This window comes from Macaca thibetana, chromosome 2, assembly GCF_024542745.1.
Source record: "Macaca thibetana thibetana isolate TM-01 chromosome 2, ASM2454274v1, whole genome shotgun sequence".
NCBI lineage: Eukaryota > Metazoa > Chordata > Mammalia > Primates > Cercopithecidae > Macaca > Macaca thibetana.
Window position 1 is genome coordinate 41,175,662 of NC_065579.1, and position 1,153,433 is coordinate 42,329,094.

Genomic DNA, 1,153,433 nt, shown 5'->3' on the forward strand with positions numbered 1-1,153,433 from the left:
TGTCATACCAGACGGTGTAGAGAACATGTCCGTCACCACACCAAGTTCTGTTGGACAGCACTGGTCTAGATAGACTGTCTCAGGTTGAGTGAGTTGCTCAGTAGTGTTGTAGGATTTTAAATCCAGGTTTTTCTGATACTAAGACTTATGCCCTTTAGTACTGTCTCCCTGCCATTAACATATTTCCAAGAGACTTTGGGCAGAACAGAGGCAGAACCAGGTTCTAACAGCAGGAAAGAGAAATTGGGCAGGAGAGAGTGAGGGAAGAAGGTTTGGAGAGGCCAGGACCCGGCAGGCCACATGCAGGGTGGCAAGGTGGGTGTGTGGAAAAGCCTTGGCTCCTTCCTTCTTCTAACACCTTTTATTTTGAAGTCTTTACCACTGGCAGCTCAGCGTACTACCTTTACAAAAACGTTTACAAGGCTGGGCTGGTGATTCATGCCTCTCATCCTAGCACTTTGGAAGGCTGAGACAGTAGAATTGCTTGAGCCCAAGAGTTCAAGACTAGCCTGAGCAACATAGTGAGACTCTGTCTCTACAAAACAAAACAAAAATTTAAGTTTTTAAAAGATTTTTACCAAAAAACCTCTCTGCTCTTCCCATTCCACCCCCTAGTTTTGCTTCAATGCCATTGGAAGACCAGGAAACAATCTTAAGAGGGACTCTGAGGCTTGTTAAACTCACATTTGGGTTTGCTTTCATTTATTTTGGAGTTGTGGTTTATTTTCATTTTTCTTGAGTAAAAGTCTTCTTTTAATGGCCATATTTTATCTGCTAGAAAAATATTTTGTGCCATGTCCAAAAGCAAAGCAATTATTTTTAGGCGTTGGGCTTTGAGCTGTAGTTATTAGAGCTCAAAATCTGTGATTTGCAGTGGTTGTCATGTACCTAAGCAAACGCTTGGGAGTGCAGTTTGATTCTGTCTTTATGGAGACCAACCTCCAGGAATATAGTCTTGCCTTTGACATGGTAAATCCATGTTTGTTTTGTTTTGTTAATTCAAAGCAGCACAATAATGTGGAAAAAGTATAGCCTAGATCTGAAGTTTGGCACAGCAAGTTAAGTTCTTGAGCCTCAGTTTCCTCACCTTAAAACTTGAGGCTATTACTTGTCTTAGTTATTTAATTAGATATTTCAGATGTACAAAAAAATAGAAAATATGACACAGCTGTATTAAACTAGGTGTACTGATTACCCAGTTTAATAACTAAAGCATTACCAATGCAACTGAATACCCATATACCCTCCCTGTTCTCCTTCCCCTCCCTTGTGCAACTAATAACTATTGTGTATTTGATGTTTATCATCCCCATGCAAGTTTATATTATTTTACTTTTGATATATATTTTTGATATGTATCAAAAAAGTACAGTATTATTTTAAAATGTGAATGTTATCACTTTCTGTGTATCCTTCCTACATCATGGTTTTCCCCCACTCAACAATGTTTTTTGATCTAGGTTGGTATGTGTATCTCCAGTTCCTTTACCTCTTGCATTCAACCATACAAATTTAGCTGCACATACCCCTAGTTTTCAGGTGATCATCAATACATCAGCGGCTCTAATGAACATCTTTGTGTATGCCCCTTGAGTTTAGGTTCAAGAGTTTCCTTGGGCCTTGGTACTTTAAGTGTGGCCCTAGACCAACAGCAATGATACCACCTGGGAGCTTGTTAGAAATTAAGAATCGCAGGTTCTTCCCCAGGCCTACTGAAGGAGAATCTGTGTTTTAACAAGACCCCCCCTGGTGATTTGTACATGAAAGATTTAGATTTAGAAGCACTGTTACAGGTCTATTGAGGAGCAGAACTGCTAAGTCAAAGGGTAGGTGCATCTTCAATACTATTAGATATTTGCCAGACCGCCCTCCAGGGCAGTTGTGCTGTTGAATACTTTGGCCAGCAGTAGAGTTTTCTTTTCCTAATATTTTCACCCCACTTGATACACGGTCAGGCTTTTAAAGTTTTGCCAATTTGAGGGTTTAAACAATATTGCATTTTAATTTTATTTTTTCTCATTTTGTTTTCTCATTTTATTTTTTGAGTATCTTATATGTTTATTGTCGATTCAGGTTTCCTTTTCTGAGAATTGTCTTTTTATTTCTTTTGCTTATTTTTCTGTTGAGTTGTTTGACAATTTCTAATAGATTTGTAGTAGTTCTACATATATCACAGAACTGACCGTTTGTTGCCTTTCCCTTACAGCAATATGAAATGTGCAATATATCAAGTCTCCCAGGCATCCCTTCAATTTAACACACAGTACCTACTTCCTCTAGTGAGTTCTGAGGGTAGGGACCACATACCACTGTCTCCCCCAGGACCTGGCATACCCCTCACAGATGGTAGGCAGTGAGATTCATATTACTGCAGCTCAAAGGAGAGGGCTGGGCTGGAGATGTACATGTGGACATCATGAGCACATGCAGGAGATTTAAAGCTATGGGAATGGGTAAGTTCAACTAGACAGCTTGTAAAGAAACTAGAAACGGAACCTAAAATTAAACCCCAAACAGCTACAACATTTCTGACTGGCTAAGGCCAATAAAAGCCTTAATTAAGTCAGGAAATTTTGAAGCTGTAAAACAAAAGACAAACATATTTGACAATCTAGCAAGTTTGTATGGCAAAATATACCATTTAAAAAGCCAATATACAAACAATAGATTTTGGGAAAATATTTGCAATGTAGATGAAAAGAGTCAACATACATATAAAGGGCTCTTTTTTTTAATTTATTTTTTATTATACTTTAAGTTCTAGGGTACATGTGCACCAAGTGCAGGTTTGTTACATATGTATACTTGTGCCATGTTGGTGTGCTGCACCCATTAACTTGTCATTTACATTAGGTATATCTCCTAATGCTATCCCTGCTCCCTCCCTCCATCCCATGACAGGCCCTGGTGTGTGATGTTCCCCTTCCTGTGTCCAAATGTTCTCATTGTTCAATTCCCACCTATGAGTGAGAACATGCGGTATTTGGTTTTCTGTTCTTGCGATAGTTTGCTGAGAATGATGGTTTCCAGCTGCATCCATGTCCCTACAAAGGACATGAACTCATCCTTTTTTATGGTTGCATAGTATTCCATTTGCCATTCTAACTGGTGTGCGATGGTATCTCATTGTGGTTTTGATTTGCATTTCTCTGATGGCCAATGATGATGAGCATTTTTTCATGTGTCTGTTGGCTGCATAAATGTCTTCTTTTAAAAAGTGTCTGTTCATATATATATAGAGAGAGTCTTAGAAGTCCACACAATGTGCACTTTACAGGGGAGTTAGTGACTGGAAGGTGGCATGAAAGGAACTTCTGAGATTGGTAATTTTCTATTTTTGATCTGGGTGCTGGTCACAAAGACAATTCACTTTGTGAAAAATAAGCTATATTACTATATGATTTTTATGGTATGTTCTAAAAGAATGTTAAACTTCAATAAAGATTTTAAAATGTACTTACAATAAAGTTTTTAAAAATATGCCCCGCATATCTTCTTCCCTTGGGAATCTATTCCATGAGAAGAAAGGCATTAGTGTTAGTATATAAGGATATATACAAGGACGTTTATTGCAGCATTGTTCATAGTGGGGGATAAAAGAAACTGGAAATTGTAAATGCCCATCTACAGATAAATGATTGAATAAATGATTATATATCACGAGTTACAACTCAGCCATTCAGAAGAATGAATTGGAGAGGTTTCCATGACGTATTTTTTAGTCAAGAAAAGGTAAGCTGAAGAGTGGGTATAATGTAGTTCAATTTTATAAAACAATGGCAGAGCATCCTATCTAATGTATGTATGTGTGTCTTTACAGGTTTTTTTTCTGTATGTGATTATACAAGCATGGAGAGAAACAGAGGTCGCAAACAATTATAATGACATGAGTCGCCTGGTAGGAATGGGCGTGGGATTGATTGAGAGAGGTGGGGAGTAACCAAAATTTAAAAAAAAAAAAAAGGTTTCACTTAAAAAATAAGCAGTTATGATCACATTTATACATTTACACAAAATTGTTTATAAGAAGCAAACAAAGAAAAAATTAAAATTGGATAAAGGAGAGAGTTAGTGAAACATTGAACCCAGGAGGCGGAGGTTGCGATGAGCCAAGATCACGCCATTGCACTCCAGCCTGGGCAACAAGAGCGAAACTCCATCTCAAAAAAAAAAGTCAAAATATAAAAAGTGTTGAAGGTATCATAAAGCTAAAAATAAAGCTAAATAGACAATCTAAGCCAAGACGTAGCAGAAGATGGAAAACCAGAGAGATGAGCCAAGCATTTGGAACCACTTAACCCTGAAAATGTTTGTTTATTCCAGAACAGGAGGTCAAGAGTCTAACCCTCTAAGCAGTACTTATAACAGCCTGAAGGAATGAGGAGACAAAAATTAGGGTAAGGGAATGCCAAGGTTGGGATACTCCAGCAAAACTTACACATTTTTGGCAGGAACCCCCAAAGAACAGTACTTAAGGAATAAGAATAAACAGTTTATCTGCCCTCGAAATTAGAGTTATCATGGATGTAATTATCCAGCACAAATAAATAAACATGCAAGCAAATGAGACAGGACAACACAAATGGGGTCAGCAGAAATAATAGAAACAGGCACATAGGTTGTAAATTGAGAGTTAATTAGATGTACAGCTTAATATAACTATGTTTGTTTGGTTCTTTTTTTGTTTTGTTTTTTGTTTTGAGACGGAGTCTCGCTCTGTCGCCCAGGGTGGAGCGCAGTCACGTGAACTTGGGTCATTACAAGCTCTGCCTCCCAGGTTCACGCCATTCTCCTGCCTCAGCCTCCCGAGTAGCTGGGACTATAGGCGCCCAACACCACGCCCGGCTAATTTTTTATTTTTTTATTTTTTAGTAGAAACAGGCTTTCACCATGTTAGCCAGGATGGTCTCGATCTCCTGACCTCGTGATCTGCCCGCCTCGGCATCCCAAAGTGCTGGGATTACAGGCGTGAGCCATCGCGCCTGGTCTGTAACTATGTTTAAAATGTTCAAGATGATTAAAAAAATAAAAAGGTCTGAGAATATCAGCATGGAGTAGTAAAATTTTAAAAAGGGCATAGCATAACAAAAGAACTAAAGAGAAACTATAGAGTCAAAAAGTACAATAGTGAAACTAAGAACTCAAAATCAGAGAAACAGTAAACTGGAATATAGGTGAGACATATGTAAGAAAAATACAAGAGATTATAGAGAAGAGAGTAGTAAATATAGACTATATAGTTAAAAGTATGTGTAATTATAGTTCCAAAGGAGAAAGAATGATGCAGAAAAAGGTTTAAAGAGATAATGCCCTGGAATTTCCCAAATGATGAAAAGCATCAAGCTACAGATTTGAGCCCTGCAGACACCAACTAGGAAGAAGACACACAAAACCATTTCTAGGCATATCATAGTTAAACTGCTGAAAACCAAAGACAACAAGAAAATCATTAAAAAGTGGCTAGTGAGAAAAACACACACCAAAACATAAGGCTAACTTTTCCATAGAAATGAGAGAAGCAAGAAGACAATGGAAAAATACCTTCAAAGTGCTGAATAACAACTAACTAAAATATCTACACCCAGTCAAACTACTGTTTATTACCAGGTAAAATAAAGTTGAGGAAATTCATCCAGAGCAGACCAACCAAAGGAAATATTAAAGGATATTCTTTGGTCTAAGAAGAAAAAATGATTTCAGATGAAAGTTTAAAAATGCAAGAGAAAGGATGAAAAGCAACAATGGTAAAAACGAACATAGATCTAAATGAACTGTGGCTGTATAAACAATCTCTTGTGGGGTTAACATTGGGAGGCCAAGGTGGGAGGATGACTTGAGCCTAGGAGTGCAGTCTAGGAAAAGACTATTTGACTTTGCCCTATGTTTTCTTCTAGTAGTTTTAGAGTTTCAGGTGTTTTTGTTGTTGTTTGTTTGTTTGTTTGCAGAGACAAGGTCTCACTATGTTGCCCAGGCTAGTCTAGAACTCCTTGGCTCAGGCGATCCTCCTGCCTGATTACAGGTGTGAGCCACCACACTTGGCTAGTTTCAAGTCTTATGTTTAACTCTTTAATCCATTTTGAGTTTATTATTGTACACAGTGAGAATTAGGGGGCCTACATTCATTCTTCTGCATATGGATATCCAGTTTTCCCAGTACCATTTATTGAAGAGGGATCCTTTTTCCCCTGTATGTTCATGGCACCTTTGTCAAAAATCAGTTGGCTGTCAACATGTGGAATTACTTCCAGGTTCTCTATTGTGTTTCATGGGTCTATAAGTCTGTTTTTATACCAGTACCATGCTGGGTTTTTGTTTTGTTTTTTTGAGATGGAATCTTGCTCTGTCCCCCAGCCTGGAGTGCACTGGTATGATCTCAGCCCACAAAACCTCCACCTTCCGGGTTCAAGCAATTCTCCTTCCTCAGCCTCCTGAGTAACTGGGATTACAGGCCATGCCACCACGCCTGGCTAATGTTTTTGTATTTTTATTAGAGATGGGGTTTCACTGTGTTAGCCAGGATGGTCTTGATCTCCTGACCTCGTGATCTGTCCACCTTGGCCTCCCAAAGTGCTGGGATAACAGGCATAAGTCACTGCGCCTGACTGCTGTTTTAATTACTATAGTTTTGTAGTATATTTTGAAGTCAAGCAGTGTGATACCACCAGCTTTTAATTATTATTATTATTTTAAAGACAGGGTTTCATTCTATCACCCAGGCGGGAGTGCAGAAGTATGATCACAGCTCAGTGCAGCCTTGACCTCCTGGTTCAAGTGATCCTCCCACCTCACCCTCCTGAGTAGCTGGGACTACAGATGCATGCCACCACACTAATTTTTCTTTTGTGTGTGTGTGTGTATGTGTGTGTGTGGAGATGAGGGTCTTACTATGTTGGCCAGGCTGGTCTTGAACTCCTCAGCTCAGGTGATCCTCCTGCCTCAGCCTTTCACAGTGTTAGGATACAGGCATGAGATATCATGCCTGGCCAGTTTTGTTTCTTTGCTCAGTATTGTTTTAGCTACTTGGGATCTTTTGTGGTTCCATAAGAATTATAGGATGGTTTTTTCTATTTCTGTGAAGAGTGTCATTGGCATTTTGATAGGGATTGCACTGAATCTGCAGATGGCTTTGGGTAGTACGGTCATTTTAACAATGTTAATTCTTCCAATCCATGAGCATGAGATGTCTTTCCATTTGTTTGTGTCCTCTACAATTTCTTTTTACCAGTGTTTCATAGTTTTCCTTGTAGAGTTCTTTTATCTCCTCAGATAAATACATTCCTAGGTATTTTGGGATGGGGGATAGTGATTGTAAATGGGATTGCTTTCTTGATTTCTTTTTCAGCTAGTTCATTGGTGGTGGATAGAAACACCACTGACTTTTTAATGTTGATTTTGTATCCTGTAACTTTACTGAATTCATTTATCAGTTCTAAGAGCTTTTTGCTGGAGTCTTCAGGTTTTTAAAATATAAGGTTAATTTATATGCTAAGAGGGACAATTTAACTTCCTCTTTTCCAATTTGGATGCCTTTTTAAAATTTCTGTTACCTGATTGTTCTGGCTAGGACTTCCAGTACTATATATTGATTAGTAGAGGTGAAAGTGGGCAACTTTGGTTCCAGTTCTTAGAAGAAAGGCTTTAAGATTTTCCCTCTTCAGCATGATGTTAGCTGTGAGTTTGTCATATATGGCTTTTACTACATTGAGGTATGTTCCTTCTATGCCAAATTTGTTTTTATCATGAAGTGATGTTTAATTTTAGCAAATGTGATTGCTGCATCTATTGAGAAGATTAATATGGTTTGGCTCTATGTCCCCACCCAAATCTCATCTCGAATTATAATCCCCACATTTCGAGGGAGGGACCTCTAATCCTCACATGTTGAGGGAGGGAGGTGATTGGATCATGGGGGTGGATTCCTCCATGTTGTTCTCATGCTAGTGAGTTCTCATGAGATTTGATGGTTTTATAAGCATCTGGCATTTCCCCTGCTTTCACTTCTCTCTCCTGTTGCCATGTGAAGAGCTTCTTGCTTCCCCTTTGCCTTCTGCCATGAATGTAAGTTTCCATAGGTCTCCCCAGCCATGTGGAACAGTGAGTTAATTAAACCTCTTTCCTTTATAAATTACCCAGTCTCAGGTTTATTTATAGGAGTGTGAAAATGGACTAATAACGAAGATCATACGGTTTTTGTCCTTCATTCTGTTGGAAATGATGTATCATGTTTATTGATTCATGTACATCAAACCATCCTTGCATCCCTGGGATAAATCCCACTGGATCATGGTATTATCTTTTGGATGTGTTGCTGGATTCAGTTCGCTAGCATTTTGTTGAGGATTTTTGCATTTATATTCATCAAGGATATTGGCCTGTAGTTTTATTTTTTGTTTGGTTTTGTCTAGTTTTGTATCATATTTGTATTTGGCTTCATAGAATGAGTTAGGAAGAATTCCTTCCTCTTCGATTTTTTGGAATAGTTTGATAAAAGTTGGTGTTATTTCTTTTTTTGTGTGATTTAGTTTTTATTTCATAATCATAAACTTAACTCTGGAATCCAACTAGGCATGGAAGGGAACAAGGAAAACATGGAACCCAAAGGGAAATGCAGCGAGAGCACAAAGATTATAGGATACTGTGAGCAAATGGGGTGGAGGGGTGCTCTCCTGAGCTACAGAAGGAATGGTCTGGTGGTTAAGATAAAACACAAGTCAGCTGAGCACGGTGGCTCACACCTGTAATGCCAGCACTTTGGGAGGCCAAGGCAGGTAGATCGCGAGGTCAGGAGATGAAGATCATCCTGGCCAACGTGGTGAAACCTCATCTCTACTAAAAATATAAAAATTAGCTGGGTGTGGTGGTGTGTGTCTGTAATCCCAGCTACTTGGGAGGCTGAGGTAGGAGAATTGCTTGAACCAGGGAGTCAGAGGTTGCAGTGAGCCGAGGTTGCACCACTGCACTCCAGCCCGGGGACAGGGTGAGACTCCATCTCAAACAAAACAAAACAACACAAAAAAGATAAAACACAAGTCATTAGAGTCCACAGTCAGCAGTGGTGATATTCTTGCTGGTCTTGCCATTCCAGGACCCAAAGTCCCCTGTGGCCTCCACAAATATTCATGCTTTTTTTTTTTTTCTGAGACAGAGTCTTGCTCTGTCGCCCAGGCTGGAGTGCAGTCGTGTAATCTGAACTCACTGCAAGCTCTGCCTCCTGGGTTCACGCCATTCTCCTGCCTCAGCCTCCTGAGTAGCTGGGACTACTGGCACCCACCACCACACCCGGCTAATTTTGTTTTTGTATTTTTAGTAGAGATGGGGCTTCACCTTTTTAGCCAGGATGGTCTTGATCTCCTGACCTCGTGATCCACCCACCTTGGCCTCCCAGAGTGCTGGGACTACAGGCATGAGCCACCACGCCCAGCCATTCATGGCTTCTTTCACCTTGCCAAAGACCACATGCTTGCCATCCAACCACTTGGTCTTAGTGGTGCAGATGAAAAACTAGGAACTGTTTGTGTTGGATCCAGCCTTTGCCATGGACAAGATGCCAGGACCTGTATGCATCAGGATTAAGTTCTCATCATCAAACTTTTCCCCGTAGATGGACTTGCCACCAGTGCCATTATGACGTGTGAAGTCACCACCCTAACACATAAATCCTGGAATAATTCTCTGAAAGCAGGAACCATTATAACCAAATCCTTTCTCTCCAGTGCTCAGAGCATGAAAATTTTCTGCTTTGGAAACTTGTCTGCAAAGGTTCAAAGGAGACACACCCCAAGGGCTCACTGTCGATGGCGATGTCGAACCGACAGCTCACCATCGATGGCAATGGTGGGGTTGACCATGGGTGGTAATATGGGGCTCCCGGTGGCGACATCTGCAAAGTCGGTGTTATTTCTTCTTTAAAAGTTTGTTAGAATTTAGCAGTAAATCTGGTTCTGGGCTTTTCTGTATTGGGAGAGTTTTTTATTATTGCTTCAATCTTATTACTTGTTATTGGTATCTTTGAGTTTTCTGTTTCTTCCTGGTTCAATGTTGGTAGGTTATATGTGTCCAGGAATGTACATATTTCCTGTAGGTTTTCCATTTTTGTTATTGTATAGTTGCTCATAATTGTCTCTAATGATCTTTTGTATTTCCGTTGTATCCGTTGTAATGTCTTTTTTTTTTTTGAGATGAAGTTCTGCTTCTCTTGCCCAAGCTGGAGTGCAATGGTGCGATCTCAGCTCACCATAACCTCTGCCTCGCGGGTTCAAGTGATTCTCCTACCTCAATCTCCCAAGTAGCTGGGATTACAGGCAAGCACCACCATGCCTGGCTAATTTTGTATTTTAGTAGAGACAGGGTTTCTCCATGTTGCTTAGGCTGGTATTGAACTCCCGATCTCAGGTGATCTGCCTGCCTCGGCCTCCCAAAGTGCTGGGATTACAGGCGTGAGCCACCGCACCCAGCCATGTCTCTTTTTTCACTTCTGATTTTGTTTGGATCCTCTCTTTTTCTTGGTTAGACTAGCTAGTGGTTTATTATGGTGTTTGTATTTTCAAAGAACCAATTTTTCATTTTGTTGATTCTTTTTATTTTTTTTCAGTTTCTATTTCATTTTGCTTTGCTTTGCTCTGCTGTTTATGCTTTCTTTCCTTTTACTAGTTTTAGATTTAGTTTGTTCTTGCTTTTCTAGCTTTTTTGAGGTGGATTTTTTAGGTTGTTTATTCAACATCTTTCTACTTTTTAGGTATAGATGTTAATTGCTATAAACTTCCCTCTAAGCATTGCTTTTTCTGTGTCACAAAGGTTTTGGTATATTTTTCCATTTTCATTTGTTTCAAGAATTTTTACTTTCTTTCTTTTTTCATTGACCCATTGGTTATTCAGGTGTATGTTGTTTAATTTCCACATATTTGTTCCTAAAGTTCCTGTTGTTGATTCCTAGTTTTCAGTGTGGTCTTAGAAGATACTTGACATGATTTCAATTTTTAAAACTTTGTTGAGGCTTGTTTTATGGCCTAACATATGGTCCATCCTGGAGAATGTTCCATGTGCTCATGAGAATTTATTTTCTGTTGCTGTTGCATGAAATGTTCTCTAAATGTTAGATCCATTTGGTCTAAAGTGCAGTTTAAATCCAGTGTTTCTTGACTTTCTGTCTAATCTATCCCATGCTGAGTGTGGGGGTGTTGAAATACCCAACTATTGTGGTATTAGTCTCTCTTTTTAGCTCTAATAATATTTGTTTTATATATCTGGGTTTCTGATGTTGGGTGCATAGATACTTACAATTGTTATATCCTCTTGCCTAATTGATTCCTTTATTATAATTTTCTTGTCTCATGTTTTTTTTTACTTAAACTCTTCTTTCATGTAAGTGTAGCTACTCCTGCATGCTTTTGGTTTGTTTGCATGAGCTATTTTTTTCCATCCTTTCATTTTCAGTCTATGTGTCTTTATTAGTGAGATGAGTTTCATGTAGACAGGATATATTTGGGTCTTATTTTTGTTAGCCATTCAGCCAGTCTGTATCTTCTAGTTGGGGGAGCTTAAACTTTTACATTTCAGCTTGTTATTAATAGGTGAGGACTTCCTGTCATTTTGTTGTTTTCTGATTGTTCTGCATATCCTTTCTTCCTTTATTCTTCTTTTTACTTTCTTTTATGATTTGGTGGGTTTTTTTTAGAGTAACAACATTCCTATTCTTGTTTTGTGTATCTGCTCTGCCAGTGAGTTTTATTACTTTTGTAAGTTTTCATGACGGTAGATGTTGTCCTTTTGTTTCCCAGTGTAGGGCTCCCTTAAATATTTCTTGTGGGGCTAGTCTAGTGGTAATGAATCATCTCCATTTTTGTTTTTCTGGGAAATACTACTTTCCCTTCACTTTTGAAGGATAACTTTGCTGGACATAGGATTCTTGGTTGACAGTTTCTTTTTTTCTCTCTCAGTACTTTGACTATTTCATTCCTTTCTCTCCTGACCTACAAGGATTCTGCTGAGAAATTCATTGTTAGTCTGATGGAGATTCCCTTATATGTGGTTTGATGCTTTTCTTTTGCTGTTTTTAGAATTATCTGTTTTTGACTTTTGACAGTTTGACTACCATTTGCCTCTGGGAAGACCTCTTTAGATTGAATCTATTTGGGACTCCTTGAGTTTCCTGTTTCCAAATGTCTATGTCTCTTGCAAGACCTGGGAAGTTTTCAGCTATTATTTCATTAAATAGGCTTTCTATACCTTTGCCCATTTCTTCTCCTGGAACTCCCCAAATTTGAATTTTTGTGTCCCATATGTCACACGGCTTGCTTTACTGTTTTTTATGTCTGACTTGGTTATTTCAAAAAATATGTCTTCAGTTCAGAAATTATTTCTTCTGCTTTATCTTGTCTTATGTTGTCTTCAATAAGATGAGGTTATGTAGGTTGTAGTGGGACTTCACTGGGGATAGGGACACCAGGTGAGCCAGTCCTCCAGCACCAGTGGTGGCAGCAGAAGGGTAGGTGGGCCAGTCCTCAGTTGCCTGGGTGGTGTACTTCACGTGGCAGGCTCAAGTGCTGGCAGTGGTAGTGGCAGGCCAGGCAGGTGGGTCCTCGGGGCCCTGGGTAGCAGTTGTGGTATTGACAGTGGCAGTGATGTCAACAGGCTGGCCCTCAGGCCCCTGGGTGGTATGCAGGAGTGCCAGTGGAGGTGTCAATGGGCTAGCCAGTGCAGTCCCTAGGCTCCTAGGTAGCATGCATGGGTGGGTGTTGGCAGTGGCAGTGGTGGGTGGGTTGGGCCTGTCCTCAGGCCCCCAGAAATGCATGCAGGCACGGACAGCAGGAGTGGACTTGACAGGCCTGTCCTCACACCCTTGGATGGTGTGTGAGGGAGGATTGTTCCTTAGGTCTCTTCACAGCATGTACAGGTATGAGGTGGCCCTGCTGCTGGAAGGGCAGGATTGCAGTTGGTGGCAGCAGTCTCAGGCAGTCAGCTGCCAGGCTGCAGGGATGTACACTTTGGCCCCGTTTGTCCTTGGGGCAGCCTTCCTGATGTACTTCACCACCCATTCTCTAGGGTGTAGGATACTATGTGGGCTAGAGTGCTGAAGAACTGGCCATAGCACTGGGTCCAGCTGGCATTGCAATGCTGCAGTCCTCTAGGTGGTTGTGGGAGGATGTCAGTGGGGCTCCAGGAATGTGGAGTTGCAGGGGCTGTTGAGTCCCAGGGCAGGATGTAGTCTGGTGGGGGCTGAGCTCTCATAATGGCACCATGCTGCAGTTGCTTGGGTGTTGGGGGTGAGTGGGATCCAGTGTGAATTCCCTTTCTTGAACAATGCAGTTTTGTGAACTCCAAGCAGCTCCCTGTACTAGGCTCAGGGCCTGTTAGGGCCAAGGGGCTCTCCAGTGGCTAGGACTGCAGGCATCCCTGGTGGGAATGTGGACTGCTGGGAATCTTCCCCTTACCTTTTCCTAGTAATGGCAAGTTCATCCCAGCTCTGAGCCAATTCCAGCTGGGCTAGGTGCTTCTTTGTTTCTCTCTCCTTCTGTACCTCAGAGGTGCCCTGTCATTTTCCTGGTGAATTCTAGTGTTCTCTCTTAGTCTACTTGACGTGTGGTTATCTACTTGCTGCTTTGGTCCCGCTTTGTGGAGGAGGTGAGTGCCAGGCACCTCATCAGCCATGTTGGTTACATCTTCCCTAAAAGAACTTGACACAGATCTTAAAAGGAACTTATGGGCTAATATCACTGATTAAAAAAAAAAAAGATGCAAACCCCTCAAATATTGGCAAATCAAATCCAGGAATACACATTTAAAAATACTTCACAATCAGCCAGGCACATTGGCTCATACCTGTAATCCCACCACTTTGGGAGGCCAAGGCTGGCGGATCATTTGAAAATCAGCAGTTCAAGACCAGCTGGGCCAACATATTGAAACCCTGTCTCTACTAAAAATACAATAAATAAATAAATAAGCCAGGTTTGGTGGCAGTCACCTGTAATCCCAGCTATTTGGGAGGCTAAGGCAGGATAATCACCTGAACCCAGGAGATGGAGGTTGCAGTGAGCTGAGATTATGCCACTGCACTCCAGCCTGGGGACAAAGCGAGACTTCCTCTTGAAAAAACAAACAACAAAAAAAACGACAATCAACTTGGCTCATTGCTGGAATGCAAACTTCGTTTAATGTTGAAACATAAATATAACTCGCCAAATGAGAAAAACCTTAGGATCACTTGAATAAAATGCAGAAAAATCATTTGATAAATTTCCATATCCATTAATTATTTTTTAAAAAGTCCCTTAGCAAATTAGAAAGCTAAGGTAGCTTCTTTAGTCTCATAAAAGAGATGCACCCAGGTATTAAGCCCAGTACTCAATAGTTATCTTTTCTGCTTCTGGGCTTAACACCTAGGTGATGAAATAATCTGTACAACAAACCCGTGACACAAGTTTACCTGTGTAACAAGCCTTCACATGTACTCCCAAACCTAAAAGTTAAAAAAATTTTTTTAAAAGAGAAAAAGAGGAACACAAAAATGCAGTATTAAATCATAACTGCATAAAATTAACTGTAGCACATGATGTACTACTTTAATAATTTTGCAGCCTCTCTCATCGCTATTGTGGTGAGTTCAAGTGTTGCCAGTATCTGCTTAAAGTGCTGTGTGATGGTAATCATCTCTGTGTGAGTAGTTTGTCTCTCCACTATTTAGTGAGATTATGTATCATGGTGAAAAAAAAAGATATCCACAAAAAAAATCGACAGAGAAAAACCATACTTAGTATTGAAAACTTACCCTTCAGCAAAAGGTTGAATATCACCTCTATTCAACCTTTTACTAGAATTCGGAACCATTGCAGAAGGGCAAGAAAAAGAAATAAAATGTTGAAAGGAAGAAATACAGCCATAGTTACTTTCAGGTGATACATGCAAAATCAAAATAATTTATACAGGCCGGGCTTAGTGGCTCATGCCGGTAATCCCAACACTTTGGGAGGCCGAGGCAGACAGACTGCTTGAGTCCAGAAGTTTAAGGCCAACTTGGGCAACATGGTGAAATCCCGTCTCTTAAAAAATAAAAAAATAAATCAATAAATTAGCTGCGTGTGGTGGTGCATGCCTGTGGCCCCAGCTATTCAGGAGGCTGAGGTGGGAGGATCACCTGAGCCCAGGAGACAAGAGGCTGCAGTGAGCCGAGAGTGCACCACTACACTCCAGCCTGGGTGACAGAGTGAGACCCTGTCTCAAGAAAAAAAAAAAAAATTCATACAAATAAATTGTTAGGATTAATTAAAAAGTTTGGTAAGTCTACTAAATACAAACATCAAATGTATTTGTATGGACCTTTGCTCTGGAACTTTATTAAAACACAGGTTTGGCTGGGTGCAGTGGCTCATGCCTGTAATCCCAGCACTTTGGGAGGCTGAGGTAGGTGGATCACCTGAGGTCAGGAGTTCAAGACCAGCCTGACCAATATGGTGAAACTCTGTCTTTATTAAAATACAAAAATTAGCTGGACATGGTGGTACGTACCTGTAGTCCCAGCTAAACTCAGGAGGCTGAGACATAATTGCTTTAACCTGGGAGGCGGAGGTTGAAGTGAATCGAGATCACACCACTGCACTCCAGCCTGGATGACAAAGCGAGACTCCATCTCAAAAAATAGATAAATTAACTAAATTAAATACAGGTTTTAGGGCTCTACCCCCATTTCTAAATCAGTAGCTCCAGGGCAGGGCTCAAGAATGTGCATTTCTTTTTTTTTGTTTTTTGTTTTTTTTTTGAGACGGAGTCTCACTGTCACCCAGGCTCGAGTGCAGTGGTGTGATCTCAGCTCACTGCAACCTCCACCTCCTGGGTTCAAGCGATTCTCCTGCCTCAGCCTTTCGAATAGCTGGGATTACAGGAGCCAGCCACCATGCCCAGCTAATTTTTGTGTTTTTAGTAGATACAGGGTTTCACCATGTTGGCCAGGCTAATCTTGAACTGCTGACCTCAGGTGATCCCCCGGCCTCACCCTCCCAAAGTGCTGGGTTTACAGGTGTGAGCTGCCGGGCCCCACCAAGAATGTGCATTTCTAGGGGTATCAAAAAATAGTAAGAATGAATAAGATCTAGTATTTGATAGCACAATAGAGTAACTAGAGTTGATAATTTAATTGTCGATCTTAGAATAACTAAAAGAGTATAACTGGATTGTTTGTAACACAAAGGATAAATGCTTGAGGTAATGGATACCCCAATTACCTTGATGTGATAATTACATGTTATATGCCTGTATCAAAATATTTCATGTACCCCATATATATACCTACTATGTACTCACAAAAATTAAAAATTAAGAATCTGCATTTTTAATCAGTTCTCTCTGGTGATGCTGATGCTCTTCATCAGGGGACCACACTTTGAGAATGATTGCTATAGATTAACAACAATGAAATTTACAGTAAAATCACTTACCCAGGAATCTAACAAATGATGTATAATATATAAACACAGAATACTATAAATCACTGTGGATATAAATGAAAGAGAATCTAAATAAATGGGTATTCCACTTACATACTTTGGAAAACTCAATATTCTGAAGTGACAATTTGTCTCAACCTAAAATGCAATTTGATTCAAAATTTCCACAGGTTTCTATTTGTGGAACCCAATAAATCTGACATGTATATTGAGGCATTGTGAGTAAAGAGCACAGATAATTGAAACAGGCTTCTTACTTCCTGGGTTTGAATACTGGCTCCATCAACTACTCTGTGACTATGGACACGTTACTTAACCCTTCAAAGAAAACTGAGGAATGATACAATTTGGTGCCCATATGGGAAAAACAATTGACTTGAACTTCACACTGTAAAGAGCAATTCTAGGTAAACTACAGATCTAAATGGGATGGGTAAAAATATAAAGTGTGTGGAGGATAATCCAAGAGAATATCTTCAAGATTTCAGAGAAAAGAAATCTAAACACTTACACATGGGTACTAACCTCCCCAAAAAAGAATGATACATTTTACAACATTAAAATTAAGATCTTGTGTTATCAGAAGAAACCATTAGGAGAATGAGAAGGAAAGTTACACACACAGTGGGAAAGGATTTTTAACACCTATGACTGACGAAAAGCCTGTATCCAAAAGAATATATAGAACTTCACAAAACAAACAAACAAAAAAGCAAAATAAAAAAACCCTTCTTCAAAACAACTAAAACCAAAAAACCAACAACCCAAAAAGCCAAAATGACAAGTAACCCAATAAAGAAATGGACAAAGAATTTAAACAGGAATTTCACAAAGGAGAAAATCCAAATGGTCAAAAACAATAAAAAACCCTTAATTTTATTACTAATCAAGGAAACGAAAATCAATTGATTCTATACTCCAGAATAGCTGAAAATTAACTGGGTTTTGTTGAGAATGTAAAGCAACAAGAATTCTCATGTACCACTGGAAGAGGAAGAAATTGGTACAACCACTTATTGTAGCATTACCCAGCCAAGATAAACATACACATAATCCTGGGACATCCAAAGTATATACATCCAAAGAAACATGTACATATGTGAACCAGGAGATAAACTATAATGATAGTGGCACGTATTATTCCTAATAGCCTCAAACTAGGAACAAACTGTATGTATCCTAACTGTAGAAAGGGTATAAAATTATGTGACAGCCACAAAATGGAATGCTATACAATGATAAATGAGTACAGCTACTTGCAACTATATGGCTGAATCTTGAAAACACAACACTGAGTGAAAAAACCTGACTAAAAAAGTAGGCAGCATAAATTCTAACATAAGGAAATAAATTGCCATAAGAGAGGGTATAGTGATTTCCTTGGCATGGGGGAGGGACTCCTGACCAGGAATGGGAGCCTGAAGGACTTCTGAGGTGTTGGTAATGTTCTTGACCTGTGTGGTGGTTACATGGCTGTTTGCTTTATACATTAATGTTATTGTTAAGTGTCTATGCACCTTTCTCTATACTTTATTTTTCATAATTAAAAGAAGGTAGGAGAGAGGAAGATAGAGAGGGAGGGTCTGGAAGGCTAAAATTTCTAAGTTGTTGAACCTAGGCTTTGTCAAAATTGAAAAGGAACCATGGGTTCTAAAATGTTCGTATACATCTTAGAGTAGGAATAGCTCAGAAGATAATGTCAGATAGATTTTCCATCATTGGAGAAGAGGATAAAACTGCCAAATACAGAAGGAGGAAGCAACTCCATGAGGATGGGGCTAGCTAGATCCCTGAGAAGAGGTGTAGTATTCTGGAGTAGAGGAATGGGAAGGCAGATGGAAAGAAACAATTGTTGAGCATGTTAGTGCCCATGAATCCCGCTTTTTCTCACCTCCAAGCCTGCATATATGCTGTACCTAGCCAGCTCTTCCCATCACTCTTCCCCTCCAAGGAACTCTAGCCCTTGCCCCCGCCTTTCTAAGAGCTGCTCATCCCCACTCGGCAGGGTTACATGGCATGGTACCTATCTGCTCTCTATTCCACAGACCAATCTTTCACCTTCTGTAGACAAGTGACCCCGATGTTACAGGCTGTCTGGCCGAGGTCTGGACAAGGAAGAACTAAGAATACCCTGGAGGGTCTCCCCAGAGAGGAGACAAAGATAGAACACTGGATGGGGTTTTCCTCCCCAGAGTTCCTTCCCTCAGTAGTCTTGGAGAGGGGTGAGCAAGGAAAGAAGTGAGTTTGAGTTGGGGCTCAGCACAAGTTCCTATCCCTACTTTTAACCCAGGCCCTCCCTACCCCAGAGAAGTTGAGTAGGGTAGGTATTAATAGTCTCATTTTATCAATTAGGAAGTATAAACCCTGAGAAATAAATACCTTACTTAAGGGTAACAAAGGCAGAGTTGGATTACAAATATTGGTCTCTGGAGTCCAGGGTCTGCCTATAGACAGGAGGTGAGCACTCCAGAATTACTTTAACAGTCATCTTCTGCACTGCCTGCCCCTCCCAGCCCCTACCCCCGCCAGATACTGTAGACACAGACGCTATCCTCAAGTATGGAAATGTACAGTTTCTAAGACCTTGTTTCAGGGGAACATGGGAAAGGCTCAAAAGACAGGAATTGAAGTGTTTTGGGATAATGTCCATTGTTGGTCAGAGTGCTCAAGAGGCAAGACATGGGGTAACCAATCCTGCGTAGGAAGCTGTTCGCGCAGTCTGGAGTCCTAACGTCCAGGAGCGTAGCTATCCTTCTGCCTTCTACCTGTTCCTCTCTGGCCCCACCAGAGCTCCTGAAAGTCACAGACATGCAATTCAAAAAGTCTGTAGGGAGTGCTTGCTAGGAATGCTCAGTAGCTACTAAGCAACGCAGTCCTGGCTACACTGGAGTGGGGGCCTGTAGAAGAGGTCAGAGGGGAGAGGGTCAAGAGTTATCCTGGGTTCAGGCCCAGGACTGTTTGGGGACACACATAGAAGTTCATTTCCCTTTCTTGCTCTTAAAGACATCCACATTCACTGATTTGGCATGTATTTATCAAGGCCCTCCTTTTGGCTGAGGAGACCCCTCTGGAAAGAATGGTATCCATTTCTTCCTGGCAGTGTTCACCATTCTCCAAACCACTGACCTGCGGCCTGGTTCATGAAGTGGTGGGTGGCTACTAGACAAAGATCTCTGAATAAACCTGTCCTTCCACAGTCCTATTCCTGGAAGTCTCAGTGAGTCTATACCAGCCCTGGAAATGAGGAATCCAGAGGCCAACTCCCATCCTCAGCTGAGTGATTTCCAAGGAACTGGACTGCTCCAGCATCTGCCCTGTGAACAAGAGCTCCAAAGCAGCACAGTCTGGCCTTGGTTCAGGTGCCAAGTAACTACCCAGACCTCAGGGCACCTGCCACATGCATGGCTTCTTACCTCAGGCTCCCACCAAAGTCCAAAGGGCCTCCTACACCATGCCTGATGAGGCTGGGAAACAAGGGGAGAAGTCAGGGAAGAGGCCATAATAGGCCTTAGCCTATTCCTGAGGTTGGTTTGTCTACCGACTTGGCCATTTCTTGGAGTTCCAGTGCAAAGTTCCAAAGGCCCACTCTACCCATAAAGAAGAGGCTCACCCATCCCAAGAACAGCCGAAACCAGCTCACTCATTTATTTGACTGAGAACATTAAGAAGGACAACAAAATTAAACATTCTTTAATAAAATTCCTATAGAAAACTCAGTCATAGGGCAAATACTCAGTTCTCTTTCCCATATCACTGAGGATTGAGAGCTCCCAATATTCTTTGGAGAATAAGCAGTAGTTTTGCTGGATGTTGCCAGAACTCAGAGAGATCATCCATTTACACATTCAAACCAGTAGTTCCTATTGCACATATTAATATTACTTGCCCCTAGCACCCTAAATATATGGTACCTCAACAAATAACTTAAAAGATTTCCATGTGGCCTGAAACCATTTCAATTTGAACTAATATTCTTGAAAAAAATCACATTATTACAAGTTTTAATAAATACAGTTAAGAAGAGCTGGCATTTTTCTAAAATACTGAATTTCTGATCTGGAGTTTATTCCATAAATAGGTTCCTTTTCATTTGCTTGCTTTCTTGGATACATTTGCTCAAGTATTATTCTCTATGAAGTGAACTCTTTCATAGATACCATATAAAAACTGTATTAATATGTGCCTCATTATAGAAGCAGCTGGAAGAACTGGATCACACAGTTACCTAACTGAAAAGTAACTTAGGAAAAAGCTCTGCTTTTTGTAAAACTTTAAATCACAGGCTGAAGAATACCAAAGAAACATTTATATAGAACTCCCACTAGAAATTTTATAAATATATATGTAGCATATTTATATATATTATATTTGCCTCACCAGTAGATTTTCAGCAAGTCTGGCTGGAATGATGCTATCATGGAAATAAATATTAACAAAAGAATTAATGAGTATCCACAGGTTTACAAGATTTCTTCTGGAAAATAATCAAAAATTCAAATTATATTATAATTTGCAGTTTACACAATTTTAAAAGGGAAGAAAGATGCCTTTCTTTTTAGCCTCATTTGGAAAGTAAGAACAGCCACCAACCCCCAGGTGTGGAAAAGTTGTTGGCTGAGTGACAATACTTGGTCACAACATTGAAAAGAAGTATTTACACCATTCTGGGAAAGTACCAAATATTAGAAAGAAACAAACAAAAACAGAAACAATCTCTAGTAGCATTCCTTGGCGTGCAAAGTCAGCAGGAAATGATTATCCATTGACAGTTTTCATGATAAGTCTTGGAAGCATTCAAAAAGCAGAGGGAATCATTGGGGATTGTTCAGATTAGGTTCTGTGGGATGCCTTGTTCTTAATTTAACTCTGAGTTTCAGGATTTCATTCCCTTTATAACATCTCTGACAGGGTCATGTTCAATTTAGTGCAAGTGCAAAATGAAAACGAAATGAAACCAACAAATACATTAGGAGCGAAGGCTGATCGTTAAGATCTGTAGTCTTTCCGAACTGTGTGGGCCATCCAATTCACTTTAGTAGTCCAGCTTTCCCTGAGCGCCTCATCAAATTTTTGCTTAAACTGTTTGAGTGCTTCTTCTTCACTCTTCCCTAATGCAAGAGAGTCCTAAAATGGAAGGGGAAAAATATGATTTTATATAACTTCAGTAGAGATGTGCAAATAATAAAGTCTGCAGGAGGCTGGATTAGTTGTGCCTTCCCAGCCACCATCAGGCAGCACGCTTCATGTTCTTATTTAAATATCATCTGCAGGAGGCAGAACCCCAAGATAGGGAGATAATATGACTCCTTCCAAAAGGTTTTTGAAGATGAAAATAATTTATAATTACTGCAGGACACACAGCTGCTTGCCACTACCACCCAAATCCAGTAAGATGACTCAAGACCTACTAAGACCCTGACAAGAAAAAGGCAGGCTGTTGAAAATCAAGGTGCCAACCCGCGCCTGATCTGCGGTCTTTCAGTAATGTGAGTAAGAAGGCTATAGCCCAATACCAGTCTACTTTATGCCCCTTCTACTGATGGGAAAATCTTCTGGGTTACAAGCTACTCTTCAAAATTCCTCCTTTATGTGAACTTCCCAGATTCTTTCCCTCCTGACTAAGAACCATCTTAGAGGAAATGACTTTGTTCTACTCCCTTCAGCCACTTGAATAAAACAGGCAGCTAAAACTGAGCTCAATGCCCACAAAGTCCAAGACAGAAGGAAAAGTGGTTTTATACCTTAAGATACTGTATATCCTTGACTGATGTGAGCTCAGGAAGCCCTGCAGTCAACATCAGCGCAAAGAGAGTGATGAAAAGATTCCCATGCCGTCGTAAAATCAGATATGCATCCTCACAACACTGGCGGAACCTTTGGGTGATGCAGCAAATGACATGAGCACAGTGTTAGAGGGGAGACAGCACATTTCATACAGGAAACTAAGAAAACATAGCTAGATTTTCTATTAGAATAAGAAAATTCCTACTGAACTAAAGGTTCATTTCTGATTTTTACTTCTGTGAAAACTGTCCCAGGACTAAAATCTACATAATACAATCAATCTCTCTAACATCACAAATATATTTTTCAAAAACACAACTAAATAGAAATTCTATGATGAAAAGCCATTACATTTTTATTAATAATCTAGACATTTTAATTCTATGAGATGCAAGAACTGATTATTAAATCAGTTATAATTATAATCCACAAGGATTTCTGAACATACTTCTGGTTTCTGTATTTGTGGTCTGATTCCAGAAACTAATTTTTTTAATGTACCTCCAATCAGTGTCAGTGCTTTTACTCCTTCCTGTCATCCTGCCTTCCCTCTCTCTTCTCTTCAAGATGGTCCTTCAAGAGGATCATCCAATGTTGTTTTTTTGAGATGGAGCCTCACTCTGTCTCCCAGGCTGGAGTGCAGTGGTGTGATCTTGGCTCACTGCAACTTCTGCCTCCCAGGTTCAAGCAATTCTCCTGCCTCAGTCTCCTGAGTAGCTGAGATTACAGGCATGCACCACCACACCTGGCTACTTTTTGTATTTTTAGTAGAGATGGGGTTTCACCATGTTGGTCAGGCTGGTCTTGAACTCCCGACCTCCAGTGATCTGCATGCCTTGGCTTCCCAAAGTGCTGGGATTACAGGCGTGACCTACCATGCCAGGCTGAGGACCATCTTATTTTGCCAAAGAGAAAACCAGACCCACTGAGGTATATTCTGAGGAAACCCAAACAGAACTATAAAGGATAGTGACAATCATTTGTTAAGTACGTGTGGGTTACATGATATGTCTCTAATCATCACAGTAGCCCTTAATTTTATATTTTTGTCCCCATTTTAAGATGAAACAAAGGCAAAAAGACAAGTATTATGCTTGGGAACATGTAGGTAGTCAGTAATAGATCAGAGATTTAAAAATTTGCCCTGAATCCTGGTTCCCTTACTGTACTCCATACACAATGACAGCAGATGTCTTTTCAGCATTTTCCTATCAACTGTCTTAACAGTTTCAGAGAATGTTCTGAAACAGGTAAAAGGTAGTATATTATTGGAAAAAAATACAATAACTATTTTAAATTTCTAGCATTCTGTTTCTCCTATCTGAGAATTTCTGAACCAGCACAATAATCTGACAGGCAAATTCCCCCAAAAGCTTCCTATAATCAGACTGAGTATCTCCCAGATCCACATATACTACAGCTAAGAAATGCCAGACCAGGTGTTCAGATGAGAAAATGTTAGAAGTGTTCAGCCTTGGCACAAGGGCAGTACTCACCGGCCAAACTTTTCTGTATTTCCTGTTTTTCCTTGTTGAATGACATGGATGAAATCATAGGTAAGAATAAAAGGCACTCGCTCCCTTTTAATGCCAAACTTAGATTTGAAATTTCCAAGAATATGTCCAAAGTCAATGTGGAAGAGCTGCAAAACAAATGGGATTTAATTTTCTTCATTTTTCTGGTGGGTTCCAAATATAAAGGCAAAACTTCCACAGTCCTAGACCCCCAGGAACTATACCCATCCTCATCTGAGCCCTTCTTCCTCTGTTTATAGTCCACTGAGCCAGGTGAGAGCAGACCATATCTAACACTCTTAAGACTTTTACAATCAATAATAAATAACCCTGATATTAAACTGTAGATATCTAGTGGAAAAGGAGACTCTTTAGAAAGAAAAATACATCCAAAGAATTAAAATTCTGATTTTTAATAAGTAAAATAGTTCTATAAAACATAACAAGAAAAGAGCACAGGTTGGGTGTAGTGGTTCACGTCTGTAATCCCAGCACTTTGGGAAGCTGAGGCAGGAGGATCATTTGAGCCCAGGAGTTCAAGGCCAGCCTGGGCAACATAGCAAGACTCCATCTCTACAAATGAAGGAAAAAATTAACCCGGCATAGTGGCACACACCTGTGGTCCCAGCTACTCAGGAGGGTGAGGTGGGGCAATTGCTTGAGCCTGGGAGGTCGAGGCTGCAGTGGGCCATGATCATGCCACTACACTCTAGCCTGGCTGACAGAGTAATGACCCTGTCTCAAAAAAAAAAAAAGTACATCCTTGCCCTACTAGCTCCCCACATCGAGTGCTACTCTTTAGAGGTAACTTCTTACTCTTCTCACTAGGTGTTTTTCCTGGTGTCTACCTCCATTTTTCTAAATAATATGTTTATACTCATTTTTGCTCCCTAATTGTATATTACTATTCTTACTGTGGAAGATAAAGATTTAGTACTTTTATGCTAACATAATGCTACACACTGTGGCACATTATGTCATAATTTCTGGTTACATCAATTTCAGTGTTTTTATTTTTCACATGTTGTTCACCTTTTTTCCTTGAGAAAACTGTATGCATGTATTCATTCATTCATTTAGCTTAGTGTCCTATGACCTTAGCATTAATTCTTCCCAAACTCTCCTTAAAAATCTACAAATCAAACAACAACAACAAATCTACAAATCATTTTCAAAACTGTTTTCCAGACAGTCAGGTAATCTACTGGTTTCTAGCTGGGATGGTTGTTCTCTGGTGCTGCTGCAGAGCCATCATCCTGGGCCTTCCCTTTCCTCTTCTCCCATTTGGAGCCTGTTTTCTGTGTCCCCCATTACATTCTCTTTTGGTTGAGACCGGGGCTTCTCAACACTGGCACTACTGACATTTTAGGCCATATAATTGATATGGGGTTCTGTCCTCTATGGGTGTTTAGCAGCATCCCTGGCCTCTACCCACTAGACTACCCCACCCCCCAGTTATGACAACTAAAACTGTTTTCACATATTAACAAATGCCCCTGAGGGAAAAATCACCCAACTTGAGAATTATTGGTTTAGGCTCGTTTTGGTAGATGCCCTTATTCTGGCAGTCTCTGAGAAAAGATGCAGAGGAGTGACAAGTTTTGTGACCCTGCAAGTTGGAAAAATGTCTTCATTCTACCCTTTATACTTGATTGGGCGTGGTAGCGTGTGCCTGTGGTCCCGGCTGCCTGGGAAGGCTGAAGCAGGAGAATCGCTTGAACCCAGGAGGCGGAGGTTGCAGTGAGCCGAGATCGCGCCACTGCATTCCAGCCTGGGCCAGAGCAAGACTCCATCTCAAAAAAAACAAAAAACAAGAAACAAAAAAAAACCCACTTTGGTTATCCAATTTTAGGTTAGAAATCATTTTCCCTCAAAATTATGAAGGCTAACGTGCACTGTCTTATAATTGCCAACGTAGCTATTGAGGAGCCAAGTCATTTTGACTTCTAAACTCTGTTATGTGGCCTGCTGTGTCTCTGGGAAAGTTTTAAAACTTTCTCTTTATGTCTGATGCACTGAAATTTCATAGTGCAGGTCCTTAGTAAGGGTGTTTTTCTTCTGTTACCAGATAATTTTTGTGCTATTTTGACTAGATATTCATGAACATTGGCTCTGGGAAATGGCTTAGTATTATTTGCTTAGTAAGTACCCTCCCTTGTTTCCTCTTCTCTTTTACTTCTTCTTTTTTTTTTATTTTTTTGAGACGGAGTCTTGCTTTGTCACCCAGGCTGGAGTGAGTGGCATGATCTAGGAGGCTCACTGCAAGTTCCACCTCCCGGGTTCACGACATTCTCCTTCTTTCTGGAATTCCCATTAGGCTGAGAGTATACCTCCCTAGACTGAGTCTCTATTGTTTCTGGATCTTTTCTCTATTTATCATATTTTTTTGGAGACATTAAGGCATGGCGGATTAAAAAAAAGAATATGAGCCAAACTGCCAGGGTTAAAATCCTGACACGTCTATTCTCTGTTGCTTTAATATCCTCACTTGTAAAATGGGGCTAATACCACCACTCTATAAGGCTGTCATCAGGCCTGAAGGCATTAGATTATATATAAAGCACTTACAACTATGCCTGCTACAAAATATTTACACTATTACTATTTTAACTTTTTGTTTGTTCCTATTTCTAAGTTTCAAGACCTCTATGTTCTGACTATAAAAGACAGAATCCTATTATTACTTTAAAGATACAACGTTATTTTTTTGCTTTGATTTTTAAAATCACCCTCTGTTTACTGCAGTTACCCTGTTTTCCCAGAGTTCTTTTCTTTTCTTCCCTATTTTGCTTGTTTGGTTTCTATCTTTCATGGTAGAGGCTTCCCTTAAATGTCTGTTAATCCAGTAGAGAGTAGAATGGTGGCTGCAGGGGCCGGGGAGATATTGGTCAAATAATACAAAATTTCACTTAGATAGGAGGAATAAGTTCAGCAGATCTGTCTTACAATATGGCAACTATAGTTAACAACAATATATTGCATTCCTGAAAACTGCTGAAAGACTAGGTTTTAAATGTTATCATCACAAAAAAGATAAGTATGTGAGGTAATACACAGGTCAGCTCAATTTATCAAGTCCACAATGAAGAGATATTTCAAAACAATATGTTGTACATGATAAACAAACATTATTGTCATTTTTAAAAAGTATATTAATCCTTAACCATTCATATTTAACAATGAATCACTAAAAAGCTGAATGAAAATTCTATGTACGTGGTAGGCTTGCTTGTTGATTGGTGGACTTCCCTGTAGAGAAACTAGGGAGAAATCTCAACTGTCGGATCTGTAGGACTTTTCAATGGAACCAATCAGATTTCTAGAATAGAATCATCTAGTCTCTCACTGAGGGTCAACTATACATCTGGCTGCCAGTGTTCTTAGAATAAAGCAAGTGGAAGTGGCTGCAGATTGTACCATTTACTATGCTGCCTTTCGCTCATTTATGGGACCCTTTCCTGTAGCCTCTGTGGAAATAAGTGTGCTTGAGTCAGAACCAGTTTGTTCAGAGAATAAATCTATCTCCTTCTTGGTATAGGGAAGGGGACTTGAGTGCCTAACTGTTCCATATATAAACTGCCAACTAGTTCTGTTTCAGCCTCTTTCTATATCCCTCCTTGAACAGGGATACATGGTGCCTCTGATTCCAGAGCTTTTATGAGACTTGCATACCCCTTCACAAGTACTGACTTTCTATTAAGTCACTGCCGCTTCTCTATCTCACTTTCTATCACCCTCAAGTCTGGTAATATGTTGCACCCACTGTGGCCTATTTTCCTATCATCTTTGACTTCTTGAGTTTACATATTTCTTAATTCCTTATTATTGTTTTAGAGGTGTATCTGAAGAAAATGGAGATAAATCTAAGTATTCAATGTGATTGGCCAGAAGTCCCAGGGAATCCTTTTAAGTATGGACACAAGATTCCTCAATCCTACATAGTGCATTCATGTATTATAGTGCCTTACAAATTCATTCCACATCAACTCTCAAAGCCCAAGCCAGAACTAATCCAGATTTCCCAGGAGATACAAAACTCTGGGTCCCTCATGGAACCAAAGTTCACACAGTGACCCAGAGAGACTTTCATTCTAGTATGCCGCGAGTGTGGGAATTCCTAGGGTGGCTAAACTGAAAAATTATCTAAGATATCTCATCTGTCTTTGCTTAATACAAAAAATGTTTGCAAACATGTCACTCTGAAAAATGAAATTTTCATTTGAAAACTTAAGCACTTTATAAATAACACGGCCTAGATTCCCTAGGTACCCCAGAATGCTATTACTCACATGACTGTTCTCCCTTCTCCCATATATGATTAGGTATGATGTTCTAAAACAGAAAATAACTCAAGTGGGGTTCATCCCAACTTTTTTTTAAAAGTATTGGTTATCTTTAAATTTAATACATCCAGTACCTTATCTGCTCCTTCTGTTAGGTACAAATGTATCCCAAATACAATTTCTTATATTGAAAGAAAAGGCCACTTTAACTACAAAAATTTTTTCAATAATTTTTTTTTGAGATGGAGTTTCACTCTTGTCGCCCAGACTGTAGTGCAGTGGGGCGATCTTGGCTCACTGCAACCTCCGCCTCCTGGGTTCAAGTGATTCTCCCGCCTCGGCCTCCCAAGTAGCTGGGATTACAGTCGCCTGCCACCATGCCTGGCGAATGTTTGTATTTTTAGTAGAGACGGGATTTCACCATGTTGGCCAAGCTGGTCTCAAACTCCTGACCTCAGGTGATCTGGCCTGCTTGGCCTCCCAAAGTACTGGGATTACAGGCGTGAGCCACCACGCCCAGCCTTCAATAATTTTTTAAACAAATAAATGCTTACCATCTAACTTCAAGCAAGCAAACAAATTAATACACGTAATAGACTGTATATGAAACGAGAGGCGGTGAGAAATGGAAGTAAAGACAAAGACATGACACTGAGAATCACTAAAGAATCTGGCTGAGTTACACAGGAGATTATGCTATACGTAAGTAATGGCATTACTAAGGCCCTTGGCAAATCCTGAGGAGCAGCTCACCTGGCCAGTTTTTTTGACCATGATGTTGTCACTATGTCTGTCACCAATCCCAAGGACATAAGAAGCTACACAGTAGCCAGCACAGGACAGTGTAAATTCCTCAATGGCTCGGTCCAGGTCATCCCTGAACAAGAGAAAAGAATAGAAGCAAAAACGGTTTTCAGCCTCCAAGCATGTAGAGTGAGACCCAAACCATACCTCTGTTTCCTTTTTAATTGTGAGGAGAACACAGAGCTGCCAAAACCATATGAGGGAACATGTGGATCAGCCAGGGGGAGTGTGGGTGGTCATCACAGGGGCTGGGCTGAGAGAGCTGCCTTCAAAGACATTAAATAACTGGGCCTCAGACATTCAAACGTCCTGGGAGCTGTGTTAGGGTGGGGCTGTGAGTGGGCTCGTGTAGAGTAGTTAGAAAAGACTATGGCTTTGCTAGATCATGCTGGGGGTTGGGAACATTTTTGTTAGTTTTGACCAAAGACTGACTACAATTTCATGTTTAAGACTTAAGCACTGCAGTTTCAACCATTTAAGTCACTGACTTCAATTGGAAGTAAGTAATAGAGATTCCCCGGAGACAAGGCCTTAAGATCAAAATTTAGAAACTGATTTTCATATTAAAAAAGTCCTCGATAAAATGTGTCTAACTCTGAAGTCTTTAGCCAAAAACACTTGCAGACCATTTCCCCCTCACTGTGAAATTCTTTTATTTCCTATACATTAGTGCTTTTCTAACACCATAGCCATAATTCCAAGCATTGCATTTTTTAGTTTAGAGAAATCACAATCTACAAACTCATTAAAAACTCACTTAGGTTCATATATTCACATAATTAGAGAAGCTGATGCACTTGAACAAAGGCTTTAATATGTTATCTTTAAATACTTAAATTCATAGATTGTAACTTTACAGCAGAGCTCCAAAATTTGATCTAGATAAAGTAGAATTCAACATTCACCAACTACAAGACTTTAGGAAGGGTTATGTGTCATTTTGTTCTAACATGAAATTGAAGAAATAGATAAAAAACACTAATATTTCCTCTAACACACTGATGACTTCTATTGGGAGCATATAGTATTTGTTTGGTTGTTTGTACAGAAAAATTATAATTAAACAGAATAAACTAACCCAGAATTGTATTCTTTAAGCCAGTTCAGAAGGGCATCTTTGTTGAAGGCTGCTGCAGCAGCCACATTGCTACTGTTCAGCTGAATGTCAGCAATTGTTTCAGAGGTGCTCACAACTTCAATGAGGCCAGAGCGATCTCCTGTTGCTAAACAGCCATAAGGCAACATCCTGGAAGGAAAAAAATGGGCATAAAGAGTCATATTTTCCTTAAAATGAAACATTAATTTGGTAAGATTTTCCCTTTAATTTTTAAAAAAAGTTTTATTATTATTGATATACTTGCCATTACTATGTTATTGTCATATGGAAAAACACAAGTTCTACCAAAGAAATCTCTTGGCCAACAGGAGTAATTTACAAGGATTCCAATGTGCCAATTACATATAAAATTTTTTATCTAGTTATTCTGGTGAAACATTCTATTTGCTTGTGTAGGTGGACAGAAGTACATGGATCAAAGTCTTTCACTCTTACTCTAAATTTCAGGGAAATAAACTACTCTTTATGGAATACCCAGTAAGTGCCATGTGCCAGACTAAACAGTTTACATATTATGTTGGTTAAGGGAAATTCCATCCTTCTGGTTGTTCAAGCCTACAATCTTTTTTTTGTTTTGAGACAGGGTCTCGCTCTGTCACTCAGCTGGAGTGTGGTGGCATGATCTCAGTTCATTACAGCTTCAACTCAATGGCCTCCAGCCATCCTCTCACCTCAGCCTCCTGAGTAGCTGGGACTACAGGCATGCGCCACCATGCCGGGCTAATTTTTAGAAACTTTTGTTGAGACAGGGTTTGGCCATGTTGCCCAGGCTGCTCTTGAACTCCTGGACTCAAGTGATCCTCTCACCCCAGCCTCCCAAAGTGCTGGGATTATAGGCATGAGCTACCACACCTGCCCAAGTATGGATCTTCACTGTTGTATCCTCAGTGCCTGAGAATAGGCCTAGCACATAGTAGGTGCTCAATGAATATATTAAAATGAATAAACAAATTGAATAATACAATCCCTATAAGGTAAGTTACCAATTTTACAAATGAGTAATGTAAGCAATTTCCCAAAAGTCACACATTTAACTAAGTGGAAGATCTAAGACTTAAAGTTGGGCCTTAGATGGGTTTTAGATTAAAAAGATGTAAAAATGTCTTTACAAAGACAGTCACTGATTATGTAACAGGCTGCTTCTTGTGAGTGAAAATAGATAGGGAGGCTGATTTAGATGAAGAACTGCTACATGTTTTACAGTTCACAGTGACTGAGCAAAGAGTTAAACCAGAGCAGCAAAAGCAATACGACATCAGTGGGTCTTCATGCTGACTTCTCATTTCTTGAGTTGAGATTTTACCTCCCCAACTGGACTGCAAACTCCTTGGAGACAGCAACTTTAACTGAAAAGAGGTGACTGGATATTTACAAAGGACTACTCGTCTGTCAGAAAGATGAGAATTGATATTCTAACTAGACCAATACATTCTGAAAAATAGATTATCAATTAAATTTTTTGCTCAACTAATAGGTGGCAGTTTGCTTTGATTTGCACTTATTTGACGCCTAGTAAAGATAATTATTCTCAGATCTCTTTTGGCCATTTTTTTTCTTTTTTTTAAGAGTCAGTGTGTCTCTCTGTTGCCCAGGCTGAGTGCAGTGACACGATCATAGCTCACCATAGCATCAGACCCATGGGCTCAAGGCAATCCTCCCCTCTTTGGCTCCAGAGTAGCTGGGACTACAGGTGAGTGCCACTATGCCTGGCTGGTTTTTTTTGGTTTTTGTAGAGATGGGGTCTTGCTTTGTCGCCAAAGCTTGTAACTCCTGGCTTCAAGTGATCCTACTGCCTCGGCCTCCTAAAGTGTTGGGATTACAGCCATGAGCCATTCCGCCTGGATCTTTTAAGCATTCTAAGATTTCTTTTGTGACTTAGCTATTTACATTCTTTGTCTATTTATTAGGGCTTTAGACATTTTCTTCAGTAACTTATTTGAGCTCTTTGTATATTAATATTACCTTTTTCTCATTTTGGTTGCAAATATTTTCTCTAATTTCTATTATAATAAGAACACTAAAATGGAATGAGATATCTTGAAAGGTTCAAACAAAGATCAGGTAGCTACAGAAAATACAATGGATGGAATTCATGTACTCAATAAATACTTAGGTACAGCTAACCAAGCATTGTGTTAGATTCTGGAGATACAGAAATAAGCAACAAACAAACAAGAAAACCAAAGAGCAGCAGTTCCTACACTCACTGAGCTTATAAACTGCAAATGTACAATGTGCATGTGTGACCTCTGTATAAGGAAGAAGTGCCAGGAGAATATGGTAGGAGTCAAAAAAGACTTCCTGGCCGGGTACGGTGGCTCACGCCTGTAATCCCAGCACTTTGGGAGGCTGAGGCAGGCAGATCATGAGATCAAGAGATTGAGATCATGCTGGCCAACATGGTGAAACCCTGTCTCTACTGAAAATACAAAAATTAGCTGGACGTGGTGGTGTGCGCCTGTAGTCCCAGCTACTTGGGAGGCTGAGGCAGGAGAATCACTTGAACCCGGGAGGTGGAGGTTGTAGTGAGCCACTGCACTCCAGCCTGGTGACAGGGCAAGACTCTCTCTTGAAAGAAAAAAAAAAGACTTCCATGTGGAGGAATGACAGCAGGGCTGGAGGAGAGCACAAGGGGGAGCACAACAGAAAGATGAGGAAGACAAAATAAGTGTTGAAAGGACCATGCAGGTCCCTGTTGGCCATGTAAGGACTTCTGTCATACTCCTAAAAGCACTGAGAAAGCCTCTGAAGGACTTTATGAGCGACAAAGAGAGGCTGTGTGTGTGTTGTGGGGAGGAGGGAGTATATGAGTGTGTTAGCATGTATCACAATCAGATAGTTTCTAAAATTAAAGTTTCTAAAACTCCTTCCAAAAAAAATTAAAATATTTTATGCTTTTTTAAAAGCACTTTTCAGCCAGGAACAGTGGCTCATGCCTGTTATCTCAGCACTTTGGGAGGCCGAGGCAGGTGGATCACCTGAGGTCAGGGGTTCGAGACCAGCCTGGCCAACATGCTAAAACCCTGTCTCTACTAAAAATACAAAAAATTAGCCAGGTATGGTGGCAGGTGCCTGTAATCCCAGCTACTCGGGAGGCTGAGGCAGGAAAATTGCTTGAACCCAGGAGGCAGAGGTTGCAGCAAACCAAGACTGCATCATTGTACTCCAGCCTGGGCAACAAGAGCAAAACTCCATCTCAGAAAAAAATAGTAATAATAAAAACACTTTTCTAGTTCTAGCAAAACGAGGTTGGGAGCAGAACTGTCAAAATACAAAATAAGAGAATGAAGCATTCTTCTAATGCAGCATTAATGTTTTTAATGACACCCCTTATTCTTATCATGACATAACACATGTAAAGCAAACACTGCCAGGTTAAAGAGCACTTTCTCACTTTCCTGCATCTCCTCTCACTCCAGTTGCAGCCAAAGTAGGCAGAAGTCCAATAACTTCCTTTTCAAAAGCAGGCAATGATAAAAGCTTTCAGTGCCTTGAGGGTAGAATGTTCACAATGAGAAGGAAAAACATCCTTCTCAGAGACACAGTTTGACAGAAGTCAAGCTGGGGACAAACTCTTGGGCCCTGATCATCTCACCTAGGTCCCCTTTGCACTCAACTTCTACACTTCTTATAAAGGCCAAGACTACAATTTCAGTAATGTTTACCCTCCTTTCTCAGACTTTCTGACTCAAGTAGCAATTTGTTACCTTTCACACTAAATCAAGCATTTAAAAATGAAATAAATTCTACAACACGGGGATGGCAGCACCATATCCTTACTCTAAACAGGTATATAGCAAGTTATCTGGTTTTAAAAATTTGTTTTTTACAACTTGTATATATTCATGGGGTAGAAGTGCAATTTTGCTACAGTGATATATTGCACTGTGGTGAAGTCAGGGCCTTCACTGTAGCAACACACATTGTACCCACCAAGCAACCTACCATCAACCACCCATGCCAACCCTTTAAGTCCCCATTGCCCATCAACTCATACCCCGCTTCTATGTGTATATATTATTTAGCTCCTACTTATGAGTGAGAATATGTGGTATTTTTCTTTCTTATCTCTGATTTTGACTCCGACACAATGACCAAAGTCTGAGTAGTACCTTAGCCCATGGCTTCCAAAGGAGAAAAGTTTAAATCTTTTACCTAATGCTTGCATTATTTCCACCTTCTTCCTCCAACCCTCTGAGACTGCTGACACCACTGTCATTAAATAACTTTTATATAGGTCTCTTAAAAGGGAAGTAGACCAGGCGTGGTGGCTCATGCCTGTAATCCTAACACTTTGGGAGGCCAAGGTGGGCAGATTGCTTGAGTCAAGGAGTTCAAGACCAGCCTGGACAACATGGTGAAACTTCATCTCCACAAAAAGTACAAAAATTAGCCAGGCATAGTGGCAGGTGCCTATGGCAGCTACTCAGGAGGCTGAGGTGGAAGATCACCTGAGCCCAAGGGGTTGAGGCTGCTGTGAACCATGATTGTGCCACTGCACTCCAGCTGGGGTGATGCAGTGAGACCCTGTCTCAAAAAAAAAAAGGGATGTAAAAGGTAAACTCCATTAGTGTAATTCGGATATGAAGTCTTAATGGAGGCAACTGTCAAAAAACTGATTTCACATGTATTTGTTGGGGTGGAGTGGGGGCATGCAGAGGACTGGCAAATCTACCCAAGGCCAGATAGGTTTACATGTACCCAGCCTATAAGATTTGCTTATTACTTGTTCGCCAAAGGAGGTCAAGGTGTCCTAACATATCAGTGTCTTACAAATGATCTAAGTTGACATGAAAGATATCAAAAGATTATTTTGGAACATCACAGAAAAATGAAGACGAGCAATATGCATTTTAAACCATGCAAACATGGCACTGTTACAAGTACTAAAATAGTAATGTACAGAAGGTACCTCAAGATTTGGGATTGACCTTAAAAGAGTGTGTGCTACGTGACCCACTTTAACCTAAACAGCTGGCCAAAAGAAAAAACAAACAAAATAGAAACATTGGAGTACATATATTTATAGAAACAGTAAAAAAGGTTTGGTGAGAAAAAGGTATCAGTTTGGAAATGAACTTAAAAAAAATTAAAGTCCTTCATTTTTTAAAAACATGGGGTCAGAGTACAAAAAGTCAGCAAAGATTCCTCTGGACAGACGAGTTCCTTTTTCTTCACACAATGTTTCCCATCAGCTAGACACTAGATTTATTTCCAGCACTCCCACATGTGGCTGCCTCCCATTGTCTGAGGTCACAATGAACTTCATTTGATGCTAAATGTGCTTTACATTTAGATAAATAAAATCAAACTAAGAATAACTTGGTTGGGGTTTTCAATTAGGCTGATGGAACTAAGAATGCCAGGAAATAGTCTTTAGCTTAGCTTTTCATAACTAAATAAGGCTCATCATATGGTGTGAATCTACTATTAGCAAAGAAGACCACTGTGTAGCTTCTGTGCCAACCTTGGAAAGAACAAGTGAATTACTAAACTTCAGCTTGAAGTTTCCCTCCTTTTTTGTGGGATCAGTCAAGTAAAAACATATTCCTGGGGATTTACTTTATATAGAAGGAGTTGGTAAACTCTTCCCGGAATGAGCCAGACAATAAATATTTTAGGCACTACAGACTAAACACTCAACTCTGCAGCTGCAGCACAAAAGCAGCCATCCATAATATGTAACTAAATGGCTGTGTGCCAGTAAAACTTCATTTACAAAAACAGGTAGCCCAGGTCCAACTGGGTTTATGGTCCTCAAGCAGACAGTTTATTCTAGTGACCTATTCCCCTCACCTATGCAGTATACCTTATGAGTGGTTGAAAAACTTGCTACCTATTCAAAGCTACCAATTCTATTTTTACACAGCTGCATTAGAAATTCCTCCTAATTTAAAAGAAAAAATCTGTCACCTGTGGTAGCCACGGTTTCCTTTTTAGATGAATTATGCTCTCTTTTCTTTATTCTAATCCCATCTACAATCCCATTAAAGGAACAACACTCACATCAAATTGCTCTTTCTACCTTTACACTACTGGAAAGTGTAACTTGAAAAACCTAAAAATAAAAGATTATTTCTTTAAGAAAAAAAAAAGGAAATTTAGGTATTTTAGGCACCATTATACTTTGATAAACCAAGATTAGTACTAGACATGTCTTACCACAATTGTTTTCTCACTTAGCCAGATGGGTAAAATAATAAACAGACATTAATTTAGAGTCTGACAGTCCTGGATTTGAATTTAGCTCTGCCATTTAATATTTCTGTAACCTTTGTTTAAAATCTCTAGCACTTTAATTTTTAATGTGTTAAAAAGAAATAACATAGCCCTATAGAGTTGTAAGCCTATATGATATTACTTACAAGAAGAACTTAATACAATGCCTAGGTCAGTTAATAATGAAGGGTGGCTACATATATATTTCATAATGAACAGACTATAACTGAAACTTAAGAAATTAATCAGGAGATACTATAATCTTGCAGGAACAAAGTCGATGTCAAGTCTAACCGTTTCTAGCAACCTTGTAGACTAAGTAGCGGTAGATACTAAATCACATTAAAAAAATGATAAGTCCGAAGGTTTTATAAATGGGCGTGGCTAAAAAAGAAGGAAAAAAAGACCTCTAGGTTCCAAAAATAGAGATTACTCACAGCAGTGGCTCAGGAAGTTAGACTTGGCTGACATTTCAATGCCCACCAAAAACAGTCATGGACTTAGGCCCATGAGGTAGGATCTGGACCCGACATCGAACTAATGTTTGGACTAAGGCTCAAAATCCTAAGGAAACTGAACACTTAAACAAAGGATTCTTTTTTTTTTTTTTTTTTTTGAGACGGAGTCTCGCTCTGTCGCCCTGGCTGGAGTGCAGTGGCGCGATCTCTGCTCACTGCAAGCTCCGCCGCCTCCCGGGTTCACGCCATTCTCCTGCCTCAGCCTCCCGAGAAGCTGGGACTACAGGTGCCCGCCCCTACGCCTGGCTAATTTTTTTGTATTTTTAGTAGAGACGGGGTTTCACTGTGTTCGCCAGGATGGTCTCGATCTCCTGACCTCGTGATCCACCTGCCTCGGCCTCCCAAAGTGCTGGGGAACAAAGGATTTTTAGGAAAGCAAATTTACTACTGCGCAGAGGGGTGCCTTCTTCGCCAGTTGCCAGGAGAGCACACCTGAACAAAGGGGCACTACAGCCTTTATTCCTGACGCAAGTCCTGCCCCTGTACTCTTTCCCCATTGGCTGGGGTCGGGTTGTACAACCTAAACTAATCCCGGTTGGCTAAACATTTGATTATTTTTAGATAGGGTGGGCACGTAAAAAAAAAAGTGGAGAGGAAGGGGAAGGGGTATCTGTAATGAGCTAGAAAGTTAGTCCTCTTTCTAAATAAGGAAAGGAATGTGAGCTGGTACTGATAACGCTTGGTACTGTGGCGTGCCTGCACATCTAACAAAGGCAAAAAGGAAAAAAAGGGAGAAAAAGGAGAAAAAAAGCAGGAGGTAATATGAATTAAAGAATAAAAGATTGATCAAATTATTTGAAGAGAAACCTCATCATATCCCACACCACACAAAGCTGAGGTCTGGGAGGACTGGAACTTGAAATATCTGTTCACTGATCAGATGATGTGGTATAAAGTTTCCCATCTACCCCCAGAAATTGGGTGGGCAAGAAAAAAAGTTTCATGTAAGTGCAAAAATTCAAGCCTTCCCACACTCTCTTGTGAGATCTAAATATAAACTATGAGGTGTGATGGTCTGAAGGTAGGGAGTTAACATAAAAACTGGTTGATCATGTGTACCGGCCTTTGGCAAGAGCACAAACAAAATACAAACTCATTTTTACAGATATATTCATAACCCAGGAAGCAAAGGACCTTTACAGAAAACATAATATCCATCAATAATGAATTCAAAACTGAGTATTATTAACTATATCAGGAAATGAATAAAGTTACACAGATAAATGAAAAAGTAATATCCCAAGAACTAAAAAAGAGCAATATGAAAGAGACTTTAGGCTGGGCGTGGTGGCTCACGCCTGTAATCCCAGCACTTTGACCTGGGAGATGGAGCCAGGTTGATCATCTGAGTTCAACAGTTCGAGACCAGCCTGGCCAACATGGCGAAACCCTGCCTCTACTAAAAATACAAAAATTAGCCGGGCATGGTGGCGGGTTCCTGTAATCCCAGATAATGGGGAGGCTAAGGCAGGAGAATCGCTTGAACCCGGGAGGTGGAGATTGTAGTTGGCCAAGATCGTGCCACTGAACTCCAGCCTGGGCGAGAGAGCGAAACTCCATTTAAAAAAAAAAAAAAGGCTGGGCATGGTGGCTCATGCCTGTAATCCCAGCACTTTGGGAGGCCAAGGCACGTGGATCACGAGGTCAGGAGATCGAGACCAGGAGATTGAGACCACGGTGAAACCCCATCTCCACTAAAAATACAAAAAATTAGCCGGGCACAGAGGTGGGTGCCCGTAGTCCCAGCTACTCGGGAGGCTGAGGCAAGAGAATGGCGTGAACCCAGGAGGCGGAGTTTGCAGTGAGCCAGGATTGCGCCAGTGCACTCCAGTCTGGGCGACAGAGCGAGACTCCGTCCAAAAAAAAGAGAGAGAGAGACTTTAAAATGAAAGAGATGTAAAAGAATAGACAGTCTAAGCAGAAAAAAAATACAATACAGGAGAGTAAACACTGTTGCAGAGATAATTAATTAACTGGAAAAGAATAGGAAATTACTAAGAAAGTCACATAAAGATATGGAAAGACTCAGCCTGGTGTCAATGCCAGAGCACACAGAGACTTGAGTAAAACTATTATAATAAGATATGAAAAGATAGAAAATATGGAAAGTTAAGAGACATAAAGGAGAGAATAGGAAAATTTAACATAAATCTACTAGAGCTGCAGAAAAAGACGAGAGTAGGAGAACTGCAATACTGAAGGAAATGTTCAAAGTTTTTAGAAACTAAAAGATGTGACTTCTTTGAAAAGGCACAATGAAAATGGTGATGAAAAAAAGAAAAGCAATACACGCGCACAATTGTGTATTGTGCCTGTAGACACTAAAGGCAAAGAGAAACTTTTTGATGCACTAAGGTGTAAAAAAGACATTACTTACAAAGAACCAATAACTAGACTGAGAACAGACTTCTAAAGAGACGAGAAGACAAATGAATAATATCCTCAAGGCTTCTGAGGAAAACAGTCAATTTGGATTTCAAACTTCTACAGCCAAATGATATCAAACTCTGAATATCTACTTTTCCATAAAAGCAACAAGAATATGGACAAAAATTGTCAGAATCAACTATTTTAGAGTTCTGAAAATTTAACAAAGGCCTGCAGCAATCCAATGAGTGTTTATTTAAAACACACACACACACACACACACACACACACACACACACCCTTGAATCTCTTTTGTTTTACCATGGCCTAGTCCCAACCCCCTTCCCAGTTATGTGGTAGCCTTGACAACAAACAGCCCACAATCATGGTGAATACAAGTCTGACAGCCACCAGGGGAAAGAAAAATGAAGCTGGAGCTCCTTCAAAGCCCAATTCCCACAGACTGTCATTCTTTGGCCTCTCTGGTAGTTTCCAGGAAGATCCCACTTACAATACTATGTTTATTTGACCTGACTCAGACCTCACCTAGCATGAACTGCCTTTTTCCTGGGGAGTTTCTCAAAAACACTCAGAGGCATCTGTTTAACATTGAAGCTGTCTTGGGGGTAAATAACAGCTGGGGGAACCAACAAGCTAACTGAAAGCTTAAAAGGAAAAGATAGGTAATTAGATGTCCATATGGTGCATTGAAAAGCTCCAAAATTACTGGTAGGAATCTAGAAGGCCATGTGCATGGATACTATTGTGGATTCCCAGGTCTGTGTACATGCAGAGGAAAGAGCTTACAAGGCCCTGGCTCTCAACTATGGCTAACTTGGGGGCCTTGTGAAAGCAGAAAGTTAGGGCTAAGGCACAATTCTGAACTACCAGGCTGACTATTGAAGGCATGACCCAACATGCACATAAAGTGCCTCAGCAGACTGGAAGAGGAGTGGATTCCAGGCCTTTAAGAAAATCAGGTCAGGCCGGCGCGGTGGCTCACGCCTGTAATCCCAGCACTTTAGGAGGCTGAGGCGGGTGGATCACCTGAGGTCCGGAGTTCGAGACCAGCCTGACCAACATGGAGAAACCCTGTCTCTACTAAAAAAAAAAAAAAAAATACAAAATTAGCCAGGCGTGGTGGCACATGTCTACAATCCCAGCTACTACAGAGGCTGAGGCAGGAGAACTGCTTGAACCTGGGAGGCAGAGGTTGCGGTGAGCCGAGATCGTGCCATTGCAGTCCAGCCTGGGCAACAAGAGTGAAACTCCATCTCAAAAAAAAAAAGAAAATCAGGTCAACCATTAGCTGACCAATAAACTAAGCAAAGACATCAGTGACCACACATGGCAAAAAATACAAACTTTATGTAATTAGTTCAAAAAAGTCACTAAAATAAACAGCCACAACAACAAATCCAGAAGGGAGAAGGAATCTGATTTTCAGAGTTGCAAAATTATTTAAAGTGAACAGTTTTTGGCAAAAAGTATGAGACATACAAAGAAACAAGAAAGCATGGCACATATACAGGAAAAATGCATTCAATGAAACTGTCCTTCAGGAAACTCAAATTTTGAACTTATTACACAAAGATTTAAAAACCCCTATTTTAAACATGTTCAAAGAACTAAAGGAAACCATGTCTAAAGAACTACAAGGTTAGGCGCGGTGGCTCACACCTGTAATCCCAGCACTTTGGGAGGCCGAGGCAGGTGGATCACTTGAGGTCAGGAGTTCGAGACCAGCCTTGCCAACATGATAAAACCCTGTCTCTACTAAAAGTACAAAAATTAGCCAGGAGTTATAGTGGCCACTTGTCATTGTCCCAGCTACTCGGGAGGCTGAGAAGGAGAATCGCTTGAACCTGGGAGGTGGAGGTTGCAGTGAGCCGAGACCGTGCCACTATGCTCCAGCCTGGGCAACAGAGCGAGACTCTATCTCAAAACAAACAAAACAGAAAAAACTGAGAATGATGTATCAACAAAGGAAGACTATCAATAGATAGAAATTATTTAAATGAATCAAACAGAAATTCCAGAGTTGAAAAGGGCAATAAGTGAAATTTAAAAATTCACCAGGAAGGCACAACAGCAGATTCCAGCATAATAAAAAATTGGCAAACTTGAGGATAGGTCAATTATCTATAATCAGAGAAACAAAAGAAAAAATAATGAAGAAAAAGAACAGAGCCTTAGAGACCTGTAGAACACCATCAAGCATAGCAATAAATGCATAATGGCAGTTTCAGAAGGAGATGAGAGAGAGAGGCAGAAAAAATATATGAAAAAATTATGGCCAGAAACTCCCCAAATTCAATGAGAAACAATAATATATATGTCCAGGATGCTCAATTAATTCAAAGTAGAATAAACTCTAATAGAAGTAGGCATATTATAATCGAACTGTCAAGAGCCAAAAATAAAGAGAATCTTGAGAGGAACAAGAGAGATATGACTCATCACTTACAAGGATCTTAAATGAGATTAACAGCTGATTTCTCATTAGAAACCAGGGAAGCCAGAAGAAAGTGGGATGATGTATTAGACATGCTGAAGGAAAACCTATCAAGTAGCAAAATTCTTATTCAGAAACAAAGGAAAAATTAACACAATCCCAGATAAATGAAAAGAGAGAAAGAACAAAGGTTGGAGGATTCATTCTTCCTGATTTCAAAACTTATTATTAAGTCACAGTAATCAAAACTATACATAGGGACAGACATATAGAATGGAACTTAGAGTTCAGGAAAAAACCTTCACATGTATAATCAATTGATTTTTGACAAAGATGCCAAGATAATTCAATGAAGAAAGAATAATCTTTTCAACAAATGGTGCTGAGACAACTATATATCTAAATGGAAAAGAATAAAGTTAGATTCCTACCACACATACTATTTAAAAATTAAAGTGAACAACCAACCAGAAAAACATATTTGCAAATAATTTATCTAAGAAGGGTCTAGTATACAAAATATATAAAGTATTCTTATACCTTAACAATAAAAAGACAAATAACCCAATTTACAAATGAGCAGAGGATCTAAATAGATCTAAATTTCATCAAAGAAAGTATACAAATAACCAACAAGCACATAAAAGCTGCTCAACAACATTAGTCATTGGAAAAATGCAAATTAAATCCACAATGAGATAACACCTCAAACCTACTAGGGTGGCAATAATAAAAAAAAGATGGACAATAACAAGTGTTGGTGAGAATGAAGAGAAATTGGAACGTTTGTACACTGCTGGTTGGAGTGTAAAATGATGCAGGTGTGTGGGAAACAGTTTGATAGTTTCTCAAAAAGTTGAACATAAAGTTAACATCAGTCCCAGTAATTTTAATCCTAGGTATTTACCAAAAGAATTTAAAACACAGATTTACTCAAAAGTTGTACACAAATGTTTATAGCACTAATTGTGTATATTTATCTATGTATTGTTTTATAGCAGTTATCATAATAGCAAAATAGTGAAACCAACCAAAATATTCATTAACTGATGTATGAATATGTGGCACATCCTTGCAAAAGAATATTGCTTGACAATGATTCAAAGAAATGAAATACTGGTCACTGTTAAAACTTGAATACACTTTGAAGCCATTATGCTTAAATAAAGAAGCCCAGTGACAAAGGCCTACATATTGTGTTTCTATTTATATGAAATGTCCAAAAAAGGTACATCTATAGAAAATTAATTAGTGGTTGCCTAGAGTTGGAGTGGTTTCAGGGAGGGGGATGGGGGTAACAGCTAAGGAGCGCAGGGTTTTTGGAGGGTTGATAAAAATGTTGTAAAATTAATTGTGGTGATGGTTGCACAACTCAGAAAATGCATATAACCACTGAAATGTATACTCTAAACCAGTGAATTGTGATATGACAATTATACTGTATCCCAATAATAATAAACAAAAACTCCATACCCAGCTAAACTATTACTCAAGATTTTTTTTCAGATGGAGTTTCGCTCTTGTTGCCCAGGCTGGAGTGCAATGGCGCCATCTCCACTCACTGCAACCCCCTCTTCCTGGGTTCAAGAGATTCTCCTGCCTCAGCCTCCCAAGTAGCTGGGACTACAGGGATATGCCACCATGCCTTGCTAATTTTGTGTTTTTAGTAGAGACGGGGTTTCGCCATGTTGGTCAGTCTGGTCTTGAACTCCTGATCTCAGGTGATCCACCCACCTTGGCCTCTCAAAGTGCTGGGATTACAGGTGTGAGCCACCGTGCCCAGCCTTACTCAAGATTGAGGGTAATATAAATTCGTTTTTAGACAAAACCTAGAGTGAGGGAGTATGTTACAAAAAGCAATGGTGAATAAAGAAATCTTTAAAATTGTATATAAGAAATTCTAGTAAAAATTCACCATAACAAATAACTAATATAAGGAGTTGTTAAATATTAGTTAAAATATAAGTGGTAGAATTTATCCTAAAGTACCTATAACGATCAAGAAGAGGGCTAAGTTATGGATTAACTTTGGAATTTGTTAAATCAGGCCGGGCGCGGTGGCTCACGCCTGTAATCCCAACACTTTGGGAGGCCAAAGGGGGTGGATCACCTGAGGTCGGGAGTTCAAGACCAGCCTGACCAACATGGAGAAACCCCGTCTCTATTAAAAATACAAAATTAGCCAGGCATGGTGGCACATGCCTATAACCCCATCTACTTGGGAGGCTGAAGCAGGAGAATCTCTTGAACCCGGGAGGCGGAGGTTGCAGTGAGCCGAGATTATGCCATTGCACTCTGGCCTGGGCAACAAGAGGAAAACTCCTGTCTCAAAAGAAAAAAGAAAAAAAGAAAAAAAAAGAATTTGTTAAATCAAATATGCAGTCTAAAAACTTAAGAATATTCCCTAAAATAAATAATATAGCATATAAAGATTCTATATGAGCTGGGTATGGTGGCACATGTCTGTAATCCCTGTAAACTTGGGAGACTGAGGTGGGAGGAACGCTTGAGGCCAGGAGTTTGAGACCAGACAGAGCAACATAGTGAGACTGACTCTCAAAAAAATTTTTAAATGAACCAGGCATGGTGGCATGTGCCTGTAGTCCTAGTTACTCAGGAGGCTGAGGTGAGAGGACTGCTGGTACCCAGGAGTTTGTAACTGCAGTGAGCTATGATTGTGTTACTAAGGAGTTTGTGGCTGCAGTGAGCTATGATTATGCCAGTGCACTCAAGCCTGGGTAAGAGTGAGACTCCATCTCTAACAAAAAAAATTTTTTTTTTTTTGAGACAGAGTCTCGCTCTGTCGCCCAGGCTGGAGTGCAGTGGCCGGATCTCAGCTCACTGCAAGCTCCACCTCCCGGGTTCACGCCATTCTCCTGCCTCAGCCTCCCGAGTAGCTGGGACTACAGGCGCCCGCCATCTCGCCCGGCTAGTTTTTTGTATTTTTTAGTAGAGACGGGGTTTCACGGTGTTAGCCAGGATGGTCTCAATCTCCTGACCTTGTGATCCACCCGTCTCAGCCTCCCAAAGTGCTGGGATTACAGGCTTGAGCCACCGTGCCCAGCCACAAAAATTTTTTTTAATAAGTAAGAATTTTAAAAGTATTTTATAGAAAGAGAAAATGAAAATTTTAAAACTCTATCAATCCAACAAAAGAAAATGAGAAAAAGGACAAAAACAAGGATGTAAATATAAAACATACAATAAGATAGTAGAAATAAGTATATAGTAATCACAATAAACAATTAAAATTTCCTAATAAAATACTTTCCTATTGGAGTAAATCCATCCTCACAAAAAAATTCAACTATATGCTATTTACAGGAGATAAATATAAAATGAAATAAAAGTTAAAAATAAAAGATACAAAGGTAAATACTAACCAAAATAAAGCTGGTATACAAATGTCAATTTTGGACAAAACAGATTAAAACAAAATTACTAGGGATTAAGAGGCATATTTCTTAATGATAAAGGAGGGCACAGAGGCTAAAAGAAACCAAACCTTGCACAGATTTACAAATACAAGATCAATGCTTGAGGCCAGTAGTTTGAGACCAGCCTGGCCAACATGGTGAAACCTTGTCTCTACTAAAAATACAAAAATAAACCAAGCCTGGTGACCCATGCCTGTAATCCCAGCTACTCGGGAGGCTGAGGTACGAGAATTGCTTGAACCCAGGAGGCAGAAGTTGCAGTGAGCTGAGATCATGTCACTGCACTCCAGCCTGGGTGACAGAGTAAGACTCTGACTCAAAAAACAAACAAACAAAAAAAGAAAAAACCAATATAAGATCAAGATAAAAACTGACAAGACTGCAGGCAGGCAACGACAAATGTCAATTATAATAGGAGGTTGTAACACATCTATGAAGTGACAAATTCAAACTGAACTTTAATGAGAATATAGATCTGAACATATACTTGATACAATAACAACACAATAAAATTAGAAATCATAGATAAACAAAAAAGTATGCCTTTGGAAATTAAATTTTATTTATTTATCTATTTATTTACTGAGATAGAGTCTTGCTCTGTTGCCCAGGGCAGTCTTGAACTCCCGGGTTCAAGCGATCCTCCCACCTTGGCCTTCCAAAATATTAGGATTAAAAGCAAGAGCCACTGTATCCAGCTGTAATTTTAAATAGTTCAGGAGTCAATAAGATAAAAATAGAAATTATGAAATATTTAGAATTTATATACAGTTTGATATATTATGAAAGTACATAAATAATTCCATTTTAAAAGTTAAGACTTCTTTTTTTTTCCTTTTTTGAGATAGGTTCTCACTTTGTCACCCAAGCTGGAGTGCAGTGGCGTGATCTTGGCTCACTGCAGCCTTGACCACCTGGGCTCAAGAAATCCTCCCTCCTCAGCTCCCAAGTAGCTGGGACTATAGGCACATGCCTATAGTGGCTTATTATTATTATTATTTTTGTAGAGACAGGGTTTCACCATGTTGGCCAGGCTGGTCTCAAACTCCTGACCCCCAGTGATCTGCCCGCCTTGGTCTCCCAAAGTGCTGGGATTACAGGTATGTACCACCATGCCTATTACTTTATTTTTATACCTTTTATAAAATGCCTTTTCACATCTTTTCCTTATGTTCATTTCTATGGGCTCTTTAAATATTTACCCCCTGTTCTGCTCATTGTGAATACAATTCCCAGTCTGAGGCTTGATTTTATGTTTCCTTTTTTCTGTCACCACACCACAAACTTCTTCTGCTCACTATCTACCCCTATTGACGGTGGCAAGCTAAAAACCTGAGAATGCACCTAAACATCTTCCTCTCTTTTCCCTTGGTAGGTAGAGAAATGAATGTCCCCGGACTAAGTATAAAAAGGCACAGGACTTTCTCTGGCTTTGTCATTGCCATGACCCACAGTACATCTTTCAAAACCATAGGCTGGAATGTAATTCTTGCTGTCTGTCCAAGCCTTATTAAACTTCAAACCTATTCCTTCTTTCTGGAATTTCAGTCACATGTGTAGTTTTAAACTGAAGAAGTTTAGGCAAGACAACATATTTGAAAGCACATTGTGAAGTGCTATATAAATATTATTATGAAAAACAACTAAAAATAAGAACAAGAGGGAAGGAATTAACAAGAAATTCTAGATATTTTGCTGTGGGAAGACAACAACATTAGACCAAAAAAAAAAAAAAAAAAGACTAGATCTCACCGAAGATCCAAACCAGCTTCTTTCCAGAGTAAATCCATCAAGCGCAACATCTGGAGTGTCAACATATCCTGTCGTAAATCTAAGGGAAAACAAACTGCTTCATTACAAGTGCTTTCCCTTTTATGCCCTGTAACTAATTAATTCAAGAATAACTCAGAATTAACTAAAAACATTAACAAATGCTGTGCTAATATTTTCACTAATTTTATAACAAATATTACACTCTTTGGATAGCATGTCCCTGTGACATTATTTTAGACATTAAATTAAAAGATTTTTAAAAATTGTTTACCATGTGTAAGTTACTGTACTAACTGTATGCTGTAATACTGTTGGTATTACACTGTATGTGTATTACATTAATTACATGGCTAATTTTTTCCTTCTTGCTCGCTTTTACAACTACACAGAGAGTTCTTAAGATCACATAAGTAATTGCATCACATTTTGCATACAAAACTGTAATGGCTGAATTTATTATCATGTCTAAGGGTATTTTCGGGGAATAGAGCACATAAAACTAGTGACATCCACATAATGACATGTGTATGATCAAGTGACATTAAATGTTAAGCAAAACCCTATGAGTTCTTTGTAAGTTGTAAGCACATATTCTGATAAGCACATTTACTTATGTTATCTCAATTCCTTTTAATAACCCTGACATACAGATGCTATAATCCTCATGGATGTGAAAAACCTGAAGCTCAATTAGTTTTCTGTGACTTGTTTGTAGTCACATAACTAACAAGTCACCACTGACTATTGGCTGGTGTGATTACTTCAGAGGCATTTCCTTTACAAATTTTGGGTCTGTCAGGTACTTTCATTAAAATACAAAACAATGGCAGCAAAATCAATATTGCTGTCACTGAAACAGGACGTATGAATATATTACTGAAAATATCCTTGTCTGGGCATGGTGGCTCATGCCTGTAAACCCAGCACTTTGAGAGGCTGGGGTGGGTGAATCACTTGAGCTCAGGAGTTCGACACCAGCCTGGTCAACATGGTGAAACCCCATCTTTACAAAAAACACAAAAAGTGAGCCAGGTGTGGCGTGTGCCTGTAGTCCCGGCTACTTGGGGGGCTGAGGTGGGATGATCACTTGGGCCTGGGAGGTGGAGGTTGCAGTGAGCCAAGATCGTGCCACTGCACTCCAGCCTGGGTGACAGTGAGACCCTGTCTCAAAAAAATAAAAAAAAAGGAAAAATAATATCTTGTATTTCAAAAGCTTTTTAATCAAAGGAGTAGGCGCACTTTGTATTTTGTAGGAGGAAACAAAAGAAGATTCATTAGGACAGTGTATTTAAGTGAATGGTATGAATCATTTTATAAGAGGGAAAAAAAGGCATTTAGGACACGATGAATTTGACTTTATGACCATTAATAGCTACCTTCCTGACTGCAAACTGTTACACACTTACACTACACATCACCTTTCAGACAAAGCAAAATGGCAACAAATGAAAAATTCTAAGATATTTGATGATGTTAAAAATCTCAGTACTTACCATCACCATTTTTAAAAATCACTCCAACTGAATCCTCACCAAATACCTTGTTATTGTATACCAGCCACAAAGGCTTCATTTTGGAATCCATGTATTTGCACTTTTCAACACTGAAATGAAGTGGGGAAAATGAGTCAACTTCAGTGTAATGATACAGAAGATTATAATTTTACCAAGATATACTAGGCTTGGGAAAACTCCTCATCTATTCCTTTCCGGTCTGCAGAAGAGTCAGACTTAGAAGAGTCCCACTTGGTAGAAAAGCAACAATGAGGACAGCCTTGGGTGGCATATACTAATGCAAAATAGGCTGGACTCAAAACCCAAGATTCCCTTCTCACCTTCTCCACTTAACATTCCTCCTCTCGTTTCCTTTTATTTGCTTAACTTTACATTATTACATTTAGTGAATAACAAATTAGAACAAATCATTGGATTAAAATTAGAACTATTTTGAGACCATTTTTGATTTCTTAACAAGGGATTCATTTGAATACTGATAGTATACTGAATACAGATTATTATTTTCCATTATTACTTTTGTAAGGAATGAGAAAGTGAGAAATAAGTTGCCAAATTCACTCAAGACAAGATCTCATTTTAAAATAGGAAAATCAATCAGTAAATAATTTACTATAGTTTGCAACATTTTGCTTATTAGGATTGTCAACTCTTACATATCAGTAATATAGAAAATAAATTTAATTACATATAATTGAAATATAAATTCATTTGTAATAAGTTTCACTGAATCCACAGGTAAGTTTAGCTGATAAGCATACATCCTATTGAATATAAGCATAGCCTCAGAGAACTTTTAAGATTTTCCTTCCTTAATTATATTCTACTTCTTGAGGCTGACAGCTGACCCTACTACTCCCCTAAGGCAGTGACTTTCTGCTTGTTATTCACAGGAGATTCACTGGGCAAAGTACAGTCACTTACTAGAGTTCCGAGAGGATAACACATGGGTTCAGGGGTGACTGCAGGTCAGAGAGGGCTTCCCGGTAAGCACTCTGTTTTAAACAAGTATGCATGGCCTCCTTCCCTTTGGCTCTGTTTAACTTCACTGCATTCAGTTTGATTAAACTATTTAAAGTTTTTAACTTATTGAGTGCTTCAACCTGAAAAATAAGTTCCCCACACCAAAAATTTATTTGACTAAAAGTAATATAATATCATGTGATGACATCAATCAAGAACACCTGCTCCCAACACAGACTCATAAACATACACACATAACCAGCTGAAGTAAAAATAGTGTCTGACTTACGAAAAGCATTTTACATACAATAAACAATTTATTTTTAACAGTTGTTATAGCATCATTTTCAAACTTTCTTTAAACCTTTTCTTAAACAAAATCTTACAAATTCGAGAAAAGCAGACTTAGATTATGGGTACTTAAGATAAATGTGGGCCAGGTGCACACTATGGGTACTTAAGAAGATAAATGTGGCCCAGCACTTTGTGAGGCTGAGGCAGGTGGATCACTTGGGGTCAGGAGTTTGAGACTAGCCTGGGCAACATGGTGAAACCCCATCTCTACAAAAAAAAAAAAATACAAAAATTTGCCAGGCATGGTGGCACTTGCCTGTAATCCCAGCTACTCGGGAGGCTGAGGCATAAGAATCGCTTTAACCTTGGAGGTGGAGGTTGCAGTGAGCCAAGATTAAACCACTGCAGCATTCCAGCCTGGGTAAGAGAGTGAGAAACTGTCTCAAAAAAAAAAAAAAAAAAGAAAGAAAGAAAAATATGAAACTTAAACTATTCAAAATTCTGTAATTCATTGTATAGTAGAATTTGAGACATCACTAACCTAAACCAGTCCATTTGGCCAACTTCATAGTATAAGAGAAAAACCTATGTAGAAGTAACTAACTCTAAGGTTCTTGCTATTCAACCTTAATATCTACTTCTTGTCATCACTCTTGTATGATATTTCAATACATTCTATTTCCATTAACAGAATAGCTAGAAATAATTGTTTTAAAGTAAGTGTGAATATAGACATACTATTTGTTATTCAAATCTAAATTACTTGTTTTTATAATAACTATGGCCATCAAAACTTATGCAAGTAAAAAAAAGAACTTATTCAAGTAGTACAAGGTATATCAACAATGGCCAACTAAATCAAAACCATTACATTTAAAATTCAACTTTAGGCTGGGTGTGATGGCTCACATCTGTAATCCCAGCACTTTGGGAAGCTGAGGCAAGTGGATCAGTTGAGGCCAGGAGTTCAAGACCAGCCTGGCCAACATGGACCCCCTATCTAGTAAAAATACAAAAATTAGCCAGACATGGTGGTGTGCACCTGTAATCCCAGCTACTCAGGAGGCTGAGGCAGGAGAATCACTGGAACCTGGGAGCTGGAGGCTACAGTGAGCCAAAATCGCACCACTGCACTCTCTAGCCTGGGCAACAGAGTGAGACTATGTCTCAAAAAATAAATAAATAAGGGTCAGGTGCAGTGGCTCACGCCTGTAATCCCAGTACTTTGGGAGGCTGAAGTGGTCGGATCACTTGAGGTCAGGAGTTCAAGACCAGCCTGGCCAATATGGCAAAACCTCCTCTCTACTAAAAATACAAAAATTAGCTGAGTGTGGTGGCACACACCTGTAATCCTAGCTACTAGGGAGGCTGAGGCAGGAGAACTGATCGAACCTGGAAGGCAGAGGTTGTAGTAAGCCAAGATCATGCCACTGTACTCCAGCCTGGGTTACAGGGTGAGACTCCATCACAAAAAATAAAATAAATAAATATATAGTAACAATAAATAAAATTCAACTTTATTATTTAATAACTGAGGGTCTTTTATGTCATATTATGTAAAATTCATAACAACCTCAGCCACGCACAAAGAAGGAGCACCTTATTTTATGAGTATATCATTAAAACTGGAAAAAACAAATGTTAAAAATAGAATTAAAAAGTATACGGTATGTAACAAGCATATAAAATATGTATATCACAAATATAAACAATGTGGCTTGAAATTCCATGAACAAGAGATTTAATTTATAACATATTTTCATTTTTAAACTCTGCTTCTATGCAAGGAAACCACTAAGACTATGTAGGGAGATGAATTCAAGCATGCAGTTTCCACAGAGGCTGAGACCTTGCTCACAGGAAACTAGGAAGGACCTATGCAGCTTGATGATAAAATTGAGATGACTGGGACTTGCCAAGTTAGCCATCTGTTAAAACCACAGATCACTCTACTTCTCAACAGTTTCAGGAGCCGTACAAACACTGGTGACAAGGCAACCAGATAAAACCTGGGCTAAGCAAATAGAAACTTTTTACAAGTATTTGAAATTTGAAACTTCTTCCATGTCTGTACAGTTGAAAGTTTTCACGCTCCATCAACAATTAGTGTTGATATCCACACTTCCTGGAACAGTGTCCTGAATACCCCATGGCCATAAGTCTAAATACTTGAAGTGTTTCAACACCTTGTTCTTTTATAAGTTTATAGTAATAATAAGAACTGCTATGTACAGGGTAAAGTCTTCCTCTCACAATTCATCAATAAAAAAAAAAAAGAAAAACAGGAGTAAGAATAATTTGTTCATACATACATCATCCTTTTATTGTCTCTAACATCAAGCTGAGGCTTCAAGAAATATGCAGTGTGGAAACTGGTTATATGATGACATTAAGCAAGTTATGACTACATACAGCCTAATAGGCTTTGGCAGAAATTTTGAATTTTACTCATAGTGCAATGAAAAATTATTGAAGGGATTTCAAAAGGGATTTTAAAAGGGAAATGATGTAATACAATCTACTTACTTTTTTTCTTTTTTTGAGACAAGGTCTTGCTCTGTTGCCCAGGCTAGGGTGTAGTGGTACAGTCAAATCATAGCTCACTGCAACCTCAAATTCCTGGGCTCAAGCAATCCTCCCACCTCAGCCTCTCAAGTCGCTGGGACTATAGTTGCAAGCCACCTTCTAATTTTTTTTAGAGATAGGTCTCACTATGTTGTGCAGGTTAGTCTCAAACTTCTGGGTTCAAGTGATCCTCCCACCTTAGCCTTTCAAAGTGCTGGGTTTTCAGGTGTGAGCCACTGCATGTGGCCACAGTCTACATTTTTAAAAGGTCACTTTATCTTCTGTGTACAGAATGTGGGGGGACATGTAGGAAGGGAAACAAGGGGCACAATTTAGGAAGTTAATGAAGTCCAGTGGAAAAAGAATAGTAGCTTGGACTAGGATGATAGCCATAAATACAAGGGAAATGGGCAGAGATGTGAGATATATTTCAAGGTTCTATAAAATTCAGAGGATTAATCGTATTGATTCCATGTTATGTGAAGAATAAATGACCCATAATAAGTGATGAATAAACATTAGCTATTATTACCATCATTAATGGGCTTTTCAAAAGGAAGGGATCAGAAAAAGTTTTTAACATCACGAAAAATCCTAAATATTAAAAACACCTAATGGAAGCCTATGAGAGTTCTTCTGGCAACGCAAAGGAATTAGAAAAGAGTAGTTTAACTGGAAATCAGGAATCTGATATAAAAATAGGGTGGGGCAGCCAGGTACAGTGGCTCACACATGTAATCCCAGCACTTTGGGAGGCTGAGGCAGGCGGATCACGAGGTCAAGAGTTCGAGACCAGCCTGGCCAACATAGTGAAACCCCATCTCTACTAAAGATACAAAAAATTAGCTGGGCATGGTGGCACATGCCTGTAGTCCCAGCTATTCGGGAGGCTGAGGCAGGAGAATCGCTCGAACCCGGGAGGTGGAGGTTGCGGTGAGCCGAGATAGTGCCATTACACTCCAGCCTGGGCAATAGAGCGAGACTCCATTTCAAAAAAAAAAGGGGGGGGTGGGGTGGGGCTGGGCGCGGTGGTTCACATCTGCATTTCTTAGCACTTTGGGATTAATATAGAATATATTAGGAATTCCGAATAATTATTTTTCAGGTAGCATTCAGTTAATATTTTTCTGCTAAGTTCATCGAAACTTCACTTTTTGACCTAAATTTTGATAAAAGAATGTATTAATCAGGTTGTTTGTTACTGAGACTTCTATGAAATAAATGTGGTGGGATAAATGGCATTTGATAAAACTGATCAAACACCATGTATCAAATTGAACATGAAGATTAAAACAAGCTGATATTCATGCTTTAAATGTTGTCTGTCAAAAAAAGAAAAAATGAATAAATAAAACAGCTGATACCTGCTTAGAAAGCACTTTCATGTGCCCCACACTTCCCCGGCAGTATGCTTCAAGGATGACACCAAATTGTACTGAGACAGCAGGAATGTGCACTTCTGACCTGCAGAAAGTTAATGATATCCAAACAGTTTGTTTATCAAACACTTCAGATCACCGAATAAATACTGACTTCTTTATTCTACAAAAAATAAACTTATGATGGCAAGGTCATTGTGTGCATTATTATTATTTCCTTCCTCGCTTCCTTTTTTGAGACAGTCTCACTCTGTTGCCCAGGCTGGAGTGCACTGGTGTGATCTCGGCTCACTGCAACCTCCACCCACTGGGTTCAAGCTTTCCAAAAATAAAAATGTGTAGCTAGATGTCACTAGGTGACTAGATTCTAGCCAACAGGATGCAAGATGAAGTGATGCGCACAAAAAATGAGTCCTGAACTTAGAAGGAAATGCTGGTCCCTCCCCTTCTCTGCTCTCCCCATTTCTGGCTGGAATGTGGATGGGGTGGCCAGCCCCTTCATACTTGCAATTCTCCTGCCTCAGTTCCCGAGTAGCTGGGATTATAGGCATGCGCCACCATGCCTGGCTAATTTTATATTTTTGGTAGAGACAGGGTTTTGCCATGCGGCCAGGCTGGTCTAAACCCCTGGCCTCAAGTGATCCACCTGCCTTGGCCTCCCAAAGTGCTGGAATTATAGGCGTGAGCCACCACACCTGGCTATTTTATGCATAATTATTAGTGAGATGGGTCAACTTTCCAATTTGTTAAACTTCAAAGTTCAAAAGCTATGATATTCTATAATTAGTTAATACTTCAAAGTTCAAAAGCTATGATATTCTATAAGTAGTTAATTCTTTATTCCAAGAAATCTAAAATGTGTACATCTTACCTGATTTGCTTTTTGTAGGGGTAAGGCAGTCTTACCAATTTAAAGACAATAGGCTGAAACAGGTATCTATGAAGTCTGACTGGTATTAAATAATTGACTAATGCCCTGATTAGCATCTATTCTAATTTTTTTTCTCACTTAAAGAGTGATGTACATATTTGAAAAAGGAAGGAATACTTATTTTGTTATTCCCTGAGGGGTTTAAAAACTAAGACTGAATGAATGAGAAAAGACAAGTTAAAAATAAGAAAAGGTTCTAGAACAACACAAGGAAGTAAAAAAGAGTGGAAAAAAATATGAATAAGAAAACCATATTCAGAAATAAAACTAAAATTAAGAGCACATTATAGAGCTCATTGCCTTTGAGAAGCTCAGCAAAGAGAAAAGAAGAAAAGAAGGATGGAAGGAAGGAAGGAGAAAGAGAGAAAGAAAGAAAGAAAAAAGGTAGTTTTTAAAAAAAATTTCTGATAAGCATTAGTTTCAGTACTATGAAGTCCAGATTGGGAGGGAAACAAAATGTCTGAGTAGAGAGTCAGAAATGAGAAATATATTAATACAATTTCCTTAGAAAACAAAGGAATAACTTTAGTTCTCATTCTTGATTTTACTCTTATATGAACTTGGTGAAGTAAAGTTCATGTACTTCTTACTTACTTAATAAAGAAACTGAACAAAATTGCTGTCATTATAGTAAACCTTTACCTTCACTCAATAACACTAGTTATGACAGTACCACCCACAACTTTCTAGAAGAAATAAATAGGTCTGCATTCAGCCCAAATATATTAAGACAATAAGTACACTTTACTGGAAAATACCAATACATTATTAATTTCAGTTAAAAATCAAGCAGGTAGAAACAGAAAAAAAAAAGAAAAAGAAAAGAAAAGAAAGGAAGGAAGAAATAAAGAAGAAATCAAGCAGGCATGGAGGGACACATAAGGGTCTTGGATACTTTGTCAAATCCTGAAAATCAAGAGTGCAGGTATCAAGAAACAGGAGAAGGCACCAAAACCATATAAACGTTATTATAAATTGTTCAGAAAAAAACTAAAGCAGCTATTTTTCTATTAAATATATTATGCTGGTTTATAGTTACTAAAGCACCTGATGGGCTCAAATTGAAATATAAAAGACTTACCTAAGATGCCAAAATAGAAACTGCCCTATCCTCCGATTACCAAGTGCTCTTTCTAATAGGAATCTAGAGAGGGCACAATCAAGAAAAGGCTCATATTTTAAAACTTGCACCAGTTGTAAAAGATACTGCGAAAGTTCTTCATCACTGAAAGAAACAAAAGACACAGTGAGTAACCAAACAACCTGTGCCAGAAAAAGATCCCTCCCTATCAAACTATCAAATGTGAACTTGTTGAAACACAATGGTTCTTTTGGGCCAGGCTTGTTACATGCTTGCCTTCACTGTACCACTGTTACAACATCACAAAAAAAGCTGAAGATTTCAGATGGGGAAAGGGGAGTGAAGAGGGTCAAAGAACAGATACTAAAGATATTTTAATCACATGAATTAGATTGTGATATGGTCTGGCTTTTGTCCCTACCCAAATCTCACCTTGAATTATAATCCCTGTGATTCTCACGTGTCAAAGGAGCATGCTGGTGGGAGGTGATTGAATCATTGTGGCCCTCCATGCTATTCTCATGACAGTGAGTGAGTTCTCATGAGATCTGATGGCTTCACAAGTGGTGGTTTCCCCTGCTCTTTCTCTTTTCCTGCCACCTTGTGAAGATGCTACTTGCTTCCCCTTCGCCTTCTACCATAATTTTAAGTTTTGTGAGGCCTCCCTAGTCATGGGGAACTGTGAATCAATTAAACCTCTTTCCTTTATAAATTACCCAGTCTCAGGTGTTTCTTTATAATGGTGTGAAAATGGACTATTACAGATTGTTAAAATTCATGACTGTATTTCCAGTCAGCTAAGAGTTACCAAAAATACGAGGTACTTTAATACTGATTTCTGATCATGCTAAAAAGTTTGTGCTCGGTCAAACAATTTTTTTTTTTTTTTTTTTTTGAGACGGAGTCTCGCGCTGTCACCCAGGCTGGAGTGCAGTGGCCGGGATCTCAGCTCACTGCAAGCTCCGCCTCCCGGGTTCACGCCATTCTCCTGCCTCCGCCTCCCGAGTAGCTGGGACTACAGGCGTCCGCCACCTCGGCCGGCTAGTTTTTTGTATTTTTTAGTAGAGACGGGGTTTCACCGTGTTAACCAGGATGGTCTCGATCCTGACCTCGTGATCCGCCCGTCTCGGCCTCCCAAAGTGCTGGGATTACAGGCTTGAGCCACCGCGCCCGGCCAACAATTATTTTTAAAATAAAAATTCCATCAGTACTTTCACAATTTATTTTCCTTTGCTGTCATTCGGGTTAAGTAAGTCCTCCCAGATAGCCAAAGTACAATTAAAATCTTAACTTCAAAGAGTGTGAAGGATGAGAAAGTGAATACATTTATAAGTGGGAATTGATCATTGAAATAATATAATAGATAACATTGTAATTAACTGAGCTGAATTAATTAAGGTTAGTGGTTCTCTACTTTGTGTCAATCTCCAAACCATTCACCTGTAAACACATTCCCATCAGAGGCAATTCCACCAGTATAAGGTACGAAGCCCAAGTGCCCCAAGTGCTCCACTTACTCTCCATAGTGTTGGGTAATAAATGGTTAAGAAATTAGTTAGTCTAAGGCAGATATCTGGGACTGAAACCCAGGGCACTATATACCAAAACCAAAAACTCATAACCAGAAAATTTCACAACAGAAAAACCACCAGAATTAGCTATGTGGAATATACGGATCACAGATATCTCCTCAGAGGGATCAATACATTTAAGAAAAACACTTGGGGCCGGGCGCGGTGGCTCAAGCCTGTAATCCCAGCACTTTGGGAGGCCGAGACGGGTGGATCACGAGGTCAGGAGATCGAGACCATCCTGGCTAACCCGGTGAAACCCCGTCTCTACTAAAAAAATACAAAAAACTAGCCGGGCGAGATGGCGGGCGCCTGTAGTCCCAGCTACTCGGGAGGCTGAGGCAGGAGAATGGGGTAAACCCGGGAGGCGGAGCTTGCAGTGAGCTGAGATCTGGCCACTGCACTCCAGCCTGGGTGACAGAGCAAGACTCCATCTCCAAAAAAAACAAAAACAAAAAACAAAAACACTTGGCTCAGCCCAAGGAGAACCAGGTGGCCCCTCCACAAGAGGTCTCCAATGCAAACTTAAAGAGATGGTGAAGTAACTGGGAATTCATTTTTTACAACCACCTATAACACAATCTTGATTAGGTTTAGTGTAAAATTCATGCCCATTATATAACCTATAAATAGTGTAAAAACTAGAAAGTATAGGAATAGAAGGAATTTCCTCTTCTCTCACACTTCTAATTTCACTCCCCAGAAATAAGCACTATTGGTGAGTCTGTGTAATTTCTTTTGGCTATTACACAGCTTAAAACATACAAAATTTTAAAAAGAAAAAAGGATTATAGTATCTATACTATTTTGTGGGCTTTTATTTTTCAAAAACGATAAAGTACATAAGCCTCATTTTTGAAGTTAGAAAGAAAATGGATAAACTTCATTGTCTGAGACAGTCATTTCTTCAGTGAATCTCAGATTCTCACAAATGCACCAACCAAGGGAGACTACAAACATGTTCACTGAAGCATTATTTATAATAGGGAAATGTGGAGAAAACTTAAAGGTTCCTTAATAGGGAATAAATTAAATAAGATATATCCCTATGACAGAATATTACACAGTCGTGAAAGGAATAAACAACATTTAAACATAATGGGAGAGACTAACCTTAAAAACCTAATGCTGAATTTTTATTTTTATTTATTTATGTATTTGCATTTTATTTTTTGAGACAGGGTCTCACTCTGTCACCCAGGCTAGAGTGTAGTGGCACCATCTCAGCTCCTGCAACCTCCGCCTCCAGGGCTCAAGTGATCCTCCCACCTCAGCCTCCCAAGTAGCTGGGACCACAGGTGCGCACCTCCACGCCCAGTTTAATGTCTCTGTATTTTTGGTAAAGATGGGGCTTAACCATGTTGCCCAGGCTGGTCTCAAACTGCTGGGCTCATCCATCTGCCTACGTTTGTCTCCCATAGTGATGGGATTACAGGTGTGAGCCACCACACCTGGCTGAATGTTTTTTTTTTTTTTGGAGACGGAGTCTTGCTCTGTCGACCAGGCTGGAGTGCAGTGGCACGATCTCAGCCCACTGCAACCTCTGTCTCCTGGGTTCAAGTGATTCTTCTGCCTCAGCCTCCTGAGTAGCTAGGATTACAGGCACTGGCCACCATGCTGGCTAATTTTTTTGTATTTTTAGTAGAGATGGGGTTTTACCATGTTGGCCAGGCTGATCTCAAACTCCCGACCTCAAGTGATCTGCCCGCCTCGGCCTCCCAAAGTGCAGGGATTACAGGCATAAGCCACCATACCCAGCCGTCTGGATGAATTTTTAAAAAGCAAGATATAAACTAATGCCTATGGCAAGACACATTTGTGCAATAACAATTCCATGTCTATATCTTCATAGATATATATGAAACAGAAAAATGTGATATAGAAGCATACACACCAAATTCATGATAATGTCTGCCTCTGGGAAGGAAGAGAAGTAATCAAGACTGGATAAGGAAACTATGAGGACTTCAACTTTAACTGTAATGTATTTGCTATATATATATATATATATATATATATATATATATATATATATATATATTTATATTTAAACCCATGACAAAAATTAGCATTTCTTAATTCTGGAGGGTGGATAGACTGTGTGAAGAAAAGGGGTAACACAGCAGGCTTGGCTGCTATCCTCTAACAAGTCTGCTTATAGGATTGACCCATGGCTAGCATCTGGGAATTAAGATTTCAGAAGGGTTCCCACCATCCTCCTAATTGATAACAGTAGCTCACTGCACCTAAACTATTTGTGCAAACAATGGTTTATGTTGTATATCCACTTTACTGCTGGGAGTATAGAAATCTGGTACATGCTAGGCAGAGGGTGCTTATGTGATAGCTGCCAGTAAAAACCCTGGCCACCAGGTCTCTAACAAGCTTCCCTTGCAGACTTGTATTATCACAACTCCTGATAGAATTAGAAGTGTTCGAGGTAACTTCACTGGAAAAGAACTCTTACAAGCTTATGCATGCCTGAGGAATCATGACTTCACTCCATGAACATTTTTCCCTCCTTAAATTTTGCTCTGTATCCTTTTGCTGCAATAAATTATATCTGTAAGTGACTATGTGCTGAGTTCTGAGTCCTCCTAGTGAGTCATCAAACCTGAGGGTGATCTTGAGGACTTTCTGACCCAGTAAGCTTTTGCTTTTTTTCTAGTATAAACATTGAGTGGGGGACACGGCAGGAGGACATGAGCAAATGCTTTCAACTGTGAATAATTCTGAGCCCTTTTCTTTCTTATGAGACATCAAGGAGACACTCTCGTCCCAAACCCACCCAAGTTATTCCTTTCCCCAAAGAAAACCACCTGCAGAAGATACCTCATCTGTCGCAGGCAGCCTACAGCATATTCTCGAACGTACTGGTCTGGATAGTTGAAATCCAGAAGCTCTAGGGCCTCCCGGGGGGGCAGTTTAGGCCAAATCTGAAGCAGCGCCTGAAGCTGTTTAAAAAATGAAACTGGTTCAGAAATAATGGGGGACAAAAGTAATCTAATTTTCCTTGACACACAGGAGCACCGAGATATGTCAAAAGAAGGCAAAGCACACTTTTAATTACTGATGCCTCAGAAATCCATTCCTGTTAATACAGACTAATAAAGATTATCTTTGTTGTTGAAACATTCTGTAGATAAGTTTGAAAAGCTATGAAGTACTTACCCCCAAATACATTTTATGGGTGAGAGAGAAAAAAATGTTGAATTTGTAGCCTTCCTAAAGCTCAACCCCATCTGATAAAATCTTATTCCTTAGTATTTAATTTCTCTCATTGTATTTTCCTGGGTATCACATAAACACCATTGACATCAATGTCATGGAATGTATATGATATGTATGCAAGATTAATGCTATAAAACTATCGCAAATAGATGGCAGTGATTAGAGGATTTTCTTTCAATTGATTGCTCAAAGTCATATTGGGAGAGGCCTGCAAGCTTGCTGACTATCTTGTGGATGTTAAGTGTGATTCTCAGACCAATTAAGCTTTGAGAATTCAGTAAAACAGTTTATATTTTATTACTTAATTCTACAAGTTATTCAACCTATCATTAACTATGCCAAGCCCTCCCCAAAAAGTCAACAATATCTAAATGAGAATCTACCAGCTAAGTTAAAAGGAATTTTCTCATATCAAGCAAAAGTAAATAAAAGTTAACTAAAGGTAATTTTTTAAAAATTAGCTTAATTTTTTCAGTTGTTTTACATTTTAAAAATATTTTTGGGAAAACAATACTTCTGAATGATTTTTAAAAATTTAATTTCTCTATTATTAGTATATATTTATATAAATTGTTAACTTATTTTTTGAGACAGAGTTTCACTCTTGATGCCCAGGCTGGAGTACAATAGTGCAATCATGGTTCACTACAACCTCCCCCTCCCGGATTCAAGCGATTCTCCTGCCTCAGCCTCCCGAGTAGCTGGAATTACAGGCACCCGCCACCATGCCCGGCTAATTTTTTTTTTTTTTTTTTTGAGATGGGGTTTCACCATGTTGGCCAGGCTCTTCTCGGACTCCTGACCTCAGGTGATCCACCCGCCTTAGCCTCGCGAAGTCTGGGATTAGAGGCGTGAGCCACTGCCCTCAGCATAAATTGTTAATTTATATATGTAATTTGATACATTACAATTCACCTATGTGAATAAATTACATAGTTACTTAGCAAATACAGTGAAATGCCTACTAATTTTTAAATTTTTTTTTAAGAGACAGGGTCTCATTCTGTTATCCAGCCTGGAGTGCAGTGGCACCATCATAGCTCACTGCAGCCTTGAACTCCTGGGTAAAAGCGATCCTCCCAACTTAGCCTCCTGAGTAGCCAGGACTACAGGCACACGCCACCATGCCTAGCTAATTTCATTTCATTTATTTATTTTTATAGAGATAGGGTCTCGCTATGTTGCTGGTCTCAAATTCCTAGGCTCAAGTGATCTTCCCACCTCTGCTTCCCAAAGTGCTGGGATTACAGGCTTGAGTCACCATACCCAGCCTAAATTTTAACTTTAAACTTAAGTTTTTCTTAGCTATTCTTAACCCTATATTGAATAAAGCTTGCTCTTTTTTTATGTATAAAGCACAGATACACATACAGTACATGAACAGATGTATCATGTATCTATAGAATCAAAATCTCATGGGTTATTGGGGGGAAAAAAGTCTATAAAAGCTCCTAAGGGTATAGTGATGAAAACAGGTTCAGAAATACTGGTGTAAAGACATAGCACCAACCTCATCCCCAGTTTTTCTCACTAACAGAGCCCCCCTCCTTGCTTTGCCCAAGGCCCTAATGGACCAGCAGTCTTCTTTACGGGCAGAAGAGTTGGGAAGAGACCATTTCCTGAGGTTTTGAAATAGTAGTAATAAAAAAAACTCCTCATCTCTCCAGTTAATACTTGGAAAACACTGCCCATAAATAACACTGAAAAGGAGAGATAAGATTATGTAATACTAGAGGTTCAGCAATGTTGTGGTTAAAAACAACTTTACCATTGGAAAGTAATGACGTTGGTAAGATTATTTATAATTATTAAAAATTAAATCATGTAAGTGTAAAATTAAATTGCCAAAAACTCACCAAATCTCTCTATAAGACAGCTTTTAAGAGTACAGCAAGAAATGCTTTCCATTGTGATTCTAATGAAATAATAATATGATGTATTTCTTAGACATGCACTCAGCACTAGACACTATCCAAAAGAAACAGGCAAATGTGTCAAGTAAAAAAATGCTTAGATCTTGTTTTCCATTACTGAAGGTTCATGGAAAACGAATCCTGAATTTAGATAATACACGAGTGGCTAGAAGACAATAACTATTCTACAGCAATTAAAATAAAATAGTTCCTTTTCAGTCTAATTTGGTCTAAGGTGGAAACAAGTTTAATTGAGGTACATACAATAATGTAATTATATAACACGTTTCCAAAGATCGATTGATTGATTGATTGATTTGAGACAGGTCTCCCTCTGTCACCCAGGCTAGAATGCAATGGCACAATCTCGGCTCACTGCAACCTCAGCCTCCTGGGCTCAAATGATCCTCCAGCCCCAGCCTCCCCAGCAGCTGAAACAGACGTGCACCACCACGTCCGGCCAATTTTTGTATTTGTTGTAGAGACAAGGTTTCGCTGTGTTGCCCAGGCTGGTCTCAAATTGCTGAGCTGGTCTCAACCTCCTGATCTGCCCACCTCAGCCTCCCAAAGTGGTGGGATTACAGACATGAGCCACAGACCCCAGCCATTTTATTTTTTTGAGACAAGGTCTCACTCTGTTGCCCAGGGTAGAGTGCAATGGCATTTGGCTCACTGCAGCCTCAACCTCCCAGATTCAAATAATCCTCCCATTTCAGCCTCTCAAGCAGCTAGGACTACAGGCACATGCCACCATGTCTAGCTAATTTTTGTATTTTTTGTAGAGACAGGGTTTTGCCATGTTGCCCAGGCTGGTCTGGAACTCCTGGGCTCAAGTGATCCACCTGCCTTGGCCTCCCAAAGTGCTGGGACTAGAGGTGTGTGTTACCATGCCTGGCTCCAAAGATCTTTAGACACTAAAAGTGAACACAAAAGAAATCCTTTCTACGCTTAATTTGAGAAGCAAAACAATAAATCCAAAGATTTTTAAAATGCATATAATTAAGATAAATCTGTATTTCTTCACTAAATTTTTAGTCACTATAGATTTACTAAGACTACATACTAGAGAGATTCATTGAACTTAAATAAGTAACATGAAAAAATCTGGTTATTTTAGTAGAGCAAATTTATTTGTTCTGATCAAAAAAACCATTTCAAGGGCTTTCTATTGAGCACTGGTGGGTTGTTTGAATTGAATAAATGCCAGTGCTTTTTGGCAGGGTCTTGAAAACTAAATCAAGGAACTACAATTTGGTGGTTTTTTGAAGCAAAATGGTCTTTTTTCTATTCTGCCAAAAGGCATACATTCAGCAATACTGGACAACTGAAATGAATGTTGAAATTGACCTGAATGATATATTATCTAAAACATTATTTATTCTCTGTAATAGATGTAATTTTCAAACAATGGACATTCATTCTAGAACAGGCATTGCAAAGAGTCTAAAAGATTTAAAACTCTTGAGTTCACTGATGAAGCTGGTAGAAGGTACCCAGGTCTCAGCAAGTGGTACTTTTGATAGATAATTGTCCCAAGATCAATGTTTCAACTGTATTTGGTGAAAGGTACGGCAATCCTACCCAAAATCTGAGATTTTAAATCCTGGAAATATTCTGGTCTACTACTTAGAGTATAAGAGTTTAAAGTCTCAAAATTTCTCCTGCTTAAATTATCCTATCTATGAAAATACACCTATGAGAAAAGGATACTTCATGTGAATCCAACCAAGTACCATACACCCAAAAAAAGTTACAGAAACGATCTTTTGTTACCTGAGCAACATCCTCAAGTTTATTCCACTTGATTGACAGCAGTAATTTTGGCAATGATTGTGGGAAAATCTCTCGGCAGTCTTGTCGCAAAGTCCAAATAAGATCCATTTCATTTTCACACAGTTGAGACAAGGGATCCCTGTCCAAGATTTCTTTCAATACAGGAAGAAACTTTTTTCCACCTCGACTCTATGAAAGTAAAATGCTCATTATGGAATTTAATTGTGCAAATGCCACTGGCAAACATTCAGTAAATTTATATACATTTATATATAGTAAATGAACATAAGTACGTGAGATACAAAAATATAATTCCATAAAAAAAAAAAAAAGGCAGATCCTTGAATAATTTCTAAGCTAAGGATGATGAGATTCTCAAAATAGTTTCTAAAAATCTAAAAATGTAAACTGTGTAAACACTGGGTGGCAGTATTGCTTTTTAGATAAAACTCCAAGTCAGGCCGGGCAAGGTGGCTCACGCCTGCACTCCCAACAGCTTGGGAGGCCAACGCGGGTGGACTGCCTGAGCTCAGGAGTTTGAGACTAGCCTGGGCAACATGGTGAAAATCCGCCTCTACAAAAAATACAAAATACAAAAACAAAAACAAAAAAAAAATTAGCCGGGCATAGTGGTGCATGCCTGTAGTCCCAGCTACGCAGGAGGCTGAGGCAGGAGAATCACTTGAGCCTGGGAGGCAGAGGCTGCAGTGAGCCGAGATTGTACCACTGCATTCCAGTTTGGGTGACAGAGCAAGACCCTGTCTCAAAAACGATAAAAACAAACAAACAAACACCCGCAACCAAGTCATTTACTCTTTGAACTGAGTTTCTTTAATTTTCAAATTCCATAAACAAAAATCATAGGAGGTTAAAAACAAAAGTAAAGCCTTCTTGGCTTGTGCCTTGACTCAAAAACCTAAAATCTCCTTAGATTACGAATCAAATATTGGCTAAAACTAAACACGGGAAAAATACAGTTCTCTCATTTTCCTTTCCAATTCCTACAACAAAATATACTAAAAAAAGAATATAGCCTATGTTGTTTTGGATCCAGACTCTCTGAAATCCACTAACATTAAAAGAAGGAGGTGTGTGGAACCATGCTTACATCAAAATTATACCACTTTAATCAAAACATATTTTCCCTAAAAATCTCTTTCCAAAATTATCTGAGAAGATCCTGTAAGGATTTATACCCTAATATTATTTTATACCTGACATTATTTTAACTGGGATTTCAAATGAACACGAAAATAAATAGAATTATCATATTACTAGTTTTAAAAGTAATCCAATTCAAAACAGCATACAGCTAGAATGGAAATACTAAGTATAATTTTATTAAGTAAGAGAAGTGACTTTTGGATATTGTCCTTCAAGGAGACACATTACTGAGAAGAAAACAGACCAAAGACAGATCATAACCAAAGTTGCTTAACTTTGTTAAATTAAGTTGAAAGTTTAAGCTTTCCTAAGCTAAAAGTTTACTTTAAGAGTTAAATATTTTGTTATGATACAAAGAAAGATTAAGTTAATACTTGTATTCTCTTCAGTTTGTCCAGCTGTTAGTGGAGATTTAAACACTTACTTACTTTCTTGTCATCACAATGGCAATAAAGACATGCATGAAAATGCGTGAGAAACTGAAGACTCTGAGTCTTTCTAGCACATTTCTCCCAATGTGACCGAAGTGTAGGGTAGAATGGCTGGAAATTGTAACTAAGAAGTGGAAAAAGGATCGTTTGCCACTATCTTGTAGACTGGGTAGAGAGAAACCAAGGTGATGAACAAGTACCAATTGGCCAATAAACAGTTCTGATATTCTGTCTACAGCCTTCCTGACGTAACTGTAATGTTTTATATTTAAAACCTTTCCCTGGCTCTGCCATTATCTATAGAATAAAATTCAAGATAGTCTCAAAGGATATAAGGACCTCAAAAACATGGCCTCATACTTTTCCAGTTGCTCTAAATCTCACAAATTATACTCTAATATTAACAATTCCACTCGGTTTGCTGTATCCTCTACTGCATACTGCAACGATACCTATTAGCATTTTTTAAAAATGTTGTTCATTCTACTTTTCATGCTCTCAAACGATAAACTCACCTCAAAATGGAAATGATATCTTCTTCCCATGTATATCCCTAGTACAGAGCAGACAATATATAAACTGAATATAAAAAATGAAAACAAGGCCGGGCGCGGTGGCTCACACCTGTAATCCCAGCACTTTGGGGGTCCGAGGCGGGTGAATCACCTGAGGTCAGGAGCTCTAGACCAGCCTGGCCAACATAGTAAGACCTCATCTCTACTAAAAATACAAAAATTACCCAGGCATGGTGGCAGGCGCCTATAATCCCAGCTACTTGGGAGGCTGAGGCAGGAGAATCACTTGAACCCGGGAGGCAGAGGTTGCAGTGAGCCGTGATCGCGCCATTGCACTCCAGCTGGGGGACAAGAGCAAGACTTTGTCTCAAAAAAAAAAAAAAAAAAAAAAATTTAAAAAATTTAAAAAATGAAAACAAATTTCTCATTAACATATTTACATTAAAATTGTGAATCAAGCTATATCCTATTATAATAGATAACTTAATAGGCTTAAATAACTAAACAAAACAGACTAGGAGATAATTCACAAATTCTCTATAATAGAGATCTTTGGGAAGTTACATCTAGAATAAAGGTCCCTGAAAAACACAAATAAGCTAATCGTTAGGAGATCAGTTTTCTGATTAGCATATCAGAAAGGGTGCATAACTGGGCTTCATTAAAAAATGATGTTAAGTAGACAGAAAAAGGCAGGCAGGCAGAGAGACAGGCAGGCAGGCACACATACACATGTATGTTCTAGGTGTTTTGCCTAAATCTCTTATTTATTCTAGTAATTGAGGATGATCAATATATGACTTCTTTCCAGTATCTAAAAATATTAGCTACCTGGGAATAATTGACATAAAAGTTAGTAAGATAGGAAAATTACCAGACCCTGGAAAACTAAGTCAAAGGAAGTATGCTACATGCCCTCACGGTCACTGAAATGAAATGGAGAGTGAAATATGCTCCATTGCATTTTCTTTAAGTAGAAATTAACACGCTGTGTCAAACCCAAGGAATCTCTTGCTTAGTGTCCACCACTGACAAAGACACAAAGAAATATTATCTTCTCAAACATCAACTTTACAGGTTAGGGTTACGAGTCAAACACCCTTGTTTCCCTTAGGATTTCATTATAGATTCATCTTCCATTATGTTAGAAAAGGGTTTTGCTTGTTTGTATCTTGAGATAGGGTCTCACTGGGTCTCTCTCTGTCACCCAGGCTGCAATGCAGTGGCACAATCTGGCTCACTGCAGTTTCAACCTCCTGGACTTAAGCGATCCTCCCAACTCAGCCTTTTGAGTAGCTGGGACCACAGACGAGCATCACCACACTTTTCATATTTTTATATTTTTATATTTTTTGTAGAGATGGGGTTTCTCCATGCTGCCCAGGTTGGTCTCAAACTCCTGAGCTCAAGCAATCCACCTGCCTCGGCCTTCCAAAGTGTTGAAGGCATGAGCCACTGTGTCCGGCCATAAAAAGTTTTACAGATTTTTTATAACTTTATTCCCATAAGATAATAATTTTTCCAAATGTTCTGTACTGCCTTTCAAATATCAACATTGAAAAAATATAAAAAACATGAGAAGCTTCTGTTCTAACAAGCTGAAGAATTCCAAGTTTTAATAAATTAAAGAGGATGCATTCTACCATATCTTCTTTAAGATAGCCAAAGACAAATCAAATAAGTAAATTCCAAATTCTTGGGATCTTGTAAGTAGGCAGATTAAGGTTCACTGTACTAAAGAAAATAAACATAAAAAGGCTAAAACACAAAAAGACCTAATTATAGTGGTTTTGTATGTAGAGATTCAACCTACAAAGGGTGCATAACTGGGCTTCATTAAAAAATGATGTCACCAGCCGGACATGTTGGCTCATGCCTGTAATCCCAGCAGTTTGGGAGGATGAGGCAGGCAGATAACGAGGTCAAGAGATCGAGACCACCCTGGCCAACATGGTGAAACCCCATCTCTACTAAAAATACAAAAATTAGCTGGGCATGGTGGTGCGCGCCTGTAATCGCAGCTACTTGGGAGGCTGAAGCAGGAGAATCACTTGAATCCGGGAGGTGGAAGTTGCAGTGAGCCGAGATCGCACGACTGTACTCCAGCCTGGCAACAGAGCGAGACTCTGCTTCACCAAAAAAAAAAAAAAAAAAAAGTCTTCAGAATTTGAAAACGAAACTCCTAGCCAAACCTGTTATTGCAAACAACACAGAGTGTAAATTGTTCATGTCAGAGAAAGGCAGACAACTGTTATGTTCAAAAAGCTAGCAAAAAGCTAGCAGGCTGAGTATAATTTGGTCGATCCAAATTAGACCTCTACAGACTACTGTAAGTAAATACCCTGAAGACCTTAGAATAAGCTACGTAGGGAGAGCAGTGGAACTGCATAATTGTACTGTTATTGTTTATTGAGGTATGAAAAGCACAACATTGAATAATGCCAAGGTTAAAACTACCAAAAAGCCTTAAAAAAAACACAAAATGTTAGATTCTTTTATAAAACAACAAAAATATCAGTAGTGAAAAATTATACTGTGCAGTATAACTGAAGAACTTAAATGTTCAAATGCTTGTACCAAAATAAGATGATAAAAGTGGTAGAAAGCAATGAAAAATCACAACTCTATTTTCTACTGTTTTTTAAAAATCACAAACACACATATTATAATAATGATTACTGACCAAAATAAAACAAACACCTTGCTTTATAAGCACATGGGAAAACACAAACGTGGTTCCTTTCCCTTCTCTATGGAAGGCCACAAACTCATCTGTCATCTTCACAAGGGCTGGAGATTCAGATGGCATGTTAACAGTGTGCTTGTTGGGGACAGACGGTTGAGCTAATTAAGTGTTGCCCAGACATACAGACTTGATCAACACAAAGCAGTCAAGGATAATGAGGTGGAGACTAAGAAGACAGTTATAAGACTAGAAGACTGATTACAAACAGGGAATTGAGCAAATAAGTAAATATACCAAAGCCAATAGAAATCCAGATTTCTCATTATTAGAAAAGGGAATTACAAATATGAAAAGACAAAGACTAGAATATATACAGTGTGAATACATCCGTATTAGAGGCATTGACGAGAACTCATGGTCTTTAACAGATAAATAAATATATCTCTGTGTATGTTTATTTTCCCAAACATAGGAGGTAAACCAATATATATTGTCTAGCTCTGTTTCACAGGAAGGCCTGGAAGCCATTGCATCCCTGCATTCTCCAAAGAGCACTTACTTACATATACCCAAGGGCAATCAGCATATCCAGGGCCTAGGTCTTACTAAGGCCAGGTATAGTGGCTCAGGCCTGTAATCCCAGCACTTTGGGAGGCTAAGGCAGGAAGACTGCTTGAACCCAGGAGTTCAAGAACAGCCTGGGAAACAAAGTGAGACCCCTGTCTCTACTAAAAAAATAGAAAGTAAAAAAAATTTTAAAAATAGCCAGGTATAGTGGCATGTGCTTGCAGTTCTAGCTACTCAGGAGGCTGAGGTGGGAGGATCACTTGAGCTCAGGAGGTCCAGGCTGCAGTGACCCATGATCGTGTCACTGCACTCCAGTCTGGGCAACAAAGAGAGACCCTGTCAATCCATTCCGTCCATCCATTTGTTTGTCCATCCATCCATCCATCCATCCATCCATCCATCCATCCATCTATCATCCATCCATCCATCCATCCCTACATACTTTCACAAATAAAAGGAATAAACTGAATATAAAATCCCTACATACTTTTCACAAATAAAAGGAATAAACTGAATATAAAAAATGAAACTCTCCAGAGAAATGCCTGATTCCAAGGCTGGGGTAGGGAAAGTATTAGATGAGTGTGGAATACGCTGTTGTAATGGAAAGAAGTAAATGCTCAAAGAATGACAGGGACAAAGCAAGAGACAAGAGACAGCTTAAACGGGCTCCCACGAGCCACATCTGGGATAAATTAAACATTAAGATAAATGACAGTAACTAATTACAAATCATTGAATAAAATGGAAATCACAAATCCATTTCCTATAAGTTAAAAAAAAAAGAAGAAAGAAAAAAGAGATGAATGGGGGAAAAGGAGTTCAAGGTTGCAGTGAGCTATGCCTGCACCACTGCACTCCAGCCCAGGCAACAGAGCAAGACCCTGACTCTAAAAAGATAGATAGATAGATAGATAGATAGATAGATCGATAGACAGACAGATAGATAAGAAGAAAAGCCTCTATCCTATTTTATAAGCCAACTAATAAATCCAAAAGGAAAAGTAAGATTTAAAATTGGCAACCCACTGCAGTAACATTGATTCAAGTAAGATGTATTAGTGAATGCAAAAAGAAGTGGGTGACAGCTTGATCTGAAATAGAATGTTAGTGTCAAAATATGCCCCCATAAAACATTTATTTATTTATTTATTTATTTATAGTAGAAAAACCTAGCAGACACCATACTAACCAAGGGATAACCGTTAACATCCAGCGTAGTAGTAAAAATCGATACTGCCTCCTGATAAAATGCAGTAAGAAAACTACACCTTTACTTCTTTGATATTCACACTAAAAATGCGTAACTGGGATCCTAAACATGACAAAACATCAGGCAAATCCAAACTAAGGGACATTCTATAAAATAATTGGCCTGTAGTCTTCAGAAATGTCAGTCATTCAAGATTAAAAAAGAAACAATGAAGAACTGTTTCAGACTGAAGGAAACTAAAGCTACCTGGCAATGAAATGCAACAAGTAACCAGAGGTTGGATCCAAGACTCATAAAGCACATGACTGAGCAAACTGGCTAAATTTGAATAAAATCTGTAGATTACATAGAACTGAATTATTTTCCTGACTTTTATGAATGTACTCAGGTTATGTATAAAAATGCCATTTTTTAAAGGAAATACTGAAGAATTAAGGGGTAAAAGGGCATGATGTGGCCAGGCGTGGTGGCTCATGCCTGTAAACCCAGCACTTTGGGAGGCCGAGGTGGGCAGATCACGAAGTCAAGAGATTGAGACCATTCCGGTCAACATGGTGAAACCCTATATCTACTAAAATACAAAAAATTAGCTGGGCATGGTGGCACGCGCCTGTACGTGCCTCCCAGCTACTTGGGAGGCTGAGGCAAGGGAATCGCTTGAACTCAGGAGACAGAGATTGCAGTGAGCTGAGATCATGCCACCACACTCCAGCCTGGCGACAGAGTGAGACTGTCTCAAAAACAAAAAAAAAAGAAAAGAAAAATCTAATAGATACTAATAATTAATGCTACAGAATGTTAGAAAGGTATTTTTTAAAAAGTAGACCTATTCATACTCACATGACAATATCCACAAAGTATATTAAATGAAAAAAGTAGAAACAATATATACATATAAATAGCTAGATCTCATCTATTTTTAAAGGGGGAGATATTTACATATAAAGTTAGGATTAATAGCTACAAATTAAACTGTTTACAGTTAGCTCTGGAGAGGAAGGTAGGTGGGAGTCAAAGAGAGAAACTTCCATTTTTGGTTTACAAATTTTTTTTTTTAAAGACACAGAGTCTTACCCTGTCATACCAGCCTCAAATTCCCAGGCTCAAGCTATCCTTCTACCTCATCCCCCCAAGTAGCTGGGACTACAGGCACATGCCACCACGCCCAGTTAATACTTCTTTTTTTTTTTTTTTTTTTTTTTTTTTTGGTGGAGATCGGGTCTCACTATATGGCCCAGGATGGTCTCAAATTCCTGGGTTCAAGCAATCCTCCTACCTTGACCTCTCAAAGTGCTGGGATTATAGAGGTGAGCCATCACACCCACCCTTACCATTCATTAATTGTACTTTGTGCCTAATAAAAAAAACAAATTTTAAAAGTGTATCAGACCTGGGCAAGATTACTGCATGCTCAGTGTGTAGAGAACTCTCTGATTTAGGTCAGGTACAAATTTATGGTGGAAATAGTAAAAATTAATTCACTTATCAGAGGTTCAAGGAGCAATATTGTCTTATAAAGGGTAATGAGACAGAGGCACTTGAACCAAGACCTGCCTGTGTAACTGTATCTCCTAAGCTTAAACTGTAATTATCTGTTTCAGTAATTGCCTAATAAGCTGATAAATTAACAGCTGTAAGAAATTTGTTTTGTATCATTAAACGTAACTGCTCTTGCAGTTGTCTCATTTTAAAGATTTTCTTTTATTTTTTAAATTTATACACAAACACACATTTTTTTAAACTAGTCTCTGAGATTGCTTCCACTTTTAAATTACTATTTTACTTTTTAAATAAACTCTTACTTCTTAGAGTTTCCAGGCCGTTCTCAAGTCTACATGCTCAGCAAGAAAAAGCCGTCAAACACAATGATCCTATCACACCAGCCTCATCAACTGATCATGCAAATTTTTATCAGGCCATATATATAATTTAGGCTATTAAAATTTGCACAATGTTTGCAAATTAAATTATTATCTGAAACTGTCTCCAGAAACCTGAATAACACAAAACTCTGGGAAAAAAGACAGAGGGAGGAAGAATTTGGCTACTATAGTCCCAAACTGGCCCAGAGCCTTTCATAAACTGTAAAGACCAGGAGCCTGGCACTACTGCTCTCTTTCCTGAGGTCAAGCATTCAAATTCAAAAGACAAAATTTAAGCCAAAAACACTAATAAGAAAGCAGTAGCAGATGACTCACACTGAGAAACTAGGGAAAGATTCTGAGAGCTCTAACGGCAAAGGAGAAGACAGCCTAGGCCAGATATTTCACCAACTGGCCAAAATTAAATAGTGCTTTGATTCTGTAAGAATGAGAAAAATATAGACATTGTCTCAAGTTTGCCTCCTAGTCTCTATAACACTGCCATGCCACAGGTAGAATGGCTTTGCTAAACAGACTTAAAAGTTGTAAACCGATGACAAGAGATTATCGGATTACAGCTCAACAAAGTCAAACTAGAAAGAGCCAAAAAATTAAATAAAAAAGCACAGATGGGGCTGGGCGCGGTGGCTCAAGCCTGTAATCCCAGCACTTTGGGAGGCCGAGACGGGCGGATCACTAGGTCAGGAGATCGAGACCATCCTGGCTAACACGGTGAAACCCCGTCTCTACTAAAAAATACAAAAAACTAGCCGGGCGAGGTGGCGGGCGCCTGTAGTCCCAGCTACTCAGGAGGCTGAGACAGGAGAATGGCCCGAACCCGGGAGGCGGAGCTTGCAGTGAGCTGAGATCCGGCCACTGCACTCCAGCCTGGGCGACAGAGCGAGACTCCGTCTCAAAAAATATAAAAAAAAAAAAAAAAAAAAAAAGCACAGATGGTATATATATGTTTATATATATGTAGATATAGATATACAGATATAGATATAGATATAGCAATCCAAGTCAACAAAGTAACCTATTTGCAGTATCTGCGTAGAAACAAATGGGAATAGTATATGTGGCAGAGACTACTATTTGACTCTCAATATCCATTCTCCACTTCTTCCTTTAGTACTAGAATCTCTTACTCTTAGCCATTCACGTGACTGTCAGCCTGGCTAAAGACTGTACCTCTCAGATGTGCATGTACTTAGGCATGGACAGTAAGATCTGGCCAATGACATGTAAGCAGAAATGAAACATACTAATGATATCCTGAATAAGAATGGGGTGTGACCACTACTATTGTTTTTCCTGTTCCTGCTGGCTGGAATATAGTAAAGTAGGAAGATAAAGCAGTAATATTAAACCATGAAATAGAAAATACATGTCAAATATGGCAGAGCACCAAGACGGAAGAAATTTGGATCGCTTGCATGATGATGCGTGTGCTTACTACTAAATCTGCTTTGTTACCTGAGAGAAATACAGTCTCCTCATTAAACTAAGTAATATTCACTATGACAGCAATGTTAATCTATGAGTTGCCACAGAATCCCTTATAGATTACCTGCTAAACCTGTACTTGTATCAGAAAAGGGCTTGCCCACTGAACCCAGATCACCCACAAATTGGGCTGCCATTTAACAAAACATTGTTATGTGCATACTTACCCACACTCACAGACTGTTCTTGCATATGAGTTATGATCTTCTGTGAGTTCATTATTATGAAGCAAAGATACCTAATAATGTGCACAACTCCATAAGGGTCATTTAAAACTCTTGATACTTACTGACACATTAGCACTATCACTGCTTGCAATCTCAGCAGCCTTTTCAATAATCTGTTTAAAAAAGTTAAAGAAAATGAATTTTGGCTCTCATATTTGTAGAATTTTAAGTGTAAATGACTACATTTATACTTAGACTACATAAGATCTGGCATTGCTATGCTTTGTAACAGAAACATGAATTTTAAAAGCAAAATCATGCTTCTCAAGTGCTTTAAACTCTTGACAACAGGGAAACGATGGTATCACTATAAGGGATTATGACTCCTAGGAAGCACTAAAATTGTCTGTATATAAAATAAGTACCAGCTAGCATATATATGTCAAAAATTTTCTTTTAAATATAAGTAAGTGTATTCTAGTTAAGAAGACGCAAAAACACGTAGTTACTAAATTGTAGAATAAGCTTTTGTCATTTTTTCTTCAATTAACAGACACCAAAAGTAGAAGTAATGACAAGGGGAAGTCTAAAAATAAGTTAAAATTCATTAACTTCAAAGGGGGGGCCCTCATTCTTGCTAAGATAGAAACCCATTTGTCCAGCAGGAAGATCAATAAGTAAATAATTAGATCAGCTGGGTGTGGTGGCCCACACCTTTAATCCCAGCACTGTGGGAGGCCAAGGCAGGAGGATTTCCTAAGCCCAGCCAGAGCAACATGGCGAGACCTCATCTCTGTAAAAAAAAATAAATAACTAAAAATAAATTACTAAGAATAAAATAATTTTTAAATGCTATAATTCCCATTCTATTACATAGGATTATAAGAATAAAATAAGATTATGGCTATTTAAATTAACCAATAACCATAAAATTAACCTGAAAAGCAAAACACAACACAAATGATTACAACAAGCATTATATTAAATAAAAAGAATAGGATTTGGGGAAACTTTCAGTTTTTACATCTGTATTATTTACATTATGATAACCATATCTAACTTGTACAATTAAAGGAGATCAATATGCATATACTTACTTATTCACCCATTTTTTGTTTGTTTTTGAGATGGGGTCTATGTTGCCCAAGCTGGCCTTGAACTCCTGGACTCAGGCAATTATCCCACCTCAGCCTCAAGCAGATGCAACTAAAGGCTGCTGTCCCTGTCTTATATATATTTAAAGACTAAAATCTCTATGCCAAACTGATCTTCCTCAAGAAAGACTGTCCAAGGGATTAGAAAGGCAAAAGAAATATTTAATGACCATTTGCAGATGACTGGAGCAACAGTGAAATAAAACTTCTCTTGAAATAGTCTTTAAAAATAACTTATATTTGCAAATACAGGAGGCTATATTTGTAAAAGTACTTCAAAAAGCATTTCATTTGAGCCAAAAGAGCCTATAACTGTTGAACACACATCGTAACCGAACATAATAGTCACAGTTAGGACTATTAAATGTATCACGAGTAGCTACAGCTTATGGATAAATTTCTAGCGAAGGAATAACTAAAGACACTACATAAATATATTGGATGAGTCAAAATGTAGCTTTTTCTACTCAGTGTGTACTAAGGTATGTGGTTCTTGCCACATTTGAAATTTCTATTATAATAAGCACAAAATTTAATCTGGTTGTAAATTATTGTTCAGAAAAACATTTTAAAAACTTGAAATAAAAAATTACTCCTTAGATGGATAAAATCCAATTATAATGAAAATGAAGAAAGAAACAGTGAATTACATAAATTTAATTTGCATAATACTTTAAGTATTTATAAAGTATAATATCAATCTTCAAAGGCAGTTCGTACTCAAGCGGATTGAGGAAATTAAATAAACTTCCAGCTTATTTTCTGAACATTTTTTCCCCCCAGAGACAGGGTCTCTCTCTGTTGCCCAGGCTGGAGCACAGTGGCATGACCATAGGTCACTGCAGTCTCAAATTACTGGGCTCAAGTAGTCCTCCCGCCTCAGTCTCCAGACTAGCTGGGACTACAGGCACATGCCACCACACCCAGCTAACTTTTAAGTTTTTGTACAGACAAGGGTCTCTCTAAGTTGTGCAGGCTATCTTGAACTCCGAGCCTCAAGTGATCCTTCTGGTTCAGACTCCCAAGTTGATGGGATCACAGGCTTGAACCATGGTGCCTGCCTCCTATTTTCTGAGAATTTGTTCAAAGATTTCCTTATGAAAACCAACACTACCCCATCCTGGCTAACACGGTGAAACCCCGTCTTTACTAAAAAATACAAAAAATTAGCCAGGTGTGGTGGCAGGCGCCTGTAGTCCCAGCTACTTGGGAGGCTGAGACAGAAGAATGGCGTGAACCTGGGAGGTGGAGCTTGCAGTGAGCCGAGATTGCACCACTGCACTCCAGTCTGGGCGAAAGAGCAAGACTCCGTCTCAAAAAAAAAGGCAAAAACAAAAACAAAAACAATCAACACTACCAGGTGCAGTGGCTCTCACTTGTAATCCCAGCACCCAGGATGCTGAGGCAGGACAATTGCTTGAGGCAAGGAATTTGAGGCTCAATAATTGTGCCATTGCACTCCAGCCTGGACGACACAGAGAGACTCCATTTTTTAAAACAAAAAACACCATGCCAAACCTAAAGATAAAATATGACAGCTCAGCTCTCTTAGCCTGTAAATTACCATAGCCCTATATTTAGCCCCCATTAGATAATCTCCTTATCCCCAAGACATGCAGTATGTATATTAAAGAAATATATTTAGAAATGAAGTCCTTACTATAGATTCTATAAAATAACTACATTAGGAAGCGCCACTAACAGACATATTCAACAAAAATCAATTGTTCTTTGAATATCAATTCTAATACAGCAGTGATTATACCTGTAATATTTGAAACAACATGCAGGGCATGTTTCACTGAACATTTTATATATTCAGAGTTACATATAAAAATATTTATAGCCCTTTTTATAAATTTATAGAACAATTTTGATTTCTTCATTTTATAAATAAGAAAAGTGAACTCCAGAGGTGCCTTTTTTGTTTTTTTTGAGATAGAGTTTCACTTTTGTTGCCCAGGCTGGAGTGCAACAGCACAATCTTGGCTCACTGCAACCTTTGCCTCCCGGGTTCAAGCGATTCTCCTGCTCAGCCTCCCGAGTAGCTGGGATTACAGGCATGTGCCACCATGCCCAGCTAATTTTGTATTTTTAGTAGAGACAGGGCTTCTCCATGTTCGTCAGGCTGGTCTCGAACTCCCAACCTCAGGTGATCTGCCCGCCTTGGCCTCCCAAAGTGCTGGGATTATAGGCGTGACCCACTGTGCCCAGCCTGGAGGTACCTTTTCTTACTTAGTGATAAAGCCAGAACTAACAGAGTTAAGAAGGCTCCCTGATCCATGGTCTTCCCACTCAACAAAGCTGTCATTGTATGGGAAGTTTTGAGACAGACAGAGCTTAAACTATACACAGAGGAACTAATCATTCAATTATTTCATGCATAGTGGCCCTTTAAATAATTAGCTTACCTTATCGAAGGGAGGGTAATAATAAGGTTGTTTTTTATTCTCTGGAAATTTAATATGCAAAGCTGTTGCATTTTCAGTATATGGATTTGTTTGAACAGTTCCCATTGGATTCAACATTTCTTCGAGTTCATCTAAAACATGCAAATAATTTTGGTTCTTAAAAAATGTCTTTAAAACTAAGCTTTAAAAAGCTGTAATGAATCTCCTCTCACGAAAATTACCTTAGAAGTGTGTCAACTACAGAAGTGTGACAGACAATTCTATCAGTAGGCCTCTAATTTTCTGTTAATGCTTGGAACAAAATTTCAGTGTGAGTTTGCATACATCTTTAAAAAATGAGAAAGTTAACAAAACTGAATGGCTACTTTACCTCTATTCAAATTTAGTTCTCAATCTTGAACATACTTTAATTGGAACTGCTCTCCCTCCATCAAAATTAGGTGGCCCATAGAAACTGTAATCTTATCACTATATACGGACTTCTTAATCACATGTAGTCTGGTTTTCATGGTTGTCACAATAACCAAATTGGTATTTTAAGTCATCAATGACATTCTTATCAAATCTAATGATAATGCTCTTTATTATCCTGTAACTGCTGACAGAAAATACCTTCTCTGGTAGCCTCTGGAATACTCCATTAAGTGGCACTCCTTTTACCTCACCAACTGCTTCTTTCTTCAAGGTACTCCTTCCTTTCCCTTTTCCGCCACCCTAAATATGGTCAATTCACAGAATTCTGTGTGTGATTTTAGAATTTCAGTGTAGTTAGAAAACTCTGGAGTTCACATTATATAAATTTTTTATTTCACAGATAAGAAACTCATGATGAGAAAATAAGAGTTAGGTGTACAATCTAAGATCTCCCCTCTCCAAAGTAATTTTTCTTTTCTTATACTGACTGTAGTACAATCGTTCTCTCTGTATCTCCTAAGGAAAAAAAATATCAGATCTATTCTACTTAGGTCTAATGTCCATAAAGTGTGCACACTCAGAATTATCTCCTAAAGCTGGAAAATCCTTTCAAGTTTTTGTTCCTTAATTCTTCATTCACCTTTTTAAATAAATATTTTCTCACCTCACAGACTCAATTTTCTTTTTCTTTTTTTTTTTGAGACAGGGTTTCTGTCACCCAGGTTAGAGTGCAGTGGCATGATCTTGGCTCACTATAACCTCCACCTCCCAGGCTCAAGTGATCCTCCCACCTCAGCCTCCTGAGTAGCTGGGACCACAGGCGCAAGCCACCACGCCCAGCTAATTTTTAAATTTTTGGTAGAGATAGGGTTTCACCATGTTGCCTAGGCTGGTCTTGAACTCCTGAGCTCAAGAGATACACCCAACTCAGCCTCCAAAAGTGCTGGAATTACAGGTGTGAGCAATCACACCAAGCCCAGACTCAATTTTCACCTGGATGGAGGCAACTTTTTTTTTTTTTAATCTTGCTGTTTTTTAGAGACAGAGTCTTGCTACATTGCCCAGGCTGGATACAAGCTCCTAGCCCCAAACGATCCTCCTGCCTCAAGTTCCTGAGTTAACTGAGACCACAAGCACACACACACTATTGCAGCTGGCTCAATTCTAATAATTTATACACCTCTAGAGCTGATTTCTCAGCAATTTACAGTTTCATACTTCTGCTCTCTAGTACTATTATACTTTTGTCCTATCAAATGCAACCTAACTGAAATCAAATGTAGTATTTTAGTACTTATTAGCCCCAAATATAGAGGTAATCCTTTAACCTTGTTCAAAAGTGATCAGAAAAAAAGGCACTCTTTTTCTGTGTGTATAGGGAGAGACAGTCTCACTATATTGTCCAAGCTGGTCTCAATCTCCTGGACTCAAGTGATCCTCCTGCCTAAGTCTCCCAAAGCATTGGGATTACACATGTGAGCCACCATATCTGGCAAAAAAAGGCATTCATATATACTACACATGGAGAGTAAAAATTGATACACTCTATTGGGGAGCAATTTGTAATTACAAGAATTATAAATTTATCTATTCTTTGAATCAACACACCCACCTCTAAGGAATTTATCTCATATATACACCTGTACATAAGCAAGGTTATTCATTATAGTAGCACAGGCATGGGGGGAAAAAACAGTTCTCCATATAGGTAGATATGGTAAACAAAGCAAGGAGCAGAACATTATACATTATACCGAAAGTGCCATTTTCTGTAAGTATAGGGAGAAAAACAGGAATCCACATTTGTATTTCCTAGTCCATACATAAAAAATTACGGAAAGTTAGAAAAAAAAGAAAAATTGTGATCATATACCTTGTAATGATGACTTAGGGACTCTAGATGATAGACTATTTGTGGTTTCTTTGCTTCTTGCTTGTCCCTACGGGGTTAAATGTAACAATTCTAGAGCTGACACATGCAGAACTAACTCTGTTCATTTATTATTTTTTATCATACATTTTCTCAGAGAGGAAGTCAGGTTCATAGTATTATGCCAAGTTAACACCACCAAAAATTTTAATTTTTACTAAAAATACTAGTCAAGTTGGTTGATGATTCTGGAGAACATGTGTGAGTCAAAATTAAGATTTTCAAGAAAATATAGTATTTTGGGGCTATATTTTATTGTATTGTGAAAGTTTAGTTCCTCCTAAGAAATATGTCAAATAGGCTGCGAGCAGTGGCTCATACCTATAATCCTAGCACTTTGTGAGGCTGAGGAGGTAAAAATCACTTGAGCTCAGGAGTTCGAGACCAGACTGGGCAACATGGTGAAACCCTGTCTCTACAAAGAATACAAAAAAAAAAAAAAATTTGCCGGGTGTGGTGGTGTATGTCTGTAGTCCCAGGTACTTGGGGTGCTGAGGCAGGAGGCTCACTTGAGCCCGGGAAGGCAAGGCTACAGTGAGCTGTGTTCAAGGCACTACACTCCAGTCTGGGTGACAAGGTGAGGCCCTGAGTCAAACAAACAAACAAACAAAAAAAGAAATACGTCAAATATACACAGCTCTCCTACATTTGTGGAATAACATAATTAATGAAAATTGCTAGAGGTACATGCTGGAGAACATAGGAATAAAAGGACATACACACACACTATTAGACTGCAAAGAGTTTATAAATATGTCAGTAAATGATTATCCAAAAATAATTTTTCAGGTGACAACTGCTAGTACATGAACATTTTCAAATGTTACTTACAAAGCCATGAATTAAAAAATTCAAATTCAAATTAGTTCACAACTTTACTAGATATATCAACAAACTATAAAGACAGGAAAAAAGAAAAAGAAAACCACCATTATAATGTAAGATTTACACTAAAAATTCCAACATTTGAGAAAGCAGTGTAGACCAATGGGAAGATTTTAGACTCACTTATTTTCTCTGAGCTTCACTTACCTGTAAAAATGAAAATAAAACCATCTACCTCATGTGATGAGGGTATTCTCAGTAGTATTTGAGAAATAAAGGTGTGTGTGGAAGGTGCTCTGCTTACATCAAATTTCAGGCTAAAGCCAACTACAGAAAAAGCATTTTAGGCCGGGTGCGGTAGCTCAAGCCTGTAATCCCAGCACTTTGGGAGGCTGAGGTGGGTGGATCACGAGGTCAGGAGATCAAGACCATTCTGGCTAACACGATGAAATACTGTCTCTACCAAAAACACAAAAAATTAGCTGGGCACGGTGGCACGCACCTGTAGTCCCAGCTACTCGGGAGGCTGAGGCAGGAGAATGGCGTGAACCCGGGAGGCGGAGCTTACAGTGAGCGGATATCGCACTACTGCACTCCAGCCCAGGTGACAGAGCAAGACTCCGTTTCAAAAAAAAAAAAAAAAAAAAGTGTTTTTACTATTTCTCCCTAATTAGAGAATATTCCTTCTACTAATGAAGAAAGTTAGCACAATTAGGAGCAACAAAGGTTATTATAAAGAAGACACTGTTCTTCAGGAGAATTTCTCAAAAAAAGAAAAAGGAAAAAAAAAAAATGACAAAAAATGCTGAAAGCAACACACATTCATTAAAATAAGAAATATACCCAGGAATAGGTTTCCCCCACTGTGTGCCTGGCAGCACTGACTGAGTCAGAAGTTTAGACTATTTTGGTCGGGCACGGTGGCTCACACCTGTAATCCCAGCACTTTGGGTTGCCAAGGCGGGCGGATTACCTGAGGTCAGGAGTTCAAGACCAGCCTGACCAACATGGAGAAACCCCGTCTCTACTAAAAATACAAAATTAGCTGGGCGTGGTAGCACATGCCTGATATCCCAGCTACTAGGGAGGCTGAGGCAGAAGAATCGCTTGAACCTGGGAGGCGGAGGTTGTGGTGAGCCAAGATCGTGCCATTCCAGTCTGTTGCCACTCCAGTCTGGGCAATAAGAGCGAAACTCCGTCTCAAAAAAAAAAAAGAAACTTAGACGATTTCATTCCTAAATACGGAGATGTATAAGATTTAAAGACAAAGCTACCCATCACAAAACTTAAAAGTTATGTCCCATGGTCAGACTAGACAATCTGTAATGAGCTAAATTAATAATTTGTTAATACTAGAGTTAACTTGTTACTAGCAAAATAATGGTACACTATTTGTTGGAAGTATGTTTAAAATACTAACTTGTTAAAATAATCATTTAAAATATAGGCCAATAACAGTGGCTCATGCCTGTAATCCCAGCACTTTGGGAGGATCACTTGAGGCCAGGAGTTTTGAGACCGGTCTTGGCAATATAGCAAGACCTTGTCTCTACAAAACAATAAATAATAAATAATAAAATAAAATATAGGCCGATTTTAAACCAAAACAAAATTTGTAAAGAAATCTACTCAGAAACAAGTAATTTTATGATAACATTAAAATAATTTGTGTAAATCTGTTTTAGAATAAATAATAATACAAAATGATAATTTTATTTTACTAAATTGAAAGAATGGTGATTCATAAGAAAATATTAACTAGTCCACATGCCAAAAGTTAGTTACTGTTTAACACTAAGGATAAGAATGTAAATCTTACCAGGAAATGAAGACCAGCTGTGTAATATTATGTCTCCAGTTCTCAATTGTCCTTTAAAGTCAAAAACCATCGTATTTACCCACGCTACAGGATAATGCTGTTGAAAAAGATACAATTACATAAATATGCTAAGAATAACTTTAAGGTGTAAACGTGCACATGTCCTTTGTTTCAATAATGTTAGTTCTAGAAAGTTCTGGACGATTTCCAAAATAATCTTCTCAAATAAGAACAAGATATACATAGAAAAATGCTCAATACCTTTATTATGTTTAAGAACAACCTTAAAACCCAATTAACAATTCATAATAAAATAGTACATGAATAAGATAGAATATGGATAAACAGCCTTGTGAAAATGAGATATTTTTTTTTTTTGAGATGGAGTCCCACTCTGTCACCCAGGCTGGAGTGGTGGTATGATCTCAGCTCATGCAACCTCCACCTCCCAGGTTCAAGAGATTCTCCTGCCTCAGCCTCCTGAGTAGCTGGAATTACAGGCACCCGCCACCACACCCGTCTAATTTTTGCCTTTTTAGTAGATATGGGGTTATGTCATGTAGGCCAGGCTGGTCTCAAACTCCTGACCTCAGGTGATCCACCTGCCTAAGCCTCCCAAAGTGTTGGGATTACAGGTGTGAGCCATCATGCCCAGCCAAAATGAGAAATTTTTAATAATCCAAGAAAATACGTACAATATCAGAATACATGTTTTAAGAGCTTTCAGACTACATAAATCTCAATGCGGAAGGAGATAATGTCTCTAGGTATATAAATATGTCTCTAAAAAGGAGGCATTGAGCTGAGAGGACTTTTATATAAACATTTAAATAGATTAATTTTGCCATTTTGTATCAAAAATCTTATAATCAAACACTTTGAGGATAATTCTATATCAGGGAAGAAAAAAATACTAAGGAACTAACGCTTCTGTGACTTTTTAGTCATTAAAAGTTATTTTTAGGGTACTTTTTTTTTTTTTTTGGAGACAGGATCTTACTATGTGGCCAAGACTGGTCTCCAACTCCTGTCCTGAAGCAATTCTCCCACCTCAGCCTCCCAAAGTGTTGGGACTACAGGCATGAGCCACTGTACCTAGTCTAAAAATTATTTTTAGACGATTATAGATGATAACCAGAGATGCTTATATTCCCATATTAAGAATAAAAGAACACGGTCAGGCGCAGTGGCCACACCTGTAATCCCAGCACTCTGGGAGGCCAAGGCGGGTGAATCACGAGGTCAGGAGTTCAAGACCAGCCTGGCCAACATGGTGAAACCCTGTCTCTACTAAAAATACAAAAAATAAGCTGGGTGTGGTAGCGGGCGCCTGTAGCCCCAGTTACTTGGGAGGCTGAGGCAGGAGAATCGCTTGATCCCGGGAGACAGGAGGTTGCAGTAAGCAGAGATAGTGCCACTGCACTCCAGCCCAGGCGACAACGTGAGACTGTCTCAAAAGAAAAAAAGAATAAAAGAACACAAATTCATATAGATAAATATAGTAACTAGATTTTAAAAACGTATAAAATTAATGTCCCCATCCCACCAAAAAGTTTTCAAAAAGCTAGAAGAAAGTGAAACACTTGACTGAAAACATAACATGGAAGATGAAAGTATGACAACAGGTCCATCCTCTTATATCCATAATTTCAAAATCTGAGAAGCTCTAAAAACTGAAGGTTTGTTCATAGCTCACGTGACAGCAAAAAGTGGCCAGAGATAACAAAAATCTAATGATAGTCACATTTAGTATGAATATTCAAATATTTCACTCCAAATATTAACACGTTTAATGACGCATTTATGCCCCAGACCCCACAAGATATGTTGAGTCAGTTAGGATCAATGATCTTTCTAAAATGCACAAAATTCTGAATTCTTAAACATATCTGTCACATGAAATTTCAGTTGAAAGACTGCATAACTGTAAATTTTTCAAATATCATCATTTTTATATCTTCTTTAAAGTATTACATATGTAATAAAATACTTATAAAATAAATCTGCCAAAAGAAAATCCATGGTAGAAAGAGCAAGATTGCAAAAAAATGCATAAACATAAACATAAATAAATGCATTAACCTAAATATAAAGACATAAACATGAAAATGTTTTATTTTCTTAAAATCAGTTTTTAAGAATGAAAGTTATCTAATATAATTTAACTTATATTACTCAATTATTCCAAACAGTCTTAAAATTATTCCTATATAAAACAATCCTTGGAAGTTGGTATATCATTACCACTTTTCCAGCTTTTCTGATGGTCTGATATTTAGAGGGATTAATAGTTTTCGTTGATTTCTTCGTTTTTACTTTATCCAAAACAGCATAAACAGCAAAACATAATCGAGCCATTCTTGGTAAGTCACAAATATTAATATCAAATTCCAGTGGTTCATTCCAAATATGATCATTTTTCCCTGATACCTCTGAGCTTACGATGGTTTTACACAGGAGTTCAGTACCATGAAAAAGACCAGCCCTGACATGAACCTGTAATGAAGCAGACAAAAACAAATACGAAGTCATGAATACTGTACCACTAAAAACATCTCTTTTTTCTTTGTTTGTTTGTTTCTACACTAAAAACATCTTTATTTTGGAGAAGGAAGGAACATACCGGAAGAAGAAGCATGCCAAGTTTTAGAAAGCCTACTTGTCTACAGAACCACTAGACAGTAATTAACTAGTTTTATTGTTCAGTAAACTGTAGATAGTTTAATCTGTTTTTCACTTGCTAAGTAAACCAGCTACAAAATCACATATTGGTCCAAATACCAGGGTGCTCAATGGTTTAAACAAGTCTAAAGAAATCAAGACAGTAAGTATAAGCATACTATCATATGCTTACCCACTGACTTCATTTACTTGAGGTCTTGTCTTCTCTATGTGTAGGAAAGAATGAATGGATGAGATGGCTCCAAAGTTTCTTTCTACATCTAAATAATTTATGGATTTTTCATACTAAGTCAAGAGCTAACAAAAGATATTCTATCCATATCTATGATTATCCTATATATCACTGTCCTTTATTTTTCCCTAAAGGCCCAGGGCCAGAGTGATGCAGGGCATGCATAAGATGTCCCAGACAATTTTATTCATTTGCAGTTTTTTAAAAGACCTAATTATCACCAATTTAAAAGTCAGGGAGAAAGTAGAGCTAAAAACAGTAGTAAAACACAGAGATTGACCCAGTGATACACTTTTAAGGTAGAAAGTTTTTATACCAGTTTATTCAGATGTGATATTGGCACACAATATTACTCAATAAATATTTACTAAATAAATGAATACATATGTGGAATTGTTTAGGCTTAGCTTTCATTTTTCAAAAGCTTATCAACAAAGCTTTTTTGGCTAGTTAAGAGTTACCACCTCAGTATTTGAAAAGGAAGATAAATACCCAAGAATATCCACACACTTCATCTACAGATATTAAAATATATTTAAACAGTAATATAAAATTTAAATACTGATGTAAGCAGCAATTTTAATTATAAATATTTATAATTATGAGTTTAAAACCTATTAAAATAATTAAAACTATGCTATGCTGGCATAAATAAAACTGTAGGTTAGTAGGCCAGAGATATAATAAAAAAAGATTACTGACTTAATAGCATTCTTTTATCTAATTCCAGCAAAATAAACACAGATGGATTAGAAAGTTAAATATTTTTAAATGATTAAAAGCTGAAGAAATATTATTAAAAAGGTATCAGAATAACTTTTGAAGCTGGATGATGAGTTCATGGAGGTTCATTATACTATTCTACTTTTGTGTATATTTGAAACTTTTCTTTTGAAAAAAATTAAGCTGAATGAAAAAAATTGGTTATTCTAAACGCAGATGGATTATAATAATATGATAAATATTCAAGTAACGGGGGTTACAAAGGATACTAAAAGTAGTTGCAGTAAATCCTCAGGTCACTAGGAATTTACATCTGAACACATGACCTAATTCCCTTCAACTCCAGAAAAAGGCGTAATCCTTCTATTCAAGTCTCCTGGTCCCATATTGCTCCAGCTCCCCAAGTACTGAGATGTTGCTCCTTTGCTCCTCTGCATTGGAAAAATCTTCCTCCAGCAGGCTATAAACCTGTGCAAGTCTCTCTAAAATCAAACTCATACAAAAATCTACCTTAGAAGCTAACTAACCGTAATCACTCATGTTCTTTCTACCACAGTGACAATGGTACCAGCAGCTACTCAGTCACCTTTGTCTCCTACTTTCAATTCATCGTGAAGTCTATCTATGCTGTATACAAAGAAAAAGTTGATTTATGATGTAACTTAAATGAAAAACAGTATAACACAAAATACTATCAAAATACTATACTATAGCAAAATACTATCAAAGGCACGGCCAGGTGCAGTGGCTCACGCCTGTAATCCCAGCACTTTGGGAGGCTGAGGCGGGTGGATCACTTGAGGTCAAGAGTTCAAGACCAGTCTGGCCAACATGGTGGAACACCATCTCTACTAAAAATATAAAAATTAGCTGGGTGTGGTGGAGAGCACCTGTAATCCCAGCTACTCGGGAGGCTAAGCAGGAGAATCACTTGAACCCAGGAAGCAGGTTGCAGTAAGTCAAGACTGCACCACTACATTCCAGCCTGGGCGACAGAGCAAGACTCTGTCTCAAAAAAAAAAAAAAAAAAAAAGAGGCATGTTCACCTTCTAAAATGTGTGAAGAATACAAATAAAAGTAGTTTATAGGCTGGGCATGGTGGCTCACGCCTGTAATCCCAACACTTTGGGAGGCCGATGTGGGCAGATCATAAGGCCAAGAGATCGAGACCATCCTGGCCAACATGGTAAAACTCTCTCTACTAAAAATACAAAAATTAGCTGGGCATGGTGGCACATGCCTGTACTCCCAGCTACTTGGGAGGCTGAGGCAGGAAAATTGCTTGAACCTGGGAGGCAGAGGTTGCAGTGAACCGAGATTGCACCACTGCACTCCAGCCTGGGCGACACAGTGAGACTCCGTCTCGAAAAAAAAAGGTAGTAGTTTATAGTGGATAGCTGGAATATTGGTGATTATTGTCTCCTTTGATTAAAGAGGGACAAATACTAAAATCAATGATTTTTTATTTTATATAATGTTACCTTTAAATATTTAAAAATATCCCAGAAAGTATCATAAAATGGCTGGATGTCTAAATGTAAGACCCTATATACAGACATAACAGCAAAATGGCCATAGTCAATCCAAAACTCATTAAATGAAACCATGAATGAAAATATAAAAATTTTTTGCTTTTTTTTTAAACTTTCATTTTAGGTTTGGGGGTACATGTGAAAGTTCATTACATAGGTAAGCTGGTGTCACAGGGGTTTGTTATATAGATTATATCATCATCTAGGTATTAAGCCTAGTACCCAACAGTTATCTTTTCTGCTCTTCTCCCACCTCTACCCTTCACCCTCAAGTAGACTCCAGTTTCTGTTGCTTCCTTCTTTGTGTTCATAAGTTCTCATCACTTAGCTTCCTTGTAAGGGAGAACATGCGGCATTTGGTTTTCTATTCCTGCATAAGTTTGCTAAGGATAATAGCCTCCAGCTTCACCCACGTTCCCTAAAGACATGATCTCATTCTTTTTTATGGCTGTACAGTACTCCATGGTGAATATGTACCACATTTTCTTTATACAATCTGTCACTGATGGGCATTTAGGTTAATTCCATGTCTTTGCAATTGTGAGTAGTGCTGCAATGAACATTCGCATGCATGTGTCTTTATGGTAGAATGATTTCTATTCCTCTGGGTATATATCCAGTAATGGGATTGATGGGTCAAATGGTAGTTCTGCTTTTAGTTCTTTGAGTAATTGCCATACTGCTTTTTACAATGGTTGAACTAATTTACACTCCCACCAACTGTGTAAGTGTTCTCCACAACCTCACCAGCATCTCTTTATTTTTTGACTTTTTAGTAACAGCCATTCTGACTGGTGTCAGATGGTATCTCACTGTGGTTTTGATTTGAATTTCTCTAATGATCAGTGACATTGAGCTTTTTTCCATATGCTTCTTGGCCACATGTATGTCTTCTTTTGAAAAGTGTCTGTTCATGTCCTTTGCCCACTTTCAATGGTCTTTTTTTCTTATAAATTTGGTTAAATTCCTTATAGATGCTGGCTATTAGGCCTTTGTCTGATGCATAATTTGCAAATATTTTCTCCCATTCTGTGGACTGTTTACTCTGTTGATCTTTGGCTCTGCAGAAGCTCTTAAGTTTAGTTAGATCCCACTTGTCAATTTTTGCTTTTGCTGCAATTGCTTTTGGTGTCTTTGTCATAAAATTTTTGCCCATTCCTAAGTGCAGGATGGTACTGCCTAGGTTGTCTTCCAGGGTTTTTATAGTTTGAGGTTTTACATTTAAAGTAAATGTAAGTGTACATTTACATTAAGTCTTTAATCCACCTTGTCTTTTGTTTATGGTATAAGGAAGGGGTCCAGCTTCAATTGTCTACATATGGCTTGCCAGTTATCCCAGCACCATTTATTGAATAGGGAGTCTTTTCCCCACTGCTTGTTTTTGTCAACTTTGTTGAAGATCAGATGGTCACAGGTGTGCAACCTTATTTCTGGGCTCTTTATTCTGTTCCATTGGTCTATATGCCTATTTTTGTATTAGGTATTATTTTTTAAAACAACCATTTGGGTTTTTCTCCCTCTCTTTAAGCAGGCAGTTTCAGGATTAAGTAGTCACACCCTTAAGCAACCTTTCTTTAAGTCCATGTCTCTGTACTTCAAATGGTATTTCCGTGTTCCCAGAAATTAGTCAAAAAGCCTGGGGACTTTCATTTTGTTTCTAAAGACTATGAACTAAAGAAAATTATGAAGAAAGATTTATACAACAGCACTTTTAGAAAATCTTTCTATCTACCTTATATGATATACGCAAAGTATCTAAATTATGAGAAACTTACTTTAGCACAGATTTTTTTTGTTTTTGTTTTTGAAGATGAAGTCTCACTCTGTCACCCAGGCTGCAATGAGGTGGCATGATCTCAGCTAACTACAACATCCATCTCCCAGGTTCAAGTGATCCTCCTACCTCAGCCTCCCAAGTAGCTGGGATTACAGGTGCGTACCACCATGCCTGGCTAATTTTTGTATTTTTAGTAAAGACAGGGTTTCATCATGTTGGCCACGCTGGTCTCAAACTCCTGAGCTCGAGCCATCTCCCCACCTTGGCTCCCAAAGTGATGGGATTAAAGGCATGAGCCACCACGTATCCGGTCTAGTGTGGTATTTTACATAGCTAAAATAGAACACTAGATAGAATAGGAATAAGTGAAGGACTATTAAGACACACTTCACTTCTTATATTCCTAATTACTTTGTTTCTCTAAATAAAAGTTTAGTTGCCTGTAAGAACCATCCAACAATTATTTTCTCCTGAGCAATGAAGAAACAGCCCCATCATCAATGTCTGTATCAGCTCTGTATCATCTCCAGAGAAGTCTTTCAAGACTGAAGAAATAATTTCACAGCTTTAAACACATGACCAAAAATTGTGTATGACATTATATACTCAACATTTAAACTAAATTCCATTCATTTAAACTAAATTCATATAAATTCCCAATCTGCTCTGCAAACACTGACCAAAAAAAGGGGGGTAGGGGAAGAAATGTGTATGTACAGTGTGAAAATAGAAAATGAGACCTGAAGAAATATCTAGGCTAGAAAAAAAAGCTTGGGAATCAAGCAAAGGTGGTGCACTTTTTCAAGTTTCTGACAAGGAAGATACCAGTAATTGCTTTCCAAGATCTGATGACGACTAAGTGAGAAGAAAATCACTAAGAGGTGTTGATGCAGGGTCCACATGCCTGAGGCAAACAACCCATCTGACTTCTGAGTTCTTTGACCTCAAAATCTCCAACTGGGTACTTCTCTCCTTCCCTTCAGCCACACAATCCCACGATCCCACCCTGAATTTGACTTCACCACACCCTAGCACCTCCAAATCACTAATTATTACATCTCAGTTTCCAACCAACCAAATCCACCACTCAGATTCCACCCCAATTCCAACTTACTGTTAATACATTCCCAAAGGAAAACTCTGTAGCCATCACTAAGATCACTATTTCAACAACCAACACCTCTTTCTCTCTGCTTCTCTAATAGTTTTGTCTGCCTTCACTCTCACCAAAATTATCTGCAAATGCCTCTCTCCCATCACACTCATCTGGAAGTCTGTATCCTGGATAAACCTAATCACCTGCCTCTTCTCCATCCCAAATGTTTTCAGGCAGGCCAGCACCATGACTGACTGTTTTCAAATATAAAATTACCATTTCAGGCCAGGTGAGGTGGCTTACACCTGTAATCCCAGCACTTTGGGAAGCTAAGGCAGGCAGATCCCTTGAGCACAGGAGTTCAAGACCAGCCTGGGCAACACAGTGAAAGCCCATCTCTACAAAAAAATACAAAAATTAGTCAGGTATGGTGGCATGCTCCCGTACTCACAGCTACTCGGGAGGCTGACATGGGAGGATCGCCTGAGCCCGAGAAGCATAGGTTGCAGTGAGCAGAGATTGTGCCACTGTACTCCAGCCTGGGTGACAGAGCAAGACCCTGCCTCATTCAGAAAGAAAAAAGAAAGAAAATAAACGAAAGAAAGAAAATAAAGAAAAAACTAATTTGTTACTACAAGATTTCTTACCTTTTATGCTCAAAACTTCTATTACCATTTACCCTCCAGAGAGATAATCAGTCTGCAAACTACAAAAAATTTTTAAAGCCCTGTTTAAGCTTCTTTTTGGGAAAATGAAAGTGATTTCACTGGCAACTAACACTCCATACATGTTCATGAAAGGTGAGTGGGGGAAAGGGCAGTGCCATCTATTCACACATGATTTCTGCTTAGAAACTTCATATCCATAATTTTTTTTTTTTTTTTTAGAGAGAGTTTTGCTCTCGTTGCCCACACTGGAGTGCAATGGCATGATCTCGGCTCACTACAACCTGTGCCTTCCAGGTTCAAGCAATTCTCCTGCCTCAGCCTCCCGAGTAGCTGGGATTATAAGCGCCCGCCACCACGCCCAGCTAATTTTTTTGTATTTTTAGTAGAGATGGGGTTTCACCATGTTGGTCAGGCTGGTCTCCATCTCCTGACAGGTGACCCACTTGCCTCGGCCTCCCAAAGTGCTGGGATTACAGGTGTGAGCCACCACACCCAGCCAAGATTATTTTAATGTTACTCTAAGCTCAGTTGATGATCCATGTGTGCATATAGAGAGACACACACACACTTTGATCTTATTTGATCTTAAATGAACACAACAAAGTCTCCATTGTCTAATCATTCCCAAATCCAGTTTTGAATAAAAATATGCATACAGAATTTCCTGAAAAACACACAGTATTTATTTAGGAAGTCTAAATATGATTCAATTAAAGATAAACCATCAAATGACTGAATACAGTACTAAGACTGAATTAATCTGGTCTCTTCTAGAATGACTTTTTCCAGATTACACTGTCAATATATTTTATGTCTACCTAGTGAAAGACAATATAAGAGAGATGAGAAGCATTATTTTACCTACTATAATATGATATTGTCAGAGGTGTTGGTGCTCGCTACGTTACACACTGTGTCTCATTCATAAGGATTCCCTAAGCATATCTCTCTCAATTTACAGTATTGAAATATGCTACAAACTCATAGTTTGTTTTATCTTATGAGATTCTGAATATTATAACTGATCATGTTTTCTCTTTGCCTTGTCCACTAGGTGTAGGGCAAGCAGACAGCCAAATATGTAGCCCACATCAAGCAAATAATTACACAGGATCTAATATTATATACATACCTACTTCAAATCTTGCTACTGGGTGGTTTTTTTTTCTTATTTCCTGTCAATTAACTATCTTCTATTTTTTTTTTAAGTCAAAACTGTGTATACTGTATGTGCTATGTAAGAGAGAGAGAGACAAACACACACAAAGACTGTGTGAGAGGGTGTAGGCTCACCTCAAATAATCTGTAAAATGAGATTTGGTAAATCACAAATAAAACAAAACATACATAAAATATATTTTGCATCTGTTGTATGAGAGGTTATAAGATAGGAATATCAGGATTAAAATGGTATTCAATTCTTACTCTCGGTAATCTTACATGAATTTGTCACCTTTTTAATATGGCATCTAAATATAATTTCTGCAGAAAATTATGAATTTTACAAATGATTATTTTTCAATGTACTGGTGATAAAGATATTGAGAAATAAAAGACAAATAAGTACCCACCATATAATAAAGGCTCAATAAATGTTAGCTAGTATTTAAAAACAAAACAGAATGCTAGTTATAACTGCATCCAAAAACTTCTGGCAAAACTCAGGTATAGGAAATGAAGTAGAATTAGGGATGAGCTGCTATAAAAGCTCAAAAAACAAAACAAAAACAAAAACAAAACCCTCAATTATAATGGGCTAAAAAAAAGTCCCATACCACCTGTGAACAGCTACAACAAAGAATGTGATCTGGGAAAGAATAACAGTAAAGAACTAACCTAACTTGAGCATGGTGACAATTGAAAAAAAAAAGAAAAGACTCTGTACATTCTGAAAAAAAATTGTTGAAAATAAATATCATTATTTAATAGTCAAAGTATGATTTATTTAAGGCCACATCATTAAGATCGGTTCTGCTTGAGAAATCTCTGTGTACTTTACCAAAATTATTAAAGTTGACAAATGGTCAAAAAGAAACAAGAGTAGGAAAAAAGACCCAACTTTATAATGATGCTAAAAATTTTGTTCTCTGAATTTAGAATCTCCCATTTAAAAAAAAAAAAAAAAAAAAAAAAAAAAAAAAAAATAAAAAAAGTTTTTGTTTTCAGAAAAAGCAGTAACAAAATCCATTTTCTAAATTTGTATCACATGAAATTTTATAAAAATTGTCCCATTTCCTGAAGTTTGATCTGGGTCTTCTTTAATCTTGAGAAGTAAAGCATTTTAAAGTATAATTAATCATGCTTTAAAGCCTGGCACAGTAGTTCACGCCTGTAATCGCAACACTTTGGGAGGTCGAGGTGGGCAGATCACTTGAGCTCAGGAGTTCCAGACCAGCCTGGGCAACATGGCGAAATCTCCTCTCTACTCAAAATACAAAAAAATAGCCGGGCGTGGTGGTGTGCGCCTATGATCCCAGCTACTCAGGAGGCTGACGTGGAAGGATCCCTTGAGATTTGGGGCCGGAGCCTGTGGTGAGCCGAGACGTGTCACTGCACTCCAGCCTGGGTGACAGAGTGAGACCCTGTCTCAAAAATAAAAAATAATAATAATAATAACCATGCTTTATACAATTACATGTTTTATTATCCAACTTTAATAAATTTTCATAGAAACACTTCTTCACAAGCCCCAGAACATTAGGAGAGCAAAAGAAGTCAGGCTTTGTCATGCAAAGGACTTGCCACTGTGCTATAGCAGGGAGGTGCCAAGCCAACACACAGACTGCATTCCTATACTCACCAATTAAAAATGTTCTGTGTTGAATAAGATATGAATTTTTTTCACATCAACATTTTAATTTCCTTCTTGTTCCACAATATGGCCAAAATCCACTACATTTTTGCCCTTAGATATTAGACACAAAAAAAGATCAGTAGCATGAATAGGTGGAAATTCCCATGTTTTGGGAATTTCCCAGCCTTGATCATTTGTAAAAGGGAAAAACTGTCTCTTCTACCTTCATACACTTCAGACACCAAATGTGAGGGTTTTTCCTACAACAACCAATTATCTAACTCTCTGGACACCAATTGGGTATCCTACAAATCAATTTGACACTACCTGGACTTAGTACAGATGCTACCGGGTTATGGCATTAGTGCCATAAGACTGACTTCCAATTCAGATGACAATTGCAAATCCCAGGTTATTATTTGTACTTCTGATCAATCGAGGGTTCCCACAAAAGCCTTCCTCAGGTTCAATTTGCTCTAATGGCTCACAAAACTCAGGGAAACACATGTATCCATTTATTATAAAGGATATTACAAAGGACAGAAATAAATAGCCAAATGAAAAGGTATATATATGTTCTTCAAGGTCCAGAAGGGTACCAAGTGCAGGAGCTTTTCCCCATGGAATTTGCCTGCACTATCCTCTCAGCATGTGGATATATTCACTAACCCAAAAGCCCTGCAAACCCCATTATTTAGGGTTTTTATGGAGGCTCCATTAAGTAGGTATGGTTATTAAGTCACTGGCCACTGTTAAGTCAGTCTCTATCCTCCCTCCCCATTCCAGAAGTCGCGGTGTGGGGCTGAATGTTCCAATCCTCTATTCACGTGGTTGGTTTCTCTGGCAACCGGCTCCATCCTGGAACTATCTAGGGGCTTTAAGTCTTCATTCATCTTGTCAGCATACAAAAAGACACTCCTATCATTACCCAGATTCCATGGGTCTTGAAAGCTCTTTTGTCAGGACACTGAGACTAGATCAAACCATTAGAATAATAGATGCTCCTATCACTCAGGAAATGACAAGGGACTTAAGGAGCTCTGTGCCAAAAGTCAGGGCGGAGACCAAACATATATTCTTTATTATGTCACAATTTGTAAGAAGGTAGCTTTGTTCTGACTTATGAGAAGAATACTGTGTGACCTTAAACTAAGGATAAAATGTTAGAGACAGTTATGTTAAAACGTATTCATTCATTGCACAAATATTTATTTAGTGTTCCAGGCACTGAAAGAAGAAGATAAAAAGAGGAAGATACAGGGAAAGTAGGGGAGTAGGGGGTTGGGGCGTGAGGGTTGAAAATTTACCTGTTGGGCATAGTGTTCAGTATTTGGGTGATGAATACACTAAAAGCCCAGACTTCACTACTATGTAATATATGCATGTAAGAAATCTGCATTTATACTCCCTAAATATATATTTTTTAATGTTTAAGATCAAAGATACAATTTCCTTGGGTTATATACTTTAATAGATAAGGAGTCCTACGACCTATATAACTAGGCTATGGGGAATTATGATGTATGACTGATACGTGTGATACAGGATATGTCTGCACTTGTATTTCTCTTGGGCTTCTTGAATTTGTGTTTCTGTCTTTTGCTGACTTTGCCAATAATCTAGTTTCCTATGATTATTTCCTTCAGTAGTCTTCCTGAACTGTACTTTTGCTCTTCTTTTTCTCAAAGTCAGATTGCACAAATGTTAGACTTTCTGGTATTTTCTCACAGGTTCCTGGGGCTCTATCAAATTTTTCTCCCATTTTACTCTTTTAAACTGGAAAATTTGTATTGATTAATCTTTAAGTTCACTGACCCTTTCCTTTCACATTACCATTCTGCTATTGGGTCCATTCAGTGTATTTTTAAATTTCAGTTATTATATTTTTTAGTTCTGAATTTTCCATTTGATTCCTCCTTATATCTTCTATTTAATGGCTGAAACTTTCTCCCTTTCCAGTCCCTCCTATTGTATTTGCCCTTAGTTGTTATAGCATTTTCATAACTGCTTTAATGTTTTTGTAAGATAATTCCAATATCTGTGTCATCTTGTCACTGATGCTTACTGAACTATCATCGTCCACAACTTCAGATTTTCCTTATTCTTTATGTGTCAACTAATTTTGAATTGTATTCCAGATATTTTGTCTATTATGTTATGAGACACTGGGTCTTGTTTATATCCTATGGAGAATGTGGATATTTTTGTTTTAGGGGACCATAGTTAGTTAGGTTCAACAGTTGCAAGTTTCCATGAGCCTTCTGTAAGCTGCAGTTCCGATACCAGTTCAGTTTTCAAGTCTTCTCGTAGGGCTATTTGCATGTGTCCCATGCGTGCACTACACATTAACCAGTCTGAGACTTGGGTAATGGAATATGCCACTGTTCACTTCTCAAAGTATGTAGACTGTTAAGAGCAGATACTCATATGCACAGCTCAGAAATAAGCTTATAAACACAAATAACTTTAAGAGGTTGCTTTCCTGAGCTTATCTCACTCTGCAGTGTTCCAAGTATTTTTTAGTAGGCTGGGGCTCCACTTTACTTGTTACCCAACCAGAAAGCTGAGGCTTTATTCACCCACACTTCCTGCAACTATGCTAAACACTATGCTAAACACTAGGAGCGTGTCTACAACTCCTATAATTGAAGCAGACATTCAACTCTGAGTCTTAGGCTCTGCCTGTCCCCACTGCTCCTGCCACTGCCACTGCTACCACTGTTGCTATTGCCACAATACTGTTCAGAGACTGGGGCAATGCAAAAGAGAGAAAAGAAACAAAAAGAGGAGAAAAAAGGTGCAATTCATACATTCTCTAAGAGTCAGAAGATGCCTTTCCTGCTAGAGCTATCCACAGCTATAAATAATGCCATCTTCTAGATTTTAGGCAACACTGAGTTCAAGCTTCTGCTGAATATTAATTAAGATGTACACATGAAAGACAAAAACACTACAAGGCTAGCCAGTCTTGGTGGCTCATGCCTGAAATCCCAGCACTTTGGGAGGCTGAGGCAGAATGATCACTTGAGCGGAGGAGTTTGAGGTCAACCTGGACAACACAGTGAAATCTCGTCTCTATAAAAAGTAAAAAAAAAAAAAAAAAAAAAAAAAAAATTAGCTAGGTGTGATGGTGCATGCCTGTAGTCCCACAGACACAAGAGTCTGAGGCAGGAGGGTCTCTTGAGCCCAGGAAGTCAAGGTTGCAGTGAGCCGTGTTTTATCCACTGCATTCCAACCTGGGTGACAGAGCAAGACTCTGTCTTTAAAAAAAAAACAAAAACAAACAACAAACAAAAAGCCCTACAAGGCTGAGGAAAGACTGACCAGGAAGCTATATGCTACAGAATTCCAAGCACTCCCACAGAGACGGAAGACGTTCAAGTGCCAGGGAGGCAAAGTGGTGAGTCAACACGGAACACGTGAGATTTCTGTTACAGACCTCATACAGAGTCATGTGTCCTGTATGATCTCTCAGACTGCAAATACGATGGATTAGACTACTGTGATTAGGTTATACTATATGATACTGTCGGCTTTAAGGAGGGCAGATAATCCTCAGTGAGCCTGACTTATTTGTTGAACCCTTAAAAGACACTCAGCTCTTCCTAGCAAGAGTCAAAGCATGAGAAAATTTGATACATGAGAAATTCTCCAGACTTAAAAGTTAGGGCCACAGGGCAAAGATCTGAGCGCTGCCTCTAGTTACAGAGAGAAGACCCCAGCCAACAGCCAGCAGGGAATTGGAGACCTCAGGCCTACAATCAGAACTGGGCCAACAACTTGAATCAGAACTGGAACAGAACTGGGCCAACAACTCTAATCAGTTCAGAAACAGATTCTTTCAGAGCTTTCAAAAAGGAGTGCAGCCAAACTACACCTAGATTGCTGAGCTAGTAAGTAAATGTTGTTTTAAGTTTATGGTATTTTGTTATCCAGCAACAGAAAACTAATATAAGGGACTACTATGAACTTTATGCCAGACAACAACAACAAAACAAATTCTCTGAAAGACAAAAATTACCAAAATTGACACAAAAGAAACAGAAAATCTGTCTACCATACCCATTAAATAACTTTTGAATTTCTTTCTTTCTTTTTTTTTTTTTTTGACACGGAGTTTTGCTCTTGCTGCCCAGGCTGGAGTGCAATGGAGTGACCTCAGCTCACCACAACCTCTGCCTCCCAGGTTCAAGCAATTCTCCTGCCTCAGCATCCCAAGTAGCTGGGATTACAGGCATGCGTCACCATGCCCAGCTAAGTTTTGTATTTTTAGTAGAGACAGTTTCACCAGGTTGGTCAGGTTGATCTCGAACTCCTGACCTCAGGTGATCCACCCGCCTCAGCCTCCCAAAGTTCTGGGAGTACAGGCATGAGCCATGACGCCTGCCTGTAAATTGAATTTCTAATTAAAAATCTTCCCATAAAGAAAACTTAGGCCGGGTGCAGTGGCTCAAGCCTGTAATCCCAGCACTTTGGGAGGCCGAGACGGGTGGACCATGAGATCAGGAGATCGAGACCATCCTGGTTAACACGGTGAAACATTGTCTCTACTAAAAAAATACAAAAAAAAAAAAAACTAGCCGGGCGAGGTGGTGGGCACCTGTAGTCCCAGCTACTCGGGAGGCTGAGGCAGGAGAATGGCGTAAACCCGGGAGGTGCGGCTTGCAGTGAGCTGAGATCCGGCCACTGCACTCCAGCCTGGGCGACACAGCGAGACTCCATCTCAAAAAAAAAAAAAAGAAAACTTAAGGCTCAGATGGCATGGAGTAAGTTCTATCAAATATTTAAGGAATAAATAATACCAGTCCCACGTAAACTTGTTCAGAAAATAGAGCAGGGGAAGGCTTCTCAACTCATTAAATAAGACCAACATTATTCTAATGCCAAAATCAAAGAAAGACATTACAAGTCAACAACACATCAATGTTCCTCAATTTTCCTTATGAGCAGAGACAATAAAATCTGTAACAAAATATTAATAACTCAAATTTAATAATGTATAAAAAGGCTAACACATCTTGACCGAGTGAACATTATTTCAGAAAAGTAAGATTGCTTTCAACTTTTGAAAACCAATGGATGCTGGGTGAGGTGGCTCATGCCTGTAATCCCAGCACTTTGGGAGGCTGAGGCAGGTGGATCATGAGGTCAGGAGATCAAGACCATCTTGGTTAACACGGTGAAACCCTGTCTCTACTAAAAAAAAATACAAAAAATTAGCCGGGCGTGGTGGTGGGCGCCTATAGTCCCAGCTACTCGGGAGGCTGAGGCAGGCTGAGGCAGGAGAATGGCATGAACCTGGGAGGCGGACCTTGCAGTGAGCTGAGATTGCGCCACTGCACTCCAGCCTGGGCGACACAGCAAGACTCTGCCTCAAAAAAAAAAAGAAAACCAATGGATTAAAATATACAAATCAAAAATCACCTCAAAAAATGCAGAAAAACAGCCAGGCGCGGTGGCTCAAGCCTGTAATCCCAGCACTTTGGGAGGCCGAGACGGGCGGATCACAAGGGCAGGAGATCGAGACCATCCTCGCTAACACGGTGAAACCCCGTCTCTACTAAAAAATGCAAAAAAGCTAGCCAGGCGGGTTGGCGGGCGCCTGTAGTCCCAGCTACTCGGGAGGCTGAGGTAGGAGAATGGCGTAAACCTGGGAGGCGGAGCTTGCAGTGAGCTGAGATCCGGCCACTGCACCCCAGCCTGGGCGACAGAGCAAGACTCCGTCTCAAAAAAAAAAAAAAAAAAAAAAAAAAAAAAGCAGAAAAAGTAATCAACTTTTTCTTAAAGGGTAAAAATTTTCAGCAAACCAGGAAAAGAATTTCTTGAATAAGGGGCATCTATGAAAACAACTACAACATTATAATTAAAGTTGAAAGACTGAATGAATGCTGTCCTTTAAGATAAAGAACAAAATCAAGATGTCAGGCCGGGTGTGGTAGCTCACACCTGTAATCCCAGCATTTGGGGAGGATGAGGTGGGTGGATCACCTGAGGTCAGGAGTTCAAGACTATCCTGGCCAACATGGCGAAACCCTGTCTCTACTAAAAATACAAAAATTAGCTGGGTGTGGTGGCAGGCGCCTATAATCCCAGCTACTCCACACACTGAGGCATGAGAATCACTTGAACCTGGGAGGCGGAGGTTGCAGTGAGCCGAGATTGTGCCACTGCACTCCAGCCTGGGTGACAGAGTGAGACTCTGTCTCGGCAAAAAAAAAAAAAAAGAAAAGAAAAGAAAAGAAAAAAGTCTACTATAATGGTTAATTTTATATGTCAACTTGATGAGGTCATAGGGTGCCCTGAAATTTGGTCAAACATTTTTCTGGGTGTTACTAAGGAGATATTTGGTTAAACATCATTCTGGGTGATTTTGGATGTGATTAACATTGTAATCAGTAGACTGGGTAAAGCAGATTTGCCCTCCCTGATGTAGGCTAGCCTCATTCAACTGGCTAAATACTTAAAAGAAAACAAAGACTGACCCTTCACAAGTAAGAGAGAATTCTTCCTGCTTGACTGCCTTGTAACTGGGACATTGGCTTTTTTTCCTGCCTAGGGACTCTTAAATGAAACACTGGCTCTTCCTGGTGTCAAGCCTACCAGCCTTCAGATGGGAACTACACCCACTGGCATTCCTGGTTCTCAGGCTTTCAGATGCAGACTGGAACTCAACCACTGGCTCTCTTGGGTCTCCAGTTGCCCACCTCCATAATCATATAAGTCAATTCTTATAATAAATCTTCTATATTTTTTGCTTATTTATTTATATGTGATAATATAGATATAGATATACATATTGTATCCTATTGGCTGTGTTTCTCTGGAGAACCCTGAGTAACCCATTTGCCCTTATCACTTCTATTTAAAATTGTACTGGGAGTCTTAGCCAGTGCATAAAGGAAAGAAAAAAGTTTGGAAAGAAAGATGTAAAGCTGCCACTTTTTTTCAGATTTTGCTTTAACATTCTACTGGAGCTCCTAACCTGTGTAGCAAGATATATCTAAAGGAAAATCATGTTATAATTACATTTAATGTACTCAAATTGAACTATATAATCCTGCTAGGGAGAAGAAAGAAAAAGAGAACGACAGTGCTAGGTACAGTGGGATGAGGTACATACATTAAATACTACCTGTCATTAAGCCCATTAATCCTCTCCATGAACATAATAACTGCAAACAATAGAATCAATCAAGCTTGATACCTGATAGAAGTGGCAAAACACATGGACATAAAATGTCAATGACTTTATTAGGTTTCTGACCACTGACAAAGGAGCAACGCATAATGCTCGAGAAAAAATAAACCATGAAGATATTTATCTTGGATATTTTTTAGGAAGAAATTAAATAAAGGGCTGCAGAGAAATACCAACCATAAAAAAATTAAAGAACTGATAAATTATCTACAGAAGACAAATACGATAACCTGCAAATTGGAAGAACAAGTAGAAATTCCCATTTGTTATTATGTAGATTCTATACATATAAATTACTAAACAAAACCATATATATATAATATTCCATATGACTGGTGGGTAGATTTGACTCCGTGTGATTTTTGCCTTTAAAAATTAAATCCTGGTCTGGCATGGTGGTTTGTGCCTGTAATTCCAGTGCTTTGAGAGACCAAAGCAGGAGGATTGCTTGAGGCCAGGAGTTGAAGACCAGCATTGGCAACATAACAAGACCCTATCTCTATAAAAGTAGAAATAAAAATAAAAATTAGCTGGAAGTGATGGCGTATACCTGTAGTCCTAGCTACTTGGGAAGCTGAGGTAGGAGGATCGCTTGAGCCCAGAAGTTGAAGGTTACAGTGAGTTATGATCATGCCACTGCACTAGTGAGGGTGACAAAGTAATACCCTGTCTCTAAATAAATAATTTCTTTTTTTAAAAAAAGAATAAAATGCTGGGCGCGGTGGCTCATGCCTGTAATCCCAGCACTTTGGGAGGCCGAAGTGGGTGGATCACGAGGTCAGGAGATGGAGACCACGGTGAAACACCATCTCTACTAAAAATACAAAAAATTAGCCAGGCATGGCGGCGGCCGCCTGCAGTCCCAGCTACTCAGGAGGCTGAGGCAGGAGAATGGCGTGAACCTGGGAGGCGGAGCTTGCAGTGAGCCGAGATCAGGCCACTGCACTCCAGCCTGGGCGACAGAGCGAGACTCCATCTCAGGAAAAAAAAAAAAAAAGAATAAAATCCTCAAGGAAGTCTACTATTTACTAATCCAGAGGACTGTCCAACATGTATTATAAAGTGAATAAATCAAGTTATACAACAATATATATAGTATCATCCCTTTGTTAACAAACAAATCATTTGACAAATAACAGAAATAAACACAACCAAAACCCCTTTAATTCCCATATCATATGTTTATATATATTTTTATAAACCTGGAGGACATTCAAAAAGCTTGTTAACTTTGAATCCCTTATGATGGTAAGGAGAGACCAGCACCTTTCTTCTTAATCATGTTTGCACTTTTTCTTTTCCTTTCCTTTTTTGGGGGGATACTGGGTCTCACTGTGTCACCGTGGTAGAATGCAGTTGCACAATCTCAGCTCAGGGCAGCCTCGACCTCCCAGGCTCCAGCGATCCTCCCACCTCAGCCTTCCTCATAGCTGGGACTACAGACATGTGCTACCACACGCAGCTAAGTTTTGTATTTTTTGTAGAGATGGGGTTTCGCCATGTTGCCCAGGCTGGTCTCGAACTCCTGGACTCAAGTGATCTGCCTGCCTAGGCCTCCCAAACTGCTAGGGTTACAGGTGTGAGCTACCATGCCCAGCCTATTTGCACTTTTTCATTTACTGCAACAATTATTCGTGTTATACTCTTGCAACTAAAAAATTTAAATTAAAAGACAAAAACAGGATTACCACTAAAATAGAAAACAGAGGTTAATTGGTCATAAACACATTCATTAAAAAGAAAAATCTAAGCCGGGCGCAGTGGCTGACACTTGCAATCCCAGCACTTTGGGAGGCCACGGCAGGCAGATCACGAGGTCAGGAGTTCGAGACCAGCCTGGCCAATATGGTGAAACCCTGTCCTTACTAAAAATACAAAAATTAGCCAGGTGTGGTGGCGTGCACCTATAGTCCCAGCTACTAGGGAGGCTAAGGCAGAAGAATCGCTTGAACCCAGGAGGCAGAGGTTGCAGTGAGCTGAGATCGTGCCACTGTAACCTAGCCTGGGTGACAGAGTGAGATTCCATCTCAAAAAGAAAAATCTAGCAGAGGATATAAAAGCAAAGCCTTTATTTTAATGATAGCTACTCAAAGAATCTTCTTCTAAGATTGCAAATATTTAAGGTGTACAACATGATAGTTTAATATAGAATAAAGTGCTTGCTACACGGTTAAGTAAATTAACATATCCATTATCACACACAGTTAACTTTCTTTTTTGAGGAGTGGTAAAAGTGCCTAAAATCTACTTTCCTAGCAAATTTCCTGTATACAACATTATTAACTATAGTCTTCATGTTGTATATTAGATCTCCAGAATTATTCAACCAAGATAACTCTTTGTACCTTTGAATTATTTCTCTCAACTTTTTTCACAGCCTCACTCACTTGTCTAACACCAAAGGTGGTAACCAACCTTTTACTCTCCCCCAAAATCTTTAATGCCCATGCACAAAAGCAAGACATTGATAATTTTTGGCAAAGGGCTCCTGAATATATCTTCACAGCAACAAACATTTCAAACAAACAAAATCTTTTCTTGGATCACAAAAATTATTCACTTAATTTCAAACCCAGCAAATTAGGGAAAATAAATGCTTTATACTCTGAGACAAAATGCTTTGTTAAGTCTTTATTTAAATGTATGGGATTGAGCAATAAGCCCCCATGTGTTAACAACTTGTGGTCCATAACGTAGTAATCTACTTTCTTCCAGGAAATGGCATTACATGTTCTCTGTGCTCAGCAAGTTTAAAAGGAAAGAAAAAAAAAAAAAAAAGACTGAAAGAGGTTTCAGTGCAGCTCTAGGCAAGGCTGAGAGAGGAGAGTAAGCTTGCATAAAAACATAAGATCTATAGTTTGGGCTTAAATTTCACTTGCTGAAATTTAACATATCCATCATCACATACAGTTACCTTTGTTTTTTTGAGTGAGGAGTGGTAAGAGTACCTAAAATCTACTCTCCTAGCAAATTTCCTGTATAAAATATTATTAACTATAGTCTTCAGGTTGTACATTAGATCTCTAGAATCGTTCAACCAAGATAACTCGATCATTGTACCTTTGAATTATTTCTCTTAACTTTCTTCACAGTCTTACCCATCTATATTATATATTTCTTCTGTATAATATACAGAAGAAATTATAGATGTATAATACACAGAAGAAATATGTAATATATACTGGAAAAATAATGTCAATCTTTCCAGTAGATCTCTAATGATTCAAAAGTCTTTGAAATTTAAAAGGAAATTTTCAAATTTTAAAACAAAAATTCTCAATAGTCTTATAATAAAATACCATATTCTATATCATGTAATTGACCAATATGGGTAAAATTCAATCTCCAATGTGACATTACTGAGCATATCAGTGAGTTATTCAAACACTGGAGCAGATGGCAAATTCAAATCTTAGTGGGTACTCACTTTTACAGTTTCCTCTGTGTTAAGTTTATTTCCCTTAACCAAGACAATTTGGAAAGGGTTATTATTTTCCCAAACATGCTGTAAAAGAATAAAACAAATACAAATTATTTTAATGAAAGAAATGAATATTCTACGCCAGCAATGCAATTGTCATCAGCTCTAATGTCTATTGGCAAAACTATGAAAATAGAGCTCTAAACTAACAACTGAAAGTCACACACACTCAATTAAGCATTATAACCCCTAGCACTTGGCTTTCACGGCAAAACATAGGCAGCATTCCACTAATACTAACAGATATCACTAAATTAAAAAGCATTAACAAATAATAAAAGCTTTTTATAAATTGAGTAGATCATTTATATTAATATAGAAATAACATCAAGGAGCAGTTCAATATACAATTTGTGATGACTGAGTAACTAAGTGTTAACTGTTCAAATAAAGACAAACTTAACATTTGCTTTATACAAATATATTACATGCTGAAAAACAATAGTGCCCTTCATAAATGTTTAGTACTAAAAGAATTCAGTATTAAGAAGACAGACAAATTATACCAAAAACACTACCATGGTTAAGCTGATAGAAATGAAATATACTGCCGGGCGCGGTGGCTCAAGCCTGTAATCCCAGCACTTTGGGAGGCCGAGACGGGTGGATCACGAGGTCAGGAGATCGAGACCATCCTGGCTAAAACGGTGAAACCCCGTCTCTACTAAAAAAAATACAAAAAACTAGCCGGGCGAGGTGGCGGGCGCCTGTAGTCCCAGCTACTCGGGAGGCTGAGGCAGGAGAATGGCGTAAACCCGGGAGGCAGAGCTTGCAGTGAGCTGAGATCCGGCCACTGCACTCCAGCCTGGGCGACAGAGCGAGACTCCGTCTCAAAAAAAAAAAAAGAAATGAAATATACTGGTTAATTCAATTATGTCTGCACATCTAACTTTTCTACTAGAATGTCTCCAATTACTCATTGAAGTCCTATATTTAAATCAAAACCTCTAATTTGATGACATTTTTCTTCAGCAGAAAGAAACACCAAAAATATAAATGGCATATTTACATTTAATTGTAGCTTGAGTAAAAATAATAATATCTAGAAAGATAATTTTTAAATAAATGGTGATCAATTTGGCAAATATGCATTGGTTTTCACAGAAGGAGAAGTGAGCAAAGGAAATGTGTGTGAAACTTATGTAAACTAACACAATCACATGCCTTGTGGGGTCACTAAAGGTTCAGAAATAAAACTTACAGAAATAATTCGCGTTTTCTTTGGTGGTAATGGAAGAGGAAGGTTAGATGAATTCCGATTTATGGCAGCCTCTATGGCAATCATTTCCTGTTCATACATTTTCTTGATCTTGCAGCATTCCACAAGTATAAAATGGGGCAGGGTCCTGTTCATTACACAGTTCCGGATATACTATAGGGGCAAGAAAGAGGAAGGTATTGATTTTCAAGCTGACACCTAAATCAATAGAATAAAATGAAGCTGAACAACACTATATCAAATGCACTGTGAAAGTATGTCTTAAACCACAGCTGAATATCAAGAATATAAAAATAATTTTTTTTTTTGAGACAGGGTCTATGTTGCCCAGGCTGGAGTGCAGTGACAAGATCACAGCTCACCACAGCCTCGACCTCCTGGGCTAAAGTGATCCTCCTACCGCAGCCTCCGGAGTACCTGGGACTACAGGCATGCACCACCATGCCCAGCTAACTTTTATATTTTTTGTAGAGATAGGGTTTTGCCATGTTACCCAGGCTGGTCTTGAACTCCTGAGCTGAAGTGATCTGCCTACCTTGGCCTCCCAAAGTGCTGGGATTACAGGTGTGAGCCACCAAGCCCAGCCTAAGAATATGAGAATTTAAAATCACCATACAAAAAAATAGTTTTCATTAACTGAACACCTAAGTACCTAAAGAACTGAGTTAGATAATTATTGTATGTTACAGCTAATCTCATTACACTCATTTAACATATTAAAGAAATGAAACTCAGAAGGGCTAAGTTACACACCTAGTATCTGTAAAACCTAGATTTAAACCCACTTGTCTAACACTAAAGTCATACTTCAGCCATACTTTCAGCTTCACTAGAAAAGCTGAATATGTGGTTCGCATGTGGCAGACTCACACTTTCTATGGATCCCTGAGACGGCCCCTTTCCATCACAGAGTTCTAGGCAAGTATTACCAGCTATCTTCCCAGCAAAAACCTACCAATCATCCCAGTTTGATGTTCTGTTTTATTTCCACAAAACCAGAATGACTCTCCAGAAGCATATAAGAAAAGGGGTGATTATTCATATTACCAAAGATTCCTAACAAAGTGAATAGGAATCCAATGTATTCCTCAGAAGAATGAATGTCCTATACAGATCTAGAGTGTGATTCAATGTATTGTAATTCAATTCAGAACCATTAAAAATACATTTTTGTCAAAGAAAAAACCTTCCAGAATGTCTCTCAGAAGTGATATTATGATAAATATGTTCATCCAAAAACTTTTCACTATGAAACATCCTTTTCAGTCAGGTGCGGTGGCTCACGCCTATAATCCCAGCACTTCGGGAGGCCGAGGCAGGCGGATCACGTGGTCAGGAGATGAGGACTATCCTGGCTAACACAGTGAAACCCTGTCTCTACTAAAAGATACAAAAAAATTAGCCGGGCGTGGTGGCGGCCGCCGCCTGTAATCCCAGCTACTCCGGAGGCTGAGGCAGGAGAATGGCGTGAACCCAGGAGGCGGAGCTTGCAGTGAGCCAGGAGCGCAGTGCAAGATCGCGCCACTGCGCTCCAGCCTGGGCGACAGAGCAAGATTCCATCTCAAAAAAAAAAAAAAGAAAAGAAAAGAAAGATCCATTTCTCTCACATTCCTTTGCCTACACTGTATATTCTTTCTGTCTCTCTTTTGTACAGGGTATCTCCTGTCTAACCCTGCACAAAAACACATACATGCTTCTGTTTTTCTTTATAATAATAAAGGATAATGCTGGTAAAATATACATTCTCCTTTACATCTCTTAAGGTAAAAAGAAACATTAAATTAAAGAAGCGGGAATCTACTTGAATGATGGCAGAACACGAAGAAAAGTCAGTACTTCTAGGTTGCCCACCAAGCACTTTTCATCTTGTTTCCTCTTATGGACTAGAGATCAATAAGCTTACTATCGGAATACCACAACTCCCAAAGCTGTGCAGTTATAACTGCTCCTAGACCTTACATGTACTAAATCACAAAAATTAAGGGCCACACCAGAAACCTAAGAAAAGGTGTATCATCATGTTACCTGCTAATAAACTGCAGCTCCAAATTCTCAAACACACATCACTTTATAATTGGCATGCCTATATCCCTCTTGTTTAAACGACGACAACAATAATATCACAAAATAACAAGATTTTCCTAAAATTCTTAACTACTAACCTCTAACTGGGCACTTATAATAATATTGTTTACATGATGACTATTTTTTAGTCTCCAAGGTATTTCAACAAAAACATCTTCAAGTTACTTGAAGGCAAAGCCAAGGACCTAGTCGTTAAACAGTAGACCTTATAGTGGGAGGGGTGCTACACCGCACATAGCATATTTAAACTCAACTTTACTCCAAAAATAATCTGGGGCAATTCAGTGCTGTACAGAAGCATATTCTCAAAGAATTATTAATTAAATGAAAATAAACAAATATATGAATGATTAAGAAAGGCTTTTGAGAATGGTCAAACCTAATGCTTGCAAAATTCTTGCCATACATGGAAGTAACAAAAAAGGGGCATGGGAAATTCCACGCATAAATATTTCAGACTGGAATTGAAAAGTTTTCCTTCACTTAGCTAATGGATAATCACAAATAAGTTTTTATACAATTCAATGGATGACCATTTAATCAATTTTTAAATACTTTACCTCCTCCAGAATATTTCACATTTATACCATATGATGAAATAGAAAGCAACTATAACAGTGTTAAAAATTCATAATGATATAAGACAATAATTATAAGACAAATTGAAACAATCAGAACAGCCAAATGAGCCGGGCACGGTGGCTCATGCCTGTAATCTCAGCACTTGGAAAGGCCAAGCAAGGTGGGCGGATCACTTGAGGCCAGGAATTTGAGACTAGCTTGGCCAAGATGGTGAAACCCCATCTCTACTAAAAATACAAAAAGAAGCTGGGCATGGTGGCGCACACCTGTAATCCCAGCTACTCGGGTGGCTGAGGCACGAGGATTGCTTGAATCTGGGAGATGGAGGTTGCACTGAGCCAAGACTGCATGCTGCTGCACTCCAGCCTAGGCGACAGAGCAACACTCTGTCTCAAAAAAACAACCAAAAAAAAAGCCAAGCAGAATACAAACACATACATACACATATCCGTGTGTACAATCATTATGCTAAAATACATACATAACTGCAAAAAAAAAAGAGACAAAAACATGCCAAAATGGTAACAATGATTATTTCAGAGGTAAGTACTATTATAAATATATACTATTTAATACTATATAATTTTCTGTATATTCCAAACGTTCCACTATGGGAACACATTTTTAAAATCAGAAATAAAAAATATATATATATACACTCATAGACTTTTCTGGTAAAGATAATTAATATAGTTAATATACATACCTGGAACTGAATTAGTGGATGATCACCAAAAACATATTCTACTCTCCCACTGACTTGCAACACATAATCATAGGGGCTAACTTCATCTTCCTTCCCATGAATAGTCAAACGTTTTTGGATTGCCAATTCATTTACTTTGATAGGATTCATATTAGGAGATACTTGAAAGCTAAACACATCCTAAAGGGGAAGAGAGATGGAAAAAAAAGCAGTAAATGTTATATTTATGCTGAAAAATCACTATTACAGTCATTATGTAATAATACGTACAAATGTACATAATATTTATATAGGTACATCCTTAACAAATTTTACATGGATGCATATTTAGAACGTAGACAAGTTTACTGAAAGATAAAGATTTCTAATAATCTGAAAGTCATCTTACTGCATTCATAGCGCACAGCTTCCACAGGTAAGATTAATATTTAACTAACAGTTACCATTAGGCATTTTCCAATGAACATCTTAGCTTCCTTTTTTTTTTTTTTTTTTGAGATGGAGTCTCACACTGTCCCCTAGGCTGGAGTGGAATGGCGTGATCTTGGCTCACTGCAACCTCTGTTTTCCGGGTTCAAGCAATTCTCCTGTCTCAGCCTCCCGAGGAGCTGGGATTACAGGCATGTGCCACCACACCCGGCTAATTTTTTGTATCTGTAGTAGAGACAGGGTTTCACCATGTTGGCAAGGCTGGTCTCAAACTCCTGACCTCGTGATCCGCCGCCTCAGCCTCCCAAAGTGCTGGGATTACAGGCGTGATCCACTGCCCCTGGCCACATACTTTCTTTAAAAAGTCACATAACCTGTAGCTATATTTTGTATATATATTTTTTTAAACTTACACATTTCTCACTGGTAAGAAGAGAGCCATACTTTATACTAATTAAACCATAAATTAGCAATTATGTCCAATTTTAGAAACATGTAAATAGAAACATACAGAAATTCTAATCAATGAAAAATGAAGATATAGCTTGGAATCGATATAGCATTACCAGATCTGTTCATCATAAGACTGAGTGGTACAGACAACACCTGAATCCTCTCATAATCTAGCAAGGTAATTTTCCATTATATGATCATATACTAACGATATAAGAAGCTATCTCCCAAAGCAACCAACTGCTACTCTGAACAACTAACTCACTGCTATTCTCTAATACTGACCTGACATCAATTCCATAATATTTTCCACTAATTTAATTTCAATAAATCACCCCCCTGAATTTAAGATGCCTTAGATTCAAACTTTTAAAACCTAAACTTACTAAGTATTTCACATCTATTTTTCCCAGTATTTTACTTATTATTCTGTGTTTTCTATGAGTTGGTGCCTGCCATAGACTGAATGTTTGTGTCTCCCCTGCTGGATTCATATGTAGAAACCTAATCTCTAATGTGATGATATTTGGAAGTAAAAACTTTGGGATGTGATTAGGTCATGAGGGCAAAGTCCTCATGAATGAGATTAGTGCCCTTATAAAAGAGACCCCAGAGGCCATGTACAGTGGCTCACACCTGTAATCCCAGCACTTTGGGAGGCCACGGTGGGCGGATCACGAGGTCAGGAGATCATGACCAGCCTGGCCAACATGGTAAAACCCCGTTTCTACTAAAAATACAAAAATTAGCTGGGCATGGTGGTTCACGCCTGTAGTCCCAGCTACTTAAGAGGCTGAGGCAGGAGAATCGCCTGAACCAGGGAGTCGGAGGTTGCAGTGAGCTGAGATTGTGTCACTGCACTCCAGCCTGTCAGAGTGAGACTCCAACTCAAAAAAAATAAAATAAATAAAATAAAATAAAATAAATAAAAAAAGAACTTAAGAGAGCTTCGTCTCCTTTTCTGCCATGTAAGGACATAGCAAGAAGACAGTTATGTATGGACCAGGAAGCAATCCCTCATAATGAACTAGTGCCTTGATCTTGGACTTCCCAGATTGCAGAATTTTGAGAAACAGGCCAGGTGCAGTGGATCACACCTGTAATCCCAGCACCTTGGGAGGCCAAGGCGGGCGGATCACTTAAGCTCAGGAGCTCAAGACCAGCCTGGCAAACACGGTGAAACCCTGCCTTTACTAAAAATACAAAAAATTAGCTGGGCGCGGTGGCCACTGCCTATAGTGCCAGCTACTTGGGAGGCTGAGGCAGGAGAATCGCTTGAACCAGGGAGTTGGAGGTTGCAGTGAGCCAAGATCGTGTCACTGTACTCCAGCCTGGTGACAAAGTGAGACTCCATCTCAAAAAATAAAAATAAAAATAAAATAAAAATAAAAATAAAATAAAATAAATAAAATAAAATAAACCCCAGAGAGCTTCCTCTCCTCTTCTGCTATATAAGGACATAGCAAGAATATAGTTATATATGCACCAGGAAGCCATCCTCGTAAGACACAGAATGAACTGGTGCCTTGATCTTGGACTTCCCAGCTTCCAGAATTGTGAGAAACAGGCCAGGTGCAGTGGCTCACACCTGTAATCCCAGCACCTTCGGAGGCCAAGGCGGATGGATCACTTGAGCTCAGGAGTTCAAGACCAACCTGGCGAAGACAGTGAAACCCCGCCTCTACTAAAAATACAAAAAATTAGCAGGGCGTGGTGGCGCCTGTCTATAGTCCCAGTTACTCAGGAAGCTGAATCAGGGGAATCCCTTGAACCTGCAAAGAGGCAGTTGCAGTGAGCCTAGATCACGCTACTGCAATGCAGCCTGGACGACAAAGCGAGACTCTGTCTCAAAACAAAACAGAACAAAACAAACAAACAAAAAACCCTAGAATTGTGAGAAATAAATTTCTGTTGTTTATAAGCCACCCAGTCTATGGTATTCTGTTACAGCAGCCCAAACGGACTAAGACAGTGCCACATACATCAAAGAACACAGGCTAGGATGCTAGGAATCATTTTGAGAGGTCTCATGCCTCCTCTTTCCTCCTCAACCTCACCTCCCAATAAGACACCAATGACCTTATATCTTAATGGTTTTCCCGTATTTCAAGCAGTTGTTCAATATCACTTTCCATGACTTCATGAAATATTGTACCTTTTTTTTTTTTGAGACAGGGTATCACTCTGTCGCCCAAGGTGGAGTACAGTGGCGCAATCTGGGCTCGCTGCAACCTCCGCCTTCTGGGATCAAGCAATCCCTCCCACCTCATCCTCCTGGGTAGCTGGGACTACAGATGTGCACCACCATGCCCAGGTAATTTTTGTACAGATGGGGTTTCACCACGTTGCCCAACCTGGCAACTCCTAGGTTCAAGAGATCCTCCCTGTTCAGCCTCCCAAAGTGGCTGTGCACCATCTCACCTGGCCAAGCCAGTGTTCTCAAGTTGAATTCTCATCACCCTTCATCAATAAATTCCCCTATTCTACCTCTCTTGACCACGCAGAATTCCTTAAACAGTATTGTAAATCTGACCTTGACATTTTAATGATACTCAAATCTTGACTTAAATTGAACTTCAGACTCAACGTATCTCAGGATTGAATGATGAATGGCATTTTTCCCTAGATAAACTTACTTGTTTAGAGAAAATGCCTGAAGGTAGAATCTTTTTTTCACATCTGTCCTAACAAATACTTATTAACATGTTGGCTAAAAGAAGGCAAAACTAGGTAAAACCAGAGAGAGACACCTGGATGAAATCCTGTTTCTACCACTGACTAGCTATGAGGACTGGCACAAAACACTAAACTTCTCTTCCTTTCAGTCTCTTCACTGTAAATGGGGGAAAGACAACAACATTTTGTAAGGTTGGTGTGGGAACTGGAGAATATATTAAAAATACACCATACCAGGAATTATGCAGGATAAGTGCTCAACACAGAATAAAGACTTACCCTGCATAATTGGTTGTTGTCATTGCTACGGTTATCACAGTAATTCAAGAACAAAACAAAACATCCGGCTGGGTGTAGTGGCTCATGCTTGTAATCCCAGCATTTTGGGAGGCCGAGGCGGGTGGATCATCTGAGGTCAGAAGTTCGAGACCAGCCTGGCCAACATGGTGAAACCCCATCTCTACTAAAAATACAAAAATTAGCCAGGTGTGGTGGCAGGAGCCTATAATCCCAGCTACTCAGGAGGCTGCAGCAAGAGAATCGCTTGGGCCTGGGGGGTGGAGGTTGCAGGGAGCCAAGATCACACCACTGCACTCCAGCCTGGGCAATAGAGCGAGACTCCATTAAAAAAAAAAAAAAAATCCTTGCGTTTCTACCTTACTCTAATGCCAGACCCTAGATGCTAGAATGACTATACTTGATACAAAAGTAGTAGCATCATCTAGTTTGTATAATTGCTCTGAATATTCAGAAATGGATGGGCTGTATATGAACTCTATTATAATGCCTACTTCCATATCATTAATTAATTCACATAGTCACAGAATGCAAATTTAAGAATATGGAAACAAAGAGACCATTTTAATTAGGGCTTTCATTCTACAGACAGGGGGAAAAAAATCACATGAAAAAAATGTATTTCCAATAAGGAACACTATTTAGACCAGCAGTTGGCAAACTTTTTCTGTAAAGGCCCAGGTTTGGCAAACAACATACAACACAGTGGTCTCTGTTGCATATTCTTTTTTTTTCTTCTTCTTCTTTTAAACATCCCTTTACAAATCTTTGAGGATTTTTTTCTTTTTTCAACATCCCTTTAAAACTGTAAAAACCAATTAAACAGTCCAGTTTGCCAATCCCATTCTAAATCACCATTCCACTGCATCAAAAAAGATACATGCAAAGAATATCACTTTAGACTATTATACATAATACTAAATACATTTCCATCTGAAATCTAAAGTTGTTCTTTCTAATAGTGTTTGCTAGGTAAGTGAGAGACACTTCTAAAAATAGAGCTGTATTCAGGTAAAAATGAGAAATGTATTACAAAATATTTCTTTAAAAAACATAATCCTACCTGGCAGTTTTCAAAATGAATAGCTACAATGAGCTTTCCCCCATAAAGTTTATCTTCTAAGTTTTCAGGGATGGATGGTTCATGCTCCGGTGGATATGTTTGTTTTAGCCAGTCCATCCAAGACAATCCCACAAGTGACAGGATCTTTTCCTCGCTGAATTTGCGCATTTTTCTTCGAAATTCATTTACTTCAGGATCCTTCAAGGAATCAAATTCATGCAGACCTAAACACATTTTTTAAAGGTGTCATTTTCAGTAGCTAACAATAACAAAAAAGAATATAGAAAGAATACAAAGTATATTCAACAAAAACTAACTTGGATCTTGGATGCTTGGCTTTTATCAAGCAGATGAAACTACGGAGGAAAATACCATGAAAGATCAAAAAACCCAGATAAAACAATAAATCTCATGTACAGAAAACAAACATACAATTATATTTTTTAAAAAATACAACTCAGAACCTCATAAAGAAATGTAGTTTGCTTACCAGTTTTACAAAGTAATTCACAATACATATTTTAAAGCCACACATAAAAGATTCATTGTTTTTATTTACAAACCAAGTATTAATAAATCACACTTAAAATAGCTGAGAAAGACTAAGAATCTGAAAAACAGTTTCAATACTGTATTAGAAGAAAACTAAGAATCAAGTTATTATCTCATCTAAAACTTGAGATATACTATGGGAATGGCTATGATATACAGGGGCAGAGGGAATGTGGAAAATCTCCGTATCTTCCTCTGAATTTTGCTGTGAACCTAAAACTGTTCATAGTCTTTAAAAAACCAAAACCAAAGAAAACCTAGTATACTTAAATTTTATAGATTGAATTTTCACTTCATTGTGACTTTTAAATGGTTATCATATATTGTATTAATTAGTCAAAAATCCCATAAACGTAAAATTGTTCTTTATTGTTTGGTTGACTCTCAAACAACATGGTGGTTGTGGCACCAACCCCCCACAGAGGAGAAAATTCACATATAACATTCCTTCATTCATTCATTCACTGAGACAGAATCTTGCTCTGTTACCCAGGCTGGAGAGCAGTGGTGTGATCACTGCTCACTGTACCCTTCATCTCCTGGGCTCAAGTGATCCTCCCACCTCAGCCTCCCAAGTAGCTGAAATTACAGTCACAAGCACATGCCACTATGTCTGGATAAATTTTTAGTAGACATGAGGTCTTGCCATATTGTCCAAATTGTCTTGAACTCCTGGGCTCAAGCAATCCTCCCACCTCAGTCTCCCAAAGTGCTGGGATTACAAGTGTGAGTCACCATGCCTGGCCCACATGTCACTTTTGACTCCTGAACAACTTAACTACTAATAGCCTACTTATGAGCAGAAGCCTTACCAACAACATAAAGTCAGTTAACACTTATTTTGTATGTTATATATGTTATATACTGTATTCCTAAAGCTAAAGAAAATGTTAATTACTCCAGCTCTCTTCTGATTACAAAAAGAAAATGTTATTAAATAAATCACAAAGAAGAGAAAATCTATTTACTATTTATTAAGAGGAAGTGGATCATCATAAATATCTTCCTGACTCATCATCTTCACATTGAGTAGGCTGAGGAGGAGGAGGACAGGTTGGTCTTGCTGTCTCAGGGGTGACAGATGCAGAAGAGTGAAGGAGGTAGAAGGTGAGGCAGGAGATGCAAGCATACTGTATGTAACTTTACAGATATATGTCATAATTTCTGACTTCTTTGCTTTTTCATTTCTGTAAAAAATGTTTATCTGTATAGTATCAATCCTACCATTGCTTTAGTTTCAGTGCTGGTATCATAGAAGGGGCCATATTATAAAAGAAGTCAAAAGCAATCTTGAACAATCAGAAGCCTTCTGTCAGACTGCTGCATGTGAATTTGTTTTTGGGCACTGTTTAATTCTATATCATCTTCCTCATCATCTGGCACTGGTTCAGAATCACTCATCTCCGTGAAGTTGTTTTCTGTTAATCCCTCTCGTGTGGTGTTTATTAGCTCTTGGATTTCTCCATGATCTGTATTTTGAAACCCTTCACCACCACTGCTGCCTTTTATGCCATATCCAAAATCTATTTCATAATTTCCTTGATTGGTTCTGTTGTAAATCTTGTGAACTCATGTACAATATCGGGACAGAGTTTTCTCCAACAGGAATTTATTGTTTCGGGTTTGATAGCTTTCACAACTTTTTCTACATCAACGATGGCATCTTCAATGATGTAATACTCCCAGTCTTTCATGATGTTTAACCAGGTTCTCTTCCATAGAGTACCATGAGTAACGAGCCTTAAAGGTCCTTATGACCTCCTGATAGGCTAAATTAGAGATGTAGAATTTGGGGGTAAGTAGACCACTTTGATGCTTTCAGTGTTGAACTCAGGAGGTTCTGGGTGGCCACGGGCATCATCCAATATCAAAAGAACCTTAAAGGCAGTCCTGGCCGGGTGCAGTGGCTCATTCCTGTAATCCCAGCACTCTGGGAGGCTGAGCTGGGCGGATCACGAGATCAGGAGATCGAGACCATCCTGGCTAACACAGTGAAACTCCGTCTCTACTAAAAATACAAAAAGTTAGCCGGGCGTGGTGGTAGGCGCCTGTAGTCCCAGCTACTTGGGAGGCTGAGGCAGGAGAAGGGTGTCAACCCGGGAGGCGGAGCTTGCAGTGAGCTGAGATCTCTCCACTGCACTCCAGCCTGGGTGACAGAGCAAGACTCCATCTCAAAAAAAAAAAAAAAGCAGCAGTCCCTAGGCTGGGCACAGTGGCTCACGCCTGTAATCCTCCTGTTATCCCAGCACTTTGGGAGGCCAAGGTGGGGGAAGCACTTGAAGTGAGGAGTTCGAGACCAGCCTGGCCAACATGGGGAAACACCGTCTCTATTAAAAACACAAAAATTGGCCGGGTGCGGTGGCTCAAGCCTGTAATCCCAGCACTTTGGGAGGCCGAGACGGGCGGATCACAAGGTCAGGAGATCGAGACCATCCTGGCTAACACGGTGAAACCCCGTCTCTACTAAAAAATACAAAAAAAAAAAAATCTAGCCGGGCGAGGTGGCGAGCGCCTGTAGTCCCAGCTACTCAGGAGGCTGAGGCAGGAGAATGGCGTGAACCCGGGAGGCGGAGGTTGCAGTGAGCTGAGATCCGGCCACTGCAGTCCAGCCTGGGTAACAGAGCAAGACTCCGTCTCAAAAAAAAAAAAAAAAAAACACAAAAATTAGCCAGACACGGTGGCGTGTGCCTGTAATCCCAGCTACTTGGGAGGCGGAGGCAGGAGAATCCCTTGAACCCAGGAGATAGAGGAGCCAAGATCACACCACTGCACTGCAGCCTGGGCAATACAGTGAGACTCCATCTCAAAAAGAAGCAGCCCCCTTACTGGCAAAATACTTCCTGACTTCAGAACAAAGCACTGATGGAACCAATCCAGAAAAAGCGTTCTCATTATCCAGGTCTTCTTGTACAACCGAAGGACTAGCAGCTGGTGTTTCTTTTTCCCTTTGAGGTTTGGGGGTTAGCAGCTTTATAAATAAGGTGTATCACAAACCAGTCTGCATTTGCACAAAACACTAGTTAGCCTTCCTGTCTTAAATCCTGGTGCTGACTTCTCTTCCTTTCTAATAAATGACCTTTGTGGCATTTTTTTTTCTCCAGAACTGGGCACTTTGATCTACATTAAAAACTTGTTCAGGGCCAGACAAGGCAGCTCACACCTATAATCCCAACATTTTGGGAGGCCGAGGTAGGAGGATTCCTTGAGGTCAGGTGTTCGAGACCAGCCTGGGCAACATAGTGAGACCTCATCTCTACAAAAAATTAAAAATTAGCTCGGCATGGTGGTGCATGCCTGTAGTCCCAGCTACTCAGGAGGCTGAGGTGGGAGGATCACTTGCCCAGGAGGGCAAAGATACAGCCTGGGCAACAGAGTGAGATCATGTCTCAAAAACAAAACACCAAAAATCTGTTCAGGCAGGTATCCTTTCTCCTCAGTGATTTTTCTTTTTTTTTTTTTTTTTTTTTGAGACGAAGTCTCGCTCTGTCGCCCAGGCTGGAGTGCAGTGGCCGGATCTCAGCTCACTGCAAGCTCCGCCTCCCGGGTTTACGCCATTCTCCTGCCTCAGCCTCCAGAGTAGCTGGGACTACAGGCACCTGCCACCTCGCCCGGCTAGTTTTTTTGTATTTTTTAGTAGAGACTGGGTTTCACCATGTTAGCCAGGATGGTCTCGATCTCCTGACCTCGTGATCCGCCCGTCTCGGCCTCCCAAAGTCCTGGGATTACAGGCTTGAGCCACCACACCCAGCCTAGTGATTTTTCTTAATGGCATCTGGGAACTCATCTGCTATTTCTAGGTCAGGAAAAATAACTTCTCCTGTTACCTTGACATTTTTTTATGCCAAACCTCTTTCTAAAATTGTCAAACCATCCTTTGCTAGCATTAAAATTCTCCTGCACTAGATTCTTCACTTTCTTATTGCTTTGTCACATAACTTTGCCTTTTCTTGAATCAGAGTAGAGTCTATAGGTATGCCTTTCTTATAGTAATCCTGCACCCACACACAAGCTGCATTTTTAATGTGAGATTAAAAAGGTGTTTCACAGAAAGTGCAAGGTTTAGCATCTGCTGACATAGCTGCAGCAAGAGTTTCACGAATTTGCTTTTTCACAATGGTACTTACACTGGATTGATCTATCTCAAAATGGCAGGCAACCACAGCTACAGACCTCCATCTACAGTACATATCAAGGTATTCAGCCTTTTTTTTTTTTTTTTAAATAAGGTATTTGCAGGCACAATCACAGCACACTAGTACCTAGAACTCCTGGGCTCCTGCCTCAGTCTCTGCACCCAGCTGCATTCAACTTTTCCTTATAATATCATGACTTTTCCCTGCTCTTAGAAGTACTTCCAGGATCACAAGTGGCATTTTGTATGGGTCCCACAGTGTTATTCAAGGTTTGCAGTATTCCAGTAAACACAATTAAAAAAATACATGAGAACTGGGAGTGATCCCTTTTTACTGCAGTATGCAATTTACTAGACAGAGGAACTGCTCAAGTGGAGATGATTAGAGTTACATGGCATTTCTGAGCATATACTCACAACACTTAACCTCACCACAATAGCAACAGGAGGTGGCTGCAAAATTATTACAGTAGTATAGCATGTACTACAATTAATTTTATGCAGTTATGATTCAATACTGTATCTTTACATTTGTTTGTACTTCTTTCAACTGCAAATGGTACCATGTATGGTTGTCTAAATGTCTGTGTATGTAAGTTTTGAATTTTTAACTTTTTATAATAGATTTATGTGTATTTTATGGTACTAAATGATAAACTAGTACTACATACATATGCATTTATTACATACTTAACTTTTCAATTTTTTCACTAGTTCTAGGCTGCGATTCGTCTGCAAGTTTTTTCAAATTGTCACAAATCTCAAAAAAAGTTTCAATATATTTACTGAAAAATATCCACTTATAATTGGCCCTGCACAGTTCAAACCTATTGCTGAAGGATGGGCTGTACTTAATTTTTAGTCACTTCTGTCATTAAGACAATTACATATGACAACTTTTTCCAAAACTCATGATTATTCCAGTAAATAATTTTAGAAATCTAAATGAATGAATTGGCATACGTAAATGTTTATGTGTGCATTAATTTTTACCTATCAGGTTAGCACATATTTTAAAATTTGATAATACCCTGTGCTGGAAAGGGTAGAGAGAAAAAAGCATTCTAGTATAGTTTTGGTGAGAAACTACATTGATATGAACATTTTAGAGGGCAATTTTGTAGTATTTACTAGAAATCATTCACACACACACATATCCTTAGACCTCACAATTTTATCAATCGTAATCTCAACCTGAGAAATTTAGGACCAACCAAGAAAGCCAAGTATACTACTCCAACACCAATCATATAAGATGCCTTGCTTCTAGTTAGCCCACCTCCAGCTCCCTGCTGCCAACAATTTCCCATCAGGCATCTCTGAAACCTTCCTTTTTTCACTGTAGAGCTTTCCCACTCCACTGCCTGCCTCTGAGTCTCTGCCAAACTCAAGTTCTTTTACTATAGCAACCTCTGCATAAATAGTCTCTCTTCTCATCTGAGTGGTCTTTGTTTATTTCTACAAACCTATCGATATATTATCAATATATGAATATTTGCTGTTTTTTTATAATAATTAAAATGTAATCTAAAGGCCATCATTCAGGACTGGTTAAATAAAGATACATCCATATATCATTATACAGTGGTGCAGGAGATAAAAATACAATCAATCTTTGTGTTTTTAAGGGCACTAGATTTTTTTTTTAAGTAGATAGAGAATGGGTCAGGTAAAATCCCTTTTCTGCAAATTCAAAAGAAAGAATATAGAATATGCATTAAGTTTTTGTTTTGGATACTTGAGATGACTCTATTGCTACAGTGGTATTCTGTAGTATTAGAGAGGAATGCACAGTGAGGAAAGTTACATTTTATTCCATAAAATTAATCTATACTACACTATTTGAACATATGCATGTCAGTAACGGTTGCATTGCCTTCTTTTTACTTTTATGCACTGAAAACAATAGTTGTTATTTCAAAAATATATCCTAGGATCAATTTTGTGGTATTAACTATAAAAAAATAAAACACAGCAAAGGTATAACACAGCAAAGGTAAAATGATTTCCTGGATAGTTTTAGATCTGGAATAAAATACATTACTCTAAATTAGCTACGAATGGACTATAATTTGGGTGGACTGGCTGAAGCATTTTAGTGCACTGTTAATTCTATTCACAGGCAATAGGAATTACAGGTTAGGAAAGGGAAATAAGTACCCAATAATATATACATCTAACAAAAATCACATGCTTTATTTCCCTTAATCTACTACAAATCATATTTAACCCACCTTCTAAATGTCTCTTAACTCTGTCCACTTCTCTCAGTTCCTGTAACCATTAACCAAATCCTGGCCATCATCACCCTTCCTTTGGGTTACATCATTTTTTCACTAATTTCTCTACTCAAATTCTTAATCCCTCCAATCCACTCTTCATTCTACAACCTAAATAATCTTCCTAAAATGCAAATTTATCATGTTACTCCCCTACTTAAATTTCTTCAATAGCTTCCCAAGTGTTCTTAGTAGTAAAGCTCTACTTTTTACATGGCCTGCATGGCACTGTATGCTCTGAAGATGGCTGCCTCTCTAGTCTTCCCTAGTTGTCCTATCTGTCCCCCTACACCACCCATAATCAATTTCTTTTCCTTGAATAGGCCATTCTTCACATGTGCCATTTCTTTTTGTTTTTTCCTTTCTCCACTTATCTTTACCTGCCAGATTCCTAATCAGCATTGATGGCTCAGTTTAGGTGTACATATTCTAAGATGTCATCCCTGATTCACCTAATTGATTTAAGGTGACTTTCCTTTTCAAAAGTTTTGTTTTCTTATTAATTGGCAAATAATAATTGCATATATTTATGAGGTACAATGTGATAGAGTTTTTTTGTTTGTTTGAGACAGGGTCTCACTCTGTCACCCAGGCTGGAGTGCAGTGGCATGATCACGGCTCACTGGAGCCTCAACCTCCGGCCTCAAGCCAAGTGATCCACTTCACCCTCTCAAGTAGCTGGGACTACAGGCCTGTAGTCCCATACCACCGTGCCTGGTGTGTTTGTTCTATTTTTTGTAGAGTGGGGTTTTGCTATGTTGCCCAGACTGGTCTCCAAATCCTGGGCTCAAGTGATCCACCCACCTCGTCTTCCCAAAGTACTGGGAATAAGCCCCCACGCTTGGCCAATGTGATGTTTTGATACATGTATACATTGTGCAATGATCAAATCTGGCTAATTAGCATATCTATCACCTCAAATATTTATCATTTCTTTGTGAAGAGAACATTTTAAAATTCTCTCATAGCTATTTTGAAATATACAATACATTATTATTAACTATAGTCGTGGTGCTATGCAATAGAATAGGGGTAGGGATGGTTTTGGGATGAAACTGTTCTACCTCAGATCATCAGGCATTAGATTCTCTCTCATTAGAGAGATCCCTCTCATGTGCAGTTCACAACAGGATTCTTCGCATTCACACTCCTATGAGAATCTAATGCTACCACTGATCTGACAGGAAGCGAAGTTCAGATGGTAATGCTCACCCAACCCGCTGCTCACCTCCTGTTGTGCGGCCTCGTTCCTAACCAGGAACGGGGAGCAGAGGAGAACCCCTGCAATAGAACACCAGAACTTATTCCTGCTGAAACTTTGTATCCATTGACCAATGTCTCCCCTTTCCCAGCTCAATACACCCCTTTATCTGTCCCCAACTGGCCCTGGTAACTACCATTCTACTGTTTACTTTGAGTAGTTGAACTTCAGTGTTCCACATTTTAGTGAGATCACACAGTATCTGAAGGTGACCCTTTCTGACATAGCATAGCAGTTCACACATTGCAATAAAACTATGTTTACTGATCCTCATTTCCCACTGGATTGTCAGGTCTAAGCAAAGACCATATCACCCATAGTCACGGTAAAATTTCAAGTATAAACACTCAATACTATTGAACTGCAATCACTAATGTTTTGGTAATATTTTTCAATAAATTATGAATAAGGGACTCTGTTCGTGTAACTGTTAGAATCACAAATCCTGGGCTTTCATCACCCTTCCTTTGGGTTACATCATTTTTTCACTAATTTCTCTACTCAAATTCTTAATCCCTCCAATCCACTCTGGGCTAAAAAATAAAGCTTTCATTTATTCCAGACTCACTGAATCCCAATCTCTGAGCATATTCATTTTAAGAAACTGATACAACCTAAATTTGGGAACCACCATAAAGATCTCTTAAAAACAGAAATTTTACCAAAAATACGAACACTTTGGGCTAAGTAATTTATTTTAAACCTAGCTAATACCCTACATACCTTCTTATAAGAGAATCTAACAGCAAAGCTTAAATTTTCCTTAAGACTACTGTAAAATTTACAATCAAATATAATTTTTAAACTAAAAAAGTACTGAATGAACAATTTATTCATACTAAAGAGGGTGTTAAAATCCTACAGAGTAGGCCGGGCATGGTAGCTCACACCTGTAATCCCAGCACTTTGGAAGGCTTGAGGCGGGCAGATCGCTTGAGGTCAGGAGTTCGAAACCAGCCTAGCCAACATGGCAAAACCCCATCTCTACAAAAAATACAAAAATTAGCTGGGTGTGGTGGTGCAATCCTATAATCCCAGCTACTCAGGAGGCTCAGGCACGAGAATCACTTGAACCCAGGAGGCAGAGGTTGCAGTGAGCAAAGATCACGCCACTGCACTCCAGCCTGGACAACCAAGTGAGACTTTGTGTCAAAAAAAAAAAAAAAAAAAAATCCTACAGACTAGCTATTTCCCTCACTTAAGGTATACCACAGGTTTAGATAGGTCAGGAGAAATAAGGGAGTTTACAAATATGTTTTTCAGAATGCTAACAAAATCCTCTGGTTACAATTATTTTACTGTTTGGAGAAATTAATATAGGGGTGGCATACACCTTACTGCAGAGAACAAACAGAACTCAAAAAACAGCTCTGTAAATAATTATTTGGAATAAACACAGGAAAAAAAAGATTAGCCACATCATCTTTCAGGAAAAGGTATTTTTAGCCTAGTCAGGGCAATTACGTCTCTAAAGGTTCTACTGTTTTCTTTGGAGAGAGGAAGCAGCAACCTTGTTCCTAAGGTTAAACTGAAATAATTGTTTATTGTTTTCCCAGGAGGCATGGCCTCATCAAGCCCTGGTCATCACTGACAAATCAGCAACTGCAAAAATTGACTTGACTTCTCAAGTATTAAAAGTGAAAATTCATTCTTAAATACTCAACTTACTCAATTTCTTAAATAAATGTTAACATTTAAATTTGTGTATATAATCAAAATGTCAAACAATACAAAAATTAGGCAGGTGTGGTGGTCCCAGCTACTCAGGACTACAGCTGGAGTACAGGACTCAGGACTAGTAGCTGGGACTACAGGTCCCATTCCTATAGTCCCAGCTACTCAGAAAGCCAAGGTGGGAGAATTGCTTGAACCCGGGAGGCGGAGGTTGCAGTGAGCTAAGAAGGTGCCACTACACTCCAGACTGGGTGACAGAGTGAGACCCTGTCTCAAAAAAAAAAAAAAATTAAATTCATTAAATTCTAATATAGCTTATACCCCTACACTATGGTAGGTAAGGTTGCCAGGTTAAAAAAAAACAGTATGCGCAATTCAATTTGAATTTTAGATAAATAATGAATATATTTTTAGCATAAGCACAGCATATGTAATATTTCAATCTTCAATATTTTTATTTTCCATATCTGGCAGGCATAGGAACAGGTAATGGTGGCCAGTGAATCCATGTTTTGGTAAGTGTTGAGAAGGAGGTAAATTTCAAAGAAATACCAATGCCTTGAAGAAACTTGGCCCACGTCCTAGGTAACATAGTAAGATTCCAACTCTATAAAAAAAAAAAAGAAAAAATTAGCCAGACTTGGTAGCTTGCACTCAGCTACTCAGGAAGCTGAGGTGGGAGGATCACTTGACCCTGGGAGGCTGCGGCTGCAGTGACCCATGGCTATACCACTGCACTCCAGCCTGGGTGACAGAGCAAGACCCTGTCTCAATTTAAAAATAAAAACAAAAAGAGCCAGGCGCAGTGACTCACACCTGTAATCCCAGCACTTTGGGAGGCCGAGACAGGCAGATCACCTGAGGTCAGGAGTTCGAGACCAGCCTGGCCAATATGGTGAAACCCTGTCTCTAATAAAAATAAAAAATTAGTTAGGCATGGTGGCAAGTGCCTGTAATCCCAGCTACTCGGGAGGCTGAGGCAGGAGAATCGCTTGAGCCTGGGAGGCAGAGCTTGCAGTGAGCCAAGACCATGCCACTGCACTCCAGCCTAGGCAACAAAGTGAGACTATCAAAAAAATAAATAAATAAATAAATAAAAATAAAAGTAAAAAGGCCAGCACAATGGCTCACACCTATAATCCTAGCACTTTGGGAGACAAAAGCAGGTGGATCACTTGGGCTTAGGAGTTTGATACCAGCCCGGGCAACATGCTAAAATCTACATGGGCATGGTGGCATATGCCTGTGGTCTCAGCTACTCACGAGGCTGAGGTAGGAGGATCACTTGAGCCTGGGAGGTTGAGGCTGCAGTGAGCTGAGATCACACCACTGCACACCAGCCTAGGTGACAGAGAGAGACCCTATTTAAAAAAAAAAAATTCAAAAAGAGCTTGGCATACTCTGTGGTACTTTTTGGATTAACAAATATTTTAGCTTCTCTAAAAATCAATGTGGTTCTGGTTTGCTTTCTAACATTAGCATGAAAATACAGAAAAGCTAAGTATTTTAATCCACAGAAACAAAAACAAATAAAAGACTTGAAATACACACAATTTAGGCTGGGTGTGGTGGCTCACGCCTGTAATCCCAGCACTTTGAGAGGCCGAGGCAGGCAGATCACGAGGTCAAGAGATCGAGACCATCCTGACCAACATGGTGAAACCCCGTCTCTATTAAAAATATAAAAATTAGCTGGGCGTGGTGGCGGGTGCCTGTAGTCCCAGCTATTCAGGAGGCTGAGGCAGGAGAATTGCTTGAACCCAGGAGGCGGAGGTTGCAGTGAGCCGAGATCACGCCATTGCACTCCAGCCTGGGCAATAGAGCAAGACGCTGTACCAAAAAAAAAAAAAGAGAGGAAGAGAAAGAAATACATACACTTTATTTAAAAGAAATACATCAAAATATTGTCAGTCGATATACTTGTCCTGGATGATAAGACTACAAGTGGTTTTTTATTCTTTCTCCTCTTCCATATATTCTTCAACTTTTTATGGGCATGAGAACAAAGGGAAAACTTTTTATAATGGATAAAAATTCAAATTCTATAAAAATCTTTGGGCCAGGTGCTGTGGCTCTGAAGGCTGAGGCAGGCAAACAGCTCAAGTCCAGGAGTTTAAGACCAGCCCAGGCAACATCCTGTCTCTACTATAAAAAAAAAAAAAAACTAGCTGGGCATGGTGGCTTGCATCTGTATGTAGTCCCAGCTACTTAGGATGCTGAGGTGGGAGGACTGCTTAAGACTAAGGGTCGAGTCGAGGATGAAGTGAGCCATGATCGCCCCCACTGCACTCTAGCCTGGGCAACAGGGCGAGACCTTATCACCAAAAAACAAAAACAGAAACAAAAAACAAACAAAACAAAACACACCTTTGTAGCTCTAGAAAACAGAAAGGAATACTTTCTAATCAGGTCACTAATATATAAGAAAAAATTCTGTATGATATATAACTATAAACTTGTTAATTGGGAAAATTTTTATTGCCAAAAATAAACTAGCCATCCTCTGAAGTAATCAAATATTTTTAAATATCACAGTATCACTTAGTAAACCAACAAGGTTCTATTCTAATGCACTCAGAGGGAGTAGTCCCACAGTATAATCATTAGCAAGCCTGAATTATTAGAGGTTAAGATCAAAGAATAGTATGTTAAAGGGGATGGTACTGTATTATCCTATAACAGTGAATCTGATCAATACTGATACCCAATCCAGATACATAAACCTCCAGTGGATTTTCTGGTTTTGTATTTAATCTGCAAAGTCCCCTCCTCAGTAACCCTTTGTAGTTCCTAATTCAAGTCAGTACCTTCTCTAAAGCAAGATATTTATATACCATTAGCCCCGAGACTCCTAATATTATATAGCAAGAGAGACTCCTCCAAGTTCCTGATTGTGTTACTCACAATTTTCTGTGGAATAAATTTGCAAAGAATAATGTGGACGTATTTCCTGACTCTCTACCAAAATAACTTCTACTTAAAGATAATTTCAGTTAAGAAGTAAAATTTGTCAATAACTTATTTATGGAAACATCAAACAGCTTAAAGTCTTGGTTGGCATAGAGAGTTGTGTATAAAATATGTTCACTCTATAGGAGCAGTTCATAAGAAACTAAGGATAATGTCTCCCTTAGTGAAGGACTTCTCAAACAATCTGAGGTAAAGCAACAACTTTTTTCCTTCCAATCCATCAAAGACCAATATTTTTGTAAAATAAAAATAAATCAGCCATGCACAGTGGCTCATGCCTGTAATCCCAGCACTTTGGGAGGCCAAGGTAGGAGGATCACTTGAGCTCAGGAGTTTGAGACCAGCCTGGACAACACAGCGAGACCCCGTCTCTATTTTAAAAAATTAAATAAATAATAAATCCTTAGACAACAAAAACATATATTAAACATAAGTCCTTGGATGCTATGGCAGTATCATATTGCTAGAGGGGTTTCTAAACATTTATTCTCAAACTCTATACTTACCTTAGCTCAAACTGGCAACAACTTACAGATCAGCAGTGGTCCATGGACCACACTTTGAAAAGCAATGTCTTAAATATACTTACTACGTGTGTGTGTGTAGATAGATAGATAGATAGATAGATAGATAGATAGATAGATAGATAGACAGATAGATAGATAGATGGATAGACAGATAGATAGATAGAGAATTCATACTAAGAATTTTTAATATTACCTTTTCCTATAAGGACTCCAATTTTTGAGTCTAATTTTTCCCCTGGGTCACAACTTCTTGTCACTAATTTGAGAACTGGAAGAAAAGGTCTGACATCACAGAGTCTTCGTGTTTCATCTTCAAGCTCCTCATATACAGCAGTCTGGTTCACACATGCAAACATATAGGAGTCAATATCCATAAGGAGGTTGAACATTGGGTAATTGTGAACTTGCTTCCATAACATCTATGAGAAAAAATAAGAAGACATTTTCTAGAATGGAAACACTTGCTCAAGTGTACAAAGATATAACGATATTCACTGCAGCACTGTTGGTAAAAATAAACTATGAACAAATCAAATGTTTAGCAATAAAGGATTGGTTAAATGAATTACAGAATATTACAGAACTGTAAAAATAATAGAAATATATACAGAAAAATAGAAAAAATATAAATTCATTCTGAAATGGAAAACCATACCAAATATTCAAGTTTTCTTAAAATAGCAAATTATAAGAGAGTATATATGGTATTATCCCATGTTTGTAGGGTAATATTATGGCATAGTGCACAAAAAATGCATTATAAATGAAATTACTGGCCGGGCATGGTGGCTCACACCTGTAATCCCAGCACTTTGGGAGGCCGAGGCGGCGGATCACAAGGTCAGGAGATCGAGACCACGGTGAAACCCTGTCTCTATTAAAAATACAAAAAATTAGCCAGGCGCTGTGGCGGGTGCCTGTAGTCCCAGCTACTCAGGAGGCTGAGGCAGGAGAATGGCGTGAACCCGGGAGGCGGAGCTTGCAGTGAGCTGAGATAGCACCACTGCACTCCAGCTTGGGCGACAGAGCGAGACTCCATCTCAAAAAAAAAAAAAAAAAAAAATTACTAAAAGCAAATTATCTATGACAAGACTCAATGAAAACTTTCATATTTCACATTCCTGTGAAATATTTCTTTTTTGATCACTCCTGATCAAAAAAAATTTAAATGTAAAGTATGTATCACACTTCCATACAATATTTATTTTTGTCCAGTATTCTTTTCTTTTATCAGGGATAAACTTACTAACACTGTCCTGTCAGAATGATAATAATCAATTTCTCAACATCTCTTTCCATGTCTCCTGGATGACATAATATAAAAGTTCACCACACAAAAACAAAGAGGGACTGCATATTTTATCAACAGCCAGTACAAAAGCTAAGAGCTGAAAATAACAGACCCGAAGTAAAAATTGTGGCCAATCCTCAGGTTAGATTCAGTTACATAAAACATACAGGAGAAACTACAAGCAACCATAATAATAAAAATAGGTAACTTTTCATTCTTAAGGCTCAAAATAGTAAAAGAAAATTAAGAAAAAAAGGTAAACTGAACTTCACCAAAATTTAAAACTTCTGTACAGCAAAAGACATTATCAAAAGAATGAAAAGGCAACCAACAAAATGGGACGTAATATTTGCAAATCATATCTATCTGACAAGACATTAATATCCAGAATATATAAAGAACTCCTACAACTCGATAACAAAAAACAAAGTTTAAAAATCAGTACAGGGCCGGGCGCGGTGGCTCAAGCCTGTAATCCCAGCACTTTGGGAGGCCGAGACGGGCAGATCACGAGGTCAGGAGATCGAGACCATCCTGGCTAATACGGTGAAACCCCGTCTCTACTAAAAATACAAAAAACTAGCCGGGTGAGGTGGCGGGCGCCTGTGGTCCCAGCTACTCGGGAGGCTGAGGCAGGAGAATGGCGTGAACCCGGGAGGCGGAGCTTGCAGTGAGCTGAGATCCGGCCACTGCACTCCAGCCCGGGCGACAGAGCGAGACTCCGTCTCCAAAAAAAAAAAAATCAGTACAGGTCTAGAAAAGACAATTCTCCAAAAAAGATACAAATGACCAGTAAGCACATAAAAAGATGCTCAACATCATTAGTCATGAAGGAAATGCACATAAAAACCACAATGAGGCTGGGTGCAGTGGTTCACATCGGTAATCCCAGCACTTTGGGAAGCCATGGTGGGCAGATCACGAGGTCAAGAGATCGAGACCATCCTAGCCAACATGGTGAAACCCCGTCTCTACTAAAAATACAAAAATTAGCTGGGCATGGTGGCATGCACCCAGCTACTCAGGAGGCTGAAGCAGGAGAATCACTGGAACCCGGGAGGCGGAGGGTGCAGTGAGCCGAGATCGTGACACTGCACTCCAGCCTGGTGACAGAGTGAGACTCCGTCTCAAAAAAACAAAAAAACCACAATGAGATACCACTTCACATCCATTAGGATGGATATTATTAAACACACACACACACACACACACACACACACACACACACACACACAATATGGGCATGTGCTTGTTGTCTCAGCTACTTGGGAGGCTGAGGTGGGAGAATTGCTTGAATTCAGCCAAGAGTCTGAGTTCAGCCTGGGCAACATAACAAGATCATATCTCTTAGACAAACAAAAAAAGGAAAGAAATAAAGGAAGGAAGGAAGGAAGGAAGGAAGGAAGGAAGGAAGGAAGGAAGGAAGGAAGGAAGGAAGGAAGGAAGGAAGGAAGGAAGGGAGGGAGGGAGGGAGGGAGGGAGGGAGGGAGGGAGGGAGGGGGAGGGGGGGGGGAAGGGGAAGGGGAAGGGGAAGAGAAGGGGGGAGGGAGGAAGAAGGGGGAGGGAGGGAAGAAGAGAGGGAGGGAGGAAGAAAGAAGAGAGGGAAGGAGGGAGGGAGGGAGGAAGGGACGGAGGGAGGGAGGGAGGAGAAAATAGCATGTGTTGGCCAGTGTGTAGACAAACTGGAACGCTGTACACTGCTGGTCCCAACATTATATGGTGCAGCCACTGTGGAAAACAGTGTGGTGATTCCTCAAAAGTTAAAACATAGAATTACCACTGTGAATCAACAATCACACTTCTAGGTATATACCCAAAAGAACTGAAAGCAGGAATTCAAACAGACATTTATACTCCAAAGTCCAGAGCAGCATAATATTCACAATAGCCAAAAGCTGGAAGCCAACCCAAATGTTCAACAACAGATAAATATACAAAATGTGGCATATACATACAATGAAATATTATTCAGCCATAAAAGGGAACGAAACTAGAATATATGCTACATGGATGAACTTTAAAAACATTATGCTATGTAAGCCAACCACAAAAGGATAACTATTTATTGTATGTTTCCACTTATATAAAGTACTTAGAATCGGCAAACTGGTAGAGATGGAAAACAGAATAAAAATAAACAGGAATTGAGGGAAGGGGCAGTTATGGGTATGAAGTTTCTGTTTGGGATGATGGGAAAGTGCTGGAAATGGATACTGGTGATGGTTGCACAGCATTGTGAATGCACACCTAAAAATGTCTAAATAGTAAATTTTAGGCTCTGTATATTTTACAATAAAAAAGGAGATAAATGGTTAATCTAACGTGAAATATAGCCATAGGACTCCATACTTGTCACTGGTGACTATAAAAATAGGTGCACCATGAGCCTATGAGATGCTTAAGTCAATTCTGTATTTTCTTTTTACTTCAAGGATCACACCATTTTAGAATTACAGTCTCTCTGAAGAAGCAGCTCGGAAAGGAGTTACAAGGCTTGTCCAAAGTCAAGAGTTTTCAAGGGTATATCATAAATATGTTTTCTTAAAAATACCGTAACTCCTGATTTTCACATTGGGTTCAGCTTTTTGAAAAACATTAGAGAGAAAGTTTAGAAAAACAAGTTCATGTATATGCTGGTTTTTACAAATTAATGGTGCACATGAATTTACTTTAAAAACTAATGCAACAGAAAAGGCAAGCCAGCTGAGGGAAAAATATCTGGTGAACAGCAGAAAAGTCTGACTTCCCCCAAGAGTCAAGGAAAAGGGGAAGAGAAGAAAAACAAGACAAGAGAAAATGAACCAAAAATAACATTTTTAAAAAGTGTGACAAGCTCAAAGACAGTAATTTCAAAGACTTGAACTTAAAAGAAAATCTTCTTGACAGTTTAAATAACCCAAACAAACATTTAAAACTAGCTAATGTAAGCTAATTTTTCTTAATTACTATCACTTCATTACTATCATTATCACATAAAATTTACATTAACATTTTCTATTATAGGATGATATTTCCCCCTAAGTGACATAGTATGCTAAACACACAGAAAATATACCTATTAACATACCTGCTTAATATAAGAAATGGTAGCTTCCCGAGGTACCTCCAACTGGATATAAATCCCAGTGGGCAAAAGGAAATCCACAGGTATGGAGCCATCAGATGCTATCTGTGAATCCACCGCCCAGATGTCAAGGATGTCTGCCATAGCAGGAGGCATTATGAAACTGAAGCACATTCATAACCACGGGGCCCTAGAAATCAGTAATTAAAAGACAGCAAAACAACCATCAGCCAAATTTTATACGAAGATATGATAGAGACCACTAATCTACAATTAGTCCTTAGATTTCAATATAGCCAATAATGTAACAGGAGGCCAATTAAATAATGTGACATTTAAAAAAGTCAGCAGAAATAAATTATTTAAATACACTTTTATCACTTCACAAATTATATATATGTACATCATCCAATCCATACCAGCAACTAAAGGAAAAAAATTATTCATATATATATACACACACACACACACACACATATATATGTATACACACACACACCACATTGATTCAAATTCAACATAAAAACATGACATCTGAATAAACTGTAGGCTTAAGGATTACAGGTCCTAAGAATTTTAGTTAACCACCACTCAACAGGTAATTTTCTCCAAACTTTATTTAGAAAGTATTAGCTTCTTAGGCCGAGTTTTTCTCTGCAAATTCCAATGAAAATTACAATCAAGAGGGCCCTCTCTCAACAAGGACAATTTTCTTTCTTTCTTTTTTTTTTTTTCTTGAGACGCAGTCTTGCTCTGTCGCCCAGGCTGGAGTACAGTGGCAAGATCTCAGCTCACTGCAAGCTCTGCCACCTGGGTTCACGCCATTCTCCTGCCTCAGCCTCCCGCTTAGCTAGGACTACAGGCGCCCGTCACCACGCCCGGCTAATTCTTTTGTATTTTTAGTAGAGATGGGGTTTCACCGTGTTAGCCAGAATGGTCTCTATCTCCTGACCTCGTGATCTGCCTGCCTCGGTCTCCCAAAGTGCTGGGATTACAGGCGTGAGCCACCGTGCCCGGCCAACAAGGACAATTTTCTATCAACCTCATGGCCCATCCCATAAGCATTAAAAACACCAAATCCCTCAAAACAGATGGCAAGGCCCCTTGTGCTATTTCTCTGGCCTATTTTTCTTGTTCTCCCATCACTCTACAGCCCAAGACTGGTGTCACAGTGCCTTCTGCGTTCCTGCTGCTAGACCTATGTTCTCATGGGGAATAAACTCCTCATATCAAAACAAATGCACTATCCCAACAAATGCACCCTTTAATAGAGCCATTTAAGTCTTACCTATTCCTTAAGGGCTTCCTTCAAGTAGATACAACAATAATAATTGGAAGAACATGAGCGCCGAAGTTAAATGAATCAAGGTTCATTTAACAACTATGCAATTAATGAAAGTGTCATATCAGAAGAGACAGGAGGCCAGGCACAGTGGCCCATACCTGTAACACCATTACTTGGGGAGGCTTAGATGGGTGGATCGCTTGAGTCCAGGAGTTTGAGACCAGCCTGGGCAACAAACAAGACCCCGTCTCTACAAAAAATACAAAAAACTGGCCAGGCATGGTGGTGCGTGCCTGTAGTCCCAGCTACTTGGGAGACTGAGGGAGGAGGACTGCTTGAGCCTAAGAATCCAAGGCTGCAGTGAGCTAAAATAGTGCCACTGCACTCCAGCCTGGACAACAAAGTGAGACCCCATCTCAAAAAAATAAAAATTAAAAAAAAATTTTAGAAGTTCTTTTGCTAATAAATGGAAAATGAATAATAAATTAGAAAATCACAATTTTGCAACCGCTAATGAACTAACAGATCTAGGCAATGATCATTAATGGATGCTAAAGACATAAATAATAATGTTAAAGGAGAAGAAACTTTACAACATGTCTGTGTCTGTCTTGTTGACACTACAGGAATCCCCTGATCTAAGCATCACTAAAAGTGGGACTATCAGACATTATGTGTCTCCTCATGAAATGCAATAGTCAGTACTTACCATTCACACAAAACAAAACTGAACTTGAATCTAATCAAGTCTTTAGATCTAATCAAGTCTTTAGATCTATGTGCCAGTTTACAGGAAACAGAGAAAGAAGTTGAATACTTCAAGGAAGCAATCAGTCAAGTAGAGAATGTGGCATCTTCAATAAAACAAATGATATGATTTCCCCAGCTAATCAATAACAAGAAGAGGAGGAAGAAGATGGTGGAAGGACTGTTAAAGAATTTAAAAAACACTTAGGAGACACAGCCAAATCCAATGTTAGCTGGAACAAATCAACTATAAAAAACTATCTTGGTCAGGCACTGTGGCTCACGCCTGTAATCTCAGCACTTAAAGAGGCAAAGGCGGGTGGATCACAAGGTCAGGAGTTCAAGACCAGCCTGGCCAATATGGTGAAACTCCATCTCTACTAAAAATACAAAAATTAGCCAGGCATGGTGGCAGGCACCTGTAATCCCAGCTACTCAGAAGGCTGAGGCAGGAGAATTGCTTGAACCTGGGAGGCAGAGCTTGCAGTGAGCCTAGACAGCACCACTGCACTCCAGCCTGGGTAACAGAGCGAGATTCCGTCTCAAAAAAAATAAAAATACAAAAATTAGTCAGGGGTGGTGGTGCGCACCTATAGTCCCAGCTACTCGGGGGGCTGAGACAGAAGAATCGCTTGAACCAGGAAGGCGGAGGTTGCAGTGAGCTGAGATCACGCCACTGCACTCCAGCCTGGGCGACAGAGCGAAACTTCATCTCAAAAAAAAACCAAACAACTATCTTTGGGCCGGGCACGGTGGCTTACGCCTGTAATCCCAGTACTTTGGGAGGCCAAGGCGGATGGATCACCTGAGGTCAGGAGTTCAAGACCAGCCTGACTGAAGTGGTGAAACCCCGTCTCTACTAAAAATACAAAAAATTAGCTAGGCAGGGTGGTGCATGCCTGTAATCCCAGCTACTCAGGAGGCTGAGGTAGGAGAATCGCCTGTACCCAAGAGGCGGCGGTTGCATTGAGCAGAGATTGCACCACTGCACTGCAGCCTGGGCGACAAGAGCAAAAATCCATCTCAAAAAAAACCCAAAAAACAAAAAAGCAAAACTATCTTTGAAATAATATGGAAAATTTAAATATGGATTCATTGTAAGCTCCTTGAGGAGATATAATGTCTAGTGGTCTTACTTTTAGCCATGCTAAGATTGATCAGAGAATTCATGTATTGTCAGCATGCTTTTTAAAGTACTGTTTCTTACCACGGTAATGGAAAGGTCTCTATACTCAGGAACTCTTAACCAACAAACTTTCATAAACACGAACAAAACTATGCAGTCACTACACATGTTATTAAGGCACTAGTCCTAAAATTAAGCAAATCACTTCAGAGCAGCCTTTGAATATTTTGTGCAGGAGTTTCTCAATCTTGCAAGTAATAAGCATTCAATAAGTATCTGCTGAATGAAAACATGCTGTATTAACTTATAAAGACCACACTTTGCAGGGCCAGGTGGGGTAGATCAGCCTATAATCTCAGCACTTTGGGAAGCCGAAGCAAGTAGACTGCTTGAGCCCACAAGTTTGAGACCAGCCTGGGCCACATGGTGAAACCTTGTCTCTACTAAAAATACAAAAAAATTAGCCAGGCATGGTGGTGGGTGCCTGTAATCCCAGCTACCAGCGAGGCTGAGGCAGGAGGATAGCTTGACCCCAGAAGGTGGAGGTTGCAGTGAGCCGAGATTGCAACACTGCACTCCAGCCTGGGCAACAGAGCGAGACTCTGCCTCAAAAAAAAATAAAATAAAATAAAATAAAATAAAAAGAAAAACCATACTTTGTTTATATATTCAAATACTGCCATGCAAAGCTAGAGGTGGAAGCAGCTACTGAACAAGTCACTCAAGTACTATGTCTAACCAAGAGCTGCCAACAAAAGCTAGGAGGAGAAACGAAAGTTAATATGTATGTATGTATGTGTGTACATATGTATGTATGTATTTAGAGATGGAGTCTCACTCTGTTGCCCAGGCTGGAGTGTAGTGGCGTGATCTCATCTCACTGCAACTTCCGCCTCCCAGGTTCAAGCGATTCTCTGCTTCAACCTCCTGAGTAGCTGGGATTACAGGCACACACCACCACACTCGGCTAATTTTTTAATTTTAATAGAGATGGGGTTTCACCACGTTGGTCAGACTAGTCTCGGACTCCTGACCTCATGATCTGCCTGCCTCGGCCTCCCAAAGTGCTGGGATTACAGGCATGAGCCACCGCGCCCAGCCTAAAAGTTAGCATTTAAAATTGAAGAGGGTTTATGAAACATCAGCCATCTGTCACAGAATTAGAATCATAATAAACCTGTACACGCCCCTGGTTTCTTCAACACAGATTTTTGTCAAGACTCTCAGAACTGAAACCAAATCACCCAATTAATACAATACTAATAAAAGAGCATGAAACTAGAAAAATAAAACTCTGGGATCTCACCCTTACCAGACGGCTGGAAATGGTAAGGCATCTGAGGCATAGTGCCCAGAGCAGCAATCTTTTCAAAGAGACTGACTGTATCTCACCAGCACTCCCATCCTATAGCATCAACTTCCAAGGCATAAAATTCTAAACTTCTAACCATTAGAGAAAATGTGTTAAGGTAGACCAAAAAAATGTCTTGATGAAATTATTATATCTAAAATGAATTTCGAGGCTAGGAGTAGTGACTCATGTCTGTAATCCCAGCACTCTGGGAGGCCAAGGCAGGAAGATTGCTTGAGCCCAGGAGCTCAAGACCAGCCTGGGCCACATAGTGAGACTTCATCTATCAAAAAAAAAAAAAAAAAAAAAAATTAGCCAGGAGTTGTGGCATGCAGCTGTGGTCCTAGCTACTAGGGAGGCTAAGGCAGGAGGATCACTTGAGCCCAGGAGGTTGAGGCTGCAGTGTGCTGTTAATTGCACTACTGCACTCCAGCCTGGGCAAGAGAGTAAGACTATGTCTCAAAAAATAAAATAAAAAATAAAATGAATTATGAGACAGGGCATGGCAGCTCATGCCTATATTCCTAGCACTTTGGGAGGCCAAGGTTGAAGAACTACTTGAGGTCAGGAGTTCGAGAACAGCACAGGGAACAAAGCAAGACTCTAATTTAAAACAAATTGAATTATGAGAATGAATTCATGATTGGGCCCCTACTTTCCTTCTTCTCTAAATCTGTCATTCAACACACAGGATCCTTAGTCCAGTCATGCTGAACCACTGGTACTTGCCAGCATATCCCACATTCTCTCCTGCCTCCTACTTTAAACAGATTATTCCCTCTCCCTAAGATGTCCTCAGCTCCATATTGCCTGACCAAGTCTTATTCTTCTAGATTCCTGGAAACCTTCCCTGACACTCCTCTGTGTGTCTCAAGCACCCAGGACATATCTGTGACAGCACTGGAGCACACTGTATTAAAGCTCACTGTGTACTCATCTCTCCTTAGTCTCATATTATTTCTAGCTCTTTAGCTCCTGGTACATACTAGGCTCTCAATAAATAATCACATATGGTTAAATGAAGAAATGAATAACAAATCCTATAGAATTTGTGAGAAGGAGGCCGGGCGTAGTGGCTCACGCCTATAATCCCACTAGCACTTTGGGAGGCGAATCACTTGAGGTCAGGAGTTTGAGACCAGCATGGCCAACGTGGCAAAAACCTGTCTCTACTAAAAATACAAAAATTCGCCAGGCATGGTGGTGGGCACTTGTGGTCCCAGCTACTCAGGAGGCTGAGGCAGGAGAATTGCTTGAAACTGAGAGATGGAAGTTGCAGTAAGCTAAGATGATGTCACTGCACTCCGGCCTGGATGACAGAGCAAGACTTCATCTCCAAAAAAGAAAAGAATTTGATAGTAGGACAATTATATTGGATATTACAAATGTGATTTAAATCATGCTTGACAGGAAAACTTGAACCTTGCAACCTTCAATGTAGTCTTTCAGCACTTACTCTAAGAAATACAATAAACAGCCTCCACAAGTGACACCTTTATATGAAATCAAAATATTTTACCAATACATAGATAAAATGCCATATATATCTACATATCCTACAACTCCTTAACCTAAGAAAACTAGCTAGGTATAGTGCTTATGCCTATAATTCCAGCACTTTGGGAGGCTGAGGTGCAGGAATCACTTGAGCACATGAGTTTGAGACCATCCTAGACAACATGGCAAAAACCCTCTCTTAAAAAAAAAAAAAAAGAAAAAAAATTAGCTGGGCATGGGACTACATGGCACACACCTGTAGTCCCATCTACCTGGAAGGCTAAGATGGGAGAATCACCTGAGCCCAGGAGGTTGAGGTTGCTATGAGCTGTGATCATGCCACTGCACTCCAGCCTGGGCAACAGAGTGAGACGGAAGGAAGAGGGAAACGAAGTGGGGCGAGGGTGGGGAGAAAGAAAAAGGTTGAAATGACTTAACTCAGATATTCAAGTCTATTCACATGTGGTTTTACAAAATCTCAACCTACATTTCAGGTAGCCCATGTATCTTTCCTTAAAAGAATAAAGTAAAAAATATTAACAAACATATAAAATTCTGTTGCATAGATCAGGCTTTGCCTAATGCTACCATGTCTCAAATACATAAACTCCTGTCATGTGAAGAACATAAAGTGGATCTCACCTATAACTTAAAGATGGCACCCTCACTGTGTTGCAATCCCACTTATATGTTATAGGTGTTTCTGAAAATGATGCATATTTTTAACTAATGTTTGACTATAAAGCTGCTATTTTCAGGATATGGCATCCTCTCTTAAATTTAAATAGGCTGAGGAACTCCCTTGATGTCAAAGGGATAACCATTATTCATTTCTCAAGCTGCAACAGAATGAAAATTATTTAGTATAAATAAAATAATACAAAAACTCATTTCAGAATAATTCACTAAGCTACACATTTGTTTTATGTACTTTTCTATATCTGTGCTATATTTCACATTTTAAATGTCTTAAAATTTTTTTAATGGCAAAATACATTGCAAAGGCTAAGTACCTTTCTTGTGTTATCTTTAGGTGCATCATAAAGAAAAAATGTATCCTTTACTTTAACAGTTGCCCATGCTTTAAAATAGAAAAATCCTTCCTCACTTACAAAGAAAAATTTTATCCTTTATCAGTTGCCCATGCTTAAAAATAGAAAAATCCTTCCTTGCTTACAAAGAAACATCACACCGATCTCCAAAATCAATTCCCTTATTTACAATTTCAAGGACAAAACCCTCACATTCAAAGTATCAATTGATTCAGAAATATTCTAATGGTTCAGCAACATACTAAAGATGCCTGTAAAGCAGTATTATTGTGTTTAAAGACCTAGAAATGTTTTTCCCAACCAGGAGTAAATCATCACAGGGAATACTGCAAGGTTAAACATATCTACCTTGATACTGTCATTAGCAATTTACTAATAATTGAGTTAGACTGGCTGTCCAACTTTGTAAACACTCTAGGGAGATATATAGTATTAAGCTAAATATTCTCCAGAAGAATGGTTTTCAATTTTGTCATATTAAATATTCCCTTTTTTTTTTTTTTGAGACAAAAAAAAAGTAGCCGAGCGTGGTGGCACACGCCTGCAATCCCAGCTACTTGGGAGGCTGAGGCAGGAGAACTGCTTGAACCTGGGAGGCAGAAGTTGCAGTGAGCCAAGAGAGCGCCACTGCACTCCAACCTGGGTGACAAAGATTCTGTATCAAAGAAAAAACACAAAAACAAAAAAGCAACAACAACAACAACAAAAAAAACAGGTTTTTTCAAATACATAAATATCTGCAGAAAATTCAAAAATCATGCTTATATAAGACATATTTTTTCGTTATATAAAACTATCCAGTGTACTGCAGGATGTTTGATTATCCACTACATTAACAGTAGCACTTCCCTCAATCACTGTGCCAACAAGAACAAAATCATAACCCAACAAATTTCAAAACCATCTTTTGGGGGCTTCACACAGTCCACTTTCAGAACCACTGCTCTAAAATAATTCCCACTGTTACAGGATCTTTGGGGTGCTGTTTTTCTAGCCAAAAACATCTGTGGCCAGTGGTGCCTTTGCCTTAGTTTTGACAGGGCTGCTAGGCTCCTTCCGCCCACTCGGGATAGGAGGCTGCACTCAACTCACACTGCGGGACTGGATCCCATGCCTGCCAAGGGAGACTGTGTAAAGCAGCAGTGGGTGTGTGAGCAAGCATGGGATCCAGCCCCTGCAAAGTCAGACATGCCAGTTGCTGTAGCAGGGCAGGCAGCTCTAGGTGCCAGTATGGGCACCAGTTCTCCCTGAGGCTACGGCTGGAGCAGGTGTACCACAAGCAGCTTCCACAGCTGGCACTGGGGGACATGGTGGCACGTGGAAGCTTGGAGATGCCAGGAACCCCAGGGCCCCAAAGAGTCCTGGCTCAGACAGTTCCCAAGTCTGGGCTCCCCAAAGGGCCACAGCTCTTTTCTTCTTCTCTTCACCTGCAATGTGATGAACAAGGGGCATGTTTCTTGTTCATGTAACAGCCCTGTTTGTGTTACAGCTCTTTTAGCCTCAATCAGCAGGTCCCAAGTTCTTGTCCTGCCCCCGGAAGAATGAGGTATGCAGGCAAGTGGAGGGTGAGCAAGACAAAGAGGAGCTTTACTGAGTGACAACAGCTAAGAGGAGGACCTGGAGTGGGTAGCTCCTCTCGGAAGGCAGGTCATCCTGTCATCTCCGCAGCTCTTCAGCAGACAGGAAGCCCTGAAATGGGTAGCTCCTCTCTGCAGCTCTGTTGTGCTGATGTCTGCTGCTCTCAACAGAGAGGAGGCCCTGGAGTGGGTAGCTCCTGTCTGCAGCCTGTTGTCCTGATGTCTGCTGCTCTCAACCAAGAGGAGGCCCTGGAACGGGCAGCTCCTCTTTGCAGCTGGTCATCCCGATGTCCGCTCAGCTCTGGCTGAGCCTGGGGCTTTTATGGGCCTCAAAGGGAAGAAACTGCCAACTGGTACACAGGCAGCCATGGGCAGGCCTGGGAAAAGGCACCAAGTTCCCACTCTAGTCCATGGAACTGGCAGCCCGGCCCCTAGCCTTCAGACCCTTCCTGGCCTGAAGATGGAGCCTCACTGAGGACCCAACCCACTTTCACCCAGAAACCTGTCTGCCTCCTACTATTGTTCATGGCACCCAGGCTGTAGGTACCACCTACAGGTCAGCGCCAAGCTGCCCTCAGCCTCCCCTCAGCTTCCCTCCTATGCTCATTGGTGACCAAAATCTGGAGGGGGCCAAGGTGGCAGGGGGCTGGCATGTCAACACTACCCTGAGCATGTGCACACCTGGCTGGGCTGTGACAACACCTGGGCTTGGCCCTGACTCAGCTCCAAGGTTGGACTGGGTGCTGACAATAGATAAAAGCCAGACAGAAGAAGCAGGCATTTCTGAGCCTGAGAGGGCAGAGTGGACCTTCTTGGGCCCCTAAGGAGTATAGGGATGCCTGGTTGGGCAGCTGCATTGGCATGGGAGAGAAGGGCTGGGGGGGGGGGGCAAGGGCAAGGAGTGTACTCCTTCCTGCTCCATGGAGCAGGAGGCCCAGGTCTGCACCCACAGTTTGGGTAGCTGAAGCTGCACCTGGGAAGCTCCCACCCACCAACCTGGAAGGGGTGGGGTCCCCATTTGTTCCCCAGCTCCCACCAGCTCCACAGAGCATGCAGCCCCAGCCACACCTCCTTGCTGCAACTGGTGTGATGGCAGCAGCCACTCTAGATGGTCCACCGCTGCCATCACTACTATTTCTCAAAGTAGCAACAGAGCCTCCATAATTTATCCAGATATAATTGTAGCCTACATTTTTCAAAGTAATGAACATAACAGTATACATTTCTACCTGCCAATGAATGATGTTTCCTTATTTGGCTATGTTGTTTTTGGCTAATTCTTGAAGGGTAAAGAAGCTCTAAGTCAAGAAAACTAGACCCTTAACTAATTAGAGGAATGTACACCCAGGGTAAGTAGCTCTTAGTTTTCAAGACCTTTAGGAACAAATTTACCAATGAGATATTCAAACTAAAACCACAAGATGACATGTAACTCTTCACAGCTTCATGCACAACCCTTTAAGAAAAGTATTGAGGGAGAGGGCATACTCACAAAATGTGCTGTTCTGCAATTAAAATAGCATGTGTTTTGTCAGACTTAAAACCGTAACATGTTACTTCTAAAAAATGAGGTAACAAACCAATTGGTAACCAATAAATCTTTTGTAGGTATATTTTGAAGGAAATTAAATTATTGCCACTAAGTTGAAAATAAAATATATTCTGCTTTCTATTTCCCTTAGTCACTCTTATTTTACAGGACCACACAAACAATTCAGCCTGAGAGAAGTGACTCAGAGTTTCACATTGGAGGTATCTTAGGAGTTACAGATCCTACCCATTTTAAAGATAAGAAAACTAAAGCTAAGAGAGTTTAAGTAAATTATCCAGGAATACACAGAGACAGAGTCAGACCCAAAAGTCAGATTTTTTTCCCAAAGCAATTAGCATAATTTTCCCCCCTTTTCTTTTTTATTTTTGTATTTAAAGGAAACGTCCTTCACAGGCCTACCTAGCCTGGCAAGATCCTCAGTCTTGTATCATTCTTCTGTTTGAGCATCAAAGCAAGAGATCAAAGGCTGAGGACAAGCAGAGTTTTTAAACTATGAAAACTTTTCAAGGAAGCTATCAGAGGGCACAGGAACTTCAGCAGTGAAAATTAGTTCAATAAACCCTTTAACTATAACTATAATCCATATCCTGTCAATTGTTCACTGTAAGAAAGAGGAAAGAGTTTAAAAGTTCTCAACTTCCCCACCAATGTGCCAGCAGAACCACTGGAGTTTACTTCTTTAAATCTAATGATAAGCAGAAAACAACATAAATTTGTTCTATAGGTGAATAAATTCAACCAAAAACCACTTTGGAAAATCATAGGAGATATTTAAAAAGAGATTTTTTTTTTTTGGCCAGGCATGGTGGCTCATGCCTGTAATCCCAGCACTTTGGGAGGCTGACGCGGGCAGATCACGAGGTCAGGAGATTGAGACCATCCTGGCTAACATGGTGAAACCCTATCTCTACTAAAAAACACAAAAAGTTAGCCGGTCTAATTTTATGTGGAGCTTGCAGTGAGTCGAGATCGCGCCACTGCACTCCAGCCTGGGCGACAGAGCAAGACTCTGTCTCAAAAAAGAAAGAAAGAAAGAAAAACAGAATTTTTTTTTAAATATAAAAGGAAAAACATTACTTCTTTTGTTTTTCTTTTGAAACGGAGTCTCGCTCTGTCACCCAGGTTAGAGTGCAGTGGCGCGATCTAGGCTCACTACAACCTCCGGCTCCCGGGTTCAAGCAGTTCTCCTGCCTCAGCCTCCCAAGAAGCTGGAATTACAGGCGCCCGCCACCACGCCCAGCTAATTTTTGTATTTTTAGTAGAGACGGGGTTTCACCATGTTGGCCAGGCTAGTCTTGAACTCCTGACCTTGTGATCCACCCACCTCAGCCTCCCAAAGTGTTGGGATTACAGGCGTGAGCCACTGCGCCCGGCCACATTACTTCGTTAAATACTACATTTGCTATCACAACTTCAGGTTTCATTCAGAGGCAACTTAAGGTATGGGATCTTGATTCATCTGGGCGTTGGTCCCTACCTGCCACATTGCTCAAAGACAACAAATCAGCTCCAACTGTTGATGTGTTTATAGTGAAGTATGCATTATACTGGGCACTTAAAAACTGAACAGTATAGAACTTCATTTTCTTTTTTTCTTTTTTTTTTTTTTGAGATGGAGTCTCACTCTGTCTCCCAGGCTGGAGTGCAGTGGTGTAATCTCAGCTCACTGCAAGCTCCGCCTCCCAGGTTCATGCCATTCTCCTGCCTCAGCCTCCCGGGTAGCTGGGACTACAGGGGCCTGCCACCGCAACCGACTAAATTTCTGTATTTTTAGTAGAGATGAGATTTCACTGTGTTAGCCAGGATGGTCTTGATCTTCTGACTTCGTGATCCGCCCGCCTCGGCCTCCCAAAGTGCTGGGATTACAGGCATGAGCACCGCACCCAGCCCTAGAACTTTCTTTTCTAAAGGTGATTAATTAATCTGAATTGCTGTAATTATATGTAAGAGCTATTTCTAAAGTTAACTCCACAAATTATTAAAGAATTGCTATAACATTATATACCGTATCATTCATAATAAAATGACATTTAAATTTATCCTCTCAAATCAAAGATGGCACTCTAAATGGCTTTTACAAAACATCTGAACCAGCCTGGGCAACATAGTGAGACCCCATCTCTACAAAAATTTTTAAATTAGCTGGGTGTGGTGGCACATGCCTGTGGTCCCAGCTACTCGAGAGGCTTAGGCAGGAGGATCTCCTTCTCTTGAGCACAGAAGGTGGAGGCTACAGTGAGTCCCATTTGCAGCACTGCACTCCAGCATAGGCAACAGAGAAAGACTCACTCTCAAAAAAAAAAAAAAAAATTTGCAAATAGGCACTGAGTCTTTAAAAAGTTTATTCCTGCTAACTTGGTAATTCCAGTTCTAGAATGTACCTATTTACAAACCTGAATACAGAAAAAGTTTCATGTATAAAGCAAAATATATAAATATGAAAAAATTAAAATAACGTTAACTGAAACACCTGATGGCATCCACTTGGTGCAGTCATTTAAAATCAAGTTTATCAAGAATATGTGGCAATGTTTACAAATAACATGAAAAATATCCAAATATAAAATAATATACACATTATAATTAGAATTGTGTTTAAAGTTAAAAGAAAAAAAACTGCAAGTACAACCTAATGCGCAGCAATTAAGGGTGGAAGGAAAGACGCTCATACAGTTCAAAAGTAACTATAAAATAAATGTTTCTTTTATTCAATTTGCCTTGCATGATGGCAAACAGTTTATACACTCTTTTAAAGTTCTATTGTTCCAGACACTTTGAGTGGGTCCAAAGGAAGGACTTAGGTTAGAACTTGGCAGTTTATTCTCTATTTTATAAAATTATAAAATTATATTATTTTATTTTATTTTATTTTTGAGACAGGGTCTTACTCTGTTGCCCAGGCTGGAATGCAGTTGCATGACCATGGCTCACTGCAGACTTGACCTCCCAGGCTCCAGCAATTCTCCCACCTCACCCTCCTGAGTAGTTAGGACCGCAAGCACACACCACCACTCCCAGATCATTCTTTTGATTTTTTTTTTTTAACTAGAGACAAGGTTTTGCTACATATTCCCCAGGCTGATCTTGAACTCCTGAGCTCAAGCAATCCTCACACCTCGGCCTCCCAAAGTGTTGGGATTACAAGCATTAGCCAAAGCACCCGGCTATTTATTATTTATTCTCTCTCTCTTTTTTCTTTTTTTTATTTTGAGATGGAGTCTTGCTCTGTTGTCCAGGCTAGAATGCAGTGGCATGATCTTGGCTCACTGCAACTTCAGCCTCCCAGGTTCAAGTGATTCTCCTGCCTCAGCCTCCCAAGTAGCTGGGACTACAGGTGCCTGCCACCATGCCTGGCTAATTTTTTTGTAATTTTAGTAGAGATGGGTTTTTGTCATGTTGATGAGGCTGTCTCGAACTCCTAACCTCAAGAGATCCACCTGCCTCGGCCTCCCAAAGTGCTGGGATTACAGGCCCAGCTATTTATTCTAAATATCTATGTATTCATTAGTATTTCTAAACCACAGTCCAAGTGCAGTGGCTCACGCCTGTGAGCCAACACTTTGCGAGGCTGAGGTGTGTGGATCACTTGAGGTCAGGAGTTCAAGACCAGCCTGGCCAACGTGGTGAAACCCTGTCTCTACTAAAAATACAAAAATTAGGAGTGTTGTTAGGCGCCCACCTACTTGGGAGGCTAAGGCAGGAGAATCACTTCAACTCGGGAGGCAGAGGTGGCAGTGAGTTGAGATCATGCCACTGCACTCCAGCCTGGGTGACAGAGTGAGATACTGTCGAAGAAAAAAAAAAGAAGTAGAAAGATAAATTTAGATATATAATCCATAACACTGGTATTTCTTTTTTTTTTTTTTTTTTTTTTTTTGAGATGGAGTCTCGCTCTGCCGCCCAGGCTGGAGTGCAGTGGCCGGATCTCAGCTCACTGCAAGCTCCGCCTCCCGGGTTCACGCCATTCTCCTGCCTCAGCCTCCCGAGTAGTTGGGACCACAGGCGCCCGCCACCGCGCCCGGCTAGTTTTTTGTATTTTTTAGTAGAGACGGGGTTTCACCGTGTTAGCCAGGATGGTCTCGATCTCCTGACCTCGTGATCCGCCCGTCTCGGCCTCCCAAAGTGCTGGGATTACAGGCTTGAGCCACCGCGCCCGGCCAACACTGGTATTTCAATGGAGAGGGAAGACATTATTGGTATTATTTCATCAAATTTAAAGAGCTGATGAAAAAAATTTAAAAGTCATATCACTCTATTATTCCAAAATATACAGCGAGCGTCTTTAAAATATGCCATTTTAAGCTCCTTAATAAAGTCCTTGAAATGGAAAAAAATTAACAAAAAAATAAAATTAAACGGTCTTCTTCCAAACACACAATTTTTTATTAAGCAATGCTAATAAAACTCTTCAGATTTATAGTTTTTAGTCTACCTTCCTCTTTTCTAATCTAAATGTTCGATTACGTTTACCCCTAACATCAACGAGATAAGTTATTCCAAATGGATATATATATTTCCAAGAAAAACATATTTCATCCCCACAGTCTTCTCTCCTCACCCTCTCCACCCCTTGCTGAAACCCATTCAAGTGAACAGTATTTGGGACATGGGAACTGTCACCAATTGTTAAGCTACTTCAATCATTGTTTGTCAATAACCGCGTTTTAAGGTAAAAATGATTATTTCCCTAAATAGATAAAATTAATAGGACAAAGACCACCAAAGACCAATATCTAATACATTAATATAGAGACCTTCTCTAGCCTTTGAAGATACAACTAAGGGAATTCTCCTACATTAGAGGACAGTAATTTCTTTTTTAAACACTTTTGCTAATAACCCATAAACAAAAATACCCAACATGTAACTGTACAGTTCAATGAATTTTTGGAAAGCAAATACCTATTGCAAAGCAAACCACTATCCAGGTTAAGAAACACAACACTGCCAGCATCTCAGGAGACTCCTTGTTTGTCCCTTTCAGATAGCAACCCTCTCCCAAACGTCCTACCAGCAATATGACTTCTTTCGTAAGAGGGAGGGGTTTTTTGTTTTGTTTTTTTCATCACTTTAGGTAACAGTACGGGAGTAAAGGAAATCTTCAAATAATTGTGGCTCACTGGATACACTTTTGCACCTATCATCCAAGTATATATTTTAGACAAAAGTTTCACTGGATGACTGCTTCTGTTTCTCACTCCAGTGAGTGGTGATGGGTCCCACAGACTAACTGGGGTGGGTGCTTTTGAATGTCAACAAATCTTCCTTCTAGAAATGGTATCCAATCAATTCTGGTTCTTGTTTACAAGTACCATCATGACAATCAGGAATGACTGCGTAGCAGCGTACCCACATGTAACTGCAATGAGAGTGAGTCATGAGCCAAACTGTACAAGTGTGTGGTGGTGCTGGTGAGTAACTAACCAACAGCTCTCACATCTAGGAACTGAACCAGTGCCAGAAAGCCATCTGGATAGCAAACAGTAACATGAGAAGAATTTTAAATAGCTTACAGCTGTAGAAAATGCACTATTCCAGGCTCTGAACCTTTTAGTCATTTCTGTCTGCCGTCATTTTGAAAATAAGTCATAATATGTAAAAATTAAAAAAGCATCCAATAAAGGCTGGCATTTATCCCAAGTCATTTCAGGATTACTCCTTTGCATGATGGTTTAAGTTTGGTCTGGCAAGTACTTATCATTTGTTTGTCTGTTTTAAACCTTTTCCTTGGAGACCAATATTCTTCCTAAGCTATCTGCCCATGAATGACAAAATGCTTCTGTGTGTAGCTTTCATTTCTCCCTCACTACTGACAGTAAATTGAGGGGGAAAAAATCTAAGAAAAATTGAAGAAGTATCTGTCCTTGGTGCCAAGTTTTCTTTCACTGCTTATTCTCTCTAGAGGACACAGAGAGTACAGAAAGGCAGGCTGATAATGTCATTTCAGTGCTAGGCCTTGATTCAAAAGAGGAAGAGAAGAAAACTGCAGAGGGACGAAGTGGGGAAACAACTGAATTTCAAGGAAATTAATATTTAATAAGTACTTATTCTGTTTAAGATACCATATCACACACTTGATTGGGAGATGAGGTAATTACAAAAATAAAACAAAGCAAATTGCATCCCAGCCTATATCAGAGAAGTTAGGTCTAGTGAGAGACTAGTGGAGGCATGTCTGTTCTCTGACTGGTTGCAGTGTTTTTTACCTTGACCTCCCAGAGCCTCAACCAGAAGGGATGAGGATAGAATACTGGAAAAGGGAAATACAGAGTACCCACATGAACTTCTTAAGAGTGTGGGACTGCAGTGTCTGGGGATCAGTCTATGTCACCTAAAAAGTTGAGGCAGTACCACAATGTTGCTGTCATGAAACCCCCTCCTTGCCTCAGTGCCCCAGCCTATGACCTGTGCACAATGGGATGAGTACTGGGAGTTGCATGGTTTGGAATAGAATAATAATTAAATGTTACTATGTCTAAGATCCCAAAAGATCTGAAATCTTTATCTGTTATGCATTAACAGAACAGCTTTTGGATACTGTCCTGTATTTAACTTAAAACATTACCCTATAAGCTAATAAATTAGTTTCAAAACTCTCAAATGTAGCATTCTTTTAAATTAAAAAGCATACATTGGCCAGGCATGGTGGCTCACGCCTGTAATCCCAGCACTTTTTGGGAGGCCGAGGTGTGTGGATCACCTAAGGTCAGGAGTTCAAGACCAGCCTGGTCAACATGGTGAAACCTAGTCTCTACTAAAAATACAAAAATTAGCCGGGCATGGTGGCATGCGCCTGTAATCTCAGCTACTCGGGAGGCTGAGGCAGGAGAATCACCTGAACCCTGGAGGCAGAGGTTGCACCGAGCAAAGACTGCACCATTGCACTCCAGCCTACGCGACAAGAGTGAAACTCCATCTCAAAAAAAAAAAAAAAAAAACTGAAAAATGACATTAGTATCCATTTCATACCACTAGTACAATAGTTAATAATTTAAAATGTTTCCTGACTGAATGTAGCTATTAAAACCAACCCATACCTTTTTCTTCTGGAAACTATGGGAATACTCTCAAGGGATTAAAAATGTTTTGGGGGCCAGTCACAGTGGCTCACACCTGTAATCCCAGCACTTTGGGAGGCCGAGGGGGGAGGATCACTAGGTTAGGAGATCGAGACCATCCTGGCTAACACGGCGAAACCCCGTCTCTACTAAAAATATAAAAAATTAGCCGGGCGTGGTGGCAAGCGCCTGTAGTCCCAGCTACTCAGGAGGCTGGGGCAGGAGAATGGCATGAACCCAGGAGGCGGAGCTTGCAGTGAGCCAAGATCGTGCCACTGCACTCCAGCCTAGGTGACAGAGCGAGACACTGTCTCCAAAAAAAAAAAAAAAAAAGTACATAAAATATTAGCAATGAAAAGAAAGCTTTAAGCATCTAAGGTCAGGAGTGGTGGCTCATGCCTGTAATCCCAGTACTGTGAGAGGCCGAGGCGGAGGATCCCTTGAAGCCAGAAGTTTGAAACCAGCCTGGGCAACTTGGCAAAATCCTGCCTCTACAAAAAAATACAAAAAATACAAAAATTAGCAGGGCATGGTAGCACACACCTGTAGTCCCAGCTACTCAGGAGGTTGAGGAGGGAGGATTGCCTAAGTCTGGGAGGCAGACATTGCCGTGAGCTCTGATTGTGGCACTGCATTCCAGCCTGGGCTGTTAGTAGAGCGAGACCCTGTCTCGGAAAAAAAAAAAAAAAAAAATCCAGCCTGGGCAACATGGTAAAACCCTGGTTTTACCAAAAACACACCAAGCATGGTGGTGTGCAATTGTGGTCCCAGCTACTTGGGAGGCTGAGGTAAGAGGATCACTTGAGCCTGGGAGGCAAACATTGCAGTGAGCTGAGATTGTGCTACTGCACTCCAACCTTGGTGACAGAGTGAGACGCTGCCTCAAAAAAATAAAGAATCTAAATAATCTAACAGAGTATTGAAAACTAGCTAAAAAAAAATTGTGATTACATGATAAATAGCACAGCTGTCATGACTGGGATGATTTTAAAACATGGCCACAAAATTCTTTTACATCACGCCTGCACCTACTGGTGCTGCCAAGGCTGTGGACAATGTCATCTCCAAGCTTAGTAGGAAGCTCATTGGCATAGCCTTCTATGTCCCCACTGCCAATGTGTCCATCATGGACCTGACCTGCCATCTGGAGAGACCTGCCAAATGTCATGAGAGGTGAGGTGCACGATCCCTCTCCTTGAATATGGCTTCAGTGACTGCTTGACCTCTAACAGAATACAGCAGGGGTAATGCTCTACTAATTCCCAGATTTAAGAAGCTGCAGCTTCCATTTTGCTCACTTAAGACACCTGCTTGTGAGATGCTCACTCTTAGAAGGCAGCCACCAAGCAGTAAAGCAGCTCAGGACAGACACATGGGAGAGGTCAAGGATAAGCATTTTGAAAAACTCCAGCTGACTGCTAGTACGAATAGCCAAACTTCTGAGTGAAGAAGCCTTCAATGACTCCATCCCTCAGACGTCATGTTTTTCCACCTGACGCCCAGACAACATGGGCCAAAGACAACCTGATTCTGGTGTGCCCCATCCAAATTCCTGACTGCAGAACCAGAGCATAATAAAATGAATGTTTTACACCACTAAGTTTTGGGATGGTTTGTTACAGCAATATATCATTACAGCATGACCTATTAGAATGAAAACAAATCATGCAATTACAACAGTCAATAATTAACTCATTTTTTTCTTTAAATTACACTTTCTGTTCCTCTCATTCAACAGCCACATCTCGTGTAACACCCATCACATCCCTGAGACATCACAATGAAAGTGAAGGCCAGGTAAATTGATTTGGCTTTATTGGACACCTGGTCACCCAGGCTGCTTTTAACTCTGGCGAAGTGGATACTGTCTCCATCAAGGACCCCCTCATTGCCCTCAACTACATGGTCTATATGTTCCATGATGATTCCACCCATGGCAAGTTCCATGGCACAGTCAAGGCTGAGAATGGCAAGTTTGTCATCAATGAAAATACCATAACCATTTTCTAGGAGCAAATTCCCATCAAAATCAAATAGGATGATGCCACCACGATTATATTGTGGAGATCACTGGCATCTTTACTACCTTGTAGAAGGCTGGGGCTCATTTAAAAGGAGAAATCGAAAGGGTTATCATCTCTGCCCCCTCTGCTGATGCCCCCACGTTTGTGATGGGCATGAACCACGAAAAGTGCAAAAATGCCTCGCAATTCCCAGCAAACCTTCTGTACCACTAACTGCTTAGCACCACTGGCCAAGATCACCCATGACAACTTTGCCATCATGGGAGGAATCATGACCACGTCCATGCTATCACTGACATCCAGAAGACCACTAATGGCCCATCTGGGAAACTGTGGTGCAACAGCCACAGGACTTTCCAGAACATCACTCCTATATCTACTGGTGCTGCCAAAGCTGTGGGCAAAGTCATCTAAACAAGCGGAGCAGGGAGCTCAGTGGCATAGCCTTCTATGTCCCCACTGCCAATGTGTCCATCATAGACCTGACCCACCATCTGGAGAGACCTGCCAAATACGATGACATCACGAAGGAGGTGAAGCAGGCATGGGAGAGGCCCCTCAAAGGCATCCTGGGCTACACTGAGTACCAGGTTGTCTCCGCCAACTAACAGTGACATCAACTTTTCCACCTTCAATGTTGGAGCTGGTATTGTTCTCAATGACCACTTTGTCAAGCTCATTTCCTGGTATGACAATGAATTTGGCTACAGCAACAGGGTGGTAGACCTTATGGTCCACAAGGCCTCCTGGACCACCAGCCCCAGTGAGAGCATGAGAGTAAGAGAGAGGCCCTCAGCTGCTGTGCAGTCCTGCCTGACTCAGTTCCCCACCACTACACTGAGAATCTCGCCTCCTAGACACAGTTTCCATGCCAGACTCCCTGAAAAATGGGATAGGCCTAGAAAGCCCCACTTTGTAGTGCACCATCAATAAAGTCCTCTGTACTCAGCACCCCTCTACTGCCAAAAAAACTACCAATACACACACACTTTCCTAAATACATATCTTACTCTATGTCTTTTTTTTTTTTTTTTTTTGAGATGGAGTCTCACTCTGTCGCCTGGGCTGAAGTGCGGTGGCGCGATCTCGGCTCACTGCAAGCTCTGCCTCCCGGGTACACGCCATTCTCCTGCCTCAGCCTCCCGAGTAACTGGGACTACAGGTGCCCGCCACCATGCCTGGCTAATATTTTTGTATTTTTAGTAGAGACGGGGTTTCACCATGTTAGCCAGGATGGTCTTGATCTCCTGACCTCGTGATCTACCCGCCTCGGCCCCCCAAAATGCTGGGATTACAGGCGTGAGCCACCACGCCCGGCCTTTTTTTTCTGAGACAGGATGTCACTCTGTCACCCAGGATGGAGTACAGTGGCACAATCTTGGCTCACTGCAACATCCACCTCCTGGGCTCAAGCAATCCTCCCGCATCAGGACTCCTGAGTAGTTGGGACCACAGGTGCATGCCACCATGCCTGGCTATATTTTTGTATTTTTGGTAGACATGGGGTTTTCCCATGTTGCCCAGGCTGGTCTCGAACTCCTAAACTCAAGTGATCCATCCGCCTCAGCCTCCCAAAGTGCTGGGATTACAAGCACGAATCACTGCACCTGGCCAATTTTTTTTTTTTTTTTTTTTTTAAATAGAGACAGCGTCTTGCTTTGTTGCCCAGGCTGTCTTGAAGCCCTAAGCTCAAGCAATCCTCCTGCTTCGGCCTTCCAAAGTGCTAGGATTACAGGTGTGAGCCACCACGCCTGGCCCAAGGGCATTTCTCACGAGAAATATTTTCTTCTAATATACAGATAACTTCAGTATATCAGCAAACAAGTTAATCTCTAATTATGCAGGTTCAAGTTCTACTGAAATTTAAATGGCACTGAGAACTTTTTTTTTTTTTTTTTTTTTTTTTCCTTGAGACAGAGTCTCACTGTTGCCCAGGCTGGAGTACAATGGCAAGATCTCAGCTCACTGCAACTTCTACCTCCGGGGTTCAAACAATTCTCCTGCCTCAGCCTTCCAAGTAGCTGAGATTACAGGCACACACCACCACATCTGGCTAATTTTTGGTTTCAGTAGAGATGGAGTTTCAGTAGAGATGGGGTTTCGCTAATGTTGGCCAGACTGGTCTTGAACTCCTGACCACGAGTGATCCACCCATCTAGGCCTCCAAAGCGTTAGGATTACAAGCATGAGCCACCACACCCAGCAAAAAACTAACTTTTTTTTTTTTTTTCTTTTTGAGATGGAGTCTTGCTCTGTTGCCAGGCTGGAGTGCAGTGGTGTAATCTCGGCTCACTGCAACCTCCACCTCCCAGGTTCAAGTGATTCTCCTGCCTCAGCCTCCCAAGTAGCTGGGATTACAGGTGCACGCCACCATGCCCAGCTAATTTTTGTATTTTTAGTAGAGATGGGGTTTCGCCATTTTGGCCAGGATGGTTTTGATCTCTTGACCTCATGATCTGCCCACCTCGGCCTCCCAAAGTGCTAGGATTACAGGCGTGAGCCACTGCACTTAGCCCTAACTTTCAAAAACTAAAATTAACTTACTTTAGTTGTGAATGCTACTATCGTTTCCAAAAAGAAAGCAGTGTGGGTTAAATAAGTTTTTTAAATTATAACTTTTTTCTTATTTTTCTGAGACTTTTTTCTTTTTTTTTAAGTGTCTCTCTCTCACTGTCATGCAGTGGTGCCATCATACAGTGGTGCCATCACAGCTCACTATAGCCTCTACCTCCTGGAATCAAGCCATCCTCCTGTCTCAGCCTCCTAAGTAGCTGAGACTACAAGCAAACACCACTTCACCCAACTAATTTTGTGTTTTGGTTTTTTTATTTTTAGAGACAGGGTCTCACTATGTTGTCCAGGCTGGTCTAAAACTCCTGGCCTCAAGCAATCCTCCCACCTCAGCTTCCCAAACTGCTGATATTACAAGCATGACCCACAATGCTCCATCTAAAGATTATGTCTTCACATAAAAATTATGTCTTCTAAAAAATGAAACTTCTGGGCTCGTGCCTGTAATTCCAGCACTTTGGGAGGCCAATGCAAGAGAATCGCTTTAGCCCAGGAGCTCAAGGCCAACCTAGGCAATCGGTGAGACCTCATCGCTACAAAAAATAAACAAAATTAGCCAGGCATGGTGGTGCTCACCTGTAGTCCCAGCTACTCAGGATGTTGAGGTGAGAGAATTGCTCAAGCCCAGTAGGTCGAGGCCGCGGTAAGCCAAAATCATGGCACTGCACTCCAGCCTGGGTGACAGACTGAGACCTTATCTCAAAAAATATATAAAAAATAAAAAATAAAATAAAAATGAAAATGAAACTTCTGGCTGGGCATAGTGGCTCACAGCTGTAATCTTAGTACTTTGGGAGACAGAAGTAGGAGGGCGGCTTGAGCCCAGGAGTTTGAAGCCAGCCTGGGCAACACATAGCGAGACCCCCATCTCTACAGAATTTTTTTTTTTTTTTTTGAGATGGAGTCCCACTCTGTCACCAAGGCTGGAGTGCAGTGGTGCAATCTCGGCTCACTGCAACCTCTGACTTCGGGTTCAAGTGATTCTCTTGCCTCAGCCTCCTGAGCAGCTGGAATTACACGTGCCCACCACCACCCCTGGCTAATTTTTTCGTATTTTTAGTAGAGACTGGGTTTTGCCATGTTGGCCAGGCTGGTCTCAAACTCCTGACCTCAGGTGATCTGCCCGCCTCAGCCTCGCAAAATAATGGGATCACAGGTGCGTGCCACTGTGCCTGGCCCAAAAAAATTATTTAATTAGCCAGGTGAGGGGGTGCACACCTAGGGTCCCAGCTACTCAGGAGGCTGAAGTAAAAGAGGATCACTTGATGCCAGGCAGTCGAGACTACAAAGAGCCATGTTTGTGCCACTGCACTCTAGCCTGGGTGAAAGAGTGAGACACTGTCTCAAAAAAATTACAGTTTTAAAAAGCAATTCCTATTACCCAACTTTGGTTACAAAACTATCAAGACAATTTCCTTGCACTAAACTGCTAACACAGTCCAAATTTATGAATAAATTGATGCAAGCTCTAGCCAACTTTGTTAGATGGTTTAAAATATATTTAAAATTCTTATTTTCCAGAGAAAAGGTAGAATATTTTAACAAGTTATATTTCAAAAGCAACTAGTATCATACCAATACATTTGCCTACAACTAAAACTTCAGAATTATTTCATCTCACATTATAAGCTTCCATATGCTATAGGGCCATGATGCAGCTTGTACTCAGGCCTGGATAAAGCCACAGGGCTTTGAAGACCTTGGGTGTGATAAAATGAGAAGACAATGATTAATACTACCTTTAGCATCTCATAATCCTCCCAAATTGAACTGGAACAAGGTGAATGAAGAAACAATGGAAACACTTTGCTTGTGCCTTTTAAATTTAATCAGTAAGGAAGAAGGGTGTGTGTGTGATAAATCTCCTGAGTATAGATCCCTTATCTTATACCTTAGAAACTGAGTCCTACAGAAATATGATGACTATACCAAGGTCACTACAGCAGAGACTAATTTTTTTCTTCCAATTACAGGATTGTGGCCGGGCACTTAGCGGATATACATTCCAACTTCCTGTGCAATTAGAAGTGGCCATGTACTAAGTTCTTTCCAGTGAAATGTTGAGTGGAAATGACCTGTGTTACTTCAGGTTAGGGCTTTTAAGAAAGTTGGTGTGACACTTACACCTTCTCTTTCCTCTTCCACTGGTCATAGTGGAATAGAGGATGACAGAGTCACAAGATGGAAGAAACCATTTGAAAGAGAATCACCTACCAAAGAGGGCCATCCAACTTAACTGTTCCATGAGTGAGAAATAAATGTCTATTCAGTTTGGACCATTATTCATTTTTGGTCTGTTACAGCAATTTGGCCTTCACTAATTTAGTCAAACACATAGTCTAGGTAGCTGCAAGGCCATGATTAAAACCCACATATCCTCCCTCAGTCAGTCCAATATCACTGTGTTTTCCTTATCACCCTTCATCCAAACAGAAAGCAGAATTATGAAGAGCAGTGGGGGATATCATTAGTGAAGCTACCATTATGACACCAGCAAATCATTCACTCCTGCTGAAGCTCAACAATTTTTATCCTTGTTCATTACTCTGCACAACGCATTTCAGAATCCCCTGGCAGAAATGAATGTATCGACAGCTCTCCTCTTCCTCTGTCATCTTCTGATGAGAATTATTTTATTTTCAGAAACAAATGAATAGGTTAAAACATGTTAAATTGAGGCAGATAAAGTCAAGAGGATGATTTTTTTTTTTAATTTTTTTGAGACAGGGTCCCACTCTGCCACCCAGGCTGGAATGCAGTGGTATAATCATGGTTCACTGTATCGTCGACCTCTGGAGTTCAAATGATCCTCCTATCTCACCTTCCATTACAGGTGCATAGCACCCAGCTAATTTTTTCATTTTCTGCAGAGAAAAGATCTCACTATGTTGCCCAAGCTGGTCTCAAACTCCTGAGCTCAAGTGATTCCCACCCTCCCCGGCCTTGGTTTCCCAAAGTGCTGGGAATACAGGCATGAGCCACCATGGCCCATGAGAGTCATATTTTAACAGAGACAGTGTAAGACAAGAAATCAGCTAGGCAAGGAAAGAAAGACTACATGCAAAGACCTGAGAAACCTTAAGCATTTATGGAATTCAACAAGCAGAGAACAGGGGCAGAATGGTACTGGGGAGGCTGGCTATATGCAGATCCTGGTAGGTCAAATTAAGGTGTTGTTCTTTATGCAAAAGAACAATAGATCCAATGAAGAATGTTAAACACATGGTATAATATTCTAGGAAAATGCTTATCTGGGCCAGGCACAGTGGCTCACGCCTGTAATCCCAACACTTTGGGAGGCAGGCAGATCACCTGAGGTCAGGAGTTTGAGACCAGACTGATCAACAAGGTGAAATCCCATCTCTACTAAAACTGCAAAAATTAGCTGGGTGCGGTGGCATGTGCCTGTAATTCCAGCTACTTGGGAAGCTGAGTGGAGAGAATCACTTGAACACGGGAGGCAGAGGTTGCAATGAGCTAAGATCACGCCACTGCACTCCAGCCGGGCAACAGAGAGACTCTGTATCAAAAAACAAAAAAGGAAAATGCTTATCTGAGGATATGACATTCACATGAATGTTGAAGGGGAAAGTTTTCATAGTAACAAAAAACTAGGCATAATCTTAATGTACATTAATAGATCAATAAATAATATTAGTTTACAATAGGAAAAATGAATAAAATACAGCTACATACATCACCATTAATGAACCTCACCAACGTTAAAAGAAACAAAAGAATACATATAGCATGACCACATTTACTGGAGTATACAAAGCAAGACTCCATCTCAAATAAATAAAATAAAATAAAATAAAAGTAGGCTGGTGCTTCCTTATCTTCCCCAGGTCCCTTCACAGTGTTAAAGAAAATAGTCTCTCCTGGGTGCTCAGAAGCAGCAGAAAGAGAGCTCCAAAAGTTGCTTTAAAAATCTTTCCTGGCCGGGCGCGGTGGCTCAAGCCTGTAATCCCAGGACTTTGGGAGGCCGAGACGGGCGGATCACGAGGTCAGGAGATCAAGACCATCCTGGCTAACACAGTGAAACCCCGTCTCTACTAAAAATACAAAAACTTAGCCGGGCGAGGTGGCAGGCGCCTGTAGTCCCAGCTACTCGGGAGGCTGAGGCAGGAGAATGGCGTAAACCCGGGAGGCGGAGCTTGCAGTGAGCTGAGATCCGGCCACTGCACTCCAGCCTGGGTGACAGAGCGAGACTCCGTCTCAAAAAAAAAAAAAAAAAAAAAAAAAAAAAAAAAAAAATCTTTCCTTATGGCGATTCCTCAAGGATCTAGAACTAGAAGTACCATATGACCCAGCCATCCCATTACTGGGTATATACCCAAAGGACTATAAATCATGCTGCTATAAAGACACATGCACACATATGTTTATTGCAGCACTATTCACAATAGCAAAGACTTGGAATCAACCCAAATGTCCATCAGTGACAGACTGGATTAAGAAAATGTGGCACATACACACCATGGAATACTACGCAACCATAAAAAAGGATGAGTTTGTGTCCTTTGTAGGGACATGGATGCAGCTGGAAACCATCATTCTCAGCAAACTATCGCAAGAACAGAAAACCAAACACCGCATGTTCTCACTCATAGGTGGGAACTGAACAATGAGATCATTTGGACTCAGGAAGGGGAACATCACACACCGGGGCCTATCACAGGGAGAGGGGAGGGGGGAGGGATTGCATTGGGAGTTATACCTGATGTAAATGACGAGTTGACGGGTGCAGCACACCAACATGGCACAAGTATACATATGTAACAAACCTGCACGTTATGCACATGTACCCTAGAACTTAAAGTATAATAAAAAATATATATATATATTTCCTTACAAAAATTACAGATTTGTAGTCATGAGCTATATATAATAATCTCTATTCACTAATAATCCTTAAAACTTTGAATAAAAAATGTAGGTCCTTTTTGAAAATAATGTGATTTTTCTTTTTTTTTTTTTTTTTTTTTTTTTTTGGACAGAGTCTCCCTCTGCCGCCCAGGCTGGAGTGCAGTGGCCGGATCTCAGCTCACTGCAAGCTCCACCTCCCGGGTTCACGCCATTCTCCTGCCTCAGCCTCCCGAGTAGCTGGGACTACAGGCGTCCGCCACCTCGCCCGGCTAGTTTTTTGTATTTTTTAGTAGAGACGGGGTTTCACCATGTTAGCCAGGATGGTCTCGATCTCCCGACCTCGTGATCCGCCCGTCTCGGCCTCCCAAACTGCTGGGATTACAGGCTTGAGCCACCGCGCCCGGCCAATAATGTGATTTTTCTATTTTTTTTAAGATGGAGTCTCGCTCTTGTTGCACAGACTAGAGTGCAATGACACGATCTTGGCTCACTGCAATCTCCACCACCCAGGTTCAAGCCTCAGCCTCCTGAGTAGCTGGGATTACAGGCGCACACCACCATGCCCGGCTAATTTTTTATATTTTTAGTAGAGACAGGGTTTCACCATGTTGGCCAGGCTGGTCTCGAACTCCTGATCTCAGGTGATCCACCCACCTCGGCCTCCCAAAGTGCTGGGATTACAGGAGTAAGCCACTGCACCCGGCCTCTATTTAAATTTTAAATATTATAAGTTTTATAAAATTATACTTAAAATGTACTCTATTATGCATAAAACTGGTAATCTTCCACATAAAACTGTATTTAATAACATATGTGACTATTTAACATGGTTTAAAAAACAGTATTGAGATCAACAAGGCAGCCATTTATATTGCCCTTTATGTACTACTTCCTCTATCATGTGGCAGTCAAAAGGCTAAGTGAAATGCTTGCAGCAAAGAAAACAGTTTTGAAAGGTCATGCTATACAGACAGCCAGAATTTATTTCACAATATCCTTACTGTCTACGGCAGACTGCATGAGAATCTGACCACAGTTATTTTCTGTGTAAGAGTAAAAAGCACACCACGTTATCAAAGGACAAGAAACTGTTAAGCACTCAACAATATCATCTTTATGAACATTTTTTCTAACTGCATAAACATCCATACATATTAATGAAAAAGAACCCTGAGTCAAAGACAATGAATTGGAGAAAGAGGAACTTGGAAAAACCGGAAGGCAAGTTTAAACTATACCACTCTGTTTACTCATAGTGTTCACATAAGAAGCTCCTATAGCCAGGCGTGGTGGCAGGTGCTTGTAATCCCAGCTACTCAGGAGGCCGAGGCAGGAGAACTGCTTGAACCCAGGAGGCGGATGTTGCGGTAAGCCAAGATCGCACCACCACACTCCAGCCTGGGCAACAGAGCGAGACTCCGTCTCAAAAAAAAAAGAAGAAGCTCCTAAACGAAAACTTTCCAAATTAAGACACATCATTTACCAAGAAAAAAGCCTAATTATAACAATGTTGAAGACATTAAGATCATCTTTCAAAATTTCCATTATCTTAATGACAATTGCACACAAAGTGCAAAGCTTCAAAAACCTCTCTGCTACAGCTGTAATCCCATCACATTTTTTCCCTTTAATAGCTTTTACTGGTTTATCATTCATCTGAATAGGGAACATATTTTTCCAACAGTTAAGGTAGTACGCAATCAATCAGTAAACACCAAAGTGAAAATTTCTCTGGCTCCTTGTAAAATTTCCAAACAGGAGGTTAACAAGTGTATTCTTTTTTTAAAAAAAAAAGAAAAGAAAAGAAAAGAAAAGAAAAGAAAAGAAAGAAAGAGAAAGAAAGAAAGAAAGAAAGAAAGAAAGAAAGAAAGAAAGAAAGAAAGAAAGAAAGAAAGAAAGAAAGAAAGAAAGAAAGAAAGAAAGAGAAAAGAAAAAAATCTAGTTTGTTCAATTGCTGTCCTATCCTAAAAGATCAAATTCATGCCTACACACAGCCAAGTAACATAGACACAGTCCCTTAAGCTTATGGCAAAGCATACTTAAGATTTTTTAGGGCCCCAGAATTTTAATTCCTGTGAGAATCTCTCACTAAAATTTAACTAGAAGACAACTTTCTTTCTTTCTTTTTATTTTTGAGACACAATCTTGCTCTGTCACCTAGGCTGGAGTGTAGTGGTGCAATCTTGGCTCACTACAACTTCCGCCTCCCAGGTTCAAATGATTCTTCTGCCTCAGCCTCCCAAGTAGCTGGGACTACAGGCATGCACCAGCACACCTGGCTAATTTTTGTATTTTTAGTGGAGATGGGGTTTCGCCATGTTGGTCAGGCTGCTCTCTAACTCCTGACCTCAGGTGGTCTGTCCACCTTGGCCTCCCAAAGTACTGGGATTACAGGCGTGAGCCACCACGCCTGACCGAAGACAACTTTCTTCACCAGTTCTGACCTTGTAGCAGAGCATAAGGATTTGTGCTACTTCTAAAACTGCTAGAAAACAGTGTATGATAATGGCCGGGCGCGGTGGCTCAAGCCTGTAATCCCAGCACTTTGGGAGGCCGAGACGGGCGGATCACGAGGTCAGGAGATCGAGACCATCCTGGCTAACACAATGAAACCCCGTCTCCACTAAAAATACAAAAAAATTAGCCGGGCGTGGTGGCGGCGCCTGTAGTCCCAGCTACTCGGGAGGCTGAGGCAGGAGAATGGGGGAACCCGGGAGGCGGAGCTTGCAGTGAGCCGAGATCGCGCCACTGCACTCCAGCCTGGGCGACAGAGCGAGACTCCGCCTCAAAAAAAGAAAAAAAAAAAAAAAAAAAAAAAGAAAACAGTGTATGATAAACATTCTTTTAAGGAAATAAACTTAAAACATTCCATTATTCAAAACCACAACTATATTACTGGCTGGGCACGGTGGCTCACGCCTGTAATCCCAGCACTTTGGAAGACCAAGGCAGGCATATCACCTAAGATCAGGAGTCTGAGACCAGCCTGGACAACATGGCAAAACCCTGTCTTTACTAAAAATACAAACATTAGCCAGGCCTGGTAGCACACACCTGTAATCCCAGCTACTTGGGAAGCTGAGGCAGGATAATCGCTTAAACCCGGGAGACTGAGGCTGCAGTGAGCCAAGATCATGCCACTGCACTCAAGCCTGGGTGACAGAGCAAGACTTTGTCTCAAAAAAAAAGTTTTTTGTTTTTTGTTTTTTAAATAAAACCAAACCCAGGCACAGCTGTGGAGAAACTGGAACTCTTGTGTATTGCTGGTGGAAATATAAAATGATATAGCCAGTGTGGAAGACAGCAGGATTGTTCCTCAAAAAATTAAAGCATATGGTGGGTTGTGATGGCTCATGCCTGTAATCCCAGCATGATATTGTTGAGTGCCTACTGTTTCTGGTCCTTTGGAGGCCAAGGCAGGCAGATAGCTTGAGCCAGGTGTTCAAGACCAGCCTGGGCAACGTGGCAAAACACCGTCTCTATTAAAAATACAAAAAATTAGCCAGGTGTGATGGTGGGCACCTATAGTCTCAGCTACTCAGGAAGCTGAGGTGGGAGGATCACTTGAGCATGGGAGGTGGAGGTTGCAGTGAACTATGATTGCACCACTATACTCTAGCCTGGTTGACAGAGTGAGACCCTATCTCGAAAAAAACAAAAAGAAAAATTAAAGCATATGATCCAATATGATCTAATAATCCCACTTCTGGTGATGTATGCAAAAGAAATGAAAGCAGGGATTCACTCAGATTTGTACACCAGTGCTCACAGCAGCACTGGTCACAACAGTCAAAAGGTAGAAACAGCACCAGTGTCACCATCAACAGAGGTATAGACAAAAAAAAATATGGTGTGTACATACAATGGAATATTATTCAGCCTTTTTTTTTTTTTTTTTTTTTTTTGAGACAGAGTCTCTCTCTGTCGCCAGGCTGGAGTATGGTGGCGTGATCTCAGCTCACTGCAACCTCCACCTCCTGGGTTCAGGAGCTTATCCTCACTCAGTCTCCCGAATAGCAGGGACTACAGGCGCAGGCCACCACACCCAGCTAACTTCCATATTTTTAGTAGAGACGGGGTTTCACCATGTTGGCCAGGCTGGTCTCGAACTCCTGACCTCGTGATCCACCTGCCTTGGCCTCCCAAAGTGCTGGGATTACAGGCGTGAGCCACCGGGCCCGGCCTATTCAGCCTTTAAAAGGAATGAAATTCTACTACATACTACAATATGAATGAACCTTAAAAACATAATGCCAAGTATAATAAGTCAGAAAAAAAAGGACAAATATTCTATGAGTCCACTTACACAAGGCACCTGAAGCAGAGTAGTCTAATTCACAGAGACAGAAAATAAAACAGTGGTTTCTCAGGAACTAAAGAAGAGAGGGCAATGAGAACTTATTATTTAATGGGTATAGAGTTTGGTTAGGGATGATGAAAAAGTTCTGGAGATGGACAGGGGTGATGTACTTTTGTGAATGTACTGAATTATACACTTAAAAGCGGTTACATTTTCCCCAGGTGCAGTGACTCACACCTATAATCCTAGCATTTTGTGAGGCCAAGGTGGGCAGATTGCTTGAGCTCAGGAGTTCGAGGCCAGCCTGAGAAACAGGGCAAAAACCTGTCCTCGTTTAAAAAAAAAAAAAAAAAAAAAAAAAGCAAAATGGTAAATGTTATATTGTGTATACTTCACTTTTTTTTTTTTCCCAAAAAAACCCTGAGGCCAGGCACAGTGGTTCATGCCTGTAAGTCCAGCACCTTGGGAGGGCAAAACTGGCGGATCACAAGGTCAGGAGATGGAGACCATCCCAGCTAACACAGTGAAACCCCGTCTCTACTAAAAAAAAAAAAAAAATAGCCAGGCGTGGTGGCAGGCGCCTGTAGTCCCAGCTACTTGGGAGGCTGAGGCAGGAGAATGGCGTGAACCCATGCATGAAGCAGAGCTTGCAGTGAGCCGAGATTGCGCCACTGCACTCCAGCCTGGGCGACAGAGCAAGACTCCGTCTCAAAAAAACAAAAAACAAAAAAAAACAAAAGAAAAAACTCTGAGTCCCAGCTACTCAGGAGGCAGGAGAATCACTTGAACCTGTGAGGCAGAGGTTGCAGTAAGCTGAGATCACACCACTGCACTCCAGCCTGGGCAACAGAGTGAGACTCCTCCTCAAAAACAAAACAAAACAAAACAAAATGAAAAACCTGAAGCTAAATAAACTTGTCCATTATGAACTTACAGGCCCTCTGTGCCTCCAACTCACCTTTTTCTACTCTTCCTACCTCCTTGCAGTGTTCAAAAATCTGTTTTATGGTACACCCTCTTCTCTCATCTTCACTTTCAGATACTTCAAACATCTGACCTCATCGTTGGGTTTTTTTTTTTTGAGACATCTCGCTCTGTCACCCAGGCTAGAGTGCAGTGGTGCAATCTCGGCTCACTGCAATCTCCACCTCTCAGGCTCAAGCAATCCTCCAGCCTCAGTCTCTCGAGTAGCTGGGACTACAGGCATGCACCGCCACACCTAACTAATTTTTACATTTTTTGTGGAGATGGGGTTTTGCCATGTTGCCCAGACTGGTCTGGAACTCAAGTGATCTGCCCACCTCAGCCTCCCCAACTGTTGGGATTACAGGCGTGAGCCACTGTACCTGGCGGCCTCACAGTTCTTCAACCTCAAGTTATACCTCTCAGCCACAGCTTGACCTTTCACCTCCCACCTCACTCCTGGATCTGCAGCTCCACCATCACACAGAAGAAAAACCAAAGGCCTGACTCTGGTCTAACACCTGACTCAAGCCTCTACCACATTCACTACGATGATGTCAGCTCCTACTACCTCCACCCTCACTTACTTCAGTGCAGTCCCACTGGCCCTTGTGCAGCTCATAAAACACATCAAGCACGTCCAGCCTCGAACACTTTGTATTTAAGTTCCTTCAGTCTCAAATGCCCTCCCCACCCTATTCAAAATACCCAGAGGGCCTGCTCCCTCACTTCATTTAGAGCTGTCAACTCAAATGTCACCTAATCAGAGAGGTCTTCCCTAACTTCACCTTAGTAAACGTACCCCTCCTTCAATGTCTACCTTTCCCTAATATATTTCCATACCTTCATGACAATAGCAAACAAGGTATAAATCTTCAAAATAGCACTTATCACCACCCAACATATTATATAGTAGGCCCTCCATATCTGTGTGTTCTGTATCAGTGGGTGCCACATCCGTGAATTCAACCAACTATGAATTGAAAATATTGGATGGGGGCCAGGCATGGTGGTGCATGCCTGTAATCCCAGCTACTCTGGAGGCTGAGGCAGGAGAATCGCTTGAACCAGGGAGGTGGAAGTTGCAGTGAGCTGAGATTGCGCCACTGCACTCCAGCCTGGGCAACAAAAAATTTTAAAAACAAAAGAAAATATTGGATCAGGTAATGGTTCTGTTGTGCCTGTACTAAACATGTACAGACTTTTTTCTATTATCATTATTCCCTAAATAATACAGTAACACCTATTCAAAGGCATTTACACTGTATCAGGTATTATAATTTTTTTTCATTTTCCAGGTTACCATTGAGATAATTTTTGTTTTTTGAGATGGGGTCTCGCTCTGTTGCCCAGGCTGAAGTGCAGTGGTGGCATCTGGGCTCACTGCAGCCTCGGCCTCCTGTGCTCAAGCAATCCTCCCACTTCAGCCTCCCAAGTAAGCAAGACTGCAGGCATTCGCCACCATGCCTGCCTAATTACAGGTGTGAGCCACTGTACTTAGCTTGCATGTAGTTTAAATATTAAAGAGAGTGATTACGTTTTTACTCAGAAGAGGTAAGAGGTTTGACTCAGATCAAAGACATAGGTAGAGGGTTTAGCTCTTATCAGAGTAGCAATCTTTCTGCTTAGAAACTAGAGGACTGGAAAAGAGGATATACTAAGGAATTTTTAGGCAAAGAGGAAGAAGTTGTAGGATTTCTTTTCTCCTTCTCTTTCTCTCTCCCTCCCCTCCAACAGGGTCATACCTCTGTTGCCCAGACTGGAGTGCAGTGGTGCAATTATAGCTTGCTACAACCTTGAACTCCAGGGCTCGTGAAATCTTCCCACTTCAGCTTCCTGAGTAGCCAATACTGCAGGTGTGTGCCACCACACCCAGCTAAGTGTAGGATTTCCTATCTTACTTTTTTAATAATGTAGGGATTGAGGTTATCTGTTCGGCATATAGTTAATTAGTGGTGAGGTTGGGATCCTGGGAGAAGAAAGCATTTAGGAAAAACATTGTAGGGCAGCTACCAAATTCACCAAATATTTACTGACCACCTGCATTGTGCCAGGCACTCTTGTAGACAAGATTAGTGTCCTTGTGGAGCTAATCACTGGAGTGAACAAAAACAATACTAAATTGTAATGTGATATGAAAAGAATTAAAATATGGCAGTTGACAGTGACTGGTTGTCTTCTACTGAGGAGGTGACATTAAGATCTGAAAGACAAGAATTTAGCCAAGCTAAAAGAAAATCAAGCTATGTAAGTTTAAACCTCGCCGGGCGTGGTGGCTCCCGCGTGTAATCCTAGCACTTTGGGAGGCCAAGGTGGGCTGATCACGTGAGGTCAGGAGTTTGGGACCACCCCGCCAACATGGTGAAACCCCGTCTCTACTAAAAATACAAAAATTAGCTGAGCATGACGGCACATGCCTATAATCCCAGCTACTCGGGAGACTGAGGCAGGAGAACTGCTTGAATCTGGGAGGTGGAGGTTGCAGTGAGCCGAGACCGCACCGCTGCACTCTAGCCTAGGTGTCACAGCGAGACTCTGTCTCAAAAAAAAGTTTAAACCTCAAAGTGGAAATGAGCTGATTGTGTTTGAGGAATGGAAAGAATTTCAGTGTTTCTGCAATAAGGTGGATGAGGACCATAGTGTCATGAGATGAGATTAAAGAATTTGACTGGGCACAGTGGCTCACATCTGTAATCCCAGCACTTTGGGAAGCCAAAGCAGGAGGATCGCTTGAGGCTGGGAGTTTGAAACCCGCCTGAGCAACATACTGAGACCCCATCTCTTAAAAAAATTTCATATTGAAGTAGGCAGAGCCAGGCCACGTAGTATTCTGTGGCTGTGGTAAGATGTTTAGACTCTAAGTCTTTTGAGGGTTTTTTTTTTGTTTTTTTTTTTTTTTTAGACAGAGTTTCACTCTTGTTGCCCAGGCTGGAATGCAATGCCGCGATCTCAGCTTACTGCAACCTCCGCCCCCCAGGTTCAAGTGATTCTTCTGCCTCAGCCTCCTAAGTAGCTGGGATTACAGGCACCCACCACCATGCCCAGCTAATTTTTTGTATTATTAGTAGAGATCAGGTTTCACCGTATTGGCCAGGCTGGTCTCTAACTCCAGACCTCAGGTGATCCACCTGCCTTGGCTTCCCAAAGTGCTGGGATTACAGGCGTAAGCCACCGCACCTGGCATCTTGTGAGTTTTTTGTTTTTTTTTTTTAAAGATGGAGTCGCGCTCTGTCTCCCAGGCTAGAGTGCAGTGGTGCGATCTTGGCTCACTGCAATCTCCGTCTCCCGGGTTCACGCCATTCTCCTGCCTCTGCCTCCCATGTAGCTGGGACTACAGGCGCCCGCCACCACGCCCGGCCAATTTTTGTATGTTGTTTAGTAGAGATGGGGTTTCACCGTGTTAAGCCAGCATGGTCTCGATCTCCTGACCTCATGATCTGCCCGCCTCGGCCTCCCAAAGTGCTGGGATTACAGGCGTGAGCCACTATGCCCGGCCATCTTGTAAATTTTTAAGCATAAAAGTGATATGATATGATATATGCCTTAGAGTCCTCTGTTTTATTGAAGATGAATTACAGGTGCAGAATCGAAGCACAAAGGTCAATTAAGAGGCTGTTGCAACTGACCAGGCCAGAGACGATGGTGGAGAAACTTAATATGATTGCTGAGCAATAGTAAAGGCCTAGTTTGAGATAAGCTAGCATGACATGGCAGGCAGTACGAATTTAGATAGCATAACCTTTTAGGTAAACATGAGAAATTTGACACTGGTAGTTGAAATAACTGTCTATGAGATGCAGGATTGATAAAGGGTATGCATCAAGGCACTGGAGACCATTATAGATTGAATACATATTTACGGAGCATGTACTAATATACCAAGAACTCTGCTACCTGCTAGGGTTACAACAGTGAACAAAAACAGAGGTCCATTTCTCATGGAGTTGATATTCTAATGAGGACAGAGAAGATAAACAATAAATATATAGTCACCTGTGGTATCTGTGGGGAATTGTTTCCAGGACCCTTGTGGATACCAAAATCCAGAAATGCTCAAGTTCCTGATATAAAATTGTATAGTCTTTGCATACAACCTATGCATACCTTCTTGTATACTTTAAATCACCTCTTGCTGGGTTAGCATGGTGGTTTACACCTGCAATCCCATCAGGAGGCTGAGGCAGGAGGATCACTTGAGCCCAGAAGTGATCGCATCACTGGACTCCAGCCTGAGTGACAGACTGAGACCCCATTTTCCTAAAAAAAAAAAATTATCTCGGCCGGGCTCACGCCTGTAATCCCAGCACTTTGGGAGGCCAAAGCGGGCAGATCACCTGAGGTCAGGAGTTCGAGACCAGCCTGGCCAACATGGTAAAACCCCGTCTCTACTAAAAATACAAAATTAGCGGAGCATAGTGGTGGCCGCCTGTAATCCCAGCTACTTGGGAGGCTGAGGCAGGAGAATCACTTGAACCCGGGAGGTGGAGGTTGCAGTGTGCCAAGGTTATGGTACAGCACTCCAGCCTAGGTGACAGAGCATGAGACTCTGTCTTAAAAAAAAAAAAAAAAAAAAAAAAAAAAAGGCCCGGCACAGTGGCCCATGCCTGTAATCCCAGCACTTTGGGAGGCTGAGGCGGGCAGATCACCTGAGGTCAGCAGGTCGAGACCAGCCTGGCCAACATGGTGAAACTCCGTCTCTACTAAAAATACAAAAATTAGCCGACATGATGGCACATGCCTATAATCCCAGCTACTCGGGAGGCTGAGGCTGGAGAATCACTTGAACATGGGAGGCAGAGGTTGCAGTGAGCCAAGATCATGCCACTGCACTCCAGCCTACATGACAGAGCAAGACTGTCTCAAAAAAATAAAAATAAAAATAATTGGGCATTAATTGATCTATAGGAGATTTGAACCAGATATATGGTTACCCTAACTATAACTCCAGTGCTTAAGGAAGTGATGGCTGCAGCTATATCACATATGGGTTTAATAAATAAATTAGCTAAAATATTCAGGTTTTATCACCTCCTCTTTACTCTTCACTCCATTGCAAGCTGATTTTCAGCCATAAACAGCATCCTGAAATGGTCCCTGCTGGGATCATCAATGAATTCCTAAATGCCAAATCCAAAAGTTTCTTCAGTTCTCAACTAACCTGCCTAAAGAGCTTTCAACACTACTGACCCTCCTCTCTGCTTCATGAAGCTCTGTTCTTAACTCTGTAGGAAACACAATCCTCCATAACAGACTATCTTCAAACAAGAGCTAGCATCCCCCCACTCCCACTCCCTACCATATAGGTTAACTAAAAGTTATAATCTGCTGGGAGCAGTGGCTCATGCCTGTAATCCTAGCACTTTGGGAGGCCAAGGTGGGCGGATCACTTGAGGTCAGGAGTTCAAGACCAGCCTGGCCAACAGGGTGAAACCCCATCTCTACTAAAAATACAAAAAAAATTTGCCAGGCATTGTGGCATGTGCCTGTAATCCCAGCTACTCAGGAAGCTGAGGCAGGAGAATTGCTTGAAACCAGGAGACAGAGGTTGCAGTCTGCACTCTAGCCTGGGCAACACAGCAAGACTCCACCTCAAAAAAAAAAAAAGATTTATACTCTAACCAATATATAAATAATTACAAATACAAAATCGGATACTTACCTAAGAATGATCACCCCCATTTCAGTCTTTTAGGAAAACAGATGACATTACTTATTTTTTAAAAGTGACGTTTTCATGGAAGACTTTTTCCAGTTAAAAGATACACTACAAAAAAGGTTGAAGACAGAAGTATTAATCTAAATGGGCTAAATTAATTCAGGTAAATTTTATTACTTATATATGTAATCGCTTGTTAATGCTACACTTTTTTAAAATATGTAGGTTGAAGATCTAATGAGGTTGAAGATCTTTGCTCTCAGATTTTGGCCATTTTCTTATTGGATTGGATTTTTCTAATTATTAGGCTTTATATATTCAGGACCAGGACAGACAACATAATTTGCAGAGCACAGTGCAAAATAAAAATGTGAGGCCTTTTCACCAAGATGGCACCAAAGAGAAAAAAGAAGCCCTGCCCCTCCCAAAGCTGAAGCCAAAACAAAGGCTTCAAAAGCCAAAAACACACTGCTGAAAGATATCTGCATGCTACCCACCTTCAGGCTGCCCCAAGACACTGCAGCCAAAATATCCTAGGAAGAGCACTCCCAAGAAAAACAGGCTTAACCCTGACCAATGAGAAGACGGAAGACCACACCACACTTGCATTAGTTGTGTATGTCAAAGCCAACAAGCGCCAGATCAAACAAGCTGTGAAGAAGCTCTAGGACACTGACATGGCCCAGGTCAACACAGGATCGGATCTGACAGAGAGAAGGCATATGTTCAACAGATTCCTGACTATGATGCTTTGAATGTTGCCAACAAAACTGGAATAACCTAAACTGAGTTCAGCTGGCAAATTCCAAATATAAATTTTTCACCATAAAAATATTTTAAAATAAGTAAATAAAAATGTTGGACTACTTTTTCAAAAATTAAGAATTTCAAGACAGTGACAGCTTACCAATAAACTAAGCACAGGAACCATCTAAATGAGGGGTCCTGCGTGACTGCACAGATTGCACACCCATGAAGCCAGCCCTGGTTAGGACACTAATTCCCTATTACATATATTACAATTATTTTTCCCAAAATGTGCGCCATGTTTTCACTTTCTTTAAGGTGTCTTTTGATGAAGATGAATTTTTTAAATGAGAGGAACATTATAAAACAAATTTCAGAACAATTTCAAAGTACATTAAGCTGATTGTTTTTCCAAAAGTAAGAAAATTGGTGAACTCAAAAATAACAAACTTGTTTATTCAGGATGTTGATAGCGGGGGAGACTATGAATGTGTCGGTATGGTTATGACTGTGTAGGGTAATGGGTGTATGTGAAAACTCTCTGTACCCCTGCTCAACTTTGCTGTGAACCTAAAACTACTCCTAAAAATAAAATCCAGGGCCAGAAGTGGAGGCATGTGCCTGTGATCCAGTTACTCAGAGGCCAAGGTGGAAAGACCACTTGAATCCAGGAGGCCCAGGTTGCAGTGAATCACGATCGCACCACTGCACTCCAGCCTGGGCAACAGAAATAGACTCTGTCTCAAAAAAAAAAAAAAAAAGGGCCGGGCGCGGTGGCTCAAGCCTGTAATCCCAGCACTTTGGGAGGCCGAGACGGGCGGATCACGAGGTCAGGAGTTCGAGACCATCCTGGCTAACACGGTGAAACCCCGTCTCTACTAAAAAATACAAAAAACTAGCCGGGCGAGGTGGCGGGCGCCTGTAGTCCCGGCTACTCGGGAGGCTGAGGCAGGAGAATGGCGTAAAAACCCGGGAGGCAGAGCTTGCAGTGAGCTGAGATCCGGCCACTGCACTCCAGCCTGGGCGACACAGCGAGACTCCGTCTCAAAAAAAAAAAAAAAAAAAAGAAAAGAAAAAGAAAAAGAAAAAAAAAATCCTATACACTCTATGGAAAGATTGTCCGTGTAAATCTCTATTCTTAAGTGAAAAACACACTGTGCAAGGGGGAAGGTGGGAAAACCAATTTGCGAAATAACAGCTATAATATGCTACCTTTGAGATTGGTGGATTGTAGGGTAAAGATAGAAAGAAACAAGAATCTGGCCGGGCGCGGTGGCTCAAGCCTGTAATCCCAGCACTTTGGGAGGCCGAGATGGGCGGATCACGAGGTCAGGAGATCGAGACCATCCTGGCTAACACGGTGAAACCCCGTCTCTACTAAGAAATACAAAAAAATAGCCGGGCGAGGTGGCGGGCGCCTGTAGTCCCAGCTACTCGGGAGGCTGAGGCCGGAGAATGGCGTGAACCCGGGAGGCGGAGCTTGCAGTGAGCTGAGATCCGGCCACTGCACTCCAGCCTGGGCTACAGAGCGAGACTCCGTCTCAAAAAAGAATCTGTAGTTATTTATTTATCTGTTTTTGTTTTTTTTTTGAGACAGCCTGTTGCCCATGCTGGAGTGTGGTGGCACAATAGCGGCTCACTGCACCCTAGACCTCCCTGGCCTCAGATGATCCTCCAGTTCAGCCTCCCTAGTAGCTGGGACTACAGAGGCACACCACCACGCCCAGCTAATTTTTGTATTTTTTGTAGAGACGGTTTCACCACGTTGCCCAGACTGGTCTTGAACTCCTGGGATCAAGTGATCCACCTGCCTCGGCCTCCCAAAGTTCTGAGATTACATGCCCAAGCCATTGTACCTGGCCAGAATCTGTATTTTGGGGGGGTTTTTTTTTTTTTTTTTTTGAGACAGAGTCTCGCTCTGTCACCCAGGCTGGAGTGCAGTGGCGCAATATCGGCTCACTGCAAGCTCCGCCTCCCGGGTTCACGCCATTCTCCGGCCTCAGCCTCCCGAGTAGCTGGGACTACAGGCGCCTGCCACCACGCCCGGCTAATTTTTTGTATTTTCAGTAGAGACGGAGTTTCACCGTGTTAGCCAGGATGGTCTCGATCTCCTGAACTCATGATCCACCCACCTTGGCCTCCCAAAGTGCTGAGATTACAGGCGTGAACCACCGTGCCCCGCCTTTTTTTTCTTTTTTTTTTTTGAGACGGAGTCTAACTCTGTTGCCCATGCAGGAGTGCAGTGGCATGATCTCGGCTCCTGCAACCTCTGCCTCCCAGGTTCAAGCGATTCTCCTGTCTCAGTCTCCCAAGTAGCTAGGATTACAGACGCGCAACACCAAGCCCGGCTAATTTTTGTATTTTTAGTAAAGACAGGGTTTCACCATGTTGGTCAGGCTGGTCTTGAACTCCTGACCTCGTGATCCACCCACCTCAGCCTCCCAAAGTGCTGGGATTACAGGCGTGAGCCACTGCGCTGGGCCCAGAATCTGTATTTTTATTGTCTTTATTTATATAAAGAAACTCTAGAAGGTTACATGAGAAACTGAACAATAGTTTCCTGGGTGGGGTGGAGTGTTGGAGGAATGGTGTGAATAGAAACAGGGCAGCTGAGGGATATAGGTGGGAGAGAGATTTTCCACTGTTTTTTTGTATTTAGAAGTATTTATAACTCCAGGATAATCTATTACTACCATACACAGATTAGTAAATAAATGAACCAAAATAGGGCCTAAATACTATCAACACAAACACACAATAACAGGGCCTATTCTTTTACTATCTCTGGAACTAAGACCTTAGCACTGCCCACCTCACTAAAGTCATCAACCCAAGATCTCTAACACTAGTCCCCTTGAAAAAGGATATTTTCTCCATAATTCCATGTTGCTTCTCTCAGGGTCAGGGTCAACTTTTTCTCCTCTAGCTATACAAATCCTCCTGTCTCTTCTGAACAAAAGCCTCACCAAGCCAGGCACAGAGATGTAAGCCTGTAATCCAGTTACTTGGGAGGCCAGAGGATCACTTGCGCCCATAAGTTCAAGACCAGCCTGGGCAACATGGCGAAACCCAATCTCTACTAAAAATACAAAAATTAGCTGGGCACGGTGGCATATGTCTATAATCCCAGCTACTCAGGACGCTGAGGCTATGCTGTTCCAACACCCTCCAAATCTGCGTCTCTACTTCAAATCTTACCTTTTTTTTTTTTTTTTTTTGAGTCTCACTGTCGCCCAGGCTAGAGTGCAGTGGTGCGATCTCAGCTTACTGCAACCTCTGCCTCCCAGGTTCAAGCAATTCTCCTCCCAAGAGGCTGGGATTACAGGTGCCTGCTACCACACCCAGCTACTTTTTTTGTGTGTGTTTTAGTAGAGATGGGGTTTCACCATATTGGCCAGGCTGGTCTTGAACTCCTGACCTTGTGATAGGCCCACCTTGGCCTCCCAAGTCAAATCTTACCTCTCTACAATTAATGCGCACCATATCAACCAGAATGTACCTTGTACAGCATAAATCAGATCACCGGCGTGATCTGCTTAAAACCTTCCAAAGGCTTCCTGCTGTAACCCTACCTGCATTACAACTATGAACTACTAAGACCCTACATGATATTAAAAATGACCTACCCTGTATGAACTGGTATCTGTCTACAACTAACCTCATCTTTTTTCTTGTTTTTTTGTTTGTTTTTGAGACAGTGTCTTGCTCTGTCACCCAGCCTGTTGTGCCGCGGCACGATCACTGTTCACTGCAGCCTCAACCTCCTAGGCTCTAGGGATCCTCCCACCTCAGCCTCCCTAGTAGCTAAGACTACAGGCATGTGCCACCACGCCTGCCTAATTTTTGTTATTTTTTTGCAGAGACAGGGTTTTACCATGTTGGTCTTGAACTCCTGCGCTCAAGCAATCCACCCACTTCGGCCTCTCAAAGTGCTGGGATTACAGGCATAAGCTGACATGCCAGGCCCTGACCTCATCTGCTTTCCTCTTCATTCAACTACTCTCTAGCCTTACTGGTATATTTTCTCTTCCTCACATTTTGTTCCTAATGTAGGGCTCTTGTACATGCTGTTCCTTCCGTTTGCAATGTGCTGCCTCCAGGTCTTCTGTTCATAACATTTATGTTTTAACTCAAAGTTACCTCTTCTAAGAGGCATTCTATATAGTCTCACAGTTAAGATAGCAACCTAGGTCATTATCTACCACATTACTTTATCATCTTTATAATATTTATTAATAATCACAATTCTCATTTATTAATATAAATACTTCTTCTACTGGAGAATAGAAGAGTCTTAAGGATAACTTTTAACCCATGACACTATTTTTTTTTTTTAAACAGTCTTTGTCACCGAAGCTGGAGTGTAGTGGTGCAATCATGGCTCACTGCAGCCTTGACCTCCTGGGCTCTAGGGATCCTCCCACTTCAGCCTCTTGAGTAGCTGGGACTACAGACGTGTGCCACCACACCCAGCATCTTTTTTTTTTTTGTAGGGATGGGGTCTACTATGTGGTACAGGCTGGTCTCAAACTTCAGGGCTCAAGCAATCCTCCCACCTCAGGCTCTGAAAGTGCTGGGATTACAGGCTTGGGCCACTGCACCCAGCTACAACTCTATTATTATTATTTTTGAGATGGAGTCTCACTCTATCACCCACGCTGGAGTGCAGTGGTGCAATCTTGGCTCACTGCAATCTCCATCTTCTGGGTTCGAGTGATTCTACTGCCTCAGCCTCCTAAGTACTTGGGATTACAGGTGTGCGCCACCACGCCCAGCTAATTTTTGTAGTTTTAGTAGAGATAGGATTTTGCCACATTGGACAGGCTGGTCTTGGACCTCCTGACCTCAGGTTATCTGCCCACCTAGGCCTCCCAAAGTGCTGGGATTACAGGCGTGAGCCACTGTGCCCGGCCTATTTTTTAACTTTTCTATTAATTCTCAATTATTTCAAAATCACATATATATAAATTTCACACTAAAACAGAACAGATTCAGGAAGCATTTTTAAAAATCCCCCATGCCCTTTCTTCGTACTCAATGTATTATGTAGGATGTAGCCCACTTATTACAGTAAGTTCAATAAAAGTTTACCTATTCTCAAACAGGTAATTAGGGGTAAGACTTCTAACAAAATTCTCTAGGCACAGTAAAAATGAAATGAGAAGTCAAAAAAGCAAGTAGAACAGGTACCCATAATAATGAAATGAGGTGATATAGAGCAAGAGTATTATTTTAAAAATAACAATAATCTACACAGGAATGAGCAGTTGTACCATAGTAATTTGTATCAAATATCAGAGCCTCCCCATTTTATGTTCACTGTGTGCTTCTGGATCATGCCACAGCCATTATCAATGCATTAAATGGATAAAATTACCCATATTCAAAGTTGTAAGAATGACAGAAGAGGTGTATGTTTATAGTTGAAAACAGTCACAGGCCAGGTGCAGTGGCTCATGCCTGTAATTCTAAAGCTTTGAGAGGCTAAGGAAGCAGGACTGCTTAAGCACAGGAGTTGGAGGACAGCCTGGACGACATAGCAGATCTCATCTCTAAAAAAAAATAAAAATAAAAATTAGCCGGGCGCAGTGGCTCACACCTGTAATTCCAGCACTTTGGGAGGCCAAGGCAGGGGGATCAGGAGGTCAAGAGATTGTCCTGGCCAACATGGTGAAACCTTGTCTCTACTAAAAACACAAAAATTAGCCGGGTGTGGTGGCGCATGCCTGTAGTCCCAGCTACTTGGGAGGCTGAGGCAAAAGAATCACTTGAACCTGGGAGGCAGAGATTGCAGTGAGCTGAGATTGGGCCACTGCACTCCAGCCTGGCAACAGAGCTAGACTGCGTCTCAAAAAAAGAAAAAAGAAAAAAAAATAGCTGGGTGTGTTGGTACACACCTGTAATCCTAGCCACTTGGGAGGCTGACGCGGATCACCTGAACGTAGTTCAATGCTGCAGTAAACTATGATGGTGCCACTGAACTCCAGCCTGGGCAAAGCAGCAAGATCCTGTTTCTAAAAACAAAAACAAAAAAGGAGAAAAAGAAAGAAGGACAGAAAAGGGGGGCCAGGCACAGTTACTAAACACCTATAATCCCAGAACTTTGGGAGGTCGAAGTGGGTGGATCACTTGAGATCAGGAGTTCAAGACCAGCCTGGCCAACATAGTGAAACTCTGTCTCTACTAAAAATACAAAAAACAAAAACAAACAAACAAAAATTGCCAGGCATGGTGGCGGGTGCCTATAAACCAAGTTACTCGGAAGGCTGAGGCAGGAGAACTGCTTGAACCCAGGAGGTGGAGGTTGCAGTGAGCCAAGATCGCAGCACTGCACTCTAGCCTGTATGACAGAGACTCCATCTCAAAAAAAAGAAAAAAGAAAAAAGAAAGAAAGAAAAGGGAAGGGGGAAAGCAGAAAGGGGAAAGGATAGAGGAGGAAAGGAAAGGAGGGAAAGAGGGTGGGAGGGAGGGATTCTCATCTCTATTGAGATATTAACAAGTTACCTTGCCTGTGGAAAACTCCATTGTTAATTTGTGAGGGAAAAAAAGAGAGAAAAAAGGTCAAAAAATGTCAGTATTGTTATTTAAAAAAAAAAAGTTACGGCCGGGCGTGGTGGCTCACGCCTGTAATCCCAGCACTTTGGGAGGCTGAGGCAGGTGGATCACAAGGTCAGGAGATCGAGACCATCCTAGCTGACACAGTGAAACCCCGTCTCTACTAAAAATACAAAAAATTAGCTGGGCGTGGTGGCGGGCGCCTGTAGTCCCAGCTACTCGGGAGGCTGAGGCAGGAGAATGGCGTGAACCCGGGAGGCGGAGCTTGCAGTGAGCCGAGATTGTGCCACTGCACTCCAGCCTGGGTGACAGAGCGAGACTCTGTCTCAAAAAAAAAAAAAAAAAAAAAAAAAAAAAACGGTTTGGACCTTCCAGAGCTCAGGGACCTCTCGGGGTCCCCGTTTTGTATTTTGAGTACCAATCCTGCTCTATTCTGTGATCCACAATACCCTAGATAGGATCTATATCTATCATTTGTATTTACCCCAACATATCAGAATTATCTGTTCATTTGCCAGTCTCTCTTGAAGTTTCTTAAAACTAAAACCATGAGCCATGAACCTTCTTCAACTTTGCAACCCCAGTGCCTCATACAGCACACAACACATATCCTCTCAATAAATGTTGGATATAGGAAAATATTCACACACTCTAATATATTAATATAAAGGTGTATGTGAATAAAGCGGAGTTTCCCATGGCCAACTCTTTAGCTAAAAGAAATGTAGGAAAGAAAAATCTTACGATAAACTGACAGCAATGTCAGAAGTAGAATAAAAGATACAGTCAAACCTGGTATGACCACATTAGATCAGACCTTTTCAGAAAGTTCAGCCCTGAGGAAACAAGGAAAGCAGATCCTAAAGGGCATCTTAAACTGTAAACAAACACCCACTGCTCCAGTCTTCCACCAGAATAAAAAGTATCCACCTCTGCAAGCAAACAATTAAACCACTGTTTTTAAAAAGGTTGGGAAGGGAGGTGGTGTCAAGGCAGGGAGAGTACCAGAGACTAGATGACTAAGAAAGAACACAAACAAGTATCCTCAACTTATGAAACTTATGTATATTTTAAATCTTGTCTAATTAGAATATGACAAAACACATTTTCCTGTCTTTATTTGCATTAGTTTTTAAATCAATGCCTCTTTCCATTTATATGAATGACCCCCATCCTCCCAATCCAAGTAAACACCAACATGATAGCATTACTGAACACAGGACACACATTTGCCTCTCTTGCTTATTATTACACGTGGCCCAGTACCTTGATGCTTAACAAATATATCTAGATTGTTCATTAATTGGATATCTGAAACAGCACTTGGGCCAAGGGAAAAGAATTCCTTTTGCAGAAAAGTCCTGGGATGAGGCGGAGGCAAGGTGTCATATAAGCCAAGACACAAAAGAAGCTCTTGGAAGAGGCTCAGGTGTGAAGGGAAAATTCTATGCTGAGTTTTACCACAAAGGCACTAGGGAAGTCACTGGAGCTGATGGCCTCCTTCTCTGGGCCTCCATTCTCAAACACAACATGAAGCTCTAAAATGCTTAGCTCTCTACCTTGATTTTCAGAAAGTCTCTGTGGCTTGTCTATCTAGGAAAGCTCCAGCCTTCTCAGGAGAATAAATTTGACATTCCAAAGGTGTGAATTTTGACCAGAATCAATTCACTGGAGGCCCACATCAACACAGCAAAGCATTCAATTATTGTTAGATAATTTACAAACAGGTTAATACTGTTTCCACATCTTCTAGATAACAGCAAAGCATTCAATTATTGTTAGATAATTTACAAACAGGTTAATACTGTTTCCACATCTTCTAGATAAGAAAATAGGTATAAAAGCAACTTGACAGGCCAGGTGCAGTGGTTCACACTTATAATCCCAGCACTCTGGGAGGCAGAGGCAGAAGGATTGCTTGAGCCCAGAACAACATAGCAAGACTCCACCTCTACAAAAAATAAAAAAAATTTAAAAAAAAAATAAAAAAAGAAGTAACCTCACAAATCACTTGGCCTCTTATAGAGAAAAAATACATTAATATTTTATTTAAAAAAACAGGCCAGGCATGGTAGTTCATACCTATAATCCTAGCACTTTGGGAGGCCAAGGCAAGAGGATGGCTTGAGCCCAGGAGTTCAAGACCAGCCTGGGCAATAGAGCAAGAGCCCCTCGCTACAAAAAAATTAAAAATCAGCCAGGCGGCAGGGCGTGGTGGCTCACGCCTGTAATCCCAGCACTTTGGGAGGCTGAGGCAGGTGAATCACTAGGTCAGGAGATCGAGACCAACCTGGCTAACACAGTGAAACCCTGTCTCTACTAAAAATACAAAAAAATTAGCCAGGTGTCGTGGTGGGCACCTGTAGTCCCAGCTGCTCGGGAGGCTGAGGCAGGAGAATGGCGTGAACCCAGGAAGTGGAGTTTGCAGTGAGCCAAGATCATGCCACTGCACTCCAGCCTGGGAGATAAAGCAAAACTCCGTCTCAGAAAAAAAAAAAAAAAATCAGCCAGGCAAGGTGGCACATGTCTGTAGTACCAGCTACTCAGGAGGCTGAGGTGGAAGCATCGCTTTTGCCCAAGAAGGTTGAGGCTGCAGTGAGTCGTGATCATGCCACTGCACTCAGCCTGAATGACAGAGTGAGATCGTGTCTCAAAAAAAACAAAAGAGCAAAAAGTCTGGAAACTATGGCTTTTAAATTAAGTGGACACAATGATGTTTTTATTCTCATCTGATATTCTTAACAACTCTTAACAAAATCGCTGTAAAATAAGCTAAAATGTAAATCTAAATCACTAAATGCAAGACGCAATTGCTTAAGAATTCTTAATTTTACAATTTCTTTCCAAAGTATGCTGAAAGCAGCCTTTAGAAAACTCAGTATGGCAGGGCACAGTGGCTCATGTCTATAGTCCCAGCACTTTGGGAGGCCAAGGCAGGAAGATCACGAGGTCAAGAGATTAAGACCAACCTCACTAACACGGTGAAAACCCATCTCTACTAAAAATACAAAATAATTAGCCGGGCGTGGTGGTGGGCACCTGTAGTACCAGCTACTTGGGAGGCTGAGGCAGAATGGCGTGAACCTAGGAGGCGGAGCTTGCAATGAGCAGAGATCATGCCACTGCACTCCAGTATGGGCGACAGAGCAAGACTGTCTCAAAAAAACCCAAAAAAACAAAACCAAAAAAAACGGATTTAGGATGCACATCTTCTCTTTTTTTTTTTTTTTTTGGGATGGAGTCTCGCTCTGTTGCCAGGCTGGAGTACAGTAGCGCAATCTCGGCTCACTGCAACCTCCGCATCCCCGGTCCAAGCGAGTCTCCTGCCTCAGCTTCCTGAGTAGCTGGTATTACAGGCATGCCCCACCATACCAGGCTAATTTTTGTATTTTTAGTAGAGACGGGGTTTCACCACGGTGGCCAGGATGGTCTCAATCTCTTGACCTCCTGATCCTCCCACCTTGGCCTCCCAAAGTGCTGGGATTACAGGCATGAGCTACCGCGCCCGGCCCCATCTTCCATTCTTCCCCTTCCAAAAAGAATCAGAACTTCCTTAATTAGATCAGCAGAGCAATAGTTTCTTCAAGATTGAGAAAGCTGTGCTAATATAATTATACACATATCAATGGTTTATTTATTAAATCTTCAGTGATTTTTTCAGACTCTAAGAGAAATCAGCCAGGTGAGGTAGCTCACACCTGTAACCCAGCACTTTGGGAGGCCAAGGTGGGCAGATCACTTGAGGTCAGAAGTTCGAGATCAGCCTGGCCAACATGGCGAAACCCTGTCTCAACCAAAAATACAAAAATTAGCCAGGTGTGGTGATGCACGCCTGTAGTCCCAGCTACTCTGTAGGCTGAGGCAGAATTGCTTGAACTCAGGAGGCAGAGGTTGTAGTGAGCTGAGATTGCACCACCACGTTCTAGCCTGGGCGACAGAGTGAGACTCCATCTCAAAAATAAAAATAAAAAAAAAAAGATCACTGTTATATTATTCACCCACATGATAACTAAACATGCTCAGCAGAACAGGGAGTTCCAAGAGTGACATAGTTGTATTGGACAACGCTAGAACTGAAGAGGGGAAGCTCTGAACCTCAAACAAATTGAGGCCTGCTTATTCAGGATTGCTCTAGAAAAATTAGACTTGAAAAGAGACCAATGGAAGGTAAACAGCTAGAATGGCCAGCAGCAAAATAAGCTTGTATTAGGAGAATAGTGAAAAAATAAAGATTTCTTAGATGGAATCACCCTGGGAAATAAGTCAACTTGCCAATGGTGATACTGTATACAGCTGGACATTGAAGAATACCACTCTTAAAATACAAGAAACTGGAATATTGCAGATTCTAGGCAGGCGATAAGAGGTTTACTCTCCAAAATAAACTTGTATTTTTAAACTTTATACTATGTGCAAGCATTCCACAGCTCCTATAGCTTTTTGCAGTAGTGTCCTCAAATACATAAATTATATGCATACATATAGATATGTTAACTACTATTATAAATATGAGCCACTTATTATAGAAAATATGTCAATTTGCCTTCATTGTTTCTGGTCACAATCTGTATCTTGGGATAATACAGGATATGAACCAAATGTTTCAAAGTCAAATCTAAATCTTATTTATCCAGGCCCTATAACCCTAGCACTTTGGGAGGCCCAGGCAGGAGAATTGCTTGAGCTCAGGAGTTCAAGACCAGCCTGGGCAACATGATGAAACCCCATCTCTACAAAATATAGAAAAATTAGCCACGTGTGGTGGCACGCACCTGTAATCCCAGCTACTCAGGAGGCTGAGGCACAAGAATCACTTGAACATGAGAGGTGGCGGTTGCAGTGAGCCGAGATTGCGCCACTGCACTCCAGCATAGGCAACAGAGTGAAACTCTGTCTCAAAAAAAATAAAATAAAATAAATAATAATAAAATAAACCTTATTTATCCATTATAGCACTGCTTGTAATGGCAATACACTATAAACGTTCTTAAAGTTTGTCAATAGAGGACTGATTAGATGCACTATGGTACATCCATATAACAGAATGTTGTACAGCTATAAAAAGAAAGAAAAGTCCAGGCATGGTGGGAACACCTATAATCCCAGCATTTTGGAAGGCCAAGGTGGGAGGATCACTTGAGTCCAGTAGTTCAAGACCAACCTTGGCAGCATGACAAGATTTCATCTACACTAAAAATTTTAAAACTTAGCCAAGCATGGTGGTGGCACCTGTAGTCCCAGTTACTTGAGATGCTATAAAGGTAGAAGGATCGCTTTTGAGCTCAGCAGGTTGAGGCTGCAGTGAACTATGATCATGTCATTGCACTATAGCCTGGGGAAGACAGCAAGACCCTGTCTCAAAAAAAAAAAAAAAAAAAAAAAGTCTGGCTTCCAAGTTGCCTTCTCTCACTAGTCCAGCTCACACTGACCTTGATCGCCTCATAAATTCGAGGGTTTCTTTTAAAAACACAATTAAGCACTACACCACATGCTGCCTTTAGTGCTGATTATTTTTATTATATATGTCATGTTCCCTCAATCAGATTGAGGGCCAGGAAAAGATAGATTTTTTTTTCTCCCTGTGACATATGGTATTTGAATTCCAAAATTAACAGAGCTTCTTATCTACTGCTCAGCAAGTTCCAAAATTTCATTTTACCATTTCTTTTTCTAACTATAAAACTTAAGACAGAACCCCATGTCCCATCCAAGAAATTAAAGGGGGGAAATATATTACTTATTGACAACAGTCAAAATCTCTGTTAAAAGAAGTTCAAAAAACAACCTCTCATGTAATATGTAAACCTATAAAACATTTAGAAGGCCGGGTGCAGTGGCTTACACCTGCAACCTCAGCACTTTGGAAGACCAAGGCAGGAAGATCATTTGAGCCCAGGAGTTCAGGACCAGCCTGGGCAACAAAGCGAGACCCTGTCTCTACAAAGAAAAATACAAAGAGCCAGGTGTGGGAATGCACACCTGTAGTCCCAGCTACACAAGACGCTGAGGTGGGAGGGTCGCTTGAGCCTGGGAGGCAGAGGTTACAGTAAGATGAGATCATGCCACTGCACTCTAGACTGGACAACAAGCGAGACTCTGTCTCAAAACAAAAAAAAAAAATTAGGAGAAAATCTAGGCCCTCTCTCTTTCTCTCTCTCTCTATATATATACACACACACACTATATATAATAATGTTTTATATATGAATATAAAAGTTTTATATGTGAATATATTATACTATATAATATATACTAATACATTTTATATATTAAAAATATTTATTTATTTCTGCTGTTTAAAGGGAAAATCCAGTTGATCTTGAGTTTGGCTATGAGTTTTCAGACACCACCAAAAAGCAAGATCTATAAAAAAAAAAAAAATGGGTAAGCTGGTCTTTATTAAAACTTACAACTTCCAGCCGGGCACGGTGGCTCATGCCTGTAATCCCAGCACTTTGGGAAGCCGAGGCAGGTGGATCATCTGGGGTCAGGAGTTCAAGACCATCCTGGCCAACATGGTGAAACCCTATCTCTACCAAAAATACACAAAAAAGTTAGCCGGGCATGGTGGTGTGCACCTGTAATCCCAGTTACTCGGGAGGCTGAGGCAGGAGAATCGCTTGAACGCGGGAAGCGGAGGTTGCAGTGAGCTGAGACTGCACCACTGTACTGCAGCCTGGGGGACAAGAATGAGACTTCGTCTCCAAAAAAAGAAAACAAAAAGCCAGATATTTCACTATTGGAGTAGGAGTTTACAGCAGTTAAACAAGAAGAGGAAGCAAAAGTGGATTGGAGTTAGAAACATCAGTATAAACTAATGTTTAGCTTAACATAGTTAAATATGGAAAAATTTATAGACATATGTATATAGTGTTCACATATATTTCCTTGCTCTATCAGCTGAGAGAGCTTAGAAGCAGACACCCCAGTAGTAAAGAGTGTATATTATGGTCAGCTCTTAGTTTCTAATACTATTCTCCAATAAAAGGGACCAGTTCCCTTGGAGAAATGACTGATCCTAGGATGAGGTAAGAAATACACAAAGTAAGCCTTGAATATCTTGTAGTAACGTAAAGTAAAAAAGTGCTCAAACACACACACACAATGATAGGAAATCGTCAAAGGGTCACAGGGCAAACTGAAAGAGCTCCCAATGGCCAAAGCTAAAATATTCTGAGCAACAAAGTAATGAAGTATTGGATTATAAACCAAAGTACAAAATACATACTAGTCTACACTGATATAAGTAAATGATTAAACAAATAAATGGGAGAGGAGAATAAATCTCCCACACAAAATTCCAAATAATTTGTGTAGACACACCCCCATCAAGGAAATGAACTATAACGCCCCACTCTTTAAGTGTGAGCTGCACGTAGTGCCTTCCTTCCAAAAAGTATAATATGAAAAGGAGAGGGAAAGAGTAACTTTATAGCAGAGAAACCTAACAAACTACCTCAGTCAGTCGATCAAGGACAACATCAACAATGATAATTCATTTTTTAGTATATACTTTTGATATCATGTCAGAAAAATGGCACTTTACCTCTGTGGTCATCCTCTCAAAAATCCGTAATTCCAGTCTAATCATTTAAAAAAAAAAAAAAAAAAAAAAAAAAAAAAACAGGCTGGGCGCGGTGGCTCAGGCCTGTAATCCCAGCACTTTGGGAGGCCGAGACGGGCGGATCACGAGGTCAGGAGATCGAGACCATCCTGGCTAACACGGTGAAACCCCGTCTCTACTAAAAAAAATACAAAAAATTAGCCGGACGTGGTGGTGGGCGCCTGTGGTCCCAGCTACTCGGGAGGCTGAGGCAGGAGAATGGCGTGAACCCGGGAGGCGGAGCTTGCAGTGAGCCGAGATTGCGCCACTGCACTCCAGCCTGGGAGACAGAGTAAGACTCCTTCTAAAAACAAAACAAAACAAAACAAAACAAAAAAATCAGAAAAATTCAATTGAAAGACATTATGCAAAATAACTGACCAGTATTCCTCAGAACTGTCATGGTTATCAAAAACAAGAAATGTCGGCCAGGCGCGGTGGCTCACTATGCCTATAATTCCAGTACTCTGGGAGGCCAAGACAGATCACAAGGTCAGGCATTTGAGACCAGCCTAGTCAATGTAGCGAAATTCTGTCCCTACTAAAAATACAAAAATTAGCTTGGCGTGGTGGTGCATGCCTGTAATTCCAGTTACTCAGGAGGCTGAGGCAGAATTGCTTAAACCTGGGAGGTGGAGGTTGCAGTGAGCAGAGGTTGCAGTGAGCTGAGATTGTGCCACTACACTCCAACCTGGGTGACAGAGCTAGACTCTGCCAAAAAAAAAAAAAAAAAAAAAAAAAAAAGTCTAAGAAACTGTAATGGCACCACTAAGGACAACTAAAAAATATTGTGGGAAAAAAATACATAATTGGTAAAATTGGAATATAAACTATATATTAGGTAACAACACTGTACCGATGTTAAATTTTTTTTTTTTTTTTTTTTTTTTTTTTTTACTTTTTTTTAGCTTTTTTAATTTGGTAGGGAATAACAGTCCATGATTCCGAAGGTGATGATGTTTTCTTGACTCAGGTATGACGCGTTCATCCTTTTGCTGTACGAATGACAGTCTTGGTTACCAATGACAGTCTTGGTGGTTAGAAGTACAAGGTAAGGTCCTTCCCAGGCTGGCGTGAGTTTTCCTTGTTGGTTGTTTTTTTTTTTTTTTTTGAGACAGAGTCTCACTCTGTCACCCAGGCTGGTGTGCAGTGGCACGATCTCCACCTCCCGGGTTCACCTCCTGTCTCAGCCTCCCGAGTAGCTGGGACTACAGGCGCCTGCCACCACACCCGGTTAATTTTTGTATTTTTAGTAGAGACGGGGTTTCACCGTGTTAGCCAGGATGGTCTCAATCTCCTGACCTCGTGATCGACCCGCCTCGGCCTCCCAAAGTGCTGGGATTACAGGCATGAGCCAGCATGCCCGGCCAATGTTAAATTTTCTAAATGTAACTATACTATTGATATGCAAGAAAATTTCTACAGATAAACATAACAATTTAGATGGATCTTCAGGGAATTATGCTGACTGAAAAAAAAAACAGGCTAAGCATGGTGGCTCACGCCTATAATCCCAGCACTTTGGGAGGCCAAGGCAGGAAGATCACTGGAGCTCAGGAGTTTAAGACCAGCCTGGGCACTGTGGCAAAACCTTGTCTCTACAAAAACTTTAAAAAATTAGCTGGGTGTAGTGGCACATGCCTGTAAGTCCCAGCTACTTGGGAAGCTGAGGTCAGAAGACTGCTTGAGCCCAAGAGTTTGAGGCTGCAGTGAGTTATGATCATACCACTGCACTAAAGCCTGGGCAACAGGGCAAGATCGTATCTCTAAAAGAAAAAAGCCAAGCTCCTAGATGATTTCATTTATATAACATTCTTGAAATGACAAAATAATAAAGATGGAGAACAGATTAGTGGTTGCCAGAGGTTAGAGAGGGTGGAAGGGAGGTGACTGGGGATATAAAAAAGGTGGAATGAGAGATTTTTTTTTTTTTTTTTTTGAGACAGAGTCTTGCTGTCACCGAGGCTGGAGTGCAGTGGTGCAATCTTGGCTCACTGCAACCTCCGCCTCCTGGGTTCAAGCAATTCTCCTGCCTCAACCTCCCAAGTATCTGGGACTACAAGCGGGTGCCACCACTCCTGGCTAATTTTTGTATTTTTAGTAGAGATGGGGTTTAACCATATTGGTTAAGCTGGTATTGAACTCCTGATCTCATGATCTGCCCACCTCAGCCTCCCAAAATATTGGGATTACAGGTGTGAGCCACCATGCCTGGCTTTTTTTTTTTTTGACAGAAAGTCTCACTCTGTCACCTAGCCTAGAATACAATGGTGTCATCTCGGCTCACTGCAACCCCCAACTCCCAGGTTCAAGCGATTCTCCTGCCTCAGCCTTCCAAGTAGCTGGGACTGTACTCATGCGCCACCATGCCCGGCTAATTTTTTGTATTTTTAGAAGAGACAGGGTTTCACCATGTTGGCCAGGCTGGTCTTGAACTCCTCACATCAGGTGATCCACCTACCTCAGCCTCCCAAAGTGCTGGGATTACAGGTGTGAGCCACCACGCCCAGCCAGAATGAGAGACTCTTGTAATGGAACTATTGTGACTTTATTGTGGTGGTGGTCACTCAAATCTATATATATAATAAAACTGAATGACCTAAATACACACTGAAATAAGTGAATATAAAACTGGTGAAATTTTTGTAAGATATATGAACTATATCCAAGTCAATTTTGTGGCTGTGATATCTTTCCATAGTTATGCAAGATGTTACCATTGGAATATTATGGGTAAAGGATAATGGATTCCTCTGTATTATTTTTTACAACTGCATGTGAATCTACAATTATCCCAAAATAAGAAAAAAACATTTTTTTAGTGTTGTCTAGAACTGAACATCATTCCTTTTTAGGAGGTGCTATAATTCTACCAATGCTATTTAGGACCACATCAGCTTTTCTGTCAAGAGAATCCCTCTGCTCTAACACAGCATTTCGTACTCACAGACTATGGTTCACCCAGACAGTTTAGACACACTTAAGTAATACCATTCCCAAAGATTTAAACAACCTCAGAGTCAATGCTAAGTTAGCTTGTTCAAGCTAAATGTTTCTAAGACCAAAGTCTTTCTTCAGTTTAATTCACACATGATTAAGGGCCTCCTGTATTTTTTTTTTTTTTTTTTTGAGAGTGTCTCACTCTGTTGCCCAGGCTGGAGTGCAGTGGCATGATCTTGGCTCACTGCAAGCTCCGCCTCCCAGGTTCACACCACTCTCCTGCCTCAGCCTCCTGAGTAGCTGGGACTACAGGTGCTGCCACCACGCCCAGCTAATTTTTTGTATTTTTAGGAGGGTTTCACCGTGTTAGCCAGGACAATCGTTTGTTAGCCAGGACAGTCTCGATCTCCTGACCTCATGAGCCTCCCGCCTCAGCCTCCCAAAGTGCTGGGATTACAGACGTGAGCCACCGCGCCCAGCCGATTAAGGACCTACTCTATACCAGGCATTATGTTAAGTATTTTAGTGGTCGTGGTGGCAGAAATTAAATTATACGAGACATTACAAGAGATGATTCCTCACCCTCAGGTGGGGTAAACAATTAGATACCAGCATTCCAAAGAAATGGGGTAAAAGCTAACAAAGGTGTAAGATACACAAGTGGGGCCCTTACCACAACCTAAATGGTTTGGAGGAGGAATACACCTGGGCTGAAAAAGGCTGAATTAAGAGCCAAGTTGGGGATAGGGAAAGGAGCAGAAAGCTTTCTCAATGTGGATTCTATACTAACAGCTCTACATGAATCAACACAGGATGAGATGATGAGATACAATCCCATCTATCCCATTTTTAAGAGGACATGGAGGGACAGAAAGAAAAGACAACTTGCCCAAGATCACATGACTAATAACTATAAACTCAAACAGTCTGGTTCCAAGACAGTAATAGAAAGATTGAGTTGGGTGGATGCAGTGGCTCATGTATGTAATCCCAGCACTTTGGGAGGCCAAGGCAGGAGGATTACTTGAAATCAGGAGTTCGAGACCACCCTGACCAAAATGGTGAAACCACGTCTCTACTAAAAATACAAAAATTAGCCAGGTGTGGTGGTGAGTGCCTATAATCCCAGCTACTTGGGAGGTTAAGGCAGGAGAATCACTTGAAGCTGGGAGGGGGAGGTTGCAGTGAGCTGAGGTCACACCACTGCACTCCAGCCTAGGTAACAGAGTGAGACCATCTCAAAAAAAAAAAAAAAAATGAGTCTTGGATTTCAATATCAGCCTTTGGAAGACCAGGGCTATTTCACTCCTGTTCTTTATTCCTCTCTCCTTAAATATCTCTTCCCTTTACTTTTTCTAGCTCTCTCTAGATTTCCCCAACCCTTCACCTTCCTTCCTCCACTCAACGGTTATCCTTTGTCTCTGTCTCCACACATATGTTCCAAAGGTTGATCTCGAATTTGGCCATATTAAACTAGTCAAAACCACACAGGCATGGCTCACATCTGTAATCCCAGCACTTTGGGAGGCCAAGGTGGGCAGATCACTTGAGCTCAGGAATTCTAGATCAGCCTGGGCAACATGGCAAAATCCCATCACTACAAAAAATACAAAAATTAGTCTGGTGTGGTGGTGTATTCCTGCAGTCCCAGCTACTCTGGAGGCTGAGGTGGGAGGATGCCTTGAGCTCAGGAGGCAGAGGTTGCAGTGAGCCAAGATCATGCCACTACACTCCAGCCTGGGTGACAGAACCAGATCCTGTCTCAAAAAAAAAAAACTAGTCAAAACTGTAACAAAAGATTACAAACTCTTAATGCCTGGTGTTACAAAAGAAAAAAAAAAAAAGAAAAATCATTAAAAAAAGATTAGAAACAATTTAAACATCCATTCATATATAAATACAGAAAAAAAAGTTACATTGACACAATACAAAGCAGTCCAGAAAAAAAGAATAAAGCAGTTCTACACCTACAGATACATGGTATCGAATATATTAAGTGATAAGAGAAGACATAGAATAATGAGCATGCTATGCTGCCATTTGTGAGTGGGGGTTTACATGTATATATTGATAAATTATTCATAAATACACAGGTTATCTCTAAAACAACATACAGTAGTAGTACACAGTATACAGGAGGATATGTGCAGGTTACATGCAACTACTACACCACTTTATCTAAGAGACTTGAGCACCCATGGATTTTGATGTCCACAGGGAATCCTGGAACCAATCCTTCACAGATACCGAGAGATAAACTGCATTCAAATAAATAATTATGCACTTAGCCTGGTGCCTGCACAAAGAAATCCTCAATACATGGCAGCAACTGCTCCTCTTCTTAGGTATTTTTCACTCACACACACACACTCAGTGGTAATCTGTTTACATATTTGAATAAAGTAGTTAAAAACCACAAGGTGGGTGGGGTGCAATGGCTCATGCCTGTAATCCCAGCACTTTTGGAGACCAAGGCAGATGGAACACTTGAGCTCAGTAGCTCGAGACCAGCCTGGGCAAAGTGGCGAAACCCCTATCTCTACAAAAAATACAAATATTAGCCAGGCATAGTGGCGCATGCCTGTGGTACCAGCTATATGGGAGGCTGAGGTGGGAGGATTGTTTGAGCACAGGAGGTTGTAGCTGTAGTGAGCCTGGGCAACACAGTGAGACCCTGTCTCTAAAAAGTAAACAAAGTAAAATAAAAAACCAGCAGGGCGTGGTGGCTCACGCCTATAATCCCAGCACTTTGGGAGAATGAGGCAGGCGGATCACCTGAGGTCAGGAGCTCAAGACCAGCCTGGCCAACATGGTGAAACCCCATCTCTACTAAAAATACAAAAATTAACGGGGCATGGTGGCAGGCGCCTGTAATCCCAGCTACTCAGGAGGCTGAGGCAGGAGAATTGCTTGAACCCAGGAGGCCAGAGGTTGCGGTGAGTCAAGATCGCGCCATTGCACTCTAGCCTGGGGACGAGAGCGAGACTTTGTCTCAAAAATAAACAAATAAATAAATAAAAATTTTAAAAATAAAAAACAAAAACCACAAGGTGACAGTTTCACTGGAGATTGTCAGTTAATTGCTAGTAACAATAAGTCTACCCTCACTGTGAAGTCACCAAATGGTATCAAGAATTCTGAGTTTTGGCCGGGCGCGGTGGCTCAAGCCTGTAATCCCAGCACTTTGGGAGGCCGAGGCGGGTGGATCACGAGGTCAGGAGATCGAGACCATCCTGGCTAACATGGTGAAACCCCGTCTCTACTAAAAATACAAAAAACTAGCCGGGCGTGGTGGCGGGCGCCTGTAGTCCCAGCTACTCGGAGGCTGAGGCGGGAGAATGGCGTGAACCCGGGAGGCGGAGCTTGCAGTGAGCCGAGATCGCGCCACTGCACTCCAGCCTGGGCGACACAGCAAGACTCCGTCTCAAAAAAAAAAAAAAAAAAAAAAAAAAGAATTCTGAGTTTGTTCACCTCATGTGGGTGGGCAGATGATGTACCATAATAGGACCAATCCATGGCTAATATTACAGAGAATTAAGTACACAAAAAATCATTCTGAAAAAGATCTAAACCTTAGAGGTCCTATTTATTTCCCTATTTTCAGCACAACTTAAAAGCATAGTAATTGGCCGGGAGCCGTGGCTCACGCCTGTAATCCCAGCACTTTGGGAGGCCAAGGCAGGTGGATCACTGGAGGTCAGGAGTTCAAGACCAGCCTGACCAACATGGAGAAGCCCCATCTCTACTAAAAATACAAAAAAAATTAGCCGGGCCTGGTGGCACATGCCTGTAATCCCAGCTACTTGGGAGGCTGAGGCAGAGGTTGCAGTGAGCTGAGATCACGCCATTGCACTCCAGCCTGGGCAACAAGAGTAAAACGTCATCTTGAAAAAAAAAGCAGTCATTAAAGTATGCTGGTAGAGAAGAGTATTAATTAATCCTTGCAGGCACCCCTAAAACTACTGAGCCAAAAACACAACCAGGTAAAGAGGCAATGCAGCAACATAAAACATAGATGCTAGTAGGCTGGTGGCCCAATTCAAACTTTGAGGCTAAGGGAACTCACAAGTAAAATTCATTACTTTATATAAATAAGGCACTGGGCAAGAATGAACAGGAAGTAAAAGGTATACGATCTAGAAAGGGAGAAAGGTACACTAACACAAAAAACTATTAGCTAGGCACAGTGGCTTGTGTCTCCTGAGTCACCAGAGGCTGAAGTGGGAGGTTCACTTGAACTCTGGAGTTTGAGGCTGCAGTGAGCTATGACTTCGCCACTGCACTCCGGCCTGGGCAACAGAATGAGATCCCATCTCTAAAAAGGAAAACAAAAGCTATTAAATAACTGAGCTTAAGTCAAGATGGGGCTGGGCATGGTGGTACATGCCCGTAGTTCCAGCTACTCAGGAGGCTGAGGTGGGAGCTATCGATAGCTTGAGCCTAGGGGTTCAAGTCTAGCCTAGGTAACAGAGCAAGACTCTGTCTCTATTTAAAATAATAGTCAAGATGGAAACTCTTATTTAGTGATTCAGTTTGACCAGAGAATAAAATCATGGAGGTCCTGACTTCACGACTCCCTATTATTCATTGCCTCCAGCCTCCACACAGCCATGCAGCCATCTCCATCCTGGAATTCTCTTGCTCAAAACCCAATATGCTCCTAAATGTCTAAAATCTAACTCCTCTGCCTGGCAGTCAGGCAGAAACAAAGAACTGTGTCATCAAGTTATGGCTCCAGCTCATTTACTCACTGTGTGACCTTGGGAAAGTTCCCTTAACTTCCTTTTTCTTATTTGTAAAACAAGATGGTTTAACTATATGCTCTTTAATGTCCATTTCAGCTATAAATTCCACTTGTTCAAGCAACTCTACAGCTCATAATGCCTCAGCTTTTGTTCTAGTCAAACAACTCTGCAAGAGCCTTCCCACAGCCTACAAGGTGCTGCATGGACTCTACCTCCCTTTTCGGCTCATCTTACACCCTTATCCTATACACCTCTCTGCCTCACTCTCTCCTCTCAGGCTAGAATGGCCTCCTTCTGGTTCCTCCAAAAGGCCAGGCTCCCTCCTGCTAAAGAGCCTTGCCACATGCTGCACCCCCACATCCCAGCAGTCCTTCACCTTCAGCCATGTTGGACCCAATGCTTCCTTTTTTAAAATAATAAATATTTCATAACATCCCTTTACCATTTGAAACAAAATGTATACATAATACAAACTAAACAAAATTAGTTACACATATGTTTATGTTATATAGAGTCTTAACTGTAATATAAAGGAGAAATAAAAGGAATGTAACTTAGCACAAAATTATATATATATGCTAATTGTAAATGCTCTGGTACAACTACATTATAAGTCATAAAAAGGTAGTCAAACCTTGAACCTAAACTTAAAATTACTGAATATCACAGCTGCAAAGGCAGACTGATGTGCACATATTGCCTTAGTGATTAAACATCACTACCGGGCCGGCTGCAGTGGCTCACGCCTGTAATCCCGGTACTTTGAGAGGCCAAGGTGGGTGGATCACAAGGTCTGGAGACGGAGACCATCCTGGCTAACATGGTGAAACCCCGTCTCTACTAAAAATACAAAAATTAGCCAGGCATGGTGGCACATGCCTGTAGTACCAGCTACTCAGGAGGCTGAGGCAGAAGAATCGCTTGAACCCAGGAGGCAGAGGTTGCAGTGAGCCGAGATCGCGTCATTGACCTCCAGCCTGGGTGACAGAGCAAGACTCCATTCCCAAAAAAAAAAAAATCACTACCAACATATGCCACTGGTGACATAAATTTTAGAAAGATAACTCTTGGTAAAGTTCTGAACAAACCAAAGCATAATCTCTTCTAGATTTCCAAAGAAGGTGAATTCTGGGAAAACTGAATATTAAAACTATGCCATTTTTATATTTTGTTTATGTGTAAAATGAAGTTAGGATTTAGGCCAATGGTTCCAACCTGGGCTATACATTAGAATAAGAAGGAAATTTTTAAACAATACTGATGCTGAGGTATCATCTCAAAGACTTTTACGTAATTCGTATGAGTTACAGCCTCATCATCTTTTAAAAACTTCCCAAGTAGGCCAGGAATGGTGTGGCTCACACCTGTAATCCCAACACTTTGGGAGGCCAAGGCGGGCAGATCACTTGAGGCCAGGAGTTTGAGACCAACCTGGACAACATGGCGAAACCCCATTTTCACTAAAAATACAAAAATTAGCTGGGCATGGTCACAAGTGTCTATAGTCTCGAGCTACTTGGGTGGCCGAGGCAGGAGAATCGCTTGAACCCGAGGCAGAAGCCGCAGTGAGCTGAGATTGCGTCACTGCACTCCAGCCAAAGCAACAGAGCGAGACTCTGTCTCAATCAATCAATCAATCAATCAATAAAACCTTCTCAAGTGATTTTAATGTGTAGCTAGAGTTGAGATCCACTGTTACGGACCAAAACAAATAGGTGTTCACCTATGTGAAGTGGAAATTTATGATCTTACAGGACACAAAACAAATCTTTGCTTTGCAAGACTGTTGCACACTCTATATTACTAAGGCTAACATGACTGGCCTTTGCACACTAAATACTAATACATCCCCCAATAACTGTAGAAGCTAAAATCATCCCCTGCTCTCATTTCTGAAACAGTCCCTAAACATCAGTCCCAACCCCAGATGTGAAACACTGACCTACATAATTCACCCTTCACATTTCAATTCAAACATCACCTCCACTAGGAAACCTTCCCTAAACCTCCAGACCACATCAGAATTTCCTGTTAACAATATTATTACATTACTCATTAATAGGAATAAATGTAATAACAATGATAGCATTCCCCACATGTTGTAACCACACCTTTGTGGTTTGTTTTTTTTTTTTTTTTTTTTTGAGACAGAGTTTCCCCCTTGTTGCCCAGGCTGGAGTGCAATGGCACAACCTCAGCTCACCGCAACCTCTGCCTCCCGGGTTTGAGCCATTCTCCTGCCTCAGCCTCCCAAGTAGCTGGGATTACAGGCATGCGCCACCACACTGGTCTAATTTTGTATTTTTAGCAGAGACAGGGTTTCTCCATGTTGGCCAGGTGGTCTCAAACTCCTGGCCTCAGGTGATCCACCCACCTCGGCCTCCCAAAGTGCTGAGATTAAAGGCGTGAGCCACTGCACCTGGCACCTTTGTGGTTTTTTAACCTAACTGATTTATGTGGTAAAATGATTTCACATCAGTACATGAACACTTTCTTTATTGTTTATTTATTATAAACAATATGCAACAAATAGCCTTCACCATACATCATTTTCCACACATGTGAGTATACCAATAGGATAATGCCTACAGAAAGAATTAACGGGGGCCAGGTGTGGTGGCTCACGCCTGTAATCCCAGCACTTTGGGAGCCCGAGGGAGGCGGATCATGAGGTCAGGAGATCAAGACCATCCTGACCAAATGGTGAAACCCCGTCTCTACTAAAAATACAAAAGTTAGCTGGGCATGGTGGTGCATGCCTGTAATCCCAGCTACTAGGGAGGCTGAGGCAGGAGATCTCTTGAACCCAGGAGTCAGAGGTTGCAGTGAGCTGAGATTGTGCCATGCACTCCAGCCTGGCGACAGATCGAGACTCCGTCTCAAAAAAAAAAAAAGAATTAATGGTCAGGGCCGAGCAGGGTGGCTCATACCTACAATCCCAGCACTTTAGGAGGCCGAAGTGGGTGGCTCTCTTGAGGGTCAGGAGCCACTGTACCATCACGTACAAATTACAGAGATATTAGACAATACTTGTGAGCAAAATGCAGACCTGAAATCCAGAAGCTCCTCAGTTAGAAAAAATATTAATAGCCTGCGCGTGGTGGCTCATGTCTGTAATCCCAGCACTTTGGGAGGCCAAGGTGGGCGGATCATCTGAGGTCAGGAAGTCAAGACCAGCCAGGCCAACATGGTGAAACCCCACGTCTGCTAAAAACACAAAAATTAGTCAGGAGTGGTGGCAGGCACCTGTAATCCCGGCTACTTGGGAGGCTGATGCAGGAGAATCGCTTGAACCTGGGAGGCAGAGGTTGCAGTGAGCCGAGATCGTGTCACTGCACTCCAGCTTGGGCAACAGAGTGAGACTCCATCTCAAAAAATAAAAATAAAATAAAAATTTAAAAAGGAAAAACATTAATAATGGAATGGTGGGTAAAGGTGCACATCAAGAGTTAAGACAACTTGGCCAGGTGCTTTGGTTCACGCCTGTAATCCCAGCACTTTGGGAGGCTGAGGCCGGCAGATCACTCAAGCCCAGAAGATTGAGACTAGCCTGAGCAACATGGCAAAATCTTTCTCCACGAAAAATACAAAAAGCAGCCAGACATGGTAGCACAGGCTTATAATCCCAGATACTGGGGAGGCTCGCTTGAGCTCAGGAGGTCCACACTACAGAGAGCCAAGATGGTGCCACTGCACTCCAGCCTGGGTGACAGAGCAAGACCCTGTCTCCAGAAAAAAAAAAAAAGAATTCCAGTTGGTTATCCCCAGGAACTCTCGCTCAAAATTTAAGGGGAATGATAACTATTTAGCTCATAAATATGGAACTTAACTTTTGAAAATATATAACTAGGCCAGGTACGGTGGCTCCTGCCTATAATCCCAGCACTTTGGGAGGCTGAGGCAGGCAGATCACAAGGTCAGGAAGGGCAGATCATGAGGTCAGGAGTTCGAGACCAGCCTGGCCAATATGGTGAAACCCCATCTCTACTAAAAAATACAAAAATTAGCTGGGTGTGGTGGTGCACACCTGTAGCTCCAGCTTCTCGGGAGGCTGAGGCAAGAGAACAGCTGGAACCCAGGAGGCAGAGGTTGCAGTGAGCCAAGTTCGCATGACTGTACTCCAGCCTGGGCAACACAGTAAGACTCTGTCTCAAAAATAAAAGAAAAAGAAAATATTTAACTGCAGCCAGGTATGGTGGCTCAACACTTTGGGAGGCTGAGGTGGGTGGATCACCTGAGGTCAGGAGTTCGAGACCAGCCTGGCCAACATGGTGAAACCTCATCTCTACTACAAATCCAAAAATCAGCCGGGTGTGTGGCATGCGCCTGTAATCCCAGCTACTTGGGAGGCTGAGGCAGGAGAATCGGCTTGAACCCAGGAGGTGGAGGTCGCAGTGAGCCGAGATCGCGCCACTGCACTCCAGCCTGGGATACAGAGTGAGACTCCATCTTAAAAAAAAAAAAAAAGAAAAAAAAATATATATATATAACTGCAAAAAAACCTTTCAGTTAACAAACTACATTTTTTTTTCAGATAACACAATGGCAGCAATTGAAATGGTTTATGAAGCTACAAGAAAACACTGACTTTAGCCGGGCGCGGTGGCTCACGCCTGTAATCCCAGCACTTAGGGAGGCCGAGACGGGCGGATCACAAGGTCAGGAGATCGAGACCAGCCTGACTAACACGGTGAAACCCCGTCTCTACCAAAAAAAAATACAAAAAACTAGCCGGGCGAGGTGGCAGGCGCCTGTAGTCCCAGTTACTCGGGAGGCTGAGGCAGGAGAATGGCGTGAACCCGGGAGGCGGAGCTTGCAGTGAGCTGAGATCCGGCCACTGCACTCCAGCCTGGGTGACAGAGCGAGACTCTGTCTCAAAAAAAAAAAAAAAAAAAGAAAACACTGACTTTAAGAGTATCTAAATACAACACCTGCCCGTGATCCCAGCTATTCTGGAGGCTGAGGTGGGAGGATCGCTTGAGCCCAGGAGTTACAGGCCAGCTGGGCAACACAGCAAGACTCTGTCCCTAAAACAAAAAATAAAAATAAATACAAGGCCTATACTAAATCAAGAATAAACAATTTTAAGTGACCATATTTCAACTATTTAATGAAATATGACCACTTAAAATAGTTATTGTCTAACTACGAACACGTAACTTGTCAGATGTAATAGTAGACTGGCTACAGAAAAAAAAAAAGCAACGGCTAGGCAAGGTGGCTCACACCTGAAATCCCAGTACTTTGGGAGGCAGAGGCGGGCAGATCATGAGGTCAGGAGATGGAGACTATCCTGGACAACATAGTGAAACCCCGTTTCTACTAAAAATACAAAAATTAGCTGAGCGTGGTGGCGCATGCCTGTAATGGAGGCTGAGGCAGCAGAATCACTTAAACCAGGGAGTCAGAGGTTGGAGCTGAGATGGTGCCACTGCACTCCAGCCTGGCAACAGAGCAGGCTCTGTCTCAAAAAACAGTAATTAAAAAAATTTTAGGCCGGGCGCGGTGGCTCAAGCCTGTAATCCCAGCACTTTGGGAGGCCGAGACGGGCGGATCACGAGGTCAGGAGATCGAGACCATCCTGGTTAATACGGTGAAACCCCGTCTCTACTAAAAAGTACAAAAAAACTAGCCGGGCGAGGTGGCAGGCGCCTGTAGTCCCAGCTACTTGGGAGGCTGAGGCAGGAGAATGGCGTGAACCAGGGAGGCGGAGCTTGCAGTGAGCTGAGATCTGGCCACTGCACTCCAGCCTGGGCGACAGAGCGAGACTCCGTCTCAAAAAAAAAAAAAAAAAAAAAAAAAATTTTTAAAATAAAAAAACTATCAATAGGCTAACTTATTAAACAAACAGTAAAGGAAAACTCTAAATTGGATTATATTTATAATTCTGATAATCTGAAATACTGATTACTTAAATCACAAAAGCTCAATCATTTAAGCAAGTAAAGTACAAATGTATCAAAATGGAGTTTGACCTCTTGTTGACAGTTACCAATGACTCAGCAGGTAAGGAATTCACGGAATTCACGTCTTCAAGGTCTAGAAAGCATTGTAGCTAAACCACCCAGTTAATACCAAATCATCTGCTGGTTGATTTATCTAACTCCTTCTTCCATCTTTCCTCAGCTTCACAACTGCCATTACTTCTAAGTGGCAGGAGAAGGAGATAAATGTGAAATCAGTAAATATTATAAATTAGTTATTAGAAATAAAAGAAAAAACTGTGGTCAGGAATGTGGTTAAACTGTAGTTTAAAATAAAGCCTTTGGATTACCCATGGATTTAGTTTAATCCATATAATCCTCCCCCTACAGGCATGGATAATCAGGATCGCATTTCCCTTGAGGGCAAATCAGCATGTGCCTGGTGGTCTCCCGAATGCCTGAAGCACCAGAAGACAAACTACAGGACCAGGGATTCTGTCCTTCTTGGGTCTGCACTAGGGAGAATTCTGAGTGCAGACCTACCTCTAGCAATACTGTAATATAGGAGATGACTGTTGAGATTAACATTCTTGATTCTAGCAATAAGCTAGCTACTCCCAGTTAAAGGGTCAACCTCATGTGATCTGCTAAACATCTGAGGAGCTGTTAAAAGAAAATAAGGAGATATGGCCAGGCTTTGGGGCTCACGCCTGTAATCCCAACACTTCGGAGGCCGAGGCAGGCAGACCCACCTGAGGTTGGGAGTTTGAGACCAGAAGAATCGCTTGAACCCGGGAGGCGGAGGTTGCACTGAGCTGAGATCACGCCATTGCACTCCAGCCTGGGCAACAACAGCGAAACTCCACCTCAAAAAAAAAAAAAGAAAGAAAGAAAAGAAATGAAGGAGTTATACATTCTCAGGGAGAAGGGGGGTCAAAAAGAAAGATCCTAGGCTGGGTGCCATGACTCACACCTGTAATCCCAGCTCTTTGGGAGGCCAAGGCAGGCAGATCACTTGAGCTCAGAAGTTTGAGAACAGCCTGGGCAACATGGTGAAACCCTGCCTCTACAAAATGCCACAAAAAAAAAAAAAAATTAGCCGGGCATAGTGGTGCATGCCTGTACTCCCAGTACTCAGGAGGCTGGAAGGATCACTTGAACCTGGGGAGGTCAAGGCTGCAGTGGGCCATGATTGCACCACTGCACTCCAATCTGGGTGACAGAGTGAGACTCTGTCAAAAAAAAAAAGATTTGAGAAGGCAGCTACGGAGATGGGAAAGGACTCCTTCAAGTATGCCTGGGTGGGTCTTAGATAAACTGAAAGCTGAGTATGAACATGGTATCACCACTGATATCTCCCTATGAAAATATGAGAACAACAAGTATTACGTGACTATCACTGATGCTCCAGAAGACAGAGACCTTATCAATAACATGATAATAGGGACATCTCAGGCTGACTGCTGTTCTGATTGTTGCAGCTGGTGTTGGAGAATTTAAAGCTAGTATCTCCAGAAATGGGCAGACCTTTCAGCATGCCCTTCTGGCTTATACGCTGAGTGTGAAGCAACTAATTGTTGGTGTTAACAAAATGGATTCCACTGAGCCATCCTACAGCCAATAGAGATATAAGGAAATCATTAAGGAAGTCAGCACTTACATTAAGAAAACTGGCTACAACCCTGATACAGTAGCATTTATGCAAACTTCTGGTAGGAATAGTGACAACATGCTGAAGCCAAGTGATAATATGCCTTGGTTCATGGGATAGAAAGTCGCCTATGAAGATGGCAATGCCAGGGGAACAATGCTGCTCGAAGCTCTGGACTGCATCCTACCACCAACTCATCCAACTGACAGACCCTTGCATCTGTCTCTCCAGGATGTCTACAAAACTGGTGGTATTGGTACTGTGCCTATAGGCCAAGTGGAGACTGGTGTTCTCAAACCTGGAATGGTGGTCACCTTTGCTCCAGTCAATGTTACAACTGAAGCAGTCTGTTGAAATGCACCATTAAGCTTTGGGTGAAGCTCTTCCTGCAGACAATGTGGACTTTAATGTTAAGAATGTGTCTGTCAAAGATGTTCATCATGGCAATGTTGCTGGTGACAGCAAAAATGACCCACCAATGGAAGCAGCTGGCTTCACTGCTCAAGTAATTATCCTGAACCATCCAGGCCAAATCAGTGCTGGCTATGCCACTGTACTGGATTGTCACATAGCTCACATTGCTTGCAAGTTTGCTGACCTGATGAAAAAAGATTGATCACCGTTCTGGTAAGAAGCTGGAAGATGGCCCTAAATTCTCAAAGTCTGGTGATGCTTCCATAGTTGATATGGTTCCTGGCAAGCCAATGTATGTTGAGAGATTCTAGGACTGTCCTCCTCTGGGTCATTTTGCTGCTCATGATATGAAACGGAGAGTTGCTGTGGGTGTCATCAAAGCAGCGGACAACAAGGCTGCTGGAGCTGGCAAGGTCACCAAGTCTGCCCAGAAAGCTCAGAAGGCTAAATGAATATTATCCCTAATACCTGCCACCTCAGTCTTAATCGGTGGTGGAAGAACAGCCTCAGAACTGTTTGTTTCAATCAGCCATTTAGGTTTAATAGTAAATGACTGGTTAATGATAACAATGCACCGTAAACTCTTCAGAAGAAAAGGAGAATGTGTTATGGACCATTTTGGGTTTCTGTTTTTTGTTTTTTTTGGAATGTGGCAGTTTTAAATTACTAGCTTTTGAAATCAGTAGTTTTTAATGGAAACAACTGGACCAAAAATTGGTCACAGAATTTTGAGATCCATCAAAGCAAAGTTATTGAGAAAAAAAAAAAGACATATGGTAACTCTAAACCAAATAGTTCAGAGCATACATACACATACATTCTTACAACATATACACTCTCTCCCACACGCATGCAATGAGAGGGTCTCAGATTCAAAAACCAAGTTGTCTAATTAAACTAAAAATTCCTGGACAGGTGCAGTGGCTTACGCCTGTAATCTCAGCACTTTGGGAGGCCAAGGCGGGTGGATTACGAGGTCAGGAGATCGAGACCATCCTGGCTAATACCGTAAAACACCATCTCTACTAAAAAACTACAAAAAAAATTAGCTGGGCGTGGTGGTGGGCACCTGTAATCCCAGCTACTCAGGAGGCTGAGGCAGGAGAATGGCGTGTACCTGGGAGGCGGAGCTTTCAGTGAGCTGAGATCGCACCACTGCACTCCAGCCTGGGCAATAGAGCGAGACTCAGTCTCAAAAAAAAAGGTACCCGATAGAATAGTAACTCTAGGGTCTCTGGTTACTCTCTAATTTGCCCAAATCTGGAACCAAAAAAAGGGGGAATGCGTTCAGAATACACATTGTACATTCAATCAAAAGATTTTATAACTAATTTCATTCCTACATTTATTCACTCAACATTAACTAAATTTTCCAGGCATTGTTCTGGTTCCTGAAAATATTCCAGGGAAGACAAGGTCCCTGCCATCATGGAGCTTATATTATATTGGAGGAAAAAGACCATAAATAAATGAACAAGAAAATAAGCAAGCTGGGAGAGGCGAAATGTGCCTAAAGCTACTGGGGAGACTGAGGAAGGAGGATCACTTGATACCAGAAGTTCAAGGCTGTAGTGCCCTATGATACCACTTGTGAATGGCCACTGAACTCCAGCTTGGGAAACATAAGGAGACCCCGCCTCTAAAAAAATTTTTTTTTTTTCTGGGATGGAGTTTCACTCTTGTTGCCCAGGCTGGAGTGCAATGGTGCAACTTGGCTCACTGCAGACTCCACCTCCCGTGTTCAAGCGATTCTCCTGCTTCAGCCTCCAGAGTAGCTGGGATTACAGGCACATGCCACCATGCCCAGCTAATTTTTTTTTTTTTTTTGGTATTTTTAGTAGAGATGGGTTTCGCCATGTTGGCAAGGCTGGTCTCGAACTCCTGACCTTAGGTGATCCGCCCACCTCGGCCTCCCAAAGTTCTGGAATTACAAGCGTGAGCCACCGTGTCCAGCCAAATTTATTTATATATATATATTTTTTAGCACTCAGATTATGACAGATAAAACAAAAATTTAATAAAAATAAATAAAGGCTGAGATGGGTGGATTGCTTCAGCCTACGAGTTCAAGACCCTTGAGAAACATAGCAAGATCCCATCTCTATTTTAAAAATAAAATAAAATAAAAATAAACAATAATTCGCTGGCGTGCAGATAAAGTTTGGGATTTACTTTAGGGTAATGAAAATCCACTGGAACAGAATAAGTAAAAATCACTCTGACTGCTGTGTGAAAAATAGAGTAAGAACAGAGGCAAGGAGACCAGTTAGGAAGGCACTACCCAGGAAGAATTGGGGTAGTGGGAATAAAAATAAAATGAAAATAATATGTAGGATATATTTTGGAAGTAAAATTCAGTGTCCTCAAGGACTGGCTGTGTGTACAGTGAGGGAGGAGGAGACAAAGGGATAAATTGAACATAACCACTATATTTTACACTCAAACCGGATGGGAAGTGGGGCAGAGGGGTGCTATTATGACATGGAAACTACTAGAGTTAGCCGGGCGTGGTGGCTTGCGCCTATAATCCCAGCTACTTGGGAGGCTAAGACAGGAGAATCGCTTGAACCCAGGAGGCGGAGGTTGTAGTGAGGCGGAGATTGCAGTGAGCCGAGATCGCACCACTGCACTCCAGCCTGGGTGACAGAGCAAGACTCCCTCTGGCTTGCTGGGGCGAGGGGAAAAGAAAAGCGCTGGCCAGGCTCGGTGGCTCACGCCTGTAATCACCAGCACTTTGGGAGGCCAAGGCAGGCAGATCACAAGGTCAGGAGTTTGAGACCAGCCTGACCAATATAGTGAAACCTGTCTCTACTAAAAATACAAAAATTAGCCGGGAGTGGTGGTGCGCGCCTGTAATCCCAGCTACGCAGGAAGTTGAGGCAGGAGAATCCCTTGAACCCGGGAGGCGGGGGTTGCAGTGAACCAGGATGGCGCCACCGCACTCCACATTGGGCAACAGAGCTAGACTCCGTCTCAGAAAAAAAAAAAACCTGGGCACGGTAGCTCACACCTGTAATCCCAGCACTTTGGAAGGCCAAGGTGGGCAGATCACTTGAGCCCAGGAGTTCGACACCAGCCTGGCCAACATAGTGAAACCCATATTTCTACTAAAAATACAAAAATTAGAGGGACATGGTGGTGGGTGCCTGTAATCCCAGCTACTAGGGAGGTTGAGGCAGGAGAACCGCTGTAACAGGAAGGCGGGGGTTGCAGTGAGCCGAGATCGCGCCACTGCACTCCAGCCTGGGCAACAACAGCAACACTCCGGGAGGGGAGAGGAAGGAGAGGAAGAAGAGACAGAAAGGAAAGAAAGAAAGAAAACTGCTAGGGAAGGAACAGGAACGGGAATCAAGAGCTCCATGTGAACCTGTTACATTGAAAGATGCCTAAAAACAGACGAAATGAAGAGGTCATGTAGGCAGGCAGAAGACTGAAGTTCAGGACTAGAGATAAAAATCTGAGAGGCAACAGCACTTGAACAACAATTTACTTACTTTTAGTTTTTCTACTAAAAATAAATAAACCACAGGACAGGACAACATGAGATCATTCAGGAAGAATACAGGTGATCTGAAGAAAGGAATAGGGACATGTCGGAAGCCCTGGGACATTAGAATGTTTTGAACTCAACAAGAGAAGGAAAAGTCAAGAGAGTGAATAGGAGGAAAGCCATAAAACTCGAGTATCCTAGAAGGTTCCTTTATATAATGCAATTTTCTAGTACACCACCACAATCACCCCCTGCCCACCACACAGTCATCCAAATTCTGTAAATTATAAAAAGGGGGCCAGGCGCGGTAGCTCACCCCTGTAACCCCAACACTTTGGGAGGACGAGGTGGGCGGATCATCTGAGGTCGGGAGTTCCAGACCAGTCTGGCCAATATGGTGAAATGCCGTCTCCACTAAAAATACAAAAAATTAGCCAGGCGTGGTGGCGCACGCCTGTAATCCTAGATACTCGAGAGGCTGAGGCAGAATTGCTTGAACCCAGGAAGCGGAGGTCACAGCGAGCCAAGATGGCGCCACTGCACTCCAGCCTTAACGACAGAGCACGACTTCCGTCTCAAATCGGGGCGGGACGCGGTGGCTCACGCCTGCAATCCCAGCATTTTCGGAGACCAAGGCGAGTGGATCACGAGGTCAGGAAATCAAGACCACCCTGACTAAGATGGTGAAACCCCGTCTCTACTGAAAAAATACAAAAAATTAGCCGGGCGTGGTGGCCGGCGCCTGTCGTCCCAGGTACTGGGGAGGCTGAGGCAGGAAAATGGCGTGAACCCAGGAGGCGGAGCTTGCAGTGAGCCGAGATCGCGCCACTGCACTCCAGCCTGGGCGACAGAGTGAGACTCCGTCTCTAAATAAACAAAACAAAATAAAATAAAATAAAATAAAATAAAAAATAGTGCCGGGCGTGGTGGTTCACGCCTGTAATCCCAGCACTTTGGAAGGCTGAGGCGGCAGGATCACCTGAGGTCAGGAGTTCAAGACCAGCCTGGCCACCAACATGGAGAAACCCCGCTCTACCAAAAATACAAAAAATTAGCTGGGCATGGTGGCAGCCGCCTGTAATCCCAACGACTTGCGAAACTGAGGCAGGAGAATTGCTTGAACCCGGGAGGCAAAGGTTGCAGTGAGCAGAGATCGCGCATTGCACTCCAGCCTGGGCAACAAGAGCAAAACTCCGTCTCAAAAAAAATAAATAAATAGCCGGCCCGGTGCGGTGGCTCACGCCAGTAATCCCAGCACCAGCACTTTGGGAAGCCGAGGCGGGCGGATCACGAAGTCAGTAGATCGAGACCATCCTGGCTAACACGGTGAAACCCCGTCTCTACTGAAAATACAAAAAATTAGCCGGGCGCTGTGGCGGGCGCCTGTAGTCTCAGCTACTTAGGAGGCTTAGGCAGGAAAATGGCATGAACCTGGGAGGCGGAGCTTGCAGTAAGCCGAGATCGCGCCACTGCACTCCAGCCTGGGCGGAGCGAGACTCCGTCTCAAATAAATAAATAAATAAATAAATAAATAATAAAATATAAAATAAATAAATTATTTACTTATTGGGGCCGGGCACAGTGGCTCACACCTGTAAACCCAGCACTTTGGGAGGCCAAGACGGGAAGATCATGAGGTCAAAAGATTGAGACCATCCTGGCCAACATGGTGAAACCCCATCTCTACTAAAAATACAAAAAGTAGCTGGGTGTGGTGGTGTGCACCTGTAGTCCCAGCTAATTTGGAGGCTGAGGCAGGAGAATCCCTGGAACCCGGGAGGTCACAGTGAGCGGAGATCATGCAATTGCACTCCAGCCTGGTGACAGAGCGAGACTCTGTCTCAAAACAAACAAACAAAACAGAGGCCCGTAAGACTGGGTAACATCCCCACAGCCCCAGCTGTTTTTACCCAGGTTGAGGCCTAAAACCAAGAGGTGACTTCTGACTCCCAGCCTTTTCACAGTAGCTAGCAGTAGTTCTACTGTTGAGTCCAACAGTCTAAGCTAGACAACCGGGAAAACCTCAAGAAAGAACATAATTTAGACTACAGTGTTCGTTTTTAACTTTTTTCCATATAGTTGGCTGACATTCACAAAGCAAGTTGAAGCAAAAGCCTTTATGGATGAGTCTCTAAGAACACCAAGAAAGATAGGCAAGAGGTGAAAAATGACAAATCAAAACCCAACTTGATTTTCAACACTTCTAAAAAACACTCCGAAGGTGGTGGACTCAGGGTGTGAATCAGTGGTGTAAACTAGATTTTTGTTTCTTAAATCATTTCGGCTTTAGTGAATACAATCTGTTTAAACCTTTAAGATTTTCACTTTTGGCTGGTGGCTGTGGTTCATGCCTGTAATCCCAGCATTTTGGGAGGCCAAGGCTGGCAGATCATTTGGGCCCAGTTGATCATTTGAGCCCAGGAGATCAAGACCAGGTTGGCCAACGTGGCGAAACCTCCTCTCTACCAAAAATACAAAGACGGGGCGGTGCGCAGTGGCTTCCGCCTGTAATCCCAGCACTCTGGGAGACCGAGGCAGGAGGATCAGCTGAGGTTGGGAGTTCAAGACCACCCCGACCAACATGGAGAACCCCGTCTCTACTAAAAAAAAAAATAAAAAATAAAAAAATTCAAAATTAGCGGGGTGTGGGGCACATGCCTGTAATCCCAGCTAGTCGGGAGGCTAAGGCAGGGGAATCGCTTGAACCCGGGAGGTAGACATTGAGTGAGCCGGAGATCGTGTCATTGCACTCCAGCTTACACAACAAAAGGGAAACTTCGTCTCAAGAAAAAAAAAAAAAAAAAAAAAAATGAAAGATTGGCTGGGCATGGTGGCACGCGCCTGTAGCCTTAGCTACTAGGGAGGCTGAGGCAGGAGGATCGATTGAACCCGGGAGGCTGAGGTTGCAGTGAGACAAGATGGTGACACTGCACTCCAGCCTGGGCGACAGGGCAACACCCTGTCTCAAAAAACAATTGAAAAAAAAAAGAAAGATTTGGTCTCAAAAAGATTTTTTTTTTTCTTTTTGAGACAGGTTATTGCTCTGTTGCCCAGGCTGGAGTCCAGTGGTGCCATCTCGGCTCACTGCAACCTCCGCCTGCCGGGTTCAAGGGATTCTCCTGCCTCAGCCTCCCAAGTAGTTGGGATTACAGGTGCCCGCCACGGCGCCATCCACCAGGCCGCACCCCACCACGCCCGGCTAATTGTTGTGTCTTTGGTAGAGACGGGTTTCGCCATGTTGCTCAGGCTGGTGTCGAACTCCTGGGCTCAAGCGATCCGCCCGCCTCAGCCTCCCAAAGTGCTGGGATTATAGGCGTGAGCCAAAGGGCCCTGTCAGAAAAAAGATTGTACTTTCTTCCATACCTGGATTCTGAAACTGGGCTAAGATCCTTATCTGACCACCCTTTCCGGTGCTAAATTATTATGACTTAAACAGTTCTGCTTTTACCATAAAATCTTACAATGTAGCATGAAAATCCCCAAATGATTAATGATCTGCTGAGACCTCTGACTCGTTGGAGATAATTTTATTACGAATCTTATCTCCAAACTTCCATTCAGTGCTTCAAAATAAGTACTCATCTTATTTAATTATCATGACTTCACCAGACAGTCACACTGCCCACAATGATGTTTACAAAAGCACTTGTCACTCCCTTTGGATGTAGCAATGCAGAAAAAAAGAGTCTGTTTCCATACTCTTCGTGTGTTTATACTCTGTAACAAGTGGCAGAGTTCAAGCGTCACTTGAGATGAAACAGCAAAGCACTTTAAGTTTATGTCCCACCATCTTTCATCCTAAGCGAATCCCGAATTCGCTTGGTTTCATTTCAGCAGTAATTCCCACTCAGTATCTGAGACAGGCTTCCAATTCAGCCCCTGCGGGAAAAGAGACTGCAGGATTCTAGTAAAGAGACTATAGGATTCTATTTCGGCCACTGCGAGGTAACAGGCTCCAATATTAAGCAACTCCAGTATCGGTTATTGCAACACCAGAGCAGATCGGAAATAAATGTGCCCCCAAACGCACGCCAGCAGCCAGGAATTAGCAATAGCTAACACGAGATGCTGCAGCAGGGATATCATTTACTTAGCACTTGTTCAGTTATGCCTAACCTCAAAACAACCGTATGGTGTATGTATTATTATTTCCATTTAACACAACAGGATATTTTGGTCCAACGCCCCAGGACTGGTCAGCTTCGGCGTTGGGATTCGAAAACACGTTCGTAACCTAATAACCCTGGGTCCACGCCTCTGAAATACACTTCTGCGCAAAAAGGCACCTGAGGGTCGGGAAGTTCCGGAGATGTCCGCATATACACGCGACGCCGTCTCTCCACAGAGACGCCCATTAGGAACGGGACCCAAAGCGCCAGTGGCCCGGGACGCCCGGCAGTGTCTCTGCCGCCCGGGGGCCGGGGGGCGCCACTCACCTTGGAGAGCCCCGGGCGGGCCGCAACCAAGCCAGGCGCCCCCACCGGCCGGCAGGCGGTTATCCTCCAAGCTGCCAGGAAGCGCGGTGCGACCACAAGAGTCGCCAGCACCGCAGGTAGCAGCAAGCTAGAGCGCACCGCCAGCCCGCCCGGGGGCACCGCAGCCGGCGCCGCGACCCAGCCGCCCCTCAGCCGCGCCGCATCCGGGTCCCGCGCCGCCGCACTCACCTGCCTGGCGCTCCGCCGCCGCCGCCGCCTGCTACTATTCCAAGTGCGCGGTCAGCAGCCCAGGCCGCCGCAACCGCTCCGCTCGGGCGCCCCCATCCCTGCCTCTCTCGATCCACCTCCCGCCTGCCCCGCGCACCACTACACTCGCCCGCCTCCCACTGCCATGGCCCGCTCCGCCGCAGCAGCCGCACAGGCCGACGGAGCACGCGCGCGCCGCCGCCGTACCCGCGCCCGTGTGCGCGCGCGCCAGCCTCTCAGGCCGTCATCCCAGCAGCCCCCGCCCCGCCCTGCACCGCCCTCGGGCCAATCCCGGGCCCCGCGGTGGCGGCGGCGGCAGCTGGGCTGGCAGGGCGTGGGGAGAGGCCTCACTGCCTATCCGTCTCCTGCTGCCAGCCGGGCTGCGACGCTGCTGCACGGCCCTTCTTAACTCTCTGCGTCTCCCAGAGGACTGCGGAATAGGGAATCCCCGGCAAGCCGCCTTCAGGAGAGACCCATCGCCCGCTGCGCCTTCCATAACCTCCTCCCGAGAGACTCCTCTGTTCCTAGGTTCCTTGCTAGCCTTTTCTTCCCAGTCCTTCTCCCTGTTCTGCGACATGGACTGACTCCTGAATTCTTGGACGCAGCACTTATTTTTTTCCCGCTACCCGTCGTGGTCTTTTACTCCCTTTGTGGGGATAGGGCGCTAGCTCGGCTGCCTCACAGCTGACCCTTCAGTCCCTATACTGTGAATGGTTGTTTCAAGGGAAAAGTCCAGCGTTTCAAGCCCAAGATTCTTGTTCTTTGTTCAATTTTGGAATAACAGCACCTAACATTTGTCTGCAGAGCCTTAAACTTTACCCCTTTTTGCCTACCTTGTCTCCTGTTACCTATGACCTCAACCACGAAAGATCGCAGTCCTCTTTCTGGTGGGACACTTAAATTTTACTTACCGAGAACCAACATTTTAACCCACTCCAACGCTACTATATTCTAACGTAATGTTCCTATGTTACCCTGGACAAATAGTTGAGTAGTCAGGGATAAAATCTAGAAGTACAATATAATAAAAAGCAAACGTGACAATTAAGTGACAAACCAATAGTTTATTTGAGAAATGATCCTAGTTTTTTTTTTATTTTGGTTTGTTTTATTTATTTATTTATTTATTTATTTTGAATTAGAGTTTTGCTGCTGTTGCCCAGGCTGGAGTGCAATGGCACGATCTTGGCTCACCGCAACCTCCGCCTCTCTGGTTCAAGCGATTCTCCTGCCTCAACCTTCCTGAGTAGCTGGGATTACAGGCATGCGCCACCACGCCCGGCTAATTTTGTATTTTTAGTAGAGACGGGTTTTCTCCACGTTGGTCAGGGTGGTCTCGAATTCCCGACCTCAGGTGATCCGCCCGCCTCGGCCTCCCAAAGTGCTGGGATTACAGACACGAGCCACCGCGCCCGGCCAATGATCCTGGTTTTAATTGACTTTCCATTTAAAGCAAGAACATTCAAAAATAAATTCCAGAAGAGGCTGGGAGTGGTGGCTCACACCTGTAATACCAACACTTTAGGAGGCCGAAGTGGACAGATCACTTGAGCCCAGGAGTTCAAACCCAGCCTGGGCAATATAGCGAGACTAACAAAAGTGACGTGAGTGTGGTGATGTGCATCTGTTGTCCCAGCTACTTGGGAGGCTGAGGTGGGAGGATCACATGAGCCTGGGAAGTCGAGGCTGGTGTTACTCGAGATAGTGCAATAGCGCCACTGCACTCCAGCCTGGGAAATAGAGCAAGACCCTGTCTGGGAAGAAGAAAAGAAAAAAAAAAAATCCAGAATTTAAAAATACAAAAATTTACAAAACAAAAACTTAAGAGGAAAAGAAAATTTTTTTTGAGACAGAGTCTCATTGTGTTGCCCAGGCTGGAGTGCAGTGGCACCATCTCAGCTCATGGCAACCTCCACCTCCCAGGTTCAAGCAATTCTCCTGCCTCAGCCTCCAGAGTAGCTGGGATCACAGGTGTCCACCACCACACACGCCTAATTTTTTTTTTTTCTTTTTTGAGATGGAGTCTTGCTCTGTCGCCAGGCTGGAGTACAGTGACACGATCTCAGCTCACTGCAACTTCCGCCTCCTGAGTTCAAGGGATTCCCCTGCCTCAGCCTCTCGAGTAGCTGGGACTACAGGTGCGCACCACCATGCCCAGCTAATTTTTCATATTTTAGTAGAAACGGGGTTTCACTGTGTTGGCCAGGATGGTCTCCATATCTTGACTTGGTGATCTGCCTGCCTCAGCCTCCCAAAAGTGCTGGGATTACTGGCCAGTGAGGCAGAAATTTAAAGCAAGACAGGAAGCCCAGAACTATTATAAAAAAAAAAGAAAAATATTTGCCTACATAAATATTTTGAAGTTTTTGCATGACCTCACAGTGACAAGTTTTGAAAAAGAAAAAACACAATAGGTTGGGCATGATGGCTCACGCCTGTAATCCTGACACTTTGGGAGGCCGAGGCAGGTGAATCACCTGAGGCTGGGAGTTCAAGACCAGCCTGGCCAATATGGTAAAACCTCGTCTCTACTAAAAATACAAAAATTAGCCGGGCGTAGTGGTGTGGGCCTGTGAGCCCATCTACTCGGGAGGCTGAGGCGGGATAATCGTTTGAACCCAGGAGGCAGAGGTTGCAGTGAGCCAAGATTATGCCACTGCACTCCAGCCTGGGCAACAGTGCAAGACTCTGTCTCAAAAATAAATAAATAAATAATAGAAATGCATGGCCGGGTGCTGTGGCTCACGCCTATAATCCCACACTTTGAGAGGCAGAAGCGGGTGGATCACCTGAGGTCAGGAGTTCGAGACCAGCCTGACCAACATGGTGAAACCTTGTCTCTACTAAAAATACAAAAACTAGCCGACCATGGTGGCGGGCACCTGTAGTGCCAGCTACTCAGGAGGCTGAGACAGAATTGCTTGAACCCAGGAGATGGAGGTTGCAGTGAGCCAACATGGTGCCACTGCACTCCATCCTGGGCGACGGAGCTAGACTCCATCTCAAAAACGGAAAAAAAAATTAATTAATTAATTAAATTAAAATCCATTTATAGAATCTCTTTTATGTTAGAGATATAATGTGTTGGCCAGGTGTGGTGGCTCACATCTGCAATCCTAGCACTTTGGGGGCCAAGGCAGGTGGATCTCTTGAGTAATTTTTTTTATTTTTATTTTTGAAAAGAGATATAATGTGTTTGCCATATTTTTCTGCAATTCTCTTCCATCTATTGTGTTTTTTTCTTTTTCTTTTCTTTTCTTTTTTTTTTTTTTTTTTTTTCAGTTGGAGTCTCACTCTGTCGCCAGGCTGGAGTGCAGTGGCATGATCTTGACTCACTGCAACCTCTGCCTCCTGAGTTCAAGCGATTCTTCTGCCTTAGCCTCTCGAGTAGCTGCGACTAAAGGGGCGCACCACCACACCCAGCTAATTTTTTTTTTTTTTTTTTGTATTTTTAGTAGAGACAGGGTTTCACCACGTTGGCCAGGATGATCTCAATCTCTTGACCTTGTGATCTTCCCACGTCAGCCTCCCAAAGTGCTGGGATTACAGGCGTGAGCCACCATGCCCAGCCTTATTGTGTTTCTTCGTGTCGTGTCGTGTCGTGTCGTGTCGTGTCTTGTCTTGTCTTGTCTTGTCTTTTGAAAAATAGTCTCACTCTGTCAACCAGGCTGGAGTGCAGTGGCATGATCTCGGCTCACTGCAACCTCCGCCTCCCAGGTTCAATTGATTCTCATGCCTCAGCCTCCAGAGTACCTGGGACTACAGGCCCACACCACCACATCCGGCTAATTTTGTTTTTATATTTTGTACAGATAGGGTATCACTGTGTTGGCCAGGCTGATCTTGAATGCCTGGGCTAAAGCGATCCACCCACCTCAACTTCCCAAAGTGCTGGGATTGTAGGCATGAGTCACCATGGCCAGAAATAAGAATCTCTTTTTTTTTTTTTTTTTTTTTTTAATGAGGCGGAGTCTTGCTCTGTCACGAGACTGGAGTGCAGTGGCATGATCTCAGCTCACTGCAACCTCTGCCTCCTGGGTTCAAGTGATTATCCTGACTCAGCCTCCCAAGTAGCTGGGACTACAGGCTCGTGCCACCACACCCAGCTAATTTTCTTATTTTTAGTAGAGATGGGGTTTCACCATATTAGCCAGACTAGTCTCGAACTCCTCAGATCACCCGCCTCAGCTTCCCAAAGTGCTGCGATTACAGGTGTGAGCCACCCTGCCTGGCCGCCTTTTTTTTTTTTTTTTTCCTGAGGGAGAGTCTTGCTCTGTTGCCCAGGCTGGAGTGCAATGGTGCAATCTCGCCTGCTCACTGCAACCTCCACCTCCTGAGTTCAACCAATTCTTCTGCCTCAGCCTCCCGAATAGCTGAGATTATAGGCACCCGACACCATGCCCCGATAATTTTTGTATTTTTTTAGATTCGGAGTTTCACCATATTGGCCAAGCTGGTCTTGAACTCCTGACCTCAGGTGATCTGCCTGCCTCGGCCTCCCAAAGTGGTGGGATTACGGGTGTGAGCCACCACACCCAGCCAATAATAAGAAACTTGAAAGATGAGATCATCCTGGATGTAGGATGGGTCCAAACCCATTGACAAATGTCCTTATAAGAGAAAGGCAAAGAGAGATATGACACAGAGAAACAGAGAGGAGGGTAATGTGAAGAAGGAGGCAAAAGTTGGAGTGATACATCTACAAGCTGAAGAACACCAAAGATTGCTGCCTCTGTTTCTCCACTTCTTCAACTGCCTTCAAAAATCAGCACAAGGGGCTGGGCACAGTGTCTCATGCCTGTAATCCCAGCACTTTGGGAGGCCAAGGTGGGCAGATCACCTGAGGTCAGGAGTTCAAGACCAGCCTGGTCAATATGAGGAAACCCCATCTCTACAAGAATACAAAAATTAGCCAGGTATGATCGCAGGTACCTGTAATCCCAGATACTCAGGAGGCTGAGTCAAGAGAATCACTTGACCCCAGGAGGTGAAGGTTCTTGTGAGCTGAGATCACACCACTGCACTCCAGCTTGGGCAACAGAGCAAGACTCTGTTTCAAAAAAAGAAAAAAAAAATTAGCACAAGGCCAGGCATGGTGGCTCATGCCTGTAATCCCAGCACTTTGCAAGGCCGAGGTGGGCAGATCACCTGAGGTCAGAAGTTCAAGACCAGCCTGGCCAACATAGCAACCATCTCTACTTAAAATACAAAAATTAGGCGGGCATGGTGGCGTGCACCTGTAATCCCAGCTACTCAGGAGGCTGAGACAGGAGAATCATTTGAACCCAGGAGGCAGTGGTTGAAGTGACCCAAGATCACACCAATGCACTCCAGCCTGGGTGACAGAGTGAGGCTCCATCTCTTAAAAAAAAAAAAATGACCCAGTCACATGTGCCAAGGCCGTCAGTCTTGGGAGGGAAAGGACAGAAAGTAAAAAGCAGATGGAGAACAGGGGGGAAGAGGGAAGGGTGAGCAGCAGCCACTTAAAAGACAAATTCTGCAACAGAAAATTAAACTTAAGGACCAGATGAGAGGGCAGTGACATTGGATGGGGAGGGTGAAGCAAAAACCATTTTTGAATTTCTGTCTTTTCTTCAGGCAAAGTAATTTCACAAATGCCTGATTACTGCTAATATCACTTATAAACATAGAATGTATATGCGGCTTTAAAAGGGCTACCTGGGGACAGGGCACAACGGCTCACACCTATAATCTCAACACTTTGGGAGCCATAGGCAGGAAGACCTTTTGAGGTCAGGATTTCAAGACCAGCCTGACCTTGAACTTGAAACAGAACTAGCAGAAATAGACCCTGTCTTTTTTTTTTTTTTTTTTTTTTTTTGAGGCGGAGTCTGGCTCTCTTGCCTAGGCTGGAATGCAGTGGCCGGATCTCAGCTCACTGCAAGCTCCGCCTCCCGGGTTCACGCCATTCTCCTGCCTCAGCCTCCCGAGTACCTGGGACTACAGGCGCCCGCCACCTCGCCCAGCTAGTTTTTTGTATTTTTTAGTAGAGACGGGGTTTCACTGTGTTAGCCAGGATGGTCTCGATCTCCTGACCTCGTGATCCGCCCGTCTCGGCCTCCCAAAGTGCTGGGATTACAGGCTTGAGCCACTGCGCCCGGCCGTCTTTTTTTTTTTTTTTGGAGAGAGTCTCTCACTGTGTCACCCAGGCTGGAATGCAGTGTCATGATCTTGGCTCACTGCAACCTTTGCCTCCCAGGTTCAAGCCATTCTTCTGCCTCAGTCTCCTGAGTAGCTGGGACTATAGACCATGTCCGGCTAATTTTTTTGCAGTTTTAGTAGGGGCGGGGTTTCACCATGTTGACCAGGCTGGTCTTGAACTCCTGACCTCAGGTGATCAACCCGCCTCAGCCTCCCAAAGTGCTGAAATTACAGACGTGAGTCACAGAGCCCGGCCTTTTTTTTTTTCCTTTTTTTTGAGACGGAGTCTTGCTGTGTCACGCAGGCTGGAGTGCAGTGGTGCCATCTTGGCTCACTGCAACCTCCGCATCCCAGGTTCAAGCAATTCTCTTGCCTCAGCCTCCTGAGTAGAGTAGCTGGGATTACAGGCACGTGCCACCACACCCAGCTAATTTTTGTATTTTTAGTAGAGACAGAGTTTCACCATGTTGGCCAGGTTGGTCTCAAACTCCTGACTTCAAGTGGTCCGCCCACCTCGGCCTCCCAAAGTGCTGGGATTACAGGCATGAGCCACTATGCCTGACCGACCCTCTGTTTACAAAAAATTTTTTTTTAATTAGCTGAGTGTAGTGACATATGTCTGTAGTCCCAGCTACTAGGCATGGATAGCTTGAGCCCAGGAGTTTGAGGCTGCAGTGAGCTATGATCATGCCACTGCATTCTAGCCTGGATGACAGAGTAAGACCCGTTTCAAACAAACAAACAAACAAACATCAACAAAAAAAAGGACTATCTGGGCCGGGCGCGGTGACTCACGCCTGTAATCCCAGAACTTTGCAAGGCCAAGGCAGGTGGATCACTTGAGGACAGGAGTTCGAGACCATCCTGGCCAACATGGTGAAACCCCTTTTCTATCAACAAAATACAAAAAATTAGCTAGGCGTGTTTGTGGGTCTCTGTAGTCCCAGCTACTTGGGAGGCTGAGGCACAAGAATTGATTGAACCCAGGAGCAGTGGTTGCAGTGAGCCAAGATCCTGCCACTGCACGCCTGGGCAACAGATTGAGATTCTGTCTCCAAAAAAAAAAAAAAAGGCAGGGAGGCTATCTGGGATCAAACGATCCAGTCTCGTCATATTTGTATTTTATCTACTGCCGCCTCCCCAGGACCAAGATTAGTGCCTGACAAATAGTAGATGCTTAGTAAATATTCTTTTTTTTTTTTTTTTTTGAGACAGATTCTTGTTCTGTTGACCAGGCTGGAGTGCAGTGCAGTGATCTCTGCTCACTGCAACCTCTGCATCCCAGGTTCTAGCTATTCTCCTGTCTCAGCCTCCTGAGTGGCTGAGATTACAGGCACCCACCACTATGCCCGGCTAATTTTTTGTATTTTTAGTAGAGACGGAGTTTCACTATGTTGGCCAGGCTAGTCTCGAACTCCTGACATTGTGATTTGCCTGCCTCAGCCTCCCAAAGTGCTGGGATTACAGGCGTGAACCACCGCGCCCAGCTAATATTCTTTTTTTGAGATAGCATTTCATTCTGTCGCCCAGGCAGGAATGCAGTGGAACGATCACAGCTCACTGCAGTCTCAACTTTTTGGGCTCAAACCTTCCACCTCAGCCTCCAAAGTAGCTGGGACCACAGGCACACACCACCACACTTGGCAAATTATATATATATATATATATATTTTTTTTTTTTTTCTTTGAGATGGAGTCTTGCTCTATTGCCCAGGCTGGAGTGCAGTGGCACAATCTCGGCTCACTGCAAGCTCTGCCTCCTGGGTTCATGCCATTCTCCTGCCTCACCCTCCCAAGTAGCTGGGGCTACAGGCACCCACCACCACTCCCGGCTAATTTGTTTTGTATTTTTAGTAGAGATGGGGTTTCACCATATTAGCCAGGATGGTCTCGATCTCCTGACCTCGCGATCTTCCTGCCTCAGCCTCCCAAAGTGCTGGGATTATAGGTGTGAGCCACTGCGCCTGGCCTTTTTTTTTTTTTTGTAGAGACAAAGTCTCCCCATGTTGCCCAGGATGGTCTTGAACTCCTGGGCTCAAGTGAACCTCCCACCTTGGCCTCCCAAAGTGTTGGGATTACAGGCATGAGCTACCGTGCATGGCAGCAAATATTCTTGAACGAATAAGTATTTTTAGATACAGAGTCTTGCTCTGATGCCCAGGCTGGAGTGCAGTGGAGTGATCATGGCTCACTGCAGCTTCAACTTCTGGGGCTCAAGCAGTCCTCCCACCTGAGCCTCTCAAGTAGCTGGGACCACAGGTACATGCCACCACGTCTGTCTAATTATGTTTATTTTTTGTAGAGACAGGGTCTCACTATGTTGGCCAGGCTGGTCTCAAACTCCTGGGCTCAAGTGATCCTCCCACCTTGGCCTCCCAAAGGGCTGGGATTATAGGCATGAGCCATTATACCTGGTCTGAATGAATTTTTTTTTTTTTTTTTTTTTAAATGAGACGGAGTCTTGCTCCGTCGCCCAGGCTGGAATGCAGTGGTGCGATCTAGACTCACTGTAAGCTCCGCCTCCCAGGTTCACACCATTCTCCTGCCTCAGCCTCCTGAGTAGCTGGGACTACAGGCACCTGCCACCACGCCCGGCTAATTTTTTAATATTTTTAGTAGAGATGGGGTTTCACCATGTTAGCCAGGATGGTCTCGATCTCCTAACCTCGTGATCCGCCCACCTCGGCCTCCCAAAGTGCTGGGATTACAGGCATCATCAGCCACCGTGCCCAGCCCTGAATGAATTTTTATAGCTGAGGAAAACTGAGGCCCAGAGAAGTTAACAGGCTCACTCAAGGTCACAGAGCCAGCTGGTATGCAGATCTTTCAGGCTGCCAGCTTTGCTGAAATGCCTGCCAGTTGCTCCTCATGACTGGCTAAAAGAGCCTTGCCATGCATCTTGGGTTCCCAAGTACTGGTTATATCAACATTCTCAAACAAGAGGAAAATCCTCTAGGAATACTGAGGAACCATTCCTGGGCTGCTGGGATGGATAGAATCTTGTTAGGTTTGTGAGAAGAATCAAAGAGCACTTTTATAGCAGCTGGAGGTAAGATTTATCCTGCCTGGTGACATCCTTCCTGACTTCCTCCCTCTGGAATATTGACTCTGTGGCTGAAGGCCTGGGAGGATTTGGGCTCAGCTTGTGAAATCTTCCCTACCACCCCTCCATGATCCAAGCACATCTGCCTTATTATCTTAGCCAACTCTTCTTCAAGGCCTCAGCTTCAATTTCACTTCCTCCTGACTGCTGGCCTCACCATGCTTCTTTAGGGACCAGTAATCCACCATGAGACTCTCACTTCACTGTTAGGAAATGACTAGTTTTCCTGCCTGTCTCTCAGTTGGTTCCAAGCAACTTGAGGGCTGGTATGCTCCCCTATATATGGCCAGGTCCAAGCACGAATGGTCTCACTTGCTATGTTGCCTGGCTGACTGGATTTGAACTCCTGGGCTCAAGCAAATCTCCTGTACTAGCTTCCAAAGTAGTTGGAACTACAGGTGCATGCTAATGTGCCCAGTAAGACTTTCTTTTGAAGAACAAATTACTCTCCTCTATGTACTTTTTTTGTTTTAGAAAGAGAGGGTTTTGCTCTGTCATCCAGACTGGAGTACTGTAGCGCAATCATGGCTCACTGCAGCCTCAACCTCCCAGGCTCAGCTGATCCTCCCACCTCAGCCTCCTGAATAGCTAGGACCACAGTCATGTGCCAACATGCTCCCAGCTACTTTTTTCTCTTCCTTCCTTCCTTCCTTCCTTCCTTCCTTTCCTTCCTTCCTTTTTTCTTTTTTGAAACAGATGAAACGGAGTCTTGCTCTGTCACTAGGTTGAAGTGCAGTAGCCCAATCTCAGCTCACTGCAAACTCCCCTCCTGGGTTCAAGCGATTCTTCTGTCTCAGCCTCTTGAGTAGCTGGGATTACAGGTACCTGCCACCAAGACTGGCTAATTTTTGTATTTTCAGTAGAGATGAGGTTTCTCCAAGTTGGCCAGGCTGGTCTCAAACTCCTGAGCTCAAGCACTCCACCCACCTCAGCCTCCCAAAGTGCTGGAATTACAGGCCTCTATATACATTTTTATCCATGATTTTTAGGAAAGAGTTCAGTGTTCAGCTACACCAACATGCAATTTGCAGGGCTAGAAGCTGTAGGAAATAAGGACATTCTGAAAACAGGGAAGACCCCAGGTGTGGTGGCTCAAGCCTGTAATCCTAGCATTAAAGGAGGCCAAGGCAGGAGGATCACTGGAGCTCAGGAGTTGGATATCAGCCTGGGCAACATAGTAAGACCTCGTCTCTATAAAATATTTTAAAATATATATTAAAAAAAAAAAAAAGGAGGAAAAGCCAGGCACTGGGACTCAGGGGGACTAGACATATTCTCCTGGAATGCAAACTAAGAGATATATGTTTTGAAGGAAAATTTGATAAAACACATACACACACACACACACACACACACACATATATTTATTACATTTATATACACTACACATAAAGAGGAGATTATAGCTGAATTATGTGATATTATGCAACTTTAAAAAGAATAAAGCAGCTGGGCACAGTGGCTCACGCTTGTAATTTGTACTTTGGGTGGCTGAGGTGAGCGAATCACGAGGTCAAGAGTTCAAGACCAGCCTGAGCAACATAGTGAAACCCCGTCTCTACTAAAAATACAAAAGTTGGCTGGGTGTGGTGGCGTGTGCCTCTAATCCCAACTACTTGAGAGGCTGAGTCAGGGGAATAGCTTGAACCGGGGAGGTGGAAGGTTGCAGTGAGCCGAGATCTCGCCACCACACTCCAGCCTGGGCAATTGGGCAAGACTCCATCTCAAAAAAAAAAAAAAAAAAAGAAGAAGAAGAAGGCAGCTTGCAATCTTGTGAGAGGATGTCAAAAAAGAAATGAGACAATTCTATGTATACTGATCTGAAACAATCTCTAAAATATTGTTTAGTGAAATCGGTAAGATGCAGAACAGTAAAGAAAGCTGCCGTAGATTATCATCAGAAAAACACAAGAAACTAACAGTTGTCTGGAAGAAGGAAAACTAGAGACTGGGAAAAAAAGGTGGAAGGGAGATTTAATTTTTATGGTTATTTTCTTTTATGCTATTTGAAATTTTTATTATGTGCACTTATTATATATATATAGTATGTATATGTACGTATATATACACACGGTAAGGAAAACACATAAAAGGGCTGTAATTAGGCCTGGCACGGTGTCTCATGCCTGTAATCCCAGCACTTTCAGAAGCCGAGGTGGGCGGATCATGAGGTCAGGAGTTCGAGACCAGCGTGGACAACATAGTGAAACCCCATCTCTACTAAAAATACGAAAATTAGCAAGGCATGGTGGTACACACCTGTAGTCCCAGCTACTCAAGAGGCTGAGGCAGGAGAGTCGCTTGAACCCGGGAGGTGGAGGTTGTGGTGAGCCAAGATCCAATCACTGCACTCCAGCCTGGGCAACAGAAGGAGATTCCATCTCAAAAAAAAAAAAAAAAAAAAAAAAAGGGTTGTAATTTAGCGAGCTATGACCATCATTGAAAAAGGAGAGACAGGCCGGGTGCTGTAGCTCAGGTTTGTAATCCCAGCACTTTGGGCGGCCGAGGCAGGAGAATCACAAGGTCAGGAGTTTGAGACCAGCCTGACCAACCTAACGAAACCCCGGCTCTACTAAAAATACAAAAATTAGCTGGGCGTAGTGGAGTGTGCTTGTAATCCCAACGACTTGAGAGGCTGAGGCATGAGAATCGCTTGAACCTGGGAGGCGGAGGTTGCAGTGAGGCGAGATCGTGCCATTGCACTCCAGCCTGGGCGGCAGAGCGAGACTCCGTCTCAAAAAAAGAAAAAAAAGAAAAAGAAAAAAGGAGAGGCAAGGCTGGGCGTGGTGGCAGGCACCTATAATCCCAGCTACTCGGGAGGCTGAGGCAGGAGAATCATTTAAACCCGGGAGGCGGAGGTTGCAGTGAGCCGAGATCGCGCCATTGCACTCCAGCCTAGACAACAGGCCTCCGTGGAAAGGAGGAAAGAAGGAAGGGAGGAAGGGAAGAAAGGGAAGGAAGGGAGGAAGAGGAGGGAAGGGAGGGAAAGGAGGAAGGAAGGAAGGGCAAAGAACAGGAGAGGAAGGGAGGAAGGGGTGGAGGAGCCTGGTGAGGAGGGAGTCAGTATGGGTGAGGGCACTTGAAGGGTGGGAAGTAGGCTCAGGGAGTAGCCTTACAAATCGAGAATGCCATCACATTGTATGTTTGTTTTTGTTTGTTTGTTTTCTTTTTCGAGACAAAACAAAACTCTTGTCACCCTAGTTGGAGTGCAGTGGCGTGATCACGGCTCACTGCAACCTCTACCACCTGAGCTGAAGCAATCTTCCTGCCTCAGCCACTGAAGTAGCCGGGACTACAGGCGCAAGCCACCATGCCTGGCTAATTTTTGTTATTTTCTTTGTAGAGACGGGGGTTTCACCATGCCGCTAGGCTGGTCTGGAACTCCTGAGCTCAAGCGATCTACCAGTCTCGGCCTCCCGAAGTTCTAGGATTGCAGGTATAAACCACCACGGCCAGCCTTGTTTATTTGTTTGTTTATTTATTTATTATTATTATTATTTTGAGACGGAGTCTCACTCTGTCCCCCAGGCTGGAGTGCAGTGACGCGATCTCGGCTCACTGCAAGCTCTGCCTCCCGGGTTCATGCCATTCTCCTGCCTCAGCCTCCCAAGTAGCTGGGACTACAGACACCCGCCACCCACAATGCCCGGCTAATTTTTTTTGTATTTTTAGTAGAGACAGCGTTTCACCTTGTTAGCCAGGATGGTCTTGATCTCCTGACCTTGTGATCCGCTCGCCTTGGCCTCCCAAAGTGCTGGGATTACAGGCGTGAGCCACTGCGCTGGGCCCTTGTTTATTTTTTATTTTTATTTTGTTTTTCTTTGAGACAGGGTCTCACTCTGTCACACAGGCTGGAGTGCAGTGGCACCAATCTCGGCTAATTTTTGTATGTTTTTGTAGAAATGGGATTTCATTATGTTGCCCGGAATGGTCTCCAACTCCTGAGTTCAAGTGATTGGCCGGCCTCGGTCTCCCAAAGTGCTGGGATTACAGGCGTGAGCCACCGCGCCCAGCCTCCTTCATACTGTGTGTTAAGTGCAAGTAGCCTTCAATCCTATTAACTTGTGACTCTAGAATAGTGTCATTCACTAAAGAAATATAAGTTGGTGTTGAGAAATAATAAATCAGACACTTTAAAAACCAATTAGCATTGGTATGTGAAGTTAGCAAGATCAAAGATTGTATACCCGGTTCCCAAGGGGTTTAGAAGTGACTCTGCCTTGTGGAATGTGAACTATTCATCAACAAAGGTGCTGCCCTGTTTGTTGTGGACAAGCCATCCTAGGCTACAATTTAACCTGTTTTTATGTTTAAGGAAGATAATATAATTAAACTAATATATACATAATCTGCTACCTTGAACACCTTGAATCAAGAATTTTCTGCCCCATTAAGGAGTCAAAGGCAGAAATATCTAAATTTGAATGCCAGTGGCCCATCTGCACTTTCACCCTGATTCATTCAAAACTGCATTTTTGGTGGAGAGCCTATGTACAGCGCCTTAGGGAGATCACAAAGCCTTATACTGGCAAAACAAACCCTAAGTTCAAAGGGATTACTTTAGCTTTTAAAAAAGTGCTCTGTCTCAGCCTTTTTCCTTTAAGAAAACAGCAAACCAAAGAGCTGACTTACTTAAGGGAGTTTGGTGGGTTTTTTTGCACCAGGTTGTGATAGTTAAATCAAGCGGAGCTCACAGGTCTACAGCAGTCTTGAAATACCTATGCAAATGAATGGGGGAGCTTGTACGTACAGGATGGGTCTCCAAAACAAAAACCTGGATTGTGCAATCTGAAAGGGTGGGGACGTGAGCCAAATGTGAAATGACTTCCCTAGTCTTCAGTCCCCTAGACTGATCAAGCGGTGGATAAATGTTGTTCCTTTTACACATCAAGACTTACACGTTGGCCAGGTGAGGTGGCTCACACCTGTAACGCCAGCACTTTGGGAGGCCGAGGTGGGTGGATGACTTGAGCCTGGGAGTTGAGCCTGGGCAACATGGTGAAATGTCATCTCCTCAAAAAATACAAAAATAATTTGGGTGTGGTGGTGTGCGCCTGTAGTCCTAGTTACTCTGGGAGCTGAGGTAGGAGGATCGCTTGCAGCCTGGGAGGTGGAGGTTGCAGTGAACCGAGATCGCATCAGAGTCAGGCATTTGAACCACAGCAACTCCATTTTGAATAGGGGCTGGGTAAAATAAGGCTGAGACCTACTGGGCTGCATTCCCAGACAATTAGGCATTCTAAGTCACAGACAGGTTGCGCTAGGAGGTCAGCACAAGATACAGGTCATAAAGACCTTGCTGATAAAACAGACTACAGTAAAGAAGCCGGCCAAATCCCACCAAAACCAAGATGGCGATGAGAGTGACCTCTGGTTGTCCTGACTGCTACACTCCCACCAGCACCCGTGGACAGTTCACAAATGCCATGGCAATGTCAGGAAGTTACCTATGGTAACCTGTATGGTCTAAAAAGGGGAGATATGAATAATCCACCCCTTGTTTAGCATATAATCAAGCAATAACGATAAAAATGGGCAACCAGCAGCCCGTGGGGCTGCTCTGCCTGTGGAGTAGGCGTTCTTTTATTCCTTTACTCTGTTAGTGAACATACCTTCACTTTACGGACTCGCCTCGAATTCCTTTTTTTGAGACTGAGTTGTTTTGTTTTGTTTTGTTTTGTTTTGTTTTGTTTTGTGGGAGTCTCGCTTTGTCGCCCAGGCTGGAGTGCAGTGGCGCGATCTCAGCTCACTGCAAGCTCTGCCTCCCAGGTTCACGCCATTCTCCTGCCTCAGCTTCCAGAGTAGCTGGGACTACAGGCACCCACCACCATGCCTGGCAATTTTTTTTTTTTTTTTTTGTATTTTTATTAGAGACGGGGTTTCACTGTGTTAGCCAGGATGGTCTCGATCTTCTGACCTCGTGATCTGCCCGCCTCGGCCTCCCAAAGTGCTGGGATTACAAGTGTGAGCCACTGCTCCCGGCCTCGGATTCTTTCTTGCAAGAAATCCAAGAACCCTCTCTTGGGGTCTGGATCCAACCCCTTTTCCGGTAACACCACTGCGCTCCAGCCTGGGGGACAGAGCGAGACTCCATCTCAAAAGAAAAAAAAAACACGTTCAGAGGATTCAGGAGTGTTCCATCTATCCATCTAGACCAAACTTGCAGAATGAAATCAGCAGGTATCAGCCAATAATTTCCTCCAAAGTTACCAAGATAAATTTATACAAGTCAGTGTTTCTCAAATTTCAATAATACACAGACGCTTCGAAGGGTAAAAAAAATGTTCCCTGGGCCGGGCACAGTGGCTCACGCCTGTAATCCCAGCACTTTGGGAGGCCAAGGCGGGCACATCACCTGAGGTCAGGAGTTGGAGATTAGCCTGGGCAACACGGTGAAACCCCGTCTCTACTAAAAATACAAAAATTATCCGGGTGTGGTGGCACATACCTGTAATCCCAGCTACTCCGGAGGCTGAGGCGGAGGATGCGGTGAGCCGAGATCGCACCATTGCACTCCAGCCCGGGCAACAAGAGTAAATCTCGGTCACACACACACACACACACACACACACACACACACACAAAATGTTCCCTGAAGATCCCCTGAGCCCAGGACTTTGAGGCTGCAGCAAGCTGTGAATACACCACTGCACTCCAGCCTGGACAACAGAGCAAGACACTAACTCTTTTTTTTTTTTTTTTTTTTTTTTTTTTGAGATGGAGTCTCGCTCTGTCACCCAAGCTAGAGTGCTGTGGTGCAATCTCGGTTCACTGCAACCTCCGCCTCCCAGATTCAAGTTATTCTCCTGCCTCAGCCTCCTGAGTAGCTGGGATTACAGGCACATGCCACCACACCCGGATAATTTTTGTATTTTTAGTAGAGATGGGGTTTCACCATGTTGGTCAGGCTGGTCTCAAACTCCTGACCTCAAGTGATCTGCCTGTGTAGGCCTCCCAAAGTTCTGGGATTACAGGTGTGATCCACTGTGCCCAGCAAGACACTAACTCTTAAAAAAATTTTTTTTTTCTTGACCATGGGCCACCTACTTAAAAAAAAAAAATTTGTTTTAATTAAAAAAAAAAAATTACAGGCCTGAGCCACTGTGCCCGGCCTTAATTTAAAAAATTTACAAGACTGGGCACGATGGCTTATAGCTATAATCCCAGCACTTTGAGAGGCCAAGGTGGGAATATCACTTGAGCCCAGGAGTTTCAGACCAGCCTGGGTAACATAGTGAGACACCCTCTCTACAAAAAATTTTCAAAATTTAGCTGAGTGTGGTGATGTGTGCCTGTAGTCTCAGCTACTTGGAGAGACTAAGGCAAGAGGATCCCTTGAGCCCAGGAGTTCCAGTCTGCAGTGAGCTATGATTTTTGCCACTGCCTTCCAGGCTGGGTGACAGAGTGAGACTCCGTCTCTAAGAAAAAAAAAAAAAGGGCTGAATGCAGTGGCTCATACCTGTAATCCCAGCACTTTGGGAGGCTGAGGCAGGCAGATCACTTGAGGTAAGGAGTTTGAGACCAGCCTGGCCAACATGGCGAAACCCTGTCTCTACTAAAAAAATAGAAAAATTAGCTGGACGTGATGATGTATGTCCGGACTAATTATTGTATTTTATAATTTTGTAATTCCAGCTACTTGGGAGGCTGAGGCATGAGAATCACTTGAGCCCAGGAAGCGGAGGTTGCAGTGAGCCAAGACCACATCACTTCACTCCAGCCTGGGTGATGGAGTGAGACTCTGTCTCAAAAAAACAAAAACAGAACCTGTTTACTGGGATAGGTGGAGATATAGGGGTGAACAAAACAACATGATGCTTGCAGCTGATGCTGCAGAGGAAGAAATAGTCATTAATGAAGTCATCACATGATGAACTGCAAATTATAGCTAAGTGCCATAAAGTGGGAGTGCCTGATATTGTGAAAGCAATAATAATAGGGGGAATTTGGGTGTGAGTTGGCTGAAGGTAATGTCAACACAAGGAACGATTAAAATAATTTTTAAATGAAAAAAATAAATAATAGGGGAAATTGATATAGTCAGAGGGGAAAGCAAAAGTTTCCCTAAAGAAGGGACACTAGGCTCAGTCTGAGGGAAGAATAGACTTTAACCAAGCAAAGAGTGGAATGAAAAATGTTGCAATCAGAGAGAACAGCCTAGGTAATTGTCCTGTGGCAGTAAGGAATGTGTCGGTTTGAAATACCAAAAAAGGCCAGTGTGACTGGCATGTAGAGAGCATGGTATGAAATCCTGGGGTAGACGTCATCACCACTAACTAATATTTCCAGTTCATTTCCCCTCCAGAGGACTGCTGTCTTGAAGTTAGGTGGAATCCCTGAAGTTGGGTGGAGCCATGAGACTTGCTTTAGCTAATGCAAATCACTTGCTTTGGTAGGCACAAGTGGCAGCTGCTACCACTCAGTGGAAGCATTCAAGGGGTGCAGTGTGTTTCTTCAGGTCCTCTCCTTCCCGTATGCTGATACAAAGGTGCCACAAGAAAGAGGGACTCCAGGCCCTGACGCAGTGGTTCACGCCTGTAATCCCAGCACTTTGGGAGGCCAAGGCAGGCGGATCACCTGAGGTCAGGAGTTTGACCAGCCTGGCCAACGTGGCAAAACCCCATCTTTACTAAAAATACATAAATTAGCCAGGTATTGTGGCCCCTGCCTGTAATACTAGCTACTTGGGAGGCTGAGGGAGGAGAATCGCTTGAACCTGGGAGGCAGAGGTTGCAGTGAGCCAAGATCTTGGCACTGAAAGAGGGGGTCAGAATAACTGAGCCAACCCAAGAAGCACAGCTACCTTGGAGAGCTGCCAGGAGGGTGGCTGACTGCATGAACTAGAAATAAACATTTGCCATCTTAAACTACTAAGATTCTGGAGCTGTTTGTAACTGCCGCAAAAGTACCTACCCTACTCATATAGGCCTAAGTTTGAGTAAACACGTAAATTAAGGGGGATAAAGCAAAAATACTTCAGATTTAAACAGAAAGAATTTCTGGTTTTATTTATTTATTTATTTTTTAGATGGAGTTTCACTGTTGTTGCCCAGGCTGGAGTGCAGAGGCACGATCTCGGCTCACTACAACCTCTGCCTCCTGGGTTCGAGAGATTCTCCTGCCTCAGGCCTCCCCAGTAGCTGGGACTACAGGTACCCGCCACCATGCTCAACTGATTTTTGTATTTTTAGTAGACACGAGATTTCCTCCAAGTTGGCCAGGCTAGTCTTGAACTCCTGATATCAGGTAATCCACCCGCCTCAGCTCCCAAATTGCTAGGATTACAGGTGTGAGCCACTGCGCCCAGCCCATTGAGTGCTTCTCTACTATCTATTAGCACAAAGGTAATTACTTGAATTTGTTTATTTAATCCTCCTAATAGCATTATTATTATATATATTTTCCAGATGGGGAAACTGAGGCTCAGAGTGGTTAATAACTTGCCTAGGGTCATACAGCTGAAAGGAGTGTACCTGAAATTAAAATCAGATTGTCTGATTCCTTCATACATGGGCCTAACTCTCTTTTTTTTTTTTTTTTTTTTTTTTGAGACGGAGTCTCGCTCTGTCGCCCAGGCTGGAGTGCAGTGGCCGGATCTCAGCTCACTGCAAGCTCCGCCTCCCGGGTTCACGCCATTCTCCTGCCTCAGCCTCCTGAGTAGCTGGGACTACAGGCGCCCGCCACCTCGCCCGGCTAGTTTTTTGTATTTTTTTTTTAGTAGAGACGGGGTTTCACCGTGTTAGCCAGGATGGTCTCGATCTCCTGACCTCGTGATCCACCTGTCTCGGCCTCCCAAAGTGCTGGGATTACAGGCTTGAGCCACCGCGCCCGGCCTCTTTTTTTTTTTTTTGAGATGGAGTTTCACTCTTGTTGCTCAGGCTGGCGTGCAATGGCACCATTTCGGGTCACTGCAACCTCCGCCTCTCAGGTTAAAGTGATTCTCGGCCTGGCACGGTGGCTCACGCCTGTAATCCTAACACTTTGGGAGGCCGAGCAGGTGGATCACTGTCAGGAGTTCAAAACAAGACTGGCCAACATGGTGTAACCCCGTCTTTACTAAAAATCCAAAAAAATTAGCCAGACGTGGTGGCAGGCACCTTTAATCCCAGCTACTCGGGAGGCTGAGGCAGAAGAACTGCTTGAACCCAGGAGGCAGAGGTTTGGGCAAGCCGAGGTTGCGTCACTGCACTCCAGCCTGGGCAACAGATCAAGATTCTGTCTCAAAAAAAAAAAAAAAGTGATTCTCCTACCTCAGCTTTCTGAGTAGCTGGGATTACAGGTGCATGCCATCATGCCTGGCTAATTTTTGTATCTGTAATTTTTTTGGGGGGGGGAATGGAGTCTCGCTCTGTTGCCCAGGCTAGAGTGCAATGGTGCAATCTCGACTCACTACAACCTCCGCCTCCTGGGTTCAAGTGATTCTTCTGGCTCAGCCTCCCGAGTAGGCAGGACTACAGGTGTGAGCCACTATGACCAGTTAATTTTTGTAGTTTTAGTAGAGATGGGGTTTCACATGTTGGCCAGACTGGTCTTGAACTCCTGACTGCAGGTGATCCGCCAGCCTCAGCTTCCCACAGTGCTGGGATTATAGGCGAGAGCCACGGCGCCTGGCCTGGGCCTAATTCTTACCAGAACACTGTTCATATCTCTGAGACTGAAAACTCCATCAGACTGAATGCCTTCAAGGCAAGAATGATGTCTTATTTGTCTCTGCATGCCCCACACAGGGTCAGCCACCTAGATAATCCTCAATGCATATTTTTGGAAGTAATGAATAGCTGATTAAAAAATATATAAGCGGGTAAGGCGCGGTGGCTCACGCCTGCAATCCTAGAACTTTGGGAGACCGAGGGGGATGGATCACCTGAGATCAGATGTTCATGACTAGCCTGGCCAACATGGCGAAACCCCGTCTCTACTAAAAATACAAAAATTAGCTGGGCGTGGTGGCGGGCGTCTGTAATCCCAGTTACTTGGTTGGCTGAGGCAGGGGAATCACTTGAACCCAGGAGGCAGAGGTTGCAGTGAGCCAAGGTTGCGCCACTTCACTCCAGCCTGAGTGAAAGAGCAAGACTCCATCTCAAAAAAAAAAAGTGTATATATATGTGTGTGTATATATATATGAATGAATTTATGACTGATAAGCTACATTAGCCACTAGGGATTATATTTTGGCAATTTTTTTTTTTTTGGAAATGGAGTCTTGCTCTGTCACCCAGGCTAGAGTGCAGTGGCGTAATCTTGGCTCACTGCAAGCTCCGCCTCCCGGGTTCAAGCAATTCTCCTGCCTCATTCTCCCGAGTAGCTGGGACTACAGTTGCACACCGCCACCCCCGGCTAATTTTTTGTATTTTAGTAGAGACAGGGTCTCACTGTGTTGCCCAGGCTGGTCTCGAACTCCTGAGCTCAGGCAATCCGCCCACCTTGGCCTCCCAAAGTGCTATAATTACAGGTGTGAGCCACTGCGCCCAGCCATATTTTGGCTGTTTATTTATTTACTTATTTACACCTTGAGGACACAGTGTAGACAGAGTGTTTATTTTTATACCTCCCACAGTTGACACAGGGCCTTGCTCTAAGTAAGTCCTCAGCTAATGTATATTAGATCCCTTCACCTGAATTCACATAGCCAGCAAATGTTGAAACAGGGATCAGGGCAATAGCCCCTATTGCTTTCACATCATACTGCCTCCCACCCTCCCTCTAAGATTTTAGTTAATTTGGTATTTTCTAGGAATATGCAATTCATGGCCTAATCGTACATGGCAGAAAAAAATAAGTTAAAAAAATTTGTATTCAACTTTGGAAACCATTAAGTCATCTGTTATTTGAAGGAAAAAATATATGGAGAGAAAACACACCTGACTGAGAATATGATTAAATGGCCTTGAGGATGTAATATAAGCCAACCAAAGTATAGAAATCCAGAGTTCACCCTGCAACAGCATCCTGAAATTGTGTCTGCACTTCCACTCTGGTTCTTTGAATGAGCTTCCCAGGTGTTATTTTCTAGTGATGACATGACTCAATATCTGGACCTCTGGGGAGCTCTGAACTGGACAGATACAATCTTAGCATACTTTTGCCAGACAAAGCTTAATGCAAGCTTTCTTAAACTTTTTTTGATCCAATTCCCAGTAAGAATGCATTTTGCATTGCAACCCAATACATAGGGGTGTGTGTCTGTATGTGTATTGATAATATGTTCTGAAATAAAAAAATTTTTTTTTTGTTTTGTTTTGTTTTGTTTTGTTTTTTTTTTTGAGACGGAGTCTCGCTCTGTCGCCCAGGCTGGAGTGCAGTGGCCGGATCTCAGCTCATGCAAGCTCCGCCTCCTGGGTTCACGCCATTCTCCTGCCTCAGCCTCCCGAGTAGCTGGGACTACAGGCGCCCGCCACCTCGCCCGGCTAGTTTTTTGTATTTTTTTTAGTAGAGACGGGGTTTCACCGTGTTAGCCAGGATGGTCTCGATCTCCTGACCTCGTGATCCGCCCGTCTCGGCCTCCCAAAGTGTTGGGATTACAGGCTTGAGCCACCGCGCCCGGCCTGAAATAAAAATTTAATAAGACCTTTATTCTGTGTGATGCACTCTGATATCAGCTAGTCCGTTTCTATTTTCTTTTTTTATTTTTCCTCTGATGCCGAGATTTCTGTTTTTGTTTTGTTTTGTTTTGTTTTTGTTTTGAGACAGGGTCTCACTCTGTCACCCAGGCTGGAGTATAGTGACACAATCATAGCTCACTGCAGCTTTGACCTCCTGGGCACAAGAGATCCTCCTACCTCAGCCTCCTTAGTAGCTGGGACCACAGGCACTTGCCATCATGCCTGTCTAATTTTTTTTTTATTTTTTTATTTTTTTTGTAGAGACAGGATCTCACTATGTTGCCCAGGCTGGTCTTCAATTCCTCGGCTCAAGCGATCCTCCAGCCTTGGCCTCTGAAAGTGTTGAAATTATAGGCATGAGCCACCATGCTTGGCCAACAATTTTTTATTTTTTATTTTTTGAGATAGGGTCTCGCTTTGCTGCCCAGGCTAGAGTGCAGTGATGAGATCACGGCTCTCTGCAGCCTTGACCTCCTGAGCTCCAGTGATCCTCCCACCTCAACCTTCCCAGCAGCTGGGACTACAGGCACATACCACCACGCCTGGGTCATTTCTATGGCTAACAGGTTTTTGCCATGTTGCACAGACTGGTCTCCAACTCCTACGCTCAAGCGATTTGCCCTCCACAGTCTCCTAAAGTGCCAGGATTACAGGCTTGAGCCACTGTGCCTGGCCGACATTTCTGTTTTCTTTTTGCTTCTCTTTCATGTTATAAAATTGCTATATGAGTGTCAGTCAGATAGGTATAATTTAATATGCAAGATCGGGGAAGCATCTTGGAGTAACTAACATTTAAGCTGAGACCTAAAGGCCAAATAGGAGTTAGTCACATAAGATTTGAGAGGCGAGGGAGTAGGGAAAGAATTCCAGGCAGAGGAAAGAACACTGTCCATAAACAGAGGTAAGAAAGAGTCGGGGATGGCCAGGTGTGGTGGCTCATGCCTGTAGTCTCAGCTACTTGGGAGACTGGAGTGGGAGGATCGCTTGAACCCAGGAGGTCAAGACTGCAGTGAGCACCACTACACTCCAGCCTGGGCAACTGAGTGAGATTCCTCTCTCAAAAAAAAAAAAAAAAAAAAAAGAAAGAAAAGAAAAAGAGTCAGGGGCCAGCATGGTGACTCACGCCTATAGTCCCAGCACTTCAGGAGGCCATGGAAGGAGGATCACTTGAGCCCAGGAGTTCAATACCAGCCTGGGCAACATAGCAGGACCTCATCTTTACACAAAATAAAAAGATAAAATAGGCCGGGTGCGGTGGCTCACGCCTGTAATGCCAGCACTTTGGGAGGCTGAGGTGGGTGGATCACGAGGTCAGGAGATCGAGACCATCCTGGCTAACACGGTGAAACTGTCTCTAATAAAAGATACAAAAAATTAGCCGGGCGTGGTGGCAGGCGCCTGTAGTCCCAGTTACTCGGGAGGCTGACGCGGGAGAATGGCATGAACCCGGGAGACGGAGCTTGTAGTGAGCTGCGCCACTGCACTCCAGCCTGGGTGAGAGAGTGAGACTCCGTCTCAAAAAAAAAAAAAAAAAAAGATAAAATAGCTGGGTGCAGTGGCGCACACCTGTAGTCCCAGCTACTCCAGAGGCTGAGGAGGGAGGATCACTTGAGCCTGGGGAGGTCAAGGCTGCGGTGAGCTGTGAGTGCACCACTGCACTCCAACCTGGTAACTGATGAGACCCTATCTCAAAAAGAAAGAAAGAAAGAAGTTGGGTGCATATAAGAAACCATCTTATGGCCAGGCATGGTGGCTTACGCCTGTAATTCTAACACTTTGGGAGGCTGAGGCGAGTGGATCAGGAGTGTGAGACCAGCCTGGCCAATGTGGTAAAACCCTATCTCTACTAAAAATACATTAAAAAAACAAAAATTAGCCAGACATAGTGGTGTAAGCCTATAATCCCAGCTACTCGGGAGGCTGAGGCAGGAGAATCACTTGCACCTGGGAGGTGGAGGTTGCAGTGAGCCAAGATCGTGCCACTGCACTCCAGCCTGGGCAACAAGAGTGAGACTCTGTCACAAAAACAAACAAACAAATGTTATATGTCCCACTGTCTTGCAAAAAACGATCTGGGACTTTCATTGTTTCTGTCCCCACTTTTTCTTTGGAAACCCCCATTCCCTACTTTACATAGGGTTGGTGAAACTGCTATGTGGGACCATAACCTCTACCCCAAAGGGATGGATAGGTGGTACAGGTTGGTCAATCAGAGACCTTCATCTCCCTGGCCACAGTAATGATTGGCTCAGGAATTGAGGCAGTAACCTCAACCAAACCTATCAAAGTCATCTTTTTTTTTTTTTTTTTGAGGCGGAGTTTCACTCTTGTTGCCCAGGCTGGAGTGCAATGGCACGATCTCGGCTCACTGCAATCTCCGCCTCCCAGGTTCAAGCAATTCTCCTGCCTCAGCCTCCCTAGTAGCTGGGATTATAGGCATGTGCCACCAGGCCCAGCTAATTTTGTATTTTTAGTAGAGACGGAGTTTCTCCATGTTGGTCAGGCTGGTCTCAAACTCCCGACCTCAGGTGATCCACCCACCTCGGCCTCCCAAAGTGCTGGGATTACAGGCATGAGCCACTGCGCCCGGCCTCAAAGTCATCTTTATAAGTGATAAATGGAAAGGATGTATTTTCTCTGTCAGTGGGAATGTAGATAATAAGATCAAGTAAAGCTAGAGCTTTCTTTCATTGTGTGGAGAGAGCAGGTCAAAAAATGAAACCAAAATACTGGGAAAAGGAGAGCTAAGAGCAGGACCAAGAGAGGAAGAGAGCAAGAGCATATCATTTGAAAGTTTGGGTGCAGACATGCAACGCTGGAACTATCAAACTAATAACTCCACTCTTCCCTTTTGCTGGTTTTGGTCAGTTCTCCATTATCTGCAACTGACTGTAAGTGTGAAAGGCATGAAAGGAAAGGTAGACAGCCAATTTATGTATTTATGTATTTATTTATTTATATTTTGAGGCAGAGTTTTGCTGTGGTCCAGGCTGAAGTGCAGCGGCACAACTGTAGCTCACGGTAGCCTGGAACTCCTGGGCTCAAACAAAATCCTCCCACCTCGTTCTCCTAAAGTGTTGGGATTACAGGTGTGAGCCACCACACTTGGCCTTGATTTCTTTAAAAAAACGAAGAACAGAAATATATTTGTGGCAGTCCAAAAAAAAATATATATGTGTATATATACACACACATATGTAAACATAACCGTGGGCTCACAGTTCCACTCACCTCTTCCAGGAATGGGAATTTTGCCTGAAATATGCCAGATTTCAAGGAGTCCAGATTTTTGAGGTTAGTCAGTTTCTCAGTTTCTCTCTTTCTCTCTCTGTCTCTCTTTCTGTCTTTTTCTCTCTCAGATCAATATATCAGCTTTGTGAAGGTAGGTGAGGGAAGTTTATAGGGAAAGTAAGGAAGCTATGATATGTTCCTAGCTAGAAAAATATCTAGCTATGCTGGGTGCAGTGGCTCATGCCTGTAATCCCAGCACTTTGGGAGGCCAAGGCGGGTGGGTCATGAGGTCAGGAGTTTGAGACCAGCCTGGCTAAAGAGACCACCCTGGCCAACATGGTGAAACCCCGTCTCTACTAAAAATACAAAAATTAGCCAGGCGTGGTGGCGGGTGCCTGTAATCCCAGCTCCTAGGTAGGCTGACGCAGTAGAATTACTTGAACCCAGGAGGTAGAAGTTGCAGTGAGCTGAGATTGCACCATTGCACTCCAGCCTGGGCAACACAGCGAGACTCTGACTCAAAAAAAAAAAAAAAAAAAGAAAAATGTCTAGCTAGAATGGCTTGGACCAGGACCAGGATCGTGGTGGTGGCAATAGAGATGAAGGAAGAAAATTTAAGAACAACTTTACTAGAGCTGCTAGAACTCATCATGGATGAGATGTGAGAGACTGAACTGCCAAGATGAAAGAATTCAAGGGTAAATACACACACAGTTCAAAGGCGCTAGAGCAATTTGTTTGTGTTACACCCTGTGGTGGGTGCTAGGACAGCAGAAATGATAAACAGTCCCTGCCTTCAAGGAACTTTCAGCAGAGGACCCCCAACATTCAGGAAAATAAAACAAAACCCAAAAAATCCAGAACCCTCTCCAGCTCCCTTCACCTGGAGTGGGGAGATAAACTTTGTGTTCCTCTAATAATGTCTTACAAAATGCCTTTGTAAGATAGGACTTGTGGGCCGGGCGCAGTGGCTTATGCCTGTAAACCCAGCACTTTGGGAGGCCGAGGCGGGTGGATCACCTGAGATCAGGAATTCGAGACCAGCCTAACCAACATGGAGAAACCCTGTCCTTTCTAAAAATACAAAAAAATTAGCTGGGCGTGGTGGTGCATGTCTGTAATCCCAGCTACTCGGGAGGCTGAGGCAGGAGAATCGTTTGAACCAGGGAGGCTGAGGTTGCGGCGAGCTGAGATCGCGCCATTGCACTCCAGCCTGGGCAACATGAGCGAAACTCCGTGTCAAAAAATAAAAGATAGGACTTGTATTAACTTTGGTTACCTAGCTTCCAGGACCTCAGCCTGTGGTGGGTATAATAATCAGGGGAAGGACTCAGGTCAAGAAGGCAGGGGAATAAGGGTAAAAAAAAAAGATAAGAGGTGACGGGCGCAGTGGCTCATGCCTGTAATCCCAGCACTTTGGGAGGCTGAACAGGCAGATCGCTTGAGCCCGGGAGTTCGAGACCTGCCTGGGCAATATGGTAAAACCCCATCTCTACAAAAAATACCAAAAAATTAGCCAGGTGTGATGGCATGTGCCTGTAGTCCCAGCTACTCGGGAGGCTGAGATGGCATGGTGGCTTGAGTCCCGGAGGTGGAAGTTGCAGTGAGCCAAGATTGCGCCACTGCACTCTAGCCTGGGTGACATAGTGAGACCCTATCTCTACAAAAAAAAATAATAATAAGAAAAAAGAGGTAAAATGTATACTGGATGAGAACCCATGCTGAGCTAGTTTGTCATAACCAGCCAAATAGGATTTGGAGAAACAAAGGGTACGAAAGTAGTTGTATATGGTGAAGCAGTAGCAGCTTCCAAGTGCGCTATCAGGCCGGCTATCCCAGAAATCAAAGAACAAAAAGTCTTTCAGGCCGGGAGCGGTGGCTGATGCCTGTAATCCCAGCATTTTGGGAGGCCAAAGCTGGAGGATCACCTGAGCCCAGGAGTTTGGGAAGAGCCCGGGCAACATGGGGAGATTTTGTCTACAAAAATTTAAAAAGTTAGCTAGGCATGGTGTTGTGCACCTGTAGTTCTAGCTACTTGGGTGGCTGAGGCAGGAGGATCATTTGAGCCCAAAAGGTCAAGGTTGTGAGCCATGTTTGTGCCACTGTACACCAGCCTGGGTGACAAAAACCCTGTGTCAAAAAAAAAAACCCCAAAAGCCAGATTAAATGCTCAAATAACATGCTTTATTAAGTGAAGCTAAAACACATAGGGAAAAGCAAGAGGAAAGAGATGCGATAGGTTAAAACACTTGGGATAGGATGCATGCAGCAGGGTGGAAGTGTCACAGTATCTGAATCCTGGGGGTCACAGTTGTTCATATGTTCAGTCTCTTGGCTGCATTAGCCTTCCCTGCTGACAGGGCAGTTATAAAGAACAGAATTGAGGTTTGAGGCCGGGTGTGGGGGCTCACGTCTGTAATCCCAGCACTTTGGGAGACTGAAGCAGGTGGATCACTTTTGAGGTCAAGAGTTCGAGACCAGCCTGGCCAACATCTTGAAACTCCGTCTCTACTAAAAATACAAAAATTAGCCGGGCGTGGTGACAGGCACCTGTAATCCCAGCTACTTGGGAGGCTAAGGCAGAAGAATCACTTGAACCCAGAAGGTGAAAGTTGCAGTGAGCCAGGATCATGTCACTGTATGCCAGCCTGGGCAAAATAGTGAGACTCTGTCTCAAAAAAAAAAAAAAAAAAAAAGAATTGAGGTTTGAGCAAAGGCATGCCCACAGATGGACCCTTCCCTGGATCAGACACACTAATTCCAAAGATGTGCACAGCTACGGTATACTTTGTCACCACTGTAGCTTGCCAATTAGCCAGCTAAGTAGTTATGGGTTTATTTGTATGTTTTGGACAGAAGATGGGGCCAGAATGGTTGTCATCCTCCACACTGAGACTTCATGAATGACTATTTAGGTTTTCTTGTATATTTAGGTTGTTATAGAGTTCTAGTGCCTCATGTATATTTAGTACCTCAAGAATAGTAGGTATCTCTCGGTTCTTCTATCTTTTCTATGTTTAACACACACATCTTGTACTTATTATCTTAACACATTTTAAAAGATTTTGCCTTTATCTTATAAACAGTAAATTTATTCATTTTCTAAAATAGAAGTAAATATTCTAAAAAGCAATTGCATGTTACAGTAGGACTACCAAGTATCCATGTCAGAGACTTATTTTTTTTTTTTTGAGACAAGGTCTCACTCTGTCACTCTGTCACCCAGGCTGGTGACAGGCTGGAGTGCAGTGGTGCAATCATGGCTTCCTGTAGCTTCAGCCTCCTAGGCTCAAGAGATTCTCTCATCTCAGACTCCCGAGTAGCTGGACCACAGGTGTGCACGACCATGCCCCGTTAGTTTTTAAATTAAAAAAAAAAATTTTAAACCCTATGAATAAAATGTCTCTATTTTGCTGAGACTGGTCTTGAACTCCTGGGCTCAAGCCATCCTCCTGCCTTAGGCTCCCCAAATGTTGGGATTACAGATAGGAGCCACCACTCCTGGCCAGAGAAACTTTTGGGATTGCTGAATGTCAACCAGGGCAAGAGGACCTGAAGCCCTGGGTAGCACTCTTCAAAGAACAAAGAGGAAGGGAACTTTTCTCCCTCCCAGAGTGATAGAGCTGAACCCAGGAAGGTAAGAGGAACAGCTGGAGCCATGAAAGGGATACTTAAGGCCGGGCACGGTGGCTCACACCTGTAATCCCAGCACTTTGGGAGGCCGAGACGGGTGGATCACGAGGTCAGGAGATTGAGACCATCCTGGCTAAACGGTGAAACCCTGTCTCTACTGAAAATACAAAAAAATTAGCTGGGCATAGTGGTGGGTGCCTGTAGTCCCAGCTACTCGGGAGGCTGAGGCAGGAGAATGACGTGAACCCAGGAGGCAAAGCTTGCAGTGAGCCGAGATCGCGCCACTGCACTCCAGCCTGGGCGACTGAGCGAGACTCCGTCTCAAAAAACAAAAAAAACAAGAAAGGGATACTTAGGGGCCACTGGCAGAAGCCAATTATAGGGAAGCAGCTAGCATAAGCAGATGCAGCCTAGCATTCCAACATTGGTAGCATTCAAGAGGCAGGATTGCTGATGCCCAAACTTGGAGCTGGATGCTTTCCCCTAAAAACCCTAAGAAGGGAGAAGTCAGGGAAGAGGTGTAAGGAAGCACAGCCCAGCCCCAGTCTTTTGATGTTGTGACTAAAAAGACCAGCTCATACCAGGACTCTTCAGGTTTCTTTCAAATCTCTAACTTCCTTAAAGCTAGCTATTTTCATTACTCCTTATTTCCCTGCGGCTCAACTATTAAAAGGAATAGGAGCTGTACATGGTGTCTCACACCAGTAATCCCAGTTACTCCAGAGTCTGAGGTGGGAGGATCACTTGCGCCTGGGAGTTCAAGGCTGTAGTGAGCTATGATCACACCACTGCACTCCAGCCTGGCAGCAGGGTGAGACTGTGTGTCTAAAAGAATAATGACCCGGCGTGGTGGCTCATGCCTATAATCCCAGCACTTTGGGAGGCTGAGGTGGGTGGATCACCTGAGGTCAGGAGTTCAGCCTGGCCAATGTGGCAAAACCCCATCTCTACTAAAAATACAAAAATTAGCCAGGTGTGGTGGTGCACACCTGTAATCCCAGCTACTCAGGAGGCTGAGGCAGGAGAATTGCTCCAACCCAGGAGGCAGAGTTTGCGGTGAGCCAAGATCGTGCCACTGCACTCCAGCCTGGGCAACAGAGTAAGACTTCGTCTCAAAAACTAAATAACTAACTAACTAAATAAATAAATGACATAACATAACATAATAATAAATAAAATGAAAAAGGTTTAAGCACAGAAAGAAGGAAGTGCAAAGGGGATTGGTAATTTATTCAAAAGTTGGTCTGGGGAGGGGGAGCTGCCCCTGATGGGGGTACTTACCGTTGGCTGTGAGGCCTTTGGCAGCACCCTGGGAGCCTGTGGGGAGAGAGAGGGTTCACAGGCTCCATCCCAGTCGAGAAGTGAAAGCTGGATGGGGCCACAGTGTGGGTGAGAGGTCTGACATGGACAGCTCAGAGTAGCACCTCAGGGAATACTTGGATTTTTTTTTTTTTTTTTTTTAAACCATGTTGCTTTGTAGTCAGAGAGATATAGGACCAGATTGCTGTGGGAAGAGGGAACTGTAGGAAGTAGTTCTGCCCCCACCCCCTCCCCCAGGCTCCCACAGTTCTCTCTGCTACCTCTGCCATCACTGTACACTCATTGTTCTATCTTGGTATCCCCCACCAGACCGTGAGTGTCCCGGGAGCAGGCACTGTGTCTGATTCACCTCCTTCTGCCTCACAATGTGGCCCAGCATGGGGCTTGACACTTGGAAGTTTCTCAAAGAGTTACTTGTTGAATGAATGAACAAATGAATGCTTTCTCTGAACTGCCCTGAACTCTAGATGAGATTTACAAAGAAGGGAAGCCCTGCTTACAGTTCTCTGCTCCTTATACCCGCTTCCTAAAGGCATTCATGTGCCTCTAGGACTCAAGGAGGCTCCCTTCCCGCCTCAGCCTCCCCAGCAGCTGGGACTACAGAGGCACCCCACTGTGCCTGACTTCATTTACACACATTTTCCCGGTGAATTTCTGGAGTCTATATCCTTCATCAGATTTTCCAAGAGGTGTCTGTCACCTCAAAAGATTGATTGTTATTATTTAAAAGACTAGTTCCAGACAGATATTTTATACAAATTTTATCAGCATTGATATCCCTGAACCAAACTGTTTTTCTTCCCAACATTGCTGTTGTCTTCCTTTCCGCTGAGTTTGTTGTTTTGTAATGTCAGAATCTCCAGCTCACCTGAGTAAATGGTAACAAGGTGCCACCACCTTTGAATTCTCCCAGAATCCACCCCACCCTCCGTCAGAGCCACTGCCAAGGCACTCTTCCTGATTTCTCCCACACTGCTGGCTCACTGCAGGTGGGAAGACAGCTTGTGGAGTGGGTGTGGGGCTTATTAAAGTGGGAACTCAAGGGCAGAGGCAGAACCAGGAAGAGAGCAGTGAGATATCCTGCTACCTAATCCAATTCTCCTTTTTGTGCATTTAGCACCCTCCCCTCCGTCTGCATAACAATGGAAGGAAAGAGGAAGTGGGAAAAAATAAGGTCATTTAATTGAGTTAGAAGAGGTAATGACCAAGACCCTGGAGCAGAGGGAAAGCGGGTCACAAAAGGTGGGTTAAAGAAATCACATAAGTATGAAGAGCTGGAAAGTTACTAACAAATATTTGCTTTTGAGGGAAAGCAAAAAAGTAAAAACTTAAGTGCTGAATTGGGGCACTGAGCCACTGGGGGAATTTGAGATTGGCATCAAGGACTGTGTTGAAGCAGGGTGGGCAGAGAAGGAGGGAAAACTACCAGCCAGCCTGAGATTTTGCAGCTAGGCTGTGACCTGATACCGAGTATCGATGCTGCAAGGGAGGGATGAGTCAGTCCTAGCACGTCCAAGTTTAGAATAAAAGAGTGTTTGCCACTGGGAAGGCAAACACCTTTCCTGTGAGAGGGCTTGCCAAGGGTTCCAATGTCCAAAGTCCAATGCCGACCCAGAAAACTGAGGGGGCCCTGGCCCCTGCAGGAAGGGCTCATTTACATGGAGACTGAGTAAAGAGCTGTTTTAAACCCTCCTTCCTTCCCCCACTGGGAGGTTTCAGCCAGATATGCCACCCTTTGTAGGATTTCATAGAGTTGTCTAAAGTGAGGGTTGGCACAGAGCAGAAGCCACAGGGCTAAGTACCAGATTATAATTGTCAATGTTACACCTTACTGCAGAAGCCAGGGAAGGGAGCTAGGAAACTGAAGGGCTTTCTTGGTTATGGGCAGGGCTGTAAACGCGGAGTGTGCCCTGGTGACTCATGGGAGACAGTGAGAAGCAGTGTGGGGATCTGGTCAACCGGGGACTGATTCCTTTGAGGAAGGTATACTCCATCATGCCAACCTGATACTCATGGCTAGTGAAGCGATATCAGGATTGGGTTGCATCAGCCAGCCTAACTCTACTTGGAAACACAGAAAATGACCCAGAGCAGGTCTCAAGCATTGCCTAACCTTATTAGTTCATGGCGGCTGAGCAGTTGTTTAGGGTCTGTTAGAGGAAAGAGTTCCTTTTTGGGAAGAAATTTGTGTCAGGTAACTTTGATCCATATAATTTTGTGTTCTGTTTTGTTTTGATTTTTGAGACAGGGCCTCACTGTCACTCAGGCTGGAGGGCAGTGGCGCCATCTGGACTCCCTGCAACCTCCACCTTCCTGCCTCAAGCGATCCTACCACTTAAGCCTCCTGGAGAGCTGGGACTACAGGCACGCATCACCCAGCCCAGGCCCAGCAAATTTTTTTTCTTTTTTTTTTTTTTTTTGGAGGTGGAGTCTCGCTCTGTCGCCCAGGCTTGAGTGCAATGGCGCTATCTCGGCTCACTGCAACCCCTGCCTCCCGGTCTCTGCCTCCCGAGTAGCTGGGATTACAGGCTCCTGCCACCACCCCTAGCTTGGCTGATTTTCTTTCTTTCTTTTTTCTGAGACAAAATTTCGCTCTTGTTGCCCAGGCTGGAGTGCAATGGCACGATCTCGGCTCACCGCAATGTCCGCCTCCCGGGTTCAAGCGATTCTCCTGCCTCAGCCTCCCTAGTAGCTGGGATTACAGGCATCTGGCACCACGCCCAGCTAATTTTTTGTATTTTTAGTAGAGACGGGGTTTCTCCATGTTGGTCAGGCTGATCTCGAACTCCCGACCTCAGGTGATCCTCCCGCCTCGGTCTCTCAAAGTGCTGGGATTACAGGAGTGAACCACCGTGCCCAGCCCGGCTCGGCTAATTTTCTTATTTTTAGTAGAGATGGGTTTTCACCATGTTGGTCAGGTCTTGAACTCTTTTTTTTTTTTTTTTTTTTTTTTTTTTTTTTTGAGACGGAGTCTCGCTCTGTCGCCCAGCCCAGGCTGGAGTGCAGTGGCGCGATCTCAGCTCACTGCAAGCTCCGCCTCCCGGGTTCACGCCATTCTCCTGCCTCAGCCTCCCAAGTAGCTGGGACTACAGGCGCCCACAACCGCGCCCGGCTAATTTTTTGTAATTTTTAGTAGAGACGGGGTTTCACCGTGGTCTCGATCTCCTGACCTTGTGATCCGCCCGCCTCGGCCTCCCAAAGTGCTGGGATTACAGGCGTGAGCCACCGCGCCCGGCCAGGTCTTGAACTCTTGATCTCAAGTGATCCGCTTTCCTCAGCCTCCCAAAGTGCTGGGATTACAGGCGAGAGTCACAGCGCCCCAGCCTGGCTAATTTTTAAAGGTTTTTGTAGAGATGGGATCTCCCTGTGTTCCCCAGGCTGGTCCCCAACTCCTGGGCTCAAGCAATCCTCCCACTTCAGCCTCCCAAAGTGCTGGGATTACAGGAATGAGCCATTGTCCCTGGCTCTATTTTCCCTACTGTTTAAACAACTTTTCTCTGCAATATATTTTTTCTGTGCTCGTACGTGGGACCATCGTAAGTCTTGCCTAGCCAAGAGGTCTCTTTGCCTGAGTTTCATCACAGGCAACGAGACTGCTGTGAGTTCTCTTTTGTGTAAACAGCAATGCTACTTTCCTTCTATATGTGCACACCTTTTTTTTTTTTTTTTTGAGACAGAATCTGACTCTGTCGCCCAGACTGGAGAGCAGTGACACGATCTCGGCTGACCGCAACCTCTGCCTCCTGGCTTCAAGCGACTCTGCTGCCTCAGCCTCCTGAGTAGCTGGGATTACAGGTGCCCACCACCATGCCCAGCTAATTTTTGTATTTTAGTAGAGATGGAGTTTCACCATGTTGGTCAGGCTGGTCTTGAACTCTTGACATCAGGTGATCCGCCTGCCTCGGCTTCCCCAAGTGCTGGGATTGTGCACACCTATTTTAACAAAATAGAAACAACATCGAACTAGCCCCAAATGTAGTAGTGAAAACTACAACTATTTAACTTGCCAATCTGTGATGGCATCAGTTTGGGCTGGGCTCAACTGGGCATTTCTTTTGCCATTATAAACTAAGGTCATTCTGCTGTCTTCTGGTGCTGGATATGGGGTGGTGGCGTTCAGCATAGTATCTGGGCAGCTGGGTCCCAAAAATAGGAATAGGGCTGGGCGCAGTGGCTTAGACCTGTAATCCAAGCACTTTGGGAGGCCAAGGCAGGAGAATTGTTGAGCCCAGGAGTTGGAGACCAGCCTAGGCAACATGATGAAACCCCATCTCCACACACACACAAAAAAAAGATGAAAAAAATTAGCTAGGCATGGTGGCATGTCCCTGTAGTCCCAGCTACTTGGGAAGCTGAGGCAGGAAGATTGCTTGAGGCCAGGAGTTTGAGGCTGCAGTGAGCTGTAATCCTGCCACTGCATTCCAGCCTGGGCAATAGAACAAGACCCTATCTTGAAAAATTAAAAAAATAGGCCAGGTGCAGTAGCTCACACCTATAATCCTAGCACTTTGGGAAGCTCAGGTGGGAGGTCACTCGAGGTCAGGAATTTGAGACCAGCCTGGCCAACATGGTGAAACTTTCTGAAACTTGTCTCTACTAAAAATACAAAATAATTACCTGGGCATGGTGGTGCATGCCTATAATCCTAGCTACCTGGGAGGCTGAGGCACGAGAATTGCTTGAACCCTGGAGGCGGAGGTTGCAGTGAGCCTAGATCATGCCACTGCATTCCAGCCTCGGCAACAGAGCAAGACTGTCTCAAAAAAAAAAAAAAAAAAAAAAAAAAAATGGAGAAAAGAAAAATTAAAAAATAAAATAAAGCGGCCTGGCATGATGGCTCACGCCTGTAATCTCAACACTTTGGGAGGCCGAAGCGGGCAGATCATGAGGTCAGGAGTTTGAGACCAGCCTGGCCAACATAGTGAAACTCCATCTCTACTAAAAATACAAAAAATTAGCTTGGCATGGTGGCGGGCGCCTGTAATTCTAGCTACTCAGGTGGCTGAGGCAGGAGAATCACTTGAACTCAGGAGGTGGAGGTTACAGTGAGCCAAGATCGCGCCACTGCACATTAGCCCAGGTGACAGTGGGAGACTCTGTCTCAGAATAATAATAATAATAATAATAATAATAAATACTAAATAAATAAAGCAAACGTCTCTTTGACCAGCTTAATCTCACAGGACCATTTTCGTTTCTTTGTTTTTTTTCTTTTTAGGCAGGGGTCTCAATGTGTGTGCTAGAGTGTACAGTGGCACCATCATAGCTCACTGTAGCCTTGAACTCCTGGGCTCAAGCTATCCTCCCACCTCAGCCCCCGGAGTAGCTGTGACTACTGGCATGTGCCACCATGCCCAGCTAAATCTTTAAAATTTCTTTTTTTTTTTGAGATGGCGTCTCTCTCTTGTTGCCCAGGCTGGAGTACGGTGGAGCAATCTGGGCTCACTGCAAACTCTGCCTCCCAGATTCAAGCAATTCTCCTGCCTCAGGCTCCTGAGCAGCTGGGATTACAGGTACCTGCCACCACGCCCGGCTAATTTTTGTAGTTTTGGTAGGGATGGGGTTTCACCATGTTGGCCAGGCTGGTCTCGAACTCCTGACCTCAAGTGATCCGCCCAACTCAGCCTCCCAAAGTGCTGGGATTACAGGCATGAGCCACCACACCCGGGCTAAAATTTCTTTAATAGAGACAGGGTCTTGCTTTTTTGCCCAGGCTGGTCTGGAACTCCTGGCTTGAAGCAATCCTCTTCCCTTTGCTTTCCAAAGTGCTGGGATTACAGGCATGAGTCATTGCACCCAACCAACAAGACCATTCTCTATTTCTGTAGTTGTAGCTGTTACTTTTGGCAGAGGGATCAATGATAATTAGAAAGCCAAGTGCATGACCAGGGAAAAAACAAGGCAGCAGACCTGTAGCAGTGTTATTGGTATGGTATAAATTGGGATCATGGCAGTGTGCTGGCCAAACTTCTGGGTCTGCTCACAATGAACAAAAAAACTCTTGTTTTACCAACCAAAGACAGAATGTGCTGACTGAGCCTTCTTTTTCACTTGAGATGGAGTCTCACTCTTGTTGCCCAGGCTGGAGTGCAGTGATGTGATCTCGGCTTGCTGCAACCTCCGCCTCCTGGGTTCAAGTGATTCTCCTGCCTCAGCTTCCCAAGTAGCTGGGATTATAGGGACCCGGCACCATGCCCAGCTAATTTTTGTATTTTTAGTAGAGACAGGGTTTCACCATGTTGGCCAGAGTGGTCTTGAGCCCCCGACCTCAGGCGATTCACCCGCCTTGGCCTCCCAAAGTATTGGGATTACCAGTGTGAGCCACCACGCCCGGCCGATTAAGTCTTCTATACCAGGAAAACTGTATTACATTTCTCTCTGTGATACAAAGGTTAGAATAACAATATGTGACCTTACAGTCTGGGCACTAAGACTACACTATATTGGATATGAAAAAACAGATGTCCCTGCATTCAAGTGACACACTTTATTTTTCAAGTTTATGTATCTTTGTGTAAAAAGATGAAGGAGATTTTTTTAAAAACCAAACTCCAGACTTCCTGTCCTTAAGGAGTTTATAATCCAGTTGGAGAAATAATGCCAGTCCTACTACAGTTATGGATCATAGGACTAAGGAATGTTTTATTTTGAAGGTTGCCTAGAGACCCACCAGGTCTGAAATTCCCTACCACAGTGGAACTCCCCCTACAAAGTACTCTGCAGATAGTCTTTTCAACTTTATACCAACGTTTCTCTGGGGAAGAAGCCACCATTAATTTTTTTTTTTTAATTTAGAAAAGTAATATATACTTAATGTGACACATTTAAACAACATGGCAGAATGAGTATAAAAGTCAAACTTCACCTTGGAACTCTTGCTTCTGCTTCCCCACTATCTGTGAAGGACTATCACAGATTGGTGAGGATGACTATTTTCTATACTGTGCAAACACATACTTGAACATTTACACCCCACATTTTATTTTATTTATTTATTTATTTATTTATTGAGACAGAGTCTTGCTCTGTTGCCCAGGCTGGAGTGAAGTGGCACAATCTTGGCTCACCACAAGCTCCACCTCCCGGGTTCACGCCATTCTCCTGCCTCAGCCTCCCGAGTGGCTTAGGACTAAAGGCGCCCGCCACCATGCCTGGCTAAGTTTTTGTATTTTTAGTAGAGATGGAGTTTCACCGTGTTAGCCAGGAGGGTCTCAATCTCCTGACCTCGTGATCTGCCCGCCTTGGCCTCCCAAAGTGCTAGGATACAGGCCTGAGTCACCATGCCCAGCCCAATTTTAATCTATTTTTAAAATTAAATAACTTGTGTGTAATGTAAAAGTCAAATAGAATAAGAGAATATGGCCAAGACTCTCACACACACACACACACACACACACACACACAAACAAAGCGAGACCCCCTCTCAAAAAAAAAAAAAAAAAGAGAGAGAGAGAATATACAATGAAGAGAAAGTCTCTTTCATCTCCTTCCTTTCCCTCCTGCGCCTCGGTTCTCCTCCCCAACAGCAATCCCTGTTACTACTTGCATGTGTATCCTTCTGGAAATAGTCTATGCATTTACAATGCTTATAAGTTTATATATGTATACATATATATATAGTGTGTGTGTATATATATGTGTGTGTATATATATATTTGAGACAGCATCTCACTCTGTCAACCTGTCACCCCAGCTGGAGTGCAGTGGCACGCTCTTGGCTCACTGCAACCTTCGCCTCCTCGGTTCAAGCGATTCTCCTGCCTCAGGCTCCCTAGTAGCTGGGATTATAGGCCTTGTGCCACCATGCCTGGCTAATTTTTGTATTTTTAGTAGAGATTGGGTTTCACCATGTTGGCCAGGCTGGTCTCCAAATTCTGACCTCAGGTGATCCACCCACCTTCGCCTCCCAAAGTGCTGGGATTACATGAGTGAGCCATCACGCCGAGCCTTTTTTTTTTTTTTTTTTTTTTTTTTTTTTTTTGAGACAGAGTCTCACTCTGTCACCAGGCTGGAGTGCAGTGGCGATCTTGGCTCACTGCAACCTCCAACTCCCGGGTTCAAGCGATTCTCCTGCCTCAGCCTCCTGAGTAGCTGGAATTACAGGTGCATGCCACCACGCCCGGCTAATTTTTGTATTTTTAGTAGAGACGGGATTTCACCGTGTTGACCAGGACGGTCTTGATCTCCTGACCTTGTGATCCGCCTGCCTTGGCCTCCCAAAGTGTTGGGATTATAGGTGTGAGCCACCACGCCTGGCCCACACCGAGCCTATTTTTTAAATGCAAGTATTAGCATACAATATATAATATTTTTCCCTTAATAATATATCTTAGGGACTGGTGCAGTGGCCAATACATGTAATCCCAGCACTTTGGGAGGCAAAGGCAGGAAGATCAGTTGAGCGCAGGAATTTGAGACCAGCCTGGGCAACGTATCGAATCCCCATCTCTACAAAACTGAAAATTAGCTGGGTGTGGTGGCTGATGCCTGTAGTCCTAGCTACTCAGGAGGTTGAAGTGGGAGGATCACCTGAGCTGGTGAGGTTGAGGCTTCAGTGAGCTGTGATTGGGCCACTGTACTCTAGCCTGGGTGACAGAGTGAGACCCTGTCTCAAAAATTAATAAATAAAAAAAATAAAATAATAAAAATAAAGGCCGGGCACAGTGGCTCACGCCTGTAATCCCAGCACTTTGGAAGGCTGAGGAAGATGGATCACTTGAGGTCATGAGTTTGAGATCAGTCTGGCCAATATGGTAAAACCCCATCTCTACTAAAAATACAAAAATTAGTCAGGCCTGATGGCCTGCGCCTATAGTCCCAGCTACTTGGGAGGCTGAGGCAAGAAAATTACTTGAACCTGGGAGGTGAAGTTTCAGTGAGCCGAGATTGTGCCACTGTACTCCAGCCTGGGTGACAGAGCAAGACTCTGTCTCAAAACAAAAAAAAAAAAAAGAAAAAGGAATAAAAGAAAGAGAGAGAGAAAAAATATATCTTAGACACCAAACCATTACATACAGTTGTTTTATTCATTTTAATAAGTGTATAGCATTTCATTGTATTGATATATCATAAGTTATTAAATCAATATCCTGTATATGAATATTTTGATGTTTCCAATTTTTTGCTATTACAAACAAGGCTGCAATGAATAACTGACTGTACATCTTTTGTTTTCCATGAGTGTATGCAAACTTGCAGGATGAATTACCTCAAGGCAGGATTGCTGGATCAAGGGGCATATTCATTTGTTATTTTGATAGACATTGCCAATTGCACTCAATAGAGGTTGTACCAATTTAAACTTCTTCCCTCATGAGATACTTTCTCCCTATTTCTATCAGATTGTTAATTACATTTGTTTTTAGTCTTTGCCAGTTTGGTAGGTCAAAAAATGTTACACCTAGCTGTTTTGATCTGCACTTCTTTTATTTTCAATGAAGCTGAACATTCTTTCATAGACATAAGGATTGCTCATGTTTATTTTTCTGTACATTATCTGTTCATATCCTTTACCTGTTTTTCTATTTGTTATTTTTCTTTTTAATATATTTGTTGTAATTCACTTAATTTAAATTTAAGGCCGGGCACGTTGGCTCACATCTGTAATCCCAGCACTTTGGGAGGCTGAGGCTGCTGGATCCTTTGAGGTTAGTCATAGCAGTCACTTGAGACCAGCCTGGCCAACATGACGAAACCCCGTCTCTACTAAAAATACAAAAATTAGCTCAATGTAGTGGTGGGTGCCTGTAATCCCAGCACTTTGGGAGGCCTAGGCAGTTGGATCACCTGAGGTGAGGTGTTTGAGACCAGCCTGGCCAACATGGTGAAACCCCGACTCTACTAAAAATATAAAAATTAGCAAGGCATGGTGGCGCATGCCTGTAATCCCAACTACTTGGAAGGCTGAAGTAGGAGAATAGCTTGAACCCAGGACGGGAGACGGAGGTTGCAGTGAGTTAAGATCACACTGCTGCAACTCCAGCCTGGGTGACAGAGAGAGACTGTTTCTCAAATATATAAATAAATAAATTTAAAACATTTCCCCCAGTTTGTTACTTTTCTTATGACTTTGTTCATTATATTTTTCTCCATGTGGGAATTAATTTTTTTCTTTTATTTTTTGAGACAGAGTCTCACTCTGTCGCCCAGGCTGGAGTGCGATGGCGCGATCTCAGTTCATTGCAACCTCCACCTCTGAGGCTCAAGCAATTCTCCTGCCTCAGCCTCTGTAGTAGCTGGGATTACAGGTACCTGCCACCATGCCAGGCTAATTTTTTGTATTTTTAGTAGAGGCAGGGTTTTACCCCATTGGCCAGGCTGATCTCAAACTCCTGACCTCAGGTAATCCACTTTCCTCAGCCTCCCAAAGTGTTGGGATTACAGCCATGAGCCACCACGCCCAGCCCAAATATATATATATAAATTTTTTTTTTTTTTGAGATGGAGTTTCACTCTTGTCACCTAGGCTGGAGTGCAATGGCTCAATCTCGGCTCACTGAAACCTCCACCTCCCGGGTTCAAGTGATTCTCCTATCTCAGCCTCCTGAGTAGATGGGATTACAGGTGCCCGCCACCACCCCCATCTAATTTTTTTTTGAGATGGAGTTTTGTTCTTATTGCCCAGGCTGGAATGCAATGGCTCGATCTCGGCTCACTGCAACCTCCACCTCCTGGGTTCAAGGGATTCTCCTGCCTCATCCTCTCAAATAGCTGGGATTACAGGCCTGCACCACCATACCTGGCTAATTTTGTATTTTTATTAGATATGGGGTTTCTCCATGTTGGTCAGGCTGGTCTTGAACTCCCGACCTCAGGTGATCCACCCGCCTCAGCCTCCCAAAGTGTTAGGATTACAGGTGTGAGCCACCACGCCTGGCCTAATTTTTGTATTTTTAGTACAGATGGGGTTTCTCCATGCTGGTCTCGAACTCCTGACATCAGGTGATCCACCCCTCTTTGCTAGGGTTACAGGCATGAGCCACTGCTTGAATTTCTTAATTTTCTTTCTTTCTTTCTTTCTTTCTTTCTTTCTTTCTTTCTTTCTTTCTTTCTTTCTTTCTTTCTTTCTTCCTTCCTTCCTTCCTTCCTTCCTTCCTTCCTTCCTTCCTTTCTCTCTCTCTCTCTCTCTCTTCTTTCTTTCTTTCTTTTTTCTTTCTTTCTTTCTTTCTTTCTTTCTTTCTTTCTTTCTTTTTTTCTTTCTTTCTCTCTCTTTGTCTTTCTTTCTTTCTCTCTCTCTCTTTCTTTTCTTTTTTTTTTCCTTTTTTTAACAGAATCTCTCTCTGTTGCCCAGGCTAGAGTGCAGTAGCACCATCTCAGCTCACTGAAACCTCCACCTCCCAGGTTCAAGCAATCTTGTGCCTCAGCCTCCTGAGTAGCTGCGACTACAGGCGTGCCACCAAGCCTGGCTAATTTTTTGTATTTTTTGTAGAGACAGGGTTTCACCATGTTGGCCAGGCTGGTCTCGAACTCCTGAGCTCAGGCAACCTGCCTGTCTCGGGCCTCCCAAAGTGCAGGTATTACAGGTATGAGGCACTGTGCCTGGCCCATTAACATTTTCTTTTATAGCTTCTTATTTTTTTTATTTATTTGTGTGTTTGCTTTACCATACTGAGGAAAGCTTGTCCACAGCAAGATTGTTTACATATATATATATATAAATAATTTATATATATATATAAATTACTCGCCTGGCGTGGTGGCTCATGCCTGTAATCCCAGTAATTTGGGAGGCTGAGGTGGGTGCATCACCTACCTCGGAGTTCAAGACCAGCCTGAACAACATGGAGAAACCCCGTCTCTACTAAAAATACAAAATTAGCTGGGCGTGATGGCACATGCCTGTAACCCCAGCTACTCTGGGAGGCTGAGGCAGGAAAATCGTTTGAACTCGGGAGGTGGAGGTTGCAGTGAGCCGAGATCGCACCATTGCACTCCAGCCTGGGCAACAAGAGCAAAACTCTGTCTCAAAAAAAAAAAAAAAATTCGGCCATGTTTTTGTCTAGTACTTTTGTGCTTTCACTTTTCATATTTCAATCTTTCCTCCATGTAGAAAGTAAAAAAGTTCCTCTTTAAACTTTCTCTTCTTGTTAAGGAATAAATCATAAGTGTTAGAAATAATAGTTTTTTTTTTTTAAAGACTAACTTCCTTTAAGCCTCCTTACTTTATGCTAATAACTTTTTGTTAGGCTCTATCCTATGTAGCTGTTAAACATGCTCACAGGCACGTAGTACATTCTATGTCTTTGTACCTTAACCAAATTATTTGTGCTGAACATGCTCACAGGCACGTTCCAGCTCGCAGCCTGTGCCCCTTCCCTGTCTGGCATAAGCAACTTCCTCTTTTCCTTTGTCTTTCCATTACTTTTACCTATTTAGAAAAGTTTTAAACTGGTAGCCAATCGGGTTTTAGTTTAGATTGTGTGGTCTGGCTCCAGCCAATGGAGACAGGACACAGTACAGGGACAAACTGCGTAAGGAATAAAAATTGCTTCCCACCTTTGTTCCGGTGTGTTTTCGCCATTATTCCATCTGCAATGAACACCCTTTCTGCAGAAAGTAAAGATTGCCTTGCTAAGAGGATTAAATTTATGTTCAAGTGCTATTTCTTTGTGGCACCAGGGAACGAGCATTTACATATAACACTCTGTAAGTAGTTTATTTTGATACAAAGCATGAAGTGTTGATCTAATTTACTTTTTTTCTAGATGGCTTTCCAGATTTCCCACCTTTTATTGAATAATCCATCTTTTTCTGCTGAAATAAAATATCACCTTCATAATATATTAAATTTATTTATTTATTTATTTTTGAGTTGGAGTCTTGCTCTGTTGCCCAGGCTGGTGTGCAGTGGTGCAATCTCGGCTCACTGCAACCTCCACTTCCTGGGTTCAAGCAATTCTCCTGCCTCAGCCTCTGGAGTAGCTGGGATTACAGGCATGAGCCACCATGCCCAGCTATTTTTTATATTTTTAGTAGAGATAGGGTTTTGCCATGTTGGCCATGCTGGTCTTGCTTGAACTGCTGACCTCAGGTGATCTGCCCACCTTGGCCTCCCAAAGTGCTGGGATTATAGGCATGAGCCACTGTGCCCAGCCTATACCCTAGTATTTTAATAGGCAGGATAATTGCTTGAGGCCAGTAGTTCTAGACAAGCCTGTGCAATATAGTGAGACCCTGTCTCTACAAAAAAAATTTTAAAAAGTTAGCTGGGAGTGGTGGTGTGAGCCTGTAGTTTCAGCTACTTGGGAGGCTGAGGTAGGAGGGTCACTGGAGCCCAGGAATTTGAGGCCACAGCGAGCTATGATTGCACCACTACACTCAGGGCATCTGTAGGATAATTGCTTGTAGGAGATTTCAGCCTGGTCTATAGAGCAAAACTTAAAAAATTTTTAAAAATATTTTAATCTTGGCTATATTAAATATATAATTTCTTATGAATTGACATATTTATAATATTGAGTCTTCTCAGCCAATATGCATATTTTCCTCCTCCTACCAATTTTTTTTTTTTAACAGGGTTTTGCTCTGTTTCCCAGACTGGAGCGCAGTGACGCTATCACAACTCACTGCAGCCTCGACCTCCTGGGCTCAGGCAATTCTCCTGCCTCAGCCTACTGTGTAGCTAGGACCACAGGCGTGTGCCACCACACCCAGCTAATTTTTTAAATTTTTTGTTGAGGCGGGATCTCACTTTGTTACCCAGGTTGTTCTTGAACTCCCAGGTTCCAGTGATCCTCCCACTTTGGCCTCCCAAAAAGTGCTGGGATTCCAGGAATGAGTCACTGTGCCTAGCCCAGCTTGTTTCTTAAAAATTTATTTTTACTTTTAAATTAAACAACCTTTTTTTTGTGTGTGTATGTGTGGAGTCAAGTTCTCACTATGTTGCCCAGGCTGGTCTCAAACTCCTGGGCTCAAATGATCTGCCCACCTTGGCCTCCCAAAGTGTTGGGATCACAGGCATGAGCCACTGTGCCCAGCCTGTTTTACTCTCTTTTTTTTCATTCTCTTCTATTCCCAGATCCTTTATACAGTGCCCTGCACATTACATATAGGCACTCAATAAGTATTTGTTTAATGAATAAGTGAATGGGCTCCCTACTCTAGCTCTTACGGTACTTTTTTTACGACCTCAGTTCTCACGTTCTAAGGTAACGTATCTTCACTTATGTATATCTCACAACCAGACTTCTTAGTCCAATCAAAGGGATTCGGGAGCTGTTGCTTGGCCAGTTATGACTCCTGCTAACTGCCCTGTCTCCCACTTTGCCTCCTGGCTGCAGAGACACCATGGGACCTTATCTACCCTCTTGCAGAATTCAGATACACTGTGTCTCTAGTATTCTCGGAAACCATCCAGTTTAGTAACCCTATCAAAAACGGAAATGAGTTTAGCCTGGCAGGAAATGAGGTCAGTTTGGCAACTGATAGTGAAACATTGAACAATGTAGGAGTTAGTGGTAGTTTGAGTTAATGCAAGTCATGTTGCAAGGAAGTGAAATAAGAAGATCAAATGGGCTGTGAGCTGTGCAGGGTAATTTGGGCTGAAAGAGGGAAGACCCCTGTAAACCAATGATTGCTTGCTTTGTGTGTACCTGGGGCAGGTGAGTGCATAGTGGAGGACTTCTGAGTCCTCCCAACCTAGATACAGATCTCCCAGGGCATCTAAAGGAGAACAGCTTTGGCTAAAATCAATTAGCGCCATATATTGGGCCTTTCATGCCCTGTGTTAAACATTGGTTATCTCTAGTCCTCCCAGTATCCGCGCTAAATGGGTAATAGTATCCATTTCACAAAGAATGATACTGAAGTTTAAATTACTAAAGGATCTGCCCAAGGTCACAGAGTGCAGATCTAGAGCTTTAATGAATTCCTTTCCAAGTAGACATTGGTGTGAATCTATCTACTGGGCTATACAATGTGTGATCAATTCTGAAATATTACATTTAAGTCTTTGGAATTATTCTTGTTAATGGACCACATAACAGAAATAGAAGGGGGTCAGGCGCAGTGGCTCATGCCTGTAATCCCAGCACTCTGGGAGGCTGAGATGGGCAGATCACCTGAGGTCAGGAGTTTGAAACTAGCCTGACCAACACGGAAAAACTCCGTCTCTACTAAAAATACAAAATCAGCCGGGCATGGTGGCGCATGCCTGTAATCCCAGCCACTCAGGACACCAAGGTTGTGGTGAGCCGAGGTAGCGCCATTGCACTCCGGCCTGGGCAACAATAGTGAGACTCCGTCTCAAAAAAAAAAAAAAAGAAGTAGAAGGGAAGAGTCAATGTAGAACTACAGAAAAAAATGTATGATGGATGTAGGATGGTTATCAAAGTTGATCGGCATGTTCAAATTTTCATGTGTCATTTTCCATCAAAAGCTAATAAGCATAAAAGCTAGTCAACAGAATATACCCACAAATGAAAATAATGATGCTGCTGATGTAGATGAGGGATACAGTTGTGCTCATTAACCTCCTGTTTTATCTACATCTTTCCTAAATTTATGGAAACAATGATGCATTTATAACCAGAAAGAACAGAAGCCAATTAGAATTATGATTCCACGTGGAAGACGTTTAATATTTTAATTGCAGGCTCATGTCTTCTCATTTCTTCTGGACATTCCCTCCTGTCCCTCCCTAGACCCCTAGTTCTGCACCAGGATGTTTGAATTGATACTAAGGGAAAGAGTGCAGTTCTTCTTGGGTGGGGTAGTTGGGAGATGTGGTCTGAAAACTGCCAACAGTTATTCTTCCATTCACTTGTAGGAACTTGTCTGAGGGAGAGCAGAGTTGATATCTAGAGACTCATAGACAAGAAAAGAAAGTGGAGGGGGGGTGGGGAAGAGAGAGAGCCAGACTTAGCTCCAGTTGACCTTGAGGCTCTTTCTGCGGTTTGTCTAAGCTAGTTGACTTGGATTCCTTTCACTTGCAGCCACCGGCCTTCTATGGGCTGTTTGTGGCTCACCCCCTTGATCTGCCTACTCTGTGTGTGTTGATATTGGTGTGTGAGTCTCCACTCATTCTTTCTTGGAGTCTCCCTCCTTGCCAGTTTCCTTTCCTACCAGCAATGTGTTTTTGGAAACTGTAAATTTTAATACTTACTTGGCTGAAATAAGGTTAATTCTACATTTTAAGTTGATCTCTCTCTTTTTTTTTTTTTGAAACAAGGTCTCACTCTGTTGCTCGGGCTGGAGTGTAGTAGAGTGATCGCTGCTCACTGCAGCCTCATCCTCCTGGGATCAAGTGATCCTCCCACTTCTGCCTCCCCAGTAGTTGGGACTACAGGAGCACGCCACTACACCTGGCTAATTTTTTAATTTCATTTTTTTGTGGAGATGGGGCTGTCATCATGTTGTCCAGGCTTGTCTCAAACTCCTGACCTCAAGTGATTCTCCCACCTCAGCCTTCCAAAGTGCTGGGATTACAGTCGTGAGCCACTGTGCCCGGCCAGGGAGAGTACATTTCTGTTGGAAGGATCCTCCAAGGACATCTGCAGTTTCTTTAATGTGAGGACAGATACCTGTATTAATTAATTTGTGCTCAGGAACTATTTTTTCACTAAAAGGCGAATATAAAAGTAATTTGCCATAAAATTATCACACAATGCACTTCAAAATCAAATATATTCATGGAGTCATTATTTTAGATTATTTGTGCCTTCTGTCCACTCCCTTGGTGGGAATGATCAGATTTGACTACAGAAACTCAATACCTTCGCCACCAACCATAAACATTGGTGGCACTCCTTGTATAGTAGGAGAACTGAGGGTGTAAAGAGGTGGCAGTTTCCTGGCCTCATAGAGACCTTGGCCATTCCAAAGATTAATCTTTTTTTTATTTTTTGAGATGATGTCTCGCTCTGCCGCCAGGCTGGAGTACAGTGGCATAATCTCAGCTCACTGCAATCTCCATCTCCTGGGTTCAAGTGATTCTCCTGCCTCAGCCTCCCAAATATCTGGGATTACAGGCACAAGCCACCACACCAGGCTAACTCTTGTATTTTTAGTAGAAACGGAGTTTCACCATGTTGGCTAGGCTGGTCTCGAACTCCTGACCACAAGTGATCCACCCGCCTTGGCCTCCCAAATTGCTGGGATTACAGGCATGAGCCACAGTGCCCGGCCTCAAAGATGAATCTTATTGCCAAAGTTTTTTATTTATAAGTCAGCATCTGTTTGCTAAAGGAGCTTTCTGGGGCTCAAGCAATCCTCCCACCTCAGCCCCTCGAGTAGCTGGGACTACAGGTACAGGCCACCACGCTTTATTATTATCATTATTTTTAAATGTTTTTGTAGAGATGGGATTTCCTTATGTTGCCCAGGCTGGTCTCAAACTCCTGGGGTCAAGCAATACTTTCACCTGGGCCTTCCAAAGTGCTAGGATTATAGGTGTGAGCCACCACACTCAGCCTTCTTCTTGACTCTTATACACCAAATATTTTGCTTGCTCTGTTTTGAGATGCGATCTTGCTATGCTGCCCAGGCTGATCTCAAATTTCTGGGCTCAAGCAATCCTCCTCCCTTGGCCTCCCAAGTAGCTGGGATTATAGGCATATGCCACTGTGCCTGCTTTACACTCAATGTTATAATTTATCAATGGATTCTTTTTTATTTTTATTTTTTGAGGAGAGAGATGGAATCACACTAATTTGTGCAGACTGGTCTCAAACTCCTGGCCCTAAGCGATCCTCCTGCCTTATCCCTCTCAAAGTGCAGGGATTACAGGTGTGAGTCACTGCACCTGGCCTATCAATGGATTCTTTTTGTTGTTGTTGTTGAGATGGAGTCTCGCTCTGTCGCCCAGGCTGGAGTGCAGTGGCCGGATCTCAGCTCACTGCAAGCTCCGCCTCCTGGGTTGACGCCATTCTCCTGCCTCAGTCTCCCGAGTAGCTGGGACTACAGGCGCCCGCCACCTCGCTCGGGTAGTTTCTTTGTATTTTTTGGTAGAGACAGGGTTTCACCGTGTTAGCCAGGATGGTCTCAATCTCCTGACCTCGTGATCCACCCGTCTCGGCCTCCAAAAGTGCTGGGATTACAAGCTTGAGCCACCACGCCCGGCTCAATGGATTCTTATCCCATTCTATGCAGGATCCCGACTGGATTAAATTCAGATACTAATCCATCTGGTGGCTGTTGCCCTACATGCCAAAGCCCTGTCACCTATGTGTCAGGCTCTGCTCGTCAGTTGTGCTGGTGCTGTTCTGTGCAGGTGTGGCTGGGACCTGGGAGGATGCTGCAAGTAGATTTCAGATTGAGACCCATGCCCAAGCTTGACCTGCTCCTATTGCTCATTGTTCAAGTTTAAGGGAGCATTGTTTAAACTCCTTTCTAAACCAGCAGTGTGAATTTCGCCTTGGTGTCTAAGTCAACACTCTCGTATTGGACTAGGCTCAAGATATTCCTGACTGGGTTTCAGTTCCAGGAGAACTCCCTTTCCAGCACAGACTGCCTTGCCACCCAGACAGCGGGATCAAAGTTCAGTCAGTGTGACTGAACTAATTTGTGATTATATTTTAGAGATGGGGTTTCACCATATTGGCCAGGCTGGTCTCAAACTCTTGATCTTGTGATCCACCCACCTTGGCCTCCCAAAGTGCTGGGATTACAGGTGTGAGCCATTGCGCCCGGCCGTTACACCTGTCTAATTTTTGTATTTTTAGTTAAGGTGGGGTTTCACCACGTTGGCCAGGCTTGTGTCAAACTCCTGGCCTCAAGCTATCTGCCCACTTTGGCCTCCCAACAGGTAGGGATTACAGGTATGAGCCACTGCACCTGGCCTCATTCTTTTTTTCACTATCTTCCTGACATTCAATAGCTCATTCTTTGAAATTGCTGCTTAGGGCTGGGCGCAGTGGCTCAAGCCTGTAATCCCAGCACTTTGGGAGGCCGAGATGGGTGGATCACGAGGTCAGGAGATCGAGACCATCCTGGCTAACACGGTGAAACCCCGTCTCTACTAAAAAATACAAAAAACTAGCCGGGCGCGGTGGCGGGCGCCTGTGGTCCCAGCTACTCGGGAGGCTGAGGCAGGAGAATGGCATAAACCTGGGAGGCGGAGCTTGCAGTGAGCTGAGATCTGGCCACTGCACTCCAGCCCAGGCGACAGAGCGAGACTCCGTCTAAAAAAAAAAAAAAAAAAAAAAAAAAAAAAAGAAATTGCTGCTTAGTCTTGTATAGCATGAATGTATTATAATTTGATTAAATTTCTTATTAATGAATATAGAGGTCATTCACAATCTTTTGTAATTACAGTCTATTCTGCATTTGAAATTATTGCGTGTGCTTCCGGTATACATGTGTGTTTCTTCAGGACCAATTTAGAGAAGTAGAAGTTATGGGCCCAAGGTATATGCACTTAAATTCTGGATATAACATGCTAAATTGCTTTTCCAAAGGCCCACTAATTTATTTTCTGCTCAACAATAAGAAACATTGATCATTCTTCCACAGCTTGCCAGTAATAAATATTACTATATTTAAAAATTCTTGATAATTCTACTTGCCCTGATGATATTATGTTGTTTTAATTCACATTTCTCTTTTTTTTCTTAGATGGAGCCTCGCTCTGTGGCTAGGCTGGAGTGCAGTGGCACGATCTTGGCTCACTGCAACCTCAGCCTCCCAGGTTCAAGTGATTGTCCTGCCTCAGCCTCCCAAGTAGCTGGGATTACAAGTGTGTGCTACCACGCCCAACTATTTTTTTTATTTTTTTATTTTTTATATGGAGTTTCGCATTTTTTGCCCAGGCTGGAGTGAGCCACTGCAGCCAGCCTTTGCTTTTCTTTTTCTTTCAGACAGGGTCTCCCTGTGTTGCTCGGGCTGGAGTGTGGTGGTTTGATCATAGCTCACTGCAGCCTCAACCTCCTTGGCTCAAGCAATTCTACCTCAGTCTCCTGAATAGCTGAGACTACAGATGCATGTCACCATGTCTGGCTAATTTTTTAATTTTTTATAGAGATAGAGTTTCATTATATTGCGCAGGCTGGAAAAAATCCATCTTTATTATAAACTAAAAATATTTTCATATATAAAAGAATATGTTTTTGGATTTTCTATTCATTTCCATTCATTTATTTATTCATGCAATGATATCATATTGTGTAGATTACTATTGCTTTTTACTATGATTTGCTATCTGCTAAGGCAATTTGCTTCATTATTGATTATTTTCCAAAATGTTCTTTGCTGTGCGCACACATTTTCAATTCAACCTTGAGAATCACATAAGCTTGAGGATGACCATATGATAATTCCAAGAAATGTCAAAAAAGCATCTGATGAGCCGGGCGCAGTGGCTCACGCCTGTAATCCCAGCACTTTGGGAGGCTGAGGTGGGCGGATCACGAGGTCTGGAGTTTGAGACCATCTTGGCCAACATGGTGAAACCTCATCTCTACTAAAAATACAAAAAGTGAGCCGGGCATAGTGGCACGCGCCTATAGTCCCAGCTACTCGGGAGGCAAGAGAATCGCTTGAACCTGGGAGGTGGAGGTTGCAGTAAGCCCAGATCGTGCCACTGCACTCTAGCCTAGTGACAGAGCAAGACTCTGTCTCAAAAAAAAAAAAAAAAAAAAAAAAAGCATCTAATGAAATTGAACATCTGTAATATGAAATATTATGCAATTGTTTTACTAAAAAAAAAGAACAAGAAAAAGAAACAAAAACACAGGTCTTGAAGGATACACATGTAACTCTGCTGATTTTTGCATCAGGAGAGGAATAGGAGTTTACGTTTACAGCTGTAGTAGCTACTGTGGTGTGTTGTCTAGGTGCCCCTCTTTAGTACAAACCACTTATTCCAGTTGCCAGGAATGTTGCCTGCTGACAGCTTACTGTATAGTGCCTCCCCAGACTGCAATTTTAGTTGTGTGTAGCTGCTTTGCCAAGTTTAAGTTCCTGCCTAAGGATAGATTGCATCCAATGACTGATTATTATGGGATATAAATGCATCTCCCCTTTGCCTCAGTTTGGGACAATTCTGAATGGCCATCCTAGCTTCAGAGCTCCCTGAAGGACTGCTGAAGCCTCTGTCGCAACTGCATCACAGCCTAACTTCTCTCTGTGCCAGAGCTTGCTTTTCTCACTGCTTTACACATGTTTCTGAGAGCACTTGCCAATGAACCACCTGCACACAAGTTTGTTCCAGAGTCTACTTCCTGGGGTTCCTGGCCTACAATGGGCAATAAATGATTGGGTGGTGAGGAGAGATGAGTTTTTCACATTTTGCTGTCTTAAGTAAACTTGAATAATTTTTAATAATCTATTATATCACTTTATTTTATTTATTTATTTATTTATTTGAGACAAAGTTTCGCTCTTGCCCAGGCTGGATGGAGTGCAATGGCACAGTCTCGGCTCACTGCAACCTCTGCCTTCCAGATTCAAGTGATTCTTCTGCCTCAGCTTCCCGAATAGCTGGGATTACAGGGGCCCCACCACCACACACGCCAATTTTTTTTTTTTTTTTTTTTTTTTTTTAAGACAGAGTCTTGCTGTGACGCCCAGTCTGGAGTGCAATGGTGAGATTTCAGCTCACTACGACCTCTGCCTTCCAGGTTCAAGCGATTCTCCTGCCTCAGCCTCCCGAGTAGCTGGGACTGCAGGCACGGGCCATCATGCCTGGCTAATTTTTGTATTTTTAGTAGAGATGGGAGTTTCACCATGTTGGCCAGGGTTGTCTCAAACTCCTGACCTCGGGTGATCCACCTGCCTCAGCCTCCCAAGGTACTGGGATTACAGACGTGAGCCACCATGCTTGGCCCTAATTTTTGTGTTTTTAGTAGAGATGGGGTTTCACCATGTTGGCCAGGCTGATCTTGAATTCCTGACCTCAGGCGATATGCCTGCTTTGGCCTCCCAAAGGGCTGGGATTACAGGTGTGAGCCACTATGCCCAGCCTATTATATCTGTTATATCACTTTAAATTTGTGTTTATCTTTTTTTTGAGACGTTGTCTTGCTGTGTTGCCCAGGCTGAAGTCCAATGGCATGATCACAGTCACTGCAGCCTCAGCCTCCTGGGCTCATGTAATCCTCCTACCTCAGCCTCCCAAGCAGCTAGTACTACAGGTGCCGCCACCATACCTGGCTAATTTTTGTATTTTTTTTTGTAGAGATGGGGTTTCGCTATGTTACCCAGCCTAGGTGCTTAAATATTACCAACAAGTAGAAAACATGACAATGTTGTAGTGACTTTTTAATTTTAATTTGAAATTTTTATTTTTAATTAATTTAAATTTAAATTTAATTTTAATTTTTAATTTAATTTTAATTTTTAATTTTTAATTTAATTTAATTTTATTATTACTATATATATATATATTTTTTTTTTTTGAGATGGAGTCTCACTCTGTTGCCAGGATGGAGTGCAGTGGCATGATCTAGGCTCACTGCAACCTCTGCCTCCCAGGTTCAAGCAGTTCTCCTGCCTCACCCTCCTGAGTAGCTGGGACTCCAGGCACGCGCCACCATGGCCAGTTAATTTTTGTATTTTTAGTAAAGACAGCGTTTAGCATGTTGGCTAGGATGGTCTCGATCTCTCTCTCTCTTTTTTTTTTTTTTTTTTTTTTTTTTTTGAGACGGAGTCTCGCTCTGCCGCCCAGGCTGGAGTGCAGTGGCCGGATCTCAGCTCACTGCAAGCTCCGCCTCCCGGGTTCACGCCATTCTCCTGCCTCAGCCTCCCGAGTAGTTGGGACTACAGGCGCCCGCCACCGCGCCCGGCTAGTTTTTTGTATTTTTTAGTAGAGACGGGGTTTCACCGTGTTAGCCAGGATGGTCTCGATCTCCTGACCTCGTGATCCGCCCGTCTCGGCCTCCCAAAGTGCTGGGATTACAGGCTTGAGCCACCGCGCCCAGCCTTTTTTTTTTTTTTTTGAAATAGAGTCTCACTTTATCGCCTAGGCTCGAGTGCAATGGCACGATCTCAGCTCACTGCAACCTCTACCTCCTGGGTTCAAGTGATTCTCCTGACTCAGCCTCCTGAGTAGCTGGGATTACAGGTATGCACCACCATGCCTGGCTAATTTTTTGTATTTTTAGTAGAGACGGAGTTTCACCATGCTAGCCAGGCTGGTCTCAAACTCCTGACCTCGTGATCCGCCTGCCTCGGCCTCCGAAAGTGCTGGGATTACCAGTGTGAGCAACCACGCCCAGCTGGTCTTGATCTCTTGACCTCACGATCCACCTGCTTTGGCCTCCTAAAGTGTTGGGATTACAGGCATGAGCCACTGTATTTTTTTTTTTTTTTTAGGAGACAGGATCTCCCTATGTTTTGCAGGCTGGTCTGGAACTCCTGGGCTCAAGGGATCCTCCTGCCTCGGCCTCCTAAAGTGCTAGCATTACAGGCTTGAGACACCATGCATGATGCATGATGTATGTTGCAGAAACTTTTAAAAAAGAAATCCTCATGTCCTGCCCACATTCCCACTCAGCAATTGCACTACTGCAGTACAAGAATCATTTTATTTCTACATACTTCCCTTGAGCAGGGATCATATACAGTCATATTTTTGCCTGGCTTGCTGTGGTGGAAAGTTTTACATGGTAATGCAATCATTTGTCATAAAGGTGAATTTTTCACTGCTCTATAAAGATAACTAAAGAAAGCAAGGTATAGCTGAACCAGAACGGACATTCAGAAAACTCTGACAGCTGTTGTCCCAGCCTTGGGTCTAAAACAGGTTAACTTAGTTGTATCTTCTGAAAAAGGAAATTATTGGAGGAAGTTTGGTTAACATAACACAGCCTCTTAGCCAAAGCACCAGAACTGAAAACCAGGGTTCTAAGCTCTGGATTCCCAGTGCAGTATTCGTTCTACCAATAGAGTCGCCCCCACCCACCCCTTTAAAAAAAAAAAAAGAGGGAGAATCGTGTTTAGTGGTTAAACTTAGCACATGCCAGCACCAGGAATGTTATGGAGTCGTAGCACCTGGGGTGAGTAGGTGACCCCCATGGAGCTTCACATGGCGAAGGGGATGAGGAAGGTGACTGTCAAACAGAAGAGCCCCATGGCCTCAGACAGGGCAAAGCCCAGAATGGCATAGAAGAGCTGCTCCTTGAGAGATGGGCTCATGGCATAGCGAATGATCAAGCTGCCAAACACCATTCCTCTGCCAGCCCTTGAGCCAGTTACAATCATGGGCTGGGTGTGGTGGCTCACACCTGTAATCCCAGCACTTTGGGAGGCCCAGGCCAGCAGATTGCTTGAGTTAAAGAGTTCATGACCAGCCTGGGAACATTGCAGCACCCAGTCTCTACAAAATATTAAAAAATTAGCTGGATGTGGTGGCATGCATCTGTAGTCCCAGCTACAAAGGCGGCTGAGGTGGGAGGATCGCTTGAGCCCGGGAGGTTGAGGCCGTACTGAACTGTGATTGTGCCATTGCACTCCAGTCTGGATGACAAAGTGAGACCCTATCTCAAACCAACCAACCAACTGTGATTGCCCCAGCATCAATAAACTTGGCTGCTGTGTCAATGTCCCAGGAGACAACACTGGTCTGGAACCCGTATCTGGCCACGTGGAGTGGGGAGCTGCTGTAGGAAGGCTATTTGGATAAATTATTTGGCCTATTCAGAAAGGAGGCAGACACAGACCTGAGTAAACTCCTAGTACTACAGCAGATCAGAGCCTGAGAAATGAGTAGTGCCCCAGCAGTCTGCATTTTTTCAGTCTGCGCTCCCACTTCCCTGCATCTCCAGCTTGGCCCACAGCATTCATTCTGCCCAAGGTGACTTAGAAGTTGCAGTTTTCTAAATGCTGATGTGTTCTCTGATCAGAATCTTCCTCTGAGTGGGCACAGCAGGCTTCTGTTCCCTGGGGAGGGCAGAGGAATTCTTCTCCTTGGATGTAAAGAGACTGGAGAAATCTGCCCAAAGAATTAGCTGTGGTTCTTACTGCTCAGGAGTCTTCCTGGTTGCCCTAACTTTCCTCCAGAGTTCTATTTTCTTTCTTTTCTTTCTTATCTTTCTTATCTTTCTTTTCTTTCTTTTCTGCTTCCTTCCTTCCTTCCTTCCTTCCTTCCTTCCTTCCTTCCTTCCTTCCTTCCTTCCTTCCTTCCTTCCTCTCTCTCTCTCTCTCTCTCTCTCTCTCTCTCTCTCTTTCTTTCTTTCTTTCTTTCTTTCTTTCTTTCTTTCTTTCTTTCTTTCTTTCTTTCTTTCTTTCTTTCTTTCTTTCTTTCTTTCTTTCTTTCTTCTTTTGTTTTGAGACAGAGTCTTACTCTGTTGCCCAGGCTGGAGTGCAGTAGTCTGATCTTGACTCACTGCAACCTCTGCCTCCAGGGTTCAAGAGATTCTCCTGCCTCAGCCTCCTGAGTAGCTGGGATTACAGGCAGCCACCACGCCCAGCTAATTTTTGTATTTTTAGTAGAGACAGTGTTTCGCCAAGTGGGCCAGGCTGGTCTCGAACTGCTGACCTCAGGTGATCCACCCGCCTCGGCCTCCCAAGGTGCTAGGATTAAAGGTGTGAACCGCCGCACCTGGTCCAGAGTTCTGTTTTCAAGTTTCTCTGTTCTCTGATCTTCATAAGCTGCTGGAGAACACGGTTCCACTAGTTATTCACACACATCCATAAAACTCCCCACTTAGGAGTCAGGATCTCAGGTTGGCCAATGAACAATGAACCACAAGTGGGGTGTTTGGAAACTTTCCTCAAAAATGAGGAACTTAAAAATTGAAGAGCCTGCGTTGGTTGTTCCAGGGCAATTGTCCTTTATTCTGACCCAAACAAACCTCATGCAGCTCTAAATTCAGAAAATAACACGTGTTGTTGAGAATGTGGAGAAATTGGAAACTTTATGCATTGTTGATGGGACTGTAAAATGGCACAGATCACTGTGGAAAATAGCATGGAAATTCCTTTAAAAAATTAAAACAAGAACAACTCTATGACCCAGCAATCTCACTTCTGGGTATATATCCAAAAGAATGGGAAGCAGGGCCTCAAAGAAATATTTGCACACCCTTGTTTATAGCAGCATTATTCACAATGGCCAAGAGGTGGAAGCAAACCAAGTGTCCATCAAAGGAAGAATGGATAAACAAAATGTAGTGTGTACATACAGTGAAATATGATTCAGCCTTAAAAAGGAAGGAAATCCTGTCACATGCTACAACATGAGTAAACCTTGAGTCATTTTGCTAAATGAAATAAGCCAGTCATGGCCGGGCACGGTGGCTCACGCCTGTAATCCCAGCACTTTGGGAGGCCGAGGTGGGCAGATCACGAGGTCAGGAGTTTGCAACCAGCCTGGCCAACATGGTGAAATCCCATCTTTATTAAAATACAAAAAAAAAAAAAATTAGCCAGGCTTGGTGGCAGGTGACTATAATCCCAGCTACTCGGGAGGCTGAGGCAGGAGAATCGCTTGAACCAGGGAGGCAGAGGCTGCAGTGAGCCAAGATCACGCCACTACATTCCACCCTGGGCAACAGGGCAAGACTGTCTCAAAAAAAAAAAAAAAAAAAAAAAAATAAGTCACAAAAAGGCAAATATTGCATGATTTCGCTATCTAAAATACAATTTTGTTAAATTTTATTTATTTGTTTATTTATTTAATTAAATTTATAGAAACAGAAAGTTGAACAGTAGTTGCCGTCGGGTGGAGGAAGGAGGAACTGGGGAGTTGTTTAATGGGTACAGCGTTTTAGTTTTGCAATATGAAAAAGTTCTGGAGGCTGGGCATGGTGGCTCATACCTGTAATCACAGCACTGTGGAAGGCTGAGGAGGGCAGATCCCTTGAGCCCGGAAACAAGACCAGCCTGGGTCCCATGGTGAAACTCTGTCTCTACAAAAAATAAAAAATTACCTGGGTGTGGTGGTATGAGCCTGTAGTCCCAGCTACTCCGGAGGTTGAGGTAAGAGGATCACCTGAGCCCAGGGAGGAACTGCAGTGAGCCATGATAGCACCACTGCACTCCAACCTGGGCAACAGAGTGAGACCCTGTCTCAAAAAAAAAAAAAAAAAAAAAAAAAGGTTCTGGAGATAAGTTGCACAACACTGTGAATACACTTAACAGCCTTAAACTGTATGTACACTTAAAAATTGATAAGATGATAAATTTTATGTTATGTGTTTTTTACAATTAAAATATATCATTAAAAAACTAAATGAAAAGGTTAGCAAACAAATTAGATATAATTGAAGGGGAAATTAATAAACTAGAAGAACTACCAAAATTATTCAGAATATAGCACAGAGAAACAAAGAGATTTCAGGAAATATGCATGATACAATAATGATACAAGGAGAAGATCTAACATTTGGCTAACTAGGGTTCCAGAAGAAAAGAATAGAGAAAATGGACAGGTAACATTCAAAGAGAAAATGCCTGATAAATTTTCCAGAATTGCTGAAAAATATAAATCCTGTTTCTTTTTTTCTTTTTCTTTTTCCAATAAACCTTTTGCACTCCTAAAATCCTGTTTCAGAAATCACAATGGATCTCAAGAATGATAAAAATAATCCACACTTAGACTCCTCATAGAGAAGCTGCAGCTCAAAGACAGGAAGATTACATTAAAAGCATCCAGAAAGCAATCAAGACGTATTTCAAGCCGGGTGTGGCAGCTCATGGCTGTAATCTGCTGAGGTGGGCAGATCACTTGAAGTCAGGAGTTCAACACCAGCCTGCCCAAGGTGTTGAAACCCTGTCTCTACTAAATATACAAAAAATTAGTCAGACATGGTGGTGCACGCCTGTAATCCCAGCTACCTGGGAGGCTGAGGCAGGAGAATTGCTTGAACCCAGGAGGCGGAGGTTGCAGTGAGCCAAGATGGCGCCATTGCACTCCAGCCTGGGCAACAAGAGCAAAACTCTGTCTCAAAAAAAAAAAAAAAATTAAATTTATTTGGAAAAAACAAAAAACCTCAAGGCAAAAAAAGACATGTAGAGAAAAAAATATAATGAACAAAAATAAGCAACAAAGTAATAATAATTACATGGACAGGAAACATCTTAATTGAAACAAAACAAGACATTTTTCAAAAAAAAAAATACACTTCATGAGGAATTTGAAGTTAGCTATTGCTAGGTATGGTCATGCCCTATTTCCTACTCTCTTTCTCCCTACCCTCTGTTTGTCTTCATTAATTTTTTTTTTTTTTTTGAGATGCAGTCTAGCTATGTCACCCAGGCTGGAGTGCAGTGGTATGATCTCAGTTCACTGCACCTCTGCCTCCCAGCTTCAAGCAATTCTCCTGCCTCAGCCTCCGGATTAGCTGGGATTACAGATGTGCACCACCGTGCCCATCTATTTTTTGTAGAGATGGGATTTTATCATGTTGGCCAGGCTGGTCTTGAACCCCTGACCTCAAGTGATCTGCCCAACTTGGCCTCCCAAAATGCTGGGATTCCAGGCATGAGCCACTGCCCTCCCCCCCCGGCTGTTTGTCTTCATCAATATGAATGACAGCTTTTATTCTGTAACTAGGAGAAGAGAGAGACTAAGATGAAGAAAGAGAGGGGAAAGGAATTTTGTTGAAGGAAGAAAGGGTATTTGGCTTTTAATACTGATATTGACCTGGAGAGGAAAGGGGTCTAGAAAGGCCCCTGCTTCATTATCATTTGGGGTTGGAGTGGGGGTGGAGGGAGTATGGTAAAATTGTTCCCACAGCAAGCCTCTATGGGGCAGAAGACCACCAGAGACACTTTCAATGATGGTGCCCATCTGTAAAAGATCTTAGAAGCATGGCCGGGCGCGGTGGCTCAAGCCTGTAATCCCAGCACTTTGGGAGGCCGAGGCGGGTGGATCACGAGGTCAGGAGATCAAGACCATCCTGGCTAACATGGTGAAACCCCGTCTCTACTAAAAATACAAAAAACTAGCCGGGCGTGGTGGCGGGCGCCTGTAGTCCCAGCTACTCGGAGGCTGAGGCAGGAGAATGGCGTGAACCTGGGAGGCGGAGCTTGCAGTGAGCCGAGATCGCGCCACTGCACTCCAGCCTGGGTGACACAGCGCGAGACTCCGTCTCAAAAAAAAAAAAAAAAAAAAAAGATCTTAGAAGCTCTAAAGTGCTGGGCGCGGTGGCTCAAGCCTGTAATCCCAGCACTTTGGGAGGCCGAGACGGGCAGATCACGAGGTCAGGAGATCGAGACCATCCTTGCTAACTCGGTGAAACCCCGTCTCTACTAAAAAATACAAAAAAACTAGCCGGGCGAGGTGGCGGGCTCCTGTAGTCCCAGCTGCTCGGGAGGCTGAGGCAGGAGAATGGTGTGAACCCAGGAGGCGGAACTTGCAGTGAGCTGAGATCCGGCCACTGCACTCCAGCCTGGGCGACAGAGGCAGACTCCGTCTCAAAAAAAAAAAAAAAAAAAAAAAAAAAAAAGAAGCTCTAAAGTATACTTAGAAATGTCATCTCATTTAATCTCTGAGAGAGAGGTCACTTGCCTACTCTGTCAGGTAATGCCAACAACAATATTTCTAGACATCTTGGTTAGACTTTTTTCCTTCTTTTAGAGATAAGGTCTCACCCTGTTGCCCAGGCTGGAGTGCAGTGGTGTGATCATATATCTCACTGTAATCTAGAATTCCTGGGCTCAAATGATCCTCCTGTTTCAGCCTCCCCAATAATAGGGACTAACAGGCGGTGCCACCACACCCAGCTAATTGTCTTTTTTTTGAGACAGAGTCTCCCTCTGTAGCCCAGGCTGGAGTGCTAGTGGTGTCCTCTCAGCTCACTGCAACCTCCTGGGCTCAAGCAATCCTCCTGCCTCAGCCTCCCAAGTAGCAGGACTACAGGCCCATGCCACCAAGCTTGGCTTTTTATTTTTCTTTTTTTGAGATGGAGTCTTGCTCTGTCTCCCAGGCTGGAGTTCACTGCAATCTCCGCCTCCCAGGTTCAAGCAATTCTCTTGCCTCAACCTCATGAGTAGCCGGGACTACAGGCACTTACCACCGTACCCTGCTAAGTTTTGTATTTTTAGTAGAGACAGGGTTTCCCCATGTTTGCTAGGCTGGTCTCGAACTCCTGATCTCAAGTGATTCGCCCACCTTGGCCTCCCAAAATGTTGGGATTACAGGTGTGAGCCACCACACCCGGCCTCTGGATAATTTTTTGTATTTTCGGTAGAGAGAGGTGTTTTCCATGTTGCCCAGGCTGGTCTCCAACTCTTGGGCTCAAATGATCCGCCCGCTCAGCCTCTCTGGGATTACAGGCATGAGCCACCGTGCCCGGCCTAATTTTTGTTTTTTGATTTTTTTGTAGAGATGGGATCTTGCTCTGTTGCCTGGCTGGTCTTGCACTCCTGGCCGCAAGTCAGGCATCTGCTTGGCCTCCCTAGTAGCTGGGATTACAGGCATGAACTACCACCCTCAGCCCTCTTGGTTAGCCTTATACTTCCTGATATTTGTTAGTTGCAATTTTGCAGGCTCCCTCTAATTTCAACATTTGTTTTTGCTTATTAACAGAGAAAGGTAGGCTAAGAATTTGAAAATTTTTATCTCCAGCCTGGACCTTTCTCAGGAACTCTGGACTGCTACTGATTATCAACGCTGGAATATCTAAACAAGCACTTAAGGTCGGGTGCGGTGGGTCACGCCTGTAATCCCAGCACTTTGGGAGGCTAAGGCGGGTGGATCACTTGAGGTCAGGAGTTTGAGACCAGCCTGGACAATATGGTGAAATCCTGTCTTTACTAAAAATACAAAGCTTAGCCAGGCGTGGTGGTGCACACCTGTATTCCCAGCTACTGGGGAAGCTGAGGCAGGAGAATCGCTTGAAACTGGGGTGGCAGAGGCTGCAGTTAGCCAAGATCGCACCACTGCACTCCAGCTTGGGTGACAGAGTGAGACTGTCTCAAAAAAATAAAATAAAATAAATAGGCCAGGCACGGTGGTTCATGCCTATAATCCCAGCACTTTAGGAGGCCAAAGCGGGCAGATCTCCCGAGGTCAGAGGTTCAAGACTAGCCTGACCAACATGGAGAAACCCCATCTCTACTAAAAATACAAAATTAGCCGGGCGTGGTGGTGCATTCCTGTAATTCCACCTACTCAGGAGGCTGAGGCAGGAGAATTGCTTGAAACTGGGGTGGCAGAGGCTGCAGTTAGCCAAGACCGCACCACTGCACTCCAGACTGGGTGACATAGAGAGACCCTGTCTCAAAAAAATAAAATAGGCCGGGTGCGGTGGCTCAAGCCTGTAATCCCAGCACTTTGGGAGGCCGAGACGGGCGGATCACGAGGTCAGGAGATTGAGACCATCCTGGCTAACACGGTGAAACCCCATCTCTACTAAAAAAAATACAAAAAATTAGCTGGGCGTAGTGGCGGGCGCCTGTGGTCCCAGCTACTCGGGAGGCTGAGGCAGGAGAATGGCGTGAACCTGGGAGGCGGAGCTTGCAGTGAGCCAAGATCGCGCCACTGCACTCCAGCCTGGGCGACAGAGTGAGACTCCTTCTAAAAAAAAAAAAAATTAAAATAAATAAATAAATAAAATATATAGGCCGGGCACAGTGGCTCATGCCTGTAATCCCAGCACTTTAGGAGGCTGAGGTTGGTGGATCACCTGAGGTCAGAGGTTTGAGACTAGCCTGACCAACATGGAGAAACCCCCTCTCTACTAAAAATACAAAATTAGCGGGGCGTGGAGGTGCATTCCCGTAATTCCACCTACTCGGAAGGCTGAGGCAGGAGAATCACTTGAATCTGGGAGGCAGGGGTTGCAGTGAGCAGAGATCGTGCCATTGCACTCCAGCCTGGGCAACAAGAGCAAAACTCCGTTTCAAAAAAATAAATAAAAGGCTGGGCGCGGTGGCTCACGCCTGTAATCCCAGCACTTTGGGAGGCTGAGGTGGATAGATCACTTGAGGTCAGGAGTTTGAGACCAGCCTGGCCAACATGGTGAAACCTCATCTCTACTAAAAATACAAAAATTAGCCGGCCATGGTGGCAGATGCCTGTAATCCCAGCTACTCGGGAGACTGAGGCCGGCGAATTGCTTGAACCCGGGAGGCGGAGGTGGCGGTGAGCCAAGATCGCGCCACTGCACTCCAGCTTGGGCAACAGAGTGAGACTCCATCACACACACACACACACACACACACACACACACACACACAAATAAAATAAGCACTTCAAATTTATGATGTCCAAAAGGCCAATCTGCTGAATTAGTTCTTTCTTTTTTTTTTTTTTTTTTTCTTTTTTTTTGAGACAGAGTCTGGCTCTGTTGCCCAGGCTGGAGTGCAGTGGCACGATCTCGGCTCACTGCAAGCTCCTGAAGCTATTTTTCAGTAGGCACCTAAGGCCTGTTTCCTTCCTCTTGGTCACTCAGGAACTCTTCTCCAGACTGGCTAATGGAGTACGGTTTGGGAAAAGCACTTGGCTGGGTGTCCTACATGTTGAGTTCAATTTCCTCCTTTGGGTGTGTTTTAGCTTCCAGCTGGGATTTTTGCCATAGTAATTATAACAACCACACTCTGCAAGGAGACTCTAAAAGCTATACAGGCAAACACATAAATAGAAAGGAATTCCTCAGGCAAGCCAAGTAGTTATCAGAATCTCCACCCCTACCAGAGTCGGAAGCTCTGTACTTGCCTCCCGGTAACTGCTTAGAGAGAATTATTTAGCCAGCTTGGATTCTTTCTACAACCACACTGAAATCGGATGTCCTGAGGGAAAGGGAAGTTTTTCCCCACCCCAACCCTGTTCCTCTCCAAGCCTTTCTCATCTAGCCAACAGCACTGTCATTCACATGTCTGCTTGAGACAAAAACCTAGAGGTTTGCTTTTATTCTTTTTTGTCCCGCACCTCTCATCAGCAAAGCTTATTGCTTCTACAAAATGTGCCTGGAGTCTATCTTCTCCTCACTATTGGGTGTCAATTGTGTTCATCTTGGACAATTGCTAACTGATCTTGCTTCCACTGTTGGTTTTTCTTTTCTCTATTTCCCTCCCCTTCCTCCCTCCCTCCCTCCCTCCCTCCCTTCCTCCCTCCCTCCCTCCTTTCTTCCTTCCTTCCTTCCTCTCTCTTTCTTTCTTTCTTTCTCTTTCTTTCTTTCTCTTTCTTTCTTTCTTTCTTTCTTTCTTTCTTTCTTTCTTTCTTTCTTTCTTTCTTTCTTTCTTTCTTTCTTTCTTTCTTTCTTTCTTTCTGTCTCTCTCTCTCTTTCTTTCTTTCTTTCCTTCCTTCCTTCTTTTTCCTTCCTTCCTTCTTTCCTTTTTCTTTCTTGCTCTCTCTCTTTCTTCCTTTCTTTGTTTCCTTTCCTTTCTTTCTTCCTTTCTTCTTTTCTTTCCTTTTTTTTTTTCTTTTGATACAGTCTTGCTCTGTCACCCAGGCTGAAGTGCAGTGGTGTGATCTCAGCTCAATACAACCTCCGCCTCCCCAGCTCAAGTGATCCTCCCACCTCAGCCTCCTGAGGAGTTGGGACTACAGGTGCACACCACAATGCCCAGCTAATTTTTGTATTTTTTGTAGAGACGAAGTTTCGCCATGTTGCCCAGGCTGGTCTTGAACTCCTGGGCTCAAGCTCTTCACCCGCCTCGGCCTCCCAAAGTGTTGGGATTACAGGCATGAGCCACCGTGCCCACCATCTGCTTCCACTCTTATACTGCTATGTATCATTCTCCCCATAGCTGCTAGAGCCATCTTTTAATACAATAAATCCCATCATTGCCTTGCTCACAACCCTTGTTGGCTCTTGCGGCTATGGGGAGAATGAACTCCTACTGAACTTTTGATCATTTCAGACTTCTTCACAGCCCAAGAGGCTTTGCATAATGTGGCTCAGCCTTCCTCTCCAACCACACTTCTTAGTGCTCTCCCCGTCAGCTACCTGACCATCTCTGTTCCTCAGTGTGCCAAGCTTGTTCCTGTCTTCAAGCCATGGGATTTTTTGTTGGCTATGCTTACAATGCTCTATGAATATTTCCTCATGGCTGACTCCTTGGTATTTAGGCCTGAGTTCATTTACTATTGCTCCATAGTGAAACACTCCAAAACTCTGGCTTCAAAACGACAATCATTTATTTTGCTCATATATCTGTATTTTGGGCAGGGCTTCATGGGAAAGGCTCATTTTGCTCTATGCAGCATCAGCTGGGGCAAATCGGCTAACTGAGAATTCGCCTCTGAGTTGGCTCACTCACATGACAGTCATCTGCGAGTTAAGCCAGAGTTGAAGGCTGGGGCTTTAGCTGTTCTCCACGTAGCTAGGGTCCTGGGAATGTGTCCCGAAAGAGTCAGGTAGAGGCTGGGCACGGTGGCTCACGCTTGTAATCCCAACACTTTGGGAGGCTGAGGAGAGTGGATGGCTTCAGCTCAGGTGTTTGCGAGCAGCCTGGGCAACATGGTGAAACCCTGTCTCTACAATAAAAAATACATAAATTAGCTGGGAATGGTGGCGTGTGCCTGTAATCCCAACTGCTTGGGAGGCTGAGGCACGAGAACTGATTGAGCCCAGGAAGCGGAGGTTGCAGTGAGCTGAGATCATGCCACTGCATGGCATGGCATGTCATCCAGCCTGGACAACAGAGTGCGACTCTGTCTCAAAAAAACAAAACAAAAGTCAGGTCGAAGCTGTAATGTCTTTTCTGACCTAGACTTGGGAGTTCTGTTGTATTTTATTAGTTGAGAAGGACAAAAGACCCACTGGAGTTCAACTGAAGGGAACACAGAGTCTGCCACTTGATGAGGGAGTGGCAGGGTTCTGAAACAGCACTGGAAATTGAAATATTGTTTTTCTGGATAATTTTTGGATAATACTATCTGCCACAGCTACCGCCACAGTGCGGTCTTCACTGACTGCTCTCTACCTACTAACCCCTCCTCTCCGCCCCAGCTATCTCTACCATTTCAACATCTGCTTCCGCATAGAACCTGCCATTCTCTTGTTCCTTTATGTATTTGCTCACTTGCAGCCTCATAGAAGAAAATAAACTCCCTGAGAGCGGAAACCTTGCATGAAGGGAGACCAGGTGGAAGGCTGTTGCACAAAGCTCTGGCAGTTGCAGACAGAAAGGCAGTGGCTATTTGGAGACATGTGTAAGGGTGGAGAGGTTGCTATTTAGTGATTGACTGACTCTGGGGGATGACAGCAGGAAGGCGGACGCTAGGTTGCCAGTCCATCTCACATCGAGGACTGGCATGGGACTGAGGGTATGCATAGTTTAGGGTTGCCTGGCAGAGACCACGCTGAGACCTCTCCTACTGGAGGGGTAAGTGGTGCTTACCATATGTGTGGAGAGACCGACTAGATGCTCACCAAAACCCTTTCCTCTCCTTCCTAAGCTTCTAGCCAGGTCGCACTTCCTAGCTCTCTTGCAGCTAGATAGGAAGCCTTATAAAGTTATGGCCAAAAAAAATGTAAGTAGGAGCTGACATATAGCCCTTTGAGGCTTCGCCTATTAAAAACCATCATGTAATACTTTTTTTTTTGAGACTAAGTTTCACTGTTGTTGCCCAGGAGGGAGTGTAATGGCTTGGTCTTGGCTCACTGCAACCTCCACCTCCCAGGTTCAAGCAATTCTCCTGCCTCAGTCTCCTGAGTAGCTAGGATTACAGGCGCACACCACCATGCCTGGCTCATTTTTTGTATGTTTAGTAGAGACAGGGTTTCACCACGTTGCCCAGGGTGGTCTTGAACTCCTGACATCCGGCCCATCCTGTAAGATTCTGTGTGGTGGCTGGGTGTGGTTGCTCATGCCTATAATCCAAGCACTTTGGGAGGCTGAGGAGGGTGGATCACCTGAGGTCAGGAGTTCCAGACCAGCCTGGCTAACATGGTAAAACCCCATTTCTACTAAAAATACAAAAAATTAGCTGGGTGTGGTGGCGGGCACCTGTAGTGCCTGTAATCCCAGCTACTTGGGGGGGCTGAGGCAGGAGAATTGCTTGAACCCGAGAGGCAGAGGTTGCAATGAGCCGAGATCATGCCATAGCACTCCAGCTTGGGCAACAAGAGTGAAACTCCGTCTCAAAAAAAAAAAAAAAAAAAAAGATTCTGCATGATCCCTTCCTGTTTCTGGGTGGCCTTGTAGGAAGTGTGTTAACCATGACAGCATCACAGATCGTAGAAGTCTATGTTACTGAATTTGTGGAATAGAGAACTGCTCCCCAATCCCCTCATCTTTTTTATTTCACACAGAGTTTTTGAAAAGACAAGAACAGTTGTAGAATGTCCCCACATTTAGGACTTGTCTGATGGTTTCTTCACGTTGTTATTTAACTTCTTCCTCTGCTTCTTGTACTTCCTGTAAAATAAAAGTCAACTCTGTAGCTTCAGTTGGATTTCAGTTTGCTTTTATGGTAAGAAGTTTTTCAAAGGTGACATTGTAGGCTGGGCGTGGTGGCTCACACCTGCAATACCAGCACTTTGGGAGGCCGAGGCAGGTGAATCACTTGAGGCCAGCCTGGCCAACTTGGCGAAGCCCCATCTCTACTAAAAATACAAAAACTAGCTGGGTGATGCATGCCTGTAATCCCAGCTACTCAGGAGGCTGAAACACAAAAATTGCTTGAACCTGGGAAGCAGATGTTGCAGTGAGCCAGGATCATGCCACTGCACTCCAGCCTGGGTGACAGAGTAAGATTCTGTCTCAAAAAAAAAAAAAAAAAAAAAAATGTACTTTATATTGCATCATACCAGCAAGACATCATGTCAGGTTGCCCCACCATTGGTGATCTTACATCTGCAGATTGTGTTCAGATAGTAATTGCCAAGTCCCTCCATTGTAAAGGCTCTTTCCTCCTTTTGCTATTAATATGCACAGTAATGGGGTAGTATGGGGTAACCCTTGGTCATCATACTAATATATATATTTTATATATATATATATATTTTGAGATAGGATCTCACTCTGTTGTCCTGGAGTGAGGGAGTGAGACCCTAGAGTGAGGCTGGAGTACAGTGGCTCAATCTCAGCTCACTGCAGCCCCAACTTCCTGGGCTCAGGTGATCCTCCTGCCTTGGCCTCCCAAGTAGCTGGGACTACAGGTGCATGCCACCACGTCCAGCTAATTTTTGTATTATTATTATTAATTTTTTTTTGTAGAGACAGGATTTCACCAAATTGGCCAGGCTGGTCTCAAACTCCTGGGTTCAAGTGATCTGCCTGCCTCAACCTCTCAAAGTGCTGGGATTACAGGCGTGAGCCACTGCGCCTGGCCAATAAAAATGTTTACTTGGCAAATATTATGTGTTAGTGGGATTATTACTATTTCCGTATTTTCCTGAAGGGTCACCTGGCCAGATTGGTTTTCTGGCCTCTTACAGGTTTGGTTCTGGCTTCTACATCTGCCCGGGGAGCTCAGTCAGACCAGCCTTCTATAGGTATATAGGCTCTGGGCAAAAGGGACAGAACTAAGGGTTTTAATTTGTAAAAATGGATTCTAGGTCTTAAGTCATGGTGAGCCCACTCAGATGCAGCCTTTCTGTGGGGTCTTGTTCAGGAAAGCTGAGGGCCTCCCTGAAGGACATGTCTATTACGAAGCTCTTCACCTGCAGCCCACTGCAAACCATCCTTCAGGGAATAATGACATGACTGCATACCCTCATCTTCAACCAAGATCATCAAGTGAGGCATTCACATAGGAAACAGTTCTGCCACAAAGAACGTAGAACTACAATGGAAAAAAAAAGTTCATTATGATGACAACCAGCAATGATATGAAGATCAAATGGCAAATTTTCTTAGAGTAAGCACCATAATGAATTTGTTCTCTTAAAAAAAGTTAACTTTTATAGCATTTTGGAGGAATATTGACATCTTTGCAGCACTGGTTTTTCTTTCATCTTACAAAATTTTGAAGCTGAGCTCGGTGGTTCATACCTGTAATCCCAGCACTTTGGGAGGCCGAGGCGGGTGGATTGCCTGAGGTCAGGAGTTCAAGACCAGCCTGGCCAACATGATGAAACCTCGTCTCTACTAAAAATACAAAAATTAGCTGGGCATGGTGGCATATGCCTGTAATCCCAGCTACTCGGGAGGATGAGGCAGGAGAATTGCTTGATCCCAGGAGACGGAGGTTGCAGTGGCCAAGATTGCACCACTGCACTCCAGCCTGGCTGACAGAGCAAGACTCTGTCTCAAAAAAAAAAATTTTTTTTGAAATAGATTTTATTTTATGGAACAGTTTTAGACTTATATAAAAATTGAAGATATAGGCCAGGCGTTGTGGCTCACACCTGTAATCCCAGCACTTTGGGAGGCTGAGGCAGGTGGATCACTTGAGGTCAGAAGTTTGAGACCAGCCTGGCCAACATGGTGAAACCCTTCTCAACTTAAAATACAAAAATTAGCTGGGCATGGTGGCCTGCACCTGTAGTCTCAGCTACTTAGGAGGCTGAGACAGGAGAATCACTTGAATCTGGGAGGCAGAGGTTGCAGTGAGCCGAGATCACGCCACTACACTCCAGCCTATGTGAGCAGAGTGAGACTCCAGCTCAAAAAAAAAACAAGAAAAGAAAAAATTGAAGATATAGTTCCCCCTATACTCCACTCTGTTTCTCCTATTATTCCTATTATTAATCTTATGTTAGTATGGCCCATTTGTTCCAGTTAATTAACCAATATTGATCAATGATTATAAGTGAAGTCCACAGTTTATTCAGATTTATTTATTTATTTTTAAATTAAATTTAGGGACAAGATCTTCCTCTGTCACCCAGGCTGGAGTGCAGTGACATGATCATGGCTCATTGTAAATTCAAACTCCTGGGCTCAAGCAATCCTCCTGCCTTGGCCTTCCAAAGTTCTGGGATTATAAGTGTGAGCCACCATACCTGGCCCAGATTTTCTTAAATTTTTTTTTTTTTTTTTTTGAGCTAGAGTCTTGCTCTGTCACCCATGCTGGAGTGCAGTGGTGCGAGGTTGGCTCACTGTTACCTCTGCCTCCCAGCTTCAAGAGATTTTCCTGCTTCAGCCTCCCGAGTAGCTGGGATTACAGATGCTTGCCACTGTACGCAGCTAATTTTTGTATTTTTAATAGAAACGGGTTTCACCATGTTGGCCAGATTGATCTCCAACTCCTAACCTCGTGATCTGCCCGCCTTGGCCTCCCAAAGTGCTGGGATTACAGGTGTGAGCCACTGCACCCAGCCGATTTCCTTAATTTTTACCTAATGTCCTTTTTGTAATCCAGGATACCATTCAGTATATCACACTGCATCTAGTTATCATGTCTCCTTAGGCTCCTGTTGGCTTGGGGTGGTTTCTCAGATTTTCCTTGGTTTTGATAACCTTGACAGTTTTGATTAGTATTGGTCTGGTATTTTGTAGAATGCTCTTCCATTGGAATCTGTCCAGTGTTTTCAATGTTTTTCCCACAGTTAGACTGGGGTTATAGGGTGTTTTTTTTTTTTGAGATGGAGTTTCGTGTTTCACTGTCACTCAGACTGGAGGGCAGTGGTGTGATCTCAGCTCACTGCAACCTCTGCCTCCTAGGTTCAAGTGATTCTCCTGCCTCAGCCTCCCAAGTAGCTGGGATTACAGGTGCCCCCCACCACACCTGGCTAATTTTTTTTTTTTTTTTTTTTTGAGATGCAGTCTCGCTCTGTCACCCAGGCTGGAGTGCAGTGGTGGGAACTTGGCTCACTGCAACCTCCGTCTTCTGGGTTCAAGCAATTCTCCTACCTCAGCCTCCCGAGTAGCTGGGATTACAGGCTTCCGCCACCACACCCAGCTAAATTTTGCATTTTTAGTAGAGATGGGGTTTCACCATGTTGGCCAGGTTGTTCTCGAACTCCTGACCTTAGGTGATCCATCCACCTCGGCCTCCCAAAGTGCTGGGGTTACAGGGCATGAGCCACACTGCCTGGCTGGTGGTTACAGGTTTTTGGGAGGAAGACCACATATTCATCACATCATATCAAGGTACATGCAATACATACAATCAACATGAGTCATCGCCATTGATGTTGAGCTTGGTCACCTGGCTTCATCAGGTTTCACCAATGTAAAGTTACTTTTTTTAGCCCTTTTCCACTGTGTTCTTTTTGGAAGGAAATCACTATGCCCACTCCTTAAGTGTGGGAGTTATGTTCCACCTCCTTGAGGAGTATGTCAGTTTCCTAAGGCAATGGTGACAAAGTACCACAAACTGGTGGCGTAAAAGAACAGAAATGTGTTCTCTTATGGTTCTAGAGTGGCAGTCCTCAACCTTTCTGGCACCAGGGACCAGTTTCATGGAAGACAGTTTTCCCACAGATGTGGGGGCTGGGGGGATGGTTTTGGGATGAAACTGTTCCACCTCAGATCATCAGGCATTAGTTAGATTCTCAACGAGGTATGTGCAACCTAGATCCCTCACATGCGCAGTTCACAATAGGGTTCACGGTCCCATAAGAATCAAATGCCATCACTGATCTGACAGGATGCAGAGCTCAGGCAATGCTCATTCGCCTGCTACTTACCTCCTGCTGTGCAGCTCGGTTCCTAACAAGCCACAGACTGGTATTGGTCCTCAGCCCAGGGGTTGGAACCCCTGTTCTAGAGGCTAGAAGTCTGAAATCAAAATGTCAGCAGGGCCATGCTCTCTCTGAAGGTCCTAGGGGAGAATTTGATCCATGTCTTCGGTCTTAGTTCATTTCATGTTGCTATAACAGAATACCTGAGACTGGGTCATCTATGAAGAACAGAGACTTATTTCTTAAAAGTTCTGGAGGCTGGGAAGGCCACATTCAAGGGCACTGCATCTGGTGAAGGCCTTCTTGCTGCTCATTCCATTGTGTAAGGCAGAAAGACAAGAGAACATACTTGTGAGAGAGAAGGGAATGGGGGTCAAATTCATTCTTTTATCTGGAACCCACTTCCAAGATACCTAACCAACTCCCACAATATGGTATTAATTTATTGATGACGGCAGAGCCCTCATGACCTATTCATCTTTTAAAGACCTCATCTTTCAACACTGATATACTAGAGATTAAGTTTCCAACACATGAACTTCGGGGACACATTCAAACCGCAGCACCTTTCTCTTAATTTCTGGTGCTGCTGGCAACCCTTGGCCTTATAGACACATGAATCCACTCTCTGCCTCTGTGTGCACATGATGTTCTCCTTCTGTTCTCTTTGTCTTTGTCTGTGGCTCTCCTCTTCTTTTTATAATGACATCGGTCGTACTTGGTTAGGGCTCACACTAAATACCTCATTTTAACTTGATTCTACCTGCAAGGACCCTACCCAAATAAGGTCACAGGTACCAGGGTTTAGGCTTCAACATATTTTTTTTTCTTTTTTTTTTTTGAAGACGGAGTCTTGCTCAGTCGCCCAGGCTGGAGTGCAGTGGCACGATCTCCACTCACTGCAAGCTCCGCCTCCTGGGTTCATGCCATTCTCCTGCCTCAGCCTCCGGAGTAGCTGGGACCACAGGCACCACGCCCGGCTAATTTTTTGTATTTTTAGTAGGGACAGGGTTTCACTGTGTTAGCCAGGATCTCCTGACCTCGTGATCTGCCCGTCTTGACCTCCCAAAGTGCTGGGATTATAGGCTGAGCCACCATGCCCAGTTAACATATCTTTTTATGGAACACAGTTAAACCTATAACAATAGGGGAGTATCTATATACATTGATTTTTTGATTATTATTATTTTTTTGAGACAGGGTCTTTCTCTGTTGCCCAGGCTGGAGTGCAGTGGTATGATCTTGGCTCACTGCAGCCTCAACCTCCTGGGTTCAAGCAATCCTCCCACTTCAGCCTCCTGAGTAGCTGGGACTACAGGTGTGTGGCACTATGCTAGCTAATTTTGTTTATTTTTTGTAGAGACGAGGTCTCGCTATGTTGCCCAGGCTGATCTCAAACTCCTGTACTCCTCCTGCCTCAGCCTCCCAAAGTGCTGGGATTACAGATAGGAGCTACTGTGCCTGGACTATATATATTATTTAGAATCCTTCTACAAAGAATATTTATCACTTCTCTCTCATTTAATTGTTTATTTATATCATTGTGAACTGCGACCTTGCTATATTTATGTATTAGTTCCTGAAGTTGTTTTGCCAATTATTTGGGATTTTCTGCATAGACAATCATGTCATCTGTAGCTCCTTCGCAATCTGCATTTGCTTCCTCTTCTTGGCCTATCACAGTAGCTGGGACTTCTAGTACGGTGTTGAGTAACAGTGGTAAGAGAGAAAATCCTTGCCTTGTTCCCAATTTTAGGGGGAAGGCATCCAATTTTTTACTACTAACTGTAATGCTAGCTGTAGGTTATTTTGCCCATTCTGACAATATCTTTTATTTTGTGTATTTAGGCTAGTCACATTTCAAAAATATTTTAAAAATAGACTTCATTTGTTAGAGTAGTTTTAGGATTTTAGTAAAATTGAGCTGAAAGTACAGAATTTCAAATATTTCCTGCCAGTCTGTGGCTTGTCATCTCATTCTCTTGAGACTATTCACCTTTAAAGTGATTATTGATATAGGCCACGCCTGCTTCCATCCTTTAGTTCCCAGGCCAGGAGGACTTCCCGGCCCACTGCAGCTTAATATTCACCATGTTTGTAACTGTTTTCTACTTGTTATATCCTCTTCCTTCTTTTTCTGCCTTTTCTGATTTTAAACTGAGCATTTTATATGATTCCATTGTAAACTTGATCTTATTTATTTATTTGGACAGGGTCTGGTTCTGTCATGCAGGCTGAAGTACAGTGGCACTGTTTTGGCTCACTGGACCCTTTACCTCCTCAGCTCAAGCAATTCTCCCACCTCAGCCTTCCAAGTAGCTGGGACTACAGACACGCACCACCATGCCTGGCTAATTTTTTTTTTTTTTTTTGAGACAGAGTTTCTCTCTTGTTGCCCAGGCTGGAGTGCAATGGCGCTATCTCAGCTCACCACAACCTCCGCCTCCCAGGTTACAGTGATTCTCCTGCCTCAGCCTCCTGAGTAGCTGGGATTACAGGCATGTGATACCATGCCTGGCAAATGTTGTATTTTTAGTAGAGAAGGGGTTTCTCCATGCTGGTCAGGCTGGTCTCGAACTGCTAACCACAGGTGATCCATCTGCCTTGGCCCCCCAAAGTGCTGGGATTATAGGTGTGAGCCACTGTGCCCAGCCACTTTTTTGTCGACAGGGTTTCACCATGTTGCCCAGGCTGGTCTTGAACTCCTGGCCTCAAGCAATCCTCCTGCCTTAGCCTCCCAAAGTGCTGGAATTACAGGTGTGAGTCACTGGGCCCGGCCCCTTGATCTCTTTTGAAGAAAGGTTTTACTGCTCTTCATTACATGAGTAGTTCTTAACTGGTGGCGATTTTGTCCCGCAGTGGGTATTTTGCAATGTCTGAAGACATTTTTGGTTGTCACAACTGTGAAAATCTTACTACTGTTATCTAGTGGGTAGAGGACGGGGATGTTGCTAAAACATCCTACTTGCATAGTACAGTCCCTACAGCAAAGAATTATGATTCCAAATGTCGATAGCATTGCTATTGGCAAACACTGAATTAGATAATTAGATAATAGGAACCAATGTACATTAGTCAGGAGAGTCTGGGTTATGGTTACAAAAATGATTTCCCCTCGCCTTTTTTTTTTTTTTTGAGGCAGAAGCTCATTCTGTCACCCATGCTGGAGTGCAGTGGCGCAATCCTGGCTCACTGCAACCTCTGCCTCCCAGGTTCAAATGACTATTGTGCCTCAGCCTCCCGAGTAGCTGGGATTACGGGCTTGTGCCACCAGGCCTGGCTAATTTCTTTTTTTATTATTTTCTTTTCTTCTTTTTTTTTTTTTTTTTTGAGACGGAGTCTTGCTCTGTCGCCCAGGCTGGAGTGCAGTGGCCGGATCTCAGCTCACTGCAAGCTCCGCCTCCCGGGTTTATGCCATTCTCCTGCCTCAGCCTCCCGAGTAACTGGGACTACAGGTGCCCACCACCACGCCCGGCTAGTTTTTTGTACTTTTTAGTAGAGATGGGGTTTCACCGTGTTAGCCAGGATGGTCTCGATCTCCTGACCTCGTGATCCGCCCGTCTCGGCCTCCCAAAGTGCTGGGATTACAGGCTTCAGCCACCGTGCCCGGCCTTTTTTTTTTTTTTTTTTTTTTGGAGATGGAGTCTTGCTCTGTCGCCCCGGCTGGAGTACAGTGGCATTATCTTGGCTCACTGCAACCTCTGCCTTCAGGGTTCAAGCAATTCTCCTGCCTCAGCCTCCTGAATAACTGGGACTACAGACACACGCTGCCACACCCGGTTAATTTTTTGTATTTTAGTAGAGACAGGGTTTCACCATGTTGCCCAGGCTGGTCTTGACCTCCTGAGTTCAGGCAATCCACCTTCCTTGGCCTCCCAAAGTACTGGGATTACAGGCGTGAGCCACCGCGCTAGGCCCATGCCTGGCTAATTTCTTTGTGTTTTGAGTAGAGACAGGGTTTTGCCATGTTGGCCAGGCTGGTCTTGAACTCCTGGGCTCAAGTGATCTGCCTACCTTGGCCTCCTAAAGTGCTGGGATTACAGGTGTGAGCTGCCGTGCCTGGCCTCCCTAAATCTTATTAACTTAAAGCAACATATCTAGTCACATGGCCCTATCCAATTCAAGGAATCAGTCGTACCAAGGTGCCTGGAAGTGGGGGAGCTAGAAGTGTTTCATGAAGAGCACTAATGAATACTATATAGTAATATAATATTTTTCCTTTGACTTCCGGGAAGCTTGGAACTCACTTTTATACACAATAGCAATAGTTTTTGTGTTAGTGCAGGCCTTCCAAAAAGTAGATGCCAAGATTGGGTTAGATCTGGAGAGATTTACTGAGAAAAGGCCTGAAAGGGAAAATAGAAGTGAAGCTGGTAAAGGCTGGGAGAGCATCAGGCTGTGATGGAGAAGAGAGGGGAGGAAGGAAGGAAGGCAAGTTAGATGGGAAGAATCTTACAGTGCAGTGCAATTATAAGAAAGTTTTGGCATCACTTTTGAGGGGGGAGTCTTTGAGCCAAAACTGCCTCTGAGAGGAGTCCTACATCTCCTGGGTACAGTGTTCCCACAATGCTCAGACATTGACTGGGAGCAGCCTGTGCTCTGACAGATTTCAGAGCACACACATGGCACCATTGGTCAAATATACTCCCTGCAGGTGAGATCTGAGACACACATTCTCATAGTTGCTTCAGTTCACCTCCTGGTATTGCACAAACATGCTTTTCCACACAGGTCCAGGGAGAAGTTCCCCTGTGGTTCCTCGAGGCCTCTTTTTCTAACTAGTTGGACAGCTACAGCTCCCATTGCTGCAGCTGATCTCACGGTTGTAACTGGTACTTATCTTCTCCCTCCTCCACTATCTACTCAATCCCCCTCACCCTCATGTATCACTTTTGCTGGTTGTAGCTTATGCAATGGAGTGACCCTTGGTAATTATACCCCTCTTAGACTGGGGTTACTACACATGTCCATTCACAATTACAGTGTAGGGGAAGGGCGCGGTGGCTCACACCTGTAATCTCAACACTTTGGGAGCCCAAAGGGGGGCGGATGGCTTGAGCCCAGGAGTTGGAGACCAGCCTGGGCAGCATAGCAAGAACCCCATCTCTACAAAAAACATGAAAATTAGCCAAATGTGGTGGTGTGCCCCTGTAGTCCCAGCAACTTGGGAGGCTGAGACAGGAGAATTGCTTGAACCCAAGATGGAGTGGGTGGTGCGGTCAGGCGAGTTGGGGGTGGAGGCTGCAGTGATCTGATTGCCATCAATTACTCCTGCTGTTATGGGGACTCTTCCTCTCATCAGCTAGACACTGGTGAGTAGCTATAGCTTGTAATTCAATGGGACCCTTGTTATGTCCCCTGGCAAGGGTGCAGCGCCTTTGGGGACTAGGGTCTCTAACCTTGCAGAGCCTAGAGTCACAGGGACAGGAAGCACAGGGTGGGTCATTGGGACTGATGGTAATGGGGCCACTCCTTTGGTTCTCGACCCACTGCAGATCGCCTTCTTCCCTGGCTTAGGTGAGCTATGGCCTTGTGGCAGTCTCCCTCTACCCCACTTGGATTAGTTTTGCCTCCTCAGGTTGCCTCTAAGCTCCAGGTTCCTGGCTTTCCACTCTAGAAAGCCTCATTGTTTCCTCAGGTGTGCTTTGTTTGCTGTTGGTTTTGACTGGGCAATTATTCCGAGGATTCAAAATTCAAGAGGCACAAAACAGCAATTTAATGAAAAGTTTCCCTCCTACTTCTATTTTCCAGCTATCCAAGTTCCCCTCTACAACACGTTTTTAATTTTTTAGACACCATAACACACCTTTTCTACCCAGATGGTAACATACTATACACATTGTTCTGTACCTTGTGTGCGTGTTTTTAAAAATTTGCATAGAGATGAGATTAGATCTTAGAGAGCATTTCAAATCAGTACCTAAAGAGATTTCTTTTTTCTTTTTTGAGACAGAGTCTTGCTCTGTTGTCCAGGCTGGAGTGCAGTGGTGCCATCTCGGCTCACTGAAACCTCCACCTCAAGTAATTCTAGTGTCTCAGCCTCCTGAGTAGCTGGGATTACAGGCGTACCCCACCATGCCAGGCTAGTTTTTTGTATTTTCAGTAGAAATGGTGTTTCACCATATTGGCCAGGCTGGTCTCAAACTCTTGACCTCAGGTGATCTGCCTGCCTTGGCTTCCCAAAGTGCTGGGATTATAGGCTTGAGCCACCGCGCCTGGCCCCTAAAGAGATTTCTTATTTAATTTTTACTGATAATTTGTTTTGTTTTGTTTTGTTTTGTGTGTGTGTGTAAGAGAGAGAGAGAGAGAGAGAGAATGTACTATAATTTATTTAACCAGTCCACTAATTGATGAGTATTTGGTTTTTTCTTATTCTCTGTGATTACAAACAATGTTGTGATTAATAACTGTGTACATTCCAGGTATGTGAGTATATCTGTAGAATAACCTTCTACCAGTGGAACAGCTGGGCCAAAGGGTATTGAGATTTGTTATTTAACAGTTAATTGCCAAAATCACCTTTCATAGGGATGGTACAAGTTTGTCTTTTGCCCTTAATGTGCCTGTTTCTCCAAAGTTTTGTTGATTCAAGATGTCAGTAAACCTTTTTAATCTTTGCCAATATGAAAGGATAAAAATAATATCTCAAAGTTGTTTTAATTACTTAAGATTAGCCGTATAAAGCTGCCATTTTTAAAGTAACAATAATCATTGAATACTAGCAATTTCATATTCTTTTATTTCTTTGTGAGATTGTAGATCTCAGGTTTTTTTTTCAGATTTCTTCTGTTTTTAATTTAATTTTTTTTATTTTTAAAATTTCAGTAGCTTTCGGGGTCCAAGGGATTTTTGCTTGCATCGAGATGGACTGGGGGCCAAGACTTACAGGATCCAGATAAGACGCCTGAAAGGGTATGGTTAGATGGGGCAAGGCTGGGAAACTCTTGGGCTCAGCTGGGCCCGATAGGGTCAGTGTGTGTTGCTCTGCCTCCTCGAGGCGCTTGTGTGTTCCAAATCTAGCAGAACAAGCTGCTTCAGCCCAGCCCAGAGCACTAGCAGGGATGAAATGATGGGAAACAGGTTCTGCACATCCTGAAGTCTTGTAGCTCTACTGAGCTCAGACTTGGAGTTACTCCAAGGGGCTGTCCCATCACATTTTGTTTGTTGTGAGCCTCAGAGGACCAAGAGCCTGTCCGATCTTCTCTCTCTCTCTGTGGTGCTCAATAAGTACTTGTCCCGTCCTGTCCTGTCCTAGGCACTGAGGGTGGAGAGAAGAAACGAAGCTGAATGAGGGGGCATTCTGCCTTCAGGACTCATCATTATCCGAGGCTATCACCTTGGGGGTCCCCAGAGCAGCTGCCTGCCCTCTCAAAAGTTTTCATGACTCTTATTGTGAGTACTTGAACTTTTCTTTGTCTTTTTTTTTTCGTAATTGAAGACTATTTTACATGTAATTTTTCTACATCCACACATCTAGACCTGCTTTGATAACTTTAAAGGCTACATAAGCTTTCACTGGATGGCTACATCATAATTTTTTAACACTTCCTCTGTTGATGGACATTTAGGTTGTTCTTGCCTTTGACAGCATTTCTGCAAACCTTTTTTATGATTCTTAGTGCAAATATGCAAGTGTATCTGTTGAATAAGCTCCTAAAAGTGGAACTGTTGGGTTAAAAGATGTGTGCATTTAAAAAATTTGATTAGTATTGACTGACAGTTCAGATAACAGCTCAATTGTCTCTCATTGGAGAAACAGAGGCCCCCAGAGGCCAAGTCCCCTCCAGGCTTCCCTATGTCACACATCCCAATGTTTCACAGGACTCACTGCTTTTTCACATTTGGTCTGATTTGCTGATATGGGTCTCAAATTGTCTCCCATTAGCACAATCTTCTTAAAATTACATTTTCTTCTATAGTACGGATAGACTGTAATCAAATTTATTTCCCTATTGATGGAACTTTATTGAGGTTGCCTCCGTATAGAGCTATGCAGATAATTTTGCAGAGAGCATTTGGGGCAGTCACGGTGGCTCATGCCTGTAATCCCAGCACTTTGGGAGGTTGAGGTGGGCGGATTACTTGAGGTCAGGAGTTTGAGACCAGCCTGGCCAACATGGTGAAACTCCATCTCTACCAAAAGATACAAAAATTAGTCAGGTGTGGTGGCAGGCACCTGTAGTCCCAGCTACTGGGGAGGCAGAGGTGGGAGAATCTCTTGAACCTGGGAGATGGAGGTAGCAGTGAGGCAAGATGGCGCCACTGCACTCCAGCCTGGACAACAGAGTAAGACCCTGTCTCAAGAGAAAAAAGAAAAAAAGACAAATTGCACTTCTGCTCAAACCCTTGCCTGAGCTAATAATAATAGCTAACATGTATTGAACACTTCCTATGTGTCTGCCCTGCCCTTTGCAATGTATTAGCTCAAAACTCGGATTAATTAGATATTTTTATTAGCTTAATTTTACAGATGTGAAAGCTGAGGCAGACAGATAAATGGCATGTCCAGGGTTTTAGAGCTGATAAGGGATGTGGTTGGAGTTAAAATCCACAGTCTAGTTCCAGTCAGTGGGCCTGACTGACCTCTGTGAAATGCCTGGCTGCCAGTCCCAGACTTGGGCTTTGGGTGCAAACGGTGGCCATATTTAAAAGTGAGAAGCTGTCCAATTACTCTCTGAAAGGGCTATGCCATTCTCTGGTACCACCAGAGTAAAAGTGAGGCCCTTTTTCCCTTCAAGGAGTATGTCTTTTTCTTTTCTTTTTTCTTTTTTTTTTTTTTTTGAGACGGAGTCTCGCTCTGTTGCCCGGACTGAAGTGCAGTGGCACAATCTTGGCTTACTGCGACCTCTGCCTCCCGGATTCCAGCGATTCTCCTGCTTCAGCCTCCCGAGTAGCTGGGATTACAGGCGCGCGCCACCACGCCCGGCTAATTTTTGTATTTTTAGTAAAGATGGGGTTTCCCCATGTTGGTCACGCTGGTCTCGAACTCCCGACGTTGTGATCTTCCCGCCTCGGCCTCCCAAAGTGTTGGAATTACAGGCGTGATCCACCGCGCCTGGCAGGAGTATGTCTTTTTCATTTCTATATCCTTGTGTGTAGGGGATATGGCAATGAAATATACTCCACATAAGGTCCAGCATGGAGCAGGTAGGTGCCTGTGGGATGGCTGGATGGATGAATGGATGGATGAAGGGGAGCAGACAGGTGTGGAGAGAGGGAGGACAGGTTACACCAGAGGGGCCATTGCTCAGTGTGGCATCCTGCCTCTAAAACTCATTCACTTAACACGTTTGAAGTGTTCCTTATTTTTCGGTTCCTAGCTGACTCGCCCCTTCCTGGAAGGATCTGCTGAAGCGTCCCTCTCCCATCAGAGCCTTGCCTGACCTTTCTGTCTCCACCGCACCATGCACTCCTTACCCTCCTTATCCCGCTTAGTTTTTCTCCACAGCATCTATCCCCATCTTACATGCATTTACACTTCTGTTTTGCTTATCGTCTTCCCCATTCCCGCAGGGGAGAATATGAACCTCACTAGGGCAGAGGCTTTGTTTGTTCACTGATTCATCACCGGGACTTAGGACATTTCCTGGTGTTAGTTGCCACTCAAGTCAGTATTTGGTGAATATGGCACCTATTCACTGTGCCAGGTACTGGGAGTGCAGCGGCGGGAGGGACAGAGACCCCGCCTTCAGGGCTCGACATTAATCCTGTCTGATGGTGGGAGCCCGAAGAGGCTCTCCCAGCCTTGGGCTCCAGATCACTTTGTCCCTTCCTAAAGAAATCAAAGGCTTGCAGCGACGGCTCTCCCTCGGGCGCAAAAGCCGCGTCCCCAGCAGCAGGCCCGCCCCCACAGCGCCCCCTGGCGGCCCCGCGCGGGCCGCACCGGAGCCCCGCGCTCTGCAGGCGAGTTGGAAACCCCGGGAGCTCCCGGGCCATTTCCTCTCAACTTTCGGACAGTTCTGCTTTCGGCCGGGGCGGGAAGAGGAAAGAGGGTTGGGGGAGGGCGCAGCGCAGGGCAAGGCCGGCGCGGGCGGGGCAGGAAGGCTGGGGCTCTGGCGCCTTCTGCCACGGCGTCATCTGGAAGACCCGCTTTTTCAAGGGCGAAGACCCCACATTCTTGGAGGGCCTTGCTTTCCTCCGGGCCCAGCTCGGCTCCCACCTTACGCCCCTTCTCCCCGCGGGAGGTGAGAGGTTGCGTGGTCACAGGCGGAGGCGAGGGCGGGGCCAATGTCCGTCCCGCCGCCCTAGGTCCCCTAGGTCCTGCACCAGGGTTTTGGGGCCAAAGCAAGCAGTACCTCTGTGTTTGGGGTCGAGCTTCTTCACGGTCTGTGAACACAACGCGCGAGCCCTCGGGCGCGGTATGGGCGAACGCCCTGCCCGGGGCAGTCCCAGGGATCCGCAGGGAGGGGAAGGCCGGAGGCGACCGAACAGAAGTCGGGACGCCACCTGGCGGCCGCAGCCCGCAGCCCACAGCCCACAGCCCGCAGCCCGCAGCCCGTAGCCCGCTGCCCTCAGCCCTCAGAACCCAGACGCGCCTTAGGGGCTGCTTGGCCAGCGGGATCTGCAGACCCTACCCCTCCTGCAGGATCCTGGGTCCATTTCCCGTAGTGGTTGCGGGCCTGAGTCACTGACATACATAAGGTATGACAACCCTACGCTAAGGTAGGATTGGACTTTGAAGAGCTGAGCAATGGCTGGGCATGGTGGCTCCCTCCTGTAATCCCAGCACTTTGGGATGACGAGGCAGTAGGATCGCTTGAGCCTAACAGCTCGAGACCAAGCCTGGGCAACATAGGGAGACCCTGCCTCTACAATAAATAAATAAATAAATAAATAGCCGGGTGGGCATGGTGGCGCGCTCCTGTACTCTCAGCTACACGAGAGGCTGAGGTGGGAGGATCTCTTGAGCCTGGCAGGTCCAGGCTGCAGTAAGCTGTGATTGCACCACTGCACTCCAGATTGAGCGATAAAGCAAGACCCTGTCACCAAAAAAAAAAAAAAAAAAAAAAAAAAAAAAGGCCGGGCGCGATGGCTCACGAGGTCAGGAGATGGAGACCATCCTGGCTAACACGGTGAAACCCCGTCTCTACTAAAAATACAAAAATTTAGCCGGGCATGCTGGCAGGCACCTGTAGTCCCAGCTACTCGGGAGGCTGAGGCAGGAGAATGGCGCGAACCCGGGAGGCGGAGCTTGCAGTGAGCAGAGATCGCGCCACTGCACTCCAGCCTGGGCTACAGAGCAAGACTCCGTCTCAAAAAAAAAAAAAAAGCAAAACAATATATAAAAGAGCTGAGCAATGACCAGTCCAAGCATGAAAATGGCTTGTGTTAACTCAAGTTTCCTGACTTCATGGATGCCCTGAGGGCTCAAAATGGCTCTCCCTCCTCTCTATACTTCTCTTTTTTTCTCCCCTGTCTCTATTGTTCCTTTTACTCGGTCTTGATAACGTGTGTGTGTGTGCCTATAAAATGAATACATAGTCGCTGTTTTTAAAAATGGAGACAGTTCCTGTGGTTCCTGTTGGAAGTTTTTCCCTTCTTGAGAACATGGGTCTGTGCTCACTGGAAATGCAAGTTTGTTGGTTGTCCTTCCTTAACCCTGTCAGGACTCTTGGCCGGGGGTCAAGTCCACTCCCTTCCTGGTGTGGGCAGGAATGGCCCATTTGTCTCCAGGACTGGAAGCACCTTGGAGGCAGCTCTGGAATTGGTGAGACTTTGGGGGTGGGAGGTAGGGTGTGTCAGAAGGGAGGCGCTGGGCATCCTCAAATGTTTCTCACTTTTTTTCCTTTTGCATAACTTGATTAATTTTTTGTTCTTGCCCATTCGAAAACAGTTTTAATTTATTATTATTATTTTTGTGAGACAAGGTCTCACTCTGTCACCCAGACTGGAGTGCGGTGGCACAATCACGGCTCACTGCAGCCTCCACCTCCCCGGGGTCAGGTGATCCTTCCACCTCAGCCTCCTGAATAGCTGGGACTACAGGCATGCACCACCATGCCTGGCTATTTTTTTTTTTCTTTTCTTTCTTTTTTTTTTTTTTTTTTTGTAGAGATGGGGTTTCACCATGGCTGGTCTTGAACTCCTGGGCTCAAGCGATCCACTCTGCTCTGCTTCCCAAGGTGCTGGGATTATAGGCGTGAGCCACAGTGCCTAGCCAGTTTTATTTCATTGTAGTAGATTTGCCTTTTTTTTTTTTTTCCCAGGCAGGGTCTCACTCTGTTGCCCAGGCTGGAGTGCAGTGGTATAATCTCGGCTCACTGCAACCTTCACCTCCTGGGTTCAGGTGATCCTCCCACCTCAGCCTCTCAAATAGCTGGGACCACAGGTGAGCACCACCGCACCCAGCTAATTTTGTTGTTGTTGTATTTTTTGTAGGGATGAGGTTTCGCCATGTTCCTCAGGCTGATCTTGAACTCCTGGGCTCAAGTGAACCCTGCCTTGGCCTCCCAAAGTGCTGGGATTACAGGTGTGACCCACCACGCCCAGCCAGTTTTATTTTCTGTATTAGGTATACCTTGTTTTATTAGTAGCCACTCATACCACGTTTGCCCCCTTCTCAGTTGATCTGATTTTCTTACAAAGGGTCACATCAGTGATGGGCCAGTATCCCAGATCTGGGGTGGCAGAAACCAAGGTTGGTGGTCCACTTTCCCACTTTAGCCAGGGGTGTCCGGTCCGAGAAGTCCAGATTCCGATAATAGGAAAGTTATGCTGTCTTCTTGTTCTTTTCCTTCTTCTTTTTTTTTTATTCTGAGACAGTTTCCTCTGTAGCCCCGGCTGGAGTGCAGTGCCAAGATCTTGGCTCACTGCAACCTCCACCTCCTGAGTATAGCCTCCCAAGTAGCTGGGATTCCAGATGTGTGCCATCACACCAGACTAATTTTTGTATTTTTAATAGAAACGGGGTTTCCTCATGTTAGCCAGGCTGGTCTTGTATTCCTGACTTCAAGTGATCTGACTGCCTCGGCCTCCCAAAGTGCTGGGATTACAGGCGGAAGCTACTGCGCCCAGCCCTGCGGTGTTTATTTTCTACCTTACGTAGTACAAAATCGTGTTTGTTCATTTTTTGTTACTTAAGAATTTTTTTATTAGAACATTTCATTTCATAAAATAGAATGTATTTCCTATTTGTTCCTAATAAACACCTGAAAATGCCCACTTCAACAATTCTGCTGATATTATGCTCAAACATATAGGTGTCTTCTTTCAAATAGCTGACAATCCTATCCTGGCTAACACGGTGACACTCCGTCTCTATTAAGAATACAGAAAATTAGCCAGGTGTGGTGGCACGCGTCTGTGATTCCAGCTACTCGGGAGGCTGAGGCAGGAGAATTGCTTGAACCTGGGAGGCAGAGGTTGCAGTGAGTCGAGATCACACCACTGCACTCCAGCCTGGAAGACAGAGTGAGACTCTATCTCAAGAAAAAAAAAGAAAAGGAGCTGACAATCTATATCTTGTGGTTTATTCAGGCAGCTCAGGGGTGGACAGAGTGAGGACAGGTTTTTGCTCATAAACCAAGGATCACAGAGGTTCCTGCTCTTGTGAGGCCCCAGGCCATTGTCTAGTGTGGTGCTTCCCAGCTTTTTGGAGTTCATGAGCCCGTGGAGTATTGGGCAAACCACATAGACTTGTCAATTGTTGATTTGGCACATCAGGATATTATTAGCAAAGCCAAATTCTATAATCAATTCAGAAAAGAAGGGCTATTTTAACACTAAGAGTTTCTAAATGGAAGCTCCTTTCATTTCACCAAGGACTGGTAGAATAGGTAAGGACCTGGTGGTACACCGGGCCGGTTCCTTTCACGGTTGGGTGGCTGCCTCGAGTACTCAAGGCCTCGATAACAAAGGGAGGGATATTCATTGTGGTTGTGAATCTCTCGAAATACAGGCTTCACAGTGTCGAACACAGTGTTTCACCTGCCCAGCCAGTTGCGGTCACCATCTCTGTACTCTGGCACCTTTGGGACAAATTTCTGTCATTGCAGTCCCCACATTGTTTCATGAGCTTTACTGGCCCCCCTCCGGGGTTTGCTGGCTAAAGACAGGAACCACATTAGATCTGACTGCTGGCTGCCCAACATTCAGCAAGTGCTCACCAAATGCCTGTTGCCCACATGAATTAAACTCAGTTTCACTCTTTTGTATCTCCAAATAATAAAAGAAATACTCACTGTACACTGCTTGAAATATGAGAGGGGAAATGGCTAACATCATGCTGAGAAAGGAAATATATTTGCTAGTTTTTCCCACAGGCTATTTTATAGCTACTTGATTTTATTTAGGTTGTGGTTATTTTCTGCTGGGCAATGTATACTCCAAAGAGATGAGGGACCCATGCTTTGCATTGTCCCGCCTTCTATAACCGTGGTTCTCAGCCTTGCTGCACATTAAAAGCACCTGGGAGAGATTAAAATACTGATGCTCAGGGGCCCATCTCTGACCAGCTCGATCAGGCTCTCTGGGGGTAGGGTCTGAACATGGGTTTTTGTTTGTTGGTTTGCTTCGTCTCTGAGACGTGATTGTAATGTGCATCAGTGGCTGAGAACCTGTGGCCTAGACACACTTTCTGGGCTCTTGCAACCAACTGAGAGCCAGTGGTGAGATGGGGGAAGTCATGGACAAGGAAGGAGGAGACTGGATTCCAGATATAGTCCGCAACTTCCTGTGGACTTAAGCCCTTGGTTTTGTCTTCTGTAAGATAGGGATAATGACAGCTGTCTCAAAATGCTGTTAAGATGATCTGAATGCCTGGCACAGAGGAAATGTTTGTGATGGTTTTACGTGTCAATTAGGGTAAGCGATGGTATCCAGATTTTTGGTCAAACAACTAGCCTAAATGTTAGTCTGAAGGTATTTTTTTTTTTTTTTTTGAGATGGAGTTTTGCTCTTGTTGCCCAGGGTGGAGTGCAATGGCGCGATCTCAGCTCACTGCAACCTCCGTCTCCCATGTTCAAGTGATTCTCCTGCCTCAGCCTTCCCAGTAGTTGGGATTACAGGCTCCTGCCACCATGCCCTGCTAATTTTTGTATTTTTAGTGGAGACGGGGTTTCGTCATGTTGGCCAGGCTGGTCTTGAACTCCTGACCTCAGGTGATCCACCCGCCTCAGCCTCCCAAGTGATGGGCTTACAGGTGTGAGCCACTGCACCTGGCTGGTATGTTTTTAAAGATAAGATTAACACTTAAATCAGTAGACTTTATTTTTTTATTTTAATTAAAAAATTTTTTTTTTCGAGACAGAATCTCACTCTGTTGCCCAGGCTGGAGTGCCATGGTGCAATCTTGGCTCACCCCACCGCCTTCTGGGTTTAAGCAATTCTCCTGCCTCAGCCTCCCAAGTAGCTGGGATCACAGGCATACACCACCACACCCGGCTAATTTTTTTTTTTTTTTTGTATTTTCAGGAGAGATGGAGTTTTACCATGTAGGCCAGGCTGGTCTCGAACTCCTGACCTCAATTGATCTCCCTCCTCAGCTTCCCAAAGTGCTGGGCTTACAGGTGTTAGCCACCGTGCCTGGCCTTTAATCAGTAGACTTTGAGTAAAGCAGATTACCCTCCTTAATAGAAAAGACTGATGTCCCTGAAGAGGTAGGAGTTTTGCTTCCAAACTGCCTTTGGACTCAAGTTTGCAGTGTGGGCCCTTGCCGAAATTTACTGTTTGTTGGCACGCCTTATAGATTTTGGATTTTGGCCATCTTGTCAGAAGGAAAAAAAAAAAAAAGATTTTGGACTTGCCAGTCGCTGCAATCACAGGAGTTAATTCCTTAAAATAAGCCCTTCTCTAACTCCTGTTGGTTCTGTTTCTTTGGAGAACGCTGATGAATACAATGCTCAATAAGTGATTGCTACTGTCGTTACCATCTAACTCAGTAGTGGCTGGGACTGGTTTGGGGCAATAAGTAAGACTGCAGCTTTATGGGTCAGGGCAATGGGCATTATCCCAAGGAAATAACAGTGATGGGCTCTCACTATTAAATTCCAGAGTGTGAAGTCCAGGTGTGAAGATAAACGCAGGGTGCAGAAATCTTTTCCGTTTCCTGGTCTGGAACGTGGAGATTTTCATCAGGAGAGAGGGCTGCAGCACAGGGTACAGAGCTCCAGACTTGTGGTCGGGAGGCCTGGCTTTGGCTCCTGGCTGAGTTACCAATTCACTATGCCACCTTGGGCAAGGCCCCAGCCTCTTTTGTTTTATTTTATTTTGTTTTAATTTGGTTTTTGGCTCTCTGAGGGGGTTGAGCTGGATGATGTGTGAGGTGCTTTCCATCTTGCTGGGATTTGATTTCTGCTTCTTAAGTGGTTCCAAGTTGGGTTGCTTGTATTTATGCTCAGGAGAGAGGTCACATGGCTGAATGGGGGCTGTCCCATCCAGGGCTTGAGAAAATGCCTCAGACCTTACCCCGTATGCTCTGGGATAGAGACTCCAGGACATGGAGAAGCTGGGCTCCTGCAGGTCTCTGCTACTGGGATTCCCTTTCCAAGTCCCCTCAGGCACACCAGGCGGCCTGTCCCTTTCCTGACAGCTTGCCCTGGAGAGGGCAGAGACCACATATACAGCAGTGGTCCCCAACCTTTATGACACCAGGGACCAGTTTCATGGAAGACAATTTTTTATGGGGGTGGGGGGTGGTTTTGGGATGATTCAAGTGCATTACATTTATTGTGCACTTTATTCCTATTATTATTACATTGCAATATATAATGAAATAATTATACAACTCGCTGTGATGTGGAATCAATGGGAGCCCTGAGGTTGTTTTGCTGCAACTAGACGGTCCCATCTAGGGGTGATGGGAGACAGTGACAGATCATCAGGCATTAGATTCTTATAAGGAGCATGCAACCTAGATCCCTCACATGCACAGTTCACAATAGGGTTCGCACTCCTGTGGGAATCTAATGCTGCCGCTGATCTGACAGGAAGCGGAGCTCAGGTGGTAATTTGGAGCAGCTGTAAATACAGATGAAACTTAACTCGCTCACCCGCCACACTCACCTCCTGCTGTGCGGCCTGGTTCCTAACAGGCCATGGACTGGTACCGCTTGGTGGCCCGGGGGTTCGGGACCCCTGATATAGAGAATTTACTATTTACCCCGATATAGAGAATTTACTATTGCTTTACAAACTCAAGTGTGAAACAAAGAGCATTAGCTGTGCTCCGCTTTTTCATTTATTTACTTTTTAGAGACAGGCTCTTGCTCTGTTGCCCAGGCTGGAGTAGGGTGGTACAATTGTAGCTCACTGTAGCCTCAACCTCCTGGGCTCAAGTAATCCTCCTGCCTCAGCCTCCCAAGTAGCTGGGACTACAGATGTGTGCTACCAAGCCCAGCTATGTGGCCTTCTTTAAATGATCCAATTTCTGACTCTAAGCTCCCATCCTGCCTACTGTCAGGGGTCTTGGGACATCAGTCTTCGGATATTATTACCACGTTATTTGCTCCCAGGGCTGCATGTCCTTGGGGCCTGGCGTCTCTTCAATTTCATGCCATGATGGTGTGCCTGGGTCACAGGTGCAGCCTATGTTCATCTCCTCTGAACACCTGCCATCTTCCCAGGGCATCTTCAGGAAAAGTTATTAAAACAAGTAACTATTGAGCTTCTCTTGTCTGTGGGGGCTAGGGGCCCCCAGCCCTAACCCAGGCATCAGCGGCTTCATTTCCATGTACAGAATGCAAGATCTCAGCTCACTGCAAAACTGCTCTTCCTCCAGGTGCTTCCAGAAGTCCATAGGGGATGTTTCACGAGTAACAGGCGTTTCTCTCACCTACTTCCACTCTGGACCACACTGCCCCCTTGTGGAGGGCGGTGACTCTGCCATTGCTTTATAGGCCTGTGATGGCTGTGAGTTGCGTTCTTGTCCAGGGTGCATCTGACAGCCGCTCAAAGCTGCAGTCTTCGAGGATCCAGAGGGTCCACACAGTTGTACAGTCCCTTGCAGCCAGGCTGTCACCCCAGCACTCCTCCCCGGATCTGAGTTGCACCTTGTGACCTGGGCATGGAGGCAGTGCTGCCTGTGGTCCTGGGGCTCTTGGGGTCCTCCTTGAGGAGGATTCTTCTGCCTTGGCCTGTGGCTTTTTTCTCCGTAACACAGGCCCAGTGTATTAGTCAGGAGTATTCTGATTGCAGATGATGGAAACTCAGCTTAAGTTGTTTACAATTCCAATAAATAAATTAATTAATTAAAAAGAAAGAAAATGTATTGGTTTGTCACTGAAAACTCATGGCAAGTCTTCAGGTATAACTGGATCCAGGAGCTTGAATAGTGTGGTCAGAGTGGTCTTTCTCCTGTCTGTTCTGCTTTCCTTTGTGCTGGCTTTACTCCCACGCAGGCTTTCTCCACTTGGGTGCTCTCTAAAGTTTTGGCCTTATTTCTTCCCCGTAGCTATCAATCTTAGTGGAAAGAGGCTTCTCTTTGCCTTCAGTCCCTACAAAAGTTCTGCAATTGGGTCTCTTTGGCTCAATTCACTTGCTTGCCATTGAAACAATGCCTATGAAAGACAGGGTGAAATATACAAATACACTTCCCCTCTGGCCGGGTGCAGCGGCTCACGCCTGTAATCCTAGCACTTTGGGAGACTGAGGTGGGTGGATCTCCTGAGGTCAGGAGTTCGGGACCACTCTGGCCAACATGGTGAAACCCCGTCTGTATTAAAAATACAAAAATTAGCTGGGCGTGGTGGCATATACCTGTAGGTCCAGCTACTCGGGAGGCTAAGGCAGGAGAATCACTTGAACCCAGGAGGTGTTCAGCAGTAAGGTTTTCTGACAAGTGACCCTGTCCCCTTCCTTGGACCTAGGCTGGCCTGTGACCCCAGGGCTGCCATTCCAGGTACTGGGTAGGCCAGCAACCTCTGAGGTGACTTGTCTTGATAGGATAAGTAGCCTCAAGTAGTTTGTCCCTTGGAGGTTGGAATTAAGGATTTCCAAGAAAGGTTTTCTTTTTTTTTTTTTTTTTGAGACTGAGTCTCACTCTGTCGCCCAGGCTGGAGTGCAGTGGCCGGATCTCAGCTCACTGCAAGCTCCTCCTCCCGGGTTCCTGCCATTCTCCTGCCTCAGCCTCCCGAGTAGCTGGGACTACAGGCACCCGCCACCTCGCCCGGCTAGTTTTTTGTATTTTTTTTTAGTAGAGACGGGGTTTCACCATGTTAGCCAGGATGGTCTCGATCTCCTGACCTCGTGATCCGCCTGTCTCGGCCTTCCAGAGTGCTGGGATTACAGGCTTGAGCCACCGCGCCCGGCCTTCCAAGAGAGGTTTTCAATTTGTAGAAGGAGTAGGGGCTGAAGGGTCCTCAGTGGCCATATGTATACCAAATCCAGGAGGGAGTGGTCAGTTCAGCCGAGAACAGGGGGACATGCAAAAGAAGCAGGGAGGTCTTGGGAAAGATCATGCAGTCCAGTAGAGAGAGACAGGGCTGCTGAGAGACAGAGAGATCTCTGATCCCATTGGCAGTCCAGTCTCAAGACCATACATTGAATCCCTTTTCTTTACCCTGCAAAACTTCGTAGTTTAAAACACAAACATCCAGTTAAATCTAGCTGATTTATTTACAACTACAGACTGATTTAAAGATGAGCAATAGGCTGGGTGCGGTGGGTCACACCTGTAATCCCAGCACTTTGGGAGGCTGAGACAGGCAGATCACCTGAGGTCAGGAGTTCGAGACCAGTCTACATGGTGAAACCTTGTCTCTACTAAAAATACAAAAATTAGCCAGGTATGGTGGCGGGCACCTGTAATCCCAGCTACTCTGGAGCTGAGGCAGAAGAATCACTTGAATCCAGGAGGCGGAGTTTGCAGTGGGCCAAGGTAGCGCTCCTGCACTCCAACCTGGGTGGCAGAGCGAGACTCCGTCTCATAAATAAATAAATAAGAGTAATAATATTCCAAGTGAGGGAAGGAAATATTCAGACTGCTTAACTTGACTTGTAGCTCACATATATTCATTATTTCTGTACCTTTTTTTTTTTTTTGACAGCATCTCTGTCTCTGAGGCTGGAGTGCAGTGGTGGTGAGGTCTCAGTTCACTTCAACTTTCGCCTCCCAGGCTCAGGTGATCTTCCCACCTCAGCCTTCCAAATAGTTGGGACCACAGGCATGCACCACCACGGCCAGTTAATTTTTTTTGTAGAGATGGGGTTTTGCCACGTTGCCCAGGCTGGTCTCTAACTCCTGGACTCAAGTGATCCTCCCACTTTGTCTTCCCCAAGTGCTGGGATTACAGGCGTGAGCCACTGTGCCCAGCTGGCACTTTTTTTTCTGTTTTATAAGATTATAGTATTATCTGTCTCCCTATCAGCCATTTCATCCTCTCTTCCTTGTCAGGGAACTCTGCTTTTGTTCAAGGATATAAGTGACTCAAATATTACATAGGGCCACGTGCAGTGGCTCACATCTGTAGTCGTAGCATTTTGGGGGGCCAAGGCAGGAGTATCATTTGAGCTTAGAAGTTCGAAGCTGCAGTGAGCTATTATTGTGCCACTGCATTCCAGCCTGGGCAACAGAGTGAGACCCTGTCTCAAAAAAGAAAAAAATTACATAAGCAGAATATGCAACAACAACAACAAAATCATAGAGACCTTGGCCTCTACTCTTAGGCAGATCCCAGTTAGTCTGAGTCAGCCATGGTGGTCTCATTCTTTCGCCAGCAGCTGGTTTAGGAACCAGCATGTGACAGACTTAGTCCAGGCCCATGAGATGAATAGGGAACTCTACTGAGGGGTTCAGGGAAAGTGGATCAGGCTTCTAAGAAAGAGTCTGGAAGAAATGGCTCATTTTCCCATCAGAATCTTCCTTCCTTCCTTCCTTCCTTCCTTCCTTCCTTCCTTCCTTCCTTCCTTCCTTCCTTCCTTCTTTCCTTTTCTTTCTTTTTCTTTTTTCTTTTCTTTCTTTTTCTTTCTTTCTTTTCTTTCTTTCTTTTCTTTCTTTTCTTTCCTTCCTTCCTTCCTTTCTTTCTTTTCTTTTCTTTTTTTTTTTAAATTAAATTCTGAACATGGGCCAGGTGCAGTGGCTCACACCTGTAATCCCAGCACTTTGGGAGGCCGAGGCAGGTGGATCACTTGAAGTCAGGAGTTCGAGAGCAGCCTGGACAACATGGTGAGACCCCATTGCTACTAAACACACACACACACACACACACACACACACACACACACGAAAACTTAGCTAGGCATGGTGGCACATGCCTGTAATCTCCAAATCCCAACTACTTGGGAGGCTGAGACACGAGAATGGCTTGAACTCAGTAGGCGGAGGTTGCAATGAGCCAATATTTGGCCACTGCACTCCAGCCTGGGTCTTACTCTAGCGAGGCTCTGTCTCAAAAAAAAGGAAAAAAAAAATTCTGAATGCGATGTCTATTACAGTCTACAGAGGTAAAAGATGACAAGTAGCAGGACTTGTGCCCAAGTTTTAGAGTGACTGTAACTATAGCCTAGAGCCAGTAATCTCTGTCTTCTTTACTGTGAGATAATAAAGCCCTCATTGTTTACATTCTTTTTAAAATAAAATCCCACAATATTGTATTGTAATTGATACAGATATAGCAGGTTATTAAATCACAGCTAGATTAATATCATCATGAATCACAGGAGACTTTAGAGGTCATCTGTCTAATACAGTTCTACTCTACATCCCTATAGTGGCAAGATCCCAGTTAGAATGTGGAGTTGGCCTCTGTCCCCATGCTATTTACTGGCTGGGGGCCCTGCACAAGTTATTTAATCTTGCTCAGTCTCACTTTCCTCACATGTTAAAAGGAAATAAATATAGTCTGTGGGAACTAAGTGAGATAATGTATCATGGCTGGCATAGAATAGGCACCAAATAAAAGCTAGCTATCATGGTTATTTCCAGATGAAAAAGGCATGGTTTTTGCCTTCAATAATATTACAATTAAGGAGTATGGAAAAGACAAACAGCCATGAAACACAAAGTGAGACTTGATGAAAACAACTGAGTCGAATCATGGGGGTAAAGAGAACATATGCTGTAAGAGTTCAGAGGTGAGAAAAGCTTTATTTATTTATTTTTAGAGACAAGGTCTTGCTCTGTCACCCAGGTTAGAGTACCGTGGCACGATTATAGCCCACTGCAGCCTTGACCTCCTGGGCTTAGGGAATCCTATGTGCCACCATGCCCGACTAATTAATTTTTTTTTTTTTTTCTGTAGAGACAGGTCTTGCTATGTTGCCCAGGCTACTTGTGAATTCGTGGCCTCAAGCGATCCTTCTACCTTGGCCTCCCAAAGCTCTGGGATTATAGGCATGAGCCACTGTGCCCAGCCCAGAGGTGAGAAAAGCTTAATGAGCAAAAGGACATTTGAGATTATGGCTGATTTTTATGATCTGAATTTTTCAAATTCCCTACAAAAAATATCTATTGCCTATTTCATCACATAAAAGTTATTAAAATAATGTGCATTCCTCAATAAATAAAGGAAAGAAGCAAATCTCAAAAAAGGCCATTGCAATGTTTTCCTTTGATAATAGTGAACAACTTGGAAACATCCTAAACGTTGGAATTAAATAAATTGGACCACATCCACGTGGCTGAATATCATACAGTTGTTAAACAGCTGGGAATTGTGTACCAGTATGGAAAAATGAAAATAATTGCTTTGTTAGTGGTTAGACATTGGATGATTACTGGCTTTCAATCTTAATTCTGAGTTTCCATGATTACTACAATATTGTTTGTGCAATCAAACATTTAATGAAATCAAAGAAAATAAGTGTGAAATTTGACCCGAACAATGGGGCCTTTTGTGTAACATTCTTTGCTCTGGTGGTTGCAGGAGTCTGCCTATTTCTCCACACCCGGGCAGGCCCCCAGCACAGATCCTTTGTCACCCATAAGAAGGTGTGAGTGGAAGCCATGTGGCCTTGGTTTGGCCAGGACTGAGGACACCATCCCCTTACCCAGTGGGTGGTGGGGGCTACTTTCAGTGCCTCTCTGTCTGCAGGGGATATTAAGGCAGGAGGCCTGGCTATAGCTTTTTGTTTTTGATGTTCTCTTCATTAGATGTTCTATACTGTTTGTAAAATGGATGCTAAACCAGGAGAAAAACAGGTCTACGGTGTTTCCTTGAGCATCTGTGAGGGCCCCCTCACCCTTTCGGGGAAACCCTGCCATGCTTTCCTCCTTAGGAGTCACTTTTGGCAGGCCCGGGTCCTAAAGGCTAAGGGCCTGTGAATTTACTTCCCCTGGAGAGATAAAGGCCTGTAGCCCTCTTTTGGGGTCAGTGTTTGACACTAAAGAGAGTCACTCATGGCCGTGACTTCCAGGCAGTGGACACCAGCTCTTCGGACTGCCAAGGCTGGTTCCAGCCACCCAGTTCCGCTTTTCTCTGGGGCCATCTATAACAGTGCGGGGGGAGGCGGGGTGGTCCCTGAGTGTCGCGGCGCAGAGCCGGGTCAGATGCGTCCCGTTAATGGAGACAAGCTCTGCACGGAGCTGGTGGCCTAATGGGGACCACGCTCGCTCTAATGCGAAGCAGCCGCCGCACCGTGGCGGAGCCTCTTCCCACTGGGCCCGAGAGCTGCCGAGATAAAACGGAAGAGCCGCGAAAGGCGCTTTGATTCCAATACAAAACAAATTATTACTCCCAGAATGGAACAAAATAAGTCAGAGAGGAATCTCACGGTCACCATTCCTCTCTGCGAGGCTGCAGCCGGCGGCCCCGGGCCTGCCCATCCTGCGATCTTTGGCGGAGACACCGGGACACGGCACTGAGGGGCTCTGGGCGACTGGGCCGGGGAAGTCGGAGTTCCTGGCCAACGGCCCGCGGGGGCCTGAATCCTTTGTTTGTTGGGGCACCCCAAGGCCAGAGGTCCTCAACTTGCGCGAGGGAGCCTCCGCATCTCGCGGAGGGCTTGTTACAGCACGAATTCCTGAGCCCCACCTCCAGAGTTTCTGATTTTGCAGGTGGAGTGGAGGTTGAGAATTTGCATTTTTTCAGGGAACGCTGGTGCTGTCGGTCGGTGAAAACTCTGAGAACCAGCTAGTAAATATGGAGACGGAAGCAACTTGGCCTTGAGTCTCCCACCACCACTACCCTGGCTTTCAGATGGCTGAGTCCCAGAGAGGTCTGCAGTGGGTAAACGATCCAATAGAGCTCTCCCATCCGCCACCTCCGAACTCAACAACTGATGCCTGTACCTAGCTTCTTTCATCCCCTTTGGAGCCTGTTTTTGATTGGTCACTCCTGTCCTATAGTGAATCAACCAAGTCCCGCCCCAAAACTCAGGGACTGGAATTTCCCAGCAGCCTGGGCAGGTAAATGGGCAGCTGCCAAAAGCCTGTGAAAAAGCTTCAGGACTCCAGGCAGTCTCTCTACGGGATGCTTCTGCTCAAGTTGCCTAGCCTCTAGAGAAGGCTCCTGGCTCTCTGTCACTGGCCTGGGCCACCAGTCATTCCTGGCAAGAGGAGTTTGGGGGTGAGGGGTAGGGAGTAGGGAGTAGGAAGGGGAGACTGGTGGCTGGGAGGACAGTGGCAACAATTCTTGTTGGGGTAACCTCACAATTCCTGCCTGGTTTCTTGGAACCCATTCAGGGATCTAAAAGCCTGAAAGTGTTTCTTTTTTTGTTTGTTTGTTTTTTAGAGACAAGGTCTTGCTACTGCCCAGGCTGGAGTGCAGTGGCACAATCATAGCTCTGTAGCCTCATACTACTGCGCTCTAGGGATCCTCCCAAGTAGTTGGGATTATAGGCATGAGCCACCATGCCTGGCTAATTTAAAAAAAAAAATTTTTTTTAGACAAGGTCTCACTCAGCCGCCCAGGCTGGAGTGCAGTGGCACGATCTCGGCTCACTGCAACCTCCGCCTCCCGGGTTCAAGCAATTCTCCTGCCTCAGCCTCCTGAGTAGCTGGGACTACAGGCACGCACCACCACCCCCAACTAATTTTTGTATTTTTAGTAGAGACAGGGTTTCACCATGTTGGCCAGGATGGTCTCAATCTCTTGACCTCGTGATCTGCTCACCTCCGCCTCCCAAAGTGTTGAGATTATAGGCGTGAGCCACCGTGCCCGGCCAGTACCTGACTAATTTTAAAATTCTTTGTAGAGATGGTGGGGGTGGTCTCACTATGTTGCCCAGGCTGGTCTCAAACTCCTGGCCTCAAGTTATCCTCCCATTTCAGCCGCTCAAAGTGCTGGGATAACAGGCATAAGCCACCGCACCCAGCCTTGTGTTTTAGGTGTAGGATGTCTGGGATGAGGGCCTCCCTAGAGTAAGCCATTTGTTTTCAAACTTGAGTGTGCATCCGGATCACCTGGAGGCCTTGGTAAGACAGATTGCTGGCCCCACCCCAGAATTACTGATTCAGTGGGGCTGAGGTGGGGTTGAGAGTTTGCATTTCTAACAAGGTCCCAGGTGCTGCTGCTGATTTGGCTTCCACACTTTGAAAATCACAGCCCTAGACTTCATTTGGGATCTCCAAGCCCTCTCTATAGCCTCAAATGTCATGGTATCTGTCCCCAGCCCCACTCTCTGGACATCCTCCACCAGTCACTGGTCTTCATGTTGATTGCCTTTCTCAGCTTTTGAAAAGGCAGTTTGGTCTTGTCTTGTGCTGCCTGTGCTCTCTGGTTCTGGAAGCAGGAAACAGCTGTTAGGGTGATTCAGCAATGGAAAGAGCAGCAACCCTCATACCCCACCCTCATTCTTGCACCCAGCCAGGCAGGACAGCTCCCTTCTCCTTGCTGCCATCCTTCACCCTCTGTAATTGCTTGAGTCCTAGCCCTGGTTTAGTCTAAAAAGAACAGGCAGCTGAGGAAGGATACCTTTAATAGGCACCTTAGTATCCACTCAAGGCCAAGCCTAGAGGGGTCGCTGTTGCATTTCTCCCAGTGACAAGAGCTCTGGAGTGATCCTTTTTTTTTTTTTTTTTTTACCTTGTGCTTTGCACATCATAGCTATTTATGAAATATTTGTTGATTGACTAGTTGCTTAGGGAAAACTATAAGGAAGGAAAACAAAGCAAAATGAAGATATTCTTCAAGGCTGCCATGCACTAGGACAAAGTTTTGTTTGTTTTTTTTGAGAAGGAGTCTCGCTCTGTCACCCAGGCTGGAGTGCAGTGGTGCCATCTTGGCTCACTGCAACCTCCACCTCCCAGGCTCAAGCCATTCTCCTGCTTCAGCATCCCAAGTAGCTGGGACTAGAGGCATACACCACCATGCCTCACTATTTTCTTTCTTTTTCTTTCTTTTTCTTTCTTTTTTTTTTTTTTTGTATTTTTAGTAGAGACTAGGTTTCACCATGTTGACCAGGCTGGTCTTGAACTCCTGACCTCAGATGATCTGTCTGCCTCAGTCTCCCAAAATGCTGGGATTATAGGCATGAGCCACTGCACCTGGACTAGGACAAAGTTTTGATCAGTGTTTGCCAGCTTGGCTGAAGGGGTAGAGTTTATCCTCTTTGACCTCCAGAAAAGGTGTCAGAAGCTCCTGGGTGGGCACCCTGAAGCACAGGCCTGTGGGTGGGGGCAAAAAACAGCAAGATCAGTGTAATTCAGGGTTTTCTTTGGGGAGCTTTGAGACTGCCCTGGCAAGCTGGAGACCCTGGAAAAGAAAGAGCAGGTGGTCTATAGGGATCTGGGGGTCAGCTGAGGCCATGGGGAGCCATCCTTTGTTCTGGTGACTCAGGATTTCCAGAAAGGCAAGTTTTTTACAAAAGGAACTTAACATAATATTTATGTTAAGAAGTTTAGAAAATGTCAATGTAAATAATCATGTCATTTGAAATTTGGACTAGGGTATGTCCAATTTAGATGAAAATAAGCCACGTGCAAACCATTAGATTTTAATAATTTTCCTCTTAATTGGTTATTTTTCAACTATATCTTTAGCAAATGGCTAAATGGTTCTTTTTTTGCGGGGGATGGAGTCTCGCTCTGTTGCCCAGGCTGGAGTGCAGTGGCGTGATCTTGGCTCACTGCAATCTCCGCCTCCCGAGTTCAAGCACTTCTCCTGTCTCAGCCTTCTGAGGATCTGGAACTACAGACATGTGCCACCATGCCCGGCTAATTTTTGTATTTTTAGTAGACACACGGTTTCACCATGTTGGCCAGGCTGGTCTCAAACTCCTGACCTCAGGTGATCTGCCTGCCTTGGCCTCACAAAGTGCTGTGATTACAGGCATGAACCACTGCTCCCGGCCATGGTTCTTAAACTTAGGTGAACATTGGAATCACCAGTGTTGCTTAAAAAAAATAATCCCAATACCCTGGCTACACCCAAGATATGAAGGTAAGGCACAATAGTTTTTTAAAGCCCCCAAGGCAATTTTGTAGTGCAGCTAGGATAAAAAATCCTTGCGCTATTGCTTGAGTGGTTGGACAGGCTAGACTGAAACAAGTAAGACTTTCTGGGGTGCCTGCTTAGCCTCTCATGAGTGCCATGACTGCCCTCTTCCCACAAGGAGGGACCATCAGAAGCTACAGCAGACCCTCTTCCTCAGCTCCAGTTGACAGGACTGGGGTGTATCTCCAGGACAGTACCTGACCCAGGATACCAATCAGGTGTCTCACACAGGAAGATTGAACTGGCACTCAGAAATTACAGCTATCACTGGCGCTCCTCTCTCAAATGGAGCAGAGGAGAGACCTGACCAGAGCAGCAGGAAAAGTTGGTTCTTGCCATCACCTCAGCCCCTGTTGCAGCACAGCCCTTCAGGGAGTCTGGCTACCACCCTGCCTGGGGTTCCAGGGGTTACTCACGAATCCTTATAAAAACACCCCCCACCCCAGCCACCTGTTTGGTTTAAAGCCAGCTCTAGTGGGTTTATGTTACTTGTGACCAAAGAGGCCTGCCGTGTGCACAGACAACAGCACATCAAAAGCACACAAAAACAAATATGTATTCCCTTCCCCCACCACAGTTACACCCAAGCTCTTTCTAATTCCATGTGGTCCCAGCGGAAGACTGTTTGGACTCTGTATTTTCTGGAGTCCACCCGGAGAAACCTGTTTTCAATTCAATTGAGAACTGCAATGATTCCCTAATGTGGCTCCATAGGCTTATTGAGAATCACCTGGAGGAACTACAGATAAACACATAGATTGCCAAGCACCATCTCCAGAGGCAGAAGCTGTTTAGTTTGAAGAGGATCTTGAAATCTGTGTTTTAAAAACTTTTTTCCATGAAATTTTGATGTGCGGTTGAGTCTACTGGGGTCAGGCTGGTAGGGTTAATTAAAAAAAATTAAATTCCTCTTTAACTGCCTCCTAGATGGAGGCGGCGTTGCTATCAACCTATCATTTCTGGGAGATGGATTTTGGAGGCATTTTGTCTGGGAGATGGATAAGGGCCTAGTCTGCGGATGGACTAAACAGAGCCCAGTGAGGTTCAGGCTCGTTGGAGTACATATAAACATCAATCAGGCCAAGGGACCTTTTCAGGTTGGCTGCTTGAGCTGGTCAAATGAACCAGATCATTTACTTTGCCTTCTGAGCTCTGTAGACACAACCAAAGGAATAAAAAAAAAAAGTGTGTGTGTGTGTGTGTGTAAGGCAGCAAATGTACCTTTTACTCTAGAAACAAAAATATCATTTCTGACCCAACAATAGCCGGATCCCTGTGAATGAAGGGTTTGCATATTTTCCTGTTTTAACGGTTCTAGTATAAACAGCCCAAGCCCAGGCCTGATTGTCAGAAGGTCCTGAGCAGCCCAACCAGAATGCTGGAAATGACTCCTTCAGCCCTGAGGACCTGGATCCGGCTTAGTGCCAGGATTTGGGCTTGTGTTTAACAGTAGCAATGGGGTCAGAAGTTGAGGGAGAGGGCAATTGCAGTGATCCCCAAGACCACAGCTAATGCCAGAACAACAGCGATAGTAGCTGCAGAGGCAAAAGAAGCAGTAGCTACTGTGTATTGATGATTTATTTGTACAGGCTGAGTGTGTCATTTATTTGAATACTTACAATAGCTTGATGTGGTAGGCATTATTATTCCAATTTTTAGAATGAGGTTCAGGGAAGTTGAGCAGCTTTTCTGAGGTCACACACCTTTTAAGGGGAAGACTCAGGATTACATGAAGGCATGTTTGACTCCTAACCATTACAAGACACTGCACACAGTACCCCAGGTGACAAACATCATCTTGTGTGCCATTTGGGAATACAGGGCTTTGGTCCTAGAAGCAGGCTGGGACAGCTCTTCAGACACATTGCTGGTTCCTGCTTTCTTTCATCCCTCTCACCACTCTAGATACACTGGTCTCCAGCAGAGGGAGATGGCTGGCAGCAGGGGCTAGAAGGCCCTCTTCTAGGTCAAGGCAGTCCCTAATATCTGGGTAGATTTTTTTGTGTCCTGAGAATGGGACCATGACTCTCTTTGTTAGGCTAGCAAAAGACTCAGCAATGGCCAGGCATACTGGCTCATGTCTGTAATCCCGGCACTTTGGGAGGCCGAGGTGGGTGGATCTCTCTCTCTCTTTTTTTTTTTTTTTTTTTTTTGAGACAGAGTTTCACTCTTGTTGCCCAGGCTGGAGTGCAGTGGCACGATCCTGGCTCACTGCAACCTCCGTCTTCCGGTTTCAAGCGATTCTCCTGCCTCAGCCTCCTGAGTAGCTGGGACTACAGGCACACACCACCATGCCCAGCTAATTTTTTGTATTTTTTAGTAGAGACAGGGTTTCACCATGTTGACCAGGATGGTTTCGATTTCTTGACCTCGTGATCGGCCCGCCTTGGCCTCCCAAAGTGCTGGGATTACAGGTGTGAGCCACTGCACCTGGCTGGTGGATCTCTTGAGGTTAGGAGTTTGAGACCAGCCTGGCCAACATAGTGAAACCCCATCTCTACTAAAAACACATAAATTAGCTAGGCATAGCGGTGGGTGCCTGTAACCCCGGCTTCCCAGGGAGGGTGAGGCAGGAGAATGGCTTGAACCTGGGAGGCAGAAATTGCAGTGAGCTGAGCTGGTGCCACTGTTGTCCAGGCTGGACAACAGAATGAGACTTCATCTCAAAACAAACAAGAAAAGAAAAGCAACAACAAAAAAATTAAAAAGAAAGGCTCAACACTGATTGATCAACTACTGATTATATATTAGCTGATCAAGACTGATTCAGAGAGTGTGGCTTAGGGAAACTTTCCTGGGCCTAAAACAGATACTTGGTGCTGATGTATAACAAAATTATGGTTCATCCAAAGGATGGATTATTAAGCAATAATTGAAAATCATTTTTCAAATAATAAGATATGGAGAAAAACCCTATGGCGAAAGGTTAAAACAAGCAGGATGCAAAACTGCACATTTTATGTACATTTATTAATTATTGGAAATTAGACTTATTTTAACTGAAATATATAAATAAAAGACTGGAAGGATGCCATCAAAATGTTAACCATGGTTACCTTGTGACCTCGAGGAGGGATGGGATTATTGTAGCGTTGGTGTTTTTTGTGCATTTTAATGTTTTATTTTCCCAATTTTCTTCAGTTTGAATTATCTTTGTGATGGGAAAAGTGAAAATGTGAAAGTCCTAATACATAGCACTGGAAATGCATAGATAAGATGACTGAGTAATTTTTACCCCACTCTGTCTAGAATGGATGCAGCAGGCAGAAGTGTCTGCCTAAGGTTTATTTCAACGGCAAGAATGGGGGCCTCTGGAATCAGTTCTGTCTCAGCAGAACCTGAGCGAGGCCTGTGCGGTGCGGGTAGGGAGCAGCCACTTCCGGTCGTCAACGAGTTCTTAATTTGGTTGGAGAGACAAGTGCACCTGCAAGAAATAAAGGCAGCCAAGCGAGTAGGCCACCATCAAGTGGGGTTGAAAGGCGGGGGGCAGGCTCCTCTGGGCGTAGGTCGGGACCCGTGGGCGCCAATCAATGCTATGGTGGCGGAGAGTAAAGGGGACGAGCACAGCCTGGGGCCACCCCTGGAGTCCCCCAGCGTCCGCCTGTGGCCGTGCCTGGTTGGCCGCGGATCCCAGCTGGCGCCGCGAAGAGGTGGAATTGCCAGCACAGAGCTCCGGCTCTCTGCCTTTTCTCTGAGTCCGAACACCGGAGCCTCTGGTGTCGAGGGCGGGGGGAGGAACAGAAGTCTCGGATTGAGAAATACGGGAGGGTCTTGTCAGTGGCTGAAGGTGCAGCAGCCACTCTGGGGACCCAGCGAGAATGAGTTCGCCTGGCTCTGGGCGAGCCCCTTCTGTGGGTGCAGCTCCTGGGCCGCAGAGGGAGGCGGCGGTAATGTCGCCCAGTGCCAGCAGAGGGCAGCCTCGAGGCCGTGAGCCCGAACGGCAACCTCGCCAAACCGCGGGCTCCCTTCCAGCTCCCGGGCTCTGCGGGGTAGAGGCGGCCTTGGAGCCCAGAGACCAGCAACCTCAGTCTGCAGGAGCCCGGCGCAGAGGCCCAAGGGCACCCCCGAGATGTGGTCAAGCTACAGCCCTTAGGCAGCCTCACTCTGCGACGGCAAGGGCTTAGAGGGTGGAGTGGGACCAGATGCCTCAGGAAGGGTTAGAAAGAAAGAAACAAAACCCAACGCATACAGGGAGTTTGTTTTCAAGCAACAGCTTCCAAGCGTGTGGAAACCTTTTAAATGATGCTGGTGAGAGCTATGATAGTCTTCGCGTTCTTGGCGAGGGAAGTCGGAGGCTAGTAGCGGGATGGCTCCTGGTCGCGCAGGAGCCAGAGGTACCAGCGATCCGTGCTGGGGCAGAGGGACTGTGGACTAAGGATTCAGACACACGTAATTGGGGATTCCAGTCCCGACTCTGGTCACTCAATTGACGTTGAACTTGAGCAACTCACTGTACCGCTCTAGCCTCTGACTAATCACGTCTGTAAAATGGGCATGGTGGGCTCCGAGTCTTGTAGGGGCGCTAGGGATTCCAGACAGCAGGAACTTCCTCACTGCTCCGGCAACCTTGGGTTCCTGGGTTTGCAGGTGGGCTGAAAGGATCCTATCATCGCACGTTTGCCTGGCGTGGCTGCTTTAGAGACCGAGGCCCGCCAGGCTTTGCAACCCAGTTGCGCGTGGGCAGCCACGGCCGTGGAACCGCCGGGATCGCCTTAGCGGCACTACGGCCAACTCCCTACTTCCCGCCCTGGGCACTAGGATCACCCAGCTCCAGAAGATAGTGCTTATCAGCACAGGAATTGAGACCCAACACCCGGCGCAGTGGGTCTCCCAGGAAGCCTGGTGAAGGGCCAAGGCCCGCCGGACCTGAGGTCGCTTGGGGCGCTAAACAGACCCATCTATGAGCACATTCGGCCAACACACCCAAGTTCAACAGCGGGCGGGATCTTTGGCTGACCTCGATCTCTCTCAGAGTGTGTGCAAACGGGCACCCATTAGCTTCTTTTGGCTTGTTTCCTCATCTGTAAACTTTCAAAGGAGAGTATTTCCCGGGGTGATTCTGAAAATCATGCCAAAACTGAAAAGGCCTGTGTAAATGCGAGGTGTAATGATGACTTACGAGCAGCCAGCCCTATAAGTGCCTGCAGGAGCCAACAGGATAGATGCTAGAACGTTCTACAAATGTGTGCACATACACATCACGTATGTGTAAAGGTGCACACCTGTCCCTAGACACATGACAAATGCACACACGTATGCGTGTACGTCTGGCTGAGAGCAAAGGGGCTAATACAGGGCTCATACAGGACATCATCCTGCAGTCTTATGCATGCACAGTACACACGCGAGCACGACTGTCTGCCTGGAGACACCGCGTGGCACCGGAGGAGCTGCTCAGCCGACCCATTTCTTCCGAGCAGAGTCGGTGCCACCCGGGAAGTAGGGTTTCGGGTGCTGCTCTGGAGCGCCGGAAAGTCCGGATCCGGGTCTGCTGGTCAGCGCTTCGGCGCCTCCGGGCTCCTTTATCTCTCATCTGCCGGCCGGTGAGCGGCTCCAGTTTCAGTGGGGACCAAGACCCCCGAGCCTGCCGGTGAGGGGAGGGAGCGGAGAAGGAGGCCGCTCCGGGTACAAGAGGCTGCAGGGCCCCACTTCCCAGGTGTGTCGTCCTTCCTTTATCTCCCCAGGTCACACCCCCACTGAAAATAAAGAAGGGTCCCTGACTCATTCAGGTCAGGGAAGGCGGCCCCCGGGGGGGCCTCCTGCCCTCACAAGCCATGGTGAAGGGAGGCGAAGCCAGGGTTTGCCACGCCTGGGAGAAAATGCGTCTGCAGGGTCTCTTTGGGCTGCAGCGCTGGCCCGGGGCCCCAAGACTGTTAAGGTGTGCGTGGGAGGCGCGCAGTGTGGCTACCGAAGAGCCCTCCATCACCGCACCGGCAGGCTGCCGGGCTTGTCCTCCTCTCATCCTTCCAACGGTTCTGAGCTGCGCAGCACTCGCATCACCCAGAAGTGTCTGTGGAGAAAACGACCTCAGGCGTAAGCCCAAGGCTGCCGCCTGCAAAGGCAATGCCGTAGAGGCTGGGTTCCGCCGCGACCTGGGTTTTTAAGTCACCGAAAGGGACAGGGCAGGGTCACAAACACTCTCCCGCCTTCTCTGCAGACCCGTTCGGCTGATAGGAGAGTGTTGCGCAGAAAATTCGAGGCCGGGCGCTGGAGGAGTCTCCGAGGACCGGAGAAGGCACAGAGGCGCCCCTGAGAGGCGCAGCTGGAACAAGCGATGCACGGGTTCGGATCTGGCCGGCCAACCGAGCCCAGCGGTAGCGAAAGCCAGAGTCGCCACAGAGGTTGAGCACGATTCCGTTTCTGGGGATCGGGTCCGGTGGCGAGCCACAGTCCCTAACGCCTCAGGAGACCTTAAGTAGGACAACATAATGCTGGTGGGGGCAAGGTCCAAGGAATTTAGTGGCAGAAGCCTTTCGTGGGGAAAAGGCAGATCCGTGCCTCCTCTGAGCCTGGGTGTGGGTACAGCCCCTGGCCTTGTAGCCCCTGTTCCGGGGATCAGCTGGGCCCACCAAACCTCCCTATATGGGGTTGAAAGTGGCCAGTGGGACGGCCCCGCCGCCCCTCCCTCGGGATTCCACAGGGTCCTGACCCGGCCTTTATCTCCGCACGGTCAGCAGTCGCGGGGGCTTCAGGAAGGAGGACAAAGGCCCGGTGTCACTGCGGGCGGGGGCTTGGTTTCCTGGCTCTCTGCTCACACTCACAGCCTTTAGCGGTTGTTGGGGGAAGATTTTTAAAAATATGTGTCGAATTTCCTTTTTTTCTCTTCTAGAAACAAACAAACAAAAAAGGCAAAAGGCATATTCCCCTTCGCTCCTCGTCCATACAGATTAAAGTTTCCTGGGATCCTGCCCGCCCCCCCGCCCCTTTTTTTCCTTTGACTGCCTAGAAATACTTTTTCTCCCTTGTACATAGAGGAAAATGCGGGGAAAGGTTTTTTTAAAACTCGGTTTCATACTATTATTATTACTGAGGACAACCGGGCAGGCTGAGGTCCCAACGTGGATGATCTGAGTCGGCCTTGTGCCGGGGCTCTGCAGCCACTGCCCTGTGCACTTAGCACCTCTGGGGGCAATCAGGGCCCCTGCGCTTCCGTCCACCGCTCCGCAGTCGAGAGCACCCTGTGCCCAGACTGGCCGACTCATTCTCTCCCGAAGTTTGTTTAGAGCTGGCAAGGTGACTTAGCCCGGCGCCCCGAGACCTGGGCTTGCAGCGCCGGCAACAGGGCCCCGGGGACGCGAGGCGCTCCAGGCCGGGGTCTTCCCGGCCACGGGCCTCTCTCGCTCTCCACCCGCTGGCGGCGCCTCTGTCGCCCGCAACTCGACCCAACCCGCTTCCTGCGTTTGCCCCTCAGGTTTCCCGTTTATCCACAAAGGCCTAGGAGAGCCTCGCCCACAGGCTGACCCTGCAACCTCTGGCCCGGTGGCTGCCTTCTGTTTTTCTGAAAAAGAAAAGAAAAAAAAAGAAAAAGAAAAAAAAAAAAAAAAGAAAAATCAACCAGTCGAGGGAGGCGCGTGAGGACTGCAGGCGCCAGCCGGAGAGCCTGTGAGTGGGGCTGTGGCTGGCCCCAAGCCCCTGGGTCGGTGCCGCTTCTCGGGTCAGCACGGCCTTTCTCAGAGTAAACCTCCTAAATGTGTGAAGACCGCTTTGGGGGAAGCGAGAGGGCGGTTGGAGGAGCGCCGGACGAGGTCTCAGAGCCCACCGTGTGTGCCTTCAGGGCTTGGGTGTTAGCTGTGACGGTAACTGCGTGCGCCTCACTACTACGGACAAGGGGCTAAGGCAGGGTGGATGCAATCACGTGCGCCTGGCCCCGAAGATGCTCGCAGGGTGGGTTAGGAAGTCCAATCCTAGAAAGTTATCACTAAAAGTTTTTTTCCCCTTCCTTTCTTCCTCCTTTGCTTCCTTCCTTTTTTTATGTAGGAGAAGGGAAAAACATTACTGAGCGTCTACTATAAACTGGGCACTTAAAAATCAGAAAATTTATTTTAATAATTCTGATACACACACATAAGAATTTCTGTTTTATAGAGGAGAACACTGAAATTTGAATGTGTATTTTGCCCAAGATTACATAGTTATTAAAGAGGACATCAGGTTCCATTCCAGTTCTTCCTGGCTGAACAGGCCAGGTCTTTGCCCTATTCTGCACAGGCCACCTCCCCGAAGTGACAAGATCCCAGAACAAGCTTTTTACAGCTCAGCACCAAGCCTGTGCGGCAAACAGCCTGCACAGCAGCAGTTTCTGTGGCACAGTCTGCCCACAGCTCAGACTGTGCCTCCTTCTTTTCCTGGGAGGCTCTCCCTTCTTACTCCTGGGAGGCTCTCCTTTACTACACAGCTCCCTTGAGCATCAGTGGCAGCTAGGCTCAGCTGCTGTCAAGTCTCCTTTTAAAATTTCGGAGACCATTTGCCCCACAGATAGCTGGATGACCTCTGGTTGGTCTCTTCTCTTCTTAGGACCTGAGATTCCTCAAATGTAATGTAATTCTGGGTTCCTACACGCAAGACACTCTTTTTATGACAACTGGGAGCCCTCTCTCCAGAAAGTGGAAAGTTGCTAAGACTGCTTGGTTTTAAGAATCCTTAATTCCTGGTTGTCCCTAAGGTATGGGGTTCCTAGTCCCATCCTTTCCCATATTCTAAGGGTCCCACAGTCTACTCCAAGGAGCAGGGACTGCCACACAGTGGTGGCAGGCCTGATGGGCAGGGCCCCAGGGTCACCACCAGGTTAGATCTGCAGAATGGGGACACTGCAGGGGTCCTGAGTCTGATCAAGATGTTTCCTGGCCTTAGACCCCCCACCCACAGAGGCCAGGAGTCTGGTCTGGCGATTCTGTCCATGAAGCCTGGCCCAGGCCTTCATAAAGGGAAGAGCTCAGTTGAGAGCAAACTGTTTTGGGCCAGACTCAGATTCCTGGCCCATATTCTGCTTGTCGGACTGCATAAAGCCTGGGTCTGGCCCCAATTTCCACCCTCCACCAGGGGGTTCCTTGCAGCTCCATCTCCAGCCTTGGCTTCCAGGAAACCCTGGCGAAGGCTGGATGCACCTAATCTCGGATGAAAGGTCCAGGGCCTCTTGCTCATCTAAGCCTCAGATGTGGAGCTGCGAACTATTTACTGATGCAAGCAGAAAAGAGGCCGTCAATACCCTCTGTAGTAGGGTACAGGACCATCTCCAGAACTCTGTAGGTCCCCTTCCCACAGTCCCTTGGTGCATGTACTTCAATGGCAAAGATTTCTCCAGGTCCCTCTTGAGAATAGGACACCTCCCCCCGCTTTCTCCCAACCAACCCACTTACTCTGACTGGGCAATTTTAGTGAGGTGGAGGTGACTCTAAGAATTTCTGTGTAAATGTGAGGAGGGGGCTCATACTGTCGGCAGTGTGTGAGGATGTTTACACCCACCACACACATAATCTTCATGCAAGAACAACTCATTAGGCAGGACATTCAGGAACTGGCCAGGTATTTGTATTAAACTCTATTTACATTGTATTTACACACTGGCTAACATATATACATACATCCGCATGGTCCAGCTGTCTAGACCAGACTGTATATGCTAAGGCATAATTGCTATATAACTCTCTTAAATACTTTTGCCCTCAGGAATTGCTTAAATCAGCTTCTATAATAGAAATTCAAAAGTGCAAAGAGGGAGAGAAGAGAAAGGAAATGAGAGACGAAGACAGCCTGCCATTGAACTAAACTTTCGGCACAGAGGAAAATGACCAAACTTAAGAGCTTTGGAGAAATCCCGAGGGCTGGAGTTAGACAGATTTTTCCTGTGGGCATTCATGGTGAAGTGGGGTATGATGTGGCTCCCTTCTCTCACCTCCTTCAATCCCTGTGTAGACCCAGGAAACCCTCACTGATTCCTTCATTTCGTCTTCCTCACTTGCTGAGGCTGCTGCTCTCTTCCCAGCCTTGGGTGCCTTTTGCCTTTCAGTTCTCAGAGAGCAGACAGGCTGGTCCTCCATTGCTGGCCCCAGACAACTTCTCTGTCTCACTGGAGGTGGGCTGCTACCTGCGCACCGGGTCTTGGCCCTGGAGACTTCCCTCCCCTGCTTTCTCTGCTTCAGACAGCAGCTGGGAGAGTGCTCACAGCCAGCCTCAGAACAGGGAGCCTCTGCCTGATGAAGCAAAGGCTCTGTCCATATTATTTTATTTTTCAGCAAGCCAGGAATACACACCCACAAATGCACACATCACCAGTGAGGTATGAATGCCACACACACTGTGGTCCCAGTAAGCACTTCCTAAGTGTTAGCCATATGATTATTACAATGCCGAAAATAAATGCCCACTCTGTAGGCGAATGACAGACACACACACCTCCCACCCTGTCACCAATGCACAACTGACACTGTACACACACATTTGCAGCAGATACAGACTACACAATTAATTGCCCATGGGCTACATATTCATGTTAGACAAAGCACAAACAGACACGCACATAGCAGGCTGCTTTCTGTTCTGCAACTCCCCTCAGCCAGATAGTGGAGCAGCTGGGCACCAAAGGCACCCAGACACCAGCCCTGACCAGCCTCTAGGGCTTCCTGCTCCAGCTGAGCCTCCCTCTCCATCCTGCTCCTGCCGGTTCCTGGTAGGCTCCAGTCTCAGTCTTGAGGTGATGCCCCCTGAGAATCCCCATGGCTTAGTCTCCTGCCTTGTAGTCTCTGGCAGGATGCCTGTGGGGGGCGGGGGGCATTCTGAGCAGAAGCCACTTGGGCCCAACTACACATAACGGGGATACCACCCTGAGGTTCCTACCGCCTGACCACTGGAGGGCTGAAGTGAGAGGCCTGCAGGCTCATTCTCGTGGTGCAAGACCGCTCCTGGCCCACCAGCCGGCCTGGACCTGCCGCCACTCTGCTGGCCAGGCCCCGAGATAGACCGGGGCAGTGAGGGACACACCGCTGGGTGCGGGGTCTAGTCTCAGCTGAGCAGCAGCCCGCAAGAGCCAGCGGATCTATCCTATCAGAAGTCGGAAGTCATCTATCCCATCAGAAGAGTGAAGGCCCATCACCCCCTAATCCGCCTGGGAGAACCAGACTGCAACCAGGTCAAACGCCTTTGTGCCTGCGCGGAAGCACGGATCTTAATTCGTTATTTGAAGATCTCAGTAAAGGAAGAGAGAGAAAGAAAAAAGACTAAATTTCTGCAGCCACGAAGTATGTTCAATCCTTAGTGAAACCTCCAAATCTCCGACCCATATCTCAAGGTAAATGAATTCTGACTATTAAAAATAACAAATCAGTCACTCCTCACATTTGTACAGAGGTTAGCAGCTTGCGGCGCATTTCCACAACCAGAATTTTATCTATTAATATTCGGAACAAACTCTTGGCTGTTATAGTTGACTCAAAATCGAAAAGTTTGAGAACAATAATAAAAACACAGCCAGCCCATATACCTAGTACAACTGTATATGAGGTAGAATACAAACTTGAATGGGTACAAAAATAAACCGAGTCCTACCTACAGTCGCGCCTTGTGAACGAACTTTCTGCTGACGTTAAACAGCCGCAACGGGCCAGTGATGACACAGAAAACAAACAATCCCCAGGAAAACAAAGCAGCAGCGACAGCCACAAACGCCTGCCACCCCGGTTGCTCTCAATCTTTGTTTAGCTCATTCTGAAAAAAAGAAAATTGTGCTGAAAATCTCCCGCTTTGAACTAGCTGCTGAACTTAGGCGCGACGGAAATAAAGAAGTCCGTGTTAAAAGAAAGAACAAAAAATTTATTCGGGAATCGACAAGGCAAAAAACAAAAACAAAACAAAACAAAAACAAAAACACAACAAAAGTGCTCTAGTTCTCTCTAGAAAATTTGGTCCCCCAAACAAGTTACAGTACAACCAGGTCTATGGTTTTCAGGCCGGGCCGGCTCCGGGCCACAAGACCACCTAGGTCGGCCGCTGCCGGGTTTCACATTTCTCCTTCCCAAGGTGGGAGAAGCAGGACGTTTGAAAAACAAAAAGCAGGGAGGACGAGCCGTCCCTGCAGCGTGGGCCAGGCAGGCAGTGATCTCCCTGCATCCAGGACTTGCATCGGAAGATCGGGGCCATTTGTTTTTGATTTTTTTCTTCAGATAGGGAGAGGGTGAAACTTCCCCAATTGGTAGACGAAACCATATTTAGTGGATATATTCTCCTACCTCTGAACACAGCTTTTTGAAGGCCCGACAGGAACTCTCACGCAAATCTTCCAGAAGAGAAGATGAGGAATACTAAAGCTTCTGATTTTCATGTTTGGATTTAGCAAGCTCCAAGGCCACAATACTTCCCCGGTTGCCCGGTGAATGTTTTTTCTCCTTACTTTTTTTTTTTTTTTTTTAAATATTCTCTTAAAAAGCTCCACCGATCTTTTAAACAAAACATTAGCCAGCCGCCGGGGCCCGGAGGTGCCCGAAGCGACCGGACTGACAGCGAAGGAAACGCGGCCTCCCTCCGCGCCAGCCCCCGGTGTAAACCGAGTACAGGCCGCGGAGCCAGGCTGTCCCGGCTCCCGCTGGGTCCCAACCCCCGCCCCGCCCAGTGGACCCCGCGTCAAGCGGCTTCTGAACAGCTTCAAGAGGGTTCGCGGAGCAAACACACGTGTTGGTCTGTCCCTTTCTCAGGCAGCGCGGGTCCCGCCGCCAGTCCTGTCCGGCGCGTCTAGCCATGGACTGCACGGCAGTCGGGCGGGGAACGCCCAGCGCGAGCGCACCGACCTGTGAGAGAAGGCCAAGAGGTCTGCGCCGCCGACGCCCGGTCGCACCTCGGCCCCGGGCCCTTTCCGCGGTCAACTTGGGCGGGAGACGCTGGGGCTCCGGAAAGAGACGAGCCCAGTAAAAAGCGCGCAGAGAGGCGGCTTCAGGCCAGGGGAGTGCAAGGGCTTAGAGGTCAGGGAGGTGAGCACAGGAGGACAAGCAGAGGGAACAAAGAGGAGCTGAGGAGAGCGAAAAAGCACAAAGGGACCCCGGGCGCTGGATCCAGAGGCGGGCCCAGAGGGTGTGAGGTCCGGCTGGCGGCGGCGGCGTCGGCTGCGACCAGGACCGGCGTCGCGCGTCCCTGCATCCTCGCATCCGTCTGCACCGGCATGCGGTGGGCTCTCAGAGATCCAGGCGCGAATGCAGCGCGCCGGTCTTGCTGTCGTGGTCCCAGTAAGAGCAATGCATCATGGCGAGCTCGGGCTGCCGGGCGCAAGCGAACTGCAGGCCGGGCGCACTGGTGGGCGCGGGCGCCGGGGGCGCGGCGGTGGCTGGGCTGGCGGGGCTGAGCTGGCCTGGGGGCGGCGCGGCGGCCCCGTGGTGCGGTGGGGCAGGCGGCGGTGCGGCGGCCGCGTGCAGATGGTGTGCGTGCGGATGCGGGTGGGGGTGCGGCGGCGGCGGGGGTGCGGCCGGCGGGCCTCCCAGGCCGTTGTATGAGTTCACTACGCCGGGGGGCAGCGCCATGCTCTGCACGCGAGTGTATGGCCCGTAAGAGGCGGCCGGGCCCGCCAGCCCCTTGACCACAGCGGCCGCGCCGGGGCTGCCGGGGCCCGCGGCCGCAGCCGCCGCTGCTGCAGCCGCTGCGGCCGCCGCCATCTGGCAGGAGGCATAGGGCATGGGTGAGGGAGGCTGCGGTAGCGGCCACGAGTTGTTGAGGAAGCCGGACTGTAGGTACTTGGGGGGCGCCAGGTAGCCGTAGCCGTCGGCCCCGGCGCCCGCCACGCCGCACCCGCCTGCGGCGCCTCCGGCCCCGAAGAGCCCCTTGCCGGGCTGGAAGTGCGCGGGTGGCGGCCGGAAGGGCCGCTTCATGCGGCGGCGGCGCCGGTAGTTGCCCTTCTCGAACATGTCTTCGCAGGCCGGGTCCAGCGTCCAGTAGTTGCCCTTGCGCTCGCCGCCGCCCTCGCGCGGCACTTTGATGAAGCACTCGTTGAGGCTGAGGTTGTGGCGGATGCTATTTTGCCAGCCCTTCTTGTTCTTCTCGTAGAACGGGAACTTGGCGATGATGTACTGGTAGATGCCGGACAGCGTGAGCCTCTTCTCCGCGCTCTCGCGGATCGCCATGGCGATGAGCGCCACGTACGAGTACGGGGGCTTCTGCGCCGGGTCCGGCTTCTCCGGGGCTGTCCCGCCGCCACCCCCTCCGCCCTTGCCTGGGCTCGGCGGCGGCGCTTCTGGCTCCTTGACTGTGCGGCCGGTCTCTGGGGCCAGCAGGGCCCCCGCCGCGTCCTCGGGCTCGGGGTAGCTGGCCATCATGACACAGCCGGAGCGCCGCGGCCGGGCCGCCTCTGCTCTCCGTTCCAGGCGCTGGCGCGGCAAAGAGTTGGGGCGCACAAGTCCGCTTACGGCCGAGTCTCAAACTTCTGGAGACTGCGGATGCCGCCCGCGTTTGCTTGCTGGAGGCCTCTCGCTGCTCTCCCCTCTCCTTCCCCTTCCCCTAGGGAGCGGCCGGCGGGAGTGGAGCTCAGCCTCTGGCCATGGGGAGTCCGCCCAACAGAGAGGGGCTCCGGCCTCGCCGCCCCTCCCCGTCCAGGCCAGTCCCCGCCTTGGTGGGTTTTCTTTTCTGCTCTCTTCCCCTCCCCCCGCCCCCCGGTTTCCCGAAGCACGACCCGCGTCTCTGGCAGAGCTGCCTCCTGGAGTCCCTAGTGCGCCAGGAGCCTCGCTCTGTTCTGATTCGTATGGGCTCCATCGAGTTCCGCTTGCGTCAGGCGCCTTCGCCCCTATAGCGGGGCGGCCAGCCGCGCACGGGCGAGTTCATCTCCAAGTCACTTTTTGTAAACGCCCCGCACAGCCTGGACCGGCCTGCCCCCGCCCGGCGAGCCTCCGGGGCCCAGCCGACAGCCAGGCTCACGCGCCCTTGAAATCTGCCGGTACTCTCTCTGCGGGCTGGGCTGGGAGATGACGAGGACCCCGGTGGGGTCCACTCGCACCCAGCCAAAGCCCAGGAAGCTCGGGCCCCAGCGAGAAGAGGCGCTCCAAGCCTCCTCGCGGCTTTCAGGTGAAAGAAAACGACTCCTTTGCTCTGCCGTTTGCTGCTGTCTTGAGGCTGAACTAGCTCGGGGCTGGGGAGGGGCGAGACGGCGCAGGGCCGGACGGGGTAGGGTGGGGAGAGCTGCTCTGAGGCTTTGGGAAAATGAGCACAGAAACGCGTGTGACTGTACGAAGAAACCTCGGACTGGCCTGTCCCTCTCGCTCTCAGAGTGACTGGGCTGGAATGGGGCTGGGGAGAGGATCTCTGGGAATAGTCGTACAGGGGCGCCGCCTGAATAACCTCTGTCTCTCCCTGCGTTGCCAGTGGATCTAGGAACCAGGCTCCTCCTTGGAATCCCTGTACTAATCCTATGGGGTTGGAGTGAAGGTTGGATGTGTGCTTTAACAGCACCAAGTAGATGCCCCTCAGCTATTGCGCTAATACAGCCGGGGATGTTGCCGGGACTTTGCGGGACTGTGTATGTGTGTGCACAGGGGTCACATATGGAAGTCATGGAGAAGAGCTGTCCTTGAGATGGGTGAGATACCAGGTGCATGTATGCTGCTCAGAAACACAGGTATGCACATGTACAAGGTGTGAGATTTGTATTTACAAGGTAAAACACACTGATACTGATAGTTACATAATACGTTTATCAAGTATCAGAGTAAATGTAGCTGGTGGATATAGCGTCTTCTCTTTTTCTCCTTTCTTCTTTCCTTCCCCTCTTTCTTTCTTTCACAATTCTTCGATGCCTCTTTCCCTCCCAGTGCATGTATTTCGCCACAGACTGGGAAGAAAAACATCAGGCTGAGGGAGGGACTTGTTCAAATCTCTCTCCTGATGAGACATTTGTTCTGATCTTTCTCCAGAAGATCAGGAGTTAGTTGTCACCTACCTTAAGCAGAATTCTGATGGGAATCCAGTTATATCAGCATGACAGAGATTGTTTCAGGGAAAATCAGGTGTGCCTTTTAACAGTATGCTCATTAACAGTGCCTTTTAACTTGGCCTTAACAAAAAGTCTGCAGTTATAAAGTATGAGACAGATGGCCAGTGTTTTGAATCCTCAAACCCCAAACTCCTTGGTGCTGAGGAGTGGGGCAAGGCTGCCTTATGGAGGAAGGTGGACTGAATGGATGTCCTGTAGGTGTGCGTTAGTGATTGGCATGTCTGGAGTGGCTGGCTCAATGCCTGTCACTGCTTCTTCCTCCCAGGCTGTTTCGACTCTGAGAGTTCTCCAGAAGCCCAAGGAGCCTTCAGTGGCCTGTAGTTCCAGCATCCACAGGCCATCTACAAGTGTTGTCTGCTGCTCACTCAGGCCTCTGATCTGCATTCTGAGATGAAAGGGAGGGAGCACAAGGGTGTTGGGGCTCTTTGGAATTCAGCATCTTGAAGATGACACCAGAGAGGTCAGCAGGGCAGCCCTTGCCTGGTCACAAGGATGAGAGGGAGCAAGGCTATCCACAAAGTAGCTTGGTTTTTTTTTATGGGCGGTCTCCCACTGCACCCAATAGACATGGGGGAAGCAGCACTTCTGCAGAATCCCTGCTGCTGCTTTCTGAGCAGGAGTGCAGATGTTTTTCTTCTTCCTTACCCCCATCCTTGCCCAGGCTTTGGGTGGGAGTAGTGAGTCAGATTTGGGGCTGCTGCAGATTGGCCTAGTGCCTATCCTCCCCCAGCCAGGGCCTGGGCAGGGGGAAAAACAGCTGGGTCTGGCCCTATCCTGGTGGGGGCTCCTCTCTCCTTTTCTCTCTCTCTCTTTTTTCTTTTTTTTTCTGACCACCCAGGCTGGCTCTCTGCCTCTCTCTCTCTCTTTCTTTCTTCTTCTCACAGGCATTTCCGCTGCTCAGCCCTGCAGCAGCCAGGTGTAACAGCATTGTTGTGTGTGTCATCACTTCCCTGAATTCCATACTCGGCTCCCTTTTCAGCCTTTAAGGAGCCTGTGTGTGTGTGTGTGTGTGTGTGTGTGTGTGTGTGTGTGTGTAGGGGTTGGGGGCAAATGAAGGAGTTCCTCTAAAGGATTTTCAGAGTAGAAAGGAGTTCTGCTCTGAAAATATTGATTTCTGACTGTTCCGTGGAGGAACAGAACCCCAAGCCCTGGTGCAGAAGAGGATGCCTGATGCGTGCACCCTGGGAAGGGCTGGAATCAGTCTCCCCAAGATGTGCCTTCACATGGCGGTCGGCATTCGAAGGCTCAGAAAACAGGCAAGAAAATGCGGGCAAGAAGCCTGGCAGAATGATTACTTTCAGGTCCCCTCCAGGCCTCTGCGGAAAAGCCAGGGGCTTCGAGCTGGAGACAGAGGAGCCTAGGAAGAGAGTACAATCCTCTCCTTGCCAGCCCAGCCAGAGGTGGGTGAAGCGGGCGCTCCAGGAAACGGTGCGGGACGCCTTGATTTTTTCTCAGCCTTCGGAGGCAGGCTGGTTGCTGGTGGGGTCGGGATCCTCTCTGAACAGGGCATACTGTGCCTAGGTTTTGTGGACGCCCGGGCCGGTTCCTTTTCTCTCCGCGGCATTGGGGCGACGCAGGGCCCCGGCTTAGTGACCTTGGGGCGGCAGAGGCCAGGGTGGTGGGCTGGGCAGAGATCACTGCCTCTTTGCCCCAGTTTTCCAGGGTTCCGCAGCTGCAATTGAGCAGCCAACGGTGCCTCCTGACCGGGGTCCCACCGGAGCGCCGCCTGCGGATACGGTTCCAGTGAACCGCCGACCGAGCGCAGCCTCAGCTCCCGCGCCTCCTCGCAGTCTGGCCCCGCGCCTCGGAGGTCCCGACAGCCGGCGCGAGCAATCTGCTCGGCTCTGATGGAGACGCTTTTCTCCCCAGGGCCGGGAATCCTGCAACAGCGGCAGAAGCGGCCCTCGCCTCTGGCTCCCGGTGGCCCAGCTCTACTAGGGGAGCGTCGCGGCTGCTCTGAGGCAGGCAGCGCTTCGCTAGAACCGTTCAGCTCGTCCCGCGCCGACGCCTGCTGCCTGAACCAGGTCCCGCGGTCCCCTTTCCTAGCGGGACCCCGAAACACCCGCCGGTTTCCCACTCCTGAGCGGGAGAGAATAGAGCCTGCTGCAACTCTCTGCTTGTAGGGATGGCCTCTGCAGTGCTTGGCCAGCAAAGGGACGCTTCATTGTGTCTATTAGTACATCCCCATACACTCCACTCCTCAACAACTGTCAGCACTCACGCCCTCCTGGCCCCTCACACCTCCCTTTGCACCCACACCTCAGGGACCTGGGGTCCCTCCACTTAGGTCACGTTACTCCATCCACTTCTCTCTCTCTCTCTCTCTCTCTCTCTCTCTATCTCGGTCAACTCCAGATCCCCTCTAGTTCTCCTTCCCCGCCTACTTCTCTCACACTCACCAGCTACACATACTAATTCAGATCCTGCACATGTCGGTGGAAAACATGTCAAGCCAATGTGCAGACCCTAAGCTTTTTCCACACTCTGCTCACCTTCCCATCTCACGGCACAGGAGGATCTCTGGGCTCCATGTTTACAAGCCTGACTCCCAGAAGCCTGTTGATTCTCTGATGTCCTTGGCCTGTGATTGGGGTGACTGGGCTGCCACCTGGGTGTTTTCATGGTGGGATTGCTGCGCAGACCACAGAGAAGCTCAGGTACTGAGCACATTCCAGATACACTTTAACACGCACAGGCCACTCACACAGGCTTCATCTCTGTCTCACAGCTCTGCTGAGCTTGCTGCAGCAGCAGACACCCACATAGCACCAAGTCTGAAGTCAGTGGGTATTAGTCTGCCTGGCTGGGATTAGCAAAGTCAGTTATGTGCTTGGGAGAGAACAGGGGAATGGGGAGAGAGAGAGAGATTGAGAAAGAGGAAAGAGAAGCGACCTCCTACTCTGGGAAGAACTCACACATGAGAGCTGTTTCCTGTTGTTAAGTGTCTCATTGAGCTCCCCTCTTTCTCCCCCAGGAAGGGCTGAGAGGCAGTAGACCAGAGCTCTGGCTCCTCTTTACCTTGCTGATGTGGGGGTATGAGTCCACCAACACTATTTTGTCCCAAGGAGTATGTGCCTCACCGTCAATCAGGCAGAATGCAAGGCAGTTGTAGGCCTTTTTCATGGTGGAGGCCAACTGGGAAAAAGGCAGAAGGGGCTGGGTCCTGGGCCAAGTCAGGCCCTCCTCCCTCCAAAGACCCCTGGGATGCTCTCAGAGCCGGATTCTAGGGTGGTGGGAGCTGCTGACAAGCATCCTCTGATGTCCCTCATGACATCTATGGCCCAAAGCCATTTTGTTCAGCTCTGAACAGTGAGTGCCTTGCCAGTAGGCCTCAGACTTGCTTGGGAACATGATGTGCTCTTAAAAGTTGCCTCATTGCCGCTCTCCACACCCAGACTGTAAGCGCTAATGGGCAGACTCTGCCCTCTGCTCCACACTCAGTGCTTCCCACCAGGATGGGCTTAGTACTTTTTAATAGAATTAGAAAACGGTCCCACTGGACAGAATTGGGAAATGCCACTTTCCTTATAATGAAGTTAGAATTTCCAAGAAAGGGACTGTAGCTGAGGAAGAGTGGTTTGACCATTGAGAGCCAGCTCAGGATCTGAGAGTTCTCTGCCATTTGGGGTTACTTGCTCATTATAGCTGCATGACCATGGTGCTGAACCTTAGGCAAGGACAAGGACACCTCCCTAGTCCCCAATCAGGGTGAGGACCTGTCTGAAACATTCAAACTAGACTTTACTGGAAACAGGTCTCTGCACTCAGGGCAACTGGCTTGCAAGGTAAGGCCTGCAGTCTCCAGCCCCATGCTAACCTATGAGGGGATGCCAGAGAGAGCCCTTCCCCCTTGGTCCTCATTCCTGGCTCAATTTTCGCCCACAAAGTGGGCCCTGCCTAAAGACGATAGGCAACTGCCGTGCAGGAAGGCAGTTTTAGATGCCTAGCTGGCACAAAGTCCAGAGGAAGGGAGGGAGAAAGGCTGAGTTTTGTATTACTGTTCTACCTTTGGAGATTTTCCTCATGCCAAGATGGGTGTGTGTGTGTGTGTGTGTGTATGCGGTATAACTTTATTAAACACTTTTTTTTTTTTTGAGACAGGGTCTCACTCTGCTGCCCAAGCTGGAGTGCAGTGGTGCAATCTCGGCTTACTGCAATCTCCACCTCCCAGGCTCAAGTGATCCTCCCACCTCAGCCTCAGCCTCAGCCTCCCAAGTAGCTGGGACTATGGCTGTGAGCCAACACAGTCAGCTAATTTTTTTTTTTTTTTTTGGTATTTTTGGTAGAGACAGGGTTTTGCCATGTGGGCCAGACTGGTCTTGAACTCTTGAGCTCAGGGTGATTTGCCTGCTTCAACTTCCCAAAGTGTTGGGATTGCAGGTGTAAGCCACCATGCCTGGTCAGTTTTTTAGTTTTTATTTCAATAGTTTTGGGGGAACAGGTGGTTTTTGGTTACGTGGATGAGTTCTTTAGTGGTAATTTCTGAGATTTTGGTGCACTTGTCACCTGAGCATTGTACACAATACCCAGTGTGTAATCTTTTATCCCTCACCCCCCTCCTACCCTTCACCATTGAGTCCCCATTATATAATTTTTTTTTTCTTTTTGAGACAGAGTCTCAGTCTGTTGCCCAGGCTGGAGTGCAGTGGCGTGAACTTGGCTCACGGCAGCCTACTGAGTTCAAGCGATTCTCCTGCCTCAGCCTCCTGTGTAGCTGGGACTACAGGCGTGCACCACCATGCCCAGCTAATTTTTGTAATTTTAGGAGAGATGGAGTTTCACCGTGTTGGCCAGGCCGGTCCTGAACTCCTAACCTCAAGTGATCTGCCCATCTTGGCCTCCCAAAGTGTTGGGATTACAGGCGTGAGCCACTGTGCCCGGTCCATTATGTCATTCTTATGCCTTTGCGTCTTCGTAGCTTAGCTCTCACTTATAAGTGAGAACAGAGGATATTTGGTTTTCCATACTTGAGTTACTTCACTTAGTACAATGGTCTCCAACTCCATCCAGACTGCTGTGAATGCCATTATTTTATTCCTTTTTATGGCTGAGTAGTATTCCATGGTGTATATATATCACATTTTCTTTATCCCCTCATTGGTTGATGGGCATTTAGGCTTTTTCCGTATTTTTTGTATGTAGACGGTAAACAATATACAGGTTGATGTATTATGACATATAATGCAGTATGTAACCACCACCTGGATCAAGATATAGAGCATTTCTGGCACGTCATAAGGTTCTTTCATATCTTTTTCCAATCAGTATTGCCTCAAAAGGGAACCCATATTTGGATTTCTATCACCATAAATAACCTTTGCCTGCCTTGAGCCTCAAATAAATGGAGCGTATAGCATATATGCCTTTATGTCTAGTTTTTTCTGCACAACATATTTTTAATATTCACTGGTCTTGTTGCATGTGTTAGACATTTATTTCTTTTTATTGCTGTGTAATATTCTAGTATTTGCTTATCCATCCATGTGTTGAGGGACGTTTGTTTCCATTTTTTGGATATCATAAATAAAGCTGCTGCCCACATTGTTGTACATGTCTTTTTTGTGAAGGGCATTTTGCTACTCTTGAGTGAATTGTAAGAGTAGACATATATTTAGTTTCAGTAGATACTGCCAAACAGTTTCCAAAGTGATAAAACCAAATACAGTGGTACACAGATAGACAAACATACTTTAACAGGGCCTTTTCCTTATAGATAGCATTCTCTAAAAACCACTATTTACCTGCACTTATTATTACTATTACTATAACTGGAAAAAACAGCTTTTTTGTTTTTTGTTGTACAAGATCTCACTCTGTCACCCAGGCTGGAGTGCAATGACGTGATCATGGCGCACTGCAGCCTTGACCTCCTGGGCTCAGCCTCCTGAGTAGCTGGGACTACAGGTGCTCACTGCCACACCCAACTAATTTATGTATTTTTTGTAGAGATGGGGTTTCGCCGTGTTGCCCAGGCTGGTCTTTAACTCCTGGGTTCAGACAGTCCTCCCATCTCAGCCTCCCAAAATGCTAGGATTACAGGCGTGAGCCACCACACCTGGCCAAAAAAATAGCTATCCTTTATTAAGCACTTATTTTGTGCCAGAAACATTACATGCATTATCTCATTTTGTTTTTATGAGAAACCCAAGGAATTGGTACTATTCCCATTTTACACTTGAGGAACCTGAGGCTCAGAGAGAGTGAGTAACTTGCCAAAGGCCCCCAGCTGATAAGTGACCACTTGACTGTGGGCTCTGAATTTCACTTCCATACATGTACCTCTGCTTGTTCCTGTGAGGTCAGGAAGTTCTCCCTTCCATCTGACCAAATCCAGCTGCCAGGTAACAGACTCATTTCCTATCAACCTGTGGTCCTCTCTGCATACCTTCTCACACCTACATTTGAGATCTGTGTACACACACATATGCACACAGTTTCTCTCCCACAGCCACACACTCACTGTGAAGAAGGAGAGGATGGGGGCCAATTTAGTGAAGACTTCAGAGCTTGCCAAGTCCCGGGCTTAATAACCTAATGAGGTCCCTCTCAGGGAATTTGCAGAAGATTGGACTAGGGACCAGCCTGTTTCTGGATGCTGCAGAGGATAATTCAGAGCCTTTCTTTCCCTGGAAAGAGATGGGAATTTGGTCCTCCTCCTAGCATGCTGAGCCAAGCCCATGGTGGGCTTCAGAGGCTGATGCCTAAGGCATCCCTCTGCAAGGTTTGTCGAGAGGTGTTGCACTTTGCCCTGGAACGTGGTGAGTAGGGAGGATGTGTGTGGTCTGAGCAGGGAGAGAGCAGGAAGTCTGGGGAACTGCCCCTCTAGGCACAGTGCTTGACTAGGCCCTGCACGGAATGGTCACCACGGGAGGGAGAACCAGCAGCCTCCTCCTTGGGACCATGGGTTACCAAATCTCCAAGTCTCCAAGCCCCTAAGCTTGACTGAGAGGAGTGTTGCTACTCTGTGGGTGGAGGCCATATGTGGGTTTTCTATGCTTTGCAGGTGGCCCCTCCTCAGGCCCCTTTCTAGACTAATTGAGGTCTTGCTGGGCTCTGGGTTTATAATTGGGGGTAATTGCTGACAGGCTGTTGTGGTGGTACAAGCAGGTTTCTGTTGGGGAAGCAGTAGTCAGGATTTGGGAGCTTTGGGTGGGGACAGTCCAGGATCCCAATGTTCCCTGTTCCAGGAAGCTCTTGTCCCTGGCCATTTGCTTGGAGGCAGTACTCCCGAGGACCAAGGACTGGTAGCATATCTGAACAGGAAGGGACCTCCTCATGCGGGTGCTGGGAACTCAGATTCAGAAGCACACAGAGGGAGGTAGTGCAGCTGCAGCAGAGGTTCTTATGCCTGGCACTGTCATCTATGCACACCACTGACAGGCTGGGAGGCACTGCCGTTGGGTGGCTAACAGACCTCTGTTCCAATTCGTACTCATACCATCCTTGGAAATGATGGAACTTCACCTTGCATCAGAGTTTTAATTTTTTTTAAATCATTTTTTGAGCAGGCAATGTGTTCACATGGACCAAAACTGAAAAATATACAAGGCTGGCAGTGAAAAGTTTCTCTCCCACTTCTGTCCCCCAAGTCACCCTCATCACAGGCAGCCAGTGACCCTGGTTTCACGTATATCCTTCCAGACATAGTTTATGCACATACAAACGTACCCACATACATTCTCCCGCACTCCTTCAATTTTTGCCTATGGCAGCATCGTATGCACAGTGTTCTGCCCCTTAGAAATCTTTCCACTTCAATGCATTCTCTTTTTAGAACTGCAGGTTGTTTCTGATCCTTTGCTTTTACAAGCAATACAGTACTGTATAAACTTGTATATATCTCATTTTGTAAGTATGTATATATATTTATAAAATGATTTCTAAAAGTGTAAGATTGGGTAGTGGATATATGCACCTATAACTTTGATAGATTATGCCAAATTCCTTATAGATTGAGCCAGAATACACTCCTGCCAACAGTGTGTGGCACTCCTGTTTCCTCATAGCCACTCTAACACAAGTCTTTTCTTTTTTTTCTTTTTTTGAGATGGAGTCTCGCTCTGTTGCCAAGCTGGAGTGCAGTCATGCGATCTCGGTTCACTACAACCTCTGACTCCTAGTTCAAATGATTCTCCTGCCTCAGCTTCCCGAGTAGCTGGGATTACAGCCATGTGCCACCACACCCAGCTGAATTTTTTTTTTTTTTTTTTAGACGGAGTCTCGCTCTGTGGCCCAGGCTGGAGTGCAATGGCACGATCTTGGCTCACTGCAAGCTCCGCCTCCCAGGTTCACCCATTCTCCTGCCTCAGCCTCCTGAGTACCTGGCACTACAGGTGCCTGCCACCTCGCCCGGCTAATTTCTTGTATTTTTTTTTTAGTAGAGATGGCGCTTCACCGTGTCAGCCAGGATGGTCTCGATCTCCTGACCTCAAGATCTGCCCGCCTCAGCCTCCCAAAGTGCTGGGATTACAGGCTTGAGCCAATGCGCCTGGCCAACTTACACTGCACTCCAGCCTGGGTGACAGAGCGAGACTTCATCTCAAAAAAGAAAAAGAAATAAATCTTACAGATATAATTGAGGACCCTGGCTTCCTCGATTCCCCTCTGTCCTTCTCTCTCTTGAGGTGATCACCACAGTAAATATGGTGCTTAAGATTCCCATACCTGCTTTTGCACTTGTACTATGTGTGTACCCATTCCTAGGCAATACTTATATAAATGGTATCCTGCTGTTGCAGAAAGACACATGCTTGCTTTTTCATTCAACCTTATGTTTGTGAAAAAGTTCCTGGTTGCCACACAAAGACAAGCTCCATTCATTTTCCCTGTGTTGCACCATTCCATTGTATGAATACATCATGGTTTATTTATCCATGTTCCTGTTAAGAGCATTGGGTTATTTCCTATTCTTTACTATTACCAATAGTCTTGCTATGGATATTCTTAGGCATGTTTGCTAGTGCTTATGTGCTACAGTTTACCAAGAAGTGGGACTGCTGGATGAAAGGTTACAGGGATTTTCAACTTCGCCAGTTACTGTTGAGCAGAGCCTCATCTACATCTGTGAAACAGAGTGTGATGCCTATACCTCAGGGAGTCCATGCCCGTAAGTGGGATGGTGGAGTGGAAGCAAATGTGGGCTCAGGTTTTAGCAGGTCTCGACTTAAATTCTGGCTCTGTGATTTATTTGCTGTGTGACTTTGGGCCCAATATCCAGCCTTTCTTTGCCTCATTTCTCTCATCTGCAAAATGGTGATGATAGTATCTATGTTGCAGGGTTCCTGAGAAATAAATGACATACTGTATGAAAAGATTTAGTATAGGGTCTGGCACAGAGGAAACACTAAAAGGCTCTAGCAATGATTAGTAATATATTCATAGTATTAATAGTATGAATATAATATTAATTTGTTATTAGTAATATTATCATATTGTACCTTTGATCTCTTTTTAACTTGTTATTGTGGCACATTTTGAACCAACAAAATGGGAGAGAGAATAGTACACTGAACCCCCATCTGCTTCCCTCTATAGCCCTATCCAGTTCCTCACCCCTTCCCCACTGGATTATTTTGAAGCCAACCACAGACATCATATCTATTACTTCTTTTGTAAATATTTTAGTTTACATCCCTAAAATATAAATACTTTAAAAATCTCCAAAACTACTGTGGCTATCATATTATCATCATACCTAAAAACAGTGATTTTTTTTAGTGTAGTGAATACCCAGCTCATGGTATTCAATGCTCACATTTTCTCAACAGTCTCAAAAAGATTTTACAGTTAGTTTGCTTGAATCAATATGCAAACAAGATCTATACTACTCATGACATTTGATTAATATGTCTCGTGTCACTTTTAATCTATAGATATCTCTCATTGTTTTCTTTTTTTCTTTCTTGCAATATATCTGTTAAAGACACTGGACCACTTGTTCTATAGAGTTTCTCACAACCTGGATTTTGCTGACTGCATTCCTGTGACATCCTTTAACATGCTCCTCTGTCCTCTGTATTTCCTGTACATTGGTAGAACTAGAAGCTTGGTTAGATTCAAGTTTGCTATTTTGGTAAGAACACTTCATAGATAGTGTTGTGTAGCTCCATCAGAACACTAATACCTGGGTTGTTTGTATTTTGATTTTTAACAGTCATTAATGATCACCACCTAGAGTCATTATTCATTAGGGTTTGCAAAACAGTGATATTTTAATTCTATCATTTCATCTTATTGAATTAATCAAACTCTTCCATAAAGGAAAATTTTCCTTATCAACCATTTGACTGCCCTGAGTTCAGGCCCATGAAGGACAGGCAGGATGAATGATGGATTCTTCTTATATCTGATGATAACGATGATGGAACTCCAGGGGTCATTTAGGAAATAGCTGAATTCGTGGGCTCTTAAAAGACATTAGGTGATGTCTTCCACCCCGAAGAAGAAAGGAAGAAAAGAAAGAATGAATGACAAAGCACCAACTCCCCATCACATCATTTGTTTCTTCATACATTTGTTGAACCCCTTTTCTGTGCAATGACTGTTATGGGTGGGGAAGTGGAGAGGAGCAATGCATGATTTCTGCTCACAGGAAGCCCCAGGTGACAGGTACAAGCCTCTCCACAGCTCTCTCAGCTCAAGGCACAGGTGCTATAGGAGGGAAGAGGAAGAAAGGAGGGATTTCAAACTGGGCAATATGGGAAGGCCTTGTTGATAAGGGCCAAGTCTCCTAGGAGAGGCCACAGTAGGGCTGAGCTGGCCACCATGCCACTGCAGGTGCTGGGGACCGGAGGATAGACTCCCATTGCTTTAAACAAGGGAAACTTTCAGGTGCTTACCTGACAGGTGCCCAGGTATGTGCCAAGTGCTCTGGCAAGCATAAGAAAAGATGTAGAGTAGTTTCTACCCTTGAAAATTTTTCTTTAGTCTGGTTTGGAAGAAAACACACATATGGCCCACAGAGATCATTAAGCATTGGCTGTAATTTAACAAATATTCCTTGAGTATTTACTGTAGCCAGAAGCAGGGCTCTGAAGGGGAGTTGGGCCTGGCCCCTACCCTCAGCAGGCCATTTGGTCATCTCAGCATATCCATGTTCTGGGTGCTCTGACCCTGCACACCCCACTTTTCACACTGAACCAGGTGCAACCTTGGCCATGTGGGCCTTCAGGTTGCCCCACTTGGGCATGGTGAAGGGGAGTTGCCTATTAGTGTCTTCTCAGCTGCTTGCTGTTCATCCTTCAAGTTCGCTCAAGGGTTGCCTCCTCTTAGAGGACTTGGAGGTCTTCCGTGTCCCAATCCTATATTTCAGTAGGCTGAGCTTGATGTTTGAGCTCCTATGGCACCTTGTCTGTGCTTGCTTTTTTTTTTTTTTTTTGGAGACAGAGTCTAGCTCTGTCGCCCAGGCTGGAGTGCAGTGGAGTGATCTCAGCTCACTGCAACCTCTGCCTCCTGGCTTCAAGCGATTCTTCTGACTCAGACTCTTGAGTAGCTAGGATTACAGGTGCCGGCCACCACGTCCAGCTAATTTTGTGCTTGCTTTTATCTCAGCAGATATTACCTTAAGCTGTAATTTATTTGTTAATTTGTCTATCTCCCTCCACTAGACGGAACTCCCTGAGGGCAGGCCTGTGTTCTGATTCATTTTGTTTTACGTAGGGCCTGCTGTGTAATACCTCTGACAGAAAATGTTTGTTGAGCGAATGCCGGGGACTTCGAATTTAGAGCTTCTTTCTTTTAGATGAAGATTTAGTCCGGTGTGGGATTAGACATGCAATTGTTATTAGTTTTTGTGGAAAGTTGGGGTGGGGAAGAATCCAGGTCAAATGTTAGGGGTCCTCGTATGTGTTCATGGATAGTGAGGCAGTAGCACGAAAAGGCGGGAGATTCAGGATGGGAGAGGACTGCAAGGCAAAGGCTGCGGGCAGTCCGGCCAGGTTCCTGGGTGGAGGAAGGAAGGCACGTTTCCCGGTGTTGTTCCAGGCCTGACGTGGTGTTCAGGGGTGTAGGACTCAGGGTGTAGGACGAGCGTGGCGCGTCCCTCCGGCCCGGAAGCGGGGCTCGCCGCAGCAAGGGGGTCTTCCTCACTTTTATACCGCGCTCCTTCCCAGCAGAGGCCGGCCGGAAGCGGCAGCCGGCGGTGGGGACCAGGGCCCGGAACAGGCGGGTGATGCAGGAAGCCCGCGGGGCGCCCCGGCATCGCCGCTCAGACCTCGGGCGCACGGGCACCGACGCGCGCGCCCAGAGCAGCTCCTGAGAGCTGGGGTCCTGCACACCGGTCACCTCGCCTTCCTCCTGTCTTCTTGATGCCTGCTGGCTCTCCCACGCTGCACGCTCCCAATGTCACCCTCGGCGAAGTCCTGCCACGGATGCCTGTTCCAGGAAAGGAAGGAAGGATCCGTTCTAAGATGGTGGGACTGACGGGGGGTTTTACTGTGGCCGCTTCCAGGGCCGAGTAACGAGGGCTTTTAAGGCCAAAAGAAGGAGTAGAGAAGGCATTCTTTAGGCAGGCACAACTTTAAGATGCGGTGAAGTCCAGATGCGGTGCGTGCCTTGTGTAGGGATGGCTGGCACATTCACTAAGAACAGGTGGGACTGCCCTAACTTTACTTTTCTATGAGAAATGGGTGCTCATGGGTCTTGGGACTGGGCAGTCTTCTGGGACATTCTTTATATGCCAAGAGATGGTCTTTTCTTAATCTGAAGAGTACATGAATGGAGTAATATAATCATGTAGGCTTGGCTGTGCCCACGCACATGGTTGCACGTATACACTGCATGCTTGCACACACGTGCACACAGATATGAATACATAGTTGTGCACACAGATAAATGTGTGCCGGAGTGTGCATGTGTGTGTGCTCACCCTCCTGCCTCCCCTCCGCCATGTCCTTGTCCCCTTTTCTCTCCATGTTGAGTCTTAGGAAGACTATCCATATTGAATGCATACTATATATGGCAGTCTGTGCTTACCAAATGTTTTTACTGGTATTTCTCCATTTTTCCTGGCTGGAAGGGGATTTCTTTTTCTTTTATCTTTTTTGAGACAGGGTCTCCCTCTGTTGCCCAAGCTGGATGCAGTTGTGTGATCATGGCTCACCACAGCCTTGGCCTCCTGGGTTCAGGTGATCCTCTGACCCCCGCCTCAGCTTCCTGGATAGTTGAGACTACAGGCATGCACCACCACACCTGGCTAATTTTTTGTATTTTTTTGTAGAGACAGGGTTTCACCATGTTGTTCAGGCTGGTCGCGAACTCCTAGGCTCAAGGGATCCACCCACTTTGGCCCCCAACATGCCTGGGAGGGGATTTCTGTTAGGATCCCACTAGATTTTCTTTGGCTCTGAGGGCTTTGTAGCAGGATGGTTGCAAACTTTAAACCATATCTGCCTTCTGGGAGGAGGAAGCTTCTACAACATATGTGGGTTTACTTGAGATTGATGGTCTCCCAAGGACTGCCTTTAGCACCACCCCCTGGCTGGTAGAAGTTGTCATTCATGCATTTGAGTGAACATATATATCTAGGGCACCTCCTCTTTATACGCCCTGTGCTAGGAGTGAGGATTTGGAGAAGAGGAATGTCTTGTTCTTGCCTTTGGGGAGGTACAGTTTAGTGGGGAGTTGGATAAGTAAACAGACAAAAGCAGTTTACTTTGATAAATACTGTGATGGGGGAAGGTTGAGGCTGTGGAAGCATGGGAAGACTTCCTGGAGGAGGTGATACTGGGGCTGTGTCCTGAGGGACCCATAAGAGCCAAAGAAGGTGTGGGGAAGGCATTCCAGTAAGAGGAAGCATGTGTGTGAAGGCCCAGAGCTGAGGTCCCTTCCCTCACAGGGAGAGCACCTGTGGCTGGGGTTGGCAGTGCCCAGTGTAGGAGAGGTGTGTCGGGCAGCAGGCCATGAGCTTGGACAGGCTGACAAGGTCTACATCACTGAGGGCCCAGGGTGCCTCCTTGAGGGGCTTGAACTTTATCTTGTGAACATGAGGGGTGTAAAATGGGAGTGAAGGAGAGGTTTTATATGTTAAGAAGGTGAAGGTGGCTGCAGTGTGGAGGATGGAGGGAGGGTGCTAAACCGGAAGCAGAGTCCAGGTGGGAGAAGATGGGCCTGCACTAAGGAAGGGGCAGACAGTTGGAGACAAGGGTCCACCTGGAGAGACGTTTAGGAGATGGGATCTATGAGTCTTGATGGCTGATTAGGTGTGAGGGTGAGGGAGGATTGAGCACCTCCCAGTTTTCTGACTTGGTCTACTAGGCATAGGGTGTGGCTACCCTGAGACAGGGAAGGCTGGAGGCACAGGTCTCTTGGGAACATGATGATCTCTGTGTGGAACACATTACATTTGAATGCCTGAGGGACATCCAGGGGGAAATGTCTGGGAGGCAGTTGGACATGCGGGTCTGCACTCAGGAGAGAGGTTTGGGAGTTCTTAGTCTACAGATGAGACAAGATGAAGTCACTCAAGGAGGGTGTGGAGAGACAGAGAGGAGGAGAACATTAAAGAAAAGAGATAAGTAGAGTTGGGGGAAGGTAAAATGATGGAGCAGGAGTAGCTGAAGAAGCAGAGGTGGCCAAGTGTGTGGTCCCACGGAAGCCTTGGGAAGATAGTGGTTAGGGTCCACTCAGAACCCTCTCCAAGACCCACCTTCTCTGGCTTCCCAGGCATTGGGTGCTCTGTCCCCCATTTGGTGATTGGTACAAAGAGACTCCGTCTCTGTGATGGTGAAAATTTAGGTGATACACTGTAGACTAGTTGCCTGTCAAAGGTGGGAGTCTACTTATGTGTTTTAAATACCCTTAGTTGCAATTATTCTTACTAGTTGTCAGTTACTTTACAAACATTATCTCATTCAACCTTCAAACAACCCTTTCCAGATAAATATTATTTTCTCACTTTACAAATGAGGACATTGTGGCTCAGAAAGGTTAAGTGTCTTGCCCAAGGCCACATAACTAGTTAGAGCTGGAGCTGGGATGTGGAGTCAAGTATTCTTCTTTACATGCCTCAAGTTTTTTTTTTTTTTTTTTTAAATGCCCTATGCATTTTTTCTTTAGTGCACATTCAGCAGTGGCTGCCTCCTGCATTGGCATCTGGGCTTGGCCTGCTTGCTCACGCCCTCCAAACCTCCAGGCCATGGGGACTTCAGAAGAGGCCTGTATCCCAGATTAGCCCCAAAGACAACATGCTCCTTAAGAAGAAAGAGGAGGCCCAGGCACAGCCAAGGCCTGTGATGGGAAGGGCTTCCCGGGAATCAGTGGGGAACTTCCTCCTGGGAAAGCCACGAGAAGGGCAGTTCCTCTCCTGGGCCAGGCGTCAGGGAGTCAGGACCTCAGCTGTTCCTGCCCAGCCGCCTGCAGCCCTGAGCACCCACCGGAGACAGGAGGCCCTGCCTGCTCACTGCCCATTGTCCCAGCACCACAGTGCCGCTTCCCATGCGCCTCCTGTTTACACAGGAAGCCCTGCTCTGGGATGCTACCTCCCTCTCCTGATGGCTGGCCCCAAGCTTGAATTCCTCACAGGCAGCTTCAGTGAGCGAGGGCTAGAGTAAGTTATCTCTGCTCAGTGACTTTAAAAATTAGTATAGCACAGTGGGTAAAAGCGTGGCCTTGCAGTGTGACTGCCTTGGATCTGAACTTGGCCACTCATTAACTGAAACACTTTGGGTATTCATGCCAACAGTATGAATGCAGATTCCTCCTCTGTAAGATGAGGAGTATTATGCCTACCTATGTCTCACAGGTTTTTTTGTAAGGATAAACAAAATATAGAAGTAAAGTGCTTGGAACATAGTATATGCTCAATAAATTATACATTTCACAGTTGTTATTTACCTCTTATGTTTAGTTGCACACAATTTTAGCTGCACTCCAAATGCTTGTGATAGTTTAAACTATGACCTCCAAATTGTGTGACACTCCTCCCATTGAGAGGTGGGGTCAATGCCCCCTTCCCTTGAATCCGGGTGGGCTTATAACTACCTTGACCAATGTGGTACAACTGGAGTGACACTGTATTAATTCCAGGCTTTGTTTTGGTTGCTAGAACACTTATACTTGGAGCCTTGAGCCACCATGTAAAAATCTGACTACTCGAATTTGGCAGGCAATGAGGATTGTTCTTCTTGAAGCATGACCAGAGGGGTGGGAGTAGGTTTTTCCAGTTCAATAAAAATTTGTTGAGTGGGATTTTGAAATAGTAGGCTGAATGCAAACTGGAATTCCCTCCCTTACCAATGAAAGTTGGCAAAAGTTAAAAAGATAAAATAATAAGCACAAAGTTGCACTTAAATTATGAAGGAATACTCTTGTTAGACCGGAAATGGTGAAACGTTCCTGAAATAAACAAGTAAATGGAACGTGACAGCCAAAAGCTGAAGGGCTTCTGAGTTGCATGCCCAAAACATGTGCAGAATTGTCTCAGAAGAGGCATACACCGTCAAGAATCACCAACCAATAGACATTTGTCAAGCACTTATGTGCTAAGCCTTTGTCACTATTATCTGTATATTTTTACAGTCAATGCTTGTTTAGAGTTACTCGTATGGTTTGCATTTTCTTTGCTCACCCATTCCTTCCTTCAGAGTTCAATTTCCTTCTTACGGCAGTACAGCGTTCATGGTGCTTTCTTCAAAGGTCTGTGAGTAGTAAGTCTTTGATTAAAATTTTTAAATTTCATTCTTCCTCTTCACTGATAATATTGCAGAATATAGAGCGCTGAAGTTGACAGTTATTTTTCCTCAGCATGCTGGAAGATAGTTGGAATATCCCAATATTTTCTAGCTCTGTGGTCGCTATTGAGAAGTCTGTGGTAAGTCTAATTGTTCCTTTGCAGGTGATATAGCTTTTCTCTCTAGTGGATTTTAAGATTTTGTTTTGATGTTCTGCAATTTTATTATAATGTGTCTAGGCATGGAGTTATTTATATTTAATCTGCTTGGGGATTGGATGATTCTTCCTTGTGAGGATTTATCTTTTTCACTGTTACTGAAAATCCTTTTTTCCCCCAATAATCCTTTTGCACTCATAAATTGAAAATTCTTGATGGTTGTATCTTTTCGTATTGCCACTTTCTAATTCTGTTTGCTCCTTCCTATTACAAATTTGATGAACCTTATTATTTCCTCTTCTATTTCTCTTATCTTTCATACTTCCCATTGCTTTATCTTTCTGTGCATGCTTATGGATGATTTCCTTATATATATTTTCTAATTCATGAATTCTCTTTTTAACTCCATCTAATCTACAATTTTATCCATTCATTAACATTATAATTGTGATGACTATATATTTTTTCATTTCCAGAAGTTTTGTTTGGTTTTTTAAAAAACCTGCCTAGTGTTTCATTATGATTTCTATTTCTTCTCTCTTTTTTCTTTGAGACAGAGTCTTTATCACTCAGGCTGGAGTGCAGTGGTGCGATCTCAGCTTACTGCAACCTCTACTTCCCAAGTTCAAGTGATTCTTGTGCCTCAGCTTCCCAAGTAACTGGGATTACAGGTGTGCACCACCATGCCTGGCTAATTTTTGTATTTTTAGTAGAGATGGGGTTTTGCCATGTTGACAAGGCTGGTCTTGAACTCCTGGCCTCAAGTGATCTGTCTGCCTCAGCCTCCTGAAGTCCTGAGATTACAGGTGTGAGCCACTGTGCCTGGCCCTCTTTTTCCCTTTAACCATTTTAAACATATGTATTTTATAGTCTTTCAGAATGTTCAACTATCAGAAACTCTTGCATTGTCCTTTCTCTTATTTGTTGTGTCTGTAAACTCTTGGAGTGCAGTGGTGCAATATCAGCTCACTGCAAGCTCCGCCCCCCAGGTTGACACCATTCTCCAGCCTCAGCCTCCTGAGTAGCTGGGACAACAGGCACCCACCATCATGCCCGGCTAATTTTTTGTATTTTTAGTAGAGACGGGGTTTCACCGTGTTAGCCAGGATGGTCTCGACCTCCTGACCTTGTGATCTGCCCACGTCAGCCTCCCAAAGTTCTGGGATTACAGGCGTGAGCCACCGTGCCAGGCCCAGTTTGCCATTTTCATTGATGATTTCTTTCCCTGTGAGAATGCTGTGCTGCCCGAATTGTAAGAATGGCCCTACAGAGAGGTTTTATTTGGTTTTACCAGGAGGTAAACCAAATTTACCTGGAGGTTTAACCAGCCTGGGATCTGTGTTTTGTTTATTTGTTAATTTTTTGAGTAGAGAATACTGTACAATGTGGATGGTATAAGTTCAACTCCAAACCATCCCTGGTGCAAACTTAGTGCTTCTATGGGAGACTAGGAAAAGACAAGTCCTATTGTTATGTCTGTGTACTGGTGGGGAAGTTTTTCTAGTCCTTTTAAGGGTGCAGCCTTTCAAAAGTCCTGACTTTATGCAGAATTCTCACTCTTACCTTACCCTGAGTGATCCCAACACCTGTATCTTGTTCCTGTGGGAAGGTTAGAACTGAAGCTTCTCATCTTTAGTGGGTATTTTCCAATTTATAACCCCCCTACCCCCATCTAGGGTTTCTTCTGTGTCGGCTCATGTGCCACTCTTCTGGTTTTCATTTCCCTCCACTTCTAGTATCTAGGAAATGGAAAAAAAAAGAACATTTTTATTAGTTATTTTATAATATAGACTTTCTGTAAATTTGTAATGGGAGGTTCTTTTTGTTTAAAAAAAAGAGCTTCAGGTCACAATGAACCTTTCTGAACCCTTTGCATATGTTCTCTCATATTATTCTCATGAGAACCCCACAACACAAACATTTTCAAATCAACTTCCTTTCATGCATTAAGATATTGAGGCTTGGCAAGTTTAAATCTTGTCCCAGATGAGACAGGGAAGAATTGGCCTTGTCCAGATTTGAATCCAGGTTTCTCTGATACCACTTAATGTAGCACTTAGGAAATTATGGATAATAGCATCCCCACACCTTTTCTTTTAAAAGTCTTCAGATAGGCCGGGCGCGGTTGCTCACGCCTGTAATCCCAGCAGTTTGGGAGGCCGAGGTGGGCGGATCACAAGGTCAGGAAATCGAGACCACGGTGAAACCTCGTCTCTATTAAAAATACAAAAAAAATTAGCTGGGCGCCGTGGCGGGAGCCTGTAGTTCCAGCTACTCAGGAGGCTGAGGCAGGAGAATGGCGTGAACCTGGGAGGCAGATCTTGCAGTGAGCCGAGATCGCGCCACTGCACTCCAGCCTGGGCGACTGAGCGAGACTCTGTCTCAAAAAAAAAAAAAAAAAAAAAAAAAAAAAAAAAATCTTCAGACATTGCGTTACTAATCACCCAGATTCTAATGATCATTTTGCAATATTTTCTTTATTTTATATATATATCCATTTACCCATCCTTCTATTTATTTGTCTATCTTGTTTTGTGATGAATTTCAATATAAGTTGCAGATAGTAGTCTACTATACTCCTAAACAGTTTAGCGTGCATATCATTAACTACAGTTAAATATTTCTTTAAAGTTTCTTTCCCTGGGTACAAGTGAACTAATCTCAACTCTACCATTCCATGAGTTTTGACTAAAGCATACACCTGTGTAATATAAATCTCTGTCAAGGTATAGAATATTGTCATCTCTGCAGGCAGTTTGCTCCTGTCGCCTCCTGGACAATCCCTACACCTCCTCAGAAGCAACCATTCTTTTTATATATATTAAAAAATATATATATACATACACATATACACATACATGTAATACATGTATATATTATATATATAAATAATATATATATATTTTTTGAGATGGAGTCTCTCTCTGTCATGCAGGCTGGAGTGCAGTGGTGCAATCTCGGCTCACTGCAACCTCCGCCTTCTGAGTTCAAGCAGTGGTGTGATCTCGGCTCACTGCAACTTCCACCTTCTGGGTTCAAGCGATCTCCTGCCTCAGCCAGCCTCCTGAGTAGCTGGGATTACAGGTGTGCACCACCATGCCCAGCTAATTTTTGTATTTTTAGTAGAGACGAGGTTTTACTATGTTGACCAGGCTGGTCTTGAACTCCTGACCTCAGGTGATCCACCTGCCTCAGCCTCCTAAAATATTGGGATTACAGGCATGAGCCACTGTGCCTGGTCACTCTTTTGATATTTTCCCCCGTAGACAAGTTTTGTCTGTTCTAGAAATTCGTATGGATAGATTCTTACCAGGTATACTCTCTTGGGTATGGTTTCCTTCTTTCAGCATAATGATTTTGAGATTAATTCATATTGTGTGTGTATCTGTAGTTTGTTTTTATTGTTGAGTGGTATTCCATTGCTGGGCTATAACACAGTTAGTTTATCCATTCTCCTATTGTTAGATGCCTGAGTTGTATTCGGTTTTTTGATACATATTATGAATTAAAGCTACTATAAACATTTTATAAAGAATATTAATAGTTTTTATGACATTGGAGCGAGGAGAGTAGCACAGCAGCCAGACTGCAGTTAGTTGAGGGAGATGAGAAAGTGCAGAGTGAACACAGACAAGTTTCTTTTTTTTAGTATATGTGCTGCCGAAGCGAGCACAAACACAGACAAGTTTCTTAAGATGACTAGATGAAAAGTGGGGAGAGAAAGAGTAGCAGCTGGAGGGGTGTTTAGGGATTTAAATATGCATATATAAAACATATACATATAATGTACATATTTAATGAGAATAAACTGAATATGTTTATGGAAGAGAGGGAGAGGAGGGAGAGGACAAGAATCCTGGCCTCAGTGGACAGCCGATGGCTGCCCTCCCCTTAGACCTCTGTCTCAGACCCTGGCAGAACCTGAGGTCCCTGTGGCTACTCCCTGGTTTCTATTGGCAGAGTCCTGGGTTCTGAATCTTTTCCTCTGCCAGTCCGATGTCTAGCTGGGATTAGCCATTCTGACAATAGAAGAGAGAGCAGAATTCTTTCTTCGTTCTCTGCTCAGGCTGTTGATGCTCTGCAGAGGACAGCAAGCATCCACTGTGAGAGATGGGGTTGTGGCTTCCCCTGGGTGGTGGGGAAGAACCTGCTCAGAATAATTGGGCCATCACTCGTGGTGATGATTACATGGACCTCACCATGGGAGAAGCTCTGAGAATCCTTTCAGGGTTAAGGAAATTGACTTGGGAAACTGGCCAGTTCCTCCCTTGTGGGCAGCAGTTGCTGGTTTGAGCTGCTGGTTTGATCATTTGCTGACAAACATGTACAGCAAGTCAGGAGCAGAGGCTAGCCCATGGATTTACTTCTGTCCAAGTTTGGTTCTTAAAATATTTGTTGAATCAATAAAAGTCTGATGTTTAAAATAATTTGGGCTTGATTGGGTACAGGCAGGCAGAATTGACCTGTAAACGCTTGTGATTTTTCTTTTTGAAGAGACAGGATCTTACTCTGTCCCCCATGCTGGAGTGCAGTGGTGCAATCTCGAATTCCTGGGCTCAAGCAATCCTCCCAACTCAGCCTCCTGAGTAGCTATGACCACAGGTGTGTACCACTATGTCCAGATAATTTTAATTATTTTTTTATAGAGATGGGGTCTTGCTATGTTGCCCAGGCTGGTCTTGAACTTTTGGCCTCAAACATTCCTCCTGCCTTGGTTTCCTAAAGCATTGGGATTACAGGTGTGAGCCACTGTGCCTGGCCTGACTGTTTTCTAACTATCCCTTTCAAAGTGAGGTCAGGCTTGTTATGCAGTGCCTTTCCAACTAGGTTCTTAATAAGGATTTTTGTTCCTTTAAAACTCTTTACTTATTGATTTACATTGCACACACATATTTTCCTTTTAAAAATTAACTTTTCTGATATGATTTTCATAAAATAAAATGTTCCCACTTTAAGTGTACATTTCAGCAATGTTTGACACATTTAAACACCCATATGACGAACACCTTGCTCAAAATAGAACACTTTCGTCATCCCCAAAAATTCTTTTTTTTTTTTTTTAAGACAGTCTTGCTCTGTCACCCAGGCTGGAGTGCAGTGGTGCAATCTCGGCTCACTGCAAGCTCTGCCTCCTGGGTTCACGCCATTCTCCTGCCTCAGCCTCCCGAGTAGCTGGGACTACAGGTGCCCACCACCATGCCCGGCTAACTTTTTGTATTTTGTAGTAGAGACAGGGTTTCACTATATTAGCCAGGATGGTCTCGATCTCCTGACCTCGTGATCTGCCCGCGTCGGCCTCCCGAAATGCTGGGATTACAGGCATGAGTCACCGCACCCGGCCCACCCCCAAAGGTTCTTTTTGCCCTTTCCTAGTCAATCCCTCACTCTACTTCAGTCCCAGAAAACCATTGATTTGCTTTCTGTTACTATAGATTAGATTTGTCTTTCTAGAATTTCACATGAGTGGAATTGTCCTGTATGTTGTCTTTTGCATCTGGCTTCTTTTGCACAGCGCAGTATTCGGTATATTAATCCATGTTGTTGAGCACATCCGTAGTTCATTCCTGTTGATTTTCGGGTAGTATTCCATTGCACGCATATATCCAATGTACTGAATGGGTAATATCGACACATGGTTCAAAATATTAAAAATACATGAGTCTTGCCCACTCCATTTCCCAACCACTTGGTTTTTCCTCACAAGCATCATATATTATCAGCTTCTTGTGATTCCTTTTATGCAGTTTGAATTAGCTATGTATGTGGGATCTTCCTCCAGTACTTTAGAAAATGTATCTAATTTTGCATGTGTTTCAATATAATCCTAGAAGTGGAATTGCTGGATTAAAGGATTAATGAACATGTGATTTTGATGTGATTTTTGGCAGATACTGCCTAATTGCCCCCTTAGAGGTAAAACAGGTCTCCCCAACTGAAAATTATTTTTTTTTTGAAAAATTTCAAAATAGAGAAAAGTTGAAAAGATAGGATAATGAACACTCCCATAATATAGTCTTTCGATGGTGGTGAAAGTCGACTGTTTTGGAGAGGATAGAGACATTTAAGTCTGCGGAAAAATGTAAACCAGTAAAATCGTCACTTTGCACACACGAGGTTTTCAACTCCACACTGAAACTCCAGTGAACCCGCTTTCAGTCACATGGTCTTTGGGACCTGTTGCTGTCATTTGCCTCTTAGCACGCAGATGGGGTTTGGGGTTTAGGATGTTTGTGACCTGAGTTGAATAGGGCAAAGACTCGAGCCCTGGATGTGGGTCTGAGGAGGAGCTCGGCTCTTGGGTGTCCTGATGCTCTCAGGGGAAGTGCCTAGATTGGCATGGGCATGAGGTACGTGTGTGTGTGTATGTGTGTGAGTGTGTGTGTGTGTGTATGTGTGAGAACAATCCATTTCCAAATGACAGCTGGTGTGGGCTTTGAAATATGCCAACCTGATGCTCTTTTCCAGTGGCTTCTTGAAGGGACAGCAAACTCCTTATCTTGGCCTATAAAGCCTAGTCTGTCCCTGTAGCCTTTTCTGAGGAGCTCTCCCTGGTTCCTGCACTCTAGCCACACTGGTGTTTCAGCTCCTGTCCTCCTTCTTCCCTCAGGCTGTTCTCTGCAACTGGAAGCACTCCTTCATGCCCACCCCACCGTCAGCACCCTGGCTTCAGGACTCAGCTCAAACGACACTTCCCTGGGAGGCCTTCCCTGAGCCCCACACAGGGAGGAGCCTCCTGGCACTGTTCTCCTACAGTGTTTGCATGATTTTTACTTATATATTTCTCTGATTTCACCCTTTGTGTCTGTTTCTCCTCTTGCCCCATAAATGTCATACAAGCGAGAATCCTATCTGTTTTATGCACCGTTATATCCTGTGTTCTAACAGAGATTGGCACATAGTAGGTGCTCAGTTAATGTTTGTGAAGTTAGTGCATTAGGCGTTTTGATAGCAAAAGCATGTAGTTTGTAGTCAGAATTGGGAGTGAATTCTCTTTCTGCCTCTTAGAAAGTTACCTAACCTCTTTAAGCTGCAGTTTCCCCACCTGAAAAATGGATATAATAATATAATAATACTGCCTCCTGGAGCTGCTGGGTGCATATGGAAAGTGCTGGGCAAAAAGCAGGTGCCTGAGCCCTAGTAACTATCAGAGTATCATTTTTGATGTGAAGCCAGTGGACACACTTGTTCATGGGCTTGTGCCTCTGGTGACTGGTGACAGCTGGCCTCACTGTCTGGGGTCAGGCTGGGCCAGTGTTCCCCTGCCCCAGGAGGTGAGGGTGACGCTGGAGCTGGGGGTTGAGGAGGTCATTGTGCCTTTTTGGCAGCTGCCACCAAAACCTTGAGGAGAAGATGGCCTTGGACCACCTCCAGTCACTGACCTCTGCTAGGGTAGTGGAAGGAAGCAGCAGGGAGCCATGGGAACAGGGGAGGGCAGGGAGCCAGGTGGTCCCCGGAAACTGCAGGCTCGGCTGGCGGGCAGGAAGGGAACTGATGAGAATGTCAGGGCTCTGGAGGGTATAGGGTTTCTGCCGCCTCCAGCTGCCCTAAGCTGCCTCTGCTGTTTTCCAGAGGGACCCAATTACCACCCTCTTTTGGAGCTAGGGCCAGCAGAGATCCCAAGGAGATAGGAGATGGCTCCCAGCAGGGCAGCAGGGGCCTTTAAAGCTCTCCCAACCATACACCTGTTCCTGATCATCTGGGATTTGGGGAAAATATTAGGACTTCTGAACGTGGTCCCTCAGGTCTTCAAGGAATGTCAGGCTTTCAAAGTGTTCTCATAAGTGCCAACTCATTTGATCTCTTTCACAGCTTGGGAGTTGCCTGGATAGGTTTTATTGGCTTCTTTGCACAGTGACCCTGCCGTCCAGAGAGAGGGGAAGCCAGCTGGCTAGTCACCAGGTGAGTAAGTAATCCAGGACTTCTATCTCTATATAGCCTCTTCCTCGTGTCACTTGATCAACCAATCAACACACAACACGGCTCTTGCCCTTGCCACAGGCCCCACCATGCCTTGCTGTATCCCACCAAGCTTTTTCATTTTTTCTTTTTGTTTTTTTTTTGAGACAAGGTCTCTCTCTGTCACCCAGGCTGGAGTGCAGTGGCACAATCATAGCTCACTGTAACCTTAAACGCCTGAGATCAAGAGATCTTCCTGCCTTAGCCTTCTGAGTAGCTAGGCCTACAGGTGTGCACCACCACACCCAACTAATTTTTATTTTAATTTTTTTGTAGAGATGAAGATCTCCCTATGTTGCCCAGGCTGGTCTTGAACTCCTTGAGCTCAAGCTATTCTCTTTCCCACCTTGGCCTCCCAAAATGCTGGAATGCAGGCTTGAGCCACCACACCCAGCCCACCCCACCAAGCTATCGTCCTTCATTTACATTACCTGCTTGGCTTTTGAAGGTATTTGAGTAGCAGCCCCTACCCAGCATGCTGCATGTGCCCAGCTTTGTCTTGGGTGTTGTGGAGGGCACAGGGGAAGGTGGAGTGTTCTCTGCCCCAGGTGTGGATGGCCAGACATGCCCACTGAGAGAGTAACCCACAATGCTGGGTCCACCATCGACAGGCCATGTGATGCCAGGCCTGAGGCGGCTGAGCCTGAGTTGGCTTTCGTGGGGGATTTGTTAGGCTGAGTGAAAGGAGAGCCTTCCAGTAGGGAGCCTACAATAGCAAGTGTGGGGAGGAAAGAAGGCGATTAGGGTTTCACGGGCTGGAGAGAAGGCCTTTCTGCATAGAGTGGAGGGAATTTTGGAGGTTAAATGGCTTTGAATCCATTCATACACAAATGTTTACTGAGGACCTTTATGTGTCAGACATCAACTAGGCACCCTACACACTGTATCTAATTTCATCCTTATTACAGCCATGGAGGTAGATATTTTTCTCGTTTTACAGCTGTGCAAGTATAAATATAGACATGAAATATTTTGAAGTTAAATGACTTGCTCAAGCCCAGCCTGACTCCAAAACCCATGTTTTTCCCATACAGAAGGCTCCTGGGGGAAGGTGAGTTTTGGGTACATATGAGGCAGATGACAGTATAAGCCTTAGAAGGAGCTGGAGATGGGAGGAACTGTATAGGCAAAGGCAGGTGGCCGGACCAAGGTGTTGATGCGAGGTGAAGGTTTAATTGATGCAGAACTTCCTGCTCAGGCCCCATTACTTGGTCAAGGGCCTTGTTGGGCCCACTCAAGGGCTGAGCAGCTGTCTGATCTGCCCATCTTTCCCAGCATGCCAAACTCCTCCAGCTGGCCCCATGTGCTGCCTTTCTGCCACATTAGCCTTTTTAGGCTCTTTTCTGGCTCCCCACCTTGGCCTTTGCTGTTCCTCCCACCTGAATGTCATCATCCTCCTATCCTCATTATCCCCTATCCTCTCTACTTATCCGAATCCTGCCTTTTCCTTTTCCATTTTTTTTTCTTTTTTTTTGAGACAGGGTTTCACTCTGTCACCCAAGTGGGAGTACAGTGGCACGATCATGGCTCACTACAGCCTTGACCTCCAGGGCTCAGGCCATCCTCCAGCCTTAGGCCCCCAAATAGCTGGGACCATAGGTGCTTACTACCATGTCTGGCTAATTTTTTTTTTTTTTTTTTAGAAATGAGGTCTCACTGTGTTGCCCGGGTCGGTCTTGAACTCCTGGACTCAAACGATCCTTTGGCCTTGGCCTTCCAAAGTGCTAGGATTACTGGTGTGAGTTACCACACCTGGCCTGCAACCTTGCCACTTCTTTATGGTTCCCTGGCCATTTTTGCTTCTCCTGAAAGTGCTTCTTGATTACTCCAGTTGCCCTGGTTCTTCGTTGAGGGTGCGTAGGCCTCTTTCTAAAGTCTGCCTCATCTCCCCAGTTCATAAGCTCCCCATGTTCAGGCAGGGGTCACAATCTTACCCACTCTCCACAAGCTCCACAAGCATTATGGGCAGTGGTAGGCCACTGATGGGGGCGTTTCCTATTGGCTGGGCAAGGGGCCAAGCCCTTCACACACATTTCCTGGTTTCGTCCCTGCAGCAAACCCTATGACATAGCAATGAGTCAACGATTAACTTTTAAAGATGCAGCAACTAGAGACTCAGAGAGAAGGTGAGTAGGCTGCCTGGATGTGGAGACCATCCTTGACTTGATCTGACTCCGGAGCCCACACTCTTGACCCCTCTTCTTGCCTGGAGTACCCATGAAGCCAGAGTAAGTTTTGGATCTGGACTAGCCCAGGTATAGAGCTGGCTCAAATGAGGCCCCTGCTCGCAGGTACCCATGGTAAGAGATGTGAGGGCCCAGTGAGGTGGCTGGCCTCTTTGCAGATGCCTTGCAGCACACCCCCTTCTCTTTTTCTGTTCTTTCTTTTGTTTGCTGGTAGTGGTGTGTGTGCTTCTGTAAACCCAGCCCTGCCTTTCATTAATTTCCACTTGGAAGGGAAGCCAAGTGGCCACAGTCTGAGGAGATGCCCATTTTCTGGAGGTCAAAATAAGCCCAACTCGGGTGATGCAGGGAGCCTGGGGCTGCTTCACCAACTCCAGCTGTCCACAGCTCAGGGGTCCTGGTCCCACTGAGGCCTTGAGTCTCCCATCCTCCTGCCCAGGCAGGATGAGCCAGCCTGGAGGCAGGTGGCAGGACAGGAATGCAGCCTTCTCTCCAGCTCTTGACAGGGCATCTCTGGGAGGTCCCCTGGCTCCTTCAGACCACGGCTCTTCTGGGGAAGCCAGGGATTAGGGGCCTAATTCCACCAAGAATCCTGTTTTTCTTAGCTTCACACAGATTGCTTTTTAGGAAAGGTCCCTCATCTAATTAGCCTGAGTCAACAGCTCCATTTATTTGGACACGTGATGTTATGAAATGGGCTGCTGCTGGTGTGTTTTTGTACCGCATATCTGGGCTGCCCCTCCAGGATGGCATCAGGAGCGAGGCGCTGCAGGCCGTCCGGGCCAGCAAGAACTCAGCCTGAGAGCAGCTCCAGCAGAGGCCGGAAGGGAGGCCACGGGTTGGCCAGCCAGGCGGAGACCTGTACTCTCTCAGATTTCATCACAAGAAAGTGACCCACTGAGTGTCCACATATCCAGCTTCCTCTCCCATTGGTGTTTTTGAATCAAAATAAAGAAGGGATTAGGGGCCCTTGACCAAAACTCTTTCCTTTCTTCCCCATCAGAGTCAAAAGAGACTTCTACAAGGGGCTTTTGGTGGTGAAAACCCCTTTATCACATCTATAGTACTCAGGACTTTTTGAGAAAAAAATCAATAATAGTTACTATTTATTTTTTTCTTTTCTCAGACTTCTTAGGGGTGAAGGTTGCTATTTAATAGTGAGCATTTGCTATGTACAATGTGCTAAGCACATGATATAATAAATCACACACACACACACACACACACACACACACACACACACACGGTTTCTTCTCTCTTTCCCCCTCACCTGCTATCCTTATCTGCCTGGTGAAAGTGGAACTCCCCCCATTCAATCCCCTCCTTACTCTCTCCACCCCCTCTCAACCTTGGTATTTATTTGTTCAGATTATTTTCTGTGCATTTATATTCATGTATATCATATATTATTTGTAATCCTAAAAACAGTCATTCAAGGAATGTATTAATATTCCCATTTTGCAGATGAGAAAACTGAGACAAAGAAAGGCTAAGTAACTTGTCCAAGATCTCATAGCCAGCAAGGAGGAGAGCTGGGTTGAATTCAGGCCAGAGTGACTACAGAGACTGATGGGAAGCCTTGTCCCTCTGGCACCACCTTGACCACAGCAGGTTCCAGACTTTGGCATTTTTTTTTGAGGCAGGATCTCATTCTGTCACCCAGGATGGAGCGCAGTGGTGCGAGCATAGCTCATAGCAGCCTTTATCTCCCAGGTTCAAGTGATCCTCCCATCTCAACCTCTTGAGTACCTGGGACTATAGGCATGCAACACCATGGCTGGCTAATTTTTTTTTATTGGTCTTAATGAATTGTAGTGCATTTCTTACTTGTGTCTTCTTCTTGCCACCTCTCTCCATGTTGTTACTATTTTTGCCAAATCAGTCAGTCAGGGTGGGCGCTCAATACAGTTGGGCCTCAGGGAAGTCATCCTCTGCTCTGCTGCCTCTGCCCTTTTTCCCGACCTGGAATCACAGCCCACCTAACAGCTTTAGTTAGACCACCTTCTGCTTTCTGCTTCCAGAGCCAAATGGAAATAACTGCCAGCAAGGGTGGCATTGCCACCACTTCCCCAGATTGTGACTGGTCAACATGCACATACCCCAAGCCACTGAGCATTTGGGACTGAATGTTCATCTCTTTTTGGCCAAATAGGATATTGTTGTGAAGAGCAAAAATGTTTTCCTCTTTACAATGGGCCAGAAGCTGCTGTTTGGCCAGGAGCTGCTGCTGCTGCTGCTGCTCTGTGTGTGTGTGTGTGTGTGTGTGTGCATGTGCATGTGCAAAAGACTAAAATTGATGCTTATAATTGTTGTAGGCTGGAAAAGTGGAGAACTGGGAGAGGCAGGAGTCAAAGACATTGCTGGATGCATTGAAAAAACAAATGTCAGTGCTAGGCTTGGAAGCTTCTTAAAAAGGCAGTGGGACCTATTTTCCTGTTGAACTCTCACACTTTCTGACCCGGTAATTTCCGCCGTGGAGTTTATCAGGGACACCAGGGGCCAGGAGTGTAGCACGACTAAAGTTACTGGGACAAAGCTGGAGGCAGGTCAGCGCTCCACAGGGGAGTCCCAAGGGTCTGCAGGCAGCCACTGCCACCAAGAACTTCTAAGGCCAAGAAAGGGAAGCCTTGAAACCAAACATCCCTGCAAAGTCCCTGGCAAATGTGTTCCTCATCAAGGCAGATACAAACAAAGTTTATTAAAAAGTCTTCCAAAGGGACATTCCAAATCACCAGCAGGCCTCCTTGAGGTGAATGTCCATTCTCCTATGAACTCTTGTTTCAGCCTTGTTGGAGCTTTTCAAACACCGAGTCACCAATGTATCCAGGAAGGAAAATAAACAGGGGGCTCAGGGTGACCCAGCGCTCAGTACAAGTCTGCACTTTCTGACACCACAGTCAGTGGGGTTGGTAGGAATGACCCGGGAATCGAGTACAAACAGGGCAGTGAAGCCTCTGGCCCTGTGGAGGGGGTGCCCCCTCTTTGTGTCCTAATGGCAGCCCACCAGGCAGAGGAAGGGCCCCTGTGGTTGCAAAAATGGAGGGTTGGTACCACGGAGCAAGCTCTGGAATGGGAAAGTCATGTGTCTTCTGCATTCTGGCAGGAGGAAAGGGCCCTGCCTCCAACTAACTGAAAATTTCCTCATCTGTAAAATTGGTGGTTTTCCCAATAGATGGAAGCAGAGTTGCTCTGGTTGGAGTGGAGGTTGCAGGCATCAAAGCCTGGCTTCACGTGTTTCCCAAAGCATGTAGGGGTATGCTTTAGGAAACATGTGAAGGGATCCTTGTGGATCCCTAGGGACCTGTGGAACATAATTTAATACTACCCATTCCAGAGTTTAAACTAAGATTCTATAATTTTAAAATAATCTAACTATGACAAGTGGACCAATAAGCATGTTGTGAACCAGAATTACTACAAGGGGCAGGAATAGCTCTGTCTCTAGAGTCAGACAGGCCTAAGTTGCCACTGCCTACTGTGTCACAACTTCATGCTTAAACTTCCAGAACCTCATGAAGATGGGGTCATTACTGCCTCATGCCATTGGTGTGAGCATCTGTGCTCAAGTCTAAATCATCAGTAAAGACTGACAGAGTCAATACGTAATAAGTGGTAGCTCATTTGACTCAGCAGTCCCATTGCTGGGTATATATCGAAAACAATATAAATTGGCACATACACACATATGTTCATTGCAGCACCATTCATAATAGCAAAGACATGGAATCAACCTAAATGCCCATCAGTGGCTGACTGTATAAAGAAAATGTGGTACATGTACACCATGGAATACTACACAGCCATAAGAAAGAATGAGATCATGTCCTTTGCAGGAGCATGAATGAAGCTGGAGGCCATCATCTTTAGCAAACTAATGCAGGAACAGAAAACCAAATACTGAATGCTCTCACTTATAAGTGGGAGAAAAATGATGAGAACTCATGGACACAGAGGGGAACAACAGACATTGGGGCCCACTTGAGGGTGTAGGGTGGAAGGAGGGAGAGGAAAAGAAAAAATAGCTATTGGATATGACACTTAGTACCTGGTTGATGAAATAATCTGTACAACAAACCCCCGTGACATAAGTTTACCTATATAACAAACCTGCACATGTACCTTTGAACCTAAAATAAAGGTTAAAAAAAGTAATAGTTATATTTTTATTGTTGGATATGCCCTATGACACTAGCCTGTTCGACATTTTGGGGAGTCAAGGGGGTGACCAGAGAATAAAGGAGAGGAGGGAGAAGAGAGGGTACTCATGGGAGGAAGGAGGAACTTTGCTGTTGTTAAAAATCACACCCATAACAATTTATTGAGAGCATCTATGAGCTGGTACTGTGTATGGAGATTATAGCAAGTCCGTCTTGCGACACTCCCACACTGCTGGCTACTGTGTTCCTTTTCTTTTTTCTTTTTTTTTTGAGATGGAGTCTTGCTTTGTTGCCCAGGCTGGAGTGCAGTGGTGCAGTCTTGGCTCACTGAAACCTCCGCCTCTGGGTTCAAGCGATTCTCCTACCTCAGCCTCCTGAGTAGCTGGGACTACAGGTGCGTGCCACCATGCCCGGCTAACTTTTTGTATTTTTAGCAGAGACGGGGTTTCACCCTGTTAGCCAGGATGGTCTCGATCTCCTGACCTTGTGATCCACCTGCCTCGGCCTCCCAGACTGTTGGTATTACAGGCGTAAGCCACGGTACCCGACCCTGTGTTCCTTTTCTTACAGGGTGAAAACTGAAGCTCCGAAAGCCTTGGTGATTGTCCAAATCTCCAGGCCTGTAAGAGGACCTAAGACTCAGCTGTCTGATGCCAAAGTCTAGGCTCTCAGCCCCTAAGGGTCACGTGTCCCCAAATCTGAGGTGAAGAGTGCCCTCCTTCTGAGCCAAAGGTGGCCTCGATCTGGAGATCCACATCTTGTCCTGGGGGGAGCCAGCTATGGCTACCAGTTGCAATGCTGGAGAAATCCTTCCTGTCACAGTGTTGTGTACAAAGCCAGGGAATGAGTTGGCCAGTTGGGGGATCCCAGCTTTTCTGGTTCTAAGCCCGGATTCTAAACTCTGGCTGCACACTAGCGCCACCTGGGGAGCTTTGAAAAACTCACACCACCCCGGCCATCCAGACCAATGACATCAGCATCTCCTGGTGGGGCCAGGACATTAGTATCTTGTTAAATTCCCTGGTGATTCCAAAGAGCATTCAGGCCTGAGGACCTCTCAGAAAGGAAACAGCTGGTTCTGGAGCTCTCATTCCCTTTCACCGACGGGCTGGGGTGGGGGCTGGGAGTGAAGGAGGAGTTTCGAGGCAGGAATTGTGTATGAGTAGGGAGTTAGTAAAAGCGGAGAGATTAAAGACTGACAAAGAATGTGTGGGGTGTGCGACATGGAAGCTCAGACAGGTTAAGTACTGGATTCGGAATGCACACAGGGTCAGTGGCAGAACTAGGAGTCATCACACTGAAGTGGTGCCAAAATGACTGGGATCTTTGTTACTGGGGAGACCCCAAGCTCAGTGGTGGAGTTTTCCAAGACCCAGTTCTGCAGCTGATTCTCTTCCCAACCCATCTTCTCACTCAGTCAACTTCGTTCACACTTAAGGCTTTCATCACCACCTGACTCTCAAAGTTTTGTTTCCACTCATGACTGGTCCTCGGACCCTCAAACCCATATGTGCAGTGACTCACTTGACATTTCCACTTGGATCACGCCAAGGCATCTGGGGCTTCACATGGCCAGGACTAAACTCATGAACTGCCTTTATCCCCAGCCTGGTCCTTCTGCAGATTCCCAGGCCCGGGGACCAGGAATCATACTTGACTCTTTCCTCTCATTCACTGCCCATGTCTGTCACCAACACCTCTTAGTACCTGTCTTCTTTTTTTTTTTTTGAGATGGAGTCTTGCTCTGTCGCCCAGGCTGGAGTGCAGTGGCGCGATCTCGGCTCACCGCAAGCTCTGCCTCCCGGGTTCACACCATTCTCCTGCCTCAGCCTCCTGAGTAGCTGGGACTACAGGTGCCCGCCACCACGCCTGGCTAATTTTTGTATTTTTACTAGAGACGGGGTATCACCATGTTAGCCAGGATGGTCTCAATCTTCTGACCTCATGATCTGCCCGCCTCGGCCTCCCAAAGTGCTGGGATTACAGGCGTGGGCCACCGCGCCCAGCCACTGTCTTCTTAGCTTTTAGTACCTTTTAAGGACCTGTCTATCTTGGCCTCTTGTCTTCATCTTCATTGCCACCCCGCTAGCCAAGCTACCATCATCTTTGGTAATTTATTCTTTTAATTTTTTACTTTTTGGTAGTTTTTTTTGCTTACATGATTATTTGGTTATGTCTGCCTCCCCCACTAGCTTATACACTGTGTAAGGGCAGGGACTAGCTTTTTTTGTGTCCTCAACATCTTACTTGTCTCCTCAGTAAATAGTTGTTGAGTGAATAACCTGTTTTAAACTTTTTATTCATTTTGAGGGCTGTTGATATAATCACTGCTTCATTATGGCTTGCTGCTTTCAGGACGATGAAATCACGAAGCTGAAATCAGGACGATGTGCTTAGATGACTTTGCATTCCATGAAATCGAGGAGCATAGCGGTTTTGTCTATGGAGGTTGAGCAAGGGGGTCTGAGGGAACCACATGATGTGAGCTGAGACATGGACACATGACATGGCAGATGAGTGCACACACACACAACCGTCCTTGGTCAGCCCTTCTCTTGCTTCCTTGCTCAACAGACATTATCTTTATTTGGATAATCGATTATGAAATCAATCCCTCACTATTTCTCCAATAATGCAGCTAATAAAAAGAAAAGCTATTTTGATGGTGTCTGGTTTTCAGCTAAAAGGAGGGTCAAAATAGCAATTTTATCAGCTGCCCTTTGAAAGTGCTTCTCTTGGTCACAGCAGTTCACAGGGGGAAACACGATGATTCTGACTCCATTCTTGATATTAGCTTCTGCTTGAGGTAATAGATTGTGTTACCTTTGAAACAGGGCATCCGTAGGTAGCCAGCAAGGTCGAGTCAAGATTATATCATGCCACCTGTGTCATCAGAACATGGCTCAGTTCTCCCCTATCACCTGTTCCAGTGAAATACTGGCCAAAATGGTGTGTCTGTGGGATTCTGGCAAAAGTGGGCCATGGGAAGAAGCCCCAGGCCCTGGGCTTTTCTTTCCTTTTCTTGAACCTTATCTTCTAAGACACTTCTCCAGGAAAACTACCCCAGTGTCATAGTGGCAACTCTGACTTGTCGTTCCTGCCCCCAAGTAGATGGAAAGGCCCTTGAGGACAGAAACCAGGAACTTTCCATTCTCCACTATTACCTATCTGGGTCTTCATGGGTTCTTAGGATTTCACTGGTAGGGGGCAGAGGTATGGCTGTGAAGTAGTTAGAAATTAAATACTGGAGTCAGAGAAATGGAAATAAATCTACTTTCTGTACCTGCCACTTCTTGGCTAAGAACTTTGGGCAAATTACTTAATATTGCTGAGCCTCAGTTTCCTTATCTATAAAACAGGGATCATAATAGTAGTTATTGTATGTTACTTATGTAAGGTTTTGTGAGGTGGAGTCAATGAAATAATGCATACAAAGCTTTTAGCTTAGTGCCTGGAAACAGGAAATACATAATAAATGCCAGTTTATGGAATGAATGGAGGGTGGAAGTGCCCCTCCTTCCTGGATTGGGGGTCAGAGGAGATGCTGGCATACACTGGAAACCATTGGAGGTGAATTCTCAGGTCTTCTAAGTTCACCACTCCTTTGGATCTGATTTCCAAAAATGGAAAACAGACACCATTGCCCTTTACTGCCATCTTGTTAAGCAAGACACAGATTTAGAACTCACATATTTTACAGGTTAAATGCCAGCAGAAGACATAAAACAGATTGCAGTGTCCCCAGCCAGCAGCCCCTTATTGCATATATCTTAGAGATAAAGTAGTTTTATTTGTTGTCCCTTTTACTAACCCATCTTGTCTAAGTATATTTTTTGGGACTCAGAATCTGTCAAAGAGGCATTTAAAAGGAACTCTTGACCACCAAAGAGTAAACAAAAGCACAGATGCCTCACTTTCCTAGGTTAAAACCCCAGCCACCCTGCTTTGATGTACCAACATTCCCTAATGAGGTCACGAAAGCAGCATGTGTTCTCAAGAGCTTCTTGTGCACAACCAGCCCCCCTGCCATAAGACTGGGAGAGACCCCAGTGACAGAGAAGGCCAGGGCGTGGCCGGGGTCAGAAGAGCTCAGCCGATTTACAACTACTTCTTAGGCTGCCATCTTGTGGCAGTTGTTCTCAGGTGAGTTTGTCTGTGGGTGATAGGGCTCCTAATATCTCCAAAGATACGCTCCCCTGTGATTATGTGCACTTGCTTGATGATGTGTACGTTCCTCTTTGTGTCCATGTACCTGCCTGCATTTGCATATGGGGCTCTGGGTCCTTAAATCCAGTGGTAGGAAAAGTGAAACGAATTAAGAGGATCTCAGGATGGGGCCTTCTCCAGGTGGGACATTCAGGCCGGCACTGGGTCACAGGGGTCCAGGTGATATGTCTGGAGCAGTGTAGTGTCAGGACAATAGTAAGAGCTGCCATGTATTGAGCAATTACTACGTGCCAGATGTGGCTGAATACTTTCTGTGTATTATTTCATTTAATTGTAACAATAGCCTTCTGAGCTAAGTGCTGTTATTTCCCAATTATATAGATGAAGAAACCAAGATAAGAGGAGCGGTTAAGGCACTTTCCAAAGTCATGGAGCTAGTATGTGATACAGTTGGGACCCAAAGCCTATGCTCTAAACACCCTTGTGCAGCCCTGGGTGGGACATAGAGCCACAAATACCTGGGAACCTGTATTGAGTTAGCCACTTGGATTATGTGAGCTTGACCCAGTCACTTAACCTCTCCCACCCTGTTTCCTTATCTGTGAAATGGAGCTTCCACACAGGGAAATTGCAAGAATTAAATGAGATCGCCAATGTATTATGTTTAGCACAGTGCCTGGCACAGGTGAGGGCTCAGTAATATAGTTTTATTTCCCCGGCCCCACGTCTTAGTTTGGGAGGGAAGAAATGGGAAGGACTGTCTCTCTAGTTGGTCCTCCTACCATTTCAGCATCGTGTCCCTCCCCTGGGCTTTACAGAAACCTTTGCAGCAGTGTCAGGAGGTCCTTGGTTCCTGACAGTATGACCCATTTCTCAGTTTAATCATCTTGGCTGCATGGGAAAGCAGCACTGGCTAGTGTAAAGAGCTCTTGACCAGAATTGAGGCTAACCTTGGTTTTAGTCCAATTCCAATTCTGAGACTTGGACAACTTCTGTCTCTCTGGGTCTCAGCTTTCCCATCAGTAAAATGGAGGATGTGTCCATATACAGGACCAGTGTGCATATGTGGTACAGGTGCAGCCACTCCCTGGTTCTGCACCCACTAAAGATGTGATTAATCCATTTTACCATCTTTGTTGGTGATACTGGATGTAGCTGCAGAGCCCTCCCCAACACATGGAGGCAATCACTGCCAACTGGTTAGAGTTGAAATGACTATTAGAACCTCTTGGGTATTCCTGAAACAGTTTGCTGTCTAAGGACCCTTCCATTTCTGTTATTCTGACTCTACCAGCTGGGTCTTGACTGCTCTGTGGGACAGTGCAAAGAGCATGGGTCTGAATGAGGGGAGTTGATTATAGCTCTAGCCACATCTAGCAGTTCTGTGACCTTGGGCAAGTTATTTACACTCTCTAAGCCCTGTTTTCTAATTTGTAAAAGGGGAGTCCTTACATAGGCTCTGGCCATTTGCATTGTTGTGAGACCAAAAACACTGTAGCTTCCCTGGAGGCAAGACCTGGGTCCCTGCTGTTGTCACACTGTGTTTAGAACAAGGCCCGGCCTGAAGCCGATCCCTCATGAAGTTTTGTTCAGTAGAAGCATGGTAGAATATTAAACCTGTAAAAATGGAAGGAACTATAACCCAATCAATTACGTCTCTAGATATGTGGTTTTCAGTCTTTATGGAGCACAGTGCTGCTCTGGGAGCCCTTTCAACATGCAGATTCCTGGGCTCCGCTTCAGGGAGCTGATGTAGGATGCCTGGGGTAGGACCCAGAAATCCCTCAGTTTCCTGGGAATTCTGTTGAAGGTGATCCAGAAACCACGGTGTGGCAAACAGGGTTGCAGAGTTGGGAGGCCCAGAATGGAAGTTAAAATAAATGGAGAGGCCTCAGTTTGTTGCTAGTTGTCCACCAGGAGTTGAATAGAGTGGCATTTTGGAGTTCCCAGAGCCTCTGGACCAGTGGGGGGTCACCGGGAAGGATGACTGTGCCTGCCCCTCAACCCCTCGTTGGCTGCTTCTCTGAGATTTCGGTCCTCAGTGACTGATGCTCTTAGGTTTCTGTGCTCTGACCCTTGTGGCCCACGCAGCAAGCAACCAGGTTAGGGGCACTTCCCCTTTTATCCCAAGTAAAATAGGAGTGTTGGGATGTAGGCTGCCAATGCTGTTCATCCTTAACTATCCTGTGTGACTCATGTGCACCTCTCCCTACTCCATCCACAAACTGGAGAAGACAGATATCCTTTAGGAAGGGCGGCTAGGAGGTTGCTGGCCTGGGCTCAGCCAGGGTACTCCAGCTCAGGTGGAGTGTGTGTGTGTGTGTGTGTGAGAGACACACACACAAACACAGAGAGACAGAGAGAGACAGAGTGCTTTCTGGTGATTTTGGCTGTCTACGTGGTTCCCAAAACCACTGAGTAGAAAGCAAAAACCAAATGTAGTGTTTGAGATTTTTTTTTCCTGCATGTCGATAAACATGGAGATCTTTGCAAACACCCATGTATTAGATGGAAATGCAAATGTTTCATCTTTATGTTTCAGTATGTGATAATGCATCTTGCATATGTAGACAACTGGTAAAAAAAAAAAAAAAAACCGAAACACTCTTCGACAGTGCGAGACTGTCTCAAAAAAACCCAACACTCTTAATGATGTTGTTTTGCTTTACATTCACAATCATCATTGTCATCGTCATCCTCATTACTCAGCTTGATTTCATCAATTACTGACAGAGTTGGATTTTGAATTCCTGTTAAATATTCAAAATAAATCCAAATAAAAAAAATTTTGCTTCTTTTCTTTTCCTTTCTTCCCAGGACCTTTCTTCCACAGCCAAGTTCTGTTAACCTCATGGGCTTCTTATGTGATTAAATGAGTTAATATGTGAACTTTCCTTACAATAGTGCCATAAATTCTCTTAAAATGATGTCCATCCTTCTTTGTTACTACTACCACATGCACAATCCTGTTAACATAAATCCAACTGGAGCAAGCTCCTGAATTATCCCAAACTAATGGGGGAATTATTTCTCCTACAGACATTAAATTCTCAGCCAACTGAACTCTTTTACCTTAAGAGAGGAGACTTGTGCACTTTAGCCACCTGGGATGGAGGCCATGCTGGACTCTGCTGTCTTCAGAAACAGGGCTTGATGGGCACAGCCTAATTTTTCTCTGGTTTTGTGGGGGTCAGAATTTAGAACACCAGCTGGTGGTTGGCGGACCACTACATGGCCCAGAGCCAGTGCTACTTGAGTTCTTTTTCTCCTTGTTATTTGTGGTGCACACTTCCCATTCAGAGTCTCAACTGTTTCCACTTCAGAGAATCTTCTGTACTCTTCCTTCTAAGTCGCTGTACCAAATCCATCAGGCCCTAGGGACAAGCAAGACACTGTTAAACTTGTAGGAAAAACAATAGTCAGTATCTCCAGAGGGCTGCCTTTCCTTAATCCTAGGCTGTTATTGATGTTCTGGAAAGTGATGATTGCGATGCAAACACCTTTCAGAGAAATGAATTGTTACCTGGACATTGCATTCTAGTGGGACATGGAAGCCTATCCTATGCTCAGCCATCCCTGGTTCAGTACCCAGCTGGGAGGGACACTCTAACTGGCCTCCTTTCTTGGGGTCCCTGCTGCCCTAGCTTGTGCAGCATGTCTCACAAGTGAAACCAGATGGCCAGGGTGGGCAGTGAGGGAGACCCAAAAAAAAAGATCCAAGGAAAACTGAGCTCCTGGTCCCACCCACTGCCCCAAACTGCTTCTGAATCGGTTCATCCGTGAACAAACCCTAGAATTCCTTTTATCTCCCAATCACCAAGAATTCGATCCTTTATTTAGTCCTGAAACTCGGAAACTAATCTTTTATTTATCTCTGCTGTAATCCCACTTCAGGCTGTGTGTGGAATATACCACTTGGGAACAAACCTCTAGGATTTCAGAAGGACCCTCGGTCAGGGAAGCATAAGGGCTTACAAGAGAAAGTAAAACCAGGCCCAGGATGTTTTGGTTCCATGTGTGAATTAGAGAAGAATGCAGCTCATTTGGGCTTGTGTAATGGGGAACGAGCCACAGGCAAGCTCCCTAATCACAAAACCACAGGAGAGGGCAGGAAAATGGGGCTGGCATGATGTTAGGCAAGGCAAGCTGGTTGAAACAATTTCCCAGGCTCCCTTGAATGCTGGCTTGGCCCTCAAGCCAGGGCAAAGGATCGTTGATAAGAATCATTGCTGCTTGGAGTGTGCTGAGCAGCTTCAGATGGCCATCCTTCTGCCTGATTTTGCCTCCCTACCACAGTGGATCATGGCCAATATGGCAGGCATGTGCCAGCCAAATGCACCCTGGCCACCTCTCCCCATGTGCCCATCCTCAATGGATTGACTTCCGCTTGGGCCCTGAAAGGAGCACCTTGCCTCTGGAGGTCTTCCAGACCGCCATCTCTGTTCTCTTTCATTCATTCATTCTTGTATTCAACTAGTATTTCCTGAGTGTCTACTAGGCCCAGGGACCAGGGCTGGGAAATGGCTATTCAGTGCTGAGCAGGCTATCACAGAGCTCATAGAACCTGTGGGGAAAGAAATCAGATGCCAAATAAAGTCATTCGACTAAAATTATGGTGGAAGGAGGGGAGGAGCCACATCAGGTGTTTGGGAGTTTGGAATAGGGGAACAAACCGTGTGCCAGCAGTCAGACGCAAGCAAGCTGACCTTAGAAGGATGAATAGGTGTTAGCAGGGTGCAGAGTTGCAGGGCAGGGAGTCTTCCCAGACTCCTTCACTCTCTTTGGCTTTTCGGCTTCTCCATGTTTCCCTCCAATCCTTAGCTCCTGACTCGGGCCTCAGGGCACTTGGCATGCATTCAGGACTCCAATTCTAGAACCTGCCTCTGGGCCCCAGCCCCTGGCACCACTTCCAGAACCAGCCAGCTGGTCTGGCTCTCCCAAGCCCCTTCCCGGGGAGATGGCTTCCCTGTCTCAGTCCTTCTTTCACCAACTCACTCCCTTGTGTACCCATACATCATCGATTCACACACCATGTCAGCCCAATTCTATGGAGCTTTCCTGGCACCTGCCGGCCTCACAGGGGCTGCAGCTCACTTTGTTCATGCATTCTCTCCCTCAAAAGTTTGCTCCTTCACTAATGTTCCCTCAATCTGGGCCAGGCACTGCTCTGGACACTGGCTGAGTGGTAAAGGTGAGCCTGAAAGAGGACCAAGACAGCGGGGTCAGGGAAGACTTCCTGGAAGGAGTGACTCCTGGGAGAGTCTTAAGGTTGGGGACAAGTTAGCCAGCCGCATTGCCCTTCTGTTCACTTCTACTTCTCATGCCCTTTCCAATGCCTCTCCACCCTCTATGCCAGCCTGTCCCATTTCTGGGCTTCAGCTTCGAGAGATAGCGCTGGTAGGGCCCTTGGAAGTCTTCCAGTCTGACCTGCCCATTTGACAGATGGGGATAATGAGGTCCCAGGAGGAGGAGGGATTTGCCCAGAGTGAAGCAGCTAAAGGAAGCACGATGGCTAGTTACTTCTATTGTTCCAGAGTCTGCGTGCCTAAGACTCACTTCTTCTCCTGCCAGAAAGCCTTTCTTGGAAGCTGATATCAGTTCTCTCCTCTGTGTGGCCCCTGGCGCCCTCCTGACCACTCTTCCTCTCCCTGCCCTTTCGCTTGGCATTGCCTCGTGGTCTCCAGGGAGGGCTTTGCAGGGAGTCATAATACCTACCTGCCCTTGGACAGGGCAGCCTGGAAGGGACATATATTAGGATACTCAGGGGACTCTCTCTAGGGAGAGTCCCTTTGGGCTCTGTCTCTTAGGGCTTCACTAGAGACAGTGTCTTAGTCCATTCAGGCTGCTATAACCTAACACCTGAGACCAGGTGGCTTATAAACAACAGAAATATATTTCTAACTTTTTTGAATGCTGGGAAGTCTGAGTCTGTTTACTGCTTTGTAGCTGATGCATTCTTGCGGTGTCCTCACAGGGTGGAAGGGGCCAGGGAAACTCTCTGGAGCCTATTTTATTTTATTTTATTTATTCGAGACGGAGTCTTGCTCTGTCGCCCAGGCTGGAGTGCAGTGGCATGATCTCGGCTCACTGCAAGCTCCGCCTCCCAGGTTCGCTCCATTCTCCTGCCTCAGCCTCCTGAGTAGCTGGGACTGCAGGCGCCTGCCACCATGCCTGGCTAATTTTTTGTATTTTTAGTAGAGGTGGGGTTTCACTGTGTTAGCCAGGATGGTCTCGATCTCCTGACCTTGTGATCCGCCTGCCTCGGCCTCCCAAAGTGCTGGGATTACAGGCGTGAACCACCGCGCCCCGTCTGGGAGCCTCATTTATAAGGGCAGTAATCCTATTCAAGAGAGTTGTCCTTGGGATTTTAACATATGAATTTTGGGGGCACACAAACATTTAGACCATAGCAGACAGTGTAGCTTCACTGTTAAGAGCTGTGAGACATGCACTTCATTTTAATATCCTGTGAACCTCAGTTTTATCATTTGCACAATGAGGGTAAGAATAGGGCTAGCAGCTAGCAGCAGCTTGAATGAAATCATGTTTGAGAAGTGCCTGCTACATAGCAGGTGCCCACCATTAAATGCTGTTATTGCAGTTCTCTATTCAGCCCTTGCCCATATAGTCATGGCCAGAGGTCGGGGAGGTATGGAAATTTCTGGAACGCTGCATCAAGAGGCCTAGGGTAGGGGGCATAATATGCTAATGGGCTAGGCCTCTAAAAGGCCTCCAGGGAAACAGAGTTTGATGGATAGGTTGGTAGAAGATAGAGCGGAATAAGAGTGCCATAGGTTAATAAATGATAATCTTCTGGAATCTTCGCCAATTTGAAAGGAAAAGGAAGAAAAACGCGAGTAAATGTCTGAAGACCTCTCCTCCAACTTTTTTTTTTTTTTTTTTTTTTCTGAGACAGAGTCTCGCTGTGTCATCCAGGTTGGAGTGCACTGGTGTGATCTTGGCTCACTGCAGCCTCTGCCTCCCAGGTTCAAGCGATTCTCCTGTCTCAGCCTCCTGAGTAGGTGGGATTACAGGCGTGCACCACCACGCTCGGCTAATATTTGTTTTTTTAGTAGGGACAGGGTTTCACCATGTTGGCCAGGTGGTCTCAAACTCCTGACCTCATGTGATCCACCCTCCTCGGCCTCCCAAAGTGCTGGGATTACAGGCGTGAGCCACCGTGCCTGACCTGAAGACCCCTTCTAATAAGCATGACATGTACAGATGGTTTTGTTATTCAGTCTTGTCTGTGTTTGTGGACAGGACATCTGTATCCATGAAGGCTTAGCTTGCAGGGCTTTGAGCCTGTGATGGCAGCAGAGTCTAGGCCTCAGTCTGATGAATGGATTTAAAAGGAATCCAGTCAGAAGAGAGTTCCTGTTAGAGCCAGGACTCTGTAGGAACAGGAAGAAAAATGATTCCCTGGCTGGATGTTTCTGGGCACACATACCAGCTAATGAACCTGCTCAGAGAAGCATGCTCCCATATACTATCCCATTACAGCAGGGAAAACTTAAGCACAGGGACCTTGATTGACACCCTGTCTGTTAGCAGAGCATCTTGGACAAGAATCTGAGTTTGTGAACTCATGTTTTCTCCCTTTCTTTTTTTTTTTTGAAGTCAAAATTATTTTTATTTGCATTCAAAATTGTACATCGATATAGACCCACATTTGCATTTTAAACTAGACAATAGTGCTTTCCTGCCCTAATCTTGAAGATTTCACTTAAATTTGTAATCTGTTTTAAGTGAAGTAATATTTTCTCATAGTAGTTTTACCCTGATAAATTTTTCTAATTTCAGAACACATTTTGAACTGTGTTATGTTTTCTCTCCCAGTGTTCATAGCTTTCTTCTTCCAGAACCAGATCCTGTGATTCTGTGCCTGCAACCTATTCCTTAGCTCCTTTCTTCCTACTTTTTGTCCCTTTCTTTTTGATTATGGTAAATAATTTGATTTTTATTTTAAAACCACTGAGAAGGCATGATTGTAAGTAGGAAAGTGAGATGATCTGATTTTTTTTTTTTTTTTGAGACGGAGTCTCACTCTGTCACCCAGGCTGGAGTGCAGTGGCGCGATCTTGGCTCACTGCAAACTCCACCTTCCAGGTCCACGCCATTCTCCTGCCTCAGCCTCCCCAGTAGCTGGGACTATATGCTCCCGCCACCATGCCCGGCTAATTTTTTTGTATTTTTAGTAGAGACGGGGTTTCACTGTGTTAGCCAGGATGGTCTTGATCTCCTGATCTTGTGATTTGCCTGCCTCGGCCTCCCAAAGTGCTAGAATTACAAGTGTGAGCCACCGCGCCTGGCTGAGATGATCTGATTTATGCTAAAAAAAAATTAGATTTATTGAGATATAATTTATATACCATAAGTTTACCTTTTTTTTTTTTGAGACGGAGTCTCGCTCTGTCGCCCAGGCTGGAGTGCAGTGGCCGGATCTCAGCTCACTGCAAGCTCCGCCTCCCGGGTTCACGCCATTCTCCTGCCTCAGCCTCCCGAGTAGCTGGGACTACAGGCGCCCGCCACCTCGCCCGGCTAGTTTTTTGTATTTTTTAGTAGAGACGGGGTTTCACCGTGTCAGCCAGGATGGTCTCGATCTCCTGACCTCGTGATCCGCCTGTCTCGGCCTCCCAAAGTGCTGGGATTACAGGCTTGAGCCACCGCGCCCGGCCAAGTTTACCTTTTAAAAGTATATAATTCAGTAATTTTTAGTTTATTCACAGAGTTGTGTAACCATGATCACCATCTAATTCCAGAATATTTTTATCACCTCAAAAGGAAACACATAAACATTAGCAGCCACTCCCCATTCCTCCTTTCCCCCAGCTCCTGGCAACCAGAATCTACTTTCAGTCTCTCTGGATTTGTGTATTCTGGACATTCCATATAAATGTAATCCACTATATGTGGCCTTGTGTCTGTCTTCTTTCACACAGCGTAACATTTTCAAGGTTCATTCATGCTGCAGCAGGTATCATTGCTCTACTCCTTTTCACTGCTTAATAATATTCCATTGTCTGGCTATATCACATTTTGTTTATCCATTCATCAGTTGGTGGGCATTTGGGTTGTTTCCACTTTTTGGCTGTTATGAATATTTGTGTACTGGTTTTTATTTGGACTTACATTCTGACTTCTTTTGGGTATACACCTAGGAGTGAAATTTTTGGATTATATGATAACTCTGTTTAACATTTGGAGGAACTTCCAAACTGTTTTCTAATGTGGCTATACCATTTTATAACTCAACCAGCAATGTGTGAGAGTTACAATTTCTCTGTATCCTAACCAACACTTTTTATTGATTGTCTTCTTAGTTTTAGCCATTCTAATGGGTATGAAGTGGTATCTCATTGTGGTTTGCATTTCTCTAATAACTAAGGATATTGAACATCTTTTCATGATCTTATCAGTCATTTGTAGATCTTTAGAGCAATGTCTATTCAAATTCTTTGCCCATTTTGATGTGGGCTATTTGCTGGTCTCCTCTTTTCCGAAGTGTGTTAGTGGGCAATTATCTGATCTTGTGGGTCACAGGGAGTTCCCTGCCTCTTTGTAGTCCAGGGATCACCACAGGGACAGGAACCAGCTTACCAGTTAGGTATTGTCCTCTGGGATTCTCTAGCCCCAGATCAGTTTCAGAAACCCTGGGAGTGGTCCAGGGAAAACCAATGTGGAAGGCATTGACTGAGGCCCTGGCTAAAAGCCAGTAGCTATTAGACTCATTCCATGACCTCTATGAGTTGAAATCCAGTTAGTGACTCAGGGACAGAGGCTGTGTAATAACCAGGACAGAGGCAAGCCTTGGAACTCTGGGTGATGGGAAAGTTAGAAGGTACGTCCAGGATGATATCTCAATCCAGGCCTGGCATCCAAGGCCCTTTGGACAGCCAAGTTGGGCCCAGATGGAGCCACATCAGCTTTGCTCAGGCCTCTCACCCGCCCTTGCATATGACAGCTTTCTTTTACCCTACCACTCTGCCTCAGCTGGCATTCTGTCACCAGGACTTTCCATCCTCTGGTGAGATCCTGGCCATCCTTGAGACTTCAGATCCTCCTTGTTGTCCCCTCTGACTGCTCAGCTCATGAGGATTTCCCACCTCTGACCTTCTGCTTACTGACCTTCCCCAGTGACTTACCCTTCCTCCTTGGTAGAGGGCCCTTGGGAGGAAGCAGACACCTAATCCCAGCCAGAACAGGCTCCTGCTTTTCCTTATGAGCCATGCACAGGTGCTCTTTCCTTCAGGCTGTTCCCCCGGCCAGAGATGTTCCTCCCTTTCTCTCCTTTTTTCTAGCCCATCCTCATAAGTCCATCTCAGTTCCCCTCCCTGACATTTCCTGACCTCTGCAGACCACTGTGACAGCTATGGCTGAATTGTATCCCTCTCCTAAGTTTGTATGTTGAGCCCCTAACCCCCAATGTGATGGTATTTAGAGAGAGGGACTTTGTGAAATAATCAGATTTAGATGAGGTCATGAGTGTAGGGCCCTCATGATAGGATTCATGCCCTCATAAGAAGAGATAGTAGAGAGCTTGCATGCTCTCTCTCCCAGCCATGTGAGGAACCAGTGACAGGGCAGCTGTCTACAAGCCAGAAAGAGTACTCTCATCAGAAATCAACCATGTTGGCACCTTCATCTTGAACTTTTTAAGAATGATTTTAGCCTCCTGAACTGTGAGAAAATAAATTTCTGTGGTTTAAGACATCCAGTATGGTATTGGATGACTAAGACGGTGACCTTTTCATCATCTTTCTGAGCTTCCACGTATGGGTGGACAAATGCATGTGCATGTACTCATGCACACACACACACAAACATAGACACACACACAGACACAAACACACACACAGACACAAAAGCACACACACACATATACACTTGGTTCTATTCTATAGCACAATGCAATGTTCCCTAGATTCTAGTCTTCCCAGCCAGTACTACCTTCTCCAATTTTTCATATCCAGGCATTATTTGTACTTAGTGTATTTGTTTTTTTTAAATGTTTACTTGATACATTTTGTTCCACTGACTTTTTTCACATGCTACCTCTTTCAGCCTTATCCAAAGCAATAATATGTAGTGCAAAAAGGGATTTGATGTGATTAGTTTTCTGATATACATTACAATACAAACACATTAGGTTTGTTCCTCTAAAAACCTAAAATCATCTTTGCCATTGCCACCAGTGGCGTCAGTTCCACACGTTGGAAAGCACTGCTGCAGTGTTATTCTTTTGCTACTTCATGCCTCTCTATTAAGTTTATAGTCTCCCGGGTGTGATGGCGCACACCTGTAATCCCAGCACTTTGGGAGGCTGATGCAGGAGGATCACTTGGGGCCAGGAGTTCAAGACTAGCTTGGGCAATATAGTGAGATTCCATCTCTACAAAAATGAAAATAAAAACATAAAAATTAGCCAGGAGTGGTGGCATGTGCCTTCATTTGAGAAATGACTATTCATGTCCTTTGCCCACTTTTTAATGAGATTGTTTTATTCTTACTGTTGAGTTGTTTGAATTCCTTTTATATTCTGGGTATTAGTTCCTTATTGGATAAATAGTTTGCAAATTTTTCTCCCATTCTATGGGTTGTCTCTTCGGTTTGTTAATTGTTCCCTTTGCTGTGCAGAAGCTTTTTAGTTTAATATAGTCGCATAGGATCCAGCTGTTTTCTGAATGTGATGTGCCAGATGTTTCATGGCTATATTGCTGGAGAGCTGCAGATTTCTCAGCTCTGCAGCAATCCAGTTTTTTAATATTTCCTCATTAAAGAATCTCATGGCGAAAGTGATATGCAGCAATTTTTTATCCCTTCCAGTGTTGCTGGATGAGTGAGATCAAAAGTTAAGAGAAGGACTTGGATGTCCAAGGCTGGGAAAAATTAGATCTGATGACAATTTGTAAAGAGCAAGTCACATTTGTCACAATTAGAAAGGAAAATAAAGGTGCACACAACTGTTGTTGGGTACTTTGCAGAAGATTTATGAACTCCATTTTATGGTTATAGGGAAGGAGATGCTGGGCAGTATCACCCTTACTTTGCTGAAGGAGTAAAGACTACTCAACCACAGTTATTTTACCTTTAAAATGTTCTGACTAGCGTCACTTCACAATATCTACATTTATTGCATTTTAAAACAATGTATTCACAGAAATATCACTTCTGTGAAAGTGCAAGTAGAAAGTACACAGATCATAATTGTATTATTTCACCTTATGGATCCCCTCAGACTCTCTCAGGCTCATCTGCCCCTGGATGCTTAAACTCTTTCTCTACCTTGCCATCACTATGGCTATGAGTGACCAAAGTCATTCCGTCCTGCATTGTTCCTTGAACTGAGGCCAACCAGCTTCACATGCGGACTGTCTGGATCCTCCTGTCACTTCCAGACTCAGATGAGACACCACATTAAAGTGGAGTCTGTCTTCCCAAGAGGCTGCCTAATGGGCCAGATGATGTAGTTGAAAAGTGTGGGGAAATTAATTCTTCATGGGGTAAACTCAGACAAATGGGAGACAGGAAGGAGTTGACAGATACATTCCTTCTCCTTTCTCCCGTTGATGAATGACTGCAAGGCATGCTTTTCTGTTTGCCTGTTGCTCCACTTCCTTGCCAATACTTGATGTTTCCAGTCTTTATAATTTTAGTCACTTTGGAGGTATGTAGTAATATCACCTTGTGTTGTAATTTGCATTTTCATGGTGACTAATGACACTGAGCATCTGTTCATATAGTTATTGGCCATTTAGAAAAATTTGTTTGTTAAGTCGCTGTTGTCAAGTCACTTGACCATTTTTTTCTATCGGGTTTCTATCTTTTCCTTATTGTTTTGTGGTTCTTGATATATTCTTGAGACTAGCCGTTCGTCAGTGTAAGTTGCAAATATCTTCTCCCACTTGCCTTTCTCTCTTTCTTTCTCTCTGTCTCTCTCCCTTTCTGTGAGAGAGTCTCCCTCTGTCCCCCAGGGTGGAGTGCAGTGGTGCAATCACAGTTCACTGCAGTCTCAACCTCCCAGGTTCAAACGATCCTTCTACCTCCTGAGTAGCTGGGACTACAGGTGTGTGCCACCATGCCCGGCTAATTTTTAAAGTTTTTTTTTGTTTTTTAAATAGAGATGGAGTCTTACTCAGTTGCCCCACTGGTCTCAAACTCCTGGGCTCAAGTGATCCTCCCGCCTTGGCCTCCCAAAGTGCTGGGATTACAAGTGCGAGCCACAATGTCCAGCTTCACTCTCTTATTAAGTGTCCTCTGATGAAAAGAAATCTTAGTTTTAATGTAGTCCAATTTATTAACATTTTCCTTTATTTTAGTGCTCTTTTTGGATGTGTCCTGTTTAAGAAAAGTTTTCCTATCCCATAGTCATGATGATAGTTTCCTATGTTATTTTCTAGAAGCTTTATTTTTATACCTTTCACATTTAGATCTACGATTCATCTGAAATTAATTTTTGTGTGAGCCTAAGTATAGGGTCAGGATAGATTTTTTTCATTTCCCATTTGGATAACACCTACTCAGCACAGTTTATTGAATAGACCCTCCTTTCCCTCACTGAATTGCAGTAGTGTTTTCATCATAAATCAGGTGATTGTACATATGTATGTCTGATTATGGACTTCCTATTCTATTCCATTGATCTATTTGTCAATTCGTAGGTAAATCAAATAATCCCCTAGTTTCTGAAGCATTATAATGAAACTTGAAATCCAGTAATGTAAATCTTTCAGCTTTATTCTTTTTTATTTTGTCCCCTCTTTCCTCTTCAGCTTTATTCTTATTCAAAAGTACCTTGGCAATACTTTTGCTTCTTTTTATTTATTTATTTAATTAATTAATTTATTTTTGAGACGGAGTCTTGCTCTGTGGCCCAGGCTGGAGTGCAGTGGTGCAATCTCCGCTCACTGCAAGCTCTGCCTCCCGGGTTTGTGCCATTCTCCTGCCTCAGCCTCCCAAGTAGCTGGGACTATAGGCGCCCACCACCATGCCTGGCTAATTTTTTGTATTTTCAGTAGAGACGGGGTTTCACCATGTGGACCAGGATGGTCTCGATCTGCTGACTTTGTGATCCGCCCACCTTGGCCTCCCAAAATGTTGGGATTACAGGCATGAGCCGTCGCGCCCAGGCTTTTCTTCTTTTAAAATCAACTTTGGGATATAATTTACATGAAACAAAATGTGTATTTTAATTATACAGTTTGATAAATTTTGAAAAATATACACACACACGGACATCCCATTCCAAAAAGGACATAGACCATTTCTATTGCCCCCAAAAGTAATTCCAATTAATCCCTCCCACCTGCTGAATATAGGCAACTACTGATTTACATTCTGTCATGATAGATGGCTTTTGCCTGTCTTAGAATTTCATATAAATGGAACAATATAAATGTGTAGTCTTTTGTGCCTGGCTTCTTTCATTCAGAATAATGTTTGTGAGATTCATCCATGCTATTGCATGTATCAGTAGTTAATTTCTTTTTATTGCACAGCAGCATCCCATTCTATAAGCGTGTCACGATTTGTTTACCCATTTACCTCTTGATGGGCCTTTGGGTTGATGCCAGTTTTAGGTTATTATGGATAATGTTGCGATGAATATTTATGTTCACATACTGTGGAGGCATGTTTCACTTCCGTTGGATAAATACCTAGTCAGGAGCTGCTGGAGGTGCAACAGTATGCTATTGTGTTCTTTTTTTTTTTTGACGCGGAGTCTTGCTCTGTGCCCCAGGCTGGAGTGCAGTGGCGCGATCTCGGCTCACTGCAAGCTCCGCTCCGCCGGGTTCACGCCATTCTCCTGCCTCAGCCTCCAGAGTAGCTGGGACTACAGGCGCCCGCCACCTCGCCCGGCTAATTTTCTTGTATTTTTAGTAGAGACGGGGTTTCACCGTGTTAGCCAGGATGGTCTCGATCTCCTGACCTCATGATCCGCCCGTCTCGGCCTCCCAAAGTGCTGGGATTACAGGCTTGAGCCACCGCGCCCGGCCTATTGTGTTCTTAATTTTGCATTTCCCTGATGACTGATGATGTTTAGCATCCTTTCATGTGCTTACTGACCATTTGAATATCTTATTTGTTCACCTTTCTGCTTCTTGTTTTTATCAGTTTGTCTTTTCATTAATAAGTTGCAAGAGTTTTAAAAATGTATATTCTATGTACATGTCATTTGTCAGATATATGTATTGCAAATATTTTCCCCCTAGTCTGTGAATTGCCTTTTAGTTTTTTAACGGTGTGTTTCGAACAGCAGACACTTTAAATTTTGATGGTCTAATTTATCAGTTTTTTCCTTCTATTCGTTTTCCATAGTTCTTGCTTTTTGTGTCTTAATCTAAGAAGTTTTTGACTATTCTGAGGTCATGAAGATTTTATCTAGAAATTTTATTCTAGAAATTTCATAGTCTTAGATTTTATGTTCAGGGTTATGATTTATTTTTAGTAAATTTTTTTTGTATGGTGTAAAGTGAGGATCATGGTTAATTTTTTTCCCATGTAGATATCCACTTGTTCTAGCACCATTTGTTGAGAAGACTATCTTTTCCCCTAAAAATTACCTTAGTACCCTTAACAAAAATCCTCTGATTGTGTATATATCTGGGTCTATTTCTTGACTCTTTCTTTCTGTTCCACTGATTTCCTATGTCTGCCTCTACACCAATAACAATGTTTGCTTACTATAGCTCTATAATAAATCTTGAAATTGGGTACTGTAAGTACTCCTGTTATGTTCTTTTTCAAATTATTTTTGGCCATACTAGATGCTCTGCAATTTATATAAATTTTAGAATCATCTGGGTGATGTATATGAAAACTTACTGGGATTATGACTTGTGCTGATTGTGTAGATCAGTCTGACATGATAGAGAATTGACATCTTAAAGATACTGTTTTTCAATCCACAGACATAATAAATCTCTTAATTAAGACTTTAAAAATTTGTCTCAGCAGTGTTTTGTGGTTTTCAATGAACAGTTTTGCATATGTTGTGTTAAATTTATTTCTAAGTATTTAATATTTTTGATACTATTTGAATGTTAGTTTTCAATTTTGGTATCCAATTGTTCGTTGCTAGTGTATAAAAGTATGGTTGATTTTTGAATACTGACCTTCTAACCTGAAATCTTGCTAAACTTACTTATTACATCTAGAAGTTTTTCTGTTGATTCATTAGGATTTCCTACATATTTGATCATGTCATCTGCGAAGAAGACAGTTTTATTCCTCTCTTCCAATCTGTATGGCTTTTACATGTATTTTTTTTTTCTTGCCTTATTGCCCTTGCTAGGACCTCTAGAATAATGCTGAATAAAATTGTTGGAAACATCGTTTGCCTTGTTCCCAATCTCAGGGGGAAAACATCCAGTCTATCATTAATTATGATTCTATCTGTAGGTTTTTCATAGATGACCTTTATCAGGCTAAGGAAGTTCCCCTGTATTCTTAGTTTCCTTGGAGTTTTAAAAATCACAAATGGATATTGAATTTTGTTAATTTTTTTCTGAATCTATTGTGGAAATCATATGGTCTCTTTGTCTATTGATATAGTAAATTCTACTTATTGAGTTTTAAATGGTAAACCATACCTACATGCCTTGGATAAATGCCACTTGGTTGTGAAAAATTATCTTTTTTCCTTTAAATTTAATAGTAATTGATCTTTCTGTTATTAATTTCAAGTTTAATTTTGTCAGAGAACATACTCTGATTGGTTTTAATTTCTTTGAAGTTATTGAGTCTTGTCTTATGCCTGGAATATGGTCTATCTTCATGAATGTTGCAGGTGCATTTGAAAATACAGTGTTTTCTGCCCCTGGGTGTAGTTATCTATAAATGTCAAACAGGTCATGTTAATTGATAATGTTTTTCTACTCTTCTAAATTCTTACTGTTTTTCTACTTTTTTATCCATAACTGAGAGAGGCATGTTGAAATCTCCAACTCCATGGATTTCCATGGAAATCTCCATGGATTTGTCTACTTCTTTCAGTTGTATCAGTTTTTGTGACTCATCTACTTCATGCTCTGTTATTATGATTTAGGATTATGTCTTCTTAATTAATTAAGTCACATGAAAGCTTCCTCTTTAATCTAGGTAATAGTTCTTGTTCTAAAGTCTACTTTTTCTGATATTACCATAACTACTTAAAAATAAAAATTTTAAACTATGAATTATGAGTGCATAAATCATAAGTGTATATCATGACAAATTATCATGAACACACACATCTGGTGAACACCCACATCAATATAAAACATTGCTAGCATTTTCCTGATGATTAAAGAGGCTAAATATATGTTCATAATTTATACAGTTTCTGTTTTCCAATTTTTTATTTTGAGACAACTATAGATTTACATGCAGCTGTAAGAAATAATACAAAGAGCTCTTGTAAACTTTTCATCCAATTTTAATCAATAGTAAAATTTTGCATAACTATAGCACAATATACTAATTCGGGAGTTGACACTGATAACTTACCTGTTTTATTTAAATTTCACTAGTTTTTCATGCACTCGTGTGTGTGTGTACACACATTTAGCTCTGTGTAGTTTTTTATGTGTAGAATTGTCTGATCGCCATTGCAGTAAAGATACAGGACAGCTCCATCACAAGTACCAGAGTGGAAGTAGAAAACCACTACTCTATCCTTCTCACTACAATTTCGTCATTTCAAAAATGTTATACAAATGGAATTATATAGTATATAACTCTTTCAGATTTTGCCTCTTACCTGGACTTTGTGAACAATTTACACTTAATATAATTGTTGATTTGATTTTAAACCTATCATATTGGTATTTATTTTATTTTTCCCATCAGTTCTTTGTTCCTTTTCTCCTCTTTTTCTGTCTTTATTTGAATAGTTGTGTAATTTTTAGAATTTCATTTTTATCTTCTGTTGACTTATTAGCTATACTCTGCTTTAGTTTTTGGTGATTGCTTTAGACGTTACAATATCCACCTTTAACATCACAGTCTTCCCTCAAATAATATTGTACTAACTTAACACCAGGACACTTCCATTTCACCTTACGTTCCTCGAGTTATTGTGTCATACTTTACTTCTATGTATGTTAAAGTCTCTACAATACACTTTGGCTATTTTTGCTATATAAAGTCATTTATCTTTCAAAGAAATTAAAAGTGAGAAAAATATCTTTTTATGCTTATCCATGATTTACCTCTTCTGGTCTTCAATTCTTTGTGTAGATCCAGGTTTCCATATGGTATCATTTTCCTTTCAACTGAATAATTTGCATTAATATTCTTTATAGGCACATTGACTTACTAAAAATACTCTTGCCTTTTTCTTTCTTGGAAACGTTTATTTTGCCTTCATGTAGGATATTTTTACTGTATTTAGAATTATAGTTTGACAGTTTTTATTTCTTTCAGTACTTTAAAGATATCATTACATTGTATTGTTACTGACAAGAAAACTGTTCTATTTAAACTGTTATATTTCTTATCTCTTTCTTTCTATTTAATGTTTCTTTCTTTTCCTCTGGGTACTTTTTTTTTGAGATGGAGTTTCACTCTTGTTGCCCAGGCTGGAGTGCAATGGCAGGATCTCGGCTCACCGCAACCTCCGCTTCCAGGGTTCAAGCGATTCTCCTGACTCAGCCTCCCGAGTAGCTGGGATTACAGGCATGCGCTGCCACACCAGGCTTATTTTGTATTTTTAATAGAGACAAAGTTTCTCCGTATTGGTCAGGCTGGTCTCGAACTTCTGACCTCAGGTAATCCGCCTGCCTCGGCCTCCCAAAGTGCTAGGATTACAGGAGTGAGCCATTGCACCTGGCCTCCTCTGGATACTTTTATTTATTTATTTATTTAATTTTTTTTGAGACGGAGTCTCGCTCTGTCTCCAGGCGCAGTGCAGAGGCGCGATCTCGGCTCACTGCAAGCTCCGCCTCCCAGGTTCACGCCATTCTCCTGCCTCAGCCTCCCGAGTAGTTGGGACTACAGGTGCTGGCCACCATGCCTGGCTAATTTTTTTGTATTTTTAGTAAAGACGGGGTTTCACCGTGTTAGCCAGGATGGTCTTGATCTCCTGACCTTGTGATCTGCCCGTCTCAGTCTCCCAAAGTGCTGGGATTACAGGCTTGAGCCACCACGCCCAGCCGTCTCCTCTGGGTAGTTTTAAAGATTTCATCTTTATCACTGGTTTTCAGTAAATTGGCTATATGTTTTGATGTGTGTGTGTGTGTGTGTGTGTATGCATGATTACCCTCTTGAGGTTTACTGAACTTCTTATATATGGAGATTTATAGCTTTCACTGAACTTCAAAATCACCCCTCCCTCCCATTCCTTTCCTCCTGAGATTCCAATTACATTTATGTTAGATTGCTTGATGTTATTGCAAAAGCTACTTATTTATTCAGCTTCTGTGTGCTTTAGTTTTGATTTGATTTTAAGTCTTACATTCTTAGTTTTTTTCTTCTGCAGTATTTAATACCATCCAATAAAGTTTTCATTTCATATACTATATTTTTTATCTCTAGAAGTTCCATTAGGTTCTTTTTTTATATCTTTAATTCTGTCCTTATTATGCTTAGGTTGTCTTTAAAATCCTGGGACATACTGAGCATCTTTATAACAGCTGTTAGTGTTCTTGCCTGCTAGTTTTATTATTTCTGTTAATCTACACCACTTTCTATCAACTATTTTTTGTTTTATTTTTGACAAATAATAATTGTATATATTTATGGGGTACAATGTGATGTTTTAATATGTGTTTACATTGTAGAAGGATTAAATCAAGCTAATTAACAAATTCATCACCTCACATATTTTTGTGGTGAAAACATTACAAACCTACTCTTTCAGCAATTTGGAAAAATACATTGCATTTTATTTATTATTGTCACCATTCTGTGCAATTGAGCGCTAAAGCTTATTCCTCTTGTCTAACTGAAACTTTGTACCCTTTGATGAACATCTCTCTTTTCGCCATCCACCCTCCTCCTCCAGCCTCTGATAATCATTGTTCTACTCTGCTTCTATGAGCTCAGCTGTTCTGGATTCTGCATATAAGTGGAATCTTATGGTATGTGTTCTTCTGGGCCTGGCTTATTTCACTTACCACAGTGTCCTCCAGGTTCTTAATGTTGTCACAAATGACAGAATTTCCTTCTTTTTTAAGGCTGAATAATATTCCATCGTGTATATACACCATATTTTCTTTATCCATTATATGATGATAAATACATAGGTTGGCTCCATATCTTAGCTACTCATAATAATGCTGCAGTGCATATGGGAGTGCAGGTACAAAACTGTTTATCAATATGCAGAGGAATGAAATTGGATACTTATTTCACACCACATAAAAAAATTAACTTGGCTGGGCATGGCGTCTCATGCCTATAATCCCAGCACTTCGGGAGGCTGAGGTGAGTGGATTGCTTGAGCTCAGGAGTTCAAGATCAGCCTGGGCAACAGAGTGAAACCTTGTCTCTACAAAAAATATGAAAATTAGCTGGGCATGGTGACTTGCATCTGTAATCCCAGCTACTTGGGAGGCTGAGGTGGCAGGATTGCTTGACCCCAGGAGGCAGAGGTTGCAGTGAGCTGAGATTGTTTCACTGCACTCCAGCCTGGGTGACAGAGTGAGACTCCATCACAAAACAAAACAAAACAAAACAAAACAACAAAACGATTGGGAAGTAAATTTGGCAAAGAAAATACGATTAGATTTTTTAATAAAAGAAAAAAAATCAACTCAAAATAGATTAAAGACTTAAATATAAGACTCCCTAGACTGTAAAATGGCTAGAAGAAAACAGAGGGGGAAAGCTACATGACATTGGTGTAGGCAAAGATTTCTTGGATATGACCCCCAAAGCACAGGCAAAAAAAGCAAAAATAAACAAACGGGATTGAATCAAACTGAAAAGCTTCTGCGTAGCAAAGGAAACAAGAGAAAGAGGGGACAACCCACAGATTAGAAAATATTTACAAACCATACATCTGATAAAGGGCTAATATAAAAAAAATAAAGAACTTCATCAACTATTTTTACTCCTGTTTATGGGTCACATTTTCCTGCACATTCATATATTTAATAATCTTTAATTTGATGCTAGTCATTGTGAAGGTTGTATTTTTGAGTGTCTTGATTTTGTTGCCTTTTTAAAAAGCATTTTCTTACTCAATTTTGAAAGTGTTTTTCTGGCCACACAAGTCATTTATTAGATATTTGCCTTGTGAATATGTTTTTTCCATCTGTGGCTTGTCTTTTCATTTTAACAGTGTTTTTGGAGAACAAAAGTTCTTCATTTGGATGAAGCCCATCATCACATTATTTCTTTAAGGATTGTGCTTTTGGTGTCATATTTAAGAAATCTGAGGCTGGGTGCAGTGGTTCATGCCCGTAATCCCAGCATTTCGGGAGGCAGGAGGATCACTTGAGTCCAGGAGTTCAAGACAAGCCTGGGCAATAGAGCAAGACCCACTCTCCACAAAAAATTTAAAAATTATCTGGGTATCGTGGTTTGTGCCTGTAGTACCTGCCACTTGGGAGGCTGAGGTGAGAGGACTGCTTGAGCCTAGTTCAAAGCTGTAGTCAACTATGATTGTGCCATTACACTCCAACCCAGGTGATGGAGAGAGACCTTGTATCTAAAAAAAACCCCCCAAAACAAAAAAGAAATAAAAATAAATCTGAGGCCAGGTGCAGTAGCTCACTCCTGTAATTCCAGCACTTTTGGAGGCTGAGTCAGGAGGACTGCTTGAGGCAAGGAGTTTGAAACCAGCCTGGGCAACATAGTGAGACTCCATCTCTAAAAAAAAAAAAAAAAAAAAAAAAAATTAAAAAAATTTAGCTGCGTGTGGCAGTGCGCACCTGTAGTCCTAGTTACTTGGGAGGCTGAGGCAAAGGATCTCTTGAGTCCAGGAGTTCAAGTCCACTTGATCGTGCCACTGCACTCCATCCAGGGTGACAGAATGAGACCCTGTCTCCGACAAATAAACAAATAAATAAATAAAGAACAAATAAAATATCACAATCATATGATGGATACTGGAATCTTTAGCATAAATGAACTACACATATTTATAAGTCATCTCAAAAATAAAGTTGAGAAAAAAAGTAAACTGGAGAATATGAGGTAGTTACATAAATTTAATTGTCCAGAAAACAGCATAAACATTGCTTATTTATATCTATACATATATATATGTATATGTAGCATTCATATATTGACTAGGATGATATCCACCAGCTTTGTGTCATGATGTGAATCCTCTGGGAACGGGGGAGAAGAGTGGGCACAAAGGATATGACAACATTATCTGTAATATTTTCTTTCCTTTATAGTTAAAAAGACATTAAGGAAATACTACCAAGAAATAATGACTGCCAATTCAGGGCGATGGACTCAAGAGCATGAAAAAAACTCTCAAAAATAAATTAGACCAAATGTCCATGCAGTGAAGCTGAGTGGGTACCCCTGAGAGGAAATCAAGGTGAAGCCCACACTGCCCTGAAATTCAGGAATACCCATTGGTTAAAGTACATAGAATATGTCATTGTACAAGCTACTGCTGGAATGAAAGTGTCACAACTTCCTCCCTACTTTCCCTCATTAAATATTGCTTTCACTAATTTTTAAATTCTTGTTTTTTCATTTTCTTTCTTTTTTTTGAGATGGAGTCTTACTCTGTTGCCCAGGCTGGAGTGCAGTGGCATGATCTCGGCTCACTGCAACCTCTGGCTCCCAGGTTCAAGCGATCTTCCTGCCTCATCCCCGCTAGTAGCTGGGATTACAGGCACACGCCACCATGCCCGCTAATTTTTGTATTTTTAGTAGAGACGGGGTTTCGCCGTGTTGGCCAGGGCTAGTCTCAAACTCCTGACCTCAGGTGATCCACCCCCGCCTCGGCCTCCCAAAGTGCTGGGATTACAGGCGTGAGCCACCGCGCTGGGCCCTTAAATTCTTATTTGTAGAAACACTTCCAAAAGGTCCAGAGCATTCATTACATTTGAATGTTGTTTGTTTGCTATCTAATCTAATATGCATTTATCTTGATTGTCCAGGACCAGGAAAAGGAGTTAAGGAAAGCAAGCGGAAAGTAAAATCAGTGATCAGAAGCACCTCAGAGGATGTTGGGAGAAAATCATATAGGTAAATTCATAACTGCAAAAAGAAGGAAAGACAATGATCTGGATTGGAGAGAACGGATAGGTGTAGGGAGGTGATGAAAAAAAGGGGGGAATTTGAAAGAACACTGAAGGGAGCTTTAAGCAAGAGTAGGGGTGAAACTGAGGATAGAGTTGGCTGAAGGGGACAAAGGCAGAAGTAACAGCTCCTGCAGTAAAGGCAGAAGTAACAGCTCCTGCAGCAAAGGCAAGGGATCTGAAAATCTATGACTGGTTATGTGTGGTCTACTCTTCTTGGTAAAGGTGCTTGCCAGAATCTGCTTTTCTTTTTTCATGTCCTTGCTTGCCATTTACCAAGGAATTCTGCCAAGAAACCAACCAACCAGCCAGCCAACCAACCCACCCACCCAAACAACAGTAATCCAACTGCCCACTGTCGACGAATGAAGATGCTGCATTTCTGGGCGGTGGCAAGTCCTCAAAGTGAGTCTTGGAGGATCCACAAGAACCCGCAGCTGGTGGCAAGGGATTGTGGGAAGCAGTTCATTCCTGGAACAGTCGTCTGCGGGCCTTGCAAGGAGGGCGTTCCGGGAGAGGTGGGCGCGCATGGGGACCTGGACTCCCCACGCGTGGAGAGGGAGGTAGAGGTTGGAGAGGTGAGCTGGGGACAGGCTCCAGAAGGTGGAATTCTGGGTCGAAGATGGGGCGTGGAGAGAGTCTCTCTGAACTGGGGTTGGGGGCCAGAGCACAGGGCCCTGGAATGGGGCCCTCCCGGTAGAGACTGAACACACCACTAGCGAAGGGGTATAGCCCAGCGGCTGAGCCGGTTGGGGAGTCCATCCGGAGCTCCGGGAACTCGGGGTCCGCCTCCTCCTCGTAGGCCTCTTCCTGGGCGGCGATCTCTGGGACAGATGCGCAGAAGACTTCCTGCTCGACGACGACGTCCTCTCTGAGAGCGCCCAGGAAAACGTCCACTTCCAGGCCGGCAGACGAGTCGCCCTGCGCTCCTGAGCGTTCGTCAACGGAGCTCAGGAGGACCTCGGGGATCAGGATGAGGGTGTGTCCACCGAGAGACACTCGCAGGATCGATGTCGGCGGGAGCTCCAGCACCAGGTCGACGGTGTCCAGGGGCACACGCAGGGCACAGCCTGTGGCCAGGACCACCACGGAGATGACCGCGCCCACGGCCGGGATCCCCACCGGGTCTTCCAGGCTGGGCGTCACGCGGGGTTCGGGACCCGCGGGCTCCTCCAGTCGGAGACGTTTGGCAGGGCCGGGTCCTCCTGGCTGCTGCCCCCACCGGGGCGCAGGGCAGGCGCTGGGACTGCGGGGCCGGCTGCCCATCACCTCGACGGCGCTGTGGAAGGCGCTCCTGGGCCTAGCAGAGGACGTGGGGAGAGCGGGCGGCGAAGTCCTCTTTGAGGACTTTGGTAGGCGAGGCGGGTTGGGGCAGAAGCGGCAAAGGACCGCGCGGCGCTGGGCGAGTCCTCAGAGATCCAGGGACGCCTCCCGGGGACCGCAGTTTGTGCTGCTCTCAGAGCCTCGCGCGACGGAATCTTCGGCTTTTCTAGCGCGGACCCGGATGCACGTCCGATGACTAATAACGTGGGACGTCAGGTGACCTGGGCGCGCCAGAATGTGTCAGTATATGCCCCGCCTCCCGACAGTGCTCTGCGGCGGGCGTGGCCTAGAGATGATTGCATCAATTAGAGCAAGAGCGAGGTGGGGAGGTGGCGGGGGGGGGGGGGGGTCTTTGTGTCTGGAGGGCAAGATTGCGTGGGTGTGCTCGTGGGACCCAATGGCGGTAATTGCTTTTACTCTTGGTTAAGAAAAGCCAAAACACAATTTCAAAAACTGCTTGCTTACTTTTATAAGTAGCTTATAGCTAAATGTCTCTTCTAAGATTTTCCAGGAATATACGAAAAATACTCATTGCTCCTTCCCCATCCTTCCTACGTGGTACTAAAAAGTTCTTTCATTTGTGATAGAAATTAGAAATGAAAATTTTGCTTTGATAAATAAACTTTAATTTTTGTGGGTACATAGTAGGTATATATATTCATGGGTTAAATGAGATACTTTGATACAGGCCTGCAATATGTAGTAATCACGTCATGGTAAATGGTATATTCATCCTCTCCAGCATTTATCCTTTGTGTTACAAACAATCCAATTATACTCTCTTAGTTATTTTAAAATGTACAATTAAATTATTATTGACTATAGTCACCCGGTATCGAATACTAAGTTTTACTTCATTTTTTCTATTTTTTTGTACCTATTAACCATTTCTATTTGCCCCCACCCTCACTACCCTTCCCGGCTTCTGGTAACCATCCTTCTACTCTTTCCGTACATTCAATTGTTTTAATTTTTAGCTGCCATAAATGAGAACATGAGAAGTTTGTTTTTTTGTGCCTGACTTATTCCACTTAACATAATGACCTCCAGTTCCATCCATGTTGTTGCTAATGACAGGATCTCATTCTTTTTTATGGCTGAATAGTACTCCATTGTGTATATGTATCACATTTTCTTTATCCATTCATCTGTTAATGGATACTTAGGTTGCTTCCAAATCTTGGCTATTGTGAATAAAACTCCAATAAACATGGGAGCACAGATATATCTTCAATATCCTGCTTTTCTTTCTTTTGATTATATACGTGGCAGTGAGATTGCTGGATCATATGGTAGCTCTATTTTTAGATTTTTGCAGAACCTCCCAACTGTTCTCCTCTCCATAATGGTTTTTATGAGTTTACATTCCCACCAACAGTGTATGAGGGTTCCCTTTTCTCCACATCCTTGCCAGCATTTGTTATTTCCTGTCTTTTGGATAAAAGCCATTTTAACTGGGGTAAGATGATATCTCATTGTAGTTTTGATTTGCATTTGTCTGATGATCAGTGATGTTGAGCACCTTTTCACATAGCTGTTTGCTATTTGTATGTCTTCTTTTGAGAAATATTTATTCAGTTATTTTGCCCATTTTTAAATTGGATTGTTAGATTTTTTTTTCGTATAGAGTTGTTTGAGCTTCTTATGTATTCTGGCTATGAATTCCTTGTCAGATGAGTAGTTTGCAGATAATTTCTTTCATTCTGTGGGTTGTCTCTTCAGTTTGTTGATGTTTCCTTTGCTGTGTAGAAGCTTTTTAACTTGATGCGATCCCATTTGTCCACTTTTGCTTTGGTTACCTGTGCTTGTGGATTATTACTCAAGAAATCTTTACCCAGATCAAAGTCCTGGAGAGTTTCCCCAATGTTTTGTTATAGTAGTTTTATATTTTAAAGGTTTTTTTTTTTTTTTTTTTTTTTTTTTAAACAGAGTTTTGCCCTTGTTGCCCAGGCTGGAGTGCAATGGCGTGATCTCGGCTCACTGCAACCTCCGCCTCAGGGGTTCAAGCAATTCTCCTGCCTCAGCCTCCCGAGTAGCTGGGATTACAGGCATCTGCCACCATGACTGGCTAAATTTTTTTTTTTTGTATTTTTAGTAGAGATGGGGTTTCACCATGTTGGCCAGGCTGATCTCTAACTCCTGACCTCAGGTGATCAGCCCGCCTTGGCCTCCCAAATCCTCTGCTGGGATTACAAGCATGAGCCACTGCACCCGGCCATATTTTGAGGTCTTAAATTTAAATATTTAATTCATTTTTATTGATTTTTGTATATGGTGAGAGATAGGGGTCTAGTTTCAGTCTTATGCATATGGATATCCAGTTTCCCAGCTCCATCAACTGAAAATCAGGATGCTGAAGAGATATCTTCTCTCCCATGTTTGTTGGAGTTTTATTCACAATAGCCAAGATTTGGAAGCAACCTAAGTATCCGTCAATAGAGGAACAGACAGAGAAAATGTGGTACATATACACAATGGAGTACTATTCAGCCATCAAAAGGAATTAGATCTTGTCATTAGCAACAATGGGTAGAGAGATAATGTGTTGGCCAGGTGTGGTGGCTCACATCTGCAATCCTAGCACTTTGGGTGGTCAAGGTGGGCAGATTCCTTGAACAATTTAAAAAAATTATTATTAAGAAAGAGATATAATGTGTTTGCCATATTTTTCTGCTGTTCTATTTCATCTATTGTTTTTTCTTTTTTTCTGTTTTTTTTGAAATGCAGTCTCGCTGTTTCACTCAGCCTGCAGTGAGGTGGTGCAGCGGTGTGATCTTGGCTCACTGCAACCTCTGGGTCCTGGGTTCAAGCGATTCTCATGCCTCAGCCTCCTGAGTAGTTGGGATTCTAGGTGTGTGGGATCATAGCCATGCCTGGTTAATTTTTGTATTTTTAGTAGAAATGGGGTTTCACCATGTTGGCCAGGCTGGTGTTGAACTCCTGACCTCAAGTGATTTGCTTGCCTCGGCTTCCAAAAGGCTGGGATTGCAGGTGTGAGCCACCGCTCCTGGCCCCCGTGTATGTTCTTAGCAGCTTTGTTGAAAATGAGTTCACTGTAGATGTATGGATTTGTTTCTGCGTTCTCTATTCTGTTCCATTGGTCTGTGTGTCTGTTTTTATGCCAATACATGCTGTTTTGGTTACTATAGTTTTGTAGTAGGATTTGAAAGCAAGTAATGTGATTCTTCCAGTTTTATTCTTTTTGCTCAGGTCAGCGTTGGCTTTCTAGGTCTTTTGTGGTTTCATAAAAATTTTAGGATTTAAAAAAAAATTTCTGTGAAGAATGCCATTGGCATTTTGATAGGTATTGAATTGAATCTGTAGATTGCTTTGGGTAGTATGGACATTTTTAACAATATTGAGTCTTCCAATTCATAAACATGGGGTATCTTTCCACTCTTTTGTGTCCTCTTCAATTTCTTTCATCAGTGTTTTATAGTTTTCATTGTAGAGATGCTTCACTTCTTTGGTTCAGTTAATTCCTAAGTATTTAATTTTATTTGTGACTATTGTAAATGGGATTACTTTTCTGATTTTTTCTTCAGATTGTTCACTGTTGGCATTTAGAAATGCTACTGATTTTTGTACGTTGACTTTGTATCCTGCAACTTTACTGAATTTGTTTATCAGTAGTAATAGTTTTTGTGTGGGGTCTTTAGGTTTTTCCAAACATAAGATCATATAATCTGCAAACAAGGATAATTTGACTTCTTCGTTTCCAGTGTGGATGCCCGTTATTTCTTTCTGTTGTCTGATTGCTCTAGCTAGGATTTCCAGTATTATGTTGAATAACAGTGGTGAATATGGGCATCCTCGTCTTGTTTCAGCTCTTAGAGAAAAGGCTTTCAGGTTTTCCCCATTCAATATGATACTAGCTGTGGGTCTGTCATATATGGCTTTTATTGTGTTGAGGTGTGTTCCTTCTATACCCAGTTTTTGAGAAGTTTTTAATCATAAAGGAATGTTGACTTTTATTATATGTTTTTATAGTATGAATTGAAGTGATATGGTTTTTATCTTTCATTCTGTTAGTATAATGTATCACATTGATTGATTTGCATGTGTTGAACCATCGTTGCATCCCTGGGATAAATCCTAGTCAATCATGATGAATGATCTTTTAAATATATTGTTGAATTTGGTTTGCTAGTATTTTGTTGAGGATTTTTTGCATCAATATTCATCAGAGATATTGGCCTGTAGTTTTCTTTTTTTGAAGTATCTTTGGCTTTGATATCAGGTTAATACTGGCTTCATAGAACACATTTGGCAGTATTCTCTCCTTCTGTATTTTTTGGAATAGTTTGAGTAGGACTGGTATTAGTTATTCTTTAAATGTTTGGTAAAATTCAGCTGTGAAGCCATTGGCTCTCAGACCCTTTTTTTTTTTTTTTTTAACTGCGAGACTGTTTATTATGGCTTCCATGTCATTACTTGTTATTGGTCTGTTCAGGTTTTGAATTTCTTCATGGTTTAATCTTAGTAGGTTGTATGTATCTAGGAATTTAAAAATTCCTCTGGATTTTCCAATTTATTGGTCTATAGTTGCTCATGATAGCCTCACTAATGGTCCTTTGAATTTCTGCACTATCAGTTGTAATGTCTCCTTTTTCATCTTTGATTTCATTTATTTGGTTCTTCTCTTTTTTTTTCTTTTTTTTTTGAGGCAGAGTCTTGCTCTGTCTCCCAGGCTGGAGTGCAGTGGCGCGATCTCGGCTCACTGTAACCTCCACCTCCTGGGTTCAAGTGATTCTCCTGCTTCAGCCTACTGGGTAGCTGGTACTACAGGCGTGTGCCACCATGCCAGGCTAATTTTTTGTATTTTTAGTAGAGATGGGGTTTCACCGTGCTAGCCAGGATGGTCTCGATCTCCTGACCTCATGATCCATCCATCTCGGCCTCCCAAAGTGCTGGGATTACAGGCGTGAGCCACCGCGCCAGCTGGTTCTTCTCTTTTTCTTAGTTAGTCTGGCTAAAAGTTTATTAATTTCTTTTATCTTTTTTAAAAGCCAGCTTTTCATTTTGTTCATCTTTTGTATTTTTTTTTCTTCATTTCAGTGTCATTTAGTTGTGTTCTAATCTTTATTTCCTTTCTTCTACTAATTTTCAGTTTGGTTTGATCTTGCTTTTGTAGTTCTTTAAGATGCACTCGCTGGGCGCAGTGGCTCACACCTGTAATCCCAGCACTTTGGGAGGCTGGGGTGGGTGGATCACCTGAGGTCAGGAGTTTGAGACCAGCCTGGCCAACATGGTGAAACCCTGTCTCTACTAAAAACACAAAAATTAGCTGGGCCTGGTGGCATGTGCCTGTAATCCTGCTACTTGGGAGGAGGCTGAGACAGGAGAATTGCTTGAACCTGGGAGGCAGAGGTTGCAGTGAGCTGAGACTGTGCCATTGCACTCCAGCCTGGGCAACAAGAGCAAAACTACGTCTCAAAAAAAAAAAAAAAAAAAAAAAAAAAAAAAAAAAAAAGATGTACTGTTACGTTAATTATTCAAAGTTGTTCTTTTTTGATGTATGCACATATAGCTATGAATTTCCCTCTTAGCACTGCTTTTGCTGTATCCCATAGGTTTTTGTATGTTGTGTTTCTGTTATCATTTGTTTGAAGAAAATTTTCAATCTTCTTAATTTTTTCATTGACCCACTAGTCATTCAGGAGCACGTTGTTTAATTTCCACATGTTTGTATAGTTTCCAAAATTATTCTCGTTATTGATTTCTAGTTTTATTCCATGTGGTCAGAGAAGATGCTTGGTATTATTTCAACTTTTATGGAATGTGTTTAGACTTGTTTTGTGACCTAACATATGGTTTATCCTTGAGAATGATCCACATGCTGAGGAGAGGAATATGTGTTCTGTAGCCCTTGGATGAAACGCTCTCTAAATATCTATTAGATCCATGTATTCTATAGTGGAGATTAAGTCCGATGTTTCTTTGATGATTTTCTGTCTGGAAGATCTATCCTATGTTGAAAGTTGGGGATTGAAAACTCCAGCTATTATTGTATTGAGGTTTATCTGTGTCTTTAGCTCTAATAATATTTGCTTTATGTATCTGGGTACCCCACTGTTGAGTGCATATATATTTAAAATTGTCATATCCTTTTGCTGAATTGACCCTTTTATCGTTATATAGTGACTTTCTTTGTTTCTTCTTACAATTTTTGTCTTGATATATATTTTGTCTGATATAAATATAGCTACTCCTGCTCTTTCTTTGCTTTCCATTGGCATGGAATATCTTTTTCCATTCCTTCATTTTTAGTCTATGTGTATCTTTATAGGTGAAGTGTGTTTCTTGTAGGCAACAGATTATTGAGACTTATTTTATTTTATTTTGTATCCATTTAGCGACTCTGTGTCTTTTCATTGGAATGTTTAGTCCATTTACCTTCAGGTTATTATTAATTAGTAATGACTTACTCCTGCCATTTTGTTATTTGGTTTCTGGTTGTTTTGTGGTCTTCTCTTCCTTCTTTTATTCCTTTCTGTTTTCCTTTTAGTGAAGATGATTTTCTCTGGTGGTATAATTTAATTTCTTGTTTTTATTTTTTGTTTATTTGTTATATGTATTTTGATTTGAGGTTGCCCTGAGACTTGCAAATACCATCTGATAATCTATTATTTTAAATGGATGACAACTTAACACTCATTGCACAGACAACAAGCAAACTAACAAGCAAAAAAAAAAAAAAAAAAAAAAAACTCATAAAAACTTTACATTAACATTGTCCCTCCACTTTCTGACTTTTTATTTTATCTCTTTGTTGATGTCTTGAAAAGTTGTTGTAGTTTTTATTTTTGATAGATTCATCATTTATTCTTTCTACTTAAGAATAGTTTACACACCACAATTATGGTGTTATAATATTCTGTGTACTTCTTATTGTCAGTGAGTTTTGTATAAGAAATTACCGTGGGCCAGGCGCAGCGACTCACGCCTGTAATCCTAGCACTTTGGGAGGCTGAGGCGGGCGGATCACGAGGTCAGGTCAGGAGATCGAGACCATCCTGGCTAACACGGTGAAACCCCGTCTCTACTAAAAATACAAAAATTTAGCCGGGCGTGGTGGTGGGCGCCTGTAGTCCCAGCTACTCGGGAGGCTGAGGCAGGAGAACCTGGGAGGTGAACCTGGGAGGTGAAGCTTGCAGTGAGCGGAGATGGCGCCACTGCACTCCAGCCTGGGCGATTGAGCAAGACTCCATATCAAAACAAAACAACAACAACAAAAAGAAATTACCAGATAATTTCTTATTGTTCATTTATGTCCTTTTTTTTTCTTTTCTTTTTTTCCCCCAGATTGAACAACTCCCTTTAGCATTTCTTATAGGACAGGCCTGATGTTGATGAAATTTCACAACTTTGGTTTTTCTTTTCTTTTTTTTTGAGATGGAGTCTCGCTCTGTTGCCCAGGCTGGAGTGCAGTGGCATGGTCTCAGCTCATGGCAACCTCTGCCTCCCGGGTTCAAGCGATTCTCCTGCCTCAGCCTCCCAAGTAGCTGGGATTACAGGTGCCCACCACCACGCCCAGCTAATTTTTGTATTTTTAGTAGAGACATGTTGGCCAGGCTGGTCTCAAACTCCTGACCTCAAGTAATCCACCCGCCTTGGCCTCCCAAAGCGCTGAGATTACAGTTGTGAGCCACCGCACCCAGCCAGCTTTGGTTTTTCTAGGAGTCTTTATTTCTCCTTCACGGTTGAAAGATATTTTCACCAGATATACTGTTCTAGGGTAAGTTTTTTTTTTCATTCAGCACTTTAAGTTTGTCAGGCCACTCTCTCTCAGCCTTTAACATTTTCACTGAAAAGTCTGCTGTTGGAGCTACATTATATGTTATTTGTTTCTTTTCTTTTCCTGCTTTTAGGATACACACACACACATACACACACACATATATATTTTTAGACAAGGTCTTGCTTTGTCACTTAGGCTGCAGTGTAACGGCACAATCATGGCTCATGGCTCACTGCAGCCTTGAACTGCTGGGCTCAAGTGATCCTCCTGCCTTGGTCTCCCAAAATGCTGAGATTACACATATGAGTCACTGCACCTGGCCAGGATTCTTTCTTTACCCTTGATCTTTGGTAGTTTGATTATTAAATGCCTTGTGGTATTTGACAGACATCCTTGCAGTTTAAGATGACACTTTTAAAATAAATTATCTCCTAATGATGACTTGAGCCCTGCCACTCAATGGGAGAATCAGCAGAACCTGTAGGATCTTATTTGGAATTGACATTCTCTATTGTAATTTTGTTCCTGTTTATTTTTAAATTTTCTTTTTGTTTCACTGGATCTTTAGGAAAGATGATGCCCAGTTTTAAACATTAAAAGTGTACAAGTTGCTTTGTTACAATAAAACTAAATGTGTACACACACACACAATTTTAAGTTCTTAATGAAAAAATAACAATTGTAATAATGATGGGGTAAAATGTGGTGCTTTAATATGTGTATAGATTGTGGAATGATTAAATCAAGCTAATCAACATACCCATCATTCACATACCCCCTTTTTTTCTGGTGAGAACATTTAAAGTCTCTTTCAGGAATTTTGAAATATGTAACACATAATTGTTTACTCTAGTCATCATGCTGTAAGATAGATCTCTGAAACTTTTTCCTCCTGTCTGACTGAAACTTTGTACCCTCTGACCAACATGGCCCCAATCCCCCCACACCCCTCTCACCTCTGGTAAAGCCTATTATACTCTTTACCTCTGAGAGTCTGACTTTTTAGAATTTCACATATAGGTGAAATAATTTTTTTTTTTTTGCTTATTTTTAAAATATGGCATTATTAATTGAAAAATTCCAAGTCAAAACATTTGTTTCCCACCAATACATTGCTACTATTATTCCACTGTCTTCTGGATTCATTTTTTGCTGCTGAGAAGCCAGTTATCTAACTGCTTTGTCATTGTAGTGGCCTTCTCTTTTTGCATATTAAAAAATCTCTTTGACTTTGGCATTTTGTAGACTTATTCTAATAATCTTAAATGTGTTTTTATTTTTATTTATCATTTGTGAAAATTGTTATGCTTCCTTAATGAGGGCACTATGCTATGCCCAGAACTATGTATGTTCTTAGAAATATCCTTGTTTTTTCCTCTCTAGGGCACTGAAAGCCTTGGCACCTGTATCTGCCATAGGATGATAAAGATTAATGTACTCATGCCTTTTACACTAGTTCGTGGTGGGAATCTGTTCATTCCCCATACCCCAGATTGAAATAATAAAATTCTCAATACATGGCATTTCTTACTACCTCCTACCTTTCTCCATCTGTGTTCTTTGATTTAGCTTAGAATCCCTTTATGATATCTCCAAGAAGATTCTTAACCCTGAGTATAGGGTATATTCTTTTCAGAGAATGTGAGGAGAGAGTTTGTTTAATTTTTTGCCAGGCTCATCATCTATTAGGGAACATCTTAAACTAAACTCTCAGCTTTTCCCCCTAAAGCAGATTGTGTTTTATTCTACTTGGAGCCAAGACTGATAAATGCATCTTAGTTCCATCTCCTTTTGTATTGAGTTTTTTTTTCTCTTTTGTTTATTATCTTACCCACTAAAGGTATCATGTTTTGGAAGACTGGGACTTTTTTCAGGGCAGTGTGACCGCTACATTTTCTTTTCCCCATAAATGGACCATTAAAACCAAAACTCTAGGTAACCATGGATTGTTACGTACTCTCAAGGAACTTTTGCTTTAGCACTCACTGGATTCTACCTCTCTGGATTCACGATTTGTCATCATTTTTGGCTTTGGAGAATTTCTCTTACATTTTGTAAGCTGTGCTTTGACTTTAAAAATATTAAAATAATTTTCTCCATCACTTTCAAGAGTGTTGTTTAGAGGATTTTGGGGACTGTTTAGTTTGTGTATTGCTGAAGATGGATGTCCTTTGTTACTTCTAGAGCAGGGTATCAGTCTCTTGCAATAGAAGACACAGTTTTGGAAACAGGGCCACCATCCCTCTTCAGAATGACTAGATAATGAGACTGGGTCTTGTGACTGATTAACTGCTTTGTTATAGGGAGAGGACAGAGAGATAATTGAGTTGTAGTGGCAATTGTGGGCAAGATGGTAGTACAGGGGAGTTCTATCTACTGAAGGCAGAGAGCATTGCTAGGAAATATTAAACCATATTACCTACAGACATCTACTTTCAAAAGAAAGATACAAGGCTCCAGAGATCAGAAATGGAGTAGCAAACACTATGTCTGATTGAGCAGCTGATATTTTGATGACTCATGGTACTGGGACTAAACTATATAATGGCAACTGGGATTTCTGCTCCTTTGAGGGGGCTAAAATTTGGCTCACTGCCAATATTCAAAGGTTGTAGAGGCACTAACCACTGTTTCATGGTTGTGCCTGCAGTTGATCAAGGAAAGACAAATTGAAACCTGGAATGAGCCTCTGCGTAATTGATTAGACCTGTGACTTTCCAGAAAGACAAGTTACAAGAGTTCCAAAGCCCTAATTCTGAATCGTGGTCCTGGGAAGACTAGGAGTGGAAACTATAAAAATTATAAATTTGGGATTCAGAAGATGAATTCCCACCCAGAATGTGCCCACTAATGAAAATTACTAAGCACGAGGCAATCCAATGTGATTAAAAACAAATAATGAGAGATTTTACCTGTGGGGAAATTGAATCAATTTAGTTATTAAAGTTAAAAAATTTTCAAAACATAAATGATGGAATGCCTTCCATGAACAAACTAGAAGTTTATGATACCAAGTGGGAAAGTTTTGAAGCAACAATCTTGAAAAAAAATCCTGAAAAAAAAATTCTTTGAAATGAAAACTTTCTTATAGAAGTATAAACAGAATAACAAAAACCAAACCAAAACAAACAGAATATTGGAAGCAGTCAACCAAAGTAGTTAATTGGATTAAAGAATAAAGGAAGTTGGGGCCGGGTGTGGTGGCTTACACCTGTAATGTCAGCACTTTTGGAGGCTGAGGCAGGCTGATCACTTGAGGTCAGGAGTTCAAGACCAGCCTGGCCAACATGGTGAAACCCTGTCTCTACCGAAAATGCAAAAAATAGCCGGGCGTGGTGGCTTACACCTGTAATCTCAGCACTTTTGGAGGCCGAGGCAGGCGGATCACTTGAGATCACGAGTTCAAGACCAGCCTGGCCAACATGGTGAAACCCTGTCTCTACCAAAAATGCAAAAAATAGCCGGGCGTGGTGGTGAGCACCTGTAATCCCAGCTACTTGGAAGGCTGAGGCAGGAGAAACATTTGAACCTGGGAGGCAGAGGTTGCAGTGAGCCAAGATCAGGCCACTGTACTCCAGCCTGGGCAACAAAGTGAGACTTCATCTCAAAAAAAAAAAAAAATACAGGAAGTTGGATTTGATAAGGTGTACACACACACACACACATATATATTCAGATATTTAGATGTTATGAGCCAGGGGAGATTGATTGAGCTGTGCCATTATATATATCTGATTGGATTTCTTTCTTTTTTTCTTTTTTTGGGACAGGGTCCTGCTCGGTTGCCCAGCTGGAGTACAGTGGCACAATCTCAGCTCACTGCAACCTTTGCCTCCTGAGTTCAAGAGATTCTCCTGCCTCAGCCTCCTGAGTAGCTGGGATTACAGGTGCATGCCACCACACCTGGCTAATTTTTGTATTTTTGGTAGAGACAGGGTTTTGCCATGTTAGCCAGGCTGGTCTTGAACTCCTCACCTCAGGTGATCCAGCCACCTCGGCCTCCCATCTGATTGGATTTCATGGGGAAATAGGCAATATTCCAAGAGATGAAACTTAAGATTTTGTGGTATTTCAGGCAAGAAATAATTTCCAATATTGATAGTTAACTAAATTCTATCAATCTAAATGAAAATATAGTCTACCTCTAGACACATTATAGTAAACTGTAGAACATCAAAAGCAAATCAACATTTAAAAAATATACTAAAATTGGCCAGATGTGGTGGATCACACCTGTAATCCCAGCACTTTGGGAGGTTAAGGTGGGTGGATCACTTGAGCCCAGGAGTTCCAGACTAGCCTGGGCAACCTGGTGAAACCCTGTCCCTACAAAAAATACACTTGAGCCTGGGATGTTGAGGCTGCAGTGAGCCGTGATTGCACCACTGCACCGCCGCTTGGGCGACAGAGTGAATCCTGTCTTAAAAAAAGAAAACACACACACACACACACACACACACACACACACACACGAACAGCCAAATTACAACTTGTTGTAATATAAAAGGAATAACAACTTCATTGACAGAAGACATCCTGCAACAACAAAAAATGTCAAAACAACGGGCTAATATCTTTAAAGTACTGTAGTTAAATATCATTTTAAAATTAAGAATGAAGGTGTAATTAAAACATTTACAGACATATAGTTCTCAGAAAGTTTATCACACAAAAACATGGTCAGACTTACAGAAGCAAGATAGCTTATCACACGTAAGACACAGTGGAAAGAAATATTAAAGGATATTCTTCAACAAAAAGAAAACTGAAGCTAGAATGAGGGAGTGGAATGTAAGAATAAAAAGGCAGGAAATAATTGGTAAGGCATAGTGGTAGATCTGAATAGTTACTGATGTTTTTAAATAAAATCAGCTCATTGACATCAGCTTCACCAGTAATATTTTATCTCCTATATACAAATATGAGACAAATACAGTAATAAATTAACATTTTAAAAGTTAGAAGTTTGGTTTACATGAGAAAAAACTCAGGGTAGATTTTAAAAGGTATAAAATAATGTGGAATAGCAGGAATGCAAACACTTGCCATTGGGTGAAATCACCAGATTAACAAATTAAAACAAAATATATATAACACAATGCATGCTGAAAACATCTGATAAAATTCAACACAACTTTTAAGACTGGAAGAGAACTTCAGCAGGATAAGGGGTTCCTAGGAAGAAGCAACATACAGTATTGTATAGTAAGCATACTGTTTGGCAGTTTCCTGGGAGAACAGTTGGAAAAACCCTTAGAAAAACCATGGCTAAGTCTTCCAAAATTCATGGGAAAAAAATAACAAGGTAACTAAAAACGTTTAAGAGATCTAGTGGTTTCTTGGTTTGGGGAGAAACGGGAGTGGCAGTACGATGCTGGAGAAAGACTGGAATTTGAGAGAAAGAACTGATGCAAAACGAGGGAGAATGAAAGGATCTGAATATGACCTTGTAAAGAAGCCCAGAAATCTGGACACATTTTCTGGTATCCCTGGGCAGATTTTCTATTTAAAGATGAGGTCTAGAATATGCCTTTTCTTGCTAACGTCTTCGTCTCCTACTATCGGTAGTGTACAGCGAAAAAGCAATTGTTCGAACACGGGGTGCCCAATTTCCAGGTTGTTGGATAATGTGAAAGATTCCCGCAATCCCAGAGGGCCGCCAGTAGAGCGGCCAGGATTGTCGCGTGTACGTGGGGGTGGGGGTTTATGCCTGGAACAGGCGTCTCCGGGCCTTGCACTGAGGGCGTTCTGGTAGCGGCGGGCGAGCGTGGGGACCTGGACTCCCCACGCGCGGAGAGGGAGGTAGAGGTTGGAGAAGTGAGCTGGGGACAGGCTCCAGAAGGTGGAATTCCGGGTCGAAGACGGGGCGTACGCTCTCCAAACTGGGGTTGGGGGCCAGAGCACAGGGTTCTGGCATGGGGCCCTCCTGGTAGGGGCTGAACATACTTCTAGCGGAGGGGTAGAGCCCAGCGGCTGAGCCGGTTGGGGAGTCCATCCGGAGCTCCAGGAACTCGGGGTCCGCCTCCTCCTCGTAGGCCTCTTCCTGGGCGGCGATCTCTGGGACAGATGCACAGAATTCCAGCTCGACGACGACGTCCTCCCTGAGAGCGCCCAGGAAAACGTCCACTTCCAGGCCGGCAGACGAGTCGCCCTGTGCTCCTGAGCGTTCGTCGACGGAGCTCAGGAGGACCTCCGGGATCAGGATGAGGGTGTGTCCACCGAGAGACACTCGCAGGATCGACGTTGGTGCGGGCTCTAGCACCAGGTCAACGTCGTCCAGGGGCACACGCAGGGCACAGCCCGCGGCCAGGACCACTACGGAGGTGAGCGCGCCCACGGCCGGGGTCCCCGGGTCTTCCAGGCTGGGCGCCACGTGGGGTTCGGGGCCCGCGGACTCCTCCAATCGGAGGCGCTTGGCAGGGCAGGGTCCTCCTGGCCGCTGTCCCCACCAGGGCGCAGGGCGAGCTCTGGGGCTGCGGGGCCGGCTGCCCATCACCTCGACGGCGCTGTGGACGGCGCTCCTGGGCCTAGCCGAGGACGTGGGGAGCGCGGGCGGTGAAGTCTTCTTTGAGGTAAAAGATGTCAGGGGTAGGCGAGGCGGGTTGAGTAGAGTCCTCGGAGCTCCAGGGGCGCCTCCCGGGGGACCGCAGTCCGGGCTGCTGGTGGTGCCTCGCCGGCCGCCGGGCTCAGCCTAGCGCGTTGGAATCTTGGGTCTTCCTGACGCAGACCCGGATGCTCACTGCAAAGCCAATTATGTTGTAAATGACGGCAGCGGAACCGAAGTCGCAAAATGTCACGCAATGCTCCGCCCCCTGGAGGACTCGCGCTAGAGGCGGAGGTATCCTGGCTGTCCAGTATCCGTGGCTGTGGTTGGTGGGTCACGCTGGGGAAGTACTCATACAGGCCCCTAGGGGATAGAATGATCAGTATAACTTATTCAGAAAAAGTGGTACAACTGTAATAGAATTTCAAAGATGGCTCGCCTGTAGAAGTCATGTTTTCTTGCGATTTCAGGGATTCTAGAGAAAAGACGGCTTAGAAAGATCTCACCGACCCATCCAAATGCAACATACAATTCCTTTAATGCTACTAAATTATTTCATTTTAGAAGTATTCAGAAAATGCAGATTTCTACTTGGGAAAATTGCTTTTAAAATACTAAGTGAAGCTGAAAGTGGTGGCTCACGCTTGCAATCTCAGCACTTTGGGAGGCCGAGGAAGGCTGATCGCTTGAGCCCAGGAGTTCAAGACCACTCTGGGCAACATGGTGAGACTCAGTCCCTATGAAAAATTAAAAAATTCAAAAATTAGCCAGGCATGGTGGTGCGTACCTGTGGTCCCAGCTACTTGGGAGGCTGAGATGACAGGATTGATGGAGCCTGGGAGGTCAAAGCTGGAGTGAACTGTGGTGGCGCCACTGCGCTCCAGCCTGGGCAACAGTGTGAGATCCTGTCTCAAAAAAAAAAAAAAAAAGAAGTGAAACGTTTGTGATAATTTCATCCTGAAAGTTAAAAATGTTAGAAAATTATTAATCATTAATAAAATTTAAAACGATATTAATAAAATTAATTTTTTCTTTTCTTTTTTTTTTTGAGACAGAGTCTCTCTCTGTCGCCCAGGCTGGAGCGCAGTCGCGATCTCTGTTCATTGCAAGCTCCGCCTCCCGGGTTCACGTCATTCTCCTGCCTCAGCCTCCCTAGTAGCTAGGACTACAGGCTCCCGCCACTGCGCCCGACTAATTTTTTTTGTATTTTTAGTGGAGATGGGGTTTCACAGTGTTAGCCAGGATGGTCTCGATCTCCTGATCTCGTAATCCACCTACCTCGGCCTCCCAAAGTGCTGGGATTGCAGGCGTGAGTCACTGAGCCCGGCCGTTATAAAATTAATTTTTAAATTGAACACTTATATTTCCGTGATTCTTGAATTTTTTTTTTTTTTTTTTTTTTAAGATGGAATCTCGCTCTGTTGCCCAGGCTGGAGTGCAGTGGTGCAATCTCAGTTCACTGCAGTCTTGGCCTCTCAGGCTTCGGTGATCCTCCCACCTCAGCCTCCTGAGTAGCTGGGACTACAGACCTAAGCCACCATACTGGCTATTTTTTTCGTATTTTTAGTAGAGACAGGGTTTTGCCATGTTGCCCAGGCTGGTCTCAAACTCTTGGGCTCAAGCGATCCTCCCTCGTCGGCCTCTCAAAGTGCTGGGATTACAGGTGTGAGCCACTGCATCCGACCTGAGTTTTTTTTTTTTTTGAAATGGAGTCTTGCTCTGTCGCCTAGGTTGGAGTGCAGTGGCGCGATCTCAGCTCACTGCAACCTCCGCCTCCTGGGTTCAAGCCATTCTGCTGCCTCAGCCTCCTGAGTAGCTGGCAGTACAGGCACTTGCCACCACGCCTAGCTAATTTTTGTATTTTAGTACAGTCGAGGTTTCACCATGTTGACCAGTCTGGTCTCAAACTCCTGACCTCAAGTGATCCACCTGCTTTGGCCTCCTAAAGTGCTGGGGTTACAGGAATAAGCCACCGCGCCCAGCCCTGAGTTATTTTTTTTATTTTTATTTTTTTGAGACTAAGTCTCCCTCTTGTCCCCCAGGCTGGAGTGCAATGGCACGATCTCCACTTACTGCAACCTCCGCCTCCCAGGTTCAAGTGATTTTCCTGCCTCAGCCTCCCTAGTAGCTGGGATTACAGGTACCTGCCACCACGCCCAGCTAATTTTTGTATTTTTAGTAGAGACGGGGTTTCACCATGTTGGCCAGGCTGGTCTCGAGCTCCTGACCTCAGGTGATCCGCCTGCCTCGGCCTCCCAAAATGTTGGGATTACAGGCATGAACCACTGTCCCCTGCCAGCCCTGAGTATTTTAAAAAACGATCTTTTTCAATCTTCACAACACCTGAGGCTCAGTGGTAAAGCAAATTTTTCTTAAAAAAAATTTAAAAAATTTGTGTGGGTATATAGTAGATGTATATATTTATGGGGTACATAAGATGTTTTGATACAGAAATGCAGTGTGAAATAAGCACAGTATAGAGAATGTGGTATCCATCTCCTCAAGCATTTATCCTTTGAGTTACAAACACACCAGTTACACTCTTTATCAAATAGTAGATCTTATTCATTCTTTGTATTTTTTTGGTTTGCTTTAACTGTCCTCACTTCTCTGGTAAAGCAAATTTTTCAAAATCAAATATGCAGGTTGTGTTGGATGTAGGAATCAAATGCACAGACATAGCTGGCTTTAAATCAAAGACTCTTTCCTCATACTTTTATGAGGAAAGTAGGAGTAGATCACCAATTGGTACTGTGTATGCCTTTCAAATTAACAGGTAATACCCCTTCCCCCATTCTTTTTTCAAAATGGCTTTCCCTGCTTACATTCCTATGAGCAGAGTATGTTTCCATTTCACTACATCTTTGCAAGCATTTCTTATTGCCACATTCTTAAATCTTTTTCAACCTATTGTAGTAAAATGCTATTTCATTTTGCATTCCTGATTACCAATAAAGTGAACCATTTTTTCATATGCTTATTTGCTATTCTTATATCTTTTTATTTGAAATGCTCCTGTCTTCTATTTTTTTACTTTTAGAAAATTCAGGTTCACAATATTGTATAGCAGTTATTCATCAGATATATGTGTAGCAAATACCTCTGTCATTCTCCCACAGTTTTTGAAGACATTAGCACCTGATTCATTATTATTCCCAGCCGATCTACCTCTGATATACTTTGTGGTAATTTTAATGTTTTCATGGATTTTTCCCCCTGAAGTCCTAGCCTCTTAGTTCAAAATTTTGTTCTCCCTCCTACCTCATTGACTCATACCCTTGATTTCGTTGTTACCCCAAGTTGCAATCCCTTTACGATCACAATTTCAACATTTTATTCTCACAGCACCACCTTCTAACTTTCTAACTCAGTTTTAAAAAATATCCAAATCTATCCATTTTTCATTCTCTCTGGAAAAATCCTTTTATCCTACCGTCTTTTAATGGAAACTGATATCATCGGGTTCTCACTTCCTTCTTTACTGGGAACTTAAATTCCATGGACAGTCTTGATAATCATTGTCATAGTTGCATCTTCACCTTTCTTTCCTGTCTACTGCTTTGCTGGTTAAATCTATCTGCCTGCTTCGTGTCCTTACTTGTATAGCTGAATGTGTCTGGAAAAAAACACTCAATCTCTTTGACTAGTCTCGCTTTATAATCATGATCACTAACCTTCAGTCGGTTCCAAATGCTGCCAAGTGATCTTACTACATTGCTCCAGTCCATTCATTCTCTCACTCTTCCAGATGAATATTGCTTGCTTTCTCTTTTCTTCTCAAGCCTCCAATACTTAATCTCGTATTTTCACTTTTAAATGATCACCTTGCTTTCTTTTCACTGAGAGAATCGAAGCAATCCAAAGATATTTTTCAAAATTCCCATAATCACATCTGCCCGTATAGTTGCATCGAGACTACATATTCTGTCTTCTTTCCTGTTCCCTTAGATAAATTGTTCATGGTCCTAGCAAAGGCCACCCCCTCCACTTGTGCAGTTGATTTAATCTCATCTTGCCTTCTCAATAACATTACTTTAGTAATTCAGTCTCTGTCCTGGATCATCAAATTTTAGCAATCTCATCAAATTTTAACTACTGAATCAATATCTTCAATGTATAATTTGAGAGGAAACCTCTTCTGTGTTAAACAAAAACTCTCGACTTGACTTAAACTCCTCCAGTTTCTGCACCAACTTTCTCCTTATATATGAAAACTCTTGAGTTAGTCAGCAATACTTACATTCCCCGATTTCCTTCCTCCCATCCTCTCTGGAGCCCATTCTAATCAGGCTCCTCTCTGTGCCAGTCATCTATAAGCCCTCTTACTAAGGTCACCAATGACCCCTATATTATTATATCCAATAGTTAATTCTCAGTCCTCATCTTGAGCTATGAGCACATTTGACACAGTCAATCACTCTGTCCTTTAAACATTTACCCCTTTGGCATCCAAGATCTTTCACTTTCCCAGTCAGTCTTTGGCATCTTCTTATTTTTTCCCCTCATTCTGAAGGTTGGAATATCGCAGGAATCAGTTCTTGGCCTCTTTTTTTTTTCCCCTATCAACGTTTACTCTCTTATGTTAAATGCCATCTGTACATTGGTGACTCTCAAATATGCATCTCCCTCCTGTACCTCCCCTGTGAACAAACAATTGCATTGTCAACATTTTCTCCTGAATATCTGCTAATTTGAAACACATGTAGTTTTCATTTTTATAGGTCAGAATAGTCGAATATTTGTCATTTTATGTATTTCAACATAATAATAGGTGGTTCAAACTTTGGGTCCAAATTTGAGCTCTTTGTACTTCCCCAAACCCAATTATCTCCAAGTATTGACCATCACAGTAATCGGTAACTCCATCCTTCCTTTTGCTCAAACCAAAACTTTGGATTATCCTTGAGTGTCTTCCTTTCATGCTCCATAGCCATTCCATCAGGACATCCTAGATCATGCCACTTCTTACCATCCCTCCAACTACCACCCTACTACCACTTTTATCTCTTGAGTAAATTACTGTAGAAGCCGCCTAAATGGTTTCTTTGCATCTCTCCTATGTCTCTTTTCCAGCTAATCTCCATACAATAGCTAGAGTTGTTCTGTTAAACCATAAGTAGATTATGTCACTCTGCTCAAACACCTCCAATTCCATTCAGGGTAAAAGCCAATGTTTTTATATGGGCCTATGGGTTGTACTGAACTCCCATTATCTGTCAGAGTTTATCTTCTATCACTCTGTCCTTTGCTCTCTGGTTTCCATGATTTTCTTAAAAATTGACAGGCATGCTTACAGATTTTGCAATTGTTCTTCTTCTGCCTAGAACACTTTACATCTGTTTATCTGAGTGTTTCCTCACTTCCTTCAGATCACGTTGCCAGCAGCTCAATTTCTGAGGTTTCCCCAGAGCACACTATCTAAGATGGCAATCCCTGACCCTTCTACCGCCCCTCTCTACCTTAATTTAATCCTTAGCACTTATCAGTGTTTAACATGTGGTGCATTTTATTTATTTATCTTGTTTATTGTCAGTATTCTCTTCACTAGACTATAAGCTCCTCATGGCAGCAATGGTTAACTTTAGCTTTTATTTTGCTCTTTGCTATTTCTTGGAACACTCTCCGGTGTATGGTAGACAATAAAAAATATATGTTGAAGGAATAAATACTTTTTCTCCATCAATTATGAGCAGTTCTCATTTATCATGAATCTCTTCAAATATTGCCTTCCACCCCATTTTCTCTGTTTTCTCCCCCTGGAATAACAACTAGTCATGTTAAAACTTCTTCTTTTCCTTTTTAATAACCACGGCCAACTGGCTTTTTTTTTTTTTTTTTTTTTTTTTTTTTTTTGGAGAAGGGAACACAAAAATAACAACATGAGACAGTTGGGACCTGAGGTTAGGAAGAACAATCTTTCCTCCCCATACATGCCGACTGCCTCAAATAAAAAAATAGCCAACTATGGGACAGCAGCAGCCACTCTTCCTTTCCTTTAATAACTCTTATTCCGTTTTTATTAATTTTTGTCTGTTCTCTTCTATGATAGATAGTTTTTCCAGATCTCTAATTCTCTCTTTAGCTGTTTTTAATATGTTGTTTAAATGCATAACTTATATTTTTATCTAAATGTTTATATAGTATATCTCTGGAGGTTGCTTTTTTATGCATATGCATGAGAATAAATGGAGGTTAATTTTAACTAATTTTAAAAAAGGCAGTTATGTCATTTTTCACAGTTTCTGGTTCCTTAGCCTCGTTTCCCTTACTTTATTTTGTTGAAAAATTTATATATACCTTTACAATATTTTGGATCTGGTAAATATCTTCATTGTTTGAGGGACTGAATTGCTGTTTCTTCTTTTAGCTTTCTCTCATTTATGTTGAGTTGTTTCTTAAGTCTCTGCTTTGGAATGTGAGAGTGCTCATTGGAATTTTATGTTTGAAAGAACTTTGAGGCCTAAGGGAAAGGAGTATTTTCACAAAGAGGACTTCAGATGCTTTGGGAAGTTTCCAGAAACATTTTCAAATAGCAAACCCTTTAGACTAACCCCCCCCTTTCTCTCTCTGTTCCTCCTATCTGTTGTCTTCCTTTACTTCTCCTTTCCCTTCCTTCACTTTTCCTTCTTTCCTTTCTTTTCTCTGCCTTCTTTCTTTCTTTATTTTTCCACAAAGACAGTGTGAGTTCCAGATCAGAGTCACATCAGAGCCATCCTTGGCTTGTACCTCTCTTGGTTTAAGTGGCTTACCTGGTGGTGGGACCAAAACATGTCTTTGAGGAGAATGAGCCCCTGGTAACCATTAAATCATCTGGGTGCCAAACATTCTTCACTGCCCTAATTGTGAAATTTGCAGAGGAACTTTTATTTCCTCCTCCATTCAGAGGCAAGGTTCAGATAGACAAAATTTACTACCATCTCCCTTGGAAGATTTGGTGTTTTAGTTCACTTACTGATGTAGTCATATTTGGGGGTCTGGGATCTATGCAGGGGTTCTCCAATACAACTCCCATCCTGTTTGTGCACTTTGGCTTGCCTCCTGATCCTCATATTTGCATCATAAAACGAAAGCTCTAGGCTATCATAGGCTTTTAATCATTTTAATCTTTCTGTATTTTCTTTACTTGATTTTAAAGGATGTTAAAAAAGTAGGCAGCACTTTTATATGTTTTGATCATGAGGAATTTTGTGGCCATTCTAGTCCAAAATAGATGTCTTTGATTATTTCTTCGTGTGTAGACTGTGCTCTGAAGAAATAGAAGTCACTATTCGTAGAAATAGATTCATCACCCTAGACTAGGACTTGAAGCTGATCAGTTGTTGCTTCTTTATTCTATGCTACATGGTGGGAGGCATATGATATGGTGTAAGGGGGTGTGTGTGTATGTGTGTATGAATCATAGTCAAAATAGTAGTCAGTGTGAAGAGGGGATATTCTTTCCCTTCTGCAGAGCATTAATATTGATAGGAAAGCCGGGCGCGGTGGCTCACGCCTGTAATCCCAGCACTTTGGGAGGCCGAGGCGGGCGGATCACGAGGTCAGGAGATCGAGACCATCCTGGCTAACACGGTGAAACCCCGTCTCTACTAAAAAGAAGTACAAAAAACTAGCCGGACGAGGTGGCGGGCGCCTGTGGTCCCAGCTACTCGGGAGGCTGAGGCGGGAGAATGGCGTAAACCCGGGAGGCGGAGCTTGCAGTGAGCGGAGATCCGGCCACTGCACTCCAGCCTGGGCGACAGAGCGAGACTCCGTCTCAAAAAAAAAAAAAAAAATATTGATAGGAAAAAAATAAAACATAAATGTCAGTTCTCAAAATAATTAAACAACTTTATAGGGTCCAGAAATGGAGCAAAAGTACAAACTTTAAGTGCATATTTCTTGTCATTTAAAATAAATAAATAAATATATTTTTAAAAAGTTCTATTTAAAATGTACAAACATTGCCTGACACTTGGTAAGCACTCAACAGATGTAGCCTTATTAATATTACTGCATACATTTACTACAAAACTTACCACAGGTATTCAGTAAAATTTTTGCTGAGTAGATGACTAAACAGAGAGGCAAAGAGGAACCAGAAGTTGAGGTCATGGTGGTCACTGGAGGAAGAGTTTCAAGAAGGTGGAAGTGGTCAGCCAAGTTAGGTGACAAATCAAGTACTGAAGAAATACTGTCATATTTGACAATCAGATGAAGAGACCTGACCAAGAAACAGCTTGTGTGAAGTGGTAAGGACAGAAGGTAGACTGTAGTGGGTTTTGGAGGAAGTGGAAACGAGGAAGAAGAAATAGGAAAGTAGATATTATAAATCCATGTGACAGCAATATTGAGATAAGGATGAATACATTTGATTTGCTACCTGAATTTTTAAAAATCTGCTTACAAAAAATGACAGGTTTATTGAAATATTGGGGTATCTGATAGATTTTCCACTTATCTTTGGGCCTCTTGATGTTGGGTAAAACTTCAGTAATTAAAATTCAAGTCTAGAGCTAGCAGGCAGAACCTGCAGACAGAAACTTCAAGTTCAGAACTATGAAAAGATTTATGATGGTGAAGCAGATGATGATGTTCATCATGATGAAGTAATGTTACTTTATTAAAAAAGTAAAGTAACTGGCATGCTTTAGAGTTGCTCAATAAATAATTAATAGTTCTATCAGTATAAAATATTGGCTATCCAGAATTCAAATTATTATTGACAATTGAATTTTTTTAGTAACCCTGGGCTTTTCCATTAAATTGCATTTAGCCAATGTGTGTGAAGTTTTTTCTAGCATACTAAAATCTTCCCTGCCTTATAAGGCCATTGTTGAATTCAGAGTCAACATTATTATGGATTCGTGTAGTTTAGTGAATGGATGAAATGTGTAGAATTGATTGCTCACTTGCTAAATAGTGCCATATTGCTGAGACACCCCCTTTTTTTTTTGAGCCGGAGTCTTATTCTGTCGACCAGGCTGGAGTGCAGTGGCCTGTGCGATCTCTGCTCACTGCAACCTCTGCCTCCTAGCTTCAAGTGATTCTCCTGCCCGAATAGCTGGGATTGCAGGTGTGCACCACCATGCTCGGCTAGTTTTTGTATTTTTAGTAGAGAGGTTTTGCCATGTTGGCCAGGCTGGTCTTAAACTCCTGGCCTCAAGTGATCTGCCTGCCGTGGTCTCCCAAAGTGCTGGGATTACAGGCATGAACCACTCAGCCTGGTCAGGCCTTTTGTTTTTGTTATTTTATTTATTTATTTATTTATTCTTGAGACAGGGTCTCACTCCTGTTGCCCAAGCTGGAGTGCAGTGACGAGATTACAGCTTACTACATCCTTGACTTCTCAGGTTCAGGTGATCCTCCCACCTCCGCCTTCTGAGTAGCTGAGACTATAGTTGTGCACCACCATGCCCAGCTAATTTTTTAAATTTTTAGTAGAGGAGGGGTTTTGTCATGCATGTTGCCCAGGCTGGTTTTGAACTCTAGGGCTCAAGCGATTTGCCCACCTTGGCATCCCAAAGTACAAGAATTACAGGTGTGAGCCACCACTCTGGGGCCGGTTTTTTTTTTTTTTTTTTAAATAGATTTATTAACCTTCTCTCTTTTGTCAGATTGTTGTCTCTTAGTTTTTACAGTTGTCAGTTTGCCACCTGGTAGGAATTGTTGCCTTCCTTTGATCTGCTATGGGACTGGAAATTCAATAACAGCCCCATTAAAAAGATAAGTAAACTGAGAGCACACAGGCTCTGAATGAGGATCTGAGAGGCTATGCAAAGTTTTGTGTCATCTTTTTTGGCTTCTCAGAGATCTACTGATCCTTTGCGTGTTCTCATATTTTAGATCATATTGCAAAAGCATAAAAATTCTTGGCATATTGAAAAAAATTTATCAAAGAAATAAAGGAGAAGAAAATATATGAAAATAAAACGGTGCACAATTAATACTGGAGTCCACTCATAGATCAGAACCTCAAAACATGAAGTGGCCGATGGAATTTCAGCTCCTTTTAGAGGGCTGCAATTCCGCTCCCTGCCTGACAGTCATTGACTAATGCTGACCATTTTGAGCCAGTTGCTGTAGAAGTTGTGATTTGGCTTCATGGACTGGTTACTACAGAGATTGTTTGGGTACTTGCACTACAGAGGTTGGAGGTCAGAGTTCCCTTGTCATCTATGATTTGGTCATTGTCAATTTGTGCTTTAAGTCTCTTAGTCCCCCCAACTCATTTTGATCATTCTCTTATTTGTGAGAGGTGGATTAATTTAAGGAAGGGTAGAGATGAAGATCTTCACTGCCTAGGGATTGTTTATTCGTTTCCATAGTCAACTGTATTGCAAGATCTTCTCAGTCCCTTTTTGTTGTTGTAGCATTGTGGTTATCATCTCATGAGACAGTGGCTGTGCAAAAGCATTTAAGACTGCAAATAGAGTGCAGAAGACCAGCATCATGACCACTATGACAAAAATAAACAATTAATAGTTCATATGAGGTGTTTCAGAACGAGGAATCTCAGTTGCCCAACTCAGGCCAAGAAAACAAATCCCAAAGACCATATGAATCAACCTTAGAGAGCCAAGTAGCTTTTGCCTTACGGTGATGTATAGCCTGTTCCACCTTGCCTGTTTCATTGACTCAAGTACAGTAAGAGATATTGGCAATGGTGCAAATGGCATAATGACTAGCCAACATGAAACCTAAAGCAATGTGATTGTCTATCTACTCATGTTAATACGTTGAGACTGATATGTATTCTATTTGGGACAGAGGTGATATTGTTAATAGCTTCCATAATTAAGGATACATTTCTTACGGGATTTTCTATTTGTATGATTCTCACTAATGGGAGTACTGCTCTGATGTCTTGTTTAAACTATCAGTCAGTTAAGTCTGCCAAATGGAGTGTCTGAATAATAAAGGCTGTCCTGACTTTGGAGCTTGCATCTGATTCAGAATTTCCAGGCTTGGTGATTTATAGAATTAGGACAAATCTCAGAATAGTATTCCTAAAGTATATGAGGTGTTACCCTGAGAATAGGCAAGGCATCCTTGTCACATAGGAAGTAGTATCCAAGAGACCACATAAACATCCAAGAAAAAAGGAGTCGTTCATACATGAGGTTAGAACCAAGACCTTACATTAGCCTGGGTTACATATTTAGATCTCTGAGAGTCTCTTCTAATTAAGCACGTGTCACCTCACCAGGCTAATTTAAAAAAAAATCTACTGTAGAGACGGGGAAAAAATATGTCACCACGTTGCCCAGGCTGTTCTCGAACTCCTGAACTCAAACAATCTTCCCGCCTTGGCCTCCCAAAGTGCCGGGATTATAGTCATGAGCCACCCACCCAGACTAGTTTTGCTTATTTTAATTTAAGGATGCTATTGATGTTTTTAACCTTTCTGGGGGATTGTTGGTGGTAAGGGCAGTGTAGTTTTTCAATAAAGGGTAATGTCTTACAGAGTTCTTTTATAATGTTTCCCATAAAAAGTATGTGCCTTGATCACTTGATGTAAAAGTTAGTATGCTGCAGGTTGGAAACAGTATCAAGCAGGTTTTTAGTGACTGCAAGGGATGTAGCTTTCTGGCTTGGCAATAATTCAGCCTATCCTGAAAGCAGACATACAAAAACTAAAACATGTTTAAATCCAAGGAAGCTGGATGAAATCTACCTGAAAGACCAGATGCAGTGGTTCATGCCTGTAATCCCAGCACTTTGGGAGGCCAAGGTGGGAGGATCACTTGAGCCCAGGAGTTCATGACCAGTCTTAGCAACATAGCAAGACCTCATTTGTACTATAAAAGAAAAAAAAATTAGCCAGTCTTGGTGGCGTGTGCCTGTGGTCCCAACTACTCAGGAGGCTGAGGCAGGAGGATTGCTTGAGCCCAAGAGGTCCAGGCTATAGTAAGCCATAATTACGCTGCTGCACCTGATCTTGGGTGACAGAGTGAGAGCCTATCTTAAAAAAAAGTCTGCCTGAAGGTGTTTAAAGTGGCTTTGGTTCCTGGCCATTTCTCACCTTTACACTTTTTTCAGAATTGTGTTGACAGATGACAAATGATGCAGAAATAACCTTAAAAAATTGTGCTAAAATACCCGTAACATCAAATTGACCATTTTAAGTGTACAGTTCAGTAGTATGAGATATATTCATATTGCTGTGCAACTGCTCTCCAGAATCTTTTCATCTTGCAAAACTGGAACTCTATATCCCTTTAAACAACAATTCCCCAGAACCCCTCTCCTCCCTGTGCCTTGAAACCACCTTTCTACTTTCTGTTTCTATGTGTTTGACTACTCTAAATACTTCATATGAGTGACAGCATATAGTATTTGTCTTTTTGGAACTGGCTTATTTCACTAGCATAATGTTTTCAGATTTGTCCATGTTATGGCATGTGTCAGAATTTCCTTCTTAAGGATAATTTTCAGTTTTGCACAATACCATATTTTGTTTATCCATTCATCCTTTGATGGATATTTGTGTCATTTCAACCTCTTTGGCTATTGTGAATAATGGTGCTATGAAAATGGTTGTACAAATATCTTTTCGAGACTCTGCTTTCAGTTCTTTTGGATATGTGTTCAGAAAGGGTATTGTCAGATCATATGGTAATTTTGTTTTTGAGTTTTTGAGGTACTGCTATACTGTTTTCCATAGTGACTGTACCATTTTACATTCCCATCAACAGTGCATAAGGGTTTTAATTTCTCCACACTGTCACTATCACACTTGTTATTTCCTTTTTTCATAGTAGCCTTCCTAATGCATAAGAAGTAACATTTAATTGTGTATTTGATTAACATTTCCCTAATGATTAGTGATGTTGAATACCTTTTCATATGCTTATTGGCCATTTCTATGTCTTCTATGGAGCAATGCCATTTTTTTTTTTTTAATTATACTTTAAGTTCTAGGGTACATGTACACAACTTGCAGGTTTGTTGCATACGTATACATGCGCCGTGTTGGTGTGTTGCATCCATTAACTCGTCATTTACATTAGGTATTTCTCTTAATGCTATCTCTCCTACCTCCCCCTACCCCAAGACAGGCCCCAGTGTGTGATGTTCCCTGCCCTGTGTCCAAGTGTTCTCATTGTTCAGTTCCTACCTATGAGTGAGAATATGCGGTGTTTGGTTTTCTGTCCTTGGGATAGTTTGCTCAGAGTGATGGTTTCTAGCTTCATTCATGTCCCTACAAAGGACACTAACTCATCCTTTTTTTATGGCTGTGTAGTATTCCATGGCATATATGTGCCATATTTTCTTAACCCAGTCTTTGGTATCAGGACGATGTTGGCCTCATAAAATGAGTTAGGGAGGATTCCCTCTTTTTATATTGATTGGAATAGTTTCAGAAGGAATGGTACCAGCTCCTCCTTGTACCTCTGGTAGAATTCAGCTGTGAATCCGTCTGGTCCTGGACTTTTTTTGGTTGGTAGGCTATTAATTATTGCCTCAATTTCAGAGCCTGCTGTTGGTCTATTCAGGGATTCAACTTCTTCCTGGTTTAGTCTTGTGAGAGTGTATGTGTCCAGGAATTTATCCATTTCTTCTAGATTTTCTAGTTTATTTGCATAGAGGTGTTTATAGTATTCTCTGATGGTAGCTCGTATTTCTGTGGGATCCGTGGTGATATCCCCTTTATCATTTTTTATTGCATCTATTTGATTCTCTCTTTTCTTCTTTATTAGTCTTGCTAGCAGTCTATCTATTTTGCTGATCTTTTCAAAAAACCAGCTGCTGGATTCATTGATTTTTTTGAAGGGTATTTTGTGTCTCTATCTCCTTCAGTTCCGCTCTGATCTTATTATTTCTTGCTTTCTGCTAGCTTTTGAATGTGTTTGCTCTTGCTTCTCTAGTTCTTTTAATTGTGATTTTAGGGTGTCGATTTTAGATCTTTCCTGCTTTCTCTTGTGGGCATTTAGTGCTATAAATTTCCCTCTACACACTGCTTTAAATGTGTCCCAGAGATACTGGTATGTTGTGTCTTTGTTCTCATTGGTTTCAAAGAACATCTTTATTTCTGCCTTCATTTCATTATGTACCCAGTAGTCATTCAGGAGCAGCTTTTTCAGTTTCCTTGTAGTTGTGCAGTTTTAAGTGAGTTTCTTAGTCCAGAGTTCTAATTTGATTTCACTGTGGTCTGAGAGACAGTTTGTTGTGATTGCTGTTCTTTTCCATTTGCTGAGGAGTGCTTTACTTCCAATTATGTGGTCAATTTTGGAATAAGTGTGACATAGTGCTGAGAAGAGTATATTCTGTTGATTTGGGGTGGAGAGTTCTGTAGATGTCTATTAGGTCTGCTAGATGCAGAGCTGAGTTCAAGTCCTGGATGTCCTTGTTAACTTTCTGTCTCATTGATCTGCCTAATATTGACAGTGGGGTGTTAAAGTCTCCCATTATTATTGTGTGGGAGTCTAAGTCCCTTTGTAGGTCTCTAAGGACTTGGCTTATGAATCTGGGTGTTCCTGTATTGGGTGCATGTATATTTAGGATAGTTAGCTCTTCTTGTTGAATTGATCCTTTTACCATTACGTGATGGCCTTCTTTGTCTCTTTTGATCTTTGTTGGTTTAAATTCTGTTTTTTTCAGAGACTAGGATTGCAACCCCTGCTTTTTTTTGTTTTCCATTTGCTTAGTAGATCTTCCTCCATCCCTTTATTTTGAGCCTATGTGTGTCTCTGCACGTGAGATGAGTCTCCTGAATACAGCACAATGATGAGTCTTGACTCTTTATTCAATTTGCCAGCCTGTGTCTTTTAATTGGCACATTTAGCCCATTTACATTTAAGGTTAATATTGTTATGTGTGAATTTGATCCTAACATTATGATGTTAGCTGGTTATTTTGCTTGGAGAAATGCCATTTCAAGTCTTTTGTCCATTTTTCAGTTGGGTTATTTTGTTGTTGTTGTTGAGTTGTAGGAGTTCTTTATATATGCTGGATCATAGCCTTTTATCACATATTTGATTTGGAAATATTTTCTCCCATTCTGTAGGTTATCTTTTCATTCTATTATGTCATTTTAGCATATGCAAGGTTTTAATTTTGATGTATGCCAATTTATCTATTTACTTTTGTTGCCTGTGCTTTTGGTGTCATATCCAAGAAATCATTGTGAATCCAATGTCATGAAGATTTTTCTCTATTTTCTTGTACGAGACTTATAGGTTTAGGTCTTATGTTTATGCAAATATTTCCTCCCACTCTGTAGGTTGCCTTGTTACTCTGTTGATACTGTCTTTTGATGCACAAAATTTAAAATTTTCATGAAGTCCAATTTATTTATTTATTTTTTTTGTTGCCTGTGCCTCTGGTCTCATATTCAAGAAATTGCTATGAAACCCAGTGTCATGAAACTTTTACCCTGTGTTTGTTCTAAAAGTTTCATAGTCTTAGCTCATATATTTAGACCTTTGATCCATTTTGAATTAATTATTTTTGTATATGATATATGATAATTTCATTCTTTTTCATTTGGATATCAAGTTTTTCTCAAGAAAATTTATTGAAAAGATTTTCCTTTCCTTATTGAATAGTCCTGGCACCCTTGTTGAAAAGCACTAGAGTATATATGGGAGAGTTTATTTCTGGGTTCTTTATTCTATTCCATTTGTCTATGTGTCTGTTTTATTCTAGTATCATGCTGTTTTGATTATTGTAGCTTTGTAGTAAGTTTTGAAATCAGGAAATGTGAGTCCTCAAGCTTTGTTCTTATTTTTCAAGATTGTTTTAGCTATTCAGGTTCCCTCGATAATTCATATAAATTTTAGGACGGATTTTTCCATTTTTGCAAAAAAATATTTTTGGGATTTTGATAGGAATTGAATTAAATGAACAATATTAATTCTTGCAGTTCATGAACATGGAATGTCTTTTCATTTATTTGTGCCTTTGTTAGTTTCTTTCAGTAACATTTTGCAGTTTTGTAGTTTTCAGTGATGCTGTTATAATCGGTTGTCATTTTAAAGGTTTCCACACCAGTGTTGATTCAAGATAGTAACCAATTTGTCATACCTAGCTTGTCCAACCCTTGGTCCGTGGGCCACTTGCAGCCCAGGATGACTTTGATTGCGGCCCAACACAAATTCATAAACTTTCATAAAATATTATGAGACTTTTTTTTTTTTTTTTTTTTTTTAGCTCATCAGCTATTGTTAGTGTTAATGTATTTTATGTGTGGTTCAAGATAATTCTTTTTTTTTCCAATGTGGCCCAGGGGAGCCAAAATATGGGAACCCCTTATCTATACCATAATGAGTAGTTTCGTGGAGAAATTTAGCTAATATTCATTTGAAATCACCTGGTGCCACCAATTGGCTGTCTTGAGAGCACTAGAGATTATCTGAGTAAGAGGTACAACCAGATTTTTTCCCATTCTTCCTTTTCAAAATCAGGAGTTAATCATTGATTTTATGTAATGGCCTCATAAGATTGTCTCCAGAGATTTATTCTTTGAGGGTTTATATAGGATCATAACTTTGGTGAAGGCTGATTGTTTGGCATAGTAAGTTGCTAGAGCATTTCCTATAGCTTACACATTATCTATTTTTTCCATGAGCTTCAACCTTTATAACTACCTCTCCAGGAAGTAGGGGTGTGTCTACAAATTCCTGAATTTGTTGCCCATTTTTGGTGGGGGTTCCGGTAGGGCAAGAAACCCCCTTATTTCCAAAGCATCTCAAAGTCATGTACTACTCCAAAAGCATATCTGCTATTTGTATGTATGTTTGCTTTTTCGTCTTGGGCTAGTTGTCAAGATGTAGTAAATACAGTAAGTTCTGACATCTGGGCTGATTTTACTCAAAGAGAGCTTAGATTAGTGACTGCATATCCTGGTTGATAACCTCCAGTTTCAGTTTTGAGGTATGAGCCATCAACAAATAATATTAGAAATAATATTAGGTCAAGGTTCTCTAGAGGAGTCTTTAATCAGTCTGAGTAAGGTACAGAGAATTCCTTAAGGAAGACAATCTTGAGGCTCCTTTTCCTTTTCTTTTTTTGCTTTGAGACAAGGCCTCACTTTGTCACCCAGGCTAGAGTGCAGTAGCTCATTGCAACCTTGACCACTTGGACTCAAGTGATCCTCCTGCCTCAGCCTCCTGAGTAGCTAAGACTACAGATGCAAATCATCATACCCAGTTAATATTTCATTTTTTTGTGGAGACAAGGTCGGGTCTCAGTGTGTTGCCCAAACTGGGCTCAAGTGTCCTCCTGCCTTTGCCTCCCAAAGTGTTGGGAATATAGGCATGAACCACCACACCCAGCCTCCCTTTCTTTAGGTAGAGGCAGAAGAGAGGTAGGATTCAGAGTGTTGCTGTGGTGAATGGTAATGTTGGAGGCAATGAGTAGTAGAATTTCATAAGATATTAAGACTGGGCGCAGTGGCTCACGCCTGTAATCCCAGCACTTTGGGAGGCCAATGCTGGTGGATCACTTGATCCCAGAAGTTCAAGATCAGCCAGGACAACTTGGCAAAGCTCTGTCTCTACTAAAGAATACAAAACTTAGCCACACGTGGTGGTGCACGCCTGTAATCCCAGCTACTCAGGAGGCTGAGGCAGGAGAATCCCTTGAACCTGAGAGGTGGAGGTTGCAGTGAGCTGAGATCACACCATTGCACTCCAGCCTGGGCAACAAGAGTGAAATTCCGTCTCAAAACTGAAAACCAAAAACCAACAAACAAAACCCCAAAATTAGCTGGGTGTGGTGGCATGTGCCTGTGGTGCCAACTACTCTGTAGGCTGGGATGGGAGAATCATTTGAGCCTGGAAGGCAGAGGTTGCAGTGAGTCAAGATCACACTGCTGCACTCCAGCCTGGGTGACAGAGCTAGATCCTGTCTCCAAAAAAAAAAAAAAAAAAAAAAAAAAAAAAAAAAAAAAAAAGAAAAAAAGAAAAAAAAAGAAGATATTAGTTGGCTGGCTGAAAAGTGTTGTGTATTCATTCTGTGAGTAGTAAGGTCTGTACTGCATGAGGAACCCTAAACTCAGGTGGGGAGGCTAGAACTAGCTCAGCAGAAGCTGCAATAAATTTTTCAGGTGTTAGAAAGCAATTGCCCTAAGACAAGAGGGATGAGCCTTTCAAACTGGGTCAAGGGTGAAGCTATAGTAAACAATGTTTCTGTTCATTTTGTTTTGGTTTTGAGAGTTAGGGGTAGTAGAGGACACAAGTAAGAGTAACTAACTAGTTCCTGGTTTCATCAACAAGGCACACTAAGCACTGAGCTGACCATTTTAGTGATGTTTAGAACTTGCCTTGAACGTCTAACAAAGTCCCCATTTATCGTACATCAAGCAAGTCCCCTTTATTTTATGCTGTCAGGGTATCAACATGGTTTTTAATGTAAGATCATTTAAAAAATTATCCTTGAAGTTAACTTCTCTAAAGGATCTTTTTTGTTATTTTTTTTAAGTGTAGATTTAAAAAATACTTTTTGCAACAGTTTTAGGTTTACAGAAAATTGAGTAGATAGCAAGGAGTTTCCATATACCATCCCGTCCCCAGACAGTTTCCCCTACTATTAACTCTTGCATTCCCATGAGACACTTGTTATAATTCATAAGCCAATACTGACGCATCATTAGCTAAAGTCCATAGTTTACACTGAAGTTCACTCTTTGTGTTATACAGTTCTATGAGTTTTGAAAAATGTGTAACGTCCTATATCTACCATCATAGTATTATCCTGAATAGTTTCATCCCCCTAGAGGTCCTCTGTGTTGCACCCATTCACTCCTCTTTTCACCTCCAAACACTTGGCAGCCACTAATATTTTTACTGTCTCCACAGTTTCATCTTTTCCAGAATGTTACATAGTCAGAATCATAGAGTATGTAGCTTTTTCAGATTGGTTTCTTTCACTTAGTAATAGGCATTTTAAGACTTCTCTGTACCTTTTCATGATTTCATAGATCATTTCTTTTTATGGCTGAATAATATTTCATTGTATGGATGAACGACAGTTTGTTTATCCATCTACCTATTGAAGGACAGCTTGATTGCTTCCAGTTTTCGGAGCAATATGTTTTTAGTGTTTCCTGTCAATTTGTGTTAAAACCCAAGGGCTTGTCCAGATTGCTTATTCACAAATAGACAAAGAGATTTTTGTAGTTTGGGATGCCTAGAGAAAGAGGCTGCTGAACGTCTTTTTCAGGTTACAGAAAACCTGTTCGCTTTTGATTTCCTTAGGAGAGGGTCTCTTACTGAGGACTTAGTCAATTCATAAAACGGTGTTTCAATCCTAGAAAAATTTGGCACTCATCGTCTGTAATATCCAGTTAAACTCCAAAATACTCTTAGTTGTCTTTTGTGAGGGGTCTAGAATATTTTTGGATAGTCTTTAGCATATCAGTAGAGAATGGTTTATCTTCCTCAGTTAGGTCATGCTCTAAGTAATAGATTGTGGTTTGGAAAAAATTGTGACTTTTGAAACACGTATGTTTCTTTTCTGATAAGGCTAGGGGCAACTAAATGGAATCCTTTTTACAGACCTCCTTGCTCTCTGAATAAAGTAGGATATCATTTACATATTGTGTCAGAACTGAATCACAAGGGGACATTTTAGGTCTTTTAAGTCTTGATTGAGGACATGGGAAAATTGGAGGGGGCTCTAGTGAACTCCTGGGGTATGACTGTCTAAGTACATTATTGTCCTCCTTAGGTGAATGCAAAAAGGTATTGACTATCCTGATTGAGAAGTACACTGAAAGAGGCAGAGCAAAGATCCAATACTGTGAAGCAAGTAACTTCAGGTGGAAATTTATGACAGAATAGTATTTGGGTCAAGTTCTATCAGGAAATGAAGTATAATGATTTTGTTGATGGCCTTGAGGTCCTGAACAAATTGAGTCAAGTTCTATCAGGAAATGAGGTATAATGATTTTGTTGATGGCCTCGAGGTCTTGAACAAATTGGTATCTTTGTCGTTTTGTTTCTTTACTCAGAGGATGGGAGTATTACAAAGGCTAGTGCAGAGTATGAGAAGACTTTTGTATGTAAGGCCTTCAACCATAGGTTTGAGCCCTTCCTTTGGCTTCAAGGGATATTGGAGAAGTTTGAGTAATGGCTTGGTAGGATCTATCTGAACTTTAATAGGTTCTGCTCTCATTGTTTTTCCTATGCCAGTGAAATCTTTAGCCTGTAGAAGGTCATGGAGTAGTGTCAAGATCTTTATCTGGGGTATGCATCAAATAAAATAGAGAATGCAAAGGTATATTCAGAACAAACACAACTTGATTATAAATAGAGGAGTCCTCTGGAAACTTAAGAAATAATCCCTCTGGTGTGCATTTATTTTTGCAATCTCATGTGTAAAGTATATCTCTCCTTATTAAATTTGCAGGTGTATTATCACAGAACAAGAAGGAATATTTCCAGGCAAAGGCCCAAGGGTTACAGTTAAAGGCTGGGAGATAGGGAAAATTTGTGTTATTTGAAATGCCTGCCACCTGTGCAGTACCGTTACTCTGAAGAAGAGAGCATGAAGGCACACCATTTAATGTAGAAATGGTAGCCCTTGCATTAATTTTTATTGGAAGTGTTTTGGGTATGGCTTCTAGGAGACTTTAACCTACTTTTCAGGGGTTTTCTGAACTGCGGGTTTTTTATGGAACGAGATATCCTGTAGGTCCTCCGGGTCAGTCCAATCAACTTTTGCCATCTAGGATTTAGCATCTGTGGTTCTGACCCATATGTGTATGAGTTGATATAAGTCAGGTAATTCTGGGTCAGATGTACCCAAAAGGATTTTAAACTATTCTATGAATGTTTACTAGTCTTGTCTGAATTTAGGGAAACTTATAGCTCTTAATTCTGCTCAGGTCCAAGCTTTAAATTCTCCAGTTGTCTGAATACCTGGTTCATGGAGGGATGGGTCTTAAGAGACAACTGGCATTTTAGGTTTTGGAGAAAGTTGTTGGGAAAAGGTAGGGGCCTGAACATGGACAACTGGAGGGAGGAGTTGATGGAGGTATGGAAGGAGAGAGATTGGAAGGATAAGGGGCAGAGGGAGATCTGGATATAGGGAGGGAACTGGTGGACGAGGGCAGAGGATTTACTAGGGAAATGAATCTAGTTCATTGTTGTTAAATTACACATTAGCTTTGGCCAAATAATCTTTTAATGAAGTCATTTTTGATTTAGAGTTTCATTGGAGACCTCTATGTAAATAAAAATGCTGCTCATTAAACCTGAGAAATCTTATTTCCATTCTTTTTGAAGACATTTAATGAGAAGAAAAAAAAAAACCTGCTTCTTATATGTGTTCTCATTTAGAATCCTAATTCTGGTCCCTGTCTTTCTAAATGGCATAATTTTACCAAGGGTGATGTGAGCCTTTAATGGCTACTGTGGAGAACATTTAATTTGAAATCGTTCATTATTAAATTTGCAGGTGTATTATCACAGAACAAGAGACATTAAACGCTCGCATCACCCTTGGTAAAATTATGCCATTTAGAAAGACAGGGACCAGAATTAGGATTCTAAATGAGAACACATATAAGAAGCAGGTTTTTTTTTTTTCTGCAAGAGGAGAGGATTTGGGCTCAGACAACTCCGTAAGAGATGGTGATGGTCAGCAAAATGTGGTGCTGGTGCCTCAGTGTCAGAGTCTCCCAACCTGATAGTCAGTGCCTCTGAATGTGGACTGTGGTAGATGGAAAACCAGAGAGAACGCTCTTTCTGGATCAAAGCCAAGCTCTAAAAACAAAACATAAAAACAGGAAAACCTCACCCACTTTTATTGATAATCCACAGAAAAATTTGTCCAAATGGAAGCTTGTCTGGTGAGAACTACAAACTCACCAGACTGTGAGACTGGCTCAAACAACAGGTGTGTAGAACCTATGACTGTGTTGTACCCTGCAATTTTCTTTCTTGTGACAAACAACACTTTTAGACCATACAACACAAAATGGAAACACAAAAGTGAGTGAAAGGAGATGAAAAGAAATGGTTTGATTCCATCAAAGCTGCCAAACAAATGAACTGATAACAAAACGTGGGTACCAAACTGAGAGTAAATGGACAGGGAACTCAATGCAAAGAAGGAGTTTAGACCTAGTGTTGACTTACCACGCTGGGCTGTGTGGACCATATCTCACAAAAAAATGGAAAATAAGCGAAGACCACACAAATGGGAACAAGCAGAGGCAATTTATTTAGAGCTTGCTATAGCAAGGCAGTTAGCCCCATCACTTGCGTTTGATAGAGACTTATTGGCAGGCAGGTGAGTTGGAAAATTTTATAGTGAAAAAGGGGAAGACTTCAGGTATGTCTGATTGGAAGTTGCTGGCACAGGGAAGCTGTATGTGGACCAACTAGATGTGGGGCATCCTACGTGATTGGTTGGTTTGTGCACCTTGTATCTTAGGCATAACATATTTGGCTTTTTCTGGTTGGTCCTGAGTTGGAAGTGAGGGTGAAAATTAGAACTCCTGGCAGGTGTTGAACAAATCTGGACCATTTTGGGCCAGTTACTGCAGAGACTGTGGTTTGGCTTCTGGGATAGTTGCTGCAGAGGTTGTGGGTAAGATTTTTACTGTCATGTGTGGTCTGGACACTGTTCATTTGTATTTTCAGTCTCTCAGATCCTATTATCCACTTGGCTACAAAGGAGTCCAGCTCTCTAATGGCATTTCCTGCCCTTACCTTGGCCTACTGGGCTTCTCAATGACCCTGGTGCCTCTCTAGGGCATTTGTTTGTTACGCAGTGTCCCTCGAGGCCCTTCCACACATCATAGTAGCTGATGTATTTGATAGCCTTAGGTAGTATATCCACTGTATCATATCCACTTCTCTGGACGTTTTGATCCTTTTCTCTGCTGTCTGCCTTGGCAGTTATGGCATTCCTACTTAGTGTGGTCCATCTTTTTCTCTAACCGTGCAAGATCCACCCATCAGATTGTTAGTACTGTCTTACAGCATCCTTGCCAGGGTGTTAAATCATGTATATTGGGAGACTGCTTCTAAATTGATACACTCTCCCTTTTCTAGGCTGACATCTAGCACTCTCAGTCTTATACTTGACTCATGCTGGTATATGTTAGGTAACACTCACAGCAATTCTAGGGCATACAGAGCCCCTTTCCTTAGTTACAGGCCAGTATTTCCCTGGCTGGGTTATAACATGCTTCAGTTACTGGCCTGAGGCAAAGAGAGGAGGTGAAGGTAGTTCCTGAGGTGGGTGCATGTTATCTTGCTAGGCAGAGGCTTCTGCATCATCTTATGCAGGGGTGGAGTGCCAACCTTTAATAGAGAGGAGTAGGCCGCTTCTGCAGGCCAAGAGGATGGAAGGGAGTTTGGGATTCAAGATATTCAAGTGAATCTACTTGGTTATTTTCATCCAACGTTTCAGGGCCCGATCTGGGCTGGAACCTCACCATTACAGACTTTCCAAGTTTGAGAATTCAGCCTTTATACCGCCACTATCCTTGCGGTAAATTCTGGGCCAGATCCTCAGTTGCTTTCCCCCCTATTAGCTACAGGAGATGAAAAGCTATTTGTATGCTGCCAGGGAGAATGTCTATATTTCATATTTGGGTTTTATTGGTAATTAGTCACCGTCCGACTTTCACTTTCTTTCTCAAATGCATTTATTGTCCCAAAAAAAGCTATTCAATTCCCCATTATTTATAACTATCATGCATATAATTACTCTGTGCCCCCAATTTTTCTAATGCCTGGGATTCTGCCAATGCCAGTATATTGCCTTCTTCCAGAGTCCCAGTTAGTTTGCCATTGATTAAGATCTTATCTGCTTTCCTGTAACACGCCATGGGCTATTCATGCTCCATGGTTCAGCTCTGAAATCCAGTTTAGTGGCTACTTCCTATGACGACCCCTGGCACCAGCTATCTTAAGTTGGCTTGGGAAGACTTTGCCATGGAGATATGCATGCAGAAATTTTGGGGAACAAAGAAAATATGACAGGACAGATAGAGGAGTTGAACTGGGATGCAGCTGCAACAAAGCCTCAGCCAACTCACTGAGAGCCCTAGAATTGGGATGATTCTTCAGAGTTGTCTCAAAGCAAGTGAGCTGGGCCTGTATACCCTCTACTTGAACAGTTATTGGCATGAATTATCCATGGAGGCTGAGGATAGTTGGAGAGCAACTGAATTTAGCTGCTAATACTCCCAGCGGTCTTGATGGGGTTGGGACTGTGAACAGTCCAGCCCAGTGTCACTACTGCATTGAAATTGGAAGTTGGGCCATGTATGATTGCTTGAGGATGGGAACTGTGATTTTTGGGTTGCAAATCATATGAGATGAGCTCCATAACGTCTGGCTCTGAGTCTTGACCCTTAGGGAGCAAGAAAGAGGCAAATGTAAAATTCAAATATGGAGCAGACATGCCTGTAATCCCACTACTTTGGGAGGCCAAGGTAGGAGGATTGCTTGAGCCCAGGAGTTTGAGATCAGCCTGGGCAACAGGGAAGATTCTCTCCACAAAAAATAAAAATATAAAACCCTAGCCAGGCATGGTGGCACATGCCTATAGCCCCAGCTACTGGGGAGGCTGAGATGGGAGGATTGCTTGAGCATGAGAGGTCAAGACTACAGTGAACTGTGATCGTGCCACTGCACTCCAGCGTGAGAGACAGAGTGAGACCCTGTCTCTACAAAACAAAACAAATTTGGAAGAGAAAATGAATTCACATTCAAAATATGTCCACATACCAAAATTTTTGCCCAGGGGAAAATCAGTGTCATTAAATGCTACCAAATAATTGGAGATGTTATGCCTGAGGAATTATAATTATTGAGCTAATTAATATAGAATTTAAAATAAGAATATTTAATTCTTCTAGAGATAAAGGAGGAGATAACATCTGTGAAACTAGAAACGTTTATATGACATTGACTAAAAGTTGTGAAATAAGAGCAAATAGATATAAAAAACCAAGTAATCAGAAGTCTTGAAAATGAAAAATGCAGTATTTGAAATAAAGTCTTATAAAGAACAATAAATGAATTTTGAAAACAGACAGTGACAGAATCAGTTAATTGGAAGAGCAAAAGTGTGCTATGATACAGGGTATGAAAATATAGATATTAAGAGATCTGGGAGAGGGCATTGATTAAGCAGCACCATTTCTGTTAGGAGTTTCAGAGATTGGAGAGAGGTTTAAACGTGCAAGAGATATATATATTTTGAGATCTTATGGAAGAATTAATTTTCCATCTATAGAAAGCTCACTGAGTTGCAGCTGCCAAAAATCTACCAAAAAACACATCAGGTTTTGTGAAACCATAGGGCATCAAAGTCAAGAAAAATACTAGTGTAAGCAGCCTAATCCTGTCAAAGGAATGGCAATACAAATGACATCTTCTCACCTGCAACAATAAATGTCATGGAAAATAACAGAATTATCTTTAAAGTAGTGAGAGAGTATAGGATTTATTTTAGAATTCCAAACCCAGCTACCATACTACAAGTTTGAAGGTGTAATTGAAATATTTGCAGACATACGAACCCAAGATTTACCACATAAACCATAGCTGAAAAGAATTCTTAAAAAGTATACCATGGAAAGAAGACAAATGAGGCCAGACTAAAGGAGTGGAATGCAAGAATAGAAAGTGAGCAAATTAACTGGTAAAGCATGTTGGAAAATCTAAATAATAATTGTTGATGTTCAACAGAAAAAAAAAAAACTAGCATCTCATAGGGTTTAACTTTATCAGCAATAATTTATTTCATTACAAAAATGAGGCAAAACTGGCAAAATAATGACATTTTAAAATTAGTGTGTTATAAACTGTCACAAGAACAGAAAACCAAACACCGCATACTATCACTCATAAGTGGGAGCTGAACAATGAGAACACATGGACACAGGGAGGGGAACATCACACACCGGGGCCTGTCGGGGGTGGGGAGATGGGGAGGGATAACATTAGGAGAAATACCTAGCGTAGGTGACGGGTTGATGAGTGCAGCAAACCACCATGGTACATGTATACCTATGGAACAAAACTGCACATTCTGCACATGTACCCCAAAACTTAAAGTACAATAAAAAAATTAGTGCTGTATATGGTTATGTAAAACAAACAAACTAAACATTCAAAAAAAGGCAAAAAACAAAACAAAAAACAACCCAAGGTGGAGTTAGAATCATATAAAATACTGTAGAATAGCAGAAATGCAAGGATACTTAGTAGTTAGAAATTAACACAAATCACCATGAGTTGATTCAAAAAGAAGTTACAAAAAGTTATCTTATTCATACAGAAAAAAAAGTTTCTTAAATTTTTAACATTTAAAACCTTAAATGGACCCTGCAGTTACTGCCTTTCTCCTTCCACTTGTGTCTCCTCAGGTCCTCATAAAGCATCCAATTGTTTTAAATTGGACCAGCCCCAAAGCCTGGTCTCATTAGCACTCTTGCCAGGTTTCTGTACATACTCTCGCGGCCCAAGGTTCCATCTAGCTATTGTATCGTATTATTGTATACACACAAATAATTAAATGTCAACATTTAAAACAAGTTGATAACATCTTTGTAGTAACTTAGGCAAAAACAAAGCAAAAATTCAACACTTTTTCATGATCTGAAAGACTGAAAATTAACTGCTTCAATAGATTACGGGTTATCTAACAACCATGTAAAGATCATACTTTATGGTAAAATTTAGAAGCATTAACACAAGGCATAAAACAGGAATGCCCGTATTAACCATACTGTTCAACCTGGACTTGAAGTAATATCCAATATAAAAGATTAAGGAAAAATAAGATGTAAGAAGTTTGTCAAGAGACAATATTCTCATTATTTGGAGATATTATTTTTATCAATCAATCGAGAATCTACACATACGCCATTAAAGAAATTCAGTAATTGCGTTTGATACAAGATCAATTAGGAAACATATTATTTCCGGCGGGGCGCGGTGGCTCATGCCTGTAATCCTAGCATTTTGGGAGGCTGAGGTGGATGGATCACCTGAAGTCAGGAGTTCGAGACCAGCCTGGCCAACATGGTGAAACCCGTCTCTACTAAAAATACAAAATTAGTAGGGTGTGGTGGCGCATGCCTGTGATCCCAGCTACCTGGGAGGCTGAGGCGGGAGAATCACTTGAACCTGGGAGGCGAAGGGTGCAGTGAGCTGAGTTTGTGCCATTGCACTCCAGCCTGGGCAACAACACTCGTGTCAAGAAACAAACAAACAAAACACACATACACACACAGAGTCTTAGAATTATAAGCTTTTCCAGGATAAAATAATTATATTAAAAACATACAAGAAGAAATGAATGAAAAAGAGCTGGCTCTAATAGTTGGGGGAAAATAAAGCCCAATAACATAAACAATTTGCTAAGCCAATCATGAAAAAAAGGAGGGTACATGATCATTATTTCCAGTTCTGTCTGTTTTGCAAACAACAAACATTTGTCCAGGTACAACTATTTGCAAGCTCCCCCCAAAGGGTTCAGGCCACCATAGAGAAAAATTCCATGGTGAGAAGGTGGTCACAAACTAGCCCAGAGACTAGGGCCAAAACCCGTTAAACAAAATAAATGTAATTATTTTTAGTAATTAACTTGGGAGAAAAGGCGTGCCACGGTAAGGTGCTGGGGAAATGGCGGATTTTTAGAGAAAATTGCTGGAACTGAGGTTTAAAGCAAAACCGGGGGAATGGAGCTGCCTAGGGGTGACTTCCATACAAAACAGGCCCGATGCAGCAATCTCACAGTCTGAAAGTAGACTGTATTTCAACTAGCATAGTTTTATGCCAAGGAGGATCTTTTTTTCCAGACTTTCTAAGTCAGCCACTGATCCAAAATTCTGCAACGCAGCCTGTATCAAAAAAGCATCTATCCGTCATCCACTCTCGGAGATCCTTGTAGGTTGCACAACATCCACACAACGGCTATCAGGAGACAGTCGCCTGGAGCCCAGTAGCGTGGCAAGGGATTGTGGGAGGCAGCTCATTCCTGGAACAGGCGTCTCCGGGCCTTGCACGGAGGGCGCTCTGGGAGCTCCGGGCGCTCGTGGGGACCCGGACTTGGAGAGGGAGGTAGAGGTTGGAGAGGTGAGCTGGGGACAGGCTCCAGAAGGTGGAATTCCGGGTCGAAGATGGGGCTTGGAGAGCGTCTCTCTGAACTGGGGTTGGAGGCCGGAGCACAGGGCCCTGGGATGGGGCCCTCCCGATAGGGGCTGAACATACTTCTAGCGGAGGGGTAGAGCCCAGCGGCTGAGCCGGATGCGGAGTCCATGCGGAGCTCCGGGAATTCAGAGTCCGCGTCCTCCTCGTAGGCCTCTTCCTGGGCAGCGATCTCTGGGACAGATGCGCAGAAGACTTCCTGCTGGACGACGACGTCTTCCCCGTGAGCGCCCAGGAAAACGTCCACTTCCAGGCCGGCAGACGAGTCGCCCTGCGCTCCTGAGCGTTCGTCGACGGAGCTTAGGAGGACCTCCGGGATCAGGATGAGGGTGTGTCCACCAAGAGACACTCGCAGGACCGACATTGGCGCGAGCTCCAGCACCAGGTCGACGTTCTCCAGGGGCACACGCAGGGCACAGCCCGCGGCCAGGACCACCACGGAGGTGAGCGCGTCCACGGCCGGGATCCCCGCCGGGTCTTCCGGGCTGGGCGCCGCGCGGGGTTCGGGGCCCGCGGGCTCCTCCAATCGGCTGCGCTTTGCAGGGCCTGGTCCTCCTGGCTGCTGTCCCCACCAGGGCGCAAGGCAGGCGCTGGGACTGCGGGGCCGGCTGCCCATCACCTCGACGGCGCTGCGGACGGCGCTCCTGGGCCTGGCAGAGGACGTGGGGGCAGGGGGCGCGGGCGGCGAAGTCCTCTTTGAGGTAGCAGGTGTCAGTGGTAGGCGAGGCGGGTTGGGACGGACGGGGCTCAGGACCGCGCGACGTGGGGCGAGTCCTCGGAGCCCTGGGGGCGCCTCCCGGAGATCGGAGTCCGTGCCACTGGTGGAGCCTCGCACGCTGTGGAGCTCAGCCTCGAGCGCTGGAATCTTGGGCCTTCCTGACGCAGACCCGGATGCACACTGCAAAGCCAATTATGTTGTAAATGACGGCAGCTGAACCGAAGTCGCAAAATGTCACGCAATCCTCCGCCCCCTGGAGGACCCGCCCTAGAGGCGGAGGTACCCCTGCTGCCCAATAGCGGTGGCTGTGGTTGGTCGGTCACGCTGGGGAAATACTCCTACCGGCCGCTGGGGGCCGAGCATCTGTACCGCTCTAGGGCCTGGCTTCCAGTATCAAGTTCTTGTCCTTTGCGTTGACCTCAGACGCGGAGCTGCAGACCGATTCAGGTTCACTTAACACTGGTGGAGGGCCAAACCAGCACACCGAGTCCTAAATCCATCCTCCCAGGCCCCGTCCCGGAAGTGCCCTGTGCGTTACTGTTGACGAATAGTGGCGTGCGTTTTTCGGTTCTCCTAGCGTGTACATCGATGTAATATCTTTTTAGGGGTCTTGGAAGGGAGAGTAAAGCTGGGATCCTGCGTGACGATGGCAGCCCCTGCATTATCTGTTTATTACAATAATTGGTACTATAGTAATTAAAGTCTTCCCTTGATATCCCTGGAGGATTGGTTCCCAGACTCCCGCATGGATACCAAAATCTACAGATGCTCAAGTCTCATATAAAATAGTGTACATTTGCGTATCACTAACATCCTTCCACTTATTTTAAAGCATCTCTAGAATACAGTACGTAATACAATGTAAATACTATACCCCTGGTTGCTACACAGATATATATATTTATTATATAGTTTGTTTCTGAGATGGAGTTTCATTCTGTCGCCCAGGCTGGAGTGCTGTGATGCAATCTCTGCTCACTACAACCACCATCTTCTGGGCTCAGGTGGTCCTCCCACCTCAGCTTCCTGAGTAGCTAGGATTACAGGCACGTTCCACCACACTTGGCTAAGTTTTGTATTTTTTTGTAGAGACAGGGTTTTGCCATATTGCCCAGGCTGGACTCGAACTCCTGGGCTCAAGCTATCCACCCGCCTTGGCCTCCCAAAGTGCTGGGACTACAGGCGTGAGTCACTGTGCCCGGCCTTATATATATTGTTTTTTTATTGTGTTATTTTCCATTTTTTCCCGAATATTTTCGGTCTTCTGTTGGTTGAATCTGCGAATGCGAAACCCGTGTTTCCAGAGGGCCAACTCTGTTATGCTACAGTCAGCTGAAGTATGGTTAACTTTATCTAATTTGACCTAAACTACAGCTCTGAGGTCTGTTTTAGCCCAATTTATAGATGATGAAAATGTCATGCAGAAAGGTTAACCAACTTGGCCAAGAGCCAGGAACTAGCAGAACGAGGTCTGGCTTGTCCAGCTCCATTTAAGGTGATACACCTACACAATGTCAGCGTTTTTGACCTGTGTCAGCTGAAAGGCACCTCTGTGTGGCATGTCCAGGCGGTAAAAGGGAAGGTGTAGCTCTGTAGCAGGACGAGCCGCAGACAAAACTGCTCGCTCCGGCCGAACAAAAAACCTCTTCCTTCTTTAATCCGGTGTCTGAGGAGTTATGTCTGTGGCTCGTCCTGCTACATTTCTTGGTTCCCTGACTGAGAATCGAACCTGGGCCGCGGCGCACCGCCAGATCCTAACCACTAGACCACCAGTGTTAATAGGAGAAGATACCTAGCTCTGAGTTTGGAATAGGTAATATTTTCAAGTGCTTATGGGGGACAACAAAGCATTTCCTGACATCCTTGCTAAGCATGTGATGTCCCACCTTGGCGGGAACCATTATTACATTTTATCATTCCAGAATATTCTTGGGCATTTAAAAGCAAATCTCATACATGTTATTTATCTCCCTCCCCTTTCTACAAAATTTATTCTTTTTTAGGGTTGCATAGCATTCCTTTGGATAGTCTTTACATTTAAATGAAGTCTCTCTTGCTGGACAGTGGTCTGTCATCACTTGGTGGCACTGTTATCCTCTGGTAGGTTAACGGAAAATGCAGATTATTTGCCCCATCCTAGAGCAACTGAAGTACAATTCTTGGAACGTGGGGCTTAGGTATTCTATGTGAGCACCTCCAAAAAATTCTCTTTTACTCCATGATCATTGGACTTGTTTTCATTTCTCAGTTGAGGAGTTCATGAAACCCGGCGGCTCATGCTTGTGATCAGGGACCTGCTTGTTGGTGTCAGTGTTATGGAGGGAACTTCAACTTTCTGGGCAGCGTTCAGTACTTTTCTTAGCACAACTGGCCCGCTGTGGGTGGTTTATAGTGGCTGCCCGGTGGCTGCATGGTGGGGAATTCTCCTGGGGTCAATTGGCCTGGGACTGGGCACTGACCAGGGTAACCAGGGTTGAGGACTGCGTTGGACGGCCCTGCCGGGAACCTGTGGTTCCTGCGGACACCTCCTGTCGGGAGAGTGTGGGTGCAGCCGGAACTGCCTCCAGTTCCTAGGTGAAAGAAATAGCGGCTCAGCGCAAGCATCCAGGCAGAAGGCGGTGGGGGTGGAGCCTGCGGGAAACTGCCTGCTTTGGTCCGGTAGAGTTTTGTCTGGACCCTTGAACCTTCTTGCAGAGAACAGTGGGGGCACCACTCAGAAGCGAGGGTGGACGCGTCATGATGTATGGGGTAGATGGGCAAGCACAGATTCTGCCAGCCTACTGGGAGTGGGGCTCGGGGTTCCTGGCTAGGCCTCCAGCTCTGAGCAGGGTCGTGCCTGTGGCTTGAGTGGTGCCATCTCGTGCCTGCTGCTTTCCTGACCTCAGCGGTCTCACCTGAGAGCTCCTCAGTGTCCTGGGCCTTGTGATTTAACCCAACACTCTGCTTGCTCCGAATCCTGCCTGTGAGCTCTCTTTCCAAGTGAATGTGGTCCTGCTCCAGGACAGTAGGAGTTAGCAGGGGTCCTGGAGCAGACACATCTGGCTTTCTCTCCTGGCTGGCCACAGTCTAATTGGGTGATCATGGGCAAGTCACTTCACCTCCCCTAAACTTCAGTTTCTTTATATGTAAAATGGGGAGAATGCCATCTACTGTGGCATCTCAAGTGATCTTCTTGCCTCAACTTCCCATAGTGCTTGGATTATCACATATTCTTTATCCATTCATCCATTGATAGGCATTTAGGTTGATTCTGTATCTTTGCTATTGTGAATTATGCTGTAGTAAACATGTGAGTGCAAGTATCTCTTTGACATACTGATTTCTTTTCCTTTGGGTAGATACCTAGTGGTGGGATTGCTGGATTGAATGGTAATTCTATTTTTAGTATTTTGAGAAATCTCCATACTGTGATCCATAGTGGCTATACTAGTTTACATTCCCACAGTGTACAAGAGTTCTCTTTTCTCTGAATCCTCACAACATCTGTTATTTTTTGTCTTTTTAGTAATAGCCATTCTGATTGGGGTAAAATGATAATCTCATTGTGGTTTTGATTTTCATTTTCTTGGTGATTAATGTTGAGCGTTTTTTTCATATACTGATTGGCTGTATGTCTTCTTTTGAGAAATGTCTATCCATATCCTTTGCCCACTTTTTAATGGGACTATTTTTTTCTTGTTGAGCTATCTGAGTTCCTTGTATATTTTATCTATCAGTCCCTTGTAGGATGAATAGTTTGCAAATACTTTCTCCCATTCAACAGGTTGCCTTTTCATTTTGTTGATTATTTCTTTTACTGTGCAGGGGCTTTTTTTGTTTACTTAAGTCCTATTTGTCTATTTTATTTTTGTCTTCTATGCTTTTGATGTTTCAATGATAAATTCTTTGTCTAGACCAATGTCCAGGAGAGTTTTCTCAAGTATTTTTGTAGTTTTGGGTCTTACAGTTAAGTATTTAATCCATTTTGAGTTAACTTTTGTATATGGTGAGAGATAGGGGTTCAGTTTTATTGTTCAGAATGTAGCTATCCTATTTTCCTGGCACTGTTTATTGAGGAAGGTGTCCTTTCCCCACTGTAAATTCTTGTCAGTTCTGATGAAGATCAGTTGGCTGTGAATATGGTGGCTTTATTTCCAGGTTCTCTATTCTGTTCCATTAGTCTATGTGTCTATTTTATGTCTTTACCCTGCTGTTTTGGTTACTATAGCCTTGTAATATATTTTTAAGTCAGGTAATTTGATTGATGCCTGCAGCTTTGCTCTTTTTGCTGAGGACTTTGGCTATTTGGGCTCATTTTTGGTTCTATACAAATTTTAGGATTTTTTTTCAAATTCTGTGAAGAGTGATGGTATTTTGATAGGGATTGCATTCAATCTGTAGAATGTTTTGGGTAATATGGTCATTTTATATTTTATTTAATTTTATTTAGAGACAGGGTCTTACTGTGTTGCTCAGACTGGAGTGAAGTGGCATGATCACAACTCACTGCAGCCTCAAACTCCTGAGCTCAAGTGATCCTCCCACCTCAGCTTCCTGAGTAGCTGGGACTACCAGTGTGTGCCACCACATCCAGCTAATCTTTAAAATTTTTTGTAGAGATGGAGTCTCACTATATTTCCCAAGTTTGTCTCAAACTCCTCGTCTCAAGTGATCCTCTTGCCTCAACTTCCCATAGTGCTTGGATTATAGGCATGAGCCACTGTGCCTGGCCAATGTGATTATTTAAGGGTACTAGCTCTTTTGATCCATGAGCATGGCATGTTTTTCCATTTGTATTATCTTCAGTTTTTTTCATCAGTGTTTTGTAGTTCTCTTTGTAGAGATCTTTAACCTCCTTGGTTAAATTTATTCCTAGGCATTTTATTTTATTTTGTTCTTTATTCTTTTCTTTTTTTTTCAAATAGAGATGGGGTCTCACCGTGTTGCCCTGGCTGGTCCCAAACTCCTGGGCTCAGGCATTCCTCCCACCCTGGCCTCCCAAAGTACTGGGATTACAGGCGTGAGCCACTGCGCCTGGCCTATTTTTTTTAGTAGCTATTGTAAATGGGATTGCTGTCTTGATTTCTTTCTCAGCTAGATCATTATTGGTCTATGGGAATGCTACTGATTTTTGTATGTTGATTGTGTATCCTCAACTTTACTAAATTCATTCATCAAATGTAAGGAGTTTTTTTGGTACAGTCTTTAGGTTTTTCTAGGTATAAGATCATATTATCAGCAAAGAGGGATAATTTGACTTTCTCTTTTCCAATTTGGATCATATAGCATTGCTATGATATCCGTGGTCAATGCCATTTTGCATTGCTGTAAAAGAGTACCTGATTCCTGGTAATTTACAATGAAAAGAGGTTTGTTTATATGGCTCATGGTTCTGCAGAAGCATGGCATCTGCTTCTGGTAAGGGTTATCGGGGGCTTCCACAAATGGTGGAAGGTGAAGAGGAGCAGATATCACGTGGTGAGACGAAGGAAGAAAGAGAAGAGAAGGAAGGTGGCAGGCTCTTTTTAAGAACCAGATTTTGTGGGAACTAATAGAGCAAGAATTCACTCATTACTGCAAGGATGGCACCAAGCCATTCATAAGGGATCTGCTCCCATGACCTGAACACCTCCCACCAGGCCCTGCCTCCAACAATGGGGATCCAATTTCAACATGCGAATTGGAGGGGAGAGATATACAAAATACATCAGATGGCTTTTCTTTCTTTCTTTCTCTGGCCTGATTTATCTGGCTGTAACTTCCAGTGCTATGTTGAATAGGAGTGGTGAAAATGGGCATCCTTGTCTTGTTCCAGTCCCCAGAGGAAAAGCATTCAACTTTTCCCCATTCAGTATGATGTTAGCTGTGGGTGTGTTGCATATGGCCTTTATTATTTTGAGGTATAGTCCTCTGTGCCTGGTTTGTTGAGAGTTTTTATCACGAGGAGATACTGAATTTTATCAAATACTTTTTCTGCATCTATTAAGATGATCATATGATTTTTATCTTTCACTCTGTTGACCGGTTGTATCACATTTGTTGATTTGCATGTGTTGAGCCATCCTTGAATCCTTTATATAAATTCCACTTGATCATGTTGTATTTTTTAAAAAATGTGCTATTGGATTTGGTTGGCTAGTGTTTTGTTGAGGATTTTTGCACCTAAGTCCATTAGGGACATGGGCCTGTCATTTTCTTTTTTGTTGTGTCCTTGTTTGATTTTGCTATCAGGGTGATGCTGCACTCATAGGATGAGTTAGGGAGAATTCCCTCCTCTTCAATTTTTTTGAATAGTTTCAGGAGGATTGGTATTACTTCTTTGTATGTTCGGTAGAATTTGGCTGTGAATCCATCAGATCTTGGACTTTTCTTTGTTGTGAGACTTTTTATTGCTGATTCAATCTCACTACTCATTATTGGTCTATTCAGGTTTTCTATTCTTTCCTGATTTAATCTTGGCAGATTGTATGTGTCCAGGAATATGTCCATTTCCTCTAGGTTTTCCAGTTTGTCAGCATATAGTTGTTTATAATAGTTTCTGATGGACTTTTGTTTTTCTGTGGTATCAGTTGTAATGTTTCTTTTTTCATTTCCAATTTTGTTTATTTGAGTGTCCTCTCTTCTTAATGTAGAAAGCAGTTTGTCAATTTTGTTTATCTTTTCAAAGAATGAATTTTTCATTTTGTTGATTTTTTTATGTTGCATTTTTAGTTTCTATTTCATTTAGTTCTGCTCTGATCTTTATTATTTCTTTTCTTTTGCTAATTTTGACATTGATTTTTTCTTGCTTTTCTAATTCCTTGTGATGGGTTGTAGATTGTGGATTTGTCCCTTTCTCCTTTTTTGATTAGGCATTTATTGCTATTTTCCTTCAGCACTGCTTTTGCTGTATCCCTCAGGTTTTGGTATGTTGTGTTTCCATTTTCATTTGTTTCAAGAAATTTTATTTTTTTATTGATTCAATGGTCATTTAGGAGCATATTGTTTAATTTTGATATATTTGTATGATTTCCAAAGTTTCTCTTGGTATTAATTTCTGGTTTTGTTCAACTGTAGTCTGAGAAGATACTTGATATGATTTTGATTTAAAAATTTTTTAGATTTGTTTTGTGGCTTAACATATAATCTATCCTGGAGAATGTTCCATTTGCTAATGAAAAGAATGTGTATTCTGCAATTGTTGGATAGAATGTTCTGTAAATGGCTTAGATCCATCTGTCTTAAAGTCCAGTTTAAATCCAATGTTTCTTTGTTGATTTTCTGTCTACATGATCTGAGTAATGCTGAGAATGGGGTATTGAAGTCTGTTATTATTGTATTGCAGTCTAGCTTTCTGTTTAGATTCAGTAATATTTGCTTTATAATTTTGGGTGCTCCAGTGTTGGGTGCATAGATATTTAGAATTGTTATATCTTCTTGCTGGATTGATCCCTTTATAAGTATATAATGACCTTAGTCATCTTTTTTTGTTTTTACTGCTCTTGACTTGAAGTCTGTTTTATCTGATATAAATATAGCTATTCCTGCTCACTTTTAGTTTCTATTTGCTTGGAATATCTTTTTTTCAGTCTCTTTACTTTCAGTCTATATGTGTCTTTACTGTAAGGTGCATTTATTGTTAAGCAGCCATTCTATATCTTTTAAGTAGAGAATTTAATCTGTTTTACATTCAAGGTTGTTACTGAGGTTTTGTTCCTGTCATATTGTTAATTGTTTTTTGGTTGTTTTATATATTCTTTTTCCTTTTTTCTCTTATTATTTGTCATTGTTGTCTGGTGTATTTCTGGAGTGGTGCCATTTAAGTTATTTGTCTTCTTTGTGTGATTGCTTCATCAGTGAGTTTTGTAATTTTATGTTTTTTTATGATGGTATATGTCATTGTTTTGCTTCCAGGTTTAGGACTCTCTTGATCATTTATTGTAGTGCCAGTCTAGTGGTGACAAATTGCCTCAGCATTTGCTTATCTGGGAAAGACTTTATTTCTCCTTTATTTTTGAAGGTTAAGTTCACCAGATATAGTATTCTTCTTTGGTAGTTTTGTTTTTCTTTCAGTACTTTGAGTATATTATCCCATTCTCTTCTGGACTGTAAGGTTTCTGCTGAGAAATCCATTGTCAGTCTCATGGGGTTTCCTTTATAGGTGGGTAGGCAGTTTTTACTTACTGTTTTTAGGATTTAGCTTTTATCTTTGACTTTAGGCAGTCTGATTATAATGTATCATAGAGACCTTTATGTATTGTATCTGCATAGGGATCATTGAGACTCCTGTATCTGAATGTCTAAATCCCTTGCTAGACTTGAGAATTTTTCATCTCTCATTTTATTAAAGAGATTTTCTAATCTTTTCATTTTCTCTTTGCCCTTGATAATACTGATAATTTGTATATTTGGTTGTCTTGTGGTGTCCCAAATGTCATGAAAGCTTTTCTCATTAAAAAAATTAGTTTTTTCTTAAGTTTTTGTCTGACTGGGTTTTTTTTTTTTTTTTTTTTTTTTTTTTTTTTTTTTTTTTTGCTTTTGTCTGATTTAGTCTATCGTTGCAGCTTTCAAATATATTTTGTATTTCCTTCAATGAATTATTTAGTTCCAGAATTTCTATTTGGTTCTTTAAAAATCTATATCTCTCTGGTAAATTGCTAGTTTATATCCTGAATTGTTCTTCTGATTCTTTGTATTGTTTTTCAGAATTCTCTTGCAACTGACTGAACTTTAGAATCAATATTTTGAATTATTTATCTGGAATTTTGAAGATTTCCTTTTTATTAAGATCTATTGCTGTAGAATTATTGTGTTCCATTGCAAGTGTCATATTTCCTTGCTTTTTCATGTTTCCTGTTCTTATGTTGACATCTGTGCATCTGGTGTAACTGTTGCTTCTTCCTAATCTTCAATGTACTTTCAAAGGGGAGGACTTTTCCCTGAAGATGTGTCTGTGGTATTGGTTGGGTAGGGCACTTTAACTTTGATTTTAGGTATGTGCACTAGTGTTATTCTGTATGATTTATTTGGCTGTAAACAGCATTAGTGCTTTGTGTGATTTCCTCAGAGGGTTAGGGTGCAGTTATTGATGGAGGGTGTGGTGAAGTTGTGCTGAGACCTGGGAAGCCAAGTGGGCCAGTCCTTAGACCACAGTGGTGGGCTAAGCATGCCTGTCTTTGTGCCCCGTGGCAGTGTATGTGCTGGCAACTGTGCTGATATTTAACAGTGGGCTGATTCTTTGGCCTCCAGATGGCTTGCTTGGATGCCAGTACTGGCAGCAGTGGGCCAGGCAGGTGAGTGGGTTCTTGGGTCCCTGGGCAGCTGACGTGGTATGAATGATAGGAGTAGCTTTATTTGGAGGACCTTCTGGGTCCTCAGCAGTTCTGGCGGTGACTGTAGTGTGGGGTCGCTCCCTGTAATTCCAGACATGCTGGGCTCAGGCTCTCCTGCTTTCTGCAGCAGCAGCATAGCACCATGTGATGGTAGTGGGGGGCTCTATCTTCATGCAGAAATCTGGGCACAGAAACCTCATGGTCAGTGGGGTTGCAGTCACCACTTACCACCATAGACAGGTAGTCCTCTGGTTCAACCACCCCAGCCTCTGGTGGCAACAGGAGCAGGTGTGCAGAGGGGGAAGAAGGGTCTTATTCTCTATGGGACAACCTGAACACAGAGGTCACTCTGCTGGTGGAAGGGGATTTCATTCTATGCTTACAAAACTGAGCACAGAGTTTGTGCCAGCGCTGGGCATGGGATCACTTCTCACAGCATCTGACAAGGAACTCTTTGGTCTCTGGAAAGTGTGAACTTTGAAGTCCTTTGTCCCAGGGGCTGCCTTTTTGTTGCACTGCATCATCTTTTCTTGGAAAGTAGTGGGCTAGAGTACTGGGAACTCTCTGTGGGCTAGAGTGCTGGGAGCCCAGCAGTACCTTTGGGTCCATCCAGTGCTGTGCTGCTGCAAGCCGTAAAAGTGGACTCTGGGGAATGTCAGTGGGAGCTCCTGGGATGTGGAGGTATGGGGGTTGTTGTTCCCAGGGCAGAATGCAGTTCCACGAAGGCTGCGCTCTTGAAATGATGCCCTGCCACAATCACTCAGGTCTTATGGGAGGGTGAATGACCCAGTGCAAGTTCCTTGTCTGCTGAAATGCAGACAAGAGGCCTGTTACTCAATGTCTATGCCATGGGGCCTGTTACTCAATGTCTATGCCAGTGTTAGGATTTGTGCGGGTAGAAGAGCTCTCCTGTGGTTCAGATTGTAGCAGTCCACAGGCTTGCTGGACTGCTGAACTCTCTCTTACCCTTTCCCTGCAATATTGAACCCCTTCATGTTCAGGCAGATCTTGGCCAAGCTGGATGTTTGCTTCCTTTACCTTATATGCCTCAGGTGTTTCCCATGTGTTCTCCAAAGGAATCTGGTTGAGAGTTGAGGTATAATTGTCTAGTCATAATTTTGTTTCTTCTTTCTGAAGGGGGCAGGTGTCTGATGTCTCTAGTCAGTCATCTTGAACTGGAATTCTACTGTTTATTAGGTTTATAACCTGCTTCTCTCACTTGATAGTGCCAACCCTGTTCTCCAGCATCATGTATCAGGTGCTCAGTGAATGGTTAAAAAAATTACCATCATCATCATCATCCTAAAAATAGGTTTGACCTTTTAGAAAAAAACTATTCTGGGTGTTTTCATGGCTACTATCTATGTGGTTTAAGAATAGTTGTGTTGGGCACTGGTTCGTGTGTCTTTCATTCTACCTGATTTTACCTTCCTCTTAAGACTACCCAAGGACTGTCAGGTGAATTGTCAGGCCCACTCATTGGGCTTCCCTGGTGTCAATAAATACTACCCAATGAATCATCATGAAATGATTGAACCTTGGTGCATGAGAAATTTAGCAAAACTGTCTTCAAGGTCCGGGCAGTCTGGAAAACGTCCATTGGGAGAGAAAGCCAGGGAACCTGCGTACAGGAAGCTGAATGCAAAGTAGATGTCAATGAATGAAACTTAAGTTTCCTCAGCATCAGATGCCTGGGAACTCTGACTCTTTGCTGCTTCATCTGAGACCCTGAGGCTCAGACTCAGGGCTTGAACCAGACAGTGCCCTTGGCATTGGCTGTAATGAGGGTGGCTCAGTTATCTTCTATAATGCAGAAGTAAGTGACTTTAAAAGTTTCTGTTTATTTTTATCCATACAAGTAATATCTGAATACATTAAAAAACATCTATACAGTGTAGCTAAAGTTGTAGTTTCTCCTTCAGTCCCCATCCAACCCACCATCCAGGGTTGATTTGATAAGGTTCTTTTCTATTATTTACAAACACAACATAGGGTTTTTGGTTTCTTCCTGGGATGGCAATGCATTGTGGGTAATTTCCTGTAATATGTTAAGAGCGTATGCTGTTTGGTATTGCTATCTGCAAAGTATATTGTCTCTTCACGCTTTTATTCAAGAGACCTTTTTCTACATGCAATACAGCCTTCTATATCTTGTTTGAAAAATTTGTGTAGGTACGAGAAAAGACTACTTCAAAAATCTGTTGTACAGCAACTCCTTTGTCTTTGCTTGAAAAATGAAGATGAAAGTGTTTCATTCTCTTTCCACTTATCTCACAGTAATTTGTAATTCTGGTGTATTATGTTATGCTATCTTTACTTCCTGAATACATACTGAGGTAGGGGCAAATGGCATGGTATTACTGATGCTGTTACAAAGATTAAATGGTGGCTGGTGTGAACACAATGTCATTAATCCCTTACTATTTTAAGGGTGCCAAAACTGACTATTAAAGAACATAATTTTGGTGTTCTTTTTTTGTAGAGAGAGGGTCTTTCTAGTTTGCCCAGGCTGATCTAAAACTCCTCGCTTCAAGTGATTCTCTTGTCTTAGCCTCCCAAAGTCCTAGGATTACAGGCGTGAACCACCGTGCCTGGCTTTGAATACTAACAAGTAGTCTTGTGTTCTTCTCTGGGGTACACCATAGTCATTTGTTTTTCACAGGTGATGTTAATTTTATTTTTTCAATTTAATGATTACCAGTAAATTTATGGAGTTTTGCAGCCATCACCACAATCCAGTTTTAGAACACTTGTATCACTCAAAATATTCCTTCATGCCTGTTTGCATATAATCCCCGCTCAAATCTCCAGACCTGGGTAATTGCTGAATCCCTCTATCTCTGTAAATTTGCCTTTCACTAGATAGTTCACATAAGTGGAATGATGGTATATACAGTTTTTGTGGTTTTTGTGTCTTGCTTCTTTCACTTAGTGTATCGTTTTTGAGACTTAATCCTGTTGTAGCAGTTGTCTAAGTTGTACCCTTGTTGTAGTATGTCGTATCAGTATTTAAGTCATTTACACTGCTGAATAGTATCTTTTGCATGGATAAATTACATTTTGTTTATCTGTTTACCAGCTGGTGAAATATTTCCAATTTTTGTCTATTGTGAATGATGCTGCTCTGAACATTTACATACATGTCTTTGTGTAGACATATTTTCATGCTTCTTCGATATGTTCCATTGAGTAGAATTGCTGGCCCAAATAGCAAGTTTATGTTTCACTTAAAAAAAAATCCCTGCCAAATGAGTTTCCTAAGTGGTTGTACCATTTAAGATTCCCAACAGCAGTACATGAAGATTCCAGTCTCTTCACATTCTTACCAACACTTGTATTGTCTGTCTTTTTGATTGTAGTCATTCTAGTGGGTGTGCTGTGGTATGTCACGGTGGTTTTAATTGAATTTTTCTGAGGACTAATGATGTTAAATATCTTCTGAGTTTATTAGCCATGCTAATCTTCCATGCTTAAATGTCTGTTCGAATCTTTTGTCCATTTTAAAATTCAATTGTTTGTCTTATTATTGAATTGTAGGAGTTCTTTATGTATTCTGGATACAAGTCTTTTATCAGATGCCTGGTTTCTGCATATTTCCTCCTAATTTGTGAACTAAATTATTTTTCTTATAAATATTTTCTATAAATATTGCATTTATTTTCCTTTTCCCCCCAACTTTTAAGTTCAGGGGTATATGTGCAGGATATGCAGGTTTGTTACATAGGTAAACATGTGCCATCATGGTTTGCTGCACAGATCATCCCATCACCTGAGTATTAAGCCCAGTATGCATTAGCTATTCTTCCTCATGCTCTTCCTCTCCCTGCCCCCGACTGACAGGCCCCAGTATGTGTAATTCCTCCCCATGTGTCCATGTGATCTCATCATTTAGCTCCTACTTCTAAGTGAGAACATGCAGTATCTGGTTTTCTGTTTTTGCGTTAGTTTACTGAGGATGATGGCTTCCAACTTCATCCATGTCCCTGCAAAGGTCATGATCTCGTTCCTTTTTATGGCTGCATAGTATTCTGTAGAGTATATGTATCACATTTTCTTTATTAAGTCTGTCATTGGATAAAGAACATTGATGCCCATTGATGAGCATTTAGGTCTTTGGTATTGTGAATAGTGCTGCAGTGAACATATGTGTGCATATATCTTTATAACAGAATAATTTATATTCCTTTGGGTATATACCCAGTAATGGAATTGCTGGGTCAAATGGTATTTTTGCCTCTAGGTCTTTGAGGAATTGCCACATTGTCTTCCACAATGGTTGAACTAATTTACACTCCCACCAACAATGTAAAAGCATTCCTTTTTCTCCACAACCTCACCAGCATCTATTGTTTTTTGACTTTTTAATAATAGCCATTCTGACTGGTGTGAGATGGTATCTCATGGTTTTGATTTGCATTTCTCTAATTATTAGTGATGTTGATTTTTTTTCATGTTTGTTGGCCACATATATGTCTTCTTTTGAGAAGTGTCTGTTCATGTCCTTTGCCCACTTTTTAGTTTTTTTTTTTTTTTTCTGTAAATTTGTTTAAGTTTCTTGTAGATTCTAGATATTAGACCTTTGCCAGCTGGATTGATTGCAAAAATTTTCTCCCATTCTGTAAGTTGTCTCTTCACTCTAATGATAGTTTCTTTTGTGGTGCAGAAGCTCTTTAGTTTGATTAAATCTCATTTGTCAATTTTTGTTTTGTTGTAATTGCATTTGGTGTTTTCGTCATGAAATCTTTGCCCATACCTGTGTCCTGAATGATATTGTCTAGATTTTCTTTTAGGGTTTTTATAGTTTCGGGTTTTAAATTTAAGTCTTGAATCCACCTTGAGTTAATTTTTGTATATGGTATCAGAAAGGGGTCCAGTTTCAGTTTTCTGCATATGGCTAACCAGTTCTCCTAGTGCTATTTATTAAACAGAAAATCCTTTCTTCATTGCATTTATTTTCTTATTGTTGACTTCTGAAGTGCAAATGTTTTAAATTTTGATGAAGTTTAAAATATTTAAATAATAGATTATGCTTTTGACGTTATAGCTAAGAACTTTGTCTAACTAAGCTCATGAAGATTTTATTTTTTCCTAGAAATTAATAGTTTTACTTTTTACATCTAGGTGTATGATCCATTTTGAGTTATTTTTTTGTGTATGGTGTGAATAATAATTTAAGTTTGTTTTTTGAAGGTGTATACCCCGTTGTTAAAAAGAGTATCCTTTTTACATTGAATGGATACATTGGCCTCACATATAGTTTATCCTAGAGAATGTTCCATTTTTACTTTAAAAGCATGTGTATTCATCAGTCTTTGGATTGACTGCTCTATATATGTCAGATTGAGTTGGCACTTGGCTCTTTTCTGAAAAATAAATTGACCATAAATGCAAAGATTTATTTTTGGACTTACAGTTAAGTTTCTTTCATCTATATTCTTGGGACAGTAGCACCCTGTATTGATTACTGTATCTTTACAGCAAGAGTTGAAATTTAGTAGTAAAGTCAACTTTGTAATTCTTTTTTTTTTTTGAGGCGGAGTCTCGCTCTGTCAGCCAGGCTGGAGTACTGTGGCACAATCTCAGCTCACTGCAACCTCCGCCTCCCAGGTTCAAGCAATTCTCGTAATTCAGCCTCCCAAGTAGCTGGGATTGCAGGTGCCCACCACCATGCCCGCCTAATTTTTGTATTTTTGTAGATACGGGGTTTCACTGTGTTGGCCAGGCTGGTCTCGAGTGACTGACCTCAGGTGATCCACCTGCCTCAGCCTCCCAAAGTGCTGGGATTACAGCTGTGAGCCCACTGTGCCCGGCCAACTTCGTCATTCTTTTTAAAAGTTATTATAGTAATTCTGGGTGTTTTGCATTTCCATGTGAATTTTAGGATCAGCTTGTCAGTTTCCACAAGATACTTACTGGATTTTGATAAGGATTGTGCTGATTTTATAGATCAATTTGGCAAGAATTGCCTTCTTGACAATATTGAGTCTTTCAGTCATGCATATGGGATATTTTCCATTTATTTAAATCTTCTGTAATTTCTGTCATTGATGTTTTGTTGTTTTCAGTGTACAAGTCTTGTACTTATTTTGTTAAATTTATTCCTAAGCATTTTATTCTTTTTATGGTATTATGAATAGAATTGTTTTTTAATTTCATTTTCAAAACATTGCCAGTATATGAGAATACAGTTGATTTTTCTATTTTGATCTTGTATCGTACAAACTTGCTCAACTTTTTATTAATTCTGGAATTTTTTTTGGTAGATTCCTTGGGATTTTCAACATACAATGTTTCATCATTTGAGAATAAATATAGTTTTACTTCTCATTTTCCAATCTAGATGCCTTTAACTTCTTTTTCTTTTTGCACTGCCTTGAATGTCCAGTAAAATGTTGAGTAGAAGTATTGATAGTGGAATCTTTGCCTTTTTTCTGATCTTAGGGAGGAAAGCCCCATTCCTCCTTTCACCATTAAGTAAGATATTAACTGTGTTTTCTTAGATGTCTTTTGTTTTGTTTTGAGACAGGGTCTCACTCTGTCACCCAGATTGTAGTGCGGTGGCATGATCTTGGCCTACTGCAGCCTCAGCCTCCTGGGCTCAAACGATACTCCCACTTCCAAGCAGCTGGGATGGCAGGCATGTGCCACCATGCTCAGCTAATTTTTGTAGTTTTTGTAGAGATGGGGTTTTGCCATGTTGCCCAGGCTCTTGAACTCCTGAGCTCAAGGCATCCACCTGCCTTGGCCTCCCAAAGTGCTGGAATTACATGTGTGCACCACCATGCCTTGCCTTAGATGTCCTTTATCATGTTAATAAAGTTGCCTTCTATTCTTAGGCTATGGAGAGTTTATATCATGAATGGGTACTGGATTTTGTCAAATGCTTTCTTCCTTCTGAATCTATTGAGGATATTGTATAGTTTTTGTTCTTTATTTTATTAATATGCTGTATTGCATTAACTAGTTTTTGGATATTTTGCCAACTTGTATTTTTTTTGGATAAATCCCACCTGTTCATGGTATATAAATCTTTCCTATATGTTGCTGCATTTAATTTTCTAATATTTTGTTAAGGATTTTTGTGTCTTTGTTCATGAGACATACTGGGTTTTAGCATTCTTTTCTTGTCATGTCTTCATCTGGCTTTGATATTTTTATTTGCTATGAGAGTAATACTGACTTCATGCAATGAATAGGTCATGTTTTATCCTTTTCTATTTTCTGAAATTTGTGAAGACTTGATATTATTGGTGTTATTTCCCTAAATATCTGATAAAATTCACTAATGAAGTTCTCTGGGCCTGGAATTTTCTCTGTGGGAAGATTTTAAAGAGATACTTCAGTTTAAAAGAAAACTTTTTAAAGACATATTCAGACATTCTATTTGAGTCAGCTTTGGTAATTGATATCTTTCTAGTAATTTGTTTATTTCATCTAAGATATCTAACGGCATAAAATTGTTTATAATATAACCCTTTAAATTTTGTTTTTATTTAATTCAAAGTGTTTTCCAGTTTTCTTTGTGGGTTTTTCTTTGATTGACGGATTATTTAGAAGTTTACTGCTTAATTTCAAAATATTTGGAAATTTCCTAGCACTCTGCTTTCAAAATATTTGGATATTTCCCAGCACATAGTTCTCATGCAATCAGTTGCATCAGAATGCAACTGATGCTGTTGCATTCAGGGAACACATTTAGTATGATTTCAGTCTTTTTAGGTTATTGGGACTCATTTTATCCTGGAGAATGTTTCATGTATGCTTTAAAATAATGCATATTTTGCAGTTATTGTATGGAATGTTCTATATACGTCAGGTTGAGTTGGTTGATAGTGCTGTTCAAGTGTTCTTTATTTTTGATGGCTTTCTAATTGTTATGTCAGTTTTTGAGAGTGGAGTATTAACGTCTTCAATTATAATTGTTGAATTGCCTATTTCTTTTTAAAATTCTGTCAGTTTTTGCTTTATGTATTTTAGAGCTATGTTGTTAGGTGAATGTACATTTATAATTATTACATTAGCTCAATTTATTGAGCTTCCTTTTTATCATTGTGTTGTTTGTCTTTTCTGCTAATAATAATTCTCATTTTAAAGTTTACTTCCCCCCCGATATTAATAGAGCCATTCTAGCTGTCTTAGGGTTACTGTTTATATGATATATATCTTACCATTTAAATCCATTTGTTCTTTGAATCTTAAATGTATCTCTTGTAGACAGCATATAGTTGGATTTTAAGTTTTTATGCAGTTTAACCATTTCTAACTTTTGATTGGAATGTTTAGACCATTCATATGTATGGTAATTGTTGATATGGTGAATTAACATTTGCCATTTTGATATTTGTTTTCTATGTTCTTCCTTTTTTGTTCCTCTGTTACTCGTTGACTTTTTTGTGTTAAGTGTCTTTTAGTGTATTATTTTAGTTCTTCTCTTGATTTTTAAATCATTTTATTTTGAATTATTTTCTAAAGTTATTGGAATCTAGGGATCACAATTTGCATCTTAACTTATCACAATCTATTTAGGATTAATATTAACTTAATTCCAGTAATATATAGAAACTGTGCTCTAATTTAGCTTTATTTCCTTTTCTTTGTTCTATACTCTCATCTATATTTACATTTGTTGTAAATCCAATAAAACAGTATTGTAATGATTAAGTTATATAATCTTATGCCTTTTAAGGAAGTTAAGAGAACAAATGAAAAAGTACATTTGTAGCATTTACAAAATAATAGACTTTATTTTAAGAGCATTTTTAGGTTCATAGCAAAATTGAGTGAAAAGTAGAGTTCTCAAATGCCCTCAATGCCCAGGCATGTACAGGCTACCCCACTATCAACGTTCCATACCAGAGTGCTACATTTTTTATAATTAATGAACCTACATTGACATATAGTCATCGGTTAAAGTCCATAGTTTACATTAGGTTCACTCTAGGTGTCATACATTCTATGGGTATTGACAAATATATAATGACATATATCCATCATTATAGTATTATACAGATAATTTCATAGCCCTAAAAATTCTCTGTGCTCTGCCTGTTCACCTGTCCTCCCCTAAACCTCTGACCTTTTTACTATCTCTATAATGTTGCCTTTTCTAGAGCGTCATATAGTTGGAATCATGCAGTATGTAGCTTTTTCACTGTGGCTGCTTTTATTTAGTAATATACATTTAAGGGCCCTTTGTGTCTTCGCATGGTTTTATAGCTCATTTCTTCTTAGTAGTGAATAATATGTTTTATAGATGTTTCAGAGTTTATCCATTCACCTACTGAAGGACATCTTGGTCATTTCCAGTTTTTGTCCATTGTAAATAAAGCTGCTGTAAACATTCATGTACAGGTTTTTGTACAGATGTAAGCTTTTAACTCCTTTGGGCAAATACTGAATGTGATTGCTAGATTGCATGATAAGAGTATATGTGGTTTTGTAAGACACTGAAAATCTGTTTTTCAAAATATCTGTACCAGCAATGAGTAAGAGTTTCTGTGGCTCCACATATTCACCAACATTTGGTGTTGTCAGTGTTTTATATTTTCCCCTTATTAATGGATGCGTAGTGGTATTTCATTGTTGTCAATTTGTAATTTCTTAATGATATATAATGTTGAATATCCATCTCAAGGCACTGTTTCTACAAAAAATTTTTAAAAATTAGCTGGGTATAGTGGTACATACTTGTGGTCCCAGCTACTTAGGAGACTGAAGTGGGAGGATCACTTGAGCCTAGAAGGTCGAGGCCACAGTGAGCCATAATTATGGCACTGCACTCCAGCAAGAGTAACAGAATGACACTCTGTCTCAAAAAAAAAAAAAATGTTGAGTATCTCTTCATATGCTTATTTGCTGTCTTGACCTTTGAAAATTTGATTACTATATGCCTTGGGGATAGTCTTATTTGAGTCAGCTATGTTTGGTATTCTCTGACCTTCCTGTACCTGGATATTTATCTCTTTCTCAAATTTTGGTAAGTTTTCTATTTTTTTAATAAGTTTTCTACTCCTTGCTTTTGTTGAACTCCCCCTTGAACAATATTAATTGTTAGATATCTTCAAGCTCACTGATTCTTTCGTCTACTTGATCCATTTTGTTGTTGAGAACATTTGATAAATCTTTTTCAGCAAATATATTTCTCAGTTTTAAGATTTTTGTTTGATTTTTTTCATTATTTTGATCTTTTTGCTAAATTTCTTTGATAAATTTCTTAATTGCTTTTCTGTGTTATCCTGGAGATCACTGAGCTTCCTTAGAACTGTTATTTTAAATTTTTGGTCAAAGAGTTCACAAATTGCCCTCTTGTTGGGGTCATTGATTCCTTGCTTCGTTCACTTGGGGAGGTCACATTTCCCTCTTTGCTGTTGTTTCTTGTGGATGTGTATCTGCGTCTTTGCATTGAAGAATTAGTTATTTATTCTAGTCTTCTCTGTCTGGCTTATTTTGGGTTTTGTTGGGTATATTTGCTTAGAGATTCTTTGTAATTTACCTGCTGATTTTTCTTTTCTTTTCTTTTCTTTCATTCCTTCTTTTTCTAGGTCATGGCCTCCTTTTGGAATTGGATATTGAATGGTGTCTAAAGCCCAGTTTTACCTTGGTTCTAGTAGACTGTCCAAGTGCCATCAGTTCCCAGTGCCATCAGTTCCCAGTGGAGGAGGTCCCAAAGGAAAAAATCTCAGTAGTATGGAATGGCTGGCTAGGGTTTTGTGCCCAGGAAACCTATAGAATGAACCCTGTACAGAGGGATGCTGCTGAGCAACCACTCTGATTTGGCACCTCATTTGGCCAAGTTACAGGACAGAGTTTTCAGGGCTGGGAGTGGTAGTCCCACCTCCTCCTTTATCTCTATCTGACCTTAGGGATATTTCTCCCTTTGAGTACTTTCTATGCCTCCTGTGGGTTGAGGTAGGGACAGGTCTCCCGCCAGGGATCTCAAGATCTCAAGACAGTAGGGAAGTTTGTTGTCCACCTAGATCTGACTTTTTCCAGGGTGGAAAACATGAGTCAGGAGAATATTTTTCATGTGCTTGGTGCTGGTCAGATTGGGGGAAGGGGTGTCATGGATATGGAAATCAGATTCTCTTACCATCTTCTCAGAGTTTTTTTTTTAACTTCTCTGTGGCCCTGGGAACTGATTTACTCTATATTTGAGCTTTGGGAAGTTGCTGGCTATGATTTCAGTGCTGTATATTTGTTTTGGGGTTTCTGTGAAAGAGAGTGAAGCCAGCATGCTACTATATCACCATTCTGGAACTGGAAGTCTATGAACAGTAGTTTGTTTAATCATCACGACTCTTTGAGGGTTATTATCTTCTTTTCTTTTTTGGATGGAATCTTGCTCTATCGCCAGGCTGGACTGTAGTGGCATGATCTCGGCTCACTGCAACCTCTGCCTCCCTGGTTCAAGTGATACTCCTGTCTCAGCCTCCTGAGTAGTTGAGACTACAGGCGCGTGCCACCATGACTAGCTAATTTTTGTATTTTCAGTAGAGACAGGGTTTCACCATGTTGGCCAAGATGGTCTCCATCTCTTGACCTCATGATCCACCCACCTCAGCCTCCCAAAGTGTTGGGATTACAGGCATGAGCCACCATGCTCGGCTGGTTATTATCTTCTAAATGAGGCACAAAGAGTCTTTCATGAAGGCACATAACTAGTAATTAGCAGAGCTGAGATATTAATCCAGGCAGTTTGAATCCAAGTTAACACAATTAATCGAGTAAAAAAGGAACAAATACAAATAAAGAAATTAAGAAATGATAAAGAAAAAATGATTACAAGTCCATAAATAATTAATACAGTCATAAGGATGCCTTTACTTGGAAAAGTAAATGTTATTAATACAAGCTGGATAAAAATAGTCATTTTCTTGTAACTTATCAGAATTGACTCTAGAATATGAAGAAAATCTAAATAGACTAATTATAAAACACCAGATTTGTCATGCTAAAAGTACTGGGTCCAGACAGTTTTACAGAATTTCCCAGATCTAACAAATGAACTCTTCAAATGTGGTTTCAACTGTTGTAGTGCATGGCTTAAAAAGCTTCCAAATTATTTACAAAAAGCATTACAATATTGACACAAATCTTAACAAAAATTTCATTAAAAGTATTTGAGACCGAGTTCAGTATGAACTCAAAATCCTAAATAAAATATTGGCAAACAGTTCTATTGCACATGAAAAAATAATACACCATGACCAAATGGGATTATTCCAAGAATAGGAGGTGAAATCAATATTGTGAAATCATATTAATAGACTTAATGAAAAAATTTATATAGTCTTCCTTACAGACCCAGAAAATGTATTTGTCAAAAGTCAAAATTCATTCTTGATGTTTAAAAAATCAAGAAAAAATCAACAAGCATCAGAGGAAGAAGGGCTAAAACTAAATATAAATAAAAGCAAATGAATCTAACTATATTTCTAATAAATAGAATAACCACACAGAAGGGATCAGAAGTACTAATCCAGATAAGTTTTGAGCACAGTATTGTAACTATAGACCCTGAGTCAGTAGGGAAAAATGCAAATAAATCTTGACCCTTCTTAAAACATTTGTTGAAGTGGTGTGAGTATATCAATTCCAAAAGTATTTTGTGTACTGTATGATTGAACCTATTGGTAAATATATTAATATTGTTGGAAGCCAGGATTGTCACTCTGGAAGAAGGGAGACAAATATGAAATGGAAGAAGTTAAATAAGAAGGCAGTGGTTCATGGTAATTAAAGGTACCATATTTGGTTCATAATTATCTTCACTAAGAAACAGGACTCCTTAGAGGAATGGCTAATTGTAAAACTGTGGCAGTTAAGATATAAGATGAGCTTAGAACATCTTGTGTTAGAAAGTAAGGAAGTGCTTCCCTCCAAAAATGATGGGGATCTGTCAAAAAGACAACAGGGAACGGCTTGAAGAGGCTCGCATCAGTCAAATCTGGAAAAAATTTAGCATCAAAATAATGACAGTCATAAATTATAATTCAGTGAACAAAATAAGAATACATGAGTACATAGTGATAATGGATGGATATGTGAATGGATAAAGAGGGAGAGGGGGAAATTTCGTCATAGTACAATGACAAGTGAAAATTGATATTTGACTGAAGGGAGGAGCTTGAAGATAGCTGACTAGAGGGGCCTTGTACTCACCTTCTCCACAAAGAAACAAACTAGTGAGTAGATAACCATACTTTGTATAGATCATTAAAAAAAATACTAGAATCCAACAGATAAGTGACAGGAAGCACCTAAAGCAGTGAAGAGGAGGGAAGTGAGGCAGCCTGCCTAACCAGGATTGGCTGGGAACCCAGAGAGGCTACTCAATATGAGGAAAGAGTAAATGAGAGATCCCCACATCCTCACTGCAGACTCCTGCAATCCTAGCCACAGGAAAGTCCTTTGATCATCATGGATCCTGAAACTGAAATAGGGAGCTGCCTGGAGATCTACAACAGCACTGCTCCAGAGAAGAAACTCATGCTTCTCAGACACCAATTAATAATTTACAAATTAATAATTTACTGAGTTTTCAGCAGCTACAGCAAGATGCCATTTTGAGAGTCCAGGCCTGAACAAACTGCCCCCTGCCCTGGGGTCCAACAAAGCCTGCATCTCCATATTCCTGGAGCCCCACTGACATCCTCTACCTGGAGCTACTGTCACAGATGGCTGCTGCTGCCAGGGCCATGGTGTGGGCAACCAGCAGTGACTCTATTGCCACCAGCAGCCAAGCTGCCACATATTTTTGTGTGCTCAGACTGAATGGAACACATAAAGCAACCAAATATTTGACTTTTGGAATCCCAAAAGGTCAAGAGTAGATGAAAGTGTTAGAAAAACCTATATAATGAGAAAATAGTTGAAAATGTACGAAGTCTAGCAAGAGATTTAGACATCCAGATACAGGAAGCTCAGAGATATCCAAATAGATGCAATTCAAAAAGGTATTCTCCATGGCACTTCAGAGTCAAACTATCAAAAGTAAAAGAGATAATCCTAAAATTAGCAAGAGAAAAGTATTTATTTGCTTATAAAGGAACTCATACCAGACTAACAGCAGATCTCAGTAGAAACCTTATAGGCCAGAAGATAATGAAATGATATATTCAAAGTGATGAAAAAAAAAAAAACCTGTCAGCCAAGAAAACTTATACTCAGCAAAGTTATCATTCACAAATGAAGGAGAAATAAAGTCTTTCCCAGACAAGCAAAAGCTGAGGGAATTTATCACCATTAAACTGGTCATACAAGAAATGCTTAAGAGATTTCTACACCTGGAAGTGAAAAGATGATATTACCACTATGAAAACACATGAAAGGGTACAGTCAGCCGGTAGAACAATCATACAAATAAGGAAGAGAAAGAATTCAAATTTGCTAATATAGGAAACCACCAAACCACAATGATAAACCAGAGAGAAAGAAAGGGACAAAGGATATATGAAACTACCAAATTGTCAATTGGTGAAATGACAGGAGTAGGTCATCATATATCAATAAATGGATTAAACTTTCCACTGAAAAGGTATAGACTGGCTGAATGGCAGAACAAACAAAAACAAAAACAAGAACCAAACCCACAACCGAACTATATGCTACCTACAAGAAACTCATCTTACCTATAAAGACGCATATAGACTGAAAGTAAAGGCATTCAAAAAGATATTCTAGCTGGGTGCAGTGGCTCACACCTGTAATGCCAGCATTTTGGGAGGCCGAGATGGGCAGATCACCTGAGGTCGGGAGTCCGAGACCAGCCTCAACATAGAGAAACCCGGTCTCTACTAAAAATACAAAATTAGCTGGATATGGTGGTGCATGCCTGTAATCCCAGCTACTCAGGAGGCAGAGGCAGGAGAATTGCTTGAACCTGGGAGGCAGAGGTTGCGGTGAGCCGAGATTGTGCCATTGCACTCCAGCCTGGGCAACAAGAGCGAAACTCCATCCCCCCCCAAAAAAAAAGATATTCCATGGAAACAGAAACCAACAGCAAGTAGGAGTCGCTATACTTGTATTAGACGAACCAGACTTCAAGTTAAGAACAGTAAAAAAGGACAAAGGAGGTATTATATAATTATAAAGGGATCAATCCAGCAGGAGGAAGTGAAAATTCCAGATATCTATGCCCATTAATACTGGAGCACCCAGATTTATAAAGCAAATAATATTGAATTTAAAGAGAAAGACAGACTGCAATACAATAACAGTGGGGGACTTTAACACCCCATTCTCAGCAAGAGGTGAAAGACCTCCACTAGGAAAACTATAGAAAGTTGATGAAAGAAATTGAAGAAGACAGAAACAAATGGAAAGACATTCCATGCTCATAGATTAGAAGAATTGATATTGCTAAAATGACCATGCTGCCCAAAGCAATCTACAGATTCAATGTGTTCCCTATCAAAATACCAATGTCATTTTTCATAGAAATAGAAAAAAATCCTAAAATTTGTATAGAACCAAAAAATATCTTTAATAGCCAAAGCAATCCTGAGCAAAAACAACAAAGTTGGAGGCATCACACTACCCAACTTATAAATACATACAAGTCTATAGTAACCAAAATAGCATTGTATAGGTATAAAGACAGACACACAGACCAATGGAACAGAACAGAGAACCCAGAAATAAATTAGCATATTTACAGCTAATGGATTTTTGACAAAGGCAACCAAGAACATACATTGAGGAGAGGACACTTTCTTCAAAAATTGGTCCTGGGAAAATCTAACATTTATTTGCAAAAGGATGAAACTAGACCCCTATATTTCATCATATAAAATGTCAACTCAAGATAGATTAAATACTTAATTGTAAGATCTGAAACTGTAAAACTACTAGAATAAAACAGGAAAAATATTTTAGAACATTGGTCTAGGCAAAGATCTTATGGCCAAGACCTCAAGAGAACAGGCAACAAAAACAAAAATAGACAAATGGCACTCTATGAAACTAAAAAGCTTTTGCACAGCAAAGGAAACAACCAATAGAGTGAAGAGACAACCCACTGAATGGGAGAAAATATTGCAAACTATTCATCTGACAAGGGACAAATATTCAGAATATACAAGGAACTCATCAGTTAAAAAAAACTCATTAAAAAGTAGGCAAAGGACATGAATAGGCTTTTCTCAAAAGAAGACATACCAGTGGCCAAAGAGTTTTTGAAAGATGTTCAACATCATTAATCATCAGGGTAATGCAAATCAAAATCACAATGAGATATCACCTCACCCCAGTTAAAATGGCTTTTATAAAAAGACAGGGAACAAGAAATGTTGTTGAGTATTTGAATAATGGGGACTCTCATACACTGTTTTTGTGAATATATGTTGATGCAGCCACTATGGAAAACTGTATGGAGGTTCCTAAAAAAACTAAGAACTACTATATGATCCAGCAATTCCACTACTGGGTATGTATCCAAAAAAAAGGAAATAAATATACTGGAGATATTTGCACTCCTATGTTTATGGCAGCACTATTCATAATAGCCAAAATATGGAAATAAAATATTTCCATATATATAAAATAAATAAATATTTGACTTTTGGAATCCCAAAAGGTGAAGAGTAGATGAAAGCGTTAGAAAAACCTATGTAATGAGAAAATAGTTGAAAATGCACCAAATAAAAATAAAATTAAAATTAAAAAATTTTATAATAAAAAAATAATGGGAGACATTAACATCCCACTGTCAACATTAGACAGATCAATGAGACAGAAAGTTAACAAGGATATCCAGGAATTGAACTCAACTCTGCACCAAGTAGACCTAATAGACATCTACAGAACTCTCCACCCCAAATCAACATAATATACATTCTTCTCAGCACCACATCGCACTTATTCCAAAATTGATCACATAGTTGGAAGTAAAGCACTCCTCAGCAAATGTACAAGAACAGAAATTATAACAAACTGTCTCTCAGACCACAGTGCAATCAAACTAGAACTCAGGACTAAGAAACTCAATCAAAACCGCTCAACTAAATGGAAACTGAACAACCTGCTCCTGAATGACTACTGGGTACATAGAGAAATGAAGGCAGAAATAAAGATGTTCTTTGAAACCAATGAGAACAAAGATACAACATACCAGAATCTCTGGGACACATTTAAAGCCGTGTGTAGAGGGAAATTTATAGCACTAAATGCCCACAAGAGAAAGCAGGAAAAATCTAAAACTGACACCCTATCATCACAATTAAAAGAACTAGAGAAGCAAGAGCAAACACATTCAAAAACTAGCAGAAGGCAAGAAATAACTAAGATCAGAGCTGAACTGAAGGAGATAGAGATATAAAAAAACCCTTCAAAAAATCAGTGAATCCAGGAGCTGGTTTTTTGAAAGGATCAACAAAATAGATAGACTGCTAGCAAGACTAATAAAGAAGAAAAGAGAGAAGAATCAAATAGACACAATAAAAAATCATAATGAGGATATCACCACCGACCCCACAGAAATGCAAACTACCATCAGAGAATACTACAAACACCTCTATGCAAGTAAACTAGAAAACCTAGAAGAAATGGATAAATTCTTGGACACATACACTCTCCCAAGACTAAACCAGGAAGAAGTTGAATCCCTGAATAGACCAATAGCAGGCTCTGAAATTGAGGCAATAATTAACAGCCTACCAACCAAAAAAAAGTCCAGGACCAGACAGATTCACAGCTGAATTCTACCAGAGGTACAAGGAGAAGCTGGTGCCATTCCTTCTGAAACTATTCCAATCAATATAAAAAGAGGGAATCCTCCCTAGCTCATTTTATGAGGCCAACATCATCCTGATACCAAAGCCTGGCAGAGACACAACAAAAAAAGAGAATTTTAGACCAATATCTCTGATATTGGTCTAACATCCATGTGAACATCCATGAACATCCATGTGAAAATCCTCAATAAAATACTGGCAGACTGAATCCAGCAGCACATCAAAAAGCTTACATACCATGATCAAGTGGGCTTCATCCCTGGGATGCAAGGCTGGTTCAACATACAGAAATCAATAAACGTAATCCAGCATATAAACAGAACCAAAGACAGAAACCACATGATTATCTCAATAGATGCAGAAAAGGCCTTTGACAAAATTCAGCAGCCCTTCATGCTAAAAACTCTCAATAAATTTGGTATTGATGGAATGTATCTCAAAATAATAAGAGCTATTTATGACAAACCCAGAGCCAATATCATACTGAATGGGTAAAAACTGGAAGCATTCCCCTTAAAAACTTGCACAAGACAAGGATGCCCTCTCTCACCACTCCTTTTCAACATGGTGTTGGAAGTTGTGGCCAGGGCAATCAGGCAAGAGAAAGAAATAAAGGGTATTCAGTTAGGAAAAGAGGAAATCAAATTGTCCCTCTTTGCAGGTGACATGATTGTATATTTAGAAAACCACATCATCTCAGCCCAAAATCTCCTTAAGCTGATAAGCAACTTCAGCAAAGTCTCAGGATGAAAAAATCAATGTGCAAAAATCACAAGCGTTCCTATACACCAATAACAGACAAACAGAGAGTCAAATCATGAATGAACTCCCATTCACAATAGCTTCAAAGAGAATAAAATACCTAGGAATCCAACTTACGAGGGATGTGAAGGACCTCTTCAAGGAGAACTACAAACCACTGCTCAATGAAATAAAAGAGGACACAAACAAATGGAAGAACATTCCATGCTCATGTTTAGGAATAATCAATATCATGAAAATGACCATACTGCCCAAGGTAATTTATAGATTCAATGCCATCCCCATCAAGCTACCAATGACTTTCTTCACAGAATTGGAAAAAACTACTTTAAAGTTCATATGGAACCAAAAAAGAGCCCACATTGCCAAGGCAATCCTAAGTCAAAAGAACAAAGCTGGAGGCATCACACTACGTGACTTCAAACTATACTACAAGGCTACAGTAACCAAAACAGCATGGTACTGGTACCAAAACTGAGATACAGACCAATGGAACAGAACAGAGCCCTCAGCAATAATACCACACATCTACAACCATCTGATCTTTGACAAACCTGACAAAAACAAGAAATGGGGAAAGGATTCCCTATTTAATAAATGGTGCTGGGAAAACTGGCTAGCCATAAGTAGAAAGCTGAAACTGGATCCCTTCCTTACTCCTTATACAAAAATTAATTCAAGATGGATTAGAGACTTAAATGTTAGACCTAAAACCATAAAAACCTTAGGAGAAAACCTAGGCAATACTATTCAGGACATAGGTATGGGCATGGACTTCATGTCTAAAATACCAAAAGCAATGGCAACAAAAGCCAAAATAGACAAATGGGATCTAATTAAACTAAAGAGCTTCTGCATAGCAAAAGAAACTACCATCAGAGTGAACAGGCAACCTACAGAATAGGAGAAAATTTTTGCAATCTACTCATCTGACAAAGGGCTGATATCCAGAATCTACAAAGAACTCAAACAAATTTACAAGAAAAAACAACCTCATCAAAAAGTGGGCAAAGGATATGAACAGACATTTCTCAAAAGAAGACATTTACACAGTCAACAGACACATGAAAAAATCCTCATCAGCACTAGCCATCAGAGAAATGCAAATGAAAACCACAATGAGATACCAACTCACACCAGTTAGAATGGCAATCATTGAAAAGTCAGGAAACAACAGGTGCTGGAGAGGATGTGGAGAAATAGGAACACTTTTACACTGTTGGTGGCACTGTATAAACTAGTTCAACTATTGTGGAAGACATTGTGGTGATTCCTCAAGGATCTAGAACTAGAAATAACATTTGACCCATCCATCCCATTACTGGGTATATACCCAAAGGATTATAAATCATGCTGCTATAAAAACACATGCACACGTGTGCGTGTGTTTATTGTGGCACTATTCACAATAGCAAACACTTGGAAGCAACCCAAATGTCCATCAGTGACAGACTGGATTAAGAAAATTTGACACATATACACAATGAAATACTATGCAGCCATAAAAAATGATGAGTTCGTGTCCTTTGTGGGGACATGGATGTAGCTGGAAACCATCATTCTCAGCAAACTATCACAAGAACAGAAAACCAAACACCGCATGTGCTCACTCATAGGTGGGCATTGAACAATGAGATCACTTGGACACAGGAAGGGGAACATCACACACCGGGGCCTGTTGTGGGGTGCGGGGAGGGGGGAGGGATAGCATTAGGAGATATACCTAATGTAAATGACGAGTTAATGGGTGCAGCACACCATCATGGCACATGTATACATATGTAACAAACCTGCACATTGTGCACATGTACCCTAGAACATAAAGTATAATAATAATAAAAAAGAAAATGTACCAAATAAAAATAAAATTAAAATTAAAAAATTTAATAAAATTAAATAAAAATAAAATTAACAAATTAATATTCACAAAGCATCTACAGCAGTGCTCATCAATGGAGGAATGGATAAAGACAATGTAGTATGTATACATAGGGGAATATTATTCAGCCATAAAAATAACGAAATCCTGTCATTTGCAGCAATATGGAATGGGACTATGGATGGTTATTATGTTAAGTAAAGTAACCCAGACAGAGAAAAACAAATATCTCATCTTGTAACTCATATGTGGGAGTTTTAAAAAGTGATTCTTTTATGATAGAGAGTAGATTGGTGGTGACTAGAGGCTGCCAAGGGTGTAGGGAAGGAGGGGATGAAGAGAGGTTGATTAATGGGTATGTATGTATATAGTTTGATAGAAGAAATCAGACCTAGTGTTTGATAGATCAGTATGGTGACTGTAGCTTACAATAATCTGCCACATATTTCAAAATAGCTAGAAGAGAATAATTTGAATGTTTAAAGCATAACAAGAAGACAAATATTTAATATAATGGATATTACAATTACACTGATTTGATCTTTACAAATTATATCCATTTTTAAATTATCACATGTATCCCCTAAATATTTACATCTATTATGTAGCAATACAAGATAAAATTAAAAAATTAATATTCACAAAGCATCTGTTGCAATAGTGCTTGATACGTAAGTGCCATTGAGAGCTTTTATTTTTTCAGTCAGCTTTTAGATTTATTATACTACTATTTTCTTTTTTTTTTTTGAGACAGAGTCTCGTTCTGTCTCCCAGGCTGCAGTGCAATGGCGTCATCTCCGCTCACTACAAGCTCCGCCTCCCGGGTTCACGCCATTATCCTGCCTCAGCCTACTGAGTAGCTGGAACTACAGGCGTCCACCACCACGCCCAGCTAATTTTTTGTATTTTCAGATGGGGTTTCACCGTGTTAGCCAAAATGATCTCGATCTCTTGACGTCGTGATCCGCCCGCCTTGGCTTCCCAAAGTGCTAGGATTACAGGCGTGAGCCACCGTGCCTGTCTTTCTATGTTTCAATTTTAACTTCTTGAGTTTGATGCCGCATTATTTACTTTTATTCTTGCTTATTTATTAAGATAAATATTTAAGGTTGTGAATTTTCCTCTGAGCACTGCTTATGTTGTCTCTTAAAAGTTCTTATAAGTATCCTGATGGGAGTAGGGGTTTTATTTTCTGATCATGTCATTAATTTCTAGTTTAAATGCATTGTGGCAGATTGTATTTTCTGTTTTATTGTTCGATTTTGGAACTTAAAAAATATTTTTAGACCTAACATTTGTTCAGTTTTTGAGAATCAGCAAGGATGTGTGAAAAGAAGGAGTATTATCTATTTTCAGATATGTTGTTTGATATATATTAATTAGATTTTCTTTATTATGTTTTTAATGTCTTTTATATTCTTAATTATTTTTCGTTATCTATCATGACAACAAAGTGTAAAAACGAATAAAATCTTCAGCTTCTAACATGTTTCTGTTTCTCTTGAAGGTTTTATTTTATTAATGTTGATAGTGTATTTTTTGATGCATAGATATTTGTACTGGTTAAATCATCATGGTGAACTACACTTTTCTACATTGTGAAGGAGCCTTCTTTTTTTAATTTAATACTTTTGCTGTGAATTAAAGTTGGTTGTTCAAAAAATTGATATCTTTTTTGTTTTTTTTTAACTTGGTATACCATTGCTTATTTTATTTTTTAGCATTTTTAAATTATTTTGAATTGAGGTGACTCTTAAATATAAAACAAGAGTTGCATTTGGGTTTAAGATCCAATCTGAACGTCTTTGTGTTTTAAATAGGTGACTTTAGCCTGTTTACTTAAGTTGCTAACAATTAATATACTTGGACCTAGTTCTGACATGTTATGTTAAAACAATTTCACTATGTGATCTGCTTATTTTTCTTTATTCATTGGATTTTTTTTAAGAATTAAAAAAGTTTGTAATTTTGTTCTGGTTATAGTTATTATTTTATAGAATAGTTTTAGTCATCTATTTCAGTAGATAGTATCTATTCATTTTCCACTATGAGCAATAATGAAATTATTCTTTTTCCCCCCACATCTTCTTCTTCCTCTCCTATTATATAGGTGTGATTTCTAGCTGGTTGTATTGTCATAATTGACATTTATCTTAGTGCTTTTAGATATATTTATAACTTTATTTATTGATTTGTTTACTTTAACTGATTTTTTTTTCCACCAGCTATTAAAGAAAAGGAAATTAACGTACTTCTACTGCTGGCCATTTTGTTTTTGACCCTCTTCTTCCCAACTTTAGTTAAAGAATTTTAAATTATAATCTGACATCTGTTTTGATTTTACTTTTACATACATAAGTAATTTTTTGATATTAGTAGACTTAATTTTTTTAGGAACATTATAGATTTATAGAACTATTATGCAGATAGTACAGAGTTCCCATATCTACCCTCCCTTCAGAGTTTCCCCTATTATGAACATCTTGCTTTAACATGGTGTGCTTGTTACAATTGATGAACCATTATTGATGGATTATTAACTGAAGTTTATTTTATTTTTTATTTATTTATTTTTTAAAAATTTTTTTTTTGAGACGGAGTCTTGCTTTGTCACCCAGGCTAGAGTGCAGTGGCCGGATCTCAGCTCACTGCAAGCTCCGCCTCCCAGGTTCACGCCATTCTCCTGGCTCAGCCTCCCGCTTAGCTGGGACTACAGGCGCCCGCCACCTCGCCCGGCTAGTTTTTTGTATGTTTTAGTAGAGACGACGGCGTTTCACCATGTTAGCCAGGATGGTCTCGATCTCCTGACCTCGTGATCTGCCCGTCTCGGCCTCCCAAAGTGCTGGGATTACAGGCTTGAGCCACCGCGCCCGGCCTAACTGAAGTTTATTTTTTACGTTAGGGTTCACTTTTTGTTGTGCAGTTCAATGGGTTTTGACAAATGCACAATGTCATATATTTACCATTACAGTATTATTTGGAATAGTTTCATTGCTCTAAAAATCCACTGTGCTCCAACTGTTCATCTCTCTCTCCTTTCCCTTCCCCTTGGCAACAATTGATATTTTTACTGTTTTTATAGTGTGCCTTTTCCAGAGTGTCACATAGGTGGAATCAAACAGTATGTAGCTTCCTCAGACTGGCTTCTTTTACTTAGCAATATGCATTTAGGTTTCCTCCATGTTTTTTCATGGCTTGATAGATTTTTTAAAATGATAACCTCTTTTATTTATATAGAATTATAAATTACAAACTATTATTTTGCTTAATCCATTTAACCACCAAGTAAGGGAGACAGACTAGAGGATATTAGCTCCATTTTACAGGCAAGAGTGGAAACACTGGTCTCATATTTAGTATGAGACAGAGCTGGGGTATGATCATGCCCCTGCACTCTAGCCTGGGCAATGGAGTGAGACCTTGTCTCTAAAAAAACCAAGACAGAGCTGTGATGTAAGCCCTGGGCTTCCATACTCACAAATGCTTCCCTCTCTCCCATGACTTTGTGATACATCATTTGAAAGTAACCTGATTTCGTAGTGTTTTATAGTATAAGAGTAACATCTGTTCCTGGCAGTTTAACTCTGGAGCCAACCAACCTAATTACCTCATAACCTGGCACATTTTAAGGCATTGTTATACCTCTAACTTAATTTCACAGCTATATTTGAGGGCTCCATGAATCAAAATTGCAGCAAGCTGATCTGAAAGGACCAGGAAACACAATGGTCAAGCATATTTTCAAGTTTAATCTAGATTTGAAGCATCCTCACCAGTTGCTCTGATGGCAAGCAGAGGCAACTAAGTGAATGGAATAGAGGGAAGGCCCATTTAATAGAGGTGGATATTGGTCAAAAAAATACAAGCAGTATCAGACCCCTTTTTCAGGATTAAAATTCCTGGAAGCTCTGTTGCTGGACTACTATATCATTACCAGCAAGACAGACGGCAATGCTTCTGGAGTCTAGAATATGCAAGGAAAAGGTCAATTAAGCTGCCTGCCTGGGGCCTAGGAAGCCAAATAGAGCTAATTTCATCTATGCAAACCAAGAAAATGATTCACTCCTTCCAGATCTGTGTTTTAAGGAGAGGGATGATCATCAGGGAAACCAAAATTCCATCTTGAAGCCCAGGGGGAATAATGGTGGGTATTTCCCAGTGTTATAGATGGTGCAGAGGGCAACACAACATGCCACTCTGAAGGGAAGAAGCTATCTTGGTAACCGGAGACTAGCAAGGTCAAGGCCTGGGTGACCAATCCTGATAAGAGCAGGACTCCCTCATATAAGGTCCCTGAGGAGAAGGGTTTATGAACATTATAAAACTGCAAGCAAAATTTCGCATGTTTTCCTGGTGAAGGGACCCTTCATTCTCAAATCCTGAGCCAGCAAAAAGGACTAAGCCAGTTGCAGGCTAGGATTAAAAAGCCACCAGATAGACTTAGACCCAGGTAAGTCTGAGAACTCGCAAAGCCATGACTGAAAAGTTGGAACATGGATTCACAGTGGGGACAAGTGAACACTTGCTTTTGTGCTTGTCTTCATAATTGTATTTCAAGTCTTTTCAAAATAAGACCCTAGGACTCCCCAGTTTAAGTATGCCCCTGGGCTTGGTCCACTGCTGCAGGAGTTTTAGGGGTCCTTGTACAAATGCTTGAGTCATTTATTCACCAACATTAAACCCTAGGGTAGAAAATGAGACAAAACAAGACTCCTTCCTCCATAGCATGTGCTGATTTCAGAGGAGGCAGCAGTCAACTTGGAGAATACTGGACATTTTCCTTGGAACTGGACTGTGATGAGAGGTGACTGCCATGAATACAACCTACTATCTTTTCTCTGGCCCTTCCCTTCCAGTTTTTGAAGACAGAGCAGAAAATAATCTTTCAAGATACTTGATAATTTCAAAAAACAAAAACATGTGCTTCCAATGCACTGTGCTTTCAGAAATTCTGGGTCTATTTCAGTTGGAGGATGAGCCGATTGATGTGTTCACCCTGATAACCAGGTGAGCCCATATCCTTGAAGAAGTCCACTCTATTATTGGTAGCATGATGGGCCATTGAGAGGTAGAAAGGGCACAGGAACCTTGAGATCTCTTGGAAATTCTTCCCAGGGAAGGCCATTTCATGAAGGAGGTCTTCCAAGCAAATGACACCAAACCTTCCCAGGTGCTCCTCAGTTGCTATGTTGTCTGATGGAGGGATGGTCTTATTCTTAACCTTGGCTTGTACACGTTTCAAAATGAGTTCCTGGACAGACTTCAGATTTGGAAATCCCCAGGTCACATAAATTTCCACTTTTAGGCTCTGGGGAGTGACTTTGACAGACACCACAGAAAATCTTCAGAACTCTTGCAGTGTTCCTCTGCACCAGTGAACTCACCCCATTAATCCTTTGGATGTGTAAAACAGAGGCCAATAAAAGTTTATCTGGCGATTCTAAGGCATGAGGCTTCACTTCTAGTCATAGGAGATGCACCCTGTCACATTTCTGCTGCTAGGAATATGTAGGACCAATTCCAGTCACTTAAACCTGAGTCTTTTTCCTTACCTCTGCTCATTCTTTACCAGAAGTGCCTACTTTGCCTGGATGGCTTTGAGGGCTTGATAAGCCTCCGTCTTTTTCAGGAGATATTCTGGAATCAAAGGGAATTTTTTTTTTTCTTTGCTCTTGCTCTGCCATCTTTCTAGGCTGCAGCCACTGATCACACATATCCCCTGATCCTGCACATGCATGCCCTGTAGGAGACAGAGTGGTCTGCCAGCAGGGACAGCAAGAGACTAGCTATCTGAGGCCAACTGAGGCTCCATGGCACTGCCATATCATTCCAGATCGATTTTTTTTTATTTGTAGATGTCTGGTTATTGCAGCACTATCTGCTGAAAAGACTGTCCTTTCTCCATTGAATTCTTCTTGTTTCTTTGTCAAAGATGAGTTGAATGTATTTATGTGGGTTTATTTCTGGGCTCTCCTTTCTGTTCCACTGATTCATGTGTCTGTTCTTTTACCAATGCCACACTGTCTTGATTGCTGTTGCTGCATAGTAAGTCCTTGAAGTTAGTGTTACTTCTTGGACTTTGTTCTTCTTCCACATTGTGTTAGCTATTCTGGGTCTTTTGCCTTTGCATATAAACCTTAAAATCATTTTGTTGATATCCATAGAATAACCAGCTGGGATTTTGATTGGGATTGTGTTGAAACTATAGATCAGGTTGGGAAGAACTGACACCTTGATAGTGGTGTCTTTCTATCCATGAACATGGAATATCTATTTATTTTTAAAAGATCTTCTTTGATTTCTTTCATCAGAGTTTTGTAGTTTTCCTCATAGATCTTGTACATATTTTGTTAGACTTAAACCTAAATATTTCATTTTTTATGCTCATGTAAAGAGTATCATGTTTTTAATTGCACATTCCAGTTGTTCATTGCTGATATTTAGGAAAGCTATGGACTTTTAAAAAATATTAACCTTATATGCTTCAACTTTGCTATAGTGATTTCAAATTCCACTAGTGTCCTTGTTAGTGTCTTTCCTGTTTTTGAGTTTCCCTAGAAATTCCTTAAGTAGAATCTGAGTTTTGCAGTTCTTTCAGCTGTAATCTGTTATTAGAAAGGAACCCTGTTGATGTTGCGGTAGAATTATATGGGGAGGGGACATATTCTATAATCCTATGGTTAGGTCTCAGTCTTTTAATGGGTGAGCTCTGACATTCACAATTGTGCCTCAGATATTGTATTCCTTCCTTAGGTGAGACAGAAAGACTAGAGAGGCCTGGAGTTGGGTATTTTCCTTCTCTCATGCTGGTTAGGCTCTGGTTATGTCGTTTCCCCTGAGGGCAGGCTGCTGTCACTGGAGAACAGAGAAGAACAATTCTGGGAGTATTTCTAAAAGGCTACTTTACCCCTGGGCATATTTCAGATTGTTAGCTCCCCACCCCCAACCCCTGCCATGAGCATGAGAGAATTTTCATTAGATTTTCACCGAGGTGGGGCTTCTTTAAATAGAACTCAAGGAAGTGTGGTCCTCTCCAAAGCTGAACCCCCCAACCTCGGAGTATTTAACCCCCAAGGTATCCCACACTCAGCTTCCAAATAACCGTCAATTCCCATTTAAGTATTCCTATCAATTCCTGGCTCTAGCAGGTTCTGCTTTTGGTAAGCTGTGATTCTCTGTATTCACCTGTTTCTCCAGTTTTTCAGGTGACAATTTGCCCTGTGACCTCAATTCTCTGATGGGTCTAAAAAGGTTGTTGATTTTTAGTTTGTTCAGCATTTTTTGTTGTTGTTGTGAGGATGGAAGTGACAGCTTCCAAGCACTAAACATCAAAGCTGAAACCAGAAATCCCTTTTGAATTTTTATAATGTGAACGTACTCTTGTAACCAGCCTCCAGAATAAGAACCATGACATTACCAGCAACACCCCAAATCCCCTTTACAGATGCTAACTCCTCCTTAAAGATAATCAGTATACTGACTTTTATCACCATAATTAGTTTTGCCTGTTTTTGAATTTTTTATAAATGAAATCATTCAGTATGTATTTTCTTTTTATGTCTGGCTTATTTTGCTCAACATTATGTTGAAGAATCATCCACGTTGTTGGGTGAAGTAGTAGTTAATATATTTTCATTGCTGATTAGTATTATAATAGTTCTCCCTTAACTGTGGTTTTGCTTTCTGCAGTTTCAGTTACTAGGGTCAACTGTGGTTCAAAAATATTAAGTGGAAAATGCCAGAAATAAACAATGCTTAAGTTTTAAATTGCATGCAGTTCTGATTAGCATGATGAAATCTCACACTATCTGCTTTGTCCTGCCTGAGACTTGAATCCTCCCTTTCTCCAGCATATCCATGCTATATATACTACCCTCTCATTACTCACTTAGTAACCCTCTAGGTTAGCAGATTGTCAGATAGACTGTTACGGTATCACAGTGCTTGTGTTCAAGTAACCCTTATTTTACTTAATAATGGCAAGAGTAGTGATGCTGGTAATTCAGACATGCCAAAGAGAAGCTGAAAGTACTTCCGTTAAGTGAAAGGTGCAATTTCTCAACTTAATAAGGGAAGAAAAAATTGTCTGCTGAGGTTGCTAAGATCTACAGTAAGAACGAATCTTCTATCTGTGAAATTGAGAAGGAAAAATAAATTCATGCATAATATATTTAGGATTCAGTAGTATCCACAGTTTTAGGCATCTACTAGGTGTGGACATGGAGGGACTGTTGTCACTGTAACTCTGTACCACAATTCAGGTTTTTATTCTTTTGTTGGTAGACATTTGCATTTTATGTTTTGAGCGATTATAAATAGTGCTGTTACACATTTCTTTGTACATGTCTTTTGACACACATTTGTAAGCATTTCTGTTGGGTGTATACCCAGGAGTGCAATTTTTGGGTTATAGAATGTGTGATGTTCAGCTTTTGTAGATACTGCCGAGCAGTTTTCCAAAGTAGTTGTACCAATTTATATTTTCACTAACAGGGTGTAAGAATTCTAATTGCTTCACATTGTCACTGATGCATGGTATTGTTTATCTTTTACATTTTAGCCATTATAGTTCATGGGTGGGTAAGTAGTAGTAACTAATTGCATTTTAATTTACGTAACTCTGATGAGTAATGAAACAGCACACCCTTACATGTGTTTAATTTCAGGCACTGTTATGAAGTGCCAGGAGGCTGAGGTCTTGGGAGGATTGCTTAAGGCCAGGAGTTTGAGACCAACCTGGGCTACATGGTGAGACCCTGTCTCAAAAAAATCATTATATATTATTTATATCATTTATGTCATTACATTCTACTGAGCTGCCTTTTTCTTTTTAATTTGTGGGAGCTATTTATGTATTTTGGATATGAGTTATTTGTTGGATGAATCTATTGAAAATATCCTCTTCCACTCAGTTGTTTGCATTTTATTTTCCTTAATGGTATTTTTTGATGAACAAAAACTTTACAATGCCAATATATTCTAATTTACCAATTGTTAATGATTAGCAATTTTGTATGTTATTTAGGAAATCTTGTCTATCCCAAGTTTATGAAGATATTTTTTTCTGTCTTAATATTTATATGAAGATATTTTAAAATGTTTTATTCTAAAATTTAAACTGATTTGGCTATAATTTTTATATGTGCAATCCATCTGGAATTGATTTTTGTGTTTAGTGTGAGGTAGGGTGCAAAGATTTATTTATTTTTATATGGATATCTATTTGATCCAGTACCATTTAGTGAAAATCTGTCCATCCCCTTCTGCTCAGTAGTCTAATCTTTTTCATAACCAAGTAACTGTGTATATGTGGGTTTGTTTCTGGAATCTCTAGTTTGTCACATTGGGTTATTTGTCTCTTCTTTGCCAGAATCATACATTTAATTATTATTGTTTTACATAGCTTGAAATCTGAAAGTTTAAGTTCAGCTTTGTCCTTTTTCAAGAGTTCCTTGTCTATTCTTGGCCCTTTGCATTTCCATATAAATTTTAGATTCAGTTTTTAAATTTATATACACACACACACACACCATGCCGGGATTTTGGCCGAGGTTCAGATCTCCAGAAGTATTAGTGGGAGCAATAGTTCCTTAATTCTTGCTTGTCTAAAACTCTTTGTTGCCTTTATAGTTGAACATCAGTTTGGCCAGTGTAAAATTTTAGAATTATCTTTTCTTTTTTTGCAAATTTTGCAGGAATTACTCTAATTTTTAAAATTTTATTTATTTATTTTAACTCAAAATTTTTTTTAGCTTTGCATGTTGTAGAGAAATCTCAAGATGGCCTGATTATTTCCACCTCAAAAGTGACTTGATCTTTTGCTTTCTTACCCAGGTTTTTTTTTTCTTTAAATTTTGAAGCCCAGAGATTTTTGCTAGAAAATGGCTTGGTTTTAAATATTTTTTCTCTGTTTTCCCCAACACACGGTCAATATGTAAAGTCAAAATTTTTCTTATGTCAAGAAAATTATCTATAATTGTATCTTAAAATATTTGTTCAGTTGCATTGTTTTCTTCTGTCCTCCAAATACTCTAATTATACACTCTTCATCTTCTTTGTCTGTCTTCTCTATCTGTAATGTTTTGTCAATTAACAAAATACTTCCTTTTTATTTCTTTTCTTACTTATATATACATACTATGCCCCTTGTAGGGTTTTAGAAAATGTCTGCTCTCTCTCGTCTGTGTTGCAGTTTTGCCTTAATTGATTTCCAGTTCAAATTTTATCTTCTCTTATTTTCTCACCATTTCTTCTTTGAACTCTTAGTACATTTACTACGTACTCGTGTTGCATAGAGGTGATTGTTTCATTAAGATTTCTAAATTAATGGCAAATTTATTTTCCTTCACAATTTTAATCTTCTTCGCATTAACATTTCTCTTAAGTATATTTGTTGTCTGCCATCTGTTTTTCTCATTTGTTTCTTGTAGCATCTTTGAATAGCTCCTGTGCTGATTCCTTTTAAATTGCTCATCTTTGAAGATGACGAGGCTTTACTACACTAGCTATTTTTGAGAGGTTTGTAAGGAAGAATGGCCGGGCTTACTTACAGGTTAGGTAGAATTTCTCTTATGATTAAGGCTTTTATTTGTGACTTTGTTTAACATTTATTTCATTCTGGTCCATAAAATAAGCAGCTGTAGAGCTTTTACAAAGCAAATGTTGTCTTTTCTTCATTGCCTGAGTAATATGACTTGTCTATGTCATTCTTTGTTTAGCTGAATTTGCTGTGTTTCTTGGAACCAGTGTGAATTCAGAAGTGCTCTTAATTCTAGCCCAGGCACTCCTTTCCAGCTTTTGCAAAGAAAGGATTGCAGAGATATACCTTGCTGATTCTTAGTGACATCTGCCTAATCTTCCCACCTTTTGGCACTTACTTAGTGGTTTGGAGTTTTAGGGGGCTTTTAGTTTTACTGAAAGTGGAGTTTGGAGGTTTTTCCCCGTTTTCTATTCTTATTGCCTTTGGGATAATTTCCGTTAAAAGAAAGAGGGAATGTTCAAACTGGAAGTCAGCGTTCACATTAAAATATGATAGCACTTTAAAGACATTCCATTTACATTTCTACTAGCAGTACATGAGTTTTTATTTCTCCATAACTTCCACAACACTTTACTTAACCTTAAAATTTTTTTCTCAATAAATAGGTAAAAGGCCAGGTGCTGTGGCTCATGCCTTGGAGATGCCAGGAACTGCAGGGCCTCAAAGAGGGAGTCACAGCCCTGGCTCAAGGAGCTCCCAGGTCTGGGCTCCCTGAAGGGCCACAGCTCTTCTTTCCTTCTCTTTACCCACAACATAGCGAGCAAGGGGTATGTCTCAGCCCTGTTTGTGATACGGCTCTTTTAGCCTTATTTGGCGAGTCCCAAGTTCTTGTCTTGTGTCTAGGAAGAATGAGGTATGCAGACAAGTGGAGCGTGAGCAAGATAAAGAAGAGCTTTATCAAGCGATAGAACAGCTCAGAGGAAACCCACGGGGAGCAACTCCTTTCTGCAGCCAGCATGTCCCAATGAGTGTTTAGCTCCTAGCGTAGAGGATAGCTCCTCTCTGCTAGGCAAGTCATCCCGATAAGTGTTCAACTATCAGTGGAGAGCATAGCTCCTCTCTGTAGTTAGTCATCCCATCGTCGGTGCAGCTCTCAGCAGAGAGGAGGCTCTAGACTGGGTAGCTCCTCACTGCAGGCAGGTCATCCCATCATCTCTGCAGCTCTCAGCAGAGAGGAGACCCTAGAGTAGGTTGCTCCTCTCTGCAGCTGGTCATCCTGATGTATGCTCAGCTCTGGCTGAGTCTGGGCTTTCATGGGCCTCTGAGGGGAGGAAGTGCATGCCATTTGGGCCATGGGTGGCCATGGGCAGGCCCAAAAAAGGCACCACAATTCCCACTCCCATCCACGGGACTGGAAGCCTGGCCCCCAGCCTTCAGGCCCTCCCTGACCTGAAGGTGAGAGCCTCAGTGGGGACCTGCCCCCTTCCACCCAGGAACTTGTCTGCCTTCTGCTGCTGTTCATGGCATCCAGGCTGTAGGTGCAAGGGGCGCCTGCAGGCCAGTGCCTAGATGCCCTCAAACTCTCCTCTGCTTCCCTTCTATGCTCACTGGTGCCCAAAGTCTGGAGGGGGCTGAGGCGGCAAGAAGGAGCTGGTGTGTCAGCACTGCCCCAAGTGTGTGCACACCTAGCCAGGCTGCAACAGTGCCTAGGCTTGGCCCCAACTTTGCTCTGAGATTAGAGTGGACACTGATAGCAGGGAGAAGCCAGGCAGCGGGAGCAGGCACTTGCAGAGATGCCTGGGTCTGCAGCTATGGTATTGGGAGCAGGCACATGCAGAGATGCCTGGGTCTGCAGCCATGGATTGAGCAGCTATAGCTATGCCCAGGGGCTCAGGGCTTCTGCCTGCTCTGTGGAGTGGGAGGCTTGGGTTTTCATCCTCCATTTGGGTGGCTGCAGCTGTGCCTGGGAAGGTAGGGCTCCTGCCTGTTCCTAGCTCCAAGAGCACAGGGATGCCTGGACCCAGAGCCATGGCTTGGGTGGCTGCAGCAGCACCTGGGGAGCTCTTGCCTTAACTCTGAAGGAGTGAGGCTCCTACTTATTCCCGGCTCCTACAAGCTCTGTGGAGTGCCTCCCAGCTGCAGCCAGCATGATAGTAGTGGCCACTCCAGATGGCCCACCACGGTCATCAACTGGCTAGGTCTTGACTAGTGGGAATGTCTCCAAATTTTCTCCCCTAACTTGGATTATTGTTGTAGGTTTCTGTTAGATTATCAACTTGAGGAATTTTCCTTCAGTTGGTATAGTTTGTCAAGAGATATTTTTCTTTTCTTAAAAAAAAAAAAAAAATCAAGAATGGATGTTCAAATTTGTCATGTGATATTAGCATGTATTTTCTTTAGGAATTTTGTATTTATGTTCATAAATGTGGCTGGCATAGCTTTCTTTGTTTATGCGCTTCCTGGTGTTAGAGTTATGCTAGCCTTGTGAAATGAGTTGTAGCTATCTATTTCTTTTTTTCTATGCTCTGAAATGATTTCCACAACCTAGGATTTTTCTCTTTGAAAATTTGGCAGCATTTGCTTATTAAATTTCTTAAAAATGAGGGTATTTTTCTGTATTTTTTGTCGTTATTGGTCTCTGAGATAAAGCATAATTTCAACTCCCCTCACCACCACCCCAACAAAGCATTTAAGGATACAAATCTTTTGAGCTCCTTGCTTGTTATATCCTATAGTTTGTAACTTTTATTTCATTCCTGGTTGATAATAACTATTTTGATGTTCTCTTTGACTTAAGAATTATGTAGAAATTATAGTTTCTAATATACAAATATTTTCCAACTTCTCATTTTTAAAAATTTTTAATTCTATTGCATTGTGTTAGTGAACATGGACTGTATGATTTCCTTTGTGGCCTAATATGTAGTCAATATTTCAATGTTTCATGAGTATTTTATGAAGATGTATATTCTCCATTTGTTGGGTGAAATTTTCTGTGTTTTACAGTTAGAACCAATTTGTTATTGTGTTATTTAAATCCTTTTGGTAGTATCCAATAGAATTTTCTGAGATGAGGGAAATGTTCTGTACTGCACCATCTGATAAGGTAGCTACTAGCTGCATATGACTATCAAACACTTAAAATGTGTTCATTGGGACTGAGGACCTAAGTTTTAAATTATATTTAATTGTAATTATTTTAAATTTAAATTTAAATAGTCATGTTTAAATAGGTTACTGTATGGATGGCACCTCTCTTTATAATTAATTTTGGTCTAGTTTATCTCTTAATTTCTGAGAGGTGTTTAAAAATCTTCCACTAGGACTGTGGATTTGTTGGTTTCATTCTTCTTGGCACTCAATGGGCCTTTTCACTCAGAGACTTTATGTCTTTCTTCAATCTTGGGAACTTTTTTCTGATTATTTATGCGAGTGTATTCACTCCTTCTATCTTCTCTAATCTTTGTTTCTGAGACCCCCTTCTTTGAATAATATTTCATCTCTTGGAATTATGTTTCTCCTAATCCTTTTTAAAAAATATTTCCATTTCTTTGTTGTTTTGCATTGTGCTCATGGAGAATTCCTTGACTCAGTCTTCCAGTTACTTGATCTGCCTTTAGCTGTGTCTAGCCTTTTATTCAGCTCTGATTTATGATTCTATTGAAAGATCTGAAGAACTTTAGTTAATTTTTTATGGCTATGATTTTCTCTTGCACTTTTTTGTACATAGTGATTATCCTTATTGTAAAAACTGACTCTGTTGGCTGTATTAAGTCTCCTTCTTTGGGTGTTCATGTGTGTGTTTGTATGTGCACTTCTCTTTCATGGGCTTATTTTTGTATCTGAGAATCTATTGGCCTGTGGATGCTGAATTTGTTAACTACACTCTGTGGTTATGTGGGGAAGAGTACTTTTCACAGAGTGTGCCATTAGTTTGTCCTTTGGCTGTGGGAGCACCATGTTCTTCAGGGTGTGTTGACACTCCATGTACTAGCCTCATTCTGTGGCCTCCCTCACTGACCCCACTTGGGCTATATATCTTACTTGGTCTTAGCAGGTAAGGGTCAAAGGAGAGGATGATCCCATCTGGCTGCTCTTCCTGTGATTTCTCTGACCAGTTACCTAGCAGGTTGTCTCAAGTTCTCTTTGTTAGGAACTGTGAAGGTCTGAGATTTTACCTTACTTGCAAAGTAACAAGTTAGTCTGCCATAGTTTCATAGATGTTGGCAGAAGACATGAAACTTCTGGGTCAGAGACAAAGGATTTCACTACTCATGGTTCATCAAGTAGCATGAACTTCTTTGTCATGTCAGTTCCCCTTGCTTCTCCCCAACACCCTCAAGTCCCACAGGAGTGACACAGATGGCTCACATGGAAGCTGCATATGCACTGAGTTGTTGTCAAAGCTGAAGGATCTCATGCTTAGGAAACTCCAATCTTTCATAATGGGCTGCAGGCAAACTTACTCAAAATTGCCCTTGAGGGTGATATTATTTTTATTGTACTGGACGGTAACTAATTGTGTCCTCTGTTGCTGGTGGGAGATACTATCTCTATCTTCTATGGCTATCTGTGTTCAAACATCTTTGAAAGGATAGTCTGGAACAAAAGTTATCATTGCCTCTGTTTACAAGATGTGCAGAAATGTGGGAGAACTTTCTCTCAACACTTTCCTGCGTCTGGAATCCACTACCTCTGAGCTTTGAGTAGCCTTGGGGTCTTGCCTGTTTTTATGCTTCAGGTTCTTTTGTGCATGAGTTTTGGCTGTGATTTTCTCTTTCAAACCAAGTAAATTCCCCTTGTCTTTTGTTTTTTCAGGGATTCCTGAAATATCTCGTTTACAAAGACCACTTTGTCTAATTTTCTAGTGCTTTTAAAGTGGGGAACAGTGACTCTGGAGGCCACAGGGGGTAACAATAAGAATTACTGTGAGCTCCCTAGGGGAAGGTGATCCCAGACATCTCTCCTGTTGCTGTTGGTCCGCTAGCCATGTTGATTGTTGCATCAGAGCCTCTCTTGAATCCATCTGCTTCTCTCTTTAGTGACATTAACTTATTAAGACCCTCACTAAGATGATCTCTTGATGGAATTATCTCTCACTAGGATTATTCCACTAGAATGTCAGTTCCTTAAGGGCAGGGATTTGTGTTGGTTTTGTTCACTGTTTCCTTACTGCCTAGAACAACGCCTGGAAACTTTACTAATGAATGCCTTTTATTTTTCAAATAGCAGCTTCATTGAGATATAACTGATACACCATAAAGTTCACTCTTTTAAAGTGTATAGTTCAATGATTTTTAGTATATTCACAACACCATGCATCAATTATCTCTACCTAGTTCCAGAATATTTTAATCCCCCTCCCCAAAAACCCCATCCCTGCTAGCAGTATTAGTAGTTACTCCTGATTCTCCCCTCTCTCTAGCCCTGGGCAACCACCAATCTACATTCTGTTTCTATGAATGTGCCTATTTTGGACATTTCATATAAATGGAATCATACACTATGTGATCTTTTGTGACTAGCCTCTTTTGTTTGACATAGTATTTTCAAGGTTCATCCATGTTGTAGCATGTGTCAGAATTCTTCCTTTTTATAGCTGAATAATATTCCATTGTATGTATATGCCACATTTTGTTTCTCTCTTCATCAGTTCATGCACATTTGGGTTGTTGCCACTTTTTGGCTATCATCAATAATGCTGCTCTGAACATTCACGGACAGGTTTTTGTATCAGCATATGTTTTCAATTCTCTTAGGTGGAAAGGAGTGGAATTGCTGGGTTATATGGTGACTCTATGCTTAACTTGATGAGGACCTGCCAAATTATTTTTCAAAGTGGCTGCATCATTTTACATTCCCACCGGCAATTTCTCCATATCTGCACTAGTACTTATTGTCTGTCTTTTTGATTACAGACATCTTAGTAGATGTGGAGTAGAATCTCACTGTGGTTTTGATTTACATTCTCCTAATGACTAACGATATTGAACATCTTTTCATGTGCTTATTGATTATTTATATATCTTCTTAAAATAAATGTCTATTCGAGTCCTTTGCCAACTTTCAAATTGGATTGTCTTTTTATTGTTGAGTTGTAAGAGTTCTTTTTGTATTCTTGATACAAATCTCATCAGATATATAATTTATAAATATTTTCTTTCATTCTATGGTTTGTCTTTTCACATTCTTGAGGCTGCCCTTTGAAGCACGAAAGTTTTACATTTTCATTATGTTCAATTTACCTATTTTTTCTTTTATCATTTAGCTTTTTTGGTGTCACATCTAAATTGAATGAATGTTTGAACGGTTTCTTAACTACTTCCCTTCTGTTGCATCTGTCTTTTCCATTATAACCAAAGTAAGTATTTTAAAAAGAAAATTTTATCAGTAACTGCCTATCCCAAATCCTTAGTTGGCCTTCAGTGACTTCACTTTGTTTTCAGAAGAAGTCCAAATACTGTTTTGTGACTGCAGACCCTCACTGATGTGGACCCATCTGTATTATGTAGTGGTACTGGCTTCTACCCTAGTTGGATCAATAACTCTTGTTCCTGTTCTCTCTTTCTCTTTACCTTTCTCACCAGGACTTATAGCTCTATGCATGTGAATGAGAGTAACATTGTGGAGAGATGAAATTACATAGGACCATGACAACATGATAAAAATGTCTTAAAAATGGGCTTTCTGTAATAGAAATAATATTCAATCCTGGAAATCCCAAGTGTGTGCTAATAAGGAATGAATTTATTTCAAAGGCGAAAGCTGCCTTAGATGGTGATCTGAATGACTTCTTATCAACTTGAATGCCTTTTCCTGTGCAGTGTGCAGTTACTCTTAGGGTGAACACTTCTGAACTCCCTGGGAGAGCTGAAGGCTTCTCTGGTTTCAGTGTAATTCAATTTAACCAGTGCTGTCATAGCATCTGCAGCCTGAAGCTGTTTCCCACCCAGATATAACAGTTCAGGGTAGACATGGAAGAGGCAAGGAGAGGAATTATACAGCATACATCCCCAGTTGTTCTCCTTGGGAGGTGGGAGAATGGGAGAAGGGAATTAAGGGCATCTACTGGATGCTGGGTAAAGTGCTGGCTGCTTTTTGTATATTACAGCATTTAATCCTCATAGCAGTCTAGTGAGGTAAGCCTTATTATACTAATTTATTCAGAAACCTGTCTCTTTCGGCTACCCAGGCTCTGCTCTCACTGACCACTAGATGCCCCATCTGAGAGTAGGAGAACATTAGAAATGCTCCATCTTGACTCCACACTCCTCTGGCCCAAGGTGCTATCATGAACATGGGCTTATAGATAGTGACACAGTTTGGGATAAGCCAGGTCGAGGGTCCTGTCCTGAGGCTGCCTTCCAGGACTTCTCCCTACTCTCTTGCAATATTTCTCTTTCCAGCCCTCGATTGTCACTTCTGTTGGACGATGCTCACCTGTCTTGTAGCCCACAGTGTCTGTGTCTCTCTATAGCTTCCCTAGAGCTCCAAGGTTCTGGGGGTGGGTCCAGTCCTCTGGGAATTTCTGGCAGGATGGTGGGAGAGCCTCTGTCTCCATTCCCTCAACACCATTTGCTGTGTGGGAAGCACTGTGCCTGTGTAAGGATGTGGTGGTGAAGACGAGAAACAGCTCCTGTCCTCATGGAGCTTACCTTCTTATAAGGGAGACCATTAACCAACGAGTAAACAATCATAAATGCTGATGAGAGCTGTGAATGAAACAGAAAGGGGGATATACTTTAGATGCTGGGGACGGATCTTCCAGCTAAGGTGAGAAAGATGAGCAGGATTCAGTTGAGGTTCCTTGAGAAGGAGTGGTACAAAGGTCCAGAGGTCCTGAAGACAGAAAGAACTTGGTGTTTTGTTGGGCGTGAAAAGTCGTACGCAAGACGAGTGGATAGATATGGGCAGGAGCCCAATCATGTGCAAACCTGTCAGCAAAGCAAGTGAGTACGGATTTTTTTCAAGGTATGTAGAAAACTATTGAGGGATTTAAAGCAGGGAGTATGTGATCAGAGCTGTTCTTAAAAGATTTGTCTGGCTTCTGTACAGAGTTGGTGTTGGAAAGAGTGGGCACAATTCACAGGAAAGAAAATAGTGACTGGACTAGGTAAAGGAGAGAGGTGGAGGATTCCAGAGATATTCACAAGGTAGAATGTTCAGAACATGCTGTTGGGTTGGATGAAGGGTTGGGTCAGGTGGGTGGGGGAGCAGCTGTCCCAGCTCCAGATACCCCTGATTCCTGGCTTCCCTCACTTTCTTTATCCACCACCCTTGCCCCCAACTGCATGAATTCTTACCTCCTTCCCTTCCCCATTGGCAGCCACCTCCCTCTAGAGCTCCAGCTTTGGGAATCTCAGGTCCTCCAGTGAGTGATCCTGGCCTGGCCAAAGTGCAGCAGCCTCCTTTTCCACTTAGCCTTGCTGAGGCAAGGTTTGTGTTTTTCTGTTAAAGGAAGTTTAGATCATGAAACTAAGGAGAATGGAAGATGAATCGACTGACCAACATCAACCAAAACATTACATAACCTTTGCAAAAAGAGAGTTCAGAATGCAGATTCTTTCATGTAATCATAATTTGGTAAGCATCTCCTGAATCCCTATAACTAGGCTGGCTTCTAGGAGATCAGGGATGAATCCCAGAGGTTCTTGCCCTTGGGAGTTTGCAGGCTAGTGGGAGAGACTGAGAGATGGGGCAGCCTTAGGGTAGAGCATGGTCAGGGTCTGGTAGGGCCAGAATGGTGGGCAGCCCAGATGAGGTGGGGGTTGAGGGAGATTATTTTCTTCTTGTCCTGTTTGCCACAGAGCCAGCCCCCCAACATGTCCAGCCTGCACTGGCTCCTCTGGATTTACTGGTCAGCCACATGTGAAAAGGTCAAAACCTTGGGAAATGAAAGCCTGACTTGTGCCAGCACTAAGCTTTCCCTCCTGGGCTTCCCAAGGCTGGCATGACTCCCTCAGGTGGGCCAGCAAAGAGGAAACTATCTGTGGTTGGAGCCTGGAGGGATGACCATAGACTTGTTGGTGAGGCAGCCTCCCTGGACAGTCTGAGACTGCAGAATCAGGGCAGGGGGTGCCTCTGCTTTCCCACTGGCTCACTTAGCATAGGAGGCAGTGGTAGGGCTGTGGCCTGGACACAGAGGGGCACAGCCTGGGTCCACAGAGCCCTAGGATGAGTATAGGCCCAGGGGATTGCCCCAAGCTCCTAAGCAAGCTCCCTAGTAAGGCAGGTCACTAGGCAGCAGATAGAAGGGTCTTTCACCTGGGGCTGTATGGAAAGAGGAGACAGGAATGTTAGAACAACCACCCTCCATTATGGCAATCACAGTGGCTGTCTGTCCCTGTGATTCACCACTTAAACAGAGTTAGCTGCATTTGCAGAGAAAAACATTAAATTGGAATCCTAGGTCTGCCACTTGGCTGTGCATCTTCCCTTAAGTCTTTTCCTCTTTCTGGGCCCCATTTTTGCCCCCATATAATGAGGGGATGGGGCTGGAATCAAGCATTGAGCAACACTTCATTCTGTATAATTCACCTTGGAGCCCACTTTCCCTCTCTGGCCTTTTCCCTCTTCTCTTCCTCTCCGTCCTCACATCTCTCCTCACCCCACCATGGTGCCTGGGGCCCAAATTCTTTCCAGGAGCTCTACAGCAGGGGGCAGTTGAGCCACCCACACTCCTCCTTTGGAGGCAGCCTAATCTTCTAAGACAGTGTTTTCAGAACAAGAGTACCTTTCCTGCTCTGTTGATCACTTTTCATGGCACAAGTTTGATGTGTTTGTGGAGAGACCCTCTTCCTCAGAGACTCAGAGATGAGTTGCTCTTCCATCTGCTGTCATGAGGGACAAGGGTGGCTTAGAGGGCTCAACTGCCACCTGTGCTTTTCTCGACGCTTTTTCTCTAGATTCATTTCTTGTTTGATAGTTTCTAGTTTGTGGGATCTGGAGCTGGACTGACTTGCATTCTGATCCCTGCTCTTCATGGCTTTATGATCTCTCCAGCACCATTTGTTGAAAAGTTACTTTTCTCCATCCAATTATCTTGGCATCTTTGTCAGAAATCAGTTGCCCATATGTGTATGCATCAGTCTCTTGACTTTCCATTCTGTTCTGTTGATCTGTATTTCTCTATGCCAATGCCATTCTACCTAGGTTACTGTAGCTTCCTAGTAAGTCCTGAAGTCAGGGAGTGTAAGGCCTCCAACTTTGTTCTTTTTCAGAGTTGTTCGGCTGTTCTAGGTCATTTGCTTTTCCATACATATTTTAGAATCAATTTGGCAAATCCTTTAAAGAAAGGTGTTGGGATTTTAATTGGTATTCATTGAATCTAGAGGTCCATTTGAGGAGAATTGCTATGTTAACAATATTGAGATTTCCAATTAATGAACATCAACATTCTCCATTTATTTAGGTCTTATCTATTTTTGTTGCAAGTGTTCATAGATTTTTGGTTTTACCAACTAGCTACACTGCCTGTTTTTATGTGGGGACCTGGGAAGATTAAACAACTATGCTCTCACCACTGCTGCCATCTTTCCTAGATCTCTTTTACTAACTTCTTGAAAACAATGCTTAGTTCATTAATTTTTATTCTTTTTTTATTATAAAAATAGGCATTTGTGGCTATAAGATTTCCTCTAAGCACTGCTTTAGCTATATCTGGCAAATTCTGATGTATTTTTGTTGGCATTCATTTCAAAATATTGTCTTTTTTTATTGAGACTTCTTTGATCCACTGACTATTTTTAAAAATTATTTAATTTCCAAACATATGAGTATTTTTTGTTGTTGTTACTGATTTTAACTTAATTGCATATAGGTAGAGAACATGCTCATGATTTTAATACTTCTCAATTTGTTGAGACTTATTTTATGGTTTAGTATATGGTCAATTTTGTCATTTTTTTGAGTACTTGAAAATAATTTTTATTCTACAGTTTTTGGGTGCAGTATTGTATATGTTCATTAGTCAAATGTTGTTAAAATGTTCTTTATCCTCAAGTATTTTTCATCTGATTGTTTTTAACAGTTACTGATTATTAAATCTCTCAATTTGAGAATTTATCTCTTTTCCTTGTAGATTTACCTAAATTTGTTTTATATATTTTGAATGCATATTATTAACTGCACACACATTTAGAATTGTTTTATCTTCCTGATTAATGGAATCTTTTGTCGTTGTGAGCCGTCTCTCCTATTTTCTAGTAATGCTTTTTGTTTTAAGGTTTTCACTGTCGAATGTTAGTATAGCTACACTGCTTCTTTACGTTATTGATTGCAGAATATATCTTTTTCTATCCTTTTACTTATAACCTTTCTATTTTATTATATTTTATATGTTTCTCTTTTTAAACAGATTTGTTTAAGTTAAAAATAGTTTTGACAATCTTTTAGCTAGAGTCTTTTAATTGGAGCATTTAGTCCATTTACACTTAATGTATTTAAATCTACCATTTAATTATATGCTTTCTATTTGTCCTATATGACCTTGGTTTCTCTTTTCTCTCTTTTGCCTTTCTTAACTTTCTCTTTTGGATTTTAAAAATTATTCCATTTTTCTGGTTAGTTTAGACATCATGTACTTTTCTACTGTTCTCTTAATGGTTAGCCTATAGATTGCCAGGAGCAGTGTACATTTCTTTTGTCCCCAGTGCTTGCTATGGCTGAGTTCTTAATCAGCAATCTGTGTTTTGCTTGCGGTGTGTGTATGTGTACTGACTGCAGTCACTGTGGAGCTTTCTTTATGTCAATCTGATGGCCATTACCCCAATCATTTCACCCCTGACAGTACTGCCCACCCAAAGCTGTCTGTGTGGCAGATTTTAATGAAGGAGTTAGTCAGGGGAGAGAAACTGTATCTTGAGGAAACAGAGAAAACAGCTTCAAGTGGAATTTTTGGCATCTTTACTCTTGAAAGACCCTTGATTATTATAACCTTAGGAAATTTTTCTCTGGTTTCCTCAACTCTTCTTTTTATCTCATCCCAGACACAGAAACCATATCTAGAGAGCCTCATCTTTATTATTAAACTGCCCATTTATAAGTATTCCTAAAAAAATGGTGAAAGTAACAGTGATCACTGAGTGTTTACTATGTGCAAATCCATCAATGGGTCAATGAACAAATATTTATTGGGGTTCTACTTTATGCTCAGTACTTTCTAGGCACTAGAAAGTGCAGTGCTTATTGATTTCCATGTATTATCTGAATTAATCCTCACAGTAGCTGCATGAGATAGGTACAGTGATTATTCCTTTTGTGCAGATAGGGAAATTGAAGCTTAGGGAGGTTTAGTTCCCTAGGCCAATACAGTTCTCTTCCGTGTTTTGAAATAACATGTTTTCTTTCTACGACATACTGGAATCAAATGAGATAATGTCTGTAAACCATCTGGTTTGTCAAATCAAATTTGCTCAATTAATGTTAGTTCTTTGTAAAGTGAGACAACAACAACAACAACAATCACAAAAGAAATAAAACATGAAGACTATTGTAGCCACTTGATTCTAATAATTTAACCAATTGTCTTCAGAACAAAGCAGGAAATAAACAAATAAATACGTACCTCAGTAGCTCTACAAACCTTTGGGGTGGGGATGCAAAGGAGAAGAAGACACAGCCTCTAGTCTGGAGGGCAGAACTGCCAGGCCAGCCCCCTAAAGGCAGTGGAACACTTACTGGATGCTCGGCCCTGAAAGCTAGCTCTGCTTGTATGTTCTCATGTAATCCTGAGAACAACCTCCTGCAGCAGGTTGTATTTCTTTTCAGATTAAGAATCTGAATCCGAGAGTGTCAGTCACTTGTTCCTCCTCTTGTCCCATAGGCCCCGTAGAGATCATTTTGATTGGGTTTTTCCAAATGCTCATCCACTCCTGTGGCTGCAGTCAGTGTGCAGGCTGGAGCTAGGCCGGTTTGAGGAGCTGCCTTGGCCACTGCCAGGTGAATGGGTATGCAGACAGAGTGTCTTTTTGGACAGGAAAGGGCAGTGGACAAACCAGCCTTTTGAGGTTACTGGGGGCCTGAATGAACCGGTTGTTTGAGTGCATCCCTGGGCTCTGCCATGCAAGCAGAGCCATTTAATACCTAGTGAACCTGGTCCATAACTAGGACCACCCCATTGTCAAGGTAGCTTTGGACCTGGAGATGAAGTTCCCTGTGGAAAGCAGGCTGACCTGCCTACCTGCCATGAGCTTCCAGATCCTAACCCCAGCCTCTGGGGCTTCCTTCTCTCACAGCCCTGGTCCCTGTGCTGCCATCATCAGACTAACTTTCACTTCTTCCTTCAGCCTTTGGGCTCCTTGGGGGCACAGGCCAAGTTGTCGTCATCTTAGCATGGGGCCTGGAACTGGCCAGGTCAATGTTTTTCCCATGGACTGAATGATACTGAGCTCTGGCCCTGTGTCCTGAAGATGCTTTATGTTCCCAGTCTGGCCTCACACTTGTTGAGGTTTCAACAGCCCCTCGGACATTCAGTAGCCCTGCCCTGACCCCTCCGGCCTCTCTGGTCCTAGAGTCAGCACCATCTGGCACTCTGTTTCTCTAAACCCAGGCCTTTCACAGGTTCTGCTTCTTCAGCTTGTGTGTAGCTGTCAAGGCCTCTCTGACCTCAGCTGGCCCCACAGCCTTCTCCACTGTAACTCGCTTGCTTTTCAAACCCCAGTTCTCTAAGCCAGACTCTTCTTGGATCCTCAATTTTTTCTTTTTATTTTTGAGACAGAGGCTGGACTTTCGCCCAGGCTGGACTGCAGTGGCGCTATCTCAGCTCACTGCAAGCTCTGCCTCCCGGGTTCACACCATTCACCTGCCTCAGCCTCCCCAGTAGCTGGGACTACATGTGCCCGCCACCACGCCTGGCTAATTTTTTGTATTTTTAGTAGAGGCGAGGTTTCACCGTGTTAGCCAGGATGGTCTCCATCTCCTGACCTCGTGATCCGCCCGCCTTGGCCTCCCAAAGTGCTGGAATTACAGGCATGAGCCACCGAGCCTGGCTGGACCCTTAATTTTTTTACTAGCCCCTTTTGGGCCCATGTATACCCTGGTCCAGTCAGCTGGGACTGGGCTGATGAGGCCATGTGGCAGCCCAGGCAGCAGAGAATCTGTGCTGGCCACGTCCCACAGAAGGGCATGGAGTGGGCAGGCTCAGTGATCTGCACCTCTAACCCACTGACAGCCCTCTGCACATGGACGCGGGACTGGGCTCCTTCACCAGCCTAGACTCTGTGGGAGTGGTACCCGCATCTCATTTACATCTGGATCTTCAGTGCTTAGCACAGGGCCTGGAGCACAGCAGATGAGTACTCTGAAAACCATGGCAGTGATATAGATTCCTGCATGGTGGGCTGCAAGCTCCTCGAAGACCCAGATTGCTGCCTGAAGCAGAAATGCCTGCTTTGACTGTGCCCACCTGACTGTAGGCCGTCAGGGGCCCAGCTCTGATCTGCACTGCTTAAGCCTGGGCACTTTCTATAAGTGTCAAAGTGGCAGCTGTTGCTCAGGGAAGTCTCATTGCTTGAATATTTCAAAGCACTCAGAGCGTCTCCGAATTCCTCCCCTGCCTGTGACTGCACGTGGAGCACAGAGAGGGTAGACAAAAGACTTTCTGCCCATAGCCCCTGCTCACTTTAACAGGCAGCTTCTGTCACAGATCCTCCCCCTACCCGCCTAGGAGTGCTACCCAGGGGCCACCTGCAGGGAGGGGAGGGGAATGCATCTGTGCTCCTAGAAGACAGTGTTGCTCCTGTCCCCTGGTCACCATCACACGAGCAGGGAGACCTTTTCAAGCACCTGCAGCTGCTCCTGGGTGGTGGTTACCTGACAGAGTCCCTCTGAGCTGGACCTGGGAAAACTGTAGATGTCATGGAAAGGCCTTTGGTACTGTACCTTCCTGATTCTTAGGATCTGCAGATGGTGGTCCTCTGAGGGACTGAGGGTTAATTGTCATCCCCTCCGAGGGGATTTGGATGGAGAGGAATGGGATAGTGTAATGGAAAGGATCAGAACAACCAAAATTTGAACTGGGGCCCTGGGCAACTAGAGCACACCCCTCTCAGAGCCTCAGTTTCCTCCCTAAGATTATCTTGAGGACACAGAAGTGTTTTGAGTTTTGTAAGGCTGTGTCCTAAGGTGGAGTGGGGCTGGAGCACCCTGCATTCCTAGAGTTCAGAGGTCAGTACATTAGTCTGGGAAAAGGGGAGTGGGGCTCTCCTCTTGGGACAAGGGAGGGGCCCTCTCTGAGTCCCTTTACTTAAACTGTGAACTCCCCTCAGAGCGGGTGTGATCCGTTGTGGGAGCCTGGTCAGAAGACCCAGGAGTGGCAGGACCCAGGATGGATCACAGTGCGCTGTGGGGGCACACACTGTGGGACTGGCCCCTGCTGGGTCACAGACCCTCGGAGCTCTGGGTAGAACCTGCAAACAAAAGGGTATCCCAGCGATGTAAATCAGACCAGTGTGCAAAAGTGGGTATCATCAACTTGCATAATGAGCACCTACTGTGTTCATGTGGAGAGAATGTTGGTACAGTGACAGGCTGTAAGCACATGTGAAAAGCTATGAACTGTATCAGGTAGTTGGCGGGTGTGGGGATGTGCAGGAGGATTCCAAGGGGAGGGGTGGTATGTGGATGGAAGGGGCCATAGCTTAGTGGTGCTCTGCAGAAGCTGATTTTGGTGGGGGAATCAGGGACAGGCAGAAAGAGTGTGCAGGGTCAGGAGGGTGCTTGCTGTGACCCAGGAACCAGATGAGGGGAGTTGAGTTGGGTCAGGCCAGCAGCAGTGGGAAAGACAAGGTGCGAGGAAGGAAAGGAATTTTTTTTTTTTTTTTTTTTTTTTTTTTTTTTTTTTTTTTTTTTGAGACGGAGTCTTGCTCTGTAGCCCGGGCTGGAGTGCAGTGGCCGGATCTCAGCTCACTGCAAGCTCCGCCTCCCGGGTTTACGCCATTCTCCTGCCTCAGCCTCCGGAGTAGCTGGGACTACAGGCGCCCGCCACCTCGCCCGGCTAGTTTTTTTTTTTTTTTTTTGTATTTTTAGTAGAGACGGGGTTTCACCGTGTTAGCCAGGATGGTCTCGATCTCCTGACCTCGTGATCCGCCCGTCTCGGCCTCCCAAAGTGCTGGGATTACAGGCTTGAGCCACCGCGCCCGGCCGAAGGAAAGGAATTTGAGAGGAGCAGGAAACCGGTCATGGTTGCCTGAGCAGAGGGAGCAGGGGCGAGGACCAAAAGAAAATTCCCACACGTTCTGTCAGGTGCAGGGAGAGAGGTAGAGCTGACAGGACCAGGTAGGCTGGCCGCCAAGTGAGAGGTGGGATTGGAGGTGTGGGGAGAGCTTGCTTACGGACCAGAGGATGTCCTGCTCATCTCAGTACTGCTCATGAGGCAGCATGAATGCGAAGTCCTCCCAGATGGGGACACCATGTGGCAGAGTGGGACCACTCTGGCTTTGGTGCGGCCTTGCTACACCTCTCTCAGCTGTGTGACTTCAGGAGCAATCCTTAATCTTTCTGAGCCTGACTATATCAGCTCCCTCCGCCTGACCTTGAGATGGCAATTACAGCGGCTGTAGTCCAGTTTACCAAAAGAGGATGGATAGTAAGGAGCCATGGCTGGACTGACATGGGGCAGTCCCATTTCACAGGCTGGAAAATGGAGGCCCTAAAACAACCCAGCTCCCTTACACAACTGGCCTTTGGGGCCTGCTTGGTCCTAGCTGTGGTTCCTCCACAAGGATCCTCACACTGTGGTGTTAGAAGTGCCTGGTGGCCTTGTGGTGGCCGCTCCCACCTCCCTATCAGCTGTTAACATACAAATGCCCTAGTAAGGAAAATATTTTCATTCTTTTATAACAGCATTCTCAGGCCTGCTTAATCATATTTTTCTTTGTCTTTAAAAACAAGCTGCTGTGTGGTTTTCTATTTTCTTGCTGCTCTCCTAAGGACATTCTAGAACTGAACCTTGCTGTCTGGCACTTCATGCCTTTTTAATTGTGTCACTGTCCTCTGGCTACTTTAGATGGGGTTAGGGTGGGCAGGTGCTAAGCCCCTCCAAGTGCCTCACACCACACTCAACCTCACTTCTTTTCTGGGACAAAGGTGTCACCTCATTTTGCAGAAGAAACTGATGTTCAGAGAGGTTAAGTATCCTGCTCAAGGTCACACAGCCTTTTTGATGAGAATTCAAGCCATTTTGATCTCCAAGCCAGGGATAAGTCTGTTAATAAACCCACTCTGCCCTGATCTCTGGCACCAGCCTGCTGTGGTGACCTCAAGCAAGTCCCTTAAAGTCTCTCTGTCCCACGTTCTCTGGGTATGACAGCCTATTGTGAAAACGGGAGAATGATGATAAGAGTGACTGTCAGCTGGCTGTGTGAGACATTGGTCAGTTTTCTGAAGGGCCTGTATATGCCTGCTGATGCTGTGGTCTCCCCAACCAGATTATTAGCATCCTCACACCCCTCGTATGACTTGACCCACAGAGGGGCTCAACAAAGATGTGCTTGTGTTGGATTATTTTTGTTATTATTATTGGATCTTGATCTTATATGCTGAAGCTAAGTTGTGACTGATGGAAGAATCTGTAAAAGTGTTTGCTGGAAGCTAAGGGACTGCATGGGTGGGTGGGAAGGGGAGTTTCTTCACAGAAAGGAAGAGGCGGAACATGTTGCTGTGTGCTTGTGGCATGTGGCCTGTTGGGTCCTTTCGCAGTCCTTTGAAGCAGTTGATTTTATTGTCCCCCATTTTACAGATGAGGAAACAGCCAAGGTGACTTAAGGGCAGAGCGCCAGCAGGTATGGAGCCTGAATTTAAATGCAGGTCTGCATACTGCAACACCTGCGTTCTCTCCACCCCTCCTCTGGACTCCCATTTGTTCTCTGTCAGTGTCTGAGAAAGGGTGGGTGGGACTAAGAACTCAGCTTCCGGTCCATGACCACATCCATGGAATGTGGGAGGAAGAGGTCAAATCACAAATCTTGGGGGTGAGGGAGAGACACATCCTTGGGGCTACTCAAGCCCCCCATATCCTTTGCATACCTTCTTCATCCCTGTTCTACCCAGTGGATTTGGAGGGAGTGGGCTTGGGATACCATCAGACAGCAAGAAACATGATTTGCAGGACTCTGTGGAGGTATCCAGGCCTGAGGGCCCTGCTCCAGAGCTGCCCTCCTCACTCCGTGGCTGGAACAAAATCCCTTCCTTGTGTGGCCTTAGCTTCCCTATCAGGGATCCCAGAACATGGGATCTGGTCATGCTGCTCAGTCCTTGGGTTGATTTCTCTGACCTCCAGTTTCTCTGAGCATCCCTTCTGCTGTCCCCACATCCTGGTAGCCCCTCTGGGAGCTGGGACCTGGCCTTTCTGCCCATTCTCGTCAAACACCCTTGTCTGGAGACAGGCAGGACAATGGAGAGCCACCTTGTCCTGCTGTTGTCCCTGCCACGGAGCTGCTTATGTGTGACTGATGGGGTTGAGATGGGGCAGGAGTTCTGTGGAGGGAGTGGAGGGAAAGGGTTTTTTTTTTTTTTTTTTTTGCCATGCACAATTCCTCCCAGCAACCTTCCCTGTCTGACCAATGGGGCCTCTAGGCTGTGCCCTTCACATTGGGGTCTTCCCCCACCTCCAGCCCTTTGGTTTTGATATGGCTAGTGACCAGCACTGACCACCATCCCAAGCTGGGAAGAGCAATTGGTGAAGAGTGTGTGAACTATCTACTTTCTTCACCCCTGCCCCTTTATCCTCAAGGTCTTTTGATTGTGAAGCAAGGCCCAAGGCCTTGACTGGCGAGATTAGCCCGGGAGGTGGTGGCTCCCTCCTGCTCTCTGTGGTGAAAGCCAAGCACACTTCCCTAAAACCAGTGTCGGGGCCGGGCGCGGTGGCTCAAGCCTGTAATCCCAGCACTTTGGGAGGCCGAGACGGGCGGATCACGGGTCAGGAGATCGAGACCATCCTGGCTAACACGGTGAAACCCCGTCTCTACTAAAAAGAATACAAAAAACTAGCCGGGCGAGGTGGCGGGTGCCTGTAGTCCCAGCTACTCAGGAGGCTGAGGCAGGAGAATGGCGTGAACCCGGGAGGCGGAGCTTGCAGTGAGCCCAGATTGCGCCACTGCACTCCAGCCTGGGTGACAGAGCGAGACTCCGTCTCAAAAAAAAAAAAAAAAAAAAAAAAAAAAACCAGTGTCGGGAGCTGTGCTATAGCCTGTAATTACTGACATGAAGATCCCCACACATAGTCTGGATGGAGTCTGCCCTGGAAGCAGCCCCGGGCTGGGGAAGGGCTGAGTGTTAACAGGCCTGTGTTTGAATCCAAGTCACCTGTGTCCTTTGACAGGTCACTCGGTTCCTCCGGCCACAGCTGCCCCTCTGTGAGATGAGGTAACACCGCTTACCTCTTGGTGTGGCTATCAGGATTGATTGGGCTGATGTGTAGAAAATATGTAACGCAGGGCCTGTCCTGGAGGTGATGTTAGGTAACAGTGAGGTGGATCTTCCATGTGTGGTCCCTCCTTTCGTGTGCCCCTGCCCAGCCTCTTGGCACCTCCTGTTTACTCCCTGAGCCTCCAGATTCTCACCTTTGCCCAGAGCTGCATTCAGGCTTGTCTTCCTCTTCCATGTCCCTGCATCCAGAACCCTCTCTTTCTTCTGCCAGGGTTCTCGCTCTCCACGCCCTCCTGGCCAAACAAATTCCCACTAGTGTAACTGGTAGTATCTTAGAGACGAACTCTCCTGTGGGCATTTTGTTTGTATCTTAGAAGAATTTTTGTTTTAAATCTTACTTTTCCCAACTTTGGGTCTGGCATATAGTACGTGCTCAGTAAAAGTGGGTTGCCTGAGTAAGTGAAAGAACCTAAGGAATAATGTCTAATGGTGGAATTTCAGCCTTGTCTTCATGCTTTCAACCTCTCTGCAAACATTTACTTTGTGTGCTAGATACTGGAGATATGTTGCTGGATAAAATGGCCACAGTCCTTGCCCTTTGGAACTTCCAGTGTAGTGGGGACAATCAGAAAATAAGCAAACAAACACATTTCTATTTATAAATTGTGATAAAATTCCTTGGATGAAAGAATATTGCAGATTCTATTATATGTTATAACAGGGGGTTCTAATTAAATTTAGGGGATCCTGATGCCACTTAGTGATGGGATTTCAGAAGACCTTTCAGAGGAGCTAAGGTAAGATGAGATGGAGGCAGGGTGGGGCAGGGAAGATGGCTTAGGGGCCTCTTTGGGCTCTGTGACACTCCCTCTCAGGCCAAAACCTCCAGCCTGTGCCCCAGGTTCTGCCCACACGGTGCTCCTGCCCTGGGAGCCCTCACAGTTTACTCTGTGGTCAGCACTGCAAGCTCCAGGGGCTAATGCCTACACTCCTGGTGCAGCAGCAACCCCCACTGCAGGCCTCCCCGAGTCTCCAGGCTGCGCATTTCACCCTGGCCTGCCTGTGACCTGCCCAGCAGATGTCCATGGTGCTTCAGAGAAAGAACGGATTGTCCTCCACCCACCCAGGGTCTTTTTAAGCACTTGTCATGTCTGGCTTTGATTGCTGTCCTAGATAGCCAGATTCTAACCAGAGATCAAACCTCTTCGTTCCTGCCTATGTGGAGATATTTTAGACAACAGACCATTACTTGAAAATACATCTCTTCTCATCTTAGCATTTAGCCAGGGATCACTGGCAGAGTCTTTAAGGCTGTCTCTCCCAGCCCTGAGGGTCAGGCTGCCTGCCACCTCTGCAGCACTGTTCCTCTGCCCTTTAGGCTCTTTCTTCTGTTCGTCTATCAGCCTGTGGCCATGTGACAGGCCAAAGGAGATCTTCCAGCACTTTTCCTGTTCTCATCTATGCTGCCTGTAGGCTCCTCTTTATGGAAGCACCACCCAGATTGCTTCCCATCTTCCTCCCTCAAGCCTTTGCTAGTCATCACATCTAAGTGGGTAGGACCTGAGCTTTGAAGCCAGATCTGGGTTCTAATCCTGTGTTGAGCACTCACTAGCCTTGCAAGTGGTAAAACAGGATAACCACATAATTTAGCATCTCAAGTAGAATCCTTTTGAGAGTGAATTTGACAGAGATAACAGGTATTAGACATGGCTGTCCTGGGCAGTGGGAATCTGTTCACCCTTCATTATGTACACAAAGGAGCAACAGCTTCCCCAGATAGATTTGGTTGGGGGTAGGAGCTGGTTTGGTCTCATCTGGCTTATGGTCCAGTGTCCTGCGCTGGTCACTGGGGGCTCTGAGCTGAGTGGGACTGGGCCCTTGCGCTCTTGTCCTTCACTCCATGTAGTGGGGTCTGGCAGCACCTGCCTAGGGCAGAGCAAGGTAGAGGAGCGGGGCTGAGAACCCAGCATGTGAGGCAGTCCCAGATGAGCACCCAGGTGCCCCTTCCTGCTGATAGAGAAGGAGGTAGGAGGGACTGAGTGGAGGGGCATGAGCTGGGTTAACAGATATGCCGCTTGAGTCTGGTTAAGGGAGACTGGTGCTATAGAGAGAGACTGAGGTCCTGCAGATCCCAGAAGCTGGGGGGCTGCTGTGCCTGCCACAGGCCACTTCAGACCCTTGGCCTTTTCCTCTTGTAGGGGTCAGGTGAAAGCCAGACCAGCGCTTGTTCCTGACACTAGGGGTCTGAAGCTGCTCCATCCCCCGCCTTCTAATACAGTGGGGCTCCCTGGGTTTCCATCCTGGGCAGTGATATTACCAAGGCCGAGGGCAGGCAGGGGGCTGGGCCTCAGTCTGGGTTTCAACCTGCTCAGCATCTGGGGGCTGTGCCCAAGGCCCAGGGCTCACTCTGACCCCTACGTCTGGAAGCAGGGCAGAGCGAACCTGATCTCAGGGAGTTATCAATGGGAGAAGCAGCCACCCGAGATTGTGGGGGAGAGGGCAGTGGGACCAGCTGGCTTCTCCCAAGTCTTCAGTTGCTGTGAAAGCCTTCAACCTGGGCCAGGAGGAGAGGCTCAGCACTCCTCCAGCAGCCCAGTCTGCTCTCTCTGTCAGGTGGCATTCAGATCTGAAGATACCCCTCAAGGGACTCTCAGCAATGGAGACACACCAGGGAGTGAAGTTGAGAGGAAGAAATTTTACTTATTCCTGCTCCTCTCCAAGGGCAACCTTGTCCCACAGTGGCTGTCGCTGAACACACCGTGTCACCCCCATCTCCATGTCTTAGCAGTGACCGGATACCATTTGCCTTAAATACATTCCCTTTTCTGCCCATCAGTCAAGGCCCAACTCTAGGCCTGTCTCTTTGGGAGCTCTTTATGCCTTTCCCAGCCCAAAGCCTTTTTCTGCTTGGAATTCCTCCTGGAGTGTGTGTCCAAGTGACACAGCATTCAGGCCCATGGCTTGTGCATATCCCTCGCCATTCCATGAAGGTGTAGTCTCCATAGCCCCACAGGAGCCTCCCACAGCACCAAGATCCATACCCACATCAGTGAGCAGGGACCAGACCCAGCACTGACTGGCATATGGGAAGCCCCAGGATTAGAGGGGCCATGGGAAGAGCTGTGGGCTGGGCACATCCTCAAATGGGACCTCTCAGAGGTGCCTATGCAACCTCAGGCCCCATGCTTGGAGGGGCCAGATTGTTTTTATTCTGTCCAGCATTTGTCACTTGACCAGTTGGCTTATGGGGTTGGTAGCAAACACAGCCCCATCCTACCCAGTGCACTGAGGAATGAACCCACCCTGTCCCATTTCTCCAGAGGGGCCATTTGTCCTCCTGGCCCTGTGCTTGCAGTGCCTCTATTGTGGTATCAGTGGCCTCAAGTTGGCCAGCTGCTCTGCCCTTGAGAAAAGGATCAGATCACAGGGGTGAAGAAAAACCTTGGAGAGTGATGCTCTGGCTTTAGAGTTCGGGGTTTCTTGGTATAATTCAAGGAAATTAGATTGCTCTGTATGGGTCAAATATAGGCATATTCTCATGATTGTCATGTTTCTTCCTCCTTGCATTTATCAGCTGCCTCTTATTCATTGCCTTGATTTTCTTCAAAAGACAGCTATAATCATTCAAACATTCCAAGTTGAGTCCAAAATGTCAAAGCAGGTATTGGACTCTGCCATGTGCCAGGTTGTATGCCTGAGTCTGTGTCCTTCAACGGGCCGACCTTATGATGTCCAGCAGGGCTACAGCCAGGATGCAAATGAGCTCCCAGAGCTCCTCATCTAAGAGTGTGAGGAGTGCTAGGTGGAGGAGCTGTTCTTAGTGGGGCAGCCCAAGCATTTCTTAGCGTAAGCACTTCTGGGCCACCTGGAGCTCAGACCATCTGTGTCCTGGTCTCTAGCCCCACTCTTGCCACAGAAATGGTCTCCGGTACAGTGTGCTTCAAGTGTGAGGCAAGCAAGGAATCCTAGCCTGATCCATCCAGAGCACGACCTGTTCTCCAGGCCTCACTTTATATGACAGATGGTGGTGATGGACATGTTCATTTGAAAGGCCAGGGGCCATGGTAATTTTATTCCGCCTATATCTGCCATTATTTCTCCTGGGAATACCCCCAGAGTATGCCTACTTTCAATGCTAACACACCCTAGACTGATTAGAGGAATATTGTTGACTGCTTTTGGAAAAGGGGAAGAAAAGCACATTCCAGAGGATACATACCTTTCTTGATATCAAAGTTTCTCCTGTGAAGGTTACCTTGGTTAGATTTTGGTTGCAGAGTTGAAGACATTTCAGTCTACAATGTTGTAAAAGGTTTTAAAAAATCCTCCTGTGGTATGTTTCTAATTTAACATTGAAAAAATATTTCTATTGTGCCATATATAGTGTAACCTAAAACCTAATAAAAGCTCCAAATTAGGGTTGAGCAGAATGGTTTGAATTAAGTTCAGGTAGAGGCGAGGACACTGTATCTGTCGGCTGGGGCTGCTGGCTCTCAGGCCAAAAGGCAGGTTCACACTGGGAGACTGAACCTGCCAAGTCTAGAGAGGAATTGTCCCTTCTGCCAGATTCTGATGCTCTTGGCCCATGGCCCACAGGACTCTGGTGCTGTTGGCACCTGCCCCCAGTGCAGGAAGGGCCTGGCTGTTGCTGTTCATGTCATCTTGGTTGCTTTGCAGTTTCTTATTGGGGCCAACTTTATTAGATTTGCTGGTTACTTTTTCACTTTCAGGAGATGTCTTTCAGCCTTTGCTTAGCCATGAAGCTTCCCTTTGAGAAGCTGCTTGTGTTCTGGGCCCCCACCCATGCAAAGAATGAATGAGCGTTGAAGTTTAGGTTTGGACGTGGTTGCTTCAGTATCCAGCGGTCCTTCCCTAGGCAACACAGGCCATTTAGGAGCACCATCTAAGGCTTCTTCCCCTTCCTACAGGTATGAAGAATGGGCAGTTTCGTTTCCTCTGGAAGCAGGCAGGGTGGCTGGACACTGTATTCTGGAGCCTGTGGTGTCATCATCCCCAGACTGCGGAATCAGCAACACTGCTCCGTCTCCTCCTGTTCAGCCACAGCAGCCTCTTGGGTTCCAGGGCCTCCTTGTCCCTTGGCTTCCTTACAAAATCCCTCTGTGTACAGCTGGTCTCCCAGACCCCTGGGAAAAGCCTCCTTTGCTGAGGAGGGATTAGTAACGCTCCTGCTCCTCTTAGAGTCCTCTGCCACACTATTTCTGTTCTGTTATGCTGGCTGGATACATCTGAACCTGAAAGCATTAAGTTCTTTCCCCCCCCCCCCTTTTTGTTTTTTGAGATAGGATCTCACTCTGTCACCCAGGCTGGAGTGCAGTGGCACGATCTCAACTCACTGCAACCTCCACTTCCTGGGCTCAAGCGATTCTCCCACCTCACCCTCCTGAGTAGCTAGAATTACAGGTGTGCACCACCATGCCCAGCTAAGTTTTGTATTTTTTTTTTGTAGAGATGAGGTTTTGCCATGTTGCCCAGGCTGCTCTCAAGCTCCTGAGCTCAAAGTGATCCTCCCACTTTGGCCTTCCAAAGTGCTGGGATTACAGGTGTGAGCCACCGCGCCCAGCCTGAAAGCATTAAGCTCTGACAGATCTTCCCATAGTCTCTAAAAGGCAAGGAGGGGTTCTCCTGCTTGGGAGCCTATGTTATATTTAATTATTTAAAAGGATGCGGTCTTACTCCACCCACGTAAGAGGGATGGGGCAGAGTTCCCAGTGTGGAGAGAGAGGGACTGTCTGGGTTTCCCAGCCCCTATAGGGTTGAGAACTATCCTGGCCTCTAGCAAATAGCCTTCCTGATCATCTTAGAACTGTGAACCTCCTTGGTGCTGCTGGGATTTTTGAGGCATCACAGCCAGAGACCCTCTGGAAGAGGCTGTTTAATCTTCACAGCAACCTAGGCACAAAGGCATTCTACCATTTCACAGAAGAGTAAACTGAGGTTCAGATGCAGGAAACTACAAAACTGGGGAACAGCTGAGCTAGAATCTGGCTGGAGTCCCGCCTATGTTTCCTGGAAATGTGTGACTGAGTCAGAGACCATATACTGGGGTATAAAGGGCTGTAGCAGGACCCCAGGGGGCCAGAATTTCACAGGGCTGAAGGCAGAGAGCAGGGATTTGGGGTTGTGTAGTAGATAGAGGGATGGTGGTGGTTGGGCCAGTTAACCTTGTGTACAGGTGGGAATTGAGGGGACAGTGAGACATCCCAAGGTAGACAGAGTCTCCTGTCATTGCTTGTTTTGTATTTGTCTTCACAGGAAGCAGCCATAAGGCTTCACATCCCTGGATCTTAAGACCATCTCCCTGGGGCTCACAGGGGAAACCTGGGAGGGCAGGACAGACCCCAGCTCCCACTAGATGGCACTGTTGCAGGACGTTTTCACCCAGAAGCTCTTCTCGGGGTGTGTGTGAGTGTGCACGCGTGAATACCCGAGCTGGACAGACAGCGTGGGTGTGGGGGGTGTGTGTGTGTTTTAGGCAGCCCTGGGGTGGGTCTGGCAATGCCCTGGCATGTGCTGTGTGCCTCCACTTCTCTGGAATTGTTCTTTAGGATAGAAGTTTCTGCTTCTGAGATATCTTCCAAGGCTTCTGTGGGCCCTGGGTTGTGAGCACCAGATGCCAGGGAGTTATGGAGTGACCAGGACAGGTCCAGCTTGCCTGATGGTCCAGACATCTGTGGGAGACTGCTGAGTCCTGAAATCCAGCCTCAGAGACACTGCAGAGCCCCAGCAGTCCCCACACCTGGGTGGGGCAGTATTGGAGGATCCTGATGAGGACAAACTTTCAGGGACTTGAATGTTTCTAACAAAAATAGTTATATTTATTTGTACTGGTTGATTGGTAGTAGCTACTGGAGTGTTCTGTAGAGAAAGCTTCTGAGGCTGGGTCTGTCTTAGAAGGAAAGAATACTGTTGTCGACCGGTGATGTCTGCCAGAGGCTTGGGACAAGAGTAACACCCATGATGTAGATTTCTTCCCTATATAAGTGATAACTTATATATGAGGATGAACCAGTATGTCAGAGAATCCTAGATATTTAGGATGTTAGAAATTATCCAACTCTATCCAATTCACTCATTTATTTCATAGCTGGAGACACTGAAGCACAAATAGGCAAAATGAGTTGCCCAAGGCCACCTGGCTAGTAGCAGAGAGAAGAGTGGAAGGCAGATTTTTGACCACCAGTGCCTGTGTCCTTCCGGACACACCCTGCCTCTCCAGTTGGTCCAGTTCCCTGTTCAGACAAGGTCCTAAATACCAGAATAACTTATTTTATCTGTTATTTGGGAGTCTTTACACATGACTGCCAAGAGAAAGCCTCAAGTGAAGAACTCCTCTTTGTGTTTTTATTGTGTCCCAAGAAGATTCCGGCTAGGGCAGATTTGTAAGGCCGAAGCTTGGAGAATGAATCTTAAGAGAGAAGAAAGGAAAGAAACTGGGCTCTGGATATTTGGGAGAACACAAGAACAGATTCATGGAATAGATGTGGTTAAGGGTGGCAACTCCGGTTAAGTCCAAAGAAGCAGGCTGAGCAGAGCAGGAAGGTCCAGGTTAGAGGTAAGGAAGCCTTTCCCAAGGGTGCAGGGAGCTGCCTCCGGCATGGGCGGCCTCACACTGCACAAGTGGACCCAGTGGGAACCTGCAGAGCCCTGCTGAGTAGAGGAGTTCTTAGGAGTTGGAGCCAGGAGCTGCAGGTTCCAGCTCATCTCACACAAAGTGTATCATGGGCTGTGCCTCTGCTTCACTTTCTTACCTGGTGCATGGGGTTAGCCACCTGCTACCGCACGATGCAGTGAGAGTCAAAGGAGATAATGGTGGTCAGTCTGTATGGGAATAAAGAGTTGATTTAAAAGCAAGCATGGAGATTTCTCCTGAGGACTCCGTGAAGAGAACCGTAAGCCCGGTTTAACAGTCTTTGTGTGTATAGATTGGACAGTGTGGACATGGGTGTCCATGGGTACCATAGTGAGAATAATATTGAATTATTGGAACTGTCCTGTTGGGAGTAGCGATGAGCTGTGTTAGGCACTCTATCTCATTTCATTCTTCTAATCATCCAGTGACACATGTAGTATTATTATCCCCATTTTCCAGAAGAAAAAGCTAAGGCTCAGAGAAGTCAAGTTGCATGTCCAAGAATATGCACTCAGTAAATGGCAGAACGCTTACCCCACCTGCCTGCCCTCAGGGAGATTGCCATCTGTAAATTAGTCTGAGGGAGGACTGGCATGGGGGCACCTTGTCCAGGACCTTGTACCCATTTCCAACTGTGTATATCATCTGGACTTACCACAGGTGTCTGTGGGTGAATAAGGACCTAAAGTTTACCCGTGGGTGGGTATCGTGTGTATGTGTTTATGCACCCATGCACCTTCGGAAAGGGTGGCCAAGGTAGAATCCAGAACAGGGAGGGGGATTGTATTAGGGCTCTCCAGAAAAATAGTGTCAATAGAATGTGTGTGTGTGTGTGTGTGTGTCACACACAGTGATGTGCTGCATAATGATGTTTCAGTCAATGGTGGACTGCATATAGGATGGTGGTTGCATAAGATTATAATGGAGGTGAAAGATTCCTATTGCCTAGTGACACCGTAGCCATCATAACACTGAAGCACAATGCATTACTTGCATGTCTGTGGTGACACTGGCATAAACACACCTACTGCGCTGCCAGTCGTATAAACGTCTAGTACATAACAATTATGTACAGCACATAATACTTGATAATGATAATAAATAACTATATAACTGGTTTACGTATTTACTATACTATTCTTTTTATCATTATTTTAGAGTGAATTCCTTCTACCTATTAAAAAAATTAACTGTAAAACAGCCTCAGGCAGGTCCTTCAGGAGGAATTCCAGAAGAAGGCATTGTTAATGTAGGAGATGACAGCTCCATGCATGTTACTGCCCCTGAAGACCTTCCAGTGGGATAAGATGTGGAAGTGGAAGACAGTGATATTGGTAACTCTAATTCTGTGTGTGTGTTCGTGTCTTAGTTTTTAACAAAATAGGTTTAAAAATTTAAAACATTAGAAATAGAAAAAGACTTACAAAATAAGAATACAAAGAAAGAAAATATTTTTGTATAGCTGCACAATGTGTGTGTGTGTGTGTGTGTGTATATATATATATATATTTTTTTTTTTTTTTTCTTTTTTGAGATGGAGTCTTGCTTTGTCACCCAGGCTGGAGTGCATTAGTGTGGTCTCGGCTCACTGCAACCTCTGCCTCCCAGGTTCAAGAAATTCTCTGCCTTAGCCTCCCGAGTAGCTGGGATTACAGGCACCCACCACCATGCCTGGCTAATTTTTTTGTATTTTTAGTAGAGACGAGGTTTTACCATCTTGGACAGGCTGGTCTTGAACTCCTGACCTCATGATCCACCTGCCTCGGCCTCTCAAAGTGTTGGGATTATAGGCTTGAGCCACCACGCCTGGCCCAATATGTGTTTTAATCTAAGTGTTATTACAAAAGCATCAAAAAATTAAAAAATTGAAAAGTTTATAAAGTATAAAAGTTACAGTAAGCTAAGGGTAACTTATTATTGAAGAGTGAACATTTAAAAAAATAAATTTAGTGTAGCCTAAGTGTACAGTGTTTATAAAGAGTACAGTAGTGTACAGTAATGTTTTAGGCCTTCACATTCACTCACCACCCACACACTGACTCACCCAGAGCAACTTCTAGTCCTGCAGGCTCTGTTCAGGGTAAGCAAAAATTTTAAATCTTTTATACGGTATTTTTACTCTACCTTTTCTGTGTGTAGATACATAAACTCTTGCTGTTGCATTACAATTGCCTACAGTATTCAGTGTAGTAACATGCTATACAGGTTTGTAGCTAGGAGCAATAGGCTATACCACATTGCCTAGGTGTGTGGTATACTATGTAGGTTACACCATCTAGGTTTGTATAAGTATAGTTGATGCTGTTCACACAATGATAAAATTGTCTAATGATGCATTTCTTTAGAAGTATCCCTGTTGTTAATCAATGCATGACTCTGTGTGTGTGTGTGTGTGTGTGTGTGTGTGTGTGTGTGTGTGTGTGTAGGGGCAGGGGGAGAAAGAGAGAGACAGACAAACAGACAAGAGGGAGCAAGTCGGCTGTAGGCTAAAGACCCAGGGAAAGAGTTGATGTTTCAGTTGAGTCTGAAGGCAGTCTCCTGGCAGATTTTCTCCTCCTTGGGGGATGTCAGTTTAAGGCCTTCAACTGATTGGATGAGACCCATTCTCATTGTGGAAGGTAATTTGTTTGATTCAAAGTCTACTGATTTAAATGTTAGCATCATTCTAAAAATACCTTCACAGCAACAACCAGACGTGTTTGACTAAAGATCTGAGTACCATGGCCCAGCCAAGTTGACACAAAAAATAAACCATCATAGAGACTAACTGACCTCTCTGCATCCTGGTCATTGGAAAGCTTAGGAGCCTCTTGTTTGTGGACCATGGGTGGGCAGTGGGGAGATTTCTCCTGCAGACAAAAACCCAATATGCTGACGTCCCCCTGCCCAGCACAGAGCTGAGCCATACTCATGGGTCAGGAGGAAGAACCACCCACAGGGGCATGCACACTGTAAGGTCCCCTGGACTGGGGCTGGTGCCTTGGGGGTGGATGGGGTAGGTGGTTTGGTGGAATATCCCTCTGGATCAGCAGAGCAGCAAATGCATTCCTAGGGAGCCCCACTCTATTAATGGGATATCCAAAGGAGACTCCCCAGTCCTTTCTTCTTCCCAGAGAGAGTTAACAGTACATAGGATTTCTAGCCCAGGAATGCCTTCTTCCCAGAATGTTCTCAAGCCTTTCCGGTCAGTAACTGTGCATCTAGTAGAGTTCCTGCAGGAACCTGCAGGCTCTGGTTACACCCTTGTGGGAACTGGCTAGGTCCTCTAGGCAGGAAGGGAGGCACTGAGGAGTGGGAAGAAGCTTTAGTTATGGCACTTCTGTGGAGCAAGGAGCCCTGCAGTCTGGCTGCCTAGCCCAGTCCAGTTTCTTTGGTTCTCTGAGCCCAGTGAAGACAGGCCTGGTCACACAGAGGGCATGTCTTTGACCAAAGGCTTGATAGTGTCCTCATCTAGCAGAGACCAGCACAGCCCACCAGTCATCTGGTCATCTGTTTCTACCCCTGTGAGCTCAACTCATGGAGAAAGGGTTTGGTAGCATGGGGACCCCTGGAACACATAGAAGGGAGACATCTAGTGCAACCCAGGGGTTCAGGGAAGGACATTTGAGAAGTAGACATCAGGATAGTACCTGGTGAGGTTGTGTATCTGAGTGTCTGTGTGTCCTTTGCAGAGGTCCTGAATTAAGATGGAATATGGCCCAGTCAAGGCCCTATAAGTGTTCAATGTGGTTGGAGGCTCGTATCGTGGATGGAGGCAGCACAGACAGACAGGTTCTTAGCCTCCCAGGGTATAGGCCAGGCTTGTGAACAAGACTAAGGAGTTCAGCCTCCATCCTATGGACAGTGATGGGGCAGCTTTAAGTTTTTGAGAGCTGACAGTATGGAATGGAGGGAGTGAGGCTGAGGGCTGGGGCCATGAGGAGGCTGTGGTCGTTACCCGGGTGACTGAGAGGAGGACCGTGGCCGTGGAGGTCAGGTGGAGGGTACAGAGCTGGATGCCACTGACAGGATGTATTGGTTGGATGATTGAATGTGCAGCATGATGAGGAGTGAGGGGCCAAGCGTGATGGAGGCCAGGTCTCTAGCTTGGGGGCTACTTTAATGGAAAGACCACCACCTTCTTCAAAGGTGTTGGGCTCTCCTTTTCTGAGGCTCCCATCCAGTTCCCATGAGCCCCCTTACTGTAATGGCCCATCACAGGAACTTGAGCTTGGCTAGGATTGCCCAGTGCCGTTGTCAGTTCCTTGGCACACAACCCCAAGGTCAGCCTGAGATTGGGGGCCTGGCCCAGGGATGAGTGGGTAGGAATGTGGTGATGGGCAAGTTTAGCTGAGGCTCCATAGCTCTGCCAGGGCACTGCGGCCGGAGACTGACTGCCCTTTGCAGGGGCTCAGACCGCCTCCTTGACCCCTGGTTCTGGTGCCCCAAGGGTTGTTTCACCTCCCAGAAAGGAGCTGACCTGGCTGTTCTCAGAGATATTTTCTAAACTGCTGCCTTGTGGCTGCAGTCTTAAGGTTGGCAGTTACACGTCAGAAAAATCTGCATGCAGTGCCTACTATGTGCTTGGCCCTGTGCTGGGTTCTGAGTGGGAGAGGGAAATGCAACACCTTTGAAGTGTATAGGGAGACCAGGCTGTCAGGCAGGTTACACTAGGAGATCAACAACTGACACCCAGTGCTCAGAAATGTGTTCGGTTGCAGCTTAGGAAAGGGAGAAGGCAGTGTGGACCAGAGGTTAAGAAGGTCTCAGGTAGGAGGAGCAGCTTAAGTCTTGTCCAATGCTCATATAAAGTAAGGGAAAGGGAGGTGTTGTCCAGGATGGGGGAATGGTGAAAGAAAGGCAGGGTCCAGGAGTGAGCAATGAGAAGAGTGGCTACATGTGTGTGTTTAAATTGCACAAGTCTGGCATTACTTCTTCATATGTTTTCTTAAGTTTACAATGTAAAAATTATGCATGTCTGGTTCTAATGGGGTGGAGGGACAACTAGGTACATTTTCCCTTTTGCATCATGAGTTGAGGCAGGCAGCTTGGTTTTGCATGGGCTGTGGGTACGGCTCATCTCGCTGTGCCACAGGTGAGAGCAGGGATGGAGAGTGCAAAGCACTCCTTGGCCCAGCCGGTGGGAGCTGCTCACTGCTCCACCCTGGGCTCTGTTTTCATTGGGGCTGCCTAACTGACTCTCTCCCCAAGGCCTCTCAGTCTAGGCCAGGCCTGTAGCATGTCACCATGGCAACCTTCTGGAATCTCAGCATGGTTAGAGCACAGTGGGGAGACCTCACAGAAGGGCTGAAGTCATTAGATGACCAGTCATGAAAGTCGACACCGGGGAACTAGTTTCTAACACCAAGTTCGTGGGTGGAGCATTGGGGTACACAGTGTACAACCTAGATGGCTGTGGTCAGCACTTCTGTCATCAGGCAGGAGCAAGTGGACATCTGGCTGAGGGGCGGGAGGCTCGCTCAGCCCATAGTAGTGGCAGGCAGAAGGATAGCAAGGAGAGTTCTGTGCCATTTCTGAGATGGAGGAAGGTCTGGCCTGGGCCTGATGGAATGGATGGCTCAGTCAGCTAACAGTTGCATTGGGTCAGATGCGGCAGTGTTTCCCCTGCTGTTTCCTGAGGCTCATCTTGGCCTCCCCTGACCACGTCCTGCCTCTGCAGTATACAGTATAGTGGCCCACAGCATGGGCTGGGGTAGCTTGGCTGGGCCACGGGGCCTGCCTTAGGAGGGCAGCCAGGGGAAGGGCTGTGGGATATCCAACTTGTGTGCTAGGTATGCTAGGTAACTTGATTCCTACACATGAGGGTTTTTCCATTTGTCAAATTGGTTTTTCCTTCTAGTTGCACAGTACAGATAAGCCTGGCTCAACTGTCAGTGGGCCACCAAGCTGCCCTCCTTCCTTGGATAGCTGCCTCTGCCTTCTTCTGAGTCTCGCCCGTCCAGTCCGTTTTCCTCAGTTGGGCTGGAGTCATCTTCCCAAATCTGCACCTGGAGAGTGAGCTCCTTAACTCCGCAGCTGGAGAGCTGGTCTTGCCCACAGCTCCCACCTCATCACCTCAGCCTTTGCTCATCCCGTCCCATTGTTTGGAAACTTCTCCTCTCACCCCTCTGTCTCCTCTTCCAGGAGGCTCTCTCTGATCTTGCCTCTGTGCTTCCCAAAACATCAGTGCACTCATTTCTCATTGCCCTGGTCAGGGGGTGCGGTGATAACACTTGCCTGTCTATCACCTATTTTCAGAGTGAGCTCTTTCAGCAAGTACGTCCTATGCTTAGGGGGAGTTTTCTGAACCAAACCCATTATGAATGGGACCCAGGAGGGATGGGGAAAACCCTCTGTGGCTGGTGATTGCTGAGCAGCCTGAGGAGAGGACTTTTGCCTCTCCAGAGACCCCTGGGCAGACTACGCCACTGAAGAGCCAGTAGAGTCAAAACTCACGCTGAAGTTGGAAGGCAGACGATAACACTGTTAAGCTTCCACACAGAATGCCTACCCTGTGCCAGCACTGTTTCCCAACATTTGCACATCTTATCTCTAACCGTCACAGGGCTCTGGGAGGTTGGTAGTATCATAAACATTCCTCCGATGAAGAAACTGAGGTTCAGAGAGGTTATGTGACTTGCCCAGGTTCCCACAGCTGGTAACAGTTGGAGCAGGGATTAGAATCCATATTGGTGTCATCTCAAAGCCCATTTCTTTCCATCACTTCACCCTGGTTCTTTGTGAGCCTGGCTGATGGGAACAGACCCTCTCCAGAAAGGTCCACTGAAGCCTGAAGAGCATGTGCTGTTTGTTTCTTACCCAGCATTCTGTCAGGGTCCCTGGCACGAGCATCTGAAAACTTATGTAAACTCTTAAGGGCGTGAGCCCTGACATCAGGGCCCAGCTCCTTCTCTGTTAGTGTTTCCTAATTGATATTACCCCAGTGATTGCTTTAGAAATTGACTTTGATGAAAAAACTTTTAATTACATAATGAATTACTCTCAGAGGAACAGGCCGTTGTGTCATGGCTCTGCCACGTGTGGGGCAGGGAGCTGGCTGAAGGCAGTGTTTGGGATGAGTTGACATGCATCCTCCCACAGCATGCCTCTGCATTTTTCCGTGGTGACTGCAAGATGAATTTTGGGACTTGAATGGCCTGCTGGGAAAACACACAAGTATATGGGCCACAGGGAAACATCTGCGCCATTTTGCTCCTAGTGGACCAGAGAAAGCTGAGTGTGTAAGAAGCCTTGTTTTGAAATGTGTTTTCAAAATAAAGGGTTTCATAACAACCATGATTGCAGAAACAACTGCCGATGGGAATAACTTCCTGGAAAGCAGAGGCCTCCATGACAGTTGGGATTTAAAAGGCTAGACCATGTTACAAAACAGGTTTACCTAATCGAAACTCAGCACTGCTGTTAACACACGCACAGCCACATGCACACACACCCCTCTCTTAGGCTGTAGGCTTTATTGTTAGCCTCTGATGCTCTTTCATTGGTAGCCTCTGATACTCCGCCTAGGACCACTGGGCCTTTGTTTCAAGGTTTGGGGCAACACAGGGAGCTGAAGTGGACTCCCCTTTCTCCTCCTGCCTCCATGTGCCTGGTCTAAACAAAGTGGCTGGAGGTAGCTGCTTCTGTATTGGTTGCCTTGAGATTAACTGTATGTCTCTGCCTCCTGGCCACAACTGATTGGATCAGGTATTGAGGCCCAGCCAAAGGCAGCCCCTCATAGGCCAGCAAGATGGGCTGTTGCAGGATGCTGTTTAATAGAAACAGGGTTTGGTATTGTGGTTAATGGGCCCAATCAGATTCTCTCCTCTGTGGCACCTAAGAGAGATAGCTGAGAGCAGGCAGGCAGATAAAAAGCAGAAATCAAGAGTTTTAGAAGCAATGGGATAACAGGATAGCAGGGACTATTGAGAGGGCAGCTGATAGCAACCAGAGGAGACAGAGGAGCACCAGGTCATGAGAATGTCAGAACCGTGAGAAAACAGTGGCCTCCTGAAGGTAACTCCTGTTGTTTATGGGGCCTGGCTGAACACCTACATGCAGCCTTACAATAAACATTCATCCTCTTTGGGTTGAGTTTGATTGGTGACCTCATGTAGAATCTAAAACAGTTGATATCGTAGAAGCAGAGAGTAGAATAGTGGTTACTAGAGTCTGGAAAAGGGAGGAGAAAGAGGGAGCGGGAGAGATTGGTTTAGAAAACCAGAATACAAAATCCTCCCCCAAAACGCCACACATCCCTGAAGAGCCTCCGAACCTGTTTAGCTTCTTGCTTCCTAATGGAACTACCCAGTCAAGGGCCCGCACACGTTCTTGCCTCTGTTAGGCACCAGAGACAAGGAAAGAGAGGATTCTGCCAAGGGGAATTGCCAGCCTTGGCACAGTCTCCCTGCCCCCCTTCAATGGGCTTTTGGGTTAGGGAGGGTGGCTTTGAGACCATCTGCTTCTGTGTCAGAGGAAGTAGGGGGAGGTACTCTGCCGAGGCTGGGGACTCTTGGCAGCCCCAGGAGACCTGGTTTCCAGACCAGAAGAGTTTTCCACAGAGGTGGAAGGACACGGTTCTGCTTTGGATTTGGAAAGGGTCTTGCTGCATTTTTCCAATGTTGGTTCAACGAAACTCAAAACTGTTTTTCCTAACGCTTTCTTCCCTTCGTATTTAAGTCACTCTGTATGCGTGGAGAAAGGCAGTACATGTGCTTTTGATTCCTTTACTCTGAAATCATCACCCTTTCTCCCTTGAGAAATCCCACATCTCAGAAACCTTTGGAGACATTTAAGCCCTCTCAGCCCCTCTTTAAACCAGGACTCTGCATGCTGCTGAAAGCAAACGAATGTGGAGGGTTTCAATCAAGACAAAAGGCATTCCTCCCTGCCTGATCCCCGTGCAGTCAAGGCCAAGCTAGGCGGCAGCCACCTTCTCAGGAAACAAGGCCTTGGAGAAATCAGTGCCTGTGTGAAGACAGTGTAGGCTGAAGAGAAGAGCAATGGCATCAAGTACTAAATGATTATCAAGGGTCAACTTCTGTATCTGTATCAGCTGTAACACACTGTCTTTAATTCCCCCAGTCCAGGAGCTCGTGCCTTACATGCTGGCCCCACCTTCTGCCCTCAGCAGAAGCTGCAGGGACCTCAGTGTCCACCCTTCCTGCCTCATGTCTCGAGGCAGCAGCTCCTCTCTGGTAACCTGATGGTGATGTGGCTGGGGTGCCAAGATGGGAAAGCAAAGGTGATGGGCCCTGCACACCAACTCCAGGAAACTCATTCTGGGCCAGCTCTATGCAAAGGGAAAATCATGTTGCATTCACCTAGGCCAAGAAAAAGTGTTGTAGGTTAAGGGCATGGACTACTTGAGTTCAGTCCCAGCTCTGCCACTTACCAGCTGTGGGACCTTGGGTAAGTTGCCTTTGTGCCTATGCTTCCACTTTCCTTTTCCCTCCACCTTGAAGATGGGGATAAGAGTCTCAAAGTTGTGGTGACTGTAGATATATAAGTGTGAGTTTGCTATGCTTTACCTGTCTGTCATCTACCAAACATTCTTCACATGTTTGCTGTTATCAAGAATGTTGTATATGTGAATGAAATGATACGATGTCTCAGATTTGCTTTAAAATAATAGGGAGAGCCGAGCGCGGTGGCTCACACCTGTAATCCCAGCACTCTGGGAGTCCGAGGCGGGCGGATCATGAGGTTAGGAGATCGAGACCATCCTGGTTAACATGGTGAAACCCTGTCTCTACTAGAAATACAAAAGATTAGCCGGGCGTGGTGTTGGGTGCCTGTAGTCCCAGCTACTCGGGAGGCTGAGGCAGGAGAATGGCATGAACCCGGGAGGTGGAGCTTGCACTGAGCTGAGATCATGCCACTGCATTCCAGCCTGGGCAACAGAGCGAGACTCTGTCTCAAAAAAAAAAATAAATAAATAAAATAATAGGGAGGTTGGGGAAGTGGGTTGAGGTACAGATGAAACAGGAGTAGGCATGAGTTGATAATTGTTGAAGTTGAGTGATCAGTTCGTGGGTTTATTACACTATTCTTTTCACTTTTGTTTTGAAACTGTTCATAAAAAATCTCCATAATAAAAGTTCTATATATGTATATATATAAATGTATACATACATATGAGAGAATGATGTTTATAGCAGAGCTTCAATAGACATGGTATGTAGTATGTAGTGCACAAGCTGATTTTAAGTGATATTCAGATGACCTTTTACATTTAATTATGTATTTAAATTTTAATTAATTATAGCAAGTGATACAAACTGTGATAATGCAAAAGGTTTCCTTTTAAAATAAAATTTAGTCAAAAAAAGTGAGATGATGTGATGAAAGGAATCGGAAGATAATGTAAAAGGAAAAGATATGTGGATGTGGCAAACATTGTGGAGGTAGAAATTGTTCTGCTACAGCTTAGGAAACATCATTAAAGTACTGATGAGAAAGGGCTCATGTTCATTACTCTGAGTGCACATTGTGTTGGCCTTACAGGGTCATTTATCTTGATGGTTTAGTGTGGGGGTCATGTCAGCAACAGGCAGAAATGGGAGTGTGGGCTTTGGAGATGCACAGACCTCTCTTCAATTTTTGACTCTGCCATATAATGGCTGTGTGACATTGGGCACATGACTTACCTGCTCTGTGCCTCATTTCCTTATACACAAAACATCTTAAAATGTCCTTGGAAGAATTAAATGAGATAATGCTTGTCATGCACCTAGCACAGTGCCTGGCATGTAACAGGTGCTTAATAAATGGGAATGTGCTCAAGAAAGAAGTAGAAAGGACAGGTTTGAGCCTCAGAGTCCATGGTCTGAGCATGATCCTCACAAATTCAGAGCTTATTCAGAACAATTTTATTCCTACTTTTGACACAATTCTAATGAGTTTTTTGTTCATTTGGCTGTTTTCCCAGTTTGCAGCTCTTGAGAAATGGACAGGAGACAGGTAGGGGCCTGCTGCGCAGACAGAAGTAGGGACCTATTGATTGGCACAGTCAATGCATCATTAGCTACAGGATTTATCCCATGGGTCCTTGGCTTGTTTCAGTAACACTGTTGGTGGGTTAGTAATTCTGTTGCTTAAAACAGCTCTCATCCCAGTCAAGCCAAAATGTGTCTATAATTCTAATCACAGTTTTTATGGAGTGTTTACTGTGTGCAGGGACAATGCTAATTACTCCACATCCATTTTCTGATTTAACTACCATGACAGCCTTCCAAGGAAAGTGTCACTGTTCTTGTGTTTGAGGACACTAAGGCTGAGGAGACTGAGGCTGAAAGGATGTAGTGACTTCCCCAGGGTCACACAGCAAGTGAGTGGCAGATCAGTTTAGAACCAAGTGAGATTCCAAAGCCCATGTGCATGGCCGCAGAACTCTATCAGCTCTCTCTCCAGTGGTCCCCTATCCTTCTAAATACCCTACTTGGCTCCTCATAACCAGTACCTCCCTTGTCCCAGTATGTGGACCTGGTCTTGGGATGGTGGTACAAGGTCCTCATTAGTCCGGCTTGTGAGTACAGCTGCTTGCTGAGGAGGGCACCAGCTGGAGTGTGCAAGTACCAGCACCCAGCCTGGCTGAGATATGGCTCTTCCCAGTCTGGAGACCCTTTAGACATTTGCACTTAAAAGTGCTAGCTGTGCTCATCTTCAGAGGAGATGTAATGACAAGCAGGCTTTGAATATTTGCAGACTACATTTTTAGGTCACAAGGACCTTCCTTTTTTGTATGTGTGATGGGGTGTAGGGATGGAAAACATATGCCTTAGTTTCTGTCACTTGTGCCCCAAATCCCAAAGATAATGGTTAGTTGAGTTTCACGGTAGCCTGTTAACAGATTTTCAAGTACTTTTCCACTAATCCAGCAGTTCTCTGCAGATATCCATAGGCATCTAGTATTTCCAAAGAGAAAAACATTAGTGCATGGTTTATATATGGTGATGTTCATTAATTGTATTCACATAGACTTCCATATGGGGCTATCTCTGGTACAGAAAAAAATGTTGGTTTGCTTCCAGAAGTCACACTAGGGGATACTCAGCAAATATGAGGTATTTTCACAGGTAAAGGGGCAAAAATGCCAGCATTTACATGTTGCCTTTTTAAAGTAGTTCCCCTTAGGCTCTATACTTGTTCAAAGATGTTGTCATTATGCTATGCTTTTGGGTGGTTTCCTCTAAGTGACCGCCTTCAGAACCTTTAACAAATTCATTTCAGTGCCTTTAATTGAGTCAAATCTTGCAGATTTGGCTTTTATGAAGTCCCAAAGGTCAGATCAATTAAGTGTGTGTGTGTGTGTGTGTGTATGTATGTGTGTGTCGATTGTTTTGGGTATCAATTACCACAGTATTGATGCAAAAGAAACCACAAAAGCCTCAGGGACATACAACAGTAACATTATTTAGCTCATGAGTTTGCAGTGGTTCAGCTGATCTAGGCTGGACTTACTCATGCATCAGCTGTTGGCTGATCTTGGCTGAGCTTGCTGAGATATCTAGGGTGGAGCTGGATGATGCCAGGCAAGGATGGCCTCGTCTGGGATATCTGGGCTACTTGGCTTCTTTGACTTGTCTTTCATCCTCCAGCAGGCTAGCTGGGGCATTTTCTTTTGGCAATGGCAGAGGCATAAAGAGAAGGAAACTCTAGTGTGCAAGTTCATTTCAAGCCTGTGCATCATTCCTGCCAGCATCCTATTGGCTAAAACAAGTTACGTGGCAAAGGATACAAGAAAGAGTGAAGAATTGTGACTTTGTATTTTTTTTTTTTTTTTGTCTACAGTCTACCACATTGATTAAATTATGGGACATATTTAACTTCGGGAGGCCAAGGCGGGCGGATCACCTGAGGTCAGGAGTTCGAGACCAGCCTGGCCAACATGGCAAAACCCCATCTCTACTAAAAGTACAAAAATTAGCCGGGTGCAGTGGCAGGCGCCTGTAATCCCAGCTACTCAAGGATGAGGCAGGAGAATTGCTTGAACCCGGAAGGCAGAGGTTGCAGTGAGCCAAGATCATACCACTGCGCTCCAGCCTGGGCGACAAGAGTGAGACTCCGTCTCAAAAAAAAAAAAAAAAAAAAAAAAAAAAAAAAAAAAATCTGGGACATATTTTTGTTCCAAAAAGAATTGTGGCTTCAGAATTCTGACAGTGCTCTTGTGGGTGATCAGTGAACTGCCCTAGACAAGCATTCCAGATAGTTGTCTAGAGGGGGCAATGATCTATGGACAGTAGTAGCGTCTTTAGAAGGAAGGGAATGACCTCTCAGGTGACTCCTGGGGAGGCCAGTGCCCTTTTGGATGAAGAGCTGAGAGTTTTATCTTGGGCTTGTTGGATTGAAATAAATTTGCATCAAAAATCTTACCTTGCAGTCCCCAAATGATAAACTGGCCTCTGATGTGTACATTTTTTTTTTTAAGATGGAGTCTCACTCCGTCACCCAGGCTGGAGTGCAGTGGCACGATCCTGGCTCACTGTAACCTCTGCCTCCCGGGCTCAAGTGATCCTCCTGCCTTAGCCTCCTGAATAGCTGGGATTATAAGACGCACGCCACCACGCCCGGCTAATTTTTGCATTTTCACTAGAGACGGGGTTTCACCATGTTGGCCAGGCTGGTCTCAAACTCTTGACCTTTTTTATGTCTTCTGCAACAGCCAGGCCTTCAAACAACAAGACTTTGATCTTGTTCAATAACTCTCATTTCCTTGGCTGTACCAGTTAAACCATACCATTCTCCACTTTGGCTGACTGATGAAATCTCCAAGGGGTGGGATTAAATGGGGTGTATGACTAATTTGTCACCCATCTTCTGCACCCAGCAACATTTGCTGAGCACCCTTTTGTGTTCTATGTTAGGCCCTGGGCACACAGAGACAAATAGGAGGAGGAGGGGAAGGAGGGTGGGAATAGGGATAAAAGAGAGAGAGGCCTTCATGGGCCAGTGATGATGGAGTTCTATGAAACTGAGAAGCACATTTAACACAACTGTCTGCACCCAAGGTCAAACATGCATGCATGCACACACACAAAACAAAATGCCAAAGACAGATAAGAGATAGAGAGCAACAGGGAAGACACATACACATACACTAAATGATTGCATTAGTGCGTGGCAAAGGACATGAGACAGGGCTAAGTATAGGATACTGAAAAAGGTCAAAGGATGGGCACCCATCCCTGCCTGGGAGAGCTGGGGTGGGCGCTTCTCAGCAGAGGTGACATTCGAACTGAGTTTTGAAGGATGACTAGGAATTCACAGGCAGGGAGTGTGGGCAGCACTGCTGTCATCTGCAGAATTTTGAGAAAGCAAGGCTTACTTAGGAGGGGCAGGGCTAGTACAGAAAGGCAGAAAGTCTGAGGTTTTGTGGGGAGGGAATGAATGGGGTAATGACATTGGAAGGGCGGGGAGGGAAGGTTGTGATGGTTACCCAGTGAGAGCTGGTGAGGACTCTCCCATGCAGAGGCAGTGGGAATGGAATGAGGAGGATGGGAGAGGAACTGGAGAGGTGGATGGAAAGGACTCAATGACTGGCATGAAGAAGACTCAGAGTCAGAGTTGCCACCTGACTTTGGGTAACAGAGCAAAGTGAGAGGTGTGTGGGAGGAGGTCTTAGTGCACAACGAGGCAGTGGTGGTCAGTTATGTGTGATGTTTAAATGTAATTAGAGCAGTGTAGTGGAAAGAACAGTGGTTGGAATCAGAGGACCTAGTTTTAAATTCTGGTTTCACCACTGTGTATCTTTAAGTAAGTCACTTAACCTCTCTGAGGCTCGATTTTCTTATCTGTAAAATGGAGCTAATACACAGAGTACTTTTTTGAACGCTAAATTATTTAATATATAAACTTTGAGCATTAAGTTAAATGGGCATGGTGTCTGGCCCATTTCAGGTGCTCGATTTAATCCAGATAGGCAGGTAAGCAATTTAAGGAGACAGGGGCTTACTACTGGGAATGATGGTGAGGTATGAATGTGCTGAGCTACACCCCTGACTTGAGCTGAGCAGGTGGACACGGGTGGGGTATGTTGAAAACTGGTTAGGTGATGAAGACAGGTCAGAGAAATTTGAAGGCTGTGTGTGTGTGTGTGTGTGTGTGTGTATGTGTGTGTGTATGTGTGTGTATGTATGTGTGGTCCCTGCAAAACAAACCGTCTGAACAGGTAGACTCAAGGGTCGCTACAACTTTTGGCGCTTCCAGGGGCTCCCCTTGAACTAGATTCTTAACTCTATCTTCAAATCTCAGTCTGAAACCAGAGCATTGCCTAGGGGTGGAATTTGGGCTTGTCAGTATACACTGAGGTCAGTGAAGACTGCAGGGAACAGTGAGTCCAGTCTGCTATGAGCATCTGTCAACTCAGTTAAGCACACTCATGAATAGTCATTGTTCCCCTTTAGAACATCAGGCCCCAGGGAACAGAACAGCTGCTCCACTGGCTTCATCTTTGTGAATATGGATGGGACCTGGTGCCTACAGAGGGCCAATGAGATGTGTGGGGAAGGGAGTGGGTGAAAGAGCTGAAGATGCCCCAAGACGTAGACAAACAGATGAACAGGTATGCCAGATTCAGAATCCAAGACCACTGTCATTTAAGAGGTGCAGCCAGCTGAAATTGCAGGTGCTGGCATCTCCTGACACAAGGTCTACTCTCGATCAGAGGAAACACTGCAGGAACTCCTCCAGCTCTTCCCAGTGTACTTGACCCCCCCACCTCTTCAATCAGGCACAGCTTTGACCTGCAGAGAATCAGCCAAGCTGGGTGCTGGGCTCAAAGGCAGCCACTGATGCATATCAGGGTGTGGTGTGAAGTATTTAAAAAAGCCACAGTCGGCCAGGCGCGGTGGCTCAAGCCTGTAATCCCAGCACTTTGGGAGGCCGAGACGGGCGGATCACGAGGTCAGGAGATCGAGACCATCCTGGCTAACACGGCGAAACCCCGTCTCTACTAAGAAATACAAAAAAACTAGCCGGGCGAGTTGACGGGCGCCTATAGTCCCAGCTACTCAGGAGGCTGAGGCAGGAGAATGGCGTAAACCCGGGAGGTGGAGCTTGCGGTGAGCTGAGATCTGGCCACTGCACTCCAGCCTGGGTGACAGAGCAAGACTCCGCCTCAAAAAAAAAAAAAAAAAAAAAAAAAAAAGCCACAGTCATATCTGCTGTGCTCTAGGGAGCCTGAGAAAGTTTACTGCAGGCAGGAGGTGTCCTTAAGCATCCATTCAAAGCCTTTCCTGAGCACCTACTGTGTGCCCTACTGTGTGTATGTGCTTAGCACTATGGGGAAGACCCAAAGAAAGATCCAGCCTCAGTTTTCAGTTGAGCTGATAGTCTGGCTGCGGGGAGGGGCATCAAAAAATACTACATGGATAAATAGGTAGGAAACAGACAACAATTAAGGAGCAATTCAACACCATTTGCTCATCCACTTATTCATCTACTCAGCAAATGCCTTGGAGCCTCTTCTCTCTGCCAGGCCGGCAGTGGCCATGGCGCTGCCCTGTTGGAGCTTATGGTCTGATTTGGAGGTGGAGGTGGGTGCATGCTTGGTATAGGAGTAGACAGAAGCACAGGGTTCTTTGTGGGGAACATGACACAGCCTCTGGGGTGATGACACGTGTTAAAACTGAAAGGTAGAGCAAGAGTTGGTCAGGCTGCTGGAGAGGGAGGTTGGTGGGAGAGCAGTGCCTGGGTTTGAGGCCCGTGGTCCCCTCGTTGAGGCCAACCACATCCATAATCACAGACCGACTGCCTTCTTTCTTTTGAGAATAGGGACAAGAGTGGGAAAAGAGTAGGGTGAAAGTCCAGAGTCCCAGAAAAACTCAATCATTCCTGGGCAGGCTGGGATGATTGGTCACCCTAAAAGAGTGGTTTTGCCCTCACAATCACTGGGATGCTCCTAAACCATCCTCCAGGGCTTCGCTGAGCTATGCCTGAGCCAGATAGGTGGCCACACAAGACCCAACAGAGAGTGAAGGGACAGGGCCTCAGCCCTGGGAGCTCACACTCCGACCAGGTAGGTTTTCAGAGTGCAGTGCAGGGTGTGGGGGAGTAGGGGGAGAAAATGCAGCTGGAAAGTCTTTTCACTTCTTGGACCCTCAGTTTCTTTATCTCTAAATGGGAACAATAATAACACTCTCAAGGGATTGTTACAAGGGTTAAATGATATCATATGTGCGGGGTGCTTGGCTTAGGGCTTGGTGCAAGGTAGAAGCTCATTGCCTGGGGCACAGCAGAACTTCATGTGCTGTATGAAGGGTAGGTCCTGTTACATTGTAGGAGATAGTGAAGGGAGCACTCAAACAGTGTTAGAGTCATAGGCAATGTGAGGACACCTGGAAGAGGGGCCTTTAGCCTGAATCTTCCCATTCCCTAGTGCAAACTCTGCAGGGAGCTGTTAGTGGCAGGAGCTTCTGTTTACCCATACATGTGGGGACAGAAACTCCCAATGCTGTCTCTCACCCCTACCTATACTGTGATTTGACTCAGAGAGCAGTGGGCCTTAGTATCTCCGTTTGGGTGGCAGCTGCTTAGGGATCAGTTCCTGAAATCCCACCAATCCCTAAAACGAAGTGTGCAATTACCCTATGGGTTGGTGGGCCAGGGCCCCAGAGGCCAGGAGTCCACAGATGGCGGGGCCTTTAGGGACTTGGGTAAGGGAGGCTGAAAACTGGGGTGAGCCCTGGAGCCACAGTAATCCCTGCCATCACAAACTCCTACTGACATTATTGTGGGGTGCCATGGTGCTCCACTCAGATCTCTTCAGGGCTGACACGTCATCCCCCAGCTGCTGGAGATATTGCTGCTCATGGCTCACAGCTGCATCCCTCAGGAGCCTTGCCCTCTACTGTAGAAAACCGTCTTATCTAAGGGTATATCCCCTCCCAGGGTGGCCCACGGGCCAATGACTGGCTGGTGTGGAAATACCAAGGCCCAGCTGGCAGGATCAGCTGAGGCCTTGGTTGCAAATTGCACTGTGGTCAGTTTCTTTGTCTGCCTTATTCTGCCTTCCTTACATCCTTCCTGACATCTCTCTTAAGAACACCCCCAAGAGAACTTCTGCGTACAGCTCTGTCTCAGAGTCTTTTTTAGGAAATCCAATCTAAAACAGTTGGCTCGCAGAGTGGTCCTGTGAATTAGACTCTAAAATATGGTCCCTTGCCAGCTGGCTGGCAATGAGGACCCCATCACAGGTGGGCCCACAGATGGCCCCTGGTGTGCTGTAGAGGTGCAGTTGCTAAAACTTGCACATTGGTGAGCTGGGGTAGAATGTTGGCAGGCAATTTGGGTTGATTTATTATTTCTGGCACTTACGAGGAATGAGGAAAATGATAACTATGAAGACTATAGAATTGGGTGGTTGTTGCCGAGTGCTGTTCATTTGTTGAAGAGAGATAATGGCAGGCTTTGGGTAACTAATTACAAATTTAAGGCAAAATGGAAAAGCAAGAGAGCCTTGTTAGCATCATTTAAGCAAACACTAATCTTATGCAGCCAGAGGGCAGACAAAGCAGAAGACGAGGCTTAATTGTAAGAGTAGCTGAACTACAGAAGTTGAATTCTCAATCCCAGTGAGCCTTGCACACCAAGCCTCAGGTTCTTGAGATGGGGAAATCTGGGTAGAACAATTGAGAACCTTGAACTTCCAGATTCTTCTGAAGCTGCTAGGCAGAAGTGCCCCCTCTCTCTTATTAGAAGGCAGTTATCCTCCCTCCCCTCCCACACCTTGTTTGAGGCTTATGTAGAAGCCTCCAATTAAATGAGGCAGATGCTGTATAAAACAATGCTTAATCCTCTTGGGATTCATCCACACTTCTCCTCCTCCAACCAGACCAATCACAAAGGTCAAATCTCAGAGGAGCCAGACTGGAGAGGAGCCGGGCCTGCTAAGGGAGGAGAGGGACTGTATGCTGGTGGTAGGATCTGGCTTATTTGTTCCATGAGTGGAAGGGGGTGGGAGAGTGTGCATGAATTTGATCAAGGTGCTACATTATGAAAGGCAGAATATAAAGCTAGATAGGGGACAGTTTATTGCTATGGCAGCACATATGGGATTTGATATACTGGCAAAGAACCCAGGAGATGATGCCAGTATGCTGCCAGGATGGCTTTTGGAAACTTGGCAAAAGTGACAACCCACACTAAGTGAAGTAGACATGGCAAACTGCTGTGGCAGACAGTGCAGAAGGAATCAAAACACTTACAGAATAGAGTGGCTGTACTATGTAAGGTTGGAAAAAGTCAACTATGTTCCATGGGAGGGCCAAGAAGACATTCTCTTTACCAGAGTGAGAAGGAATGTGCTGAGAGGGACATTTGGCATCATTGAAAAGCTCAGTGGGCCAGACCAGGACTGAGGCTAACAGATGCTGTTACAGCACTGGGCACCCTTGTAGCAGTGGGGAAGGATACAATCCCAAATACTAGAGGCCAAATGGCAGTGCTTAACTATCAGAAGCAAGATGGACCTAACTATGGCAGTGAGCGGCAAAGCCCAAGTGGCACAGGAAGGCCCTGCCTAAGTAATACTATGGAGATGGTTAAAGGACCAAGGTCTTCCTTCCAAGACAGAGGGGCAGCAAACACAGGTATTCTTTAATGTATATACTGTGTATCAATATAAATTAAGGGGTTGATTGGGAGGTGGAGAGCAACTGGCCCCAATAAAAAGTTTTGATTTTGCCCATTTTTCAGACCTGAGCTACTTCTCAGGGCCACACTCCATTGACTGAAGGAAAGGCTGTGTCCCTGTGAGGAAGGACCCTGCAACTCCGAAACAGCTAGTAATGATGCCAGATCTTTCTCAGAGTGGCTTATGGCCATTTACTGAGGTAACCATGCACTGAGAAGAATACTCAGACTTCTCAAAAACCTGAAAACATTTTTCAGCCTTTTCACAAGGTCTGAACTGACATTGAAACCCAGGAACCCAGTGGGCCATAATAACTCTTCTAGAATGGGGACACGTGAGGTCCATGCATGAAGTCCATCTAATAAAGGAAGTCCTCGCCTTGATCTAGCTCATAGTGGGTCCACTGGATCCATGGATCCAACTGATGGCCATTTCCCCAGGCCCTAGATGTATAATTAGAGTGGACTTTCTTGGTAGTTTGCAGAACCCTCACATTGGATCCTTGACCTGTTGAGTAACAACTCAACTAATGAGAAAAGACAAGTAAAAGGCTCTGAGACTGCCCTTCTCCCTGACCAAGATAGTATATTTAAAAAAATACCTCATTTTGGGAGGTACTGACATTTGACTGGGATTGTGCTAAGACCAAGAACCAAAAAAATGACCTACCCCATTTTATTCACCAGCCCAGCACCTACTGTAGTATGGATTGTTGGATTCTGATGGACAATACTGTTACCACACACTTAACCAGTGATAAAGTCTGACCGGGCCACCTAGCCTGATGAAACTGGTCAGATCTGGGGATGAGATCTTCCTGACTCAGGAATATCACAAGGCAAGGGGATGTCATGATCCTGAGGCAGGGTCCACAGGTACTCAGCAGAGCATACAGCAAACCACTTCTAATACTTACACAACAGAAGAGCCCAGTTAGTTTCCACCAATCAGCCTCACTCAGATTTTGATTTCCTAATACAGGACAGAAACAATTCTCAGTCTGTTGGCTTTGACAGATCTTCCCTCTTTCTTTTCTTTCCTAGAACTCACCTAGAATTTGTGCCACATCAGGTTCCTTGTTTGGCAGTAAAACCCAGCCATCAAACTGTGGTCAGATAGTCTTTATTTTTGTTTCAACACTAAGTATAGTTCCCATTGCAGCTGCGGAGCCAGATGTGCTGTCCTTGGTAGATAAGAAACAGTCTACAGCGGGTGATGTGTGAACATCAGTCTGGCAGTCGTGTTCTCTTCCATAGCCGTCATGAAGCAGGAGTAGAGTCAGTTTGGATTGACATGGGACAGTCAACAGTATACATTTATGGTCTTGCCTTAGGATGATGTTATTTCTCTCACCTTATGTTACAATATAGTCCAAAGGGACGTGGACATTCTGAAGAACATCATGTTGGTTCACTGTATTGATAACAACATGTTAATTGAACTGGATGAACAAGAAATGGCAAGTAGATTGGAGGTGTTGGAATAACATATGGAGATTAATTCTATGAAGGTACAGAGGCCTTCTACATCTGTGAATTTCTAGGGGTTTAGTGGTCAGGGGCATGCTGGAATATGCTTCCAAAGGACAATGGTCTCTTGCACCTTCTGGCAGAAATAGTACAATGCTTGACAGGCTCCTGTTGGTTCTAGAGGTAGCATTTGGTGCACTGAGGAATACTAGCCTGATCCAGTTATGGGGTATAAGGGAAGCCCACAGGTTTTAGTGGGGCCCAGAGCATGAAAGGGGTTTGAAGCAGGTCCAGGCTGTGGTGCAAGCAGCCTGCCAGTTGCATCATTTGACCTGGCAGATTTTGTGGAGCTAGCAGTTGAGCAGCCAATCACAGAGGCTGGTTCATGCAAAATGGCCAAGGAATTCTGCCACTTGATTGTTTAGTGTCTCTTTGGTGGTACCCTGAGCTGAACACAGCCATGAACTAGGGCACATGGCTTGGTAGGCAGAGCTCAGGCCTGATCCTAGATCCCACACACCATCTTGTTCAGATACTCTGGGAAGTACACCACCTGCATGATTGTATCCTTTGAAAACAAACTGTTCATAGCCCTCTTGTAATTGCTCACAGTACCTCTCGAAGGGATTCCAGCAGGAATGTGTATTCCTGTTTGATAAATAAGAAAATTGAGCCGTAGCTGACTTGTAACAAAGAGATGTTAAAGGTCATCTGGTGAGTAATTAATTAATTCATTCACCAATTACTTATTGAGCAGTTATTCTGGAATGAACACTCTGTCTGGTACCAAGGTATCCTGGCAAATTAGACATATTCCTATTCTCAAAGAGCTTATGGTTTGGAGTGGATGTAGGAGGAAGGGAAAGTGGGAGAGTTAACAGGTAATTCCAACATTGTGGAATAAATATTAGCAGAGATATAAGTATAGAGTGCTGGGTGAACTTGGAGGAGACTCATCTGACCCAGGGAGAAAGAGGGGAGGTGGGGGCAGGGGAGAGAGAGACAGACAGACAGACACAGGGCAGGCCAGGGGAACTTGGTGTGGTTCTGAGTGGCAGGAGCCAAGATGGGAGATACAGAGGGGGTTGAGAGGACAGTCCTTCAGTTTCCAGCCTCCTTTCCTATCAGTAGCTCTTGTTCCCAGGGCAGCTGTCTCTAGAGCTACAATAGTGGGCGAGGCCCTGGGCCATTTCATTAGGGAGGTTTGTTTCCAGAATCATCTCCTAAGCCTTATTAAGTCTCTTACTTAGTGAGGAAGCAGCAAATCAAGATGACATTTCAAAAGCGGTGGCCCAGCCTGTTCCTGGAGGAACAGCTAAATCCTCACCCATATTAAATACCTTCTCCTCAACAGCAGCGGCTGGGCCATTTAGGAAAATTAGAAGGAGAGAGACGAACAGAGAGTGGGGAGATTAAAAACAAGTGTAATAGTGTTTCCAGTCTGTGGCAATTAAAAGCCCTCACATATGGCCTTTTCACTTTATCCTTCTCTTGGCTTATCCCGCCTGTATCTGCATCCATTCAGAGGGCTGGTCATTATGAAAGTGGTTTTGCAAAGAGGTACTCGGGTTTCCAGCTCTTCGTCATTACACCAGCCAGGTACTTGGCTGATGGCTGGCCCAGGACTGTGTGTCTCACAGCACGTATGCTCTGGAGACTTTGTACTGAGAAAAATCACTCTGTAGAGAGAGTTCTATAAGGCAGCAGATTTCAGAGTTTGTCTTCACTCAAGTAAAGACAACACATAGCAAAGAAACTGGCTGTCAAACAAGGGGAAGAAAGTTTGCCTCTGCTGCTTATCAAACAGCGCTAAATTAAAAGAACAACATGATACCGCCATTTTTGACCCATTGCATTAACGTGGGTTCAGAAAAGAGAACACTTAAATGCTACTAAGGCTGTAGTAGAAAAGTAGAAGTATAATATGATGCCAAGTTTTTCAAGAGCACTTAGGGCAAATGCATCAAGATTTTTAATGTGTATTAAAAATTCAAAAAGTGTTGCAATGGTTGGTATAATAATTTTACTTCTAAAAGTAGGTCCTAAGGAAATACCAGAAATATGAACAAAGAATTAGCCAGGACTATGTTTATTGCAATGTAATTTTTAGCATTGAGAAAGAGAACTTAAATACCTAACACAAAGGGATTAGTAAATCAATAATGGTATATGCATAAGAAGAGGAAATGGTAGCCAGTTGTTTCAAGGATCTTCATGAAAGATAAGCTTATGTGAAAATATTAAGTTAAAAAGGGTGTGAAATACTTTATACAGCATAAGTTCTTTCAACTCTCTATCACCCCCGAGCCGCGCACCCCACATACACACACCTGCATATGTTAACTCTGTTTTAATAGTATACTTGACTGACCAATCTGTGGAACTGAGTAGTTGTATTAACTGACACTCTATTTCTTCTGTTAACAAAGCAGCTGATGCCCAGGGCATGGGAAGACTTATGGCAAAACAGCCTCTCATTTCTGCTTACACCAGCTCAGCTGTCTGCTTACCAAAAATCCATTGTTTATTATTCTGTTAATAGTCTGCCAAATTTGATTTGGTAATATATTACAGTGAATTTCTGCTCTATGTCCAAAAGTGTGGTTGGTCCGTTTTTGAGTGTATGTGTGTGGGGGCAGATTTGGTATATGGGTTAAACCTAACCTTGTAAAAGAACTGGGCAACTTTGTTTTCTTTTTTTTTTAATTTTTATTTGTATAGAGATGGGGTCTCACTATGTTGTCCAGGCTGGTTTCCAACTTCAGTGCTCAAGCAGTCTTACTGCCTTGGCTCCGAGAATGCTGGGATTACAGTCGTGAGCCACCATGCGTGGCCAAAACTTTATTTACTATACTCTCATGGATAGCCTGAAAATAATCTGCTTGCTGAAGTCTTGGGACAATTTACTTATGCATACTATCTTCTTGGCCCATACTTTTTTTTTTTTTTTTTTTTTTTTTTTTTGGAGAGGGGGATAGATCATTGACTACCTTTTCTGTAGCATCTATGGGTATTGGTGTATTAATATCTTGTACATTTTTTTTTTTTTTTTTTTTTTTTTTTTTTTTTTTGAGATGGAGTCTCACGCTGTTGCCCAGGCTGGAGTGCAGTGGCGCGATCTCGGCTCACTGCAAGCTCCGCCTCCTGGGTTCACGCCATTCTCCTGTCAGCCTCCTGAGTAGCTAGGACTACAGGCGCCCGCCACCGCGCCCAGCTAATTTTTTGTATTTTTTTTTTAGTAGAGACGGGGTTTCACTGTGGTCTCGATCTCCTGACCTTGTGATCCGCCCGCCTCGGCCTCCCAAAGTGCTGGGATTACAGGCTTGAGCCACCGCGCCCGGCCAATATCTTGTACATTTTCCTGAGCCAACATTGTAGTTATATTTTTTCCTAGAAAAACATAAGTTCTTTGGTTTCCTTTAATTTTTATTTTATAATTATATTATTGTTTACATTCTGTCATGGTAGCTTGTATTCTCCTCAGAAATATGATTTTAGTTCTAGAAATAGTGATAGCTACTTTTAATAAACACAAACTGTGTGTCTGGCACCAGCTAAGTAGTTTAAGTTCATGTTCTCATTTACTCCTCACAGTAGACCAATGGTGTAAGAACTATTATCATTCCTATTTTCCAAGTGAGAACACTGAGAATAGTAATTGTTCAGGATCATCCAGTTTGTAGGTGGTGGAGCTGGGACTCACTTCTACCTTTGTCTGATTCTGAGCCTGTGTTCTTATCCGTGAGGTTATACTCTTGAAAAAAATAGGACAAGCAGACAATAAATAAACTCACATGCCACACTGTGATCACCCTTTATTTTTAGGAATTTTCCCTTCGAGCCCGTGCTCTGGATATTTTTGCATAGTCTTCCTTGGCCTGTTTTCTGAGCAGGAGGTGATTGGGGAGGCCTGTGCTGGCTGCAACATTAAGTGGACATTTCATGCTTCCACCATTGTTAAGGCAAAATTTATTCTGCATAAGTGAATACTTCCCAGAGAAATGCAGCTTACTCTTGAAAACACCAAAGTATTTAGCCATTGTTAATGGAAGTAAAAAAAAATTTAATTGGCAAAATAAAATTATATGTATTTATGGTGTGCAATACGATATTTTGAAACATGTATACACTGTGGAATAGCTAAATTGAACTAATTAACATATGTAGTGCCTCACATACTTATTATTTTTTGCAATGAAAGTACTTAACATCTACTTTTTTAGTGATTTTCAAGTTTATAATGCATTATTAACTACAGTCAACATGTAGTACAACAGAATTTTTCAACTTATATCTCCTATCTGAGATTTTGTATTTTTTTGTTTTTGTTTTTTTTTGAGATGGAGTCTCAATTTGTCACCCGGACTGGAGTGCAATGGCGCAATCTCGGCTCACTGCAACCTCTGCCACCCGATTTCAAGCAATTCTCCTGCCTCAGTCTCCCTAGTAGCCGAGATTACAGGCGCGTGCCACCACGCCCAGCTAATTTTTTGTATCTTTAGTAGAGACAGGGTTTCACCATCTTGGCCAGGCTGGTCTTGAACTCCTGACCTTGTGATCTGCCCGCCTCGGCCTCCCAAAGTGCAGGGATTACAGGTGTGAGCCACCGTGCCCGGCCGAGATTTTGTACTTTTTTTTATCCAACATCTCCCTCATCTCTACTCTTACTCCCAAGCCCCTGGGAACCACCATTCTACTCTGCTTTTATGAGTTTGACTTTTTTAATGGAAATTTTGGAAAATGTTTTATATAATTTGTTTTCATTTCCTTTTTGAAGCTGAGAATATAATTTAACCTTTTCCTTTTCCTTTTTTTTTTTTTTGAGATGGAGTCTCACTCTGTCACCCAGGCTGGAGCGCAGTGGTGCATCTTGGCTTACTGCAATCTCCACCTCACAGGTTCAAGTGATTCTCCTGCCTCAGCCTCCTGAGTAGCTGGGGCTACAGGTGCCTGCCACCATGCTCAGCTAAGTTTTAAATTTTCAGTAGAGATGGGGTTTCGCCAAGTTGGCTAGGCTGGTCTCGAACTCCTGACCTCAGGTGATCCACCTGCCTTGGCCTCCCAAAGTGCTGGGATTCCAGGTGCGAGCTACTGCGCCCAGCCTCCATTTTTTAAGTTGAATTTTTATTGAGATAGTTGTATAGATTTACATGCAGTCATAAGAATTAATAAAGGGAGATCTGTTGCAAACTTTGCCTAATTTCCGCCAATAGCAACATTTTGCAAAACTATAGTATAGTATCACAAGGACACTGACACTTATACAATCCATCAATATTATTCAGATTTCCCTAGTTTTATTTGTATTCGTGTGTGTGTGTGTGCGCGCGCGTGTGTGTGTGTGTGTTTTAGGTTCTATACAATTTTATCATCTGAGTAAGTTTGTATTTCCACCTGAACATTTTCAACATCACAAGGATCCTTCATGTCACCTTTTTATAACCACAGTCACATTTCTTCTGCTCTCTCCATGTTTTTAAATTATACAGATGTATAAAAGTCATCTGATTATGTAGTAAACCAATTAATTGGATTATGTATTAATCTAATTGTCAGACACCTGAAGTCTGAACCAGTGATGATGTTACTGCCATACATATGACAGTATATTGTATATATACAAACCCACATATACAAATTCATATGTCATCTATGGGAAGCAACATGGCATCATAGAGCATATCTCACATGGGTAAATCCTAATAGCAGCTATATAAAACAAAAAGTGCTCCTATGTAAACAACTTTGGGAAACTGTACCATGTTTACCTTTTGGAGATCCACAAGGCACAATAGCATAGTAAGGTCTACAGAGTCCTACAGTGAACAAACGAATTGGTTTCTTGCAGCATTTCCCAAAGCTACTTGACCACAGATCCTTTGGTTATGGAACTCTTGCTTCATCTCTAAAATGGTTCCCACCAAACAAAGTCTTGGGAAAGGTAGAATAAGTGGGGAAGAACAGGAACATGATTTGGCCCCAGAAGACCTGCATCTGACTCACATTTATTAGCTATGTGGCCCCCCCCAAGATACTTAAAGGCGTATCTTTGAGCGTTGGTGGGAGCAAGGGGCAATGGCAACTCCGGGAGGTTTCTCAGCAGTAAAGTGAACATATGAAAAAAGTCTTTTGGTAAAATACTGTGTTCAACATTTGCAGAATACACATTATTTTCAAGTACACATAAGAAATTTGTGAAAATTGCATACAGTGAGGTTTAAAGCAATTTAAAAAGCAACTGAAATCCTCAAAGAATGTTTTTTGATTACAGTGCAATTAAGCTAGAAATCAATAGCAAAATGATAACTATGTTTACAAGTCAGTATTATTATTCTAAATACTAAAGCAAAATCTGCAATGGATATTAAACAAAATAGCTTTAACCGAATGATAAAAATATTATATTCAAAACTTGTGGGAAACCTGCATTTATAGAGAAATGTATATCCTTAGAAGCATATAAATATGGAAATTGATGAGCTCAGCATCCATCTCAAGACATTAGGAAAACATCATCATTAAGAACAGAATAAACCCAAGGAAGTAGAAGGAAAAACTTACAGCAAAGATAAGAGTAGAAATTAATGAAAGAGAAACCAAATGTAAAATAGAAGGGATGAGCAAAGTCAAATTTGGTTTATTGAAAAGACTAATAAAATGGATAACACCCTGGTTTTAAAGAAGATGTAAATAAGCAATGTTAGGAATGAAAAAGAGGACTTCAACTTCAGAGCCAAAGACATAGAGAAAAAGAAAAGAGGATAAGCACAACAACTTTATGATAGAATACTTGAAAGTTTACATAGAATGAACAAATTCTTATAAAAACCCAGCTTTCGAAAATGAATATAAGACATAGAAATCCTAGTAGTCCTATAATTATTCAAAATATTGAATTCAAAACCAAAAAATGTTTCCACAAAGAAAGCATCACAGGCATCTTCTATAAACATTTAAGCAAGAAATTACATGAATCTTACAAAAGCTATTCCAGGAAATAAAAAAGAGGGGACTCCCTAACTTGTTTTAATGAGACTAGCATAACCTTGATACTAAAACCTGACAGAGACACATGAATAATGAAAATAACAGGCGGATTCCACTCATGAACATAAATTTAAAGATATAAAACATGGTATTAGCAAACTGAATCATGTAATATACATCATGCATAAAACATTTTGATGGAGTTGACTTTATTCCCAGACAGCAAGATTACCTTTATATTTGAAAACAAGTCAATGTAATTCACCAAATTAACAGCAAGGAGAAAGATCATAAGATCATCTCAATAGATATAGACAGAATATTTGATAAAATTCCACTTATGATAAAAAAGCTATTGGCAGAAGTCGGGTGCAGTGACTCACACCTGTAATCCCAGCACTTTGGGAGGCCGAGGCGGGTGCATCATGAGGTCAGGAGATCAAGACCATCTTGGCTAACACGGTGAAACCCTGTCTCTACTAAAAATAAAAAAATTAGCCAGGTGTGGTGGTGGGCACCTGTAGTCCCAGCTACTTGGGAGGCTGAGGCAGGAGAATGGTGTGAACCTCGGAGGCAGAGCTTGCAGTGAGCTGAGATGGCACCAACTAGGAATAGAAGGGAACTCCCTCTGATTAGAGGCACCTACACAAACTACAATCAATACTCTATTTAATGGGGAAATACTGAATCCTCTCATCCACTCTTCCCAAAGATTAGAAATGAGGCAAGGATGTCTATTCTCCCCACTTCTATTCAACATTGTTGTGGAAGTCCTAGCCAGAACAGTAGGGTAAGAAAATAAAGAGAATGCGTGAAAGGAATAAACAAAAGTCTCAGTATTTAAAGAGGATTGGATTATATACATAGTATATCCAAAAGAATCTGCAGATAAAATATTAGACTTTATAGGAGTTTAGCTGGACAAAAAGACTATGTATAAAACTCAATTGTGTTTCTATATACCAGCAATACACCCCCCAAAATTAAAGCATGCTACTTAAATATATCTGGAAATATCAAATACCTAGAAATAAGTCTAATAAAACATCCACACAACTCCTGCAGAGAAAACTATTAAATATTATTGAAAGAAAACAAAGAAGTCCTAAATAAATATAGGGACATACCATGTTCACAGCTTGAAGATTCAGTATTATAAAGATATCAGTTCTCAAAGTTATCTATAGATTCAATGTAATTCCAGTTGAGTCCCAACTGGTTTCTTTCTGTTTTGTAGAATTACAATGTGATTCTAAAATTTATAAGGAAATGTGAAGGGACAAGAACAACAAATACGACCTTGGAGAAAAAAAAAGTATGTAGTGCCTCCTCAAGGCCTATTATGAAGCTACAGTTATTAAGACTGTGTAGTAGTGGCACAAAGATAGAGACATATAGCAATGGAAGAGATGTGAGAATCCAGAAACAGACCACGCATGCGTGGACATTGATTTATGACAATGGTGACACTGCAGAGCAGTGGGGAAAGGTCTTGCCAATAAATGATGCTGGGAAAATTGGTTATCCATATAAGAAAAATAAACTTGACCTTTACCTTACCTTATCACAAAAATCAAATTCAGATGTGCTGTGTATCTAAATGAGAAATGTAAAACAATGAAACTTTACAAAGATAAGCTAGGACAACAGCTTTATGACTTTGGGGGTACTGAGAGTTTTTTATACAAATCCTGCTAAACATAAAGGAGAAGACGCCACTAAAATTTAGGACTTCAGTTCATTAAAAGATACCATAAAGAGAGAAGGAAAGGTGAAGTGACAAGATGGAAGAAGATCCTTGACACATATACATCAGACATAGGGTCCAGATCCAAAGTCAGCAAAAAACTCCTCCAAGTCAATTTGAAAAAGGCAAGCAACCCATAGAAAGTTGAGCAAAGGTCTTGAATGGGCACTTCACAAATTATGACATCCAAATGTCTAATAAACATACTCAAACATATAAAAGGTGATCAGTCTCAGTAAGAGGAGTGATGAAATGTCAAATCACAGGAAGATGTCATTAAATACCCATCACAATGCTGAAGTTAAAAAGTCTGACACTATCAAATATTGGTGAAGATGTGGAACAGTGAGAACTACTCAATATTGCTGATGGGAGTACCACATTGGTACAACCACTATGGAAAACAATGAGGAATTACATAGTAGAGTTGAAGATACTCTTAGCTTATGATCCAGCAATTCATTTCTTAGATATATACCCCAAATAAATGTATAACTGTACTCAAGGATAAATAAAAGAATGCTTACTAACAGCTTATAATAAATATGGTATATTCATATACCGGAATATTATACAACAATGAAAATGAACTAATTATGTCATGCACAACCACCAGGATTAAAAAAAAGAGTTTATCCTTAGCCTAGAAATTAATTTTACTTGCTTTTTTTTTTTAGTACTTAGTGTGTGCCACACTTTGTTCTAAGTGTTGAGGATAAAACAGTGGACAAAACAAAGTCCCTGCTTGAGTAGAATTTAGATTTTAGTGACAGAATACAAACAGTGAATCAATAAATATATAACATGTCTGATGATAGAGAGGGAAATACAGGGTAAGAAAATAGAGATTGTCTAGTACAGCAGTAGGAGGATCTGTCGGGATTGATACTTTATATATACGGGAATGTATATTTTATATATAAGGAAATACTCTCTAATCAGTTCATTGACATTTAAGCAGAGACTTTAAGGAAGTGAGGGGGTAGGTCATGTAGCTATCTGTGGGAAGAGCATTCTGGGCTGAAGGAACATCAAATGCAAAGGTGCTGAGGCAGGAATGTGCCTGATTTGTTGGAGAAAGAACAATAAGATTAGGGTTGCTGATGTGTTATAAGCAAGGGGTGAGTGGTTGGAGATGAGCTTGAAGTCATTGTGTAGGGCCTTGCAGACCATTATAAGACAATTTGGCTTTAAAAAATTGAGAGGAGATGCTATTAGAAGATTGTGAGCAGAGGAGTTAACAGGGTCTGTCTAGTTATGTTCACACAAAAACCTGCACTTGAATGTTTATAGCTACTTTATTTGCAATAGTCAAGAACTAGGATTGTTCCAGATGTCCTTCAACAGGACATCTGTAGTCTCAGTTGCCTAGGAGGCTGAGGCAGAGTTGCTTGAGCCAAGGAGTTCAAGAACCTAGGCAACATTGCAAGACAAAAACAAACCAAACAAAAAAATCTGAATGGTTAAATTCTGGTACACATATGCCATGCAATCCAATAAATAGCAATGAATTATGTTTTAAAATTTTCTGAGGCAAGGTCTCACTTTGTTTCCTGGGCTAGAGTGCAGTGGTGTGATCATGGCTTTCTGCAACCTTGGTCTCCCAGGTTCAAGTGACCCTCCCACCTCAGCCTCCCAAGTAGCTGTGACCACAGGCATGCACCACCTGGCCAGCTGATTTTATTTTTATTTTTATTTTTAGTAGGGACAAGATCTTGTTATGTTGCCCAGGCTGGTCTCAAACTCCTGAGCTCAAGCAATCCTACCTGCCTTGGTCTCCCAAAGTGCTGGGATCACAAGCATGAGCTATTGTGCCCAGCCAAAGCAATGAATTGATACACACAGAAACTTGGATGAATCTCTAGGGATTTATGCTCGATAATAAAAGCCAAATCCCCAGTTTTTTATTTGGGTGGAGACCACATAGATATTCATTTTATAGTATTTTATTAAATCATACAGTGATCTTTAAGTATTTTTTGAATGAGTTATATTTAACAATAAAATATTTTTTAAAGTTCTAGCATTTTAGAAACACAGTATGTGTTGCTTAATGATGGGAATACAGTATGAGATATGCATTGTTAGGTGATTTCACCGTTGTATCAACATCATACAGTATACTTACACAAACCTAGATGCTATAGCCTATTGCAATAGCCATCATAAGAAAGAACCAAACTGATCTGATAGACCTGAAAAACATACTATAAAAATTACATAATGCAATCTCAAGTATTAACAGCAGAAAAGACCAAGCTGAGGAAGGAATCTCAGGTTTGATGACTGGCTCTCTGAAATAATTCAGTCAGACAAAAATAAAGAGAAAAGAATGAACAAAACCTCAGATAAATATGGGAAAGAGATCAAATCTATGACCCACTGGTGTTCCTGAAAGAGATGGGAGAAAGCAAACAACTTGGAAAACATATTTCAGGATATTGTGCATGAAACCATCACAAACCTTGCTAGAGAAGCCAACATTCAAATCCAGGAAATGCAGAGAACCCCTGTGAGATATTATATAATACAAGAAGACTATCCTTAAGATATACAATCATCAGATTCTCCAAAGTGAAATGAAAGAAAAAAATGTTAAAGGCAACTAGAGAGAAGAGGCAGGTCACCTACAAAGGGAATCTCGTCAGGCTAACAGTGGATCTTTCAGCAGAAATCCTACAACACAGGAGAGAATGAGGGCCTATATTCAGCATTCTTAAAGAAAAAAGATTTCAACCAATAATTTCACATTTAGCTAAACTAAGCTTCATAAGTGAAGGAGAAATAAGATCCTTTTCAGACAAGCAAATGCTGAAGGAGTTTGTTACCACCAGAACCGCTTTACAAGAGGTCCTGAAAGGAACACTAAAGATGGAAAGGAAAGACTGTTACCAGTCACTACAAAAACACATTTAAGTACACCAACCAGTGACACTATAAAGCAATCACACAAATAAGCCTGCATAATAACCAGCTAAAAACATGATGACAGAATCAAATCCGCACATACCGATACCACTCTTGGGTGTAAATGGGTGAAATACCTCAATTAAATGGCATAGAGTGTCAAGCTGGATAAAGAAGCAAGGCCCAATGGTATCTTCAACAGACCCATCTCACATGCAATGACATCCATAGTCTCAAAATAAAGGGATGGAGAAAAATCTACCAAGCAAAGGAAAAATAGAAAAAAGCAGGGGGTGCAATCCTAATTTCAGATAAAATGGACTTGAAACCAACAAAGATCAAAAAAAGATGAAGAAGGGCATTGTATGATGGTAAAGGGTTCAATTCAACAAGAAGATCTAACTATCTTAAATATACATGCACCCAACACAGGAGCACCCATATTCATAAAGCAAGCTCTTAGAGACCTATGAAGAGACTTAGATTCCTATACAATCAATAATAGATTCAACACTCCACTGACAGTATTCAAGGCAGATCATCAAGGCAGAAAATTAACAAAAATATTCAGGACCTGAACTCAGCACTTGACCAAATGGACCTAAAAGATGTCTCCAGAACTCCCCACCCCAACACAAAAGAATATACATTCTTTTCATCGCCATGTGGCACATACTCCAAAATCAACCACACGATCAGACGTAAAACTATACTCAGCAAATTCAAAAAACCAAAATCATACCAACCACACTTTTGTACATAGTACAATAGAAATAGAAATCAATTACTAAGAAAATCACTCAAAACCATAAAATCACGTGGAAATTAAACAGCCTACTCCTGAATGACTTTGGGGCAAACAATGAAATTAAGGCAGAAATTAATTATTTAAAACTAATGAGAGCAAATGTTCAACATACCAGAATCTCTGGAATACAGCTAAGGCAATGCCAAGAGGCAAGTTTATAGCACTAAATGCTCACATCAAAAAGTCAGAAAGATCTCAAATTAACACCTAACATCCCAACTAGAAAAGCTAGAGAAGCAAGAGCAAACCAACTCCAAAGATAGCAGAAGACAAGAAATAACCAAAATCAGAGCTGAACTGAAGGAAACTCAGACATGAAAAACCATACAAAAGATCAACTAATTTATAAATTGGTTGTCTGAAAAAGTTAATAAGATAGATAGGCTGCTAGCTAAACTAATAAAGAAAAAAAGAGAGAAGATTCAAATAAACACAATTAGAAATGACAAAGGGGACATTACCACCGACCCCATAGAAATTAAAAAAAAAAAAATCAGAGACTACTCTGAACACCTCTATGCACACAAAGTAGAAAACTTAGAAGAAATGGACACATACCTGGATACACACAACCTTCCAAGACTGAACCAGGAATAACTTGAATTCCTGAACTGACCAATAACAAGTTTCAAAGTTGAATCAACAAAAAGCCTACCAACCAAAAAAAAGCTCAGGACCAGATGAATTCACGACTGAATTCTACCAGATATATCAAGAAGAGCTCATGTCATTCCTACTGAAACTATTCCAAAAAATTGAGGAGGAAGGACTCCTCTCCAGCTCATTCTATGAGGCCAGCATCATCCTGATATGAAACCTGGCAGAGACATAACAAAAAAGCAAAACTTCAGGCCAATGTTTTTGATGAACATAGATGCAAAAATTCTCAACAAAATACTAGCAACTCAAATCTAGCAGCACATCAAAAAACTAATCTACTATGATTAGGCTTTATCCCTGGGATACAAGATTGGTTCAACATATTCGAATCAATAAATGTGATTCATCACATAAGCAGAACCAAAAACAAAAACCACATGATTATCCCAATAGATGCAGAAAAGGCTTTTGATACAATTCAACATCGCTTCATGTTAAAAACTCAATAAACTAGGCATTGAAGGAACATACTTCAAAATATTAAGAGCCGTCTATGACAAACCCACAGCCAGCATCATACTGAATGGACAAAAGCTGGAAGCATTCCCCTTGAAAATTGCCACAAGACAAAGATACCCTCTCTCACCACTCCTATTCAACATAGTATTGGAAGTTCTGACCAGAGCAATCAGGGAAAGAGCAAAAAATAAAGGGCATCCAAATAGGAACAGAGGAAGTCAAACTATCCCTGTTTGCAGATGACATGATTCTATATTCAGAAAACTGCATAGTGTCTGCCTAAAAGCTCCTTGATCTGATAAACAACTTCAGCAAAGTTTCAGGATACAAAATTAGCAAATACAAATCAGTAGCATTCCTATCCACTAACAACATCCAAGCTGAGAGCCAAATCAGGAATGCAATTCCATTCAAAATTGCCACAAAAAGAATAAAATACCTGGGAATACAGATAACCAGGGAGGTGAAAGATCTCTGCAATGAGAATTACAAAACACCGCTAAAATAAATCAGAGATGACACAGACAATGGAAAACATTCCAAGCTCATGAATAGGAAGAATCAATATTGTTATCAAAGAATCAAAGCAATTTGTAGATTCAGTGTTATTCCTATCAAACTACCAATTAAATTCTTCACAGAATTAGAAAAAACTATTTTAAAATTCATATGGAACGAAAAAAAGAGCCTGAATAGCCAAGGCAATCCTAAGCAAATAGAACAAAGATGGAGGCATCATGTTACCTGACCTCAAACTATACTACAGGGCTACAGTAACCAAAACAGCATAATACTGGTAGAAAATTAGACACATAGATCAATGGAACAGAATACAGAGCCAGAAATAATGCTGCAAAACTACAACCATCTGATCTTCAACAAAGCTGACAAAAATAAGCAATGGGAAAAGGACTCTCCATTCAATAAATGGTGCTGGGATCACTGGCTAGCCATATGTAGAAGATTGAAACCAGACACAAAAATCAACTCAAGATGGACTAAAGACTTAAATCCAAAACCAAAAACTGAAAACCGTGGAAGATAACCTATGCAATACCATTCTGGAAATAGGAACTGGCAAAGATCTCATGAGGAAGACACCAAAAGCAATTACAACAAAAGCAAAAATTAACAAATAGGATCTAATTAAACTTAAGAGCTTCTGCACAGCAAAAGAAACTATCAACAGAGTAAACAGACAACCTATCGAAGGGGAGAAACTATTTGGAAATTGTACATCTGACAAAGGTCTAATAGCCAGTATCTATAAGGAACTTAAACACATTTACAAACAAAAAATAAACAACCCCATTAAAAAGCGTGCAAAGGACATTAGCTGACACTTCTCAAAAGAAGACGTTTATGTGGCCAACAATCATATAAAAACAAGCTGAACATTACTGGTCATTAGAGAAATGCGATTCAAAACCACAGTGAGATACGATCTCACACCTGTCAGACTGACTATTACTAGAAAGTCAAAAAAAACCCCAAAAAACAGATGCTGATGAGCTTCAAGAAAACAGAGCAGTTACACACTGCTGGTTGGAGTGTAAATCAGTTCAGCTATTGTGGAAGGCAGTGTGGCAATTCCTCAAAGAACTTAAAACAGAATTACCATTCAACCCAACAATTCCATTTTTGGGTATATACCCCCCAAAATATAAATCATTCTACCATAAAGACACATACACACATATGTTTATTGCAGCACTATTCACAATATCGAAGACATGGAATCAACCTAAATGCCCATGAGTGGTGGACTGGATAAAGAAAATGTGGTAAATGTACACCACAGAATACTATGTAACCATAAAAAAGAATGAACTCATGTCCTTTGCAGAAACAGGATGGAGATGGAAGCCATTATCATTAGCAAACTAACCCAGGAATAGAAAACCAAATACTGCATGTTCTCACTTATAAGTGAGTGCTAAACAATGAGAACACATGGATACTAGGAGTGGAAAAACAGACACTGGGGCCTACTTGAAGGTGGTGGGTGGGAGGAGGGAGAGGGTGAGAAAAGTACCTATTGAGTACTGTGCTTATTACCCAGATGACAAAATTATCTGTACACCAAATCCCCGTGACACACAGTTTACTTATATAACAAACCTGCACATGTAACCCTGAATTTAAATAAAGGTTAAAAAAACGGCTGGGCACAGTGGCTCACACCTGTAATCCCAGCACTTTGGGAGGCCGAGGCGGGCGGATCACCCGAGGTTGGGAGTTCGAGACCAACCTGACCAACATGGGGAAACCCCATCTCTACTAAAAATACAAAATTAGCTGGGGTTGGTGGTGCCAGCCTGTAGTCCCAGCTACTCGGGAGGCTGAGGCAGGAGAATTGTTTGAACCTAGGAGGCGGAGGTTGCGATGAGCCGAGATCATGCCATTGCACTCCGGCCTGGGTGACAACAGCAAAACTCCATCTCAAACAACAGCAACAACAACAACAACAAAAAGAATTTCTTTCTTCAATAGCAAATTAACCTTAGCTTACTATAACTTCTTTTTCTTTTTTATTATACTTTAAGTTCTGGGGTACATGTGCACAACATGCAGGTTTGTTACATATGTATACATGTACCATGTTGGTGTGCTGCACCCAGTAACTCGTCATTTACATTAGGTATGTCTCCTAATGCTATCCCTCTCCCCTTCCCCCACCCCACAACAGGTCCTGGTGTGTGATATTCCCCTTTCTGTGTCCAAGTGTTCTCATTGTTCAATTCCCACCTATGAGTGAGAACATGCCGTGTTTGGTTTTCTATTCTTGCAATAGTTTGCTGAGAATGATGGTTTCCAGCTGTATCCATGTCCCTACAAAGGACCTGAACTCATCCCATCTAGAACTAGAAATACCATTTGACCCAGCCATCCCATTACTGGGTATATACCCAAAGGATTATAAATCATGCTGCTGTAAAGACACATGCACACGTATGTTTATTGCGGCACTATTCACAATAGCAAAGGCTTGGAACCAACCCAAATGTCCATCAATGACAGACTGGATTAACATTTTTGCTTTATGAAATTTTTAATTTTTTTAACTTTTAGACTCTTCTGTAATAACACTTAGCTTAAAACACAAATATATTGTATAACTGTACAAAATATTATCTTTATACCTTTATTCTATCAGCTTTTCCATCTAAAAATTTTATTTTATTATCTTTAAAATTTTCTGTTAAAGACTAAAACACTAACACTTACATTAGGCTAGGCCTACACAGGGTCAGGATCATCAATATCACTGTCTTCCACCTTCACATCTTGTCTCACTAAAAGGCTTTCAGTGGGACACTTGGAGCTGTCTTCTCTATGATAACAATGTCTTCTTTTGTAATTCTTCCTGAAGGAGCATGAAGGAGTATACACTAAAATAAGGATATAAAGTATAGTATAGTAAATACATAAATCAACAGTTTATTATCATCAGTCATTTATTATCATTTTCAAGTATTATGTACTGTACATAATTGTATGTGCTATATTTTTATACAACTGGCAGCACAGTAGGCTTGTTTACACCAGCATCACCACAAACACATGAGTAATGTGTTGCACTGTGACATTATGATGGCTATGTCACTAGGCAATAAGAATTTTTCAGCTATTATCATCTTATGGTGCCACCATTTTATATGCATTCCATCATTGACTGAAATGTCATTATGCAGCATATGACTATATTTGGTTGGCTTAGCCAGGTGGATTGTAGGAAGTGAGAGGCTGAAGGGGGGACCAGGGAATTTTGAACACAATTGATCCCCACAACACCCCTTCAAGTTGGACATTGACATGCCTGTTTTATAGGTGAATTAACTGAGACTCCAAGAGGTTGTCACTTATCTGAGTTCACACAGTTAGTTTGTGGCTAAACCAGAATTAGAAACAAGATCTAGGTCTGTCCTGCTAAATGATACAACCCCCCTACAACCCCCAAAGCCGTCATTCACAAACACTCTACTCTTTGCCAGTAGCACATTGATGATTGCCAGAAATGCTATGACTTCAATGGACTCATCTCCTGCTGTCGGGGTCTGACAGTGAGGTAGTCTGTAGTGTCTGGGCTCTGCAGAGGCTTTGCCAGCTTTCTTCTGCCAGGTCTGTGCTGGTTCCAGCTTCTGGTGTATGGTGTATGGCAGGGAGATCTCTCCACCTCCTTTCTCCTATTTCTGATGTTGAAGCATCTTTCAATGCCTGCAGAGGCCCCTGATTTATAGCATCTCTTGTTTTGGAGATTCAACCCAGGCCACGTGTTTATAAATAGCCTCATGGCAGGTGGCGCCCTGCTGGCTAGTGGGGGCTGCCTGGAGAGGATTATACCTGTACTTTCAACAATGGCTTCCTTGCCCAGCAAAGCCCTCCACATAAACCCCTGCCCCTTGGCCCTTCTGTTTGTTTTGCTTTGCACTGACCTGAAATGGATACCTTCACGGGTCCCTGCAGCGGGGCAGACAGGGGTTGGGACATGTAGGGACAATGGTTGTGCCCACCTGTAGGTCAAGGGTCAGGCTCAGCAGGGCAGCCCTGTCAGTGCTTCAAAAGCAGAGACCTCAGCCCTCCTGGGCTTTGCCCATGGATCAGTGACCAGCTGGCCTGCAGGTGCGCCCAGCTATTGATGTCTCCATGACCAGGATGGGGGTGGTGCTGGGATATGTGCGGGTGGCTTACCTGGGGATTACAGTACAGCCACAGGTGTCTACTCAATGCCAAGGAAGAGAGGCTGGGCCAGGGCCTCACATGCACAGAGTAGAGTAGGGGAGCAGGCCGGGGCACCCAAGAAAGAACATCCGCTCATCGGCTGTTCCTTGGCTGAATTTCATGGGACCACTTGCTAATTCTTGGCCATGTTTTGAAAAGAACTTCTGGAAAGATTACAAATGTGAATATATTCTTTTTATATCCCAATATAAAATAAATTCTATTAGATTATAGTTAAATAAGTCAGTGCTTACCAAATGGTTCTTTTAGAAAAAGTGAAAGGAGGGGGTTGGAAGAGCTGTGTGTGTGTGTGTGTGTGTGTGTGTATTAGGTGGGGCTTGTGCCGAACAAAAATCCAACATAGAAGGCCAGTGGAGGGGCACCTTATCTATGAATTCACACAAGAAACATTCACTGCACCCCTACTACGTGCCAGTATCACAGGGGTACAGAAAGCTTGTTATTTATTCATCCATTTTGCCAGTGGATCAACCAACCAACCAACCAACCAACCAAACAATGCTGCCTGAGTGACTATTATGTCCCATATTCTGAACTAGGCACTAAATAAAAACAAAAACAAAAACAAACAAAAACAACAACAACAAAAAACCCAAAACCAGACAGTTCCAGCCCTCCCTTCAAAGTCTCTCAGTCCTGTGGTTGAGACAGAAATAGAAACATAATTGTAAGCGGCTATAAAATAGCTTCATTAAGCCATAATGGGGTGCCTGGGGAGGGGTGCCATGGAGTAAATTGTAATTGAAGTAGGTCTTATGGGATGCAGAGGAGTTTTCTAGGGGAACAGGGGAAGAAGGGAGCTCTAGGCAGATGTGTAAAGACCAGAGCATTTGGGGAGCTGCATACTGGTGGGCAAAGTGAGAAGGGTCTCAGAGCAATGATGCAGCTGGAGAGTGAGGATGGGAACATGGTCTGGGGCTGACTGTGTAGGGTTTGGGAAGCAGCTGTGCTAAAGGGTTTGGACTTTATCTGGAGGACAAGTGACAGCAGGGCTGGGTTTTAAGCACAGAAGCGACCTGAGAAGATTTGAATGTGGAGGGCTCACTTGGGCAGAGGCAGGGAGGAGGGTCTGGAGGGGACCTGACTGCAAGGGACTGAGAATTGTTGGGTGGTTTCAATACCGGAGGATGGAAAGCAGAAATTCCCTAGAAATGGCCTGTTTCTAGACCCCTGGCTGAGGAGAGGTGGTCTCAGCCAGGCCCATCAAGGTAATGAGGGGCAGACTTTGAAGGTGCAGGTTAAGGCTGTGTGGCTGTGTCCTGGGGTAAGCAGGCCCTGATGAGGATAAGTGTGTCTACAGCTGAGAAAGTCTGTGGAGCATGAGTGGGTGACCCTGGACCCTTGAGCAAGCCCCAGCTGAGCCTGCTTCCTAACATCCAGGCAGCACAGCAGGTCATTGCCTACCTTTGGGGTCTTCAGAGGCTTAAGAAGCTCATGCCTCAGGAGGACCAGCCCATCCAGTCTGCCATTTGTTTCTTTCAGCAAACATTAATTGAACACCTACTGTATGCCAGATCCTTTTCTAGACACTGGGATCATGGGACAAGCAAGATGAACAGGTTTTCCACCCTCATGGATGGGCAGTCTAGGAGGAAACTCAGATAATTAAAAGAGTGATAATGCTGATGCTGATGCTGATGCTAACACTTAAGTGCTTACTATGAGCCAGGCACAGTTCTAAATATTTTATAATTAACTTACTTAAGCCTCATAATTTAACCCTTTGAGGTAAGTACTATTAGTATACCCATTTTACAGATGAAATAACTAAGGCGCTGAGTAACTCTTTCATGTTCAAACAGCTTTTAGGTTACCAGGCTAAGATTTGAATGCAAACGTGTCCCGTGCCAGAGTTTGTGGTCTTAATTGTCGTATAACATTACCATTTCCTTGGGAATGGGTCCAGTATGAACCTCTCCAGGGTGCTTCAATAGCTTTAAACTAATGCAAATTCCTTAGCCTGCCTCCTAGGCTGTCTGTGATCCAGAGTGAAGCCTCAGCCCCACTCTGCTCCTCCTTGCTCTCTGCCCAGCACCATTCTGTTCATGGCTCCCTACGCCTGCCATGCTGTCCCACACTGCCCTGCCCTGTCCATACTTTTCTCTTGGGAGGGAGTAAGAGGCAAGTGGGTTCACTTTTCCAGGCCCAGCTCAAATGTCCTATCCTTTGAGGAAGCCCAACTGACCTCTGCAGGCAAAGTGATTCCTTCCCTGAGCACCAGTTGTGTTGGTTCATCCCTTGATTAAAGCCCATTCTTATAGACATTATATAGACTTGCCTGTGCTTCTGTCTTCCCCACTAAACTGTCAGTTTTTTGGAGGTGAGACAGAGTCTAACTTATCTCTGTCCTCCACAGGTTTAAGTAAGATGCCAAGCAGCACATAATACCAAATACTAATTGCAGATTTAAATCAAACAACCAGCATGATTTTCCTGAGTACCTACCATGTGCTCAGAAGGAATGACTACCCTACCCACATAGACTTTATCTATATTAATAACGGATTAATTCTGCACACCTATTCCACTAAGGACTGTGGTGGATCAACCCCTTGGGGGAAGGAAGTGTGTCTACATTAGAGATAAGACAACTAAGGCAGAGAAAACTTAAGTAATTTTCTCATGTTCACACAGCTTATCTTCTTCACTTTTGAAGCATGTCTTGCTCCAAGGTGGCTATCAGGTATTTGGCATACAGTAGGTACTAAAAAAAAAAAAAAAAAAAAAAGAGGTAGAGAGGATAAATGAATCTACTTAAAAAGATAATTTAAAATATCTTTGGCAGATACTTGGAAAAAATATCTAAATGGAGTTGGAAAGTGAGTCCAAAAATCCCAAAGTTGGAAAGCTCACTTGGGCAGAAGTCTGGAAGATAGAATGGATGGGGCCACAAAATGCAAAGGGATTGGGAATTACTGGCTTGTTTGAACTCCGGATAACAGAACAGTGAAGGTTTTCCTGGATGGAAGACAGGGTCATGGCTTTGGGAGGACTGAAGAGGTAACGGGGGCTTCCCAGGAAGTTTGTCAGGTGGGCTCTGATGTTAGGTAGGTTGAGAAAAGGCAGGAAGGATGCTTGAAACATCCCAGCTCTGGCTGGGCCATGCACCTGGATTCTCTTTCCTCTGTTCCAGACATGTTTTGTGCCACACCCAAATCCCCTGGACAGTTTCATCTCAATGTACTCCAGCTGATTTTCAACTCCAGCTTACTCGGGAGAACAACAGACAAGATCTAGGAATAGCAACAAGGCTGGCAGGAGAGAAAGTGGAAACAGATAACGTCCAGGCTATCAGGGGCCATATACCTTGTAGATCAAGAATAAGGCTTTGAGTTTTACTCTGAGATGGAAATGCAGGAGGGGGAGTGAGCAGAGAGGAGTGATTGATGGGATTATGTGCTGCTGTGTGGATTCACACTGTAGTGGTCAATGGTGGAAGTGGAGACACCTGGTAGGGGGACATTTGCTGTGATTCAGGTGAGAAGGCTTGGTGCCTGGGCCAGTGTAGAGTGATGGAGGTGATGAGAAAAGTGGTTACAGTCTGGATGAATTTAGAAGAGAGCCCACAGGATTGAATGATTCCAAGATTTTGGGCCTGAACAAGTGAAAGAATGAAGAGGTCATTAACTAAAATGAAAAGACGGTGGAAACCACAGGTTTAGGCTACTTTGGATATGTTAAATTTGCGATGCCTGTCATCAAATCCTCACAACTTCCTGCTAGGCATTATTACCTACTTTTAACCAACAAGGAACCTAGAATTCCTGGAAGAGAAGCTGCTTCCCTGAAGTCACACAGCTAGGGAGCGGTGGGGATGGGGCGTTTTAGGCCTGCTTCATGCCAAAGCCCCTGCACCAGCTACCATGTTTTTCCTGTCTTGTGGGAAGCTGGCTTTCCTCGTGTTCGTCCTAAACTTCCCTCTCTCAAGCCACTTCTCCTACTCCCGGAGCCCCCGCATTATGGACAGCCCCCTTCTTACAGTACTACTTTTAGTCTCACCCACTCCTCAGTGGCTTTACCCATCGTAACTGTGAGTTTGAGATTCCACGGTGGAGAGTCATTTCTGTTATTTTATGTGCCTGTGGTTGTTTTGTCTGTTTTTCTCCAACTCATTACTGGTCATGGATTTCTTGTCTTTGGTTCCTGGTTTTAGCTCAGGAACCCACTGTGATGTTAATGTTGTTCCTTGGGGAAAGGCCATCTTAACTTCAGTAGTCTGTTTTTAACCAGTTTCCAGGAATGCCCCATGGACAAATGAAGGGCATAGGGGGAGAGGTGTCAAGCCCCTTTGCCACCTGTTGGCCTCTGCAGAGACTTGATTCTCCCTCCATCTCTGTATAAAAGGGCTCAGCTATTCTGTCTGGATCTAGAGGCTTTCAAGTCCAAATGTCTCAGTAATGGGAAAGAGAAAAAGCGTTAAATGGCTCACCTGCTAGTACTCAATGATAGTTACAGAAATCCTTCTGTGTGTGGCTATTAGATGGATTGCTGAGTTGATGAGAGGAGGAGCTCTGGGGCCTGTGCCTCTGGGAAAGCAGAATCTTTCAGAAGACTGGAAGAGAAGATCTGAAGGCAGCAAATCTCAGGTGTGTAAACTAATCTGAGACAGTTCTCAATTTAGAAAGTTTATTTTGCCAAAGTTAAGGACGTGCTCATGACACAGTCTCAGGAGGTCCTGATGACATGCGCCCAAGGTAGTCAGGGTAGAGCTTGCTTTTATACATTTTAGGGAGACATAAGACATCAATATGTGTAAGATATACGTTGGTTCGGTCTGGTAAGGCTAGACAACTTGAGGCGGGGGATTCTAGGTCATAAATGGATAAGAGACTAAAGGTTATATTCTTCTGAGTCCTTGATCAGCCTTCCACTGAAAACACAATTTAGTCTGTCTCAGTGAATCTGCATTTTTACATAAACAATAGGGCAGAGGAAGCAATCAGATACGCATTTGTCTCAGGTGAGCCACAGAGGGATGATCTTGAGTTCTGTCTGTCCTTTGTCCACAAGGAATTTCCTTGTGGGCAAATTGTGAGGGAGGTATGTAGCGTCTTAACTCTGTAGCTATCTTATTTAGGAATAAAATGGGAGGCAGGTTTGCCTGACACACTTCCCAGCTTGACTTTTCCCTTGGCTTAGTGATTTTGGGGTCCTGAGATTTATTTTCTTTTCATAGGTGCTAGAACACAAGGTGCAGACTGAGCAGCTGGAAAAGAGAGATGGCTGATGCTGAGTGCTCAGGGGTGGCTTCTGGAAGAAAAAGACTTGAGCTGAGATGGTTCAAACAGGCAGGAACACAGGCATTCCAGGCTGGGAGCAGAGTATGAGCAAAGGCGGGGAGATTCCTGGCAGTGACTGTAAGTCCTGAAAACGGCTGTGACAGTCTTCCCGGTGAATGGCAGCAGCTCCACAGTTTGCACACAGGAGAGATTTGGGGGCAATTTTGATAAAGGGGAGTGTGTTTTCATAGCACACACACAGTTTCTTCTTGGACCGTGTGCTGATTGGAAGTGGGAAATAGGGGGAGAGGGTAGAGCAATCTGATGTAGATGAGGGTGGAGGCACGGGCCCCCACAATTCACTCTGTGGTGACATTGAAACACACACAAGGTGTGTGTATCTAAAATACAGTGATTGCACACTTAAAAATGGTAAAACTTTAACACACACACACACACACACACACACACACATACTGTGTTTCAATGCCACTACAGAGTGAACCGGATCTAAATAGGACCCATCTATTGTGATTGGTTGATATATCTATTTCAAATCTGAAAATACCCCCTTTCTTTCTCCTCTTCCCTCGCAATCTAGTTTTTGAAGAAACTAGATCGTTTGTTCTGTAGTGATTCAAGCAGTCTGGGTTTGGTGGTTGACATGCTCGTTTGTCCCCAGTATTTTCTGTAATTTGGTAGTTAGATCTAAAGGCTTGATCAGATTCAGGGTCAGATTTTGGGGATCATTAATTATAAGAGGTGCTGTGTAGTTCCAGTGTAATGGTTATCTCTTCCTCTTTGTGTTGTTGAAGCCATTGCTCATACACTAGATCTGTTATTTCATTAGAGGCTGCAAAATGCTGATTTTCCAATTTTATTGTTCCCTCCACATTTATGAGCTGGAATACTTCTATAAAAAGAAACTTCCCCATATCAACTATTTGGGTACTCTGAGGTATAGTTCACATAGATAAGGCAAGATGAATGCTTGATTTGGTTACCAATTTTCAAAATAATGAGTTGGTTCCTGGCATCCTCCAAAGTTGACCAATGATTTTTTTTGTCTTTATGATCTCATATATTTTAATGTATTTGATGCTTTGTTATTTCATGGCTCATGTTGTTCTTATTTGGGAATTAGGAGTTTTGAGTTGGTGGCATAACCACACAGAGAGGAGCTGTTGCCAGCTATTCCCCAAACACAGTAATTTGACTGTATGTCCCTAGGAGAATATACCCTATAGACAAAAGGAACTAAAAAAGAGCTTACATTATTTTTTCTTTTTCTTTTTCTTTTTTTTTTTTTGAGACGGAGTTTCGCTCTTGTTGCCCAGGCTGGAGTGCAATGGCGCAATCTCCAGCTCACTGCAACCTCTGCCTCCTGGGTTCAAGCCATTCTCCTGCCTCAGCCTCCCGAGTAGCTGGGATTATAGGCATGGGCCACCACACCCGACTAATTTTGTATTTTTAGTGGAGATGGGGTTTCTCTATGTTGGTCAGGCTGGTCTCGAACTCCCAACCTCAGGTGATCCGCCCACCTCGGACTCCCAAAGTGCGGGGATTATAGGCGTGAGCCACCACGCCTGGCACTTACACTATTTTCATTAGTTATATTATTGTTGGTATTATTAGTATTGCTAATTTAAAACTTTTGCATGTGCCATGGTAGGATAAAGCAGGGAAGTAATTATACAGTATTGGTGCTTTTGGGAACCATGAGTTTCAGCATGAGAGAAAGGAGATACATGGGCAAAAGAAAGAAAAAGGTTAAATAGAACCTGTCTAGTTTTAAATTTGAATAGGAAGTATCAACAGGGGCTCAGAATTTGTTTTATCCTAAAAAGAATTTCGTAGCTCTGTCCTCCAAAAAGGTTCAGAAACAATGATTAAACCAGTATCACCAAGCACCACACTCTCAAGCACCACAATAATGATCTCTGAAAAGAATCTTCTAAAGAGGATTTTTTTTTTAAGTTGGAATTAAAATAAAGCAAATCAGAGCAATGACATGGTCATATATGAGCTACATTGAATCCCCTAAAATATTATAGGGTTGGTAGGAGAAATCCTCTGGCAATACTCAACAGATAGTAATCCATACAGGTCAACAAATAAGGCAGGCCAGGAACAGTGGCTCACACCTGTAATCCCAGCACTTTGGGAGGCTGAGGCAGGTGGATTGCTTGAGCCTAGGTGTTCAAGACCAGCCTGGACAACACAGTGAGAACTTGTTTATACAAAACACTCAAAAATTAGCCTGGTGTGGTGGCATGCACCTGTAGTCCCAACTACTCAGGAGGTTGAGGCTGGAGGATTGCTTAACCCAGGGAGGTCGAGGCTGCAGTGAGCTATCATCATGCCATTGCACTCCAACCTGGGCAACAGAGCAAGACTCAGTCTTGAGGAAAAAGACTCACACTGAAGTAACAGCAGATTCCAGGTCTGAGGCAGGAAATGCACAAGATGATTCAGATCAGAAAGAAGGAAGGCATCAATGATGAATAGGGTTGTATCAAAAGTATAAATTAACACCTTAAATAATTACCATCAGGAAAGAAAACAATTCCTATATTCTCCATTGACTAATGGATAAAATGCAGTTGCAAAAAAATTCTAACAGTTTTGGAAACATCAACTGATGGAAGAGAACTGACACATGCAAATGAACCAAGAGCTTCAATTATGTGTACTTAGTTCCCCTGATCAACTCTCTTCATCCAACTCCCTAACTGCATTTTTATGACAGCAATCATGGCAGTAAAATCATTTCTCAGTTTGCCTTGCAGTTCTGATTAAGAGTATTGAGGCTTGACAAAAATATTCTAAACAAAACATCTCTGTGAGCCACTCATTGACATTTTGGTGAAAAATGATTTTATTCACCTTAATGAGTCTTCTGCTCTTAGTCATAGCACTGTTGATATTTTCCTCTATGTTCTGTGGAATACTGTGTTGGTGGAAAAAAAGATGCTTTCCTCTACACCAGTCTCAAGTTTGAAAACCTAGAGCAGCATCTTCTTATTAAGATAGCACACATCTGTGTGGTAAAGCAAGCTTTCAGAACAACTTCTCATATTATTAAAAACTGGCCCTAAGTGACAAGTGTTTAAATGCTAAGTTTTCTATACTATGTTTAAATGAAAAGTTTACCACTTTGAACTCAAGCGCAGATCTTTCACTGTGAGGTATGCTTCATGTGTATGGCAGGTTCCAAGAACGTCATTGTGTGCAAACGGTGGTTCACATTTTCTGCCATTTTTCTCATCAGATTTGGCTCACCTGTGCTGGGAGTCTGTGCTGCTGCTTCCCAGTTGATGCTGATCTTTTCACATTTACACATTTTGTGAAAACATCTTCACCTGTTGTTTTACCAAAAATCACTTTATAAATTGACATGACTTCACAGACCCTAGAGTTATGGTGAACAAAGACTAGTAAAAGGCCCAAATCATTTATACATGTGTTTTCATAACCGTGGTCTCCCTTCAGTTCTTAAGTCTGTATTTTTTAACCCATTAAAACACACTGGTAAGCAGTGTAGCTCAGTGAGGGCACCTTTTCCGGCTGAGTGGAATCTTTTGATGCAAATAGAAATGTCCTATATACAGTGAAGCTCCTCATCCACTTCATTTTTCCTATTCAAGCTCCAACTTTTGGAACATTTCTGAAACAGACTCAAACCTTTAGGATAACTTTTCTTCTTCTTTTCATTCTTTTTCTTTCTTCCTTTTAAAATTATACTTTAAGTTCTAGGGTACTTGTGCACAGTGTGCAGGTTTGTTACATATGTATACATGTGCCATGCTGGTGTGCTGCACCCCTTAACTCGTCATTTACATTAGGTATTTCTCCTAATGTTATCCCGTCCCCCTACCCCCACCCCACAACAGGTCCCAGTGTGTGATGTTCCCCACCCTGTGTCCAAGTGTTCTCATTGTTCAATTCCCACCTATGAGTGAGAACACGCGGTGTTTGGTTTTCTGTCTTTGCAATAGTTTGCTGAGAATGATGGTTTCCAGCTTCATCCATGTCCCTACAAAGGACATGAACTCATCCTTTTTAATGGCTGCATAGTATTCCATGGTGTATATGTGCCACATTTTCTTAATCCAGTCTATCATTGATGGACATTTGGGTTGGTTCCAAGTCTTTGCTATTGTGAATAGTGCCACGATAAACATACGTGTGCATGTGTCTTTATAGCAGCATGATTTATAATCCTTTGGGTATATACCTAGTAATGGGATGGCTGGGTCAAATGGTATTTCTAGTTCTACATCCTTGAGGAATCACCACACTGTCTTCCACAATGGTTGAACTAGTTTACAATCCCACCAACAGTGTGAAAGTGTTCCTATTTCTTCACATCCTCTCCAGCACCTGTTGTTTCCTGACTTTTTAATGATTGCCATTCTAATTGGTGTGAGATGGTATCTCATTGTGGTTTTGATTTGCATTTCTCTGATGGCCAATGACGATGAGGATTTTTTCATGTGTCTGTTGGCTGCATAAATGTCTTCTTTTGAGAAGTGTCTGTTCATATCCTTCGCCCACTTTTTGATGGGGTTGTTTGATTTTTTTTTTGTAAATTTGTTTAAGTTCTTTGTAGATTATGGATATTAGCCCTTTGTCAGATGGGTAGATTGCAAAAATTTTCTCGTATTCTGTAGGTTGCCTGTTTATTGTGATGGTAGTTTCTTTTGCTGTGCAGAAGCTCTTTAGTTTAATTAGATCCCATTTGTGAATTTTGGCTTTTGTTGCCATTGCTTTTGGTGTTTTAGTCATGAAGTCCTTGCCCATGCCTATGTCCTGAATGGTATTGCCTAGGTTTTCTCCTAGGGTTTTTATGGTTTTAGGTCTAACATTTAAGTCTTCAATCCATCTTGAATTAATTTTCGTATAAGGTATAAGGAAGGGATCCAGTTTCAGCTTTCTACTTATGGCTAGCCAGTTTTCCCAGCACCATTTGTTAAATAGGGAATCCTTTCCCCATTTCTTGTTTTTGTCAGGTTTGTCAAAGATCAGATGGTTGTAGATGTGTGGTATTATTGCTGAGGGCTCTGTTCTCTTCCATTGGTCTATATCTTTGTTTTGGTACCAGTACCATGCTATTTTTGTTACTGTAGCCTTGCAGTGTAGTTTGAAGTCATGTAGTGTGATGCCTCCAGCTTTGTTCTTTTGGCTTAGGATTGTCTTGACATTGCAGGCTCTTTTTTGGTTCCATATAAACTTTAAAGTAGTTTTTTCCAATTCTGTGAAGAAAGTCATTGGTAACTTAATGGGGATGGCCTTGAATCTGTAAATTACCTTGGGCAGTATGGCCATTTTCACGATATTGATTCTCCCTATCCATGAGCATGGAATGTTCTTCCATTTGTTCGTGTCTTCATTTATTTCGTTGAGCAGTGGTTTGTATTTCTCCTTGAAGAGGTCCTTCACATTCCTTGTAAGTTGAATTCCTAAGTATTTTATTCTCTTTGAAGCAATTGTGAATGGGAGTTCACTCATGATTTGGCGCTCTGTCTGTTATTGGTGTATAAGAATGCTCGTGATTTTGCACATTGATTTTGTATCCTGCGACTTCACTGAAGTTGCTTATCCACTTAAGGAGATTTTGGGCTGAGACGATGGGGTTTTCTAAATATACAATCATGTCATCTGCAAAGAAGGACAAGTTGACTTCCTCTTTTCCTAATTGAATACCCTTTATTTCTTTCTCCTGCCTGATTGCCTTGGCCAGAACTTGCAACACTATGTTGAATAGGAGTGGTGAGAGAGGGCATCCCTATCTTGTGCCAGTTTTCAAAAGGAATGCTTCCAGTTTTTGCCCATTCAGTATGATATCGGCTGTGGGTTTGTCATAAATAGCTCTTATTATTTTGAGATATGGCCCATCGATACCTAGTTTATTGAGAGTTCTTAGCATGAAGCGCTGTTGAATTTTGTCAAAGGCCTTTTCTGCATCTATTGAGATAATCATGTGGTTTTTGTCTTTGGTCCTGTTTGTATGCTGGATTATGTTTATTGATTTGCATATGTTGAACCAGCCTTGCATCCTAGGGATGAAGCCAACTTGATCTTGGTGGATAAGCTTTTTGATGTGCTGCTGGATTCGGTTTGCCAGTATTTTATTGAGGATTTTTGTATCTGTGTTCATCAGGGATATTGGTCTAAAATTCTCTTTTTTTGTTGTCTCTGCCAGGCTTTGGTATCAGGATGATGCTGGCCTCATAAAATGAGTTAGAGGATTCCCTCTTTTTCTATTGATTGGAATAGTTTCAGAAGGAATGGTACCATCTCCTCTTTGTGCCTCTGGTAGAATTCGGCTGTGAATCCATCTGGTCCTGGACTTTTTTTGGTTGGTAGGCTATTAATTATTGCCTCAATTTCAGAGCCTGCTATTGGTCTATTCAGGGATTCAACTTCTTCCTGGTTTAGTCTTGGGAGGGTGTATGTGTCCAGGAATTTATCCATTTCTTCTAGATTTTCTAGTTTATTTGTGTAGAGGTATTTATAGTATTCTCTGCTGGTAGTTTGTATTTCTGTGGGATCAATGGTGATATCCCCTTTATCATTTTTATTTGATCTATTTGATTCTTCTCTATTTTCTTCTTTGTTAGTCTTGCTAGCAGTCTTATCAATTTGTTGATCTTTTCAAAAAACCACCTCCTGGATTCATTGATTTTTTTGAAGAATTTTTTGTGTCTCTATCTCCTTCAGTTCTGCTCTGATCTTAGTTATTTTTTGCCTTCTGCTAGCTTTTGAATGTGTTTGCTCTTGCTTCTCTAGTTCTTTTAATTGTGATGTTAGGGTGTTGATTTTAGATGTTTCCTGCTTTCTCTTGTGGGATTTAGTGCTATAAATTTCCCTCTACACACTGCTTTAAATGTGTCCCAGAGATTCTGGTACGTGGGGTCTTTGTTCTCATTGGTTTCAAAGAACATCTTTATTTCTGCCTTCATTTTGTTATTTGCCCAGTAGTCATTCAGGAGCAGGTTGTTCAGTTTCTATGTAGTTGTGCAGAGTTGAGTGAGTTTCCTAATCCTGAGTTCTAATTTGATTGCACTGTGGTCTGAGTGACAGTTTGTTATAGTTTGTTCTTTTACATTTGCTGAGGAGTGCTTTACTTCTAATTATATGATCAATTTTGGAATAAGTGCGATGTGGTGCTGAGAAGTATGTATATTCTGTTGATTTGGGGTGGAGAGTTCTGTAGATGTCTATTAGGTCTGCTTGGTGCAGAGCTGAGTTCAAGTCCTGGATATCCTTGTTAACTTTCTGCCTCGTTTTTCTGTCTAATATTGACAGTGGTGTGTTAAACTCTCCCATGATTATTGTGTGAGAGTCTAAGTCTCTTTTTAGGTCTCTAAGGACTTGCTTTATGAATCTGGGTGTTCCTGTATTGGGTGCATATACATTTAGGATAGTTAGCTCTTCTTGTTGAAATAATCCCTTTACCATTATGTAATGGCCTTCTTTGTCTCTTTTGATCTTTGTTGGTTTAAAGTCTTTTTTATCAGAGACTAGGATTTCAACCCCCTGCTTTTTTTTTGTTTTCCATTTGCTTGGTAGATCTTCCTCCATCCCTTTATTTTGAGCCTATGTATGTCTCTGCATGTGAGATGGGTCTCCTGAATACAGCACACTGATGGGTCTTGACTCTGCATCCAATTTGCTGGTCTGTGTCTTTTAATTGTAGCATTTAGCACATTTACATTTAAGGCTAATATTGTTATGTGTGAATTTGATCCTGTCATTAGGATGTTAGCTGAATATTTTGCTCATTAGTTGGTGCAGTTTCTTCCTAGCATTGATGGTCTTTACAATTTGGCATGTTTTTGCAGTGGCTGGTACCGGTTGTTCCTTTCCCTGTTTAGTACTTTCTTCAGGAGCTCTTGTAAGGCAGTCCTGGTGGTGACAAAATCTCTCAGCATTTGTTTGTCTGTAAAGGATTTTATTTCTTCTTCACTTGTGAAGCTTAGTTTGGCTGGATATGAAATTCTGGGTTGAAAATTCTTTTCTTTAAGAATGTTGAATATTGGCCCCCACACTCTTCTGGCTTGCAGAGTTTCTGCCAAGAGATCTGCTGTTAGTCTGATGGGCTTCCCTTTGTGGTTAACCTGACCTTTCTCTCTGGCAACCCTTAACTTTTTTTCCTTCATTTCAACTTTGGTGAATCTGACAATTATGTGTCTTACAGTTGCTCTTCTCAAGGAGTATCTTTTTGGTGTTCTCTGTATTTCCTGAATTTGAATGTCGGCCTGTCTTGCTAGGTTGGGAAAGTTCTCCTGGAGAATATCCTGAAGAGTGTTTTCCAGCTTGGTTCCATTCTCCCCATCACTTTCAGGTACACCAGTCAGACGTACATTTGGTCTTTTCACATAGTCCCATATTTCTTGGAGGCTTTGTTCATTTCTTTTTTACTCTTTTCTCTGAACTTCTCTTCTCCCTTCATTTCATTAATTTGATCTTCAATCAGTGATACCTTTTCTTCCACTTGATCGAATCAGCTACTGAAGCTTGTGCATTCTTCACGTAGTTCTCATGCCATGGTTTTCAGCTCCATCAGGTTATTTAAGATCTCTGTGCTGTTTATTCAAGTTAGCTATTCACCTATTTTTTTTTCAAGGTTTTTAGCATCTTTGTGCTGGGTTTGAACATCCTCCTTTAACTTGGAGAAGTTTGTTATTACTGATCTTCTGAGGCCTACTTCTGTCAACTCGTCAAAGTCATTATCTGTCCAGATTTGTTCCATTGCTGGAGAGGAGCTGTGTTCCTTTGGAGCAGAAGAAGCGCTCTGATTTTTGGAATTTTCAGCTTTTCTGCTCTGGTTTCTCCCCATCTTTGCGGTTTTATCTACCTTTGGTCTTTGATGATGGTGACCTAGATATGGGGTTTTGGTGTGGATGTCCTTTATGTTTATTAGTTTTCCTTCTAACAGTTAGGACCCTCAGCTGCAGGTCTGTTGGAGTTTGCTGGAGGTCCACTCCAGACCCTGTTTGCCTGGATATCACCAGCAGAGGATGCAGAACAGCAAATGTTGCTGCCTGATCCTTCCTCTGGAAGCTTCGTCTCAGAGGGGGCACCCAGCTGTATGAGGTGTCAGTCAGCCCCTACTGGGAGGTGTCTCTCAATTAGGCTACTCGGGGGTCAGGGACCCAGTTGAGGAGGCAGTCTGTCCGTTCTCAGATCTCAAACTCCGTGCTGGGAGAGCGACTGCTTCTTCAAAGCTGTCAGACAGGGATGTTTAAGTCTGCAGAAGTTTCTGCTGCCTTTTGTTCAGCTATGCCCTGCCTGCAGAGTTGGAGTCTACAGAGGCTGTCAGGCCTTGTTGAGCTGCGGTGGGCTCCACCCAGTTTGAGCTTCCCAGCTTTGTTTACCTACTCAAGCCTCAGCAATGGTGGTCACCCCTGCCCCAACCTCACTGCCACCTTGTAGTTTGATGTTGGACTGCTGTGCTGGCAGTGAGCAAGGCTCTGTGGGTGTGGGACCCTCCGAGCTAGGCACAGGATATAATGCCCTGGTGTGCCGTTTCCTAAGACCATTGGAAAAGCACAGTATTAGGATGGGAGTGTCCCAATTTTCCAGGTACTGTCTGTCACGGCTTCCCTTTGCTAGGAAAGGGAATTCCCCAATCCCTTGTGCTTCCCAGGTGAGGCGATGCCCCACCCTGCTTCAGCTCGGGCATGGGCTGCGCCCACTGTCCAAGAATCCCCAGTGAGATGAACACGGTACATCAGTTGGAAATGTAGAAATCACCTGTCTTTTGTGTTGCTCATGCTGGGAGCTGTAGACTGGAGCTCTTCCTCTTCAGCCATCTTGGAACTGACCTCTTTCTTTTTTTTTTTTTTTGAGACAGGATCTCACTCTGCCACCTGGGCTGGAGTGTAGTGGTGGGATCTTGGCTCACTGCAGCCTCTATCTCCCAGGCTCAAGCGATCCTCCCATCTCAGCCTCCCAAGTAGCTGGGACTACAGGTGAGTGCTACTACATCTGGCTAATATTTTGTATTTTTTTTGCAGAGACCAGGTTTCACCATGTTGCCCAGGCTGATCTTAAACTCCTGGTTTCAAGTGATCCACCTTCCTCAGCCTCCCAAAGTGTTGGGATTACAGGCATGAGCCACCACACCCAGCCCAGGAAAATTTTTCATTTGCTTTGATTTGGTTTTTCATTTTATTGCCCTTAATTGAGTCTTCTCTATTTTATGTTGTCAAATTATTTTGTGATTTTTATTTTATTTTATTTATTTATTTTTTTGAGAAGGAGTCTTGCACTATCACCCAGGCCGGAGTGCAATGGCACGATATTGGCTCACTGCAGCCTCCACCTCCTGGGTTCAAACGATTCTCCTGCCTCCTGGGTAGCTGGGATTACACGCGCCAGCCACCATGCCCAGCTACTTTGTATTTTTAATAGAGATGGGTTTTCACCATGTTGGCCAGGCTGGTCTCGAACTCCTGATCGTGATCTGCCTGCCTAGGCCTCCCAAAGTGCTCGGATTACAGGCGTGAGCCAGTGTGCCTGGCCCATATTTTGTGATTTTTTTTTTCTTTGAAATTGCATATTTTGCTTTTTCAATGTCTCTACAGTAGAGATGGTTTATACCATTATTTTATATGCTATATCTGCACTAAATAAAACCCACTTCAGCTCACTCCATGGTGTTTTAGAGGGGGCTGCCCACTACCAGGTCACTAGATGTGGCTTGGGCAGAGCTCTGGCTCTTGTAGCTGTTATGGTCACATGATGGACCTCCAAGTCAACAACACATCTGTCACAGTCCCCATGAATCATTGCTATTCTGAATTTGCCTCAATAGCTTCATATTTTCACTGGTTACAGACTTGTGCTTCAGACATCCTATTCGTAACCACTGATCCATGTTCCAAGTTGAAAACATAATGTTAAAATTACTATACTGTAAACGGGAAATTAAAAATAACTCAATACCCCAGAACTTCTGGTTTCTTTGTGTTTGAGAACAGTTTGCTGTGGTGGAAAGTGGAAAAATGCCCAGTGATTTATAAACACAACATGTGATCGGGGGAACAATAGCAGGCAGCTGAAGAGATCTGGGAGGCCCGTCACTTTTTATGTAGTAAAAGTGAAAATAAAACTGGTTTCTAAGTTGGCAAACTCCCTTTTCAGATCATTTCAGGGAATTGCTGAGAAAACATATGCCCTGCCCAGCTCAGCCCTAGCCTGTGGCTGACACATTGGTCAAATTTATTTTTGCTGCAGTTGCACGCTTGTTTGCTTTAAAAGGCGTCTGCTTTCTCCATAACCGAGAGAATGGAATTGTTCCACGTGTAGCTAGCTGCACATACCACTTTATTGTCTAATCTTTGGAAAAGTGACATAAATCAACAGAGATCAATAGGATTTTACTGATTCTACTTGCATATATAACATGAACCCTTCATATATTTATAGTATGAACCCTATTTTGGAATTTGCTGAAAATACATTTTCAAAATTATAAAGATAATAATACTCACTGTTAAAGCTCAAACAATACAGAACTCTATAAATGGAAAATGTAAAATTCCTCTCTCTCCCTACACTTACTACCGTTATCTCTCCTACCACCTTCCCATTCCACTCCCTAGGATTAACAACTATTAACAACTTGCTATTTATTTTTCCAGATCTTTCTTTCTCTGTCTTTCTAATGACACATATAAACACATGCAATATGTCATTTTTAACTTAAAATAAATATTTGATATTATTTTGCAACTTGCTTTTTTTCACCCAGCAATATGTCTTGGACAGTTCTTTTTATTGTCTAATTTATATCAATGTACCATAATTTAATCATTACTGTATTCATTTACACTTATTTCCAAGTTTCCACTATTATAAAAAGAATTCCCCATTGAACATACGTTGTATAAATGTCCTTGTGTACTTTTGTGCATTGTCTTGTGGAGCAGAGTGAAATTGCTGGGTCAGTGGGCTTTTACATTTAAAAAGTGGATGAATGCCACCAGATTGTCTTCTAAAATTGTATTTATTTATGTCCCCATGAACGAAGAATGAGAACATCCTTCTACCCAAACTCTTGCCATCTGTAGTTACCATCCATCTTTAAAATCTTCCCAGTCTGATAAAAGAAAATGATATTTTGTTATTTTAATTTGCCTGTTCATTCAGAAGGCTGAATATATTTTCATATGTTTTATTAGTAGTGGTTCTCAACAGGGGATGATTTTATACCCAGGGGACATTTGGCAATGTCTGGAGACATTTTTTGATTGTTACCACTGGCTAGAGGGGCTGATGGTCATGATGATGGGGACGGGGCTTTCAATAGTGTACCAACTCAGAAATCCTGGTTTATTAGCTATTTGTGTTTTTTCTGTGAATTGCTCGTTGATTTTTTGTTGTTGTTGTTGGGAAGTCTTCATATTTTAGAGATGTTTTCCTTTGTTTATAGTATATATTATAAACATTTTCCCCATCTGATACTCTGTTTCTAGTGTGCTAGAGAATTTAAAATTTTTAAAGTAGACATATCTACTTGTCTTTTTCTTTTGCACTTACATTTGTTTAATTATAAGAGCAATACATGGTTATAACAGAAAATTTGGAAAATGCAGAGAAGTATAAAGAATCATCAATATTTCTTCCTAGTTTTATTTCTTTCCCTCAACTTTATTGAGGTATAATTCATGAATAAAATTTGTATATATTGAAGGTATACAACATGATGTTTAGATATACGTGTACACTGTAAAATTATTATACAACCACACCAATTACATACCTATCACCTTACATAGTTATCTTTTCTCATGTGTGTGATAAGAATATTTAAGGTTTATTTTCTTAGTAAATTTCAGTAATATAACACAGTATTACTAACTATAATTACCATGCTGTCCATTAGCTCTCCAGAACTTACTCATCCTGCATAGCTGAAACTTTGTACTCTTTGACCAACATCTCCCCATTTTCCGTTCCCCACTAGCTTCTGGCAATGCCATTCTATTCTCTGCTTTGATGACTTTTTTAGTTTCCACATATAAGTAAGATCATACAGTATTTGTCTTTCTGTGTCTGGCTCATTTCAGTTATAATGTCTTCAAGATTCATCTATGTTGTTCCAAATGACAGAATATCCTTATATTTTAAGGTTGAATAATACCCCATTGATAATCTGTCATGGAATTAAGAGTTAAAAAAACAAAAAATGTCTCCTTGTGAGTATTTACCACATTTTCTTCATTTGTTCATCCATTGATGGACACCTGGGTTGCTTCGATATCTTGGCTATTGCGAAAAGTGTTCCAATGAGTACGGGAATATAGATAACTGTTCAAGAAACCGATTTCATTTCCTTTGAATACGTACCCAGACTGGGATTGCTGAATCATATGGTAGTTCTATTTTTAATTTTTTGAGAAATCTCTGTACTGTTTTTCATAATGGTTGTGCCAATTTACATTCCCACCAACAGAATGCAGGCTGTCCCTTTTCACCACATCCTTGCCAACATTTGTTATCTTTCATCTTTTTGATAATAGACTTTTTAACAGGTGTGAGGTAATATCGCATTGTGGTTTTAATTTCCCTGATGATTAGTGGTATTGAACATTTGTTCATATATCTATTGGCCATTTGTATGTATTCTTTGGAAAAATGTCTATTTGGGTTCTCTGCTCATTTTTTAAATAAGGTTATTTATTTATTTATTTATTTTGTTTCACTACCGAGTTGTAGGCGTTCCTTATATATTTGGGATATTAACCCATTATCAGATGTATGGTTTGCAGATATATTCTCCCATTCTGTAGGTTGTCTCTTCATTCTATTGATTATTTCTTTTGCTGTGCAGAAGCTTTTTAGTTTGAGGCAATCCTATTTGTTTATTTTTGCTTTTGTTGCCTGTGCATTTGGGGTCATATAAAAAAAAAATCATTGCCAAGACCAACGTCAAGAAGCTTTCTCCTTATGTTTTTTTCTAGTAATTTTACACTGTCAGGTCTTATTTTCAACTATCTAACTCATTTTAAGTGGATTTAAAAGATATCGTGTGAGATAAGGGCCTACTTTCATTCTTCTCCATGTGGATATCCAGTTTTCCCAGCATCATTTATTGAAAAGATTATTCTTTCCCCAGTGTGTACTTTTGACACCTTTGTCGAAGTTCAATTGTCCATAAGTGTATGGATTTATTTCTAGGTTCCCTGTTCTGTTCCATTGGTCCATATGTCATTTTTAATGCCAGTATCATGTTTTAACTACTATAGCTTGTAGTATATTTTGAAATCAGGTAGAGTGATGCCTTCAGCTTTGTTCTTCTTGCTCAAGATTGCTTTGGCTATTTGGTGGTTCCATATGAATTTTAGAATTATATTTTCTATTTCTGTGAAAAATGCCATTGGATTTTTGTTTTGACACAGGTTCTCACTTTGTCACCCAGACTGGAGTACAATCATAGTTCACTGCAGCCTTGACCTCTCGGGCTCAAGTGATCCTCCCGTCTCAGCCTGCTGATTAGCTGGAACTATAGGTGCATGCCACTAAGCCCAGCTAATTTTTACTTTTTTTTTTTTTTTTTGAGAGACGGGTCTCATTATATTTTCCAGGCTGGTCTTGAATTGCTGGCCATAAGTGATCCTTTCACCATGGCCTGCCAAAGTGCTGGGATTACAGGTGTAAGCCATCACACGTGGTCTGTCTTTGGAATTTTGATAGAGATTGCATTGAATCTGTAGATTGCTTTGGGTAGTACTGACCTGTAGTATTGACGTAGTTATAATATTAATTCTTCCAGTCTATGAACATGGGATAGCTTTCCATTTATTTGTATAATTTTCAATCTCTTTTATCAATGTTTTATAGTTTTCAGCATTAGATCTTTCACATCTTTGGTTAAATTTATTTCTAAGTGGTTTTTTTTTTTGGAAATATTATAAATGGAATTGTTTTCTTGATTTCTTTTTTTGGGTAGTTCATTGTTAGGTATGGAAGTGCTACTGATTTTTGTTTTAGATTTTGTAAACTGAAGCTTTACTGAATTTGTTTCTTAGTTCTAACAGTTTTTTAATTGAAGTCTTCAGGTTTTTAAAAATATATATAAGATCATGTAATCAGCAAACAGAGCTAGTTTCACTCCTTTTTCTATTAGGATGCATTTTATTTATTTTTCTTGTTTAAAGAATGATGAGCATTCTCACCACTTCTAATCAATGTAGTACTGAAAGTCTTAGCCAGAACAATTAAACCAGAAAAAGAAATAAAATGTATCCAAATAGAAAAAGGAGTGAAATTACCTTTGTTTGCTGATAACAAACCTGTACATTGTGCACATGTACCCTAGAACTTAAAGTATATATATATATATATAAAACAAAGAAGTGGTGGGAGTGGGCATCCTTGTCTTTTTCTTGATTTTAGAGGAAAAGTTTCTAGCTTTTCACATTGAGTATGATGTTAGCTGTGGGCATGTCATATATGGCCTTTATTGTGTTGAGGTGCATTTCTTCTATACCTATTTTGTTGAGAGTTATTATCATGAATGGATGTTGAATTTTATCAGATGCTTTTTAGGCATCTAAGATCATCTTGTAATTTTTGTTCTTTATTTTGTTAATAAGGTGTATTACATTTAATGATTTATGTATGTTGAAGCACTTTTGCGTCCCAGGGATAAATCCTACTTGCTGAATGATCCTTTTAATGTTCGGTTTGCTGGTATTTTGTTGAGGATTTTTACATCTATGTTCATCAGGACTATTGGCCTGTAATTTTCTTTTCTTGTATCTTTGTCTGTTTTCAGTATCAGGGTAATGCTGACCTTGTAAAATGAGTTTGGAAATCTTCCTCCTCTTTTATTTTTTGTAAGAGTTTGAGAAGAATTGGTATTAGTTCTTTAAATACTTGGTAGAATCCAGGAGTGCAGCCATCAGGTGCTGGGTTTTCTTTGATGGAAGACTTTTATTACTGATTCAGTCTCCTAATCTGTTATTGGTCTGTTCAGATTTTCTATTTCTTTCTGTATTAATTTTAGTAGATTATATGTTTCTAGGAATTTATCTGTATCTTCTGGGTTATCCAATTTTTTGATGTATAATTGTCCATATTAGTCTCTTATTATTCTTTATATTTCTGTGGTATTGGTAACGAGTCTTACCTTTCATTTCTGATTTTGTTTATTTGACTCTTCTCTATTTCTTTGTTAGTCTAGCTAAAGGTTTGTCCATTTTGTTTATCTTTTCAAAAAACTAACTTGTAATTTTGTTGACTTTTTGTATTTTTTTCTAATCTCTATTTTATTTATGCTCTGATCTTTGTTATTTCCTTTTTTCGGCTAAGTTTGGGCTTACTTTGTTCTTATTTTTCGAGTTCTTTGGTATGTAACGTTAGGTTGCTTATTTGAGATCTTTCTCGTTTTGTGATGTAGGCACTTATTGCTATAAACTTCTCTCTGAGGACTGCCTTTGTTGCATCCCATATGTTTTGGTACATTGTGTTTCCATTTTTGTTTATCTCAAGATATTTTTAATTTTTCCTTTTGATTCTTTGACCCATTGGTTGTTTGGGAGCATGCTGCTTAATTTCTACATGTTTGGGAATTTTCCAAGACTTCCTGTTATTGATTTCTAGTTTTATTCTATTGTGATCAGAAAAAATACTCAATCTTCTTAAATTTAAGACTTGTTTGTAGCCTAATACATGATCCATTCTAGAGAATATTTTATGTGCACTTGGAAAGAATGTGTATTGTGCTGCTGTTGAATTGAATTTTTGTATATGTCTGTAAAGGTCTATTTGGTCTGTAGTGTAGTTCAAGTTCAATGTTTTCTTTACTGATTTTTCTATCTGGATGATGTATTCATTGCTAAGAGTAGAGTATTGAAGTTCCCTATTATCGTTGTATTGCTGTCTATTTCTCCCTTCAATTCTGTTAATATTTGTTTTATATATTAAATGCTTCCATTTTGGGTGCATATATATCTAGAATTGTTATATCCATTTGCTCAATTGACCCTTTTATTATTATATAATTACCTTCTTGTCTTCGTGACAGTTTTTGACTTAAATTTTATTTTATCTGATACACATATAGCCACTTTTGCTCTCTTTTGGTTACCATTTGCATGGAATATCTTTTTCCATCCCTTTACTTTCAATCTATGTATGTCCTTAAAACTAAAGTGAGTCTCTTTTAGGCAGCAAGCATATAGTTGTATGATGGTTAATACTGAGTGTTTACATAGAAGATCTTATTGTTATAAAAGTTTATTTTAAGCTGATAATAACTTAATTTCAATTATATAAGAAAATCTAACTTCTTCCCTCTTCACATTTTATGCTATTGATGTCATGATTTATATATTTTTGTATTGTATAGCCATTAACAAATTATTGTGCTATAATTGTTTTTTAATATTTTTGTCTTAATTTTTATGCCAGAATTAAAAGAGAGTTACCATCACAGTATTAGGGTATTTTGAATATGACTGTATTCTTACCTTTATAGTGAGTTTTATACTTTAATTTTAGTTTTTATGTTGTTACTTAATGTCTTTTCATTTTAACTTGAAGAACTCCCCTTAGTGTTTCTTGTAAAGCAGGTGCAGTGGTGATGAACTTCCTTAGCTTGTTTGTCTGTCATGTGTAGTATTCTTGGTTGGCAGGTTGTTTTTTTCTTTCAGCACTTTGAATATATAATCCCACTGTCTTCCAGAGGGCAAGTTTCAGCCTTAAGGGGGTTCCCTTGTATATGGTGAGTTGCTTTTCTTTTGGTGCTTTCAAAATTCTCTCTTTGTCAACTTGATTATAATATGTCTCAGTGAGGATCTCTTTAAGTTTAATCAGTCTGGAGTTCTTTGAGCTTCATGGATATGGATATTTATTTTCCTCTCCAGATTTGGGAAGTTTTCTGTTATTATTTCTTTAAATAAGCTTTCTTCCCTTTTTCTGGGATTCCCATAATGTAAATATTGATTTGCTTGATGTCTCATAATACCTGTAGGCTTTCTTCACTCTTTTCCTCTGACTGGGTCATTTCAAATGGCATGAATTCAAGCTTACTGATTGTTCTGTTTGATTGAGTCTGCTGTTGAAGCTCTCTATTGAATTTTTCAGTTTAGCCATTATGTTCTTTAGCTCCAGAAATTCTTTTTTATGGTTTCTCTTTGTTGAACTTCGCATTTTGTTCATGTGTTGTTTTCCTGATTCCATTTAGTTGTCAGTCTGTGTTCTCTTGTAGCTCACTGAGATTCTGTAAGACAATTATTTTGAGTTGCTTACCAGACAGTTCATAGATAGCCACTTAAGGTTAAGTTACTGTTGTTTTATTTTGTTCTTTTGGTGGTGTCATGTTTCCCTGATTATTTGTGATCCTCATGGCCTTGCATTGGTATCTGCATATTTGAAAATATGGGCATCTCTTCTAGCCTTTATAGACTGGCTCCAGCAGGGAAGGCCCTTTCCCAGTCAGCTTATCAGAGAATCTGGGTGAAACAGCTGTTGGGTCTGCAGGCAGGCTTGCTACTGGAGTCCTTGGGAAGTATGGGTTGGTACCTGGGTTGGTAGAGGAGAGCCTGTGGCTTGGGTTGTGTGCATGGGCCTGGTGCATGGGTCTTTGGGGTGGGCCTGGAGTCCAAGTTCACAGAGGTTGACCTGGCACTGTGGCAGGCCTGTAGCCTGAGTCTGTGGAGGATGGCTTGGTGCTGGGAAGGGCCTGCCACCTGAGTACACAAGGATAGGTCTGGTCCTGCATCTGTAGGGGCTGGGCTGACCTGGCATCAGGGTCCATTGGGGTAGGCCTGCAACCTGTGTCTGTGTGCAGGCCTGGATTGGAATGGTCCTGGAGCATGAGCCTATGGGCATTGGCCTGTATCCTGGGTCCATGATAGTGGGCTTGGATCTTAGGCCCATGGAGATGAGGGTGAATCCTGAGTCTGTGTGGCCAGTGGGCCACTGGGAAAGGCCTGGAGCATGAGTCCATGGTTCTACTTTATTTTTTTCTCTAGGGCATCTTAGTTTTGCTCATAAAGTCTTTCTCATGTCCTGTATTTTATTCTAGTATTTTCATAGTTTTATTTATTCTCATGTTTAATTCTTTAACTGGAATTTATTTTTGTGTGGGTATGACAAAATTTTAAGAATCTTTAATGAAAAACGTTTCACTTTCAAATCTATAAGTAATACTGATGTTATAAAAAGATGAACCAGGTTTATCCAGTGGTGTCCTCTGAGTAAACTTTCAGGGGGACAAATGAGGAACCAAAAGACACATTTAAACTTCCTAATAGTGCCTTGAAAGCTCTCCATAATCTGTCTCCAAACATTTTTTTCCAATTTCTTCCTAACCTGCCACCTCCTTCAGAAAGCCTCTTGAGATTTCTCAGCTTGCATGGATGCTTTTTAATCACTCAGAGCACTTTAATAAGTTATGCCTCCTGATGGCTTTGCTTTATTATTATTATTATTAGTAGTAGTAGTAATAGTAGTAGTAGTAGTAGATTTTAAGGAAGCTTTTTTATCTAATCAGTCAACCATCTTCTTGGAGGCAGTTTTTATGTGTCCCAATTCAATGTCCCTGTACACAATAGGTATTCAAAAGCATTTCTCTAGAATGAATGAGAATATGCTGCCATTTTCAGAGTTTGAGGTTAAGATACATGAGAAGATGGCAGAACATCTGTGTGTGTTGGGCAGGAATGGGGAACTGGGATCCCTTTGCTGCTCCTTTGAGGGAAGGAGGGACTGGCAAGAGGGCAGGGAAGGAGCTATAGCCAGTTTTGTCACTGACTCTCAGTATGGCTTTGGGAAGTTTCTTCCCTGTTGTAATTTCCTCCCCTGAAAAGCAGCTGGACTTTAGAGAGACAAATATAAACTCCATGAAAACAGGAACTATCTTTTTGCTTCACACGGTCTCCCCAGCCACTTGCATAGCATTTGATGCTAATCATTTGCAAGATGAATGAATGAATGGACAAATGAATGAATGAAAGGATAGGCATGTACTTTATGCCTTCATGTCCTGTTCCATGCTCCTGACAGCCATTATGAATCAATTAGGACCTTTTATTCTCTCAATCTCAATGTAGCTTTTTCTTAGAGTGACTACAACAAACACTGGTAATCAATTGGTGTTGGTGCCAGGAACATCAGTTGATTACCAGGAAACCCGTTTGCAGCTCTGTATTAGGAGTCCTTGAGTTCCTTAGAGGGAGTCCTGACAGAGCTTGTTTTGTGAGTTCTGGTCCCAAGCGGGTTCATGGCCTGCTCTCCTGAAGGACAGAGGTGTGGGTCGGGCATACACTCCCAAGTGCCCCTGCAGGTGGATGCTGCGCACCCTGCCAGGGCTCTGCTTTTTTTGTGGGCTTGGGTTTCTCATAAAATCAACCTACTGTGAGGGGCCCCTGGGCCTGGGCTTTTTGTAAGGAAATGAGAACAATTAATGGGCTTATCTGATGCAAAGTAATGCTAATGATTTATTAATTATCATAAGGCTTATCTTTCCACTTCTTATTAATCAAAGATGTCCTTGAATTCTGGGGCTCCACATGAGGGGAACAGACCTAGATGCAGCCTTGTGTGAGGGTGTGTGAACTGCAGCCAGGTGCCTCTAGCTTCCCTTGAACCTGTTCCAGCCTGCTCCATCCTGGGGGGTATCCCCTTGGATTGTATTCAGAGAGATGAAAGGGCAAGAGAAAAGGAGCACCAAATTGGGCTGAACACCCACTATGTGCCAGGCATTGTGCAGGGTACTTTATATTCATCATAATTTTCTACCTACAAAGGAGGGATTATTGTTTTCATTTTTTTTTTTTTTAAGATGAGGAAACTAAGGTCAAGAGATGTTAAGGAAGTTGCCCAAGTCACACAATTAGAAATGGAGCTTGGGTTTGCACCTGAGTATGTCTGACCCTAAGTGGATGCCTTTCAACTGGGAAGGCCTAAATTAGAACAAAATGAGTCTGGGACAGCACCCCTGGGCACAGCTGAGATGAGGGTCCAGCTCTACAGTATGTGTTCTGGGACCACAAAAGGAGGGGGTCACAGTTCTTTCCTTGGGCCTCAAGGCTTTTGCTATCTTATGAGTGAGGCAAGTTTCATACCCAGGAAACAGGTAGGGACCTCTGGGCGTGTCTCAGTGCTGGTGGCAGTGCTTTATTGAGGTCAGGGATTGTTGGGGTCTTACAGGTTCCATAGGGTGGGATAGATGGGACACTGTGGGGAGGGTGTTTAGGGAAGGGAAATGGCTTGACTAGGGAGGGTCAGAAATGACCATGGTTAATTGAGTGGGGTAGCAAAAGATTGTGTGCTGTTTGGGGAGGGACTTCTGGGGAGGCAACCATGGCAGGGCATGAGGAGGGGCCATTACAGAATTGGACCTAGAAGCTAGTAGCTCCTGCCCTCATGACCCCTTTCTGATCCCAGCAAAACCCCTGAGGTCATCTGGCTAATGGTCAAATAATAACAGGTGAGAGAGAGAGAGAGAGAGAGAGAATGCATGAGTGAATACGAGTGAGAGTTGATGTGTGTGAATGTGTATACTTGGAGTGTGTGTTCAGATGTGAGATTTGTATAAGCATTTGAATAACTCTGTGGGTGGGAATGTTCTATGTGTATGTGTGAGAGAGTGAACCATTTGTGTGTGTGTGCATGAGTGTGCATTAGTGTGAATGTTTTGGTGTGAAATAGGTGTGTGTGATTGAGAGGGAGCTATGTGAGTGTGTGTGAGGGAATATATGTGGGTATGGTATTGTGTCTCTGTCCGTCTTTGCTCCTGTGCGAAGCTGTGTTTGTGTGTGTGATGTGGGGCTTTGGACAATCTGAATTCTTGCCCAATGTGGTAGAAGTGGCAAAAGGAGCTGTGGGTGGAGAGGAGGCTGAGCGGTCTCTGCTGGGACCCAAGGGAGAGGAGCTGAGAGCCTTGCCCTTTCAGGTGCTTAGCTGAGGTGCTGCTTAGACAGGGAGGTCTTCAGGTGAGCCCCCTATTCTGCCAACGAAGTGGGAACTCCTGCAGCCTTACCTTTTGAGTGACAGGTAAGCACCTTGGGGGGCTCCAGGAAAGGGAGAGAAACCAGACCAGGAGCTCAGAGCTCAGAGCCATCATCTTTGGGCTGTGACCCAAGCCAGCCCCCACTCCCGGCCAGCCCCCGATGGCTCTGAGGCTGCCCCCCTCCTCACCTCCTGGGTGTGGTGCAAGTAACTATGTGGCCATTGTGGCAGAGGAGAGCTTCGTGGTGTTGGTGTGACCAAAGATCCACGGGGCCCCTGGGCAGGGAGGGCAGCCATGGAGCGACATTTAGGGTTATGTCCTCCACAGCCCACTTCATCCCACCTAGGCTGGCTGGGTAAAGGTCCTTGGTTCTTGAGGTCACCTCTGTCGGCACCTCTATGTTCCACAGGGAGGTCAGCTGGCCCAGAAACCCACATGGCTTTCTGCAACAACCAGCTATCCAAAACATTTCCTAGGACAATAATCCCTTTTTACTCAGCAAGGTGCTTAAATTATTCATGGAGGTTCATCTTGTAGACAAATAGAAGGTGGGGTAGGAGAGGCATTGGGAACAGTGATCCTGAGCAGGCCCTGCCTTAGGCTCCATTGAGGCCTGGGTCTTCTCCAGCCCCTCCACTCAAGGGCCCTCTGGGTATCATGATCTTTCCTATCCCACCTGTCCTCCCCACTGTCTGTGGGACTGGTTCCCACATGTCCTGCACCCTGCCCTGAGCCAGCCTTATTGGCTTAGGATTTAGGTCTGCTAGCTTTGGGGGTTCCATGCCTGCAGCCGTCCCGAGCCCAGGGCAGGTGCCTCTCTCCTCCACAGCTGCCTGAAAGCCCTGGAAGGGTGGCTTCTGCACACTGCTCTGCTCTTTGCGTAGAGGCAGGGGGTGGGAGAGATGGAGTGGAGTGGGGGGTTTGGTAGGAAGGGCTGTTGCCCCGCCTGCATCTGGGTGGGCCTGGCTCTCTTCAAGCAGTTGGGCTCCAGCTGCAAACTCCCAAACACATACTTTGGGAGGTCAGCCTGGCCTGAGGCTAGGGCATTCCATTATTTTGGTGACATATCTTTGAACCTGCTGCAATTCCTACACCCCCAGCTCAGGTCCTGGTCTCAGCTGCAGAGCCGGGACCTGATCCACCTCCCTACTTTCTAACTCTTCCTGGAGGAGTGCTCAGCCCTAGACTGGTTCCTGGGTAGAAACGGGGAAATGATGCAGGGAGACTGTGCCTGGAATCCCTCTATTATGGTCATTTGGCCCTAGCACTACCCTAGCTCTTCTTTTCAAATGCAAATTCCTTTGGGGGAGTAACGTGAGCTGCTTAATACCTGAGCATGGGAGATTGTTTCTGTATTTTCTTCCAATAGTAGGCTCATGAGGAAGATGAAAGAGCCCTGGAAAGGGAGAAACTAGTGTTAGCCTGTTTCATGTTTTTAAAATTTATTTTATTTTATTTATTTTTATTTTCATGATCTAGCCCTGTCCCTACTTCTGATTTCGAGAGCCCTATCTACAAAAAGTCCTTTCCAGATTCTTAAGTATTGAAAATGGCACCCAGACAATGTGGCCAGAAAAAGGATACTGGGTAAGGATAGATAGGTCTGCTTTTTAACCTCTGCCTGGCTATTTTGCAGGGTGACAATCAACAAGTCTTTTAACCTTTCTGAGCCCTGGTTCCTCAAGCTACTACATCACCATTACCAAGCCCCCTACTGTCTGTGCCTCCGGGTCCTCAGATGTCATCTGCCTGTACTCAGGGTCACAGGGCACTCTTGGCTTGTGGTTGGGAACCCTGCTGCCTGTGGGGCTGGAGGGAAGACCTGCTGCTTGATGTGTGTGCAGATGTACTGATGTGGGAATGGTGGAGATCGCCAGCCCAGGGGATGCGCAAAGCTGAGGCTGGTTGGAGGAGCCTTTGTGGGTTCTGCTGGATAGATGCTCTCTACCCAGGGAGGTAGTTCCATCTCCACCAAACTCACTATCTGTTGTATAATAAAAGAGTCAGAATTCTGGAAATGATTCACTATAGTGGAGATCATTGTTTTGTTCTTTTGAGCAAAGGGAACTCATTCATTAAACACTTGCTACCAACTGGGTGCTTTACGTGCTTATTTCATCCTCATGACAAAACAGGTATTTGTGCTTTCAGGTCACAGGTGAGGAAACTGAGGCTCAGCGAGGTTAAATAACTTGCCTGGCATTATTCAAGAAGGAATTGGCTAGAGTAGGATTTGAACCAAGGTCTGTCTCAGTTCATTTCTCATTGTTTCTTTGGGACTATGTGCTATTCAGTCAGGTGTTAACTCAGAGAACTTCTCTCTTCTCTTGTGGTATCTTTGCCTTCTCCATCAGGGCTTTCTGAACACCCATTGCTGCGCTTCCTGTCCCCCAGAACATTAGATCTCAGGCTTTCCTGGGGTCCTGTGGTCTGGGAGAAAGGGGTTGGTCACTCCTTCCTACAGAATGAGGGGTACAGGATGTCATTACTGCCCAGAAGAGTTGAATTTGAAAAGAAAAATCTGAAGAAGGCAATTTTTAATCTAGAAGAAATATACTTTGTTGGTAAATTTTCAGGCAGCAGAGAAGGTAGAAGAGATTGATTCTTACATACAGTCTTTCCAGACCCTCCGACGACACTGAAACATTCCACCTTCATGGAAATATAGTCTTTCCCTGTGTGCAGGCTGGCCTCTGGCCTCCTTTGGCTGAGTTCCAGGAAATTTCTTTCCACTATTTCTTCCTCATATAGAATTCTCATCCACATGCAAAAGTCATAGTCAGTTTTAGAAAATAAAAAAGAACACAAAGAAGTTACAAAAATGCAAGATCATCGGTGCAGAGAGCTGGGTCCTAGTCCTTTCTCCAACTGGGATCCTGGTGGCCTTGGGCAGTGCTCATTCCTTCTCTGGGTTTTAGTATCTTCATGTATAAAATGTATAGGTTGGACCAGTCAGGACTTTCTTACTGGCAGATGATAAAAACCACACTGACCTAGGTAGAGAAGGGAATTATATTGGCTTATGTAAGTGAGAAGCCCAGGATAGCCGTGGCTTCATGAATGGATGGATCCAGGGGCTGCCACCCACATGTGATTAGAACTCAGTCTCTGTCTCCCTCTGCCTGTTATTTTAGAAGACAGAACAGAGAAGAGACCACATTCTCTCTGTCACTGCAGTAGGTCTTGAGAGTAGCTCTGATTGGCCCTATTCTGGTCTATCTCTGAACCAATCAGGCTGGGGATGAAATGTGCTGATTGGCCAGACCTAGGTCATGTGACCTCTATTGGCTGAAGGTGGGAGGTATGGAGTCCTGCTCCGTTCAAACCACATAGCCTGAGGTGGAGGCAGGGCTGTTAGCAGACAAGGGGACGATTCTTCTCCCCTGTTGGGCAGACCCCAACCACTGCCACCTACCATTACTAGGTAAGTGATTTTTAATATCAGGAAGAACTTTAGGGCTATCTATAGATAGTGAAGTATTTCCCCCAAATCAATAGGATTTAAATGGTCTGAGAAATCTGTTTATCACATTTAGCTGCTTTACTATTGGTCACATGGTTTTTATTTTGATAATTTTTTTTGATTTTGCTGATTTAAAAAGCCCAGAAGTATTGGAATAGATGATGTGTAAGGTTTCCATTTAGAATGTTCTAGTAGATTATATGCCAAAGTGAATAATTGTATTCAGTTAAGTGCATATGTTAAGTAGTAAACCTTCAGCTCCGCTCTGCCTTGTCCCCCCTCCCAAATGATCCTTCTGGCTTTATTAACATCTTTGTCGAGCTAGAGCCAAGTCTGCCCTCCCCTCACCCTCGATAACCCACTAGTTTCATGCTTTACAAGCTCTTACAGTTGCAAAAGGAAACTCCTTTCAGTGCAAGCACAAACCAGGTGCTGGTTTTTGCCTTCGTCAGCCCGATTGCTGAGTTACTTGGATACAGAGGTACATTTTCTGGTCTGAATAACATGAGGCCAAAAGAAAGGAGCTCTTAGGGACAGGCCAATCATAAGATTTGGGGGCCCAGGGCAAGAGGACAAATGGAGGGCTTCATATTACATGTCTATATATTTATCAGTTTTAAGTCAAGCTAACAAAGTAAAATTTCTTTCATCCTCCCTTACAAATGTACCTTTGTAATGACCTAAAGGACTGGATTTAAATTTAAAATTCTCAGACTTACCCCCATGAATCACATGCCACATAATGGCATCTAGAATGGTGTGAATCCTCTCTAGAAAGTTTACAATTTGCTTTTTGCAGATCTATCAGAGGTATCATTATCCATGGCAGCTATAGCCCTACGAAATATATTTATCAAATACTAAGACTTGAAAGTTGAAATTGGTTTTTGATCCATGGGCTTCAGAATGGATGTTGTGTTAGCAGGCATGAAAACACATTAATCTCTTTGTGCATCTTCATCAGAGTTATTCGGTAACCAGGTGCATTGTCAATGAGCAGTAATATTTTGAAAGGAATCTTTTTTTGTTTTGTCCTGAGCAGTAGGTTTCAACAGTGAGCTTAAAATACTCAGTGAAGCATGCTGTTAACAGATGTGCTGTCATCTAGGCTTTGTTGTTCCATTTATAGAGCATAGAGTAGATTTAACATAGTTTTTTTTTGTTGTTGAGATGGAGTCTCGCTCCATTGCCCAGGCTGGAGTGCAGTGGCGAGATCTCGGCTCACTGCAACCTCCACCTCCTGGGTTCAAGTGATTCTTCCGCCTCAGCTTCCCAAGTAGCTGAGATTACAGGCACCCACCATCTGGCCCGGCTAATTTTTGTATTTTTTTGTAGAGACACAGTTTCACCGTATTGACCAGGCTGGTCTTGAACTCCTGACCTCAGGTGATCCACCTGCCTCGGCCTCCCAAAGCGCTGGGATTACAGACGTGAGCCACCACTCCTGGCTGATTTAAATATAATTCTTAAGGGCCCTAGGATTTTCTCAATGATATATGAGCATTGGCTTCAACTTAAAGTCATCATCATGAGGTCAGGAGTTTGAGACCAGCCTGGCCGACATAGTGCAACCCCGTCTCATTAAAAAAATACAAAAATACAGGCATGGTGGCACGTGCCTGTGGTCCCAGCTACTCAGGAGGCTGAGGCAAGAGAATCGCTTAAACTTGGGAGGCTGAGGTTGTGGTGAGCTGCGATCACGCCACTGAACTCCAGCCTGGCCAACAGAATGAGACTCTGTCTCAAAAAAAAAATAAAAAAAAAAAAAGTCATCAGCTGCATTAGCCCCTAACAAGAGAGTCAGCTTATTCTTTGAAGCTTTGAAGCCAAGCATTGACTTTCCCTAGTTATAAAAGTCCTAAATGGCATCTTCCAATGTAAGGCTGTTTGTCTGCATTGAAACTCTATTGTTTAGTGTAGCTACCTTCATCAGGCTGGGGATGAAATGTGCTGATTGGCCAGACCTAGGTCATGTGACCTCTATTGGCTGAAGGTGGCCTCCCCAGGTATGGAGTCCTGCTCCATCCAAACCACATAGTCTGAGCTGGAGGCAGGATTGTTAGTGGAAAAGGGGACGATTCTTTTTCTCTGTTGGGCAGACCCCAACCACTGCCACCTACCATTACTAGGTAAGTGATTTTTAATATCAGGAAGAACTTTAGGGCTATCTATAGATAGTGAAGTATTTCCCCCAAATCAATAAGGATTTAAATGGTCTGCATTAGCCCCTAACTAACTGACTTTAGCTAGATGTTTTGGATAACTTTTTGCAGCTTCTGCCTCAGCACTTGCTGCTTCAGCTTGTACTTTTATGTTATAGAGATGGCTTCTTTTCTTAAACTTCATGAACCAACCTCTGCTAACTTTCAACTTTTCTTCTGCAGCTTCCTTACCATAAACTTGAAGAGAGTTAGGGCCTTGCTCTGGATTAGACTTAGGCTTAAGGGAATGTTGTGGCTGGTTTGATCTTCTATCCAGACCACAAAAACTTTCTCCATATCAGCAATGAGGCTGTTTAATCTTCTTATCATTCATATGTTCACTGGAGTAGCACTTTTAATTTCCTTCAATAACTTTTCCTTTGCAATCACAACTTGGTTAACTGTTTGGTGCAAGAGGCCTAGTTTTTGGCTGATCTCAGCTTTTGACATATCTTCTTCACTAAACCTAATCATTTCTAGCTTTTGATTTAAAGTGAGACATACAACTCTTCCTTTTACTTTGAACACTTAGAGGCCATTGTGGGGTTATTAACTGGCCTAATTTCAATATTGTTGTATTTCAGAGAATAGGGAGGCACAAGGAGGAGCAGTCAGAGCACACACATTTATTGAGATTAAGTTTGCCTTCCTATATGGGCATGGTTCATGGTGCTCCAAAACAATTACAATGAAACATCAAAGATCACCAATCACCATAAAGACATAATAATAATAAAAATGGAAAAATGGCAAGAATTATTAAGATGTGGCACAGAGACCCTAAGTGAGCATATGATGTTGGAAAAGTGGTGCTCATAGACTTGCTTGATGCCGGGTCGCTGCAAACCTTCAAGTTGTAAAAAAAAAAAAAAAAAAAAAAAGCACTACCTGATAAGTGCTATAAACTGAAATACAATAAAATGGCAATTGTCCACAGTAGCTAGGTCTCAGCTAGTTGCTAACAGAGTAGTAGGAAGGTATATTGGAGGTTTCAGCTGAGCTGCCGAGATGTTATAAAATGGAGGTTCAGTACCAATGTTAGTGGTGAGGCTATGCAGGGTGTGCATTTTTCAAAGGGACTCCTAGATAATTCGTTTTATGACTCTAAAAACCTAGAGAGAGTTGGAGAAGAAACATTTTGGTGAAAGTTGCTGGAGTCGGGAGGTGGGAGGTGTCTGCTCCCACCTCATGCTGTTGGGAAGGGTGTCAAGGCTCACTCGGAGAGCCCGGCAGGGTCATATGGCCTGTGGCACCGAGCAGGGAGTTGTGTTCTGCATTCTCAGGATTTGTGAGTGTTTCACGTGGACCAGATTGGGCCATGTACACAAGAACTGGCTGAGCCATTTGTTCTGCTGCCTAAGAGTTCTACATGGAAGGGGTCACTGAAACCAGCTGCACCACATGTGGGATCCAGACCTCATCTCCTGGCCAGTCGTGGAGAATTATCTTTCTCTTTCCAAACACCTCTTCCCTCTTCTCTGTCAGGACTCTGGGCATAATCCTCACAATAAGTCTGGGGGCAGAGCCTTCAGACTTCTAGTTGCTCCTAGGATCCATTCTGTCCTTATTCCACAGCAATAAGATTTATAGCTGGGCACATAGCTGTATAGTTGGAGACTATATTTCTTAGCTTCCCTTGCAGCTAAGGGGTGACTTTGTCACTAAGTTCTTATCAGTGGATTCTGAGCAGAAGAGATGTGTGAGGGATGTGCTAGTAATTATTTAACAACCAGCTCTTTAGAGAAAATAAAGCCTTGACTGTAGTATTTATGAGTTTCCATGGCGTTAGTATTCTAACCATGGCTGACTTCAAGCTACAAATGTGGATTGAGGAGAGATGTGCACAGTCATCTCTTGGAGCCAGTGAGATCCAGCACACCACTGGGGCGACTTCTGGCTCATGCCCTTAAAGGACCCAGGCTTAAGCCCAGCATGCTCTTTACCCGCTTCCTTCATGCTGGCTCTGATGCAGACATGGTAGAGAGCCATCTTGTGCCATGCGGAAGAGGGCAACATTCCAGGGATGGCAGACCAACAAGAGAAAGGGAGCTTGGGCCACAGTGACTATGGGGGCAGAGGGGCTATTTTGGTTCACAAATTTACATGAGAGTAAAATAAACATCAGTCTTATTTAAGTCATTTTGGTTTTAGGGTTTTCACCACAAACAGCTGAATGAATGAAGTTTAATTCACCCAGGATTCCATAAAAATAGAAAGAGAGGTTGTCATTCAGCAGCTTCTGCTTCCTGCCTGGAAGTACCTGCCTCTCCTGAGGACTGGAGGGGCACCAAGTTAAGGCCTAGCATAACAGAGGGAGAGGAAAACATGGACTTTCTGTCTCAGTGGATCATGCTGTCCAAATTGTTGTAGTCCATCCCTCCACTAGGCTGTGGGTTTCTAGAGAGACCCTGATGCCCAGAAAGCACATTTGGTCACACCCTAGACATCAGAGATGTGTGACAGGTCCAGGTTTGGTTTCACTTTGGTTCGTGGAGAGTCTTGATCTTTGTGCTGGCAGCCCAGTTGCTGTCTCTCTTCCCAGCTCTGCCAGGTCTCGGTCTCAGTTTTCCTCAGGGCATGACATCCCACATACATTGCTGATGATCACCCAGCCACCATGTGAGGTTCAATGCCTGAAGACTGTTCTTGCCACTGGACAGATGAGCAAACCAAAGCCCAGATAATCTATCTTGCTCGTGTAATCTCTTAATAGTCTAAATTCCTCAACTGACAGTGGGCTCTGGGGAGGCAAGGATCATGTCTGGTGTGTTTGCTGTTGTAGCCTCAGTGCCCACCTTAGTGCCTGCTTTGGGGCTGGCATTCAATGAATGTCAATTCTCTCAATAAAAAGAACCCTAGTTACAGGGTTTTTTTTTTCCCCCACCCAGAACTCAAGCAGAATTGTGGTTCTCAGCCTGCTGTACTTTCAAGTGCAAGAATTATTGGAAGCACATTGGAAATGTTGCCCCCCTCCTACTCCAGGGGACTTGGGGCAATGTTTGGAGATACTTTCAATTGTCAAAACGGGGAAACAGGTGCTACTGGCATCTAGTAGAGGCCAAGAATGCTGCTAAACGTCCTATAATGTACGGGATAGCCTCCTGCAACAAAGGGGACTATGACAAAAATTATCCATCCCAAACATCAGTGGTTTAGAGGTTGAGAAACCCTGGTATTAATAGAATTTGCAGCCTCTGGGGATGGAGAGTCCCTGCAAAAGTTGCAGTAGCAGAGGTAGCAGCAGGCCCTTCTGCGGCTAGAACCAGCCCTTTTCCCTCCTCAGAGGGTTTCTGCAAAGCTCAGATCACAAACAGGCCTTGCTGTTGTTGAGGCAATCTTCCTTAATGGGCTGTGGCTGACTTAGCTCCTGCTTCATGAAGTGGGTTGTAAGTCCTCCCGGCTTACTTAAAGCTGGTAGAGATGTTGTTGGCATAACATGCCTGCATGGCCGTGTGAAAGATGCATCAAAAGGTAAAAAAACAAAACAATCCCACCCCCCTGAAAACTACCTTCTCTTTGGCTTAATAATTACTTTTCCAGGAATAAAGCCAAAGTAAATAATTGAAGAAATACATAGCAATTTATCTTGGGGATATTCAGGTCAATGTTGTTTATAGTAGCAGTAAGTCAGTAGGGAATGCTACATTGTGATATACTCATATAATGTGCATTCAGGGTTGCATTTAGCTGCAAGAAACCAAGAATGTGACAAAGGGGGCTTTAACAGATGAATTAATTTAATTGCAATAAGAAGTCCAGAAATAGATCATTTCAGGCTGATGCAGCAGCCCAAGAATGTCATTAAGAACTCAGGCTCCATCTAATTTTGTGCTTTCATTCTTAAGGTTACAAGATGGCTTCCCCTCAAGGTATGACTTTAGTAGATGGAGGGGAAGAAAAAGGAAAAGGGCACAAAGACATGAGTCTATCCATTTTTATGAACTTTACCTGAAGACGCGCCCAATGATATCTGCTTTCAGCTATCTGCCGCAACTCTTCCAGGGCTACTCCTAGCTGCAAAGGAGTCTGGGAAAGTAAGAATTTTTGGCTTTCCAGATTCTTTAATAAGAAAGTTAAAGGAATAGGAAGGAGGTCATAAAACCAAATGCTGTCAAGTAGCCAATTTGCTGTATCTGCCACAACAAAGTAGACTTTAGAAATTGTTTGGTAACATGAAAATTTTCAGGCAATGTCAATTTTGGCAAAAAAAAAAAAGATTCAAAAGCATAGCCACTATACTATTTTAATTTTTAAAACAAAATGGTATCTTTACATTTGTTACAGAAAAAGTCTGGGAGGAAACATGCTTGTGAGGGTGACTATAGGATTTTTAAGTTCTTTCTCTCTCCCTCTACTTTTTAACATGACCTTTTAAAATAAGTTTTGTTTTTCAAACCCCAAACTGGCTAATCTTTACCAAAACACTCAAGGCCAGACCCCTTCCTAGACTCAGGGCTTCCTAGGTGCTGGGCTTTGATGTGGTGGCCCAGGGCACCATCATTCCCCAGAGCTTGGGCTGGTCTGGGGGTATAGCAGTCCCCACCGCCTCCTTCCTTAGGCTGCCCCTGAGAACTGTCTCGTGGAACTTCACTCCTGTGCTTGTGTCAGCAGGACTGATGTGCTCCTCCCGAGGGATCTCACACTAAGCTGTCATCAGTCACTCTACCGAGTGGGAGTGAGATTCCTGTGTCAAAAGTAGAGACCTTTGACCCTGGAAAGAGGGATTAAGCTGAGGCAGAATCTCCAAGGCAGATAAAGAAATTCAATAACTGGAAATGAGGAAAGCAAGCAGGTGACAGGTTGTCCTTCTGGCCTTGTCTGGGGTTGCCTTGACCTAAATGAGTGGAGGGAGTGGCAGGCAGGGGCAGTGGGTGGGCACCATCTCCAGGGTTGGGAGACCTGGATCTGTCATCTCATCTCTCTGATCCTTAGTATAATAGACAAATCGGTCACCTTCATTGAGCACATCTACATGTTAAGTTCTCACCACTCATTGAATGCTCCCCGCACCCCCATGAAGAAGGTGCTTTTAGGATTACGATGTCACAGATAAACTTCATGAGGCAGCAGAAAATGGCTGCATGCCCTGAGGTTTGCTGCCTGTGTTCAGGCTCTTCCCTCATGAGCAGTATGACTTGGAAAGTTATCTAAGTGCTCTGTGCCTCAGTTTCCTCTCTGAAATGGAGATGATAATAGAGTCTACATTATGGGATTGTTGTGAGGAATAGGTATGTTAATGCATGTAAAGAGCCCAGCACTGAGTCTGGCAAGTCAATAAAATGTCAAGTTCTATGAATATTAGAATTTTGTGCAGATCAAAAGAAATAAAGTACATCAAATGACAGATACATAGAATGTGTACAATAAATGTGTCTGCCTCATATGCCTCGCACCTGCTTCATTCACTCCTGTGTTAGATAGATGAGGAACTAAGGCCTGGAGAATAAAAAGGGAATTCCCAAGGTCACACAGTGACAGTGGGGCAAATCTAGGTTCTAAACACAAGTTTCCTGCCTTCTGGCAAAGAGCAGGATACACACAGCAAACTTCCCTGGGAAACTTAAAATAGGGAAAAATGGAAGTTGGCAAAGCACCTGGGGACAGGGGTCCCAGGGTAGGAAATGAGCCTCAGGAAAAACTGAGAAGTCACCTGACACCATACCACATGGACCTCCTGTTTCTGTCCCCAGGGAGAGGCCACATGAGGCCTCCCCTCAGCACCCCCTCAGCCTCAAGTAGCCCTTCCCTGGGGTCAGACTGGGTGTGCCTGAGCCATCTCAGACCTGGTCTTTCCTGGAACGAAAGGAATGCTCCTTGCTGTACTTGGGTTCCCTGAATAGTCACTGACTTTTGTTCTCCACATCCTGCTTTGTCAGGCTCAGCCCAGGCTGGCTGTCATGTGTCAGCTTGGATGACAGACAGCTCCAGAGCCCCACCACCTGGCCTTTCTCAGTAGCCTGGCCAGGAAACCAGATGTAAGATGAAATTCAGCAGCCACTGACATCAAAGGCACCAAACTGATGTCACAGCTCCTGGGCCACTGGGGATCATTTGTTGACAGTACGACTTTGTAGGCAGACAACTTTGGGAAAGCCTGGTCTTTCCCCAGCCCCAGTCCCTATCCTCACCCAGGGCTGACGGCCACAATGTCAACCTTCTCTTGGAGGGCATGCAGCCACATGATGTGTGGTTTCAGGGCTGCCACACACAGTACACCGCGCAGGGTTGCTGGGCAGTCCCTGAGGTTAGCTAGGCCAGGCCCAAGATGCTTCTGGGTTGGTGAATGGAAATAAATATGGTATGAGACTGTTTTGAGCATTTTGTAAAGCTGATTAGAAAGCCAATGTTTTGCCAAAATGATGAGTACCAGGTTATCTAAGACAGTTTGGCATTTGGCTGAAATTGTACCAATTCTACCTGGTCCCAGAGGTTAGCCCATCCTAGTCACCAGTACTGATTGGCTTTGATGACATTAGAATTCCTAAAATATAGGCGATAAAATAGGAGAAGTCCTTTATGGTGAGAAGGTGGTGACCCCCAGATCGCATCATCCCTGAGATTCTTTCTGCTTCTGAGATTCTAGTACTGATATTGATTCTGAATTCTGGGTGTCCAACTTGAGGCACACACAGGAGAGTGTAGGTTACTAGAAGCCAAGAGGTTAATCTGCCTTACCTGTCTGTGATATTATCTACACCTGGAGATGTTTGGTTGAAAATTAGTAGATAATTTAAAACATTATTTTTCTATGAAAACTTAATCCAAATTCTGCTTTCAATTGTTTGGACACCTTCTCATCCTTTTAGAATGCACTGGCCCTTTATCCTTTCTCTAACCCCTTCAGAATTATCCTAAAGAAAACATCTAGCTAATTCTTATTAGACTTAACCCAATGGAAAGAATTTCATTGCTAGAATTTCAGGCTCCTAGACCAAGGTGGATACAGACTAAGGGTGGTGGGGTGGTGGTCACCTCTAGCTGGGGAGGAGGTTGGATGTCCCTGGCAGGCCTTGGGGTGGGGGGAATTCTGGATGTTTGCTGATCCCCCATCCTGTGCTCTGAGGCTCAGCCTTCCTCTTCTCTTAGGTGGTGAAAGGGAGATCCATTTCTCTCAGGGGGCTTTGGGGCCTGGTCAGTGCTCTCTATAAGGGTCCCCAGGAACTCCTTCACTCAGGCTGCGCTCAGTCATCTGCCAAAGGCCAGGAGAGTTGGCTGGGTTCAGGACCAGAGTTGCATCAACCCCATCGTACCTCTCTGATCTAGCTACTGACTGTCCCTGAGTCCCTCACAGAACGCAGGTCTCTCTTGGAAGGCAAGAGAGACAGAGGAAGGGCACTAGACCTGCTGTAGGGAGCTTGGGCAGGACTGACAGGGGTCCCTTCATGCTTGTTTTCAAGGCTCTTCATCATTGGGCTCTTTTCAGAGAGACAGAATGGCAGGTAGGCAGATAAGGAGCACTGGGGGCTGCCAAGGCCCTCCCCAGCTTGCCATGCTGTATATCCACAATCTAAGGACTAGGAACCTGAAGGCAGTTATTGTAAAAGGAAAATGTGGAATCTTCTGAGGGGCAGAGGGGCACTGTAGTTTAGAATACAAGTCCAAGCCTTTCCTGCTTGGCAAGGGCTGTCCAGTGTATCTTACATCCTTCCATTAGGACTGCATATTTTCTGGAAACCCTATAGGGAGGGGAATGAGAGGGCAGGCAGTAGAAAAGAAAGAGTGGGTGAGAGTGACAGCCACCATAGCAGGAAGGGCTTGGACTTGTGTTGATGCTATTTGCCAGCCCGGAGAGCACAACCTAAATGTGCTGGCTGTATTACTATGGGCCAATGGCTAGAGCCTGGATACTTGAGAAAATATTAATACCTGACTAAGGAATGGGCTCTTTCTTCTCCCACTCCTAAGCCATGCTTCTGCCCCAGAACTCTGCCTATGGGCCTCAGACAGGGCACTGAGGTGTATCCCAGCCTTCTCTACAGCCCTAGCCGTAGCCGATGGGAGCTGACAAGCAGCCTAAAAACACACAGAAGTCTGACGCCCCACTAATCTCCGCATCATCTGTGGGTGAATGTTTCCAACAGAGGTGGAGGAGATGATAAAAGGAGCAGTGTTTCTGCATGCAGCACTTCTATTGAAGCGTGTTTGCATGGCAGTTTGCATCAGCACATTTTTAATATCCATAAACCCATGCCGGCAAGGATGGGAGGAGCCTTGTGCCAAAACTTATGGCTTTGCAAATGTCTGGACTTAAGAGAGAGCGGCCAGTGAGCAGGCAGGAGGCTGTCTTATTGGCTGGATTCCTCCAGCATGCAGTGTCCACACCACATGCCCTTCTGGGGTTTCCTGAAGCCTCTGGCCCAGCTACTCAGAGTTGCTACATCTAGGCAAAGCCCTATCCAAATAGTTATTCTTGCAGTTTGGTCTCAGAAAGCATGTTTCCTTAGAGCAACGTTGTTCATCACTCAGAGTTGAACTAACAACTTTCACTCCCTGATTCATGGGGCTGATAGTCAAAAAACACTGCTTCCTAATGATGGCAGATATTCAAGGTGCTGTTCCACAGGACATCACAGGCATGGTGAGAGGGCCAGGAATGACCCAGAAGGAAGCATTTAGTCCCTCCACCTTCCCATAATGTTTCTAGAAATGTTCAAGGAGCAGAAGTTGCTACCAAGAATGATAAAACTTGGCTCCTGATCTCAAAAGTCAGTTGGGAAAAATAAAGGGCTCAAGGAGCCAGTTAGGAAAATAAAATACGAAATGGATAGAAAGGACAGTTAAAGGATAGTGAGTGGTATGTGAAGAGAATATCAGCTACTTCCCCGAATTGAGGAATGGGTTGTCACTCCCACTGAGGTTACCAGAGAAAATTTTGTGGAGACAGGGTCATTTGAAGGATGGGCCACTTTCCAATGTCAAAGTGAAAAGCGTAGAGTGCTGTTGCTGAGGATGGGCAATGACAAGTTGGGACCCTTGGCCCAGTATGGGTATGGAGTTTGGATCTGGAAGAAGGAATGGTGATAATGAGAGAGGAGAATTCCCAACTAAAGGCTCTGAGTGCAGAAATGTAGAAAACACCTAAGGAAACTGTTAACTCCAAGAGAAGCTCCACTGCTTGTCTGGTTTGGCTCTGTTTGGACACCAGAATCTTTCCTCTAACACCCAGGCAGTATCCACTTGGTCCAGGCATTTTATTTATCCACGTCTAGAGGGGAGAGGTTAGTTAATTCCTCACTTTACAAAGACCACAAATGGTGTAGTTGGGAGTTACTGAACATACCACACTGTGCTATGGGGTTAATTACCAATGTCTTACCCAGACCCTCCTCACCAAGGAGCTGGTGGTGGCCTTTAGCCAGCAAGACCTAGAAAAACACTCAGCTCTGGTGTGGACAGAAGGCCTTGTCCTCCAAATTCTGTTGACCTTTTTGGATCTGTCCTGTGATAATTTGTGTTCAGATTGCAAAGGTGTTAGTGTTATGAGTTTTTGTAGATAATTTTCAAGCCTGCTAATGAAGTTATTTGAAGTTTCCTCAAAAATGCAAAGATCCTAAGGAAAAAGTGGTTAGCTTTCTGGGACTGGGTTAAGAAGGACACCACATGTGGTGGGCTTTCCTGGGCCTGTAGATCACTCAGCAATACTCCCCACCCCATTCCACTCTCACTGCCATCCTACATAGTGATGCCCATCTCCTGTCACCTGCTCTGGGTTTGGAGGAAGGGAGAGAGTAGGTGTATGTAGCTTGCAGAGTACAATTTGAATACTGAGATGGTACTTGAAGGTCCCCGGGACTTTCTGGGAGAAACGGCAGGGGAAAGGAAGGTCCTTTCCTGACTTTCTTCCAGGCACAGTTCAACCACCTGCCTCTGGGGAGGTTGGTGATGGGGAAGATCTAGGCCCCTAGAGAAACCATCAGTTTTCCTCACAAGAGCAAGGATACAAAAGAAACAGCTCTGAATCCTAATTCTTTGGGAACACCAACATTAGCCAAAATGGATAAATACATACAGACCCCAAGATAATGCTATATTAAAATTGGATGGGAAAAAGGATACTCCTTCCTAATCTCTGTAGACAAAGGCCTTCCAGTAATAGCCTTTCACTGACTCTTCACTAACTTCATCATATAGTTTTTTCAATTTCCATATAGATGTTCCAAGACGGAAATTATAATAATCCCAAGCATCTTCCATTTTAAGGCCTTCCAAAGAGTTTATCATGTTGTGAATTGTGGTACTATTTGCGCTCAGTAACTCAGTAGATATAGAAAAAGCACTTGATAAATTTCAGCATCCATTCATGATGAAAACACTCAGCAAACTAAGACTAGAAAAGAACTTCCTTAATCTTATAAAGGATTCAAAAATCATCATCAGAAATCATATACCTGGCATTATTCTCAATGGTGAAATATTGGACACTTTCCTCCTGAGATTGGAAGCAAGACAAGTATGTCTACTATCACCTCTTCTTTTAGCATTGTGCTGAAAGGCCCCAATGCAGTAAGATACAGTCATCCCATGGTGTCCATTCGGGATTGGTTCCAGGATTCCCCATGAATAGCAAAATCTATGGATGCTCAAGTCCCTTATATAAAATGATGTAGTAGTTGCATAAAACCTATGCACATTCTCCCATATACTTTGAATCATCTCTAGATTACTTATAATACCTAATACAGTGTAAGTGCTATGTAAAGAGTTGTTATTCTATATTATTTAGGGAATAATGACAAGGGGGAAAAAGTCAGTACACGTTCAGTACAGATGCAACCATTCTTTTTATTTCTCCAAACATTTTTGATCTGTAGTTGGTTGAATCTACAGATGTGGGACACAGGGATATGAAGGGTTGACTGTATAAGGATTGGAAAGACAGAAGTAAACGTGTTTTTATTTGCAGATGAAATGATGGCATATGTAGAAAATCTAAATGAATCTCTAAACTATTGATAATTATTAATATAAATAAGTACATTTAGTAAGATCTGAATCCAAAGGTAAAATATAAAATGTTATTTATATTTATATAACTAGCAGCAAGCAACTAGAAAGTAAAGCTTCTAGAAGAAAACAGGAAAACATTTTCATGACCCTAGGATAGGAAAAGATTTCTTAAACAAAACACAAAAAGCACAAAAAAGTGTACCTGTAAAAAATTTAAAGATTAAATGACAAGCCACAGATTGAGAGAGGATATTCACAATACAAATATTGAACAAAGGACTTCTATCTAGAATATATAAAGAACCCTTAAAAATCAATAAAAAGATTATTAGAGAAACACTTGAACAGATATTTCTCAAAAGAAGATCTCCAAATGGCTATAAAAAGCTGAAAAATTTTCAACATCATTACTCAAGAGGGATATGTAAATTAAAATCAAAATGAGAAAACTCTGCATCTTTATATGACTGATAAACTAACAATACCAACAACCTGATAATACCAAGTGTAGACAAGGTTATGGAGCAACTGGAACTCTCCCACACTGCTTTTTAGGAGTATTAATTGGTTCAATCATTTTGAAAAACTATTTGGCATTGTTCATAACAGTTAAATGTATGCCTACTTTATAGCCAGCAATTTTACTCTGAGTAAAATATATACCTAAGTAAATGGAGAGATGTTTCATGTCAAAATAAAGACAGGTATAAGAATGTTCATAACAGCTTTATTCATAATCGTTAAAAACTCAAAACAACCTAAATATTCATTTACAAGAGAATGGACAAATCAGAATATATTCATATAATGGAATACCACATATCAATAAAAGAGAATGAACCTCTGATGCACTCAACAACATGAATGAATCTTATAGGCATTATCTTGGGCAAAAGAAGCCAGACATAAAGGAGTACATGCAGTACAATTGATATGAAAGTATAAGAACAGGAAAAACTGCTCTATGGTGATAGAAGTCAAAAGTCAAGCAGAGTTTAGCTCTGGTAGGATGGGCTGTGCTGACTGGGACAGGGTATGAGATAACTTTCTGTGATGCCGGTCATGTTATATATCTTGATCTGGATGGTGGTTCCAATGTGCAGGCAAAAGCAAAAATTCACTGAACTGTACACTTAAGATTTGTATGCTCTACTATATGCTATACCTCAATAAAGTGAAGTATAGCAATACTTCCATAGAAAATATTTTTTAAAAAGAGGAAAAAGAAAATGTTTAGTTGACCCACAATATCTAAATATGGGCTTTAGAAATCTAGGTTTGAATCTAATTCTACCATTCACTGACTGTATCAGCTTGAGAAAGTTACCCAAACTCTCTGAGCCTCATTTCTCTCATCTGAATGTGGAGATGATAATATCTACCTAATAGGTTCATTATGAGGAGTAAATTAAATAAGCACTTAGCTCAATGCTTGTCATATTGTTGTTAAACAAAAAAGAAAGAAAAAAAGTCAGTTGATGAGCAGAATGTGCTTATTGGCCATTTGTATATCTGTTTTGGAGAAATATTCATTCAAGTTCTTTTTTCATTTTGAATAAGGCTGTTTGATTTGTTGTTGTTGAATTTTAGGAGTTCTTTATATACTCTGGATATTCATCTCTTCTTAGATACATGATTTGCCAATATTTCCCCGCATTCTGTGGGTTGCCTTCTTATTCCATTGATACTTTTATGTAAAAAATTTAAAAATTTTCATGAAGTCCATTTTTAGTGATTGTTTTGTTGCCTCTGCCTTTGTCTGTCATATCCAAGAAATTGCTGCCAAATCCAGTGTCATGAAGTTTTTGCCCTGTGTTTCTTGTAAGACTTTTATAGTCTTAGCTGTCACATTTAGGTCTTTGGTCCATTTTGAGTTAATTTTTTGTGAATGGTTTTAGGTAAAGATCCAGCTTGCTACTTTGTATGTGAATATTCAGTTTCCTGAATCATTTGTTGAAAAGACTGTCCTTTTTTTGAAAAGACAGTCATTTGTTGAAATGATTTTCAACATCATTTGTTGAAAAGACTGTCCTTTCCCCATTAAATGGTCCTGGCACCCTTGTCAAAAATCACTTGACCCTGTATTTCAGGATTTATATCTGGATTCTCTATTCCATTGGTCTCTATATCTGTCATTATACCAGTACCACACTATTTTGATTACTGTAGCTTTGCAGTAAGTTTTGAAACTGGGAAGTGTGAGTCCTCCAGCTTTGTTCTTCCTTTTAAGGGTTGTTTGGGCTATTTGGGGTCCTTTGAGATTCTATATGAATTTTAGGATAGATTTTTCTATTTCTACCAAAAACATCATTAAGATTTTAATAGGGATTATATTAAATCTATAGATCACTTTGGGTAGTATTGATATCTTGACAATATTACTTCTTCCAATACAGGAACATGTGATATCGTTCCATTTATTTGTATCTTCTTTAATTTTTTAATCAGTTTTTCACCACAGAGGTGATGTTAGCTGTGGCCTTTTCACAGATAGCCTCTATTATGTTAAGGTATTTTCAAAATATATTACAAAGATATAGTAATTGAAACAGTATGGTACTGGCATAAAGCCAGACCTGTAGACAATGGAACAGATGGAGAGCCCATCAGTAAGTCCATGTATATACAGTCAACTGATCTTTGACAAGGGTGCCAATAATACACAATAGGGAAAGGATAATCTCCTAAACAAGAGGTGTTGGGAAAACTGCAAAAGAATGCAAATTCTTTTGCATTTTTCATCACATGCAAAAGAATGAAATTGGACCCTGTATCATATACACAAAAATCAATTAAAATAGAGTAAAGGCTTAAAATATAAGATGTAAAACTGTTAAACTTGTAGAAGAAAATGACAAATTTCGTGACATGAGTTTTAGCATTATTTCATGTATATGATACCAAAAACACAGACACCAAAAACAATAGAGAAGTAAGACTGTATTAAACTAAAATCTCTGTACAGCAACAGAAACAACTAACAGAGTTAAATATTTTCTGGGAGAAAATGTTTACAAACCATCTATAATAAGGGCTTAATTTCCAAACTATATAAGGAACACCTATTAATAGCAAAACAAAACAAAACAAAAACAAACAAACCCTATTAACTTGATTTAAAAATGGGCTAAAGACTTGAATAGACGTTTCTTCAAAGAAGTCACACAAATGGCAAATAGATATAAAAAAAAATGTTCAGCATCACTAATCATTTTGGAAATGCAAATCAAAACCACAATGAGATACCACTGCACATCTATCAGGATGGTTATTATCAAAAAAACAAAAGGCAAGAAGTGTTGGTGAGGATGTGAAGTTGGAAGCCTTGCATGCTGTTGGTAGGAGTGCAAAATGGTGCAGCAGTTATGGAAAACAGCATATAGGTTTCTCAAAAATTTATAACTAGAACTACATATCCAGCAACACCACTTCTAGATATTTTGAATTGAAGTCAGGATATTGAAGAGATATTAGCACCCTGTGGAGGGAAAGTTAAATATTAAATTTGAACTCAGTTGAACATAGACACAAACAGTGGTCACCGAGTCCCACAACAGATTGTGTGAGCCCCTTGAGGCATTCATCCAGCACTATTTCGAAGAAATCTCTATTTCAATCTATTCCTATATGTTAGTTATTGAAAAACAATAGACAATCGCAAAAACAAGTTGACCTTTTTGTGTTCTTTGAGCCCGGTCAAGAAGGGCCCTTGTGACTGGACCTCATGGCAAACAACTTGTTACGTAAAGAGCTAGGGTCTCAGATTGTACCGAAGCTTCATGAGACCTTTCCTCATCTGTGCATGGACGAGTGGCTGACTCTGGAGCCCAGGCTGTTGCTTCCTAGTCTGCTGGTGAATCCTCCATGGTCTGGTGAGCGTAAATATATATATATCTCTTTTCCCTTCTCCCCTTCCCATTGCAATTTCCTTATTATATCATTTGCTTATTATATCAATTTATTACATCATTTGCTTATTATATCATATGCTTATTATATCTGCATTGTCATTTACATGGGATAAAGCTTGTTTAGCCTTGAAGGTATTGTATGTGTGCCTTTTCTTTTCTTTTCCCCTTGCGCGTTTCCTGCGCAGAACACACTCTGTTCATTGCAGCACTATTCACGGTAGCTGAGATTTGGAAATAGCCTAAATGTTCGCAGATTGATGAATGGATAAAGAAAATATGGTATATATTGTATATGGTATACAATGGAATATTATTCAGCCTTAAAAAGGAAGGAAATTCTTACAGTGTTACAACCTGGATAAAACTTTAGGACATTATGCTTAGTGAAATAAGCTAGTCACAAAAAAATGAATATTGTATGATTCCACTTAGGTGAGATACTTAGACTAGTCACAATCTTAGAGACAGGAAGTAGGATCATGGTTTCCAGGGGATGGTAGGCAAGGAGAATGGAGAGTTAATTAATTAATTAGTTAATCAATGGACAAGAAGTTTCTGCTAAGCAAGATGAAGAAGTTCTAGAGATCTGTTGTACAATATAGTGCATATAGTTATTTATACCGTATTGTGTACTTAAAATTTTGGCAAGAGGTTAGATATCATGTTAAGTCTTCAAACCACAATAACATAAAATTTAAAAAAAAAAAGTTTGTTTTAAAGGGAACTCTGGGGAAAATAGTATTAGGTAGCCCCTACTCCCCTTGTCTGAGGCCTCCAGGAGTTGGGAATGTGGAGACCCTGGGTTGATGATATCTAACTGGGAGTGTCCAGTCGGGTGGGAGAAAGGGTGATGGCTCCCTGCCACCACCCCCATAATCCTCCCACCTACAAAGAGAAAAATAAGAACCGGAGGCCATAGGCACTCCGGGGAGGTCTTGTCCTGACAGCTTCCTCCTGGAACAATGAACTGACACTGGATAGTCTGCAATCACCCGCCAGTTACTCTTCCTGTCCCAATTCAATCAGTTTGTCAGGGATCGGGAATGAGGTGGGGTATCTGTATGTGCAGGTTCTGGTTGGACAACCTCAGAGCCCTTAAATGCATTCCAGCTCTGTGGCTTCTGAGCTGACTGCTTTGCTTGCCTGGTTTTAGAGGGATGCTAAATAAAAAAAGATTGCCAACCAAACTAGTTGGTTTCAATTTCCTTTGCCTAAAGATGTCATGGATTGTGTTTATGCTGGTGGTCTCTAATGCTGGAGTGGCTGCTTCCCCAGGCAGCTGCTGCAGTCACATGCTTGTTGGGAGGAAAAGGGTAACTGTCAGAGAATGTCTGCCTTGCACTACAGTTAAGTCTTCCCTTTCCAAGGCTGATTTAAGTTTTTATATCATGCTTTTCAACTCTCTGTCTGCTCCATGTTAGCTTCTGGAGGCAGAGAAGGAAAGGCATACAGTCCCTATTGTCTTAAGAACTCACAGTTGATGAAGATGAGCATGCGTATATCACAAGTGATAGTTAGGGTGTAGGATAATAGAATGGGCCTGGGGGAAGGCGCCTGACTCCCTGATTAGTGGGATAGGACTTTGGCTGGCAAACAGGACTCCTGGATTGTAGACCTACATCTGCTACTTATTGTACATCACTGTGCAAATGGAAACCCATCCCTTAATCTCCAAGGCCTCAGTTTTGACTTGTATAAAGTGGAAGAGAGGACTGTCTATTTGAGCATTCACACGGAACCATTATGGGGGGCAGAAATCAGCTGTGAAGGTGCCTGGGGAAGATACAAAAGTAATTTGGGTGCCAGTGTTTATCAGTGCCCTATTTGCTGCTGTCAGTGAACAAAGTGCTATTACTTTGGTGTTGCAATACAGAAGTCATATCTTGAATTTTTTGTTCTCTGGTTATACCCAGAGCCCTCTTAGAGCTCCCAATAGCAGTCTCAGGCTGCTGTTCACGATGCACTTCATGATGAAAGTGAGGTTGGGCAATGCCGTCTGGTGGACCAGCTGTCCAGACAGAATCCTCCAGAGAGCTGTGGGGTACAAATGTCCATAGGTTTGGACTTGATGGAAGGAAGCTGGGAGCTATGATGGGAAGGGGCCTTGCAGTTATACAGAATAAGTCCTATCCTACAACTACCCTAATTTATAGTGGAGTCTAGGTTTGTTTCCCTGTTCCTCACCCTGGGCCTTTGATGAATATTACAGTGTTTCTGCCTGGATGAAGCAGTATCAGAGGAAGCAGGAGTTGGAGGGTCACAGGATGATCTATGCTCCTGCGGGCAGTTCAGGGTGACAGGAGGAGGACTGATGCACCCTGAGAAGGGGTGACTCTCAGGTCAGAGGGGTCAGGACGCAGGGATCAGCTTAGAGGAAAACTGCCTTCCTAAGATGCTGTTCTGCATCCATTGGAACCTCTATACTTACTCATCTGTCTCCCTCTCCACTTTCTTTCTCTTCTTACCATTCCTCTTTCCTTTCCCTTCCTTTTTCTATCTCTTCCCCTCTCCTTTTCTCTCCCTCTCTCCTCAAAACCAACTCTGCACAAGTACCCCAACTTCTCCAGGTATGCTCTGTCTAGAAACAGCAGCACAAGCATCCCTTCCCATCTGTATTCATTACAAGTATATTTTTGTTACCTCTTTGATTATAGTTACAATAACTGCTTTAAAATTCTAGTCTGCTAACTCCAACAACTGGGTCTTTATCGTCTTGTCTTTTCTTTTGGCAATTAGTCAAGCTTCCTTGTTCTTCATATTGTAATTTTTTCATATCCTGAACATTGTGAATGTAATATTTTGGATGCCCTGGACTCTTCTATTTTTATGGTTAGGGTTGATTTTTTTTGTTTGTTTTAGCTGGTAATTTGCTTGGGTGGATTCAAAACTGCAAACTCTGTCTCTGGGGCAGCAATACAAATCTCAGCTGAGTACTTTTGTTATTAGCTGGGCAGCTTTGAGCCTGTTCTATGAATGCAAGGTTCAGCAATTAGCCAGAGTTTAGCCAGAGTTTTTACATAGAATTCAGGGCTCTTTGTCTTTGACTTTCTACTTTCTAGGATTACTCCTTTACTTTTTAGCAGCTGAGGTTTCTCTGAGCTTTGTTCTCTGGTTCTCCAAGTCAGAAAAACTACAGGTTTTCAATAAGAGTGTTAGTCACCCTACAGGCTACTCACTACTCAGTGTGTGTTCAAGATGATTTTGAACTGTCTACAAGCTGAAAGCCATAAAAATTTGAAATACCCTGGGCCCTATTCCTTCTTCCAGATGTCAGCTCCCCTCCAACATCTGCCTGCTTGTGTTCACTTTCTAGTTCCTTTGGATAGTTGCATTTTTTAATTTGTCTAGAGTTAATAGTTACAATTGCTGGGAAGTTTCGTCCAGTGAGCCTATTGATCATATCATAAGTGGAACTCCTCCTACTATTTTTCTATTTTACCATTTTTAAAAGATGGCTTCATTTTTCAAGACAGTCTCATGGTTGCAAGATGGCTACTGCAGCTTCGGCCATTATGCCAGCATTCCAGGCTGGAAGAAGAATGAAGGAGGAAGGGTGAGATGTGTTTTTCAGCTGCTTCAGCCATCCTTTAGAAGGTCTTCCCGTTATTCTCACCTAACAACTTTTATCTATATCCCGTTGATCAGAATTTAATTGCAAGATTATAAATAAAATGTAATTATTAACCTGGGCACATTCCTATTCCCAATAGAATCAGAGTTAAGTTGTTATAGTACGAAATAAGGGAGGATTACTCTCAGAAAGGCAATTAGAAGCTCTCTCATTTCATAGGGATAGTATGAAGATTAAAAATGTTAATACATATTAAATGCTTAGTATCATTCATGTAACTTTATAAATATTGCTTTTAGTACTGATAGAAATTTCATATTAGACATAATAAGCCTAGGCCATGATGAAAATCCCAAAGAGAGATAGAGCCCAACTTGGAGTAGAGGGGTGTCAGGGAAGACTTCCTGGAGGCAGTGACCACTGAATCTAAAAGACAAATAACCATTAATCAGATAAGAGAGGAAAGGAGTCCCAGCAGGAGGAACAGCATTGAGTAAAGGCTCAGAAGTAAGAAACAACCTATCATGTGTAGGGATATACTAATATTCTGCATAAAGTATGGAATGGTGAATGAAGAGGTGGCAGAGGTAGTCAAGGACTAAGGCACAGAAAGGGGTCAATTCATCTCCAGTGTCTAAGAATGTGCTCAGAATATAGGGGGCGAGTCTTATGTGTGGTCAGGTCGCAGTTGAGTTGGAGAAGTGCGTGTACACACACAGCTGAATTCACCTAACCCCATAGGACTCCTGTGGGAGAGAAGCGTGGTAGGAAGTGAGCCCTGTGGCCCAAATACTGTAGACGTTTTCTTCACTGGGAGTTCAGGGCAGAGGTGAAGCTGTGGCCTGGGTGGTCACTGTGGCCTCCTGAGAGATCTGGACCTCACATCCCCCATAACTCTTCTCAAGGATAGGAACTTTCAAAAACATGCTTGACAAGTTTGGTCAAACAGGAAGACAAGAGCTGATAGTGTGGGAAGGAGGCAAGGGTGGTGGCTCACTGCCTGGGCCTTTTCCAACCTCCTCTTCCCACCCTTACTTTAGACTAGATTTGGTCCTGAACTCCCAGAATCCATCAAGTGTGGGCTTGGGAGGGGGGCATGCACCTATGCACCAGATGTGCCTGGGAGGGGTCTGCGGGCTCCATCTCTGCCTCTACCCCAGCATCCTCGCAGTGTCAGCCAGGGACTCTCTTCTTCTAGCTTCTTCTGTTTCTACTGAAAGCTCCTCCTGGCTCGCAAGTTCTAGATGTCTGTGTCTCTCCTGACCCCTGTCTGCAGTAATGTGTACCATTCAGTTCAGTTCACATTCAGTGCACACTTATGAGGTTCCAGGACCCTGTCCTGGGCCTGGAAGATATCTTTCTGTGATGTGTGTGTGTCTGTGTGCAGGATTAGTTATTAGATATTAGCACATAGTAGATCTACCTTGTCCTGCTTTATGCTGTGGAGAAATATTTGTGGTTTTGGCCATTCCGTCATTAGTGGGTGTGTAGGCTGTTTCTGGGTCTCTGTTATTCCCATAATGCTGCAGTAGCATGTCCGTGTGTACCTCCTTTGCACAGGCCTGCACAGGGGTGAATGGCTCAGCGAGGCCCGGCAGTGAGGGCAATGGCAGGGAAGCTGATGGCAAGCTGTCCTCTAGAGCGACTGTACTAATTCACATTCATGTGTGTCATGACTACCAACCCACCTTCCCCACATTCTTTCAGTATTTGACCATATATATTTAAAATGTTGTCAATAGAATTATGTTTTTATTTGCTTGCCTTCTGCACCAGACTCTGAGATTCTCAAGGTCAGGGACTATTCATGCCTTGCTCAACTTGAAGATATTGAAAAATTCCATTTTCCTCCTCTATTGATTTAGAAAGTTTATACTCTCATTTTAGTGGTTACTCTTAAAGTTTCAACATGTGTTTTAGACAAGGTAGCAAAAAAAAAAAGAGTTTTAGCATGTGCCTCTAACACTTAAAGGCAATTATCCGCTTGCCATCTGCCATACCTTGCTTGTTATCTGTGTCCACTAATTTAGTTTCAAATCATTTTTTATCCCAACATGAACCATTATTGTTACTGTTCAATAGAACTGATACTTGTCGAACTTTGCCCACCTATGTACTATTTTCTTTGTTCTCAAGTCCCTTGCGTGTATGAGATCTTTCTGGAATCACTTTCCTTCTTCCTTTGGTACTTTAGTTAGGGCATATAATAGGCAACTTAGTTCTTGGTCTGAAACGACTCTTGTCCTCTTCTTCATAACTGAGTGTTAAGTTGGGTTCAGAATTCTAGGTAGATGTTATTTTCCCTTAGCACATTGAAGACGTTACTTCACTGCCTTCTTGCTCCCATTGTTCTGGTTGAAAACATTGCTGCTTCTCCGCTTGTTCTTGTATAAGTGATCTGTAGTCTTTTTCCTGTGGTATTTTTAAAGATTCTGTATTCCACGGTTTCCCTATGATGTGTCTACACGTGAATTCGTTTTTACTTATCCTTCCTGGATTACTTGTGGTTCCTGAATCTCGTTATTCACGTCTTTTATCAATTTTCAAAAATTCTTTGCTATTATTTCTTCATTATCTCAGAAGAAATTCTGTCTTCTTCAGGAACTCCAGTTAGATATAGTTTAGATCTTCTCATTCTATCCTCCATGCCTCTTAGTCCCACTTACATTTTTCATCTCTCTCTCTCTGCTGCACTATCAGTAATTACTTTGGATCTGCCTCCCAACTCACAAATTCTCAGTTGCTTAACCAATTTCATTGGGCCTTAAACCTCAATAATTTGAGTTTCTATTTTAAGAGGTTTTATTTATTTTCCTAATAAGCCTGGCCATTTTTAATAATCTCTGTTCCTTGCTGAGTTTTTTCTTCCCTGTTTTACTTCATTAAGCATTTTAAAAGTGTACTTATTTTATATATTGTATCTAATCATTCCAATGTCTCAGGTCCTTCTGGGTATGGGTTGCTTGTGGTGATTCTCACTTACTATTCCTCATGTGTCTTATAACTTTTGTGTGTGTGTGTGTGTGTGTGTGTGTGTGTGTGTGTGCTCTACTTGACTGCTCTACACCTGTAGGGAACCTAAGGGACCTCGGTTGATGGCATGCTCTTCCAGAGAGAAGTTGCTTTTGCCTCTTCCGGTTGTCCCAGAGAACCACCAGCGTGGGGATGCTTTAATTTCTTGACTTGGGGTTTCTTGAACTGGGCAGGTAGTATAAATTTGAATCCTAGACCTGCAGGCTGAGGCTATGGTTATGAATTGTCAGTGGAGTCTTTATTCTTTTATTTTCCTTTCCCCACTTGGATCTGAGCCTAGTTGTTTCCCTTTGCTGTGGGCAGATCTCTTTTCTAGTCTATCCTTTTACTTAGGGTGTAGCTCTTCAAGAACCCCAGCTTCTGTTGTGGGAGTGGGGCAGGGTGGGGGAGCCTAAGACCTTGTATCGTCTGTTGCCAATAAACCCTGTCTCAGCAAATGCCTGAGACATTGCAGCGTTGGCTCTACAGGCTGGAGTCCTGTCTCCTCTCTACCTCTCACATTTGGAGAGTTCTTATTTTACTACAAGTTAAGTTCTGCATTTAAAAAGATGTTTGATGTATTTCATCTAGTTTTCTTTTTATATTAGGAGGTTTGTTTGTATGGTCCCTACCCATCCCCCCCCCACTAGAATATCTAATCCACAATACCACCAGAAGCAGAAGTCCTTATGAGGATTTTGAAGTATGACTAGGATTCCAGTGCTCCCCCAGGGTTCTGTGGTGGGCACCTCTGTGGCACAGTCTAGTGCCCAAACCTTTGTGTCTTTAATTGTTTCATATTGCTGATACTTTACTCAGAATTTTTAGCTCTTTGCAAATTCCTCAGGCTTGGTATGTGGTTCTAGGCCAAGTGTGCCTTCCTGCCACAGAGCATTTGTGTGGCTCAGCCCCATGCTGACCCCTTCTGCCCCTAGTCCAGTATTGGCCCACAAGGCATAGGAAGCATCCCAGAACCTTCCACAAGGGGTAAGTATATGACTTCTCAGCACAGGGATGTGTCGGTACACCTCCTGCCCTGTCTCTGCCTCCTCAGTCTCTCTGAGATGTGGACCTTGGTCTCAAGACTCAGCTTCCCTGGTGGAAAGCCTGCCCTCCCTGTTCCCTCACCTGGACCCAGGCTGGCACCTGCTGTAGCACTTGAGATGTCATGGTTAGAGATCTGTTCCCTGGGGTTGTCCCTTCTTAGAACCCATCTGGAATAGAGATCTATTCATTTTCTATTCATTATTAAGATCTTAGTGTGAATGAATTTGTCTGATACTATAAAAATAATGGTAATAACCAGTATTTATCAAGTTGCTATAGTGCACTAAGTGATTTGTAGTGAGACCCCACACTCACAGCACAGATAGGGAAAGATTAATCTATAGATCAAGATATGACCTGGAGTCGAGGGCTGGCCAAGGGATCACTAAGATGGGTTCCAGGTGTGGTGGGGTTCATGAGATCCCTGGGGGGCTTTGAAAGGGTGGTCACCACTGGCAAGGGAGGGGGACAGGCAGATCTTTGTCATTCATTCAGTCAACAAACACTCCCTGAGTGCTGTGAGTGTCAGGCATGATGCAGGCTGCTGGGGATGCTGATAGGAATAAAGTCTGGCCTCTGCCCTCAGGAAGCTTAGAAGAGCCTGGCATGGCAAATTGCAGCATGTACCCAAGATCATCTATCCTAGTCCCTCACTATACAGATGAAGTAGCTGAGGCACAGACAGGGGAGGGAACTGGCCCAGGATTGCACAGCAAGTACTTTCCTCACAGAGATAGTGAGGCTGGCCATGGGGAGGTGCCCTACATCTCCCCCGTCCCCTAGAAGTCATCTGCCCAGCGGATGACCTGGGCTGCAGTATGGAAGCCTGAGTCAGCTGTAGACTCTGCTCTCCCAGGGTCCTGTGGTGGTCTCCTATGGCTCTCAGAGGCCGCTGGGGCTGGGGTACAGTAGGGGCCCCTCCGGTCTCCCTCAGTCCCCAGGCAGGGCAGACTACTAACTGAAAAGGCTCTGCTGCAGCCTAAGCTGAGGGGAGGGCCTTCCTCTCCCATCCAAACGAAACCCATGTTACAGAGGGTTTTTATCATGTCCCAGCTGGGACTGCCTTGAGCTTGCTGGGAGTTGCTGGGGCTGGGAGCGAACCTCAGGACAGGCTGACACGGCAGAGAGGAGATAATTTCAATCTGCAGCCTCCAGATTGAGGGAGAAATGTAAACACAGGCTGCTGAGCCAGCTGGGCAACCCACTGGCTGGCCCTCCACAGAGCCCACTGTGTAGGGGCGGGCTTTGGTTTTCTGTGACCTGGTTTTTCTCAGGTCACATGTGAGGCAATGGCTGCTTTGGCTGCTGAGGTCCCTCAGGCCAGCCTCATCCTCAGTGAACCTGAGTAATGCACTCGGCAGGACCAGCAGACGGGGAGGTGAGAGTCCCAGCCCAACACCAGACAGAGCTCCATCTGATCCTAGCTCCGTTCCACGCTTAGCTGTGGGGCGTCCTTCAGCAAGTCACTTGATTTCTCTACACCTCAGTTTCCTCATCTGTAAAATGGGGTCATTGTAGGACCACCTTCATGGCAGTGTTTGAGTTTTATTCATTCTACAAATATTTATTGGGTACTCCTTAAGTTCTAGGCAGCATTCTAGGCATTGAGGATACAGCATGAACAAAATACAAAGCAAAGGCTGTCCGTCTGCTCAGAGCTGAGAGTGAGGCTTCAATGAGATACTATGGCTAAAATGCTTGACACTGGCCGTGGCATGGAGAAAATGCTCAATAAATGGTAGTTACTGATTGTTATAATTAATTAACCTGAGTCAGTGCAGCCTGAGCCCATCTCCCATCCTCTTCACCCCTTCACATGGCTAACTTGTACTCAGATTTTAGTATGTAGATGTTCTCTCCTTCAAGAAGCCTTCCCTGATTTCCTGAGCTGGATTATTTCCCTTTTTCTCCACTTTATTATGGCACTTACCACAGACCATTGTCACTCCTCAAGGCCACCTAGATCTTGATCCATCCCTGGCACATTGCAGGCGTTCATTAAATATTTGTTGGAGGCTGGGCGTGGTGGCTCACGCCTGTAATCCCAGCACTTTGGGAGGCTGAGACAGGTGGATCACCTGAGGTCAGGAGTTCGAGACCAGCCTGACCAACATAGTGAAACCCCATCTCTATTAAAAATACAAAATTAGCCGGGCATGGTGGGCAGGTGCCTGTAATCGCAGCTACTCGGGAGGCTGAGGCAGAAGAATCACTTGAACCAGGGAGGCGGAGGTTATAGTGAGCTGAGATTGCACCATTGCACTCCAGCCTGGGCAACAAGAGTGAAACTGTCTCAAAAAGAAAAAAAAAGTTTGTTGGATGAATGAATGAATGATTGTGAGTCCTAACCATAACCCCCACTCTCAGGGCACTTTAGGTTATAAGAGAGTTAAGGAAAGGAACTCTCTTGCTTATGACTGAGAATAAACAATAAGTGTGATTTCACTTATGAGGAAATCACAGGCTAGCAATGTGAATTTCTGTATGTGTGAGTACATGCTCGTGATTGCTGACATCTATTTATAGTGTGTATGATAACTGGACATTGTTAGGAGTACTTTAGGTTGATTTAATCTGAGCCTACTCCTATGGGGTAAGAATGATAATTTTCCCCATTTTGCAGATGAGGAAATGGAGGCCCAGGATGGTTAAATATTTTGCTTAAGGCCATCCCAATAGTAAATGTGGATGGAGTCAGGACTTGAACCCAAGTGGGACAGCTCTAGAGCTGATGTTGTCCATTCCCCACCGTGTGATTTCCCATGCCTGTGTGTGTATGCGTGTGTGTGCATGTGTGTGTACTGTGTGTGTGTGCATGTGTGTGTACATGTGCGTGTGCATATGTGTGTGCGTGTGTGTGTGTGCACGCCTGTGTGTGTGCATGTGTGTGTGCATATAGTTGTGTGGGCAGATGGGCATGCCCGTGTGTGGCAAATGTATCCTGGGAAGCTCCTATGATGCTGGGCAGTCTCTGGCCCTGGACAGGCTCTAGAGCTTGGGGTGGCAGAAAGAAGCAAGCTATTGCTTTAGGTCCAAGTGACAGAAAAAGGTAGTCTAGAAGGATGTACTGTCATAAAAACTGTAAATAAAAACGACTGTGTTTTGAGAAACCATTTGCTTGCCTCTAGGTGGACCTGATAATGTGTGGGCTGGTGGGGTGGTGACAACTGCAGTTCTGAGAGGTTGTGGACACCATACTCAGCGTGGCATATTTATTTACTGGCTAGTTCTAACATTTTTCGTTGCATATATCTCCAGGGACCCCAGTGACATACTGAGAGGCACAGGGTCTTCTGCAGTTCTTCAAGCTCTTGATTCTGTTGGTTTTTTTCCCCAGCTGTGGGCAGAATGATTCTTAGGAAACTGATGAATGGTTTTTGGTCAGGGGAAAAGAGCCCGTGTGTTTTTGTGGGTGCATCTGTTAGGTGCAGAACTGTGTCACACTCAGGCCCTCTTCCATGTGTGCCTGGCTCTACAGACTCCTTAGAAAGAAAGAAGCTTCCTTGATGCAGATTGTCATTTTTTCATTCAACCAACACTCCCCAAGATGCTACTCTGTGCCAAGCCTTTTATAGGCATTAGGAATAAGATGGAGCATGAGACCCAGGCCTGGAGGAGCTGACAGTCTAGTGGGAGAGTCAGATCAGGAAACAATGACAGCCCAGCATGGGGAGGGCCCTACCTGCGGAGCATGCAGAGGGCACATCATGGAGCAATTCCTAATGCAGCCTGCGGGTAGGTGCAAGCAGGGAAAGCTTCTTGGAGGTGATAAGTGGGCTGAGTTTTGAAGGGTGAATTTAAGATAACCAGGGAAACAAAGTGAAGGGATGCCTTCATGAGTTGTAGATAGCATAAAAACCTGGCCTGAAGAGAGGGTCCTGGGTGCTCAGATAATACTAAGTAGTTTGGTTTGGATGGGGAGGCATGTGTTCGTGCTTGTTGGTGTCAGTGCGTGTGTGCATTTGTATATCAGGGGAGGTGGTAACTGAAGAGTTGCACTGGCAATTTCTATTTATATGTTTTCTATGAAACACTTCTATGAAGTGCAGTGCATAAGGAACATTTAGTCATTCACATTTTAGTGTGAATAAATTGACCTTTTTTTTTCCTTGAAGCACATTGAACCTTTGAATGAGAACAGATGCTGAATGATGGTATAGACCGCCCTGTTCAAAATTAGTCATATTCCCTGCTCTGTCACATTCTCTGCAACTCTCAAAACCCTCCTGGAACCTGTTGCTATTTTCAGCCTGTATTCCTTCTGAAGCATGGCAATCTTGTTGTCTGCCCTGCATTGCAGAAAGCTGAGGAACTTAACATGTGTCCCACGCTCACCTCTGGTTAACCCTCTTGGGAGGAAGGGACCCTCCTAATACAGAGGCATGGCTTGGGCAGGCGCCACGGGTCTGGGGCCTGACTCTGAGAGAGTGAGGGGAGGCCTGGGCAGGCTGCCGGCCAGACCACCTGGCCCAGTCCCTACTTGCTGTCCCTGTGCCCAGACCTTGCCCTGTTCCCAGCTGTGGTATCTTCTCTTTGACAGATGAAAGTAATAGACCACCCCCTTCAGAGGGGGCTCCAGTAACTTAAACCATGTGGGCTCCATGGGGTAGGGTGGGATGCAAAACACACTTTTGCAGGGAGAAGGGAAGGCATGAGGAAGAGCTGTTGTCTTAGTTTTGTGTGTCCTGCCTGGAGAGGGCCTCAGGGTGGATGTTTGATGGGCTTGCCAGCTGGGCGATGGAGCCCCAGGCCTCCTGACTCACTGGCCACTTGATTGGCTAAGTGCCTGGTAGACCTAGCTTCTGGACAATCGTGGTGGATGGGCTGCAGGCACATCTCCCGAATGGGAACTTGGGGGTATACAGTCCCTTGGAAGTAGCTGAAATAAAACCTCTCCAAAGTGGTGCCGTCTCTGTCAGGACCCAATGATTTGAACTCCTGGGATAGTGGGCTTCTCCTTCAGAGCTGAGCTGACCTTCTGAGGGATCTGGGGCTAAGGCCAGATCCTGAGCTGCTGAGGGCAGGGCCCTGAGGATAAGAACTGGGGACAGACAGCATGTTCTAAGCCAGGCTAGGTGGCCACTTGCTGGGACACAGTGGAGGATTCACTGTCAGGTAGGACTGTTGCAACAGATATGTTAAGAAACTGTACTTGGGTTCCTATACCTTATGAGATAGCTGCACATACATTGTCTCTTTTGACCCTACAACAAGTCTAGGTCCTATATTGGGGATTAAGTTATTTAAAAAGGGAACTTGCCCAGGGTCACAATGAGGAACTGGTAAAGGCAGGTTTTGAATCAAGGCCTAAGCCCATTTTCACTCTCTATAGTACATCTTTGCTTCTAAGGGTCAGCTGCAGGTTACTGGAGTTCAAAGCCTAGCTGGGCTACTTTTATGTATGGTAAACTTGGGCAGGTTACTTAATTTCTCTGTGCCTCAGTTTTCTCATCTATCATTGTTAATGATAGAACTTCCTGTTAGGATTTTAGGGAGGATCTAATGAAGTAATTCAATGTGAGACTCTGAGCAAGGACCAGGCGCATTGCAATTGCTCACCAAGTGATAGCTGCCAAGGCCATCAGTAGAATTGCTAGGGTTGCACTGGATTGCAGATGAGCATGTTGGTATGGATGTGATCTTGGTACCCCATCCCCTGCACTAAAGGCTGTGATGAGCCTGGGCTCTTTGGCTTCCTGAAGGTCCCCTTCTCTTCAAGTCCCAAAAGATGACTTAGACACTGGGCTCCATAGCCACTTTTACACCGTCACTCTCCCATGGGGAACAGGGGAACAGTGAAGGAAAAGCACTGCATAATCCATTCACGGCTGGGAGCTGGCTGTGGCTGTTCAGGGCGCTGTCAGACCATGCTGGCCTGGAGCTGTCAAGTCATTAGGGAAGGTTATTTTGAAGAGGTGGACTTAGTAAAGTTCATGCAAATGGAATGTTTTCTGTAATGAGGAAGCATGGTCTGAGACTTACAGTGGTCTGAGAATGAATAGCTGGCCATACATCCGAGGTGCCAGGCCAGTCTTGGTTATGTGTGACGTCCCAAAGTAATCATTAGAAGCACCCTTTTCATTGTTAAAAATGCCCTGGTTTAGATGATAAATTATATGTCAACCCTAATTTAAGTTGCAAGCAAGGCTTTATCCATTGAGCTGGCTACCTCCCTGAGTGTAAAGGTGTGCTGGGAAAGCCCCTTTCTTCCCTGGTAAGGCCTGTCACTACAGGGCTACCAGGATCCAGATGGTGAGGCCTGTATGGGAGACATCCAGGAATAGCCACAGCACTTGGAACCCAGGCAGCAAAAGTCCTGACTCTGCAGAGTGGGGGTGGGGGTAGGTGGAGGAGCCAGGAGGACGGCCTTGAGTGCAGTCCAGCTGGCAGCGTGGAGGCCTGGGCCCACAGCCAGAGACCCACACTGCTTTGTCACCTGGGTAGGAGTTGGGGAGATTTTAGCTCAAAGAGATGTGAGATATTGGTCTGGCTTAACTTTTTCATTTTCCTGATAATAATGACAATGGTAATCATGACTACCTTTAATTAAGACCCAACTAAGTGCCAGGGGTGTGTGTGTGTATGTGTGTGTGTGTGTGTGTGTGTATTATGCACAAATATATATGTGTATATATATTTAATTTAAGCCCTAAGTGCCAGGTGTGTGTATTATGCACATATATGTGTGTGTATATATTTGTAATATATAATAGTAGTCCAGAGATGTTGGGTGAGACAGAAAGAAGAAAAGGAGCACTCTTCATGTCACCCCACTAGTAAGTGGCAGAACCAGGATTTGGACCCAGGATCCAGTATGCCACTTGCACAGCCCTGTAGCTCAGGCTGGGCTTGGAAGATAAAGAGGCAGGGAAGGATGGGCTTGCTGGGGACCTTTCTGTCCCTGTTTGTTCCTTGCCCTCCCTGGGCCATGTCTGCCAGGGAAAGGCCATGCTCGAGGCCACATGAGCAGTTGCTGAGCTGTCTTTCATCCGGTCCCGCAGTTATTTGTTCAGCATGCAGTGCAAATTTCCCTGTCTCGAGACATGGAATCTGGTAAAGCTTTGCCTGGATCAATGTCCAACCCCTTTCAAGTTCTGGAGAAAGTTACTCCTCTCCAAAGTTCAGACCTGCCAGACTCAATAACTCCACAAAAATGCTTGGATGAAAATTGCTCCAAGCAATCCCAGCGGAAAGCCAGCACCTCACCCCTCGTTTAAAGTTATGATCCTTATCATAATTAATTCAATAAAGAAGTAATGTGCTTCAACCTAGGCAGAGAGAATAATTTTCTGTCCTGACTGGTATAAACTTTCAACTCGGGACATTTAAACTCTGGGTCTGAGCTCTTGCAGCAAGTAATAAATTGCAGACCCCGGCAGGGCTGCAGAACCCTGATTTAAACTGCGGTAAATAGGCTGCTATTGAAGAGAGGAAGATTTGGATTCGGGTGGGCAGCTCCAATAAATAGCAGAGCATTGTTTATAAATCCTGCAGTCCCGGCTGGCCTCCGCCTTGAGATAGGCAGTAGCATTTGCTGTTGAAAGCACCAGAGCGTTTGATCCTCACACTCAGAGGACCCACCTTGAGTCTTGAATTTAAAATCTGTTTCCTTCTATAATTGAAAGGTAGGATTAGCCTGGCTTCTAAACAGACTAACACATTCTCAAGTGGAGATATTGACTTGGATCAAGCCAGCCCAGCCCAAAGTTGCCTTTCCTACTCTTTCCCCGGAGGTTGCAGTGATAAAAGTTCATTCTGGATTTGTTTCGAACGTGTTCAGAGTAACGAAGCCCCTATATTGTCCCAGAAGTCCATCAGGTTTGCAGAAATTACAAGTTTAGCAATCAAAGTCTTTGGAAACAAGTTATAATAGAAGGAAAGTCAGTTTCAATCAAAACAACTTTCAGATTGCATATTATAGGAAGAGATAAATTCAACATCCATTGTTTTGTGAAAATAATTCAATGATGAGGGAGGCAGGGTTCTTTAAAGTGATTAAATTTGGGAACATCAAGGCGGTTGTCAGACTCGTATTCTTTCATTCCTGGCTTAAGATTTTGGATACCTCCTTTGTGAACTGACAGCAAGCATGCATTCCAAAACTCAAGAGGACCTTTCTCTTCAATTTTATGGGGTTGGAAACAATCGTGTTATCAGTCCACGTTCTGCTCTGTGGCCTCAAGCTTGTGCAGAGATGCACTGTGACAAGACTTACTGCAGTGTTAAGTATTCCAAACCACGCCGAGCTTGTGGAGCGCTATATCCAAGACAAATAGATGGTTCTGGAGAAGTGATTGAGGATATTCATGGATGTTATTCATCAAAACACGCGACGTACACATACTAGGGAGCCTAGACCCTTTTGGTATAATAAAAAATGTGAAGCACTGCCCTAGGGGAGGTAGGAGGAGCAGTCCTTAGAAACTTTGAAACTTAGATGGAGAGAAGAATGTAGGAGAGAGGATGGGGCAGCTAATCAACTATTTCAGGTCTGGGTACACCCCTTATATCCTTTTTGGAGCATAGACAAATATACATAAATATGTGGATAAATAAAATAATAATTGTGTGCCACATATATCAATCATTTTCTGTGGGTTTGTAAAGAAAATATATTCTCTTTGTGCCTTGCCTATATTTGTGTCATCCATTCGAGGCACCAAGTGTAAAATGGAAAACAGAAGCTGATGTTACTTTAGCTCTTGACATGGCCAAATATTTCCATTGATGGTGACTCTGGGTCTTTCTAGTCATTTTTTTTTTTAAGTGAGAAAAACATCCACTTTGTAATTTATAGTGCTGGATAACCATTTTAAAAAAGAAAGAAAAGCCAAACAAAAAATAAATACTCAAGGCTGCTGTTTGTCACTGGATTTTATTTCTAAGTATCCCACTTAGACTGCTCCTGACCCTTTCTTGGTACAGTCCATCTGGGGTGAGAGGTGGAAGGACTGGTTTCCCTGGGTCCCTAAATGGGTCAGATGTCAGTGGTGTCTGTGGGGTCTGCTTCCTTGACATTGTCTCCCAAATGAGAAGTGACCATTAAGACTTCCGGGGGCTTAATCTTTCAAACCTAGATCACCCCTGCTCAGCAATTTCAAACAAACCCAACAATGCGGCTGAAACTGGTACAAGATGGGGTACCCTGGGATGAAAGCGTGTGTTAGAGCAGCAACTGAAATCCAGAAAGCTAGAGCTGTGTAGCTTTCATGACACAAGCATTTGAGCCAGCACGTTTGACCAACGCTCACAACCCCCGCCTGCGCCCCCTTCCACCCCCCAATCCCTCTTGGATTGATTAAATTGGCTCAAGATGACACCAATAATTGGCTCAAGATGGGGCTTCGACAGGCCCAATGATCCATATCTTCGCATTCCCTAAAATCAGTCCTTTCAGCTCTGTGTTGGATTTAGGATGGTTTACATTGGCTCCGTCACAAACATTTTAATAAAGTCCCAGAGAAACCGCAAACGGGTGACATCATTGGATGGTGTTAAAAAAAAAAAAGTCCCATTTTGTAAGAGAGAGGCTGGGCCTCCAGAGTGTGATCAGGGTCTGCCTTCCCCATTTGGTCATTCAGTAATCATCCTCGGTAATTAGGACCATAATATTTAAAATGGGGTGTGGCAGAGGGTTGCCGGCAAAGGACATTAGCTATTAAGTAAAAAACAAATATGAATATTTTGACATAAAGTAGCCAAGGAGATGAAGGACTCCAGGGTGGGTTTGCCGCCCCAGGACTGAAGGGCTGGCTGCCTGGACTTGGGCAGAGGCGTGTGGAGCATTAATGTAAGGACAGCCCCTTGTCCCCTGTCCCAGGACACAGAGACAGGACAGTGGGGCTTTGGAGCTGAGGACCCAAGCTGGAGAGGGGAGCTGCTCAGAGCCTGGGGATTCCCATTAAAGAGGGTTTCTTGCCGAGGGGTAGGCTAGAGGGAATTTTCATTTTCTTCTCTATACTATTCTGTTCACTTACCTGGAACTTTTCGTAAGAGTTTATATAGTTTTACAACACTAATAAAAAGACCACAAGTAAGCTTTTTCAAAAATTAGTGTAGCTATTTTGATTATGTCCAATGATTGTAATTATATATTAAGACTGAAAATATCTGGAAAAATGCGATATTAATCTTAATGGTAGTTCTCACTGGGTAGTAGGACTAGGGAAGATTTTTGTCTTCTATTTTTCTGTGAATTATTTTTGTAATAGATAAAAAATTTCAAAGGAAAGGGAAACATTGAAACCTCAAGAAAACAAATTGAGCTCATTTAGACGTAGATTAACCTATGTATATAGTGTCCTCCCTCTTCCTGCAAAAAAAAATTGAGAGTTGCTGCTTTAATTTTAGTATTATATTGTATTTTTAAAATGCATTTCAGGCAGAGGTGGGAGGATCGCTTGAGCCCAGAAGTTTGAGACTAGCCTGGGCAACATAGCAAGACCCTGACTCAAAAAAATGCATTTCACTCGCATGATTATGAACTTACAAGAAGCAAGATGTTTTCAAATGGCAGAATCCAGCTTCCCAGTTGAGGAAGGGACCAATGCTGCGTTCCCCGCGAGTCGGGCCTCGCTGTCTGAGGTGAGTTGGTGTGCTGGTGGGTACCCCCCACTGTTGTTGCTCCCTCAGAAGGGGCTGGTGCATTGGATGTGTATGCCATTGTCAGGCAGCAGGGCTGAAGTCATGTCGAAGATTTCCAGAATAATCGATCCATATGGCCATCACAATTAATTGACTTTCCTGTGACTGAGGGTCAATCTGATGCCAGAATGTACCTTGATCATTTGTTTCTAGTGAGAGATTTCTAGACTGTTGTGTTTTATTTATCTTATAAACATATCTCTGTGTTTTATGGTTCACACTGAAAGAGGAACCTGGGGACCTTACAGACTGTGTAAAAAAAGGGAAAATTAAAACATAGACTATATGGGGTAAGGGTGTGTGTGTGTGTGTGTGTGTGTGTGTGTGAGAGAGAGAGACTTTTTTTTGTTTGTTTTTTTTAATGATGCACGTTTTAAAGACTGGGTCTGGCCATGACTAAAGGCTCATTGCTAATGCTGGGCCTTATTTCACTGACTGGAGATCAGGCATATGGAAAATACCTGTTAGTTCAACTAAATACACCTAATATGAAAATTGGACTCTGTTCCTTGTGCGAAACAAATGCATTAACAAATTTGCATAATGTAAACTCATCTCTTTAATGCCTGTTTGGCCCCAAAATATTGCTGGGGTTATTCTTTCCTTCTCTTCTCTCAGCCTAATTTTTTCTCATAGAGAAAGTGGGAAGGAGAATAGACTCTGGAATGAGACAGATGTGAGATCAAATCTCTTTTTTGTTTCTTGCTGTGTGATCATGGCAGGTTGCCTAACCTCTCTGAGACCACAGTTTCTTTTATGTGTAAAATGGAAATTGTATCCCTTTCTAAGGGTGATTTAAGAATTGTATGATATGGCCGGGTGTGGTGGCTCACGCCTGTAATCCCAGCACTTTGGGAGGCCGAGGTGGGTGGATCATGAGGTCAGGAGTTCAAGACCAGCCTGGCCAACTTGGTGAAACCCTGTCTTTACTAAAAATACAAAAAAAAAGTTAGCTGGGTGTGGCAGCGGGCACCTGTAATCCCAGCTACTCAGGAGGCTGAGGTTGCGAACCCAGGAGGCGGAGGTTGCAGTGAGCTGAGATCACCCCACTGCACTCCAGCCTGGGCGATAGAGCAAGACTCTGTCACAAACAAGCAAACAAACAAAAGAATTGTATGATATGATGGATATAAAGCACCCAGCCCAGACTCTGTTTTGGCCACACTGACAGAGGAAGGTGAAGTTTTGAGGCGTAAGAGAAGAGCCCCGGAATGAAGAGAGAAGGAGAATATGGCTTTAGTCACAGCTGACTCACTTTGGGAGAGTCACGGCTTCTCTCTGGAACTCAGTTTCCTACTTAGAACATGGGGAAGGTAGAAGTGTATGGAGTGTGTAGAGTGGTCAAGAGCCTGGATCAGTGGCTCAAATCCTGGCTGCCTTACCTTGGGCCACTTCACCATGCTGTGCATTTCCTTCTCTGTCAAATAGAGGCCTTGTGCAAGTTGTTTGAAAACCTTTGCAGCAATGCTTCGAGTGTGGTGAGTGTTGTTTGAGTGTCAGCGTTTGCCATTATTCTTATAACAATGTTCTCTTAGGTCCCTTCTGGCTCCATTTTAATTTTTTTTTTTTAATTTCTACTTCCTCTGTCCTCAAATTTTCAAGGACAGGCCGATTTTTATTTTATTCTTCAACATTAAGGTAACTGCAAACATATTGTTGAAGGAAAATAAAAGGTACTTCTCAGGCTTTCGTCTGCAATAACTTAAAGAAAAGGACCCAGAAAAGAAAAAAAAAGAAAAAAAAAAAACCCAAGGACCCAGCACTGTCTTGATTCTGTACAAATGTTCACCTCCTTCAAAGAGGCAAGAAGGCAAGTCCTGCCAGATCTGATTGTGCAGACCCGAAGGATCTGATCACCCGTCACTAAGGCTACTAATCAAATTTCCATCCAATATGCTCACGCAGGATTTCCTGATCAAACACTTAAGCCTGCCCCTCTGCACCCCCATTAGCTAACATGTTTTATATGCAGAGGGGTCATCAAAAGTGTAATTGCCTTAAAGAAACTTAATCCACATTCTTGTCAACTCGAAGATAGCTAATAATGCTTGCTAGCTGATATTTTTCCAACATCAAGAGTGTACCAGAAATTAGGATCTTGTTCTTAATCTTCCTCACAGCAGATGTTGAAACCTAGGTGTACTGATATTGCTCACGGGCCAGGTAAAAGGATGAATTTTCTCTAAAATTTGCTGGCTTTTCTGGAAAATATGCTGCTGCCACGCAATGCTAGATGACTGGAATAGGCCGTGGAGATCCAAGCCCAATGGTTTTTCCTAGTCAATGTAACATTATTTTGTCTTCCAAGTTCAAACTTTACCTGTGAATGCTTCTGAGGATATGGCATCCATTTTACATTTGAATACATTTAATCAGCTAACATTATGGAGTGTCTGCGAAATAAGTTTGCTAGGTGCCTGAAAAGAAAGCGCCTCACAAAATGAAAGTACAGCACAAGAAAGGGATTATGTGAGGGTTGATTTTAATGTTAGTTATTGTATTTAATAAAGGTAATTAAAAACATTGCATGCTTGATATTGGTATTATTATGTGGATATATTCTAAATATTGCGTGTGCCTAACATTTTATTATTTTGTCATGCTTCACAGCTTTTAATATGTCCATTTGGTCAGTTTATCAGGGATTTTTTTTTTTTCAAAAATTGAGATTTTTTTAAGCTCTTATTTCTAAAGGTGTTTCTCATATTTGAAGTATGTTTTCTGTTTCTATTTTCAAATAATCACTATGTGAGTATTTTATAATCATGCAGTGTTCCCTTTAAGGGGGAAAACTTCCTATATCCATGTACATACATGTACATGTGCCTGCCTGCACATGCGTGCCCACATATACACATACCCGCACAGACACATCAACAGTGCCTCGCTGGGACTTGTAGTTTGAATGAGAAATAACCCCAGTCAGGCTGGGACAAGTAGGTCAGGAAATTTAACCTGACTCTCCCAACCCCAGTCATCATTGGCAGGGTCTGAAAAGGCCAGCTTTGTCAGGACTCAAGGATCCTTGGTGTCTGAGTGGCAAAACTGATTTGAGGTCCTGTCTGTCCTGTCCTAACATTTGCCCTAGACTCCTCCAAGCGGCACTAACTATCCCAGGCTTTTGTGCACAGTGCCTCCACGTGTGTGATTACCCCTGACTCCACTCCTGAGTAAGGTCAGGGGTCATCTGCATGGACTTGTTCCACTACTTCGGCAGGACAAAGAAAATGTGTTCCTTGTGTTTACAGGGGAAGAACAGAGCCTGCCACGAGGGCCTGGAGAGGCCCGCATAAAACAGGCCCATATGACAAAAAGGTGAATGAATGGTATAAGTTGCAGCCATTTATGGCAGTCTAGGTATATGCCTGTGAGGGAAGTAGGATTCTCCCTTCTTTACAGATGAGACATTAGGTGGCCTGTCAACGCCATAAGGTTCTTCAGTGCCACTGCCCCCACCAAGGATTAAAAACCCAGCCCCATCCATCTCCAAAGCCTGTGTTCTGTCCACTGTTCCCTCCACCCTGCCCCCCTAGGAAAACACCATGCACTAGAATCCTTATGCAGGAAGCCCGTGCACACACAGTCATACATGGTACATGCTGCTTCCTACGGCTGCAATGACTGCATGGTCTGAAGTTGTGCAAACAGGAAAGGGAAACACCTATGAGAAAGAAGCACATTCCTCCTCTGTCCTGTATACCTCTGCATGGGACACTCTGTGAGGAAGTCCTCAGACATCATGGCATCAATTGCCCTGGGTGGCATGGTGGGGGTGGCTCAGGAAGAAGCTGTCCAAATTTGCATCACCATCTGCCTCCCAAACTACCCTAGGTACTAAATAGGTACCCTAGGTACAAACTAGGTACCCTAGTTAGTAATTAAGTAAACATTAAATAATCAGTAAGCAGTTACAGTCTCAGTAAATTCAGTGTCCTTGCCGAGCAACTGTAACTCCAAGACAAATCTCGTATCTACCTCCCTGTCTTTGTAATAGATTTCTGCCCCCATCCTCCTCTATATAAATGTTGAAGCGGTGTCTAGATAGGCCATTTCAACGATCTGGTTTATTAATACGGTTACTCTGTATTTTGTCAGGCCCGAATGTAGGAGCTGGATACACAGAGGTGAACAAGACATGGTCCTAGACCCTAAAGGCATTTGAGGGAGGTTAAACCGATTAGGCCTACCTGCAGGTTGAAAGGTGGTCAAGATGCTCCCTGCATTTGAATTTTCAGCAAAGACGTGAGCCTGCACTGACCTACCATGAGAAAGCAACTCTTAGCTTGTTTTCATTAGAGAAGCGTATCTCTGTATTTATTCTTCAACATAATCAGGCCTTTGAATTGGCTCATCTCAGGCTGGGTGGGGCAGAGGCAGAGAAGCAGTTCACTTCAGGTCAGTTTGGGCTGCTTGTAGAAAATGGGCTGGTACTTGATTGCACTGGATGAGCCATGTCTGATTTGAGAAATTACTCAGCAATCTGATATTTTGCTAGTTTGAAAAAAAATGTTCCCTACCAGCTGAATGCAAAACACATTTTATATGTTAATGAGTCATAAACTCAGAGAATATCCATGCTTGAAGAGTCCCTAAAGGTTATGGAGGCCAGCCTTCCCATTTGACAGATAGGGATACCGAGGCTCAGAGGGTAAAGGACTTGTCCAGAATTGAGGTGAAAATCACCAGGCAGCAAATTATGAGTATTTCTATTACTGGGGCATTTTCCAACATTTCCAAGTTTATTGCCACAAATAGAATGGTCTCAGTTACCCTGGGCAGCCACAGAACTTGACACAACTCAGGAAGTAGTTTTAATGTCAAGAGTTTCACATATTTTCCAACTCTGTTTTACCAAAACGCATCTGCTGTTCAGAAACATCCCCCGACTTCTAGGAGAAACATCTCAAAAGGACAATGAGAATATTTTCTATTTTTATAATGATGTCGAATCTTTTACCTTTGGGAGATTTGTATTTAAACCAACCCAGCTTGCCAACTTCCCTTAAAGAAAAAGTCATTAAATTTCCAATCGGAAATTTGAGCATAAATGAGATATTTCAAATGAAAACAGCAAGGAATTTGCAAAGGCATCTGATCCGGCATCATACTCCCAAATCTTCTTTAAATTAGCTCTATGTCAAAAGGCTACATGGAAAGGCTTTTTCTTTTGTCTGATAAAGGAAAAATTGGAACAATATCACTTCACTTTAGGATCCAGGCTATCATTTGGTTTCATTCCAAGGAGACTTTTATTTTTTTATTTTTTTTAAACTTTGGTCTGTAACTGCACATGTGTATGACTTTAATCAGTTTCTCCCATAACTTTACTGCCATTTGAGCTATTCTCTACTCACTGACCTTCTTTCAAATTAGATGGGTGGATCTTGTCTATGATACGACATTTAGCTCCATTGGAAGAGAAATATCTTAGCTGAATGTATGTAACATTGCTTTGCTAGAAGAAAATAAAATTCTTCTGAAAAGGCAGCTGGAGAGCAAGATGAGTTCACTGCTCTGGTGCCTCCTGGGGCTGTTCCTTATCAAAGCATGTGATTCCATATCAAAAAAACGTGACCATGGAGAAACACTTAAAGACCCACGACTCCACTAGAATCTACTCCAGTTTCACCCATTGCTTCCTTCTGAGCTTTCAGGGACCAAGATAGTTCTTTACCAAGCCTTACGGCCTGAATGTGTTCTCAAAGGAAGTCCCCCCGAGTCACTGTGGCCCTACTAGCCTAATGCCATCTCTTATCCAAGATCAGCTTGACCCCTGGTCCATCCAGTGATCTGTATCTCTCCCTCAGGTCAGAGGGGGCAAAGGTCTTAGTGTCACAGGCTTCCTGGGAACCAAGACAGTCCAGGTTGCAGCCAAGTTCTTGGGCCATGTCAGAAACTTGCTTCCTGAGTCTGGGCTTCATTACTTTCTCTACTTGTTCCATCGACAAACATTTACAAGCACCTACTCAGTGCCAGATCCACGTGAGGCACCCAGCCATGGGCTCTCATGGTTTGTTGGCAAACTCAAATATGGAGGAGATGCTCACAGAAATGAGGGCATTTCTACGTTCTTTAATTCTAGGAATTGCCCAGTGTCCTTTCTGGGGTCAGAAAGCCTTGCTTTTCCCATCACATCTGCCTCAGAAGCTCAGAACACCGTGTTTGGGATTTCTGAACTAGTTGAAAAGTAATGAGAGACTATTTCAAACACTAAGGACCCAAAGTTGTTGGTTAATTATAGGTACATTTTCTCAGAAAATCCTCCCTAACAAAAAGAGACTTAGTGGAAAGTGGGATCGGGGTGGGGCCCAATCCAGACCTTTATGCTTCTTTCCTGTCAGGGTATCCATAATTCTGCTTCTTTTTCCCTCCCTCCCTTCTTTCCTTCCTTCCTACCTCCCTTCCCTCTCTCCTTTTCTCTCCCTTCCCCTTTTTCTTCCTCTTTCTTTCTTTTTCTTTTCTTTCCTTTTTCTTTCTTTTCTCTGTTGTGCTTCAGGAACAGAACAATCACCTCTGGAAGAGACAGACATAAACTGTTTTTCCAGAATAACTTTAAGTTTTCTTTCCAAACAGTATCAACCCGGGAAAACCGTGACACCTTGGATCTGGCTCCCAGCATCCTACCTAGTTCTTTCGGGACTCTCCCCTCTGCCCACATTGCCCTTCTTCCTGCTCTTCCTCCAGCCTGCACTGTAGCAGCTCCCTCTTCTCTCCTCCCCACTGCCAGCTCCCTTGTGTCTCTAACCCACTCCCTTGGAAAACCTCACTTTCGTCAAGAGTTTGGGAACTTTTCTGCCTTCCTCCCAGAGGCATTTGGATTTTAAATAAAAACCAGGGAGGCAGTGTTCAGGCAAGCTCCTGGTATTTATTTTGGAGCTCTATGTGGGGATGAAACAGAATCTCTAGATTGCCTCTCCGCCTTCAGTCTCAGGAACGAGGGGACTATTTTCTTGGTACCTTACATTTTGTGGGGCATTGCCTTCCCTCCTAAACTCTAGACAATGGACTCCCTGAGGGCAGTGACTGTGGTGTTCCTAGTTGTGTCCCAGCACCCAGCGCTGAGCATGTGCTCTGACAGGGCTCACTGGGAGGAAGAACGGATTTGTTCGCAGCGACAGCCTCCTCTCCAGGACTCACAGGCACCCACAGGAGGTTATGCCACAGCTGTTTCCTACTCTTCTCCTCTCCTGTCCTCTCCCACTTTCTGTTTTTCTTCACTTTGCTTTTCCAGTGACTAGTAAGCCAGTGAATGAGATCCTTAAGATTTTTAATTTTGGGAATTCTGAACAATTTTTCCGTGGCATAATTCATTTTCCAATATGGTTCATGTGTATTTGGGGAAAATAGGTATCGTTAAGTTTGTTAAGCATTAAGTTCTATTTATAGCTATTAGAGCATGATTGTTAATCAAGTATACCCCTACTTATTTTTTTCTACTTGATTTGTTGATTTCTGAGTGAGAAATGTTAACGTCTCCCATTTTGATCATAGCTTTGTCAATTTCTCCTTTTGGTTTCTGTTTTTGCTTTATGTATTTTTAAGCTGTGTTTTAGGTATGTAAAGATTAATGATTTTTATATGTTATAGATGTTCATTTATCAGTAGTAAACAAATGGGTTTGTCTCTTGAATTTTTTTCCTTCTTGGTCAAGCCTTCTCTGTGTTCCGACATTAATACTTTTGTACCTTTTTTCTTTATCATTTGCCTTATTTGTATTTTTTTCCTCGAGAAGTTTTTTTTTTTTTTAATAGAAGAGTACACAGATGTAATGAGCACAGATTCACACAACTGAGGACTGCTTACTGTTGATCTTTTTCTCCCTCTTTCTCTTTTTATAAGAAATAAACAATCACAGATAGAGCTGCAGTTCTCTTAACCGACACTCTTTGTCTCCCCGAGACTTTCTTGAAGCATCCACTCTCATGAGTTTGGTGGGTGCCCTTCCTATCTATTAATCATGCTTTTACATACATGCATGCTGTTTCTAAATAGTACACATTAGGATTTTTGTGGTTTTAAATTTACATAGATGATGTCATACACTATATAGCATTCTGCACATTTCATTTTAAACTTACTCTGTTTAAAAAAAAAAAAATTCAACCCTGTTGGTGTATGTAGATCTTGTTCTTTTTAACTGCTATGTAGAATTCTATCATAAAATTACACATTACATTTTATGTGTGTATTTAGTTACTGATATACATTTATGTAGTTTCTTATTTGCCGTCTCACCAACAATGCTGCAGAGTACCTCCTTGAACAAGTCTAAGTATTTCTAGATGTTTCTCCAGACTGGCTGTACTGTTCCACATCCCTGATAGCATGTGGGAGCATTTCTCGGGCGTATATTAGTAAGTGGAGTCTCTGAATTATGGAATATGGATATATGTAGTTTTAGTGGATTCTGCCTAGTGTGGGGTACCCTTACACCCCACTCCTTAGCAACACAACAGTACCCCTCTCTCTACTTCCTTGTTTTGAGATCATCAATACTTTAAAATATTTGCCCACCTGACTGGCAAAAAACAAAATTTATTGTGTGTTGTTTTGATTTGCATTTCCATGGAACTGAGAGTGTTTATTGGCCTTGAAACTTTTCTCCTTTGGAGCAGGGTATGTTTGTGTGGGGAGAGTATCATTTTTCCATTACTTGGATGGCCTTCTATTTTTTTTAAACTAATCTGAGACTCCCTTGGCTTTTATAAGATTTTAATTTATTAAACAATTTTAGTTTCTGAAATATTTAAACTAATTCCTGCCACCTTATTTTAAGCTTTTGTTTATATTATTTTCTTATTGTTATTTTTGTGTTTCCCTTTCCTACTCTTTGTTATGTTGATCAAATTTACTTATTTCCATTTATATTCTGTGGTGCCTATAAATCTTTACTGTCAGTATTTAAAGATATTATTCCATTCATGTTTATAATTAGCAACATATTTCTTTTGGATTTATTTGTCCATTGTCAGTCCATTATTTAGAGGTTTGTAGATGGAAAGAATTCTAAATTTTCAAATGTCTGAAAATGGCATTAATCCGTTTTCACATCTAAATGAGTGTTTGGCTGGGTATAGAACTTTATATTCAAAACCTATTTGAATTATTTTTAACCCTCAATAAATAACATTAACCTTGACAAACAATCGTTAATAAATAACATTAGCATTATTTCCCCATTGTTTTCTTGCATTTAATGTTGCTTGTAAGAAGTCTCCTGTTAACATCATTCTTATTCCTCTGTATTTTATCTATTTTTTTCCTCCTCTCTGGGAGTATCTAGGATTAAAGAGAATTCTTATTAAGACTATGAAATGTAAATACTTTACAATTTATTTTTTATTATTGTGTTCATTGATATTCATTTTCAGTTAACTTTGTGCTTGGTTTGGGAAACTTTAGGGTATTCAACTTTGAACAATTGTCTTCTTCTATTTCTTTGAACTTGTGGTACAGAGTTGAGTTTATCATTCACCTCAATTCAACACCTACTCACCATTGGTCTGTGTGTAACTTTTCTCATTTGATATTACCAGTTTTTGCCTCTCATATCATTAATCTGCACTTCCATCCCTCCTTCCCCCTCCCCACCCTGCAGTAGTACCCTTGCTAGTGCCTTTGGTATATATCCTTGCTTTACATGATATTTTTGTTTATGTACCTATTTTTCTTTTTCCCTTTTAGACCTCAGGTGCAGGGCATTGAGTTTACCAAGTTCACCAGTTCATGATCATTGCCCTTATTTGTCTATTCAGGGCCCTTCTCTTGTTTTATTTATTCTGTTTTGTTTCCTCACCTCCTCCAATGCCTTTACTTCCCATCCCTGAACATTTCTATATGTTCTTATAAAATGTACAGAGTTGTTTATATGTAAGGTATTTTCCATTTACACACATGGCATTTTGCTGCAGAGCTTTGTTTCTTAGGCTTTTCACCGAGCACAGGTTTTCGAAGACCCACCCATGTTGCTCTGAACACACAGTCCGTGGGTATGGTACCAGCAGCCCATGCTTTATTTGCTGCATAGCACTCCATCCACTGGTGAAGGGACCTCGGTTGCCTCTGTTCCTCGCTACCTCAAACGACACGATGATGAACATCTCACACATGTCCCCTGTGGACCTATGTGGGATTTTTCTGGAAATACATATCCAGGAGGGCAACTTCTGAATCGTGGGTATAGATTTTCTTCATTTAATTAAATACTGCCAGATTTATCCCCCAAATGTGTGTATCACTGTACATTCCTGTCACCAGGGAATGGAAGACTCTATATTCAAACTTTCTGTCAACATTACCATTGTCTGATTTTCTACATTTTTTCCAGTCTACTAAGAACATAGAAATTTATTTTATTTTAATTTGCATTTCTCTAATCACTAAACACTGTAGCTGTTTCAGTTTTCTCTTTGTGATTACCTGTTCTTATCATTTTCCCATTCTTTTTTTTTTCTGTTTTGACTGTGTCTTTTTTGTGGTTTTTGTTGATTTTTTAGGAGATCCTTATAGAAATTAGACTCTTGTCAATTTAATACATTGCAAATATTTTCTTCCAACTGTCTGCCTATAATTTTGTCTATGACTTCTGTCAGTGAAGAAAAATATTTAAATTTTATTTAATCAAATCATCTTTTAACATTAATTAACTTACTGCTTGTGATGTATAATTTGGGAATTTTATTTAAGGAGTCTTCCATCTGTAGGATACAGAGATTTATTATCTACTATCAGTTTTATTGTTTTACATTTTGCTGTGTAGCCTTTAATCTATCCAAATTCTGTCTTTATGCATTATATTAGATAAGGATCCAGTTTAAAGTTTTTTTCTGAAGTAAGCCATTTTTTCCAAGGCAGTTTTCTAAAGAGGTAATCTTTTCCACATTAATTTGTGATGCCACTTTATCTGTGTCAAATTCTCATATATACAGGAGCAGGTCTCTGAGCTCTATCTTCTGTACCATTGTCCATTTGTGTGTCCTTGTGCCAGCAATAGACTGTTTTTATTGTTATGGCTTTGTAGTATGTCTTAATAGCTATTTGGGCAATTTCAAAATAGTTTAACTATTTATGGTTCTTTATTTTTCCACATATATGTCCATATAAATTTAAAAACTTAAAAAACCCCTCTTGGACTTTTCATTGTGACTACAAGGCATTTTAGGTTATTTGGGGGAGCATCAACATCCTTATACTATTAGATGTTCCCACTCAAAAGTATGGGACATCTGCTTATTCAAATCTTCTGTGCCCTTCAGTGGAGGTATTAGGTATTTTTTGTCAAGATAATTCTTAGATGACAGTTTTTTTTTTTTTTTTTGAATCCTGAATGGCACCTTTTTTGTGTTACATTTTCTAATTATTTCTGGTTTAGAGAATACTGTTGAGTTTTGTAACTTGATATTGTGTGTCTTAGACAGGACAACAACATACCCTGGACTAGGTGGCTTCTAAACAACATTTATTTCTCACAGTTCTGGAGGGTGGGAAGTCTCAGATCAGGGTGTCCATAGATTCAGTGGCTGGTGAGTGCCCGTGTCCTGGTTCATAGGTGATACCTTCTTGCTGTGTCTTCACATGGTAGAAGGTATGAGGGACCTCTTTTATAAGAGTGTTATTCCCATTCATAAGGTCTATGCCCTGATGACCTAATTACCTCCCAAAGGTCCTCCACCTTGCGTGCTGAAATTTCAATGTAAGAATTTTAGGGGAACATAAACACTTAGACCATAACATTATTTCTGATAACTTGCTAAACTCTCTTCTCATTTTAATATTTACTGATTCAGTTGAAAGGATAAGTCTTTGAAATATTTAGCAGTTGTGTGTTTGTGTGTATGGGTTTTAGATTTACATAAATGATGTGGTATAAACCTCCTTCTGTTCTATTCTTTTCTGTTTTAAACATAGTGTTTCTAAACAATATCTATGTTACCGCATGGATCTCAATATATGATTCCTTTTGTTATCTGCAGCATATGCCACTATGTTTTGTTTATCCATTTTCTTAGTGATTAAACCCTAGGTTGCCCCCACTCCCTGCTATGAGAATCATTGCCATGATAGGCATCCCTATATATGTTCCTTTATGGAGCCACACACTAATTTTTCCAGAGCAGTATCAGGAATGGAGTTGATGGGTCGCAGGATATATGCATGCTGAATTATATTATACTAATTGCTTCCAGATTGTTTTTCAGAATTACTGTGCCAGTCTACACACCCGTTGATGTTGAAACAGGGTTTCTTTCCCTGCATACGCCATCACCATCATTTGTTATTGTTCAACTTTATAATTTTTACTGCTCTAATGGCTGCAAAATTGTATCTTGCTAGATTTATTTTTTCTAATTACTAACTAGAAAAATCAGTATTCTAATTACTAATTATTATTCTAATTAGAAAAACAATCTAGTTACCAATATGAAGAGTCTCTCCATAAACTTGTTACTCATTCAGGTTTCCCCCACTTGAACTGTCCTCCTTGATTTGCAAGAGCTCCTTTAGAATTCTGACATTAATTATTACACTATCTCCTCCCAATGTGCCACTGGCCTATTCACTTTGTCCCAGGTATTCTTTATTGTGCATGGCCAGTATAACTCCTAGGCATTTTGTTTTTCTGCTGCTACCATGAGTGGCATCTTGTTTTCTGTTATAGTTTGGGTGGTAGTGTTACAGAGAATAGTACTGACTTTTGGAAGTGAATCTTGTTTCTGACAGCTTTGCTAAATGTTCTTATCATTTCTATTGTTTATACAGTTTTGTTGTATTTTTCTATGTAGATAATCAAATTATCTGCAAACATGAGAGTTTTGATTATTCTCTTTCTATCTTTTACCTCCTATTTCATTTTCTTGTTCTATAGGGTAGGGCTGCTAGTATTAGGGTGAAAGTAGTTAAAACAGTGACAGTGGACATCTTTGATTGGTTGTTGATATTAAAGAGAAATGTCTAAAGATTTTCCATGGAGTGTGATGTTTACTCCATGTTTTAATCTATAGCCATGTTAACATAAGGAATTTCTGTCTCTTAGTTTTCTGAGAACTTTTATCACAAATAATTAGATTTTTAACATAAATAATTAGGCTATTTTTTTTGCACCTAATGACACAATAATGTAATTTTCTCCATTGGTCCATGAATGTGTGGAATACATTAACTTTAAAATTGTATTGCAGTATAATGTATTCTTTTTAATACTCTTTTGGATTCAGATAACTATTTTTAAGGGTCTTGTTTTCTTTCCTTATAAGATCCTTATCTGCCTTTGGAATCTCAAATACATAAGCTTCATAAAATGAGTTTGGACAGACTTTACTCTATTTTCTAGAACATCTTATATAACAAAGAGTTTAACAGTTTCTTAAGATTGTGTTGGCCTGTCTATAAAGCCATCTAAGCTTGAGGTTTTTCATGGTGTTTGAAGTGGGCAGTAGGAACAAAGTAGTCTTTAATTCCATAATTTCTATTTTTTAACGATTATTTTATTTCTAGTTAATCTTTTACCACATTTGGCACTATATACTCTTTCCAAAACTTTATCCATTGTTATCACATTGATTGTTCATAATTCTTTTTCATTCTGCATTTTGCTTAAAGTTTTCTCTTTTTTTCCTTTGTCAGTCTTGATGGATTTGTCCATTTTATTAGTGTTTTTAAAGAGCCAGTGTAATATTTTCTTTGTTTTATTTGAGTGTTCTCTATTTTGTTGTTTTCTGCTTTTATATTTTTTTAAAATCTTTCTTATTTTTCTTTTGGGGGATTTTTTTGCTGTTCTTCCAGTTTCTTAATTTGAATGCTTACTTTATGGTCTGATAAATGTATTTAAAAGCTATAAACTCTGAGTACTGCTTTAGCTATATACTATGGATTTTGACATATGGTACAATTCAGATATAAATATCTCATAATTTTTTTAAGCATAATGTTATTTTTTATTTCATTTTTTTGAGACAGGGACATGCTCTGTCGCCCAGGCTGGAGTGCAATGGTGCAATCACAGCTCACTGCAGCCTCGACCTCCCGGGCTCAAGCCATTCTCCCACCTCAGCCTCCCGAGTAGCTGGGACTGCAGGCACATGCCACAACACCTGACTAATTTTGTATTTTTGGAGAGACAGGGTTTCTCTATGTTGCCCAGGCTGGTCTCGAACTCCAGGGCTCAAGCAATCCATCCACCTCAGCCTCCCAAAGTGCTGGTATGACAGGCATGAGCCACTGTGTCTGGCCTACCATAAATTTTAAACTTCAGTTTTGTTAGTATTTTTCTGATTGATATATTAATTTATGAAAAGGATGTGTCAAAATCTTCAACCAAAATTATTGACGTATATTTTTCTATAGTATATAATAATAAATTAATAGTTAATTTATATATTTTGAAGCTATATCTTTAGCTTTATGTGGGTTATGTAATCTTTGTGTCTTAAAGATGTGTTATTCATTTTACATAATTTTTTTCTCTGTATGAGGTTTTTTGCCTTAAAATTTTAATATAAGATAAAATGTATAATTTTAATATAAAATAATTTTAATATAGATTTTTAATATAAGATATATATTAAAATTACCACTCTCATTTTCTATTTACCTATAATATCTTCTTTAATTCCTTTATTTTCCAACATTCTATATCCTTCTGTTTGAGGTATTTTCTTCTGGGCAATACGTGATTTGATTTTTTAAAAATCCATTCTGAGAGGCTGGGTGCAGTGGTTCGTGCCTGTAATCCCAGCATTTTGGGATCCCCAGCCTCTGCGCCATGGACTGATACCAGTCTGTGACCTGTTAGGCACTGGGCTGCACAGCAGGAGGTGAGCGGCAGGTGAACAAGTGAAGCTTCATCTGTATTTACAGCCACTCCCCATTGCTCATATCACTGCCTGAGCTCTGCCTCCTGTCAGATCAGCAGTGGCATTAGATTCTCATAGGAGCACAAATTCTATTGTGCTTTGCATGCGAGGGATCTAGGTTGTGCACTCCTCATGACAATCTAATGCCTGATGATCTGTCACTGCCTCCCATCACCCCCAGATGGGACTGTCTAGTTGAAAGAAAACAAGCGCAGGGCTCCCACTGATTCCACATTATGGTGAGTTGTATAATTATTTCATTATATGTTACAATGTAATAATAATAAAGTGTACAATAAATATAATGCACTTGAGTAATACTGAAACCCTCCCTGCCACTCTGGTCCATGAAAAAATTGTCTTCCATAAAACTGGTCCCTGGTGCCAAAAAGGTTGGGGACTGCTGTTTTAGCACATGAATTTACTTCTCAGCCTTTCTCTTTCTGGAATTCAGTACATTTAATTGAGTTTTTACATTTTGGCAATCGTTTGTTATTTTCAAGAACTTTGTCTTTTTTTAATGTCAGCTGTTTCTTGTTTCATAGATGTGGTATCCTTTATTATTTCCCTGAGGACATTACTATACCTTAAAAGTTGCTTTCAGAATGTCTCGTAACTCTGTTTTCTTACTTGTTGTTACTATTGATTGAGTTTGGTGCCTTTCTTTCATATATTGGTGATTCTTTGGTGTGTACCTTTCTGTGTTTTTGAGATTCCCTGTGTACCAATCTGGAGATGCTATTTTTCGCATGCTGATCAGCCTGCTTCTAGTAATTTATTTTGTGGAGGGAGAGACTGGGATGAGGCTGGGAGAACAAAGGTATGTGAAATTGACGTATACTATAAGCAGGAATATCGGGTCTCATCTTAGACTTCTCTGGTCTAAGCCTCTGGTGTATAGGCTGAGGTTTCTGCTGCCAGATGCTTGGGATCAGGAATGGGGCTAAGAGACCCACTTGCCTAAATGTTCCAGATGCCATGCCCCAAACAACCATGCCAATGGTCACTTATTTGTACTCCCTATTCCAGCCACCTTTTAGCTTGGAGCATCCCCAGAGTTGTACCACATTTCACAGTGGTCCCCAGTTGAGGGTCTTTGACTGGTGTCTTTGACTGAATTCTATCAGCCAAAAATCTTGTTTTTGTTTTTTGTTTTGTTTTGTTTTTGACTTGGTCATTTGTGACAAGGCAGGCGGACACATATGTTCAGTGTGCCATCTTGATATAATCTCTATGGACTATTTATTATTTTTAAAACAAATTTATTTTTAAAAATTATTTTTACTAAATATCAAGCAGAGAAAAATTGCACAGAAGAGCAACCTGATAACTGGTATCAAACAGCTGCAAATTGATCTACAAAACTTGAGGATCACAAAAGGTCACTTTTTGTGGAGTGAGGCTCCTTCTCCCTCCCCTGAGAAGAGCAGGAGCCTGGAACTCTGGAGGCCTCAGAAGCTCATGGGGGCAAAGCCTCTTGTCTGCAGCTGCCCAGACATATCTGGGCAGACCCACCAGATCTGTTCCAAGACAGCAGCTCTGCCAACTGTATCAACTCTGTCCCACCACAAGCTTGGCCTCGGGGACCTTCTCTGTGGCTGGTAAGGATATAACACATAGCGTTCGAACTTTAGACAGCTCTGTGTGTCACCCCATTTAGAGCCTTGTCATTTTTAGGGCTTTGTGCACCAGCGGGCATGGATCCTCCACCCATGGAACTCTGACCTCCCAGGCCCAGGATCTCTCTGCCCCCTCCTGCTCCCTGACCTCTTCTCTGCTTCTCTTTTTCCTCCTCTTGCTCTTCCCCTTTTTCCTTCTCTCTCCTCCTCCCTCCTTCTTCCTCCTCTTTCTCCTCCTTACCTCTTTCTCTTTCCCCCCTCCATTTCCTTCTCCTCCTCCAGCCCTGGCCTCCTCCTTACTCCTTGACTATCTCCATGGATGTAGATCTTTAAAAAAGAAACTCATTTGCAGTTGACTCCAGGCAACTTCTCTTTCTTCATTTTTCCTACTGTGAAACTCTAAAATCTCTAGGGAGTAGGAAGTCTAGAACTCAAAACCCTAAGGCCTGGCTACCTTGCCTATGAGAAACAAAGGCAGAACTCCCTTGGTCCCTTTGCTGCTACTCTCACTGCAGCCGAGGTAGAGATATGAACCCTTAGTTTCTCTTTCAGTTCTTTGCCATGCTACTGCTGTAATTGTTGCCTTGAGTGTATACTTCTGACTGCCCAGTCCAACCTTCCCATTGGCACAAGGCTGTTCCCAGCTGGGCCCAGGCCTGCCCCTTTGTCCATTGCAGTCTGACCCTTGTCCAATCACTCAAGATAATGTCATTTTTAAAGGTAAACTGCATCTGCCCCTTCATTGAGCCTCTTTTGGGGCTCTGAGGGTCTGTCCTGGTCCTGGTGAATATGCAGGGCATGCTGGTTAGGGGGAAAGCAGGGGAAGAAGAGAAAAGAGGGAGCAGTCTGAGTGAAAGGGGCCCGCTTGGGGGCACCCCTCAGCCATGGGGCCTCTGTCCTTTCCTTGCAGGACTGACAGACCGCCCTGACAGCTTTCGAGATGCTTGAGGAAGGCCTCTCATGTGGGTAGAGGAGGCATGCCCTTGTTTAGTGAAGTTCAGGGCCTGAGGCTGTTGACCCACCTGATGCCTGAAAATCTAACCCGAGATATTCAGTCCTTTGGAGTAGGGCCTACCCTCTTAGATATGACTATCCTGAGAGGGGGACAGAGGAAGCTGTAAGTCCCCTTGAGGGGTAGAATATTATACTTCTGAGATTTCTACCAAGCTAGGGCACTGATGGGGTCTGCAGAGGTGAAATGAGCCAGGGCTATGGCTCTGCACTTCAGAGAGCTGAGGTGGTCAGACCTCTGGATCAGCAGTGAAGCCCTGACTATTCATCTCTATGAATAACTGCTGATGATCTTGGCTCTAGGGGTCTGTTCTGTGGCCACCCCTGCTGGGAAGCAAGCTCAGGATTCCATCTGACTCCAAGTCCTTGAACCTGTCTCAGCATAGACCATACTGTGGTCCTTCCAGCTCACTCCACAGGGCACACAAGGACTCCTCAGGGGACTCAGGGGTGGTGGCTCTATTTACCATTTTGTGCCCCCCAAGCCTGATACAGGCCCTAGTTGCCAGTAGGTCAACAGCTGTTGGGGGCTAAAGGAACTCAGCTGTGCCCTGAGCCCTGGGCCATGGGAAATACAGAATAGAAGCCCAAAGTGTGGTCTCTGGAACCAGACAAGTGCCAGAGGGGGTGCCTTTTCACAGGTGTGGCCCTTTCAGAACGCCTGGCCTTCTTCCACTGGAGGCCAGCCCCGCCTCTCTTCTGGGGACAGCCCCGGCAGGGTCCATGGGAACGTGAGGCTCCTGGCTGTTGTTTGCCTCAGCTAATCTCAGGAATGCACTTGTTTTCCCTTTTGGTTTGGGAAGTCCTCAGCAGCTCCCCTTCATGTCGATAGTGCTGAGGGTAGAGGCCGTGGGAGCCAGAGGGCAATGATCCTGGCTTGCTCTGTTGCTGGCTTGCTTTTTTTCCAACTGTTTCTGTTACCTCCGGCCTCCATTTTAGCTTCTCCTTGAAGTTTCCAGCAACCCTGGAAAGAAACGTTCTGAATTTGAACACTTCAGCCAGTCTCCTCACAGTAGGGAGTACTTGGGCAAGTGTGATGATCTCTATTTTACAGATGAACCTAGAGCTCAGAGAGGCTAAGTTAGTGCTCATGGACACACAGCAAGTGAGAGCAGAGCTGGAGTAGAACCCAGCACCTCCCGCCGCCCACCCTGGCCCTCCACTCCGAGCTCCAACTCCAGGGCACTGATCTCACTTGGCAGCTATGGTCTGTTACTTGCCATCTCCTTCACTTGATTTCCTTGAGAGGAGTCCTGCAATACTCGTCTTTGTACTCCTAGGTGTGGCCCAGTGTCCAGAAACATGGAAGACACTCAGTGGATGTTTGTTCAAAGAATGAATGGCCTCTACTATGTGTCAGGAATTCTACTGGGTGATTTTTACACATGTAATCCTTGATCTTCACAACAACTCTGAGAGGTAGTTGTTGTACCCATTTCATGAATGGAACCTCTAGGGTTCAGAGAAGTAAGTTGGCAAAGATCATGAACCTTTAAAAGGTCGAGATGAGATTCGGATCCAAGTGGTCAGACTCCAGGACTCATGCTGGCTCCCAATACAGATGAGATGATAAAAGATCTGAAAAGAAAGGACAGTGGGCAGAACTGCAGGGCCTTCCTTCTTGCTGATTTTGCAGTGATCTCTGACTGAGGGAGGTTACAAAGGTGACCTGAGCTCCCTAAACATGGAGACAATTCTCAGCGCCTCTCTGCACTCCCTCCAATCTCAAGCTCACAAACATATGTTTATTGAATGACTGAATGACCACCTCTGAAGTTGGCCATTCAGGCTATTCACTCTCAGAGCTGGTCTTTCTGGCTGCTCTTTCTTCACCGGCTTTGGAGCCTGTCATTCTCTGCCCAACCTTGAATGCTAGGATTCCTAAGGCATGTTTCCTAAACCTTGTCCTCATTACTACACCTCCTCTGAGTGATCTCATTTCTAGTGGTGGTCTCAGTTACCCCCTGTGTGTAGGTGGCTTCCAAACCCATATTTCTAGCTCAGACCTCCCCTGTGAGCTCCAGAACTTCATAGGTTTCCACCCAAATGTCCAACAGACATCTCACTTCAACACTTCAGAAAGCACTTGTGCCATTTTTCCCCCACCCCAGACATTGACTGGGACAGTCATTACTCAGCTGCCCAAGCTCCCAAGTCACGCGCATCCTCGACATTCCCTCATCCTCACTTTCCCACATTTAACTTATCCTTGGCTAATCACCAAGTTCTGGTGCTCTACAAATTTGGGCCATCCTGGTTTATCCTTTGAATTACTCAACAACTTCCCAACAGATTTCATACACTCCAGTCTCTTCCCCTAATTCCACTCCATCCATTCTACACAAAGCAGCCAGAAAAACCTTTTAAATCACATATCTGACCATATCACACCCTTGCTTAGAGATCTATGTTCAAGGAGAATATCCAAATGCTCACCATGACATCCAAGTCCCTCAGGATCTAGTCCCACTAGTTTCTTCAATCTCAACGTTCTTCCTGCTCACATGATAAACTCCCTGTCACTGAGCATTTGCTGCTCCTGAAGTTGTCATGGGCCTCTGGACATGCCATCCCCCGGGCTGGAGTTTTATTCCTTCACGTCTGCACCTGCCTAATTGTCATTAAACCATTGGGACCCCGCCTGGATGTTGTCCCTTCTTAGAAGTGATCCCTGATCCTGCAGGCTGAGCCAGGGTCCCGTTCTCTGGGCTCCTCTAGCCCCCTTGGATCCCTGTTTTAGAATAGCCTCCAGATGTGTTCTGTGAGGATAGGGAAGGCATCCAATACGTCTTTGTCCCCAGTGCTTAGCCCAGGGTCGGGTGCAGGGAACCTCATGAATGTCCAAAAATTAGACATGAATCCTGAGTCATTGGAAGGAAAACATGGCTTCTTCCCTTTGTATCTTGGCTTTAGTTAGCTGGGTTTTCTGTCCTCCCAGCCCTAGTTCCCTGTCTCAGCTTGCTCTGGGACACGACCACCCTCCAGCCCCCATTCTCAGAAGCATCACCTCCAGTCTGCTAGCCCACTGTGGTAATCTCTTAAGGCCCTCCAGGACTATGTCAGGATGCAGAGGGGATTAGGACCCATGTGTCTCCCAGGGCCTCATTTCAAGGCCCTAGGAGAACGCTCCACACAGTTATTCCGCAGCCATTCCTGAAGCCTCAAATCCATTTCTCAGGGCATAAGAAATTTCACTGAAAAGTTAAAGATGAATATTAGATGTCAAATCCCTTGAAGAGAAAAAACATGTAGATTACTTCACATTACTAGGTATGAATGACCAGCGTAGTATACTTCCCTGGGAGCAAATGTGGACAGATGAGACAAGGCCCAGGAACAGGAATTCTCTGGTTGCATAAAAGAGGGTAAAAACCCATGAAAAAGGGAAGGGACACTGCCAGACTGCCTGGCCCACACCGTACAATGGAGCATTCAGTTCTTACCTGAAGGACCCAGTGGTGTGTGTGTGCATGCACGTGTGTTTCCTCGAGTACAACTCCTAGAAGCAGAAAAATTCTCTTAATGGTTCCATAACCTCAGCAAGGAGCTGGACACACAGTGGGTACCCAGTAAGTGCTTGCAGCTGGCTTGTTGCCCCAGAGCCTGGCCTGGCAGCTGTTCCTGCTGGGTGCACTCGTCAGCCACCTTCCCAGGGGATGTGGAAGTGATTGCAGTGGGAGTGAGGGATCCTTCCTGGATCGCCTTTCGGCTCTGATGAGCTCCTTTCCCATGAACTCACTGCCCTTCCGGCCACTGAACTAACATGATCTAATGGAGCAGCTCCCCAGGCGGCCGGGAGTAGCTGAGGGCGGGAGAGCCTGGAAGCGCCTCTAGGGTTCCAGCTCCTTTCTAGGATCAGAGCCCCTCTTGGGAACTGTGGATTCCCTAGAGATGGCCCAGAGCATCTTTTCTCAGTCCTACCCACCCCTTAGTGTCTTACATTCATTCAACGAATGTTTATATGTGTACCTGCCAAGCACTAGTCTGGGTGCTGGCAATGCAGTAGTAAACAGATGAAAATCTCTGTATTGAGCGTATATTCTAGTATCTCTTTTGGTGGTATGTGGTATTATAATACTGTGTGAGATAGTGATAAGTACTAAGAAAAAATGAAGGAAAGGAGATGTGAAATATTTAGTGGAGGAAATGTTGAAATTTTAGAGTATCCAGGGAAGGCCTCATTGAGAAGGTAATTTTTAAAATGTATTTATTTTTGTTGTGGTAAAATATACATAACATGAAATGTACATCTTAGTGATTTTTAAGTGTATAGTTCAATGGTAGGTACAATCACATTGTTGTGCATTCATCACCACCATCTCTCTCCTGCACTTTAAAGTCATCCTATACTGAACTTCTGTGTGCCTTAAGCAATAACTCCCCAGTTCCCTCTCACTTCAGCCCCTGGTAACCCCTGTTCTACCTTCTGTTTCTAAGAATTTGACTACTCTGTGCCTCTTTTTTTCTGAGACAGATTCTTGCTCTGTCACCCAGGCTGGAGTGCAGTGGCATGATCTTGGCTCACTGCAACCTCCGCCTCCCAGGTTCAAGCAATTCTCCTCCCTCAGCCTCCAGAGTAGCTGGGATTACAGGCACGTGCCACCATGCCCAGCTAATTTTTGTATTTTTAGTAGAGTCGGGGTTTCTCCATGTTGGCCAGGCTGGTCTTGACCTCCTGACCTCAGATGATCTACCCGCCTCGGCTCCCAAAATGCTGGGATTACAGGTGTGAGCCACCGCACCCGGCCACTCTGTGCCTCTTATTAGTGTAATGATACACCACATATATGCCTTATATAAAAACTGCTCATATGCTCCTCACACTACCTTATATAAGTAGAATCATACAAGATTTGTCCTGTTGTGTGTGGCTTATTTTATATAACATAGTGTTTTCCAGGTTCATCCTAATGTAGTGTGTGTCAGAATTTCATTCCTTTTGAAGGCTGAATAATATTCCAGTATATGTATGTACTACTTTTGTTTTTCCGTTCATCTGACGAGGGATATCTGGGTTGTTTCCGCCCTTTGGTGACTGGATAATGTTACTATGAGCGCTGCTATATAAATAACTGTTTAGTCCCTGCCTTCAATTCTTTTGTGTATATACCCAGAAGTAGAATTGCTGGATCACATAGTAATTCACTGTTTAATTACTGGAAACTGCCATACTGTTTTCCACAGCAGCTGTACCACTTTACATTCCCAGCAAAAATGCACAATGGTTCCAACTTCTCCCGCATCCTTGTCAGTACTTGTTTCCTGCTTTAAAAAAAAATAGTACTCATCCTAATGGGTGTGAAGTGGTATCTCATGGTGGTTTTGATTTACATTTTTCTAATGATTAGTGATGTTGTCTTTTCATATGCTTATTTCATATGCATATGCAATTTGTATATTATCTTTGGAGAAATGGCTAATTAAGTTCTTTGCCCATTTTTTATTTGGGTTATTTGCTTTTTGTTGTTGATTTTTAGGAGTTCTTTATATATTCTAGTATTGATCCCTTATCAGGTATATGATTTACAAATTTTTTTCCTCATTCAATCAGTTGCCTTTTCACTGTGTTGATAGTGTGCTTTGATGCACAACAGTTTTTAATTTTGATGATGCCCAATCTATTTTGGTGGTGTTGCCTATGCTTTTGGTATTATATCCAATAAATCATTGACAAGCTCAATGTCATGAAGTTTTTCTCCTATGTTTTAAGAGTTGTGTAAGTTCAGATCTTACATTTAGGTCTTTGATCCATTTTGAGTTAATTTTCATATATGACATTAGTTAAGGTTCCAACTTCATTCTTTTGTATGTGTACATTTTTCTTTCCCCATATCATTTATTGGAAAGACTGTCCTTTCCCCAGTTAATAGTTTTGGCACCGTTGTTGAAAATCATATGAGGGAGAAGGTAATTTTTGAGTAGAGACCTGGAGGAAGTGAGGAAACTAGCTATGTGGATGTTGGGGGAAGAGCACCTGCCAGGGGAAATAGACAGTGCAGAGGCTCTTGGGGGCACATTAAGAGGGTGGGTTTGGCTAGAGTGGATTGAATAAGGGGCAGAGGGGTAGGAGATGAGGTAAGAGAAGTGGGGGACATTGAGGAGGGCAAATCATGGAGGATGCTGTGGGTCACAGGGAGAACTTTGCTTTTACCCTGAGCAAAACTGGAAGCCATTGGGGGGCAGGGACATGTGGGCCCTCTGCCCACATGTCCATAAATAGGACATGATCCTATTTATGTTTCCACTCTGGCTCATATGTTGGGAATAGTCTTAGGGTCCCAGGACAAAAGCAAGAGACCAATGAGGGGGACACCCAGGTGGAATAAGATGGGAAACTGAGACACGGGGTGGAATGTAGTAAAAATCTGGACAATAGGATTAGATAACAGACCAAATGTCAGGTATGGGGAGGGAAGGGGAGGGAGGAAGAGAGAGAGAGGGGGAAGAGAGAAAGGGGAATAGGAGAAAGGGAGAAAGATAAAGGAAGACTGTGGCAGGCACAGGTTTTGGGGCAAATTTAGGACTTCAGTTTTGGATGGCTAAGTTTGAAGCACCCATCAGCCATCTAACTGGAGGTGTCATGTGAGAAATTGGAGCTGGGTCTGAAGTTCAGGAGAGAGGTCTTGGCTGGAGTCATGGAGGAGGCAAGAAGTTTCGTATGTTGCTATGTGACCTCAGGCCAATGTCTTTCCTTCTCTGGGCCTCAGTTTTTCTCTGGGCAAAGTAAAGCAGCCGGATGACCTGCTCTCTGACTAGTGCCTTCCAGCTCTGCTGTTCCCTGGTTCTAACTGGAGAGGAAGAGAAGCAGCAGCTCTGGGATGCCCCATCTTCCACAGACCCTCTCCTCTTTCTAGATGATTTTTCTCTTAAGATCACCTCCCTCAACAGACTGCCCAGCTACCAAGACCCAGGGTTCGTATCTTGGAGAACACCTTAGGTAAGGAGCGTAGGCGGCCTCAACTCTAGCCATCCTCTCTCTGCCATCTGGGCTCCTTCAGAAAGATAATGTGGGAGCCACACAGTGAAGGCTTCTGGGTGAGGAGAGGCTGGCTGTGTAGTGGAGTGATTTGGAGTGTGGGCTAAATCCCATCTTAAATTCTAACCACTCTTAGCTTCCAATCTTTGCCTGTGACCAAAGAGAATATAAAAGGGGAATTCTTTCCAAACCAGTATCTCTAAGTTTAATTTTATTTGTTCATCCCTGTAATAAAAGTAAATAACAGCTAACTGTTCTAGTGCCAAGTGTCTGGCCCACATTGGCTTAATTTACTCTCATAGAATATTGTGAGGTGTGTGTTCCTCCTCTTACTTTAGCATCCAGGACACCAAGGCTCAGAGAAGTTACTTAGCTTTCCTTAGGTCACACAGTAGGGAAGTGTTAAATTTGAGGTTGTTACAGAAATATATTCAGTCCAAAAGAATTTAATAAAAACACATGAGGAAGTTGAGGCTAAGTTGAAAATCAAGACAGGAACAAGAAATAAGGCTCTTGTAACATAAAGTCCTATACAGTTGCTCAGAGTAAGATGAATATTGACTCTGAGTTTCTTAGCAACCGAGGCAAAGAGGGATATACGATCAGGTATAGAAGTCATAATATCTACAATTTTAAAAACTAGCCAGGTTAGAAGAAACTTGAGTTACTGGTATTGGGACTGTGAGGACTGTTGGAAGGGACCAGTGTCATGAGGATGAGATGTGATGTGATATGATGGATGATGCCCCCAGGAGCAGGAGCAGGAGCATCCTCCCTCAACAGTGACAACAGGACCCTTTTTGAGGAGGCATCTCACCATGCTCTGTGGTATAGGCCAAAGCTCAGTTCAGCAAAAGCAACTACAGGAGGAATGAACAGGGTGGCCAGAGCCAGAGCCTGGGGAGCAGGCTGCTTGCACTGCAAAGGGGCTCCCTCATAAATTCAGGCACAGAGAGGAGCCCCTGCTGGGGATGCCAGAGATGCAAGCACTGCTGAAATGGGGGGCTGGGGGAGTCCTTTATTCTTATAACTCCCTGATGCCCCCCAACAGGCCAGCTCACCTCGCTTTAAGGGCAGAGCTGACATCATTCCCTGGGGACAGATATTGCCCTGGGAACCCTAAGCCGTGTCCCTCTGTTCAGTGCAGGGGCCGGGAACCCCAGATCAGCACTCCTTCAGCCCTGCCCCCTGGGGTATGGCCTCCAGGACATCTGTGCCTGTGACTGCCTGCCAGAAGCACCTTCTCTAGGAGAACCAGCAGGCCTAGGAGCACTTCACCAGAAAGCCCTGGGCTGGGAGACAGGCAGTGACTTTGTCCTTCTAAATCACAGAGGGACATACAGCCAGGTACCCTCTTGCAGAGTACTGCTGCATAAATACTTGTGGAAGGAAGGAAGGAAGGAAGGAAGGAAGGAAGGGAGGAAGGAAGGGAGGAAGGGAGGAAGGAAGGAAGGAAGGAAGGGAGGGAGGGAGGGAGGGAGGGAGGGCGGGAGGAAGGAAGGAAGGAAGGAAGGAAGGAAGGTAGGAAGGAAGGAAGGAAGGAAGGGAGGGAGGGAGGGGAGAGGGAGGGAGGGAGTGGTAACTGTACAGAGTACTGTTGCATAAATACTTGTGGAAGGAAGGAAGAGGAGGGAAGGAAGGAAGCAAGCAAGCAAGCAAGCCATCAGAAGAGATTTCATATTTTGTCATGCTCTCTGGACCTTTCTCCCTGAAGTTGGGCTTCTAACCTTCCTCCTTCATGCTCACAGCTCAGAACGGGTGCACAGTCTTTGGGAAGGTGGTCCAGGGCCTTGAGAAGTGGAGTCTGTCCTCTAGCTTTGAGACAAGGCAGCCACACCTGTGGGGCTGTTTGGGAGTGGGGTGAGGGGTAGGAGGAGTAGATCTGTGGAGTCAGCAGGTCTAACATTGAATCTCACTCCATGTATTGGCTGAGAAGCAGTGGATATAAGATGCTACTTCTCTGGGCCTTTCTTTTACATAAAATGGAGGTAGCACTACCTACATCATGGGGGGATGTTGTGGGGATTAAATGAGGCACAGCCCCTGCCTGGCACAGCAGAGGCTCCATATAAGATTGTCCTTTTTAGGGGGAAAATAATCTCAAATTCTGGCTCAGCTATTGTAAGCTGTGTGACCTTGAGATGTCAGTTTACCTCTCTGAGCCTCAGTTTTCTCACCTGCAAAATGGGAATAATAATATTTGCCTTGCAGGACGGTTAGGAAGACTGAAAAAAAATAGCATATACAGCCTCTACCATAGTGCCTGGTACACACTAGATGCTCAGTAAGAGGTGGTTGTAGTCATTGTTATTACCAGGGACTAAAGAGTGTTCTGTGGAGTGGAGGTCCAGAGAAAAGACAGATAGTTGAGGGCCAGGGCAGTCACAAAGCACTTCCTGGAGGAGGTGGCTCTGGTGCTCAGTCAGATCAGGTTGGGGTTATGTGTGTCTCAAGGGAGACAGCTGTCCCTCCAGCGCAAGGCTAAGGTGAGCCAGAGTGGGAGGAAGAAGCACGTAAGGGAGCAGGGGGCTGACCTGAAAGGGAAGGGAGCATTTTGGGATCCTCAGAACAAAAGTCTCTCTGGCAGCTGTGGAAGATCATAGAGGATCCAGAGAGGCCAGTAGAGGGGAATAGGGGACCATTTGGGTGAGGCAAGCCTTGATCCCTTTCTATGTATGTCAAAACCCAGACTCAGGGAGGGTAAGTGGAATAACTTGCCCAAAGTGAATGAAGATCTTGATACTGGAATGCAGGTCTTCTGAGAGCTGGTGCACAGGGTGTTTACTTTCCTGAGTCTTTAGCACAAAGACAGAGGCAGGGACAATGCTTAGCTGACTGGTGAAGGCCTTTGGAACAGCGAGAAATATAAGGAAGGGGTGCAGAGCTCAGCCTGGGCTGTTTGGAAAATAACACAGACGAGGCTGAGTCTCTCTTGGGCTGTTACGGACATTAATAGCCACAGACAAGGGCCCTCACACATCACTAGGGAGAAGATTTCAAAGATCCTTAAAAAATCATTGGGAAACATTTAAAAAGGAAATTGCTCACAAAGCTGCCAGAAACACGCCAAATGTGCTGGCGTATAGCTCACCAGGCGATGCTTGTAATCTAATTGCCCATGAGCAAGAGTTTAAAACAATATTTATGATGTGGAAAAATAGCCCATGATTTGATTTGTACAGAAGAAACATGCCTAATGAGTAAATTAGATTTTGTTCTTGCTGGCTTGGGTCCTATGGGTGGAGTCTGGCCCTTTGGATGGGGCCAGGACTGCCCCTTAACTCCCTCTCCTCAGTACCCCCAGTGTGGTCTTGGTGACAGCCCTGTGCCCTGGTATGATGACCAAAGGCAAACCCCATCTCTCTCATGTCTGCACATAGCAGCCTGGAAACACGGCTGCCCTTTTTCTTGGGTCAACCAGTCCTTTAAGACCCACCTGCCCCTCCAGGAAGCCTTCCAAATTGCTCCAGCCCTCTCTTTTCATCTCCAGCAGCCCTGAGAGTCTGTGATACACAGTTCGGCTTCGATGAGACAAAGTTGTCTCTTAATTAGGCAATCACTCACTTGGATTGTTTTTGCTTGGTGCCATCTCCTGAAGGCACCTTGCGGTCTAGTCAATATTGATTGCTTTTGCCTGCCCATTCCCCTTCTTTTGGAAAGAGCACCCTGATTTTCCTTAGGGAAACCATGCTGGCCCCAGATCCATGTCATCTGGGCAGGGCTGACTATACACAGCCCTTGGCTCCCTGGGCTCGAACCCTAACCTAGCCAATCAGAGCACTGCTCCCCTCAGCCATAGTGATTGGTTCAGGGATTAGCATGTGCCCTGGCCGGGCGCAGTGGCTCACGTCTGTAATCCCAGCACTTTGGGAGGGTGAGGCGGGTGGATCATGAGGTCAAGAGATCGAGACCATCCTGGACAACATGGTGAAACCCCATCTCTACTAAAAATACAAAAATTAACTGGGTGTGGTGGTACACACGTGTAGTCCCAGCTACTCAGGAGGCTGACGCAGGAGAATCGCTTGAACCCAGGAGGCGGAGGTTGCAGTGAGCCAAGATTGAGCCATTGCATTCACTGGCAAGAGAGTGAGACTCCATCTCAAAAAAAAAAAAAAAAAAAAAAAAAAAAAAAAAAAAAAAAGAAGAGAAAAGCATGGGCCCCACACTGGGCCAATGAGAGGTCTCCTTGGGCAGTGGCAAGAAGAGGTATTCTTGTCTCTGGAGCTGCTGAACTGGGAGAATGAAAACCTGGAGCTTCAGGTGGCCATCTGGTCACTTGGTGCGAGGAGCTTGCCTGAAAAGTCAGTACCTGGGAAATAGAGCTGAGAAACAGAGAGAGAGTTGTAGGGCCACGGTCCAGCACTCAATCCAGCCGTGGAGGTCCGTGCACTCTTCATTCCAGTACCTTATCCACTTTTGTTTGTTTCTTCCGGATTTTAGTCTTATACATTGGAACCTGTAGTTCTGACTTAGGCACAGGACTGGTGCCCAGGAGTGAGGAGCAGATGCTTCTAGAATTGAATGAAATTTACAGACTATCAAAAGTAAAAAAAAAAAAAAAAAAAAAAAAGCTGTGGACATAATTTGGGCATCTGGGACTGAAGCCAGTTTACCAGACTTTTCCTGAATGCCTACCCTGGGTTGACTCCTCCTCTAGGTGCTGGGGACGTAGAGAAGAACCAGAGCAGACCCAGCCCAAAGGAGCCCACAGTCTGGTAGGGTAGATAGAGGAGAAGCAGACTGACTGCAGCCAGGGACTGAGAGGAAGCAGCCATGCCGTGTGCTATGGAGCATCGCTGGGACCAGGGGGTTGAGAGCCCTTTTGGAAGGGCAGGCAGTGATCAGGAGGGTGGGCAGGGCTTCAGAGGGGAGATGACAAAGGCCCCCAGGGAAGAGTGACAGGGTGAATGGTGAAGTCTGCAGCAGTTCCAGGACTGTTGGGATAGTAGCATTGAGACCCCCAAATCCATTCCTTGGGGAAAGAGGCCCAGAGCTGCTGTTCAGCACCTGATAGAGGTCACTTGGCTGTTTATCGTTCTGCCCAACCCACAGCTGCCCCCTCACCTGGGAGATTAAACCAGAATAGTGCAGTGATTGTCTGAGGGTCTGCGTGGGTATTAGGGCCAGCTGGAAGGGATGGGGCTTTCTAGCCACACGGTGAGGCAGGGATTGTGGGTGTGGATTATGCAGACCCCTCTGCATAAGCCAGTTACAAAACACCATAATGTTTATTATCTAGGGCCTTCATGGCATCAACAATTTAATGACATTTGCTAGGTATTTCCTTGTCGCAGCCACTGTGCTGGGGTTTTATACCCAATCTTTTATGTACTCACTTCTTGACAGTGAATAACCTGCCTTGGATCTCACTTTTCAGATACTGCTTAGGAAAGCTTCAGGCCCTAAACCAAGCGACACCTGTCACACTTGGCATCTACTGAGGATTGGAAGGTCAGCCCAGCAGACCGTGCTGGAGGCTCCATTCTGCAGACTCACTAATGGGGTGACAAAAGCCACAGAGACCCAAGACACCTGCTTATCTCGTCCAGGTGAGGGTCTGCTGGGTAACTGTGGTGATGGCTTACTATGAAGTAAATTGAGCTGAACTCAGCTGACAGTCACCAACTGCCTACAATTTCCTGATCCTGCCTCCCTCTCCACTCACCTGTCAAAGAGAGAATAAGAAGCAGGCCCTAGGTGGAAATACAGACACATCCACCATCATTTCAATAGTATAGGATGCATGCAATGATGTACATATGCATCCATCCATGACAAGGTACAGAATAATGCATAGAAAAGATTAAGATTAATTCTGCCTCTGTAATCAGGAGATGCATACAGAGACCCACAGCCAAGCAGGGATTGGAGCTGGGAATAAGTAGCCTTCAAACAGCAAACTTGTTGCACAGTGAGATACAGTATCTGGGCTGACATTGAAGGTGACTCCCATATGTCATCCCCAGGGAGGTAGATACCATCACCCCATTTTATAGAGGAGGCAGTTGAGCTCAATATGCTTATAACTTACCGAGGCAAGAACAGCAGGATCAGGATTCAAACTGAGGCTAAGAAATGCCAAAGTTTGGACTATTTTCTCTATGGCTCGCTGCCTTTTGGGTGTCTGTGGCTTTTGTCACCTCATCAGTGAGTCTACAGAATGGAGCCTCTGGCATAGTCTGCTGGGCTGACCTTCCAATCCTCAGTGGATGCCGAGTGTCACGGGGCTGAGAGGGATGGCAGACACTCTCATACATCTCACCCCCAACTTTACAGGTAGGGAGGCTGAGTGGGGACAGAGCATAATTTCTGCCTCTCTGGCCTGACGCTCCACACTGTCCCACTTTTCTGATTGTGGGGATGGATGTCAGACTTCAAAGGCAGTAGTGCGCTGTCTCTCCAATCCCAAGCTCATGAGAAAGTGCCTAAATCCCAGAACAAAGGCTGTTCCAGACTCACATCACCTGCTCAGCACTTAGCTCGGGGCTTAATTAAAGGAAACAGAGCTTGGAGTGAGACCGAGGAGTGAGTGAGAAAGTCGATAACACTAAAGACGCCGCCATTAATAAAGCCAGACTCACTCCTAATAACCCACTTGAATTCAAAACAGGACAAATAATTGGAAATCTGAGCAGGGTGAGTGGTGGGGCCAGTGGGATGGATGACAGAGGTCTGGCAGCTGTGGAAGACCTTCTGTGTGGGGTGACATGGCTGGCACAAAAGCTCCTGGAGTGAGTAACTCAGTCCTGGGGGCCAGAGTCCTCCTCTAGGCTGAGAGCCACAGGCTGAGGCCTGAATAGTTGCACTAGCTGATGCTTAATAGCTGGAAATGTGTCAGGCACTGTTCCTGGTGTTCTTGGTTGTTTACTATTTTATATTAGTATTATTTTATATTATTTCATTTAGTCCTTAAAGATATATCTATATATAATCTCTACATAAATATCTATCCCTCTGACTGGGCGCGGGGGCTCACGCCTGTGATCCCAGCACTTTGGGAGGCCAAGGCAGGCAAATCACTTGAGGTCAGGAGTTCGAGACCAGCCTGGCCAACATGGTAAAACCCCATCTCTACTTAAAAATACTAACATTAGCCAGATGTGGTGGTGTGCATCTGTAGTCCCAGCTACTCAGGAGGCTGAGGCAGGAGAATTGCTTGAACCCAGGAGGTAGAGGTTGCAGTGTGCCAAGATCACACTACTGCACTCCAGCCTGGGCAACAGAGTGAGACTCCATCTCAAAAAAATCTCTCTCTCACTCTCAGTTATATAGTATTACTGTCTCCATATTACAGGTGAGCAAACTGAAATACAGAGGGGTAATTTGTCCAGGATCCCTAGTTTGCAAATGGCTGCACTGGGATTATGAGTCTATGTAGTATGTCCTCAAAGTATATGTGCCTAACCATTAGACTATGCCTGCCTTGAGTGAGCTGGCCTCTCATCTCCATTTTACAGGGAGGAGGAAACAACCCCAGAAAGGCAAGATGACTTCCGTTTGGTCCTATGGCTAGTTAGCAGTGGAGCCAGGATTTGAACATACAACTTTTGGCTCAAAGTGCAATCCCTAAATCACTGTTGATTGTGCTTATTCTCAGAGGGGCGTCATAGAGTCTGGGCAGGTGTGCTCACAGGCAGTTATTATGACACTGGTTGATAGCTGATGAATGCTGCACACATCTCCACATAAGCATCCCCAGAGATGAGCGGGAACCCCACGTAGACCACTGAGTACCATTCAGTTATGTCCTCATGGCCATAACCCTGGCACAGTACCATATTCCTGCTCAACTCCTTCTTTTCCCCATCTTTATCCGGCCTCGTCTCCCACCTGTTCATCCCCACAGCTCTAAGGCTGGAGGTTGCTACACTGGGAGCTCTGTGCCATTCTGGACCCCGTAGGTTGGGTTGGGAATGCATTCTGCTTAGGGGCTTGGCTTCATGCTTGCAGGAGGCCGAATCCATACCTATTCAAGAGGCGGCATAGCAGAATGAAAAGGGCACAGATGTTGGGGTCAGACAGGCCTCAGTGTGACTCCTGATTTCTGAACCTCAGTTTCCCTATCAGTACAATGGGCCTACAGATCCAGAGAAAAGGTGGAAAGCCTGGCTCTATGGGGCCTACTAAAACCTGAGGCAGCCTGTCTCTGGAAAGGGAAGGAAGAGCAGAAGGAGGGCCTGCAGAGCACAGAGCACTGATTCTTCCCCCTAGTCCATTATGTGGAATGAGGAGTCCTTAGAACTGGAGGTGAGCATATTTAGGGTAAATGAGAGGTGGTGTGAGCACTGAGGAGGAGACGTAGGGCCTCACTGCTCTGAGCGTGCCGAAGCCTGGAGATGTCAGTTGATCCAGCAGACACAGGGCCAACAGGTCATGAGATGGTCAGGGCACAGCTTTATCTTTAGGGTCATTAACCTAGAGGACGCCAAAGCCAACCGTCTCCCGTAGAAGTAGCTTGGAGGGCCGCCCTCCCCTGTGATCCTGTCTCCTGGCTCCATTAGGCCTGGAAAAAGGCCCCATGCTCACATTCAGTCCTGGTCTGAAATGTTCTCGTCTCACCTGCTCGGAGATGCTGGTGCACTGCTTTGGCTTCTTTTGGTGGGTGAGGTGCAGAGAGGGTAAGAGAGTGAAGGGGCATAGTGAGGAGTGTGGACAGGGCACACTGGAAGGCTCTGAGATCACTGCCCTAGAGACATCTCCCCTGGTTTGACACTGACTCTAAGGACTTTGACCTCTGAATAGTCAGGTTATTCAGATATGTGTATAAATGGATCACTGGATAATTTGGTCCAGTTTAGCTTCCTAAAGCGTCACTTTAATTATGTCAAAGCTCTGCTCAACACTCTCATGGCTCCCTCTTGATCCCTTAGACTGGTATATTCAAGGTTCTCTACAGATTGATGCCCATCTCCTTTCTGAAAATATTTCTTTATTCCCTGTACATCCTCTAAATAAAACTATTTTTCCCTTGTGCCTTTGTTTAGGTTGTTTCCCTGTCTGGAGTGCCTTTCCCTCTCCTCCCTTTTGGACTTTGCCAAATGCCTTTTCTGTGTCTATAGAGATGATCACGTGGTTTGTGTTCCTTACTCTATTAATAGAGCGTATTACATGAATTGATTTTTCAGATGTTAAACCAATCTGGCCTTCCTGGGATAAATCCCACTTGATTATGGTATATAATCCTTTTTATATGTTGCTGGATTTAGTTTGCTAGTATTTTGTTGGGAATTTTTGCATTTATATTCATAAGAGATACTGATCTGTAGTTTTCTTTTCTGTGATGTTTTTGTCTGGTATTGGTATCAGGGTACTTTTGGCCTCAGAGAATGAGTTGGGAATTCCTCCCCCTTCTATTTTTAGAAGAGTTTGTGAAGTATTGGTATCATTATTTAAATGTTTGGTAGAATTCATAAGCATAGCCATCTGGACCTGGGCATTTCCTTGTGGGAAGTTTTAAAATTATGAATTCTCTTTTCTTGTTATAGGTCTATTTAAATTTTCCATTTCTTCTTGAGTTGGTTTTGGTAGTTTGTTTATGTTTTTCTAGGAATTTGTCCATTTCACCTAATTATCTAATTTGTAGCATATGGTTGTTCATAGTATTCCCTTATAATCCTTTTTGTTTCTGATTTTAGTTTTTGAGTCTTCTGTCTCCTTTATGTATTTGTTAGTTGGGCTAAAAGTTTGTCAGTTTTATTGATCTTTTCAAAGAATGGCATTTGGTTTTGTTGATTGTCTCTATCGTTTTTCTATTCTTTATTTCATTTATTGTTACTTAAGTCTTTATTTCCTTTCTTCTGCTTGCTTCATGTTTAGGTTTTTTTTTTTTTTTTTTTTTTTTTTTTTTTTTTTTGAGACGGAGTCTCGCTCTGTCACCCGAGCTGGAGTGCAGTGGCCGGATCTCAGCTCACTGCAAGCTCCGCCCCCCGGATTTACGCCATTCTCCTGCCTCAGCCTCCCAAGTAGCTGGGACTACAGGCGCCCGCCACCTCGCCCGGCTAGTTTTTTGTATTTTTTAGTAGAGACGGGGTTTCACCGTGTTAGCCAGGATGGTCTCGATCTCCTGACCTCGTGATCCGCCCGTCTCGGCCTCCCAAAGTGCTGGGATTACAGGCTTGAGCCACTGCACCCGGCCTCATGTTTAGTTTTATCTTCTTTTTCTGGGGGAAAGTACTGGGAGAAACCCTAAAAGTTATGCAACACAGTATTAATGTTTCTGGAGGTTGATTGAAGCCTCAAAGCTAAAAATACATTGCAAGTAAGATGCCAGCCACATCCCTACAGATTACTAAAAGGTAGCAGAAGTGGTCCAGTGACTACCAATCTCCATCCCCCACCTCCAGCCTCCATAAAAGTAAGTAGATAATTGGAAGGAATTAAAGAGTCTTTGTGCCCTTCCATCTCCTCTACCCCATGGAGGGTGGTGCTCCACCCAAACATGTTAAGAAGACTTCAAAAGTGCTTTTTGAATTTGGGAGTGGGCCGTCCTAGGGAAGGATATTTGCTGAGCGTCAGAAACCCATGGGCCGTCTTGCTACTCTAAGGGAAGTATGGTGAGAGTGATCATGGCGCACATCACCTGGAGTTTGGGTGTAGCTGTGAACATGGAGACCGCTGCCTGCTTCTTTCTGGGGACTCATGGGGCTTGCAGGAGTGGCCTGTGGCAGCAGGGAGAGGGACAAGGGCAGTGGCAGTGGAACAGCCTCGCGTGAGAGTTTCCTGTGGGTCATGTGGACACCATAGGAAGTGCTGCAGCTCAAGCTGTCATGACAGGACCTGCCTGCTGGGGAGAGGGAACCTGAGCAGCAAGAAGCCATGAGGAGGGCCACTTGTGGTGGTAGTGCTGAGGAAAGGTTGCAGGAGTCAACCAGAGAACTGTACAGTGTGGTGAGCAGGTCCCTGTAAGAGTCTACAGATACATACCCAGTGGGTGGGTGTGGTGGTCAGTGTTTGGATGCCTGAAGTTGTAGAGGGCAAACAGCAAGCCACGGATGACCTAGAGAGTACTACAAATAGGGCTTTGCTTCTCCTTTCTCTAGTCTCCTTCCTACCCCCCAAATATACCCCCCAAGCCCCTACCCAGCTATGAAATGCCTGGAACTGGGGAGAGGAAAAATGAAAGTGACCATGCCTCCTACCCCACTTCCAGGTTCCTGAGTGAGGTGTCATGGGTGAACGTTGGGAGAGGGAAAGGGGTATTGAATTGGGAGAGAGATTGAAGTTTTAAATGGAATGTGATATGGTTTGGCTCTGTGTCGCCATCCAAATCTCATCTCGATTTGGATGTTGAGGGAGGTACCTGGTGGGAGGTGATTGGATTATGGGGGTGGTTTCCCCCATGCTGTTCTCGTGATAGTGAGTGAGTTCTCAGGAGATCTGATGGTTTAAAAGTGTGGCACTTCCCCTTTGCTCACTCTGTCTCTCTCCTGCTGCCTTGTGAAGAAGCTACCTGCTTCCTCTTCGCCTTCCATCAGGATTGTAAGTCTCCTGAGGCCTCCCCAGCCATGTGGAACTGTGAGTCAATTAAACCTCTTTCTTTTATAAATGACTCAGTCCCAGGTAGTATCTTTATAGCAGTGCGAAAATGGACTAATACAGGATGAGACTGGCTTTCTTAATACTTGAAAATGGGGTTTAATTCCTGGCTTTGGGGTCCACTGAAACCTTGTGAAGGTGAAGACAGGTTTGAGAGGATTTTTGAGGATGTCAGAGAGGGAAAAGCTGTGCCCTGTGGGTGCCCCTTTGAGCATACAGATAGGTTATATAACATAATCAGCAAGGATGCCTGTGAGCTCTGTGTGACAAAGAACAGCACACACGTGGAGGAGACTGGTTCCTGTCACACCCCATTTGCTGTGCTCTACTCCGCTGATTTGGAGATCCTTAGGACCAGCCTCCTTTTGCAGATGGGGCAGCCAAGGCCCAGAGAGGCCAAAGGGTTTGGCCAAGATTATATGATCAGCCTGTATGAAGGCTCCTGACCTCCTAAATGTCTGGAAATTAGGAAACAGTGACACTTTCTTGCTCATTCAACACAAAAAGCTGCAATCATAAAAGGACTCAACTTGGGGGGGAAATCAGGGAGAGGATGAAATGTGGACACTCATTTTCATCATCAGATGTTTCTCAGGGAAAATGACAGGTCTAGTCCAGACAGGGAAGTGGAAATGGCCTCTGCTAATGTCTGGAAGTTGCAGAAAATGCTTTAATTCTGTTCTCCCAGAAGTCAGACCCATCCATTTGAAACTGCCAGTCAACTTTCCAGCAAAGGAAAACACACACACACACATCTCTGCACAAATGGCTTTGATTAGGCTTAGCTGTAGGTTTAAGAAAATTTAATCATCTTAACCTGTTTAGTCTTTTTTCCTGATGAAAATCATCAGTCAGATTCCAGCATGAGCCAGTGAGAGCTGAGCTGCTGTCAGCACTGTTGTTTATGTTAATATGTTATAGGCATGAAATGGAGGAAAGTAGAATTATGAGTAAAAATCCTGAGTGAATTAGAAGAGTAGGGGTCTGTGGCAGGCCCCTGAGGCTGCCAGCGGGGGCCCTAAAAGGACTATTTATTTATGAGTCTCACGATAGAAGCTCCTTCTACCTGTTAGAAGGCATGTTGAAAAACCCTATATTTCCTTCTGTGGTCAGAACTTGCCTTCTGCAGAACTGAAGGTCTAGAGCCCTATAGACACCATTTGCTAGCTGCATGATCTCAGACAAGTTAGTTCACCTCTCCAAATGTCAGTGTCCTCATCTGAGAAATGGGACTAACAGCTGTGTGGATCAGCTGGCATGCTGGGTGAAGGGACCAGCCCAGCGTCTGGTGCGTAGTGAATGCTCAGTCAAATGCCCATGGCATCAGTGTTACCCTTCCTACCTGATGTCATTCAGCTTCTTCATGGTGCTCTCTCCTAGTGCCCTAGACCCTGGGTGCTGACCCATGGATGACTGCCCCTGAATGTGAGGTAGTCTGCTGCTGACAGATTGAAAGGTTCTAAATCTGGAGTCTTGACCCACCTCTATTATGAGGACCTGGATGACTTTGGTGACATCAGTGCTTCCCTGGACCTTAGTTTCTGCCAAATGAGACCACTAGTTTTCCCCAGTATCCACCCTCGCCTTCCTCCTAGGAAAAAATCCCAACTGCTATTCAACTAGAGCTGCATTTCCCAGCTTCCTTGTAGCTAGGTGTGGCCATGTGACTATTTTTGGCCTTTAAGATTTGAAAAGAAATGTTATGTGGAACTTCTGAAAAGTCACCTCGAAAGGAAAAAGAGGAAACAAATGAATGTCTACAACAAGTGAATGGATAAACATGGTCCATTCATACTATGGAATATTACTCAGCAAAGAAAAGGAAGAAACCACTGACACCATGCAACAATGTAGATATAACTCAGAAACATTATGCTGAGCAAAAGAATCTGGACACAGAAAAGTGCATTCTAAATAATTGCATTTACATCAAGTTCTAGAACAGGAAAATGAATCTGTAGTAATGGCAAAGGGGTCATTGATTGCAAAGGAGCATGGGAGAAACTTTCCAGGGAGCTGGAAGTGTTCTGTATCTCCACTGAGGTGGTGATTACATGGATGTTTAAATTTGCCAAAACTCATCCAACTATGCATAACATATCTGCATTTTATTTTAGTTAAATTATACCTCAATAAATTTATTTTAATTAAAAAAATTTAATTGCTTTTTCTCTCTGGTGTGCAGCTGAGGAGCAAACAGCAGGCAAGGTGGGGCTGTGGGGCTGGGACAGCTTTTTCTCAGGGCCAGGATTATCTAACAGGCTGAGCCCGGGAAAGAACTGACTTTGTTCCTCACCTCCCCACTCCCTGTGCCTACTCCTTCTAGCTGTGGCATCCTCAAAACCCACTAATAGGGAGACATCAATGCCAAACTAGAGAGTGGGTCTCAGAGAGCTTTTATGCATGTTTTTGAGATGGAATTGCCTGACTCACATGAGGAGGGAATCTTTTCCTCACACCGTAGATCCCTTTCTCACAACGGAGAACTCAGGCCCATTGGTGCGTAGGGACTGGTCAAGTGGCAGGATCCCTTCCAGTGCCGTTGCTCCTATATCACCCTGAGCTTGGGTCATTGGCAGACCCCATAGGCTGAGGAGGAGGTAGGCAGGTTGCCTTAAGCCTGGAACTGGAGCTGCTGGCTCTTCTGAGTGCTCAGTGCTGTATGCCAATCACAGGCCACGTCAACATATTCCTGTGTGCAAGCTAAGGCGTGGAATGGGATGGGTCATGGGTGCACATAGGATGTGTGGCAGCAGTGATGGAGTGTACTGTTTCCCAGACCTCTAGATTGCAGAGTAGGGACACTCCATCAGGTAAAGCCAGGTGCAGAGAGGAAGCTCTTGGTATTGCTCTAACGACACACAAAAACACACATGCACAAATACATATATACACTCACATGCACATACACACACAGACCCACACATACTTCCAGCATGCATACACATGGATATCCACATCGAAGTACGTAATACACTAATTGTCTATGAAGCCCTCAAATGCTTCTCACTCTTCTTTGCCTCTGAATCTTCACATGGGCTGCTGCCTCTACTGGTAGTGTACTTGCTTCCTTCCCTTCATCTGCACAAACATCGTCCGCAAGTTTATACTTAAACACCTCTTTTCCAGAGACTGTCACACCTGCCTGCTAGAGACCTCCCAGCCCCATGCAGTTCCTCCCTCAGCCCTCATTACACTCTTTTGTAATAACAGGTTTGGTATTTGTCTTCTCTGACAAACTCTGAGCTCCCTGAAGACAGGACCTGTCCAGTGTGGCCACCCTCTACCGCAGTACCCAGCATAGCACTCAGTAGGTGCTCAAACAATGCATATTAAATAGATGAATAAATATACACACTTACCCATCTGTGTCTGCTTCCCCCTACATGATTGGGAGCTTCTTGAGAGTGGGACTTTGTCTCAGATGTCCTGGAGGAGATTCTCAAAAGTGCTTGTTGAATGAATGAATAAAAGACTGTCCACCCCAAATACACACACACGCACACACACACACACACACACACACACACATTGAATGAAACAGGAACATTTCTATTCACCCAGACCTATGCGTAGTAAACTAAAGATGGCCACATCTTTCTAAGTGTTCCAATTGAGAGATATCTAGTCCTCTGTCCCTTGAATATGAACTGGCATTAGTGACTTAGAATGCAGCAGAAATGGTATCTTGGGCTTCCAAGCCTAAGTCATGAGAAATCTTCTTGCCTCTGCCTTGACATCTTGGAACGTTCACTCTTGGAACCCAACCATCATGCTGTGAAGAAGCCCCCAGCCAACAGCCTGAGATGAATTCCCAGCCGGCAGCTGACACCAGCTTTCCAGCCATGTAAATTATCTTGTAAGTGGATCTTCCAACTCCAAATGAGTTGCCTTAGCTGATGAGCAAAGATGAGCTACCCCCACCAAGCTCTATTTATTTTGCATATTCATAAATGAAATTAATGACAATTGTTGTTTTAAGCCACCACATTTTGGGTAGGTTGTTATTGCAGCACTATATAACTAGAACACCATCCATTCATGTTTGTGAGTGGGCCAGGGTTATTTGACAGGCCAAGCCCAGGAAAGGCCTGGGTTTGTTCCTCATCTTCCCACTGTCTCTGTCTATTGCTTCCAGCCCCTGGTATCCCCTAACCCCACTAACAGGGAGAAATGGACCCTAAACTAGAGAGTAGGTCTCAGAGAGCTTTTATGCACATGTTACCTGAGGTCTCTCAAGCTGCGACTGAGAGTCTGCCCGGATTACATCCCTGAACCACCCCCCAAAGGGGAAGGAGCAGATAAGGCAGCTGTCCAGGCCCCTGAGTATGCCTGGTATAGGTAGGAGACCAGGATGAAAAAGAGGGCAATGCTCTATATGGGTGGGCAGGAGGTATCTGGGGGCACTGATTCCGTCTGGGTCAGAGCCTATGTGAGGGCCTTGTGTGCTCTCCTAGGATCTCACACAGAAATGTGCCTTAAGTATTTATCAGAGGCTGAGGTTAAGCTCTCTGTCCTGAGAACACTAGAATCCATTTTTCTTTCTGCATCCATCAATGACCCTATTTCCCCTGAAGCAGGAGGGAGGATGAGAAGTACTAGTAAGAGCCAGCGGAGAAGAATAAGCTGTGTAGGCTTCTAAAGAGCCATCTGGTGTGAGCTCAGTGTCTACCCTGCTGGCAGGTTTGGCCAGATCTAGTGTGTTAATGTGCACAGCTCCTGGTGGTTCTGCTAGGTGAGGGACTGAGATGCTTTTGGAACTCTGAGGGTGTGGCTGGGCAGCTAACAACCAGGCTAATGAACTCCTTGACCATTCTTACACATTGTGGGCTCTAGGGACCAAAGGAATGGCACTTAAGCAGTCTGGTCTGGGGACAGTTTGGAGAAAGCTCTTTCCTGGCTGAAAGGGCATCCTAGAATTTAAAATCAGAGAGTCATTCCATTCAATCAAACTATCAACCCCAGGATCCTTTCAGAATATAAATCTTGAAGGAAAAGAAAAAATTTTAAAGTTTCCTGATACACAGCATACTAAGGAATAGAGGTAAGTTGGTTTTGGTCATTAACACTTTAGCATGAATTAGTTTATATATTTTTTTTTCTAGTGAGGGAAAGGGAAGAGCAACAGTGAGAAACAAATACATTTAAGGATGGGGAAAATTACTGGAAGGGAGGATAGAAAAGGGAAAGTGGTATCTTAGAAAAATATTTACCATTAGTCTAAATTTGCTTGCATCTAGCTTTGAGGTAGGAAATACTTTATATTTTTGTCCAAAATCTCTGTGCAGGGACTTCCATTTCTGGAGCAATGGGGCCTTAAATACCCTGAACAGCTTTCCAAATGAAAACAATGATATATCAGCAAAATATTTTAAAAATTATAATACATGACTGAGTTGACAAGAAAGTATAGGGTCACAGAGACTGAAACTGCGTGGAGAGTGTAAACACAGGGTGATGGAGCACAGTGCCAGTTTTGTTCCAGGATCTGCCATTCCCTAGTGACTTTAAGCCTGCATATTGATGCTGAGCTGGAATGGGAGAAAATAGGTAAATACTGGGGCTCTGGGGCTGCCCAAGTGGGTTGTCTAATAAAAGACCTCTGCATAATGCTGGGGCCTCAATAGCTATACTTTCAATATAAAAATAACTAAGAAATAAGTCTGTTGCATAGAAGAGAGCAAGGACAGTTTGGCCCCATGTAGAAAAAAATTAATTCTCCTGAGAATACTTAACCAAAAGTTGATTCTCACATGGATATGTGATCCAAATTCATACGTTGTCAGAAATTCTTAAGCAGAAAATTTAATTCAACAGAATCCTAAGTTGGTGCTTCCCACAAGTGACTGGCAGAAACAAAAACAAATTATCTTTGCAAAATGGCACATTCAGCTCAGGCCTCAAAGATTTCCGACAGATGTAAAGTTCCAATGAGGATTTCAGTTCCAGTCAAGAATCATAAAATCACACCAGAAAATAAGGGACCGTGAGTGAGAACCAACAGAAACAACAGACTGTAGAATCAGACCTACCAAAACTTCAGGTATTAAAATAATCAGACATGCAAGATAACTATGTGTTCTAAGAAATAAATGTTTAAAAATATGAACACAGTATAGGACACTTTTTAAAAATGCAGATTTGTTAAAAATACTAGAAGTACTAGGAAAATGTATATAACAATTAAAGAATTCAGCGAATGAATTTACAACAGATTAGACACAGCTGAAGAGAAAATTAATAAGCTGATAATTCTTAAGAAATTATCCAGTATGCAGGTCAGAGAGATAAAGATAAGAACAAGAAGAAAGTAAGGTTATGACATGAAGCATAGTGTGTGGAGGTCCTTGGAATTCCAGAAGGAGGTGTTTATAGAAGGAATGGGGAAGAGGCAGTATTCAAATAAATAATGGCTAACATTTTCCCAGAATTGTTAAAAGACACCAAAACTTGGATGTTAGAAGCATAACAAATCATAAAAAAGAAAAATGGGAATTAACAACCACATACATTTTGGTGAAACTGCATCAAAGACACATTACTTTTAAGTACATATAAATTTCATTACTCCTTGTATTATATACTTAAAGTATTCTTTTCTAAGTATGGTATATTTCACAATACATTTTTGTTAATGGCTATGAGTTCCTGAAGAAATGTGGCTAAAGTGAGGTGGCTGGAAGTTATCTCTGAATTCAGCTTTGGAGCTCTAGAAGCGGTGGGGTGGATGGGAAGAACTTAAATTTGAAATTAGGAAGACCTAATTTTATGTGACATTTAGCAAGTTATTTTACCTCTCTTAATATATTTCCTTATTGATAAAATGAGAATCATATTCACTTTTTGGAGTGGCTGGGATATGGCATAAATTCTAAAGACTTCTTGGGCAGGGGAAACCCTAGTGATGCCTAGCCAAAGTCTATTTTCTCAAAGGGGACTGTGAGGCCTGCCACCCCTGCCCCATAGGAGGGCCTACATTCCCTGTTTTTCTTCTCTACCAGGCTAAATTGGACTTTCCCTGGAACTGATAAAGATTATGACCATGTACATAGCACCTTCTGGGGCCTGGGCACGGTGCTGAACATTGTATGTATATTTCCTCTCTTTTCCTTGCAAAAAAGAAGAGCTTTAACTGGAGACAGTGAAGGCCAGAGAGGTTAAGCCACTTCCCCCAAATCATACATCTACACATTGTACAAATCACTGATGTCTCTGAGCTTCAAACTTTTTATCTGATTACAGGGCTCAGAGGTCCCTGCACACCCCCAGAGTGAATGTAAGATCATGTGAGCTGGTGTGAAAATTCCAGCTCCTGACTAAATGAACCTTAGCTCTGTGTTGCCTACTTTTGAGTTTCTCATTCCCATGTTTCACAGCTCCAGCTGGCTTAGGTAAGAATCCAGCCCCTTCTTTCCTCCTATTCTAGGCCAGGCCATGACTTGGGAGATGCTGGGCTCCCAGAGGTGGCTCCGCTGTGTGCCCACCATAGGTAGCATCCTGGGTGGGGTATACTTCCCACTGCCCCCTTCCTGCCTGTCTCTGCCTTTTGCTACCCTGGAGGCCAATGACCACTCGTCCTGAGGCTCCAGGAAGCTGCCTCTGACCAATATGAAAATCTGCCCCTAGAAAGCTCCTGCTGTGGCAGCCTGGGAGCAGGCACTCCTGGACTCACACCTGTACCAGGGCTGGCACTGATGTCAGAAGCCCCAGGCTTCTGTTTCTGCATGGCACCTTGGTCTCTTGAGCCCTGTCCTTACATGGACACCCAAAATGCCCTTTTAGGGCTTCTCTTGTAGCCTTCTCCCTTGTTTACAGCTGTTTTCTAGGCTGGACTGGAAAGATGTACTTCTGGATGGACATGAAATGGGCTACTTTAAGACAATGGGTTTGTCTTTGCAAGCGATAGAAGGGATATGGTCGAGCACGGTGGTTCGTGCCTGTAATCCCAGCACTTTGGGAGGCTGAGATGGGCAGATCACGAGGTCCAGAGATCAAGACCATCCTGGCTAACATGGTGAAACCCTGTCTCTACTAAAAATACAAAAAATTTAGCCAGGCGTGGTGGCGGGCACCTGTAGTCCCAGCTACTCAGGAGACTGAGGCAGGAGAATGGTGCGAATGTGGGAGGCGGAGCTTGCAGTGAGCCGAGATTGCGCCACTGCACTCCAGTTGAGTGACAGAGCCAGACTCTGTCTCAAAAAAAAAAAAAAAAAAAAAAAGAGATAGGAGAGATTTGGGGAGGTGAAAGGGAGTTGGCAGCTGATGAGGATTGGACAGTTGGAAGAAAACATGGGAGATGGAAGGGAATGTGGGGGGTGGCAAGGAGCCACCTCTTCATAGCGGCTCCAATGGTGAACCATGGTGGTGGTGTGGGGGTATCTGACTTCTCCCAGGAGCCTGAGATCCTTCCATTTCCTGAAACTGGGGTCTACCTCTCATCACAATGGTGCCTCCCCTGCCATGGGGCAGCCCTGCTGATGAAGAGTGCCCAGAGGCTTGACTGGGGTGAGCGTGAGAAGCCACATGCTCCTGGGAATGAGTCCACCCAATTCATCTCTGTCAGTGGTACAAAGATAACAACAATAATAGTGACAGCAATGCTTGCCCTCCTCTGAGCAGTTACTCCAAGCAGGGTGCTATGCTGAGGGCCCCATAGTCCTGAGAGGGAAGTGTGGTTGGTATTCCCACCTAGAGTTGAGGACACTGAAGTTAAAAAGGGAAATAAAACCTATCCAAGGTCAACATAAGGAACTGAGTCAGAATTTGAGCTAAAAGCCCACGCTTTTCATCATACCTCAATCCTACCTTCTTGGTAAGGGGGCTCGAGGACAGCTCTTCATCCAAGACTGCTTTAACTTTAAGAAAAATCAGACAGACATTCTTTAACGTTTAGGAGCAAAGAGTGATCTGTGTTGACTGTATAAAGCTTAGAGAATACCAGAGAGTAGGAAGGTCATAGAAACAACCCTGCCCCGCCACAGGGGAGCACAGCATGGCATAGCGCATGCTGGGCTGGGGGCTGAGCCCTGGCCAGGCTGGAGGAGAGGACTGTGGCTGCTCTCAGGACTTCTTAATGGGGACCCAGATCCACCAGCGTGAGCCATGAGAAAACACACACATCAGACGGTCCAGGCACTCGGACGTAGTGTCGGAGCTTGGGCCTGTTGCTTGTGCTGCAGAGGAAGACCATTGGTTACAGTAAACTGGTGGTCAAGTAACACTTCCTGGAGAGAGGTGTGGTGGGGGTTGGTTGTCAGGCTAATGAGTAAGAAAGGGAAGAAATGTCTGGCAGAGACATCAAGAACCTCCTGGAACAGTGTAGGGGAGTGTCTGTGAATTTACTGGCCCCACTGGGTGAGGACGTAACTGAGAGAAGGGCAGGCAGATCTGGAGACATCCTCCAACAGGACAAGAGGGACACCAAGTGACCATATGGACTTGGTGAGCAGAGAAGTGGAAATGTGCAGATGTGGCAACAGGGAGTCACAGTGTGGCCAGCGTCCAATGGTCAAAGGCCAGGTAAGGGACATCCGGGCTGACTACAGTACTGGGCAGAGGCAACTGGAGGGAGAGACAGGGGGTTCCTCCCTCTAATGCCTGGAACTTCCATCTCATAGGGGACAAAAAATGAAGAGCGAGGGAAGGAGTGCTAGACTGACCTAGGTTGACCAAGAATTGATTGAGAAAGAAAGAAAGAGGCTGGATCTCCTACAAAGTGGCCCAAGGGCTTCCAGCCATGAATGGACCCAGATTCAAGTGCAACGCTATGCTGGGAAATAAAGAAAGGCACAACTTTGTCTACTGAGGCCTTGTGTGAAAATACACACCATCCTCTGCAGCGTGTTTAGTTCCTCTTCTCCAAGGTAGGTCTCCTCCCCTTTTAAGCTGGAGAGCGAAAGCACAGCAGAGTGAAGTGGCTCACCCAAGACCACAACAAATGGCTGGCATCTGAGCTAACATCTCTCTGACTCCAAAATCCATATCCCCTTGGTCTTATTGTCTGAAGCCTACTGCCTGGGGATCCTGGGACAACATTTCAGCTGCATTCCCAGCAAACAGACCCGTGAGCCCAGAGAAGCACCCCAGCCATGCCTGAGATTTGATTCCCAGCCACTCAGCACCACCTCCTGTGGACAGAGCTGGAAAACTGGGCCACAGGAAGCAAGGCTGCATGGCTCTCCTTCCAATGCGGCATTGAGCACCGATTAAAAAGATAATCTGGAGGCTGCTCTAGGGCCAGGCACCATGCACAAAACACCAGAATGATTTGTCATCTGAAAAGCTGAAAACATCTTGATGGGTGGAGAAATCTTGATGAGTAGATCATGGAAGATTATGCAAATCCCTCTGCCTTTGGTGCAGACATTTCCAGCCAAAAGATACCACCTCCAGATGTGGTACCCTCTAAAAATAGCAGGTGGAGTCATCTCCCCTGGCTAATTGTTCTAAGTGATCCCTGAGTGCCATCTGGAAGTGGGTCTCCTCAGTGTACCCGGACATCGCCCCAATTATCTGTGCAACGGCGCCTCACTGCTGGCCCCACAACAGAGGCAGCAGCTGTCTCCGCTTATTACACCTCCCCGCCCCCTGCCATGGCCGGCCCTGACTCTGACTCTGCCTCTGACGCTGAGGATGCGCACTGCACACGCCCTGCCAGATGCCAAAGGAAGCCATTCTTCTGGAAGAAGATCCTGAAAGCCTCCTGGAGGCAAAGTTCTGGCAGAAAGAGGCAATTTCCCTCCCTGCAGGCAGAAGGAAGGCAGTTAGAGCGGGTAAGGATGGGGGATGCTTTCACTTTTCTTCACTGCTGGCAAAATATGGGCCAGGTCATGCCACTGGCAGATGCTGCTGCCTGTCAGTGTGCAGCATCCATTCCTAGATGGGTTTCTTGCCAGCACCTCTGGCAACCAGGACAGGAGAGGTACATGTGCCTGTTCTTCCCCTGGGCTGTGGGTGCCAGAGGGCAATGCCTACAGCAGGCAGGTCTAGAACAGCTCTCAGCTGTGTGCCTGGACCCAGCTAGTCTGAGATCTTCGCTAGAGCCTCTAACCACCTTGGCCTCTGAAGCAATGAACTGGTCTCCCTGCTCTGTTCACTGGTCAGTTCTGAGTAGCATGAGATGGCAGAATTCTCAGAGGTCACCTGGCTCATGAAGCAGTGCTAGGAGGGCATGTGAGTGCTTGGAAAGGTCCTCCCCAGAGGGAGAAGAACCAGGTTGAAGACTTTGTGCAGCATGGAGGAGAACAAGGAAGGGAAGAGAGGAGGTACTGCCTGATGTGTGGCCGGTTAGCCTTGTGCCAGCCCAGCCCTGCCTTGAGGAGATGATGTGGGGAGGGGCAGAATGTCTTCCAGGGAAGCAGGGGGTGCAGACTGCTAAGAAGATGCACAAGTCTCTCAGTGTACCAAGTTGTTGTCCCAATTGTGTCTGTAGGGATCTTTAATCAGAAATAACTTTATTGCAATTTCAGGAACTAGGGCTCAGAGAGGGAGAATGATGCAGACACTGCCACCCAGCAAGTGAAAGGAAGGACTGAACATGCACAGAAGGGCTTGAGACATTGAGCCCTGGCTGCTTTCACCCATCCCCTCAATTGCTGCCCCTCTTTTCTAATGGCCTGAGCCTCCAACTGGAGCCAAGCTGGGGCCACCCTGGCCAGGAGATGTGGCCTGCTGCGCCCCTGAGAAGGGCTGTCCCGGGCACACATTTGGAAGTGGAAAATGCCTCTGGAGCGGTCAGAGTGTTGGGAGGTCTCATCCCATTCTCCGTGTCAGGAACCTTCCCTCAGCAACAGCAGAGCAGCAGGGAACTCCTTAGTTCAGCATAACTCGGCAAGTATTCCTGAGCAGCATACTTGGGCCAGGCAGGGGAGACTGTCACAGCTAGAGCGGGCAGTGCTGTGGCAGGAGATTCCCTCTGCAGTTCCACTTTGTCTCTATGACTTCACACAGGTTGTTCCCTTGCCTAGAATGTCCTCCCCCAACTTTTTCTTCCTGGAAAACTTGTATTCAGCAAAACTCAGGTTAAATTTCACCTCTGCCAAGAAGGCTTTTTCAACTCTCCCTGCTGTGCTCTCAGAGTCCCCTCCTCAACACACACACACACACACACACACACACACACACACACACGATTTTCCTCTACCAGGACGTTATCTGCTTCTTGGCTAAACTGCAAACTCTTTGAAGTGAGTGATCATTTAACCAGCATGATGTTTGTCACATAGTAGATACTTCGTCAATGTTTGGGAGCCAAGGAGAGAATGCACAGTGAACAGCCACACTGTACTTCCCCACTGTGATCGGCACGGTCTTGAACTGTGGCATAAGGGCTTCCCTGTGATCCAAGGAGGTGCTTCCTGCTGGTGAAGGAGTTGGGCCCGGGGCTGCAGCCACCTGGGTGAGAAACCACTGGGAACCTGCTCTGTGCCAGGCCCTGCCTGGGCTTTGGGGGTGGGAGTAAGACATAGTCCCTGTCCTGAGGACCTGAAGTCTGGTGGAGTGGACAGGAGCTGGGTTGACACAGGACCTGCCAGGCAGAGGGTGCTGATTGTCATAGACAGCTCAGATGTCAGAGAAGCCTGAGGGGAGAGTGGTGGTGGCTATTGGGACCATTCTTCAGAGAGGATGGGGTGCAGGTAGAGTTTCAATAGGTTGGTGAAAGGGAAGGGGATTCCAAGTGGAGTGGGGAGCAAGGACAATGACAGAGAGGCAGGAGCCTGCAGAGCAGTTGAGGATCAGAGAAGTTGTATGGGAGCTCAGCTATGGCATCTCGGAGCTAGAGGAAGAGAAAGATGAGGGGTTAGCCTGGAACCTACAGCTGCCAGGGCTGGAGGGCCCCTTGCATCAAAGCCCTTCCCTGTGGAGGATAACTGGGTCCTCAAGACCAGGGTGGCTGCCAGGAAACTAGGCCAGATTGGAGAGCTTTGAATGTACTGATCCAGAGTGCTTAAGCCTGACCCAGTGAGCAGCAGACGTCTTCACACAGGGTGGGGTGCAGGCTGGACCAGCATGAAGGCAGGATCTGTGGGGCCTCTGCCCTACCACGTGAGGTTTAGCAGGCCTCTGCCCCCTGCCTGTCTCCACACCTCTCCTGCCATTATGCCTTGATTCAGGCCTCGCTCCTTTGAGTAAAGACACTGCCTCCTCTTAGGATGCCCGCACTCCCAGAAAGGGTAGCACATTAGGCCTCAGATACCCCAGCATGGGCCAGTGGAGCTGGACTGGAGAGACTCAAGCCAGCACGAGGGTACTTGGAGCCTGGGGAACTGGGGGATGGGGCCAGGCAGGAGGACACCAATGCCAGCATCACTCTAAGGGAAGCCTTGGGTGATCTCACAGCCTCGCCTGAGATGTGGGACAGTCTGACAGGCAGCTGGGCCAGCGGCTCCTCCCTCAGCCCACAGATGGATGGGACTTGGCCATAGCCCAGCACTGGCTTCTGTGAGTAATCAGACTGCATGACTTTTATTCCTGGATAGCCTCTGCCGCCGAAAAGGAATATGGTATGAACTTTATATACTGATGTGGAATATTCCCATGAAATATTAAATAAAAAAAGTGAGTTGGCCGGGCGCGATAGCTCACGTCTGTAATCCCAGCACTTTGGGAGGCTGAGGCGGGTGGGTCACGAGGTCAGGAGTTCGAGACCAGCCTGGCCAACATGGTGAAACCCCATCGCTAGTAAAAATACAAAAATTAGCTGGGTGTAGTGGCGGGCACCTGTAATCCCAGCTACTTGGGAGGCTGAGGCAGGAGAATCGCTTAACCCAGGAGGCGGAGGTTGCAGTGAGCTGAGATTGTGCCACTGTACTCCAGCCCCGGCAACAGAGTGAGACTCCGTCTCAAAAAAAAAAAAAAAAAAAAAAAAAAAAAAAAAAAAAAAAAAGTGAGTCACAACACAACATATATAGTATTGAACATTTCTTTAAAAATGAAAATCTGTCCAGTTGCTTTGACTCATGCCTGTAATCCCAGCACTTTGGGAGACCAAGGTGGAAGGACTGCTCGAAGCCAGGAGTTCAAGACCAGTCTGGGCAACAAAGTGAGACCACCGTCTCTACAAAAATTAATAATTAAAAAAAGTTAGATGGGTGCAGTGGCATGTGCCTATAGTCTCAGCTACTCAGGAGGCTGAGGTAGGAGGATTGCTTGAGCCCAGGAGTCCAGAAGCTCAAGGCTGCAGTGAGCTATGATTGTGCCACTGCATTCCAGCCCTGTCAACAGAGTGAGACCTGCCTCTAAAACAAAACAAAACAAAAATCTAGTCTAGAAGTGCTTGTAGATGTGTGTGAGTGCATAGAAAAGCTCTGGATGGAGCCTTGGCCATTTTACAATAGTGGTTACCTCTGGGGAAGGGACTGGCATTGTCGAGGGGACATGCATGTTTTGTTATGTATGCTTCTGCACTATGAAGTTTACATTAACTTAAAATAATGTTGATTAACACCCTGAGGACTAAAACATGCTCACCACACCCTCTTCAGGACCCCTGCTCTCACTCATATCTCAGCACATCTAGCTGGGGGTGCCTGTCCACATGAGCTGGGCCCCAAGTCCAGCTTCCTCACTCATCTGTTAGGACACACCTGGGCAGGGCCCCTCCCTGAACTCCACTTGCCTGACCGGAAAATGGGAGCAATGGTGATAACAACCTGTCCTCACCAGCTCATCTTGGACGTAGAGGTCAGGTACAGGCTTTGTGGATGACCAAAGATCCAAGTGCTTCTGTGTGGCTGCCAAAGACGGTGCAGGCACGACAGTCCTCCCCACAATGAGGACTCAGGCAGAGCAGGTGGCCCCTGAGGAGGAATCACAGCTGCTGCCCACAGGGACTGCTCTGTTGCTTCTCCACCGTGGCAGAGACTAATGGGGGCCCTGAGGCTTTGGGCTCAACCCAACTAATCCCTGCATGGCTGCTTTCTAACTGCGACACACTGGACCCCACACAGCCTCTCTCCTCTTTGTAAAAAGGAGAAATGAATGTCTACCTTGAAAGAGAACTCTAAGGGTTATACAAGGTACTACATGTGCACATGCGGAGCACACAGTAGCATGGATACACGGTATGCACACCTCCCTCCCCACTGATACCTGGGGGACAGCCCATTCCTCATAGTGTCTCCAGCAGCCCAGAGTCCACGGTGGCCTCCCCAGCATGCCCACCAGCCATCATCACCTATGCTGGGTTTTGGGGGTTCACCCTAGCATAGTGTTCTCCCACACTAGCCTCTGTCCCACTGCTCTGGTGTGGAATGGAACTCACAGACCTTCACCCCACTCCTGTGCTCCTGAGGGGCACACCTATGGCATAAATGGGAGGAGTGCCCGGGGTACAGATGTGGCCATGGCAGTGCTGGGAACTGTGGATCTCACTCAGGAAGACATATGCAGACCTCACCCGAAGTTCCCAGCAGGGCAGGTAGTGGCACAGGCAGCTCCATGCAGTGTAGACAGCAGCACCTGTACTAGACAGCTGGGTCCCACCTGATTCCTGCTCTACTCCACCCAACAGTGTTGCCTTCAGAAGGTGCTTGTCAGTAAAGTCAAGTGTCTGTCCCAGCTCTGACCACATGTTGCTATTGAGACGAAATGCAAGGGATCAGGACAGAACAGATGCAATCCAAACTCGTGCAGTGGATGGAGGTGGGGTGGGGTGGGGCCAGACCCCTTTCTCAGGTTGCCTAACCGAAGGGTGCCTAGGTGGGGCCTGGTTGCAGGAGGGCTTCTGGTCTTCCTGTCTGTAGAGACAAGCTTCAGTTGCCTTTCCTTCTTGGCGCTCTGGACAGCTGAACCCCACTCCCCCTGCTGCCCTCCCCTTCCCCCTGCCCCCCCATTCCCCCTCACGGCCCATTTTCTGGCCGAATTGTTCCTTGGTTTATCTTTGACCTCCACTGCAGACCAGGCTCACTCTGACAAAGGCTTTGAAGTCAAGTGCCTGTGTCTCCCACTCCAGGGTTGGGTCCAGCCCAGCTGGACTCAGGCTGGATGCAGGGCTGAGGTGGGGCCCCCCAGCATGCCGACTGTGGGGGTGGGGGAGGGATGGTGCAGGCAGAATACAGGCAGTCGTCGTGACCAAGAGGGAGTCAAATAGGGACAGGGTATGGACGCCGGGGTCTGGGATTCAGGGCCTTACCCCAGAGCTTGGTGGTGGAGATTTCTAGGGAACAACCATAAAAGGCTAACACAGGTAGATGTTGGGATCTACTGCCTAAGTGCCATGTCCTGACCTTTTCCAGTGGATCTCAAGCTTGAGCATGCATCAGAATTTTCTGCAGGGCCTGTTAAAACACACAATACTGGGGCTTGCCTAAGAGTTTCTGATACAGTAAGTAGGTCTGGGGTGGGCCTAGAATCTGCATTTGTAACGAGTTTCCAGGTGCTGCTGCTGCTGCTGAGCTGGGACCACACTCTGGAATCACTGCCTTAAGTACTTTGCCTTCCACTCCCTGTAGAACAGAAAGAGCAGACTGAACACACTAAAGGGAGTCACGGTGTCTCGACATTCACTTCAGCAGGATTAACCATAGGAGTTGTAACATTGCTTGAGCTTTTCTTGGGTCTCAATTAGATAACAGCACATTATCTTATTGAATCCTTACAAGGGCCTTGTAAAATAGGAATATCACACCCATTTTAGAGAAGGATAAACTGAGACTCACAGAGTCCAAGCACCCCGAGTCACCCACTGAGCAGTAGCAGAATTAGGATTTGAACCCAAGCAGCCTGGTCCCAGAGCCCATGTGCTAGAGCTACAATACCAGTCCCTCTGGACAGTCAGGTAAACACTGGTTGACCATGGGATCAGCTCAGAGCCTGGAGCAATCCCTGTGCGTGAAAGGCTCAGCGAGGCCCTGGGCATGATGTGGGCAGGGCTGCCTCTGTCCTGATGCTCCTAGCCCAGGCCAGGGCTCCTCTCAATCCCCCACTGCTGGGCCCTGCCAGGCAGAGGGCTGGATGTGCCCCAAGAGGAGAAGAAAACCCTGAGGAACAGGACTGAGCCCCCATGTTAGTTCAGTCCAATCTGATAGCATCAGAAGCACTAAGATGTTGGCTTGGCTCCATCTACTTTTTTTCTTTTAAAGCTGTTTCAGAATTTCCTTTGCCCATATTTTATTTTTCATTTGAAAGAACTCCTCCCTGCTCCTCCAATCCACCTGGCTATATAATTCCTGGACTGAACATATTCTTACTGATGGGAGTATATGTGTGTGAACCTGTGGGTGCATTGGGGCCTGTGGACACATGGGGGTGCCTGTGTGTCTTTGCAGGCCTCTGTGGTGTGCAGAGTGCACACATGTGCCTGGGTGCATGCAGGCTCGGGTACACACACTTGGGGGTCTGAGTAGATGCTGCCTTGCTCCTGGATGGGCACTGACCCCTGACTTTGAATAGATGTGCTTCACAAGACCAGGCAGGGACTGCAGCTGCGTGGCTGCCAGAAGGCGGCCAGTTCTGGGGCTCAGAAAGGAGCCTGGAGCACCTTGACCCAGCAGAGGAGCACCTTACCCTCGGTGCTGCTGCCGGCCGGCCGGCCAGGACGGCTGCCTCTCCCAGTCTGTAATGCTGTGCTGTGGGTTGTGGGGGAGACAAGGTTGCCAAGCTGTTTATCAAACCCTTTGAAATGATCTGGGGCTGCTGGCCAGGCCAACAGAGGAAGCAGCACTTTATGGGCCTGACTCTGTGGTGACCTCACCACTCTGTCCTCTCTGCTCTTCTCCTGTGCCTCTCTGTCTTCCACTGTCCCATCCCCACGATGGAGTTGACTAAAAAAGGTGGTGCCCTACTCCTCATTCACTCACCTTATGGGGGAAGGAATAGCCCCCGGAGGGAGAGGGGGAGGAAGAGAGGGGTGGGAGGGCCTCTGCGTCCCTAGGCAGGTGTGGGCTGGAGTAGGAGGGAGGGAGGCAAGGACGGTCTGTCAAGGTCCTGGCTTTGCTCCACTCTGTGGTGACAGGGCAGCCCTGGTCTCCCTCCTAGCCCAAGAAAGATCCCCAGGGGAAGACAGAAATGACAGAAAGCAAGAGGACATGGTTAGTACATCCCCTATGTCGGCCTATCCATTTATGCCCAGGGCCTAGCACTGCCTTTGGCATATGGCAGGCACTAAAAACTATTTGATAAATATTGTTGAATGAAGAAGGAAAGAGCTAGACGCTTAGGGGTAGAGGTTGTTGGAGAATAAGGAGATGAAGAAGATGAAGGCAGAGAAATGGCCAGAGGGGAAACTGGGAGCCCAGCGTTTGCGGGCCCTGAGATGCTACCCAGGGAAGCTAGTGACGGGGAGGCGGAGAGGGAGAGAAGGGAGAAAAGAGAAAGCAACAGTGGGCAGTGAGCAAGAAAATGGAAGAGGGAGATTTGCCCTCAGGTCTGGAGGCCTGGATTCTTTGGTGGGGGTGAGCTGTGTGCTCAAAGGAGAAAACCAGGTTCCTCCCATGTAGCTTTAGAGAAGTGTATCAAGTCCAGTGGGGTTAGGGTGTGAGATTGGGACAGTGGCAGGCATCTGGACATGAAGGCCAGGCCTGCTCTGAGAAGAGAAGGGCTGTGCAGAGCAGGGTGCCTCATCATTACGTCACCTCATCATGTCACCACGTGTCTGCCATGGGGATCCTGCCTGTCCATTCGTACAGCGAGAGAAACAAGTTGAGGCTTTCAAGGAGGTTAGGGGAATAAGGGCAGGACACAGAGATGGTAAGGGACCCAGATGTGCCTGATGTCAGAGCCCAGGGGTTAGAAAGGGCAGGAAGCCTTCTTGGAAGAGGTGGAATTTGATCAGCTGAGATTTTAGTGACAGTAAATTGCATTACCTGGAAGCACCAGTTGGAGAGAATGAAGCCGCCTGTCTTTTCTTAGTCAAGAGAGACATCCTGTCTTGGGCTGCTATGGCTGCCAGCCTGCATTAAGCTGCCTTTGGGCCCCCTATGTGGAGCAGGAAAAATTAGAGCCAATCAATGCGATTTCAAGGCAGCAGCTCCTTCCCAGCAGCCCGTGGCCATGCCTGTTAACCAGCCCGCAGCCCCAACAGCCTGATACCACAAGCAAATGGCCCCTAATGGGGACCAGACCTCCTTTCGCCCTCCCACCTGCCTGCCTGTGTGTCTTTGTGCCTGCGTGCTGAGCTGAGATCATTGCTCCTGGGGCCCCTGTCCTGTCTAAGGGCCCAGGACCTACTGGGCTAGGCTAGGGGGTGGGGTGGGGGCAAAGTGGGGATAAGAGCCCTGCAAATGGCCCCCCTCCAGCAGGGAGCTGGACAGCTCCAGCCTGTAGGGTGGGCATGGCAGGGCTCAGCTTGGCCCCAGGCAGCTGCAACCAGGTCATCTGACCGCTTTTACCCTATACCGCACTCTGCCCATTGGAAGATCTGGGTATTCTCTACCCACCCTTTGCCGAAGACAGCCTAGGGAGGCTGGATGCTGGGCCTGCTAGAGAGAATGTGCAGTGTGCGTTGCTCCTGACCAGGCCTTCCTCCTAAACTCCATTTTCCTGGCCTTGACTTGGGCCCTCATTGGCTCTCACCTGGGATTCTACTTTTAAGCCCTCTGCCTCCTGCCCCCCTCCACCCTGCTGCTGCCAGGAGGCTTTCTAAAATACATCTGATGGGGTTACTTCCCTGCTTCACCATCCCTGGTGGCTCCCGGCTGCCTTCAGGGTGAAGGGTAAAGTCCTGAGCTGAAAGGGTCACCCCTGGGCCCTGTCCTGCCCACTTCTTAGGCCTCTTCTCTTGAATGAGCCAGGATGAGAGTGAGGTGAATGAGGTGCCCACGCACCTTGGGTGCAGAATTTAAGGGGTCACCAAGAAACTCAGCAATCAAAATAAATAATGTTTTAGTGCAATCTTTTAAAAACCAAAATTAATGAAAAAAATCCATGATGAACAGAATATCAGAGTGCCGACGAAGATGTGGACTGACAAGACAAGATCAGAGAGAGGGAAGTAAGGTGAATCGTGTAAGTGTGGGGCAGATCCTGTCTTTATTTAGCCCTGCCAGCCTCACCCTTGTGCTGGCTCTGAGTCCAGATATGCCCAGTCATTCTCTGTCTTTCAGAGGGGCCCCAGGAGGTGCTTAGAATCCCCCCAGCACCCAGGCCTTTGTATGTGTCATCCCCTCTGCCTGGAATTCTCTCCTGTATTCCTTCTTCTGTTCTTCGTTCCTCTAAAACTTGGGTCTGGAAGCCCCTCTCTCACTCCCTAAGTCGGGTTAGGAGCCCTTTTCTGTTTCTCCCCTGACTTCCCCCCTCCAACCCTAGCACAGCCCCACGGCACTGAGTTCCAGGGCTGTGAGCACTAGCCTCTGAAGCCATGTGGTAAAATCCTGCAGAGCAGAATGGTGAGGCATTCATTTCTGCTTCCGTAAAGCCCATCATGGAGCCTGACACAGATTGTCTTCAATTACCTTTGATTGACCGAATGAATAAATGAATGGACAAATGAAAGAATAACATGACTGTGAGTCACATGCCATTTCAATGAATACTTCAAGGATCAAAATTAAATAAAACCCTTGAGGTTCCTCAGATCCAGATGGATCCACAGGCTACCAGCGTCATAGAATAAATGCTACAACATTTTGGTCCAACAAAAAAGATTCTAGCAGTCTCTGAAAATCTTGGCCATAGGATTTGATCTATACTTTTTTAAACCACTCTTTTTTCGTGATAAAGCCCTCAACTTGCTCTAAAAGACAACATAGGAAGGGAGAAACGATGCAGGCCAGTCCTCTCCAAATAAGGCAAAACCCAGCTTTATTTTTAGTAATGACTTTCCCAACTGCAAGAGGGCACAAGTCCATGATCCAGCATTACAGAAACCCACCAACTTCCAGAAAAGTTTCAACAACTCATAAAGATTCACATGTGCATGCAGACACAAAGACCCAGTTTAGGGAAGAGGCCCCAAGACATAGTCTAAAGCCCCAGCTGAGGCCCCTTCTCCATGACAACTCTTCAGCCAGCCTGGACAATGCAACCCTTGAGCAACCCCAGCTTTGCTTAACTGGGACAACCCACCTGTCCTCATCCTCCTGGAGAAATTCAGTTTTGCATTTTCCTGATGTTTGATGGGCCCGACATCAGAGGATCCTCCAAAGTCATATTCCCTGGGAAATCTGACCAAACCATAAGAACAAAGAGACAATTGGCTACCTTTATGGAGACCACTGAGAGCTCAGTCCTCAGCAGACAAGCTGGAGGGAAAGAGACATTGGAATACTTCACTGTGATTGTCCATGCCGTCATTATCTTCATCTCTATAAACTGTGGCTGGTTCACTTTAACCCTGAGCAGGAGCTGCCTATGAAAGAGGATGGCTGGAGTCAGATGCCTGCACACTCTTCTGGTCAAGTCGGGAGCTCTCAGTGCCTGCTGACTCATCTGTAAAATGGGGATAATGTCAGGATGAGCTAATAACGCGGAAGCCAGAAAGGCTGATGCCACCTCTGTTTCCAATATGATTTTTATGGCCTCCAAGATGGTGTCCTTGTCATCTTTCTCTGCAACAGGCTCGTTTTTCTCCTCAAATTCCTCTGTGTTTGGCTAAGAACAATCTGTTTTTCCTACATTTGTCAAGTTGCTTGAAATTTCTAATGCCCATTCATGTTCTTTCCAAGGATTAGCAGAGCACCCCTCGCTTGTCTTTCATCACACTCCCTCTGCACATGGGGTAAAAATTACATTTGAGTGGAACCCTGGCTATCGATGCCTGTAAAATGGAGACTTTGGCGAGACTCACTTGCTGGGTCAGAGTGGGAAAGAGGCTGAAAAGCAGGCCTGAGCATCTTTAATGATGTGCAGAAAGAGAGGGGCCTCTGCCCCCACGGGCAGATGTACACAGCTGCTAACAGAGAAGCCCCTCATCCTGGACGACTAGTGCAGAGAAACGATCCCCTCGAATGCTTCCTAGTGGAGTTAAGAAATTTTTTGTTGATCGTGCCTTTGAACTAAGGTCATTTAAGTATACAACAGATGTTCCTCGGAGGGAAACAGACTTATAAAGTCAGGAACACAGAAGGGACCTAATGGTTTACTAGGGGTGGCGCATTAAGTTCATAGCAATTTAACTCCTTTCAATGTTAAACAAAACAATGACGCAATTTTATGCGCAATAAAAACCTGTCAAAACAATCATCCTGGGCAGTGGGGGTCCTTTCAGTCATTTTTCTTCTAAAGATAAACCAAGGGCACAAGTGACAGACGTTTCTGGCTTCTCTGTGTAGTTGGAGCAGTCAGTGTGACAGCCTCAGCTGCTCCAGGCCGGGTCATCCAGGATGGTTGAAGCCTGAAGCCTGGAGGTAGAGGGAGTGGGCAGCTGTGAAATAAAAGGGCAGAAAATTCATGATCTGAGTGGCTTTCTGGCTGTGCTAGTTTTCCGTCGGTGGGATTAGTGGTCACCTGGGAAGGAGGATTGGGGGCGGCTGGGCAAGTCCACTGCTTAATAAGTCCCTCCACAGCCTGCTTCACATGTCAGACTCCACAACGAGGGCTTTGTGAGTCAAACCACAGGTATGTATTTAGTGTCTCCTATGTGTTGGGCACATCCATGGGGTTCAGCATTGCCTTCTCCAGGGTCCTTTGTGTAACTATGGCTTTCCATGAGAGGACTCCAGCAGCAAGGCAAAAGAAGACTGGATTTGAATTCAGGGGATCAGAGTCTAAATTTCAGCTCAGACATTTATTAACTGTGTGACCTTGGACAAATCACTTAACCTCTCTGAGCTTTGATTTTCTCCACATATAAAATGGAGGTGGTAGTACTCACAACATGCGGTTGTTACCAGACTTGAGTAAAAGAATGGATGAACATCCCTAGCACAGTCCCTGGCACAGAGTAGATGTTTCCCTTCCCTTCCGAGGGAACGAACAAAGCAGCATCCCTGCCTTCAGGGAGCTTATAGTCTAGATGGGCAGACAAGCTCTGTGTGCATAAAAGGCAAGGGATTCTTCCGGGCCATGGAAAAGCACAAACACTTAGGTGCTGTAGAAGCTGAGTGGAAGGTGGCTGCTGGGACTGGGTGACCAGGGATGGATTCCTGGAGAAGAAGGCCTTGAGTTGGGTCTAATAGTCTTTGGGAAGGGAAAAGAGGGCATTCCAGTCAGGTGGAGCCCAGTGAGTAAAGGTACATTGGAATATTGAAGGCATGTTTGAGGCTGGCCGTGAGGCAGCCAGTCTTCTGAAGCACAGCTTTCGGTGGGTAACAGGTGGGAGTTAAGACTGGCTGGGCAAGTGGGATGCAGATTGTGAGGAGCCTCAGGTTCCAAGCTTAGCATTTTCTGGAGGCAGCAGGGGACCACTGCAGCTTTGAACTAAGAAGCACTAATAACATTTGCATTCCAAGAAGATTTGTCCAGTCCGTGAATGGGAAAAACCTGGCACACTCCGTGCTCCTGTGCTCATGGCAGACACGGTTAGTCAATCTCAGCCTGGAGGCCAGGAAACAGTTTGGAAGGTGTTGTAATATTCTGTTTGTAGGGTGAGGAAGGCGTACCCTGGATGAGTTTGTTCACTGTTAGTTGAGAGTATGTATGTCTCCCCTTTTTTGTTTTTGAGATGGAGTCTCGCTCTGTCGCCAGGCTGGAGTGCAGTCGCGTGATCTTGGCTCACTGCAAGCTCCGCCTCCCGCGTTCACGCCATTCTCCTGCCTCAGCCTCCCGAGTAGCTGGGACTACAGGCACCCAACACCATGCCTGGCTAATTTTTTGTATTTTTAGTAGAGACAGGGTTTCACTGTGTTAGCCAGGATGGTCTTGATCTCCTGACCTCGTGATCCGCCCGCCTCAGCCTCCCAAAGTGCTGGGATTACAGGTGTGAGCCACCGCGCCCAGCCCGTATCTCTCCACTTTTGTGTTTAAGACGGATGAGGAGACAGGGCTTGCTGTGAATGTACAATGGTCTTCCATCTTTGGTGCCCCTAGGACCAGTGTTTTTGGGACTTGAGCCTCCTCAGCAGCTCCCCGGCTTCCCTGTGTTTACTGTCCCAAGCAGTCTCTGATGTCCCCTATAGGATCCTGGATCAGAGTCTGACAGCTGCCGCTGTCCCTGGAGTCCAGCCGTGAGACCTGGCCCAGAGGGAGAGGGGCTGGGGCCTGGCAGGCCTGGCCACGTGGCCCCTAGGTCTGAGGTTCAGCAGCAAGCAGTGCATTGTGGCTTACCATCTGTGCCTGCTTTGGCAGTGATGCACATCTGAAATGTCTGACTGTTTGGGCAGGAGCTTGGCAAGCTGGGCCTCACTCTGGCAGAGGAGTGTAATTTTCCTGAAATGATAAACCATTTAAATTGGTCAGAACTTTCTGAAGTTACTGAGGTGCCAGAAATAGAAGGCAAGTATGCTTGCATTGTTGTAATTTCTTTCTTGATTTGCATTTAGAGCCAATTTTAATCCATGGAGATGGAGGCTTGATGTGACTACTAAAATTGGGCCAAGTCCTACCTCTGCAGGACAGGGAGAAGTGGAGACCACTGCAGAGCACAGGCCACCCTTTCCATGACCAGGGCTCCTGGCCTCTGTGAGAGCCTGTCTCCATCCTCATCTGGCCCTGCCAGAAGGGTAGGACAGTTCCATTCCACCTGCTGGAGCAGCCTCTGGAGCAGCCTCTGGAGCAGCCTGGGGAGAAGGAGTGTTACTCTCACTCCTCCCTGCTAGGTGCTTGCACCGTGCTCCAGCAAGACTGACCACCTTATCCCACCTCATCCATGCCCCGAACCTTGCCAAGTCCTGCAGCCTTGTCTCCAAACAAGCCTTGAGTCCAGCCACTCCGTCCACCTCAGTGGTCATCATCATCTCTCATCTGGAGTCTCCTCCCTGGTCTCCCTCTCCTTCCACCTTTCCAGACAGCAGCCAAGGTGATCTGTTTAAAGAACAATCCTGGCTGAGCACGATAGCTCACGCCTGTGATCCCAGCACTTTGGGAGGCCGAGGTGGGTGGATCACTTGAGGTCACGAGTTCGAGACCAGGCAGGTCAACATGGCGAAACCCAGTCTCTACTAAAAATACAAAAGTTAGCCAGGCATGGTGGTGTGCACCTATAACCCCAGCTACTTGGGTGGCTGAGGCAGGAGAATCGCTTAAACCTGGGAGGCGGAGGTTGCAGTGAGCTGAGATCGTACCACTGCAGTCCAGCCTGGGCAACAAGAGTGAGACTCCATCTCAAAAAAACAAAACAAAACCAAACAAACAAAAAACAAAAAAGAGCAATCCTGTTAAAGCAGAAAGCAGAGACTGACTGATTTGGGGGTTGTTCTAGGTGCTTTGTGCACAACAGCCTTGTGAGGAGCATTATCACTTCCATCGTGCCCTTCAGATAGATAAGGAAACTGAGTTACAGAATGCCTCATAGCTCACTTGAGACTACACAGCTGTCAGCAGCAGCGCCTGGACCAGAACCCAGCTTGTCGAGGTCCCGAGTCTATGCAGCTTCAACTTAACCACTGTGTCGTACTGGCTGCATCAAAGTCATGTCCTTGTGTGCCAACTCTGTTCTCACTAATCTGTGGCTTCTCATTGCACTGATAACATCCAGCCCTGGCCAGGCCCTGCAGGATCTGCCCTGGTCCCACCTCTGATCTCTCTCAGGCCATTTCCCTCTACCCACTCTGCTCTGGTCAGAATGGACTGGGGTTGCAGAATGAAACACAGGATGCACAGTTAAATTTGAACTTCAGATAAGCAATGGGACTTTTTTGGTATAAATATATCCTGTGCAATATTTGGGACATAGTTATACTAAGGAAATATTCATTGTTTATCTGAAATCCACATTTAACTTTTGTTTGTGTGTATATGTGTGTGTGCATGCATGCATGTGTGCCACTGAATCTGGCAGCTCTGGCCTGGACTCATTCTGTTCCCCCAACTGCTGAATGCATGCCCACCTCACGGCCCTCACTGCACTTTTGCCTCTTCTGCAGTGCTCTTCTCCCACTATGCCTGGCTGGCTCCTTCTCCTTTGTGTTTTAGCTTAGGTGTCACCTCCTCAGGGAGGCCTTCCCTGAGCACTGATCTAAAGTCAGCTCCCTGCTATTCTGCCCCAGAGTATCCTCTTCTTTCCCCATGATTTGTGCTTACGTGTTTCACCTCCATCAAACTTGCTTCCCCCAGAAGGTTCAATGAGCTGTGCGTTCCCTCAGGGAAGGAGCCACATGTGCTTTGTTCATCACTGATGTGCAGTGCCAGCAAGGCCCCGGCCTACAGTACTTGTTATGTCAATACACATTTCTGCATTCACCTGTGCTGATCCATCTTTCTGGAAGCCCTCCATCTCCCCTCACCTCTTTTTCCACCTACTCTTTTAGTCCTTTCATTTTGTTTGATTCATTGTGGTTGATGAGCCAAGGTATGTCTAGGGTTAGGCTCAGAGAGTTCTCAGGAGCCCTCAAGAAGCTTGTGGTGAGGAAGACATGTTGGAGCAGTGAGCTCTGGTGCAGTGTGCCTAGAAAGTCTAGGAAGATGGCACAAGTGCCATGTCGTGGGGACACTGCCCTCCTAAAAGACTACTGAATGGACTGCCCTCAACCTCACCTCAGGAAAAATCTATTCCCCTGCCCCTGTCCTAGGAGAGCTTTGCACAGACCTTAGCCATAAGGAGTTCCTGTGGCTCCTCTGCCTCGTCACTCCCGAAGACAGAGGCTCTGCTGCTCCTTTGCACATCCCCAGCTCCTCCTCACGCAGCTTCAATCACAGTAGATTTGTTTATCCGTTAGAATGCTGTGGGATGCAAGTAACAGAATCCATAACTCAAACTACCATGTCAATAAGGAAATGTCTTATCTCATACTACAGGAAGCCTAGAGGCAGGGTGGGCAGATCCAGCAGTTCAGCAATGGCGTCAGGGACCCGGGTCTCCTGTGTTGTCTTCAGCATGGATGCCACACTAAGGGCGGCTCCCCTGTGATCACCAGTGATCACACACGGTGATCACACACACTTGGGTCTGTGTTCCTGTCTGTTCTTGCCCAGCATAAATGAGAGAATAAATTTCCCCAATCCTGGCACAGGTATCCTTATCTTCAGTCTGATAGGGACAAGGATCCACTCTGGACCCTGGACATGTGCCAGGGAAACACCATGTTCCAATTAGCTTAGGGCAGAGTTTCTAAACTTTCTTAGTGACGGCACCCTTAGTGCCTTAGTATTTTTTCACAGCATCCTAGGCCAAAAGAAATACCCAATAGTTCCGTTTGTTAAGTCATTAGGTACAAACAATTTAATAAGTATATCTTAACAATTTAGCAGCCATTTGAAAAATTAATGCACATGAAATGGAAAGAAAAGTAATATTTTTATATCACTCTTAATTGCCCACAATTATTTGTTAATGGGATGTGTGTGCCTGTCGGGCCTGCACAACTTCTCAAACCTGGGAATTAGACTGGCCCCACTATTCCTTTTTCTTATTTACGTAGATGTTTGTGCAGTACTTATTTTTTATGACAGCAACCACTGAAAACCTGGTTTCACAAAGCTATGACATCATGAATGTTAATATTGTGAAGTACCTTGAACTAGTCTCATGATTCCAATGGATGTCACTGTGTTTCTTGAAAATTGAAAATATCACTTGGTGCTACTGTGAGCTCACTGCAGCACCTGGGGCGCCTTGGTGCACCATCTGGGAAGCATGGGTTTAGGATAATGATTGTGCCTCTAAGGAGCTAGGCGTGAGGGAGACCAATAGCTACATGAAATCAGGGTTCTGTTTGGAAAGAGAAAAAAAAGCAGTGGAGGCCAGGTAGGTCACAGGATCCACCAAAGTGGGTAAATGATTGTTGACTGGATGCTGAATTTCAAGGTCATCAAGAAAGGAAAAATACCTTTGAGCACTTGCTTTTTCGTGCTTCCCATTAAGAAACAGTGAGAGAGTTCACTGCAGAAATGTAATTCCTATTACATACAATCATTTCACCTCATTTCTACAGGATGGCCTTGTTCAACACATCAATAACTAGTTCAGATGTTCTTAACCTCTTTTGTCCCAGACCTCTGAGCCCCTCAGAGAGATGAGCTGTAGGAGACTTATGTTCACATGCTGACTTGACCCCTAGTTCACTTTATTATTTTAGACACATTTTCTGACTGCTCTCAACCTCAGTTTCTGGTTGAGATCCATAAAATGCCAGTCATCACTCCTACCCAGTCTCCTCCGGTGAGGATATCCTGTCCTGGAATTAGGGGTTTGCTGGTGAGCAAAACTGACTACAGCTCTAGGGGCAGAGCCACCAGCAGGCCTTGATGACCAGAGCCATGACCCTTTCCTCCTGAGGGCCTGTGCAGCCCCTGACTAACCCTGTACTAATCCTGGGAGATCCTGGCTTGGCTCAGTCACTGGCTGCCAGGCACGGAGCTAGCTCCTGACACGGAGGCACGTTTGTGATCATGGCTCTTTCTTTCCATCCTCATCCCAGAGAGAGGGTTCAGTCCTGATCTTCTCCAAACCCTCTACCACCTAGAGTATGCGTCTGGCTTCTGGCTCACCATCGCCCCCAGGAAATGTCTACAGGATGAGTCATCAAGGGCCTCCCGAGCCCCCAGGTCCAATTCCTCCTTGGCTACTGCTCGGGCTTATCAGAGTCAGTGTCCTTGTTCCCCAGCAAGCTGAGTTCAGACAATCTCTTTCCGGAGATTATGTTCCCAAGCCTCTGTGGCGGCCAGGCCTTTGATAACCACCTGGTGAAGCGGCCTTCAACTCTCCTCCCACGGAAGCATTGAGTTTCAGAGCCGCCCTGCCTGAGGGGTGCTGCACAGCCAGACCTCAGGTTAAATGAAAAGCAAGTGCCAGGAACTGCCTGGGTCACACAGAGATGGGGCAAGGCCACTGCCAGATAGCTTGGGCCACTGTGGGCTGCAAGCATTTTCTCTCTTCCCTGAGTCTGTTTACACCAACCTTAGAGACCCCCTTCAGCTGGGTTGGTGTTTATAATCGAAAGCAAGCACATGCTTTGGCATCAAGCCCTTTATGGAGTATTTACTCTGTGCCAGGCATTGTTTTTTAAAATTTTTAAATTTTTAATTACATTCAGTCCTCACCATCACTTGATAAATAATTTAATTTCCTTCATTCCCATTTTACATATTATAAGATTGAGGCTTAGGCCAGGTGAGTAACATGTTCATGATCATGCTGCTGGCAAGTGGCAAAGCTGGGGCTTGAACCAATGCGGCTTGACACCACAGCCTGGACCCTAACTCCTATACTACCAGACTGGGTCACAAGCTGGGGGGCATTAGTGGCACTCCAGTTCAAGCCTCCTGCTTGACCAATGAAGACTGTCATCAGCTCACTGGTGACGAATGTTCTGAAACCTGGTCTGCCTAGCTCCTGAGCCCAGAAATCTTTCCAAGGATGTTCAAAGTCTTTTATTATGTGGGGAAGGTGGCCTTTGGGGGTAGGCAGAAAGGAGACTGTTTGGTACTTGCAGATCCCTGAATTGATAGCAGTGGCAAGATAATTGGATTCAGAGCAACGAGGTTTGTGGTTGAGAGATCCTCTATCACAGGCACTAAGCACCATGTATTGAAATCTCTGTTTATCAAGTGTAAAATGGTCAGTCCTCCCAAAGGCGATTGGGCAACAGAGACCAAGAGCCCTAAAAAATGTTCCTATACTTTACTCAATAATGCCACTTCTAGGACTGTATCCCAAAGAAATATTTTGAAATGCAAGCAAAGTTTTTCATGTCATTACTTTTGCAATGCCACAAAACAAACAAATAAACAAAGCCTACACTAGAGGAATGCTTAGATTAACCCTGGCTCAGCCCAGTGAAGGAAGACTATGCAGCCTTTAAAAATGGGGTTTACAAACAGAATTTAATGAAATGAGAAAAAGCTTACTGAAAATGTCAAGCCATAGGTGGGATGGGAGGAGCTGAACATAGAACCACAGAACGATAAATACTTCAGGATCTCAGTTATGTAAAGAAAGTGAACCAGGTTGGGGAGGGGCAGGGGGAGACTGAAAGAAAAAATATCATCATTTTAATTGTCTCTCTCTGCAATTTTTGATGTTCGTAAAATTGTCTACAGATTTAGCTGTACTCGTGTAGTTGGAGATGACAACCAACCAACCAGCCATAACAATACATAGAAGGGAAATGTTCCTGGTTGGTGTCTCTCCAGCCTGCGAGGGCAGGGGCAGCTCTCACAGGGCACCAGGGCGGGGAGGGCTCGGGGAATGTCAGGGGCACCCATGCACTGAACTGACCTAGAAAACTCCCTGCCTCAGAGTCATGGCATGGGGGCAGCTTTCCAGCTTGCCCTTACACCGGGGAGCTGTTTGCACGTGGAGTTGCTGTGGGCAACTTTTCTGGCTGGGGTGCTTCTCCACACAGCCAGCTGAGCTACTTTGCCTGTTGGTCTGGGAGAGCCTAGCCTCTCAAAGCCTCATTGTTGACCCTTGGAGGAAGAAGCAACTTCACCGATAGAGGGACCCAGCTGGCCAAAACTTGATCCTTACCCCAGCTTCCCCTCATTCCCTGTGTAAAGCAGAGCAAAGACTTGTTGCCTGGGGAAGGTACTCACGTTTTGAGTACATAGGAAAACACAGAGCCTCCAGACCAGAAGAGATCTGAGTTCAGGTCCAGGTTTGAGGTCCAGAGGGGTGACTGGAGGGTCAGGAGAAACCTTGACATCCAGGATGCTCTGCAGTGTCCAGACCGCTGGGCTTTAGTGGGCCCACCAAGTCCAGGCCACACCTCTCTTGGACACCCACCCATGTGGAGCTGAGCATCCAAATGGCTTGCATTCCAGGCAGGCCTCGCCTGGCTTCTGGCATGCCTGGGATGCAAGTGGACGGAGCCTGCACTCAGGATGTTGTGGCCCCAGCTGCATCAGCACTAACAGTACCTCCTACTTATTAGTGCTTGTCCTGCGTGGTGGGCCCTGCCACAGAGCTACTCAGATCCACACAGAAGTCAGTAGCATGAACAGTTAGAACAGCTTGGGACCTGCCCCAGCCCTAGGCCTGCTGCCTTGGGGAATCGACAGTGAATGCACTGCAGGTCAGTGTCAGGGAAAGAGAAGTTGGCCTCCATGAATAGCCATAGAATGTTGAGGAAGATTCCTGCTTAAGCAAGCAAAGCAACTACTTCCACATGGCGTGGTTGACAATGAGGCTTCACCATGTGGAAGCCTGAGCTCACCATAGCCTCCCTCTGTTCCTTTGATTGCCTGTGCTCTGGTTCACTCCTGAAGCCCCTCAGACTCAGGGGCCGAGTTGTGTCTCCAGCCCCGGAGCTGTGCACATTGCATGCATACGGCCACCACCCCGGCTGCCAATTCTTGACCGTAGTTGGTGACACACAGCACTTCCGCTCATTCTGGCAGTCCTTGTCTCTACTCTGGAGTCTGACTCACCCCACAGGAGCATTCTCGGGCTCACTTTGCTGGATATCATCAGGGCATCACACCCTCTCTCTCTGGTGGCTGGACTGGCTCAGCTAAACTATGCTTGGCATCTGTGTGTGGTCACGGGGAACAGTTATGAGGTTACTGTTGCTGGTTGTTTTGGTTTTGTGTTTTGTTTGTTACTGTTTCTTAATAATGCTTAGATCAGATAGAGATGTGGTTGTGTAAAAGAAGAAGAAGAAGAGGAAGAGGAGAAGAAGAAGGAGGAGGAGGAGGAGGAGAAGGAGGAAGAGGAGGAGGAGGAGGAGGAGAAGAAATAATAATAATAATTTTGGCTGTGAACGGCAAGAAATGTCACAGTGGTCTTTCAGTCTTTCCACTATTTTGAGCTACTGTTTGCTGAGTGCTTGCTGTGTATTCTGCTCCTTTCTCATTACATTTCCATGAATCCTCAAAATAACCCTATGAATTAGGTACCGTTTGATCATTCATGCATTTCAAAGGTCTTTACTGAGTTGTTCCTAAATGCCAGGCATTAGCATCACCCCCGTTCTAAGTTGCAGTGACTGAGGCTCAGGGAGCTTAGGTAACTTGCCAGGGATTCAAGGCAAGAGGTGGTGGGAGGTGAGGTTGGCCTGGTGGAGGTAGGTCCAGATCTGGGGAGGGGATCAGTGTATCAGGCCAAGGAGTTTGGGGATTTCGGCTGAGAATGAGACCCTCCAGAACATGACCTAGAACAAGTGGGGTGTGTGCATGTGTGTGTTGCGACTTGTTGGGAAAGGACCTGAGGCAGACAGAGGGCTCAGGTCTTCTGGAGATGAGCCTGGTTCTTTTTAAGGCTCCCCATACTTTCACTCAACAGAACAAACACAAAAGGAAGAGCTGAGAGCACTGGAGCCATTGAGGCTCTGAATTTGGAATCATCAGATTTGTTTTATTGGATTTGACTTTCTGAAGAAAACTACCTACAAAACTCAGTGTCTTAGTCATTTGGGCTGCTATAGCACAGTTCCAAGGACTGGGTGGCTTACAAAAAATAGGAGTTTATTTCTCACAGCTCTGGAGGCTGAAAGCCCAAGATCAGGGTGCGAGCATGGTCAGTTTCTGGCGAGGGCCCTCTTCCAGGTTGCAGAATGCTGCGCTCTCATTGTGTCCACACATGGGGGAAAGAGAGTGAGCCAGCTCTCTGGCCTCTTATTATAAAGGCACTAATCCCATTCATGAGGGCTCTACCCTCATGGCTTAATTATCTCCCAAGGCCCTACCTCCAAATACTATCACAGTGGGATTAGACTTCAGTATCGGAATTTGGGGGAGACAAATATTCAGTCTATAATACTCAGATTACTTTTTCTTCCCCCCAGAGCAGTCCAAAATGTCCTAAGTGGACACTTACTGTGTACTTGGGCCTCAGCTAGCTGCTCCAGGGAGGAGAGAAGGGGGCACAGGGGAGAGCAAGAGAAGAGAGAGAGAGAGAGAGAAAGTGAGTTAGAGAAGGAACAGGAACAGTTGTCTTCTCTGCATACAGGTAGTTGTAGTTCACGTGAGGTGATGAGAGCCACACCCATTTCCATGCTCTGTGGCTGGGGTGCTCACAGGTAACTCCATGGAGGAGGTGGCATCTTAAAAGAAGGGTAAGAACTGGACTGGTGGTGAGACGGAGGAAAGGACGTCACAGATAGAAGGCCCAACATGGCTAATGGAGGGGATAGCAGTAAGTATGATTGTCAGGGGCAAGGCCTAGCTCCAGTGAAGCAGAGGAGGGAATGTGTCCTTGAAAGCTTTAACAAATCTGAGATGTTCCTGCTCAGGGGGAGAAGCAGAGCACCAGGCCTCATCTGGAGAGTGAAAACCACCTGTCTTGGATTTCTTTCCCTCCCCACTCCCACCTGGGGAATAATTCCTGAAATCCTTTTCTAGTAAAATGCCCATGCTCCTCTCTCCCAGTTATCTACGGAGTTTAAGACAAGAGGTGACATAGCGGGTAGGAGATTCGTCTCCAGATCAGAGACATCTGGGCTTTAGTCCTGGACTAGCCACTTGTCAGCACTGTGGTCTTGTGCATATTTTTAGACTCTCTAAATCTTATTTTTCTCAGCTGTTTAAAGGAAATAATGGTAGTTTCTCTTTCATCGCACTGTTGTAAGAATCAGGTGAGATGTAACCCTTATAGCTTCCAGTGTCTCAGTGGCTCAGACTTTGTATAAAGTCTCATTCAAAGAAGCTCAGTCCAAGCACCAAAAATAACTTAAAAAGTACTTCTTCAATCTTTGTTACTTCTCTTGCATAACCACCACAATGATTCTGAAAGATGCCTTCCTCCTCACCTCAGTTCTCCCATACCCTGTACCCACTCCAAAAAACCCTCACTCACTGAAGGGTTTTTCTGTTCTCTCCCCACTGATGAGCTGATTTGCATTTGAATATGGCAAGTGGAGGAAGCCTCTGAATGCTCATACATTAGTAGTTTTTGACCCGTTACAGAAATAGTGTCTCTAAAGCACTTAGCACAGAGTCTGGCTCTTTGTAAAGTCTCAATTCTGTTATTAATTAAAAAAACTGTGAAAGCAAATAATGGTTACTCAAAAACTAGAGCTCGGGGCCGGGCGCGGTGGCTCACGCCTGTGATCCTAGCACTTTGGGACGCCGAGGTGGGCGGATCACGAGGTCAGGAGATCGAGACCATCCTGGCTAACACGGTGAAACCCCGTCTCTACTAAAAATACGCAAAATTAGCCAGGCATGGTGGTGGGCGCCTGTGGTCCCAGCTACTCGGGAGGCTGAGGCAGGAGAATGGCGTGAACCTGGGAGGCAGAGCTTGAAGTGAACCGAGATGGCGCCACTGCACTCCAGCCTGGGCGACAGAGTGAGACTCTGTGTAAAAAAAAAAAAAAAAAAAAAAAAAAATATATATATATATATATATATATACACACACACACACACATATATATATGATTAGAGCTTGCAAAATATTATCAGATAGTACAAGTAGTTCTTTTTCTCCTAAAAATATTAAATAGCTGAAGACAGTTATTTAAATCTTGAAAACCTTTAAAAGAAGCTTTCCCCTAATGTTTAATTTCTTAGATCTTCCTAGAACTGTGTCTGTGGATCAGCAAGGAAACTGCCTCTGGTTCTGCTCTGGTGGCCTCTCTAATTCTCGACATTATTGCCCTGTTTCTGAAAACCACAGTGAACACCCCGAAACTCTGGGGACAGTTCTGACAACTCTGGAACTAGGAGGGAGTTCATGGCCTCTTGGCTTCCAAAACAGAAAGAGGGGCTGTGACCTGGCGCTTGGGGTTATCAGAGTTAGTTGGATTCTGAACTGAGAAGAACTGGCTGAGGACAGAGGGGAGATGGATAGTGCAGAAAAAGGATCATTCATTCATTCATTCATTCACTCAACAGCCTTTGTTGAGCATCTATTGGTAACGGATTGTGACAGATTATGTTTTCCAAAGATAGCCATGCCCTATATTTATCTCACCCCGTCTGCCTTTCTTGCAGTGTGACAGACACTCCTTCCACCAAGGGAGACCTGTGTTTACTCCCCTTGAATCTGAATGGGTGTGTATGACTGCTTTGGTCAATAGAATATGGTAGAAGTGCTGTTATGTGACTTCTGAGTTTAGGTCATAAAAAGGATACAGATTCCAGTTGTTTCCCTCTCTCTCCCTTTCTCCCCACAACCCCACACTCTCTTTTGGGATGCTTGCTCTTGGAACCCAGATGCCATGTTGGGAGGAAGCTCAGGCCACATGGAGAGGCCCAGGCAGTCTTGCAGTCAATAGGCAGGATCAGCCACCACACACTGTGAATGATCCTTCAGATGGTTCCAGACCCTAGCTCAGGCCCAGACGCTGTGGACAAAGTGTCCCAGCTGTGCTAAATTCCTGAGCTCTGGAAACCTTGGAGGTAAAATATAACTATTGTTGATTTGAGTCACTAGGTTCTGGGATAATTTGCCAGGCAGCAATAAATAGCTGGCGCATAGGCTGTGTTGGGAGGCTGGGCCACAGGAAGAACTGTCAGGATCTCTGGGGAGATCACTAAGTAAACAGACAGTGACTGTGTTGCTTGATAAGGGCCATAGAGGGGAGCACAGAGAAAGTGTGTCTGATTCTCCTGGGGTAGTGGGGATGGGGGCTTAGAAGGTCTTCTTGGGAGAGGTGACATGGCAGCTTGGTCTGGAAGGGCCAGAGTTAGCCAGCTGAAAGGAAGGATGAAAAATGGGGAAGAGTGAAGGGAGGGGGCACTCCAGGGTGAAAACCTGGGCCAGGGGCCATGCTCCCGGGAAATGGCTGCTCAGAGAGTTACCTGGCTTCTCTAGGCGACAAATCTAAGAACTGACCATTGTATAGGGTCTCACAACTGGCCAAGCCCCTGCATCTACCCAGGACAAATGAAATCAAGATTGTGGCCTCAGAAATCCTGTTCCGGGCCAGGGCCTGGGTACTGGCAGGCTGTGAGGCGGTGGCCCACAGACAGCAGTGAGGAGTTAGCCCAGAGCACATCTGTCTCTCGGGCGGTAGCAGCCTCTGAAAGAAATGGAAACCAGCAGGGGAGGGGGCCAGGGGTGAGATGGGGGTCAGTAGCATGGCCAGTGCATTTGGCCAGCATGGGAAAACCCTGAAACAGCTTCCTACTCCAGGGGAAAGGTGTTTTTAATACAAATTATAGGAGTGTTGTTACCTGTAAGTTGGTGCTGACTTGCTAGGGCAGCAAGGCTGGCATTTGACTCCTTTAGATGTTCCCTGTGGCTGAGTCCCACTCTATGAACTGCCCTTCTCTGAACATAGCTTCTCCCTGGTGGCCTTGGGTTTTTGCCTGAGCCCCTTCTCACACCCGGAGTGCCCATCCTACTATTTTTATCTAGTCCCTCACCTCCTCCAGGAAGCCCTCCAAGAACCCTCAGGCTCCTCAGGACTCCACAGCCTCCTCTGTAACAGCCCTGGCATAGGGTGGTCACATGACCTGTTTACCTGTGTGCCTCCCCAGCTGAATGGGGCCTTCCAGAAGGTGCAGGCAGTATCTTCCAGGGCCCAGCCCAAAGGAGGCCTTCTTTAAAACCTTGCTTTTGGGTGATGACCAGGATGGATGTTCCTTTGTCTCTGTCATGAGATCTGTGAGCACAGGAGGGACTCGTGTGCCCTCCACTCCCTCTTCAGGGCCTTCCGCACTGGAGCATTTGCTAAGCACTGGCTGAATGAATGAATGTGTCTCTGTGATCTTCAGTCCTGGGCCATGAATATTTCTGGGTCTGCTCACTGAGTACTTGCATGCAGATAGCACTCCAAAAGTGGTTGTTGGATTGAGTTGAATCAGATTCCAGGCTAAGGACAGTGGGATATTGGGGTGGGTGAGCTTGGTGTATCTGGGGGTATGTGTGTGTCTTTCAGTACTTCTGTGTGTGGGTTGTATCTAGATGTGTGTGTTTGTGTGCGTCTGTGACTGAGTGTCCATGTGCATCTCATCTTGGATGAGTCCATATGTGTCTTTTGTGATTGTGCATGACTGTGTGTGTTGCGTGTCTGTGTGGGGATGCTCCCTCTGAGCTAAGAGCAGGGGATGGAGACAGCCACCGCCCAGTCAGGAGCCAGCCAGCTGTGTCTCCAGGGAGTCTCTTGCCTGCCAGGTCCCAGGACAGCCAGCCTAGCCCAGCAAGACCCTGAGGCCTTTTTTGCAAGTTCCAAGCAGTGGCACAAACACAGCCCACAGTGCTGCCTGCCCACCAGCCCCCCTGCCTGGGTGGTGTGCATGTAGATGGGGCCAGCATCTCCCTGGCCTCCTTGCTGCTCAGTAAGGAATGGATTATAATTCCCAGGCAGGCTGCATCTGCAACCAACTTGAGGGAAATAATTGTTGAGTGAGTTGAAAGAAAAAAATTGTAGCAAGGAACTTCAATCCCGCCAGTCAACCGTGTCATTAAATTAGGTTAATCTAAATCCTCAGAGTCTAATTTAGCAGCCTCTAAAGCAAACCCTACATGGCTCTTTGGAGTTCCCATTGCAAAGTTCCCAATAGGGGTGCTATTCAAGGGACACAGTAGGCAGTAGCCTTGCCACCTGAGGACACACAGAGCTTGTGACAGATACCAGCTGCTCCTCAGGGACCTGGCTCTGCAGGAAAAGGCATGAGCTGAGAGGCAGGCCCCATCCTTGTGCTGCCCCTTCCTCTGTGTAAGTCCCCCAACCACTCCAGGCCTCATCTGCTCTTGTCCAGCTCACAGGGCCTATTACAAATGCCAGGTGGGCCAAAAGGAAAGGAAGAAAATTCCCTTGGATGGGAGAAGCTGGAATGGAGGTGAAGCCTGAATTCCTTCAAAGTTGCCTTAGTGTTGCTCCTCCAAGCTGGATCTTTTTAACGCCAACCAGTGGCTGAATTGAAGAAAGAATGAGAGATGAGTCTGTGCAAAAAGTCCCACTTTTGTAAGGACTGCTGTAAATCATGAATTTATGATTGTATTCCGACATTTACTGACTCATTAATTCAATCATTTCCCGCCTCCTTTATTCATTCTTTTATAGATCCCTCGGTCCCTCATTCTCTCTTTGGTTTAGTCGTCCAATGGCCTCCCTCCCTCCTTCCCTCCTTCCCTCCCTCCCTCCCTCCTTCCTTCCTTCCTTCCTTCCTTCCCATGCTTCAGGGGAATTGCCTGGTACGTGTTCATCCCAGTGGCTGTGCAGAATGAAAAGCACTTCAAGTACCCTGCCCCTAGGACCAGTGCCCATGCTGTGGTCCCCCAGCTTGCTCCTCTCCCTCTCTCCTTGTGTCTTGCTCCCCACTGTCCCCTTACTGGAACACCATTTCCTCTCTGCTCCTCTCCCATAGGAGCACATGAGCTGATGGTCGGCTGGTGAGGAGGCCATTGTCAGGGCACTTGGGAGGAAAGGTGCTGAACCGACCTGATAAATGAACCAGCAGAGATGTGTGGCCTGGCTCCCCCTCCCCCTTTGATCAAAAGCCTCTGAACCCCTGATGACATCCCATGGCATATTCCTCTATTAATCAGAAAAGCCTTGACAGATGTAAGCAATTTGTCTTCGGAGAGGACTGGAGCAGGGCTGCGGGGGGCGGAGAGGGGGTGAAGCGAGGAAGCCCAGCTCAGCCCATCAGGGTGGGGAAGATACTGAGGGTAAGTCTTGAAATGGGGCTGAATACATGCATACTAAGAAGGCAGGGAGCACGGTGGAGCCAGTCAGATCAGAAAGGGAAGTGCTTTCATTTCAAAGCATATTTCCTCCTTGATTGAGTAGCCCCTCCCAATACCACCACCAAACCACGATGCAGGAATGAGGCTGGGATCCAGGGGTTAATCCCACTCAGACTCCTTCAGGGCTCAGATGCTTAAAGCAACAGGGGCCTGGTGGGTATGGTTCAGGTGTGGCTCTCATAACGCCACATGGCTGCTTCAGCTCTTGCCTGCCGATGACAGGGATGCTCAGCTTAAAAACACCACCAAACACCTAATGAACCTGCCATACAGCAGATCGGGAGCTGGGCATGGAAGATGCAGGAGAGAAGAAACATCAGTTCTCCAAAACCCCTAGTCTAGACTATCTGGCAGATAAATTAACCAGGAAATGGGTTTTGATGTGAGGATAGTCATGGGAGGGAGCATACAATATACAGTGTGGAGTGGCCAGCCCAACAAGAGGGGTCCTTTCCCAGAGGAGGAGACACAAGCTGCATCTTGAAGAATGAGTAGATGTGCTCACATGAGAAAGGCCCCTCTTTACTTGTCCATTTGGAGAACTGCTACTCATCTGTCAAGATTCAGCTTGGGTCTCCTCCTGTTAGCCTGTCTTCCTCACTAATTCTGGAGGTCTGGGACTGTGACTCATCTCTCTGTCTCAGCCCAGGGCCCAACACAGAGTAGCCACGAATGTTTCCTAAAGCGAGTGAAATGGACTTGCAGGCAGTGGGAGTAGCATGGGCAAAGGCATGGAGGCATAATCGGCATGGGGCTTCGCAGAGAACTGCAGTCTGTGTGTGTCTGTGGGGCTGTGTCTAAATGATGTTTTGTATCAACAGGAAAACTGAAAACTGAATTAAATTTCTTCATTGTTATGGAAATATCTGGCCCCATACGAAGGCAGCCCACAGATCTGACTGCCACTGATTGCCCAGCTCCATGTGCATCTCATGGAGACTCAGGGAGGAGTATTATACAATCTTATTCTCATTATGCTTTTTTTTTTTTTTTTTAAAAAAGAGTGCTCCATGAATCTGATTAGATGCTTCAAACATAAATTTTAAAACTTGCTCTTGCAAGTTTCAGAGACTAAAGCCACGGCCAATGTTTTGATCGTATGCCTCCTTCCCTTTCCAATAAACACCTAACACACTTTGCCAAGCTTTCTGTGGTCAGGATTTACAGATCTGTGACTCACCCAAGTGAGCCAGGGAACATGAAAAGATGTCACTGGGGAGAAATATGCAAGGAAGGATGGGAGAGGTCAGCGCCTCCACCACGCAGGACAGACTCCCACAGCTTTTCCTAATAAACAAGTTTCCAGGGCCCTTTGAATTCTTCTGGAGAGGAACGTTAGCATTCACATTGAGGGGAGGAACATCACGGACAGTGACCACGTGGGCCCAGATCCTCAGAAAGGGGAGTTAAAAGCTCAGGCAGGAAACAGAACTGGGAGGCGGGCTGGCACTGGTGTTAGGGTTGCTGACAACTATCATCATTGAGTACCTGCTGTTTGCCAGACACTGTGCTAGGCCCATCCCATAAGGCAGGCTCAGAGAGGTGAATTGCTTTGTCTGAGGTCACATGGCCAGTATTGGGAAGCAGGGTTCAAAGCTGGGTTTGTTGGTTCCAAGCTCCTGTTCTAGATTCCACTGTGATTTGGGGCCATACTGGGTCCTTCATCAGGGCTCTGACCTGGGGTCTGGGCCTGAGCTTCCTTCTGGATTGATGCTTATTGTAACATACCTAAGATGCTCATAGATGCTGAGGGCCTCCAGCCAGTTCCAAATGAGTTTGGGGTAGGAGGATTTTTAATAGGATTGCTAGACTTAGCATTTTGCTCCAAATACCTTCCTGGCTGCAGGATAAAACCTCATGCAGCCTTGACCTCCCAGGTTCAAGCGATCCTCCCACCTCAGCCTCCCAAGTAGCTGAGACTACAGATGTGTGCCACCATGCCTGGCTAATTTATGTATTTTTTATAGAGACAGGGTTTTGCCACATTGCCCAGGCTGGTCTTGAACTCCTGAGCTCAAGCCATCAACCCACCTCGGCCTCCCAAAATGCTGAGATTACAAGCATGAGCCACTGTGCCTGACCAAACATCACAGTCTTATACATCTGTAGTCAAATCAGGCTCATGTATCTCTTTTTTGGAAGGGAAATTTCTCCCAGAAGCTTAATGATGGCTGGTTCTTGTGCCCACTTTGCAGACCACCCTCTGGGCCCACCTTCTCTGAAATGAAGACATCTGTAATCATATAAGCAGGTTTCTATTAGCAGGGAGAAAGGTTGGGATGACATTGATCTGGAAACCAACAATGCCAATGGTTCAAGTGAGACCAAGCAAGGAAAGGGAGTCAGGGCAGGAAGCTTCACGTGACAAAAGCCGAGGAGACAACAAGGAATGTTCAGAGTGGGTCACTGCTGCGCTGCAGTGTGGAGGGTGGTGGTGGTGGTAGTGGGGGTGATGAGGGTGATGATGCTCGTGTGGTGATGGTAGTGGGGATGAAGCCACACATTCTGAAGCACTTACTGTGTCTCACCCTTTATCGTCACCAGGGATTCCACACTTAATCCTCCCAACAATTCTATTATTTTACTTACAAGGGAACTAAGGCTTGGTTCCCTACTCTGGCAGGTGCTGGGGCTGCAGTCTTTATTGCAACCCTGGCTGTTGGTGTTGGCTGCCAGGAACATTTCAAAGCAGCTGCTGTGCATAGAGTCTTCCTTTTATTTTTTATCACATATTTAACAAATATTTCATGAGACTCCTCTGTGAAGCTATTCTATATCCTAGCATTCTAGGATACTGGGGAGGACAAGATAGACAAGGTCCCTGCTCCCATGGAGCTACACTCTAATGGGAAGCATGAGGGATAATCAAGCAAGCAATTAATCAATGAATCAATACACAGGAAAAATATCAGCTCATGGTAAAGGTGAAGAAGGACACTGTGACAAGTTGGTGCCATCAGGAGTACTTGAGGAAACAGCTTCATTTTTACTGAACGGTCCAGGAAGGGCTCTCTGAAAAGGTGTCATTTGAGCTGCAACTTCTACAGTGAGATGGAGCAGCCATGTGAAGACTTGGGGGAAGGGAACTCCAGGCCCACAAACAGCAAGGAAGCAACCTCTGGGTGGTGGACAGCATTTGAAGAACAACAAAACAAAAAACCCCGCCCTGACTGGAGCCCAGGTGGGCAGGGACTGAAGTACACTGGAGAGGAGTCTGGAATTTCTTCTCAAGTGATATAAGACGCAGTGGAGCATCTTCAGCAGGGAATGCATAATCTGAATTGTGCTTTTTAGAAGTGTATCCTGGTGCAGGGAACTGCCCCTTTCCATGGGGCTCACTGGCACACCTTGTTCCATGGGCATCGGTCCTGTCTCCAAGAACACTGCAAGTTCTTGGAGGTGAGAACTGAACTGAGCTTGCCCTCCCCTCGCATGTGAAGGGTGAAGGCCTGAAGCCATTGGCGGTGAGCCTGTAATGGAGATGATGAGTGTCATAAGTAAATATTGAAAGTTCCTGCTTCACTTGAGGGTCTTGAGAACAACCATCCCAGGTAGAAGGTGGAGCATGAAGGCATCTACTTCTTAGAAGTTCCTGGAGTCCACCATTTCACACAGCAAAGCAGACTCAGAAGAAGACATATTTTTTTCCCTTGGAGATGTTTCTCCAGGTTTGTGGGGGGTTCCTCTCCATCCAGCCTCTCACACAAGCTTGGGAGCAGCCCTGGGTCTCATTAGGAGGAGGCTGTCAGATGAGCTCAGCCTCTGGCGGGTCATTCCTCCAATGAGATCTGATAGGTAGCAGACGTGTGTGCTGGGGGTGACCTGGTGAGCAGTCACCCTTCTGCCCCCGTCTGCCAGCCAGGGGGCTTCCCTGCCCTTGCAAGGTGCTCCGCGGAACTTGGCGCTGAATATATGAAACACGAGGCCATTCCCCATAATCAGAGCTGACTTATGGGAAAATTAAACACAGAAGGACTTGCCGGCTTCAGGGAAGCTTCCTTCTCTGACTTCCTGGAGGCGTAGTCTGGCTGTGAGCACCTTCAGGGAGAACGGCTGACCCTGCTGTCAACCAGAGAGCTGTGACCCCAGGGTGGGAGTTGCATCTCGATGATATGTTTGTATCAATCGGAACAGGGGGACTAATAACAAAAGAAGAAAAAAAAAAGGGTGGAATCTTTTTGTTTGGAATGTTCCATCTACTCTGTAAGTCCTTGTGTCTGGATATCATTTATTTTTCAGAAGTACTGAGTTGAAATCTCATTAAGTTTTTCCAGGTGAGTCAGTTATAAATTATCTAACTCCTTCTGAAGCCATTAGAAAGAATGCAAGGTCTGCTTAAGGCAGTTTACAATAAAGAGCCAAGGTGGACCAGTTCAGAGGAGATATCAGAGTCAGAGCACAAGGAAACCTGGGAAAAGGTCTCCTTTCAACCAGGAGGTTGAACCTGGTGAAGGTGAGGCTGAGTCAGGCTGTGACTCAACTCCGCTGTCACCCGTTTGGATTGAAGACCAAGCCAGAGGCCCTCTCTTGCACTGCTTTTGCACACTAGGCTGCAGGATGGTACAGAGCCAGAGTTCTTCATACTCCCTAGTTTGTCCAGAGAGCCCTTTGAAGGCTGCTGTGGGCTCCCTTTACTTAAAAAGACCCTTTCTCATTAGGATTTAAAGCATATGCTTGGCCAAGGCTGTCAAAATGCATCACAGAGATGGTCCCAAACTAACGGCTGAGCACCCCCCTGCCCTGATCAAAGTGGAGAAGGCAGGCATCCCGCCACCCACGGATGCTGGAGCACAATGTGAGGAGAGCCAGCTGGGACTACAGGCCAACAGGCCCACAAGCCACAGGCCAGGGGGCCTGTCCACAAGCTGCTGAGCAGTGAGGCCCCTGGATGAACCCAGTGCCCAAGATGTCCATGATAGGATCAATGACTGCTCTTGTCCAAAGCCAGATCATAGCAGCTTGAGCCCTGCCAGGGAATGGGAGGCTGAGGCCGTAGCTGCAGGGCTAGATGGGGAGGGGCCATGGAGGAGGGGATGCAATTCCCTGCAGGGCTAGTGTGGGAAATTAAAAAGCACAGATGATGTTTATGCCCTAGAGGTGAGTGGAGGACCAAAGGAGACCCTGGAAGCCCCAGATCTGAAGCTGACTCTAATTGAAGCAGCTCTGTTGCTTCAGTACCAGCCATACACCTGGCACCATGCCAGGGCTGTCATGCCTGGACTCATCCAAGCCTCCTTACAAATTGCCGGGGGTGGGCATACTAATGTTAGCCTATAGGTTTGACAAATAATAAAACGAAACACAGAAAGAGTGAGTACTTTGCCCAATGTCCCACAGCTAGCTCACAGCAAAGTTAGGGTTTGAACCTACAGCTGTTTGGATACAAAGACAGTGCCCCTAATCCCTGGGTGTACCATTGCTCAGAGATCAGACCAGGTGCAGCCCCATCATAGGAGAGATAGTCACTAGGGGACCTGAAAGCTTGGGGTACAGGGCTCCCCAGTGGAAGGCTGGCTCAGAGGAGTTCCACGTGTGGATGTGGACCCGGGAATGCCGTTCAGCAGCTGCATATCCAGAGGAAGACTGAAAGGGGAGGAACGAGGCACACAGGTGGGAGTCTCCTGCTGCTGACCACCCAGGCTGGACCTGCCTGGGGAACGCTGGAGGGTTTGGCAGGGGCCAGGGAAAAGCAACTCACACTTCAATGCAACAGCTCCTCCCAACACCTTTTGAGACTGGGGTGTGGTCTTATTCTCTAGGAATCTGCGACTCAAGGAGGGACTCACTTTCCACTCAGTGGACTCACATTCCATTGAGGTGGAATGGTGGCCGGCTCATGGTCACCACAGTAGAGAAGCTAGTTGCAGAAGAAAACTGCAAATAAATCTTGGAATGTTCCATCTGGGACCTCAATGACTTTGTCCTGGGAAGGCTTTGGCCAAAAAAGAGGGTGCTGTGTCTGAGATGAGGAGAGAAGTGTGAATGTCCAGCTCCTTGGGCTCTGCTCTTCTTGTCCCCTGGCTGGAGCTCCTGACTCAGGCAGGCGGGGACATCACAAGACCCATGGATGCAGAGCCCAGAGCCAGAATCTCAGTTCACTCTGGTTGTCTTCCTGCCTTATCTGGGCTGAGATGGGGACCCAGCTCGGCAGCATGTACAGTGTCCCCCACATACCCCAGTGTCATAACTTCTCCAGCTCGGTTTCCTCAGCAGCCCTGGCTCCGTGCTTAGGATCCGTGTTGGTGTCTGGTATTCACTGTGATGCTGTGTGCCCAGCCCTCTGCCCCTGCTCCAGTGCCCAACATACCAAACTTGTCAGCCTTCCCTCTGGGACTGGCACCTGCCCAGTGTGTCCTTCTGACCCCCAGCTGGGCACTGGCCTGAGAGCCATATGCTCCTGGGTTAAAAACTCTGCCACTTACTAGCTATACTCCCTGGGCAAATGACTTTATCTGTGGTGCTGGTTATTAAGCCATTGTCTCTCAGCTGCAAACCAGCGTCCCTCTGTGATGTTCTGGGATCCCAGGAATCACCAGTATGCCTTGCCAGAACTCCTCGTTAGGCTCTACCAAGAGGGGGCAGCAGAGGGAGCCTGCAACACCGGCTGGTGGAGAAGGGGTCTGCCCCTTCGCGTCTGTTTCCTGTTCTGTTGGCAACACCCCAGCAGTGGCCCTGCACCTCAGCAGCAGCCGCTGGTTCCAGCTGTCAGTTTCCTCCCCATTCCCAGAGCCTGTCCCACGGGGTCCTCTCAGAGACACCTCCTCAGAAATCTGGGCCTCAACCTTGCAGCCCCCTCCCAAGTGTCCACGTCTTTATAAGCCCATACTCTCACTCTTGTTCCCTCAGCCCTAGGGGTAATTACTGACCCTGAGGATCTTTTCGTGTGCTTATTTGCCATCCCTAGATTTTCTTCGAGGTGTCTGCTCGAATCACTTGCCTATTTTAAACAATTAGATTGCTTCCTTATTATCGACTTGTAAGAGGGCTTCATATATTCCTGCTGTTACCACCTCTGCGATGTCAGCATTCCCCTTTGCCTTTCTGCTCTGCAAGCCCTGGTTAACAGTGCCTATGTGAAATTCACTTTGTCGAAAAGACATTTTCTGTCTCCTGACAGACATACTAGTCTGTGCCTCATCCATCAAATGGGAACAGTGACTCCACCTCACAGGTGGCAGTAAGGACTCAGCCAGGAGATGCCTGTGAAGGGCATCATGGCCCAAGGCCTGGCACCGAGGTAGGACCTGGTTTGAGTGGCTGAAGACTCAGCAGCTTACGGGGTCCCTATCGTGAGCCCCCAGAGCTGCACCTTCGTGTTTGCTTTAGGCCGAGGGAAGAAGCAGAGCGCCTCTGTGGGCTCCTCTCAGCTGACACAGAGGCGGTTTTTCCAGCCAGCTTTTCTCCTTTGAGAACTCATGCAATAAAAGGGAACGTGGGCAACCCTGGAGCGAGGCAGGGTGAGGAGAACTGGCCCTTCTTACATGGCCTAGTAGTCACATTTAAGAAGGGCCCTAATGATAATTTTTTTTTAAAGTCTGGTTTTCAAGTTTCACTGTTAAGAAACAAAAGGGCAGGCCATAAACTGGAAAGAATTAACTCAATATTAAGTATACACACAGCTTAAAAAAGGCAGAAGATTTGAACAAACACTTCACAAAAGAAGATATCTGAATGGGCAGCAGGCATATGAAAAGATGCTGAATGTCATTAGTCACAGAGAAACTCAAAGTAAACTACAATGAGATATCACCACCTCCTCTCCCACTAGAATGGCTAACATTAAAAAGACGGAAGATTCTGTGTTGATGAGGATGTGGAGCAATCAGAACATACTTTGCTGGTGGGTTTCAAAAAATAAGAACATGTTAGAAAACAGATTAGCAGTTTCTTATCTAGTTAAACAGACGCTTATCATATGACCCAGCAATCTCCTTGCTGGATATTTACCTGAGAGAAATGAAAACATTTGTCTATATAAAGTCTCCTTTGCAAATATTCATAGAAGCTTTATTCATAACAGCAAAAACCTAAAAGTAGCCCAAATGTCCATCGGTAGGTGAAGGAATAAATAAATGGTGACATATTGGCACGATGGAATACTAACTCGGTGGTGAAATCAATAAACAACCTGTATACACAATAAATCTCAAAATCATGCAGAGTGAAAGAAATAAGACACAAAAGAGTACATGCTGGTTTATTCCATGTATACGAATCTCCAGAAAAGACAAATCCGATCTGTAATGACAGGAAGTGGCTCTGGCTGCTCAGAGGTAAGGCTGGGGTGGAGCACTGATGGGGAAGGGGATCAGGGTATCCAGAGTGCTGGGAGTGTTCTGTACATTGACTGTAGTGGGGGCTATATGGCTGTATATATTCCCCAAGGCTTATCAAAGGGTACATCTAACATGGATGTGTTTTACTGTGTGTCAGTTACACCTCAATAAAGTTGATTTTTAAAATGTCACTCAGACATGAAACAGTCATGTTCATAAGACTGACATACAAGGAAGGCATCCATCATTACAGAGAGCCTCCAAGTGGAGCCTCCTTTGAAGGAAACCCCCTTCAAACATGCCTGTGCTGAGCATTTTCTGTTTACACCCACTCTCCTGCCATCCTGTTGTATGTCCAAGGGTTTGACCAGAATGGACTGCATAAAGACCCTCTTGTCCACTGTGTTCCTGTTAGATTAGATCAATGCAAGGTACCAGCAGGAGATCTAAGGGCAGGGGAGAAATGAGTGGGAGTATTTATTCCTCTAGCAGATCTTGCAGGGTTGTGGCAGGATGCTCATGTCCCTGGACTGAAGGTCACAGCTCCCTCCAGGCACCCCTGCCTGGACCACACTCCCGTTCCAGGTTCTGGTAACCCTTTTACCCTCCCACCCTTTCAGAATCTGTACTGTCCCTGAGGTGTCCCTAGATCTCACTCATGAGGTCCAAGGTCATGCTATTTGAATAGTTGATTAAATTCCCTTCAAATGATCCTAAATCAAATGTGCCATCTCTTGCCTGCTCGGCACCTGACTGATATGGGCACATAGTCTTTTTTTTTGGTGAAACAAAACAGAGCTGAGACCCTGGCAAGAGTATCAGGGTGCCTGTGGAGGTGGTGGAAGCAGAGCCGAGGGGCCCTGCCTTTCCTGTCGATGTGCAGGCTCTCACGCCAGTGCCTGTGTCCCAGGAAGCACGCTCCTCTTTCAGAGCCTTGGCCCAGGCCTGGACCGAAATTCCTTCCCTCGTTTCCCCAAAGGAGCTAATAATTTTTAAATCAGTTGGTACCAAGGGCTATTAGCAGGGATACGGGTAAAGGACACAAGAGGTCTGAACCATCAAAGTGACACTGAGCGAGGTGGAGAGCCCATGGTGGCGGCTGCCAACCATACTCCTCAGCATCCCACAGCGGCTGTGCTGCCTCTGACGGTGGCCAGTCATGGCTGCCACTTAGTAGCCACTACTATGCCCTGGATGCTCGTCTGGCCATTTTACCAACATCATTTTATCTCTTCCTCATGCCAACGCTATGCCATAGACATCAGTTTTTACACGCAACGAAGCTGAGGTTCAGCAAAATCAAGTAACTTGTCCAAGGTCACGCTGCTTCTAAGTGGCAAGCCAAGATTCAAACACAAGTTTGAGTTTGAATTCTAGTATATGTTGCTGCTGTCTTCCTTATTAATCTTGGAGTGAAAAAGCTCAGAGTTTGTTTGGGTGGTTCCCCCGTAAGTGGATGTGAAAGGGTGTAGTTCTTGGTACCACCAAAAATGCCTCACTGAAGCCCTGGACCCCCAGACCCTCCTGAGAGTGGTGGGGGGAGCGGCCAGCCAGGCCTTCTCTCCACCTGGCCCCCTGTGGCCTCTGCAGCACCCCACAGTAGAGCAGAACCCAGCGGACTCACCTCGCTGGGCAGGGCACTCGTCCTTAGCCTTGGGAGCCCCTCTATATGCCAGTTTCTTGGGTGATTGTTGTGGGCCAGTGTCAGGCTGCTCAGGCATCTGAAGTGCTCTGTGAGGGTGTCCCAGCAACAGCCCTGGTCCTGGGCTCCCCTTGCGGCCAGATGCTAAGACCCAGAAATCCCACTCCTAGGTATGTGTCCTAGGGAAACATCCACATGTGCACTGGGAGATCCGTACTTCATCTCATGGGCCTCCCTGCAGATCTTCCCAAACACCCAACTGCATTCTCTGTAATTATTCTAGGGTGCATGAAATCTTTATGTAGAACTTAAAGGATGCATTTTAAATGACACCACCCCCGCCATGTACATTGCCAGGATCTTAGAAACCCCATGTGAGCATCTTCGTTTTTCTCCTAGACCAGGATGTCTCAAGGTCAGCACTATGGCATGGTGGGAAGAATAATTCCTTAGCGTTGGGGGTGTGGGGTGGGGAGGGATGTCCTGTGCATTGTAGGATATTTAGCAGCATCCCTGGCCAATAGCATCCAGTACATGCCAGTAGCATGTTTACCCTGCTTCCCACCCCTCTTCAGGGTCATCACAATCCAATACACCCCTCCAGACACGGACAGATATCCTACAGACATTGACAAATCATCCCCAGTTGAGAACCTCTGTCCTAGAGAAACCACGAGATGGAAGTAAACCACCTTTCTGACTTGGTGCTAGTCCTAGTTTTCATTTCAAGATTTGTCATCTCTATGTGCACATCCCAAAGCAATATAGTTTTGTATGTTCTAAAACTTCATTAAAATGGAACCATGCAATATGTACCTTTTTGCATCTGGCCTCTTTTGCCAAAATTGTGCATGTGAGATTCATCCTTATTATTGCATGCAGCCACCTTGTGTTCATTTTCATTGCTGTATAGCATTCTATTGTGTGAATGTGCCACGGTTTAATCGTTCACATTCTATCCCTGCTGGCCCTCGGGGAGCTGTTTCCAGTTGGGGTTTCTATGAGCGTTGCTGCTGGGAGTGTTCCAGTACAGATCTCCCGGTGCACATGTGGATGTTTCTTTAGGACACATACCTAGGGGTGGGATTTCTGGGTCTTACAGAATGGATGTCTCCAGTGTTTTTTGGAGAAGTTGAACTAAATGGGCTTCCCACTGGCAGAATGTGATGTTCATACTGTACCACATCTGTACCACATTGTTGCCAACATTTGAGATGGCTGACTTTTACATTTTTGTCAATGATGCACATTGCATCATTGTTTCCTTTTGTCTGCTCATGTTGGGAGCCGGTCCCCCATCCCATCCTATGTGTCCCAAGCCTGCCTCTGTCCATTCTCTTTCCACTGCACTGTGGCAGCATCATCTCCATCCCTCCCTCCAGCCGGGAGCCCCCACAATGGCAAGGATGTGTCCTTCCCCTGTGTGTGTCCCCTATGTCCTCCTCCAATCCTGGAAGAAGGCTGTGTGTTGGATGAATGAATGAATTATTTTGAGAGGTGGCCTGTGCATGGGTTGGTCTCTCTTTCTGCCAAAAGGAAAATGCAGGCCAGCAGGGCTAAGGGATGGGCCCAGGGCTTTGGGGGAGGCAGGGCAGGGTCTCCTGCTTCTTAACCTCTGTCCTTCTCAGTGGGCCACTCAGCCCTGACTGCTCCTTGGGCTCAGAGAACAAAAGCAAAAGACCCCAGAGTCCTCATCCATCTCATGATTCTCCACCAACCTCCATCCCCAGATATACTTTGTCTTGAAAGCCACTTGGGGCCCCCAAATTGGGGCAGCAGAGAGCCAGCCCCATCTTGGACACTAGCTATGCTTCCATGAGGGGGCTGGATTTCTAGAAGGCCTCAGTTGGGTTGGGGAAGGAATGGGCTAATGGTGTGAGCTTGTCTATTTCTCTGCTACATTTTGGGACCAATTACATTGATAAATTCTGGTCATGAGAGAGCATATCCAGCAAGGTTTGAGGAGAGGAAGGCAGACAGGCACTGTATTACTCTATTTTCACGCTGCTGATAAAGACACACCCAAGACTGGGTAATTTATAAGGAGAAAGAGGTTTGATGGAGACTCACAGTTCCACGTGGTTGGGGAGGCCTCACAATTATGGCAGAAGGCAAAAGGCACATCTTACATGGTGGCAGACAAGACAGAAAATGAGAGCCATGCTAAAGGGGAAGCCCCTTATAAAACCATCAGATTTTGGGAGACTTATTCTCTACCATGAGAACAGTGTGGGAGAAACCGCCCCTATGATTCAATTATCTCCTACAATATGTGGGAATTATGGGAGCTACAATTCAAAATGAGATTTGGGTGGGGACAGAGCCAAACCATGTCAGGCACTGAGGAGGCAGCAGCTGGCCAGACCAGCAGCCTGGAATGGTGAGACCAGTGGAAACAGGTGCAAGGAGGCCACGGTGAGGGAGAAGTTTACCCTCCCAGGGAACATGGGTGCCTGCCAGCAGGCTGCCTGGCATGGTGGGGGCGGGTGAGCAGGTCGCCTGGTAGCTAGCAGGTGCACTCGGGGCCACTGTGTGCATGGCCATATTAGGTGCTTTACCAACATCATTTCATTTCCCTCTCAAGAAACCCTTTTGAGACAGGGCCAACATCATTCCATTGCACACAGGAGGCCTCTGAGCTCAAGGATGAGAAGCAGAGCACCCAGTCTGCCATGGAAGCTGGGGACCTCGGGAAGACTGTTCAATGGGCCCCCGGGCGTCCCACTGCACCACACTGCCCCTTGACAGCCACAGTCACAAGTCTAAGCCACATTGACAACAGTGGAAGTGGGGGTGCTCTGGACTGAATTGTGTCCCCCTGAAACTTGTATGTTGAAGCCCTTACACCCAATGTGGTTGTATCTGGAGATAGAGTCTTTAAGAGGTAGTTAAGGTTAAGTGAGGTCGTAAGGGATGGCTCTAATCTCATAGGACTGTGGCCTTGTAAGAACAGGAGGAGAGGGAGATCTCTGTTCCCTCCATGGGCACACATGGAGGAAAGGCCATATGAGGACATAGCAAGAAGGCAGCCCCTACAGGGAGGAAGAGGGCCTGCACCGGAACCCGACCATGCTGGCACCCTGATCTCAGAATTCCAGCCTCCGGAACTAGAAGAAAATGAATTACTTTTTTAAGCCATGCAGTCTATGGTATTTTGTTAGGGCAGCCTAAGCTAAGACCAGAGAGGAGGCAGAGCAGAGAATGACTTCAGCATCCTCCAAGAACCCAAGTGGGTCTGTTGAGGACCCTGGGGATGGACAGTGGGACGGGGGAAATGAGAGCCAGAGAGGATCAGAGGTTGGAAGAGCTGGGGAGGCCTTTAGAAATGAAGAGATTCCACTGAAGTGGAGGAGAGATGGAAGGGCAGCAGGTGTCAGAGGGCTCAAAGTGAAAGGCCATTTTGTTTGCTGTGGTTACTGTTCACAATCTTTACGTAATGCCTCCCAACCTGTACCTTGAAAATGTTTACATTCTTGAAGCCCCTTCACCCAGTGGACTCCTTGTAGAGTCTCATGAAGGAGTAGGGTTGTCAGATAAAATACAGGATGCCCAGTTCAATTTGAATTTTAGATAAATATTGAATAATATTTTTAATATAAGTATGTTCCAAATATTGCATGGGATATACTGGTACTAAACGATTATTTGTTGATTATATGAAGTTCAAATATATCTGGGTGTCCTGTATTTTTATTTGGTAAATCTAGCAACCCGAAGGAGTTCCTAGATCTATTTGATTGGGGAAGTTGAGCAGCTCCCCCAAGGGTTCTGAGCTCGTGTAGGGCCTGGCTGGCACTGGGACACAGGCACCCTGGTTGCAAGCCCTGGCCCTTTCCACACAGCTGCCACCTCTGAGAGCTAATTGCTGAACAGAGTTGCAACCTGACATTGGGGGCATGTGTCAAACCACAACAGAGCCTGTCTTCTCTTTCATCAGGCAGGGCCGGGGGAGCTGCTGGAGCCATCAGAGGGAGGGAAAACCCTCCACTCAATCCTCACTGAGAATTCCACCTCCTGCCCTCTAGGTTTGCTTTTGGCTTTGTTTCTCAGACTCACTTGGCTTTGGGGACTGAGATCGTGCTTGTATGTAGTAAGAATTATACTGTATTTTTTCCACTGGGGGGAAAATACCACCTCCATTAAACGGTGCATTGCCCTTTTCGAAATCTATCTTGATCTAAATCTATCTTTACATCTATCACTAATCTTCATGGCAACCCTGTGAAATGCCTGTGTGTACTGTTATCCCCATATTGCATATGGAAAAACTGAAGCACAAAGCACTCCTGACACACATGGGAGTTGGCTTCTCAGCCTCTTTTCTGGCTCAAGGGTCTTGCCAGGCTACCATGGGGAGGGGGAAAAATCGCATAACATGAAATTGCTTTCAGATCTCAGAACATACATCTTGCCAAGCCAGAATCCAACAAACCGAGCCTCCCATTGCCCCAGATTCTGCCTTCTTCCTCTGCCTTCTCCCTGTAGGAAGAAGGATCGTAATGCACGGAAATAAACTTTCCTCCACAGAGGTAGTCCCCATGAGTACCTTTAGGCCAACTCAACTTCTCCAATTCTTGCCTTTCTCCTCCTTCTGCAGGCTTTCTGTTGCTGGGGTTCAGAGTTGATGTTCAAGGGATGTTTCAACCAAAGCTATCAAAAATGATGGGCACTGTGAAGGCTGGCATTTAGGAAACATTGTCAGCCACAGGCAGAGAATGGAAAGTGATTTCAGGTGCTTCCTTTACTTCCCAACAGAAGAGCCCACTGGCCAAGACCTCTGACCCACAACTAAAGCCTCCTGGCCAACAGTTCCAAGGACTGGTGATGAGGCTGCCGTGGAGGGGAAGCCAACCCCGCCACTCTGTGCAGGAGGAGCCCAGGCTGGCTGCAGCACATCTTCCTTCTTGTGTGTCTGGCGTGAGCACACCACATGGTCCTGTGGTTTTGCGTGGCTTTCCCTGGCCACCATGCATTTCATTTCGTGTGTGTGTGTGTGTGTGTGTGTGTGTGTGCTGGGGATGGGGAGCCGCTGTGGTTCCATAACCCAGCTTCTTTCTGAGACAGCTCAGACAGGCCTGGGGCTGGGCTTCCTGCCTTGTGGGGAGGTGGGAGGCGAAGCCTGGAGACACCCTTCCTGTGTCAGGGCAGGTAGAGCATATGTGTGAACAGCACTGGATCAGCTGTCAAGGCAGTCTGCTGCGGCCAACTGGTCCTGTCCTCCAGAGACAGAAAGAACAAGTGGACCTCAACCCTCAAGCCCATTTCAACCATCAGGAGAAGTTGGAGGAGGAGCAGTGTTTCGAATCAAGTGTTTCACAATTAAGAGCAGGGTGAAGTGCACAGTGATTACAAGAGCCTCCTGGCTGGCTGCCCCTCTCCCATTCCCACCGCTGCTGGAGGGACCTGTCCAGGGGCTGCCCCTTCTTTGATGGAGATTGAGAATCCATAAATATTCCCTGAAGGCTGCAGAACTGGGTTCAGATTCAGTGTCCAGGCACTGAAGGCCCCCTCGGTCTGGCCCTGTCTTCACCTTCCGGCCACTTGGGCCAGATCCCACTCACTGACACTTTCCAATCACTATGCTTGTGCGAGTCCCACTTGCTCTCACACCCTTAACCCTGACTACCTGGCTCAAGGCCGGTGTCTGCCTCCCACCCTGCCGTCATCTTTCTGGCACTTTCTGCCCACGACAGCCACTTTGTACATGTCCCAAGGCTGTCCAAAGGTGTTCTCTTTTTGTGATAACCGCATCTCACAGGTGCCTAGAGATTTCCAACAGACAAAGCACATCCACAAGACACATCATTTATTTCTCACTGCAACCCTACAAAGTAGGGATTACTGTCCCTACTCTGCAGATGAGCCTCAGAGAAGTTGCCGCAGTGACTCTGATTTTAAATTACTAGTTTGTGGAGGCTGAACTTGCCTTACAGATTTGATGGGCTCGTGACGCAGGCTGTCTCCTCTACCACACCCTGAAAGATTCATGGCAAAGGCCTGTGGGCACAGGTGGGGCTACCAAGTGCCAGACTAGATGGGAGGGAAATGTGGCTCCCGCCCCGTTAGAAAAGTAAGTCTCCCCAAAGACATGGTTGTGGAGATGTATCACTAAATTTACAGCATTAGAAAGAGGGGTTTGCATGCCCAGATGTAGCCTTTGGCATTTAGGAACTAGACAGGGTCCTTGCAGCAAAGTCACCCTCTCTCCTAGAACAGGTGCTGTCGGCTCCCACATCCTCCTGTCCAGAGAGACCCTATGCCTCTGTGGCAGGAAGGAGAGAGGGTGGAGGGTCTGTCTGCAGCGTCAGCGGAGAAGGTAGCATGAGGCTGCATGAGAAGGAGAATGCATTCTGTCTCTGTGTGAGTCCGAGAGATGCCAAACAGGGAGCGGGGCTGCCCCAGCTCCACTGAGGGCCTGGCCGGGAAAGGCACCCTAAGGTTTAACTGCCTGGGTGGACGCCCTGCTCCAGCGTCTGGCTCCCCACGGCGGTCCCACAGCGCCACCTAGCGCCCACCGCCAGGAGAGCACGCGTCCCTCACTGCGCAGAGGAGGGCGCTGTCCAGGAACCCGCAGCACCTCCGAACTGGCCAGGTGCTCGCATGCCACCTCCAGTGCCTGCCGCTTGGCCCACACATGCCTTGTCCACGCTGTCCCTGCTCCTCACCTGCACCCAGGTGACCATCCCTGCCCTTCCTCTCTCAAGTGATTTTGGGGAACAAATGAAAAGGCCATAATGTAAAATGGTAAAGTGCTCTGCAAAGGCAGGACTGGGTACCACTCACTGAGAACCTTCTCTGCACCCCACGCTGCTAGACATTTCGTGAGGATTATCACTAAACCTCACGGCAACACCGAAAGGTGGGGATTATCAAGCCCATTTTACAGAAGAGAAATTGAGTTTCAGAGAAGTGGAGTAAAACATACAAATTCACCCCGCTAGTACAAGACAGAGCCGGGATTCACATTAATTCCAAAGCCCGTGGGTTCGTGGCTCCCCTGGGAAGAACCATGGCTATTATCGTCATTGCATTCTTAGAGCTGCTGCTGCAGTGGAAGAACACAGGCCCTTCCAACACACCGATGTGGGTTCAAACCACTTGCCGCTCAGCAGCTGCTTGGGCTTGGACAGGCCACGCACCACCCCACAGCCCCACCTCGCACCTCCTTCCCAGAAGCGTCCTCCCCTCTTGCCACACCTCAATGATCTCTTCCTCTAGGGAGGCCTCCCCCACTGAGCACCCAGCTCTCGGGGTGAGGGGGCTCGTTGTCCCCTGGTCTCCTGCCGCCCTGCTAGGAGCTCCAAACTATCTGATGCCAGGCTGTCATGTTGTCCCCATCGTCACCCCCTCCTATGTCAGCATCACCTCCCCTCAGCTGTGCTGGGGCCTCCTCACAGTACACGGGCCCAACATGCGGCAGCACTCCACAGGTACTCTGCAGGGCAGTCTAGAAACATGCCCACACGTTCTTTCACACTTGTCCCTTCAAAAAGTGGAGTCTAATTCATCTCTCCTTGAATACTGGTCAGCCTTAGCAACTTGCTTCTACTGGATAAAGTGAGATGGGAGTGATGGTGTGTGATTTCCAAGACCAGGTGAGAACAGGTGATATGGCTTTGGACTGGCTCTCTCTCTCCTAAGATGCTGACTCTTGGAATCCAGCCACCAGGATGTGAAGAAGTGCAGACCACACAGAGAAGCCATGTGTAGGTATTCTGCCTGACAGCCCCCACTCAGCTGATGAGATCTCAGCTGACAGCCAGCATCCACTGGCAAACATATGACAAATGAGCCTTTGGATAATCACAGGCACAGCCTTTGAGCTGCTCCAGTTGGTACACGAGAGGGCAGAGATGAGCTGTCCCCACCAAGCCCTACCCAAATTTCAGATTCATGAGCAAAATAAATGCTGCCAAGTTTTGGAGAGTTGGTTACAGTGCAGTGGACAACCAGAACATTCTGCTAACTTGCACAATTGTGAGCAGTCACTAAGTACTGAGCACACACAAGGGTGAACTGTGGGCTCTGTCCGCCCCTCAGGTCCTTATCATTGCTGCTCTCCAATTCTTAGAAGGGCTGGTTCTTCTCATCCTTGCCTGGAGGCCTGGGCCCTGCTCTCCTAATCCTACTCATCATTATTAATTTATTTGTTCATTTATTCGATGGGGTTTTTTTTTTGTTTTTTTTTGTTTTGTTTTTTGAGACGGAGTCTTGCTGTGTCACCCAGGCTGGAGTGCAGTGGCATGATCTTGGCTCACTGCAACCTCTGCCTCCCAATTTCAAGCAATCCTCATGCCTCAGCCTCTCGAGTAGCTGGGATGACAGGCGCGTGCCACCTTGCCCGGCTAATTTTTGTATTTTTAGTAGAAATGGGGTTTCACCATGTTAGCCAGGCTGGTCTCACACTCTTGACCTCAGGTAATCTGTCTGCCTTGGTCTCCCAAAGTGCTGGGATGACAGGCATGAGCCACTGCACCTGGCCCATTTATTCAATGGCTGTTTATTGAGCTTCTACTATGTGTCAAACACACCGATGTCTGCTGAAGGTATAGTGCTAAAGGCTCTGCCCTCATGGAGCCTTTAGTCAGGAAGGTAAAATAGATAATAACCAAGTAAACTAACAATTATTTAACTAAACTGTTCATAAGCACTCTAAATGCAGGGCTAGGATACTATGACAGCATGTAACAGGGGAACCTGCCTTAGTTTTGCTACTCACCTCTCTGCAGCCCGCCTCATCCTTTAGCTCACCCCAGCCATTCATTAGGAAATTCTCTAACATGGAGACCCTCCATCCTAGATATTCAGTGGCAGTTCCAATTTCTTGGACTTTCATGCTTTTTATAATTGCTTTATGATTTGTATTACTTTGTGAGTCCTCATCAACTATAGTTTTTAAACCAGAAGAAAAATATCCTTTGAAAATTCTAGGTCTAGAAAATGCATGGCCTGCAATCTTAAATTACTCCCTAATGGTATCATTGAGGTGTTTTTGTCCTGCCGACTTCATTCAGGAGGACTTCCACTTCCAAGCAAGATGGAGGAACAGGGACCAGACTTACCTGAAATAAGGAAACAAAATTGGCAAAATATATAAAACTGGTTTTTAAGATACTGGACAGTGGCTTGAAATGAAGGTCAGTGATTCCTGAAAGAGAGGATACAAAGAAGAGGATCCCTACCATTTTCACAACTTACTGCCTTGAGGGACTTTCCAGGTGACGGCACAGAGAGGGGAATCCAGGCAGAGCCTAGAAAACTCCCTGCATTCAGGAGATAACACTGAGTGCTCAGGGAGACCAAGGTGGCTAGGGTTTGCTAATCAGAGTACCAAACAGACAGAGAGCTACACACAGAGAGAGCTCAGGATCTGTAAAGGGTCCTCATCAATTACTCAGCAGAGTACTGATCAGAGCATGTGCATAAAGAAACTACCTGAGAGCTGTGGGTCAGGGAAGGCATCCAGGAGGATTAGGAACAGTGGACAGTACACACACACAGAGTGCTGAAAATAGTGCCTGGTTCCACCAACAAGAATGGAACGACTCCTAAACTGTGGGGCATTGGGTAGAATCTTTGTAAAGGTCTTGCCTCAGTAATGGGAAATAAATAGCTCTAAACGGAGCACTGCTCCAGACCCACCCAACAAATTGTAAAGGAATATCCAAAAAAACCCAAATGTTTCCAATTTGCTCAACTACACTCTGGACAAGAATATCTATAAGAATACCAAAAAAACGTAGCACCCAACAAAGTAAAATTCATAATGTGTGACATCCAAACAAAGATTAACAGGCACATAAAAGCAGAAAAAACATAATGCATCATGAGAATTAGTTAATGTAAACTAACCCAGAACTGACACACACATAGAATTAGCAGGGAAGAACATGAAAAGTGATTATAACTGTATTCCATCTCTTTTAAAAGTTAAGCATAAACCTAGAACTTACAAAAAATGCCTAAATCAAAACTTCTAGAGATGGACACTACAATCTCTGAGATAAAAACACACTGGGTGGGATTAACATCAGATGAGACATAGAAGAAAAGATTAATGAATTTGAAACCACAGCAATAGAAACCATTCAGAATGAAACACGCATAGACACGGAAGAAGAAAAGATTAATGAATTTGAAACCACACAAATAGAAATAGTTCAGAATGAAACATGCATAGAGAAAATAATTTTTTTGACAAAGTGGAAAGAGCATCAGTAAGCTGTGGGACAACTTCAGGTAGCCTAACATATATGTAATTGAGTCCCCAAAGGACATCACGAGATGGGAAAGTGAACCCAAATTTTTTGAAGAAATAGTGGACAAAAATTTTACAAGTTTGATGAAAACTATACATCTACTGATTTCAAGAAGCTCAATGAATCTCAAGCACAAGAAACATGAAGAAAACTGCAGAAAGGCACATCATAATCAAATTATTCAAAGCCAATTATAATAAGAAAAATCTTAAAATCTGACAGAGGGAAAATAATAGACACATCACATATAGAGAAACAAAAGGATGACAACAGATTTCTCGTCCGAAATCATGCAAGAAAGAAGACATTGGAGCCACGTAGTCTTATGATTCAGCAATTGCACTCCTAAGTATTTACCTGAATAAGTTGAAAATGTATGTCTGCACAGAAACCTGCACATGAATGTTTATAGCAGGTTTATTCATAATTGCTAAAAATCAAAAGCAACCAAGATTTTTTTAGTAGGTGAATAAACAAACTGTGATACATCTAGATAATGGAATACGATTCAGCAATTTATAAAATGAGCTATCTAGTCACAAAAAATATGGAGAAACCTTAAATGCATATTTACTAAGTGAAAAAGGGCAGTCTGAAAAGGCTACCTACTATATGATTTCAACCATAGGACATTCTGGAAAAAGCAAAACTTTAGAGACAGTGATAAGATCAGTGGTTGCGAGAGGTTGAAGGGGAGGAAAAACAGGATGAAGAGGTGAAGCACGGGGGATTTTTGGCCAGTAGAACTATTCTGAATGATACTTCACTGATGGATATTTAACATCATGCATTTATCAAAGCTCTAGAACTGTACAACACAAAGAGTGAACACTAATGCAAACTATGGACATTGACTTAGAATACTGTACTAATATTGGTTTATCAATGCTAACAAATGCACCACACTAATGCAAGATGTTAATAATAGGGGAAACTATGTGTGTCTGTTGGGGGAAGAGGCTGTATATGGGAACTCTCTGTACTTTTTCTCAATTTTTCTGTAAATCTAAGTCTTCTCTAAAAGAATATACTAAAATAAAAATATTGGCTTTTTAAACAAGATATAATAAAAAGATAATTGTTTAAACAAGAATAGTAACTGCATTACAGGCTTTATAATATATGTAAAAGTAAAATATATGATAAATAGAATGAAGGCTAGGAGGGAAAACCAGAAGTATACTGTTGTAAGTTCTTACCTGTGAAGTGTTATACTATCACATGAAAGCAGACTGTGTAAGAAATAGTTACTGTAAATCCTAAAACAACGTCTAGAATGAAAATATGATAACACAATAAAGGATATAAAATGGAATTTTAAAAATTCAACTAATTTGGAAGAAAACAGAAAAAGAGGAAAAATAAAGCAATAAGAGTTTGGGCAAATAAAAACCAAATAATAAGATGATAGTGAAAAGCCTTCGCACAAAGTAAACTTTAGACCTAAATGGCTTCACTGGTGAATTCTACCAAATATTTAAGAAAGAAATAATATTAATTCTACACAACTGTTCCCCCAAATTAAAGAGGATGAAAGACTTTCTGATTTAGCCTGTGGCTAATATTACTCCAATACCAAAGCCAGACAAAAAAAGTGAAGAAAAGATAACTGCAGACTAGTATCTTTTATGAATGTAGAGTAAAAATTCTAAAAATATTTCATCAAATTAATCCAATAATATATAAAGAAGTATTATATGTCCTTCTCAAGTGGAGTTCATCCCAGGAATATAGTTGGATTAACCTACAGAAACCCCACGAAGGATAAAAGTAACACCCCATGCTTATCTTAAAAGATGCTGAAAAGGCATTTGATAAAACCCAACATCATTCCTGATTAAAAAAAAAAAACTCTCAACAAACTAGAAGTAAAAGGGAATTTCTGCAACCTGACAAAGGACAAAAACCTACAGCTGAAAAACCCACAGACGACATACTTAACCTAAAAACCAAATGCTCTTACTCTAAGATCAGGAACCAGACAAGGATGTCTGCTCTCATCACTGCTATTTAACATTCTCCCGGAGGTTCTAGTCAGTGTAACCAGGTCCTGCACCAGCCCTCCCAAGAAAAGAAAAAGAAAAAGAGGAAAACCTTTCCAGATTGAAAAGAAGAATAAGTTGTCTTTATTCACAGACAACATGTAAAACATCTGATATAATCTACTCACAATGAACCATGGATTTAAATGTAAAATATGAAACTATGAACTATGAAGGTTCTACAAGCCTCTAGAAAAAAAACATAGGAACCACTTTTTGTGACCTTAGGTTAAGCAAACGATGATCCATAAAAGAGCATGTTGATAAATTGGACTTCATCAAAATAAAAAACTTACCTTTAAAAGATATCGTTAAGAAAATACAAAGGTAAGCCACCAATGGGAGACAAATGTTCAAAAACATATTTTACTATTGGACTTGTATCCAGAATATACATATGTATATTCTGATATTTAAGAATTCATGAAATTAAAAAATAGAAAATCAAACAACTAGATTTCTAAAGTAGGCAAAAGATTTGAATAGATGAATCGATAAATGAATGGAAAATTAGCACATGAAAAGATGCTCCACATCAATAGTCATTAGACCAATGAAATTAAAAACCACAGTGAGATACCACAACACATATATTAGAAGGCTAACATTAAGAAGAATGACTATTTTAAGTGTTGATGAAGATGCTGAGGAAACAATACTCTCATATAATATGTTGATGGAGATGTAAAATGGTACAACTACTTTAGAAAAATGTGGGAGTTTCTTAAAAAGTTAAACACAGTCAACTATTCATTCCTAGATATTTACCCAAGAGAAATGAAAACATATGTGCAAAGACGTGTACACAAGTGTTTACAGGAGTTTTATTTGTCATAACCAAAGACTGGGAAAAACCCAAAAGCCCCTCGACAGATGAAAGGATCACAAGTTGTGGTCCATAAACCACAATAGATATTACTCAGCAGTAGAAAGGAACAAACTGCTGATACACATGACACCATGAGTGAATCTTAAAATAATTACGTTAGCTGGAAAAAGCCAGACAAAAGAGAATACAAACTTGTGGTGCCTTCATATGAAACTCTAGAAAATGCAAACTATCCATAGTGAAAGAGGGCAGTGGCCTCCAGGGGAGAGAGTTATTTGGGAAGAGCAGGAGGAAGGGATTACCTACCAAGTAGTACGAGGAAACTTTTGGGGTGATGGATATTTTCATTATCTTGACTGTGGTTACGGTTATATGGCAGACACATATGTCAAAACTTATCAAATTATGTGCTTTCAGTGTGTGAAGTTTGTTGTATGCCAATTATACCTGGATAAACCTATTTATTTATGTATTTATTTATATAAAAAAACAAAACTCCACTGGGAAATTGTTGAGGCTAGGGATATGTGTATTCTCTTTCCATATTTTCCACAGGGTGTGTCTCAGGTCTGAGTGTGCGGAAGGTGGCCAACAAATGTTTGATTACTTTCATCCCTACAGAATTACCAGCATAGAAGGAAACTCACTGAGCAAGGATGTTTACTGGTACAATTCAGCTGATGGGGAAATTGTGATTTGCTGAAGTAGCAAAAGTCACAAGGGGTGAGGGGACTTTGTTTGATCGTTCATTTCTCTGGACTGCTAGATCAAGTCAGTTCATTTCAACCTGGAACGTTTGCATCCCTGGACAGTTTCTAAAGGAGAGTGAATGCCACCCAGCATTCCTAAAGAATAAGATGAGATGGAACAAGAATGATCATGAGGAGGATGAGGATGAGAATGATGAAGATGATGATGATAGTAATAGTGATAATACTGTTTACCACTTGATGGCCACTGACTGTGTGCCAGAGCACCATCTGCTTCCTGTCTGTTCACCCTCACCCCAGGCCTATGTGGAAGTTGTTATCATCCCATCTTAAAGAGGAGGAACTAGTAGGTGGTGAGTAAAATGGGCTCATATAGCTAATAAGTTGCAGAGCTAGTATTTGAACCTATATCTGTCTGATTCCAAAGCCTGTGCTCCTACCATTAAGTGTATCCCATTCCCAAGCCATTATACACATGTGAACACATGTATTTCCACCTAAACACCCATGTAAGGCCACACACACACAGACACACACATGCTCAACCACACGTATACAAATGTACCTGCACACACATGGGTACACATACACACATGCACCTATTTGAACACACACATTTGCATGCATACAAAAATGGCCACACACATACACAAATGCATACACATGTGTCACTTGATCACACACACCTATGCACATACACACTTGCATGACACATACCGCTGAGCACCCACAAATGTGGTTGCCCATATACACAGGCACACACTTAGGGCATCCTAAGAACATACATTTTCCCTTTCTGGCTCTGGCTTTCTGCAAACAGCCATCACTGCATCCCTCTGCCAGCCTCTCCCAGCCCAGGCCCCAGGAATCGTCAAAACACTGAAGTCCTAAGTCTCAAGTGAAATTATGCCCGGGCCCCTGATCTGGGGGCTGCATGCAAGTCAGGGCAATCAGATACATCACATTTTCCCATGAAAGGAATTTCTGATGGGTTTATTAACCTTTGAAAATACCAATTCTTAGTCCGAGGGACTTCCCGAGTCCAGATCAAATTGAAAAATAACCTAGTGACAGACCACCCGGTTCTGAGCTGATGGGAATTACTTTCAACCCAGGCCAGCATGTCCTTTAGATGAAATGTTCCACATACCAAGCCTGACAGCAGCCAGCTCTTGGGAGCAGGGGAGCCAAGTGCCATCTATTACAGAACATATCCACGATCACTGTGTCATGGGGCCATTGCTCTGGGCCCAAGTCCCTGTGGGGGCAGCTGGGGTGGCAGGAAGCAGCCAGCGTCAGTGCCTTTGACATTTAGATCCCTGTGCTATAGGACAGAGGGTCTGCCTGTCATCACAGAGTGATGTAGCCTTGGCCCGTGGCAATCATTTTCTGTTTCAAGTGTTCAGTTTGGTGTAGGATTGTAGCACAATGGATGCTATCAGAAGAAAAAGGACAGAGTGTCACGTGGAAAATTGTTGATAAACTGATAACTCCAGGGTTAGAGGAACTGACTCATCCGCCCCCACTGTCTCGTGGTGGAGGACAGTCTCCCTCCTTCTCTCTTTTGGGCCACATTCTGGCTCAGAAGTCAAACTATGTAATTTCTGGAACTGTCGGTGTTTTTCTTCACCCCATAGAACACATGTGGAACAGAGCTTTTCTATCATAAGAGCTGCCAGGTACCTCAGAGTTCAGCCTTGTCACTGTGTGGAATAAATTGGGTGGTCATGCACAAGACCCTTAACTTCAGAGCCTCAGTTTATGCATATAAAAGATGGGAATATCAGTGCCTACCCTGTCTGTCTCACCCATTTGCCATGAAGACCAACAGGGCTGATGAGAAGACAGTGCACTCTGAGTGAGAGGGAAGGGGCTTGGGCCATCACATCTTCAACCATTCCCACCATCGTTCAAGGAGTTTTCGCTCAGACACACCCTCACACAGGCTTCCAGGAATGTCTTCAAATGTTTCCCCTCTTTCTCTGGAATTATCTCCTCTTCTGCACTGCTACTGACTGTCCCACTGCTCAGTGGGCTGCATCCCAGCCATATGCCCAGCCCTGGCAGATACTTCAAACTGCTCATTCCTGTGGTTCCCAACACAACCGTACCTCTTCTCGACCAATGATTTTGCTTTCCAATGCTCAGAAAAAGAGGGACAGAGAGGCAGGAAGGCTCTCTGATTCTCTCCCCCAAACATATCCACTCTAACCATCCTTAACTCCTGGCCTCCTGGTGCAAAGGCTCCTTGCATCTACTACCAATGCCTCCACTTAGAATCTTCCTCCCCTGAAGCTTCCTCAGGGATCCACAACATCACTTGTCCCTTCTCATTACTGGACCTTTGCTTTTTTCCTTGCTACCAGTCCCTTCTCAGCACACACAAAGGGGAATTTCGGCCATGGAATTTGTGTCTCTGTGGGAACATGTAAGAGGTTTGGACTTTAAATAGGGGGCAGAAGAATAAAAACTCTGGGTGAAGACAAAAGTGGGGTGGATGTGGACCTTTCAGGAGGCCTCAAGGATAGAGAATTGAAGACTATATAGAAGTCACATGAGTGTGGTTGCTGGAGACTGCAGGGGTTCTTGCATTGTCCAGACTGTCACCTTTCTTCCTTGGGCTCTGTTCTTCCTCTCTCCATTCCTCTCCCTGACTTTTATGCCCAAATCCCATCTTGAATTCTAAAAGCTCGGGATAAAATCAATGTCTTTTAAAAAACACAAGTCCAGACCCTGTTAAATCACTGAGAGTGGGATAAGGCACTCCCCACTGAGGCATCACTATGCTTTTGTTTTACAAATAATAGAAAACCATCCTTGCTCCACAGAGCTGTTGAAGATATGACCTAATGAATCCTAACAGTAGCTGCAGCCAGATAGCCTTGGGACTGTCAATCAGACGGTCAACCCTCCCCAACCCCCAGTGGTGAACAGGATCCCACCCAGGCCAATCAGCCTCTCTCACCAGGAACTTAGATTGGATGGAAGGCAGAGAGTTGGAACCAAGCCATTAGGACAGCAACCTCCTGGAGAGATCTCTTGAGTTCCTGCCTCTGGGGTTCTTGGAGCTGCCATCTTTCAAGTCCTTCTTGAGGCTTGGCTGTTGAGCTTTTTCTTAAATTCTGTGAGATATTCAGTATCCTTCCGATTACTTCCATTTCAGTTTTACTCAGGAAAGATTTGTTTCTTGCAACCAAAGTACCTCTGAATACCATCCTCAGAAAGTAACTGACTTGGGCACTGTGGCTCATGCCTGTAATTCCAGCACTTTGGCAGGCTGAGGTGGGCAGATCACTTGAGCCCAGGAGTTCAAGACCAGCCTGGACAACACAGAAATTAGCTGGGCATGGTGGTGTGCACTTGTAGTCTTAGCTACTTGGGAGGCTAAGGTGGGAGGATTGCTTGAGTCCAGGAGGCAGAGGTTGCAGTTAGCTGAGATCATGCTAATGCACTCCAGCCATGGTGACAAAGTAAGAAAGACTCTGTCTCAGAAGAAAAAAAAAAAAAGGAAAAGAAAAAAACAAAGTAACTGACTTGCTACCACACAACCTTCTCACACCATCTTTATGAAACACCGGACATCAGATCCTGAAAGTACTTTATTCTCAAAGTCTACAAAATAAGTATTGTCATTATGCCCGTTTTGCAGGTGAGGTACTGAGGCTCTGAAAAATGTGGCCATCTGTCCAAGGTTATAGCTTAAACCAGGAATCTTGGTTCCTCCATGTCAGTAAAACTCACTGTACCCCAAGTAAAAGACATCATTGAAAGGAAAGTGGGAGGCTCTCTGGCCAACACAGCACCTTTCTCCATCTCTCTCCACACATATTCTCCCATCTCTGCTTCTGAGGATCTGCTCCATTTTCCTGCCTTCCTCTGAAGAGTGGCTTTTCCCTGCTCGTTCATCAGTAGGCACATTGTTGAAAAAGGCTGCTTCAGCCCAAATCCTAAATACTTAGTTATTCACTTCAAGCTTCCACCATCAACGAGTCTATGTCTCGTAGCTTGAATTACTAAGAAAAAAACTGCTTGGTGCCTGGTCATCTGGGGTAGGCTGAAGAATGTCCTCCTACTTCCTCCCAAGTATACCTGCACTCTAATCCGTGGAACTTGTGGATGTTACCTTATATGGAAACATGGTCTTTGCAGATGTGATTAAGTTAAAGATTTTAAAATGGAGATTATCTTGGATTATCAGGGTGGGCCTTACATGCAATCACATACAGCCTTATAAGAAGAAAACAAAGGACGATTTGGCACAAATAGAAGAAGAGAAGCTGATGTGAAGATGGAGGCAGAGATTGAAATGATGCAGCCACAGGCAAAGGAATGCTTACAGTCATCAGAAATTGGAAGAGACAAGGGGCAGATTCTTCCCCAGAGATAGACTCTAAAGGGAGCAGAGCTCCCTTAATCTCAGCCCAGTAATACTGATTTCAGATTTCTCATGCAGAATTGTGAGAGAATACATTTCTGTTATTTTAAACCATAATATTTATGGTAGTTTGTTACAGCAGTCACAGGAAACTAATGCTAATACAGCAGCCAATGGATTCATTCATACTGCACTAAGTGTCCAATCAGCTGTGTCCAGGAGGATGTTTACAGGAAAAACATAGCCACTGAGGCCTGCTCTCTCAGCTATGGGAAGAAAGTAGAGGGTTGATTTTCAGAGAAAAGGCATGGGCTGGGAGACACCTGCATTCATCCTACCACTAGTCTCTGACACCTGCTATCATGTGTAAGCATTGGGATGTGCAGGGCAGCAGACTTGCCTAAATAGGCACCAAACCTAGTGCTCTCCCTTCCCCTCCCAAATAGGAAATGAGTTCATAAACAGCATGGTTAATGTTAATGCTGACTTGCGGGAAAATAGGTGAGGCTGGAAGGTGAGTCTATTCATTCAGCTAATTCAAACAAGAGTTTACTAACACCCTGTTTTGCCAGGCCTTGGGATAAGTGCTTAGCACAGGCACCAATCTATAGTCTAGAGAAAGATAAGACCTGCACATCCTGGATAGTTGGAAAAAATATAAAGAATCATTTAATCATTCATTTATTCAACAAAAGTTTACTGTGCACATAGATGTACTAGGCTAGGTGATATTGCAATAAAATATGTAGAGTCACTGTCTTCATGGGGTGAGAAAAAGAAATAAGCAGATAAATAGCAAAATAACAGATTGTAACACGGGCTATAAAGGAAAGGAGTAAGTAATGAGACAGAGAATCAGGTGTATGAATTGGCAGTGGCAAGTGGTGGTGGTGGTAATCGGGGCTTGGAATCAGAAGTTAGATTTAGGGTGCGTGTGAGCAGTGTGGATGGAGAAATTTAAAAAGTAGTTGGATTTAAACCTGAGGATGGGGGAGAAGTTTTGAGCAGGAAGTGGAATACATAAATTATTTATTTATTTGAGACAGAGTCTCACTCTGTCACCCAGGCTAGAGTGTTTGTTTGTTTGTTTATTTGAGATGGAGTCTTTCTTTGTCACCTGGGCTGGAGTGTAATGGCATGATCTTGGCTCACTGCAACCTTTGTCTCCTGGGTTCAAGCGATTCTCCTGCCTCAGCCTCCCGAGTAGCTGGGATTACAGGCACCCACCAGCATGCCTGGCTAATTTTTGTATTTTTAGTAGAGACGCGGTTTCACCACGTTGGCCAGGCTGATCTCGAACTCCTGACCTCAGGTGATCCTCCCGCCTTGGCCTCCCAAACTGCTGGGATTACAGGCATGAGCCACCGCGCCTGGCTGGAAATTTGTTACTTAGAACGGTGGAAACGGGTAGGAAAAAGAGCATATAGGGAAAAAGGTGTAAGTTTTAACTTTATGCACAGGGAAGGACATAAAACACCATCTGCTTGTGAATAAGTGGTTTAGAAGAAACAATCTACAAGGGCCCGGAAGACTTCCGGCCCTCTCCGCCTTTAACTAGACTACATTTCCCAGAATGCTGCAAGAACCGGGCGTGACTCGGAAATCCCTCCCAGCCACCTCCGGCGCAAGTGGCCGCTGATAATCATGGCGCCCCTCAGAACCACTGTGTCGCTGTGGAACCTCCTGAGGGGTTCTCCAGGCATGAAAAGGGTCTGTTTCCGGGCTCGAATCCAGCCCTGGCACGGTGGCCTGCTCCAACCGCTACCTTGCTCTTTCGAGGTGGGGCTGCCACGCTGCCGGTTCAGCTCCGAGGCCGGTAAGTGACCTTCCGGACTTTCGCTGGGGCGTTCTTCTGGGAGACGTAGATCCTGTTTCTGGCAGGCGAAAACCACGCGGTAGCCTCTGCGACACGTGTCGTAGCGCTTCCTCAGATTCGGCTGTCTTCCTTCTGTACCTGTGGAGTTTGTCCTCACCTGCATACCTGTTCATTCGTTCACTCACTCAGCTACAGTGCCTGAGTTCCGCTCCTTGCAGAGTACTCTGCTAAGCCCCGTGGGATATGGCAAACTAAGACTGACACAGACCTTTCCCTATGGGAACTCACGTCCATGGGGAATTGGCAGTGCAGTGTGACCCAGGCTGTGATAGGGGACGCACACAGGAGAGGCACTCAAACTAGGTTGGAAGGTCAGGGAAGGGTTCCTGGCAAATATGACCAAAGCGAGTGCTGGTTAGCCATGCTAAGGAGAAAGCAAGAAGCTTCTCAAGCATAAGAGACAATAGCAGATGTCCAGAAATGAGACTGAGCACAGATATTTGGGAACCCATTTTGGAGGCAGGATTGATAAGGCTTGATTAAGGCTTTGGATATGAGTTTAAAGGGACAAATTAGGATTGTTTCTTAAGTTTTTGACTGGAATAGAGGTTTGTCCCATTTACACCAAGATGGAGAAGATTAATTGTTGGAACCGTTATTTTGGGGCGGGGGGTACTGCAGGAGTAGATGAGATCAGGAGATGGGAAAGGAGGCAGAATTAAACCTATTTGGGACACATTAAATTTGAGGTGACTTTGAGAGTCATCTGTTCAGTATGGAGTTAGATATAAAGTGAGGAACATCGGAGTAAAAATGGTAACTAAAGCTGAGCGAATGGGTGAGACTGAGGAGAGAGTAGTGTTGAGCACCTGCTGTGTGCTGGATACCCTAAGGAACTCTGGGTGCCAGAGATGAGTATTACACAAGGTTCTGGTCTTCATAGAGCACATCACTTAGTGAGAGACATAGTGTAAGTAAGCAGACCATCTTAACATGTTTTCTAAATGATGTTGGAAGCCATTCGTGAATTTTAAGCTTGGGAGTAATCTTGATTACATTTTAAAGAGATTACTCTGGTTGCTCTGTGGAGAATGATCTGTAGTGGGGCCAGAATGGAGAAAGGGAGGCTGATGCAAGAGATGAGGATGGCCTTGACTAGAGTAGTAGCAGTGGGAAATGGAGGATTAAAATGAGATTTATGAAGGCAAACAATCAGTATATTCTCTGCCAGTGTTTTTGTTTTGTTTTGTTTTGTTTTTTTGTAAAATGGGGATAATCGTAGTGTTACCTCGTGGGTTGTTGTGAGTATTAAATGGGCTGAATGTGTAAAGTACTTAGTTCAGTCAGTATTGGCATGTAGTAAATAGCTAATAAATGGTAGCTCTTATAATTACTGTTATTATTACTACAGCTATTTGATTACTATTGTTATTACTATTGCTATTGGCTAGATCTGGAGGATCAGGGAGAATTTAGGAATGACTAAGATTTCTGGCCTGTATGACCTACTGGATGATGCTGAAATAGGGAACAGTAGAAAATGCAGGTTTGAGACAAGGGAAAGTTGATGGGTTCTGACTTGGCAGTATTCAAGTACATGAGAGAGCTTGGGTAATTGGATGGAAGGTGATCTTTGCTGGAGATTCAGATTTTAGAGTTTCTGGCATATAAAGGTAATTGAAGTCATGGGAGGATAGGAGAAATCATCGAGTAGGAATCTGAGAAGGGAGAAAAGGACATCGTTCAGAATCTGTAGGGATACCAACATTTGTAGGACTGGGAGAGGAAGAGGTGACTAGGAACAAATGACTTTTTCTTTCTTTTTTGCTAATGGAAATGGAAGTAGAAGTTAGGCAAAGCAGTAGGCAAACTGCATGAGGCAGAGCTAAGATTTGATTCTCTGCTTATGTCAAAGGCTCTTCCATAATACCACACGGCCTCTTCAGTATCATGTCCAGTGAACCAAGTCTCTTTTTCCTAGCTGCAGTCTCTTAGCCTAGACTTTACCTCCCTTTTTTCTCTACCATGATTAGGCTCTTTGGACGCTTTCTTTGACCCTGTCACGCCCATCCCTAGTTCAGGCTATGCTGAGTTTCTTCCTCTGCAATCACCCAAGCCCCATACTTCTCCTGTATACCATACCTCTCACATTATGTCTCCCCACACCTCCCACTTACACCGAGGAGCACTATGATAAATTGGAAACCATCTAGGATCCAGAACCAGACAAACCTTGGTTTAAATTTTGACTCTATCACTTAATAGCTAGTTGTCTTTTGGTAGGCTTCAGCATCCTCATTTATGAAATTGGGTTTATCAGTACGTATTTTGTGAGTGGTTATAAGCATTCCTGAAAATGTATGTTATATCTGCCATATAGGAGACAACTCTGTAAGTGGCAGCAACCATTACAGTTATTACATTAATTACTTTATTCCTGTTACTTCCTCTAATAGCCTGTCCTTTTGGCAGAGACTGAGTCTATCTCCTTATCGTAATGAAAGATCAGTAAATCTTAAATGAAGAAATGAATGAATGCATCTCATAGGTATTAGCATTTTGCAGTGCCAAGGTAGACATTGTGCTAATGCTTTTTATTGTTAACTTACTTTTCTATTTAGAAGTCTTGTTAGCTTGTTGTTTTTGTCAGCTTCTTATTTACTAAAGTCCATTTTAGCAGAATCTGGTAGCCCAGAGACCAAGAAACCTACATTTATGGATGAGGAAGTTCAAAGCATACTCACAAAAATGACAGGCTTGAACTTGCAGAAGACTTTTAAACCAGCTGTACAAGAACTGAAGCCACCAACCTATAAGCTAATGACTCAGGCACAGTTGGAAGAGGTACGTGAATGCAGGAATATTGTTAGAATACCTTTCTTTAAGGGGTTAAACAACATTTCTAGAGGCCCCTCCAGATGCTTATAGCTATTCTTCCATAGGCACTAGTGAAAGGTAGTACCAGGCATAGGACTGAGAAAAGAAATGTGAGTAGTCAGCCAGAGAGGGGCAGGGAACATGGCTGGAATTGAGCAGACTAGGGCGTATGGATCAGGTCTGGGTATTCAGAGAGTATCCTCTGTCCTCTCAAGCCAGCCTGAGCACCCTTCCTTTGTCCTGCTTGCTCCAGCTTCCTTCCTGGAGAAACATCTACTGTGATCTGCCTTGGAGCTGAAGCTTTGGGGATACTGTGAGATCCTACATGGAAACAGGATGTTTTCCAGGCACCAGTGTCCTCCTCAGTACCATGGGTACTGCTTTGTGGAAAACACTTTGATGTATGAATACGTAAAGCATTAATACTCATCTTTCTGATTCAAAAGTAATTTATAGTCAGCAAAATATATATCTCTCTCTCCAGTAGTAGACTACATGAAGAGTAAAAGTCCCCCTTTTCACCTCCTAGAGGTAACCGCTGTTAACAGTATGGAATGAAGCAGTGTAGTCAGTGGTTAAGAGAATGGGCTTTGAAGTTGGGTTGTCTAGGTTCAAATACCAGTGCTGCAATTTCCTAGCAATTTACTTAACATCTGTGTGCCTCTGGTTTTTCTTATGTAAAATGTAGATGATAACAATTGCACCTAACTCATAAGGTAATTGAGGCCATTAAATGAGCCAAATACATTGAGACTATTTGAACAATATCTGGCCATAGTAAGCACCCAAAAACCGCATTCTTTTATTCTGTTTCGAGCAGCTTTTGTAGCCTGGCTTTGCTCAAAGCATTCCTTTGTGGTTTTGATAATGGTTGAGCCTATAGCTGGTGGTCTCAGCCACATCGCAGAGGCAAAGGCCAGGGCTCACAAGTCCAGGTTTGGTGTTTTACTCACTGATTTGTGGCTACAGCTTCTTTTCTTTGAAGTTTTTTGCATTTTTTATTAGTATCTGCTTTTGTCAGATGATCCTTCTGTTATGTAACCTTGTGGCTTTCCTTAATAAATATTTTCTTTCATTAGGCTACAAGACAGGCAGTTGAGGCAGCTAAAGTACGATTAAAAATGCCACCGGTTCTGGAAGAGCGAGTACCAATAAATGATGTGTTAGCTGAAGATACGATTTTGGAAGGAACAGAAACAACCAAATATGTGTTTACTGATATATCATATAGCATACCACACCGGGTGAGTATATGTCTACTTGCAAAATGATCTTTGTTTGAAATACCATGTGGAGAAGGGCTTGAGAGATGATGTGACCTGGCTGTCTCTGATGTGTCCAAACCAGATTTCCTCTGACTGGGTGAGACCCTTCTGGAAGACACACTATAAGAGGCATGAGAAATGCAGACCAGCCCCATGTTATGATGCTACCATTTCTCAGCAGATAATAGGCACAATATTTTCCAGATTCCAGATGTGCTGAGGCAGAACAAGGGGTACACAGATACAGACAGAAACCCATCCCAAACCACAAATGGATAAAAATCTATAAGGCAGTGGAATCTGGAGACTCTTTTTGCCTAAGTTAGATGGATTTCTTTAGCTGAAGCTTTTTGAGAAGATAGAATGTTTCTGTCCTATAAATTCCTTGATGATGCCAAGAAACTCAATCATCCTAAAGGATTTTCACTTTCCAGAATTTTCAGTAAGAATGACAGATGTTTCTCAGATAATTTTCAGGCGTCACCACTTCTTCTGTTGTGATTGTTATTCTCTGGCTCCTCTTTCCTTGATTGCAAATTTAAAAGAACACTCTGGCATTTTAGAAATATATCAGTTTTGTATTTGAGCCTTTGTAAGTAAAGAATAAAAAGAGAGTAGTTTACAGTTCAGCCCACAGAATGCATTAGAACACTATAGAAGGCTGAGTTTGGGAGAAGGTCCACTCCATATTAATCTTTTATTATACATGATTATGGTTAGAAAATGATTTGAGCTGTGTTCAACACCAGCCATCTGTATACTTGACATAATGAACATGAGTCACAGAGTTTCAATTTTAATTACAGTTTTTGCTTTGTGATGCTTTAATATATGTTTGCAGTGCTATGAAGGCTGGTTGGGAAGCATTTTGTAACTTGAAAGGGAGAAAGGAACTTGGAATTCAGGTTTCTCAAATTACCAAAATCCTTCTGAGGAAAAATTGTATTATGTTGGCATGTGCTTTTTTTTTCTGATTGACTGTTGATGAAAGTTTTAATTATGTTATCTTGAGAACATATTTAGAGACTCCTACACCTCTGAAAAGTTGAGAGTCAGTATGGTTTGGTTAATTCATACATTAATCAGGTGTGTATCAATTAGCAGTGTGCGAAGCTCCATATATGCCACTCTGGGTATTGCAAAAAATTATAATACACATTTCCTGCCCTTTTCCAGTTATATTATAATATCTGAGGGGTGCCAAAAATCTTGCCCAGCATAAATTTCCAGTTGAATGGTATAAAAAGTAGGTAGAATTTAGAGGAGGAAGTGATCCCATGGCCTGGGACTTGGCAGTTGGAAGAGCGAAGTGACCAGACAGGTGGACCAGACAGCCTCTCAGACATGTTTACGTCTCATGCCAATATGAGAAATCATAGAAGTGTAGAAATAAGACTCCCCATTCTTGGGTTTTTTCCTTTTATCCCAAGGACTTTAAACATAGATCATAAAGTAGTAAAATCTGTTTAGTTGAGATTTTGGGATAGAGAAATGAAAGTTTGGAAAGGTCATAGCACTTCTTTCCTCTAAAATGCATATAGATGAATCTCAGCTTAGCTTTTTTTGTATCGAACTCACGTTAGCACTATAGTTGGTACTTACTGAATACTTTCATTTTAGATTTCTGATTGTCAGATGCACAGCAGTGATTAGTGAAGGAAGTATCAAACCTTGCCAAGTCTTTGAGGTTTAAAATTATCATTGAACTCATATGCATGATTGCATTTTATATTGTTGATTGCAAATTATTCTTATAATGGCCTTAGTGGGACACAGGAACTAAAAATAAGTCCTCACAAACGCATCCTTGATTATGTTTTTCTATTTTAGGAGCGTTTTATTGTCGTTAGAGAACCAAGTGGCACACTACGCAAAGCCTCTTGGGAAGAACGGGACCGGATGATACAAATTTATTTCCCAAAAGAAGGTCGTAAAGTTTTGACACCAATAATTTTCAAGGAAGAAAATCTTAGGGTAAGGTGACTTAGGTTTTATATTTTAGAGCCAGTGGCGGCGATTTATTTGTAGAACCAGTTGGCTTTGTGCCTTGATCCAGATAAACATTTCTAATGGTAACTTGACTTCTTTTTTTTTTTTTTGAGACGGAGTTTCGCTCCTTTCGCCCAGGCTGCAGTGCAGTGGCGGGATCTCAGCTCACTGCAACCTCTGCCTTCCAGTCTCAAGCGATTCTCCTGCCTCAGCCTCCCGAGTAGCTGGGATTGCAGGTGCCCGCCACCACATCCGGCTAATTTTTCTATTTTTAGTAGAGACGCGGTTTTACCATGTTGGCCAGGCTGGTCTCGAACTCCTGACCTCATGGTTCGCCCCCCCCGCTCCGCCTCCCAAAGTGCTGGGATTACAGGTGTGGGCCACCACACCCGGCTGACTTCTTTCTTAATAGAATCCTCCTTCCCACCTAAGATGGGTTGTACTAGGGTTCTCTCCTAATTGGCTTAGCTGGAATTTGAATCTAGGTGTGACAATTACAAAGCCTGTGTTATTTCTTTATGCTTCTTCATGAGCACGGAGTGGCCAGTATGTGGGTGGGCAGGCCTGTCATGGCATCAGAACAGGTGCTGAACTTCAGTGTTCTCATGTGATGCTAACTCTGCTGTGTGGTTTTTAGACTATGTATAGTCAGGACAGGCATGTTGATGTCCTCAATCTCTGCTTTGCCCAGTTTGAGCCAGATTCCGCTGAGTATATCAAGGTGAGTATATTTTAGTTTCTAAAATGTAGGCTTAAGTATGGTTATGAGTCTGATTTTTAATCTAGCTCAACGAATTTGGTTATAAGTTTTGATACAGGGGAAAGGGAAGAGAAATACCTGAAAATCTGTTGAGTACAGATGTGTGCCAGATATATATTTTATCATCACAACCACCCTTGATTAAAGATGAAGGAATTTAAGCTTGTAGAGTTAAGTAGCTTGCTGAAAGTTGCATAGCTACTAAGTGGTAGGGTAGTTTGATAACCCAAGTTTGATGACAAAGTCTATTCTCTTAAAAAGTTTACCATATAGGAATCAAATTATTTACTAAACTTTTGCCAAAGTACAGTGTGTTTGTCTTACAGCTCAGTAAGTATTCATTAGTACCTTCTATATGTAAGGTATTGTTTTGGGCGTATAGGTGATGCCACGAACTGGGATAGGGTATGCTGTGCCAAAGCCAGCAGTCCAGATATGGCTGCGGGGAAAGGTGCTAGTACGTATACAGATAATTATCTCCTCAGGCCTAAAATGGTAGACATTAAAAGATTACAAATTCTTTGAAGAAAGACTTCATAGGGGTGTTAAGGAGGGTTCTAGAAGTGTAGGAAATGTTGTGGCATGTATATGTAGGGGAGTGATTCAAGATTAAGCTAGGAAGGTGGATGCAGCCACATCATAGGTGACCTCAGATGGTAGGCTGAGGAATCTGGAATTCAGTCAGCAGACCTTTGAAAGCCTTTTGAACAGAGGAATGCCCCCATTAGAACCTTCATTTAAGAAGATCAATCTGGAAGGAGGACTGAAGGACTTTTAGTAAGATGGAATGGGCTAGCTGGTAGAAAAGGGTAGTTGATGGGAGGGATAGGGGAAAGGGAGAGTAGTGAAAAGATATTCTTGATTAATTTTCTCCAATAGTGACCAAGAAGTGGGCGCTACATTATTTCCAGTGGTCTCTATATGCATAATTGGTGCTTAATAAATTACAGTTGGCCTGCCAAAAAGTAATTAATATGGCTATGTTTGGTATCTTGCTCCAGGCTGCCACATACTTCTACAGTAGAGAAGGCACAGACTTGCTGTCATTTAGACAAATTCTTCTCTTTTTTACTTTTTTAAAGACAGGGTCTTATTCCATGGCCTACCATGCCCAACTAATTTTTTAAAACATTTTCCTAGAGATGAGGACTGCTCAAGCAGTCCTCCCACCTCAGCCTCCCAAAGTGTTGGGATTACAGGCATGAGACACCGTGCCTGGCCAAAATTCTTTCTTAGTAGAATCCTCCTTCTCCCCTAAGGTGGGTTGTACTAGGAATGGTTTAAATTATACCTATTGGTTAATGATATGGAGGCAACTGTAAGTAGACGTGGTTTTACTTGCTTGGGCAGCACTCATGCTAATCAGTGTACGTTGAATAATGCTGCATACATCTTTTTATGTTCATGTTTCTGAAAAGTTGCATTTTATGTGGATAGGTTCATCACAAGACCTATGAAGATATAGATAAACACGGAAAATATGACCTTTTACGTTCAACAAGATACTTTGGTGGAATGGTGTGGTATTTTGTAAATAATAAAAAGATTGATGGTTTGCTGATTGACCAGATTCAGAGAGATTTGTAAGTATGATCTTAGTAAGTGAAAGAATCATTCTTATTGCCCTAAGAGTTCATCTGTATTTAAGCTATGGTATTTTCCAATGATAACAGTGTACTGTCTCGTGCTTGCTAACCTCAGCTTATGGAGTTTTTCTTTTAGTATAATAACCTAGCTCTCCTAGTTTTTGCTTTTATATAAACAGTGCTAGACTCTTGAAAGAGTAAGTGGCTTTGGATCTGTACTGTAAACCCTCAATAATAACTTATCCTGAGGTCACCAATGCTTCTAGGTTGGTGAACTTGCCAGATTCTGAAAGGAGGATTAAATAGGAAATGTAAAGAAGTAGAAATAAGCTCTGTGGTTATTTTCTGGTAGAACTATTTCTAGGGCTTTTCAGTAAACACCATCCTTTAACTTATGAAAATACTTTTGATACCCTTGCTTTTACAAGATTTTTAAGGCATCAAAAAAGCTGCTTTTCAGAGTAGCGTGAAACAAAAAAATATCTGTTGTATTTTAGCATGAAGCTGGTGTGCTCCCAGGCTTCTAGCTGGAAATAATAATACAACTTGTAATAAAACTGAAGATAAAATAGTTTTTGAGCATCTTTCTATCAGTTGATTTAGGAAGGCCAAAATGACAAGGAAGTAGCATGGCTGTAGTAAGAAAATCAACTTTCTACAAAAAGCCCTTGCTGGACTCAAAAGTCTGAACTACAAGACAGTTTTGAGATTACTGCCACCTTCAGACTGTTGGTTTTTGACTCCCAGAGTATCCTAACATGTAATACAAACCATATACACAAAGGTAAGGCATGTAGAACTGAAAGTTCCACAGAACTTATCTTCAGAATAAAATACAGCCCATACTTGGAAAAAGGGCAGCATGTCTCATAGAAACAACATTCCTAATGATGATGATTTCCAGGCCAGCCCATTTCACCAGCATATGTAGTGCAATATAATCAGAGGGCAGAAATACACCTTCATACCCCATAACGGGCTGTGGTGATGGGGACGCTCAAGTGACTTGCCTTCATGTGCATTATCTCCTGTGAATGAATTTTCCATTTACAAAGTTTCTTGAGTTTAATCATTCTGAAGTTGTTTTATTATTAAAATAGTATGTTCTTATAAAAAATTAGAGCAATACAGAAATGTTTGAAAATTAAAGTTATTGGGGTGTATTAATAAATGATATTATAGTGTTACTCATCACATGTAAGCTTTACATCTGAAGCAATTCATGCTTACTGGGAGGGAAGTTTGGGTACTTAGCTTTTCCTGCTATTCCTAGGTAAAGGCCCTCCTGTGGTCATTCTGAACAGATCAGTGAGCTTACTGCAAATCCCAGGCTGGACAGTAGAGGGTGCATATCCTCACTGAATGAAGCTCAGGCAAGAATTAGGATTCTGCACACATTTATTCCAGACTCAAGTCCCACTGTTAGTTTTTATATTGAGATTCTTTTAAAATATTTTTGAAATATAATTTATTTGCTCTTGAAGTATGGGTGGGGTGTTAAGCTAAATTTAAATTGTTCTGTGAGGCACAGGCATTATACTTCAGCATGAACCTAATGAAGCCCTGAACATACCAACAGGTAGCAATCCAGTTAAGCTGTTTATAAGGCCACACGCCTAAGCTCCAAAGGGAATTTTAATTTTTTATTGGGGAGACATTTCATTGCTACATTTAGTAGACTTTGTTAGATTATACAAGCACAATAGATTTGTAATGAATATTTTTTATTTCCCCCCCCCAAAAAGCTTTACTATACCAACAGCTGTTTTCCCAAGAGATGGCCTTTAGGGTACATGAGCCTCAGGATAAGCCCAGAGCATTTCTCTAAGGCTTCCAAGGCTTGAGGAATTCTATACTTACTCCCACTGTCACCCTGCCCTTCATCCCCCAGCTCAGGTAAAGGGAACACAGGGAAGGCTGAAGAGTGCTAGCTGCAGAAGCACTGAATTAGGGTGTCCTCAGCCCTCCATTCCCAACTGGAAGCCAGTAGTTCACTTAGTGTATATAGCAGAGCCTCAAGAGCACAAGCATTTTGCATGTTATTTTTATATGCCCTCCAGTGATGAAATGGCAAATGGTGGGAAAGTGTCAGCAGTGTGAGAAGATAGTGATTGTTTGGTTTTGCTAGGAAAGTTTTAATGTTGATAAAAATTGTTTATACATTTCTGAGAAGTACAAACCAGAAGAACTGAATTCTTGTTCTGGCTTTTTCCTAGGTAGTTGTGTGATGCTGAAGTTAGATTACTGATGTAGAACCCGATTTTCCTTTTAGTCTGATGTGTGTGTATGATTTCAAATTTGCTTCACTAGGATGCTAGTTATTTTACTAATCCGTTCCTGTGAATAGTCTGGTGGCCTGAAAGTCTTTCCTTGGAACCTTAGGGGGGCTCTTGTAGAGGCATTTGTCTCTGTTAGCAGATGTCACTTAGAGGCAAGTGACTTTGAGCTCCCTGTGACCACCACCCTCCTGCTTATGTGGGATGAAGCTGTATTTCTGTCCTCTGAGTTGGGTTAGACTATTACATGCTGGTGAAGTGAGCTGGCGTGGAAATTATCTACCATTAGGAATGTTGTTTCTGTGAGAAATGATGCTCTTTTCCCAAAAAGGATATAGCCACATTTGGAATATATTCACTTTCATAAATTGGACACTTCCTGCAATGACTCCTGCCCTACCTGCCTCACGGAGTTGGTGTGAGGCCTAAATTAGTCAATTTTCCTGAAAATGCTTTTGAAACTGTAAAAGTGAAGGTCCTTCCCCAATACCCCCAGCCTGAGGAAAGTCTGAAATGTAGTTTGAAGTTGGCACACACTTTTACAGGACTGTGAATCAAATGAAGAAAACCCTTAGATAACATTAAACCCTTTCGTTCTCAGAATCGATGATGCAACCAGCTTGGTCCAGCTGTATCACATACTCCATCCAGACGGCCAGTCGGCTCAAGAGGCCAAGGATCAGGCTGCTGAGGGAATAAATTTAATCAAGGTAAAGTTTTTTTTTCCATATTGGTTGTTTTGTGGTAGTAATTGAGTTGGGAAAAATTCAGAATTGGGTCATAATTAATGGTAACTAAACAGATTTGTGAATATGGGACATCTGTGGTCTTGAAAACATCAGTATGATTTGTCCCCCTATTTCTTCAGCCTGGACAACAGAAACAGGGGAGGGGGTTAGAGTGCAGTAAAGTAGGTTGAGTGATGTGGCTAGCAGCTGGAGTCCAGAGAAGTTCCGACAGTGCAGGGAGCAGCCCCCTTGTTCTTTGGAGCACTGGAAGGGCTGAGCTGCATCTGAGGTGTTCAAATCACCAGCACGACAGGGTAGAGGACTAAGTAGCACATGTCCCCCAGAGCAGCTTCCTGTCTTTGTGTGGTCACATCACATCAGGGGAAATGGGCATGTGTCAAGAAGTGGAGAGTGTGATGCTTGTATATCACCAAGCCTTAGCTGTTCTTCATTTTGGAGCTGCACACCTCTCAAAACCATGGGCTTATATACATTTATCTGTAAATGCTGAGAGTTGAGATGATTTTTTTCAGGAAGGGAAGGGGAGGAGATTGTATAATTTCATCTCTTCTAATACCCAGAATATACGTGGTTTTGTGGAACTGGCTTCTATCCTGGTAATACTGTTTGCATGCTGCAAAACAGTTGTAAGTTTTACTAAGGAAACAATGACCTGTGATGACATCCTAGAAAGAGTAGAGAGAAACCACAGTACTGATTTTCTTTATGAACCTGATAAAGCACAATGTTTTTGAAGAAAATATTCTTTAAAGTGAAAAATCAGTTTGGTAACTTTTAGCCTCCAGATTTCTCTCTAACCTAATGGTTTTTGATCTAGCAGGAAGTATTAATATTAATACAATGTCAGGGTCTTACTTGGATACTTCTGGTGTTTAGAATTAGTATTGCTTGAAATGTGTTGGGTATTGTTTTTCTGTCCATGTGTGTTTATTAGTGTATAATCGGGAAAAATTGTGAAATTTGAAAGACCTTTTTAAGTAGGACTCTTTGCTACTACAGAAATGCTAATGATGTCTCAAAATTGAAAAAGTTTATAAATAGCATATGTCCTATTGTTTTAAAACTTTACTTTTTAATTTAAACAGGTCTTTGCAAAAACAGAAGCACAGAAGGGAGCCTATATAGAACTAACACTGCAAACTTATCAAGAAGCACTCAGTCGCCATTCTGCAGCTTCCTAAAAATATTTTAAAAATACATTTATTTTACTAAATACTGACTACATTTCTCTGTTAATATTGAGCTAAACGTTAAAAAATGGCCAGATTAAAAGGTATCAATTTGTAGTTCTCCCTACAAAGCAAAAATTACTACCCTACTCACTTTCCTAGGCTACAAGGATATTTGAGTGCCCGGTTATGAATTTTTTGAATCATGTTAGATGAGTGTACAGTTAAAAAGTTTTTTTTTTGTGTGTGTTACCAAATAGGGTAGATGGTAATTTGGACAGACCCCAGCTTAATGAGGTCAGAGGAACAGAGGTTTCACATCCTGACTCCAGAAATGGGTAGCTGCTAGATAAAATTGGGGCAAGACTTGTGGAATGATACAATGAGGTCAAGAAAAAGGGTTTAGAGAATTACAGCATGGATATTCAGCTCTAAGAAAAATGTGATTGACAGCATTTGAAAATGCAAATTTAGTTATGCAAACAAAAGAGAGTGGGGCTGATCCCTAGGCAAGGTGTAGTTGCGGCTCAGCCTTCTAAAACTAGAAGCCTATTTTCATTACTGAGAAAGGAAACAAAAGTATCTTCCATTAATTCAAAAGGTTTTATGAGATACGGTCTAATAGTATGAAAAAAATCAAAGCCCATGTCTGTTTTAGTTAACAAGGAAAACACAGTGATTTAAATGCTGCACATAAACTCTTCTTAAGATGATGTGGGCATTATGCTCCCAGTGGTCCACAGTATTTACATATAAAAATGTAAGAAATGTCTCATAGTCCAAAGCACTGTGGTCAGGGTAGCAATCAATACCTATATATAATAATGATCTGTTTAGTCAGGTAAATGGAAAGCATTACAGTCAGTCATCCAAAATATCTTCATCCAGATTGATATCTGTTGTGTCAATATCTTCTAATTCCAAATTATCCAAATCTACTTCTAGTTCGAGTAAACTCTGCAAACAAAAGAGGGTAATTAAGTTTTACAGTACTGTTAAAGGAAAGTTATCCGTGGGTTCATGATCCAAAGTGGGAACTAAAATTTTCTTAATAGTCAAGCATCTTCCCATTTCAAAGCCCCTGCTCTGAAACTTGATTCTGTCACTTAAACCACAGAGGCCTATGTATTCTCCAAATATTGATGGGGAGGAGGATGGGGTAGAGGGAGGTTTGAGTATGATGTCTGACCTACCTTTTCTTCTTTGTTGGCTGTGTGGGAGGCCACAATAACTGGAGTAGGAGAAGCAGGTTTCCCATCAAGTTCCTGAAACCCCAAGTGAAGATATATGTGAAGACAAGGGAATTTACTCAGGAATTTAAAGTTTTCCCCCAAGAGAAGGATGATCAGAATTAGGAAGTGGGAGATGATGTTTAAAAGTGAACCATCTCAGCCAAATTTATCACATGAAGTCCTCTGCTGACCTGTTGAGCTGTAGATCTTGAGGGCTGAAAGCCTTTTGCCTCTTCCATGACATTTCTCTCTTCATTTGGCTATCGGAGAATAAAGCAATGATGAAATGAGATATTTTGAAATCATAATTTATCTATGAACTTGGCCTAAATCCCAGATATCAGCTCTTAATTTTAAAAAAAGTATTTACTGCAGTTCAAAATCTGAAGTCATGAATGTACTTCCACCCTGTAGTTACAATAAATGAAGCTTGACATCCTGGCCACTCACCGTGACAAGTGGGTACTGTTTGGCTGGCCACAGATCAGCATGTGTTTCCTTCACCCATTCTTCCACAACAAAGGCTTCTTTTAATCCAGGGAATAGGTTTTCATACTCTGTTGGATCAGCAAGGGATTCTGCTGCTTTCTGATTGACTTTTGAGAGATTCTCTCTCCAGAGTTTCACTACCCTATTATAGACATCATGGAACCGAACAGAGACTAAGTAAGTCTGCTCTCTTTTTATTGGAAACATTTCTTCCTAAAATTAAAAGTCTGTACCTTGAAACCTGACTGGGTAAGTAAGTTCGGGCCAGGAAGGCAGCTTCTGGCAGCCGTCCAGTTCTAATCAAGAGCTCTAGGCAGGCATCAACCCTAAACATTAAAAAGGAAAGTTACTGTTACCAAGAATAAACACTATAATAATGGCACTTAACATAAAGAAAGGAAATTTAGTGTTGCAAAGCCAAAAATCTCCCCCATTTTCACGCATACATCTCATTTATGTCACGTGTCTTTTAATGGTTGTTACATAACACACTCCAAGGGTATGAGGGATAAGACAGCTTTCCTGACTACTTTGAATCTACTTAATTTTAATAATTCCTAAGAACCTAAAGGGGCTTTTCAAGAGGAGTTAAGGCAGGTTAGATTAGCAAATATTAAAGGCATAAGGATATATGCCAGCAGAAATTCAGTTCCACAAGACAAATATGTAGGGTAGTGTCTCCAACACGGGAAGGGCCAGACAAGCCAGTGGTGCCCAGCAGAATACCAAAGTCTTATTTTTTCTATTTTAATTTCGTTTTTTTTCTGTGCAAGTTTTATGAAGTGGACAACGTGTTTCAGAATTCAGAACTTTTTGGATTTTCGAAAGGTGATACTGTATGTATACTATGTATTACCTCACATCCTCAGCATGAAAAAGCCACAAACAGTACTTATGCAGGAATGTTAAATGCAATAAAAATGTACCAAGTTGGTATAAAAGCAACTAAAAATAGGAAAACAGAGTTCAGCTCAGGTCTTGCCATCAAAACAGTTATAAAAAACTGTTTTCAGAATATTTTTAGATTTTTGAATTATGGATAAGGAATAGTGGGGTCTATTCTTACAGGCATATAAATTCATAAATACATTCACATACATACAATGGGGTGCACATTCAAAGTTCCATGGCGAAGTATGGGATTGTAAACAAATAATCAGTATGTAGGGGAAGGTTAAAGAATATTTTCAGGCCAGGTGCAGTGGCTCACACCTATAATCCCAGCACTTTGGGAGGACAAGGCAGGCAGATCACCTGAGGTCAGGAGTTTGAGACCAGCCTGCTTAACATGGTGAGACCCCGTCTCTATTAAAAATCCAAGCCGGGTGTGGTGGCACATGCTTGTAATCCCAGCTACTTGGGAGGCTGAGGCAGGAGAAGGGCTTGAACCAGGGAGACAAAGGCTGCAATTAGCCGAGACCATGCCACTGCACTCCAGCCTGGGCAACAGAGTGAGACTCCATCTCAAAAAAAAAAAAAAGAAAAGAATACTTTTGTTTTTTATTTCATAATACTGCCAACTAATGTCCAAATAATTTGGTTTATGCTAACTCAGACTTAAAAATACGAGACATCTTCATGCTTTATAGTGTGCTCAAATCTAAAAGTAGCTGGCATACTTATCCCCTTTTGTTCTTGCCATAAATGGATCAAAATTATCCAATTTGGGTAAAATCACCTGCCCTTCAGGTACCTACTACAGCAGCTCAATAGCCTGCTGCAATCATAAAATAAAATGCTTCCACCATTAACTGGCAGGACTATTGAGAAAGGTGTTTAACGTTTCTCCCACTTGAGCCTCCCTGAACAGCTCATTTAGCTCAAACATTTAGATCAGATGTGCTAAACGCATCTCTTGCTGAAGGTGAGTGCCACCAAGGCAGCACTGTCCTGCTCTGACTGCCCGGTCTATTCAACACCATTTAGCCATTCATCAGTTCTCTCTAGGGCTCATTCTTCACATGCCTCTCCAAAAACCATCCTTGGTGTAGAATTAATTAATCTTTTAAATTAATACTCACTTGCCCTGTAAAAAGTAGCTCATGAATGCCACATTATTTTTGCCATCTCTCTCCGCACCCTCTGCTAGCTTGTTCACCATATTAGCATTTCCAGAGGCAGTGGCCAAAAGCAGCAGGCCCCCATAATCCTGTGCATGGTGCAGGCACTCCTGGGCTAGGCCAAACTGACATTTACTAATGGCAAGTTCAGCAAGTTGTTTCCACTTCTGTTCTGACTGTAAGAAAAGAGTTTCCAAGTTAAAATATCTTTAGAAATAAGCATTTACATTTCCAACATTATTCTGTTAACTGTGTGGACAATGGAAGATACTTATATAGAGAGAGAGCTGTGCTTAAGTTGGCTCTATCAAAATAAGAATGGCTAAAATGTACAATTCAAGAAACGGAAATTATTCACATATACAAAATGAATTTAAATCAGTTTTAATGATGTGTGAATAATTATAATAAACCCATTATATTTTATCTTATAATTACACAGGAAAAGTAAAACCATCTCACTGGAGTTTTAAGGTAATTAGACTGCAATTATTTTAACAGGTGATTTAATACTGCTTTTTTGAAAGCATACAGAACTGTTTATGTCTTTAAATATTTCACAATAATATTATGTCTCACTTGTAGCTTTTCAAAACTCAAAATGCTGCATGTTTAGATGATCTTAACATAGCTAAAATTTATTTTGCACATCCGAAATTAATTTACCAATAAATGCTAGTCTTAAACCACAATTGGGAGCCTCAATATACAAAGATCTATAAAAATATCATTACAAAAATGGTATTAACATTTCTCCCACTTGAGCCTCCCTGAACAGCTCATTTAGCTCAAACATTTAGACCAGATGTGCTAAGAGCATCTGCTGCTCAAGGTGAGTGCCACCAAGGCAGCACTGTCCTTCTCTGACTGCCTGCTCTATTCAATACCAAAAGACAAACGGGTTGGGCTGTCTTTCAAAACCCTTTTCAAAACCAACATATTTTTAGCTAGTTTCAGACTCTGGCAAATGACTGCTATGTCTGTACTCTTAGGCTTTCCAGACTAGTTTACATACTGTTTTACATCTTACCTTGCAAAATATATCTCACTTAAGATATGAAAACAATTTTTCTTAAACAGAGTGCTAAGAATATCTCCAATGTAATCAATTTATGCAAAGTTTAACATAATACATCTTTTAAAAATATCAGAGACAATAACTTCACCAAAATGAGCCACTAATTTGCATTTGGGAAAACTTTAATAACAAAACATTATACCAAACACATAGAAGTACCTACTGACTTTTCCATCAGTTATGAAAAATCATGAATTAGTACATACCTCTGCTTCCACTGCTAACTGGTATGCAATTTTTAACTCTCCAAGTTGAAGAGCAAGCTCAAAACGATGCTCAGGATCTGTGGATACTGTAAGAGCTTGCTGCTTGAAGCCCTAAACAGATTTTTAAAAATTACAAACATATGTCATTTATGCATACAAAAATGTATATATGTTTTATATATATACACACACACATACACAGTGTACACACATTCACAGAGAAAATCATTTCTCTCTCAAACTAGAAACCCCACTATTTAATGAGAAGATGGAATAATTAAGGAGCCATTAAAGTAACTGGTAAGAACAAACCTGGCAGATAAAATAGTCAGTGACAGAATTCTTACAGTTTATTAGGATAATGGAAGCTTGCTAATGCTAAACTCAAGTAACTAGTAAAACTGGAAATGTAAATATAAACAGATATGTCAAAAAGAAAGGAATTTTGCAAAGTTGGGACTGAACAAGAATCATTTCAAAAGAAGAAAACTAGCCGCAGCAGTGTAAACTTAGCTGTTGGTAATCTACTCAACTAGGATGGGAAGTAGAGATCATCTAGTCCAATCCCTCATTTTGCACATAAGACTATTAGCAGTAAATGGGCAAAGAAAAGGGAGTCAAATATAAAACCTTCCAACTTTCTATCATCTGTAGGTCATAGCAAACATCGTGTATTCAGGTGCAGTCACCAATCAGGTGTCATTACCTATTCCTTTATTGTTGGTCTCAAGTCCAGTTTATCAGCAAGTATCCAAAAGACAGGAAGTCTAAAATTTCCTTCCCATGCTCCATTAAGGCATTAAGAACAAGCTTTTAAACCAGGGGTCTCCCAACCAACCGGTCTGTGGCCTGTTAGGAATCGGGCCGCATAGCAGGGGGTAAGCAGTGGGTGGGTGAGTGAGCGAGCATTACCACCCAAACTCTGCCTCCTGTCAGATCTGTGATGGCATTAGATTCTCACAGGAGCGTAAACCCTGTTGTGAAGTGTGCATGTGGTAGGTCTAGGTTCCGTGCTCCTTATGAGACTCTAATGCCTGGTGATCTGAGATGGAACAGTTTGATCCTGAAATGCACCCCCTCCTGTCTGTGGAAAAATTGTCTGTCTGCCACGAAACCGGTCCCTGGTGCCAAAAAGGTTGGGGACCACTGTTGTAAATCAACTATTGTAATTATTAAATTAGCCTCTCCTTCAAGACAAACAGTACTGATGGGGTCATTTTTCGCTCTAGGGACGTAATGTGTTAGACTGAAAACTCGGATAGTTTACCTCTTCACCAGACTAAGAGGGAATGCTCAGTTACGGGAGAGTCAAGATTGAGAAGCTGGACAGCTTTAGGGTTCTGTCTGGCTATATCTTCAGGGTGGCTTTATCATCAAGTTTGAAATGTTTTAACTTAGCTTATGCAGGCTGCCACCCCGCCCCCATCCATCCATGAATACGATGTAAATAAGGCATTCTAAATAACCGGAGTTACTTTTCTTCACTAGCATTGATATAGATAACATAAAACCCAAAAGAGGAGGATGGAAGATCTCTGGAACTAGTCAGATACAGCCAAGGGCAAAACAGATGAAATAAGGCAGACTAAATATATATACTTTTGTTTTCTGCTAATTCCCTACTACTAATAAAATCACACTAAAAGGATTTTTTTTTTTTTAAGGCACGAACTCCCAACACACAGAAAGGGAGAGGAAACTAACAAAAGTTTGGAAGCTGGAAAGCTGGTGGAGGAATATAAACATTCTGTTAAAACAGCAGAGAAAACAAATCCTAAATCAGGAGTGAGAACAGCATAGAAACAATGTGATTTACACCCAATATGTCTCATGAATGGTAGTGCTAAAAACAAACAAATTGCCCTAAAAGCATTTAGAAACTCTAGATCTGCTCCCCTCTCCCACCTCTTGACAAAGAAGACAGGTTTATTCTTTGGAGAGGGCAAACTAAAGAGTCTCCAGACTAGGAGATTCCAAGCGTACTTGGAGGAAGAAGTACGGAGTATCAAAGGAAAACAGGAGATTATGAAAATGGATACAGAGACTCAATGAAATATTAAATACTGAGACTCTAAGGTATCTTCTCTTGAGACCCCAGAATGATGGTGATTGGGGAGCTTTTCACTAAAATCTACTGAGCCCACGGGAAAAGACTTCAAAATACTAAAATGTCAACTCCATGAAGGCTACATGTCAGCAGAAACAGTGCCTAGTACATTGTTAAATTCGTTACATAAATGGAAAGTCATCAAAAATTCATTAGCTAAAGATACTGACATTGAGACTCCCTAATCAAATGGGCCAACCACACCAGATACTGTGAAGTCCAAACCCAATATGCCCCACCCACAAATTCAGACCTTCTGATCATCTGTTTCTTGTACCTTCACTCTTAAGTGAGGGCCCAAGGACATCAGATACTTGAGGAAAATCGCTAACAGGAAAGATGGAGATCAAAATGAAGCAATAAAAGGAACTTGAAGGAAGCATACCATATAGGAGGAAGAGAAAACTTCAAAATCTAAAAACAAAAATATTCATATCTGTAGAAGGATAAGAGAAACTTTTATCTATAAACAATAAGATTTTAAAAGAGAATAGGAAAATCAGTGCAGGACATACAACATTAACCATTCCACAAAGACAGAATACAGAAAACAAAGGAAGGAAATCACCATAGAATGATTCATGAAAATCTTTCAGAAATGTAGGACATAAGTTTCCCATTAAAAAAGCTCATCTAATAACTGGCAGGATTAATGAAAATTGATTCCTACCAAGTCCTACCATGATTATAACATTTCAGTACAACAGAGACGACATTCAGAGAGTTTCCACAGAGAAAAACCAGGTCATGTACTAAGAATGAGGAATAAAAACGGCTTTAGACTTAAACAATAACTACAAGGCAATGGAACAATGCCTTCAAAATTCTGAGAGAAAATTACCTCCAACAATTCTATACCAGTTAAATGGTCGAATATGTTTTAGGGTAGAACAATGGCACTTTCAGATATTCAAAGTCACAAAACAATTTATCTCCCATTAACAACCCTTTTCTCAGGAAACTGCTGAAGGGCGTGCTCTCCCAAAATGAGGGAGCAAAGCAGGAAAGGAGACAGGCGTATAAGAAACAATGGATCCAACAGGACAGAAGCAAAGGAAGCCCCAACATGATAGTGAAGGGAAATGCATGATGAGAGCAGGAAAACCCGTGCAGTCTGAAGGAGACTAAGCAAACTGAAAGGAGATCTTCGGGAACTCTGGAGAACCAGCAAAGTCCAGGTAGAACTAATCACAGGTACACAGAAAATTAAGCAAAGGGGGAAAAGAGACAATTATAGACTCCAGGGAAAACAAACAATTGCAGGAAAGGAAAGCTAGATAATATGCTACATGGTTAACCTGTGCGCAGTGATTGCACAGCCATAATAATGTAAACGTTTGAGTAATGATCAATCAAAATTAGAACTGTTCTGAGAGATGAAGGATAGGAAAGTGGCGTGTATGTGGTAGACGCAGGGGAATGAAAGAAGGCGAAATCCTCATCTTCTACAGAGGGGGAAGTCACAAGAAATGCCTAAAGCTAAGAAATGAAGAAACTGCTATACTGCATGAAGATGCAGAAATAAATACCAAAAGAATTAGATAAAATAAAGTACCTCTAGGGAGCAGGAAGCAAAAAGGAGGGAGGGCTGCTTTTTTCTTAAACTTTGCAAAACTTATTTTATGCTTTGCACATATGTGATTTTGCTTAAAAAACACTACATAAGAAAAAGTCAGGTCATGGTACATTTTATATTATATGTATTTTAATCACAATTTTTTTAAAAAGCAGATGGGGTAAAGAGAAAAATGTAGTGTAGAATTGAAAATATCAGGAGACTGGAAAAGAGGCACAGAAGAGGAAGACTGGTATGTTCTTCCATTTGTTTGTGTCCTCTTTTATTTCACTGAGCAGTGGTTTGTAGTTCTCCTTGAAGAGGTCCTTTACATCCCTTGTAAGTTGGATTCCTAGGTATTTTATTCTCTTTGAAGCAATTGTGAATGGAAGTTCATTCATGATTCAGCTCTCTGTTTGTCTGTTACTGGTGTATAAGAATGCTTGTGATTTTTGCACATTAATTTTGTATCCTGAGACTTTGCTGAAGTTGCTTATCAGCTTAAGGAGATTTTGGGCTGAGACAATGGGGTTTTCTAAATATACAATCATGTCATCTGCAAAGAGGGACAATTTGACTTCTTCTTTTCCTAACTGAATACCCTAATCAATATCGTGAAAATGGCCATACTGCCCAAGGTAATTTATAGATTCAATGCCATCCCCATCAAGCTACCAATGACTTTCTTCACAGAATTGGAAAAAACTGCTTTAAAGTTCATATGGAACCAAAAAAGAGCCCGCATCTCCAAGACAATCCTAAGTCAAAAGAACAAAGCTGGAGGCATCATGCTACCTGACTTCAAACTATACTACAAGGCTACAGTAAGCAAAACAGCATGGTACTGGTACCAAAACAGAGATATAGACCAATGGAACAGAACAGAGTCCTCAGAAATAATACCACACATCTACAGCCATCTGATCTTTGACAAACCTGAGAGAAACAAGAAATGGGGAAAGGATTCCCTATTTAATAAATGGTGCTGGGAAAATTGGCTAGCCATAAGTAGAAAGCTGAAACTGGATCCTTTCCTTACTCCTTATACGAAAATTAATTCAAGATGGATTAGAGACTTAAATGTTAGACCTAATACCATAAAAACCCTAGAGGAAAACCTAGGTAGTACCATTCAGGACATAGGCATGGGCAAAGACTTCATGTCTAAAACACCAAAAGCAACGGCAGCAAAAGCCAAAATTGACAAATGGGATCTAATTAAACTAAAGAGCTTCTGCACAGCAGAAGAAACTACCATCAGAGTGAACAGGCAACCTACAGAATGGGAGAAAATTTTTGCAATCTACTCATCTGACAAAGGGCTAATATCCAGAACCTACAAAGAACTCAAACAAATTTACAAGAAAAAAACAAACAACCCCATCAAAAAGTGGGCAAAGGATATGAACAGACATTTCTCAAAAGAAGACATTCATACAGCCAACAGACACATGAAAAAATGCTCATCATCACTGGCCATCAGAGAAATGCAAATCAAAACCACAATGAGATACCATCTCACACCAGTTAGAATGGCGATCATTAAAAAGTCAGGAAACAACAGGTGCTGGAGAGGATGTGGAGAAATAGGAACACTTTTACACTGTTGGTGGGACTGTAAACTAGTTCAACCATTATGGAAAACAGTATGGCAATTCCTCAAGGATCTAGAACTAGATGTACCATATGACCCAGCCATCCCATTACTGGGTATATACCCAAAGGATTATAAATCATGCTGCTATAAAGACACATGCACACATCTGTTTACTGCGGCACTATTCACAATAGCAAAGACTTGGAATCAACCCAAATGTCCATCAGTGACAGACTGGATTAAGAAAATGTGGCACATATACACCATGGAATACTATGCAGCCATCAAAAAGGATGAGTTTGTGTCCTTTGTAGGGACATGGATGCAGCTGGAAACCATCATTATTAGCAAACTATCACAAGAACAGAAAACCAAACACCGCATGTTCTCACTCATAGGTGGGAACTGAACAATGAGATCACCTGGACTCGGGAAGGGGAACATCACACACCGGGGCCTCTCATGGGGAGGGGGGAAGGGGGAGGGGGGAGGGATTGCATTGGGAGTTATACCTGATGTAAATGACGAGTTGATGGGTGCTCATGAGTTGATGGGTGCAGCACACCAACATGGCACAAGTATACATAGGTAACAAACCTGCACGTTATGCACATGTACCCTAGAACTTAAAGTATAATAATAATAATAATAATAATAAAAAGAGAAAGACTGATAAATCACCTCTAACATTTAAAGGGGGCACTGAGAAAGCAGAAGGAAGCGTGTAAGAAGGGTGCATCATATGCTGTAACAAGTGCCTTAAACTCACAGGAGAAATTCTATTGCCACAGAAATCAGTTGGCAATTAAGAAATAAAGTTTTTCAATCCATACTAATTTGCTTTCAAATTGCTAGTTTTAAAAAACAAAAAGAAAACACAAAACAAAACCTCTTACCTGTTTTTCCAAAAAGTGTGCAACTCTGGTCCTCTGTTCTTTTGGAATGGTAGGAAGGACCTTATCAGCCATGCTAAAGTCCCTCCGCATGACGGCTGTCTGGTATTCCAGGACTGAAACCAGCAGGGAATAGCTAACGATGTTCAATTCTTTATCCCCTAGATAAAGCCTGTTGTCTTTAGGAATGTAGCCTAGGAGATACATCGTCCTATAAAAGACACAGAAACCAAGTTAGAAATTCAAATCTGCAATTACACAAACACACGCCCCGCCAACCTGCCTCTTGCTCAAAACCTTCCCGTCTGATTGATACATTTTTGGTTAACAATAGGCAACCTACTAAAACTATACCACTGAAAAATCAGCCTATCAAGCCAACAACAGATTTTGCTAAAATTTAGGACAAATGCGAAATGATACGCAGGTACCTGTCCAAGTGGGCAATGGTGACTATTTCTCCTCCAACATAATAATTTAATCTGTTGACAGAACTTGTGTAAATGAAGCAATCGCCTACCCAAAGCCCCGTTTTCACAATTTCCTGAATCTCACCAAGAACCTGCAGAAAGAAAATAAAGACTATTACTTTATCCAACATCAGAAATCTCTCAATAAAAAGCTGAATATATTTGAGGGTGATATGGTAGAATAAGGAGTGCAAAGTAAAATCCTTCCTATTTCCAGAAAGAAAAATTTTCCTTGGAATTTTTTTTGAGATGGAGTCTCTGTTAACCAGGCTAGAGTACAGTGGTGTAACCTCTGCTCACTGCCAACCTCCGCCTCCCGGATTCAAGTGATTCTCCTGCCTCAGCCTCCCAAGTAGCTGGGATTACAGGTGCCTGCCACCATGCCTGGCTAATTTTTATGTTTTTCGCAGAGACGGGGTTTCACCATGCCAAGTTAAGGTCAGGTCTTAAGCTCCTGACCTCAAGTGATCTGCCCACCTTGGCCTCCCAAAGTGCTGGGATTATAGGTGTGAGCCACTGCAACTGGCTGGAATTTCTTTCCTCATTTAAGAACAGATTCCTACTCAATATAACCCTTAGGCTCAAAACAGAAAAAAAAAAAAAAAGAACAGATTCCTAGATTAGTATTTGTAATGTGAAATCTCATTGTTGGGCCAAAACCATGATATAAAAGAACACTGATCTAAACTTAGACCCTTCATAACTTGAAAATGAAATATTAAGTATTTCACAAAATCTAGGATATTTGCATAATGAATGATTTGCCATTTGGGAGCTCATTTAAATCACTGACTAAATAGTCTTAGGACCAAAACGACTACAATTTCTTTACTGAAAGATATCAAAGTAAGTCTAAAGAATTCCTAAAATCAAAGCACAAATTTCTTTTAAACGTATTTTCCAAGTTTGATCTATGAGTCAAGATTTTAATTTTCACATTTCACCAGAAATCCTTAAATGCTGTCTCCTCAAACCTAATTTATAACGAAATGTTAAAATCAGTAAAGTCTGTTGTAAGAATATAAATCATTTAAATACAAAGCTAAAAGCGATGTGCTGATCCAATTACCTCAAAGGCATCTTCAATGCCATCTTCAGTAACTCCCTCATGTGTTTCCTGTGCAGCCAAGACTTTTTCTGACAGATACTTAAGGATAAAAAATGATTCCTCAGTAGCAATACAGACTAGCTCTCCAGAGTCAGACCAGAAAATCTGCAACACAACAAAATCATAGACAACTGATTTGGATTTCTGAGTGGATATGACAAACTGCACATACTTGATTTCTTACAACATTTATCTTCTTATATCAAGATAATAAGTATTCACTTAACAATTTTATGTGGCATTATTTGGGAGGGTGGCCAGGGCAGGGCTATGCTATTTAGCCTAGCAATAGAAAGTCCAAAGTGAGACAGGAAAGGAGAGCTGTCAGTAAACACTGAACGTGCTACATAGAGGACCAGTAGCCTGTTCCCTATTGCTCTAGAACAGTGTTTATCACTTTTTCTTTTTTTTTCATTTTCACCCACCCTCCCTAGAAGTCTTTCTGGACATTTTTCTAATCACCTCCCCCAATGAAATGTTAATACCACAGATATACATATATAATGCATACACATATGTATAGCTATGCTTTATTCATAAAGAGTAAGCCCCCCCAAGCCAATTTTTACACCCATTGAGAATGCACACTCTAGAACCAGACCCCAGAAAAGCTGGTTTGTTTCCACAGATAATCTCCTGATAGTGAAAACTGTCAAAGCAGCGGGCAGTTCTAAAGGTAAACACTTTGTCACTGGAGATGGTCACCTCAAGTTCAAGCAGCTATCATCAAAACATATGAAAAGGTTTTCTGAACTACGTGGAAGAAGGCATTTCCAAGTCAAGAATTCTCTGACTTCTTGTTGTCAAAGCATGCTTTTTTCCTCTGTCAAAATGGCACTGCCACTTACCTCCAATTGCTCAGAAAATCAGGATTGTCGTACCCTAATGAGGCCGTAGACAATGTGTATTTTAAAAAGTTATTTAAATTCTAAGTGCTGTTTTATATTTTAAATGGCTTTTGATAATGGAGAGGGACAGCAGGGTACAAGACACTTCTTGGCCTCAGGGACCCAGAACTCATCACAAAAATAAATATTCCAAAAACAACAACAGAGGGGAAACTCACATGTTTGGGCTGAATTTCAATTCTTCGTATGAGTTCTGTATTGTCCCAGTCATAGAAAGCTAAGCCATTTACAGATCTGACTCCCAATAAGAAGCCGCCATAGATACCTAAAGGGAACATAAAAAGAGTTTTGCTTAGGCATTTTGGAGCCATTGCAAAGAATTTAAAAATGTAATACGTAGACCACACTCACTTTCTGCTCCAAAATCTGGTTTAAATGATTTTTTTTCCTTAAAGTTCTTAAATATCTTTACAACACTGTTGCTCTCTCTTATTGCATACCTGGGAGAAAAAAGGGAAGGCAAACATAACATGTTATATACTACATCATAATTCCACCAAATGTTGGAAATATCTTCAAATATTTTTCAGTAATTATGCAAAAATATAAAATAAATATTTGAAGATTCTCTGATGTACGTTTTCCTAAGACATCAGAGAACTCCTTACAGTTGGACAAATGATGAAAGGGTTTTTTACTGTATATGACATGAATTACTAGGGCTTACAAACCACTTTAGTAAATAAAAATGACCCAAATGTCTGTAATAGGTGAATGCTTAAACAAATTATAGTATATTCATATAATGGAATAATACTCTGCAAATAAACCAATTACTGATCCAGGCAAGAATATGGATGAATCTCAAAAAACATTATACTGAACAAAAGATGCTAGACACAAGAGTACATACCATATAATTCCATTTATATGAAACTCTAAAGACAACTCTAATCTATATAGAGACAAGAGGCTCTCATCAGTATTTTCTTGGGCCTGGGGAATGGGTGGGTAGGGGGTGTGGACAGACTGTTAATGGAGACAAGGGGATTTTGTGGGGATGATAGAAATGTTCTATAATTTGATTGTGTTACTGGTTACAGATTACATACGTTTGCCCAAATCTACTGACAAGAACAATAGTCCTCCCTTATCCACGGGGGATACGTTCTAAGCCCCAGTGGATGCCTGAAACCTCAGATAGTACTGAATCCTATATACACTATGTTTTTTCCTAAATGTAAGGTGGATAGCATATACAATGTGGATAGATATGCTAGGCAAGGGGATGATTCACATCCCAGGTGGCATGGCTCAAGATTCCATCATGCAACTCAGAACACTGGGCAATTTAAAACTTATGAGTTGTTTATTTCTGGACTTTTCCACTTAATATTTTTGGAACACAGTTGACTGTGGGTAACTAAAACTGCAGGAAGGGAAACCACAGATGGGGGGACTGCTGTACAACTAAATGATACATTCTGTCTTCTGTAAATCATACCTCAATAAAGGTGATTTAAATAATAAAAACTGTGACAAATGGCTCATTAGTCAGCAATGATCAGCAACAACAGATTATATTCAGGCCTCTGCCTTGAAAAAAGTGGCTGTGGCTATCACTGGATATTTGAGATTGTGTGAGGAAGTGATATGATGAGGGCTTTGCTCAGGACAGGAAAGATGCTGAGCAAGGCCTTGGCTGGATAAAGCTGAAAAAAGGGAACTATCAAAATAGAGGAAGAGGTATGCTGAGAGAGGGCAATTCATCAACTATAATTTTGCCTAAGATAACACAGTACCTTTGAATACACAGAACTATATGTATATAAGTGTATTTAGGAAATTTATGAAAAGATCAGAACAATTCCATCCCTCTCAATAAATCTTACTGTTGTCAACATTTTAAAAAATGTATCTTCTTATGCAGTGCTGAGCTTAAGTTACCCCACTATTGGGGGCAAGATGCAACATAAAATGTGAGGCAAACAAAACTAAAAAAAACTGTGAAGATGTAATTCACTTGTGTGGTCTGAAAACACTAAACCCCTAATGTTTATTACATGCATTAAACAGGAATGAAAAAGGAACCAGAGCCAATGACTAGTAAAAAAGTCAGAGTTAAATGATCTTTCCTGCTTTTAATGAGAACATTTTATGAACATTCTGAATTCAGACAGAAATTTGTTAAGAATGGGCAGCGGGTACTATCACAGAAAATAAGTTTTAAAAAAGATTTCATAAATTTTTCATCAAAATGATCAAATCACAACATCATCCCCAAGTAGCTCACAAAGGCCAGTAGCACCAGGACACTACATCATAGGGAGGGCACGCCAAGGCCTGCCAAAGCAGACATGAGGGTCTACTGTGCCTTAAGCCCATAAAGCACCAGGTCCTGCCATGGGCTCCACCAAAGAAATGGGTGCTGGGTCCCCAGTTAAATGGGATTATTTTATCAGTTTGAGTGAGCCAGCTCAACACAGAACAAAGAAAGGACAAAGACAGCTCACGCTATACAGTTGCCTCTGACTCTAACGGACAGCTCTGGTGAGAACTGTTTTTTAACACGGAGAAGCGCAGCCCACATCAAGCCTTGAGAGTCCTCAAGCAGCACACAACACATCTGCAATCACGGCAAGCTGGCTATCACGCAGCCAAAACTTACTCTGAAGAATCGTGGGCCCATGCAAACTCCTGAGCAGATCCAAAGCTCTTGTTTCTCAATGCCATTGCTGTGTAGATGATATACTCCCCATCACCACACACCACCACAAACCTAGAAATCACAGAAGCCAGGGAGGGAAGTACAAAGGACCAAAGACATGTAGAAGTTAAGAAACAATAATTCTTGTTATGGTAAAAGAATTCTAATAACAAATGTTAAAAAAATTCTAGCCAACAAATTAAAAAGGAAATTATGAATATAGCATTACTGCTGAAATGTTATTGGAATGGCCTTCTCATAAAGGCAACTGGAGACAGGAAGGTGAGAATGGCTGGAGATGCAAAGGAGGAGGATTCCAATTATTCAACCAGTATTTGTTGAGCACCAAGATGCATAGCACTTTGCTCATGACATTTATACCACAGGAAGGCACTGTATTATTACAAAGACTATCTTCATTTTAAAGCTGATCACTCAAATGAATAAAAATATCTCACTCCAGTTTTTAAAGACTGTTAATCAAAATACAGAGGATATTTTAACATTTAAATACTGAGAAAAAGAGAATGCTGCATAGTCAACTAAAATTTTCCCAATGGACATAAAACAACTATCTTTAAAGTTATTTATAACACTTTAAAGGCTGGTATCAAAAGACTGGCAAAGGCAAAACTTGTGGCCAAGAATGTTCTATGATATTAAGGGAAATGCGCATAATGCATTCTTAACCTTCATAAGACAATTACGTTACAAATAATTATGGATACCATTTATTGAACTAGGTAGCATACTTGGTTTATATCTTTTGTCTTTTTCAATATTCAGCATAACATTATAAGATGCCCAGACCTGCTGTAAAATATTTTTAAAGCTCCACAGATTTAGACTTCACTGTGCTAGAAACTCCTCTCTCACAAGATGTTTGGTGACTTATAAATCTTAAGGGAGAAATTAAACTGACAGTTCAAATTACAAATAAGAAACAGAATTATTACCAATCCCAAAACTTTTTCAAAAGATATCTCAGAGTCAAGTTTTCTTCTTAAGAGCAGTGAGTCAGCAAGCATTTAGAGAGGGTACCTCCTAAGTCTCAGCATAAGACATACTCCTTGCCCTCAAAGGAGCACATAAGAACACAAACTCAATGCATGTGAAATAACAGTAAACAGTACTATTTAACTATTCAGAATTGTGTGGTATAGAACAAGGCCAGAGGGGAAACATGCTCCATCTTTTGTGCCAACTTTATCAAGTGGCATGGCTGCCTGCAGCTGTATTGAGGACTATGAGGCCAGAGCAAAAGCACACTGAGGAATGATTAGAGATGCCAACCAAGAGTAGACTGTGGATCTGCAAACCTGTTCTAACATACACAGAAGCTGAGAGACAAATTTTGATGATGGCTTACCGCCCATTAGGATTGTGCTGAATAGTCTGAGGGTATATTTCACAACTGCCCATATCCTTTACTGCCAGTGGCAATCTTTCTCCATCTTTAATTTCAGCATCTCCCATTGCTTTTAGGTTGGCCTGCTGGACTTCTGAATGCTTGGCCCAAATTATCTTTCCATTGGCATCCATGGACATGGCAGGTTCCTCCCGACCAAGCTGAAAGAAAGACAAATAACTTTCAACAATGAAAAGGAAAATAAATAAAACCACAACAAAATAGATTATTTTTTCACCTAACAGAGAGCTCCATTTCCTTTCTTCCACTTTAAATCTTCATTGCTTAATGTCTAGTGCTTAATGAAAGAAGTGCCAGTTTTACAAAACTGGTGACTTGGAAGATGACGGTACTAAAATACAAAGAAAATGGTTTTGCCTATGTCCACCTACTGAGAGGGATAGTATAATTACCTTAACAATGATGCTCCCTTCATCATAGCCCAAAGCGACATTGTTTGACCCTCTTAGACTGGCCACGCACCATACTCTCTCCATTCCATAATTCAGTGTGCTCTCAAGCCGGTAGGTGCTTGAATGCCAAATACGTACTGTTCCTAAAAAGAACAATGTAAATATTCCCTTTTGATACAAACATCCGATGATAAACTGTCAGGTGAAAGAGAGCCATAGAAGTCTTTCTATTAAAATAGATAACACTTCGTGGCAGCTTAATGACCAATTTTTTGATCTACTGTCTTTAAATGATTTTTAAAAGCAACATAAACATAACAGATAACGCGTAAGAAACAAAAACTAAGAATTATGATTTTAAACATGAAATAATAACAGGATTTCCTGGGTAGAGTGTTTCCTCTGTGCCAGATGCTATCTATGCATGATTTCTTCTCACTATAATCCTATGAAGCAGATATATGTGTTTCCATTTCATAATCTGCCCAAACCACACATTCATAACATAACAGAGCCTGATTTTGAATCCAGGTTTGTTTGACTCCAAAGCACATGCTTTTTCAGTTTTTCTTCAGGACATCTGATGGTCCTCTTAAGTGACAGAATCAAAATACATGAGAATAATGATGATGATGATGATGATGATGATGATGAAACTAATGCCCCTTTACTCTTTTATAGCTTAAGTCTGGTACTTTACTAAAAATATCAAAATCCTTGGAAACCTCCAATTATAATGCAGAGACATTACTTGCTTTAAATGCCCACTAAGTAGTAGTTACCAGCACAGGAATAAACATACCCTTCTAACTTACCATCTTCTGAACCTGTGATAATGATTGGCAACTCAGGATGAAAGCTGGCACAAGACACATTTTGGGCATGTCCTTCCAGTGTCTGTACACATGTTTTATTCTGTAATTAAGACATAGAAAACATTTTTTATTAGTGAAAAACATGTAACCAGCCCACCCTTAATTTTCTCAATGTACACATACATTATAAATGATAGTAGTCATGACAATCTAAATAATATCCAATACAGAAGTTTTTGAAATAGGATGATCTTGTTGTATATATGAATATTTTATCTAATTACTTTGTAAAATAAATGTAAATGTAACTATCATATTTAAAGAAGCGGAAAAAACCCAAGAAGGCTTTCGTATGAATATTATTTTCCCAAATTCTCGGGGTAATAGATTTACCCCTTAAAACCCACACTTACTATCACTGGCTAAGTAGACAGTACTGCTTTAGCCTTTAATATTTTTATTCTGGATTTAAGTACAAATGTGAAAATGTTTCAAGGTGAAACAGACTTTCTAGGCCTCATGTTATTAATTGCTTATAGGAACTTTTGATGTAGAAAACAAAAATATCTAAATATAAGAAAATCTTAGAGATAGGAAGCATGTTAACAAGAGTTCATAACTAGGTTTACAAGAGTACTATTTGGCAAAATGGTATTTGTTGATCTGCTAGCTGACAAAAATGAATAGAAGTCTATCAATGAAGATTATGGAGGATAATTCAACATTAAAATGTTAAAATTTCTAAATGCAATTACAAAATGAAATATGAACATGTTGGTATTTTATTTTTAAAATCTTGATATGTATGCATTGTTTTCATTTTTATGGAGACTTCTGGGAACACAGTTTAGGTGCAAATACTGATACCTTAAGTTATTATGCTGGGAACAGATTTCAACAACTCAAGTCTTAACTGTCCTATAAGAAATAGTAAGAAACATATCTAACATATGGAAGTAAGGTTATGAAAAGCTGTACCTGATAATCCCATATTTTAACAAGACGGTCATCTGCACCTGAAATGAGGTATGGTTTGTCCCCACCACTGTAGTAATCAATACAATTCACGCCCTTCTCATGTCCTTCCAAAGTGAAGTTTGGTGACGAAGAGCCCAACTGCCATACCTGCAGAGAGAAACAGCATCTGCCAGTCAATATGGGGCCTTGCTTTTCAAAAGGCAAATCTACCACATTTCTGACACAATATGTAAAATGCCAAAGCCCAGGAGAGAAGAGCTATGAAATTTTATTTTTTATACTGTTTGGTTTTTGTTATTTCTCATTTTACTTGAATTCTCAGGAGCCAAAATCACTATGGCGTTCTTTAAAAGAAGTGCCAATTTTCAGGCTTTATCTCTAGAGATTATAATTCAGTCAATCCACAGTGAAGCCCAGGAATCTAGATGTTTAAGACTTTGAAAAACACCACTTTAAGGGTATGAAATTATTTTATTATAGATTTAATATACAGCTCATGAAAGTGGATTTAGTAAGATATATTAAAAGTGGCTAGGTGTGGTGGCTCACACCTGTAATCCCAGCACTTTAGGAGGCTGAGGTGGAAGGATCACTTGAGCCCAAGAGCTCAAGACCAATCTGGGCAACACAGCAAGACCTTGCCTCTACAAAAAAGGAAAAAGTAAAAAGTTAGCCGGGCGTGAAGGCACACGCATGTAGTCCTAACAACTCAGGAGGCTGAGGCAGGAGGATCGCTTTAGCCCAGAAGTTTGAGGTTACAGTAAGCTGTGATCATGACACTGCACTCCAGCCTAGGCAACACAGACCATAACTCAAAAATATATAAATAAATAAAAATGAAGATATATTTAAAGGAGAAAATTACTGCCTAATTAAAAATTTAAAATGTAGAAAATTGTTAAAAATTACCACAGCACAGAATTAAGCTTTATCTTTACAAATATTTACTGAGTGCCTACCATATGGGAGGCCCTGTGGGGAGTATAAATATGTGTAACAAATGTTTATCAATTACTGTATAAAATAAACTTTACTGGAACTGAAGATAAGACAATTCTTGCTCTCAAGATAAACCTAATTTAGTAAAACAAAAGTTTACAACTAATTTCAAAGTTAATCTATGTCAAAAGCAAGGAAAATCCAAAGGCAAAATAAGGTCAAAACCCTAAGATATTCAGACACATAACATTTTACATAAAGGAAAACTAGTAACAGTGTTTTATATAGGTGAAAGCAAGCGTGTAAGCAAAAGTTAATTTATTTTAATTCAATGCATATGGAAATATTTTATTTTATTTATTTATTTATTTTTAGATGGAGTCTCGCTCTGTCGCCCAGGCTGGAGTGCAGGGGCGCGATCTTGGCTCACTGCAAGCTCCGCCTCCCAGGTTCAAGGCATTCTCCTGCCGCAGCCTCCTGAGTAGCTGGGACTACAGGCGCCCACCACCACGACCAACTAATTTTTTGAATTTTAGTAGAGACAGGGTTTCACCATGTTAGCCAGGATGGTCTTGATCTCCTGACCTTGTGATCAGCCCGTCTTGGCCTCCCAAAGTGCTGGGATTACAGGCGTGAGCCACCACGCCCAGCATGGAAATATTTTAAATATTATGATTTAAAAAGGGAGCATGATTGCCCTCACTGCAACATGTATTAAGCACCTAGATCAGGTAAGGCACTTTGCTGTTTGCTACTGAATGTTTGGGGAAAGGGAGTGACACATAGTTTCTACCCCCAAAATTCAGTATTTCAGGGGTTAAAGATTTCCAAAAACATGTAATTAAAATTCATTCTGAGAAAGGCTGAAACAGAGGCAAAAAGCAATGGAAGAAATGGGATAAGCATAACTGGCTCTGCCTAGAGATGAAGTGGATGTCTGACAAGAGCTTGTCAAGAGTAAATATTTGTGCTAAGCCTTAAAAGCTGAGTAGTTCTCTGGAGGAAAAAAATATCAAAACAGGAAAATAAAGAGAAGTGCAGGCAGATGGAAAAGTTCAATGAAGTAAGGTTTTGTGAACATTCATGGCCTCTAGAGGATGGTGAGTAGACCAGGGTTTTAGGAGATGTCGCATAATATTAGCCCAGGCTAGTCTTGGAAATCCTTGTATTCCACACTAAGGCATTTGGACTTTATCCTTAGATCAGGAACTGACAAGATGCAATCTATGTTTCAGGAAGATAACAGACAGCAATGTGGTGAAATGGAGTAAGAAAGACAGAATAGAGGCATATGGAATTTAAATGTAAAATAGATGAACGATGAGCAGAAGTCAACAATGAATACTGAAAGGAGAGGAAAGTAGTATCCTAGAAAGGATACTGGCATTTTTCTTATTCTGGGTTTCCAAAGGCTAAAAAATTTTTATAACATGCTGCTTCCACACAGAAAAACACTCCTCATTAAGAGCACTGAGTTGCCACAATATTTTTCAAAACAGAACATGTCCTTTGGATTAAAATGAGAAATCCTATTTTTACTTCAAAATAGACTTTTGAAAAAAACTTTTAAGATGGATAAATTTCTGGCCAGTCAATAGTAAAACATCTAAGGCAAGTATAGTTCACTAATAATGATAACTGACACAAACTGTGGACACCCTACCTTGATAGTCCTGTCCAAAGAGGCACTGGCAAACTGATTGTTATCTTTGGGGTTGATCACAATCTGCATAACATAATGGGTGTGTCCTTCAAACACTTGTGAGCAAGACCATTTTTTATCCCAGTCCCAGAGCTTAATAAGCATGTCATCTAGGCCAAAAGAAAGTCTCAAGTTAGTTGTAATTTCTATTTTTTCACTTCATAAGTAAGACACAGTCTTTAGGGGAAGCAAACCTAACATAAACCACATAATCCATGACTTACAGAAATAGAATCAAAACCAAATAGAGTTTTCAAAATGCTTATTTATCTTAAAAATAAATTTAACTCTCTACAGAAAAGTGGAGATAAATAAAATAGATTAGAAATAGCAAATATAAAAATTTTGTGAAAAAACTTAAAAATTCAGTGAGCATTAAAGAATGAGCAAAGAGTCATACAAGTTTGATTAGAATCTAAGCGTGACTGAATACTGATAGCAATGACTATGTAGAGAACAAGCATTTGCCCTCACAAGACTGGTTTTTAAAAAGTTTTAAATTACTTCTCAATTTTTAATTTAAACACATTTCAAAGAGCTATTACCAATTCAGTGCTACCTCTTTTGCCAGTCCTCCAAGAGGTCTACTATTTATACACAATACCAAGGAGCAAACTAGTTTGAATATGAAGATTGAACTGACTAGGCTCTATGGCAATCTGCCAAAAACTCACTCATCAACATGTAAATGACCTTTCTGTTCAGCAGATGTTTAAACATCTAGACTTGTAGGTCTTCTCTGACAGGAATTGGAGCAATCATTACACAGATCCTAAGTACAGTTGATACTTCATTAAAGTACAAACACAAGCAGCATCAATAGCACAGTAATGGATCTAAACAGTTTAAAGGCTGCTTGGAATTAGAATTCTATTTGTAACAGCAGTTAAAGAATAGCATGTCTCAGTGAATGAAAATGAATTACCCAAAGAGACGCACATGACCAAAATAGGTCATCTCTTACCACTGCTAGTTAGAATGAAAGGCTGGGTTGGATGAACAGCAATACAGCGAATGTAGTCTGAGTGTGCTTCAAACATATGAACTCTCTCCAGAGTATTGTAATTGAACACTCTAATCTGCATGTCATCCTAGAAACAGAAATTTTAAAACCATCATCCCTATTATCAAGTAAATTATACAAAAAAACTGCATCACAGGCTCAAGGAATGAAGTCTATGCTTCAAAACAGTGCTGTAACTAACAAAACAAACCAGGAATCGAAATCCTGCAACTAACTTACGTAATCATTCACCAATTCAGAAAACGGGAATAGAGATTCATATTAATTACTTACTGCTCCTGTCACAACCCAATTCTTCCTTGCAACAAACTTTGCAGCTCGAACAGGAAGATCACATACTTCAAATGTCTTCACCAGTGTCTTTAAAATGTAAAAAGAATACACAAATTGAGCTGTAAGAAAATAACCACAAAATCTACTCTGTTATATTTCAAACATCCAATTTTTAAGATCACTTCTCATTTTAATATATTCAGGCTAAAATATAAAAGGTCAACACTAAAATTTTTTAAAAAGACCAATTATCTTTTAATAGATTCAAAATTAAAACACTTTTTAAAAGACAAGAGAAAGCAAATGTCCACAAGATGGTATTCCAGATCCTCTGTGCTCCAGCCCTTCCCTCCCTTTTCTAGCCTCACCTTTGGCTACTCCCAGCCTTACCTCTGCTCTTGTTCTCTCTGCCTTGAAAATCCACCCATGGAAACTTGTACTTCCCTTTCATAATGTAGCACCTCATAATTACGTTTGTGCGAATCTTTCCTGCCAAGCTCTCCAAAGGCAGGAATATTTTTCACACTGTATAGGCAGAAGCTAGAACAGTGGCTGGCACACTAAATTAGTGTGTAATAAGTATTTGTTGAATGAATTAGCTCTTAGTTTTTCTTTTTTTCTTTTTTTTTGAGACAGTCTCACTCTGTCACCCAGGCTGAAGTGCAATACAGTGGCACAATCTTGGCTCACTGCAACCATCGCCTCCCAGGTTCAAGTGATTCTTATGCTTCAGTTACCCAAGTAGCTGGGATTACAGGTATGCGCCACCATGCCAAGCAAATTTTTGTATTTTTCGTACAGACAGGGTTTCACCATGTTGGCCAGGGTGGTTTCGACCTCCTGGCCTCAAGTGATCCACCTGTCTCAGCCTCCCAAGTGCTGGGGTTACAGGCGTGAGCCACCACACCTAGTCAGGTTTTTTGAAATTGAAACCCATAAAAGTGACTCATGAATAAGGTACAATTCTTTTGCATGCTTTAGCAATATGATTCCATACAAATGTTATTATTTATTTTTTTTTAAAAATGAAAACACAGTGACCTGTATTTTCCTCTGAGCTACTCAGAATGGAATTATACACACAGGATAAAGGTAGAAAACTAGAAGACCCTCCTAGAAAAAGCAGAGATAATGGTATACCTCTATGTTCTCCTTCTTTGATGCCTGTTCTTAAAAGTCTGAAAGCCAAACTATCATTTTCCAATCCTTTTTTGTATCAGAGAGCAAAAAAGAAATAACTAAGAAACCAATATAATCTTACTGCTTGATTAACCATGTGCACTAAAAAAGTAATAGGGACCGGTTCATAAGAACTGTCCCACTCTGATTTTTCAAGCCAGAGTTCAAAGATTCTTTAGACAAAGGCTGAATGAGTAGGCACTTCAACTCCAACCTGCAGAATCACTACCAGCTGACTAAAATACAGACACTGAGAGTAGACAGAACATGCAATCTGTAATGCAGCAGAAAAATCCACAAAAGCTCATGAGGAGCCAACAAACTCAGGGATCTAAGCAGTAAAAATAAAGCAGCTGCAGAGCAAATAGCCAAGGCTCAGCGCCATGTTAGGGGCTATGACTGATGCAAATGAAGAGTAAGAAAAGCTACACATGCGATACATACAAATGTTCAATGTAGATTAGGAAAGTATAACTAATGACTAATACTTATATGGTACTTAGGTTTCATATACAATTTTATCTAATTTTATCTTTTTGACAATCCTGTGACATAGGGAAGGCAATAATATCATCTTTACTTTAGATAAATAAAGAGGGTCAGCATAGTTAAAAGGCTAACCTATATAATTTAATCAGCAAGTTGGCTTCAAATCCTAAAATACTATGTTTTTTAAACCACTGCATGTACCACCTCAAAGAATATATAGTATCTCCTTATTTGAAATTCAAGTACATTTAAAACCCTTTTTACTTCCAAAAACCTTTTTGGCTCTCTCAAGAATTTGCTCTCAACACAGGAGTGGTAAATACTGTTGGTGATATAAACACAGGGAAAAAACAGGGAGAACCAAAGACAGAACAATCATTCAACAAAGACTTACTATCTACTAGGAGCCTGACAGTGTATCAGGTAGTGCCTCATGCACTGGACCAACAGTGGGAAATAAGATAAGGGTAATCCTTGTCCTCATAGAACCTCCATTCTTGGAGGAAAGAAGGAAATTAAACACGAAATTACCAATGAGATGAATTATGAAAGGGGAAGCAGATGGTCCTGTCATAGGGCAGAAAAAGGTACAGAAGAAAAAAAGGAGGCAAAGTGGAAATGCAGATAAAGCAAAGATATATTACAATAAAGCCTAGAGAAAGATAAGAAAAGTACGCCTGGGCTTTAGAATATAAGATGATCAAGTGACAGAGCTGAGAGATAGGTAAATGTAGTTGATAAGAGGGAATCCCTAGGAATAATCAGAGAGAGAGGACACCAACATATCTGTTAAACATAAAATCAGAAATACTTTAAACATCTCAAGAACTAAACAAAAAGGAAAAAAAAAGCAGTTATTTGCATCAAAGCAAAAAGAATTCACAAGATAAAGATCTGAAATTGTAGAGAACACAAATACTGAACTAGTGATAAGTGAAATGCATATTATTAATTCATTGAACAAATAATTATTGAGCACTTACTATGTGCCAGGTAATGTTATAGGCACTGAGATACAGCAGAAAACAAAATGTTAATTTGCATAAAATGTCACTGATGGACTATGGTATGGTTTGGATTTGTATCCCCACCCAAATCTCATGTTGAATTGGAGGAAGGCCCTGGTGGGAGGTGATTGGATTATGGGGGTGGATTGGAGGTGACTGAAGGTGGGGATGGATTTCCCCCTTGATGTTCTCGTGATAGTGACTTCTCATGAGATCTGATGGTTTAAAAGTGTGTGGCACTTCCCACTTCGCTCTCTCTCTCCTGCCATCATGTGAAGAAGGTGCTTGCTTCCCCTTCACCTGCTGCCAAGATTTTAAGTTTCCTGAGGCCTCCCAGTCATGCTTCCTGTTAAGCCTGTGGAACTGTGAGTCAATTAAGCCTCTTTCCTTCATAAATTACCCAGTCTCAGGTAGTTCTTTACAGCAGTGTGAGAACAGACTAATACAGGGTAAAAGTTTAGTGTACAGTCATTTCTGTTTCATTACAGTGAGTATAAAAGTGTAAAGTTGTTTTTAGGTTTACTTCTGGCTTTGGTTCCTTGATCCTATTCTGCCATTTTAAATTCCTCAAATGTGAATCTCACCTGGATTTCAAGAACTTAACTTTGGACATTAAGGATAATTACTATATAAGTAGACACAACTGTATGGCATAGTGCTAACTATAAGCTTTGTACTCTTAAATACAGTCTAGGAAGACTAGAAAATATGAGATAAACTAATTTGAAGGATATGTTATTTACTCAGGTGAAAGAGGAGTCAAGCATTTAGGCAGAGAATCTGTAAGATGCATGTATAATCAAAAGCTGACTATAAATATTTCCCTGATATAATCTATATAGCTGAGTGAAAGATTTATCTGCATATCATTACATTGGGCATTTGGGAGAAAAATAAATTTAAAAATATCATTCTTAAGATAGAATATTCACTGAATGGAAAATTAACAATTAAATACTTTAGCGAGTGATCCTATAATACCATCAGTTTTCTCAATTTCAAAAAAGAGCTAATACTACCTAATTCAGAGTTGTCATATTTAAATATTATATATAACATACCCAGGACAGTTTCTCCTACAAACTATCCCCTCATAAATGTTAGTTCCTTCATATTTAAAATACTTCGTACCAACTTGAGAAAGCGGTTTACATATAGCTTCTGGATTCTGTTACAGTATTTCTTCTCTTTCATTATAAACACAGTCTAACATAGTATTTTATTTCTAATAAAGTCCTGAAAAATTCCTACCTGTGTTTCATGATTCCAAACACATACACTGCCATTGTAAAGACTTGCCAACATCCATGGCTCTGTAGGATGCAAATCCACACTCTTAACTCGATCAGATCTAGCAGTTAGCTTTCTTTTGATATCAAGTCGCAAAGGCTAAAAAGAAACATTAAAAAAATTAAATTGCTAAGCCAAATAAAATATGTTTGAGATCTTAACTAAATACAATGCATGAATAGGCCTACAAAACAATTCAGTTACAACTTTGCTAAGCTTTTAACACAGTTTCAAGTCTAAGCACCTATTTCTTCACTCACACATGCAAAAAGATCAGAATATTTAACATTATAAGATTTACAGCAGTGGTCTTCAAACTTTTTGCTCTAAGGATTCTCCTTACAAATTTTGAGGACCCCAAAGAGCTTTTGTTTATGCGAGTTTTATCTATTGGCATGTTACCATGTTAAAAATTAAACCCGAGACAACTTTAAAATATTTATATATTAATTCATTTTCAAATAACAAAAATAAATCCAGTGCATGTTAACTAAAATAACGTTTTTATGAAAAATAACTATGTTTTCAAAAAAATTTGGTGAGAAGAGTGGCAATATTTTACATTTTTGCAAAACTCTTTACAATCTGACTTAACAGAAGACAGATGGTTTCTCACTATCTGCTTCTGCCTTCAATATGCTGTGATATGTTCTTTTGGTTAATGTATACAAAATAATGCCTGGTCTCACAGACACATAGCTGGAAAGTGAGGGAGTATCTTAATAGTTTTTTCAAGTAATATGATGTTATTCTTCAAAATTCGAGAAGTGGTAATTTCTTAAAGGTTACTTGAAAGGTAAAATCTGAAACTGTATCAATCAGCTGTTTACACTTCGTTACATTAAAATCCACTGGCTTAGTCCATACTTTGAATGGATCTTTCTCTCATGCATGCTTTTCTAACATTAAGCATTGGTCATTTGGGAAATGCTGGTTCACTGAATTATGCACATCTTCTAGATGCTAACAACATCATTATACTATAAAAAAAATTACATTCACTAATTTCACCACCTACTTCAACTGATAAGCCTTTAAGCACTGGAAATCCATCAAGTTCAGTGAGTTTTTCAAAATTCAAACTTTCACTTGAAAGCTCTAATTTTATCATTGGCAACAAATACTGTCAGGGACCAGCCAACCTCTTTCAGGTTTTTGAAAAATGTCTACCAAATATTCAAATCTGAATAAGCAGAGTTTCTCATTGTTTCAAGTAAAGCTCGGCTCACAATTTAAAAACGGTGCAAGTGTTTCCCCTTGAGACAACCACCATACTTCAGTATGCAGTAGAACTGCTTTATGCATACTCCCCATTTCACCACACAGAATTTAAAAGACGCATACTCAAGTGTGGAGAGGTAATAAAATTTTTACTGTTTCATCAATGACATTCTTAAGTGAAACTGGCTTTTTAAAAAACTGTGTAACAATGACGAATATACTAACAATACAATTTGGTGTCACTTCACTAGCAGTTTTACCTTCCATTAGTTTTACACCATCAGTGCAAATATCGACATTGTGAAAGGTGCCAATAGTGTTTCACTGTTAAGAAAATACTTTTAATTTGTGGACCTCCTAAAAGAGTATTAGGGACTCTTAAGGAATCAAAGACCACATTTTGAGAACCTCTAGTTCACAGAATTATCTTTTTTTTTTTTTTTGAGTCTCGCTCTGTTGCCCATGCTGGAGTGCAGTGGCGCCGATCTCAGCTCACTGAAACCTCTGCCTCCTGGGTTCAAGCAACTCTTCTGCCTCAGCCTCCCGAATAGCTGGGACTACAGGTGCATAATTTTTTGTATTTTTAGTAGAGATGGGGTTTCACTGTGTTAGCCAGGATGGTCTCAATCTCCTGACCTCATGGTCCGCCTGCCTTGCCCTCCCAAAGTGCTGGGATTACAGGCATAAGCCACCACACCCGGTCAATGAATTTTAAATATTCACAAATCAAAATTTTGTGCCCAGGTCAATAGTGTCATATCAGGAAATATTCTGAAGAAGTGTTATTCATGAGTTCCCAGTAACCGTAAAGCATAATATTGAGTTCTTCGGAGAAAAGTGGTAGATTTATCTTGGCAAAAATACTTGTAAATGCTAGGTAATGTAATGTGTGATCAATAAGGGTTATATCCCTGTGCATGATGGTCTTTGGTGTCAAATGGGAATGTTTCAAATATTTTAATGGATTTAAATTACAGAAACAATGAAAACTGGAACAATTTAAAACAAAAATTAAAACATTCTCTCAAATCAGAAATATGAATAGTTTATAATAGCATTTTCAAGCCAAATTCTTCCTTTGAATTACAGAACAGACAATTATTTGAACAACTATTTTCTCCATTCTCCAAAAAATGTCATTCTAGGAGAAAAGTTAATTCATTATATACAATGATATTTTAGGGCAGTGGGCTTAATTCTCTCTAGGCGGCATGCTGAGAAAAGATAATTTAAAATATATTTCCCCTTTAGGCCGGGAGCGGTGGCTCAAGCCTGTAATCCCAGCACTTTGGGAGGCCGAGACAGGCGGATCATGAGGTCAGGAGATCGAGACCATCCTGGCTAACACGGTGAAACCCCGTCTCTACTAAAAAAAAAAATACAAAAAACTAGCCGGGCGAGGTGGTGGGCGCCTGTAGTCCCGGCTACTCGGGAGGCTGAGGCAGGAGAATGGCGTAAACCCGGGAAGTGGAGCTTGCAGTGAGCTGAGATCCGGCCACTGCACTCCAGCCTGGGCGACAGAGCGAGACTCCGTCTCAAAAAAAAAAAAAAAAAAAAAAAAAAAAAAATATATATATATATATATTTCCCCTTTAACAGGTCTTAAACACAACCTAAAAGCTCATTTGGCAAGTTGAGTTACTGTCAAATCTTTATTGCTGTGATCTTCTATGATGATCATGAATGGGACAGAAATTTAAGGTTACCTTTGAATATAAAAAGAAGATCTAGCAGAGATAATTTCCTGAGACAACACCTCACAACGCTTTTACTCATCTTTTTGGGGTTATCAAATTTGGGTCATTGACTACTTCAAGTCTTGTTCTATCCACACCTCCTTCACTTTCAGCAACAACCTTTACCACTTACTTTAAAATATCAGAGTTCTCTGGCTCTTCTCTTCAATTTCCTCAAAAATGTTTTCACTGTCATCAGTCCCTTCCTCTCTCCAATTTTCTACTTTTTTTTTTTTGGTGAGACAGAGTCTTGCTCTGTCACCCAGGCTGGAGGGCAGTGGCGCGATCTTGGCTCACTGCAACCTCTGCCTCCTGGGTTCAAGCAATTCTCCTGCCTCAGCCTCCAGAGTAGCTGAGACTACAGGTGTCTGCCACCACGTCCAGCTAATTTTTGTATTTTTAGAGACGGGGTTTCACCATATTGGCCAGGCTGGTCTCCAACTCCTCTCCTGACCTTGTGATCCACCCACCTCGATCCCCCAGCCCCAATTTTCTACTTTCAAATAATCACCATCTTCACATTCCCTGCTAGTTCAGAAAAGCAAGGCTTTTTACTTCATCCATTTCTGAGTTCTGCCCCATAAATTACTATTGTAAATTTTAACTTCCCTTTAAATCTCTATGGAGTCAACAGGTATGAAGTGTCTATTATGTACCAGGCAGGAACCATGGTGAGGGTTTTCATATAAGCCAGCATATCTCACAATTTTTCTCCAGTAATGAGGAAATTGGACACTTATAAATTGTGAACATTTTACTTTAAAATATTTTAAGTTATTGATTATTGAGTAAAAGTGACGCTCCATCAGTTGGGCCAGGGAACTCTGAGCAACCCCAGTAAACCTCTACATACTCCCAACGCACAAATCTCAGTTTAAAAAAGAAGAGGCAGCCAAGCGTGGTGGCTCATCCCTGTAATCCCAGCACTTTGGGAGGCCGAGGCAGGCAGATCACCTGAGGTCAGGAGTTTGAGACCAGCCTAGCCAACATGGTGAAACCCTGTCTCTACTAAAAATACAAAAAAAAAAAAAAAAAAAAGAAAAAAGAAAAAAAATTAGCCAGACGTGGTGGCCCACCTGCATTCCCAGCTAATCGGGAGGCTGAGGCTGGAGAATCGCTTGAACCTGGGAGGTGGAGGTTGCAGTGAGCCAAGACTGCACCACTGCACTCCAGCCTGGGCGATAGAGTGAGATTCTGTCTCAAAAAAAGAAAAAAAAAGAAAAAATATAGAACAGGCAAGGGTTCTTGTGATAATATTTCTCCCAACAGTTAAGTGACTATCTTGAATAAGACAATGTACTAGGTACTTTGGGACAAAGAAGATTAGGATGCTCACACTGTATCCTCAACTCTAAATGTTTCCCTCCATCTTCCAAAAGCTGGATGCATTCAGGACTCAGCTTAAATGCCACTGCCACCAGTAAGACCTTTCTAGTTACCCCAGCCTGAAGCATTCTTTCCTAGGGAATCCTACAGGATTTCATTTTAACTGTTCATGGTACACTTGTGTACACACCTTTTCTTGCTTTCTAGAGTAGATCCTCCTTAAAGCCAGGGTCATTACTTATACATGTCTTTATCTCCAGACCACCTTATATATTTGAGTATAGGGGTTTAAAGACAGATACCATAACGTAAAACTAGAGTGTCATGATGGATTTAAATTTCAGTTCCACCACTCATTTCAGATGTGCAATAGTGGGCAAATTTACTTAAGCTCTTTCAAGTTTGACTTATGTAAAACAGGAATATTATTATTATCTACCACTTAGTGCTGTAAGAATTAAATTCAGAGTTAACCAGTTAGAGCAGTGCCTGACCTACAGTAACCACTTCACAAACATATAACCCTATCTCCCAGCTGCTGTGAGAATTAGGCAACTATATTTAGCGAAGTGCATGGCACATAGTAAATACTCTATGGTAAATGTACAAATGAATAAATTCACATTTTATATTTTCCACAAAGGATTTAAAATATATTAAAGAATGAAGGCAATATTTCATTATATAAATACACTGGTAAATGTAAAGATGGCAAAAGAAAATGAAATTAGGCAGATCCAAGAGCCTTTTTCAAAAACGTCCATTACTGCAACCACAGCAGACCCAAACTAGAGCAGGTAGTTAGTAATATGAAGTGCTGTAATTAAGAGGCTTGAGGTTTGTTCAGTTCAGGGACTGTAACCCGGGTGCCCAAGAAAGTCCACGGATGGTGCTAGCTTCAGCAGCACATACACTAAAATTGGAAGGATACAGAGAGAAGATTAGCGTGGCCCCTGCGCAAGGATGAGACGCAAATCCATGAAGGGTTCCATATTTTTTATAAAACAAAATTAAAAAAAAAAAAAGTCCATGGAATGAGGGGGGCGGGGTCTGTGAATGAGTGCACTAAATTTTATGCAAAAATATTTGTTTCTCTGTGCATTTTCTCTGGGAGTATTCCTAAATTTTTCCTCTGTTTCTAGTTCCAACTTTGCCACAATTAACCTTGTAGAAACATAATTTAAAAAAATGTTTTAAACTGAAGATGAGGGACTTAATCCCTAGCGTCTTCAAGCTCCAAAATGTTTGATTCTGTGCTTCATAACAAGTTTTTCTTAAAGGCAGAAAAACATTTAAATGTAAAATATTTTCTTTTTTTTTTTTTTTTTGAGACGGAGTCTCGCTCTGTCCCAGGCTAGAGGGCAGTGGTGCGATCTCGGCTCACTGCAACCTCCGCCTTCCGGGTTCAAGCGAATCTCCTGCCTCAGCCTCCCGAGTAGCTGGGACTACAGGCGTGTGCCACCAAGCCCGGATAATTTTTTTTTTTTTTTTTTTTTGTATTTTCAATAGAGACGGAAGGTATTCTTACACTATTGTTTTCTTTCCTTATTATTATAACACTCTTGTGCAAACTATTCTAGGGCATTTTTTTAGGGTTATGGTGATAATAACAGAGTGCTCTAACAATTACTATTCTTACCAGTCACTGTATTTGCAAATGCATGAAAGCACACCAGCCAGCGTTATAAACAGCAACCCCTTCCTCCCAACCCTTCTCCCCTTAGATACCTAAGAGCTGAGATACCAAAGCATTTGAAATTCCATTTTTGACTCCATATACATTTGTTTTTGGCTTCTCTGCTTGTTTACAGCTTGTAGCCAGCACTCACTATCCCAGAATAAGCCCAACAGGAGTGCAGATTAACTACCACCGTTTTAAAAGGAAACTTTAGTTTTACCAAAAGCCTCCCACGGAGTTCAACATATTCGGCCTCTGTGTTTCCCTACACCACCGACCCCGCTGCAGACTGCAGGAGCTCCGGCAAGCGCCACAAGCGCCAGAGGAGACAGAACTCCTCATTAGCAGGCGTTGCCTCCCCAAACCATCCCAGTCCCCTGGGCCCCACCACCTTCTCCCTTCCTGGAATCAAACTGGACCAAGACCCCGTAAGGCCGGAGGCGGCTGCCGCAGCGGTAGCCCAGACCACTGCTTACCGCGGCCCTCAGTCCAGAAGCTCCAGGAGTCGGCCGTAACCTATGGGACCCCGCTCCCTTCTACGGTGTCTGGACCTACCATGGCTGTGTCGGTTCGATCCCTGGCACCTCGTTTGTTACCGGCTACGCAGGCCCTGAGAGAAAGCCACCGAACTTCTGACCGTCAGACTGACCGACGTGGAACTTCCGGGAGCCGATTCTCGCGATAGTCAGACGCCAGGGCCGAAGCGCCTGCGCAAACGGCGCGCAGACCCATCCTTTCCCAAGCCCCGCCCCAGTTTCCTAGGCAACGTGGCCTTCCAGACCGCTGGTAATGGACCTGAGGCCGCCGGGAAGGAGGGGTGTGGCGTAGACCACTGGGGGCCGTGTCCTGGTGCTGCTGAGCTTGGGCTCCGACCAAAAGATAGAGATTGAAACGATGAGGAAAACGAAGAGCCTAATCCCCGCTGGACGCTAACTGCAGGGCAAGCTCCCCGGTGCTGGACTTGTGTTTCAGAGGCCGAGAACCGCTATCGGGCTTCCTCGGACTCTGGCCCTGAGGGCGGGGAACGGCGACGGAGAAGGCATAACGAGACTCTTAAGTCCAGTGTGTTCTGGGGGCTTGGTGCGAGGCCCAGAGAGTTCTCTGCAGGCCCTGCCCCGGGCACTGATTAAAGCTGAGAAGAGACGCGCTGGGCTGCGGGCTGAGCTCCAGGCTTCTGAAGTCAGAGGGAGGGCTGAGAGCTTCCACTTCTGGAGCTCCCCGGGAGACGGCAACTACCCAACCGTGTGTGTGTGTTTGTGTGTGTATGTCTTTTGTTGAGCATCGGCTGGCTGTGCTATTCATTCAACAAATATTTATCGATCTTCAGCAGTGTGCCAGACATACTTTCCTCTCAAATCTGCACATCAAACCTGAATTATCTCGGTTTAATGATGAGGAAACTCGGGCTCAAAGAAGTTAAGTGTTCTAGCCAAGACTGCATAGTAAGTGGTAGATAAAACCTCAGAGTTGAGCTGGGTGCGGTGGCTTACGCCTGTAAACCCAGCACTTTGGGAGGCCAAAACGGGTGGATCACCTGAGGTCAGGAGTTCGAGACCAGCCTGCCAACATAGTGAAACCCCGTCTCTACTAAAAATACAAAATTAGCCAGGCGTGGTGGCAGGCGCCTGTAATCCAAGCTGTTCCAGTGGCTGAGACAGGAGAATCGCTTAGAACCCAGGAGGTGGAGGCTGCAGTGAGCTGAGGTCGAGCCCCTGCACTCCAGCCTGGGCAACAGAGCAAGACTTTGTCTCAAAACAAAAAACCTCAAAGTTTGTGCTCTTTCTACCACATAAAAATATCTGTTCATTAATGTGGCTAAATTCTAAGGGCTTATGCCATAGGGGTTACACTACACAATAAAGTTCGAGGACATTTGCCTATCACGCACACTTCACGTTCACTCTGTTTCCTTTTTTTTTTTTTAAGAAAACATGTGGACCGTATAAAACGTGCCCTCTGGTTACACGTACAAGCGTGTATCTTTAATTTGAGAGAAATCTTAAAAGTCTTTTCAGACCTCCAGATTTTCAGAAAGGCAAAAAGAAAAATTGTATGTATGTGTGTGTGTGTAGATAATGATAATCAGAGGGAGATGATTTTGCACGAAATTATTTGGCTTTAATAGGAGCCTTGAGCTAATGTGACTGTCTTCATAGGCCTCAGTTTTCATCATCTTAAAAAAAAATCCAGCTGCCTGGTTTCTAAAGATCTTTCCATTTTTTTCTTTTTTTATGTTTCTATGGCATTCAGTAGTGGAAAAAAGAGTCTGGAACTGGAGTTTAGTGCCAGCAGTGTGATCTTATGTAAATCGAGACTAATAATTCTAATAATTGCATACTTTGCTTACTCTGTGGAGTGACTGAGGATCTGGAGTTGAAAAAATAACTATACCTAATTTGCTTGGATAATGGAGCTTTCAATATTTCTAATTCCTGGATACTCTTGCACTCGAGAGAGTATTTTTGGATTTGGCACAGTACTAAGTAATACAAAATAAAATGATGTATCTCTATTGTCAAGGGGCTCAGCTGGGAATACTTAAATCTTTGTATATCACTGGGCACCTAAGGGTCTACCTAGCTGGTGGTGTGGGCCTGAACCCCCCAGTGTCATTCTTACTTGGACTATATCTTTTCTCATTTTTTCCACTGCAGTTAGCCAAAATTAAGTCCTGCAATTGTAGACTGTAAATTCACTCTTTTAACCGTTACATACTGAATGTGTACTATATACAAAGCACTATACTAGGTGCTGCCTTAAGATGTTACCCATAGAATTTGGTGCTGGATTTTGGTTGAAATACATTTTAAAGAAATAAAATTCTCGAATAGGAACTAATACATAACATTAAGTATGCGTGTGTATTTCACTATATGTTCGACTGTGGGTTTCAATTAAAATCTTTTGTTTACTCAGTTTGGAGGAGACTGGAAGGTTAGGAAAAATAGCCGTTGGGAAGAAAAGAAATATAGACAAGCTTAGCAGATTGGTAAAGGGTTTCCCAAGAGGTTGACTGCAATTGATTAACAGATCTTAAAGTCTTACCTGGTCAATTTCTATTATGGCTGTTTCAGCCCTGCCTTTTTGTGGCAGCTGGGAGAATTCCAAGTGGGAATTCAGGTTGCAGTGCCTCTGTAAGTACCCTATATACACCCTTCCCTTCCCACCCTACTCCTACCTCTTCATAAGAAGTTGAGGAAATGAAAATAATTCCTTGAGAAAGAGTCAGGGTTTTTTGTTTATTATTTCAGCTTATTTGTATTTATTTATTTACCTTGAGATGGAGTCTCACACTTTCACCCAGGCTGGAGTGCAGTGGCGCCATCTCGGCTAACTGCAACCTCCACCTCCCGGGTTCAAGCGATTCCCCTGCCTCAGTCTCCCCAGTAGCTGGGACTACAGGTGCATGCCACCACGCCCGGCTTATTTTTGTAATTTTAGAAGAGATGGGATTTCGCCATGTTGGCTAGGCTGGTCTCGAACTCCTGACCCCAGGTGATCTGCCTGCCTCGGCCTCCCAAAGTGCTGGGATTACAGGCGTGAGCCGTGACATCCAGCCTTGTTTATAATTTTTAAATATACACATGTCATCACTTAGCTAAGTAAGTACTAGCATGAATAAGAACCTAGTTTCTCCCTTCAAAGGGGCTACAGTGTATAAGCAGGAAAGGTTATTTATGCACAGATTACTGAATACCAGGCAGAATATGAGTACCCTCTGAGAGAAGTGCCAATAAAATACTCTGAAGATGAAATATCCAGTTGGGGAGAGAAGTTTCATAAAGCAGGTAGAATCTGAGGTGGACTTTGAGGTGAAGAGTATACAGGATGTTTGAGAACCAAAAAAGGTCCAATTTGTTTGGAGAATGGTATTCACTTAGAAGAACAGTGAGGCAGAAGGTTGAAGAGGAAGATTGGAGCTAGAACCTGAAGCTTTTTAAATCAGGAGGAATTGAGCTTTGAGTCAAGCAGTTGGGACTTACTGGGCCAGAAAGGAAACCTGTTTATATCTGTACTCTAGATGATTTATCTTTTGTTGATGTGTATGACCCATTAAAAGAAGTTGAAACAGACTGTACAAGTTTGGTGGAAGTGAGTATGGAAATAACAGTAATAATGAAAAACTTTTATTAAATGCCCACTATGTACCTACCTGCCGTTGGAATATGTACTTTGCGTACTGCAATTCATAAAGTAATACTAAAAGATAGGCATTATTTTCTCCAATTTATAGATGAAAAACTGAGGCCTAAATTGGTTAAGTAGTATACCTCATGCCACATTGCTCATGAATGACAGACCTGAGATGTGAACGTAAGTCATATTTAATGATATTAACACCTTTTTTACTGGATTGTAATTTCTCCTTTTTTCCCTGAGAAGCTAGAATCAACTGGATACACAAATGGGTTTGTTGAATTGAGGGAGTAGGAGGCATCCTATTGCTGATGTTTTTAATCTAATGAACCCAGAAGAATATCTTTAATCAGAGGAAGACGTGGAGCCAGTGAATGATAGTGGAGCCGATGAAGGAACAATCAGAAAGAAAGAAAGAAAGAAAGAAAGAAAGGAGGGAGGGAGGGAGGGGAGGGAGGGGGGAGGGAGGGGGGGGGAGGGGAGGGGGGAGGGAAGGAAGGAAGGAAGGAGAAGGAAGGAAGGAAGGAAGGAAGGAAGGAAGGAAGGAAAGGAAGGAAAGGAAGGAAGGAAGGAAGGAAGGAAGGAAGGAAGGAAGGAAAAAAGCAAAGTGGAGTCAGTGCGGGAACAATCAGAATAAGAGACCCAGAATAACTGTATGTCACAGAAGGAAAAGAAAGGGAAAATGTAACTGAGTGACTAGCATCTTGATAGCTTCAGAGAATTTAAGGAGGCTTAGTATTTGCAAAAACTATTGCCAATGAAATAAATGATTATGAGGACACTAGTAGCCTTCAAAAAAGTTGAGTAATGCTAGGGGAGGCAAGTTTACAAAGGGTTTAGAAATTATTGGATGATAAAAAAAAACTGGAGGCCATGAGTATAAACTATTTTACCAAGAGATTAGTGAAGAAAGCCAAATGTTGATGTGAGACGTGTCTCACTGTAAGTGGATTGACTGTTCCTGCATTTAGGGCGTGCTTGATTTCATTATGATGGGGCTCCAAATGGATGCAGACCACTAAATGGACCTTTGCGGTGTGAGTAGGAACTAGCCAGGTAAATGGCAAGAGAGTATATCTAGAGCATTTGACTTTTCCAGAGACCTAAGAATAGTTTAGCATGCCTGGGCCAGACAGTAAGAAGGGGGAGGATTGAGAAATGGTACTAGAAAGATAAATGAGATTCAGATTCTGAAGATTCATGATAGCCAGTTAAAGGAGTCTGGACTTTATCCTGTAGGCTCTGGGGAACCATTTAAGAATGTAAAGTAGGGTCATCTTCATGCTCCATTACTGATATATCATCACATGTCAGTTACTTTTCCTATTAGAGGAAATGTTAAGATTATCAGCTGGATTTCTGTATAAGGTGAATGAAAGCAAAAATTTGACCACATAGTCAAATAGCAGCCAGCAGCAGACTAAATTGAGTTGGAGAACCACTGAACTGTCTTCCAAGAAAAATGGAGTTTGTGGTTGCCCAACACTTAGAGGCAAATGTTGGACTGATTGCAAAAGCATTGGCCAATCACAACGTGCTGTACACTTCATGTGACTACCTTCTAAACATTTTAAATTTGTTAAATTTACTCCATGGGAGTTTGATGTAGGATTCCAGATGCAGAGGATGTTAACTTTTGTTTACCTAAAAGTGTAAAAATCCAGATTATTAGTAATGTGTTTGACTTACGTGTAATTTTACCTTAAAAAAATTACATTAACCTTATGTTTTTCTAATGAACATTTTTAGAGGAGTCAAAGTTTAAAGTGAGCTTTGCATGAAACAAAGGAGGTGATTTCATAGATGGGAATTGCTAGACATTGTAAATACAGCAGTAGACTTTGGGGAGTTTGTCAGTTAGTGACCCTCAAAGTGCTCCACCTGTGGATTCATTCTGTACCCCACTCTTCACTCAGGAGTACAGACCCCATGGTAAGTCATGACCGGAGGGCTCTGGGTACTTCTTTGCCCCAGGGTTGTCAAGTGAAGTGAATCTCTGGGTCTTAGTTTTATTACCTACAAAATAATGGACAGCATTAGTTCCAAAATCTCTTTCTGTTGTAAGCTTTTTTATGCTTTTGAGTCTGTGATTCTACGTTCTTGTCAAACGAAGTGGATGAGGAGAGTGGCTGCAGGATGTTTTAATGGGTATTTGTCTTTACTTAATTCATGTGCCAGTGTGGTAGTGTTTCCCACATGTTTCATAGCATGCATTGTTCTTTTTCTCTGGAAGCCACCTTCCATCAGCAAATTTTTGTTGAAATTTCATTATGCTTGGAACAATGCTCTACAAACCTGAGGCTCCTGGGGCTCAGGACAGGGAGCCTGGTAGGCATGAGGGGACAAGGAATAGAGGCCCGAGTGTGCCTGGTATGTACAGGTCCCAGGTGAACATTCTCTCAACCAATGTTTAACTTTCTTTCTAGGAAAAAGGTTTCACAAAGTTTTATATAAGCAAGTAGATAGGTTTAGAGTAATTACGTTTCCTTAAGAATTATGTCCTTGGAAATGACAGTGCTGAATATAAATAAATGAATAATAATGATGAATAGCCTGAATATCTGGCATATAGCAGTTATCTTTAAATTAATTGAAAAAAATTTAATGTAAAAGTGAAATATCTGGAGTGACAAGGCACTGCACAGTGCAATTTTCATCAAATTGCTTTATTCCTCTTTCTTCTAAAGAATTTGTCAGTTCAAGTTGATCTCAGGGCATTACTGAATTTAAATTCAAATGTACGCCAGTCCCAAGGTTTAAAAATGAATTCACTGGGCTTCGAACTCATGATATGCTTTTGTATCTGAAGATGATAATCCAAAACATATTGAGTGGCACTATGACAGGACTTTTCGTTTGATGTCAAAGCAACTTCACATTGATAGTGTTTGACATATTCACTAAAATCCAAATAAAGCTATTGTCTCTAGGAAAAAGAAATTGTTTCTTTAGCTAAATATGGCCATACTTTGGTACATCTGATACTGACAATGAGTGTAGATATGACTTTATCCTAAAAGGGTTTATATATAAAGTTTAACATTCACTTTATATACATATATATAGATGAACAGATATAAATAAAGTCAATATCTGAAAGAAGTAGATTACAAGTGATTTTATTTGTATTTTCTATTTTTCTATTATAAATATATACTGTGTAATAAAGAAACAAATTTATTTATTTATTTATTTATTTATTTATTTATTTATTTATTGAGATGGAGTCTCGCTCTGTCACCCAGGCTGGAGTGCAGTGGTGCGATCTTGGCTCACTGCAACCTCTGCCTCCCAGGTTCAAGCAATTCTCCTGCCTCAGCCTCCCGAGTAGCTGGGACTACAGGCGTGTGCCACTATGCCCGGCTAATTTTTTTTATATTTTTAGTAGAGATGGGGTTTCACCATATTGGCCAGGCTGCTCTCGAACTCCTGACCTTGTGATCAGCCCACCTCAGCCTCCCAAAGTGCTGAGATTACAGGCGTGAACCACCATGCCCAGCCAGAAACAGAGTTATTTTAAGCAAACATAAAGTGTTCGAAAGGAGCTTGCCATTTTGAAGAAAGTTTATTTTAAATCTGACCACAGCAAAGAAATACCTCTTATTTTCTGCATAAATCTAGATGCTTATTTTATAAAGCCTACTAGGGTGAAACGAAATGATACAGTCATATTCAGGAATGAACAGTCCACCAAAAGAGAATATGCAATTTCTGTCTCAGTGTTTCAAGGGAACTCAGAACTAGGTTCTGAGAAAAAAATGGATTTTATGGTAAGGGATATTCCTGGTAGAAGTAGACAAGAAAGCAGCATTATTGGAAGGTTTAAAGTTGAAAGGGGAATCACAAGGCAGATGATGCGGGAGCAGAAGGTTGAGAGCTGTTAAGAATCCTGGTGGAAGGGCTGTAAACAGGGCTCATTATTCAGTTAGTATGTACTAGTATTACCAATATATGTGTTAAAATAAGGAAATACTTGTTGCTAAATAGCCTCTGACTTGAATATCTGCATTATCCTAGCTGATCAGGTTCCTCCCACGGGGCTTTTCCACAATCCAGCCACTAAAGTGTTTAACAATTTATACCACAGGGGGCCCCCAGGAACTTGATCCTGTGCAGCAGTCAGGATCTGGACTTACATTAGGTGTCTTTTCTGATTGATGTGTACTGGTACTTAGCATTATTAAATATTTTGAATGTCAACCCTGCCGGTAAGGGATAAGGGATAAGGAACTGGTCCTTGATGTACCAAATGATGAGGAGTGAAGAGGAGAAAGCAGGTATTTTCCACTAACAAGCTATATTCACAGCAGGGAAAATTTTAAGGTAGGGCTGGGTGGTCTCTGTCAGCCACTTCCCACCTCTCAGGTACCCTCTCACCCCTTTTCACCAACTCTGTGTGCCATAGCAGGGCCTTGTTCTACAACTTTCTCAAACATGGTTCTGATTAACTTATGACCTCATCCATTACTGTTAAAATGTAAGCAGCGTTGATTTTTCAAGCCTCTCCCAGAGTGTCTGGAACTTTATAGGGGATCACAGACTAAGAATGGGACCAAATTTGTTCTTGAATGACACTCTTTGTTGTTGTTGTAAATTCTAGGTTAGCACTAATTTTCTTTGACGACATTAAACCTGTATCAGTCTACCCTTTTCTGACACGCTGTTAAGCAGCCTATTGTTAGTTACTCCTTTGAAGAGAATTTTCTCTTTGACTGTTTTAAGATTTTCTCTTTATCTTAGGTTTCTGCACTTTCATAACCAGTTGTCTAAGCATGAGTTTCTTTTCTGCATGGAATTGACTGAGTCTTAAATCTGTGAATTGGTGTCTTATCAGTTACAAAAATTTCTCAAGCTCTACCCTGTTCGCTTACCCACTGCTTCCTGGCATGCCAATGTTGGAACCTTGTATTATGTTCTCCTATCTTCTCCACATCTTCTATATGTGGTTATTTTTTTCCTCTCAGTACTGTATTCTATACATGATCTTCTGACCGCACCTCCTCAACCGACCCTCCAGTTCATTATTTCTCTGTTATACAGGTATTGACTTTTTATAGTCTACTATGGTTAATTTCAAGGTTGCCATTCATTTCTATAAATGTTGTAAGCATAATTGTTTTTTAACCTAGGTCTAATAGCTGAAGCCTGTGTGGATCTATTCCTTCTCTCTGTTGTTTTGCTGGTTCGTATTCCCGTGGTTATTGGTTATCTTTGACTAGGTAACTGGCAATTGTCCTCAATTTATTTGGGGGGATACTCTGAAACCTAGTTTGGGTGTATCCTCCTCTAGAAAGGCTTTATTTTGTTTTTGCCAGGCACGTGGGGATAACAGTTGAGATCTTCTCACAGCACATGCATGGCTTAAAGTCTGGCTCACCCAGGCTAAGTGTACCCATGGTACAAAGTCATAAGAATTTGGTCCATGGCCACAGCTTCTCAAGGACATTTTGTTCCTTTTTTTTCTTCTTCTTCTTTGCTTAGTACCAAGGCAGGTTTTCCTGCAATCCTCTCAGGTTGAGGGGTAAGAGAGGCAAATTTATGTCTGTGTATTAATTTGCATGTGTATTAATTTTGGAAGAGTACCCAATAAGACCCTCAAGTTTCTGGGGGCCCCAGGTCTTGATTAGTATCCGTGTGGCCAGTAGTGACTACAGCAGTATTGACAGATACCTCTAAGGGTTTTGAACATTCAGTAGTCTTCTTATTATTTTGGTATCAGGGTTTTATTCAAATGTTTACCTGGAAGTTCTTAATTGTGTTTTCAAATATTTGATTATTTTAAGGTAGTGGTGTTTGTTTAAATATATGTTATCAGTATTTTGTTGTTGTTTTCAGCAAGAGTATTGATTTGAATAACCTAGCCTGCTATTACTAGAAACCAGAAGCCTCTGAGGGAGTTTATAATTGAGTCCTAATAAAAGCATTTTAAAGATGAAGGACAATAACAGCAATAAGTTATTCTGATTTAGAGCAGATGAAGGAGGTCAAGGCTTAGTCGGCAAGGAGCTGCATGATGGAATAATAGCTACATTTTAAAAGGAAGTGAGACAGAGGCCTTCCCAGTGCCCTGAAAATGGACCTCATCTTTGGGTGATGTGGCTGGATAAAATTCTGACATATTTGGCAAGAACTTTTTTCATGTTTCTTCGTATTCTTATTTTCTCCCAGCATCTCGTGGCCTTGGCTCCCTAACAGCTTCTGTTCAATCACCTGTCCCAAGTTCTGCCTTCATTCTCTCTCTCACTGCTCCCTCTCTCACCTGGATAAGAAAATGAGTCAATGGTTCATAGCAGTCACCGGTATTCCCTGGTTAGAGCAGAATCTTCTTGCAACGGGAGAAGTGTACATATGCATGTTTTTTTCCATACGCTTTCTGGGTATACTTGCCGCCTCGGGAGATTGAGGAAAATTTCATGGAGAAGGAGACACTTAAGAATAGGCCAGAATCAAACGAGATATCTCATTTGAGAGAAATTAGACATATCTCGATAGAAGACATACACATGGCTAACAGGTATACGAAAAAATGCAAAGATACAGAGAATATTTGAAAATGCAAAAAAAAAAAAAAGACAACATGCAAAAATACAGAGAATGGGAAACTCATATATTGTTGGTGGGAATGTACATTATGAAAAACAGTATGGAGGTTGCCAAAAAAAAATAAAAAACTAAAAACAGAGCTACCACGTAATCCAGCAATCCCACTACTGGGTATATATTCAAAGGAAAGGAGATCAGTATGTCAAGGAGACATCTGCACTCCATGTTTATTGCAGCGTTATTTATAATGGCCAAGATGTGGAATCAACCTAACTGTTCATCAACAGATGAATAGATAAAACGTGGTAATATACACAATGAAATACTAATCAGCCGTAAGAAAGAAGAAAATTCTATCATTCGTGGCACCATGGGTGAATTTGGAGGACATTATGTAAAGTGAAATAAGCCAGGCAGAGAAAGACAAATACTACGTGTTCTCACTCATATGTAGAAGCTAAAAATGTTTGTCTAAAAAATGTAGACAGGAGAATGGAAGTTACTGGAGACTAGGAAAGATGAGGTAGCGGGAGATAGCCAGAGGTAGGTTAATGGATACAAAATTACAGTTAGATAGGAGGAATAAATTATAGTGTTCTATAGCACTGTAAGGTGATCATAATTAACAACATTTACTGTGTATTTTCAAATAGCTAAAAGAGCAGATTTTGAATTCTCCCAATACAAAGAAATGATAGATGTTTGAGGTGATGGATATGCTAATTACTCTGATTTGGTAATTACACATTGTATCCATGTATTGAAATATCACACTATACCTCATAAATATGTACACTTATTAAATGTTAATTAAAAATAATAAAAGTAAAAAAAAGGGCCAGATTTCAGAAGGCAGAGATAATGATAGCAGTTGGCCATATTTCAGAGTTTGGTGCTTTTCATTCAGCAACCCTGAAAGTATTCCCATTTTATTTTTTTTTCTTTTCAATTTTTGTGGGTTCTTTGTGGGTGTATATATTTGTGAGATACATCTGATGTTTTGATATAGGCATGCAATATATAATAATCACATCATGAGCCAGGCGCGGTGGTTCACTCCTGTAATCCCAGCACTTTGGGAGGCTGAGGCGGGCAGATCACGAGGTCAGGAGATTGAGACCAGCCTGGCCAACAGGGTGAAACCCCATCTCTACTAAAAATACAAAAAAAAAAAAAAAAAAAAAAAATAGCCAGGCATAGTGCACATGCCTGTAGTCCCAGCTACTCGGGAGGCTGAGGCAGGAGAATCGCTTGAACCCGGGAGACAGAGGTTGCAGTGCGCTGAGATTGCACAACTGCACTCCAGCCTGGGCGACAGAGTGAGGCTCCATCTCAAAAAAAAAAAAAAAAAAAAAAAAAATCACATAATGAAGAACGAGTGTGCATCCCCTCAAGAATTTATCCTTGTGTTACAAACAATCCGATTATACGCTTAGTTATTTTCAAACGTACAATTAAAATTTTTAAACTTTTATCTTAGGTTCAGAGGCACATGTGAAGGGTTGTTATATAGGTAAACTCATGTAATGGGGGTTTATTGTATAGATTATTTCATCATTCAGATATTAATCTTAGTTCCCAGTGGTTATTTTTTCTGCTCCTCTCCCTCCTCCCACTCTTCACCCTCAAGTAGACCTCAGTGTCTTTCGTTACCTTCTTTGCATTCATGGGTTCTCATCATTTAGCTCTCACTTATAAGTGAGACCATGTGGTATTTGGTTTTCTGTTCCTGCATGAGTTTGCTAAGGATAATAGCCTCCAGCTACATCCATGTTCCCACAAAAGACACAATTTTGTTCTTTTTTTATGGCTGCATAGTATTCCATGGTGTATATGTACATAGTACATAGTATTCCATAGTGTGTGTGTACCACATTTTTTTAAATGCAATCTGTCATTGATGGGCATTTAGGTTGTTTCCATGTCTTTGCTATTGTTAATAGTGCTGCAATAAACATTCATGTGCATGTGTCTTTATGGTAGAATGATTTATATTCCTCTGGGTATATTATATACCCAGTAATGGGATTGCTGGGTTGAATGATTGTTCTGTTTTTAGCTTTTTGAGGAACCACCATACTGCTTTCCACAATGGTTGAACTAACTTACACTCCCACCAACAGTTTATGAGTATTCCCTTTATTCTACAACCTCTCCATCATCTGTTATTTTTTGACTTTTTAATAATGGCCATTCTGACTGGTGTGAGATGGCATCTCATTGTGGTTTTGATTTGCATTTCTCTAATGATCAGTGATGTTGAGCTTTTTTTCATATGTTTCTTGGTTGCATGGATGTCTTCTTTTGAGAAGTGTCTGTGTCCTTTGCCCACTTTTTCATGGTTTTTTTTTTCTTGTAAATTTGTTTAAGTTCCTAGTAGATTCTGGATATTAGACCTTTGTCAGATGGATAAATAGCAAAAATTTTCTCCCACTCTGTAGGTTGCCTGTTTGCTCTGTACCAATACCATGCTGTTTTGGTTACTGTAGCACTGTAGTGTACTTTGAAGTCAAGTAACAGGATGCCTCCAGGTTTGTTCTTTTTGCTTAGTATTGCCTCGGCTATTGGGCTCTTATTTTGTTCCATATAAATTTTAAAATAGTTTTTTCTAGTCCTGTGAGGAATGTTGTTGGTAGTTTGATAGGATTAACATTGAATCTATAAATAGCTTTGGGCGGTATGGCCATTTTAATGATATTGATTCTTTCTATCCATGAGCATGGGATTATTTTCCCCATTTGTTTGTGTCTTCTTTGATTTCTTTGAGCAGTGTTTTGTAATTTTCATGGTAAAGATCTTTTACCTCCCTGGTTAGCTATATTCCTAGGTATGTTTTCTTTTTGTGGCAATTGTGAATGGGATTGCCTTCCTGATTTGATTCTTGGCTTGGCTGTTGTTGGTGTATAGGCATATTACTTATTTTTGTTTTTGTTTGTTGATTTTTTTCTATTTTAAATTATTTAACAGGTGGTTTTTTATTACATGGATAAGTTCTTTAATGGTAATTTCTGAGATTTTTGGTGCACCTGTCACATGAACAGTGTACACTGTACTGAATGTGTAGTCTTTTATCCCTTACCCTGCTCCCCACCTTCCCTCCAAGTCCCCAAAGTCCATTATATTATTATTATTCTTTTGCATCCTCATAGCTTAGCTCTCACTTATAAGTGAGAATATATAATGTTTGGTTTTCCATTCCTGAGTTACTTCACTTAGAATAGTGGTATCCAACTCCAACCAGGTTGCTGCAAATGCCATTATTTTATTCCTTTTATGGCTGAGTAGTATTCCATGGTGCATATACATCTTTATCTACTCGTTGGTCGATGGGCATTTAGGCTGGTTCCATATTTTTGCCATTGTGAATTGTGCTGCTATAAACACATGTGCACAAGTGTCTTTTTCATATAATGACTTCTTTTCCTCTGGGTAGATACCCAGGAGTAGTGGGATTGCTGAATCAAATGGTGGTTCTACTATTAATTCTTTAAGGAATCTCAATACTGATTTTCATAGTGGTTGTACTAGTCTACATTCCCACCAACAGTGTAAAAGTATTCCCTTTTTACCACATCCACACCAACATCTATTTTTTTTATTTTTTAATTATGACCATTCTTGCAGGAGTAAGATGGTATCTCACTGTGGTTTTAATTTGCATTTCTCTGATAATTAGTGATACTGAGCATTTTTTTCATATGTTTGTTGGCCATTTGTATATCTTCTTTTGAGAATTGTCTATTCATGTCCTTTGGCCACTTTTTGATGAAATTATTTGCTTTTTGTCTTGCTGATTTATTAGCGTTCCTTGTAGATTCTGGATATTACTTCTTTGTCGGATACATAGTTTGCAAAGATTTTCTCCCATTCTGTTGGTTGTCTGTTTACTCTGATGATTATTTATTTTGCAGCACAGAAGCTTTTTAGTTTAATTATGTCCCATCTATTTATTTTTGTTTTTGTTGCATTTGCTTTTGGATTCTGGGTCATGAGCTTTTTGCCTAAGCCAACCTCTATAAGAATTTTACCAGTGTTATCTTCTGGAATTTTTATGGTTTCTGGTCTCAGATTTAAGTCTTTGATCCATCTTGAGTTGATTTTTGTATAAGGTAAGAGATGAAGATCCCATTTCATTCTTCTACATGTGGCTTGCCAATTATCCCAGCACCACTTGTTGAATAGGGTGTCCTTTCCCCGCTTTATGTTTTTGTTGACTTTGTCAAAGATCAGTTGGCTGTAAGTATTTGGCTTTTTTTCTGGGTTCTCTTTTCTGTTTCATTAGTCTACATGCCTATTTTTATAGCAGTTCCATGCTGTTTTGGTAATGATAGCCTAGTAGTATAGTTTGAAGTTGGGTAATGTGATGCCTTCAGATTTGTTCCTTTTGCTTATTCTTGCTTTGGCTATGTGGGCTCTTTTTTGGTTCCATATGAATTTTAGGATTGCTTTTGTTAGTTGTGTGAAGAATGATGTTGGTACTTCGATGGGAATTGCACTGAACCTGTAAATTGCTTTTGGCAGCATGGTCATTTTCACAATATTGATTCTAGCCATCCATGAGCATGGGATGTGTTTACATTTGTTTGTGTCATTGATGATTTCTTTCAGCAGTGTTTTGTAATCTTCCTTGTAGAGATCTTTTACCTCCTTGGTTAGGTATATTCCTAAGTATTTTATTTTATTTTTTGCAGCTTTTGTGAAAAGGATAGAGATCCTGATTTGTTTCTCAGCTTGGTCATTGTTGGTGTATAGCAGTGCTACTGATTTGTGTACGTTGATTTTCCATTCTTGAAACTACTGAATTCATTTATCAGACCTAGGAGCTTTTTAGATGAGTCTTTAGGGTTTTCCATCTATACAATCATATCATCAGCAAAAAGTGGCAGTTTGACTTCATCTTTACCAATTTGGATGCCCTGTATTCTTCTTCTTGTCTGATTGCTCTGGCTAGGACTTCCAGTACTATGTTGAATAGAAGTGGTGAAAGTCGGGGGCGTTCCAAGATGGCCAAATAGGAAGAGCTCTGATCTGCAGCTCCCAGTGTGATCAATGCAGAAGAGGGGTGTTTTCTGCATTTCCAACTGAGGTACCTGGTTCATCTCATTGGGACTGGTTGGACAGTGGGTGTAGCCCACGGAGGATGAACTGAAGCAGGGCAGGGCATCGCCTCACCCGGGAAGTGCAAGGGGTCAGGGGATTCCCCTTTCCTAGCCAAGGGAAGTGTGACAGACTACCTGGAAAAACGGGCCACTCCCGCCCAAATATTGTGCTTTTCCCAAGGTCTTGGCAACCAGCAGGCAAGGTGATTCTCTCCCATGCCTGGCTCAGTGACTCCCACACCCATGGAGCTTTGCTCACTGCTAGCGCAGCAGTCTGAAATCAATCTGCAAGATGGCAGCCTGGTTGGGGGAGGGGCATCCACTATTGCTGAGGCTAGAGTAGGTAGACAAAGCAGCTGGGAAGCTCGAGCTGGGTAGAGCCCACCACAGCTCAACAAGGCCTACTGCCTCTAGACTTCGCCTCTGTGGGCAGGGCATAGCTGAACAAAAGGCAGCAGACAACTTCTGCAGACTTAAACTTCCCAGTCTGATGGCTCTGAAGAGAGCAGTGGTTCTCCCAGCATGCATTTGAACTCTGAGAATGGATAGACTGCCTCCTCAAGTGGGTCCCTGACCCCCGTGTAGCCTAACTGGGAGACATCCCTCAGTAGGGGCCGACAGACACCTCATATAAGTGGCTACTCCTCTGGGATGAGGCTTCCAGAGGAAGGATCAGGCAGCAATATTTGCTATTCTGCAATATTTGCTGTTCTGCAGCCTCCACTGGTGATACCCAGGCAAACAGGGTCTGGAGTGGAAGTCCAGCAAACTGCAACAGACCTGCAGCTGAGGGACTTGACTGTTAGAAGGAAAACTAACAAACAGAAAGGAATAGCATCAACATCAACAAAAAGGCCATCTACACCAAAACCCCATCTGTAGGTCACCAACATCAAAGACCAAAGGTAGATAAAACCACAAAGATGGGGAGAAACCAGAGGAGAAAAGCTGAAAATTCTAAAAATCAGAGCACCTCTTCTCCTCCAAAGGATAGCAGCTCCTTGCCAGCAACAGGACAAAGCTGGACGCAGAATGACTTTGATGAGTTGACAGAAGTAGGCTTCAGAAGGACAGTAATAACAAACTTCTCAAAGCTAAAGGAGGATGTTTGAAATCGCAAGGGAACCAAAAACCTTGAAAAAAGATTAGACGAATGGCTAGCTAGAATAAACAGTGTAGAGAAGACCTTGAATGACCCGATGGAGCTGAAAACCATGGCACAAGAACTTTGTGATGCATGCACAAGCTTCAATAGCCGATTTGATCAAGTGGAAGAAAGACTATTAGTGATTGAAGATCTAATTAATGAAATAAAGTGAGAAGAGAAGTTTAGAGAAAAAAGTAAAAAGAAATCAACAAAGCCTCCAAGAAATATGGAACTATGTGAAAAGACCAAATCTACATTTGATTGGTGTACCTGAAAGTGATGGGGAGAATGGAACCAAGTTGGAAAACACTCTTCAGGATATCTAGGAGAACTTCCCCAACATAGCAAGGCAGGTCAACATTCAAATTCAGGAAATACAGAGAACACCACAAAGATACTCCTCGAGAAGAGCAACCCTGAGACACATAATTGTCAGATTCACCAAAGTTGAAATGAAGGAAAAAGTGTTAAGGGCAGCCAGAGAGAAAGGTCAAGTTATCCACAAAGGGAAGCCCATCAGACTAACAGCAGATCGCTCAACAGAAACCCTACAAGCCAGAAGAGAGTGGGAGCCAATATTCAATATTCTTAAAGAATTTTCAACCCAGAATTTCATATCCAGCCAAACTAAGCTTCATAAGTGAAGGAGAAATAAAATCCTTTACAGACAAGCAAATGCTAAGAGATTTTGTCACCACAACGCCTGCCTTACAAGAGCTCCTGAAGGAAGCACTAAACATGGAAAGAAACAATTGGTACCAGCCACTGCAAAAACAGGCTGAATTGTAAAGACCATCGATGCTATGAAGAAACTGCATCAATTAATGGGCAAAATAACCAGCGAACATCATAATGACAGGATCAAATTCACACATAACAATATTAACTTTAAATGTAAATGGGCTAAATGCTCCAATTAAAAGACACAGACTGGCAAATTGGATAAAGAGTCAAGACCCATCAGTGTACTGTATTCAGGAGACCCATGTCACGTGCAAAGATGCACATAGGCTCAAAATAAAGGGATGGAGGAAGAGCTACCATGCAAATGGAAAGCAGAAAAAAGAAAAAAAAAAAGGCAGGGGTTGCAATGCTAGTCTCTGGTAAAACAGACTTTAAACCAACAAAGATCAAAAGAGACAAAGAAGGCCATTACGTAATGGTAAAGGGATCAATTCAACAAGAAGAGCTAACTATCCTAAATATATATGCACCCAATACAGGAGCACCCAGATTCATAAAGCAAGTCCTTAGAGACCTACAAAGAGACTTATACTTCCACACAATAATAATGGGAGACTTTAACACCCCACTGTCAATATTAGACAGATCAACAAGACAGAAGGTTAACAAGGATATCCAGGACCTGAACTCAACTGTGCAACAAGCAGACCTAATAGACATCTACAGAACTCTCCACCCCAAATCAACAGAATATACATTCTTCTCAGCACCACATTGCACTTATTCTAAAATTGACCACATAATTGGAAGTAAAGCACTCCTTAGCAAATGTAAAAGAACAGAAATCACAACAAACTATCAGACCACAGTGCGATCAAATTAGAACTCAGGATTAAGAAACTCACTTGAAATCGCACAACTACATGGAAACTGAACAACCTGCTCCTGAATGACTACTGGGTAAATAACAAAATGAAGGCAGAAATAAAGATGTTCTTTGAAACCAAGGAGAACAAATACCCCACGTACCAGAATCTCTGGGACACATTTAAAGCAGTGTGTAGAGGGAAATTTATAGCACTAAATCCCACAAGAGAAAGCAGGAAAGATCTAAAATCGACACCCTAACATCACATTTAAAAGAACTAGAGAAGCAAGAGCAAACAAATTCAAAAGCTAGCAGAAGGCAAGAAATAACTAAGATCAGAGCAGAACTGAAAGAGAAAGAGACACAAAAAACTCCTCAAAAAATCAATGAATCTAGGAGCTGGTTTTTTGAAAAGATCAACAAAATTGATAGATGGCTAGCCAGACTAATAAAGAATAAAAGGAGAATCAAATAGATGCAATAAAAAATGATAAAGCGGATATCACCACCGACCCCACAGAAATACAAACTACCATCAGAGAATACTATAAACACCTCTATACAAATAAACTAGAAAATCCAGAAGAGATGGATAAATTCCTGAACACATACACCCTCCCAAAACTAAACCAGGAAGAAGTTGAATCCCTGAATAGACCAGTAACAGGGTCTAAAATTGAGGCAATAATTAATAGCCTACCAACCAAAAAAAGTCCAGGACCAGATGGATTCACAGCCAAATTCTACCAGAGGTACAAAGAGGAGCTGGTACCATTCCTTCTGAAACTATTCCAATCAATAGAAAAAGAGGGAATCCTCCCTAACTCATTTTATGAGGCGAACATCATCCTGATACCAAAGCCTGGCAGAGACACAACAAAAAAAGAGAATTTTAGACCAATATCCCTGATGAACATCAATGTGAAAATCCTCAATAAAATACTGGCAAACCGAATCCAGCAGCACATCAAAAATCTTATCCACCACAATCAAGTCAGCTTCATCCCTGGGATGCAAGGCTGGTTCAACATACGCAAATCAATAAACATAATCCATCACATAAACAGAACCAATGACAAAAAACTACACGATTATCTCAATAGATGCAGAAACGGCCTTCAACAGCCATTCATGCTAAAAACTCTTAATAAACTAGGTATTGATGGAACGTATCTCAAAATAATTAGAGCTGTTTATGACAAACCCACAGCCAATATCATACTGAATGGGCAAAAACTGGAAGCATTCCCTTTGAAAACTGGCACAAGACAGGGATGCCATCTCTTACCACTCCTATTCAATATAGTGTTGGAAGTTCTGGCTATGGCAATCAGGCAAGAGAAAGAAATAAAGGGTGTTCAATTAGGAAATGAAGAAGTCAAATTGTTCCTGTTTGCAGATGACCTGATTGCATATGTAGAAAACCCCATTGTCTCAGCCCAAAATCTCCTTAAGCTGATAAGCAACTTCAGCAAAGTCTCAGGGTACAAAATCAATGTGCAGAAACAACAAGAATTCCTATACACCAATAACAGACAAACAGCCAAATAATGAGTGAATTCCCATTCACAATTACTACAAAGAGAATAAAATACCTAGGCATCCACTTTAAAAGGGATGTGAAGGACCTCTTCAAGGAGAACTACAAACCACTCCTCAATGAAATAAAAGAGGACACAAACAAATGGAAGAATATTCCATGCTCATGGATGGAAGAATCAATATTGTGAAAATGGCCATATTGCACAAAGCAATTTACATATTCAATGCCATCCCCATCAAGCTACCAATGACTTTCTTCACAGAATTGGAAAAAACTACTTTAAAGTTCATATGGAACCAAAAAAGAACCCGCATTGCCAAGACAATCCTAAGCCAAAAGAACAAAGCTGGAGGCATCACGCTACCTGACTTCAAACTATACTTCAAGGCTACAGTAACCAAAACAGCATGGTACTGGTACTAAAACAGAGATACAGACCAATGGAACAGAACAGAGGCCTCAGAAATAACACCACGCATGTACAACCATCTGATTTTTGACAAACATGAAAAAACAAGAAATGGGGAAAGGATTCCCTATTTAATAAATTGTACTAGGAAAACTGGCTAGCCGTATGTAGAAAGCTGAAACTAGATCCTTTCCTTACACCTTATACAAAAATTAATTCAAGATGGATTAAAGACTTAGATGTTAGACCTAAAACCATAAAACCCTAGAAGAAAACCTAGGCAATACCATTCAGAACATAGGCATGGGCAAGGACTTCATGACTCAAACATCAAAGGCAATGGCAACAAAAGCCAAAATAAGCAAATGGGATCTGATTAAACTAAACAGCTTCTGCAAGGCAAAGGAAGCTACCATCAGAGTGAACAGGCAACCTACAGAATGGGAGAAAAATTTTGCAATCTACCCATCTGACAAAGGGCTAATATCCAGAATCTACAAAGAACTCAAACAGATTTACAAGAAAAAAACAACCCCATCAAAAATGGGCAAAGGATATGAACAGACACTTCTCAAAAGAAGACATCTGTGCATCCAACAGACACATGAAAAAATGCTCATCATCACTGGTCATCAGAGTAATGCAAATCAAAACCACAATGAGATACCATCTCACACCAGTTAGAATGGTGATCATTAAAAAGTCAGGAAACAACGGATGCTGGAGAGGATATAGATAAATAGGAATGCCTTTACACTGTTGGTGGGAATGTAAATTAGTTCAACTATTGTGGAAGACAGTGTGGTGATTTCTCAAGGATCTAGAACTAGAATTACCATTTGACCCAGCCATCCCATTACTGGGTATATACCCAAAGGATTATAAATCGTGCTACTATAAAGACACATGCATACATGTGTTTTTTGCAGCACTATTCACAATAGCAAAGACTTGGAACCAACCCAAATGTCCATCAATGATAGACTGGATTAAGAAAATGTGGCACATATACACCATGGAATACTATGCAGCCATAAAAAAGGATGAGTTCATGTCCTTTGCAGGGACATGGATGAAGCTGGAAACCATCATTCTCTGCAAACTATCACAAGGACAAAAAACCAAACACTGCATGTTCTCACTCATAGGTGGAAATTGAACAATGAGAACACTTGGACATAGGGTGGGGAACATCACACACTGGGGCCTGTCATGGGGTAGGGGACTGGGGCAGGATAGCATTAAGAGAAATACCTAAAGTAAATGATGAGTTGATGGGTGCAGCAAACCAACATGGCACATGTATACATATGTAACAAACCTGCACATTGTGCACATGTACCCTAGAACTTAAAGTATAACAAAAAAAAAAAAAAAAAAAAAAAAAAAAAAAAAAGAGAAGAAGAAGTGGTGAAAGTGGGCATCCTTATCTTGTTCCCGTTTTCAGGGGGAAGATTTCAACTTTTCCCTATTCAGCATAATGTTGGCTATGGGTTTGTCATAGATGGCTTTTGTTACCTTCAGGTGTATCCCTTCTATGCCAATTTTGCTGAGGGTTTTAATCATAAGGATGCTGGATTTTGTCAAATGCTTTTTCTGCATCTATTGAGATGATCATATGATTTTTATTTTAAATTTTGTTTATGTGATGTATCACATTTATTGACTTGTGTATGTTAAGCCATCCCTGATTCCCTGATATGAAACCCACTTGATCATGGTATATTATTTTTTTGATATGCTGTTGGATTTTGTTGACTAGTACCTTCTTGAGGATTTTTGCATCTATGTTTATCCAGGATATTAGTCTGTAGTTTTCCTGTTATGTCATTTCTTGGTTTTAGAATTAGCATAATACTGGCTTCACAGAATGATTTAGGGAGAATTTCCTCTTTCTTTATCTTTTGGAATAGTTTCAGTAAGATTGGTATCAATTCTTTGAATGTCTGATAAAATTCAGCTGTGAATCCATCTGGTCCTGGACTTTTTTTGTTGGCAACTTTTTTTTTTCCTTATTACCATTCCAATTTGTTTACTTGTTATTGGTCTGTTCAGAGTTTCTATTTCTTCCTGATTTAATCTAGGATGACTGTGTATTTCCAGGAATTTATTTATCGCTTCTAGATTTTCTAGTTTGTGTGAGTAAAGGTGTTCATAGCAGACTTGAATAATCTCTTGTATTTCTGTGTAATCAGTTGTAATATCTCCCATTTCATTTCTAATTGAGCTTGTTTGGATCTTCTCTCTTCTTCATTAGTCTCACTAATGGTCTATCAATTTTGTTTATCTTTTCAAAGAACCAGCTTGTTGTTTCGTTTATCTTTTGTATTTTTTTTTTTTTTTTGTCAATTTCATTTAGTCCTGCTCTGGTCTTGGTTATTTCTTTTCTTCTGCTGGGTTTGGGTTTGGGTTGTTCTTGTTTCTCTAGTTCCTTGAGGTGTGACCCTGGAGTGTCTATTTGTGCTCTTTCAGACTTTTTGATGTAGGCATTTGATGCTGTGAACTTTCCTGTTAGCACTGCTTTTACTGTATTCCAGAGGTTTTGATAATTCATGTCACTATTTATCATTCAGCTCAAATAACTTATTAATTTCCATCTTGATTTCATTGTTGAACTAAAGATTATTCAAGAGCAGATTATTTAACTTCCATGTATTTGTATAGTTTTGAGGGTTGCTTTTGAAGTTTTCCAATTTTATTCCACTGTGGTCTAAGAGAATACTTGATATAATTTCGATTTTCTTAAATTTATTGAGATTTGTTTTGTGACCTATCTATCACATGGCTTATCTTGGAGAATGTTCTAATGTTCTATGTGCTGAGGAAAAGAGTGTATATTCTGCACTTATTAGGTAGAATGTTCTGTAAATATGTTTTAAGTCCATTTGTTCTAGGGTATAGATTAAGTCCATTGTTTCTTTGTTGACTTTCTGTCTTGACGACCTGTCTAGTGCTGTCAGTGGATTATTGAAGGCCTCTGCTGTTACTGTGTTGCCATCTATCTCATTTCTTAGGTCTAGTAGTAATTGTTTTATAAATTTGGGAGCTCCAGTGTTAGGTGCTTTTATATTTGGGATTGTGATATTTTTCTGTTGGACTAGTCCTTTTATCATTATATAATGTCCTTCTTTGTCTCTTTTATAACCATTGTTGCTTTAAAGTCTCTTTTGTCTGATACAGGAATAGTTACTCCTGCTTGCTTTTGGTTTCCATTTTGGTTTCCATTTGTGGAATATCTTTTCCCACCCCTTTACCTTAAGTTTATGTGAGTCCTTATGAGTTAGGTGAGTCTCTTGAAGGCAGCGGATACTTAGTGAATTTTTATCCATTCTGGCATTCTGCATCTTTTAAGTGAAGCATTTAGGCCACTTACATTCAATATTGGTACTGAGATGTGAGGTACTGTTCTATTCATCATGTTAGTTGTTGCCTTAATACTCTGGGTTTTTTTTTTTTTTTTTTTTTTTACCTATTATTGTTTTATAGGCCCTGTGAGAGTTATACTTTAAGGAGGTTCTATTTTGGTGTATTTCAAGGTTTTGTTTCAAGATTTTGAACTCCTTTTAGCACTTCTTATAGTGCTGGCTTAGTAGTGGTGAATTCTCTCAGCCTTTGTTTGTCTGGAAAAGATTTTATCTCTCCTTCATTTATGAAGCTTAGTTTGCTGGATTCAAAACTCTTGGCTGACAATTATTTTGTTTCAGGAGGCTAAAAATGGGACTTCAGTCCCTTCTGGCTTGTAAGGTTTCTGCTGAGAAGTCTGCTGTTAATCTTATTGGTTTTTCTCTATAGGTTATCCGATGCTTTTGTCTCACAACTCTTAAGAGTCTTTCCTTCATCTTGACTTTAGATAACCTGATGACTATGTGCCTAGGTCATGATCTTTTTGTGATGAATTTCCCAGATGTTCTTTCAGCTTATTGTATTTGGATTTCTATATCTCTAGCAAGGTCAGGGAATTTTTCTTCAATTATTCCTTCCAATAAGTTTTCCAAACTTTTAGATTTCTCTTTTTCCTCAGGAATGCTGATCATTCTTAGGTTTGCTTCTTTAATGTAATCCCAAACTTCTTGGAAACTTTGTTCATTTTTAAAAATTCTTCTTTCTGTGTCTGTCTGATTGAGTTAATTCAAAATCCTGGTCTTTGAGCTCTAAAGTCCTTTCTTCTACTTGTTCTAGTCTACTGTTGACACTTTCCAGTGCAGTGTTTCATTTCCAGAAGTTGTGAATGTTTTTTCTTTATGATATGTGTTTATCTGGAGAAGTTTTCATCCATACCCTGTATTTGTTAAAAATCTCTTTAAGTTGGCTTTCACTTTTCTGTGCTATCTCCTTGAGTAGCTTAATAATCAGTCTTCTGAATTCTTTATCTGGCAATTCAGAGATTACTTCTTGGTTTGGATCCATTGCTGGGGAGCTAGTGTGACCTTTTGGGAAAGTCATAGAACCCTGTTTTGTCATATTACCAAATTACTTTTCTGGTTCCTTCTCATTTGGGTAGACGATTTCAGTGGAGAGGTCTGAAACTCAAGCCTGCTGTTCAGATTCTCTTGTCCCACAGAGTGATCCCTTGATGTGGTGCTTTTCCTGTTCCCCTAGGGATGGGGCTTCCTGAGATCTGGACTACAGTGATTGTTATTGCTCTTCTGGGTCTAGCCACCCAATAGGGTTACCAGGCACTGGGCTGGTGCTGGGGGATGTCTGCAAAGAGTCCTGTGATGTGATTGATCTGTCTTCAGGTCTCCCAGCTGTGGATACAAGTACCTGCTCTGGTAGAGGTGGCAGAAAACTGAAGTTGACTCTGGTTGTAGATATGTTTAGTGTACTGGATTTTTTGAATGTTGGTTATGCTAGCAATGAAGTTGTTATGTGGGCACACTCAGGACCTCTGGTTAGCCAGGACGTTGCAGGCAGTGGAATTAGGTATTGTATTCTCCTGCCTAGAGTCATGGTTATTCTGTCATGAGTTGCTGTAATGGCCTAAGTTGGTTGGCCTCCAACCAGGAGGTGGTGCTTTCAAGAGAGTTCCAGCTGTAGTAGCAGTAGAGTTCCCTAAACTTTCCCTAAGATGGCCAGGGTAAGTATTTTGGTTTCTCAGGTGGTGGGCGGGGCCCTAAAGTTCCCAAGAGTTTCTATGTTTTGTGTTTGGCTACCAGGGTAGGTGGGGAAATACCCTCAGTTGGGGGCAGAATTAGGTGAGTCTGGGCTGAAACTCTTCTTGGGTGGAACTTGTTATATCCCCTGTAGGGGTTGTGGGGTGTTTCTCAGGCCAATGGGGTTATGTTCCAGAGGGACTCTTTGTCACTTCTGCTGTGTCATAATAGTTTGCCTGGGAAGTGGGGGATGGTTGGTAACAAAAGGTCTCTCTCAGCTCCCATGCAGTTGTCAGGGCTGGTGTTGCTCCCATGGTGCCTCGCTCAGACCTTGCCCCAGGCTGTGAACTACCCCACAGAGAAAGAAGGCACGGCCTTTGGACCTTACCTCTCCCCATGTGCCCACCCTGTTGCCAACTCCTGTGCTCCTACACTTGTACCTGCAGCAGCTCCCACTCATCCCCCAGACTCCACTTGAGAAAATTTGTGCCCAGTTGAAACCACTACTAGTTTCAGTTGGGAGCTTCCTTTGCACTGTGACCTCTCCTTAATACCACTGGCTGCCTTCCCAAGGGCCCATATGAGTTGTACTCAGGGACGGCTTCCCTGGGCTCAAGCTAGTGGGAGTGCCTTCAAGGCACTTCCTGCTGCTACTTCTATTTTTATATTTTGTGCAGCTCCCTAAATCAATTTCATTTCTAGGTAAGGTTAAATCCTTCTCCTGGGATCTGTATTTTCAGATTCCCCAGTGGGGATATGTGTTTGGAGGCAGGTTTGCCCCCCTCTACACTTTGAACACTCACAGTTTTTTGCCTGTTTCATGGAATTTGCAGGGGTGTCCCAGTTCTTTCAAAGGATCTATGAATTATTTTGGTTTTCCTGGTATGTTTCTGCAGTGATTCTTGGAGCAAAAGATTACAGTGTGAGTCTCCACATACTGTTCTGTCTGTCTGTGTGGGAATTGCACATTAGCCCTGTTTCCTATCTACCATTTCCCCCACATCTCCCAAAGGCTAGTAATTTTTGCACATTGATTTTGTAACCTGAAACTGCTGAAATTATTATTACTTATTTTCTTCTACTAATTTTGGGTCTGGTTTTTTCTTGCTTTTCTAATTTTTTAAGATGTGTCATTAGATTGTTTCTTTGATGTTTTTCCTCTTTTTTGGTGTAGACACTTATAAACTTCCATCTTAGGACTCCTTTTTCTGTATTCCATAGGTTTTGATATGTTGTGTTTCCATTATAATTTGTTTCAACCCATTTTTCAATTTCCTTAATTCCTTCATTGACCCACTGGTTATTCAGGAGCATACTATTTAATTATCATATATTTGTGTAGTTTCATAAATTCCTGTAGCTATTGATTTCTAGGTTTATTTATTCTATTGTGGTCAGAGAAGATGCTTGATATTGTTTCATTTGTTTCTTGAATGTTTTAAGACTTGTTTTGTGACCAAACATGTGATATATCCTTGAGAATGATCTACGTGCTGAGGAAAAGAGTGTGCATTCTGCATCTCTTAGATATAATTTTCTGTAAATATCTATTAGATCCATGTGGTGTATAGTGCATATTAAGACTGATGTTTCTTTATTGATTTTATGCCTGGAAGTTTGTCCAATGCTGAAAGTGGGATGTTCGAGTCTCCACTTTATTATTGTATTGGGTCCTATCTCTCTCTTTAGCTCTAATAATATTTGCTTTATATATCTGGATGCTACAGTGCTGGGTACATGTATATTGTTATATTCTTTTGCTGAATTGGCCTCTTTATCATTATACAGTGATCTTCTTTGTCTCTTCTTACACTTTTTGTCTTGAAATCTATTTTGTGTGATATTAATATAGCTACTGCTCTATTTACTTCTGCTCTTCTGTTCTTCTTTGGTTTTCATTAGCATGGCATATCTTTTTCCATCCTTTCATTTTCAGTCTGTGTATATATTTATAGGTGAATTGTGTTTCTTGTAGGCAACAGATAAGTGGTTCTTGTTTTTTCATTCATTCAGCCACTTTATGTCTTCTAATTGGAGAGTATAGTCCATTTACATTTATTATTGATGAGTAAGGACTTACTCCTGTCATTTTGTAATTTGTTTTCCAGTTGTTTTGTGGTCTTCTTGTTTTTTTTCCTTCCTATCTTCCTTTGGTGATTTTCTCTGGCAATATAATTTACTTCCAGAGAGGGTTTGAGGTTACAATGAGACTTGCAACTACTATCTTATAAACCATTATTTTGAGCTGATACCAACTTAACACTATTTGCCATAAACAAACAAGCAAAAAAGAAACTAATAAAAATCATATGCCTTAACTTTATCCCTCCACTTTTTAACTTTTTGTTGTTGCTATTTATATCTTATTGTACTGTCATTGTCTTGAAAAGTTGTTGTAGTTGTTATTTTTGATTGGTTCATCATTTAGCCTTTCTACTTAGGATAAGAGTAGTTTATGTACCACAGTTAAACAGTGTTATAATATTCTGTGTTTTTCTATGTACTTAATATTACCAGTGAGTTTTGTACCTTCAGGTAATTACTTATTGCTCATTAACATCCTCTTCTTTCTGAAGTACTCCCTTTAGCATTTCTTGTAAGTCAGATCTGGCATTGATGAAATCCTTCAGCTTTTGTTTGTCCAAGAAAGTCTTTATTTCCCCTTCATGTCTGAAAAGTTTTTCATCAGATATATTATTCTAGGGCAAAAGTTAATTTCCTTCAGCCCTTTAAGTATGTCATGCCACTGTCTCCTGGCCTGTAAGGTTTCCACTGAGAAGTCTGCTGCTAAATGTATGGGAGCTCCATTGTGTGATATTTATTTTGTTTCTCTTGCTGCTATTAAGATCCTTTCTTTATCCTTGATCCTTGGGAGTTTGATTATTAAACAACTTGAGGTAGTCTTCTTTGGGTTAAATCTGCTTGATGTTCTATAACCTTCTTGTACTTGTATATTAATATCTTTCTCTAGGTTTGGGAAGTTCAGTTATCCCTCTGAATAAACTTTCTACCCCTATCTCTTTCTCTACCTTCTCTTTAAGACAAATAACTCATAGATTTGTCCTTTTGAGGCTATTTATTAGGTCCTGCAGGCATGTTTCATTGTTTTTTATTTTTATTTTTTTTTGTCTCCTCTGATGGTGTATTTTCAAATAGTTTGTCTTTAAGTTCACTAATTTTTTTCTTCTGCCTGATTCATTCTGCTATTAAAGGACTATGATGCATTGTTCAGTGTGCCAATTGCACTTTTCAGCTCCAGAATTTCTGCTTGATTCTTTTTATTTCAATCTGTTTGTGAAATCCAGCTGATAGAATTCTGAATTCCATCTCTGTATTATCTTGAAGTTGAGTTTCCTCAACACAGCTATTTTGAATTTTCTGTCTAAAAGGTAACATATTTATGTTTCTCCAGGATTGCTCCCTGGTGCCTTATTTAGTTCATTTGGTGAGGTCATGTTTTCCTGGATTATCTTTATACTTGTAGATGTCTAGGCATTGAGGAGTTAGGTATTTATTATAGTTTTAACTGTCTGGGCTTCTTTGTACCTGTACTTGTTGAGAAGATTTTTCAGACATTTGAAAGGACTTGGGTGTTGAGATCTAAGCTGTATCTGTTTTAGGGGGCACCCCATGCTCAGTAACTCTATGATTCTTGAAGACTCATAGAGGTACCACCTTGATGGTCTTGGACAAGATCTGGGAGAATTCTCTGTATTACCAGGCAGAGACTCTTGTTCTCTTGACTTACTTTTTCCCAAACACACAGTGTCTCTCTCTTTCAGTTCTGAGCCACCTAAAGCTGGGTGTGGAGTGACACATGCACCCCTGCAGCCACCACCACTATGACTCGCTGGGTCAGACCTGAAGCCAGCACAGTACTGGGTCTCACCCAAGGCCTGCTGAACCACTCCCTGGCTATTGCCTTTGTTCGCTCAAGGACTTGTGGCTTTACAATCAGCAGGTGGCAAAGCCAGCCAGGCTTGTGTCCAGGTTGGTGAATTCCCCCAGGCCCCAGATGGGTCTAGAGGTGCCATCTGGGGTCAGAGACTAGAGTCAAAATCCTTGGAAGTCTACCTGGTGTTTTTTGTATTGTGGCTGAGCTGGCCATCAAGCTACAAGACGGCAGTCCTTCCCACTCTTCCCTCCTCTTTACAAAGGCAGAAAAGCTTCATCCTGTAGCTACCACCATTACAGGCCATGGGGAGTTCTACCAGACTGCGTCTGATGTTCCCTTAAGGCCCAAGGGCTCTTCAGTCAGCTTGTGGTGAATGCTGTCTTACCTGGGACCCACCCTTCACAGCAATGGACTCCCTTCTGGCCCAGGGTGGGTCCAGAAATGCCATCCAAGAGTTAAGTCTTTGAATTGGGGACCCTAAGAGCCCACTTGGTGCTCTACTCCCCTGTGGTCAAGCTGGTACCAGAAGCCAGCAAGTTTCAGAGGCTCACCCAAGGCCCTCAACATAGTACCTGGGCATCACTGCTGGTTATTCAAGACCCAAAGGCTCTTCAGTTAGCATGTGATCAATGCTGCCAGGACTGGGTTCTTCCCTTCAAGGCAGCAGATTCTTTTCTGCCCCAGGGTCTTTCTGGAAATGTCATTTAGGAACTAGGGCTTGGAACAGGGGCCTCATGACTCTGACCAGTGCCTTATTCTGCTGTGGTATCAAAGATACGAGACACAATCCCCTCCACTCTTCCTTCTCCTCTCCTCAAGTCAAAGGAAGGGCTGTCTTTTGGAGCCATGAGTTGTGTAGCCCAGAGTTAGGGGAGGGGTGATGCCAGCACTTTCTTGGCTACCCCTGCTGGTGTCTCAGTAGTCACATGCCCCCCAGTCCACTGTCTCTGGGCCCGGTTCAGCACTACCACTCACCTATGAGTTCAGTCCTTACAGCCTAGACAGCCTTTCAAATTTACTTAGAGACCCAGAGCCCTTTAGCCCATGGTGGCAATTGACCTCTGGGGATTAGTGATTCCCCTCTGGCTGGGGCTAGTCCAAATGCTTCCTCTATGGGTGGATGTAAGCTGAGTTTGGTCTGGTTTTTCTTTCTGGTCTAACAGACAGCACTGAGTTCATCAATGCCTCACACTTGCTGTGTTCTCACTCTCCCCAGCACCCAGAAATACTCTCCACACCATGCTGCACTGCTGCGGATGAGGGAAGGGTGGTGTTGGGGCTTCAAGACTGTTTTTCCTACCTCTTCAGTGCCTCTTTCAGTGATATGAAGTTAAAACCAGGTACTATGAGTGCCACCTGATTTGTGGTTCTTATGGAGGTGCTTTGCTTGTATATATAGTTGTTAACTTGGTTTCCTTGGAGGTGGGACAATAGGTGGAGGCTTGTATTCTGCCTTTTTGCTCCTCATTTTATGATGAGAAATATGGTGGTCACAAAGGTTAAATAATTTGCCCAAGGCCACAATATCTGGTAGAGCTGGGCTTTAAACCCAGATGGGTGTTGTAAAGTTACAGCTCTACCTCCTATAAGGATAATGTTAAGCTAAGTAGGCTCCTAAAATACTCATTAAATAAACATTCTGCAAAAGTTAGTTCTCTTCCCTTCTTTCTATGTTGTGTCTCCTGTAACATCTTGGTCAGAAGTAAATGTCTGAAAAAAAGGGTCAAAAAAAAGTTGACTAGAAGATGGGGTGGAGGTGTAGAGGGCAGGGAACTGGTACAAATCACTGGAGCCCGGAAGTCTGGAAAAGGACCCAGTGCAACTCCCATGCAAAGATTTTTAGCCTGTCTTCTACTGCTGAGGACTTGAAAATAAGGTCTTCACAGGACCCAAACCTACTCATGGTAACCCTGTCTATAAATATTGATTGATTTCCAGAAAACACTAATTTTTTTTTTAGGATGTATGTATGTATGTATGTGTGTATGTATATATATGTATATGGAATATAATAAATAGTATCATGTATAGTATTATATATTTAGAAATTTTGACATCATATAGGAGTGGCCCTTTATTTTTTTAAACTCATTTACAATGGATTTGTTGTTCTGGCTGCCCAGTATACCCTTCCTGTATGGAGAATTCCCCATACCCTGGCACCTTGTGCTTAAGTGTGGTCGTGTGGTCTCAGTACAACCTGATAGGTTGTTGTAGTAGCACCTTACAGGTATTCCTGCCAGAACTGAATCTTGAGAGGCTGGTCAGCTGGTGATAATTTGCAGCAGAGTGGTAGCATAGAGAGCATGTCCAGGGCAGTGAAATGCAACAGCAGCAGTGGAGAAGATTTAGAGGCAGGGATACTTATAGTGCTTGTAGTGCCTATGATGCTGTGCTGAGCAAACATGTCCTGTGGTACGATCATGGCTCTGCCTTGTTCCCCAGCTAATATACTTTTGATACATACCTTTTAGGCTTAAGTTTCCCAGAGTCGGTGTCTGTTGTTTTTAATGCCGCAAATATCACATTGATTTTAGCAGTTGTCAAAGCAAGGTTGGGATATCAAATAGCCATTCCAGATTGGACTTGGGTTTGGATATCATTTATGAAAATAATGCTCTTTGCTCTCTAGATATATGGGCAGGAAGAAAACAGTCAGAATCAATCATCAAACCAGTTCTGACTGCTGGCTCTGTATGGCTGTTGGTTTCTTGGTTTATTTCTTATTTTATCTAAAGCCAGGTCACGCTATCCAGGTGGAATGTTCGTAAAAACCAAAGACTTTAGTGTGAACATTTTCTTTAAGGTCAACGTAATTTACAGTCTGTCTAGAGAAGCTTTTAGAGATGTAGAATGTGACTGTAATCCACAATGCACTCTCATTACCCTTCCCTCCTATTAGAAATTGATTTTGGCACAGTTCCTTCAGGTGGAAAGTGACTCTGTCAGCAATTGCTTTTTCTCTTTTCACACATTGGGGTTCCCCCCTCAAAAGTATTAAAGTCTCTTTAGTGTTCCTTTAGGAGAGGTTAAATACAGTTATCACCAACATTTGCAGTTTCATATCTGCCTGCTATTTCTACTGTGCTTTGCTTCGTAGGCAATTAGCAATCATGTGGAGTGGAAGATCTTTTCCTAAAATTACCTGGGCTTGGCTACCTTGTGTGCTGGGTAACCCTGAAGGAAAACGCTGCCAGCAAGGCACTTAGCCCTGGCTGTGGCTGACAGCATGTGTCTTCCTCTCTCCCTACCACTGTGGATCTCCTTGTCCCTTTAAGAACAGCTAACACTAACAGGGCCACCAAACTATTTATGACACCTTGCAGCTTGACACTCAACAGGTCCAGAGAACACGGCCTTCTTCCATAGATAAGTTGTAGCTGACAAAGATGGTGGTCAGCTTATCTTTGTATGGGGCCAATGGAGTTCCTGTAACCTTAGGGTATTGGGTAGTGCTCTTAATAGTGCCCACAGTGCTCACTTTTTTTTTTTTTGAAACAGAGTTTCTCTCTTCTTGCCCAGGCTGCAGTGCAGTGGTACAATCTCAGCTCACTGCAACCTGCGCCTCCCAGGTTCAAGCGATTCTCTCACCTCAGCCTCCCAAGTAGCTGGGATTACAGGCGCCTGCCACCACACCCAGCTAATTTTTGCATTTTTAGTAGAGACAAGGTCTCACCATGTTGGTCAGGTTGGTCTCGAACTCCTGACCTCAGGTGATCTGCCCACCTCAGCCTCCCCAAAGTGCTGGCATTATAGGTGTAAGCCACCGCGCCTGGCCAGTGCTTACTTCTTAATACAATGCTTTTTAACCTGTTTAAATTCATGCCCTTTTGTTTAAGTGTAAAAATTCTGCCCCCTATATTAAACACTACATCTTTCACATAATTGCAGACATCAAGTAGATATTAAGTTTAATTTTCTTTATACATATTATTCATTTTTAAAGTTTTCAAATATGAAAGCATATTGACTATGCCCTTGAAAAATGCAGTAGGCTCCCCAGAGATTTGGGGCAACCTGACTAGGAAGGAGGCTCCTTATTAATAGTTACAGATTATGGCAAAACTGAAGAGGGGTGGATCCAACAGCCATTCTGAACCTTCTCCTCATTGCCATCCGCTTGAAACATTCACTAGCTCTTCCATATTTGCTTGCAGTGAGGGATGGCCATGTGACATCATTGTTGTAGTAGTGAGATGCAAGTAGAAGTCTGCTGGTGAGGGGTTCTGGGAAACCTTTGCTTACATAATAAAAAGGACAGACTTAGCTGGTTTCATCTCTTCATGCTTTCTTGACATACAGAAGTTTGCCACCTTCAGCAACCTCAGTCTTTCAGTGTAAAATGTTAATAACACCTAACTCATATATTGCTGCAAAGGATATAAAGATAATGTATTTGAGATAAGGGTATCTTTTAAAAATATTAACCTAATTTTTTGGCACCTGGTATTTCCACATACCGTTTGTGCTCTCATTCCCCTCCCCCTCTCCTTTTATTTAGGGTGCTATTCTATAATTATTATCCCAGGGACAAGATGTATTGGTGAAAACAGATACACAAGGAGTCCCTTCTAGTCTAGTGGGGGTAGGGAAAGAAAGGACACGGCTGGGCGTGGTGGCTCACGGCTGTAATCCTAGCACTTTGGGAGGCTGAGGCAGGTGGATCACGAGGTCAGGGTATCGAGACCATCCTGGCTAACACAGTGAAACCCCCTCCCTACTAAAAATACAAAAAATTAGCCAGGTGTGGTGGTGGGCACCTGTAGTCCCAGCTACTCGGGAGGCTGAGGCAGGAGAATGGCATGAACTGGGAGGCAGAGCTTGCAGTGAGCTGACATCATGCCACTGCACTCCAGCCCACAGAGTGAGACTCCGTCTCAAAAGAAAAAAAAAAAAAAAAGAAAGGACTCAGGACATAGACTCAAGAACTCCTAATGATTCAAGATGTTTTCAAATTTGTAAAATCAGTTTTTTACTTTCAGTTTTTTACTTTTCCAGGAACATGGAGTAGACATATTTCCCCCTATTTCTCTCCCTAAGTGTAAAAGACCATAAGAGACCATCTAGGGACTTCAGAACCCAAATAATGACACAATGGTGAATTCCCTCGGTTTTCTTTTCTGCACTGTATTTCCCAGACTTGGAGCTGAAGGAGTCAGCAACATAGAAACACCAATGGGCACAAACAAAAGTAGCCCAAATGAAAGCCTCTTCCCATTAACCAGTGGACCAGGAAAAGGCAGCCTAGCAAGGCAGAAAACTTTTAGATGATAACTGTAATAACTTTTGTACTCCAGCCAAGCACCATAGGAAAAAAATGCTGCTCCACCCCTCTTATGCCAACAAAGACCAAGTTATGAGCTTAAATGTCCACCCTCACCCAGCTGTGATGAACTGTCCCAACCCTCCTACTGGGATGGTGCCAGAGAAGGCCAAGTAGAGAGTTGGGACCTTAATCCCCACTGGGTGATAAGGAGACCCACCCCTCCACAGTGTCAGTGGAGACCATGTGGGAAGCCTGGACTTCTTCCCTTAACTATCAGTAATGAGGTGTTCCTCCACCATCCTAGGGGGTAGTATTAGAGAAGGCCTAGCAGTAAGAAAGCCGCTCCCCCAGCCACCCCCATGGCATCAGCAGAGGCCATGTGGGGAATAGTAATGAGGTACTCCTACTCCTCCCAGCTAGGGAAGTCTCAGTAGAGAGGACTTGTGGGAAGCTGGAACTTCTAATCCCACCTAGCAGTGGCAAAGAATCCCCTATCCTGTCAAGTGTCCATGGAGGATGAGTGGGGAACCTACTCGTGGCAGTAATGAGATGCCCTTCCACCCCTTACCACCTTGCTGGAGCAGTGTATCAGAAGAAGTCAGCTGAAACAGAAGGTTCAGAGAAGATAAAGATCGTTTCATCGAAATGATCAGGTTTCTATTGAAAATCACCTGTCACATCAAGAACCAGGAAGATTTAAAACTGAATGAAAAAGACAGTCAATAGATGTCAATACCACGATGCCAGAAATTTTAGCATTATATGACAAAGATTTTATAACAGCCATCATAAAAGTGTTTCAACAAGCCATTAATGAACATACTTAAAACAAAAGTTAAAAGTCTTAGAAAAGTAAAAAGCATCAGCAAAGAAATGAAAGATATAAAGAAGAACCAAATGGAAATTTTAGAAGTGAAAAATACAATAATGACACAAGATATGCTTTCCCCCTATGATCAGGAACGAGGCAAAGATCTCCACTCTCATCACTCTTACTCAGCATAGTGATAGGCATTTTAACCCAAGCAAAAATGCAAGAAAAGGAAATAAAAAGCATACATATTAGAGAGGAGAAATAAAGCTGTCCCTGTTTGCAAATGACATAGTAGTCTATACAGCAAATCCCAAGTAATCTACATAAAAACTGTAATAAGTGAGTTTAGTTGACTTGTAGGATACAAGATGAACATACGAAAATCAATTTATTGCTATGTACTAGCAATGAACATGTGGCTACTGAAAAATTGCAAAATAGTACAAAGTTTTAATATATTCTTCACCTATACAATCCCAATTGTTAACATCTTGTGTAAACACAGAACAAGGATCAGGACTGGGAAATTAACATTGGTACAACACAATTAACCAAGGCTGGAGTGCAGTCGCATGATCTTGGCTCACTGCAACCTCCACCTCCAGGTTCAAGTGATTCTCCTCTCTCAGCCTCCCGAGTAGCTGGGACTACGGGCATGTGCCATCACGCCTGGCTAATTTTTGTGTATTTAGTATAGACGGGGTTTTGCCATGTTGGCCAGGCTGGTCTCAAACTCCTGATCTCAGGTGATCTGCCTGCCTCGGTCTCCCAAACTGTTGGGATTACAGGCATGAGCCACCACTCCTGGCCTCCACTAATGTATTTTTTTTTTTTTTTGTTTTTGTTGTTCCAGGATCCCACTCAACATACCACATTGTATTTGGTTGTCATTTCTCCCTGTTCTCTGACAGTTTCCAATTGTTCCTCAGTGTTGACACCTCCAAAGATCAGTTATTTTATTGTATGTTCCTTATTATTACCCTGCCCAGGGCATTCTCCTGATTGGACTGAACTCTTGCACGAAGAAACCATCTGAAAGCTTCCAACTTCTGAAATTCTGAAAGAATTCCTAAGGAAAGAAGGGATGGGGAAGGAAAGTACAGCTACTGCTGGTCCTGCAGAGGAGTCTTCTGCTTTTGAATTTTTAGATGTATCCCTGGGGAAAAGACCAGAAAAACACCAAATAGATTTGTGGAGCCCAACAGCTAAAGGTACATGTGCCCTTTTTCTGCACAAAGGCCCAGGAGGGCTGAAATTACCCAGAGAGGGATGGAGATGGCTGTAAGGGGTGTTTGAGGGAGTAGAGAAGGCACCATAGGTGGCACGGCAGGGCATGGCAGAGTAATTTTTGTGTGCCAGGGAATGGGCGCAGAAGCCACTAAGAAAGCTTGTGAGCTGGGAACAAGGAGCATCTCCACAATGAACTCCCTGACAGATAGGTCAGGGGATCTCTCAGCCAGTGTGGACAAGAAACATCAAGGACATTACATAAGCTCCCCCTCATTCCACCCCAGAATCTAGATGTGATCAAGAGGACAGAGAGATACTCCAAATTTGCTTCCCACCTACCAGAATATGGACTCTGTTCTGTATTAACCAATAAATAAAGTATGTTGCTCATGATCTTGAGCTATCATCTGGGATTCATACCCCCTAATAAATGCCAGTGAATATTATGAATAAAGGTGTATGTGCACAGGAGTGTGTGCATGAGTATGAGTGTGTATGTTTGTTCTAAGCAGAGATAGCAGCATTTTACAAGGTCTGGAGATAAAGTGAGAATGTGCATGTGGAGAATGAGAAACCATTCATGGGGAAGTACACCAATGGTTGTTTTGTCAGATTGGGTTCCCATTGATACTGTGTTTTTTCTATTACACAGTGATATATGTGGAAGGCACCAAATCATGATGCTAGGAAAAACATCTTGATATGTAATGCCATGCCCACCATCTAGGTAACGGTACTACATGTCTTTGGTCCTTCCGCATGTGCCAGAGGGTGTGCTGCCATTAACCATGAAAGGAACCCTTCAGTGTGTTTATGAGTGTGGATGAGAGGTATTGCCCCTTTCTCCTCCAGATGGTGAGCAGGTTGAAATGACAGCTCAGCCACTCCACCACCAATAAAACTTCCTGACACTCTGTAGTCCTTTATGGACTATGACTCAGTTCAAATTTCTAGACGTATGGAATGTAGAATTTTAGGCCAAAGAGGTTCTGAGTGGGGCCAATTGCCTAAATGTACAGATGGTGAGATTGAGGTGTAAAGAGGCAAGGATGCCTTGCCTAAATGTCCTCAGCAGGCCTGTGACTGAGTCTCTGGGGCTCCAGGCCCCCAGCCCAGTGTTTCTGGCTACTTCGCCATGTTTCATGGCTCTCTGGAGTAGCCTCCTTTCAGGAAAGCACTACCTGCCCCTTCGGCTCACTCAACCTTCAAAACCCAGTTCAAATACCCGCTGAATTGACCTTCCCCATGATAATTCTTATTAATTTGGCAATTAAATAAGTGTTGTCTAATGCCCTACCTTCTAAGGTTATTCTGTCACTTTAAATATATATATATATTTTTTGCTGTCAAGTCTTTTTTTTCCAAAAAAGACTTAAATTTTAAAGTCTTTATTATCTTATCCAATAAAACTATTAAATTTTTGAGGATAGGCATCATAATTTGTGTGTGTGTGTGTGTGTGTGTTCCCTCAAAAGTACCAAGCACAGTGTCTTGTACTAGTAGTTACCTCTAGTAGGTAAATAATAAATATTATTTGATTTGATACTGCTAGCACAAGTTCACAGCCATGTAAAATGAGATGCAAAGGCAGTATAAGGTTAATAACATGGACTCAGGAATCATCAGGCCTGGTTTTGACAAGTTGTGTGACTTTGGAAAAGTTGCTTAAGTTCTGAGCCTCAGTTTTCTCATCAGTAATGTGGGTTAATGACACTCATCTCTTACAGCATTGACAAGAGGATCACGTGGGATTATATATATACATTTGTATGTACATATAGCTATCTGTATATTACTAGATAGTTATTATTATAATAGTAATATAGTAATAATTACTGTATTATATATTATAATAACTATGACTATGTATAGTAATATATAGATATAGCATATGAAACACACACATATATATGGCCACAGCTATAATCCTTCAGTTGACGGCAGCTATTACTAACGTCATGAGTTGGAAATCAGGCCAATTAACTCCATTCATTGAGTTCTATGGGCTCAAACTAAATCTTCAACAAATATAGTCATCTCAACACCTCACAGAAGGGTTAGAGAGTCCAGGCAAAATCATGTGGGTAGGCACCCATGCAAATTCTCACCCGCTGTTATCCCACCATACTCCCACACTCATAAAACAGTAGCATATATATAACCCAGGGGCCATGTACCATGGTGATGTGTATTTGATACACAAAAATTATGTGAATTATGCATGTGTGTACCTATGTGTATGTGCACACATTTGCAGGGTAGTACTCTCCAAAAACAAAAACAAAACAAAACCCTCCCACCCCAGCCAACTCAAACAAGTAGTCCTCTTGCCCAATAGTTGTTAGCCACATTCTCTCCTTGCATAAATAAAACCACTAGGAGGCGCCTTAATCCTTCTCTTTAGCAGCCTTTCTGCTCGTTAACACCAGGGAGTCAGATCTAAAAGTCCTTAAGTGAATCTTTCTTTCTCAACCCACTGCAGAGTGTGCAAATCATTTCCTCAGCTGATTCAGATGTATTATGATGTGCTGGGAAACCTGAGCATTCTCTCACCCTGTGGAGATTAATTACCTTGAAATATTCATTGGATTAAATGTATTTAAACATGTACTGTTTAAAGCTCAGTGCTGCAAAATGTCATCCGCAAGATATATATTACGGGCATTAAATAATTAACTTTAGTGTGTGAGAGGAGACAGGGGGAGGGAGAGGAAGAGTGAAGGTGGGCGGGGGGAGAGAGAGAGAGAGAGAGATGCTTATTTAGCGCTAGGCCAGTGGTGAGACTGAGAGCAACCAAATCTAAAGCTTTCCATAAATCAGCTAAATCCTGGCTTCACCTGTTACTAGAACTATGTGACCTTGGGCAAAATACTTCACCTCTCTAAGCCTCCTCTGTAAAATGAGAATGACGGTATCTCAGAAGCATGAATTTTAGGTACTAATACAGGGAAAGCACTGGGTATCTTGTCTAAGACATAGCAGCATTCACACAAAGCAAGACTCGGCTCCCCTTCCCCTCCCCTCCCCCCTCCCCTACTCCTTCCTCTTCCTCTTCCTCTTCTTCTTCTTCTTCTTTCTTTTTTGCTCCTTTAGACCTAGATATGAGGGCTTGATCTTGGCTCTGCCATTTTCCTTCCTTCTCTGTGCCAAAGTAGTGTCGCTCAGCTCTGGGAACAGCAGCAGAGCATGTGTGTGAGGCGCACTGTCTCTAGAGACAAATTGCCCAGGCCCATGGCGAGACTCTAGCATGTACCAGCTGTGTGACCCTCAGTGCCTCAGCTCCTTTATCTGCAAAAAGGGATAATAACAGTACCTTGCCTCACAGGGCTGCTGCAAGGGTCTAAGGAGTCACTACACACATAAATTCGTGAGAACAGTACCTGCCACATAACCAGTGCTTTCCAGGGGTTGGCTATTGTTATTATTTTGGGTTCAATTCAGATTTCATGTGTATTCAACTCCTCAAGCTGTATTTCTCCCAGTGCCCCATCCTACTTGTCTCAATGTCACACTTACTTCTTGAATCTTTCAGCAGCCCCTGTGCAGGCCTGCCTTCTCCAAACAGCATCTGCTGTATGCTGTAAGCCTTAGCCTCCCCTCTTTCATTTACCCAAATTTACCTCTTCTTAGGATCCTGGTTTATGGCCTCTGTAGGAATTGAAGCAAAGCAACTCATCTTAACGTCATACTAAGAGACTACAGCTGAATATAAGCTCTAGGTGGGCAGAGGTGCTGTCTGTCTTATCCACTACCTATTCCTAGTACCTAGCAGGTCCCTGAACATAGAAAGTGCTCAATAAATACGTTACGTGGCTCTTTGGACTTTCAGAAACACAAAATATTTGTTGAAACTAATGAATTACCTGAGGTCAGGAGTTTGAGACCAGCCTAGCCAACATAATGAAACCCTGTCTCTCCTAAAAATACAAAAATTAGCTGAGTGTGGTGGCAGATGCTTGTAATCCTAGCTACTCAGGAGGCTGAGGCAGGAGAATTGCTTGAACCTGGGAGGCAGAGGTTGCAGTTAGCCGAGATTGCGCCATTGCACTCCAGTCTGGGAGGCAGTGCGAGACTCTGTCTCCAAAAAAAAAAAGAAAAGAAAGAAAGTAATGTGACTTGAATGGTGGGATTTCAGGCATCTTGACAGGCTGCTGAGGAAAATGTTGAAGGTTGGGGACTGTCATCTGTGTCCTTCAGACCACAGTGGCTAGGAGACTTTCAACTTTACTTACACATGCAGCTATCTTTTTTTTTTTAACTTTTTCTTTTGAAACCAATTTTGACTTACAGAAAAGTTGCAAAAAATGTACAGTGAGTACTCATATGTGCATTGCCTGGCTTCCCTAAATGTTAAAGGAACATCTTAAATAACCATAGTATGGTGATCAAAATCATGAAATTAACATGGGTGCTATTAGTGATGTTATTATGAATGTTGTTAATTACTATTAAGCAACAGGCCTAATGTGATTTTCACCAGTTCTTTCACTGATTGGATCTCACACCGCATTCAGTTGCCATGTCTCCTTGGTCTCCTCCAATCTGTGACATTTCCTCAGTCTTTCCAGTCTTTGCTTGTCTTTTGTGACCCTGCCACTTTTAAAGAGGGCAAGTCAGTTATATTGCAGAATAACTGTCAACGGGAGTTTGCTTGATGTTTTCTCACTATTGAGTTGAGGTTATGCATTTTTGGCAGGCATACAACAGTGATATGACCTTCTCAGCCTATGGATCAGGGAGTACATGATGTCAATAAGTCTTATTATTGGTGATAATTAACCTTGATCATTTGGTGAAGGCAGTATCTGCTGGCTTTCTTCACTGTAAAATTACCATTTTTCTTTTCATAATTAGTGAATATCTTGAAGGACATATTTGGGACTATGCAACTATTTTGTTTCTCCTCAAAGTTTCTCATACTAATTTGAGCATCTATTGGTAGATTTTGCCTGTAATAATTATGACTGTGGTGTTTACCTAAATGGTGACTTTTAAAAATATTTTCCCATTTCATCTACATTTATTAATTGGAATTCTTCTGTAAGTAAGAACTATCCCTTCTTCCCAATTTATTTTTGGAATTTTTATTTTTATATCAGTAAGGAATCATGGATATTTATTTTATGAATTATAATGCAATACTTTGCTTGTTTACTTATTTCTCAGTTCGTTCCGGTTTTGACCAATTGGGTTGCCTTCAAGTTGACTGTTGTGTTCTTTCATGTGCTCCTATCCTTTTTTGAGCCCTTCCCTAAGGCTGTATTTGCTAACCATGTACATCACCTGGACATGTCCCCCATTACGCATGGTGGGTTGGTGGGGAAGTCCAAGGAGGCAGACAACTGGTAGGCAGCAGTTGGGTCTCCTGAATGCTTGTCCTGCTCTCTGCCAAGGCATCATTCTGCCTCTCCACACATCACAACTTTTATTTACCATGAAATTCACATAATTCCTCCCCACTCTGCTTCCCTGGGCTCAGCCGGTCACTGAAAGGCTAGGAGGCTAGGAAACAGCGAGACACATCCAGAATGTGGACTATTTACAAGAAAATTGCCCTGTACTGTTTAAAAAGTCAATGTCATAAAAACATAAAACAAAAGTGGTGAGGATGTTGTCAATTAAAAGAGGCTAAAGAGACATAACAATATCAATCTCTGGTGGTTGCTATGGGCTGAATGGTGTCCCTCCACAAAATTCATGTTTAAGTCCTAATCCCCAATAGCTCAGAGTGTGAGCTTCTTTGGAAACAGAGTCGTTGCAAATGTTATTAGTTAAGATGAGGTCGCAATGAGGTAGGGTGGACCCCTAATCTACTATGACTGGTGTCCTTATACAGACTGACAAAGTGTCGATCTCTGATGGGATCCTGCTTTTTTCCAAAAAGTCATTTTAGAGACAATCGAGGATATTTGAATTTAAACTGGATATTATACACTGGAAATTATTAATTTTCTTAAGTATTACTTTACTATTATTATTAGTGGTATTTAATAACAAGTAGTATTATTAAAGTATTTAGTATTACTAAAGCATTTAAGTATTACCCTTTCTTAGGTACTACCATTCTGTAGGAGAATATCCTTGTTTTTAGGAGGTACATGTTTAAGTGTTTAGTGGTGAAGTGTACTGATGTCTGCAACTTATTCTCAAATAATTCTGAAAAATGTGTAGTCTACTGAGTACAGTAAATGTGGCAAAATGTTAACAGTTATTAAATCTAGATGTATGATATAAGTGTTCCTCTTTCAGCATTCTGTATCTTTGAAATTTTTTAAAATGAAAAGCCTGAGGAAAAATTACTTCTATAATCTTATTTTATATCCTCCATTTATTGAGGAAAACCTCCCTTCTTTTATTTCCGTAAAAATGACAAAGGCCAGTTCCATCCAACTGAAATGGTCACACAACCAGGAGTTCAGGAACTCACAGGAACAGTATAATGGGTATTAAGCCTGGGTCTTTGGAAGATGGTCAGGTACGGACAGTAGAGCTCCAGCCCCTGCATAGCTGGGCTCAAGTCCCAGCTTCTTTGCTTTTTCCTCATTTAGTGGTCTTGGGCAAGGCACTTAAAACTTCTGGGCCTAGTTTCCTCACTGTAAAATAAGGATAGTAATATGTTATTTTTTGTGAGAATCATATGTTACATTTGTACATGTTATATAATATTTATGTGTGTAACACCAACATGTAAAGCAGTAAGCCGACCACAAGCAGTAGTTGTTGTGTTAAGTACCAAGTGCCATCTTGGGAGCCCCTGCAGGCGATTCAGCCCTACTGGAGAATGCAGACCTCAAGGAAGCAGAGTTGGGGATCTTGCAGGGTAGGTGGGGGTGGGCTCTGTCTCCAAAAATGGTAAGATAATTTTAGCAAATGAGATTGTACATACAATCAGCGTACCCTCATAATTTTGGGTTAAGAGAATTAATGTATTAACTGTGACCATTTAAAGTATGTCACAATATTTAAAAATTCTGTTTTGGCATAACTTACTTTGTTTTTAAAGAGTATGAGGATCCTCAAAAAATAGAAGGGTTGGTAATTGGAGATCTTTATGCAAAAGTATAAAACTTGATCTTTTTGTCACACAACATATAAAAATTAAATAGATCATAGACCTAAATGTAAGAGCCAACTGTAAAGCTTACAGAAGAAAAGATAGGAAAAAGTCTTAGTGATCTTGGGTTAGACAAAGATTTCTTCAATAGGATACAAAAAGGATGAATTATAAAATAAAATATTTATTAAATTGGATTTCATGAAAGTACAGTGTCTTCAAAAGTCATCATTAAGAAAATAAGAAGGCAAGCTCTAGACTGGTAGAAAATGTTTGCAAAACATACGTCCAACAAAGAACTTATATCTAGAATATATGAGAGAATTCTTACAACTCAGTAATAAGAAGGCAACCCAAATTAAAAAATGGGTAAAAGGTTTGAACAGACACTTCATTAAAGAACATATTCAGATGGCAAATACATACATAAAAAATTGCTCAACATCATTAGTTAGAACCACAATGAAGGCCAGGTGCAGTGATTCACGCCTGTAATCCCAGCACTTTGGGAAGCCAAGGTGGGCAGATCACCTGAGGTCAGGAGTTTGAGAACAACCTGGCAAACATGGTGAAACCCTGTCTACTACAAACACAAAAATTAGCCAGGTGTGGTGGCACACACCTGTAGTCCCAGCTACTCGGGAGGCTGAGGCAGGAGAATTGCTTCAACCTGGGAGGCAGAGGTTGCAGTGAGCTGAGATCACGCCACTGCACTCCAGCCTGGGCGACAGAGAGAGACTCTATCTCAAAAAAAAAAAAAAACTAAACAAAACAAAAAACAAAAAAACAACAACAACAAAAACCCCACAATGAAACATCACCACATATTCATTAGATGACTAAAATTTAAAAGACAAGACCAAGTGTTGACAAAGATGTGGAGCAGCTGGAACTTTCATACACTGTTGGCAGGAATGCAAAATAGTAAGGCCACTTTGGTAAACAGTTTGGCCGTTTCTTATAAAGTTAAGCATATACTTAATGTAATTTTTAGCAATTCCACTTCTAAGTACTTACTCAAGAGAAGTGAAAATATATGTCCACAGAAACCTGGATGGGAATGTTTATAGAAGCTTTATTCATAATAACCAAAAACTTTGAGGCAACACAAATGCCCATCAGCTGGTGAATGGACAAACTATACTATGTCTGTACAATGCAATGCTACTCAGTTAAAAAAAAAAAAAGGAGTGAACAAAATCATGGAGGACTATCGAAAACATTATGGTAAGTGAAAGAAGGCAGACACGAAAGTCTACATATTACATACTTCTACCTATACAACATTCTGACTACTTTAAATAAGGGGGTTCTGAGAAAAACAATCTAGTGGTGATATAGAGGTGGCCTGACTTGCAGAGATTTCCAAGGTGGGGTACCCGGTAGGAGGTTGGTTTGGTTATCCTGGCTTGACTTTATCGGGGGTAGGGTTGGGATTTGATTAGAGAAGGAGGTATGAACATAAGAGAATTGTACAGAGACCTGGCTTTTCATTCTGGCTTTGTTGGGTATAAACTATGTATTATTGGGCAAATTACTTCACCTCTATGAGCTTCAATTTTCTCATTAGTAAAATAAGGGTAAAAATCTGGTCCTGAGGAGAGTGAGAGGTAAGCTGAGCTTACAGTACTGACAAGTGACTAAAGCTGAGCTTTCAGCTTCCAGAACTAAAGTAGAACTCTATGTAGATTAATTTCCTTCTCAGTTGGTTTCTTCACCTTGACCCTCATTGACATGTGTCTTGCTCCTCCCCTCTACCTCACTTCTTTAGGAAATGTAGGCACAAACCTAAGCTGGGTCAGATGTGTCCCCTAGCCAACTTCTTCCCAGCACCAGTCCTCAGGTGGGGGGGGTGGGGGGGGGGGGGGGGGGGGGGGGGGGGGGGGGGTGGGGGTGGGGGGGGGGGGGGGGGGGGTGGGGGTGTGGGGGGGGGGGGGGGGGGGGTTGGGGGGGGGGGGGGGGGGGGGGGGGGGGTGTCCTCAGTGGGGTCTTTCTTTGGCATACTTTAGCCGTAACCACTTCATGCTTGGGCAAGTTAACTTCCTTTCCTTGGAGTCTTCTTTAAAGTGAAGAGCTTGGGTCAGAGTATTGCTATGGGTACCAATTTCAGCTCGTTCATTCAAGGACTCCCACCCAGAAATGACAAATCAGCAGAGTTCAACAAGCAGTTGCATATGAAAGTTTGTGGGAGGAGGAAGATCCTCTAAGACCCTTGGGCCTGGGTCTATGGTCCATTCTTCAGTGGAAAGAGGGCCTTAGGGAAGAGTGTATTGGGAGGAGAAAGATGATGAAGTCAAGGTGTTTTCTGTTCCCCCTACCTCCCTGCACAACCCCCTACCCAGTAAAGTTTTGTGTGGTGGGTGGGGGCACTGTCCTTTCTTGAAGGAAAATCATTTCTCAGGGTCTGGTGCCCGAATGTTCTTAGCCAGAGGTGCCAATCTCTGCTCTCCCCTGGCACATCAGGTTTATCAATAGCTTCCAATGAATAGTGACCTGTTGCCATATCCCAGCTTCTTCAAGGAATAATGTCTTATGATTTCTGTCAGGCTCAAATGCCAGAGCAATGAAAACAACAACAACAACAACAAGAAGTAACTTCTCAGCTGCCTTCTTGGAGGAGTTGCACAATTGGGGTTGTTTTGCTGAGTGAGGAATCCAGCATGGACTTGCCTTCCTTGTCTGTATTCCTTGTGATGATTAAGATATTTCACATGAGAATAAACTGCCCATTCAGGGAGTGGTTCAGATCCTGGGACTCACCAGACACTGACAGGGTCTGCTTCCCTGGATTTCTTCCTGTCTTCCCTCTGGCCTCCAGGAGGCAATGCCTTGTCTCTGCAGTGGAAAATGAGGTGCCAGCCCTGACTTGTATGGCAGCGAGAGGCAAAGCACGATCAGCAGGCATAGGGCGTGGCTGGCAGCATGGGCCAGCAGCACCCACAGCGTTGGGGAGGAAATGGCAGAGCACCACTGTCAGCCCCATAGCTTCCTCCTCCAAGGCAGATTCTTCCAGCAGGAGACTGAGTTGCCCCAGGGGAAAGAGCCAGCAAAGAGCCACTCGCTTCCCAGGCTGAGGGTGATTGATTTCAGGCAGAGATGCCCTTTTTCTTCAAGCTGTGGCACACAGTAATTTCCCAGTTGTCCTGCTGCATCAACCTGAGTTCTAGCTAGTATTTTGTCTCTGTATTTTGTCTCTGATGGGAAAATATTTTGTAAAAAGACCAGTAGTCACACAGGCCTGGGACTGGATCATGGTTCTTTCCCTTAGATGAGTAACTTAGCTCTTGTGCCTCAGTTTCCCCATCTATAGGAGATTGGTAAACCCACCTCAAGGAGTCAGTGTGACAAGTGACTAAAGGAATGCAGAACATTCAGTGCAGTGTATGTAAGTGGCGGATACACCATAATGATGATGATTTTTACAGTTGGTTTTAAGACCCTGCACACAGACAAGGATCTCATATCCCAGGCTGTTTTGGCTACACAAAAGTTTATTTTAGTATCACAGAAGTTCTCAAAGTGTAGTATGCTGACCAGCAGTATCTGGGAACTGGTTAGAAATGGAAATTCTCAGGCTTCACCTTGGATCTCCTAAATCAGAAACTCTATAGGTGAGGCTCAGTAATCTGTTTCAATAAGCCCCCCAGGTGAGGCCGATGCACACTCGAGTTAGAAAACAACTGTGCTTTTTCTGTTGTTGCAAATTCAAGCTAAGAAAATTTAAAATGGTATCGCATAATATGTTAATTGGTCTCACTTCACGTACTAAATTTGAAATAATGCCAATCATTATGATTTGTATCATTTTAAAGCTGATGGGCTGAATGAATTTTGAACGATATTTATACTTTACCTACTTAGTAGTGTCTTTTTAGTTGATATCACTTAGAATGCTTTTGGTCACAGATAACAGAAGATTCTGACTCAAATTGGCTTAACTTTACCTACTTAGTAGTGTCTTTTTAGTTGATATCACTTAGAATGCTTTTGGTCACAGATAACAGAAGATTCTGACTCAAATTGGCTTAAGAAATAGGAAAACATATTAGTTAACATGATAGGAATTCCACAGGTGGGGGCATCTGGAAAACATTATCAGGGGGACTTGGCTGCTCTGTGATTCTCTCTGTTCTATGTGCATCTCTGTGTTGGTTTATCCTGAGGATAGGGACCTTATGGCTGTAGCAGTTCTAGATATCACACCCAGACTTGACAGTGCTTCGAGAAAGAAGCCTATTCGTGTGACTCTTTAGGACCCAGGAAGCCTTTCCTATGAGATTCTGGAAGACTTCCACTCAAATCTCATTGGTTATCCCTAAATTACATGCCCACTTCTAAACCCGTGACTAGCAATAAGGGAAGAACATAATTGGTTTATGTCAATCTCTTGTGGTTGCTATGGGTTGGATTGTTTTCTTCCACAAAATTCATATTGCAGGTCCTAACCCGCAGTACCTCAGAATGTGAGCTTCATCAGAAATAGACTAATTGCAGTTGTTATTAGTTAAGATGAGGTCATAATGAGGTAGGGTGGACCCCTAATCTACTGTGACTGGTGTCATTATACAGAGGGCAAATTCAGAGACTCACTCAGGGAGAACAGGGAACATGAAGGCAGAGTTTGGGGTGATGCAGCAGAAGCCAAGGAATGACAAATCCCGGAAAGTAGCATGGAACAGATTTTCCCTCGCAGTCCTTAGAAGGAACCAATCCTGCCAACACCTTTATCTTGGACTTCTGTCTTCTAGAACTGTGAGACCATACAGTGCTATTGTTTAAGCCACCCACTTTGTGGTACTTTGTTATGACAACCCTAGCAAATTAATACTAGAGGGAAGAATTAGATGTTGGGGAATCCATCACCATGACCACTGCACCTGCCATTAGGTAGTGAATGTTGAATTAATATCTCTACTACAATGTATGTCTAAAATGTGAGAAAAGCAGCATCATGAAATAAAAGGTGCCCAGGCTTTGGAATCCAAAGATCTGGGTTTAAGCTATGCCCCTGGCTAGCTATGTGACTTTGAACCCTTTAACTGTGAAGTCCACCACTGAGCTATGAGATGGGATATCAATGATCAATTATTAACATAAAAGATTTCAAAGACATTTCTCTCCCTCAGTCCACCAATGAGAATACCCACCAATTTTCCACCTGCTTCAATTCTATCCCTACCTCAATTCCTCTCTACCCTGCCCCACACCAGGCAAGTTTGAAGTTGTTTCTGCAGAACTAATTGAGTAGAGAAGGACAAGAGAGTAGAAAAGAAAGAAGAAAGAGAGGAAGAACTTAGCCTCTAGGGAAGGAAGTCAGTCTGTAGAATAAAGATTTAAGAGAAGGAAGGGAGGAGATGAGGGGAGAAAATGTTGAGATGGCTGGGAGTAGAGAGAATTTTGAGGGCCTTTAGCTAGTTAAAGGCATCAGTGAGAGTGGGGTATACGAGATTTAGGAAGAAGAGAAAATAGATTTTCAAGGAGATTTGTTCGGAGTTATGGATTAGATCTCCCTATTACATTTTCAAAAAACTCCAATACATAGTGGAGTTTCTGAGCTTTGGATAGAGAATGAAGTTAGATTGCACATTTGCCCTTCAGGAGTACTTAATTAAAGAATTTAAACAATAAAAAAAAATTAAACCAGCTCCTGTCCTCTAGCCCCACCCTCACCCCTCACCCCAGCAGCTGCCAGTCAAGGAAAGGGGTACAACTTCATGCTATGAAGTTCAAAAAGTGGTGATCGAATAATAAAATGAAGTCTAGCTTGACTTACCATGACCTGTAAAAGTTTCCAGTAAGCTATTCTGATGGAAGAAGTTAAGTGAAAAAACTTCTGAGAATTCACATGACTATATCCTAATCTGGAGACAAAGGAACTGAGGTAAGACTGCCAGCTTAGATACAGGATATGTAGTCAAATTTGAATTTCAGATAAACAATGAGTAAGTATTTAGGGGATGCCTTATGCAACATTTGGGACATACCTATACTAAAATTTTTTTTGTCTTTCTGAAATTCAAATGTAACTGGGAGTCCTGGGATGAAGATGATGATAATATTGATGATGATGGCTAAATCTGGCAACAGTAGGTAATGAACATTCATTCTGTAGAAAATTAAAAAACAAAACAAAACAAAAAGCCTTAAATAAAAGCCCTTAACTATCCTAGAAAGGCCTCAGTAGGTATAGGTCTCACCGGTCCTCAGGTTCTTTTCTTGAGTGGAGGAACCCTTATAAGCCTCGGGGGAGCTGCCTGTGGACTTTATTAAAATCCCAGTAGAGAGAGAGGCAAAGTCCTTCAGGCTTCATGTCACTTACAAATGAGTTCTTCTCCTCCCTACTGCACCCTGAGGCTACAAAAAATTGGATAGACTTGAATTACCCCAGCCTCTAGAACTTGGAGAAGACAAACAGGCTTCAGGAACAGTAGGATGGAGTCCATAAAGAAAGTTTTTTCAGAGCCACCTACATTATAATGAGCAAAATAAAAAGGTATATATCACAAATATGAAAGCAAGCAATATGTAGAAGGTAAGGAATAGATGAAGAACTCCCCCAAGGAATAGGAGAAAATCTCCTCTGGCCATTTTGAGGCAGCTGGTTTTTGTCCCGGTTTTTTTTCTTTTTTTTTTTTGAGACGGAGTCTCACTCTGTCGCCCAGGCTGGAGTGCAGTCAGTGGCCGGATCTTATGACAATGAAAGAAAAAGAAAAGAAAGAAAAGGTCTTAGATTTTTGGTTAACTCACTGCTTTTGGGAATTAATGGTTAGGGAGATAATCAAGATATACAAGAAACAAACAGACAAAAACCATCTATTTTTAAGGATGTGTGTTCTACTGTTGTTTGTAATAGTTAGTAAAAATAGTGTAAACAGTCAGGGATTGGTTGGTAATTTAAAAAGTGGAATACCACACGGTGTTGAAAAAAGAAGGAATTATACCTGCACTTTCTAATTCTGAGTGAGAATAATTAGGTTATGGAACAGCAGGAAAGGGAAGGCCCTCCTGAGGCTCTTCTGCACACCTATGATCACGTGCTTATGTTCAGAAAAGTGCCCAACGGCGTGTCTGCCAAGATGTTACCAATGTTCTAATTTTTTGCCATTCTCTGCACTTCTCTGTATTGCATTGAAGTTTATCTTTTACATCAAATATGTATCACTTTTACTTAAAACAACAAAAATGCTTTGCCCTCTCTAAAAAAAAAGCAAAAAGCTTGTCTATCTGCCTTCCTTGAGCCAAGAGGCTTTTGAGGTACCTGAAGCACTGTGGGATGAGGAAGACCCAGAAGAAAGGAGACTGGGTTATGTTTGCTTCTTAGTGAGTAGCCAAACACTTTGCCTGTCCTTAGGACAGTTCTTCAGCCACGAGCCCTGAGGTCGTCTTAGGAACAGCTGCTTGGCCTGAAGTGACCTATGGCCAGCTGGGAAGGCAGCCGATGGGACACTGGAGCTGTGGCAGTTGAAATGTTTTGAAAACCAGAATGGGGCCCTGAGAGTCAGCACCCAGCAGCTTATTGACCAGGCAGCCTTGGGGAATTGTCTCTCGTCCCTAGCCTTGATTCCCTTGTCCATAAAATGAAGTTAATGGAACATACATTATAGGGCCATGGTAGGGATCAGATAAAATAATATACGTTAAAGATAATAAATGTCAGTTCCCTACTCAAAGTTTTTCCATTGTGCTGTTAAAATTGGACTTTTATTTTATTGATGATTGGACCTTGGGTTGAGGGCAAATGTATTTGGAAATATTTGTGGCAGGATGAATGTCTTCTATGCCTCCCAGCCTGTACCTACACACCTAACCTTCAGCACACTTCGGGATTTCACTACTTCTGGGAGGTTTAGGATTTTATTATTCGTTTCCAGAACTTGCTTTTCCATGTGCATTATCTTGTTTGATACGTGAGAAATAAGAGTATTTTACTGTAATTTCTATGAACAGAACATGATTAAACAGCTGTCAGAAAATCAGAACAAAAGAGAAGGCTTTGCACTCAAAAGGCTCGCAATCAGCAATAAAAGGTCAGAATGGTGTCTGTCATCTGAGATGGAGGGGGGTTTCCATTACCCCCTCCCAGTGACAGACTGTTGGTTACCAGCTTTTCATCTCTGGATTTCAGCACAATTAAACAGCAGACTGAGTCTGCTGCCCCAGGCTGAAACACAAGTTGAGCACATGTGGTTACTTCTAGTTTTTTCAGAGCAGCAATTTGCATTTAAAATAAGATGAGTTAACTAGTCCTCCATGCTCTTTTCGGAGGGACAGTCTGTCCTGAGTATGGTGGATACCTTCTCTCTAAAGTCAGTTTAACATAGGAACCCAGCAAAACCGAATTGCTCACCAGATTACAGTTTCAGAAGCAATGTTTACAACAAAAAATATTTTGTGGCAACTAGTATACCAAAGCAGTGAATTCAAAACCTGCGTTCCAGTTCAGGCACCAAGCATGGATGCCACAGAATCCAGGATTAAATCAGAACAAATAAACAGGCAGTTTTGTCTCAGATGACAACACGTGTGCTTTTCACAGAGTTAATGTTGAAAAAAAGATGGCTATACAATAAACCCTAGATATATGCTTAGCCTGGGGTTTCAGAATTCAAAAACATAGGCAGAGCCGTGCCATAACTTTCCTAAGTCAGAGTCTCCTGATCAGGCAGATTTCCCTCTGTTGGAGTGGGTGTGTGAGAGTACAGGTTTGACGTCTTGAGAGTCACAAGCATCCTCTGTATGAAAGGAGGGGAATGAACAAGGGCCTGTGTCTTGGGTTGAACAAAATTAGGTAGTGATGACGCTGGTGAATCAATAGCCACAAAACTGTCCAGCATTGAGGCCAAACTCTTCATGATTTTGGTCATCGGTAACCATGGCATTAGTAACATAGCCCATCGTGAGTGTGACTGTGTGTATGTGTGTGTGTGCTTGCGTGTATACACATTCAGTGGAATGAGAACAGAAATAAGACATTTTGAACAATTACCCAATTAGCTGTCCTACAATTACGGGAATGTGACATTCAGTTAAAAATGCAAGGATCATTTTACGTTAAATTGCTCATTTTGAAAGCATCCTCCTGGCTCAGTCGCCATGCCAACTGGTTTGTAAAGTGGTGCCCATTGCTTCTGAGAGGCAGGACACAATAGTATCCCTCATACCATGCCTGAGCCAGCTTTCTTATTTAGCAGAGTTGAAAGTAGGGAGGGAAACGGTTGTGGTTGGGCGCTGGGGGCTCAGCCAGATTCCCCTTTCAGTGATTTCTCAGGCGTGAGGATGGCCTGCCTTGGCCGCTGCATCTGAGGAAATATTGCAGGGGAGAGGTAGGGCAGGGCTGGGAGACCACCTGAGCAGGATGTCATTGTGCAGTCCGTTAGAGGTCTCTTTTTACGGCAGAGTGATGGATGGCAAAAAATGAAAGACAAGTGAATAGGAGCAAAACGGCAGGTTCCAGAAAGTCAGCAGCATCACTGATTGGGGTCCAGCTGGATGCTCACCAATAATTCCTCCTGGCATCCAGAAAGCCACGATGGGGGCAGAACCTAAAAACCGTTCGCCCTCTTCTTTGTTTTCAAGTGCCTCTTCTCATGGTCTGACCTGCTCACCCACCCAGAGCCCATCTCCAGGGCATATAAGAACCTCAGTTTTCTTTGGCATCATTCCCTCCTGGCCTCATGCCCACACATTGCCCACCCATAAAGAGAACACAAGCCTGAATATAGTGGAGCCCACTATTCCCACATGTATCATTTTCACATCCTGGAGCTCAGAAAAAAGGAGCTGAGTAGAATCAGGATTTCAAAGGACACTGGGCCTCTGCTTCTGACTTGGGGGCAGCTCAGATCTCAGAGCCTGGAGAGGGCTCTGCATCCTGTGAATGCTTAACAAACGAAAGCTTACCTGACATGGAATTCCTGAGAAAGCCTCATTAGTCAACGCTCTTCCCTCCTGCACTGTGAAATGTGGTGCTAGTAGCAGTCCTATTAACAGTAGGACATTAACCAGCACTTGCATAAAGCAAGAGGGGCTTTCCGATCTGTGTTTATTGCAGGCTCTGCTGCTCCACAGCTGGGAAATGTGGACAGGTTCTTGGGTGTTCTGAGCATCAGAGAGCTGCTGATGTAAAATGGGAATAAAAATGGTACCTACCCCACTGAGTTATTGTGAGGACTAAATGAGCAAATGCATGGGAGGGGTCTAGCTCTGTGCCTGACACACAGTAAGTACTCAAAAATGGTTACCTTTATTACTATATATGTACTTTCAAAACATGACTCGGAGTCAAAGCTGAGACTCCTAGAGAGGATCCATAGCCCCTCAGCCCTGCACACAGATCCTGGGCCCTGGATACTAAGACATAGGCCAGATGGGATACGATTCAACCTCCACATGACCACCAGTGGGGGCTTTCTCAAAAGGGAGCTTGGAATTCGGGCAATAGATATGACACCCAAAGGAGCGGGGGAAGGTCTGGGGACTAGGGTTGGGCAAACAGTGTTGAGGTTCCAGCTCCGCTGTTAGCCACCTGGACCAGGGAAAATCAAATTAACCTTTTTGTGCCTTGGTTTCCTCATCAGTCATTGAGATTTTGATACTACCTTTCCATCCTGGTTCTTAGAAAGATTATATAAGATAACAAATATGAAAGTGCCATAACAAGTGACAGACACTTCATAAATGTAAGATGGTCCTTTTAGTTACCCTGAACCCAGTGCAGTGCTTCATAATGTCTCCCGGTTTGGAAAGCATGCGAACCCGAGAGAGGGCAGCATGGCTTTCAGTGTGGTGGCTATTTTCCTTAGACCTCATTGTCATTGAAAAGAGATCAGGAAGGCAAGAGAGGAAAATCTGAATTTGAGTCCCAGCCTCCCCCATCACTAAGTAATCTTAGCAAGTCTCTTCTCTGGCTTCTCACAGAGAGGAGTAGGGTCAGAGGACCACTGAGGCTTTCATGGCTTTAGTTCTGTGACTTTTATTGAACTCCTTATCCCTCTAGCCAGAGATAACCAGGTTCCCCTCATAGTCCTGACTTAAAACATTTTTTAAAAAAGCTTTATTGAGGTATAATTGGCAGACGATAAACTGAGGACTCCCACTTCTGGCCAAGGTGGAGTATCAGGGGCGAGAGTCTTGACCCTGTAGGTCTTCCAGGGCCTCATGTTTTAGAGAAAATGGAGCTGCTTCCTGGCTGATGCCTTTACAGCCCCCAGAACCTCATCCTGATTAGGGAAAGCAGCACTGTTTTTTCTAATTATCCTGACATTTCTGACAAGGCCATTGTTCTTTAATCCTAAAAAGATTTGAAATCATTCTAATCTGGCTGGGCTTATGTCACACGACACTGGCTTCCGGGGTTTCCATGAGCTAGAAATGCATTAACATTCCCCAAAGGTCACAATGGGGCTAAGAAAGGGCCTCCAGGTCTGTGATATGGGAGAGAAAGAACTTTGAGAGAGTGATCTTTAAAAAATTGTAACAAAATATTTGGAACCCTGACTCTTTTTGCAAAGAAGCAGGTTTTGTCCAGCTCTTCTAGGCTCCCTGAAAGTCACTATGACCCAGGGGGAGTGGAATGAGCCAAACAGTGGCAACACCCAAAGCCCTTCGAGGCGGAAATCTCGTAGACAGCTGCAACTGTCCGGAAGTCTCTTAAGATGAGGTAAGATTAATCCTATTCTTGGATTATAAGGCCAGAAAAAAAAAAAAAAAAGACTTTTTAACTAATGTATTCCAGGAAGTCATCAGCCATGTGATCAATCACTCTGTGTCCACTGAAAATAATGTTATCAAAGAATAAACAACAACCCAGGAAAAGTCTCCACAATACCAGCTTCTCATTCTCTGCAATAGTGACATTTGGGGCTGTCCTGCATGTTGTAGGATGTTTAGCAGCATCCCTGGCCTTTACCTACTAGATGCCAGTAGCACCCCACCCCCAGTTTTGAAAACTGAAAATGTCTCCAGACATTGCTGAATGTCCTGTGGGGGGCAAAATGGTCCCTGGTTGAGAACCACTGCACAAGAGCAATATGGTCCCATTTTGGTTTGAAACAAGAGAGTGATGATAGACTATTGTTTTAGCCACAATTTATTGGGTGACTGTTACATGCCAGGCACTGTGTAGAGCATGTTACAAATAGAATTATCATTCCTCTGTGGCTAGTGGATTACAGGGAACTCTTTTATTTTAATGAGAAATACATAAACTGTTGACTTTGGGTCTTCCAATTTCTCCAGTTAATTTGCAGGTTCTCCCTCTGCCTGCCACCCCACCCAGCAAGGAGGAGAGGAACTGCTGAGTAGGGAAGAGATGAGTCTTGGCCCTGTCACTTCTTAGGGGAGTGGTTTTGTACTACCTGCTCACCATGTTTGAACTTTACTCTTCTTGTTTATAAAATGAGGACAATGACACCTGCAAGACTGTGAGGTTTAAAAACAAAATCTGTGTTGAGAGGTTAACTTGCCTCTTTTACTTTCCAATGATTTCCTCAATGCCTGGCCACTGGGGCTGGTTCATACTAGATGATCAATAAATGCTCCTTGAATGAGTAGGTGGATGAAAGAAATGTCTGGCATCTATCACAGGCGCTGGCACTGACACGTGCTTGATAAATGGGCTGGCTAACTGTGAGTGTTGCTGACGGGCAAAGGACAGAGACACCAGGAAGGAGAACAGGACACAAGGGCTGCCTCAGCCCTTGGGGAGTTTCTGACCTGGGAGGATGGGAACAGCAATTAACAATAGTTACAGATCATTAAATAATTGCAAGTGTGAGGCACACTGTAAAGAGGAGGCTCAGAGTCCCTGTGTGCTCACACTCACACCTGGCCACAGATAGGTGACACCCCCGGCTCGCTTAGGCCAGGGGGTCTGCAACGAGGCCAAGGACCTGGGCTCTTGAGAAGTTTTAAGTCTGAAAACATTGCTTTTTAAGCTTAAAACAATGAACCTTAATAAAAGTAACCACTTCCATTGAGCTTTGAAACACTTAATAGGAGTTAAAAGTAATTAGGCTAATAAAATAGTCTTTTGTTCCAATTCAATAAGTGCTTTCTCTTATTAACTTCATTGTCCTTTAAGATTTGGATTAAGGTTTGTCTGCATTTGGAAAAGGTCACATTCGCCCAAAGACTGATGGGTGATAACAGTAAGGCAGCCCCTTGCACAGGGAGAGGCCAGCAAGAGCCTGGGCTCCATGAAACTGCATTTCAACTCCAACCCTGATGTCCTGCCTGTCTCCTGGGCATTTTTATCTTACACTGCTAAGCATCAGTCTCGTTTGTACAGTGAGACTCATATCACTGTGTAAGGCTGTATTGAGGATTCAGAGAGATCATGTATGCCTGTAAAGTACCTGGCATGCCTCCGGGTACAAGGAGGGAGGTGTTAGCTGTGATGGCCCCTTCCCTTCTTCCCTTTACTTCAGAGGTGACCTTTCCAAATCACATTTAGTCCTTAAACCTCAGGTCAGGCGATAGTGCTGATGGGAAACCTTACCACTCAGGTTCAGCTGCTAGCCACTCCTCTGGGCTCCTACAGCCTCCCGCATGCTCCCTCTCATGCATCCTTGTGATGGGCTGACCAGGAGCTTCCTGAGGACAGGGGTTTGGGCCACTTGCCTGTGTGCTTCTCCATGCCCGTTTGCTGTCAGACGCCTTCCTCTCCCTTCCGCTTTCTGCTCTGCACTGCCCGGAACTACATTTTCCGGGATCCCCAGGCAGTGGCAGGCTTCTGGCTAGTTTCTACCAAGGGGAGCACTGATGGGAGATGAAAAAGTGGGAATAAAGGAGAAGCCAGGATGCTCCTCTGTCTCTTCTTCCCTCTTCTCTTTCAGGGGTTTTTGGTAGTGGCTGTGTCTCCCTGATAGCTCCTCTGTATGATCCAGCCCTGCCTGGCAGCCCTGGCTTCTGGGTTCTGAAAACACCACGTTCCTCCTTGTGTCCCTCTATCTAGTAATTGGCAGCTTTCTGATGTTGTTAAGTTCTGACTTGCTTCACCATCTCCTATTTGGCTCCTCAGCTTTCCATCTTCTGTGTAACCTGTTCCCTGTACTAAATTCCTCTGTGTGAAATGCCCAGCATGGTTTCTGTTTCTGTGGTGGGACTCAGACACATACATTCTGTGTTCCTAACCTCTGACACAGCACCTGACCCATGATAGGATCTTAGGAAGCTCTTTTTTGGCTGAGTATATTTCCCATTGTAATATTCCCCAAAGGTGGGATTTTGTTCGTCTTTTACAGGCTTTCTTCTGGCCCTCCCTTGCTTTCTGTAGCTTCAGCAAGCCAGAAGCATGAGGAGCAATTACAGTGAGCACCAGCCCCAGAAAAGTAGTGATCAAATGTTTAAAGTTCTTGAAAATTCTGTCTAGTTCATTTCTATTTCATTTTCTTAAGCCCCAGATTCTAATTGTATCTGTCTACACAACAAATGTAATCAGGGAGCCAAAATTAAATTTCCCCAATCCCTGCCCTTCTAACCAATCACAAATCATGAATGAAAAGAGCAGGTTTAAGTGGAAGACTCAGCTCCAGGAGGCCAGTCCTTCTGTCAGCTCTGTTAGGCTCTGCACAGAGGTGGGACCTACCTCTCCCCACCACTCCGCTCCAGGAAGGGAAAATGCAAACAAGTGACTTTCGATGACCACCTGTCTGCAGTGGCATTGGTCTCAAAGGAGACCTAAAGTGAATGCTAATTTCAGAAAAATAAAGTTTGGGGATATGGTTTGGATGTTTGTCCCCACCACCCCCACCCCACCAATTTCATGTTGAAGCATGATTCCCAATGTTGGATGTAGGGTCTGGTGGGAGGTGATTGGATCATGGGGATGGATTCATTATGAATGGTTTAGTGCCATCCCCTTGGTGATAAGTGAGTTCTCACTTGGTTATTTTTGTGAGATCTGGTTGTTTAAAAGAGCCCAGAACCTCTCCCTGACTCTTTCTTGCTCCCCTTCTCACCATGTGACATCACTGGCTCCCCCTTTGCCTTGTGCAATGATTATAAGCTGCCTGAGGCCCTTACTGGAGGCAGATGCTGGAGCCATACTTGTACAGCCTGCAGAACTGTGAGTCAATTAAACCTCTTTTCTTTATAAATTGCCCAGTCTCAGGTACTTATAGCAATGCAAAAACCGTCTAACACACTTGGTTTCAAATGATTGGGAAGAAATGGAATTAGAGGTCTCTGAAGATGCCAGGAGTCTGGAGATTGCTGGGGGAAGGATTGCCCTGTCCCTGCCCAGGGTTGCCTCCTGTGTGGAGGGCCTTAGTGCTCTGGAGACAGAACCCCTGGGTTCAGATTCTGCCTCTGCTACTTACCAAATATGGGACTTTGGCTGAGTATTTCACCTGGTCTGAATGGGCACCTACATCCTAGTCCTGGAAAGAGCTCAAATAAGGACAGAGGAGGTACTTAACAAAGGATTACTCCTACAACCTGGATCTATGCCTTGCCTTGAAGACCAGTTGAGGGCCCAGAATGAGCCTCCTGTGGGTGTACTAGCTCTGCTTTAATTGCCTAGTTGTTCTAAAATGAATCTTCCTGTGCTTTGGAGCAGAAAACAACAGAGGCTACAGAAAGCCCCTGGGGTGTGTCTCAGTTGCTATTGCTCTGACTGTGGTCTGTGAACCCTGGGTAGTCAAGACATAGCTCCCATCTGCTCCTCTTTTCAGTCCTTGCTGGTGAGGAGCAGGTGTTCTTGCCAAGCTTCTCTTCTCTCTCTCCCCTCTTCTTACTTGTTCCAGTCTTTCTCCCTCCTCTTCCCTCTCCTCTTCTTTCTTCTCCCTTTGCCTTATCCTCTTTCCTGCTTTCCTCTTTCCCATTCTTTCCTCCTCCTCTGCTCTTTTCTCCTTTCTCTTTCTCTCTTCTCTCCCTTCCTCCTCCCTCTATCGTTCCTCTACCTTCCTCTTCACTTCCCTTTCCTCCTACCCTTTCACCTCCTTTCCCATCTTCTCTCCTCCTCTACCCCTTCATCCCTTCCTCTTCACCTCTCCCCTGTTTCCTTTCCTCTCCCCACAACATTCTCTCTTCTCCTCCTTCCTCCTTTCTCTTCTCCCTCATTCTCCCCTCCCATCCCTTCTCTTGCTCCCCTTATCCCTTGTGACATCATCATCTCCCAGCCTTAAAACTGGCAGTCACTGCTTCATCAGCTCTGGCCCCAGCCAAGACCTTCCTCCCTTTTCAGCCAGCAGCAGCAGCTGGACTCTTGAAGGGGGTAACAATTAGCCATTGGAGGGTGGCAGTGGTTGAGGGAGACAGAGCATGCTGGCCTTGGCAGTCATTGCTCTGTCACCTCATGTACAACAGGCCTAACCCAACACGTGATTTTCCCTTTGGCATCCCCCTCTCCCTCTACCACTGCTGAGCTGTGTTGTGTGTATTTGTCCTCCCCCGTCCCCGCACCCACAACCATCTTTATGCCCTCATCTCCTTTGTGAGATTTGTGTAGCCCTGCCTAGTGTGGCAGCTCCTTAAAGCACCTCTCTTATTCTTCCCTTCCTTCCTGTGACCACTCCCTATCCCTAATATGGGACCTTCACTGCTTCTCTCCTGAAATACTTGATCCTGGGTTCCTCTCCCCACCTTCATCTGTCCTGTCAACAATGACTGCAGTGCATTCCTGGTTCATGTCCTCCTAGGGACGAAAAGGAGTGACATCTTTCCTCCCCACCACACTCCAAGAACAAAAGATAGGTTAACAAGAGAAAAGCATAACACATTTATTTAATCAAACTTTTATGTGATATGGGAGACTTCAAAAATGTAGACCCCAAGACCCAGGGGAAACTTTGTATGCTTAGGTTTGATGATGAAGAGCAGATAGCCATGTACTCTTTTTGTATTGGACAAAAAGGGTATAATCCAGTAGTAATAGACTGAATGGGAAAACCCAGCAAGGCCTGTCTACTCAGGTTTTTCTTGGCCTCTCTTTTGTAGCATTTCTTCCTTCTGGGTATGATGCAGGACCCCTCCGGAATGAGGGTCTTATGATCTAATATCAGATAAGGGTAGGTCAGAGATTTCTTTATGGCCACCTTCTAGACAGAAAGGAGGAGATGAGAGTTGTATTTCCAGGGTTCATGGCTTGGTTTGGGGGAGAGGGGTTCCAGTTTTTATGACCCACCTAGGGGACAAGGAATTATGTTTCTGTGACTTTCTTTGAGGGAGAAATGAAGGGTGAGAGTTAGGAAGCAGGAAGTCAAAGAGACCATGGTTCTGAGGTTGATTCTGAGGTCTTCCAATATCCTTTAGTTCAAAGTACTCAGCACACCAAAGTGCCATACTTTGGGGTATCATTTTCTGAGCCGCAGAATCCCAGACACATCACTCTCCTGAGAAGATCTGGCTCTCATGGTGCACCGACTGAGGCCAAACAAGTGTTCATGACCTACCTGAGCCTGAGAGAACCGCCCCCCAGATCCTGGTCCTCCTGCCTTCCACCATGGGCAAGAACCCCCACCCCACCTCTCCCCAACCCTCCTTGCCTTTTTCTGCCTCGTGCCTTTGCTTGTGCTGGTTCCTTCTCCGCCTGCTCCCATCACCCTCTTCCCATCACCCACTGCCATTATCCAGGGCCTAAACATCTCCCCCATTATGAAGCTGCTCTAGAGAGGGTGACGTCGCTTCTCTTACAGGACTCATTGGACACAGTCAGGGGCCCTAATACTGCATCAGCAGAAAGATGTGTGCGTGGTTCACATGACCTTTGACCACTGACTTTACTCACCAGTGGAGGTGGACTTGGGCTTTTGCTTAAGTACGTGGGTGTGCATATGTGGGTAAATATGTTTAAAATGATCATGCTTTGGATGAATGAGGCAGGGTTTACCAGTGTACTTGCTAACACCTGCAGAGGGCTCGCCTGGGGAGCTTGAAACAGTACAGATTCCAGACCCCTGTCCCTGACCTCAGAACCAGATTAGAGGAGCAGGGGAGGGGGCAGGAATTTGTGTTTTTAATAAGTCCTTCTGTTTGATCTTCACCTTTGGAAATGACTACAGTAAGTGATCTCAGTCTTAAAACTCTTAGAAAGCAAAGAGTTTTCATGAAGGAAATCATCACGTCATCATATATGTATTAATATTGATAAATATATGGGATTGGGGAGGAGAATCTGTGTATAGGGAGAGAATTGACTATTGTTTCAGGCACTGTACCACAGGGTCTTATTCAATCCTTATGACTCCCTATGTAGCAGGTTCTATAATGCTCACTTTACAGATGAGAAAGGGGAGGCTCAGAGAGGGAAAGTAACTGCTGCATAGTCACACAGCTGGAGAGTGACAAGGTCCATGTTCAAACCAAGGGCTGATGCCAAAGTCCAAGCTTGAGCCACCCTGCAATGCTGCCCATTTGTGAGCCTGGATTTTTTTTGTTTGTTTGTTTTAACTTTCAAGGACAGGTTTTCTTTAACTTTCAAGAACAGGCGCCACTGGTTAAGAGCTAACCCCAATGTCTCTCATGATACTCCCTGGAGGTGGGGTTTTGAGGTTCCAAGAGTGCTTCCCACTGGCCTGCCCTGTCCTCAGTATAAGCCCCAGATGGGTCTTAAAAGTTAATCTTTTCTACTCTACTCCCGACTAGGCTTGTTGGTGCTGGAGTAAAGCATTCCTGCCATGGTTTGGTTCTCAAACAGGCTGAGGGACCAGAAATATGAGAGAGGCAACTTGACTTATCCTATCCACAGTGAGTGCTGGAATGAAAAGAAGGCTCTGGCCCAAAACAGATGCCCAGGCTTTTCAATGGGCGCTAAAACTCTACTACTTTGAGTTCAGATGCATCTTCTTTGAAAAAGAATTATCAGTAGAATGAATACAGCCACTACGAGTCTTTCATACTATATGTAAACTAATTCATTCAGTTACTTTTCATTTGTGGAAAAAATGTACTGAGACTATCCCACTTGGAAAATGAGAGTTTTAAAGTATATTGTTGCCATGTATAATTGAAAAAGTGGCGTGCACATGTTGGGAATGAGTTCATTACTTCCAAAGCATCCTGTGGATGTGGAACTCTTCTGGGTGAAGGAGATTCCACGGTTTCAGACTGGATGTCTTTGCTGGAGGACTTGTCAGAGCTTTAAAAATGCTAATTCTCATTATGAATTTCTAGGAAGGGGATACAGTTCTCCAAATGTATTTGACCATAAACCTTTTCATGGAATCTTAGGGACTAATATCTCCTAGAATACACTTCGCAAAACCCAGGATCAAAAATCATTAATAAATACTAACCCCTTACCTGCACGGAATACTTTACAGTGAGTCCCCAGTGGGCTTCAGACACAACCTCATTCAATAGGGTTTTCTTGAGGGACAGATGAGAGGTCATTTGAACGTGTGGTGAGCAAGGGCAAGCCTGGCAGGAGTGATAGGAGTGGGGATGGGCTCTTGGGGAAGCTCTAGGAAGGTGGGGACAAAGGGTCCACTTCATCGGTACCTCTACTTGGTTCCCTGTCTGCCCCAGGAGAGGGGGTCTGCACTTCCTCAGGAAGCTCCCCTTTCTCCCCAGCACCTCTCACTGACTTGACCAAAAAGGCCATGCATGTGAGAGAACTCCGCCTCCTCTGTTCTCCCAGCCAACATGAGGCTCCAGCCAGGCACTCTTCTGGCTTTCTTGCTGCAGGAACATGGCGTGGTTGTTTGGGAGCACAGCTTGCCAGGAGGCCCATGGCATGATGGCTTGATCAAAGGGCTTGAGCCAAGGCTGGCCCTGGGCCACATGGCTGGATTGCAGCCTTTCTATCCATTCCCCTAATCCCATTTAGGATATTCAGAATCAATGAAAAGATCTGATCGTTCAAATCATACCAAAGTGTGCTAACACCATGTGCTACCCTTCTGGGGATAAACCTGCCTTACAAAGGGAATGCTTGCCTCATGGTGGGACAGAACGATGAAGGATATGCCTTTTACCTGCAGGACCCCATGAACTTAGGACCCCGTGAATGATCCACCACAAATCCGTCTGCATTAACCACTCTGTCCTTCCAGGTGCGCTATTCCATCTGTGTACCCAGCAGCAAAATACAATTCTGCTCAGAATAATGAACGTAATGTTCTGAAGGCACCACAAGGTTGTGGAAGTATTGACCTATCTATTTAACATCTGCTCACCAGGACCTCTGAGACTGTGGAGGGGGTAACTCAGCAGAAGGACCAGGGCTAACAGGGACTGAATCCTTACCACATACCAGGGCCCGTTGCAAGCACATTGCATGTTTTAAATTGCTTAATCCTCACAGTGGCCCAGTGGAGGAGATGATAGTTTTATCTCTTCTCCATATCATGGTAGAGGAAAATGAGGACAGAGAGGCTAAATGACAGGCCCATGGTCACCCAGCTAAGAAGTGAAGGGGCAGGACTTGAACTCAGGCCTCCTGGCCCCAGAGCTGGTGGCACCTGGCATGTGGCAGTAGTTGAGCTACACTGAGCCTGAGTAGACGTGTGGTTAGTGACCCCCTCTGTAGCACAGGGCTGATGGACAGAGGGCTGGCTTGGGCCAAGAGCAGCTGGCACTGCAGATCTGTTGCAATAACTCTGCCCAGGCTGCTCAGGGCAAGGTGCAGACTGGGAGGCATATGTATCCTAAAATAGAACTTTGGAGAAATAATGTGCTATCCAAAGGAATGAGTCTCAAACGAGGATGTTCAAGAATCAGTAGCAGATGCTGTGTTGGCCACAGAATGTTTCTAGGTAAAATACCCTCCTCCCCACCCGCCATGTCCCCCACAAACCAACAAACAAGCTAAGAAAAAAGAAACAAAATAAAATAAACTAAAACAAATTAATAAACATGCAAAAACCACACAGACAGTCATCTCTTCTGTCTGTGGGTAAAACTGACAGCTCTAGAAATAAATGGAGATCGATATAAAGGGTTTCAAAATATGGTAGTAATTTTTGTTTTTCCATTTAATGCTAGGTTTTAAAGGAGGAGAATATGTCTATCACTGTTACATACGCATTCTCTTTAAAACCCATCCAGATGCCTTAATGGGGCTCTGTCAAGAGTGGGAAGGTCTCCACAGCTGCTTCTCAAAGCCAGTAGACACTCAGTGTGGGCAGTGGGTAGCTCGTGCTTGGCAGGCCTCCCGCGTTGCTATCACTTCTTTTTGAACACTTGACGGCACACCTGGTTGCCACAGGTCAGCTCCTGCAACGTCAGAAAGTGGGTGAGGAGCTAACAAGCCAGGCCTTTCTTCTGCCCAGCTCTCAGCCCCCTTGGTATCTGGGGGTGGGAGGTTGGAATAAAGAGGACACTTAGGCTTTCTGGGCAAAGTGCATCTCACACACCCAATCAGCGGACATGCCCTGCAGGTAGCAGTAATTTGATTTTGACCCTTGAATGGAGCTTGAACAACTATAGAAATGAAAAATGCAAAGAAATGACCCTCTTGGGCAGGATTTCTCCTACTCCCATGATTAAAGTAACATGGCCTAATTTATAAAAGGCAGCGAAGCCATGAGGAAGGAAAGGACCTAGTGTGGAGAAGTGTTTGGAAGGTAAGGGCCTGAAGAGATGCTGGCCGGTGAGCTGCCCCCCTAACCTGGCTTTCTGGCCTCTGGTGATTAGAATAGTGGCGTGTGGTGGCACAGGTACCCGCAGGGTGTGAGGTGCAGAAGGGCTTTCCCAGGCTTGCCTGTGCAGCCGACAAGGTCCTGTTTTTCATCCAGATAGAGGGAGCCCCAGGCCTTATTTGACCCTCACTCATCCTCGAAGGAGGAGGGAAAAACATGAGTGTGGGAAGGACCACCACGATCATTGCAGTTGACTATGAATTCATTGTCTAAGCCACAGGGACCACTGGGGATTGTATTACAATTAGAAAAATCCATCATCCAAACCAGTGCAGGTAGGGAAAGCCATCAGTGGAAAACACGATGAATGCCTCCCATATATCATCAGCTGACATTGCCTTCAAAATAAAGATCTCAGGTGAAGCAAGGCTGGCTGTGAAGGGCCCCGTGGCTACCTGAATACTGACATTGGAGCCAGGTACCTGCCTGATTCCAAAGTGAGTGAATTAATGAATGAAGAGCCATTCACTGAATGGGCCATTCATTTACAAATGAGCGAAAAAGGATGAAGGAGTGAAAGATTTTTCGCCATTTGAACGCTGAACCCAAAAAGTGCCTTGAAGATTGAAGAATGAAAAATTAAGCTGTCTCAACAGGTATAAGATATTTAAGGATATCAGTTATTGTTCCTACTGCTCTGTTCTAGTACCAAATTAACCTAAAATATTTTGGGGTCAGGAGGACATATCTTATGGAGAGAGGTCAATGCCTGTGGCAGTTCCCAGGCAGAGTGGGTCCCACCTCCTCCCTACCCCACTCCCTCTCCCAGGCTCCCATCATTATGAGAAAGCCCTGTCCCACCCTCCTCCAGGGCATCTAAATTCTGTGGCTCACATTTCTCCCCAGCTGGTCTTTAGCAGGTTCCCTGTATTTCTCCTTGGATCTCTGCTTCCTAACTCAGCATTCTGAACTTTCTTTTGAATTGCAGCTGTTCACAGAAACAGCCATATAGATTTCTTCCTGGAGTCCCCTGAGCCAGATGGGAATGGCTTCCTGACTATATGACCACATGCATTTGGCTGGAGCTCGGGGTAGGAGTGCAGGGCCATTTTTCTTGTCAAAGCGCCTGGCTAGGTGACCACAGTAGTGTGTGTAAGCACAATGGAGAGGAGCTGAGCAGACCCCAGTACTTACCAGGTACAGCTTGTCCCCCTCAATCCACTGCTTCCAGCCACGGTTCTCCTTCTCCCCCTTTTGCACACACACAAGGACATCACCTTCCCAGGTGACCAGTGACTGTAAAGACAGATTCCCAGGCAAATCAAACATAAGGTCTTGAGGGACTGAACACATCTAAACCTGTAGCTGCAATTCCTGCAGCCATTTCAGGGTCCTGCTTGCTCAAAGGGCAGAACCCTCAGCCTCAGGGAGCCAAGATCTTTCCAATGTCATTTTCCACATACACCCTCCATTCCAGCCAAGCCAGCTTATCTTGGCTTGCTCCGTTTTCTTTTAAGGAATTCAACTCTTCCATTTTTCCTTATGGTAAAGATAGCATTTCAAATCAGTGGGAAGAAGATGATAAATTTCACTATATAATGATGTAAAATTTCTGGAAGGGGAAAATACCTTAAAGTCAACAGAGAAACAAAAAACTGAGGGAAAATGATAACATATCAGATTTGATTTCCTTATATATATAAAGGGCTCCTGTAAATCAATAAGAAAAATGTCATTAACTTAATCGTTCATGCTAACAAAGAACAGGAACCAATAGCTTACCAGGGGGAAAGAGCCCTAGCACATGGCTTCTAAACATAAGAAAAAGATATTCAGCCTCACACATTATAAAGGCAAATGCAAATGAAGACTTTGTTTTTCAGATACAATTCGTCATATGGTCAAAGATCAAAGAGTTTGATAATACACTAAATTGGAGGGAGAGTAGAGAAGCAGGCACTCTCTCTTACAGCACATGGGGATATAAATTGGTGTAAATCTCTTTGGAGGGCAATTTTATATCACCTTTCAAAATATAAAATTGCATATACTTTTTGATCTGGAAATTCTACTTCTGGGAATTTTCCTTCAGGAATCACACTGTGAGAACTGCCCACTGTAGGACAGCAATAAAGGCAGGGGAGCTCCCTAAATAATCAGGGGGTTGCCCAGATGGCTCCAGTACTGCTTTCTTATCCAGAACCAGATGGGTGGACCTTCTCCTGGTTCTTGGGTTCCTCCCAGCAGCAATGCCAACTGGTTAATAGCACAGGGGCAGCAGCAGACCGTGTGCTGAACAGCCAGGCCACAGTGGCCAGCAGGTTGGAGAAGCCGCAGGCCTGCTGAATCACAAGAGTGCTCAAACCCCTGTGTACATATTTACAAACTATTTACCCTTCAAATTTCTCCTCCTTCTGTTCCCCACTTTTACCCCTCCTAATACCTGCTATAATCTGTACTACTCCTAGGTGGTCCTACAGGGCCGACCACTTCTGTGCCCAAATTAGGCATGCCCTTCCTAAAATGATTACATCATTCCCATCTGAAGAATGGTTCTGTGTCTGTGCTGTTCTTCAGGATGACCCTGATGCTAGCTGATTTTCTTCCAAGTATGTGCAAACTACATTATGCCTCTCTGAACAATATTATGCTAAGGACCAGATGTTTACTGTTCTTGGTATCTTGTAAACCCAGTTGGTGATAAACTGACCTGTGTTTTTTTCCCCAGTGTCCTTATACATTTGGGCCTGTTTTTTTTGTGCAAATGTGTTTTCTACAGATTGTTAAATCTACCTATTTCTAAAATAATATTTGACCTTGACCATATTATATACTTTATGTACAATTTTATTCCTCCTCATTTTACTCCCCAGTGCATCACAGCATTGTTTGTTACAGCAAACGACTAGAAGCTTCGTAAATTCTGTCAGTGGGTGGCCAGTTAAATATGGTATGGTTCATCCCTGCTATGCAGTCATTGAAAGAATATAGCCGTAGTGTATGGTTTAAGTCGAAAAAGCAAGGAGCAGAGTCAAATGCATAAAGCAGGGAGGGGGGAGTATGTATGCATGCATGTGTTTGTACATGTTTCCTGCAAGGAAGTAAAAGAAACCCTTAATAGTGATTGTCCCTGAGGAGAGAACTGAGTGGCTGGGGGTTAGGAAAGAAAGAAAATTTTACTTTTTGATTTTTTTCAACCATCTGCATATGTTCATATTCCCAAAGCTAATTTGAAAATAAAATTCTACATGTTTTCTAAAGGATAAAAAGGTCTCCTCCTCCTTTAGGACCATCCTAAGCCTCACATCTTTAAAGGTCTTGGAGAAGCTCACTTCATAGGTTGCCTTCCTTGCTCTTCTGCGAATAAGATGTTGTCTGGAATAATAATTTGCTTTTTCTTATGACGAGCCTTGGACTCTGAGTTTTCCTCTAAACAGATGAGAAAGGACTCATGTCTTCAATTTGGGCAAGGACGGTGTCGTCTGTCCTCCTCACTCTCAGATTGCCTCACACATGATAGACATCAAATACATGTTGTTTGAATTGATGCCTGTCTCCCCCAGTAGACAGTAAGCTCCATGCAAGAAGATGCTGTATCTGCTGTTCATTTCTGTAACACCAGCCTCAGCACAGTGACCAGCATTGTTGAATGAATCTCTGTTTGTTGAAACATAATCTTGAAGTAAATCCATTTGCCTCCTTGCCTTAGTTTCTATGGTCCTACCAGAGTGCACACACGTCCATCAATATGGACACTGTATGGTCATTGTTCATTTAGTTGTCTGCCTTCCCAAGGAGGCTTGCAATTCCTGAAAGCAGGAGAGGGCGTCTGATTCATCATTTTATCACTAGCTACTGACTTAGCCCTGGCATGTAGAAGGGGCTTAGCAAATTTTGTGGAAGGAAGGAAGAAGGAAGGAGAAAAATGTTAGTGCATGGGGCTTGTCCTAATATTTTATTTTAATAACTCATATTGGACAGCAAGATTAAAAGTTGTTCTGACCCTAAAGTAAATTGGTTACCAATAAATTATGGTAATACTTACAATATTATAGCCTTATTCCTATAGAAAAATAATAAGAAGCAGAAAGAAGAGAATAGTTAAATGAACAAAAATTTCTCAATTTAATTTGCTTTTAGTTGGTGCCCTTCTTCCCTGCATCAAAAAAGATTTTAAAAAGGGGCTCAATTGCCTTAAAAGATCCTCAGGTTGAGGAAATGGATACAAGCGAGGAAAGCCCTTGGTTCTCAGCTAAGGGATAAAGAAGGGGTACATTCCAAGGGCAGATAGCTGTACACAGAATTAAAGAAGAAACCTGGGCTCCCACCATGCTTTCCACTATCACAGTTTCCAAAGCTAACATTGCTTAAAACAGCCCTTTATGATAAATTAGATACAGGCACTGTATCAATGTTAAACTTATAGAAGCTGATAAGTATATTGCAGTTTTACGAGAGAATATCTTAATTCTTAGGAAATACATACTGAACTATTTAGGGCTAAGGCATCTGATTGTTCAGAAAAAAATATTTGTATATTAGAGAGAAAGCATGTGCAAATGATAAAGCAAAGGGGCAAAATGTAATGTGGTAACTCTTGGTAAAGGGTATACTGGTGTTCTTTGTTATATTCTTGTAACTTTTCTGTAAGTTTGAATTACTCGCCAACACTTTTTTTTTTTTAAAGGAAAATGACAGCTCTTTAAGAGCATTGAAGGACAGTATTCACATGCTCAACCCTTCTCAGTGCACTTTACCTCACTTAAGAGTTCTTTGGTTTGCCTCCAGGGCCCCTCCTCTGGCAGCCCCTGTCTGCCACTCCTCTTCTGGGGGCTCCCATCTTCTTCTGCCGTCAGAATGGCATTATTGGCTCTAACCGCCATTGTCTACCCCTGCTTTTCCCTGACCTTACCATCTGCCCCAATTTCAATTACTTATTTCATTATTGAGATATAATTCACAAAATATAAAATTCACCCTTTTAAGATACACAATTAAGTAGCTTTTATTCCGCAAGGTTGCGTAACCATCACTGTATCTAAATCCAGGTGATTTTCTTCCTGCCCCAAAAGGAACCCCTATGTATTAGCAGTCACCGTTCATTTCCTCTATCCCCTGTCTCTGGGCAACCACTTTCTCTCTCTATGAATTTGCCTATTCTAGATGTCTCATATACATCACACAATACATGGCCTTTTGTGTGGGGCTTCTCTCGCTTAGCACATTTTCCAGGTTCATCCAGGTTGTAGCATGAGTCTGTCCTTCATCCTTTCTCATGGCTGCATATACTCCACATTCCATTCCATGGCTATCAATTACTTATTTTAAATTTAATTTTATTTTGGGGTAGCTTGTGTAGTTTTGAAAGGGGCTGTAACTTCTCTTAGAAATCAGCCAGGATAGGAAGTTGGGAATACATGGAACACACAGGAAGGAAAGAGGGGGGTCCCTGACTCCTCAGAGGAGAACTGACTCTGTGATCAATGTGGTTTCATTGCTTCTGCCCTGGGCTGGCATAGAACTGGGCACTACAGGGCACAACATCTACCTCTCCTCCACACTGCCGAGTGGGGAGATTCCAGAGGGCTTGTAAGGGTGACCACGTAGCTGAGATGTGGAGCCCTGGAAAACAATAGCATGAGGAGTAGCACACACACTCTCACACTCACACACGTGTGTAGGTGTTCACTCAGGCATGCCACCACGTGTGGGCAACAGAAATTAATCAGACAGGCCAGGCATGGGGGCTCACGCCTGTAACCCCAGCACTCTGGAAGGCCGAGGCAGGTGGATCACTTGAGGTCAGGAGTTCGTGACAAGCCTGACCAACATGGCGAAACCCCATCTCTAATATATATATATAAAATTAGCCAGACATGGTGGCGCACACCTGTAATCCTAGCAACTTGGGAGGCTGAGGCAGGAGAATTGCTTGAACCTGGGAGGTGGAGGTTGAGGTGAGCTGAGATTGCGCCACTACACTCCAGCCTGGGCAAAAAGAGTGAAACTCTTGTCAAAAAAAAAAAAAAAAAAAAAAAAAAAAAAAGAAAGAAAGAAAGAAATTAATCAGAGAGGCTGGGCGCGGTGGCTCATGCCTGTAGTCCCAGCACTCTGGGAGGCCAAGGCGGATGGATCACAAGGTCAGGAATTGGAGACCATCCTGGCTAACACAGTGAAACCCCGTCGCTACTAAAAAAATACAAAAAATTAGCCAGGCATAGTGGCGGGTGCCTGTAGTCCCAGCTACTTGGGAGGCTGAGGCAGGAGAATGGCATGAACCTGGGAGGCTGAACTTGCAGTGAGCCAAGATTGCACCACTGCACTCCAGCACTCTAGCCTGGGCGACAGAGTGAGACTCCGTCTCAAAAAAAAAAAAAAAAAAAAATCTGAGAAAGAGATTTGCCCACTCTCTAGCATCCCCTTCCAGCTGAAGGGTTCCAGTGAAGTTACAGGAAGTAGGTAGTTCCTTGGGCATCTGCTCTGCATGGTGATTCTCACAGGAATGACCCATTGTTGGAGGCTGGACAAACTGTCCTGGGTACTTCTCACTCCCTACCAAGGGTGTGTGAGAGTGTCTGTGTGTGTGTGTGTGTGTGTGTGCATTCACTCTGGTTTTCTAGTGAAGGCAAAGAGGAGGCAAGCTGTGGGAAAGAGGATTCTCTCTCTCTGCAGGGCTAACTGCTGATTCTGGAGAGGGGAGAAAATGGAACATGGAGAGGCAGAAGAAAGGTAGGAGTAGTGTTAACATGTGGAATCCATTAAGGGCTGGAAGGGTGATTTATTTTAGGAAGAGCAAGTTCTCTACCACCAAAGGTGACAAAGGATCAACTCAGAGAGGACAGGCCTGCTTTTCAAGAGCCCACACCCAAAGCAGAAAGGTGAAGGAAAATGAAACATTTTGCACTGATTGGGTTGGAATAGCAGAGTGATGCAGAAAATTCTGAGATCAATTTTCCTGGCAATTCTGGTGTCTGATGAATTGGCTTCTCAGTCAGATGGTTCACAGGTTCAGAAAAGGCTTGTTGATCCATTATCCACTCAGGGAGGGGTTCCATAAGTGGACATTCCAGGGCCCAGAATCTTAAGTTCTCATGCAAGAGTGCTCTGATGGAAAAATTTCCATCATGCTTTACTTTTCTTTAGCAAAGAACACTAAATATAATTCAACCTTGACTTGATGGCTGCGACTATCAATACTACAGGACAACTTGACTGAGAAATCAAGTGTGTCTAGCTCTCTTGGCCTTTAAGTTGTCACCAAATAATAATAGCAGCTTTTCCTCCCCATCCCAGGAGAGGAATCAGAGCTTGTGCCCATTGCTTTGGGGGAGAGTTGAGACCTCTGACTTTGCAGGAGCTCCTGGAAGCACAGTGTGAGAGTCTCGGGGTGGTGGCCTGATCCTGGGAAGGTCAGGACTCGTGGAGAGCGGGGCAGGGCAGGGCAGAGGGTGTTGCTTGCTTTGTTGTGGCACTTGAAGAGCTGGCTCTTTGCCGGGGGTGGGAAGGCGACAGTACGGATACCTTGGGTCAGAGTACTCAGCTCTGTCCTCCCTCAGTTTGGGAGATAGGACAGAAGTTCCAGTGGCTGAACTGGCACAGAGGGAGAGGATGCTTTGAATATTCAAACTGCCCACCCTTGTATAAAATGCATGGGCATAGACAGTGAACAGCCAATTGCAACCATGATAAATGACAAGCCAGGAACCTTCCCAAATCTCTTGGACTGTGTATCCCCGGGGTTCGTTATGATGGGAAGGTTGGGTGGAATCCTTAAATACAACTGAGATTGGATTTCTCCTATTCCTGTTTGGTGGGGACTGACCAGGTGTAATTTGATTTGGAAAATCAAAAACAGGCACACTGAGCATGAATGTGAGCAGGAGGGCTGGTTACTGGGTTGGGATACCACACAGTGATGCTGGGGAGAGCTGGTGTTCCCCTTGCCTTCCCAGCATCTCTCCACTTCTTCCTGCTGCCTCTGCCTTATTTGCAAACAGCTCCTGTGGTCAAGGGACTGCCTCTTCTGCAAACTTGAGTTGTTTCTCCCTGCTTTCAGGGTCCCACCTATATTCAATAGTTCAAACAGCAAAAGTCCGGCCTTCTGATACCTGGAGAGTTGCCTAGATTATCCCTTGTCGGTTAAGGCAATGCTAGGACAGAGCCACACACTTGCCAGAGGCTTCTCTAAGTTATTAGGATTGGATAAATCTTGACTTCACTTAACCTACTGATTTTTTTTGTTTGTTTAATTTGGATCATTCTTTTCTAAAAAAATGAAATCAGCTGGGATAATCTATAATTGAGATGTTTTATTTATTTTATATTTGCTCTTTCTCAGCAGAATCATAAAAATTTGAGATATTTTATATAAAAACATCTGATTTCTTTATGTCTCCTAAAAAAAAATCTGGCACCTCCAGGCTTCGCTTCTCCACGGCAGCACTTGACTGGCACTGGGCAGGGCTGCCACCTTTCCATGTGCCCTGGCTCCCAGAGGGCACAGGTGCTGTCCCTCCCTGTGATGTTCCACCTTGCCCTCTTCCCTCTGCCTGCCAGGCCCATGGCTGTATATGACTCATAGGCCCTGGCCCTCGATCCTGGAGAGGTTGAGCTCTTAACCTCTCCTAGGCGTGCCTTTTCCTACTAAACTTTCAATAATTTTTCATTGCCAGCATGATTAAGGCCATCCTGGTCCTCCTTTCCTGATTTTTCCCAGGTTGTTTCTAACATTTTTTTGTCACCATGATACCAAATAGCCAGCCCCTGCACAGAATGTGTGAGTGAAAAACACTAGCCCCAGACAGTACCTTAACATGCCGGTTATCCAGGCTCTTTGTGTACTCGTCAAACTCTACTCCAACAGTGAAATCCACATCATAGTTGCGGAATGTGCTAGTGGTTTTTGTCTTGAAGTTATCACCATCTTGATCAATAACCTTCGTCTGAGTGAGATGTACTGCAATCTTGCGGGTGGCAAAATCAATATCTGTTGGCAAAGGGAATTGTGGAGGTTATGATGTGCTCAGCCAGACTCATTCATTTCTTTAACAAGACCAGACATTCAAGACTAGAGACACAGATTGTGTATAGGCCACCTGTCTTTGCTTAAGTGGGAAACAAGCATCTTACTTGTGGCCAAGTTGGGCAGTTGCCGGGAAACCTAGGAGTCTCCTGGCACCTCCTCAGGATCCCTGATGGGAGGGAGATGTAGCACGCAAGACTCACCCCTAAGCTGCAGCTCCCCAACACACACACACACACACACACACACACACACACACCCCACACACACACACATGCATACACACGTCACAGCACCTCTATTCTATCTGACCCGTTGGGCATCCTCCTAAGAGTTTGCTGAACAAAAAGATCTGAAGATTTAAAAGAAAAAAGACTTTGGAAATCACCAGTTTTGATCATGGTTAAAGATGAAACTTAGGAAATTTTTGTTAATGTCCACAGTGGGGAGGGATAGTTACAAACTTCCATTTTAACAGCAGACTGTTTTGCCTCAGTTCTTAGCCACCAGTAAAGGTTTGTTTTTTGTTTTTTATTTTGTTTTGTTTTTTCAAGATATGGTCTCACTCTGTCATCCAGGCTGGAGTGCAGTGTCATGATTTTGGCTAACTGCAACCTTGACCTCCTGGGCTCAGGTGATCCTCCCATTTCAGCCTCCCAAGTAGCTGGGACAACAGGTGCACACCACCATACCCAGCTAATTTGGTAATTTTTGTAGAGATGGGGTTTCACCATTTGCCCAGGCTGGTCTCAAACTCCTGAGCTCAAGCGATCCATGTGCCTTGGTCTCCCAAAGTGCTGGGATTACAGGTGTGAGCCACAATGCCTGGCCCCCAATGTAGTTTTAAACATATTCTGGACAATAAATACTCGTTCAGAGATTTCTTCTTCCTCCTCCTCCTCCTCTTCCTCTTCCTCCTCCTCCTCTTCTTCTTCCTCTTCTTCTCCTTCTCCTTCTCCTTCTCCTCCTCCTCCTCCTCCTCCTCCTCCTCCTCCTCCTCCTCCTCTTTCTTCTTTCTTCTTCTTCTTTCTTGAGATGGAGTCTGGCTCTGTCACCCAGGCTGGACTGCAGTGCCACGATCTCTGCTCACTGCAGGCTCTGCCTCCAAGGTTCACTCCATTCTCCTGCCTCAGCCTCCTAAGTAGCTGGGACTACAGGTGCCCATCACCACACCCGGCTAATTTTTTGTATTTTTAATAGAGACGGGGTTTCACCATTTTAGGCAGGATGGTTTCGATCTCCTGACCTCGTGATCTGCCCACCTCGGCCTCCCAAAGTGCTGGGATTACAGACGTGAGCCACCACACCTGTTTGTTGTTTTTAATGGATAGGTTGATAATTGTTTACATTTTTATTATGAAAATGTTGAAACAAACCAAAGGAGTGTTGAATGTCCTAACCGTTGCACATTATAACAAGAAGCTAACCCCTAGTTAAGCATAAAATGTGGCTCAACTACCGCCATGCCAAAAAGTTGTTGGCCTGTGGAGTAGATCTAGAAAGAGAAGATAGTTCTGAAAATAGTTGAATTTCTTCCCTTGTTATGAAATCATCTCTCTTGGTCTTTAGTCGGATATCTGATTCCCATTATGCCTGTAAATTCTCCAGATATCTTTAGATGCCAATTTAAATATTTAATATTTTTTCAGAACCTGAGAAGGTTTTAAAAAACACTAGGATTTATTCTATTAAAACCCAAGGATAATAATGACCTCAAGAATAAGAACAGTTCAAATTTCTCAAGTGCTATTTCTCTGAGAACTGCAGTGCCATCTTTATGATATGTAAGTGATGACATTTCATGTTGTGCACTGTCCGGTGCAGGACATACACTATATTGTGACCATGAGAGAGAGAGAGCAGCAGGTAGTTCAGGAAGTTCCTGTCAGTTTGGAGACTGACAACTCTGCTACCCTTCCCATGGTGGCCAAGCATCACTTCCTCACTCTCTCCCCATTTCCTTTCTGACCCATTTCCTTTAAAACTCCTTCTGGCCGGGCGCGGTGGCTCAAGCCTGTAATCCCAGCACTTTGGGAGGCCGAGACGGGTGGATCACGAGGTCAGGTCGAGACCATCCTGGCTCATGAAACCCCGTCTCTGTAAGTCCCAGCTACTCCTGAGGCAGCGGAGCTTTGCAGTGAGCTGAGATCCGGCCACTGCACTCCAGCCTGGGCGACAGGCGAGACTCCGTCTCAAAAAAAAAAAAAAAAAAAAAAAAAAAAAAAAAAAAAAAAAAAAACTCCTTCTTTGTGTCTGGACCTGGTGGCTCATGCCTGTAATCCCAGGGAGGCCTAGGTGGGTGGATCACCTGGGGTCAGGAGTTCAAGACCAGCCTGGCCAACATGGTGAAACCCTGTCTCTACAAAAATACAAAAATTAGCTGAGCATGATGGAGGGGGCCTATAATCCCAGCTACTCAGAAGGCTGAGGTGGGAGAATCACTTGAATCCGGGAGGCGGAGGTTGCAGTGAGCCAAGATTGTGCCATTGTACTCCTCGCAACAGAGCAAGATTCCATCTCAAAAAAAAAATCCTTCTTTACTCACTATTACTCCCCTTCTCCCCAAAATCAAGGAGAGGCCAAATTGGCCACTTGAACCTCACTTTGGGTCAGCAATTTGAATCCACAACAGAATCACAACTGCATAAGGAAGGGCCCTGGGTATTCCTTTAGCAAACCTGACTTGTATAAAGTCAGATTTGAGCCTGATGGAATAATTTTAAGTAATATTAGCTAGCTGGAAGGTAAAAGGATTATATGCCTGTATCCTAAGTTGAAAAGAGAAGTAAGTTCAAGTTGGCATGAACTACTGCACAAATGCCAGTGCCTTGCTCACCTCTCATTCTCTACTATTTGTTGAGTACCTTCCATGTCTAGGAACTCACCAGTGGGTCCCAAAGCTAGTTCCCTTTCTGGATCACCTGAGATAATGTAAAAAAATGCAGATTTCTGGGTCTTATCCCAGACCTAGAATCTCTGGGTGTTAGAGCTCAGTGATTTCAGATTTTGAACTTTGTCCATAGGAGGCTGTTTGGAAAAAGACTTCTATGGTTTAAAAATTTTGAAAGGTACTGTTTAAGTGCCTACTTGTCAGGTCAGAGATGATGAAGTAAGACCTAGAGAGGCTAGTTTCCTTTTCTAAACATACATGGCTGAAGCAGCAATCACAGTGGCTTGGTAATTGGATAGATGTATAGAGAGATTGAGTTGGAAGGAAGAAACAGTGGTTCTGAGCTTGGACGATCAAGGTGAGAGCCAGGGAATAAAAGAGTGAACTAGTTTTATGGGCAAACATAGGGAACTGAATTTTAGGTAAGGTGAATCTGAGAGCCATGCTGTGTGGACTCTTGGTAATATTTGAGATGGCAATTAAGACTCTCTTTGTGTCTAGGGATGGTGTCCCTTTGTGTCTAGGGACAGTGTCTAGGGATGGTGGCTCAGGGTGTAACCTCCCTTGGGAAACCTTCCTCACTTTATTCTTCAAACAAACCCACAAGGTAAGTTTTATTTTATTTTCATTTTGCCAGTGCAGAAAAACTGCCTCAGAGAAGTTGTGTCACTTTCCCTGGATTATGTGGTGAGGAAGCAGTTGAGATGGTACTTGAACTTAGGACGATCTGTCTCTAGGGCTAGTGCTCTGCTCCCCAAGCTCTGGGGTAACACAGTTAGACCATCCCCATGTGTGCAATTTCCGTGGCTGCCCAAGATACTAGTAATTTCTGACTCTGTTAAATTTTCTCTGGAGACACAGGGACTGTGGGATTCAGTTGGATAAGCCCTCCCTGTTTCAGGCAGTTTGTTTTCCAAAGCCCTTGCATACTGTCCCCAACCAAATGACAATTGTTTTCTAGGCCCAGGGCTGTATAATAAGTGAGAGCTGAAGCAATCACACTCCAGCTGGGTATATCATCTGGTAGCTCATTTAACTTCACCTCTGTGGCTTATGGAATTGTACGTGAGCGCGTCCCAGCCACACAGCCTGCGAGGCTTGGGGTGCGGGCTGAGACGAATGGTCTCTCAGCTGCCTTTGGTTCTGTGAATTCCTCTAGTCTTCTTGGCCAGCATTCCCAGAGCCCCTACTTCCCCATTGTATTCGCCGTGGGGTACAGCTCCATCAGATGTTTAGTGGTCAAAAAAATGGGCTCATAAGCAAATAAGTTTGGGACATGAGGAATTAAAACCAAGACAAGCTGGTTTCTGCCCTATAGAATTTCATAGATTCTTTAACATAGGAAAGGTACTTTATAGCTCCAAGTTGGAGGGAGGGTACAGGATGCAGCTTTTCAAAGTCTTGGGCGGCCACGGAGCCCCTCTGTGGAGGAACATGCAGTCGGCCAGGTGTCCCACACACCTTACTATGGAAAGGCTCACCAAACCCTTTCTGACACATTTATCTCAGCCACCTTGGCCTTGCAATCATGAAAATACCTGTTTAATTTTTCTCTCTTCAAGGTAACTGCTGACCTGTTTAGGTGGGACCAAGTGGTCAAGTATTTCCGACTTAAAAAATGAACCCTTTCTTAAAATTGCTACAAGCCACTGAAGAGCATCCTCCTTGTTCTAGTGAGTACAAGCACATGCTTGTGGTGTGCAGAGGAGCTGGCAAAAGGCTGGCATGTCACACTCCAGCTCATATTTCTCTCCTTCTGCCCCAAGTGTGTCCAGCTTCAGTCTCGTCACTGGACATTTGGTTCCAGATCTAAAGCAGCAGAGGGCAGTGGCCATATGTGGAGCTATTATTAACTGCATCATCTTGTGAGGATCAAATTTGATGGTATTTGTAAGAGCTCTGCCCAGTGGCTGGCAGCCTGTAATCATGGCTCTGTAAATGGAGGCTGCCCTCATCATAATAGCATTATGAAGCCCCTGATCTCACAGGCCAATTTCCTTAGAGTCCTTTGTGTTTTCCCATATACCCCTTGAACAGTTGTGCTCTGAATCCTCACTCTCGTCCCAGCTTTCCAAATCTCATAAGGCCCAGCCCCAGCTTTGCCTCCTCCTACTCTTTCTTGCCTCCTTCCTTACCTGCTATCCAGGCCAAACAGTTTTACTGCTCCCCTCTACCTGCCAACTGTATTTAGCATTTCCTCCTGCATTTTTCATGGAGTTGGTTATTCTTTCTGGCAGTCTCACCTCTATGAGGACAAGGACAATGCCATCTTCTTGCTCTGTGTTCCCCACCCCACCACACCATAGAGTCTTGAGCTGGGCACATAGTAGGTACTCAAGAAATACTATGGATTACTTAATGGAGGCAGTAAGGGCCAGGACAGTGATTATCAAAGTGAGGTTCCTGGGCTGGCAGCAGCATTAGCACCTGGGAACCTGTTAGAAATGCAGGTTCTGTGCCATGGCACTCCAGCCTGGGTGACAGAGCAAGACCCTGTCTCTAAATAAATAAATATAAATAAAAATAAAAGAAATGCAAAATCTGGGGCCCACGCTAGACCTCTTAAATAGGAGCTCTGTTGGCCAGACTCTGCTTGTCCTTACAAGTCTTCCAAGTGATCATGTGCATGCTAAAGTTGAGATCTGTGGTATAAACGAGTAAGGGTAAGGGGCAGATGCAGGTACAATCCTATCTCTTATTTCCCAGCTAGCTGTGTGACCTTGGAGAAATCACTTTTCCTTTGCAGGAAAATGAGGAAAAGAATGCTCACTTCAAAGGACTATTTATAGTGTAGATTCAGTAAAAATAATGGTAAAATGCTTTACATAGTACCAAGTAGTTTGTCAGTATTCAGTACACACATTGCCATCCACTCTTGGCCTTACTGTTTGGGTCAAGTAGGGACCAAGTCAGCATTCAGTCCAGAGTGAAAGTTTTGCTCATATTTATGCATCTCCATAGCTGTCTGCACTCCTTGTTTTGCAAGGGACTTGGACTCTGCAGGAAAAGTGGGAATGGTGGCTGATACACTCCATTCCTGTCATAAGGGGGTCTGTCCTATAGGCATTTAATCTAGCCTGGCGACACTTTTCTCTGCGTGGATCAGTTTCCTCACTCTATAGTCTGGTGATGGGTAGAACCAACTTCAGCTCCTTCTCCAGCCCTTTGTGCTAAGGTCTGAGCTGTGCTAAACCATACTTCTGGAACAATAGTTAGGAGATGGGGAAAGAAAAACCATAGGTCATCTGTTAACCAGATGAAACACAGGGGAAGGCTCTAGGTAAAACCACTAAGGAATAATTGAAAATCTACAGAGAAATTTAGAACTGAAGTGTTCCTCTGAGAGCAAGTCTATTTCCACTCAATGGATGTGGAAACTGAGGCCCTGAGAATTTAAGTGGTGGGCTCAGAGCTACCCAGTTAGGATAGCATTCCTGACGATTTCTTTACAAACACATTCTGTTGTCATTTACAACTAACACCCCCCTCCCCAATAAAAAGTATTGCTTGTCCCTTGTCATTTACAACTAACGCCCCCCTCCCCAATAAAAAGTATTGCTTGTCCCTTGACATTTACAACTAACGCCCCCCTCCCCAATAAAAAGTATTGCTTGTCCCTTGTCATTTACAACTAACGCCCCCCTGCCCAATAAAAAGTATTGCTTGTCCCTGGTTGCATAGAAAGGTAGATCACAGCTAAAAATACCTATTGCCGACAGAACTGGTTTGTCCTGGAAACACCATCCCTAGTCAATCTTTCTGACCAGTGCCGGGGGAATCTTATTTGAAGACTATGCAAATGGAATTAAGCATCACTTCTCTTCTGGATTGAAAAATGGCTTGGCCTCTTTGCCACCATTCAGTGTTTGCACAACCCAGTAAATCATGTCGCCTCTGCTCTGCCCCAGGGAAGTTAGCCAAATGTTCTGTTGGCGGACTCCTGATATTTCTAATCAAAAGGGTTTAACTGTGGTTGTAGAACACACACACACACACACACACAGACACACACACAGACACACACACAGACAGATTATAAAAACACTTCCTCTTCGTACTTTGCAGAGAAAATTATTTTCCTGGTATGGTATTTTAACACCAGGGTTATCAAGCATGTTTTATCTCCTTTTCTGGATTAAGGGTATCTCTGAGTCTGATTTATAGCCAGGTGAAATGAATTTCTATCTCAGAAGGAAAGGTCCAAAGGCAAGCTATTTCTGAATAATATATATGGCTTTTAGCTGCTGCAGAAGGAAAAAAACAACACTGACGTGACTTTATTAAAGCATCCTTTTCATAACTGCATTTTGAACAATACAAGCCATAAAGGTGAAATATGAGTATGCTACTCAACATTAAAATGCTGTGTAATGCGCTTGTGAAAAAAGCTAAAGTTGCAGGTGAAAAGGGCAGGTGCTCTTTGTAAATTAAAGAGCAGAGAGGTACAAGTATTCATCATATGAAATCTGAGAACCATTCAAAGTGCAGCTTTGATGGGCTTCAAACCTGGACTCCTTAATTCTCAAATCATTGGCACTCTTAGGCAATTGTGAGAAGCAGAGTGTAAGAACAATTTTCTCCTTTTTTCCATGCCACTTCCTGCTCCAGAGAACACATTTAGAAAGGAATTAGATGAGATCCCTGCCTGCTTCCTCCTCTCACTTCCTTCTAGGCACTGGGGGCAAGCTGTAGACCCTGGTGTGCCTCCCTGCTCCTTATGCACAGTTTCTCCTCTCCATTCTTAGTCTACTGCATACTTACTGGGATGGACATTAGGGTGGAGGTGATGCCAACACATGCAAGGGGAGACCTGTACAAAGGGATAACACCTATCATTACCTAGGCTTTTTCCATCCCTCAGCATTTCCCCTTTGAAAGTCCTACTAGGTACCATATGGTTCAAGTAGAGACTTTGGCAAGGTGTATACCTTCATTGACTTGTGAGCACCATCAGGAATCCAGATTTTATGAAACAAATTCTTCATTGGAGCATCAGACATCTATTATCTATCTATCTATCTATCAATCAATCAATCAATCATCTACCTACCTACTCATTTTCACCCAGGGACTCTGAGTGATTCTCTTGCAATGTTTCTGAGGGTCCTGCCTATTTACTTTGGATGCCTTCATTTGGACATACCTTGTTCACAGTGAAGCTCTTTCTTCCCTACCTCCATGTTTCATATTTCATACCTGCACCAAGAACAGTGTTGAAAAAAGGGATGTGGGTGTTAGAAGCAGATAGCCTGGGCTCCTGTCTTAGGCTCCATCATTTCTTAACCACACGTGGCCATGGACGAGTCTCTCCACTTCTCTGGATTCCTCACCCCATAAAATGGAAAGCATTTCTTCTGTATTTACCTCTGACTGTATCCTGAGCTCTATATCCCATATCAAAGTGCCAATTTTAATACTCCATTTGAATGTGTAACAGATATCTGAAACCAAAATATGCAAACCAGAATTCTTAATGCATGCTCCCCCACCACCCCAGCCTGGTCCCTCCCCACCAAAACTCACTCCTCCTGGTGACTTCCCCATTTCGGGTAATGGGATTGTCATCTGCCCAGTTATTCAGGCCTAAGTCTGGGACCCAAATTCATTTCTATCATTTCCTCTCACTTCATATTTATCTGCAAACCCTGTGAGCTTTATCTCCAAAATATAAGCTGAATCCGTCCTCTTTTCTCCAGCTCCACAGGCACTGCTGTAGCCCAAGCCACGGTCATTTCCTGCCTGGACAACATTGCAGCCTCCTAATGGGTCTCTCGGCTTCTCTGCTTGCAATCTTGCCCTCCTATGATTCATTTTCCATGCTGTGGCCATAGTGATCCTTAAAGAATACAAAGAGGATCAATTTTTCTTCCCAGCAGAAGGCTGGTGTGTGCTTTGCCTTCTGCCTACTTTTCTACTCTCACTCCCCCACCGTACCCACAACCCTTCTGGCTCACACACTTCCAACTCCCAACACACCAGCTTTCTCAAACCCTTGGGCCCAAGTGATTGTCCCCCCTCAGCCTCCTGAGTAGTTAGGACCACAGGCACGTGCTTCCACGCCTGGCTAATTTTTTTATGTTCTATTTTTTGTAGAGACAGAAGTCTCACTATGTTGCCTAGGCTCATCATGAACTCCTGGCCTCATGTCACCCTCTTGCCTTGGCCTTCGAAAGTGTTGGGATTACAGGCGTGAGCCATCGCACCTGGCTTCGTGTTCTTGAATACACCCAAAACCTTCACACTTGCTGTTCCCTGTGTTCAGAATAACACTTGTCAGCATTCAAACCCGGGCTCCACTGTCACCCCTTCAAGCCTTCCCTGACCACCAACCACACTCCACTCCATTATTCTTTTAATTTTCCTCCCAGCACTCACCACTACCCAAAATAACCTTAAACTATTTGTTTACTTTCTGTCTCCTCACTAGTATGTAAACTCCATGTCGGCCGGAAACTTGTCTCCTCATTTCCCACTACACCGCCAGTGCCTAGAGCGCTTCCTGATGTGTCATAGGTGCTCGATATATTTGTTGAAAACTGAATTCACTAAAATGAAGAAAGGTATTTAAAGCTCTAGTGTGATGCGTATCATGGTATGAGAATAATTTGTGCATGTGCTCACCCGTCATGCTAGACTGCAGGCTCTTAAATGGTCAGGATGAGATTCTGCACATGGCACATACTCCAGAAATATTTTCTGGCAGAAACCACCTAGATGGGAGCTGTCTGACTTCAGCCTCTCAGGGCTTTCCCTTCCTGGTGGAGCTTTCAGAGACCCACTAGAACTGATTGTGATAGCCACGGCACTTTTAAGTCTGTGCATGTCAATTTAAAGGAAAAGGATGTTCTTCATAGAAGACAATCCTCATCTGCATTTGTGAATTAAGAAAATAATGGGTTTTCCCCAAATAGTTACAATTTATGGCATAAAAATTTCCTAAAAGATGTATCAATTTAACATTATCCAGTTTTTGGACACATGCTTCCCCATCTTCACTGGTTAAAGTTATGTGATGGTTTTTCATTTTCTAGGCTGACTCCTCCCTGACTCTTGCTCCTCTAGTCACCAAATCCAGCCTATTTCCTGCTCTGGACATCTCCCTGTTCACCCTTTCTGGGTGCTGCTCTCAACACCTTCCCAGGGTCATTGTAACAACCTCTTGAGTTCTCCGACAGTCTGCTGGTCTATTCACTCTGTCTCTGTTAGAGTGAGAATTGATAGCATCTCTCTCCTCTGCATACAATTTCTTCCTAGACCTCTCCTTGTAAGGTGAAGTTCATGTGTAGCACACTGACTTAAAGAGCCTGTTGCTTTTCCAGACTCTTCTTTGGCCTCCTCCTTGAACTTCACCCTCTGGTAATACAACGCCTTCTGGTGTCCCAGGCCCGTGCCTGTGCACATGCCCATTGGGGCTATGCTTGACTCCATCTCCACATGGATAACTCCTGCTCTTCTTTCAAAACCCCACCAAAAAGTACTCAGGAAGCCTTCACTGACTCCATGTACTGTGGCTCCTTTCACCACCATGCACACACTTCTTGTAACTATTGTTCTTTTGATTCCATAGCCCCTTTGAGCCCAAGGCATAGAATCTCAACTGGCCCATCTGTGGCAGATTATATTTTCTTAAATGGCTGCAATAACACCTCTCATCCTACATGCTGTTCTTACAATGCAATCTTGACATTCATCCCACTGAGAGGTGGGGTCTATGTCCTTTTTCTTTGAATGCAGGCAGGCTTGTACCACTTCAACCAATAGAATATGGTAGAAGTGGTACCTGGTAGCTTCTGAAGCTGGGTCATAAAAGGCCATGCAGCTTGTATCTCTTCTCTTTGGACACAGCCTGCATGCTGTGAAGAAACCCAGGTCACTTGGGGAGACCACATGTAGATGTTGAAGCCAAGTTAAGGTCTCATCTGTCAGCCAGCACCAACTGCCAGACGTGCATATGAGTGAGGAAGCCTGAGATGGCTCCAGTCCCAGGTGCTGTCCAATTGCAACCAAATGAGAGCCTTTGAGCAGGAACCATCGGGATGAACCCAGTCAGCCCCCAGAACCATGAGAAATAATAATTAAATGACTGTGGTTGTTTCAAACCACTACATTTTGGGGGTGATTCATCAAACAGTAATAAAAAACAGGAATACCATTTGTGCATGGCTGAAACGTGACTGCTTGAGAACAGATTCCAGGGTTGGTTCTGCTTCAGATGGCACAGTCCCTGGCATCCAAGGCACCTTCTAAAGCTTTGATAGAGAAGTTGAATGATTCCCACCTGGGCAGAGTTAACGAACTCTCTCCCAGTATTCTTTCACATTACGGAGACCTCGTTATGTCTGTCCTCCTTGGTCTCCCCTTTAAAATGAAGACCACCCCTCCCACTCCTTCATCCCCTGATCTGACCTGAAGGAGGACTGACTTCAGGACATGACAAATTCCTCAGGGCAAAGGAGTTCACCAGCTGGTTTCCCCACTGTCAAGAAAGAGTCTGGGGTGAGAAACACCAGGTGCCTAAGAAGGCAGGAGAGGAAGTACCACTGACCTTTGGCTCACTCACCTTTTGAACTCTTAATGACATCATTTGTGGCAAAACCAAAGGTTGCCATGGTGTGTTACTTTGCTGAGGCTGGTGGCTGAGTCATGTTGGGAGGCCAGTGTGTAGAGTGAGTCACTGGGTTAGTGACAAAGCCAGTTTACTGCCCAACCCCACGTCTCAGTAGAGTTGCTCTTTCCTTACTGAACCAACAACTAGGCCCACAGAAAAAGCAAACTCTCTAGTGCTAGGGGTTAAAGTATTAGAAATCAATGATTCTTAGACAGGGAATGGGCATCATCCTTAACAGTAGTCACACATCTGGGGATGTCTACACATACTCTTCCCAAATGCTAAGGGTCTCACTGCTCAAAAGGGTAAGGAAGGCAAGCTTCGTTGACATCTCAGTGTTGGGAAAGCAACCTGCCTCATGTCCTGGGTGTGGAGGCAACTGTTGAGATCTGTTGGGCTGCTTTTAGCAGGTTAGATTGAAGGGGCAGCTCTACCTCACCTGCTTCTAGCTGAGCCACCTGAGACCTGTCTTCAGTCACTGCCATGACTGCCCCACCCATGTTCCCATGGCAGGTTGAGAAGGACAAGGGATCCCACCTCAATACGTATGGTATTAATCTTAACCAGTGGAGTGTCAGCCTAATACTCTACACTGCAGAGATCATGGGACAAAGAGATCAAACGACTTGCTCATTAGAGTGAAATCAACGTAATGTGATGTTAAATTGGAAGTTTTGGCTAAAGCTTTAAGAGACAATAAATATTTCATACCAAGTAGAATTACAAAGTCCAATCTGAAACCTCAATGATGAAGACATTCAAATATCACATTCACAACTTGTGAGCCCCTCACTCACATTCAAGGTGTAAGTTGGTGTGAAAAGAGTTCAGAGGAAGTTGTTAGAGGTGTTGTTAGAGGCAGGATTTCTTGGAGAGAGGTGATGGTGTACTCTGCATCCTCCCAACCCCCAAGAGGAGAAAGGGAGTGGTAGGAATGTTTGCTTCTCACCTTAAGCCTAGAGAGGTGGGCTTTAGGGGTCCACTCTGCAGAGCCATAAACTAAACAGAGCCTAGCTTTTAAATCTAAGTCATCATAGGACTTTTCATTATTTAAGCATAAGCAGCAAAAGACACAAGGTTTCTTTCTAATTATATTACTTGACTCTGGCTTATTCAGCATACTCTTGAAACCTTGAAACTTCCAAATAACCCTGTTAAAGTACTTTTAATTGCTCAAAACGACAACTACATCCAATATCATCTGGAGGGACAGGAAAGGCTGGGGCTATTATCTCTATTTGCCAGATGAGGAAACTGAGGTTCCAAAAGGTTAAAAAAACTAGTTCAAGGTCCCAGAGCAAGCCCTGGACTCTCGTCCCAGCTATGTTGACCCTTCTGCTTTGGTTTCCCCATCTGTATAATCTTGTTCAGAATTCTAGTTCCAAGCTATGCTCCAATCCATTTACCCATGTGTAGAATCAGAATCCCATTTCTATTGGCCACTCCTGGTACTAAAAAACACAGGTGCAACAGAGTTGAGGCTGGGGCTCTGGTAGGAGGATTTTTGCCTCTTTCTTCCTCCCACCAACTATGTTGATGTAAAAATCCTGCTAACCAGAATGAAAAGGAAAGCTATTCAGTGTTAGAAACCAGTGTAAAGAACATGAAGAGGCCAGGCACGGTGGCTCATGTCTGTAATCCCAGCACTTTGGGAGACCAAGGCTGGCGGATCACGAGGTCAGGAGATCGAGACCATCCTGGCTAACACGGTGAAACCCTGTCTCTATTAAAAATACAAAAAATTAGCCAGGCGTGGTGGTGGGCGCCTGTAGTCCCAGCTACTCGGGAGGCTGAAGCAGGAGAATGGCGTGAACCCGGAAGGCGGAGCTTGCAGTGAGCTGAGATCGTGCCACTGTACTCCAGCCTGGGTGACAGAGTGAGACTCCATCTCCAAAATAAATAAATGAAAAAAACAAACAAACAAACAAACAAAAAAAAAGAGAACATGAAGAAAGAGCTTAGTTCCACAAATATGAAACATATCACAGCTTTCCTTGTTCACTGACATGGTGGACATTTTCAAGCTAGAAGTTTACCACACCAAAAAACTCATGATTTCCACTCTTGGAGAGACCTCCCACTGTCATATCCAAGTTATTATTGCGCCTCTAACTCCACCCACTGCCATTTCTCTCATTCTACATGTGGAGGACGTTCTAGCGAAGTAACCCCATATGTGGAGAACTTTAAAGCTAGAAGAGGTGATAAAGAGGCTGCTGAGGGATGGAATAAGGACAGGCAGCCAAAGCCCCTTGCTCAGCACCTGGAGCACAGGAGCCACCCAGCAACTGTGAGCTCCCCTCTGGGGACCCACTCACTCTAGTTCCAGGCAGAACCTGTAGGCTGGGCAGGGCTACGTGTTTTCTGCCAGTTCCACAGGGAACCCACCCTGTGGTGAACTCAGGGCACGCACCAATTGGTAGCCCTTGGCCTGGAACCCAGTTCAGAAGTTATATAAGCAGTGGGTTGTTTGTGCTATCTGACAAAAGCCTCTCTTGCCTTCCATGAGCTTGATTTTCCCTAGGTTGAGAGATTTGCTAGCTATTTCTTTTCTGCTTCCCCATTACAAAACTGATAAAAGAACAATGCAGGGGTCATTGGTGGATAATATCAGGTCCAAGTGGTTATCAAAGAGATGGTAGTCACAAGGCAGGGGAGCAACTGGGTTATCCTCTCAAGTTTGGCTTTACTCCGTGTGTGTGTATCCTCCTGACATACACATTCAGTGTATGTTTTCTGTGGGCCAGGCACTGTGCTAAGGCATCCTAGACATAATCTCATTTATCATTATTCCCAGTTTCCAGATGAGAAAACTGAGTCTCAGAGAATTTCTATGATCTGCCTAATATTGCACAGCTGTACATGAGGCATGAGGATTTGCACACAGGTCTGTTGAACTCCATAGCAGCACTGTCTGGAGGGCCAGACCACAGTACTCCCAACAACAGCTTCCTTCCCCATCCCCAGTCTCCTCCTTACCCAGAGCCTTCATGTAGCCCTCAAAGTTTTCATTACTCTCCATCTCCCAGGTTCCATTCTGGTCCCTTGTCATGGTGGTGGCCTCTGGTTCAGTGAGGGTGTGTGGTGGATGGCAAGGAGCAGGCTGCAGGGAGAATGTGTTGGAAGGAGCTGCTTTTATAGCCTAGTGGACCAGGTTTATGACTCTGAAGGTAACAGGTTCAAAGGGCAGAAGCACAACTCAAAAGAACTTTCCTTTGCAAAGTTCAGCGAGACTATAGGCAACCCAGGAACAAAGTCCTGGTATGGCCAGGCGTGGGTGTCCCAGTGACCTGCACCGTAAGCAGGGCCCTAGAGCAGCTCATTTTTGGCTGGCTGGGCCCCCATGGGCCCCTTGTCCCACACAGAACATTTCATCCAGTACTGGAAGAAAACAAACATTCAGGGTCTACCCCGCTTGTACTATGGGTCACCAATACCCAGGCCTCAAGCCTGAAGTCTATCAGCCATGAATCCAGCACTCGTAGCAAGGCTGGTGAAACTGAAAAGACAGAATTCACACCCATGGAGCTCTACTCTACTCTGTTCCAGGGAGCTTTCATACTTCATTTTGTTTCAGCTTACAAGAGCTCTGTGAGTTATGTTTAAGCATCCTTATTTCACAGATGAGAAAGGATCATGGAGGTTAAATCACATGTCTAATCACAACTTGTAAGTGGTTGAGCCAGGATTCAAACTCAGATGTGTCGGGCTCCAAATCCTTTTCTTCAACAGTGTGCTAGGTCAGCTTTGAAAGAGGTTTGGAGCCTGACTTGAGAGCCCAATTCTCTCTTGCTTCCCTGTGGAAGCAAGGTGCCCTGTGGACTTCCAAACAGCAGGGTGAGACATGAGAAAAGTGTTTTCAGGGAACATGATTCTGCTAAAAGCAAGCTGAGCCTGGAGGGAGGCCAGATGGAGGCAGAGCGTCAGTGGGATTTTGCTTTAACACCCAAGGGGAAAGCTGAGAATCACCTGGATCAAAGTAGGGGCATAGCTGGACAAGGACCCTTGGTTCAGGAATGTTCTCCAAATGGCTGTCCCAATGGAAATGGGTTAGTTTATTGCTCTGACACTCTATTCCAAGATGTGGTGTCTGAGAAGTGACTGGGAAGAGTGGAGGTGTGGGCTGAGATGGACATACCATGAATTCCCAAAGTGAGACCTATTTTGATGATGACACTGCGGTTCTCATATATGTATCCTTGTGCTGTGAAATCTAAGTAAATGGCTCTGTGTGTGGTATGAGGGATATAAAACAGCACATTTATCTTTCAGTAAATATACTGGAGTTAGGAAGACAGAGTGAAAAATGGCCCAGCTGTTGTCAAAAGGCCAATGGGGAAAGGTAAGGGGTGAGAAAGAAATAACTACCACAAATGGAAAATGAATGGAGGGAGGAAGGAGAAGACAGATAAGAAACCTTGGAGATTCATCCTGTGAGGTCCAGCCAGAAGCTGCTGTAGACTGAGCACTCAGCCTCATGGGCTGGAGAAGTAGATATTCCCTCCCAGGCTCAAATTTCAGGGCCTCCACTGTCCCTTCTGTTGGCAACTGAGTAGCCCATAGGCCTCACCTGTAAGAATGTGTAATGAGAAGCTGGCCTGGTAGGGGAAGGGGTTGGGGGCAAGACAGGAGTTGCTAATGGCACTAAGCCAGGGGTTTGGGGTTTCACGGGCATTGAGGGAGGAGGAATTAGTTTTGGTGTAAGATGCAAATTTGAAACTGAGATGCCTGTATAAAGCCAAGCACTTGAAGGGCTACTCCCTCACTGAGGGTGTAAATTAGTCAAAATCTGCAGCGACAGACAAGAAAAAAGTTTGTCTATTTGGCATGGGATCTACATAGGTTAAAAAAAAGTTCTGTTCTGCTCTGACTTTGGTTTGGGGTTTGAATTTATCCTTTCTGCTAACTAAAATATTAAAATAATAAATGTCATTGCTTGTTAACACTTTAAGGCTGCCAGGAAGAAGTAAATGTAAAAGTTGTGTAGAGGAACACACCTTCAAAACCAGATCAACCAGAATTCTGTGTGATAAAGCCATGCCAAATATGAGCTCATAATCCACAATTGTAACACACACTGACAAACCCACACAAACTGATGCTCTTTGTAACCCACCAAGAGCATCATCAGAAGAAACATGCAGTGAAATTAGATTTCCAGGAGTTTCAGTTAATAAAGTCAAATACAGACTATAAAATAATTATGTTTAAAATGAATAAAGAAAATTAAAAAGCACTGAAAACATGAAAAAGGAATAAAATAATGTTTTTAAAACATTAAAAATTAAAAAAGAATCATTATTAAAAATATGATCACTAAAATTAAAAAGGTAATAGATGGATTAAACAGTTGATTAAACACAGCTTAAGAAAGAATTAGTGAAATAGAAGATGCAGTCAAGGAGATTACCCAGAATATATGTAACACAGAACACACTGTGATGCAAATTTAGATAAAAATAAAATTCTAAAATTTCCCAGAGAGAACAAAGGCCACCATACAGATTACATAAAAAAGAACAATGTAATAATGAGATCGATATTAGGCTTTTCAACAACTCTGATGGAATATGAAAAGGGAGCAATATCTTGTAATAATGAGGGAAAACACATTTGAATAAAATACTAAGCCCAGTCAACTATCATTCAGGCATGAGTTTCAGATATACTCTTACCATATAACCTTAGTTTCAGATATACTCTCGTACTTGAATGATATAAAAAAGTTTCAGGGCCGGGCGCGGTGGCTCAAGCCTGTGATCTCAGCACTTTGGGAGGCCGAGACGGGCGGATCACGAGGTCGGGAGATCGAGATCATCCTGGCTAACACGGTGAAACTCCGTCTGTACTAAAAAAATACAAAAAACTAGCCGGGCGAGGTGGCGGGCGCCTGTAGTCCCAGCTACTCGGGAGGCTGAGGCAGGAGAATGGCATGAACCCGGGAGGCGGAGCTTGCAGTGAGCTGAGATCCGGCCACTGCACTCCAGCCTGGGCGACAGAGCGAGACTCCGTCTCAAAAAAAAAAAAAAAAAAGTTTCAGATATAATAGCCACAATATGCAAACAACCCAGACTTCCATCAACGAGTTGATGGATAAATAAATTGTGGTATATTCACACAATGAAATACTACTTGACGGTAAAAAGGAGCACTCTCCTGATATACACAACAACAGAGATGAATCTCATAGACATTATGCTGAGAGAAAGAAGCTTGACACAAAAGATCATATACTATATAATTTCATTTACATGAAACTCTGGAAAAGAACAAGCCTAATCTACAGTGATAGACAATAGATCAGTGTTTGTGGGTCTAGGGAGAGCAGGTAAAGGTAAAACTCAAATCTACCCCTTGATCTGTGCTTTCTTATTGTATGCAAATTATACCTTAATAAAAAAGGTGTAATTATGTTGATTGTTTATATAAAAGCAATTTAGTACAAACTCAAACTAAAATCCTGTATTATACATACATGAATGATGTGAAGTAAACTTGTACTAAGGAGACTGTAATTGCTGATTGACTATACGTTTGTGATAAATATTAGTTTGTTTTTTTTTTTAAATTAAGACTAACCCTTATAGAGCAGAGGTTCTCAACCTCTAACAAGCATTAGAATCATCTGGAGGCTTATTAGAACACAGATTGCTGGGCTCCACCTCTAGAATTTCTGACTTAATGGGTTTAGGTTAGGGTCCAAGAATTTACATTTTTAAATAAGGTCCTGGGTGCCGCTGCTGCTGCTTGAGGACTACAATTGAGAACTACTCTTTTAGAATAACAGAAATCAAAGAGGAAATAAATAGAGAGGGAAAATAAAATCCTAAGGTTTGGAGTCAGCCACACCAAGTTTTAAATCTAGGTTTCAGTGCTTCCTAGCTGGGGGGTCACTAACATTTCTGAGTCTTGGATTCATTCTCTGAGAATCAGGGTCATCGTAAGAATTAAACTACACCAAAAAACCAAAAAGCTCTTAACAGAGTCCTGGCACATAGTATGTATTTGTTTCAAGATAGTAACTAGATACGGGGGCAACAGATCAAACTCCTAGTAAATGTGTGACTTGTCCTAGGCCCTCAACAAAACACAGCTTCAGCATATTCTTCTGTTTCATATCTATGCATGTGTAGGAACTGGGGGTGGTATTGAGGGAAAAAGCGAGGGATAGTGGATGAGAAAAAGCAATTGCTACTCAATAACTCAGCCACTATTGTCCCCTACACCTTCCATTTAAGGAACACCACAATCTTAAAATTGGTAGCAGAGCCCAATTTCAAAAGTTCTGTCCTAGGGCTCCCAACTCTGTCCACCACACTCACAAATCACATACCTGGACGTTGCATTTTCTCAGTTGCCTGGGTGACTCCATTTCTGAATTTATTTACCTAAGTACTTGTGGAATTCTTCAGGTAACTTTTAAGACTGAGGAAAATGATCAACTATAACCAAACTTTCCAGGATAGAAGAAGCTTTCTGGAGACTACATGAAAAAGTGCAGAGGTAGATCTCCCTAGAAGCTTGGTTCTGAGATAAATCAGTCAGCTAAGAGTGAGCACAGCAAGGACTCTCAGGAATTTACCTGCTGTCCTCGGGAGCATCTGACTACAGCAGCTGGGCTCCTGGGCTGGCTTCCTACAGCCAAGCAGTCTCTCCCTGGCCCAGGCCCAGGCCCACCCAGGCTTGCCAAGCTCTGTCCTGCTTTCTTCTTCCTCTTGACGTAAGAAGGCATTCCCTCAGCAGGCAAAGGGCCATTGGCTGGATGTTTGCTCAGCTAAAACACAGGTTTCCATTCCTGGGCAATGCCCCATGACTTGCCCATCTAGCTTAATTGAAGGTTCTCAGTATGAGAACTAGATGCTCCATTAAATTTGTCCTCACATGGAGGCCCCAGGGGAAAGTATGTCTTGGAGTTCCCTCAGTCACTAGGTAGGGCTGGGTCTAGTCTTAATTTTTCATGTAAATTGTGCCCCTTCTTAAGAAGGCAGAACAGGAGAGCAGGGGGATCACAAATCCTCATCCCTCCCAGGGCCATAAGGACTCAAATTGTTCTGGTCCAAGAAGGGGCCCTTCGCAATCCCCTTGTCCTCTCCAACCTTCCCCCGCCCTCTTACAACAGTTGAGAATAGATAGTAAGCTGGGAGTGGTCAATCCAAACCACCTCTTCCCAAGGGAGCTGTTCCTGCCTCTCTACCAAGGATCCCTGGACTGCCCTTGGCAATCCCACGCAGTGGAACTTGAGATTCCCTGACTTTTCTTTCCACTAAACCTAAGGAATGTCTGACATTTTCATTTGACATATTATGGAAATCTTTGCAAATCATTTCATATGATCTACTTCATTCTTGTTTATTTATCTATTCATGTTTCATTGCATTTTAAAACAGGTATTAATGTAATAACATTCACATGGTTGGAAATTCAAGCAATATTAGATACACAATGAAAAGTCTGGTTCACTTATGTTCATTTCCCACCACTGCTACTGTGAAACAGGAAACCATTTGTATTAATTTCTTGCATATCTTTCCAGAGTCGCTTTATAAAATGAAATATAAAGATTTATTTCCCTCTTGTCTTTTTAACCAAAAAGTAGAATACAACAAACTTGAATCCTCATTTTTTTTTTTACTTACTAGTATCTTTTTAAAAAATAATTATTTTTAATTTTTATGGGTACATAGTTTTTTTATGGGTACATAATTTTTATGGGTACATACAGGAGGTATTCTGATATTGGCATACAATGCATAATAATCACATCAGGGTAAATGGGGGTATTATCACCTCAAGAATTTATCCTTTATGTTACAAACACTCCAGTTATATATTCTTTTGGTTATTTTTAAATGTACTATAAACTATTGTTGACTTTAATCACCCTGTTGTGCTTTCAGAAAATACTCAATTTTATGTATTCTTTTTTGTACCCTTTAGCCATCCCCACTCCCCCTTCCCTCTACCCTTCCCAGTCTCTGTAATGATCATTCTATAATACTTTCCATCTCCATGAGTCCAATTGTCTTAATTTCTAGCTCCCACAAATGAATGAGAACATGTAAAGCTTGTCTTTCTGTGCCTGGCTTATTTCACTTAACATGATGTCCTCCAGTTCCATTCATGTTGTTGCAAATGACAGGATCTTGATCTCTCTATGGCTGAATAGTACTCCATGGTGTATATGTACCATATTTATCCATTCGTCTGTTGATGGGCACTTGGGTTGATTCCAAAGCTCAGCTATTGTGGCTAGTGCTGCAATAAACATGAAAGTGCAAGTGTCTCTTTGATATACTGATTTCCTTTCTTTTGGTTATATACCTAGCAGTAGGATTGCTGGATTGTATAGTAGCTCTATTTTTAGCTTTTTGAGGAAACTCTATACTGTTCTCCATAGTGATTGTGCAAATTTACATTCCTACTAACAGTGTATCAACGTCCCCTTTTCTCCACATCCTCACCAGCCTATTGCCTGTCTTTTGGATAAAGCCATTTTAACTGGGGTGAGACGCTATCTCGTTGTAGTTTTGATTAGCATTTCTCTGATGGTCAATGATGTTGAGCACCTTTGCACATACCTGTTTGTCATTTGTATAACTTCTTTTGGGAAATATCTATTCAAATCTTTTGCCCATTTTAAAATCAGATTATCAGTTTTTTTTCCTATTGAATTGTTTGAGCTCCTTATATATTCTGGTTATTAATCATTTGTCAGATAGATAGTTTGCAAATATTTTCTTTCATTCTATGGGTTGTCTCTTCACTTTGTTGACTGTTTTCTTTGCTATGCAGAAGCTTTTTAACTTGATATGATCTTATTTGCCCATTTTTGCTTTTGTTGCCTGTGTTTGTGGAGTATTACTCAAGAAATCTTTGCCCAGGCCAATGTCTTGAAGATTTTCCCCTAAGTTTTCTTATAGTGGTTTCATAGTTTGAGGTCTTAGATTTAAGTCTTTAATCCATTTTATTTGATTTTTGTATATGGTGAGAGATGAGTCTAGTTTCATTCTTCTGCACATGCATATCCAGTTTCTACAGTGCCATTTATTGAAGAGACTGTCTTTTCTCCAGTGTGTGTTCTTGGTCCTTTTGCTGAAAATGAGTTCAATGTAGATGTATGGATTTGTTTCTGGGTTCTCTATTCTGCTTCATTGGCCTATGTGTCTGTTTTTATGCCAGTGCCATGCTATTTTGGTTACTAGAGCTCTGTAGTATAATTTGAAGGGAGGTAATATGATTCCTCCAGTTTTGTTCTTTCTGCTCAGGATGATTTTGGCTATTCTGGGTCTTTTGTGGTTTCATTTAAATTTTCCAATTTTTTTTTTGTGTGAAGAATGTCATTAGTATTTTGAAGGTCAGTAGTAGTTTGTGAAGAATGTCAATAGTTTATAGTACATTTGGAATTGCACTGAATCTGTAGATTACTTTAGGTATTATAGCATGGACATTTTAACTATATTGATTATTCCTATTCATGAACATGGAATATTTTTCCATTTTTTGGTGTTCTCTTCCATTTCTTGCATCAGTGCTTTATAGTTTTTATTGTAGAGATCTTTTACTTCTTTGGTAAGGTTTATTAAGGTATTGGTTCTTCTTTAAATGTTTGGTAGAATTCAGCAGTGAAGCCATCAGGTCCTAGGCATTTTTTTTGCTGAGAGACTTTTTATTATGGCTTCAGTCATATGATTGATTTGCGTATGTTATTTGGTTAGTTATTTTATAGCTGTGTAAATGGGATTACTTTTTTGATTTCTTTTCCAGGTTGTTTGCCATTGGCATATATGAATACTATTGATTTTTGTATGTTGATTTTGTATCCTGGAACTTTACTGAATTTGTTTATTAGTTCTAATCGATTTTTTTTTGTGGAGTCTTTAGATTTTCCCAAATATAAGAAAATACCATCTGCAAACAAGGATAATTTGTCTTTTTCCTTTCTAATTTAGATGCCCTTTAATAAATTTATTTCTCTTGCCTCATTGCTCTATCTAGGACTTCTAGTACTATGTTGAATAACAGTGGTGACAGTGGGCATCCTTATCTTGATCCAGATCTTAGAGGAAAAGCTTTCAGTTTTTCCCCATTCAGTATGATATTAGCTGAGGGTCTGTTGTGTATGGCTTTATTGTGTTGAGGTATGTTCCTTATATACCAAGTTTTTTGAGGTTTATCTTTTTTATCATGAAAAGATGTTGAACTTTATCAAATGCTTTTTCAGAATCAACTGAAATGATCATATGGTTTTTGTCCTTCATTCTGTTATATGACATATCATATTGATTGATTTGCATGTGTTGAACCATCTCTTGCATCGCTGGTATAAATCCCACTTGGTCATGATGAATGATCATTTTAATATGTTGTTGAATTTGGTTTGCTAGCAACTCATTGAGAATTTTTGCATCAGTGTTTATTGAGACATTGACCTGTAGTTTTCTTTTTATGATGGGTCTTTTTTTGGTTTTGTTATCAGGATAATACTGGCTGCAAAGAATGGGTTTGGAAGTATTCCTTCCTCCTTTATTTTTTGGAGTAGTTTGAGTGGAATTGGTATTGGTTCTTCTTTAAATGTTTGGTAGAATTTGGCAGTGAAGCCATCAGGTCCTAGACATTTTTTTGCTGATAGACTTTTTATTATGGCTTCAGTCTTGTTACTTGTTACTGGTATATTCAGGTTTTGAATTTCTTTGTGGTTCAATCTTTAGAGGTTGTGCGTGTCCAGGAATTTATCCATTTCCTCTAGGTTTTCTAATTTATTGGCATATAGTTGCTCATAGTAGTTTCTAATGATGCTTTGAATTTCTGTGGTATCAGTTGTAATGTCTCCTTTTTCATTTCTGATTTTATTTGTATCTTTTTTTCTTAGTCTGTATAAAGATTTGTTAATTTTATTTATCTTTTCAAAAAACAACTTTTTATTTCATTGATCTTTTGTATTTTTTTCATTTCATTCATTTATTTCTTTTTTTTCTTATAAGAGATAGATTACTTTTAATGTTATAGCATCAAGAGAAGAGTCCCAATTTGAATGCCATTGGAGTAGGAAGAAAAACATACTGAATGTATAGCAGGGGCTCAACAAATAAGTTAGTTATTTGGTAAGCAACTTTAAAAGAGCAATTTTGGAAAAGGCTAAAAATTAATTCCTGAAATACATCTCTTTAAAAAATAAGCTCTATATTTTTCTATATAAAGTTTTTTTAATTGTGGGGAAATTTATAAAATATGCAATTAACCATTTTAAAGTACAATATGGTGATATTTACTGTATTTGTAATATTGTATAAACACCAGCTCTAATTTGAAAGCTTTTTTATCACTTCACAAAACAGCCATACATAGTCACTTCCCATTCCTCCCTCTCCCCATCCTCTGGTAACCTCCAATCTGCTTTCATTTCTATGGATTTACCTATTCTGGATCATAAAGCAAACCATACAATGTATGTCTTTTTATGTCGAGCTTCTTTTGCTTAGCATAATGTTTTCAAGGTTCATTCAAGTTGCAGCATGTATCAGTACTTAATTCCTTTTTATAGCTGAATAATATTCCATTGTATCTATATAACACAGTTTGTTTTCCATTCATTTGTTGATGAACATTGGGTTTCTACCTTTGTCTCCTATAAACCATGCTGCTATAAACATTCAATTGCAAGTTTTTGTGGGCCTATGTTTTGATATCTCTTGGTTATATACCTAGCAGTGGAATTGCTGATATATAAATAATTCTGTATTTAACTTTTTAAGGAACTTCTAAATGTTTCCAAGTGACTACACCTTTTTACATTTCCACTAGCAATGTATGAAGACTCTTATTTCTTCAGTTCACTAACACTTGCATTTCTTTTCTGTTCTATTTTTTCAAAAATATATAATTTCAATATATTTTGGAACACAAGTGGTTTTTGTTTACATAGATGGATTGTATAGTGAAGTCTGAGACTTTACTGCACCCATCACCTGAGTAGTGTACATTGTACCTAACATGTAGTTTCTTATCCTTCACCCCACTCCCACCCTCCCCATTTCTGAGTCTCTAAAGTTCATTATACCACTCAGTATGCCTTTGCATACCTATAGCTTAGCTCCCACTTATAGGTGAGAACACACCATATTTGGTTTTCCATTCCTGAGTTACTTTGCTTAGAATAATGACCTTCAGCTGCATCCAAGTTGCTGCAAAAGAGAGCTTTCATTCTTTTTAAGGCTGAGTAGTATTCCTTGGTGTTATATATATACCACATTTTCTTTATCCACTCATTGGTTGATGGGCAGTTGGGTTGGTTCTATATCTTTGCAATTGTGAATTGTACTGTGATAAAAATATGTGCATAGGTATCTTTTGGATATGATGACATCTTTTCCTTTGGGCAAATACCCAGTAGTGGGATTGCTGGATCTATTAATGGATTACTTTTAGTTCTTTAAGAAATCCCCATACTGTTTTCCATAGAGGTTGTACTAATTTATATTCCCACCAGCAGTGCATAAGCATTCCCTTTTCATCATATCCATGCCAACACGTATTGCTTTTTTTGACTTTTTAATAATGGCTATTTTGGCTGGAGTAAGGTGATATCTCACTGTGGTTTTAATTTGCATTCCCCTGATGACTAGTGATGTTGAGCATTTTTTCATATGTTTGTTGGCCATTTGTGTATCTTCTTTTGAGAAATGTCTATTCATGTCATTTGCTCATTTTTGATGGGATTACTTGTGTTCTTGTGTTTTGTTTTTTTTTCTTGCTGCTTTGTTAGAGTTCCTTGTAGATTATGGCTATTCCTTTCTGGATGCATAGCTTGCAAATATTTTCTCCTATTCTGTGGGTTGTCTGTTTACTCTGGTAATTATTTCTTTTGCTGTGCAGAAGCTTTTTTAGTTTAATCTGGTCTCATTTATTTATTTTTGTTTTTGTTGCATTTACTTTTGCAGTCTTAGTAATAAATTATTTGCCTAGGCCAATGTCCAGAAGAGTTTTCTCTAAGTTTTATTCTAGAATGTTTATGGTTTCAGGTATTTTATTTAAGTCTTTGATCCATCTTGATTTGATTTTTGTATATAGTGAGAGATAGGCATCCAGTTTCATTCTCCTACATGTGACTATCCAGTGTTCCCAGCACCATTTATTGAATAGGGTGTCATTTCCTCAATTTATGTTTTTGTATGCTTTGTTGAATATCAGTTGGTTGTAAATACTAAGTTTTACTTCTGGGTTCTCTATTCTGTTTCATTGGTATATATTATCTATTTTTATATCAGAACCATGCTGTTTGATTAGTATAATCTTGTAGTATCATTTGAACTTAGGTAATGTGATGGTTCCTGTTTGATCTTTTTCCTTAGGATTGTTTTAATTATTTGGGCTCTTATTTGGTTCTATATGAATTTTAGGATTTTTTTTTCTAATTCTGTGAAAAATAATGTTGGTATTTTGATAGGAATTCCATTGAATCTGTAGATTGCTTTGGGCAGTATGGTCATTTTCATGATATTAACTCTTCCAATTCATGAGCGTTAGATGTGTTTCCATTTGTTTGTGTCATATCTATGATTTCTTTCAGCAGTTTTGTAATTCTCCTTGTAGAGATCTCTCACCTACTTGGTTAAGTATATTCCTAGGTATTTTATTTTAATTTTTGCAGCTATTATAAAAGGGATTGAGTTCTTGATTTGATTTTCAGTTTGGTTGTTGTCGGTGTATAGCTGTACTACTTATTTTTATACATTGATTTTGTAATCTGAGACTTTACTGAATTCATTCATCAAATCTAGGAGTCTTTTGGAGGAGTCTTTAGGGTTTTCCAGGTATATGATTATATCATTGGCAAACAGAGATAGCTTAACTTCCCCTTCCAATTTGGATGCCTTTTATTTCATTTTCTTGCCTGATTACTCTGGCTAGGGACTTTCTCATTCATTTATTTCTGCTCTGATCTTTATTATTTCTCTTCTTCTACTAATTTTAGAGTTGATTTGCTCTTGCTTTTCTAGTTCTTTAAAATGTATCATTTGTTGTTTATTTGAAGTTTTTCCTACTTTTTTGATATAGGTGCTTTTTGCTATAAGTTTTCCTCTTAGTACTGCTTTTGCTGTATCCCATAGGTTTTGGTGTACTGTGTTTCCATTTTCTTTTGTTTCAAGTTTTTTTTTATTCCTCTTTTAATTTCTTCATTGACCCACTGGTCATTCAGGAGCATATTCTTTAATTTCCATGTATTTGTAGAGTTTCCAGAGCTCCTCTTGCTATTGATTTCTAGTTTTATTCCATTGTGGTGAGAGAAGATACTTGATATGACTTCAATTTTTTTGAGTTTCTAAATACTTGTTTTGTGACCTAACATATGATCAATCCTTGAGAACAATCCATGTGCTGAGGAGAAGAATGTGTATTCTGCAGCTGTTGTATGAAATGTTGTATAAATATCTATTAGGTTCGTTTGGTGCATAGTGCAGGTTAAGCCTGATGCTTCTGTGTTGACTTTTTCTGTCTGAATGATCTGTCCAATGCTGAAGGTAGGGTGTTGAAGTCTCCAGCTACTATTGTATTGGAATGTATTTCTCTTTAGCTCTAGTAATATTTGCTTTATGCATCTATATGCTCCGATGTTGGGTGCATACATATTTAAAATTGTTATGTCTTCTTGCTGAATTGACTTATTTATCATTATACAATAAACCTTCTTTGTCTCTTTTTATAGTTTTTGTCTTGAGATCTATCCTGTTTGATATAAATATAGCTACTCCCGATTTTTTGGTTTTCATTTCCCATGGAATATCTTTTTCCATTTCTTTATTTTCAGTCTATCTGTGTCTTTATAGATGAAGTATGTTTGTTGCAGGAAACAGATAATAAAATCTTGTTTTTTTAATCTATTCAGCCACTCTGTCTTTTGATTGAAGAGTTTAGTCCATTTGCATTCAGTGTTATTGTTGATAAGTAAAGACTTACTCCTGTCATTTTGTTATTTGTTTTCTGGTTGTTTTGTAGTCTTCCTTTCTCCCCTCCTCCCTATCTTCCTTTTTGTGCAAGTAATTTTCTATGATCATATGTTTTTATTTCTTGGGTATCTGCTGTAGGTTTTTTATTTGAGGCTACTATGAAGCTTGCAAATAACATCTTATAACCCATCATTTTAAACTGATAACAACTCTGATTGTAAAAACAAGCAAACAAAAAACTAATAAAAATGATTAACTTCATTCCACCTGCTTTTTAACTTTTTGTTGCTTCTATTTATATCTTAGTACACTATGTCTTAGAAAGTTGTTGTAGTTATTATTTTTGATTGGTTCATATTTGTTTTTCTACTTAAGATATGAGTACTTTACATACCACAATTACGGTGTTATAATATCTTATAGTTGTCTGTGTATTTACCATTAACAGTGAGTTTTGTATACCTTCAGATGATTTCTTATTGCTTGTTAATGTCATTTTATTTCAGATTGAAGAACTCTCTTTGGTATTTTTTTTTAACATCAAATCTGATGTTAATAAAACCCCTCAGCTTTTGTTCATCTGGGAAAGTCTTTATGTCTCTTTCTTGTTTGAAGAATATTTTTGTTGGGTATGCTACTTTGAAATAAAAGGGTTTTTTTCAGCTCTGTAAATTTATGATGACACTCTCTCCTAGCTTATAAACTTTCCACTGAAAAGTCTACTGACAGATGTACTAGAACACCATTGTATGGTATTTGTTTCTTTCCTCTGCTTTTAGGATCCCCCCTTTATCCTTCATCTTTGGGAGTTTGATTATTAAATATCTTGATGTAGTCTTATTTGGGTTAAATCTGCTTGGCATCCTATAACTTTCTTGTACTTTCATATTGATATCTTTTTCTAGGTTTGGAAAGTTTTCATTTTTATCTTTTGAATAAATTTTCTACCATTATCCCTCTCTCTCTACTTCTTCTTTAAGGCCAATTACTCTTAGATTTGCTATTTGGGCACTATTTTATAGATCTTGTAGGTGTACTTTATTCTTTTTATTCTTTTTTTCTTTTGTCTCCCCTGCCTCTGTATTTTCAAATAGCCTGTCTTCAAGCACGCTAAGTATTTCTTCTGCCTGATCAATTCTGCTGTTGAGAGATTCTGAGGCATTCTTCAGCTTGTCAGTTAAATATTTCAGCTCTAGAATCTCTGCTTGACTTTAAAAAAATTGCTTCATTCTCTTACTAAGTTTATCTGATAGAATTTTCAATTCCTTATGTTATATTGAATTTTGCTTAGCTTTTTCAAAAGAGATGTTTCGAATTCTCTGTCTGAAAAGTCACTTCTCTCTGTCACTCTGAAATTTGTTGCTGGTGCCTTATTCAGTTTATTTGGTGAGATCATATTTTCCTGGGTGGTCTTGTTGTTTGTGGATGTTTATCAATGTCTGGGCATTGAAGAGTTAGGTATTTATTATAATCTTCAAAGTCTGGGCTTGTTTGCACCTGTCCTTCTTGAAAAAGTTTTCGAAGTATTCAAAGAGAATTGAGTATTGTGCTCTAAGTCTTTGGTCACTGCAGCCATAACTGCATTAGGAGGCATGCTAAGCCCCGTAATGCTGTGGTTCTTACAGACTTGTAGAAATACTGCCTTGGTGGCCTTAAGTAAGATCTGAGAGAATTTTTTGGATTACCAGCCAGAGCCTCTTGTTCTCTTCCCTCACTCTCTCTCAAACAAACAAACAAATGAAGTCTCTCTTTCTCTCTCTCTCTGCTGAGCTGCCTGGAGCTGGGGGAGGAGTGACACAAGCACTCCAAAGACCACCACCACAGAGCTTGTGTTGGGTCATTACTGAAGCCAGCATAGTACTGGGTCTTGTCGAAGGCCTGTGGTGACTGTTGCCTGGCTACCTGATGTTTATTCAAGGTCCACGAGCTCTTTAGTCACCAGGCGTTGGTGAATCCTGCCAGGCCTGAGCTCTTTCCCTTCAGGGCAGTGGGTTCCCTTCTGACCCAGGGTAGGCCTGCAAATGCCATCCAGGGGCTAGTAGGGTCTGGAATTGGGAACTTTAGAAATCTACTTGGTGCTTTATTTTACTGTGGCTGAGCTGGTATCCAAGTTGTAAGACAAAGTTCTTTTTACTCTTCCCTCTTTTTACCTCAAGCAGGATTCCCTTCCTGTGCCACCACAGCTGAGAATGTGCTAGGTCACACCTGAAGCCAGCATGGCACTGGGTCTCATGCAAGGCTTGTGGCAACTACTGCCTGGCTGCTGCTAATGTTTATTTAAGGACCAAGGGCTCTTTATTTAGCAGGTGATGAATTCTGGGTCCTTCCCTTCAGGAGAGGAGGTTACTTTCTGGCCCGGGGTGGATCTAGAAATGTTACCTGGAAACTAGGTCCTAGAATGGAGGCTTCAGAACTCTGCCCTGGTACCCTGTCAGACTGTAGCTGAGCAGGTATCCAATTTACAAGACAAATGTCCTCCTTACTCTCCCCTCTTCTGTCCTTAAGCAAAAGGAGTTTCTGCTGGAGCTGCAAGCTGTGCTGCCTGGAGGTGGGTGAGGAGTCATTCAAGCACTCCCTTGGCTGTCCCAGCTGGTGTCTCACTGGGTTGCATGCACTGCAAATCCACTGACTCCAAGCCCAGCCCAGCATCAGGACTTACCCAGGAATGGTAGTCCTTGTGTCTGAGACTGCCTTTTTAAGTTTATTTAGGATCCCAGAGCACTTTAGCCTACAGTGGTGGGGCTAGCTGGCACTTAGTTTCCAACTGCTGGAATGGATTATTTCCTTCTGGCTAGGGCTGGTCCAAATGCTCCTCCATGGGAACCTGCTGAATTCTGCCCTGTGTTGCTTTTGGCTGTGACAGGGCAGCACTGAGTTCCAATACAAAGGTTCACTATCAGTTCACTCTTCCTCCTCCAAGCACACGGACTCTCTCAGGACCACAAGGTGCTGCTGGAGAATGGGGGATGAGTGGCGTAGACAACTCAAGACCATCTTTTCTACCTTCTTGAGTGCCTCTTTCCTTGTAGGACACTGAAATTAGGTACTGTGATCACTCACCTGATTTTTGGTTCTTATGAAGGTGCTTTCTTGTGTGGATAGTTGTTCAATTTTGGTGTTCCTGCAGTAGGGACAATCAGTGGAGGGTTCTGTTTAACTATCTTGGGCCACCTCCTCCAATCTTGTTCTACTTAATATATCTTGGCAAACTTTCCATATCAGCACAGAGAAAGCTTCTTCATTCTGACTGCTGTGTAGTATCCCACTGCTTGAAGGGACCAGGATTAATTTAGTCACCCAATTCATAGGCATAGGTTATTTGGGTTGCTTTCTATTACTTATAATCACAAACAGTGCTATTCTGTTATATCTCGAACATATATTTTTGTGCACATTATAGAAAATGTCAGAGTGGTTTTCATGTAGGTTGTTCCAGGGTATGAGAGCTCTTACTATGTCACATACTTGGCAACCCTGAGATTATCAATATGATTTAAATCTGTCTGCCAGTCAGATAGGTTTGTAAGAATGCACTTTGTTGTTTTAATGTGAATTTCTTTGATTATAAGTACAATTAAGAATATTTCCAAATATTTGTGAACCATTTTTCTTTTTTTGTGAGCTGACTTTTCTTGTCCTTTGTTCATTTTAAATTGGGTTGTTTTAGCCTCTTTTAAATTGATTTCTAAAACTTGTTATATATTAATGATATGATTTAGGTTTGTGTCACCACTCAAATCTCATATCGAATTGTAATCCCCAGTGTTGGAGGAGGGGTCTGGTGGGAGGTGATTGGATCATGGGGGCAGATTTCCTCCTTGCTGTTCTCACGATAGTGATTGATTTCTCATGAGATCTGGTTGTTTAAAAGTGTGTAGCTAAGAATGATGGTTTCCAGCTGCATCCATGTCCCTACAAAGGACACAAATTCATCCTTTTTTATGGCTGCATAGTATTCCATGGTGTATATGTGCTACATTTTCTTAATCCAGTCTGTCATTGATGGACATTTGGGTTGATTCCAAGTCTTTGCTATTGTGAATAGTGCCGCAATAAACATATGTATGCGTGTGTCTTTATAGCAGCATGATTTATAATCCTTTGGGTATATACCCAGTAATGGGATGGCTGGGTCATATGGTACATCTAGTTCTAGATCCTTGAGGAATCGCCATACTGTTTTCCATAATGGTTGAACTAGTTTACAATCCCGCCAACAGTGTAAAAGTGTTCCTATTTCTCCACATCCTCTCCAGCACCTGTTGTTTCCTGACTTTTTAATGATCGCCATTCTAACTGGTGTGAGATGGTATCTCATTATGGTTTTGATTTGCATTTCTCTGATGACCAGTGATGATGAGCATTTTTTTCATGTGTCTGTTGGCTGTATGAATGTCTTCTTTTGAGAAATGTCTGTTCATATCCTTTGCCCACTTTTTGATGGGGTTGTTTGTTTTTTTCTCGTAAATTTGTTTGAGTTCTTTGTAGGTTCTGGATATTAGCCCTTTGTCAGATGAGTAGATTGCAAAAATTTTCTCCCATTCTGTAGGTTGCCTGTTCACTCTGATGGTAGTTTCTTTTGCTGTGCAGAAGCTCTTTAGTTTAATTAGATCCCATTTGTCAATTTTGGCTTTTGCTGCCGTTGCTTTTGGTGTTTTAGACATGAAGTCTTTGCATCATTCTTAGCAAACTATCACAAGAACAGAAAACCAAACACCGCATGTTCTCACTCATAGGTGGGAACTGAACAATGAGATCACTTGGACTCGGGAAGGGGAACATCACACACCGCGGCCTATCATGGGGAGGGGGGAGGGGGGAGGGATTGCATTGGGAGTTATACCTGATGTAAATGACGAGTTGATGGGTGCTGATGAGTTGATGGGTGCAGCACAGTAACATGGCACAAGTATACATATGTAACAAACCTGCACGTTATGCACATGTACCCTAGAACTTAAAGTATAATAATAATTAAAAAAAAAAAAAGTGTGTAGCACCTTCCCCTTTGCTCTCTTCCTCCTTCTCTGGCCATGTAAGATGTGCCTTCTTCCCCTTTGCCTTCTGCCATGATTGTAAGTCTCCTGAGGCCTCCCCAGCCATGCTTCCTGTATAGTCTGTAGAACTGTGAGCCAATTAAACCTCTTTTATTTATAAATTGTCCAGTCTCAGGTAGTTCTTTATATAGCAATATGAGAATGGACTAATACAATTAAGGAAATTCATCTTATTGTATAACTGTTAGAAATATTTCCGTCAGGGTCTCAGTCACAGCCGCCAGCCCACACACTCTGCTCTCCCACCACTCCACCACCCCCCTCCTCTGCCAGTCACAATGGAAGAAGAAATCGCCGTGCTCTTCATTGACAATGGCTCCTACATGTGAAAAACTGGATTTGCTGGGGCGATGCTTCCTGAGCCATGTTCCCCTCCATTGTTGGGTGCCCCTGGCACCATGGTGTGATGGTGGGCATGGGCCAGAAGGATTCCTATGTGGGTGATGAGGCCCAGACTAAGCACGGCATCCTGACCTGAAGTACCCCATCAAACATGACATCATCACCAATGGGGTGGGACAACATGGAGAAGATCTGGCACCACACCTTCTACAACAAGTTGCATGTGGCCCCGGAGGAGTACCTGGTGCTGCTGACCAAGGCCCCCCCAAACCCCAAGGCCAACTGAGAGAAGATGACTCGATCACGTTTGAGATCTTCAACACCCTGGCCACGTACATGGCCATCCAGGCTGTGCTGTCCCTTTACGCCTCTGGGCACACCAGTGGCATTGCCATGGACTCTGGAGATGGGGTCACCCACATGGTACCCATCTATGAGGGCTACGCCCTCCCCCACACCATCCTGCATCTGGACCTGGCTGGCTGGGACCTGACTGATTACCTCATGAAGATCCTCACCAAGTGCACCTACAGTTTCACTACCATGGCTGAGCAGGAGATGAAGCGTGACATCAAGAAGAAGCTGTGCAATGTCTCCCTGGACTTTGAGCACAAGATGGCCACTGCCGCATCCTCCTCCTCCCTGGAGAAGAGCTACGAGGTGCCTGATGGCCAAGTCATCACCATTGGCAACGAGTGGTTCTCGTATCTGGAGGTGCTGTTTCAGCTTTCCTGGGCATGGAATCTTGCGGCATCCACGAGATCACCTTCAACTCCATCATGAAATATGACGTGGACATCTGCAAAGACCTGTATGCCAAAATGGTGCTGTCCAGTGGCACCACCATGTATCTGGGCATTGCCACCAGGATGCAGAAGGAGATCACTGCCCTGGCACCCAGGACTATGAAGATCAAGATCATCACGCCCCCCAGAGTGCAAGTACTTAGTGTGGATCAGTAGCTCCATCCTGGCCTCACTGTCCACCTTCCAGCAGATGTGGATTAGCAAGCAGGAGTAGGATGAGTTGGACCCCTCCATTGTCCACCACAAATGCTTCTAAATGGACTGCAAGTAGATGTGTAGCATTTGCTGCATGGGTTAATTCAGAAGTATAAATTTGCCCTTGGCAAATGCGTACACCTCATGCTAGCCTCACAAAACTGGAATAGCCTTCACAAAGAAATTGTCCTTGAAACTTGTATCTGATATCAGCACTGGATTGTAGAACTTGCTGATTTTTTTTGACCTTGTATTCAAGTTAACTGTTCCCCTTGGTATTTGTTTAATACTCTGTACATCTCTTTCATTTCAACCCTTAGTACATACATGTGGTTTGGTGACTTCATGGCTAAGAATGTGCTTGTGGAAGACAAGTCTGTAGCTTGGTGAGTCTGCATGGCCAGCAGTCTCCGATCTGTGCAGGGTATTAATGTGTCAGGGCTGAGTGTTTTGGGATTTCTCTAGAGGCTCGCATGGGCTTCTGAACCAATTGTTTCTGTCCTGCTGGTCTGTCAGGGTTGGAACAGTCTAAGCCATAGGACCCAGTTTCCTTCTTAGCTGATGTTTTCCTGCCAGAACACCATGGACTGTTGCTTGCCTTGAGTTGGAAGTAGTTTGCATTTACACCTGTACATGTATTTATCCTTTTAATTTATGTAAGGTTTTTTTTTTGTATGCAATTCTGGATTCTTTAAAGAGATGACAACAAATGTTGGTTTTCTACTGTTATGTGAGAACATCAGGCCTCAGCAAAACGTCATTGTGTAAGTAGAAATAAAAGTGCTGCTGTTAAAAAAAAAAGGAAAAAAGAAAAAAAATGAAATATTTCCCTCAGTTTCCTGTTTGCTTTTTAGCTTTCTGTATTATACTTTAAAAATATTTTTATTTTCCCCCAAACAATGCATACAGTTATTATAAAAGTCAAAGTATATAAGGCTTATAATAAAGTAGAAGTCATTCATTGCACTTCTACTCACTGAGTTCATGCTTTCCAGAAACAACTGTTTTCGCTTCTCTTAGCTATTTCTCTGGCATTTATCTACAACTTCTAAATAATATGCTTATATTACTTTTCTTTATTATATCAATTTTAGATGTTTTCTATTGACTTCTGTCAATGGATGTTGAAGATTTATCTCTTTTATAATAGTTCCTCCTTCCTCTCCCATATATATACTTATGCCTTCTATTGGCTCTCTATATGTACTATTTAATTTTTGGGTTGGTCAACATTCAGTGTTTATATTATTTTGACTATTTAAATGTTATTTGTAGTTGAGCTGAATAATTTACTGTGATTAGATTTCCATTCCTGTCAACTCTTTGTTTTTCTTGGAGTTAACAATAGCCTCAGGTTTTTATTTGCTTGAAACTGGTAGATTGGTAGTTTTAGTAGGCCCAAAATAGTTGAATATTTTCAATTTTATATGTTTCAACTTAATACACCTCTTTGACTAGAATCAAGCACATTGAATAAGACTTTTTTTTTCTTTTGAAGATATCATCCTGGAGCCCTTCATCCTCTTACACTAGTCCTTCTATTTAGGTTGTATCTCAACTCAAGGAGGCTGTGCTATGCTTGGTGTTTTCGACTATAGAAGTCCACTGGAATGATTTCCTAGAAAGTAAATCTGTAGTTTTGATACAGTTAAGCATGCCTAGTCAATTTTTTTGATGGGACAGAGGTAAAAATCTGGAATTTTATTTTATTTATGTATTTATGTCTTTATGTATTTATTTATTTAAGACAGAGTCTTGCTCTGTGCTTAGGCTGGAGTGCAGTGGCACAATCTCAGCTCACTGCAACCTCTGCCTCCCAGGTTCAAGCGAATTTTGTGTCTCAGCCTCCTGAGTAGCTGAGATTACAGGCATGCACTACCATGCCTGGCTAATTTTTGTATTTTTAGTAGATGTGGGGTTTTGCCATGTTTGCCAGGCTGGGCTTGAACTCCTGGCCTCAAGCAGTCCACCTGCCTTGGCTTCCCAATGTGCTGGGATTTACAGGTGAATACTGTGCTTGGCCTTTGTTTCTTTTATAAATATTTTATTGACTCTCCTGCTTTTAGTCTTAATCCCTGCCTTCTGGGGCATTTGGTGCTTCTAACTTCTGAGCCCCTCAGGGGTTCTGTGAGGAAACTGGATTGCTTCTCATTGCCATAATCCTTTTTGACACTTGCATTTCCATTTACTTACTCTACTCAGTCAGTTACTACTCATCCAACCACTTTTCCAAGTTTTCCCATCACTTATTTTCTGTTTCTTCTTTTTCACTTTATTTCATTTTGTGGATTTATGCCATCTGTATTCTTTTGTGAATAGCTCTGAAACATTTTTCAGTGGGTAAAAAAAATATTAGTGAGTGTTCTGTCTAGCTCATTCATTCAGGTTCTCTCTGCCTCTGGCTGTCTTTAAGTAAGCTATTCCCCAACTCTGCTTGTGGAACTGAGCATAGTGTACATATTTTCAGTCTATAGGTATTTTATTTAAATCCTGACCACAATGCCAAGAAATTTTCTCCAGTAGGGAATGTAAATCTCTTCAAGTCAAATTCTCATTTGAATCAGTTGTAACATCTTACTGGTCCCCTCATTAATTAATTAATTAATGAGTTAATTAAAAACATTTGCCAAGTATTCATTTTATATTTATATGAGAGTTATGACTATACGTTGGAAAAAAATATCTTTTAACAATTTTGAAGTTCCTGCTGAGATGCACAATAAGTTCTCCTGATCAGAGCCAAGTTTTCCTATCACTTATCTGCTGCTTCTTGGTTGTTTTTTTTTTTCACTTTCTTTGCTTTTGTGGATTTATACCATCTTTATTTTTGTGCCCACAGAAGTATACTTTATGAGCAGCCTATGTCAAGACACATTTTTTCTTGGCTCCTTAAGGTGAATCCCAAGTGGCAATAGAACTTTAACTTTGCCAGCTCTATATTCTCAGGAATTTTTTTCCTATCAGTTAATTTTGTTTTCGTTTTTGTTTTTGATTCTTTTATGGCCAGTAGGTTATACTTCATTGGTGACAGCAATGACTGGGAGTTTGGCCTTATGATCTGGCTATTTGGTGATCTGTGTAGATAGACGATAGATACCTATTCTTTGTTGGGTAAGAGATGACAGAGAATCTGGTTTGTTAGTCTTTTTAATTTGTTTTCTGTTTGTTTAAATGTTTGTCTATTTTGAAACAAATCAATTAGAAATTGCATGGCCACTAGGAAAGAGAATATCTCTTTTGATATCTGGATTAGTGAGGGTTTTTTAAATTTGCTTTTTGTTTTTAAATTTCTGTGTCTCTTGTGTTACTTGACCTGTGGCTAAAATTGTAGAATTGAAGCTATGAGCTCTCTGTCTGTAATTTGGAAAGGCATTTACCTCTCAATGTGTGTATATATTTTCCTGTTTCTGGAGGGTGTAAATAAATAAGATTACAAAGTCTTTTAAATTAAAGGATATTTGTTCTGATTGGTTAATAGAATAAATAAATGCCTATATAAAATCCCTAAAATATAAGCAATTAGATTTCTAATACTTTAATGTGCTATAAAAATGCACTACAATTGGTTCTTCCTGAAGCTAACTCAGAAACCTTTTAAGAATCTGAATTCACATAATTAAGCAAATATTTGGCAAATGATTAGTTTACCAATGTGAGTTTAATAAAAACAGCTTTGTCTTTTCTGACATATCACTATTAAGTATAATATAAACAAACAGCTTATTTTACCTGGGTATGTTTTTCTTAATATTTTTTAACTGATCAAATAAGCTAACATTACCTTTACGTAATGTTTAAAATTGTGAAAAATGTAAGTTTATGTCCAAGTGAAGTGAATCCTTATTCTGATACACTTTTTATTTCAACAGTAATTGTGTTTTATAATATGTCATGTTGAAGATAATTTCTAAGATCTCTAGGTAACTTAAGCCTTAAATTGATATTAAATAAATTAATATGTAATCAATAGATATCTAATTACTTTCTAAGTAGGATAGAACACTGACACATATATTATTAAGAATAATTTTACTTATTTGTGTATATTACAGAAGCTGTAACAATGAGTCATGTTAATAAATGTGCTCACTTTTGCCACACAGGGATGCATGTAACTACAAAAAGTTGTATTATGAATTTTGTTAATCTGTTTAAATGCTTTGAGATGACAGAAAGATGTTAATTATCTACTTTCTTGTCTTTTCTGTGACATAGAAGTTAATTACTTCAGTTAAAAGTTACAATTAATATGAGTGGTTACAATTGTACTGGGAACAATAGTGACAGAAAAATGCAACTGAGAATATGCTTTTGTTTTTTCATAAGCAGAAATTCTTGGAATTTTTGTTCTTCAGATGACTTCACACTTATTGAGGACTTCAGAGAGCTTTTGTATATGTGATTACAACTATTTGTATTTACTATATTAAAAATCAAAACTGAGAAATATTTAAAATCTCCATTTATTCATTTATTTAAAGATGGCAATGATGAATGTATAGCATGTAATCATAAATAAGAGCTTCATACGAGCTTCATACTATGATAAAATTAGTTTTAAAATTGTAGACCCCCTGATATCTGCGTTAGAATAAAAGTGTCACCAGAGTATGAAAGAGCATCATAACAGCTAAAACTTCAAAGTGAAAGCTTAATATTTAAGCTACTAAATGTGTTAAAACTTATACAAAATTCGCTCTGTCTTGATGGGCTTGGTTGCTTGATTTACTGATTGTCTTTACCTACAATGTGAATGGTTATTCTTTCTATGGTAACCAACCTTCCTGATTTGCCTAGAACCATAGGGTTTCCTGGATGTGAAATTTTCGGCGCTAAAACCAACACAGTCCTAGAGAAACCAGGATAGTTGGTTGCCCTATTTACTTTCTGTGTCATCCACCTAGAAAGCAAAGATTCTGTGACTCACCTGAATAACTGTACATTCTGTATGTTAACTTTATGCTCTTATCTATGAAAAAGTAGAAAAAGGAGAAGAAGAAGAAAAAAAAGAGGAGGGGGAGGCCGAGGAGTGGGGGTGTGCAGGGGTGAAGAAGGAGGAAGAGGAAGAGGAAAAAATGTTCCTTATTTATGAAAGTAAGGTTTTTCTTTCGTGTAGGGTTCTTTACAACCATGTTACCTTGTATATTCATTTTTAAATGTCTTATTTGTCAGTTTAATTTAATAGGAAACCAAGTACTATTTCTCAGGCACTCATGAACCTATCTTAAGTGTCCAAATCTTTGACAGCTCTTTTGATTTTTGCCTTCCAAAAATCAGATCTGAAATATAGACGAAAATAAAATAAAACTTGCAGGACATCTTTTATACCTAAAACAGTTTTTGAGATTTCCCAGAGGATTCCTAGAAAATCAAAAAGATTTGTTCTTTTACCTTATAAAAAGAGATACTGGAAATGATTAGCTTTTGTGGGTTGCATGGGTTGTCACATCAGAAGATCCGTCCTGTGTTCTCTAGATTAAATTTGCATAGGTCAGATGCTATTAATATAAATATTTTAGAAACTTTATGCCTTATGAGGTATTCATCAATGCCTTGCTTTCTGTATATGTTTCAGTTTTAAGGAAAACACCGATCAAAAGTCTTATAAAGTAGTTCTGTTGAATTTTCCTATATCTGAGTCTTAGTAGTGTTTTACCTGATAATATTGAGCAATAGTGTATTTCGATTGTTGTTTAAAATGTTAGTTGGCCACAGCCTTTTTTCATTTTTAAAAAAGCTTGAATCAAATAATTTTAGGCCAGTGGTTCTCAATGTACAGATATACTCACAAAGTTTTATAGAAATAGAGAAGTCTGAGCCCTACTCCAGACTTACTGAATCTCTTTTCTTAATATTCTTGGTATGCTATTTACATGCTAAATCTAAGGATTATTATATGTTGTAGCTCAAGAATTTTTCCTCTATAAAATATACTCATCTAATTTTATAAAGTGGATATGACATTCACTAATTTCTTAAAAAGTAGACTTAATTATTACCCTAGGAGATATTCGTTTACATTTTTTCAAGTGAATGGCTTTATTATCTTTGTTTTGCATGCCACCAACCAACCAACCAACTTTCCTTGTCAGTTGCATTATTCTTGCATTATTTTTATTATACATTCTCATCAGTCTTTTTACACTTGAAAATTAATCAAATAACTCTAGCTCTGTCATTCATGAGTGGTTTTTGTTACTCTAATGCTTGTTGAAGTTTGTCCTATTAGCTACAGGCTGGGGTTGGTGTCCTCAACAAAGAAGGACAGGCTCAGAGTCTTCATGGAAAAAGTTACTTCAAATACTTACCCTTCAAAGCATTGATTCATAGGTAGAGGTATCTGAGTTGGAAACACTTGAGCAACTTTCAGATCATATCAGTATATTGAGTGAGGATTTCCAGAACTCTTTTTAGTTGAGGAACAGATGGCCTCATGAGACTACTATCTATGTATGCATTTGCATCATCTATAGATATTGATAGTTTTTTCTTCTTATTTCCAGTTTTTATACTTTTATTGTTTTTGATTGTCTAAATACAATGGCTAAACCTTCCAAAAAAGTAGTTAATAATACTGATGATAGTGGACATTTTTGTTTGCTTCTTCTTTTTTTTTTTTTTGAGATGGAGTCTTGCTCTGTCACCCAGACTGGTGTGCATTGGTGCCGTCTTGGCTCACTGCAAACTCCATCTCCCGAGTTCAAGCAATTCTTCTGCCTCAGCCCCACAAGTAGCTGGAATTATAGTTGTGAGCCACCACGCCTGGCTAAATTTTGTATTTTTAGTAGAGATAGGGTTTCGCCATATTGGCCAGGCTGGTCTTGAACTGCTGACCTCAGGTGATCCGCCTACCTCGGCTTCCCAAAGTGCTGGGATTACAGGTGTGAGCTACTGCGCCCAGCCAGTTTTTCCTTCATTTTAGTGGAAATACTTTTAATAGTGTTTTTATGATGAGACTGATTTGCTAGTTTTTAGTCTAATGTATCTTGTTAAGAAGTCAGCCATCCATATCTATTTTACTCAGCATTCATTTTTAAGTTAGTATCAATAATAGATGTTCAGCATTATGTGATTTTTCTCCTTTAACATATTAATATAATAAATCATATTGAATCTTCCTTACATTCTAGGAATTAACACCGTTGTTTATGGCATATTTTTTAATGTGCTTCCTGATTATATTTGGTTATATTTATTTAGACTATTTACATGTATATTTACAAATAAGGCTAATATATCATTTAATATATCTGTTTAGGGTGTGAATACTGTACTGGTTTGTAAAATAAATTTGGAAGCTTTTCTTTTTCCTCCCTCTGTCTTAGATTGTTTTACATAAGAGGTGGTTAGGGTTGGAAGTGAATACTTAAAACTGTCATTATTTGAGGTGGTATAATCATTTACCTAGGAAAAATCACAATCAACACCCAATCTATTAGAACTGATAAGATAATTCCGAAAGTTTGCCAGATATAAGAGCAACCTACCAAAATCAATAGCATTGCCCTATGCAAGCCGTAACTTACTAGAAAATATAATAAAAGAGGAAGAAAGTTATTCACAAGGGCAAGAAACCTACAAAGAGTCTAGGAATTAATAGAAGCAAAAACACACAAGATCTCTAAGGAGAAATCTTACAACTGCCCATTAAAAGACACAGAAGATGATTGAATAAAAGGAGAGGCAGTCTATACCTTTGGATTGGATAACTTAACATTGCAAAGATTTATATTGCCCACAGATTCATCTATAAACTCAATGTACTCCCAAATGAAATTCCATGTAGATGTTTTTGGGAATACGATAAATTCACTCTAAAATTTATACGGAAGAATAAAAGTCCATGTATAGCTAAGTGTTTATAAAGAACAATGAAGGATGGGGATTTATCTTACCAGATATTAAGATATACTACAAAGCCAAAGTAATAAATACACAATGATATTGACACAAGTTCAGATAAACAGACCAGTGGCACAGAATAGAGAGCTCAGAGACAGACCACTGTGTATGTGGGGAGTTAGTGTACAGTGAAAGTGCCACTACGATTCAGTGGGAGAGTGACAGAGAGTGAGCAAACTGGTTCATTAGACAGAGAGAAATAAGACCAGATATCTTGCCAACACCGCATACAAAGGTGCATTCTATGTGAATTAAAGACCTAACTGTGAATGGTAAAACTACAACATTTTAAGAAGATGTAGGAGACTATTTGTACCTAAGAAGGAAAGACTTCTTAAACAAAACTTCAGAAGCACAAACTATCAAGCAAAAAATTATATTTATTACATATAAATTAAGGGTTTCTGAAAAAAAAAGAAAAATTTCTAACATTCCAAAAATAATAGTAAAGAAATGTCTAACATTCTAAAAGAAAATTAAGGATTTCTGTTCAACAAAGGATACTACTGACAAGGCTGATTTATAACAGAATGAGAGAAAACAGTTGCAATATCCAAACCAACAAATGAATAATAATATCTAGTACAAGCGCAGAAGGTAAAACTCAAAATTCTAACAAATATGTGAAATGGTATGCAAACTGATTAGGAGTCAGGGAAATGTGAATTAGACAATAATGGAGTATCACTTTATAGTTGTTAAACCAGCCAAAGCTAGAAGGTGGATAATTCCAAGTGTGGTGGAGATACACAGGACAGAGGGATATGGGAGCTTGAGGATGTGTAGATGGTACAGCTGCCTCAAACATAGTCTGGCCCTATTCAGTCAAACACATTGTCTATGCATTCCCTAGACCCTTCCACTTCTGGAGTACATGTCTCGAGGCAGTTCTTACATAGATCAATGAGTGGCCTGTATAGGGACATTGTAGGAACTTGTGTATCCCTTACTGGAATGGTGAAGAGGTAAAATGTGGTAGATGTACATCATGAAATATTATATAACTATTAGAAGCAATTAATTAAATGTGTACAGAGCAACATGAATGAACCTCCCTCCCAAATGAATGGAGCAAAAAAAAATGTAGGAAACACAATAAGATATATAACACAATCTCATTGACATAAGTTAAAAATATAGTACCACAGAACAATGCACATCTTGTAAAAATATGCTAACACTAAAGTGGAGAGAATGACAGAACAAAGACAAAAAGGAACAAAGTTATTCACACACACACACGAAACCTTGAAAGAAAAAAATGCAGTAGTATCATTTGCCCCTTGAAGATTTAATTAAAAATTGCCTATGAAACCATCTGGGCATGGTGCTTCTGTGAGAAAGGATACATCCTTGATAACTTTCTTGATTTCATCTAAGGCAATTGGTCTCTTTAGATTTTCTGCCTATTCTAAGACCAGCTTTGGTGTTTCTTATTTTACTTGAAAATTTTCCATTTCTTGAGGAAATAATTGTATTTACTTTTATTTCCTCTGTATCAGTGGCTATTTCCCCATTCCATTTTTAGTTTTATGTATTTATGATTTCTTTTTTTTTTCTTAGTTTGGTTATTAGGTAGTAGTGTCTTTATTTCTAAATATCCAACTCTTAGATTTGTTTTATTTTTGTTTTCAATGTCATTAATTTCTGCTTGTTGCTTTAGCAATTTATTTCTCCTATTGTCCTTATGCTTATTTTCTTATTCTTTTTCTGATTTTTAAATTCTTTCTTTCTTTTTTTTTTTTTTTGAGACAGAGTCTCACTCTGTCACCCAGCCTGGGGTGCAGTAGTACTATCTCGGCTCATACGCAACCTCTGCCTCACAGGCCTGAGCAATCCTCCCATCTCAGCCTCCATGTAGCTGAGACAACAGCTGCACGCCACCATGCCCAGTTAACTTCTGTATTTTCTTGTAGAGATGGGGCTATGCCATGTTGCCCACACTGCTCTGGAACTCCCAAGTTCAAGTAATCGGCCTGCCTCCACCTCCCAAAGCGTTGAGGTTACAGGCATGAGTCACTGTGTCTGGCCTCTAATTTTTAAATTCTTATATCAATTATTTATATACTTTCTTTGTTGAGTAGTATTGAGTATTTAAGGGTATAAATATTTCCTTCAGCCCCTGTTTTAACCATACCCCTTAGGACTTTATATGCAGCATGATTTTAATAAACCTTTTATTTAAAAATAATTTTAGACTCACAAGAAGTTGTGAAAATAGTCCAGAGAGGTCCCTGTATGCACCAGCTAGCTTCCCTGAATGGTGACATCTTATATAGATATAGAGCATGATCAAAACCAGAAAATTGATTGGTGTAATTAATACCATTAACTAGATTACAGATCTTACTCCTAGTTTGCCAGTTTTTTTTTGCATGCCTTCATTTTTGTATGTCTTTCAGTACAATTTTATGATACTTAGTCTCATGTATAGATTCGTATAACCACCACCATAATCATGACAGAAATGTTCTGTCCCCACAAAAGAATGCTCTTGTGCTGTACCTTTACTGCCCCTTATAGTCATACCCTTTCTTCGCTTCCTAGCCCCTGGCAACCACTGATGTGTCCTTCATCTTTATAATTTTATAATGTCATCTACATAATGTCATGGAAATGGAATCATATAGTATGTAACTTTTGAGATTGGCTTTTTTCACTTTTCCATTATGCCCTAAGACCCATTCAAATTGTTGTTAAGAATCAATAGTTTGCTCCTTTTTTATCACTAATATTCCACTGATGGATGTAACACAGTTTTTTTTTTTTTTTTAACCTTTCACTTATTGGAGGATATTTGGATTGTCTTTAGTTTTTGGCTGTCACAAGTAAAATGGCTATCAATATTCATGCACAGTTTTTTGTGTGAGCATAACATTTTATTTCTCCGGGAAAAATATCCAGGCGTGTGATTGCTGGATTGTATGGTAAGTGTATGTTTAATTTTTAGGTAACTGATGACTCATTTCTAGAGTTGTGCTTCTATTTTATATTTTCACCAGCAATGTATGAGTGATCCATTACCTCTGGATTTTTGCTAGCATTTAGTGTTTTTTAAAAAACTTCACTAAAATAATTATTTTCTTCTTTGTAACTTTATCCACATGATCATATTTTCTATAGTGAAAATGTATGTTTTATTTTCATTTTCTGTGGTTTTGCATTTATTGATTTATTTAAATGTTAGTTTTGGGGGTACATGTGCAGGTTTGTTACATGGGTATAAAGTGTGATGCTGAGTTTGGGCTTCTATTGATTCCATCATCCAAATAGTGAACATAGTACCGAGACGAGTTTTTCAACACTTGTCCCTCTCACTTTCTCCCCACTTCTGGAGTCCCCAGTGTTTATTGTTGCCATCTTTGTGTCCATGTGTACCCAATACTTATAAGTGAGAACATGCAATATTTGGTGTTTTGTTTCTACATTAATTCACTTAGGCTAATGGCCTCTAGCTGTATCCATGCTGCTGCAAAGGACATTATTTCATTCCTTTTTATTGGCTGCATAGTATTTCATGGTGTATATGTATCACATTTCCTGTAACCCCAATCCACCACTGATGGGCATCTCGGTTGATTCCACTCCTTTGCTATCGTGAATAGTACTACAATAAACATACAAGTGCTGGTGTCTTTTTAGCAGAATGATTTATTTTCTTTTGGGTATATACCCAGTAATGGGATTGCTCGGTCAGATAGCAATTCCAATTTTAGTTCTTGGAGACATCTCTAAACTGCTTTCCATAGGGACTAAATTGGTTTACATTCCCACCAACAGGGTATCAGTGTTCTCTTTTCTCCACAACCTTACCAACATCTGTTATTTTTTGACTTTTTAATAGTGACTATTATGACTGGTGTGAGATGATATCTCATTGTTATTTTAGCTTGTATCTCTAGGATGATTAGTGTAGTTAAGCATTTTTTCATATGTTTGTTGACTACTTGTATGTCTTCTTTTGAGAAGTATCTGATCATGTCCTTTGCCTACTTTTTAATGGGATTATTTGACTTTTTCTTGTTGATTTCTTCAAGTTTTCTATAGATTCTTTGTCAGATGCACAGTTTGCAAATATTTTTTTTCCCATTCTGTAGGTTGTGTGTTTTCTCTGTTGATTGTTTTGTTTTGTTTTGCTGTGCAGAAGCTCTTTAGTTTAATTAGGTCCCAATTGTCAGTTTTTGTTTTTGTTGCATTTGCTTTTGAAAATTCAGTCATAAATTATTTGCCTGGACCAATGTCCAGAAGTGTATTTCTATGTTTTATTCTCAGATTTTTATAGTTTGGAGTCTTACATCTAAATCTTTAATCCATCTTGTGTTAATTTTTGTATATGATTAGAGATACGGATACAGTTTCATTCTTCTGCATATGGTTAGCCAGTTTTCACAGCACCATTTATTAAATAGTGTGTCCTTTCCCCATTGTTTATTTTTGTTGACTTTGTCAAAGATCAGTGGGTTGTAGGTGTGCAGCTTTATTTCAGGGTTCTGTATTCTGTTCCATTGGTTTATGTATCTATTTTTGCACTAGTACCAGCTAGCATTTAGTATTACCAGTATTTAAAATTTTTGCCATTCTAACAAGTATTTAGTGGTATGTCACTGTGGTTTTAATGTGGATTTTCTTAATGTCTAATGGTGTTAAACATCTTTTAATGTGTTTGTTTACTATCTTTTTTTCTTCACTGGTAGAATGTCCACTCAAGCCTTTTGCCCGTTTTCTTACTGGATTTTTTTTTTTTAATTTAACTGGTGAGTTTAGAGAGTTCCATATTGTTTTAGATATGAGTCCTTTGTCAAATATGTAATTTGCAAATATTTTTCCCATGTAGTTTTAATATTATCACCAATTTCTAACCATTTTGCTATTTAAGTTTTGATTTACAGTTTAATTCAAAGGTTTTTAAGGGAGTAAGTAGAACACAAAAAGAATAAAATTTATTAATGATATAATGTTAGCCAGCAGTGGTTATCTAGGGCAAAGGGAAAGGCATCTTGCTTAGGTAGGATTTTAGCTGAGTCTTGAAGAATAGGTAGGGCTTGGGGGGAAAAAATCTGTGGTTGGTTACAACAACCTTGAGGGTTTATTAATCAGGGGTTATAAAATGATGAGAGTCCCAAAGTGCAAAAGAGCAGAGATTTTCTGAAGACATATTCAAGCATTATCTTCATACCCCAGATTAGGTGACGCAATGCCCACCTCATCTGAAGAACAGCACCCTCTCAGAGGTGGCCTCTTTTGTGGGCCAAAGGTCCCCGCCTATGGCTGCGTGGCAGGAAGATTTCTTAACACGGTCTGGAGGTCTTCATAGAAGGGCCATAAACGTAAGCATGGTCAAGGTTGGGCTGATAATCACAGTGTGTGAAGTTCAGGCTATTAATTAACTTATTGAACAGTTTTGTACCCAGTAACTGAGAGAACTCAGGGATGGGCAGAGAGGGAGAGGTGAACAGCATGAGACTAGGTCCTGCCTGGCTAGAGAAAGTCTAATGGAGGCTCTGTGGTCATCAAATGGGTCAGTAAGAAAGAGTTCCTCGATATGCAACCTGACTTGGCCCCTATCTGCCAAGATTTCAGCAGAACCAAACCAACTGAAATTGAGTAAACTTAGTTAGAAAAGAGTGACTCAAGAAGGGCTTCTTGGAGGAAGCACTTTTTGAGCAAGTTCATAAGAATTGTTAGAAAGGGAAGGATCAGGCATTTTTCAGGAGAAAATGGGAAGGAAAATAATGTCGTGCAGGAGACATCACATTCACTTTAGGAGACAAGCCTAGCTCAAACAGAAAGAGAGCATTCAGATGTTCAGAAAAGGGACTTCAGGGGGCTTTAAACACCAAAATGAGCAGATGCTACATGACAGGAATTAAGGTGCTACTGTGGGCACTGGAAGTTCCCTGAAACTCTCTCCCCTGCCACTTGTCACAGTGTCTGAGACATCACAGAAGGTCTAAGAGCACTTTTTTGGATTAAGGCCTTGCTCCCTTCAGGTTCTTCTTTTAGAAGCAGAAACATATTTCTTCTCTCTGGTAATGCCCCCACAAAATGCACCAGCCTACAGTACTACACCTGGGGTTGCGTATCTGTGCTTCCTAGAAATATCCCCTCTTAGCTTTGGAAGTATTTAGCCCCTTTGCAGGGAGTCTTTCTAAATTCCTGCATCTCACACTGCCCTATAGATGCCAGCAAGCTCCTGGAGCACTGGCCCTCTGGAGTACTCATTCGGTCCCTTGTCCTGATGTGACATTTCTTGAGTGAATGGCCAGTCATGGTTTCAGCTCTGAGCCAGTGGTCAACACACATTTACCGAGGAATAAAAGACTTCAGGGAGATACCTCAATCCCCCAAGGCCATTTTGAAATTGTTATCTGATATTGAATTGGAAAAAACTACTTTAAAGTTCATATGGAACCAAAAAAGAGCCCGCATTGCCAAGTCAATCCTAAGCCAAAAGAACAAAGCTGGAGGCATCATGCTACCTGACTTCAAAGTATACTACAAGGCTACAGTAACCAAAACAGCATAGTACTGGTACCAAAACAGAGATATAGACCAATGGAACAGAACAGAGCCCTCAGAAATAATATCACACATCTACAACCATCTGATCTTTGACAAACCTGACAAAAACAAGAAATGGGGAAAGGATTCCCTATTCAATAAATGGTGCTGGGAAAACTGGCTAGCCCTATGTAGAAAGCTGAAACTGGATCCCTTCCTTACACCTTATACAAAAATTAATTCAAGATGGATTAAAGACTTAAATGCTAGACCTAAAACCATAAAAACCCTAGGAGAAAACCTAGGCAATACCATTCAGGACATAGGCATGGGCAAGGACTTCATGACTAAAACACCAAAAGCAATGGCAACAAAAACCAAAATTGACAAATGGGATCTAATTAAACTAAAGCGCTTCTGCACAGCAAAAGAAACTACCATCAGAGTGAACAGGCACCCTACAGAATGGGAAAATATTTTTGCAATCTACTCATCTGACAAAGGACTCATATCTAGAATCTACAAAGAACTCAAACAAATTTACAAGAAAAAAAACAAACAACCCCATCAAAAAGTGGGCAAAGGACATGAACAGACACTTCTCAAAAGAAGACATTTATGTAGCCAACAGACACATGAAAAAATGCTCATCATCACCGGCCATCAGAAAAATGCAAATCAAAACCACAATGAGATACCATCTCACACCAGTTAGAATGACGATCATTAAAAAGTCAGGAAACAACAGGTGCTGAAGAGGATGTGGAGAAATAGGAGCACTTTTACACTGTTGGTGAGACTGTAAACTAGTTCAACCATTGTGGAAGACAGTGTGGCGATTTCTCAAGGATCTAGAACTAGAAATACCATTTGACCCAGCCATCCCATTACTGGGTATGTACCCAAAGGATTATAAATCATGCTGCTATAAAGACACACGCACACATATGTTTATTGTGGCACTATTCACAATAGCAAAGACTTGGAACCAACCCAAATGATCAATGATAGACTGGATTAAGAAAATGTGGCACATATACACCATGGAATACTATGCAGTCATAAAAATGGATGAGTTCATGTCCTTTGTAGGGACATAGATGAAGCTGGAAACCATTATACTTAGCAAACTATCGCAAGGACAAAAAACCAAACACTGCATGTTCTCAGTCATAGGTGGGAATTGAACAATGAGAACACTTGTACACAGGAAGGGGAACATCACACACTGGGGCCTGTTGTGGGGTGGGGGAGGGAGGAGGGGGGAGGGATAGCATTAGGAGATACACCTAATGTAAATGATGAGTTAATGGGTGCAGCACACCAACGTGGCACATGTGTACATATGTAACAAACCTGCACGTTGTGCACATGTACTCTAGAACTTAAAGTACAATTTAAAAAAAAGAAATTGTTATTCGATATTGCTCCCATTTATTTATTTTATTTCATTGGGTTTATTGCTATTGTTGTAGTTGTTCTTGTTCTTGTTTGTCTTGATGTTTTTGTTTCATGGCTTATAACAACAGAAATTTATTCTCTCAGTTCAGGAGGCCAGAAGTAAAAAAAAATCCAGATGTTGGCAGGGTTGGTTCCTTCTGCAGGTTCTAAGGGGAGAATCTGTTCAGTGCCCCCTCCTGTCTTCTAGTGGTTGCCAGCAACCCTTGACATTCTTTGTCTTGTAAACACATCACTCCAGTTTTTGCCTCCGTATTCAAATTGCCTCCTTCTCTGTGTGTGTCTCTATCTCTTATAAAGAGAGTCATTGGATTTAGGGCCCACCATAATCCAGTATGATCTCATCTCAGTCTCTACCTTAATCATATTTCCACTGAGTTAGTTAAGTAATTAAGTTGATAGGAGAACTGGCATCTTATTCTATCCTTTAGTTTTGGACTCCTTAGGATTCAGAACAAGTTGAGGTTTGTTAGCTCTTTCCCCCACCTGCTACAGGGTCCCCTTTTTGTAGCTTCTTGGCACCCAGACTGTGCAATCTGGCCTCATGAGAAGGGAAGAGTCTTTGGCATCACAAAGACCCAGGTGCCAATCCCAGTGCTGCCTCTTAGTTCTGCCTATAAAACCTTGCAGAGTGGAAAGAAAGTCTTGCTGTGAACTGGTATGCCAGACACATGGGGTTCAGAAGACAGGGCACAGCAGTCCTTCCTCATTCCAGAAACCAACCTGATTGTGTATTTGAGAGTTTCTTTCTCAGTTATTGATTGCTTTGTAACAAATTACCCCAAGACTTAGTAGTTTGAAATAACACAAACATTTATTATTTCACAGTCCTCCGGGTCCAGAATTTAAGAGTAGCTTAGCTGGGCTGGAGAATCTTCTCTTAATGGTGGCTCACAGGCTGTGGGTGAGAAGTCTCACTTGCTCTCCACATGTGCCTTTCCACAGGGCTGCTCGAATGTCCTCATGACCTAGTGGCTGGCTTCCTTCAGAGCAAGTGGTCCAGAAGAGAGAGCAAGGAGAAAGCTGTATCTTTTGTGACCTAGCCTTGCAAGTCACGCACCATTACTTCTGCTGCCAACCCACATTCGAGTGGAAGGAAATTAGTCTGCACCTTTTGAAGTAGTTGTGTCAAAGAATTTGCCAAAATATTTTAAAACCACCTCAGCTCCCTTCTCCACTAGGTATCCATCCTTCTCCACTGTCTTTATCTACTTAGTCTTATTACCACTCTGCTCCCCTCACCTCCTAGCTCCCACCCCCAGGGTCTAGGATCTGTTAGAATGGTGTGTTTGTGGTAGTGGGGTGGTGGGTGCCAGATTAGATCTTAGAAGTCCTAGGCAGCACTGGAGGGGCTTTAGGTCCTTCTAGTTTTAAAACTTAAGTACATTTAAGTTTTAAGACTTAAGGGTGTGGTGACTCATGCCTGTAATCCCAGCACTTTGGGAGGTCAAGGTGGGTGGATCACCTGAGGTCAGGAGTTTGAGACCAGCCTGACCAATGTGGTGAAACCCCATCTCTTCCAAAAATACAAAAATACAGAAAAAAAAAAATTAGCTGAGTGTAGTGGTGCGGGCCTATAATCTCAGCTACTTGGGAGGCTGAGGCAGGAGAATTGCTTGAACCAGAGAGACAGAGGTTACAGTGAACTGAGATCGTGCCATTGCACTCCAGCCTGGGCAACAAGAATGAAACTCTGTATCAAAAACAAACAAACAAACTTAAATGTCTACAGGAAAACTCTCCGGTTAACATTGAGACTACCTTCTGTTGTATAACCTCAATACTCACTAAAATCTCTTATTCTGTAGTTCAAATAAAAGATGAATGAGGAAAGAAAAAAATGGGTTAGGAAGAAAGAATACCTTATTTTGACATATATATGTGTATACTTTTAACCAATTTTATTAACTTCCCAGAGATTCAATTTATTTATGAAGAAGATGGGGATAATAATATTTGTCTCACAAGACTGGTATGTTAGGACTACTTTAGTTGCAAATAATAGAACCCCAACTCATACTAGTTAAGGGTTGGGGTGGCTTATTGACTTATAAGTAAAAAGTACAGGGTTAGGAATGATTTCAGGAAGGACTGGCTCCTGCTGCTTAAATAAGGAAGCACCTCTTCATCTCTGGGGCCCTGCTGTCCTCCATATTGGCTTCAGGAATAGAGGTGCAACAAGCAAATTGGCAGTGGTCCTCTACACTCATGGTGAAGACCAAAGGATATAAAGGAAATAAACTGCCCTGCACTTTTGATGGAAATTTTTTTTTTCTAGATTCTTCTGCTTTCCCATCTCTCTCTCTCTCTCACTCTCACTCTCTGTGATCATTTAATAAGTCCTTTGGATTCTCCCTTAGCATTGCTGCTTGAAAACACCCCTCCTCTCCATTCCACTGCCTTGATGTGGCCTCCTACTGCCACTCCTGGACTACTGGGGCACCTGAACCTGAATCTGGCTCCAGATGATCCGTCATTCCCACACACCTCTGAATGGCCCCTTGGCCACAGAGGTCTATGTGGATGGTTTATGCCAGAGAAAGCTGGCTGCAGATGAGCGGTAGAGCAAGCTAGCTGAGATGGAGTGGAGATGCATGGTAGCCATGGTGCTGGTACCACGTTTCCCAGTGCAGCCCTAGAAACCAGAGCATCTGTGAGCTGAGGGAGACCAGATGGCCAGAGTGCACTGCAGCTTCTCAGCTTCCACTCACAAGCAGCTTCACCCTCCATCTTCCCTCCCAGGAGAAGTGACTGCTTTCTGTGCTTTGATCTACAGTGGAAAGTGCCTGGCTAACTCTGCCAACCAGCTCTGCAAGGGGATTCACAGTGAAGCCAGATGGAGTTTGATTTTGTTCAGGCTTATTTATTTTAAATTTTATTTATTTTAATTTGCTTTTAAAAAAGTTTTTAATCATGAAATATTTCAAACATCTATAGAAGCAGCCAAGATAGTTGAATGAATTCCATATACCCATCACCCAGCTTCAAAATTTATCCACTAGTGGCAAGTCTCATTTCAACTCCATTCCTGCTATTATTCTTCTCCTCAGTTATCTTGAAACAAATCCCAGACATTATGCCCTTTTACCCATAAACATTTTAGCATATATTTCTAAAAGATAAGAACTTTTAACATACATGACCTTAATGCCATTGTCACACCTAAAAATTTAGCAGTACAGTATTTTTGGTAATATCAAATATCCAATCAGTTTACAAATTTTCCTAATTATCTTCATAATGTTTATTTTGTTTTTGTTTTTTGTTTTTTTTTTTTTTTTTTACAGTTTATTTGTTCAAATTAGCCTTCACATACAGGCCATATAGTACAATGGATTGATATGTCTCCTGAGTATCTTGTAGTCTGTGGGTTCCTTCTCCATTTCTTTTTTGTTCCTTGCAATTTATTTCGAGAAGAAACCAAACTATTTCTTCTGTAGAATTTTTCTTAGTCTACATTTTACTGATTGCATCCCTATAATGTCCTTTAATTTGTCCCTCTATCGTTGCATTTTCTGTAAATTCGTAGCTAGATCCAAAGACTTGATCAGGTTCAGAGTTGACCTCTTGGCAGACCACGTCATAGGTGCTGTTTTGTAGGAGGCACAAGCACCTCCTGGTTGCCTATTTTATGACATCACTGCCTTGATTCATTTATTCATTAGGAGCTATTAACTTTTCTTAATTATAAAGAGAATATATTCTCATTTTAAAATGACTGAAATCATATAACGTGATATAAAATGAAAAGTAAAAGTCAAGTGTCATGTTTTTCCTCCTGGCCCTCTAAGTTCCACACTTTAGAGCTAACCATGTTTACAAGTGATCATGTATTCGCAGTAATTTAAAAACTTGGGTCGGGCTCGGTTGTTCATTTCTGTAATCCCAGCACTTTGGGAGGCTGAGGTGGGCAGGTCACTATGCCAGGAGTTCAATACCAGCCTGGCCAATATGGTGAAACCCTGTCTCTACTAAAAATACAAAAATTAGCCAGGTGTGGTTGTAGGCACCTCTAGTTCTAGCTACTTCAGAGCCTGAGGCACCAGAATCACTTGAACCTGGGAGGCGGAGATTGCAGTGAGCCAAGATTGCACCATTGCACTCCAGCCTGGGTGACAGAGCGAGACTCTATCTCAAAAAAAAAAAAAAAAAAAAAAAAAAAAAAAAATAATATAATTACTTCAAGAAGGTGAGAGGGTATATATGGCAGAGATATGCTAAGTGTAGCCTCCCCACCCCACAAACTCACATAATTATGTATAAAACAAAGCTATTATATGCATAAGACTCATACAATAAGAAGTATAAGTGTATATTATATAATATTATATTCATATAAACATTATAGAAAAAATTGCAATACAAGACAACCATCTTGGGAAATCTCAAGAGGTATGTGATAATCACCAAATGAGTGGCTATTTTAGAAAATATTTTTGTAGTTGAAAGTAACAAAATTCCACTGACTTAAGCCTGAAAGAGAATTGTGATATGAAGCTACAGGAATAAATCTTAAGGTCTTCCAGTGGGAAGTGTCACTTGGCCTGACAAAAGATTATTGTGTCCACAATCTAAAAAGCCACGAGGAACATGGAAACTGCCATCCCAGGCTTCTGTCTGCGTATTTGCTTTATTTTTCTCTCTGCAGACCAGCCTTCTCTGCCTTGGTATATACAGGTCAACAGAACACTCCTTTCCCCTCCTACGCCACCAAAACTCAGGCTCTGGATCCTCAATTTGAGCAACAACAGAGGCTCACCAGCATCTCTGAGTCCTGATTCCAGATTTCCAGGGGAGATCTGTTTGGCTGCTATGAGTCAGGTGTCTACTACCCTGGTCCAATCAGCTATGGCTGTGGGCCAGGTTGGAAAGAATAGACATGACAGCAGCTTCCTCTCCTGCCTGGCACCATGGGTATGAGGGGCTGGTCTCAGGAAAGAGGAGAGGGCTATGAGATAAGCAGATACCCATCAAAAGGTGTGGCAGTCGGTGTGCTTTATTGCAAACAGAACCCACTCTAGCTCAAGTGGAAAAGGAATTATGGAATTTTAGGTTTCCCACAAATCTCTAGGATCAAGCCTAAAGGCTAGGGCATAGGGAGCCATATACAACCTACACTGCACTACTACTCCGTGTCCACCGCCAGCATAGATAATGCCCATGACACTGGACAGCAGGAACCAGAAGCTCCACCACTGGTGCCATCCCAAAGCCATTCCTCTGCTGCCACCATTTCCAAAGGATCAAATCCACATAATTCACCTTCCTCGCATGGCTCTCTTTCCAAACCTTGTCACTGGGGTGCATCTAATTAGGGGAACCTTGGCCTTATGCCTGAAGCGTGGTTGCAAGATCAGCTGAAAAAGTGAGTTCAGCCTGCTGTTAATACCTAGGAGAGATGGAATTCCTAACTGGATGGAAGGAAATTCCCCAAACATGGGAGAGAGTTGTTCACAAGGTGGTGGGCAGCCACAAACAGGACTGATGACTACTGGAGGTGTCTAAGATGGTAAGACTGAGTTAAACTTTAGGAGCTCAAACAGGGCCTCCAATGGGGAACACAGTGTTGAAGGCAGGGACTATTTGCACCAGAAATCACATTCATCAAAGACTTTGCGACCTTTGATATTATCTCCAAATGAAATTACACACAAAGGTTGAAGAGAGACAGCGATGGGACAGAATGAAGTTGTTCTCTGCCTGTAAACTGTGCACCATGATTGGACCAGACTGCCCCAGATACACTATGAATTCATAAATTTTTAAAGTCCCATACTTATCTTGGAACTAGCACCACCTAATTATGTTACATTGTATTTGATTTGTTATATGTAATCACTTAAAATAATCTGCAACTTTTGTCATTCTGATCTAGTATTTCTTTATTGGGGGCACCTGTTTCAGAAAGTAGATGTAGCCAGGATCACCTTTGAGAGGCTCAGAGCTCAAACAAGGGGGATCTTGTGGGCTGTTGGTGGTTGGAGGGAGGAGGACCCCTAACTTGTCTCTGAAGGACTGGTAGGGTTTATTTTGATAATTGGAGGGGGGATAGGAAATGTCATTGTTAAGTGTCCCTCTCAGAGTGAATCAAATATGTGTGTGAGTGTGTGTGTGTGTGTGTGTGTATATATATATATATGTATATTTAAACAAAGGAACAACCATCCCTATCTTTGTCCCAACTTCCTTGGAGAGGGAAGTCTATTCCCATGAAATGGATGATTAGCAAGTCCCTGCTACCTAAGTTGACTCAGTCCTGTAGGTCCTCAGCTCAGAGTGGGATATGGGGCCAGGCTGAGGAAGAGGAGAAGCCCCTGGGGACTCAGGGTTGTGAGAGACCCAGATCTGCAGGTGGGGGTAAGGTGGCATGGGAAATTGCTCCTGGCAGTGTGGGCATGGATAGGTAACATCTAGGAGAGTTACACGGGTGTAATTGCAGTGCTGAGCTGTTTAATTTGCTCCTGAAAGGAACAATAGTCGTGACCTAGTTAATTGAGACAGAGGTTATACATTAGGGCTTCCAAAAAGGCCCTTGGGGTTCAATTTGTCATGTTTTTCTTGTGGGAAGATTTTGGAGGTTGCCCAGGGAATATTTTAGGAGACTTGGGAGTTTAGGGTCCGAAGTCTGTCCTCCCACCAGCTCTGTGATTTCGGGTCATGGTATCTGCGCATCAGAAACTCCGGGTCATGGTATCTGCGCATCAGAAGCTCCGGGTCATGGTATCTGCGCATCAGAAGCTCCAGTGTCCTGACTAGTATCTTGTGTGTGTGTGTAGAGAGGGGCGGCAGAGAACCTGCAGTTGGGTTTGCATCCCCAGGAGGTAAAAAAAGGCCCTGTCCTAGCCCCTCTCCTTGCTACTGAGGTAGTGTCTGAGGGCTTCCCGCCCTAGCCAGGCTACCCACTGATCTCCCTCCTCAATTTCTGTTAAATGCTTCCCTGGCTCTCCCTGGGTTTCAGTTTCTATCCATGCCCGGTGGGCAAAAGTCATGTGGATTCCACCCCGGAGATGCCTCTCAGGCCCATTAAAAACAAACAAACAAACAAACAAACAAACAAAAAAACCCACATGTAAATTGGCTTGTTATATGCCAGACACTGTTCAAATCTCTTTGCAAATAAAATATATCTACTCTAAGTTGCTTACGTGTATTACCTTCATTTAATCCTCAAAACATCTATGAGGAGTAGTTAGCCTCAATTTACAGATGAATAAACTGAGGCACAGAGAGTTTTCACGACTTGCCTTAACTTTACAGAACTAGGAAGCGGCAGAGCTGGGATTTTAACCCAGGCCCTGTGCCTCCGGAGCTTGGACACTCAACCACTTCACGTTCTGCCTTTCCTAATTGAGGGCCTGCTATTGCACTGGGCTCAGCTTCAGTGCATTCTGCCGGAGTTACTTCACATGACAGTCCTATTTTTTAAAAACTTGAAGTTATATAATGTACATATATTAACAAAGATTCAGAGGCCAGGCGCGGTGGCTTCTGCCTATAATCCCCACACTTTGGGAGGCCGAGGGAGGCAGATCACTTCAGGCCAGGAATTTGAGAGCAGCCTGGTCAACACGGCAAAACCCCGTCTCTACAAAAAATACAAAAATTAGCCGCGCATGGTGGCACACGCCTGTAATCCCAGCTACTGGGGAGGCTGAGGCGGGAAAATCGCTTGAACCTGGGAGGCGGGGGTTGCAGTGAGCCAAAATCACCACTGCACTCCAGGCTGGGTGTCACAGTGAGACTCCGTCTCAAAATAAATAAATAAAAAATAAAGACTCAGAGTATGTTTTGAAATATGGTAACTTTCAGTTCAAAAATGTCAAAAATCCTGTACTTTTCAAGGTGGCAGGCCCAGGGAATTGTCCGATATGGTTAACTCTACTTCTACAGCCTAGAGCTACCAGGTAAGCTGATAAATACACAACCTCCATCCTTTGTCAGTCCTCGTGGGCATCACAGCCACGCTTTGGAAATTCACAGAGTGATTTCTTTATTAATGCCCGGTTATGTTATCAGGTGCTATTAGAATTGAAAATCTTTTTTTATACCCTATAACAATGGCATCCAAGTGCTGGTTAAACGGTGGAACTTGCAGTAGTGTTCCAAAACTGAAGTGAATATCAGCAGCTTTGGACCAGAGGTGAGAGGTGCTAATACGCCACCAAGAAGCCTGAACAACCCCCGTGATGCAGGCTGCTGCCAACTTAGGAGCAAGCCCTCTGCAAATTTTGGATAGTGCTGAGAAAATGAAAAGCAGCATTAAAGCCAAAAGCCTGTTTCTGTAGTTATAGATTTATGTAAAATAGGAAACAATCCTCTCACTTTACATGTATTTCTTTGGGAAGATTAATCTCATATAAAGTGAATTTTGAATTAAATGTGACTGTCCTGTGTTAACTGGTATTCCTCACTCTTTTTTTTTTTCTTACTACTGAGAGAATGGCTGCCAGATTAATTCTGCTCAGAGGATGATCATGTCACTCTCCTGCTCAAAAACCTCCTGTGGCTCCCCACTGTCCACTAAGATCAGCCCCAGTATTCAAGCTGTTCAGTTGGAGTGGGACTGAATCTTCCCATGGGACCAGAGGTTCCTGAGGGTGGGGCCACAACTCCTACATTCCGTGCGCACTTACGCTAACAAGGCCGTGCTTTTGAGTCCTCCATCAGAACTTAACTGTTGGGTGAGGCTTTTATGCACTGGGGGTGGAGGTGTGATGGAAGTCGCAATACCTGGGATGGGATGGGAACTTGGGGTGTTTCAAACATTTCTGCATGCCCAAGAAGATCAGTGCTTGGCACACAATAGATCTTCATTAAATATGTGTGTGATGAATGAATGGTCTTTATAAGACTCTTTACCTTTGAGTTTTCCAACCTCAGGGACAGAGACCAGGGCCACAACGGTGCAGGGGTCTACAGAATATTATGCAATTTTGGATTTTCATTTCCTTGTCCAGGCTAGGGAAATGATCCCTATAATAAAAAAAACATTTCTTACATTTGTGTGAGGCAGGGTTTCTCAACATCATGACATTTTGGGTGGGATAATTATTTGTTGTGAGAACTTTCCTGTGCATAGCAGGATGTTTAGCAGTGTCCTTAGCCACTAACCAATAGGTGCTAATAGTGCCCTGCACCCAAGTTGTGAGATAAAATATGTCTCCAGATATCACTAAATATCTCTAGAGCTGGGGGTGGAATGAGCACTGAATGACCCCCCAGTTGAGAACCCTGAAACTGGTCTAGGGCACCAGTTTTCAACTCCAGTTGCATATTAAAATCACCTGGGGGAGCCTTAAAAACGTAAGTAATGGCCGGTGCAAAGGCTTCATGCCTGTAATCCCAGCATCCTGGAAGGCTGAGGCAGGAGGATTGCTTGAGTGCAGGAGTTCAAGACTAGCCTGGCCAACATGGTGAAACCCCATCTATACAAAAAAATACAAAAATTAGCCGGGCATTGTGGCACACACCTGTAGTCCCAGCTACTTGGGAGGCTGAGGCAGGAGGATTGCTTGAGCCTGGGGGGTGGAAGTTGCAGCGAGTCAGGATTGTGCCACTGCGTTCCAGCCCGGGCAGTGGAACGAGACACTGTCTCAAAAAACAAGTGAACATAGTAATGCCTGGTATTTTGAAACGTTTAGATGTAATTGATTGTAGGGAGTAGCCTGTGCATATGGAATTTTGAAGACTCTCCAAGTGGTTCTAACCTTTAGCCAGGTCTGAGAACTACTGGTCCAGTGCTTTGCGGGTTACAAGTTTCACAACCCATCTGTGCAGGAGGTGAGGCAGGTTCTTTTTGTGGTTTTCTGACTGGAGAAGTGAAGTCCAGAGGAGTGTGCTGTTGCCCTGTGAGTGCTGAAGTTGGGATTTTTACTCAGCTGGTCTGACTCCTAACTCTTGTCAAGGAGTAGGGCACAGTCTGGGCGGATTGTCAGATTCTCTAAAGCGGTCTTCCATGTGTCTTCCCTTTTCCAGTTGTTTTCCCTATTCACGATCTCTCACATCCTCACTCCTTCTGTTTGTTTGTGTTTCTTCATGAAAAGGTGCAGCTAGCTTTCCTCTACACTTTAGTGTGAACATGAGGCTGCTCTCTCTCTTTCAGGGGAATTGTAAGTTATGCTTTATCTACAACAGTGAAAAGAAAGGGCTTATACCAGCCCAGCCCATAGATGGGGTGGATGGTCTGGGGGTGGTGACATCTCATGACATCTCTGAAATTAAATCCAATAGGTAATTACTTATGTTTAAGTAATTTTATGCTTTGGACTTAAAATTATGTCCAGTTCCATTTTGTTCACAAATAGTGATGAAGCATCTCCTTGGTGTATAGACATTCTCTGTTGGTTGGATCTTTAGGGTGGAAGGTATCTTCTGCTTTTGTGGCACTCACTATACTTTGGCCACAATTAGATACATAACGTACTTGATACACAAATGATTGAATGTCAGGCCACCCTCCCACCTCCCATTCTAGACCCAAGCCTGTGCCTCTGGAGAGAAACAAAGGTGAAACTTTGGGACTAAATATGAAGACATGTGGCCAAATTTATCCACTCTGCCCATGGGTGGCACCAGGAGAAGCTGGCCTCGGAAGCCTTGGAGGAAAACTGAGCACATTGGGCAGTGAAACTTCCCCCAAACAGACGTTTTGAACACGGATCACTTTATTGGCATGGCTTTGTTTTAAGAAAAGGAAAAGAGACAAAGCCAAGAGACAGACTCTGCTAACAGATGCCTGGGGGTGGCTGGACATTTTTGCCTCATGCTGTGCAAAGAGGGGGATCCTGGCCCACACATCCACACCGCTCATTCCTTGGGACAAGGCTGTCTGCCTGGGCCTCACTGCACCTTCTTGAATACTTGCTTGCAGACCACACCTTCCACTCTCATCTCCTGAAACAAAAGCAGATGTTGGTCATTGGCCAGAGCAGAGTCACACTTACGGCAGGAACTCTAAAAATACTCATTAGCTTTTATTTTTCCCCAAGAGTTGGTTTAAGTAACCAGTTGTTTGGAAAGACAGTTAAACTGTATGGTGGAGTGCTCTGCAGCACCCTACAGACAGAGCTGGTTGAGAGGAAGAGTTGTGGCTCAGAGCTGACCAACAGGACCCCTTGACGCTTCCCCTCCCTAATCACCTCCCGCTGACCCAGACTGAGATCATATCTTAGAGAAGCTTAGAGAATCCTTCTTGGCTTTGGCCTATACGATTTGGCATGGTGAATATATACATCATTTGAGAGCAAATGTTGGTTCTGTCACTTTCTAGATGTGCAATTTGGACATGTAATCTAATCTTTTAGAGTTCCCATGTCCTCATCTCTAAAATAAGGGCCATATTCCTATTCTGAGAGAAGAGAAAGAGCTATAGAATGCAAAAGGGCTTAGCTCACTGCTGATGCTGAAGGGATATAACTCCTCACCTCTTCCCTCTGATTAGACGATTGGGTCAGCCTAGACCTTGAAAATATATTGCTTGGTTTTTAAAGTCACTCAGGCATCTTTTCCAGGCCCTTGGAAGAGAAGCTTCAGAACAGAACCAAGGCCCAGCCATGGTGCCTTCTTCCAAGGTCCATCTGGACCTCAACAATGACCAGGGCCTCTGGGGACCCAGCCTGACCCAGCCCAGGAACCTACCAGGTGCAGCTCGTCACCTTCGATCCACTGGGTCCAGCCACGCCCCTCCTTCTCGCCCTTCTGCACACACTGGAGCTTGTCTCCATCCCAGCTTACTGTTGTCTGCCAAGCAAGAGACACATTTGTCAACCTGGGGCAAGCCGGGAGCTCCTGGGGGCTGGGGGAGGGGCAGCTCCCAAACTTGATAATCCAGGATGTGCTCATGTCAATTTCATTGTAGAAAATTTGCAGCCTAATACTCCCTGTCCACCACATGCTTTTATTAAAGTGTGTAAATCAGTTTTAAAATTTATGAAAACCTCCATAAATTTTATTTAAAAGGGTAATTAGGAGGGAAAAAGTCATTGGAGTGTTGCTGTCATTGCAAGCACTGAGAATGGGGCTGAGGTGGGGAGGAGGGCCTGAGGGCTGAGCACAGCCAGGTGTGGGGGGTGAAGGATGTTTTCCAGAATCTTATGGTGAAGGGCAGACTTCTCAGAGTACCCTGACCATCCCCAGACACTTCATTCACCCATTCATTGTTTCAACGTATGCTAAGTCCTGGGACACCAAAAAGACCCCATCCCTGCCCTCAAAGCGCTCTTCATCTTACAGGGAGAATGACCTTAGATATCAATAACCCAGTGAAGGTACAAATGGCAGCTGTTAGCTGCCTGCCTGCTCTGCCGGGCAGTCTCTGTGCTGTCTCTGAAGCCTCATGCCTGTCCACGTGAGCGTGGATTAGCATCTCCTTTTCACAGATCAGGTTCAGGGACTTGCCAAGTTCACCCATGTTGTTCAGTGGAAGAGCCAGGTCTGAACACAGATCTGTAGGGCTCTGAAGGCCCCCACCCCAATAGACTAAATTGTTTCTTGAAGGGTTCAGGGTCACCAGGGTTACCGACCAGAGGCTGTGGGAGCCCAGGTGAGAGTCCAGGAAGTGGGATTCCCTAGGGCTGGGCCCTAAGGGGAGAAGAATGGAGCTGAAGGAGAGGAAAGGAGGCACTGTGGAGAAAAGTTCCCAGTGGCCTATCACGGGGTGAAGGCCCGAGGTGGGACAGCAGGAAGTACGCTCAGGAGCTCATCAGGAGGGCACCAGGGAACTGAGGAGGAAGGGGAGGAAGATCCCACAGCCCAGCCTGGGCTTGGCAGAGCACAGATGAGCACTGTGACACCCTCTACCCCCCACATTTGGGCCCCCACATCTTCCCTGAGCACTGCGAGCCTTGCCATGTGCTGGGCAAGCTGAAGGGAAGACAGGCAGGAGGAGGAGGCCCAGCCCGTGTCCTGGGGAGATTTCAGTCTTAGTGGAGCAGGAAAGGTCCACCCAGCAACACAGGGCTGAAAAAAGTGTTGGAGTTCAGAGGCAAGGTGATCCTGCCACCCCAGCATAGCCATGAGTGTGCCCTAGACTGAGACACATGTCACAGACGTGGGCACAGAGAAAGCGCAGTGGGCATCGCTCATATTTGGGGCTGCCCACCTTCTTTTGAATAGCCATCCCATATGGGGCAGTTCTGTTATGAGCCCGGCCTCCCCACAGTAGTGCTCAGCACTCTGTTTGCCCCTCGCTCACTGTGTGGCTCTCAGCAAATCCATCCCTTCTCAGCGCCCCTGTGCTCACATCTGTCACACAGGGACATTAACTCAGGCCTTGGATGTAGAGAGCTAACGTTCTAGGATCCTTGTGTTCCCTGCCATGCTCAGCTGAGTCAGGACAGTCAGTAACAGCCTGATAAAGGATTTGGGAGAGGAGACTTACGGGAGATGGGTGTGGCGGTAGTGGGGCCACTCCCCGCAGGAGGACCTCCCCACCCCAGGCCTCCGTCCTGGCCTGCTGATCACTACTGCCCCCTGCTGTTGGGGTGAAGCCTGCAATGAGACACATGCACTAGGGAGGCAGGTGGAGCCACATGTGCTCCCCCAGCTTTGCATAGGAATAAGTCTGGCCTCTGCTCCAGAGAGAAATGGGGCATAAAAGGACTTGGGGGGCAGATCCTCTCTCTGATCCAGAAATTCACTCAGGGCACAGTCTAGTCCCAGGCCAGAGAGAAGGCAAAACATCGTGTGGTTAACGTGTGGTGAGACATGTCATGGGTAAGGACTACTCACGACCTCATGCCATAAATAAGACAGGACGCCCATTCACTTATCCGTGCTCCTTCCATGCCAGGCCTGTAGAGGGAAGTGGGGACCCAGAAATCAGTCCTCAGCTTCAAGAAGCTCTAAGAACACTTGGTTTCCTCATCAACTGATCTTCTCTTTGTGTGTTGAATCCAGGAGGCTACTGTGCATAAGAAGGGCTCCAGATTCACTCAGAGGCACAAGAGACAATTGCTTGTTTTCAGCTATGATATACATTTTTGCCTCTTCTGGAAATATTAGTCAGGAAATATAGTCATAGTCTTTGTATTGGAAAATTTTTTTAAAAAAAACACTAAAGAAGAAAATAGTAATAAAAATGATACATGTAGTTTTGTTTATTTAGAGATGATTGCTCTAGGCCAGGCGTGGTGGCTCATACCTGTAATCCTAGCACTTTGGGAGGCCGAGGCATGTGGATCACCTGAGGTCAGGAGTTCGAGACCAGCCTGACCAACAGGGTAAAACCCCATCTCTACTTCTCTACTGGAAATACAAAATTAGCTGGGCATGGTGATGCATGCCTGTAATTCCAGCTACTTGGGAAGCTAAGGCAGGAGAATTGCTTGAACCCGGGAGATGGAGGTTGCAGTGAGCCAAGATCATGTCATTGCACTCCAGCCTGGGCAACAAGAGCAAAGTTCTGTCTTTAAAAAAAAAAAAAAAAAAAAGATAATTGCTCTAACATTGTGTATATTACAATATATGGTAAATTTCCATCCACTCTTTTTTTTCTATCTATCTACATGTTTCTGTTTTATACAAAATTAGAATTGCATCATTTATGGTTTCGTATCCTCATTTCTTCATTTAATTGAAGCAATTTCCTATCTCAACAAATATTCTCCATAAGCATTATTTTAATTGCCACATAATATTCTAGGAAGTAGCTACACAGTGTGTGTGTGGCCCACCACAAAATGAAAATGAGGGGTCATTTGCTCAAAATCATTAAGAATTTTAAGCTGGTGACAGCAGAGCATTAAACCAAGTGAGGGGCCTTCTGAGCCCAGGGCCATGATGGACTGCCTTGGTCACAGGCCCATGAAACAGTCCCTGATAGTATTTGATTATACATACGTACTGTTATTTAGCCAATTACCTATTTTGGACATTTAAGTTATTTATTTATAATTCTGTGCTACTATAACTAAGACATCTTTGTATACACAGTTTTGAACACATTGTTCCCTTGGAAGAAATTTCCAGAGGAGGAATTGTTGCATCAAAGAGTGTGCATATTTGAAAAGCTTTTGATGAGTATTGCCAGCTTTATCTCCAGAAAGCTCACACCTATTTACCTTCCAACACCAGGGTCAGAGAATGACCATGAGAGAGATGTTTATTAATGGTAAAGCCGGCTTTTGCTCCTGGGGCTACTGTGTCACCATTTCCAGATCGCTGGCATCTTTTAACAGGGGCCATCTGGATATAAACAATAACAATACCTTAGCCCAAAAGAATGACAGATGGCAGAATTTCAGGCAGCTTGACAGCTTGAGGGATAGAGAGAATAGAAGCCTGTTGGGGTGCAGAGGAGCCTTTCTGAGAGCCCTACAAACCAGGCCTCTTAAAGGGAAGGATCCCTATCACATGCATGCTACATCAGTCTCCAAGGAAGCCTTTCTTAACCCCAAGCTTCTGTTGACTCTGATACTGGGTGAGTTGGACAAAGCAGAGATTATTCTTGTTTGTATTGGATGTAGAGGGGTGGCTGAGCTCAGAGAGGTTCCATGCCTTTCTCTGGTCACCTAGTAAATGAGAGAAAGAATCTGGGCTGGAACATGGGCTTTGCATGACTTGGTGCCCACTTGTTTCCCAGTCTAGGGCAGGGCACCTGCCAGGTGCCCAGGAGATGGTGGCTAAAATCTTTGGGGGCTGCAGAAAAACACATGGACATTGTGCTAAGACTCTGAGCAGTCTCCTGGAGGAACACCATTAAGTTCATTCCAGCCATTGTGGGGGTATGGGTGCTGGGAGTCAGAAAGAGGTCTTAAAGGTTTCTGCCTATAAAGAGGTCCCCACAGAGAAGTGCCCAGGCTGTCATGGCCTCAAAGGAGTTTCTACAAATGGGAGGGGCATTCTAGGCAGAGTGAATAAGGATGCAAGGGTAGGAGATGATGAGGGAGAAATGACAACAGTCGGTGCTGTAGATGACTATCCTGGAGTTAAGGAGAGGAGGAACTAGGTTGTTGGGGGGTGGTGGGGAGATGGGGCCAGAATATCAGACTGAAAAACCCAGACTGTGGCCTGGAGCATGTGTTCAGTGCCTGTCTTTGCTGCCTGTGCTGTTGGGTAGAACCATCCAGGAGGGCAGGTGGGCCAGGGAATTGGTCAGGCTGTCCTCTGGGTTAAAGAATCCTGGAAGCTCTCTTCCCATTTATACTTGGCTCCTGGTCCCTGCCCACTTCCTACTATACCACCTCAACCTATATCAGCTTGACCTAGTATCGGCAGCAAAGAACACGGTATCAGATAGAGCTGGGTCCTCTGTTCCCGACTATGTTGGATGACATTGGGCAACTGGATTAACCTTTCTGAGTCTCAGTGCCCTCAATTGCAAAAGAAGGCTAAACGATACCTACTGTGGCAGATTCTTCCACTGGGGACTCCCGAGTCACATGATATTCAAACCCCTGTGAAGTCTCCTCCTACATCACCTTGGTTTGGCCACGTGACTTGCTCTGGCTAGTGGGACATGAACAAGCATGATGGAAGCAGTGCCTTTATAAACACTTGCATGCTGGGGGCTTGTCCTCTTGGAACCCTCCCCTCTTGAAACCCAGCTGCTATATTTTAAGGCAGTCCAGGCTACTCTGCCAAAGAGGAAGGCCACAAGGGGAAGCCCTGGAGGATGGGAGAGAAGCCACTTGGAGAAGAGTTGAGGCGCCCCAACTGAGCTTTCAGCTGAACAAAGCCACAGGCAGCTGAACTGCGCAATTAACCAACAGAATCATGAGAATTATATGGTTGTTGTTTTAAAGTATTAAGTTTTGGGGTGGTTTGTTACATGGTATTAGATAAACAAAGCACCTACTTTACCAGGTTGTTCTGAGGATTCGAGAAAATAAACAGAAAATGCATAGGGCTGGCATGTAGGAGGCACTAGGTAATGGTAACCATGATGCCCAGAGCTTAGATAAAGATGGGTTTGCTTGTCAATGTTGAACAACAATGAAAGCCTTTTTTTTTTTTTTTTTTTTTAAGAGTTGGAGATTTGTGAAGCAGTGATTGACATGCTATGCAACATGGCCAAAGTTTTGGAAGCTCCTTCTCTTTCCAGGATACTCAGATCCATGAGGAGACCTGCAGGGGCTGCCTGCTGAGCACCAGGATGCCTGCTTCCTTTATATGTTAACTGGTCTTTGTTTAAGCAGAAGATCTGTTTGAAGACTCCCCATTGATAGCTGGGATGGCTCAGCAATGTGATTTCATTCTCCCACTCTCCCCATGTTCCCTTTTGGTGGGACTGGATTTTTCATTTTAAGCTTTTTATCTTGTGGGAATAAACTAGTTATTTCAAAGAAAATCTGATTTGTCATAAGAACAGAAAAAGGAGGTGTGGAGCCAAGGAGGGGGACTATCACTTAAAAACCAATGACATGGAAAAGGAAGTAAGTGATGTTGGAAGATGAAAGCCTAACAAACAATGGTAATTCATTTTCTTGTGACACAAAGTGGAACTTATGAAAACAACTTTCCCAGGACCCAATAACTTATTCCACGACCTCCCTCGGAAGTCAGCAGCCAGCCATCTTTGCTAGATCAGGAGCAGTGAACGTTTGGGGACAAGGATTCAGCCAGATCTGAAAGGGTCATTAAATGGTCATTTAATCTGGCTTCCTAGATTAATCCAATTAATCAGGGTCTAATGGAAGAATTTCAGGTAGGAATATATTCCTGATGCTTTTCAAGTCCCACAGAAAAGGCAGGTGGCTGTGGGGATGGGGTGAACATGGGTACAAACCAAGGGGGCTAGACAATGCTGCTTCTCCCAACCCCCATATGGGCTTTGGGACCACCTTAGAAATGAGGCCCCGATAATCCAAGAGTAAGGAGGAGGGATGGCCATTTTCAGCTCACCTCCTCACCAGAAATTTTCATCCCATACATCGCCCAAAAGTCTGCAAATGGGCTGGAACCAGGGACGCCGGTTGGAAAGTGAAGCCAATCTAACTTTTCTATTAAAAACTAATGATAACCCCCATCACCTTGGCCTTGCCAGCAGTTTACCCAGAGAGACATGTGCCAACAAATGAATGAAGACAGCTTTGTACCACTAGGACAAGGGACTTTTACCTCAGAAGCCATTTTCCAGCTCCTCTGACCACTTAGAAACCCCAGCTGTCACTGCTGCATGGGACAGTGACACAAAAAGCCCAGCTCCCACAGGCAGCCTGAGTGGGTGTCTCCCAGGGATGTTTCAAGGCCCACTTGCCCCACTCAGGTGACTCACACTGGGAGTGCCAGACAATTCCCACTAAATGGAACCATCTCTTGGCAGTGACCTGCTATGACCTGCAAATGGTGGGAACTCTATTTGGTATCAAGAAACTTGTGACATTCATTAACACTCCCATGCCAAAACCCCACTCTCAAGAGCAGGGGATGATGGATCACTCACAGCCCTCCACCCGGCCCTAGTAGTCCCTCTGTTTACGGATCCTCCTCTGGAGGGCTGGGACTGAATTCTGTTGTCTCTGTGGTTCCAGAGCCAGGTTATAAGAGGTGAAGCTTTGCCCATGATGATACTGCCTGCAAAGGCCAGAGCCAGGACTGACACAGGTCTGACTCCAAAACCCATGCTCTTTAGATTTGGGGTAAAATTTCAAAACCAGACAGTGAGTAGATACTTTCTTTGCATAAAGTAAATTGCTAAAAGATGCAAATCCTGGAGTTTGATTTGAAAGTGTGCTTCTCCTTTTGAGGCTATGTGTGTTCCTGGGACAATTAGAGGGTTTTCAGCATCTGGTGCTTGTGTTAAATAAGTGATCAGGAGGGAAAAGTAGGGGAGACAACAGAGAACCTGCCAGGTGCCAGGTACTGTGCTGGGAACTTTCCACAATGTTTCACTAAATCTTCAAGCTTTACAGCTGACAAAAATTAGGCTTCTATAAATAACCAGCCCATCACCAAGGGGTTAGGGCTTGAGCCATAACTTGAAACCAGTTCTCTCTGGCTAAAAAGTCCATGAGCTGCCCCTGAGGCCAGGCTGGTGAATGGGTGGGTAGTGGCTCCTCTTCTCTGGTCCATTCCTGGGGGGCTGGAATAATCTAAACTCAGCACATTCAAGAGGAAAAGCCAGTTTCACTCTAAAAGCAGACTAAAACTAAATTAATAAGGCCTTAAAATGTGAACAAGTAATTAGAGACATAATAGATGTTCAAAGCAACCACTATAAATAGTATAGCCACAAGGCTTTTGTGAGCATGAAAGAATGCAATTCTAATACCATGAAAAAGCTAACAGCAAATAATACAATTCTTAAGACAAACAAAATGAGAAAATGTTAAGACTAATAACCTTGACATGTTATAGTGTTATAGTTATTTTTCCTTAAACAATTCGGAAAGTTCCTAGAGTCAATTTAAACCATTGGAGTGCTCAAGGCCAAGGTTCTGGATAAGGAGGTGGGAACAGGACTGGAGAAGGTCACAGGGCCCTGTGGAACTACACTCATTCATCCCAGGGACCTAGCACTTAGGGTGGCCCTAAGGCTGGGATGGACAGAAGCTCTGCCATGGGGTAGCTCAGCCTGGAGAGAAGGCAATGACACCGCTGTGCTATACGCTGGGGTGGGTGACGGCCCCCGACCCAGCCTGGGGGGTCAGGGAAGGCTCCCTGGTGGGAGTCATAGCATTGCTGTCATTATCAGTCACCATCATCAACATCATAACAACATGTGTTGAGTACTCATTATGTGCTGGGCAGGGTACTAGGCAAAGTATGTGTCATACCAGTTGACTCCTGACAACCTCCTACAACAGGTATACTACTCATCATTTTACAAATGTGGAGACTGAGGCCTGAATTTCACCCAACCATGAAGTGGGGAGATGAGATTCGACTCTAGAGCTCATGCTCTTGATGACTGTGCTCTGCAGTTCCCTGATTTAAACTGACCCTTGACTGAGCAATAGGAATTCGCCACGTGGTTCTGTGCAAGGGAACAACATTCAGCAATCATGAGTTTCACGCCTCCAGTGCACCAGCTGTGGGTGCTGGAGAGAGGGAAGTAAGGTGAATGGCCTGCTCTTGAGGGCTCACAGACTATCTGAGAAGAAGGTAAGAAGACAGAGAGAATTCCAGCAGAATGGTAAGTGCTGGTAGACAAGTGCTGGAGGTTATGGAAGTCAGAAGGCAACTCGACAGCCTCTAAAAGGTAGAGACAGAGGCCCATCAGGGAAGGCTTCCTGGAAGAGGTAAGGCTAGAAGTAATGCTGGAAGTGATGCCAGAAAACACCACGGGAGTTAGCAAGGAGTGGAAAGAGGAGCCAGGCGCAGTGGCTCACACCTGTAATCCCAGCACTTTGGGAGGCTGAGGTGGATGGATCACCTGAGGTCAGGAGTTTGAGACCACCCAGACCAACATGGTGAAACCCTGTCTCTACCAAAAATACAAAATTAGCTGGGCGTGGTGGCACGTCCCTGTAATCCCAGCTACTTGGGATGCTGAGGCAGGAGAATTGCTTGAACCTGGGAGGCAGAGGTTGCAGCGAGCTGAGATCATGCAATTGCACTCCAGCCTGGAAAACAAGAGTGAAACTCTGTCTCAAAAAAAAAAAAGAGTGGAAAGAGGAAAAAAGGAACAAGGGAGTCCCAGGCAAAGGGAACAAGCACAGGCAGTTGCAGGAAAATCAGGGACAGCAGGGGCTGCATGAGGGAAGCTTCTACATAGGTTTTGCCCAGCTTAACTTGTGGATGACCCTCCCCATGAAGGCTGACCCTGTACCTCCAACCCAGAATTTACTGAGGAGATTGCTCACAGCCTCTCTTCTTCCTCACAGTATGTCTTCATGCTCCAGCTGGCCAAACCTGGTGCCATGGAAAATCCAGCGTAGCCAGTGCTGGATCTGCTACCTGGGGCCAGTACAAGGAGTTGGTGTGTTATCAGTTCCATCAGCACAGGCAGGGGGGTGGAAATGGGGAGTAGGGTGGGAGAATAAGAATTAGAGAGGGGACATCCTGTCAGAGAGTGCTTAGGAGGGGCACTGAAGGCCTCACCCCTTCCATGGGAATCTCTGGCCTTTATTTTATATGTGTGTGTGTGTGTGTGTGTGTGTGTGTGTGTGTATATATATATATATATATATATTTCAAGGCAAATAGAAATAAATGGCTCCCAGAAGATAAGAGGGGCTAGATCAGTAACCAGGTAACCAGGGAAGAGTGAGCATGTCAGGATCTCTTGATGAAGAACTCCTTGGGGTCTGGGATCCTCTTATTCACTGCAGGACACCAGCCCCCATGTTAGAATCCGTGGCAGAGAAAATGTGCATTGCCATTTGTTGAATGAATGAATAGCAGAAAACATTCTGGTGGCACTCTTGCATTGAACACCACGCTTTCTCCAGGCAATGTGGCTGTTTCTTCCTCACAGGTAAGCCTTATAGAAAGGGGCCAGCCATCAGAGTGATTTGACCCTGAGTCTCTAGGGCTCAGAGTGCTTAGGCTCTATACTCAAAGGTGCGCAACTAGGAACAGTATAAGACATGGTTTAAATCCCCTCTGCCCAGCTCTGAGCCCATGGTCTGCCTAATGTTCCCATGTGAACATTTTGCTGGCATGAATATTATGGTCATTGAATATCACCTGGTAGGCTGCGGGCCTGGTCTGGCCCAGCCATGGGACAGATGCCTGACTGCCAAGCTGAGCATTCAGGAGGGACCCAGTGATAGCCTTGGGTAGAGGCAGACCTGAACTGCAGGTTCCCACCTCTTTCTTGCTGGGTGACCAAAGCAATTTACTCCACCTCTCTGAGCCTTCACTTCCTCATCTGCAAAATGAGGCTAGTGAGCCCAGCCACAGAGCAGAGCCATCCGGATGAAATGAAACAAGGGGTTTCAAGGACCTATGTCAGTGCAGCACACACAAAATGCTCAGTAAGCAATAATTCCTGTCCACTCTTGGCCTAGTCCAGTTTGTTCCCTGTTCCCTGTGAGCGTGGAGGGGCAGGTGCCTTTTTAGGCCAGCCTCCACCCTCATAATCCTGCTAGCTCTTCTCTGGTTTGCCAGGTATCCCTTCATACATGTGACCACCCCCAGAATTGGTCTTCTGGAGGTCACAGATCAGTGTGAGAGGATGAATAATAACAGCTCATACTGATGGGGCAGTGGCACGGTGGGTCTTCTCACACACCGTTCACCTAATCCTCACCACAAAGCAGGTATCCCCTATTTCATAATTATCCCCACTTCACAGACAAGTAAAGTCACAGAGAAGTGAAGTAACTTGCATAAGGCCACCCACTTTGTAAGGGAGAGAAACGAGATCCCAACGATGACAGTCTGGGCTGGTCCGGCTGGTCTAGCTCTGGAGTCGAACCAGTTACAGCTCTGTCAGACTGAGTCATTTCCTTCATGTATAATATAGGAAGAATTTTGGCATCTTTATCATAGAATTATTGTGAGGATTAAAAGAATTAATGCATGGAAAGTGCTTAGAAGAATTTTTGGCACATGGAATACCTAACAAACATGAGCTATTATTAAATGGCAATTGCATCTTGCAGTGATACTGTCAATGACTACATTTAGATTTCTGAGGTTCTGCTATTTTCACTTAACATTCATTTAATGAACACATTGGAGACCACTGAGCCCATGATGGTGTGGCTGCTGCTGTGTAGAATCTCAGACACATTAACTAGCATCACAGGTGCCCTAAAAGCAGCACCTGAAGAGAGAGGCTGCAAGGCAAAGGAAGGGCACGGTGGTGGGATGGGGAATCAGGATGGGATGAACAGAGCAGATAAGCCTGGGCAGGGTCTTGACCAGTGGGTAATTCTCCTCCCAGAGGAAGAGGCAAAGAAATACCTCAGGGAAGTGAGTAGAGGGATGCAAAGAGGATGGCAAGTGAAGGCTCCGACAAATGGCGGGATGGGGCCAAGCATAAGGAGTGAGGGAGAGACAGGCAGGGCCATGATCTGAGGAGCCTGAGTGCCATCTGGCTTTTACCCATCAGCACTGGGAAGCCCTTGGGAATTTTGAGTTGGGGAGTAGCATGATCAGATTCCCTTTTTAAAAAGGGAGGGATGGGCTGAAGTGTTGAGCATGGTAAAATGGAGATCAATGTGAAGATACTGCAGTAATTAAATGAAATAATCCATGGAAAGCGCTGAGCCTGGCACATAGTAAGCATGAGAGATGTTAATTGTTATTATTATTACTGGCATGAGATATTCAGAGCAGTGGGAATGAAGAAAAACAGGAAGAGACGTTAAGAAGCAGAATCTATGAAACTTGGTGACTGAATGCCTATAAAAAATTTTCATTTATCTTCATAGTAATCATTTACATGGCTACGTAGTGGTCTATGCAGTTAAAAAGCCACAGTCTTTCTAACCACCCATAGTTATTTGATATTTAGGTATACCAGCAGGAGATAGCCTGTTCTATAAACCATACAAAGTAGGGAATCAGAGGCATCCGAAGTCAGATCACAAGTCTGGGGTTAACCAGTAATGTGAATCTGGGCAGGACTTTTGGCTCCATGTCTGTAAAATGGGAGAGTGGCACCTCCTATCCAGGATTGTTAGGAGATTAAATAAACATAAAGTGACAGGACAGGGCCTACCACATAGTAGGCCCTGAGATAGTGGTTATGCTTATGTGGGTTGTTGAGAATTACTATCCCAGAGTGACTAACAGATACTTTTGTACAAATAGAATGATTTTCCTGGAACATAATCCCATAAGTGGGATCCCTGAGTCAAAGAGTAAGATGATTTTCTGATTTATTGCACATTATGAGAAGATTATTATTATTATTATTTTCATTTTCTGAGTGCAGGGCCAGTTCCACTGTAAAGCTGGCAAAGGTAGGTTTTGGAGCCTGGGTTCCATGCCATCCCCACCTTCACACCCATCTTGTTTATACCATTCTTTCCCAGAGTACTCCTATGCTATCCTTGGACCCTCAGTTCAGGAATGACAGAGGGAAGAAAGAGGGAAAGGGTGGCAAGAGGAAGGAAGAAAGGAAGAACTTATTAATCCCTGTATTAAAGGTAGCTGGCACCCTATGGTGCTTGCGTTCTTGGAAACTACCTGCCACGTTGTGAGGAAGCCCAGGCAGCCAGCAGAGAGTGAGTGTGGGCTAGCCATCTGTAAAGTGGATCCTCTACCTCCCCACTGGCACGGCAGGCAGCAGGGACAAGGCATCCCCACTGCGCCCTGCCCAAATTGCAGATTTGTGAGCAAAACAAATATTGTTGCGTTAGGGTACTAAGTTTCAGAGTGGTTTGTTACACAGCAACAGGAAATGGAAATAATTCATTACCACATTTAATTATCACATAACTCCATTAGGTGGGTATTACCCTTAGCTCCTTTTACAAATGAGCACATTGAAGCTCGGAGGGATAAAGTACCCTTGCCAAGGAAACAGCTGGACGGCGGAACCAGGATTCAAATCCAGGCCCATCTCAAAGTCAAAGCTCCTAATTGCTCTGTTGCACCTCACACGTGTCCAGCTGCAAACACTATTGGTATCACTTACTTGGACCCTCAGTTGCAAACCACTGTCCCCAGGCAGTCTTTATCCCCCACTACCCTGATCCTGGAATGGAGCTCCACCTACCTATTCTCATTCATCCCCTAGAACTAGGCACCTTTTACCCCAGCACAGGTTTATTACATTGAATCATGATGAGAAAAATCACAGGAAACTAGGCACAGGCCAGCCGGCTTCCTTGTTTTTCTTTGTTAGTAGTTACCAAAAGCATGGTCCTTGAACCAACAGCATCAGCATCATCTGGGAACCTGTTAGAAAAACAAGTTCTCAAGCCTCAACCCAGACTTTCAGAATGAGAAACTCTAGGGGTAAGGCATGCTCAAATTTGAGAACTACTACTCTAACATGTGGGCCTTAATGCTTGATCTCTGGAGTTTGAATGTCTTAGGATGTTTTCAGATGCAAGTGACAGGAAACCAATTCACATAGCTTAGGGGGAAAGAAAAAAATGTATTGGTTAAAGTACATGGTAAATCTAGGAATGGTGTGTCAGGAACTCTAGTAACCCTCTAATGTTGCATTCTCTCTGTCTCTATTGGCCTCATCGTTTATTTTCCTTCAATTGGATTTTTCCATGCAGCCAAAGAAGGCGGGGTAAGGGGACTGGCCTCAGAGAACTCGAAGCTTACATCGTAACAGCTCATCAACCTTTAAGGGAATAGAACTCACCTGTCTCTCAGGGTTCCTAAATTAACTCACAGGAAATGGTGACTGGCCCAGCTTGGGTCACATACACAAGTATGTGACAGGCCATGGGGCACTGTGATCACTCTGGCAGAAGGTGCTCGTCCCAGAAAAGACAGTGTACTATGATTTGCAGTCCCACCAGGACCCAAAAGGTTGAGAAGGAGTAATTCCCACCATAAAGAAAACGGTGCTTCTCTTGAGTGGAGGGTGGAGAAGCAATGTTGGTCAGAAAAACAAACAGCTGTAATTCATTCAGTAAACACCTGGCCATCATAAGTGATTATGCCATGCCCCTCCGTCTCGGGTATCACAGGCCCTGGACCTGTTCTGCACATAGTATTGTGGCTTCCTAAGCCCCTGTGCCCAGCACTATCCCTATGGTCCTCAGGTTTGCTTTGTGAGACACGCTGAGCAGCAATTATGATGCCCATTTTGCAGATATGAAAACAAAGGCAGTGTGTCTAATCATTTAAGGTCGCTGTCAGATAATTGAGAAGAATTCAAATAGATGTTCTGACTCTAATACCAGTGCTCCTTTCACTCATTCTAGGCCTTGTCAAAACTGCCTGGGTTTACCTTCAGACTGTGAGAAGGCTCAAAATAAGGAACTGAGGTGCTGGCCTTCAGCAAAGCTCTGTGGGAGACCTTGGGGTAGAGAGCTTTATAAACAGACTAATTAGAATTCTTCCTCTGCCACCAGCTAGCCCAAGGGTGACCTTGGGCTAAAAAGGCACTTCACTTCTTTGAGCCTCAGATTCGCATCTGTGAAATGAGTATAATGATACTTACTGAACAGCATTTGTTGTGGGGACCAAAGGAGAAAAAGTACAAAAAGCAATTGGGGCAGGCATGGCACTTAGTAAAGATTTAGTACATGTTATTTTCCTTTGTTCCTGCCTAACAAAACCCAAAACCCAACAAAGCAGTGTGATTTTTGAAAGCTACTTTGTGAATTTTATTTGGGTTGCTTTAATTCTTCTTTTTGTAATCCTCAAAAGCACGCTGCTGACACCGATTTCAAAGGTCGGAGAACTTTAGCTAAGACATGAAAGAGATCCTGTGTTTCTAGCCTGGAAAGGGCCCAGCTGAATGCCAGGTGCCTGATCTGGGCAGGGGCAGCTCTCAGAGGCTCCCAAATCCAATGGCATTCTCCGTGCTGCAGCCCAGGGAGTTAATTTAGCCAGTGGCATTGTGTGTGTGTTTTCTTTTTAACAAATCAAAAAATATCTTTAATGGGTCAAGAATAGGATCAGAAACCTGGCAAGAGTTTAAACCAAAGTGTCAACAGTGCTCTGGAGGATTTCATGTATTACCATATATAATTAGATGGATGGATGGATGGATGGAGAAATAGAAGGATGTAAGTAAGGAAGTCCAGGGAGGGAAGGGAAGGAAACATAGCTGGTTAAAAAAGAACTTAGAAAATCTGTAAGTGCTGATATGGAAAAATGCGTAAGAAATATCACTGAGTTAAAAAAATATGTAGAGAAGTGGATTCCTTTTTTCTTTTCCTTTCTTTCTTTCGGTTTTAGATAGAGACACTGACCAACTGCCCAATCAATAGATAGATCCCTTATAAGTCTGAGGAAGATTTCTGGACAGATCCACCAAGTGGGAATCAGGCTAAGCGGGGGAAGGGGCCCTTTTCAACCCATACTTTTTTGTGCTATTTGAATATTTTCCTTTTATAATAAAAACAAAGAAAGCGACAGAGGGGCGGAGGGCTGGGAGCAGAAGGCAGGCCCTGTGGAGGGGTCATCCTAAGTTCAACGCTGGATATGAAGTTGAGGCTTCAGCCACGGGGGGAGGTGCCAGTTCCCGGAGTGAACAAAGCCATCTCCTCCAGGAAAAACCTGACCTGGACACGGGGATGACACATGGCCCCTCTGCCACCCCCGCAGAGCCAGGCTCACGGCTGTGATTCCTGGCCTAGGCTCAGTCTTCTCCCACAAAACTTGCTCATGCTGGGGGGACTTCGAGACAAAGAACCAAATCATTCTGAGGGACTCCCTTGCTCAGGAGTGAGAAAACACTATCTGAAGTCAGAGCACCTTCCCTTTCTCAAGAGCTCCCACCCTGCCAAAGCACATATGTGCTATATTCAACAAATGCTGCTGCTTCCTCGCTGGGCCTGATCGCAAATTTTTATGGACAAAGGCATGCAAGGAAGCAATGGAGAAAAGCCCTGCGTCTGCTCAGCTGAGCCCAGACTTTATATATCTCTACCAAAATAGCGCCTGCTGTTTGTGGTCCCATAACATCTGATTAGATCAGACTGGAAATGTGAGCCTAGTGATGCAGAGCCGCCCAGAACTGAATCCCTCCACCCCTCCACCTGGGGAGAGAGCACAGAGCTATTTCAGGTGGTTCTGGGCATGGATTGCAATGTCCACAGGACTCGGGTGATGGGCCAAACTGGCCCTCTACGTGCCCATGGCCCTCTACACCTAATTTTACAGTTTTTCCTTTTTTTTTTTTTTTTTGTAGAGATACAGGAACACAGTGTGTTTCTTTACTCCAGAGCAGTGATTCTTAAGCTTTAGTTGCATCAGAACCACCTGGAAGGCTTATTGAAACACAGATAGCTGGCCCCACTCCCGGAGTGTCTGATTCAGTAGGCCAGGGGTGTGGCCAGAGAATTTGTATTTCTAAGAGGTTCCCTGTGATGCTGCTGCTGCTGCTGTCTCTGCTTTGGGACCCACAGCTCTAAAGGAACCCACAGTGCAGACAGTGACAAATGGCCATTTGATCCTTGACTTCAGGTAACAGGATGGGCTGAAGACTGGGGTAAACTAGGAAATGTAACATCTAGAGGGAGCAGCTGCAGCATATTCCAGGGGTCCACGCAGTGCAGGAATAAACAGGTGCCCAGTGTTTCCAGGGCCCTTCTTTTTCTTGTTGTTTTTGTTAAGAACAGCCAGAAACATGGATTTTTCTGTGAAATCTTATAATCTTTGGCAGTTATTGGCAACTGACTCTGAAGTTTTTCAAACATTGTACAGGCCAAACAAAACACATCGGCAGGCTGGGCTTCACCCTCTGGCTGCAGTTCTAGAATACAGATAAGGTTCCCATGGAAAAGAGGCAGGATCAGAGATCTCTGAGCCAGTGAGAGCCTCTGCCCTTTGGGGAGGGATGTCAGCCTGGTCACACCTCTCCCAGCAAGGACTCACAGACGCCTGTCAGGGTCACATCAAGTCTCCCTGCCGGGTTCTCCTGGCTCTCTTCTCTCCCAGCCGCATCTCACACTCCAGCCATGCTGAAGTCTTTGCGGACAGCCCCTCTCTCACCTCAGAAACTCCCTCCCAGCCAGGCTTTTCTGACCCCGGGCCTTTGTACATGTGGCTCCTGCTTACCGAAAAGCTCTTATCCTTTTCTCCACATCTGCCCTAATTAGTCCTTTAAGGCCCCTCTCAGCTGTTACCTCCTCTGGGACTTTCCCTGACCACTGCTTTCCTACTCCCAGCTGTGTGCTCCCCAGCCCACCATGCTCCCATCATGCATTGGGCTGTAATGGCCTGAAGATGTGCCTGTCTCCTCCACTGGCCTGGGTGTCCAGAAGGCCTTGTTGCCTCTGTGACCCCAGGGCCAAGCGCAGGGTCTAGTGTGGGACGGCTCTTGGCTTTGGCCTTTCTTTCAACCCCTTTCTGTTTGCCTGGCTACTTCCTGTCTATCCTTTAAGCCACAGTTCAGATTCCACTTCCTGTGGGAGCCTTCCCTGACCTCTCAGACCAAGCAGGGAGTGCTTCTCTGCCTGTATCAGCACAGTGTCCACTACATCATGATTGGCTGCTTCAGGCCGCCTCCCCCTTACACTGAACTCCATGAGGGCAGGAATCATGTGTGATTTGACTCATTGACACAGGGGTTGCAAAGATAGTGGAAGCACCATGAGATGCTTGTGGCGTCCAGAGAGGAATGGAAAAAAGAGATGAATGACCGATCCCAAGTGAGAATGGGACTCCTGTAATATGCTGGGAACAAACTCCTGTGGGCCACTGCTCCTGGCTTGTGGGTACCCAGTGTGTGAGGCAGAGGGGGGTAGCAGTGAAAGTTATCTTTGGCAACCACCTTGTCCAGGACCCCTGGCAGCCCTCAGAGAGCTCAGCTGGTGGCCTCTGGGCACCCAGCTCCCCTCCATTAACAAGTCTCAGGCCTGACAGCCACTCTAATTCTATCATCCTACCCCCATCCAGCCATGTCCTTCCGGCAGTCCAAAGCAGCACACCACCCAGCAGGCAGCCCACAGGGAAGGGCTTTTCTGCACTGCATGGGGCTAGAGGAAGGCTAGAGCAGAGCAGAGGGGCTGTTCCATCTCCCAACAGGCCACAACAGGTGAGTGAATGGCTGTCTACTTGAGAGTGGGCATCCCTGAGTCCTGAGGCAGTGACAGTAACCATGCATCCCAGACCAGTTTCACTGGATTCATCCAGTGGCTGAATCTCCACAGTCTGCTCAACTACTGCTTGATGCTTGATTGACGCTGATGCTGTATTGAGAAGAAAAGGTGGCCCTTGTCCTTTCCTTTGTATCCAAAACCCTCCCTTCAACCTCCCTGCTTTATTTAAAATGAAGCACAGAAGTCACATCTTCCAGAAATCCTTCTGGGATCCCCTTCTCTGGGTAGTCCCAATCCCCTCACTCGCACCCTGTGCTTCTCTTTGCCACACTGTGTTGAGTGTTGGTGTGCCTGCCTCCACTGCAAAGACTTTGCGTTCCTGGACATCAGGGCCTGTGACATGCTCTGCTGTCCTGTGCCTGCCGTGGTGACCAGCCTGTGAGGGAAGCAGTATGTTCAGTGCAGTGGTTAACTCAAATCCTCCCTCTGCACTTCCCCAAGGTCACATAGCAAGAAATCTTGCCATGGTTTTCTTATCTGTAAAATGAGACTGGAAAGGGTGTTGTGAAGATTAAGTCAGCTAATGTAACGTTTGAATAGCATCTGGCATGACAGTAAGCACTTGATGAGTACTATATTTGCTAGTATTATTAGGTGATCAATAAATGTTTCATGCGTTAAAGGATGAGGAAAGGAAGGAAAGAGCGAAGATAATTAGTACAAGCCAGCACATGCCAGATTTGTGGTGACCCAAAATAAAGGTTCGATGTGATCTGTGAGTTCCACAATAGTGAGTGGGGTAAGGATTATTCTTAAGGGGCAAAGTTCTATGAGGTGTGCCAGGGAGCAGGTCTTAGGCAGTAATGAGAGAGGCAGATCCCATCTGAAGGTCTCCTTTCCTATTGTGAGTCTTTCCTTTCTCAAGAGTCCTTGAGATTTTTAAAGGCACAACCTGACATTTCCCTACAACAATGGTGCTTTCTCCCATTAGTGGTCCTTCCAAGGCCACTCCCTGCTGACTACCCCCTCTTTCCTATCATTCCAAACAGCAGACTCAGATACCAGTCCTGACTGCCTTCAGATGAATAGACAAGGTGGGGGAATGAGTCATCCAGGCTCCAGACACCTATTCCCAGACATGGGCATCCCTTCAACTACAATCCTAACAGACCTCAGCTATCTTGTTTCTGCACAGACTACCAGCAGAGAAGCTGGCAGAAAGCAGGAGTGTGGGCTTCAACATCAGAAGGCCCAGGGCTCAAGTCTCATCTCTTACAAGTCTCGTCCTCTCTCTGAACCTCAGTCACTGCATAACATGGGGTTACTTATCCCTCCCTCACTGTGCTGTGCTGTAAGATGACTAGCACAGTGCTGGACACACAGCAGACCAGCGGTAAAGACCCTTGAAAATGGTGGGAGGGGATGGGTGAGGACCCCATCAATAAGCAAGGCGGCTCCTGGGATCAACATAAGCCATTTCTGAACCCAAGACTATAAAAAGGAGAACAAAAGTACCTTGACCTCCCAGCAACCAGATAATGCTGATGGAGGCCTGGGGCTGGCCTTCCGGAGTCTGCTGTGGCAGTACTAATTGCAATGTCCTGGGTCAGGAGCTTCTCACCCTTGTGGGAGGTCTTGGCCCTCCCCCTTCCCCCACTGCTGTTTCCTCTGGCCTGGGCTGGAGGGGCACTGACTTACTGACTAGGTGTCAGCCCTAAAGTTCAAAGAATGCTCAGCAGGCATTGGATGACAGGGTGGGGAAGGGGATGGCCAGGAGCCAAATCCCAGCTCTGGGGCAAGGATGGGCAGATCAGAGGGCTTCCAGCAGAGATCAAGGTGCCCCCAGCTTCCTGGAGTGACTTCACACTAGGTCATATTGAAAGTTTATACTTCAAAGGGGTTACTTGTGTTTCTTTTTTCTTTCCTCCTTTCTTTCCTTTTACCCTCCACCAGCCCATAGCCAGCCAGAGAACAGCATCAACAGACCTGCTTTGAACTCCAGCCCCTCCCTAGCTGTGCTACTCTGGACATGTTACTTCATCTCTTTGAGACTGTTTCTTCATCTATAAAATGGGCATATTCATATCTCCCTCAAAGGCTGTGTGAGGCTTAGGTGAAGTCATGTGCATAAAGCACCGGGCAGAGTGCCTGAACGCAGTGGAGACACAGCACATGGCAGCCTTCATAACCATCACCTTCCAGTGCAGATAGAGCAGGATGCTTCATGAGTTGGTGCTGCCCACCATGGGGGCTGAGAGGGGGAAGTGTTTTCAGTCCCTCAGGCCCTTGCCCCCTCTCGGATGAGCTAGCCCAGCCCTTGGTCAGGCCCCCTGGGCAGGAGACACTGGGTGCACGCGAATCCTCACCATGCACTTGCGGTCATCTATGCCTGTCAGATCCTCCTCAAACTCCTTCCCAACCTGGAAGTCCATGATGTAGTTCCTAAAAGTGCTCAGCGTGCGGATGATCATATGGTCACCGTCCTGCACGATCTCTTTGTCTGGCTTCAGCAAGTTGGCGATTTTGCGCAAGGCCACATTGACGTCTGCGGGTGGGGAGCGGGGAGAGCGAGCGGCAGAGAGTTGGCAGGAAAACTCAAGAGAACCGTTCCCAAGGTAGCGCGACCCCAGGAGCCCCCTCCGCCCGCAAACACTGTTAGGGTTCCCGCTGGCTTTGCGCTGTCTCTGCGCACAGCCTGCCTGTGCCTCCCCGCGCCGCCCCCCACAAAGTTTTCTGCTCTTATGTCAGCCGTTTAAAAACAAAAACTAGCAAACCAAGCCACAGATTTACTAATGAAATTACCCACGTCCAGGGCCAAAAAGCAGACATTTGCCACCGGTTAACCTAACAACCCCAAATTCTCCAATCCGCAGCCTAGGGGCCGCCATGGGAGCAGTGGCCGAAGACGCCCTTTCTAGCGTCCGGGGGTACCGGACCGCGGCTCGCCGGGGCGGAGGCAGGCAGGCGGCGGCTCGGTAGGGCTCTAGGGAGCGGCCCGGAGCTGCTCGGCCGGGCACCCAGGGCGCAGCGGGCAGCGCTTACCCAGCGCGCGCAGGTACTCCTCGAAATTCTCGTTGGCCAACATCTTCCAGTACCCAGTGAAGTCGACGGGCATTTCGCGGAGTGACTGGAGCCAGTTGGCCACGAGCGGGCGGGACGGCTGGAGACTCTGCCGGGACAGCGGCTGCCGGTGCTACGCGGGTGGTGGGCGGCCCGGAAATGAGCGCCCTTCGGGGACAGGGGGCTCTGCGGGGCGGCGACAGCTGGATTCCGAGCGCGCACAAAGCCTGCGGGAGGATCCATTGTAGCGGTCGCCCCTCCCCGCTTAGCGAGGGCGGGCGCAGGGGCGGGGGATGTCGAAGGGTCAGGTTTGTCCAGGCCGCGCCACTTTCGTTTCTGACGTTCAGTTCGTTTCCCCTGCAAAGAAAGGAGAGGATGGGAGACTGGACGTTTGCTTTGCTGGCCGAACTCTTCGGCTCCTGGGGATTTCCTTCAAACGCCATGAACTTCTCACACTCAGCAGCCACTCGAGGGTTGGGAAACAGTCTCCTGGGGTTTGTACTGGCGTGATTAGGGAAAGAGGCCACTTACAGGCCTTTGTCTAAAGCCTCACGCCAGTGGTGGCTGGGGTCAGGAAAGCTGCGCGGTTCAACTATGGGCGAGAAAAGTGGGGCACTTTCTACGTCTTTTCCAAAAATAAAAGAAAGGATGCTGGGCGCGATGGGTCACGCCTGTAATCCCAGCACTTTGGGAGGCCGAGGCGGGCGGATCACTTGAGGTCAGGAATTCGACACCAGCCTGGGCAACACGGTAAAACCTCGTCTCTACTAAAAATACAAAAAATTAGCCGGGCGTGGTGGCGGGCGCCTGTAGTCCCAGTTACTCGGGAGGCTGAGGCAGGAGAATAGCTTGAACCCGGGAGGCGGAGGTTGTAGTGAGCCGTGATCGTGCCACTGTACTCCAGCCTGGGCGACAGAGTGAGACTCTGGCTCAATACATACATACATACATACATACATGCATACATACATGCATACATATATACATGCATACATACATGCATACATATATACATACATAAAATGGTTGATGTTATTTGAAGTGCATGTGGCTAAAAAGGCCTTCTGGGTGATTCTGATGCACAATCAACCTTGAGATCCACTGCTGCTTTATGCAAATATAAGCAATATACTGTTGATTAATGTTTCCTCCCGTTTCACCTAATGGCAGCACTGTACTCCACAGTGTTCTGGACTTTGCTTTATTCACTTAATATATTCTGGAGACCTTTCCATAATTGTACATACAAAGTATCCCCATTATTTTGTGGAGTATTCCATTGCTTATCCAGCTTGTCCCCTGATGGACAAACTATATTGTTTCTGATCTTTCACTATTAAAAGCAGTACTGAAATGAAAATCTTTGATCACATCTCCTTTGTCACCTGCGTGGGTATGTCATAGTGGTTTAACATGGCTGTATTTGCCACCAAGGAGATGACATAATCACATGGGCTGACTTTTTGACCCTCTTTTTCACTACCTTTTAGATTGCTTTTTGCACAAATCACAGCCTAAGTGACAGCAGATAACATTTTCTTCCCCTCTAGCAACACCTTCCCCAGGCTGCCTCCCTGGGGCTCACATGTATTCTCACAGTGCAGGCTGCATTAGGAGACGTCTCTTCCTCGGGGCAGAGGCAGCTTCCTCCCAGGCAGCGACCTGGATTTCAGCTTTTCTCACCCTGTTTCCCTAGACCAGGGTTTGTTTCTTAACCTCTGTGCTACTGGCATTCTGGGCCACATAAGTCTTTGTTGTGGGGGGCTGTCCTATGTATTGTAGGATGTTTACTGGAATCCCTGGCCTCTACCCACTAGATCCCAGTGGTACCCAGACACAAAGATGTTCCTAGACATTGTCAAAGGCCCTGGGATGTGGGTGCTGGGTAAACCAGCCCTGGTTGAGAGCCACTGCTCCAGGCCCCTGTTTCTCGCTGCTGCTTTGTCTGGCTCTGGGATGGTCAGGTCATCAGTTGTTCACACAAGCACTGGCTCTGTGTCCCTCCCTAGCCAGCCCAGGGCTCATCTTGGCTGGGCACTCAGGGCAACCTGTCCCAGTCCTTCTAATCTGAAGGTGCAATAAGACACCTCTGCAAGGATGGATGGGGTCTGACCTGGGTTCTGCAAGGCATCTCACCAGGGCCAGCCATGCTTTGGGCTTCCTTGTCCTGACTTACCAGAATGGAGCATTGGTCAAAGGCTTAAGCAATGAACTGGCCATTCCTTGGTCACTTCCAACTAGTCTGAAGTCTTCTCCCTGCTCTCTGACGCTCTCTGATGCCATCCAGCCCAGATAACTGGATTTCTCATCCTCCCCAAACTTCTCCCTTTATGCTGAATCTCCTGAGATGGTTTATGCCAAATGCCCAGCACAGTGCCTGGCACACAGCAGAGGCCAGTCTGTTCTGGCTCCTTGCCATGCTTGGAATGGCCCCTTCATGTTCGAGGCAGAGGCCCGCCCACCTCTCCAGTCCTTCTTGTCCATCCCAAAGAACCACAAGCCTGCCACTCCTCCCTCCTCTGACCACTCTGGATAACTCCTGCTCACCTGACCTCACTTTTCTGACCTGGTCAGCTGAGCATCTAGCACTTAATTCAGCTGGTTTCACTCAGTTTCTGTCTGCCTCTTTATCTAGTCTTCCAACAGGGTCAGTATGCTCCTGCCCTTCTGGGTCTGCTCCCAGGAGCGCTCTCCCAGGCACAGCCCCTGGTGGCTGTGCTATTTCTTGCAGCAAGGGGTAGGCTGCATGTGCAGGCTTTAGAGGCAGAATGCCTGTTCCACTGCTGGCTGGGTCACTGTCTACCAGAGTGATTTGGGGTAAGATACTTGGTCTCTTTGTGCCTCAGTTACCACATCTGTGAAATGGGGACACTCTGACTACCTCTCAGGGTGCTGAGAAGCAAAGGATGAGGAATCTACAGGGCGTGGCCCTGAGTACTGTTCCGGATCCACTGCTGTTTGAGCCAGAGGAGCCCTAGAAGGGAGGGAAAGGCAAGGGAGAGAGAAGGGGGCTGGTTTGTGCTCCTCCTCTGGGGCTTTAAGATCAGTCTAATGAACTGAAATGGGAAATGCTCTTCAGAAGCATCAGGTACCATCAAAGTTATCCTTCCTCAGCCCATGCTGTTATGCTTGATTTAATCCATTTGGTTCTCGATTTAGAAATGAAAAGTATTTTTTGGAGCTCCTTTCTGTCTGGGTTAATCTTACTTGGGATGTGTGAAGCAAAGAAAGAGGAAGTGAACACAATATGTAAAGAAGAAGGAGGGTGTCTGTGTGGGCTTGCAATCAGTGAGGGCTCCCTGGACAGGGTGAGGCTCTAGCTGGAGCTTGAGGACAGCCAGGATCAGAGAGATGAGGAGGAGGAAGGATAGTCCAGGGGACCAAGGAGATAGGTGAGCAATGGAGTGCCAGAGTGCCAAAGCAACGGCCGACTTGTGAATGACTGAGAGAAAGAGATGTCAGTATACTCAGGCACCTCTAATGGGGGTCGCTTTATTCACTAGCTTTAAAGAAGAGCAGCAGAGATCTACATCAATTCTTTGAGGCCCAAATCGCTCCCAAGGCCACAAAGAGGGGCCAGGCCAGAAAAACCACCCTGGCCTGTGTATAGAGTGAGTTAGACAGGCACAAAGAACAATTCTGTGTTGGGGAGGAGAGGAGAGAGCCAAGGACCTCCTCAGGGATACTGCAGGCCCTCCCTGTGAGGATAGGAAGGAAATGTACCTTTTCATTTTTTAACTGATCAGTCAATTCCACAGGAATAAGCCAGAGCTCAGAAAAATATGTCCATGTGCTGGGCATGGTGGCTTACCCCTGTAATACCCAGCACTTTGGGAGGCTGAGGTGGGCAGATCACTTGAGGTCAGGAGTTTGAGACCAGCCTGGTCAATATGGTGAAACCCCATCTCTACTAAAAGTACAAAAATCAGGCAGGTGTGGTGGTGCGCACCTGTAGTCCCAGCTACTCGGGAGGCTAAGACAGGAGAATTGCTTGAACCCAGGAAGCTGAGGTTGCAGTGAGCTGAGATTGTGCCATTGCACTCCAACCTGGGTATCACAGTGAGACTTTGTTTCAAAAAAGAAAAAGAAAAAAGAAAAATATGTCCATGAAATGATGCCTCAATCGTCTGCCTTGTGAGGTGGGCAGTACTATGCCTATATCACTGCAGATCAAGCGGCTTGCCAGGGTCCCCAGTTGTTGGGGTGGCAGAGCTTCCCAAAGACAATGGGGTAGGAGCAGAGAGCCCCGAAACAGACCCTGAGGTTCTGTCTCCAACCCCCAGAATATATTTCTCTCAAGATCCTGGGGGTAGGGGGTGACTTGCAGTCTCCTCCTACCCTCTCGCCAGGTCTGCCCCACGCCAAGAGATTCACTCCTAGCAGGGGAAAGGTGGCCTGGTACTTCTTCCTCATCTTATAAGAAAATATTTCTCATCTGGCTTCCGTGGCTCCGAGACCATGTCCCTGCTTTTCTTCTCAAGGGCTCATTGTTATCTTGGAGACTTCTAAAATCTTCCTTTTTCCCATGTTCAAATATGTCTCCGGAGTTACGCGACGGAGAATGACCCTGCTCCAGTCTCCAAGCCGTCACCATGCCATCGGTGAGGTTAATGTCTGAAAGGATGAGAGTGGTCCAACAAAGCTGCCTTCCTGTGTAGGGGAGGGAGAGAGCTTGTCAAGAGGCCACAGAGGCTGAGGGGTATTGAGGTCTACTGAGGACACGCCTCTTTGACGAGTTCATGAATATTCAAACATGCAAATAACATACCATGTCTACAGGCCCCAGAATCTTCAACCCACTTTCGAGGGTGGCCCATGGATTTATTTCTGCATAGAAAATGGTTCTGCAGAATCGGTCAGCTACTATCTATCTGACCCTCTTCATTCAATCACATATTTGTTTCTCAGATTATGACATACAGTACAAGAGATGGGTTTCTTTCTCTCCTTTTTTATTGTTTTCTCTCTTTCTTATTTTGTTACAGAAAATTTTGAACCTATGTAAACTTAAAGAGAACAGTATATAGAGCCACCACGGATTCATTCCCTGGCTTCACCAATTATTACCCCATAGCCAATCTCGTTTCATCTATATCACCACCTACTCCCCAATTTTCAGAATTATTTTGAGGCAAATACCAGATATCATATCATCTGGGGACATTTCAGAAAGTATCTCTCAAAGATGAGAACTCATTTTTTAAAAACTTAAAACAACATGAACTTTTACAGTTCTGAAGGTCAGAAGTCTGAAATGGGTCTCATGGACTGAAATCAAGGTGTTGGCAGAATTGCATTCCCTCTGGAGGCTCTAGGGGAATAATCTCTTCCTTGCCTTTTCCAGCTTCTAGATGCTGCCTGCATTTCCTGGCTCATGGTCACTTCATTCTGACTGTTGCTTCCTTCCTTACATTTTCTTCTCTGACTCCTTTGCCTTTTGTATAGGTACCCATGTGATTGCATTATGCCCACCCAGATAATCCAGGATAACCTCTCCATCTTAGATCTTTAATCACATCTCCAGAGTCCCTTTTGCCATTAAAAAGGTAGCCTATTTGAGATTAACATATGGACACTTTGGGAGAGCCATTATTCTGCCTACCATATCAAGGAACAAAAAAAAATCTCATTCCAGTAATAAAACTGTCAGTCAATATAATAAGCAAGACCTTAATGTGATCTCAACATTCTTTCTGTCCCAATTTATGACTTTGGACTAGAAAGCTATAGGAAATTATTTTTCTGCATTTTGCTTCTCCTATGTTACCCAGATAGCTGGGCTTTTTAAATTTAAGTTTTTATTTTTTATTCCTCATGTACTAAACAAGGAAAGGGAGTAGTGATATTGAACTGGGAAGTTCTTACTTCCACTGTAATGATCTGCTTCTGTCTGTCTGGGTTGGTGGGTATTCAAAGGTAGTTCCTTCTGAAGGCACACTTTTGTGGGTCCCTGTGAGATTATCTTGCTGAGAACACATAATTGCACAGCAGTGCATGCAACTTCTTTGGATGACTGCTTCTAAGAAGGAGTCATTTTTTAGGAATATAACCACAACACCATCACAACTAGAAAAAAATATTAATTCCTAATGTCATCAAATATTCAGGAGGTATTCAATTATCTCATCTTTTTTTTTCAGCGTATTTGTTTGAATTGGGATCCAAAAAAGTTTTATACAATACTATTGGTTATCTATTTTATTTTATGGTTTATTCTTTCATTATAAGATAAAAATTTAAATATATATCTACAGCTCTGCTTTTTTGGATAAATGGTAGCATAACATATACTTTTCTTTAGTAAAACATCGAGCTTACTCCTCTTTTTTTTTTGAGATGGAGTCTGGCTCTGTCGCCCAGGCTGGAGGGCAGTGGTGCAATCTCGGCTCACTGCTAGCTCCGCCTCCCAGGTTCACACCATTCTCCTGCCTCAGCCTCCCAAGTAGCTGGGACCACAGGCGACTGCCACCATGGCTGGCTAATTTTTTTTTGTATTTTCAGTAGAGACGGGGTTTCATCATGTTAGCCAAGATGGTCTCGATCTCCTGACCTCGTGATCCACCTGCCTCGGCCTCCCAAAGTGCTGGGATTACAGGTGGTGTGAGCCACCGCGCCTGGCCTCTTCCTTCTCTTTTACAGCTGCATGGCGCTCCTTTATGTGGATGTACTATAGGTTCTGGAACCAGTATCCTACTCATGGATACATAGGTAGTTTCCAGTCTTTTCCTGTAAAAAACAGTGCTGCAGTGAGTGGGTTAAATCTTTTTATATTTTTGCCAGTGTATTTTTGGAATAGATTCCTGGAAATGGAATTGCTATGTCAAAGGGCAAATACCTAATGCACTTTTGCTAGATATTGCTGAATTTCCTTCCATAGGATTGTATTATTTTGCCTTTCCACCAGAAATGTATGAAAACATCTGTTTCCTCACAGCCTTCCCATCAGATGATGATTTCAAACTCTTGGATTTTTGCAAGTGAAAAAGGGTATCTTGGGGTAATTTGCATTTGCACTGGGGAAGGCTTTTGACACCAAGAAGTGAGTAGTCATTTTCTTATTTAGCCAGCATTATAAAAGCCTCAATTAATCCCCTCTGTACATGTGAATAATTATCAGAGTGGGATGCAACTTCTGAACACAAGTATGACTTCTGGGTTTATTTATTAAATTGTATTTATAAATTCTACTTGCAGTTCTTATTCCTGGATTTTATGTCATGTGAATGGTTGCTCAGTGTAACATGCTACCAGAAACGCCATATGTATCAGGCTCTGAGTGGAGCAGGGTTTCCAAGGATCTGGGAAGATGGGAGGTGGCCCCATGAGCAGCTATATCTATCCACCATCTTGGTAGGCTCCCCACTAACTCATGTCAGGGTCCAGTTTTAGGGAAGGAGGGTCATCTTTCACATGCCTTCCGGTTATTCAACCACAGGCTCATGTGGTAGACTCTTCTGTGTTGCCACTAGGTGGCTAGGGCACTTTGGAAAGGGTGGTTTAGCAGGTGGAACTTGGCAAGGATCCTGCCCACAGTGATGACAACATGGTTCAGTGGGCAGATCCAGGCACTCAGTGAGGCAACTGTTATTGTGACAGTTTTGTGAAAAACAGAGCACCTTCTATTTTTTCTATCCCAGCCTACTCGCCCAGCCTAACATTCTTCTGCAAATATACCTGGGTCTCCACCCTCCAGTCCTGCAGCCCTGTAGACATTGATCCATTTGCAAGGGAAGTGCCTCCTGGAGGATGAAGCATGGGTCCTGTGGAATCCTGTGGTTTCAGTGGGGCAAGCATAGATGTGGGCTGGGGATAGGGGTTACCCATCGGCTCGTAGAAGCCCACACATGAATTCCAAGGTTGTGCCAGGGAGAACTTGCCTTGGGTCCTGACAGCTCTATCTTGGGGGTGAAGACCTTATGCGTCTCAGAGGCCCATCAACCCAGATAGTGGGACTACGGGGACTTTGGTGGAGATATGGATGCCTAACAGGATGGTTGCTCAGGTCTTGGATCAGCTGAGAAACAGCATCTCAAGTAGTGGCAGGGCTGATAGGAAATCAGAAACAGTCAGTCTTTGAATTTCAGCCTGATTTTAGTCTTTAAGTGGCCATTTCAACCCATGAGAGACACGGTAGATGAAACGACTGAGAATGTCGTGATTCTGTCCCTTATGATGCCACGACAGTGATCTAGGAATGTTTTTTAGTCAGAAGCAATTACTAGAGGAATTTTCAAGTGAGATGTCAATGACAATTTGGTTATATTAGAGTCACTGAAAGTTGGGGCAAGGGTCAGTATAATTTATCTGCCTACTGGTGGCCAGTCAGCCTCTCTACCCCATGACATGCCCATAAAAGGACTGAAGTGGGAGGTAGAGCAGGCTATCTGAGAAGCTTGGCAACTAGGAGTGGCCATTGCGAAGTTAGTTTTAGACAGAAGAGAGGTGTAAGCAGATTATTCATCCACATGGGTGCTTGCTTTGCTTTCCATAGGGCCATTGAGCCAGTGGTGAGGTGTGGGGGAGGATTTTTTTTTTTTTTAATCTCTTACCTTGACCAGGTTTTCTCAAGTACTTGGTGTACTTGGGCCTTGAGGGCTGAAGACTTATCAGAAAATTTATTCAATTTGGTGTTTTCTTTTTGGTTTAACTCTTAAAAAGTATTTTTGGCCAGTAGTAAATTTGAAAAAGATATGAATTATATACATTTACAGCCTTCCCCACTTCCTGCCTTTTAAGGAAGATCATAGTTTTGTGTATTTCACCCTGCACCCTCTTACTGAGCTAATTGGGGCAATGGGTGATGGTGAGAATTGCAGGTGGTCCTATAAGGTGAATAGAGGAAGAGCATGTAGCTAGCCTTGGAAGAAAAGGGGAGATGGGAAAGGGTGAGGGATGGGAGGGTGAGATGAGATGGGAGTTCTTGCACGGAGTTAGACTTGGCAAAAATAATTGTTATGACTATTTATGGGTTTTGTGCTGGTTATAGAATCCTGGGTAAGATAAAATTCCATTGGGTCTTCATTGTCAGAAGAGCATGAGGTTTAGAGAGGTTTTATAACTTGCTCAAGGACACATGGGTAGAGTGGCAGGGCTGGGGACTCAGTTTGTGTCTGGCTCTGTCTGATCCTAAAGCCCAAGGTCTTAACTACCTATTGTTTCTGGAATGAAGCAGAGATCCATGGGATCCTGGCCTGCTGGACCTGATAAATGAGCCTGCAGAAGGAAATCCCAGAGAGAAAATAAGTCTCCCAAGTCATCATCAATATGGGAGTAGAACTTGAATCCCCAAGTGAAACGAAAGCACAGGGCATACATTCTAAACAGAAAAATCTATAAACAGTTAAAGATTAATGTACCTTAGTGAGGCTCTGGCCAGATTTAAAAAGAACAAATCTTGCCATAGCAATGTTTTTACGTTCTTGGGGCAGAATTATACAAAGAAGAGATGAAAGGGGAGCAGCTGGTCAAACATGCATTGATTTCCAGGAAGCATGGGACCGAGTCCTCTAAGGCCCTCCCTGTGAGTGAATCCAGATCAGGGCTCATGCTGACCCATGACTAAGGGTGGTGGCCTCGAGCAGTGTGCCAAGGTCACCTCTTCAGGGTTAGCCTCAAGGCCTCAGTATCTGTCCTGTCTCCTCAGAAGCAGCAGAGGATAAACACGATGTTTAGGCAGCTTGTGGAGAGCCCTGTCCTTCCAAAAAGATAAGAAATAGGCCAGGAGCACATTGATTCAAGAACAGAGAACACATTCCCAGTAACATTATAATAATATTTATGAAGCCCCAGTGCCTCTGGAGAGATAGAGTCCAATGCAATGAACAGAGCTGGGTTTTAGAGTCAGCCTGGTGTTGAGTCCCAGGCCCACCATTCTCTAGTTGTGTGGTCTGGGATCAGTCAGCCACCTAATGTCTCTGAGCCATCACCCTCACAGGGTCGTTTTGAGGAATCAGTTTCCTTCTCTTCCTTGTCCCTGGAGGTCCTCCACTATCCAGCCCCAACATCTTTTCCCAGCCCTATGCCCACTTCCCTTTTCTTTTCATTACCATCTTGTGCTGGTGGCTTTGTCTTCTGTGTCCTCACAGTCCAGTCTTAGATCCCTTCCTGTAGATCCCCTGGCTCAAATATTCTCCATCCTCTCTTTATCCTCCACTCACCAAGTCCTTGTGCTCCAACTCCACCATGATCTCTGAATCCAGAGAGCCCTGGGCTCTCCCAGTGGTGCTATTTATACTGCATTGGGCGGACAGAGATTTTTCTCATGCGTGAGTGCTTGTCCACACCTGCTTCAGCTCCTTCACCCAGACTGTAAATGCTTTGTGGCTAGTTACTGTCTTAAATTCCTTCTGTATTCCTTGAAGCACCTGGTCAAGATCTGGACACACAGTAACATGAGCTTAAAATGGACACTTATTGAGAGAACTAGGGGAAGGTGCCAAAGCTGTGGGCTTATGAATCCTTTCAGCAAACACTTCTGGGCACCTTCTGGGTGCCTGGAACTGGGCTAGATGCTGAGGGCAGTGCCATGAGTGAGACATAATCCTGAGGAAGTCAAAGTCCAGTGGAAGACAGAGATGTAACAAGTAGAGGATTGTAAAATGTGCTTCAAGGTTAAGATGATGGTTGATGGCATAGGAAAGCTGGAATCTTCAGGGAAAGTGAAATACCAAATGTGACTCAGCATGGCAAATGGTGAACAGTGGGAGGCAGGAGGGATGAGATGGTCCAACACACTGGGGGAAAATCTTGGAGAGACAGGCGGGGCCAGGCCATGGAGAGCCTTACAGGTGGTATCAAGCTACTTGGGTTCCATCCTGTAGAAAATAGGGAGCCCCTGAAAAGGTTTAAGCACAGGAGTGTCACTACAAGGGAAAGGAGAAGAGGAGAGAAATCTGGTTATGGAAACAAAGTTATGTAAGTGAGCTTCTGTGGCAAGCCAGCCAGCATAGCAGGAATGGAGCATACCATGGGGGTGCAGTGGGTGGGGAGGGGAGGGTTCTGCCTGCCAGGAGATGGCCAGGACTAATACAATGACAGGCACAGCTGTCTTGTTCTTGTGTCACCATGCTCCAGGGCTACAGGGATGAGAGTGGGGTGTGAAGATTGCCTTCCCACCCAGCCACAAATTCACTATCTATCACAACCTCCTATTATCTACCCACATAATACACCTCCACAGAAATTGTCCCACCGCCTACCCATTCACCTATCTACACACTCACTCCTTCATATAAAGCATTGCACATATAACTCTCCTTCTGTCCTTCCTTCCAACCATCCATCTATCTTTATTTTAAAACAGAGATTTTCACTTCAGTGCATGATTAAGAATCATAAGGGATGCAGAGAAATGCTCGAGGCCTGCATAGATTACAGAAGTGGCCATAAATCACAATGCTTTGCAGCTCCTCTCATCAAGAGATGGGGTATATTTTCCCACCCCTTGAATTTGGGCTGGCCTCATGACTTGCTTTGACCAGTAGAATTTGTGGTGGAAGCAATTAGTTGTATCGGTTCTGGGCATAGCCTCCAGAGGCCTTGCAGCTTCTGTTCTCAGACACTTGGGACACTATTACCTGCTTCCAGGTGAACACATCTGGCTGGTCTGATGGGTGATAGACACATGGCTCAGCCACCCACATTATCCCAGACAACCACTGGTCACCACTGTACATGTAAGTGAGCCCAGACAAGATCAGCCGATCTTGGCCCAGAGGCACCAGCTAACTGTTAGACTCATGAAAAATAATAAGTGGTCCTGATTTTAGATCACTTAATTTTGGAGTGGTTCATTATACCGCAAAAGCTAACTGACTCAAGGGAGTAGCATATTCAAAATCCTGCCCATCTTAAAAGAATTGTATCTGCACGTAGGCTCCCAGGGTCCTTGCCAAAGTACTTGCCTTTATTTTCCTTGGCAGACCAGATAGTGGATGTGGAGGGGCCCCAGGCAAGACACAGCAGCACTGGGATAGATTGTGATGAGTGTAAAAGAAAGGTTCAGAATTTTTTTTCATAAAGCCTGATGAAGACCATGACGAGGATGATCCCAGTCACTGTTTGGGTGGTCACCATGTAGCAAATATGTTGCATATGTTATCTAATTTAATCCTTGAACTACAGCATGGGATTGGTGTTCTTATCACTCTTTAGCAGATGTAAATAATGAAATTTGGAGAGAGTAAGTAATTGGCTGAAGGCCACATACATAGTTCCAAGTCAAAAAATCTTAATTCTAACCCAGTTCTGTGTGATTCCAAAGCCCACACTCTTTTCTGTTATTGCCACACTGTGGAGTCATTTATTTGGGTTGCCTCCTCGGAGGTGTGGGATAGGGTGTGATCTTTGCTGAATTCACACCTTTCAGTTGGTTATTTCTCAGTCTAGGGTCCACCCGAGGAACTAAGAAAACCATTTTGTTTGGGCCTCTGAATGCCTGGGCAAGCACAGTGCACCTGAGGGCAGGAGGAGCACAGAAAGGGCTCAGGGAGGACTGGGGTGATGAAGCAAGAACACAGTTGGTCAACTTAGAGCTTAGGGTTGGGTTGGGATGCCTGGTGTGCTACTGAGAATTGATGTAGTGGTCTGGAGACCTGAGAGTCCAAGTCAGGCTTGCTCTGGAAATCTCCCTGGACCCCATTTCATTCCAATCTTTCCAGGTCAGGCAGTGTAAATGGATTTCTCCTCATGGATTCTCTGACATACCCTGATTCAGAGGCGGAGAACCCCCATGTCAGCCTCAGTTGTCTAATACAGAGTGACACCAACATGAGCTGCGAGGACAGAGGAGGGAGATCAGGGTTGGGAGGGGGAGCTTTCTGGAAGACACGAGGCTCAAGGGGGTCCCAAGGACTGAATAGTACTAAGAGAGAATAAGAGGAGAGGGGAGTGCATTCCAGATCACAGAAATGGTATGGGCAAAAATTGCGAGGTGGGAAACCAGTGATTTATTACAGTGACAGAGAAGACCTCAAGATGTTCAGGGGAGAGGGTTCATGGATAAACAACTAGAGAACAGACAGGAGCAAAAGGAGGTGATGAGATTCAGAGGCTCAAAGGTCGACCAAGAAACCAGGCATTTTTCTCGAGGTGATGAGAAGCTATTGAATGCTTTTGACACCAGAGTGACAGCAGCACAATTTGAAGATATTTTGGGAGGAATTATCTTGGGAGGGGGTGAAGGGCAGATGCGCTCCATCCCCTAGGAGCTCTGCAGAGGTTCATCAGAGGTCAAGCTGTCTGCTGCCGCCAGGGAATGCCTACCTGCATTTCTTCCTTCTCTCAATTCTCAGTGTCTCCTAAAGAGAAACCATTTGCCTCAGAGTGGAGTGTTGTTAAAGCCCAGATTCCTGGGCCTACTCCAGGTTACTGAATCACAGTCTGGATGGGCGCAGCAGATGGCATCTTTACCAAGCTCTGTAGGTGAGTCTTATGCTCTCTGCATGTTGGGAACCGGAGCCCAGATATCTTTATAGCTCAGTTGCTCTGGCCACTTCCCTGTGCTCTGACCCTGGCAATCTGGGGCAATCTGAGGCCCAGGGCCTTGGCCTTCCTGTCTCTTAGTAGCAGGAGCTCAGTAGATGTCCACTAGTCATAACTTAGATGGCAGAGGACACCATGGGCCTGATAACATTTGTGAAGGCTGGGGAGAATTTTCTGAAATCTTCTTCATGGCTGGCCCAGTGCGGTTGGCCCAGTGCTGACACAGATGTGAATGTCTGGGCTTGGTCTGGCTGTTCCAGCAAGACAGTATTGCTCACCACAGCAACCATCACCATTGTCCACTTCTGGCCGGCTGATGGCAGGCTTTCCAGCCAAGCTGTGGTCTTATCTCACCCATTCACTCACTCAGGGTTTGAGTTAGTTTCCCTCCTTCCTTCCTTCCCTCCCTCCTTCCCTCCATCCCTTCCTTTCTTCCTTCATCCCCCTACCCTTCTTCCTATTTAAGACACAAGGAACGGAAACAGATTCTGGAGAACTTAAGAAATAAGAAAATTTATTAGATGGATTATCAAGCACGAAACAACATTTTTGGGAGGGAAGTAAGAAAAACAAGTGTGACCTCATGCTGGGTTCTGGTTAGAACACAGCCACAAGAACAAACTCCAGTCTTTTTCAGTCTGTTGCTGTACTTCAGATTTAAAATCTGGAAATGAGCATGCAGCAATGCTTTACCAGGTGAGGAAGAACAGCTGTTAAAAGGAACTCAGGATGTTGTTAGGAAGGGGGAGTGGATGCCAGGCCTTCACCAGATTATCTAGAAGCCATTCCGTGGGGTATTTGGCCTGTATACTGTGAGACACTGAGCTGGTTCCAACACAGCCCCTGCCCTCAACAGGTGCACAGTCAGGCCAAGGAGACAGCCACAGAAGCAGGACAACCAGGATGAGTGAGGATGTGACTGGGGATGTGCAGGGCCACAGGAGCACAGAGGACAAGCTCTCCTCCAGGTTCGATGAGAATGAGGTGCAGGGTACTGGTTAGGAAAGACAGGTCTCTGGAAGAGATGACACCTTGAGATGAGATGAAAATCCATACAATCCTCACAAGCATCCATTTGTACAAATTTGCCATCTTTTTTCCAAGAAGCCAGTTGAATTTTGGAGACAAGGTTCTGGGGCTGCTGCAGAGGATTGGGCCCTCATGCCTGGCTCGATGCTCCCAGTTCTGAGCTCAGTGTGTCTCTTGGGCAGGAGTTTCCTGGCTCCTCTGCAGAATTGGGCTGAAGGTGGTGGCTTACCAGCCAGCTTCAGTTCCTTTCCTCTGCCCTCCCCTGTGGAAGGCAGGCTCATCCAGGCCCAGCTTCTGCCCAATCGGCCAGGCTCAGGTCCTGGATGCCCACAGTGGAAGGCGAACAGTGAAGAGTGGCTGACATGCAGGTGCCATCCCTGCCAGCTTTCCTTTCTCCCTCCAGTGGTGTGGCTTGGCCACCAGCATGCCATCCTAGTCCACTGCCTCCAGCAAAACAGGAGTGGATGCACAAAATGCTAGGTTACTTGGGTTACTTTGTGATTTAAGGGGCTCTTACTCAAGTGTTTGGGATACCTATCATTTCCTTTCTTCCTACTTACTCTTCCCCCTTACAAAAATGTCACTGCCACAGTTTGAAGAAGAAACATATGGCCCCCACCTGCCAGCCATGGCCATGTGGGGAAGGATGAACAAGTCCTTTCAGGGACAGTGCATATCTCTGGGAATTTGGAATCATGACACTGAGATGAGGGGTGAAGGGGGAAGGTCATCTGGGCACAGGTGTTAAGGCTGCTGGATAGGGAGAGAGAAGGAGAGAGAAGAGAAAGAGAGAAGATGGGAAAGAGAGAAAAGGAGGGAGAGAGAGAGAGAGGGAGAGAGAGAGAGAGGGAGAGAAAAGGAGAGAGAAAGAAGAGAGAGGAGGAAGGAGAGAGAGAGGAAGAAAGAGACAGAGGGAAGAAGAGGGAGAAAGAGGGGAAGAGGAGGGAGAGAGGGAAGGACAGGGAGAGAGAAGGGAGACAGAAAGGAAGAGGAGGAGGAGTGAGAGAGAGGGGAGAGAGGAGGGATCTTCAATTTCTTTTTTCTTCCAGTTCTCCTGAAACCTATTATATGTCCTGTCATTGGGTCCTTCCATTCTTGACAGTCTTATGATACCTGATGCTCCCACCTCCTTTATTTAGGCAGGTTGAAGAGTTCCTTTTTGCCAATAATTAAAAGTAAACCTTGACTTAGGCACCCAGCAAATGCTAGGAACAATGTTTGCCCGTGGATTGCTGTCTTTCTGTTGCAAATAAATTCCTGAAATTCTTCATCATAGATTATCTGTTGAAATAAAGAAATGGATTTTGCTTAGGCTTGTATCAAAGATAATGAAGGAGATTCTCTGGAAAGGAATAAGGAAATGAGAATTTTAGCAGCTTTTTGGGATTCTGCTTTTTATTTTTTAAAAAATCAACTTACTTAAATCTACTGTCTACAATCTGGTAACATCTATTAGAATAAAATGTACACATACCATTTAACATAGCAATAAGAACTCCTGGGAATCTATCCCACAAAACCACTGGCTTTTAAGGGTTTATGCATAAGAGTGTTTATTGCAGCATTGTTTGTAGCAGGAAAAAAAACTAGAAAAAACCTTTGGACAATAACTTCCTAAACTGTTCTTCTAAACATCATGTTGCACATACCATCAAGTATATGTGTATAAAAAGGGGTTCTTCCCAGGAGGCAGAGGTTGCAGTGAGCCAAGATCGTGCCACTGCACGCCAACCTGGGTGACAGAGTGAGACTCCACTTAAAAAAACAAAAAACAAAAAAAGCTGGGGGTTCTTTGTGAAAACATGCCTCAAAAACACTGGTTTACACAAAGTTAAACAGGTTTGTTTATCATGGGCTTCTCAGAACTATTCAAATGATTATTCAGACATTATTTTATGAAATATTCATTGAGCACCCACTTTGAGCCAGAAGCTGTACTTAGGAGAAGAGTCAGTAGTTTCAGGAGTGACGAGTGTCCCCAAGGAGAAGGGCAGGGAGCTAGCAGTGCAGTGGGCAGAGTCAGAGAGGCTTCCTGCGAAACGTGACTTGAGGTAGAGAGTTGAAGAAGACTCTGAGTTACCCCAAGGAAGTGGAGAAGTGAGAAGGCGTGCCAGGCAGAGGGAACAGCACCTGCTGGAGCACTCATGGGAAAGAGGGTGGGATGAGAAGCTGGAGAAAGCCCCATGGATGAAGCAGAGAGAGAAAGAACTGCAGCGGGGAGGCGGCCACCCCATGAGGAGCTGGGTTTTCACCTCAAATGCAAGCAGGAGAAACTCGGGGATTTTTCTTTTAAACACCTTAATTAAGGTATCATTTAAATAACACAATATCTACCCATTTTACGTGCACAGTTTGATGAGCCTTAGTAAATGTACACAGTTGTGCAACTATCTTCACAATCTAGTTTTAGAAGACTTTTATCACCCCCAAAATTTCCTTGTACCCACTTGCTGTCAATCCCATTTCCAGGCTCTGACCTGCTTTTGCTTCTTTAGTTTTGCCTTTTCTAGAAATTTCATGTGAATGGAATCATTTAATATGTATCTTCTGTGTCTGGTTTCTTTCACTTAGCTCATTTTGAGGTTCATCCACATTGTTGCAGACATCACTAGTCCTTTGTAAAATTGCTGAACAGTGTCCTATTGCATGGATACAACACATTTGTTTATACATTTGTCAGTTGAGGGACACCTGAATTGTTTCCCGTGTTTACTATAGCGAATTATGCTGCTGCAGATGTTTGCCTACAAGTCTGAGTGGACATATGTTTTTATTTCCTTTTAATAGACATCTAAGAGTGGATTGCTAGATGGATTTGAACTATTTTAGTGGGCATAAAATGGTATCTCATGGTGGTTCTGGTTTGTATTTCTCTAATGACTAATGGTGTTGAGCACCTTTTCATGGGCTTATTATATTCATCTATGTATCTTCTTTGGTGAAACATCTTGTTTGGGGACTTGCTTGAAGGACTCACAGACCTCAGAGGCAGTTGCATCCACACAACGGTTATCATAGTGAAACACCACGCAACAGGAGGAAAGGCACATAAGGTAGAGTCTGGAGGTGTCCAGGTGCAGGCTTTTAAAGTTCTCTCTTCAGGGGTGGGGTTTGCACTGAACATGCTTCTCTCCCCAGTGGTGAAATGAAGCAATGGTGCATGTTGTTTCTGCCTGGGGGCCTTGCTTGAGACTCGACATCCAGAGTTTTTTGTGGGCTAGTGATGTAGGCACTCTTCTGCCACACGACCAAGGGTGATTACTGAAATTCCAAACTCCTGGAAGAAAAGCACGTGTGCACCATAAATCATACTGTTTGTACAAACAGTTTAGGCAAGCTGGTACTGTAGGATTCAGTGCCCTGGGAAGACAAAACAGCCTTATCAGTTAGAAACAGAGGTGACATTCCAAAAGCCAGGTTCTCAGATGCCAGGCAAGGGCCAGCTGCACAGGCAGACCCTTCTACAGAGCAACATCAGGCCTGCTGTGTTCTCCTCTCCCACACATGTCTAGTCAAATCTTTTGGTCATTTTTTTAGTTGGGTTGTTAGTCTTCTTATTTTTGTCATCAGAATTCTTTATATATCCTGAGTTTAAACTGTTTATTAGATACCCATTTTGCAATTTTTCCCCCCAGTCTGTGGCTTATCTTTTCATTTTCTTAATGTCCCTTGGAAGGAGTTTGGGAAGGGAAGTAATATGACCAGATTTGCACACACATACAGCTGCCCTACCTGCTATGTGGAGAATGGACTGCAGGGGTCAGGACTGGATTGGGGCGTCCTGTTAGGAGGCTGTTGCGTGATCCAAGTGAGAGATGATGGTGTTTTGGATGGGCAGGTGACAGAAGGGATGGATAAAAGCAGCTCCATACAGGGGGTGTATAGAAGGTAGGACTGAGATGGCATGCACTCCACACATTATAGATTTCCAGCAGGGGAACAGAAAGGAGGCCTCCCCAAACTCATCCACAGAACACATTATTATTATTCTTTCTAGTAGTGAAACTCCATTCATTTGTGGGATTTACATATTTGATAATTTGGAAATGTGGGACAAGATGAATTTGAAGGTTCCCTCTAGTCCTCACAGTCTGTGGTGCCATGAACAATCCTTTATGAGGTTATTTTAACAATACTAAAATATTCTGAGGCGTGTGCCTAGGTGCATGATTACAGATTGTTTATTAGTCACGCATGTATATATATAATGCCAATTTTTGATCCAAGAAAATAACTTCATGACTGAAATTGAACACAATCTATGCATGAAGATCCTTGCAGAAACAGAGGGCAGAAACATTGTTAGCATAGAAAGTGTGAGGATGGGGATAAGGCAATTCATATTCATGTATTAACCCAATTACCAAATGTACCTTGCAAATCTGGAGCGCTGTTGGTTTAACATGGGATTTCACATCATTCTGTCCCAAGTGACATAGACAGTATTATAAATGAAAAATCCTTTCCTCAGGCTAGGATATAGAGCTCCTCTCACTTGGGCAGTACATGCGATCACAGGAGAACCTTTATTTAAGGCTGGAAATTCTATTTACTCAGGAGCCCAAACCACTGTTTTTCTGTTCTTGCAAAATAAACAAAACACCCTGGCAAAGTAGATGCAGAAAAGACCCGAGGGAATGGAAAGGAATGTGGAATCAGGTATGCAGGTCAGTGTCAACACGATAAATCAGGAGCACAGCAGTGATACATATATTTCTCTTCTGATGCTAAAAAAAGGCTACATGAATCAATGAGATAAAGTGAGAGTACAGAAATTAAGATATATAATGTTTTATTTATAGATGTATTTAATGAAGTAGGTTTTGTGGTTCTGTTGTTTTATTTTAGAAAGAGGCAACATAAAGGCTCAGAAGTGGATGTTATGCCTGGTAGGGGCTGCATGATGCACACATGTATCAGGGAGATGATGACATCACCTCCAAACCTGGTTGGACCTGGTGCCCTGAGCCTATGGAGAGGCTGGACAGGGGCAAGGGGGCTTCAGACACCTGCTGTCAGGTGCATGATGCAATAAGGTACCCCTTCTCCAGGAAGTGATGATAAATCCAGCCCAGCATGCTGCCCATTTTGGCCTCTTCTGCCTCAAGGCCTTTGCATGTGATGTTCCCTCTTCCTGAAAGCCAGCTGCCTCCACCTATCCCCAGATCTTGTGAACTCCCTCTTCAGGTCTCAAATACATCGTCACTTCCCTTCTGTCTACACTGTCATCAGGGCAAATGGCGAATCCATTTTAGAGAGTCAAAACCTTGTACAATTTTGAAGGCCCTTTTCCAGAAATAAGAATAAAAATTATTGATTTGAAATTAGAGATCCATATAATTAGGGCCCTTTCTGGGACCCTGGAAACAAAGATCCTCTGTCCCTGGGGAGCTTCCAGTCTGGCTAGACGTGTACTGGATCCAAAGAAGGCTGGGTAGGCTGAGGTCAGAAGCGCTCAGAGTCTTAGAAAACCAGAACTAGAAGATACTTTGGAGGTGTCTGATTAAATCTCCCATTTTAGAGGCAGGGAAACAGAGGCTCACAGTGGGGGAAGGGAGTTAGTCAAAGTCACACAGCTTGCTGTGGCAGATTTTGGACTAGGCTGTCTGATTCTCAGGGTCCTTAGGGACCTCGTGGAGTGCAGAGTTCATTTAGGGTGAGGAATGGCTGGCAGCTTCAGTGGTTGCAGGGATCAAAATCTGCTCCTCACCCTGACCTTGCTGGATCCAGAAAATCCTGATTTCCTACTTCACTTCATGACACATATGCGAACACTGAGATGTTTTGCGGGAGGGGGGAGAAAATTGATTCTTCCTAACAGGCTCTTTGTTTTTCTGCATGACTAAACCTGTAGCAAGGATGAACCAGAGTAAAACTATGGAGATGTAAATTCTGAATGCATTCAGTCATGTGGTCAGCAAATATAATGAGTAAACTGAAACAGAGTTAGGCCAATCAAAACCTTTCCCTAATTTGGGAGCAGAATGACAAATCCTGTATGCACATGAGGTCCCTATTCTAATATTTCAGAGACCACCCTGAAAAGAGCTATTGGCCCAGTGCTTTCTTTTAGAAGGCCATTTGTGTGGCACCAAAAAGCAATTGCTTCCTCCATTCCTACTACCTGGAAACACAAACTTTTAAATTCATGCCAGTTCGATTGGAACAGTAGCAAATTTCATGGAGCAGCTAAAAAGAAGAGCAACAGCTGGTACATCAGGCATTAATAATATAACAAAGGAAGAAAAAAGAGAAACTTTTCATTAGTACTTTTTGATGTCAATTTATTATTTATCCCTTTGCCAGTATTCAAACAGACAGGCAGTCATAAAACATTAAAAAAGATCCTTTAAAACAGTCAGGCATCTGTTTTACCTCAGTTCCTTTTTAGAAACCTGGAAATCAGGAGCCCCGGCTTTTATACTATAGCAAGTTTGACACTTGCTATATCAAAAATACTGCTTGAGGATCACTACGTAGAAAGAGTTTTGTTTAAATTTTATGAAAGGCTGGTGAGGCAGGCAGACAATGGTTTGTAAGGCAAGATCCAATGTAAATCAGCAATGTGTGGTTTCCAACTGTTTGACTCCTCAGTTCATATTCTGAAACCAGGGCGTTGACAAAAACCCACTGTTCAGTAATTAGCATCCTGTCAAATCTTTCCAATCAAGACTAGCATGCTGCACCTGGTCCTAGTTAAAAAACGCATTGTGGGCAATTCTGATCTGACCCTCAGAGGCCCCTGCCATGCTCAGAACTGCATTCAGTGTGCGCGCCATAATTACCATCCACACAAAATAAGTAGGCCTCCTTGTCCAGCAGCTCTGAGAGATTCTGCCTAATCCTAATGACCTGCCACACCATTTTAACTTCTTTGATAAATGTCTATCCTTGTGATTTAGACCTTTCCTCTCCTGCAAAAAAGGTATCTCTTCCTGGGACAGAAGACTCCTCGGAAGTAGAAACATTGTAGAAATAAAGCAAATGAAAAATGGAGAAGCAAAAACCAAAGTAAAACAGAAACCTTAACCAGCCCTATCCTCAGCAGGAGCTTGCTGGAGGAGGTGTGGGTCGAGTCCCCCCTCCCTAGCTTGTCTTGCCCTCAGCGCTCTGGGTGCTTTTGCCTTTCCAGGCACTGTCCTTGGTGTAGAGGCCATGGTCCTTGATGTAGGTGATGACAGCATCGGGGATCAGGTACTTTACGCTCTGCCCTTGGCCCAAAGCTCGCCTGACGTGCGTGGCACTGATCTCATTCTGCACGGGCTCCTTGGCCAGGTGAATGTTGTGCTGGTGCATCCGTAGGATGGGAGATTCTGAGATGTACCCTTTTGGGTCGTGACCTGCCCGGCCCACGCACACCAAGCCAAACTTCTCCACTATTTCCTGGATGTGCGCATCCTTCCAGAGGTTGGGGGTCTGGAAGGTCTTCAAGACGTCTGCCCCGCAGAGAAGCTTCAGCTCAGGCACAGCTGCAAAAACAAGGATGGACCCAGTAAAGTTACAGAAGGGTCACTGCCAGGAAAGACAACATCATATTCTGTTGGAAAGTCTCACAAAATGCTTTTCTTGGAATGTATCGAGAACTCTGTCTCCATGTTCATGACTTGAAAAGAAAAAGCATGTAAATGAATCTGCAGCTATTTCAGGGAATACAGTTGAAAGTAATGATTTAATCAATACACCTTTTGTTTAATATTGGAAAAGTGCCAACTAATACCAATTTTTTTTTTCCAGTGTTCTAACAGAAGTCTGTCTGTGGTTGCTTTGGACCAAGGCAGAGTGCTCTAAAGGTGGCTGTGCTGTACCTAGTACTGTGTCTTCTGATGGAAAGTAACGTTCTGAAAGCCCTGAGACCAACAAGCTGTGGGCCTTGGACAAGTCACTGCCCTATTTGAAATCCATTTCAGCCCTTGTGTTACTAGGAACTAGTACCTGGCACTTTAATATAAAAATCTCACTATAAAGATGAATTATAAAGGCTCTTTGGATAACCAAAAGGTCTCTAAGACTCCAGCTGGTGGCCTTTTCATTGCAGTTTCCAATAAAACAAAGCTCTAGAACAATGCTTAATGTGGATAATCCTTTGGAATGTGTTCTAACAGAATGCTAATTGTGGTAATAAAATCATACATAACATTTATTGGGAGATTACTATGGGCACTACTACTAAGCTGTTTATGTGGATAATACCATATGCACCCCAGAACAATTTATGAGGTGAGTATTGTTGTGCCCATTTTATGGAGGGGGCAACTGAGGCAGAGACAGATAAGTGACTTGCTTGAGGTCACTCAGCTAGGCAGAGAAGTCAGGAGTCAAACCCAGGCAGCCATCCTCCAGGTGGGCAACTGCTGGGTTCTGCTGCTGCCTGCTGGTGGGAATCTGTACTTGCATTATACTGGAGAAGTCCTTCCTAGAGACCCAGACTGATTTTCCTGGCACTATCTGTGTCCCTCTTGGTGAGCTAATCAGCAAAGGAAATCCACGTCTGTGCTAGAAACAAGCTGCAGGGTCTCTGATTCTTCCAGAAGCTGATTGCAGCTTCAGCAGATGGCAAAGACTGGGGTCCCAGAGCACTGGCACCTGTCAGTCGCACAAAGTCTCAGTAAGTAGAGGCTCCAGGGCTACCATACTGGGGAAAAACTTGGTGTAAATGGTCAGTTTGGGATCCTCTAAGGTGGAACCTTTGAAGGAATCCAAACGTGGACCAGAGAGATGAGTTCACACAAAAGCACTGGAGTGACTGTGGATTGGAAAGGGAGAGACTGGAGGTGTCATGGAGAGGTCTGAGTCCTGGCCTCAATTGGGCACAGGCTGCTGTGCGGCTGGAGCCAAGCCCTTTCTTTCTCTGGGTCTCAGTTTCCATGAGATGATGAGCTCTGGACTCATTTAAAGCAACATATGCAATCACAGAAACACACTTTTCAGATGCTCTAGCGGCATAATACTGGTCTAGTAAGTGATATTCAAACATTCCTTCATTCACGCATGTATGAACTCTTAGCGGTTACAAACTAAGACTCTAGATCCAGACACCTTAGATCCAAATTCTGGTTCTGCCATTCGATACCCCTCATGCGATCTCAACTTTAAAATCAGGATATTACGCTTCATTTATTCATTCACTTATTCATTTACTCATTTATCTACCACTCTATTCATAGAAACACCCACTCAACATTTATGAGTTATCTTCCAGTGTCTGGCCTTTTTAAACCAATAAAATTACATTTAACAATTATTCGGTAACACACTTTTCACTAATTTGGGCTGGTCCCATTGCTCACAACATAATGTGTATTTGAACTGTTCTGCATCTGTGAAGTTTTACTCCAATTTCTTATCTATCCGACCAGTGTAGTACAAAGAACTACGTTTGGTCTTTCAAACAATTAGGTAGTTTTATGTGATCTTCCTATGGGGAAGGTACTATGATGTGCATTTCATTCCAAGTTCTGCTGGGGCCTGGGACACATCCCCTCTCTTCCTACAGGTCAGAGAACAGAGAAGATACCACCTTCTTTTTGTGGGGACAGTTTCTGCATGTCAGGTTCAATATTTGGTACTATTTGATTCATTAACAATGACAGTAAGGAGTACTATTCACTTTGAGCCTTGCCTAGAAGGAACAAGTGCCCACACCTCCCCTGCCCCCCAAATCAAAGGCATATCTGTGAGGCTGGCGGTGCCTGTTATTCCATGATGACAATACCATGTGATAGATCACTTCTCAGGCAACATGGGCCGCAGACCTCCAACTCCTGGCAGTCCTGTCTTCAGGGCTCACAAAGGCATTCACACATCTCTTCCAAATCCATTTACAACAAGGTTACAAAAGTTTTAGACCGAGTGATTCTATCCAAGTCCCAAGTATGTAACTCCAGGGTGTAGCATAAAGAAAATCAATATGATTTCTCCTAACAGTGATACAGATACATAAACAAACAGGATGTCCGTGGGCATTTTGGCGGCAGTGTGCTCTACCTTTGAGTAGCTAAGGGCTTTGAAAGGCAGATAAAGCTGAAATTTACATAGACTGTGAGGGAAGTGCCACTAGGATCTTTGAAAGTTTGGTTGTCCTAAGTCTGTGAGATCAAAGAATACCAATCTTGAGGTCAGTCAGCTCTGGGTTCAAGTTTAAATCTGCTGGTACCCTCAGGAAAATTACTTAGCCTATGTGCCTATTTCTTCAGCCATAAAATGGGGATAGTAAAGCTTTCTTTGGAAGTTATGGGAATTGAGCAATGGAGAGAATGCAATGTGAATTTCCTGTCTGGCGCAGCATGTGAACACTGCCACCAACAGCGATGTCTGTCATGGTACCTCACAGACACACTTAGAAATGTGGGACTTCTGGGTCTAAACAGGACAAGAGAGATGAAGCATCTGACAGGCAGCACCTAAATTTACCATACAAGGCCACCTTGGAACATTCAGTATAAAACGGAAACAGATAAAGGGCTTGCTCTGTTGGGAGAGGGAATCCTCTGAATGTGGCCGAGCTGTGCTCAGTTCCATCAGCCATGGGCGGGGGCCACCTTCACAAAAGACAGACAGAGTCAGCTGTGAAAGAAATGGAGGCATCATCCATCCCAAAGTGTCACACCCAAACAGCCCAGAATGTAGCAATCCATATGACTCTGGGTGAGCCCAAGGAGGCCTGCAAATCACAGGAGTGATGGGCAAAGCAAGGCTCTGGCAGCCAGAAATTGCTGAGCTCATCATGTAATTTGCAACCCCAGAGTATAACAGCACACCAATAGAATACACAACACACAAAATGGTCCTTTAGAAATATGTCACTAGTAACACACATGCCATCTCATCAAAAGCCAAACTTATGCTGAGAAAAATTCTACCTTCCTGTTTTTAATTGCTCTACATTTTACCCCAATTACAAACATCAAACTGTGTTCACTATGGAACATATGGAAAATATGTAAGTACTTAAAGCAGAAATAATAACAACAATAATTCTGCTTTCAATAAAACACCATAAGTTTTTAGTGTATTTCCTTAGTCTTTTCTATTTAGACATGCAAACAGATGTGAAAGTACAGTCATATTTTTATATACTTGAGATTATATGCAGTATTGTATCCTGATTTTTCCCACTTCCTTCATAAGTGTTTCTCCACACCATCAAAACCTTTTATGTAGTTTCTTTATCCTATGTATACAGTAAAACTTACGTATACTTTCCTTTATATTTAAACATTGAGATTGCTTTCACTTCCTGCCATTGTAAAAACTGTTGCGATAAACATCTTTCTGCATAAGTAATTGCCCCAATCTCTAATTATTTCCTTAGCCAGATTCCTAGAATGGGAATTTATCAAGCAGATGCAAGGATTTTTAAAGTCCCTGATATATTTTGGTAAACTGAAAAACAGTTTTCATTTCATGTAAACTTCCTTTTTTTAAAAATAGTTACTTTAGAATAGAACAAGAAGAGTGGGATTTAGGGTCTGAAAAGAGAGAAAGAGGCCCTCAACAATACAGGGCCAAGCAGAGTAAGTTGGTAGCCCCTAGAAAAATGAATCTGGAAAGAACCTGGGGTGGGCTTTGGCAGAGGGAGAGAACTCATATTAATGAGAGCAGCGGGGGCTGGTTCCACAGGGAAGGTGAATTCTGAACTGGGCCTCACAGACAGGTTTTCAATAGGGGAACAAAGAATTAAGAGGAAGGAGGGGCAGGCTAGGCAAAAAGCTGAGACGGGGATTCTGGAAGCATACGCAGAGAAGTGAAGTGTGAGAGGATGGGAGCCTCAGTGTGTTGTCCCTCCTGAGTCACTCTGGCTGCCCCTGCCTCTCACTGGAGGCTCCAGTCTGCCCCAGTGGCATGGAGTGCCTCACACTTACGCCATCTCCCACCCTTGTGCTTTCCTTGGCCTGCCTCTTGGCCCAGAAATGTCTCCAACCTCAATAATCCAGTCATCCTGCAAGTCTCAGTGCAGGTGCCCCCTCTTCCATGCAGCCTTCCTAATTCACGCCTGGACTCACCTCCATTCATACCCTGTCTCCAGCTTGGGATGGGGGCTGGGGCTGGCTGTCTCTGTTCTCAGCCTGATCCCAGAGTCTCTTCCAGTGAGGTGCTCAGAAAGTGTCTGTAAAATCCTTTAAATAATGCCTGCTGAGTCAGAGATGATGCAGAAAGAAGGGAGAGGCTGATAATGAATACTGGGCACTGTGCTTATGGGGGATGGGTGGGAAGGAGCCCATGCAGGTAACAGAGAGGACAGGCAGACAGAGAGACCAGAGGAATGCAATAAACATTATATGAGATGATTATATAGGAGGTACTGTAACTCCTTCTTAGATTCTTACTCTCATGCACAGTCCCCCAGACTGGCTGTAAAGCAAATCCTCAGAATGCTTATTAAATATCCAGATTCCTGGGCCCTACTCCCACTCAGAAGGTCTGGGAAGACACCTGGGAATTAGTGCTTTTAACAAGCTGCACAGGGGATACTGCTGTGAGTGATCCTTTGGCTAGCATTTGGGGACTGTTGCATGGCACCTTTAGGGCCTGGTAGCATTTCCAAGTCTTTTTAGAAGAGTGTTTCCCAATCTTGCTCTAGGAAGTGCTAGTTCTGAAAAATACTAACAGATATTGAACAAAGAGTTCCATACTTAAAAAAGTGGTAAGAATGACTGCAAGGTATTTCTCTTTCTTGTAGAATCACAATGCCCATGGACATAGTAAAGGCTCTAAAAAGTCCTGCAGTAAAGAAACCACATTAGGTGTGCTAAACCTCGGCATTCCTAAACTCTTCTAATCTGGAAGCAGTGTTCCACCAACCAAAGTCTGGAGACCCTGCCATAGGAAATTCTGCAGATGACCTGCTGGAATCTGCATGCCCACCGCTGCATGGTGCTCCTGCTTATTTGCATGAGAGCGTTATGCATTTTGCCCCTGACACCAGGGCAGCTCACACGGTGAAATCACAGCCAACAAGGTTTTATCAAACACCAGGAAATGACAACACTTCCTGGCTTACACGTCTAGGCTTACAAATTAAGAGGATAATCCAAACCAACTTTAAATTCCCTTAAAAATAGGTTTCCTCTTTTGAGTGAACCATTGAGTAATTCTGCTATAAATAAAGTCTTAGTCTCTTTGTTCAAGTTTTATAATGGCATATTTTACATTCAAAAAGGCTAAGGCTTTTAAAAGAAACCCAGCAGCACTCATCAGTTTATCCCTGTGTGACCCTGACTATAATCCATGTCATTAGAACAAGTCACAAGGGTAGGTAAACTTCTTTGGGGCAAAAAATCCCAAATTAGCAGAGCAATTTACAGGGGGTGGTGGCAGATTGTCTAATCTGAACTTCAACCTCGGAAGTGTCATCCCAACCAGGCAGGCCTTCAATTCCTTATCTGTGCCCAGAGGGTTGGACTCAAGTTCTCTGCAGCTGTGACCACCTCTATCCGCTTCAGTTCTCACAGAATCCCTGACATCTCATTCTCCTACAGACAAGAGGGTCGGCACCCACCTGCAGGGGTTGGGGAGAGTGCTTTGCCATGGTCTGGGCCTTCCATCTGGGGTGGAGATCTGAGCAGTTCGCTGTGATGATGCCTGCGTTGTAAACATATGGGCTCAGGGTATGTCTGTCCTCCAGCCCTCAAAACCACCCAGGGATTTTCAGATTTTGTCTCAACCTGCTTTTATATACTTTAGTTCACTCATTCCACAAATAACTGTCGAGGGCCTACTCTGTGGCAGGCATTGCCAGGTGCTGGGACAGAAAGCCATGTGGGTCTTCATGGAGAGTCCTGTCCAAGACAGTCCACTACTTTCCATGTGACATGGGTGAAGGCAGGGAAATTAGTACATTTCTACTCTTTTAACATTTTCTTCAATATTTCTCAAAAAAAAAAAAAAAAAAAAAGGAGTCACTGTTGAGTAGGGGTTAAAGACATGCCTATTAGAATCAGACAGACTTGAATTCAAGACACATTTTCATTTGAGAAGCAGGGATAACAACACCTGCTTTTAGGCTCTTGTGAAGGTGAAGGAGACACACACATTTTGAAGCACTGGCACAGTGCATGGCCCACAGCTAGCTCCCAGAAAAGCTGCCTGCTCTCATTAGGAACTAGTACTTTACAAGGCAATAGGGTGACGGCCAAGAGCCAGGGCTTGCAGCCAGATGGCCTGGGTTGAATCTCAGCTCCTCCACCAGCTGGCTGTGTGACCCTGGGTGGGTGATTTCAAGTCTCTATGTGGATGGTGCTGCATCTGCCAGTGAGGAATTATGACAGTGCCCACCTCTGATGGGTGGTTATGAAGATTAAAGGGGTTAATACACACGAAGTGCACTGGGCATTTCAAATATGATTAGACTTTCACAAATTTGGCATGCCTGCCTTCTTTAGCAATCAATCTTCTGCAAATCATGAGATACCTATATATGCTTTTGTCAAACACAGGCAATCATTATACACCCCTTCTTGCATCAATTTGATCTGCCAACTTCCACTTCCTGTATTATGCATTTATACTAGAGCTGTATTTAGGGGGCAGTAGTGCCTGGTGGGAAAAGCATATGCTTTTTAGCCAGAGTGGGTGGGTTTAAGTTCAGGCTTTTTTGCTTGAATGACCCTGACACCCTGTAGTGTTGATACTCTCAGAGCCACGTGGACCTCATCTGTAAACTGGTCATGAAAGTTAATGCTAGTCTTATCTACACTGAGTATCACAAGATCATGAATGAAGAAGTGCTTCTACCTTGCCAAACACTGGGGAAGTGGCCTGCAGCTGAATATCATTGGGAGGGGGCACAGTGTTAAGTTCTAGAATTAGACTGGGTTGGAATTCTGGCTCTAACTAGTAGCTCTGGAGTTTCAGTGTCTCTAGTTTCTTTATCTAGAGAATGAGGGATAACGACAGAACCTACCCCAGAGAGCTTTTGTGAGGATTAATTGAAATGTTTAGCACCAGCCCATACAGAAAAAGAGCCCAATAAATGTTAACTGTTATTATCATTACTCTTAGTCTATCTTCCCACCAGACTGTGAACAGGGACACCACTGATTCATCTTATATTCCTAGTACCCATGAAAATGCTCCTGAGGTCTGCTGAATTCAGGAATGATGGAAGGAGTGGATGAATGAATACATTTAACCTGGTTCAAAGCCCTTCCAGATTATCTCAGCAGAGTCTTCTTAGAGCCTGGCTGCACTCAGTGTTTTCATTATTGTTTTACTGCTTTGATTTTGGTAAACTTTATTTCTGAGGATTCACCCTTGGATTGGTATGAGCTCTCACATCAGATTGAAGTAGATCGAGTCTCACCTCCACTTTCTAACTGTAGGACTTGAAGTATTTTACAACTCTTTCTGAATCTCCATGTCCTCACGTATAAAATAGGGCTAAACCCACCTACCTCTTGGAGTTGCCGAGCTTATTAGATATACATGAAAGAGCCTGGCACACATAGAGGGTGATCAGTAAAAGGTGGTGGTGTTTCTCATTTTACTTACCTTGAAGGTGCTAGTTCAGGTTGACCCTACTTTGAATATTAGCTGGATCTCTGAACTTTGTTGTGGAAATAATTACTTTCAATACAACATGCATTTGCCAGGGACTTCCACTGTGCCTCCATGGGGCATGACCATTACTGCTTCTTGCTGCCTGCCTGAGTGGTACCTTGGGCCTGTGGACTGACCCTGGGGGCATGTTCTTGGTGTCCTCAGCAGCCCCACTGGTCTTCAGGAAAGATTGGAGGGTAGCTGTGGCAGGTGTAAAGCCAGCCACATCATGCTCCCAGCCTGTAGATCCCTGTTTTTGAAGATGGCCATAAGCATGACTTCAGAGCTCCACAGATGGGAGCTCCACGTCCTGTTTATTTGTGTGTGACTGTGATTAACGTAGCCTCTCTGAGCCTCAGTTTCTTTATCTGTAAAATGAGGACAACACAAGATCACGTTTGCAAAGGGATGCATGAAAGGGTGATGACGATGATGGATTACATCAAGTGGCATGTGACTAAGGCCTTGCCCACAACACAAGGAAAAGGTGAGTGACATATGTTATCAAGTGTCCTAAAGGCATGGAAGTTGACCTAGATTTAAAAAATTAGAATAAAAAGAAACAATCTTATAGGGAAAGAAGGAATCCTTAATACGCTCCACAGTGAATTTCCATTATAGCGATGTTTGTTACTATGCCACTATGATGTAGATTCACTACGGACATTATCAAGAGGAAACTAAATGGAGCAAAGGATGGGTGGATTTCTACCATGCTTCTAAAACCACCTGACTTTACAATTATAACTGGATTTTCAGTCTTACAAATCCTCAATTTTGATACTTTTCAGAAAGTGTTAGTAATCAAACACAAATGCAGTTGGTACATTTTGGAGATGAAACTCACTCCAAATAATAATTTTAAAAATCTTAATCAGCATTTTATAAAACTGTGTTGACTGTAATAGTGATTCTCAATTTTGGTTGCACAAAATACATATGGGAACTTTTATAAAAATAGCAATGTTTAGAGCCCATCCCTGACAAATCAAAATCTCTGGGATGGGTGGGAGGAGGTGAGCATTTGGAAAAGCTTATTAAGTGATTCCTGCAGCCAGAGTTGAGACCACTGGTTTGGATGCATCTTGGCACTGATCATAAACTTAATTCACATACTTGGCAGCTGAAGCTGTTGGCTAGCCATATATTAGAATAACCCGGTAGCTTTTAAAAATCCTGATGCCCCAACCCAGACCAAAGACATGCTAGTCTCTGGGGTGAGATCCAGACATGGGTACTTTTAAAAGCTCCCTGGGTGATTCCAGTGTGCAGGCCAACACCAAGAAACACAGGAATAAAGGAGATATAAAACAAAAAAAATTAAAAACAGGCTGGGTGTGGGTGGCTCATGCCTGTAATCTCAGCACTTTGGGAGGCTGAGGTGGGTGGATCGCCTGAGGTTGGAGTTGGAGACCAACCTGGCCAACATGGTGAACCCCCACCTCTACTAAAAATACAAAAAATTAGCTGGGCGTGGTGGTGTGTGCCTATAATCCTAGCCACTTGGGAGGCTGAGGCAGGAGAATTGCTAGAACCTGGGAGGCGGAGGTTGCAGTGAGTCGAGATTGTGCCACTACACTCCAGCCTGAGCAACGGAGCTTAATTCATAAACTTGGCAGCTGAAGCGGTGGGCTAGCCTGTATTGGAATCACCATGGAGCTTTTTTTTGAGACCCTATCTCAAAAAAAAAAAAAAAATTAAAAAGAAAACGAATGCGTTCAGTACAATCTTAGCTCACTCCTGTATTTTGCAGCCAAAGCACAAGTAATCATAAATAGTACTATGGTCAACTTCTATTTATCCATGAATGGCTTATCTGTTTTGAGGACAAATTATGGGCCAGCATTAGGGATTCAGGGAAGGTAGCTAACATTATTAAGTGCCTACCATAAACCAGGTGTTTTGCCTACATCATCTCATTTAATTCACACAGAATCCTAGTGAAGTGGGTGATGTCATTTCCATTTTATTAGGTGAGAAATTGAGACTCAGGGAGGCTAAATCACGTAAGTCATTCCGCTAGTAAATTTGGCTCTAAAACCTGTGTCCTAGGCTACAGTGCTTCTCACTGGGTGGAGGAGAAAGCGTCTGTTTCTGCCTACATATTCAAGCTAAACTACTTGTTGGATGATCTATCTATTCTCTTGCTTCTAATGAGAAATGACTGCATGACTCATTCTAAAAGGATGATCTAGGTGTCAATTTATTCCTTATATAATTTTCAATATATGGGTCTTTGTTTATACTAATGGGTAGTTTAAAAAAATAAAGAAGAGCATGTGTCATAACAATTATTTTATAATGGCTCTCCTTTTAATTTGGCAACAGGTTCTGAAGCAACACTAACTGCTGAATGCTTCCGGCTGCTTCTTTCCCCAGTAAAAGGTAAGTAATAAGAACCAGGATATAAAAACTACATGATTACCTCTACTAAAAAGGTAAACCTTTTTCTCCCAAGTGATTTTGAAGACAAGAAAAAATGAAAACTAAAACACATTATGAACAGGCCTGTCAATCATTCCATCTTGTCCCTTGTGCCTCCCATTTCCTGCCGATCCTAGTGGTTCTAAATAGACAAAAGACACAGCAATTTGCAATCCCTTCCATCAGAGCTGGTTGTCATTAGTGATGAGGCAGGCCATCCTCACAATCCCAACAGCCAGGAGAGGTGGGACTTCCCGCTTCTCTGGCAATTCCCCTTAAAGTTTGCAGACACAAGCTAGTGACCCACTGCCCTAACATTCAGGGCTGGCTTGGGGTTTTAAACAGTTTGATTACATATGCTGAATACAAATAGAAATTCCAGAAGAAAAAATAATCCAGAGTAACTGTTTCTAGATTTACAGTCTTTTTTTCTATTTCACATAAAAGTCTGGGTTTACATAACCCAGGAATTGTACAATTAAAAAAGACAGCTTATTCTAAAGATGTAGTTTTCAGCCTAGACTATGATAAAAATAACAAAAGGTCCCACCTACTGAATATTATTATGTAGTTCTGGGTCAGGAAAGTTATTTACATTTTAAAAATCCTCATTAGGTTTTGCTGTCTCCATTTTGCAAGTGAGAAATACGTCTCAGAGACGTCAAATAACTTGCTTAAAGTCACACAGCTACTAAGTGGTGGTGCTAGACCCCAGTGCTACAGTCATCTGACATAAGGTTGGGTGTTTCTACAAAGTGCTTTTGGAAGGATAGTGTTTTGTAATTTTTCTGCTCAGGGACCCCTCTGAGAATGTGAATCTGTTGGTCTCTCTCCTGCTAAGTAGAAACTGCTTCTTGGATATTTGCTGAGAAGGCCTGGCAGAAACCCAGCCCCACAATCTGCCCTACCTTTTACCCCGCAGGCTCTGCAGACATCTCCCATGACCCCTGGTCATCACACAGGAGAGTGACTACCATTACCTCAGCACCTTCACTGTCTCCATCCACTGTGTCTGCTCACTCTCCCAGGGGTCCACCCGGATCCAGTCGGATGTCTGCAGGGCCAGCCGGGCCATTGCCACTCGGTGATGAGAAGCTGCGAGGTCTTTCTTCCCATAGTTGTCGTTGACAGGAGAGATGATACCCTGGATGACCTGGTACATTCCTAGGTAAGAGAGAGAGCAGTGGTGTTGCACATACAGACAGGTGCTCGCCACCTGGCAGCCTGGATTCAGGCAGGTGCTAAATATCTCCAGTGCCTCATCCTAAGTGGGAGTAGACTCTGGCATTCTCTCATGGGGGAGAAAGGGTAGCTCCTTTAGGCAAGGGTAAAGGCACTACCTTAGTGAACATGTGCTTCTCCTCTAGAGTCTTCTACAACCCAGGGAGCACTGAGAGAAAGGTTTCTCTGCTGAGACAAAGGCTGTGAGGGTGGAGCTCAGGCAAGGGTCCCATACAGCAGTGTAGACAGTTAGGATCAGGATATAGCTGAGGAACAGCATGACTTCCCCTCCTCTAGGAATGAACAGGGGCACTATTTTTGCCCTCTATGTGAGGATGAAAATTATATGTAGTTTCTTAGCCCAAATGGGGATTTTGAGGATGAAGGACAAGGATGAGATTTTAGCGTGAACCAGGGTTGGTGAGTATTGGCTGTAGATGGACTACACAGGCCATCACTGACCTGGGAGGAATGTGCTCTTTCTCCCAGGAATGGGAGAGTGTACTTTGAAATAGACATGGACTGTGCTCACTATGATAACTGCCCTGTAGATCTTCTAAACCCACATGGGATTCATTTGGTGAGAGATATATTTTCATGTGTTAAGTTCCTAAAACTAGAGGATTTATTATTGCAGCTAGCCTAGTCTATCTTGACAAATATGTTGTTATGAGACATTCCCTGTTATTCCTAGTTTAAGAGTGCCTGCCATAAATGAATGTTGAATTTTATTAAATGTTTTTTTCTGCAACTCTTGATTGTGCGATTTTTTTTTCTCCTTTACTCAGTTAATATAGTAAATTGCATTGATGAATTTTCTAATCCTAAACTAACACTGCATTCCTGAGATAAGCCCTATTTGGCCTGTATTACCTTTCTTGTGTATTGGTGGGTTCACTTTGCTAATTTGTTTTTTAGGTAGTAAGACAGGTCTATAATTTTCCTTTCTCTCTCTGTCCTAATCAGGTTTTGGTATCAAGGTTATGCTAGCCTCATAAAAAGTGTTGGAGAGTTCTTTTTCAATCCTGTAACAGATCTTGTGTTAGGACTGAAATAACTTTATTTTTGAGACAGAGTCTTGCTCTGTCACCCAGGCTGGAGTGCAGTGGTGCGATCTCAGCTCACTGCAACCTCCGCCTCCTGGGTTCAAGCAATTCTCCTGCCTCAGCCTCCCGAGTAGCTGTGACTACAGGCATGTGCTACCATGCCCAACCAATTTTTTAATTTTTAGTAGAGACAGGGTTTTGCCATGGTGGCCAGGCTGGTCTCCAACCCCTGACCTCAAGTGACCCACCCATCTCGGCCTCCAAAAGTGCTGGGATTACAGGCATGAGCCATTGTGCCCAGCCTGAAACAACATTTTTTTTTTTTTCTTTTGCTGAGTGTTTTGTAGAACTCACCAGTGAAGTTTTGTGAGGCCAGAGTTTAATTTGTGCTGTCACTGACAGGAGAGATGATACCCTGGACGACCTGCTACATTCCTAGATAAGAGAGAGCAGTGGTGTTGCACATACAGACAGACGCTCACCACCTGGCAGCCTGGATTCAGGCAGGTGATAAATATCTCCAGTGCCTCATCCTGAGTGGGAGCAGACTCAGTAGTCAAATTTTTGACTACTAATTTAATTTCTTTAACGATTATAATTCAGATTTTCACTTCTTCATTATGATTTTGGCCACTTACATTTTCCAGGATTCTGCTTATCATATCTAAAATTTGAAATTTACAGGCATAAAGTTCTTTATGATATTCTTTTATCTGTTTAATGTCTTTTATCTGAACCATCTGCAGTGATGCCCATTTTCATTCCTAATGTTCGTTGTGACTTCTTTCTTTATCCTTGGGCAATATTGCTAGAGGCTTGTCATTTTATTAGTTGGTTCTTTGCAAAGAACCAACTTCTGGCATACTGGTTTTCTCTACTGAAGGTCTGCTTTCTGTTTCACTAATTTCTGGTCTTATTTTTAATAAATCTATCCTTCTACTCTACTGGTGTTATTTTGCTATTCTTTTTCTAACTTCTTGTGGTGTACGCCTAAACTTAATTTGCAGTCTGCTTATTTCCTTGAGAACTTGTTTGGAGGTTCTAGCAGAGGAGTGCAGCTACTCGTATACCCTTGACTGAAGGTCCTCCTCTATCGGGGATAGTCATCCTCTTCAACCCAGCACGCAGCTTCGGGAGGGACGCACATGGAGCAGTGAGGGAGGAAGGGGAACCCGCCTAGCCAGCCAGATCGACTGAATCAACTCTGGCGATCAGTGTGGTGACAGATGTCACAGCCAGATCGCCCTCACATCCTTATTTCCTACTATATACAGTTCAGGCTATAAAATTGCCCTCTAAGTAATCCCACAAATTTTGATATGTAGTGTTTTCATGATCATTCAGTTCAAAGCATTTTCTAATTTCCATTATTACCCATCTGTTTTGATCTATGAATTATTTAGAAGTATTTTTCTTAATTACCAAACTGTGATTTTTGGTTATCTTTTTGTTATTGATTTCTAGCTTAGTTGCACTGCAGTCAGAGAATATACTCCATATTGATTCAATCTTGTGAAACGTGTTGATATTTGATTTATGTCCTAGTATACGGTGAGTTTTGGTAAATGTCCTACGTGTGCTTAAAAAGAATGCATATTCTATGGTTGTCAAATGTAATGTTCTGTCCATTCAGTCAAGATTACTAATTGTTTTGCTTAAATCTACGTTCTGATTTTTTTTTGTAAACAGAGGCATGTTAAAATCTCTCACTATGATTGTGGATTTCCTGTTTTTCTTTTTAGTACTTTCATCTTTCGTTTCATACGTTTTCAGGATTGTTTTATAGTTCAGAATATGACCTATCTTAGTGAATATTCCATAGGTGCTTAAAAATATATATTCTGCTGTTGCTGGGTGGAGAGTTCTATTACACGTCAATTTGATGCTGTTGTTGAGTGTCTTTAGTTCTATATCGTTGCTGATTTTCTGTCCAGTAGTTCTGTCCAGCAGCAGTAATTGGCAATTGTGGGGTGTTGAAGTCTCTACCTATAATTGCGAATTTGTCTATTTTGCCTTTCAGCTCTATCAGTTTCCGCTCCATGTATTTTGGGATCCTGTTTTTGGTGTGCACACATTTAATGGGCTTTCAATAAACTTTTAATTTTGTTTATTTTGGTCATAATTTCTATAAATTCTGATGAGTTTTTCATCAAATCTGGTAAGTGACTTTCAATAGTTTCTTTTTTCTTTAGATATAAATGCTACTTTTAAAATCTGTATCATACAATGCCAATTTCAAAGTCTGTACAGGTTATTTCAGTTGTCTGTTTTTTTCTGATAGTTCTTAGTTATATTGTTTTCTTTTGTGCCTAGTTATTTTTGAATGTTTTCTGGTGAATGCCCCTGAGCAGTTATTTGTGAAGGATCTCCAGATCTAAGATAGATATTCCAGAGACACTTCATATTTGCTTTTGTCAGGCACCTAGAGTTATTAAAGCTCATGAATAACCTGAAATCAAATTCCTGGCTTGAGTTTTTTTGGCTAATCCAGGATGGGAGTTTCAAATCTGAGGAAGGACTCATGTGTGGCTACTTCTTCCTAGGGATATTTTATCCTTTCACTTTTCTTCTTTTGCTTGTCTCAGCACTAAGGCACTAAGGCTTCTCAGAAGTTCTCTAGGATTAGGGAGAAAAGGTAAATTAAGATCTAGTTCACTTTACCCCTGAGGGTATAGCTCCCTGTGGGAAGTCAACTCTGAGGCCTCTCAGCTTAGAAGGGATCCAGTCTCTGAATTCTATTCTTCCCCACTTGCATGGCTGCTGATTCAAAGCTTAAGTGAGCAGTTCTGGCAAGTGCTCACAGGGCACCAGAGGCTCTGGTGCTCCCATAGCCTGCTAACCTCTCTGGTTACAGGTGTTTAACTTTCAGTTTTTTAGCTTTAAAAGTGAAGTTTGCTAAAGAGAAGGAGAACAGAAAACCAATACTGCATGTTCTCACTTACAAGTGGAAGCTAATGATGAGAACTCATGAGCACAAAGAAGCGACCAACACATACTGGGGTCTACTTGAGGGTGGATGGTGGAGAGTGAGAGGAGCGGAGAAAACAACTAATGGGCACTAAACTTAAAACCTGGGTAAGGAAATAATCTGTGCAAGAAACCCCCTGTGACATGAGTTTATCTACAAAACAAACCTTCACATGTACCCTCGAACCCAAAATAAAAGTTAAAAAAAGGTGAAGTGTGGAAAACGTTCTACCCACCACTTTTTGTTGTTGTAATGGGAAAGTTGATCTAAGAGTGTGGCCTGCCCCTCTGGAAACTGGAAGCATTTTCCATGCATGGTAATCCTGGCAGGCCCAGGCTCTCCTTCCTGAGGGCTGAGGTACTCCCTCCTTCAAGGGGATGGCAGAACCCAGCTGAGAGCAAGGAGGTCATATTCAGTTTTTGACTCCCACAACTGGCTCTTGAAACTCATTTCAGAGGTAATGCTTGTGAAGGTTAAAGCTTTCATTTAAAAGAGCCAGGCTATATTGAGAGAGAAAAGGTTTGTTTAAGTTCCAAAAGTTACTCTTAAAATAATCAAGAACCAGAAAACCCAGGGAATCAGAATGCACAGTTTCACTAAAGCTCACAGAGCAGTAAAAAGAAAAGAATGTGAAAATGAAAACAAAAGGCCCTTCTTGACCTGAGGGTGAGGTGAGGTGGAAGGATGGGCAGAAGGGCAGAGAAGAACCTGATAGACAATGTCTGTGGTGACAGTTTAGACAGGCATTAGGCCTGCTCCCTATATTCTCATAACCTGCAGAGATAAACCTAATTTGTATTGGGGTTTGGGAGGGCATAGTTAAGAGGCCCAGTTAAATCTGGCAATGGTAGAGCAGTGGAGTTTATATTTTGCTTCCCACCTGGAATTCTGGAAGACCACCTTGCATTGCTCTGTGCCAATATGGAACGGCACTGACAGGGTAGAAATGGCATGTGGCATATATAGCAGAGAGGGCTTCAGAATACTCTCCTTCAGCTTTGGCAGGGCATGGCACAGATCCACAGCAATTCTAAGTCTCCTTAAGAGGAATAGTGAAGGAAGCTGAGAATTAGCAGTCAGCAGGTACTTGGGCTACTAGCGGGTAGATACAGGGTATAGGGAGTTCAGTCCAAGGCCAGGGACTATGGCATTGGCAGTACCAGGGGGCGCCTAGGCACAGATCCAGACAGCAGGGATATAATGCCTGAGACAAGAAAAGCTGAGGAGGCTTCAATAGTGGAGTGACAGTGGATAGATGCCAGTGCCTAAGATTAAGGACAGATCCCTTGGCTAGAAAGTAGTGAGGGCAGCTGCCCTGTTTTGGAAGCCAGAATGCTAAACCATCCAGGATGCTTAATGCACTCGTGGGGAGGTAGGCAGGAAAAAATGCACTCGATTAATAACTAACCTGTAAAAGACTAAGCTGAACATTAAAAAGTTCACAACTTCAAGAACCCCTTGAAGTGGCACATTTTTTCACAATTCATGGAATGGTGGCTTAAGATCAACCTGAATGTTACAGAAAGCAAAGTTAGTGATCTTTCTGCATATCTGAGCTCCATGTTATACACGGGACATACATGCTACTTCTTTTTCTCTTCCTGTTTAAAAGAAATGGGGGCTAGGAGGACTAACTCCTGTTGGGTGCTGACTTTCTTGAGCAATTTCCATTTAGCCTTCACATTAATTTCTGTTTTATAGAAGAAAATGGTGGAAGGACAGGGCTCTCCCCAGGCAGCTCTGCTGGGCATGTTGGATACCCAGGTGTCACCTGTGATGCTTTAGCTCATCTTGATAGGGCAGGCCCTGCATTGAGAAATCAATGCTTTTTATAGCACCCAGGAGAGGAGAGTCAATAAAAATAACAATTTGATCTAAAACTCCTTCTTGCCCTCCAAATGGTCGTAAGTCCGAGCCTTTTCCCTTCCCCACTGCTCTTGGCCACAATCCCAGTGACCCTCCCAGCCCCTCCCCCACTAGATGCAGATGCTTCTCCTGTGACCCTCTGCTGCTCAGACTCATCTCCATTACAGCACCTGTATGAACATGATTCATCTGCCTGTGCCTTTCCCATGACACTGAGCACTCCTTAAGGACAAGAACTTGTCTTTTCGTTCTGGATAACACGACGAGCACATCAGTTAGAACAAAGATATACTGTCCTTACAGAGAGAATTCCTTGTTTATCTTCACCCTCTCTGAAAACTAATAAAATGATAAAGGAATAAACAAAGCATGAAATCACAAGAGCAAAGAGAGTGCAAAAGGAGACAATAGTTGGGAAAACGCAAAACATTTTGGACACTGGAGAGCTGATAAAAAACAGTAACAAACCAAGCAGAGTCTTCTGCATGCAGGGAAGGCATAAGAGGCAAGCTGCGCAGTAGCAGAGGCCCAGAGTGGCTGAGGAACTGAAGGAGCCAAGAACCTCTCCAGGTGGGGGTGCCAGAGGGCCTGAAAACAGGAGGGCCAGTTGAGAGTTTGTCTGAAGAGTCTTTAGATCCACCCCAGCCTCCAATCGCCTACCTTATCCTCCCATTGTGGCAGAAGGGCAGATATCTGCTTTCTGCCTGGGTTGGACCAGAGAGAACCTTCATTCTCAAATATAGGCACAGTTGAGTCCGGGGAAGTAACATCTTTAAGACAGAAAGATTAAGTATGTTTCCCAGAATGTCTCTCTGGGGAACAGACCTACCTAGGAGAAGACACCAACATCTATACACATTTGGGGGTCTTGAACCTAGGACCTGACCATATAACCGTGAGGTCTACCAGCTTTACACTCACATCAAGAACTTCTAGCCTGCATCTGGGGCCTGATCTGCAAACATAAGTGGACAGTCTAGGAAGAGACAAATTTTGGAAAGGTGCTTACCATGAAAGACAGAGACTAAAACAGCTACCAGGAGCAAAGGAACTTGGAGGATACAAAGGCAATGCAGAAATCGTATGCAGGATTTTCAGGAATTGTATGCAGGAATTGTATACTACAAAGAAGAAAACACTAGAGGTTTTATCTATGAGGTACACATGGAACTAATAGAAATTTCTGAAAGAGAACAGGAGAACAGAAGAAATCATCAAATAAATAAGACATTCTACTTTCCCAGACTAGAAGGACATACATTTTCAGAATCAATGGTCCTCTGAGAATCAGCATTTGGCATAAAAGAAGATTCACACAATGTCAAAACCTTATAAAATTTTAGACCAGTAGGTTTAAACAGAAGGTCCTAAAAGTTTCAAAAGAGATACCAGAGGTTTAATATACAGAACTTGGAAAGCAGGATAGCATTGGATTTCTCAACAGCAAGTCTTGAATCCAGGAGACAGTGGAGGGAAGTCTTCAAAATGTTAAAGGAAAATAATTTCCAACCTTAATTCTACATTTGGCCAAGCTACCAATCAATTGGAACAGGCGTCAGCAGGCTTTTTCTATTACGGGACAGACGGTAAATAGTTTACGCTTTGCAGGCCACATACAGTTTTTATGGACTACATACAAACTTTGTTGCATAATTTTTGAAGCCACTGAAAAAATGTAAGCAAACCATCCGTAGCTCACAACATAAATGAAAATAGGATATGGGTCAGATTTGGCTTGTGGGCTGTAGTTTACTGCCCTTTGAAGTATGGCATGAAGATGTGTTCATACATGCTAGGTTTCAGAAAATTTACCTCCTCTATACCCTTTTTTCACAAAGATGCTGGAGGACGCATTCCACCACCCAAATAAGAGAGTAAACCCAAAAGCAGAAGAGAAGACATGGGATCCAAGAAACAAGGGTTTTGAATCAGGAAACAGGCAAAGAGAATCCCCAGGGAGACAGTGAAAGGCAATCCCAGGATGACAGTATAGTGGGTACACAGAGCTGGATGTCCAGATAGGACCTGGAGGGCTTTAGGAGGGATATGGGCAGACAAAAAATGGAACAGATAGATCATCTGATTAATTTGTCTGTACTAAGAAGAGTTTTAGAGATCTTTTGGTAAAATTGAGACTGAATTAATGATAGGCATAAGGAACTAAGGCAACAAATAAATGAACAATTATTAACTCTAGGAAAAAACCCAAAGTTTATATGAGAGGCAATGGAATCATAGTGCACTGCATGGTTTTGTTGACACTATTTACATAGACATAAATGTGAACAATAATATGAATTGAACCCAAAGTTATGAGCTAATCAATTTGGGAGCATGTGGTGGAGGCGAGGTGTGAATGGGAGGGTGAAGGTGTGAGAGAGTGAAATCTTCATTTTTCCTGAAGGAAGCCAAGATATATTATCTAAATCTGAAAAAAACAAGATACAACAGTATAAGCTTATTATTTAGAAATGGGGAGTCAAGTACCAGAGAAAACATCTGAAAGAGGCATAAGTGATTGTTCTGGGAACCAGGAATTAGAAATGAGGATGGAACAAATAACACTATAAGCCTTAGAATAACAACTTTTATTATCTAATAAATTTATAAATATGATATATAAAATAAGCTTAAAAATTAATGCACACTGTAGAAATATTACAGTCTACTGAAAAGTGTGAAGGATAAAAAGTAAAACATATGTAAGAGGTTAATATGGTTTATATTATAGTTCATTTTGCATTTTTTTGTATATTTTTCTTCAAATAATGTAAATTCATTTTTATATCTTCTTTATTTAGATTATATGATATGTGTTCTTCTTGGTCATTAGCACTCTTGAAAACATCACTTTTAGGGCAACCCCCTTTGGGTCCCCTCCCTTTATATGGGAGCTCTGTTTTCATTCTGTTAATGTTGCAACTGCACTCTTCTGGTCCGTGTTTGTTACAGCTGGAGCTGAGCTTTCGCTTGCTGTCCACCACTGCTGTTTGCTACTGTTGCAGATCGTTGCTGACTTCCATCCCTCCAGATCTGGCAGAGTGTCTGCTGTGCTCCTGATCCAGTGAGGCGCCCACTGGGCTCTTGATTGAGCTAAAGGCTTGCCATTGTTTCCACACGGCTAAGTGCCGGGGTTTGTCCTAATTGAGCTGAACACTAATCGAGCTGAGTCACTGGGTTCCATGGTTCTCTTCTGTGACCCATGGCTTCTAATAGAGCTATAACACTCACCGCATGGCCCAAGATTCCATTCCTTGGAATCTGTGAGGCCAAGAACCCCAGGTCAGAGACCACAAGGCTTGCAACAATCTTGGAAGTGGCCCGCTGCCATTTTGGAAGCGGCCCGCCACCATCTTGGGAGCTCAGGGAGCAAGGACCCCCTGGTAACATTTTGGCAACCCAGATGGGACCTCCAAAGCGGTGAGTAATATGGGACCACTTTTGCTTGCTATTCTGTCCTATTCTTCCTCAGAACTGGAGGAAAATACCAGGCATCTGTCGGCCAGTTAAAAACGATTTGCGTGGCTGCAGGACTTAAGACTCAGGTGTGAGGCTATCTGGGGAAGGGCTTTCTAACAACCCTCAACCCTTCTGGGCTGGGGACGTTGGTCTGCCTGGAGCTAGCTTCCACTTTCAATTTTCTTGGGGAAGCTGAGGGCCGACTAGAGGCAGAAAGCTGTTGTCCCGAACTCCTGGCAGTAGCTGGTAGAGATCATGGTGCAGCCAGAAGTCTCTACTCAACAGTCACCCATGCATGCACCCCTACCTTTCCTTCTGACCCATACCTCCTGGGTCCTGACTGTGACTTTCTTGAGAGTGTAGCCCCAAAATTCTCCTTACCTCTGAATCTGCTTCCTCTGATCCCTGCCTCCTAGGTACTAAAGGTTCAGACTTTCATTTCCTCTAGCAAGTTGTATCTCCAAAGGCATCTAAGGAAGCTCTACGCTGAGTCCTTAGGCATCTAGGCTATAAACCCAGGGAGTCTTGTCCCTGATGTCCCTCCCAATTTAGACACACAACTCTCGACATGGGCAGTTATGTGGGACCCATTCCCCACCACCCTTGCCAGGGCCCTAAGTTTGTGGCTAAGAGGAGGAGAGAGAGAGACATGGAAGAGAGAGAGAGAGAAAGAGAGAGAGAGAAAGAGAGAGAGAGAGACACATGGAAGAGAGAGAGAGAGAAAGAGAGAGAGAGAGAGAGAGACACACACATGGAAGAGAGAGAGACAGAGGAAAGAGAGAGAGAGATGGAGCAGAGAGAGAGAGAGGAGAGGCAGAGAGAGATGGAGGAGAGGGACAGAGGAGAGAGAGAGACAGAGGGAGTCAAAGAGTAAAAGAAAGAGAAAGATAAAAATAGTAAAACAACAACAACAAAAAACAAACAAACAAACAAACAAAAAACCCTGTGTGCCCTATTCCTCTAAAAGCAAGGGTAAATTTAAAACCTATAATTGATAATTGAAGGTCTTCTCCATGATCCTATAATACTCCAATACTACCTTGTTGTCACTGTAAACAAGGGCATAGCCCAAAAACACTGAGACCACTGACAACCCATAGCTTTCCTATCAAAAATCCTTAACCCAGTAACCCATTCAATCTGTAGCAGTATTCAATCTGTAGCGGCAACTGCTTTGCTAACAGAAGAAAGTAGAAAAGTAACTTTTGGAGGAAACCTCATTGTTAGCACACCTCACCAGTTCAGAATTATTCTAGGTCAAAAAAGCAAAAAGGTAGCTTACTAACTCAAAAATCTTAAAATATGGGGCTATTCTGTTAAAAAAAAAAAGATAATTTAACACCAACCACTGGTAATTCCCTTAACCCAACAGATTTCCTAACAGGGGATTTAAATCTTAATTACCATATAAGGGTCCGACCAGACCTAAGAGGAACTCCCTTCAGGACAGGAGATAGATGGTTCCTCCCAGGTGATTAAGGAAAAAACCACAATGGGTATTCAGTAATTGATACAGACTCTTGTGGAAGCAGACTTAGAAAAATTGCCTAATGATTGATCTCCTCAAACGTGCAAGCCGTTTGCACTCAACCAAGCCTTAATGTACTTACAGAATCAAAAGACTATCTCAATCCTGACTCAAAAGGTTACCTACACCGTCTCTGAAATGAATTTGCATAAGAACTGCTTTTATGGGAATACATCCTGATGGGGCAGCTGGGTTGTTATGAAATACTCAGGAACCCAGCCCAGCTCTAGGACTCACCCCTGAGCACAAAGGCAATATTGGGAACACTGGTAGAGGACCACTAGAATCCAGCAGCCTGGACCCCTTTCTTTGTGGTCAAGGCGGGAAAACAGGTGCAGGACTGCTACATTGGTGAGCGTAACTAACCCGATAAGCAAGCAGAGGTCCATGGGTGGTTACGCACCCTCGAAAAGAACTCACTTCTGAGCACAAAGGCAATGTTGGGCACGCTGGTAAAGGACCACAAGAACCCAGCAGCCCAGGCCCCTTTCTTTGTGGTCAAGAAAAGGCGGGAAAAGGGGTGCAGGACTGCTACACCGGTGAGAGTAACTAATCCAATAAGCAGAGGTCCATGGGTGGTTACACACCCTGGAAAGGAATAAGCATTAGGACCATAGAGGATGCTCTAGGACTAATGCTCAGTGGAAAATGACTAGGGGTGCTGGCATCCCTGTGTTCTTTTTTCAGATGGGAAATGTTCCCCCCAAGGCAAAAACACCCCTAAGATGTATTCTGGAGAACTGGGACCAATTTGACCCTCAGACGCTAAGAAAGAAATGACTTATATTCTTCTGCAGTACCACCTGGCCATGATATCCTCTTCAAGGGGGAGAAACCTGGTCTTCTGAGGGAAGTATAAATTATAACACCATCTTGCAACTAGACCTCCTTTGTAGAAAAGAAGGCAAATGGAGTGAAGTGGCATATGTACAAACTTTCTTTTCATTAAGAGACAACTCGCAATTATGTAAAAAGTGTGATTTATGCCCTACAGGAAGCCCTCAGAGTCTACCTCCCTACCCCAGCATCCCCCCGACTCCTTCCCCAACTAATAAGGATCCCCCTTCAACCCAAACGATCCAAAAGGAGAGAGACAAAGGGGTAAACAATGAACCAAAGAGTGTCAATATTCCCCGATTATGCCCCCTCCAAGCGGTGAGAGGAGGAGAATTCGGCCCAGCTAGAGTGCATGTACCTTTTTCCCTCTCAGACTTCAAGCAAATTAAAATAGACCTAGGTAAATTCTTAGATAACCCTGACGGCTATATTGATGTTTTACAAGGGTTAGGACAATCCTTTGATCTGACATGGAGAGATATAATGTTACTGCTAGATCAGACACTAACCCCAAATGAGAGAAGTGCCGCCATAACTGCAGCCCAAGAGTTTGGCGATCTCTGGTAGCTGTCAGGTCAATGATAGGATGACAACAGAGGAAAGAGAAAGATTCCCCACAGGCCAGCAGACAGTGTAGACCCTCACTGGGACACAGAATCAGAACATGGAGATTGGTGCCGCAGACACTTGCTAACCTGCGTACTAGAGGACTAAGGAAAACTAAGAAGAAGCCTATGAATTATCCAATGATGTCCACTATAACACAGGGAAAGGAAGAAAATCCTACTGCCTTTCTAGAGAGACTAAGGGAGGCATTGAAGAAGCATACCTCCCTGTCACCTGACTCTACTGAAGGCCAACTAATCTTAAAGGATAAGTTTATCACTCAGTCAGCTGCAGACATTAGGAAAAAACTTCAAGAGTCCACCTTAGGCCCAGAGCAAAACTTAGAAACCCTATTGAACTTGGCAATCTCGGTTTTTTTATAATAGAGATCAGGAGGAGCAGGCGGAACGGGACAAACAGGATTAAAAAAAAGGCCACCGCTTTAGTCATGGCCCTCAGCCAAGCAGAATTTGGAGGCTCTGGAAAAGGGAAAAGCTGGGCAAATCAAATGCCTAATAGGCCTTGCTTCCAGTGCGGTCTACAAGGACACTCTAAAAAGACTGTCCAAATAGAAGTAAGCCACCCCCTCGTCCTTGCCCCTTATGTCAAGGGAATTACTGGAAGGCCCACTGCCCCAGGGGATGAAAGTCCTCTGAGTCAGAAGCCACTACCCAGATAATCCAGCAGCAGGACTGAGGGTGCCCGGGGCAAGCGCCAGCCCATGCCATCACCCTCACAGAGCCCCGGGTATGCTTGACCATTGAAGGCCAGGAAGTTAACTGTCTCCTGGACACTGGCATGGCCTTCTCAGTCTTACTCTCCTGTCCCGGACAACTGTCCTCCAGATCTGTCACTATCCGAGGGGTCCTAGGACAGCCAGTCACTAGATACTTCTCCCAGTCACTAAGCTGTGACTGGGGAACTTTACTCTTTTCACATGCTTTTCTAATTACTCCTGAAAGCCCCACTCCCTTGTTAGGGAGAGACATTCTAGCAAAAGCAGGGGCCACTGTACACCTGAACATAGGGGAAGGAACACCTGTTTGTTGTCCCCTGCTTGAGGAAGGAATTAATCCTGAAGTCTGGGCAACAGAAGGACAATATGGACGAGCAAAGAATGCCCGTCCTGTTCAAGTTAAACTAAAGGTTTCTGCCTCCTTTCCCTACCAAAGGCAGTACTCCCTTAGGCCCAACAAGGACTCCAAAAGAGTGTTAAGGACCTAAAAGCCCAAGACCTAGTAAAACCATGCAATAGCCCCTGCAATACTCCAATTTTAGGAGTACAGAAATCCGACAGACAGTGGAGGTTAGTGCAAGATCTCAGCATTATCAATGAGGCCGTTGTCCCTCTATACCCAGTTGTACCTAACCCTTATACTCTGCTTTCCCAAATACCAGAGGAAGCAGAGTGGTTTACAGTCCTGGACCTTAAGGATGCCTTTTTCTGTATCCCTCTACACCCTGACTCTCAATTCTTGTTTGCCTTTGAAGATCCTTCAAACCCAACGTCTCAACTCACCTGGACTGTTTTATCCCAACGGTTCAGGGATAGCCCCTATCTATTTGGCCAGGCATTAGCCCAAGTATGAGACTCAAGCCAATTCTCATACCTGGACACTCTTGTCCTTTGGTACGTGGATGATTTACTTTTAGCCACCCATTCAGAAACCTTATGCCATCAAGCCACCCAAGCGCTCTTAAATTTCCTCGCTACCTATGGCTACAAGGTTTCCAAACCGAAGGCTCAGCTCTGCTCACAGCAGGTTAAATACTTAGGGCTAAAATTATCCAAAGGCACCAGGGCCCTCAGTGAGGAATGTATCCAGCCTATACTGGCTTATCCTCATCCCCAAACCCTAAAGCAACTAAGAGCGTTCCTTAGCATAACAGGCTTCTGCCGAATATGGATTCCCACGTACAGCGAAATAGACCATTATATATACTAATTAAGGAAACTCAGAAAGCCAATATCCATTTACTAAGATGGACACCTGAAGCAGAAGTGGCTTTCCAGGCCCTAAAGAAGGCCCTAACCCAAGCCCCAGTGTTAAGCTTGCCAAAAGGGCAAGACTTTTCTTTATATGTCACAGAAAAAAAAGGAATAGCTCTAGGAGTCCTTACACAGGTCCGAGGGATGAGCTTGCAACCCGTGGCATACCTGAGTAAGTAAACTGATGTAGTGGCAAAGGGTTGGCCTCACTGTTTACAGGTAGTAGTGGCAGTAGCAGTCTTGGTATCTGAAGCAGCTAAAATAATACAAAGAAGAGATTTTACTGTGTGGACATCTCATGATGTGAATGGCATGCTCACTGCTAAAGGAGACTTGTGGCTGTCAGACAACCATTTACTTAAATATCAGGCTCTATTACTTGAAGGGCCAGTGATGCAACTGTGCACTTGTGCAACTCTTAATGCAGCCACATTTCTTCCAGACAACGAAGAAAAGACAGAACATAACTGTCAACAAGTCATTGCTCAAACCTACGCCACTCGAGGGGACTTTCTAGAGGTTCCCCTGACTGTTCCTGACCTCAACTTGTATACTGATATCCTTTGTAGAAAAATGACTTCAAAAAGCGGGGTATGCAATGGTCAGTGATAATGGAATACTTGAAAGTAATCCCATCACTCCAGGACCTAGTGCTCAGCTGGCAGAACTAGCAGCCCTCACTCGGACACTAGAATTAGGAGAAGGAAAAAGGGTAAATATATACAGACTCTAAGTCTGCTTACCTAGTCCTCCATGCCCAAGCAGCAATATGGAGAGAAAGGGAATTCCTAACTTCTGAGGGAACACCTATCAAACATGAGGAAACCATTAGGAGATTATTATTGGCTGTACAGAAACCTAAAGAGGTGACAGTCTTCCACTACTGGGGTCATCAAAAAGAAAAAAAAAGAAAAATAAAAGAGAACCACGAAGTGAATATTTAAGCCAAAAGAGCCGCAAGGTGGGACCCTCCATTAGAAATGCTTATAGAAGGACCCCCAGTATGGGGTAATCCCCTCCAGGAAACCAAGCCCCAGTACTCAACAGAAAAAGTAGAATGGAAAACCTCACGAGGACATAGTTTCCTCCCCTCAGGATGGCTAACCACTGAAAAAGGGAAAATACTTTTGCCTACAGCTAACCAATGGAAATTACTTAAAACCCTTCACCAAACCTTTCACTTAGGCACTGATAGCACCCATCAGACGGCCAAGTCATTATTTACAGGACCAGGCCTTTTCAAAACTATCAAGCAGATAGTCAGGGCCTGTGAAGTGTGCCAAAGATATAATCCCCTGCACTGCAGGCCATACCTGTCAATCCCTGTATCTTTAACCTCCTTGTTAAGTTTGTCTCTTCCAGAATCAAAGCTATAAAACTACAAATGGTTCTTGAAATGGAGCCCCAAATGCAGTCCATGACTAAGATCTACCGCAGACCCCTGGACCGGCCTGCTAGCCCATGCTCCCAAGTTAATGACATCGAAGGCACCCCTCCTGAGGAAGTCTCAATTGCACAACCCCTACTACGCCCCAATACAGCAGGAAGCAGTTACAGCGGTCATTGGCCAACCTCCCCAACAGCACTTAGGTTTTCCTGTTGAGAGGAGGCACTGAGAGACAGGACTAGCTGGATTTCCTAGGCTGACTAAGAATCCCTAAGCCTAGCTGGGAAGGTGACTGCATCCACCTTTAAACACGGGGCTTGCAACTTAGCTCACACCCGACCAATCAGAGAGCTCACTAAAATGCTAACTAGGCAAAAACAGGAGGTAAAGAAATAGCCAATCATCTATCTCCTGAGAGCACAGTGGGAGGGACAATGATCGGGATATAAACCCAGGCATTTGAGCCAGCAACAGCAACCCCCTTTGGGTCCCCTCCCTTTGGATGGGAGCTCTGTTTTCACTCTATTAAATCTTGCAACTGAAACAAAACAAAACAAAACAAAACAAAACAAAAAAACCCCATCACTTTTAATAGATACATAATGATACAGACTAAAAATATATTTAAAAAATTTGTGTTAGAATCCAAATATGACTATCTTTGTAGATCTTGGTTCCAGGTCTTGGATAGTTTTTCAAGATAAATTATCAGAAAGAAAATTATTGACCTGAAATTTTTTGGGGTGTTTTGCTTTATCTTGCTAAACTGCTTTTCAGAAATTCTGAACAAGAAGAGAAAGTCACCAGCGGGTATGAAAGATGCCATCTCATTGCATCAGGCCATACTGGGACTGTTCATTTAAAAACACCTTTGCCAGTCTGTAGGAATATTTTGTGGTTTACAATTTGCATTTAAAATTACTGATGTGATTTTAAATTTATTAGACATTTCTATTTCTCTTTTTATGAACTGCCTGCTCACATTCATTGATCATCTATTTATTGACACATATGAACTATTTTAATAAGTATAGTCATCCCTTGGTATCCACGGGGGATTGGTTCTAGGATCTCCCATGGATACCAAAATTCACAGATGCTTAATGCCTTTATATAAAATGGTGTAATATTTGCATATAACCTACATACATCCTTCTGTATACTTCATCTCTAGATTACTTATAATATCTTTAATACAATGTAAATGCTATGTGAATAGTTGTTATACTGTATTGTTTAAAGAATAATGACAATGTTTTTTCCCCTCATTTTCTTTTATCTGTGGTTGGCTGAATCTGGGGATGCAGAACCCATGAATATGGAGGGTTGACTGTATATTAAATATTTGCCTGTTGGGTCTTTTGGCAATCATATAGAGAGGACTCTTCCAAATCATGATTTCCCTTTCACTCAACTCAAATCTAGCTGCTGGGAATTAGGCCCAGGTCTTAGAATGACTGTTTCCCCACTCCCTGTGAAGTAAAGCCTCAGGTCTTCAACTCAGGGATCATTTCTTCTGTCATTTTCTGGGTTGTTATTGCACCTCTGCTCTATTGTCTCGCATCAATTCTGTATGTCTCATCTCATAATTATCATCCCTTATCTTTTTCCTGAGTTCTGGGACTGGTGTTCTAATTTTCTATTTAGTGCCAGAAATAGCCTTCCTGCTGCCCTCCCTGAGCACTCATTGGGCAATGGGGTTTTCATTCCCGAAGCATTTCATTGTCCACAGACTACACCTTTTTCGTGACAGGCTGTTCTTTTGCATTATCACATTGTTCTGTTGAGTCTCATGGAGAACCAGAAATTTAAAAATTTTATATTCTTAAATGGAGAGCCACTTGCCCTGAATCTGCCGCCTGGTCCCTACTTTAGAACTGCAGTCCCTTCTCATATGACCTATGGTTTTTCTCTGACGAGTCAGCCTTTTCCAGAAAGGTCTGTCTGTCCCTGATGGGCTGCTGGGTGGCCCTGTCAGAGCCTCGGTAGGTCCTGTTTAATTATTTTGCTCACAGTAAAAGGATAAAGGCAACATCTAGGCCTACCGTAATTTTTTTCTCTGCCCCCGGAAATATACTGCCTGTGTAGTTCCAGGAGGTAGCTGCAGGTCAAAGGAAACAGCCATTGACAGGGAATTCTCCACATTTAGGTTTTATGTTTAGTATTTCACTGAGTGAAATATATGCAGTAGGAAATCAAACTGCCTTTTTTTCCCTTCCAAATACTTAATTGTTTTCTGTTACTAAATAATCTCCTCCCGACTCCCACTTAGTATTTGTTTTTACCTTATGTTACCTTTTTCTATAGAGTCATGTTCCATTATGCTGTCTGGAGTAAGTATCACACTTATTTAATCACTTTCAAAAACAATTACCTTTTGATATCTCTGAAAGCTTTCTGAGCACCTGGTTAGTCTTCTGGGAGAACCTCTGGATACTTTCTCAGGTTAACAAATAAACAAAAATATCCACCTATTGGCATTTTCACCGGAAAGCCAATCAATAAATGGCTGTTTTCGTGAGGAGCTGGCCATGTTTCCACTTAGACCAGCCTCAGAGCAGGCTGAGCTGCTGCCTGCTGCCCTTGGTGCCCTTCATGTATGTGGTTCAGGTTAGTCCTGGTGACAAATGTCCTTGGCTTTTCATCTTGTGGATGGGATCTTTGTTCCATTATATTTTTGCCATGTATATAGATATATATTTTCATTACATTGCATTACAACCATTATATAGGAAATCCCATACTTTGATTGGTTTATTTTGAATCTGGGCTATCTTACTGAACTTATTAGTTCTAACAGTTTTTCAAATGCTTCTCCTGGACTTTCTAAGGACACAGTAACACCACCTGCAAATAATGAAAAATGAATCTCCTTTCTACAACTATATTTCTTAGTTTTGATACCATTGGAAAATAATGGTGGTGAGTAGGCATTCTTTTCTATTTCCTTGTTTCTGTGGGGATGCTTTTGAAGTGTTATGCCATTATGCATCATGCCAGGGAAGGATCCTTACAGTTCTAATTTACTAAGAGCATAAAAAAAATCCCCAAGTAGGTGTTGGATTTTATTGAATGACTTAAGTGTGCATTGAGATGATGATTTAAGTTTCATAAAAATATATTGTCTTAGTAATGTGGTATATTAATAGATATCTTTATGGTATATTGTCCTTGAATACCTAGGATAAATGCTACCTGGTCTTGTTGAATTATTCTTTTATTAGCAATTTGATAACCCTACTACTTTATATGGGTATTTTGCACCTAAGATTATATTGTTAAACACTAGCTGTAATGCCACAATATCCTTATCCAATTTTCTTTGTGCTAGAAAATGGCTATGGTAGATTGAATTATTGCTCCCAATTCCTCACTCTGCCATTATAGTATTATACACCCACATTTCTGCCACAGCCTCACAAAGGCCAGAATGTATTTCCCTGCCCCTTGACTTTGGAATTGGCTATGAGACTTGCTTTGACCAATGGGATAGTAGCAGATGGGACATAAATAGAAACTTAAAGCTTGCTTGCTTGGTGGGGCTTGCAATCCTTTGCCTGTGCCATCTACATGAGAAGAATACATAAGGCAGCCACTGCCCCTCCTAACTCTCCTAAACCTCAGAATAGGAGAGGAGGAACACATCTGTCTCAGCTGACTCAAGATCTGTGGTCAATAAATAAACTGCTTATTCTTGTATGCCATTGATAATTTGTAGTTTTTATGCAGCTGAAGCTGACCAATATAATGTCTTATCTGAAAACAAACAAAAAAGTGTGCGGATACTATTTTAAGACTTAAATAGTTAGATAACAGATGAACAGCTCATGGCACTTAGCTTGTGACTGGCAATCATCACTCCCTCCATTCTCTGGTCTGTTAGGCTCGCTAGAGGAGAGAATTGTGACAGACAGTCTTCAAAACATGGCCACAGGATCATCTCCTGGTTTATATGCTCTTCTAGAACTTGGCCACTCTTCCATTGAGAGGTGAAGTCTGTGTCCCTCCTGGGGGACTGGGGTAGGCATTTGTGACTGCTTTACTCAATGGCAGAAGTGATACTGTGTGACTTCTGAGGCTAGGTCATAAAAATACCATGCACTTACATCTTATGGTCTTGGGACACTTGGTTTTAGAACCCAGCTGCCATGAATGGGTTCTAAAAAACGCCCAAACTATCCTACTCAGAAAGACCCCACAGAGTGGTCACATGCATGTGTTGTGGTCAATGTCCAACACACAGCACCAACTGCCAGACACATGAGTGAAGAGTCCCTGATGACTGTAGCCTCCAGCGTCCACTCAGTCACAGTCTTCAAGTCTTCTCAGCTGAGACCCCAGGTATCATGGAGCAGGGACAAGCCACCCAATTGTGCTCTGGTCAAATTCCTGACCCACTGAGTCTATGAGCATAACAGAATGGTCAGTTTACACCAGTAAGTTTGGGGTGGTTTGTTATATTTGATAACTGGAACAGGAATGGAGATTCAAAAAGGTTATATGATTTTTCCCATGGTTATACTACCTGAAAATGGTAGGATTGAGATTCAAACCCAGGTTTGCCCATATTTTTTTTTCTGTTGCACTGTACTGATGATGGACAGTGAATCATCAGTTGGAGAGGCAGTGGCTGAGCCAGGCAGGGCTGAGAAGGGTACCACTAAGTAGCTCCACCTCCATCTATGTGTAGCCCCAAACCAGGTCACTCTGAGGTGTGATGGAAAAACTGCCCCCTCTAGAGCTGACCATCCCCCTCAGCAAGACTGGGCCTCAGTAAAATGTTATTGCTGCTTAAAATGCTAGCAGTCTCACAAACCGTGAAGCAAAGACTTAATAGCATTCCAAACTGTAAAGACTTCATTATTTCCACAGAGAATGGCTTCGCACATTTATCACCATTTTATTAAGAATTACCATACATATTTATTTATTTATTTATTTTTTTTTTTTTGACGCGGAGTCTTGCTCTGTGCCCCAGGCTGGAGTGCAGTGGCGCGATCTCGGCTCACTGCAAGCTCCGCTCCCCCGGGTTCACGCCATTCTCCTGCCTCAGCCTCCCGAGTAGCTGGGACTACAGGCGCCCGCCACCTCGCCCGGCTAATTTTCTTGTATTTTTAGTAGAGACGGGGTTTCACCGTGTTAGCCAGGATGGTCTCGATCTCCTGACCTCATGATCCGCCCGTCTCGGCCTCCCAAAGTGCTGGGATTACAGGCTTGAGCCACCGCGCCCGGCCTACCATACATATTTAAAACAAAACTACATGTGTCAAAACAATTGAGAAAAGCATTAGGTAATGCTCAGACGTGGCTGCCCTGTAGCACAGACTGGTTACTAATTTGCCTTTCCCTTTTGCAGACTTCAGCTCTGGGGCTTTTGCTGGGAGAAGCTTGCTGTTTCTATGGGCACAAGCACAGTCTGGCCCCTACCACCTCATGCACACTTTTCCCCATTTTCTTCTTCCCTTGGTTGTGTTGGCTGAAGTGCACCCTGGGAAGCAAAGGCCTTGAAAGACAAAAATCTAAGAGATCAGGAGCAACTGTCCCAAGTAGTGTTAAGAATCAAGTAACAAAGAGCTGAGGGTAATATAGCATGTTAAGAAAACACATAAAAAAGAACAGAATCTCAACTAAAAGGTTATGCATGCTTTTACAAACAGACTACTATGATTAAACCTCACCTCTAAGTGAAGCTTGGAAAATATGATCTGGCTGTGGCCACTGAAACTTTGAGGCCATTTTAGCACCATTTTCTTTATTTTCCTCGTCAGTCTTCAAGTTTATGTAATGTTTTGCATCTTTTTTGTTTCTCCAGAGAGCTCTTCACCTGTGTGATCCAAATGAATTTGAGACCACCTATTTATTGCTCCACCCTGTGTCCTGCTGGCCAGAAGTGCCCATCAATTTCAAAGGCCTGTGTGTGGCTGGATTGAGGAAGCCAGGAGCAGGGACAAGAATAGATCCAGGTCTTCCCATTACTCCAAAATGGAGCCTGGCCCTCTAGCACCACAGTCTGCCAGCTGGGACCATGGTGGCCATTACTGGAAGTGTGATCATCTGCCCTCCCTCCTCAGTGGCCTTGGAGTATATGCTCTTCTGTCTGCTTTCAATTTTTCTTACTTCTTTCTGTGTGCAGAGTCTTCCTTTCAATCAGCAAACTCTTCCTGCACACTATAAAGCCCACTTTGGTCTTCAGAATCTTTCAGTGCCTGAGCTTGTCAGTATGAGGTTTCTCTTTCTTTATTTCCAAATGTTCTGCTTTCTTTGTGTGCAACTTCTTAAGAATTTGGCAAAGTAAACAACAAAGCAGCAATATTTCATAGGGTTTAAACTTCCCTTTGGTCCTGGATAGAAAGGATTTTTTTTTTTTTTTTTTTTTTTTTTTTGAGGCAGAGTTTCGCTCTTGTAGCCCAGGCTAGAGTGCAATGGCATGATCTCGGCTCACTGCAACCTCTGCCTCCTGGGTTCAAGCAATTCTCCTGCCTCGGCCTCCCAAGTAGCTGGGATTACAGGCACCTGCCACCACGCCGGCTAATTTTTTTGTATTTTTTAGGAGAGATGGAGTTTCACCATGTTGGTCAGGCTGGTCTCGAACTCCTGACCTTAGGTAATCCACCCGTCTTGGCCTCCCAAACTACTGGGATTACAGGCCTGCCACCTGGATCTATTCTTCTCCCTGCTTCTGTCTTCCTCAATCCTGTCACACAGAGGCCTTTGAAATTAATGCCTGCCACCACACCTGGCAGAAAGGATGTTTTCGTTTCTTCTTTCTCCTGCTCCTTTCTCTGTAATTATCTCTCTAAGTCTCAGACATGTGGCACTGGTTGGCTGGCAGCACATTCTGTGCATCTGAGCCCTTACACAACTTCCAGAGGAGGGGGTGCTCCGCTGGGGTCCTGCTTGCTTTTGGGGTATTAGAATCTCTTTTTTTGCATGCCTCTGTCTCTGATCGTTTAACATCCAGCCGTGTCTTTCTGCCCACTGACCAGAATCTTTTCACAGCAGGTGGGTTTTAAAAAGCACTTACCAGAACTCCCAAATGCTAGGGTCTCAGAGCCCCTCAAAACCTCATTCCCTTCTCTTTGGGGTCCTCAGACCTGGCAGGAACCTCATATAGGAAGAAAGGCAGCCAGAGAGCAGGCAGTGAGGACAGGTCGTAATCAGGCAGTTCTGGCTGGGCATAAAGTCCGCTCCTGCTGAAGGGAAGCTGCTCAACACTGCACTGGACATCCTCCACGTGTGGAATCTAGGCAAAGCAGCTCTATTCTCTATTAACAAATAACTGAGCCTGGGCAATCTGTCACTTCAACTCTCCTCTCAAGCCAGGCTTTGCAGTGGCAGGAATCTGAGGTCCAGCATGCAGAGACAGACCTAAGTGGGAGCCTCTGCTGCTTATGAGCTGGGTGACCTGGGGCAAATTACTTAACCTCTCTTTACCCTATTCCCTTCACCTGTGCAATAAGAATAAATAATACCACACACTTCGGAGGCATGGCATAAGACTCAAATGACTAATATAGGGATAGTTCAGGGGCAGAGACATGGCTGGAGAGCATACTAGAAATATCAGTAGAATCTGAATTTTCCCCTACCTGCCTCCTTGTTTTCATTACAAATAGCATTTCCTTTCCTGCTTTTTAAGGCAAGAGGGGAACACACTGACTCTTTAGCAGACAGTTTAGCATGCACTTCAAGCCAGAGAGTGTACCAGCACTGTGGATTCACAAGTAAATATGATGGGAGCCCTGCCCTCACAGGATGGGGTTGGGGATGGGGGATAAAGTCCCAAGGGAGATGGACATTCACCACATGGGTAGTCACTGCTGGGCAGAGACACATGAGGGAAGCTTGGGGAGCTGAAAGAAGCTCTGAACAGGTTGGAGCATGTTTTCTGGAGGATGGGACATTGAAACTGAATCACCTACAAAGTTGAAGGCAGATGGTAACCTAAGAAAGGTAAAGTCTTGTTAATCAAATCAGTTCTTTTCACTTTAACTGTATTGAAAAGACACTTTTAAAAATCTTCATAACAACTGAAGCTCGATGATGCCTTGATTCTACACTAATATCCTTGCCCATTTCTTGATACGTTTTCAATTTACCTTCATGGTAATTTACACTCAAGGAAACTGTCCAAGATATGCAGGGGATTCAATAAAATAGGTCATGGAGTTAAATGCTGTGGTGAAACACAGGGCTTAGTTTTATGGATAAAATTTAAACTGCTTAGCTGCCTTTTTTGCATTATTCGTGTTAAGACTAATGATTACTCACGAAATGGGAAGGAATCACTGTAGAAATGAGGAAGCCATTTTCTTAATTCTTTAAGCACAACTGGTGGGGTTGTCGACTCTGCCCTTGAGGTTAACAGGCTTTGTATTAGGGAAGAGACCTGCTTGGCCTACCAGTCAACCTCTCTTGCCTGGGCTGCTCCTGAAACTGCTGCAGGAGCAGGAAACTTGAAATGAGACTTTTTCCTAAGATTGACATTGGGTAGAATGAGCAGGATAGAAGACAATAGATTAATGTCAGTTCCTTCTGGTATTTTTCAAAGTGAGGTCTGCATTGATGTCATTGACAAAAACGCAAATTCCAGATTGTAACCAAATCTGCTTACTGGCAGTGAGGTTTAGGCACTTCAATTTTTCACAAGCATCCCAGGCGATTCTCATGTGCTATTGGAGAACCACAGATTGGCACTGGCTATAAAGAGACCACTTCCTTTCGGTCATCCAAGGTTATTTTATTAACCTAGCATTGGACTCCAATGTAAACAAGGGCCATTTTTCTATAATGATCAAATTACTAATTTTATAAGTATAGAATAAAAGGATATGGGTTTCTTAGATTGTAAATGTTTTATGTAGTTAATGCAATTTCATTTTTGAGGTTTGTTTCTAATAATACTCTTAATTTACATGTCTAATGAATTCCTTGTACACAATTCTGATTATGTAAATTTAAGATGATCTTTTCCACTTTGCAATACAAGACATTTAAAATAACCTAAAGTTGCCCATTCTCACTAAGCACATGAAAATTAGTCCCTGTGGCGAAACTTTTTTAAAGCTTTTTCTTTTTATTTCAAGTGTTGTTTATATTGTTTCTCTAACTGTTCTACGTAATGGTTTATAGGCATCTACCTTCCCCAAAGAAAAAGGGTTAAGTGATCAAATATGTTTGGGAAACATGAGGGCAGACAAAGTGAAACAGACTTTAACTTCAGATTGCAGATCCTTTGAGAGCCCTTAATGTGCACAGTAATTCTCCAAGAAGGGGACAGAAGTCCCTGGGCTTCCCACGCCTGTTTAGTTTTTATGGATCCCTCTGCTGGATGAGTGTTCACAGGACCACGCTTTGTGAAATACTCAGTCAGCTCTATCAGCAAATTACATCGGGGGATTGGGTTGCCTTCATTTGGATGCATTGCCCATGTTACCCAGACCTAGGAAGATATTTTAGAATTTGGGGTGTATATGAGATATTTGGGTATGTTTCCTCCAATATCAACTTCCTACTTCTGAAATTCAGGTTGAAACACTGACCTAAATTATGGAAATCACAATCTACTTCCCATCACCAACAGTGCCACCATCATCAAATCATGATCAGCATCAACCGACACAATGATTCCCACTACCACTATCACATTAATAGCACCACTACCATCCTACCATGCCCAGCAAGACAACTGCCATCACGGTCACTATGACCAACACCATATTACCACCACTGCCACTAATATGCCCCATTGCTATGCCAATAACCACTAACACCATTACCACCACAGTCCAACTAACCAATGCTGCTGCCATCATTGCTGCCATGATCTGTACTACCACCACTGCCACTAGTGCAAACATCACCACTACTGCTGTTAAAGCAGCCACCACCACTGCACCCACTGTCGCCACTGTCCTTTCCACGTCCAGATAAAGAAAGAAGAAGAGACAGAAAGCATAGTTTCATTATTCTAGGTTGTACTCAACGGTTCGTCACTAGATATAATTGCACATATGTTCCCCTAGTTACTGTGGCATCCCAATAGCCATCAAGTGGAACCAGACATGGTATCACAGCAGAATCCTGGGGTCTAAGGTCTAGTTTAAACAAGACCTCTGATCCAAGGCAGGGGTCCCTTAATTACCTCTATGACAGGAGGCAAAGATGTCACACAGGGCTGCATGTCAGCTAAACTCATTGGAAGGTTCATTTCTGCCTTCAGAAATGTGGACGCTGGGCTTCAGTTAGTTGTAAGGGAGCAGCCCCTGGTGCGAGCCATGTGGCAACTAGAGGGGCTTTAAAATCAGCACAAAATTAAGTTTTATTGCTGCTTTGAGGAAGGTTCAAGGTTGCGGGGAGGGGATTACAGCAGACAATTGTTTAATTTACTCAGCTATATGCTCAGGTTTATGTAATTGAGCTATTTTAAAGTTATATTTTATGTATGCATTGCTGTACATATTGCACATACATAAATGTACAATAATAAAGAGTGGCATATATGAATCTCGGGAATTGTGCCAAAGGCTTTACATATACTCTCTTTAATCCTTTCAACTCCTGTATGAAAGGAGTGTGACTGTCATTTTCATTTTCCTAATGAACAAACTGTGGCACGAAGAGGTTAAATAACTAGCCTAAGGTTACAAAGCTAATTAATTGTAAGACTGAGATCTAAACCCAGGTAGTCTGGTTCCAGGGCCCACGATCTTAACCAACACTCTACATTGTTAACACACTGTCTACACATTGTCTACACACAGATGCAGTGTGTATACATCAGTTGTATATATATCATCTTGCATAAGGTGATTTAAGGGATGTTCAAGGATATTGTTGATTATATGCAATTTATCTCATGTGCTGATTTTTAAGCCTAGTCCCAGAGGAAATGCAAGTTCACTGAAATCTAAGGGGGAAAAAAGAGACATGAAAAACCAACAAGTGCAAAGCAATGTGGTGCAAAATGTGGTGGCAGAGCAACAACCATTCTCAGCAGAATCCTCATTAATTCATGCCAGTAAGTATGCAATAAGGAGCTGCAGTATGCAGGGCACTGGGTCGGGTGATGCCAGCCCTCCTGAGCCTTATCCCATAACTTATCAGGTGTGTTCAAGTTCTTAGTGCGTCTCAAGAAAAAGTATCTCAGGTTCGAATTGCTGCAAAGTTTTTCAAGCACATCCACAGATAGCAAGACCCACTGGAGGCAGATCAGGGATGAGTCTGAGGGCAGTGCGGAGGGTGCTACCAGGTGATCACCAATCCTTCCTGCTCATCTGTATTCATTCCTTAGACATCTTGATATTAGAAATTATTGGTTTGTGAATGCACCTATTGTTAACTCTTTCAATATACAAATACATGCAAACATATGTATATTCTACATATATGGACAGGCACAGATATTTTTAAGTTGGGCTCCCTCAAACAGAATTAATTTGTGAGGGTATACACCCACTCCACAATGTCCACAGTGTGGCCAAAACCACTTTTGAGGTGATCAACTCTATGCTGGGAGCACGGGAGTTCTGGGCTGAACTCAAAGATGCTTCTCAACTCTAAAGTACCATCATCATCTTCACCATCATCTTCCTTTCCTTTTCTCTTAAGTGCCCAGAATGTGCCAGGCTTTGTGCTGTTTACAGGGTTTATATTCCCACAAAAATCTCAAAAGCCAGTTGCCAGAATTTCTGTAAAGTTTCTTAATTGGTTTGGCCAAGGTTGCACAGGCTGGAAACGGTAGTGCTTGGATTTGAAAGCAGGCTCATTTGCCTGGATTTGAAGGTTTTTTTTGTTTATATCTTTGGCGTTTGTTTTTACCATACTATGCACCTCTTAAATTCTTCATCCCTAAAATGAGGGGGCGGGGGGGGGCAGTAATGCCAACCTCATGGGGTTGTTTTGGCAATTAAAAAACAGTGTAAAATTCTTTTTGTAAAATTTAAAGAGTCATGCACATATATCATTACTATTATTTTGGTTTCACGTGGTTTTTTTTTTTTACTGTAACAAATTTACTTAAATATCTAGATAATGACTTCAACATAATTGCCTTCCTTTGTAATTATACATATTTTATTTTAAAATAATTTTAGACTTACGAATGTTGCAAAGACAGTACAAAGAGTTCCCATATATCCTTTATTCAGCTTCTACTAATGTTAATAACTTAAATAACCATGGTACAGTGATCTGAAGCAGGAAATTAACATTAATTCAACACTGATCTAGAGACATCATTTCTATTTCCCTATTGTTCCAGAGTTCAACCTAGGATCTCACATTGCACATAGTTGTCCTGTATCTACAGTCTCTGTTAATTAAGGACAGCTCCTCAGTCTTCAGCACCTGGACTCTTACAAAGAGCACTGGCCAGTTATTTTGTAGAACATCCCTCAGTATGGTTGGTGTTTTCTCATCATTAGATTAAGCTTATTCACCTTAGGCAAGAATACCTCAGAACTGATGCTTTGCTCTTCTCAATACCTCTTACGTCAAAGGGTACATGATGTTGATTTGTCTTGATTTTGGTCATATTAACTTTGATACTTGGTTGAGTGGTATATTCTAGATTTCTCCACATAAGTTACTATATCCCCCTGCGTATTTGTAAATAATATGTGTCCTGTAAGAAAACACTTTGTTGAGATTATGTAAATATCCTGATTCCCATCATATCTTGCCTACTAATTTTAGCATGCATTGATGATTCTGGTCTGTAACAATTATTACTGTTATATTAGTTTGTAAAATAGTGATTTTCTATTTCTGACATTCTTTCTACAATATTAATTAGTATTCTACTGTAAGGAAGGACTGACCTTTCTCCTGCATTTCTATATTCATTTAACCATTTATTTTTGTCAATATAGACTCATGGGTACTTATTTTATTCTGTGGGGTGTAATCCATTATCATTATTTATTTTGTTCCTCAAATTATCCCAGATTTGCCCAATGGAAGCTCCTTTAGGTTGGCTCCTGTGGCTTTCTGACATTCTCCCATCATTTAAGCCTTTCCTCACTTTCAGAACTGCAAGATGTTCAGGCTTATCTTGTAAGCTCCCTGCCCCAGCCCTGGAATCAACCGTTTCTCCAAGGAGCCCTCATTTCTTTTATTGAAGAATGGCATTTAGAAACCAAGGGGACTAGCTGTACTCATTGCTGCTAGGGTTTCATGGTTTATAGGCCCTCTTAGAGGGCAAAGCTAGAAAATTTTATCTAATTATATCTGCAAGTATCTGTATCTATCTACCCTCAAATGTGTCCACATACCACTCTGCATTTATTTCTAAAACTACCCATCTGTATATATATTGAAAACTGTTCATACTGAAACCTCCAATTCCAATACAACACCAAAGAGTTTATTGTAGCCTCCTCTCCTTTATTCATAATTCCTTTCTTCAATGTTAAGAAACCTGGCTTGATCATCTACAATCATTTACTCATTTGCTCAATCCTAGTACTTATTTAAAATAGTTTTAAAATTGCTCATCCATACCCCTGTGGAAAACAAATTACTAACTAGTGAACAGGACTTATGTACAACTTTTCTTGTCCTTAGCCTTGCAGTATCCAATCACAATGCTGCTTTCCATATTACTGAGGTTATTTTCTTTCCTACTGCCCTCAGTGTGGCTATGCATTCATTTGTAATAGAACCAGGCTCATTTGTTACTGTTTGCATTTCATCTTGGGTTCCCCTTGCATCCTGATTGACTTTCATTATATATTTAGTTTTTCTGGCATGTGATCCCATTGTTCTAATAGTAAGAGCTATATAAAGAGGAATACTAAGAGAAGGGTCTCTCTGCCCCCGTCCTATCTTCTAACCCTTTGCGATTTCCCCATTCTTTCTATTCTGTTCCCATCTATCCCTCGTAAGCCACCAATTTCCTTAGTTTACAAAATCTATTCTTATTTTGTCCTTTTATGATTTATTTTCCCTATAATTATCAGTAACTCATAAATTTCCCCAAGGCCTAACTTTGTCTTGACAACCCCATCTTTAGGAATATTTATACAGACACATCTATTCAATTCATTTTAATTAATGTCTTTGTGCTGTTGGGAATTTTACTTTACTCTGTTTTATCTGATGCCATCCTGGGTTTTCTGAATGCTCTTTGCATGGTTTCTCTTTATGGTCTGTTTAGCAAAGAAGCTGGTGCTCCACTCTGAATGATCTTGGCTTCCCATTTGGAAGACAAAGATGGTTACTGGCCTTGGCATATTAACCCTTGAGGTGCCTCCTCAGGAAGTGAAGAGTTGGGCTCGGCTGGCTGGCATAGCAGCAGTGACAGCAAAGAGACAGCATGGCCTGCTCAGAAGGGGTGCCCCAGGTGCCAAGGACGAGGGCACTGGCTTTGTATTCTTTGAGACTGGGGCTTTACCTAACACTTGCAAAACTTATTACCCCTCCAGTCCTCAAGTTTCCTTGAACCTACAGAATAGGAATGTTAAAAGTTACTTCACAGGACTGTTTTGAGGATGAAGTGGCTGTTTGAAAACTCAGGCATGGAAGAGGTCCAGTGAAGGACAGTGTCACTTCCTCACTTCACCCTTTCATGCTTAATTAACATTTAATTAATACAATATGTTGTTTCCATTTTTTTTTGTATTTTTTTAAATGGTTTGAGATAAATGTAGATTTACATGTAGTTGCAAAATAATACAGAATGATCCCGTGTACCCCTTACCTAGTTACCCCCAATGGTAACATCTTGCAATATTATACCACAATGTCACAACCAGGATATTCAGATAGCTGTCATCCACTGATCCTACACTCCTTTGATTGTGTGGTAGTTCTGTGAAATTTCGTCCCATCTGTAGTTTTCATGTAGCCATCGCCACAGTCAAGGCACAGAACGCTTCACTTCCATCACCACAAGGAACCCTTGTGTTGCCTTTTATAACCACACCCACTTCTCTCCTGTCTCCCAAACTCCATCCCTAATCTCTGGCAACCACTAATATGTTCCTTACTTATATAATTTTGTCATTACAAGAAAGTTATAGATATTGAATCACACAGTATGTAAACTTTTAGGATTGGTGTTTTTCACTCAGCATTATTCCCTGGAGATCATCCAAGTTGTTGCATGAATAATTTGTTTCTTTTATTGCTGGGGAGTGGTCTATGGTATGGATGTATCACAGTTTAGTTATTCACCCCTTCAAAGACATTTGGTTGGTTTCTAGTTTCTGGCTATTATAAATGAAACTGTGATGAACATTTGTGTACAGGTTTCTGTGTGAACATAAGTTTTCATTTCTCTAGGATAAATGCCCGTGAGTGCAACTGCTGGGTCATATGGCAACTGCATGATTAGTTTTACAAGAAACTGCCAAACTGCTTTCCAGAGTGGCTGTGCCATTTTAAATTCCCTCCAGCAATTATAAGCGGTGCAGTTTCTCCATCTTCTTTCCAGAATTCGATGGTGTTGCTATTTTTTATCTTAGCCATTTTGGCAGGTGTGTAGTAATATCTTATTGTGTGTTTAAAGTTGCATTTCCCTAATGGTTAATGTTGTTAAATATTTTATCATGTGCTTATCTGCTGTCTGTGTATCCTCTTCGTGAAATGGTTCTTCATGTATTTTGCTCATTTCCTGATTGTGTTTTAATTGTTAAATTTTGAAAGTTCTTTAGATATTCTTGACATTAGTCCCTTGTTGGTCGGATATGTGGTTTGCAACTCATTTTTTTTTTAAAGAGACAAAGTCTTGCTATGTTGCCCAGGCTGAAGTGCAGTGGCTATTCACAAGTGCTATCTCACTATTAATCAGCAGGAGCTTTCACCTGCTCTGTTTCTGACCAGGACCTGTTCGCCCCTCCTTAGGCAACCTGGTGGTCCCCTACTCCCAGGAAGTCACTATACTGATGCAGAATTTGGTGGGTCAGCATAGCGCACTACAGCCCAGAACTCCTGGGCTCAAGTGATCCTCCTGCCTAAACCTCCCGAGTAGCTGAGACTACAGGTGCGCACATTAAGGAGTAAGACAGTAAAACGAAATAAGCAAAAAATAAAACAAATACATGTATTTGTTTTAGTTTTTTACTTGGTTGGGGGAAAAGAGAAGAGGATGGGAAAAGAGGGGAAGAGGTGAGAGGTATAATTTGCAAAGATATGAGTAATGGTTCCCCATTTTTCATAGCATTGTGTATATTGGCAGTAGTGAGGCAGTGAATTCAAGAATACAGGGATCTCATGAAGTGTCTGAGGGCCTCAAAATAAAGCACACTCATCTGCGAAGTGCTGTTTATCCCCTGACCTGGTGCAGTCAAGTCTGGTGCTAGAGCACATGCCATGGAAATTTCCTTCTCTGAGACTCTTTCAAGATCTGTTTCATTTAAACCACATCTCAAGAATCTCAAGATAGACATATTAAAAAGAAGGAAAATGGTGATTTGTTATTAAATCAGGAAAGCATTTAATTTAAAAAAAATTTAGAATCTAACATGTGTAGCCTCAAATCCTTGAAGCCTCATATGATATGAAAAAAATTACCTTGGTTCAAAACAATTGTTGGAATAATTAAATATTCTTAAATCTATCTTCTTCAGAAAAATCTTTTAAGTTAGAAATGTGAAAATGAACAGTTTTACAGACCAGGCTAGAGAACTGTCTGTGAATATATATTAAAATCACTATATTTGATTAATACACATCTGTGTGAGCCCAAGAGTAAAGCAACATGCTGAGCTTATATAATATTTACTCATGCTCTTGTGTTATCTCCTAAAGCCCAGAAGACCCAGAACTGGGGCTGTCACTGCCTTCAATAGAATTATCATAGCTTAATTTCCCCCTTATCTCAGATTGTTCTGAACCACCTTATCATATGCATTTAATTCTCTCCATATTCACTGTGTAATAGAGAATTCAAATTAAAATCACCAAGGTAGCAAAAGTGATATACATCACATTGGACACTGATCAGACATTTTTATTTAACACAGAAAATTGCTGGTGTAAATGATATTACAATAAATATACTTCAATTTAAAATGCAAGTCACTGAGAGGAAAAACCGGGAGCCATAAAATACCTTTCCTCTCCTCAAGGTTGTCCAAAGTTGGTGAGGATGGAGGGTGGGGGGTGTGGTGTTAAGAAAAGGACAAGGCTTTGGACTGGGTTGTTATCTTTATGATGCAATTTAATCTGGGATGCCACAAGCACGTGGAGCAGGATCGTTAGGAAACAACATCATAAAGAATCAAGAAAGGTCTAAAAGAAAACAGGAGAAACTGTCTTCAGGCTTTCTCTCTTCCATGCATACTTATGAGAGTATTACGTTAACCTGTCTGGTCATGGCCACAGGAACAGGAGATGCTTTAAGGAAGTGTTGAGTTGGGGTCCACTCAGGATGCAAGAAAAGAGACCAAACATATATTGGATATATTGCATGGGCTAGATAGTTTATGTATATCATCATATTTAATCCTTAAATAACACTGTATGATGAGGGGATATTATTCCTAATTCACAATTGAGGAAACACAAGCTAGAGATATGGAGTAAATTGTTCAAGCTCATGCAGCAAGTGAGTTTGACACCAAAATTTGACTCCAAAGCTCTCTTTCTATGACACCATGGTCACAAGGAGGGGAGCATGCCCCCTCCGAATTTCACCAAAATTCTGCAGTTCTTTTGTGGGTTGTGGCATCCAAGGGAAAGCAGAAATAGAGAAGAGAATCCCAAGACCCAGGACAACCAAGTGAGAACTAAGTGAGAACTACTCTTCTTTCTAGGGGTATCTGTTGAGTCGATCATAGAAAAACAATAGAGGAGGGCTGGGCGCAGTGGCTCATGCCTATAATCCAGCACTTTGGGATGCTGAGGCTGGCGGATCACCTGAGATCAGGAGTTGGAGACCAGCCTGACCAACATGGAGAAACCTAGTCTCTACTAAAAATACAAAATTAGCTGGGCGTGGTGGTGCACGCCTGTAATCCCATCTGCTTGGGAGGCTGAGGTAGGAGGATTGCTTGAACCCAGGAGGCAGAGGTTGCAGTGAGCTGAGACTGTGCCATTACACTACAGCCTGGGCAACAAGAGCAAAACTCCATCTCAAAAAAAAAAAAAAAAAAAAAAAAAAAAAAGCAAAGCATAGAGGATACACTCTGGACACCATAGTTTGGGACTCTGAACATGAACTAGAGCAAAATCAGGGAACCAAGTCTAAAAATGATAGTTTCTGATTGCTTTGAAAAAGTGAGGACTGCCCACAGCTAGCAAGATTTCACTCAGAGTAAGTCATTTTCCTACTTGGTGGAGTTTCCAGATGAGCAGGCAAGCAACAGCCACAAATGCAGAACCTTATCTGGGCATTTGACAAGGTGTCACAAGATCACCTTGGCAATGAGGTGGGAAATGCATGCTGGACCAGGCTGCAGGCAGGTGGAGTTGTATTCTCCCTGTATTCTGCATGCATTCCAGTATACATTTGGACCAGGTTGTAGGCAGATGTTCCAAATGCATGCATCCCTCTTCTGGTGAAGTGGGCCTGAATGCTCAGAGTCAGCAAGTCCTAGCACTGGATGAGGATCTGGGCTGAGAATCAGGTTGCTGAGAGATTCTAGCAGTAGCTTTCCACAGGGTGTCTGAAGATTCCTTGCTAAGTCTCCTCCCATGGCCTAGTAGGCATGTGATGGGGGAGTTGGTTAAAGACTTTCAATGGGTCCCTTTCACCTAAAGTCCCCATTCCTTATCAGGCATTTCAGACTCCACAATCAAGCCCTGACTGCTTCCCTACTTTCTGTTAGTCTACCAGACTCTCTGCTCTCACCAAATCTGTGTTTTGGACTTGCACATTGAGGAGGCCTCATAGAAACCTGCTGTTGCCTCTTGGAGCACAAGGCAGTAAGAGAAACACTGGCCTTGGGCCCAGAGACCTGGGTTCTCTTTAGCTTTCTTTCTTCTGAAATAGTTCTTTAGTTTGTCTTTCGTGACATTGACGTTTTGTACAGGCCGATTATTTTGCAGAATGTCTCTCACTTTAGGTTTGCCTGATGTTTCCTCAGGAGGAGGTACAGGGTACGCCCTTCTGGCAGAACCAGCACAGAAGTGGGGGTGGACCCTCCTCAGTGCATCATATCAGGACATGCATGAGGTCATTATGTCCCATATTGGTGGTATTAGCTTTGATCACTTGGTTAAGGTTGTGTCTGCTACATTTCTCAGCTATAAAGATATTTTTTCCTGTGGAATTAATCAGTCTATTGTCAGGAGTTACTTTGTGACCACATACATATCTTGTTATTTCAACCCACTAGTATTAACATTCATTAGTGATTCTTGCGTAAATCAATTATTTGGATGGTTGCTAAATGGTGGTTTTCTAATTCCACTATTCCTCCTGCACTGGCATTTTACTGTAAGAAAGAGCCTTCCCCTTTCTTGCATTTGTTTGTTCATTTAATTAACCAATATATTTATTGGTTTTAAATCAGTTTAGACTCATAGACTACAAATGTATGAAATTAGTTATAATCCCTTACTTGCTTTTATGTTCAAGTTGTCCTCAGCTTTTATTGGTGGGAGACCTTACATTGGCTGTGCTGTCCCTTTGACATGTGCCATTCTTTGAACACTTCCTTACTTTTTGGTACCACAAAATGTTCCAAGTTTATCTTGTGTTTTCTATCCGCAGCCCCAGATTCAACCATTTTTCTAAGGAGCTCTTTTAGTACAAAATGGTGCTTAGAAGCCAAACTTAGGATGCTAGTTTTTATTATGGCTACTGGGGTATAACTAGTTCTAGGCCCTCTCAGCAGACAGGGCTAAGATAGAGTTGCATGTGTATCTATATAAATATCCACACTCTATCTATCTATCTATCTATCTATCTATCTATCTATCTATCTATCTATCTATCTATCTACCCACCTACCTATCTATCTATCTATCTATCTATCTATCTATCTACCCACCTACCTACTTACCCACCCATCCATCCATTTATCCATCTATCCACCCATCCACCCACTGTATCTATCCTTTTTACCTTATCTATTCATGAGTTCACCCTGATACCTTTAATTCCAATCCCATATCACAGGACATTTGTAGCTTCTCTCTGTCCGCATTTGTAGCTTCTTTCTCCAACAGTGAAATGCTTGACTTCCATTATCTATAAGATATTTACTTATTGCTCAGTGCTAGTATACACAGAAAGTAGTTTCAGAATTGCTACCCTGTGTATCAGGAAAAAGAAATCTACTTACTAGAGTAGAATATTTGTTTAGAGTTTAATGTTTTGTTTTCCATATTTCGCAGTTGCAAGCAATGCAGCCATCAACAATCTTTCAAACATGAAAATTCCTATTTCTAGCTTCTTGTGAGGAATTAGAAGGTGTGGCCACTCTCCCCTTTGGACAGGGCATGTATGCTCCCCCAGGGCTGCTTGTCTCAAATGGCTCCCCTTGTCATTATGACAAATAATCTCTCCTTGTTCTTGTACATTTGACCTCACTTTACCTGGGTCCTTGCCATTCACAAGAGGACTGCTGCTACTAGCCACCTCTATCTCCTCTTCTCCTAGTCTCTCCTGAATGCATAGCCAATCCAGTTGTCAATACCACTGCTTCAACACAGCCATTCTCCCAGATGTCACCAACAAAGCCATTCTCCCAGACATCACATTGTTGAACTGCACAGATGTGATTTTTCAGTCTTCATCTAACTCTAGTACTAAACTCTAACTCTTAATGCTGGGGACCCTTCATCTTTCCTGTCTTCTGTGACAGAAACTACTCTGGTTCCTCCTATTTCTTGGGTCTTCTTGAACTTCTTTGTAAGCTGATTCTCCTTTGTAAGGCTGTCAAAGCCTGGGGCTCCTCAGGGCTCATCTCTCCTTACAACTCTCTCTCACTGTCTCTGTGATCTCATTTACCCCTATGGATACCTTCATTTATTACCTACAGGTCACTCGCAAATGTCTCTCTCCAGTCCTGTATTCTCATAGGTCTCTCAAACTCAGCATGTGTGAAGGTAAACTTGTCTATTCCCCAGATCTGGTCCTCCTTCAGGACTCTCTCTTTCTAGTGGGTAGCACTCTCTCTTCCTCACATTCAATCCATTACCAGGTCAATTTTACCTTCTAATTACACCTTCCACTGTCAACATCCATTTATTGCCATCATCACCCTATCATCAAAAATATTGCTTCAACTCCCTCTGAACTGGTTTTTCTTCATCCGCTCTTCTCTCTCTGTGTGTGTATGTGTTGCAGGGTGGGCGCATATATTCTCATCTTCTCACAGCTCTAGGATTAAAAAGCACATTTTTCACAAATGGCCTGCAAGGCTCTCATGGTTTGCCTCTTTCTGTGTCTCTTGCTTCACCTACTGCAACATGTTCCTTTGCTCCCTGCCTGCTGGTCATTCCTCAGTGGCCACGTTCTCTTCCACTACAGAGTCTTTGCATATGCACTTTCTTAAGCCAAGAATGTTCTTTTTCTGAATCCTCTGACTCCAGCGAACTTCACCTTTAACTTAAGAAATACCTCATCATTCTCCTCCAGCTCAGTCCTTAACATCCTCAGAGAAACCTTCTCTGGACCCTCTGTCTCCATTAGAATGTCACACTGTTCACACTGATGGCACTGGGAGCATCCCGAGTGGTATATGTCACCTTGGTAATTTTTGTCTCTGTGGGATTCAATTAGTGTTTGTCTCTTCCAGAACCACAGGGGCTACTTCTGCTCCCATGTATCCTTGCATCGAGTACAACACCCAGCAGAGATGGACACGCGATAAGAGATAAGGTGAATGAATGGAGGCTGCATGGCATGGTGGTTATGAGCACAGACTCTGAGGCAAACTGGCTCTACCACTTCCTGGCTGTGTGATCTCAGGCAAGTTATTCAATGTCTCTGAGCCTTAGCCTTAGCTTCCTCATCTGTAAAATAGGGAGAATAGCAGTACCCACCTGGTAGGGCTGTTATGAAAATTAAATCAGTTCATGTAATGCACTTAGAGCATTACCTGGTAAACAGTAAGGATGACATAAGTGTTTGTTAAATACAGAAAATAAACAAGTGCTAAATAGTTGTTAACTAAATATTAACCGACAAAGTTCAATTTGAAATAAACACAAGTGGATTATTGCTGAAATATAGGCCAATAATTAAATTATATTGATTAGAAGTAACAAACTAAATAACAGTAAGCAGAATTTAAGTGTAATTCAATCTCTGTTAGTAAGTTTGTTGGGAAACAAACTTACATGTTGGGAAAACAAGCATTTACAACTGGGAATACATCCAACATCTTAAGAGAAATGTAGGCTCAAATTCTTTACATATTCAATGAATGCTTTAGGTATGTCCAAAGCTACTGACTAGTCATATGTTGTGCTGAATCATTTTCTGTCAAAAATCAGCAAAATAGGAATAAAAATTCCAAATGAACTTTTTAAAACCACCCACATCCACCACACAAATTCATCCATCAAGCCTTTGAGAATCTTCTCTGTGAGAACTTGCATAGCATGTGACACAAGCCAAAGATGTGCCCATGATCAAAGAACCACACTATAAAGTACAGAAAATCCACAGATAACACACAATTGTACCAGCCCATATCTAATTCCCAAACGTTCTTTCAAGTAAAGGAGTGTGAAAAAAACAGCTGAGTTCAACATTTTATCTCTTGAGCACTGATGACTTTGGTAATGTATTATTAACAATGAAATCTACAGATGTAAGTTCCTTTTTATATAATGTACACTTTTTTCATCATAAAGGGGTCTGTTTTCACAGGACTAAAGATAGTTAAAAGTTTTGATATATTATAGTGCCTCTGTCAGCTTTTAAGGTTATGTTGTTATTTCAGGAGGAAAAGGAAGACATCAACGAAGGGAGGACAATTGTAGTTTGAAGAAAGAATGCTTTTGAAAGGGGGAAAGAGTGCAAGGCCAATAAGGAGTTAGTGCTACTGCAGCAAACCAGGAAGACACTATTAATTTCTATTTAAAGTTACTAAACAAATTGCTTCAGCGTGCTTAATTTGATTTATATGCATGTAATATTGAATGAAAATTGTGAATTGTTTTAGTGAAAATACACCCACAGAAGAGAGATTTAGTTTTCTTAATGAAAAAAAGAAAGCTTGGGACCAAATTTTCATTCAGCCTTAATCATGAGTTGATTCAGATGGAGAATAAAGGCACTGTTTAAATTATCTGTCCCTGGAAAGAAGATGGGTCGGGTTATGGCTCAGTGCACAGATCAGCTGGCTGTGGGTAGCAGTGGGTGATGCCTGGCTGTGCAGAGAAGGAAAATTCACTCCACATACTCTCATGGTGGCAAGTGGGTCCACTCTGCTTTATCAGTCTCACCTCTACGCTTGAGTCCTCCCCATCTTGTCAGCCTTATGTTTCTCCTATGCACTGGAACGTGATTCTCCTCCATTGCCGGCTTTTACCCATGCTGCTTTCTCTGTATATATGCTGCCTAAACTGTGCCTGGCTAAACCTCCTCCCGGGAATTTTCCCCAACTGCAGTTGGAAGATGCCCTTCCTTTGCACCTAGTGCCACAATCACCTGCTACCGTGTGGTAGGTCTCTCACCACCTATGCTATGCAATCCTTTTGGGTAGGAGATGCAATTTAACCAACTCTATTTTCAGCAATAGTGCTTGGAAGATGCAGTAAATATCTGTGGAATGTTGAAAGGTGGCAACCCAGTGTATAACACCAACATAGGTAGAAGAGTCCATTCTGAACTTTCAAAAATGACCAAGTACTTTCCATGGAGGGATGACTGAAAATAAAGGCAAGAGGGTGATTGAGGTCATATGTGACGAAAACCCCTCTACCTACTAATATTCCAAATGACAGAAATTATATATAATATAAACATATAATGTATCCAATGTGATCAACTATCTATGCATGCCATGGTTATCATGGCGTTTGGGGACCAGGAGTACCCTGTGAAACCTCACTGGGCCATGCTGAAGCTTCTCCTGAGGCTAAAGGAGAGCCTGCAAGTACATCAAGTGTTTTAATAACACTGTGTAGGTAGACCTGTCTGAGAAGCAGCACATTCTACAAAGTAGAGTACAAGCCCTGCTCTCTGGTAAATCTCACAACAAAGACAACACCTTGTGTAAATAGAAATAGAATGGCTGAATCATATAGTAATATAGTAAATGCATATTTAACTTTCTTTTTTTTTTGAGATGGGATATCAGTCTGTCGTCCTGATATCACCGTCTTATACTTCCACATCTTGTCCCACTAGAAGGTCTGTAGGGGCAGAAATACGCATGGAGCTGTCATCTATGACACTGTGCAGTGGTGCAATCATAGCTCACTGCAGTTCTGAACTCTTAGGCTTACGTAATCCTCTTGCCTTAGCATCCTGAGTAGCTAGGACCACAGGCATGTACCACAAAGCTTGGCTACTTTTTTTCAATTTTTGTAGAGATAGGGTCTTGCTATGTTGCCCAGGTTGGCCTCAAAGCCATCCTCTCATCTCAGCCTCCCAAAGTGTTGAGATTACAGGCATGAGCCATGCAATTGGCCATATTTAACTTTTAAGAAACTGCAAAGTTATTTTCCACAGTCATTCCACTATTTCTATCCCCACCAACAGTGTATGAAAATTCCAATTGCTTCAGGTCCTTAGCCATACTTGGTATAATCAGTTTTTAATTTTAGTCATTCTAATAGGGGTACAGTGGTATCTCACTGTGATCTTCATCTGTATTTCCCTAATGCTATGAGAAGTCATTTCCATATGTCTTCTTTGGTGAAGTGTCTGTTCAAATATTTGGCCCAGTTTTTCACTGGGTTGTTATTTTGTTTCATTTTGTTTTTTGAGACAGGGCTTTGCTTTGTTGCCTGGGCTGAAGTGCAGTGACATGATCTGGGCTCACTGCAAGCCTCCCAGGTTCAAGTGATTCTCATGCCTCTGCCTCCCGAGTAGCTGGGATTACAGGTGTGCACCACCATGTCCAGCTAATTTTTGTATTTTTAGTAGAGACAGGATTTTGCCATGTTGGCCAGGCTGGTCTTGAACTCCTGGCCTCAAATGATCCACCCACCTTGGCCTCCCAAAGTGCTGGGATTACAGGCATGAGTCATCACACCTGGCTAGAATTTATTCCTTCTATCTTACTGCATGTTTATACCTTTTAACCTAGTTCTCTTCATTCTTCCACTTCCTCCCCAACTCACCCTTCTCAGTCTCTGTTAACTATCTTTCCACTCTCCACCTCCAAGTGTTCAAATTTTTTAGCTCCCACATAAAAGTGAGAACATGTAATATTCATCTTTTTGTGTCTGGCTTATTTCACTTAAGATAATGATCTCCAGTTCCATCCACGTTGCTGTAAATGACATGATTTCATTCTTTTTTATGGCAGAATAGTATTCCATTATGTATATATACCACATTTTCATTATCTATTCATCCATTGATGGACACTTAGGTTGATTCCATATCTTTGCTATTGTGAATAGTGCTGCAATAAACATATGAGTGCTGGTATCCCTTTGATATATTGATTTCTTTTCCTTTGGGTAGATACCTTGTAGAGAGATTGCTGAATTAAATAGTAATTATAATTTTAGTTTTTGAGATATCTCCATACTGTTTTTCATAATGGCTGTTCCAGTTTACATTCTCACCAATAGTTTACAAGAGTTCCCTTTTCTCTGCATCATCACCAACATTGGTTATTTTTTGTTATTTTAATAATAGCCATTCTGAATGGGTAAGATGATATTTCATGTTGGTTTTGATTTGCATTTCTCTGATGTTAGTAATGTTTAGCAGTTTTTCATATACCTGATGGCCGTTTGTATATGTTTTTTTTTTTAGAAATGTTCTAAACATATCTAAACACAGAAAAGGTACAGTAAAAAACATGGTATAAAAGATAAACATGCCAGGCACGGTGACTCACGCCTGTAATCCCAGCACTTTGGGAGGCTGAGACAGGCTGACCACAAGGTCAGGAGTTCAAGACCAGCCTGACCAACATGATGAAACCCGTCTCTACTAAAAATACAAAAAATCAGCCAGGCATGGTGGTGCATGCCTGTAGTCTCAGCTACCCGGGAGGCTGAGACAGGAGAATCGCTTGAACCCGGGAGGTGGAGGTTGCTGTAGGCTGAGGTCACGCCACTGTACTCCAGCCTGGGTGACAGAGCGAGACTCTGTCTCAAAATATGTATACAAACACTATACTTTGATAGGACACTTACCATGAATGGAGCCTGCAGGACTGGAAGTTGTTCTAGGTAAGTCAAGGCGTGAGTCAATGTGAAGGACTACAATATTACTGTAGACTCCTACAGACTTTATAAACATTGTTTATTTAAACTACACTAAATTTTAAAAAAATATTTTTCTTTCTTCAATAATAAATTAACTTTAGGTTACTATAACTTTTTTACTTTATAAACTTGTCAACTTTTTAAACTTTTGGATTCTTTTGTAATTATACTTAGCTTAAAACACAAACATATTGTACAGATATACAAAAATATTTTTCATCATATCCTTATCCTATAAGTTTTATTTTTAAATTTTTACTTTGTAAATTTTGTTAAAAATTAAGATACAAACACACATATTAGCCTAGGCCTACACATGATCAGGATCATCAATATCACCATCTTCTACCTCCACATCTTGTCCCACTAGAAGGTCTGCAGGGGAAGAAACATGCATGGAGCTGTCATCTATGATAACAATGCCTTGTTCTGGAATTCTTTCTGAAGGAGCTGCCTGAGGCTCTTTTACAGTTAACTTTTTTTTTTCTTTTTTCTTTTTGAGACGGAGTCTTGCTCAGTAGCCCAGGCTGGAGTGCAGTGGCCGGATCTCAGCTCACTGCAAGCTCCGCCTCCCGGGTTCACGCCATTCTCCTGCCTCAGCCTCCCGAGTAGTTGGGACTACAGGCGCCCACCACTACGCCCGGCTAGTTTTTTTGTATTTTTAGTAGAGACAGGGTTTCGCCGTGTTAGCCAGGATGGTCTCGATCTCCTGACCGCGTGATCCACCCATCTCGGCCTCCCAAAGTGCTGGGATTACAGGTGTGAGGTTTTTTTTTTTTTTTTTTAACAAACAGAATAGACTCTAAAATAAGGATAAACATATAGTAAATACATAAATCGGTAACTTAGTCATTTATTACCATTATCAAGTATTATGTACTGTATATAATTGTATATGCTAGACTTATTGATTGATTGATTAAGACAGAGTCTCGCTCTGTCACCCAAGCTGGAGTGCAGTGGCTCGATCTTGGCTCACTGCAACCTCCACCTCCCAGGTTCAAGCAATTCCCTGCCTCAGCCTCCCGAGTAGCTGGGATTACAGGCGTGCGCCATCAGGCCTGGCTAATTTTTGTATTTTTAGTAGAGATGGGGTTTCACCATCTTGGCCAGGCTAGTCTTGATCTCTTAACCTCATGATCCACCTGCCTTGGCCTCCCAAAGTGCTGGGATTACAGGTGTGAGCCAACATGCCTGGCCTATGGTAGACTTTTTAGATTTTTATATGATTAGTCATGCAGTAGGTTTATTTACACCAGCATCACCACAAACATGAGTAATGCCTTGAGCCATGATGCTATAACATCACTGGTCAATAGGAACTTTTCAACTCCATTACAGCCTTATGAGACCATTGTCGTACATATGGTCTGTTATTTGCTGAAATGTCATAGTGTGGCACATTATTGTATTTCCTTTCTTCTGCTTATTTTGTTTTTCATCTGTTCCTTTGTTTATTAAGGTGGAAGTTGAAATCATTGATTTGAGACCATTTTTTTCCTAATATAATATTTTGTGTTATAAAACTCTCCTTAAGTACTACTTCAGTGGCATCCTAATTTTTTTATATATTGTTTTCACTTTCATGGAGTTCAAAACGTTTTCTAATTTCCATTTTGATTTCTTCTGTGACCCATGAGTTTTTAGAAGTATGTTATTTTATTTCCATATTTGGAGATCTTCCAGAGCTCTTTCTGTTATTGATTTCTAATGTAATTCCACTGTGGTCAGAGAATACACTTTGTATTACTTCAGTCCTTTTACATTTATTGAGACTTTTTTTTTTTTTTGAGATGGAGTCTCGCTCCATTCCCTAGGCTGGAGTGCAGTGGCATGATCTCGGCTCACTGCAACCTGTGCCTCTCAGGTTCAAGCCGATTCTCCTGCCTCAGCCTCCTGAGTAGCTGGGATTATAGGTGCGTGCCACCATACCTGGCTGATTTTTGTATTCTTAGTAGAGATGGGGTTTCACCATGTTGGCCAGGCTAGTCTCGAACTCCTGACCTCAGGTGATCCACCCACATTGGCCTCCCAAAGTGTTGGGATTACAGGCATGAGCCACCGCACCAGGCCGAGACTTGTTTTATGGTTCAGAATATGGCTTATTTTGGTAAATGTTCTGTGTGCCCTTGGGAAGGATGTGTATTCTGTGATGTACGATGCAGTGGTCTATAAATGTCAATTAGGTCAAATTGTTTAATAGTGTTGTTCAAGTCTTCTATTAATTTTCTGTGTGCTTATTCTATTAATTACTGAGAAGAGCATTAAAATAGCTGACTCTAAATGTGGGTTTGTCTATTTCTCCTTGCAATTCTATAAGTTTTTGCTCCTTATATATTTAGAAGTTATATTACTAAGTGCAAAAAGCGTATTACTTCTGCTTAAAGCATTAACCCCTTTATGATTATGAAATGACCTTATTTATCCCTCGTAATATTCACTCCTCTGAAATCTACTTTCTCTGATACTACTATAGCCACTCCAGCTTTCTTTTAATTAGTGTTAGCATAGGACAGTTTTCTGTTCTCTTACTTTTAACCTATTTGGGTTTCTATGTTTAAAGTATGCTTCTTGTTTATAGTTGGGTCTTGCTTATTTTATTGAATCTGGCAGTCTGCCTCTTTGCAGAAGTTGTTAGGCTACTTATATTTAATGTGATTATTGATATAGTTAGGTTTAAATCTCTTATGTTGTTTTCTGTTTGTCTCATCTGTTTTTTGTTCCCTGTTTCTTCTTTTTCTTCTTTTGAATTAACTGAGTATATTCCAATTCTATTTTACTTCCTCTGTATGCTTATTAACACTAACTGCTTCATTTTAACAGTTGCATTAGAGTTTAAAACATATCTTTAACTTCTTACGGTCTATCTTTAAGTGATGTTATACCACTTTATGTATATTCCCTTTTACCCCCTCAGCCTTTATTCTACTGTTATCATATATTTTACTTCTACATAGGTTATAAATCCCACAGTGTATTGTTACTTTTGTTTAAACTGTTAATTACCTTTTAAAGAAAATTAATCAATAAGAAATATTACATAATTGCCCCATGTGGTTACCATTTCCAATGCTCTGTATTCCTCTGTGTTGGTCCATGTTTCTGTTTGGTATTGTTTTCCTTCTGCCTGAAGAATTTAGCATTTCTTGTAATGCAAGTTTGCTGGTGGTGAGTTCTTTCAGCTTTTGAGTATCTGAAAATGCCTTTACTTTGCTTTCATTTTTGAAAGATATTTTTGCCGGATATGGAATGGATATAGAATTCTAGGTCGACAGTATTTTCTTTCAGTTCTTTAACAATGTTATTACACTAAATTCTTTTTTGGTAAATTCAGTAACAAGATATCTGCTGTCATCTTTATTTTTGTTCTGTGGTTGCTTTTGACTATTACCAGTTTTGAGAAATTTGATTATTATATATTTCAGTGTTGTGTTCTTAATGTTTCTTGTGTTTGGAGTTTGTTCAGATAGTTGGATCTATGGGTTTTCATAAAATTTGGAGAAATTTCAGTCATTATTTCTTCAAATATTTTTTCTAGTTCTTCCTTTGTTTTCTCCTTCTGGGATTCCAATTCCAAGTATATTAAGCTGCTTCAAGTTCTCCCATATCTCATTGTTATTCTTTCTTTTTTAAAATTTTTTCTTCCTGTATTTTTAGATAGTTCCTATTATTATATCTTCAAGTTCACTAACCTTTTCTTCTGTAATGTCTAATCTGTTTTTTATTGTTTACAGTGTATTTTTCATCTCACAGGTTGTAGTATTTAATTCTAGATGTTTGATTTGGGTCCTTTTATATTTTCCATATCTCTGCTTAACTTGAACATATAGCACGTAATTATAATAACTGTTTTCAAGTCTTTGTCTGCTAATTATAACATCTGCATCAAATCTGGTTTGGTTTCCATTGGTTCATTTTTCTCTTCATTATGAGTATGGGTAGAGACTTTAAATCTTTTGTCACAGAACACCAAATTGTCCTCAAAATTTATCCTATTACTACCAGTACAGTCCTACTACTGCCAGTGCTTCTTTATTCTGCCAGCACTGAATTTGGTCCATCTTTAATCTTTGCCAGTCTCATAGGCTAAAACTATTTAATCCTGTAACAGATATTTTTTAAGCACTAACTATAAGCCCAGTGGCAGATGGTGGCAATTCTGTGGTGTTCCAGCAGCCACAGGAGATGCCCTCATGGTGGTGCTTATCACTTTGTATAGTTTATCACATTTTTATTTGCACTTTCTTTGATTATTAGTGATTTTAAGCATCTTTCCCTAAATTTGTTGCCCATTTATACTTCCTTTTTGGTATACTGTCTAAAAATGCCCACCAACTAGTTTTAATGAATTGTTTGAATATTTTTTATTCCTATTATATACTAAGCTATTTATTTATCAAGGATAGACACTCACTTTCACTTTTTAAATAAAAATATGTTTTTAAAATAAAGATATTTCCTTTAAAATAAACTAATACTTATGCATTATTTCTTTGAAGAAATGATTTCCACGTTACTCAAATACTTTTTGCTATATTAAAAGTAAATAGGAATCGATTCTGGTATAAAAACAATGTCCTTAAAGGCAAACTTTTACAAACAATATAGAAACACAAAATACATATATGAATACATAATACATTCATAAATATACAAGTAAATAATTTCATATATACTTGATAGCCAACAGATACATTACTTACATTCTTCAGAAACAATCATGCAGATTATAAATGTCACTTTACTCCTTTAATAATGAAATAGAAAGTCAAGGAGATGAAACATCCTCAGATTATATATTTTCAGCTGATTAAATATTTCTGTCAAAGTCATGCCATCTGTATTGGAAATGCCCTATATACAAGATTATTAATTTGTAATAATCTAAGATATATTCTTTAAAATGAGAAAATGTCAAAATGCCCGTTGTCAAGCATTTGCTTACCCTCTGAAGAGTATCAGGAGCTTTCTAAGGCACATGCAACCTATTCATCTGGCTGTGTAGGTAGATGTTGGGAGTACCAGAAAGGATGCCCTGATTGTGGCACAGGTTCTATAGAGCACCTGTTGTCATTCATTGCCAATGTGAGGTGGGCAGGGAGGGCAGACCTTGGGATGTGTTCAGGTCTATGCAAGGTGTATGACTTGTATACATGTCACAAGACTATAAGCATCAACCCTTTGAATGTGATGAAAAAAAATGCCTCTAGTTATGCTGTGAATAAATAAACTGAGCTGTTTTAATAATAGTGATGCCAGCAGCCAGAAAAGCCCCATGAAGCCTAACCCGTCAGTTCTTCTGTTGGACTCAGGGCCCCCTGACTGACCTGTTTGGTGTAGGTGATCTCTGGCCACCTCAAACAAGCGCAGGTGCATGTTGGTGATGGGGTTAAAGGAGCCACAGGCCAGGAGAACCACAGGGATTCGGCTCTTCATCTTGTCCGGCACATCCACACCCGTTGCAGTGGCCACCCTGCTTTTATGGGGACAAAAGCTCATGTCAGGGAGTTAGCACTGAGACAATTATCCAGATCAGTCTCTCTAAACCATACACAGACCATTACTTCTCAACTTGTAAGATGACTGAGGAGGCCATTAAAACAACATTTAAGGAGGGTTTGCCATGGGCCATGAAGTACGCCAAGTGCTATGCCAAGGTATATCCTTCTCTTGCCAAGTCCTTTTTAACAACCCTGAGTGGTTACTCATACAGCTCAGGGACCTTAGAAGCTACTGGGCCAGGACTGGAACCCAGGCAGCCTGATCCCAGAACCCATGTTCTGTTCTGAACTTCTATATCCTCCTTGGGCTCCGACAGATCACCCTGGGGTCAGAAGGAGGGCTAGAAGACCCCCACAGTGTCATTTCTGGTAATCCTAATAGATCTCACAAGGTCCTAGAGTAGATTAGCACTTTTAAAATACTTTTTACTTTGAAACAATTTTAGACTTATTGAAAAAATGTTACAAAATTTATACAAAATTTTTTATACTCTTTATCCAGATTCCCCAATGTTAACATTTTACCACACTTGCTTTATCATTCACTCTCTTTCCACACACATACATACCTGTTTATAAATATTTTTTCTGAAATGTTTGAGAGTAAGTCATAGACATAAAATCTCTTTACCTCTAAATACTTCAGTATGTGTTTTCTCAGAATGAAGACACTTTGTTACATAACTGCAGAACAATGATTAAAATCAGGAAACCAACATTGTTACTGGACTATTATCTAATATGCAGACTGAATTCTGATCTCACATATTGTCCTTTATCTGGGGCCCAACCATTTTGAGAGGGTGCAGTCCACCTTCTGACCTCACTCTGTTGAGGTTAAAGGTGAGAAGGAAACAGCCCAGGCTCCAGGACTGGCTGGCAGACACGGTTCTCTTGCCTCTGAGATGCTGCGTCCTCGAGGTGGGCCTTGGGTGACCCTTAGTTCTGCCTCTCACTGGCTGTGAGGCCTAGGGCAAACCACAGACCCTCTCTGAGCCTCAGTTTTCTAACCTGCAAGATGGGGATAAGTTACTTACTCTTACAAGGTTATAGTAAGGATAGTTACATATGGAAAGTGCCTGATACAGAAGAAGCATTTAATAAACAATCACTGTGGTTGATGATGACAACAATGGTGAGAAAGGTGCTGCTACTGCTGACCCTGATGGAGCAGGAGGAGAAAGGAGATGGCGGTGTTTCTGTGGTAGGCAGTGTTTAAGATGGCTCCCAGTGATCCTTCTAGAATTCACTGGTAATCTCATCCCTTAAGTATAGGCTGAAACTTGCTTACAACAAACAGAATACAGCAGTAGTGGTTACCACTTCTGAGCTAAGGTTACCAAAGGCCTCTGGCTTCCCTCTTGCTCACCTCTTTTGCTTTCTCACTTGCTCACCCTGATGCAGCCAGGAGGCAGGTTGTGAGCTGCCCCATGGAGATGCCCATGGGCCCAGGGAGTGAGAGAGACCTCTGGTGGCCAACATCCAGTGAGGAACTGGATCTCCAACAACTATGTGCATGAGTGTGGGCATGATCTTCCCCCAGTCAAGTTTTCAGATGTGACTGCAACCCTGTGAACACTGACGGAAGCTTTATAAGACAGGTTTTATAAGTTAAATTATGTCTGGATTCAAGACCCACAGAAACTGTGAGATAATAAATAAAAATAATAAATAAATGTGTTGTCTTAAGCTGCTACATTTTGGTGTAATTGGTTATGCAGTAATAGATAATACAGCAACCAACAGGAGGAATGCATTTACTGCCTTTATTGTTCATCTTGCTATGATGGTCTTAGCTGTAATCCTGTAGTTCTGGGGGCAACATGTAGAGTGCTCAGTCACAGGAACCTGGGACCCTGCTTGTATCAAAGGAAACTGTTTCAATTTGGCCCATGTTATCTCCTTCTCCAGGCTTTCATCCAGCTTCCTACTTTATATTCTAGCAACAATGAACTACCTGTTAGGACTTCTTTGTGACATCTTCATGGCTTCCTGCTTCAACCTTCTGTACAGGCTATTTTGGTTTCCTCCAACCAGAAAACCCCCCAGCACATCCCAATGTGTTAAGACCCAATTCATATGATTACATTATTTATTACTTCAATCACTATTTATCAATTACTTGCTAGGTACCTATATCAGTTAGGGATATATTAGCTGCAAATACCAGAAGCCTAACCTCAGTGGTCTAAACAAAGAGAGGTTCATTTGTTTCTAACATGACAAAAAGTCTGGAAGTAGGTACCTAATGACATTAGATCATGGGTTCAACAATGACTTGCAATTCTTTCAGTTTCTCTCTCATGGTCACAAGATTGCTGTTGCAGCTACAGCCATCATAACCTCAATAAAGGCAAGAAGGAGGAGCAAGAAGCTGTACCAGATTAGCTATTCCTCTTAATCAAGAACACAAGAGCTTTTTTAGAACCTCCTGCAGATTTTGCTTCTGTCTCATTGGCCAGAACTAGGTTACATGGCCACTCTAGCTACGACAAAGGCTAGAAAGGCATCTATTTAGCTTGACAGCCTCTCTAGTGAGAACAGTAAGGGAAAGGGTATTGGAAACTGGATTAACTAATCCACCGTGGCTGCCACAGAGTTGGGGATACAAGTGTCTGGGTGCTGGGAGGGTGGAAGGCTGCTGAGACGGCTTCTTTGACATCTAGCTTAGGTTAACTCATATCTGACTTACCTTTAATAAATCACATGCCGCATTTTATTGAAAAAGCCTGCTTATATGTCTTTCCTATCCACTGGACAGTAAACCCTTTAGGAAAGGAAGTGGTGTTTTCTCCATCCTGGGATTTCAGCTTGAAGCACAGAGCCTGGCCCAGAGTAGGGGTCAGTGAAGACTGAAACAGGGCACTGGCTGGCTGGAGGGTGTGTACTCTGAGCTACAGTGTGAGGATGAAAAACTCTCAGCCTAGGTGGGCCGTGGTGTCTTCATACTTCCTTTGAGGCAGCAGGAATCCCCCCTACTGTGTGGGAAGAAAGCAGTCAACAAGCTGCTGCTAGCTTTTTCCCAGGGAGATTGGATGGTTTAATGAGATATTTGCAAAGTGTGCCAAGCTATTCACAAGAGCAGCCTCATGATGACTGTAACTGAAAAGGTGGCTGTTTTTTACAACTATTGTGAAGTCTTTCAAAATTCTATTTCATTTTGACAAAATATACATTGTTAGAACCATTAAAACATGTAACTGTAGCATCTCAAGTAACCTGGGGGCTCTCATCCATTTTTCCAAAAGTTCCCAGAAACTGTAAATTAGAACATTTGTTTGAATGGTGGCATCAACAGCAATGAAATGTGATGCTGAGAAGGAGAATAAATGACCTTTATTAAGTGCCTCTTGCTTTTTCTTTTTTTGCTGTGGGCATACTGAGCCACACTGTTCTAATGGAGACTGTGCTCTGTCTGGGCCACGTCGCAGGCTGAAGGACACAGTGAGTGTACATTCATTCCCAGGATCAGTAACAGGGTCAGTGCACCTGTACCATTTGTACACTCCAATTTGCTTCAACTAAGTACCCTCCCAAGCCAAACCCAGAGAAATACAGTGATAGGGCTAAAATGGACTCACTCCAGGGACCCACCAGGACAATAAACTGGCTCTGATTTGAGTGCCAGTCTCATCAGACACAAGGCAAGATGCATGCCATGAAAGTGTCCCATCTGCCCTTATCATCTAATAATATCTAGTGAGACGGAGCAAGTGAAGGAGACTTTTGCTATTGGGAAAGGCTTCTCATCAATAAGCATTTAATGGAGGCCACAGAGTAATAATTGCTGCTAAAGGATTTAACAAGTTGAGAATGTGGTGTACAGGCTTGTTGGAATTTATCATTAAACTGGAGACAAGGCAAACAGGTTCTACCTTTGGCTCCCGCCCCCTCTCCAGCTTACTGCCTCCCACTCCATAGTCATCAGACAGCATCTCGTCCCACTCCTCAAGCACAACATGCTGCTTCTGCAAATGCAGTCATGACCACCTGAAATGCCATCCTCATCCTTGCCACCCTGGTGATCTGCCTTCAAGGTTTTCTCCCTGGAATATTTACCTTGTATCTCCCCCAATAGCCCCCCACTATCATGCTAACTCTGTACTTGTTTTTCACATTTTATCACCTTTTTCTTTCTTCACCAGAGAATTGTCATTGCTTTTTATGCATGTTGCTCTTCTCCAAGTGGAAGATAATCTCTTAGAGGTGTTTATTTTTTAATTTTTTTTTTAAGAGACAGAGTCTCACTTTTTTTTTCCAGTTTGGAGTGTAGTGGCATAATCACAGCTCACTGCAGCCTCAAACTCCTGGGCTCAAGTGATTAGAGAGTGGTTTTTAAATTCATCTTGGTCCTTTCAACTCCTAGCACTGTGCCTGGCACCAATAAGTACTCAGGAAATGTGTGTGGAACGAACAAGAGAGTCAATGTCTATCCCTAACCAAGTATTTTTGTCAGATGGCTACCTCTTCTCTTTGGTTCTGTCCCAGTCAATGGAATGAGTCTTCCAGAGATATAAAGTGAACTTTCTGGCTCCCTGAAGGTACACAAGATCTCTCCCCAAAGCCCCACTTCACTTTTTTAAATTTCACTCAATCTGAAATTTAAAAAAGACATCCTTGCCTGTTGGGCCCTCTTTAACACCATGATCCTGTCAACAGGGATATGCTGGCCTCCTGCAAACTGACACCGAGGTCATCCCTCTGCCCTAGAGAACTGGAGGTTGATGGCTGTCCATTTGCCAAGAAGGTCCAGACAATTCCTTCCAGATTTTACTGCCTAGACATTGCTCATTGCACTGTTTTTCAGAGTCCATCCAGTTTCTCCACAACCGCCAGGTCTCTGGCACTGCCCTGCCTGCCAACTACTCAGTGAACAACTGTTTATTAAGCATCTACTAGTGGCCAGGCCCTCAACTGGACAGTAGGATGCAATAGGAGGAAATGCAGATGTAGCCCTCACCCTCAAAGAGCTTCCAGTCATCTATGGGAAGGACAATTCAACAGACAATAACCCCAGGGAAAGGGCTCAGGGCTTAACACCTCACTGTGAGAGAGTGAATAATTGGCCCCTGAAAATGACCGTGTCCTAATCCTTGGAACCTGTGAATATGTTATGTTACATGGTAAAAGGGATTTTACAGACGTGATTACATAAAGATTTTTGAAATGAGGAGGGTAGTCTGGATTACTCAGTTTTATCTTGAAGGCCCCCATAAAGAGGGCAGCAACGGGGCTACATAAACAGAGAAAGAGATGTATGAAAGAAGCAGTCGTCAGAGAAGAGAGAGGTGCTAGGAAGGGGCCATGAACCAAGCAATGCAAGCGACCCCTAGCTGCTGGAGAAGGCAAGGAAATGACTGTCCCCAGGGTCTCTAGAAGGAATGCAGACCCCTTCATTTTAAACTTCTGACCTACAAATCTTGAAGGCAATACATTTGTGGTTGTTTTTTTTTTTTTTTTTTTTTGACAGTATTTTGCTCTTGTTGCCCAGGCTGGAGTGCAATGGCGTGATCTCGGCTCACTGCAGCCTCCGCCTCCCAGGCTCAAGTGATTCTCCTGCCTCTGTCTCCTGAGAGGCTGGGATTACAGGTGGGTCCCACCATGCCTGGCTAATTTTGTGTTTTTAGTAGAGACAGGGTTTCTCCATGTTGGCCAGGCTGGTCTCGAACTCCCAACCTCAGCTGATCTGCCTGCCTTGGCCTCCCAAAGTGCTGGGATTACAGGCATGAGACACCGCGCCTGGCCAAATTGGTGTTGTTTTAAGCCACACATTAGTTTCCTATGGCTGCAGTGATTTGTCACAGCAGCCATAGGAAGTTAACACACTTTTTAGTGGCAGGCTGTCAGAAAGGACTTTCCAGCTACAGCAGGAATGGAGAGGGAATTGAGATGCTGGGGAAGATAGCAAACACTGTGTCAGGCACAAGGCATAGTGCTGCAAAGGCCTAGACACAGCAGCTGAAGGTGGGGGGTGAGCTGAAAGATGTCAGTATGGCTCATGTGTGGGCAGGAGCTGATGTGTGAGTGGCTCAAGATGAAGCTGCAGAGTGTAGAAGGATCACGAGGGACCCTGGGTGCCTATGAAGTTTAGATTTTATCCTATGGGCAAGGAGGAAGCCTCTGAAGGATTTTAAACAAGGATGTGACTTGCTCAGTCTGTGTTTCAGAAAGAGTACTCAAGTGCATCAGGAAGTTTCAGGGACAGTGGGTACATCAGAAAGTCTCAGAACGGCCCCAGTTGCCCTCAGGTCTTTCTGGCTGGAGAAGGCCAGGCAGCCTCCATCTTCCTGGAATATGGTCTCTTCCACTGCTCACATCTCACCTGGCTCACCACGTAATGTGATGCTGGCCAATACTCCATGCGTACTAAGTTCTAACCTAGTGTGCACCCCTTAGCCCATTTGTCACAGGCCGTCACAGAGGCACAGTAAGGAAGGCGACCCGGGAAGGTTAAGTGCCGTCACTGCAGATGTAATGTGCTAATGCTCATGGCTTGGGAGGCAGTTAATTTACCTTTCCCTGCGGTGAGCATTTCTAACGGGCCAGGCCTGGGAAAGTGGCTGAAAACATCCCTGTTTATTATAGACATAAAGCAGATGGCTTCAGGCAGAATGGAAATGGATTCTACAAACATCTTTCATTACACAGACCTCTTGACCAGCCTCCTCATCTTAAAGAAAACACAAGTCATGGTTTGTACGTGGGGCTGACGACCACATTTTTCAGGACTCGGTGAAACCATTTCCATCTGTGTGCGTGTGTCGACTTCTCCAGGGCAATCAACCTTCATGCGAACTCCAGTAGTTTTCCCTTTTAACTTTGTTGGATTCACCTGCTGTCGCTACGGGCACACAATGCTGCTAAAAACAAAAGCAAAGCATGCCTTCCTTGTCAGTGTGAGGATCCTCTGCCAGCCACCCCTTGGAGGACACAAACATGTCAATTAAGCATTCATCCTCATTATGAGACTCCCAGGAAAGCAGGCAGCCCACTCTTCAGTTTCGAGAAATTTCAAAAGATTTGAAGGAGCACAAGGAGTGGAATGAGATCTCTTGCAATGCCATACTCATGAGTTTGGGACTAGTTTCAATTGCTGCAATAAAGTACATCTGAGTAACTGCTACTGGGTTTATTGAGTAATAGGCTAGGCACTGTGCTAAAAACTTCACACACATCAATGCTAATTCTTTCAACATGCCTGGAAGGGAAGGGTTTGTGCTTGCTTTCTGGTAAAGAGTCCAATCAACCTCCCAAGGCTCAGTGAGCCACATAGAAAATGGAGATAATTATATCTACCTCTTAGAACTCTCATGAGGGTTACTGGAGGTGACCCAACTAGCACAGTGCCTGGCCCACAGAGGGTTCTCCAGAAATATTAGCTCCTTTGTCTTTCATTGTCTTTAAAACATAATTTGCCACTCCGTATACCAGCTTCCAGGCGGTTCTTTACCTTGTTTGAAAAAGACCTCCCATTTTTCTAGTTACCCATGATCAAGACCTGCCAGCACTTGGACACACATTCGGCATCCTTCTACCCATTAGTCAGCTCACTCAGACCAGCTCGGCCTGGGAGATGTCACCATTGAAGGGTGCTGATGAGGAAGGTCAAGCCCAAGTACCAATGCTGCAGTTGTTTGTCTAGCTCCAATAAAACAATCCTCCTCTAAGCATCTCTTGTCTCTGGAATTTAGAGTCAATATTGAAAAACACAGGAACAGACAGTCTGATATCATTCTGGTAGAAGTAACATTTTCTAATGATGAAAAATAAATATGCCTCAAATCATAGCTGACCTGTCAACTTGGACAAAGAAGGCAGAAAAGGGGGTTAGAAGGTGAGGAGTGTTTTGGGTCTGCTGTTAGGAATGCAAATAGCAGAAAATTAAAAACACAACCTACTAGCTACTGTGCTAGTGCTTTGGAGATAGAGGAGTAAATAAAATCTGTTCTTGTCCTCAAGAAGGTTATAATCTAGCAGGAAGAACAAGCATCAAGGACCTCTGGTAGGATAGAGTTTGCTGGTGACTCCTTAATATCCATTCTCCCATTCTCTTTAGTCACAGAATGCCTGCCTTCAGCTGGGCATATTGCTACCTTTCCCAATGTCTTTGGCAGTAGGCTGAGGCCACATGCCTAAGGTCTGGCCAGTGATCTTAGGTCAGGCACTGTCCTTAAAAGGGAAAGGCATGCCTTTCTCCTCTTCTCTACTCTTGCTACCAGGAATGTGATAGCTGGAGTATGGCAGCTATCTTAGACCCTGAGGACAAGAACCAACTCCAGGTTTGACAAAGAATAGGTCAAGAGAAAACCAGGACTCGATGACCCTGAAGCTGTCATACCAGCCCCAGGCTGCCTACCTCCAGGTTTCTTTTACCTGGGGGAGAAACGATCTTCAAAGCCACCATTATTTTCCATTTTTCTATTATACACAGCTAAACCTAATTCTAACTGCTATGCCAATATTTAATGAATGTTTCTTGGGTTAGCATATAAAAATGGAAAAGTATGTAAACTTTTAGAACTTTCTATTGCCCCAGTTAAGTCTATTTTATACGCAGAAACTCAAATGGACATTGTTTGAAAGGGAAAAAATTCACCTAAGGAAAAAACAAAAACTACCATAACTTAATTTGCTACATGAATTTTTCATGGGAGGAAAAATCCTTACTCAGGACTCTGGATGGCTGAAATGTACAGCAGTGAATCTTTTCTGCAGATCACAAAAACCAGACACTGTCCCATCTACTTCTCCCCCAAAACAGATTCATTATGGCTCGTTGTCGCACTCTGCTTCTAGTGGGCATTTGCCATATGGCTTGGCAGTTTAATGGTTTTCTGATACTTGACAAAAATGAAGCACAATTATTTTGCAAGGAGCTTGCGTTCCTAGATGGGTCTTTTCCAAATAACAGCTGTGCCTCAAAATTGAGTTACTCAATTTGCAATTTGTGGACACAATACTCAAACATTTACAAGTGAGCAAAACCTCAAATCACTTGGGCTATTTCCAGACATCAGAGTTTATGAAGTTTTTAGCAATGTTATGAGTGTGCAGCTGTCAACAAACTCAAGCCAGCATCTCTGAACCACCAGACCCTGCAGGCAGCAGTGATGTCCTACTTATCAACAGGCCACGTGGAATTGACTACAAACCTGTGGGACAGAAAGAACATGAGGGCAAGAAGCCTCACCCCTAAAGCCCACAGACTAAATCTCTATTACTTTCTTTCCATTTCCTTCCACATTTGTGTAAGTGATGTCCAAATCTACAGCTCCAGACTTGACCCTGTTTATGGGCCCCTAAAGGTCCATGGGCATCTGCCTGACACTGGCTTGATGACAAGACAGACATGGAATCAAAGCCAACAAGTACTTCCTAACCGAGTTACCTTGACTAAGTGTATCAATCAGGAGAGGCCAGGTAAGCTGCACTAACAAACAACCCTTAGTCTTAGTGGCTTAAAACAATAAAGGTTTATTTCATGTTCATAATATATACCCATTCCACACGGGTTGAAGGCTCTGCTCTGTGTCATCGACAAAATTGTCCCTCAATCCATGACTCAGGATGATAGACCAGCCACTACATGGAATGCAGTTAGTCACAATAGTAGAGAGAAAGAAGGCTCTGGAAAGTCCCTCACCAGCAACTTTACGCTTGGCCCCAAATTGCCACATGTCACCTCTATAGATCCCACGCAACTACAGTGAGCTAGAAAGTACAATTCGTCTCCATGTGCTGAAGGTAGAAAGCCAGAAATATCTGGCAAATAGCCTTGTGCTTACTATATGACTTAATCGGTCAGTCTCAGCCTTAGTGACCCATACGGAAAATGGAGATTTTGGTCTCACTCTACCTCTCCTACTTGTCTCTCACCCACCTTCTCTATTCCTTACAAGTACTCCATATCATCGTCAAGCTGGGATCACCTACCATTCTCTAATGTGTCTTCTGCATGTTCCTGCTTCTTGGGCCTCTGTTTATGCCATTTCTTAGTGTTAGAATGTTCTCTTCCATGCTAACTCTCCTGTGGAGCTTCCTGCAAGGCCCACCTGGAAGTCAGAGCTCCCTCCTCTAACCTTGTAAAGGTGATATACTGTATGTCTAGATACAGACAAATATTTTTAGTCTATATTTTTGAGCCCCCACTCTTTCCTTGCCTAGCACACTGTAAACCCCTGAGGGCAGGGATCCCACTGGGTCTAATGCAGAGTGGAAGATGACTTTAAGAGATATTTACCTTATTCATTGGGAGACAAGGTAAGAGTGAAAAGTAGAACAGAGTGGGAGCCAGGGAGCAGCAGCCCACTTCATGGCAGGATCTAGGCTGAAGCAGGTAGCTGTGGAAGAAATATTCCCCAAGTCAAAACAGCAGAGCCCTAGGTTTGTCCACCCTCCCATCCCCATTACTGCCTTCAGCATCTGGCACTTCTTCTTTACCCAGTTTGCTTTCCCTTTTGAGAATTTCTGCCTCCTAATCTGGGGTGTCAGTTCCCTTCCAAACTTAAATTTTGTTTTAACCCCATAAACTGTATCTGCTGCCTTGGCTGAGTCCCATCCAAGGACCCTGATTCCTGATTCCCACCTTAGAGGTAATATTTGATTCTTCTATCCTCTCCCTGCCTCTGCTCATACCCAACCTGGGGTCCATCCCAAGGCCCCCACTCCAGTCTAACAGTGGGCAATATGCCACATTTAGTGTTGGGAAAGCATCTTGTGCCATCTACAGCCCTGAGGGCTTCCCTGTGTAGCAGCAAAATGCAGAAGCAATTGTTCATAATGACATCAGGGGACGGCACCATGGCCCTTCTAGTGCTCAAATCACAAAACTGGCAGCCATGTGGCTCTTCTCCCTCCCCTGCCTTGATAGTTCCACCTCTGTAATATCTTTATTGCTCATCCCTCTCTCAAACTGCACAGTCCCTGCCTTAGATTGGGACTCATTATTTCTCAATTGGATCTGAATGTACTCCTAGCTCGTCTCTTTTTTCCAGTCTCACCTCTGATCCATCCTCTGCGTAGCTGCCCAAGGGATCTTTCAACACAAACATTAACATGCTGATTCCCTGCTTAATCCCTTCCCCATCAGTTCCACTCTGGATAATGTTGAAATTCTTTACGGTATCATCCAGAGCCCCTTACCTGGTCGTGACCTTTTCCCCCAAGGCTTGCTACTTACCCTCCAAACCCCTCCTTATGGCTGCTCTGTCAAACTGCCTTTCATCCTGTCCTGAGTGCTCACTCATTCTCACCCATCTGTGCCAGGCTAATGGCTACATCACTTAGACTTTACCTCTTCTACAAAGCTCTCAATGCCTATTCCTTCTAAGCTAAGTTGGGTCTTCTCCTGCGCCTTCCACATCCCCTTAGACCTTTCTCTCTTACATCTCATCCCATCCTACCTTACCCTCTATTCATTGCCTATCTATCTTACTGGAGAGTGAGCTTCTTGAGGGCAAAGAATGTGTTTTATTTTTGTATCCCAAGCTCCAAGCATAGGGTCTTGCTCAGAGTAGGTGTAAAACGTGTGTGGAATAATCAAATTGAATGTATAGATGAGGTCAAGACAAAAACAATGTTGGGAGGCAATTCTCCATGGGTTGCTCATGTTTCTGCATGTCTTTCAAGTAAGGCATTGGCTGCTGATTGTTCTGGACTTTCTTTCATGGATATTTGAATAGCCAACAGCAGCCTTGGAAGACCGATATTGTCTCCTGCTGGGGCAAAAGCAGGCAGAGTTACTGTCTAGTATGATGAGATGATGTCCCTCTTTGGAGCAAAAGACAGACATGTTTATTGTCCCTGATAAAATAACCGGGTTTCCGAAGCCCAGGGATCTTCTCCCATTACACAATCCACTGCAAGTATGGGTATTGTGTGGCCATCGTCATGTCCTCCTGTGGGAACTGTAGCTCAGAAAATGGCACAAGAAAATGCTGACATTTGGCTACTGCTGTCGCCGTGAATAATAAAGTATTTTGTCTCTGTGGGAGGAGTCTCATGTCTTCTGCCAGCATCCATGAAACAGTGGCAGGTTAACTTGTTAGCTTGCAAGTAGGATAAAATTTCAGACTTTTTATGGTTCTTTACAGACAGCAGTCAATTCTGGACTTCCTCTAGTGAACCAGGAAACCCACAGATGGATGGACAATTGAGAAGAGAAAGATGTTGAGGAGATACTAGAGTTCATGAGGCCCTGACCACACTCCTTCCATACATAATACAATTTATTTCCATCAGAAAGAAACTCAGATAAAAGTGACTGTCTACACAGCCACAGTCCAGCTGTCTTCACATGGAAACAGAATCAGGAGAACCCCTTTCCCAGTGAGGACAGTGCACTATGGGACTCTGTAGTCCCATGCACCAGCAGGACAGGTTTTCTCAAACTATGCATGCATAAGGGTCCTAGGAACATGCTAGTAGAAATCGTACCATGACCATCAGTATGCGTGGTGGATTCCAGTCAACAGAAGGAGGTCAGACAGAAGGGGCTAGTGTCCCTTCTGAGTGGGCAAAAAGCAGCCTGCTCAGGGGAAAACTCAGATCATCCAGGTTGCTTTCTGGTTTTAAGAAATGAAGATTCTGATAAAGGATAAAGAAAAATTGCTGAGGAATATAGGGTGACAGCTGTCTCCCTTATGTTACTGTCAGCCTTGTCCCTAAGTTCTCACATCCTCTTAGGACCAGCCCTAAAATGTAATCTAAAAATCCTAACAAAAAAGGTCACTTTGTTTTAGCTTGTTTGTTCATTCATTTACTCAAAGAGAAATCAAGCTGCCACTACTACTGTGTTCCTTAAGCTAACAGGATAACAACAGGATCCTGAAATATCTGGGAAGGGTGGAAACTCGGCCAGGCTCTCCATGAAGGTTGAACAGGCCAGTGGAGGCTCCATGAATCACAGTGGGGAGGTGCAGGCAAGAGACATGGTGACCAAGGAGAGCTGTTCACCTGATACGTTCACTGGGTACAACATAACCAAGTCCAGAGCCATTCTCTCCAATCTCATGTAACATAATTTCCTCCTAGAAATTATATGCCAAGCAGCCCAGCTTCTCTTCTTCACTGAGCTATGAGTAGACTGCCATGGTGATAAGCAGATAACTGCAAATCTAGGCAGTGATCTGTGAAGTCAGAGCAGGCCTGAGTCAGATTTGAGGCTGTGATTAATTAAAAATTTTAACTGAGTTCATCCAACATATATTTAATGGTATGCATAATCACTATTGTGTTGGCTAGAAATTAGGCCAGAATGGTGGGCAGTGCATAAGTAACAACTGTAGTCTCTATGATTCTTAAGCAGACAAACTTACTTTTGTTTCTTCCTGCAGTTATTGCTTCAGAATCCACAACTGCAACTGGCAGAACATGTCCTGTCCATGTTCCCACCAAAGCCTATGCATAGGTTAACAAGTGTCAAGAAGCTTGACACATTTGCCAGTAAGTTATACACAACCCTCCAGCTAACCCCATACCAGGCTCCCTCCCACGAGATGAGGACTTGTTGACTTCCCTTACTGTGTATGAATTTAAAAATCAGCAAAAGCTTAATTTGCTTCTGTGATTTCCAAAGAACTAATGTATTGAACTGCTATGCTACATCTTAGCTGATGGCTCTTTTTCTAGGCCATTGTGATACATGTTGACCTATGAGTGTGCATGCCACAAGCACAGCATTTTCTATAGTTGGAACAGAGAGGCTGTCCAGAGGATAGGAAAGAAAGGGCCTGGCCCCAGGGGACCAGTCATATCCCTGGGCCTCAAGGTCAACAGGCAGAGCTAGGTTATAGTTAGGCCAGAGGAACTAAAGAACACTCCACTCTTGGAGGCTGGGATAAAGCCCAGGGAAGACATATGAAGGTATCAGCACCAAAATTAAGACAGTGAAGCTTCAGCCCACAGACATCCAACTCATGAGAATTCACCTGTATGTGCTGGACTCAATAAAATAATAATTTACATATAAAATAAAATGTAGGCTGACATGAAATGATTTACACTGTCTTCCACGAGCAGATGTTCCAGAGTAAGTGTGATACAGCCCAGGAGAATCTGCTGGTCCTTCTTGCAGCACAACAATTCCCTTTTCTTCTGGCTGACAAACACCAATTTTGTTTTGCTTCAGGGATAAGGGGCATAAGAACCACAGCACCACACCTACCATGGAAGTCTCATGCTCTTTGTTAGTGATTGGTTAGGCATGGGCATGTGACCTAGTTCTGGCCAATGAGATGCAAAAGAAAGTACCTGGAAACCAGGAAATATTCTCCTAGATGATAAAGAGCACTGAAATCCCCCTTTCTGTCTCTTCTTTTACCTGCCTCCCCTGGACACTGTGGCGTAGAGATATGATGCTTGGGGCTGCTACAGCCCTCCTATGACCACAAAGGGAAGGCCTAGAGAACTATATTAACCTTGTACAGTATTACCTTTCTCCAGACTTATTATTACATAAACCGCTAAAATACCTTTATTGGTAAAGCTCCTGCTGGTCAGGTGTTCGGTGGTGTGTGGCCCAAAGCATCCAAAGAGATACACCTCAAGAGGCCTCGGATCTTGCCTTTCTCTAATGGTGTGTACACTTTCATGGGCCAAATGTGATCCTAGTGTGCAAAGATAAGTATCTTCTGCATAATTTGGTCCCTAACATCAAGGGAGCAACTTCATGTGGGTTGCAGTTGAAGAGAGAATGCACCTGTGCCTGAGGAGGCCTTGGTGTATGGGGCCTAGGAAAGGATAGTATGTTGAGCCTCACTGTGGCGCTGCTCTGGGAACTTTTCAGAAACCATTTTGAATGAACATTACTTTTGGTTGGCACTGTGACTTACTTTGAACATTATTTTTGGTTGGCACTGAGAACTAAACCTCAGGGAAAGCTGCCTCCAGAACCTCTTAACAGACCCCTCTGGACTACATCCAGTGTCCCATGGGCACAATGGAGACACTGATGAGGGCAGCCCTGCATCTGGTAGAATGATCTCCACATTCTTGATCGCTCCATAGGGTGGCTTCCTTCACTGCCGTGTCCTCACTCCCCCTCTTCACAGGGTGAGGCAGCCCTGCTTTTCCTGCCTTAGTGCTGGCTGCTTCCCTCCTGTAACTTATGATCTGACACAGGTTGGTGACTTGAAAAAACCTGAATGTACACTGCACTCTGACACCTCCATGCCTTTGATCTTGCTGGACCCTCTGCCTAGAATGTCCTTTCCATCCATCTCTCTCTGTTAAATTTTGCCCCCCAACACTCAGCACATATGAGGCTATCCATAAAAGGTCTCCTTTACTCAACAACAAAAACAAACAACCCAATTAAAAAGTGGGCAAAGGACTTAAGTAGACATTTCTTTAAAGAAAACATACGAATGGCCAACAAGCACATGAAAAAATTCTCGACATCCCTAATAGCTAGGGAAATAAAATCAAAACCACAATGTGAAACCACCTCCTATCTGTTAGAATGACTGTTAACTAAAAAATAGAAAATACCAAGAATGTGGAGAAATGGGAACTCCCATGCATTGTTGGTGGGAATGTAAAATGGTGCAGCTGCTATAGAAAACAGTATGGAGGTTCCTTAAAAGATTAAAAATAGAATTGCCATATGATCCAGGAATTCCACTTCTAAGTATATACTCAAAAGAATTAAAAGCAGTGATACAAACAGATATTTGTACACTCTTATTCACAGCAGCATTATTCACAGTAGCCAGAAGGTGGAAGGAATCCAAGTGTCCATTAACAGAAGAATGGATCAACAAAATGAATGGAAAAACAAAATACACATTGCATGTATATAACAAAATATTATTCAGCATTAACAAGGAAGGCAATTCTGACATATGCTACCATATAGATGAATCTTAAGGACATCATGCTAAGTAAAAATAAGCCAGTCATAAAAGAACAACTATTGTATAATTCCACTTATATGAGGTACCTACAACAGCTAAATTAATAAGATAAAGTAGAACGGTGGTGTCAGGGGTTGGGAGGAGAGGGGGAAGGAATACTTATTATTTAAAAGGTATAGACTTTTAGTTTTGTGAGGTAAGTTTTGAAGATTGCTTACACAACAATATCAATGCACTAAACACTACTGAATTATACACTTACAAATGACAAAGATGGTAAATTTTATATTATGTGTATTTTATCACAATCAAACATTTAAAATTAAAGGTCTCCTTGTTAAGCCTTCTCTGATGCCAGGCTTCGATACCATTGCATTGCTTGTCAATCTCTGCCTTGATTCCTTGTTTTCTGTTCTATCAGAGTTGTCTTAAGATTTACCCAGTTGCCTATACCAAGAGAATCACAGAGAAATAGTACCAGAGATCTGAAAGAACTATTCCTAAAGTCAATCCCATCTCATCCCATCTAGGGCATTTCAATTATGTAAGCCAATAAATACCCTTTTTATCATGAAGTCAATTTTAGTTGGTGTGACAGCTGCAACCAACATCAACCTAATTGATGACGCATTTGGCCTGAAATAAAAGAACGCTAACAATAAGGAAAACAGCTCTGAGATTTCTAGGGAATAGAAAAAAATTTACAAAAGAATGCAAATAAGACTGGCATGTACCTGACCTCTTATTTGCAATGCTGCATGCAAAAATGCAATGAGCAATACCAGCATACTGAGAGAAAACAATTTTAAATCTAGACCATCAATTAAGTACAGGAATAGAACAAATACAGTTTAAAATATGAAAGGACCCAAAGTTTACCTCTCAGTCACTCTAAGAAGTTCTTTGAGGATGTGTTCCAGCAAAACAAGGAAGAAAAACAACATAAGTAGAGGTAATTTAACTCTGGGGAAAGGTGAAGCTAGAATGAAAGTTGTATAGGCTGAGGAGTAAGAGCTGAGGGCAGAGTGTGAAAATGTGGAGCTCTAAGAAAAAAGGTGAATGCTGGAGAGGTTTGGTAAACTGGGAACATAGTGAAAGCATCTCTCTCTCTCAACAATAACAACAAAAAATCCAAGACAAACAGCTATTTAAATTACATGGTCCAAAAATAATGTAAATTAAAATGTGACATAATTTTAACTCCTTGATGGAATATGAGAAAAAAGTTCATTTGACTCCCATATTAGGAATTTCTCTTTGAGTGATCCAGGGACACTTGACCCAGGAGTGAACACCCATGTGGTCATAATCTAAATCCTATTTAATGGTGTTCAACTTTTAGAGTCATTCTAGTGAAAAGGCACAGAAGGCTTGTAATCACAGAATAGAAAGGTAATGTTACCATTATTGGCAATGTAAGAATACAGCTCATGGCCAGGCGTGGTGGCTCACAGCTGTAATGCCAGCACTTTGGGAGGCCGAGGTGGGTGGATCATGAGGTCAGGAGTTCGAGACCAGCCTGAACAACATGGTGAGACCTCGTCTCTACTAAAAATACAAAAATTAGCTGGGCGTGGTGGCACGTGCCTGTAATCCCAGCTACTCAGGAGGTTGTGGCAGGAGAATCGCTTGAACCTGGGAGGCGGAGGTTGCAGTGAGCTGAGATCATGCCACTGCACTTCAGCCCGTGTGACAGAGACTCCACCTCAAAAAAAATAAGAAATAAAAGATAAATAAAATACAGCTACCAGAAGCAATAGCTGGAGAATAATGGGAAGGAGGGCAAAAGCACCAATAGTTTCCACTCACCTCATGAGGAGTCTAGATACTGATTACAGTTGATGAACGAGAGGCACAGATTTGTTGTGAACAACAAATGTGGGGGAAAATAATGCCTTAGATAAAACAGGGCCTACACTTGTCTCCCATAAAATGAAGTTGAGGAAGATAGGCAGTTTAGGGTTAGGGCAGCAGCTCTGATGTCACTAATTTGCCAGGATCTACTCTAGATTTTTTTCTCTGTTATTCTTAGAACATGACTTCCAGCTGCCCTCAAGATTATCTCATGGTCACATGATTGCTGTTGCAGCTCCAGCCATCATACCTGTGCTCCAGGTAAGAAGAAGAAAGAGAGGAGAAGGGTAAAAGGAACCTACCTGCCGAGTCAGTCCCCTTTAGAAGGAGTTTTCCTGAAGCCCTACCCAACAATTTCTACTTACATCTCACTGGCCAGAACACTGTAACAAGGCAAACTATCACAAGGAAAACTGAGAAGTATAGTTTTTTTTTGATGGCACATTGTTGCTCTCAACAACATTGGGTTTTAGTAAGGAAGAAGCGGGAAACAGATATTGGATAGGCAAACTGGCCATTTGTGACTCAAGTGATAGAAGTGTATTATTCAAGTAAAAATGTATCCAATTAAAGAATAAACAGAATCATCAAAGTGAGAGGAAGGAGGAAGGGTAGGGTGCAGAGAGTATAAATGAGTTAAATCTTTATTTTTCATAATGGGACTCAATGGTATACAATTTAAAGTTGCTTTTAACTTCCAAAATAAAGACTCAAAAGGCTAAAGCAACTTGCCTTTGGGATGTAGGTGGGGTGGGGGACGATAGGGACAGAGCTGCAACTTTTCATTAAAAACCCTTCCGTATTACTTGAGTTTTTAAAAAACCATGTGCAGATATGGTTGTGATTTAAAAGTATCGGTGTTTAGTATTATGTTGAGAAGCCAAGCACCACTATGTTTCCTTTACAGTCTGGTTCTTGGCAATCTGCTTCTGGAGTGGACATTTTGGCATGTTTTTAAACCCCCATCACTGGCTTAGAAAGTGACAAAACTTAGCCATGGTCTGGGCTTTCTTTTACTTCTTTCAATTGATTCGTTATCTTTTAAACTTTAGCTATTCACATTCAATAGTTTTTTATGAGAAAGTCTCTGTCAGATGAATTCCCCCTGTTTCAGGTGGGGCAGTCCACGTAGGCCCCATCCTAAAATGAGGCAGCCAACATCTCCCTACAATCATTCCCCTGAGCTACTCCCATTTGCCGACAGACCTCTCTGCAGGGAAGTATGTTCTCTACCTGCCTGGTCTGCACTCTCAAATCACTGTCCTAATGTCTCTATAATGTATTAACAGGCAATGGCCAAAGGGAGTTCTGCTGAAATAGGCAGCAGTTTGGGCCATTTTGGACTGAATCCTAGAGTGCACACGATGATGCTGAGCGATGCAGTTTAATTTATGAGCATGCAAGTCTGCTGTGAAATTGGGAAATGGAGGTATTAGACATTAGCATTCACATGGCAAGGGGAGGGCCAAGTCCAAAACTATAATAGGCTTTTTACAGGGAGGACTGAAGAGTTTGAAGCAGCAGACATAATGCCAGTTAAACGTACACTCATGAAACTTATCCTTGTATTTGAATGCTGCTAAATGCCTAAGCGGTGTGCACTTCTGCTGGCCTTATGCCCTTAATATTGCCTAGCACCATTCATTGTTTTTAACAAGAGTGGAACACCTGTATGCACATCTAGGAAGATTTAAAAAATTTATGGCATGGGTGTGGTTTGATCTGCAGGAAAGAAGGTATAATAGCTTCTCAACTGCCTTCTAGCTAGGGCATATACACTTTCATACAGCTAAACATTTCTAAACTGAAAAGTGAAGACAGGCACGTTTGTAATTTAACTCATTACAGTTGTGCATGCAATTCATGCCACACAGTCTCCAATTTAAGAAGCTTGTAAGCCAGAGATTTTCTGTCTGACCTTGACTCTGGCACTTCACCTTTCTAGCTAAGTTTTCAATGTACAGAGCAAAATAACATCTATTTCTGCCTCCCTTATGAATAAAAATACATTCTTCCAAATGGTTCAAAGGAAATCTCAAATGTGCCCCAGCAGTAAAATATATCGGAAAGGAGGTCAACAACTCCATCAAACTAGGTTGAATCATGTCCCCCAAAGATGTCAGGTCCTAATCCCTAGAACCTGTAAATGTTACTTTACTTGGAAAAAGGGTTGCTGCAGATGTGATTAAGAATCTTGAGAAGGGGGGAGTGCTAAATGCAATCACATGTATCCTTATAAATTATAACGGTAAAGGGAGTTTTGACACACAGAGAGGCCATTTGAAGATGGAAGAGGGAAATTTGAAGATGCTGGCCTTGAAGGTTGGAGGGGTGCAGTCACAAGACAAGGAATGCTGGCAGCCACCAGAAGCTGGAATCAGCAAGGAACAAATTTCTCTCTCCAGCCTCTGAACTGAATGCAGCCCTGCTGATGCCTTGATTTTGGCTTAGGGATACTGATTTCGAACTTTTGGCCTCCAAAATTGTGAGAAAATAAATTTCCTTTGTTTTAAACTACCAAGTTTAGGGTAATTTGTTACAGCAGCCACAGAAAACTAATACACTCACAGACATGTTGGAGGGAAGAGTTTCAGTTTGTACAAAAGCTATCTCCCAAACTCTATGGTTCTTTGACAATATTTGGCTGAATTTAACTTCCTGCCTGCAGCAAGTGGAAAGGGAGAGGGTTGAATGCAAGTGTAGTGATACGGTTTGGCTATGGTCCCCACCCACATCTTATCTTGAAGTGTAATCACCACGTGTCAAGGGAGGAATCTGGTGGGAGGTAAGTGGATCCTGGGGGGTTTTCCCCATGTTGCTCTTATGATAGCGGGAGAGTTCTCACAAGATCTGATGGTTTAAAAGTGTCCGTTTCCTCTGTGCTCTCACCTGCTGCCACATAAGATGCACCTTGCTTCCCCTTTGCCTTCTGCCATGATTATAAGTTTCCTGAGGCCTCCTCAGCTATGTGGAACTGTGAGTCAATTAAACCTCTTTTCTTTATAAATTACCCAGACTCAGGTATTCTTTACAGCAGTGTGAAAATGGACTGATACATGTAGGTTAAGAAAAGCAGGCAGCCAACTCCCAGTTTTGGGCAGCGTCCCCTCCTGAAGCAGAAGGCTAAGGGAGTGAGAAAAGAAATGCTTAGTTCTTAAAGCAAACATGTGAACAGATTAAGCATGAAGGGGCAGGTAATTAGGGGGGAACCAAGGATTTAAGAAACTTTCTATAAATTAACCTCATACTTTGGATAGGGCTGTGTAGGCATGTACATGTGTCGGGGAAGCATATCTTTAAACCAATAGTTTAATTATTAATAAACATGGCCAGATACCTGCAAACATATGTCATCAGACTGTCCTCTGAAGGTTTATCTGCAATAGTGAAAAGTTAGAGACCCTACTGTCTACCAACAAGGGAATGGTTACATTCCATGTAATACTATGCAGCTGTTAAAAAGAGTGACATACTTCTACATACACTGATGTGGGAGATTATTAATGAGTAAATATTGGTAAAAAATGTAAGTTGCAGACAATATTATTTTCTCACATTGTTTAAAGAAAGCAATCTGTGCTATAATATACAGAAACTATATATATGTATACCTAGATATGTTTATTAATTTGTTGGATGGGTACACATCAAATAAGAAGTCATTACTTTCAAAGGAAGGAGTAGGGTTGTTGAGGGTGTGACAAAAGAGTGGACAGACTTGGGCTTTATTAGTATTGCTTTATACTAATACACTTTTTCCCTAAGCACGTACTCTTTTTGTAACTTTAAGAATCAAAAAAGATGAAAATGCAATAAAGATACACCATGAGAACCTTGTTTTGAATGATGTCGGGCAAACAGTGGAGACCCTCAGTAATTGTGTGCTCAGTGAAGGGCTGTGCAGCAGATGGTCTTTAAAGATTGCCTGTGGCTTCTGGAGGTTTCCTGTAACCCAGCTAATGTTGCAGGACGGGAAGCAAAGAAAAAAAAAAAAAACCCAAATAACAACAACAAAAACCCCAGGCTTTTACACCAAACTCCCTGGTGGTCTTCCACGTTTTTATTAAAAAAAAAAAAAGACACACAGTAAGTAGCCAAAGTCTGAGGCAAGTGTGTCTTTTGTCTCTTCTACAAGAGTGGGGCAAAGTCACCATTCGTTGACTCAGTTTCACACAAAAGCCAAGGGAATCTGTCTTTTGAACACTTTCCTTCTGAAAAACTCTACATGACGATGTTTCCAAAGGTTGTTTTACCTCCTGGAAGGGCAGCTTCTCACCAGTGAGCGGTCAGTTCCTGCAGGGTTAGCTCTTGTACACAACCCTCCTAGTGTTTGTGAGCTGCACACCAGGGAGGGGGGCACCATACCTTTGAAAAGGACACCCCTAGCCTCACTCCTCTGAGTACACCCCAAAACACGCCCAAACCATGCCTCATCACATACAAAAGGAGAGCTCTTGGATCAAGAGTCCCACCTTACTTGCCAATTTGAAACACTGTTTTGGATGAATGCAGTCAGGCTGACAAACTACACACCCCAAAGGCATTAATACAGCTAGGAGAAATATGCATTGACTTTACAACATTCAATTTAGGGGCACTGAAGAGATGAATGGGAGTGTGTCTCAAGACCCCAAAGCAAAGATGTGATTTCTGGACAAGAAACCAGGAGCGCAACTGCCTTTTGGATAAACAAAAGCAGGGGCATGGGTAACTTCTATCTCAAACACAGACGGCACAGGGGCAGTGCTTTAAGGGTGACAGGTTTCTACAAGTGCTTCTTAAGCGATGGCTCTTACTGCAATTACTGCTTTTTGCTGAATGAAAGGAACCAATCCCTCTCTCTTCTCCATATAAAATGAAATGTTTATTTTTTCCAAGACATATTTCTCCAAGATTTGCCACAAATCATAAGAAGTCTTGACATTTGATGACTCCTTATTACAAATTTCAGGAAAGATTTTCATCTTCTGTATTTTAAAGATACTGTTACAAAAATACACAGATTGGGAGTTGGATTTTTCCTTAGGCAGCTGGAATGCTCTATCTGGAAGGCTTATGCTTAACCAAAATATTTGACCCTGTTGGTTTTATGCTCCCGTTTGCAGAATGTTAACATGTGGTCCAAACCCCCTGTGTTATAACTGAAGAAACTCACTAGTAGTTGAGTACAGGAGAGGTGATGTTGCTTATCCAAGGTTACACAGTAAGTTAATAGCAGAGCTAGAGTCAGAGCTCTGGGCTCAGGGCTGAGATTTCTATCACACTGTGACAGTGCTTTATAAACCAAGCTCTTTGGCTGTGGAGACTTTTAGGTTTTACCTGAGGAATGCATCCTGACATATAACCCTCATCACTAGGCTTAATGAGATCGACACTCTGGGACAAATGTGGAAGATGTGGGAGCTCCCTTCTGTAAAGGTGATGAATTCAGAGAAATCTAAGGCTGAAAAGGACCTGGAGCGATTCTCTACTCCATTTCCCTTCCTCGAGGCAGAAGTTGCTGACATCATGCCAAGGGAGAAGTATTTGTCTTTCTAAAACTCTTCAGGGAAGGTTCATAACTTCACTTACAAAAAGGAGTATCTGATTTTTTCTGAACAGCAGGATCCAAGAAGTAATCAAGGAAAACCACCACACTGTTTTTAAAATTAAAAAAAAAAAAAAATCTTCCTCACTTTGATACCTCAGAAGTGATTATTTAAAATAACTTTCTAATTTAATCCAATATGAACATTTCTATTGTAAAAGGAAAATATGTTGGAAAATAAGAAGAGCATGGATTTGGCATGACATGTTAACCATAATTTTTGTAATTGGTAAGAAGGCCTGTTTGTGTGAAGAACTTTGGTAGAAGGTATAATATATGAATACCTGCACAGCATAAAAACTCATGATTAGAGACTAAAGAATGGCTTCCATTATATGGTTTTCATTTTAAGTTTCCCAAGTCTCCATTTTTCTGCAAAGCAGTTTCTGTATTAGGCCTTAGCTCAAGAAGGTACATTTCTAACTAATCTGAATGGAAAACTAACAGACTAAAAACTCCACCAATGGCCGGGCGCGGTGGCTCACGCCTGTAATCCCAGCGCTTTGGGAGGCCGAGGCGGGCGGATCACAAGGTCAGGAGATCGAGACCACGGTGAAACCCCGTCTCTACTAAAAATACAAAAAATTAGCCGGGCGCGGTTGTGGGCGCCTGTAGTCCCAGCTACTCGGGAGGCTGAGGCAGGAGAATGGCGTGAACCCGGGAGGCGGAGCTTGCAGTGAGCCGAGATCACGCCACTGCACTCCAGCCTGGGCGACAGAGCGAGACTCCGTCTCAAAAAAAAAAAAAAAAAAAAAAAAAAACAAAACTCCACCAATGATTCCATATATATTCACGTCAAATGATTCAAAAGCTAGAGGTTACTCTGAGAGGAGAAGGCTGCCTAACATCTGTGATATTAAGAGAAGAGAAGCTATGCTTTATCTGCAGACAATACTGCTGACCCACTGCCAACGACTTTGAACTGCTTCTCCATCAGACATGATGAGATTCCAGACTCCTGAAAACCAAGGGGTGCATCTCAAAGGCAGCTGCTGGAATTAAGGTGGCCCACATCTGTGGTACAGCTCAGGCTGTGTGGAGAGCTGGCAGGTCTCAGGGCAGAAGGAATCCCTAGACTCTTGGCCACAGGGTCCCAGCCTCTGGGCAGTGGTGCAAAATGACCTCCTTACTTACTTCCCCTACCCTATCCCACCCCCTAATGGCCTATTAAAGCTTCTCCCAGCCATAAATCAGTGTTCCTGCTACAGCAATTTCCTGCCTTCTCTGCTATTCCAAAGTCAGTGTTGCTCTGAATGCTCCACGCTCGCTGCCCTGGAGGAGGGAAACTGACAGCCTGGGGACCTAAGTCCTCCCGTCCCCACTGAGCAGCATATCTGGAGCCCACTCCTTGATCTGTGTCCAGCCCTCACTGTTCCACCCAGCTTCAGGCCTGCCAGAGAAAATTCTAGGCCCTTGCCTAGAGGCCCCAAAGCCTAGGCTGGAGGTGATGCTAGGAGGAAGCCATGCCTGGGGAAGACCCTCGTGCCCTGAGGTCTACCCTCAGCCAGCCAGTGCCCAGGCCAGGCATGGCATTCCAGAAGACTCACAGCATCACTGCCCTGCAGCAGCCCAGGGCTATAACGTCCCCCTACATTTTGTGGGTACCCAGATGATCAACCTCACTGTGTGTAAGGGGACTCAGAAGTGAGGCTAAATGGCTCCGGATGAACAATCCAAGGAAAGCTAAAGAATAAGCATTTGCACTGACTAATATTTCCAGCTATTTAAGGGGCACACGTATTTCAATTAGATGTTATTACTCCACCTTTGCAGATGAGGAAACTGGGACTTAGAGAACTGAACTTGTTTGCCCAAGGTTGCATAGCAAGGAGGAGTGAGCTGAGATTCAACCCCTCCCTGCCAGGTGCTCCAGGTATCTCTGCTGAGCTGTGTGGTGTGGCCCCTCAGGACCTGGCTAGGAGCAAGAGCAGCCTATGGGGGGCAACAGCACTTCTCAGTGGGCCCAAGAGAGGCCCTTGCGAGGACTTCACTGCTTTGACGCCCCGGTTCCCAACAGCAATGCTTTTAAGTGAAATTGCAAAATTTTCAAAACCAAATTAAATCCACTTTAATTTTGAAAGCAAAAGCAAACAGATGTCCTGCAGCCTCTTCCCCTGGGAGAGGGTATTGAGATCCAATAAACCAAGCATCTTCTCTTCCTTGAGAGAGACTGGGAATCACCACACAACCAAATGCAGCTCTGCCTCTGTGAGAGCAAACAGTTTTGGCTGTACTTCTAGAAGTCCAGAAGCAAAAGCGACCAGAGAAAAGCAGGAACTCCATGTGCCTCACCAGTGAGAGGCACATTCACTTAAGAGGATTAAAAAGATTCAAAGTATAAAATGGGTTTCATGATAAGTGTTTTACTCTCATTTTATTGAAGTAATGGAGTTACAATGTTAAAGGAAAGGATAGATTGGCGGTGGTGGCAGGGGGGTGGTGCCATAAGTTGCCGTAAGTTGCCATTTAAGGAGTCATTGCTTCATAAATGTCACTCTATTGGTGTTATTCTGTCATTTCCTGTGCCTACTCCATTTTATAAAAATACTTATGTTTGGATTAAATGGCTCCTAAGAGGTCATCCTGTAAATAACATGGGACTCAGAGGTGTGTGTGTGTGTGTGTTTTAATTCAAATGCAAAATATCTTACACCTCTCAATGTGTCATGGAATAATGCAAAAGGTGATATTGTTAAAACCCCCATAATTTAAAAAAAAACTGTTCTATTTAAAAATAATGGAAATCAAAGTTATAAAATGCTTATGTGAGTTGAAGCCATTATTTTCTGAGCAAACAAATCATTTATCAGCAAAACCTACTCTTTCCTTTTATACTCATAGTTCATCAGTGTATATAATATTTAATAAAGTTATTTGACTATATTAGCAAATACAGCCAGCACTGACACTTTTGGAAACAAACAACGGACTGCTAAGTGTAGTAGCCACGTGGTGGGGTCAGGAGGATGCCTGAGAGGGTTCAGTTTGTTGCCTTCAAGGTCTCTGCCTAGCTCTGTCCCACCTGGGGCATAAGCCAGGTTTAGGAAATGCTGGCTGAATGGATAAATGAGCTTCCCCACAGTCCAACCCTATTCCAGCCCCAGAAACTCCTCAAGCAAATCCTGGCTGCCTAGACATTCTTCCCCTACTTCCCTTCACTCACTGCTTGAGTCACAGCAACACATTGTAACTCAAACCTAGGGCGTGGCAGCATTTCAGAGCAAGGTGGAAGGGACCAGAGACATTTTCTAGTTTAGCCTCATCATTCCATAGGTCAGCAGGTTGGAGACAAGCTATGAGATCTGATCAAGGGCAAGTAGTGCCCTCTGACCAGTGCTTCTGCTACTCCCTCTTGTCCCTCAGTGTCCAGGAGCTAGTAGAGTACAGGGCACACGCAGAGTCTTACACTGGGACAGCTCCCAAAACCATCATGCTCACTATGTCTTATGAATGAGATCCTTCAGGCAGGATTTGCACTTGGCTCCCCTTTATTTCCCTGTGGATAGGAGCATGAGAGGTACCTGATTAGCTGAAAAGCTAAGCATTTGGCAATTAACCTGCAGATAAAAATAAAGTCAACTTCAAACCAGGGGACTGATTTAAACATAAACAGTGTGTCCCTACTGACCCATGAGGCTGGAATTGACTCCGAATAAGGATGGTGATGAAAAATGAAGCCACTGGCAGTCATGCCCATTCACTGGCAGGCCTGTGGGCCCACTAGGGAGAGAGAGCCCGACGCTGGGTTACAGAGCAAAGGCAAAAGTGAGAAAACTTGCTTTCTGGGCTCACAATTGATTCATTAATAAAACTGACCTCCTTTAGATGCCGAAAGCATTTGTGTGCCCTTCAGTACTTCTAACAATATCACAAAAATAAGATGCAAAGCAGCAAACACATTGCTGTCCTGATTATGGTACAGAGGCAAAACTATTATGTTTCTAGGGCCAATTTTGCCTTTGATGTGAAAACTGGGCAGGCCTAACTCATGATCCACCCTAAGTCTATCACAAAAATGAACATAGACACAGAGGACCCAACCAGCCCAGTTGGCTGTGGAATGCATTATAGGATTTATGTTATCAATGACTCTATGTCATAACTGTGCTTTTCAAAGACAAACTTTAAAATGGTTTCAAAGTCCTTGACTGCCATTAATAATCCCTTCATTCAGCAAACATCAAACAGCAGCTACTATGAGTCAGGCAGTATGCCAGAACAAGGGAGACAGAAAGACACACCACAGTCATGCCTAGAGGCTCACCTGTCTGTGCTGGTGGGAGGTAGAAAGGCTAAGGATGGTCACAGCCCAGGGTGGTAAGAGCTGGCACGAATGGAAACAGAGGGAGCCCAGGTGGACAGAGGAGAGCCCTCGGCCCAGTCAGGTTAAGAGGGGGATGCTAGGAAGAAGTAACAGATGTTTTGAGTTTTGAAGGATGACTAGGAGTTAGGCAGGTTAATGAGTTTGGAAGAGAAAACAGCATTTGCAAAGGCCTGGGAATGTGAGAAGCCATGGAGCATGGTGAGGCAGTAGCAGGGTCAACAGAGTGGCTAAGGTGCATGGGAGGCCTGTGCCAGCTTGCCAAGGGCCTTATGCTCTATGTTGACAAGGTCAAACTTGATCCTGACGGTGGTGGCTGGTAAGCCTCTGCATGGTTTTATGCAGGAGAGTGATCAATCTATAAGTGATTACCTGAGGGTCCGCTGAACAAGCTGAGAAGCTCTCAGGGATGCTTTCCTTTATTCACTGCTCCTGAGGCAACAGCAACTTAAAAGCCTCATTAGCAGGCAGGTCTCCAACTAACAAGTAAGCCTGCCTTCCCTTCCGTAATGCCTTCTCTTTGAGGCCACAGCTACTTTCAATTGCATTCTAATTTCAAGAAGTGATAAACATATGCTCATGTTTCCATTTACAAGTTTTTGATTATCAGCCTGGCATTGTAGCTGCAAATTACCCATTTTCTATTATAATTATTTTTACTTCACTAGATGAAGAAGAAGAAGCATTTCTAAATTACTAAAGTGCCCGAGCCACAGAGGGAGGGAAGTAGTAAGCACTGCTGCATCTTTTGCCAATGGCAATATAATAGCAAGAGTTTGAAAACTAAAATGTAAGCTTGTGGGATGTGTTAGACCAGGCCTTCCAGATGGGCACATTTGCTCAGTGTGATTATTTACCTAAAACCTGGCTGGACTGCAGCAAACCAGAGGTGAGCTGAGCTGGTAGCAGAATTGCTGCTTTTGAGGGCTTTCCAAGAGTAGCTCCTTGAAAACTGGGCTGCTTTATGTGACTGGCCATCCCCTCATGTCCTTGGGCTCTAAATCTTGCTTTTTCTGCTTCTAGCAGGAATTTTAAAAGATTAGAATGTCACTAACTCAGATGCAGCCAAGCAACTACAATGTTTGGTAATATGATTGAAATCCAGCCATGCTAACTTGCATCACCACCTCTCCTAAACAAGACCCATGGCAGGGCCATGTCTGGCTGCCTTTCTGCCCTGGTCAGGGGTGACTGGGGATGGGATTGAGGACAAACCTTGGTAATTAACGAGTAGGACGCAATGAATTCAGGTCACTGGCTGAAGTGAAAAGGATTCTATCATGCAGAGTTGCAGACCTATTGGCAGCTTAATGTCGCATTTAATTGGCATGTAACATTAACTGACAGAGTAGCATGTAAATGAGATCACAACCATGGTTTTGAAGGTTCTATTGGTGGCTTTGTTCTAAAGTGCAGCTCAAATGAGCTAAACAGTTTTGTTATTGTGATGACCATCCAAATTCCTAACATCTTCCATGTGTGACTATGCTCAGTCTTGGGAAAAGAGGCATTGAGGATATACTCTCCGCTCTCACAGAACTCATTTTAGTGGTGCAGATATGGAAAAACAACAAGCAGCTCCTTAAATACTCAAAATGCCAGCACTTTGGGAGGCTGAGGCAGGCAGATCACTTGAGGTTAGGAGTTTGAGACCAGCCTGGGCAACATAGTAAGACCCCCATATCTACAAAATTGTTTTTAAAAAACAGCTGGATGTAGTGGTGCATGATTGTAGTCCCAGCTAGTTGGGAGGCTGAAGTGGGAGGATCTCTTGAGCCCAGGAGGTTGAGGCTGCAGTGAGTCATGGTTGTGCCACTACACTCCAGCCTGGGTGACAAAGTGAGACCCTGTCTCTAAAACCAAACAAAAACCAAAATGCTATTTGTGGTAGAAAACCGAAAGTCATAACATTGTAGCTATAGGAATTCCAAATCTTATTATTTTTACATTTTAAACCTTCATGGATGACAATAATAAATCAAGCATGACAAATCAATAATAACTAAAAGTTAATATACTATTTACTAGGTGCTTTTTAGGTCTACTAACTCATATTTTGGCAGTACCTATACTGTGCCTGTAGCTACACTCCTATCTTTAATATTTGCAAACACTGCAGACATTTGCAGAGAAGTGCTATCATCTTATTTCTGATGGGGACACAGAAGCTCCGGGCTCCATCCCAAGATGTGGTACTAGGAAATACAGGCAAGTTCAAGCTCCTGTAGTGAAGGGCCAGCCAGGCCATTTCACTCCCCACTGCTTTTAGATGGGCAGAAACTAACAGGAGCCCTGACTGAGCCCAGTCGGTCCCTCCATCCAAGCCACAAGATCTTTGGTATTCAAGATGGGCTCATTCATTTTTGTAGGAAATAAATGTAATCAGCATATTAACTATCCTTTAGACATCAATGATAACTTCTTCCCTCAAGAATAAATTGTTCTCCTTCCTGGGTATCTCAAGATCTTTGCCCAAGCAAAGGAAGGAAAAACAGGTTAGTGCAGCAGGTGTCAGAAATTACTTTCTTCAGTAGCAAAGGCAATGGGGCCTCCACTTAAGGTTCAACAGGGGTGTGTCTTAGGAGGTGTGCAGTGGGGTGTGTGCTGTGGCTGTTGCCAGTGTGTGTTGCAGTGGTTGTCATACAGAAGCACACGCCGTGGTGGGGTGCTGTGGGGGCTTCTGTGGTGGGGAGTCTGCCATGGAGGGGTTGGATGGGGGACATGCCTATAGATGTCTCATGGGGAAGTGTGCCATGAAGGTGGGGTGAGGGTGGGTGACAGGAGAGCCATGCTGCACGATGTGTTGTGAAGTCATGTTGTGGAGGATAGATCATAGGGGTATTGTATGGAGGATATAGCATGGGAATGTGCCATGAGGGTACACTGTCGGGGGTTTTGCTATGGGAGGGTATCACGGTGGGTGTGGTGTAGTAGTGCTGTGCGAGTGTGTCATGAGGTGCAATGGGCATGCTGTGGGATTGTGCTGTGGAGATATGTCATGAGTGTGCTGTGGGGCTCCCTAGAGAGCTCCCTCCTACCAGGCCTGAGAATGCCATTCTTGCCCACTGGACCTGCCCAATCCCCAAAATGGTAAGTGCATGCCCCAGGAACCCCACCCACACTCTACCCCCAGCCTTCACATTCTCTGGTCTCCGGGTAGCCAGTGGACATCAGGGGTGGCATGTTTTGGGGTTCTGCTGGTTGAAGGAGCTCGGGAAGCACCCCTCTCTGTGGTAAGGCTCAGGTAGTATTTGCAGGCCACATCTAACATAGCTTCTGCAGGGCTCCTTCCCCAGAGCTCACTGCCCAGCTAATCTACCCTGGGATTCCCCAAGATACAACATAAGTGAAAGGAAGGAAGTACCCTTGGCATTCTCCTCCTGCAGTGGGGCCCAGCACTGAGGAGTCTAGGCTCAGAGTCCTCTCTCCCAGTGCAGAGGCTTCTCTTAAGGACCCTGCCCTCACACTCCCAGCTCATCGCTACAAGCCTCCGGCCCATTTGACTTCTGCGAGGAGCCATCTCCTAGCAAGACCCTCTGGGATGGCAAAAACTCAAGAACACAGATGTGCAGATGAAGTACTTGTTTGTTTTGAATGTATGCAATTTCCTCCCAAACTTTATTATGAAAGATTTTCAAATGTGCAGCAAGGTCAAAATAATTTTAAAGTGAACATCTGGATATCCACCACCTAATTTCTACCATTAATATTTTACTGTTTGTTTTATCATATATCTACCCCTCTATGTATCTGGCAACCCTGCTTATTGTTTTTGATGCCTTTCAAAGTAAGTCGCAGACAGCAGCATACTTATTTCTAAACACTTCAGCATACATGTTATTAACCAGAATTCAGTATTTGTTTAGCATTTTTTCCTTTCTTTGAACATACAATGAAATGCACAATCTTGAGGGCATAATTCAATAAATTTTAACAAATGCATGCACCGTGTAACTCTAACCCCTCTCAACATACAGAACATCTCCCTCACCCTGAATGTCCCCTTGGGTCCCTTCTCACTCAATCCCTCTGTACCCCTCCCTCAAGCAGCCACTGTTCTAAGTTTTTCCACCATAGACACATTTTGCCTCTTTCAGATATAAATAGAATCACACTGTCTGGTCTTCTGTGTCTGTTTTACTCAGCACAATGTTTCTGAGGTTCACTCACATTGTTCTGTGTGTCAGCAGCCTGTTCCTTTTCATTGCTGAATGGTGTTCCATTATTTGGCTATACCACAGTTTATCTGTTCTCCTATTGATGAATTACCTTTTTTGTAATTAAAGATTATCACTGATTCGAGGCTATTCTGTAACACAGTTGCACTCACTAGCATTCGGACCCATTTGTCTTGCTGAGGAGATCAGAGGTGCTCAAAGTTAGCACAGCCCTCTGGCCTATGGGAGTGTATGAAGAACATAAATAGTGCATTTTATCACCTTTGTGATAGAAGATCAGAAAGCACAGTTCTAGAGTAGAGACTCCCCAAGTGTGATGGAATACAAGACAATTTCAGGTAAGAACTTAAAAATGTCAAATGATAATATATTTGTTTTTACAACTATGCCCCATTTATGGCCTGTGAAACTAATTTTCCTACATGCAAGGGATACATGGTTTGCTTTTTAAATATATATGTTTACATAACAGAAAAGCTGATTTAAAGAAAAATATTAAACAAATATACGGGGGAAGCAAGGATAAGAAAAACCTCATGAGGCTTGCATGCAGGCATTTGAGGTGTGGCAAACATTCTTGAGCAATGGTTGTGAATCCTGGATGCACATTAGAACCAGCTGGGAGCTTTAAAAATCCCCCTGGCCTGGGTCCCACAACCCAAGCCTTTCATGTAATTGGTCAAGGTACATCCAGTCATCGATAGTCTTTAAAAGCTCCCCAGGTGATTCTAGTATGCAACGTAGGATGAGAAACATTTTGGAAAGTAGTAATTTTCAAAGACCAGCAGTATCAGCATCACCTGGGCGCTTCTAGAAATGCACGTTTTTATATCCCACTCCAGATCTTTGCAATCAGAAATCAGGGCTGGGGCCCAGCAACTTGGGTCTTCACAAGCCCTGTGGGTGGTTCTATTTCTTGAAGTTTGAGACCCATTGCTTTAGAGGTGGATGGGACAAGTCCAAAAGGCCACTGCTGCCTCCCGAGACTGAGGTCTCCACCACTGTGGTACTTCTCCAGCCAGTGTCAACTAGGTCTGCCTGGTCTAGCTTCTGGGAAGCGCCTCTCCTCCTGAGTACAGAGAGGATGGGGGCATGCCAAGTGGTGAGCAGTTGCTGGCCAGTGACCAAAAGGATGACAACCTATGGTCCATCGAGAATTAACCTCAATCCACAAACCAGTTAATCAGCCCTCAGAAAATCGAGTGTTGACTACAATTTTATTTTCACTGATTTTTGTTTATCAGTGACCTCCTTCCACTCCATTACCCTTGTTAATTGAGAATTGACTACACAGTTAAAATGAATGTTTCCTCCACTAACAGAGCTGTACCAGATTCATCTCAAAGTCCCTCACAGCTCAAGAAAATGTGATGAGTCTGTAGATATATTGATCTTATACAATTCATTTCACCAAGAATTTATGAAATTACCACTAAGGTCACCGGTTATGCGTTCACATGTCCAAAGGCTTATAGGAAAGAAATGGAGTTTTATCTGAGGGATAATATTGTATTTAGAGAGCTAAACCAGAACTTGGGCAAAACCTGGCCTCCTGATTAGCAGTGATGTCTCTATTAAAAGATACTCAATATAGTTCTTCAGATTTGGTAAAGTCTTTGGAAATATTGTTACCTTACAGTGAGAGAGAAGATAAGGTAACAACAAACACTCCAAGGGCTGCTCCTCTTCACCGGCTGGCTATTTTGATAAGAAAAAATACAAAGTAAGATGAGGCTAAGGGGAGATCAAAAAATCTGATTATTCCAATGCTAAGTTTGAAAAATGAACTTTCAGGTAAAACCAAAAAGATTAGAATTTGCTAAAGAAAACGTGCTGGGGAATCTGAAGTGACATATGCAATGCCTATTAAGTAGTATGTACCATGAGATATTTCACAAAACACCATGTTCCTTTTTTTGTATCATAATACAGTAAAGGAATACCACCACCACGAAGGAAAAACCCGCCCACCTGTTTGTGGAAGGACAGTCGCACACCACAAGGAATCTTTCAACGGTCAGGTAGCATAAAAGACTCAGCCAACTGTTTCTTATTTGCTTGATTGCAGATTGACTATAAAGAGCTCAACAAAAGCACCTGTGCAATGGGGTGAACTAAGAATCAAATCTGGTGATAAGGTTTTCTTGAGCCTGTTCCCAAGATTTGCCCTACCATGGGCAAGGCACCTAGTGTAGGGCTGTGTCTACTTCAGCCTAAGACTAAGTACATCCTAGTACTCAGTGAATGACTTAAAAAAAAATTTGTTATGGAAAATTACAAACATATAGAAAACTAGAGGGCTGGGTGTGGTGGCTCGTACCCGTAATCCCAGCACTTTGGGAGGCTGAAGTGCAGGAATCACTTGTAGCCAGGAGTTTGAGACCAGTCTGTGTAACACAGCAAGACCTATCTCTACAGGAAATTTAAAAAAACGTAGCCAGGTGTGTTGGTGTGTGCCTGTAGTTTCAGCTACTTGGAGGTCCAGGTGGGAGGATCTCCCAGGCCTCCTTCCAGGAGCCAGTGAATGCCAGTTGTCTCTCTTCTCCTACCTGGTAACCAGCTTTGTCTAAGAGGCTGGATCTGGAGTCAGATGAACCTAATTTGTAATCCTGGCTCTGCCATGATGGGCTGTTTGACCTTGAGCAAGCTGCCTGACCTCTTAGAGCTTCTATCTGCTCATCTGTAATATGGGGGATAGAGACCTGCCTCAGTGGGTTGTCATGAAGATTATATGAGACAGTGACATAGGCTATCCCAGAGTGCCTGGCCCATAGTAAACTCATTAAAGTTCAGTTGCTAACGCTGGGGGTAGCAGTAATAATCTTTAAGGCCATGAGAGCAGGCAATAGCATTAGGGTGATGGCCAGGCAGAAGCTCAGGGGTCAAAGAGAGGCCCACATGCTACCAAATCCTCAAGGTGGGCTCCTAGCTCCTGCTTCCTCTGACGTACAGTGGTGCTGCTGGAGATGGAAGTGCTGAAGAATTGGAGGAGGAAGGCCTTGCTGACTTTAGGAGCAGAGAGGTTCTCCAAGGGTGCCTTTGGCCACCCATTGGGCCATCTGGTGTCTCCTATTGGCCTCTTAGTAGTCCTTTGATTCTTCAGACACCTACCCATCAGCTACTCTCCCTTTGCTCTCTTTTAATGACCCCCCAATCAATATGACTATTTATGAAGCATCTACTATGTTCCAGGATCTTTTCTGGGTAATTTTCAGACATGATTTTCCTGACTGTAAATGCCAGGCTTTTGAGGGAGGCACGGCTATTCCCCTTTACAGGTGTATTCCTTTCCTATTGCTTTTGTAACTACCCCAAGCTTAGTGGCTTAAAACAACACACATTTATTATAGTTCTGGAAGTCAGAAGTCCAAAAGGGACTAAAGTTAAGGTGTTGGCAGGGCTGTGTTCCTTTCTGCAGGCTCTGGGGGAGAATCTATTCTTGTCTTTCCCAGCTTCCAGAGGCTGCCACATTCTATGGCTCCTGCTTCCCTTCCATCTTCCAAGCCAGCAATGGGCAGTCCAGTTTTTCTCATGCTGTGTCTCTCTGACTCTCCTGCCTCCATCTTTCACTGACAAGGACATTTGTGATTAGATTGGGTCCACCTGGATGGTCCAGGATATTCTCCTTATTTTAGGGTCAGATAATTGGCAACTTTAATTTCATCTGCAACCTTAATGCCCCCATGCAACAGAAACTAACGCATTCACAGATTCTGGGAATTAGGATGTAGAAATTTGGAGGGCCATTATTCTGCCTGTCTCACAGTGCTCAGAGAAGCAATGGTGCTTACTCAAAGTCACACAGCTATTAAGTAGTACTAGACTCCAAGGTTAAATTCTAGGATCTCAAACCTAGCTGTGCTCCTGCTACTTCACTGTGTGAATCTGGGCCACTTAACTCCTCTGGCCTCAGCTTCCTCACCTGTAAAATAAAAAGGCAGTCGAAACACTCTCTAAGAGTCCCTCCAGCAGCTAGTTCATGACCCTCTGAGCATCTGGGCCTCCCTCAAACTATACACATGACCCGAAGTCAGGACCCTACTGAGCCCTCACCTGATCTGTCCACACTGACCCCAGCTCAAGTACTGCCCATGAAAGGAGGAGATGTAGACTTATCGTCACAGCAAAGACTTCCTTCTCTCCCTGGTTGGAATTTTCTGAGGCTTTTGTTCTGGGAAGCTTGGAAACATGGATTTAAGAGCACCTGACTGTCTTCACCTCAACACCCTCCAAGCATACCACACAAATCTAAAGTCAACTACTGTGTTTTTTCCCCCGAATTCCCAGCTTAGAGGGAAGTAAGGATTAAGGTCTCTTTGTGCAATGAAAAGAAAAACAGAAGGTGAGAACATCAGACAGTAAACATATAGAAATGTGAAGACTTGTTTGTTGAGAGTTCCCAAACTAAGGCATTAAACATTTTTAAATGCAATTTTTAAAAGCACTTTATATTACAGAAAATACCAAACATAAATGAAAGTAGAGAGATTAACATAGGAACCCTTTCTTAACTCAGGTCTAGCATCCCCAAGTTAGATACTCTTTACAGTCTGAAATTCAAATTTTGAATCACCATCCATGGTAGGCAGCTCCATTGTGTGGTCCTGCAACACCTTCACTTTCAAAACTGCTAGACTATGATTCCTCATGAGTCTGAAAAGTCTGTCAATCAAGATGGCTAGAAAACTTCGACTATCTGTGAAAAATGAGTGGCCCAGGAGCCATGATTCCTGAAGAACAAATCAGTTCCTCTTTCAATAGGGATACTGGAAAAAAAGAGTGTCTTCTGAGACAAGGGGCTATAAACTGGAACTGCTATCTTCCCTACCTTAAAGAATGAAGCCAACTCAGTGGTAACAAGAGCTGAAAGACGGAGAAGGTGAGATTCCTAGCACCATCATCTAGCTGATAACCTGGACCCAGCTGTGTCTGATTCCCCAAAACGCTTCTATTATGTTAGCCATACTCCTAATTTTGCTTAATCTAGCTTCAGTGAAGTTTCTCTTCCTTACAATAGAAAGAATCTTGAATATAAGCCATCCCAGAAAGCCTTCTTTAAAGCAGTGAGCACAACTGTCAATCTTTCTTGTGAAAATTAGAATTTTGCCTCCTTAATTTAACAAAACAATTTATATTTCTTAAAGAATACATTTCCTAGCAAAAATAACAGAAGACTGAGATTTAAGAATACTTCCTTGACAAAGGAGAATTTTGCTGGATTTTTATCAGGACAGCAATTTTTCAACAATATCTTAGTACTACTAATGTGATGACCACCACCTGCACCCTCCCCCACAATAAGCTCCTGCTGGTGCTATTTTTGAACAGGACAAGCTGTCAGGGAGTAGTTCCGGGCTGACCTGGGAGACTACAGAAACTAGGCTTCGGGCTGCAGTCTTCTGGGATACAGCCTGTAAACGAAGCCAGGCCAAACAGGGTAGAACCAGATTCCAGTTTCAGTGACAGATTGAGGAAGAAACACACAGGCCTTAAGTGCTACCTGCCACTGAGAAATGCAGTTACAGATGCAATAAAAGGAGGTGAAACACAGGCCCCCGAGATACCTGTACTCATTCACCTCCCTCCCTCCTTCTTCCCTCCTTGGCACAGACCTCCTCAGCAAAGTGTGGACACAGAGCGCCCTATGCTAGGCAGTATGGAAATAAGTTACAGTAGCCACAGTCCCTAATCTCTAGCAGCCATGGTCTGGTGAAAGGAGACATGGTAAGTGCCATGACAGAATGAGGTATAAGGCACTGAGGGAAGAGGATGACCATGTTGGCTTGAGCTCTTGAGGAAGGCTTCCTAATTCTCTCCTATGAAAGATGGGATGTTATTCACTGCAGCGTTGTCTGTAATGGTAAAGAAATTGGAAACTGCTCAGTGCCTACTCATAGAAAACTAATTTAGTGATCTCAGGTAAAGCCCACAATAGAATACTATTCATTTGTAACAGGAGAGAGAGAGAGAGAGAGAGAGATCAAGATCTTTTTGTACTGATAAGTCATCTCCAGAATTATTTTAAGTGAAAAAAAAGCAAAATGTGGGACAGTGAGTATGAAATATTCTTTTATATAAAAAGAGTTGAAATATCAAAATATCTATAAACTCTTAAAGCATATAAAAATATAGCAGTGATTGTCTATGGGGAGGCAAATGTAGAAGCTATGAGATGACAGAGAATATTTTCATTGAATATATTCATATTTATTTTTCTTAACTTTTGAATCATGTAAAAATGTTGCCTATCAAAAAATTTAATAAATAAAACGGAAAGCTTCTGTGGCATTCCAGGTGGTTCTCAGAGGAGTAGTCAGACATGTTGGAGACCTGTGGCAGGATGTATTTTCCAACCCATGCACAACGGCATGCGCTGTCCATAAGCTCTTCTTACAATGGGACGGTGACATGCCTCCCATAGTCAGGAGGGTCTATTCCGTCTCCCTGAAGATAGGCAGGCCAGAAAATATGGCAAAAGTGATACTGTGAGACTTTTGAGGGTAGACCGTAAGAGGTGACCCAGCTTCCACCTGGTCCTCCAGGGATACCTGTTCTTAGGACCCAGCTGCCATGCTGTGCAGAAATCTAGACCACCTGATGTGCCATTCCAGCATCCCAGTGGAGGCCCCAGCTGCCAGCCACCATCAATTGTCAGTCACTGAATGAGAAAGACTTTTAAACATTATTTTGAGTTGTGTTAATACATAATAATTGTACATATTTATAGGGTAACTTGTGATATTTTGCTACATGCATACAATGTGTAATGATGAGGAAATCCATAACCTCAAACATTTATCATTTCTTTATGTTGGGAACATTCCAAATCTTCTCTTCCTGCAATTTAAAAATCTACAATAAATTACTGTTAACTATTGTCACCCTATTGTGCTATCAGACACTAGAACTTACTCCTTCTAACTGTACATTTGTACCCATTAACCAACCTCCCTTTACTGTACCCACCTCACCCCTCCCCAACCCTTGCTACCCTCTGGTTACTATCATTCTACTCTACCTTCATGAGATCAACTCTTTTGGCTCCCACATGAGTGAGAACATGCAATAATTTTCTTTCTGTGCCTGGGTTATTTCACTTAACATAATGTCCTCCAGTTCCATCCATGTTGCTGCAAATGACAGGATTTCATTCTTTTTATGGCCAAATAATGTATCATTATGCATATAATACCATGTTTTCTTTATTGATTGATAGAATGGTTGGCATACTGATGGACATTTAGGTTGATTCCAAGTCTTGGCTATTATGAATAGTGCTACAATAAACATGGGAGTGCAGACATCTCCTCAATATGCTGATTTCCTTTCTTTTGGGTATATACCCAGCAGTGGGATTGATCATTTGATTGGTCTACTTTTAGTTTTCTGAGGAACTCCCATACTGCTCTTTATAATGGTTGTACTAAGTTATTTAATACATTCTCATTAATGATATAGTAGCGTTGCTCTTTTTCTTCATCCTTGCTAGCATTTATTTTTTGTCTTTTTGATAATAGCCATTTTAAATAGGATGAGATGACCTCTCATTGTGGTTTTGATTTGCATTTCCCTGATGTTAGTGATGTTGGGGATGTTTCATATGTCTGTTGGCCATTCATATGTCTTCTTTTGTGAAATCTCTTTGGATCATTTGCACATTTTAAAAAATCAAAATATTTGGGCTTTTTTTTTTGTTATTGAGTTGAGTTCTTTACATAGGCTTGTTATTAATTCCTTGTCAGATGGACAGTTTGCAAATATTTGCTCCCATTCTCTAGGTTTCTCTTGAGTGAGGAAGCCTTTGGAGTGGGTCCAGCCTCAGACCCCCTCTAACTGCCTCTGAATGAGACCCGGAGTGAGAACTGCCTAGTTGAGCCCAGTCAACCCCCAGAATTGCAAGAGATAATAAAATTACGGTTTTGTTTTAAGTTCCTAAATCTTAACCCACAGTTCTTTGTTCGTGTGCTTGTCTTACACTTGATCTTCCAAGACAGAAGCCTTCTGACAAGCCCGTAATGGTGTATGTATGACTTCAAGGAGGTAGCGGAAACAATCCGAGAGGGGCAAGTATTTAGTCAGCCTTGTGCAAGAGGAAATAGTCTAGAACAAACAAAACATGCTGACTCTGGATGCCTACAGGAGCTACATGAGAAAGCATCCAACAGGCTGCTGGACACAGATGTCTGGCTTATAGGGAAAGGATGTGATAGAGATAAGGATATGAGAGGTATCTATATAAAGGTAATGGTTAAAAACCAGGTGTGTGAATGAAATTATCCAGGTGTAGTGTACAGGCAAGAGGAACCCAAGGGAAGAATCTTGGGGATGCCCCACTAAAAATGCCAGCACAGGAAAGGGAGCAGGTAGAGAAGTCAAAGAAGAAACAATGAGGGAAGAGAGAAGAAAGTCCAAGAAAGAACAGTTCAAAAGGTGGGGCACGGTCTGAGATATCACATGTTGCACTGAAAATGTGGACAGAGAAAGCCTGTAAGATTTGGTAATGTGAACGTCACTGGTGACCTATAGCAGAGCAGTCTTCCTGAGGGTAGGAAAAGAAAATCAAAATCTCAATGCATTTCCGTTAATACAAATGACTTCAAACAAACTCTATAAGAGAGAGAACAGTAAATAATTTGGGGCTCCCTGTTTTATCTTCTTAGCAACATTAGAGGAAATGAAGAAAGAAAATCAAAATGCACATGATAGAAGGAAAAAAGGAAGGGAGACAGTCAGTCATTGACAAATAGAATACCTACCATCTGTATAACAGAGAGGTGGCTCAAAAGGCACGAGGTGGTCAAACCAGCTGCCTCTTGAATTCATCTTGAAAAAAATTTTTTTGGAAGGGAGACTATGAAAACTTCCTTTGTTGACCATTCCCAGAAATGGCAGGGACAAGTACAATGGTCATCTCAGTCTTTATGGAATGCATCTTGGACCATAACTTAAAAGGAAATGACTTCATTTACCTAAAACACTAAGATCTTGAATTCTTTCTACACAAATCTAAAATGCCCAGAACTCAAAGCATATGAACTTTAACCAGTAAACCCTATTGAACTTGCTACATAATTTACAATTTTAAATCATTTCTTGGAGTATGGCCTTCATTTGTAGTGACAAATATTCCAATAGACTTAATAAATACATAGAGAGTGTTTCTAGAATCTGCATTATGCCCCAAATTTCTGCTGCTAGTCCTCTTCTATGCATGGCGGAGAAAAGCATATAAAATGGACTGGGGTGCTGGGTGCAGTGGCTCATGCCTGTAATCCCAGCACTTTGGGAGGCCAAGGCAGGCAGATCACTTGAGCCTTGCAGTTCAAAACCAGCCTGAGCAATATGGTGAAACCCCATCTCTACAAGATACAAAAAAAATTAGCCAGGTGTGGTGGTGCATGCCTGTAGTCCCAGCTACTCATGAGGCTGAGATGGGAGGATTGCTTGAACCTGGGAGGCGGAGGTTCAAGTGAGTGCCAATATCGTGCCATTGCACTCCAGCCGGGGCAACAAGTGAGACCCTGTCTCAGGAGAAAAAAAAAAAAAAAGAATTGGGATCCACAAAACTATAGAGTGAATTAAGTTGAAATGTCAGCACAACCATATAGTATGCCTCGTTTGTGAACAGATATTTTAATGAAGAGCTTGACTTCCACTGACAGCATCTCTATCTCTTTGCCTGAGTGTTTTACCTGGTGACTGGAACCTGCCAGAAGAACCTGAGAATTAACTTCCCCTAAGAAACAAAGCTAAAGCAGTGACTGACAGAAATGGCATGTGTACGTACACCCAGCCCCCAGCCCCATGATGGCATAACTCTGAGATGGTTCTATGCTGGCTCTGGAGATCCCCATCAGGATTAAAGCCCAGCTGCCCCTGCTGGTCATGGCTGCTTGATGGTACAAAAAAAATTAGCCAGGTGTGGTGGTGCATGCCTGTAGTCCCAGCTACTCATGAGGCTGAGATGGGAGGATTGCTTGAACCTGGGAGGCGGAGGTTCAAGTGAGTGCCAAGATCGTGCCATTGCACTCCAGCCGGGGCAACAGAGTGAGACCCTGTCTCAGAAGAAAAAAAAAAAAAAAAAGAATTGGGATCCACAAAACTATAGAGTGAATTAAGTTGAAATGTCAGCACAACCATATAGTATGCCTCATTTGTGAACAGATATTTTAATGAAGAGCTACTGAATCTTTAATTGGGGATGAAGTGATGGTACACTTCCCTAGCTCATTTCCCACCATTTTGCTAGTGCTTCCTGGGGTCCACTCTCAAATGAACTACTCAAACTCAAGTCCTTGTCTTGTGTTATGATTTCCTAATATTTAGCCAATTGATTGAGTTTAATTTAGAACATACCATTGGCCATGCACTAGGCTTTGGCCAGGATTAGGTAGCAAATAATACACAGATACAAGGCCGTCACAGTGAGAGTTGGCAGTGCACACATAATATCCAGTTCCTGAGATACTAGAATACAATGCCTGCAAGACAAGAAGCCAGAATGAGACAGGGCTACCCTAGGCAATTGCTAACTGTGTGCGTTGGGTTGCGGGCAGAGTTTGCTGAAATGTCACCAATAAGGCCTCTGAAGGCTGCAATTCCAAATTCCTCCTTCCTCCCACACTACTGGGGACCAGGAGAGGCAGTGGCCTTCTGTAACTTAAAAACCCTGAGAATTCAAGTCTACAGGGCCAGGGTGAGCACATCTGCAGGCCGTTCAGCCAGGAACCCAGATTGTATCCCCGGACTGGAAACCTGGAAACAGGGAGCCAAACCTGGCTTTAACATTCTTTTTGATTGGATGATTTAATTTAGGATAAGGCCACAAAGGTAGTGCCCTGAAATTACAAACTGAAGAAAGATCATTGTTTAATTTGGCTGATTTTAAGATTTTAAAATAGTTATAGGAATAATAAAACAATATAGAAAGCTTGATATATGAAAAACGTTATCCATAATTCCCCTGTTCGTATGTAACTCTTATCCCCTTAGAGGGTTCCCTTGAAGGCTGTTTTCCTAAATATGTCTGTTATGTAATGGCATTCTGTTCCCAGAGCATGTTAAGGTTTCCCATGTGACTAATCTTCATATTTTTAAGTACTACATAATATTCCATCAGCCTGTCGTTCTGTAATTTGTTCTCCTCCTATACTGTATATTCAAATCACTTCTAAGTTTTCACCATTACAAATAATGATGCAGAGAGCATTTTTATACAGTGGCTCCTCTACTTTTCAGATTATTTTCTTAAAGCAGAATCTCAGAAGCAGCCAAAAGGTAGCAGCATTTCAGTGACACCTGAAACAGGCAGCTCCTATACTTTTATCATTGATGGTCCTTTGATTATTTACAAAACACAGCATGAGTAACAGACAGTGGTATCCTTTCTCTCACACACAAAAAAATTAAGACAAGAATGATCAAGAGCATCATACAAGTTACATAGAAGAAGGCCAGATGGGAAATTAAAAGCAAAGCAGTCTTTGTTACTAAGTATAAGGTTTGTGCAATAAACCTATTACTGATCTTTAAAACGAAGATTTGAAAGTGAGTAATAATTCCAAGTTAGACTCCTACACACTAATTCATGTAACAGGCATTCTGTCCTAATGATCACTGGCTCACAGAGAAGCTTCCAGCCTTCTAAAGGTTTCTCTTGACCTGACCTGGTGTGATTCCCTCACTCACACTGACACTCATTCACTCCCATCTGCCGCTTATTGAGCCCAAATTCGGGTTGGTTTGCATCACATGTTTTCATCATTCTTTTCCTTTATGGTTGTAAACCTTTCAGCGAGCAGCCTGGCTGATAGCAGGGCCACTGATGACAGTGGTTAGGATGCAGTCAGGCTGAGCCATGCTTGTCAGCCTTGCTCCATACTCTCCTCTTTCCAGAACACTGTGACAAGTGGGAAGGAGCAGAATCAAGGCTCTAACCCCTACACACCTGCCTTTAATATGTTAACTCTGCTTCTGCAAGGCAGTTACAACCTCCACCCTGGGCTGTGTACTGCCTTGACACTTCATTTTTATAAGAGAAAGCAAAGAAAGGGGGTGTGCTGATGGAAGGGGGAAGGCAGGAAGAAGATTGGCTCTAATTTAAAATCATCTTAGGAGCTCTAAAAAGTTCCAGGTTGACTGATGGACACATTTACTCCTCAAAACCCTTTTCATAAATATCCACCACTTAACATGTACTTTCAAGAGGCATAAATACTGTCAACGTGTCAGCCTTTATGAAAGGGAGATTTCCAGAACCACTTCTTTTCTCCATGGCTAAGAGCCACACGATTACAGTCCTATTATAGCTATACCTTGAGAATATAGCCCTTCCCCACCAGTCTGGGCAAGGCAGGCAAACTCACCCCACTAAGAGTAGCATGGAGGCCTTTTCAATCTCTGTGCAGTGATGCATCCTTCTTTTGCTGCAGAGAAGATGGCAGCTCATCTCTGGTGATAAGGTCTACATCTGAGACTGGCAGGGATTGGAGATGTATTTTGTCAACAGCTCTGGCCAAAGTAACTCTCTAATAATATTCAAGTATGGACAGAGAATGTTTCCTGAGACTGGATCACATCTTATTTTGAAGAGGCCTTTAGTGTGATTTTCTCCCTGTTCTCAGTGGAAATGAATGGGTTTTGAAGGCAAGCATGGTGCCCCTCTGGAGAACTGCTGGTTCCTCACGAAGGACTGTGCTGGCATGGCATGGCTCTGCATGGGTAGGATCACTGCCAGCTCACCCTGCCACAGCTGCACACAGATGAGTGGGCCCACCTTTCTGGACAACAGTAGTCAGCAGTGCCCTTCTTTCCTCTCAGCAGACCACTAGCCACAACATGATCAAATCTATGCCAGAGCCTCAGCCTGGTGTGCCCAGGAGTATCAGAGAAGGAGGAAACAAATAGGCTCTCAGGTGGACTCTGTCACTCAGAAGGGAAAAGGCTCCAGTGTCCATGCCACCAGATTTACCCTCAGGTGAGCTGGATCCCTGTTTGCTGCTGCTAGCCAAGATGAGATGTATGACAGTGAGAACCGCAGTACCCCACCAGACAACACCCGAGGAGGAGCTCTGGAAGCTATAAAGGGGTAAGTGAATTGGATCACAGCATTATTCTCCCATTTGGAAGCTGAAGCACAGTTGTTTTTAAAAGCATACATTCTCAGTAGGATGACCTTGGCAGCATACACCATTGCTTACCAGGATTTACAGAAAAATATCATCCAGTGGTCTTCAAGGGTGTATGAAAAAATGAACATAACCCTCTGTCCAACACTTTGGGCCCCTCTCTCTCTAGTGATACTGACTATATTTCTCTATCTTTCTCCCTTCCACATACGGCCCTGACACACCAGGCTCCTCCTTCAGGAGAGTTAACCCAGTTTAAAATGTGTTGCTCTATGTGTGTTTATGTGCTTAATTCTATTGTTAAATCTGTCTCATGATGTGTGCGGACTCCATGAGGGTCAGGACTACGTCATTTTGACTCACTGTTCGAATCCCCAGGACACTGCTTGAAGTATTTGTAGAAGAAAGAAAGGGAGGAAGGAATAAAGAGAGAGAGAGAGAAAGAGGACAACGTGCCAGGCATGCTGCTGAGTACAGGCAACACTTGGTCCAAAGCTGCGGAAGTGCTCACAGCCCATCAGAGGAGCTAATTCAGCATGGCCAGAGAAGGGCAGGCCGACAGGCACCCACTGGTACTATGGGAAGGCTGAGGAGGGATTCAGGAAGGCTTCCCAGGCATTCTGGATTTAGGGGCAGCTCTGGCCAGAGGCAGGGACAGCAGAGAGGCACAGGGATGCAGACCAGGCCTTCCCCCGGCAGGAAGGCAGCCCAGACACAGCACTCCTGGGTGGAAAGAGCAGACAGTGCTGACTGCCAGACGCATGGTCACCCTCATCCCAGGCACTTCCACCTAAAACCTATTATAAAGAATCTTAGATTTCCCTGGAGCTGATTTCTCAGATTCTCTCTAGCAATAGAATGCCCTTCTATTCCTAATTCCTAGAGTAGCACGTGGGTCTACGTGTATGTGGGAGAAACAATGATGAAGGAATCATGAGTCCACTGCGGTTTGCTAAATACCATCATGCAGAACTGCACAGCTAAACCAATGGGGCAGGAGCTGCCATCCTGAGGCCTGCCCCGCAAAATGCGATCTGTCCATCTTTACTGGGGAACCATGATAAACGAGCAAAGACAGACACTGGTGAGGACAAGCCACTTTATTTAAGAGCTTCGACAGCCCAAAGTGGTTTAACATAGATGCATGGAAGATTTATTGAGATGATAAAATACCTGAACTTGAAAGGCACATAAATTATAATTTTGCAGGTTTTTTTCTTTTTAAAATTTCATAGTCAAGTGCTTTAAGTAATGAATGAAATGCACATAAAGTTGATTTCATTTCACACAAGCTGTCTGGTTAGTGTCTGCAGAGTGCCTTTGCTTCCAGGTGGGACTGAGTTCAGAATCCATGCCACCCATCTGTGCCTACGGCCTTCAGTTTCCTTATCACAGTGGAGATCGTTGGGAAGATGAATAAATATAATAATAAGGCAGCCATTATTGACAGGGCACTTACCATACTACATGTTGTACACTGAGGTCAGTGCCTCATATGCTTATCTTGCTTAATGCTCCTAACATCCCTATGAATTAGCTACAATGATTCTCATTTTACAGATGTAAAAACAGGTTTAGAGCACTTTGGTGATACACGGGAAAGTCACACAAGCAATTTTATCTGCTTACAAGACTATGGTGTTCACCACGAAGCTGCGACATACATGAAACTGGCCCTCAGCAAATGCTTAAATACATTAGTTATCTTTCCTTACCTTCCAATTCCTTTTAAACACACACACACACACACACACACACGTGCACAGATACAGTTAAAAATCTGCCTCGGGTTTTTGTTCACTTATTTGTTCATTACCGATTCATGCCTTTTTGGCCTGGTACTCTACTGGGTGCAAAGTTTGCAAAATTAGACTCCATAGCTCCCAGGTCAAAGAGCCAGACCAGTCTCAGGCAGTTACCATGCTCAAATGGATGGCAAGGGTCTGCAAGGAGCAGTGGCAGCCCCCTGCAGGGAACCCCCACTCAGCCATCGGTTAGAGACACATCATCAAAAAGACCATTTTAGACCTTTTCAACCCTAGTTTTACCCAACTTTTGCTATGCTTTCTTTGGCCTGAGTCTACGAAGACACTCAAACTTTGGGACTTCCTGACAGTGCAGCTGCCTAGGAGGCCCTTTATCACACAGAACACCCCTCTCTGCTGCCAGGCTCTTGCTTTATGGCAAAACCACTGCAACAGATAATCTCACTCCCAACTAATCACCCTGCACAGTTCTTCATACCGCCTCCACTCCTATCCCTCTCCTGCCGCTGCCCTGTTTTGTTTCATCAATTTTTGTCCAGCCTAAGAACGATATCAATAGTTATAGTAGTAGTATCCTCCTACATGTCAGGCACTGCTCTATGTATTTTAGGTCCTCAGTAAATCCCCATAATAACCTTCTGAGGTAGACAGTACAACTATGCATATTTTAGTTCATTCAGGAGAAGTAAAGGGTAGGAGTTAATATTTCTTCAGGGCCAACTATATGCCAAGCACCTGTTAAGCCTGCACAATCCTCATGACTCACATGGTGAGTGAGCTGCCCAGGGTCAGTCACAGAGCTGGGAAGTGCCAGGTCTGTGACCACCAAGCCTGGAGCTTCCCTTCTTATGGGCTGGCACCCTGCTGTGGTCTGAGAGGGGAAAAGAGAGGCTGCACAACGGCTGCCCTCTCTCCTCTTCCCTCCAGCGCCCTCTGTTAACATCTTAACTGTTCTTTTTTACCACTCCCCACAAATGGTGCCAGACTCCTGCCTCATCTGGGTTCCCCCACTCTCTGGGCCTCTCAGTTTTCATAGAGCACTTCCTTCGTCTACATCAATGGTGTGAACAGAGCCAAATAAGAAATTAGGATCATTTGAGCCAATAAAATACAGTGAGCAGCTGACAGGTGTTTCCTGAAACCTAAAATGCTCTCCCAAATCCATGGGGTCTCAAGGTCTGATATGTCCTCAGCAAGGTACCAGCATAGTTGCTGCTTCTGGGAAGTCTTCTGTCCAGTTTTAGGGGTGACACCAAAAGCTGAGAACCACCAATGAAATTCAGGAAGTAACTGATGCTCAGTGGAGCTGTGTGAACCATACCTTCAGGGGCTCCTGGGTGGCTTTATGAGAAATGTGCACCTGGCCAAAAATAGAGAAGCTTTCCCCTGCAAGGCCAGAGGGTCACACCCCTTCCTCTGGGTTCTGCCAGGATGGAACAGTCACTTTATTTCACCTGGCCCACCCGACATGGGCTCCAGAAGGGCAGGGACCCTGACTGATTTCTCTCTGAATCCTCAAAGTGGGTGCCAGTTAAATGTTTCAAGAATGAACAACTAAACCAGTCATCGTTTTAGAGAATAGGCTGTTTGAGAGATTCTACTCAGAACTACTTATTTGATAGAGGAAGAAACAGGACTCAAGGAGAGGGGAAGTGACTTTGCTGAGAGGCAGGCACACTGTTCAGTCCAGAACAACATCCAGCCTTGGATATTTAGTGCTGAGTAACATCCAGCACCCATCATGCGGTGCTAAGTCATTTACATTCACCATTTCCATCCTCAATGGGTAGAACAGTCCCATTTTACAGAGGAGGAAGTTAAGGTGAAGGAACTTGCTTTCTCCCCAGCTCTCTGCAGGCCAGCCCCACCGACCCTCCTTTCCTCAAGCCACATTCTCTCTCAACAAAATGAGTGTGCTCTGTTGTTCCCCGCCCGGGAATTCTCTAAAGTTTTAGTTCCAGCAGCCTTTGTAGCTGGGGGCCCTGATAAAAGCTCTCCAGCACCCTAGACTTTCAGTCTTCATAGCTCTGACTACAGTTTTAACGTTCACACTTGTTTGCATAGATATCCATTTGCTGTCGGTCTCCCCTCACTGGACTGTGACTGTGAGTGGGGGACGGCACCACGTTTGTCGGTCTGCCACTGTAACCCCAGCACTTAGCTCAGCAGCGGGCACTGAGTGGCACACGTTATCTGTTAGACACCGTGCTTATATTTTTAACCTTTGAGTGCACGAGTGCTAAAGGTGGGATCCGAACCCACGTCTCTGGGGCTCTGGTCATAGCCAAAGGGGTGCTGGGGGTTAGGTTGATAGCTGCAGTGAGAACCAACCGCGCGCAGAGGCAGCGCGGAGCTGTGCCCCGGTTCGCTCGACTCCCGGTGGCTCCGCACTCCACCGCCACCTGTCGCCCCAGCGGGGACTCCCAAGACTCCGTTGGGGGCCGGGAGTCAAGAGGGTCCTGACGTTCAGCCGCGATCCAGGTCCTAGCGGGCTGACGAGGGGCCCGGGCTGCGCTTACCTGCTATTCGCAGGGCTCAGCAACGGCGCTCGGCGAGTCTCGGGGGACTGCGGGACACTGCGGGGGACTAGGGGACCTGCTGGGCCTAGCGGGGGCTGTCGGTCAGCGCGCGGCCCGGCGCCCGAGGTCCGGGAGGGAACAACGTTTGGTCTCGGTACTCAAGCCTGCCTCCTGCCCGGGTAGCCTCGGGTCTAGACCGTCTAGTACCCGAGCTGGAGGCGGAGCCTAAGGCTAACGTGACCTCGCGCTCCCTTGGCGGCCCAGGGCGGAAGGTGTCTGAGGCAAACAGATCTGCGCCCCGCCCCCTCGCTGGGGCGGGCCCTAAGGAGACCCGGCCCTGGCCCCGCCCCGGGTCCCTAAGCCCCGCCCCCTTCCCGTCCCCGTCACCGCCCGTTGGCTCCCCACCGCCAAGGCCCTTTTGTATTGCGTGCGTGTTTGCTTTTTATTTTCCTGTTTTGTATTCTGTTTGTTTTGTATTTTTATTTAATTTTCTTTTTAAAAAAATACACGAAAGTAACGCCCACTTACTTATTACGAAATAAAATTATTTCATTTCTTATAATGAAAGCAACAGGCCACCTCTCCCTCCCATCATAGCTCTTTTTAACAATTCCTCTGTTAATTTCTTCTGGTGGTCACCCGCTTGTCGCAAAAAATAAATAAATAAATAAAATAAAAGAAGCTTACATGGCGATTTTTTTATTTATCCATTGACTTTCTGCCATGTTATATGAGGATTTACTCTCTTACTGCGCGGCCCGTTCCTTCTGACAAATTTACACCTCTATTCTCAATCCCTGCCCTGGAAAACGCCAGACCTCAAATCAGCGAAGGATTTCTGGGGCCTGAAGCGTACACAGTTGTGTGGGGAGAGGGGAAGAGAGGGCTGCTTAAGAAAGAGAAGACAGAATTGGGGCTTGCCAGTGGACATTTATTTAGAATGAGAAATAAATCATAACAGAATCTTGGGGCCTTGGAGATTGGGGTCCCTATCCCCTGAGACCTTCTGAGGAAATTTACGTTCCAAATTTGCTTCCCTAATGCAGTCTGGCTTCCTCTGCCTACCCAGAACTCTCCATAAGCCCCCAGGGCTCATGGGAGCCTTGCAGGGAGAGGCCTTGAAGGACGAGATTCACTAGATTCTGCCAATATGGTTTTCTAATGGAGTGAATTGGAGTGTGCGAAAAAGAGAGCCATCAAGGATGATGTCAAGGGTTTTTGATTGCTGTACACTTAATTTCCAGCGTTTCCTAGACACAGGGACACGTCCTCATCTTAGTATGGAGAGTGTTTTATAAGCCTGTCCCCATCATCAGAGCCTCACAGTGCACCCATGAAGTTGGCTGGACAGGTGCACTGTCCACACTTTTAGGAGGCCCATAAACTTGTCCCTTGTGTATTAGCACAGGGGGCATGCAACTTGCACCCAATAAGTACCCAGGTAAAGAGTACTTCCCCACTCAGTCTGAAGACACAGTGTCCATGCCCTCTCGGATCCCTTTTCTCTTACCTGTGGTGTAAAATGTGGCTCCAGAAGGTGATCTTGGACAAGTCTCTTTACCTTCCCAAGCCTCAGTTTCCTTTCCTGTAATGGCAGGTAACAATCCCTACCACACTGAGTTTTGGGGAGGATTAAGTGGCTTAACATCTTTGGATATTCTCTAATTGACAAGTCGGCTTGTTTCCCAGCAGGGTGGGAGGCTCCTGAGAAAGCTTAGGGATTTCTAAGAATCTTGTGCAGCATGTAGTACCACAGGTTGATTAGAGGCCTTTGATTAAAATCATGGGCTGAAGAGTCATTCTGAGTCAGGGCCCTAGGCCAGGGAGGGAGAAGCTGCACACAGAGAGCAGAGGAGAGGCTGGGCAATGACTTCCCATGCAAGGGAAGCTGTCTTTGCCTGAGGTAGTGAAGACTAAAGCTTGGTCTAGGAGGAAGCCTGGTTTCCTAGGCAAGAAAAAAGGGATGAATTAATGGCATTCGCAGCAACTGGATGAGATTGGAGAGTATTATTCTGAGTGAAGTAACTCAGGAAAGGAAAACCAAACATCGTATATTTTCATAAGTGGGAGCTATCCTATGAGGATGCAAAGACATAAGAACGACACAGTGGACTTTGGGGACTCAGAGGGAAGAATGGGAAGGGGGTGAGGGATAAAAGACTACAAATTGGGTGCAGTGTATACTGCTCGGGTGATGGGTGCACCAAAATCTTACAAATCACCACTAAGGTACTTACTCATGTAACCAAATACCACCTGTTCCCCAATAACCTATGGAAATAAAAATATGTTTTTAAAAAAGTAGCATCCCCTTGTGCTGGAAGGTAAAACCTCATATAATAGCCAAGCTTTACCTAACCTAAGTGGGGAAGATGCAGTGGCTGAGAAATCCATTTTGGAGAGGCAACTACCTCCTAATTTTTTAGAAGGAGGAATACGTAAATGCAAGTCATGTACTTGCTTAAGCTCGCAAAAAGACTACTGGATTATGGGTATAATGGTAATAATATTTTCAGATCTCTCCTTTATTGGTAAGTTTCATTTTTCCTGGATCTTATCTGCCATTATGGCTCAAGGGAGGTGGCCACCTAATGCCACCTCAGGAAGGAGGAAGATTTTACGTAGAGGATGGCTCAGCTTGAGTGCCTCAGAACCAGATCCTGAGGTAAGAATTAATGCAAGTAGTTATTTGAGAGGCACATGGAACACCAGCAGAGTAGTGAAGAAGCAATACAGGGAAGAAAAGGGGAGCTCAGTAAAATATTAAGCCAGCTACTATAATAGATGATTAGGGCTTAATCCTAGGGGAAAACCCTAGAAAACAGTGTGAAGAGCATGCCTTGGAATCATCCCACCCAAGGCTGCAGGAGACAGGTCTCTACAGGGAAAAAAGCTGGAACTGACCACTTAGCTCCTATTTTCAAACATTTAAAACATTATTTCTAGGCATAAAATGTCATTACTAAACTGAGATCTGGCTATAATATAATACTCTTCTGCAGTTTCCTTCTATCACCTAACGGTGTGCTGATGAAGTTTCAGGAGGAACTCTTTGGGCAGTAAGCAGTGTGCAGATAGATGAGAGTCACAGTCCTGGGTTGGACCTGAGGACATTCTGGAAAGCTTGCTTGTGGATGGATTGTGATGAGGCCGTAGACTGGGGCAGCCTCCGCTTTTGGATGAACCCATTCTAACCTTGACTTCTCACCTGTCGCTGAGGAAAAGCAAGCTTTGCGTGGGTAAAGGTAAAATGTAAAAGGGAGACTGGTGGACTTTTCAAATGACCAAAGAGGGCCAACTTTTCAGTCACTGCCACGAATTCAGCAGATGGGCGTTTTCTTTTCTTTTCTGAGATGAAATTTCACTTTTGTCACCCACACTGGAGTGCAGTGGCGTGATCTTGGCTCACTGCAACCTCCACCTCCCGGGTTCAAGTGATTTTCCCGCCTCAGCTTCCCAAGTAGCTGGGATTATAAGCGCTCGCCACCACGCCCAGTTAATTTTTGTATTTTTAGTAGAGACAAAGTTTCATCATGTTGACCAGGCTGGTCCTGACCTCAGGTGATCCACCCGCCTCAGCCTCCCAAAGTGCTGGGATTACAGGCATGAGCCACCGTGCCGGGCCAGGTGTTTTCTTACAAACAGTGAACAGATAATGCTCAGATAATGCTTCCTTATACAGGCATCAAAGCAGGTCCTCACTAGAAAACTTCCACTTTGTCAATTTGGCTTCATGGCTATACTTACTATTGAGCTAAAATTATGCTTTTAAAACGTGAATCAGTTTATAACACTCCTCTGCTCAAAAGTTTCCAGTGGCTTCCACCACAATTAGGGTAAAATCTCAAGTCCTCCCCCTAGTGTGCAAGGCCCTCGAGGATCTGCTCTGACAAGTGCTCCAGCTGTCAGCCGTTCTCATCTCTGGTTTCCTTGACTCTGTTGCTGTTCCTTGTATACAGGGCCTATTTGCACCCAGAACCACATGTTGTTGTCCTCATTGACCTAAATGACACAGTGCCCACTCTTACGGTAACTTTCCCAAATCATTAGCTTTCTAATAGACTGCTCCACTTAACAAACAAAAACACTCCCATACAACCCCTTTTGTAGTACTTATTACCTATCATTGGAGGATATTTTACTCATTATCTCTCTCCCTCGCCGAAATGTAGTGCCCAAGAGGGGCTGAATCTTTGTACATTTTGTTCTCTGACAGTTCTCACACCCACAACAGTGCCTAGCACCTGATAGTCAATAAATATCGGTTGAATGAATGAATGCATTGAATTGAGCAAATGAAAAATATATTCAGCACACATACAGATAAAAATATTCTAGAATGCAGATTTTCAACTAATCTAGGTTAGGTTCCTCTCAAACTGAAAAAAAATTGTTGGAACACAGAGAGAAAAATAAAATGAAATGTCTGAGCCATATTACATAATCTGATTTATAATTACAGGTTGAGTATTAGACTGAGAACTTTCGCTTTTTTATATTTGACCCAATGTCTACCTTAAACATTTAAGCAAAGGTTAGCTTGAAAGGCTACATACTCATTTAAAAGCAGTAAAAAGAAGCAAGTTTCTCCTAGTCACTTTAATAATTCAGAATGGTATTCTGTGGCTTCTGTTGGCATTTGAGACCCCAAGGTGGTAACTGGTTACTTGAAAATAAAGGCCTTGATCAAATATTTAACATCTCACTTATTTTCATTTTCTGCATATTTTGTTTTCCTGATTCTCACTTTTTTTTACCCATTCTGCAGTCACACAATTCACACACTGAAGTTAATAGAAATGTTTCATGGATTATTAAATGCAGCTAAGTAATGAGTTTTTGCTAGAAAATAAGGCCAAACTGGGGCCACTTTGCTATTCTAACAAAGTAATTTTTCCTTGAGGGTACAGACTATGAATTTACAGAGGCCTCTACCCTTTATTCTGAAGTTTTGTAAGGCAAATACATTGCTGCAGGAGAGGCTTTAAAGTGGAAAACAGATTCCCCGTGAAAACATGTTTTATGGTGGCACAATTAAGAAGTCTTATAATCAAGAACAGTTGAAAGCACAGAATTATAAGTGGACCCTTATAATTATGGCAAGAAAGACACTAAATAGTGCCTGTTTGCTAATGAAAACATTGCACTCTGGTGCCAAAAGCAGTGGAGTGGGTTTTGGTTGGTGCTTACCTGGGCTAATTGTCCAAGGAGTGCTCCAGTAGCAGCATCCCAATGCTGTCAGCTGCCGTTCCTAATGGAGCTTTTATATTTTACCCCATTGCTAAAACCCTAATCCAGGCTTTGATGTCCATTTGGGCCTACTTGGTACAAAGAGGGCCTTCTGGAGGTGGTCAAAGTCATAATGGAAAACACTTTAGGAATAAACTATCCTTTTGTGATCGGGAGAGAGTACCCAGAGAGGTTAGGTGATTTTCTTAAGATCACACCTGACCAGTGGTGGGTTTGGAGTATCAGGACTTTTTTGTTAGAAGCAATTCAAACAGTCTCTGTGACCCAGTAGAAGGGAGTTTGTTGGCAGGATTGGGCCTTCAGAACTTACAGAAAGTTTGGAGATCCAGGCTTAGAATGGGATAGAGAGACAGCAAATCTGAAAAGCTAGAAAGTGAAAACCCTGGGAATAATCTCTTAGTAGAAATGGTCTGGTCAGGAAGCTGTTGCAGAGATAGATGATTAAACTCCAGACACTTCCTATGCCCTTGTTTCACTCACACACTAGTCAAAGTCTTGGAAGAGGCCCTCAGGTTGGCCAAGATTAGTATACACTCTCCTGCTTGTCCTGGGAAAGGTGTTGGCAAACTCCTTCAACTGCAGATGTTGAAAGGAAAGCATCTGAATTTCCTCTCCTACTAAGACTCTCATAGTGGAGAGGGACAATTTCCCAAAAGGAAACCCAAAGGATGCTGTTAGGAGGAAGGCAGGGAGCCAGAGTACAATGAAGCCCCAATTCAGTTTAGAGCGGTAGACTTCTGTGCAGCTAGAGATGGCCATGAGAAGCAAACAGGAGTCTACCTGGGATTAGTAGGAAGATTTTGCTTTGCAAGCACAGGAGCTTTCTGTCCCTCTCCTGCTGTTTCCTTTTGGCTTAGAATGTGGGTATAAGCCCAGAGGTCAAGGAGCCATTATGAGTCTCAGAAATGAACTGCAAGCGTGAACTCCAAAGCCACCTACTAAGGATGGCTGAGTGAGTGAATAGGAGTCTGACATATTAAATACATGTCAAATATATGTTAAATACATGTTAAATACATACATCTGATATGTTAAATACATGTTAAATTGTGGAGCTGCTGTACCAGCTCTGAACTGCCTACTTCCAGGCTTCTTATTTTATAAGAAAATTTAAAAACGGACCAAGCCACTGTAGTTATCAGTAACATTCAGCCTAGCACAATCTGATAATACAAATTAGTCCTAGGATTCTAGTCTCTCAATCTCGTGCAGCACCATTCCTATTCTGCTTACAAAGACATGGTTCCTGCCTTCAAGGAGCTTATGGTTGAATTGAGGTTATATTAGTCAGGGTTCTTCAGGGAAACAGAATCAATAGGATGGATGGATAGATAGATAGATAGATAGATAGATAGATAGATAGATAGATAGACGAAGACATTTATTAAGGGAATTGGCTCACATAATTATGGAGGCTAAGAAATCCCACATCTGCCATCTGCAAGCTGGAGAGCCAGGAAAGCCCATGGTGTAATTCAGTCTGAGTCCAAAGACCTGAAAACCAGGGCAGCTGATGGTGTAACTTCAGCTTTGAAGCTGAAGGCCTGAAAACTGGGGCAGGCAGGAGAGTGTAAGTTTCTAAAGGTCCAAGAATCAGAAACTCTGATGTCTGAGGGCAGGAGAAGATGGATGTCCCAGCTCAAGAAGAGAGATAATTTGCCCTTCCTCTGGAAATTTGGTCAGTTCCAGCTCTCAGTAGATGAGAGGATACTCATCCACATTCTTGAGGGTGACTTCTTTACTCAGTCTACTGATTCAAATGATAGTCTTTTCCAGAAACACCCTCATATATGCACCCAGAAATAATGTTTTACCAGCTATCTGGGCATCCCTTATCCCAGTCAAGTTGACACATAAAATTAATTGTCATAGAGATTAAAATCATATTCAAGCAACAAGAGAGCAAGAAAGTGTGAGGTATAATATATTCTGAACTGCAAGGAGCACACTACATCAAAGACAGAATGCAAAGGAGGTCCTTGCCTAGGCCCTAATCCCTTCCTCTGGCCCCTGTGATTTGTCTGTTTTTGCCGCTCTCCTCTGTATCTTTACCTTCTCCTCTTCTCTGCTCTCTTCTCTTAGCTTATACAGAAGGACACATCTCCTCTATCCTTAAAGATTCTTCCCTTTATCTAATGACGTCTCTAATAACAAATCTCTTGCCTTCTCTTCTTATTCAGATTTCTCAAAAGAATGGTCTGCCCACACCTTCCCTAGTCATTTAATCTTCAACCCAGAGCATCTAGTTTCTGTTTCTACCTCCACACTGAAACCACTTTTTCTGATTGCTAATTCCAATGGATAAATATTTGTCCTCATTTTACTGGACCTGTTGGTTGCATTGGATGATATTGGCTATTGCCTTCATAGAAACCTCTCCTCCCTTATCTCTGTGAACTCACATTCTCCTAGTTCTCTTCTTACCTCTTGGAGTGTGCATACTTTCTTGTCAGGACTGTCAATCAAAACATCAGACCCTACCAAGCTAATGGGAGAACACTGTATCTCTCCTTAGAAACTGAGTCATGAACAAATAAACTATGACACTAAAAATGGTGGTATTCATCCATTTTCACAGTGGTGCCCTGGTAGAATTGTTGAAAAAGAGCTCCTGCCACACAGGGCCCCAGAGCTTCCAGGCTTCTCTCTGCTCCCCTGCCTGGTTCTTCAGCTCCCCAGTGGCCTTCCTGCAAATCTTCTTTTCTTTTACACTAGCCAGAGTCAGTTTCTGCTGCTGTGTCCAAAGAAGTCTTTGTGATACCTTGATGCATGCTCAGCTTTCTAAATACACATGTACTGAGAGGGCTGTGAGCCCTGGTTTATAACTATGTCCCCCGGGAGCTTGCCCATCAAAGCTCACATCAAATATCACCTGCTCCTCCTTGCAGCCTTCCCTACTCCATGTTCCTGTGGCAAAACCATGTTGATCTTTACTGCCTCAGCAAGGCCCTGATCTGCAATGATCCTCTAGGGTCTCACTGGCCCTTTCATATTCGTCTCTAATGCTCACAGCCAGAATAGCGTGTTCACATTCCGTCTGCCCAGCTGGTCTAGTAGGGCCACAGGGCCATATCCTGATCTTTCCTACTAACCTAGTGTCTCCTAACTGGTGCTGTCCTGCCTCAGATGGTAACTTTACAAAGAGATGACAGGACTTCTCAGGCAAAGTTAGATCCCATAACTTTGATCTGTCTTTTGAGAAGGAGCTGGCAGGAAACATTACCCACTCTCAAACTTCAGAGCCCCTGGCATGAGAGGAGCCCATTCCTTCTTTCCTCCTTTCTACTTCTACTGTGTTCTGTGCCTGTTTGATTCTTCAGGAAGGAGCAGCTGAGATGGAGTTAAAGATGCAAAGGGTTTACAAGGACTAACACCTGTAAAAGAAAAAGGCCAGAAGCAGGATTGGACAGAAGAGATGTCAGACTCTGATGCAGAAGCATGAGAGAAGTCCTGTATTGAGCAGAAATGGCCAGGCTTCTGTGCCTTCACTTCGCTTAGTCACTAGCTGGCCAAAGAACAGAATGGCCTTGGCTTGAAAACTTGAGGCAGACCCTGGAGAAGCTAACAGCTGGAGACTCTCAGAAAACCGCACTCCTCCCACCCGGGAAGCAAGTCCTTTCCGAAGGCAGATTTGAGCAGTACATCTCCCTGTCAGCCACACCTTCTACCAACCAGTAGTTGTTGACAAGAGCCCATGGGGTGGCCTAGGTCCCCTGCACATGTCTCACAGCTCTGTGCCAAACTTTCTAACAAAGTGGGGCAGGTTAGCGTGATATCTGTAGTGAGGAACAGGTTTTGTCCATATTCCAGAACCTAAAGTAATAGCCAGACATGAAGACTTCACCACTGAGTTCTTATACCTAGTAACAAAGACTGAGCTGTGAACCCTGGCTCTGTCTCCTTCCTCCGCCCACCGGGCCCTGCCCTGTGCACTTGCCTGCACTGTGTGTGCTACGATGTCTGGACCAGTACTCTGCTTAGGGTACTCACTGGCTGGACAAGTGAGGGAATGGGTGAATTATAGAATGAGTGAAGGAAAGAATGAAATAATGCAAGAATCATGAGAAAAGAACAAAGCTACCAGTTGAGTCATTTAGGGACTGGATGATCGTGTCCACCCCCCAGGGATTCCTTGAAAAATCACTTGACAGCTTCATTCAGTGGCAAAAGCACTGCTTTCTTTTCTGCCTGTTCCTTAGCGATGACAGCTACTCTGTTAGTCTCAGCCTGAAGTTTTTTGGTTAAGTTGCCATTCTTCTCTTGAAGGCAGCTTTGCTAATGGCATGGAAAGCCCAGATTGTCTGCGAAGACTGTGTGTCAATCTGGATCTCAGACCAAAAGGTGGTAATTGGCTGCATTCCCCCCAAGCATTCCTTTTGTCAGTCTTTGTTGCTTCGTGCTTTGCCCAGATGGCACCTGAGCCTCAAGCCTCCAGTTGTGGCTGCGGTTGGCTAGAACTCAGTGGCCCTTGAGAGGAGGAGAACAGGCTGAATGCTTCCTTCCATGTGGTCCTGTAATGGCTTCGATCCATGCATTAATTGGCCTGCCTTTCCTTGGGCAGCTCCAGAGCCCATGACTGGGACTGATTCTGACAGCCTGCCCCATCAGAGAGCATGCTGCTGAAATACACCCTAGAGGGAGAGATAACTTTCCCAAGATCGTTTTCAGAAAGGACAAGAGAAATTTCACATGAATGCTTGGTCAACACTTTCCTTCTTCCAAGAAGAGGAAGTATGAAGTGTATTAGTAACTGCTTATACATTTGAATTTTTACATATATTGAGTCAGCCACCTTAGGTTAAGTTACACTGTGGTAACAAGCAACCTCCACATCTCAATGGCTTAGAAAAATGAATGTCTATATCTTGCCCAGGCCACATTTCTATCATGCGCCAACTGTGACTTTGCTCACTCCGTATGATCTTCTTGGAGACATTGCCTTATGGCAGAGGGAAGAAAGGGACGTGGAAAACTGTAGCTTGCTCCTATCACTTTTGTGCAGAAGTGACATGTCATTTTCCTCTACGTTTTATAAGCAAGTCATACGCCACTTTTAGGTTCAATAGGCTAAGCATGTATAGTCCCCCTGCCAACACAGGTCACAGGGCCAAGTCTGATGTCAATGGGGTGAGAAAGTAGTATCCCCTCCCAGGGAAAGCTAATGTTTTGAATCATAATGTCCTGAAGCACTTACATTTACAATGAGGAGTCAGGCGAGGAAATTCAGATGATCTAGTGAGCTTTCAGATATGTGCACGGCTCTGCACCTGCAGATGAAGTAGAGGACAGGCATCTCCACAAGCAGCGTTATTTAATGGCTCAGGGCCTAAGGTCTAGTTTGATTTCCACCCCTGCTTGTGTAACCTTGAGTAAATTGCCTAATCTTTCTGAACCTCTAAATGGGCATATTAATATCTCCCTATTAGGGCTATTGTGAAGATTAAGTCAGAGATCTAGCAGGAGCATAATACATTGGAGATTTTATTATGATAAAGTAGTTCATGCTTGCTGTGGACAATTTGGAAAATTCAGAAAAATAGGAAGAAATAAATAACACTAAACAGTTTCTTGCCACCCAAAGACAGCCAGTACTAAAACTTTGGCATATTTCCTTCAAAAGATAAAACCATGCTATTTTTAAAGCTGCAGCTGTTTCTGCATTTGGGCAGAAGGACAAGGAAAACATTTGTTTGGGAAGACACCTTAATGGGCTTATTAGCTCCCCTCCCTTGCTCTCCTTAGCTAGTCTGGATGGGAAACTTTGAAACAGAAGTTTTCTAAATTGTCTGTATCAAATCACACAGAAGTTTTTTAGTGCTTTGTTGACAGCAGAGAAGAAGGAAGGTTCCATTGTTGGGATCCTAGAAATTGGAAAAGAAAAGATGTGAACATGGTGGGAAGCCTAAGAGATTGTCTAAAATAGAGTTACACATACGGAGAAAGTGAGGGATATAGAGAGAGGGGGGCTGGCAGAGATAAAGACAGAGAGGGATGGAGAGGAAGGGACACAGAGAGGACACTCCAATGGCAGAGAGAACCAGGAATGTGCGTATGTGCTCATGTGCATGCATGCACACACACACAGACACACACATGCACACAACACACACACGTACAACACACACACACACACACGGCAGAATAGGAAACTCTGAACACCAGACCTAACCTGCTTCCTCAGTAACGATGCACTAGGCAAATCTTGCCTGGGCCCATCATGTCCAATCAACTTCAGAGACAGAAGCTGGATTTTTGGTTCCCAGTGTTTTCTTGCCATGTGCTGCAGTCTCCACTTTATTGTCCTCAACATTTTAGGACAAAGGCTGTTTCACAAAACAGCCTCATGTTGTTGCTGCCATGGGGAATGCAGGAGACGGTCCTTGTCCTGAGAGGGATTAAGTGGCTTAGAGAGAAGAGCAGGGCACAAAAGGTCGGTGCTGAGATCTCTCAAGGGGATTGACAGCTGAGCCAAGAGGAGGGGTTGGAATAAGAGGTGAGCGGCTGCCCCTGGAAAAAGGAAATCTCCTTTTCTCAGGGTGTCCTTTAAATATCAAGGAGATGCTTTGGATTTCTGCCTTTCTGTGAGGTTAGGGGTTGAGTGATTATATTGAGATATTAAAGACATCTGTTAATTGATATATATATATAAAATATAGAACACCATAATATATGTGTGTGTATATATGTACACTTAACACAGTTGAAATCATACTGTCCACACATTGTATATCTTGCTTTTTCTTCTAAGTATTATATTTCAAACATTCTCCCATGTCATTAAAGACTCTCCGTAAACATCAGTTGAGGGCTTTTATCTTTTAACAGCCCTTGAATTGCCCTCCCTCTGCCTCCGCATCCCCAGACCTCCCCGTTCCTACCGCCCACCTGCATTGCTTTATAAATTTCTCGTGGCTGAGCTGAAGGAGGGGCCTCTGACAAAGTCTTCAGTGGGCTCAATTCTGGAAAACATGGACTGAGTCATGTGACAGTGATTGCTGTGTCCCTCCCGTCTGTTATGGCAGCCATCACGAAGACACGTTCAGAGTGCAGGCACAATTTAGTTATTTGCCATTGTGGTTAATGAAAAGACGAAATTGGAGCCTATGAGCACAACATGTAGGCAGTACCATAATTAGCCCTTTGGAAGGTGAAGAATCCACTTTAAAATAAAAGAAAATAGCTTTACTCCCACAATGAAATGGCAGCAATTTTTCAGCTAATGCAGAACCTGCAGTATTTCTGTAATTATGTCCCCTAGGTCTGTTATTCACTGTAATTTCCTCCTTTCTTTTTCTTTTTCCTCTTTCTTTTTTACTCCTAAGTACATTCCCTTTAGTACAAAGAAGGCTAAATAATATTATTTGCAAACAGATGGAAAAAACTCTTACCTACATGATGAATGCATTGTATTCTGGTGAAAAGTAAAAAATAAAAGGCCAAATAATTAAGTTATTTACCTAGTAGAGCCATGCTGTCTAAAATTCACCAAACTTGTACAGGTGAGACTTGGCCTTGCTTCCTGATGAAAGAGCAGGTTCTCCGAATAAGGAAGGGCTATTTTCTGGGAGGTGACTGACTGCTATGGAAAATCACGAGTGGGATGGGCAGCAAAGAATTTGGGACCAAACAACTGGGCTCTGCCCCAGACCAGACCTGAGACCATCACCTCACCTCTCTGTGCCTCAGTTTCCTGACCTGTAAAATGCATAAAAATCCCAACTTTGTAGGCCAGTGTCAAGCACGTGAAGGTGCCTAGTGCAGTGCCTGAAATGTGGTCAGGGCTCAGCAACAGTAATTATTTCTTTTACCCTGTGACCTTTGAATGAACGAACATTTAACATAGGGAGAACCTGGGCCAACAATGACTCATTGGCTTCTAAAGACTGATGGCTCCAGAAATCTAGAAGACAGTCAACGTAAGAATATTTTGATTTTTTCGAGGCAGCATGTTGAGAGGCTTTGCAGCAAACAATCTTGCAAGACAGGTGCTGTTATCCCTGTTTTACACTTGAAGAAACAGAGGCTCAGCAGGTTGCCCAAGGCCACGTATCTTCTAAGTGGCTGAGCCAAGACTTCAATTTCATTCTATCTCATTTCAGAGGCTACACTCATTTCTCTGCACCTTTGCTCAAATTCTTTCTTGAATTTACCATATACTAATTTTTCATCTGTGAAATGGGCATATTGCTTGTCAGCCTGGTCAAATGCATGGCCTTTGTTAGCAGGTAGACCTGAATCTATGCTCCAGAACTTTCATCACACATCTCGTGTGACTTTAGGCAAGGAACTTAACATACCATCTGTAAAATAAGAGAAACTATCTCTTGAATTCCAGGGACATAAAAGAGATAGTCCAGGGACATAAAAGAGATAGCGTTTGTAAAGCAACTGTGTAAAGTACGTGGCATGTTATAAGCATTCACTAAAAAAACAAGCAAACAAAAAAACTTTTATGATATCACCTTCTGTGTGTCTGTTGTGAGGATTTATTGAGGTCACAAACAGGGAAGTCTTTATAACTTGAGAATTCCTAGGTCCATCTTGGCCCCCAACCAGATTTTGTATCACCAGCTTCCATGCCTCTCCTAGTAGTAGTGGCCCCTGTAACCCGGCGTGGGCAAATTATCCCTACACCTCTTAACACTTTCAACTCTGAACTGTCCCCCGCACTGAGGGGACAGTTACTATATGAAAGTGTTTGCATGAGGCTTCAGCAGCCAATGCAGAGGCTTAAGCAGCAATCCTCTCTTCCTGATTATTTCCACTGCAGACCTTAGTCAAACAGAGTCTGTGTTCCCTCAGCACACAGCACCAAGTCTTGCCAGGGACAAGGGGATGGGGAGTAGCTGATCTGTGATTAAAAATTCACTGCAGATCACCAGCCAACAAATCGTGCCCTTCGGGAAGACTAAAAATTGACTGCAGTGTCAATTTACTGCCCCAGCCTGGGAATCTGTGCCCTGATCTGGAGATAGAGAAGTCACTGTCTTTGTCAGATATGAGGGTCAGGTGGTGGTGGTTGGGGAAAGTCAGACTAGCTAGGATAGGAAGGGGAGTGTATCATGGTCCTTGGGGGGTCAGGTCTGCTCCTTTCTTTCCTCCTCCTCCCCCTCCCTAACTTCCTCTCTTTCTTTTCTCTTTTCATCCCTCCTTTATTTCATTTCTACAAATAGTTATTGAGTCCCTGTTGAGCTAGGTCCTGGTCTAGGCTCTGAGCTAGAGAATGAATCTCACCTAGCTTAGTCTCAAGGGGGTACAGAAAAGTAAAGGCCGATGACACTCATTGATTATCCATGATAAAGGGAATCACAGGCACTATGGGAGCTCAGCCTTGGGGGTGGGGGGGGGGTGTCCAGGAAAGTGTTTTAGAAGAAATGACACCTCAGCTGAGCTTTTAGGAGTGTTGGCGGGGGGACTTAGAAGAGCCTCAGCAATGGCCCAGTGATATGTGGGGGATTCAAGTCTTCGGCATGAGTGGAGTGGGGTGGCAGTACAGAAGGAGAGCAAGCATGGGAAAGGTGTGGCTGGAGGGCAGCATTCTAGCCAGGCTATAGGAGAAGAATGAGTCAGACAGGCCCATCATGTGTCTGGTGGCTTCAAATCCCAATCCTTCCATTTAATAGCTGAGTAACTGTGAGCAAGTTTCTCACGTGGAAAGACTCGGTTTCCTTATCTATGTGAAATGGTCATTCTAATACCCACCTCATAGGGTTTCATTACACCATCATGCTACCTAGAATGTAAGAAGGGGTACCTCTGAAGAGACAGAGTATGCCCCAACACATCTGGCCAAGCTTACCAACCATTTTCTCTGGGTAAAGATGGAAATAGGACATTTAGAGGGCAGTAGGCAGACTGGTTTCTACCATAATCTTCCCAGACCCCAAAATCTCCAAGACAGTGTCTGGCTCATTTGAGCACTCAGCAAATAGTACCTGATTCTCCCAGATGTGGGGACTGGAGAGCTGTGGGATGGTACACTAGGCAGGCTCATGACTAACTGGTAAGCCTCTCCTCTCTGGCAGAATTATCTATTGCCAAGCCCTTTGAAGTTCATAATGTAGCTGGAGCCATAGAACCCATAGTGTCCCTGGCCTCCAAGTTCTAACCTCTCTGTTGGTGTGTGAGGTTTAAGGAGAGCTCTCTGTGTTTGTGCAGCCTGAAGGTAGTCACTACCATCAGCCAATGTGGTGTGTGTGGCACATGGTTGAGGCCCTCGCCTCAGCCATGAGGCGATGAAGATTGCTTGAGTGTAGAAGTTCAAGACCAGTCTGGGCAACATGGCAAGACCCTGTCTCTCCAAAATTTTTTTAAAAATTAGTAGGCGTGGAGCATGTACCTGTGTTCCCAGCTACTAGGAGGCTGAGGTGGGAGGACTGCATGAGCTCAGGAGACTGAGGCTGTGGTGAGCTGTGATTGTGCCACTACACTCCAGCCTGGGTGACAGAGGAAGACCCTATCTTAAAAAAAAGAAAAAAAAAAAAAAAAAAACAGAGAGAGATGGCAGAGAGATGGAAGGGGAGGTTATATCATATTTATTAAACTTTTCTAAATAATTCCTTAAAAAAATTCCCTCAGTAGCTGCCACTGTTTCTCCTTTCTGTACATCTTCCCTCCTCAGCCTTGCCAGGCATGCTTTTCTCTCCCACCCTAGGGTCACCATGTTGCACAACTCCAGGTAGTGCTATTCACATCACAGTCCATGTGTCTGGTGTCCCTTGTCCTCTGTGAGGCTACACTTGGTGACCCTCCTACACTTTCTCTAAAAACTTAACATTAGCACAGTATCCCCAGCTGACCACCTATACCAGAACATGTTTGCTGCCCCAGACCTTCGCCTTCCATCATTCCAGCTCAAGCACTTTCTAATGGTGACCATTCAGTGTAGGCCTATGTGAACACAACCTTCCTGCAAGGGAGTGGAATGCCTCAAGCCAGTGCTTAATATCTCCATTTTACACATGGGCAAACTGAGGCTCTGAGAAGCAAGTTAAACTGCCAAGTTGACACAGTTGCCAAGAGGCACAGCTGGCAATCCCTCTGCCCCAAGCCCTTGCTCTTCACCATTGCATACTCCTTATCTTTCAATTTGGATTGTGAAAGGAAAGACTGTGCTCCGTCTTTATATTTCATTATTCCTTTAAGGTTTATCATAATGCCGTGTACACACTAGAGACTGAATGAGAGAATTTGTGGCAGAAAAGGTCAAAACATTTTACATTATTGATGATTCAACAGCATGTTGCATTTCTACTCTATGCAAGAAAATAGCATGGCGATTTAATACATAGACTATGGCACCAGATACCCTGTGTTCCAAATCCATCTCTACCACTGACTGTGTAATTTTGAGCAAGGTACTTAACCTCTCTGTGCCTCAGCTTCCATATCTGTAATTTTGAGATAATTACTTTATAATATATAATTGTGAATAAATCAGTTAATACTTAGAATATACTTAGAACAAAGCCTATATTTTAGTAACTGCTATATAAGTTTCAGTTATTGTTATAGCTAAAACTATTGGATGTTAATTCTCCAGCTTGACTATTCTGAAGGATAATAAAGTCAAAAACAGCAGCTAGCTCCTGTTCATTCAAGAGGTCTTGAGGCTTGGGCAGTGGCTTTGAGGGTATTTTAACAACTTTGCTGATTAGTGAAAAATAGAATTGATCAGCAGGCCAACCGCTCCAATCTTGGCCCAGGTGCAGATTCGATTTTAACTGCAGCTTAAATCACACTCTCTAGCTGCCTCAGAAAGTACAGGCGATCCTCAGCCTCTGCCCCTTGGGCACATGCTTATTTGCATGTCTGCATTCAAGTCAACCAAATGAAACTAGTCAAAGCAATGATGATGGTAGAGAAAGTCAGGATTTTTTTTTTCTCTCCTGCATCTGACAGAGGAGTAGAGTCCTTTAATGGAATACATGAATTTAGTCATTCATTGCTTTAGGACATCCACTAAATCAAAATAATAGATCCCACATCCCCAAGCAATGGAAATTCCACTGGCTAACTCAAGGTACAACAAGAAGGTGATCTAGACATCTAACTTTGTAGTTGGAATGTTGAAGTGCGTGGAAAATTTAATGAAACAATACACTAGCTGTCAAATCATATGCCCCAGCTTCTGTAAAAGACCAAAATAGATATTTCTCCTGTGACCTCAATACTCCCTCTTCTCCCATTCTGGAATACTACTATTTCATGGCTGGGCAGAGACCCAAGCAACCAGGCTTTCTGCTGGAGGGCCCTTCTCCTCCAGCCAGTACCTGGGATTCCCTGCCAAGGTCCACGCCAAGTCTTCCGTTTCTGATATAAAAATAGCCAAGATAATTGCAATGGATAAGAACAGCTTTGGAATAAGTTCTTCCCCACTCCCTTTAAGGTCTGTGGTGCTCATGTTACATCAACCCTGTTCAGCATCCAAGCTCGGGCACAGAGCTCATCCTTCCCAGGAGAGCACCCTGCAGGACGATGTGCCCAGTTCATCACAAAATTATGCACTATTTGTGTTGTTTGGGGTGCTGCTCAAATCCATAAATCTAAACCCATAAAGGCGAGGTGAAAACTCTTCAGGAGGGAATAGGGGTTTTCCTTTTACTATGGAGAAGTCAAGACATATGCATTTGCTAATACCTACTTCCCTTCAACACACCTCAGCCTGATTTCCAGCTGGGTAGCTCCATGGCCTTAATAGACTGTAAGGGCGTTCATTTTTGTTAATTTTGTAGCCTACAATTTCTTTGCTGGTTTAAGCGTTCTGCAGAGTGTGATTTGTTAGTTTTCATTAGAAGGGAAAAGGTGTAGTGTCGCACTCTCTGACTTTCGTAAATCACATTTTCAGGTGGTTTTAGCATGCTGGAACATTTCTGAACCCAGGCCTGACATGAATAATCCCAAGGATGTGGATCTGTTTCAGGCAGCCAGCACTTGAAGCGCTTCTACGATCCTATCTGTGATTCACCGAACATTCATGCTGAGGCACAGACAAAGGTGAATTAGTTCCAGACAAAAATGCATCAATGCTCTATTGAATAGTCAATTATTAAACACATAATAGAATCTGTGGTTAGCAAGGCATGCTGAAGATGTGCCATGTTTGCACAATTTCTAACAGGAAACAAAGGTTGGCTTACAATTTTTTAAAATGAAACAATTCAGTGGTATTTAAGGTAAACTTGGATACACACATCTTTTCTTATATGTGGGCATGAGATATCTGTTCATTATTCAGATTCCCTTTCATTTCTTCCCTTAATTAGGCCTTGAGGCCATTAACTCTTAAAACACAGTAGTCAGCAATTATGGAAGGAATAAATCTAGGTGAATTGCCCAAAGTGGCAGACCATCCAACAATCTTTATATTTTTCATTTCTTTTGGCCTTTATTTAACTCATGTATACACATGCATGCATGTGTCCTGAAATCACAGGGCTCTAAGCAAAACAGTGCATCATGCAGCTTATCTTCCTACCCTGTACTCTTGGTCTCAAAGTCTCAAATGTATGCAAAGCACCAGCTAAGAGATGGTCTTCTTTTTAATTCAGGCTTGCCTTCAGATTGCCTCAGACTATCTGGGGACAGAAAAAGCTGTTCAGTGGTTTGGATTTGAAGCACTACCCTTGCAGGCCCAGTGGGATGATTAAGGACAATGATAGGCACAGGTGCTTCCACTGACCCTGCAGAAGTCAATGGGTGTGAATTGCTCTAAGTTCTGCTACTAGCTATGTGTCTTTGGGTAAACTACCGCTACTCTGGTTATGCTAATCTATAAAATGGATGGTTGAATGAAAAATAAAATAATTATTTAAGAAAAATCTTTGGTGGCTCATAAACACATTGAAATCAGATGCCAAATTTTGGGTGCGTATGTGATTTATTGAATAGTCTTAATTCAGTTGGGATATAAGCATGAGATGATTTCATTTTCTCTAATCATTGCCTTTAACTATGTATGTTGTCTCTTTTCAATCCTTAGCAACATCTTGGGCAGAATCCATCACTTTTCTGTCACTTTCTGTTATTAGAAATTGAGTCCAGTTCAAAGTTTCAATCTGAAACTCAAGTTGAATCTCCTCCCCTCTCCTCCTCCCGTGAAGATTTTACCCATGACTCTAGGAACTTGTAGGTGGGAGGCAGGTAGTATAATGTGTTCCTTTGCCTGGCACCACAGAGTTGGGGGTCTGGGATATGCCTTTCAGACACCTGCTCCCCTTTATCCCTTTGGTCTGGGTCCTTCAGGGTTGAGAGCAAGGAGAAGAAAAAGAGACAGCAGAAGTCTTTCCTCACACTTGAGAACTGGTCATGGGAGGGAGGCAGGGGCTGCTGGCCTCCCTGAGGTTCAGGGCAGTCTTGACTCTGGCTGGTGGCTGATATGGCAATCCTCACATCAATGGTGTACATGGGCTTTGGGGTCGGTGTTCAACTTTCCCTTAACTGGGGACTTACCCATAAAGAGACAGCCAAGACTCTTCATTCTATCCCATAGTCTATATTCATAACTCCTTTTTGGGGGCCATGAGATGGAAGAGGGTCCTTTCTTGCACATGTTGGTGTTAGTGGTGAGGGCTCTCTACACCATGTTTCTCTGGTGTATGACCCTGCTGATATGGGCAGTTGCCAGTCTCCTACCTTCAGAAATTTCTAGGAGAGAAGCAGGCCTCAGCCTCCGTATAGACATATACCCCAAACAGCAAGGAACACATATCAAACTTTCCCCAAAATGCATTACCAGCCTTCATCCATCCAGTATCCATATTAGAGGGCCTATGAGTGCTAAGTTTGCCAAGCCACCAATGGGTATGTGATGCCAGCACTCTCCTCTTACAGGCTCCCCCAATCCCCGTAAGTTCATCTGTTGGAGCCTCCTGCACCTGACTCTGGCAGGGGAGTGTGATCTTCTTCTCCACCAACATCCCCTCTCCTTGGGACAGTCCCTTTCACCCTTGTTAAACAGACTGGTAAAGGACCGTGTGGCCCATGGCTGGAAATGGCAGGCCTAGTTCTACCATTTCACCCAAGCCTTGGGGTGGGGTGTGAATGTCTGGCTCTAACTGCTTTGGTGTCACCATAGAATATGAGATACATGGTGACCCATTTCTTCCAAGGTTGGGGTTAGTGATAGAAAAAAATCACATTTAATCTTTTGTTACAAGTGTGTATATTTGTGTTTTTCTGATTTCATTGGATCCTCATAGGGTTAAGTGACTCAAAAAAGATTAAGATCTACTGAAATATGTGATGTCCAAGGGACTTCTGGTTTTCAAAGCTATGACTTTAGTCAGGACTGAAGGGTCATTAGTGTTTCAACATAAATTAGGCAGGTTGGTAAGACAACGTAACTCTTTCTGCGCCTGTCCCTGTGGCAGAAACTGAAGGCTGAGTGGCTGTGCAGTCTCCCAAAAAAAGCCTTGAAAGGAGGAACGATATGAAAGGGAGACCTCACACCTCTGGGCAGGGGCAGGGTCTCTTTGGTCAGGGAGGCCATGGCTAATGTTGGTTCCCCCTCCCCCAAGAAATGGAGGCAGAAAAGTGCCTCCATGAAGACAGGTTCCATAGTAGGCCTGAGAGATGGCGCTGTGGGACCTGTCACAGGGGAGAGATCAGGAAACAGAAGATGGCACCCAGTGGCAGCCCCCTGAAGAAGTAATGTCCTGTGAGGTGAATGGCTTCTAATCTTGCCACTTCTTATTTATTTACTCCAGAATTTTTAATGAAGCCTAATCCAGGGGGCCTGATATAGTTTGAGTATTTTTCCCCTTCAATTCTTATGTTGAAGTTTGATCCCCAGTGTTGAAGATAGGGCCTGGTAGGGGGTGTTTGGGTTGTGGGGGCAGAATCCTCATGACCAACTTGGTGCTATTCTCCTCTTGGTAATGTGTGAGTGCTAACTGTATTAGTTCCCACAAGATCTGATTGTTGAAAAGAGCCAGGCAGCTCTTCCCTGTTTCCTCTCTTGCCATGTGACACACCTGGTCCCCTTCCCCTTCTGACATGAGTGAAAGTAGCTTTAGTCCATAGCCAGGAGCAGATGCTGGTGCCATACTTCTTGTGCAGTCTGCAGGACCATGAGTCAAATAAACCTCTTTTTAAAAATACATAAATTACCTAGCCTCAGGTATTCCTTTACAGAAACACAAACAGACTAAGACAGAGGTCTTTCTGGTTTCAGTTCCACCTCCAGGCATGAGGGAAGGGCCTTAGCATCCAAGTGGTCCTCTCCTTCCCTCATCACCATATACCTCACCCAGACACTGGTGTGTAGGCCGCAGCCCTTAGTTAGGGCAGGCTAGGCTATATTGTGGTAACAAAACAAGTCTTAAATCCCGGTAGCTTAGCTCAACAAGGGTTTTGTTTTCACTTAAATAAAGTCTGATATGGTTCAGCAAAGGCCTCTGCTGGTGACTCAGGGACCCAGACTCCCTCCATTTTGAAATGCCAGTATCTTCATACATGTCCTCTGTGATCCCCATGGCAGAGGAAGAGAGGGATGGGGAAGATCTCTTCCTGAGTCAACCTTGGATGTCCTGGGCTTTAATTTCCTTAATGAATGTTACATTTCTTCATAGACACTTCCAAGCATTTGTCATGTCCAGGGATATTTCTATCTCCACAATAGATTATTGTAATGTACTTGCCCAATAATGTTACAATGAGTTAGGGCTGGATTTGTCTGAGCTGCCCTAGGTCTGGTAATGACACTGTGCATTTATATAGCTCTTTTATTTTCCAAGAGCTTTCAGATTTATCATCTCATTTCACTCTTTCAAAATCTTTCTGAGGACAGATGGCCCACTTCCTCCCTGCATTGTCCAGTTAGAGAAGTGAGCACAGCAGGGTTCAGAGCCTCACTTTCACCCCCACAGGCAGAGGCCTGTGTGACCAATTAAATGATGTAGTAATAATGCAGTTGATTCCCATCGAATCCTTGTTGATTGAATCCTAAGTGGATTATCTGGGTTTCTGGTTTGATTGGGGAGGTGGGGGTTTGGAGATGGGAGGGACTTGAATGTATCCGTTCTTGAAATTCCCAGAAGAGAATTTTTAAGGCTCTTGAAAATGTGTTAGAACTGTCAAGAAAAAAATGGCATTCTAAATTGTTAAAATCTAATCACAGCTGTTTGGTATGAGACAGCATAAAATTGCATTTTTTTTAAACAAAAGAAGAAATAAAAATAGAGACCTTGAGTTAAACAGGGTGATTTGCACACATGCATTTATTTCTACTCTCTCCTGATAGATCAATAAAATGGCAGAAAAAAAATAAAAATTGTGTAAATCTGCAAAGACAAAGAGTAGAGATGACAGTGGGTAATAGATCCATACATTGGGGAAGGTAGGATGCAGGTTAAGGAGATGGCTGGAATGCATTATCTGAAGCAAGGGTACAGTGAGAACTTAATTGCTTCACATTCTGGGTGCTTCACACCCAGAGCCAAAATTCCAGGAGTGGGGAGGCAAGGGTAAGACTCAGACAGGCAGATAGAATGCAAGTCTGTACAAGGAGCAGGTAGACTCAAGACCTCCTCTTCTTTGGCTGGTCGTGGGAGATGACTCCAAAGAAACTCTATCAGTGAGGCCTGAACTGAGGATATTAACCCAGGATGGAGGGGTTTCTGAGGGATGGTGTTGAAAACACAGGGATCAACTCAAAGTCCACAATTGACTGGGGAGAGCCCAATGCCTCTCCTTTGCCCAGTCCCCACAAGAATGCTGACTACCTGGCTTATCACCCTCATGTAGAATCATTCCAGAACAGAGAATAAAAAAGCAGAAAAAGGACCAAAATGACAAAAAGGAAAGGAAGAAAATAAATTACAGATTGAATCTATGAGGTCTAAACTTAACTAATAGGAGCTTCAGAAAGAGAGAACAGAAGATTGGTGGGAGGAAATTATCAAAGAGATAATAAAAGTATATTTCTCAGAACTGAAGGACTTGAGTTTCAGATAAAAAGAGTCTGCCACATGCTTAGCACAGTGGATGAAAAATGACCCACACCAAGGCCAGAGCACCAGAGATAAAGCAAAGATCCAAAAAACTTTCAGAAGAGAGAGAAGAGGGAGAGAGAGAATCGATAAAAATTAGTGGGAATCAAGACTTCTTAACAGCAACTCAGGATGCCTCTCTCATCTTGCTTCTGTCCCCAAGGCTCAGTCATGCAAGGCTCCCTGAAACAAAGAAAACTCACCTTAGCCCTAGCAGCCATCACAGCTATTGGGCCAGTGTCCCTGAGAAGTGGAAACTCTTTGTTTCAATTAGTACCTTGGATACCCAGTTTCAGATGGCAGAGCTCAGACCGGAACTTGTGGCCAACAATAGTGCTCTGGGAGAAGTTCTGTTCCATCAAAATTCATTTGATGTTTCCTCACTGCCCTCTAACCTGAGTCCTGTTCCCTCTTTGTTCTCTCAAAGTCATCTAAAAAGGCCATCATTCTGTCAGAATAGTTCAGTTGTTTTTGACTATTCAGAATGTTTCAACCACATTCAATAGACACGCATTGAACATTAACTGTCATGTGTGCACTGGGCGTTGTGCAAGGCTTTGTGCTTGAGGGACTCCAAAATGAGTATTGGAGGGTCCCCCAAATGAGAAACACCTGGCCCTGCCCTTAAGGATTCAATGACCCAGGGCTCAGGCTTGCCCAGTTCAGCTCAGCCTTGGAGCTGCCTTCAACTTCCACTGTTGACCGGACCCTTTCTTTGTGCCAGACTCTTTTTTCAGAGTTGGAGATTTAGGCACAGATAGAAAAGACACACTTTCTGCCTTTTGGAATGTTACTGTCTTGCTAGGAGCTATGGAAGACAGAAGAGAAATCTAAGTTGTCTCTGCTTCTGAGAAAGTTACAGTCCATCTGTGAACTTAAGGCACACATCTTTAAATCTGGAGCTGGGTGGACTGGAATTCAGGGTAGGTGAAGGAAATTATTACAATTGAGGAATTTCTCGTAGATAGGGGTTTGGTCCTTTTTCTTTGCATGAGATTTATTAAATTGATAAACAAATAAAGGAAAAATCAAGAGTATAACAAATAAAGGAAAAATTAAGAGTATAAGAGTATAATAAGGGTTCTCTTATTATAAATGCTGTGGATCAAAAAAACTTGAACTTAGAGTCACTGCAGTTTTTCTCCTTCCAGGGGTGTGTACATATGCTTTGTCTTGAGCCAAGGATTCTTAAATAACTTCTATTAAACTATTAAGGGCCAGCCTGGGGTCCCTCTTCCAGGAGGCCTTCTAGGACATCCAGGCTGGGTAAGGCCCTCCCTCTGTGCCCCAAACCCCCTTCATGTCCCTGTATCAAAGAATGTCACATGGGACAGAATCTGCCTATTTTCCCACTAGACCATGATTAACTAATGTTGTGGAATGATTTGCTGAATACCGTAGTGCCTGGTATAGAACCTGGCACTTAGAGAAGTAGATGCTCGGAGGATGCTTCTTATAATGAATGAGGCACCTACTCTTACTTACATAGTTGAGCCTCGTCAGGCTGTCTGGGTTAGTGTATATACTGGAGGGTTGAGGGAACAAACAGGTAAGTGGATGGGAAACCAGGAGGAGGGCACAGAAGATCCCCCCAGGTATGAGTAATTCCCAAATCCATTGCCTCTAGGCCAGATGAGCCTCTGATTCCAGAGGTGGATGCTACTTTTCTTTGCACTCAGACTCTGAGTGCACTCCCACTCTGCTTGCATAGTTGTAAGAAGGACAACCACCACTGATCACCTTGCATGTTCAGTGTAGGCTTGTCTGGCAAGAACTCTGTTCAAGCTCTGTTCAAAACTCTGGTTTGAAAGATGGCATGCCTAAACTTGTATTTCTAGCAGTTCATGTTTATACCCACGGCTGTCTGATGATCGGTTTTCTCCATCTAACTTGAGAATAATGTGAAAAATGTGATACAATTTGGGCAGTGGAGCCAATAAACATTCTTAAATGAGTATTTTTAGATGTAAATGGATTGAAATATTTATACATCCTAACTAATTGAAAGTCAATCTATTCCATAGACAAAGGGTTGAAATCCAAGTAGGTGAATAACACAATTTAAAAATGGGCAAAGAATCTGAATAGACAGCTTTCCCCTAAAAGATATACAAATGGCCGAAGGTACATGAAAAGATGCTCAATGTAATTAGCCATTAAGAAAATGAAAATCAAGCCTACAATGAGATACCATTTCGCACCCCCTAGATGGTTGTAATCGAAAAGACAAATACATATTGGCAAGAATATGGAAACATTGGAGTCCTCATACACTGCTGGTGGGAATGTAAAATGGTATAGCCACTTTGGAAAATAGTCTGGCAGTTACTCAAAATGTTAAACATAGAGTTACATATGACCCAGAAATTCTACTTTTAGGTGTATACCCAAGAGAAATGAAAACATAGGATCACATAAAAACTTGCAATCACATTTTCATATCAGCATTATTCTTAGTAACCAAAAGGTGGCAACAACCCAAATGTTTATCAACTGATGAATGAGTAAACGAAATGTGATATACTTATGCAATGGGATAACATTTGGCCATGAAAAGAAATGAAGTACAGATGATGCCGCAACATAAATGAACATTGAAACATTGAGCGAAGTGAAAGGAACCAGTCACAAAGGATTGTATCATCATATTGTATGATTCTATTTGTGTGAAATGTTCAGTAGACAAAGTTGTAGAGACAGAGAGTAGATTAGTGGTTGCCTAGGGCTGAGGGAGGGAGAAGGAGGAATGACTGCTAATGGGTACAGTTTCTTTCTGAGATGATAAAAATATTATAAAATTGATTGTGGTAATGGTTGCCTAACTCTGAGAGTATGCCTCCAAACCATTAAACTGTACACTATAAGTGGGTGAATTGTATGGTATATAAATTATATCTCAATAAAGATGTCATAAAAAATGTGAGCCAAAAATCTACTAGTCTCTCCCACCCAGGTTGTGAGATCTTGAGGGTAAATATGACAACTTCTGCCTCTTTGATTCCCCCATGGAAGTAAGCACAGTGCTGAGTACAGGAAGTTTGCTTGTTGATTGGTTGAATAATGGATAAATATCTCTTAAAATGCAAAGGAGCAATAAAGAAACAGTCCCCCTCACTACCTGCCATTATCAATAGGTGTGTGTGTTGCGGGGGAGTGAGAGGCAGAGAGAGTTTTGGTGGGGACAATTCATACCTCTCCAGTCCTTCTATTGCTGACAGGCAGGTGGGTGAGGTGGAGGAGGAGGGCAGTGAGGAATGGAGAGACTAGCACTTGAATTCCAGCTCAGCTGATAGCTTGCCTGAAGCTTGGGTTCTGGGAATCAGCTGTCTGCCTATGAGAGAAGGGGCTGGAGGTTAAGTCTCAAAGGCACCTTGTTGACTGGATTCCACATGGTTGAGTCTAGGGGAAAGATCCTGATTGGAGTCTGTAATACTAGATCTCCCATGAGCTTGGAAGGATTTAAATCTCCTTCTGCCTCAGGGATATCATTTTCCTGCATGTACTAAGTTGGGTTGGGCTCTGGGGTGTCTCTGTTATCTTCCAGCTTTGTCTTCCAGATGGGAGCACACCCAGATTGGAATCTCGACCCTAGCTGTGCTGGTGGCCACATTGACTGGAATCAAGGATGTTCGGAGGTGGCTCCTTTCCCTTCTATTTCCCAGTCCCGACTTGATTTTTCACTTTCTCTCTGGCCAAAAGAAGAAAACGCAGAGCAGTGCATTTAGAGCAGAAAGAGGAGAAAGAAGAGGAGGAATAGGAGGAGAAGGAATAGAGGCAAATAAGGGAGAGAGAAGGCAGGGAGAAGAAGAAAGTGGGGAAAAGAGGGAGTATGGAGAGAAATTCCCAGTGGCCAGGATGAAGAAGGGTAAGGCAGGGGTTCCAGAATTAGCAGTAACCTCTGATGAAAGGTTTGAGGAGTGATGGGCCAGTGGCAGGCATACAGTTGTGAGCATCAGTTAGCTGCACTCGTAGCCACTTTGGGTGGGTGCCATGACAGCAGCTACTTTGGGATTCTGGCTGGCAGCAGGTTCCTGTCTTCCTCTCTAGAATGAAGCATCTACCATCCTGCCTAAGATAACCTTTGTGTGCAGACTTATCCTGCCTCTACAGGGTATTTAGGTGGTATAATAATAGTGATCATTCCCACATTTGCAATAGTAAGTATTGTAATTCCTTACCATATCCCTATAAAGCAATTATTATTATCCTCACTTTACAGATGGGAACCCAGAGTGCACAGAGAGGAAGACACAAGCTCCACAGAGCCCAGGCATATCTACCTGTGAAGACCCAGATCCTTCCACCCCACAACGCTATTCTTCAGTGACAGTCTGGCATTTCCCCCTCCACACAACCCCTCATTCTAGCTAAGCCCATCACTTATGTATGAAAGCACTCAGCCAATATTCACTGACATTTTAGGTTTGATCTTGACTTGATCTTGCAAAGACAAGGTTCTAAAAAAGACGCATCCTGGGATATGTCCCTGAGAGGGGCTCATTTAATGCTCCCAACAGGGCAGTGAGGCATTGTGGGATGAACAACCCCTCAGTTGACTGATCCTACCTCACATGCCAGGGAATGAGTGTCAGCCGAAGGAAGGGAGACATTCAGAGCTTTAGCATCAAACCAATACCATATTCCAAAATGGTCACCTTGAGCCAGTGTCCCCACTGCCACTGGACATATCCCTCAGGAGGCCACTGGCCATGTCTGGGGCCAGGTCAGATTTCACATATGCTGACTTCATGGCTACATCTCTCTGTATCCATAATGGAGTCTCTGTCAAAATGCTTGTTAAGACTATTTTTAAAAAGTCTTATTTAGCAGGGAATTGATGCCAGAAATGCAGTCTATAAAGAAAGACGACAAATGATCACTTCCTCTTCCAATTCTGTCCAAGGCCTGAAGCTGGAAGACTTACTGAGGAGTCTATTCTTGGACATTGAAGAGAGAAGTTTTTTAAAAATATCATTTTAAAAAATGCCAATCAAAATGCAATGTTATCAGCACTCTTTGGGAGTCTATGTATAGTGTGTGAGCCAATGAGATAGAGTATTTCCAATAGAAGAATTGTCATTATGGAGATCAAGGCAGAGGGTTATGATGATACATATGTGTCTATATAGATGAAAGTCACTATTTTCTTGAATACCACCTTCCAGCAGTGTTTGTGGGGCAGCTCTAATGTGCTGGAAATGACCCGCAGGCATGATATACAAAGGCCCCAGAAAATAATAGGAAACACTTCTGTAGCACAACACTGTGCCAGACACATATTTATATCATTTAATTCTCGTAGTCACTCTAGTAGTCAGTACTACTATTATCTCCGTTTTACATGTTAGAAAACTGAGGCTCAGAGAGGTTAAGAAATTAACCCAAGGCCACACAGCTAGTATGTGATAGAGCTGAGATTAAAAACTCAGGCAGCCGGGCCTCCAAATATGGACTCTTCAGCCCTGCACAGACTGCCTGCTTGAGGAGGCCATGCTGGCAGGGTCAGGGGAGGCTGCCTAGAGGTGGTGGAAAGAGGCCTCCTACCCCTCCTCTGGCCATTCCCTGATGTGTGCCCCAATAGTGCCATGAGTTCTCTCTTACTATTTTGATGACTACATCGTGTTTCCAGTTCTTTTGCCTTTTCTCTCCCCCTCACTAGCTCCATCAGAGCAGAAGCTCTGTCTTCATCATCTGACTCCCAACCCATGGTCTGGCCCAGAGAAGGAGGTCAGTAAACTTAGTGTGAATGAAGTTATTAATGAAAGGCAGGAAGGAATGGCAAGGGCATCTCAGGTTGGACAGACATAGGAACCAAAGTATGGCAGTGGGAACAAATGAGAGGTCTGCTGAGGTCCTGGCGGGTCCATGGGAAGTCCAGGTCAGAAAGGCAAAATTGTAAAGGACCTTGAATGCAAGAGAGAAATAACATTCAAAAAAAAGTAGAGTCACTCTCTGGCCAATAGGCTTTAGGCATGAACAGTTTTGGAAATTTAAATGGACTTTGAGACCACAGGGAGTGTAGGAGGTCTCTAAGCTATGGGCCAACAAATGCAGACAAAAGTTTTGGGAAGATTTCTGGTATCTGTGAGGGGAAGACTTAGAGGATGCAGACAGGAGGCTCACAGAAAAAAATCAGAGAATCAGCAAAATCAGAACAAACTAAATCAATTAAAAACAAAAACTGATGGGAACTCACCACACTGTGAGACAGGTGGCAACTCCAAACGGTGTTGGAGAATGCTTAGTCCTTCCTCCCTTCCCTAGGTTGCTCCCATGGAGAGACGTCCAGGGGCTCCATTCAAAGTCTCCAGCTGACCGTATCCTGTGGACATGTTTCTCACTACAGTTACCATCTTTTACAACACCCAACACTAGGGCTGAACCTGCAAGCCTTCATTTTTCCCCCAAGAGTGCAGTTTCAAACATATTATTCTCTCGTTCAAGGAACCAAACTCTTTTATCCTGCCCCATCATGTTGGAGTAGGAAAAAGGAATTGCTCACCCTCAGCAAAACTGATGCAAATGCCAACTCTGATTTGGAAACAACCCTATCTTTGGGAAGCTGAGTTTCTCTCTTATAAGCTCCTTCTGAGTCCCCAAGGGAAGCAGAATCATCATTTATAAGAATTGTAAAATCATTTTCTTGGTTTGACAGCATCTGCTTTCTAGCACGGTTGGCTTTGAAGCAAGTGCTCGTACGTGGGGCTCTGTTTTGCTAACAGACACCTGTTAGATGTGGCAAAATCACTGGGGTCTTTCAGCACTAGAAACCCACCGCACAATCCTAGCTAGTAGCTTACAGGCAGAAGCAGGGCAAGTCCGAAGTAGGGGCTCCGTGTGGACTTTACACACACTATTCTCTCATCTTTCTCTCTTTTCCAGAATGTTCTCACCCAACCGGAATGAACCGTCTCTCTCCTCAAATTCTCTTTCGTTTTCCAAGCTGTGATGGTTAATTTTATGTGCCAACTTGACTGGGCTAATGGATGCCCATATAGTTGATAAAACATTATTTCTGGGTATGTCTGTGAGGATTTTTCTGAAAGAGACTAGCATTTGAATTGGTAGACTGAATAAAGAAAATCCACCCTCACTGTGGGTGGGTGTCATCCAACGTGTTGAAGGCTGGAATGGAACAAAAGGCAGAGGAAGGGCAAATTCTTTCCCTTCTTCTTGAGCTGGGACATCCATCTTCTCCTGCTCTTGGACATTGGAACACCTCGTTCTCAGGCCTTCAGGCTCTGGAACATACCCCAGCAGCACCTCTGGTTCTGGTTCTTAGGCAAACAGACTTGGATTAAATTACACCACTGACTTTCCTGGTTCTCTAGCTTGCAGATGGCAGACTGTGGGACTTCCCAGCCTCCATAATGACATAAGCCAATTTCCATAATCTCTTTCTATATATATCTATATAAATATATATCTATATATATGTACATATACATATATATACATACACACACATACATATACATACGCACACATATCCTATTGCTTCTGTTTCTCTGGAGAACCTTGATTAATATACAGGCCTAGAATAAGTGCCATCTATTTGGTGAGAATGTCCCCAGATTTCTGTCTGCTGATGTTCTATATGTGCTACAGTCTGAACCACTTGAATTAGCCCTGGTGGAGTCTTCAATGCTGCCATTTGATTCAGATGTGTGTTTTCTTTCCTCCCACCTAGGCTGTGTCTGGGTATCCCAGGGCAGAGGAAGGCCATGCAGTGGGGTGTTAATAGCCAACTGGACTTGGCTCTACCATTTACTGCCTTATATAAGTCACTTACTCTCTCTGAGCCTTAGTTTCTATATCTGCAATTGGGAATTACAATGGCAACTTCATAGGGTTGCTCAGAGTATTAAAAAGCAACTTATATAAAGTCCTTGTCATAGTGTCTGTCACATACATAGCTCTCGATTAATGGTATAATGTGATCATCCTTCTCCTCCTCCTCATTATCATCATTCTGTATATCCTCAAAGCATCTAATGGTCTGGAGCATGTATCAGATGCTCAATGCAGGGCTGACTTAGCCACTAGGCCCGGTAGGCACCAAGCCTAGGGCCTATGATAATTTCAGGGGCCCATGAAATATCTTATTTTTTTAATCAGAAGAAAAACATGGATATAATAGTAAGTATATAATAATGAATCCAGCCTAGATTATTGTCATCTTTATACCAATGTGGTCACGAAAGATAATTTTTAATTGTTTTTATACAGGGAGTGGCCCATGAAGGCTGAAGTGCCTAAAGCTGGCCTGTGGATGTCATAATGAGATTCTGGTTCAGTAGACTTTAGTTAGGACGCCCATCTTTGGGGTTGCTGGTAACAGAACAACTATCTCCAGGACAGAAACTTGCTAGAGCCTCACAGCCTAGTGCAGGGCTGGGCTAAGGAAATGTGGGTTACTCTTCAAAGACAGAGAAATCGTTCTGTCTTCCCCAGCAATTGAAGGTTTGCCATGTGACGGAAAGTTTCCTAAAATCTTACCACCTCCAGAAACTTAAACTTCCATTAGAAATCTGGAAGAATAAAATCCAACAAAAATGAAGAGTCACCACTTGGCAAATATGATTTAGGAAGGAAGAGTCTGGGAAGTTTAAAACATCGTTTCCTTGGGCAAGGGTGAATAGCTTTACTGTGGTCAGAGCTAGAATTCTCCAGAGCCTTTGGCACAGGGCTGCCTTACAAATACATGGCTGTTTAACTCCTGGAGTTCTTTCTGGCTATTTAATTTCATACAGGGAGGCCACCTATCAACATTTCCCCTGAAATTGCCTTTCATTTCCACAGGGAGAGCATGGTGCAAGCTGCAGGGAGAAGATGTACGAACCTGTATCCACCCACTGAGCTTCTTCCCTGGGATGAAAACCCCAGAGATTCGGGAGTCCCGCCACTCTCATGGCTTCACAGAGGTGATGTCATGGATTTGGGGGTGGACTCACCAATGAGGCTGTGCCTATGTTTTTTGGGAAGAATTTACCATCACATAGGGACTTTTTGGAAAGGGTTTTGATATGGAATCCTCTTTCCATTTGGAGATGCCTGGCTGGGATTTCCACCACCTCTGGCAATGATGTTAGTAACTAATATTTACAAAGTGCTTGCTATGTGATAAAGGCCTTCTGTACAGATTTAATCCTCATGAACACTTTGTGGGGATGCTATTTTTATCTGCAATAGAACTAAATGATCCATGTGATGGCCAATTAAAATACCCATGTCTGTTCTCATTGTCATGTCACTTTAGTTCTTTCAAAGTACACATTACTATAAAACACAGAATGGATATAGAAACAATCATGGCTAATGTTCACTGAGTGCCTACTACTCGTCAGGTGTTTTGCATGGATACTATGTAAGCTTCAAAAGATTCTTTGATGTAGGTACTGTTAACATTTCTGCTTTACAGCTGAGTAAAATGAAACCAAGTCCAGTGAAGTCACTTGCTCAAGGTCAGATCTATTAAGTGGTAGAGCCAGGATTAGAAAGAAGCCAAGTAGTTTGCTCCTAAGCCATGGCTGACTCTCCGGTTCTTTTGCTCAAGTGCCTTCCCTCCTTCGTTCTTTCCTCTCCTCTTCCTCTTTTAGCACCTCGTCATTACCATCTATTTACACAGGGTCACTCTCTCCAGGTCTGTGTTTGTTTATTACTTATCTATTTATCCCCTCCCCATCTCTGATCACCATACCCATTCCCCCACCCTTCATAGGCTCCTGCTCTAACGAGTTTTGTGTAAAAATTTAAATAGGTGTGCCTTCTTATAAAATTTGTGGAGTTGTTTTGTGCATGCTTGGGTTTTAATTTACATAAAAACCATTGTTCCATAAAACCTATTCTGGTTCTGACTTTTTCCATTTCAATCCATGCTTTTAAGTCTATCTTTGTTGAATTTATGTGTATCTAGTCCACAGCTTCTAACTGCTGCCTGGTGTTTTATTCTCCAGTACATTTTGCTTAACTACCCCTCCAGTGATGGACCCCCAAGCTTAACTTCCTGCTATTAAAACTTATAACACTGTTGATGAGCATCTCATACTGGTTCCCTTATTAGATCTGTGCAAAATCTCTGGAATGTAAATATGGGAGTGGAATTGCCAGATTATAGACACAAATTCCCATAGTTTTAACAAATCCTACTAAATTGCTTTCCAAGAAAGCTGTACTAACTTAAAATCCCAGCAAGCAATGCACAGTGTTTCCAAATCCTCACATCTTCACCTCAACTATAAATTACCCACTTTTCTAATTTCTGCTACCCAGATGGGTATAAAGCACTGTCTCATTTATAATTTAATTTGCATATATTGATTACTAGGGAGTAAGGATATTAACTCATTATTCATTTCACTTACTATTTTGTGAGTTGCCTATTCATATTCCCACCACTTAAAAATATTGAGTTTCCCACCTTTTTCTTGATAATTTAAAGCTCCCAATAGAGTTTGGCGTAGATATTAATCAACTATTAGTGTTACATATTGCAATATCTCCTTCCAGTCTGTCATTGATTTGTTAACTTTGTCTTTGGTACACCTTGTTAAATCTCATGACTACCAAATTGTGATGTCTATCCATTTTCGTGTGTGTGTATGTTTTTGCTTTACAATTTGTGCTTTTGAGTATTTGATTGTAGATAGTAAATTACATTTTCTTCTATTAGGTTTATAGTTTTGCTTTTCCTATTACACATTTATTCCATTTGGAATCTTTCAGCACAAAATAACTGTCCAGCTTATGGCAAGCCAATTTCCCCACACCACTCACTAAGCAATCTTCTTTCCCATTGCTCTGTGTACTACTCTGACTGCATGTAAGTACCCATATATAGATGGTACCATCGGTATATTGGGTGCCATCTGTCTATTTCATTCCTATGCCTGTCCTATACTGTTGTTATTACTACAGCTGAGTAGAAAGTTTTACTATCTTCTTGGACTTAGCTATTTATGACACTGTATTCTTCCTTTAAAATTTTGGAATGGGGTCTTAAAAAATTGAGCTGCATTTTGATTGGAATTGCATTGAGTTTTTTATATTTATTTGGAAGGATTAACATATGTACCATATTAAACTGTCATTGAACATGGTGTATCCCTCCAATTACTCGTATTTTATGTATATTTTCTTACAGAGAAAAAAAATATTCCATGAAGGTTTTGTTAAATTTGTCAATACTTTTTGTTTTTGTTCTTATTGTGTATGCTATCCAATTTTTGATTATGTTTTTAGGTGATTTTTGACAGTGTGATGAAATATTATTGATTTTTTGTGTTTTTATCTTATTTATAATTGCCTATCCAAATTCTCTTAAAGTTGTAGTAGATGGTTGTAAATTTTTTGTTACTTCTGTAAGGGACACATTATGTTTTTTAAAATGATAGCTGTGTATTTTTTTATTTAGTTATTTTTCACCTCTTTTTTTTTTCTGGTCTTATAGCACAGACAAGGAACTTCCATGTCAGTTAAATGGTGCTGTAGACAGCAGAGCCTACATTCTTTGCCACTATGGAGTAAGTCTTAATGGCATTGACTCTCCTGCCTCTTTGAGAGTCTGCAGATGGAAGCTTACAGGACCACAAGTTGTTTCTTTCGCCCTTCATATTTATTTGTTTTTTTTTTTTCTTATGGAAGCTTACCATCTTCATTGAGAAAATGGATATCATTTAAATTTTATTTTTAAAACATTGACCTCTAAGCAGCACACTATATTTGCCAAGAAGCCAAGAGGAGGAAAGTATGAAGGAGATACAAGAAAGGGCAAAGGACAAGAGACAATTTTCTTGTCTCTAGAGAGCTATGTTTCCATATTCACTTGACCATCGACTTTGTCTAAGTCTCTGTTTTTTTTTTCTTTTTAGGGGAAAGTGGAATTCTGAGATTAAAAATATCTTTGGGTGAATTTGAATGATTAAACATCATTCATTCATTCAACATTTATGTATTGAATGACAAGTGGCCAACATTGTGCTAAGCAAGGGATTTGATTTATTTCAAGTTAATGGGCACCTACAACCTTGAAATCTTAAATGAGGCAAATATGGCTTTGTGAAAGTGAGCCATGGGAAGGAGAAGAACTTTCAAAGAAGGCAGACCATACAGCAAATGTGCTGCCCAATGGCACCAATTTGATATGGGGTAGAAGTGATGAAAGTTTTTAATACTTTGGCTTTTTTTCTTCAGAGCTCACTCTAGTCAGGGGTAGGGGAGACACATAACAACACAGCATGGTCGATACCCAGCTAGAGATATGAGCGAGACACGGTGGACACACAGAGGAGAAGAGGGTTAGCTCTGACTAGAGAGAGGTAGGGATAGCCTTGCTGAGGAGTTGAGTCAAGTTAGGCCTTGAAGGATGATAGGAGGCTTGGAGAACACTTGTGTGTATGGAATTATGGGATTACACTTTATCTTATTATTTTTGAGACAAGGTCTTACTCTGTCACCAAGTCTGGAGTGCAGCAGCACGATCATGGCTCACTGCAGCCTCAACCTCCTGGGCTCAAGCAATCCTCCTGCCTCAGCCTCCAGAGCAGCTGGGATTACAGGCAAATGCCACCATACTTGACATATTTAAAAATATTTTTAAATTTTTAAATTAAAGCAATTTTTTTTTTTTTGTAGAGATGGAATCTCCCTGTGTCGCCCAGGCTGGTCTCAAACTTTTCAGTATATGCCTATACACAAAAACACACACTCACACACCTACTCCCTCCCCACATATGCACATATGACATGTATACAGGCAATAGGGCCAACTTAGAGTTCAGATGGGTGACTTTGTGAACAAGTGACTGGAAGGTAGAGCTAGCACAACTTGTCAAGGTCCTAATTGTGTTTTGGAAAATGAAGGCTGGGAAACATGACCTTGGCACCAAAATCTCACAAATCACCACGAAAGAACTTACTCATGTAACCAAATACTATCTGTTCCCCCAAAACCTATGGAAATAAAAAAATTAAAAAACAAACAAACAAACAAAACAGACTAGATGCTTGCCTCTTGACTCCCAACTTGAGGGTCGAGGAGCAGAGAGTGTGGTGGCGAGATTTGAGCCTAGGTCTTGTCCTACTTCTCGCTTCTTCTGCTGTAGGAAGAATGACTGTCTTCTGGAGAAGTCGGGAGTCACTATAAGGTGTCTGGGGGATTCTGAGAACTTCTGAGATGCAGGAGCTGTCTTGTGGCAAAGGGAGCCCCTCCTGATGCAGACTGGCATTTCTGTGTCTGTTCAAGCAGTTCCAGAGAGATCCAGACATTGGTGGGTGCCTTGCTTGAAAAGAATTGCTTTCGGATGGGGTTGCTGATCTCCAGATTGCTATAAAACTTATCAGGATGCTGGTAGAAACCCCAAAGCACCTCAGTCTCTGGTTCAAACCTAGCTTCAGAGGACCAATCTATATTAAGTATACGAGTATGCGTAGAGCCAGGCTTTGATCACAATGGTCTGAGTTTGAAGCCCAATTGTCCCACCTATGGATGGATGACCACGAGCAAATAACTTAACTTTTCTGAACCTCTTTTCTCATCTGTAAAAAGGGCTAAGAGTACCTATGTTGTAGAGCTGTCAAGAGGATCAAATGAAGTACCTTGCATATTTCCTGAAACATGGCAAATGCTTAATAAATGATAGCTAGCTGGATGTCAAAAGAAAAAGCTGCAGAGAAAAGGTGGTGCTTGAAAGATGAATAGATGTTTGCTAGGCAGTTATGCTGGCAGGGCTTCCGAGTGGGAGGGAGCAGTTGAACAAAGGCCCCGAGGCGTGAAATAGCCTGACGTTTCAGGAAGCTATAAGTGGTTTGGTTTGGCTGGAGCATAATGTAGGGGAGAAGAGGGACATGCATTGTTTGTGGCACACACATAGATGGTTAATTATAGATAGACTTAAGTGGTTCTCTAATTGCCTCGCGTATGTGTCTGGTCATCTGGAGAAGATAGCTATTTCTCTGTTGCTGAAGGTTCCTGTCTCATGGTCAGCTTGGTGGCTAGACCAGGCCAGGTGTCCTTGAGAAGGACTGTCTCTTCACATTCTGAGTTTAGCCATCAGCACAGTAAGCCGTGGCTGAAAGGAAGTTTAGTTTGGAGTATTCCACCTGTATGCCTGTCCCTGAGGCACTCCAGCCCACTCCCAGCCAGAGCCTTCTACTCTCTCTTTGCAAACTGGAGGCAGGTTGCAGTTTGGGGCATCGCTTGACCTCACTGCTTTTTCAGCCACTGCCCACCATCTAGTCCCAAGGCCAGTATAACTAGTTTTGATTTTCTTTTGTAGCAACGTTCCAATCCTAGTACCACTTCTGTATTTGGGTTCAGTCAGATAGGTGGAGCCACTGTGCATGTCATGGGAAAAGGGATTTACTATAAGAATTAGACATTACACAATTGCGAAAAACATTTGGGAAGTGAAGATTCATGTTATGGACTGAATTGTGGTCCCTCCTCGAATTCATATGTTGAAGTCCTAACCCCAGTACCTCAGAATCTGACTGTATTTGGAGACGGGGTCTTTAAAGAGGTAATTAAGGTCAAATAAGTCACTAAGATGGGCCTTAATCTGACTGATGTCTTTATAAGAAGAAGGTATCAGGACTGACATACGCAGAGGAGAATACAGCCATCTAGAACCAAGGTGAGAGGCCTCTGAAGAAACTAATGCTACTGATACTTTGATCATGAACTTCTAGGCTCCAGATCATGAGAAAACCAATTTCTTCTGTTTATGCTAACCAATCTGTGGTACTTTGTGCTGTCATCCCTAACAAACTAATGCAGTTTAAAGGGGAATTTGGAGAATCATAGAGTCACCATCCATCCTTCTCAAGCCCTGACAAGGATGGGCAAGTTGGAACTTGCAGGGAGAATTTGAGAAGTCAGGCAGGTCCAAATGTTGAAGTGGAAATGTGAGGTGGGATTCATGGAAAGGTATGTGGGAAGCTGTTGAATCTCTGCAGCTGCTATTTCTGTGGTAACCAGGCATCTGGTAGTGGGTGTGGAATCACTGTTGGTGATTAGAGCTAGAAAGGGGATGAGAACAAGTTGAAACTCATCAGGCACCTCTCTGTCTTTCTGTTACATTTCCGACTTCAAAGACTTTTAGAGAGAAACAGTTACTGCTTCACTTCCACTCCCCAAGTCTTGTGAAAGTTCTACTTTTAGCCAACTTGAACTTGGAGCCATAGAGAAAAGGAGATTCTGAGCTTTCAACTTGACCCAGTTGACAATAGAACGGTGAAGCTCATTAACCCTTTGCGATGCTCTGGAAAAGACAGAGAGAGAGAGAGAGAGAGAGAGCTCCACTCTAAGATCTAACAGGTTGCATAAATACCCAAAACTATAATCCTCATCATTTACATATTAAAGGCTCTTAAAAATCTTGCTGAAAGAAACCCATTTAATTTTGATCAAGCTTTTCCCAAACGTCTTTGACTACTCAGCCTTCTTTCTCCTGAGCATAGCAATATTAACAACCTGAAAGCTTCAGAATGGATGTTGGCGACTGCTCCTTGATGGCAGCCCTGTCAATCAGTTATCCACTATGCTGTTCAACCCCCTTTATGTTCATGCCCCACCTCTTAGGTAGTAGTTCCTCCCTCAGAGGGATCTTTTACCCAAGAGTTCTCTTTTGCCTCCTCTTGCTAGCTAGCTTCTGTCCTACCTGAGGGCTGTACAGCCTCAACCCTAAACCTAAAGCCCACCCTATTCTCCCAGCAACCCACAGCATGTTGCATGAGACAGGGCAGAACAGTGATGGGCAGGTCAGGTGTGGTGGTATGTGTGGAGGTACTCTGGAAGAACATGGCCAGTGAGTTCCTGACTGCCTGCTCTTCAACACAATTTGTTTCTAAAAATTGTAATTTGTGTGATAGATCCACTTTCTGAACAAATTGGGTCAACTTCCCCATAATGGTGTCGTGCTTATCCCTTGCATGGAGAGATGGATGGTTCCTTGAGGTTTAGAGGATTACGTAGAGTGGATACAGCAAGGGAATCTCGGATAGTTGGGAAAGGCCATTGGGAATGTGGCACACACGTGACTCTCATCCATCATGTAGGTCCAAATTTCATACAATATGAAGCCTGATTGTTTTAGACAAATGATAGGGATTATTATTTGGATAACACTTTAAACAATAGGCCAGATGTTTCAAATCTGTTGTCTCAGGGTCCAGGCTATTGTGACGTTTACACTCTGTCCTACCAAGTCCTGCGGATCTGAACAAATACATTCTCCACTACTGAAGATGCCAGAAATACTGCCTGTCAGCCCAGACAGCAAACGGAACAGAGGTGGGCTTTGCCCTGTATATTGATGCTTGTGTTTTCTTTGTCAATCCAAACATTTGTTGAGGAATTTAAAGCTAAATTTGACCCAAATCCAACCAGGTCTTGGAATTGTAAAATAAAAACTAAAAGACAAACTTTTTTTTTTTTTTGAGACAGAGTCTTGTTGTTGCTATTTCCCAGGCTGGAGTGCAGTGGTGCAGTCTCAGCTCACTGTAACCTCCACCTCCTGTGTTCCAGCAATTCTCCCACCTCAACCTCCTGAGTAGTTTGGATGACAGACATGTGACACCATGCCCAGCTAATTTTTAGTAGGGATGGGATTTCACCAGGTTGGCCAGGCTGGCCTCAATCTCCTGACCTCAAGTGATCTGCCCGCTTGGACTTCTCAAAGTGCTGGACTTATAGATGTGAGCCACCATGCTCAGCCAAAAGACAAACATATTTCTAACAAGATTGCAGCCATTGGTTAACTTGACAGGGCTTTAAATAGCTGTTATGGGGAAAGCACTGAGAAGTCTAAAAAGAGTGCATTCCATTTCTTGCCTTCTGCACCCCCACTCCCAGGGGTCAGTGGGCAGAGGAGCTATAAATACACCTCAAGTGGTTTTAATGACATAGGAGAGAATTCTGACGCCTTAGGTTGGAATAAAAGCAGGCGCCTATCTTCAGTTGGGCATAGTTCACAAATCTCTCAGCTTTCTTCAGATAAAAACAGTCTTGAGAATTCCTGAGAGACAAGATTCCCTAGAGGGGGCCAAGAAACGGAAATAGATGCATTTATTTTAAGCAGCTCATAACTCTGGTCTTCAAGGCCACCTCTTCTCTACCATTTAACTCTGTGTAAATTAGGGCTTTGAAGAACTGGAGGTATTTTAGATCACTTTCCGTAATCCTGGGGAAAACTGCTCTGTGGATGAACATTTTCAGTTTATTCCTGAGGAGCCAGTTTTCTCAGAAATGCTCTGTGTGTGTGTGTGTGTGTTTTCGCAGAGGAGGGTGTCTAAGTGGTCACCCTGGCTCAAAATCACACCTCCAGCTTTCTCATTTTCCTGGCTCTCCTGCTGTGGGGATGATCAGGAAAGCCAGTCACCTTAGGGACTCCAGTGAAGAGGTGGAAGAGGAGAACATTGTGAAGCTACGTTTCTAGCCTCTGATTCCCTCCCTGAGGCCAGTTCCGTCTGGAGCACAAACACTGGCCAAGTGGATGCATTTTCCCAAGAACCAGCAGAGGGAGCTTGGAATGGAAGCCAAGAGCCTCCAAGGGCCTCAAATGGGAGCATAAGCAATTCTGATTTCCATCTGTTTCTCTATGTTTATGACACCAAACAAATAACAAAGGACCCCTTCTTGAAGTTGTAGGTGGATTTATGCTCCTCAGTTGATCAGAGGCACCTGTTCCCTACTTTGGGCAGCCAGCTTCCTGCAGAGAACCACAGCCTTAATGAGGGGCAATCTGCTACCTTACCTCCTTGCTGTGAGACTCCCGTGTCCAAACCCCATGTGTAGAAAGCCTTGGGGGAGTGGGAGCAGCTGCTCCCACAGTGAGGACACCTAGTGTGCTGTCAAGACCAGACAACTGGGGAATAAGATGGCCTCTCAATAAGTCTGTTCTGGTAGAAATATTTTCCAGGACCAACTGAACACGGCCAGGTGAGAAAGGCTCAGACCCTCATGGGAAGGGATGACAACTTAGCTAACAGGATGGGCTTCCTGGCCTTTGAGGGTAGATCAACACACAGGGAGAAGTTCAAGAAAACTTTCAGGACAGAGCTTTATTGCTACTTATTTCATTTTTATTTGAGGTGTAATGCATACCATAAAAGGTATACAATGCACAAATCTTGAGCTACAGCTTGATGACTATAGTCATGCGTCATTAATGACAGGAATATGTTCTGAGAAATGCATTGACAGGCAAATTTGTTGTTGCATGAACATCACAGAGTGTCCTTATACAAACCTAGATGGTGGAGCCTACTACACACCTAAGCTGTATAATATAGCTTGTTGCTCCTAGGCTACAAACCTGTACAGCATGGTATTGTATTGAATACTGTAGGCAACTGTAACACAATGGTAAGTATCTGTGTATCTATGCATATCCAAACATAGAAAAGGTGATGTATTACACTATGACATTACAATGGTACTACATCAGTAGGTGATAGAAAATTATCAATTTCATTACAATCCTATGGGATCACTGTTGTATATGTGATCAGTTGTTGACCATAATGTAATTCTGTGATATGTGTGTGTGTGTTTACCTATGTAGACACCCATGTGACACCATACAGATCAAAATATTGGGCATTTCCAGCACTCTCGAAGTTTTCTTTGTGCCACTTCCCAGTGAGCACCAACTCTCCCAAGATAATCACCATTTTCACTTCTTTCACCATTGATAAGTTTTGCCAGTTGTTGAACTCATATATTATGCTCATTTTTGTGCCTAATTTCTTTACCCCAATATGATGTCTGTATGGTTTATCCATGTTGTGTTGGACACTAGTAGTTAATTCTGTCTTAATGGTGGGTAGTATTCCATTCCATGAATATACTACAATTTGTTTATCCATTCACCTAATGATGGACATTTTGATTGTTAACAATTTTTGGCTATTATAAATGAAGCTCTATGAACATACATTCTTTTTTTTACATTATACTTTAAGTTCTGGGATACATGTGCAGAATGTGCAGGCTTGTTATGTAGGTATATATGTGCCATGGTGATTTGCTGCATCCGTCAACCTGTCATCTACATTAGGTACTTCTCTCAATGCTATTCCTCCCCCACCCCCACCCCCTGAACATACATTCTTATACAAGTATTTGTGAGGACATATGCACTCATTTCTGTTGGGTATATATCGAGAAATGGAAACACTGGTTACAGGGTACATTTATGTTTAGCTTTAGTCAATACTGCCTAACAGTTTTGTAAAGTGTTGAGCCAATTTCCACTCCTGCCAGCAATGAGGGGAATCATACTGGAGAGCTTTTAAACCAAAATAGTTGCAGCCACACCTCTAGCCTGACGCCATACTGTTTTTCTGGTTCTTCTGTAGGATCCATTCGGGACAACACGCTGCTTTGGCTATGTCTAGAGACATGAATAGGGGGCTATCTGAGCAGGACTTAGAGTATAGTCTGAATTTAAGGCTGAGGTGAGTCCTTGGTCAGTGATAGGAATCCGTCTGTGGTTAAGGAAAGAACAAGACCATCTTCTGATCCTTTTTGCAGTGGTTAGTGCTCTTCACTTGTGATGTTGATTATGACGGTGGCAGTGGATACCACTTACTGAGCTCTTAGCGTGGGCCACTGTCTCCTTCAGTCCTCACAATAATCAGATGTGGTAGATAATATTATTATTATTTAGAAATGGAAAAAAACCAGGGCTCAGCAAGGTTAGATAGCACACTCCAGGCATGCAGCTGGTAGGTGGAAGGGTTGAGATTCATATTCTCAGCTATAAAACTCTTACTTTTCTTTCCTTTAGTAATGTTACTTATTCTTTGAAAACACAGATATTGGGCACAAATTCAAAAGGATACAAATAGGGAACACAAAGAAGAGCAAGTTATTCTTCCAGCTCCTCCTCTACCCATTTCTTCTTCCCAGAGTCAACCACCATTAACAGCCTCTTGTGTGTGCTTCCAGAGACGTTCTGTGCATTTACAAACATAGACAGAGATTTAGAATGGTATTTTTTCCCCGACTCACTGTCCTGAAACTTGCTGTCTTCATTTAACAAAATATGTCAGATAGCTTTTCATTTTGGTATACAAAATGACCTCTTTTTCACAGCTGCGCTAATTTATTTAAGCGTTCCTCTTTTGATGAACATTTAGGTTGTTTCTGATTCTTTGTTATTGTGAACCTGCTGCCACAAATATCTTTGTATGTATGCCACATTTCACATGTCAAGTATATTCATTCGATAAGTATTTAGAAGTAGAATTGCTGAGTCAAAGAGTGTGTGTATCTCATCTTCCATAAATATTGCCAACCTGCCCTCCAAATGGCAAAACCAGTGGATTAGGCTCAGAAAGTCCAGGAGATATCAGATCTCAGCAAATTTAAGTACTCATCATCACTCTGTTAAGAGGCTTGGCACCCATGTTTTCTGAATGTGTGAATGAAAGAACCCTTCCTCTTAGCAAACACTGCAGGCCTCCCTGCATGCTTCTTGCATCACCGCTATTCCTTAACTTCTCTCTGATGGCTTTGCCCTTGTGATGTTTTCTCCCAGGTTAGACAGAATGATCTGAGGACAGGAACTTATTTTCCACCTTTGTCCGTTACATTTCAGCTTGACAGTGTGAGGCTGAGGTTTCTAGGTGAGTGTGTGACTGTTACTGAATTACCACTATGTAAAAAGACAATTTTATCAGGCATTTGGTGTTTTTTCTACTCACCACTCAAACTTCTTAAATTCTTCCAGACCAGGGGCAGGGTTAGTCTCAAAGGCAATGTTAGGAGTGAGCCCTGAGGGAGGAACCATCTATGGATAAGAATAAATTGAGCCACTCATAGTGGAATTTCAGGCACTGTATTGAGTATACCTCAGAGGCACTTGGGGTGTGGGGGCTTCTCAAACCTCACCTGCAAATGGTTTTCTATATGGGTGGTTTCATTTCATCCCCTTTTCCGTCATGAACCCCTAAATAAAGCAGGCTGCAGGTGGAAGAGATGCCTCCTTTTCCAGGACAAAAGGCTCCTGCCAACCGCGGTCCTCATTTACATTTTGTTGACTTATTAAAGTGAGATCCAAATGTTTCATTGCTCTCAATTACATTTATTAATGGAAGCTAACAGCCTCTGAGGGTGAAGCTTATTGGAACATATGGTCAACCTTCCATCTCTGAGAGCCTGGGGCAGAAGAGCACAGGGAAGCAGTGCACTGGGATTTTAATAACCATTTGGTTTCCCCTCCCCCAAATAATTACATAAAAAGAGCTTTTCTTCTAACCTTATGAGGGAGAATTTGCCAGTAAATCAGAAAAAAAATCAAGGGAAATCTAGAAGATATATTCAAATCATAGTAATAATGTCTGCAGACATAAACTTCGGAGATTTAACTTTGCTTTGTTCTCAAACTGTCTTCCTTCAACTTTGCTGTATTTCTCAGTAGTTTTGATACTTGGTTAGACAAGGGTTGTGGATATTGAGATCTATAAAAGGCCCCATCATTGCCTAGTTCACAGATGAGGAAACTGAGTGTAAGAAACGGAAGGAACATACCCAGGGTCACTATGACAAGAAGGTAAAGTGAGAGTGAGGCTGATGGATTGGGGTAGCTAGGGCCTTTTTGGGAGGAGATGAGTTTGGGCTTTGATTTGAAGACAGATAGAATTTGGCTGTGTGAAGAGTAGGGGGAAGGTGCTGAAGTAGAGACACTGATGTGAAAAGGTTTGAAAAGATGTGAGCTTGTGTCAGGATATTTGTGTTGGGGATAGAAGAAAGAACACATAAGGATTTTGAATGAAGAAGCTAGAGGCCAAGAGAAATGATGGTATTCTGATGATGAGGTGGAGAAGAGCCAACATTCATTGACTCCTTCATAATAACCTCATGAGCAGAATTTCTCAACCTTGGCACTGTTGATGGTTGGGGCTGGATACTTCTTTGTTGTGGGAGTTGTCCTGTGCATGGTAGGATGTTAGCCGCATCCCCGGGCTTCTATCTAGTAGCCAATGCCATTCTCTTCCTAATCTTGGCAACCAAAAATGTCTCCAGACAATGCCAAATGTCCCCAGCTGGGAACCATTACCCCATAAAGTAGGTGTATTATAATCCCCTCCCTACAAGTAAGGGAACTGAGTCTCAGGAACTTCCCCAGTGTCCCTCAGCTAAAAAATGTTGCAACTAGGTTTCGAACCAGAGTAGTCTGTAGAACCTGCATTCTTCACCAGGGTGAGGCTGGATAAATAGGTAAATAGAAAATTAATTACAGCTAGGAAGTAAGGAGTAAAGGCTGCTGAAGGCAGTCCTCCATCAGTGCTCATAGAATGGGATGGGTAGCAGGGCAGGCAGAGCCCAGCACAATAGGAAGTGGAAACTGGTTAACTACAATTCTCTGAGGCCAATGACTCTCTGAATATTAAAAAGTCAAAGATGGAAAACATTTATCTTGCCATAAAGCTAGGCTCCCAGGCTCCAGGGGATCAGTTATGGATATGCTGCGATATTTCAGAAGTGATTACCCAGCATGCTTTGGATTAAAATGCATTTTGTGGTTAAAAAGTTGATAGGCTAAAAAAAAAAAAAAATTCTAAATCTAGAGATGGTGTTTGCTTCTCCCGAAATCTAATTCATGCCTCACACTGCCACTATAAAATCTATTGATCTGTCAGTTTGTCTCACATTGGAATAATGTAAAGTAAATTTATAAACTCTAACACCAGGTGAATCATCAGTTAAAAAACATATTGCTTCCCAAGGCATCTTCCCTGCCTTTTCCATCTGGTTTCATGTTGCTGGTTACCATTCATTTATTTATTTAACAAATATGATCTTGTGAATTGAATGATATTAAATTTGGACCTGGGGATATATAGTTGAGATACAGACTCTGCCCTCTAAGAACTCACAGTCTGCTAATCTGTCTAGGGCAAGCATAGGCATCATAGGACAGTCTCAAGAGGAGATGACAGGACTAGGGCATAGGAAAAGTGTGAGGCACTCCAGGTAGTGGACAGAGTATATGAAAAGGCCTGGAGGCATGGCAGCTTGGAGTTTTGGAGGAATTGCATGTCATTTAACATGGCTTCAAGGGAGAGTGTAGGTAAGGACACAGCTTGGATTGCAGCCAAATTGCATCCCACAGGGCCCTCTTTTCTTTCCCTTCTGGACTTTGTTTCTGTTTTGTGGATCCCCAGTTCGCCACCTAGCATTTTGCCACTTTTCAAGTGTCAATTTACCTCTCCAGAAAGCCTTTCTTACTGCCTGTTCCCTGCCCCCACTTTGACTTTTCATGACTCTCAGGGTTCATACCCTTATTTTGGTAGTCATCCATTTTTATCAATAGTTGAGGTGCTTTGAAGGCAGGAGTTGTGTCTTATAGTTCTCTGGTTTCCTAGCAGAACTTTAAGAAATGGCTGGTACTCAACAAACATTTCATTGCTCATTTCTTCTGAAATATCAGATCATCACCTTGAAGATCTGGTGTTGTTCATTCTGGGCAAATTTGACTGAATTTCTACCTCTGTCTCTGCATGGCATCACTTAGCACTCTTTCCTGGGTTTACTCCCACTTCGTTGGTTGGTGCTTCTTAGTATCTTGTGAGACTTCCTCTGCATCTGTAAGCTCTGGTGTTCCCTAGGTTCTGATTTGGTATCCGATATCTTTACAGTCTACACTGCCTGGCCAATGTTTTTGTTTAATGTTTTTAATTATCATAAACTTGCAGACAACTCTCAGTCCAGCCAAGAAATATTCCTGTATCCTAGACCTATTTCCACCAGGACTGCCCCTACTCTGGGGCCTCCAGTAGAATTCCTCATTCTTACTATCTCCTCTCTTAAGCCTACTCCTCCTCATTCTGTATTATATGGCCTGGTGAATGGCACCAATGTTATTTCAGATGCCAATTCAGAAATCTAGGCAACCTTCAAGAGTTCTTTATTTCTGTCCAACCAGACACCAAGCCCAGTAGAGTCTCCCATTAAATTATTTCTAGAATCTGTGCCTTCTTCTCCAACTGTCATTACTATTAGTTCAGAATTTATTTTATTTTTATTATTACTATTTTCGAGACCGAGTCTTCCTCTGTTGCCCAGGTTGGAGTGCAGTGGCATGATCTCGGGTCACTGCAACCTCTGCCTGCCAGGTTCCAGTGACTCTCTTGCCTTAGTCTCCTCATTAGCTGGGATTACAGGCATGTACTACCATGCCCGGCTAATTTTTGTACTTTTAGTAGAGATGGGGTTTCCCCATGTTAACGAGGCTAGTCTTGAACTCCTGATCTCAGGTGATCCACCCACCTTGGCCTCCCAAAGTACTGGGATTACAGGTGTGAGCCACTGCACCAGGCCAGAATTTATTCTTTCTTGCTGAGATTACCTGTCCTTAGCTGCTCTTCCTGTCTCAAAGAGAGTCTCACTACCTTTCTAAAAACCAAGACTGATCGTACCATTCTTTTATTTAAATTCTTTAGGCAAAATTTAGGGATAATATTTAAAATCCTCAGGTGAAATCTCAAGATGCTCCATAAACTCACTTCTACAACTTTTTCCAGAAAATTACTTCATGACAGAGACCATGGAATACAGGGACTCCACAGAGTTTGGTAAATGATTAAGTGTTTTGACTGTCTGAATGTGGTGTGAGTGTGGTTTTAGTTTGGGGTTGGATAACGTGACCTCACACTCAACATAATCTCTGGGACCTGTTGTTCAGATTAACAGGGTCTGACCTGAGACCTCTCTGCATGTTCTGGCACCTCATTTTCTGGTCCAGAGAAGGCAAATTCCCTGTTCTGTCATTAGGCTATTGCCAAATGTCCTGCCTTATCAATCGAGATACGCTAGAAATGAGGGTTCTTCAAAGGAGAGCTGGTATTCGTTTTACCGACAGGCTTTGCTAATTCCATAAAAAGAGGACTTCGAGCTCTAATCTAGTATATTTGTGAGGAAATCAGAACCTAAGATATTTTTATTTTGTAGGAGTAAATCTGTCCAATCTTTCTGCATTACTTGTTACTTTACTAGCAGTAACAATATCCTATGTATTAATGCTTTCCTGTTATAGACTGCTTTCTCGTGCAGTATCTCATTTTTATTTTGACCTGTACAAAGTTGGAGTGGCAGATATTGCTGTCTGAGAAGCAAAAGTGGGATTTGGACTAGAGTTCAGTGGACTCCCAGTTCAGTGCTCATTAGACAATGGCCACAGTGTTGTCTTTGGAAAACAACCCATCTTTGAAACACTGTCGTTTCCAAAGTGGTCTCATGTATTTTTTCTAGTTTATTTTATTTAAGGAAAATGTTTCCCATTCTGTTTTTATCTCTGATTTCTGTCTTACTTTCGACACTGGTGAGATAATTGCAGAAGATAGTAGTAAGATTTTCTCTCTGTTTTAGCATTTCCCGAGGACCAACCAGAGAAACTGCTACTCTGGGCACTGGTATTTTATTACCTTGGATAGTACCCTAATCCAAGGTACACCACTTGGGACTCAACTCTTTGTCTTTGAATTCTTAGCTGGATTTCAGTCACACAAAATGAAAAGGTTTTAGAGACATGCTGTACAACAATGTGCATATTGTTAACAATACCGTATTGTATACTTAAAAATTTGTTAAGAGGGTACACTTCATGTTACATATTTTTTACCAGACTAAAAAGATTCTTGCCTGAGTACTTAAAGGTATTTCTGCTGTGTTTTGGGGCCAAAAATTAATTGCAGCCCAGAGAACAGGAACAGGCAACTCCACTACTGTGGAAGACAGTCTCGCACTCTCCCATGACAAAAGCGAGTTCTCTTGGAGGGCTTACAAAGCAAGAGACGGACTGCCCTGATGGTGGACATATCTGGCCACATGGGATCTGAGTTCCTAGGGCTTTGATGGGCAGGCGTCACCACACAACGGTGAGGAAAGCAGTGCTTTGTGTACATAGCCATGAAGAACGCCAGTCATTGCTCCTTTACTCAGGGAACTCAGTCCACCTGGAATGCTTTCTCTTCAGCTCTGCTTACTGAACCTGTACTCTTCAGAACTCAGTTGTGACGTCACTTTCTCTAGGAAATCTTTTGTTTTTCAACTCAGACTGAATTGTTCATGCCTAGGGGATTCCATAGCACTCTGTACCCTTTTTGGTTATGTCTCTTAGAAAGAGGCAGTGTAGCATAGGGTCAAAAATCCAGATGCCGCAACTATACGGCTGGGTTTGAATCCTTACTCTACCACTCACTAGCTGTATGATCTTGGGTAAGTTTGTTCATCTCCCTACTCCTTTATGACATGAGAATGAGGATGACGGTGATAATGATGACAATGATAGCACCTATCACACAGTATTGTTGCAATGAACAACATATGGTGAGTGCCCTGTGATGGCCATTACTATGGTTAGCCCAGTTTGGCCATGGTTGGACTTACTTATTTGAATCCTACTGCACTGAGGGTTATTATCAGTTTTAGTAGGTATTTGTTGAGTTCCAGACTTTACATAATAGGTGCTCAATAGGCATTTGTTGAATTGCTTGTTGAATTGAAATTAATCAAGATGTACATAGGAAAAACAGCATTGAATCAGACAACCAACGAATGAGAATTTTGTTAAGTGCTGACCAAGAAACTAGCCTGTGCAAAGATTTAAAGGCCTTAGTATAGTACAAAACGTAGCAGTCTCCATTATATAATATTGTTGTTTATTGTAATTATAACTACTAAATTCCTTTAAGCTAGTACCAAATTCAACAGTCCAGCACAGAGCAGGATACTTAGTGGACAATTTAACAAATGTCTAGCAAATCAAATTTTCTTCCTGAGTTTAAATGACAAGGATCAGTTTACAAAAAACATAAATCACCCAAACTCTTTCAGGAATTGGTTCCCTGTGGCAGGTGATGACAGCCCATCACATCATGTGCCATTCACTGAGCAGCCAAGGACACACTTCAAAACCCGGTGTCTCCCATTGAATTCATTTTGACTTTTTATTTTGAAATAATTATAGGTTCATAGGAATATGCAAAGGCAGGACAGAGAAGTCCTGTGTCCCCTTTCCTCAATTCCTTCAATGGTTACATCTTATGTAACTGTAGTAAAATGTAGAAACCAAAAGATTGACATTAGGACAATGTATGTGTGTAGTTTTCCCTTTGAATTTTCATTTTGCATTTCTGTGAGAAAGCAGGGAAAATGGCTTCAATGAAGATAGTTCAAAGGCCACTTCCCAGAGAGACACTGACCTGAGATCCACTGGAGTGGGGGTACCTCAGTCCCTCGCAGCCACAAGAGGCCCCTGCAGAGATGTGCGAGGGAGCTTGCAGATTGTCCAGGCCCTCCACCACCAGGCAGATGTAGAGGAAGAAGGGCATTTTGGACCTTCAGATTTATGTGCGGGTTTCACTAACCCCTACTCTGTTTACTTTTCTTCTTACTTGGAGATTACTCATGCTCCAGGACATCATTCTTCAGTGAATCACCAATCCAAGGCTGAGCTTGGTGCCTTCTGCTAGGCTCACATAACTGTATTCCAAGGGTCCAATCCACATTTATGAGGAGGAACAAAGGTAGAGACAAGTGCAGCTGAGACACCCACCACATAGCTCTGTTTATGAAGCTGCAAATAACCCGCTTACTGAGGTGTCGGCAATGGTATTTTATAGGGGTTTAGAACACCTCATAAAGGCCTTTTATTCAGCATGCTTAATTTTAAATAGGTCCTTAAATTGTAGGGCATCTAAATGCCAGTGTTCTTTGAATATTTATGTGCTTTCTTCAAGGAGAAAGATAGCAGAAATGGCCAAGACAGGGTGAAAGACTAGGCAACAATTTCCAGCTGCATCAAACAGAATGGTTTGGGAATAATGGGAGGGAGGTTTCTCTCTTATTAGCAGGGCTGGGAGAGGGATGTGGCAATTAAGAGCTCTCTGGCATCTGTGTGCTGAGATTTGGGTGGACAAACCTCATCCTGCAAATAGCATGGTAGCTAGTGTGCGAGCAGGCCACCCCACAGAACAGGTATATGGGTTACCACCAAAGAGTGAGCATGTTTGAGGGCCTACTATGTGCCAGACTCCTTTCAGAACTTAATTTGATCCTCACTGCAACCAAAATCAGACAAATTCTTTGTCACTCCAGAGAGGACAAAAGTGAGGATCAATAAGGTAATCAACGGGTTCAAAGACTTAGGGCTAGTAAGCAGTGGACCCAGAATTTAATTTCTGTTTGCCCTTGGGGATTTGCTCCCCAAGCTTCTCCATTGTAAAATGAAGATGAATAGTAAAGCAACAACCTGGGTGACAATCAAATGAGATCATCACCATAAATATATCCCAGTGCCAAATATATAGTGCTTGATCAATGCTAACATCCATCATTGTATTTTTATTAAAAAGCACTTGCAGAATACTTACTATATGCTAGACTCTCTTCCAACCACTTGACAAGTCTTAACTTGTTTGATCATCAGAACAACCTTAAGAGGTGAGATCTTTATCATCTTACAGATGGGAAGTGGAGGTACAGAGAGGTTAACTGAGTTGTCCAAGGTCACACAGCGAGGCAGTGACCCAGCTGGGGCTCAACTCCAGGCAATCTGGCTCCACAGCCTCCGCTCTGAAACACTATTCTGCATTGCCTCTGTTAGGTTTCCTCTCTGTGGGATCACTGTGAGTATTGACGGTCTACAAACACTGCTGGGTCTAGACCAGGGGTTCTCACAGATGAGTATGCATTGGTATCATCTGGAGGGTTATTATGATATAGATTGCTGGGCCCTGCCCTAGAGGTTGTGGTTTGGTGGGTGTAGGGTGACCTAAGAATGTGAATTTCTAGCAAGTTTCCCAGTGCTGCTGGTGCTGCTTGTCTGGGACCACACTTGGAGAGCTACAGGTACAGAGCACAGGCCAGGCTTGCCCTCTCCTACATCCAGTCAGGATGAGCTGTCATAGTCTCTCTCAGCTCTCTGCCCATTCATGCCTTTCCAGGACTCATACTGAAGTTGGGTTCCACTTCCTCCTTAGTGTTTGTCTGATAACTTCTGTTTCCCATTTCTTCTTGATTCTATAGTCAGTGCTGTGGTTTGGATATGGTTTGGCCCCACCAAAATTCATGAGAGATTTAATTGTCAATTTAATGGTATTGGGAGGTGGTGGTTTTAAGAGGTGATTAGATCACCAAAATGGATTAATCTCTTTCTCAGAGGCTGGGATAGTTCCCATGGGAATAGATTGGTTCTCGTGGGAGTGGGTTGTTATCAGCGAGTTTGCCTCTCAAGTTTGGTCTCTCCCCTGCACTCTCCTGGCCATCCCCTTTTCCACCATGTCGTGATATGGAACAAGGCTCTCACCAAAAGCTCACCAGAGGCCGGGGCCATGCTGCTTAGACTTTTAGGCCTCCAGAATTGTGAGCCAAATAAACCTCTTTTTAAAATAAATTACCCAGTCCAAGTATTCTGTTATAACAACACAAAACAGATCAAGATAGTCAATGACACTCTATTTAGCCCAGGGCCAGCTCTGTGGGCACAGAACCAGGCCCTGTGTTCTGAGGGGTGGTTTAATGCTCCCGGATTTAGTCTTAAAATTTGTGATAACTTATCTCTGAATTTGTGTTTTATAAGTGAAGCCTGGTAGGACAATGGAACATGCTCCCAAGGCTGAGCGTTGGCTCACACATGGTCCCACCTCCTGCTATCTTTAGGTTTCGCCAGAATGGGTTCTCAGCTGCCTGCTGCCACTCCCAAGCATCCTGGGCCTTGCCTGCCCTTCTCCTTCCCCTCCCTGCCCTATACTGCTAAGGGCAGTGACCAGGCTGCATTGCTTGGAGGAGGCCCATGGTCTTCTGTCACCCTCTTCCCCTAGCTGTGCCTAGGTGTGGGTACAGGGAGAGTCAGGATCCAGTGGGTGCCCCATGGCATCTCAGGGTGGGACAGTGTGGAAGCTACTCTCACTCTGGCCAGCAGTGCCATAGCACACTCAATGGAGGCTTATAAAGACCTCTCATTCACCTTCACTCCTGGTGGGGAGGTGCAGCAGTTTGGAGCTGGCCTGACCACTGTGAGTTGAGGCAGCAGGTCTGTGGGAAGAGGTGATTGATTTCCTCATCCTTGGCATTTTCATTTTGTTCTGGACCCTGAAAACTATGTAGCTTTCCCAATCCAACCCTTAGCTGGGCTGTCCTGCACTGTAGCCATGGGCCCTGTACTTCTGCAGCGTTCAGAAATGAGTGTGGCATCTTCCACCTTCTGGACTCTTCCACAAAAGTCAGTCCATAGGAGTTAATATTTAGATACGGTGTTTGATATAGTGAAGTGTGCTCAGCTTGGAAAGGTGCACGTCGCAGCCATATGACACTCAGTTACGCGGCCACCTCTATCTAACTGCATCTCCAGTAGTGTGCTGGCACACAGTAGGTGATCTGTTTGTTGGTGCTTGGAGTTTGATCCTTTTAATCTGAGATACTTGAGGTGTAGTCGTGAAGGTGGGAAATGACTTATCTGGACTCTATGATTATTTCTCCTGTTATGTGCTTTTCATTTACAGTATAGGAATAAGAACATAAATAAGTCACAGTGAAGTTCCCAACTGTAGACCATCTGGGAAAGAATTCAGTGAGGGATCCTCACTTTGGCCCATGTCCTCATACATTCATTTATTTAGCACACCTTTACTGAAGGGTGATGAGGTTTAAGAACAGGGCATATGGAGAAAATAGGGCAAAATCCCTCCTTCCAGAAGTTCATACAACAATGAGGAGGGGACCTGTAATCCCAGCATTTTGGGAGGCTGAAGCACATGGATCCTTCAGGTCAGGAGTTCGAGATCAGCCTGGCCAACATGGTAAAACCCTGTCTCACTAAAAATACAAAAATTAGCAGGGTGTGGCAGTGGGCACCTGTAATCCCAGCTACTCAGGAGGCTGAGGCAGGACAATAGCTGGAACCCGGGAGGCAGAGGTTGCGGTGAGCCAAGGATGTGCCATTGCACTCCAGCCTGGGCAACAAGAGTGAAACTCCGTCTCAAAACAAAACAAAAACAAAAACAAAACCAGTGGGGAGGGAGATGAGAACATAAACACAGACAACTAGTGCACAGTATTGCTAACTGCTCTAATAAGGACGAGGAGAGCAGGGAGATGGTGTGACTCATTCAGCCACGTGTCTGCCATCCTCTTTTTCTCTCTGTAAAAATGACACATCTTACCAGGGGAATCCCTGTGTGCAAATTATCTTAAGAGAAAATGAGAAAGTGCTTCCCTGGATCAGGCACACTCGGTAACCAGGGTTTTCATAGCATCAGCGGTCTCATCCAACTCTTGAGTTATTCCATAGTTTCTCTCTTTCCCATGATAGATGAACAAGAAAGAACATCATTAGTAGCTTGTTTTCCCATATGTTAAGGAGAGTAACAAGCATGTCCTTTCCCTTGAATTAAAGACGATGGCACCAGTAGAAGACCATGAAGGGCATTTTGCCTCCAGGTAAAGGAGACAGAGAGAAGGGTTATAGATCTCCTCTTCATGAGAAGGTAAAGCCTCATTCAGGTAGGCATTTGTGAGGAAGCCAGGGAACTCCACCCTGGATTCTTTCATAAAAGTCATTTCATATGAGTCAATATTTAAGTATGGTGTTTGTTAGAGTAAAGTGTGCTCCATTTGGAAATGTGGATATCACAGCCACATGACACTCAGTCACATGGCTACCCCTCACTGCAAAAGAGAGCAGGATACATGGTCTAGTTGTGTGCCCAGAAGCAATCATCAGCCAGACTCTGCTGCAGGTGTCATATGTCATATGAGGTTAGCACACATATTGTGCAGGAAAACTGTCCAAGAGAAAATTGATAGCCTCTTGAGTGTAAATCCTGGAAACTCAAAAAGCATGCCAGGTATTGTGGTGATGAAAGAAGGATGTGTCACTCTCGGAAGAATGAGTTTTAGCTCTTGTCACCCTTTGCATTTACTAAGACTTAGGCTATCTTTGTCACCCATTAATTAGCTCATTTAAAAACATTGTACTGGATGCTTGCAGGTTTGTCAGAGCTTCCTATAAGTGCCACGAATGAGTCCTCCCTTAACTTGGGGCATGCCTGATCCAGTGGGGAGATAGAGAGTAAGTGCTAGAATGGTAAGTGCACTATTTCGGGTGCTCTGCTGGAAGTCGGCCTGGAGGAGGTGTGGGGGGAGACAGAGAGAGAGGCTTTTGGCAGAGTATAGAGGGATCAGGAGAGACCTTGGAGAAGAGGGGAAGTATGAACTGAATCCTCAGAAGTGAGAATACAGCATAGAAGCATGAAGTGTTTAAGAGCATTGAGTTTGCCATGAAAGAGATCTCAGGTCAAAATCCCAGCTAGCCACTGACTAACTGCGTCACCATGGACATTACTCAGCTTTTCTAAACTGCAGTTTCTTCATCTGTAGAATGGGTACAACAAACCAGTCTTTGCAGTAATGTAATAACCTGGTATCAAATGTGATAATTCTTTGTGTGGGGCAGAGCAGGAAAGGCATTCCAGGTGCAGGGAGTGGCAAGAGCACAGGTGAGCAATGGTGAAATGGCTGGGGCATGGTAAACTGGTTGGAGAGTTGGGTGCAGAGACAAGCACAAGGGCAGGGGTAGAAGGCAGTGAAGCAGGAAGGAGGGTGCTCTTGACAGACCCTGCAGAACGAGGGGGTCTTTAAAAGGTTTTGAGCAAGGGAGTAGCAGAGCCACATGAAACAATGCCACCTGTGTGTGCTGAAAAGTCCCTAAAACCACCCCCACTTTGGGACCCCATCTCCTGATAACTGGAGTTGCAGAGAGAGTCTGAGGTAAGGGGAAACGTTGACTCTTTTATTCTCTGCTGTTGACTTTTCATGTCCCATTCTCTGGGAGGCGCATGGCATTCCCATCTTCACATCCCTGGAAGGGCAAATGGCACCACAGCAATTACATATATGCCAGGGAAACCCTTCAGTGAAACCATCTAGTTAGAAGTGTGCCAAGAGCTGGCACAGAGAGAGAAGTCAGGCCAAGTTCACTATACTAACTTCAAAACAAACAGAGGATATGGGCTCAGCAAATGGCACGGGGAAATATCAACATACATAAACAGGAAGGCATAGGAGCCATATGTTGGCTGCTCTCCACCCACAGAGCTTCTCCACATACAACCCTTCATCCTGCACTGTCTGAGGATGACTGGCAGAGAAGTGAATGCACAGATTAGACATGAGCAGATACATCAGTTGCACAGTGATGGCCATCCGAGTGTCTTCATCTCTGCTGTCTTGGGTGATGGTGCACAAGGCATCCTACTGACCCTCACGGACTCCTCTCTTGAGAATCTTAGGGCCTTGAGAGTACTGACCCAGAGATCAGAAATTTTGTATTTAAGAGTTAGTTCTGCCCTTGCTTGCAGGAAAACCTTGGCAGTTAATTCCTTTGGCTGTAAAGTGGAGATGATGATAACTACTCCACAAGCAAGTAGGAATCATTGATTCTTTCAGCATTTATCTCCTAAGCCCTTACTCTGGTTCAGACTCTGTGCTGGGCCCAGGAGACAGGGAGGTAAATAAGACAGGGCCTCAAGGAACTCCCAGTCTAGCTGGAAAGTCATCTGTATAAACAGGTGTTCAGACCTAGGGCACATGGCAGCCAGCAGTGGTGTCTAACTTGAGAAGAAAGCTTCCTGGAGGGTCTCTGTTTCTATGTGAAGCAGGAGACAGGATCATGCACTGAGAGCAAGGGGCATGAGGAGGTGGTAGAAATGTCAAGAACATGGTAAGGGTGTGAAATGGTTGACAAGGGGAATATGAGAAGCAATTGAACAGGGATTGCCAAGTGGTGGCTAAGAGGCTCCTTGTGACAACTGAAGGAAACTGTGTATAAAAGCAAGTGATAAATTGCTTAGGGCAATAGTGTTGTCAGGTTTTGCTAACAGTTTTATTGGTACTTACTAATACTTCTCTGGATGGAACCTACACCTGGCACACTTGTTGGCTAATGTAGCCTCTCTACTGTGTTTCCTGACTCATCCATGTGTATTCCTACCCTGTCCACAGCTCACATGCCCCTGCTCCTTCCTCTTCGTTCACATAAGCCTGCCTTATTCTCCAAGGCTCCGCTCCAGGCCTGCTTGCTCGGGAAGCTCCCAGAATGCTACAGTCGGTGTATCTGCTGTGTGAATGCTTTCCCTTTCATCACCCTTGCTATCGGGGCCTCTCACTTGGCTGAGTCCATAGTCCCTTAGTTCTTTCTCAGGTGTGCACTCGGTCTCCCACCAGCCTTCTGTCTCCAGAGGTGTGCTCAAAGCCCCCACTTGAGGAGAACTGATGGAAGGGCCTGCCTTCAGAAAGCCGAGTGCCGGGGTGGGAGACAGACCATCTCAACTGCGGTCAAGTCTGAGCAGTGAGGATGCTCTAGGACATGAGGGTCCCACGGGATCAGGGAGTGCTTCTTGTCCATCTCTAGATCCCAGGTCCTGTCACACAGTAGGGACTCTATTACCTCTTTCCCTCCTTCCCCGTCTTTTCCTTTTGTTTTCCTAAGCCTTTGTTGAGAACAAACACTATGTAAGGACCAGGGGCTATAGAGTTGAAAAAATGGGATTCTCAAAAACCCGTCTTAGCTCTTTCAGTTCTTGGCCTATCTTAGCTACACTGCAAATATTTGTTATTCTGAACTAAAGTTTCTACTGAAGGGAAACTTCTGACCCTCTGAGGATAACTTTCCCACCCTTCTTCACTTCAACAAGTTCTCGTTTCACAGGAACCATTGAGCTTCTACCCCATGTTTGGCATCTCCTCCCCTCAGGACTGAGTGACCTGTGAGGGGACAGGGCCAGGACATCAGAACCTCAGAGTGTCAAGCTGTGTGAAGTTTCCCCCAAACACAGAATGTTGGAGTACCCTCCACCAGGACAACATTTTTCACTCCTCACTGAAGGAGGCATTAGCTTGCTCTAATCTGCAGGCTCTAAGACTACTGGTGAGTTGGAGGACCCTATGGGGAGCTGAATGTCTTCATGCCATTCAAAAAGACAGAAGGGAGAAGGTTTAGAGTCAGGGTGAGTGACAAAGAGCAGCAGAGACCCCAGCCCCTCTACAGCAGTGTGCACGAAAGGACCAGTCTTTCTATGAGAAGGGTAGACCAAAACTCCCTCAAAGGCAAGGGGACTTGTGTGGGAGGGGTATCTTGGCCAATAATGATGCAATAGCCAGTGCTTAGGAGGCCCTGGCAGTAGGCCAGAAGTGCCCTTATTGATTAGTTTGCTGTTCTTTGATGGAGGTACCCATATTGCAGGAAAGAAGGTAAAGCTTGGAGAAGTAAGAGGACTAGGGAGTGATGGAGCTAGGATTTAAGTCTGTGTCTGCCTCAGTCTCTCTCCTATGTTCTTAAAAATTAATCCATCAAGGAACCAAATCCTGATTATTATATATTTGCTACCTATGTGTTCAGACCTGGGCATAGCTGGGGGACAGGTGGGGTGGGGAACAGGTCAGAAGGAGGGGAAGATACAGTCTCTACCCTCCATTTAAGTCAGCAACCCACCCAGAGCACCACTGCAAGCCCAGCCACATCGAAGGAGGCCTGTAGGCCATGCTGAGAAGTACAGACCCTATCCTGAAGGCAGTAAGGCTGCTGAAGGGCTTGCAGAAGGGGCAGGCAGCTAACCTGACAATTTTAAGGGGACCACTGAGACAGCAGTGTAGAGAATAGATGAGAGAGGCAGCAAGGTTAGAGGCTGTGAGATCAGTAAGGATGTATCAGTGGACTCTATTCTATGGAAAGTTCTGTGCCTGGGATAGTGGGGAAACAGAGATTTGGGATGTCTTGGACCTGCCCTCACGGAGCTGGGGAGCAGATCTATGTGAATCTCTAGTAGATATTCTCATGTTGTATGTGAGATAGGCCGGGTGTCAGAAGAGACCTGAAGGATCAGAGGAGAAAGGGTATATGAGCAGAGAGGTTTCCTGAAAACAGGGGTGGGTGTTCACTCCGAGTGCTGAAGGCAGGAGAGGGCTTTGATAGCTCAATACAGGTAAGGTGAAGGAGGCCAGTACAAGGATACATGGATGGGCAAGGCCTAGGACATCAGATACAGAAAAATTGGTGAGGCTTCCTCTTCAGCTATAGGAGAGCAGGCGGAAATGAAGCTGGAGAGGAGTTTGGGGTCTGCCAAGGAGACTAGGCATTGTGTGAGAACTGAGAACCTCAGAAGGGCTCTCAACTCTGGAAGATGTTGAGGGGGGATGGGCTGGCAGAGGAGGGCAGGTCATTAGGTCAGACAAGGCCCAGCAGAGAAAAGAAAGCGCAAACCACCTAGCTCAGTGGAGCAAATTTAATCTGGAATTAGCAGCCCCAGGAATCCCTAGGCACTGGTGAAGTGGGGGCTGGGGAGACAAAAGGAAGTTTGCCAGAGCCTATGATGGGGGCCACAGCCATAAAGATCATCAGCTATGGCTGGAGATGCCATCTGAAGCAGAGAGAGCAGGGGATGAATATCCTGGCTTCTCTCTTTCTCCTGCCATCCTCATTGGTTGAGCCAGTCAGAAGCCTGCTGACCTAGGAGCTTGGCAAATATAGACTTAAGAGGGTCAGCCCGTCTGTCCTGCAGGGTAGAGTAGGGGAAAAGTAAACAAATGGACATAAGGGAAAGCAGTCCTGGGACAAGAGGACCTGGCCATTCAACCCCCTCCTGCCCGGCCCACGGCTGTTCATATGATATGACCTTTGTGGAAATGTGCCCGTTGACTGATGGATGGTCTGACTCTCATGCTCTGGTCTTTCTGTGCCCTCTTTGGAGACCATGGAGTCCTGGGTGCAGGCTCAGCAGCCTGTGGTAACAGAGGACACGGGGTATGACTTTTGGGGACAGGACTGTCAATGAGGGCCTGCCTGTGGGCTCCAAGACTTGCCTCTCCATCACCTCTGGCTCTCTGCTGCCTGTACCTCTCACTGCCTTTTTGCCCAGTCGGCATTTCCCTGCCTCTTCACAGTAATCACCATTGACGGCTATTGACTCATGGTGACAGGACTGAGAGCTAAAAGTGAGGGAGTGAAGGATTTCTGCAAGTTCTGGCTGTGCTGCCCAACTGCAGCAAGGGGAGCTTGTGATAGTTAATACTGAGTGTCAACTTGTTTGGATTGAAGGATGCAAAGTATTGATCTTGGGTGTGTCTGTGAGGGTGTTGCCAAAAGAGATTAACATTTGAGTCAGTGGGCTGGGGAAGGCAGACCCACCCTTCATCTGGTGAGAACCATCTAATTAGCTGCCAGCAAATATAAAGGAGGCAGAAAAACGTAAAAAGGTGAGACTGGCCTAGCCTCCCAGTCTACATGTTTCTCCCATGCTGGATGCTTCATGCCCTCATTGAACTCCAAGTTCTTAAGTTTTGAGACTGGGTTTTCTTGCTCCTCAGGCTTGCAGACAGTCTATTGTGGGACCTTGTGATCATGTAAGTTAATACTTAATAAATATTATATTTATTATATGTATATAAATGTATTATATATGTGTATATATGTATATGTGTGTGTGTGTGTGTGTGTGTGTGTGTGTGTGTGTATCCTATTCATGCTGTCCCTTTAGGGAACCCTGGCTTATACAGAGCTACTCATCTTTTGTTCAAATTCTTAAGCCTAGTACTCCCTTACTCTCATTTCTCCTCCTTCTAAAGAAGACCACTTTGGGCTCAAGTTAAGAATCGTCTCCTCCAGAAAGGCTTTCCTGATTGCTCCAGTCCACAGTCTTACAGCAGCTATGATTGGTATCGAAGCCCTTTAAAGTAGAGATTCCCAAACTTAAGTGTGCATCAGCATCACCTGGAGGGCTTGTTGAATCACACATCGCTGGCTCCCACCCCAGCATTTCTAATTCAGTAGGTCTGGGATGGGGCTGGAAAATTTACATTTCTAACAAGTCCCAGATGTGGCTGATGCTACTGGTCTAAAGTGATTATTACTACTTAGTGGGCCTATGTCCTGTTTCCTTAATAACCCAACAAGATCTTTTGGGTCAGAGGGAAGGTATCCTCTTTATCAAGAGCCTTACCTAATGTTTTGGTCAGAGCTATTGCTTAATAAGTCATTGCTCATATGTTAACTAAAAAAGATTTTTTTTCCTTGTGAGCTTAGAGAAAAGAAAGGGAAGAGAGAAGAGTTTAAGGTTATTGGGCTAAATTTTATGATACTATAAAATTTTGAAATTTACCAATAAAGTAGCTTTTTCTCCAGCTGGTAAATAAGTTAGTATGCAAAGCATTTAGAATGATGCCTATAACATGTTAAATGCTGTATAAATGATGATGATTATTATTATTAGAGGGTACTAGAATTCTACTGAGTTCCTCAGTGTGCACAATCTCTGTATCAAGACATTTGAAGAAACAGAAAGGACCACTTGGGGTCTTGGACTATCCAAGAGTTTCTATTTTCTAAGGTTAAATGCACCCAAATGTCAATAGCACCTACCTTTTGAAGGGTAGATTATGGATGAGTTTTATTTTCTTCTTTATACTTCTCTGCACTCTCCTCATTTTCCACTACAAACATGCATTATTACCATAATCAGTAGAAAAATGTTTTTGACAAAGCCCTGGACATCTCCAACACAGTAGTACACAAGGCATAAATTCAATGCACTGGACTGAACAATCACTTTGCCACCAGGAGATACTAATCATTCATTCTTTCTTCCATTGATTCATTTGTTTATTTGTTTAAAATATTGATTGGGTATTTACATCTGCTACCCCTGTGCTAGGATTTTATGATGCAAAGGCAATGTAGCCAGCAGTTACGGGAATGGTTGTGGCATCAGCAAGACCGGGAATCTAACTATCTCACTACCAGCAGGCTGAGTGATTGAACAATTTACTCTTCCTCTGTGTGTATCAGGGTCCTTATCTGCAAATGGAAATCATAATGCCACCTTTGTTCCATGGTCTCTGTGAGGATGAAATGTGGGAAAGCCCACGCCCAGCACATGCCCAGCATTTGCTGAATGCAGACTGTTACGACTGTGGTCATTGTTCTGAGAGCTGGTTCTTATCACAGTTTCTTAATAACACCAGTGATTTCAGGACTCCCACATGACGGCTTTCTCAGCTGTCACCACCTGAGGTTTGGTGGGGATTATCATCCTCATTTTTTAGAAGGGGACTGTGAAGTTTAGAGGATTAAGGGACTGACTCAGAGAACCACACAAATGTCCAAGCTCCTGCCTTGCTGGGACCTCTGGTCACATCACTGGGCATATAGGGTGGCAGAATGTGGCCAACCTTCTCAGCTAATGCTTTGCTTCCTGCTCTGCACCAAGAAACTGAGGTCAATTTTGTTGCCTTTGTTGCCAATTATCTAGCTTCAATATCTACTAAAGTTAGGGAGATGTTATTTTCTAAGAAGTAAAGGCCAAAACAGGAATCCTAACTTAGTTTACATGGGTGGCATCTCACACCTGCCATGGTAAAAATGAGGCTCCATGACACTGCATTAAATGAGTTGAGCTGCAAAAAGACCCTTTAGGAACTGAAAGCTGCTGCCTTAAAACAAATATTTTAAACCAGGGAGCACAATGAAGCCTAAAACACTAGTGAAAACATTTTCAACATCAATAATGTGATTGAAATGAGAGAGTGATGGCACACTGAATGAAATGGCGCGTACCTTGGGAATGTGAGAATCAATGGATTGTGAGGGGTTTGCTTGCTTCATGCATGATGTGCCCTTTTGGAGATTGTAGTGCCACTTCTCCAAGGGAGAGACCCAATGCATTCACCGAAGGCCATGATGTCCTTCCCAAAGAGGAGCCAACATGGACAGGTAGAAACCCAGCCTTGCTGGAGACAGGTGGGAAATCCAGCTTGTGGTCCCAGCATCAGCATGTGTGGCCTTGAATAAGTCATTTCACATCTCTAAGATTCAGAATTCTCATCTGTAAGATTAATAATGGCATCTCCACAGAGATGTTGGGAACATTAAATGGGAGGGTGTGTAAAGAAGTTTCTTGAGAGCTAGGGAATGCTATGTAAATGGCATTTTTACGATAAACATAAAAAATTAGTGAAGCTTTATTTATGGTGGTATTAGAGGCTAACGTCTTCCACAAATGGAGAATTTCAGATAAGTGGGGCTTAGGTGAAAGCGTGTAATGTTTAAATCATAATGTCCATGGTGCTGTTTGTACTGTTATTCTTAGACTGTTGCATGTGTATTGTTAGTGAAGTACATGTGGTTCTTCCTTTTTTTTTTTTCAAAAAGGAAGAACCTGCACATTCTATTGCACATGTCTGACTTCTTAGACACTGCTTATTGCTTGTTGCCTTTTGTTGCTGTTGTTGTTCGCTACTTTAGCCTGTATAAGGCTGTCAGCTGCATTTGTTCTTTGTTTTTTATAATGGAAAATTGCAAACATATACAAAAGTAGAGTGCATACGATAATGAACCCCCATTTATCCGTCATCCAGCTTCAATAATTATTAAATCATAGCTAGTCTTTTTCTATGTTCTCTTCCTACTTCCTTCCCACCCCATTCACAATTATTTCAGGAATAATTCCAGCTATTCTATCACTTCATTTCTAAATATTTCAGGTTATGCCTTTATGTGAGAAGAACTCTTCAAAAAGCATAGCCACAATACCATTTTCATATAGAGAAAATTAGCAATAATTCCTTAATTTCATCAAATAACAAATATGTGCTTAAATTTTCCTGAATGCTTCATACATTTCTTTAGAGTTTGTTTGAATAAGAATATGTTTTATACATTTATACATAAGAATGTTTTGTACATTTTTTAGAGTTTGTTTGAATAAGAATAAAAATAACATTTAAACATTGTGATAGATCAATATCTTTCTTAAGTCTGTTTTAATCTATAGGTTTGCTCTTTATTCTTTTCCTTTGAAATTTATCTGTTGGAGAATCTGGTCTGGGTCATTTGTCCTGGAAAGTTTGTCACACTTTGAATTCTGCTGATTGTATTTAATGGTTTAACAAGTTCCTCTGTTGCCTGTATTTTTAGTCATATTTAGAGGCTTGACTGTATTCAGGTTCACTTTGTGTGTGTGTGTGTGTGTGTGTGGCAAGCCTGCTTCACAGGTGGTGCTGTGTGCTTGCATCAGGAGGCATGCAGTGTCTGGTTATCTCTTTGTCACGTTTGAACACACTGTTGCTCATTGGTTAGACCCATTAATTCACTGGGGTTGGCAAAATGTTGATAAGCTAATTCTCTCATGCCACCCTTGTTTATTAGCTAGAATACATCTATAAATAGACACTTCTTTTCATCAACTCTGCAGTTACCCTGAGGGATAGTTCATTTAGGAAAAGCAAGATAAATGCTTGATTATGCCCCCTCTCTTGACCAATTTTAAAGATAGTTAGTTGGTTCATTTGCATCTTCCAATGATGACTAAATAGTTTATTTTTTATTTTTATAAACTCATGAATTTAGTTACATTTGATGTCTTTTAATCTATTATAGTTATCATTATTGAAGCTCAGGTGGCTTCCCTTTGGCCAGTGGGGAGCATCTTCAAGTTTTCTCCTGAGTCCTTTGACATGACCCTAAAAGTCTTTCATAGTTCCTTTGCTTTTTAATGTCCCAGACTCATCTTGTGCAATTCCTGCCACAGACTAGTCATTAAACATTTCTCCAAGGATTCTTGCTTTCTTTTAGGAAAAGCGGACATTAGGGGTGCTTGTTGTCACTGGCTTAGCCTTTGTTTCTAGGCGTTTAAAATGAACAGAGATGGAAAAGAATGGATATATATTTAAGATGAAATATATTCTGAGTTAATACTGCTGCTACAATTTAGGTTAGGATTATGGAATTTTACTTAACTTTATTGATCATATGTCTATATGCCTTTTCTCCCTTACTGAAAATATCCTTTCTCAGTGTCACCAGATAATTACTCATGCGCTTCACTAACAATACATATGCAACAGTCTAAGAATAACAGTACAAATGGCACCATGGACATTATGATTTAAACATTACATATCGGTTTAAATTTTTTTCGCAGTTATTTTTATCCTTAGGATATATTTCACTAGGGATGGATGTAGAGTCAATGGATGGATGTGTTTTTAAATTGTTTGGAATAATTCTGCTCTGTGTGGTTATACTACTCACTGAATATAGAGTGAGGTTCACTTATTTCATTTTGCTTTTCATTTTAAGGAATTACTTTTCTAAAATTTAATTTGTTTTTTGCTTATGTAGAACATTTATGGGGTTCCAAAATTAACTTTATAAGGCAAGGTATATTTAAAGAAGTCTAGCTCTGATCTGCAGTACTTTTGATATAAGCAAATGTTTTATATATTTATAATCCTTTTTGATGGATAATTGATAGCAAACTATGTATTTTTTCTACCTTGCCTTTTGCGCTTCATATATCCCTGAATTCTTTCATAGTGGTATATAGACTTGTTCCTCCTTCGTTTTTTATACCTGACATCATTTCTTGTCAGTATCTCGATGCCGTCTCTAGACATCTATTTTCTAACTTGAAGTGTTGAGTCTTTGTGTCTTGGAGAGTAGATCTCCCAGCTTATAAGGACTGTGTTAACACAGGTTCTGAGTGAAGACCCAAGGAGTTCTACGGTAAGGAGTGGGTCTGGTCTTCCTGGTGGGTATTCTGACTGCTGCATCTTGTTGCTCAATAAAAATTAGTTGAATCAAACTGCTTCAAGATATTTTAGACATCCCCACGATTATTAGAACAGTCACTGCAACAATAGGAACCACTACTTTCACACCAAATATATCTGTAACATTTCGTCCCTTTGGCTGACAAAGATAGTTGTGCCTGAAAATCACTTTGTTGTTGGAATTTCTTCTGGGAAACCTGTAATTTCTGGGGATCATGCAGGCTTAAGAATAAAAACATCATTGGCAGGATTCATTTTAATGGAAGGTTGTTCTGTAAGCCAGGAAAGGACTTACCATTTCTCTCCCATAGCATTATTTTATTGATTAATCAATTCATTTATTCATGTGTTCACTTAATTTATAAAATAGCAACTTTTTGAGCTTTGACCACATCTAGACACCATGCTGGAATGGAAACTGAGGGTATTTTCCTTTTTCCTTTGAGTCCATTGGCATCTTTTCTTATCTTCCGGGAACATTTCTATATGACCTGTGCATTCTCAGCCCCAGAATGCCAAATTCTCCTTCCAGAAAGTCATGTTTAAACCTGGGCAGGTGTTAAGAATTGGACCAATGTTTGCAAACGCTTGTTTGAATAGAAGGAGAACAGTGGATGCTTTTAATTGTATATCCTCAGTTCATTCCGCTGAAAGTGTGTCTTTATTTTTGATAGTTAAGTCTGGAATAGACTCAGGTCAAATATATTTAGGTCTTTATAAAGTGCTTACACATTTCTTAAAACAAAAGTTTTTATTGGCTAAGCATTAATAAGATTGTTGTTTGTGGCGTGGAAATAATTGGCCCCTTTTCTAAATATGAACTCTTCTCTGTTTTCTCACAGTTGACAGGCTCTTCAGTCCTGGGGCACAGTTTGCCTTCTCCTCTGCAGAACCTGCTCATTTTTCAAGGTAATATGAATGGGTTAGTACTGCTGTGTAATGCTGTAGTCTTCTGTTTAAAACAATTTGCTTTTAAAGGCTGTTACAAATTGATCTATATACACTTTCAGGCTGTGTTATTAAGGCTTGGGGTTACTTTGTGCAAAGGAGATAATATGAAGAGAGAGCTTCTGTAGGAGTGCACCAGCAGGGAGCAAAGCACACATACGAGGGGGCAAAAGGCAGGACACCTAAAAAATGATACACATATGCATGCACCTGTACACACATTCACTGATGCACACACATATACACATGCATATACTCTCACATGTATACATACATATGCACTTAACAAGCACATATACATACTTGTACAAACATATGCACACACCTTCACACAAACTTGTACATACACACACCTGTATGTTCATATATACATTCATAAACCTACTGATACATGTAGGTATATATACAGACATACACACTTTCACACATCCACCCACTCACATCCATACTCTCACACACTCAGGCACACTTAGGCATAAACACTCATAAAACACACACTCATAAACACATGCACACACTTGCACACAGGTTCCAATAAACACATACATTTACGCCTTCCTTTGTCATGGAGGTTTGAAATAGTCATTTAAGATGGAAGCTGTTCTATTCACCCAATGCTACTCTATTCACTGTATTCAGAAACCAGACATCTGAAAGGAGATTCACTTATTGCCATTCATTTTTGACCTGGGTGTCCTGCTAGGCAGCAGGATCTCTATGGTTCCGATGCAAAGGACTGGTTTTTGTAGTAAAATTTGGCCCCAGAACCAACATTTAAAAATCCAGGGGTCAAGTATAATCTCTGCTCCCTAACTGGGAGAAATAAGGCAGAAAGAGGGTCCGGGATGTGCCCAAGGACTTCCAGGGAGGTCACAAGTAGCTGAGCACATCCCAGAAATCAGCCCCTCTGAAACCTTGGCACTTCAGGCTTTGAGATGAGGTGAGTTGGCTTGACACTCCCAGGTAAAGATGCTTGTTTTTCGTCTCTAAACATTTTCTACTGTTAATGAATTCTTTAATCAAACTCATTAGTTGTGTTTTTCATTATACAAAATGACCCCAAAGATAAGGCCCCCTTACATTGTTCAGAGGAAGTAGCAGTATATTTTGCATCTCATTTATCAAAGTTGTATGAAGTAGCAATTATGTGCATGCTTCATGAGCCAGGCACGCTCTGAAATTGCTGGGAATGTAATTTTTTGGAGCACTATTTCATCGCTGCCTGTCCAAGTGACAGAAAACAAAGCTGATCGTATAACTAAGACTCTGCCTTCAGAGAAGAAATTAAATGACTGCTTGCCTAATGAAGGGCCTTTCCATAGAAGACCAGATTTACACCGAAGTTTTTCTCTGGACAAAAAGGGGCCTACCATTTAGACTCTCACACTCAGTAAGCCCTGCCTCAGGGTCACACCATGTAGGGCCATGAGTCATGGCCAAATCAGGCCTGCCCTGCCTTCTGACAATCCCTCACTCAGAGTTCTCACTCAGCCTCTTCTTGTGGGCTTTGAAGGAGCCAGAGATATGAGGCTTCTTTTTAGCAAGTGTCGTTTTGTGACTTCTGGTTTCCAGTCTGTCATGTAAAAAGCTGGGAAGTCACCATTCTATCCTAATGACAAGTAAAAAGCTATTGAATAAACTGAAAAATTCATAACTCTTTTTAAATCTGTAATATACTTAATTCATAAAACAGACGTCTGACCCCCAAACTGGAAAGACCAACAAGGGAATACAGAGAGTTACAACTTACTGGAGCAGAAGCTTCAGAGGGAGCAAGTGCCAGGAAAGGACACCCTGAACTATAGTTGATGAGTTCGTGGAGGCTCCATGTGAACAGGTGTGAGAGAGAAAAACTCCAAGAGGACCCAGCCATAGAGGGACCCTCACAGTTTTGTGAGTTTTAGCTGCTGGAGTTTTACCAGGTTCTCACCGTGAATATTGGGGAAAAAAATCCCCTCATGTTTCCAGCAGAAGAAAAGGAAAAGAAGCATTTTGAAATATGCCAGAGCAATCTATTCTTCCTAAGAAGGCCTGCCTTCAGGGGAAACTACTTAACCAGAGCCTACCCTGCTGGGCTTTTATCAGAGCCTGACATAGGGAGATGGGAAATACTGAACCCAGGCTTCTCTAATCTTCCAAGTGGAAGAAGATAAATACTCAATTATGGCCTATTCTAGCTATCATGTCCCACTAAAGGGGGTGGAGGGTGGTGGTACTGAGAAACATATGTGAAGCTCATAGTCCAGAGCCACAAACTAACTAAAAGATTGAGACCTAATTTAATTACAGGACTATAAAATACTTCCCTTCCCCCCACACCTTCCCACCACATTACTAAAGGCCCATTTATAGTAGTTCCTTTTACCTACCCCATTGGTCTGGCTGTAGAGAAAAAATTACAAGACATACTCCCACAGCTTGAAGAGAGAGGGCAAACACTAAAACCAGACTCAGATATGGCAGGGATATTGGAATTATCAGATAGGAATTTATAACAGCCATGATTAATATGCTAAGGGCTGTAACAGAAAAGTAGACATCATGCAGATGGGCAATGTAAACAGAGAGACAGAACATCTTGGAAGGAACCAGAAGGCAATGCTAGAGATGAAATAACTGTAACAGGAATGGTGAATTCCTTTAATGGGCTTGTTAGTAGACTAAAGATGTCTGAGGAAAGAGCTCTGAGCTTGAGGATATCTCAAGAAAAACTTACAAAACTGAAAGGCAAAGAAAAAAAAACATTTAAAAAAGAAACAGAATATCCAAGAACTGTGAGACATTTACAAAAGATATAGCATATGCATAATGAGAATACCAGAAGGAGAAGAGAAAGAAACAGAGTAAATATTGATACAATAATGACTGAGAATTTCCCCAGACACCAAATCACAGATCAAGGAAGCTTAGAGAACACCAAGCTTGCTAAATGGCAGAAAAAACTATGCCTAGGCATACCACTTTCAAACTACGGGAAATCAAAGATAAAGAAAAAATCTTGAAGGAATCCAGAGGAAAAAGCACCTTATTTATGGATCAGCAAAGATAAGAATTACATCTGACTCTGTCTTATCCTCAGAAACCATGTAACCTGAGTACATAGAAACAGAATAAAATGGTGATTATCAGGGAGAGGATGGGGAGATGTAGTCAAAGGGTAAAAAGTTGCAGATATGTAGGATGAATAAATCTAGAGAATGTACAACATGAGGACTATAATAATAATGTATTATATACTGGAAATTTGATGAGAGTAGATTTTTAGGACTCTTGCCACAAAAATGAGTAAGCATTAATTCGCTTAACTATAGTAAACATTTCACTAAGTATGTGAAAAATCATGTTGTATAGCTTAAATACATTACAATAAAAAGAAAAAGAAAAAAGAAGCCATGTGAGCAAGAAGAGAGTGAAGTGAAGTATTTAAAGTGTTGAGAGAAAAATCCACCAACCTAGAATTCTGTACCCTGTGAAATTATCCTTCAAAAGTAAAGTAGAAAAAAAGATTTTCTCAGGCAAACAAAAATCGAGGGAATTTCCTTACACATCATTGATCTGTTCAGAGTTTCTGTTTTTTTTTTTTTTTTTTTAATTCAGTTTTTATATGTTGTATGTTTCTAGGAATTTATCCAGTTTTTCTAGGTTATCTAGTTTGTTGTTGTACAATTGCTCATAGCAGTTTTTATGATCTTGTTTATTTCTGTGGTATCAGTTATAATGTCTCTTCTTCAATTTCTGTTTTTATTTATTTGAGTCTTCTCTTTTTTTTTCTAAGCTAGGTACAGCTGAAGGTTTGCCAGTTTTATTTATCTTCTTAAAAAGCAAAGTTTTAGTTTCATTCATTTCTTCTATTGTTTCTCTCATCTCTAGTTTACTTACTTCTGTTCTAATCATTGTTATTTCCTTCTTTCTGATATTTTAGGTGTTAGTTTGTTCTTTTTCTAATTCATTAAGATCTAGGCAGGGGTGTCCAATCTTTTGGCTTCCCTGGGCCACATTGTAAGAAAAAGAATCGTCTTGGGTCACACATAAAATACACTAACACTAATGATAGCTGCTGAGCTGAAAAAAAATCACAAAAAAAATCTCATTAATGTTTTAAGAAAGTTTATGAATTTGTGTTGGGCCACATTCAAAGCCATCCTGGGCTGCATGTGGCCCATGAGCCATGGGTTGGACAAACTTGGTAGAGTTAGGTTATTTGAGATTTTTTTTTTCTTTTTAAGTGTAGTTATTTATTGCTATAAGCTTCCCTCTTAGTACTTCTTTTGCTGCATCCCGTAAGTTTTGGTATATTATATATTTTTGTGTTTATCTCAAGATATTTTATGATTTACCTTTTGATTTCTTCTTTGATCCATTGGTTATTTAGTAGCATGTTGTTTAATTTTCACATATTTTTGACTTTTTCCATTTTCCTTCATTTACTGATTTCTAGTTTTAGTCCACTGTGATTGAAAAATATATTTAGTATGACTTCAGTCTTTTTAAGTTGTTTAAGACTTGTTTTGTGACCTAACATGTATTATATCTTGGAGAATGTACATGTGCTCTTGAAAATAATACATATTCTGCTGCATTTGGGTAAAATGTTTTGTATGTTAGTTTGTCTATTTGGTCCATAATGTCATCCAAATCTGGATTTTCTGTCCATTACTCAAACTGGGATATTGAAGTTTCCTACTATTATTATATTACTCTCTTTATCACCCTTCAGTTTTGTCAATATTTCCTGTATATATTTGGGTGCTCTGATGTTACACGCATAAGTATTTATAATTGCTATATCTTCATGATGAATTGATCCTTTTATAATTACATGATGCCCTTCTTTGTCTCTTGTGACAGTTTTGACTTGACATCTCTTTTGTCTACTATTAAATACAGCCACCCCTGCTATCTGTTGTTTACTATTTGCATGGAATATCTGTTTCCAACCCTTTACCTTCAATTTATGTGTGTCAAAGTTAAAGTGAGTCTCTTGTAGACAGCATACAGTTGGTTCTTCTTTTTCCTGTTATTTAGTCACTCTTTTGATTGGGGCGTTTAATCCATTTCCATTTAAAGATGCTATTGATAAGGAAGAACTTGCTTTTGTTATTTTGTTAATTGTTTTCTGCTCATGTTATGATGCTTTTGTTTCTCTTTTTTTCCTCTTGTTACCTTCCTTTGTGTTTCATTGATTTTTTTGGTAATGATATGTTTGGGTTTTTTTCTTTTGTGTATTTTTTATAGATACTTTCTCTGTGCTGACCATAAGGCTTTCATTAAACACCCTATATTTATAACATTCTATTTTAAGCTGAGAACAATAAAACTTCAATCAGATTAAAAAAACTCATACTTAATGCTTCCCACATTTAATGTGATTTGTGTCATAATTTATATATCTTTTTATGTTATATACCCATTAACAAATTTTTGTAGTTAGAGTTATTTTTAGTTCTTTTGCTTTTAGCTTTTATACCTTTGGTTTATGAAATTAAAATTGATTTACATATCACCATTACATTATATTATTATGTATATCTGTATATACATAATAAAAATCTGAATATCTGTATATAATATACAGAATATTATAGTATTCTGTATTTGTCTATATATTTACCTTTACTAGTGACTTTTATACTTTAATATGCTTTAATGTTGTTTTTTACTATCTTTTCTTTTCAATTTGGAGAACCCCTTCTTGTAAGGCAGGTCTAGTGGCGATGAACTCCCTCAACTTTTATTTGCCTAGGCAAATATTTTTCTCTCCTTTATTTGTTTAAGGACACTTTTTCTGGGTATAATATTCTTGGTTGTGAGTTTTTTTTTTTTCTTTCAGGACTTTGAATATATCATTCTACTTCCTTCTAACCTGCAAAGTTTCTGCTGAGAAATTTGCTTAGATTCCTATAGAGGCTCCTGTACACATGATGAGTTGCTTCTTTCTTGCTGCTTTCAAAATTTTATCCATATGAAGTGCCACTGCTGCCAAACATTTAAAAAAGAATTAGCACCAATCTTTTCCAAACTATTCTAGAAAACTGAAGACAAAGAAACACTTTCAAACTCATTTTATGATGCCAACATTACACTGATAACAAAGCCAGAGAGAAACTATAAGAAAAGAGGAGCCAGGTACAGTACTCATGTCTGTAACTACAGCCCTTTGGGAGGCCAAGGCAGGAGGATCATTTCAGTCCAGGAGTTTGAGACCAGCCCAAGCAACATAGCAAGATCCCATCTCTACAGAAATTTTAAAATTTAGCCAGCCATGGTGGTATTCATGTATAGTCTCACATGTAGACTTATCATATATGGCCCTTATTATGTTGAGGTAAATTCCTTCTACGCCTGTTTGGTTGAGAGTTTTTATCATGAAAGAATGTTGAATTTTGTCAAATGCTTTCTCTACGTCTATTGAGATGATCATGTGATTTGTATCCTTCATTCTACTAATGCAGTATATCACATTAATTAATTTGTGAAGGTTGAGCCATCCTGACCTTCCAGGAAAAAAATCCCACTTGATTATGGTATATATTATATACACCATACACTAAAATACCTATAAAAGATACATAAAAGAAGAAAACCCCCAAAATATATTACTACAAAAAAATCAATGAAACACAAAGAAAGATAACAAGAGAAAAAAGAGGAAGAAAAATCATTATAATACAAACAGGAAAAAAAAACAAAAAACAAAACAACCTCAGGAGGTGGAGACAGGAGAATCAATTAAGCCCTGAAGTTTGAGGTTACTGTCAGTTTTATGATTATGTCACTGCACTCCAGCCTGGGTGACAGAGTGGTACCCTGTATCGAAAAAGAAAAAAAAAAAAAAAGAAAGAAAGAAAACCACAGGCTAATATCCCTGATGAATATTGTTGAAAAAATCCTCAACAAAATATCATTAAGTTGGTGCAAAAGTAATTGTGTTTTTGCCATTAAATGTAATAGCAAATGCAATAGCAACATAATAGCAAACATAGCAACATAATAGCAAACCAAATTCAATAGCACATACAAAATTTCACTGAAGTATATAACATACAGTAAATCAAGTGGGACTTTTTCCTGGAAGGTCAGGATTGCTCAGTATACACAAATCAATTAATATGATAATCAATTAGTAGAATGAAGGATACAAATCACATGATATCTCAATAGATACAGAGAAAGCATTTGACAAAGTTCAATACCCTTTTATGATAAAAACTCTCAACAAACAGGTATAGGAGGATTTTATCTCAACATAATAAGGGCCATATAGGGCAAGCCCACAGCCAACATGATATTCAATGGTAAAACAAACAAAACAAAACTGAAAGGTTTTATTCTAAGATCAGAAGCAAGACAGGGGTGCTCACTCTTGCCACTTCTTTTTCTTTCTTTGTTTTTAACATGTGACAGTTTCAGTTACTCAAATCCTCACCATCTCTTGGTATTTTAAACTCTGATAACATGTCTATTCTGGTGGGTGTAGGAGGGAGAAACTGTAGTGGTTTTGGCTTGCTATATCATTGTTGTACATATATTTGGGGTATAGGTGATATTTTAATACCTATATACAATGTATAATAATCAAATCAGGGTAATTGGGATATTTATAGCCTCAAACATCTATCTTTTCTTTGTGGTGGGACCATTGCAATTCTCTTCTAGCTATTTTGAAATATACAATAAATTATTGTTAACTATAATTGTCACTTCTATTCAACATAGTACTGAAAATCCTGGCTAGAGCAATTAGGCAAGAAAAAGGAATAAGAATCATTCAAATTGGAAAGGAAAGATTAAATTATATCCTTTTACATAAGATAGCATAATTTTATATGAAGATTACATGATCTTATATGGAATCCCTAAAAACTTCACACACACAAAGCCACATTAGTACTAATAAATGAATTCAATAAAATACAAAATCAACATACAAAATAGGCTGCATTTTTACACACTAACTACAAACTATTTGAAAATGAAGTTAAGAAAATAATTCCATTTACAATAACATCAAAAAGAATAAAATATTCAAAAATAAATTTAGTCAAGGAGGTAAAAGACTTATACAGGGAAACCTATAAAACATCGATGAAAGAAATTAAAGGAGACATAAATAAATGGAAAAACATTCCATGTTTATGGGTTGAAAGACTTAAAATTGTAAAACTGCAGCTGGGCGCAGTGGCTCACGCCTGTAATCCCAGCACTTTGGGAGGCCGAGGTGGGCGGATTGCCTGAGCTCAGGAGTTCGAAACCACCTTGGGCAACATGGTGAAACCCTGTCTCTATTAAAACACAAAAAAATTAGCCAGATGTGGTGGCACACACCTGTAATCCCAGCTACTCGGGAGGCTGAGGTGGGAGAATCGCTTGAGCCCAGGAGGCGGAGGTTGCAGTGAGTCAAGAATGTGCCATTTCACTTCAGCCTGGGCAACAGAGTGAGACTCTGTCTCAAAAAAAAAAAAAAAAAAAAAAAACCTGTAAAAATGCCCATACTACCCAAAGTGATATACAGATTAATAATATCCCATCAAAACTATAATAGAATGTTTTTTTAACCAAAATAGAAAAATAGAAAATAGAAAAGGCACTGTACCCTTCATTTCTTAATTAAAACATTTATATGAAACCATAAAAGGCCCCTTAATAGCCAAAGTAATATTGAGAATGAAGAACAAAGCTAGAGGCTTCATAATTCCTGATTTGAAAATATATTAAAAAGTGGCCGGGCATGGTGGCTAACGCCTGTAATCCCAGCACTTTGGGAGGCCGAGGCAGGCAGATCACTTGAGGTCAGGAGTTCAAGACCAGCCTGGCCAACATGACGAATCCCATCTCTACTAAAAATATTTTAAAAATTAGCCAGGCGTGGTGGCGCATGCTTGTAGTTCCAGCTACTCGGTAGGCTGAGGCAGGAGAATTGCTTGAACCTGGGAGGCAGAGGTTGCAGTGAGCTGAAATTGCAACACTGCACTCCATCCTTGGTGACAGAGTAAGACTCTGTCTCAAAATAAATAAATAAATAAATAAATAAATAAATAAATAAATAAGAAAAGTAAAGAAAATATATTAAAAAGCGACATTAATTAAAATAGTGTGATACTGGCATTAGGACAGACATATAGATCCATGGAACAAAATAAAGAACCCAGTAATAAACCCACAAATATATGCTCAAATGATCTTAAACAAGGGTGCCAAGTTTATAGAATGGGGAAATAATAGTCTGTTCGGCATTTGGAGTTTATACACACAAAAGTATAAAACTGTAAAAAAGTATAAAACCCTTAGCTTACACCTACACGAAATCAACTCAAAATGAATCAGAGGCTTAAGACCTGAAAATTTAAAACTCCTAGAAGGAAACATAGGGGAAACCTTCCTGACATCAATCTTAGCAGATTTCTTGACTGTAACACCAAAAGCACAGGCGTTGATGCTGACACCCACACTGCTACTTCACTTCCCCGAGCTCCAGACCTCTCATTATAGATAAGAAGATAATAAAGCCCCCCTTATATGTCTGTAGTGAGGATGAGGATGAGGCGTGAGTATATCTATGGGGCACCTGGCACCCAGCTGCTTCCTGCACACCTATGTGCCATCCCGTTGCTCTCAGACTCTGCCTACCTGAGAAGCTAATCTTCATCAAGATATTGTTTTCACCCGACTGCACATTAGAATCACCTAGGGAGTTAAAAAATACTCAAGCCTGAGCCCTTGCTCCAGAGATTCTGATGTAACTGGTCTGGTGTGGCCTGGCTCCTGGATTTTTAATGAAGACCCTTGGAGCCTTAGCCCAAAGGAGGGTATAAGGGCAGTTTTGGGTTCTGATACAGGCCAGAGAGACAGGTGTTTGGTAAGAGGGGGCCTTCCCATTGCCCCTCCTCCTCCAATCCCAAAGACGGTCACCTCCTCTTCTTTCCCAGAAGGCCAGCTTTTGCTGAGGCATCTGAGGTAGTCTGATGCCCAAGCCCCTGCCCACTCTCATATTCCTCAGCTGCCGTGGGTTTATCTTCCTGGCAGCCTCAGCAGCCAGCTTTTCACAGGGCACTGTTCCTGGTGGGTGGGAGGTACTCACACACCTATGTCCACCAGAGTTCCTGTAGTCTTTCCAAGTCTCCTCTTCCCAGGTTTCCACCCTAACCCCTTCTTGGGGAGAGGGATACTGTACTCTTTGTTGCTTAATTTCATACTTAGCAAGGATGCTTCATTTATGGTTCTAGAAAAAAATGAGCTTACCTATATCAGGTGGTCAAAAGCTATAAAGTGACATGAGAAAGGACAATGATTTAGACACTTCCTGATAGTAAAATTATTTGGATTGCGCCAGTACTGTGTGATACCACAAGTGTCTTGTGGATGGTCGTGGTCTAGGGCAGCTTAAAATTAAAATAAGCCATTGTCAAGCTGGAAGACTTCTTAGAAATGTTTTTGTTACTTGCCATTTGATATGTCACAGGTGTTTAAGCAAGTTCTAGTCCAAGCCTGATGTAGAGAGACAGCATTTTACCAACCTATTAGGAGCCAAACTTGCTTGTTCTGTCCCTATTTTACCAACATCCTAGCACAACCACAGATCTGCCTAAACCACCCTTTTGTTATGACAAACGGAGTGGAGGAGGGAACATCCTTAGGAGGGTCTAGATATATTACCTTGCCTTAGAATGAAAATTCCTCCCCATTCCTACGTGAGAGTGTATTTCAACCTTTGAAATTTCCAACAGGTCATGTTAAAAGGCCTTGGTGTCTACAGGCCAAATATCTACAGTCCGATACATGCTAGAAAGAGTATGGCAGACGTCTGATCCATCCTCATATACTCAGGACCTAGTCCCAGGCCTGGCACACACCAGAGTAGATACTCAATAAATATTGTAGGAATGGTATGCCACATGCAAGAACAATGGCACAATGGCAAGACCACTTGGCCAAACAGTTATTATTGGGTGCCTGCCTGGTGCCAGGCACAGGGATAAAACTGTGAGTAAAAACAGACTGTCCGTACTTCCAGGCAGTTTACAGCTCAGAGGAGGCAGGTAGTAGGAAAATCATCATATATATCATCACACAAGTATGTTTTTTCATGGTGGGGCCTAGTCTGGCATGGGGAGGGGGAATCATGGAAGGCCCCTGAAAGGAGATGTGAAGTAGGAATGAACTGGGTTGAGAGTGGGGTCAGAGTTTTCCCTGCAGAGGAAACAGTTTCTGTGAGGACCCGGATGTGGAAGTCAGTGAAGCTCCCTTAAGTAATGGGAGCACAGACAGTAAAGGAGAGAGTGGGGTAAAGATGTAGGTGGGTGGCCTTGAAGGTCATGGGTTAGGAGTTTGGCCTTGACTGCAGGAACCACTGGCAGCCAGTTCTGTTGTTGAGGCATTCCTTGGGGCTAGACTGTTTTCACTATAGCCCCTCACTCTCCTTGTGCATGAGGCTTAATGGTCTATTTCTAAAAAAGCCTCCTCTCCCCCTAGGCTGTCTTGTGCACTCTCAAGTTTTAGAGCCATTGACTTAATAAATATGAAGTTGTAAAATTAACGTAATTGAGCCTAGTTAATTTTTCTTAGGCTCCATCCAGGGAACTTCTAAATGAATATTGCCCTCACACTCATCTCCCAGTGAGCAGGTGAGAGGATAAGGGTAACCTTCTGGGTAGGGATGAGGGCAACTTGCTGAAGAAACGGGCAGCAGGAGCCACTTGCAGCCAACATTCAGGCAGTTTTCGGATGGGAGCTCCTCCCACCTCCCAGAGCTAATTTGAGCCCCATTTTACAGAGCCAGACAGAGTTGTTTTACGCTGGTGCCCTTCGTACTCAATATCCTGATCTCCTCAGAATGGAGGGACCCCTTCATCTTTGGGATCACACTCCCCACTCAGGGCAGTGCTGGGATGAGAGCTGTCACCCCTCAAGAAGGCTCCTTCTTCAATCCTGAGAACTGCCCTGGGACTTCTCAGCATCTGGGTTTCTGTTAAGGAAGAGTTCCAGCAGCCACACGAAAGATTCTCCAAGGGGAATCTGGGGCTTCCAACACATGATACACACTGGAGAGGCCCACTGCCTCTGCCCAGTATCAGAAAAAGCCTCAGAATTCAGAGGCAGGAGCCTTGAGCTCTATCGTGGCTCGCTTGTTAACCTCCTGGGTGAGACTTTGGTTGCTCGAGTTGCCGTGCCTGTTTCTTCTATGGTTAAAGGTCTAGTGATAGCATTTTCACTTTGTGTAACATTTCTGATTGTTTGGCTCTGCCTTTTTGAAGCAGTGCATTTCTTGGCTTAGCTGAAAATAGTTCCATGGCTTATTAATGGTGCCTACCATGACTAAGAAAGGAGGTTCATGTCTAATGACTACATTCTTGGCTGGATGGTCTTGAAAGTCTCTTCCAGCCAAGGTGTATAGAGAATTCTTCATAGAAATTTCCATGACTTTGCCAAAACTCATTCTTCTTCCCTTTCTTTCAGTTCATGAAGATTTTTCTCCTCTATTCAGGCCCATTGGTAGGTACAAAATACTACCTAATGGTAGTTCCGCTTTTATTTTGATGTATAGGTATTATTGGACTTTTCTATTATTGTGTAATTTTTAAATTTAACCACTTGACTTCTTAAGTAGGTCATAAGTTCTTCAAGGGCAAGTTGTCTGGCCATGCTGCATCCTCTGGAATGGCTTCCTGCACAGACTGTAGTAAATACATGCCAGTTTAAGAGGATGAGGAAAGGCCTCTGGTTTGATTTAGTTTGATCTGTCTATGGCTAATTGTGCAGTTCTTGGCAGTCAATTGGTTCTTGCCTGCAAACATTTTTATTATTATTAAGAATAATTCTTATTAATAATAAACACTTTTAATGGATGCTCTTGGTGCTCTGCCAAGATCCCCCCGTCTACTCACATAAGGGCCTTTTCAGCACGTCTTATACCATAGTCTTTCTTGATTCTTGAGATGACCCAGGAAGTTCAATATTTCTACATCTTCCAACTTGAACTTCCCAGGAAGCCTTCTCTATGTAGAGGTAGCTCCCAAATTGTTGGTCATACCTTAGATTACCACAGTCATTTCCCTAAATATGGTCACTGTTGTACATTTTCTGAGTGACAGATTAGGACTCATGGCAAACCTGGGGCAGAGTATTTTAATTAAGACTGTTCAGAGAAATCCAAGGTGTACAGTCATGATGAGATCTGCTCCAGGGCATGGATAAACCAATGATCAGGCAGGTTCCGCTGGGGATTCCCCAAAGAAGTGATGGGTGGCTGGGTGTGGTGGCTCACGTCTGTAATCCCAGCACTATAGGAGGCTGAGGCGGGTGGATCACCTGAGGTCAGGAGTTAGAGACCAGCCTGGCAAACATGGTGAAACCCTGTCTCTATTAAAATTGCAAAATAATAGCCGGCTGTGGTGGCATGTACCTATAATCCCAGCTACTCAGGAGGCTGAGGCAGGAGAATTCCTTGAACTCAGGAGGCGGAGGTTGCAGTGAGCCAAGATCAGGCCCCTGTACTCCAGCCTGGGCGACAGAGTGATTTGATCTAAAAAAAAAAAAAAAAAAAAGTGATGGGTGTCTAGCTGTGGGCAGGCACCTGGGATTAATTTCTAGATGAGGAGGGGATTTTTGAGTCTATCAGGTAGTTTTCTTAGCTGGCTTTGTCTACAGTCACACCCCTCTGCGCTTTCCCCATCACACTGCTGACAAAGCCCTTGATTCTGAGTAATGGCACTACATGGTTCACTCCATCACAGGTTGGAAGATAAGGCCCAACTTACAGATAATGGCGCTTGTTTTGCTATCTCTGAAGCCTGTTCAGTCCACGTGGCCCAGTGCTCTGGGGGTTACATTGCTGGCAGTCCTTGCATTCCCTGCACATTCCCCTACAGTGGACTCAGGAGTAAGAATGGCACATGGAATGCAGGCAGACACTTGGTCCTATTCTCCTGCCTGAGTTTGCAGCAGCTGCTCTCTAATTAAGCATCCTGGTTCAGATGAGGCCACTGACCCTCAGTTCACCTAAATAAATCCACTTCTTGAGGAATGCTGGGGATTTCACACAAGGCCTCATGTGGCTTCCCATTGGCCTTTCACGTTTTAGAAACTTTTTATGATCACATACTGGCAGCGTTGAGTATTGAAGGCAGCTATACCTGCTGAACCCCAAAGCAGGGAGGGAAAATGACTGTTTCCCCATCATTTTCACTGTGGCAGCCTTCAGGAAACACTTTCTTGTCCAAGGGTGGGTCTCTGGACTCTGCCTTGGGGGGTTGTCATGACTTCCCCTATCACAACTTACTTCTTCAGTTCCCAGGGGCCCTTCCTCCCCGGTCTGAGATGCCCTACAACAAGGGTAGCAAACTATGGTCTCTGAGCCAAATGTGACTCACAGTCCATTTTTGTGGAGAAAGTTTTACTGGAACACAGCCATGCCCATTTGTTTGCATATTATCTATGGCTACTTTCAAGCTGTAATAGCAGAGGTGAATAGTAGCAACAGCTACCATATGGCCTGCCAAACCTAAAATATTTGTTATTTGGCTCTTTACAAGACAAAGTTTGCTGACCTCGGCCCTGTATTATCTAAGCAGACTCAGTCCCAGAGCCTGTGCTAGGACTTGGCTAGAAAGAGTATTGATTCAGGAAGAGACTGGGCCAGAACTTTCTTTCCTACTAGAGGTTTACGATGTTTCCCCTGGTAACTATATAGTGGAGGGAAATGTGAGACATAATGTAGGGTTCCCAAGTCATGCTCTCTTGAACCCTAGTTCTGTATGAGGCAACCAGTAAAGAGTTCAGAAGTCAAAGATGTTTGTGAGACACATGTCTCAAACTTTTCTTGAAGATTCGTAACATATATTAGTATGTTAAAGACTCTGAGAAGTCTTGTGGGTAACAAACCTATTAACTTTGTTTTACCAAATTCTAACGGAAATTGACCACAAAGTTTTAATTTTTACATGGGCATGCCAATCATAGCCCACAAAATCTAGAAATAAATTTGAGAAACAATAGTCTAAGATAAAAAGTTAATTTTGTGGATTTTAGAAATTACTTATTTGTTAATTCCAGAGTACTCTCACTTAGTTCTAGAAGAGGGTGGCAAGACCACTGAGGCGGCCTTTTCCTACACAAAGCCACCTTTGTGAGTGTTGCAGAACCTGGGGTGCCAAGAGTTCTCTTTCCTTTCTCTTAATGACTCCTGGACCAGCAAGTTAGGGAGAAACTCGAACATCAGCTTTATGGGTGGTAAGGTTGGAGAGCAGAGAGAGGCCTGCATCTGAGGTCATTTGGGGCCTTTCTGCTTCTCATCCTCTCTGAACTGTGCTGACGTTAGCACAAGCTGTGGGAGAGAAGCCTGCCTTGGTAGGATCACCTTGTAGTCTTAGGCATGGAGAAGGACGGGCATCTTGAGGGCAGGCAGCCTCACTTGACAGAGCCCCAGAGACTAGCTTGACTTGTGCACAGGCCCAGCTCCTTCCTGCCAGTGTCTCCTGTCTCACACACTGTCATGAGTGACTGGGAAATGGAGGAAGGGATGTATGCTCCTAACTTGTACTTCTAGGGGGAGTTTGGGATTGAAGATTCCTATTGTGGGCCAAGGCTCATTAACCCAGGGAAAGGTAGGGAATAGTATCTCCTACAGTGAGAGCTAATGGATATAGAGAGCCTCTCAAGAAGCTTTCTGTTTAGTGGGTGGGAAGGCTCATAAGCCATTGCAATACACTGTCCTGGCCGCCAGGTCCTGCTGTGTGATATGGCCCTGGAGGCCCTTGAAGATCCTGAGTCGGCGAGGAAAGAGCCAGGCACACCACAAGACAGACTGGGTGAGGTGAGAAAGTGATGGAACCCTACTGAGACATCTGAACTGGGGCCAGAGAAGGCATTTTGATGCAGTCCACCACTGTGGGTTCAGGCCTTGTCTCTCAGGAGATTAGATAGATGTACAGGTGGATGCAATGGAAGACACAAGCAGATCTGTGAAGCAGAATTAAGCCCATCATGGAAATGAGCATAATATCTAACAAGTAATTAAAAAAACTGAATGAAGCAGCAGTCAGAATCTATTTTATCTGAATCAGAATAATAAGACTTTAAAAAAGGATAATAGTCAAATGATGGAAAGACCGTGGGAGGTTGGCTTAGCCCACGTTGCTGATGGGAACGAACATCGCCGCGACATTTCTGTATGCCACAAGACCCTTCAAAGTGCTGCTACCCTTTGACCAGATGGTTTCATTTCTAGAAATCTATCTAAGTGAATGACCAGAGATGGGGAGGAAAAAAGCTTTATGAAGAAAGATGTTTGTGAAATACAATTTATAATATCAAAATATTGAAAACCTTCCAAGTGTTCAACAATAGGGGAAGGATAAAACGGATTGGCACTTGAATACAATGGGATATTTTAAGACTAAAAATCATGCTTGTAAACATATTTTAATGACCTTAAATTTTTTGATATAGCATTAAATAAAAATAAAAATGCAAACTGTAGAAAATTATCTTAACCATTTATATATGTATAATATGATAGATAAAATATGAAAAATATTTATGAATGAATAATTTATGTTGTTTTCTTTTACGTAGTTTCTAATTTTTCCACAATGATCTTGTACTATGTTTATAACCAGAATATTTGAGCAAATTCTTTAGAAGTTTAGAGATGGGACTGGGCGCGGTGGCTCACACCTGTAATCTTAATGCTTTGGGAAGCGGATGCGGATGGATAACGAGGTCAAGAGATCAAGACTATCCTGGCCAACATGGTGAAATCCCATCTCTACTAAAAACACAAAAATTAGCTGGGAGTGGTGGCATGCACCTGTCATCCCAGCTACTTAGAAGTATGAGGCTAGAGAATCGCTTGAACCCGGGAGGCGGAGGTTGCAGTGAGCCAAGACCGCACCACTGCACTCCAGCCTGGGGACAGAGTGAGACTCCATCTCAAAAAAAAAAAAAAAAGGTTCAGAGATAAGAGAAAACACTGTTCTGGAATAATAATAGAGATAAGAGAAAACACTGTTCTGGAATAATAATAAGATGCTTCTTGGAAGAGCTGAGAGTTGAGAAAGACCCTATTTGAAATGACCAGTGCTGCTGCATGAGGTAGACCTGGTAAGTCTTACTATTTCTACTTGACAGCCGGGGAGCCTGACACCTCTGGGTAAATGCCTTGCTCAAGGTTATGCAGCCAGTATTAGTAGTCAGGAGGAGAACTCACCTTCCGATTCCAGGCACGTGGGCTTTCCATTAGGCCCAGCTGTCTGGTGACCAAAGGAGCTCCTGGGCATCTGCTCGTTATCTCAGTCCTCGTCCTCTGATTGTTTCTCTGGTGTGACTCGGCAAAGGCAGGCATGGGATGCCTGCCCCTGGCCAGGCTGTGTCGCTCCCATCTGCTCGCTGTGTCTCAGCAGCAAATGCTCGAAACCACTGGGGCTGCTGCTTGGAGCTGGCAGCACTTGGGAGCCTAATACTCTCAAGTCACTGAGACTAAATCCCCACCAACGCAATAAGCATGGACACAAGTATCATTTACTCCCCCTTGGCAGTGCCTCATACTGGGAGCAACTCTGCAGGTCATGAGGTGCCTTCCAAATGCTGCTACTAGTCTGAGTAACATTTGATCAGAGTGTGCATTCTGGGCTCTTTGCAGGTTTCCTGGGGTGGGGGACAGGCCATAGAAAAAGAGTGGGTTGCTTGGTGTGAAGAATAGGAACTTGGATGTCAGACAGATTTGAAATTGAGTCCTGCTACAGTCACCTCCCAGCCGAGGTTACTTAGTCAAGTCACTGGATTTTTCTGGGCCTTAATTTTCCTCATCTCTCATATGGGCATGATGACACCAACCTCACAGGGAGAAGTAAACAATATGATAAAGATGGTCCATAAATCTACTACTATTACTGATAAAACGATTACTTTATTTTTAAAAACTTCACTACTTATCATTAAATATAATTAGGTTATATTGTATTTAATCCTAAATGTGTTCTAACTGAATGGTGCAATATGGGACATGAAGGAGAACTTTGGAAGAACTGGAGCTTTTTGTCTGAGAGACTACAAGAAGGATGACCACATTATAGTGGCTTTTGGGAGGATGGCATTGCTGAGTGGAAGGCAGTTAAGTTTAAAGGCAGACTGTTGCAGGTTCCAAAACTTTTCCAACATTGAAAGAACCGCAAAGAAGTCAAAGCTTGGCTTGGATTGTGTCCTTGCTGTAAGAGGGAGGCAAACACCCTCACCCAGGCCATGGGCCACTCTCACTCCCATCCTTGTGCCTCTGCTCACTTCATTCCCCAGCCTGAAACGGCTTCTTGGTCTCTCTGAGTCCCACTATCCTTCCAGATATGCTCAAATCTTCCCTTTCCACTACCTCTCCTGCCCCTCCATCCAGGAATCACCAAGTTGGTGAACACTGTTTCCTCCTCTTCTTTCACTCTCACCTGTACCTCTGCCCGAGAGGCTGTGCAGAGTCGTGGGAGGACAGTGGTACAGGGAGAACCAGCCGGTCTCTGCCACATAGCAGTTATGTGGCCAAGGATAAGTTATGCAACTGCTCTAAGCATCAGTTTCATTGTATGAAAATATGAAACATAATTATAGTTATTAACTTTTGAGCACATATGTGCCAGGAATTATGCAGAGAGCTATAAAGACATTATTTCCCTTAGTTTCTATGTGTATGAGGTAGACAGTAGTGTGCTGATAAATGTTTAACAACTACCTCTCTTTCTCTCTAAAAAAAGCAGCCTTGATTTGTGGTTTACCAATTTCTGTGATGTAAACATTTTCAACATGGCTAATTTCAACCTGCCACTTGACATCGCTAAACACAGAGTTGGAAAGACAAGTGCACAATCAACTCCCATAAGCACAAGATGGATATCTGGTGTACCTCTGGAGGGAGGAAAGTGCTATCATCCTTATTCTATGGGTGAAGAATCTGAGCCTTAGAGGTTTAAATGGTTGCCTATGCTCACCCAGGTAAAGGTGGAGCAGAACTCGGACTCAGCCTGTCTACCCCCACCGCCTGGGTCTTTCCTGCTTCACTCACCTGTGGGACTGTTACAAAGGTCATGTATAACCAGGGTACTTTTGATGTGGTGTGATGCCTGGCATACAGTGGGTTCTGAAAAGCAATGGCTGGTGCTGAAATTATTGTCAGTGATAATGTCCCCAGCTGGCTTTCCAGGCCCTCCTCCTCTCAGGCTGGGCATAAGCAATGCTGAAAAAACTGGGATGGAGGACTCTGAGGTTGCGCCTTCCATCTCTGTCTCCTTCCTGTGAGTACTCCAGATTTTAACCTACTTCCCTGGTGAGAAATTTGAAAAATGCCCTCTCTGTTTAATAGTGACCTCTGCAACTGCCAGAGGGCAGTTTGTTATTTTACACTGTCTAGTACAAAGTTTCAGAAATATAATCAGATGGTCCATGTCCAAAAGACAAGGAATAGTCAGTAATCCTGAGCTGGCCACTGTGGGGGCAGAGAGTGAAGAACAGAGCTCACACTTCCTTAGTGGTTGTCTGCTAGTGACAAACATTTCCAGCAAATATGTACCATCATCCCTTGGTCATTTAAAGAAAATCTCTCCCTCAACACAAGTACATGTCCACACACACACACACACACACACACACACACACACACACTTAAACCCCAACTCTCAAACACTGCAGTGTTCAGAGTGCTGACTGTGGTATAAAAAAAAGGATTATGGATATAGACTGGATTCCTCTGGGTGTCACCAAGGGAAATATTGAGAAAACCATACGCTTCTTCATATGGAGGCATAGATGAAGGGACAGAGCTTCCTTTAGGGTTCTAGGCTGGAGGTGGGAATCTCCTCCATGGGCAGGGCCAGCACTTCCTCTGACATCTGCCCGGTGGGATCAGCTTCATCATAGAGATCAATCTCAGGGCAAATGGTCTGAGTCAGGGAGCCCAAGCCATGATGACAACAACAAAAACAAAGACTCCTCACACTTACCCATGAATCATCTGCTTGAATCCTCCCAGCCACATTATGACAGAGTGGCTAAGTAATATCCCTTCTTCATGGTTGAGCAGACTAAGGCTCAAGGCCAGGCAATGTGCTAAGAGTTTCACAAGCACAATATCTCATTTGATTCACCCAGCACCTCCATGCAGTTGGTATTATTGGTTTTCCATTTACTAGAAATGGGGGCTCAGAGAGGTTAAATAAACTATTCAGAATCACAGAACTAATAGTGGTGGAGTGAATGGAACTTAGATACCCTTGACATTGGAGTCTGTGCTCATAATGACTACCCCATAGGCCTCCCTGGAAAACCTGAGATTACTGACCATGTCCAAGTCCAGCCTGCCATCAGGGAACTGCTCTGGTGCTGCTGCCCAGCATTCAACCCATGGACATTGAGAGAAGTGTGTTCTTATTTCAACATTAAAAGCAATGAGGCTTCTCGTTGCTCACATGTGCTGCACAGGTTCCTTCTTTCTCTCTTCCAAAGCATAACAGGTGGGCAAGAACAATCCTGTATTGAATGGGAGTGTTGTTCCAGCTGGCTACTGGAAGGCCATGCATTTCTTTGGCTTCTGGACCCCGTCACTCAGTCTATCATGATTTACTACACCTACAACAATCAGCTTTCTGAAACTGTGGTCCCTGCTTTTAACTGGCAGGTGCCCATGACTTTGGGGAACTAGAAAAGTGGGTGATCCTTTCCCAATGAGCGGGTGGTCCCTCTGTCCTCATTGCTACTGCCCTGGTTCAAACCCTTATTATCTCTGGCCTGATTCAGGCCCTTGTATCTCTCATCCAGGAATGGCTGCGTGATTTGCAGGGCCCAGTGCAAAATGAAAATGTAGGGTCCCTTGCTCAAAAGTTATTAAGAATTTCAAGACAGTGACAGGACAGCATTAAACCAAGGGGAGGCCCTTCTGAGTGTGGGGCCTTGTGTGACTGCATGAGTCATATTACGCCCATGAACCAGCCCTGATCTCACCTGGAGTATTGCATTTGCTTCCTAAGTCGTCTCCCCTGCCCCTTCTCTCATGCCCCTTTGCAAGCCATTATCCACACTGCAGCCACGGTGACTTTCCTTGATTGTAATTGTGTATAAATTATAGGCTTCATTACACCTAAGGCCTGGGTGAACATAGCAGGTGCTCTAGAACAGTTCCCTCTAGAGCTGGGTTTCTCAACCTCAGCACTATGGACGTGTTTGACCAGACTCTTCCTTGTCGTGGGAACTGTCCTGTGCACTTCAGGATATTTGGCAGCATCTTTGCTCTCTACCTTCCACGTGCCAGTAGCAGTCTCTACCTCTCACTTCTCCCTGCATCACAACAATCAAAAATGTCTCTAGAATTCGCTGAATGTCCCCTAGCAGCAAAATCATTCCTACCTGAGAAGCACTGCTCCAGGCCCGAAGGTGCTGAGCCTGGGAAGAACCCATGTAAGGAGGGAGCCAGTCACCACTTGCCTCTTGGAGTCAGACCATCCATGCTGGGTTTGGCTCTATGGGGGATTTGGGCAGGGGGCATGGTTGTACTTCCTGATGTCGCTCTACCTCTTTCCTGTAACCTCAATACACCTAGGTAAAACATCAGGTCTGAAAGACTAAAACATTTCTATAAATCTGTTTCAGTCTTCAGTTTATACAATTATTTGGGTATTTCAAAGAATTTTAGAGTTTGCCCAGGGTAGACCCGTCACCTGTGTTATAGACACACTTGTATTGTATGTGCTAAAACTGAGTCCCAGCGAGGTGCAGTGATTTGTCCAGTGCGGTGGGCATTTCTTGCTTTTGTTGATCTAGTTCCCATTCCTCTCTTTCTTATAAGGTGGCATTGCTGTGATTTTCCTCAAGGACACACTCCTCTGAACTCTGCGCTGTGGTGAGCTGGAGCTGACCTGACTTTCCTGATTTGGGGGTTATCACATGACCTCACACTGGTCAATCAGAATTACTCCTGGGATTTGTGAGGGAGCTCTTGGAAACAAGGCCCCATTTTCCTTCTGGGTTTGCTGAGCTGATGGGTTGGAAGCCTAGACTCTTGGGGCCCACTTGTGCAGGGAACCCGGATGAGAGTGACAGCAGTATGGAGGTAGACAAAGCTGAGGGATCTGGAGCCTGGGTCCTCCAAGTCTATCTGAGCTCCTGATCTGCTCGGGTCTGCAGGCAAACATACCACTAGACTTGGCAGTTTTGTGAGCCTATAGGTCTTTTGTGTATTAGCCAGTCTGAGTTGGGTTCTTGACACTTGTATCCAAATGAATCCTGATACATCTGGGGTTGTGAGTGTACTGAAGCACCTGTGTCTAGGTCTCCCCAGCTCCAAGCTCGGGGCTTATTTATAGCAAGACGCTGCTTGCAAAGGCTTGTGCAAGAGCTTTGACACAGCCAATTTTGTGAGTGATGGCCCCAGGAACCAGCCCCAGCGCCTGGCAAGGGTCACAATGAGACAGTGGTCTGGTGTCTGGTCGCACATACTTACCACACCGCTCTGAGGTTTCTTTACCACTCATTAATGCATTCACAGGCAACATCTACCCAGAGACACAGCAAGGAGTAGGCCTTATAAATCTTTTAACCTGACATGAAATAAAGGCTTTGATTTTTCCAAATCCTGGGTAGAAAGGGTAGCTTCTCTGTTTCAAAAATATTTATCTTTTAAGCACCTTCAGGCCCAGAGTTCATCAAGTGAATCTTCCTTTTAGCCAATAAAGCGAACTGTCAGAAATGGCCAGAATGGAGATATATCTACATTTTGCGACCCCATGGCTCCAGCTTTTACAATGGGCTCCGTCCTTAGCAAGCCCAGACTCCTCAGCCTGGTGCTCTGGACTTTGTGAATCTTGCCTGGTCCTGGAGCAACTTCTATCCAGTGGGATAGACTGACAAGTAAATAGGAAATTATATTCTGGGGCTAGGCCTGTGATATACGGATGCAGGGGAGCTGTGCAAGCCCAGAGGAGGGGTGTCTAGTCCAGCAGTCCATGATTGGAAGCTTCCTGAGGCCTCCCCAGATTCAGAAGCCACTATGCCTCCTGTGCAGCCTGCAGAACCATGAGCCACTTAAACTTCTTTTCTTTATAAATTACCTTGTCTCAGGTGTTTCTTTATAGCAGTGCAAGAATAAACTAGTACACTGTAGTTTAAAGAATATGGACACAGGGAGGGGAACATCACACATCAGAACCTGTTGGGGGGCGGGGGGCAAGGGGAGGGAGAGCATTAGGACAAATACCTAATGCATGCAGGGCTTAAAACCTAGATGATGGGTTGACAGGTGCAGCAAACCACCATGGCGCATGTGTACCTGTGTAACAAACCTGCATGTTCTGCACATGTATCCCAGAACTTAAAGTAAAATTAAAACAATAATAACATGGGGAACCACTGAAAGAACTTATGCAGGGTGTTCAACTTAGTTAACTTTGAATCTTAGAAAACTCTCTCTGTCAGCAATGTGGAGGGTGGCTTGAAAAAAAAGGAGGGCCTCAGAGGCAGGAAGAACTATTAAGAAGCTATTAGGGTGGTCCAGGTCAGAAAGCAGGAGGCAGGGGGTGGATTGGAGCTGACAGACATATTTGAGGACATGAGTGAGGTCAAAGCTGCAAGATTTGGTGCGGGATAGGACATGGGGCGTTAGAGGAAGGATGTGTCTGATAGTGCTCGGTCTTTGATCTGGGCCTCCTGATCCATATTCTGCAGGTTTCGGGTTGGGAGAGGAGATTCTGTCAAGCAGATGTGTGAGGGTATCCAGGAATACACACTCTTAGGATTTTGCTTAGGAGAGAAGCCTAGGTTGGAGGTGGAGTACTGGGTGTATTCAGTGATGATGGACAGCTGGAGCCACGCAGGTGAAGGGGAGCCCCCGAAGTTAATGTATGAAATGAGAAAAGCAGAAGTGGTGGATGGAGCCCTGTGGAACATTAACATTTAAGGTTACAGCAGCGTTGGGGACATTATCATTTGTGCCAAGGCAACTAACCCTGATTTCATGCTGCTTGCCTTTCCCACTAAACATCTTTATAACCAGTGGATGGCAATGACTCCTACCCCAGAGGAGAAAGCCTCAGCTAGAGAAGAGGAATCACGGCTTGTGTGAGCAGAATGGGACAAATATGTAAGCAAGAAACTGAGGAAGGAAGTGAGAGAAAAATTCTCCACCACTCCTGTCTCCCAGAGATATTTTATGCATGATATTATAAGTGTGTGTGTATATATGTGTATCTACACTCACAAGCACACACATTTATATACATATACATACATACATAAACTATATATCTGGATAACTTTTTTTTTTTTTTTTTTTTTTGAGATGGAGTCTCGCTCACTGCAAGCTCCACCTGCCGGGTTCACACCACTCTCCTGCCTCAGCCTCCTGAGTAGCTGGGACTACAGTCGCCCGCCACCATGCCCGGCTAATTTTTTTTTTTTTTTGTATTTTTAGTGGAGACGGGGTTTCACCATGTTAGCCAGGATGGTCTCGATCTCCTGACCTCATGATCTGCCCGCCTTGGCCTCCCACAGTGCTGGGATTACAGGTATGATCCACCGCACCTGGCCTGGATAAGTTTCAATATCGGTACATAAAGAGTTCATGAATCGTTTTCGCAGTTGCATACATTCCCTTGCATGTATATGCCATAATTTATTTAGCCCAATCTGCTATCAATGGACACAAAAGTTGTGCAGCCTTCTGCTACCAAAACAATGCTGCAACAAACAATTTGGCTGCGTTATGTTGCCGTGTGCATGTATACAGGTAGGATAGATTTCTAGAAGAGGAAAAGCTGTCAGCATTTCCAGTTTCAATACACATGGTTGATCTGCTTTCCATTACTAGTGTGCCGATTTCTACTTCTCCCTGTAGTGCACGAGAGTGTCTGTTCCTCACACTCTCATCAGCACAATGTGTGGTCAAACTTTGTGATCTTTGTCAATTCAGTAGGTGAGATATGGCATTAGAATTTTCATTTTGCATTAAAAATATAAATGAGGCTGAACACCATTCTAAATGTTCAAGAGCCATTTCCTCTAAAATGTTCCTAGACCTTACCCTTTTTGGGGCTTGTTTTGATCTTTTTTCTTCCTGATTTCTGGGGTATCATTTTATATTAGGAAATTAGCTTCTTGTCTGTGATAAAAATGCAAATAGTTTTACCCGTTTACACTTCGTTTTTTGACTTTATTCTTGCTAAGTTCCCTGCAGTACCCAGCAAGGGGCTGGACCATCAGCTATATTCAGCTGAGGTAGAGGAAGCCAGAGGAGTTTGGAGGTTCAGACTGAGCCAAAGAATAGAGTAGGTGAATTCTTGTTAGTAGTAGCTTCCAAGTATTCTCTGGGAGCAAACTGTCACGTGAATGCTGCAGACAGGCAGCTACAGTGCGTGTCTTGGTGGGGGGCAGGAGAGTGAGCTGTGTTTATTTAGCCTCTTACAGAACACTCTCCAGGCTCGCCACCCTCGGAGCCAAGTGAAATCAATATCTTTGAAATGGACTGAGACAAGTAGGGTCATATCCTCAAGTCCTGGGCCAGAAATAGCAGGGCAGAGTCTTAAGACAAATCTTATGGGGGTGGCGGTGCAGGCAAAATGGACAGGTGACAGCTGGAGGTGCAGGTGGGTGGCAGGTGATTTGTTTGTTACTATTGCCAGCCCACATTTGTCACTGTTCACCAAGAGCCAGGACCTGGGAACATGGGATCTTGCCTTCGAGGAATTCATAGATCAGATGAGTGAAGAGAGGATGGCAGAACTGTGTGATGAGAACTGTTAGAGATAGCACGGGGAGATGGAAACCCCGGAGAAGGCAGTACAATCTGCATGGAGAAGTCCAAGAAGGCTTCCTGGATGAGGTGGCATCTAAGCAGAGTCCTGACAGACAAGTATGAGTTAGTCAGTCAAAGAAAAGTGCATGAAGGGAGATGTACCAGGTTTAAAGAACATTTAGGGTAAAGTGCTAGATGGGAGAAGAAAAATGGTTCCTTCAGAAAATCGAAAGCGGTTCAGTGTAGCTGGAGGGCAGGGTTCCAGGGAGAAGGATGGGGGTGACAAAACATGCCACTGAGGAGGTAGATTAGGACAGGTCACGAAGGGTAGTGTGGAGCAGAGATGGGGAGAAGCACTGAGAAATATTCCACAGGCAGAATCAGCAGGACGAGGTGGAATATATGATGGTGGGGAGAGGAGAATTTCAGAGTGAGAAAGAGGCCAGGGAGTTCTGTTTGGTAACAGGGAAGAAGATGTAGAAGGAGCAGATTTGGGAAAAAGTCGATGAATTCCATTTCCCATGTTGAGTTGGGAAGCCTGTGGGATATCCCATATGGTGGTTGGATCTGTGGGCCTGAAGCTCTGTGGGGAGGCTGGGGGTGAAAGACAGGCCTCTGGGTCATTGGCAGGCAGTGAAGATTGAAGCCATAGGGTCAGCCATGTTCACAGTGGGTAGGAAAGAGGGTCTGGGAGTTGTGTAGGATAAGAGGACTGCTGGACTGGAAACAGATCTTTGAACAATAGCAAGAGTTAAGAACTGGCCAAAGGTGATCAACCAGAAAGAAGGGAGACAGACATGGAAGGAACTAGGATTAGGGGACAGAGAAGCAAGAAGGTAGTGGCCTGCAGGGTCCACAACTGCAGAGAAAGGGGCTGTAGGGCCTGGTTTGGGTAGTATACATCTGCTTAGCAAACAGGCCAGCACATGGAATTTAGAGAGTCTGTGTCATGTAGAAAGGACTTGGGGTCACGGCATGAGGCTTGTTCACAGGACAAGAGCTGATTTGAAAACATTTGTGATTAGTTGATTTGAAGCTGAGACACCGTGACTGGTCAGGGGAGAGGGAATATTTTGGTGAGGAGGGCAGCTGTTCTTTTTCACTCCTTCCACTGTTTTCTCCCACATCATGGTATCTAGATAGGAGATCCAGGTTCTCTCTCTACTTCCTTCATCAGTTTCTTTGTTTCTTTACTTCATTCATTCATGAGATAATGCTTGCAGAAAGTTTAGAACAGAGCCTGGCATGTACGAGAGCTCAGTAAATGTTAGTTTTTTCTTTTTTATTTTTTCTCATTTTGAGTTGCTGACTGTGGCAGACCACCCTAACGTGGCCCCAATGAGTCATGCCCTTGTATAATTCCCTTTCCTTGGGTACAGGCAGAACCCGTGACTTACTCCTAACCAGTAGAATATGGCAATGGGATGTCTCCCCTTGATTAAATTACATTGTGTAGCAAAGGTGATGGGATATAACTCTCATGGTAATGTTATATTACATAAGACTCCTTCGTAGCAGACAAGAGAGAGGGACAGAGACTCTCCTGCTGATCATGAAGGAAGACCAGCTGCTATAATGTTAATTCCCTAACATGGCAGGAAAATGGAGTGGCTTCTAGAAGGCCCTCAGTCCTACAACCACAAGGAATTGAATTCTGCACAACTACATGAGCGTGCTAGAGAACCCCAGGTCTGGAAAGGAGTACCACCTAGCTGATACCTTGATTGCAGTCTTGGGGAACCCTGAGCAGAGGAGCCATCGAAGCTGTGCCCAGGCACCTGAACCACAAAAACTGTGAGATAATAAGTGTGTGTTGTTTTAAGTTGCTCAAGTTGTAGTAATTTATTAACACAGCAATTGCAAACTAATACATCGATATTCATTCATTTAACAAATGATGATTAAGCCAGCACCACCTGGTACAGTGTGACACCCTATGTAGGGGAGCAGTTATGTGAGACATGGTGTTTGTCTTCAAGGGCACCCTGTAAGTTCCTGAAACATTGAGTTCCCAAAGCAGGAGTTGGCCTGTTAGCAGTGCGGTGTGAGGAGATAAGGGGAGACTTCCAGGCAGAGGGAACGACATGTGGTAAGTCCCACAGGCCCGTAAGGGCTGTAGCATCCTGGTTGTTGAGAACTGAGGTGGAAGAAAATGTGGTACCAAAGTAGATGTGAATGGACCTCTGTCACCTATAGCTATGACAGCCACACAAGCAAAGTTGCAGAAGGATTCTGGGCAGAGGAATAACTGGGGAATAGATATTGGGCTGAGAGCAGGTACACTGGTCTTTGCTGTGGTCCAAGGCCTGTGTAGCACTGATGTGCTTTTCCTGGGATGTGAGCCCTCGTCTCATTCATGCCCTTGGAGCCCACTGTGCAGGAGGTGGCTCCCACAGCTGTAGCTGCAGCTCAGGCATTCTGGGGTTCCTGACCATCCTCATTTGCTAGAGAATGCTCTTGCTCCATGCCACAGAGAGGAGGTGGTATGGGTCACCACTCCACCAGCAGAGACACCAGGACACCTTCTGTTTCTCCCATCAGCCATTCAGAAGTCCAGAAGAAAAGGCCTGGGTTTTCCACATAGGTGCACAGTTTAACTTCTGAACCCAGCCTTCCTTCTCTATTCAGAGCCTCCTGCTAAGAAGAAACACTGACTTCTGTGTTTTTAATGCACCATTTCTCCTGCAGGGAAACATTTTACCTCTTCTCGGGCCGAACAATATTTCTGGACAGCCTTTTTACTGGAAGGAGGTGAGTGTTTTCTCTGCTCATGGATCAGATGTCTTTCTCCTGCCTTTTCTAACAGGCAGCTATGTCTGGTGTCTGGAGGATCAGGCTGCCCTGGAATGCAAGCGGGAGTGCCTGGGCTAATGTCCATGGTCTTGCCAGCTCCAGAGACTGACAGGCAGTTGTCGTTTTTGTTTGGAGGTCTCGGCACCAGAAGACTGGCATCTCCTGCCATCTCAGCATGAGCCTTGGGAATCACACGCTCAGTGGCAGCTGTGTTGCTGTAGATGTGACAGTAAATATCCAGAAAATTGAGTGTTTTTGGTCTTCAATTTAAGAAGTCATTTGCTGGATGGTGCTAACTAAGAACAGTCATTAAACTTGAGAAAGCACCCTTCTGCTTCATTCCTTAATTCAGTGGAATAGAGAAACAAAATCCTGACTTTGCGAAGCCGCAGGCTTCGAGTGGAAATGCCCTCATGGGAGGAGACACAGAAGGACGTGTGGTCTGGCTGTGGTCTCCAGCACACATGTGGTTGGGTGCCGGGAGCGAGTGGGCAGGTGCACTCAGAGCCTCAGACACCTGATTCCTGCATTATCTCCTGGCCAGAATCGAAAGGTTGGGGGGTAGGGGGCAAGATGGGAATAGGGCAGTCAGGAAAGGCCTAGAGGAGTGTCTCTGAGAGACTGAATTATGTCCCCCTGAAATTCATATGCTCAAACTCTAACCCCCAACAGACTACATTTGGAGATAGGGCCTTTATTTTTTCTTTATATATATATTTTTAAGACAGAGTTTCACTCCAGTTGCTGGGCTGGAGTGTAATGGAGCGATCTGGGCTCACTGCAATCTCCACCTCCTGAGTTCAAACGATTCTCCTGCCTCAGCCTCCCAAGTAGCTGGGATTACAGGTGCCTGTCACTATGCCTGGCTAATTTTTGTATTTTTTTTTTAAGTAGAGGTGAGGTTTCATGACATGGGTCAGGCTGATCTTGAACTCCTGACCTCAGGTGATCCGCCCGCCTCGGCCTCTCAAAGTGCTGGGATTACAGGTGTGAGCCACTGCGCCTGGCCAATAGGGCCAGAGGTAATGAAGGTTAAGTCAAATCATAAGGATGAGGCCCTAATCCAATATGACTAGTGTCCCTGTAAGAGGAAGAAACACCTGGGATGTGTGTGCACAGAGAAAAGGCCATGTGGAGACATGGCAGGAAGGCAGCTATCTGTGAGCCACGGAGAGGGGCCTCAGGAGAAAATAACCTCACCAACATGTTGATCTTGGACTTCTAGCCTCCAGAATGGTGGGAAATAAATTTCTGCTGTTTAAGCTGCCCTGTCTGTGGTATTTTGTCATACCAGCCCGAGTTGACAATTGGATGTCCTCCCTTGATGAAATTACATTATATAGCAAAGGTGATGGGATATAACTCCCATAGTAACATTATATTAGACAAGATCCCTTTGTAGCAGACAAGAGAGAAGGAGAGAGACAAGAGAGAGAAAGAGAGACTCTCCTGCTGGTCACTGGGGAAGATGGGAACTGCTACGCAGTAACCATCCATTCCCTGAGACCAGAGCAGGCAGAGGGGCAGGTGGGAAGGCAAAGTTCAAAGGGTCAGAGGCTGAGGCCAGCGAGGACCCTCACTCTACCACTCTACCCGGAGGAGGATGACAAAGGTATAGGTACCAGGCAGTGGAGCTTTGTGATGGCACAGGCTTTCAGGGGTCTGGTTTGCATGAGGCATTGTTCTCTGGCTTTCCCTGACCTGCAGTGCCATCCTTTGAAACTACCTTCCTTGAACACTGTTTTATAGCTTGCCTAGCGGGGTAAGAGAAGCCCACAGTCCCTTCTGCCTGGGAAGACACATCTCTCCTTGCTTCCCTGTGGAAAGTCAGGGATAAACCAATTCAGATGTCACCCATGCAGGGAGACCTGGAGCACCTGGCTTAGGCCATTGGCTGTAGGCTAATGGCTAATGGAAAAGTAAGAAGGCCCTCAAGGTCAACAATGGGTCAAGAGCTGAGGGAAGAAGAGCTGTGGAGCTGCTGGAGCTGAGCTCTGCTTAGGTCTGTCTTTAGGCCCCGTGAAAGGAATCCTCCTGCTCCCTGGAGCTGGCCACATGGAGGCTTTGGACCCAAACCTTAGAGTGGTGCACGGCGTGAATTTGGTGAGAGCAGCTCCTCTGTCCCTCTTTCTCAGAAACCCTTGGAAGTGGTAGGCCACTGGAGGAGAACACAGGTTAGGGGTCCTAGCCACTTCTATATCTTTCTAACACAGAGCTAGATTTAGGAGTCTAGAGGGGTTTAAATACTCTCTTGGGCTTCCAAAAGGTTCACTGAGCCCCGCAGTGTTTGTCCCATGGCTGGAGCACTGGTCCGAGGGACTCTGCCCATTCCCTCAGCCAGTGGCTCCTAAAGGTGACCTGGGCCAGGTACCATGGCTCACGCCTGTAATCCCAGCACTTTGGGAGGCTGAAACAGGTGGATCACGAGGTCAGGAGCTCGAGACCAGCCTGGCCAACATAGTGAATCCCCGTGTCTACTAAAAATACAAAAATTAGCAGGGCGTGGTGGTGGGTGCCTGTAATCCCAGATATTCGGCTGGCTGAGGCAGGAGAATTGCTTGAACCTGGGAGGCGGAGGTTGCAGTGAGCCGAGATCGTGCCACTGCACTCCAGCCTGGGTAACAGAGCAAGACTCTGTCTCGGAAAAAAAAATAAAGAAATAAAAGTAAAAATAAATAAAGGTCACCTGTCCTCTGGCAGTAGCATGTTTGTGGCTAGACTGTCTGGTCTGGATGCCCAATATTCCTGAGTTCTCTGTTCCTCCTTCCCTGATGCTCAGGCTTATCAGGCCTTCCTGAGATGGGCCTTCCGACCTCTGCCTACATCCATGGCAGAGGCTTCTCCACTGCTACAGGAGGCAGGAGAAAAGAACACAAGATCAAACATTCTGGCCTTGTCCTGTGTGTGGTGTAGGGTGGTGTGGTGCAAACTCCTGCTTGTTCCAGCTACGTGAGCCAAAACATTTGCTGTATGGGCCAAACTGATTTGAGAATAGTTCTTACCAGTATCCTGATGAATACTATGAAGCTAGACATTTTCTTAACCTTGTCCCACCCTCAAAATTAGGATAACGCAGAGTCACATTTGTGTTTAGCCCTTGTCCCTCAGCTTTCTCATCTCTCTGGTGTTTGTAATCAACCATAGCACTGGTTCTCTCTGAATCCACTTACCACATCCTTGTCTTTGCCTCACACACACAGAAGAGCCAAGCACGTTACTGGGGGTTCTGATCCTCTGCCCCGTCTTCCTGCCCTGACCATGCACTCCTACCTCCCCTAACCTCCCCAACCCCCTGCACCCCTCAGAGGAAGAGACACAATTCTTTCTTACGCCCCTTATATCCCTGAAGACTGGATAGCCTTGATATTTGGATAGATGGAGGTCCCCAACATGCTGTAGTTTGACTTAGGACTTTTTGACTTTACAACGGTATGAAAGCAATACACATTCAGTGGAAACCATACTTTGAGTACTCATACAACCATTGTGTTCTTCACTTTCAGAACAATATGCAGTAAATTACACGGGATATTAAACACTTCATTATAAGATAGGCTTTGTGTTGGATCACTTTTGCCCAATCGTAGGATAATGTAAGTGCTGTGTGCATGTCTAAGGTAGGCTAGGCAAAGCTATGACGTTCAGTAGATTAGGTGTATTAAATGCATTTTTGGCTTAAGAAATTTTCAACTTACTATGGACTTATCAAGCTGTAACCCCATCAAAAGCTGAGGGGCATTTGTATGCTTTTCAACAGAGAATCCAGTATTTCAACATGTCTAAAAAGATTCAGTGTTTATTTATTTAGCCCTTGTTTATTTTCTTCAGAATTAAAATTTTCTAAATAAAATATTAGGGTCTAAAAAAGAGCAAAGCCATCTGATGCAACACAAAGTATAAGTGGGTGATATTAATTGTCAATAAGCATCCTAAATCATATCTATCTATATATATATAATTTGAGACTCACACATTTTTTATTAGGCATTTCAGGCATTTTTGTTGAACCATATGGCATCCTTTTTCAGGTTCTCTGTGTTCACAGCTTTAGTTCTAAACGGTTTGCCCTGACCCATTTCTCACACCTTCTGTGTTCCGCCTCCTAATACCTGTTTCCGTGACCTGGCAGTTCATTCTCCTCTCCACCCTTTCCTTCCCTTGCCCATTAAGGTGGGTCCATGGGAGAACAGATTTAGCTTTCCAAGCTGACCACACGCTGTCTCCGGTAGCCTTGGATAAACCCCTCTCCTGGTGGTAGAAATTCCCTTATTCCTTGGGGGCCTCCTGATGCTCAGACAGAAATTGAACCAGAATTTATATAAATGGAGCCAAGTTTCCCTGTGCTTATCTGTTCTTGCAAAACATAAAAAGCGGTTGGCTTGATTTTCACAAAGCTTAGATAGTCTGTTTGGGATGGATTGCCTCTAAGCACAGGCCACACGGCCTCTGTGAAATCCCTGCGAGTCCCGGGGGCACCTCAAAGCAGTATGCAGTCAGCTCTGCAGAAGCTGAAATGAGGTACAAGGAGAGATCCGGGGACTGTGAGCCAGAGGACACACACCTTGCATATTAACACATCATGGGCCCACAAAGCACACAGCTTTCCAGCATGTACCCCCAAATTCAAATCCTAAGTGCAGATCCTCCCAGGTACACGGATTGATTTACAATTGAGCTACACCTCACATAGGCAACTTTATAGCAGGATCTTGGGTGAGTAGTAGTAGGGATTTCATTATTTAAAAATCATGGTCTGGGAGCGGTGGCTCATGCCTGTAATCCCGGCACTTTGGGTGGCTGAGGCAGGCAGATCACAAGGTCAAGAGATTGAGACCATCCTGGCCAACATGGTGAAACCCCATCTCTACTAAAAACACAAAAAAGAAATAGCCGGTTGTGATGGCGTGCGCCTGTAGTCCCAGCTATTCGGGAAGCTGAGGCAGGGGAATCACTTGAACCTGGGAAGTGTAGGTTTCAGTGAGCAGAGATTGCACCACTGCACTCCAGCCTAGTGACAGAGTGAGACTCTGTCTCAAAAAAAAAAAAAAAAAAAAAAAAAAAAAAAAAATTGTAGATGAGTTGTAAACAGCACTGGGTGAAACCTAGAGAGAAATGAGAGGACTAACCCCAGCATCCTGCAGCACCTCTCTCAAATGGTACTGTTTTCAGGCCCAGCCCAGGTTCTCCTGTTCCCAAGAATCTTTCCCTGCCCTTTTAGCTGACCAGAAGCCATGCTCAGGGCTCCTTGCTTCTCTCACTCTTTGTGGCCCTTCCCTGCATCCTCTCCTGCATTAAGAGATCATTCTGTGGTTTCCATCAGCTCAGCAAGCTGCCTTGGCTGTCCTTGATATGTTGGCTTGTCCATGACAGACCCTTCACCTTGCACAACTTTAGGAGGTTCCACTCACAGAGAATATGATGTTGTGAGGAAAAAAAAAAAAAAGAATGGATAAAAGTCACATGTGACATAGCTTGTGCAATGTGGTGGTCCTGGTCCTTGAGGTGTAACATCTTATCTCCTGAGCATTATGCACAATCCTGAAATCTTCTACTCCATCAATGTGGGGATCTCACATTGGTTGGCTTAAATACCTTTGTATCTATCCATCAGCAAAGCCCAGACTAAATTAGACAGATATAATCTTCAACTGGACTCCAGGGAGAGGGCCACCCCTCTTCAGGGGGTTGAAGCCTGACCTACAGTGCTCCATTCTTCTCCTTAGCACTGGCCTGTGGTGTAGCCAGCTGCCCAGTCCCCACCCCATCTGAGCCAGCTGCCCTCCCAGAGGTAGGTACTGTGACTTGGGATAACTTTGTGGGAGACTCACCTAGAGCTATACTGAAGACTCCCTATCCACACAGAGGGGTATGGGCTTCCTCCGCCGGAGCTTCCATGACATAAAAAGACAGAGACTGGTGGCCATTTGGGCAAAGGGTATACATGGTGTCCAAGAGAGACTCTTCTCTCAGTAGCAAGGACTGGGAGATGGTTATTTTTCCTCTAAAGTCTTGTATTGTTATAGAAGATTAATCTGACCCACTAGGACTGGCCTTAAACTCCTCTACATCTACCTTCAGGAGGGACTTCTGGGTTCTTTCCCAGAAAGAGGCCTGAGAAGGAATTCCTGCCCTTGTCCCCTGGCTGCCCTCAGAAAGGTCAACCGGGACATTTCCCTTATTAGTGTTGTATTAGTTTCCTCTGACTCCTATAACGAATTCCCACAGACTGGATGATTTAAAACAACAAAAGATCATCCTCTCACAGTTCTGGAGGCGGAATTAAGGTAATCAGCAGGGCAACACTTCCCTGAAGGTTCTAGGGGTGAATCGTACCTTGCCCCCTACAGCTTTTGGTGGCTCCAGATGTTCCTTGCCTTGTGGCACTTCACTCCAATTTCTGTCTCAGTAGCCACATTGCCTCCATCTCTTCTGTGTCTTCTCCTCTGTGTGTCTCTCTTATAAGGATGCAGGTGATTACATGTAGGGCCAGCATAGGTAATCCAAAATAAGTGCCCTCTCTTAAGATCCTTGACTTAATTTTGTATTTTGCCATATAAGATAATATCCAAGGCTCTGGGACTTACGACATGGGTGAATCTTTTTTAGGACCCACCATTGACTCACTGCAGGTCGTTAGTTGCTGGAGGAGTCTGCGTCTTATGAGTGAGCACAAGCCCTGGCACAGAGGGAATGCTTGCTTGGCATTTGGGGAATGGAGGGTCAGATGCTTGGATGAAATGCACACACACAGTGGCCATGAATCTTAAGAGGTGTCAGTGGTGGAAAGAAGATGGTGTAAATTTTATCCCCCTCCCTGTTCCTGACAGAATATCCACCTCTCCTGGTAACAGGTTTTGAGATGAAACATGGCTCAAGTCTCTCAGAACTCTGCTTGAGCAGGGCAGTTGCATTATATTCCACAAGTCATAAATATTTGGGGAGCAAAATCGATTCATGCAGCAGTGGTGGAGGGATGGTAAGTTGGACATTTAATTTTTTGGGGGGGTCAGTCAGGAGGATTTGTATGTGTTTGAGTACAATGTTTCTGCTTCTCTTCCCAGCAGAGTGGTTGCTGTACTTTGATACAAGCCATCTACCTCGTGGCCAGCTGAGGTGGATTAAAGACTTCCCGGGAGGTAGGGCTTAATTTGTGGCCATAGGGCTCCTGGAATGGCCATAGACGGTAGTCAGTGTGGGCTACCGTCCTTCTGGTCCCTGCCAGAGGCCAAGGCTGACAGGCACAGAAACAATTGCTTCAAAGTCTGATGGCCCAGAAAATAAAGTTTGACTCCTTCATTTGGCCACGGGAGTGTCTTCGCTGCACACAGCAGCTGAGCTCAGTCGGGAATGCTCATTCAGGCTCCCTGCCTGTGGGTTACCTGGAATCTATCCTGGTCTCTCCATGTTTGCTATGTGACCTCTGAGCCCTGAACAGGAAGCAGGGCAGAAGCCCCCTGCCTTTAGTTTCCTCTTAGCCTATCTACAATTCTTCCCTGCCTGGAAAGGGTGTTCAGAACAGGCCTCTCACCATCTGCTTCTTTTACCTGTTTTACTCTCCCTTTCTCCTACTCATGGAGGGTGGAATTTCTACTTCCAGTTTCTATTTAAAAGGGATTTTCCCATATGCCACTTCTACTCCATCCTTTCCTCCCACCATGATGACTGGCTGGCTGCTGAGAAACATGATTTATGCAGGAGAGGGTGATAAACACATAGTTTAATGTTTTCTAAATATGAACCTTGTTTTTCTCATTTTATCTACAAGCATGTGTGACTGTGGTGTGCATAAAACTGTGTCAACAATGGTTTCTTTCCTTGAGGAGCTCACATTTACAAAGGAAGGAAGAAATTTCAACCAAAAAATAAAAACACACCAAACCCGAAAGGAAAATCAACAGGAAGAGCCTGGACTTTCTAAACTAGGATGAAGGCAGAGCTCCAGGAGACTCTTCTCATTTCTCTGGGGGCATGGAACCTCCAATGTGGGACAGAGCTTGGAGTTTAAAAAGATAGTCTCTTCTGTGTCCTGGATAGAGACCACACCAAATGTTTGCAATATAGAAGCACGACAATCAAAATCATGAATTGAGATGTCCTTGGCATTCCATTGTCAAGGGGAATTATTGCTTCCCTTGCATTAAAGACATTGTTGCCAATGCATATTCTGTAATGTGCCTTTCTTTCCTAACAAAGATTCCAGTTCAACCTGCATTTTCCTATAGCTCAAAGTTAGTGCTTTCATTTAACCTAATAAACATCTGACCTTTCCAAGGGAAATATAAACAAAATCTTGGCTTTCAAGTATTGCGGTCATTGTTGGTGGAGACATGCAATGTGTCATCATATCAACCTTGATTATTATTTCCTGTGACACACCAGATTAGCTGGTTTACAGTTAATTCAGCCAGTTACAAATTCTTCATAGGTAAGGGTTTAGCTTTTAATCTGATGCCATCTTCATCTCAGGCAGTTTTAAGATGGTCCAGTGATTTCACTACCTTAAAGGTTGCACGTAATTTGATTGATAACTCAGCTCAAATGTTTCCAAAAGTAAGAAAAAAAAGTCATTTCACAAATCAATTTTTCCAACTGTTCAATTTTTTTGTCATGAATTCTCAATTTAACCACTAGAACTGGACCATTAAAAAAAAATCTATTCTCAGATCGTAACACCTGAGAGGCCAAGCGTGCTACTGAAAAATAAATGTCAAAATAGATTTTTATGTTTCTAATTATTTGCGTTTATTTCAATAGGCTTCTCTGATCAAAGAGCAATGCAAGCACATTGAAGAACAATTTAATTATAAAACACAAATAGTTAGGTGAAAATCCTTTTGAAATCATTATGAATAGATAACCATAATTAGCATTTTGGTGTACACCCGTCAGGGTTTTTGTTTTTGTTTTTTGGTTGTCTTTTTTTTTGAGACAGGGTCAGGCTGGAGTACAGTGGTACAGTCTCAACTCACCTCAACCTCTGCCTCCTGGGCTCAAGCAATCCTTCTACCTCAGCTTCCCAAGTAGCTGGGACCACAGGTGTGCACCACCATGCCAGGCTAATTTTTGTATTTTTTTGTAGAGATGGGGTTACACCATGTTTCCCAGGCTGGTCTCAAGCTCCTGAGCTCAAGTGATCTGTCTGCCTTGGCCTCTCAAAATGCTGGGATTACAGGCATGAGCCACCACCATGCCCAGCCAGGTTTTTCTCCTCCTCCTCCTCCTCCTCCTCCTCCTCCTCCTCCTCCTCCTCCTCCTCCTCCTCCTCCTTCTTCTTCTTCTTCTTCTTCTTCTTCTTCCTCCTCCTCCTCCTCCTCTCCTCCTCCTCTTCTTCTTCTTCTTCCTCCTCCTCCTCTTCTTCTTCTCCTCCTCCTTCCTCCTCCTCCTCTTCTTCTTCTTCCTCCTCCTCATTCTTTATTCTTCTTCTTCTTTTTCTTCTTCCTTTTAGTTTGAGTCACATGAAATTGTGACATGCATATACCTGTACACACACACGCAAGCAAATCTTTATATTTACTTTACTTCAAAACTTGACTTGTTTTTGCCAAATACAAATAGAACAATTCTGTATGTTTAAATATATCTTTTATAAAAGTATCATGGATTTTATTAAATGAGTCTCACAATTTATTTAATTATTTTCCATTATTAGACACTTGGGTTATTCTGTCATTCCATTTTTCCAATATGTGCTGTAAATAAGACTACAATAAACGTTCTTGTTTCTATCTGATTATTTTTAAGAGCAAATTTTTAGAAGTAGATTTCCTGGGTTAACTGGTTTGAATATTTTAATAATATTGATGGTGAGAGCAAAAAAGGGAGGGGTGGGGTAATGGAAACAAACACTAAACAGGGCTTTCCACACACTCAGGGTTGAATCCTTCCTCATTCAATAGCCTAACCCAACTTCACCCTTTGGTAAGTGATGTTGCATTGACTTTAAAGAATTGATATAAAGATTAAACAAGGTATCTCATATAAAGTGCCTACCGTATTCCTGGCCTCTAGTAGAAACTCAAAGGAGGTTAGCTCTACTTATACTAAGGGTACTTAACATAGACCACAACAGTGTTTGTCCAAACGTAAGTAATCCTTAATGATGGGACTTCAGGTATCATGGAGGCCAGTAGGAAGCCTATTGCTTTTTTCTTCTCATTCTCAACTTCTCTGTCTTTCCTCCCAATTCCCAATGCCAGAAACCAAAGTATTTGTCTTTCTCTGCTGTGACTCTTGGAAGATTAAGACTTTCTCCTAAATTCCCTACCTCTGATATGAGAAGCAGCAGCCAATAAGCTGTTGAGTGCAGGATTCATAGCACAACACTAGCTGGGACCAAATCCCCACGGGCCCACCCTGAAGCTTTGCTATCTTGGGCAGGTTAATTTACTGTTCTATGCTCAGTTCCTCCCTATTGTAAAAGAGGAATGAAAATAACAATCTGTAGATGACAAGAAGAAGTTAACACAGGTAAAGCACTAGTGCAGTGCCTGGCACATAGTTAGCACTCGGCAAAATGTCAGCTATTGCCATTCCACCACCTTCACTAAAGTAAGCTCTGTAAGAACATTTTGACTATCTTGTTCACTGCCAATTTCTTCATTGCCTAGACTAGTGCCTGCCATGCAGTGGGCACTCAGTATTTGTTAAGCAAATGAATACCCCTTCATTACCAAAGCATAACTGCAAATGCTGTTTGTGCCACTTATATGTTGTTGCTGTTGTTTTTCACTCATGACAGAGTCATTCTAGAGTTTGCTCCTAACTTCTTTCTCTGTGGGAGAAAATGCTACCGTTTCTTGGGCATAAATATTTAATGTGACATTAGCTGCAGAAGCACATTCCTTTAGTGCATTCGAAGTCCCCCCTGTGTTTGCACAATCTGGAAGGCACTTGCTCTATGCAACAAGTATTTATGAATTTGAATCACATGGTGGAATGGCGCAGGCATCTTGCTGTGTAGCATCATGTAGGAGGGCAATCTGTAGCCAATGGACACTTGGCTTCCAGAAAAGCAGATACACACATACACATACAGCTCAGATCCCATCCTTTCAGCTAGGCCCCAGTCTAGTGGGAGGCATTTCTTGCCCTGAATCGTGAGCAGTGCAAAAGATGATGCGAGCAGGAAGACAGCAGCAGAAAGAATTTATTGGAAGGTGATGATGCTAAGCAACATCTCAGCTCACTTCAGCTCAACAAACTCTTTATTGAGTACATGCCATATGCCCGGCATGGGGCTGGATATCAGGAAAAAGATATGAACAAGACACAGGGATAATAAATCGACCTCAAGCCTCTCGGCGGAAGGACTATGTGTCTTCTAGAGCCATCACAGGGTCCAGAGTAAAGCAGTCAGTAAATGTTGATTCAGTGTACCATTGGAAAATGAGAGCTCGGCTGTAGCTGCATTCTATGTGCTCCCCAAGGTGTTTGAGTAGAAGGAGCATCTGTTTTTAAGGGGGTGGGGATGGAGCATAACCACAGAGATTCCTACAGTACCAGGCTCTTAAAAATGACCATGGATTACAGAGAGTCATTTTTCTGCACCAAAAATAATTGAGATAGATGGCTTACCCTGAGAATAGAAAACTCGAATTGAGGGCTGTATGGTAGGCAGAATGTACCCACTTCCCCCCAACCCTCCTAACAAATGTCCGTGTCTCATTTCCTGGAACCTGTGAATATTTAGCTTATATCTGTAAAAGGACCATTGCAGATATGATTAAATTAAGGAATTTGATGTGAGAGATTCTCCCAGATCATCAGATGGACCCAATATCATGACAAGGGGCCTTATAAGAGGGAGGCAGAAAGGTCAGATTCAGAAAAAGGGATGTGATGATGGAAGCAGAGAGAATGTGATTGAAAGATGTCATGCTGCTGGCTTAGAAGATGGAGGAAGGGGCCGTGAGCCAAGGAATGCAGGTGGACTAGAATAGCTGGAAAAAGCCAGCAAACTGATTCCCCACTAAAGCCCCCAGGAAAAAAAAAAAAAAAAAAAAAAAAAAAAAAAAACAGCTCTTCCAGTGCCTTGGTTTTAGGATTTCTGACCTCCAGAATAAGTAAGAGAATAAATTTTTGAAAATCTATTATGTTTTAATAATTTGTTAAAATAGTAATAGGAAACAAACACAGATTTTCCTGGAAAACATGGGAATCACACTGATTATTTCACATATGTGTCAAATTGTTTTACACAGGAAGGGGTCTGTTTAGGAAGGGCTCCTGGAAGGATGGGGCATCTAAGCGGAGCCAGAAAGGATGGACTGGGTTTCAAAGGGCAAAGACTGGAGTGAGGATGAGAGGATTTTATAATGGGATGAGAAGCAGAGAAGGAAATTTGCAAACAACAGAGAGGGAAATACACGTCTTTCTCATTGAACAGATGCAGGGATCTTGCTGAGGAGTGGGGTAGAAAGGAGGGGAGGGTAAAAGATGCACCTGGAAAGATGGATTGGGTATAATTACTGAGGTCCCTAAGTGCCAGGTCAGTTTTGCAGTTTTAATAATAAGTTTCCTAATTCTCTGTGGAACTCTCCCAGTCTCTTTCTCACTATTCCACCAAACTGCTCTTACACAGGCTACCAGTGACTTCCTGTCACCAGATGTACTGGTTAATGCTCATGTAACTTCACCTCAAGGTCTGTCAGCAGCATTAGACACAGTGAATCACTCCTGTCTTGGAATGTTTTATGCCGTTAACATCTGGGACACCATACTCTCCTAAATTTCTTCCTGCTCCCAGGCAATCCCTTTTCATTCCCCTTTGTTGGTTTCTTGTCACCCTGATGATGCCTCAGGGACCAGTTCCTGGTTCTCTCTTCTCTTCTGTCTACACTCATGGTCTGAGCGAACTCATCTAGTTTCAGAATTTGACTACATCTTGATGACTTTCAAGAATTTATTTCCAGGAAAGACTTCTACCTGAAAGTCTGGTTCATGTACTCCATTACCCACTGGGTATCTTTACTTGAATATTTAAAAGGCTTTTCAAATTTAACATGCCTCCAACCAAATTCCTTATTTCCACCCAAACATTGCTCCTCCCACATGTTTCCCATCTCAGTGACATCCTACCCTAGTTTTCCATTGGCTCATGGCCAAAGCCCAGGAGCCATTGTTGGCCCCTCCCTCCCTCACACCCCACATCAATTCACCAGCACATTTTTTCAGCTCTACCTTGAAAATATACCCAGAATTCTGTAACTTTTTGTGATCTTTGTTCCTACATTTGTCATCTAAGCCCCCATGAGTTTTTGCCTGGGCTGTTGTCATAGCCTCTTAGTTTTTCTCCTGCTTTTCTCCATGAAGCAGTCAGAGTGATTCACCTAGAACACTTCAGTGAGTATTATGCTCAGAGTTCTCCGATACATGTCATCCTTACTCAAATAAAACTCGAAGACCTTACATTGGCTTACAATGTCTTATGTAGATGTACCCTCTAATTGTCTGCTGTCATCACTTAACTCTCCACCTTGCTTAATCTGCTCCAACCACACAGTCCTGTGTGGCACACCAAGACTTCATGTTTCCTACAGAATTCCCTCTGCCTGCAATACTTTTCCTTCAGTCATCCACCTCACTTTCCCCTTCCTTCATTCAGACACCTTCTGATATGTCACCTTCCCTGACACCCTAAGTAAAGCAGCACTCTCTGTCAATTTTTCCTTACTGTGTGTAATTTTTTTTCATAGCACTGTTATCGCCTGATGTTTAGGTGTGACTTACTGTTTTCTCTTCCCACTGGAATGTAAACTCCCTGACAGCAAGGACTTTTGTTTATTACTTATCTCCAGGGTCTAGGTACTTAGTACTGTTAGAATGAATGAATGACTGATAATAATAAAAAGTGACCATTCATTTGCTATCTTCAGTGTGCCAGAGACAGGATTAGATGTTTTGGTGTACTTTCATTTTCTCATTTCATTCTTATATCAAACCTGAAAAATAGGTAATAACAGTCCTATTGTGTACATAAGCATACATTTCATTGGATGTGGGAAGCCACCAAATGTTTCTGCACAAGGAAGTGATAAATTCACTTTAGGAAAAGGCAACCCAGGCTTCTGGACAGAGCGGGCAGGTCTGGAGACATGGAACACGTGGTCACATCATCACCTTACTCTGGGAACAGAGGATGAGGTCCTAAACCAAATCATGTAAAAAGGAAGAGAGAGTGGACACAGTGATATTAACAGGATATAGAATCCAGTGTTCAGAGACATGTTTCTATGAGGCAGGGGGTGAGGGGTAGATTGCCACAGAAACAGGAATCCCAGGGGGAAAATGAGATGGAGTTTCGCTCTTGTTGCCCAGGCTAGAGTGCAAGGGTGCCATCTCGGCTCACTGCGACTTCCACCTCCCAGGTTCAATCGATTCTCCTGCCTCAGCCTCCCAAGTAGCTGGGATTACAGGTGCCCACTAACACGCCCAGCTTTTTTTTTTTTTTTTTTTTTTTTTTGTATTTTTAGTAGAGACAGGGTTTCACTATGTTGGCCAGGCTGGTCTCGAACTCCTGACCTCAGGTGATCCACCCGCCTCGGCCTCCCAAAGTGCTGGGATTACAGGCATGAGCCACTGCGCCCGGCCCCAGGGGGAAAATTTGATTTGAATTTGGTTTGAGGTAGGTTGAGTTTGCAGGCCCAGAGGGTCATCTGGGTAAGTGTCGGCAGAAAACAGAGGAACAGGCTCTGAAGCTCAAGGAAGGGTTGGAAGGTGGGGATGCAGATTTGAGGGTTATTTGGGTATTGGACAGAGGTACCTGCAAAGGGGCGATTAGGAGTGAGGAGCAGGAGAGAAACTGTGGAGTTCAGGCTAACCAGACTACGCTGGTCCTATCCTCGTGATTAGGAATTTGGGCTTCATTGCTGGGCCACTGGAGGGTTTGAAACAACATGCTGGATGCTTATTGGAGGGGATGAGAGCACAGTCTAAGAGACCAACCAAGAGGTTGCTGCACAAACCCAGACTATGTGAGTGCAGAGCAGAAACCTCCTGAAGCAGCAGTAGAAGAGGTGTCCTTTCAGGTTCATCCCCCAGGTGGATGCTCCTCTCAAGTGCCTGCTTTAAATAACCTCCCTCTGAGAATTGTAATTAACACATTTTCTTAAATGAAGCTGAGCAGGCTGCCTCCATTAGCCAGGAGCGGATCAGACAGCACCTGAGACTGTCTGGGGCCTCAGGACCCAAGGAGTGGCTGATATTTGGCTCTGCTCTGTGTGGAGGCCCCTGTGGGACACTTGGGCTCCACACCTGAGGATGGCTCTGTCCTGAGCCCAGCCGTCTCATCATCTGCTTCTTTAAGCCTCAACACTGGAAGGTGAGCCAAAGGGTTGTTTTAGAGCCTAGCAGACGTGCAAGGTGTGAGAGTCGCTGTGCAAATGCCCTTCTTGGCCCATCAGTGGAAGGTAAGGAAAGGAGGTGAGGACAAAAGGGAGGGAGGGAGGCAGGATGCTTCTTCAGAAAATGGCTGGGTCACCAGGAAGGGCTGTGCTTGGCAGGGCCCTCTAACTGGGTGAAGTAGAGTCTGAATGAGGGAGGTCAGATGCAATGTCTACGATTATAGGGAGAAGCACATTTTTCGAAAAGCTACTTCCTGCCTGGAAATGAGGAGTCTGCAAATCCTAGAGAGGCCATTGAGGGTATGGCAGAGAGCGCTGAGCTGGGAGTAATAGACCATCACTCCTCCTGGCTCCTTCACTAATTGGGTTCCTCCTCCCCCTCATTCATCAGAGACAGATGAATTACTGCTGTGGGTTGGAAAATGGCGGGGGGGAATAAAGGCAAGGCCTGGATGCTGCACTGAAGCTTTCCCAAATCTAATGGTGAAGAAAGAAAATTAAAGAGAAAAACTGAACTTTGGGACATGTCATCATGTCTTTTTGCTCTGAGGACAAAAGCAGATGGTATCTGAGGATGGCCAGAAACAGCTTCCTGCAGGAGCTTCTGGCTGACCGGAGTCGAAAGGATACATACGAGTCAGATAGGGCCGGTCACAGTGGCTCACGCTGGCAAACCCAGCACTTTGGGAGGCGAGGTGGGCAGATAACAAGGTCAGGAGATCAAGACCATCCTGCCTACCACGGTGACATCCCATCTCTACTAAAAATGCAAGAAATTAACTGGGCATGGTGGCACATGCCTATAGTCCCAGCTACTCGGGAGGCTGATGCAGAATTGCTTGAACCCAGGAGGCAGAGGTTGCAGTGAGCTGAGATTGGGCTACTGTACTCCAACCTGGGTAACAGAGCAAGACTCCATCTCAAAAATAAAAATAAAATAAAATAAAAAATAAAAATAAAGAGTCAGCTAAGAAGAGATAAGGAGAAAGCATGCATTCATTATCTATGACTATGCCACAGATTACTCCAAAACTCAGTGAATTAAAGCAACAGTGAACATTTATTGTCTCATACAGTTTCTATGGGTCAGAAATTTGGGAGCAGCTTAGTTAGTTCTGGCTTGGATCCTCTCATGAGTTGCAGTCATGCTGTCAGCTGGGACTGTAGTCATCTGAGGTCTTGACTGGGGCTGGAGGATTTGCTTTCAAGCTGGCTCACTCACATGGCTGTTGGCAGGAGGCCTCAGTTTCTTGTGTGCATCCCCATAGGGCTGCTTGAGAATCCTCATAATATGGCAGCTGGTTCACCTAGAGCACATGATACAAAAGAGAGCAAGGCAGAATCTGTAATGTCTTTTATGACCTACTCTCAGAAATCACATACTGTTATTTCTGTGATAGTCTATTCATTGTACGAATCAGTTCTATTCAATATGGAAAGGGACTCTACAAGGGCTTGGAGATGAGAGGTGGGAATCATGGTATAGTATGGAGGGGAACCACAAGAAAAGCCATAGGGATGAGACAAACCATGGATTAGGTGAGGAGCTGGAAGTAGTTTGCTTTTGGGACAAAAGGTACAATTCAGATAAATGGAAAGACTGGTAAGGCCAGATCAGGGAAGGCATTGTGTACTCATTGAAAGAGCCTGGACTACATCTTGTGGGTGATGGGGAGGTTAACAGGAACTCATATGTCAGTTGGAAAGATCATGCTGGCCGTCACATGGAGGGAGTAAAGCTTGAGACAGGAAGACCTGCAAGGAGGCTGCCACCACCATCATCTGGGTTAGAGCCAAAGGCATTCTCCCCTGGGGATGGGAAGGACTGAGCATGGACACATGTCATATCTAGGAAGTGACAGGCCTTGAAAGCTAAATAATTATGAGATAGGAAGAATGGGGAAAGTTGAGGGAGATTTCCTTTATTTCTAGCTGGATATCTGGGTAGATGGAAGTGCCATTAATTGAGACTGAGGTCCTAGAGAGGAGTAGGGTGGGGTAGACATGGTGAGTCTGTTTTGAATATATGTACTTTGAGGGGCTTCTAGAATATTTAAATGGATTAACCCAGCAGGCATTTTGAGGCCCAAGAGAAACTTATGAATTGAAGATAAGAACCAGCAAACTCTGGCTGAAGAACGTGTAATTCTTACTTGGGGCTTAGTTAAAGTGACCATGGCTATTAATGGTTGGGTCTTGCCTGCTTAGAGGTATATCCTGTTTTAGGGTTGATTAGAAAGTAGCGAGGGGGAGAATAACCAGCCTTTGCTGTGCACCAACTGTGTGTTCAGAACTGTCCTGGCTTCTTTCACAGTTATTATTTAAAGACTTCACAACAATATTGAGGGCTTGTTATTAGTCCGACACTCTTCTAAGAATTTTGTGGGTGTTAAACCATTTGATTCTCACAATGAAACTATAAAGCAGGTAGTATCATAGATAAAGAAACTGAGGCACAGGGAGATGAGGCAATCTGCCCAAGGTCTTGGAAGTGGCAAAGTTGGAAGGCACTGTTAATCTATTTACAGATAATGAACTGTCTATGTATTGTGTCCAAGGTTACACTGCAATAAATGATAGAGGCAGGATGTGAGCTCACTTCTTTACATCTACTTAGACAAAATAAGCTGGTTTGAGGAGGTGGCTTCCTGGGTTTTGCTCATGGAACCGAGGGGAAAAGAGAAGAGTAAAGAAAGACCACGTAAGCACAAAAATCAGACACTTAAACAGCTTTGGGACTCGGGTCTCAGGTGAACCTTCCCAGCCTTCCTCAGAGAAACTGCCTTTGTCCTTGCAGGCAGGGCCACTGCACCTCTTCTGGGCATCCTTTGTTCCCAAGTCTTTGTTTACAAGTTTTACTGCACCCAGATCAGGCTGAGGAAGTGACTCTGCATGCAGTGAGGAGCAGGCAGAGAAGAAAGGAGGAGACAGGTCCCAAAGCAGTTCCAAAAATCCAGTGATATGATATGTATCAGCTAGCTTTTGTGTGTAACAAACCACCCCAAAGCTCAGTGACTTGGGACAACAGACATTTATTCTTGCTCATGTTATTGCAGGTCAGCTGGGTGGGGGATTAAGTAATCTAGCCTAGCCTGGGCTGGGCTAGGCTTGGCCAGACTTGGCTCTAGGCTGCAGATGATCTGAATCGATGTCACTGTTTTTCATCCTCCTTGGACCAGTGGGTCAGCCAGAGTGTGTTTTTCCCATGGTAATGGCAAAAGCACAAGGAGTCAAAACCAACCATTCGTGCACATTGCCAGCCTGTGTTTGCACCAAGTCTGCTAACATCCCATTCACCAAAGCAAGTCACACAGCCCATCCCAGAGTCAATGGTTACGGAAGTATTGTTTGCCCAACATGAGGCCATAGTGACAGTAAGAATGCATGATACCATTACAGGAAAGTGAAGAATTGGGGTATACATATGTAGTGTGGGTAGGAGCACTTGGCAAAGGATAGGGCTCTTCTAATTAGTTACCCAGTTAACATCAGCTGGATTAACTAGCTCCTATCTGGTATTCACAAGCTGCAAATGGAGTATTACAAGGAAACACTAGAGAGCCTGCCTAGGGAGCAAAGCCAGTCCTGTTCACATGGAAAAGGAAGTCATTGCATAAGGAGGCTGAGAAGGCCATTGGCTGGAAAACAGCAATGCCACTGCTTGCCAGCCTACCATTAGTCCTTCATTCCTCTCAGAAGGTTTGGGTGACAGTAAGATGGGGACACAGATCAGGGCTTGCCAAAGCAGCATCACAAATGGGAGGTGAAAAACAGGGAGTAGGAATGGAGTGGGGCTGGGGCTTTATTGTCTTGTGAAGGAAGCAATCCTGCTTCTTAGATGGAGAAACTGAGGCATGAATGATTAAGGAGCAGGTCCTAGGCGCATCACTGCATTAAGGGCTGCAAGCCGCCTAGGTTAGTGATCACCCCACGAGAATGGAATCAGGAAGTTCAGTTTTGAGAGCAGGCCTCTCCCAGGCATCTGTATCCTGTATCTTCACTCATCAGTGATTCCTCAGTGTTTCCAGCTGCGAGAGCCCACAGGGTGAAAACTCAGATGCCTATGGGGGCTGGGGAGGCACATGAGGAGGTGAAACACAACAGGGGCAGTGGGATCTGGAGAGCATATACCTAGCTGATGTGGCAATTGACATTTCCAGGGGGTTACTGCCACAGGGGAATGTGGCCTTGGTGTTGCTGGACCTCCCAGCTTCTTGAGACAATCTGGAAATCTGGTTATTAAAGTAAAAATTTTAAAAATTACTAACATGGCAGCCAAAATAAAACATGTCTATGGATCTAACTGGGCCTTTGGGCCACCAGTTTGTAACCTCTGCAAAGACTCCCTGGATCACATTATGTGCCAAGCAGCCCAATAATCACCTTTAAAATTAGTTTTTTTTTTTCCAAAAACCAACTCCACTCACTCAAGGGAGGTTTGGGGGATTCTTGCTGCAATGCTTGGAGCCTCTGCAGCTGCCTCTGCTTTCAGAGATCATGTTTGAATTTATTCATTCGACCAATATTTATTGAGCTGAGCTCAGCACTGGAGTTACAATGGTAAATAGGACAGATATGATCTATGCTTTGAAAAACTCAAGGTGTATTGGGAAGCATGTACAACAGACACATAATTGCACTGACAAATATAAAATAACTGACACATGCCAAGAATGAAAGCAGAAAGTGTGAAGGACTGAAGTATAACAGGAGAATCAGATTCAACCTGGAAGAGTGGTCAGAGAAGGTCCAAGGATACCCAGGTGAAGAGGGCAGGAGAGCCTCTGGGCCAGGGAAACCATGTGCACAGGACCACACAGAGCTGAGGAGTTCATGAAGGAACTTAGCCAAGGGCAGGAAGTCTGGGAAAAAGGCAGGAGAGAGCACTACTAAACTGTGGATGAGGACTTGGTGACCACACCTTGGAGGGTGAGGGAGGAACCTGATCTTATTTAAGTGTCTTAAAGTTCACTCTGGTACTGCATGTGGAGGACCAGTGGAGGAAACATGAATGAATGAGAAGACAGAGATAATAGCCCAGATCAAAGAGGATGAAGGACGGGACCAGCGAGGGGGCTGTGCAGAAGCATAAAAGTGGTCAAAAGATCTATTTGGAGGTAGAGCAAAATGGACATATGATTACTCTATATTACTGCTTGGGATAAGCCAACAATTACTTGCCTCTTCTGGAAGTTCGACTAGATCTGGGCTGAGGATGATAATTTGCTCTTCATGTCTTGACCACCGTGGATCACTCATCCTTTCTGAGCTAAGCCCTCTGGCCCTGGTACGCCCACAAGCCTCATCAAATATGGCTCAGTATCTTCAGGCTAACACTTGCCTTTCTGAATTTGGTTCTTTTAACTAAGTGGTTTCCAAGCACTTAACACCTCCTACGTTTGGTCTGAGTCCTGGGTGGGCAGAGGACACACCAGAGATTTTCCATGTATATTTTCTGAGAGAGTAATGATAGCTATTTTATTAAGTGCCTGGCACAGTTCTAAGTGTTTTGCATATAGTTAACAAATTTAATTGATTTAATCGTTACTCCCATTTTGAAAATGAGAAGATTGAGTCACAGAGAGGTTAAGTAACTTGCTCTAGGTTGTACATGGAACAAATGTCAGTGCAGAGAAATAAACAGTCTATTCTAAAATCCATACACTTAAGCTCTACTCTATGTGTGTGAACACAATAGAGGGCTCTGAGACAGAAGGGTGTCACGTGTACGCTCCATTCTGCATTTCTGTGAAAGACTCATGCAGTGATTTTGCCAACATTATTTCTATCAGTCTACCCAGCAAATGCTACCAGAGGGGATTTGTCTTGAACATGTCTATCTTGGTGTCTGCATGGCCAGAAGCCTCTAGCCAGTGGTCCTCTGCCCTAACCCCTGGCTCAAAGAACCGGAGTGGCTGTTAACTGGATCAAAGATCAGCCCTTGATCCAGGAGAGATCTGTTTAAAGGGTGCCAAGGGCTCTGAGGTGGCCAGAAATTAAGGGCTACTACACAAAGAGGTATGGTCATGAGCTAAGCCCATAGATGCTTCACTGTAGGACTTTGCCTGGAGCATACAAATACAATTGGCCCATAAAGAGCAAGAGACCAGCAGGGTAGATGAATAGAGTCTAATGAGGAGAATGGACAACATGGCAATGAGAAATACAGGTATGCCATGGCCAGACTTCCACACCTGAGTTTCCCATCTCAAACATTGCCTCTGGACCGCAATGAATGATTTTAGGGATGCTTCTCAGGGTGTTATACCTCAGGAGGCACTTTTCTGATGAGGAGGCTGTAGGGCAACTGGCCTTCCTGAGTAGCTGACAAAGACTGGCCAGCTGCTCTCAGTTTGCATTTCCAGGGGCACTGATGCAAGTGAAACACCAGACACATGGGCAGATGAATCCCAGTTTTCTGATTGCAGCCTACTAGGACAGAAGGGCCTCTGTTTTGTTATTCTATCAGAGTAGGAATGGTTGGGATGTATTGCCCAATTCCTCAAGGCCCCAAATGTCATCTTTCCTTGGGACAGCATATTTCTGACAATGTTTGTGCCCTTTGTCATTGCTTTGCTTCCTCTTTCTGATTCTTAAATTGTAAGGTACAAACTTCTGCAAGCAAGTCTAGGACAGTGTTTTCTAAAATGTGTTATGACATTCGTATTATGACATTACCGCTTTCCATTCTTTGCCTCGCCTTTTCCCCAAAGTGTTACACCTTTAAATAAGTTGAAGACACTTGAGATGAGTCTCTAAGAACAAGGAGCATTATACCAGACAAAGGCCTGAGGCCTCCAGGAGACATACTTGGCATGTAGTGGGTGATTAATACAAATCTTTGCAGAATAGACTGAGCCGATAGTCAATGTTGTAAATGCTTAACTATCAGTTTCTAGTTAAGCAGGGAAAAGCCACAGATTTTGGTCTTCAGCAACAGCACATTTAATGATTAAGCTATAGATATTTTTTTCAGGCTCATTTCCTTTGCAATTGAGTAACCTGCAATTTGGAAGGGCCACCGATGACCCCTACACAAAACTTACTGACCTGTCTCTGACTTCACTGGAGCATGTGGAGCTGATGTTGCCAAAGGCCAGTTTAGATGAAACCAGGCTGAGGACCTGGCACAAACATGTCTGTCTACTTTTGTGGAAAGTGAGCAGATGGAGAGAGAGGCTTATGCTTTCTGGGCAGTCATTAATAAGCCACTTAGAAACCATATCAATTCACTCTGCAAAGAATCAATTC

At 42.9% G+C, this 1,153,433-nt stretch overlaps 11 protein-coding genes, 2 long non-coding RNA genes, 1 other non-coding gene and 3 pseudogenes across 19 annotated transcripts; 6 read left to right on the forward strand and 11 right to left on the reverse strand.

Moving 5' to 3' along the window:
- Positions 1–20,048: 20,048 nt before the first annotated feature.
- PIK3CB (phosphatidylinositol-4,5-bisphosphate 3-kinase catalytic subunit beta) lies at positions 20,049–208,642 on the reverse strand. Of its 3 annotated transcripts, none has more exons than XM_050779675.1 (24): positions 208,394–208,642; positions 169,664–169,768; positions 132,036–132,222; positions 127,871–128,096; positions 114,283–114,506; positions 109,365–109,544; positions 105,974–106,144; positions 104,719–104,796; positions 84,834–85,085; positions 82,590–82,686; positions 77,602–77,732; positions 74,159–74,209; positions 63,926–64,114; positions 59,841–59,962; positions 55,438–55,581; positions 53,411–53,510; positions 49,149–49,327; positions 48,204–48,313; positions 46,690–46,768; positions 29,903–30,070; positions 28,774–28,897; positions 23,720–23,865; positions 22,181–22,313; positions 20,049–21,563 (listed from the first exon to the last, which is right to left on the reverse strand). In XM_050779675.1, the coding sequence occupies exons 3-24, from the start codon at positions 132,204–132,206 to the stop codon at positions 21,426–21,428; spliced, it is 3,213 nt and encodes a 1,070-aa protein (XP_050635632.1). In that variant the 5' UTR covers positions 132,207–132,222; positions 169,664–169,768; positions 208,394–208,642; the 3' UTR covers positions 20,049–21,425. The 3 variants fall into 3 exon arrangements, with proteins under 3 accessions (XP_050635632.1, XP_050635633.1, XP_050635634.1); XM_050779676.1 differs by lacking the exon at positions 208,394–208,642 and adding an exon at positions 208,016–208,031; XM_050779677.1 differs by lacking the exon at positions 169,664–169,768 and having other exon boundaries at positions 208,394–208,602.
- Positions 113,477–714,800, forward strand: MRPS22 (mitochondrial ribosomal protein S22). Its single transcript, XM_050779715.1, has 9 exons — positions 113,477–113,480; positions 701,818–702,012; positions 704,690–704,856; positions 705,969–706,133; positions 707,985–708,128; positions 708,781–708,864; positions 710,341–710,486; positions 713,367–713,475; positions 714,600–714,800. Exons 2-9 carry the CDS (start codon positions 701,841–701,843, stop codon positions 714,693–714,695), a joined length of 1,083 nt encoding a protein of 360 aa, XP_050635672.1. The 5' UTR covers positions 113,477–113,480; positions 701,818–701,840; the 3' UTR covers positions 714,696–714,800.
- On the forward strand, positions 199,425–200,764 carry LOC126948196 (elongation factor 1-alpha 1-like; annotated as a pseudogene).
- LOC126948203 (ATP synthase F(0) complex subunit C1, mitochondrial-like) lies at positions 262,418–263,123 on the reverse strand (annotated as a pseudogene).
- On the reverse strand, positions 308,714–317,676 carry LOC126948212 (uncharacterized). Its single transcript, XR_007723367.1, has 3 exons — positions 317,652–317,676; positions 316,066–316,300; positions 308,714–312,120 (listed from the first exon to the last, which is right to left on the reverse strand). It is a non-coding gene; the product is annotated as an uncharacterized LOC126948212 (long non-coding RNA).
- Positions 317,895–320,813, reverse strand: FOXL2 (forkhead box L2). Its single transcript, XM_050779713.1, has one exon. The coding sequence runs from the start codon at positions 320,396–320,398 to the stop codon at positions 319,268–319,270; it is 1,131 nt and encodes a 376-aa protein (XP_050635670.1). The 5' UTR covers positions 320,399–320,813; the 3' UTR covers positions 317,895–319,267.
- Positions 321,041–327,611, forward strand: FOXL2NB (FOXL2 neighbor). Its single transcript, XM_050779749.1, is given in 4 exon segments — positions 321,041–321,140; positions 323,203–323,292; positions 323,295–323,321; positions 323,935–327,611. Coding segments are annotated over 4 exon segments (525 nt in total). The 3' UTR covers positions 324,243–327,611.
- PRR23A (proline rich 23A) lies at positions 380,852–381,811 on the reverse strand. Its single transcript, XM_050779724.1, has one exon. The coding sequence runs from the start codon at positions 381,809–381,811 to the stop codon at positions 381,011–381,013; it is 801 nt and encodes a 266-aa protein (XP_050635681.1). The 3' UTR covers positions 380,852–381,010.
- On the reverse strand, positions 394,320–396,339 carry LOC126948192 (proline-rich protein 23B). The gene has a single exon (XM_050779726.1). It carries the CDS (start codon positions 396,100–396,102, stop codon positions 395,314–395,316), a length of 789 nt encoding a protein of 262 aa, XP_050635683.1. The 5' UTR covers positions 396,103–396,339; the 3' UTR covers positions 394,320–395,313.
- Positions 424,081–424,872, reverse strand: LOC126948191 (proline-rich protein 23C). The gene has a single exon (XM_050779725.1). The coding sequence runs from the start codon at positions 424,870–424,872 to the stop codon at positions 424,081–424,083; it is 792 nt and encodes a 263-aa protein (XP_050635682.1).
- Positions 714,801–715,272: 472 nt separating the features above from the next.
- COPB2 (COPI coat complex subunit beta 2) lies at positions 715,273–749,245 on the reverse strand. Its single transcript, XM_050779689.1, has 22 exons — positions 749,067–749,245; positions 742,512–742,649; positions 738,586–738,672; positions 738,253–738,379; positions 737,250–737,398; positions 734,648–734,794; positions 733,670–733,769; positions 732,855–732,997; positions 732,403–732,602; positions 730,995–731,105; positions 728,738–728,826; positions 728,545–728,651; positions 727,440–727,583; positions 726,332–726,462; positions 725,904–726,111; positions 719,749–719,859; positions 718,426–718,640; positions 716,638–716,730; positions 716,366–716,546; positions 716,107–716,175; positions 715,877–715,948; positions 715,273–715,640 (listed from the first exon to the last, which is right to left on the reverse strand). Exons 1-22 carry the CDS (start codon positions 749,067–749,069, stop codon positions 715,545–715,547), a joined length of 2,721 nt encoding a protein of 906 aa, XP_050635646.1. The 5' UTR covers positions 749,070–749,245; the 3' UTR covers positions 715,273–715,544.
- Positions 747,723–747,831, forward strand: LOC126949402 (U6 spliceosomal RNA). Its single transcript, XR_007723708.1, has one exon. It is a non-coding gene; the product is annotated as a U6 spliceosomal RNA (small nuclear RNA).
- An 87-nt stretch (positions 749,246–749,332) lies between the features above and the next one.
- On the forward strand, positions 749,333–804,841 carry LOC126948213 (uncharacterized). Its single transcript, XR_007723368.1, has 4 exons — positions 749,333–749,769; positions 779,146–779,269; positions 782,928–783,026; positions 804,531–804,841. It is a non-coding gene; the product is annotated as an uncharacterized LOC126948213 (long non-coding RNA).
- An 8,326-nt stretch (positions 804,842–813,167) lies between these two features.
- Positions 813,168–837,443, reverse strand: RBP2 (retinol binding protein 2). The gene is made up of 4 exons (XM_050779750.1): positions 837,314–837,443; positions 822,622–822,800; positions 815,009–815,110; positions 813,168–813,449 (listed from the first exon to the last, which is right to left on the reverse strand). Exons 1-4 carry the CDS (start codon positions 837,384–837,386, stop codon positions 813,399–813,401), a joined length of 405 nt encoding a protein of 134 aa, XP_050635707.1. The 5' UTR covers positions 837,387–837,443; the 3' UTR covers positions 813,168–813,398.
- An 18,170-nt stretch (positions 837,444–855,613) lies between these two features.
- On the forward strand, positions 855,614–856,739 carry LOC126948183 (actin, cytoplasmic 2-like; annotated as a pseudogene).
- Positions 856,740–883,181: 26,442 nt separating this feature from the next.
- RBP1 (retinol binding protein 1) lies at positions 883,182–1,115,167 on the reverse strand. The gene is given in 6 exon segments (XM_050779748.1): positions 883,182–883,432; positions 884,177–884,278; positions 904,422–904,600; positions 905,098–905,224; positions 905,227–905,381; positions 1,115,163–1,115,167. Coding segments are annotated over 5 exon segments (594 nt in total). The 5' UTR covers positions 905,359–905,381; positions 1,115,163–1,115,167; the 3' UTR covers positions 883,182–883,378.
- NMNAT3 (nicotinamide nucleotide adenylyltransferase 3) lies at positions 925,894–1,035,817 on the reverse strand. Of its 4 annotated transcripts, none has more exons than XM_050779731.1 (5): positions 1,035,501–1,035,817; positions 986,121–986,266; positions 938,568–938,751; positions 933,125–933,207; positions 925,894–927,095 (listed from the first exon to the last, which is right to left on the reverse strand). In XM_050779731.1, the coding sequence occupies exons 2-5, from the start codon at positions 986,227–986,229 to the stop codon at positions 926,713–926,715; spliced, it is 759 nt and encodes a 252-aa protein (XP_050635688.1). In that variant the 5' UTR covers positions 986,230–986,266; positions 1,035,501–1,035,817; the 3' UTR covers positions 925,894–926,712. The 4 variants fall into 4 exon arrangements, with proteins under 4 accessions (XP_050635688.1, XP_050635687.1, XP_050635690.1 ...); XM_050779730.1 differs by having other exon boundaries at positions 986,121–986,269; XM_050779733.1 differs by lacking the exon at positions 933,125–933,207 and having other exon boundaries at positions 1,035,501–1,035,815.
- Positions 1,115,168–1,153,433: the final 38,266 nt, after the last annotated feature.

Coding starts and splice junctions, on each gene's coding strand:
- PIK3CB (XM_050779675.1), bottom strand. CDS start 132,206: ATGTGCTTCAGTTTCATAATGCCTCCTGCTATGGCAGACATCCTTGAC. Junction 104,797..105,973: donor AGAAAACGCGAATTATTTCT/GTAAGTTTTATT, acceptor ATTCTTTTACAG/CATGTTTGGGAAAATAATAA. Junction 77,733..82,589: donor CAGCTGGTCTTCATTTCCTG/GTAAGATTTACA, acceptor TGCATGTTTTAG/ATGAACTCGAAGAAATGTTG.
- FOXL2 (XM_050779713.1), bottom strand. CDS start 320,398: ATGATGGCCAGCTACCCCGAGCCCGAGGACGCGGCGGGGGCCCTGCTG.
- PRR23A (XM_050779724.1), bottom strand. CDS start 381,811: ATGGGCAGCCGGCCCCGCAGTCCCAGCGCCTGCCCTGCGCCCCGGTGG.
- LOC126948192 (XM_050779726.1), bottom strand. CDS start 396,102: ATGGGCAGCCGGCCCCGCAGCCCCAGAGCTCGCCCTGCGCCCTGGTGG.
- LOC126948191 (XM_050779725.1), bottom strand. CDS start 424,872: ATGGGCAGCCGGCCCCGCAGTCCCAGCGCCTGCCTTGCGCCCTGGTGG.
- MRPS22 (XM_050779715.1), top strand. CDS start 701,841: ATGGCGCCCCTCAGAACCACTGTGTCGCTGTGGAACCTCCTGAGGGGT. Junction 702,013..704,689: donor CCGGTTCAGCTCCGAGGCCG/GTAAGTGACCTT, acceptor AGTCCATTTTAG/CAGAATCTGGTAGCCCAGAG. Junction 708,865..710,340: donor ATTCCGCTGAGTATATCAAG/GTGAGTATATTT, acceptor TTATGTGGATAG/GTTCATCACAAGACCTATGA.
- COPB2 (XM_050779689.1), bottom strand. Junction 728,827..730,994: donor TGGGCCCACGATTCTTCAGA/GTAAGTTTTGGC, acceptor TTTTTCTCCCAG/GTATGCAATAAGAGAGAGCA. Junction 728,652..728,737: donor ACCAGATTTTGGAGCAGAAA/GTGAGTGTGGTC, acceptor TGTTCCCTTTAG/GTATCTATGGCGGCTTCTTA.
- RBP2 (XM_050779750.1), bottom strand. CDS start 837,386: ATGACAAGGGACCAGAATGGAACCTGGGAGATGGAGAGTAATGAAAAC. Junction 822,801..837,313: donor GGGCTACATGAAGGCTCTGG/GTAAGGAGGAGA, acceptor CTTTGCCAACAG/ATATTGATTTTGCCACCCGC. Junction 813,450..815,008: donor AGGGGGACAAGCTGTACCTG/GTAAGTACTGGG, acceptor CTGACGTTGCAG/GAGCTGACCTGTGGCAACCA.
- NMNAT3 (XM_050779731.1), bottom strand. CDS start 986,229: ATGAAGAGCCGAATCCCTGTGGTTCTCCTGGCCTGTGGCTCCTTTAAC. Junction 938,752..986,120: donor AGATCACCTACACCAAACAG/GTCAGTCAGGGG, acceptor TCTCTTACCTAG/GAATGTACCAGGTCATCCAG. Junction 933,208..938,567: donor GAGACAGTGAAGGTGCTGAG/GTAATGGTAGTC, acceptor TTTACAACGCAG/GCATCATCACAGCGAACTGC.